The following is an 879724-nucleotide window of genomic DNA, read 5'->3' on the forward strand; positions in this document are numbered from 1 at the left end:
GGTATAAAGGGTCACTTGCCTTCTCACTTTTACTTAGATTGCCAGCAACAGAGAGACTCAATCTTTAACATAATTAATTTGTTTCACTGTCTTGCTATGTTATTACTTGTTAAATGATTCATGATAAAAGTTGTGTAGGGAAAGGCCTTTCTAACCAATCATTGCTCTCCACTTTTCATTACTTATTTTGACATTTAATGTGACATCTTAATTTTTAACCTGAATTATTTTGCTTGCTACCAAATTGTGAAGCTGTCCATTTACAACAGCAGTTATATTTGTGTGTGCACTACCTTTTCAATGTGGAAATATTTCCCAAGGCTTTTATAAAATACTTTACCTAGCATCTATAGTAATGGGATGCATATGTTTGTTGCGTTATCAATGAAGTTAACCCAGAATAGTTTGCTGGTTGGATGTATTAACTGCTCAAGCATTTTTCTTATTTTTAAATGCCCACTGGCACTGAATAAACCAATTATCAAAAATACCATACTTGGAGAGCAGGAGAGCAAAAGAGCCATTTGCCTAATCCATTGAGGCTGGTTATGTTATGTCCGCAAGACATGGAGAGATCTAAACTTTCCTTAACTAAAACATGGCTGCCAATCACAAAACATAAATAATTTCTAGAAGAATTCCAGTCAGTTGTCAGGTATCATCCTGCTGGAGTGGCTCACAAAACACCAGCAGATGATCCAGCTCTGGACAAAGAGGAGCGATTGAAATTCATGGCGCTGGAAGTAGCGCAAACAACTCACCATTGATCTTATGCCAGTGAAGAATGGTCTCCCCCTGGCACTGAACCTCTGTGTTAGATCCTGAGACTCCCTTTGCCAACAATGAGACCTAGAGATCAATTGTCTCAGAGGTTGCCTCCTAATTGGTCACCCTGGAGTCTGCCATCCAGATTAGGCAGGCAGGTTCCCCAATGCTTTTAATGACAACTTTGAAGCCTAAACAATCACATTGGGAAAGCTTGATGCTCCTGAACAGAGTACTAATCAAGAGGGCACTTCAACATAAAAGTCTCTCTGAAGGGCTGTGTTTTGAACGAAGACTGAAGTTGCGGACAGATTTCTTAGATTAGAGGATTGCTTATTGTGGCAGAGGTATTTCATCCCAGGTCCCTTTTTTCTTTGGATGAAAGTGATCCTGAACCCAACTATTGCATGGAGGCTGTTTGGACATGTGATGACACACTTTGGAGATGATGAGACTTGAACCTGGGCCTTCTGCCCCAGAAGTAGGGACATTACTGCTGCACCATAAGAACTTCCAGGCAAAAATTTCTGTTCTTGGTTACTTTATGGAATTCAACTGACAAGCAATCTTAAATGTGTTAGTTAGTTGCATGAAAAATTGAAGTTAGTTGCAGTGCTTCTAGACACCCCCCGAGAAGAATAGTCACAGGCGTGCTTATACCTGTGAAACTTTATCACCAATTAAACGTTAGCAGGAGATACGAGTAAGTGGAATTGATTTAGAGAGATTCAATTGTATGTATCATTTGGGTTGTGCTCTGGATGGTGATTCCTTCCATGATGTGTCTTAGGATGGCTCTGTGTGGTTAGCATTGCTGTCTCTCCACCAGCAATCTGGTTCAATTCCAGTGTCAGGCAACTGTCTGTGTGGCATTTGCACATTCTCCCCGTGTCTGCATGGGTTTCCCTGGGTGCTCTGGTTCCCTCCTGCAGTCCAAAGATGTGCCGGTTAGGTGGATTGGCCATGCTAAATTGCCCATAGCATTCAGGAATGTGCAGGCTCGGTGGATTAGTCATGGGAAATGTAGGGTTCTGGGTGGGATGCTGTTTGGAGGGTCATTATGGACTCTTAGGCCAAATGGCCTGCTTCGTCACTGTAGGAATTCTATAAATGCTTTAACTCAGCAGATCGACCAGAGGATGAAACTTGCTGTTTTGAAGCATAGATTGCCATTTTAGCCTGTAGGAAATTCTGGATACCATATTGCTCCTAAGAGCTGAAATTTTGGAATCCATGATTATTGATTGCCTTCTCACACTAATGCCTCCATTACTGTCACTAAAAAAGACATTCTGTGCTTTTTTTCTGAGAGAATGCCTGTATTGTATTTGTTCCAGTTTAAGTTTGGGTATTCATCAAACACAACTGTTCATAATTAACATTATTTATTTGGTAGTTTTGTGCTGGCAGATGAAGCCTCCGTTCCAACAAGAATCAGTCTATTCCTTTTGACCTACAGTATTAGCCAATCTTCAATGATGTGCATAGGATGCTGAATGAAGATTAGGTTAAAAACTGTTACGCAGCAATTGTTCTTGTGACTCATGTTATTAGTGTAGTGTCCTTGCTATAAACCCTTTTCAAGGCTGTTCATAGAGATGTAAAGCAAGTATGACACGAACAGCAGGAAGTGATATTGGCCTGATAAAAGCTTGGCCAAAAAGATAGGTTTTAAACGAGATAAGAGTGATAGAGTGCAGATCGAGGCTGGGAATTTCATAGCTTTGGGCCGAGACAGCTGAAGACATAGCCAATTGGACCTATTTGTATTGGGGTGTTTGAGATCAGAATTATGGGAATGTTGATAACTCCACATTCCTTATGTACATATCCCTGTGTAGATATCTCAACAAGCTGTGAGATTCAAATACATTATGGAGTGGTGTGTGTGTGTGGGGTGGGGAGGTGCTGGTGGTCGAGGGGTGCGTGTGGTGGTAAGACCATGGAATGATTTGAAAATAAGGAAGGTAGTTTTAACATGAGACACTCTTGCTTGGGAGTCAGTGTCGTTCAATAAATACAAGGATATGGAGGGGCTGGATTTGTTGTATATGGTAATGCTTCTGTTAATGCTCATTCTATTGATGTCAGAAACAGCCCGAGCCCGAGAGTGAAATGAAGGAATTCTATTTTTCCAGCTATTGAAAGGAGCAGATATATCTCTGCTAGCTCCAGGAGGTCCAGTATTTATGCGTGATCAAAGGTGGTTGTACTTATTGCTGTCATTGCTTGTTATCTGAGAACAGTCCTTTTTTTATAAATACTCTATGGTGGTATTTTCTCTATCACAGGTTACTAGGCAGGCTGCAAACAAAAGAATTTCAGCAGTGAGTTACCTTAAATGACGCCTCTCCAGTACCATGTCGTGGAAAGAGTGTCCAAAAACACAAGTCACCAGGAATGGTCAGCGGGCAAAATACCACGTGGTTACAGTGATGCGGGCCTTCCGTCCCACCATGAAGCGAAGGAAATATGTCAAGCAAATGAGTTACCCTCTTCACAGCACTACAGCCTTAAGGCAGATTGATGCTCAGCAGCTGACATGTGATTGTCAAAAGAGAAAGTGACAGTGAAATGGTGAGCTCAGCAGTCCAAAAGTAAATGCATGCATAAGCTGGAGTAGGAGCATGGGGTAGGAAAAGAGAGAAATGTGAGACATACTTGGAAAATACAGAAGTCTTAGTCAAAGGTAGTCTTAAGGAGATTGCAGGAAGTAAAGTTAAACATATTCTCTTTTTCCCATGGGATCTCTCTGAAAAAAACAGTAGATGAGAAGGAAAGGCAAGGGGATGTAAAAGAGTTCTCCCTCACACGTTGTGCACTGTCAACCTGGAAATCTGCCACCTTGAGGCACAAGTGCAAGTTTTGATTTGATTTATTCATTTTTTTAACAACATTTTGCACTGTACTTTGCATAGTGTTGCCGCTCTCCAGCATCATCTTTAAAATGCAGAAAAATAAATCAAAACGTAGAATATAAAGGCAGAAAAATAAAAAGTTCAACTTTACTGTCCGCCTAGTTAAACGCTCAGCATGGAGCAGCCGGCTATGAGTCACCTTGCCGTGCTGCCAGAACAAGAGTCACCTCTCTCTCTCTCTCTCTCTCTCTTTGCGCCATCTCGCCACCACAAGTCCTCACTGGACCTCGCAGCCGCCACTGATGCCACCTGGATTCCCCCGCCAGCCTAAACTTGATTCCACCGCTGCTGCCAAGAGTTCACTCAGGGCCCGCCTTGCCGATGCAGCCAGCTGTTGGAATGGGCCCAAACGGGTTAAGTAGGGAGACCAGGACTGTAGCAGGAGGTTGGAGTAACTGGGAAGGCATCAGAGGAATAAAAACATACGATTAGGTCAGAGAATGGATGGTGAAGGAATCTGGGGAAAATAAGAATCTGAATGTTTACAACTTAAATCAAACAAATTTAAATAAATCTAGTGAAAGGATCTAGCAGAAGAAGGTCAAGAAAATAAATTTGGAAGAACTGGAAATTTTAGCAGTAAGATTGATAAAGACCACAGCAATAAGCTTGAGAAGAAATGGAAACACGTCATTGCAGAGGCTATTACTTAGAGGTGAGACTGTATGGTATAAGCATAGGAATGTGTGAAGCTCCACAACACAAGAAGAGTACGACAACTTAATATTTATTATACGTATATGTGTGTGGTTCATAATTAACGATCCTCCCTTTTAAACCAGCAAACATGTTTCAACTTCAGTTGCCTTAAAAAGTAAGTTGTCCTCGTAGTTCCAAGAGAACAACTCATGTGGAAACAAATAATTGTTTGTATCCTTTCCTTGGAACTGCAGGAGATGCTACACCTCCCCTCTCACTTTTGTCCAAGCCCCAGACAACCTTTCCAAATCCAGTAAGGATTCACCTGTGTATATTCCAAACTGGTCTGCTGTATCCATTGCTCCCTATGTAGCCTCCTCTTCATTGGTGAGACCAAGTGCAGGCTCGGTGACCGATTTAACGGAACACCTGCGCTCTGTACACAATAATCAACAGCACCTTCAGTTGCCAACCATTTTAACTTCCCTCCCACTCCCTTGGTGACACGTCCATACTGGGCCGCCTCCAATGTCTCATTGACATCACACACAAACTGGAGGAACATTACCTCCTATTCTGCCTCAGGGGCCAACAGTCCAATGGCTTCAACATAGAAATCACCGGTTCAAAATGTCCCCTCTCCTGGCCTCATCCCATGTCCAACCCTTCCTCTCATCCCTACCTCTTTGACGTGACATTACCTGTCCATCTTCTTTCCTACCTATCTGACCCACCCTTCCCACTGACCAAGCTCCAATACCCACTACCTGAACGCCCACTACTATCACCATAAGACATAGGAGTGGAAGTAAGGCCATTCGGCCAATCGAGTCCACTCCCCCATTTAAATCATGGCTAATGGGCATTTCAACTCCACTTCCCTGCACTCTCCCCGTGGCCCTTGATTCCTTGTGAGATCAAGAATTTGTCGATCTCTGCCTTGAAGGCATCCGACGTCCCGGCCTCCACTGCACTCTGTGGCAATGAATTCCACAAGCACACCACTGTCTGGCTGTAGAAATGTCTCCTCATTTCCGTTTTAAATTTACCCCCTCTAATTCTAAGGCTGTGCCCATGGGTCCTCGTCTCCCCCAGTAACAGAAACAACTTCCCAGCATCCACCCTTTCTAAGCCATGCATTATCTTGTAAGTTTCTGTTAAATCTCCCCTCAACCTTCTAAAAATGAATACAATCCCAGGATCCTCAGCCATTCATCGTACGTTAAACCTAGCGTTCCAGGGATCATCCGTGTGAATCTACGCTGGACGTGCTCCAGCACCAGCATGTCCTTCCTGAGGTGTGGGGCTCAAAATTGGACACAGTATTCTAAATGGGGCCTAACTAGAGCTTTATAAAGTCTCAGAAGCACATCACTGCTTTTATATTCCAAACCTCTTGAGATAAACGACAAAATTACATTCGCTTTCTTAATCATGGACTCTACCTGCAAGTTAAATTTTAGAGAATCTTGGACCACCACTCTCAGATTCCTTTGTACTTCTGCTTTATGAATTTTCTCACTGTTTAGAAAATAGTCCATGCCTGTATTCTTATTTTTCCCAAAGTGCAAGACCTCGCATTTGCTCACGTTGAATTTCATCAGCCATTTCCTGGACCACTCTCCTAAACTGTCTAAATCTTTCTGCAGCTTCCCCACCTCCTCAGGACGACCTGCCTGTCCACCTATCTTCGTATCATCAGCAAACTTCACCAGAATGCCCCTAGTCCCTTCATCCTGATCATTAATATATAAGGTGAATAGCTGCGGCCCCAACACGGAACCCTGCAGGACACCACTCATCACCGGTTGCCTTACCGAAAAAGAGCCTTTTATCCCAACTCTCTGCCTTCTGTCAGACAGCCAATCCTCAATCCAAGCCAGTAGCTCACATCGAACATCACCTTGCTCAGCAGCCTCCCGTGAGGTGCCTTATCAAAGGCCTTTTGGAAGTCTAGATAGATAACATGTACTGGGTTTCCCAGGTCTAACATACTTGTTACAAGTCACCATCTCACCTACTTTCTCCCAGCCCCACCCCTCCTCCATCTATTTAATTCTCAGCTTCCATCCCCACAACCCCCCCATCCTGATGAACGGTGTAAGCCCGAAACGTGACTTTCTTGCTCAGCTGATGCTGCCTGACTTGCTGTGTTCCTCCAGTTCCACATCCTATTGACTCTGACTCCAGCATCTGCACTTTTTGCTATCTCCGTCTAACAGTTGTTGAACCACTGGTCCAGGAATAAATCAGTCACCGGGAGAACAAAGTCTCTTTTGAGAATACCTACAATGTGTAAAGGAAATATTTAATACGGCCAACAATAAATAGTGACCAGCCAGCCCAAGAGGCTTCGCCAAACTGGTCTCCAACAGAAGAGTGACCGACATTATGCTTTTTTTCATCAGTATTTTTTCGATAGCTGGCCTAAGAATCCAGTGAATTGGTTGAAAACACATTGAGCACCAGCAACATTTCACAATTAATTACTTATTAGTGGATGACAAATTGGTTAATCATTCTTGCTTCTACTCTGGAGACATTTAGGAATTGCCAGGTATATAGCCATGGCTCAGTCAAGCCATGCCAGAGAACTCAAAAGAGATTGAAGATATCATATGTCATTGTGAAATCTGCAATTAAACCAGATTTTAAATCTGAAAACACTCCTGTTATTACTTCAGCTAGATCAGAAGACAAAAAATAGCAGCTTTGAAAATGAAAATGAACAGTGCAACTCACCAGCTAATTCAGGGTTATTCAATTAATGTTGTTTTCACAGCAGAAGTTTGATTCAGCAGAGTTGTCAATGCCAGTGCCAAAGATAGTGTTGAATGAACAACACACTTTAAGCGACAATAAAGAATCTGACAAAAACTTACTTCACCATTAAACAACCAGAATGCATGACTGAAAATGTCCAGCCTGATCAACAGTAGGAGATTGGTAAGCTGAAGGTGACGTAATGGGACCTAGATCAATGTCCATTGGTTCTGGATATGGTCAAGAAGAAGAAAAAAACCTGATCTAAGAATCCAAATACTGCAGTTAAGAGATTATTTCTTCCAAATAAAAAGATAATGGCGGATCCAGAAATCCAGGATACTATAAGAAAGAAAGTACTTGTTTCAATAGGTCTGTCTTCCAAGTTGGACATTCATGAGATTAAAGGTCTATCATATGACATTTTGGGTCAACTACTTAGCATCTGTAAAGGAAATTCAGGAGATTAAGCATTCTCTTACAATAACATTTACGAAAAGCATTCGGCTATCCTTCGTGGAAGACAGAGATAAAAGATCTCTCAGTGGAGAACCAATCCATAGATTAGACCCAGGGTCAATACTATTCACCAAGATTCATTCTCAGAAGTCTGAAGAGAGTACATTCTGAGAGAATTGTGAAATCTCCAGACCACCTGTGTATGTAAAGTCAGATTTGGGTGGAAATGGGGTGGCAGTAAACGTAATGTTACTATGCACATGATTATAAAATGGGCTAACCTTGAGAAAAATAAAACTTTGTGGGGGTGAGTTTTGGGATTTGTACAAGGTAATGATTCAACAGGAGTTAATGTTCATTATATGGATATCACACAGTCTGTGTAGAGATTAGGAGTTCTGCTCCAACTAATGGAGGGAACAGATGAATCTATACCAGCTCCTAAGGTCATAGTGATTCTGACAATTGCAAACTTAGTCGGACTTATTGCTATCAATCATTAAACCTGTGCTCTTCTGTAGATACTCCCTGGTGTGTTCTCGACTACAAAGCACTACATAGGGCAAAGACACAGAAAGTTAGGTGGGAATGAACTACCTGAAATAACCCTTATCCAGTATCACAGCTGGTAGAAGTGTCAAATATCACAGGCTGTCAGGAGTGGGTCATCTGGGAAAGTACAACATGGTTTTTTGAACATTTGCTTAAACCATAATTACACAATCTGGTTGTCTCATCTGTTTTCTAAATTTTCCTTTATCTGCTCAAGGATATGAGGTTTATCTTTATGTTCAGTGATGTTAGGTATGGCAAAGGAACAATTTCCATTTAGATTCCCATTGATAGCATCAAGTTTTCCTAGTACAGATGCAGGAAAGCAACTGCACTCTGCCCAACAATCAGCCTCTGTTATGAAGCTAAATTAAGAGGAGATATATGAGAATAGTTTCAGTGATGAAGAACTTCAGTTATGAAGATAGAGAAGTTAAGACTTTTCTTCGTTGAAGAGAAATCTGAGAGGAAATCTGATCAAGTAATTCGAACTCTTGAGGTATTTGATCAGAGTTAATAGGGAGAAATTGTTCTCACTGTGAAACAATTAATAATAAGGGCATAGATACAAAGTCATGGCAAAAGTGATATAAGGGAATTGTTTGTTTCACACAGCAACTAGCTATGGTTGGAAGGCACTGACTCAGAGTGGCAGAGGCAGGTTCCCTTAAGGCATTCAAGCACGTATTAGACTGTTAATTGAAAACAAACAATGTGCAGGAGCATGAGGAGAAAACTGAAGAATGGTACTAGATGGACAGCATTAGAGTTGATGCAGCAACAGTGGGCTGAATGGCTTCCTTCTGTACTGAAATAATTCTGTAAAGCGCTTTGGAAGTGACAAAGACTGAAATCCATAAAGCTCTAGCCTACAGTTTTGTAAATTTCCAAATGTAGGAAATATTTCGGAAACTGAAAGTTTGCTTAAAAAGTCCTTTGTTTGATTTAATAAATATATAAACCGTACCTGGAAAACATTTGATTTAAAAATAATAGAAAATGCCAGGAATGTGAAATAAATAGATATTGGTCCAATAGTGTTTGAAAAATTAAAGCTTGTGTTTGAAATAGTGACACATTTATTATTTTTGTATAAAGAGACTTAATGTGCCTCAAACTGTAGTTAGGTACAATGATCCTGCTGTTTAATTCTCCATTTTCTGTACCATCTGTTTTGCGTGTATTGTACGTGATGTTTTTTCATAGGCCTAGTGGGTAAATACTTTTATCAGTTAATTATTTTCTATACAAACAGCACAGAATAAAGGGAAATTATATTTAACCGAACTGTTGATGTTTTCGGAAGATAATTGTGAAGTGTTAATGTTGAAATATAATTAATGTACTTTAGTTTTCTAAAAGCTTTTGAAACATGTTCGTGTTGGTGATTAATTGCTAAAAGGTAATGGAGTAAACGTGGAATTGTATAGAAGTTGGCTTTGAAACAGGAGACAAAGTGACTGTGAAGGGAAAATTCAGGAGAGAATTTCTAAACTACATTTAGTGTGTAGGAACCATTTGGATGGGATATTTTAAGTAAAATCACCAGGTTTGGAGAAAATGCAAAATTGGTGTCTATACAAATGACTGATAACAATGCAATTACAATTTAGAATAATTTAGAATAGCTAAATAATCACAATAATTGTATTTAGTGTAAAGTGTACATAAAGCAATTATTCATCATAGGAGTAAAAAACCAAAAGAGAAATTGGTGTTAAATGAACCATTGGCACAATCTAGTGATTGGGAAACTCAGGCTCCAATTTATAACAGATAAAACGCAGCGCAGTGCTTGAATGTGTGAAGTTTAAATGGAGAAAAAAGGCAATGTACTGAGAAAAATAAAATATCATAATTTTATAAAATGAAGTATGATTAGGCCCTCGAGAGAACTGTGTGCAGTTCTGGTCACCTAATTCTGGGAAGAATACTATCGCCTTTGAAAGCACAAAGAAAAGCAAGCAATGATAATACTGTGTATTACCACTTACCAGCATGGCTCAGAACAGGAGCTTTTTTTTCCTCCACGCTGAGAGAACAGAACACACAATGAAACTTCAATAACATTTTGAGGCAGTTTCTATGCAGAAACTTTAAAGTTGCATTACTGTGGCTACTGTTCCACTGGTGTAACTATGGAATTGAAGATGACAGAATATTTGAACTCCATTGTGGCTTAGTAGAATCAGAGCTCTGAACTTTGTGACAGGGCAGGGTCTCAATGTTCAGATGCAGACCCCTGATGGAGGAGAGGAGGGAGATTCTTATGGTTGTTTTATTTTCTCCTTTATGGTCTTCATGGAGGGTGACAGGAGGAGACCACCTACTCAGCCAAAGCAAGTGAGGAAGAACATCACAGACATAGTCAGCAGAACTATGTAGTGAGAAGAATTTGGATGCGGCACAGGAAAAAAATTGGTGACCTGCCACACCCTGATGCGGTGAGTGATACCACAGAATCCTCTGGACGGACCTTTGGGTAATCATCCTCCAGCAGACACACCAGCTAAGGAGCCTCAGGACGCAGAATGCTCTTAAATATTTACAGACTTGCACTGTAGAAATAGGCATACTCCCTGGAAATGGCTGGAGTGCAGAACATTTCCTTGATGAATACTATGCTGTCTCTAATCACTGCTATCACATGTCCATCATGAATGCACATCATAACAGGGAAGACTTGTTTGTGGTTCATATGCCTGGCCTTGATAAGAGCTCCCTTTCCCGTGGTGGTGATGATATGAAGGTAGGAGACTGTATGGTAATAGCCTATTTCTCCTGCAAGGTCATAGAGAGAGAGACAAACTGACATTGCTAGGGCCAAATGACAGTTAATTAGAAGGACCTGTATCATGGGTTACAAAGTCCTCAGTGGCTCTGAGCCAGTCTGTGGATTATCTTCCACAGATTGTAGATCTTGTTGTGAGGGGACCTCGTTCCCTCAGCCAAGAGGACCAGCAAAGCTCTGAGCAAGTACCATCACATCATCTAATTGCCCTCTCCACCTGTGCAGATATTTTTATCTTCATGGCCTTTGTATGTGTTTATAAAGGCGGCATTATTGAAGAGAATGAAACTAATGGACAGTAGATGGTACCAGAACTAGAGATAATTTCTTTAGAGGACAGAGAGTAAATATAGCCCCTTTTATTTGGGCTTTGAGGGTGGTTTCTGGAGTGGTTGGAAAGATGGCTGAGCCTGGAACTGTAGTAATATATGTCCTTACATATATCAGAGTGCCTTAAGACAATGTGGTATCATGGATAAAGAAAGGATAAGTCCACCAGTTTATACTCACCACAATAAATCACGACTTTGAGAATATGAGCTCCTCCATAAGAGTGGCCAATGTCAGAGTGCCATATCTAGCAACATTTGGAGTGCCTGCAGGAATTGTGCACTGATGTACATACAATGCATGTCATATAATATATTGTGGACCAATAAGTGTTGCTGATGATGCTGAAACCTTTGGAAGAGATGCCAGTTGCATTCCAGCTGGCTCTCCCTCCAAGTTCTCTGATGGACAGAACATATGTGTAGCAGGCCCTAGTGACAAAGAATTGATTTAGGAATGGCAGCCTCTGCAGATGAGCCCACAGGCATCTGTTTGCAAACTGCAGCAAATAAGCAGGATGTCTCCAACTCTTCTGAGGCTACGAGGCAGCAGCATATAGAGCACTGGAACCACATTCGTTGTAGCCAAGTTGTCTGCTTACCGGTGGTTCTGTTGAGGCAGGTAGCTTTGCCATGTTCAATGAAACTTTTCATTGATGTCAGAATAAAAGAAAATATATGAGGTAATGAAGAAGATGATGTTCCTGTCTAGTAACAGCATAACTTCTGTGCAGATGTGTTTGCTTCATTGACATTAAGTTGACATGTTCTAGATTGTGTCCTGAATAAAAATAAAAATGCAAGCACCTCAGGCTGTGTACCAGACCCCGGTGACATCACGATGATGTCACTAGACTAGTAATTCAGAGGCCTAGACTAATGCTCTGGTACATTGGGTTCAAATCCCACCATGGCAGCTGGTGGAGTTTAAACTCAATACAGAAATCTGAAAGTAAAAGCCTGTGTAACAATCACCATGAAACCACTTGTGAGTGTTATAGAAACACTTCTGGTTCATTACTGACCCGAGACCCTCAGCAATGTGACTAACTTGTCTACTGCAATGACCGTGCAATTCATTTAGTTCAAGTCCATTTAGGGATGGCAATAAGTACTGGCTTCGCTTTCATTGCCATGAGAAAATGCCCTTTATCCTAGATCAGTTGAAAAGTTCCTGCATCAGATAGTCTTGCCAATGATAGCCCAGCATGTAGCCAGGGCCCTTTGGTGTTCAGCAAACTGTTGCCCCGATTCCCCCTCTACTACATCTTCCTCCCCATCCTCAGATTCATACCTCTGTGGGCAATCAATATGGACAGCACAGCAGACCATGTCAACAAGGAGGAACCTTGTAGGTAAGATACTGGAGGGCACCACCCAACTGGTCTAGGCACTGGAACCACATTTGTTGTAGCCAAGTTGTCTGCTTACCGGTGGTTCTGTTGAGGCAGGTAGCTTTGCCATGTCTCCTCCAAGGTTCCTATAGTGAGGTGAGGCCCCTATCTTATAGGGATATCCCTTGATCCTAGAATCTATCAATGAGCTTTGCAGATTGAAGTTATGATTTTTGTCAACCTGTGTGACAGCAGCTGAAGGACATGACAAGAAAATGAATGCATGTGGAGGAAGTTTTGTTCCAGTTGCAGACTAGCTGAATATCTAGAGCAAGAGACTGTTCCTGTCAGTGAATCTGAGTGGTCTATCACTGAATGGTCTCATAGACTCGTTGGTGGAATCAATGATGCTCCACACTTAGGGAAGATCCATTAATGGTGGCAAAACCCAGAAGTCTCAGTAGTGATGTGCACCCCCCCCCCGCCAAATCTGGGATGAATTGAATGAACGCCCCAGCTCTAGCAACTAGTATATCAGTGACTTGTGAGATGTCACCAAGATCTGCAGCTTGTTCTTGAAAGGAGTGAGATTTGAAGTGGTTGAAGGTCATTGTGACTTAGCTGTGGACATGGTGATGAGTGTTGTGAGATGTTCGTTCTTCAGCAATGAAACCAAAAGTGTCTCTGACTAGCTTCTTGAAGGGTGGTATTTCCTTGCAGTGCTGCTTCTTGGTCACCTTTGGTTATAGATCCAATACTGATGATATGGCGTCTTTGTCCTTTCTGCCCCTCTTCTTTGCCTTCCTGATGACTCTGCTTTTCCTGAGTATTGTCACTCATTGGCACTGGGCCCAGAAATTGACCCATGCCCTCATTGTCAGCCGTGGCATCCTTGTGGTGATTGCCTAGTTGTGCTTGGCAACCTTGCTTCTGCAGGGCTAATGGCAATGCTAGGAGGGTGATGACCTCCTGAAATACCCAAGCGTCTACTACCCAAAATTGAGACCGCCGGCACTGCACCAATGGTGCCCCTGTCTCCACATGGACAAATTCTTCTCTGTGCTATTTACCCTTTTGTGGGGCTTAGCTAACTCTCTTAAGTGGCCAAAATTGTGTTGTTACCTTGGTCGGCTGATCTGCTCTTGTGATTGGAATCTGAGTGTTCCTGCTATATTCATAACATCACTCATTAACTATCTCTCAATGATCTCCTTAAGCATCTTAATTGGGCTTCTCAATAATTGTGTGAGATTGTGAGATCACTCTCTCCCCCATTTAACAGCCAGCCCCAGGAAGAGCAGCAGGAAACTAATATAGCTGGCACAATCATTTAAACTCCAATCACCATATCTTTGCCCAATTCCTGTAGGAGTTGAAAATTCAGCCCATTATGAATACAAATATGCTGACATTCACTGGTAAGAAATGTCAGCTGAAGCTAATATAGTAACAAAGTTGTTTCTTTGCTCTCTAATCTGCCGGGTATAATACTACACAGTTCATAGGTGTAGCACTCTCTTGGGCATCAAACCGTGCCAAACCTGAAGACTAAAAATGGATGATTTGACTTGATCTCTTTGAAGGTATTAGACTGGATGTGAGTTTGCTCGCTGAGCTGGAAGGTTCGTTTTCAGACGTTTCATCGCCATTCTAGGTAACATCACTGAGCCTCCGACGAAGCACTGGTGTTATGTCCGGCTTTCTATTTATCTGATTAGATTTCCTTGGGTTGGTGATATCATTTCCTGCGTTGGTGATGTCATTTCCTGTTCTTTTTCTCAGGGGATGGTAGATTGGCTCCAAATCAATGTGTTTGTTGATGGAGTTCTGGTTGGAATACCATGTTTCTAGGAATTCTTGTGCATGTCTCTGTTTGGCTTGTCCTAGGATGGATGTGTTGTCTCAATCAAAGTGGTGTCCTTCCTTATCTGTATGTAGTGATACGAGTGATAGTGGGTCATGTCGTTTTGTGGCTAGTTGATGTTCACGTATCCTGGTGGCTAGCTTCCTGCCAGTTTGTCCAATGTAGTGTTTGTCACCTTCTTGCAAGGTATCTTGCAACTGTGACAAACACTACATTGGACAAACTGGCAGGAAGCTAGCCACCAGGATACGTGAACATCAACTAGCCACAAAACGACATGACCCACTATCACTCGTATCACTACATACAGATAAGGAAGGACACCACTTTGATTGAGACAACACATCCATCCTAGGACAAGCCAAACAGAGACATGCACAAGAATTCCTAGAAGCATGTCATTCCAACCAGAACTCCATCAACAAACACACTGATTTGGAGCCAATCTACCATCCGCTGAGAAAAAGAACAGGAAATGACATCACCAACCCAAGGAAACCTAACCAGGTAAATAGAAAGCGGGACATAACACCAGCGCTTCGTTGGAGGCTCACTGATGATGTTACCTAGAATGGTGATGAAACGTCTGAAAATGAACCTTCCAGCTCAGCGAGCAAACTCACATCCAGAACCTCAACCTGAGCTACAAATCTTCTCAAAACTCGCAAGGTATTAGACTAGCAAAGATGCTCAATGGTTGCAATATGAGAGCAAAGATCTGCAATAAACATGATTATCTAATGATAAACTCACACTTATGTAGATTGATATTCTACTCACATTATCGTGATGGAAAGAGCATTGCTTAATCCTTCAACAATGCACCATATGTCTGGCTGGTGAGTGGTACCTCTAGTACACTTTGGAATATGAATGACCAGATCCTTGATCTCTCTAAGTTCAGAATTCAGATGTGCAGCAGATGCAAAATGAATTCAAAAGCATATGACACCCATTTAATGAGGCATAATTGGCATAATTTGTGGCAAGTAAATTGTACACTTCTATCTCTTTGGAAAAAATGACTACATTAATCCATTTAATACCTGGGGATATTAAAATTAATGTGATCAGTGATTTTGTGCTTTTCTTGGCAATTATATTCAGCCTCAATAAATTGAATAACAATTATTGTTTGGGATAATGTATGTTAAGTATAGCTTTTAGTTGCATGACTCTATCTGGATAATATGTCCTTTCCTCATCGATTGCTTATAAAGGACAAACTGCTGAGCTTATTAGACATAATGTACTCAGACACAGAATGTTCTTGCTGGAGGAAAGAGGTTAGTAACAGGAAGTACCATCAAATAACCAAAAGCTTGTCTCTAGAAACATAATGGAGTGTATGATGTCATCTTTGGAATGAATCTAGGGATTATCTCCATGATTCTTTATATTGAATTTGGAATAGTTTATGTTCAGATATATATTTCATGAAACTACTTTATGTTTTTACTCGCAGGAATGTTCTTCATTGTTTGGCATGAATCAAGTTCAGTGTAGCCTTAGGTAGAGTCAGTTTATTTCTTGTTTTTTTTGTTCCAATGCTTGAATTTTGATAGGTGGAATTTTCCAATATTTTTTCTAGGTGTGAGGGCCAGCATGTTGGTTGGTGACAAACATGCCATCTCTGCCAATGAGAGAACTCACTACAATGTCTGCTAATTTGTCCCTTACGTACTCAGAGGAAGGCAAGCTTTCATCCTATCACAGGCTTTGACATTGATGACCTAGGTTGTCATGTGTGCCACTTAATCATAGGTTGGCAGCTTCTGCGTCTGAAGGTTTGCTGGTCAAAACCTACACTTCAGAGGACCCAGCTGTAAGAAGATAAATTGTTTTACTCTTCTTCTCCTTGTGGAGTGCGGCCATGAAATGAGGGGGGGTTGCGGAGGTCAAATGCAAGAGAGGGGTGACTTTCAGAAGCTATCCTGTTGGCTGCTCTTCTGGAAGCCTCAGTCCTATCTTGGCAGGCAGGCTGCTTTGGTTTGCCCAGTTAGGAACTACTCACCCATCTTGCTGGCTAAGAAGGCGATGACTGGGGAGATGGAGAATTGAGGCCCCAAAGTGACCATTAATTGACCACTTAAGGATCTCAGCTGCTGAGAATTGCTGAATTGAGAACTGAATTATTGAGGTGACATGAAAGGAATGAGTTTCTATCCAGGGCCAACTTGCTCCATTGTTTCCCTTCCTCACCACCTCTCAGGGTGTCTGAAGTTTGGTGTCTGTGGCCATCCTGTTGGAAGATTTCATTCCCCTTATGGGCTGAAGGGCATATTTATGGATCATTATCTAATGAAACAGTAGTATTCCATGCAGTTTGCAACAAAGAATCTTTACTTTGTATACTGCTTACTAATATCTCTCATTTTGCAACGTGTGTTTGTCTCTTTTGGAGAGGAAACATTTATGGATCCTGATCTTCTCCAGATTCTTCACCATTGACAGGGTTCATGTCAGATATCAGAACTCTTGCTTAGTTAGATACAGCTCCAAAAACAAAACTAATTCCAGATGAAAACATCCTAAGATGTTTCACAAAGCCAAAAGGAAAGGATGTCAAAAAAGAGGGGAATTCTGTTTTTAATCATTTATGTTTGTTACTGTCATGGCCAGCATTTATTATCAACCCCTAGTTGCTCTTGAGAGGTTTTTGGCAAGCTGTCTTCCTGAAATGCTACAGTTCATTTAGTGTAAGTGGACCCACAATGCTTTTAGGAAGGGAGTTCCATGATTTTGACCTAAAGAACTGAAGGAATGGTGATATACTTCCAAGTCAGGATGGTGAGTGGCTTGGAGGGGAAATTGCTGGTGATGGTGTTCCCATATGTCTGCTGCCCTTGTCCTTCTCAATGGACATGGCCTTGCGTTTGGAGGTGCTGTCGAAGGATCTTTGGTGAATTTCTACAGTGCATCTTGTGGGTCGTATGTACTACTGCTACTGAGTGTAAGTGTTTGAAAGACTAAATGTTTGTGGAGGAGATGGCAATCACGTCAGCTCTTGAATGTTGTTGGAGTTACAATTATCCAGCTATCTGGGGTGTACCCCCTTACATTCTTCTTTGTTGATAGTGGACAGGGTTTTTGGAGTATGGAGGTGAGTTACTCATTGCAGGATTCCTAGCCCCTTGCCTGCTCTTCTAGCCACTGTATGTATATGGCTAGTCCAGTTTAGTTTCTGTAAGTCCCAGGATTTTTATTGTGAGGAACGGTCATTACCAGGCATTTTTGTGGTGCAGATGTTACCTGCCACTTTTCAGTCCACGCCTGGATGGCCAGATCTTGCTGCATTTGGACATGGACCGCTTCAGTATCTGAGGTGTTGCAAATTGCCCTAAACATTATATAATCATTGGCAAAAATACCCACTTCTGATCTTATGATGGAGAGGCAAAGTCATTGACGAAGCAGTTAAAGATGTTTGGGACTAGGACACCACCCTGAGGAACTCCTGCAAAGATGTCCTGGAGCCAAGATGACTGACCTCCAACAACCCCAACCATCTCCCCGTATGTGCAGGAATGATTAAAACAAGTGGAAAGTTTACTCTAGATACCCATTGATCCCTGTTTTACTTGAACTCCTTGATGCTGTACTCGGTCGAATGTGGCTTTGATGTCAAGGACTGTTACTCTCACCTCACCTCTGGAATTCAACTGTATGTCCACATTTGAATGAAAGCAGTAATGAGGTCAAGAGCTGAGTGGTTCGGTCAGAACCTAAGTGCTTGAAAGCACTGTCGATGACACCTGTAGTTTTACGATGATTGACAGCAAACTGATGGGATGGTAATCGATCAGGTTGCATTTTGCGTACAGGGCATATCTAGACAATTTTCCACATTGTCAGGTAGATGCCAGTATCGCAGCTGTTGTGGAACAGCTTGGTTAGGGATGCGGCAAGTTCTGGAGCACAAGTCTTTAGTCTTGTTACCGGCATGCTCTCAGGTTCCATAGCATTTGTAGTGTCCAGCGCCTCCAGCTGTTTCTTGATATCACATGAAGTGAACCATTTGAGTGAAGACTGGCATTGTGATTGAGCCTGTGAAATTCATTACCACAGGAAGTAGTTCATGCCAAAACATTAAATGTATTCAGGAGGCAGCTCGATGTAGCATTTGGGGTGAATGAGATCAAAAGTTATGGGGAGGAAGGATTAGGCTATTGAGTTGGCTGGTCAGCCATGATCAGGACGAATGGTGGAGCAGGCTCAAAGGGCCAAATGACCTCCTCCTGCTCCTATTGTCTAAGTTTCTATGTGATGCTGGGGACCACTGGAGGAGGTTGAGATGAATCATTCACTCAGCACTTCTGACTGAAGATTGTTGCAAATATTTTGGCCTTATCTTTTGCACTGGTGTGCTGGGACTCCCCCATCATTGAGGATGGGGATGTTTGTGGAGCTACCTCCTTCAGTGAGTTGTTAATTGTCTGCCACCATTCAAAAAATAGCTTTGACAGAGAAGGTGATAATACCTGAGCAAAGGAGGCCATTTACAATGTCTCAGAGATGCAGGAGACAAGCCAGGAGTTGGATGGTTCAACAATTTACTCAGGTGGGGTCCAGGAGTAGGGTTGAGTAGAGGTAGATGGGAGAAATATGTGGAATTGTAGGAGATAGCTGATCAGGACGAGCTAGGCCAAGAGGCAGCTGAGAGCAAAAGTTTAGTTTGTTGAGTGAAGGAGGAAAGCACCAAAAGCTGCTCTCAACCTGGATGATAAAGAAGCCCATGTACTACTCAGAGGCAGAGGTGGGGAAATGGTTTAAGGAGACAATTGATAAAAGAAGCTGAGAGTCAATGACAGTTTTCTACAGGGAACGCTCTGAACTCCCTTTCTGAGGTGAGATAATGCCACCATAGTCCAACCAGTCAACAGGACTGCTGTTATTTACTTAGTGCTTCCAAGATTTATTGTGATTTGAAAATCAGGCTTCAAATGGCACCTTACAATTCTGGCATAGTCCATGCATAGGTTAAGGATAATTTGAAACATCTGTTGCCGGAGGATTTTGGAAAGGCAGAGAATCACACTCTGTTTACGATCTGGGCATTGCCGTAACTTCAGTAGGAATTTACACAGTTTAAAAGGCAACAGTGTGATGCTTTATTTTCTCTAACTCAGTATTTTTAAATGTGTAACTTATAATTTGCTTAGATTTCAAACAAAGTGGCTTTAAATAAATACAAATAAAAAGAAAGCAAGTATTTGAAGCATGTTATGTAATGTGCTTCTGGGTTATTTTAACTGTGTAAATTACGTGGAATGAAGTTTTGCAAGATTTATATAAAGGGAGAGGAGGAAAGCAGGAGCAATAGTCTGGTGATGGCGGCAGTGTTCCAGGATGCAAGCAACTAATGTTTATTTGGGATTTTTTTTCTGAAAACTGTCTGAAAAGCACTTGATAACACCAGAATACTTCATCTAATTTGAACCATAAGCAGTTTAAACATGTTGTTTGACGGTAGTGGCCGTAAACTGTGTTTCTGATCCACAACTTTGGGGCATATTTGGTACTGCCCATGTAACAGAACCTCTGTTGTGGCCTGAATATATTGCCAGTAAAATGGCCAGATTGTTTTAATTAGTATAGATCCCTAGCTCCATCATGCCAAAGCACCAGATTTATTGAATCCTGCTAATATATTTGTTCAGTCTCTTGTAGTTGGAAAGTAAAGTATAAAGAAGACACAACAACACTGATTTGTTTCAGGTTAAAATTTAAGAAGTGTACTCTGAAATTGAAAAGGCAAAACATTAGTTTGTGCTGAATAGAAATGTTAAATACTTAAATATAATATTTAGTTTACTTGTGTTTTTGTTTTGTAACATAAGAAGAGCTGATTTAGTTTTCAAACTAAGAGAAGAAAACTTATTTCTCACTAATGAGACTCACATTTCTGTATTATTGCTTTTCTCACTTTCACAGTCACATCTCTTACTCAGCTGTCTGCAGCTTTGAATTATTTCTCATGGATTCCACCCAAAATCCCTTACTTCGCTTTGCAAAGGATTAGAATGTCCTACTATATGAATCATTAAAAGTCAGTCTGCAAGTTTTGCGAGTTTGAAGGAAAATAGAATATTGCCATTAATTGCAAGGGGAATGGAATATGAGCATGCAGATGTTTAGTTACTTTTGGACAGTTTGTGGAACCATACCTGGAATTCTGTGTGCAGTTTTGATCTCCTTATTTAAGAAATGATAGACTCATAGGTGTTAACAGCGCAGAAGGAGATCACTCAGCCTATCATGTCCATGTCATTCAATAAAGATCTGACTGCGCTAATCCCATTTTCTAGCTTGTAGCTTGTCATCCTGGTGGCTGTGGCAATAAAAGTGAATAAGTAAACTCTGGCTAAATGTTACAAGAGTTTCTGACTCAACCACCCTTTCAAGTAGTCAGTTCCAGAATCCCAGCACTCTCAGTGAAAGAAAGTTCTCTTCACCACTCATGCTGCCTCTTTTCTTAAATCTATGACCCCTAGTTTTGACCCCTTTACCAATGATAAAGTGCCTTCCTACTCACACCTATATCTATATCCCTCATAAACTTACACACCCTACCAGGCCCCCTCCCAGCCTTCACTGATCCAACGGAAACAAGCCTAGTCTATCCAATATTTCCTTATAGTTCAGATTCTCTATACTAGAGTAATCACGTCCTTCCTCTAACATCGTGACACGAACTGCGCATTGTATTCCAGTTGAGGCCTAACCAGCAGTTTATAAAGTTTCAGCATAACCTCCTTGCTCTTGTTTTCTGTGCTTCATTTGTTCCATATGCTGTCTTAATCACCATATCCACCTACCCCGCTTCCTTGTGGGAATTGTGGATATTGCACACCAAGGTCCATCTGATCATCAGTACTTTCCAGGGTTCTACTATTTATAATGTAATCTTGTTAGCCCTTTCCAAGTGCATGACTTCACATTTGAATCCCATTTGTAACAACTCTTGCCCACCTGACCAGTCATTCACATCCACCTGCAGTTTACGGCTATCCTCCACACTATTTACCAACCTACCAATTTCTATGACATCTGCAAACGTCTTGTTCGTACCCCTATATTTGAACTGAATCCTTAATGTACACCACAAAATGCAAGAGCCCCAGCACAAAGCCTGTGAAACCTCACTGGAAACAAATTTCCAGACGCAGAAATGTCCCTCTACTATTGACTTCTGCTTCCTGCTTCTCAACCAATTTTGAATCCAATGCACCATCCCATGGGATCTTACTTTCTTGATTAGTCTGCCATGAGGGACCTTATCAAAGCCGACTAAAGTCCATGTAGACCATTACCCTCAATACCCCTGGTTACCTCCTCTAAACATTCAATCAAATTTGTTAAACATGACTTTCCTCTATGCTGACTATCCATGTCTGTCCAAGTGAAGATATGTTCTATCCCTTAGAATTCTTTCTAATAATGTCACAATTATTGAATTTGGTGGCCTGTAATTTCCTGGTCCATCTCTTATTTTTATTGATAATGGAACTACCTTAGCTGTCCTTCAATCCTCTCGCAACTCATATGTTGCCAGACAGGATTTGAAAATTGAGATAAAAAGGTGTGGAGTGGATGAACACAGCAGGCAATGCAGCATCAGAGGACCAGGAAGGCTGACGTTGCGGGTCTGGATCCTTCTTCAGAAATGGGGGAGGGGGAGGGTATTCTGAAATAAATAGGCAGAGGGGGGAGGTGAGTGGATGATGGATAAAGGAGCAGATAGGTGGAGAGAAGGTAGACAGGTCAAAAAGGCGGGAATGGAGCCAGTAAACATGAATGTAGGTGGGGTGTTAGGATGGAGATAGGTCAGCCCAGGGAGGATGGACAGGGCAAGGAGGCAGGATGAGGCTAGTAGGTAGGAGGTGGGGGTGGGGCTTTAGGTGGGAGTAGTGGATAGTTGGGAGCAAGGACAGGTTAGGGAGGCAGGGATGACCTGGGCTGGTTTTGGGATGTGGTTGGGGATGGGGAGATTTTGAAGTTTGTGAAGCCCACGCTGATACAATTGGGCTGCAGGATTCCCAAGCGAAATATGAGGTGCTGTTCCTGCAACCTTGGGGTAGCATCGTTGTGACACTGAAGGAGGCCCAGGATAGACATGTCGTCTAAAGAGTGGGAAGAGGAGTTGAAATGGTTCGCAACTGGGAGGTGCAGGATAGACATGTCTTCTAAAGAGTGGGAAGAGGAGTTGAAATGGTTCGCAACTGGGAGGTGCAGTCATTTGTTGCGAACCGAGTGTAGGTGTTCCACAAAGCAGTCTCCAAGCCTCCGCTTGGTTTCCCCAACGTAGAGGAGGCCACATTGGGAACAGTGGATACAGTATACCATATTACCAGATGTGCAGGTGAACATCTACTTAATATGGAAGGTCTTCTTGGGGCCTGGGATGGGGTGAGGGGGGAGGTGTAGGGGCAGGTGTAGCACTTACTGCGGTTGCAGGGAAAAATGCCAGGTGTGGTGGGGTTAGAGAGGAGTGTGGAATGGACAAGGGAGTCATGAGAGAGGGGGCCCTCCAGAAAGCACATAAGGGTGGGGAGGGAAAAATGTCTTTGGTGGTGGGGTCGGATTGCGGATGACGGAAATGTTGGAGGATGATGCGTTGGTTCCAGAGGTTGGTGGGATGGTACTTGAGGATGAGGGGAATTCTGTTTTGGTTGTTATTGTGGGGAGAGGTGTGGAGATGAGTTGCAGGAAATGCAAAATACATGGCCGAGGGCGTTTTCGACCGCCATGGAGGGGAAGTTGCGGTCCTTGAAAAACGAGGACATCTGGGATTTCCAAGAGTGGAATGCCTCATCTTGGGAGCAGCAGCAGTGGAAGCGAAAGAATTGGGAATAGGACATGGCATTTTTGTAGGAAGGTGGGTGGGAAGAGGTGTATTGTAGGTAGCTGTGGGAGTTGGTAGGCTTGAAATGGATATCGGTTTCTAGGTGGTTGCCAGAAATGGAAACAGAGAAGTCCAGGAAGGAGAGAGAGGTATTGGAGATGGTCCAGGTGAACTTAAAGTTGGGTTGGAAGGTGTTAGTGAAGTGGATGAACTGTTTGAGCTTCTCGTGGGAGAACGAGGCAGAACCGACACAGTCATCGATGTAACGCAGGAAGTGGTGGGGGATAGGGCCAGTGTGACTTCGGAAGAGGGATTGTTCCATGTAACCTACAAAGAGGCAGGCATAGCTTGGGGCCATGCAGGTACCCATGGCCACCCCCTTTGACTGTAGGAAGTGGGAGGAATTGAAGGAGAAGTTGTTAAGAGAGAGGACGAGTTCAGCTAAGTGGATAAGGGTGTCAGTTCTCCTGCACATGTGCAGATGTGGTATACTGTATCTGCTTTTCCCAATGTGGCCTCCATTACATCGGGGAAACCAAGCAAAGGCTTGGAGACTGCCTTGTGGAACACCTATCCTCGGTTCGTGACAAACGACTATACCTCCCATATGCGAACCATTTCAACTCCCCTTCCCACTCCTTAGATGACACTCCTTGGGCCTCCTGCAGTGCCGCAATGATGCCACCCGAAGGTTGCAGGAACAACATATCATATTTCGTTTGGGAACCCTGTAGCCCAATGGTATCAATGTGGATTTCACAAGCTTCAAAATCTCCCCTCCCCTGACTGCATGCCAAAGCCAGCCCAGCTCATCCCTGCCTCCCTAACCTGTCCTTCTTCCCACCTATCCACTTCTCCCACCTCAAGCCCCACCCCCACCTCCTACCTACTAACCTCATCCCGCCCCCTTTGCCTGTCTGTCCTCCCTGGATTGACCTATCACCTCCCTCACTCCCCACCTACACTCACCTTTACTGGCTCCACGCCCACCTCTTTGACCTGTCTGCCTCCTCTCCACCTATCTTCTCCTCTATCCATCTTCTATCTGCCTCCCCCCTCTCCCTATTTATTTCAGAACCCCCTTCCCCTCCCCCATTTCTGAAGAAGGGTCTAGGCCTGAAGCGTCATCTTTCCTGCTCCTATGATGCTGCACGGCCTGCTGTCTTCTTCCAGCTCTACACCTTGTTATCTCAGATTCTCCAGCATCTGCAGTTCCTACTATCTCTGAAATAACTTGCTTCAGACACTTAAAATGACTTCCTGGCCTTTAGCATCTAAAACACAGCAGCAAGTATCAGAAAAGAAAATCATCTCTTAACCTACTCTTGTGCTCAGTGGACTGTTCCCTGGTTTCCGCTAATGGACACATAGGCCAGCCTCAGGATCATCACCAGACAAATTTCTGTCAGATAAGTGGGTAATTTCAAAGATGATTACTGCCTTTTAAATCCTTTCTGTTTATATTTGGAAAATTTAGGCTTTGGTTTTAAAAATTCTTCCTGTCAGATAAATAAGAACTTGTTTTGCTGCCAGGAGCTTTACATTCCATTATGCACTGTAGTAAATCTTCTTTTTCATATTGAATACATTTCAGTGTTTTCTTGTTCCTTTGCTGAAAAGATTTTCCAATTGATTTGGTCTGAGGAACTTTTTGTTATGAAACACACTATTACTTGCAGACAGTTCTTTAATTTTCAATTTCATGAACTGTAAATTGTGACTAAATCCTCCATCGCCGTTTTTGTTTTCATGTGGCTTCCATGTGTCTACTTCTTTATAAGAGTCTGTGAACCACATGGTCTAGTTGTTTATTGAGCGGAATCTCAGAAGTGTATCAGTGATGCGGACTGTGGCGTGATTAGTAACAGAGTTGTGAGATGTTTGGCGAGCTGTAATTCGATGTTGAGAACATATTGCTGCATCTCTTCAGCATTTACTTGAGTAGTGAGACAAGGTTCTTGCTAGGTAGCAGAGATAATGGGAACTGCAGATGCTGGAGATTCCAAGATAATAAAATGTGAGGCTGGATGAACACAGCAGGCCAAGCAGCATCTCAGGAGCACAAAAGCTGACGCTTCGGGCCTAGAAGGGTCTAGGCCCGAAGCGTCAGCTTTTGTGCTCCTGAGATGCTGCTTGGCCTGTTGTGTTCATCCAGCCTCACATTTTATTATCTTGCTAGGTAGCGCTGAGTTGTCAATTAAGGTGGTTTATAGCTAGATAACTGCCTCAATAATGCCTCAACTCACCTTATTTATATTCAGCATCCAATCTTATATGCTGAATAAGATAGACATTAATAATTATCGCCTGCAGGTACCTGGTGACTCCAGCTTGCTGCTGCTTGCTGCAAAAGACCTCCAATGTTTTGGGGCACAATCTGTGAGCACCAACCACACACATAGACTTATGCCTGTTTCTTAGAACCCCCATTGCACATGTCTGAACCACTTATAGTATTCTTCCACACATCCATTCTGTACCTTGGGGTGCAATAGCAGCTTTCACTGTAATGCTTCTACAAGGACACTGTAACTCAGGGACATACACGCAGCTCATGGACTGGACTGGGTTGTACCTCTGAGCTCTTTGCTTGCTCTCTTAGTGCTCACTTACCTTGAGCCTGCTGGGCTGCTTACAGCATCCTTGCCTTGCCTTGCTTTACTCTTGCACCTTGATCCTCGGCCAGAGATACCTTCCTGATTGTAGAGTGGTCATGACATGCCATCTGGTGCTGACACAAAGCTAGCTTGTAATGGTTGTCAGCAGTCCTCACTCAAGTCAAGGAGATAGCTTTCAGTCAGGAATTTCTAGTGCAACAAGTCAAGGGCAGCCTCTGATGTGAGTCTGGAGGCTTGAACACAGTTAACTAGCCTCTTGGGTCAGGAATAGCTCCTCATACAGGGTGAAGAAGCGATTGTTGGGCACCTGTCATTACACCTTTATTTAGCGAACATTTAGAGGAAAAATTTAAGTCTTTTGCGAACATTATGTTTTGAACTGAGCCTATATCGCCAAAAATAATTATCTTTTCAGCTCTCTTATCAGACAAAATGGAATTACTTTGCTCCCAAATAAAAAACTCCCATAACCTTTTATGTGCTGATTTGCAGTTATGATTGTGGATGAGACCAACAATGATTATGATCTTAGTCGACAGGAATCCCCTGAAAACCTATGTATTTACCAAACAAATGAAGCCAACAACATTCACAGAACTTTCCTAAATGAAAATCAACAAAATGAATATTCATTACTCAGAGCTATGCTAAGTAGACAGATACATTAAATATAATAAAAGTAGAATGAACTTTCTTATTTTCTAAATGAAACTTCTGAATTGAAATCTTCTTCAACACCCATTTGATTTACACCTTAAAACTCAAGTTAAAAATTAATCAGAATTTGGAAGATTGATCATTTGGTCTCAGGATTGCTTTGAAATTTAACGTGAGAGTTGAGATTTCTTGGACCTGGTTACTTCTGGCATAAATCTCCCTTCAACACCCATTCCACAGATGTAAACTTCTAGTTCAACACAGACGTTGCTAACGTCTCAAACGTAGCACCCTCAGGTCAAGTTTCTGGTTTTAATCTCTCTTAGTTCAAGATCTGTGCATCTACAACTCTGCCATTCACATGTGAGCTTGAATATTTCTCAAAGCTCAACTCACTGTTAACAGTCCTTTATATAATAAGAATTTAAAATTTTTCCAGACAAAATACCAAATTTTAAACGAGAAACAGAAGTTGCTACAAAAGCTCAGTAGGTCTGGCAGCATCTGTGTTGAAAAATCAGAGTTAATTTTTCGGGTCCAGTGACCCTTCATCAGAACTGATGGTGGCTAGGGAAATGTCAGTTTACGTGCAGAAGATTGGGTGGGGGGAGGGTGTAAGGGAGTAAATGATACGTGGGGATAGAACCCAGAGAGAGAGAAGAACAGTTGGACTGACAAAGGAGTGGATAACAATCTGACTAGGAGGGTGAGTAGCTGTTAAGGGAGACTGTTAGTGGCTAACAATAGGTACTGTGTAATGGGATGCTTTGTCATAACAAGGCCTGATATAGGGATAGGGGACTAGGACATGGGAGAGTTCAGGCCCCTGAACTTGATATTGAGTCCAGAGGGCTGCAGGGGCCCAAGTGGAAAATGAGGTGATGTTGTTCCAGCTTGTGCTGAGCTTTGCTGGAAAACTACAGCAAACCTGAGACAGAGATCTTGGCCAGGGAACAGCGTGGCGTATTAAAGTGGCAGGCAATGGGAAGCTCAGGGTCTTTTTTTGTGGGCAGAAAGTCAATGTTCTGCAAAGCGGTCACCCAGTCTATGCTTCGATTCCCCAATGTAGAGGAGACCACACTGTGAGCAGCAAATGCAGTAGATTGTATTGTGGGAAGTGCAGGTAAAGTGCTGCTTTATCTGGAAGGTATGCTTGGGTATTTGGATACTGGTGAGTGAGGATGTAAATGGGCTCAGTGGTTGCAGGACAAGGTGCCATGGGGCTGTGGTGGGGGTGGAGGGGGGTGGTGGAGGTGGAGGCGAGGTGTTGGGATTGAAGGAAGAGTAGACCAGAGTGTCCCTGTGCAAAGTGGACAAGGGATGGAAGGGAATTATGTGTCTGGTGGTGGCATCTCGCTGGAGGTGGCCGAAATGTCTGTCCAGCTGTTCTTCTCTCTCTCTGGGCTTTATCCTTGAGGAAGGGTCACCAGATTTGAAAAGTTAACTCTGATTTTTCTTCACAGATGCTGCCAGACCTGCTGAGCTTTTTCAGCAACTTCTGTTTTTGTTCCTGCTTAACAGCATTTTCAGATCCTTTGGTTTTTATACCAAATCTTAAAGAAACTCTGCTGGAAAGAGATGTTGCTTGCTATGCAGCCAGATTGTCTTAAACTCCAAAAAAAGCTAAAAATATACCCATAATCTAATCATCTCTACAATTAACTCCTTTTTGATTTGCATTCTGTTCTAATGCTTATCTCCCAGGCAACCTGGGTCATTAGTGCAGTTACTGGAAGTTTTACCAGAAAATCTTAAGCCTAGATCTTGAAGTGACCAAAGCCCCAATGTACAATATAGATTCTCTCTCCACCAAAATGCATTTGGGTCATCTCAATTTACACTCACCAAATATTGTAAAAGTTAAGTATCATCAGTTTGTCACACGCTTCACTCGCTGATGCAGCAGTCTCTGGTAAAAGGCTTGACATGCCTACAATGCCACCTGGTTAGTTTTATTACCCTGCTGTCTGTTTTTACATGTGCATCTTAAGGCAAATTTAGCATGTTGATCCTCTTGAAATCATATTTATTTCTTATTATTCTGCGAGGGAATTTTCTTCCGATTTGCTATTCTCCTGTGGATATGTGAATAAAAGTTTGTTACCACCTATGTGAAAACGTTGCGGAGGTGCTTGTGTTGGACTGGGGTGGACGAGGTCAGAAATCACATGCCACCTGTTGGACTATAAGCTGGTGTTGTGTGATTTCTGACTATGTGATTATGGGATAGTTTGTAATCATTGACCATAACAGCATTTTCCCCTTACTTAAAAAAAACTTGCTGCGGTTATGCAGGGCCTTGGTGAAGCCAAAACTGGAATATTGTGTGCCATCCTGGTCTCCTTATCTAGGGAAGGATGTTTTGTCTATGTGGGGAGTGCAGCGAATGTTAACTAGACTGATTCCTGAGATGGCACGTCTGAGGAGAGGCTAGATCAGTTCGAATTATGTTTGCTGGAGTTCAGAAGAATGAGGAGGGAATCTCATTGGAACCCATAAAGTTCTATCAGGACTTGACAGTGTAAATGCTGGAAGGATATTCTTGCTGACAAAGAGTTCAGAATCATGGATCACAGTCTAAGGATATGGAGTAGGTCATTTAGAACTGAGGTGAGGAGAAATTTCTTCACCCAGAGAGTGGTTGAATTTGCCACCACAGAAAACCATCAAGATTAAAACTTTGTATAATTTCAAGAAGCAGTTGGATATATCATTTGGAGCTAAAGGTATGGGATATTCTGTTCAAACTGGCACAAAAGAAGCTCTTGTATTAATTATTTCCCTCTAAATATTTCAGGTTTTTCTCCTGTTGTAGTCTGATCTATCTTATTAATTTCAATTAGCTATTTATATCTTCTATAGCATAATTAGCTATTTGACCTTTTGCTGCTCATTGACTGTTCTACTTTGGTGCATCATCTGAAATGGATCTAGTGTTTTACAGATTAAGAATATTTTTAATGGCTGGGCAAAATACTTCTGCCTGTGATATTTCCTTACTTCACAGTGTTGACATTGACAGTTAGTACCTGCATTTTAAGTTACTCGCTGCACTGAGTTCTGACATGTGTGTTGAGAGTTTTTGTATGGTACAAACTGTGGTGATTCTGCAGATGTCTTGTGATAAGTTTGATTTTCTGTTCTTAGGATTGATCCATGTTGCTCCCAGACATCTGTTTTATTTGGCCCGTGAACTGCTTTCTCCAAAGTCAAATATACTATGGACAATAATAAATCTGACAAAGGTTCATCAGTAATTCCAACAATGCCATCGCCAATGAAAGCTCCGTCGTGACATTTTTGCACTAATTTATAGGGATAGTTAATGAAGTTATCTATGGATTCTTGAACACTTCTATTAAATATCTTACTTGCAAGAATTTTATTTGTTGTAAGTTTAAAATAATCACTAAATACTCTGAGAAGTTCATCAAAAGTATCTCCTGCTTCTCTTATACCTAGTCGAACTATAGTATCATCAATTGAAGTCCCAATTGAATACTAAAGTATATTTACTTGTTCAGCTTCTGATGTATTATCTAGTTTGGGAGCACTTCTGCATCTTGAGAACAATTTTATCCAAATTATCCAATTCTGTATCTTGTTTGATACATCACTGAAATTAATTATGCGACCATGTGTTCCTAATGAGATTATTTATTTAAAGATTTTAATTTTGATGTATCTCAACATTGCTTTACTTTCCTCATTTTAAGAGATTTCAATTCAGGAGAACAACAATGCTGCTATTGTGCACTGCTGTACTGGAGGCTTTTCTCATGTTTGCGCAGTCAAATAGGAGGATTCTCACCTTCTGTAAGTAAAATGGACAAAATCTCCCTCTCCCCCACTGCATCCCAAAACCAGCCCAGCTTGTCCCCTCCCCCCACTGCATCACTAAACCAGCCCAGCTCGTCCCCGCCTCCCTAACCTGTTCTTCCTCTCACCTATCCCCTCCTTCCACCTCAAGCCACACCTCCATTCCCCACCTACCAACCTCATCCCGCCTCCTTGACCTGTCCGTCCTCCCTGGACTGACCTATCCCCTCCCCATACTCTCCTCTCCACTATCTTCTCCTCTATCCATCTTCGGTCTGCCTCCCCTTCTCTCCCTATTTATTTCAGAACCCTCACCCCATCCCCCTCTCTGATGAAGGGTCTAGGCCTGAAACGTCAGCTTTTGTGCTCCTGAGATGCTGTTTGGCCTGCTGTGTTCATCCAGCCTCACACATTGTTATCTTTGATTCTCACCTCTTTGTGGCCAAGAAAATGATTCACATTTCTTTAAAAACTTTCCTGAAAAAAAAATCTGATGACTGCAGCTTTAAAAACATTCTTGTTCTCTTGGAAGTTTTGCTGAATGAATCACACTCTTCTCAGCTCTATAAGATGAATACTGTTCTCTTTAATGTATTTCCCGAGATGCTTCTGACCTTCTTTACATGCCCTAAAAACTAGAACTGGTCCTGGATGAGTCAGCAGTCTGAGGTCTTCATAAATTCTTCCCACCTTTTACTACACAGTATAAATATAACTCTCACTTGCTTTTGCAGCCTCCCAAGTCTTCTGACTTTCTATTTCTGTTAGGTTGTATCTATTTATGTTTTGAAATTGTACTGAGGTTGCTTTAAATCTGGCTTTCTAGTATTTTTGGTACTATGACTTGACTGTAAAATTACTTCTGTGGCTTTTGATTTGCATTATTGGCTCTGTGCCTTGTGTTGCCTACCCACAATGGCAGCAGTGGTCATTCCAAGCTCTATGTACTCCAATCACATTTACCTTTATCAACATATAACTGTGTTGTATTTTCAAAGGTTTTCTCCTTACCCATTGGGATTTCAACTTTATTCATTAAACCTCTGGTGTTTGTTCACTTTCCGGCTGAACCTTGACTCTGAATTTTAGGAAAAGTCTATTTTACCCAATTTTTTTAACTGCCGGGTATTACCCCTGTCCCAGCTCAATGTAAGCTTCTAATTCCCAGTTCCTTCTGCACCTCTTCTACCAGATGGCTTTTCACCTTTGATTGCAGATTCTGTCTGGTCAGATCTTACCATGAGTTGCTTTTCTACAGTTTTATCAAATGTTGAGCTTTCTCAGCTGATAATTCTCTGTTTGTGTAGCCTATCAAAACTGTGTCTGAAGATTTCTTCAAAGGTTATGGAAATCCGTACCCTGCACACCATATTGTATGAGCTGTCAAATCAATTCTACACTGCTGCTAGCATGTTGATGGATCGTCACCATAGTCACTTTGGTGAAGGATACTTAAACAGATTTTCAGTCATCATTCACCTTTTAGATGCCAAACAGGTCCAAATTACACTGTCTTAGTAACAATGTCTATCACACCAAGAAAGAAGACTGAACTGGTCAAGCTATCTCTTTTGAGATTTGGAGGTCTTCTTCCACTCAAGTCTGTGTGCCTTTATAATGTTGGTTGGAGTTTATTGCACTTGCCATTATTAATCCTTTCAAACCATAACACTTTATACACCAGAAAAACCTAGCGTTTGACAGAACCGTAGAAAGGTAAACATTGATTTTGGCCAATCTCAAGGTTGAATGTGAATAGTTCACTAGGGATTCCTGCCACCAGGTGAAGGAGGGAAGGTTGGGGTATGGTATTTTAATAACACTTGTCTGTTGCTTTTAAAGGGATCTGTGTGAACAATGCGTTTGATGCCTTGAGGTCGATTCCTGAATGTATATTTCTTTCAATCTTTCAACCCTTTCTCTCTTTGAATTGTAAGAAATTGTGAATATGAAATCTGTAGGTGGTAGCTGGAACTTTCCATTTCTATCTTTATTATTTGAAGATGCGTGTTCTTCTGTTTCTGTTCTTGCCAGCTGTTAGTAATTAGGATGTTTAGATTTTATATCTGTTCCAATAAAAGGAGATTATCACGTCACGTCGAACTCCAACTCACTAAGGAAGGCAACATGAACCGAAACCATTATTATTATCCTGTTCCTGTTATCTCTTGCTCAGCCCCTCTCAGGACTCACATACGCACGTCATTTTACTGGAATTACGGTTTCACTTTTCTGTAACACCACTTTGAACAATTTTTAAAAAGCATGATCTGGGAGAATATTCCATCATTAAAACCTGACTGAATGGTGAAGTACTAAATTTGAAATGCCTTAAAAATAATCAGAAAACAATAGCAAAAATAATCGCTAAAGCCTGTCTCTCTGAATGTTACTGCAGGAGATCCCAAAGATACAAATAAAGATGGCCACTCAACCCATTTTATCTAAACTATGTCATAAAAGCCTACAATCCCTCTCTCTGCTAATTATGGTAATTGCTGATGCCTGTTTAATTCAGGAATTATTTTCAGTCCATTGCTAACCTTAGGGTCTTGTGTGAAGAATTTCCAGTTATCATGCTTGTATTTGTTTGAATCCGTGTCTTTTGGTCTGGGTGTATAATTTAAAGTGCAGTTATAGATCAAATTTTTTTCAAAACTATTTACTATCTTTTGCCTCACATTATAGCCAACTCTAGTCCTTTAGGACACCTATATATTCATGAAACACTGGAACATTGTGATCAGAGCCTCTGCAATTTCTATACTTACTTCCCTAAGCAACTTAGCATGTATCCCACTGGCACAAAAACAAAGTTACTGGAAAAGCTCAGCATCTCTGCCAGCATCTGTGAAGGAGGAACAGCACCTCATTTTCCACTTGGGGACCCTACAGCCCTCCAGACTCAATATTGAGTTCAATAATTTTAGGGCCTAAACTCTCCCATGTCCCAGCCCCCCACCCACACACCAGGCCTTGTTACCACACAGCCTGCCATTACACACCCACTGTTGTTAGTCACTAACAGTCCCCATTAACAGCCATTCACCCTCCCAGCCTGATCATTAACAACCCTTTTGTCTGTCCAACTGTCTTTCTCTCTCTTCAGGCTCTATCCTATTGTTCACTTGCTACCCCACCCATCTCCCCATTTTCTGCACATAAACTAACGTTTTCCCAGCGACCATCAGTTCTGAGGAAGGGTCACTGGACCTGAAACGTTAACTCTGTTTTTTTCCCTCACAGATGCTGCCAGACCTGCTGAGCTTTTCCAGCCACTTTCTTTTTGTTCCTGATTTACAGCATCCGCAGTTCTTTAGGTTTTTTTATGTTTCCCACTGGATCCAGTGTTTAAAGTTTCTGATTTTTCTGCCAATCCAATTACTCTGCAGCCTTTTTTAATGTTATATTGGCAACCCGATCAATAATGCTGGATTACTGCAGGCAGATATAGGTGTGCTGGAAGAATTGGGATTGTTACTGATAAGTTATTCTTCATTTTATAAAGTATCATTTTCTGCATGTGAATCAAGTAGGTGCTGAACCTATCTAAGGAAAAGTAAATAAGTGAATGGGGAAAGAGAATCGGATTCTCAATGCTTACTTCACTATGGATTTATTACTGATGCTGTGAACCAATAGTTTATGCACATGGGATGCTATGTGGTACTTGGGCACAATTCACAAAGAGAAAGTGTTCTGTCTATGTACAAGCCTTGGTTAGGCCTCAATTAGAATATTGTATCCAGATTTGATCATCTTGTATGGTGTGAAACACTGAGAATTAGAGAAGATTGAAATTGTGCACCAAAAGTTTACTTTGACATTTAAATCTCTTTCCTAACACAGCTTCAGAGACCTGGGATTAAACACATTAGAGATATATAAATTTAAGAACTCTGATTAACTCTGTTTTCTCCTTCACAGATGCTGCCAGACCTGCTGAGCTTTTCCAGCATTTCAAGTAACTGTGTTTTTGTTCCTAAATTTAAAAAGGACTTGATTAAGATTTATAGATAGTGAAGGGAATAAATTGCATTTGTATGAACAGTTTATGTCAGACAACCAATTAGGAAATATTAAGAATCACATATTCAATGTATGCAGGAGGAGAACTAGGCACGAAGTTAGATGATGCTTCTTTTCTTAGATGATGACAGACCTGTGGAACAGTTTGCCAGTTTGTGTAATGGGTGCTGATTCTGGCTAAGGTGAAGATTACGTTGTATGAAAAACAGGCACTACATAACGCCAGTCAGGGTGTCAAAGGTCTTGGGAATTAGTTTTAATTGCCTCAGGATCACCGAACTTTCAGCTTTCACTGAACTATTTTTTCTGTCAGTTTTATTTTCTGATCTTTTGGTGTCTTGGATGATTATATGTTTTTTGGGTTGGTTGAAAATCAATCAAACATGATACACAACATACGTGTTTAGAATAGATTTGGAGGTTTTCTATCCATTATTCTTCATATGTTTGTACATTCATAGCAGTGAAGAGCCCAAATCTTTCATCCCAAGCCTTTTTTTTTGATCCTGCAAGGGTTGAAACTTCTCTTGTACCAGTTTTAACAGAACACTGTACAGTTTGGGAGTACCTTGTTCTCCGTTGTATTCTAATATTTTGCTATATTTTTATGATTATTTGCTTGTTGATTTGTTACCTTGAGTATTAAGTTTACTAAAGTATCAAAATCTTGTAATTCAATCTTCATTTATTTTACAGCATTCTTGGAGTATTTATTTCTTTTTCATTTTTGTGCAATATTTTTACATTTATGTACATTAAATTTAGAGGGAACAGATCCTGTCTCTTAAGGAAGTGACATGGTCTGACTGGGAAAACTCAACTAGATCATCAACTGTTCATCTGCAGCAATCAGTCTGTTGACTCTACTCTAAACTCCATCAAAAACAAGTGTATCCCTGCTTAAATAAGGAGACTAAAAATGCACAGTATTCCACCTGCAGTCTCAATAGTCTGCTGTACAGTTGTAGCAAGACTTTGCTACTTTTATATTCCAAGCCCCTTACAATTAAAGCCAATGTTTAATTTGCTTTCCTAATTATCTGCGGTACCTGCATGCTAAATTTTGTGATTCTTATATTAGGATACCCAATCTGTCTGTACTGCAGCAACCCTCCATTTATGCTTTCCCATTCTTCTGTCAAAGTGGACAAATTTATATTTCCCACTATGTACTACTTCTTCCATTTTATCCCTGTTCACTTAACCTATCTATATCCTTTTGTACAAAAACAAAGTTGCTGGAAAAGCTCAGCAGGTCTGGCAGTATCTGTGGAGGAGAAAACGAGGTTAACGTTTCGAGTCCGGTGACCCTTCCTCAGAACCATTAACTGTTTTCTCCTTCACAGATGCTGCCACACCTGCTGAGCTTTTCCAGCAACTTTGTTTTTGTTCCTGATTTACAGCGTCCACAGTTCTTTTGGTTTTTATATCCTTTTGTAGATTTGTTTATACCTGTCACAATTCACTTTCCTACTTCTACTGTCAGTAAAATTGGCTAGAATATAGTTGTTCCTTCATTAGTGGAGGTTGTAAATAGTTGAGGCTCCAGCACTGATCCCTGTGGAGTACACTAATTAGAGTTTACGAACTTGAACATGCCTCATTTATCTCTGCTCTCTGCTTCTTGTTGATTTTATGTTGCGCCTTATCTGATGCCTCTTGGAAATCCAAATACACTATATTCAGTGATGCCCTTTTATCCATCTTGATGAGAAACTGTTCTCATTCATTATCAGCAAATGATAGCAACTTTGAGTCACAGATGTGCAAGAAAAACGTGAAAACCTGTGATCTGTACCTCTCCATAAGATATACTGCTGAGGTCCCCTCAGATTGCAATTCTAAGCAATTGCCGAACAGACAACAACCTCCAGATTAAGGTATTGTCATTATAATAAGGCACTTAAAGTTACACTTTGTCAAATGAAGGGCAGTCGGGAAGTTGCCCATGAGAAGTTCCTATTATATTTGTGAAATGTCAAATGTTTCCATCTTGACTTATAAACAATTACACTTCTAAAGTATAAAGTTTTAGTTTGACCCTTTAACTTCTATCGTAAATCATACTCTGTTATTTGAAATTTTAAATTATGATGAGGATGACAATTAGTGCTTTTAAATTCCTGGCTTTGCTAACTGTAGGAATAATTCAGTGTGATTGGTTGCTCACACTGCTGCTGACATAACTGCTACTGAACGTCTGGTGATCCCCTTGGGTTGGCACCAAATTTAAACTGCTAGTGAGAAAGGCAAAACCCAGATCACAGGGCTTCCCCTTCGTATGCAGCTTTGTTCATCATCAAAAGTGAGTGCATTTGCTTCACCACTGACTGCAAATCCAAACCCTGGCTTTAAGAATTAGCACAGGGATAATAAGCTGCAAAGTTTTAAGAAGAATGGCCATATTGTTTCAAGGACTATTAGCTTATTGTAATCAGGACTAGTAAGACATAGATTTACTTCACTGAAGAACTATATTCTACAGATTGATACATTTGCAGTTAACCAAATTCATAACTCTTCAGTCCACCTTCAGTGAAAGTGATAGGGAGACTTGACAAAATGTGCAAAACCCTGGACTTTTGTTCAGAAATTTTATAGTCTCTGCCCTACCATACCCCTGTTCCTTGATTTTTAATTAGATTTTGGACAATGAACATTCATAGGGGTTGTGGTAACGACTGGTAAAATTGAGGGTTAATTTATGCAGAACTGAAATTTGTAATGAAGTTTATCCTTTCACAAACTATATTTAACTTCGTAAGTCACATACTGTGCTCAATCAATTGACCTCCTGAGGAAAGAAATTGTAATTTCACTTAAAAGTAAATCAAACATAACTCCAAAATATCCGTATAATGTCACATTGTCATCTTTTGATAGGTAATTACTCTATGTATAAAGACATCTCCATAATCTAATGAGCTTCATCTCCGCCTCCGCCGCATCTGCTCCCACGATAAGACATTCCCCTCCTGCACATCCCAGATGTCCAAGTTCTTTAAGGACCGCAACTTTCCCCCCACAGTGATCGAGAACACCCTTGACCGCGTCTCCCGTATTTCCCGCAATACATCCCTCACACCCCGCCCCCGCCACAACCGCCCTAAGAGGATCCCCCTCGTTCTCACACACCACCCTACCAACCTCCGGATACAACGCATCATCCTCCGATACTTTCGCCATTTACAATCCGACCCCACCACCCAAGACATTTTTCCATCCCCACCCCTGTCTGCTTTCCGGAGAGACCACTCTCTCCGTGACTCCCTTGTTCGCTCCACACTGCCCTCCAACCCCACCACACCCGGCACCTTCCCCTGCAACCGCAGGAAATGCTACACTTGTCCCCACACCTCCTCCCTCACCCCTATCCCAGGCCCCAAGATGACATTCCACATTAAGCAGAGGTTCACCTGCACATCTGCCAATGTGGTATACTGCATCCATTGTACCCGGTGCGGCTTCCTCTACATTGGGGAAACCAAGCGGAGGCTTGGAGACCGCTTTGCAGAACACCTCCGCTCAGTTCGCAACAAACAACTGCACCTCCCAGTCGCAAACCATTTCCACTCCCCCTCCCATTCTCTAGATGACATGTCCATCATGGGCCTCCTGCACTGCCACAATGATGCCACCCGAAGGTTGCAGGAACAGCAACTCATATTCCGCCTGGGAACCCTGCAGCCTAATGGTATCAATGTGGACTTCACCAGTTTCAAAATCTCCCCTTCTCCTACTGCATCCCTAAACCAGCCCAGTTCGTCCCCTCCCCCCACCGCACCACACAACCAGCCCAGCTCTTCCCCCCCACCCACTGCATCCCAAAACCAGTCCAACCTGTCTCTGCCTCCCTAACCGGTTCTTCCTCTCACCCATCCCTTCCTCTCACCCCAAGCCGCACCCCCATCTACCTACTAACCTCATCCCACCTCCTTGACCTGTCCGTCTTCCCTGGACCGACCTATCCCCTCCCTACCTCCCCACCTATACTCTCTCCTCTCCATCTTCGGTCCACCTCCCCCTCTCTCCCTATTTATTCCAGTTCCCTCTCCCCATCCCCCTCTCTGATGAAGGGTCTAGGCCCGAAACGTCAGCTTTTGTGCTCCTGAGATGCTGCTTGGCCTGCTGTGTTCATCCAGCCTCACATTTTATTATCTTGGAATTCTCCAGCATCTGCAGTTCCCATTATCTCTCTCCCATTAACAGCTTTTGTTTTGGTTTTGTTCCAAGTATAGCAATGTGTTTATAATCACAGTATCCTATCAATAATATGAGTATCAATTAATAATTAATAATAAATTGAACTTTATAAATGAAATGTACTGAGTTCTTGACTTTTTGGACTATTCAAGGTTTAACTGTAGCCTTTATTATGATGGTAATATAACAAACCCTGATTGTCTTGGAAAAATGAACAGATTATTTAATGTTCTATAACAGGACCCAAAGCATACGCTATACCAGAGTACAGTCACTAAACTACTCGGTTAGTGCAAAAGCAACCTTGGTAAGTTGAATTTTACTATGAAAAAGCAATCTTAGCTGGAATTAGATTTTTAATTTGTGATATCTTAAAACTAAGTTGGAATCGATTATAAACTAGAACCCAAATGCAGAGGGTTTGTCTTTCAGAGTTTGGATAGATCTGTGGGTCAAAATTAGTTAATTTGTAGCATATAATTCAATCACTTCTGAGTTAAGCAATCATCATTAAACCATAATTGAAAGCATAACCTGTTCTCTTCAATTTTGTCTCTCTAACCCTCTCCTTGATTTGCCTCTCCTCAAATTATCCTCTTTTTTTTCCTTTCAATTCTCACTCATTTCTTGTTCAGTCCTGTTCCCTCTCATTTTCACATTTGCCTGTTATACGTCCCTATAACTTTGAGTAATCATTTCAACAGATACTGTTAGGTGAAAGGTGCCTCTGGAATTTTACCCCATGACAAGTGAATGTTTGCAGAAGAGAAGCAGATGAAATTATTTTATTATTAAGGGCTTTTATTGTTTTCTTGAAGTTTTGGACATTCTTTTATAAAGCAGTGTTTAAAAGTATAAAAACATTGACGTTGTCAATAAACATAATGTATAGTTTTAGAATTGTAGTGAGTTGGAAATGGTGAAGTTAATGGCAGGACTTGCAATAAGAAGTCTATTGTAAAGCAAAATAAGTTCACGCAAGAAACAGCAAAGCCAACAAAGTTTATTTACAGAGATAATGGGAACTGTAGATGCTGGAGAATCCAAGACAACAAAATGTGAGGCTGGATTAACACAGCAGGCCAAGCAGCATCTCAGGAGCACAAAAGCTGACGTTTCGGGCCTAGACCCTTCATCAGAGAGTTTATTTACAGAGTCTATTTAAAGAGAATCTCTCTGAATTGCAACAATCAACTTGAGACTAAAACTATAGCAACATCTGATAAGAGCTGGTAATCTCTCTAATTGTTGTGAGTGAAAGATGGTTGAGTAATACTAACTGAATGCAATCAATTCCAGTCACCCTCAGCAGTGCGAGACTCATGGGAGGATGAATCAATCATCCCCATTCCAGCCTAGGATAGTTTGTCAATACACACTACCGCATTCTGTGAAACACTTGCATGATATGATAATTTGGTATGTGATCAGAATGTACATTATAAAACTAGGTGATTTAATTTACATAAAGATCATTTATCTCCCATTATGTTCTACTACACAGCCAACATTCATAAGCGAAATGTTTAAAGCTAGTGTCATCAGATTTGTGTGAAATGAAATTCAGAAACACATAGAAGGTAAACAGAGAGACTTAGACCAAGGTGGAAATGGCAGGTAACTTAATTAAGAACATTTATACTTTGGATAATGCCTTTCTTGCTAGCCATTGGAACTGTGAACTCTCTTGCCCTTAATTTTCACACTTGACTGTCAGTGACATTATGAAGTTCCAATCCAGTTAACTGATGATTGAAGAACAATTGAGAATAATAACATGATAGGAGGAAGAACTCAACACAAAACTGTTGTTGCTGGGTGGTACTGCAGCAGCTCAAAAGCATAAGAGAAACACCAGCAGCTGCACAAATATCCCCTATCGTAATATTTAGGAAGTGATAATTAATGTGATGTCTCCATTGGACCAATAGTATTCACAGAAAATGAGTGTTAGACACTTGTGTTTTCCCTGTAGAATAATAGATTGCAATTTGTTGTAGGAACATGATATGATAGTTGAATAATTGCTTAAGATGTAATAGACTTTATAATATAAAGAAATTGGTGCTTCTGCCAATCAGAAGCATGAAGTGTATTTCTCTTGAGGTGCTTATGATGGTGTTTTAATTCCAATTTTTTCATTATTTTCTATTAATTTTGGCACTTATATCATCAGAACTTAGAGGACATCAATTTAATGGATTCAGAATTGGGAGCAGATCTGCCCCAGTAAAGTCAGTCAGTGAACCATTACGAGAGGTTTCTCAGAGATAGTCTAAAGAAAGAGAAAGTTCATGAGTAATATTGTAATGCCTTTCCTTGTAGAAAAAAACTTCCCAATGTGCTTCATGAGGCTGTTATCAAACCAAACTCAACATTGAGTCAAGCAATAACCATTTGGAAACAAGATTGATAACAACAACATTGATGCAAATGCCATAGGGACTATTAGACAGTTTTGCCTCAAATTCATTTAGTGTTAGCTCCTTAAACAAGTTATATCCCTCACTGATGGAATACATTCAGTTTTTCATTGGTCCTCTCCACGCATTGTATCATTTGTTCTTTTCAAAATTTAGTACAACATTTGCAGAAATTTCAGTAGTTTTAATGGGATTTTGACAGAGTAAGTGAAAAGAAATTCAATCCACTGGCAAGGAGATCAGTAACCAAGGGGCACATAATTAAGATAATTATCAAAAGAATTAAGTGCGGCGAATGAACTCAATGTTTGAAATATTTATGATCTGGAATGCATTGCCTCAAAGGCGGTGGAAGCAGTATTTTCAGAAATGGACTGGATATATAAGAAAATAAGATTTCCAGGCTAATGGAAAAAAGCAATGGACTGAGATAAATACTTTCTAAAGCATACATGAGGTGAATAGTCTTCACCTTTGTTGTAAGTACTACACGTGTGTTGTCCCTTGATAGCACAGATTCATGACCTACCCCACTGTGTGGCCAGTATACACAGAAACCTGTCACTTTTATAGATAATATTACCATCATCCGATATGATGATTAAAATTTCTCTTTCTGTACCATAAAATCCAATGCTTCTAACACAGGGGACATCCTTTCGCAGAGCATATATGGTCTTCCCATATGAACGGCAGAACCTGGACTACATCTATCAACCCATCTTGTAAATATCTCAAATCAAGCCACCTTGATGCTTATGCTTTTCGAGAATAAAAATGCCCAGCTCCTTGGGTCTATCGTAGTAACTAATGACTCACGTATTCTAAGACTTTTTGTGAGGAAGCCAGAATTGGACATCTTGTATTTGAGGCCTAACTCAATGAAGCTGTAACACCTTTAAATCAACTAAAGCCCAATCAATATTGTATAAGTAAATGTTATCAAGTAAAACATACTTTCTGATGAAATCATTACCACTGTGCCCCACCTCCGCGCTAATCTCCCACTGTAACAGCATCAAGCAACAGTGGTTGCAGATGGAGTCTTAACTTCTAAGTATTGCAGTAAAAGTATTAGAAACTGCAGTGTTATGTTGATCTGAAATACAATCTGCAACTTGTTTGGCATAAATACATTCCTTGGCTGGGAATCTCATCCAAGCATTAGCTCTGAGGTTTGGATCAAGGCACGCTATGAGTTATACAAAGTGTAGAAACAAAAGTATGTAATTGGCCTATATTCCTCTAGATGTTTGCTAGATACTACATGTCAATTTTTAATTTATAAAATGTCAGATTAAAGTGTTGAATTATGGAAATCCCATATGTTGCTGCTCATTGATAAATGTGCAGATAAAATAGAATGATATTTCAATCAATCAGAAAAACAGCATTTTCCAAATTGTTACTGTGATATATAGGTCGATGTCTAATGACCTTCACATTGTCATTTGTAGGAAATATCTTATATGAAATTTCAAACAGTGATTATTCAATTGTGCATAAAGGTTCTGTCATGCACAGGTATACAACAACTCTCAGGAGCAGGAAAGGGAAATTTAACCCATACAGTCGATTTTCTTGGATAACTTTCATCATTTGGCTAAGTCACTTAGTTTTCATGAAATCCATCTGTTGGTACCCTTTATATTACTGCCTTAGTGAATACTCATGGGAAATTGATGAACTTATGCTTTATTACCATTTTAGATCTGCCTTCTCACTCCTAATCTCTGAACAAATTGCTTCGAATAGCAATCTTAGTCCCTTTTGTAATCTTAAAAATTTCTGTTAGCACATGTTGAAGTCTCTTTACCAAAGAAAAAAGATTGGCTCTATAGTCTTTCTATAACATATTGTCATCCTACTATAACAAAAATTTACATAGAGTTCTTTTGAAGAAAAATGAATGACTGGAATCTAATTTAGAGATGATGGAGAAATTGTCCCTCATTTGGTAGATGACAATTAAATGTGGATTAATGTATTGCTATATACATGCGAAAAGCTAATGCAAAACATATTTTTACCATGTTGCATTCTAAATTAAAGTCTGATGAGCATGAAGGAGACTTGTATGAAAATACTTTTGCAATAGATTTTCTGTACTGATTCTGAAACTTGCAAGTTTCATGCAAATAAGAGTATTGAGTACTTGACTGAAACAATCAAAAAGCAAAGAAAAACCATTAACCCTCTCATGCAAAATCTAAGTTAAGTTGCAATTAAAATTGTCTCCTACCTCCTTGTAAGAGGTCTAGGAAAAGGCTTAGAGGAGGACCACTATCACTGCTAAATGGGACTGATGTCAAACAGATCTGCCAACTCAACACTGGGCATCCATGAGGTGCTGTGGGCCATCGACAGCAGTAGAATTATGCTCCAGCACAATCTGTATTCTGCATATCCCCCACTTAACCATTACCATCAAGTCAGGGGAACAACCCTGGTTCAATGGAGAGTGCAGGAGGACATGTCAGGAACAGCACCAGGCATACCTGAAGATGAGGTGTCACCCTGGTGAAGGCACCAAACAGGACTACTTGCATGCCAAACAGCATAAGCTGTAAGTGATAGACAGAGCTAAGCGATCGCTCAACCAACCGATCAGATCTGAGCTCTGCAGTCCTGCCTCATCCAGTCATGAATGGTGGTAGATGATTAAACAATTCACTGGAGGAGGAGGTTCCTCAAATATCACCATCCTCAATGATGGAAGAGCCCAGCACATCAGTGCAAAAGATAAAGCTGAAGCATTTGTAGCAATCTTCAGCCAGAAGCACCGAATGGATGATCCATCTTGGTCTCTTCCAATGGTCTCTAGCATTACAGATACCAGTTTCCAGCCAATTTGATTCACTCCACATGATATCTAGAAACGGTTGTAGGCACTGGACGTTATAAAGGCCACTGGACTGACAATGTTATGACAATAGTGCTTGAGCTCCAGAGCTTGCTGCGCCCTGGCCAAGCTGTTCTCGTAGTGTCATAACACTGGCACCTACCCACATTGTGGAAAATTGCCCAGGTCCTGTACATAAAAAGCAGGAAAAGTCCTGAGCAAATCCAGGACAGTCACCACCCCGTCAGTCTACTCTTGGTCATCAGTAAAGTGATAGAAGGTGTCATCAACAGTGCTGTCAAACAGCACCTGCTCAACAATAACCTGCTCAGTGACGCCCAGTTTGGGTTCTACCAGGGCCACTCAGCTCCTGACCTCATTACAGTCTTGGTTCGAACATGGACAAAAGAGCTGAATTCCAGAAGTGAGTTGAGAGTGACAGTCCTTGATATCAAGGCTACATGTGATCGAGCATGTCATCAAGGAGCCCTGGCATAACTGGAATAAATGGGCATTGGGGGCAAATTTTCTGGTGGTTACAGTCAAACCTGATACAAAGTTAGGTGGTCGAGGTTGTTGGAGGACAGTCATTTCGTCTCTAGGACATCTCTGCAGGAGCTCCTCAGGGTAGTGTCCTCAGCCCAACCATCTTCAACTACTGCATCCATGATCTTCCGTCCATCATGAGGTCAGAAGTGGGCATGTTTGCCAATGTTCAGCACTATTCATGACTCCTCAGATACTAAAGCAGCCCATGCTCAAATGCAACAAGATTTGTACAATATCCAGGCTTGGGCTGACAGTTGACAATTAACATTCACACCACACAAATGCCAAGCTATGGCCGTTACCAGTAAGAGACGTTAAATGCCGCCCCTTGACATTCATTGGTGTTACCATCACTGAATCCCCCACCATCAACATCCTAGGGTTGTCATTCTCCAGAAACTCAACAGAACTCACTACGTACACACAGTGGCTAAAGAGCAGGCCAGAAGCTAGGAATACAATGGTGAGTAACTCACCTTCTGACACCCCAAAGCCTATCCACTGTCTACAAGGCACAAGTCAGGAGTATGATGGAATACTACCCACTTGCCCGGATGAGAGCAGCCCAAACAATACTCAAGAAGCTTGACACCATCCAGGACAAAGCAGCCCACTTGATTGGCACTACACCCAAAGCATTCACTCCCTCCACGACCGACGCTCAGTAGCAGCAGTGTATACTATCTACAAAATGCACTGCAGATATTCACCAAAGATCCTTATACAGCACCTTCCAAACCCACGACCACTTCCATCTAGAAGGACAAAGAATACTGATATGTGGGAACAACATCACCTTCAAGTTCCCATTCGAGCTGCTCACCATTCTGACTTGGAAATATATTGCCATTCCTTCACTGTCGCTGGGTCAAAATCCTGGAGCTCCCTCCCTAACGACATTGTGGGTCAACCCACAGTAGGTGAACTGCAACGGTTCAAGAATGTAGCTCACCACCACCTTCTCAAGTACAACTAGGGATGGATAATAAATGCTAGCCAGCCAGCGACACCCAGATCCCATAAATGAATAAATAATAATAAAAACCATGATTGCACAATATCCTAAGCACCCAAGATTGATGCTGTGGAATGTTCATGATGATTTGCATCAACGTTGTCACCAATCTGATGAGCTGAAAGTCCCAGCTGTTGTGAGTAAACTAACGAAGCAATCCAGAACAAGTTAAACCAAAGAGATGAACCAACAAGAGAGGGCGGGTTACTGTAATTCTCCTACATCTTTCTGGCGTATGAGTTAAAGACATCAAAGGAAAGACTCACTACTAAAGTGAGAGATACTGATTTTGGTTAAAGGGTAATTACAGTTGCCACATGGATGCTGCACTAATAACACAAGACTGACCGGAAATCAGCTTTTCGTATACTTGTTCATTCTTATTTGCTAATTGCCATTATCTGAATTTTACTGCAGATGCTAAAACAAAAAAAAACCCTGTGGTTTTAGCACTGAAGTACTAATTGGACATTATTCACTTAGAGCACCATCTGTAGGGTGAGAGTTCCCATTTGGATGTGTCTTGGTGTAGAGATGACTTACTTTCAACAACCACAACCATCGTCTCTTTTGACCCTGAGGAAGGGTCACCGGACCCGAAACGTCAACTCTGTTTTCTCCTTCACAGATGCTGCCAGACCTGCTGAGTTTTTCTAGTAACTTTGGTTTTTATACCTTTTGTCAGGTACGACTCCAAACACTGAGTGTATCTGTGCCCTTGCTTCTTCCAAATGATGCTGAATATGGAGGAATACTGACTCATCAACCAAGGGGATGGTGTGGGGTGGGGGGTCGTGCAGTATCTAATAATTAGGAGGTTCCATTGTCCAAGTTTAACTTGGTACAGTAGGCAGTGAAGAAAGCTAATGGCATGCTGGCCTTCATAACAAGAGGAATTGAGTATAGGAGCAAAGAGATCCTTCTGCAGCTGTACAGAGCCCTGTTGAGACCACACCTGGGGTATTGTGTGCAGTTTTGGTCACCAAATTTGAGGAAGGACATTCTGGCTATTGAGGGAGTGCAGCGTAGGTTCAAGAGGTCAATTCCCGGTCTGGCGGGACTATCATATGTTGAAAGATTGGAGCGACTGGGCTTGTGTACACTTGAGTTTAGAAGGATGAGAGGGGATCTGATCGAGACGTATAAGATAATTAAAGGATTGGACACTCTAGAGGCAGGAAGCATGTTTCCGTTGATGGGGGAATCCAGAACAAGAGGACACAGTTTAAGAATAAGGGGTAGGCCATTTAGAACAGAGTTGAGGAGAAACTTCTTCACCCAGAGAGTGGTGGATATATGGAATGCTCTGCCCCAGAAGGCAGTGGAGGCCAACTCTCTGGATACTTTCAAGAAAGAGATAGATAGAGCTCTAAAGATAGTGGAATCAAGGGTTATGGGGATAAGGCAGGAACAGGATACTGATTGTGGATGATCAGCTATGATCATAATGAATGGTGGTGCTGGCTTGAAGGGCTGAATGGCCTACTCCTGCACCTATTGTCTTTTGATACCATGAGACTTCATAGGGTCTGGAGTCAATGTTAAGGACTCCCAAGGAAATTCCGTCCTGACTGTCTGCCACTGTGCTGCCACCTCTGTTGGGTTGGTTTTGCCAGTGGAATGGTGGGTAGTCACATCTGGGACATTGTCAAGTACGATTCTGTGAGAATGATTATGTTACGCTGATGCATACTTTGGCTGACACAGCTCTCCCATTTTTGACGCTAGCCCCGAACTGTTGGTGTGGGGGACTTTGTTTATTGACAGGGCTGACTGAGTTTATCAATGCTTGTGCCTAATTCAGTGGCTGTGCCTGTTTAGTTTTATTTCCTTTACTAAAAAAAAAGGCTTTTTGTTTAGCAGTTTGAAAGAACTGAATTTGAAAATGAAGTAGTTCATTCTGAGGCAAGAGTGTTAAATTTGAATGAAGGAGATTTTGAAGACATGAGGTATAAATTGTCTGAATTGGCCAAAATACATTAAAATGCATGACAGTACATGAGCAATAGATAATCTTTAAATAAATATTACACAATTTAGGGCAATTATGCATTCCTTTAAGATGCAAAAACACAAAGTTCAGTCAACCGTGGCTAACAAAGGGTGTTCAGGATTACATAAGATTAAAATTAAAGGCCTATAAAGTTGCTAGAAAGAGCAGTAGTTCTGGGGATTGGGAGTTTTATTGAATATGACAAAAAGGACTAAAAAAACTGCTGAGGGAGAATAGAATATGATTATAATCTAGTGAAGAACATGAGAATGAAATGCAAAAGCTTCTTTAGGTAAATAGAAAGGAAAGTTTGGCTAAAACAAATGTGGGCCCAGGACAGGTAGAGTCTGAAGAATTTATAATGGGGATCAGAAAAAGGCAGAGAACCTGATTACTTTAAACATGTTTTCACTGAGGGAGATACCAGAAATCTCTCAGAGATCCAGGTGACTAGGGAGAATGAGGTAAAGGATATTGTACTGGAAAAATTAATGGGGCTGAAAATTGATAAATCTCTAGGACCCGATGGTCTTCATCCCAGAGTGTTGAAGGAAGTAGCTATAGAGATAATTGATGCATTGATGATCATCTTCCAATGTTCTAAAGATTCTTGTGGATTGGAAGGTAGCAACGGTCTCCATACCATTTAAGAAGGGAGCTAAATAAAACAGGGAACTACAAGACTATTAAACTTTCATCATTCATTGGGAAAATACTAGAATCAATTAGAAAGCATGAAATAAGTAGACACTTGATTGATAATTAAATCCAGTTCATGGAGTCATAGAAGCATGGAAATGAGCCCTTTAGCCCAACTTGTCGATGCCACCCAATTTTCACAATTGAACTAGTCCCATTTCCCTGTCTTTGGTCCATATCCTCTATACCTATCCTATCCAAATGCCTGTCGAAATGTTTCTTAAATGACAAAATTGTACTCACCACCACCACCATCTCTGGCAGCCCATTTCAGACACTCATCACCCTTTGTGTGAAGAATTTCCCCTCTGGACCCTTTTGTATCTCTCCCCTCTCACCTTAAAGCTATACAGTCTAATTTTTGACTCCCCTACCATGGGAAAAAAACTGTCGGCTATCTACCTTATCTCAGCCTCTTAAGGTTTTTCCGACCTCTATAAAGTCATCCCTTAGTGTGCTATGCTCCAGGAAAAAGGTTCCAGCCTGTCCAACCCTGCTTATAACTCAAACCTTCCAGTCTAGGTAGAACTCTAGTAATTCCTGCACTCATAATTTGCAAGCCTTCCATCCAGGTGGTTACACACAGTCAGGTAAAATGAGGAGCTCAGGTTTTCCTTGCCCCTCTTTCCCACTTTCAGTCAATGAAAAAAAATCCTGCTTTTGGTCCTCCCTCAGCATTCCAGTAGGTTTGATGTTAACTGTTGACAGTTTCACATGGATATGAGGGACTAAAACAGAGAGTGGTTTAAACAGAATGAGAGATTTTACTCTAAACCACTGCTATATTTAACTTCACTGAGGCTCATGAACCCATCAAAGAGGGAGAAGGCTGCTTCATTCCAGGTCTCACATCTTCAGCAGAGTCACTGTGAAGACAGGCCACTGCTCCCTGACTCTGCACTCTGTCCACTTCCCTGACAGAGGATATTTTTCAAATTGTTATTCCACAATCACCACAAATATCTTGAGGTTTCCCAGTTGTCTCTCACAAGATTGAGTGTGAGGGTCAATGACGCTTTGAAATTGGGTCTCTTGGAATAGATATATGAGAGTTGACATATCTCGCTGTCAAAATTGGCAGCACAGCTGCGATCACTGCTTCACCCAAATAGTAACCAGAATTGCAGCAGGATCTGCATGCTTAAAGCAGGGCCCTGCTGAATGCCCTGCGTATTTGGTGATTTACTCAGCATTGATGGGTAAATTCTGCAAGCAGTTTTGATTAATTGCTTTTTAACAAACTGCCTCTCTGCCTGTTTTCTGGCAGGTTTAGACTCTCCTTTAATGTTGTTTGTACTAAGGGTATACACAATTGGCACACATCTCTTGCAAATGTTTTCCAGATGTGTTGTGCCTTCTCTTAATTTAAAGCGAGGTTCAGAGAAAGATAAAACACCAGCTTTGATATTGTAAGACTTTGCAGGCTGTGAATTCATCAAAAATATTGCATCCCTGCCTTCATGTGCCCTATTTATTTAGTGTTTAATTTTCAAATGGATATTGTAGGCAAATGAAGGCACATATCTGAAATTAGTAGCTTCATTTTAACATATTAGAGTCAGAGATTTGTGGCTCACCAATAAATAGCAGGGCTGAATACTTCAAAACTGACCCACTTAAGGGCACCTAGAATTCTAAGTTTAGTTATTTGCTTTCATATATTGATTTTGCTTCTTTCTGCTCTTGTTTTGGGGGGGTGCTCCTTTATTCAATTTCAGAATTTTCAACTTGCCAAATACTCTCCGTATTCTCACATGTGTAATAGTCCCTACATTTCACTTTGAAATATGAAGTCAGAAATACATCATCAGCTGTAAAGCATTTTATGCCCTCCTGTTGCCATGAAAGGGGCTATATGGATGCAATTATTTTCGTTGAATCACGAATAGTATAGCACACATTCAAGCCATTTTGTCAATTTGAAGACAATCTAACTTGCCTCACTCCTATGTTCTTTCTCTATATCTCTGATTTCTTTTCTTCAAGTATTTAACCAATTTCCTATGAAAACTACTGTTGAATTTACTTTCACTAACAGGGAACCTATTATAAATTCTAACAAGTCAGTATGTGTTTTAAAAAAAACCCATTATGTTACTTCTGGTTCTTTGCCACTCACCTTAAATCTGTGCTTTCTTGTTATTAATCTTACAAACACTGGAAACAGTTTCCCTTCATTTAATCTTCTGGTAGTGATTAATTAATAATGCTCTCTCCTGACTCAGAAGGCTGTGGGTTCAAGTCCCATTCCAGCAACTTGAGCCCAAAATATATTCCATTGCAGTGCTGAAATAAGTGCTGCCCTGTCAGATGTGCCAACTTTCAGGTGAGTCATTAAATCTGGGGCCTTGTCTGCTCTCTCAGATGCATTTAAAAGATCAAGGGAGTTGCACCAATGTCTTTGCCAATGTAGCTCTCTCAATCAATATCATTAAATCAGGTTATGTAGTCACTGTCATATTGCTATTTGTGGACTTACTATGCTTAAGTTGAGTACTGCATTTCCTTCATTACACCAGTCATCACATTTTCACAAGACTATTTCAAAGGCTATGAAGTGATCATGAAAAGCCCCATTAAATTCTGTTGGCTAAATTCTCCCATTTTTTAGGCAGTGTTTTTTTTCCAGTGAGATTCATGGTGCCAGGTCTGCCATGGCCCATGTCCAGTTTTTGCACACAACTTTCTTCTTTGTATTAATTATGCATCTGCGCTCTTTGGCACCCATCTCCTGGAATCACGTGGCAGGAGAGGCAAAAATAATCGTTGCTGCTAGAACTTCTGCCCAAGAACAGGTCTCAATGTCCCAAGAGACTGAGACACTCCTTCTTACACTATGCCACCAGCTGTGTGTTAACTTGCTGAATCCTTCTATTTCTAATCTCCCTCATGCATGGCATAGGCCACTGTATTATTTTTGATTGTTGTCAATATTTAAATTACACCAGTGAGTTTCCAAATGAGTTGCAGAAATTGAGATAAGGATGGGGAATTAATGAAAGGTGAACACTTACAGATGCAATCGTGCTGACTTACTTTAGCCACACACATCTCAACGTATGCCACAGGAATATCTTGCTTTGTGGCAGCCCGTCTTTTGAAGTATAAGTAAAAGATATGTGCCATCTGCTGTGTCCCTTTCAATCCTGAGATTACGATGACCAGAAACTGAACTGTAGCAGCTCTCTGACAACTGTGACTATAAGAATAGGTTGGATATTGAGTATTCTGAAATAAGTAACTTGTCTCCTGACTCCCAAAAGCCTGTCTGTCATCTACAAAGCACAAATTAGAAATAGTGGAATGTTCTGCACTTGTATGGATGACTGCAGCTCCAACAACACTCAAGAAACTTGACACTATTCAGGCCAAGCAGCCCTTTTGACAGGTAACCCATTGAAAACCTTCAAAGCTCAGTCCCTGCATCACTGATAATATAGTAGCTGCAGTGTGTAACATCTACAACATGCACTGCAGTAATTCTGCAAGGCTGTTCACAACAGCATCTTCCAAACGTGCAACATCTTTCATCATGAAGGAAATGGGTAGCAGATACATGGGAACACCATCACCTGCACATTCCCCTCCAAGTTGCTCACCATCCTGACATGGATCTCCTTCCCTAATAGCACTGTGGGTGTACCGAGACCACATGGACTGCAGATGTTCAAGAATGCAGCTCACCACTACCTCCTTAAGGGCAATTAACATTGGGCAATAAATAATGGTATTACCAAAGGTGCTTACATTCTGATGATTTTTTTTTAAAGTGCCCAGAACTGAATCAAATGTGACTCCTTCCTTGCAAATGAGGGTTACCAGAGAATGGCAATATTATGGTATTGAATCCCATCAAGCCATCCCAGGGAGGGATTTGCAGTGTACACATGACAAACATTAAGCAAACGACAAATGTTAGCTTTACAAGGAAAATGCCATCATCAGTGTCCCTGTAGAAAGGAGGAATTAGCCGAAGAGAGCAGAAAACTCAATGAACAGATTTCACTGATTGTAAAATGTTGTCATTTGTTTGGATAATCAAACCAACTGCATTGCTGTCATGAAGGGAAAAGATCTGTAGTCAATTACTCTTGAAGCCCAGTCTGAACACAGAAACATCATTAGCTACTTAAAGATAAAACATACATCTAGTATTTGGCATTCCATTGTATCTGCATTCATTGAAAGAAAAAAATACTGTGTAGATGGCTCTTACGAAAGCAAGACTACTCTCTAGACTTCTGACTCAAATGATAAACCTCTGATCAGCCGTAGCAAATAGTTGCCATCTCTAAATTACTCTAAATCCATGAGCTTAGGTACTATGAAAGTGACTGCCTAAATAGGCAACAATTATGCACAATTATTCAAATGATACTTCCCAAATGGTGTGACTGTTCTCAGATTGGATTTTGTCGGATCCAAAAGTAATGTATACAAAACTAAGAACTCTGTGTCTTCACAAACCTCTTCGCAGTCAGTTACGAAACACATTGATGAAGACCCTGACTTAATTGCTGACCATCTTTCACAAAACTGGTAGCTCTGCTTATCCTGGAGGGTACAATTACTCTCTTTAGAATGCTTCTATCCAATTAAGTATTTATTACAAGAATGTCACAATCATGAACTGTGTCCCTGAGCAATGGCATAATTGCCTGGAGGTAATGTTTAAAGCAGATGAAATGTATTAAAAAGCAGTATTGAGATTGTTGAAAAATGCATTAATGCCTTTTGGTATGATTGATATTGCTTTTCTTCTCCAGTAAACCTGGTTAACACGCAGGAGACAGTTTGGGATTAATGAGTCTTTTACAAGTTGGAAAAACTTAACTAATGGAATGCCACAAGAATCAGTCCTAGATCCTCAATTATTCACTTTCTACATTAATGACTTGGAGGAGAGGGCAGAGTGTAACTTATTCAAATTTGCTGATGAAGTGGGAAGGCATGTCATGATTAGAACATGTGGAATCTGTAAACAGATACAGATAGGTTGAGTGAGTGGGAAAAAGATTGGTAAATGGAATTTAATATAGGAAAATGTGAGGTCATGTGCCCTGGTATGAAGAATCAAAAGGCAGGCTACTATTTAAATGGAGAAAAACTCCAAAAAATACAGCAAAAACTGGTTTGGGCATTTTTGTGCATGAAACACAACATGTGAGAATACAGGTTAGATAGGGTGGACAGTGAGAGTCTTTTTCCCAGGATGATGACGATGGCTTGTATGAGGGGGCATAGCTGCAAATTGAGGGGTGATAGATTTAAGACAGATGTCACAGGCAGGTTCTTTACTCAGAGAGTGGTAAGGGTGTGGAACGCCCTGCCTGCCAATGTAGTTAACTCAGCCACATTAGGGGCATTTAAATAGTCCTTGGATAAGCATAGGGATGATGATGGGATAGTGTGGGGGAGGGGCTTAGATTAGTTCACAGCTTGGCGCAACATTGAGGGCTGAAGGGCCTGTTCTGTGCTGTATTGTTCTCTGTTATATGTTCTAAGCAAGTAATTAGGGAAATAAATGGAATTTTGGCCATTATTGTTAGGGGGATAGGATTTAAAAACAGAGAAAAGTTGTTCCAACTATACAGGGTGTTGAAAAGGCCCCAAATGGAGTACTTTGTAGAGTTTTGATCCCCATATTTAAGAAAAGATATAGTGAGTGGCATTAGAGGCAGTTCCAATGAGATTCCTTGTACTGATTCTTGGGTTGAAGGGATTGACTTATCAAGAATGGCTAAACAGGTTAGACCTTTCTTCGTTATCATTTAAAAGAATGATCAGTGATCTTATTGAAACATTACAAAGGAGCTCGAACAGGGCAATGTTGAGAAGATGGTTCTGCTGGTGGGGGGAGTCTCTAACTGGGGGCATAATCATTGAAGTAGCTGCACAGCAGCTGGTATCCCATCTCCAAGGCATCTTTTTGTGACATGAGGTCAGTAATGGACTCTGACCAGCTAGCTCAGAGCCAGCCCCTAGAATAGGGACACTCTCTGGGACTCCTGTTTATACCTGTTATCCAGGACTTCCTGATTGGCCCAGGTTAACGGTCCTAATCAGGGAACTCATACTCAACGAGATCTGGCTGGCCAACCTTGTTCCAATCATTATATTCCACCCTGCCCTAAGCTTGGGATGTAGGTCGGTTCTTTTTCTTGTAACTTCTCCGGGGACGTTTTCACCCCAGGTCTGGTTCCTCCAACTCTGCCACGGGTGGCATGCACTGGACCGTAGCCCATCTCTTGCAACCGGGAGAAATTCCTCCTCTTCTTCAGGCTGTAAAGGTATCAAGGCTGCATCCATCTCGAAGTCTGAGGTTTCTTCTACACTAGGTGGAGGGAGAGAACTCACTGCTTTCTGGCTGTTCTGAGTGGTCAGATATCTTTTGCTCCTGTCCCGTTTGCAAGGTACAGGTATTTCTGCTATAACACATGCTTTGTTAATGCGAATTGGCTGTAACACAGTTGATGAATATTGGATGATGTTTGGGTATTGCAAACTTTATGCTGTACAAATATAGCGATTTTATATAGGAATTTCCCTATTATGCCCTTTTCTATGGGAATTTTCTATAGCACAAGTTCACACAAGAACACAGCTATTGCGTTTTAGGATAAAATACCTGTAACAATTTTCAGGTGATCCACATGTTTGTTCATGACCACCTCACCTATCTGAACTTTGTATGTCATGGGACCTGACCTTGCGTCAACCTCATTTTGTACCCATACAGGGTCATTTCCGTGGTTTCAACCCCATCAGCAAATCTGCTGGAGCTATCTCTGTTGTTGTATGAGGGGTGGTCCTATAATCAAACAGGAACCAGGACAGTTTGATATCAAGTGACCCTGTAGACTATTTCTTTAAGCCTGCCTTCAATGTTTGGAGTGCTGTATCCACCAAATTGATGATATGGAGTTGTCTGAAGATGTCAAATGTCATTTGAGGTTGGGAAATCATGTTGAGGTTGTACAGCACATTGGAGAGGCCTCTTCTGGAAAACTGTGTCCAGTTCTGATTGCCCATTTATAGGAAGGATATTATCAAGTTGGAGAGGGTTGAGAAGAGATTTACCAGGATGTTGCAGGTATGGGAGGTTTGAGTTGTAAAGAATGGCTGGATAAGCTGGAATATTTTTTCCACTGGAGCATAGGAGGTTGAGAGGCAACCTGACAGATGTTTATAAAATAATGAGGGTTATGGAAGGAAGAGTCTAGGTCCAAAATGTCAGCTTTCCTGCTCCTCTGATGCTGGTTGGCCTGCTGTGTTCATCCAGCTCCACACCTTGTTATCTTAGGAGTTAATGGTAATTGTCTTTTCCCTAGGATGGGGGGTTTTCAAGACTCGGGGACATATTTTTAAGGTGAGTGGAGAGAGATTTAAAAAAGATGTGAGAGAGAATTTTTTTACACAAGGGTGGTTCGCATGTGGAATGAACTTGAGGAAGTGGTGGATGTGGGTAAAATTACAACATTTAGAAGACATTTGGATAGATACATGAATAGGAAAGGATTGGAGGGTCATTGGCCAGGAGAAGGCAGGTGGGACTAGTTTAGTTGCGGATTGTGTTCGGCATGGACTGATTGGACTGAAGGGTCTGTTTCTGTGCAGAATGACTCTATGACTTTGACTTTAGGGAATACTTAAATTCCTCGCTGGTAAATGACATCCCATTGTCCGTGATCAATAATTCCAAGAGTCTGTGTATTGCAAATTATGACACATCTTTCAATTGTCATCCCTGAGTTTGATGAATGAACTCTGTGCATGCCCAACCACTTTGAGTGGGCAGCCACAATGACCAAGAGCATTAAGCCCATGAATGGACCAGCAGAGTCAAAAAGTAACTGACTCCAAGGTTTACCTGGCCATCCCCATGAATGTGGTGAAGTGACTGATAGTACTGTTTGTCCTTGTTGGCACTCTGTGCATTGTACTACCGACACAGCTATGTCAGCATCCACCAGACAGAACTTAATAATAATAATAATAATAATTAATGTAATACATTGGACAGACAGGAAAGAAACTGGTCACAAGTAAGAGATCCCTGATGGAGGCTGTTAACTTGGACCAATCAGAGAGCCAAGACTGACAGATATAAACAGGAGTCTCAGCTCTGCTTGTCACTCATTCCTTGGCCACATGGATGCTATTTTTTTCAGACTAGCAACTAGCAACAAAAAGACATGACCAGTACTTATTCGTCTCCATTCACACAGATAAGGAGAACCACCAGTTTGATCGGGAAAACATTAGGACCCTAGGACAGGCCAAACAAAGACAAGCACGGGAATTTCTAGTGGCTTGGCTTTCCACTGAGAAGATCCTCAATACACACGTAGAATTAGGCCCTATATTTACGCCGCTGCGAAGAAATACAAGAAATGAGGTAACCAATTCCATAGTTTAAATATCAGGTGGGAAAACACAACGGCACTTCATCGGAGGCTGCACTGATGATGCCACCCAGCAGGGTAATGAAACATCTATTATCTAACAAACCAGCTCGGTGAGTGAACCAGCTGCAGCACTCCTCTCTGTTGCTCCGTCAGTGAGCCAATACCCTGACACTGGATGGGGTGGCATCCCATATCAGCAGCACATCTTCGGATTGTAGGTGGCCATTACCTTAAATGACAATAGCTGCTTTTTCACTTCCCTGAAGCTACTTCTTGGCTACTTGTTCATTTCCAAGGCAGACCCTTTTTCAACAGGCGGTGTAAAGGTGCCAAGATAGGGGATATGATATGTATGCATTTACTATAATAAGTCATCAACCCAAGGACTGATCTAAGCTCCAGTACAGACATGGGACCCAGCTAACTTAGATCATCCTCACGTTATCTCCCAATGGGTATATCTCAGTCTCATCCTCACTGAAATAACTGCATGACAGCTTGTCACTAGGCCACTCTTTATTTACGCATGCTCAGTACACAGACTCTGACCAGCTAGCTCAGAGCCAGTATCGAAAGTGAGGGAACGCTAAGACTCCTATTATTTTTTCTCTTTTTTTGAGAAAATTATGATCTGCTGGTTATATTTTTTTCTTTCTAAATCCCTACACTACTGCCATACAGCAGCAGTGCTTATTTCCCCAGCACCCATGTTGTGTGTGTGTAGGTGCAAAGACACAGAGAAAATACCAGCTGTACAAATAACGTCATTAAAGTTCCACCACTAGGAAAAAAATAGCATCCATGTGGCCAAGGAATGAGTGACAAGCAGAGCTGAGACTCCTGTTTCTATCTGTCAGTCTTGGCTCTCTGATTGGTCCAAGTTAACAGCCTCCATCAGGGATCTCTTACTCAACGAGATCCACCTAGCCAACTTTGTTCGAACCACTACAATTACAGAGAAAGGGAACACTCATTTAAAACAGATGTGAAGGAATTTCCTTTCCTAGTAGGTCATGAATGTCTGGAATTCTCTACCCTAGAGAGTTGGGGAGGCTCAATCACTAAGTATTTAAAGATGAAGTGAATAAATTTTGTAATATTAGGGAGTTAAGGCCTCAAGGACCTGACACAAAAAGAGGATCTGAGGCCTTGGACTGAGCAGACATTGCCTTATTGAACTTTGGGGAAGGCTGGAAGAACTGAATGGCCTACTCCTGCTCCTATTTCTTATGGTGTTATGTTAATCCCTGTATTCCTTATGGAAATTCATTCATTTAGCTATTGTTAAGGCTGTAAGTGTGATTTGCACAATTATGTACTAAGGGTTGCAGACAAATTATTAAAAAGATAATGTAGATATATCACCTCAAATCTTCCTGATTAAACCAATCATGGAGCTCGTGGTCCATGTGAATATCTTTTATGTTCTTTTTTCTGTGTTTGTTCAAATTCTTAGAATCTTTTCCACCTTTCCCAACCACTTTCATTCATGAAGAATTTCCTTTAGAACAATATGCCACATTACAAATGCCAATGTAAACAGTTGTTCTAAAAATAGACTTCAAGCAGTGAGCTATTAATTTAAACATACAAGATCAATGGAGGATTTAAAAACTTTTCATCATCAGGTGTAGAAAATGTCAGGGCCTGGGGCATGGGAATAACAGGGCCCAATACCTGGGGCCTGGGTCTTTAGGAGAGCCTGCTACATTCGGGTTGAGATCAAAGTGGCTAAGCCTCCGTTAGGTTTGAGGCCACTGTGGTCAGATCAGGAGTCGGGAACCCATGCTAGGAGCAACACTGGGGTCTGTAATTTCTGTCCCTGTCTGGGAAAGTATCAATTATGTTTCAAGCAAAGTAGGCTCCTATAGGCTGTTCTTTAGATTTTGAAATCTAAGTTTGAAGTTTCTGGATCAGGCCGATAGGGGACAAATTTCTTTTCTGTATTGATAGAAATATTCTATATGAAACTACCTTGAGATTTTCTTAAAGCCTATACTAAGAGGGAAAATTTGAAGATTCTGAGTAAAATTGTTTGTGTATGTGATTTAGTCTATCAAAGGAACAGCAATTTCTGGTATGATGGGGATTAAGAAGAGGTCAAGTTGAGCCTTTTCATTAAGAGGTCAGAGGTTCATTGGAAGAGATTTCCATCATTTTTGTGTCTTTAATAATGTTGCCTATGGTCCCTTTATCTTTTTTATCTTTCTAAATTCACATACTCAATCCCTTCGTACAAATGCCCACCAATCGTACAATCATATGAAATAGGTACAGAAATAGGCCTGCTCTGTCAATCAATAAGGTCTGATCTGGTTGTGTTCTGAACTTCATATTCCCAGCTAGCTCCGATGACCAATGATTTCTTTGCCTAATGAGCCTTAAAAAAAACTCTGCTATAAATTTTGACCTTGCTTCCACTGCTTTCCGATGTCAAGTTGCAAAGTAACATGAACCTCCGAGAGAAGGGAATTCACTTCATCTTGGCCCAATAAGGGTACAGCCTAATTCTAATCAATGCTGTGAGCCCTTGACTCACCCACAGCCTTTTCAAGCCTGCCCTGTGACGTAGCAAGAACTGTAGGAGATAACAAAGTGTGGAGCTAGAGGAACACAGCAGGCCAAGCAGCGTCAAAGGACCAGGAAAGCTAATGTTTTGGGTTGGGATCCTCCAGGAAGGAATCTTACCACACAAGATTCCCAAAACAATTCGCCACTCCCCAGATACTTGCCCAAAGACTGGCATCCCTTGAACCCAGACCATTGTTTAGAGACCAATACGCACCCCAAGTTGCCCCTCAAAGGCAGCATAATGGCATAGCAACCCCGAAGCCATATTGCCCATGCTACTTGGGCAGCCTGGCGGATACTCACCCACTCATGCAAATCATTCTGTCATACAAGTTGTGATTTAACCAGCGGGCCACGTAAGTTTATCTGCCCTTAGATACATTCTGTATGGAGACCCTCTTTGAGTCCCTGTTTTACTTGCCCCAGTGCCCAGTGGTCAGCAGCATCTTGTCATTGTCCAGTAGGGGAACATCACATACAGGCAAGCATTCAGTAAGTTCAAACATGAGCTTTGATTTAACACAGAAAGAGGGAACACAAAGGAAATGAATACGGGATGCAATTTGCCTCCACAATGCAAGTGAAATGCTTACACGATGATCTTTCCAGTCCATGATGGCTTTCTGCATCCAGGTCACATCTACTGGAAATGGGAGTCAGTCAGGTCCAATCTGCCTTGTCGCACCCAATGTGACAAAAGAAGAGTGTCTTCCAGCTCAGTGTCCTTATTCTTCTCCTCGGACAACTGTTGCTGTTCCCCAGCTCCTCAGTACCTATCATATCACCACATTGCCTGCTCCTATAATGCAGAGCACAGTACTCCAGGATGGTGTGGTATACTCTGACCAGATTATACTGGAGCCCCAATCCTAGACTTCACCAAGTCGTGGAGCCAGACCTGGAGCAGCCCTAATGTCTGCACGTGGTTTGTAGTATGTGCTTAACTTGGTAAAGACACTGCCAGCACATTACATCAAAAGGCTAGCCCATTGCATTCTGTGCCATTCCTGACACACCTCAACCATTCCACTTCCCACTGAATTCACTAGCATCCATCCCCACACATATGATACAGGTTTATAAGTTTCACAAATGATTTTTTTTCATTATTCATTCATAAGATAAGGGCATTGCTGGCCAGGCAGCATTTATTGCCCCATAAGAGCAGTTAAGAGTCAACCACATTACTGTTGGTCTGGAGTCACACGTAGGCCAGATGGATGGCAGTTTCCTTCAATGAGGGACATTAGTGAACCAAATGGGTTTTTCCTGACAATTAACAATGGTCATCATTAGGTTCTTAATTCCAGATATTTGTTGGATTCAAATTCCACCATCTGCTGTGGTGGGATTCAAACCTGGGTCACAGAACATTATCGAGGTCTCTGGGTTAACAGTCCAGTGATAATACCACTAGGCCATTGCCTCCCCATTAAATGATAGGGTATTATTGACCAGCATTTGCCTCTGTTAATATTATTGCTGCTAACTACCGGATCACTGAGTTGACAATGTTCATTTAGCCAGTAGCAATGACGTGGTGCAATCTGCCTGTGAGCAACATTTCAAACCTAAGCACGTTCACTTGGCATACGTTGTCTATGTGCAAAGAAATATTTGCAAATGAAATGTGGCTGGCTTTTCCAAGCCTGTGCTTCATGTGTTTATCCTTTCAATGTCGTAACATGGAGCAGATTTGGATCCCATGCTTTTACCCATCAAAATGGTACTTACCCTGTGAACTCTAGACATTGGCCTAGGCAGTATCCAGTTGCATTTTGCATCTCAACAACAATAAGTGATGGCAGAGAATAGTGTTTGCAGTGGACACACCGGTCACATGTAATCATAGAATAGAATCCCTACACTGTGGATACAGGCCCTTTGGCCCAATAAGCTATACCGACCCTCAGAGCATTCATGCCAGACCCGTCCCCCTATAACCCACCTGATCTACACATACCTGAACACTACAGGCAATTTGGCATGGCCAATCCACCTAGCCTGCACATCTTTGGACTGTCAGAGGAAACCCACACAGACACTGGGAGAACATACAAACTCCACACAGACAGTCACCCAAGGGTGGAATCAAACCCAGGTCCCTAGTGCTGTGAGGCAGAATACTAACCACTGAGCCACCATGTCACTAGGTAGCTCCCTGGAGTATCTAGGTCCTATTTTATCTTACATTACCCTGACAGCTGATTTTGACTTATCCCCCCAATACAGATTCCAACCACATTAAACTTTGTTTCCAACTGTCCTCACTGTCCCTAGAAGCCAGCCATTGCACTTTAATGATATCCATCCTGCTGTTTTACTCTGCTCCTGTGGAGGTCATGATGGTGGACTCTGTGAATAACACGCCTGTCCTCTAGCCAAACCAGCCCTGCAATGGTGTTGCACACATACACCATACACCTTGAGTTCCACCCAATCATCATCCTTGTCACCACCTCTACAAATGCGTCTATCCACCTTTCTCCCAGCTTTGACTGTCTCCACACCTTTCGACAGTGATCCTTCCAGTGTCTGTTGCACTGCTCTGATCAACAGAGACATACAAAGAGCTGCATTCGCCCTAGACCTCTGACTGACTTTGAGTAGCCATGTGGCATGATTGATCAGATCCCTGATCACTGCCTTTGCAGAAATTTTGATTGATGATATGTAACTTCCCTGATTTGCTATCCAGGGAGTGGACATTGGGCCATCCGGCAGCTGTCGGATAGATAATGTGATGGTCCCAAGGTGACAACTCAGCTGGACCAAGGCCTTAGACTGTGCACGGACTGTGTCCCTGGCTGACAGCACCAACCCCCATCTTGACCAAATTGAGGACTAGCCCCCACCCAGTTTCCAACATGGCCATTTGGTGATATTTGTTTAATATTGTGATATTGTGGTGATACTTGGTGATATTGTGTTTGCTGCCTGAATGGCAGAAACATGCTGTAGACACTGAATAAGTGTGTAGGTGTGCTGTACATTACAATGTCCCTCACTGGACAGATTCCTGCCAACAAGCAGCCTAAGTGCCTCCACAAAGGAGCACATTAATATAGCAATACTGTTAACTTATAGTTCTAACTGAAGTGCCAACACAACAACTGGCATGGCATAGCACAGAAAGGAGAGGCAAGGCAGGGCTGCTGTGAGCATGCAGCTACACACTGAGTGAGTGCTAAAAGGACAAATGAGTAGCCCTGAAGTGTGGCCTGGTCTAATCTGTGAAATGTTCTGTGCATGCAGTGACAATTTTGCAGCCTTTGAATGCTGATATGCCCTACAGTGCAGGCCTGGGCTTCCTGAGCATCCTGTAAACGGACTGGAGAGGTGCCGTGATGGTCATGAAAAATTGGCAAATACTAGATGCCAGGATTCATGGGCAAGGGTTGCATGTGGCTGGTAGCTGTGAGTTGTGCCCTGAGAATCTGTTTAGTGCTGAGCAAGGTGGAGGCTCTTTGTGGCCAGCTATGAGTGAAGCTACCAGGTACCCACTCTGATTTCCATGTCGATGTTTTCCGTTTGTTTGGTGTGTTGGGTAAGATAGAAAGTTGAATATTAATGAGACAAACTACCAGCATTAATGTGCTTTACAAGTTATAACCTCCTTAAATGGTAACGTGCCACTGCTTAACAAAAAATCACCTCACAGGCAGGTCAGCAAAAGGCATTAAAAGAAAGCAAGATACTCCTGACATCGAGATATGCCTCAGCAGACTAGTTGTCCAATTCTGACACAAATCTTGCCATAGACCAGATTCCATTCCTTACGTTTTCTTCACAACATTTGTTCCTACCTGTTCTTTGGCTTTTCTGTGAATTTAGCTATCGCGCCTTTACTTCTCTCGCTGTAATCATTGATGTAAATTGTAAAAGGTTGCAGCTCCAGCAAGTATTCCCTTGGTTCTCCACTATCTTCTCCTGCAATATAGATAAGCAGTTTGCCAATGAACTAAAGATAGGCAGCATCGTCAGCATTGTAATAGAATCATAAAATACAATAGACTAAGGCAATGGATTTCAACATAGGCCAGTGTGAGGTCTCCCACTGTGGACCTGATATAGAAAGATCAGAATAATTTTGAAATTGTGAAAGCTTGAAACATTCCAGTCCAAAGTGAATTGCCATCAAAGCACATTGATTCATAAATTATCACGGTATAATAATCAAAAAAGGCAAATGAAATGCCAAGGGTTAGAAGTAATTCAACAGCCACATCCAATTCTAAACGAGGGTCACTGGACTCGAAAAATTAGCTCTGCTTTCTGTCCACAGATGCTGCCTGACCTGCTGGGTTTCTCCGTCACTTACTGTTTTTACTGCCCAGCATCCTTGTTAGAGCACACCTGAAGCATTGTGAGCATCACTCTGCACAACACCTTAAGGCGTTACTGGCCAAGAAAAGAATTCAATGTCGCTTCTTGAGAATGCCACCTAGACTCTAACTTTTAAGTAATAAGGATAAATTTCACAAACTGGAGTTCTATTCAGTGGATTTGGAAGAATAAGGGACTTAGGAGAATGTGGGGTGCTTTGATTAAGGATTTCAGAACATTAAGTAAAACTTATGGTTGCTCTGTAACTCCTCTTTTTGTACTGATTGAGTGGTCCATGGTTAGGGAGTATTTTAAAAATTTTAGAGTCAGGCCATTTGATGGTATAGGTAGGAAAGACTCGTATATACCAATTGGGATCATTTTGGGAATTCTCTTCTGTAAATGGCAGTAAATGCTATGTTAGATGCTGACATTAAAACTAAGATTGATAGATTTTGACTGATCTAAGATATTAAGGAATATGGGTAACAATGGTTGTTAACGATGGTTGTGTAGTGTTATATCTTAGATCAGATATGATCTCATTGGATACTGGCTTGATCTTGTTCCTTTGTGTCAGTGACAGTCCAAATCGGAGCATTCGGTTTTTGAGCCCACATTTTACTGGGCATTTAGTTATAGAAGATTCTGCACTTTCCTAACTACAGGATTTGGAACTTTGAAAAGTCTCAAGAGTTTAATTATGGACCGCTTTAAATATTTTTTTCATTCCAGTTGATTTTCCTTCGCACGTACGGAGAACTGCTCTTTATTTTGATAGGATACAACTTGTCTATTAAAATTGGAAATATCGAAGCCTGTTATCCCTCCATGGAACATGAAGCCCATGAGATTTTAACTTCCTGGACTCATTTGAATGCTCCAAGTCTGGCTCCCCCTATAAGCTGACAGGTGAAGGACTGGAGTATCAGGGTGCTAATTCAGGCTGGCACAAGCTGACCCAAGCAGTGTATGTAAAAGACTGCAGTTGACAGTGTTATTGAGGAATAGAAGTCCTGCATGAGGAAAGGTCAAGGTTTTCATGTGGCATGTAATTAAATCTTAAATTTTTTAAAAGAAATTCAGTAATGTGGACCTCCTTGGGTACAAATTCTGACTGCCACCAGTTTTTGCTGACAGTGCCTGTCCTAGTTGGCCTCAATCAGCAGGTTTGGCAGCATCCATCAAGAGAAATCAGAGTTCACATTTCAGGCCTGATCATCCTTCTTCAGAGCTGATAGTGTCTACGAAAATAACAAACAAAAGCAAAAGTTGCTGGAAAAGCTCAGCAGGTCTGGCAGCATCTGCAAAGAATGAATCAGAGTTAACATTTTGGATCCGATTACCCTTCTTCAAAACTGACAGGTGTTGGTGGGGAGGTGAAGTATCAGGATGCTGAATCACAGACCTGAAATGTTAACTGATTTTTTTCTCCACAGATGCTGCCAGATCTGCTGAGGTTTTCCAGCAACTTTTGCTTTTGTTCCTGATTTCCAGCATCCACAGTTCTTTTTGTTTTTATTTATGTAGCTAGGAAAATGTTGGTTTATATGCAGAAGATAGGGTGGAGGAGAGGGTAAGGAGTAAACGAAAGGTGGGGATAGGTTGGGCTCTGAGGAAGGGTCACCAGATCCAAAATGTTAACTCTGATTGCTCTGTACAGATGCAGCCAGACCTGCTAAACTTTTCCAGCAACTTCTGTTTTTGTTTCTGATTTACAGCTTCTGCAGTTCTTTCAGTTTTTATTTGGCCTGAATCAGGCCCACTGTTAAAATGCCTGATTGTATCCTGATTATAGAAAATCTCTTGCTATCCAGTTTGATCTTGTAATAAGGATTTGGACGTGAGTTTGCTCACTGAGCTGGAAGGTTAGTTTTCAGACGTTTCGTCACCTTTTTTTTTTATTTGAAAAAATATACTTTATTCATAGAATGTACAAAAAATAAAACATTTATACACCTACCCAGTCATGCAAGCCACTCCGGGTTACCCGGGGGTACGTACACCAACTAAAGGGAAAAAAAAACAAAACAGAGAAAAAAGAAAACAAAGCAAAGAAACCGCCCCGGCAGTCGTCACCCCGCACAGTCCCAGTTGGCCCCCTGATCAGTTGGGGAAGGCGCCAGCTGGGCCCAGTCACCAGATAGGATTCTTTTCCCTTTTCTGGACGAGGGGGCTCATACGGTGGTCTTTCCCCACCGCGCCTTGGCGGCGGCTGCCCCAAGCTTTAGCGCGTCCCTCAGCACGTAGCCCTGGACCTTGGAGTGCGCCAGTCTGCAACACTCGGTCGGGGTCAGTTCTTTCAGCTGGCAGACCAGCAAGTTGCGGGCAGACCAAAGAGCGTCTTTCACCGCATTGATGGTCCTCCAGGCGCAGTTGATGTTGGTCTCGGTGTGCGTCCCCGGAAACAGCCCGTAGAGCACGGAGTCCCGCGTCACGGAGCTGCTCGGGACGAACCTCGACAAATACCACTGCATCCCCCTCCAAACCTCCTGCGCATAGGCACACTCCAGAAGGAGGTGATCAACAGTCTCGTCCCCCCCGCAGCCACCTCGAGGGCAGCGTGCGGTGGTGCAGGGATTCCGGGCATGCATAAAGGATCTCACTGGCAGAGCCCCTCTCACCGCCAGCCAAGCAATGTCCTTGTGCTTGTTTGAAAGTTCTGGCGATGAGGCATTCTGCCAAACGACTTTGGCAGTCTGCGTGGGGAACCACACGACGGGATCCACCCTCTCCTTTTCCCGAAGGGTCCCGAGGATACTACGTGCTGACCACTGCCTGACGGCCTTGTGGTCAAAGGTGTTTCCTTTCAAAAATTTCTCCACGAAGGACAGGTGGTACGGAACGGTCCAACTACTCGGAGCGTTCCGCGGCAACGAGGCCAGGCCCATCCTTCGCAACACCGGGGACAGGTAGAACCTCAGTAAGTAGTGACACTTGGTGTTTGCGTACTGAGGGTCTACGCACAGCTTGATGCAGCCACACACAAAGGTAGCCGTCAGGGCGAGGGTGGCGTTCGGTACGCCCTTTCCCCCATTTCCCAGGTCTTTGTACATGGTATCTCTGCGGACCCGGTCCATCCTCGACCCCCAAATGAAGTGGAAGATGGCCCGGGTGACCGCAGCGGCGCAGGTCCAGGTAATAGGCCAGGCCTGCGCCACATACAACAGTACCGAAAGCCCCTCGCACCTGACAACCAGGTTCTTACCCGCGATGGAGAGGGACCGGAGCGTCCACCTGCCCAGCTTCTGCTTATATTTGGAGATACGCTCCTCCCAAGTCTTAGTGCATGCCCCAGCTCCACCAAACCAAACACCCAGCACCTTCAGGTAGTCTGTCCTGACGGTGAAGGGGATGAAGGAGCGGTCGTCCCAGTTCCCGAAGAACATGACCTCGCTCTTACCCCTATTGACTTTGGCACCCGAGGCCAGTTCAAACTGGCCGCAGATGTCCAACAGCCTACTCACCGACCGACGATCGGTGCAGAAGACGGCGACATCATCCATGTACAGGGAGGTCTTGACCTGAAGGCCTCCCCTGCCTGGGATAGTCACGCCCTTCAGGCTCACGTCCTTCCTGACGGAGGCGGCGAAGGGCTCCACACAGCACACGAACAAGGCAGGAGAGAGCGGGCAGCCCTGCCTGACTCCAGATCTAACAGGAAAACTGTCTGATTCCCACCCGTTGATCGAGACTGCGCTAACGATGTTGGCGTAGAGCAGCCGGATCCAATTGCGGATGCCCTCCCCGAACCCCAATTTGGAGAGGACGTCCCTCATGTAAGCATGAGAGACCCTGTCGAAGGCCTTCTCCTGGTCCAGGCTGACGAGGCAGGTGTCCACCCGCCTGTCCTGTACGTAGGCGATCGTATCCCTGATGAGCGCGAGGCTCTCAGCGATCTTCCTGCCCGGCACAGCACAGGTTTGGTCAGGGTGAATCACCGACTCCAGGACAGACCTGACCCGGTTGGCAATGACCTTGGCCAGGATTTTGTAGTCCACGTTCAAAAGTGAAATGGGACGCCAATTCTTAATTTCTTCCCTCTCCCCCTTCCTCTTGTAAATGAGGGTGATGATGCCCTTCCTCATGGACTTGCACATTTCCCCTGCCCGAAGCGCACTATCGTACACCTCCAGCAGGTCCTGGCCGACCAGGCCCCACAGAGCAGAATACAGCTCGACCGGTAAGCCATCGCTTCCGGGAGTCCTATTCCTCTGCAAGGACTTGAGGGCTCTGGCCAGCTCGTCCAGGGATATCGGCCGGTCCAGCCACTCCCTCGTGCCGTCGTCTAAGACCTCCGTGATAGACGACAGGAACGACTCGGAGGCCGTGCTGTCCGTGGGCTTCGTGTCGTACAGTCCGGCATAGAAGGATCTGCTGATCCTCAAAACGTCGGGCCGAGACGACGTCACCGAGCCGTCGTCCTCCTTCAGCCGGCTAAGCACAGAGCTCTCTTTGTGCACCTTCTGAAAGAAGAAACGCGAGCACGTCTCGTCCTGCTCCACAGAGCGGACCCTGGACCGGAAGATTATCCTGGAGGCCTCCGCGGCGAAGAGCGAGGCTTGCTGGCCCCTCACCTCGCGGAGGTCCTCCGTGACATCGACCCCCATCAACTGCAGAAGGAGCAGGTTCTGCACCCTTTTCTGGAGTCGCGACAGCTTTCCCCGCCTCTCTCTTGCCTTCTGAACACCCTTGAGGACAAAGAACCTCTTGATGTTCTCCTTCACCGTCTCCCACCAGTCGCCTGGAGACTCAAAGAGGGGTTTCACGGTTCTCCAACCGGTGTACTCCCTCTTAAGCTGCTCGACGTTCTCTGGGGTCAACAGAGTCGTGTTGAGCTTCCACGTCCCCTTGCCGGCCGGCCGGTCGTCCTGTAAGTGACAGTCGGCCAACAGGAGGCAGTGGTCAGAGAAGAACACCGGCTCGACACCAGTGGACCTGACCGAGAACGTCCGTGACACAAACAGGAAGTCTATCCTTGAGCGGATAGACCCGTCTGGCCGCGACCAGGTGTACCTCTGCTGCGCTCCGTCTGCAGGGGTGCTGAAGACGTCGAGCAGCTTGGCGTCCTTCACCGTGCCCATCAGGAATCTGGACGTGACGTCAGTTGAATCCCCCCACCCGCTGTCCCCACGCCGGATCTTCCATCTGCATCAATGATGCAGTTGAAGTCTCCGCCCAGGATGACCGGCCTGGACGTAGCCAGCAGGGGTGGAAGCCGCTGCAGGACGGCCAACCGCTCACTCCGTACCGCTGGGGCGTACACGTTGATCAGCCTCAGGGGAGCATTCCTGTAGGTGATGTCAGCCACTAGGAGGCGCCCCCCCACCACCTCCTGAACTTGAGAGATGGTGAAGTTGTGCCCCCGCAGCAGAATAGCCAGGCCCGAGGAGCGACAGTCGTTACCCCCCGACCAGATCGAAGGCCCACAGGTCCAGGCGCCGGACCATTTCCCGTACCTGCCGAGGTGCAGTATCCCGCACTCCTGCAGAAACAGGAGGTCCGCCTTGATGGTGGTCAGGTAGGCCAACGTGGACACACATCTCGCGGTTGACTTGACGCTGCGCACATTAATGCTCGCAATTCGTACCCCCATTGTGGGCAGTGACCGCAGTACCCTCCCCAAGTCCAAGGTCCAGCCCCTCCATCTGTCCCTTCATGCCCATTGCCCGGGCTAACTGCTGGACGCTCTCTGGGCTCAGGAAACCGTCTGTGCTGCCTTCCGGGTGGCATCCCCCCGTCAGGGGTGCGGAGGCAGAAGGGTCCGGCTCCGGATCAGGCTGGGGACGTGCTGTTTCCTCCTTCCCGCCTGGAAGTTCCGGGGGGCCCTCCAGTGCTCCAGCGGCACTTGACTGGGTGTCGGAGTGAGCCTCAGGACGCCTCCTGTCACCTGGAAGCGGGGTGCTGCTTTCCTTCCCCCTCGAGACCTTTAACTTCTGCTTCGGGTGGGCCCTCTCCGAATCCTCCTCGTCAGAGGAGCTCTTATAGCCCCCCTGTAGCTGTCTCTTCCCTCCTGATTGTTGCGGTTCCTGGGCCCGTCGACGCACCTTCCTCCTTGCTTTCCGGACTGTAGTCCACTCCCCTGGGTCGCCTGTCGCCGCCTCCATTGGCTCCGGGTTGTCGGGGGGGATTGGAGCCTGCAGGGGTGCTTTGCTGGCCTCGGGCCCATCCTGCAGGGCTGGGCCCTCCTGCACGGCCTGGCCCTCCTGCACATTAGTGGGGTCCTTGCTGGGTCCTGGTGCCTTCCTCTCCTCCGGGGGGGCTGGCCCCGCATTTCCCCTGCCGGCGACCTGGGCGTAGGTGGTACCCCGCCGCGGGCATGCCCTATAGAAGTGGCCCGCTTCCCCGCAAAGGTTGCAGCTTCTCTCTCGTGGGCAATCCTTTGCAAGGTGTCCCTCCTCCCTGCAGTTCCTGCAGATGGTGGCTTTGCAGTCGGCCGCCATGTGACCTGACCTACCACAGGCATGGCAGACTTTAGGTTGCCCTGCTTAGGTCAGGTAGCCCCTGCTCCCGCCGATCGCGAAGCTGGACGGTGGGTGTGCGACATTCCTGTCTGCGCCCATCCTCAGCGTCACCTTGACCTGCCTCTTACTCGTCCAGATGCCAAAGGGGTCCACCATGTCAGTTAGGTCCCCTTCCACCTTCACATACCTTCCGAGGAAGGTCAGGATATCAACTGCTGGCACATGCGGGTTGTGCATGTGTACAGTCACCATACGGCTCCTCTGTGCTGGCATCACAAACAGTGGGACAGCAGTCAATACAGAGAGGGGGCCCTCACCTCCTTTCTCCTTGAAAACCTCCAGGAAGCGCTCGCAAAGCTTGGCACTCCGGAAGGTCACATCGTAAAAACCCCCTCCTGGGAAATCCTGCAGGCAGTAAATGTCCGCAGCAGCAAACCCACAACAGTCCAACAGGACCCTCTTCACGAAGAAGGTGCGGTCCACAGGTGCACCTTCATCCACCTTCTTTACGGAAACACGGATGGTGTTCCGGACCCCCTGACCTGGGGCACGAGCACTTGCCGCAGCCATCGTTGCAGGTTGGCTGCTCCCCTGAACCAGCGTTAGGCCAAAGCCAGCATTAAGATCCACTGGTCGCAAGGGTGCACAGCCAACCCGACGTCCTCCTTTCACCTCCAAGACAGCACTCTCGTCCTCTCAGTCCACAAGAGAGTGGGTTTTTATTGTGTTTGAGATGTAAGCTGGTTCACTGAGCTGTAAGGTTTGTCCCCAGACGTTTCGTCACCATTCTAGGTAACATCATCAGTGAGCCTCCGACGAAGCGCTGGTGTTATGTCCCGCTTTCTATTTATCTGGTTAGGTTTCCCTGCGTTGGTGATGTCATTTCCTGTGGTGATGTCATTTCCTGTTCTTTTTCTCAGGGGATGGTAGATTGGCTCCAAGTCAATGTGTTTGTTGATGGAGTTCTGGTTGGAATGCCATGCTTCTAGGAATTCTTGTGCGTGTCTCTGTTTGGCTTGTCCTAGGGTGGACGTGTTGTCCCAATCAAAGTGGTGTCCTTCCTCATCTGTATGTAAGGATACAAGTGATAGTGGGTCATGTGGTTTTGTGGCTGGTTGATGTTCATGTATCCTGGTGGCTAGCTTTCTGCCAGTTTGTCCAATGTAGTGTTTGTCACAGTTCTTGCAAGGTATTTTGTAGATGACGTTCGTTTTATTTGTTGTCTGTATAGGGTCTTTTAAGTTCATTAGCTGCTGTTTTAGTGTGTTGGTGGGTTTGTGGGCTACCGTGATGCCAAGAGGTCCGAGTAGTCTGGCAGTCATTTCGGAAATGTCTTTGATGTAGGGGAGAGTGGCTATGGTTTCTGAACCCGTTTTGTCTGTTTGTTTGGGTTTATTGCTGAGGAATCGGTGGACTGTGTTCATAGGGTACCCATTCTTTTTGAATACGCTGTATAGGTGATTTTCCTCTGCTCTGTGTAGTTCCGTTGTGCTGCAGTGTGTGGTGGCTCGTTGGAATAATGTTCTAATGCAGCTTCGTTTGTGGGTGTTGGGATGGTTGCTCCTGTAGTTCAGTATTTGGTCCGTATGTGTTGTTTTCCTGTAGAAAGGATTTGGGTCAGAAAAGGCAGAGTAACATAGGACATTGCAGAAAGTGAAGACCTATATCCAGAAGTCTCTGAACAGTCTTAGCAATAAGGTCTAACTTACTACAATACTATCACATGTACCTGATTGCTGTCATGCAACAACCTACATCTGGTTTTTTTTTTGAGATAATGTTGTCTTGTTAAGACTCACCAGTGGCTTTTTTCTACCACTAAACTCCACATAGGCCCATACACTAACTCAGGAAAGGAGACATGGAAGTAAACTACTCCAAACTGAAGTTGGATCATAATAGCACTCTGAAAAACTTTGGCAACATTCCTTTTCTGTTACAAATTACTAAAGAAGCGCGTGGTTCATCAGAAATGCTTGAAAAGTGTTTAGTTTTATTATGACAGGTGAAATAGGAGGATGTAAATTATACTGAAATACAGCATATCTTTGCTTGACAAAATAAATTTTCAACAACTCTGCCATTGTCTCAATGAATAAATTCTTCATGTGATATTGAGCATATATGCCAACAAGGGACTTAACAATTGAAATTTTAGCAGCATGGCATGTGTTCATACACATTGGAACCAAATGCATGTCTCAGGACTGTGCCAACTGGGAGGTGGGCTGAGGGGATTGTTTTATAGTGGTGACCAATTAAGATAGCCAGAGATGTGGCTGTTTTCATCTGTGGTAGTTGGCTACCTCCCCATACAGTATGGGAGAGGTACCATCCTGTCATAAGCTAAATAAGTGCCTTGAACTACTGCCCGGTCGCTGGTTTCCTTTCTTAACCCTTTCCCTCAATGACTGGTAAAATTCTGATCAGTACTTTAGGTGTGTGACCTTCCATCTGAACTGAGAAAAATTGATGTCATGCTGATGAAGCAGAATCCTGACTGGTTGAGCATTTCCAGCATTTTCTGTTCTTATTTCAAATTTCCAGTATACATTGTAGTTTTTTTTTGGCATTAGTTCCTAATTCGATGTTGCTATGGTAACAATGAGAGCAAGAAAAGGTGGTGTGTGATGTGACCTGATCATTGCTGCCTTGTTGATTATATAGACATGTTTTTTGCTGGATGATTCTGGATTTGCAGGCATTAAGCTGGAAGATTGTTATGAGGGCAGAAAACTGTTTAATTTCCTAATCACACCTCCAGAGTTATATAGGAAAACTAACTGAAAGGAATATCCACCTTTCACTATGCTAAAGCAAGAAGAATGGATGCTTGAGCAAGTTACGGAGAATCTTCTGCCAACTCTGGAATTATATTCCAGCAAGAAGATATGAAATAGGAGCAGGACTAATCCATATGACTCTTGGCTCTCTCGACCATTCAATTAGATCTTTGTGAAAATAACTGATCATCAGCCGTAAATCCACTTTCCCTACTCCCCATATTCTTTGAATCCCTAGGAGATCAAAACACTGTCTCAATATTAAGTATGAAGCATTCACAGACACCGGAGGTAGAGAATTGCAATCAATTGAGTGAAATCTTGCCCATTGCAGGACAAATTAGATTGAGGGTTCTCCCACCTCACCACCCAAAGAGTACAGCCCTGCTGAAAGCGAGTAAGAACTGCCGATGCGGGAGTCAGAGATAACACGGTGTGTAGCTGGAGGAACACAGCAGGCCAGACAGCATCAGAGAAGCAGGAAAGTTGATGTTTCAGGTTGTGACCCTTCTTCAGAAATGGGGGAAGAGGGCAGGGAGCTCCAAATTAAATAGAGAGAGGAGGGGTGGGGCTGGGGAAGGTAGCTGGGATGGGGATAGGTGAATGTAGGTAGGCAGTGTTGGGGATTGGTCAGTGAGGTGGGAGAATAGATGAACAGGTTGTGTCAGGTCAACGAGGAGGGGGTTAGAGGTAGGATTGGTCATGGGATGAGGCCAGGGATGTGGAGATTTTGAAACTGGTAAAGTCCACATTGAGACCATTAGGTTGTAGGCTCCCAAGGTGGAATATGAGGTACTGCTCCTCCAGTTCCAGGTGGCATCATTGTGACAGCCCTGCTGAAACTGGCTGCCCTTTGACCTTTGGACATTAATTAGCTCTATAGCTAAAGGCGAGACTGATGCTGCTATTTGGGGAAGGCATCCTGCCTTAGGGAACAGCTGACCAATGGGGTGGCCTACAGATTTCCCAAATCCAGGTTGGGGTGCAGTCTTAAGCATCTTACGGAAGTATGGAAAGAAAGGATTGGGGGACTGGGTTTTAGAAATCATAAGAGACATACAACACAGAAAGGCCTTTTGGCCCATTGTCTGTGCCAGCTGATCTACACTAATCTCATCTTCCAACATTTGGGCCACAGCCTTAATGTTATGATATTTCAAGTGTTTGTCCCCATATGTTTTAAAGGTTGTTAAGTTTCCTGCCCTCCTAGACAGTACATTCTAGATTCTCACCACCCTCTGAGTGAAAACAATTTTCCTCAAATACCCTCTCAAACACCTGCCCTTCACCTTAAAGTCATGCCCCTTCATTATTGATCCTTCAACTAAGGGGAACAGCTGCTTCCTATCCATGCTGTCCATGTCGCTCATAATCCTATACACCTCAATCAAATCCCCCCTCACTCTTCTCTGCTCTAAGGAAAACAACCCAAGCCTAACCAGCCTTTCTTCACAGCTAAAATGCTCCAACTCAGCAATATCTTTGTGGTCATCCTCTGAACCCTTTCCAGTGTAACCATGTCCTTTCTCTAGTGCTTTGATCAGAGCTGCACACATATTTCAGTCATTGGTGAAAGGGTTAAAGATGTGTTTTGACTTTGGTTGGGGATTGTGTGGGGTGGCTTTGCTGAGCCTTTGAGGGGAAGTCTAGGACCAGAATGCATAATCTGAGAAAAGGGTTGTCCATTTAACATGCTGTGGACATCTCAGAGGGTAGTGATGCTTTGGAATTACTTACCAGGGATAGCTGCTGAGGCTGGATCATCAAGTAGATTCAAGGGGAATCAAGGGTTGTGGGGATAAGACAATAGAAAGTAGAGTTGATGATTATCAGACCAGCCGAGATCTCATTAAATGTTGGAGCAGAGTCAGTGGGCCAAATGGCTTACTTTTGCACCTACATCTAATGCTCTGTGGAATCTTGCACAAATTCAGATAAACAGCCATAAATTTCTTTTTAAAGATAACATAGTGTAGAGCTGGAGAAACACGTTTCAGGTCAGGACCCTTCTTCAGAAATGGTTAATAAATTTCTTTTTCCAATGTTTGAGAACCTTAATCATTATGCTTTATTGTACCCTATTAGGGTTGTGCACTGAAAATCAAACCCCTCTATTCCCTAAGTCATCACAAATGATAAAATTTGATTAAGCCACTGAATTTCCCAATTTTACCCAACTTCGTATTTCTAATTTAAAGCAAATGTGTTCCAGGTTTTACATTAACATAAAACAACTTTATTGTCATTAAACAGTTTTTAAACTAACAGCAAGAGGAAATATGAATTGCTCATTATAACTTGAACTCTATCCTTTTGAATAATTCTCATAAATATATAAATAGATATATATTCAAAGATATATATACATATACGAAGATATTAAGGATGAGAAAGTGGAAGTACAAATAAAAACAGGGAGAAACAGTTTGTTAGCAGTAATTGGGACAACAGTGATTGATAGAGATAACAAGGTGTACAGTTGGATGAACACAACAGACCAAAAAGCATCAGAGGAGCAGCAAGGCTGATGTTTCGGGCCTAGCCCAAAACGTCAGCCTTCCTGCTCCTCTGATGCTGCTTGGCCTGCTGTGTTCATTGAGCTCTACACCTTGTTATCTCAGATTCTCCAGCATCTGCAGTTCTTACTATCTCTGAAACAAGGGTTGAGACATTGGTTCCTCGAGCTTCCTTTCAGTTTGTTATTGATGAGACAAAATTGTTTACACGCCGATGCTTTCTTTCATTCACTGGTCCAGAATTTTCCCTTTTCAGTGTCTGTCAAGATGGTTTGCTGTTTTTTCCTGTCAATAGGTAGTTTGCGGAGAAAGCAGTTTAAAGGCTACTTTGTAAGTGGGCACAGACATCCATCTCATATATTGGAATAGGGTGCATCTGATGGAAATTGCTTTCTTAGTGCTCACTCATTTTGTTCTTACTTGGATGCTCACTACATCCCTTTCCTACCCCTTTATGCACTGCTACCCCATTCAGATTACAAAACCTCACAATCCATGTCTGCCTTGTCTTTCAGCCCAGTCACAGCACCAGGGAGCTTGTTATAGTTCCCTACAGAGATCAGCCAAAGGATAGATATGCTACTTATGACAACATTCTATATCCTTAATGGAAAAGTCCTTCGTGTCCCACTGTATGGAAGACAATTCTAACCTGTCATTTGCATTTGGTTATGAGTTTAACCATGCAACTCACTATAAAGGTACATAAAGACGGATATTTTCAAACAGGTTGCTAATTGTACAGTTGGTGCAGAAGATTAGTGGCCTTACCAAGTTTAAATCAGGGGTCAAAGTAATGCTTTAACATTGTACCCATGGCAAAGTTTCCCTGTAGATGCTGACTGACATGCTGAGGCCTTCCAGCTTTTCTTATTTTTGATTTCAAATATTTCTCAGGCATGTTATCGTAGAAGAGAATGGTGTGCTAATACTAACTGTACAATATATTTTTCAACAATATGATGGGTATCTAATTTAAGATTGACAGGTTCATAATACTGAAGGGAAATGAATGAATAAAAATCCTGAAGAAGTAAATAATCAAATAACAGGATAAAACAAGTTAATCCTCTTTTATAATATAATAAAATGTGAGGCTGGATGAACACAGCAGGCCAAGCAGCATCTCAGGAGCACAAAAGCTGACGTTTCGGGCCTAGACCCTTCATCAGAGAGGGGGATGGGGGGAGGGAACTGGAATAAATAGGGAGAGAGGGGGAGGCGGACCGAAGATGGAGAGCAAAGAAGATAGGTGGAGAGGGTGTAGGTGGGGAGGTAGGGAGGGGATAGGTCAGTCCAGGGAAGACGGACAGGTCAAGGAGGTGGGATGAGGTTAGTAGGTAGCTGGGGGTGCGGCTGGGGGTGGGAGGAAGGGATGGGTGAGAGGAAGAACCGGTTAGGGAGGCAGAGACAGGTTGGACTGGTTTTGGGATGCAGTGGGTGGCTTTCTCCGCAAACTACCTATTGACAGGAAAAAACAGCAAACCATCTTGACAGACACTGAAAAGGGAAAATTCTGGACCAGTGAATGAAAGAAAGCATCGGCGTGTAAACAATTTTGTCTCATCAATAACTGCATCCCAAAACCAGTCCAACCTGTCTCTGCCTCCCTAACCGGTTCTTCCTCTCACCCATCCCTTCCTCCCACCCCCAGCCGCACCCCCAGCTACCTACTAACCTCATCCCACCTCCTTGACCTGTCCGTCTTCCCTGGACTGACCTATCCCCTCCCTACCTCCCCACCTACACCCTCTCCACCTATCTTCTTTGCTCTCCATCTTCGGTCCGCCTCCCCCTCTCTCCCTATTTATTCCAGTTCCCTCCCCCCATCCCCCTCTCTGATGAAGGGTCTAGGCCCGAAACGTCAGCTTTTGTGCTCCTGAGATGCTGCTTGGCCTGCTGTGTTCATCCAGCCTCACATTTTATTATCTTGGAATCTCCAGCATCTGCAGTTCCCATTATCTCTTAATCCTCTTTTAAACTGGATTGTAAAAGCAGCACAACGATACATAAGTGCAAACAGGTGAAATGTAAACGTAGGATCATGTAAGAAAGCACATCTACACAGGTGGAGGAAATTAACACCTGGGATGGTGTTTGAGGTTGAGTAAAATAAGCAGAAGCTCAGAAAAGGCAATTGTTACTGCAGTAGGAGTTCAAACAGTCTCTGTAAAAGGATGAAGAATGGTCTGAATTATTTTTACATTGCTGCATGTCACACATTGAGTCATACAATTCAAGTGAAAAGTTGCTTCGATCAAATGTAAGACCACTATAAGGATATTGGAAGCAATTGCTATTTTATTTAAATTTTGTTGCAGGTCTAACTTCTCAGCTTCCTTCTGTTTGTGTTAAGTACCATTTTGTAATACTTCATTCTCTTTGGCGAATTCCCCAAATAGTTTCTCTTATTAACTACGTTCTGAGAGAAACTGGAACTAGATATAATTGAGTAAAACTTAAAACAATATTTTCAGGTAGCATAATATATTATCACAGATGCTAATTATCCATATGCAATGTCTTCAATGAAACTAAAATAAAAATTTAATGCAAAGCTGTTCATTTTCTCACATTGTTATCATTAAAGATTTATGTAATGTCGTCTCTCTTCACCACTTACTTTTCTGAATTTTCAACTTAATTGGTGCCAAAAAGCTAATGATAGATGGTTCAATAGTAAATGTTTGCAGTTTATTGATTTCTCTTCCGTTTACTTCATCATGACAAGAAGTACGTTATCTGTCTCATTGCTTTCAGGTAGCAGAATTTTCTGACTGCACCAATGATGTTTTACGGAGTCTGATCGTTGGTGGAAATGAAACACCACGAGCCATGACTTTTTTTGACTTGGTGATGGTGAGCATGACACACATATGGAACAATCCCCATGAGTTTTTAGGTCTGAAGAAAATTCTTCAACCTATCAAATTTTAAAGCCGAGATTCAGATGTGGCCGTGTTCTGAGTCCATAATATGTTTCTCCACATATCCTGCTCTGTGTGGAAAGGGAGGCATCTTTAGAAATGGAATACATGTGATCGGTTGGCAGATAGATTCCTTTATTTTCCGATTAAGTTTCCTTTCAAGAAGATGTTGGCTTTTGTGAGCAGAACAGATCCACCAGTGCAACATCCATGAGATATCTTGTGCACGTGGCCAAAAGTGTACGTTTGGACGTAAGTGTCATGATCAGAGTTTAAGTGTGATTGTAGTCTTACCTCATGTTCAATAGTAATCTCTGGGTAAGGAATCAGGAGTGGACATCTTTGAAACTATTACAGGAACCAAAAAAAAATTAGTCAGAAAACTTGCTGAGGTCAATTTTACTGATTCTTCTGCTTACAAGTTGAGATTAGGAAACTCAGCACAAACCATTATTTAACATGTATAAAAGAAAAGGGTTAGTTAGCTACATGGCTGGTTTGTGATGCAGTGAGGCCATTTGCACAGATTCAATTCCGGCTCCAACTGATGTTAGCCCAAAAGTCTTGCCTTCTCACATTGCCCTTCACATGTTGCCTGAGGCATGGTTAAACTCATCACCATACTTAGCAGTCTCATATGGTCCTTGCAAATAATAAGCACAGGATCATTCAATCTAATGGCTCCATTTGCTAGTTTGGAGATCCAGAATGGAGTGCAACAGGGGCTGCATCTCAGCTGGTATGCTATATTGTGGATATTTCCTCTGTCCTCCTGACTGAAGCTATGCCTCCAACGTGGGAAGGATTCTACCTTCAGTCTTTGTTCCTGTGTCTTCCTCTGCAGTAACAAAAACAAAGTTGCTGGAAAAACTCAGCAGATCTGGCAGTATCCGTAAAGGAAAAAACAGAGTTAGCGTTTCGGGTCTGGTGACCCTTCCTCAGAATATTGATTACTGGAGTTTTTAGCTCTGAAGAAAATTCTTCAACCTATCAAATTATAAAGCCAAGATGCATATGTGGCCGTGTCGTGAGTGGGAAACATTAGTATGTAATGATGCTACACTAGTGACTCAAAGAGAAGACCAGGTCATGGAGGTTGTTCCATGTGTGTGTCATGTTCTCCATCACCAAGTCAAGAAAATAGTCATGGCTCATGGTGTTTCATTTCTACCAATGATCAGACTCAGTAAAATATCACTGGTGCAGTCAGAAAATTCTGCTACCTGAAAGCAATGAGACAGATAACATACTTCTTGTCATGATGAAGTAAACGATGGACAATTGATTTTTACATTCTGTCATTTGCTTTGATGCCTGGGGCATCAGTACATCAAAATGTTTTTAGAACAGAAACCAAGGCACTAACTTAAAATGGCTCTAGTAATCATTGGACTACATAAGTTAACCAAGTTTCATGAAACCAATGTAGAATAAACAAAAGACAATCTGAACCAAAACCAATATTTTGTCCAAAGCTGAAGAAACCAGTCAACTGATTGACACGTCCATGTGAATGTTTGCCTGTTGGAAATGAAAACATCACTTGCATTTATCAAATTTGGAGGTAATGAACTCAGATACAGAAGTAGACAAAAACGTTGAATTTCAAGAAACTGCTTTTGGCAGAAAGAATGCAAATGAACAAAGGCATGGAACCCTCTGTATTTCAAGTAGAAAAAGCACCCCGTGACAATACAAATTTAAAAGAAATATCAAAGCACTAAGATCTTAAAGGACAACTGCAATATTCACTGTTGCTGATGGTCTCAGACTCCAACAAAATAACCTAATTTAAACCTAATGCCTCAGTGATGCTAAATTGCATATTCTTTTATGTTCTCTTTTGTGCCTCATATTTGTGTGTAAGTGAGAATGTCACTGCCTGAAGACAGTGTATATATGTCTCCTATTTTTCTTATGGTTTTCAGGAATAAACTTGCTGTTTTGATTCAAGGCAACTTCATGATTGGCTGCTTACTGTCCCTGGCAAACACAGCTAATGATGTGTTAATTGGAGAGACTCAAGCTGAAACAAACATCAGTCCTTGACGTGGCCATCTGGGAAGTTTATAAAAGGGCAGCTGACTCACCTCTCCTAATATGTAACAGCATGCATTGGGAAAACAGCCAACAATGTTAATTGCCAAACAAATGGGTATAATAATAACAACAAATTGACCAGCAATATCTACGATCTATCTGTCTATCTGAGGACGGGTTACCTGACCGGAAACATTAACTCTGATTTTTCTTCACAGATGCTGCCAGACCTGCTGAGCTTTGCTGGCAACTTCTGTTTTTGTTCCTGGTTATCTATGAAACCGTACTGAGAGAAAAAACTCAGTAACCTCCATCTTTGCTGTCTCAGATGCTTCCTTGACATCACATGTTCTGGCAAGATGGTGGCAGGGGAAGTAGCCTCATTTGTTCTCTACTCTGCTTGCCAGGCTAAGGACCACAGACTGCATAAGATCATGATTGCACACAAATTTACATCAACACTGTGTCAAATGCTATCAAGACTAAAGACCCCATACAGACAGTAAACAGGACTAATGTGATCTATAGAATCCCATGTGGTGAGTGCAATAAACACTACATTGGACAAACAGGGAGGAAACTGATGACCAGGATACATGAACACCAGCTGGTAGGAAAAAGACATGACCTATATCAACTTGTCTCAAAGCGCACTGACAATGAAGGCCATCAGTTTGACTGGAACAACGTGACTATACTAGGAAAAGCAAACAGCAGACATGTAAGGGAATTTCTGGAAGTCTGGTTCTCAACACAGGACTCCATTAACAAACACATAGAAATAGATCCCATATACAGACTGCTGCTAAAAAAAGGGAACTGGTCGTGACAAGACCCGCCACACCAGAGGATCATATAAATTCGGAACAGAGCAGAACACCAACACTTTGATTAGTGGTCGCAGTGATGATGTCACCTAGAATGGTAACGAAATGTCTGCACACCACAGGACAACCGGCCCAGCGAGCAAATGAACAACTGCACCCCTAGGTACCGCAAAAATGATTAATTTCTGAAACCAAGAATGTTTGGTTGGAAATATGCTAGTTATTGACAGCTGAGAAAGTCTAAACACTTACTTTTGTGAGTAGTCATATAAGAAGACTTTACAGTTCACAGGAAAGAACTGGGAAGATTCAGTTAGGTCTAATTTAAAGATTTGATAGAGAAGGATCAATTCTCAAAATTTATATCTTTCAGTTGATTATATCCCTCAGCTTTAATTCCATTGGTTTTATTTTGTTAAAAAGTCTGTTATACAGTGATTTAACAAAAGGCTTTTGTAAGTCACATATACAGTCCAGTGATAATGCCACTAGGCCATTGCCATAAATAACCCTCTTTGTTACTTCAGCAACATAAGTTGGAGTTAGTCAAATTCATGCTGACTTTCATTTATTAACCCCAAAGCCAATAAACTGTGGCCTGGATTATCTGTAAATATTTCCCAACCACTGATGCTAGACTGTCTGACTAGTAGTTTCCAGGTTTGTTTGTCTCCCCATTTAGACAAACACTAAGACCTATCCCCATACCCAAGGACAATTGACAAATTGTGATCAAAAGCTCCTCAATTTCCAACCTTATCACCTTAAACAAAATAGGATGCATAACCTCTTGACTTGCTGACTTGTGCACATTGTGCACTGCCAATCTTTTAAGTACATTTTCTTCATTTATTTTCCTCTATCCATATCATTAATGTTCTCTCCTTCATTGGCACAACCCTTGTACCCAGTGAAGTCAGATGCAATGTGTGTTCACTTATCATCTCTATAAGATTCTTTTGTTTTGATTCCCCATTCAAGGTATTGATGATAAATATTTAAAAGATCCCCTTTAGGATGATATGTGACACAACTACAAAATCATTCTGTGAAATAAGTAATGAATTTGTTACACTTAATGTACGGAAGAAATTTGCCTTCTTTAACATAAAAGATTACACATGGGCTGAGTGGAAGGATCCAGTTACGTGGTTTGGGCACTAGTCGAGATATTTCTTGGCATTAGTTGCAGAACAACATTAATGTACAACCCTGGAAAAATATAAATAAACACTGAATGGAATTTTCCCCTCTATGGTGTGGTATGAGCAATAACAAGAAAGGTGGGAAAATACAGAGAACATGAAAACAATCAAAATCTTGGCATTGAGAAAAGTTGTTGCAATTTTCCCTTCAAGCCTTAAATGGGGACATCAGAATCTCACTAGTGAGTAATCTGTTCATTTACCATTACCTTGTTTGAATGAACTTCCATCCCATTAAAGTCCCAATTTGTCTTATTTAAGTGCCACTTCCAATTCTCCTCTCTTTCCCCAAGAAGTTAGCTGGCTCAAGTTACTGACATGTAAATCAGAGCAGGTTCTGGTGGCCCTGCAGCTTAGGTAAATGCTTGTTGTGGCCATCATGCAACTGCTTCTTCACAGGTCATCATCCTAATAACTCTTCATCAACACAAGTAAGGAATAGGCAAACCACTACATCTGAACAGTTAAGGGGGAGGCAATGGCCTAGTGGTATTATCACTGGACCGTTAATCCAGTGACCCAGATAATGTTCTGAAGACCCAGGTTCGAATCCTGCCATGGCAAATGGTGGAATTTGAATCCAATAAGAAATATCTGGAATTAAGAGTCTAACGATGATTGTGAATCCATTATCGATGGTCAGGGAAAACCCATCTAGTTTACTAATGTCCTTTAGGGAAGGAAACTGCCATCCTTTCTTGGTCTGGCCTACATGTGACTCCAGACCACACAGCAATGTGGTTGACCCTTAACTGCCTTAGGGTTGGGGCAATAAATGCTGCCTAGCTAACGATGCCCTTACTCTGTGAATGAACAAAGAGGATGAAAAAGGACACATTACTGCACAGTACAGTACTATGCCAACATTACACCTGCAGAATGTGTCAGCAGTTTATAGAAACAAACATATTGTATATGCTACAAGCAAATGGTCATGTGTGAAAGTCAAATGCGAACTGTCCTTGGTAAAGTTGCCTGCAGCTGCCACATTCACAGACTGAATTATGCAAGAATGTGTTCTATGATATGATCAGCTTTCCTTGGGGGTAGAGCTATCATGGTGGCTTACTGACACAATTGTACTCCTCCAAAGCAACATGAAAACTTTGGGTTGACAATGTACGTTTACCTCAGAACTCCTAAACAAATCAAAACAATGAACTCCTTGTGAATCCTCCTTGCTACACAACAACATGAGGCTTCATTTTGATGGCTGTGAAGGCTCAGGTACTTATTCAGTAAAATTACATTATCTTTTTAACATTACCTTCTCATTTATCTGCTTATGCATCTCACAAAGACCATCCTGGCTGGAGCCCTCATGGCCTTGCTGCAAGCTCTAAGACAATGGTGAATAAGGTATTAATTGCTGCCTCATCTGTATGTCCAGCAAGAACAGGACCCTCAAGACAGATGAACAGCAGGTGAGGATCCATCAAGGAAGTGAAGGAGAGTGACGAATGAAGGAGGCCAAGATCAGGGCCGAAATACAAAATGAGCATTTTGTATTTATCTTTACTAAGGAAGAATATGCTGTCAAGTCATAATGAAAGAGGAGGTAGATGAGACACTGGATGGGCTAACAAGATGTTTGCTAAAACTAAAAGTTTATAAACTGACAGGATAGGATCAGATATACCTGAGGATACTGAGGAAAGTAAAGTGGAAACTGAAAAGATACTAGCCATAACCCTTCAATCCTCCTTAGATACAGGGCTGGCATCAGAGGCCTGGAGAAGTACACATGCTGACACCCTTGGTCAAAATGTTTTAGGATAAACACAAAAGGTATGATTTAAACTCAATGGTGAGAGAGTTTAGAAGATGGTAACCTGGGATAAAATTAACAGTCACTTGAACAAATGTGGATTAAGGAAGGAAAGCCAGCACAGGTATATTAAAGACAAATCTTGTTAAACTAACTTGGTGAGTTATTTTTGATGAAGCTAATGTGGTTGATGTGGTGTACATGAACTTCCAAAGGTCTTTCGATGAAGTGCTGCATAACTGGCTTGTCAACAATGTTAAATTCCATAGCATGAAAGTGCAGTGGCAGCACAAAAACAATGTCAACTGAGTGTCAGGAAACTGAACACATTAGTAAACATTTGCTTTTTATACCCAACAAAGATATAGAGTGGGACTTGGCATGAGTTGGAACAAATAACACTGCTTTTCTTGATCTGTATTAATGATAGAAAGTTAGATTTCCTGGGCAGAACTTCATAATTGGCAGATGATACAAAACTTGAAAATGTTGTAAAATGTCAGAAGCATAGTGATTGACTTCAAGGGAGCATATACAGGTCACTGGAATGAGTGGATATGTAACAGATAGAACCTAATGCAGAGAAATGTGAAGTGATACAATTTAGTAGGCAGATCAAGAAGGGGCAAGATTATAACAACAAAATTGCAGGAGGAATGGGTTATTTGACCCTTTAAGATTGCTGAGTCAGTCAATAAGAAATTGGTTGATCAGGTGTGGCCTTTTGTTGTCTGTCTGCTTTACACCCTTGTAGATAGGAAGACGATCTACTACTGCCTTGAATCTTTTCATTGCTTCAGCCTCTATTGCTTTTTGCTGCAGAGAATTCCAAAGATCATCTCAGTATTCACCCTAAGAAAGCCCTCTCAGAATTTTCTATATTTCAGTAAGATTATCTTTCGTCCTTCTCAACTGTAATACATGTAAACCCACCTGCTCAACCTTTCAACATAAGACATCCCCTTCATCCCAGAATTCAACACAGTGAACACTTTCTGAACTGCCCCTTTCTCTGAACTGCTTCTGACACAACTATAACGCTTGTCAAATAAACCAATCAAAACTGTACACAATATTTTGGTGTAGTCTCACCAACATACATTTGTTGTAAGACAATCCAACGTTTTTATTCCATTCTCCTTGCAACATTGGACAACATTCCATTTGTTTCCCTAGTTACTTGCCGTACCTGCATGGTAATCTTCTGTGAATCATGTACAAGGGCACTCAGATCTCTCTTCATTGCAGCATGCTGTGGTCTCTCGCTTTAAATAATATTCCGCTTTTCTTTCCTTCCCATGAGGGTTGATACCACACATTTTCCCATATTATATTCCAACTATCAATTTTGTGCCAACTTTAACAAGCTGAGTGAGTGGAAAATGAATGGCAGATGAAGTATAATGTGGATTAATGTGAGGTTATCCACTTTGGCAGCAAAAACAGGAAGACAGATTTTTAACTGAATGGTGATTGATTGAGAAAGGGAGAGATGCAATGAATTATGGTTGTCCTTGTACAGTAATTGCTGAAAGTAAGAATGCAGGGGCAATATGCAGTGAAGAAGACAAATGAAATGTTGGTCTTCATTGTGAGAGGATTCAGGAACAGGCTCAGGGAGCCTTACTGCAATTTTACAGGGCCTTGGTGAGACTATATCTGGACTATTGTGTGTAGTTGTTGTCTCATAATCTAGGAAAGCTTGGAGAGAGTTTGAGACAGTTAGGAATATACTTACTGAAGTTTAGAAGAATGAGAGGGAATTGAATATAAACCCATAAAATTAGGCCAAAAAACAGGACTAGATGAGGTAAATGCAGAAAGCATATTCCCAATGACCAGAGAGTCCAGATCCAGGAGTCACAGGTCTAAGGATATAGAGTAGGCCATTTAGTTCTGAGATAAGGAGACATTTCTTCACGCAGACACTCTTGAGCCTATGAAGTTCTCTGCCTTAGAAAACAGTTGAGATCATAACATTAAATGTTTTCAAGAAGGAATTAGACATAGCTTAACACTTAAAGCTCTAAGGGATCAAATGGTATGGGAAGATAGTAGGAATAGGATACTGAGTTGTATGATCAGCTAATGAGCGTATTAAGTAGTGGAGCAGGCTCAAAGGGCTGAATGGCCTACTCCTGTTCTTATTTTCTCTGTTCCTGGTTAATTCACTTTATCTATCTGTATCCATTCGTCGACTCAATGAGCAGAATCCTAGGAGTTTGAGTGTTGTGGGCTATGGAGCAGTTTGTGGCAGAACAGATGATAAGCCTAGTGAATCCATTCTTGACATTGGGACCGTCTTGTTCAATCTTTTATGCTTTTCACAAGCAACATTTTGTTTTTGACTAGAAAACAGCAAGTTGCCAATTACAGAAGATTATTGTTGTTAAATGTCTTGTTGACAGCCAAGCTCATCTCATTAATATGCATCTTTCTATCCTACTAAACTCGCCAAACAAGCTAGATTTCGGGATATCTCAAGATAGAAATCAGAGTGAGTACCTAGCAGATTCAGCCTGCCACTTGCTCTAAATGAACTCCATGTTTAATAGAAGCCCCAGTGGTGTATAGGATGTGCAGGGAGAAGCTTAAGAAAGCAATCAGGACAGCAAAAATAGGACACGGAAAAAGATTATGGAGAATCCCAAGGTATTATGCAACTATATCATGGGGAAGAAAATAATCAGGGAAAGAGAAGGGCTCATTAGGGACCAATGGAGAAATCTGCACATGGACCCGGAGGATACTGGTAGAGTGTTCATATCTGTCTTCAGTTGAGATGAGGAGGATTTAAGTACAGAATTTGGGAAGATGGACTGTAAGCTTCTTGAGCAGATTGACATAGGGAGTGAGGAGGTCCTGGAGGTTTTGCTGGGCTTAAAAGTAGACAGATCCCCAGGTCCGATTGAGTTGTATCCCTGGTTGTTCTTGGGACACTAGGCAGGAAATCACAGATTTCGCAGAAAATCCAGATTTTTAATTCTCTCTGGCCATAGGGGAGATGCCAGAGAACTGGAGGACAGCTAATGTGATTCCACATTTCAAGAAGAGTATTTGAGATAAATGAGGGAATTACAGACCAGTGAGTCTCACGTCAATGGATTGGGAAACTACTGGAGAAAATTCTGAAGAAGAGAATTAATCTCCACTTAGACAGGCAAGGGCTAATCAGGAATACTCAGCATGGCTTTGTTAGAGGGAGGTCATGACTAACAACTCTGGCTGAATTTTGAGAGGAGAGGACCATGTATGGAGGTGAGGGTAAGGCAGTTGATGTAGTTTATATGGATTGCAGCAAGACCTTTGCAAGGTCCCACATGGAATACTGATAAAGAAGGTTAAAGTACGTGGGATCCAAGATAACTTGGCAATTTGGATCCAAAATCAACTTAGTGGTAGGAGACAGAGGGTGGCATTTGAAGGCTGTTTGTGTGACTAGAGGCCAGTGTGTAATGGCAGATCACAGGCAGCAGAGTCAGTCTCTTATTGTTTGTGATGTGTAGAGATGATGTAGATGTGAATGTGAGGAGGGTCGACTTGTAAGTTTGCAGATGGCACCAAGATTGGCAGGTGATTGACCGTGAGGAAGAAGGTCTTAGGTTAAAGATGATATAAACAGATTGGATAGATGGACAGATGAACAGCAGATGGAAATTAATCCTGATTAGAGTAAGGTGATGTACTATGGAAGAAGTGACAAGACACGAAGCATTCAATGAATGGTTAGGGCACTAGGAAACTCAGAGGAACAGAAGGATGTGAGGTGTTTGTGCACTGATTCCTGAAGGTGGCCAAGCAGGTTAATAAAGTAGTTAAGAAGTCATATGGGACACTTGTCTGTATCAGTCGAGGCCTAGATGATGAGAGCAGGGAGGTCATGTTGGAGTTGTAAGAACTTTGATCCGCCTACAGCTGTAGTATAGTGTGCATTTCTGTTCACTGCCCTATAGGAAGGATGTGATTGCACTTGAGTGGGTACAGAAGAGATACACCAGGATGTTGGCTGGAATGGAGTATTTTAGCTATGAAGAGAGGCTGGATAAAGAACAAAGAAAATTACAGCACAGGAACAGGCCCTTTGGCCCTCCAAGCCTGCACTGATCAAGATCCTCTGTCTAACCTGTCGTCTATTTTCTAAGGGTCTGTGTCCATTTGCTCCCTGCCCATCCATGTACCTGTCCAAATATATCTCAAAAGACGCTAACGTGTCTGCGTCTACCACCTCCACTGGCAACGCGTTCCAGGCACCCACCACCCTCTGTGTAAAGAACTTTCCATGCATATCTCCCTTAAACTTTCCTCCTCTCACTTTGAACTCATGGCCCCTAGTAATTGAGTCCCCCACTCTGGGAAAAAGCTTTTTGCTATCCACGCTGTCTAAACCCCTCATGATTTTGTAGACCTCAATCAGGTCCCCTCTCAATCTCTGTCTTTCTAATGAAAATAATCCTAATCTACTCAACCTTTCTTCATGGCTAGCACCCTCCATACCAGGCAACATCCTGGTGAACCTCGTCTGCACCCTCTCCAAAGCATCCACATCCTTTTGGTAATGTGGCGACCAGAACTGTACACAGTACTCCAAATGCGGCCAAACCAAATTCCTATACAACTGCAACATGACCTGCCAACTCTTGTACTCAATACCCTGCCCAATGAAGGAAAGCATGCCATATGCCTTCTTGACCACCCTATTGATCTGCGTTGTCACCTTTAGGGAACAATGGACCTGAACACCCAGATTTCTCTGTTCATCAATTTTCCCTAGGACTTTTCCATTTACTGTATAGTTCGCCCTTGAATTCGATTTTCCAAATTGCATCACCTTGCATTTGCCCGGATTGAACTCCATCTGCCATTTATCTGCCCAACTCTCCAGTCTATCTATATTCTGCTGTAATCTCTGACAGTCCCCTTCACTATCTGCTACTCCACCAATCTTAGTGTCATCTGCAAACTTGCTGATCAGATTACACCTTCCTCCAAATAATTTACATATATACATCTTCCTCCAAATTACATTTACATAAGCTTGAATTGTTTTCTTTGGAGCAGAAAAGGTTGAGGAGTGGACCTGATAGATGTGCACAGGATTATGGAGGCATTGTTAGGGCGGATAGAAAGTAGCTGTTCACTTTAGTTGATGGGTCAGTAACAAGAGGGCACACTTGTAAGGTGAAAAGCAGGAGGCTTATAGGGGACAAAGCAGGCTCTTGATGGGCACTACATCCACAAACATCCACTCCCTCCACCACCAATGCTCAGTAGCCATGGCAGTGTGCGCTTATTCACCATAGCTCCTTAGATAGCTCCCCTGAACCCTCAATAACTTTCAATCTAGAAGGGCAAAGGCAGCCAATACTTGGGAAAATCATGACCAGCAAGTTCCCCTCAAAAATCTAATCACCATCCTGATTTGGAAATATATTGCAGCTCTTTCAGTGTCACTAGATCAAAATTTTGGAATTACCTTCCAAACAGGTAGATGAGAGTAAACCGGTTGATGTGGTGTATATGGATTTCAGCAAGGTGTTCGATAAGGTTTCCCACAGTAGGCTATTGTACAAAATGCGGAGGAATGGAATTGTGGGAGATATAGCAGTTTGGATCGGAAATTGGCTTGCTGAAAGAAGACAGAGGGTCGTGGTTGATGGGAAATGTTCATCCTGGAGACCAGTTACTAGTGGTGTATCGCAAGGGTTGGTGTTGGGTCCACTGCTGTTTGTCATTTTTATAAATGACCTGGATGAGGGCGTAGAAGGATGGGTTAGTAAACTTGCAGACGACACTAAGGTTGGTGGAGTTGCGGATAGTGACGCAGGATGCTGTAGGTTGCAGAGAGACATAGATAAGCTGCAGAGCTGGGCAGAGAGGTGGCAAATGGAGTTTAATGCAGACAAGTGTGAGGTGATGCACTTTGGTAGGAGTAACCGGAAGGCAAAGTACTGGGCTAATGGTAAGATTCTTAGTAGTGTAGATGAGCAGAGAAATCTCGGTGTCCATGTACACAGATCCTTGAAAGTTGCCACCCAGGCTGACAGGGCTGTTAAGAAGGCATACAGTGTTTTAGCTTTTATTAAAAGAGGGATCGAGTTCTGGAACCAAGAGGTTATGCTGCAACTGTACAAAACTCTGGTGCGGCCGCACTTGGAGTATTGTGTACAGTTGTGGTCACCGCATTATAAGAAGGATGTGGAAGCTTTGGAAAGGGTGCAGAGCAGATTTACTAGGATGTTGCCTGGTACGGAGGGAAGGTCTTACGAGGAAAGGCTGAGGGACTTGAGGCTGTTTTCGTTAGAGAGAAGAAGGTTGAGAGGTGACTTAATTGAAACATATAAAATAATCAGAGAAGAGTGGATAGGGAGAGCCTTTGTCCTAGGACGGTGACGGCAAGCACGAGGGGGCATAGCTTTAAATTGAGGGGTGAAAGATATAGGACAGATGACAGAGGTAGTTTCTTTACTCAGAGAGTAGTAAGGGAATGGAATGCTTTGCCTGCAACGATAGTAGATTCGCCAACTTTAAGTACATTTAAGTCGTCATTGGCTAAGCATATGGACGTATATGGAATAGTGTAGGTTAGATGGGCTTGAGATCGGCATGACAGGTCGGCACAGCATCGAGGGCCGAAGGGCCTGTACTGAGCTGTAATGTTCTATGTTCAAATGACATTGTGGGTTTACCTATTGCACATGCTGCAAAAGTTCAGGAAGGCAGTTTGTTGCCACTTTCTCAAGGGCAACTAGGTACAAGCAATAAAAATTGGCCCAGCCAGTGTCACCCACATCCCTTGAAAGGATAAAAACCAAATATGTGACAGCTTCCAGGAACCCTCATGGCACATCTGGGATTAATTTACAGAATTCTTCTAAACTTCAGCACCGCCCCTCAGGGAACTGTCATTGCAATGCTGTGCAAGGACTCTGTGCTCAGGGACAAGCATCCAGTTGATGGACTGGATAAGGCTGCATGTTGGGGCTGTTTGCTTGCAATGATCTCACTCTCCCTCTGAGCCTACCTAGATGCATGCCTACCTTGCATTGTTTTGGTTTGCCTTGCCTTTGTGAGGTCTCTCCCCTCAGATACCGAGATCATGTTCACAGTATTATTTTCTTGCCTTGCTGTCTAATGCAGACACAAAGCCAGGAAGCTTGTCATGGTTGTCAGTAAGCCTTAGTGAAGACAAGAGGGGTTAGCCTTCACTCGGGGATCTTGGCTAAGTACATTAACAGCAGGCTCCAATACTAGTCCATGAGCTTAAGCACAGTCATTCAACCCCTCAGGGTGCTCAGCGTAGGTATTCTGTTCACATAAAGGCAAGGAGCTGAATGTAAGGCAGTGCGCCACCTGTCTTGAATGTTTTTGCCTATTGATGCTGCTTTTCTCCCAGGCTGAGAAAGGCAGGTATTAAAGAGATAGAAGTGATCGCATAACAGTTTCTTTCATTGCAGGTGGAGAGATGTCCTGAGTGAATGAATAGGCAGTGCATAGGGATTCAAAGTTAATGGTTTTGGGCATTGGGATGGGTGGCAGCAAGTAAGGGAAGATGATACAATAAACACCGAGCATGGCAGACCATGAATCTTGGTGGGAGGAGGGTGCAGTGGCAACAATAGAGACAGTGCGAGGTATTGCAGAGCAGATGGTGGCACTTACATTGGCAGAATGGGAAAAATCATTGGCCTTCTTCCTACACTGACATGCACTCCTGTAAATGGTGGTCAGTGCTTTAATCCAGATGACAACCTCAAATGAGGCTGGCATGGCCTGGTTCTGGGGCATTTATTGCTGATCCTGGGAGCAGAGGAGGTCCTGTCTCTCTCCCAGTCTATCCAGCAGGATCTCTGGGATCTAGCCTTTACAGCTGGACACTGATTTCCCCCTGTCTGCCATGCCCAGGACAGATGTTAGGAACCATGCAGGTCAACTTCAGACTGACCATGCTTATCTGGGCGCACAACAGGCTTTAAAAGATGATATGAGCATAAGGGTTGACTGGGAATTCTGGAATATCTGCTGAGTGGTGATGGTAAGATAGTGCTGAAATTAGATGTGAAGGATTCCATGGTTGGCGGGGGGGGTGCTAGTTAATGAGGCAACTTTAGTAATGTGTGCTGAGAAAACATACTAAGCGTTGCAACAGAAATTTCTCCAAAAAAAAAACACAATGCAATCCAGAAAATAAAAGATGCAGCACTTCGTCTCCTTGCCACAACTTGCTTTCCTACCCATCTTTACACTGCCCAGCAAATGTGGCTACAGTTGCCTTATCCCTTCATCAGGTCATTAATGTGACGGTAAATAGTTGAGGCCCTATTACTAACCACAGTGACACTTCACAGTTTCCCAAGTTGAAAACTGCCTATCATCTGAGCTCTGTATTTCCTGATAGTCAATCCTATATCCCTGCTAATATGTTATCTTCATACCACAAACATTCATTTTGGGTTGTACTCTTCTACATTGTACCTTATCGAAAGACTTTTGTAAATCTCTATACACAACACTCAGTGATACCTCTATTCATTGCTTGTTACATCCTCAAAGCACTATAAGAAATTTGTCAAACCCCATTCCCCATTCCCTGTTTCCCTGGATGCCTAAAGAATTTTCTAAAATTCTGTTTATGGAAGTGGATTTCGCTGCCTAGGCCAGTGTTCATTGCTCATCTCTAGTAGTGAACTACCTCTCTAATAGGTGCAATTTTAATCATGACTTTCAAAATAAATTAGGTAATTATCTGAAGAAAAAAACACATTTAGGGCTTTAAGAAAATGGCAGGTGCATGGCTTTAGCTGAGTTGATATTGCAGAGAGCCATACAGACGCAATAAAGGCCTCACAGACCTGCTTCAATGCTGCAAACATTCTACAATTCTTTCCTATAAGTTTAATATGTTCTTTAAGAGTATCAAGGAGATGGCTGATATATAAATCCTAATTATAGAATTAATGATGAAAAACAGCACTTGCTATTCACCTTGCTGGTACTGCCCACCTATGTTTCTGAGCAAAGAATTACTAACATTCAGCAGCTGAGCCAGAGTTTTACCATCCTTAATGGCTCTGTGGTGTATGTAAATCGACCACTCAGATTGAAAAGTTCTGTGTCTAAACCTGAAAACATAAATCAGGAAATTAAAAACTAAATTTAAATGATACACAAGAAGTGAGAGAAGGATTGGGAAAAGCAGATGGGATTAATAGTGAAAAATAGTAAAGAGTAGCTTGTTTAAAAAAAATCTCTACTTAATGCTTGGTAAATGAGAGTCGTCACTTCTAAAATTAATTTTTTCAGGATTGTACGGGTTGTTTATCAACAATTATCACTTATCAAGCTTCTATAAATTCCCATGCTTCTGCATTTTTAATGCAGAACTTGTTTGTGACCACACCACATTCATTCCATGTCTTCATTTTGATGTCAGGTTTTTTTAGTGAGGACTACATTCTGAATAGGAGCATGGCATTCTGAAAAGCTGCTTAAAGATTTCTGCATTTAACTGCATAGTGGACATCAGAATTCGTAGTCTGATTTATCATATTATAATGTTGAGTAGTGATCGCCTTTCTGTTGTTTTTGCTGCAAAATGCAGCCCAGTCTGATTCACAGAAATCAAGTACTGACAAATACCATTGATTACTTGTAAGGATGAATTTAATTAAAATGAGATTTTTTTTCTGGCTTTATTCAATTAGCCATACATATTCACTTTTAAAATGTTCTCTAAGTGCATCAATCCAGCAAATCCTCAGACCCGGATGGTTTCAAGAACTGCAACTAAATAGAATTTGGCATTGTGCAAATAAGGAAGAAACTGGAAAGTTTTTACACATATGATAAGAAAGACCTTGCTGGTGGACCTTGGTCAACTCAGTGGTCCACATTTTGCTGTAGCACGGTATTTTCCAGTAGTTTGATGTAGCCTTATTTAAAAAGGGTGGAAACTGCTGAATTGACTCAAGCGGCAATTTCAGATCTGGCTGATGGGTTCTGGTTTTATGTCACCTCTGGATAGGCCTCTTCTGCACCATTCATTCACCAGAACCTTCAGATCCTTACCCACAAAGCTGTATGCCAATATCTCCTTCTCTACCATGTCTGGGTTGAGTATCATAAAATGTGTGGGAGGTCTACACTAACAGTACTGGTCTGGTTACACAACAGCCTTTTAAAATTGCACTAAAGCCAGGGCTCCTGAGATATCCCAGCAATGATAAACACTTTTGTTTGTAGCAAGTGAGAGAATATGGCAAGCGTGAAGGGGGGGATTGAATAAAGCTGTGGTGCGTTTGCCGCATAGGCAGCTGGCACATGCTGTGGGTGTTGAATTGACAGCTAGGTGTGCCATACTCCTATTGGAAAGGCCCCTACTGACAAGCAGCCTGTCTGTATGTCCGTTTAAAAGAACATTTAATACAATAATACTGACAGCCTTAAGGCTCTGGATGAAGTGTCAATGCACTTAAGGCATAGCAGGCAAGGTATAGACACTGTAAGCATGTAGATGTGGGCTAAGTGAATGAGCATTGTGACAGCCGGCAAGCAGTCCTGAGAGATAGCCTGGTCATATCTGAAAGCTGGATGTCTGGCTGTGCACACACAGTATCAGCCTCTCAATGCTGGTTGGCATTGCACTCTGCAATCTAGGTTTCCCAGTAAGCTGCATAGTTGATTGGCATGCCAGTGAGGTGGCTTCTGCCTCAGGAAGCTGCTGCCATGTACGAAACTCAGAGCTCGATGCAGTCAGATAAAGAAATTGAGGGAATATTGCCTGCAATGCATGTCTCTCCCTCCAAAGTGGCCTTCCAGTAGATTGGAAAGGTACCATGATGGCCATTAGGGGCTAACAGATGTCGGATGTCATTGTCTGTTAAGAAGAAGTGCATACAGTTGGTGGTCACAGATCGTGTCCTGTGAGATTGTTTGGTACTGAGCAACATGGAGGTTGGTCATAGCTCGTGATGAGCTGAAGGTGTCCAGGTAATGATTTAGACTTACATGTTGAGATAGCTTGTTTGGTATATTTGATAAGATTGGTGAATATTAATGAGGTGATTTATGGCACTAATGAGGCATTTATGAAGCTAAAACCCTGCTTAATTTACAACTTACCATTGCCTAGCAAGAATCTTACATAGCCACGAAGCAAATGTGTAAAAGATGCAGCAAGATGCTCCCGATGTCAAGAAATGCCTCACCAGGCTTTTCAGGGGATTCTGCCTCTAATCTTTCCATAGTCTGAGTTGTTCATACCCTCGTAAGTTTCTGTGCTACGTCTTCCATCTAACATCTTCCTAATGACAGATGCTCAAGCTAACTGACTATACTTACCATTTTTTGTTTCCTTCCCTTTCCGAATAAAGGTACATAATGCTTCATTGGCTAGCTTACTGGAAATCAAGGCCTGCTATTCCTGGGAGTGATCGCAAAAACTAAAAGTTTTATTAAAGTACTCAATATCTCTAATGTACCTGTTGGATAGATTCCATCTAATCGAAAACATGGACCAGGTTTCTTTATTTAACAAGAACTAGTATGAATTACAAATAGGTTGTAACCACAAGTAAACAACTATCAACCATGCCCCCCCCCCCAACACACACACACACACACACACACACACACACACACACAGGGTGTGGATACTGGAAAACAAATTTGGAAAGCAGTTCACTGACCTCAGTCCATTGAGTTTGCAGAGATGATACTTGCCAGGACTTTTGTTCTTCAATCTCTCTTCTCCAGGGTCTTTTCATTTCAGAAGCAAAGGTAAATTGTCCATTAACTGCAAAGTCTCTTTTTACTAGTTAAAGACCATTGGCTGCAGCAACGGGTGAGGGAAATAACCCAGCTTTCTTCATGTTTTAGGTATTTTACCGGAGATAAAGACACATCATCTGTTCCTGCCAGTATCATTCACACCCACAAGCTGTGTTGCTACCTAAGAGCCAGTTAGATAGTTGTTGCCAGATTAATCATCTTTGGCATCCACAACTCATCACAATTCCTCAAAACTTTTATCCACCTGATGCCAGCTGAATCTCACTTTCCATATACCCTATGGTCCTGATTCATCTAAAAACAACCTTCCCTACTGATTTAACCCCTGGGTGTTATTTCCATTCTAGAATCCTTCTTCCTCACTGGGATAATCTTTGCTGTGAGTCAATAATACTTTTAATAATTGTCTATCATTGTTCACCAACCATCTTTTCTACTAAACACCTTTGCCAGTCTACTCCAGCCAAGTGTAACTTCATTCCTTTGTAAATACCCTTATTTGAGTGTAGGCAAGTTGTTTCTGATCCAAGCTTCTCATTCTCAAACTGAGTACTACATTGAAACTAATTCAACTGGACATTGTTGTGTTCTTGATAATGAAATGTGAGGCTGGATGAACACAGCAGGCCCAGCAGCATCTCAGGAGCACAAAAGCTGACGTTTCGGGCCTAGACCCTTCATCAGAAAGGGGGATGGGGTGAGGGTTCTGGAATAAATAGGGAGAGAGAGGGAGGCGAACCAAAGATGGAGAGAAAAGAAGATAGGTGGAGAGGAGAGTATGGGTGGGGAGGTAGGGAGGGGATAGGTCAGTCCAGGGAAGGTGGACAGGTCAAGGAAGTGGGATGAGGTTAGTAGGTAGGAGATGGAGGTGTGGCTTGGGGTGGGAGGAAGGGATGAGTGAAAGGAAGAACAGGTTAGGGAGGCAGAGACAGGTTGGACTGGTTTTGGGATGCAGTGGGTGGAGGGGAAGAGCTGGGCTGGCTGTGTGGTGCAGTGGGGGGAGGGGACGAACTGGGCTGGTTTTGGGATGCGGTGGGGGAAGGCGAGATTTAGAAGCTGGTGAAGTCCACACTGATACCATTGGGCTGCAGGGTTCCCAAGCGGAATATGAGTTGCTGTTCCTGCAACCTTCGGGTGGCATCATTGTGGCACTGCAGGAGGCCCATGATGGACATGTCATTTAAAGAATGGGAGGGGGAGTGGAAATGGTTTGCAACTGGGAGGTGCAGTTGTTTATCGCGAACCGAGCGGAGGTGTTCTGCAAAGCGGTCCCCAAGCCTCCGCTTGGTTTCCCCAATGTAGAGGAAGCCACACCGGGTACAGTGGATGCAGTATGCCACAATGATGCCACCTGAAGGTTGCAGAAACAGCAACTCATATTCCGCTTGGGAACCCTGCAGCCCAATGGTATCAATGTGGACTTCACCAGCTTCAAAATCTCCCCTTCCCCCACCGCATCCCAAAACCAGCCCAGTTCGTCCCCTCCCCCCACTGCACCACACAACCAGCCCAGCTCTTCCCCTCCACCCACTGCATCCCAAAACCAGTCCAACCTGTCTCTGCCTCCCTAACCTGTTCTTCCTCTCACCCATCCCTTCCTCCCATCCCAAGCTGCACCTCCATCTCCTACCTACTAACCTCATCCCACCTCCTTGACCTGTCCGTCTTCCATGGACTGACCTATCCCCTTCCTACCTCCCCACCTATACTCTCCTCTCCACCTATCTTCTTTTCTCTCCATCTTCAGTCCGCCTCCCCCTCTCTCCCTATTTATTCCAGAACCCTCACCCCATTCCCCTCTCTGATGAAGGGTCTAGGCCCGAAACGTCAGCTTTTGTGCTCCTGAGATGCTGCTTGGCCTGCTGTGTTCATCCAGCCTCACATTTCTTTATCTTGGATTCTCCAGCATCTGCAGTTCCCATTATCATTGTTGTGTTCTCCTTGTCTCTCGCTGCTTTATCCCCATTGCTGGTTTCACAGTGTGTTCTTGCTGTATCTGCACCATATTTATTCCTACTGGTGGTTTTGATATTTCCTGCTGTTTCCTAGCTGAATTCTCACTACCTTTGTGCTGCATTCATCAATAACACTGGCTTTGCTGTTCCCTTACTGTTGTTATGAGTATGACAGGAGGAATGCGCTTTTCTACCATTAGTTCTTCTACTCCACCAGAAGCACAACTAATATAAGGATGTTGATTCAATTTAAGTGCTAATGAACTGCAGTGCAGACAGGGAAACAGACTTCCACCAAGCTTCTTTAATGAACTAAAAATTATTAGGTTAATATAAACACAATTTATTCATAAAACAAGGAGCAAACATTTGTTAATATCTTAGCTAATATCTAGGATTAAATCTATATCCCCTTAATCCCAGCCACACACACATTCATGTAACACAAAAAGACGACAGTCTCTTTGAAGTTAAGTTTTCTTAGAGAATGAGCAATAGAGAAAAACACACTTGATGGCCTAGAGTCTGGAAACAAACAATAGAATCTGATGGCCCACTGGTTTTCCTGTGATCAAAAACAAATTGCTGTCAGCCTTAGCCAAATGGAAAAACCTCCGTTCTGATTGTAATCAACCTAGATCCAAGTCTTTGGGAAGTGGCCGTAGTCCAACTTTTTAGCATTATTAAAGTTATCTGAAAAATGACAATGTGCAGACTTTGTTACAGAGATAAAAGGAACTGCCGATGCTGGAGAATCTGAGATAACAAGGTGTAGAGCTGGACGAATACAGCAGGCCAAGCAGCAACAGAGGAGCAGGAAAGCTGATGTTTCTGGTCTAGACCCTTCTCAGAAAAGTACAAACTTTATCAGGTTTCTAGGAGCTTTTACTGTGAAAATGGTTGTCTTCCTCCTGACTACTTAGATCTGTAAAATGAAACATTCCAGAAAGGGTTGCAAGGCAACCATTAGCAACGAGGTCCATTGTCATTTCAAACTCAAGGTATTACAGTAATAAATAATCAGAAATGCATCTCTTATCTCCTTGAAATCTTTCTCCAAAGCCACTTGATTTTTCTGTAAACAGCAGATAGCTTATAACACACATTAAGATGTTGACTTCATTCCTCCATAAAACCACATGGCAAATACTTGTCAATCCAGAAAATGTCCAAACCCTTCCACATTTTCAATTTTTCCATATAGTCCTTAATTATCAATATATATTACAAACACTGTGTTCTTGCCACTTCAATATTGCATTTATCCTCATTGCTGGTCCCACTCTTTTTAGATGCTCGCTGCTTCATACACTTACATAATAGTAATGCCACTGAAACAGTAATCCAAAGGCCCAGGCTATTGACCAGCGTCATGAGTTCATTTCTCACCAGGCCAGCTGCTGGAGTTTAAATACTATTACTCAATTGAAGCAAAAAAACTACATCCAGAGTTGCTGAAAGAAATAAATCCAAAACAAAAGAGATCAAGTAAGATCCTGGACCCAACCAAGCAACAAGTGAACTAAATCATCACTGTGGAGATAATATCAAGGCATCACTATGGAGATAATATCAAGGCAACATCAAAGAAAGGAAAAGGACAGTGGCACAAACCCACTTTGTTTGGGATTTTAGACTGTGATACAAAACTGTGTTACTTTGAATATTTGTTTCCCCTCCATTCATAATATCTGTGTTTGTCTACTTTTTTTTGTGTGTGGGAATTTTGAAAAAAAATTAGAATTTAAGTTGCATAATTAGAGAAATCATTTCCTTTTAATGTTCTTGTTAAGTTGATCATTACAATAAATAGTTATTTTTCACTGTGACAAAATAAATCTGTTGTAGTTTTCTTTTACCCTGATTTGCAATAAGTCAACAGTAAATTCATTGAATCTTTGTGGCTCTGAGGATAGTGATTTCCAGCACACCACCCCAGTGGATTGTGATAATGTATGCGTAGGTGTACTGTTCCAGGATTTTGATCCATCAACAGTGAAAGAACAGCAATATAGTTTCAAGTCAGAATGGTGTGTGTGTTGGAGAGGAATTGATGGATAGAGGTGTTTCAATGTTTCTGCTGCCCTTGTCTTTCTAGGTGGTAGAAGTCACAGATATGGTAGGTAATGGCCTCTTTACAATATTAGTTTCAGTTTAAAACTCTTGTAGAGGTTTCTGCTAGTTGCACTTCATTCAACAGGCATCTATCAGCATGCTAACCTTGTAGTCACTGCTAAAAATCCTAAAGTTAATATTATTTGTGAAATTTCAAATTTCTTCATTATAATAAAACAGTTCTTTTTTTTACTTTAAAGAATTTATCTCTATTTTAGATTTTGTGTCAATCCAACAATAACTTATTTTGCTTTCTGAATATTTCAATTAAAGTCAAAGGATTGAGGTGCTTTTATCTGGCTTCTTGATTTGAAGTAACTGCTGAAATGTGATTGGCCTCTTACATCACCACTGCTTCATAACAAGAGTGATATGGCCCAGATGTTAGGTGCTAATTGTTGAGGAGACAAAACAGGCCACGGAGATATCTGGGTTATTGTGGGAAGCATTCTTTTAGGGTAGTAGTGAGCACCATTGCTTGAGTGCTGACTGCAAAATCTTGGCCAAAATCTTGTGGACACTTGGGCATCTATGATGATGGTAACTGACTTATGTCTAAATGTGGAAGTGCTGGTGTTGGACTGGGATGGACAAGGTCAGAAGTCAGGTGACACCAGGTTATAGTCCACTTGCCAAAGGGGCAACACTCCAAGAACTTGTGATTTCAAATAAACCTGTTGAACTAAAACCTGGTGTCGGATGACTTCTTGACTTCTGCCTAAGTAAGCCACAATCATTCATCGTTCTGGGCATAAAAACTAAGGCAAGTATAGGATAAAAATGGAACCTGGTTTGGTACTGCGTCCTCCAAATGATAATGCAAGATTATTTTTTTCTCCTCCCAGCATATGTAGTGAAAAATTACTGTGGTAAACGGAACAATTACATCAAAGTGTGGTGTTACCCTCAAATAATTTTTAGGCAAATGATACTATTATGACATTATTATAAGAAATTGCTTTCCCCCATTTATGTATTTTGTAAATGCATTAATATTAATTACTGTGTCGCAAACATGGAATAATGGATTCATAAAGTTGCAATGAAGGCAGTCCATAGAAGTTAAACAAATTTTGCTTTTGACGCTATGCAAAAACCACATTCTCATTTCAGTTTTCCACATTATATCTTGAAATAACAAGGCAACTGTCTTGGGCTTTGTGTTTGCACATTTGATTTGATGTGTTACTTGCCCTCAGCCACTGAGACAAGCATCTGTGTCTTAATATCAAAAAATCGATTGTTGTTATGTGGCAGGTGAAGTGTACATGTAGGTGGGCTGAGTTAATTGGAAGGATGATGCTCAGTGTAATGACAATTGCTCACTTTACTGCAGACGAGGTGATTAATTTTCACACCAGCTTGAATTTAATTTCAGAACCTGGTTTGTCAGCTTCTAACCTTTGTTAAGCCAATACATACTCTGCAGATCCAAGAAATTCTGCATTTGAGTAGAGCTTTATTCCTGGTGTTGAAAGAATGCATTTCTTTTATTATTTGATATTATATTTGTTCAATTAAACTCATAAGTAAGACTTCATGCATGCATTTAATTGATCTTATTTGAATGGTTATTTATATTTGGCTACTTAACGTTGTGATGTTGTTCAAATACATTATTTCACAGTGATAATGGGAACTGCAGATGCTGGAGATTCCAAGATAACAAAATGTGAGGCTGGATGAACACAGCAGGCCAAGCAGCATCTCAGGAGCACAAAAGCTGACGTTTCGGGCCTAGACCCTTCATCAGAGAGGGGGATGGGGGGAGGGAACTGGAATAAATAGGGAGAGAGGGGGAGGCGGACCGAAGATGGAGAGCAAAGAAGATAGGTGGAGAGGGTGTAGGTGGGGAGGTAGGGAGGGGATAGGTCAGTCCAGGGAAGACGGACAGGTCAAGGAGGTGGGATGAGGTTAGTAGGTAGCTGGGGGTGCGGCTGGGGGTGGGAGGAAGGGATGGGTGAGAGGAAGAACCGGTTAGGGAGGCAGAGACAGGTTGGACTGGTTTTGGGATGCAGTGGGTGGGGGGGAAGAGCTGGGCTGGTTGTGTGGTGCAGTGGGGGGAGGGGATGAACTGGGCTGGTTTAGGGATGCAGTGGGGGAAGGGGAGATTTTGAAACTGGTGAAGTCCACATTGATACCATATGGCTGCAGGGTTCCCAGGCGGAATATGAGTTTGACCGCGTCTCCCGCATTTCCCGCGACACATCCCTCACACCCCGCCCCCGCCACAACCGCCCCAAGAGGATCCCCCTCGTTCTCACACACCACCCTACCAACCTCCGGATACAACGCATTATCCTCCGACACTTCCGCCATTTACAATCCGACCCCACCACCCAAGACATTTTTCCATCCCCACCCCTGTCTGCTTTCCGGAGAGACCACTCTCTCCCTGACTCCCTTGTTCGCTCCACACTGCCCTCCAACCCCACCACACCCGGCACCTTCCCCTGCAACCGCAGGAAATGCTACACTTGTCCCCACACCTCCTCCCTCACCCCCATCCCAGGCCCCAAGATGACATTCCACATTAAGCAGAGGTTCACCTGCACATCTGCCAATGTGGTATACTGCATCCACTGTACCCGGTGCGGCTTTCTCTACATTGGGGAAACCAAGCGGAGGCTTGGGGACCGCTTTGCAGAACACCTCCGCTCAGTTCGCAACAAACAACTGCACCTCCCAGTCGCAAACCATTTCCACTCCCCCTCCCATTCTCTTGATGACATGTCCATCATGGGCCTCCTGCACTGCCACAATGATGCCACCCGAAGGTTGCAGGAACAGCAACTCATATTCCGCCTGGGAACCCTGCAGCCATATGGTATCAATGTGGACTTCACCAGTTTCAAAATCTCCCCTTCCCCCACTGCATCCCTAAACCAGCCCAGTTCATCCCCTCCCCCCACTGCACCACACAACCAGCCCAGCTCTTCCCCCCCACCCACTGCATCCCAAAACCAGTCCAACCTGTCTCTGCCTCCCTAACCGGTTCTTCCTCTCACCCATCCCTTCCTCCCACCCCCAGCCGCACCCCCAGCTACCTACTAACCTCATCCCACCTCCTTGACCTGTCCGTCTTCCCTGGACTGACCTATCCCCTCCCTACCTCCCCACCTACACCCTCTCCACCTATCTTCTTTGCTCTCCATCTTCGGTCCGCCTCCCCCTCTCTCCCTATTTATTCCAGTTCCCTCCCCCCATCCCCCTCTCTGATGAAGGGTCTAGGCCCGAAACGTCAGCTTTTGTGCTCCTGAGATGCTGCTTGGCCTGCTGTGTTCATCCAGCCTCACATTTTATTACATTATTTCACAGTGTAGGTTTTAGAATGCTGCTTTAGATTTTAATGAGTCCACATATTCATTTCATTAAGTTTGGAGTTCCTCAGACTAGCTAAGTCAATAATATTTATTAGGGGGATATTTGCCCAGAAGGATGCCAGATTGAATCAGAACATGTGCTTAAATCAATGTCTTTAATCAATGTACGTCATGTTTTTCTTGTCTGAAGCACCAAGGCACTAATCTTTGAATTAACACCTATTGCTATTTGAAGCTGTTGCTTTTCAAGAGATCATGTCTTCTGTTATTCTTTTATTAAAAAAAGGAGACAAATATTATCCATGAAGCCTCATCAGATATAAATATGGCTGCGTGTATGTGATTGGAAGAGTAAACATACAATAAATAGCCATGACAGTGTGGAGGGTCTTTTTCTAAGTTCTGATATTCTAAATTTTGTTTGCAAAAATAAGAGAAATATTGTATTTATGGTATTTGCTCAACCACGCTAGTACTCATACCTTCTTCAAGCTACCAATATAAAAAATTCCATTGCTAGGTAGTTTCTGTGCCAAGTAGGGAAGGCAATGGCCTCGTGGTATTATCATGGGACTATTAATTCAGGGACTCAGGTAATATCCTGGGGACCTGGGTTCAAATCCCGCCATGGCACATGGTGGAATTTGAATTCAATGAATATGTGGAATTAAGAACCTAATGATGATCACGAATCCATTGTCAATTGTCAGAAAAACCTATCTGGTTCACTAATGTCTTTTAGGGAAGGAAACTGCCATCCTTACCTGGTCTAGCCTACATGTGACTCCAGACCCACAGCAACGTGGTTGACTCTTAACTGCCCTCTGGGCAATTAGGGATGGGCAATAAATGCTGCCTAGCCAGCAACACCCTCATCCCATGAATGAATAAAGAAAAAATAGGTGATCAATGAAATCTAAAAGTGCCCATGTTGTTGCTCTGTGTGTTCACAGAAACACTGCCATTGAACTCACTTAGAAACATGACAGCAAAAGTAAACATTCTTCCCCTAGAGAGAATTATGCCAGTCTGTAATTACAGCTGGTCAACTACATCATTACCGTTTTCCTGCACTATCCCTATACTTTGATGATATTAGCATCTTGAAACCCATTGATCGCTTGTCTTAGGGTGCTCAGTTTTGTTGAATGCTCCTTCAACTATTTGCACTTGGCTTCATCATGGGCCTCAGAGATGCTTTCCTTACTACTGATGCCAGGCTCACAGGTATGTAGCTCCCTGGTTTCTCTCTCCTGCCTTTCTTGCATTTGTACCCTTCCATTTGGCAGGAATCATTGTAGAATCTAGACACAAAATAATTATTTAGCTTCTCTGTCATTATACATTTTCTGTCTTTGTCTGTAATGGATATGTGATTGTCTTTGGTAATCTTTTTCATTCTACAGAAGCTCTTACAGTGTGTTTTTATTGTCTGCTAGCCGAGAGGCATATTCTGTTCTCCCTTGCTTGATCAGTTTATTGGTCCTTTCGCTCTTCTTGCCCTGAACTGTACAGTTGAACCACTCATGGACTTAGCCCTTGCTGAATTCCTCTAAGGAACTGTCAACTTCACCAGGATCCAAAATGGAAATTCAGTTAATAAGCAAAGAAGACTCAGAAAAGACCTGCACCACCTGCCTGATACTTCTACTATCTAGCAGTCACCTATTCCCTCCCTACCTGCACGCTCATAATGAGATGACTACCTGAATGTATTATCCATATAGTTCTCAGCTTGATGCTGCAGTAACACAGTAAGTGCAGTCATTAATTTTGAAATCTAGGACTCATGTTTCTGCAGCTGATGGCACTTAAACTATGATAAAATATTGTACAGAAACATTCTAACTTTTGCAGTAGATTACATATTTATTTATAAATTGAATTGTTTGTATTTCACCAGCTGCCATTGTGGGATTAGAAATTGTGTCATTGAGAGTGTTCTGAAGAAGAGTCATTCTAGTCTCAAAATGGGATTTTTAATACTCAAAATATTAACAGATGCTGCCAGTCCTGCTGAATTTCTCCAGTATTCTCTGTGGATCGCTTTCATCTGGAGAGAATTTGCCTGGACCTCTGGATCAGCAGACCAGTGACAGCTTATTCCATCATTGCACTTAATGTTGGATATGCATTAACCTGCCATTTTGTACACCCTTGAAATGTTTTTCTCAGTGGCATTAACAAGGGTAAAGTATACACACACAAGTAGAAGTAAACAGGCTCCTAAATGAATTTGACTGATTATAGAAGCCAACACAGAATGATGCTTCCAGCAGGTTTGCATTTACCACATGCAGTGTTCTGCTAGTGACCATTCTGGTCATCTATGCCATACCTTCCAGAACATTGAATAATTTTAGGCTGCTATTAAAGACATTAGCAACAAGTGCCACACATTTGTACCAAGCAATGTATTCTTTTGTACTCCCAACTTTTTCTGCTTCTCTGTTGACAACTTGCATTTTACAGTGCCTATTTCCTGGATAGACAATGTGCAAGCTCCAGCTCTTGTGTTAATATACAGATTACCAAGCCCTGTGACTTCCTGCCACATGTATAGGAATCAGAAGGGTTGTCCTGAGGTAGGTAGCAATGTGTTTTTCCAAACTGGTCATGCAGTTCTTCCCGGACATTATATTGATCAGTCAGAAGGAATAAGCACTAAATCATATCCAGGAAAATTCAGGTTCTAGCAAGCAGACCATAGTAAAATTATGAAAGAGATATAACCAGTGATGACGTAATTGCAACAATTTTAATAAGAGGATTACTAGTAATGTATTCAGTGAATGCATTCCCAGGCAGATGGGATTTGTTTAGAACACATCATTGTTGGCGCAGACATGGTGGGCCAAAGGGGATATTCCTGTGTTGTATTGTTCTATGTTCTTAAATAACAGGTGAATTACATTGTAAGGGTAATTGCATATAAGTCTGGGAAATGTGGGTGAGCATTTCAATCACTTCAATACAATATGAGAGTGAGATTACTGTATACAGGAGATACACTTAAAACTGGCCATTCCACTGCTTTAGATTTACTCTAAAATGAAGTGGTCCTGGTTACCCTTACAAAAGATATTGGATTTGGCAGACTGTTAAATGTGTTCTGGCTCTGCACGATTCCTAATGATATGACAGTGAAAAATATATAAATTTCAAAACCATGTTGATGACTCCCAGCTTAATCCATACCACTTCATTTATATTGATTCTGAATTATCAAGCTGCTGATATCCGATACCAAAAAGTAGAAATTTCCTCAAATATTATTTATTTGGAAGAATAATCTAAAAGTCATGGTTTAAGTCAGAAATGGATATGGCCTTTTTGTCCTATCTTCATTGTAAGCCTAGTGGCTAATCCCACCCAAGGATGTTCCAAGGCTGAATATTTCAATCAAGATAATCCCTGACAACTATGGCCACCAGTCATCAAGCACAGACCCCATTCCATACAATGGCCTTCCCCCAGTGGCCCCCTCTTATCATTAGATGTAAATCTAATGGGCTTTCCACCAAGAGCCAGCCGCGGTGAGTTTTTTTTTGAAAAAAGGCTCCATTTTACGTACAGCAATAAGGACTTGCCTGACCATGAGTGTGAAATTTGGCAAGTTTGAAACACTGTACCTGATTGACACAGAAGTGGAGGTGTCAGTCATTACTCATCAGTTTTTCCAGAGGCATCATGATGGGGGCCACTTGGGAAGGCCATTTTGTGGGATGGGGTGTGAGCTTTCTCCGCTTATCCATGTCGTTGTCTGGCAGGAGTAAAAGAAAATCCACAATCATGGCTACTTTCAGCTCTCTGTCTCTCTGTCCCATGTTTCACAACCTGGGATTTCTGGTATTTCATAGTTTGATCAATACTCCAGCAAAAGTACGTTAGTTGAGAATACCCTTCTGGCATGTCAGAGTTGAGAGATATCAAAGAACCCTTGGAAGGCATTTATGATGACTGATTTGAGCAATGCATTACAAGTTCAGCAGAGAGGGCCCAGAACTCTCTGACCTTGCTTCCCTCACTCAATTTGTAGGACTTTAAAACTAAATGATGACTTTGAGTAGGGAATCAGGTTGTTCTTTTACCTGCTCTCAGCATCACTGTTCTTGGAGGATCATGTCAGCTGTCTCTAACTGGGCCTGGCAGGAGTATCATGTATCACATTTAGCAAAGCTTCCACTTGGTGTAACTCTGGGGGATGCCCTTGTCTCTGTGGAACAAAAGGATAGGGTACCTATGCAGATCACCAATTCCAGTTACAAAGACAAGAATGTTTGTGGGTGTCCTCAACTTGACACTGTTGTGGGCAGCATACCCAATGAAGGAGACATTGATAACTTCATTCTAAAGATATACATCGACAAGTTGAGGGACACCCAGAAGAAACAATTTGTTTCAGTTCTGTTAACAGCATAAAAACCCATCAGTTCCAAACTCCTTCCCATCTTCCCCACATTCATTGTAAGGATGAAAGAGAAAAAAGAAACAAGAATCATTCACCCCAAAGACTCATCAAGATGCTTACCCTTTACCTAGGACTTCAGAAGTATTTCAAGTTTTCAAAAGGCACAGTGTTGATTTGGCCCATATTGTAACAAGCTGCTGAACTAGATACTAAAAAGGGCCCTCCCCAGGACACGAGGCCATGGTTCAGGTTCCACATGCTCCTGCCATGTATAATAACTTCTCTGAACAGGTTGATTAGAAAAATAGTTAATGAACAAAAAAACTAAAAACAAACAAAGTTCCAAAGGAGCACCAGAGGATTTTACAAATCTGTGAGAATGCCATCTTAGTTCTCTTATGCCCTTCTATTTCATGCAGTTGATGGATAAAGCTGTTGGTGTCGTTAACTTTCAGCCCCTCCTTATTTATTTCGATAATATTACTTATTTTCAGTTTGCTTTGTGAAGAGACCCTTGCATAATGAGACACTGTCTTAGCCCACTTGCCAGTTTAACTTGGCAAGTTAAACCAGAAAAGTGCCAGCTCTTCTGGGCTAAAGTATAGTACCTTGAGCACTTTGATACCATGGAAGGCTTTACACTTGATGATGAGAAAATTTGAGCAGGGCAGGAGTAACCTAGTTGAAGACAGAAAGGGAACTATGTGAATTTCTTAGTCTAGCTGGTTACTATTGGAGATTTCTGCAAGGCTATGCACATTTGGTCACCCCACTCCATGATTCATTGAAGAAGTCATGGAATGCCAACAGAGAGGATGGGAAAAAAATATGCAAGGTATGATACTTCATGAAAGGCACCACAAAGAGTTAGATCTTGGCATTTGAGGTCTCCTTTTGTACTCTCAAGCAGAAATATGTCCCCTCATACTGGAAAAGCCTGTGACAATAAGGCCTCAAATATAGCCAAGTGCTGAGTATGTATTTGGACTGTCCATTTTGGTATTCCATGTTGGGTTCAGTGATCAGTGGCAGAACTCTGAAAAGCAAGCTCCACAAAGAACTTTGCAAGGTCCATAGCTTGTCAGGACCCATATCACTTCCTATTCTAAGAAGGTAATAAAGATTACAAACAATTCAATTGCACATTACTATCTGTGCATCTTGCCCCCTGAGAGTAAACAGAAGTGGCCTGAGCACTTCTGCTTAAAGTAGTACACCTTCATTCATCCGTAGGCTATTCTCCACACTATCCCTTTACATGAGACCCAGTCCTTCCTATTGTCTTCTTGAGCTGACAGATTCTACTGATGGAGATGGACAGGTCACTGATTGGATAGCTGACTCATTCAAGATAGTGTCCGAGTGGATTGAAAGAAGTGCTAAGAAGAAAATGGTTGTGAAAGTCCTATTGAAGCACCATTCAAAATTAGTGCAGGGATATTCTCCTGAAAAGAATGTTGGAACAGGATGCAGAAAGCCTAGGATTCTGAATTCCACAGTCATTAAGTGGCTGTACATAAATGGCCACACCAGTGTTGTTTAACCAGTAGCTTGAGGACTGCCTTGGAAAATGGTACACAGTGGGGCATTGTTTGAGGTCAAAAATTTGTTGGTTAATGTGAAGATAAGCAGTTCCCTCACTGGGTGTAGCAGAAACTGAGGCGTCGGTGCGCAGTGGAGTCAGATAGCAATCCTGAGTGACCTGCGCATTGTGAATCCAGGGGTTGAATCCAGTGTGGAAAGGCCTAGTCCAGCCTTGAAGATGACATCCTGCTGGGAGGCAGAAACTGAAGCAATATGTCTTGCTGATCAAAGAAACCTAAAGCCCTGCTTGACCTGGGCTCAGTCAGGATGATCTGCCACAGAGCCTGCATCCCATGGCAAGTAACAGTATAGATGAGGACCTGAGAAGGTATTGTTGAGTAAGTGGTGGATATGATCCCAAACTTACCACTTGCCCTGAGCAGTGATGCATGAGAATGCTGCCACTAATGTAGATGTGAACATTCCTGCCATTCTGGCACAATCAAACCTGCTTATCACATAGTTGCTTCATAAATTATACACCACGTGTTCTGTATGGGCGATGGGGTGGTAAGCTTGGAAAGTATATAATGGAATCACCAGCAGCAGGTGGTGATAGTGAGGGAGGTCATCAAGCAGAGGAGCTTGAGCTGTCAAGTAGACTTCTTTGAATGAAAGTGGGGCTTTGTCGGAAAGAGGCCTCATGGAGACAAGAAGAGATAGACAAAGGATTTTGCCAGCTAGGTAATAACTATTAGCTTATTTCCAAAAAACACTTTTTTAAAAATTTGACCTTAATTTTATTTCATGTTTGTAAAGCCTGATGCACTGGAAGAAGAAACCCTGCTTCATGTTTTTTGAGTGATAATGGGAACTGCAGATGCTGGAGAATCCAGGATAATAAAGTGTGAAGCTGGATGAACACAGCAGGCCAAGCAGCATCTCAGGAGCACAAAAGCTGACGTTTCGGGCCTAGACCCTTCATCAGAGAGGGGGATGGGGTGAGGGTTCTGGAATAAATAGGGAGAGAGAGGGAGGCGGACCGAAGATGGAGAGAAAAGAAGATGGGTGGAGAGGAGAGTATAGGTGGGGAGGTAGGGCGAGGATAGGTCAGTCCAGGGAAGACGGACAGGTCAAGGAGGTGGGATGAGGTTAGTAGGTAGGAAATGGAGGTGCGGCTTAGGGTGGGAGGAAGGGATGGGTGAGAGGAAGAACAGGTTAGGGAGGCTGCCCAGCCTGTCTCTGCCTCCCTAACCTGTTCTTCCTCTCACCCATTCCTCCCACCCCAAGCCGCACCTCCATTTCCTACCTACTAACCTCATCCCACCTCCTTGACCTGTCTGTCTTCCCTGGACTGACCTATCTCCTCCCTACCTCCCCACCTATACTCTCCTCTCCACCCATCTTCTTTTCTCTCCATCTTCAGTCCGTCTCCTTCTCTCTCCCTATTCATTCCAGAACCCTCTCCCCATCCCCCTCTCTGATGAAGGGTCTAGGCCCGAAACATCAGCTTTTGTGCTCCTGAGATGCTGCTTGGCCTGCTGTGTTCATCCAGCTTCACACTTTATTATCTTTCATGTTTTTTGAGCTGTTTTGTATGCCCAAACAGCTCTTGGTGTATCTTGGGTTATACCAAGAACAAGACATTTTTAAAGGAAAATGTCACACAATATCTATTAGCCAGTTGTCACGTTCTGGTCAGTCTTCTGATCTTGACTGGCTGTGAGCTTGAGATATAATCCCTACAGTGCATGCGGCCCATTGAGTCTGCAACGATCCTCCAAAGAGTATCCCATCCAAACCCACACTCCCACCTTATTCCCATAACCCTGCATTTCCCATGGCTAATTCACTTAGCCTGCACATCTGTGCACAGTATGAGGCAATTTAGCATGGCCAATCAACATAACTTGCACATCTTTGGACTGAGGGAGAAAACCCATGCAGATGCGGAGAATGTGCAAACTCCACACAGACAGTTGCCCAAGGGTGGAATTGAACCTGGGTCTCTGGTACTGTGAAGTAGCAGTGCTAACCACTGTGCCACACCCAAGATGAATAGGCTTTCTCCTTACTAGATTAGACACATCTTAAAACTTAGCTGGGAGACTCCATTTATCTCATTTGGGTTGGATATAATATTTTGACCTCTATGTGGTGATTTGCTGGTAAATCTGCCAGCAAAATGCATTACCACTTTTTACCCCAACTAAAATTGCAACATAGTGAAGCCAAATTCTCAAGATGAATAGGGCTACTCTGTCTAACAAACCTGGGAGGAGACAGTTGGCCTTCGATTTATGAACATATGAATTTGAAACAGCATTAGGCTCCTTAAACCTGCTCCACCATTCAACAAGGTTGTGGCTGATCAGACTGTGACCTTAACTCCATGTTACTGCCTTCCCTCACCGATATCCACTGACTGCTTTGTTCGTCAAAAATAAAATCTACCTCTGCCTTAAAAACATTCATGATCCTGGCTCCAGAACACTGGGGAGAGAATTCTATAAATTCTGAGTGAAAATAAATTCTCATCTTCATCTTAAATGGGAAATTCCTTACCTTTAAACTTTGTTCCCTAGTTCTCATCTCTCCAAATAGGGGGAACATCCTTTAGTTATTCATTCTGTCTAGCCTCCTCAAGATCTAATATGTTTAAGTGTCTCTCATTCTTCTAGTCCCAGAGGATACAGGTTTAATGTGTTCAACATTTCCTTGTAGGATCATTCCCTCATTCCAGGAATTGATTGAGTGCACCTTCTCTGAATTGTTTCTCATGCAATTATGGGCTTTCTTAAATAAAGAGTCCAAAAACGTACATGATCCTTTTAGGTGTGGTCTCACCGATATTCTTTACAACTCCAGTAAAATATCCTGACTTTATTTATTCCATTCCCTATGCGATAAATTCGAAGTTTTCATTTTCCCTCCTAATCACTTATATCCCTGTGTACTTACTTTTTGTGATTCATGTACCAGGGCACCTAAACCCCTCTGTACCTCTGGGATCTGCAATCTTACCTCATTTAAATATGACTTTTAAATGCTTCCTACCAAAGTCGACAAGCTCACATTTTCCCACATTGCTCACTCAATCTATCGATATCTCTTTGCCCACTCTCTGTGTCCTCTTCCCAACTTAATTTCTTACCCGTACTTCCGTCACCTGTAAATTCAGCAACCATATATTTAGTCCTGTCGTCCAGATCATTAATAGTTGATTGTTACTACTTGCCAAATGGAAATTATCCACTTGTGCCTACTGTGTTTCCTCTGTCTATGTTACTCTCTTATTTTCAGCAGCAAACTTTGATGTCAGTCCTTGTCAACGGCCTCTGGAAATCTAATCACGCCCTGCTCAAAAGTTCCTATTTATCTGCATTGCTTGGTATATGTTGCTAATTTAAACTGTAGTGATCTTTTTGCTTCAATAAACAATGTCAACCCTTATTTGTAGCCTTGCTTTAAAATTTATGCAAAACAGCAGGGATTGAGTGAATCTCTAGAAGAGTATAAACACAGTAGGAGTATATTTAAGAGCGAAATCAGGAGGGAAAAATGGGGACGAGATAGTTTGGCAAATAGGGTTAGGGAAAATCCAAAGGGATTTTACAAATACATTAGGACAGAAGGGTAACTAGGGAGAGAATAGGGACCCTTAAAGATCAGCAAGGCCACCTACGTGTGGAGCCGCAGAAACTGGGGGCGATACTAAATGAGTGTTTTGCATCAGTGTTGCCTGAGGAGAAGGAGATGATGGCTGATTGGTATTATCACTAAACTGTTAATCCAGAGGTCCCAGGTAATGTCCTTGAGGACCTGGGTTAAATCCCACCATGGCACATGGAGGACATGTGCCTCAACAAAAAAAAAATCCGGAATTAAGAACCTAATGTGACCATTAATTCATCGTTGATTATCAGGAAAAACCCATTTGGTTCACTAATGTCCTTTAGGGAATGAAACTGCTGTCCTTACTGGTCTGGCCTACATGTGACTCCAGACCCACAACAATTTGATTGGCTCTGAATTGCCCTTTGGCAAATTAGGGACAGGTAATAAATGCTGCCCATCCAACGACGCCCTCATCCAGGTAGTGAATAAAATAATAGGACATGGAAGACAGACAACATGGGGAAATAAATAATGACTTCTTGAAAAATGTCTATATTACAGAGGAGGAGATGCTGGGCATTGTAAAATACATAGACGTGGCTAAATCCCCAGGACCTGATCAGGTGTACCCTAGAACTCTGTGGGAAGCTAGGGAAACGATTGCTGGGTCCCTTGCTGAGATATTTGTATCATTGATAGCCACAGGTGAGGTGCCAGAAGACTGGAGGTTGGCTAACTTGGTGCCACTGTTTAGGAAAGGTGGTAATGAAAAGCCACATAGACTGGTGAGTCTGACGTCAGTGGTGGAGGGAAGTTGTTGGAGGGAAGCGTGACAGACAGGATTTACATGTATTTGGACAGGCAAGCACTGATTAGGAATAGTCAACGTGGCTTTGTGTGTGGGAAATTGTGTCTCATTAACTTGATTGAGTTTTTGAAGAAGTAACAGAGAGGATTGATGAGGGTAGAGCGGTAGACGTGATCTATGTGGACTTCAGTAAGTTTTTCAACAAGGATCCACATGGTAGATGAGTTAGCAAAGTTAGGTCACAGAATGCACGGAGAACTAGCCATTTGGATACAGAACCAGCTGGAAGGTGGAAGACAGAAAGTGGTGGTCGAGGATTGCTTTTCAGTATGGAGCTGGAGTAACACAACGGGTCAGGCAGCATCAGATGAGCAGAAAATTTGATGTTTCGGGCTGGGATCCTTCATCAGGACTGGGCAAGGGTAAGGGAGCTCAGAAATAAATGGTAGGTGAGTCTGGGTGAAGGTAGGTGGGATGGCAATAGGTAAGGGGTTGTAGAGATTAGAGTGTGCAGAGTGCAGATACTCCACAAACCTGTCAGCAAGTCTGCATTTAGTCACTCCAATGTAGAAGAGACCAAAATGGGAGCAATGGATACAGTAGGCCAGATTGGAAGATGTACAAGTGAATCCCTGTCAGATACTGAATGATTGTTTGGGGTCTTGGGTGGAGGTGAGGGGGGAGGTGTAAGATCAGGTGCAGCAGTAGCAGGGAAAGGCGCTGGGTGTGTTGAGCTTGAATGATGCATTGGATTTGGAGGTTGGTGGGGTGGTATGTGAGGACCAGGGGTACTCTATCCTTCTTGTTATTGGAGGGAGGGGGTTTGAGGGCAGAGGTGCAAGAAATACAGGAGATGTGGTTGACGGCATTCTGAATCAAAGGGAGAGGGGAAGTTATTGTCCTCAAATCAGGGGGATATCCAGGATGTTTGGACTGGAACGCTTCATTTCAGGAGATGTGTCTGAGGCAGAGGAATTGGATTGCATTTTTGTCAGAGAGTGGGTGAGAGGAGGTGTAGTCCAGGTAGTTATGGGAATCAGTGGGTTTGAAATAGATGTCGGTGCTGAGTTGGTTGCTGGAGATGGAGACAGAGAAGTCCAGGAAGGGGAGGGCGGTGTCGGAGATGGTCCAGGTGAATTTGAGGTCGGGGGGGGGGGTGAAAGATATTGGTGAAGTGGATGAACAGTTTGAGCTCCTCATGGGAGCATGAGGCAGTGGAGATACAGTCATCAATGTAGCAGAGGAAGAGGTGGGGGATAGGGCCTGTCTAACTGCAGAAGAGGGATTGTTCCACATATCCTATGAAGAAGCAAGCATAGCTTGGACGCATGCAGGTGTCCGTGGCCACCCCTTTCGTTTGTAGGAAGTGGGAAGAGCTAAGGGAAAAGTTGAGAGTGAGGACAAGTTCCGTCAAGCGGATAAGCGTTTCAGTGGAAGGAGGGTGGGTGGGCCTGCAGGAAAGGAAGTAACAGAGGGCTTTTAGGCCTTCCTCCTGGGAGATACAGGTGTAGAGAGACTGAACATCCATCATGAAGATAAGGTGTTAGGGGGCCGGGGAATCTAAAGGTCTTGGAGAAGGTGGAGGGTGTGGGTATTGTCCATCTCTGTCAACCAACTCAGGCCTGACATCTGTGTCAAACCCACCAACTCTTATAGCTACCTGGACTATACTCCCTTTCACCTGCCCTCTTGCAAAGATGTGATTCCATACTCCCAATTCCACCACCTCCACCCCCAGCATGAAGCAATGGAGGTGTTGCTGTTGGGATTCCTCCGGGGATCTTCTGTCCATAGAACCCCTACAGTGTGGAAACAGACCATTCCGCTCAAAGGGTCCACACCGATCAAGCCTCTGAAGAGCATCCCACCTAGACCCAGCACCTTACCCTCCCCCTGCATTTCCCATGGCTAACCCACCTCACCTGCATGTCTTTTGGACTGTGGGAGTTATCCCACACAGGCACAGGGAGAATGTGAAAATTCCACACAGCCAGTTGTCCAAGGATGGAATCGAACTCGGGTCCCTGGTGCTGTGAGGCAGCAGTGCTAACCACTGAGCCACCATGTCACAGTGAAAGTAGGGAAAGTAGGAACGGTGGCAGTATGGACAGTAGGATGTGGAAGACCAGACAGGGGTGCATTCCTCTTCCGGACATCCCAGTGTCCTCCTGCTTCAAGAAGCATAACTTCCCTTTTCCCGTGATTCAATTTGACCTGAGCCACATCTGCTGCATTTCCCACACTTCTGCCCTCAAACTCCCTCCACCCACTAACAATAAGGAAGGAGTCCCCTGCTCCTCATATATCACCTCACCAACTTCCAAATCCAATGCACCATCTCTTGCCACTTTCGCCATCTGCAATCAGACCCCATTACCAAAGAGATTTTCCCTCCCCACCCCTGTCTGCTTTCCATGGGGATTGCGCTCACTGCAATTCCCTCATCTGCTCCATACTCCCCAAGCCCACCACACCTGGCATCTTTTTCTGCAACCGCAGGAAGTGCTACACCTCACCCCTCAACTCCGTCCAAGGCCCCAAACAATCATTCTGTATCTGACAGCGACTGTATGTCTTCCAACCTGGTCTATTGCATCCAGCGATCCTGATGTGTCCTCCTCTACATCAGTGAGACCAGGTGCAGACTCAGTGACAGATTCACAGAGCATCTGCACTCTGTACACTATAATCAACAACACCTTCCGGTTGCCAACCATTTCGATTCCCCTTCCCACTCCCTTGGTGACATGTCCATTCTGGGTCTTCTTCACTGTCACAATGAGGCCACACAAAATTTGGAGGGACAAAACCTGATATCCCGCCTTGGAAGCTGACAAGCCAATGGCCTCAACATAGAATTCACCAGCTTCAAAGTCGCCCCAACCCTGGCCTTATCCCAGGTCCAGCCCTCCCTCTCATCCCCACCGCCTTGACCTGACACAACCTGTCCATCTTTTTTCTCACCTATCCACCCCTCCCTTCCCATTGACCAATCTCCACAAACCAGTACCTGCATCCACCTATCACGACCCCACTTACTTTTCCCGCAGCCCCACCAACCCCCCTCCATTTATTTCTGAGCTCCCTTCCCCTCCCCAGTCGGGATGAAGGGTCCCAACTTGAAACATTGACTTTCCTGCTCTTCTGATGCTGCCTGACCTGCTGTGTCCTTCCAGTTCCACACTGTGTAGATTCTGACTTCCAGCATCTGCAGTTCTTGCTATCTCCAGGCTGCTTTTCAGACTGGAGCTCTGTGACCAGTGGTGTGCCACAAGGCTTGATGATGCTTTTCATAATTTACATAACTGATTTGCATGTGAATATAGGAGGTACAGTTAGGAAGTTTGCAGATGACACCAAAATTGCAAATGACACGGACAGTGAAGGTTACCTCAGTGTATGCTGAAATCTTGAACACATGGGCCAATAGGCCAGAGTGGCAGATGGAGTTGAATTTAGATGAATGTGAGGCGCTGCATTTTTGAAAAGGCAAATCAGGGCAGGACTTATCCACTAAACAGTAAGGACCTGGAGAGTGTTGCTGAACAAAGAGACCTCAGAATGCAGATTCATTGTTCCTTAAAAGTGAAGTCCCAGGTCGACAAGATAGTTTAGAAGGCTTTTGGTATGCTTACTTTTTTGGTCAGTGCATTGTCTATAGGAATTGGCAGGTCATTTTGCAGCTGTACAGGACATTAGTTCGGCTACTTTTGGAATAGTGCAGGCACTTCTAGCATCCCTGTTATAGGAAGGACATTGTAAAACTTGCAAGGACTCAGAAAACGTTTACAAAAATGTTGCAAAGGTTGGAGTGTTTGAGCTCGAGGAGATGCTGAGTAGGCTGGGGCTATTTTCCCTGCAGTTTGGAGGCTGAGGGTGACCTTATAGAGGTTTATGAAATCATTAGGGGCATGGATAGGGTGAATGGCCAAGGTCTTTTTCCTGGGTTGGGGAAATCCAAAAGCAGAGGTCATTGGTTTAGAGTGAGAGGGGAAAGATTTAAAAGAGATCTAAGGGGCAGCTTTTTCATGCAGAGGGCAGTGCGTGTTTGGAATGGGCAGCCAGAGTAAGTGGTGGAGGCCGAAACAATTACAACACTTAAAAGGCATCTGGATGCGTGCATGAATAGGAAGGGTTTAGATGGTTATGGGCCAAATGCTGGCAAATGGCACTAGATTAATTTAGGATATCTGGCCTGTTTCCTTGCTGTACTTCTCTATGATTCCATGACTCTAATATTATTTTAAAGTGAACAAATTTAACATCACCAAAAAGGTTACGTGCTTAATTCCTGTACTGGACAATGCATTCAGCTCCTCTTACCTTATCTGTCAACATTTTTTTGACATTCCTGTTTAAGAATTGCTGTGTCGGTGATGGTTGAGACTGGCAAAGTCTGCCGTGGCTACGTTGCGTATCAGTCTCTTCCACAACTTAGCTTCTTAGAAAAAAACCTTCCATATCTACATCAGTGAAGGTAATCTTCTATGGGCTCTCCTGCGGTCTTGAAGATCTGACAATTGTGGTTTTGCTTTTAAAATTATGTTGCCCAGCGTCACTCCATTAAACTTTGATAGGCTCTTAAGTAATTTAAAAAAATGTACTGCTCCTGGCAACTGATATCCATAACTAAAGCTTATCATCGTTATTTAAATTAGGTTGATTACAGAAACTGAATCGGGTCTGCCCATCATTTTGATATTTCACAAATTCCCCGAAGTGGGAACTTAGACTGCAGAAGTTTCCTTCATGCCTTGCAACAGTCATTACACTTCAAAGATATCCTATTGACTGAAAAGCACTTTGGTTCATGAATCGCAGTATTTAAACATTAGCTCTTTCATTTCTCAGACACCATCTGTGACGTTTTACTGTGTGAATCCTATTGTCTCAACTAGAGAAGGCCTGAAAATTGGAACTGAATTTAATCTATGGGTTATAATGTGAAATTTTAATGTTGGAATATAAATTGGTGGAGTAAACATTAATTGGAGTGAGGTTTTTTTAAGTTCCTAAGGCAGAAGCCACTTTGATAAATGATTTTTGTTACACCTGTGCTATTGGCTATTTCAAGTAACTTTTCGATCTTTTCTTCCTTTTTGAAACATGTTATGTTCCTTTTCTGATGCTTGGTACCTCTCAATGACAGTAGAACTGAAATTGTGAATTTAGCAATAGTAAGTAAAGACCACAGATATAAAATTATATCCTTAAACAATGTACAGGACTTCAATAATCCCACTTGCATGAACACACTAAAGCAAAACTAATTTGAAGCATTTGACTTAAATTAGCATTAATAAGTACCTCATAATAATATAATTAGTTTGGTCACAACAGGAATTGCATAAGTGTTTGGAAAGGAATGAACTCTCTCGTGAATTAGCTTTATGTTGGATACATCTTGCCAAACAAAAGCTAAGCCATAATTTGACTTAAAATATTTAAAGCTCCCACAGCAAACTTTAAAATAATGGAATGGATGTAAAAGGATAGGACAACAACAAATTGTTACACTCAGCAGAGAAAGAATGACTCAAACGTATTTTTCATGTGTAAATAATACCAGCTAAATTGGCTTTTTGGTAGGCAAGGATTGTTTCATTTAATTCTTACTGAAGCTATAAAGAGATATAGGGAGATAAAAAGTAGAAAAAATATTTCTCTGCTGTTGTGTTGGGCAGCCAAGCCTTTGAACACATTGCACACCTTGTTTCTAAAAATTCAGAAGTGATATTTTATGTTTCAATAACTTTGACGACTTTCAATTTTGGAACATTGTTTGCAACAACTCAAGACTGATAGAATAAACTGCCTTTGCCATGTGTAAATATGAATTTGGGGCATGTATTCCAGTCCCTTGTGGCATGGCCTGTAGCACTAAACTAGCTCTGAATTAGTATTTTAATTAAAGGATGGCCATATGCAGTTAAAGCCAAAAATAAAGACAGCAGAGACTGTTTGCTCTGAAGTTGGAGCTGAGTCCCATTGTTAGTCTATAAATATTAGATAACAATTTAATAACTGGAACCCTGTGTGAAATTGGATGGTTTTGTAAATACAATAACAATGTGATGGATTATAGTTCTTAGAGGATGATAGCTCAATCTGTAGTTTTTAACCGGGAGGAAGAATCTAATGCTGTGCACATTTTTTTTTGTAACCATGTTATAATATTAATCTTGCTACAGTGAGTCAGCTGCTGTACAGATACTTAAATTCATAGGCTCTCAATTTTGGACTAAGTTAGTCTGACCAGAAGCGTTTCAAATTCCATCATGGAGTCATATAGTCATACAGCATGGAAACAGACCCTTCAGTCCAACCTGTCCATGTCAACCATAACTTTAAACTAAACTAGTCCCACTTGCCTGCACTTGGCCCATGTCTCTCCAGACATTTCTTATTCATGAACTTATCTAAATGTCTTTTAAATGTTATTGTACCCCCATCCACAATTCCTCTGGAAGTCATTCCACACACAAACCACTCTGTGCAAAAAAAAATTACCACTCATGTCTTTTTTTAAAGCTTGCTCATCTCACCTTAAAAATATGCCCTCCAGTCTTGAAATCTCCATACTAGGGAAATCTCACCTGCCATTCACATTATCTATACCCCCATCATGATTTTAAAAGCCGATTTCAGGTCACCCTCAGCCTCCTACGCTCCAGCGAAAAAATCTCAACCTATCCAGCCTCTCACATATTTCAAATCCTCCATTCCTGGCAACATCCTGGTAAATATCTTCTGAATCCTCTCGAATTGAATAATGTGCTTCCTATAACAGGGCGATGAGAACTGCGCACAATACTTCAGATGAGAACTCATCAACATAAAACATCCCTATTCCTGTACTCAAAGGATCTGAGCAATGAAGGCATGAATGGTAAATGTTTTCTTAATCACCCTATCTGTACGTCATGGGAATTTCAAAGAATTACGTGCCTGATCCCCTCTGTCTTTGTGTTCTACAACACTACCCAAGGCCCTATGTTTAATTGTATAAATCCTACCCTTGTTTGTTTTACCAAGATGTAATACCTTACATTTATTCAAATTAAATACCATCTGCCACTCTTCAGCCCATTGACCCAGTCCTTGGTTGTTGGTGCATTGGTTGCTAGAGTCTGGGGTACTAGGCAGGTGTATTAGGCTAGGATCGGGGGGAATATTTGCTGGTTACAATCCAGCAACACTTACGGAAAAAGAATGCATAGATACCAGATGGTCACAAGGTGGTCCATGATTGAAGAGCTTATCAACTTTTGCCATCTAATGTATAAATTAAGAAATGACAACTGACGCAATGCCATTGATAAAGGAAGACATAAAATTTGAATATGATAATTAAAATGGTATAAAGGGGCTTCCACGTATGTAGAATCTTCCACAGTCTCAGGCTCTCCTCATGTGCTTTGAAACGTATGAAACATGGCAGCCCATTTTCCATAACTTCCCACAAACAATAATGTGAAATCCCCTGCTCTTGAACATAGGAAAATAGTATAGGCTTTTAGTTACTGAAGCCTGTTTTACAAAATAGTGCCACAAGATCTGTTACATCAGTCTGACTGAGTAGTTTAAGGTTTCTTCAGAAAGAAGATGCCTGTGAAAATGAATCAGGTCTCAATACTCTGAAGATTTCATTGAAATATCCTGCTGAAGTCTCTGTAGTGGAACTGGAACCCAAAACCTTTAACTCATAGGTGAGAATGTTACCACTGGGCTAAGCTGATATGACTAGATACATAGCTATAGATAGAGATCTAGAAATTTAATCCATTGTTGTGGTAAAGCTTCTTTAATTTTTGTTATGTTTTCCACACTTGACCTCCATTGATTCCTACTGAGTTTATTTACGTATAAAATGTAGAAAAAAATTGTAAACCCAAAAGACCATTTGATGAATTAAGCGTTTTGATGTTCTACTCACTATTTATCCCTTACCTGACATTACTAAAACAAAATAACTGGTTATTTATTTCATTTATACCTGTTAGCTCTTGCTTTCTGCAAAGCAGAATGGGAGAGGCAAATAGTCTGGAATAAATCATATTCCAATCTGTTAGGGATCAGACAATGGGTCAATGTTGTAATAAGATTGATGAGCTGTAGGACAGGTATCATCACAGAAACATAATATAGTGGCAGTAAGAGATACCTATTAAAAGTAGAAGTGAAGATTATAAACTTAATATTTTGGAAAGGAGGAGAAAAAGAGGGAGGGGATGGTAGTATTAATCATATAAACTATCACATTGCTGAAGAATACAATGATATTAAAGGGTCAAAGGTTGAGTTTAATATCTGAAATAACTAATAAGCTATAATGGCACTATTCCATGTATGTTATCAAGTAATGGAAAGGAGACAAAGGATTAAGCTTCAGTCAAATTATTTTGGGGAGGAAGAATTATGGATTAGTGATACTAGAGAGCTACAATTATTCTAAAATAGCAGTGTAAATGGCAAAAATGGGGACAGATTCTAGAAACGTTTATAATTGAACTTCCTTGACTAGTGTGTTTGATGTTGGGAACTACTTCTATGAAATGAAAGTGGAGCACGTTTTAGTGAAGAGCATTTATAAGCAGTGACCATGTCAACTATTGTTAACGTAGGGGTTAAGTAACGGCTGGAGATCCCATGCTCCTCCTGTGCGAAGTGGGAATTCAGGGACCATTCTGATGTCTCTGACTCCTTCTCACGCAGGAAGTGTATCCAGCTGTAGCTACTGTCTGACCGCTTGACAACACTGGAGCTGCAGCTGAATTCACTTTGCAGTATCCACGAGGCTGAGGGAATCGTGGATAGCATGTTCAGTAAGTTGGTCACACCGCTTATAAAGATTACTCAGGAAGATAGGGGATGGGTGACCAACAGACAGAGGAAGAGTAGGAAGGTAGTGAAGGGGTCCCCTGTGATCATCTCCCTCCAAAACAGTGATACCAGGGGAAGGTGGCAGCAGTCAGGCTCATGGCACCATGGCAGGCTTTTCTGCACAGGAGGGCAGGATAAAGAGTGGCAGAGCTATTGTGATAGGGGATTCAATTGTAAGGGGAAATAGGTGGGCACTTCAGAGTCCACAAACTAGAGTCCAGGATGGTGTACCTCCCTGGTGCAAGGATCAAGGATGTCTTGGAGCGACTGCAGGGCATTCTGGAGGGGAAGGGTGAACTGCCAGCTGTTGTGGTGCATACAGGCTCCAACAATACAGATAAAAAAATGTAATGAGGTTCTACAGGTTGAATTCAGGGAGTTAGGAGTTAAACTAAAAAGTACAATCTCAAAGGTAGTTAGCTCGGGATTGCTACCAGTGCCATGTACTAGTCATGGTGGGATAGCAAATATGGATATGTGGCTTGAAGGATGGTTCAAGAGGGAGAGAACCAAATTCCTGGGACACTGGAGGAGGTGCGGACGGCACAAAACGGATGGCCGGCACCTGGGCTGGACTGGAACCAATGTCCTGGGAGAATGTTTGCTGGCGCTTTCGGCGATAGTTTAAACTTAATACGGCAGGGGGAATGGGAACCAATGCAGGAAATCAGAGGGAAGTAAAGTGGGGACAGAAACAGAAGACAGTAAGGGGAAAAGTGAACATGGAAGGCAGAGAAACCAAAACACAAAAATCAAAAAAGGGCCACAATTCACAAATTATTCTAAAAAGGCAATAAATGTCAAAAAAACCTGAAGACTCTATATCTCAATGCGACAAACAATTACAATAAGCTGGAGAATTAATTGCGGAAACAGTTATTAATGGATATGATATAATTGGGATCAGAGACCTGGATCCAGCGTGACCAAAGATGGGAACGTAACATCCGGGGTTATTCAATTTTAAGGAAAGGGAAGGGAAGTGGGGTTGCGTTGCTACTTTGGGAGGAGATTAACACAATAGTAAGGGAGGACATTAGCTTGTACAATGTGGAATCAGAATGGGTGGAGTTGTGGAACACTAAAGGGAAAAAGATATTAGTGGAATTTGTGTACACCAAACAGTAGTTGTGCTGTTGGGAACTATATCATACACGAAATTAGAGATGCATGCTGTAAGGGTTTGGCAGTTATTATGGGTGAGTTCGATTTACATATTGATTGGACTGGCCAAACTAGTATCAAGGTAATGGAGAAGGATTTTCTGAAATGTTTGAAGGATGGTTTCCTCAACCAATATGTCAAGGAACCAACTGGACAGCAAGCCATCCTAGACTGGGTATCGTGTACAGAGTGAGACTCAATTTAGCAACATTGTGATGTGAAATTGTTTGAAGAAGAATGACCACAATATGGTTGAATTCTTTATCAAGATGGATCGTGGCACGATTAAATCTGAATCTAGGGTCCTGATCTTAAATAAAGCTAATTTTGATGGTATGAGGCTTGCATTGGCTAGGATAAGCTGGCTAAGGATACTTAAAATAGATAGGCAATAGCAGAAATTTAAAGAACACAGGGATTAACTTCAACAATTGTACATCCCCCTGTTTGGCATAAGAGTAGAACAGGGAAGGTGGCTCAACCATAGCTAGCAAGGGAAATCAGCGTTAGTGTTAAAGCCAAAGAAGAGGCATATAAATTGGGTAGAAAAGGCAGGAAATGTGAGAACTGGGAGAAATTCAAAATTCAGCAGAAGAGGACAAGGGGTTAAATTTGGAAAGGGAAAATAGAACATGAAAGTAAACTTGTGTGAAACATAAAAACTGACTGCAAAAGCTTCTATTGATATGTGAAGAGAAAGACTGGTGAAGACAAGTGTAGGTCCCTTACAGTTAGAATCGGATGAATTCATAATGGATAACAAAGATGGTAGACCAGTTGAACAAATACTTTGGAGCTGTCTTCACTAAGTAGGATAGAAATAAACTTCAGGAGATGCTAGGGACAGAGGATGAAGCATGAAGGAAGTACTGAAGGAAATCCTTATTAGTCAGGAAATGGTATTGGGGAAATTGATGGGATTCAAACTCGATAAATCCCCAAGATCTGATTCTCTTCATCCCAGAGTACTTAAGGAAGTGGTCCTAGAAATAGCTGATGCTTTGACGATCATTTTCTAGCATTCTGTAGACTCTCACTCTTTAAAAAAGAAGGGAAGAGAGAAAATGGGGAATTATAGACTGGTTGGCCTGACAACAGTGGCGAGGAAAATGCTGGAGTCAATCATTGAGGATACAATAACTGAGCATTTGAAAACAACTGACAGAATTGGTCCTAATCAGCATGGATTTACTAAAGGGAAGTCACGCTTAACAAACCTTACAGAATTTTTGAGGATGTGACCGGTAGAGTGGACAAGGGTAAATCAGGACATGTTGTGTGTCTGGACTTTCAAAAGGCTTTTGACAAGGTTCCACACAAGAGATTAGTAAGGAAAATTAAAGCTCATGGTACTGGAGTTAATGTATTGACATGGATAGAGAACTGGTTGGCAGACAGGAAGCAGAGTTGGAATAAATGAGTCATTTTCAGAGCGGCAAGCAGTGATGAGTGGGGTATTACAGGGTTCAGTACTGCGACCTCAGCTGTTCACAATATGCATTAATGATTTGGACAATGGAATTGAATGCAATATCTCCAAATCTGCAGACGATACTTAGCTGGGTGGCAGTGTGTGCTGTGAGGAGGACTGCAGGGTGACTTGGACAGACCAGCTGAGTGGGCAAATATTTGGCATACATAATATAATGTGGATAAATGTGAGGGTATCCACTTTGGTCACAAAATCAGGAAGGCAGATTATTATCTGAATGGTGGCAGTTTAGAAAAAGCTGAGGTGCAACAAGATCTGGGTGTTACAATGGAACAGTTGCTGAAGGTTGGCATGCAGGTGCAGCAGACAGCGAGGAAAGCTAATGGCATGCAAGCCTTCATAGTGAGAGGATTTGAGTATTGGAGTAAGGATGTCTTGCTGCAGTTATAGAGTGCCTTGGTGAGGCCACACCTTGAGTGTTGTGTGCTGTTTTGGTCTCCTAGTCTGAGGAAGGACATTCTTGCTATTGATGTGGTCCAACAAAGGTACACCAGACTGATTCATGGGATGGTAGGACTGACATATGAGGAAAGACCGGATCAACTGGGTTTGTATTCACTGGAGTTTAGAAGAATGAGAGGGAGCTCATCGAAACATATAAAGTCATGATGGGATTGGACAGGGTAGATGCGGAAAGAATGTTGCTGATGTTGGGACAAGGGGTCACAGTCTAAGAAAAAGGGGCAAGCCAATCAGGACTGAGATAAGGAAGAATTTCTTCATGTAGAGAGTTGTGAACCTTTGGAATTCTCTCCCAAAGAATGCTATTGGGATCAGTGCTTTAGGTATGTTCAAAAGGGAGCTGGACAAGGCCCTTGTGGCTAAAGGGATCAAGGAGTTTGGGAATAGGGTGGGAATGAAATACTGAGATTGCATGATCATCCATGATTGTACTGAATGGTGGTGCAGGCTTAAAGAGCTGAATGGCCTACTCCTACACAATTTTTTATGAATAGAGAAAATAGAGGCAAGGAAGTTACTTCCACTGGTGGATGAAACGAGAACTAGGGGGCATACCCTCAAAGTAAAGGGGAGCAGTTTAGGCATGAGCTGAGGAGGAACTTCTTCACCCAAAGGTTGTGAATCAGTGGAATTCCCTACCCAGTGTAGTAGTTGAGGCTACTTAGATAAATGTTTAAGGCAAAAATAGATTTTTGAACCATAAAGGAATTAACGGTTATGGTCAGCAAGTGAGTAAGTACAGCTCAGTCCACAAAAAGATGAGCTATGTTCTCATTGAATGGCAGATCAGACTCAAGAGCTGACGGCCTACTCCTGCTCCTATTTCTTATGGAGGTGCTAGTGGATTGGTGGGAACGAGGAGCAGAGAGCACAGGGCGGGGCAGAACCTGTAGAGAGAGAGAGAGAGAGAGATGAATGAGCTTCCAAACCTAGAGTGTCCTCAATAACTAGAGGGTAAAATGAAATAGGATGAGACAATTGGTAATTGTAAAATTTATAATGCAATACAGAACTAAGCTGATCAGAAAAGATGAAAAGAGAAATAAGGAGGGCATAGAAAATGAATGAGAATAGATTAAAGACTAAAATACAAAGAAACAAAATGCCCCTTAAAAAACAAAGTACTAAAACTATAGTCAAAGGTAGCGTGAGGCTAATTAAGCACCAACCACCCTTATAGAGGTCTACATAAAAATACTTTGCATCTACTCATTAAAGAAGACGATGTGCGAATGATTGGGGAGGCCAGTCTAAACTATAAATATATTCATATTAGAATTGTATTCTTCTTACCAGCTGAAATGTCAGAAGCAGTATACTAACTAATTCCTCCTGTGGCTGTGACCTTCTAATTTTAAAGTGTTTATTTCACACATTCTACTTATTTGTTTTTGAAGGTTTTCCTGAATTTCAGATCTCCATAAAGGTTGTTAATAATTGGTAAACCATTGCATAGAATTCCTAGCATATAACTTTTTCTGCCTTCGTGCCCAGCTATAGCTATGAAGAATCCATTGTTTGTCCCTGTTACAATTTAACTCCTGACCAGTTTGAACCATTAGATATACACCGCCTGTTCACATCTTCCATTCTGGGACAGAGTGTCTATCTATTCCTACCCAATTTCTTGGTCCTGTCAATGCCCAAGTTATGTAAAAATGCCCCAAAATGTAAGTTTCACCTATAAGAAAATTACAACTATGCGCCAAATTTTCATACAGTGTGTTGATTCACAAGTTAGCTCAGTTAAAATGTCCCAAACTTAGACGTGTAGTAATTATGACGAAGTATTTGGCAACGTTTATTTACAAGGTATATTTAAGAATTGTAGCATAGACGGGGAAAAGGAAATTCTTTAATTGCCTGCTTTTTCTGATTATTCCCGAAAGTCTGACGAGAAGTTTTGCAAAGTTTACAAAAGATGTTTGATTTATATTCAGACTTCAAACGGAATTGTTGCAACATGAAGCAGTTTATTTGGTCTAAACGCCTATGTCAGCTGTCCGAAAGAGCAGTTTTATTTAGTTTCTCTAAAACTTTTCACATTTTTACCCGTTTTTCAATCTTGTCAAAGCCCATTTTTCCTCACCCTTTTCTTTCGGCCTATCACTGACTCAGCTCCGATTCTTGCTCTGTCTGTGTCCCCGACACCTTCTCCCTGCGCACCTTCTTCTGTTTGTGCCCACGTGCTCGACTCATGCAATTGCTCACCTTCTGCCGCCTTCGGCTCTCTCACTCTGTCTCTCTCACTGTCATCCCTGCCCCCTCTGTTACTCAGCACATGACTGCTTATCATCGTCAGTGCGGAGCTGCTGTTACCTACCCGCCAGTGTCTGGAATGAGCTTCTCAGAAAGAAGCAGCAAGCAGCAAGAGCCACGTGTGAACAAACGTCAGTGAAGAAGCAGCAAGGCTCAGGGTCGCTGCTTACGAGCTCTTCGCGGCCGATCGAGACCGCTGAGCTTGGTCTGTCAGCCAGCTCGGATAGCGCTCGCACAGCGTGCTTCCCAGTGATTATGTATGGCCTCTGGTCGGTAGGCTGGAGAGGGAGAAAAATAACCATGTTGGGCGACACGATGCTCGGAAAGTAATTCTTGAAACGACCCTTTAAAATCTTTTTCAGAAGTTGCGATTTCAGCCTCGGCACTGGGCAGTTAATGTGAGTTTCAAACGTTGTTTCTGACTTGTTGCATTAAGCTTTGGAGATTTGAGTTATTCTGAAGGAGAAAGTGGGCAAAATCTGCCCGAGTGTGTGAAATACAATTTAAGGAATGTTTGAAGGAAAGGTGGGGCTTGAAAGTTTACTTGTTCTAAAACCAATTTGCGGTAGTTTAGTTTATTGAAGAATGTGCGGTTTGTTGTTCCAAAATTCTCTTGTACTTTCTGTCGGATTGCTGCCTTACTCACTCAAGAATAGTACGTAAAGGTGACTGCTGCGTATAGCGCTTGATTGAGAATGTTATATTCCAGGGAATAGATGTGGCAAATCTTTTAAAAAAAATTTTTTAGGGATGGAAAAGTGCCAGAGCAGCTGCGCACCACATTAGCTGTTTCCACATCAGTTTCGCCATTGTATGTTTGCAAATAAAAACGCTGCCGAGTACTTTTTCCCGACGATTATGTGCTTTTTAAGGGATTTAAGTCGAGAATCGACACAAAGTACAGGGAAGCCTGGCGTGTGGTAATTATTTAACTAGAGTTGGAACTTGGAGGCTTTGCATTTTTTTTTGCGGAACAGTTTTTCATCGCAACTAATAGATCATTGAATGCACATCAGATCCTCAAACAAAAGTGTCACATTTTGAATTTTTATGAAGATAGCACATACTTGATAATTTCGAACGCTAATGAAAACTGCCCGATTATTTCCAAGCAGCTGACACCTCGGTCCTGGTTGAAACTGAATAAGTAATTACAGCGAAAATGTATTGGGTAAGTGGAAGATTGCAACTTGAACAAACTTCAGGAGGTCCTGGTACATAGTGGGTAGTGCCCCTATCTCTCAGCCTAAAGCCCTGGGTTCAAATTTCCTCCAGGACTTGGTGGCTGAGGAAAGTCTGGTCATCACAGGGCCAAAGAGGTTCTTTATCTATATTCAACTCCATCCAACATGCGATAATAAAAATGGGGAAAAAAATTCTTCATTAACCATGTGGTGAGAAGTAAATTTGGAGCCTCCACCATCATATGGTGGACTACAACATGCATGTGAAAGTCCATGTTGCCAAATAAACTCTGAAATCATGGGGGACCAGTCAACTGGAGGGTTGTCGTCGAGCTGATTTGTGCCAACTGTTCGGGGCTTGACCCCTGTTCTGTCTGGTGGGAGATTCGAGAAGTGGGTCCTGGCAGTGACCATGGTGCTGTAAATTGGATCTGCCTTCAGGCAGAACACTCAAAGCGAAGACACCCAGCAGTGAGAAGTTAGTCCCAGGGATCAGGAACTTCAGTTGTAAGGATAGATTGAAGAAGTTGGGACTATTCTCCTTGGAGATAAAAAGACTAAGAGGAAATTTTATCAATGCTTTCAAAGTCATCAGCAGGTTGGACAGAATACATAGGGAGAAGCTGTTCCCACTCGTAAAAGAAAAAAAGGAACAAGAAAGATTGAAAGTAGTATGTAAAAGATGCAAAAGTGATGTAAGAAAAATCTTTTCACCCATTGAGTAGTTAGGATATGGAATGCACTGCCGGGAAATGTGGTGGAGGCAGGTTCAGTTGAGGCTTTGAAGAGGATTTTGGATAATTATTTGCATAGAAACAGTGCGCAGGGATATGGGGGAAAGGAAGGTGATTGGCACCTAGTGATAGAACTAGTGCAGGTATGATTGGCTGAATGGCCTGCTTCTGAGACATTGTATTTTGTAATTCTGTGATTTTTGTGATATTTTACTTCTATTTGGGGAAAAAGTTAAAATATGAATTGGGATTAGAACTGGCAAAATTAATCATTCAAATGGAAATCACAAACTTGGAAGTGTCAGAACCCAATCTGAAACAAATATAAAGCATCTTGGATTTGAAAATTATGATCATGATTTTGATTAACTCTGCTGTTAAATCTAAGCTTGTTTGGGTGAATCACAGGCTGCCTCATCCTCAGCTATTCTGGATGGATGGAAGCTTGCAAGGCAGGCCTTAAAGGGTCTAATAAAACTGACCAATAAAAAGCTAAGTGGTTTGTTTCAGTGTGGTAGAGTATTTGTTGACCAGTTATGGTGTGCTTCCCTGGTCTGGAATGTAATTTCTACAGAGGCTTGAGACAAATTTGCATTTTAATACAACATTTGCTCTATAGTAGTTAATTTTAAGGATCCATTTTATACATCTTAAATGATGTTCCTTTGCATTGGTGTGATTAGTGAAAAAAATACGATTTAAATTTTCAAAAGACCCACTAGACCATAGCTTGCCTAAAAGCCATGTAAATAGTTAGAGATAGTAAGAACTGCCGCTAGTGGAGTCAGAGATAACACAGTGTGGAGCTGGAGGAACACAGCAGGCCAGGCAGCATCAGAGGAGCAGGGAAGCTGAAGTTACGGGTCAGGACCCTTCTTCAGAAATGGGGATGGGGCAAGGAAGCTCAGAAATAAATAGAGAGGAGGGGTGGGGCTGGGGAAGATAGGTGGGATGGTGATAGGTGACTGCAGGTAGGCAGTGTTGGGGATTGGTCAGTGATATAGGAGGAGCAGATAGGTGGGAGAGAAAACGGACAGGTTGTGTCATGTCAAAGAGGCAGGGATGAGAGGGAGGGTTGGTCATGGGATGAGGCTGGGGGCATGGGGAGATTTTGAAACAGGTAAAGTCCACATTTAGACCATGGGTTGTAAGGTCCGAAGGCAGAATATGAGCTGCTGCTCCTCCAGTTTCCGGGTGGCGCCACTGTGACACTGGAGGAGGCCCAGCATGAACATGTCGCCCAGGGAGTGGGAGTGGGAGTGGGAGGGGGGAGTTAAAATGGTCTGTGACTGGAAAATGTTATCGTTTAATGCAAACAGAGTGCAGGTGCTGTACAAAGCGGTCTCCAAACCTCTGCTTGGACTCACCGATGTACAGGAGGCCACATCGGGAGCAGCAGATTCAATAGACCAAGTTGACAGATGTGCAGGTGAACCTCTGTCTGATTTGAGAGGTTTGTTTGTATCTTGAATGGAGGTGAGGGGGGAGGTGTAGGGGCAGGTGTAGCACTTCCTGTGGTTGTACGGAAATGTGCCGGGGTGGTGGAGTGTGCAATGGATGAGGATGTTGCAGAGAGTGTGATCCCTACAAAAGACAGGTAAGGGTGGGGAGGGAAATATATCGTTGGATTGTAGGTGGCGGAAGTGGTGGAGAATGATACGTTGAATCTGGAGGTTAGTGGGGCGATATGTGATGATAAGGGGGAATTCTGTCTTTGTTTTTGTTGGTGGAAGGGGATGTGAGGGCTGAGATATGGGAAACGCAAGAGATGCGGTCGATAGCATTTTCGACTGCTGAAGGGGGGAAGTTCGGGAATGGAATGCCTCCTCTATGGAGCAGATGTGGCAGAGTGGAGGAACTGGGAGTAGGGAACTGTATTCTTGCAGGAGGGTGGCTGAGAGGAGGTGTAGTTGAGGTAGCAGTGGGAGTCAGTGGGCTTGAAATCAATGTTGGTTTTGAGGTGGTCACAGGAGATGGAGACAGAGAGGTCCAGGAAGGAGAGGGAGGTATCAGAGATGGTCCAGGTGACTTTGAGTTTGGGGTGAAAGGTGTTCGTAAAGTTGATGAACTGCTCAAGCTCCTCGTGGGAGCATGAGACAGTGCTGATACAGTAATTGAAGTAGCGGAGGAAGAGGTGGGGGATAGTGCCAGTGTAGCTGTGGAAGAGGTTTCCACTTCCAACCCTATCTCCTGCATAGAGATGGTCTTGCTCCTCCAACCTTTGTTGACAGAGATATTTCTTCCTTCGATCTCAACCTAACTGAAAGGGACCCCTCTCAATTCATGCTGCTATTTTTCTTCCTCTGTTTCATCTGAAGCTAGCTATCCTCTCTTTACAGTCCTGTCTTTGGCCTTCATTTCGACAGCTCTCCTACATTTCTTTTCCCTCTTCGTGCCTTACTCAATTTATGATGATTCTTAGTTTCTCTTCAACTAATGTTTGTATTCTCCTGTCTTTCTCCGTGCTTCTACACTGTTTTGACCCCCTCCCCCAAGTGATTACAGTTTGCCTGTTGTCTGATTTTATAGCTTCTAGCTCATCCAAGCTTCAATTTTTTTGCCTCCCATAGCCTCTTCTCTGTGCTGTACCTTCACAAGATATGCTTCTATTGCAAGTGATACTCTTCATTGTCCTGTGGTTAGGATTTCTTCCATGTTGGTCTTTTCTTTGTCTTTCAGTATGCATGCTTTTAAAACCCAATTTAGCACTAACTGATCACTGTGTCTTCATTTGCCTTGTTTTCTATCTCTTTTTCACTTTGATTACCTGTATTAATTCTAATTCCCATAAGAGTATTTTTTTTTCCAACTGAAGCAGTACATGCACACTCTTTCTGTAAGCCTTTATTAATATGCCTAGCTGTTTTGAAATGAATTTGGCTGTTCCTGTCAAGTTTCTTGTACATATAGCAATGAATGAGAAATAATGAATGGAGCTTTGGTTTCTTCATGAATGGAATTTTCAGTTCATGAATGATGGAAGTCACTGTGTAAAACCCTAAAAATATATTACTAAATGTTTAGTGATCAAGATTCCAACAATATGTAAATAGAACTAGTTTAATAAGTGTGTATGTTTATGTAATTTATTTGGTTAAAAATCCAAGTAATTGAAAAATGAGAGAAAATGATTGCATTCCAATGATTTCAACAGAAGCAAAAATTAACAAAATTCGAAAGAAAATGCAGAAATAAATCACCACCCAGGGTAGATCAGGATTTGATGCAGATATGATTCAACCTATGATCAGACCTGCATTTCACTGGAAGAATAGATGTTTGTTGAATTTAACCTTGAATACTTCTAAACATAAATTTGAAGATAATAATCACTTAAGGTGAAGTTTGAGTCATGCTGATTATTCTGAACATATGGATTCTATCTGGTTTTGAGATGTGACAAGGTGCTTAGTGTGCCATTGTTCCATCCACCTACTACTTCTCCAGATTGAAGGTGACATTGCAACCCACGTGTGTATTTCACTGTAGGGAGATGGCACAAGAAAGATGAGGATCATTCACTATCCAACAGCAGTTGGACAAAATCATACCGCTGATGTTTGAGTAACATATTTCAGAAATGTCAAATAAAACTTTACTGGGGCACATCTTTCAAAGAATTAACTTGAAATATTAAATTTAAGAGAAGCAGTTTCTTTTTTCTTTGAAGGCTGGCTGAGTACTTGGAGATGGCAGAGTGTAGAATGCTTGAGGCAAGGTACTACCTAAAAGCAATAATTTTTATTAATGGTCAATTAATAATGACTTATTTAACAGTCAAATAACATATGGTTCAGAATGTATTTGTAGCGTGAAGTCATATGTGTGAAATCACTTCACAAACAGCTCAAGTAGAGCAAAGGTGCGATTATTTTAAATTATCATCTTGAGCAGTGTAAGACCAGAATGTTTATCTCGGAATTGCCAGGTCAAAGTTAGTTTGTCAGACTGACACATAGGACTATACTGTTTGGATGTGTTGAATGGGGGGATTCTTTTTGAAGTGTTTGAAAGCCTAAATATGTTTGGATATTATTAGCACCCACTTTAATCATACTTTAAACAGACAGGGCATCGAGTATAGTATTGCAAAGTAAGAAATTGGTTATAAAACAAGGTACAAACATGTTTTAAGTTGTTGTTCAAGCATTGCCATTTGTAAAATTCTCTCTGTTAAGTAAATGTTGTAGAGTCAATATATCTGTAACATTAACGTCAAAGCATTCCAAAAGCATTCATGGAAAATCATTTGATAGCCCTCTCTTTGCTTAAAAAAGGGGTCATGCCATTGCAATGCCTTCATTTGTAAACAGTGGAGAAATTTGGAAAAGTATTCCTGTTGTGAGGAATTCTTCTTTTGTCTGAATAATTCATTAGTTGAAAATCAACCTACTGAATGTGTCTAGATTCCAAAATATTAGCTGGACTAGTGTAGATGACAGTCACAGCTTGCCATCTCTTAATAATGGCTAATTCATTTGTGGTTCATTCTGCACTTTCAAAACCTACTGTCAGGTTTCTTGTAGATATAGCAATGAATGAGAAATAGTTGGTGGAGCTTTGGTTTCTTGAATGAAATTTTCAGTTCATGAATGATGGAGACACTGTGTAAAACCCTAAAAATATATTGTTAAATGTTTTGTGATCGAGATTCCAAGAATATGTAAATAGGACTAGTTTAATAAGTCTGCAAGCTCATGCAGTTTATATGGTTCAAAATCCAAATATTTGAAAAATGAGAGCAAATGATTGCATTCCAATGATTTCAACAGAAGCAAAAATGAACAAAATTTGAAGGAAACTGTGGAAATAAATCACCACCCAGGGTAGATCAGGATTTGATGCAGATGTGACAGTACATCTGGGCAACTAGGGATGGGCAATAAATGCTGTCTAGCCAGCATCACTCTAATCTCGTGAATGAATAAAAAAATACAAACATGCTAATTGTGATTCATTTATGTTAATCTCTCAAATTGATTATGATTAATCAGAGGAAATTACAGTCTTTTTGTTGATATTCTTGTTATAGACTTAAATTGTACCAACGCTTCTGGGTGAAGTAAGAATTCAAAACATAGCTTGAGGAGTTTAATATTGTATGGATTTATGCTTTTATATAAGCTTAAATGGTGATTACACAGCATTTTGGGCAGTAATTGAAAGCAAAGATGGGTTAATGTTTTGAGTGCATGAATTCAGCCAAAACAACCTTTTTTTTCAGATGCTTTGATTCCCAACATCTTAAAATTCCAGGTTAGCAGTATATGCTTTCTGTTTATACATATTGTTTATGAACCTGTATATAATTATATTCCTTAATTTTATATTTTAATTTTCTTTTGTTTTAATTGCAATGTGAATTCAATCACTTTTTTTTTCATTTTCAGTTTCCCTCCATCTCAGCAATGATGATACTGTGGCTAATGGCTGGAACCCTGTGTCTGGGTATGTCAAAGATTATTCTTCATGTTCCTGGAATTTTAACATATGGGAAGTTGTATTTCTTTCAAACAAAATAAATAGCCATGGCAATGCAGACCTTAGTTTTGCTGTATTGCTATCCATGTCAATTTGTTGTGTAAATGATATGGTGCTACATTTAAAATTTCACTTGTTTCTTGGTGATCTTTTATAAATGAGATATTAAAAATGTTCATTGCTCCTTCATTCACGGGAGGCTTTTTAATTTCTTTAGCCATCACCTTTGAGGCTTCCTGAACCAGTGGGCATTTTTCCAGCTCATCTGCCTCAAGACATCTTCTAATGATACTCTTGATCCAACTGACATAAGGTTTATTGGTGTCACCCAAGATGACTTTGTTTTTAACTTTTGCCACAGAGTAGGCAAAGATTTTTATAATGCCTCCTCTGATTGCACTGTTGACATGGTATTTATGATTATGATCCTGTTTGGTAGTGTGGCAACACAATTTACTGACATTACTAAGCAGTTCATCTTCTTAATGGAATAAATTATATTTTAAGACAAGATGTTTAGTTCAGTCATTAATACTTTCGGTCACTTGAAAATAATCATGAATCAGTGAAGTGCAGGATAATTATGGATCAGTGAGTCATTTCAGTCTACCTCAGCTCATTCTTCTGATTTGCATTTTCCATTAAGTTATTTCTTCTTCTGGTAGCTCCTCAAAGTGAAGAGGATCTTTTCTAGAGTGTGGTTTGTAGCAAGAATCTGTGTATAGAGTCTTTTAATGTGAAGAAACTGTTAAGCTGCAGCTACCACTGCATGGTTCTGGACAGTCAGGATACTCTGCTGTTCCTACCAGCTGGAAAGATTTACAGGTTGGTAATTTAACCTGTCTGGCTCTGTCCTGAATGTGCCTGCTATGGCCATTGGGTCCTGGAGTGAGAATTGAGCCCAGAGCTGTGATTCAGAGGCAAGAAGCTACATTTGTGTCACAAGGTGATCAAATCACTTAACTGATACTTGAATAAGGTTGAGGCGTTTATCTCCAATACCTAACACTGAAGACATTTTCTGAATTTATTTCTTGGCATACCTTGAAGTTGTATGAACATATCAAGTGACAAACAAGGAAAGACCAACTTATCTACCAAGCCGCCCCCACTCATTGTGGCTGGAACATTTTGACTAAATCCTACTGATTCATGAAATATTCTTCGTTTGGGGATAAGTGCATCATAAATTTTAACATGTCAGAAAGCAGATAATGATCATTTAGTAGTCACTTTGAAAGTTTACTGAAGAAGAATAACCTTTTAGTTATTCTTCTTATAGCTTGAAGTTGTACCAAAACCTCTTGGACAAATGGGAACTCAACAAGTAGACAACAAAATGTGAGGCTGGATGAACACAGCAGGCCAAGCAGCATCTCAGGAGCACAAAAGCTGACGTTTCGGGCCTAGACCCTTCATCAGAGAGGGGAATGGGGAGAGGGTTCTGGAATAAATAGGGAGAGAGGGGGAGCCAGACCGAAGATGGAGAGAAAAGAAGATAGGTGGAGAGAGTATAGGTGGGGAGGTAGGGAGGGGATAGGTCAGTCCAGGGAAGACGGACAGGTCAAGGAGGTGGGATGAGGTTAGTAGGTAAATGGGGGTGCGGCTTGGGGTGGGAGGAAGGGATGGGTGGGAGGAAGAACAGGTTAGGGAGGAGGAGACAGGTTGGACTGGTTTTGGGATGCAGTGGGTGGAGTGGAGGAGCTGGGCTGGTTGTGTGGTGCAGTGGGGGGAGGGGACGAACTGGGCTGGTTTAGGGATGCAGTTGGGGAAGTAGCATGAGATTTTAAGATAACTTCTGTGTATACTTCTTTATTAGCTTAAGTTCGCAGTTCTTAATGGACTGTCAATGTTATTATATAAATCCAACTCCATTAATCTTTTTCATTGTTTTACGGGATATAAGCATTGCTAGTAGAGCAAGCGTTTATTTCCCATATCTAGTTGTCCTTGAGAAGGCTGCAGTGAGCTGCCTTTGTGTGCTGAAGCCCATCTGTGCTATGTATGTATGCTGTCTGTTCTATTAGATTAGGAAGCTCTCAGTCTTTGACCCAGAGAGATTGTTCCAAGTCAGGACGGTGTGTAGTTTCATGGTGAACTTACAAACGGCGATCTCCAGTAGTTGTTTATTTTACAAATGATGGTGTTCCCATGTGTCTGATGCCCTTATCTTTCTAAATAATCCAATTTGGGTTTGGAAGGTGCTCGACAAACTGTTTCAGTTCATATTGTGCTTTGTGTTATGTAGTAGGAAATAATCAGATGATTGTACTTCGACAAGATAATGGCAAGGAAGTGCTACCTTCTGTAATTTACTGTAGTCTGTCCTCTCACATGTTTCTCTCTGTGAGACTGTTGACATGTGATTTGTCACTTTTGACTAGAGAATTGGCACAATCAGACTTTTGGATTAAAGCTGACCTCAATTTTCATTTATCAAAGCGGAACAAGAAATACACAGTCAACTTTCAAACATTATCTTGTTACCAAGCCTGGATTGCAAAACGAACGTCTTTTCATTTTAATGGACTGAATATTATTTACGCAGTTTAAATTTAAACATAGAAGCTTCTGGGACGTGATATTCTCTGTTTATAATTATTCCCTTTCTGCCTCTTTCAAAATATTCAGACATGTTGTCCTTGGTACTCCTTAAATCTTTTTTCTAATGAACCTATGTTCTGTACATTCTCTTTTAAAATCCAAACAGTTATCCCTTATATTAGCATAACACACTCATTTAAGTATTTTGATATTTTCACCAAGCTCTTTGCTTTGCCCTAGCTGCTGTTGAGTTTCTCAAGTGCATTTGGAACTGCACTCATCCAGACAAGTGGAGAGTATTTCATCTTGACTTGAGCTTGGGAGATGATTGAAAGAAATCATTCGCTGCAGAATGCCCTGCTTTCCACTTGCTCTTGTAGCCATGGTGCACCTGTGGCTGGTGCAGTTGAATTTCTGCTCAATTATAGAAGCACAGGATGTTGCTGGCTGGGAATTCATTGGTTGGTGAGACCATGTAATATGATGCGAGTGGTTAGACTCTCTCTTGTTGGAGATAGTCATCACTGTGCACTTATATCGATTGAATATTGCTTGCTGCTTCTCAGCACAATATTGTCAAGGTCTTGCTACGCACGGTTGTGGATTGCTTCTTTATCTGAGGAGTTGTGAACAGAATTGATCACTGTGCAATCATCAGTGAATATCCCAACTTCTGACATGAAATCAAAAGCAGGTCTTGATGAAGCAACTAAAGCTTGTTGGAATGAGAATCCCTGTAGGGATGCCCTTGGGCTGAGGTAACTAACACTATCATATCCTTGTACTTAGCCAATGAAACTCCAGTTTATACTCATTGGAAAATGAAACTTTGTACAAATTCAATGAACTCTTTCAAGATTATGGCAGTGAACTTTGAATTGTTGGTGTTTTGCCTCAAAAATGGATTTAGATCTTTGATCACAGATCAAAACATTTTCTTGATTTAAACAATTTGTTTCAATGTGAATATTTCTATTCTCAACAATATATACTTTACGTTAGCCAACACCAGTCTTCATTGTCAGTCATTTGTTTGTAACTTTGTTTACTTTGGTGCATCCAGTCTATACATTTAGAGTGTTTCAGCAGAATAGTCCACAGGGAAATTAATGCAAACGCACAATTGCCAATATTTCCTCCAGTAATTTGCACAATTCAGTGGTACAATTTCCACATGTTTTTCTACTGATTTTCAGTGTTAAATTTAGCAGTTTTCAGCAGAAAGCCTGTGAACTGGCTACTTATCCTGTTTCTTCAGGGCTTCCGACAATTTGCAATTGAAGACAATAAAACCCCCGTGGAATTGTTATCCATTTAAACGTTGGTTGTCACATGTGCATTCAAATGATTTCACTTGGGGAAAGTACTGACATCCTTCCATTATTGAAGTACTGGCTTAAATTTGGATGGGAATGGATTAGGGCTTATATTGTTCACGTGCACACTTTAAAGTAAGGACTACTCATTTAAAACCCCTGTTGCTTATCCAATATTGTGAGAAATGCATTCAAAAGTGGTGATTTTAGACTTGATAGGCTGACATAAGATTTGAAAAGAGAGGTATACCATTCAGATTTTAAGCCTGTTCTATATTCAGTTCGATAATAGATGATCTGCAACATTACAAAGTAAAAATCTGTTATTCTACATTCTTTAGTAAAGAATTGGCCTTGCCTCAGTGGTAATTTTGAAAGTGAGTTCCAGATTTTCAATACCCTAGATGTAACCTAACCCTAACCCTATCACTTGCTTATATTGTCCCTGAATGGCCTAATATTTATTATGCCATCCTTCTGGACTGTCGTACCAGAGGAATTTTTTTTTCTCAATTGACTAATTTAAAATAAACAAACCAAATATAGTTAGTGGAGCACAATAACAAGATTCAAACTATCAGAAGAAATGTTTAAATTTAATTCAAAATGTCATTTTTGAGTGGATGAGAATGCACTCAAGCCGCCCCCATTTCTTTCACCATTGGATTGGTAGATTTTATTGTGGGGTGTTCTCAAGTACAGGGATACAGTGAAAGGTGTACAATGTCCCCACATAAGGCTCATCTTAGGTACCAAGGTACCTAAGTACAAAGGTAAATTTAAGTAAATTATTGATGCTGTATGCTTCCTTCTTCATCATGAGTCTTTTTGAAAGACTTTTTATTGGGGTAGACACAATAATTAATTTAAAATACATTCTATCAGTTCACTATTCAAGAAGTTGTTCATCACAAACTGCTTGACAGACTTAAGTTGCCACGTGGCATTGCCATTATGTCATCAGCTCCAACTTGCAGATACAGAAGTTAAGCCTTTACTTTTGAGATGATTTTCCAGGATAGCTTGTTTGGATTCTTCTGGTCCTTAGTTGTAAATTCTAATTTGCTGCCGTGATGTATTGCCTCATTGTCCAGTGGGATTTTGATTTTTACAGCCTGCTTTTTGGCTTATTTACCCCATGGTTCAGGTAACATTGATGAAATAATTTGAACTCATGTATTCAATGTAGTGCTTTCCAATTATGATTGTGTATTTAAGAGCCATCTCCTGAATGTTCCTTCTTCTTAAAAAAAACGCTGGCTTTTTACAAATTCACCCATGGAACGTGGGCACACTGATTGGGCTAACCTTTATGGCCCACACCTGGTTGCCCTTGAGAATGTGGCAGTGACATGCCCTCTTCAAATACTGCAGTCCATTTGGTGTAGTTACAATCACAAAGACTTTGGAGAGGGAATTCCAGGACATTAACCCAGAAAAACCGAAGGAATGGTGATATATTTAAAAGTCAGCATGACGAGGGGCTTGGAGGGGAATTTTGCAAGAGATGATGTTTCCATTGTAAATGCTACCATTGTCCTTCTAGACAATAGTAGTCATAGATTCGAGAAAGTACTGTCTAAGGAGGCTTGGTGAATTTCTGCACCGCAAGTTATAGGTGATATACACTGCTGTTATCATGCATGGCTGGTGAATGGAATGATTGTTTGTAGGTGTGGTACCAATGAAATGGGCTGCTTTGTCCTGGATGATGTCAAGCTTCTAGAATGTTGCTGGAACTGCACTCATCCAGGCAAGTGGGGAGTAGTTCATGGCACACCTGATATGCATCTTGAGATTGAACGGTCTTTGTGGAATCAGAGGTGAGTTACTTTCTGCAGGATTCCTAGCCTCTGACTTGTTCTTGTAGCCACAATATCTATATGACTCACCCAATAGAATTTCTGGGCAATGGTAACTCCAGGATGTTGATGGAGGGAAGGGGGTGGGTTCATCCTTTGATTGTCAAAAAGCAATGGCTAGATTCTCTCATGTTGGAGATGGTCATTGCCTGCCACTTGTGTGGCACGAATGTTTCTTGCCACTTGTCAGCCATTTGCTGAAGACTGAAATCTGTGATATTGAAACCTCTAGAGAAGGTCAAGATAGATCATCAACTGGAAACTGCTGACTGAAGATTGTTGCAGATATTTAAAGCTCATCTTTTGCTCTGATGTCCTCACTCCATCATGAGGATGAGGATGTTTATGGATCTTCCACCCGTTCAACTGACCACCACCATTCATGTATGGCATTCTCAATCTGAGAATAGGACTGAGCATGATGCTGTCAGATTAATCTGCAGCAGGTAGATTTATGAGTATGAGACCAAGCAAGCTTCTCCCTCTTGTTAGTTTCCCCATCATCAGGTGTGGACCCAACTAGCAGCTGTGTCCTTTGCGACATCATCAGTGTCGTCAGTAATGGATGTTACAAGCCTGTAGAGCATAGATCTGATCTGTTGGTTGTGGGATCCTTTAGCTAGGTCTATCATTTGCTGCGTATGCTGGTTAGCATGCAAGTAGTCCTGTTTTGTAGCTTCACCAAGTTGACGCTTATATTTAGGTATGCTTGGCGATGGTTCAGGAATGTCCTCCTGCAATGTTCATTGAATGAGGATAGGTCTCCCAGTTTGATGGTAATGGAGAGTGAAAGATATGCTGGGCTGTGAGGTTGCAGATCATGTTGAAGATCAATGCTGCTGCTGATTGTGCACAGTGCTTCATGAGTGGCCAGTTTTGAGATGCTAAATTTTTCAAGTTTATCTCATTTAGCACAGTGATAGTGCCACACACCATTATGAGGGGTATTCTCAACGTGACTATGGGACTGAAGATGATAATGCCAGATGCAGCTGCAGCAGGCAGATTGATGGAAATGAGATCAAGCTTGTTTTTCCCTCTTATTGGTTTCCTCAACACCTACTTCAGATCCAGTCTAGCAGCTATGCCCTTTGGGACTTGACAGCTCAGTCAGTAGTGCTATTGCCAACTCACTCTTGGTGATGGACATTGAAATCCCTTGACCAAGGTACATTTGTGCATCCCTGGCACTCCGTGCTTCCTCCAAGATGTGTTCAAAATGAAGGAGAAATGATCCATCAGCCGAGGGGATGCGGTAAATGACAATCGGCTCTGAGTTTCTGTACCAATGTTTGACTTGATCGCGAGACTTCATGGTTCCGTGGAGTCAATGTTGAGGTCTCCCAGGGCAGCTCCCTCTCAGCTATATACTACTTGGCTGCCATCTCAGCTGGGTCTGTCCTGCTGACAGAATGGTTATGGTGTAGGTATGACTATGTTAGGCTGCTTCTTGACTAAACTGTGAGACAGCTCTTCCAATTTTGGCACTAACCCCCAGATGTTAGGAAGGACGACTAAGTTGACTGGGTGTTTGCCATTGTTGCTACCTTAGTCAATGCCAGCTGCTGTGTTCGATTTCATTCCCTTTTTTCTGAGACTTTCTAGTGACTGATACCAATAAGTGGCTTGTAAGGCAATTTTCAGACAACAGTTGATCAACCACATTACTGTGGATCCAGAGTCACAGGTTAGACCAGCAGTTTCCTTCCGTAAAGGACATTAGTGAAATAGGTGGGATTTTACAACAATTGACAATGGTTTCACAGTCACTGTTAGACTTTAATTCCACATTTTTACCTTCCCCTCATCACAACTTGTTCTTTTTCAGGCACAGTACTTGCAAAGGCTTGCCCCTTCTTATTTCGGGAGTGTCTCCTCGCAGCCTTATTTCTTTTTTAAGGCTCCGTTATTTTTGCCACATATCTCTGGTGTTGTGGGGCCATTGTTGAGCTTTTAGAATAGACAGATATGTTTAGTTCAGTGTAATGGCACAGAGGTAATAAATTTTATATTATGTATAACGTGCAACAATGCATTAGTAAAATCATTTTGATTGTTTATGGATAGCTACTATTATGTTAAAACTGACAAGTGAAGTTCATGTTATTTTCTGCAATACCAATTCACATTTTCCTTTTCTTTCTTAAAAACAATGATTCATGCTCAGTCCTGAGGCCATACTTACGGACTTCACTTACAGCCTGCAGTTTACCAAAGTGCCTTTCTTCATGTGTAAATTGACAGGTTGTTTGGCAAGAAAGGACATCACTGTTGAGTTTAATGTTGCTTTCACCCACGCATATCCACTTTTAATCAGGAGTTTGTGCACTGTGATGAGGTGTGAAAGCTCCAGCTGATTTTCCTGTTTTTTGAACTGGATTGCCTTCAAATTTAACACCTCTTCTGTTGTTGTGCCTCAAAATAGCTAATTCAGCCTAGATCAGGGGGTCAGGCAAGGTGGCAGAAAGTGCAGCCTCCAATCCTTTTTAACGTTGATGTATATAACATAACAGCGCTATTTTTATCTCTGCTATTTATTTGAAGAGCTTAAGAGGAATAAAAGAGGAATGTGCAGATGAGAAGCAAAGACCATAATGATCTGAGCAAAATTGCGAAAGAAGCAAAGGAGGTCCTTCTTAGATTTTTAAATTAGTTCACAGATGTAAATTAATATCTAAAATTTCAGTTGTTTACATTGACCTTTCTTTACTTGCAGGAGTCTCTGTTTCAATTTTAGCACATGACCCAGTAACAACCTTTGAGATTCCTCCATGGAATTTTACGATGCTGTGCACACTGCACAAGCAAGCAGCTGTCGTAAAAGAGAGAAGCTGGCAGCTCCAGCCACACAGGAATTCAAGCAGTCGCCACTCTTCGCTTAACGAGCATGTGAGAAATGCAAACACATCGCATTCAAATAGCATCGGCCCAAACGGATTGCATAGCCAAGATGGCTTCAGTTGTTGTCTCTGGAAAGAAGCTGATTTACATTGTCCTGCAAATTTCATCACCGAGCAAAGTAAGAATCTAGAACCTTGGCATGCTTTTTCATTTTTTTTTAAAGTTAACTTGCTAATGTAATACAATTGAAAAGTGCAGCTTGGTTAAATTAATATTAAAAGGCGATCAATGTACAAACGTCACTGATGATTCAGTCCACCTAAATGACACCAGATGTGTACTGCTAATGGATTCTAATTTCCTTAATGCTGGATTTTATAAAAGAGCTAGAAAATTTCATTGTAAACCTTTTGAGCTAGAAATGAAAATCTATTGTATGATTGATACAAGAAAGTAAAAAATCAAGCTGATAAAACCACCCTAATATAGCATGGGATGGCATACTAAATTAGCACAGTCCATTTCACAGCTGGGGTATAAATTTAGGGCAAGCTGATTGATGATTCTAATTTCTGCTGGGTGTAAAAATGTATAGAAATTATCACAGGCAATAAATCTTGATTTCTATAAGCCGTAAGTGTAAAACTGTTACAAATAACAGCATTAGCATTGACCGTGAGTTCCGTTTAAATTACATACGCCCTCAAACCACCCCATTATTACATAGAACATTACAGTGCAGTACAGGCCCTTCGGTCCTTGATGTTGCGCCAACCTGTGAAACCAATCTGAAGCCCATCTAACCTACACTATTCCATTATCATCAATATGTTTATCCAATGGCCATTTAAATGCTCTTAAAGTTGGCGAGTCTCCTACTGTTGCAGGCAGGGCACTGCATGCCCTTACTACTCTCAGAGTAAAGAACCTGCCTCTGACATCTGTCCTATATCTATCACCCCCCAATTTAAAGCTATGACCCCTCGTGCTTGCCATGCTTGACAAATGATCCACTTGGCTGGCCTTATTCCTAAAAAAGGATAAGATCCACCTTGGGAATAGTGTCCTGGCAATTTGAATAACTAGGGTTGTAGAGAGGGCTTTAAACATTAATGGGGAGAGGGTTCAAGTTGGGGCATACGTAGGGTTGCGAAGGAAAAGATACTCTAGCAAGCAGTGCAACTGTTTTGCCAATGATACTCTGAGTAGAACAGGAAGGGGCTGAATGTACAGCATAAAAAGGACACAATACATAGGGTCAAAGGGGTGAAATGGTAAAAGGGCAATATTAGAGCTCCTCACTTAGTATTCAGAACAAAATAAATGAATTAATGGCAAAATGAAATCTTGCAGACAAGGCAAGAACTCATGAAAATGTTGGGGTAGTCAGTGATCACTGGGAGGTGGGGGAGTAGCATTGCTCTGGGCTATCAGAGACTGTTGGAGGCTAATTGAAGTCCGTCAAGCATGATGGGGAACAGTAGAGATTTTTGAGGGTGAGCCATTCAGAGTCGATGGAGACAGAGGGTGTTGGAGATCTCGGAGGAATCATGTTGGTTGAAGGCGGAATATCATTGTGTAACAACAACCACATTTTTTAAAACTGGTATTTGGAGAAATGCAGTGTGCCCTTGGTGTACTGGCTGGCTTGCCATAGCTCTACCTGTTAAGTGTCTTTGTTTGCAGTTTGTGGAAACAAGGTGAAACATGGTGTCCAAGTGTTGCAGCTGAAAATGTGTGTATTTTAAAATCTGTGAGAGAACTAACTACTGAAACAAACAGGAACAAAAATGTAAAATAAAAATCTGCAACTTTGAATTGCTGTGTGAATCAAATTGGCTGTGCATTTCCCTACTGCTAGGGAAATGAAAGGTAGATGTGAGCCAGAATTGGAATCTTACCCACTCTCATGGCTAAACAATGAAAAAGCAACATAATTAAAAACATGAGCGACTAAGAGTTGCAACTCTATCAGTATTGGGAATTAGTGCTTGAAACTATATGGCAACTTTGACCTCATGAAGGAGTAGAAAATCCAGACAAGAGAGCTTTTGTGAGATTCAAAGGCACACTTTGAATTTCATATTCATGTCAATATTTGTTTAACATCAACATGAGATGGAGAGGGAGACTATTGATCAGTATGTGACTGCTGTAATACATCTGTCTGAATCCTGTGCATTTGGACAACTGAAAGATGATGACTTCAGAAAAGAGGATTGTTTTTGGTCTGAGATTCTTCCATAAGTGCACAGCTGCTGATAAAGGAAAATATGTATTCTCAAGAAACCGTTGAACACACAGAAGCTCTGAGTTGTCAATCACTGCCAGAGCACGTTAACAGATAAACAGCTAAAGCTTTGCATTTTGCAAAGAGACTTTCCATGTCGAATAAAATCAAAATATTGGGGAAAATAGGAGAAAGTGTTTACAGAAAAACCATTTGAAAGACCAAGGGCAGAGGGCAGATTGTAAATATTGGGGAAAAAGGAAATCCCATAAAAACAAGGAAAGAATATTGTGCATGAGGAAAACACTGCTCCAAGAAGTGAATCATTTTTCATGCAATCGCTTGGCTAGAAGGAAACAGAACAAGTCTACAAAGTTGGCTGTTAGGAAACTGTCGACAATAGCTCTGATGAACCCTCCACATTGTACACGTTGGGGGGTATAAAGGTAGTAAATGGTTTGTAACTGTCAGAGTGATGATTGCAGAAGGAGAAAACATGTGAACATGAAGCGTCAGACAACAGTGCATTGCTCCACCTCATAAATTTCACAGATCTGTGTGAAGTGGCTCAAGATAGTGGTACAGAAATGAAACCTTCAGAAGTAAACTTGTAGCTAAATGATGGAATGATACTCATGCCTTCACTACAGGAACCAAGTCTGAAACGTGTGATCTCACCACTTTCACACAGTACAGAATGACAAAGGTCAACTGTTTGCCAGCAGCAGTACTGGGTCAGCAGTGAGCTGCCACTTATCATCGCAACAGCAATCACCACAGCTATGATACTCCCTGGAGAAGCAATATCATCCTGGGACCAAACCTAGGATACAAGAGGAATGACCAGTGTTAATGCATACACATACTGTTTGGAGAACTACACAATTAAAGACTATGTATGTAATTCGTAACTTGTATAATCTGTACATCATGTAACTTGTATAACGTATCAGCATAAATAACAGTGCATGAATGTTTTTAATGAAAAGGAAACTGGTTTGAAAAATGGAATTGTACCCTTGGTGTAATGTTTGGCTTGCAGTAATCATGTGACCCCTTCCTCTGCTATTAGTGTCTTTGCGTACAGTCTATGGGAGCTGCTAAACACGCATCATTTGGAACATGGTGTCAGAGTGGTACAGCTGTAAGAGAGTGGACGCCCAGTTGCCTTGCTTGTTTTACAAGTTTGATATTACTACTCATTTATTTACCTAAACTTCTCTTCAACCCATGTCAGCTTTTGTGTATTACATTTGTAGACCTTGCTAATTAACTTAGATTTCAAAAATATCATAACGTTCACCATTTGACATTAAGTTAGTATGTATCTGAATTAAATGTGCTGTTTGGAAATTCTGAGGAAGGGTCACTGGACCCGAAATGTTAACTCTGATCGTTTCGTCACAGATGCTGCCAGACCTGATGAGCTTCTCCAGCAACTTCTGTTTTTGTTCCTTATTCACAGCATCTGCAGTTCTTTCAGTTTTTATAACAAATATATGTCGGTCTCATTTGAGATTTTTAATCAACCTAGTCGAAAGCTTTTCAGGGAAATTTCTAGATTACCGTTAGCCTATGTATGAAGAAGGTTTCTAATATTCTAAAAGTCTTAGCTTTCATTAATGCTTTTATTCCAGACTCTTACTTCAGAAGAAATAGTTTCTCTTTAGCCACTCCATTAAATCATCTTGAATGCCTCAATTAGACTCAATCTTATGCATACGAGGGAAGGCAAGCTGAGTCTATAGGACCTGATCTCCTAATGTAATCACTTTAGTTGCTGTGACATATAGGTGATTACATGCTGCCCAAGTTGCCCAAGCTGGACCCAGTGCTCTCAATGGTATCTAACCAACCTGCCACATATTTGCCATCTCTTTGTTTTCAGCCATCTTGAGACAAAGGCCAGATAATTGCAATCAGAGTTTTAGTAATATGTTACATTTGTCCCCTAGCTTTTAGTAACTTCAGTGCTTGAACCATACAGGGGAGAACTTTTGAAAGCTAATGGTGTAACATTTATTTCAATGCACCCTTTCAGAAAGATGCTTTGCATTAAATGGAAGAAAGAAACAGAAATTGATGTTGCACAGAAATTCGGTTGAACTTTCATGGCACCCTGTCTGCCATGGCTCTTCACCTCATCGATGACAGATCGGGGCTTCATAATGCTCTTTGCTTGGAATTGTACAGCATGAAAAGTCAAACTGCTCGCTACTGCCAGGACTTCCTACTCTTCATGTCACTGGTGCCATATTTGAAGAAGACCTGGTACATATCACTTCAGCTGATGCAGCCAGGAACTTCAGCCTTTACATTCAGGACATGGTCCACAGAGGGAACATAGTTCCTCTGTTTGCTGACAGGGACATGGAGGTACTGCTGGAAGGGATGGTGGAGAGGGGGACAGTGCTTTATCCTGCTCATTGGTAAAAGAGGCCATGCCAGGAACCCTACACAATTTGGACTGAGATTGCCATATGGTCAGTGTTGTGTCCTGGATAAAATATAATGAACAGCAATACAGGGAAGTGCCTTGCACTTCACAAGGATAGGTGCTACCATCTCTCTTTGCTGCCTGACTCTCACCGGGCCATCCGTTTCTCTAATTTTGCTGCTGCGCTCACATCTTACTAATGGGCCACAGCTCTCATGATTGCAGGCATCATTTCCACTCAACTCTCGCACACCCCATCCTCCCAAACCAGCAATCTTTCCTGTTGCCTGTACTTTGTACTCACTCACTAGGGATCATCAACATTGACACCTCTCCTAATCCTGCATCAGCACTAATTAGCCTTTCACCCACTTCCATCATCCAATTTCATCCACTTCGCCTTTCAAGATGGAGGTGAACTAGTCCATTTCTGCTGCTCTGTCCATTTTTATTTCTCTCATCTATGTTTATTTTTCCTTCTTTCTTCTTGGCGATATCCTGAACTCCCAGCCTCAGCATCACGGGCCCTCGGTCCCTGGTCGGCAGTCCCTTGGTAGTTCAGCATAGTTCACACACAGGCTATCAGCCTCAAGATGAAGCGTGGTGTGTTCTGGAGGCTAGGTGCCAATGTGAATTGGGTTGGAAGGACTATTATTGTGAACTGTAATTTTTTTTTCTATTTATTTGAATTTGTACTTAAAAATCTGTACCTAGGTACTTTTGTACCTAAGATGGTGCTGTAAGTGGCGACTTGTAAACCTGCCACGTATTCAAATCAGTACACGTTGACAGTAATGCTAACTCTAATTCTAAAATTCATGCTCAATCCCTACCTTTATCACATTGCAGGAAATATTGTCCCACATCCAGGCAGAGAAGTCCAAGACTAGCAGGAATTTGATGGACAGGACAGTACACATGCCAAAAGAGAAAAGAATTCTTTAGCTGGCTGGAGGAGAACAGACCCACTCTCATGGGGATGGGAAGGCCTCATGGGCAACCAGCCCAGTAGCCTTCATCATGCTGTGCTGCTCTCCCATTACCACCAACAGTAAATAACTCTTAAACTGCAAAAGGTTTTATTACTCATACGCGACTAATTCCCTCTCCTCTCATACAGACACTAGCAATACCCAGTGAGTCTCTGCCCTGAGGAAGCCAGTATTGGAGACTGTCAGCTCCACCTCTGCCTCTACCCTTTATGGATGTACCTGCAAGGCTTTCACTGGCACCGTCCACAAGCTCAGGGCATTCTGTACCTCGATTAGGCTCTCAGGGAGACAGTGTGGTGCTGATGGCCGCCACCCTCAGGGAGAGGTCACATACCAGAAGCTTCCTCTTGGGACAACCCTTCCTTTCCACCAGTGCCCCCTCGGAAATACCAAAGCCCAAAAGAGTTCTTATAAGAGGGTGAATCTGTGTCAGGGAAGGATACTTTGAGCAGGCCTTGACCCTCTAGGTTCAAATACACTTGCGGACCACTGCCCAAGTCTTCCAGGCCAACAGGGCTAGCTGCAGAGCAAGCATTTTCCACTCCATCTGTGGAAGGTGGGACTGCACTTCGACATAGTGAAGAGAAAGCCAAAAAAAATCTTACCGAGAGCCCACAAGTGGCATGGCTAGCATATTGCTGTTAATTATCTTCCAATTTCATGAAAACAACTTCAAATACGACCTTTAAATGTCTGCTTCAGTTTCTTTGCTGCTGTCGGACCTTGTTAAGTTGCAGCGCCTTCAGACATTCTAAGCATGAAAGAAATTGTTATGGCCAAAAGTTAACCATCTTTCACAAGTAACCAATTCTTTCACTGCAGATAAACTCAAACATCAGGAATTCTTGAACCTTGACACTGATGTGTACGAACGGGGCCTTGCACTTTAATATGGACAACACTGAGCCTAAATGCAGTTGCAGAGATTATGTTAGGGCTTGACCCACTCTATCATTACACACTTACAAGTCAGATCGCAGAATCATTGATCATTCCACACATCTCTGGAGGGAAATGTTGATTCTATCTATCAGCATTCCACAGGAGTACATTCAAGCATAGGGAATGTGCAACCGACAGTTAATGTGTCCACTGTCCCTCATAACCTGTTGAGAACAGCAGCACAAAGGGCTGTCTCTCTCAGAGTAAACACTGTTCTACAAGATGCCATTCAGAGCAACATAGAAGAACAAGAAGGGTCACTGGACTTGAAATGTTAATTCTGCTTTCTCTGTACACATGCTGCCAGACCAGAGGAGTTTCTCCAGCAATTCCTGTTCTTGTTTCAGATTTCCAGCAGCTGCAGTTCTTTGTTTTATTTGTTGGACAATAGTGTGTTCAAGATAAAGAAAGCAACTGATCAATATCATGCATTCAATTCTTGGTATCCTACTCAATACCGTGTACTTTCTGAAACTTTCCAATCTACCTAACCAAAGCACCATTTGATGTTCGTACCCTATCTCACTGATGGCTACATTTTCTCTAACAGTCAATACTCTGAAAATACTTGAACATATTAAACTAATCAACAAGATTATTGGGAAAAAGAACTTTGATTTTGAAAACATTCAGACTTTATTTTAAATGCTGCCTTTGTCGAAAATCTTTTCCATTTGTGTACTGGCATTCTGTGAAGTGAATTCAAATGTTTGTAATAGTTGAAAATTTTCAAAAGCATGAAAAATCCCCTCTGGATAAATAGGTTCTAAAGTAAGGGGAATGTTTGCATTTGAATAAATTTTATATTGTCATTTTCTTGTTTAAGTGATTACATAACAGAAATTCTGTATTTTTATCATCTAAGATATTTATTTTGTTTCTAAAGCTTATTTTGTTTGGGCATTTATATGTTGTACTGTTTACTCCAAAGTCAAATAGCAAGTAAAGTAAGGAAAAAAAATAGAAAGCATAAAGAAAAGAACAGAAGGAAACCATGTGTCTCAAGCTACATATTCCAATAGTTAAGATTGTGGTTGAACATTTTGGTTAAACTTCTTTGTCAATTCAATTTTCTCGTCCTATTCCCATGTTCATTGTTTACCTTAGTGCCCACAAATCTACTAAACTAATAATTGAGTATACACATCAACCAAGTATCCACAGTCATCTGCCAATGGAGAATTTCAGCCTTCGAAGTGAAAAAATTTCTCAGCCAAAGTGGCCCACCCGTTAACTTGGGCCTATGAGCCGTGGTTCAAGAGCATGGTTCAAGGAAATATCCTCTCCGTATTTATCCTGTCAAACTGTTGAACAATTTTATATATTTCAGTGTGATCACCTCTTAAGTTTCTAAACTCCAGAAAGTCTGAGAGGTAGTGGGAACTGTGGATGCTGGAGAATCCAAGATAACAAAGTGTGGGGCTGGATGAACACAGCAGGCCAAGCAGCATCTTACGAGCACAAAAGCTGACGTTTTGGGCCTAGACCCTTCGTTAGAAAAGGGGATGGGGAGAGGGTTCTGAAATAAATAGGGAGAGAGGAGGAGGTGGACTGAAGATGGATAGAGGAGAAGATAGGTGAGTTGCAGTGGGAGAGAGATCCCCCGAGGTTGGTCCGGAGGGTAACTTCTTCAGCTTAGGCATCCTGGAAGAGGCTTCGCAGTGAGGTTAAAATTGTGATCAGAGATGCTGCTTGGCCTGCTGTGTTCATCCAGTCCCACACTTTGTTATCCAGAAAGTCTAAGATCATTTTCATCGAACTTTTCTCACAGGACAATCCTCTCATACCAAGAATCAATCTGGTTAATTTTTGCTGCACCCTGTCCAAGGCAAGTATATTCTTCCTTGGATAAGGAGAAAAAACTATACACAGTACTATGGTCATCATATAACAATGTTCACTATAATTGCAGCAAAATATCCCAACACTTAAACTGCAAAGCCCTTGCAAGAAAGGCTGACATACCATGTGCGTTTCTGTTTATTGGAACGGTATGTTAACTTGATGTGAACAAATACTTTTATCTAAGTTATGTATAGTGCTCCTCCCTCCACCCCCTCCTTCAGACCAACAGTTACAACTCCCGAGCATGTTAATACTTTTTCAGATTTTTCCCTTCTTCCTACAAAATTGGATAATTTCACACACTTCTCGAAATTGTCCTCAATCTGTTGTCTTTTTGCCCAATTACTTAACTGGCCTGTATTAGTTTGCAGTATGCACCATGCAGCTTCATTCCCTATTTAGCTCTGTGATGATATATTTTGCTCAGACCTCCTAACCCTTGTCTGTCACTGATTTAGTTTGTAAATAGCTAACATCTTAACACTGACCTTTACAGACTGCTACAGGTTATACCTTGCCATTCTGAAAATGACCTTATTCCTTTAAAGTTTTAGTACTCATAAGGATTAAAAACCCCATTTCCACACTGTGCAGAAACAACGTAGTTTACAAAATACCATGCAACGACTGCCACAAGCAATACTTTGGACAGACGGGAAGGAAGCTAGCCATCAGAAAACACGAACAACAGCAAGCAGCAAAGCGACACGACAAACTTTCCCTAATATCAGTACACTTGGACAAAAAGAAGGCCATCAGTTTAACTGGGACAACGTAATCACAGTAGGCCAAGCCAACCATAGGCACACATGGGAATTCCTAGAGGCATGGTTCTCAACTCATAATGCAATCAACAAACATAGAATTAGACCCCATATACAAACCATACAGAACAAAACTGGAAATGGCACTACTCACCATAATGCATTGGACAGTATAAATCTCAAGCAGTGTCGAACAACTGCGTCATTGGTGGCCTCACTGATGATGTTTCCTAGCATGGTGACAAAACATCTGAACGAAAACAAGCCAGCTTGGCGAGCAAGTCAGGAACCTGATCCTATTCCTTCTCTGATTTCTGACCATTATCCAATCCCCAATTCTTGCTGATATATCACCTGCAAATATGAGATCCTATGTAATAAACTTTACTGCATGCCTTCTGAATTCACAAACGTACCATTTATTTCTCTTAGCCATCCTGTTACATCCTCAAAAAAACCTCCTAATAGATTGATAAACCATGTTGATTCTGCCTGGTTATACTGTGGCCTTCATTTGGAGTCAGTGGCAAAGCATCAGCGCTGACATCTGATACAGCTATCCACAATTGTATGAAGGTTCTAGTAATTGTATCAGAGATAATGGGAACTGCAGATGCTGGAGAATCCAAGATAATAAAGTGTGAAGCTGGATGAACACAGCAAGCCAAGCAGCATCTCAGGAGCCTGAGATGCTGCTTGGCCTGCTGTGTTCATCCAGCTTCACACTTTCTTATCTAGTAATTGTAGGTTTGTTAACAATAGGAATACGCTTGAAATTGTGTTTTAGCCCAAATTTGTGCTCTCAACTATAGATGGCACTGTTGCAACATATGATTGTTTGTTTCTTTGCTTGTAACTCTTGGAAATTGCACTGTAAACAAAGTTAATCCCCAGCTCTAGCAACATTCAGACACTGAAGAAAAGAATTCTACATCTATATATTTGGCATGTTTGTTCGAACATGCGAACTCTCCTGATGGTAATTGAGACTCATAGAAGAAATTGCAGAATCTGTATTAGATTAGATTAGATTAGATTCCCTACAGTGTGGAAACAGGCCCTTCGGCCCAACAAGTCCACACCGCCCCTTGAAGCATCCCACCCAGACCTATCCCCCTATAACCCACACACCCCTGAACACTATGGGCAATTTAGCATGGCCGATCCACCTAGCCTGCACATCTTTGGACTGTGGGAGGAAACCGGAGCACCCAGAGGAAACCCACGCAGACACAGGGAGAATGTGCAAACTCCACACAGTCAGTCGCCCGAGGTGGGAATCGAACCCGGGTCCCTGGTGCTGTGAGACTGCAGTGCTAACCACTGAGCCACCATGCCGCCCATATTAAATAAGATCAATTGTAAAATTCTTCTCTCAACAGACCTCAACATCAGTTGCATCATTTTGAGAGTTATTAAGTTGAGGGAAAACGTTTATGATGTAAAAGATCTGTCTAGAACTATAATTTGAAGAGTCCAATTCACCAGCATTAGGTGATTGTAAGAAAGAGGGAGTTCCAGATATGTCTACTTGAATATTTAAAAGGCCAGGCTAATTAATGGGAGAGAGTGGCCTCACTGCCCAATTTAAGTACATCAAGGACGCTCCTGAGAGAGGAGGGCCAATGGGAAGCATTGACATGTCAGCCGACTCACCAGCCAGTTTGAGTCCTGCATATTTATAATGGAGAAAGTGAAGGTACCTCAAAGCTACCGCCTGAAGAAGAAGGTAGATTTCTAGGTTTAAGAAGTTGGCAGCTCCTTTAATTATTGAGACCACAACTTCTGCACAGGATAGCCAGTTGCTGCATCAATGCCCTGTCATCATTACTGGCTTAAGATGATTCATTGCTTACCAAACTGAGGCCAACACATAAGCTTGGACATGTCCAGGCTGCTGTGAGGCATGTGCTTTGCCAAAAGCCTGGTTATCACAGAATGGGCCCAAATGTAGTTACTAAATGTAATGCCCTGAATTGTTTGCCCCCCAGGAAGCAGTTGGCCCTCAATTTGATCACGAGCTGACCTTGTTGAAAATGGCTGCAGGTCATTTCATGGGACCAGACTGGCATGGTCACTGACGTGGAATTATACACCTGCCCACTTCGCATTCAACCCAATCTCATTTAAAAATCATGCTCAAAATTTGACTTCAAATTCTTCAGTTTCAAATAAGGACTGGCAGCACATCTAACATAATATTTCTCATGTGTCATTGGATATAATAATATAACAGCATTGGTAAATAACTCTAGTGGCAATCCAAAACAAAATGTGATTCATCACTTTCAGGTCCATAATAACATGAGTAGCTGTTGAATCATAAAATCCAATAGTAGTGATAGCAATTCACTAATATGACTTAGTAATTTAAAAAATGTCACAATTGGACTTTTTAAAGTTCAAGAAAGGATTGAGTTACCAAGAATTACTCTTTTTGCTCTGTTAACTTCAAAAATTTGCAGTCTGTTAGTGTATTTAATGTAGGAAAACCCTTAAGCTTCATTTGAGTATTATTGAATGAAATTTGACACATAACTGTGTAAGGTGAGATAATGGCGAGTGAAGAAAAGCTTAATTCAGCAGTAGTTTTAAAGGGGTGTTTTAAAAGGGGGAAAAGTGCAAAAGAAATGCAGGCTTTTAGTGAGCATTTCCAGAGCTTAGGGCCTTCGCAGCTGAAGGCATGGCCACCAAATGTGGATAAATTAGAATCAGGGATTCTATTGATTTTCTGCCAAGTAAAAGCAGCAATGCTATCAGCTTTATAAAAAACGTTAATAAAACTCATAAAGATGAAAAACAGATGATAGAGACAATTCAGATGATGTGGTTCATCTTTCTGTAGATACCTTTGGTTGTATCAGCGTAGTACTCATGGATGAATTTTGCCTGCTCAATGCCACCCATTCTATTCCAGGCGGTAATCACTCTTTGCTTGAAGAAATTCTTTATTAGGTTAGCCATAAATTTTGCTTTCACTGGCATTTTGCTAAATCCATTTTTATTTGAAACTTTAAGGATGAAGAGATTATTTTTATTGAGTCGGTAACATACATGCAAGTCAATGGCTAATTATGAATTAGTAACTACAGAACAAAATTGTACACTTATTATCTTAAGAAAATATATAATTATGTGAGCATTTTCCTTCTCACTTAGCTCAGGCAGAATATTTAATGTCCTAAAAGAATCTGCATAAATCCAATTAAATGCATCATTTTTATTTGATATCTTCTTCCAGATTTGAATAACAGTGAATAACTTCTACAATGTGATATTATTCATACAAAATAAATCCTAATTCTATATACACACATGAACATACAAATCAGCAGGAGCAGGAGGCTATTTAGCCCTTGACCTGCTCCACCACTCAGTAAAATCATGGCCAATCTGATTGTAACTTGAAGTTCACACTCCTGTCTACTTCTGATGACCGTTCAACCCCGTGCTTAACAAGAATCTGTCGACATTTGTTTTAAAAATATTCAAGGACTCTGCTTCTACTATCTCTTCAGGAAGAGAGTTCCAATATTGCAACACATTCTGAGAGATTAAAAAATTGCCTAATCTCTGTTTTGAATGGACATCCCATGATCTTGCAGCAACTTACTGCAAGATCTAGATTCTCGCATAAGAGGAAATGTCCTTTCCATATCTACCTTGTTGACACCCGTCAGCATCTTATATAGTTCAGTCAAGTTGCATCTTACTCTTCTAAAGTCCAGCAGAATCAAGTGTAGCCCCTTCAATCTTTCCTTATACGACAACCTGCCTATTCTAATTTGTTAGGTGAGTAAACCTTCCCTGAATAGCTGAATGGATGGCAAAGAGTGATTACTGCCTGGAATAGAATGGATGGCATTGAGCAGGCAAAATTCATCCGTAAGTACTATGCTGAATAGCTTCCAATGCATCTACATGCTTCCTTATATAAGTTGACCAACACTGTGCTCAATACTCCAGATTTAATCTCCCCTGTCTTCTATATAACTAAAGTATAATTTCCCTACTTTGTATTCAGCTCCCCTTGCAATAAATGATAACATTCTGTTAGCTTTCTTAATGACTTGCTCTACCTGCAGTGTAATTTTTAAGATTCATATACAAGAAAACCTGCATCCCTTTAGATCACAGAGCTCTGTAGTCTGTCTACATTTAGATAAGATTATAACACATTTGATACAATTTGATGTGGTTTGATTTATTATCACTTGTACCTGGGTACAGTGAAAAGCTTTGTTTGTGAGCAGTACAGGCAGTTTATAGTCAGCTTTAAGATGAAAACATACTTAAAGGCATACAGGTTATGTTTCACAAGGCGTGTGCTTGGCGAGATTGACATTAGCAAGATCAGCATTATTTGAAGTTAGAGAGTCCATTCATCCAATAACAGTCGGGTAAAAGCTGTTCCGGAACCTGCTTGTGTTCAAGCTTCTGTGTCTTCTTTCTGACAGAAAAAATTGTAGGAGAGCTTTACCAGGGTGTTACGGGTCTTTGATAATGTTGGTAGCCTTTCTATAGCAATGAGCCGTGTAAATGGATACCTTGAATGGAAAGTTGGTTTCTGTGATGGTCTGGCCCGTGCACACAATCCTCTGTGGTTTCTGATGGCCCTCAACAGAATGGTTGCCGTACCAGGCCGTCATGCGCTCAGACAGTATGCTTTCTATGGTGAATCTATAAATGTTGCTTAGGGACCTGATGGGCATGCCAAATTTCCTGAGCCGCCTGAGGAAGAAGACGTGTTGTTGTGCCTTCTCACCTGTCATATCCATGTGGGAAGCCCAGGACAGGTTGTTGGTTATCGTCACTCCTAGGAGTTTGACACTCTCCACCCTCTCAGCCTCAGCTCTGTTGATGTAGATGGGGACATGTTCTCCTTCTTTCTGAAGCCAATGACCAGTTCTTTAGTTTAAGGCAAAAGTATGTAATGGACCCCTTTGAGTCTCCTCTGCCATTCAAAAAGACCATGGCTGATCTGATCATGCTCAACTCCACTTTCCTGCCTTTTCCCCATTATCCTTGATTGCCTCTGAATAAAATTCAGTCTATCTCAGCCTTTAATGACCCAGCCTTGAAGGCCCTCTGTAGTAAAGAATTTCACAGATTCACAATCTTCTGAGAAGAAATCCCACCTCATCTATGTCTTAAATGTATGATCCCGTAGTCTGAGATTATTCCCTTTCGTCCTAGGTTCTCCCACAAGGAGAAACAATCTATCCATATCTACCCTGTCAAGTCCCTGAATAATATTCTATGTTTCAATAAGGTTGCCTCTCATTTTTTTATATTTCAGTGAGTACAGGCCCAAACTACTCAACCCCTCCTCATAAAATAGCCCAGCCATGCTCAATGTCAGCCTCGTGAACCTTCTATGGACTGCCTGCAATGCCAGGGTAACTTTAACTCGATAAAGGGCTCCAACTGTTCACAGTATTTCATCTGCCATCTGACTAATGACTTGTATAGCTTTAGCAAAACCTCTGTTCATTCTCAAACAAAATATTCTAGCATGAGTAAACACAAATGCAGTTTGTTTATAATGAATCACTAAAAGGAACTACTGTTGTTTTCTGGTGTTTCTCCCTGTACCTGTTATACAGTTCTTGACAGTTATAAGTTTTTTAAAAAAATTTTGGATAAGGTTACCTGTGGTTGGTTTAGCAATGATTATCAATCGCTAGTTACCCTCTCTTGATCAACTGCAATCCTAATGGAATTTTTTTTGTAGTGGAACTGGAGTCACCTATAGGCCATAATAAGGGAGGCAGATTTCCTTCCTGAAGGACATTGCTGAAGCGGTTGGAAATATTAACTTCTCTTGATAGTTGTGACATTTCAAAGTTTTCTCGTTATTTTTTCAGATTCGCCTGTTCAAACTTTATTGTGATGTGAATTGACCAATTAAGTGCTGTTTTCAAATAATTAAAAATTGTCTCAGAAGTTAACCATATAAATTTGATTCACCCTCTGCGTTTACATTGCATTGCTAGTTTGAAGAAAATTAGAGCAGCAAAGCAATCCCCATTCAAAGCGATTCCATGCTCTTTGCTTGTGTGTGAAGAGTGCTCATAGAGTTTCTATGAATTTTCCATCAGGGTTAATTTAAAACCGATTGACAGATGCATTATTTACCCGCTCTATATCATAAACTGAAAGGAAAATGTAAACTTGTTGGAGCTGGCAAAATTTTAAGAATACTGAACCTATTTATTTGCTCAGAGCCAGAGATGTCAATGGATACATGTGAGTAAAGCACAAGGCACCAATCAAACAAAACATGTCAGATGGTACCGTGAACCACAAGAGAAATATGTTCAGCATCTAAACCGTGACGAAACTACTGCCTTTCAACTCCCCCTCACTGTCCTATGACTAATAATGTGTATTAAACAAAAAACGATCTTTTAAAATGAATTGTTTAGTATTCTGATTTCACTTTTTTTTTGGTTTGAAAGCCGTTAAGAGTTTTTTGAAAGCAGTATTGTGTAATGTGACACCAAGATTGATCTGCAGTTTTAATTGCAAGATCTGACCAATGCAGCATGATAGGATCATATGACTGGGCCTACACTTATTCTCTGTGATTTCTTTACCCCTAGTATGTGAATTGTAGTGAAATAAAATATTTAAAAATAGACCCTTCCTGGCTACAGTTCATTGTTGAAACATTTAAATAATGAACTTCCTGAAACATGGTACTCCTCTGTTCATGGAAATTTGCTTTTACATGAATCTGAGCTGGAATTAAATGACTGGGATTAATCAGTTTTCTTACACCTGACAAAAAACTCAGTCTGAATTTTCTGCATTAGTTAGGACTTTATAGATTCAGATACAGTTGCAAATAATTCTATCTGTTTGAGCAGATAAGTTGGACTTTTCTTGTTAAGTCAATGTTTTAGACAAGCCCTGCACTAATCCTTTCCTTTTTCTTCTTGGGCGCATCAGAGCTTTGAAATAGCAAATGAAAACAAAATCTATCAAAATTCTTTCCTATTGGATCTCATTTCTACAAATGACATGCTATTCATATTTCAGGAAACTGCACAAAACATCAGTGCATAGAGTAAGGCTGTTAATATTTCAATTTTCCTCCATTCTGAAGGTAGTGATTCATGCTGGCATGTGTTTCAATGCGCACCTAAACACAAACACTCCCAATATTGAACAAGGCACATTGGGCTGTAACATGTGTTTGAATTAATGTGGGCAGCAGATATTAGACCTATTAATTTTTTCATTCATTCCTGGGATGTGGGTTTAGTGGACTGGGCCGGCACTTATTGTGGATCCCAAGTTAATCTTGAGAAAGTAATGCTGAGTTGTCTTGTTGAACAACTGCACTGTTTGATGTAAGTACACCCACAATGCAGTTACGAACGCAGGATTTTAGTGCAGTGACACTGAAGGAATGGTGATATATCTCCAATTCAACATGGTGTGTGGCATGGAGCGACACTAGCAAGTGATGGTGTTCCCATTATGTGCTGATCTCGTCCTTCGAGATGGAAGTGGTCGCGGGTTTGAATGAGAAGCCTTGGTGAATTTCTGCAGTGTATCTTGTAGGTGGTACACATTGCTGCCACTGTGAGTCAGTGGTGGAGAGAGTGAATATTTGTGGATATGATGACGGTTAACAGGCTGCTTTGTGCTGAATGACATCCAACTTGTTGAATGTTGTAGGAGCTACATTCCTCCAGGCACGTGGGGAATATCCCTTCACACTGCTGACTTGTGCCTTCTAAATGGTGAATAGACTCTGGGGAAGAAAGGAAGCTGCAGGATTTCTGACCTGCTGTTGTAGCCGCCATTTTTACATGGTTAGGCCAGATCAGTTTCTGGTCAATGGTAACCTTCAGTATTTTGTTAGTGCTGAGATGAAAATGCCATTGAATCTCAATGGGTAATCGTTAGATTGTTTCTTGTGGCCCTTTCGGTCTTCCTACATGATACAAATAAAACACTATGGGTGCTCCTTAATCTATTTTCAGCAATACAAATTTTACCAGAAAATACCCTGTAAATAATAATCATTCCACAAATAACATTTGTTTAATTTGTTTAATTATGCGTATTCATCTGCTGCCTCTTTAGAGGGCTTTCTTTTTTAATTCATTCACAGGAATGATGATGTCACTGGTCAGGCAGCATTTATTGCCCATCCCTAATTGCCCAGAGGGCAGTTAAGAGTCCACCACATTGCTGTGGGTCTGGAGTCACATGTAGGCCAGACCAGGTAAGGATGGCAGTTTCCTTTCCAAAAGGGGATTCGTGAACCATATGGGTTTCCCCCCCAACATTCAGCAATGGCTTTATGGTTTTCATTACGCCCTTAATTCCAGATATTTATTGAATTCACATTCTACCATCTGCCATGGCTTGATCTGATCCTGGTCCCCAGAACATTATCTGGGTCTCTGGATTAACAGTGCAGCAATAATACCACTAGGCCATGGCATCCCGCTTCAAAACATATTTGTTTCAGAACAGTATCACTTTGCAGAAATGAAGCTTTTATGTTGATTGATCTTCATTCCAGAATGAATGTGGCCAAAAAAATTAAATAAAAACATTTTCATGATTACTTTTCCAGCTGTGAGTAATTCCAGAGGCCCAGATATTCCGATGGCCAAACTGCCACTTGTGCTGTGTAGACAGGAATTGTGCATTTGGATTATGCAGTATTCCCATTACAGCTGACACTGTGGGAATTGCCCTGGCAAATTGAATGTTCCGATGGGCAATTACTCTGCATCTGGAACCTTCTGAAAGAGGGCATTGGAGTTGATGAATGCTGAAGTTTGTGATTCATTTCAGCTTAATGGCTACCTAGAAAAAGTTACAGGATTAAAAGCCTACTGTTATCTCCTATGTAACTATTAAACTGATGGCCCAACTCATTTACAACTGAGCCCACAGCCCTGACACTCCTGTATTCCTCCTACACTATCTCTGTCCCCTTACAAGTTTGGACTACTTGCAACCTCCAGCTCACAACTAGATGACATTCCACTGACCTGATTTACACACCTCCCCTATCCAATGAAATGTCAACATTCCTACTCCTCTGATTCTGCCTGTTCTGCTGTGTTTCTCCAGCTCTGCGTTGTGTTATCTCTATATGCAAACTTGCCAGCAGCTTTTCCTATGTATACCTGCTTTCGCTGAACTTCTCTGGAATATGTAACATTTGGCTATACAGTCTGGGCAATTGGGTATCATAGGTCTGTCCTGATTATCACATTCACTCTGATCACTGATATCTAGCCCTTGCTCAACTGCACTCTGCCCTTCAGGAGCTTCATCACAAAATACATAAATGTTCAAAGAGCGAGATACCTCATTTACATCTTTGTGTTGTTCTAATACAGTTTTTTAAAAATTAATTCTTATTAATCATGAGGAATGAATTTTAACTATGTCATTTTTGAGAAATATTCCATATAATCCTCTTTTTTATGATACATCGTATTTCCTGAATTGAATTGCCTGGGATGGTATTTCACAATTTTTCAGAGCGCTCACATACTCCAACTTCTTCCCCTTTAAGTAGCTTGTTCTGTTCTGTGTCCTCTTATATAATTCTGCAGATCCAGCTTCAGCCTAAGGCAGAAACTCCCAGAGACCGGGAGCATGTGGTTTGTGCAAAACTCTTGAAGTGAGATCTCAGTTTTTCAGTGCATGGAACGGCACATCCTTTGCATTTCAATTTTGTTCAGTGGCACAAACCTCCAAACATTTCGATTAACTCAGCAGTAGCCAACAGAAATCAATCAACAACTAACCTGAAATTAGTTTATGAGGGCATTTAATTATGCTCCTGAAGCTGCTTCCTTCCTGCTGCCAAGCACAAGTTCAAATATACAAGATTTGCTGAAGTGTTGAGGCCAAAAATAGTACCACTGAAGTCAAATCAATTTGTGATTTCTTTGCTCTATACACCAAACTTGGCATTCCATCTGGGCCTTGCATTAAGAATCTCATCAAAATGCCATTTGTTAGCAACAAGGCTTTAAATATAGGGCAGGTGCTAGCTTTGGACTCAAAATGACACCTTTGCTGTTATTACTACAGATGCTTTGCAAGTAGGTTTTGTGGCCAGTTGCTTATTCATTGATTCAAGGTGAGTGGGGAAAGATTTAAGAGGATCTGAGGGGGCAGCATTTTCACACAGAGTATTGTGCATATATGAAACAAGCTGCCTGATGAAATGGTAGAGGTGAGTACAATTACAACATTTAAAAGACATTTGGACAGTACATATTTAGGAAAGGTTTAGAAAGATGTGGGCCAAGTACAGACACTTGGGACTAGCTCAGCTGAGGAAACCTGGACAGGTGGGCTGAAGGCCTTTCTCTGTGCTGTATGAGTATAGGCTATATGTGCCATGTGTGAATTCATATATTGGGCACTGCAAATTCACTTGATTGTGGGTTACAGAGAGTCCAACTTGATACTGCCTCCATTTATGCTATATTTATGTGTGCCAGGGTCACAACAAGGAGTAGGAACCTAGCTGTGGCTTGTTTCCTTCACCTTATCTTTTACTACCGAAGAATAAATGCAAATGCAATGTCCTACTGCTATTCAAACTGAGCAAACTAGTAATGAAATATAGAACACTGCTACTTTACACAACACAGTTTCCCATTGCTTTGTGTATGTGTCATTAAGCTTTTGCGGGAACCTTTAAATGATCTCTTAAAGACTACAAAATTGCATTTCTTGACTTTAGTTTATTAACAGCTTTCACGGGATTTTGTTTTAATCAGTTTATTCTTTTTAGGTATCAGAATGAACATAAAGTGTTGGACAGCTGGAGACTTTTCACCGTTTGTCTGTAACTTGAAGCCGAGTGTCTGGAAAATCAGCAAGTTTGTAAAATATAGAATACACCATCTGGATGTGTTGTAAGTAAATGAAAATTTGGTAAGTTGGTTTGTTGACATAATCTTGTTGACCAAGAATCTTTGACGAGAATATTGTGTTCCCACAGTGACTATCTGTCTTTTGTTGTGAGATTGTTTGAGGGCTGATCTCAGAACTGTTTCAATATGTTTCATCACAGACTGGGTGATGAGATGTGGCTATGTGCCTGAAATTTCACACATGCTGACTTTAATTTCTGTTGCATTGATAAAGAAATTGCCACCCTCTGGTATCTTCTCTACTACTGAAGATCAACAGAAGGCAGAAAAACATTAGTTGCTGATTAGCAGCATTACATAACTCAGTGGATTGGGAGTGGAAATAGTTAGAGCAAGTCCATCAAGAATCTGAGGTGTCAGGGAGATGGTCATCAGGTTTCCATTGTGAGTGGTGCTTGAAAGGGTTAGAGCCTGATCTTGCTAGCCATTAAGTATACTTTGGCAGTGTAAAAGGAAAGTGGGTGATGTAACACAAAAAATCATTAGGCAGCGGTTCAATTTGCACATGAAGGCCAGAATAGATTGAGATTTGCATCAGCTTCTATCTCCCTAAATAGGAGAGGAATTTCTGTTAAAATTTACGTAAGTTATTTTTTAAAAACCATATTGATGCAACCTAAAAACAAACTGAATTTAAAAAAAATTCCCTTTAACGATACAAAACCAGTTTAAACTTTTAATATAATTACCAAAGAGGGGCATTGAATTTTTGCTTGATTAACTTTTGGTGCTGATTTTCCCTGTTTCATAAACACTGTCAACCATCTCGCACATCACTCCAGTGATTTTGCTTGTGTGTGAATGTAGATAACAAAAACATCTGGACAAAGACAAACATGTTGGTTTGACACAACACAGAACTGAAATGCCAACTTCCCTCCACAGATACTATCTTGCTTGCTGATTTGTTTAAGATCTTGTTGTTTTCTGTCTTGAAGAGTAAAGGCCGTCTTTGATTTCCTGATTCCAAGGTGGTTGGTACCTAATCTGCCTTTCCTTCTGTCATTTTCAGATCATTTGCCCAGAAGGAAGGCAACTTGTCAATGTATGTCAATGACTGCGTGCAGAATCATATAATTAAGTGCATGATATCTTCCATCGATTTAAATCGCAAGTATTTAATTTGGCTAGAACTGATCTCCAATTCTGGAACTTTCCAGTCACCTCTGATGTGTGTCACACCTATTGATATAGGTAAGTCTGGAGAACCTCAAAGTGTTATATTTTTGCAAAGTTCTTGTGTTCTAAATTCTCTTGTGCATGACACCACGAAGTTTGAAATGCAGAGCAAAGTTGACCGTTTAGCAAGAAATAGTTATTGGATTATGCCAAATTGTCCTTCTGAAGCCTTTTCAGTATAGGAAGCAGGAATTAGTAAATGCAATAAAGGGAGATATCTGAACATTTGGTAATGGCCCATCTCAGCTGCTCAATTTTATACCTGAGGGATGTGCCCCTGACTACTAACTATATGTTGATTGCACTTAATCGAATGCAGGTAGTGGATGGTAAATGGGGTTTTACTTGAGTACATATAAAGACACACTTAGTGAAATGAGGTGTGGTTGAATTTGAAGGTTTTTGTTTCTGACATTTAACTCAATAAATACGTGTTGACTGAGTAAAGATTGGCTCCTGTAATATCTTTAACCAACTGACTGTCCAGATATCAGTACCAACTACAAAATAATTGTTTTGTTTCATCAGGCATTTTACACTCTGTCTGAGTGAAAGTAAAAATTATTGGCACTTTTTGTTACTTAAATTTGATTATTAATAACTGAACTATTTTGGCTTAACGTTAGTGAGAACACAGTGTTCATAAAAAATGGGATGAGCTGGTTTTGGCATGAGGAAACCTCTAAATTTCGAAGAAGATTACAATAGTTACTTGGAATCTGCTGCCGTAAGAGCTTTGACTCATGCCTTTACATTAATTTACTAAAACAACAGAGCCAATAGATTACAAATGTTTTGTGGTTATATTGAACAACATTGATATTCACGTGAGCTAGATAACTGGGCAATTTTTCTCTATATATCAAATTTAGCCAAAATATTTGGGTTTCTGAGCACCATGCCAGTTGCAGTTCAGAACTTGCTGCTGTGAGGTTCTGTACTTAAATCTTGATTTTCTTTGCTGATTATGTATTCTCTCCATGCTTCTGTTGGCCAACCCTTATGGTGGCTTAGTTTCTACTGGAAATTAAATCTGAAATCCACACATTAATAAGTACTCTTTCTAATAAAATACGATGCTCTTCCATTCCAGTATTCAAATTGATTTAATAAAATGTGTGATTTCAGTAAATTAATGTTAATTTTAAGGATTCAATGGCCATTTATAGTACTAACCTTGTTTTTATAAAGATAACTTTTAGTAAAGTCGTAACAATAGGGAGAATTATTTAACCAATAGCAATGACTATGTTATAACTAAGTTGCAATATGATAACAACAACACTGTTACTCTTCATTCGGTGGAAATCAAACCCGCTGTTCCCAGAGTGATCAGAAAAAAAATGGTTTTGTAAAAATACACAAGATCCCCCTCAATTTACCAGTCTTTATAGACCCAGGTTAATGGAAATTATGGACCAGGTTTTGTAGTCAATAAGAATTATGATCTATTTCAAATAAATAGATCCTTGCTATGGGGTAAAGATCAATGAACTGTCCACATGTAACTCTACTAGTTGATACTCTGACCTCCTTATAAAATTCCCCCTGAACACACCCAGGACTGAATCTTACTGTTCTTTGGCTGGGTGAGTTGCATCACACCATATGGATTGATGCTTGTTGGGAGGCCAAATGTGTACTCTTGCTGTATCCTCCCAAACTTGCCACATTGATTGGTGTTTCATTTCCTATGGCGAGAATCTAATCCAAATTTTGCCCTATCCTATGACATACTATTCCCAGAGTAACTTTTCACTTACTGGAAACCCTAGAATTGATTGGGATCCTTGATGTTGGCAACATATTTGAAGTTCCATCGTGCACCTGGAGAGGCGTTGTCAGATTGGAGATGCCTTGCATGGCTCCTCGCATTTGCCTCAGACGTGGCAGATGAGGTTGGGGGGGCAGATTCACTGCCCCTATTTGCAGGCAACGATGGGGTGATGTAGAGGCTAGAAGGCATGACACCAAACCTTGCCAACCTGGTCCAGTGTTGTCACCCAGGTTAGAGCAGTCTTAGCTATCTGAACTTTAAGAGGAAGGTATTTGTTCTTTACTACTCTTCCGTCATCATTTTTCCTGTACCTTACACTCACCCAATCTCTGCTGTTGCACTCACTGGCCAACAAAGCACATGCTATACTCATCTCACTAATCAATGCATCTTCTCAGTGCCCCTCACCCACCCTAACCTGTGATGCGACTAACCCAGCACACCCTTTGCACTGCTTACTCAATTGTTTAGGAAACTCACCTGCGCCAACGGTAATTAATAGCTGTGCCACCACTTTTACATCTGTAATAGCTGCCGCTCTGTCTCATTCCATGAGGTAAACACCTTGCTGAAAGGCCAAAAGTGTCAAGATGAGTAGTGGGCCACCTGTCATTCAACTCCTCACCCCTTCTCAGGAGATCTTGAGCCTGACAGCCCCGGTCAGGGCCTGGACTGATATATGAGCTGCCCTTGACCTACAGTGCCATGATCTCCTAAGGAAAGGTTTTCCCCTTGATAGAACTGAAACTTGTTGACAACCATGGCATACTTCTTGGCTTTGTGTCTGCACTAAATGGCAAAGCAAGAAAGTAGTAATATGAGCTGTTCATATCAGGCTGAGAGGACAAAGTGCAAAAAGGCAAGGCCAGACAATGCAAGATAGGGATGCCGTGAGCATCCAGGTAGGCTCAAAGTAAGTACGTGCTGTGATAGCAAGTGAAGAGCCCAGAGGTGCAGTCTAGTCCAGTCCATGAGCTGGATGTGTGTGCCTGAAACAGGATGGCTTTGCTACAGCGTGACCGTGATATTTGCTGGTCCAGCCTGATGTGCAACTTTAAAGTGCAAAAGTGTCCTATCAGTGGTCGGAGATGTACCATGACGGGTCACAGAGGCTGGCACATGTTGGATGCCACAGTTTGTGAATGTGGAGGCATGTGGTCAGTATCTATGGACCATGCCCTGAGATATTGGTACCATGTGTCCATAATGGAGGATTTTAGAGCAGGTGGTGATTTGAACCTGCCGAGAACTTGCTCTGCTTTCCATGTTGAGGTTTCCCGATAATTAGATTGTGTGGTGAGTTTGGTATGATTGCAAACCAAGGTGAGCTGTGTTGTTAACAAAGTGTTTCATAAGCAATAACGAGCTTCAGTTGTAAACTTGCCGCCTCACAAGAATAAAAGATAATAAAGTGTGAAGCTGGATGAACACAGCAGGCCAAGCAGCATCTCAGGGGCACAAAAGCTGACATTTCGGGCCTAGACCCTTCATCAGAGAGGTGCTCCTGAGATGCTGCTTGGCCTGCTGTGTTCATCCAGCTTCACACTTTATTATCTTGGATTCTCCAGCATCTGCAGTTCCCATTATCACCTCACAAGAATTTTGCCTTGTTGCTTGAGAAAAATGGAAACAATGCGGTGAGATAATGTCTGGTGAGATAGGCCTCACCAAACATTTACCCAGATTCTCTCATACATCTCACTGAGCCCACATTGCTTGGGGCCTGATAAAATTCCACCCATACAGATAGTCCAGTAAACATTAGTGTTAAGGAGAGAGAGAAGAACTTGGAAGCACTTCAATGGTGCCCGAACACTGGGTTCACTAAGATGATCTTTTTGTCTTGCCAGGATTTGATGCTCCTCAATTTCTCTTCTGGAGCTTTTCACTGGCTTGCAGGAGACATGGAAGAATTGGCTCACAACTTTTAAAGTCTTTGTCATATTGGCTACAGCAATCGATAAGGGAAAATAAATGGCTTTCTTCAGGCTTTAGGTATTTTTACTGCAGAGAAAGAAGACACCGCATGCTTGTCTGGAGGTCCATTGGCTTCTGAGCACACCCACAAGCTGTTCACCTACTAGAGGGTCAATCACGTATTTGTTGGCAGGCAGAATGCCTTTGCCATTGACAGCCACCACAAACCAATCAGCTACGTGTTGCTGGCGAAATCTCACTTTGTACAATCAATAAGACCACACCAGCCCATCTCTCGTAACTTTCACCCACTGCTTGAACAAGTAATAATGTAAACAGCACTTACAATGAGTGTTGTAGTGTGCTTTTAAAAATTCAGCAATCCTTTCCTCTATCCTTCATTTTTAAGAAAAGTTATTTTCCCTGCAAATGAAAATTATGTATCTTCCATTAAAAAATAACCAATACAAAGGAAAGGATACAGTGCTTAGTATAGTTTCTCTAAAATTTTCCTTGTGTTACTGAATACAAAAATAATACTGCACATCTATCTGATACTGATTTTGTCCGCTCTTTCTATTTACCTTCTGGCTTGTCAGTCCATAATTTAATTAGGTTTAGTGCATTTTGAGGCAAAAATTGAAAATATTACATTGGCATGTCTTATTCTCATCATTAACTCTAAGGACAATGTTATTACGAAGTGTGGAGTCTCGGATTTGGATAGAAAATCAAATGACCAGAATATGCTTTTAGAGAAACAATGTTAAAGATTGAGAGGGAGAAACATTTGCCAATTCATGTTTCATGCATTACTCATTCTGTGGTCAGCTTTTCTTCAGATCTGAATATTTCCCAATAATCCATTTCAAGATGTGATAATGGGAACTGCAGATGCTGGAGAATCCAAGATAATAAAATGTGAGGCTGGATGAACACAGCAGGCCCAGCAGCATCTCAGGAGTAGGCTGCTGGGCCTGCTGTGTTCATCCAGCCTCACATTTTATTATCCATTTCAAGATGTTCATTTTGTCTTATAACAATGTGATGTGTCCATGTGGAATGGCTTGATATATTGTGCTATTTAAAGTGCTAGACCTGTGTGTCAATTCAGGTGTGTTATATATTAACATTTTGTGCCACCATAAATTGGCCATGTCCTGTAAAATAAACATTATGTTTTCCATTTGTATCTGTCAGAACTTTGAACAGCTGCCAAAAATCAGACAGACTCAGCATCAAACTGAAGTAGATCAAAAAAGATCAAAAGTACCAATTTGGAAGAGTCAAACAAAAGTTAAAGCATTGAAAAATATTGCAGTTAATTTAAAACTACAGATGAACTGGTCATACCTATCTCTTGAAAGTAAATCCTTCATGTATTTTAACTTTGGAAATTTTAAGATGTTTTCTCTTACAAACAGTCTTCAGTTTTATTTCCTGGTCTGGTGTCTCCTGTAGACCTGCCAAAATAGTTCTGGAGGCCAGAAGGGAGGCACTTAGCTCAGGTCAATTTTGGATTTGGCAGTGGGTAGCTCTACCATGATAGCATAGATCTGCATTGGAAGCTGCTCAAGATGTGCTAGCATTTTGAAAAGATATTGATGTGATAACTCTGCTGCTAGCCAAATAGTATATTGCATTTTACTTTGAAGGGAATCATACAGGTAGAATATTTTACAAGTATATCTTTACTATGGAATTAACTACCTTATCTGGTCAGTAATAGGATCAACAATTGTCCTGGACTAGGTTTAAGTGGTCCAGTATAAGGCAACTGCAGCTTTTCTACCAAACATTAAAAGGATGTTGGAAATTGGAAATAATAATAGAAAGAACTGGAAGCATACAGCTAGCTTTAAGGCACCTGGAAGAATGTGTAAGCCAAGGCCTTATTTGAAAATAAGATGATGGTCTTGAAACTTTCCCCATCGTTTGGTGTCAGGATACGATTAATTTTGTTTGTACGTTGCAGTTCAGACAAATCCTCCAGTAGATCTTCAAACTGAAATGACGTCTGAAGGCTTTTTCAAACTAAGTTGGACAGGTCCAAATCCTGAACCTTACCTGCTCCAGTTTGAAGTCAAATATTCAACAGGGATCCCAGAAAGAATCTGGAAGGTATTTTGGTTTTGAAAAAAAAATCTTTGTTGTATTTGTTTCCTTATTGCTCCACACCATTGTTAATTGGACAGGTAAGCAACCTATTCCTCAGCCCTGTTTATTCAGCCTTAAACTGATATTCTAAATACTTTTGTGGAACACTGTTTTGTATTTTTCTCCACTGACCGTGCTGTATAATTTAAAATTGCTGTTGCTTCTTGCAAAATACATGAATGTATTTATTAATCTATATGTATTTTATATATCTTATTTTATGCATTGTTTCTTTGCAATAAAAGATATTGGTATATCAGTGTATTAAAGAATATGACTAAAGAGCTCATCAAATTTACCCTTCCTGAGACCATACGAAGGCACAGGGCAGGATATCCCCAAATATGAAAGTGTAAGCATAGGCAGATGTGGCACATAACTGCATGCTGCTGGCTGACATGTTGGTTTTCCTGTCTATCATACTCTCAAGTCAACTGCTGCATGTGCTAATTTAGGTAAACAAAAAGCTAATGCAGGCCACTGTTCAGAGACCAACTGGAAATTATCTGCTCGACCTCTCCTTCCTAGCCTGATGCAATTATAAATACAAGAAACACAAAAGATCCTGAAGAATACCATAGCTTGTTAAATGAGTAATGGCGAGCTTTGCTGATTCATGTTTAGAGTCATAGAGTTATAGAGATGTACACCACAGAAACAGACCCTTCAGTCCAACCCATCCAAGCTGACCAGATATCCTAAACTGATGTAGTCCCATTTGCCAGCATTTGGCCCGTATCCCTCTAAATCCTAGATAACAAGATGCGGAGCTGGATGAGCACAACGGGCCAAGCAGCATCTTAGGAGCACAAAAGCTGACGTTTCGGGCCTAGACCCTTCATCAGAGAGGGGCATGGGGAGAGGATTTTGAAATAAATAGGAAGGGGGGGGAGGCGGACTGAAGATGGATAGAGGAGAAGATAGGTGGAGAGGTAGGGAGGGGATATGTTAGTCCGGGGAGGATGGACAGGTCAAGGGGGCGGGATGAGGTTAGTTGGTAGGACAGGAGAGTTGCAGTGGGAGAGAGATCCCCTGAGGTTGGTCCAGAGGGAGGAGGGTAACTCTTCAGGTTAGGCATTCCTGGAAGAGGCCTGTCCGTCCTCCCCGGACTGACCTATACCCTCCCCACCGCCCCACCTACACTGTCCTCTCCACTTATCTTCTCCTCTATCTATCTATCTTCAGTCGGCCTCCCCCTCTCTCCTTATTTATTTCAGAACCCTCTCCCCACCCCCCTCTCTGATGAAGGGTCTAGACCGGAAATGTCAGCTTTTGTGCTCCTGAGATGCTGCTTGGCCTGCTGTGTTCATCCAGCTCCACACTTTGTTAGCTCAGATTCTCCAGCATCTGCAGTTCCCATTATCTCTGATCCCTCTAAATCTTTCCTATTCATGTACCCATCCAAATGCCTTGTCTTAATTGTACCCACCTCCACTTTATATTCCATTTCACAAATTATACTCCATCTGCCAGATATCTGACCACTAATTCAACTAATCTATATCTGTGTTCATCCTTCTTTTGTCATCTTCACAATATACTTTTCTACTTAACTTTGTGTCCTCTGTAAAGTTAATTACCATGCTTTCACTCCCCTCATCTAAGCCATCGATGTAAATTGTAAAATGTTGAGGTCCTAACACAGATCCCTGGGGGACTCTACTCATCATTTCCTACCAGTCAGAAACATACCTATGTAAGCACATTCTGTTTTCTACCAGCAAAATCTTTATCCATGTTCATATTCATGAGCTGCTATGTTGCACACAAACCTCTTAGATGAAAATATGTCTAATATCACTGGAAATTCAAGGACGCCTATGTCTGGAAGCTCTCCTTTATCCACAGTGATCTTACTGTTTCAAGGAACTCCAAAAAATAGGCAGGATTTCTCTTCCAAAAAACCATGCTGACTCTTCCCAATGACCTTACGGTTTTTCTAAGTGCCCAGTTTATGTAGGCTCTGTTTATAGTAAAGTGCTCAATTATATCAATGGATGTTTTAAAACTCTCATGCAAAAATTACATTTCTAAAGTATTTTGTTAAACAAGATATAATTTACTGGCATGCACGATTTTGAGTTGTTGTTTATCCTACGTGATAGGTCAAGAATGTCTGGGAAAGCTCTTTGGTCCTTCGTGATTTGCAGAGTGACCTTTCTTACTTAGTTGTTGTTCGCTGCAAGCGTCGCAATGGACCAGGGTTTTGGAGTGATTGGAGTGAAGCTATTCAGGTGGATGTTCAAGGTAAGCATTGAATAGCTGCAGTGAGTAAGCAATAGGGATCACAAACAAACAACACAATATATATGTTTTATTGTAAAAATGTAGGAAATGTTAAATTTATTTCCTAGTTTGTACTGTGACAATAACATTATGAATAGATACAGGAAGAAGGTTTATACTTTTACTAAAATCACTGACCACTTGTTGTTTTAAAAGTTGCATTCTGACTTGTACTTTGTGTTGACCTGAGTATTACAAGACAACAACCTGATGACTCACACAGAAGTTGATTTACTGAATAGTGTTTTAAGAGCATAAGAACTAGGAGCAGGAGTGGGCCATCTGGCCCCTTGAGCCTGCCCCGCCATTTAATAGGATCATGGCTGATCTGTTTGCGACTCAGCTCCACTTACCCGCCCATTCACCATAACCCTTAATTCCTTTACTGTTCAAAAATTTATCTAGCCTTGCCTTAAACAGACTCAGCGAGGTAGCTTCAATGGCTTCACCGGGCAGGGAATTCCACAGATTTATGACCCTTTGGGTGAAGAAGTTCCTTCTGATCTTAATCCTACATTTGATTCTCTTTATTTTCAGGCGATGTCTCCTAGTCCTAATTTCACCTGCTCATGGAAACAACCCCTCTGCTTCCACCTTATCTATTCCTTTCATTATTTCTATAGATCTCCCCGCATTCTTTTGAATTCCAATGTGTATAACCCCAGTCTACTCAGTCCCTCCTCATAATCCAACCTTCTCAACTCTGGAATCAACCGAGTGAATCCCCTCTGCGCCCCCTCCAGTGCTAGTATATTTCTTCTCAAGTAAGGAGACCAAAACTGCACACACTACTCCTGGTGTGGCCTCACCAGGACCCTATACAGCTGCAACATAGTCTCCCTGTTTATAGACTCCATCCCTCTAGCAATGGCAGACAAAATTCCATTTGCCTTTTTAATTACCTGCTGCAGCTGCAATCCTGCCTTCAGTGATTCATGCACAAGGACACCCAAGTCCCTCTGCACAGCAGCGTGCTGCAATTTTTTACCATTTAAAACAATAGTCCATTTTGCTGTTATTTCTACCAAAATGGATGACCTCACACTTATCAACATTGTACTCCATCTGCCAGATCTTTGCCCACTCATTTAGACGAACTATATCCCTCTGTGGACTTTCAGTGTCTATTACACACTTTGCTCTACCACTCACCTTAGTGTCATCTGCAAATTTTGACACACCACACTTAGTCTCCAACTCCAAATCATCCTTGGAAATTGTAAACAATTGTGATCCCTGATGCAGACTACTAGCCACTGACCGCCAACCAGAAAAACACCCATTTACCCCTACTCTTTGTTTTCTACTGGTTAACCAATCTTCTGTCCATGCCAATACATTACCTGTAATACTGTGCAACTCTATCTTATGTAGCAACCTTTGGTGTGGCACCTTGTCAAATGCCTCCCGGAAATCCAGATACACCACATCCAGAGGTTTCCCATTGTCCACTATGCAGGTAATGCCCTCAAAGTATTCCACCAAATTAGCTAAACATGACCTACCCTTCATGAACCCATGCTGGGTGTTCCCAATGGGACCATTTATATCCAGATGTCTTGCTATTTCTTCCTTAATGGTAGATTCAAGATTTTCCCCACTACCGAAGTTAAGCTGACTGGCCTATAGTTACCTGCTTTTTGTCTACTTCCTTTTTTAAACAGTGGCATCACATTGGCTATTTTCCAATCTGCAGGAACCAGCCCAGTTTTCCAGTGAATTCTGGTAAATAATTACTAGTGCATTTGCTATTTCCCCCATTACCTCTTCTAGTACCCTGGGATGCATTTCATCAGGGCCAGGAGACTTGTTTACCTTTAGCCCCATTAGCTTGCCCAGCACTGCCTCCTTAGTGTTAATGATAGTTTCTAGGTCCTCACCTGCTATGACCTTCTTGCTATTAGTTTTTGGCATGTTATTTGTGTTTTCCACTGTGAAGGCCGACACAAAATAACTGATTAATGCCTTATCTATTTCCTCATTTCCAGTTATTAAATTGGCCTTCTCATCCACTAAAGGACCAATACTTACCTTTGCCACTCTTTTATGATTTACATATTTATAGAAACTTTTGCTGCCTGTTTTTATATTTTGTGCTAGCTTACTCTCATAATCTATGTTACTTTTCTTTATAACTTCTTTTGTGGCTTTCTGTGGCCTTTAAAGATTTCCCAGTCTACTAGTTGCTTTTTGCTCCTTGTTTTTTTTGTATGTTTTTTATAATCTGAAACTTAGTTCATAGTCCACTTCTGCACACAATTACAGGTTTAGAACATTTTAAGATTTGAAATTGTTATGAAGGTTACCAGGCAACCTTGGGAGTGCAAGGCAACCTGTTACCAGGTTGAAAAAAGAAGGGAAAATAAAACAAAAAAAGCAAAAAGAAAAACAATAAAAAGGAAAGAGAATTGTATGCCAGTAAAAATACACTTCAACAATATCCACCATCAGAATGCTCAAATGTGTTTCTTTTATGTTTGGGTATAGAATCACCTTAGGGAGTTTGTTCCTCCATTCTCCTTCTAATGTTTTCCTGGCACCCAGTCAGATTTCTCTTCACAGCTACAAATGTGGTCTTTTGTGATTACAGTAACTTTCCAGTGTGTGCAACATTTATACTCCCTTACAGGAGATAAAATCGGGCTACTATATTTATAGGCCATATTGTCTCATGAAAAGACTGTTAAGGATACAATACCTAAATGTAATCTGAACTCTTTGTGAAAACCCTAAATTTCGAGTCCAATGAGAAAATTGTCCTTTAGTAACATTTCTTCAGTAAATTTCCTTCACATGAAACCCTTCCAGTTCATGCTTAATAAAAATATGTGGAGAGTTTACTTAGAACCCTAAATTCCTTCTGGTCTGAGTTTTATCAGAACCAAGATCTACACAAAGATCCGCACCATCTTGTCTTCATCTGCACTATCTTTGGTCTTTTCTGTAACCTTTATGTAGTTTTACCATCTTACAATCTCATGAAGTTTAATGAGCTGAGCAACACTTCCATCTGCTCAGTTTCCGGTTCATTGCTGTACATTTAATAGAGGCACGCTAAAGGTTACATCAATTTGTTTCTTTTCCTTACTTGAGATGTCCGCAATGGCATGATGAATTAGGGAGTAGGAGTAATCACTGCTATTGATCACTAATCAGTGACCTTTGCCTCAAGTTGTGACTAGACAGGCACCAAGTGAGCAGAGGAAGGTTGCCTGTTTGTGATCAGGCACAATCCATCGCTAAATTTCACAAAACACACCCCATTGGGCTGAGATTTTGGAGGGGTGTTTCTAACTGTGAACTATATCTGAAGCTGAGTAAGCAATTTGAGAACCGAAAGGGGAAAAATTAGTTCCCTAATTGAGACTCCCAAGCATCAACCCTGACTGACAGATTATCAGACCCCTGCTTTTGCTGCTTTGAGCTAGCCACCAGGGACTGAAAGAGTGGTCATCGTAGTTTCTTGCCTAACGATACATAGGTAGGAAAGCTAATTTTGAGGGGAAACAAAATACCTGCATTATGGCTAGATTAAGTAACTGGGCAAAATATTGACATTTGGGGTATAAAGCTGGAAAATGTGCAGTTGTCCACTTCAGTACAAACAAGAGCAAAGTAAAATATTATTGAGTGGAAAGGGGCAGATTGCACAATGATTTGATACAGAGGGATCTGGATATACAGCACTCATATGAATCACAAAATGTTACTATGTAGATGTGACATATAATTAGGACTACAGATGGAATCTTGGCCTTTATTTAAAGGGAAATGGAGTTTGCAAACAGGGAATAAAAACAGAATTTGTTGGAAAAACTCAACAGTATTTGTGGAGGCAAAGCAGAGTTAATGTTTTGGGTCAAGTGATCCTTCATCAGAACTGATTTCAGTTCGGAAAAGGTTGGTAGATTTGCTGAAGATGGAATGGATGGAGGGGTGTGGTGGAGTAAGCCCCACCTTCTGCAATCTGACCCCACTACTAAGGACATTTTTCCCTCCCCACCCTTATCTGCTTTCCAGAGGGACTGCTCTCTCTGTAACTCCCTCGTCCACTCTACACTCCCCACCACACCCGGCACTTTTCCCTGCAACCGCAGAAAGTACTACACCTGCCCCTACACCTCCCCTCTCACCCCTATCCCAGGCCCCAAGAAAACCTTCCACATTAAACAGATGTTCATCTGCACATCTGCTAACGTGGTATATTGTATCTGCTGTTCTCGATGTGGCCTCCTCTACATCAGGGAAACCAAGCGGAGGCTTGGAGACTGCTTTATGGAACACCTACGCTTGGTTCGCGACAAATGACTGCATGTCCCAGTCGTGAATTACTTCAGCTCCCCCTCCCACTCCATGGATGACATGTCCATCCACTGTCCTCCTCCACTGTCACAACGATGCCACCTGAAGGTTGCAGGAACAGCACCTCATATTTCGCTTGGCAACCCTGCAGCCTAATGGTATCAACGTGGTCTTCACAAGCTTCAACATCTCTCCACCCCTGACCTCTTCCCAAAACCAGCCCAGCTCGTCCCTGCCTCCTTGACCTGTCTGTCTTCCCTGGTCTGACCAACCCGCATCCTATCCAACCCACCTACACTCAGCTTTACTGGCTCCACCCCTGCTTCTTTGACCTGTATGTCTCCTTTCTAACTATCTTCTCCTTTATCCATCTTCCATCCGCCTCCCCCTCTCTCTCTCATTATTTCAGAATCCCCTTCCCCTCCCCCATTTCTGAAGAAGGGTCCAGACCCGAAACGTCAGCTTTCCTGATCCTTTGATGCTGCTTGGCCTGCTGCGTTCATCCAGCTCTTCACCTTGTTATCTCAGGCTACTTATTCACTTCTTTTGTCATATAACATGTTAGTCATCTGCTGAAACTATAGTGGATGGTCACCTGTGAGTTATCAGAGATGTTCTCTGGTTTAGCCCAGAGGGGACCAATGTGAAAAATCACCAAAGGAACATGCCAAATTAGATTTACGTATGAGTAATGAACTAAATTTAGTTAACAGGCCAACAGTATATGAGCATTTATCTTTATCAGTGATAGCGGAATGACCATTTACAGTTTAGTGTTTGAAAGGGAGAAATGTGAAGGAATTGTTAAGATTTTATCTGCTAGTAAGGCCGACATCAATGGGGTGAGATAGACTATCCATAGTAAAATGGGTACATCCGTCCATTAATAAATTGAGAGACGACCAATGGGAGTGTTTAAAAATAACATGATACAAATCAAGTTACATACCTAAAGGGAAGGTGCTACTTACTAAAATAAGGTAGCCATGGGCAACTAAAGTGGTAAAAGGATAAAATAAAACTAAAATAAATTGCATACATAAATGCAAAATGGAACACAGATCTTGAAAAATAGGAAAGTTACAAAGAGGATCATGGAGTGACAAAACATATCGCTGTACAAAGGAATTTTGAAAAGAAATGGAAAGGAATAGAAAAATCAATATTATATCATGTCTAATTGCATGAGGAAAAAGTAATGTGAGTACCTTTCAAACTGATAATTATGGCGTTGTCATTGAAAGTAAAGACACAGTGGATATGCTAAAGAATTATTTTGTGCCAGTAGTTACAATAGAGAAAGAGATCAGTGTACCAGACATCTCAAGAAAACTATGATTGAATCATGGACAGCACCTGAACAAAGGCAATGTCAGAAAGAAACCTACAATATAGGAACAAAAGTACGCTATTCAGTCTTTGAGCTTGCTCCACCATTCAGTACGATGATAAGTGATCGTCTTGCTAAGTTTTGAGTTCCCTTTTCTCTCTTTGATCCAGTTAGTCCTAGAAGCGACATAAGACTCCTTCATGAAAAGATTCAGTGTTTTGGCCTCAAGTGCCTTCTGCAATCGAGAATTCTCCAAGTCCAACACTCTCTAATGAGTTTCTCCTCATCTCAGTCCTAAATAGCCTGCCCCATGACCTTAGACTATGGTCACTGGTTTTTGATTCCCTGGTCATTAGAAATATCCTTTCGGTGTTTACCCTGTCTACTCATATTAAAATTTTATGAGTTTTTACAAGATCTCTCCTCATTCTTCAAAAGTCCAGTGAACATATTCCTAACTGACCCAGTCTCTCTTCATACGTCATTTTTGTCATCCCAAGAATCAGCCTGGTGAAACCTTTCTTGCAGTCTCTCAGAACCAGAATATCCTTCTTCAGGTAAGGAGACCAAAACTGCGCACAGTACTCCAGGTGCTGTCTCACCAGGGCCCTATACGATTGCAGCAAGATTTGCCACCTGCCGCACCTCCGTGCGTTCTTTCAGCATCTGGTGTATAAGAACACCCAGGTCTTATTACACCTCCCCCGTACCCATTCACATTGTACTTCATCTGCCACACATTTGCCCACACACTTAGCTTGTCCAAATAACACTGAAGCATTTCTGTATCCTCTCAGCCAACTTTGTGTCATCTGCAAACTTAGAAATATTACATTTAGTTCCCTTATCTGAATCATTAAGATATATTGTGTATAACTGGGGTGCAAGCACTGATCCCTGTGGTATCCCACTAGTCACTGTCAGAAACTTGGAGAAGCCCCATTTGTTCCTACTTTGTTTCCTGTCGGCTAACCGGTTCTCTATCCATATCGGTATACTAGCCCCAATCCAATGCTCTTTAATTTTACATGCTAAGTTTTTATGTGGAACCTTGTTGAAAACTGTCTGAAAGTGGAGGTAAACCACATTCACTGACTCACTTTTCAACTTCACTCATTACTTGTTCAAAAAATTCCAGTAGGTTTGTCAAGCATGTTTCCCTTCAGTAAAATTTAGAAAGGATAAGAGTAATGAGAAAATGAATATAACTAAGAAGTAACCAATCCCCTGGAACAGATAATTGCCACACAAGGATTTTAGAAAAAGGAGGTGAGAATGTTGCCCTAAGTATCCTTTACCTTATCCTGTCCTTTTTCTTGGTTAAAAGCAGATCACCTCACATTTGCATATATTGAAATCCATTTGGTATATTTTAGCCTATTCACGCATATTATTAATATCTCTGTAATTGTATGCTTCTCTACACTATGTAAATGCTGTCTGTCTTTGTGACATCGATGAATTTGAATGCGTAGTTTTTTATTCCATCACCAAAGTCATTCATGGGTATGTTGAGCATCTGAGACCTCAGCTCAGGTACTTGTGAGGACATCACTAGTGACATCCTGCCAAATAAAATACCTGTTCACTAACTGTCTCTTGGTTTCCTGCCACTCAGCCAATTTCTTAACTGCTTCATGATTCCCAGGTTCCCTGCTGTCACCTTTCTAAAATAGTGAGCTGCAAGATATTTTCCAAAGTAAAGGAACGGTGCCTAAATTGAAAAAAAAATTAAGATTATAGTTATACCTAGCACTGCCTGACAAATCTACTGGAAGCTTTTCAGGACATAATGATTCGAGTTGAAAAGTGGGAGCCAGTGCATTTGTATTATTTGGGCTTTTAGAAACCTTTCCATGAAGCCTCACATTTCTAAATTGTGCGAAGCTAGATACAATGGGGATCCAAAGAAACTTGGGGATTTGGGAACATAGATCACTAAAACGTAATGTGTAAGTACAGAACATAATCAACAGAACTATACTTTATGTCTCGAGGATTAAAGGGGAATAAAGTTATATTACAGCTACACAAGGCCTGACTATGTCACATCAGGAACACGAGCAGGGTGTGGCCGTTACATCTTCGAAAGGACATATTGGCCTGAGGTGATTGTTATAGATCTATTAGAGTGAAAGCTGAACTCAATTGTATTAAGTGAAGGAGACATTAAAATGTCTAGAGTTGTATTCCTTGTACTTTGGAAGGTTAAGAGATGATTGATTCACAATTTTCAAGGTATTTGAGGAACAGGTAGGTGAGTAATGAGAAGATGTTTCAGTTAATTGTTGAGTCTGTGACTGCCGGCATGGTCTAAAAACTAGAGGCAGACATCTCAGAATTGTAATTAGCAAATATTTCTTTGCACAAAGAATGGCACAAGTTTCAATATCTCATCCACAAAAAGTAAATAATGCTAGATCAGTTGTGAAATTTTAATTTAAGTTTGATAGAGTCCTGTTAACCAAAGGTACCAAATATGGAAAAAGGAACAGGATATGAAATTAAGTCACAGATCATTTATGATCAGGGATCTAAATGGCCTAACTCTGTTCTTATATTTCTGTGTTCCTAAGAGCTTCATAGCCCAGATCACCTTCCCACTCACTGGTAGCACTGAACTTGCATTCAGTTAGCAGGTTTGTCTGCAGCAGGCTCACAGCAGACCTCATTGAACTGGAAGCGTCTAACACACCATTCCTTACTGGGGTTGTAGTAAGAGAGATGCTTCCTGTAGATCCTTTGTAGTCTTGGTCCCCTACTTAGTCCCCTTTTTTCCCCTCTTTTGTTCTGAGCAGCTCTGTGTTGCCTGATTTATTCTCCCTGCCATTTGGTTGACCACTGGAGGGAAGAACTACAGCACTAGTCACTTGGAGCAAGAGGACTGAGTAGAACTGTTGAAGTGTAAGTAGGAAGATCTTCATGGCACACCATTCCTTGACAACTTAACTGGCATTAAATGACCATAAAAAAACTGAGCATGTCAGCATATATGAATCAATGACAACTATTTTGTAAACAATCAATATTTCCTTTAAATATCTCTGGGAGTGGGGGAGGGATGTATTTCTGGTTGGGAAACAGAATAGGACCCTGAAATAGTGTCATTTGTTATAAGTAAGAGTGAATAGACCAGAGTGTGAGTCAAGAGAACTGAAGCATGGCACTAATCAAAACAAAATCAAAAGATGTTCTAAAACAGTTATCCATGAGCCAAAACCTAAAATAGATGATTTGGTTGATGATTAAAGTATCTTAATCATCTTCTGGCACCTGGCTGTGCACAAATTCACTGCCCCATTTTTTTATTTTAGAATAGTGATTACACTTCAAAAGTGATTCATTCTTTTCCAGCTTGTGGTCAACACCCACCTACTCTTTTTCCCCCATCACAGTAGCTTAGTGGTTTGAGCATTGATCAATCATGTTGTTGTGCTTTGGTGCTTGTGCAATTGCAAACTTGAGGACCATAGTGTAAGAAACAACAGAAGTTAAAAGAAAATGAAATTATACTTCAATGTAACAAACAATACAAATGAAATGATTTTGAAACAGACAGTACTAAAATATTAACAAGTGTCAGTTACCAATGGTGCTCATGAGCAATGGAGAACTGGGAGAAGCAGGTGGCAAGGGTAAAGCAGCTATGTAATAGAAAAAAAAGGCACTCTGTCGTTGACTTGGTGTACAAGGAGATCAGGTGTCAGGGTTCCAGCTTGTGCTGGTGTTCTGATATTTGACGCAGATTTGCAGGCACAGAAATGTGTCATTGGGCAATTATGTCCTCTTGCAGTCTGATGCTGCATGACTCACTTCATGGCATTTTGCTGTTAAAAGTCTGACTCCATGACCAGCAGAGATTGAAGGAGTTTCTCAACATAGTTGCTGCTGGGCGCCTTCCTGAGTAAACAGACACGTATGGCCTTTGTAGTATCTGATCCGCTGAAAACAGCTGGGCATCTTTCATTTAAAATTCCTGCCACCTGTGCCAGCAGGTACAACTTGGCAGGAGGCAGTGGCGAAAGCTTAACATGTTTTGGACAGCTGTTGCCACAGGATCAAATTAACATTACTGATAAACAAGTCCTTCCTTGAAAGACCAAAAAAACAACATCTGAAAATAGTAGTAACATTTAGCAAGGTCAAGCAGTATCTGTTTAACAAAACGCCGTAGTGGTCTAATTTTAAGATTTATTCTGAGAACAAGTACACTAATTTTGATTTTTCTGAAAGTGCTGGTTCTCCATTCAGACAATCATCGGTCATGTTTTCATGCAGAAGGACCCACAGATTCTCCTTTACAATCTTTGCGTTCCCCTTTTTTTGAAAGATTCAGCCCTGTGCCTCTAATGATTGAGGATGTCAGAGTGTGGAACTTTGATTTAAAGCAATTATGAACGAGATGGAAATGGAGAACATCTATTTGAAATAATCTTGAAATTATTTCACATAGGTTGCAGACATGCAAACATAATGCGACTTACCTGCTGTTCTCAATTCTCACTGTATGGAATGCTGGATGTTCTGGTCTTTACTAGTCCTGAACCTAACAATCCTTTCCTGAAATACCACACTATTTACTGTAACATATGCACATTAGTTTTGCTTATATCAGGAAGATTGTCCGGAATAAGGTGGCTGAACTTGCAGCATGGGTTAGTATCTGGGACTTCGATGTTGTGGCCATTTCGGAGACATGGATAGAGCAGGGACAGGAATGGTTGTTGCAGGTTCCGGGATTTAGATGTTTCAGTAAGAACAGAGAAGATGGTAAAAGGGCTGGAGGTGTGGCATTGTTGGTCAAGGACAGTATTACAGTTGCAGAAAGGATGTTTGGGGACTCGTCAACTGAGGTAGTATGGGCTGAGGTTAGAAACAGGAAAGGAGAGGCCACCCTGTTGGGAGTTTTCTATAGGCCTCCGAATAGTTCCAGAGATGTAGAGGAAAGGATAGCAAAGATGATTCTCGATAGGAGTGAGAGAGACAGGGTAGTTGTCATGGGGGATTTCAACTTTCCAAATATTGACTGGGAACACTATAGTTCGAGTACTATAGATGGGTCAGTTTTTGTCTAGAGTGTGCAGGAGGGCTTTTTGACACAGTATGTAGATAGGCCAACAAGGGGCAAAGCCACATTAGATTTGGTACTGGGTAGTGAGCCTGGCCAGGTGTTAGATTTGGAAGTAGGTGAGCACTTTGCTGATAGCGATCACAATTCTGTTATGTTTACTTTAGTGATGGAAAGGGATAGGTGTATACCACTGGGCAAGAGCTATAGCTGGGGGAAAGGCAATTACGATGAGATTAGGCAAGATTTAGGGAGCATAGAATGGGGAAGGAAACTGCAGGGGATGGGCACATTAGAAATGTGGAGCTTATTCAAGGAAAAGCTCCTGTGTCCCCTAGATAAATATGTACCTGTCAAGCAGGGAGGAAGCTGTAGAGTGCGGGAGCCGTGGTTTATGAAGGAGGTGGAATCTCTGGTCAAGAGGAAGAAGAAGGCTTATGTTCGGATGAGATGTGAAGGCTCAGTTAGGGCACTTGAGGGCTACGAGGTAGCCAGGAAAGACTAAAAGAGAGAGCTCAGAAGAGCCAGGAGGAGACATGAGAAGTTGTTGGTGGACAGGATCAGGGTAAACCCTAAGGCTTTCTATAGGTATTTAAGGAATAAAAGAATGACGAAAGTAAGATTAGGCCCAATTAAGGATAGTAGTGGTAAGTTGTGTGTGGAGTCAGATGAGATAGGGAAGCGCTAAATGAATATTTTTCAACAGTATTCACTCTAGAAAACGACAATGTTGTCGAGGAGAATACTGAGATACAGGCTACTAGACTAGGTGGAATTGAGGTTCACAAGGAAGAGGTATTAGAAATCCTTCAGAGGGTGAAGATAGGTAAGTCCCCTGGGCCGGATGGGATTTATCCTCGGATCGTCTGGGAAGCCAGGGAGGAGATTGCCGAGCCTTTGGCATTGATCTTTAACTCGTCATTGTCTACAGGAATAGTGCCAGATGACTGGAGGATAGCAAATGTGGTTCCCCTGTTCAAGAAGGGGAGTAGAGACAACCCTGGTAATTATAGACCAGTGAGCCTTACCTCAGTTGTTGGTAAAGTGTTGGAAAAGGTTATAAGGGATAGGATTTATAATCATCTCGAAAAGAATAAATTGATTAGGGATAGTCAGCATGGTTTTGTGAAGGGAAGGTCGTGCCTCTCAAACCTTATTGAGTTCTTTGAAAAGGTGACCAAACAGGTAGATGAGAGTAAACCGGTTGATGTGGTGTACATGGATTTCAGCAAGGCATTCGATAAAGTTCCCCACAGTAGGCTATTGTACAAAATGCGGAGGAGTGGGATTGTGGGAGATATAGCAGTTTGGATCGGAAATTGGCTTGCTGAAAGAAGACAGAGGGTGGTAGTTGGTGGGAAATGTTCATCCTGGAGACCAGTTACTAGTGGTGTACCGCAAGGGTCGGTGTTGGGCCCACTGCTGTTTGTCATTTTTTATAAATGACCTGGATGAGGGTGTAGAAGGATGGGTTAGTAAATTTGCAGATGACACTAAGGTCGGTGGAATTATGGATAGTGACGAAGGATGCTGTAGGTTGCAGAGAGACATAGATAAGCTGCAGAGCTGGGCTGAGAGATGGCAAATGGAGTTTAATGCAGACAAGTGTGAGGTGATGCACTTTGGTAGGAGTAACCGGAAGGCAAAGTACTGGGCTAATGGTAAGATTCTTAGTAGTGTAGATGAGCAGAGAGATCTTGGTGTCCATGTACACAGATCCTTGAAAGTTGCCACCTAGGTTGACAGGGCTGTTAAGAAGGCATACAGTGTTTTAGCTTTTATTAATAGAGGTATCGAGTTCCGGAACCAAGAGGTTATGGTGAAGCTGTACAAAACTTTGGTGCGGCCGCACTTGGAGTATTGTGTACAATTCTGGTCACCGCATTGTAAGAAGGATGTGGAAGCTTTGGAAAGGGTGCAGAGGAGATTTACTAGGATGTTGCCTGCTATGGAGGGAAGGTCTTACGAGGAAAGGCTGAAGGACTTGAGGCTGTTTTCATTAGAGAGAAGAAGGTTGAGAGGTGACTTAATTGAAACATATAAAATAATCAGAGGGTTAGATAGGGTGGATAGGGAGAGCCTTTTTCCTAGGATGGTGACGGCGAACACGAGGGGGCATAGCTTTAAATTGAGTGGTGAAAGATATAGGACAGATGTCAGAGGTAGTTTCTTTACTCATAGAGTAATAAGGGAATGGAACGCTTTGCCTGCAACGGTAGTAGATTCGCCAACTTTAGGTACATTTAAGTCGTCATTGGCTAAGCATATGGACGTACATGGAATAGTGTAGGTTAGATGGGCTTGAGATCGATATGACAGGTCGGCACAACATTGAGGGCCGAAGGGCCTGTACTGTGCTGTAATGTTCTATGTTCTATTGTGCTTCATGTGATGTACATTAGGCTGTAACAGGCTATTACTGAAAAATTTTCATCTGCATATATCTTCATATAATACATACAGTTTAAATGGCCTGGTCATCCATATTATTGTATTTCAAGTAATGAATAATTTTTTCACAATATTACAAAATATAATTTGATTTTTACAATAAAATATAAATCTTCTGTACAAATTTTATGTGAATATTATTCAAACTTGTATCAGCCTTGGGTCAGTGGTGGCATTCATGTCTCTGAATCACAAGTTCAAGTCCCACAGAGTTGAGTTCCGATTTCAGGGTGACACTGCAGTGCGGTAAGGAGAATGCTGCCCTTTCAGAGGAACTGTTCTTTGGATCACATTAAACTAAAACAGGTCTAACCAGTTAGGTGGATGGAACTGACACATGGCACTAATCAAAAACATGGAGAGATGTTCTAAAACATTTATCCATGTACCAAAACCTAAAATAGATGACTTAGTTGATGACTAAAGTATTTTCTGTTTCTGGGACCCGGTTGTGCACAAATTCACTGCTCTATTTCTTACTTAAGAACAGCGATTCCACTTTAAAAGTGATTCATTGTTCTAAAGTGTTTTGGAATATGTTAAATATCGTACGAAAGATGCTATAAAAGTGCAAGTTTTAAAGGTGGAATTTTCACTCCCATGCAACTTACCCTCATGTCAGTATCAGGGATCATCAGGTATGGTGTGAAGTATAGTTGCCACTATGCTTCATAATGGTTTACATCCAAATAATATGAGGATCCAAGACTAGCCTCTGGTTCGCTGATAGCCAAATTCATTGATTTATAAGTGATAGTGTGAATATGTGGAGGGCAGATAGATTTCCTGTTTTTTCTGCCTGTTGGCAACATAATAAAGAAAATCTTTCAAAAAGAATGCAGATCATTAAAATTTTCCACTGTTAAATTATTAGAACAGTAGCACAGAGAGAGGAAGGAAACCAGACACAAGTGAGTTAGTTCTGTGTCTACTTTAATGGCATAATAGATAAAATGTTGTCTTTTATTCTTGCTTTTAACTGAAATGAATGAGTTGCTTCAAGAAACTGTGGAATGTCTTATTGCAAACAGTTCTTAATGACACTATTCCTCATCTGCTCAAATAATTCCCAGCCTACTGCTTAATACTCACTAATGAGCTAGTGATTTTTCTGGTCAGAATTGTCACATGTGCAGCTAAAATAAAATAAAAGAGCCATATGCATTTTTTCTATGTCAAAATAATTGTAATTGGTAAGATTGCTTTGTGGTTATTGAATTACCTTATGTTTATTTGGAGCAGTCAGTACAAACTGTTTACAAAGCTCCATTTTTTACATGAAATAACTTTTACTATCCCTAATCAAACTCCTGTGTACGTTTGCCCCCCCCCCATGAGGAAAATGTGATTGGTAAAGATTAACTAAACGTACATAGAGCAACGTTGGAAATTTTGAATTCATTCATCAGTCTGTACGTTTGTGTCGCACAGTCAAATCTAAGCCAGATAAATGTTCTTTTGATAATAACATCAAATGCCATATATTTGTAAATTTATTAACACTAAGGCAAATATTTACTTCTTTAACCTGCAAATATTTTTTACAGAAATTACTTATTACCCTCCTCAAGTGCTGACCACAGTTGGCTCGGATGTTACAGTGAGGTGTGTTTTTTATAATCAGACTCTAACCACTAACAATGTCGCCTGGTGGTTAAACATGAATGAAAAAATTCCAGACCATCAATATACTTTAATCAATGATCATGAAACCAGTGTTACTCTCCTCAACGTAACAGCAAATGGACAATCCCAGTGCAACATGCTACAGTGTTGCCTTCAAAATGAAGAAAGGAGTATATGTAACTTTCGTTATGCTGAAATATTCGTAATTGGTAAGATAATTTTGGAAAATATAAGGCATGTTTTCTGACAATTTAAGTCATGGAGCCAGAATCATACAGCTTGGAAACAGATCCTTTGGCCCAAATAGTCCACTGGCCAACCATGTTCCCAAACTAAACTAGTCCCACTTGCCTGCATTTAGCCCATATCCCTTCAAACCTTTCTTATTGATGTAATTATCCAATGTCTTTTAAATGTTGTAACTGTACTTGCATCCACCATTTCCTCTGGCAGTTCTTTCCACACATGAGCCATTCTCTGTGTAAAAAGATTAGCTTCACATCTATTTTGAAACTTTCTTCTCCCACCTTAAAAATATTTCCCCTAGTTCTGAACTCCCTTAATCTATGTCCCTCATGTTTTATAAACTTCTATAAGGTCACCCCTCAACCTCCTCCGCTCCTGTGAAAATAGTCCCAACCTATCCAGGCTGTTTTTGTAGCTCAAACTCTCCATTTCCAGCAACAGCCTGGTAAATCTTTTCTGAACCCTCTCCATCTTAATAATATGCTTCCTAAAGCAGGGCAACCAGAGCGACACATAGTACTCCAGAAGAGGCCTGAGCAACTTCCTATACTCAACATGACTTCCCAATTTGTCAAAGGACTGAGCAATGAAAGCAAGCATGCTAAAGGCCTTCTTAACTACCCTGTCTACCTGTGATGCAATTTCCAAGAATTATGTACCTGAACCCTAGGTCTGTCTGTGCTACAACACTAACCAAGGCCCTACCATTAATTTTAAATGTTCTGAAGCAATTCATGACAATTTATACCTGTTATCAATTTTTCCAACTTTATCTCCCTTTCAGAGGTGCTGGGCTACAGCTCCATTAGTAATCAAATAGCCTTATAGTTTAAAAACTGAAAGAACTACCATCTTGTAGTATAGGAAGATTGGTAGTTTGGAAGAAGTGATGGGAAGTGTTTATAGAATTGCATGCCAGAATAATTTTTTTTAAAAGTAGAGCGTGAGTTTTTATGTTTCAGTATGAAACCTCCTTTATAAAGTGTTGTCATACCTAATTGATTCAGCTTCTTTCCCTCTCAAAGTAAATTACATTTGGCAATTGCAGCTTACTGTTCGATTCCAATGATGTTTATCAATAGGAGGGGCACAGCTCACCTTACCAGAGTGCAGTAAATTTTATAAAAAATAAAACTTAGTATACATTTAATGCTTGTGTACCTTCACAGGAAACTCTTTATCTGTTGAAATTATATAACATATATTACTAAAATATTTCAAATCTGAAATTGAATTATTGGGCATCCTTTTCTGAATGGGTGTATACATTGAATAACTAAAGTATTTAATCCATCTGGAACCTATTTTTGAATATGTATAATATAACTGTGAAATTGTCTGGTCGACTTATAATACTTTTAACGATGTTCAAAACTGCATGTTGAAGTGATTTAATTAATGTGTGCTGATAATTGTTTCAGATTATCCTTATACATTTAACTTTATTTTATCTGATTTTATTAGTTTTAGAACACAACGTTAGCTTCCTGTTTATCCTGTTTGCAAAGATGCTTTTATTGTATTTCTCATAATTTTGATATTTGTAATCAGACATGAAAAATAACATCTCATGTGAGACTAACGGTGCAATGGAAACAATGATCTGTAGATGGCTCCCAAGAACACTGAAAACAGAAATAGTCAGTAATTACAAACTAAAGTATTACATGTGAGTATAATTTCTCTGTATCTTTATCTTTTTTTGGGGGGGGTAGTAGTATTGTCGTTGGAATAACTTCTGATTGATCATTTAGTAAAGGTATTGGACAATGTCTGAACTGAGTCAAGCAGATCTAAAAACTAGTTTGACATTTCTCCACTATTTAATGTTATTATTTGACTTGATTAAGACAATGTCCACGTTGTCTTTGATTCTTCTTTTCTTGAAAGGAAAGGGTCTTGGTGTGATAACCTAAAATTTGAAGATGAAAATGCTGATATTAAAGAATGCCCTGTGGTGATTAATGAATTTTATGAGTGTCATATAAAGCCTATCAATCTCACCTTTGGCCATGTGATGTGGTTAGAATTCCACCATCAAGAAGCAACATTCAAATCTCCACCAATCTGTGTTATTCCAATGGATGTAGGTGAGTTATGTTTTATTGGTCTGTAGTAAAAGACTAAGCCATTTGTATTACCATTCTACTCTTGAGATTAACAAATAAAGGACCATATTTTAATTTCTATTCTCAAAGTGAAGCCGGCTTCAATTTAAAAACCAAAAGAACTGCGGATGCTGTAAATCAGGAACCAAAACAAAGTTGCTGGAAAAGCTCAGCGGGTCTGGCAGCTTCTGTGGAGGAGAAAACAGAGTTAACATTTCAGGTCCGGAGACCCTTCCTTAGAACTGGCTTCAATTTATTTGTATTCTGAAGAAGTAGTATTTGATTCAAAACATTAACTCTGTTTCTCTCCCCACAGGTGCTTCCAAACCTGCTGAGTTTCTACAGCAATTTCTGTTTTTATTTCAGATCTCTGGCATTCACATTACTTTGGTTTTAATTGAAGCTTCAATTAATATTGTTCAACAGCCTTCTGAATATAAATGCATAGAGTGTATTATTTGGAGAAGTTTAATGAGGAAATGTATTCTTTTGAGTTGATGTATTAATAGCTCTGCATTTATTGGTGCCCTTTCATTAAAACTTGTTGCTGTGCTTTATGGAGTTTGTGGTATTACAGGGGCAGTCCTTTTCTTGTATAGAACTGTTCCACAGCCCATCTAGTTTAGTGACATCATGAAGATTGAGATCTGCAAATAACTCATTGGGTCAGATTTTTGCAATTGAGGGAAGTAGTCAAAGTCAGGAAATATCTGTCAGCTGCAGATGTAGATTAGAAGCAGTAATGTGGTTAGGTGAATGTTTAACAGAGCTGGCCTGCCTCTCTTCTCTGGAACTTCATCCCAGTTGTTTTAAAAGATGTAGGGCCCTCTGGCCTGCAATCCTCACATATGCTCCAATATCCCCTTCACTTTCCAAGCCACCTGAATGCACCGCCATGTCATTTCCACACCATCCATGCCACATCCATGACCAAGCTCTCTGTATGCACTGTGCACCGAACCAATAAGCCATATAGTAACAATGACAAATCTTGAAATGATGAGGGATAAGCATTCATTCAGAAATGTTTTTTGATTAGAAACTGCTCTTCCTACACCCAGTAAAATTGTCCACACAAATTCATTGTATCAAAGTCAGAAACCTTCCCTCAATTCATTTCCATTAACCTTACGCAATATACATCCAAACATTGATAAGATAGAAAAAACGTATAACTTATTATAAACTCATAAGGCTGTAAATCAATCACAGTGAAAGCTCAACTTCTGCCTGCCAAATCAGAGCTCATGCTGAGAATCCATTTGAGAGTCTTGGAGGTCATATACAAACAGTGACAACAGACCAGACATCTGCGTATGGATTGCTGAATGAGTTACCTAATGCACACCTCTAGTTTTGAAAGTGCTACAATGCCATTGATGTTAGTTTCTTTCTTTTCCCATTAATAGTGAAACCTTGGGCGCCATTCAATGTTGATGCAGAAATCACCCAAAATGAAGGTTGTCTCAATATAAGCTGGGAGAAGCCACACCTACCACCATACAATCTTCAGTTTGAAATTCAGTACACTGAGGATGGAATGGAGGGTAACTGGAAGGTAGGATGATCTGCTAAAACTTTCCAAAGCTTGCACTAAACTGTAGAACATTTTGAAGTACCTGTCAGATCCAGGAAGTTCTGAGGTGAAGGTTACCATTGAAGATCTACTTCACTGTGCTGTCTCCCTCACTCACACAGCGATGTGCACAATCTCAGTGACATTGCCATTAGAAAAATGTCAAGCAAGGGAGGGAATGCTGGAGAATAATTATTTGTAACAGCCTAATAGGTAGTGTTTCAGATTGGCATGAGCAAGAGGAAAGAGGATGTAATACTATTTCAAGATAAATGATCTACTTTCAGCCAATTTATAGTGCACCCTTTTCATTAATAGGCATGGAATAGTGCTTTAAGAGCACTTGACCTCAGTATATTCCATCTCTACCTTTGAGAATATTTAATACACTCAGTGAAATACATTATGAACCCAACTGTGGACAAACCTCAAGTACCTCTCTTTAATTTGGCAGATCACTTTGGTGTAGCAGTACTGCACTATTCAGAGTTGCTTGTCAATTCGGATTCCTGCCAGGTGATGAGATACAAACCAAGAAACTTTTCTTTGTGAATAGAATTCACTGACTGCACTGCCTCGCAACTCCTTCCTCACAACATTCCCTTTGTTCTCCTTTACGTCCACCTAGATAATTAATTAATCATTAGTCAAATCTATCTATAGTAACAATTATTTTTAAATAAACATTTTTGAAGCAGGAAAAATTGAACAAAACTGATGAAAATTAATCAATAAAAGGTTTTTTTTGCATACTGTTTCTTCCCTTATAGTCCAACTGATCACTAGCAAAGTATTTTTAAAATCTTTGGATAAAACAATTAATCTTCCATATTCTCATTTTTATTTTAAACCAAAACGATCACCTGTTTGATCATAAAGTGATGAAATAAAAATCTTTCAAGATCTCCAACAATTTCTTGGAGCAAACAACACTTCTGTGAAACAATCTGAGAACCGGTAGACTGTACCAACTCACTTTATTCCAGAAATTTCTTTCAAACATTTCCCTGATGCAAGTAAGGTCAATCTTCAGTTTTTTGTCAGCCACACACTTTGGTAAATGTATACTACCCAGAGAAACCAGCATTCCATTTAATGTTTTCTGGGAAAATGTCCCTCAGATTGCCCATTAATGTAGGATTTCCATTAGAATATTTGATGGAACACATCCCAGTATCTGTAGTTTCTAATAGTGCTACTGTTGCACCAACTGAAATAGTTTTTTTAACTACCTTTTTAATTTTCTTGGCATTCCTGCTATGGATAATATTTATTCTTCTTTGCCACTAATAATAGCTGAACCCTGCATCTAGAAGATTGGCACAAAAAGTGTTGGTAAATTGAACCAGCTTCATACGTACTGAGTCACCCAAGACTAAAAATTTGAGTCTGTATGCACCTGAATTTGGAATATTTTAATGTTTTATTTGCTCTCACGACTTGCTGCAGCAAAAGTTGCATGTTTCATCACAATTCTCATTCCAGCACATCATAACTGGAATTGGAGACAGTAAGGACTGCATATGCTGGAAGCTAGAGTCAATGTGTGGAGGTGGAAAAGCACAGCAGGTCAGACAGTATCTGAGGAGCAGAGAAGTCAATGTTTCGGGCCAAAACCCTTTGTCAGGACTGGGGAAGGGGTGCGGAATCCAGAATTAAATGGAGGGAGGGCGGGGTGGGGCTTGGGGGGAAGGTGATGGGTGGATGCAGGCAGGGGGTTCTTGTGTAAAAATCAAAAAAACTGTGGATGCTGTAAATCAGGAACAAAAACAGATGTAGCTGAAGGGTCTAGACCTGAAACGTCAGCTTTTGTGCTCCTGAGATGCTGCCAGGCCTGCTGTGTTCATCCAGCTTCACACTTGGTTATTTTAGCTGGAAAAGCTTAGCAGGTCTGGCAGAAATTGTGAAAAAAATATCAGAGTTAACGATTCAGGTCCAGTGACCCTTCCGCAGAGCTGATGGTAGCTGGGAAAATGTTGTTTATATGCAGAAAATAGGGAGGGGGAGGAGATAGGGAGTAAACAATAGATGAGGATAGAACCCAAAGAGAGAGAACAGTTGGACCAACAAAGAAGTTGATAATGATCTGGCTAGAAGGGTGTACAGTTGTTAATGGAGATTGTTAGTGACCAACAATAGGTCATGTGTAATGGCAGACAATGTGATAACAAGGCCTGGTGTGAGGGGTAGGTGGTAGGACATGAAAGAGTTTAGGCCCTAAAATTATTGAACTCAATATTAAATCTGGAGGGCTGCAGGGTCCCAAAGCAGAAAATGAGGTGTTCTTCCAGCTTCGCTGGAACAATGGAGCAAACCTGAGACAGAGATGTTGGCCAGGGAATTGGGTGGTGTGTTAAAGTGGCAGGTAACATGTAGCTCAGGGTCTTTTTTTATGGGCAGAACGCAAATGTGACTGCTTGGTTTCCCCAAAGTAGAGGAGGGCACATTGTCAGCAGCAAATGCAGAAGATTAGATTCTGGGAAGTGCAGCTGAAGTGTTGCTTCACCTGGAAGGTTTGTTTGTGCCTTTCGATACTGTGGAGCGAGGAGGTAAATAGGCAGGCGTTACAACTTCACTGATTGCAAGGCAAGGTACCATGGGACTATGGGGGCTATGTTGGGGATGAAGGAAGAGTTAACCACGGTGTCACAGAGGGAATGGTCCCTGTGGAAGGCAGATAAGGGAATGGAGGAGAATATGTGTCTGGTGGTGGCATCTTGCTGGAGGTGGCGGAGATGGCATCTGATGATCTTCTAGATGTGGATGCTGGTGGGATGGTAGGTAAGAACAAGGGGAATCCTATCACTGTTACAGGAGGGAAGAGAAGGGGTGAGGGCAGAAGTGCGAGAGATGGGTCAGACCTGGTTGAGGGCCCTGTTGACAATGATGCTGGGGAACAGTGCTGAAGGGGTTATTGTGGCTGGTTAGTGGGAAGGGTGGATTCGGAAGATAGACAGTTTGAGGGTGGAGGGATTTTGAAGCTGGAGAAGTCAATATTTAGGCCATTGGACTGTAGGCTCCCAAAGCGAAATATCAGGCATTGTACCCCCAGTTTACGTTTGGCCTCACTCTGACAAGGATGGACATGTCACCAGGGGAGTAGGAGGGGAAGTTAAAGTGGATGACAACTGGAAGGTTGGATTGGTTGGTGTTTGCAGGGTACAGATGCTCCATACTCTGGTTGATGCGTTTGTGTTTGGTCTCCCCAATATACAGGAGACCACATCGGGAACAGTTGATACATTAGATGAGATTAGGTGAAGACCAGGTGAATCTCTGCCAGATTTGGAAGGATTGTTTGGGGCTTTGGACAGATGTGAGAGGGTAGGTGTCGCAGCAGGTGTAGCATCTCCCAGGGTTGTAGGGAAAGGTATTGGGTGTGGTGGAGGGGTTGGTGGGGAGTGTGGAGCTGATGAGGGAGTCGTGGAGTGAACCATCCCTACGGAAAGCAGACAGGGCTGGGGAGGGAAGTATCTTTTTGGTGGTGGGGTCTGAGTGTAGGTAGCAGAAATGTCAGAGGATGAATGCTTTGTAATCAGAGATTGATGGGGTCGTATGTGAAGACTAAGGGGTCTGTATCCTTATTTTTGTTGAGGGGACAGGGTTTGAGGGCAGAAATGCAGAAATCGGGGAGATGCAGTTGAAGACATCCTTAATAACAGAGGAGGGGAAACTACGGTCCCTAAAGTAGAAGGATATGTGGGAAGACCTAGAGTAGAACACCTCATCCTGGGAGCAGATGCGACAGAGGAATTGTGAGTATGGCATAGCATTTTTGCAGCAGGGTGAGTGAGAGGAGATATATTTGAGGTAATTGTGAGAGCCAGTGGGTTTGTAATGGATGTCAGTGGTGAGTTGGTTACTGGAGATGGAGACAGAGAGTTCCAGGAAGGGGAGGGAGGTGTCACAAATGGTCCTGGTGAATTTGAGAACATGGTGTAAGGTGTTAATGAACTGTTCGAGCTCCTCGCTGGAGCACTGGTCTGTACCGATTCAGTCATCAATGTAGCGGAGGGAGAGGTGAGAGATGTTGTTGTTCCATGAATCCTACAAAGAGGCAGGAATAGCTCAGGTCAATGTGGGTGCCCATAGCCCCCCTATTGGTTTGTAGGAAGTGGGAAGAATTAAAGGAAAAATTGTTGAGGGTGAGGACCAGTTCTGCCAAGCAAATGAGAGTGTCAGTGGGGGGGATTTGTTGGGCCTATGGGAGAAGATGAAGTGTAGGACTTCTAGGCTACCCCCATGGGGGACACAGGTTGACAGGGACGGAATATCCATGGTGAAGATGAGGTGCTGTTGGCTGGGGATTCTGAAAGTTTTGGGAAAGGTGGAGATCGTGAGTTGTGTCCCAAATGTAGGTGGGGAGTTTCTGGACAAAAGGGGAAAGAACCGAATCAGGGTTGGAGAAGATGAGCTTGGTGGGGCAGGAGCAGGCAGAGACAATGGGTTGTCTGGGGCAGTCAGGTTTATGGATCTTGGGTGGGAGATAGAAACGGGTAGTGTGGCGTTGGAGAATTATCAGGTTGGAAGCTTTGGATGGAATGTCTCTTGAGGTGATGAAGTTGTTGATGGAATCAGGTTTTAGTCTGCATGCACAACTAGTTTAAGTGTCCAATCAAGCTTCTTAATGGCTCTGTTTCTTTGCAAAATCATCAGTTTGTGAGGATCTGGCCTAATTTATTGGAAGGTAATTAACACTTTTCAAATAAGACTTTTGATCCAAAGTGAATGCTGGATTGTCATGCTTAATTTCCAACACAATGCATTTAAAGGTTGCACCGCCCAACTGCTGACTCCCAATCATAATTTCCCTTTTTACTTTTTTCTGTCACACATCACTTAGATTCTTCCCACAGAATACCATTGATGTACATCATAATGGTGCCTGCCATTTTCTCTGTGTGATAACAGTAGAATATTACTGCATCTGCTTTAAGCTGAATGCAGCCTACATTCAGCACAGTGGGCCTGTCTGAGAAATACCAAACCCTTGCTGCATCATTCAACTCATAAGCACATTTGTTTAGTTTCCAAAGTTTCCTTTCTATGCCATGTCTTTATGTGGTTTCAAAAGTACTTTCAAAACTTTTCATCCCACAATAATACAATTTTATACTGATTGACGTACTTGTCCATGGTGTGTTGCTAAAAAGATAAAATTGGTCTCTGGATAACCTCATATTCCACTTGGGAACTCTGCAGCCCAATGGTCTCAATGTGGACTTCGCAAGCTTCAAATCTCCCCACCCCCAATCTCATCCCACCTACTCACCCCTCCCTCCTCACTGACCAACCCCCATTTCCTACCTACTAGCCTTATCCCCACCTCCTTGACCTGTCCATCTTCCCTCCCATCTGCCCACCCCTCCCTCCTCACTGACCAACCCCCATACCAAATCCCTACCTACACTCACCTTTTTGGTTTCATTCCCACCTCCTTGACCTGTCTGTCTTTTCTCCACCTATCTGCTCCTCTATCCACCTCATATCATCACCTCCCCCGTCTCTATTTATTTCGGAGCCCCCTTCCCCTCCCCCATTTCTGAAGAAGGGTCCAGACCCGAAACGTCAGCTTTTCTGCTCCTCTGATGCTGCCTGGCCTGCTGTGTCCATCCAGCTCTACACTTCGTTATCTCAGACTCCAGCATCAGCAGTTCTTACTATCTCTGAATAACTTTTCCTGAAGTAGGAGAATCCACTCTAACATCTCGATCACAAATTTTCTCTTTAAAACCCCAAGGTGCTAGTTTGATTTCACCTCATGTCATATAAGGAAGCACATTTTCTGTGCATGTCAATTTGTATTAAAAAATGTCCTGTCTTCTCAATGAGGATGCTGTGTATGTGTTGTGTAGCACTACTGTTGTGCTAAGTGAAATAGATTTAAAATATATCCACTGCAGTCAAAACTGGACTCCATGAGGAATTGTAGGACATAAACAACAGCAGAATTCTTTTCAACCACATTGAAAGGTGCCTGCACCTATCTGGTACCTCCAGGGTAGACAGCAAATTCTTTCCAGCTCTGGACTCCATTTTCTCCCCTTTGGTCCAGGAACTCCCCACCTATGTCCGTGACACCACCCACGCCCTCCACCTCCTCCAGGACTTCCAATTCCCTGGCCCCCAACACCTCATATTCACCATGGACGTCCAGTCCCTGTACACCTGCATTCCGCATGGAGATGGCCTCAAGGCCCTCCGCTTCTTCCTGTCCCGCAGGCCCGACCAGGCCCCCTCCACCGACACTCTCATCCGCCTAGCGGAACTCGTCCTCACACTCAACAACTTCTCTTTTGACTCCTCCCACTTCCTACAGACTAAGGGGGTGGCCATGGGCACCCGCATGGGCCCCAGCTATGCCTGCCTCTTTGTAGGTTACGTGGAACAGTCCATCTTCCGCACCTACACAGGCCCCAAACCCCACCTCTTCCTCCGGTACATTGATGACTGTATCGGCGCCGCCTCTTGCTCCCCAGAGGAGCTCGAACAGTTCATCCACTTCACCAACACCTTCCACCCCAACCTTCAGTTCACCTGGGCCATCTCCAGCACATCCCTCACCTTCCTGGACCTCTCAGTCTCCATCTCAGGCAACCAGCTTGTAACTGATGTCCATTTCAAGCCCACCGACTCCCACAGCTACCTAGAATACACCTCCTCCCACCCACCCTCCTGCAAAAATTCCATCCCCTATTCCCAATTCCTCCGCCTCCGCCGCATCTGCTCCCACGATAAGACATTCCACTCCCGCACATCCCAGATGTCCAAGTTCTTTAAGGACCGCAACTTCCCCCCCACGGTGATTGAGAACGCCCTTGACCGCGTCTCCCGCATTTCCCGCGACACATCCCTCACACCCCGCCCCCGCCACAACCGCCCCAAGAGGATCCCCCTCGTTCTCACACACCACCCTACCAACCTCCGGATACAACGCATTATCCTCCGACACTTCCGCCACTTACAATCCGACCCCACCACCCAAGACATTTTTCCATCCCCACCCCTGTCTGCTTTCCGGAGAGACCACTCTCTCCGTGACTCCCTTGTTCGCTCCACACTGCCCTCCAACCCCACCACACCCGGCACCTTCCCCTGCAACCGCAGGAAATGCTACACTTGTCCCCACACCTCCTCCCTCACCCCCATCCCAGGCCCCAAGATGACATTCCACATTAAGCAGAGGTTCACCTGCACATCTGCCAATGTGATATACTGCATCCACTGTACCCGGTGCGGCTTTCTCTACATTGGGGAAACCAAGCGGAGGCTTGGGGACCGCTTTGCAGAACACCTCCGCTCAGTTCGCAACAAACAACTGCACCTCCCAGTCGCAAACCATTTCCACTCCCCCTCCCATTCTCTTGATGACATGTCCATCATGGGCCTCCTGCACTGCCACAATGATGCCACCCGAAGGTTGCAGGAACAGCAACTCATATTCCGCCTGGGAACCCTGCAGCCATATGGTATCAATGTGGACTTCACCAGTTTCAAAATCTCCCCTTCCCCCACTGCATCCCTAAACCAGCCCAGTTCATCCCCTCCCCCCACTGCACCACACAACCAGCCCAGCCCTTCCCCCCCACCCACTGCATCCCAAAACCAGTCCAACCTGTCTCTGCCTCCCTAACCGGTTCTTCCTCTCACCCATCCCTTCCTCCCACCCCAAGCCGCACCCCCAGCTACCTACTAACCTCATCCCACCTCCTTGACCTGTCCGTCTTCCCTGGACTGACCTATCCCCTCCCTACCTCCCCACCTACACCCTCTCCACCTATCTTCTTTACTCTCCATCTTCGGTCCGCCTCCCCCTCTCTCCCTATTTATTCCAGTTCCCTCCCCCCATCCCCCTCTCTGATGAAGGGTCCAGGCCCGAAACGTCAGCTTTTGTGCTCCTGAGATGCTGCTTGGCCTGCTGTGTTCATCCAGCCTCACATTTTATTATCTTGGAATCTCCAGCATCTGCAGTTCCCATTATCTCTCCCACTTACTTTGTTTGGCATCCTTTATCAACTTACGATTTAATTTCATTGAATCCTCTAGAACTTCTCAGTCATAATGGTTTCAACTTGTTATTACATTGCCAACTTGTTCCGTAGTTTTCTTGTCAAACTATGACCTCTAATGGGTCTCCCTTATAGTTCTTGACAACTACTACTGCAAGATCTCCTCTTCCTGAGATCAGAATTCCTTTTATAAATTTGATATCTTCCTATTCTGTTCATTTCCAGATCAATTTTCAGAATTTGCACGGTTTTCTTGTCTTCCATTGTTTTACCTCACTTCACGGACCATGTATCTTACCTGCTGATCCTCATCCTACACTGTTAGCCAATGTTTGTATTTGCCAGTGGCTTTTTGTTTGTACTGATCCTTACAGACGTAGGAAATGTTAACTCTTGCTTTCTGTCCACAGATGCTGCCAGACTGGCTGAGTTTCTCCAGCATTCTTTATATTTGCCACACGCCCTACAGTTAACTCCCAGATCCTGGCAGATCCTTTCACATGGCCGAGTTCCAAGAGTCTGTGAGGGCTACTGTAGCTTTAAGCTATGCAACTGTTGCAGCTGCTTTTTTGTAATGAAATCCAAACCGAGATAGAGTCCTTATTTGTATTTCACATGGTGCATGATAAAGATAGTATTTTTTTTCCTCTTATAAAGTACAGACTTAACAAACCAATGTCTATTTACTTTGGCTCTCCCAATTGCAATCTATTGAAAAATCTACACAAGAACAAATTTGTTATTGCCTCTGTCTATTCACAACTGAACTGATTACAGCTGCTCGCAACACAGACAGATAAATTAAACAAAAGAATCTTCGAAACAGGTTCCACCCTGAATCCCTATCTCAATGGCAACATGCCTTGTCAGACAGATGGGATGGTCAGACAGAGATGCAATTTAATTCTTTTACCTTCAGCATAGGTCCTTGATTTTGTAAAATAAATGAATGATTTATATTTCTAATAGAGCCTTGCAGTCTGTTCTCCAGAGTGTACAGTTCCATTACAAGTTTATTCATTCTATCAAAATTCTCGCTTTCATTTCTGACCTTGTGAAATAAACCCTGGTTAGTTTTTAACTATGGTTAACTCCAAACTTTTACTTCATGCTTCCTTATTGATTTCTCCATTAGATGATCTCATTCATCTATCACCAATAGTTTAATTATTAAACCTAAAAGTTATATTCTAAAACATATCAATTATCAGTGAAGTAGCCACAATAAGTGTCATGATTGATGCAACTGGCCTGGTCCTGAAGGACATAGCTGCTAGACCGGATCTGCAGTAGATGACAAGGGAACCAAAAAGAGGGAAAATAAAAGGCATGTCCTGTCCCATCTACCTCTCACAGATGCATATAATAGTGTAGGTAGGAGTGATCTCTGCATGCTCATTGTGGAGAGAATGTCCTGTCTTCTCAATGAGGATGCTGTGTATGTGTTGTGTAGCACTACTGTTGTGCTAAGTGAAATAGATTTAAAATATATCCACTGCAGTCAAAACTGGACTCCATGAGGAGTTGTAGGACATAAACAACAGCAGAATTCTTTTCAACCACAGTTTTTAATCTTATGACCTGGCATATATTCTACTCTATTTTCCTACCTAACTGTAGGATCAACCATGGTTTAATGGAGAGTGCAGGAGAGCATGCCTGGAGCAGGAGGAGGCAAACCTAAAAATGAGGTGCCATTTGGTGAGGCTGCATGCAGGACTGCTTTAAGCCAAACGCTGGAAACAACATTCGATAGGCTCAGGCAGTCCCACAATGGATGAACTCAGTGCTCCGCAGTCCTGTACATTGACATCAGTTTAGCTCCTTGATGTTGTACTTAGTCAAATGTTGTAATGATGGTGGTGGACTTAGTAGTTAAACAACTAACCTGAAGAGTAGGGTTCACAAATATCCCCATTGTTAACAACTGGGGAAATCCAGCACATCAGTGCAAAAGCTAAGGCTGAAGAGTTTGCAACAATCTTCAGTAGAATTGCCATATGAAGATCTCTCTCAGCCTCCTTCAGGGGTCTCCAAGCCTCATGGATGTCAGTTTTCAGCCAAATTGAATCTCTCCATGTGAATACTGTGAAGGCTATGGGCGTGACAACATTCTGGCTGTAGTACTGAAGTTGTATGCTGCAGAACAACCCACCCTGTAGCTAAGATGTTCCAGTATAGCTACAAAACAGGGAGGTGCTGATATTGGACAGGGAAGGACAAGATCAAAAGTCACATGACACCAGGTTATGGTATCTGAAATCCCTTTATAGGGTTTATCTGAAGTCACAAGTTTTTGGAGTGTTATTCCTTCACCTGATGAAGGAGCAGTGTTCTGAGAGCTTGTGATTTCAAATAAACCTGTTGGATTATAAACTGGTGTTGTGTGACTTCTGACCTAGTATGGCTGTAGTCATGGCATCAACCTGCCAAATTGCTCAGTTCTGTCCTGTCCATAAATGTAGGACATTATTGACCCAGTCAATTGCTGCCCGTCAACCCATGGTATTAGCAAAGTAATGAAAGCTGTATCAAGCAGCACCTATACAGCAATAACCTGCCCAAGGATGCTTAGTTTGAGTTCAGTTTGTGTCATTACTGCCTTGGTTAAAACATTGACAGAAGAGCTGAGTCTGACTATCCTTGACGTAATGGGAACATGTGACCAACTGTAGCATTAAGGAGCCCAAGCAAAACTGTACCCAGGGTATCCAGAGGAAACATTTCACTGGTTGGCGCCGTACCTTGACACACAAAGGTTTTTGTGGTTGTTGGAGGTCAATCATTTTGGCCCCAGCACGTTGATGCAGGAATTCTTCAGGGAAGGATCAACATGGTTTTGTGAAAGGGAAATGTGAATTTTGTGAAAACAATTTGTTGGAATTTTTTAAAGAAGTGACATACTACGTTGATAGAAGGGTAGTCCATTGATGTACAGAGGCATTTGACAGTGCCACATAATTTGCACAAAGTGGAACTTCATGGTGCAGTAGGTAGTGTATTCATATGGAGAGAGTATTGGATGCTGGCAGAAAACAGAGAGTATGTATAAATTAGTTTTTTTTTTGACTGGCAGGATATGACAAGTAGAGTCCTGCTGGACTCTCAGCTTTTACAGTTCAAGTTAATTTAGATGTGAGATGAATGGTATGTTAGTTAAATTTGTAGATGGCACACAGCTGGTTAGGAAAATAGCTTGTGAAGATGACATAAGGATGTAAACTCATATAAGTTGGGCGGGAGAGAAAAAATGTCTGGCAACTGGGGTATAACATGGAAAGATGTGAAGTTGTCCATTGGAAGTAAGAACAGAGAAGCAGAGTAACATTTAAATCAAGAATGAGTGCAGAATTCCAAAGTGCCACGGGGCCTGGGTGTTCTAATGTATGAGTCAAGAAATGTTTGTATGCAGGTACGGTAAATAATTGAGAAGGCTAATGGGGTATTATCCTTCATTATGAGAATTCAACATAAAAGTAAGGAGGTTGTGCTTCAGCTACATACAGCATTGATAAGAGCTTATCTCGAACACTGTGTAATTTTGGTCTCCTTATTTAAGGAAGGATGTAAACGCATTTGAAGTGGTTCAGAGGAGATTTACTGCATTGAATCCTGGAATGAGGTGGTTACCTTATGAGGAAAAGTGTTTTGCCCATGGCTAATCCACCTAGCCTGCACAATGGGCAATTTACCATGGCCACTCCATCCACCCTGCACATCTTTTGAATGTGCGAGGAAACCGAAGCACCTGGAGAACACCCACACAAATGCTGCGAGAATGTGCAAACTCAGCACAGATGGTTGCTTGCAAGGCAGCAGTGCTAACCACTGAGCCAGCATTCTGTCCAACATAGAAAGGATATTTCCTCTTGTGGGCCAGCCCAGAACTAGGGGACACTGCCACCCTTTTAGGGCAGGAGTGAGATTTTTTCTCTCAAAAGAGTTGTATAACTTGGAAATCGTCTGCCTCAGGAGGTGGTGCAGTTCGGGGCTTTGAATATTTTTAAGTTGGAGATAGATTCCTGAGAGGCAAGAGGTTCAAAAGTTATTAAGGTTAAATGGGAATGTAGAGTATAGAACATAAACAAATGAGCTGTGATATTACCGAATGGTGGAGCGGGCTTGAAGGGCTGACTGACCTACTTCTGCTCCTTGTACATACGTTTTTTTGTATGTAACCTCTTGATTCACTTCACCATTCACCAGCTTAAACCTTCACTGTCTTCCCCACCAGTGCATCGCAGCAACAAGATGCATTGCACTGACCAAGATTTCTTTGGTAGCCCCTTCCAAAACCATGACTGTTGCAATTTGGACTAACAGATACCTCCATGGATCTTGTTGAGGAGCACTCCATCATTCTTTGAGCCCTGGCTGCTTGCATGCTGCTTAGGCTGTGGGTCTCCTGAGGAAGCCAACATGGGATTGATGTAACACAGTGTCATACAGAACAAATGTTGTCTCCCTTCCCTCGCAAAATTAGTGCACTCTGAGAGAACACTTGGATATGAACGTAGAAGGTGTGGTTGGTAAGTTTGCAGATGACACCAAAATTGGTGGTATAGTGGACAGCCAAAATGGTCACCTCAGAGTACAATGGGACCTTGATCGGATGGGCCAGTGGGCATGGAATGGCAGATGAAGTTTAATTTAGATAAACGTGAGGTGCTGCATTTTGGACAGGCAAATCAGGGAAGGACTTATACACTTAATGGTAATTTCCTGAAGAGTGTCACTGCACAAAGAGACCTTGGAGTGCAGATCCGTAGCTCCTTGAAAGTAGAGTTACGGGTAGATAGGATAATGAAGAAGGCATTTGGTATGCTTGCCTTTATTGGTCAGTGCATAGAGTGTAGGAGTTGGAAGGTCATGTTGCAGCTATACAGGACATCGGTTAGACCACTTTTGGAATATTGCTTTCAATTCTGGTCTCCCTGCGATGTTAAGAATGTTGTGAAGTTTGAAAAGGGCCCAGAAAGATTTACAAGAACATTGCCAAGGTTGGAGGGTTTAAACTACATGGAGAGGCTGAATAGCCTGGAGCTACTTTCCCTGGAACGTCAGAGACTGAGGATTGACATTATAGAAGTTTATAAAATAATGAAGGGCATGGATAGGGTGAATAGCCAAGGTCTTTTCCCCAGGGTAGTGGAGTCCAAAACTGGAGGGCACAGGTTTAAGGTGAGAGGGGAAAGATTTAAAAGGGACATAAGGGGAAACTTGTTCATGCAGAGGGTAGTGTGTGTATGGAATGAACTGCCAGAGGAAGTGGTGGAGGCTGGTACAATTACAACATTTAAAAGGCATCTTGATGGCTATTTGAATGGAAGGGTTTTGAAGATGTGGGCCAAATGCTGGTAAATGGGACTAGATTAATTTAGGATATCTGGTTGGCATGGACGAGTTGGACCGAGGGGTCTGTTTCCATACCATACAGCTTTATAATGCTAAACAATCAGCCCTGAGATGCCTCCTGATCCAGTGTCTGAGCTGGGTGCCTGACCATGTGCACAAAGGGTCCCTGCTGCAGCCTTTCAATCATCATAAGCATCCTGCAAGGGTACTGGAGAGGTTTCGTGATGGTCAAGAGGGGTTTCTAAATATCAGATGCCGAAGTCCATGCATAAGGAGCATGTGTGTTTGGTGCCTGTGGATCATCTCATGAAGTGCGACATGGAGCTGTGTCACAACCAGTGGTGAGCTGACGTCATCACGTACCTGCTTTGACTTCCATGCTGAGATTTCTTGAAGTCTTGCTTATTTGATATATTTGCTAAGGTAGGAAGGTGAATATTAATGAAGCTTCCTCTTTAGGCTATAAACAGCCCTGGTATACCTGAGCTACCTCTGGATAAACCAGATGTGCACTGGGACCTTCAAAAAGTGATAAAGCCCTTTATTGCAAATGCAGTGGTACTGCTGTTTGTTTCAGGTGTGGCTACTGTGCGCTGATGTTATTGCTCTCTCATAGTTTGTGCTCCTAATGATCGATTGATTGTTATCTGAAGGCTTAGACTATATAGTGCCTGAGTGGGTGGGATATTGAGATACAAGAGTATTGGTCATCAATAATAAATTGCACAATGAATTTGGTTTAATACTTGATGATGTCCCTATGAAAAATGTGTTTTTATAATCTAATGAGATTATATTACCCACCGTAGATCACAGAAACTGTTCTATTTCCTATCTGGCTCTGTTGCAGGCTCTCTGAGGATGAAATTCACCTTGAGTAGTAGTGCACAATGGGTGTCTCTTTTACATTATATTTTATTGACTTCACATTTTGCTGTCACCCATGAATTGCACAGTCCAAGGCAAATTTCATCTACTCTGTTCTGATCATATGCCTGTTATTCCCTGCTGCACTCTTTTCTTGTTAGTCCTCTTTCCATCTTTCTCTTCAATTCTTTTGCAATTCTTCCCTCCCCTTAACATTTCTCTGTGTCTTCTTTATTGCTATGGATGGAAGAGCTTAACGAGATAATTCAGAAGGAAGAATTTGGGGGTGGCCTCAAGGATAGAGATGCATCCTGCCAAGAATGGGAATAAGGGAAAAAATAAAAGGAAGAGACTGAAAGACATGAGTGTTTATATCAGAGGCAGTAAAAAGGGAATTTGAAGTTGGTTGTTCAAATTAAGATGTACCTGAGTGAAAGGATCTAGTAATAGTGCTTTCGACCAGTTGGTGACACCAGCTGTGGCTGGTGTGTGGTGCAGTTTAGGGTTGATGGGAAAATTGAGGCCCTTGTAAGTATTTTTCAGTGGTTAATTTGGGACAGTGGTTGTGGAGACATGTAGCCAGTGTGGAGCAGGAATGTGAACCAATTGTTGAATAGATTTATTACCATGGAAGTATTGTGGTGTATGAAAGGCCAATTCTAAGCAGTTTGAAGTTTGAAACCAAGCTATAAACTATTAGGAGAGAAATTTCTATTCATCAATGAAACTCCGAGTTAAATTCACTTTGTTTATAAACTGTACCTGCAACAGTTTGTTTGTTTTGCAGATCTTCACAGTCTTTCCTCCTTTCGACAATGTGTAGAATGTTGAAAGGACTGTAGATTGAATCACTAACAATTGAACCATAGTGTGAATAGTCCATTCATGGTTTACAAGTCATGGAGTGGGTCTTGAACCCAAGTGCCTTACCAACTGAACAACAAGACGTTACATTGACATTTGTTTTCAGAGTTGGTGGCATTTGTGTGATTTCTAATCCAGTAAAGACATATGTTTGAATTCATGTTCTTAAATTTTAATCATTTAATTTTGCAGATTCAGGAATATTTCACAGGCTTTAATCTCCTTGAGTTTTACCTGTTGTTACCTCTTCTTCTTTACATGAGATTTTTTGCTTAGAAAATTGAGGAAAGTATATTTAACTAATCATTGGATAGATCTACCTATGGCAATAACAGGCTCAATGGACAAATAGATTTTTCACATTCCATTTGCATTTGAATAAATGTCATATTCCCAATAGTGCTTATCATTGTGCATTGATAAATATGAAAAATGCTTTTGTTCAGCGTGGAGAAAATGTCAGATGAAGTCAAGGTTTACTTTTAATCTTAAACAGTGGTGTTTTTGTATTTAGAGGTGTTAAACATTGTAATAAAACAATTCAGCAATCTTCAGAACATTAGGTTTCCTAAGAACGTTTCATGGATTCTTCCATGTTACATATGTATGCTTATCATTGGGTGATTTTTGAAGAAAACATCAGAAGTATTAACATTTCTTGGAGTTGTTTAGCTCAGTTGGCTGGATGGCTGGTGAGTGATGCCAATAGCATGGTTCAATTCCCACCTTGGATAAGGTCAGCATAAAAGACTCTCGTTCTCAAAGTATTACCTCACCTGAAGCAGGCTAAACTACCATCAGTCGGTTTCTCTCTCTTTAATGAGAAGAACAGCCCTAGAGTTTGGCAAGACTATACTGACCTTATCTTTTATTAAGTGGTCATTCATCCTCTAGAAATCCTATTGGTTCAGACAGTGCTCTTTTGTGACAGGAACCATAAATTCTGCCTGTTCTTCCATTGGGGATCATTCAAGACTTATTAAGAAAAGAAACTCTATTTGATCTTCCTTTCCTTATCCAACATGGCCCCCTCCCACCACCTTCCACTGCTGTTGACACTTCTTCCATTCAGTGCTATCGAAATCAGTCCCAGCATGTTCATGGTACACCCTGGTGAAGTCAGTTAATTTAGTACAGACCTGACATTAAACCTCAAATACTTTAGAGTTATGAAAACACAGCACTATTTATTATAAGTAGATAATTTACTTATTGAGCTGTCTTGTAGAGAAAACTGATGAGTGAATTTTCTGTTTTAAATAATATTGAGGTTTTATTCTATGTTGCCATCCCTAACAATTATGAGCACATCTTTTGTTAATTCATCACATACTGGAACCAGAAGTTGAAATATATTTGCACTCAGCTTTGTTGTACATTGATCGCCATTACTTTTTTTCTTTGCAGACTTTATTTGCTGTCAATAAAACATCAGTCATTGCAGAAGTAGCTGATCCTTGTGTAGTGTATGTGGTTCGAATACGTTGTTCTAGATTTGAAGGACCTGGATACCACAGTGAATGGAGCAGTTTAGTGAACACCAACTTCGCAGATATCCAGGGTAATCTCTTAGCATGATCATCGTGACAGTAGCTACTAAAATTCTCATATAATTCCGAGTTGTTGATGAACAAGTTCAGATTGTATGCGATGGTTCTAAACTGTGTTTTTAAACAGTGTTTTCCACAAGTAACAAAGTAATGTTTATTGTTACTGCACATTTTATTAGCTGCATTTTTATTTTCCTTCTTCCTCTTTGTTTTCCCACTTTCCTTGGGTCCAATTACACAGGTTTTGCAAACCCTGGAATGACTTACCCAGTGTCTATCATTTATGTGGGTCCTCAAACATTTGAGTGTTCAGATAAAGCCCAATCAGGACGAAAACCTTGTTCTCACTCAATATTCTTATGCATTTTCCAACAGGCGTCTCTGGAGCAATAATAGGAACCCTATCTAGTATTCTCCTCTTTGACTTAGCTTAATTTTCTAACCACACTGTTAACTGGGATCAATTAACAGCGCAGTTCAGCCTAGGCCAGTTACTGACCACAACACTTTTTGGCAGGTTATCCACTGAGTCATGAGCCTCAATTTCTGTATTATAATTAACATTATAAAGTCCACGAATGTAATTACTGTAGATGTTCTGTGATGGAATAAAAGATTTCAACGTAACCAAATGTAAACATTTTCCATTTGTGGAGCAGTCAGTGCATGCATACAACATGACTGCTGTTATTACAGCCAAAATTACCACCTGCAAATTTACCATCCTATTCAGTTAGAAATGATTCATTGTAAAGCCAAAGTATCAATTGATGATGCTAGTTGCTTTTCAAATAGGCCATCAAATTGAGTCATTTCCCAATGTATTAACTTTTCCAGCACTCTGTAACTCTGCTGATACCTTACCATCAATTAATTTCAAACATCTCTGCTTTTTTAAAAATTACTATATTGAGGGGAGGTATTTATATATTTACTTCACATATGGTGACTTTTTTTAGTCAGTGTGTTTCAGCCCTGGCTTGAAGAAAAGTCATAAAAAAATTTGTTTTCAGGGTACTCTTGAAACAATTATGACTTTTTAAAATGCAACGGTGAGCTGTTGCAGAAATAGGCAACAATTTTGTACTTTGGTATGTTCATGTGGGCAGTAATCTTTACTCCGTGCCTGGCATACATTGTATCTTAGATAAGAATGCATTATCTCAGTACTGTATATCACAAAATAGATCATTTTGCAGCACTGCCATTTACCTCTTGACCACAAAAGTGTTTTGTCTTTCATATTCTTGCATGAAAGACATGTAGAATAGATGGAGAAATCACTCATATGAATTATCTGAGCTGGTAATACATTAGAGAAATGTATAGATTTACTGTGGCCTCTTGTTCGTAGTCAAAATATCTGTTCAACTGAATTGCATTTGGAGAATACAGCACTGCATCAGTAATGCACCTGAAACATGAGTCAATCTTTCTTTTTAGTTTCTGATCCATCAGCATTTCAGCTTTTATTATATGTTCTTTTTCCATCTTTTTTCAGTTCTGCACAAATAAGTTTCCACATTCAACATCGCCATATTTCACAACATATTTTGTGAATTACTTGACACTCCTGAAGACTTTAAAATCAAAGTGCTATTTTAATATTTTCTCCTTTAGTACCAACAACAGGGCCCGATTTTTGGAGACTTATAGACAGGGATCCTTTGACTAAAGAGATACATATCACACTAGAATGGAAGGTAAGAAGAAATATCACTGATCAACAAAGTATGGTATTGAAATGAATTGAGGTGTTAACACACAGTGTCATTGCCTGATGGCATGTTAATTCAGTGGGCTAATCCATGGTAACCTCAGAAATTTAGAAAAATTAGGCAACAGTGACCATTGGACAACATTTGGATTCTATCTCATTCTTGTCTCAGTATAGCCTTGGAAGAGGCCCGGCTTCTGACCCTAACCTACCTATTGCTTTGTCTTGGATGCCTGAAAGGAACTGGTAAGGAAGTAGCAAAAGTCCATAATGAACTCCATATGTTGAAATAGATTTAAGCTCACTTGTAAGTTGTGTGTTTTGACTCCCTCTTTAAAATGCAAACTTTCTATTCTGACCCGACCCCACCAGCCAAGACATTTTTCCATCCCCACCCTTGTCTGCTTTCCGGAGAGACCACTCTCTCCGTGACTCCCTTGTTCGCTCCACACTGCCCTCCAACCCCACCACACCCGGCACCTTCCCCTGCAACCGCAGGAAATGCTACACTTGCCCCCACACCTCCTCCCTCACCCCTATCCCAGGCCCCAAGATAACTTTCCACATTAAGCAGAGGTTCACCTGCACATCTGCCAATGTGGTATACTGTATCCATTGTACCCAGTATGGCCTCCTCTACATTGGGGAAACCAAGCGGAGGCTTGGGGACCGCTTTGCAGAACACCTCTGCTCGGTTCGCAATAAACAACTGCACCTCCCAGTCGCGAACCATTTCAACTCCCCCTCCCATCCTTTAGACGACATGTCCATTATGGGCCTCCTGCAGTGCCACAATGATGCCACCCGAAGGTTGCAGGAACAGCAACTCATATTCCGCTTGTGAACCCTGCAGCCCAATGGTATCAATGTGGACTTCACCAGCTTCAAAATCTCTGCTTCCCCCACCGCATCCCAAAACCAGCCCAGTTTGCCCCCTCCCCCCACTGCACAACACAAGCAGCCCAGCTCTTCCCCTCCCCCCACTGCCTCCCAAAACCAGCCCAGCCTGTCTCTGCCTCCCTAACCTGTTCTTCCTCTCACCCATCCCCTCCTCCCACCCCAAGCCGCACCTCCATTTCCTACCTACTAACCTCATCCCACCTCCTTGACCTGCCTGTCTTCCCTGGACTGACCTATCCCCTCCCTACCTCCCCACCTATACTCTCCTTTCCACCCATCTTCTTTTCTCTCCATCTTCGGTCCGCCTCCCCCTCTGTCCCTATTTATTCCAGAACCCTCTCCTCATCCCCCTCTCTGATGAAGGGTCTGGGCCCGAAACATCAGCTTTTGTGCTCCTGAGATGCTGCTTGGCTTGCTGTGTTCATCCAGCTTCACACTTTATTATCTTTCTATTCTGACAATTGCTTATGCTTTACATAATCTCATGTGTACTTTATTAAAGACAACCAGTCATATTTCAAAATGGTGTTATTGGCAACTTCATTGGAGACCTTAACTTTGTCATAGGAATATGTGTGGGCTACTAAGCCCTTTGTATTTGCTCTGCCATTCAATAAGATCACTGTTAATTTGGTTGTGGTCTCAGCTTCAGTTTGCTGCCTGGACCATAAAACCCTTTTTCTGAAGAAGGATCTAGGCCCGAAACGTCAGCTTTCTGGCTCCTATGATGCTGCTTGGCCTGCTGTGTTCCTCCAGCTCTACACCTTTTTATCTCAGATTCTCCAACATCTGCAATTCCTACTATCTCTACTTGTAAAACCCTTCACTTCCCAATGTATAAAAACTAAACTCAGCCTTGAATAACTGTAGAGACCCAGCCTCCACTCTCTCCCAGGAAAGAGAATCCCACACTTTAATGATCCTCTGAGAAAGAAAATTAACTTCTCTTCATCTTTGTCCTAAAAGGGGGACATCTTGGTCTTAAACATGGTCCCTACTTTTATTCTCCCCATAAGTGGAAGCATCCTTCAAGTAACCATCTTATCCAGTTCCTTCGAGATCTTATTTGTTTCAATAAAATCATCTCCCATTCTGCTATGCTTAATGTTTAAAAGCCTAACCTGTTCAACCTTTCTTTAAGATAAGCTTTTTCTCCTCATGAATGAGTCAATGAATCTTCTGTAATGTAATTATATATTTCAAATAAGTAAACCAATACTGTACATAGCGCTCCAGATGTGAGCTCATGAATGTCCCCTACAGCTCCAGTAAAAAGTTCCTGCTTTTACATTCCATTCATCTTGCAATAAATAAGAACATCCATTGGACTTCTAGAATTACAGTACCTGCATACGAACTATGTTATTTATATACCAGGACACCGAGATCCCTCTGTACCACCAAGTCCCGCAACCTTTCCCCATTTAAATAGAACAGTGCTTTTCTAGTCACCCTTCAAAATGGACAAGTTCACATTTACCCACTTTATATTCCATCGATTGAATGTTTGCCCACTCAATTCCCTTTGTAAACAGTTAGAACATAGAGCAGTACAGCACAGTACAGGCCCTTCAGCCCACGATGTTGTGCTGAACTTTTACCCTAAACCTAAGGTCTATCTAACCTCCATCCCTACCTTATACTATTATCCATATGCCTATCTAATAGCCGCTAAAATGCCAACTCCACCACCCTCTCCGGGAATGCATTCCACGCCCTGGCCACTCTCTGAGTAAAGAACCTACTGCTGACATCTCCTCTGTATTTATCTCCACTCTAAGACAATGCCCCCTCACAATAGTTACATCCACCCTAGGAAAAAGTCTCTGGCTATCTACTCTATCGATCCCTGTGATCATTTTGTACACCCTCTATCAAGTCACCTGTCATCCTTCGTCATTCTAAAGAGAAAAGACCGAGCTCTCTTAACCGTTCCTCGTAAGACCTTCCCTCCATTCCAGGCAACATCCTGGTAAATCTCCTCTGCACTATTGCCAATGCTTCCACATCTTTCCTGTAATGAGGTGACCAGAACTGGACACAATACTCCAGATGTGGCCGAACCAGGCTTTTGTATAGCTGGAGCATAACTTCAAGGCTCTTGAACTCGGTCCCTCTACTAATGAAAGCGAACATACCATACACGTTCTTAACAACTCTATCCACCTGGGTGGCAGCTTTCAGAGAACTGTGAACATGAACCCCAAGATTCTTCTGCTCCTCCACACTGCAAAGAATCTTTCCATTAACCCCGTATTCAGCTTTCAAGTTTGTCCTTCCAGAATGAATCACCTCACACTTTTCAGGGTTAAACTCCAACTGCCAATTCTCAGCCCGGCTCTGCATCCTATCAATGTCCCTTTGTAACCTAGAACAGTCCTCTGCACTGTCCACAACGTAACCCACCTTTGTATCATCCACGAACTTGCTGATCCATCCTTCCACTCCTTCATCTAAATCATTTACAAAAATCACAAATAGAAGAGGACCCAGAACAGATCCTTGTGGTACACCACTCATAACTGAGCACCATGTTGAATATTTTCTGTCCACTACCACCTTTTGTCTTCTAAGGGTCAGCCAATTTTGAATCCAATCTGCCACATTTTCCCCTATCCCTTACCTCCTTATCTTCTGCATGAGCCTACCATGGGGAGCCTTATCAAACGCCTTACTTAAATCCATGTATACCACATCTACTGCTGTACCTACATCCACATGTTTGGTCACCTCTTCAAAGAATTTAATAAGGTTTGCGCGGCATGATCTACCCCTCACAAATCCATGCTGGCTATCACAAATCAAACTGTGCCTTTCCAAGTGATCATAAATCCTATCTCTGAGCCCTTTCCAATAATTTGCCCACCACTGTCGTAAGCCTGTAATTCCTGGGGTTATCCCTATTCACTTTTTTGAATAAGGAAATGACGTTTGCCTCTCTCCAATCCTCCAGCACTATACCCGTGGACAGTGAGGACAAAAAGATCATCGTCAAAGGCCCTGCAATCTCTTCCCTCGCTTCCCATAGAATCCTTGGATAAATTCCATCAGGCCCGGGGGACTTATCTATCTTCAACTTGCTCAAAATTCCTAGTACATCTTCCTTACTAACATCGTCTTCCTCTAGCCTAGCATTCTGTTTCACACTGTCCTCCTCTACAACTAGGCTCCTCTCAGTTGTGAATACCGAAGAAAAATATTCATCAAGGACCTCTCCTATCTCTTTAGACTCAGTGCAGAAATTCCCTTTACAATCCTTGATCATCCCTACCCTTTCTCTGGTCATTCTCTTATTCCTCACGTGCGTGTAAAAAGCCTTGGAGTTTTCCTTGATCCTGTTTTCCAAGGTTTTCTCATGTTCCCTTATAGCTCTCCTAAGCCCTTTCTTCAGCTCCTTCCTGGATAACTTGTATCCCTCTAGAAACTTTTCCGATCCTTGTTTCCTAAACCTTACATAAGCATCCTTCTTCCTTTTGACAACTTACTTTCTGAACTACCCTGGTGATATCAGAAAATTTATCTACCATATGTTAGGTACCCTCATTAACATCATTGATATACATCTCATATAAATCCCGTGCTTCCTCTGATCTTCTGTTGAAGTCAACCACTCAGGAAAAACCTTAGGGAAGTTCATGGTACCAGCCTTTATGATAGCCAGCAGATGCATTTGTCATGCTGAGTAATGGAAAATGTAAAAAGGCAGTTTTCTTGTTTAGTTACAAGTTTTTTAACCGAATTGAGCAGATAACCCAAATTAATTTTCACAGTGGTTTGATAATAGTGACCTTGCAAACAATGGAACTGGGACTTGAACCTTTTGCCAAGTGAAAAGCTGAATTTCTTACACTGTTAGGTTAATATATTGGGCCAAATTTTCCATTATTTGGTTTATCTGAAACCAGTAAAGATAAATGTTGGATCCTAGTGGAAGTGCTGTCACACAAACCCACATGGGAATTCCCTAGTATGTTTAAACTTCCATTGGACAATTTCTCTGCTCCCTAGGGCCCTATGCAAGGCCTCCAACTCTTGAATTATGACTGGAGACCTGGTACAGTCACCATGGTACTTAACTGAATAGTTACCCAAGATATGTTTTGATGGATTAAAACCTCGTTATTTTTATTTGTATAACTCCATAATCAATTTTCTGATTAGATACATGAGTTCTCATGTCCTGCAATAGTCATCATCACTGCTGCACAGAAAATCTGAGCTATTGTAACACTTGTAATTAGTTTCAAACACAAACAAAATAATTTTAAAATCAGATTTACGAAACATTTGACATGAATATTGTAGAATTTTCAAGAAAATTCAACTGGTGCCAACATAGTACGTTCCACTCTATATGATAGTAAAAGTTTTAATATTTACAATACACATTTGGCATCAGGTCAAGGCCAAAACATTTCAAATCAGTAATTACAGCAATAATACAAGATTGATCTCTATGCATCATATTTCACTCTGACGTGCCTTAATATATTTTCAATACTCTTGATTTACGACATACATTCTTTGTGAAGTGCACAGCCCAAGGGATGTTAACATTTCCAGCTCCTTGATGAACTAAGGATGAAAGTCCTTAGTAGTGTTCTCTTCTGCTGCACCCCTGCTGCTGCTGCCCTGATCTATAGTGTGTCTCTCAGCATGCTGCCCTAGACCTTGGAACGTACCAGAGTACAACAGTTGGTTAAGGATAATTTCTTGTATTTGAAGAGCAGGAAACTTCTGGGCAGACCACAGGGCATCTTTCACCAAGTGATGGTTCTCAGGTACAGCTGATGTTTGTTTTAATGTGTGTCTCTGGAATCAGCCCACAGAACAAAGAACTAGGTAGTTTCATTGACTGCAGTGAAGAGCTAACTTTGCTGGAATGTACTGCCTGCAATTGTGGTGAGCGTCATTTCACTTGTGGCATTCAAGCAGGCATTAGATGATTATTTAAATTGAAACAATGTCCAAGGATATGGGTAAAATGTAAGCGAATGCCATTAGGTCATGATACTCATTTGGAGAGCAGTTGCACACAGTATGGGCAGACTGGTGTCCTGTATTGTTACATTTCAGTGATTCTGCAATAGAAAGTCATCAAATGTGCAAGTGCAACACTGCACTTCTCAATCACAATAGCTTCAATGTTCTCAGAGATAATGGGAACTGCAGATGCTGGAGAATCTGAGACAACAAAGTGTGGGGCTAGATGAATGCAGCAGGCCAAGCAGCATCTTAGGAGCACAAAAGCTGACGTTTCAGGCCTAGACCCTTCATCAGAAATGGGGGATGGGGAGATGATTCTGAAATAAATAGGGAGAGAGGGGGAGGCGGACTGAAGATGGGTAGAGGAGAAGATAGGTGGTGAGGAGAGTGTGGGTGGGGCGGTGGGGAGGGGATAGGTCAGTCCGGGGAGGACGGACAGGCCTCTTCCAGGATGCCTAACCTGAAGAAGTTACCCTCCTCCCTCCGGACCAACGTCAGGGGATCTCTCTCCCACTGCAGCTCTCCTGTTCTACCAATTAACCTCATCGCGCCCCCTTGACCTATCCGTCCTTCCTGGACTGACCTATCCCCTCCCTACCTCCCCACCTATACTCTCCTCTCCACCTATCTTCTCCTCTATCCATCTTTGGTCCACCTCCCCCTTTCTCACTATCCCCCTTTTCTGATGAAGGGTCTAGGCCCGAAACGTTAGCTTTTGTGCTCCTAAGATGCTGCTGGGCCTGCTGTGTTCATTCAGCTTCAATGTTCTGCCTGGTAAGATGCAAAACTGAAGAGCAGGCATATTTTTGGAGCATTATATTTTGGCAATCAGATTAAAATTTGAGCATTAAAATGAGAAATTGTTTTCTAAATCAACCTAACCAAATGTTTAATGAGTTTTCAATACTGATTTTGGAAAATATACCTTTCAAATGTGGTGTGTTCTGGCTGTTGTGAAGAAATTCTGATGGCTTCATGATAAAATTTATAGTTCAAGCTCAGGCACTATGAATTAATATTGCATGACAGCACTTAGTTAATGAGATTTGGTTTAGTGTCTGGTGCTATGTTAATTGTTAACATCTCTAAAGTAGGATGTTTCATTCTAAAGAATCTGACAGGGGAGTTTCAATGCATTTTTAAGTTAGATGTCTCCAATACCCATTTTTAAAATAAGTAATAAAAACAGCATATTTACATTTATGAGACAGCAATATGATGATGAAACACCAGTATGAAAAATAGATAAATAGTGTAAATTTATTTGAAATTAAAAATACAGTACTATCTAGATTGCCATAGTCAAGTAAGCACTCATGCATTTTGAAATGGAAGTTTGCTTGTCTTTAATTTAATTTCAAAGGATGTGCCAACTTAATAGACTACTAGCTAATTAAATAAGTATTATAATTACAAATGGTCAGAATAAAAAATGAATTTGAAATCTTTTTGACAACAAATGAAAATATTTTTTTTTCAATGCAGCCTCTGACAAAAGATGAAGCCTTATGTAGTGTGAAAGGCTATATGTTGAAATATGAATCAACAGAAAACAATACCTGGCTGGAACATGTTGAAAATGTTACAAGTTACAGCTTTCTTCTCAACAATGACATTAGAAGGGTATCAGTGATCGCTTTCAATTCCATTGGTTCTTCTAGAAAGAATTTTAAACTAAATTTCCCAGAGGACAACAGCAAAGGTTAGTTAAATGGACTAAAGTCTCAGAGATGACCATAATTTTTCTTGCATAGCACAGTAAGAGGTCTAAGTGAGATTCCATTAAGAAATAATTAGATTTTAACGTATATTGATAACTTAAATAATTAGGTAAAATGAACATGTATTCATTGTTATTTTCATTTGTAACTTTTAAAAAAACTTTGATCACAGCAGTACAGATTCTTCGATCTCTTCATGCCTCCCTGATCAACAACAGTTGTGTGATTGTTTCTTGGAGCCTGTTCCCTATGAATCCCGAACTGACATCTTTTGTGATAGAATGGAAAAGCCTCCCACCTAGTGATGGGCAGAAGGTGAAGTGGATGAGAGCTGCTACAAACATCACAATGGCATATATTTTTGGTAGGTTTAGTTTTGTAATTTAATAAAAATACTTGCAATTTATCCTACTTTCAGCCTGCCAAAAATGCAGTTGATAGAATCGCACTGTTTCTCTTTCATATGGAATTGAAAAGTAGATCATTTCCACAGTCAGCTTTTTTTTCACGTTTATTTCTTAAAGAAAGTTTTTTCATTGCAATCTGCTTAAGAGCAAATAAAATAAGTATTTTCACTTGAATAAGTGATGAGCAACACACTCGATAAATGTGTACATTTTTATTTTTAAGCTCTGTTATGGAGGGTGTTTCATTACCAAAGTCTGGTTAAATGAAACTCAAGCAAAACATAAAGGGAGCATTTCATAAAATATCCCCCGTTTCAAAATAGAGATATATGGTGGAAACAACAGCATTCTTCACACAATATCAATAGCACCGCCAACAGTAATTTAAAATTTATGTCTTGGTAGAATTGGACTAAATACAGAAGATATAAAACCCAGGGATCTGGGTTCAATTCCTCCCTCAGGTGTTTGTCTTCATGGAGTTTGCACATTTTCCCTGTGTCTGCATGGGTGCTCTGGTTTATTCCCAGAGTCCAAAGAATTTGCAGGTTAGGTGGATTGGCCATGCTAAATTGCCCAGAGTGTCCAGGGGCATGCAGCTCAGAAAGATTAGCCATGGGAAATGCAGGGTTAGGGTTGGGGTTTGGTCTGGGTAGGGTTTTCTTGGGAAGGATGGTGTGGAATCCATGAGCTGAAAGGCCTGCCTCCACGCTATCATGATGCTGTGAATAAATTTTGGCAGTATACCAGTATGGATAGGTAAATGTTTAATATACTGGATGAGGTGCCTATCAAGTGGCTTGTTTTGATCTGGATAGTGTTACATTTCTGTAGTGTCACTGAAATTGCCATTGTGCATACAAATGGAGAGTATTCCATTAGATCCTTTAGTTATGTTTTGTAGGTAGAGAGCTATTTTTGGGGATTGAGAAAGTGAATCAGTCACAATAGAACACCCAGCCTTTGATTCGCTCTTGTAAAAACAAAATGCTGCAGATTCTGGAAATCTGAAACAAACACAGACTACGCTGGTGAAACTCAGCAGGTCTGGTAGCAACAGAAATATAGTTAATATTTTGAGTCTGGTGTGACTCTTCTACAGGACTGAAAGGTGTTGAAAAAGGGTTCTTTTTATACTTTTGACAGAGGTAGATGGCGAGTAAGAGAGCAGATGGTATAATGGCAGACCGTGCCTCTGTCAAAGGTATAAAAATGTACCTATTTTCCAATACCTTTAAGTTCTGAAGAACCCATTCCAGATTCAAAATGTTAACTCTGTTTCTCTCCACAGATGATGCTAGAACTTCTGAGTTTCTCCAGCTTTCACTGTGTTTGTTTTAACCTGCTGTTATAGTTGAATTTATGTGACTGATCAAATTAATTTCTGGTCTCTGCTGGCCTTCAGGATGTTGATAATGCCATTGAGTGTCGGGGGAAATGATTTTACTTCCTTGTTGATAATGGCCAATGTCTGGCATTTGTGGAGTGAAAGCACTTGTCACTTATCACCCTTTCAAATTCATCTATATCCTGTCAATTGTGCTGCCTGAAATTAGTCAAGATATTCCTCTTGAGGCTGGACAAATGTTTTATGAAGATTCACCACAACTTCATTGTTTTTGTACTCTTGTGCCTTTATTTATAATTTCAACAACTTGTGTACACATACTCCAGCCTCTGTGCTTCTGCATTGGCTTTAAAATTATATCCTTTATTTGGTCTTATCCTTTGTCCTAAAATGTATCACTTCAAACTTCTCGATTAAATTTAATTTGTGCCTATTCCTCCAATCTGTCTGCATCCTCTTGAGCTGGATCATCATTCCCGCCACTCAAATTTATTTAGCCTCACTTGGTGAAATTCTGTTTTAATCAGTTTTGAATGTTTTACCTTTAAAAGGTACTCTAACTATTTAGCTATTCGATCACTTTTAAATAGTATGAATTATATCATTTAGGTGGAGATTGTGATGCAGTCTGTGTGAATTAACTTGACTAGTGGTCCAGAAGTCCTAAGGAATATCCTGGGGACATGGACACAAATTGCACTATGTTAGCTGGTTGAATTTAAATTCAATTAATGAGTCAAGAATATAAAAATAAGTTGTCTTGTAAAGGTGACCATAAAACTGTAGTCAATTGTTGTAAAAATCCATCTGGCTCAACAATGCCCTTAAAGGAAGGAAATCTGCTGTCATCACCTGGTCTTGCCTATAAATGACTCCATGAGTTCAAGGAAAATTATGGATGGGCAATAAGTAAGGCAGTAAGTGCTAGAAAAAAAATTGGCTTGTGAAATTCTCATAACTTTTCTATTTTTATTACACTGTTGGGACTGCATAGGGAGCTTTGCACTATATCTGGGTGTTCCTGTGTGACATACTATTGCATAGTGATAGCCAGTCATTACTCAGCAGTAACAGTCTTGATATTGATCAGTACAAAAATTAACCCAAAATAATTGCCCAAGAAAGCATCAAGATGGTAAAGAGCTGAATTTGTGATATCATTTTAAGCCAGTAGAAGAAGTCCAAAACTACCTAAATGCTAAGAATATGAAGAACAAATGCCACAGAAGGGATAATTTAAACTTAGATTGTAAACGTTTACAAAATGATTCTTAGACAAATTATGTCTGTACTAACATTGTTTGCTGACATTGTTAGGTAGTTGATAAGGTACCAAATCAAACAATATAATAGCTTATGGTGTAGGGGGTAACAATTTAGTAGGGATTGTAAATATTATAATTAGCTGGTTTGCCATTGTTGTTACATTTCATGGAAAGGTAATTGACTGTGAATAGCAGAAGATGTTCTGAAGATTTGACATAAATACATTTCTTCTTTCTTATATTGCACAATTTTGACTCACTAGGCTTCTTTGGGTGAGTATCTATTGCCCAACCTTATTATATGGAGTTTCCTCTCACTTTGATTCACACTTATCTGTTTATGCGTCAGTCCTATTTTCCAATTAATGTTGATCCAGCGGTTTTATCCAACTCCTTTAACGTTGTGCTTATTCCACATACCCATTACTGTCAGGAAGAACAAATTTTAAATTTGATGTTGCACTTGACCATATTGTTGTCGTGTTTGTTTCTATCCTTTGGTTTCCGTGATTGCAGTTATGTGATTTTCATTTAAAAGTAACTCATCACATCTCGTTTCCATGACCTGTCTTCTCTGAAAAGCTTCTTCTCTGAACTTATTTTTAAAAATATAAAGACCTCTTCTGACAGACTCAACATCACCACACATTGTTAAATACTTCATGTGTTTTTACTGATGGTGTGCATGATTCCAGAAAACATTTCCTATTCTACCCATCTTGCAGTCATTCCAGTCCAAATTAGGAGAATTTCCTTGTCCCCGTACTCATTGTGGGCTAGGAGGCTTCTTTCTCTTTTTAATATTTTTAATCAATGGTGTTAAGCATCCCTTGGCAACGTTATAGAGTCCCACAGCATGGAAACAGGTCCTTTGACCCAAATGGGTCCATGTCGACCAAAATGTCTATCCACACTAATCCCACTTCCCCAATACAAAAGGAATAGTTACGTATAACCTTCCCAGTAATAACTTTCAGATACTTAAAAACTTCAAAATCTTTAGAGAATATAAAATTTGTGGCTTTTTAATCAGTTATCCTCTGAGAGAAAAATATCTTATTGTATGTATGTCATAGAAATTAAATGTTGTGATACCTGTATTTTGTTGAAACAATACTGCTTCAAGTTTATCATTGTTCTCTTATAGACCATTTTTCTCCATCTCGACAGTACCAACTGACAGTATATCCAATTTTGTCTGAAGGGGAAGGACAGCCAACCAGTTTTTATTTGAAAATCAACGGTAAGTATGTTAGTGAAAAAGTTTCCTGTTTTCTAATGCACAATATTTAATTGATAGCAAATTCTTGCCCAGGTCAGGACAAAGGCAAAGTGGTGGTAGTGGATGCGATTCTGTAATGAATTATTACTTAAATGAACAGTATTTCAGGAACATTAAACAGAAAAATATACTTATGACTTCTTTGTCAGTCAAGTGTCAAAAGGAATTCAACAGCTAAGGTTCAGGTTTTAACTAATATCGTTATTTGGTAGGACAAGCAAAACATGAAGTTAGGGAATCGGATGGTTGTCTGACTTTCACTTCTCTTAATACTTTCCATTAATCTGTCCCATCTCTCTCACATTACAATCTTCAAATTCACACTATTATAGGAACATAACTGTTAAACCAATCTAACCTTCATTTCAATTATAAAAGTTGATACATATCCAACGTCAAGTTGCATCCTGAGAGAGATGTGCACTGTTTTGGATATTCTCCTTCCAGATTCTTACTCCCTTGGCATACTTTGGTCTGTCAGCCTCTCAACTGTTACATTTTAGCAAACAACTTCTGAATAAACCCAGGCTTCTTCAACGCAATAGAAGAAGTGTGTTTGAAGTGAAGGTGCTATAAAGTGCAGAAATTCTTTATTGGTGGGTAAAATTGCCAGCATTTAGTAAGGCCGATGGCCGAGAGACTTTATAGGCTGCCATGTCTGCAAGGTTTTCCACAGAAGAAGAAATGGTTGGGGGGGGGGGTGGTGTGGTGGTGGTAAAGTGCAAGGTGGAACAAATTTTGGGACAAACGTTTCAATCTCCCTACCCCCAACTTCTTGTCTATCTTTTACACTCTTGAACTTTTTCAGAAAAGGGGTGAAAGTTTGTTTCTGTGCAGTTGTTTATTTTGAGCTAAAATATTGTACTTTCTCATGGTTGGCATTGCAGATCAAACTGAAAACTTGGATTTTGGATACTAAGTTGTTAACAACAGTGTAACAAAAGATGTGATGTACCCAAATCAAAATGATCTCACACTCAGAGGATCTTGATTATAAACACCTACCTCAAGGATGTAGTTTAACAGACTCACTGACTTTACTGTATGCTGGAAATTCGGTGATCTTTTTGTTTTCCCATTTCCACTCTACAATGTCTAATTTGCATTTTGCGTGATGGTATTTCTTTGGCTTATCGATTGTGCAGGGGCCAATTATTAAACTTGAATAACATAATTAAGTAGAATACTTAGATCTAAATATGTGGCGATGGTGGCAACAAGTAGAAGGATTTAACAGCATCTGAAGCCTTATATAATCCTAAATGTGGTATTAGTTATATTCTGGCTTCAGGCACTCAATTTTTCATTGATGTTAGCAGAACTCAGATTATTGTACAAGTATAGTGGAAGCTGGATAGAAGTTTAAGTGCTTGTGTTTGGCAATGTGGATTTTTGAGGCGGCCAATAAGTCAACATTATTTTTAATGATTGAAGATTATGATTATGGAAGAAATTTTGTTTTTTTTTAGTTTAGTTATGGAGGTGGGCTTGAAAAGAGTCCTCAGGGTAATGCAGAAAGTACTTCTGCTCAGGAAAGTTGAGCTTTCTCTTTTGATTATGTTCTTAATCCATTGCATAGTCATGCGCAGGAAAAACACTAAAATTTTCAGGCAGCCAGGGCAAGCAGGCAACTCTGCCCTTCCCACCAGGATTTCCTAGCGTCCAAATTCTAGTACAATAGTTAAAAAAAGTATCCAAATAGACCTTCAATCTGAGCAATGCAGGAGCATTACTCTACTTCTGCTCATCGCCCCCAGAGATACTCCTGGAGATCTCAGAGACCAGGCAAAAACCAGCAACACAGTTCACTGACGCCTCCTGGTGGCTCTCCTGAAGGCTCCAGGAAAAATAGGAAGTGCTTTTCCTAAGGGATGGCAACAAAAGGCCATCCTGACTGATGAGCCGTTGGCTGTCAAGGTCTATACCCATGTGCAGTTCAAGAAAACCTGACTGTAGTGCAGCAAGAGAATGAATGATCTGCTGCTGTCTGCCAGGGTGTGCACCTAAGACTGTGTGTTAACATCACTGTAGGGGACTGTCATACACAAGATTGGGTACCAGACATCTCCATCAGGTGCGATCAGCAACTGTCACTTCATTGCAGCTATGAATGTAGCACTGGTAGCGATACAGTGCTACTGTCTCACACACATCTGCCTGGGCTTGCGATTAAAATGACAGACAATTACCAGTGATTGTCATCTCAAGGCGTGCAAGAGGTGCACTGTTGCATCACCTTCCCTCTGACATGGACCCAAATGCCTCCATCAGGTCAGGCTGTGCAGGATGTGCCTGGCCCCGTGGAGGAGGTTCCTGCAGACTGGGACCCATTCAGCCCTGGCCCAACAGAGAATGCAATCCAAAATCATTTGAGACAAGGCAGCAGCCAGCAGGTTTCCTGCAGCTCAGCTATGGTTGCAAAGGTGTCAACATTCTGTACAATGTTATACTTGAAACAAATACAACACTTCTTATGACAGTCCGTGGTGTCTTTCAAGTTGTTAAGTCTTTTAACAAGAATAAATTGATTCGGGATAGTCAGCATGTTGTTGTGAAGGGAAGGATGTGCCTCACAAACCTTATTGAGTTCTTTGAGAAGGTGACCAAACAGGTAGATGAGAGTATCAGAGATAATGGGAACTGCAGATGCTGGAGATTCCAAGATAATAAAATGTGAGGCTGGATGAACACAGCAGGCCAAGCAGCATCTCAGGAGCACAAAAGCTGACGTTTCGGGCCTAGACCCTTCATCAGAGAGGGGGATGGGGGGAGGGAACTGGAATAAATAGGGAGAGAGGGGGAGGCGGACCGAAGATGGAGAGTAAAGAAGATAGGTGGAGAGGGTGTAGGTGGGGAGGTAGGGAGGGGATAGGTCAGTCCAGGGAAGACGGACAGGTCAAGGAGGTGGGATGAGGTTAGTAGGTAGCTGGGGGTGCGGCTTGGGGTGGGAGGAAGGGATGGGTGAGAGGAAGAACCGGTTAGGGAGGCAGAGACAGGTTGGACTGGTTTTGGGATGCAGTGGGTGGGGGGGAAGAGCTGGGCTGGTTGTGTGGTGCAGTGGGGGGAGGGGATGAACTGGGCTGGTTTAGGGATGCAGTGGGGGAAGGGGAGATTTTGAAACTGGTGAAGTCCACATTGATACCATATGGCTGCAGGGTTACCCGGTGCGGCTTCCTCTACATTGGGGAAACCAAGCGGAGGCTTGGGGACCGCTTTGCAGAACACCTCCGCTCAGTTCGCAACAAACAACTGCACCTCCCAGTCGCAAACCATTTCCACTCCCCCTCCCATTCTCTTGATGACATGTCCATCATGGGCCTCCTGCACTGCCACAATGATGCCACCCGAAGGTTGCAGGAACAGCAACTCATATTCCGCCTGGGAACCCTGCAGCCATATGGTATCAATGTGGACTTCACCAGTTTCAAAATCTCCCCTTCCCCCACTGCATCCCTAAACCAGCCCAGTTCATCCCCTCCCCCCACTGCACCACACAACCAGCCCAGCTCTTCCCCCCCACCCAATGCATCCCAAAACCAGTCCAACCTGTCTCTGCCTCCCTAACCGGTTCTTCCTCTCACCCATCCCTTCCTCCCACCCCAAGCCACACCCCCAGCTACCTACTAACCTCATCCCACCTCCTTGACCTGTCCGTCTTCCCTGGACTGACCTATCCCCTCCCTACCTCCCCACCTACACCCTCTCCACCTATCTTCTTTACTCTCCATCTTCGGTCCGCCTCCCCCTCTCTCCCTATTTATTCCAGTTCCCTCCCCCCAACCCCTCTCTGATGAAGGGTCTAGGCCCGAAACGTCAGCTTTTGTGCTCCTGAGATGCTGCTTGGCCTGCTGTGTTCATCCAGCCTCACATTTTATTATCTTAGGTAGATGAGAGTAAACCGGTTGATGTGGTGTATATGGATTTCAGCAAGGCGTTGAATAAGGTTCCCCACAGTAGGCTATTGTACAAAATGCGGAGGAATGGAATTGTGGGAGATATAACAGTTTGGATCGGAAATTGGCTTGCTGAAAGAGGACAGAGGGTGGTAGTTGATGGGAAATGTTCATCCTGGAGACCAGTTACTAGGGTGTACCGCAAGGGTTGGTGTTGGGTCCACTGCTGTTTGTCATTTTTATAAATGACCTGGATGAGGGTGTAGAAGGATGGGTTAGTAAATTTGCAGATGACACTAAGGTTGGTGGAGTTATGGATAGTAACGAAGGATGCTGTAGGTTGCAGAGAGACATAGATAAGCTGCAGAGCTGGGCTGCGAGGTGGCAAATGGAGTTTAATACGGACATGTGTGAGGTGATGCACTTTGGTAGGAGTAACCGGAAGGCAAAGTACTGGGCTAATGGTAAGATTCTTGGTAGTGTAGATGAGCAGAGAGATCTCAGTGTCCATGTAACAGATCCTTGAAAGTTGCCACCCAGGTTGACAGGGCTGTTAAGAAGGCATACAGTGTTTTAGCTTTTATTAATAGAGGGATCGAGTTCCGGAAACAAGAGGTTATACTACAGCTGTACAAAACTCTGTTGCGGCTACACTTGGAGAATTGTGTACAGTTCTGGTCACCGCATTATAAGAAGGATGTGGAAGCTTTGGAAAGGGCGCAGAGCAGATTTACTAGGATGTTGCCTGGTACGGAGGGAAGGTCTTACGAGGAAAGGCTGAGGGACTTGAGGCTGTTTTCATTAGAGAGAAGAAGGTTGAGAGGTGACTTAATTAAAACATATAAAATAATCAGAGGGTTAGATAGGGTGGATAGGGAGAGCATTTTTCCTCGGATGGTGACGGCAAGCACGAGGGGGCATAGCTTTAAATTGAGTGGTGAAAGATATAGGACAGATGTCAGAGGTAGTTTCTTTACTCAAAGAGTAGTAAGGGAATTGAATGCTTTGCCTGCAACGGTAGTAGATTCACCAACTTTTGGTACATTTAAGTCGTCATTGGCTAAGCATATGGATGTATGTGGAATAGTGTAGGTTAGATGGGCTTGAGATCGGTATGACAGGTCGGCACAACATTGAGGGCCGAAGGGCCTGTACTGTGCTGTAATGTTCTATGTTCTATGTTCTGTGTATTTTTTAGTAGGCTAACTCACGGGCTGATGGTGGAGCTAGATGCAGCAATGCAAAACACAGAGGTACTTCTGCCAACTGGGTGAGGCTGCATTATCCCAAAATTTGGCAAAGTGTCAATTGCACGAAGTTTCATGGAGGGTTCTAGTGAGATTTTTTTTGACAATTTTGTGGTGCTCACTTCATTAAGTATGCACCGTGTCTCCACTCATATGCAATTTCTCTGCCAGTACCTTCCAGCATTCCCACTGCCAATGCCGTGCCTGAAGTTCAACTGTGCGCCAGTTCAAATGTTTCAAGCCAGTAATTGCCTTTCACAGTTCCAGTGTGTTAGCCATTACACAGGAGATGTGTAATGTCGCTTTGTTGACAAAGACCTGGGGTCCCAAAATTTGGGATGGTGGACAGGAGAGATATCCTCTTTCCTCAGAAATATGAGAGGAGACCATAGCACCAAACCCTAGAAGCCTGGTTGGAAATACCCTTATGGGTCAGTGTAATATGCAGAGGGTAGAGGAGCACCTTATCAGGTGTTGTGAAGCCTTTCAAGTTAGTGATGTTATCTTGTGTAAATTAAAGGGAAAAGTGATGAAAGAACAAATGGGAATAATTGGGGTTGCATGCCTTACCAGCATCAACAGATTTATAGTTAATAAATGATGACCTCCGAATTCAGATCCATTAGAAGCAGTTGTTAATCAATTTCTGTTCGGCCTGTTTGCACCTGATGCTACAGCACTCTGAGGGTGAGAGTGACATTAGTCATGATCAATGTCCTCATCTTCATTCATGGATGACCCCTGTCCTTGCAGCCATTTGTTGTCCATCATTTCCCCTCTTTGCCTTCTTCAGTTAGCTGGACTACAGCATGCAAAGTTTACGTGATGCACTCTGGACCGTACTGCAACAAACACCCAAAACATGTGCAATCATAGGAACCTCCATAGTCCCAGTGGAAGAAGGCATTATGTTGTGTCTTAATCCGGGGTTTGAGTAACAGAATCATCACTCATGGTTGTAGACAGAAGCCCTTGTGTCCCAATGCCATCCATGTAAGGCATGCAGCCCTTGGAAAGAAAAGGCGGAATGAGAGAATAATGTAGGACATATGTATCATAGTAACTTCCAGGGTACCTGGTGCAGAATTCTAAAATGTGTTCATGATGATCATAAATGTGATGGATGTTGAACAACTGGAACCTTTCCCCATTAATGATGGTCATCATCCTTACTGTGATCTATGTCTACAGCACACTGCACCTAGAATGTTCTAGAAGATAGCAAATGTCAGGGTGTACCAGGGTGTCGCCATTTGGTGGTCATGTCAATGAAGATCAAGACTGTGGCCACAGAGACAAGAACGGGTGCAGTACCATTGGTTCAGAGATAGTAAGAACTGCTGATGCTGGAGAATCTGAGATAACAAGGTGTAGAGCTGGATGAACACAGCAGGCCAAGCAGCATCAGAGGAGCAGGAAACATGATGTTTTGGGCCTTGACCCTTTTCAGAAATGGGGGAAGGGAAGGGGGTTCTGAAATAAATGGGGAGAGAGGGGGAGGTGGATAGAAACTGGACAGAGGAGAAGATAGGTGGAGAGGAGACAGACAGGTCAAAGAGGCGGGAATGGAGTTATTTGATTTGATTTGATTGATTGTAGCTGCATATACCTATGTACAGTGAAAAGCTTTGTTTGTGAGCAGTACAGGCAGATCACAGCGAGCAAGGACATATAGATAGAGGGTGCTTGGTGTGGGGCATACAGGTTACACCCTCACAGGAGGTGTGCAAAACAAGATCAACATTACTGACTTAGAATTCAGGTTTAAAAGTGTGGAACGGTTATAAGAAGTGTCAAAATAAGATCTGCTGTAGGGTGCTCACAAGACGTGGCCCAATGTTGGCGCCATCTTGAATTTACCTTAGTATGATAAAGATAATAATCACCTTTTCAGACAGTGGCTTCCCGACTCCCACTACGCTCCGGGTTTTTTTTAAATGTGTTCATGTCATTTGGTTGCTGCCAGCTGTGTTACCATTTGTTTCCCATCCCTGATTGCCCCTTGCACTGAGTGGCCAAGTTAGGCAATTAAGGGTCAACCAAGGGTGATTGAGTCAGAAACTCTCTTAACATTTAAGTAGTATTTAGATATCTGCTTATGTTGCCAGCGTCTCCAGAGCCAAGGGTTGGAAAATGGAATAAGTCTAGTCAGATCGTTGTTGAATGGCACAGTGGCCAAGTGGCTTCCTTCTATGCTCTAGATACCTATAAATCTCTCAACTTCATGCATGTTCAATTAAGAATGCTTATAGTGCGATTCAGAGTGATACCAGTAGAGTAGGTTCAACTCCCGCACCAGCTGAGGTTACCATGAAGGAGTCTCCTTCTCAGCTTCTCCCTTTGCTTGAAGCATGGTGATCCTCAGGTCAGACCACCACCAGTCATCTCTCTGTAATGACAGAGCAACCCTATTGTCCAGTACGATTATGACCAACTTTATCTTTATCATACTAAGGTAAATTCAAGATGGCGCCAACATTGGGCCACGTCTTGTGAGCACCCTACAGCAGATCTTATTTTAACACTTCTCATAACCGTTCCACACTTTTAAACCTGAATTCTAAGTCAGTAATGTTGATCTTGTTTTGCACACCTCCTGTGAGGGTGTAACCTGTATGCCCCACACCAAGCACCCTCTATCTATATGTCCTTGCTCGCTGTGATCTGCCTGTACTGCTCACAAACAAAGCTTTTCACTGTACATAGGTACACGTAGTTACAATAAATCAAATCAAATCAAATCAAATAACATTTGAAAGAAAAGAACTGGAATAAATCAGTTGAGTCTGACCTTCGAGGTGAAACAAAGAGGTAACCTCCTTGGATTTGATGTTAAATGATGACGTGATGGAGTCATCAAAAACTTTGTTTTGCTGTGTGGTTTAAGATTTTTCAGAACTATGTTTTAATATTTATGTAGTTTGGATTGCTTTAGTTTGTATTTTTTCTTTGTATACTGAACATCTGTTATGTTGTTTAAAAAAAGTTCTGCAGTCCTGTATGCTTATGTTTCATTGGATGACCAGCAGGTTAAAATTAAGTCTTAAGTCTTATTTGATTCATTCACAGGATGTGATGTCAACATTTATTGCCATAATTGCCCTGAGGGTAGTCGAGAATCAACCACATTGTGTTTCTCCAGCAATCAGCGACAGATTCACAGTCATCAGTAGACCCTTAATTACAGATTGACATTGCATTCAAATTCCACCATTTACTGTGGCAGGATTCAAACCCAGGTCCCCAGAACGTGAACTAATCTCTGGATTAATGGCCTAATGATAATACCACAAGGCTATCACCTCCTCTGATCCTGAATGGACTTGACTGGGTGGATGTGAAACAGTTGTTTTCCCTTGTGGGAGAATCTAGAACTAGGGATCTTAGTCTAAAAATAAGGGGTTTCCTGTTTAAGACAGAGATGAGGAAAAGAATTCTCTCAGAGATTTGTGATTCATTGGAATTCCCTGCCTCAAAAAGGAATAAATATTTTAAATCAATTCTTGATTTTGAAGGGGATGAAAGATTATTGGGGATATGTAAAAATGTAAAGTTGAGGTTAATATCATATTCTGTTGAATAGCAGAGCAGGCTCAAAAGGCCATGTAGCCTACTGCTGTCCCATGTTTGTTTGTTTTGTAATGGTATGGCATAATTTCGAGGGCAGTTTCTGTGAGTTTAGATCAGATGCTTAAGGAGAACAGGAGGGGATTAAAATCAAAAGAAGGAAGCCAAGTTTGAGTTGGAATGAAGCTGTCTGATGGAATAGAAAGTGACAATATTTTTTCCATTTCTCGCCTCAACCATCCTGACCATCAATAAAAGGAAGAACATACCGCTGATGTCCGCATGATATACCAAAATGCTTCATTATACCTTTAAATAGAATCACCAATGCCTGACTTTGGAAGTACAGTTGACAACTGAATAACAACCCTTTCACCTAAACAGACAGAAGAATTAACTATAGACGTATTCCATTTAAAGCATACTGTAAAGGTTTAGCAGTATGTGACAAGTTTTAAAGATTTCCATATAAGTATGGAACATAGTAAGGAAGTATTAAGCTTAAGGACGCTACAAAGGCTGCGAAATACATTAAGTTCCAGCATCGGATGTGCTCATGTGTATTTTGTATAATATTTTAAATTAGGTAATATACGGACAAGAGTTAGCAGAAACAGAAATACTAAGTTGGGGCCAGATTGTACGTCAATATACTGCAATATTGTAACTATAGTGAAATGATTCATTCTATGGTATTATTTTCCTCCATGTGATGAATCCTATAATACTATGCACCCTCATGACTCATGGGTTGCTATTGTACATTTTTATACTGTGTTGCTGATTGTTTTTAATGCCTAATGCATATTAAAGTGTATGTCTCCATAATGCATTCAAATCATGATATGGGTGGTTTATAAAAAAAGCACTCAACCATTTTTCTTCTGAACGCACTGACGAATGCTGAGTGCCACAGATCCCAGGAACATTCTTTTACTTCACCAAACAAACTATCCCTCATTTGTGAGATTGACAGTAATTGTGAGCAGGCTTTTAAACTGTGAGAGATGCCACAGTACAATTTGATCTTGACCTCATCGTCATCCAAGCACATATCCAACACAGAGGAGAAGGAACAAGAGCTGATTTCCATATGATACAGATACAGTTTCCTCACATCTTTTTATTGTGTACCTGTAGACACCAATAGAAGCGCTCCCACTGCCACTTCAGTAATCAGCTACCTAAGCACAAGCCAGAGATTGAGCCAGAAACCATACTACGGAGGTCAATAATATAATTTTGCATCAAATGTTTTTACTTAACACAATCTGCGATTTAACGATCCTGAAAAGCCAGCAGATGCATGTTTATTTCTGTGCTGCATATTGACTTTATAAATTCTATTCTTCTTTTAGGAGAGGTGGCAAAGACCAACAATGATGGATTGCAGAATGTTATCTTACCGCTTGTATTTTTGTCATCGGTTTTATTGATTGGAACTTTTCTAATTTATAAGCACAGGTATGTTTTAAAATTCTTGGATACAGAAATATTAAAATTTTAAACTTCACTTAGGTGCAGGCTGAAATTGTTGCTTTTCTGATATTGATTTTAAGAGAAATTCAAAGACTATTTTCTTATTCTTCAGATTGTGTTTCAGGAATAGTGTGCAACTATCACAAAGAAAGATGGATTTTGAGACTTATTTGAAGGCTTGGAGTAGTTAAATGGATTTTTCAAAGTTCTGACTCAATAATCAGGCAGGTTTTGCATGAGTATTATGAGGGGTCTGACAGGTACCACAGTTCTGCATTTTAAATTTCATGATTTTATGACAGACACAAAAAAAGGAATGCAACATTTCAAGGAGATGACCTATTAACACCTTCTAAGAGCAAGGTTTTTCCCAATATTCTCAAATCCTGACAAATAATAAATATAATGTATGGGAAAGTAGATTTAAAAATTACCACTTAAGTATTTATTAATAGTTTGTATTTTCACTACAGCCTTTTTTTTAGTAATTACTTGAAATATGAGAGCTCCAGTAAACTGCTTGACACCTTTTAATCTGTTCCACATTCGGTCCCGCTGTCTTAATTCCATATAAATTTTACCCTTGATTTTGAAGTCAGATTTAAAATTATTAATTGAGTTAATCTAAACTGACTATTTTTAGTGTGTGTAAGAGTGAGTTTCATGGTGATACCATTGTTTGTCTGAAGAGATTTGTCCTAACTTTTTTTCTGATTTTAAGATTAGACCTCATTGTGCTAGAACCCACCAAAAGCAGAACAGGTTTCTATTGACTTTAAATTTAAAATTTAAATTGCTTTTGTTCTATTCCTTTTAAAATTCTCAAAGCTTCAATAAGCTCATTGCTTAATTTTTGTTTTTATTCTGGCCTAGTTTAAGCCTAGTTTATGCAAGACCTTTTCATAAACTCGTCCATGATATCGTGATAATATTCTGGTTATTCTGCATTGTTCGAAGGCCAATGTACCCTTTATATTGTTCTATGCCCAGAGCTATCCATAGCATTTAAGATGTGGCGTAACAAAGGGTATTGTGTAGCTGCAGCTAAATGTCACGTTATACAATAAACAGTAAAGTCACCATAGAGCCACTCTTGCTTTACGGAGAGATGACTTGGTGGTGGTCGTTTAACCTAATGGTCAGTATACCTCAAGCAAGGGGCAAGGTTGAGAAGGGGAATCCTTCATGCTAAACTCAGCCAGTGTGGGAATTGAACCCATGCTGTTGGCATCACTCTGCATCGCACACCATTCATGTAAGCGAACCACCTGAACCCTGAACCCATCTCCTCCCCACCCCATCCCCATATATAGAGCACTCCAAATAAAGAGTGACTTACATAAAATACTTATATTAGAGGTAATAGAATCAGAGCAAAATAATAAACGTATAGCTGCACCATATTGTCTGCCCTACAACATTCTATTGAATGCATTTAAATAGTTTACTGGTGTGTTGCTCATTGAAATAAAGGTGGTCATTAAAGCAAGTTATTATTCCTGTTTTCATATAGAGGTCAGAAAATTCTTTATATTCCTCACATCATTCAAACTATTCTCACCGTTAACAGATAATAAAATATGAGGCTGGATGAACACAGCAGGCCAAGCAGCATCTCAGGAGCACAAAAGCTGACGTTTCGGGCCTAGACCCTTCATCAGGGTCTAGGCCCGAAACGTCAGCTTTTGTGCTCCTGAGATGCTGCTTGGCCTGCTGTGTTCATCCAGCCTCACATTTTATTATCTTGGAATCTCCAGCATCTGCAGTTCCCATTATCCCTCACCGTTAACAGTTTGTTTTCCGCTGACAGTAATCATTCACGTTTAAAGAACAAAGTGTCTTGCTCTTACAGACAGTTTTGATTTAAACAATATGATGGCTTGGGATTGTTTGATTGAATCTTTTCCAATTTTCAGACATTTTGCACAACATCATATTTTGTCTTTATGTTGCCAGCTATCTTGGTGGTGATATGCAGGTGATAGCTTTGGATTTTCATTTTAAGTTCTCATTTAGAACAGAGAGGCAGGAATAGTAATTCTACATAATTTTTAAAATACCTGAGTTATCAGTACATTGTTTTATTACTTGTGGCAACATTTCCGCTATTAAAATAGCTGGATCAAGTGCTATTCTTGGCTTTCCTCTCCCAAGTTGTAACTGATTGTCGAAATTCTCTGTGTTTGCTGATCCTTTGTGCTTGCTGCTGCATTTCTTTCTTTCAGTGGTGCCCAAGTCTCATTTTCAAAAATAAGAGGAAAGATGTGTGATCGAGTAGAGATTTGGAGAGGTTATATGACAAAGATATCGCGGAATAAAAGGCAAAGGGAGGAAACTAATGACCGTATTAAAGAGTCAAAGCCTTTGCCCTAATGTGAATGTCAAAATAGATAGTAACTGTCAGAAAGCAAACATGTGAAGGAAAGGTTCAAGATATAAAACAAAAACAAAATGAGAGAGTGGGGTCTGAATTTTCATAATTTTTTGGCAAAGTGATTTTTCAAGTGAGATTCGTGTGTCCAATCTGCCATGGCTGACAATGAATTTTCTCATGCAATCTTTCACCCTTCATCTTATTAATTATTCAGCCAGCCTCAAAGCTCCCATCCCGTGGAACTGCATAGCAGGAGTGGGGGAGGTTCTTGCCAATGATAAGCCTTTGCCATGTTCATGCCATTGGCATCATATTTAAAACAAGCTGTTCATTTCTTCGGATACTACAAGTCTGGAATTGCCTTCCGCATGGTAAAATTACACTGTTATCCCCATAGAAATGGTTCAGAAAGACAATTCATCTCCTCAGTTTACCCACAGGGATTTGGAGGTACTGGTGAATGAAATTATGGAAAGGAGAACAGTGTATACAAGCTGGCTGGCAAAAAAGACCGTGCCATTGGACTCAGTCAGCATGGACCTCAGGTTTAGTGCAGAGCTTTGGTTGGATTGCAACACATAGCAGTGCAGGAAGAAGATTAATGATGTTCTGCAGTCTGCAAAGGTTAAGTGTCAGCATTTTCTCTTTCCTACCCCACATTCACAGGACCACCACTCACTGTAACTCTGCCACTGCACTCATCCACCTTATCCTCACAAACTGCTCAACTCCCCTGACCTCTGTTTCTTCCCCACCGACCGGGGACACCTCAACACCTCTTTTGCTCAACCATCATCACTAACACTCCTTTCTCACACTTCTGTCATGGTTAATCTCTCCTTTTGTGTAATCACAGGAGCAAATGTCTCACAGCTGGAATGACAGAATATAAAGAGTGCAACCACTCACAGGCAAACAACCCAGTGAGCTTCATTATTATGTGCCGTGCTGCACTGTGCTCCCATTACCTCCCACACTAACTAATTTTTAACCTGCACAAGCTGTCATCTCCTTGAAAGAGCTAATTCCCTCGCTTCACTTCTACAGGCACTAGTGGCACTCAGTGATACACCACCCCACAAAGGCCAGTGCCAGAGACCATCAGCTCCACTTCCATCTCTGAGGAGGGTGCACTCAAGCCTCTGAGGATATACTGACAAGGCTTGCACCTTCACCCCCCCACCCACTCAGAGATTTTCACCTTGCCAGGTTGTCTGTCTAGATTCGATTCAGGAGTGTAACTTGCTGAGCATATCACCAATACATCTCCCCAGCCAGTCGAGGAAGAAACACTGTCTGTCTCTGTCACCGAGAGGATTGCCAGAGAGCAGGCACATCTTCGTTCCGATGCAGAAGATCCATGGTCTTGACTTCTATTAATTTCACTAACATGTACAACCTGATGCAAAAACAGCAGGCAGATTCGCCAGAGTCAGTCAGTAATCTGGGTTGAAGGATGGACAAGGTTCCAACATCATCAGTACAGCGCTGGCTCTGCTGTGGCTGTCTCCATAGGCAGGTTAGCATTCACTATGGAGACTTGGGTCCAGCACGTCCAGCACTGTCAGTAACTGTGCACAGATTTGCACTTCATCACAGTAGCCATAGGCACTCGGCATCAGTGACAAGGTAAGAGGGAACTGAGGGACCTTGACCTCACTCCACATACCTCTTCCATATAGAGAGGATCCGGAGACTCCAAGCCTTCCATCTACAGAGCTGGCTCCTTCCACGCCAGCTGCAGGTGTCAGGACAGACTTGGGCATACTGGGAAGAAAAAGAATTTCTGAGGGTACACTGCTTCATGGGTCAAATTTCATGGTAAAGCTCTTTTTAAATTATATACACTTGCACGCTTAAAATATCTGTACCAGTGTCTTTGTCACTTTGGACCTGGTGAAGTTACAATCATTTGAGATGTGAGGATCTCCTTCAGACATTCCAAGGATGAAAGAAATGGCCGAGTATTGCTTATTTATGATAAACAACATCAACTCCTTCAAGGATTTTATAAAGATGTCATCAGCCATATTTGGAGGGGGAGAAATTGTCTCCCACTATCTGTGTAGCTCGAAGAGACAGGAACCTGAGTTCTTTGGTATGTGCCCATCATGGCAACTCCCAGAACATTTGGTGCAGAATTTCAAAATTTGACGTTTTTGACCCGGGTAAGTTGAACTTTTATGTTGACGAACTCTACAGGTTGATGCCAAAATGCTCTCAAAGCAATGTCCCACAGTCTATAACATCCCACACCTGAGGGAAGCTAGCAATTGTGGAGAACCCTATTGCTCAGGCTGTTTGACTTACCTTGCATGGGGTAATAATATAAACAGCTGTGATCTAAAAATAAATGCATCCATGACATCTCTGTTGCATCTGCGGGCCAAAGATTGGGAGATGCTCCACAGGTCGCCAGGTGCCCCTTGAAACGAGCCACAAAACGTAATGCGCCTGTAATCTTTTCTCTCTAGTTGTAGCGATTTAATATAACTGGGTCGCTTGCTAGGCTACAGGGCCTTAAAGAGTCAAACACATTGCTGTGGGTCTGGAATCACATGTAGGCCAGACCAGGTAAGGATGACAGTTTCCTTCCCTAAAGGGCATTAGTGAACCAGATTTTTTTCCCCAACAATTGGCATTGTAATCTTTAGACTCCAGATGTTTATTGAATTCACATTCTACCACCTGCCATGGTAGGTTTTGAACCTGGGTCCCCAGAACATTACCTGGGTTTCTAGATCAACAGTCCAGCAATAGTACCATTAGACCATCGCCTCACCTAGGAGATAGTATTGACCAGAAATCTGTACTGGACCAGCCACGTGGTGTAGCTACAAGAGCAAGCCAGAGGCTAGGAATCCAGTAGCTTTCTTCTGTCTCCATAATGTCTTCACTTACCTCGATGGATGCAATACCAACATCCAAGCTTGATACCATCCAGGATAAAGCAATCTGCTTGATTAGCACCTTCAATAATCACTCACTTCTGCATCAAAACAGAATGGCAACAATACCTACCATCAACGAAGTGCACTGCAGGCACTCAACAAGGCTTCTTCAATATCACCTTACAAACAAGAAATGTCTACCTCCTAGAATGTGAAAGGCATGAGATGCATGGCACATCACTACCTGGAAATTCAACTCCAAGCCACAGTCTATCCTGACTTGGAGCTGTATTGCCATTTCTTCACTGTTTCTGGGTCAAAGTTCTGGAACTGTGTTCCTAACAGCATTGTGAGTGTCCCCAAAGGATAGCAGTAGGACAAGAAGGCAACTCAGCATAATCTTCTGGGGTATAATTAGGAGTCAATAATGAATACTGGCTTTCCCAGCAATACCCTTATCCCATGAATGAATCATTAAAAAAAAATCCTTGTTGGTTACTGGGATGGGCTAGCAATACGGTCCTGAGTGTAACTCTGTTGTACATCTCTGTTCAGTGATGATGGCTGGAACATCTCTCGGCCGTGCCTACACAACATTTCTGAACAGGGACTCCTGGTTGTCCTTCGTGGATCTTGAACCGCAGCTTCTCCCTGTCTGGAGGCTGTGCAGCAAACTCAGGAAGTTGCAATTTTTGGACAACGTTGTAATTGCTATCTCTTTCTGTGCTGTCTTTGCACATGTACCAATCTGGCAATGTCCATGTCAGAAGTATGAGCCCAGTAATCTGTGGGGAATAGCAACATCAGTGGAGGCAAAAACGGAGTTAATGTTTTGGGTCCGGCGAACCTTCCTCTTTTCTGAGGAAAGGTCACCGGACCCAAAACGTTAACTCTGTTTTCTCCTCCACAGATGTTGCCAGACCTGCTGAGCTTTTCCAGCAACTTCTGTTTTTGTTCTTGCATACTTACAGTTTAATGTGGCAAAGTGGCAGCTCTGAAGCATAGTCTTCCAGTTTTAGCTCTGAACTGTGATTCTTAAATGTCAAGGCCAGGTGACAAATTTAAGGTAACGCCTAATTAGATTTTCTTAGCTGTCAGAACATGAAGCAATTAGTGCACACAGTGTAATGGTCAGGAATTCTTGGGACCATAATTTATAACGTTCATGGATATGGAGTGCAATTTGATGTCAGATGGGTGGCATTACTGAATCAGTGGAAGCATGATTAATGCAACTGCCCGAGCAAAGTGTCTGGTTCACATAGTTTTATTACACCCCACAAAGAGAAAATGCAGTGGCAACAATTTTAGTATTGATGTTGCGCAATTAACTTTGGATTGAAGATTGCAAATGATTGACTTTAAAGTGACTTTCAGACTCCACCTGAAATGTAGAATGTCACTTTTTGTGTTGCTGTCTCTGTGTCTCCAGTGACCTCTTGGCTTCTCTCTGTTTCTACTGGTGTCCACAATTTATCCCTGTACCCCGTGGCTTTGTCAATTACTATGCACTTATTGGTCATACACTCTTCTCATGTTGACGCTGGAATGATCATCATTTGTAAAACCCTCCACCATCTAGTTCTTCCCATCTCCTCCTATGATCTGGGATGCTTAGTTAAGTATCCCAACACCGCCCCCCCCGTCTCCAATTGCCATCTTTTAGTGGAATACTTAACTGAGCATCCAAAAACAATGGATGCCATACCCAGATTTGAGTGTTTCACTTTCTCCTGGAAATCAAAGGCTGTCCCCTACGATTTGTGCCCAAAGTCACAGGATTGACCATGGTCCACTCACCAGACTGACAAGTGAGAACTTTGGGCCCCATGCTAGAACTTGGGACTGGTGTCGATTTAGTGTATTTTTGGCAGTACAGACTGCATACTGTATGATTCCTGACTTCCCTGACTGAGCAAGCTGAAACACTGGACTGATGTCTCTATATTTGCCACTGATCTACCTGTAATCCCTTGAGGGAAATCAGAATTAACATTTCGGGTCCAGTGATCCTTCCTCAGAACTGGGCCTGAAATGTTAACTCTGACTTCTATCCACAGATGGGCCAGACCTGCTGAGATTATCCCACAATTTCTATTTTGGCTTCTAATTTTCAGCATCTGCAGTTCTTTTTTTTTAACCTGTAATCCCTGGACTGGTTGCACCTGACCTATAGGACTGACCATGACTCAGTCCCAAGACTCCAAAGACACGGATTCCTGATCTCTGGGGTTTGCCCAATTGACTGACCATGGCCAAACTCTGGCTGGAATCAGACTAGCCACTTGACTGAATGTGGTGACATGGGGAACGAGAGTAGAATTAAAAGCTGCTTAGAAGTGAGGTGAGGGATAATGGGAACTGCAGATGCTGGAGATTCCAAGATAATAAAATGTGGGGCTGGATGAACACAGCAGGCCAAGCAGCATCTCAGGAGCACAAAAGCTGACGTTTCGGGCCTAGACCCTTCATCAGAGAGGGGGATGGGGGGAGGGAACTGGAATAAATAGGGAGAGAGGGGGAGGCGGACCGAAGATGGAGAGTAAAGAAGATAGGTGGAGAGGGTGTAGGTGGGGAGGTAGGGAGGGGATAGGTCAGTCCAGGGAAGACGGACGGGTCAAGGAGGTGGGATGAGGTTAGTAGGTAGCTGGGGGTGCGGCTTGGGGTGGGAGGAAGGGATGGGTGAGAGGAAGAACCGGTTAGGGAGGCAGAGACAGGTTGGACTGGTTTTGGGATGCAGTGGGTGGGGGGGAAGAGCTGGGCTGGTTGTGTGGTGCAGTGGGGGGAGGGGATGAACTGGGCTGGTTTAGGGATGCAGTGGGGGAAGGGGAGATTTTGAAACTGGTGAAGTCCACATTGATACCATATGGCTGCAGGGTTCCCAGGCGGAATATAAGTTGCTGTTCCTGCAACCTTCGGGTGGCATCATTGTGGCAGTGCAGGAGGCCCATGATGGACATGTCATCAAGAGAATGGGAGGGGGAGTGGAAATGGTTTGCGACTGGGAGGTGCAGTTGTTTGTTACGAACTGAGCGGAGGTGTTCTGCAAAGCGGTCCCCAAGCCTCCGCTTGGTTTCCCCAATGTAGAGGAAGCCGCACCGGGTACAGTGGATGCAGTATACCACATTGGCAGATGTGCAGGTGAACCTCTGCTTAATGTGGAATGTCATCTTGGGGCCTGGGATGGGGGTGAGGGAGGAGGTGTGGGGACAAGTGTAGCATTTCCTGCGGTTGCAGGGGAAGGTGCCGGGTATGGTGGGGTTGGAGGGCAGTGTGGAGCGAACAAGGGAGTCACGGAGAGAGTGGTCTCTCCGGAAAGCAGACAGGGGAGGGGATGGAAAAATGTCTTGGGTGGTGGGGTCGGATTGTAAATGGCGGAAGTGTCGGAGGATAATGCGTTGTATCCGGAGGTTGGTAGGGTGGTGTGTGAGAACGAGGGGGATCCTCTTGGGGCGGTTGTGGCGGGGGCGGGGTGTGAGGGATGTGTCGCGGGAGATGCGGGAGACGCGGTCAAGGGCGTTCTCAATCACCGTGGGGGGAAAGTTGCGGTCCTTAAAGAACTTGGACATCTGGGATGTGCGGGAGTGGAATGTCTTATCGTGGGAGCAGATGCGGCGGAGGCCGAGGAATTGGGAATAGGGGATGGAATTTTTGCAGGAGGGTGGGTGGGAGGAGGTGTATTCTAGGTAGCTGTGGGAGTCGGTGGGCTTGAAATGGACATCAGTTACAAGCTGGTTGCCTGAGATGGAGACTGAGAGGTCCAGGAAGGTGAGGGATGTGCTGGAGATGGCCCAGGTGAACTGAAGGTTGGGGTGGAAGGTGTTGGTGAAGTGGATGAACTGTTCGAGCTCCTCTGGGGAGCTCCCCTTCCTGGACCTCTCAGTCTCCATCTCAGGCAACCAGCTTGTAACTGATGTCCATTTCAAGCCCACCGACTCCCACAGCTACCTAGAATACACCTCCTCCCACCCACCCTCCTGCAAAAATTCCATCCCCTATTCCCAATTCCTCGGCCTCCGCCGCATCTGCTCCCACGATAAGACATTCCACTCCCGCACATCCCAGATGTCCAAGTTCTTTAAGGACCGCAACTTTCCCCCCACGGTGATTGAGAACGCCCTTGACCGCGTCTCCCGCATCTCCCGCGACACATCCCTCACACCCCGCCCCCGCCACAACCGCCCCAAGAGGATCCCCCTCGTTCTCACACACCACCCTACCAACCTCCGGATACAACGCATTATCCTCCGACACTTCCGCCATTTACAATCCGACCCCACCACCCAAGACATTTTTCCATCCCCTCCCCTGTCTGCTTTCCGGAGAGACCACTCTCTCCGTGACTCCCTTGTTCGCTCCACACTGCCCTCCAACCCCACCATACCCGGCACCTTCCCCTGCAACCGCAGGAAATGCTACACTTGTCCCCACACCTCCTCCCTCACCCCCATCCCAGGCCCCAAGATGACATTCCACATTAAGCAGAGGTTCACCTGCACATCTGCCAATGTGGTATACTGCATCCACTGTACCCGGTGCGGCTTCCTCTACATTGGGGAAACCAAGCGGAGGCTTGGGGACCGCTTTGCAGAACACCTCCGCTCAGTTCGTAACAAACAACTGCACCTCCCAGTCGCAAACCATTTCCACTCCCCCTCCCATTCTCTTGATGACATGTCCATCATGGGCCTCCTGCACTGCCACAATGATGCCACCCGAAGGTTGCAGGAACAGCAACTTATATTCCGCCTGGGAACCCTGCAGCCATATGGTATCAATGTGGACTTCACCAGTTTCAAAATCTCCCCTTCCCCCACTGCATCCCTAAACCAGCCCAGTTCATCCCCTCCCCCCACTGCACCACACAACCAGCCCAGCTCTTCCCCCCCACCCACTGCATCCCAAAACCAGTCCAACCTGTCTCTGCCTCCCTAACCGGTTCTTCCTCTCACCCATCCCTTCCTCCCACCCCAAGCCGCACCCCCAGCTACCTACTAACCTCATCCCACCTCCTTGACCCGTCCGTCTTCCCTGGACTGACCTATCCCCTCCCTACCTCCCCACCTACACCCTCTCCACCTATCTTCTTTACTCTCCATCTTCGGTCCGCCTCCCCCTCTCTCCCTATTTATTCCAGTTCCCTCCCCCCATCCCCCTCTCTGATGAAGGGTCTAGGCCCGAAACGTCAGCTTTTGTGCTCCTGAGATGCTGCTTGGCCTGCTGTGTTCATCCAGCCCCACATTTTATTATCTTAGAAGTGAGGTGAGTTGGGCTTGGTGATATTCATGGAAATAAAGTAGTTGCTGCTCATTAACAATATTACGATCTCACTATTTTAACTTAAAAGGAAAAATCAGAATTTTTTTCAACTTAGAAATTCTGATTTTTTTGCATTGATGACCTATTTTCCCCCATTTCTGACTATTGCCCTCATCACTCTAGGGTGTGGAAAATTCAGTCCAGAGTTCATTGTCAGAAATTGTTGAACTCAATATTGAGCCCAGAGGCTAAGTGCTTAATTGGAAAATGATGTCTTGTTCATTGAGTTGGTGTTACGCTTCATTGAAACACTGGTGCAGGCCAAGGACAGAAATGTAAACATCAAAACAAGGTGGTGGATTGAAATATTGAATGACCAGAGCCTTGAGCCATGCTTGCTAACTGTGTGAAGTGTTTTGTAAAGTAGTTAGCCAATTTGTGTTTAGTCTCCACAGTGTTAAAGTGACTATTATAAGCAACAAGTAGGGGTTACCAATTTCAAAAAAGCCCATGTAGCTCACTGCTTCAATGGAAGATATTTGGAAGAAGGGAGAAAGTAAAAGGCCAGATGTTACGCTACCTTTTGTTTAATTCTTTCATGGGATGAGGGTGTCACTGGCTAGTCAGCATTTATTGCTCATCCCTAATTGCCTAGGGGGCTGTTAAGAGTCAACCACATTGCTGTAGGTCTGGAGTCACATGTAGGCGAGACCTGGTAAGGATGACAGTTTTCTTCCCTAAAGGACATTAGTGGACCAATGGAATTTTCTGACAATTGACAATGGTTTCATGGTGGTCATTAGACTCTTAATTCCAGATATTTTATTGAATTCAAATTCCACCATCTGCTGTGGCGAGATTCGAACTCAGGTCCCCAGAATTTTATCCAGGTCGTTGGATTAACAGTCCAGCAATACTTCCATTCGGCCATTGCCTCCCCTGCAACTGCATGCAAAGATGTCTGGGGTAGAAGAAAAGTTGCTGAAGACTTTTTCAGGAATTGATCACAGTTCCACAGAGGGAACAATCCCATTGAAATACTAGTAGGAGATGCAAATGTGTTTGGTGATGGCCTCAGGCTGAAAATAGTGAAAAAGGAAGAGGATAATAGATTTAATTTGAAGACTGGTGGGGTGAATAATGAGGACATGGAGAATGCTAAATGCTTCTCCAAAGGAAGGGAAAGGGTGAGAGCTCAGTGCAGAAAATGGGACAAGTTTGAGGACCCCATCAGCCTCAATGGTGGGAAGTGGTATGGGTTCATCCTCTGTTGGTGAATAATGAAGACATATCAAAAACACTGTTGTAGGAGATTGCTTGTCAGAGTAGATTCAGAGAAGACAAAGAAACTGCGAGAATGGAATGGATTCCTTACAGGAGGCAGGGTGTGAGGAAGTGCAGTTGAGGTAGTCAGTGGGCTTGTTTTGCATAATAGTTTAGAGTCTATCCCAGACAGAGTATTCAAGGAAGGAAAGGTAAGTGATCATAAGATTGAGAGAAGGATGGAAACTGGAAGTAAAATTAAACTTTTCAGCCCTAAATGGAAGCTATAAATGGGATTGTTACAGTCATCAATGTACCAGAAAAAGAGTTGGAGGAGGGGTTCTGTGTGGACTGGAACATGGGATGTATCCCATACCCCATGAAAAGAGAGATATAGCTAGGGTACAAGAAGGCGCTCATAGCACTGCCTGTTGTTTGGAGTAAATGAGACAAGTTAAAGAAGGAAGCAAACAGAATACTGGAGAAACTCAGCAAGTCTTTGTGAGAAACAGAGTTACCATTTCAAGTCCAAAAGCTACTTTTCAGAACTGTTCTGAAGAAGTCATACCAGACTTAAAACATTAACTCTGTTTTACTCTCCACAGATACTGTCAGACTGCTGAATTTCAACAATGCTCTCTGTTTGTTTGAGATTTCCAGCATCCACAGTATTTTGCTTTTATTCAAGAAGTTAAAGGAGGAGGAGTTCTTCAGTGAAAGAATGTGTTCTGTCAGGTGGAGGAAGATAATAGTGTCAGAGATAATGGGAACTGCAGATGCTGGAGAATCCAAGACAACAAAATGTGAGGCTGGATGAACACAGCAGGCCAAGCAGCACCTCAGGAGCACAAAAGCTGACGTTTTGGGCCTAGACCCTTCATCAGAGATGGGGATGGGGTGAGGGTTCTGGAATAAATAGGGAGAGAGGGGGAGGCGGACCGAAGATGGAGAGAAAAGAAGATAGGTGGAGAGAGTGTAGGTGGGGAGGTAGGGAGGGGATAGGTCAGTCCAGGGAAGACGGACAGGTCAAGGAGGTGGGATGAGGTTAGTAGGTAGGAGATGGAGGTGCGGCTTGGGGTGGGAGGAAGGGATGGGTGAGAGGAAGAACAGGTTAGGGAGGCGGAGACAGGTTGGACTGGTTTTGGGATGCAGTGGGTGGAGTGGAAGAGCTGGGCTGGTTGTGTGGTGCAGTGGGGGGAGGGGATGAACTGGGCTGGTTTAGATTGTTTGGGCCTTTGTTCAAGGAAGAAGTGGAGAAGCTGACGGTATTGTAGATGGCACATCACTACCTGGAAATTGGGTGCGTATAGTGAAGAGAACCAGGAAACTGGAAATCATTGAAATGATGTCAGGAATTAGAAGATCATATTTGAAGGTGGGAAGAAACTGGACAATCAAAGAAAACGTGTAGAGTCAAAATAGGAAGAAATAAGTTCAGGATGGCAGGAACAGGCTGAAACAATGGATCTGCCAGGGCAGAGATAATAGGAACTGCTGATGCTGGAGAATCTGAGATAACGCGGGGTGAAGCTGGATGAACGCAGCAGGCCAAGCAGTATCAGAGGAGCAGGGTCTCGACCCAAAACATCAAGCTTACCTGCTCCTCTGATGCTGCTTTGCCTGCTGTGTTCACCCCGCTTCACACTGTGTTCTCTGCCAGGGCAGTTGTTTCTGTAGATTTCGGAAATCGCTTAATCTTTTACGTGTTGAGTCTTAAGAATTTGCATCTGATGTATGATGAATTAATAGAAAACATTTTTTGCATTCAGAATAAGACATCGTGTCTGGAAAGAGGTCCCCAATCCTAACAAGTGCTCTTGGGCTCAAGAAATTGACTTTAAAAAGGTAGGTTTTTAAAATTCTTTATATTCCTTTTATTTGTTCATGTAACAGACACACAAAACTGATGACAGAAGTTAATAGTTAGTTGAGACTGATTAAATTAAAATTATTGAATTCTTGTGAAAGGTTATATGGGGAAGAATAAACATTTATTGCACTGAAAATGACGGCTAACTGGGAATAAACACATCAGAGAAATAAATAGTTGATGCGGGGATGATTGTATACCTGGTGTGATTATGATGCATAATTGATTGAGGAGCAAAACAGTTTAGATCTCAGTTAACCAAGATTTGGAATTGATCGAATGGCAGCAGTCTTATCAAGGGAAATGGATTAAATAAACTGTGTAAACATTTTTTACTATTTTATGTAAATTCTTCTGTTATAAAGATCTCTTAAATTGAACCAATATTCTTTCAGCATGGAGCAATTATTCTCACGATTTGTGAATTTAATTTAAAAAATCAGGTGAAACCAAAAATACTTTATTATTGAAAGAAATGTTTGGTATTTGCTTTTAAAACTAGTCAGTAAGTGAATAGTAATTAAGTTAGAAATTAAATAAATGCTTTCTTTTCAATCACCAACCAGTTTGATCTTCAATGAAAATGAAAGAGAAAATTAGAGAAAGACAGTCAGGACTGCAGAGTTAAGACATTTTCCAATTCTGCAAACCCAGCTCAGGAGGAACTGTCCTGGATGTTGGGACTTTCATTTTGAGTAGCTGAGTTCTCCGGGAGTGGGGCTAGAAGATCCCAGAACACAACAAAGGTGCAGTTCCCAGTGGCAGTCTTGGCAAAGTTCTGTTTCAAGGCTCAGGCATTGTGTCCAAGAGTTAAAAATCACAATAAAACAAGGAAAAATTCTAATCCTCAAAACCCCTTGGCCCCATACACAGTCCCCATACCCTACTAGTGTCAAATTAAGCTCCTACCCAACCTCCCTAAGGCTAAGCTGATCCAACCATCCCCATAACTCCCCTCTCTCTCCAATTCAACTTTGGTCATTCCATGCACTACTGAAGCCTTTATAGTCCCAGTGCTAACAGTGCCAACTCATACTAACCCATGACATCAACCACCACCCTTTGCCCTTACCCAGTATAACAACTTATTCAGTATCCAAGGAGACCTCATAACCAGTACTGGGATAAAATCATAAATAGTTCCAAGTGTCTATTGTAAAATTGTTTTTTTTTTCAAGAAATCATTCATAATAAATCACTAAATTTAACTTGTTTCAACTAATATAATCACTTCTAAACACAAACATTTTGTTTAACTGAAAAACCCTTGAAAAACCAAACTTTTGAATTCCTAGTCCAAGCTCAAAGAGTCTGTGACAACCTTTCAGTAAAACTGTGAAATGGCAGGACCCAATTGCGATTTTGTAAAATCAGACATGCAGTGCTGATCCAATAATGGTAACCATTAAACTTATGCCAACAAATGGAATGAAGTAGCAAACTTTTGTTTTCCAAGTGTTCAAATACTTTGTTTCCTTTTCCTTACAAATATTTATTGAATTAGAGTTTTAAATGCTCAGACAGTGCCCTTTGTCAAGTCCTTTTGACCATTGCTTTTGATATATTTGTTGGCAGCTCTTAAACATTGGGTAGTTAATGCATTTTTGCACTTTTCACGCATATTCATGTCTGCTTTTAATAATTCAAGCAGGCACTTTACACCTCCTAAAGGGTAGCTTATCTCTCTGAAAGGTATCCCAGGACCATATGAAAAGGGGTGCTTGACCTTTCCAAAAGGGTAGCGTGTCTATCCAAATGAATCCACAAAGCTCAGATGTGTTCCTGCCAAGGCTGATCTGTGCATATTATGTTTCACATACTTGGTCACCAAATCAGGCATTACCTCGGTGAAGTAAATATTTGCAAAACACAACCTTCCCCTGTAAAATTAACAAGTGCCAGGTTCAGGGATGTGACTCCTGGTTTTTGGCTTCCTCTGCCACAAAGATCCAGGTCTGTTCTTCCATTTTGGTTTGAATATTGAGTGTCTCACCAGATCAATACTACCTTGCCTGTCATCCCCACATTGTCCAACAGTTGAGTACAGAAAGACAGATGGTGCTTCCATACCTTGATTTCTGGATCTTGAGTTTAGCGTTGCAGCCAGGGTTTCAACAGTCCAATATATCAGAGATTAGCTACATAATATTCACCTGAAAGTCAAAAGATCTACCAGAAAGAGGTAAATAATCAGTTCCTGTTTCCTCATGATTAGTCAGACACGTTGAAAGTTGTTGACCCTTGAACCACACGGTCTAGAATTTTGGCAATCTCATCTGTAGAGCGCCTACAGCCAGCATTCAATAAAGGGAGGTCCAAGGATCATGGGATTTTGGATATAATTTTAATTATCATGTAGCAGGTGCAGATGTAGGACCTCACACAGGTTCATGCCTGATTGTTCAGGGAAACAATTGGCTAAGTTACTGAGAATCAAGAGAAAGAATGGCTGAACCTCAGAGTTTGATCAGGATGGGAATGTTAGGGGTTCAAGAAGGAACTTTACAGAGTCTGCAGTATTGTTGGTTAGGCCTTGATCTGACATTGAGGGACGGTTTGGGAGTTTGGGGCCAGTATGAAATTTAAGGTGACCTAGAGGTCAGAGTCAGGAGTGAGGTCAAGAATCTTGGATCTGGGTTCAAGGCGAACACTAATCCTTTTTTCTCCCAGAAGTAGTCAGTACCAGTGTTGTCTAGTTCAAGACCAGCCATTTTTTCCAGAAAGCAGAAGCAAGCATGTGTCCTTTTATTCACTTACGTTAATGTCCTAATGCCTGTTTCTGATATGGGTCAAGTATGCTAATAATTAAAGCCTTACTAAAATGGCACCTGATATGGTCAGCACCAGAGTTGTGTCCCATGGACTAGATGTAAATGTTGACATAAAATGGCAGGTATCTCATCCAATATGACTCAACATCTAACTGACTCTGTTCAGTCATTGAATCCTAAAAAATTTATTTTGTTTAGTTTAATTATTCTGATGACAATTCATGTCTGAAAATGAGTTGGTGTTGGAAGAGTAATAAAATATGGCAGATATATTCTGATTATACTATTCCGTTGAATATTATTGATTATCAGGTGATACTGATGATGGTTATTGACTAAGTACTTGTAGAATCAATTTGTTGTGGACATTCGCAATAACTATAATTGATATTTCTCTAGCTTCAATTTGTAATTTTTTTTTACAAATATTGTCTTTAATATTGCAGTCGCTCACTAATGCAAATATATTTGGGAAACACCATGAAGGGCTGATGCCTGTTGTCCCACTCCTTGTAGAACCAGAAATATTTTCTGTGGCCATCGTGGAAGAGATTGCACAATTTGAAGAAGATAAAGATATAATTGATGTGAATTCTGAAAGTGAAATAGTTTCAGAGCTACATCCAGACACATCTAGAGTTCAGATGCTTTATGAAAGTGAAGATTCACATGATGAAATGGAAAGTGATGTGGAAACAACTTATGGACAGAACACAGGGCTGTCGAACATTGATTATTCAAAGATTATGATAAGTGTAGAAGCAGACACCCTTCGCAAAAAACGGAAGTGTATAAGCAGCAATTCAGATGAAGGCATGTATTCAGATAATGAAACTGATGCTTCAGGTGCTGAGGCTAACAACCTATGGGAACTTGAAAACCAGACTTTCTTGCAGCTAACGCAAACTGATGAAACCAAGTCACGTTCTATTAATTCGTCAGAGGGCTTTTCTGAACTTCAAGACCAAGAAAACAAAGTCCTACACAGTGGAAATGAGGAAGAATTGGATTTTTGCTACTTGGGGCAGTCGTCATTTGACAACAACATAAACAGTAACACCACAGGACACAACGCTGAAGAATTACCATTTCCGAAAAGTTATTTGCCAGTGGAGTTTCAGGATCCTTCTGAAACTTATTCAATATCTTACCTGGATTCATTGCTGAAGTTCAGCCTGAATGAAGATCATTCTTCTCAGATGAATTTCAGCTCATATATGCCTCAATTCCAAACAAAAACACATAACCACTCGATAATAGACAATACAGAAGATCAAGTATCATCAAATCATCTTAATGGTTTTTCTGCAGTTGACTGAAGATTTTGTCTTTGTTAAAATTGTATTGTATGCATTGTTCACGCTCACTTTTAAATCCATTTCAAACCCAAAAAGTATGTTGCCTGAAGTTGACCTTCCCATTTGAGCTAGACAGTTCATACTTGCATTCTTTTTATTTCGTGAAACCTGAAAGAGTGTGAAGACACATTGCAACCAATTCAGTAAAAAGTCAGAGAAGATTAGATAAATCAGCAAATATTGATGAAGTAGAGTCAAACTTCAAAACTTGCAGGAGGTAAGTTCCATTGTTTAAAAAGCATTAATTATGAAGCAAAATGTTGAAATTAGTCTTGATAGTTATATAGACTGCAGAATGGAGAAAACACATTTAGGACAGTACATTTGAATTTGACAGGAAAGTTCAGAGGATGACAACAGAAGGATCAATAAATTCAGAGTAAAGAAAGCCTGTATCCTAAAAGTTGTCAAAATATTCCTTCTCTTGGTCACCCTCAGTCATTTGAACACGGTCTGATTAAAATGAATGAAATGCTATTATTTCCACAAGTACATTATTACAGTATATAGAATTGTGTACTTAATTATCAAACAATAAAATAATCCTGATTGTCATTTCTGCTATAATTATGTAGTTCAGAAATGGAGACTCACTGCCCATGCACCTGTTATCTTTTAATTGATAGAATTAGTATGAAAAAAAATCAGTTCAAACCATTTACAAATGTAACCACTCTTCAATTTGTTTTTATTTAACAGACAACAATTACTACTAAATTACTTGCAACAAGTGCCTTAGCACGACTGTTTTCTTTTAATCTTTTAGTTTTCTCCTTCTTGCATCCTATGTTGAAATCAAGACTAATGCAACATTAGTATTTTTTATGCATTCATTCAAACTTAATGTGAGCCTTGAGGGATTTGGCCAGTGTTAGTCTACTTAGAGATTGGCAAGGGAAAAAGTAGCGCGGATTCCTCCTTTGACTACTGTTCAGTGTCACTAGAAGGTGTCTGTGTACAGGGAGAGCAGATCAGATCAGATTTGATTCTCATTTGATTAAATAGACTGCTGCATACTCAGAGTGCAGCCAAATACGAAAGCTCCCTCTCAATCAACCTACCAACAATCTGCTATCAACTGCTGAATTGAATGTCACCACTAATCAGTGTCTTTAGTGTTCTCAAGAGAGGGGAGAATTGAGAAGAAGCCTGCTCAACAAACAGATGTATGTCAATTGTAGTATCAATAATTGGAGAACAAAACAAAAGGAGAAAAGTTGTGGTTTTAAAACTGAAAGAACTGCAAATTCTGGAAATCTGAAACAAAAACAGAAATTGCTGGAAAAGCTCAGTGGGTCTGACAGCTAAGAGTCACTGGACCCAAAATATTAACTCTGATTTCCCTCCAAAGATGCTGCCAGACCCACTGAGATTTTCCAGCAATTTCTGTTTTTGTTTCAAGGCTCTTGTCTTGTCGATTCAAGAACCTGCTCTGGTTTATGCTCCCTATATGCTGCTACGTGCTGATTCTTGTTCGGCCCATATCTATCAAGAACATTGTATGTAGTTATTTTTGGCGAGTGTTTACGTGATCAGTGAAGGAATTTTTCACAGGAAGGAATTTAAGTTGTTTGCTTGGTAAAATCACATGGCAATGGTACAGATCACCACCATGATGACCATGAATTTCCTTCAACATAATGCTGTAAATGTGGCTGGTAACTCGTGTGTGCGCAAATTGTGGATTCTACACTGCATCGAGCGTGGGAGCAGTCTGTGGAACTGCTAACCACTAACCACATGACATGGAATTTGGTTTCCCTTTTTCTCTCCCAGCTTGTTTACATTTTCCTCCAAACACTGTTTGATTATTTTTGATCCATTTATCAATAAATGGCATTTGCAAGAGTTGAGATACTTCCTTAGGGTTCTAAACATTTCTGTCACAGCTGGTTTATTGGAAATTAATAGATCGCTGATCACCTATGTAATTTGCCAAAGGTCAGTGACATGTTGGACAGTCTCAAATTTTCCTTTACAATCCAAGATAAGTGTTCCTAATAAATATGGAAATACTATCGCTAGATTCACGATGGTGAAGCGATATAGCTCGTCTGTTCTTTTACTTATTCCTCCTTTCAAACAATCAACCATGAACCAGCTGGTTAGGTGACATCTGTAGTCAGAAACTGAACAAATCTTTCAAGGAACTGGATCATAGAATTCCTACAGTGTGGCCATTCAGCCTATCGAGTCCGCCCTGATCTTCCACAGAGCATCCGACCCAGAGTTTTGAGAAGAACTGTAGCCTGGGTCGTGGATGAAGTTGTAGACAGGCTAGCCGAGCTGGTGGGTTTGAATGAAAACGGTTCTTCACCCTGCTAGATAACATCATCAGTGTGCCTCCAGTGAACCTTGGTGATGAAACATTTGCATCCAAACCCACCGGCTCAGCGAGCATGTCTACAACCTATCCCACCTACACCCACACCCCTACCCTATAACCTTGGATTTCTGGTGGCTAATCCTCATACCCTACATATCCCTGGACACTATGGACAATTTAGCCTTGCCAATCTACGTAGTCATAAAATCTTTGGACTGTAGGAGGAAACCAGAGCACCTGGAGAAAACCCACGCAGACACAGGGAGAATGTCTACACTCCGGACAGACATTTGCCCAAGGCTGGAATTGAACCTTTGTCCCTGCCACTGCGAGCAGCAGTGCTAACCACTGAGCCACTGTGCTGCCCCATCAGGCCTGGTCTAATGAAAAGCCACAGTCTTGAAATGTTGAGCTAAATTTTCATGAAGTTGAGAAAACTCTGTAGTGTAGAAATAGCAGCCCTGATGATATTCTGGAATTCCTGTCCCCATTCCTGATGTTTTCAATTCTCACTAAGGCCTTTAAATGGTGCAGGCCTGCAATCTGCACTCCAGACCAGGCTGTTCCATAGCAGAGATGGGCAAATCCACACTCTTTGGAATTTTCATGGAGTTGAATCAACCAATGCACTCATTATTCATGGGCTTTCAGCAAGAATGCATAATGAGGCTTTGCTGGGATCGCAGACATCTGTTGGACTGTTGAAACAGTTGAGCCCAGGGAGAAGGTTGTTTGAATGATAGCTGTGGCTTCAAGATCTATTGTCCAACTGCGCGATCTTTATTCGTGTAAAATAAAGTTTCCAAGTACTAGAATTTTTGCTTTTGATAGTTTAAAAGAATGGATCAACACTTTTACAGTGGCCTCTAGTAAAATGATTTTTTTAAAATGAGGTGGAAAATTGTCAATGAATGACTGCTATTTTTAAAACTTATTTTACACATCATGTTGTTACTATTAAATCATGTGACACAGTAGTAACATCCCTACTCCTGGGCCAGAAGCTCCAGGTTTGAGTCCCATACCAGAACTTGTTGGTCTTGGAAGATGCATTCATAACATGGCCAGACAGGTTGATTATCAGCATGTAAATCCTTTGAATATGTCTGATGACAGGTGCTAAGGATGGGAGATGTTCTTGGTCTTGGACAACCCTTGGAAATGAAATGGGAGGAGAGATAAAGAAAAAGATTGTCATTGCTGGATTCATTGATTCTGTGCAGTATGTGGTGAGTGAATATGTGTAGAAGTGCCATAGCTTTGCCTGAAGGTCAGTGGATTGTAGGGGGAGGGAAAATGAGGCAACATAGGGGAAGACTGGTTAGGTTTTTTTTCTCTGGAGCATAGAAGATTAAGAGGTGAATTTATAGAAGTTTATAAAATTGTGAAGGGGATAGATGGGTTTAATGGTAGGGGCCTTTTCCCTAGGATGGGGGAGTTTCAAGACTAGAGGACATATTTTTAAGGTGAGAGGAGAGAGATTTAAAAAGACATGGGGAACAAAGTTTTTGCACAGAGGTTGGTTCACATGTGGAGTGCACTTCCCGAGGAGATGGTGGATGTGGGCTCAATTACAGTGTTTAGAAGACATTTGGATAAGTACATGAGTAGGAAAGGTTTGGAAGGATATTGGCCAAGTGCAGGCAGGTGGGACTTGTTTAGTTTGGGATTATGTTCAGGAATGGGCTGATTGCCCAAAGGGTTTGTTTCCGCGTGTGTGACTCTAATGACCCTTAGTGCTGGGGTAAACCTTGATGTGGGGCACATGAGGGAAGAATGCTGGGGTGCATCCATTATCATGGAGATCATAAAGGAGTCGAGAAGTGGGTGTTCTTACAACTGGAATGAAGTCCCACAGCAGTGAAGTGGGCTCTGTAAGCAGCATGCCTTAGCATCCAAAAAGCCCTGTGGCTGCCTTCCAACTCTTTCCCGGGTTAGCTGACCCCACCCCAACCAAACAAAAATCCTGTCTACACTTGCACTTTCTTTCAAGGTGGGTGAAGTGAGCCAAGAATTTTCTTAACTCTTGCTACCTGCCTCAGAGATGAAAATTCATGCCATTACTTCTGTTTTCCTCTGCAATGATGCTGTCTGACCCAAGTACTTTCAGTATTTTCTGTTTTTATTTCAGATTTCCAACATTTTCATTATTTTGCTTTTCCATGACAGTGTTTAAATGATACAGGATATTTAAGATATGTGCATTCACCCATTGATCTGCATTTTTATTAAATTTTGTTAACAAATACATATACCATGTAAGCAAACATTTACATAATAGTTATTTACATTTTTAGAAGTATTTAGAGTACAATTAAGGGAACATTAATGTGGCAAAATATTTATTCTCTGTTTTCTTTAAGTGAGACAATTGCAATTTTTAAAACTCAATAATAAGGTTCTACTGAATAAAATGTGCTTAGGTACATTAACCAGAAATGTATTCATATCCTTTATGCATGGGCTATAATGTATAACATATTGCAAATTTTTTTAAACATACACAGTGTACAACAGGTTTGATATGTGTGAAGGATTACTTGTAACCTTTCTAACATTCTGTACAGTTGTGTTTTAGAAAATGTTTTGCCTGTAAAACACATACAGTAGAGTTCTATTATTAATGTTGCCATTTTATTCATCCACAAAATAAGTCCCTAGATGAATATTAGAGGTGAATTGTGTTCAAAATGTAATGTTTTGTTTGGAAGAGAAACAAGTTATATATCGGTTTTTTCTCTTGCAGAGGACAGAGAGTCTGAAATTATGATCCACTGTGAAACAATTTAGGTGGTAGTACTGTGTATTTGTGAACATGCCTTTTGCCTTTTTGCTCTGCTTTAATGTCGACCATCTCTGTTTATTTTCCATTTCGCTATGCTTTGCCGTAAAACACTCAGTGGTTGGTTAGTGCCAGAGTTTCATGGAGGAATGGCCTTTTACTCCATGAATATATCAGAAGTCAATGGTCCTCTTTAACATACAATGAATTTTCATTTTCAATACAAAATCAGAGAAGATGGCACAATGTAATTGAGTCGCCTGCTTGAACACAAGTGGAAAAAATAGTCAGGATGTACGTGGAATTGTGGTGCTTTAACTGTCCTGCAAACATAATAAGTACCACAGGTCTGAGGCATGTTTAGTGTCAAAAAAGACACGCTTTTCATGTTTTGTTTTTGTCAGTCACATTTCTGACACGCAAGGAAACCAACATTGTTTTTGGAACCTCTAATTCAAGCGGTCCCTTCACCTATGTCCATTCTGTTTGATGGTGTACTTTCCCAAAGTATTGAAACATATGTCACTTCTGTGAATCAAAAGGCTATTCACATTTGCAAGAGTGAGAGTAAAAGTATAATGCTGACACCTTTTGATATTTAAGAATGCATCTTCTTCCACCCAACCTCTGGGTAAACTCTTTTAGCAGGTGTCATTTCTCTTCGTAGATTTCATTTTGTCAACATTCTCATGTGAAGTGCTTTGTGCTGTGAGCCTAAATCACCATCTAAAGTACTCCATGATAGATTGGAGTAGATTGGAGTCCTTCTTTCCTGTAGTACTTCCTCCTAATGACATTTACATAATAGTTTTGCCTTGGAGGACATATAAATTGGAGGAAAAATGAAAGTTGTAAGCAAAGAACTCCCTAATCATGAAGAAGGAGTATTTTCAGCACAAATCATATTGATGTCAATGAAGAAAGGTATTAGTGTCAGAAGGACAGTTCCAAGTCATTGGTGTTTCCAATCACAGATCATTTTCCTTGATTCCCTGTGACTGGAGCAGCTTTTATAATTGCACATGATTACTGTCACCAGCAGTGATCCTATAGTAGAGTCTAATACTTCCCATTAAACAGATTCATGAGAACTTTCATTCTGATCAGCATGTTTTATTAAACCTATGATATTTGGGCCTTTATTATGGGTCAATAGACCTTTGAAGTTCCATTGGGATAGGCAAATAAAGGAAACAAACTTGAGACCAATTTAGGAAAAATTATGGGGAGATGCTTTCTTGTTGACCTCATCCATCAAGCAAAATTCAATGAGACTTCAATAAACCAAGTATTTTTAAAATCCTAGCTAGCCTTAAGACTACTATTTACAAATGGGAAATTCCCTCCCACTTTAGCAATCTCTCCAAGTATCAGATAGCTGTTTGGATGTTGTTTCCTAACATCTAACCAAATTCTTTGCAAAGACATTCATCTGCATATTTCAATGTCCTACCACATCTGTCTTAAGCAATGTACTCAAATGGAGAGTAATTGTTTCTTTAGGTTCTAAGACACCATTTCTTCAATATAAATATATCCCAACAACTCAAGCATCATCGCAATTAAATCAGCCTATGACTGCATTTGGTTTGGCTTTTTTGTTTTATGTTGACTTGCTGTGTGTTTGGACCAACATTGGATACATTATTTACATACAGCCATTCAAAAGCCTGGTACACTGTCGAGATATGCAGTAATGTGTGGCATTGTTCTCAAACACCAAATCAAACCTTTGCCTTCCCAATAACATTATCGTGGTGCTTCTTAAAAAAAAAAGTATCATCTGAACTCCATATTTATTCTTTGATCCATTATTGTGTGAAAATGGACACTAATTTCACAGGTAAGTTGTAGTTTCCTTAAAGAGTGTCTTTGACCTGACTGAGTTATGTAATGACATTGCTTGCACATAGATACTGGATACAAATCAAACCATGCCCCAAATTCTTTCATGTCTGGTCATAGCCTCTTTTATATTCCTTGTTCCAATCCTATTCCGGAACCACCCTATAACTCGTTCTCTGATATATCGGTGATATCATCGGTACTGCTTCCCTCTCTTGTATGCAATTGGAAAAGGCCATTGATTTTGCGTCCAATTTTCCACCCTGCCCTCACTTTAACCGCGTCTGTCTCTGATTTCTCCCTTCCCTTCCTCGACATCTGTTTCCATTTCTGGGGATAAACTGGCAACTAATACCCACTATCAACCCACTGACTCCCACATCTACCCGGACTATACGTCCTTGCACCCTGCTTCCTATAAAGACTCCATTCCATTCTCCCAGTTCCTCTATCTCTGTCATATATGTTCTGATGAGGCCAACTTTGACAAAGGAGCCTCTGAAATGTCCACCTTCTTCTTCAACCCAGGAATTCCCAGCACCGATATTGACAGGGCCCTCAACTGGGCCTGACCCATTTCCCACAATTCTGCCCTCACCCATCTCTTACTGCCTGCAACAATGGTAGGGTTCCCTTACTCTCACCTACCATCCCATCAGCATCTACATCCAGAAGATCGTTTCTGTCACTCCCAGCAATATGCTACCATCAGACACATATTCCCCTCCCCTCCCTTGTTAGCCTTCTGCAGTGTCCATTCCCTCCAGGACACCATTTTCCACTCTTCTTTCGCTTCATACCCCTACCTTCCCACTCCCCCAACCCCGGCCACAGCTGCACAATCACCTGCAGTTCCCGGAATCTAGTCTACTGCATTTGCTGCTGACAATGTAGTCTCCTTTACATTGGGGAAACCAAGTATAGACTAGCTGACCACTTCACACAACATCTACATTCTACTTGCAAAAGAGACCCTAAGCTTCCAGATTCCTGCCACTTTAACACAACACCCTGTTCCCTGTCTAACATCTTTTCCTCAGGCCTGTGCAGTTTTCTAGTGAAGCTTAGCACAAGCTGGAAGAACATCACCTCATTTTCTGCTTGGTGACCCTGCAGCCCTCCGGACTCAATATCAAGTTCAACAATTTTAGGGCCTGAACTTTCCCATGTCCTAGCCCCCAACTCCCATACTCCAGGCCTTGTTATCACAGAGCCTGCCATTACACACCACCTGTTGTTAGTCATTAACCGTCTCCACTAACAGCTATTCATCCTTCTAGCCAGATTGTTATCTACTCCTTGGTCTGTCCAATTGCTCGTCTCTCTCTTTGTGCTCTATTCCCACCTACCCCCTCCCCCACCCTATCTTCTGTATATATACTGACATTTTCTTAGCTACCATCAGTTCCAAGGAAGGGTAACCAGACCTGAACTATTTAACTCCAATAGTTAATATGATGCTGCCAGGCCTGCTGAGTTTTTTCAGCATACATGACTCCACATGGCATACAAATTAAGATCAGGTGTAAGCCCCTTTCATCCAGTTCTGCCATTCAGTAAGATCATGGCTGATCTGATCATGACCTCAACTGCACTTTCCTTCTTACCTTAAATACCCTTTAGTCAAGAATCTACCTCTGTCTTAGAAAAAATATTAAATTGTTCTGCCTCTGCCACTCTCTGAGGAAGAGAGTTCCAAAGGTGACTCTTTTAAATTCTGCCCCTAATTCTAGCCTCCCCTTAAAAGTACATATCCTTCCAGCTTCCACCTTGTCAAATCACCTTAGGAATTTGTATGTTTCAATAATATTGCATTCTTCTAAACTCCAGTAGATACAGGTCCAGCTAGTCCAAAAACTTTCCTCATAAGATAACCCCCATACCAGATACCAGCCAGGTAAACCTTCCACTTGTTTCCTGTGAGATAGAAAAATAAATGTGCTGTTACAAAAAGAAAGCTCCAATCTCTGACTTCTAACCATCACAGTACTGTTATTCCAAAAGAGGACTCCCATCTTTACAGGGAATTTCTCTGCATTCATCATAGAGTAATCACTAAAGAAAGTTGTAAATGTTGTCCAAGCATCTTGAAGATGTTGTCCTCACTGCATCAGAAGAGGATCTGTGCCTCTCTTGATCATACCAAATGATGTTCCATGCATTAAGCACATTTCTGTCAGCCTTTAAACTCAAGTCTTAAATCAAATCTCTTTAAATTCTGCCCTTCAATCAAATTCAATAAGAAAAGTTTGTACTGTGACTTGCCAATGAAGCTTACATGCTCAGATCTCTCCCTTTTTGTCTGGTTGTACAAGTGAACCTACTCAACAGAAAGAGCTGCTGTCCAAACTAATGTAGTGTCAATAGCTTGTCCCATGTGAAAATAAAACTGCACTGACATCGGAAGTTTATGTTGTTTACAAATGGATGCCTTCACTGATAAGCAATCTCAGACCTTGTCAACTTGATCACTTGCCACACAAAATATTGTGCACTGTGGTCTGGAAAGGGTGTATCTGATTGGTATACTTCTCAAATTGACAGCGTGTAGACATTATAATCAGCAGTTGCATGACCTACCTTGCCATAATTTCCAAGTCCTGCACAGATTAATAGCACTGGAACCAAAGATTTATGCAGTATACATTGGAAATTTCCTCATTCATTCTCTGATTTGCCACTATAACTTGAATGGAAACCCCATATTGACATACAAATGAGATTCCTGCCAATTTTCGTCAATTTACAGAAACAGATTTGAACAATTTCCATAAGCTCCAAAGAAAATTTAAATGCTAGTGTTAATTTTTTTACAAGTAGCACAATTTAACAAGTATTTTGCCTTTTACATTTCTTCTCTGTTATTACCCAGAAGGAGTCATTAAAAGATGATAATGTGTAGTTCATCCCTTTCTTCACATCTCGTCACAAAGATTATCTAACTCATAGCAGAGAAGAAATCAAACCACCATAGTTACTGAGATAACAAGGTGTTGAGCTGGATGAACACAGCAGGCCAAGCAGCATCAGAGGAGCCGGAAGGTGAACGTTTCGGGCCTAGACCCTTCTTCAGAAATGTAAATTGTAGTAATTGTAAAATTAGATTTCTGAAGAAGGGTCTAGGCCCGAAACGTCAGCCTTCCAGCTCCTCTGATGCTGTTTGGCCTTCCGTGTTCATCCAGCTCTACACCTTGTTATCTCAGATTCTCCAGCATCTGCAGTTCCTACTATCTCTGAAACAGCATAGTTAGTGGTCTGAGTAGCACAGCTTCAGAATCATTGGACATTAACTCACAGGAAGAAGCTGCTTTCTGAAAGGATTAATATCATATTGCCATTATCACTTATTTTATTTTCTAAAATGGATTTTGGCTTAACAATTTTCTTGTATTGTTGCAGGCATGATCAGTTAATGTTTACAAAAGATTCATATGTGTATTTTTTTTTTCAAATGTCTCTATAGCCTTTAAAATGCTTGAAACAAATTTATAAAAACATATATTGAAATCAAAAGGCCAGTTTTCCCTGGAGACAGAAATCCAACTCGCAATTGCATCTGTATGGAGGGAATATAACTTTGTTGTCAGATTATGTGTCAAACAGATAATATCTGTTGCTTTGCATGAAAAAAAACAAGTCACCACTAAAATGTAGGCACATTTTAAAACTTTATTTTTCTTCTGCCAAATGTTTATAAAATTTGACGAATGATTTATAAAAGTTATATGTTCAGCATGCCTCTGTTCTGTTGTAATGATTGTAGCGTGCATCACAAGAAACCAATCACAAAAAAGGTTTGCATTAATAAACGATACATCTGAATTTGTTTCAAATTCTGTTGGGCTAAATTTTACATCTTTTGACTAAGTTCAATTTGTGTCTAGCTTTTTGGGGAAGTTCCTCTGTGAGGCCTATTGAGTTTTCTTCCCATACCTTATCAAATGCACTTTATTAAACGACCTATCCTGCCCCACGATATCCATCTCACCCCATACCATTTCTCAAAACATCTCAACACTCAGCAGATATTACTGGGTGTCACCAGTATCACTTCCACCCGTGTTGTTTTTAGAAGCTCACTGCGCTGGTCCGGGTGCATAGTCAGTCTGCAGCTGACCCTGCATGGATCCTAGACATAGAGGATGGAGAAAGTTAGCATCCTGCTGTGTGGCAGGAGCATGAAGGTTCTGGTGGTTGATGTGGTGCAGAGTCTTGACTTTATCTTCCTTGAAAGCCAGTAGTGGAGACCATGCTAGCCTGGTTTGGGGTTACCATCTGGTTTAAAACACAGTCTCAGCCAAATGGAGGAAAGTAAAATATCGTAACACCATTGTAGGAACAAGGTCAATGAACTTCTCCACTCTGCCAGTGTAAATTCCACCATCTTCTATCCAATGCCTCTTAAATGCCCCAAGTAGCTGACTGATTTTTTTCCAAGCCCCTGCATTCATATCAAAGGTTGCCCTTGATTTCCCATATTGGGACCCTTTGAGCAAAGACTATCCCTTTGAGTTGATCGAGGCTGCAGACAATTACGGCAAGCCTTTTGGCTATGTCGACATTAAACAACAAGCCAAGACAGATGTAATATGAGCCTGGTTTCGCTGACTGAGAGGATAAGTGCAACAAGGCAAGTCAAAGTGATGCAAGATAGAAATAGTCTTTGCATCCAGGTAGGCTCAGAGTGAGTGTGTGTAGTGAAGAGCTTGGAGATACAGTCTGGTCCAGCCATGAACTGGGTGCATGTCCCTAGGAACACAATGTTCTTGCTGCAACATTGCACTGATAGATGTTGGTGCAGCACTGAGGTGCAGAAATGTCCTTATATGGATCAGAAATGTGCCATGAAAGCTCCTTAGAGGTTGGCAGATACCAAATGCTAATGCTAAGGAATGTAGGGTGCATGCAGTCAGTGAGCATGGTACTTGTCCTGATGTATTAGTGTCTCCTGTCCAATATGGGGTAAACAAGGAGCTGAATTCAATGGTCACCCTCTAGTTTCCATTTCAAGTTTCCTTGACATCTAGCTTGTTTGGAGAATTTTGTCAGAGAGAGTGCTGAGTGTTAATGAGGTGAATTGGACCATCAAAAAAGCAGAAAAAAACAATAATGCCCCTTAATTGACCACTCACCACAGATAAGCAAGGAATGCAGCACAGGTGGAGCAAGATGGCCCCAGCTTCAAAATTAGCCTTGCTAGTCTTCTCATTTAATTCTGGCACAAATCTTAGCTACAGCCCGAGTTGCTGAGACCCCTATTAGATTCCACACATTGATTTTGTTGCAAGTATTTGGCAGAAAAGGTTTCAGAGATATGGGTCTTGGTTCTTCTCTATGATCATGTGTGAAATACAGATGGATTACTTTAAGGGAAAATAGAGGAAAAAGCAGACGATTAGTCCTATTGTTTTCTCTACACCGGATTCTTATTCCCTACTTGACCATGAAAATGGTGTGGAGTATTGCTTCTGAACTGACTTTATTTCCAAACACCCTACTCACCACAAATCTCTGAAACTGCCTGAGAAAAGGGAGCAACAGAATCATTCAAGCAGTAGACATCATAAAAACCATAAGAACTGTGAATGCTGTAAATCAGAATCCAAAATAGAAATTGCTGGAAATGCTCAGTGGGTCTGGCAGCATCTGTGGAGAGAATCAGAGTTAATGTTTCGGGTTGAGTGACCCTTGCTCAGAACTGGCAGATGGTGCTGTTGTAGCCTGGGGGACTGACCTCTACATTGCAGAGGCTGAGTGCCTGCGTTCAGATACTCATCCACTCTCCCCCTGGATCATGATCCCATAATGTGAATATCAGGCCATTGATCATCTCATTTCATCTGGTGATCTCCTCCCACTGCCTACAAGCTGATAGTCCCCCCTAAACTTGCACATCTCACTTATAACTCCTTCACAAAATCCAGAAACAGAACTGCCCAGGCAAACCCATTGTTTCTGCCTGCACTTGCCGCACAGACTTCATATCTTCCTACTTTGACTCAGTCTGTTCTCCCCTGCTCCACTCCCTGCTGACTTACATCCACAATTCATCTGGCGCTTTACGCCCGGTTCAGAATTTCCATTTTGCGAGCTCCAGCTGCCTCTTATTTACCACGGACATGCAATTCCTTTACAAGCCCATCCCCCACCAGGATGGTCTCAGGGCTCTTCACTTCTCCCTGGAGCAAAGGCCTGAACTGTCACCATCCACCACCACCCTTCTCCACCTGACTGAGTTCGTCTTCACCCTCACCAAGTTCTTTTATCCCCTCTTATTTTCTTCAGGTCAGAGGGGTGGCCATGTGTATGTGCATGGGCCCCAGTTATGCCTGTCTCTTCATGGGGTATGTGGAACATTCCTTGTTCCAGACATACTTGGGCTTCCACCCACAACTCCTTCTCCAGTATGTCAATGACATCATCAACGATACCTTCCTCTTTCATCCAGAATTGGAAAAGTGTATCGATTTCACTTCCAATTTCCATCCCGCTCTCAGTTTCACCTGATCGATCTCTGACTCCTTCCTTCCCTTCCTCAACATCTCTGTTTCCATTTCTGGGGATAGACGATCCACTAGAAACCCACTATAATTCCCCCAGCTACCTGGACTACATCCTTGCACTCTGTTTCCTGTAAATACTCTAATCCATTCTCCCAGTTCCTCTGTCTCTGTCACATATTTACGATGATGCCAACTTTGACAAGGAAGCCTCTGAAATGTTCACCTTCTTCCTCAATCAAGGATTCCCCAGCTCTGTTATTGACAGGGCCCTCAACCAGATCTGTCCATCTCCTGCACTTCCGCCCTCACCCCTTCTCTTCCCTCCTGCAACAGTGATAGGGTTCCCCTTGTCCTTACCTACCATCCCACCAGCATCCACATCCAGACAAACATTAGCTGCCATTTTTGCCACCTCCAGCGTGTTGCAACGACCAAACACATATTTGCCTCCCCTCCCTGTCAGCCTTCCGCAGGGACCATTCCCTCCAGGATGTTCTGGTCTGCTCTTTTTTCACTCCCAACACATGGTCCACAGTCCCATGGCACCTTCCGCTGCAACTACAGAAGGAGTAACACCTGTCCATTTATTGCCTCCCTCCTCAGTATGCAAGGGCCCAAACAGATCTTCCAGATGAAGGAGCACTTGCATATCACACAATCTAATCCACTGTAGTTGCTGCTCACAATGTGGCCTCCTCTACATTGGGGAAATGAAGTGCAGACTGGGCGACTGCTTCGCAGAACGCTTGAGTTCTGTTTGCAAAAAAGACCCTGAACTCCCAGCTGCTGCCACTTTAGTACACCATCGTGTTCCCTAGCTAACATCGCTGCAGTGGTCTGGTGAAGCTCAGTGCAAGCGAGAAGAACAGCACCTCATTTTCAACCTGGGCAGCTTTCTGGACTCAATATCGAGTTCGATAACTTTAGGGCCTGCACTCTTCCATGTCCTTACCCCCACCTCCAAACCAAGACTTGTTATCATGTAGTCCACTATTACACGTTAGCCACTAAAAAGCCCCATTAACAGCTACAAAAACAAAGTTGCTGGAAAAGCTCAGCAGGTCTGGCAGCATCTGTGAAGGAAAAAACAGAGTTAATGTTTTGCATCCAAGGACCCTTCCTCAAAACTGGACCCGAAATGTTAACTGATTTTTTCTTCACAGATGCTGCCAGACCTGCTGAGCTTTTCCAGCAACTTTGCTTTTGTTCCTGAATCACAGCATCTGCAGTTCTTTTGGCTTTTACCCTCCTTGCCAGATCATTATGCAAGAAAACAAAAGCACTTTTGGGGAAGTGCCACTTGACCAGAAAAATTAACACTGATTCTTTCCACAGATGCTGCGAGAGCTGCTGAGCTTTTCCAGCAATTTCTGTTTATGTCTTTAAAAAAAACTCAGGTTGAGTTGGTCTAGGAGAGTGAGTTGAACTTCACTGCAAATCTCATCATTCTCCTTTATAGGGCATGATCTCTGTTGGATTCTTTTCTGCATCGTTCAGACTTTTCAAGGTCTTTCAACACTCTTTTATTCCTGCAGCACATTGGGATTTTATTGGGCTCCCTTGGCTACAGAAATCCAACTGAGAACCTGTCCTGCATCTGTAATAACCCTGACCTAGGCACATGAGTTGTTATTGTGACAGTCTCAAAGCTGTCAGCTGAAGTCCATCCTGTTTAGATACAACCACAAAATGAAAAATCTTGCACACAAAGTCTTAAGAGCTCCAATATTATTTTGTATTATGGCAAAGTCACAACACATCTAATTTTTAGGGCCAAGTTGTTTTTGGTCATTATAATAATGATACTAACTTTAAGAAATAGAAGCTATTGAGTACCCAATATCTCTAACAAGCACCTCCAGTTACATGTAGTGTAGTGAAGCACAGATACTCTGCTTAACCAGCTCTGACTGATACTATTCATACATATTATTGTATATAATGGGTTAAATAAATGGGATATGTTTTCCTTCACTAATCTGCAGATCGCATGCTTCAGATAGAACCTCCACGTTGTTTTAGTTTATTGACTGTGTGCTAAGAATGAAAATTTGTCCCAAAATAGTTCAGTAACCACAGAAATATGTCAAGGTTGTCAAGGAGCTTCAGCAGGGAAATAAAAGAATTAATTTTGTGGTTAAGCATATAAACAGTACAATTGTTTTTAAGCAGTCTTTGGAAGCTTGGAAGATAAGTAAAGTTGATGAGTTTGTCAAGAGAATTCAAGCATGATCCATGAATGGGAGAGCAAAGAGAAGGGGGGAAATCCCATGAATGCACCAGTGGAAAATGATCTAGGCAGAGGTATGGGATTCTAATATAAGTATCAGAGTAGGATACGGAAGGTAGGGATGACTGAACCCTTAGAATTATTTGAAACTAACAAGGATTTTAAGGTCAATGTACTGGGGAATGGGGAGTCAATAGAAATCAGTGGCGACTGCAAAATGGACATGTGACCTATTTGGGCCTGTGAACCACAGAATTCCAGACAAAAATGAATTTTGTGCTTTTTAGTGCTTTCAAAGCCATTCACCAAAAGTGGAACTTAATCATGTAATATTTATAGAGCCAGGGTCATTCAGCATGGACCCTTTGGTCCAACTTATACATGCCAACATGGAATAAGAACCCTCTTACCACTCTCTGTCTTCTACCATCAAGCCAAATTTGAATGCAATTAGCTAGGTCTCCCTCAATTATGTAATGTAACCATAGTAACCAGACTATCAAGCAAGACTTTGTCGATGGTCTTGCTAAAATCCATGTCAACAATGTCTACTGCTCTGCCTTCAACTGTCTTAAAAAAGCTCATCAAATTCGTGAGACTCAATTTCCCATGTACAAAGCCCATGTTGACTATCCCACATCAGTCCTTGCCTTTCCAGATGCATGTAAATCGCATCTCTCAGAAGCGACGCCTCACCTGTGGCTAATGAAAATACAAATATCTCTGCAAGGGTCCTGCAATCTCTTTCCTAGCATCCCACAATATTCTGGAATAAGCCTTATCAGGTCCAGTGAATTTATCCAACTTTACGCATTTTAAGACCTCCCGCACCTCCTTTTCTGTAATGTGGACTCTTTTCAAGACATCACTGTCTATTTCCCCAGTTCCCTCATTTCCATGTCTTTCTCCATAGTCAATACTGAGGCAAAATATTCATTTAGTATTTCACCCACATCCTGTGGCTCCAAACAGACAGCCTCATTGAGGGGGCCCAGTCTCTCCCCAGTTACTCTTTTGCCTTTAATGCAATTGTAGAATCTCTTAGGATTTTCCTTAACCTTATTTACCAAAAGTATCTCATGTCCTATTTTTGTCCTTCTGATTATCCTTTTAAGTGTACTGCTACTCCCCCTCCAGGGATTCACATGAACCCAACTGTCTATATCTCTCATATGCCCTCTTTCTCTTGATGAGAGCCTCAATAGCTCTTCCAATGCTCCCTACCTCTATCAATCTTGCCCTTCACTTTTTATTACAGTCTGTGACCTATAGGATTGAATGTAGTGTCAGTAGAAATAGTCATAATTGATTTGAATAGTTATCTGATTCAGGAGGGAACTGAAGGGTGTAGCTTTCTGAGAGGCAAAAGATTTAAAGTGGCTTGATCAGATTATAACTTGGATGAAAGGATCTGGAATATGGAATGAGTTTTAATGGAAACAATATCGAAACAATTGGAGAGACAGAGGTTGTTGGTGGTATGTAGACATTACCCTGCATCCTTCTCAGGATCTTATATTTCTCTCAATTAGCTTCTCAGGTAAAAGAAAACTGAACAGAAATGGAAAGCTTGAAATTAAGCCTGCACAAGGCATTTATGTATCAAATCTCATTGAAAGCTTGGAAAAGCTTAAAATCAGTTCGAGAGGATGCTAGATGGCAAATTGAATTTACTATTAATGTGCGAATAAAGTATTTATAACTTGTTTGTCATAGAATAGAATGCCCACAGTGTGGAAGCAGGCTATTTGACCCATCGAGTCTGCCGTGGCCCTCTAAAGAGCATCCTACTCAAACCCACCCCACCCTATCCCTGTAACCTTGCATTTACCATGGCTAACCCACCCAGCTTGCACATCCCTGGATACTGTGTAGAATTTAGCATGGCTAATACACCTAAACTGCACATCTTTGAACTGTGTGAGGAAACCGTAGCACCCGGAGGAAACCCACACAGACACTTACCAGGACTGGAATCAAACCTGGCCCCTGGCATTCTGACGCAGCAGTGCTAACCACTGAGCTATTATGCCATCTCCAGTCTAACAAGGAGTACATTAAAAACTTAGTTCTGAAATGAGCAAAGTATATATGGTAAATTTGAATAAAACACCAGCTTTCCCATTGTCTACACAGTATTGATGATAAAAATCATTGTTATAGCTCACTGTGAGTACATGTGCTTCACTCTGTAAATGATGGAAATTGATGGCTTTGTTCACAAAACTTTCTCCACAGTGGAAAGAACTAGCAAAAGTTTGTGAAATGTGACAATTGTCAATAATCCCATTGCTCATAAAAAGGGAACAAGAAGTAGTATGCAATTAAACAGCAATTTATCCAAATGGGTAAGGCACTTGCTAGAGGATCCCTTAATTGTAGGAATGCCTGGACAGAAGGTGCAAAGTGGTAAGAATGATTTTGGAAAGAGGTGTAAATGTACTAATGAGAGTTCCATACTAAATTCTGCGGATATGAAAAACTCCTCAGGATCCGTTTGGAGACCTTTAAGGTGGACATAGACTTGAAGTGATAGTGGAATATATATTCAATTCAATATATATTCAATATGCAGAGAGAGCTGGATCTGTGGAAGATAACTCCACGTAGAGACAGGCTGAATTTGAAAGAGAGTAACATCACAAGAAAACTACGTGGTTCATTGGTTGAGTAGCAGGATAAGCATGGTACCCGGAGGAAAGCCGTCAGCAGGACATGGACACATATTAACATGTTGGGGCTGTGAGAGAGGGAGGAACACAACAGCTCGCAAACTTCAGTGGAGGAAGGATGTGTTGGAAGGCTGCAGAAGTGCCAAAGGCGGTGTGGCCCATTCCTCATGACCATTGCGGCTGTGTCCTGGTGGGTGCTGTGGAGTGGTGATCTGCTTCATCATTATCAGTGGCTTAGTAAGTTCAGCCCAGGATTCCAATGACCCAAAGTATGGCATCTTCAATGTTGGCTTTCTGCAGCAGTGGAGAATGTGTCTCCAGTCTTTTCCTCAATCTTGGAACCCATGAACCATGAATGGGACAAAGATGGACTTTGTCTTAATTTTTTTATATGTATAATATTTGTTATTAATATAGGTATTAGGGTAGGGCAATGTAAACACTTCCAACTGTATTTTTTTTGTAAAAATACAAAGGCAATAAATTACTATTCTATTCAATTTTCTGCTCTGGAAATAAAAACAGCCCTTTTTAATATAAATAATGCTTAAAATTGGATGGTTGATCTGCACTGCCAGTTATATGTCACCATGGAATTTAAAACTTATTCCAGTATTTGGGCATTTCCGAAAATTCTGTATTTGTAATTAATGTAACTTTTGTTACCAGACTACATCTGATCAATACAGGCAAATGTACTTAGACTCCTAGAAAATAATCACTTACAACCTTACATTACAACTGACTATACTCAGAAAGTTGCTTGTCAATAGAATTATCAAATCAAATAAAGCAAGCAAAATATAAAGATTAGATTGAGCTGGGGTACAGGAAAATGCTTCCAATTGCTTTCCTTAGGAAATGGAAGAGCAAAGAAGATAAATAAGACCATAATTTGACTATAAGATGTGGGAGCAGAAGTAGGCCATTCAGACCAACCTGACTAGAAGTTGCAAGTTGGAAAATAATCCTAATAATGCGCACAATAACAAAGTTGCTGGAAAAGCTCAGCGGGTCTGGTAGCATCTGTGGAGGAGAAAACTGAGTTAACGTTTCGGGTCCGGTGACCCTTCCTCAGAAATTGTGCATGACCTCAGAAAGTGTGCTTGAGTTTATTGCTTGACCAATGATTTGATAAGGTGAGATGTCAGGGCATGAAGCTGATGTCTGCAAAACTCAAAATAGTGTCTAATATTTGAAGTGATTCAGTGATTAGATGATGTTTACTAAATGACCCTGTACGTGTGCTAATAATTACACTGACGAATGCCCATAAATATAATGTGCAACTGCACGAAATTTATGCTTGTGCTTTCCAATGTAAAATTCTGTTTATTACACTTGAAAATTTATAGCATCCTGATAAATACATATCAAGCAGCAGCAATAGCTTTAGCAGAATTACTGATATGTTTGAATCATGATATTTCCACTACTTATCCAAAAAAAATTGTCATGGAAAAATTAGCATCCAGTCTAAACTCTCATTTTTCTCATTTACATGTAAATTGACTGTTCTATGCTGTGCATCAGGAGATAATGCCTTATTATAGTAGCTGTAAAAAATGGTCTATTTTTATTGTTCATTTCCCGTTGTGGAGTTGCTATCTTGATTGTACTTTTTCCATTCTATGCTGCAAACCACAAGTTGAATGTGAATTGGTCTATTGTGAGAGGATAATGAGTAGAGGCAGGCTAAATTAAATGGAACCACTTTAATCTGGGTGCAGGAGCAAAGAAGTCTGAGTTCACACAAATAAATTGTTTGTGGCAGGACCAGTTGGTAAATCAAAAGAGCAACCAGAGCCTTGTCTTTATAACTCAAGACATGGAAGGAAAGAACAAAATAGATTATGGTAAATCTTAATAAATCACTGAGTGAGCCACAGCTAGAGTATTAACTCAAAGCCTGAGCACCACATTTTAGGAAAGATGGCAAGACCTCAAAGAATTTCAGGGATTTATGAAACAAATACCAAGGAAAAGAAATTTTGAGGTAGATTGTGGTTGGGGACTGAACAGTGCAGCCCATGCCATGATACCTTAATTCAGCAAATTAATGACTGCCATGAGAGAAACTGATCTACATCAGTGTGCTTGGGTTTGTTGCTTGACCAATGACTGGATTAGGTGGGATGTCTGGGCATGAGGCTGATGTTTGTAAAACTCAAAATAGTGTCCAGTATTAGAAGTGATTCTGTGATTGGATGATGTTTACTAAATGACCCTTTGTGTGTGATAATAATCACACTGACTAATGCTCAGTTTAAGACGGTCAGTAAGGGTCACAGTAATACTTTCACGTACTAGCAACTATAAACATTGAATGAACAACAAACAACAACATAAATTAATACACGGGGCCCTATTCTGTGCAGACAGAAATAGCATATACACATATTGCACCAATACAAATTAAGTAAAAACAGGTGACAGCCATTATCTGGTTCATTTCTCAGGGCATCGTATTGACTAGGGTCAAACTGCCTGTTTTGAATTGAGTGTTAAATAAATGTTGCCAGTCAACTGTTATCACCTAATTGGTGTACTCTCCACATTAACACCTCTACCGCAGCCCACTTGCCAACCAATCAGCACTTTCTTCTCTCACAATATTAAAGTTATTTTCCTTTTACTTTGGTATTTCTTGGTCAATTTTCCTGACGAGTGCAAGAAAGTCTTCAACAAATTGTGTTTTTCTTTTCAATACTTAAACATCATATATTACACAAAGTCAAGTAGATTGACAGAAGTAAAGTGATAACTCTGAAAGAAAGTTAGCATTACTGAACATAAAGGAAGATGATATTGCATTAGAAAAGGAAAGCAAGTGAATAAATGAGAATTCTTACTGCTCACAATTAGCATCGTCACCAATGACCATTGTCACCAGGAAGAGAGAAGGAAGAAGGAAAGAAAACACAAAAGAGAGAAAAGAAGAAAAGGAACGGAAGGAGCTGACAAGCTCTGGCTGAAGCAACCTACTCAGCTGCCATCTTGGAAATAAGTTACCTGGAAGAAGTGGGAAAACTCAACCTTGGCTGCTGAAGTTGGTGAAACTTTAGAAGAATGTGGCAGAGACTTTTTTGATCATTAGAAAAGGAGGGAACAGCCTTCAAAAGATGGATACACCCAGTAAGCAGTTCAGAGATATAGTGTCCCCAAGAAATGGATTGAAAAAGCTTGCAAGTAGTAAATCACTACAGAAAAGCTAGTTAAAAAGTTAAACATTTGTTGAAGATTTCAATACTGTATCACAAAAATGCAAAGTTTAAAAATTGGTAAATAAGGGAATGCTGAACAGATTCTAGCAAGCTTTATAGTAATTTGATTTAAAAGCAGCATTCGTGAGTAGAAGATTAAGGAACAGGAGATTACAAGCCATATCGCAATGATACAGATTTAAAGCAGCTTTAAGATAATAAGATTAATTGTCACATTGCACATAAAGAAACCAAGAAAAATTATTTCAGATTCAAGGTCAGAGAAGCATCAGGCATACGGGAGGCTGGACTTCAAAAGCAACAGGTCTGAAGATGCAGCATTGCTTCAAAATAAACAAAGTCCTTAATTTTCATTCCTGAGTTAAAGGTACAGAGTGGAGAGAATTCCCAGCTCCATAAACCAACATTTAAAAAATGGCTGTCCATGCTTTTGATTTCCAGTCTGGATTGGAAGTTGGGCGAAGAAATCTGGAAAGAGGCTGAGAGTCAGCTGTTTCCCAAGGCAGGCTGAACGAAAAGCCTGTCCTGCAGCTCCAGCTCTGTAGTCAAAGGTACAAAAATAAGGATTAAAAGAAAATATATTCTTCCTGTTCTCTCAGGCTCCATCCCACAGGCTCTTAATGCCCCATCCATGTCACTGGATGACCCTTTACCTATCTCCATGGCACGTCATACTCTCTGTGCTACCCTACGTCCACAATCCCCAATGACCTCTTTCAACCCCGGTGCCAATTCAAGCAAACTACTCGCCGCCCATTATTCCTCCTTTCCCATGCTGACTCAACTAGTGTCCACCATGAGCAAACCTCAGGAAGCTTTTTGACACTTATTATAAACAGAAAAAAAAGTCAATGCATTCAATCTCCTTCAACTAATCCTTTAGGAAAACAAGTATCATCATCCAACAATCAGTTGGAAATATCGATCCACATGCTCACTTTATAGGCACCCCACTGTGAAAATAATGGATTGAAAAATCGGTAATGCAGCACAAATCCCACAATGGTTTATGTAAACAGGCATTTGGAAATAACTTTTACTTTTTATAATGGCACCTTTTTTGTTTGAACGTTTGCCAATCCCAATAAGTCTGCGCTTTTTACACGCAAGCATGCCTTTTCACTGTGTCAAAGAATATCTTATCTCTGCCAAAGAGTGTTTTACCTCTATCAAATATGTCCCAACCCAATCCAAAGCTGTGCCTTATCTCTCCAAAAGGGGGGAGAAATATAAAACATTTCTGTAATCCTCACCTCAAATCATCCCCACACAGACCCAATGCCCCAATAACTTACATGCATTTAACAGTCCCAAAAGGCACTTGATCAACGTAAGGCAATAACACCCTAAGATCATAAGACATTAGAGCAGAAATTAGGCCATTCAGGTCATTGAGTCTGTTTTGCCTTTCAATCATGACTGATAAATTTATCAACCATATTCTTCTGCTTTCTCCCTGTAACCCTTGATGCCCTTGACAATCAAGAACATATCTATCTCCATCTTAAATATACTCAATGGCCTGGCCTTCACAGCCTTCTGTGACAGTGAATTCCAGAGATTCACCACTCTCTGGCTGAAGAGTACACAAAAAAACCATCCCCCAAATCAAAAATATTTTGGAATCTTATCCAGAGGTCTCTCAGAACTCCGAAGGGGTACCCTGACAACTCAGAAGAGATGTTTTTATCTGGTCTAAACTTGACCATCTGAGCGGAATCTTGGATTCCCAACTTCTTTTACATTTTCACCACAACAAAGATGCTCTTCATCATGGTGAAAATTGAAATCTAAGATTGAAGCTGAGCATGTTAATGCGTCGCATATATGATGGATCCATTTGCGGATGTTATTATGGTCACTAGCCACATGTTACCCAGATCCACAGATATTGACAATGATATGTGCCAGTCTTTAAGAACCCTCATGGCACATTCCCAATACCCTATAGGATATTTCTGCACTTTAATGATTCACCAACAGCTGCCACTGTAATGTTGCTGCAAGAACACTGTCCATCAGGAACATGCACCCAGCTCAAGTGTTGGACCAAACTGTGTTTCCAGGTTCTTCATTTGTTGCTATTATGCTCACTCACTGAGCGTACGTTAATGCTCATAATATCACATTAATACCTTGCCTATTTGCACTTTGCCCCATCAGCCAGAGTTACCAGGCTCATATTATTTGTTTCCCTTAGCTATTTAGCAGAGACAAGAAGGACAGGAGCTGGTCATGGTTGTCAATAGGTCTCAGTCAAGTCAAGAGCATTAGCCTTTGTACAAGGAGTCCCAGTACAATAAGTAAAGGGCAGCCTACAAAACAAATTTGGAACTGGGACACGGTCAGTTAGTCAGTCACTCAGAGTGGTCAGTGTCAAGATGCTCTCCACAAAAAAGTATGAGGTGCTGCCGGGGATCCCACCATCTGTCTTGAGTCTTTCTGAGGCTGTTTTCCTCATGGAATGAGAGAGGCAGGTGTTAAGGGAGATAGAAGTGGATGACACAGCAGTTACTTTTGGTGCAAGTGGGTTGGCATCCCAAGTGAATGATTAGGCATACAGCCTGCGATGCCCAGGGCAATTGTCAGGAACAGTGCAAAGCAGCTCCAACTGACCACGCTCGTCCGGGTGAGCAATGGGATCTTAAAGATGGTTCAGTGCAATGGATGCCAGTGAATTCCAAGATATCCATTGAATGTTGAGGTATCCTGGTAGTGATGCTTGGTGAAGTTGGAGCCAAACATGAGAGATGCCATCAGACAGGGAGATAGATAATGAGCCAGGTTTAATAAGATATGGTGAGAAAACTCACTAGGCCTTTGTGACAAAAATGATTCTGAAGAACTGAACACAATGTGGACTTATCCAAAAGAAATGTCATATTTAGCCTTAAGAGTCTGAAAAAGATGCCCAGCCTGATCAACAACTTGAGTAAAATAAGCAGTATTTGACTCCATAGGAGCCAGAACAATATCCACAGAAACAGGGAACAGTCAAGAAGAAATTGCCTGGTTATTCGCCCAGTATACTGAGAAGAAAGAAAGGAAAACTACTCCTTCCAACAGCAATTGATAGACTGAGAAATCCAGGATACCACCAGTAGAAATTACTAATTTAAACAGAAAGCTATCTTTCAGTAAGAAAATTTGAAAGATTAAGGATACCACAGATAAGGTTATGGATCAACAACAACATCTAGAAAGAATGATGTCCTTCATGATGAAATTCCAAGGAATACAACATCCTCCAGCAGAAAAATGATCCACAGATCAGAACAAGGGCAAACAGTCCATAAGAAAGAGACCTAGCATTCTTCAATGTCCACAGGGAACATGTTCTGTGAAAGTCATGAAATATTTAGATCTTCCTGCATTTGTGAAATCCAAGACTTGTGGTGAATGGGGTAATTGTAAATGTAATATCAGTAAATTCATGCTTGTATAAATAGGGTAAGGGGAGAGATGTGATAAAAAATATTATGGTTCTGAAGGGTTAAATTTTTTTGTTTATTCATTTAGAGGATGTGGGCATCGCTAGCGGGCCAACATTTATTACCCATCGCAAACTGTATTTGAGAAAGTAGTTGGTTGCCTTCTTGAACCACGGCAGTTCCTGTGCTGTGGGTTGACCCACACTGCCCTTAGGGAAGGAATTCCAAGATTATGACCCAGCAACAGTGAAAAAAATGGCAATTTATTTCTAAGTCAGGATGGTGAGTGGCATGGAGGGACGCTTGAAAGTGGTGGTGTTCCCATGAAACTGCTGCCCACATCCTTCAAGATGGAAGTGGTAGTGGGTTTGGAAAGTGCTGCCTGAGAACCTTCGGTGAATTTCTGAAGTGCTTCTTGTAGATGGTACACAGTGCTGCTACTGAGTGTCAGTGGTCAAGTGAGTGGATGCTTGTGGGTGTGGTGCCAAACAAGCGGGCTTCTTTGTCCTGGATGGTGTCAAGCTTCTTGAGTGTTGTTGGAGCTGCATCTATCCAAGCAAGTGTGAAGTATTCCACCATACTCTTGACTTGTGACTTGTAGATGGTGGACAGGCTTTGGCGAATCAGGAGGTGAGTTACTTGCCACAGTATTGTTACCCTGTGTGTTTATGTGGTGAGTCCAGTTGAGTTTCTTGTCAATGATGACCCTCAAGATGTTGACAATGGTGGATTCAGTGATGGTAATACCATTGAATGTCAAGGGCCAGTCATTAGATTGGTGAATTGTTTGATGCAAATGTTACCTGTCACTTGTCAGCCTATGCCTGGATATTGATGTTCATTATACATTGACTCCACCCATTCTACTGATGTCACACAGAATAGGTGGGCAGAGACAGAGAATTCGATTCTAGCTTTTGGAGGGAACAGGTGCATCTGTTTCAGCTTCCTACAGCCCTGGTATTTATAGAAAGTACTGAACAACTCTAATTGTGCTTATTGTTGTCATTTAATAAACCTTCTTGTAATCCATGCATCTTCTGTACATACACAGCAGCGTTATCTTTCCTGCACCTCTAATCAATAGATAGGCCCAAGACAAGCAAAGGCGGAGGAGGATTGATTGTAAACTACCTCAAACAACTGTTACCCAAATGATGTAATGGGAGAAGGAAAAAATTACACAAGATATTAGCAATGGTTATTTGGAAACATTGCACAACAATCAATCCAAGATAACAAAGTGTGGAGCTGGATGAACACAGCAGGCCAAGCAGCATCTCAGGAGCACAAAAGCTGACGTTTCGGGCCTAGACCCTTCATCAGAGAGGGGATGGGGTGAGGGTTCTGGAATAAATAGGGAGAGAGGGGATGTGGACCGAAGATGGAGAGAAAAGAAGATAGGTGGAGAGGAGAGTATAGGTGGGGAGGTAGGGAGGGGATAGGTCAGTCCGGGGAGGACGGACAGGTCAAGGAGGCGGGATGAGATTAGTAGGTGGGAAATGGAGGTGCGGCTTGAGGTGGGAGGAGAGGATAGGTGAGAGGAAGAACAGGTTATGGAGGCGGGGATGAGCTGGGCTGGTTTTGGGATGCAGTGGGGGAGGGGGAGATTTTGAAGCTTTGCAGTATACCTCTGCTCGGTTCGCAATAAACAACTGCACCTCCCAGTCGCGAACCATTTGAACTCCCCCTCCCATTCCTTAGACGACATGTCCATCATGGGACTCCTGCAGTGCCACAATGATGCCACCCGAAGGTTGCAGGAACAGCAACTCATAGTCCGCTTGGGAACCCTGCAGCCCAATGGTATCAATGTGGACTTCACAAGCTTCAAAATCTCCCCTTCCCCCACTGCATCCCAAAACCAGCCCAGTTCTTCCCCTCCCCCCACTGCATCCCAAAACCAGCCCAGCTTGTCCCCGTCACCCTAACCTGTTCTTCCTCTCATCTATTCCCTCCTTCCAACTCAAGCCACACCTCCATTTCCCACCTACTGACCTCATCCCGCCTCCTTGACCTGTCCGTCCTCCCTGGACTGACCTATCCCCTCCCCACCCATACACTCCTCTCCACCTATCTTCTCCTCTATCCAGCTTCGGTCCGCCTGCCCCTCTCTCTCTACTTATTTCAGAATCCTCTCCCCATCCCCCTCTCTGATGAAGGGTCTAGGCCCGAAACGTCAGCTTTTGTGCTCCTGAGATGCCGCTTGGTCTGCTGTGTTCATCTAGCTTCACACTTTGTTATCTTTGATTCTCCAGCATCTGCAGTTCCCATTATTTCTGACAACAATCAATGCAACTAGCTTTCAGTTGCAGAATTATTAATTCAATCTAAGTTCCATCTGTTGGGATTCGAGCCCATTTTTTCAGTGAATTATCTGGGCCTGTGCATTATTAGTCCAATGGCATTACCACTACATAGCTGTCTCTCTTGAGACTAAATTCATTCACCACAACATCATAAAAAGTTCGGGATGTGAAGGTGAGAAGGCCACCTGCCAAATTTCACATGTTCCCTGTCATCAAAACTGCTGACTGATGATGGTAAAATCCTGCCCAAGGTGATCTTTCAGGAAGCAGCATTAGATAATCAAATAAACTAGTGGAAGCAGGAACATCTATAACATGATTCAGAATGTGTGTTATAATGATTGTTACTGTTTTTATTAATATTACATATTATTATTATAATACAAAATCACTGTTCTCAGCACCTTTCCTTGGACCAAGGAAGCATGGGTAACTAATGCAAACCAGGTAACATGGCTGAACAGCTTCCACCTAAGTTGTCTCAGACAAAAACTGAGCATTTTCCCACAAAAGGGTGCCAAATGTGTAAATATGCCAGCACACAAAGATTTGTGTTCTCATGAGTAAGTCGCAATTCTGATGGTTTGATCTTGTGAAACGATTCATTGATGGGTCACATACCAAAAGATTTTTTTAAAAATCTGAATGAAAGTCCAAAGTGGTGCCATGTCTGTGACACAAGGATTTTCACCAGCAAGACCTCTTGGCTATTGTGATTGGATTCCCTGCATGGGAAATTCTTGTTTCTGACTACAGTGCTCAGAAACTAGTAGCCTGGAAGGGTGAAGATTAATCAGAGGATAAATGAAATGACTGCAAGGCAGAGAAAGAGAACCTGCTTAAAATAAAAACTGTCAGTTGACATTAGGCTAAGACTTTTCATTTGTACCAGCTGAGAAAGGGACTGTCACTTAGAGGTTTGCCCCTACAAAGTCCAAACATGTGCTGGTTGGGTGGATTGGCCATGCTAAATTGCCCATAATGTTCGCAGAGGTGCAGGCTAAGTGGATTAGTCATGGGAAAGGCAGGGTTACAGGGACAGGGTAGGAAATGCAACTGGGTGGGATGTTCTTCTCCAAGGATCAGTGTGGACTCCATGGGCCAAATGGCCTGCTTCCACACTGTAGGGATTCTATGATTCTATAGTCACAATAGAAGATGCCCAGTACAGAATTGACATATACTCTGGGCACAGATCATCAGCTTACACTGTGGATGTTATATCTATGAAACCATTAATATAGCACTTTAAGCAGCTGGGCTGCACATATCCATATTAATATTTCAATTTAATGCACAACTGCTTGCTGTATTTATTTCTGACATTGTTTGTAATAATCAGAAAGAAGTTCTCCTTACTTCATTTCTAACAAACTGACGTATTAGTAGAATAAAGTTTCCTTTTAACAGAACATCGGAATTAATGATTTTAAGTGTATTAGTGTGTTATTTTGAGGCTTATTGATGTTTCTTTGTCCATCCATACCCATATAGAGTATAATCTGTGCTTACCAACCATACTGTAGGGTACATAGTAATCAGTCAAAAAGCCCATTATTATGAGGGCTTTATAAAATCTTATTAATCCTTTACTCATTCCTACTTCACTTTTTGGATTAGAACAGTCTAGAAGTTTCTAATATTCAATAATTAATTGATGCAAGTTTGAAAGTAATGACATTAGAATTGTCTTCAAACGCCAGAAATGTTTTTCTTGTGGACCTTGGGGACAGCTGAGAAAACACAGTTCAGCTGTATTCAAGTTACAGGAACACCAAAGATGCTTGATAATGGAATCAATTCTTTTAAGATTAAGTTACTTCATTTCATTAATTGCATAGTGCCTTTATGAAAAAGTATTTGGTAAATTTAGTTTATTTACAAAAATGAAATGATGCGATATACACAGATTACATAAAATATGTGGCACAGAATCAAGCCATTCTATCCAATTAGATTCTCTCTGATTTTTCCTGTCAATATTGTAAATACCTATTCTTTGTTCACTCATATGTCAAACTGGGCACAGGATGCCAATCAAGGGTAAATTGCTGTCACCTTTCTAAATTTTTCTGAATTAGCCTGTTCAGAGATATTATTGCACACCTCAGAGCAGGTGTGACTTAAACCTGGGTCTCCTAGTTTAGAGGTAGGGTCGCTGCACCCCAAGATCTCTCCAAATCCTATTTTCCACACTGAGTCTGAGGGCCTGTCTAATTAAAGGTTGTATAGAATAGATCACAAGTAAGTTTTAACATGAATAGTCTCATGTCTTACTTAATAAGGTGTTGTTTATAGCATGTTATTAATAGGTAAAATTAACATTAACTGGTCAGATAAAGTTAATACTATCAAAAGGCAAGCACAATATGATGTCATCAGATTGGGTGGAGCTTAATGCAACTTCTACATTAACTCTTTCATTGAACTATTACTGATACAACAAAATGTATTTAAAGGGGTGTTAAAGAAGCATCTCATAGAGCCACGGAGATGTATAGCATGGGAACAGACCCTTCAGTCCATCTTGGCCATGCTGAACAGTTATCCGACATTAATCTAGCCCCATTTGCCAGCATTTGGCCTATTCGCGTACCCATTCAGATGCCTTTTAAATGGTGTCATTGTATCAGCCTCATCCACATCCTCTGGCAGATCATTGCATATACACACATGTGATAAAGTTGCCCCTCAGGTCCCTTTTAAATTGTTCCCCTCTCACCATAAACCTATACCCTCTAGTTTTGTACTCCCCTACCCTTCAGAAAATACCTTGGCTATTCATTCTATCTGTGCCCCTCATGATTTTAAAGATCTCTGTAAGGTCACCTCTCAGCCTCCAGTGCTCCAGGGAAAATAGTCCCAGCCTATTCAGCCTCTCCTTTTACCTCAAACACTCCAACCTCAGCAACATTCTTGTAAATAGTTTCTGAACCCTTTCAAGTTTATTTACTTTAATCATTTAACAATAATAGTATCCCCTTTGAGTAAACAGACCTTTCAGTCCAATTTGCACATGCTGACCAGATATCCTAAATTAATCTAGTCCCTTTTCCCATCATTTAGTTCATATCCCTCTAAACCCTTCATATTCATGTACCCCTGCAGATGCCTTTTGAATGTTGTAATTGTGATAGTATCTGTTTTTGAGTAAAGCGATTTGTTTTGAATTTCTCTTTGGATTTCTTGGTGACTTCTAAGTTGATGATCTCTAGGTACGCTTTTCCTAAATATGTAACTAGATTCAAAGTATGCAAAAATCATTTTCAAAATCATTTCATAATCAAAATAATTTATAATTTTAGAGAACTTGTTAGTTTATGACTCAAGCCTCAGTTTTCAAAGGAAGGCAAGCTAAGCCTTTCCATCCTTCCCTATACAATGGTATTCCTTCAACAGAATTCCTTAGATGATTCCTGTTGTCTGAAGTGCTGTGAACAATTCCCTTTGCTTCATGTCTTTTCCCTTGGGATGAGTCCCACTGTCTGCAGTTTAATTAAATTCATGCCTTGTTTAACAAATTTTATAGAACATAGAACATAGAACATTACAGCACAGTACAGGCCCTTCGGCCCTCGATGTTGTGCCGACCTGTTATACCGATCTCAAGCCCATCTAACCTACACTATTCCATGTACGTCCATATGCTTATCCAATGACGACTTAAATGTACCTAAAGTTGGCGAATCTACTACCGTTGCAGGCAAAGCGTTCCATTCCCTTACTACTCTCTGAGTAAAGAAACGACCTCTGACATCTGTCCTATATCTTTCACCCCTCAATTTAAAGCTATGCCCCCTCGTGCTCGCCGTCACCATCCTAGGAAAAGTGCTCTCCCTATCCACCCTATCTAACCCTCTGATTATTTTATATGTTTCAATTAAGTCACCTCTCAACCTTCTTCTCTCTAATAAAAACAGCCTCAAGTCCCTCAGCCTTTCCTCGTAAAACCTTCCCTCCATACCAGGCAACATCCTAGTAAATCTCCTCTGCACCCTTTCCAAAGCTTCCACATCCTTCTTATAATGCGGTGACCAGAACTGTACACAATACTCCAAGTGCGGCCACACCAGAGTTTTGTACAGCTTCACCATAACCTCTTGGTTCCGGAACTCAATCCCTCTATTAATAAAAGCTAAAACACTGTATGCCTTCTTAACAGCCTTGTCAACCTGGGTGGCAACTTTTAAGGATCTGTGTACATATTTTAAGTAAAGGGTCTCCAACATTTTTTTGGCCTTTATAGTGTCCTTTTATTCTTCCATTAGACCTTGTCTCCTTAGGTTTCTAAATGACTCCATTATCACATTAATTCTGGCTGAGCTATTTCTGGGTCTGTAACCTCAGTTTAAATTTTGCTTTTGGCCTTTGAGTTCTCCTACTGTAGCTGTGCCTCATGGTGTCTGCCACTGTGATGATGACACTCAGTCTGAATGCTAAGTACTTCACTTAATTCTAGATTTTCCAGCTTGTAACTGTAACATTTTACAATTTTTTTCACCCTCTCCACATTACTAATGAAGCTTCCATTTTTTTTGTTCTCTGACTGAAACTCTACTCAAAGCTGCACTTACAGATGATCAACACTGAGTGCAATGTGTAACCATCTAGATGTGATTAGTATTGCAGTCCATGGAGTTTCCAGTTCACACTCATTTCTGCATGTCTCCTACCAGGTCTGAATTTTTTTAGCTATCAATCATAGATTCTACCTTGTGAGTTTTTGTGTTAAGGTTTCTCCCCCTCTTAACTCTTGCATGTTCAACTCTTTCAGCTGCTGTCTGTCTGCAGGAGCAATCTGCTTAAAGCTGCATTTGAAAAGGCTTCAGTCCTCTACCACTTGTTATCAAGTTGTAAGACAAGCACTGTGCATCATGCTGTATGATGGATCATCTCATTGATGAGTTGAATTAAAATCCTATCATGAGTGGGTGAATCCATGGGCTCCTTCTGCCCTCCAATTTAATTCAGGAAGACTTGTCTGCTGTTGTTAGACTGATGTGTAGTCGCTCATGTAATTATGTAGTCCTGGGTCACCATGTTTTCCACTACTCCAGGTTGGATTAGATTTCAACCTATATTTTCCATGTCTGGTTCATATCCATTGTTAGAAAGTATACATTTGTGGAGATTGAACGAACAATGAATCATATCGACTCAAAGCAAACTTGTAAATAACAGCATTAGATTAAAAATTATGGACAGTAAACTCATAAATTGCATAATTTCTGAATTTAGTCCTTATCCAACTAAGCCATGGTTGATTTACATTTTAACTTAGTGTGCCTGTCTTAGTTCCATATCTCTTGATGCCTTTACCAAAAATCTATTGATTGTCTTCCTTAAAAAGGGGTAAGGAAACTTAGCCATGCAGACCTGAAGATTTCTGGGAGGGCCAGGAAGATTTTTTTATATCCTTCAAAGACTTAAAAAAAATTTGGAATAAGTACTTTTGTTGTTTCCCCGGGTTTCCCTTAAGGACCACTGTTTAGATCATATCAGCAGATCAACTGATCGAGGTCAGTTGGCTGATCAAGTCTCATCTGCCATCAATGAGATCATGGCTGATATGGTCATCCTTGACTTCACTTTCTTGCCTTTTCGCCACAACCCTTGATTCACTTACTGATTATCTGTCTGTCTCAGCCATGAATATGCTTACTAACCCAGTGATAAAGAATTCCACTAATTCATTATGCTCTGAGAGAAGAAATTCATCCTCATCACTAACATAAATGTGCAACCCCTTTTTCTGAGGTTATGGCCTGTGGTGCCAAATATTCAGTTAGTCCTGGATTATTCTATCCATTAATACTGTAACACTACTTTGCCATCCACAATCTGTTTTTTGGGGTCCTATTTACAAAAGCATTGGATTTCTGTTCTTTAAGTCCTAGGGCCATGAATATTTACCAGACTAAATCCAATATACCATTGCAATTGCTGTACTCCTATTGGTAAAAGGAATTTGACATTGCTTTTTCAGGTTATTCTGGAATACGTTTCAGAATTGCCTGTAAGTATGGAAATGAGTAAAGGTTTTGAGTAAAAAGGTTCATGTGGTATTACCAGGCAAAATGCACCATTTTTCTTGGAATCTAATTTTTGGCTTGATTTGCACTTCACATACAGTTTGCTCCTAACATGGATATAATTGTAACAATAAATTATATTTGTTTATAAAGTGTACTGCTATGATATATTAGGAGTTTCTAACATGACCTTACTATCTGAAACACTGAGACATGCGCCTGACCTTTCCCCATTACATGTAAAGTCAATGACCTAGCATTAGCTGTTTTTAACTTTGTTGATTCATGTTACTTATTGACTTGATATAAAAATGTGACAGCAACTGACAAAAGTCAATAAATAACAAAATGTTGCATTTCATATCTGCACAAGTGCTCATTGTATTGCTCACAGTCTTTAGGACTTGGAAATTGCTTCTGGGCCTTATCTTCATTCTGCAGCAACTTAAATATGACAGTTGCTTCCTTTTGCTTTGATGAAGTAAATTTAATTAAGCAGTATATGTTTCCTTTGACACCTTAAAAATACTACAGGCACAGCTAAGATTGCATATAAATAAATAAAATATTGTAGAACCTGCTACGTGCAAAATGGCAGATCAACACAGGGAAGGCCACATATCGATTGTAAATGTGCTTAGAGATGGGTCTTGGTAACCAGAGCTGTTTATTGAATCATTTACATTATGTACATAGTGGAGAAGAATGGGAGTTTTTTATTACACATTCTAACTCCCTTGTCTTATCTCTCATAACCCTGCCAATTATTCGTCACTGGAGTTTAAATCACTTAATGAATAGATCTTAAATGTACATGAGCAGCAAGGCATCCCGTAGAAGCAATGGGAGCTGTATTTTTATGTGATCATAAGAAGTAATTAAATGGTAATATCATGCCATCAGCCATTATGCATCTCCAAACATGCAGCATATAAATGTGTATGGGTGAAATCTTCATGATGCTACCAACAAACATTGAAATCATTGTAGGTTTACAAGAATGATACCTAGACTTCATGGGTTAAATAATGCAAATAGATTATACAAATTAGGCCTGTTCGCTCCAAAATATAGATGGCTAAGGGGTGATCTGATCAAAATCTTCAAGTTGTTCACAGGAAAAGACAGGGTGGATAAGGATAAACTATTCCCACTGATTGGGGGTTCTAGCACTATGGGCCATTGTCTAAGATTTAGGGCCGGGCCATTCAGAGAGATGTTAGGAAGTATTTTTACATACAAAATCTGTTGATGCTTGGACTTTCCTTCCACAAATGACAGTGGATGTTAGATAATCTGGTCATTTTAACTCACAGCTAGATTTTTTTTTGTTAAGCCAAAGAAACTATGAGAAATGGGCCAAAAGCATGTATATGGAGTTAGGCCACAGATCAGCTATTATCTCATTAAATAGTAGAACAGGCTCAAAGATCTGAGTGGCCTACTCCTGTTCCTATGAAAGATTTCTTCAGAATGTGAGAGGTGTGTGGTTGATCAAAGTGGTTGTCATGTGATATTCTATGAAATCCCAAGGAGTTCTTAGAAGATGCAACTGGTATACTTAAGGAGCATGTTTATGTCCACTTTATGCTCTTCTTAGCACCTTAGATAGCTTCCTTCTGAAGACTGTTGTCCTCCAACACAAAGTTTATAACAGGAAGTGCTGGAGAAACTCAGCAGCATCTGAAGAGACAGAAACTGTTAACACTTTGAGTCCAGTAAAAAACTTCTTCCGAACGACAAAACTTTGGAACTTCCCTGTGGATAATTCTTGGGGTTGTCTTCAAAAAAGAAGCTTTGAAAAACATTTTTCACTGCTCGCAATATGCTTTCATTTTCCAGGGATAACCCCAAACACTAAAAAAAATTACAACTTGCAAGAACAGACCTTTACCACGATAGAGGCACAAAAAGAAAATAAAATTTTGCATCTAGACGGTGCCTTTTTTGGTCAGAGGGCATCAGAAGCACTTTACAGTAGGCAGTTTTGAAGAACAAAAACAAAAGTTACTGGAAAAACTCAGCAGGTCTGGGAGCATTTGTGAAGGAGAAAACAGAGTTAATGTTTTGGGTCCCCAAAAACATTAACTCTGTTTTCTCCTTCACAGATGCTGCCAGACCTCCTGAGCTTTTCCAGAAACTTTGTTTTTGGTTCCAGATTTACAGCATCCACAGTTCTTTTGGTTTTTTTTAAAAACAGTTTTGAAGTCTAGTTTTGTTTAATTTCAAAAATATACATTATTCATAAGATCATCTTATATATGCACACATAGTCACTGAAGTATTTTGGCTCTGTACAGTGGCATGAGGAGAAACAAACAAACATTGCAGTTTGACTATATCCAACAAACAAACTAAAAGGCATTTCTTATTTGTTCAAGACAATGTTTACATATATCTGAGGTGGGTGGTCCCTGATAATTGAATGGACTCCATTTAACTTCAGCGGAAAGACTTGAGACAGTAGTCTTTCCTCACTATGCCTTGGTGGCAGCTGCCTCAAGCTTTGGTGTGTCCCTCAGCATGTAGTCTTGGACCTTGGAATATGCCAGTCTGTAACACTCGGTTAAGGTCAACTCCTTGCTCTGGAAGACCAACAAGTTTCAGGCAAACCAAAGAGCATCTTTCACTGAGTTTACGGCCCTTTACACATAGTCAATGGTTGTTTGGTGTGCGTCCCGGGGAACAGAAGGTACAGTACAGAATTTTGTGCTGCTGAGGATGAATATTGACAAAGACCACTGCATCTCTCTCCAGCTTTCCTTTGCAAAGGCACATGCCAGAAGGAGATGTGTGACAGCCCCTACAACATGCCCCCAGCCCCACCGCAGCTGCTTTGAGGGAAGCATGTGGTGGTGCAGAGTCTGGACATACAAGAAGGATCTCACAGGTTGTGCCCTTCTTTCACCAGCCAAGCGATGTCTTGGTGCTTGTTGGAGAGCTCTGGTGATGAGGCATTCTGCCAAATGACTTTGACAGTCTGCTCATGCATCAAACTGACAGGATCCACCCTCTCCTTTTCCCAGAGGGCCTTGAAGATATGATGTCCTAACCACTTCCTGAAGGACTTGTGGTGGAAGGTGTTGCTCTTTGCAAATTTCTGCACTAGTGATACATTTTACAGAACAGTCCAAATACTTGGAGTTTTCCACTGCAATGAGGCCAGTCCCATTCTTCACAACACAGGAGACAAGTAGAACCTCATTACTTAGTGACATTGTGTTTGCGTACTGAGGGTCTATGCACAGCTTTATACAATCTCATGAAAAGGTGGCCATTAGGATGGGGGTAGCATTGGTATGATCTTCCCCCCACCTTATCCAGAGCTTTATACGTGGTGTTCCTGCAGACATAGTCCATCTTAGTTTTGAAGTTCTGCCACTTAAGACTGTCAGAAACAGCTGGGCTCAAATTTGCCTATTATCCATTCTCTGTCTCCCTCACCCCTTGCCCCATTCTATACACTTCAAGTGCATGCTCCATTCGACAATCATGCTGTTGTTTACTTTCCATGGGAATAGTGATAAATGTTTGCCTTTGAATTGCTCGGTTTGCTGCATGCATTGTTTGTTGCATCAGTATCAGATTACCTGCCTAATTATGCACTATGCAAATGCTGTCTCTAGGTGCTACTGTCCCAGCATCACTGCAGGGAATTAGTCTTTAAGTGTGCTGTGCACCTGCAATTCAGAGGGAAATCTCATTCCATAGTTGTAATAAAATATGGGTAAAATACAGAAAATTTAGAATAAGATATTAAATACATCTTAAAATTATGATGACTTCCAAAATCCTGTATAACAAGAAACCGATTTGCCATCAATTATCTTCTGTGCTATGGTTATTTAATATAAATTAACTCATGGCCTGTGATGAGTATTTATAATTTATGAATGCATAAATTGATTTTGTGAGTCTGCATTTGAGAAAGATAAATTAAGCTGGTAAATTAAACATGATGGGAGAAATACATATATAGTCGACATCCTTTATGTGGCAACTGATCACTTCTGCTTTTATTGAAAATTTGACCCTAATTTCAACCTGTTTCTATGAAGACATCTGCCTGATGATAAACTAGGAATATTCTGTAAAATATATAGGAGCTATAAGTTTATTAAAAATCTATTAGATGACGTTAGAGTAAACAGGTACCAATACTAACTTACAATCTTATTATTTGACATATGAAGTTCATTTTTCTTCACATGCTTTTATTATGGCATATGTTGCGTATTTCTGTATGGAAGTGCCATTTTAGTAAAATATTTCCCATGATATTTGGCATGGGATGTACAGTGATAGTGTAGTTGTTCTGAAGTTCGGCTAATGCAACTATTGAGAAAAATTAGAAATGTTGTTTTGAAGCTTGTTGTATGATACATCTCTTAGAATGACTTGATGCTGATGCTGAGTGATTTCGCACTTTAGCCAGTCCATTTCCCAGTATTAATATTTCTTGACTAAATCAACCAACATTCACCACATTGTTTTAATATGAGCAAAATGTAATAGGTTTGCCTGAAGGTGCATTCCCAACTCATCTTGATCATGCACCTTTGGAATTGCACATTCCCTTCCCCATTATAGCATCTTTTCAATTCCTGTAGAAAGATTTGGGAAAATCCCTAACTTGGTGCACCCACCTAGGGAGATGCAGCTCTGAAAGTTCTAAACACCAAGATATTGACTGCACCCAAAAAATTCATGCCTGCAACACTCTTAACTCTGTCCAACATTTAATGTGATTCTGCAACTAGACAACATTTGCTGAATAATCTTTAACGTGCTAAAAATTAGGGTGGACAACCAATTTAAGACTTCTAGTTGAACTCACAGTGTAATACACTTGTATGTACTGGAAACTACATTAGTAACAAACAAGGCCCCGTTCTTTTCAGACAGAAAGAACATCAGTACACTGCACCTGTGTGGATCAAACAAAATAAGTGACAGAGATACTTCAGTTTATTCTTTAGATGAATGCATTTGTGAGTCAGTCTCAATCTGTCTCATTTGATTTCAAGCAAAACTTGGTAGTTAGCTGTCAGTCAGCATCTAATTCATTAATTTCCTTTAGCAATATCACTACCAATCAGAGTCCACTTGCCAACCAATCAGCATGAGGTGCTACAAAAGGACCATGTGAATTCCATTCTCTGACAATAAGCATTAACCTTACTACTGTTTCTTCATGACGTTCACTCAATTTTTACCATGGTAAAATAATGGAACAATGAAGTAGGCCATTTACCAATGACCCAGTTCCACCATTCATCAAGATCATAACTAATCCAGTTTTGACTTAAATACCTGCCTTCACTCAATATCTCCTTTACCCTTGGTTAAAGTATTTCCATCCATCTTAGATTTAAAATTAACTGACTTAGTATTGATTGCCATTTGCAAAAGAGACTCATAAAAATCTGTTATTTCTTTGATTTCAAACTCTAACTTTGCTCCCAAAAGCTTGACTGTAATTTATAGACAATTCTCTCTTGCTTTAAAACACTCTAACAGTAGAAATAATTTCTTATTATTCTGTTCTTTGTTAAGTCTTGAACACTTGAAACAAATCACTTCCTCCATATCCCAGTGAATACAACCTTAGTTTTTGTAATCTCCCTTTGTAAAATAACACATCATTCTGACAGAGGAAGTGAAGGCAGGCACAATTACAACATTTAAAAGGCATCTAGATGGGTATATGAACAGGAAGACTTTAGAGGAATATGGGCCATGTCTCTCAGCATGGATGAGTTGAACCAAAGTGTCTGTTTCCGCGCTGTACAACGCTATGACTCTGAGCTACACTCCAGTTAAAGCCAATGCATCGTTCCTCATATGTAATGCCCAGAAGGTTTGGCCTTACAGTTGAGGTACAACATCTTTCTCCTTGCATTATAATATTCTAGATATAAAGGCCAGAAATCCATTACTTTTTAAAAATTATTTCCTGAATCTGTTCAAGCCATTATAATAATCTAAATACCAATCTAAGAACCTGGACACCCACATATCTTTGCGTGTCCACTGTTTCTAATTTATCACTGTTTAGAAAGCAACATATTCTGTTCTTTAGAAATCCAAAGTAGATAACCTCACATGTCAATATTAAAAGTGATTTGCCACAGTTTTTGCTATTTAATTAAATCTGTAAATGTGCCTTTATAATTTAATGTTCCACTAGTGTTTACAATCCTGTCCATCTTTGAGGGGTATTTTTAATGCCAAAGCATGTGTGTGATGTCACCAACAGCCTGACCACCTGTTTATTTTCATTCAGATTGGGAACAAGCTGAAGGAGGACTCGAGCCAAGGTAGATTTATGTCTTGATTCTGGAAGGGATGCTAATCCTTTGAAGTTGGTAGTGATTGATTCTGGGGAAGGAGGGCAAGGTAGCTTCTGGGAAAAGAGTCAGCAACCTTTATTCAGTTTTGTTTGTTAATTATTGCCTTGCAGTGACTGCACACAGTTGGTGTAATTCCATTACTCATTTGCATTTCAGAGCTTCTTTTTTTAAAAAAAACTACTTCAATGCCATTTCTTAAGTTTCTTAAATAAGAAAGCCCCCTTTTTTCCTTTTAATGTTTGAAATCTTACATTTGCTTGAACAAATATCATCCAACAGAATTCTTCCCACTTCCAAATATTGGCTAGGTCTTTCTGTAATTCTTTAGCTGTTCATTAAATTTTGCTGACCAGGTTTGATATGAATATCCAATAAAACACATAGAAACTTCAAAACTATCTCAGATGGGGGCAAAAGCAACTTGTATCTCATTTCCAGCTGTGTGTGTGTGTGTGTGTGTGTGTGTGTGTGTGTATGCATGTAATTATGGCGTCAGGTAACTAGGAGGCAGTGAATTGAATATTTGTTTCAAGGAGAAGAAAGAACATATAGAATAGTAAATGTGGAGCAAAGAAAGAAGCTGATAAATTAACTAAAATATCACCTTTCATGTTTTAATTTTGTTGCGAAGTCCTCAGAGCAAATGTATCAATTGCATTTCAAATTTTGTCTGGTGGATTAATGAATTATTAATAAATCTGAATTCAATTTTAATGTAAATTAATGGAGATATCTTATTAAGGTTGAATACTAATTGAGAAACATGGAACTGTATAAAGAATTCCGACCTTATACCTAAGACAATCTAATAATTAACAAGTACAAACAATTATATACTAGAACATAATCAAAGAAAGAAACTGTATATAATGGTTACCACACATTAGTTTTGAATGAATATCCAGGATTCTTCACTGGGTGATTGGATATAATTTGATAATTTGACTTTCTTTTTAAGAACATGACTGTGTAGTTATGTAGTGGAACAAGTGTGCTCATAGTTTTCACTATAATGGTCTGCAATAAATCGTACATCATTTTGGTGACTGTATCCTAGCAACATTATAATTACCCAAACAAGACAGACCTCAATTGACATCAACTAAATTTTCATGACTGATAAAAGTTGATTTTATATTTGTTTTTCCATCTGCCTTTGGATTATTAGCAACAGTCCCTCTGCAATAAATCAGGGGCTAAGAACAGGCAGAAGAAGATGCTCTCATCATAATTGGAAACATTCCAAGAATGACAGACCTGCTGGTCAAACTAATTCAGTTACTTAAAATTGAAACAGATGTTTCTTCCCTATTATCATGGCTATTTTATTGGACTTTGTGAAGATATGATACTGATTTTAGGCTGATCAATCGATTATTAACAAATAGTAAAACTACGCATGAAAACAAAGCTTCAGTAATTGATTTTTAAGTTTTTCTACAGAATATCTCATCAGAAAGTTCAATTGGTAGTTAATTGTGTTTGTTTCACTGCATCAAATATTAAATACAAAAATAATAAGCCAGTAACTTCAAATTAAATCATTGCTGTAGTTACTATCTTTATCATGTTTCTTTCAAAAAACATTGTTTCATAAATGACAAGCCTATTCCTGGTAAGCCTGACAACTCTTCTCAGTCCAAAAACATTGTGAAAAAAGATTCCAGAAATGTGATGACCACCGTTCTATATCTTATATACCCTCACATCCACTACCTTATAAAACAAGTATTTCCTGAATTTCCTGTTTTTATTTCAGATTTCCATTATCCACCGTATTTCACTAATATCCAGTACAAGATTACAAAGCATTAATATTAATTATTGTTATAGGGATTGTCTGAAGTGGTGGGATATCCTTATACATTTATTCAATATATAATCTTGATTAATAAAGGACTAATGGATTGTAAAGTTACAACTTATACACACATTGTTACAAAGTTAACTTGAATACAAAGATTACATTATGTCAAATCTAATTGCTTTGTTTCCAAGATATTACAAATGAAAACAAAGTCAGTGTGAAACACAGCTGTTATCATGATTTTCTTCTCCCAACAACTCCCTCCTTGCCTTACTGTACTGTCCAATAAGGATATAACGAGTTCGGGAGATTTTAATTTACACTATTCAGCCTTGAAAGTTGCACTTTGTCATGATATGGCTCCATGAAATGAAAATCAACTAGACGGGCCACTGATATATTGATACCTTCATTCAGTTCAAAATCCTACGGCTTATTACTTTGTCAAGTGAGCCTAAGGAGAGCCACATGGTATTCAAGTAGTAAAATCTACATGGGTTATAGTTGAGCAGAATAATATGTTTAATCAATGAACATAGTTTGATTATATAATGAAACTAAATTAATTATGTTTCCCTACTGTTCCTACAAAGAGTTAGTGTAACCCATATGTAGTTATTGAGTGTGATAGCTGTATCCTATTTTCTAAGACAAGATCTCATCCTGCTCAGACCTATTTATAATTCATCCTTTATCACCAACTATTTGAAAGTCTCTACAGTGACATAGCAAAAAGAGCTTTGGCAGCACTTCACTGCAACCACAAGTGATTAGTAAGTAGACATTCTTATCATGGTAATAACAATCCTTGGAGGTTCTATGGAGAGAGTTGATAGATAGGATTTTCTGGGTGGCAGTATTTCCCATGTGCCAACTGAGGACTTGGTCAGAATGTTTTCCCATGATCACAGCTGGATATCAGTCATTTTATTCCCTCAAGAATATCAACTGACTGGAGTTTGGACTTCCGTTCTTCACTTGGGTAGGCATACAGAGTGGTGGTGGTGAGGTTGGGGATGGGTAAGGGCACCAGAAAGGTAAAAGAAAACCACCCTGCTTCCTGCCCAAGACCCAACAGGGTGATCTGCTGGAATTCTTCACTCCCCTAAATTCATATGCCAGTCCAGGTTCTTCAGGGCCTCAATTGGGTATGGTCAGGTGAATTACCTAGGTCTCACACACCTCCATGTAAACTATAGCCTGGTTTCGGGTGGGAAAGCGTGAGGATAACTCATCCAAGGAAGTTTACACCTCTACATCTGCCTGCAAATTCACCACTGAATAACAGGAAATTTCTGCATCATGTTTAAAGTTTTTGACTATTCAATGACCCTTCTAACGAAAGATATCCAACTTGGGAAAAAAAAATGTTTATCTCTCTCTACAGATCCTAGTAGAACCACTAAGCATTTCCAGGATTTTCCATCCTTTATATGAAATTCCCTGAGTTGCAAAATGCACTGCTTGCAATCCATAGTTTCATATTTTCAACATAGTTTTGGTATTTGAAAAAAATTCCATGAAGGCTGGTATCCCATCAACATGTCACCCTGTATTTACACGTGCAATGTACATGACACTGACCCAGCTAGCTCAGAGCTGATTCTTAAGGAGAACAGAACCTCTGACAGTCCTGTTTATATCTGGTTAACAGCCCCAATTAGGGAACTCATATTCTATGAAGTCCACTTGGGTGGCTTCATTACAATCACAACATTTCTCCCCCTTTAAGTCTTAAGAAGTAGACCAATTCTTTTTCCCACAGCTTCTCCTGATGCATTTTTGCAGTTGCTCTGATCCTGCCTTGGATATTAGCAGGATGTGTCAGACTGTAGCCCACCTCTTGCCCCCAGAACATCATGGCTAAAATTATGCTTCTTCATGTGGTAACAGCATTGAGGCTGTGGCATCTGCCATGTCCATCTCATCCTCAGAGGTTTCTTTGATATTAGATAGAGAGGGAGAACTTAGGTGGTCTGATGGCCTTGCCAGATGTTCTACGCGCTGGATGTATTTTGCTTCTGTCCCATTTGTAAGGTTGCAGCTTTCATGCATATACGTGCTTTTTCAGGACTCCCTCTCCGACCTGAACTTTGTACTTCACAGGACCAGACTTCATGTAAACCAAGTATCACACCCATACTGGGCATTTGCATGGTTTCAGCACCAAAATTCATCCCCTGAATTAAACTGCCTCTCTCGCCCAGAGGAATTCTGTGTTGGGTACTGGTGTTCCTGATGTAGTTTCATGCTTCCCTCTACCAGATCTGGGAAGATAAGGTTTAACCTAATGTGGAGTCTTCGCTTCACTAGCAATTCTGCTGGAACTGTCCCTGCAGTTGCGTGAGGTGTGGTCATTTCATCAAATAGGGATGGGGACAGTTTGGTACTGAGTGAAGTTGTAGGCTGTTTCTTTAAGCCCGCCTTCAAAGTTTGGACAGCTCTTTCTGCCAGACCATTGAACAATGGATGGCATGGAGATGCCCTCACATGCCAAATGCCATTTGACTTCTGGAAATAGTCAAGTTCCCTGCTGGTAAATGATCGCCCATGGTCTATGACCAACACCTCCAGGAATCTGTGTATTGCAAAAGATGCTCACAACCTTTCCATCATCGTCCCTGTGTTTGACAAATTAACTCTGTGCATGTTCAACCACTTTGAAACGCTGTCCACAATGACTAAAAACATTGAGCCCATGGAAGGACTGACAGAGTTAACTTGTAACTGAGTCTAGGATTTACACAGCCTTTCTTTGGAAGTGGGGTCGCTGCCGATGGCAATTTTTGTCCTTTTTGGTACTGAGACAATTGCCACATCTTCGTGGTTAGTCTGCATCCAATCCTGGCCACCACACATAACTTCTCACCAACATCTTCCTTTTGGAAACTGCTGGATGACTTGGTGGAGGTCAGCCAGTATCTGATGGTGACCTTTGCTCAAGATAATCACTCATGCTCCCCATAATAATATGCCTCCTCTCCTGTGATCTGGTCTCTCCAGATCCAGAAAGGTTTCAGTTCTGGTTGTGATGACCCCTTTGTTTCCCCCATCACCAACTGTTTCAGTTTTGCCAGGATGGGATCTTTGTGTGACCAGTCTGACAGTGTCAGTGGTGACCAGAAGCATGTCCAGGAAGTTGAAAATCAGTACGGACTCTTCCAGTGGTGGCACACTAGTGGAAGGCGGCTCAAGGCATCTGCGTTTGCCGCTTGCCCTCCGGACAATGTTCCAACTCATAATTGCACACACTCAGAATAAGACCCCACTACTGAAGCTATGGGTGGCACGACCCTGTTCTCTTTAATTACCCCTATCAGGGCTTTGTGGCCTGTTACTGTTACAAATTTATATCCATAAACATATTGATGGAACATTCTCACACCAAAGATGACTGCCAAATCTTTCTTTTCTATTTGAGCATTTCTTCATCCAGCATCAGCCAAAGTCTGGGAAGCGCACACTATCAGGTGTTCCTCTCCACTGGGCCAATATTAAGCCACCAAAACTGTTCGGGGAGGCATTGCATGTCAAAACATCTCACTTGGGATTGTAGTGTGCCAGTACCATAGATGGCAATATCTGCTTCTTCACTTCCTATAGGTATGTGAGGAATAAGAGGATGACTAGGGTAGGAATAGGGCCAGCCAAAGACAGAAGTGCGAAGTTGTGTGTGGACCCTGTGGAGATTGGAGAGGTGCTAAGTGAATATTTCTCACCTGTTCTCACTCAGGAAAAGGAGAATATTATAGAGCAGAAGACTGAGTTACGGGCTACTAGAATTGAAAGGATTGGGGTTAGTAAGGAGGAAGTGTTATCAATTCTAAAAGGTGTGAAGGTAGATAAATCCCCTGGGCTAGATAGGATTTTTCCCAGGATTCTCTGGGAAGCTAGGGAGGATGTGGCGGAACCTTTGGCCTTCATCTTTGAGTCCTCATTTTCTACATGTTTAGTACCAGTGGAATGGAGGATTGCAAATTTTGTGCTATTGTTCAGGAAGGGCTGTAGAGATGACCCAGGTAATTATACACCTGTGAACCTTACGTCTGTTGTAGGAAAAGTTTTGGAAAGGATTATGAGAGATAGATTTACAATCATCTAGCAAGCAACAATTTGATTCGAGATAGTCAACATAGATTCGTCAAGGGCAGGTCGTGTCTCACAAACCTCATTCAGCTTTTTGAGAAGGTGACCAAATATGCATGTGGATGACGGTAGGGCAGTTGACGTTGTGTACATGGACTTCAGTAAAGCCTTTGATAACATTCACATGGTAGGCTATTGGAGAAAATATGGAGGCATGGGATTGAGGGAGATTTAGCAGTTTGGATTAGAAACTGGCTTTCTGTAAGAAGGCAACGAGTGGTGGTTGATGATAAACATTCAACTTGGAGTCCGGTTACTAGTGGTGTGCCTCAAGGATCTGTTTTGGGACCACTGCTGTTTGTCATTTTTATAAATGACTTGGACGCAGGCATAGGTGGATTGGTTAGTATGTTTGCAGATGACACTAAAGTTGGTGAAGTGGTGGACAGTGTGGAAGAATGTTGCAGGTTTCAGGGAGACTTGGATAAGCTGCAGAATTGCAGCTGAAAGGTGGCAAATGGAGTTCAGTGCGGATAAATGTGAGGTGGTTCACTTTGGGAAGAATAATAGGAAGGCAGAATACTGGGTCAATGGAAAGATTCTTGATAGTGTGGATGTGCAGAGGGATCTTGGTGTCCATGTACATAGATCCCTGAAAGTTGCCACCCAGGTTGATAGTGCTGTTAAGAAGGCTTACGGTGTGTTAGGTTTTATTGGTAGAGGAGTTCTGGAGCCGTGACGTCATGCTGCAACTGTACAAAACGCTAGTGCGGCCTCACTTGGAATATTGCATGCTGTTCTGGTTGCCCCATTACAAGGATGTGGAAGCATTGGAAAAGGTGCAGAAGAGATTTACCAGGATGCTGCCTGGTCTGGAGCGAAGGCCTTATGAAGAAAGGCTGAGGGACTTAGGTCTGTTCTCATTGGAGAGAAGAAGGCTAAGAGGGGATTTAATAGAGACATACAAGATGTTCAGAGGATTAGATAGGGTGGACAGTGAGAGTCTTTTTTCCAAGGATGATGACATCAGCTTGTACGAGGGGGCATAGCTATAAATTGAGGGGTGATAGATTTAAGACAGATGTCAGTGGCAGGTTCTTTACTCAGAAAGTGGTAAGGGCGTGGAATGCCCTGGCAGCCAATGTAGTTAACTCAGCCACATTAGGGGCATTTAAACAGTCCTTGGATAAGCACATGGATAATGATGGGATAGTGTAGGGGGAGGGGCTTAGATTAGTTCACAGGGCGGTGCATCATCGAGGGCCGAAGGGCCTGTTCTGCTCTTTATTGTTCTATGTTCTATGTGCTATGCTCCTGAAAGGCTGCATCTTGCCAAGAAACCATTTCCAAGGCTGACCCTTTTTCAGTGCCAGATGTACAGATGCCAGGGTGAACGCCAGGTTATGTATAAATTTCCTCTAATAATTCACTAACCCAAGGAATGACCTGAGCTCTGGTAGAGATGTGGGAACCAGGGCACTTTTGATTGCCTTCACTTTACCCTCTAATGGGTTTAACCTGGTCTTGTCGACCCTGTAGCCCAAGTAGGTCACTTGGGGTACCAAGAACACACATTTTTCCCTTCTATGGCATACACTTACCTTGCACAAAAGTTTAAACACCAAGGCCCAAGTTGTCTAAAAACTTGTTATTGGTCTTCCATGTCATCCAGATCAATCGCAACGTGGGGCAGGTTTTCTAATATGTTCTCTATCTGCTGGAAAAAGGCACAAGATTGAAGATACCCCAAATGGCAGCATTGTGTATTGGTACAAACCCTAATGGGTATTAATTGTGACATACTTCTGGGATCCCTCTCCAGCCACAATTGCAGTTAAGCATGGCTCATGTCCAGCTTTGTGAAGGATAGTCCCCACTGCCAGTTTTATGTATAAGTCCTTTTTTCAAGGGATTGAATATTTATCAAGCTGCGAAAGCAGTTTACTGTTTGTTTGAAATACCCACAAAAGCAAACCAACCCACTGGGCTTCAGAATTGGTAGGACTGGTGCTACCCATTCTGCAACCTGTACTGGTTTAATGATTCCTTCGCTTTCCAGCCTCCTGATTTCTGCCTCTACTTTTGCATATAAGGAAAATGGCACTGAGCAAGCCTTGCAGAATTGTGGAACAGCTTCCTGGTCAACATGTAAGGTGGCTAGCCCCTAGACCTTCCTGAAAAACGTCTGTATAGTCAATAGGAACTTCACTCAAGCAGCCATTTTCTAATCAAAAAATGTTGAGCCAAATCAAGTTGAATCTTTCTCAACCAATTTTGCCCTATCAAGCTTGGGCCCAAGCCTTTTACTACGAACAGTGGTAACTGAATCAGCTGCCTCTCACAAGAGAGACCAGAATCCCTAAATCTGTAGTTGTTCCCCATCATACGGACTCAGCTCGGCTGAGGTCTTATACAAACTTAAGGGTTCGAATCCAGAGAGAATTTTGGTAAAGTCTGGTATCAACCTCCATTAGAACTGGGTGACCATTTATCCATATGTTTATTTTGCTCGGTTCTGATTGGATGTTGAGAGAAATTTGCTTGTTCCAAACCAGGTGTAGGAAGACTGTCCAACACATTCATTTTCCTGAATACCGGCCTATGAGCTCTCTTATTTAATTCAAGGCTAATGGAACTCTTTAGCTGTCTTGAGTCTGCATACTGGCAGCAACCATAAATGGCCTGCCGGCCTGGATCCTCGAGAAAATGTTAACTGTTTGGCTGAGACTTGGTTTTGCTTTGGGGTTTGGCTGTGGTCTGATATAGAGTCTGTCTGCTAAGGATATGTCCTGAGGCTATGCAAATATCTTTACTTAAGTGGTGTTCCCCAACCTCCGTTGGCCTGGTTAGGGTGTCCATTCCTGCAAGAATACCCAGAAACTCATGAACTCCACACACTGCATTTTCTAATGACAAAGCTAGTTGTAGTGCCCTATTTGCATGGTCACATCGTTAATCTTACATAGCAAATAATCTCTCAGCATCTCATTTAGGGTTAAACCAAAATCACCTGCTTCTGTCAGTTGCCTAAACCTCATCAGAAATCCTGATATGGATTCCCTTGCTTCTTGAACAGCCATGTAAAACTGATAGTGTCTCAAAATAGAGGAGTCTTGGGCTTGTAATATTTCTTAGCTAAATCCATCGATTCTTGAAGGGCTTTAGTATCTGGTGCCTCAGGGAATATTAAGGTTCTAACAACCAAAATAGCTGCAGGTCCACAAGCTATCAGGAGAATTACTCTCCTTTTCATCTGCCCCAGTGTCTCTTGCCTGACAAAAATAATGCATTCTTTCCACATATTGGGCCTAGTCTTTGATGGCAGGATCACATGAGTCAACCAAATTGCCAGAAATGCTTACGTCACCTCAATAAAACTGTTGCAAGCGAATCACTTTGGGGCGTGTTTTTCTTTTGTCACCACTGAAATAACTCCCTGAAGACCCAAGCCACCCTTTATTATTCTGTTTATTGTACATGACACTGACATGACTCAGAGCTGACTCATGGAGTGAACAGAACTCCTGACATTCCTGTTTCTATCTGTTGGCCAGGGATCCCTGGTTGGACCAGATTACCTGCCCCAATCAGGGAACTCATATCCTAGGAGGTCCACCTGGTTAGCCAACTTCCAATCACCATAGTATTTACCTTCACAATCGTTGGACAGCATTTAGTTTGGTAAGTGCAACAATAAAGGATCTATAATAATTTATAATGGATATCAAAAGGTGTGTGATATTCTTAATGATGTACTTACATTCTTTAAGCTGCGTTGATGCAGCTGTGGATATATTTCAGGCATTATGTAAATAAAAGTGTGCAACCACCCACACCAATCAAACTCTTCAATGATTAGAAAACATTATCTGGCATGGTAGTGTTTTGTCAGCCACTCAGGAAAGACTGCAGTTATGATAACATCTCTAGCAATCATAATATCTCATGTTGGCACAAATTCACAATGTATATCAATGCATTTAGTGTTTTCCTTGAAGAAGGGTCACTGGACTTAAAACATTATCTCTGTTTCACCTTCCACAGATGCCACCAGACCTGTCAAGTTTCTCCAGCAATTTCTGTTTGTGCTTCATATTTCCAGCATCTGCAGCTCTTTGTTTTATATTAATGTTTTTCTTGGGTTGTTTCACTTAGGGGAGGAAGTTCAAATGTTCAGCTCCATCCTGAATTATAAAATTTATCTTATTGTTAATGTAATGATGTTTGAAACATCAACTGGATGTTCTGACTCACACTGATAGTAACTGAAGTGTGAATGTATTTACCAGGATGGTGCATAGGAGGCAATTACATCAATGCTGTGTATTAATTTGTGTCTGCACAATCTGATTGACATTTAGATTGAGCCAGAACAAGGAAGTTTCAATTAATATAACAAAATTATGCAAGTGATGACAAGCAACCATAGATAAGCTGAGAACCTGGATTTGTGCTTGAAATTGTAACAAATAAAGCACTAGATGTGCAGTATCTCAATTATCTAATATTTGAAGTACTCTATTTGTTTTAACCACCAGACTTCAGCGAACTTCTTGTTATCCCAATGGGTTTTATTAGTTGTTAGCTCATATACTGATAAAGAAGGAATTCCTAATTTTTTACATAACTATTCCTGTATCGGGATTGTTATAATTTTGGTCAAGATCCTCTTGGTTCCACATGGGAAGGCTTGAAGGCAGGACTGGGAGGAAATTCAGATATCCCGGCATGGGGTCATCCGTCACATTTCTGCTTAAGTGTAATCTTCCCGGAAATGGATCATCACTGACAGATGCTACCTGCCCAGCCGGGACAGGTAGTCAAATTGAATAATTGACTGCCTATTTGTGAGTTGTAAATCTAGCTGTTGCCTCCACTCCACAGGGAGTGGTTTGCAGGGGTCCACTGCTTACGCTTCTACCAAGCAGCATTGACCGGATAATGGTAACTGTTTCCACGGGTCATCCTGATAATGGGGATCCCTTCTCCAACATCAATGGTAGCTCATCCACTGTTTATTTATGTTCACCGGCACTCATTCATTCTCCTCTGAAGTCCTCGGCCATGTCAAAACCTGCCTGGAGTTAAATTCAAGGCGATAGTCAAAAAGACAAAAGACGTTGGTAAACCCAGAGATAGATTTCTTTAAAAATATTGTCAATGAACAATGTCATAGGAACCAATGAAATAGTGTAAATAATATGTTGTGCTTTTCATGTTATAACACAATGCAATATCAAACAGAATGGACCGGATTTTACGGGGGCATGTGGGGTTCTGGCAACCAGGTATAAATGGAGGGGGATGAGACTGCCTCTGCTTGATCAGCAAAACCATTTAATGGTCATTAGAATATTAGTTGGCTTGACGTGATGATCTACACTCAAAGGGATTGAGTGCCTGCTATAGGTATTGCTGGTCAATAAGCAGCTCACTGGTTCCAGCGGTAACCTCAGGAGTAGTGGTCGCTGTTGGGACTGTAGACTGTCTAGTTAGAAAAGGTTTCCACAATAGAAATTTGCACTTAAAAGTAAGTTCAGGGTCTCACCAGGGCTAAGCTAGCAGATCAGTCTGGAGGGTCTGGATGGCCCGGGATTGACAGGGCCAGAGGAGGAGGGAAACACATGGATAAGAAGACCAAAGGAGAGAGAAATTCTCTGATTGGCAAACGAGACCTGTCAAGGATATATCCACCAACTGATTGGCCACCAGCATGACCGGTGAAATATGTCAGGCTGTAGTGAATGCATGGACTTCTCCTGCTATCATTAAGGGCCACAATAGATCCACAGCAGGCAAATCTCATGATGTTCAACCCAAAGGTAAATTGTGGTGGAGTGGGAGAGTCATTTCTGGGAATGGCACAGAAACTGTGGTGCCTAATTTTACAACAATCCCCTCACCAATTGCTAGACTGTACAAAGAGCACCGTAAACTCCAACTCCATTCCTCCCAAATGACCAAACATCACCACAGTATGTTATGCATTTTAGATATGCACAGATTTGCACAGATTCAGCACAGATATGCCAATCAGAGTTCAAAGCCCTTTTTCTGACCTTGATTGTGTTAAAAATTACCTGCTTTACCTTTAGGTGAATTCTGTACAAAATATTGTGGAAAGGCACTTCTGGATGCAAATCTGATTAAGTATCCACAAATCCAGCATCAACAAAAGTCTTCATAGAACTCAGGCCCCCATTTGTTGGAGTCAAATACCTGGAAGAACAGCCAAGGTAAGGATCCCTGGACAGGAGTCAGCATCGGCGGGAGGAGCAGACAAGAAAATTACCCTATGACAGGCAGTCAGATATAGAGTTTGATTTATTAGAGATGATTATAATTGATTCTTAAATTTTAACGTAATACACAAATTGGTGGTAAAGTTATTAAATTATTCAAAAGGCTATACAAGTGTTTAATATGATTAAAAAGACTAAAAAAGATTCAAACACATTCAGAATGGTGATGCAAGTGATGCATCAAGGATACAGCATGTGGAATCTTCTGGATACCACTGTAATCCTGGGCAGACATGTCTGTAGTATTGTGCTTCGTGTTTCAGTAGCTTCAACTTAGTGACTTTATGAGCGAGGGGCTGAACTACAGACATCACGACACATAACGGGGGGGAAAATTACCTGGATTCTTTGTACCAGGAGGCAGTCGCACCACTTAGGATGGTGTCCTCTCATTTGATCATAGTCGGGGCAGGAAAACATGATGGTGGGTGAAGCAAGAAAGGGACCCAATGGGTAGGTTAGAGGAACATCAATCTTTGCAATTGTCCAAAAGATTTGAATTTCTCTCAGCCTATTTTTTTACTTAAGATTAGATTCCCTACAGTGTGGAAACAGGACCTTCGGTCCAACAAGTCCACACCACCCCTTGAAGCATCCCACCCAGGCCCATCCCCTATAACCCCTACAACCCACACACCCCTGAACATTACGGACAATTTTAGCATAGCTGATCCACCTAGCCTGCACATCTTTGGACTGTGGGAGGAAACCGGAGCAACCGGAGGAAACCCTTGCAGACACGGGGAGAATGCGCAAACTCCACACAGACAGCTACCTAGGGTGGAAGTGCAAACCATGGCAGCATAGCACAAAATCATTTAAGTCAGGAAGCAACAAGGTATATAGTAGTAATAGGTGAAAGCATAGTGACAGTGATTGACACCATTCTTTGCAGCAAAGAATGGGACCCAAGGCAGCAGTGTTGCTTACTTGCTATCAAGGTTTAGGACAACTGCTCAAAGTTGGAAAGGAACTTGCAGTGGGAGGGGAAGATCCAGTGTAAAATAGAACTGGAAAAGAGGTTACACAGGGTCATGTATATGGCATGAGATACTAAATTGTAAAGCAGAGCTTCAAAGTTCATAAAAGCTGGATTATTACTTGAGCTGCACACGAATTGGCATAAGGCCATTAAATTAGATATTATTATAGAGCTCAAAGACTAGTTTGGTGGAAGTGGGTTCCAGTTCATGGGCCACTGGCACTATTGCCAGTGGAAAACAAAATCTATACACCTGAAACATACTGGGTCCAGTATTCTTGCGAAACACCTAACTGGGGATATAGAGAGGGTCTTAAACTAAATAATGGGGCAAGGGATAGAATGTGGAAGGATATGGTATATCAAAGAATAGGGACACGGCGAGCGAGGTGAATAGTAATATGGGAAATGAAGGTCAGAAAAAGACAAGAAAGGGCAGAGAGAAAACCTTAGGAAAATACCAAACAATAATAGATGCTACAAAGATAAAAAAAAAAATACAAAACGGAAGGTTCTCTATCAGAATGCCAAGTAAATGAACAAAGTAAATGAATTGATAGTACAATTGATGTGAATAAATACAATCTGACAGCCATTACAAACATCTCTTTAGGATGACAAGGATTGGGTCCACACATGAGAGGTAATTGATATTCAAAAAAATAAGCAGCTGGGTAAAGGTGGAGGGTAGCACTATTAATCAAGGATGGCATTTGTGTGCAGTAGTTAGAGATGACTTTGGATCTGCAGATCACAATGTAGAATTGGTTTGGCTGGAGATCAGGAATAAAAGGAATAAAAATCATCACTGGAAATTGTCTATCGGTCCTCTAACAAAGGTATCTGAATAGGAACAGAATATATAAAGTGAGTGCCGGTCCTCCAGACAGAGAGAATGGGGAAATGATTATAGATAATGGTGGATGAAATGAGCAAATATTTTGCTTCTATTTTCACCATAGAGGATACAAAAACCATTCCACTAATAGCTGTAAATCAGGAGTTGGAAGGGAGGAGGAATTTAACTAAGTTACAAACACAGGGGAAATGGTAATAGCAAACTAATAGAGATATGGACTGACAAGACTGAATTCGGATTAATTTCATCTTAGAGTATTAAAAGAGGTTTTTAATGAAATGGTATATGCAGTGGTGTTAATTTTCAAAAATTTCCCATGTTCGGGACAGATTTCGTTGGACTACGAAGTGGTAAACAAAATCCCTCCAGACAAGAAGTGAAGCAGAGTGAAAACGGGAAAATATAGACAAGCAAGCATAACATCTGCTGTTACAATGTGTTAGAATTGATTATTATGGAGATTTTAACTGCGCACTTAGGAAAATCCAAGGTAATCAGGAAGAATCAACATATTTTCATCAAAGGCAAATCATGTTTAAAATCTTTATTAGAGTTATTTGAAGGAATACCATGTGCTATGGCTTGAAGGGAACCTGTAGATATATTATATTTGGACTTGTAGAAGGCATTTTATAAGGTGCCACATCAAATATTATTTCAGACAACTAAAGCTCACACAGTATCAGGTAAAATATTAGCATTGATAGAAGATTGCCTGGCTTGCAGAAAACGGTAAGTATGCATAAATGGATCTTTGTCTGATCAGCAGGATGTAAGAAATGGAATATGGCAGGGGTCTATGCCAGGCCCTCAACATTTTACAATTTACATCAATGACTTGGATGAGAGAAATGAAGATGTGGCACCTAAATTTGCAAAAGACATCAAGACAGAAAAATATGTTGTGAAGAAAACATGAAGTAGTTGTATGTTAGGTTGAGTGAGTAGTCAAAATTCTGGCCAACAGATGTGGGAAAATGTGATATTGTTCACTTTGTCAGGAAGAATAAAAAGCAGAGATTTACTTAAATGGAGAATGACTGTAGAATTCCGAAACACAGAGGGAGTTAGGTGTTCTGGTGCATCAGTCACAAAAAGCTAGTATGCAGGCACAGCACATAATCAAGGATACTAATGGAATACAATCCTTTATTGAGAATAATTGAACATATAAGTAAGGATAAAAAACAGAAATTGCTGGTAAAGCTCAGACGGTCTGGCAGCTTCTGTGGAGAGAAATCAGAGTTAACATTTTGGGTCCAATGATCCTTCCTCAGAAATGGATTCTGTTGGTTCTGCCAACAAGGATGCTGCAAAACCTGCTGAGCTTTTCCAGCAATTTCTGTTTTTGTTTCTGATATCCTGCATCAACAGTTCTTTTGGTTTTTATATAAGTAATACAGGGTATTGGTGCAACCACATCCTGAATATTGTGTGCAGTCTAGGTCACCTATTTAAAGAAGGATGTAAATGCACTGGAAGCAGTTCAAAGGAGGTTTACAAGATTGATACCTGGAGTCAGTAGGTTCTATTATGAGAGTAGGTTGGACATTTTGCTACTGAAGTTGATTGCAATTGAGGGTGATTGTTTGAAGCGCATAAGATTTTGAATAGTCTTCAAAAAATTGACATGGAACGAAGTTTACTCCTGTTGGTCAGTCCAGAACTGAGGGGCACTGTTTTAAAATTAGGAGCTCTCCTTTCAGGAGAGAGATGAGCAAATTCTCGTAAGAACACATTTCCCATGGAGCAACATCCCAAAGGAACAGGGGTAAAAGGAGATTTGTTCTAGTTGTTTGTGGAATATGAGCATCACTGGCTGAGCAAGCATTTATTGCCCGTCCAGTGGCCTGTTATGTCCATTTTGGAGGGTATCTAAGAGTCAACTACATTGTTATTGGTCTGGATGTAGGCCTGATCAGGTAAAGATGATATATTTTGTTTCCAAAAGGATATTAATGAACCAGATGGGTTTTTAATGACAATTAACAGTGGTTGCCTAGCTTCTAATTCCAGATTTCTATTGAATTCAAATATTACCATCTGTCATGGTGAGATTCAAACCCACATCCCTACAGTACCCACCTGAGCCTTGAATTGCTAGCCAAGTGGCATTTTCACTTCAACACCACCTCTCCTCATTTAATATGATCATAATAAATGACATGAAATAAAATCATAACGTACTGAAAGACTGGACAAACCAGCCAGCATCTGAGGGCATAGCCTGTGGCCCTTTCCATCACACTTATTTGCTTCATCTGCAAATGGCAATTTTTTTCTTACACTGTTTATTATTCATCTAATCACTGAAATGGAAAGCACAGTTAATGGAAGAATGTTTGATAGATCATTACCCTAAATTGTTTGTGTACACACAATCATGACATAATTTACTTCAAAGATAGGTGTAAGGTCACTGAAATGCAACAGATTTGTAAAGAAAATAAAGAACAGGTCTTTTGAATTATTTTTCAATTGAACAAAAAAGAAAATGAGCAAATCCTTCGTTTCATGTAATCTGTATAACTTTAAAGCTTTTAATGCAATTCCAAAAGCATTACTGTGGATGACCTGTGGGGATCCATTATCAACGACAGATAGCTTTTAATAATACATCAAGTCTTCTTTAGAATTTAAGAGATTTTATCTTCAGTTACATTAGGACAGCATTTTAGAAAATTTATGATGGAAAACTATTACTTCTTAATGAAGCTTCTTTTATTATTTTTGCAAAATTGTTAGTACCTTTGAAAGACTTACATCTTGAAATGGGATTTGTTTTGATGGGAAGTGGGGAATATTGTTTGGGCCATTATTTATTGCCCATCTCTATTTGCCTTTGAGAAAGTTGTGGCAAGCTGCTTTCTTGAACCACTGCAGTCCATTTGTTGTGGGTAGGGTTAGAGTTAGTAATTGTAGGAAAACCATTGCAGGATTTTGATTCAGCGCCATCAAAAGTACGTGATATAGTTCCAAGTCCTGATGGCAAGTGGCTTAGAGGGAAACTTGTAATTGCCATCCTTGTCTTTCTAGATGGTAGTAATCATGGGTTTGGAAGCTGCCATCTAGGAGCCTTTGTGAATTTCTGCAGTGATGGTAAACAATGTTGTGACTGAGCATTGGTGATTGAGGATGGTGTGAATATTTGTGGATGTCAGTGCACCAACTGAGTGGGTTGCTTTGTCCCAGATGGCGTCAAGCTTCTTGAGCATTGTTGGAGGTGCACTGATCCAAGCAAGTGGAGAGCATTCCATCACACTCCTAATTTGTGATTTACAGAGGGTGGACAAGCTGTGGGGAGTCAGGAGATATATCACTCACTGCATGATTCCTAGCTTCTGGCCTGCCCTAGCAGCTGTTGAATTTATATGGTTAGTCCAATTCTGTTTCTGAGCAATGGTAACCCAAGAATGTTGAAAGTGGAGGATTCAATAATGGCTATACCACTGAAGTCAAGAGGTGATGGGTTAGATTCTCTTTCCTTGTAGTTGGTCATTGCCTGTAATTTGTTTGGATAATTATCATACCTGGATAAATATGTTATGGTTCAAAACTAAGAAGTCATAAATATATTTCTTTCAGGGGTGTATTTTACTATAACTATTTCATAGCATACAAAGTAAGTATACATACATTTTGCATATTCTTAAAGTTTCAAAAATCAGTATGCATTAATTCACCTGTGCTGTGACTTTGCATCTTTCGCCTAATGTGACTCTGGAACTATTAACAAAAGAAGAATGTATAGTTTCTCATTACATGTGAAGCTGTTCCAAGACAGAAAATATTGCTTTGCTGTAAGGTGATCCTTGTGACATTGATGGTCCTTGCCACTTTTGGAAGATATTGCTATTGGTTTATTTTTTATTTGAATTATTTTGGAAAATTACAGAAATATTATGGCACAGAAGGAAGCTATTCAGCCCATCAGGTCTGCAAGTTGGGTTGGTCAGATGTGTTTAATGTGTTCAAGCCCCTGGACTAAGATTGAATGATCACTCGACTAACTGTGGGAGGGACCTGACAGATGAGTACTTCTATTAGACTGTGAGAGTTGAAGTACATGCCGTGTGCTTTCTGTGTAAGCTGCTGGCACATCGTGTGGGTGTGACGTTGATGTAGCATAGCAACAAGTCCACCCTTTGACTGACTGCTGCTAATAAACATGACAATCTGCCCAAATTTGCTTTTGAGCAAAAAGGCAAAGTAAGACAGATGTACTATGAGCCTGTAAGATCTGGATGAGGCAGCAAAGTTCAAAAGGACAAGGCAAAGCAAGACAAAGATATTATGTGCTTCCATGTAGGTGCAAAGACAGTGAGTGACTACAGAGCAAGCTTACAGTCCTGAGGTGCACTCTGCTCCAGTGCATGATCTGGTAGCTATCCCTACATTCAAGATGGTGTATCAGCAGCATTACAATGAAAGGTGTTATTGACTGCCAAAGTACAGTATTATTTATTCATTCAAGACATGTGGGCATTTCTGGTTAAAACAGTATTTATTGCCCATCTGTAATTGCCCAGAGGGCAGTGAATAGTCAACCACATGCTATGGGTCTGGAGTTCACATGCAGGCCAGACTGGCTAAAGATGTCAGATTTCCTTCTCTCAAGGACATTAGAGAATGTGATGTGTTTTTCTGACAATCAACAATGGTTTCATGGTCATTTTAGACTCTAGACATTGTTGAATTCAAATTCCACCACTTGCCTAGCAGGATTCAAACTCCGGTCCCCAGAACATTACCTGGGTCTCTGAATTGATAGTCGAGCAATAACACCACTAGGTCATCACCTCTCTTAGAGTGGTGAACAATATCATAAGTGAGTTAGAGATAAGCTATAATGATGTTGGAAAGCTGATGCATGTCCATACTAACCTCCATGGATGAGAAATACAGATGGTTAAGCTGTCACTGCCCATGAAACATGGCCTGAGGTGTTGAGGACTGCTGGCCAAGATGAGCTGATGGCCAAGTGGTGAGCTGGAGCCACCAGGTACTTGATCAGGCCTTCATGTTGCAGCCTGGTTTCTCTCCACCAAATGGGAGAATAGTAAATAGCATATAGATGAGGCAAGAATAGATAATGATGAGATGTAAATGCCTGCAAATAGGCCTCTTGCAACTGATTAGTGAAATTCTCATTTTGCCATTAAAACCTTTAGTGAAAATCAGATTTCATTTGCCAGATGTCAAGAATCCCACTTTTGTGTTCTCTCTATATTTTCCAAATTGACTTATCACTGTCCATGTCATTCAGGGATTGGGCAAATTCTGCCCATAGTGTTTTATTTTCTATGTACACACTATGTATAAGTTTAGGTTCTTGATATTGACTCTGGATGTCAGCAAGTCTGGGACAGTCTTCAATTTTCAATTTGTTCTTGGAATTGAGAGGAAGCGAGGAAAGCTGCTCACCTTCAACTAAAGGTCCATTAATTTTCTTTAGGAGCTTGGTAATGCTGAGATCAGCATTAAACAGCCTGGTGCACATTAATGCACTGTTGCCAAGTTTACTGTACGACAGCAGAAAAGTTGTCCTTTAATACTTAAGATCATTTGACCCTCAAGTATCCTATGCCGATTCATGTGCACTGTCTCATTCTCACACTCCACTTCATGGCTTTATGCTGTTGACACTCTGAAAACTGTCTGCTTTCTTTGCTAAGGCAGTGGCAGGCTGCAACATTGGTTGGTGCTTGCCTTTGCTGCTGATGCCTAGCTGGAGGCATTCAGTGAAACTAATTAATATCAAGTTCTTCTGTTCAACAGGATATTTACATTCAAAAATAGAATCAAGTGAGCAGGGCATTTGAAAGTCATGATCAGGAATTCATCCAGATATTGAGTTCCTGACCCCACTTTGGCTTCCAGTTGTACCATTCTAATACTCAGATTACGATGTGCAGGGTCCTGTTCCGCAGAGAAATTGGAGACTTACATTTGAAAGATGACTGGATACTAACCCAGAAGACCTGCCAGCTGAATGTATGCCAGTGGATTACTGATGTCATTTATGTCATAATCGGGAGCAAGGACAGTGTTTTCATGTAAGTGAGTATCCTATTTGCTTGTCTTCCACAACAACCTTACTGCAATTTATTTCTAGAATTTGCAAAGATACCTATACTCACCCACTGGAACAACAACTCTGAAGATAGTCAAGGAAGAGCTGTAAAAGCATTTACTGCTTTTTTTGTTAAATGTTTTATGCCACTATTTTATTGTGATTCAAAACAATAGACAACAAAAAGATTTTCAGGAAGAGAGCTTGGTTTTGACAAATTTTAGAAATCAGATATTGCACTAAAATCTTCTTTCATTGAAGTTAGGAGAGATGCCAGCATTCTACAGTGTCCTTGATAAAGAGTCAGTGGAGATGTACTGAGGTTCTTAAATTACTAAAGATCGATAATGAGAAACTGTGGATGACTTAAGTGTCAGTATAATCTTAAATTGTAAAGGATTGAGGACTCCAGAAGCAAGTTATTTCAGGTTAAAACTAAATGTATGGTTGGGGTGTCACGGTGTTACAATGATGTGCTTTGAGAAAATAATCTTTAAACTAGTCACAGGATGATGAGTTGTGAAAATATCAGACACTCTAAATATACTTAGGGGACATACTTGAGATGCTATCTTTAGTTATTTGTTTGTCATACTGAACAGAGATTATCATCATTTAATTTTGTTCCCAAAGGACTGTATAGAGCTTTATTTGTGGGCGAGATATTAAATGCAATTTTGGGAACGTAATGTTGGAACTACATAACACACTAAATAGGCCATAGCTAGGGTACAGTCCTGGACGCAACATTTTAGGAAGGACATAATTGCTCTAGTGAGAGTATAGAAGAGATTTAGTAGAATCTTGACAGGACTTGAGAATTGCAGTTATGAGGAAAGGCTGGATAGACTAAGACCATTTTTCTTAAGACTGAAGAAGCTTAAGGGGATAATTAATTGAGGGATACAAAATAATGCAGCACTTCGAAAGATTGGACAGAGAAAACATTCTTTCCCTGATAGAGACAACACAGTGTGGAGCTGGAGGAACACAGCCAGGCAGCATCAGAAGAGCAGGAAAGTTGACGTTTCAGGTCGGGACCCTCCTTCAGAAATGGGGACGGGGAAGGGAGCTGGGAAATCGATGGAGAGAGGAGGGGTGGGGCTGGGGGGAGATAGACGGGATGGTGATAGGTGGAAGGTCAATGGGATGGGAAAATGGACAGGTTGTGTCAGGTCAAGGAGCCCAGGTGCTCCATGAAGTGGTCCCCGAGTCTGTGTTTAGTCTCACCAATGTAGAGGAAGCCACATCGAGAGCAATGGATACAATAGGCCAGGTTGCAGGATGTACAGGTGAACTCCTGTCACTTTGTACATGCCAAATGACAACGCCTTCCAGTCACCAACCATTTTAACTCACCCTCCCACTCCCTTGATGACATGCCCATGCTGGGCCTCCTCCAGTGCCATAATCTCAAAACATGATAATTACAGCACTGCCAGAAGTTGTGAGGTGACACCTGAATCATCTTCCAGTTCGTTTTCTTCTCTCTGATCAAAGAGAAACAAGTAAATTATGGATATAACTTCATTAGGATAACAGGCTTCTTCATGGAGCAGTGTTGTTGGAACTGTATTCACCTCAGCAAGTGGGTAATTTTTCACAACTCTGCTGATTTGTGCCTTTGTAGATGGTGGACAAACTCTAAGGAGTCAGGCGATGAGTTAGTTGCTGCAGAATTCCTAGTTCCTGACCTGCTGTTGTAGTCACCGTATTTACATGTCTGGCCCAGCTCAGTTTCTGGTTAGTGGCAACTGCAGAATGATGATAGTAGGGGATTCATCATGGCAATACCATTCAACATGAAGGGATAATGATAAGATTCTGTCTTATCAAAGATGGTCATTGATGGCACAAACATTACTTTCTACTCATCATCCCAAAACTGGATATTGTCCAGGTCTTATTGCATTTGGACATAGACTACTTCTGCATCTGAGGAATCACAGATGATGCAGAACATTGTTGCAATCATTAGGGAACATTCCCACTTTTTACCTATGTTGGAGGGAAATTCATTGATGAAACAGGTGAAGATTGTTCGGTTGAGGGCAAAATTCTGAGGAACTGTGGATATGTCTTGGATCAGCGATGAATGGCCACCAACAACCACAACTATGTTCCTTTGCGAAGTTTATGTTTTTATATATATATTCATCTGTAGTTGGGGTGCTGCCCCTTTAAGAGAGCTGGTCAGGTGACCACCAAGGGTGGGGACAGCGGCTCAGTCTAGTATCTGCTGTGGAGGTGTGAATATGTGAGCTAAAGTGTTCTTGTCGAGAGTTTTACCTGTGCCTCCCTTATGTGAACTTCCTAGTTTCCAGCAAGTTGCAAATTTAATAACTGGTAATGATTGTGGCTCCAACCCACAAACTGTGTGTAAACAATTTTTTTTGTCTGGAGGAGACATCACTTGGACTTCAGAAATTTTGGTATGGGAGTAAGATGGCAATGTTGACAGAAGAGGGGACTCAAGCTGCAATCACTGCCAGAAAAGAGTGGGCCGAGACTAGAGGTCATGAGGGATCTTTGGTCAATGGCTGAAGAAGAGATTATGCACCCATGAGCTACCAAAATCATCACAGACAGTGGACATGAGAGTATTTGGGCTGCAGCAACATCCGGGAGGAACAGGACACCTGCACAGCAGTGAGGCAGCGGCCAGCGTTGGAGTATTCACTAACGGGGTTCAAGCTATGAATGGCCGCTAAACTCGGGCGGCAGGAGAACAAAATGATGGGCTTCTCTGGAGTGATGGGAGCATTTGATAAGGAGTTAGACAATTAGACTTAATGCATAGTACAATTTAATTTATTCTTAAAGGTGAACAAAGTGGCTGAGGATATTATGGTACTGATTTTCTTAAATACCATTGGGACCAAGAACTTAGTGATTCTAAGGATGCTGGTGCAACCAGAGAAATCCATGGAGAAGACATTCCAAGAGCTAGTGTTAGGAAATTATTTCACACCCGAGATACTGATGATCACAGAATGGTTCTATTTTTACGGATGTTTACAGCACAAAGGATAGTTTGTCATCCAATTTTTGGCCACCTTAAAGAGGTCAGCAGAACATTGTGAATTTGGAGGGTTCCTCCAAGATGGGCTTGTGGGAATGCTTGGATTGTGGCCTCTGACAAGAAGCCATCCAATGAAAGCTACTGACAAGGAGAGACCTGGATTACAAGGGAACTTTTGAAATTGCTACCTCAATGGAGTTGGCCCCCAGTGAAACTGATGACACCTGAATGCATCAAGTAGTGGAATCTCAGCAGGTTGTGGTACTATCTATCGAATGCTGCTGATATGGCAAGAGTGGCCACAAGGAGTCAACGTGTTGGACTCAAGAAACCCAGTCCCACACGTGCAAGCGAGTAAGTCCTATTGTCTGAAAGTACCAGGTACAACTCAGCCAAGAGAAAAGGTATCTAACAAAGACAAATTAAAGGGTAAGGCGTACCATATATGCTGCTAGCCCAGGGAGTAGACAGGGCATCAGCTGGGTCTGCAGGAGAAACTGAAGGCTCAGAGCCAATAAAGTTCAGATTACTGGAACCAATGTCCCAGAGTGTGCTTTTGCTAACGCTGTTAGGGAGATTTAAACTAAGGTGGCAGAGGATGGGAACCAGATGAGGAGGTTAGTGGACAGTAAGGAGGTAGTAACTAAAGCCTGTAAGGAACTAAATAATGAAGTCAGTGTGACTAAGGGGAAGGGTAGGCAGAGAGCAGATGATGAATGAAGGGACAGGTCTGAAATGCATTTGTTTGAATGTGAGAAGTGTAGTAGGTAAGGCAGATGAACTTAGGGCTTGAATTAGTACCTGGGAGTATGATGTTATTGCTATTACTGAGACTTGTTTGAGGGAAGGGCAAGATTGGAACTAAATATTCCAGGATATAGATGCTTCAGGCAGGATAGAGAGGGAGGTAAAAGGGGTGGAGGAGTTGCATTACTGGTCAAAGAGGATATCACAGCTGTGCTGAAGGAGGGCACTGTGAAGGACTCGAGCAGTGAGGCATTGTGGGCAGAGCTCATCAATAGGAAGGGTATGGTAACCATGTTGGGGCTGTACTACAGGCCTCCCAACAGTGAGCGTGAGATAGAGGTACAAATATGTAGACAGATTAGAAAGATGTAGGAGTAACAGGGTGGCCGTGATGGGAAATTTTAATTTTCCCAACATTGACTGGGATTCACTTACTGTTAGGGGTTCGAATGGAGCAGAATTTGTAAGGAGCATCCAGGAAGGTTTTCTAGAGCGTTATGTAGATAGTTCAACTCAGGAAGGGGCCATACTGGACCTGGTGTTGGGGAATGAGCCTGTCCAGGTCGGTGAAGTTTCAGTAGGGGATTATTTTGGGAATAGTGATTGCAATTGCATAAGTTTTAGAATACTGATGGACAAAGAAGACAGTGGTCTTAAAGGAAGAGTGCTGAATTGGAGGAAGGCCAACTATAGCAAAATTCAACAGAAGCTGAGAAATGTGGATTGGGAGCAACAGTTTGAGGGGAACTCCACATTTGATATGTGGGAGGCTTTTAGAGAGGGGTTGAGTAGAGTGCAGGACTAGCAAAGAGGAAAAAGGAAGCATACATAAGGTCTAGGCAACTGAAAACAGACAAATCTTTGGAAGAGTATCAGGAAAGTAGGACCAATCTGAAATGAAGAACTAAGAAGGCTAAAAGGGGGTCATGAAATATCTTTAACAAACAGGGTTAAGGAGAATTCCAAAGCTTTTTATTCATACATAAGGAGCAAGAGCGTAACTAGAGAAAGGGTTGGCCTACTCAAGGACAAAGGAGGGAAGTTACGCAAGGAGTCAGAGAAAATGAGTGAGATTCTTAATGAGTACTTTGCATCGGTATTCACCGAGGAGAGGGACATGACGGATGTTGAGGTTAGGGATAGATGTTTGATTACTCTAGGTCAAGTCAGCAGAAGGAGGGGGGAAATGTTGGGTATCCAAAAGGCAGTAGGGTGGACAAGTCCCCTGGTCTGGATGGGATCTATCCCAGGTTATCGAGGGAAGCGAGAGAGGAAATAGCTGGGGCCTGAACAGATATCTTTGTAGCCTCCTTGAGCACGGGTGAGGTCCTGGAGGACTGGAAAATTGCTAATGTTGTTCCCTTGTTTAAGAAGGGTAGCAGGGATAATCCAGGCAATTGTAGACCGGTGAGCCTGACATCAGTGGTGGGGAACCTGCTGGAGAAGATACTGAGAGATATGATCTTAGTGATAGGCAGCGTGGTTTTGTGCAAGGAAGGTCATGTCTTATCACCTTGATAGAATTCTTTGAGGGAGTAAAGTTGATAGACGAGGGAAGGGCTGTAGATGTCATATACATGGACTTCAGTAAAGCATTTGATAAGGTTCCCCACGGTCGGCTGATGGAGAAAATGAAGTTGCATGGGGTCCAGGGTGATGGACCATAGCTAGATGGACAGAGAACTGGCTGGGTGACAGGAGACAGAGAGTTGTAGTAGAAAGGAGTTTCTCAAAATGGAGAACTGTGACCAGTGGTGTTCCACAGGGATCTGTGTTGCGACCACTGTTGTTTCTGATATACATTACACAGGAGGAAGGTATAGATGGTCTGATTAGCAAGTTTGCAGATGACACTAAGATTGGTGGAGTAGCAGATAGTGAAGGGAACTGTTGGCGAATGCAGAAGAATAAAGGTAGCTTGGAGAGCTGGGCGGAGAAATGGCAGATGGAGGCAAATGCGACATGATACATTTTGGAGGATCCAATTCAAGAGTGAACTATACGGTAAATGGAAAAGCCCTGGGGAAAATTGATGCACAGAGAGATCTGGGTGTTTAGGTCCATTGTACCCTGAAGGTGGCAATGCAGGTCGATAGGGTGGTCAAGAAGGCGTACGGCATGCTTTCATTGATCGGACGGGGTATTGAGTACAAGAGTTGGCAGGTCATGTTGCAGTTGTATAGGACTTTGGCTCGACCACATTTGGAGTACGGCGTATAGTTCTGGCCACCACATTACCAAAAATGTGTGGATGTTTTGGAGATGGTGTAGAGGAGGTTCACCAGGTTGTTGCTTGGTATGGAGGGTGCTAGCTATGAAGAGAGGTTGAGTAGATTAAGATTATTTATGTTAGAACAATGAAGTTGAAAGGGGACCTGATTGAGGTCTATAAAATCATGAGAGGTATAGACAGGGTGGATAGCAAGAAGCTTTTTCCCAGAGTGGGGGACTCAGTTACTAGGGGTCACGATTTCAAGGTGAGAGGGGAAAAGTTTAAGGGAGTTATGCGTGGAAAGTTCTTTACACTGAGGGTGGTGGGTGCCTGGAATGCATTGCCAGAGGAGGTGGTAGAGGTGGGCACGATAGTGTCATTTAAGATGTACCTAGACAGATACATGAATGGGCAGGGAGCAGAGGGATACAGATCCTTGGAAAAAAGGCAACAGGTTTAGATGGAGGATCTGGATCAGCACAGGCTTGGAGAGCCGAAGGGCCTGTTCCTGTAATTTTCTTTGTTCTTTGTTCTTTAACAATACTGTTGGTATGGGGTGAAGCTGATTTGTTTTTGGGTTCCTCCGAAAATGGAGGGGAAGACTGTAGAAATGGAAGTGGATATCAAAGTCCACTGGTTGTGTCCATTGGAATACCCTCAACCTTGATTTCCAAAGAGAAGATACTGCGTTGGCCCAGAATTACACATCTGGGGAGAAATGGATCCCAGTGGTGGTGGTGGTTCAAACAGGACTGGTGTCACGTATGGTACAGACTAAAAATGAACTGATCTGGAGGAGCCATGTGGGCCAGCTGGTTACTACACCTTCCCAATGAGGGATGTCTTTCAGAATACTGAGCTGGTCCAGATGGAACCTATGGTGATGACCAGGCCTTGTGTCTGTAAGCCAGTGTTGGTCGTACCATTGGAGGAAACAACAGCAGCATCACAGGGCAACCACAAGCAACCAGGGAGGGAGATATCGCCGGAAAAGTAGAAGTTTCTGGAAGCCAGGAGACTACACTAGAAAAGGTTCCAGAGATGAGGAGATAATTGTCTGGGAACTGCCATCTCCCGAGAGGCTAATCACGTCAATGTAATTTACAGACAGAACATCTTGTAGAGTGGATGTGGTCATGTTCCACATTCTTGTTAATATGCCTGTATAATCTTTTTAATGGTTGTATACATGTTGATTAATGGGGTTTGTTTAAAATAAAAGGGTACATATGTTACGTGGTGAGAGGTGCTGCCTCATTTAGAGAGCTGGTCAGGTGACTGGCAATGGTTGAATTGGAGCCTCAGTTGACAGCCAACTCTGGACATGAATATCTAAGCTAAAATGTTTCTGTTCAGAGTTTTATCTGTATCTCCTTTGTGTATACTTCCTGGTTCCCAGTGAATTACAAATTTACCAGTATAACTCCCCCAATTCCTAATGATTCTAGTTTTTTTTGGACTTCTTGATGCCATGCTCAGTCAAATGTGACTTTGATGTCAAGGGCAGATATTTTCACCTCCCCTCTGGAGATAGCTCTTTTTTGTCTATTTTGAACCAAGGCTGTAATGAATATGGTTCCACTCAGGGCACCCCAGAATCCCCAATGTGCAATAATTGCATGCTATTCTAAGTAACCTTTGCATGAAATATTGGCTTTTTTACTTGATAAAATCAATCATCCGTGTGTGTTCTGCAAGAGAGAGAGTGTTAACAAATATATTGCAATCTGGTTAGCTATCTACCAAAGTTAAATAGCTGGCAATATTTATAAGACAAGAGATGTGAGTGTAAGGCTTAAAACGTCGAGTGCCTTTGGGTAAGTGAGAATGTCAATGTTAGGTAACAAGGTGTGGAGCTCGATGAACACAGCAGGTCAAGCAGCATCAGAGGATCAGGAAGGCTGACGTTTCGGGTGTGGTGAATTATAGAGAATCTTGGTAGGTGAGTGAAAGGCATGTGTGGAATGGCTAAATATGCCTGGTTGGCTTTAAGTGGTGCTTGACTTAGACGAATATAGTCCCTATGCTGAGGTGGCAGTGTCTCAACTGTGCATTTTGTGCTGATCTACATGCCACTGCCATTATAATGAAGAGGCAGCATGAGGTTTGAGAGACACATAGCCCAATGCACAGGCATGGATTAATTCCTGTTGGTAATGTTGGGCCTTAGCTAATTTGCAACCCCGCCTCTCTTTACAGGTTTGGTGAATTTTGTACTCTTTGTGAGATATGTTAGTGATCGAGAATGGAATGCTTTTCTAACTTTTGTATTCATCATCAATACAAAATATTACCAACTCAGTTTCAATGCATGTAAAGTCCCCTGTACTGTTTTGCCTTAGTGATGGGTCATAAAGCACTTTAGAGGACCATTTACTGCATCAGTATGTCACCCTCATTTTCAACTTCAACTTTCAGAAAAAACCTCTTGGAACTTCTGTGTTGATTTTATAATTATTGTTGCCAAATTCTAGGCATTTAAAAAAAAATCATGTGCTTATGTGTAATAGGAATTGGACTTGATCTGCATTGGCCAGTTTAATTTTGAAACCACAGATAGGTTTCTATAATGAGGGCAAACTGGACCTGCTGGCTGAAATTAATTTACATATCACTTAAATATTCTTGAATTATATTTTAATTATTAACGCCATGTTTTATGGTGACCAGCGATGATTTAATCTACATATTTGTGTTTTAACTGGGATTTTGATATTTTGCTCAGCCAGCTTGAATTATTCTTTTAAACTTGGAACTAGCCTGTGCAAGTGTTGAAATCAAGAAAAACTGTATTACTACTTTCCAGGCATTCTGTTCATCCATTTAACTCCTAGGTATTTATTGTTAAACTTTGCTTATAGTGATAATACACAATTTAAAACCGGGATGGAAAGTTTATGCGTTTAAGCACAGCAGTGATGCTATGTATAGTGTATGTGTAGTCCCCTAAACCTCACTGTCAATGCAAATAAGAGCTGCTAAGCTAAAACTCACACAAAGTAAATTTGCAGTTCATAAGTCAACATACACAGCAGGCAATGGCAGAGCAATTGACCATTGATGGCATCACGACTTGTCTTCCTACAGCATTCAAGTTGTTTTAGCATGGAATACTTATCTGGATAGGTATTTGGATCACAAACCATGGCTGATATTTCTCCCATTCTTCCCATGCTGGAAAGCCATGTTAGGAAATCTATCTTGAGCGATCAACTGATCTAGTACAGATTGGGGACTGAACCTTTGATCTTAGTGATTTAATGACTCAGCACCACAATGGGAGGTCATACTTAACCAAGAAGTCATTGAGGGCTGTTTTTTTTCAACCAATTGCTCCTGCAGTCTTGTAGATGAATTAATTTACCTGTGATGCAGTCATCTGCAAAAGTATAGTTTTAAAACATTGATCATTATTCAAATTTGAACTGGTGAAAGTTGCTTTTACTTTGTACAGGAAGTTGTGTACTACAATACCTTTTAGATTAGATTCCCTACAGTGTGGAAACAGGCCCTTCGGCCCAACAAGTCCACACTGCCCCTTGAAACATCCAACCCAGACCCAGACCCAGACCCATCCCCCAATAACCCACACACCCCTGAAACTATGGGCAATTTAGCATGGCCAATCCACCTAGTCTGCACATCTTTGGACTGTGGGAGGAAACCGGAGCACCTGGAGGAAACCCACGCAGACATGGGGAGAACGTGCAAACTCCACACAGACAGTTGCCCGAAGCTGGAATCGAACCTGGGTCCCTAGTGCTGTGAGGGTCCAGTGCTAACCACTGAGCCACTGTGCCGCCCCATGGTATGCTTAGGTATGCTGAAGTTCGATTGGGATCTGAAAGCATTGAAAGAATGAGATGCCGAAAATATTTTGAGGCCTTTACCTTTTTGTCTGATTGGTTGTGTCTTACTTTGTTCATCTGTATCACTATTGGCATATTGTTTTTCAATTACCTGATTTCAAATTTGGTCTTCAGTCTTGATTATGAAGCAAATGCATTCTGCTTACCACTTTAATGTTATGTAACTATATATAAAGTATACAGAATGAAGTATAAACAAACCAATAAATACATAATTAGACATGAATAAACAATTCAAACTAATTTTGAAATGTAGTTAGAAGTCTCTTATAAGCCCTTCTGTATCTCAAAAAATGCATGCCTATCCTCAATAAAATCACCGTGGATAAGGCAACCCAATGAGCTTATGTTTTATTTTATAATACTTAACTAACCCTCTAAAATGTCTCTCTATTTGTAGTGAACACTATACTAAGTTGTTATTTTCAATTAATTCAAGTTTAAAACTAAATTAGGGAAGGAGAGGGATATAGAAAGTGGGAGACCAGAGTTTGATCATTGGCTTATTTTTGATTAATCCATGTTAATGCCTCAACTACTTTCAATTAAGTAACGTAATAATATGGTGGCACTATAAGTCCCATTTTCAGTTGCATCTCATTTGTATAAAAAGTACAAGAGATTGCTAGTTACCATTTCTGCTGGCACAATGCATTCCTTATGAGGGAAATCCAGTTTGTCTCAGCCCATCCATTCTGGAAGCGAGTTCTAACATGACTCCTTAGCAATCACAGTTGATCTGCATAACTATTGCTGACAACTTCTATGTGTCATCCCACATTAGAGGCTGAATTTATAAACAGGCATCAGAAACTGGAAACGGAGGTTATTTCTGATCCTGCAAAATCAATCAAGGACATTGGGTAAGGCCCTGAAGCTGAACATTTCTGATGAGGCATTTGAGCCTTTGAAACATTTTCTCTGCAGTGGAACAGAACCTTTGAATATTTTTGAGGTAGAGATGGATAGAATCTTGATAAACAAGGAGGTGAAAGGTTATCAGATATAGGCAAGAATGTAGAGTAGTCAGCCACAATCTTATTGAATGGCAGAGCATGTTCAAGAATCTTACTCCTGCTCCAAATCTGTATGCTTATACAAGTGGCAATGGGAGTGCACTTTATCATTCAGTGCTTGGCAGTTGCACTAAACAAGATGGCAGCTGGCAATATGAACATAGAAATAACGAGGACCATTGAAGATGTTTTTTTTAATGCCGCAGCTGCTCAGCTATAATGATGGAGGAACAATCATTCAAGAGAATGGTGAGCAGCCACAGCTATGATCAGGTAGCTGTTATGAATGAAGGAAGGTGAGAGGGCCCCAGTCTGACCACCATACTCCAACGCTGAATGTATTATGTTGGTCTGCACCTGGACCCAGCCAATCCGTATTGCCAGCTGCCAATCCGATCATGAGCTGCACTCTTTCAAAATGATTCTGGATCAGTATCGTGGCAGGGAACTGGCATGGAGGTACCAAATTGCAGTTTTGTCCACCTACAACATGGACATCAACTGTTTTGAAACCAAATCACTTCAGCATCAGTACAATGGAATTCATGAAATCATAATAGATTATTAATGGGCTTCAGATACCTGGATTGTTCTAGGAATTTCCTCAATATACTCTGCATGTGGTTTTAGTGAACATTGCTTTGAGCTACAGGAGGGGAACAAGAATCGTTAGAAATAGAATTAGGAGGGATCAGTAGAGCTAGAAGTGTGACTCTGGGTATTATGGGATAGATGAGAAAAATTGAGAGAGAAATTGCAAAGCAAATTTGGGGTCTGATTAGAACCAGGAATGAGAGTTGTAAGAATACATAAAATATCAGTGACATTGTACTGTATTTCACACAAGGTTCTTGAGTTGTTGTCAACCAAAGAAGCCTATTCATCATGAATGAATAATGCAGTTAGTTAAATATCTTGAAGTTTTACCCTGTTAACCTTTTAGGAAGGAGGGTGAAGCTTTCCTCAGATTAGTTGAGGTAGATGGGACCTTTGATGGGCATGTTGCACAATCTGTAGAAGTAACAGATTTGTTTGAATGAAGTTAATGTGAATGTGATTTGCAAATTTTAACACATTTGAATGACAGTCCATCTGTTATTTAAATTGAAGCATTCATTTGTTTATCTGAAATTAGTAAATAAAATTGCTAATGCTAAACATTAGCCTGAAAAATGCTCTAATTCTTTACATTCTGATTATTTTTTGTCATTTACGTTATCACTTATCCTTCCTGTACTTCCCTAATATCCTAACAACTGACTATACACCCTATGATCAACTATCCTTGTTTGACACCGGGTGAGAATTGTTTATTTTTAAAGACTGTACAAATCAAATCATCATTTCTTTGCTGTATATTTGGATTGAAATTTTCCCTATTAGTTGTGGAACAACTGGGATTTGCAGTATGGGGAATTAATGGCAATATGCTAATAGCTAGATGGGATCATCAGTGATGTCAGACGACAAATCTAGGAATAGAGTGAAGAGAGTTCAAATGAATTCTTGTTGAACCATGCTCTGTATATAATGCATATCGTTAATAAACGTACATCCATTTGTTCCAATATGGTGACAACTCCTTGTCTGTCAAAAGTATGCAGAAAACTGAGTTGTGGTATTTGTGTATGGTACCAGGAATGACGTGCCGTCTGCATGCCAGTTGGGAGAGATTACAACTGATCTTGAGAAAGCTGGGGGAATGAAAAGCCTTCAACCCAGCAGAATGTACACAGAAGAAATGTCCATGGTAATAATCAGAGTAACTAATGGTTGCTGTTGAAGTCTGATGACAACCAACTGAACCTACACAGAACAATGAGGGGAAGAAAGAAATTCCTCTTTCCAGCTCTTACATCACATGGAGGGCCATGGTTACAGGGGTAGCACACTTGCTATCTCAGCGCCAGGTTTGATTTTGCCCTCAGGTGACTGTCTGTGTGGAGTTTCCACATTCTCCCCATGTCTGCGTGGGTTTCCTCCCGAATACTTTGATTTCCTCCCACAGCCCAACGATGTGCAGGTTAGGTGGATTGGCCATGCTAACTTGCCCGTAGTGTACAGTGATATGTACATTAGGAGGATTAGCCATTGTAAATACAGGGGTATGTGGATAGGGTAGAGGGATGTGACAGTGTGGACTCGATGGGCTGAATGGCCTGTTTCCTGCACAGTAGGAATTCATAGAATTATAGAATCCCTCCAGTGCAGAAGCAGGCCCTTTTGGCCCATCAAATTTACTACTGATTCTATGAAACCACAGACTGTGTGAATCATTGCTGCTGCTTCTACCAGTACGAGGCCACCTTCAGACTTTCTCAGTGACCTGACAAGGAACAGAGTAGAGTACTGCTGTATACAATGGGCAGCAGTGTGCACATCACTCTAATTCGATAGAGATTGATAAGGAAATTGCCAAATAGAAAGACATCATTAACACTTTGATAGTTTGTGATGCAAAGTTCAACTGGCCAAAAGCGAGGGGAGACTGTAAGTGACCTCTATGGTCTTTTAGAAATGACCAGAATTGCCTTGCTCATAACTATCACCATGGAACATTGAGAGATGAGTTTATAAGGGGTTATGTTGTGGTTGGATGTTTAATAAAACTTTATCAGAAATTTTGCCTTCCAAAGACCATTGACCAAATCACGACAGGTCACCAGACAAGCTAAACTTTGCAAACAAGACAGAGTTTTAATTCAAGGATAAGTGATAATGGGAACTGCAGATGCTGGAGAATCCAAGATAATAAAATGTGAGGCTGGATGAACACAGCAGGCCCAGCAGCATCCCAGGAGCACAAAAGCTGACATTTCGGGCCTAGACCCTTCGGCTCTGATGAAGGGTCTAGGCCCGAAGCGTCAGCTTTTGTGCTCCTGGGATGCTGCTGGGCCTGCTTTGTTCATCCAGCCTCACATTTTATTATCTTACTTTTAATTCAAGGAAATAGGTTTAGTTACTATTAGATGTCCAATTCTGAATAAATGAAACTTGTCAATCAGTGTTGTTAATGTAGCAGTCAAAAAACAGAAACAATGGGAAGTGGGTACTGTCACCTCTTGCTGCATGTCAGTGTTGTGGCAGGAAAACGCTACATCACCATCATGCCTGCCCAGTCTGAATACTGAGTGCTCAGCATGCTATAGAGGCATTTAATACAGTTTGCTGAAGCACCAGTGGAAGAGTTCCACTTGTGGGATAAAACTTTAAACGTAGATTGTGTTAATCTGCAACTGTCCAAGAAGTGGATGAAACTGAAGATCAAAAGGTACTCTTCTTAGTGGAGGTGGTAGACTCCAAAGGGGATTTCTCGTATATGGATATTATGGATACTTGTTCAGGCATTATTTTAGATGTCTACCCACAGTCGAAGCCTGAATTTCTCAAACCATCTTCCATTAAGATGCAGGAGATATTCCCCTCAAGATGTGAGAGCAAATGCATGCTATGTTTCAGTGAAATGTGAGTTATTGCCGATAGTTTGTATGCCATTCTGAATTAATACTGTTCTTTATTGAGCTGAGGAAATTGTGTGATTTTGAATCATCTCGATTTACCAATTGTAGAAGAAATTGAAGTTGACTCATTATGCTGTGAATCAATTTCATAAATTTCATCCCTTGGACAACAGAAGGATATTTTGGATCTTCAGTTTCTCAGTGAGGAAAGGCTAGGTGCAGCAGGAAAACAATAAACCAAAGATGAATGTGACCAGGCATAAGATAACATTTTATATCTTGCATCACTCTTTCAGGAAGTAATGACGGAGAATGAATATGTAACTAAAATGGATGACAGTATAAATGATGATCTTGATCATAGGTCTCTTATCTCTGAGAAGAATTAGCCTTTTGTTGAACAAGGTGGTAAACAAGTGAATTTGTTTGTCCGTCCCACTGAAGGATTATCACCTGTCCCTGAGCCAAGTTTTTTTACTGTTCTAAATGGGCAGCTCCAAATTTTCAGGCACCCGGATGAAGAGAGATGAATTGGCTCCCCTTATTTATTTACGTACCTCTCCAGTTGATCACAAGAAGATTAATTTTAAAGAAGATTCCTTCCCTTATTGATGCATTTCACCCAAAATCAATTTGTCTTGAGAAGGAGCCAAGTTAACTAGGTGTTTTGTGGTAATCAAAATGTGAATTATTACTTACTAAATGCAAAAATAAATAGTCACACAACATGCATACACACTGATTAGAAATGAGCGCTGAGTCCATAGAATGATGAAAGTTTAAGAAGATATATGGATTAGTCTCTGAGTTCTATAAAGTGTAAACAATAGGATGTTGAGACCATTACATTAGGGGATGTCTTTTAGCATTGATGTTGTAGTGGAGTAGTTCAGTTCAAGATTCTTGGCATTGCAAGGTAGCTGAGGTGATTTTATCCTGAATCTTTTTGGCATCGAGATAATGGGAACTGCAGATGCTGGAGAATCCAAGATAACAAAGTGTGGGGCTGGATGAACACAGCAGGCCAAGTAGCATCTCAGGAGCACAAAAGCTGATGTTTCAGGCCTAGACCTTTCATCAGACCCTGCTGTGTTCATGCAGCCCCACACTTTGTTATTTTTTTGGCATCAACATGGTTTGCAGCACTCAGAGAGAAAGATATTATCTTGTCTTTTAATCTGCAATGCAGATTCGTTAAAACATCTGTCCTGAAGTCATGACCTCACAGCATACTATTCCACACACTAGAACATCAAGACCAGGGCTTGCAGTTTTTAAGCCTTGTTTTGTACATTCCTACAAAGCTAAACATACAAACATGTTTTAACTCATGTCCAAGGTCTCTAACATAACCACTGGAGTTACTTTCCTGCTTTGAAGAGGTAAGCTTGTACTTCTGCTTTTTGAAATTGTTCTTTCTTTGAAATGTCCATGGCACCTTACAAGATATGACATTACAATGGTTCACAAAGTAAATCTTTCAACAGTCAGTGAATTCCTTACTTGGAAGTTATATTATCAGCCAGACTTCACTTGGAGTCTTTCTCTAGAAAGAACAAACCTTGATCTGAAAGAGTCAATATGCTTACAAATATTTAAAGGAACTGTTCTCATGATAAAAGGTACCAATGCCATGCGGTAGCAGCAATCTCAATCTGAATACAGGAACTCCATTATGTGAATCAACGGCAAAACAAGATGTGCTTCCTATTACCAATGTAATTCTTGTGGAGAGAATACTTGATGATAGTGTTGAATCTTCTGAGTCATCAAAGACGTTTGCAGATCATAATATTACAGAGAAGCTTACTATAGATTCCATGACTGGGATTTTGCAGTTGGCCTCCACTCTCTTGTACAGGCAGCAGCCAGTTCAGGAAGGCACCCTACAGTAGATTGGATAGAGTTGGAGGAGGAAAATAAAAGGAAAATGCCAGGACTGTGGGTGATATAGTGGTTGGCACTATTGTCTCTAAGTGTCAGGGACCCAGCTTCAATTTCAGACATTGGTGACTGTCTGTGTGAAATTTGCATGTTCTCCCTGTGTTTGTGTGCATTTTTGCCAGGTGCTCTGGTTTCTTCCCATAGTCCAAAGATATGCGTTTAGGTGGTTTGGCTATGCTAAAATTGCTGTTAGTATTCAGGGATGTGTAGGTTAAGTGGATTAGCCATGGTAAGTATGGGATAATGGGAATAAATTGGAGGGCTGGGTTTCAGTGGGTGGCTTTTCAAAACCCGATGGGCCAAATGGCTGCCTTCCACATTGGGAGACTCTATGATTCTGTGATGGTTACCTTCCAGTAATAGCCTGCTGTTACACTCAAGCTGAAATGTCTCTGACTGGCTGTCCAGTTTTGTGAACCTGCCCAATGTTCCGAGTTGGAAGAAGAATCTGACTCCATTGTAGACTAAGGAAGCACACTCATGAAAATCCCAGTCATGACTGTTCACTCCCTGCTCATCTCAGCCTAGGGCAATGTGGGACCCGGAAGTAGTCTTGTTTCCTTTTTCCTGCTGCCAAGGAGAAAACATAGCTCAAAATTTAATCTTAACAGTTTGGACCAGCTCATGAACTAATTGATGCCAATTTAATAGCCGCACTAATATAAGTTGAATGGTAGCAGTCTGAAAATGGCATTGTGCACCTATGCCTGATTTATGCTAATACTAGTAGATGAGATTCTGAGCTGGCCACCTGCTGTTTCAGGGTGTGGCTGTTTGTAATAACAAAAAGGATTCTGATGATGCACATAGGAACTTGAGTACAGTTTTGAAACATTAAGGGGTAAAATGTGTATGTTTTTCTTTCCATCGGATTTCAAATGTTGAGTAGTTCCATGTATAATTCAGCAAATTTCATGCTGTCTTAGATCTTCACGTTGGGAATTGCAGTTCCATGCTGGCATGCAAATGAAACCTGGTCCTTAAAGTACCTCTGACCTGAGATCAATAAAAGCAAGCATCAAGAGTGAGTCCTGCACCTGCTGACCATCCATTGTGCACCCAAATGTAACATTGGTCCCCTGTTGTGTAAACTCATAGTATTGCTGAATGTAGTCCAAAATACTTAGATGGCTTATATACTGTAGTTAGCAAAGAGTCTTGAGTGAAGAAGGTGTTCTTATGTTTATGCTGGCCATTTGGGAAAACTATTTGTGCCTTATTTTTTCACAAATAAAGTGTGTTTTTGCATGAATATTGTGTTACTTTGGAGACAAAATTATTCTTCCACAAAATGTGTTCCTTATTTCCCCTTTTTATGCTTAGCACATTGAATATAATTGTTCCACTGCCAATGTTCATATATATATATATATATATATATAAGTAGTTTCTGTCTTTTGTGCTCATTGAATTGCTGGATGATTAAACAGAGAGTGGCACAAAGACTTGCAAGTGTATCCATTGTGAAAAGTATTAAATTGATATGTTAATTTGGGTGAGATGATGAAAGGAAATGTACTTGTGAGTAAAATGATGAATAAAACTGTTGTTTACATGTGATTACTATTAACTATACTACTTACAGGTTTACCAAAAGGAATAAATAATGTAGCTACAGAAAATATAATGTAGTATCAAGGCTTAAGGACCCTGATTTACAGGAGATATACAGGGAGCACAACTTTCCTTCAAATTACACCCCCATTGAATATGAGTGGGCAGGAGAATGACACGTGAGAAGGATGTAGAGACATTTCAGTGTGATTTTGTATAAGTTGAGAGAGTGGGAAAATGCATGGCAGATGAAGTACAATGTGGATAAATGTTTGGTTGTTCACTTTTGTGGCGAAAACAAGAAGATGGATTATTATCTGAATAGTGGCAAATAAGGAGGGGGAGGTGCAATGAGATCTGGATTTTCTTTTACACCAGTTGATGAAGATAAGCAGGCAGGTACAGCAGGCAGTGAAGAAGGTAAATGGTATGTTGGCCTTCATGGCAAGAGGATTCAAATACAGGAGCGGTGATGTCTTGTTGCAATCATACAGGGCCTTGGCGAGACCACACCTGGAGTGTTATGTGTAGTTTTGGTCTCGTTATCAGAGGAAAGCTGTTCTGGCTACAGAGGGACTGCCACAAAGTTTACCCAACTGATTTCTGGGAGGTAATAAAATGTGAGGCTGGATGAACACAGTGTGTTCATCCAGCCTCACATTTTATTATCTTGGAATTCTCCAGCATCTGCAGTTCCCATTATCTCTGATTTCTGGGAGGACTGACATATGAAGTGAGACTGGTTCAGTATGGACAATTTTCTTCTAATTCACTCATGGGATGTGGGCATCGTTGGCTGGGCCAGCATTTATTGCTCATCCCTAGCTGCTCTTGAGAAGGTGATGGTGTATTCACTGGCGTTTAAAAGAATAGGGTGGGGGTATCTCACTGAAATCTTTAAAATTCAACAGGTTTAAACAGAGTAAACACAGGAAAGATAGTCCTGACAACCAGGGAATCCCAAACCAGGAGTCACAATCCAAGGATACGAGGTAGCACATTTAGGATTGAGATGAGGAGAAATTTCTTTACCTAGAGTGGTAACCCTCAGAGAATTCGCTACCACAGAAAGTGGTTGAGGCCAAAACATTGAATTTTTTCATGAAGGGGTTACATACAGTTCTTAGGGCTAAAAGGATCAGAGGGCTTAGGAAGACAATAGAATGTTCAGAGGAGCTTGAATGGTCTACTCCTACCCCTATTTTCTTTGTTTCTAAAAGCCATAAAAATATAATATTTTCTCACATGTGGCAACTAGGTACAAATATCTAACTGACAATGTTTTTTTTAAGGGCGATGATGCTGTGGTTCTGCTCTCAGTTGAGTTGGTTGTTCCACACTCAGATTTCAATTGATATTGTCACAAGTGCTTGCCCAACTGGTGACATGATGAAGCAGCTGTGTAGTAAAAAAGGAATGCCAACAGATTGGCTAATAAATGAGTTGAGGAAAATTATGTTCTTTTTGGAGAGTTAGAATTCTTTTTAAATCAACATCTTTACTGTATACAATAACCTGAATAAAAAGCACTCTGCTGGAGTTTGATCATCTTTTGAATAATTATTCTGAATCAGTACATTTTGAAAACAGATACCACAATAAATTGCACTAAAGTGTGTTCATTTCCAAGCAACATTCTAGTTTATTGGACTATGCCATAATCTCGAGTATTATGTCTATACACTGCCAGGGTCTCATCATGTTCTTTATCTTATATTCTCTTACTACGTCAAAAGAAAATTCAATGAAATACTGCAATAAGTCTACCAGGACTTTTCCCAATGTTGCACAGAACTGTAACTACACAGAAGGAGGCTATTTGGCCTGTCGTATCCATGCTGGCTCTTCAAGTGAGCTGTTCATCTAATACTGCTGCCTAGCTTTTTCCCCGTAGGTCTGCTCATTGTTCCTTTAAAAATAATAATTCAATTCTGTCTTTGAATGTTTTGATTGAACCTACCGGCACCACATTCTTAATACGTGTATTCCACTTCCGAAACACATGCAGTATTTTCTTCTCATGTATTCTTTGCTTCTATTGTCAGTTGCCATAAATCTGAGTCCTCTTTCACAAATGGGAGCAGACTTTTTCCATCTTCTCGGTCAGACTCCTCATCATTTTGAATAAGTCGATCAAATCTCCTCTCATTTTTCTCTTCACCAAGGATATTAGTCCCAACTTCACCGTTCCAGCTACTGTAACTGAAGTTCCTTGTCTTTGGAACTATTTTGTAAATCTTTTGTGTGCAATTTGTCCTGTATATTTTTCTTAGAGTGTGGCACCTTGAACTGGAAATAATACTTTGGCTCAGTCTCATCCAGAGTTACACATTTAAGACAATTTCCTTGCTTTGCACTCCGAAATCCTGTAAATTGAACCTAGAATGCTGTGTGCTTTATTAACTGTTCTTTCAACCTGTACTGCAACTACAATGATTTATGCACTTATACACCCAGGTCCTATACACTTGGGTCTTGGACCTTGCTTAGAATGGTGTCCTTTATTTTACATCATCTTTCTGCATTTTTCCTACCTAAATGAATCACTTCACACTTCTCTGTATTAAATAAGTAAAGAAGGTTTATCAATATCCTATCTAGCCCCAAGTCTTTGATTTTATAAATGACTCATGGCTTTATTGGGGTCAACGTCTATTGCTTAAGAATGAAATATTTAGATAGTTAATTGTCACACTGGAAAGTTGATGGATCTTTGAATGGAAGGGGTTGGAGAGGGAAGGCCAGGGAGGGAAGGACCAGGAGAGAAGTTAGGGAAGGGTCAGGATGACAGGAGTGACCTTCCATTCCTTCTCCGCATCCCTTTTCTGGACCATTTGCCCTCTTCACCCCACTCAGCAATCTCACACCTGCAAAACACCATTTCAATATCGCATTTCCTTTCTGTAGTTTATGCAAACAATGGCATGAGATGATGCTGTAGTGGGCCTAGAATTGTGCACATGTGCATTCCTGGCTGAGCTCACATGCATAGTTGCCTGAAGTTGTGGATGTCAGGAGATACTGCCTTTCCTGATGCCCTGAGCTGAGTATGTATGTTGGCAACAATGTCACTGTTGAATGTATGTTTCTACTGGGGGGTCTTTAGTTGCATAAATTGTGTGTCAGAGAAGATAGTGATATTTTTAAAAGAACTAATCTTCTCCTTTTCAAGTCCCAACTGTTCCAGAGGTGTGTAATCACATCTCTGAGAAAGCTGATTAAAATGGATGCATTCTAAGAGGACTTTCAAGATTCCTTTGATATTACATTCTGCCTTCACTTTGTAACTCTTTGTCACAGATGGGTGTCCCTGACCTGGAAAAAGCTTGCAATTCATTGGTGTCTCTGAGATCCAAGGTGAAGACCTGAAGGGCTGAAGTGGTGTATGTATTGGTCCAAAAGCAGCCATGACAGTCTGGTGAAGCTGGAGGTTTGGCTGTGCTGACTTTAATGGATGGAGGTTGGAGAAGAATAGTGCTCATGGAGCATGCAGGGATTTAATTGGATAAAAGGCCAGATAGGCAAGCAGTGAACTGCTGCTACCAGGAAACTACTCTGACTTTCATGTTGGAATTGACATTTCTAGTTTCACATGAAAGGAGAGAAGAATTAGGGACCACTATAAATGAGGTGAGTTTTGCTTATAATGAAAGACAAAGGCACGGAAATGAATAGTCGTTGCTCAATAGCGCAATTCTAGAGTAATCATTTGAACCCCTTTGTGGAGAAAATAGAAATATTTTTAATCATGCTGAGAATTTGATTTTTACATTTTCATCATATTTTCTCAACTTTCTCACCATTGCACACACTGTTCAAGGAAGGGGAAGGTTTTGCTTCTAATGCTCATTCAGACATCTGGTGCAGACATGATGGACCAAATGGCCTTCTGCTCTACTATAACAATTCTGTAGTTTTGCAATGATTTTTAGTTTTGCCTTTCCAGAATTATTCTTTAATTACTGGTAATTTAACATGTAAATGTTTCAGAATTACCCTTCTATTTTTGCCTAATAAATAATTTTCAAGTATTTAAATCTTGTTGAAGTGTTGTAAATTGGAGAAATCCTGCATTTTAACTTTCTGCATAGGGTGGCTGAAACATTTTTACACAATTTTGTTGTTCGAGTGGATTCTGAGAGATAGAATTTACAAGCATTTGGAAAGGAACATACTGATTAGGAATATTCAACATGACTTTGAGCATTGGGAAATCATGTCTCATTGACTTGAGAGAGTTTTTTGAAGAGGTGACAAAGAAGATTGATGAAGCCAGAGTGATAGACGTTGTCTACATGGGCTTCAAGATGTTTGACAAGGTCCCGCATGGTAGACTGGTTAGCAAGATTACATCACATGAAATCCAAGAGGAGCTAGCCGACTGGATAATAAATTGACATAGAATCATCATTATAGAGATGTACAGCTTGGAAACAGATCCATCAGTCCCACTCGCCCATGCCGCCCAGATAATCTGAATTAATGTGGTCCCAATAACATTTGACCCAAACCCTTCTCAACTCTTCCTACTTATATATCTATCCAATTGCAGGCAGTGAAGAAGGTAAATGGTATGTTGGCCTTCATGGTATCAGTGTTACACCCCGCCTCCACCACAACCGCCCCAAGAGGATCCCCCTCGTTCTCACACACCACCCCACCAACCTCCGGATACTACGCATCATCCTCCAACACTTCCTCTATCTACAATCCGACCCCACCACCCAAGACATTTTTCCATCCCCACCCTTGTCTGCCTTCTGGAGAGACCACTCTCTCCGTGACTCCCTTGTTCGCTCCACACTCCCCTCCAACCCCATCACACCCGGCACCTTCCCCTGCAACTACAGGAAGTGCTACACTTGCCCCCACACCTCCTCCCTCACCCCCATCCCAGGCCCCAAGATGACTTTCCATATTAAGCAGATGTTCACCTGCACATCTGCCAATATGGTATACTGCATCCGTTGTACCCGGTGTGGCTTCCTCTACATTGGGGAAACCAAGCGGAGGCTTGGGGACCGCTTTGCAGAACGCCTCCGCTCGGTTCGCAATAAACAACTGCACCTCCCAGTCCCGAACCATTTTAACTCCCCCTCCCATTCTTTAGACGACATGCCATCATGGGCCTCCTGCAGTGCCACAATGATGCCACCCGTAGGTTTCAGTAACAGCAACTCATATTCCGCTTGGGAACCCTGCAGCCCAATGGTATCAATGTGGACTTCACAAGCTTCAAAATCTCCCCTTCCCCCACCGCATCCCAATACCAGCCCAGTTCGTCCCCTCCCCCCCAGTTCGTCCCCTCCCCCCACTGCAACCCACAACCAGCCCAGCTCGTCCCCTCCCCCCACTGCATCCCAAAACCAGCCCAGCCTGTCTCCGCATCCCTAACCTGCTCTTCCTCTCACCCATCCCTTCCTCCCACCTCAAGCCACACCTCCATTTCCTACCCACTAACCTCATCCCACCTCCTTGACCTGTCCGTCTTCCCTGGACTGACCTATCCCCTCCCTACCTCCCCACCTATACTCTCCTCTCCACCTATCTTGTTTTCTGTCCATCTTCGGTCCGCCTCTCCCTCTCTCCCTATTTATTCCAGAACCCTCTCCCCATCCCCCTCTCTGATGAAGGGTCTAGGCCCGAAACATCAGCTTTTGTGCTCCTGAGATGCTGCTTGGCCTGCTGTGTTCATCCAGCTTCACACTTTGTTATCTTGGATTCTCCAGCATCTGCAGTTCCCATTATCTCTCATTCTCCCAGGCTGACCTTTACCCAGTCCTTTGTCTGCCCAACTGTTTTTCTTTCTCTTTGGGCTCTGTCTCAACCTATTGTTTACACCTCCCTCATTTTCCCACCAAATTTCTGTATAAATACCAACCTCTTCCTAGCTACCATCAGCTCTGAAGAAGAGCCATTGGACCTGATATGTTAACTCTGCTTTCCCTCCATAGATGCTGCCAGACCTGCTGAATTTTTGTCTGTGAGAGAAAGGCTTCCTGGAGAGTGGGTTCCTGTTTACATTTGGAGAGATTACCAGCAAACAAAGTAAACAATGTATTGCATAATGCTTTCAGACAAAAGTTTCTAGATTTTTGGGGGCTCTGGAAAAACAACGATGGCTTCAAAAACAGCTTTTTAGTTTCAGTTTAGACCACCACCCTTCCCTACAGCTTTCGTACTTACCAACATGACCGTCCATCCTGTTGAGCTAGTGCAGAATCATCTGAAATAGCAATCATTTCACTGTTGCCATATTTAAATAGTACGTCGCAGTTTCAAAGTGTTTTATACACTTACGGGAAGTCTTACATGAAATGTCGGATTCCTAATGTCCTGTTGATTTTTTTTTGTGAAGTGTGAGTGAAATTGATATTGAGATTATTTTCCAACAGAGAAAGAAAGCTCAGATCTCAATTCATTAAAAATGGTCCCAGAATGTCTGTTTATTCATTTTATCAGAAAACAAGAAATAAGTCGTACATTAGTTAATTTCACAGTGTTCAAAATTACATAACAATTCCAAAGAGCAGACTTCTCCCTTTAAACCAAATATGTAGTAGCAGAAGAAGGCCATTCTGCCCTTGGGGTCTCCTCTGGCATTCAATGAGAACATGGCAGACCTGATCATTCCCAACACAATTTTCCCGACTTAGTCCCATAATACTTTATTTCCTCACTGATTAAATATCAGTCTGTGTCAGCCTTGAACTTGCTTAATGATCCAACCTGGACAGCCCTCTGTGGTAAAGAATTCCACAAATTCATTACCCTCTGAGAAAAGAAATTCCTCCTTATCTCTGTCCGAACTGGGTGACCCCTTAGTCTCGAGATTATGCCCTCTGGTCCTGGACTCTTCCATAAGGGGAAACAACTTCTCAGCATCTACATTGCCAGACTGTCTAAAGATCATACATGTTTCAATAAGGTTATTCTTCAAAACTCCAATGAGTACAGATTCAACCTATTCAACTTCCCCTCATAAGAAAATTCATCCATACCTGAGATCAACCTTGTGAACCTTTGTTGGACTGCCTCCAATGCCAGTATTTCTTTCTTTAGAAAAGGGGACCAAAACTGTTTACAGTATTCTGTGTGGTCTAACTCAGAATTGTATCATTTTATCAAGACTTCCCTATTTTTATATTTCATTCCCTTTGAAATAAAGGCTAATATTCTGTTTATTTCAGAGATAATAGGAACTGCAGATGCTGGAGAATCTGAGATACAAGGTGTAGAGCTGGATGAACACAGCAGGTCTAGCAGCATCAGAGGAGCAAGAACGCTGATGTTTCGGGCCTAGTCCCTTTTTTCTGAAGAAGGGTCTAGGCCCAAAACATCAGCCTTCCTGCTCCTCTGATGCTGCTCGGCCTGCTGTGTTCATCTAGCTCTACACCTTGTATCTACTATTCCATTTACGTTCCTTTTACCTGCTGAACATGTGTGATAGCTTTTGTAATTTATTCACAATGACCCCTGAATCCTTCAGTGCTGCAGTTTTCTGCAGATTTTTCTCCATTTAAATAATATTCAGCTCCTCTTTTCTTCCAGCCAAAGTGCAAAGCCTCACAATTTCCTACATTATACCCAATTTGCCATTTTATTTTTGCTTCTCGACTTAGCCTGTCTATATATCCCTCTGTGTACTCTTGTGTGCCATTTTCATCACTTGCCTTCTGACCTACTTTTGTGTCCTCCACAAATTTGGCAATAGTTCATTCACCTCTCTATCCAAGTAATTAATATATATTGCAAACAGTTATGGCCCCAGTACTGATTCCCATAGCACTTCACTAGCTACAGTTTGCCATCCTGAAAATGCACCCTTATTCCAACTCTCTGTCTTTGACTAGATAGCTAATCTCTATCCACACTATCATACTACCTCCAGCACCATGAGTTCTTATGTTGTTAAGTAGCCTAGTGCAGAGTACCCTATCAAATGCCTTTTGGAACTCCAAATATATTAAATCCATTGGTTCCCCTATATCAATCCTGCTTGTTACCTCATCAAAGAATTCTAATAAATTTGTCAGACATGAATTCCTCTTCGTGAAGTCCTGCTAACTCTGCTTGATTATATTATGTATTTTGAAATTTTGTTATTGCATCCTTGAGTTCAGCATTACATCAACTAACATAACCTACATATTTTCCTATCTATTTCAGAAAAAAATGTTTTTTTTTGAAACAATGATAGTCCAAGTGTTTTACAGAATAATAAGAATTAGATATATAAGTTGTCAAAGAAGTGGATATTTATCTTTGTTTTTTTTCTCTTGGTGGCCATTATTTAAAATTGCAAGTGAGACAGAGCTAATTAGTAATCTTTTAGTAAAGAATCCTTGAACAGTTGTCATATATCAGAATTTTATTTTAACTTTAAGATTAATGAAGTTCACTTAAATTTGAACATTGATGATTATGGAAGTATGAGGGATGATCTAACTGCAGTTGATTGGGAAATACTCTTCTTGCTGTCAAATTGGACACCCACTTTACCCATCTAAACTCCTGTGCAGACATTTTATGTTCTCACGTCAATTTCCTCTCTATCCTTCATCAAAGTAATTAACATAGACCCCTGTGACACTCCAGTAGTTACAACATTACAAAACAAAGACTACTCTTTAAAGACTGTGAAATGCAATTGGACATCTTCAGGTTGTGAATGAGGCTAAATGAATGGAAGTTCTTCCAAATGGACTAATATCTTCATGGAAATCATCTTATTATGTATTTTTTTCTGAGAGGAAATGTTGATACATAAACTTATATATTTCAATGTGACACCTAATATTATGTTATAGGATAAAGAAGTAGAATATAGGATCCCTATAGTGTGGAAACAGGCCCGTTGGCCCAACAAGTTCACACTGAACCTCAGAGCATCCCACCTAGACCCATCCCTATACTCTGCACCTCCCCAACCACTATGGGCAACTTAGCACAGACAATCCACCTAGCTTGCACATCTTTGGACTGTGGGAGGAAACCAGAGCACCCCGAGAAAACCCACGCAGACACGGGAGAACGAGCAAACTCCACACAGTCACCTGAGGCTGGAATTGAACCCAGGTCCCTGGTGCTGGGAGGTAGCAGTGCTAACCACTGTGCCACCATGCTGCAGTAACTTGTCAGAAATTAGTTACTCAATTTGTGAAACACGTTAGCGAATACTTTTTTAAAGGAATTCAGTCATACCAACAGCTCGCTGAATTTTAGTGACCTAACGTCTTTCTACTTTAGCATGGGATTCTAAAGAAGAGTAAAGTTACAAATGTGCAAAGAACACATAAGATATATCGTTGACCATCTTAGCTATTCCTGGAGCTTTCTCACACACGTCACTCTTGTGGAAAAACTACAAACGGCGAAATTGGCAGGCTAATAATAATTTGTTTCTCGAATTTCATCAACGTCAATTTCAATGTTATCGCATGATTATTCTTCTATCAATAAGCGATGCTAGTATGACAATTATGTTACACCGTGACGAACTTTAGATTTCAACCCATATTCCTTATACCTAATATAAAAATAAACCTCGGACCTGCCAAAAACATAGCAGGTGGGAGGCAATGATTGACGTAATAAGCGTTGTGGGGGGCACTCTGGCACTAGTTAATTGCAAACCCCACATCCCTTTTCAAGGCTTTTGCGCATGTTACTGACAGTGCACTTGCACTTCATTCAAATACATGCGGTTCGCGAAAGCCAGATGGAGCTGTCAGAGGGAGAGACACAAACGTGCCGGAGCTAGCCAGGATGGATGTGAGACTGTAAATACTGGCAGCGGGTGGCAGGACAAAGCTGCATGTGTCGCATTGTCCCGGACTTGACCCTTCTCCCTCGCGACCGCCTTGACTTGAGGAGAGAGCTGAACCCCTTTTTCTCTGTAGCGCGATCCGGACACTGGCGGGGGAGCGCGAGCGCCTGCGGGGTCTGGACGCTGCCGGCGTTCTGGGGGTTGTGGGGCCGTGGAGCGCGAGCCATCCAGGCGGACAATAGCGGCTCGAGCCTCAGCTGGACAGTCCAGGACAGCGCAAGCTGCCCAGCCGGACAATTAAAGCAGCAGTCTCGCTCGGATTTCAGCGTTGTTTCGTGTTTTGATTCCCCTCCCATCTCCAGTGTGCAACCGAGGCCAACTACCGGTCTGCCCGATTCTTTGAAAGACAGCGCTTGATGGATTAACCGTGAGTTTATGTTCAAATTCCGATTTATTTACGCGATCTTCGCGCAAATAACAGTTGAGGAGCAGCACCCCGTGTACGGTTCCTGGTGCAGGTTAAAAATGAGCGATGGACAGCCGAGAGAGTTCTCACTTCATTGACAGCTAGGACTTAACTGACATACTGCATTTTCCGTTTCTGCATTTCAATAGACGCGTATTGTTGTCAGCATTATTCTTCATTGTTTTAAGACATTGAGCCTTGTGCTAGTGTAATCTCCAGTGCCAGAATGAACATCGGACAGTCAGCAGGGAAAACCTGCTGAAATGTTTGTTTCGTGAATTTGTGACCTGAGCCATTATTACGGTACTGCGTATCTGAAGAGTTTCCTTGGTTCACTTTGTTATAAACGCAAGCAGTACAAACTGAACCATTTTCCTCCAGTTGGTTATTTGGGAATATTTTACAAGTGTCAGTCCAGGCGATCAATTCGAATGATTTCATTAAAAGCAGGTTTAATTGTATGCTTTTAACATTTTGAAATAGTGTTCCTCAGCATTAAATGTGCGTGGAGATCTGTTTTGCTTTACATAGACGAAGAAAACAAGCGTTATTTTCAGATTTGATTCCCGGTCCTTTAGAATTGTTATTATTGCAAAAAATATGTGTAACCTTTCGATGTATCCACTGTTGTATGGTTTGTAAGGTTATCTCTTAGAAAAGTGGGGTAATTCATTATTGTCTTGAGTAAGTTTGGTGATTGAAGTGTTATACTGTGTACATAGAATTCTTTATATATGATAGTGTTTTGTACAGTCGACACACTTGGGTATCTCATTATGAGTGGCTTTCGATTTTAAAAACTCCGACTCAAAAATATAAAGTTTTTAGACGTTTTCACAAACTCTTGAATGCCGCAACGCCACGGAGACCGTACGGAACCAATGGCTCACCTTTTTTCGTGGCACATGCCAAGCAACCTGCTGGTGTACTTTGTCAGGTTCAACACATATTTTACAACTGCCTTCAAGCCCAAGAACATTAAAAGCTGAAATGATTAGAGCTACATTTCCTTGCTGCTCCCTTTACAGGATTCACGTCGGTTCCATCCTCCATACAACAGGAATTTAACGTAATTAAAAACAATTGAATGAAGATATTTAAAGCAATATTTTCAATTCCTAGTATCAGTTGCATATAAGTAGTTAGTGTTTTACATTATCGTAGATAGATGTTCCTGTATAGCTTGGATACCCGATTACGGAAAGGATATTTGCGGCTGCAAAAAAGTTGCATATTTGGATTTGCTCACCATTATGATGTCAGGATGATTTCAGATGCTTTGGTCACGATGAGCGAATCACAAAGGTGCATTTGTGTTTGTTCGCATAAAGAATGTCAAGGAAGACGTAATAGATTACAATGTTGAAAGAGTTTGACAGAAATAGTAAAATATTATTGCTATTAGTAAATTGATTAAATGGTTAGGATTAATAATAGAATCGAAGAGATGGGACAAATACTTTTTAATACAAAGGGTTATCAGAGTATGGGATATATTACTTTAACTGCATATGAAATTTAAACAGTCATGGTTTTAAAAACCTTTTGGAAAAAGACATGAGTAAAAGTAACACAGTAGTTAACCTCAAGGTTGAGCGAGCAGTGACATAACTGTATAAGTTCCTACTTTGAACTGAAATTTCTATGAAGTTTTATTTTCTCAGCACTAACCCCTGGCTGTACAGTTAGAAACAAGGATAAGCGAGAGAGATATACTGAATTCAGAAGTGGTCCATGATCAAATGATGAAGAGCCTTAGTGGGCCCAATGGCCAAACATTGGAACAGGATTAGGCCATTCAGCCCGTGGACTCTGCTCCAGCATTTGATCGTGGCTTGTATGTTTCTCAACACCATTCTCCCTGCAACCCTTGATCCCCTTGTTAACCAGAAACCTATCTATCTCAAATATGTTCAATGACTTTGCCTCCACAGCCCTCTGTGGCAATGAGTGCCATAGATTAACAATCCTCTGGCTGTAATAAGCCAGGAAGGAGACTATCTAGGGATAGCTAAACATATAATTTTAGCTTATGTTGTGCCTCTCAAACAAAATTCACCATGGGCGGCACGGTGGCTCAGTGATTAGTGCTGCTGCTTCACAGCGCGAGGGACCCAGGTTCAGTTTCACCCTTGGGTGACTCTCTGTGTGGAGTTTGCACATTATCCCCACATCTGCATGAGTTTCCTCTGGGTGCATCTGTTTCCTCCCACAGTCCAAAGATGTGCAGGGTAGGTGGATTGGCTATGTTAAATTGTCTGTAGTGTCCAGGGGTGTTTAGATTAGCTGGGTTAAACATGGGGAAATGCAGGGGTAAAGGAATGAATGAGGCTGGAATGCTCTTTGGAGGGGTGATGTAAACTTGTTGGGCTGAATGGCCTGTTTCCACACTGTAGAAATTTTATGATTCTATGATAAGTATCGCCATGCCTTAATTCCATCGGAAGTTCATAGAATCCAACAGGATCATTGGTATGCATTAACTGCAGTGGAATGATAACTCCTAAGAGGATATTTTGTATAACGGTTTTCCCAGATATTTCAATACAGACACTTTATGCCTCATAACTTAAATTTGAAATGCCCCAGTCTTTTAAAAATGTTTCTACAAGCATGTTTTAATTTGCATGGTATTGTGCAGTTTTGTCTTATACTGGCATGAATCCACTAGGCTGTTAAGCAATGGTTAAGAATTGCAATAATTGATCTGATTGCACGCCGCACCGAAGAACAATACTGGTTAATTTTGATGTAAACATACAGGCATGCTGCACTCTTAATTACATTGAGTTGCGGGAAGCAGACATCTGTATACACAAACTCAAAACCATTGATTGTTATTCACTGGCTGCTGACAGATAATGAGATTTGTAATATAATCTCATTCACATTTTGTTACCTGTAGTCTTGTGTTGCATTGCTATTGGTCAGTCTCTCATCTTCCAGCCTGCATTAATTTGAGCTTATTCTAAACCATGTTTGCTATGTTCAAATTCGTACCATTTTCCACCTGCTTGCTAATTTCCATCAACTTCATATCCAGCAACAAATAATGTAAAATTCTAATCCTCATATTCAAATCTCTGTATGGCCTCACCCATTCCGATCCATGCATCCTACTCTAACTCAAAAATTGTGTTTCCCAATGCTAGACTCTTGTTTTTATATTATTGCTGGTCATGTCTTCTGGCATTTATTTTTTGGATTGCTCTATATCTTCCTTTAAAAAATGCTCCTTAAAAATATTTTTGTCAGCCTTCCCTGCACATTGTGTGTTAATCTTCATGTCAACAATATGGTGTCACTTTCATAGCCAGCCTCCATATCAGAAGCAGCAGAGATGCATGTGCAGCTTTAGAAACGTCTTGCTCCTTAAGAAAGGGAAGCATGTGGTTTGCTTCCTCTAGGAAACCCAGTCCATTCCACGGACAAAGTTACATCGCTTGTGGACTGCAAGATGGCATCTTAATGATAATGTTGCCTCATATTCTGATAGGATGGTTATTTGATGATCCCACATTTTCAGCTAACATCTTTGGAGTTCAAGGACCCTGTGCTAAGCTGTTTGCTCTAGCTCACTGCCTGCTTGGGCATGGGCATGGATGAGGTTGGGAGACTGAAATGGCACTTCACGTTGAATGCTGGGCATAGGGAAACAAGTTGCTTTTTGAAGAGTGGTCCACTCTATTGAACTCCATTGAGGATAACTGCATCTTCCTCAGTGAGGATTTCAATCATACTCCTGAAGCAAGTGACTATAGCAGTAGGCAGCTCCCCTTGGCATTGTTGGGAAAGGTTTCAGACTTGACTTAGTCCTTTTGACTCAGAGGACATCTGATATTGCTTTTAGCTTCTGGAAGCCTGGATTCAGTGTTCAGAGTTGACTGTTTGTAATTCTAAGGTGTACATTTCCCGCACTCTGGTTTTCTTGCCACAGTCTGGTATGGGTGGAAGTTCTGTTGTGTACTCAGCTTTGAGGATGGTTTTCCAGCATTCATTTCTGAGCATGGAAGCTGAGAGATTAAACCTCCTTGTGGGGTGTCAGCAAGATTCATGTGCTGTTTCTCAGCAGTATGCAAAGGGGTTGACGATCCGGAAAATCCAAGTCCTGCTGGAGGCGTATGAAATGGTGAAGGGTATGTTGAGAGAGTGTTAACGCTTGTATCCAGAGGTGCGTATGTGAGTCATTGGTCAGATACCTGCAGGTTTCAGATCACGGCTCCATTTCCTTCCACTCACGGTGGAGCAGAAATGTATTGGGCCCTTCAGCTGCTTGTTGATGACAGATCCCTTGTCTCTGATCCAGACAGCATTAAGGCTCAAACCCTAACCTCTTACATTACTCTGTTCTCTCCATCTGTCCAACAAGGCTGCTTGCCGAGTTCCATGGGAGAACCTGTCACTAGCATTCCAGATGCTCCCAATTTAAGCCCTCAGGCATCCTGGACATGTTCTCCAGGAGTTAATCCCTGAGGTCGAATGAGGAGTTTCACAGGGTGTTCAGGGGTGTGCTGGGGAAAGATGTGCATGTTGGCCCTGGAGTGATGCTTAATGGCTGGGAAGAGGCCTGTCTCCGAGGGCAGGATGGTTATAACTCTGTAGCCAAAAAGGTGATCTCCACTTTGTTAAACTGGCACACAGTCTTCCTGCTCAGCATGGAGTTCAAAATCTTTGCTAGGTAATGTCTTCAGTCTTGGCACAGTGCTGGAGCACATGGTCCATTCTAACCAGTCTGTGTGGCTCTGCGACAAGCTTTTTGTGATAACATCCATCTGGTTCATAACCTGATCCATCTTTCGCAGAGGAGTGTTCTATAAATTGCCTTCCTAACCCTTGATCAGGAGAAGGAATGTGACAAGGTGGACAATTTTTTTTCAATTTGTGTATTCGGGGTTCAGGACAGTTGGCATCTAAATCTGACTTCTGTGTGTCACCACAGAATGTCTAATTAAAATTGATGGATCATTAAAATTTATGCAGGTGATGTGCTCCTGGTAGTCATGAAACCAGCAGACCTGCAGACGTTGTGAGTGTGCTGAGAGATGTACTGTGGTGTCCTCTACAGGGACCAATGGGGTGGCATGATGGCTCAGTGGTTAGCACTGCTGCCTCACAGCACCAGGGACCCGGGTTCGATCCCACCCTAGGGTCACTGTCTGTGTGGAGTTTGTTCATTCTCCTTGTGTCTGTGTGGTTTTGTCCATGTGCTCTGGTTTCCTCCCACAGTCCAAAGGTGTGCAGGTTAGGTGGATTGGCCATGCTAAATTGCCTGTTGAGTTCAGGGATGTGTGGTTTAGGAGGGTTATAGGGGGATGGGTCTGGGTGGGATGCTCCAAGGGTTGGTGTGGACTTGTTGGGCTGAAGGGCCTGTTTCCACTCTGTAGGGATTCTATATTTTAAAAAAAATCCTGACCCCTGGTTGACCAGTAGTGGATAGAGATAATGGGAACTGCAGATGCTGCAGAATCCGAGATAACAAAGCGTGGAGCTGGATGAACATAGCAGGCCAAGCAGCATCTTAGGAGCATAAAAACTGGTGTTTCAGGCCTAGACCCTTCATCAGAAGACTGCTTTTCTGGAGGATCTCAGATCTTTGACCCTGAGCACCACCTCTGTCTAATTTAACCTGGAGTCTAATTTAAATCTGCTAAAGAATCATGGCTGGTGAACTGGTAGGAGCTGGAGGCTAAACTCACCACTCACCTAGGGCTTTGGACATGACTGCTCCAAGTGTTGTCCAAAAGGTGTTCCAGTGTTTTTCATTAACCAACCATATTGTGGTATCATTGGTCACTTTAATCCCTTCAATAAAGTTTGTCACATATTAAAAACGTCAGTAGATTTCTTCTAGGCCAAAAGGCCAATCTGAGTTTCCTGCTTAGGAAGAGATGCCTTTCGGTTGTGTGACATGATGATGTATTGCTTCTGTCAGTTTCAAAGCTTGAATAATAACATTCAGCTTCTGGTTGTAGATCAGTCAGTCTTTGACTCAGTACAAGAATTGCCTACCTTTTGCTCTGACCTGATCTATCTGGGACTTGGTTCCCGCATGATCATCTATGTGAAGAGTAACAGCAACCATTTGGGAGCTGTTGCTCAGGAATCCACCATTATAGTTTTACATGCTTGGGGGAGAAAGGACCAAATGGCAGAAGTGATTAACCTTGGGGACATGCTGAATTTTGGAGGAGTGGGATGGATAATGCTCATGGTTGTTGCTGTGCAAGTGTTGCTTTATCTCTATTACACAGACACGATCATAGCCTTAAAATATTGGTGACGGGCTCAAGCATAGAATGGGCCTCTGTTTGAGCATACAGCTGTTCATGTGGACTTTCACATTGATCCCAGGACCCAGAAACCTCTATCAACAGGTTTCAACAATAAAGAAGAAAGCAAAATCTATTATTTGTAAACGAACTTGTACTTTTACCAGTCGTGAAATGGATTATTGATGAGTTATATGTACACTCAGACAAACCCTCCTTGAACGTGTGCATGTCTGAATTCATTCACAAATAGGACAAACAAGACAGCAGGTAGTTTTGTAGAAATATCCTTGGTGGATAGCATAGGCAAAAAGAAGCAAATTCTGTAGGTCATCAGTCCAAACCATTGGGTGGAATGGATGTTTTCAATGATTCTGGTTCAGCTTGCTGGTATTTTATCTTGCTGTTTTGGCAGAAGCTTCCAGTGAGAAATATCCCTAGGGCAAATTGAGGTGACCACACAGGGTTAGGGTTATAGGCACCTAGAGACTCAAAGACCTTCAGTTGTGAAATGAAAAGGAAGCTGCATGGAGAGTCATGAGGAAAAGGTTGTCTGGCCGCACAGTGAGATTTACCCTATGGGTAAGAGGCTCTGAATGATGGGATTTACTGTGGGTCCTGCACAACCATAGGATGGCGGCCCACCCTGGCACCAGTAGAGAGTTCTCTACCTTATTGTTGGAGACTTGGGAGTAGAGGGTGTGCCTACAACAGTTCTGCCCAATCATATCATATGTTTATTAGCCCCACGGATTCTCAGGCTGCTGATAATTTGTGCGGCCTCTATCTCATTCTTGTTAAACAACGTAATTCTATTCTTCAGTGTAATATTCTTCTCCCAAGTGATGTGGAAGTTGAATGAAAACGACTCTTTAATTAGATCTTCAAGACTGAAGTGAATGCCATGGGGTATTGTGAGCACCATTACCAACATGGTTTCATCAGTCTTATCAAAACTATCTCCTACCTTCTCAATTAGGAACAACTCTGACACAGAAGTTTTCTATCAGTTTCAGTGTCAACAACCAGGGATTAAACCTATAAAAATGTGAAACGTAAGTTCCAGCATGCTTCAAGCAATATGAATATTTAGTGGAACACAAAAGCTGATGAGCTGCAAAATCTAGCTGAGAGGCATCATTATCCAGCTTTTTTCAATGTATTAAAGACATATATTACCTAGTAGCCACCATTAACTTTTTCAGCAGTTTGGATTTGAGCAGTGAATTTATCGCTGATAAAAAAAGCTGTAATGGAAAAGGTGACGTAAGTACTTCCCCAAGCTCTTCAACACAGATGACTGTGTCTAATCAGAGAAGGAAGATGTGGTAACTACCAATGAATATATCTTTCTAATACATATCAGATCCTTTTTTTAAAAGTCCTATTCATATGTCTGTTAGAAATCTACATTTTTTTTGATGAACAACTAGGTGATTTTTGAGACTTTCTGCAGGATAGCTGATATTGTTTCTAGCAAGAAAACTGCAGAGGACATCATCAAGATCTTTGTATGTGATAAAGTTACATATGACTCTGACTCTGTCAGAAGCTTCAGCTAGGTCTGCCTAGTCAATGGTATTTGCTGTCGAAACTAGGCTGCTTGAAAAATGTGGTCAAAAACCTGCATTGACGAGATGATAACATGGTTGGATATGTTTTCACCTGTGGTGACTGATGCCTTTGCCTTTGTGGTGACTAGTACTATAAAACATGGATCTACCAAAGCTCTCAAATCTTCAGTCACTTATTGGCTGCGTTGCTTAAGTGAGGTGTTGGAAACATGCCTCGAGGCATCTATATTAGGTGCTGTTCATGGAAGATCTTCAATCTCAACAGACAGAGAGTCTTCTCCAAAGGCTCTGAGACAGTTATCAGTGAACTTCTGAATACAGATAACTGTGCTGCAGTCTAAAAGTCTTGCCTGTTGCAAGAAATTACGGCACACAAGTTTTTGAGTACTTTGGTCTGTAAATGAGTGCCTCTAAGATTGAGGTTATGTTTCAGCCGGCACCAGGCACATGCTATGAAGCACCAGACATTGATGGCACCCAGCCCAAAGATAGTGCAGAATTTTTCAGACTTTTGGTAATATTTTCTTTAGGGATTGCTGTAGTGAAAGAAGATATTAGTGGATGTATCTGGAAAGGGGGTTCTGACAACAGCCAATTCCAATATTTATGTCTGGAAACTGTGGCATTAAGCTGAAGGCCAAAATGAAACTCTAACAAACCATTATCCCTATCATCCTGATGTACAATGCAGAATCCTGTTCGCTATAGACATTGAATCAAAACTGTGGAATGCTGTATCAAAGACACAGATCCCTCATAATGAGAATCATAATGATAATGACACAATCACGACAACAAAGACCTCCATTATGCTGAGCTCAACAGCGTGGAGACCAGCCACCTGAAAATTCAACTTGTCGGAGGGAGGCCATACTAAACAAATCTCGTGAAATTTTTCAAAGAGGTGACCAAGTGTTTGGGTGAGGGTGTGGCAGCTGATGCAGTTTATCTGGATTTCAGCAAGACCTTTGACAAGAAGGTAAAATTCTTTGATGAAGAAAGTAGGAGCTCATTGGATCCACAGTAATTTGGCAATATGGATCCAAAATTGGTTTAGTGACAAGTGACAGAGGGTCATTTGCTGTTTGTGTAACTGGGACACTGTGTGTAGTAGCAGACCACAGGGATGAGTGCTGGGACCCCTATTGTTTGTGATATTCATAAATTGTGTGGACGAAGAGGTTTTGGGGTGGGGGGTGATTAGGATGATAAGTAAATTTGTGGGTGACACAAAGATTGCTGAGTGGTTGACAGGAAGAAAGTGTTAGGTTACGGGAGGACATAAATAAATTCTGCAGATCAGTGGTAGGTCGAATTTGGTGGTTAGCACTGTTCCCTCACCACCACCATCATGTGACTGTCTGTGACAAGTTTGCATGTTCTCCATGTTTGTGTGGGTTTCCTCCCACTGTCCAAAAACATGTGGGTTAGGTGGATTGGCTGTGCTAAAATGCCCAATAGTGTCCAGGGACATGCAGGCTATATGAATTAGCTACAGGAAGTGCAGGGTTACAGGGATAGGGTAGGGAGTTTGATCGGGTGGGTTACTGTTTGGCGGTTTCATTTGGACCCGATGGGCTAAATGGTCTGCTTCTACACTATCGGGATTCTACGATTCTATGAAATGTAAGTAATGTGCTTTGGAAGAATGAGTACTTCCTTGTCTTGCTCTGTGAATGGCAAGATGCCAGGAAGTTCAGAGAAAGAGAGGGATGTTGGATGCTTGTCCACAGAACCCTAAAGTTAGTAGGACATATTAATAGTGTAAACACAAGCATCCAGTATGCTGCCTTATCAGTTGTGGGATAGATTATAAAACAAGGGAGGTCATGTTGGTGCTGTACTGACCTTTAACTAGGCCACAGCTGGAATACTGTGTGCAGTTCTAGTTACTGTGCTGTACAAAGGATGTAATTGCATTGTAGGGGTTGCAAAGGAGATTCATCAGGATGGTGCCTTGGATGGAGCATTTTGGCTTGAAGAAAAGCTGGGTAAGCTCAAGTCCTTTTCTTTGGAGCAGAGAAGGTTAAAGGGGGACCTAGTAGAGGTGTATAAGACTGAGGGGCATGGAAGGGTGTGTAGAAAGCTGTTTGTTCCCCTTATCTGATGGGTCAGTAATAAGGCAGCATAATTTTAAAGTGAAAGGTAGGTGGTTTAGAAGTCATATGAGGAAAGAATGCTTCCACCAGAGAGTGATAGGGGTCTAGTCGGAAACCTCAACTTTTTTACTAGGATGAACACTTGAAGTGTTATAACATTCAAGACGATGGGACCAGCGGAGGTCATATATTTTTGGTGGTGCAGACTCAATGGGCCAAAGGACCTCTTCTGTACTTTATGATTCAGTGATTATCTGACTTGGATGGAAAGTTGTGAGTGCCACATGAGTGACCACAGAATCCCCATGTAGCTGTCTTCTATGGGAAATTGACTTGCAACAAATGATCCAAGAATATGCTAAAAATTAACTTCATGAACTTGTGCATTGTAGATAATCTCTTGGGAAAATTTGGTGGCTCACTGGTCAGTGCAAAGCCAAGCATAGAAGCTTTTTTAGTACATTTTAGACAAAACCGAAGATGACCTTTGGTGTGTGTCTGGCCATTTACTTTTCTACAGACAAAGATGAATTTGGTTTCTGTAATAGGATCAATTAGTCTCATGTTAGTTGCTAGCTATTATATGCTTAAAATGATGAAAATGAAAGATGTCTTCTATGAGAGGGCCAAATTGGTAATATGCCAGAGAAAAGGCAGAGGTGGTACACCTGTAGAAGATCCTTCCCACCTCCAAGTAACAAAAGGGACATGAAATACTAGTTCTGCGAAAGTCCATGTTAATTCTACATTAGATACTTCAGTCCTGAAGGACCTATGGAAGATGACAGAATCTCTTACAGCTTGGACATATTTGAACAATGACAAGTCAACTACTATGTAGACCTCGTCTTAATACACATAGGTGGAATGTTGGTATTTAAGGGAAGGGATAATTGGTGAGCCCCACTTGGTATAGATTGTGATGGAAGCAACAGAATTTGGATAAATTGAGCCTTAGTGGATGGATTGGTCGCAAAATCAGTGCACTAGATACATTCAATTCAGCATGCCATGGACTTAACGGAGCGAAAATGGCAAATAGAGCATGAATTATTGGGAGAGAATTAGGGCTTTGCTGGGGCAACATCATCAGAGTTCCAGTGAAGGACTAGTTGAGGAAGATTAATAACAAGTGAATCAAGAATAAAATGTTGGTTGTGAGTTTTAAAAGTTTGATTATAAATGAAATCACTAGAGGTAATCCCACTTTTTAAAACACAGCAATGTTGAATGACTGAGATAACAAGGTGTAGAGCTGGATGAAGACAGCAGGCCAAGCAGCATCAAGGAGCAGGAAGGCTGACATTTCAGGCCAAGACCCTTCTTCAGAAATGGGGGAGGGGAAGGGGGTTCTAAAACAAATAGGGAGAGAGGGGGAGGCAGATAGAAGATGGAAAGAGGAGAAGGTAGGTTGAGAGGAGACAGACAGATCAAGAGGTGGGGATGGAGCCAATAAAGGTGTGTAGGTGGGGAGTTAGGGAGGAGATAGCTCAGTCCAGGGAGGATGGACAGGTCAAGGGGGTGGGATGAGGTTAGTAGGTAGGAGATGGGGGTCGGGCTTGAGGTGGGAGGAGGGGATGGGTGGGAGGAAGGACAGGTTAGGGAGGCGGGGACAGGCTGGGCTGGTTTTGGAACATGGTTGTGGGAGGGGAGATTTTGAAGCTTGTGAAGTCCACATTGATACCATTGGGCCACAGGGTTCCCCAGCATAATATGAGTTGCTGTTCCTGCAACCTTCAGGTAGCATCATTGTGGCACTGCACGAGGCCCAGGATGGACATGTCGTCTGAGGAATAGGAGGGGGAGTTGAAATGGTTTGTGACTAGGAGGTGCTTCCTGGGCCTTCTGCAGTGCCACAATGATGCCACCCAAAGGTTGCAGGAACAGCAACATATATTCCACTTGGGAACCCTGCAGCCCAATGGTATCAATATGGACTTCACAACCTTTAATATCTCCCCTCCCACAACCGCGTCCCAAAACCAGTCCAGCTCGTCTCCAGCTGCGTAACCTGTCCTTCCTCCCATCTATTTCCTCCTCCTACCTGAAGCCCCAACCCTATCTCCTACCTACTAATCTTATCCCGCCCCCTTGACCTGTCTGTCCTCCTTGGACTGACCTATCTCCTCCCTAACTCCCCCCTAACACTCACCTTTGCCGGCTCCATCCCCACCTCTTGACCTGTCCATCTCCTCTCCACCTTCTTCTCCTCTATCCATCTTCAATCTGCCTCCCCCCCACTCCCTATTTATTTCAGAACCCCCTTCCCCTCCCCCATTCCTGAAGAAGGATCTCGGCCCGAAACATCACCTTTCCTGCTCCTCTGATGCTGCTTGGCCTGTTGTGTTCACCCAGCTGTACACTTTGTTATCTCCAATTCTCCAGCATCTGTAGTTCCTACTATCTCTGAAACAATGTTGAATGACAAGAAGGTGATGCTGTATTCCAGTCAATGTACAGTGTGAAAATTTGAACATCCTATACAAGTTTTAAATTTGTAGTTCAAAATCTCTGAGGTAATCTGGTGGTAATTTGAACGGTGGTAATTTACAAAGTAGTACAGACTGAAAAGTGCTCCCAGATGTCTTTATTCGGTGTAGTAGAGTTCTGGTACCTCAATTTCTTGTTTTGGCGTTCAGTGTGTCTCCATGGTGGCATACGTTAAATTACTGCTTGATATATGATCCTTTTATGCCTCTGACTGACCTTCTCCTCCCCAAACTATTGATTTCACCCTACCCCTTCCCTCTCCAATGGGGACATCTCACCACCACTCTTACACCTGCATTCTCAAAACTGTATTTCCGTTCATATCCATTATACTCAATTGCTCCCCCTGCCTTCATCCATTGTATCCACATTTTTAGCATACCAATTTTCGTGTTTTTTTCTGAATAGAATAGCCTTTTTAACTTTGTTTTTTCAGGACTTTTCAATTGGGTAAGGGGAGCCAGATGTAACTTGGATGTCAAACTTTTTTGTCCATTGTGAATTTTTGCCCATACAGTTTTTATATATTCACTAAATGAACGTTTTGCTTATGTTGTACTGTTGTTACACTTAATTATATTGAATGATGGTTATTAACAAATATGAAGAGTGCTTTCCTATGTAGATCAGTACTGTTGGAAATTAGAGGGGCACTTAACAGGAACAACAATGTAGCCTGATTTATTAATGCAGTGTGATGAAGTATATCTTCTGATTCCAAAAGGAATTACAAGTAATGTGAAATTATTGGTGGAATGATAAAGCGAACTTGAGTTAACAGACTGGGTATGTTCAACAGTACCATGGTAATGAAGTCAAAATGTGTTTGAATAAATATTACTGTTTAGACTAGCAACTCCAAAGCTGAAATGACCCTGGTTTAAGTGTAAGTATAGTACTGGATTGTTACCACATCACCCGCATTCCAGTCCCATCAATTTGTTCATGAAATAAAACACCAGAGATTGATGGAAAAGCTCAGCAGGTCCGGCAGTATCTGTGCACAGTAATTGAAGTTAATGTTTCAGGTCCAGTGACCCTTCCTTGGACCCTTCCCATCTGTTTTTTTTTTGTTAGGCTCTTTCATAGAAGACATCTTCCACTTTTCATCATTTTAGCAGATAATACCTGGAGCCAAATAACATGAAGTCTAATCGATCCTATTACAGAAACCGATTTCATCTCTGTCTGTAGAAAAGTAAGTGGCCAGACCCACACCAAAGGTCATCTTCCATTTTGTCTAAAATTCAAAGCATTGTTACAACTGCTTTAGTTACACATGACAGTTCGCACTTCAAGTTTACATTGAAACTGGACATACACATTATGTTATATCATATTAAGTAGCACTATATCAAACATTTCATTCTTTTGTGATGTATTTTGCTGTTTCAGTTTAATCTTGTGCTATGCAATCGGTTGTTATAAAATTGTGGCCAGAAACGTACAATGAATATAGCTGACTGAATTATATTCTTGTATTATACCTTAAAATCACTGTTGACCATTTCATTACTGCTGTAGAAAATGAACCACTTCTGGTGACTTAAGTGAATGCACAATTTCTCAAATGAGCTTTGAGAATAAATGCTATCCTTATGTTCTTGTGAAAATTCTTGTCTAATGTTGATTTAGAATTACACTATATTTTATACATAATTTAGCCATGCATAGCAATTGAAGTTTAACTCTGCAATGTTTTTATATAATATCCTGGAATTTGAACTGAGTTTATTAATAATGAAACAACCAGTCTGTTTAGCACTTTCCATTATCTTTCATCCATAAGCTCAAATGAACAATAATGGGAAATTTATTATTGGGAATATTGTTTTTGCAGCAATTTTTGTTTCAAATCCATTTTCCATAATCTCAAGATCATTATTACTTTAATGACTTTACAAGATGTAAAGTCAGTCAGGGTTTTTAGTATCTGTTACAAAAGCAAGATACTATGGATCTTGAAATCTCTTTTTTTTATTCTCTTGTATTCTTGGTCACTTTCAAGAAGAAGAATACAAATTTCTGTTGTGTGAGTGCATTTTATATATTTGTCTGCAAATTGACCATCTGTGTAGATACTGCAACATTTGTGAAGAGCTGAAGTACCAACAGATTATGTTTTTGAGCAATGGCAAATACCCAGGAAATGAATGAGCTGAACAAAAATGGCCAGTTTCCAGGTCAAGCAGATGTAACAAGCACTTGCAGAACACATGTATTACTATTTTAGCATGAAAAAAATACACGTTGTTTTGAAACCACACTGGTTGAAACTGGTTCATGTGTACGATAGAATAGTTGCTAGGTTGTTGGAGACACCCTGGACTGATAATTTAGGGACATGGGTGGAATTTATTACCTCTCATACTCCCACCTAAATTGAATGATAAGTAATTAAAGGTGGAAATGTGGCCATAAATGTACTTGCCACTGTTTCTGCTGTCTATTTGTCCCTTTTTTCATTTTTTACCAGTGATGGAAAAGCAATTTCCTGTATAGCAATTGAGGACCTTAAGGGCCTTTTTCCCATTGTTGATCAAATTTTGCCCATGGTGTGGGGAGCTGACATGATATATTCATGTAAAACCTGGCAGGCCGTATGCTGGACAAGCAAGTTGATAAATGCTTACCTATCAAGTTGCCAATAAAGTTATTTAACCATGTTGTCTTTATCCTCCCAACTGCAGCCCTGTCCATGCTGGATCCCTTGGAGCCTGCCAGTCTGACTCTAACAATAAAAACTTGCTTTCATCTGGTGAATACCACAGCTCCCTTTCTTTTGCACAGTAATCAGTACAGTTATAGTGCAGTACAGTACGACAGGGTTTATTCTGTGTGAGGGTGAACCGTGAAGTGGTCATATCTACCAGTGTTGTCATGGACATGTATCTGTGATAGTGTTCATCAATGTATCTAAGGTGAGGTAATTTTTGCCCAGTTTTGGTTCCTGTGTCAGCCGCTCTTTATCAGTCTAGTGGCTATAGCCATACAAAATTGGCTAACTTGATCAGTAATTTGTGGTTGAACTACCCTTTGTGGATAGGCATTGAAGTCCCTTACCCAGGATACATCTGATCCTTTGTTATCCATAGTGCTACTTTTAAAAAAAATCATTTGTGGGATCTAGGTGTCGCGGGCTGGCCGGGATTTATTGCCTCTCCCCAGTTTCCCTTGAAGATGGTGGTAAGCTGCCTTCTTGAATTGCTGCAGCCCACATTCTGTGGGTTGATCCACAATGTCATTAGGATTTTGACTCAGTGACAGTGAATGAATGGTGATGTACTTCCAAGTCAAGATGGTGAGAAGCTTAGAAGGGAACCTGAAGGCGGTGGTATTCCCATATGTCTGCTGCCCTTTTTCCTTCTGGATAGAAGTGGTCATGAGTTTCGAAGGTGCCGTCTGAACATCCTTGGTGAATTTCTGCAGTGCAACTGGCAGGTAGTACACACTGATGCTACTGAGCATCAATCATGGATGGTGTCACGCTTCTAATGTGTTTTGGGCTGCACTCATCCAGGTAAATGTGGCCTATTTCATCACACTCCTAACTTAGCCTGTCCGCCATCTATAAGACATTTTAGGAGTCAGGAGGGGAGTTACTTGCTGCAGTATTCCTAGCTTCTGACCTGCTGTTCTGGTCACTGTGTTTGTGGTGAGTCCAGTTGAGTTTCTAGTAAGTGATAACCCCCAGGATATTGACAGTGAAGGATTCTGTGATGGTAACATAGTTGAATGCCAAGGAGAAATGGTTAGAATATCTCTTATTGGTGATGGTCAATTGTGTGGCACGAGTGTTACTTGCCACTTGTCAGCCCAAACCTGGATTTAGTTCAGATCTTGTTGCATTTGAACATGGATTGCTTCAAAAATCTGAGGAGTGGTGAATGGTGCTGAACATTGTGCAATAATTGGTGAACATCCCCACTTCTGACCTGACCTTATGATGGGAGGAAGGTCATTGAAGCAGCTGAAGATCGTTGGCCTAGGACACTACACTGAGGAACTCCTGCAGAGATGTCCTGGAGCTGAGATGACTGACCTCCAATCACAACCATCTACCTATGTGTCGAGTATGACTTCAGCCACCAGAGAGTTTGGCCCTGATACTCTTTGATTCCAGTTTTGCCAGGGCTCCTTGATGTCCCATTTAGTCGAATGCAGTCTTGATATCAAGGGCTGTCACTCTCCCCACAACCCTGGAATTTAACTCTTTTTGTTTATGTTTGAACCGAGACTGTAATGAGGTTAGAAGATGATATGGTCAAGTTTGTGTTTCCTCTTTGGTTCCCTCTCCACTTGCTGCTGACCCAGTCCAGTAACTATGTCCCTTTAGGACCCGAACAGCTTGATCAGCAGTACTGCTGCTGAGCTATTCTTGGTGGTGGACATTGAAATTCACCACCCAGAGTATATTTTATGCCCTTTTTGTCCTCAGTACTTCTCCTAGATGTTGCTCAACATGGAGTACCAATTCATCAGTTGAGGGAGGATGGTACATGATAATCAGCAGGAGCTTTCTTTGCCCATGTTTAACCTGATGCCATGAGACTCTGGGGTCTGGAGTCAATGTTGATAACTTCCACGACAACTCCCTCTCGATTGTGTATAGCACTGTGCTGACACCTTTGCCAGGTTTGTCCTGCTGGTGGGACAGGATACATCCAGGTGATGGTTGTTCCTGGGACATTATTTGGAAGGTATGATTCCATGAGTATGACTATCAGGCTGTTGCTTGACCTGTCTGAGATTGCTCTCCCAATTTCGGCACTAGCCCCCAGATGTTAGTAAGTACGAACCTGCAGGGTCAACACACTGTTTCTGCTGTTGTCTTTTCCACTGGCGAGGTTGATGCTAGGTGATTGCCATGTAGAGATTGGTACAACTAGTTTGCTAGACCATTTCAGAGGACAGTTGAGAGTAAACCACGTTGCTGTGGGCCTGGAGTCTCACCTGTAGGCCAGACCAGGTGAGGATGGCAGATTTCCTTCCATTTTGACCTTCCTCCTTCCAAGTTAAACAACATGCTAAAATAGAGCTATCCCACAGCTGGTCATCAGATCAATGTTTTAAGCCCCGCCACATCCAGTCTTGAATGGAACAGCTAACAGGAGGAGGAAGCTCCCTGAATATCCTCATCCTTAATTGTAAAGCGAAAATGTGAGTGCAAGATCCAAGACTGAAGAGTTTGCAACCATCTTTGGTCAGAAGTGCAAAGAAGATGATCCATCTCAGTCTCCTCCTGAGATCCCCATCATCACAGATTCCAGCCTTCAATCAACTTGACCAATCAATATGACATCAAGAAATGGCAGAGGGCTCTGGGAGACAGCAGAGGCAAAAATACAGGTTATAATGCCGAAGATTGATGCTGTATTACTGAATCTTTTGGTCAAACCACTTCAAAATAGCTGCAACATTGATATCATTCAAACAAAGTGAAAATTTGGTCAGTAAGTTCCATCCACAAAGCATAGGACAAAGACAATCCAGCTACTTTAATGCCACATTAGTCTACTCGATCATCAGCAAAGTAACAGTTTTCACTAATAATGCTGTCATTTACTCAAGAATAACCTACACACTGATGGCCAGTCTAGATTTAGAGAAGTCTATTCCCCTGTCGATATCATTATAGTTTAGCTATAAGCATAGATAAAAAAGCTAAGTCCCAGAGGTGAGGATAAAAACAGCAAGTCAAGTGGTGTTATAACAGTGTTGTCAGGAAGGAACGGTCTTCATGGAAGGTATCAGAGTAACATGACAGTAAAACCGTAAATTGATTGCTAACACTGTTGGAAAGTGTCTTTATATAGCTAAAATTAGAGAAAATACCTATAAATAAACCCTTGACTAACTCCCTTATTCTAAAGAGGCACAGCAGAAGTAAGATGTTCTACTGTTCTATTTTTGTGATAAGATTTATTTTATTACTAAGTAATGTATTAATTGATAAGGCATTCATTACAAAAACCTTTTAAAAAAAAATCAATTAGCTGGTTGGAGAGGATTGAGAAGGAGCAAGAGCTGAGCAGAAAATATAAAACACCCAGTTAGAGCAGAGCACAAGCAGAGTTTGAAACATGACATCAGGAATAAAAGATAACAAAAGGTGTAGAGCTGGATGAACACAGCAGGCTAAGCAGCATCAGAGGAGCAGGAAGGCTGACGTTTCGGGCCGAGACCCATCTTCAGAAATGGGGGAGGGGAAGGGGGTTTTGAAATAAATAGGGAGAGAGGGGGACGTGGATAGAAGATGGATAGAGGAGAAGATAGGTTGAGAGGAGACCGACAGATCAAGAGGTGGGGATGGACCCGGCAAAGGTGAGTGTTGGTGGGGAGTTAGGGAGGAGATAGGTCAGTCCAAGGAGGACAGACAGGTCAAGGGGGCGGGATAAGATTAGTAGGTAGGAGACAGGGGTGGGGCTTCAGGTAGGAGGAGGGAATAGGTGGGAGGAAGGACAGGTTAGGCAGCTGGGGACGAGCTGAGCTGGTTTTGGGACGCGGTTGTGAGAGGGGAGATATTAAAGCTTGTGAAGGTGAGGGTAGGTGGGGAGTTAGGGAGGAGATAGGTCAGCCCAGGGAGGATGAACAGGTCAAGGGGGCGGGATGAGGTTGGTAGGTAGGAGATGGGGTGGGGCTTGAGGTGGGAGGAGACGATAGATGGGAGGAAGAACAGGTTAGGGAGGAGGCAACAAGCTGGGCTGGCTTTGGGACGTGGTTGTGGGAGGGGAGATTTTGAAGCTTGTGAAATCCATATTGATACCATTGGGCTGCAGGGTTCCCAAGTGGAATATGAGTTGCTGTTCCTGCAACCTTTGGGTGGCATCGTTGTGGCACTGCAGGAGACCCAGGAGGGACATGTCATCTGCGGAATGGAGGGGGAGTTGAAATGGTTTGCAAATGGGAGACGCAGTTGTTTAGTGTGAACTGAGTGTAGGTGTTCTGCAAAGAGGTTCCCAAGCCTCCGCTTGGTTTCCCCAATGTAGAGCAGGCCACAGTGGGAACAGTGGATACAGTATACCACATTAGCAGGTGTGCAGGTGAACATCTTCTTGATGTGGAAGGTCTTCTTGGAGAATGGGATGGGAGTGAGGGGGCAGTGTAAGGACAGGTGTAGCAGTTCATGTGGTTGCAGGGAAAAGTGCCGGGGGTGGTGGGGCTGGAAGGGAGTGTGGAGCGGACAAGGGCATCCTGGAGAGAGTGGTCCCTCCGGAAAGCAGATAAGGTGGGGAGGGAAAAATGTCTTTGGTGGTGGGGTCGGATTGCAGATGGTGGAAGTGGCAGAGGATGATGCATTAGATCTGGAGGTTAGTGGGGTGGTACATGAGGATCAGGGGAATTCTGTTTTGGTTGTTATTGCGAGGGGTGGTGTGAGGGATGAGTTGCAGGAAATGCGGGAGACACGGTCGAGGGCATTCTCGACCACTTAGGGGGAGAGGTTGCGGTCCTTGGAAAAACGAGGTCATCTGAGCTGTGAGGGAGTGGAATGCCTCACCCCTGTGAGCAGATGCGGCGGAAGTGAAGGATTTGGGAATAGGGGATGGTAATTTTGCAGGAAGGTGGGTGTGAGAAAGTGTATTCTAGGTAGCTGTGGGAATCGGTGGGCTTGAAATGGATATCGGTTTCCAGGTGGTTGCCAGAGAGGACCAGGAAGGAGAGAGAGATATCAGAGATGGTCTAGGTGAACTTAAGGTTGGGGTGAGGTGTTTGTGAAGTGAATGAACTGTTTGAGCAACCACCCGGAAACCATTGGGAACTCTGCAGCCCAATGGTATCAATGTGGACTTCACAAACTTCAAAATCTCCCCTCCCATAACTGCATCCCAAAACAAGCCCAGCTTGTTCCTGCCTCCCTAACCTGTCCTTCCTCTCACCTCAAGCCCCACCCCCATCTTTATCTACCAACCTCATCCCACCCCCTTTACCTGTCTGTCCTCCCTGGACCGACTTATCCCCTCCCTAACTCCCCACCTACACTCACCTTTACTGTCTCCAGAACCCCCTTCCCCTTCCCCATTTCTGAAGAAGGATCTAGGCCTGAAATGTCAGTTTTCCTGCTCCTCTGATGCTGCTTGACTTGCTGTGTTCATCCAGCTTTACACCTTGATATATCAGATTCTCCAGCATCTGCAGTTCCAACTATCTCAGGAAGCATGATCCAACTGTGAATAACGAGTCATGTAAGATTGTATTACATTTTAAAATAAGAGACTTACAATAGTACGAAAATAAAAACAAAAACAAGCCTAAAGGAATTTGAGCATTTTGGACTTTAACAAATGAGGACCAACAAGGTGAAAGCGTAAGAAAGAGAAAATAGAATATGAAAAGTAGCAAGGATCATAAAACATGACTGCGCCCAAATAATTGCTCATCTTTTATATTTTACAAAGGCAAATGTGACCCCATTTAAGGCAGGCAATTTATTGTTAGGAATAAGGAAAACACAAAAAGTAAAAATGAATTTTGTTGTTTGGTAACGCAGAACTTTATTATTGCTGAAAAAAAGGCAGTATTTTGTCCATTTTGACTGAATGCTGTGATGAGGTTAGCTGATTAGTCCTGGCAGAACTTAGATCAAATTATCGGCAATTAGGAAGTTCTACCAGATAGCATTGTTGATGATCCCTGTCACTCTGCTGATTTAGGTGGGGCAGTAATCTGACAGGGTGGATTTACCCTGCATTTTGTATAAATTTTCCACATTGCTGTGCTGAAACATTTTGGCCAGTTCTGGAGCATGAGTCATCAGTATTACCAGAATGTCATCATGGCCCACAGTATGAGCACTAGTCAGTGTCTTCAAGCCATTTCCCAATATCACTGGGAATGAATTGAACTGGCTAAAGACGGGCATCTATCATTGGGGAGTTCGAGGGATACCTGAGATGGTTCATTCAATCAGCATTTCTGGCTAAGGTTGTTGGAAATGCCTCATCTTTGTGCAGATCTTGGATCTGATCCATTGGTTTTGGATTCACTTAACTGTCTATTTCGTGCTCATGCATTTTAGCACACCTGTAATCCTTGTACGTTAGCCTTTTTTGCTGGCAGATATGAGTAAAAAACATATTGCTGCAATTGTATAGATCTATCAAAAGACTATACTTGGGACTAAAACTGCAGACAGTACTCTAGGAAGGAAAGATTTACTCACTAAGGAAGTGCAACAGGTTTAACAAACTGATTTCCAGGGATGTTGGATTATCCTATGAGGAAGGATTGAGGAGATGTAGGTTTGTATTCTCTAGATTTTAGAAGAATGAAAGTTGACCTCATTGAAACGCTCAAAATTCTTTAACTTAACAAGGTCGACACACACATCATGTTTTACCTGGCTTGGAGGTCGAGAGCCGGGGTATACGCTCAGGAAGGAATAGGCCAGGACCAAAGTGAAGAAATTCCTTCTTACCCAGTGGACAGCAGTGGTGGCTTAGTTTACTGTATTCAAGATAAATTAACAACTTCTAGATGTTAAAAACGTCATGGTGTAAGAGAATGGCTGAAGAAAATGGAGTTGAGGTAAATTCAATGCCTCTTCTTCCGTAGGCAGCTCAGGAAATTTGGCATGTCCATAAGGATGCTCACTGACTTTGACAGCTGCATGATAGGAAGCATACTGATTGGGTGCATAACTGCTTGGTACGGCAACTGCTCTGCCCAGGACCATGACAATGTACAGAAGGTGGTGTGCACAGCCCAGACTATCGTGAAAGCCAACCTCCCATCCACGGATTCCATTTACATGTTTTGTTGCTACAGAAAGGCTGCCAACATCATCAAAGACACATCCCACGCCGGTAATGCTCTCCTACAACCTCTTCCATCAGGGAGAAGATACAGAAGCTTGAACATGTGCACCAAAAGGTTCAAGAACATCTTCTTCCCTTCTGGTATTAGGCTGATGAATAGACTGTCTAACTTCAAATAATGCTGATCTTGTTAATGTTGATATTTGTCCAGTGCATGTCCTGTGTAACCTGTATGCTTTTCTCTGTTCCAAGTGCCTTTTTTTCCCCAACCAATGACCTGCATGTTCTTGTTTATTGTAATCTGCCTGTCCTACTCACAAACAAAGCTTTTTGCTCTACTTTGGTACACAGGATAGCAAATAAATCAAATCAAATCGGTCATGTTCTAGTTGAATGGCGCAGCAAGCTTGAAGATCAAATGGCCTACTCCTGTTTTAATTTCCTGTGTATTAATTAGGTGAGATTAACTGCCCTTCATGTCAATGTCAATGCAGTATTTGTTTGCTTATTGGCATTAAGGACACCTGTTAAAATTGAAGTTAATGCAAGTAGTGAACGTGGCTGAAAAGGTAGAAACTTTCCAACTACTGGAATCGTAACATTTGCAAAGGAAGATTTTTCTGATTACTAGAAACAAATTATCTCGGCACTTTTTTTTAAGCAGAAGATCAACTAATCATCTAAAAGATATGATAGTCCTCAAGAACAGGTGAGACTTGAACCCAGGCCTGCTGGCTCAGAGATGGAGATACAACCGTGGCACCATAAGACCTCATCATCTCAGCATTGGGAGATTGCTATAATAACCTTAAGCTAGTTCTCCTGGTACTTTCTTTCTATACAAAGGCCAGAGTGGTCTCAGGAAACAATGATAGCGTCCCTACCTCTGGACCGAGACACACATGGGTTCAAGTCTCACTTGCTCCTTAGGTGTGTAATAACAATATCTCTGAACAGGTCAGTTGGAAAAAATAGGATACTAAGACAGAAGGGTCTCTTTTATGGAAAAGTGGTGGTAGTGTCCCTACCACGTCTGCCACAAATTTTTGCCAACCCTGGACTGAACAAACAATGAAGTTTCTGATCCTCAGGTGCAATCTTTCATGACTAGCCCACCTTACTTACATCACCTCAGGGTTTGCACTCCCCTGCGCTCAGCTAGTTCTCTTCCTTCACCATGAGTTTTATTCCGAGGTTTGGACAATTTCAATGCTGTCCATTGATGTTTGCCTCCAGCAGTGTGCTCTATGTGGTGCAGCAACGCTTTCAATATCACCAGAAATGTACGAAACTGGGTGTAGACATTGTCATATTGAACAGTCCGACTGAAATTTATTACAGCTAACTATTGTTATATTCACAGGAACATATTAGCCATGGCTAACATTTAAGGGATTGGGTTACACAGAGCCACATGCTTCCAGTAGAGTTTCAAGTGATCCCAGGGTAAGAAGGAAACACTTATACACAGGTCATATGCTGTGGTGCATTAATATCAAGAGCATATCTTTTAAAGTCATGTTGATATACCGACCATGGGACCATAACAAATCCGAATCACAGCAGCACCAAACTTGCATAAATTACCATTATTTAATATTCAGTGATTTTTCACTCTGACGACTATGAACATGGCTACTCAGGACAGAAATAATTGTGCAGCAATCTTGGAGCTCACAGTTAAATTGAAAAGAGTAGAAATCTGCACTGTAAAAAACTTAATCTTGGAATGTTTAATATCAACATAGTGTTTATGACAAGGCTCCAACATATAAAAAGATTTGAAAGAAACTGGGAAAGTAAAATTTGTATTCTGCTAGATAGCACTGTTTTCTATTAGAAATATTGTTTCATTCCTACATTCATGCTGTTCCAGCTTACAAAATCATGGAGGACAGAAGGAGGCCACTGAGGTTATTGTGGAAGGAAAAAACTGCAAATGCTATAGACTGAACACTTTTAAAACAGGAATTAAGATGGAGATATTGGAGATGGGTGTGAACAAGAATGTTAGCAGGAGACCAAGATGGTGTATTGAAATAGCAAGTCACTGGAAGGTCAGAATCATGTTTGTGAACCAAGCAGAGGAGTCCTGCAAAACTCTAATTCAGTCTGTTTATAGTGTTGAAGAGACCACAGTGTGAGCACCAAATATGGTAAATGCGATTGAACGAAGTTCACATAAATCACAGCTTCACGTTGAAGCATATATTTCATGTTTTTGTTTTCACAGCTGACCTTTATTCTGCTACTACCACCTACCGTGGATCAATGCTTTAGTTTCTTCACTACAGTCATTACACTTCCTATGCTTTTTGTTCAATGACACCTTTTGATCACTAATCCTTCCCTACTCTCTAACCTTTCCCTAATTTGCTTTTATTCTATTTGTTTCTTCCTCTTTTCTCCCATTTGTTTCTTCCTCTTTTCTCAACAGTAAAAATCAGGATAAAAGAGAACATCTTTCCAACCCATCAATGTCATTAAAATCTCTTATCTCTGGTTTCATTGTGAATACTTTCATGACTGAGGACAGCAGCACATGGTATGAATCTCAAAACTGTATACTAACTATGATATAAATGTAGCCTAGCCATTGTGGTTGCTGCAAATTAGCCTGTATATTCACCTCTTGAGATGTTAGTCATAGCACACCCCTTGGGATTAGTCTGTGTACAAGGGGCTATTTATTTCAAAAAGCCATCTTCTAGACATACATGCATGAAAAGTCACCTTTGCTGTTCCAAAATCGAGAACAGAATTTATTGTTTCCTCTTTTAAGAATCTGGCATGTCTTGCACTTTGCCTGCTCTGTAAGTTATCGATTCTACATTTTCACACCCCACTACTTCCCCGTCTCAGTACCTTTCCCATCCCTGCTTGTGAAAGGATCTTAGCTAGTGGAAGTGTAAAAGTAAGTGACATGGCAGCATTAGAGAGCGAGTTAGTGGCTGCAGGATCTCAACATGTAGGCTCTCTTGTAGGAGCTCATTGTACTGATTTGCTTCATTACTGCCATCATCGTTTGTTGTCATTGCCTAAGAGGAACTTCTTACCAACTTTTTCTGACATATCGGTGTACTTCTGTGTAATTCTCTGATAAATCGCTAGCTGTGGTTGGCTTTTAGGGAGGCATGACCTGAGAATGAGTCAGCAGATCCTGTTGTGAATCAGGAGGACGAGAGGTTTATGATTGCTGCTTCAGAGATACCATCAGTGAAGATTAGACTTAGGCCCAACAAGCTACAGCCAAAATTTCTGACTAATTTCTCCAGCTCTCATGGTTTGAGCTGAGGGCTTTCCCATCATTTCTATGGCTGTTGTTCGTAGGAGGTAGCCCCCTAATATGTGCCGTAAACCTCTAGTACTTTGATTATTGTGGACTTTGTACACAGATTTCATTTCTAATAAAATTAAATACATTGAGTGAAATCTAAAAACTGAGAAATGAATTCCGATTAAAATCAGACAACTCTAGATTTGCTGGTAGCACCGTTTGGAGCTGGAGAAGCACAGCAGGCCACGCAGCATCGAAGGAGCAGTAATGTAATGTTTTAGGTCGGGACTCTTCAGAAATGGAGGGTGGGGGGGGCGCAGGAAAGGGAGCTGGGAAATAAATAGAGACAGGAGGGGGATGGGGCTGGGGAAGGTGGATGGGATCGTGATAGTTTAATGTAGGTAGACTGTGGTGGGGATTGGTCAGTGAGGTTGGTGGGTTAGACAGGTGGGAGAGAAGATGGACAGGTTATGTCAGGTCAAGGAGGCTGGGATGAGAGGGAGGATTGGACATGGGATAAGGCCAGGGGTGGGGAGATTTTGAAACTGGTAAAATCCATGTGTAGGCCATCGGGCTGTAGACACCAGATGCAAAAAATGAGGTGTTGCTCGTCCAGTTTGCTGGTGATGTCATTGTGACTCTGGAGGATGTCCAGGATGGACATGTCTGTGCTTAGTCTCACTGTGCAGAGTTATTTCCCTCCCCACTCCTATCTGCCCTTTTTAGGGACCGCTCTGTCTGTGACTCCCTTGTCCGTTCCACACTCACCACTAACCCCATCACCCCCCCGGCACCTTTCCCTGCAACTGCAGGAAGTGCTACACTTGTGCCTACATCTCCCCCCCTCACCTCCATTCAAGATACTAAACAAACCTTCCACATCAGACGGAGGTTCACCTGCACATCTGCCAACGTCTACTGCATCCACGTCATCGTCTTGGCAGTTGGAATTTCATTCTGTTCATTCTTCCTAACTGCAGCCTGAACTTGGGCATGGTAACCTATTTACTTTAGAAAGCCACTTTCTAAAATGTTTTCTCTCTAGATTGCAGTTAATGTTATACCGGTTGTGGTACACTATGTAATATTTAATCTCGATTCCCATCTCTTTGGTCTTATCCAACAACATTCTTTTCAGTGATGTGGTCTCATAGGCTCCATATGTAGAGACATAATATTTATCCCTAAATGTGCAAGTGACTTTTGGTAATAGGCATAACTTGTTGCACGTATATATTTGATGCAGTAACCCAATGTTCTAACCCTTTTACTACAATAGGAGAAAGGATGATCAGAACAAGATGATTGTTGGGAAGTAAAAAAGGAAATTTGCTATTTCCACGACACTTTTTAGTGCTACCAGTGTATCCCATTAAAGTGCTCAATAAAAGAGAAGGAAGTACATTAATCAAGTCACTGGGGCGTTTTAAAATAAAGTTTTCCAGTATTTTGATACATCTGGTGCTATCTTGAAATGCCCTCTAGGTCAATGCTTTTCAAACATGTCTCCCCTTCCCCTACTGCATCCCTAAACCAGCCCAGTTCATCCCCTCCCCCCACTGCACCACACAACCAGCCCAGCTCTTCCCCCCCACCCACTGCATCCCAAAACCAGTCCAACCTGTCTCTGCCTCCCTAACCGGTTCTTCCTCTCACCCATCCCTTCCTCCCACCCCAAGCCGCACCCCCAGCTACCTACCAACCTCATCCCACCTCCTTGACCTGTCCGTCTTCCCTGGACTGACCTATCCCCTCCCTACCTCCCCACCTACACTCTCTCCACCTATCTTCTTTACTCTCCATCTTCGGTCCGCCTCCCCCTCTCTCCCTATTTATTCCAGTTCCCTCTCCCCATCCCCCTCTCTGATGAAGGGTCTAGGCCCGAAACGTCAGCTTTTGTGCTCCTGAGATGCTGCTTGGCCTGCTGTGTTCATCCAGCCTCACATTTTATTATCTTGGAATTCTCCAGCATCTGCAGTTCCCATTATCTCTTTTCCCAATGTGATCCCATTTTAACACCTCAGAGGCTAATAAAAATAAAGCAGCATATTACCATTCAGTAAATAATTACTTACATCTGTGTTGGAGATCAACATAGATTTTTATACTTCATTGTTTCATTTATATGTATGAAAATGCTTTGTAAGAATTTTATTATTATTTTGTTAACTTCATCTGAGCCATTTCAGGTCATGGTCCTTTGACCAGGAAACAACAGACATAATTGATGTTCATTTTATTATTCAGCATGATTTATAGACCTTATGGTAGGACCAAACCAAAACTCCCTAAGGCCATTTGACATGGTTGACTTTAATATGTGACATGTCAAATTAACTTCCAATTTTCAACTGCAAATTTCAGACAACAGAAAAATAAAATTTATAGTCCCAAAGGCTGCAGTTTCACTGTGCATTCTGTTACATAGTTACCTGAATGTAGAGCCATGCTCCTCCGAACACATGAAAAGCAGACAGCCTCTGAACAGGTATGGCACATAATCTGCAACAACTACTGGCCTAAAATTTAAAAAAAGAGAGTGCTGGAGAAGCTCCACATTTTTTGTAGTATCTGTGGACAGAGAACGAAAAGTTAACATTTTGTGTCCGGTATGTTTCTTTTGGAACTGAAAGGAGCTGGAAAATTATTTTTTTCTTACTGATGGTAGAAGGAGAGAGGAGTAGCAAGTAGTAGAGATGGTGGGCATGCTCAGAGAAAAAAAAATGGTGGCAAAGGTAAAGGAGTGATAGATGTGTAAAACAGGTGTGAGTATTAACTGTGAAAAGGAGAAAATGGATCCACTCTGTCAGCAAAACCAACAAGATCCAGCCTGGTAAGAATGGTGGATGTGAGAAAGATGAAAGACGAAGATTTTACTCTGAAGTTGTTAAATCTTTGAGGCCATAAAGTGCCTAAGCAGAAAATGAAGTGTTGTTCCTTTAGCTGAATTGAGCTTTATTGGAACACTGTAATAGGCCAAGGTCAGCAATGTTAGCATGGGAGCAAGGGTGGTTTAGTAAAATGGCAAGAAACTAGAAGGTCCGGGTCATTCTTACATAGCAGAGGTGTTCTACAAAGCAATCACTCAGAGTTTTAGCCACCAATGCAAAGGAAACTGTGTTGTGATTAATGAATACAGGAGACTACAGTGAAAGAACTTCAAGTAAAATGCTGATTCACCTGCTGGAGCTGAGGACAGTGAGAAGAGAAATATGAATGAGCATGTATTACACCTTCTGTGATTGCATGGAAAGATGCCATGGAGGAGTGAGGAAGAGTTGGGAATGATTGAAGAGTGGACAGGGATGTCATGGAGGGAATGATCTTTGCAGAATGCCAATAGTATCAGGGAGGATAAGACGTTTTTGGTGGTAGAGGAATCTTGCTGGAGGTGGAAGATGATTCTTTTTAATATAAAGACTGATGGGATAGATAATTTAGGAAAAGGGGAATCTAATGGGTCAGGTTCTGGGAGGAAAGGGAAGGGGGTGAGGGTCGAAATGCAGGAGATAGGTGGGACACAGTTCAGGGCTCTGCCAACCATGGTGGCAAACTCCTCAGTTGAGGAAAAAGGAAGATGTCAGAGGCACCCACGTGGAAGGTGGCATCATTGGAACAGGTAAAAAGGTGACAGAGAAACTGGAAAAATGGGATGGAATCTTTGCAAGAGCAGTATGTGAGGAAATATAGTTTGAGGGAACTGAGACTCACTGAGTTTATAGTGGATGTTGGTGAACAGCCTATTCCCAAATATAAACAGAAACAATGAAATCAAGGAAGGAAAGAGAAGAGAAGCGAAGAGTACGAAATGGACCTGATGGAAGTGTGAGAAGGATGGAAAATAAAAGCAAAATTGAATAACTTTTCCTATTTGGGACAAGAGCAGGAAGCAGCACTGATGACATCATCAGCATATCAGAGAAAGAGTTGTGAGGAAGATTGTAGCAAGAAATATTCCACATTGATTTGGAGAAAGTGAGGTGACTTAAAAAGTTGCTTAAAATGTGAATGAACTTGGCTAGATGAAGAAGGGACTGTTCAGCCCTCTCTTTATTCAAGGAAGGAGTGGAGAGTCTTCCTACCATCCTGACTAGGGGTGAACATTCAGAGAGATTGCACATTCATGATGAAGAGGCGGTGGCCAGAAAACTGGAAATTGTGGAACCAATTTAAAGCTGGGGTTTCAACCAAGCTGTCTCTATTCCATAGCACAGAAAGCTCTGTGAACCCCCTGTTCTCCTTCTCCATGCACAATATAGTCAATGTCTCTTCAATTCCCAATTCACCCAGTGATCACCATGAATAGAGCTCAAGAGCTATGCTAAGATATTAGAACTTTAAGGGTCTGTTGCAGAATTCCATTATAGTAATAAAAGTTGTAATTGATAATTCATTCAATACATTTCAAATACCTTTCAAGATTTAATCCCTTGAATGAACAGGTTAATGTTTTAATAGCCTGAAATCAAAACCAGGTAATTCCTTTATAAACAATTGGAACTGTAGTTAAACTGTGTGAGAACAGTGCAGCACATCACAATGAATCTTAGTTAATCACCATGAAATGGAAGCATTGGCATCCCCATGTGTGTGGTCACTGGTCTTGTTTGCACAGATTGAGGAGATAAATATTTATTTTGCTACCTATCTTGGCCCTTTTTCAGCTTTGTTTGAGTAAATTTCTCCTATGAGACAAAATAAGGGAATTGAGCGAGGTGAAAAAGCTGTTAGGCTTGGTAAAGCTTTGAGGTATCCTGGCTGAATGAGTAGGAAGTGAGGAGGACTGCAAGGTTGAGTTGTTTGGGATTGTGGGGTGAGTGAAGGAAGATGCTGGATGCAATAGTGAGAGTGGTAAATCATGAACATTCATGGGATGTAGGAGCAGTGTAAGGTAGCAGAGGGAAGTTTATGGTACTTGCCCTTGCAGAGCACAGGATGTCATTACCCTTCTTGTGACATAAGTGGGTATTCCTATTAAACAGTGGACACCATATTGATCTGGCTGACTATGTCAGACCAGGTGGGTTGTAATCCAGAAGTGTAGGCTCACGTTTTGGAACTTGTGTCCAAATCCCATCGTAGGAGACTTTGAAATTTGAATGCAAAGAAATAATCTGAAATAAAAGATGTGTAATGGTGACCATTTAATCTATGTTACATGACAACTGTTGTAAAACCTACTGTTTGCTAAGGTCCATTAGGAAATCTGCCATCATTGCCTCGTCTGCCTGATTACAGACTCACCACAATGTGGTTGACTCTTAACTTCCCTCTTAGCAATTAGGGATGGGCAATAAACATGATGCTGTCATTCCATGTGCGATTTAAAAAAAATATCCCTGGTGATAAAGGTCAAGCACCACAGTGTAAGGGATAGTTCCTGACCTGCAGCAGGCTAATTGATGTTCAGTGGTATTTAAATATAGTGCCAGCTGCATGAATGACAGAAGTCCCAATGTGGTGAGCATTTCAGCTTTTCCCTAATGCAACTTGCTGAGTACAGCTACCCAAAAGCCCAACAGTATAATTAATGAGATGTAGAATAGAAGATTGTATGAGAATATTTGCTGAGAGCCATGATTCTTACTGAACAAAACATTTTAACTGAAAATGGGGAGATTTCACCTTATTCTTCTACAATCCTTTATTTCTCCAAGGATATTGCTTGACATGCTGAGTACTTTTAACTTTTCTGTTGTTAAAATTTACAAGATCTTTAGTATTTTTATTACTTCTGAATTGTCCATTTTGCCTTATTTACAGTTATCTATATTAAACTTTTCCTGGCAAATATTGAAAATGAAACAAATAAAGGGAACGATTTTCTGGTCTGAACTTTTTGAATAGAGTGTTGAGTCTAGCAGGCTGACTTGTGGCTGACAAACTCTGATTTAGCTATATCTGGCCCTGTTCACAGGGCCTTGAGAAGCCTGCCAGCATTCAAGGAGACAAGAACAACTTTTGGGGAGAAGGCAAGAGCCTGCCTCAACTTTGTTTCTATTTAAAAAAACACAATTAACTGTGGATTTTTGTTTTGATACATAGTTGCTCCTAGACATGGTTCTATCTTATTGGTGATAGAACAATATAGCACAAGAACAGGCCCTTTGCGCCCCCCCCCCCAAGCTTGCACCCACACTTTTTGCCCCTTCACTTACAGGATCCAAATCCCTCTATCCCCTTCCTGTTCACGTATTCCTCCAGGTGTTTCTTAAATGCTGCTATTGTCTGCTTCCACCACCACCTCTGACAGCGTATTCTAAGCATTCATCACCCTTTTGAGTGAAAAACGTTTAACTACTGCCCCCTCCATTGAGAACTTGAATCCATGTTCCCTAGTAATTGACCCCTCTATCCTGGGGAAAAAAGGCTCATACTTTGCACTCTGTCCATGCCATCAATAATCTTAAACTTTTGTCAGGTTGCCCCTCAAATTCCTGTGTTCTAGTGAAAACAAACCCATCTACCCAACCTTTCTTCATGGCTTTAAATGCCCCATACCAGGCCACATCCTGGTAAACCTTTTCCGTACCCTCTTTAAAGCATCCACATCCTTCTGGTAGTGTAGTGACCAGAACTGTACACGATATTCCAAGTGCGCCTAACTAAAGTTCTATAAAGCCGCAACATAACTTGCTGATCCTGAAACTCAATGCCCCTTCCAATTAAGGCAAGCGTGCCATTGGCCTTTTTTTACTAACTTATCGACCTGCCCTGCCACCTTTAGTGATCTGTGGACCTGCACACCCAGATCCCTCTGCAGATAAAAGATATTTATTGTATAATTTCGCCTGTACTTGACCTTCCAAAATGTCCCACCTCACATTTGCATAGATTAAACTCTGTCAGCCATTTTTCTGCCCATGCCCCCAACTGATCTGTATCCTGCTGTATCCTCTCACAATTCTCTTCATTACCCTCAACTTCACCAATCTTTTGTATCGTCTGCAAAAGTACTAATTAGATCAGCTATGTTTTCCTCCAAATCAAGCACACGAACAGCAGAGGTCCCAGCACTGATCGCTGTGGAGCAGCAGTCGTCATGACAGTCCATCCGAAAGGCATCCTTCTACCACTGCCACTGTCTCTGCTGACTAAACCAGTTCTGTATCCATTTTGCCAGATCAACCATGATACCATGTGACTTCACTTTCATATCAGCCTGCCATGAGGGACCTTGTCAAAGGCTTTATTGAAGTCCGATGTAGACAATATCAACCACTTTTTCTGCATCAATCATCATTGTCAACACCTCAAAAAACTCAATCAATTTAGTGAGGCATGACCTCCACTGCCCAAAACCATACTGTCTATTGCTAAGTCCATTTGCTTCTAAAAGCATATAGATCTTGTCCCTGAGAATCTTTTCCAGTAATTTCCCTACCACTGTGTAATCACAGATCTGTAATTTCCTGGATTATCCCTGCTATCCTTCTTAAACAATGGGACAAGATTGGCTATTCATAGGTCCTCTGAGACCTCAGCTGTGGCCAAAGAGGATACAAAGAAGTCTGTCAGTGCTCCAGCAATTTGTTCTCTCACCTGCCTTAATATTCGGGATAGATCCCATCACATCCCAGGGACTTATCTACGTCGATACTTTTTTAAAACATACAGCACCGCTTCCTTTTTTTAATAACAATGTGGCATAAAAATTTAACACTAACTTCTCTAAGATTATCCTCCACCTGTTTCATCTCTTCGGTGAATACTGACACACAGTATTCTTTTTAGGACCTCGCCTACATCTTCTGGCTCTACATATAGATTCCCTCCTTGTTGCCCTTGAGTGGGTCAGCCATTTCCCTTGTTACCCTCGTGGTCTTTGTATATGTTTAAAAAGTATTGGGATTCTCCTTTTAATCCTGTTGGCTAGCGACTTATCATGATCCCTTTTAGTCCTTCTAATTACTTGGTTAATTTCTCTCCTACTTTCCTTTTGTATACGTCAAAGGGTTTGTTAGTTCACATCTTCCTATACCTCACATATGCTTCCTTTTTCATTTTGTCCAAGGTTATTACATCCTTGGCCATCCAAAGTTTGTGTAACTTGCCATATCTATCCTTCATTCTTGCAGGAACATGCCGCTCATGAACTTTTATCAGCTACGGTTGAAATACTCCCACATGACCAATGCGGATTTAGCCTCAAACGGCTGCTTCCAATCAAAATTCTTCAGTTCCTGCCTAATATTTTTGTAGTTCACTTTCCCACAATTTAACATGTTCACCCAAGACTGCTGTTATCTCGAATCCATGAGTATATTAAACTTTACTGCATTAAAGTGACTACTACTGAAATGCTCCCCCCACTGAAACTTCACGCACCTGGACAGGCTTATTTCTCAAAACCAGATCCAGTGTAACCCCTTCCCTGATTGGACTCTTCACATACTTTTTCAAGAAACCCTCCTGACTGGCCCTTAAATTCTGCCCCATCCAAGCCCCAAGCACAAAGTGAGTCTCAGTCAATGTAGGGGAAATTGAAATCACGCACCACAACAGCCCTGTTGTTTTAGTTAAAAATGCTGAAGCTAACAGTTAGGAAAATATGTTATTCCATCATTAATTGTAATGCATTTTCTCTTCCCACACATGGTGACTTCACTTGATTGCCCTTATGTTTTCCATAATATAATTAAACATAAAATGTCATATATATATTTACTGCACAAATGCTAATCCATACTCAAGAGAGTTTGGGTGTTCTATTTACCACTAGATTTTATATTTGGTTAGAATGTAATCAAGAAATGTGTAATTTATTTTTGAGGTATATTTTGTTTCCTTCACAATTTGATTAAATGTAAGACTGCTTATGAGAAATCCAGAATATTAAGCAAGAGCCAGTTGCATGTTAAAATCAAGATGTAGAATGGGAAGGTGCAGTTTGGTGCGATCATCCTGCTGTTTTTACATACGCTTCCAGACAACTTGTTTAGCCACCTGCAAGTGGTCACCTGCAGATAGAGCTCTGTGGTTGTTTGTGAGATTGAGGGGAGCAGATTGTCTGCAGTCTAGAAACTTCTTCAATGTATCAATCTAACTTTATATCTCAAGTGCTAGTCAATAATTAATTGTTAGTGCAACTAACAACATATACCATTAGTTAGACTTATCCATCCACATTTAATATTTTGCAATTTTTGAATGGCACTTTAATGGAAATATGATCTGACAACATTAAACCAAGACAAACCAAACATTTGCAACCCAAGTGAACAGGGTTAGCAATTACATATCTACCCAACTAATTAGATTTTAGGATTGTGAAATTACATTGCAAGGATTTGGAAGGAACAACAAGCAATTTATAAAGTGAGTTGTGGCAGTGAGGGCTTTGCCATTAGGCTTTTTGCTAGGGGCAGGGGAAATGAGGTTGCATTGAGCTGGGGTGGGAAGGGGATGGGGGTTCCTCTTTTTAGGAGGGCAGATTTTTTTTAACCAGTGTGGGTGAATGGGGTCAGAGACAATGGCAACTGCAGATGCTGGAGAATCCAAGATAATAAAATGTGAAGCTGGATGAACACAGCAGGCCAAGCAGCATCTTAGGAGCACAAAAGCTGATGTTTCGGGCCGAGACACTTCATCAGAGAGCATACCTCGGCCAGAAACATCAGCTTTTGTGCTCCTAAGGTGCTGCTTGGCCTGCTGTGTTTATCCAGCTTCACACTTGGTGAATGGGGTCATTCATTTTTCTGGAGTTGAGGGTTGGGGAATACCATCAGCTATGGCTGCCTTTTACCATCTTTAGTGACCGTCAGTTGTGTTCATTTTAAATACTGTGTGTATGAAATTACTGCGTTCCTTTTGCTTGTGGATTTAAGTTTAATGAAGAATTGGTAATTATTGAGATTTCAGTTTCTATGAATGCAAATACCCCACATGTACATTGTTATGAAATAACTTCTGATAAATGCGTTAGTGAGAATGTAAAACCAAAACATTGTCCTCAAAGATAAAAAAAATCACTTTTAGGGATTTCCTTGAGATTTTCCTAAGATTGGGGAAAACACATCATGGCCTCTGAAATGGAATGTTTTATCACATGTATTTAAATTACAAAGGTATCTATAATTTACTAATATGTTACATTTGAATGCATTTCAAGTCCACAAAACCTGTATATTTTTGTCAAACATTTGAATCTGCTTTTTGCTAATTTCTATGCACAAATTTGAAGTTTAAATTGTATTTGATTTTCATCACCCAATTTGTCTACTGGGTGTTTCTATAAACCAAATCACTTGCACTGTTTCTTCCAGATCAGGCACCTTGCTATTCTTTTTAGGAGATGATTTATCCTTTCAAAAAGTTGCATTTTAAATTGAGTTTTAAAGCATCAATCTTTTACCGTGTCTTCGTGCAGTTTCCCTGGATTCCGTTTCTCCTCTATACTATTACCTTCTGGCTTTTCACCATGTTCTATTCTCCATTCTGTCCTCTCTGCTTTAAATCTGCATTATTTTTGTTTTAGCTATGAGCTAAATCTTTTCCCTCAGGCTCTAACCTCTGACTTCTCCCCGGTGCTGTTCTGTCTTCTAGTGTTTCAGCCTTCCCCCAGTGTGCCCTGAAAACAGATAGAAAATTATCCAGTGTAATATAATCTTATGCGTCATAGTCTGTTTTTATTCCGTTCTGAATTATTCCAAACATCATGTACAAGTTATTTTGATTGGGGTTAGTTTCTGATGTTTAATTTGCCTTTGCAACCTAAATTCAATGATTTCCTTCATGTTCTAATGCATAATACTTTATTGCAGTATTTTTATCATGTGACTAAATGTGAAGTAAAATTGCTGATGCTGCTGATACTCAGATGCAAATTCTTTATGGATATATTTGTAATGCTGCTTCTGAAAAAATTTGTTATCTTAGGTTGAGATTCAGCTGAACTTTTGTCTTCCCACGTTAGAATCTTTTTACATTGCTATTATTTATGTTATAGCTTATTTTGTAGAACCTAACTTGAATAAAGCTCTGCAGCTACTATAAGTATTCGTTAACGTGTGCCGTAACATTTGTGACAAAAATGAAGCGTTTTTGTCCGTAGTTGATTATTTCTCAACTTCATTCTCATCAGAAAGGTCTTTATTGTTAACTTTAGTCAACCCATTTTGCCACATGTCTGAGGCAGGTGGGACTTCATCCTAGGCCTTTGACTAACAGGTAGAGACAGTACCACTGCACCACAAGAGCTAGCTGAAGACTATGCTTGATTTGATTACTGCTAGTCTGCTAGAATGGGATTCAGTTCAAAAGTTGATTCTAAATGCCTGGCACTGATCAATGAATGAAGTCATTCTGTTCAATACAAACATCCTTCTGATAAAAAGCCTAGGGGGTAACGTCATATATTTGATTAACTGCTGCAACTGAGATGACGATGTGATCTGGATCTGCTGAAGAGCAAGGCCATGATTCTTTGTAATAAATTTGACAGCCAATTTAATAGCCAAGAGTTTTTTTTTAAATTTTGGATTTATATTTGGGTTCCTGACTGATAAGCTCAGCGCAATTTGAAGCAACTGGATAAACAGCTATTCAGAACATTCTCTTTGCAATAGCTGCATAAGAAGTAAAAATAGCTTTGTTTCAAATTTTAATATTGAGGATATTGGAGAGGAGGTGCCTGTTATTTTGATTTATAGGTGAATAGCATAGTCTGGAAAAAACAACAAAACTTAAGTTGAGCCATCGTTTTTAATGTTCAGTATTTAGTGAATAATTTCTGATCTGTTTTAATTCTTTGCACTCCAGCCCTAATGACCTCAAGCACCATTAGGGCAGAATGTAATAAGAAGTAAATGTAACAGTTTTCAATTTCAGCAAAGGTATTGTTCATTTGGAAACTTTTATTATCTAATAAAGTTATAAAGGATTTGATACAAATATGGTCTGCGAATGCTTGATTAAGTATTAAATGCTGTGTCCATGAAAGCTCTCTAATTAATGCTTTATGTTTTCAGTGGTAGCAAATCAAATTAGCCTAACTTAGGCAAAGTGGTAACTTAGCCACCGAGTGGATTTGCAGACACCGTGATAGCTACTTGTCGTTGATTTGAGAAACTTTTTGGTTTGCCTGGCCCAGGTATTCAAAGAACTGGATGCAGAACTGTGAAATTTGCTGCTCGAACATTTGTGGTCATATAGCTGGAACAGCTGGAGAAATGACTGGGTAACAATTGCCTGAAGCCTGCGTCCACTTCTTCCAATGCATGTTAATATCCTGGTCAGTAGGAATGAAGCTGAGGGTTGGAAGTAGAGCCATGTTCCTCAAAATAACCTAATGATATAGGAAGAAAAACATAGACATTTGATAATGTGGCTAGCAGAAGGCATTGGATGACATAATGCATTGTTATGAAGCTTATGAAAAAGTTGCAGTGCAGTTTAAATAGGCACGTGACAGATACATTTCAATGTAACTAAGTGCGAGTACGTTATTTGAAGCAGCAAGTCGTAAAGTATGTGTGTGGTTTCTGCAGACTTTCAAGTGAAATGATCGACTGGAATTTAAAAAAAAACTTGCCAAAAAAGTAATGGTTTATAGATTTAAGGGGGATGTAAACACAAGTGTGAAGATAACATATTACTGGACCATTCCAAATAATGGAAGAGCTTACATAACATTCAGATTCAGGCTGGCAAGTAGCAGGAAACATCCACTTCATTTAAGTGCCAGGTTGCCTCCTGGGGGAAGAGGCAAAAAAGAACCAAAACAACTCATTTGATTTACAGTTGTGTCAGTGCTGGTAACTGCTTAACATGAAATATCTTGTGGCGGGGTAGTGGCCGTGGGCGGGGGGGTGGGGGGGGGGTCAACTTTGACATGAAGCTGAACTCTAAGACCCTTATTGAATATTTCAATAAAGTCAACTTTCATTTGTTTAAACACCAACAAATACAGATCCATTTTATTTAACTTTTTGTAAGACAACTCTCTCATCTCAAAAATAAAACTAAGACACATTACACTTGGTCCCTTCATCAAAGTTATTGACAAAGTTTGTAACTACATCATGATCAAGCTTGTAGCATTCCATGAATTATACCCTACCATCTTAGACAACCTCTTCATTGCTACTTTCTACTTTCTGTCAGCTAAACAATATTCAGTATATGTCAATAACCTACCCCAGTCTCATTCTAAAACTTTAATTTTGTAAAACGCCTTCTCTAATGGCTTCTAAAAATCCAACTATGGTACATCGACTGGTTCCCTTTCAGCTTGCTAATGTTTTGTAAATGTAATTTAATTTTTTATAAAACTGTTAACTTTGCTTAACGACATTATTTTCTAATAGTCTTGATGCCACGTCCTCACTAATAGATTTCAACAATTTCCTACAATTGTTATCAGACTTCCTGACCTACAACTTCCTACTTTTTCCTGAGGTCTCAATAGACCTCCATATTCCCTTTAGTTAAAGCTTTGTTGATCACTTTTTAATGTTCTTTGACAATGTCTTGGCAAATGCTGCAAGTAAGATGGATTATCTTTTGGAACTATTGGATTTTGCTCTCTGTCTGCTACGTATGCTGCCTATGCTACGCATGGTGCAGGTGTGAGACTGATGTAGAGTGTTACAGTGCAGCAAAATGTTCACCCGACCAGTCCCCCTCCACCGACACCTGCATTCCTCATGCAGATGGCCTCAAGGCTCTCCGCTTCTTCCTGTCCTGCAGGCCCGACCAGTCCCCCTTCACCGACACCCTCATCCGCCTAGCCGAACTCGTCCTCACTCTCAACAACTTCTCCTTCGATTCCTCCCACTTCCTACAGACAAAGGGGGTGGCCATGGGTACCCGCATGGGCCCAAGCTATGCCTGTCTCTTTGTAGGTTACGTGGAACAGTCCCTCTTCCGCACCCACACTGGCCTCAAACCCCACCTCTTCCTCCGTTACCTTGATGACTGTATCGGCGCCGCCTCTTGCTCCCAAGAGGAGCTCGAACAGTTCAGCCACTTTACCAACACCTTCCACCTCAACCTCAAGTTTGCCTGGGACGTCTTCAACACATCCCTCACCTTCCTGGACCTCTCTGTCTCCATCTCAGGTAACCAGCTAGAAACTGACGTCCACTTCAAGCCTACCGACTTCCACAGCTACCTAGAATGCATATCTTCCCACCTGGCCCCCTGCAAAAATTCCATCCCGTATTCCCAATTGCTTCGCCTCCACCGCATCTGCTCCCGGCATGGGGCATTCCACTCCCGCACGTCCCAGATGTCCGCGTTCTTCAGAGACCGCAACATCCCCCCCGCAGTGGTCCAGAACGCCCTTGACCATGTCTCCCGCATTTCCTGCAACACATTCCTCACACTCCGCCCATGCAACCACCACCCTAAAAGAATCCCCCTCGTCATCACACACCACCCCACCAACCTCCGGATACAACGCATCATCCTCCGACACTTCCGCCATTTACAATCCGACACCACCACCCAAGACATTTTTCCATCCCCACTCTTGTCCTCCTTCCGGAGAGACTACTCTCTCCGTGGCTCCCTTGTCCACTCCACACTCCCCTCCAACCCAACCACACCCGGCACCTTCCCCTGCACTTGCCCCCACACCTACTCCCTCACCCCTATCCCAGGCCCCCAGTTGACTTTCCATATTAAGCAGATGTTCACCTGCACATCTGCCAATGCAGTATACTGAATCCACTGTACCTGGTGTGGCATCCTCTACATTGGGGAAACCAAGCGGAGGCTTGGGGACTGCTTTGCAGAACACCTCCGCTTGGTTCTCAATAAACAACTGCACCTCCCAGTCGCGAACCATTTTAACTCCCCCTCCCATTCCTCAGATGACATGTCCGTCATGGGCTTCTTGCAGTGCCACAATGATGCTACCTGAAGGGTGCAGGAACAGCAACTCATATTCCGCTTGGGAACCCTGCAGCCCAATTGTATCAATGTGGACTTCACAAGCTTCAAAATCTCCCCCTCCCCCACTGCATCCCAAAACCAGTCCAGCTCGTCCCCACCTCCCTAACCTGTTCTTCCTCTCACGTATCCCCTCCTCCCATCTCAAGCCGCTTCTCCATTTCCCACCCACCAACCTCATTTCGCGTCCTTGACCTGTTCATCTTCCCTGGACTGACCTACCCCCTCCCTACCTCCTCGACTATACTCTCCTCTATACCTATCTTGTTTTCTCTCCATCTTCGGTCCGCCTCCCCCTCTCTCCCTATTTATTTGAGTTCCCTCTCTGATGAAGGGTCTAGGCCCGAAACGTCAGCTTTTGTGGTCCTGAGATGCTGCTCAGATTTCTCATGGGCTGCTTTCCAAGAAGGAGATCTGGAGTCACCAGCTAAGTGCTCTAACCTTCATGTTGATAATTGTCAACATCTTGTTTTAATCTGGAGAGTTAGAGAATGGAAAGCTGCACATAAATCAGATGCAATTAACTAATAATATGTTAATACATGCTAACATATGCATATACAGTTGGCAGTTAGGAAGGAAAATGCAATATTAGCATTCATTTCAAGAGGATGAGAATACAAAAGCATTTGGCTCTACATTCCTTATGTAGACCTATTCCTGCTTATCACTGTCTCAAGTGGAAGACTGACCGTTTCCAAGCTTCTGGACTTGTGTTGGTGGCTACACTTAACTGTCCATAAGCTGAGCACAAAGCATATCCCTGAGTACAAAGTGTCATCCCAGTAGGACTAACATGATGTTGCTGGTATATGCCGAAGGTGCATCATTGAAGCATCTTTGAAAGGTACTGGAGAAGTGCAATATGGGGGTTCTTTTAGAGGCTTGCATGTATCAGAAGACATTCTTTGTGAAGCAGGGGTGGTGTGACCATTGCCCAAGGAACATGTCCTGTAATATTAGATTCTGGGCATCAACATCTCCAGTTCCTGTACTGATTTCCATGTTGTGAATTCTTGACGTCTAACTTGTTTGGCATGTTTGGTAAGATGGGAAGCTGAATATTAATGAGGTCAGTTGGGCTATTAATGAGTTATAATCCCCTTAGTTGGAAAGTTGCTGCTGCCAACTGATAAGCTTGTCACATTGCTGAGCACAAGCATAAAAGTTGGATTGAGAGGCTATTGATGTTAAGGTAGACCTCATTGAACTTCTTGTCCAATTCTGCCACAACTCTCGCTATACCCACATTGGTCACATTCCAATAAACTTGCATCCATCGCCTCTCTCCTTCTGACCACATCAATCACTGAAACCTCAAGCATTGCATATGGGAACCCAGGAGCCTTCTCGCTGGTGTGCTTCATGCTCCTTTTTAGCATTAATATCACTCAAGAACTACCCGGGGCAACTTCATGTTAGAGGGGTCAGAACATCTTTAAGAGCTGAAAGCTGCTTGGCTATGAGTGGCCTCGCATGTACTTGGGCCTTCTGTGCACACAGCTGTGTAGCATGATGCACCACACTGGGTTGCTCACTCTAATAACTCAAGACAGCACAATTTTTTTGTCTGCTGCCCAACTCCATGGGTAATGAATACCAGCAGGTTGTGAATCTAGACTTCTGTGGCCACACAAAGCATGGATTAGTTTTTAAACTTGTACCCTTGCAGTTTTACAAAATGTGATTATTTTGTGCTATTTCCTGCTGGGACCACCATGTCATATAATCACCATTTACTGTACACCTGAAGATAAAATTATAGCCTACAAAAAATTCCATTCTTAATAAAGCCCAAATAAGAATCCAGCAAGGTAAACAGCTGATTCATTGCCCATTTGGAGGAAATAGTTCTATTTATTTTCACAAATTATACTTGTACTTCATTGAGTTTAGATTGCACTCTGAGAAGTCTGGATTAAAACCTGCAGCTGTTTTTAAAGACCATCTCAAGGGCATTTCTAACATTGCTGACAAGGTATTTGTTATCCAATGCCCTTGCTCAATTTTCAAACCAAGGTGTCCCATTAGAGAGAGATGACTAAGGTGACTTAACTTCAGGTGAGGGGACAACTTAAGAGGGGAGTCCTTCATGGTAACCTCAGCCAGTGATTGGAGTTGAACCCACATCGACCATGAACAAGAACTAAATTAAGTTTAGGAAAACAGAATTTTACGGGGATTGAGAATGGAATAATATCAAGAATAATTTAATGGAGTTCAAGTGGTGCCATGAAGATGTTGACTATTGTGTGTAAACCTTAATTATTTTCACAGTAACCACATTGTGTTTTTTCATAAAAAATACTGTTCTTATACCATCAGAAACAAAATTAGACATAATTTTAAAATTGTGTGCAGTGTTAACATTTGACGTTGGTCAGGGTAATGTATACATTTGGAAAAATAGAAGGCAGTTGAAAAATTAAATGAGTGAAATTATGGCTACAAGGCTGTTGAGAATTTCATCTGTACCGAATTACTGGAAGATAATAGTGCTTTGTTTGCTACAGAATAATGCTGCTAGAAGTAATCAAGTCAACATAGGTGTGCATATTTAAAAATAATTAAAATGTGAACAACTATCTTCATTCTGGGAAATTGAGTGAACAACATACTTACTGCAAAGCAATTAAATGCAATTTAAATATCACTTTCTTTCTTTTTATCTTTACTATAATGATTATTGCTCTAAAATTGAACAATCACTTCATTTGTGGAGAAGTTTCTGTGTTCTATTTGAATAAAAAACGCTTTACTTTCTGAGGTAACAGAAACTGCAGATGCTGGAGAATATGAGATAAAAAGGTGTAGAGCTGGATGAGCACAGCAGGCTAATCAGCATCAGAGAAGCCAGAAGGCTGACGTTTCAGCCTAAACCCTTGCTCAGAAAATGAACTTTCTATTGACTTTGGCTTTTCAACTGAATTCTGGAAAATTAAGTCTTTAAATTTGTATAGGATTTTCTCAGTGAGCTTCAGGATCCCACCCTTAGGTTTAAAAAAAATCAGAAGATTGCATTGCATTGGAAACTGTCACCCTGTGATTTTCTACAAATTGGCCAATAAGCAGCCAGTGGATGGACTTACCACCACTAAAGGATGGTGGTAAAGTTCTTGAGATTGTCAGAATCCACCTCTGTCACCCATCACAGAGTCATATTTTGGAGTATTCATCGCAGCAGGGACTCTTAAAAAATCAATTCCACCGTTGAACGTACAGAAGTAAAAACCAACAACTCAGCAACTCACCAAAGTTCATTGGACAGAGCCTTCCAAACTTGCAACCTTCTTCACTTAGAAAGACAAGGTAGCAGATACTTGGAGCACCAGCACCTGACCTTCCTCCCCAAGACACACTCCATCCTGATTCTGAACATCCTTCTCTGCCCCTGGGTGAAAATCCTGGAACCCCCTTCGTGATAGCCCTGTCTACTTGGTTGCTGTTTTGCATTGAACTGAATCATTTATTGCCACATGTATTCAATATTAAAAACGGCGAAAGGTTTATACCATTTACACGTGATCGAGCAGGTTGGGTCCTAAAGGATGTAGCTGCTAGACTGGGTCTGTGGCAGGTGGTGAAGGAACCAAAAAGAGGGAAAAACATACTTGTCTTTATCCTTACTAATCTGCCAGCTGCAGTTGCATCTGTCTATGGCAGTGTCGGTAAGAGTGACCATTGTATAGTCCTTGTGGAGGAAAAATCCCCCCTTCCCATTGAGAACAACCTCCATCGTGTTGTGCTGCACTATCACTGTGCTAAATGTGACAGACTTCGCATAGACGTAGCAACTCATGACTGGGAATCAATGAGGCACCGTGGGCTAGCAACAGCAGCAGAATTGTACTCCAGCACAATCTGTAACCTCATGGCCTGGCATATCCCCCACTCAACCGTAACCATCAAGTCAGGGGAACAACCATGGTTCAATGGAGAGTGCAGGAGGGCATGCCAGGAGCAGCACCAGGCATATCTGGAGATGAGGTATCAACATGGTGAAGCCACCAAACAGGACTATTTGTATGCCAAACTGCAAAAGCTGCAACTGATAGACTGAGCTAAGCGATCCCACAACTAACGGATTAGAACTAAGCTAAGTGCTGCCACATCTAGTTGTGAATGCTGGTGGACAATCAAACATCTCACTGGAGGGGGAGGCTCCACAAATATCCCCATCCTCCATGATGGAAGAGCCCAGCACACCTGTGCAAAAGATAAGGCTGAATTTGCAGCAGTCTTCATCCAGAAGTGCCAAGTGGATGATCCATCTTGGCCTCCTCCAGTGATACCTAGCATTACAGATACCAGTCTTCAGCCAATTCAATTCAGTCCACGTGGTATGAAGAAACAGTTGGAGACACTGGATACTGCAAAGGTGACCGGCCCTGACAATATTCTGACAATAGTACTAAAGATTTGTGCTCCAGAACTTGCTGCTCCCCTAGTCAAACTTTTCCAGTACAGTTACAACACTGGCATCTGCCTGACAATGTGGAAAATTGCTCAAGTATGTTCTGTACACAAAAATCAAGACAAATCCAACCCGGCCAATCACCGCCCCATCAGTCTATTCTCAGCCATCAGTAAAGTGATGGAAGCGGAGATCAACAGAGCTATCAGTCCTGCTCAGAAATAACCTGCTCAGTGACGCCAAGTTTGTGTTCTGCCAGGGCCACTCAGCTCCTGATCTCACTACAGCCTTGGTTCAAACATGGACAAAAGAGCTCAATTCCAGCAGTGAGGTGAGACTGTCAGCCATTGATAACAAGGTTATATTTGACCGTGTGTGGCATCAAGGAGCCCTAGAAAATCTGGAATCAATGGGTATCAAGGGGCAAATGCTCCAGTGGTTGGAGTCATACCTGATACATAGAAAGATTGTTGTGGTTGTTGTGGGAGGTCAATGATCTCACTCCAGGTCATCTGTGCAGGAGTTCCTCAGGGTAGTGTCCAAGGCCCAACCGTCTTCAGCTGCTTCATCAATGACCTTCCCTCCATCATTAGGTCAGAAGTGGGAATGTTTGCTGATGATTGCACAATGTTCAGCACCATTCATGACTCCTCAGATACTGAAGCAGTCCATGTTCACATGCAACAAGATCTGTACAATACCCAGGCTTGGGCTGACAAGTGACATTCACACCACACAAATGCCAGGCCATGACCATCATCAATAAGAGACAATCTAACCACCATCCCTTGACATTCAATGGCGTTACCATCAATGAATCCCCGCGCCCCCCCCTCCCCATCAACATCCTGAGGGTTACCACTGAACAGAAACTGAATTGGACTCACCACATTAACAGAGTGGGTGTAAGAAGAGGCCAGAAGCTGGGAATTCTGCGGCAACTCACCTCCTGACTCCTCAAAGCCTGTCCACCATCTACAAGGCACAAGTCAGGAATGAGATGGAATACTCCCCACTTGCCTGAATGAGTACAGCCCCAACAACACAAGAAGCTGGACACCATCCAGGAAAAAGCAACACGCTTGATTGGCGCCACATCCACAAGCATTCAATCCCTCCAACACTTACACTCTGTAGCAGCTGTGTGTACCATCTACAAGATGCACTGCAGAAATTCACCAAAGATCTAAACCCACGACCACTTCCATCCAGAAGGACAAGGGCGTCAAACATAAGGGGACACCAGTACCTCCAAGTTCCCCTCCAAGTCACTCACCATCCTGACTTGGAAATAGATCTTCACTGTTGCTGTGTCAAAATCCTGAAATTCCCTCCCTGTCAACCCACAGCAGGAGGACTGAGCAGTTCAAGAAGGCAACTCACCACTACTTTCTCAAGGGCTACTAGGGATGGGCAAGAAATGCTGGCCAGCCAGCAATGCCCACATCCCACAAATGAATAGAAAAAAAAATTCTCGTACAGTTATTGCAAAATTTGCAAGGCCTAAAGTCCAGCATGTGTGTCTACACATTTGACTAACATAAATTGATGTTAGACTACTGCATAAAATTTGGACTATGCAATCATAAACATCACATCCAGAATCTAAACAAAAAATGTCTTTGAAGTCAAAGAAATGTGGATTCCTCTGAGACATTTAATGAATTATGCCCATTATCTGTTCACTGAACTGAAAGATTGAAGAGATTGCGTCTATATTCTCTTCAGCTTAGAAGAATGAGAGGTGATCAGTTCAAAATTCTTGCAAGGCTTGAACAGACACCATTTGCACTGTAACAATTTTGAGATTAGGTATGGTATGAGCAGGAGGATGACTGAGGGTTCCAGAACTGGAGATTCTTCACAGAAATTAATAGGCCATTTAGGAGAATTTTTTTCCACTTTGGAATTGGTGAATCTTTAGAATATTTTGCACTGAGGCTATGAAGACTGTCATTGAATATATTTAAGAGAGATATCAGTAGATTTCTAGATATTAAAGATTGCCAAGGATTTATACAAAAGCAAAATACTGCAGAAGTTGAAAATCTGACATAAAAATAGATGCTGGAGAAACTCAGCAGGTCTGGCAGCATCAGCCAAGAGAGAAAAACATAGTTAGCACTGAGTCTAAAGGCTACTCTTTGAGCCTGAAGGTGACTCCTTGGACTCAAGATGTTAACTTTGCTTCCCAGTTAAAGGTTAATTTTAGTTGATACATAATTTAAAACTTTAGAGGAAAGAAGTCAATACCACTTAACAAATTTATTCGATCTTTTCTTCCATTGCCAAGTTCTTGAGTTTGATCAAAGGGTTTTAATGAATTCTGTTTCCTCATCTGTTTTTGTTACTTTTTTGAATTTATAATTGTGATTTGCTTTCCTGTTTACCTTGTTTTCTGTGCTTTGGACATTGCGACCAGTTTATGTATTAAAAAATACTTTACCCAAATGTGTTGTTGGTGAGACAGACAAAGGAACACAGAATTTGATTCGCAGTTCAATCTGATTTTATTAACAAAATGTTCCTCATTAAAAAATAATGTGAGCATCTTCCACAAATTCCTCTAATATTTATTCTCTACGTAGCTCTATCTGTTCTGAGAAAGGATATTACCTGCACCAATGCACGTGTTTGAGCTAGGCCACTGAAATCGCCTTCTTTCTTGATGAAGTGAGCGCTGCTAGTGAGGGCGGATCTTCTTCTGGGTCATCGTGAGTCATTGCACGTCTTCCTGTATAAGTCTTGCTGCGAATCTTCCATGCAAGTCATCACTGAAGGGCTGGCTTCCAGATGCTTGTGTTCCAATCCACACGCTCCTCTCCGCCCCATTGCTGTGATGTGCACGTACTAAGGCAGTCAAGATGCCAGAACGTCTGATCAACACTTCTCCAATGCACAGCCGTCAGACTGGTTGTAACTAGTTCCCCTTTGAACCTGTGTAACCTGTTTCTTTTAATCTTGGTTGCCATTGTCATCTGTATCCGATAGTTGCTGACTGCCGTTTAATTCAGTTTTCTGTCAGGTCTGATTTCTCTAGCCTAGCGTCAATTTAACATGTCAAATTTTGGGCAGTTGGATGCTTGACCACAGCCTTCAAATAATTTTTAAAAGTATCAAACCAAAATGTTGGATTCTAACAGAAAAGAAGTTAAATTTGCAAGAAGTAAGTAGCACATACAATCATATACTGCTCGTTCTTATGAAGTTCAAAATTTCTTTTCTTAGCTAGCTTGTCAGCTTCCACCCAATGATAGGACACTCTCATCTGAGCAAGATGGTAATTTGAACACAATAATGACACAATGCAAATACTTCATGGTAGTTCTGAGAATGTTGCATGGGCAAAATTGTTGCCTTTCAACTGAGATGTTAAACATAAGGGATAACAATGTGTAGAGTTGGATGAGCACAGCAGGCCAAGCAGCATTATAGGAGCAGGAAGGCTGCAGTTTCGGGCCTAGACCCTTCATCAGAAATGGGGGGAGGGGAAGGGGATTCTGAAATAATAGGGTGAGAGGGCGAGGTGGTTAGAAGATTGATAGAGGAGAAGGTACGTGGAGAGGGGACAGATAAGTCAAAGAGGCGGGCATGGAGCCAATAAAGGTGAGTGTAGGTGGGGAGGTAGGGAAGAAATAGGTCAGTCCAGGGAGGATGGACAGGCCAAGGGGTCGGGATGAGGATAGTAGGTAGGAAATGGGAGTGTGGCTTGAGGTGGGAGGAGGGGATAGGTGAGAGGAAGAACAGGTTAGGGAGGCAGGAACGAGCTGGGCTGGTTTTGGGATGTGGTTGTGGGAGGGGAGATTTTGAAGCTTGTGAAATCCACATTGATACCATTGGGCTGCAGGGCTCCCAAGTGGAATATGAGTTGCTGTTCCTGCAAGGCTTGTTTGTCCTCTCAGATCCAATTCCATTATTTGAAACAAAAAACTAGAAGAGTTCTAACAGTGGGAAGGGGGAATTGTGACTGCTGTAAGGTTGGGGCGCATACTTGATCTTCCTGGTTCCAGAGGAAACTGTTTATGAAACAGATTTTAAAAGCCTTCCCAAAACTTGCAGCCTCAGAGGCCGCTAGAGTCCTCAGTAAAAAGGGTCCAATTACCTGGTGGGGAAATCATCTGCAATGGGGACTCTGGTTGGCTCAACTTAAATAAAACATGGGATTAAAATTTCTTGATCAGATTCGCTCTTCTAGTTGTCACAATTGACTGCAGAACAGAACAGGCCTGGAATTAAAATTGTGAGCTATAACTTCAGCTTTTAAAGTAGAGAATTAAATAGACATACCCAGTTTGTAAAAGTTAACACCGCTAATGAATTTTTTGTGAGCTTGTTGATGGTCCAAAATTTCTCACTTCAGGGTGATTTACATGTTTCATTTCTGTACGCTGTCCATCAACACTGAAGCTTTTATTAATTGTGAGCCAACAGGTTAACTTGCATTCTTAGTTGTTGGTTAATATTTCTACATGGCCTAGAATAAATGCTGACCAAATGATTCACCAAGGAGATTTGTATTGTCTGAATTTGGGTGACTCAGCTGATCTTGGCCTTAATCCTAGACTGTGTAAGAGTCCTAGAAAAGTAATTTTCTTTTCCCATTATGTATGTTGGCAAAGATATTATCTGATGTTTCCTTTGCCACTCACATTTTGCTGCATGGGAATCAGCTGATTTCAACAGTCTAAGTATGATCAGTGTGGTGATTTTAACAAGGTCAGCCAGATGGACCTCATAGAGTATGAGTTCCCTGACTGGGGCTGTAAATCTGGTCCAATCAGGGTGCCTTGGCTGACAGATAACAGGAATGTCAGACATCCTGCTCACTCAGAGCTGGCTCTGTGCAAGCCAGATCAGTGTCAAGGACTTTCCACATGTAAATAAAGAGTGACTAGGTGACGGGATATTGGCCTCTGTGGAGTTATTTCAGTCAGCATCCCCTAATATTTTACGTTAATTTAAGATAAAAATGCATGCATCAGGATTAAGCTTAGGTGATATCACTGCGACCCAGTTGGAGAGAAATATGAAATAGAAGTGTTAAAAATGCACTGTCTTAGGTTAGCATTGTGTTGTGTTAAATTGTGAAAGACTACTGCCATGTTCTGGCTGATTTGCTTAACATTTTGTGTGCTTTGTGAGTTTGCCAAGAAAAGGCAACTGATTTTGTAATATAGTTTGCAAAGTAGTCATAGCTAAAGATAATGTAGCAATTTAGATTGGTGAGGACAAGTTAAATGTGCCTTACTGTGAAGAAGAATTAGTATAGGTCAAAAGCTGGAATGTACTGTTTCATATGAAATGACTCGAGCTTGACCAGCCTATTTTAAAATGCTAGTTAGAGGTATAATAGCCACATGGCTTCGAGAGACCATCTGAGAGGAAGTGACACACAGGTTTAATGATTTTCATCTGGAATGTCAGTGTCAGTGATGGCACTTGCACATCTCATGCCCACTTTCGCACCAACCTCTTATGTTGTTTAATGCACCGCATAACTCGCCATCCACCCAACAGCATTGCCTGCCACTTGGAATTCCCATTCAACATCCAGATACTCTATCTCCTCTTCAGACACTGCCTTTACATGAAGTCCGGCTTTTTGGCTATGTCAGGTACTCAAACAGAGTGCTGTACCGTGACTATTTTTCTGCTAACTCTTGTAGACCATGGTAAATAATAGAAGGGGGCAGGACAGAACCAGGGTGTGGCAAGGTGTATCATTTGTGTCCTACAAAAGGTGTGTCTCTCTGCATCAAGTTACTGGCTAAGATGGGACCAGTAGCATCCAGCATCACTGGATGCTTTGAAGATGACAGTGTGATCCTGTTGTCCAACAGTAATTCAAAGGCAAAACTGTCAGAACTAGGAATAGCAGCATGGGATGCCAGCTAAAAATGTGCTTTACTGGCAACCAATCTCAATGAACCCTGACAAGTTTACATTTGAATTGCATGTGACCGAACGAGATCTCCCCTTACAGATCCAGAGGTGGTTCAACATACAAACTTCTATGTATTGCTCTATTTTGGTGAATATAATTGCAATGAATGTAAGCAAATAAACAATATGATTCTATATTGCTCCTTCAATGAAACATTAGTGTTCCAAATTAGATATAGTAACTGACTTCTATTTTTTCAGAGTATTTCATGATTATATTAACAAATGTAGCAATCAGTTTGAGCACAGCTATATTCCAGAGTCTAAATAAGGTTAGTTAGCAATTTGATCCTGTTGGAGATTGTTTAACGTTTAAAGAAGAAATTCACATCACTAAGTAGCCAGCATTGTGCTCCTGAGATGCTGCTTGGCCTGCTGTGTTCATCCAGCTTCACACTTTATTATCTAGCATAACTATGCTATAAGATTTAGGAGGCGAGTACACCCAAAATTTATCTAAGTATAAATTTCAGGAAGTTTCATGTTGGGTTTCCTCAACATGAGCTCATTACCTAACTTCATTATGTATGCTCCATGCTTGTAGGGCAGTGTACACTCAGCTGCACCAGAAATACCTGACACAGCTGAGACCAATTGGGATTCATTCTGCTAATGCCATATTTAAGGCCCAGCTGTGCTCCAGGTCAAACATTGTCTGCCAGGAAATGCCATTTCCAGAACATAAAGTGGGAGAGAAATGAAAAACAAAAGTTTCCGAGGGCACATAGATGGCATGGATGAGAATTCATTGCAAATAGACTCCCATAGTTGTAAATGTATTGCTATTTTACATCATTGTGTCTGCTCGAATTTGTTGTCATAGTAGCTGTAGCTGCAAGAATGGAGCCACAGCAGCTACCTGTCCTTATTACCATACTATGTTGGAACCCTGTTTGAAAGAATGCTACTCTTCCCCTAATGCCCATCACAGTATAAGATCTTGTCAGTGTTCAGAGTGAGAACACCAGTTGTTGTAAATCCTTGACTTACATAGATCAACCAAAAAAAAATCAAAAAATGCATTTTCTTCTGGGAATGAAATGGATCTGCCTGCCCTTTGAACAAAACAAACATGCGGTCAGTGAATGATTACCTCATCCAACTCCGATTTATTGGAAGCGGGTGTTGATTATGTCATGTCAGGCCTGATGCATTCTGACACTGCACTTTCATATTGAAGGTGTCAATATCCTCATTTCTTTGTGGATGACTGCTGCTGCTCTCCCAACTCTTCAGCATCCGTTGCATCCCATTCCAATGTTTTCCAGTTAGAGGTGTCACAGCATGCAAGGATTATGCAGACGCAGCACATTCTGTCTGCAAGCCTGCCTCACACCAATCTGAGCGTTGGAACATCTCATCTTCAGAATGCTTATGTCCACATTGTGATGGCCCTGGTGCAAGGGTAGGCTGCATTGCAACCATGTTGGCCTCCGTCAGATGTTGCATAACAGAGCCATCAGACATGGCTACAGACAGTAGGCCTCGTCTCCCAACAGCCATCCTTGTAAATTACCTTGTCTGTGAAATGACCCGTGGTCTTTATTAGATCGCTTTAACTGAGCCAAACTTGAGCATTCAATTTCCAGTTCCTCAAGCAATCAGGGAAAGCAGTTCATACACTGAAGCTGTCATAGGAGGAATTTCAAATTAAAGACCTTATTTCTTGATGGGCCTGAAATTGTACAAATATTGGCATGACTTTTGGCCTGATTTATGAAAGTGTCCTGACTTCACTTTGTCTCCAACTGCTTCAGGCTCAAACTTAAGCCCATATTAAAGTTTTTGTCTCAAGAGAGGGGAATAATGTTTGCACTGCCAAACCTATGGTAGTGGAATTTGATATCAAGGGAAATTAACAAATATTATGTCTATGCTGTTAGATTTTCTAAACTTCACACAGATCATGTTAATCCTCTAGTGTAAACAGTTACACTTTTTAAAGTTTATGTCATAGCTCAGTTAATCCGAATTATTGATTTAGTTATTACTTGTAGCTCGCTAACATTTGTCAGTGCCTGGATATCCTCCTAAGATACAATGACTGGAATGACGTACATTACTCCAGATGAGATTATGATGAACCTTTTGTACAAAGCAATAATTGCTTTGAAAATTGTTAACATTCTAGATATATTACCCTTTTGTTAAGAGTTTCAATAATCTATCCACCATGTGCCTTCTATGTTTTTTCTTGGGAAATAACAGGAATATTTAAAAAGTGTTCTTGGGAGATTGGTGTCACTGGCTAGGCCGGCATTAACTGCCCTGGAGAAGGATGTAGTGAGCTGCTTTCACGAATTGCTGCAGTCTTTGAGGTGTAGAGACAGCCACAATTCAGTTAGGAAGGGGGTTCTAGCAACCGTGAAGGAACAGCAATATATTTCCAAATTGCAACATTTTATTTTTCCTATTCAGTCCCGTAACATCTGCTCATAAACCCAGGTTTCTAATTGATTCAGGTCTTTCTGTTTTTGACCAGCTTCTTCACTCTTGTTTGCAGAGTCTTTTTTCTGTTCTCCGTTTCAAGTAATTTATGTACACTGTAAACATCTCCAGAATTAATATTGGAGCCACCTGTAAAGTTGTTTCTCTGTTAGATTGGGTTATTTTCATTATGTTTTATTTTCCTTGGTATCAACATGTTAAATTAACTTGTCACCTCATTTTTAGTTGTACCCAATTTACAAGTAATACAAATTAACCAAAGAAGGAATTATGCTTTTTAAATATAATCCCAAATTGACTAATTGCATGGTTCTATCTGATATAAATCCCTTTGACAAATTATACTGTGTACATTAATGCTTGGTAAAACTTTTTAAAATAATCTATTCTGGTAGTTGTCTTCAGCCAAAAAGGCTTTTAGGAAATTCTGTTGGAAAACTTGCCATAGAGTGACATAAGTTCAGGTTTCCTGCCTTGTTGCAATGGCAATGCATCTGTCCTGAGGCAAGGCTTTTATGCAGCCTGTTTCCAAGCTTATTTTTCAGGAATCAGGGTAATTAAAACTTGTAGGGTGGGCAATAAGACCATGTGTGGAATTAGGAATTGTTGGTTTTGCTGAAGAAAAATTCTGTCCTACCTTTCTGTTGTACGGGCTGGTGATGGTAGCTGGAGATTAATTTTTTAAATTGGCAATTTGATTTATGCATTCATGTTGTATTACCACCATTTTGTGTCTTATGTTGCCTGCCATTTTCTGTAATATGGATAATGGCTCAGAAATTCTGATGGCCAAATAATTATTTCTGCTGCGTAAGTGGACAGGAGTTAGACATTGGGACCATGCAGAAATCCTGATGTTAGTGACTCCGCAGGAATTGCTTGGGATGTTTAAAATTTCCTTGGGGCAATTACATGATGGCCTAAAACCAAGAGCAAAAGATGCTTGGAGTTGGAGTTCTTGGAGGGTTCCAATCATGATCAGAGGTATAGATAGAGGGAACATCTAGAGACATTTTCCTCTGGTGGAGGTAGCTATCACGAGGTGGCATAGTTTTAAAGTGAGTGCAGGTAGATCTAGGGGAGATGTCATAGGTAGGCCCTTTACACAGAGAATGGTTGGGGCATGGACTGCATTGACAGAGAGTGTATTGGAGTCGGCCTCATTGGGGCATTTAAGCGGCTATTAGGCATATGGCTGATAGTATAAGCTAAGGTTGGAGGTTAGATAGAGCTTAGATTTAAGGTAAAAGTTTGGCATAACATTGTGGGCCGAAGGGCCTGTCCTGTGCTGTACTATTCTATGTTCTATGTTTTACGTAAGCTTAGTAGTTACTCAGAAAAAGTTGAAGTGTTGAAAACCTACTCTAGCTCTGGGTAACTATTAAATTAAGTCCCTGACTCCCCAGACACCCCATTCTCTGTCTCTCTCACTCTCTCTCTCTCTCTCTCTCTCCCTCTCTTCACTCCCCCACCCCAATATCCTTCCCATATCCTGACTTGATTCTAATGGAGTTGATACCTGACCTCCCAATTAGACATCACCTACCCCAACCTGAACAAATGCTCCAACATCCTCTCCTCCCTAGAACTGACAACCGCCACCGTGACTTGAGCTGGAAATAGCTCTTTCACTTTGCAGCACCCTTATTTACTTAAAGGAAGCTCCTGTGCAGGAGGTTTTGAGTGTAGTACTGATCAGGATGTATGTTTTTTGCTGGAATAGAGTTTTCAACACTGATTGGAAAGCCTGTGCCATTGTTTTCAAGTTTGTCATTTTCACATTCAGAACTTGTCTTGCTTTCTGTGGTTTAGAGGATACATAAGCTCTTAAGTTTGTTCCAGTTCCATCTTTTAAGGCAACAACGCTGAACTATGTGATGCTTCCCAATGATTATTCTCTCCTCTAATCATCCGCCTACCACATTTTGAAGCATAGGCATAAGAACAAAGGTTACTTCAGAAACAACTCAATAAAAATTTTGAAAGGAGAGATGATGACAATTGTACTACAGCATTCAAGTATTTTCTTCCAAATATTGCAAGCCTGAGGGAGTTTAGACAACAGGATGATAAGTTTACACAGGACCATCAGACTTTTTCTGTTAGTGCTTTTTACATTGCTATAAACAGGACTTCGATTCAAATTTGTTATTTTAACTGCTGGCTTGGGGCCAGGAATAGCATTGCATTTAAAAGATTTATTTTTATTTCTTAGGATATGGTTTGGTTAAATATCTTCAGTGTGCACTGTGCAAGGACATAAGTGATTTTGTGGTGGCAGAGGTTCAAGGCTGAAGACTACAATTGCCTTGAGTTTGACACTAATTGAAAATCTCACTCAGTGAAACTGCAATAAACTGTCATAAACAGTGGAAATATGCATTAATTCAGCAGTATTGTCTTCTGGTATTTTCTTAACTAAATGGCGAAAAGCCTTGGAAATCCGAAGCAAAGAGACTTGGGAGTCTTAGTTCAGGATGTCTCATAAGGTTAGCATGTAGGTTCACTTGGCAGTAAGTAAAGCAAATGCAATGTTCGCATTCATTCTTAGAGGGCCAGAATACAAGAGAAGAGATGTACCATTGAAGCTGTATATGGCATTGGTCAAACTGAATTGGAATATTGTGAGCAGTTTTGGGCACCATATCTGAGGAAGGATGTACTGGCTTTGAAGAGGGTCCCAAGGAATGAAGAGCTTGTCATGAGTGGCTGAGTATTTTGTATATGTACTTGGAGTTTAGAAGGATAGGATTGGGGTTGGTGGAATCTGATTGAAACTTGGAACACTGAGAGGCCTAAGTAGAATAGATGTGGAGGAGATGTTTCCATTAGTAGGAGAGACGTGGATTTAATGGCACAACCTCAGTGAAGGGGATGAACCTTTAAACTAGGAAGAAGAGAAATCTCTTCAGCCAGCGGGTAAAAAAATCTGTGGAACTCATTGCTGCAAAAGGCTGTGGAGGCCAAGTACTTGAGTGTCTTGAAGACAGCAATAGGTTCTTGATTGAGAAGGAGAGAAGGCAAGAGAATGGGTTTGAGAAACATTTTAGCCATCATTGAACGGCAGACCAAACTCGATGGGCCAAATGACCTAATTCTGCTCCTATATCTTATCGGATTAATATTGGGGTATTTAAAAGTAAAAATGATTCCACACTTCGCCCTTTTGACAGCCAACGAGACCACAATAGCAATCGGTCTTTGAGACATTCAGATAAACTAAGAATTAAAAGGAAAATTGACTTGTAAAAAAGGTAGTCAACATTGTCTTACCAGATCATTTGAACTGCTCTCTCATTAAAGAGAGAGAAAACAAATGGTCATTTAATCTTGCTTCAGGTCGCCATGCTTCAGGCAAGGGGAGAGTTTGAGAAGGAGAATCCTTCATGATAATATCATCTGGTTATGGGAATTAAACACAATCTATTGGTATCACTTTGCATTATAAATCAGCTGGTTAGATAACTGAGTTAAATGAATCCCTAAAGTACTTGAGTAAGAAATAAAGATATACTGGTAGTATTAGATAATGTCAGGTAGAAGCATGTTTGTGTGGAGAATAAAAAGTACAAAAGACAAGTTGAGTAAGTGGCTTTTCTCTGTGCTGTAAAATTCTCCTTAACTGTGCTTAAATATTTATTGAACCCAACAGAGACTCATTAATAAAATTGTTCTCTGAAGTTTGAGTATGAGATGTTGTCAGTCATAACCTTTTGACAAAGTAAATGCTTTCATGCTAGAATTCTGCATGTTTACGCTAGACCATTCATGCATTCAAAATATTAGAAGCATTAATATTTTTCTTGAAACCTTCTGCATTAAATTTAATGTGGAATATAAATATTTAGCAAAATATTTCTGAGTTAATGTTTCTGTTAAAATTATGATAAAATGCACAATGTGAATTCAAACCTGATTTTGTTGCAATTATTTTGTGACACCAATTTTGAAATTGAGAGCTGTTGTCAGTACTTTGGTGCTATTTGCAATATAAACAGAAATTGCTGGTGAAGCTCAGCAGGCCTGGCAGCATCAGTGGGAAGAAAGCAGAGTTAACGTTAATCAGTTCAGATGAAAAATCACCAGACTCAAAATGTCAACTTTGCTTTCTCCTCAGAGTTTCACCAGAAATTTGTTTTTGTTTCAGATCTCTGTCACTTGCAGTTCTTCATTTTACTTTGGTCCTATTTCTTGGAGCATCAACACAAAATTCTGTGAAAAGGAAGAGTGAAGTTCTGATCAGTTGCTGATGGAGACATACTGCACAATATACATAGACTGGGTAATTTTGTGTGCAGGCTGCTATTGTGGAGCCTTCCAAACCACTGATAGCAACATTATTGATCTGAGAGTAGGCCGATCACTTTTTTACAGCCAGTGATCAAAGGTGGTAGCTCAACAGATTAAGGGAGAAGAAAAAAGTTTTTGATATAACAATCAGATTGTAACATCTATCAGTTTAAATAACTGTAACACAATTTGCCAAATCATGTATGTCTGTGACATAAAAGAGGAAGAAACAGGAACATTATAAATTCTTGCATATAAAATGCTAAGATCGTTACTGATCATGGATGCTCATTTAACAAAGCTTAATTCATCACACAGACAAACCAGACTGATTGCTGGGATGGCTGGAATGATGTTTGAGGAGAAATTGAATCAGTTAGGATTATACTCACTGGAGTTCAGAAGAATGATGGTGTTTTCATAGGCTATAAAATTCTAACAGGCCTTGGGGTAAATGCAGGAAGAATGCTCCTAATGATGGGGATTCCTGATGCAAGGGTCACAGTCTAAGGATGTGGGGTAAGCATTTAGGACTGATTTGAAGAGGAATTTTTTCACCAAGAGTGGTATGCCTGTGGAACTCACATTTCCTAGGAAGCAGTTGTGGCCAAAACGTTGTATCATTTCAAAAGGGGTTGGGTATAGCACTTGGGTCTAAAGGGATCAAAAGATGTGGTGGAAAAGTGGGAGCAGGCAATTCAGTTGGGTGATCAGCCAAGATCATAATGAATGCTGAGGCAGGCTCGAAGGATTGAATGGGCCACTCCTACTCCTATATTCTACGTTTCTGTGTAAACCTTTTAAGTCTGTGTCACCATGGCAGTATCAATTTAGGTTCTAGGATTTCTGCCTAAACTACTTGTCAAGGAAACCAGTCCATATCTTGATCATTTTCTTAAACTTCCTATTATATCAGAAAGTGCACAATTATCTTTTTATTAATTGGAATCTATCGCTGTTTGTCCTTTTGGGAAGTTAAACATTTTTTGGGGGGGAATTACAGTTTATATACTGTTTGCTATTTTAAAGCTGAGTTGTGGCCAGAGGGCATAAAAAAGAAATCTCAAAATAAACTGTTTTCCATTATATAATTTTCATGTTTAAATTGTTTATTTTAAAAATTGACAGTCCAGCTGGTATCATAAAACAGCTGAGACTGATTACCTGATCACCTTTCTAGAGAAATCTGAACCCATATATTGTAGAAACATGACAGTGATAGTTGACATAAAGGGTTAGGAGATGAGCTGTATGCTTCCTTTGCCCAAAGAAAAATGTCAAGACTTATTATAATAAAATGGACATTAATGCTTTTCTGGTTACATCGTCACCTCACAATGGATACTCTAATGGATGAGGTTAAACTAGACTGTTAGCTTAGTGACCCTCCAATTGGCACACCGAAATGAGCTATGAGCACCTGAAATGCCTGCCTCTATTGCATGATTGAAATGGTTAAATACACAATCCTGGGAATCGAGGTCAGTTGCTGTTTGACCTCCCTGCGGAGAGCATAAGTCTAGGCAGACTTTGCAGCCTGTCTCAGACACTCCATTACTTCCTCCAAGTTGCTGCCTTGAAAGAGGCCTACAGAAGGGAAGCCACCGGGCCCAACTTACCAAGGAAGCTTTTATTTGATACTGGCATCCATGAATTTGTAACTTCTGTGAACTGACCTTTAATATTTGTAGTTTTACCAAAACTAGTAATATATAATCTATTTCTCTTCTGTCCTGTCCTCCTTCATTTCCTGACTTCTTGTGTGCAAGGCTGGAACAGTGAATCAATTCTCTCTCATTTTATTGCTTTAATAAACCTTATTACTGATTTTATCTTCAAAGACTTTTTGTTGTGGCTCTTTTTCAAAACATTGGGATTCAAAAAGCATCTTTTGCCTACCTACAATAAGAAATTGGAGTAAAAGGAAATAAATAAAGCACTGTCTCAGCACTAATTGGAAGAACAATCAATTCAAATTTAATCTCCACACCCCCTTTGACTGTGCTATCCGTTTAAAACCACTTACTATCCTGGATATCTATAAATCTGATCTCCATCACGTCAGACTGCAAAAATCAGATTTCTCCATTCCTTCCTCATATCATTCCTTTAATATTAGAGATCAGTCTTGTGAATTTCCCTTTCCTTTCTCCTACTGCTTGAATATCTTCCTTGTAATTTTGGAACACATTGTGGATACTGGATGTAATGGCTGTAGGTAAGGGCAAAGAGTGGAGGAGGTCACTTGGGTCGGCATGAGTTGGTATTAAATCAGCATAAGGATGATTTAAAGTGCCTGCTTCACCCTTGTGTCATTGTAGTTCCTTTTATACAATTGTAACACCGTTAGATCTGATTCCAGCTCCTGCCCCTCAAACTAGGGGTGATCCTCTCATACGGCCAGTATCCCTGAAGGGGTTCCTTCACTTTTAAGCTTCCTGATCAAGCCTGACCTCGTTACACATCGCCAAATTCAGCATTGCCTGCTCCCTGTTGGGCTGTCTCGCTCTTGTGCTCTCTTGCTGCTCCAAAAAACATCTTATAGACATTCCATGAATTCCTTTTTCACAGAATGGTAGAATCCTTACAGTGCAGAAGAAGGTCATCAAGACTGAACCAACCGTCCTGAAGCGCATCCCACCCAGACCCACCTCCCCTTCTTATTCTGGCATGGTATTTTTGCCATGGCCGATCCACCTATTCTGCATATCTTTGGACTGTGGGAGGAAACTGGAGCAGCCAGAGGAAACCCATGCCAACATGGGGGGAAAGTGCAAACTCCAGACTGACAGTCTTTTGAGGCTGCAATCAAACCAGTGTCCCTGGCACTGAGGTAGCAGTGCTAACCACTGAGTCACTGTGCCACTTTTTCTTGATATCCACCAGCAACCTGATTTTCCCAGTCCGCCTGTATACTGAAGTCCCACATGTTTATTTCCTGAATTATTTTCTTCCCCACATCTTGACAACTGCTAAGGCATTCATACAGTTCCTTAACTATACCCACACAAATTCTATGCCTTCCGACACTATATATCTTGAAAGTGGATTTGCAGGCCGACGGGGTGGAGAAGGTGATGTTTGGCACACTTACTTCATTGCTCAGACCACTGAGTATAGGAGTTAGGACATCATGTTTCAGTTGTACAGGACGTTGCTGAGGCTTGTTTTGAAATACTGCATTCAATTCTGGTCTCCCTGCCATAGAAAAAATGTTGTGATACTTGAAAGAGTGCAGAAAAGACTTACAATGATGTTGCCAGGTTTGGAGGGTTTAAGATATAGGGAAATGTTGAACAGGCTGAGGTTTTATTCACTGGAGCATTGGAATGTGAGGGGCAACCTTCATAGAGGTTTATAAAATCATGAGGGGCATGCATAAGGTGAATAGGCAAGGCCTTTTCCCTAGGGTATCAGAGTCTAAAACTAGAGGCGTAGGTTCAAGATGAGAGGGGAAAGACTTTTAAAAGGAACCTGAGGGGCAATATTTTTCACACACAGGTTGTGCATGTATGGAATGAACTTCCAGGGGAAGTGGTGGAGGCTGGCACAATTATAATATTTAAAAGGCACCCAAATGGGTACATGAATAGGAAGGGTTTAGAGGGATATGGGCCAAATGCTAGCAAATGGGACCAGATCAGTTTAGGATACCTGGTTGATGTAGAAGAGTTAGACTGAAGGGTCAATTTCTGTGCTGTATAACTCCATGACTATCAGTTCCTGCTATTGATTTAATTGCTCTTTTTTTTCAAATTTACAAGGCAACCCCTCCCCTCTGCCCATCTGCCTGTTCTTTGGATAGGGTGTGTATCCTTGGATATTTAGTTCCCATCCCTGATCCCCTTGCAACCATGTCTCATGTGATTCCCACAACATCACATCTGCCTATTTCTTTTGCTTCGTATCTGCATGCATTTAACTACAGAATCCTTAGTCCTGAATTGATGCCCCTCTTCTCATAGTTGTCACATTTATTTGGTGCACTGGAAAGTACATGCTCTTTCTCGCATGCTGTCTCCACGTACTTGTTCTGGAAACTTTAACCTCTGCTGAGGCCTGCTCCCCAAACTTTTACCATGGTTTAAAGCCATATCCACAATCCTAGTTCTACGATTGGTCAGGACTGTGGTCCAAGTATGATTCATTTGAAGATAACAAAGTGTGAAGCTGGATGAACACAGCAGGCCAAGCAGCATCTCAGGAGCACAAAAGCTGACGTTTCGGGCCCAGACTCTTCATCAGAGTGGGGGATGGGGAGAGGGTTCTGGAATAAATAGGGAGAGAGGGGGAGGCAGACCGAAGTTGGAGAGAAAAGAAGATAGGTGGAGAGGAGAGTAGAGGTGGGGAGGTAGGGAGGGGATAGGTCAGTCCAGGGAAGACGGACAGGTCAAGGAGGCGGGATGAGGTAGTAGGTAGGAAATAGAGGTGCGGCTTGAAGTGGGATGAAGGGATGGGTGAGAGGAAGAACAAGTTAGGGAAGCGAAGACAGGCTGGGCTGGTTTTGGGATGCAGTGGGGGGAGGGGAAGAACTGGGCTGGTTTTGGGATGCAGTGGGGGAAGGGGAGGTTTTGAAGCTTGTGAAGTCCACATTGATGCCATTGGCTGCAGGAGGCCATGATGGACATGTCGTCTGAGGAATGGGAGGGGGAGTTAAAATGGTTCGCGACTGGGAGGTGCAGTTGTTTATTGCGAACCGAGCGGAGGTGTTCTGCAAAGCGGTCCCAAGCCTCCCATTCATCAGACGACATGTCCATCATGGGCCTCCTGCAGTGCCACAATGATGCCACCTGAAGGTTGCAAGAACAGCAACTCATATTCTGCTGGGGAACCCTGCAGCCCAATGGCATCAATGCGGACTTCACAAGCTTCAAAATCTCCCCTTCCCCCACTGCATCCCAAAACCAGCCCAGTCTGTCTCCGCTTCCCTAACCTGTTCTTACTTCCGCCCATCCCTTCCTCCCACCTCAAGCTGCACCTCCATTTCCTACCTCATCTCACTTCCTTGACCTGTCCGTCTTCCCTGGACTGACCTATCCCCCCACTACATCCCCACCTATATTCTCCTCTCCACCTATCTTCCCTTCTCTCCATCTTTGGTCCACCTTCCCCTCTCTCCCTATTTATTCAAGAACCTTCTCCCCATCCCCCTCTCTGATGAAGGATCTGTGCCCGAAACGTCAGCTTTGGTGCTCCTGAGATGCTGCTTGGCCTGCTGTGTTCATCCAGCTTCACACTTTGTTATCTTGGATTCTCCAGCATCTGCAGTTCCCATTATCTATGATTCATTTGAAGCCCATTTTATCAGAACAACTCTCCCCTTCTTCGTTACTCGTACCAATGTCCCATGAGTTCAAACCCATTTCTCCAACACCACGAATCTTTGAGCCATGCGTTTTCTTCTCAAATCTTGTTGCCAATTTGCTCCTGGCTGAGCTAATAATTCAGAGATTATTACATTTTTTAGTTCTGCTTTTAAATTTAGCCCCTAGTTGCTCATATTCCCTCAGCAGAACCTCTTTCTGCATTTATCTATGTAGGTTGTGATTACATGGACCATGACAATTGGATCCCTTCCACTTCAAGTTCCTCTGTAGCCCAGATGAGAGATCCTGAATCTAAGCACTAGGCAAGCAACACATCCTTCGGTACTCTCATTCTTGGACTTGGAGAACTGTGCCCATTTCCCTCCTTGTGCGATCCCCAATTGCAACGACTTTTGTCTTTTATTGTTCTCTCCTGTTGAATGGCTCCTTGTCCCATGGTGCTACGGTCCGTTTGCTCATCCTCCCTACAGCCCCCACTGTCATTCACCTGGCGCAAGAATCTCAAACTTGTTAGACAAGCTCAAGGGCTGACTGTCCTACAACACTACATACTGGATCCCTCTACCTGCCTCACCAGCAGTCACAAACTTTTCTGTCCCTAACCACTGTCCAAATTTGAGGTAATTAAACTAAGGGGTATGACTGCCTCCTGAAACACTGGTAACTCTCTCCCTCCCTGATTTGTAGCAGTATTCAAAGCTGACTCCAACCCATCAACTCTGAGAAGGACTAGCTCAAGCAATCAACACTTGCCACAGATGTAGGCACTGAGTACCACATTGGGGTCCTCAAGCTCCCATATCATGCAGTTACAACACATCATCTGGCCCACATCACTATTTTAATTACTTAGTTCTCAATCTGATATTTAAAAATTCTGTGGCAGTCTTTTAGTTTGTAGCCTGTAAATATTTCCCCTACTTGCCTTTACTCTGTAAGTAACCTGTAATAGTCACATTAGTAACTCTCAGCAATCAGTGTGGTTTACCTGTGGTGTCACTCTTTTGTGCTGGACCCCTGATCCTGGGCTTCAATTTATCCTGTTTTAAAATTAAAATTAAAGTTACAAAATGAGCTAAAAAGTAGACAGCAAAAAGCATGTCTTCCCCTCTATCGAATTCCTTCATTATTTTCGAACATCCCAAATTATATGATCTCTCTTTCCAGACCATGCAAAGCTTATAGATGCTTAACTGCCCAATTTCCTTTTCAGCTACTGGTGTAAGTTCCATCCAGTTTGAGTTTCTGAAATTCACAGCACCCAGGTGATCAGATAATGATTCTTGACACAGACTCCAAATAAATTCCCCATTTAGTTTATTATAAATACTGCATCACAACTTTGTCCTCAAAATAAAAATGGTATAATGGAACCTGTCTTCAGTTATTCACCTATAATGCTTCAATGTAGGAAGTTTTGTGGTTCATTAAGTAGCTACATCTCTGACTTGGAAGCACCTGTTTGAAGTTTTACCCCAAGATTTGTTAACCATGGAAGGAGAGTTCTTGTGAGGTCATACAGGTAGTTGGGCAGCTGTTAATTCTTCTAGTATTTTTCTGTTAATCCTAAAAGGGAAATTTGTCTGCAAATATGTAGCAAATGAAGTTTCATGGGTACTAATAGGGAGATGGTTCTAAAATGCCAAATAGTGGCATGAAGGTATGCTCAGGCAGGGTGGGAAGACCTTATTATGGTCAAAAATGGTGTCTTAATTCCATCAAATAATAATCTTGCTTATTCAAACCATCTTAAATTGCTAAACAGTTGACCAAACTTGCATGATATATTTAAGACAAAATTCCAACTTGCCTATTTATTCTGTTGTTATGAATCAAATTGCAAGCAAATGTTTTACCTTTGCTTTTTACCAGTTGCCATCCAAATTAGCTTTGACAATAACTTGAATCCCATTCAGCTATCCTTGCCCTATAAGAGATGTGCACATCTATCTAGCTGTCCTGAAACCAAATGTTTGGTCATGCTCTTTGTATTTTTAATATGTGCCTGCATAAGACTTTATGTCATTAATTTCTGCAGAACCGCATTCAGATTTTATGTACGCTGTAAAACAGCATTGATGGTGTGTCTCAACAGCAATGTCTGAAGGAGATGGTCTCTATATATAGTCTGGGTTTTGCAGACATTTAGTAAAGTTGGAAGGATGACTCCCATATACACAAGGATCTTGGTGTCAGGCTGACATTGATCACAACACTGCAAACCAGCTGAAGGTATCACCTTCATATGCCTAAACCTTAGATGAGAGCAGTTTCCCAACTAGGGGAAATGCTTCACCTTTTGCCAGATTTCTCCATTGTTCTTAATGGAGGAATGTATTGAAACTTGCCCTGGGACAGATTTGAGAAGGATTTGAGTCTTCTTGAGGTTGAGACTGAGACCATTTTGTCTTGGTATACCTTTGGGAAGGTGTTAAGTGAGGCTTGAAGATCCTGTTCCAAGAGAATGGAGATGATGTTGTCACCCACGTATTAAAGTTCCATGAGTGAGGTTGATGTTAATTGCTTCTTGGATTTCAACTTTCTGTTCCTCCTGTAGACAATGTCCACACCAGTGAGAAACTTGTTCTTGACAAGATGAAGATGATGGGGAAAGGGTAGGTGTAGTGACACACACCCGCTTGACTTCTGCCTTGACCTCAAACGATTCTCTCATATTTCTGTCAGTGAAAGCCATCAACGATGTCTTGTTTTGGAGGAGATCATTTACATTGCATTTTTCTAGGCAGCTGGCCTTTGACAGGGTCTTTCATTGCACTTCTTGATTTCTTGAGTTAAGAGCCTTGGTTAGATCAGTGAAGGCCACATAGCATGGTTGGTATTGTTTCTGGCATTTCTCTTAAAATTGACGAGCAGTGAAAATCATGTCCATAGTTCCAACCTTTGACAGTCTGGCAGTGTGTATCATACACTACAGACTTACTCTCTCTTTCATTTAAAAAAAAATCCCAGCATCTGTGGTTCTAATTAAGGTGTATATTAGTTATATTGTCCTAAAGGTATAGCTCCAAAACTTTCCTAAAAGAAAGTACAGCTCAAATAATGCTGTAAAAGTGATCTGCTACATTTAGAAGGATTACCTATGTCCATTCCTTGGCTAAGTTTGCTATGCTATTTTCTTCCTTCAAGTTGGTGATACCATCACACTACTTCATATTTGACATGACCATAATGTACAGACTGAATCCTGCAACAAAACCTTCCATTCCTAAATGACAAAGTTATAGCTGTCAAAGCAACAGCCAAAGGCATCAAGGAAGGCCAACAACAAAGAGAAAACAGAAGCACGAAAGCGGGGGTGTGGGTTGGGGAAAGAGTGATAGAAGCAAAATCAGGAAAAGAAAGCTTCCACTTTACTGAATTACAGGCATTCAAACAAGACATGCATTTCTGTTTGGCAGATCAAGTGATAGAGAATCCAAGAAGAGAGCTTTGAAAATTTTGCCTGCAGCTGGTAAGGAGGGGCTTTACGGAACTAATACATCCAGTCCTTTCTACCGCCAGTCAAAGTTCTAGAAAAATCTGGAAATTTCTCATAGACTAGCTCAAACTCAGAATTAACTTAAGGATTTTAAAACTTCAACAGATCATACAGCCTGCAACCGCTAGAATTTATTCATTAGTTTGCAAATAAAAAATGATGCTACAGCAAAGGGTAACTTTCTGAAGAAGATCTTTCAATGTCTCCAAAAGGATTGTGTCTGACAGCAGAAGAAAATATTAAGCAGTTACACAAATAAACGCACACCGATGAAGTTCAGAGTCAGCCCAGCAAAAAAAAATTCAGAAGCTGATCAAGCTTTCCAGATTGATCATATCACACGCATCAACAATAATAACTGTTCAGAAGCTTTTGCAACCATTAATGTTATAGGTCCTGGAAAGGCAAATTGAAAAAAATTAAAAGACAAAATCAATTTAGGAGCCAGGGTCAACACATTACACAACTGCACAATTTATGAGATTCAAGCCACACCCACTGGTGGAACAGACCACACGTGTTGCAATCCAATGTGTCAACAATCTCCAAGTTTATTACTGTAGAAATGAGATATAAGCCAGATATCAGAATTACTATGTTCGACATGCTGAGCAGATTACCGAAGTGTGCAAACACCCAAGATATTTCTCTTATCTGGATGGAGATGCTGTAGACTAAGCAACTGAAGACTTTGTAAGATTGATTTGTTGCACTTTTGGAAAAGAAGCTGCTTGGCCAGCTGTGTTCATCCAGCTCCACACTTTGCTCAAGTAGTAATCCAGTCATTATTACCTCTGTTTCTGCTTTGAATTTGGCCTCTAGCTGCTTAAATTCCCTTAACAGAACCTTTTCCTTAGTTCTATATAGTTTGTAATAATAAAGTCTGAAAGCTGCTTAATTTTTTTTTAGATTCTTTTATTTCTTTTTAAAGTCTGTCCAGGTAAAATGTAATTAATCTAGCTTCTCTTTATTTATAATAGTCTGCTCGTTACAAGTGCTTTATTAAATACTTAAAAGTCAAGGGAATCATTTCAATAGTGTATGACAAATTGGTTTTAAAGATGTCAAAGAAATTTAAATTGAGAATAAAAGGAATAAACACTGGTGCATTGCAAGCAACAAACTAGTATGCAGAACAAATGAAATGGCAGCTTTTGGAAGGCCAATACCACACATCAGCTCTACTGTAGAGAATAATAATATTGACTTTGAGGATCCAGGCTGCTGAAGAATGGTAGGTATTTATCTAGAAATGTAAAATGTGTTGACCTATGCCAGTGAGGTAGGATTCAGAGGTTAAAAATAGAAAAGACTACAGACCCAATTTCTATTGTGACTTCACAAAGAACATCATAGAGCTCTTACTGCCATTCATAGACCAAGGGGTTCAATTTCACAAGCATTACAGTAGGGTCAACCACAGCAGAGTAATGGTGACACTATTGTCCACTTCCATGGAAGCTTACATTGCTGATGTGAATCTCTGACTGCTGCCACTTTGTGTGTGTTCTATAATCGACAAAGGTTTATAATGTATTACATCATTTCAGCATGCTCCTCTCAAGAAGTGTAGGCAAAACACTGTACCACAATCCTAGGACAGCGACCATGGCTCCATGGAGAAACAAGCTTTGTGTCTCTTCAAAATGACCATGCTTCCCTGTTATTTATTATGCAAGTGCCTTTGTCAGTGTTGCAAACATGGGGGATAAAATATGAAATAGGAGCACATGTAGACTGTTTAGCCCTTTTGGGCATGCACTGCTATTCAGTAAGACAATAGCTAATGTGTTTGTTGTTTGAAATTCAGATTCCTATCCATGCCAGATAAACATAAGTTCTTGTTAGGCAAAGGAATCTCTTTACACAGTCTTAAAAAAAAATTCAGTGACTCCATCCCAACAGCCTTTAGGGCGAAGAGTTCCAAAGTTGCGCAACTGGAAGGAAAAGATATCTTCTCATCTATGTCCTGAAAGGATGGGTTCTGGATTTTGGATCATTGGAGAAAGTGGGCATTGTATTATTGGGACAGTTTACACCTGAATCATGAGGAGATGTTGGCCGAAACATCAGCCTTCCTGCTCCTCTGATGCTGCTTGGCCTGCTGTGTTCATCCAGCTCTACACCTTGTTATCTCAGATTCTCCAGCATCTGCAGTTCCTGCTACCTCTGTATATTGGATAGAGTTGTTTTGCTTTTGTTCTCATTTCCTTTTTTGTGTTAATTTATGGTAAAACGAAGGCAAGACCAATAAAGGAAGGCCATCAATTGTTAATAGTAAGGTCACTGTTGGTAAGGATGGTAATTTATTCATTATTGAGTGTCAGTAGCTGGGCCAGTGTTCATTACCCATCCCTAATTGGCTTGAACAATTTTGCGGATGGTTGAATTCCCAACTGTCTGCTGTCCTTGTCTTTTTACGAGGTCATGGTTGCAGGTTTGCAAGGTGCAGTTGAAGAAACATTGTTGAATTATTGCCGTGCATCTTGTACATAACACACACTGTTCTGTCTGTATGTTGGTGTTGGAGCACAAGTATGAATGCATAAGTCCGGACCATAGTTCATCTCAAATTGTCTGGGCAGCAAAAGTGCTGTTTGAACATGATGACGGGCTGAACCTTATGTTATTTTTGGGGTAAGCGCAAGTTGCATTGAGTTTGGAGTGATTTTCATCGTGAAGCTGAATAAGTTTCCCCACCAAAACTTACTGGTCTGCAGTAAGTTAACTGCCACATCAGTTCTTCTGCCAAGTATCACATCTTATTTTCACTTCATCTTATCATCTGCCCTGTGTGGTATGTACTGGCTTGCTTGTGAAACCTGCACCTGGAGTAATAGCTGTGCCACCCATTTATCATAGCCTTCTCTCATTCTAGAAGCAAAATGGCTCACAATAGGGCAGAAAGAGTCAAGACAGATGTTGTGCTGCCCATCATTCAGCTCCTCAACCTTATGAGGACAGGATCTTGACTCTGAACTCCTGAGCAGTGCCTGGACCATTATTTTAGGCTGGCATTGACTTACTATGATTGGAGCCCCTGAGTGAAGGATATTTCCATTGATTTGGACTGAGGTCTTATGACAGCCACGGCAAACGTTCTATCTTTGTGACTGTATTAATTAGCAAGGCAAAACAGTAGTATCACTAGCCTGGTATCTTTGGCTGAGGACAAAAGCAAGAAGGCTATTCAAGATCAGGGATGTTGCGTGCACCAGTGAATGAACGCTGTGATAACAAGCAAAGAGCCTGGAGATACAGCTTTGTCAAGTCCATGAGCTGGATGTGTGTCCCTGAGTGCAAAGTGTCCTTGCTGCAGCATTACAATAATAGTTATTAGTGCTTCCTGAGGTTTATCTTTTGAAGTGCAGAGCCTCTAAGTGGAGATATGCCATGAGGGTTCGTAGGCATTGGTACATGTCAGGTGACAATGCTCATGGGTGTGGAGTTCACGTGGACAGGACTCATGAAGTACTGCAAGATATTTATGCCCTGTGTCCAATGTGGACATCTGGTTGGAGTTAGTGAACTAAGTGTTGAAATAACTCAATGTTGAGTATTAGAATCGTAGAATCACAGAATCCATACGTGCTGAAAGGGGCCACTTGGTCCATCCGAGTCTGCACCAACCTTCTGAAGAGCATCGCACTCAGACCCATCCCACCTACTCCATGGTTGTTTTTTTCCATAGCAAACACACCTAACCTGCACACCTTTGGACTGTGGGAGGAAACCAGACCACTGGGCGGAAACCCACGCAGACACTGGGGAGAATGTGAATGGAATTTCTTACAGTTTCTCAAGGCTGGAATTGAATCTAGGTCCCTGGCATTGTGAGGCAGTAGTGCTACAAACTGAGCCACTGTGCCGCCATCAAGTTCCTGAAGGCTAATTAATATGGCAGGTTTGATAAGATCACAACCTGTTGCAATATGGTTGTCTATCAAACTGTCAGTAGGTAATTGTGTGTCCTTTGAGAACTCACTGCTGCCTAGCCACTTGAGAAATGCATACAAGATGCAGCGAGATGGTTTCAGTGTTGAAATGGGGCTCTGAACATCTCTCCTACCTCTGATCTCCCCAGCACGATTTCGAACAGCAAACAGAAGGGTCTAACAGATGTCCCCATTGTAGGCTAGAAGGACCCTGATGCATAAAAGAAATGTGCCTCAGCAACCTTGGTAAACTGTTGTCCATTCTGTGACATGAGACTTCAGTTGTGCCAGTATAATATGAGTGGTGGTACCTAAGACATTGAAATCCAACGAAGGTCTCCTGTTGAAATATCCTGTATTGTGTCTTCTTCTTCCTCCCATTTCTTCTGGCTCTTCTTGCTATCTTCTGAGCTTTCTTGATGTCTTCCCTTGTCCCAAAGCCAGACCTACTAGACCTAATACATATCTGTCGTAAAGCTATTTTTAATGCAGATAACAGCAACTTGAACCAGCACAGCTACTTTTTATAAATCAGAAATTAATCAGGGAAGACCGATTATGCCAAAAAAGTCCAGAAGTTAACCAGTAGCTGAAAAAGAAGAAAAACAGTAAATAGCTTGTTCATGGTGAATAACCATCACGATAATCAATATGAGCAATGTATCCCATCTACAATGTGCTCTTCAGAAACTCACTAATACTCCTTAGACAGCATCTTTTCAAGTCCATGACTGTTTCCATCTTGAAAGAAAAGGGCAGCAGATATGTGAAAATATGAGCACCTGCTCCTCCAAGCCAGACACCATCCCGATTTGGAAACAAATTGCCATTCCATCATTCACTGAGTCAAAATCCTGGAAGTCCCTCCCTAATTGCCTTGTGGGTCTTCCTGCAGCAGATGGACTATAGCAGCTCAAGAAGGCAGCTTACCATCACCTTCTCAAGGGAAGCTGCGTATGGGCAGTAAACCTAGAATATCCTGCAATGCCCATATCCCATGAATAATAAAACACATTTTGCATATCAGAGTGAAGGTTTCTTGATGTACTGCTGAGTCAGTTTATTATCTGATAAATCGGGTACTGGGGGTAGCCCAGTTTCACAAAAGGACCCTGCATAAACATAGGACGTACAGACTCACATACTGTAGCGAGGTTTTTTTTCATATTTCTGGCATTTGCCCTGGATGCCTACAGAAGAGTTCAATCACAAATGACAGGCAGTGCACTTTTGCTCTGGAATGAGTGTTCCTGTGCCATCCCCATATTTGATCCTTTGCTATTTTTATATCTTGCACCCCTCAAGCACATTTGTGTTTGATGTTTACACTCTCTTTTCGTAAAAGTTCATATCAGCAATTCGTGAAAACATATGCAACAAAAGTCATCATTAAGTGCATTAATCATGCTTGTTCCATGCAGTATACAGCATTTTCTCTAGCTTTAATTTCCTGAGAGAATGTTTGGGATTAAAAGATCCTCAAAAGTAATCAAGCCAACTTTTGCAATATTCATCCATCCTGCTGTCAAATTTGTCTATACAGTATTTGTTTACAAAAAGAAATCTTTCTAGGACAAGCCTACAAAGAATTTGGTGAATTCCACGAGGTAAAAACTCTATTATCTTTATTTAAGGTGAGGGCTAACATTGCAAAGATATCAACAGAGATTATTACTTTATTTTAGAATTATCACCTTTTGTCCCCCAAGTACTTCGTTTCATTTAAACACTCGAAGTGTTGCTCCCTTTTCCTGGTGTTTTAAATAATAAATCTTTTTCCTGATTCCAGTCTTTTGTTCCTGCTGTTAATTTTAAATTTTGTGTTATTTTAACATTTTTGCCTGGCTGTCTTAGTTTGTAAAACAGCAGCCTGACATATGGCAAAAGCAGAGACCATAGTAGGTTTTTAAAATATTGTGAGCAAATCTTTGAAAAAATAAACAGAAAATGAAAATTGTAGGTGGTTTTTTTTCTCAGAAAGCTGAAACAGAAGTAATTGATGGAATGATCTTCTGTTTTATAAAATTCCATAATAGGAGCAGAATCCACAATATTGACTGAGAGAACCCAGCCTACAGAGGAACTTGAGGGATGATACAATGAATAAGATGATGATTTTAATTCTAGGCCCATTGGGATATAAATTTCTGGGTGTTTGGGTATTTGCTATATTCTCATTTACTTAAAATATTCTGTTCATATGGAAAGATCTTGAATAGTTGCAGATAAAATCACAAAAATGTGCTTTATGCTCACAACTGTCTTTTGATATAGGCAGAGAATTGGGAATATATCTATTTCTAACTTAGCGGAGTACTATGTATATAATGAGAAATACTGTATGATAAGAATATAGTTGGTAGAATGAAGGTACCTTACCAATGCTGAAAATTTGTAAATTGCATATACTGAGTATCAGCAAATCATTTCATTTGGGATCCAAATTCTCATTTAATTTCCACACATGCACTTTTGTTCTTTAGAATGTACATTACCCTTCTATTTACCATTGCTGCCTCAAATTTGCCACTTTAAAAAACTGCAGATAAAAAGCACCAATGCTAAGCCCTGTCGACAGTCTAATCAACTGCATGTGTATGAGGACAGAGATATGCTTGCTCCTCTTCCTGAAACTAAAACAGTATTTAAACACATGGGTATTTCCCCCAACAATGAGTTTTGTAGAAGTCTCTTGAGTTCCTGATTTATATCCTCAGGCCAACAATTTGATTACCTGAGACAACCCAAAAGAAACTCATTTAATTTTTCATTCTTCATATAATGTGTCCTGCTGTCATCTTTCCAACAAAACTGTTTGATTCAACAAATCTAAGACTTATTTTCCTGGCACCTCCTCCTAATTCTGACCTCTGAACCACCCTCCTTGTCAAATTTGACTCTGTCATCTCCTCCCTCCAATTTTAAAAGTTCTATCAGATGAAATAACCCTCTCTGCTGAAAATTTATAGACTTCTGCCTTCAGTGGTGCCCAATTGTCTTTAAAAGCTCCTCAATGTCAAGATACTCCATCTCCATATTCTCAGAGCCCAGATCTCTCTTCCAGTTAACACAAAAACACAAAGAACGGTGCATGCTGGAAATCAAAAACAAAATCAGGACTTTCTGTAAAATCTCAGCAGATCTGGCGGCAAATGTGGAGAGAAAGCAGAGTTAATGTTTCAGGTCTGGTGACCCTTCAGATCTGAAAAAAAGTCTCATTTGCTGCCAGACCTGCTGAGATTTTACAGCAATTTCTGACTCGCACCTCTTCTAGTTAATTGAATTATTATTTTTCCAGGACACTTTCTACAGAGTTGTCAGAGAATCAAAGGACCTCTCAACCAATTTTGTCCAACATTTATGACCCCTGAAAGTCCTACTCAATTGTGCAAATAAATGCAATGACTACCAGATCCCAGCCTACCTGAACTCTAATAAATCACTGTGTTCTTTATAATACAATCCCATGTCACAACATCTGATGCATTGAAAGCAGTACCCAAAAGAGACTGGTATTGTTTGTGTTTATTGTATTAAGAATGTTGCATGTAGTTCACATGATGGGGGTCACCGTTTAGCTGCAAACATAAAAAATATCAGAACATCTTTTGAACTCTGTATATCTGTGCAATATCGTGGAAGATTGTCTTGTAATATGTTAGAAGTTTCATGTACAAAATTGAATACCTTTCCCATAAATTTGCAGATTTTTTTTATATATACATTGCACAATTACATCACAAGCAATGTAATCTTTTAGGAGTTTGTCTCTGGAGGCTGTTATGACCAGCAATTCACAATACATGAAAGATATTGGTTTTACTTTGGAAACCCCTTCTCACTTTTTCTTGGTAGTACTGGAGTAAAAATGTAATGTAACTCTGACATTGGGCATTTCTAATCCTGCAGAAATGAACTTATCTCAAAATCTGGAAGTAGAACAGTTCAGATATTGCAAAGGCCGGAAAATTCTGGTGCGTGCAATTTATTACTCCATGTCAGTGGTAGTACTGTTTGAGATTTGAATAATTTAATATTCTTATATTGACCAAACCAATTACAAATGCAAAAAGTGGTCTGAAAGATGAATTAGAACTTTTGCAATCCAGTTTCCTAGAACAAAACATTGTGAAACCAATTAGCGAACAGTTATTTCAAGGTTCAGTATTTGATGATGAGGTGGAGTTAATTAATTTCATAGTAAAAGATGCAATAAAGAAAATATGATTATAGTACAATTCAATTCTGTATTAAGTTTGAAAGCAATTTATTTTTGCTCTGAGCAAACATTTCAAACTTCAGAAAAAACTACATAGGGGTGGCACAGTAAATCAATGATTAGTACTGTTGCCTCACAGCTCCATGCACCTGGGTTCAATTCCTGTGTCTGTGTGGAGTTTGCACATTCCCTATGTCTGCGTGGGCTTCCTTCGTGTGGTCTGGTTTCATCCTAAAGAGTCCAAAGAAGTGCAGATTGGCTGGATTGGCCATGCTAAATTGCCCATTCTGTCGAGGGATGTCTATGATTCTAACAGTAACCATGGGAAATGCAGGGATAGGGTGTAGGGGTGACTCTGGGTGGGATGCTGTTTAGAGAGTCAGTGTGGACTTGTTGGGCTGTAGGCCCGCTAGGTATTCTAAGGATCCCATTGTAGGGATTCTAAGTATATGGCGAGAACTAGCTAAAGTTGATTGAATAAAAGGTATCGCAATAAGTGATCATTGGGAAACTTTTAAAGAGAGAGAATCACACCATTCAACCACAATGTTTTATTTGCAAACTGAGCAAGAACCATTCAGAGAGTAGCATTAATAAGTGTAACAAAGAAAAATATGCAGGAGCATCTGCAAGTATATAGAAAGGAGAGTAATTAAATTAAACATAATTTCCCCTATCTGTAAGTGACCAGTAAATGAGGGAGTGGCTGATAGATTGAACAAATATTTTGTGTTTGGCATCATAGCAGAAAACCTAAATTACAAGCAAATACAGAGAGTGACCAATAGAAGAGCATGGAAATATAGATAATTTATTTTTTAAACAGTACTTAGTTGGTAATAATTAAGGGGCTAGAATCTGATGGTTTACCACCTGGAGTTCTCAAAAAATATAGCTATAGAGATTAATGGATGTGCTGATGAGGATTTTTCAAAATGACCTTTATTCCAAAACTATCTCAACAGATTGAAAGTTAACAAATGTAACAGTGCTGTGCAAGAAGTGTGAAAAAGAGAAGATGAGGAATGTAGGCCAGTTAGCTTCACATCAGCCATTGGGAAAATGCTGGATACTTTTATTAGAGATGTCCAAACAATGTACTTAGCAAATCATCATATTACTGGACAAAATTATTTTTTCAAAAGAGAAATTTTTGTTTGACAAATTTATTGATGTTTTCTGGGGATGTACTTTGTAATGTGCATTGAGACAGACCTGTAGGTGTACATGTGGGACACATGGTTTCCAAATAGCATTTAATAAGGTGTGACATAAAATGTTAATTTGCGAGAAAAGGGCTTACAGAGCTGGGAGTAATACATTAGCACGGTTGGAGCATTGGTTAATGGATGGGGTGCAGAAAGTACAGTTAACTGAGGCAATTTCAAGTTGGCAGGTTTTGACTTGTGAAGTGCCAAAAGGATCAGTGCTGGCTCTCAGCTTCATACTATGCATATACATATGACCTGTACGAAGAAACGGAATAATATATGATAGAAAAAATAAATTAGGAGCAGAATTAGACCATTCAGCTTTTCAAGCATCTTCCACCATTCTGAATTATCCTCTCTCAATGCAATTTCCCACTTCTTACCTATACTCCTTGATACCTTTTAAAATCCAGAAAAGTAACTAAATCTTTCTTGAATATATTTAGTGACTTGGCCTCCATAGCCTTCTGTGATTGAGAATTCCACAGATTGACAACCATTTTGAGTGAAGAAGCCTTTCCTTATATCAGTCCGAAATGGTCTACCCATATCTTGAGACAATCTCCCTGATTCTAGATTCACCAACTAGCAAACTTCGCTGAATCTTGTTTGTTAAATCCTCTTAGAATTTTATACAAATAAATCCAATATCCTTGCATCCCTCTGAACCCTAGTGAATACAGACCCTGTCAAATCAATCTCTCTTCATAGGATAACCTTGCCATCCCTGGTATCAGCCCTTCCACCACTCAGCCATGCTAAGTACGTCAAATTTTAGGGAGTGGGGTGCTCATAAGAGTGAGGATGGACACAGACATAAGACTTCATCCCAGGGGAAGAGAAGATATGTCCAGGAACTAATTTGATTGAGTTTTTTGAAGAGATGACAAAGACGATCGAAAGCAGGGCAGTAGATTTTGTCTACTTGCACTTCCGCAAATCATTCTATAAGGTTCTGTATAGTGTACTGATGAGTAAGGTTAGACCATGTGGAATCTGTGAGGAGCTAGCCAATTGTACACAAAATTGGCTTGAAGGTAGCACACAGAGGGTGGTGGTAGTGTTTGGCTTTTCAGACTGGAGGCTTGCAATCAGCAGTGTGCACAAGATCACTGCTGGGTCCACTGATTTTTGTCATTTATAGAAATGATTCGGATTTGAATACAGGAGGCATGATTAGTAAGTTTGCAGAGAACACCACAATCGATGGTGTAGTGGACAGTGAGGAAGATTTATCTCTGAGTACAACAGGACCTTGATCAGAAGGGCCAATGGGTTGAGGAGTGGCAGTTGGAGTTTAATTTAGATGAATGTGAGATGTTGCATTTTGGTAAGACAAACCAGAATGGGATTTAAACAGTTAATGGTGGGGGTCTGAGGAGTGTTGCTGAACAGAGCCCTGCCAAGGTGTAGGTTCATAGTTCCTTGAAAGTGGAATTGCAGGTAGACAAGATGGTGAAAAAGGCATTTGGCATGGTTGCTTTTACTGGTCGGACCTTTTGAGTATAGGAGTTGGGATGTCATGTTGCGGCTGTACAGGACATTAGTGATGCCACTTTCAGAATACTGTTTATGATTCTGGTTGCCCTTCTGTAGGATGTTGTTAAACTTGAGAGTGTGCAAAAAAGATTTACAAGGAAGTTTCTGGGACTGGAGGGTTTAAGTTATAGGGAGAGGCTGAATAGGCTGGGGTTTTCTTTCCTTGTAGCATCGATGGTTGAGGGATGACCTTTATAGATGTTTGTAAAATCATGAGGGGTATGTAAAGGATAAATATCCAAGGTCTTTTGCCTAGTCCAAAACTACAGTACATGGGTTTAAGGTGGGAGGCAAAAGATTTAAAAAGGACCTGAAAGAAACTTTTTCATGCAGCCTGAGGAAGTAGTGGAGGTTGGTACAATTACAACATTTTAAAAGGCATCTGGATGGCTACATGAATAGGAAAAGCTTGGAGGGAGATGGACTAATTGCTTGCAAATGGGATTAGGTCAGGTGGGAATGTCTAGCTGGTGCAGATGAGTTGGACCAACAGGTCTGATTCTGTGCTGTATGACTGTTGTTGTAAATGGTCCGCTGTTAATCAAAGACCTGCTGAATGTTGAAGGCCATTAATGCTTAAAAACTAAAACTTAGCCTGCGACATATGTCCCATCATTAAGGCAATCTTGCACTCGAAAGGCAGATAGATTTGCAGAGCAATGCCGATGGTGGCATGGTTTAATGCAGAATCAGCCATGCAAGGCCATTCACAAGTTAGTGACATGGAAATTAAACCAATATGTGGGATAAACTTCACAATGTATAGTGGATTTATTACTTAACGAGTTTAGGGTAATCAGTGTTTTTCATAGGTGAACCTAACCCTCAGGTGAGCCTGAAGGGTGGCCATCACTTCTTGAGATATTGTAGAACAGCATTCAAAATGATTAGAAACGCAAAGGTGCAGCAGATAATCAGGCAGATTAATGTAATGTGCACCTTTATTTCAAGGGGGTTGAAGTATAAGATTAAGGAAGTCTTACTACAACTGTACAGTGTGCTGGTGAAACCACATCTGGAGTACCGTGAGCAGAAATCTTTCCTTAAATAAGGAGATCAAATCATTTAATTGGAAGCAGTTCAGCAGGGGTTCACTAGGATGATCCCTGATATGAAGAGTTTGTCTTATGAACATGGGTTGAACAGGTTGGGACTCTACTCATTGGTATATAGAAGAATGAAAGGGGATTTCATCGAAGCCGTTAGTATTCTTAAGAGGCTTGACAGGGTGATTGCAGAAAGAATCTGGGAACAAACATTCAGGGAATCTGGCAATTGTGCAGAATGCAAACATTGAGAGCTGGCACACAACTGCATGAATTACTGCCTGTCATGACAAATGAAAACGACATTCAGGGAGCAAAATCTTGACTGCTCAGGAATCTGGTGGATGATGGCAGAGAACTCTGAATGGCAAGTAGAGGTAATGGCATCTCTATTCACACATCAATTCCTCCAGCACTGTTATTGATAATGGGAACTGCAGATGCTGGAGAATCCAAGATAATAAAATGTGAGGCTGGATGAACACAGCAGGCCCAGAGATGAAGGGTCTAGGCCCGAAACGTCAGCTTTTGTGCTCCTGAGATGCTGCGGGGCCTGCTGTGTTCATCCAGCCTCACATTTTATTATCTAGCGCTGTTATTGAGATGGCTGCAAGACCCTCTGCGCATCCACTCTTTCTAGAGTGGTCCTTCATGTACTGTTTGCTTGTCCATAGTTGTAGCTGCACACTTCTAATTTCTTCTCCTCCTCTTTTTCCATCCTCAATTCTGCAATGTTTATGCCCAGAGGGTATAATCTCAGAATTAAGTTGTATTAAGACTGAGATGAGGAGAAATTTCTTGAGGATTCTATGTCTTTGGCACCCCTTGCCACAGAGATCTGAGGAGTCAGAATCCTTGTGTATTCTTAATGCTAAGAAAGATAGATTCTTGATCAATGAGAGTGTCAAGGGTAGGAGGAAAGGGCAGGAGAGTTGACGTGAGGAATGTCAGATCAGCAATGATCCAATTGAATGATGGAGCAGGCACAAGGGGCTGAATGATGACTCCCGTTCCTATTTCTAACGGTTTTATGGTTTGCGTATAAACACATTGTACAAGGCAACAGGAACTTAAAAAAAAAAGCACAGAAATACAGGTCTGTCAACATCTGTGGAGAGGAAAGTATTAACATTTTGAGTCCGCAGACACAGCAGAAGGCTCACTGGACTCGATGTTAACTTTGTGCTCTTTCCACAGATGCTGCTAGACTGGCTGTGTTTCTCCCAGCAGACTTGGTTTTCTTCATTTCCAGTGTTGAATATTCTTTGTTTATTTTAGGAATTCACAAAATTACGGAGCATTTTATTTGCATTTCCATGCAAGTGTTTTCAATGTCTTTTCATTTCACTCTCATTATCACCATCTCTGGGGTGCTACCTCTGGAGCCACAGCTGAGCTGGTGGAAGTCTGCTGTCTGCTTAGCTGCATTGCCACAGATACCTTTGGCAGATGTAGGGAAGGTGTGGTGTGTAGTGGGTTCCAGATGAATGCATAAGGGCAAGTGCAGTTTCCTCGATCTGAGCTGATGGAGACATTTGCTTCTGGAGAGGGGAGCCGTGTGGCAGGACATCTTTGAAAATGAAATTGCTGGGTACATATCTGTTGCTTCCCCTACTGCCAGCGCACACAGACGTGTCCCCTACCTCCTTGAGAGGTTCGAGCATCTGGAGTGACGGTGAAATACCTTAGCATCCTTTCACTGAGTCTGGGAATGAAGACATCTGTAGCTTGATCATTACTTTCTGCAATGGTTGAGTCCACAGACTAAATATCTGTACTGTGCTCAGCAGGGGCTTGGTCTCCAGCAGCTCTCAGAATGTTAGAAACAGCTGTTTCTTTCACCTTTTACCCAGGTGCTCATGTCAATGCTGTCCCTCCAGAAAATGTGACCCTAAGCTTAATCTACTAAAGTATCCTCTGAGGTGTGCCTCTGTTCTGGAGAGCGAGGGAAGGAATACCTTCCTTGGAGGGTTCCAACTGATCTAAGTGAGAACTGGAACAGGTGCTTTGTGTTAGTGGTCTGTAGAACCCTATCTCTTGGAATCACTGTTGCTCAACTGAAATCTTCCTTTAAAATTCTTTGTTTACAGCAATGAGATTTGTTTCCACCACATACAGGTCTCCAAGCTTTTGGGAGAGTTTCAGAGAGAGAGAGGAAGCTCCTGCTGATCTGTATTGGTGTCAAATCCCAACAGCCACTTACAGAAAGTTCTGGGTCGCATGGTCCCTCTCCAAGTCACTTGAATATTCTAAAAAGAAATTGATCAGCTTGTCTTAGCTGTTGTGATAGCTGAGGTGATGACTTTTAATGTCCCAACTGTTAACTTCTTGAATAACCCATCCTTTTGCTTTCACAAGATTGGAAGGAGTCCTCCAAGAGGTAGATGCCTTCATCTATGTCATAAAATGTTATGTGGTCATGCAGTGATGGAAAATATGTTCGCCGTCTTAGGTTTCGGACAATACTCTTTTAAAATGCAGTTTTTAACTGAATCAAAGTCCGGAGTGTGGAGACAGTGATTAAATTGCAATCTAATATTCCATACTGCATATCTTCATAACAGTTCATAAAAAATGTTCCCTTGTAGTAAAACACAGAGGAGAGAAGAAACTTTGACGGCAACAATTCTGAATGGCTTCTGGCATAAAAAATTCTGTTTCATGAGTGTTACAATTAAAGGGTTTCTTATGGTTATAGAACATGGGAAAATTGTACAGAGTTTCATGCTTGGTAACTGGATGCATGAAAATCAATGACCATTTAATTTCTTGCTGCTGTCTTTTGAAGAACCGTAATAATCTTTTCTTCCCCCATTCTTCTTCATGTAAATGTATTGTAACTGTTAATTTGCTTCCAAGTCAGGTGGCAAAGGATGGAAATGGACACTAAAACTTCAATTGATAATAAGTTTATTTACAGAATGCAGCAGTACATATGATTGCTTAGCCCCAGATCCTCGTCATTTACCTTTTCATGGATATTTTCTTATCAATCTATACAGAGATGTTGTTACACATCTCTTGATCAGGGAGGACTTAAACCTAGGTAACCTAGCTCAGAGGTAGGGATGCTACTGCTTCACCACAATCTCTCCTTATACTTGCTCTAAGGATTTAATTAAATCATGCTTTTCAGCTCAGATTTTAACAGTACAATTGCCATTCAATCAACATTGCCAAATAAAATCCTGTATGTGTCATCCTTCTCTATTGGCAGAATAGTACTGGTAAATATTTTTGCTTATACAAGTAAGTTTTCTGTGAGGTTTCTCATTCCAAAGGTGATAGAGGTATCTTGCACTGCAAATAAAATTTATTTCTAATGTAATTGACGTCGTAACAGCTACTGCAGTGCATGACCGCAAGAAAATACTTTCCAATTGTTTACTGAGTTTTATATACAGCAATCTTGTTGCCATATCAACACAGTGCGTAGAAACTTTTTTAATGCAAATTCTGCCTTGGAAAATCAATGTTGTCAGTTCCTAGATCTAAATGTACCTTCCTCTTATGAGCAGGAGATAGCCTGAGCAACTTCATAACATACCGGAGCTACCGGAACTGAGTTTACAATGCAAATATGAACGATGTCATTTTAAAGAGGTATTTTTGCATCCAATTTGCATGCTTGCGCAGTATTTTTATAATGCTGTTTTAGTTCAAATGGAAAAGATCTGTAGTGTTGAAAGACAGTTGCAATAATTTTATATTGGGAGACAATAGCCTAGTGGTATTATTGCTGGACTATTAATCCAGACGTAGGTAATTTCCTTGGGACTAAGGTTTGAATCTTGTCATGGCAGATGGTGGCATTTGAATTCAATAAATATCTGGAATTAAGAAGCTAATGAAGACCATGAATCCATTGTCAATTGTCGTGAAAAACGCATCTGGTTCACTAATGTCCTTACAGAAGGAAACTGCTTTCCTTACCATGTCTGGCTACATGTGACTCCAGATCCACAGCAATGTGGTTGGCCCTTAACTACCCTTTGCAGAATTAGACAATAAATACTTGCCTAGCCAGCGACACCCTCATCCAATGAATAAAATAATTTTGACTATGTTACAAAGTGGCAATGGAAATCAAATGGACACAGAATTTAGAATGAGAAGAATGTTAGGAAGGTCAGAATTGTTGGGTGGAATTTTACACAGGTTTCAGCAATATGGGCTATGATGAGATGTGTGACAGAATCAGATGAAATGTTTGAGACACTCTCAATGTCGAGGTCATCTTGCTCCATCTTATGTACTTTATGGAGCTACTCTCACTAGGCAGCACTTGATAAACTCCTTGTCAGCAGCTCAGTTCACCTCCATTAATAGTCTGCTTCTGATCTTTCTTTCTAAAGTTGCCCAATTATTTATCTGTCAGGAAAACCCTGCATGGAAGCCAGTGATTTGCCCTACAACAGCAGTCTCCCATACCTGTCCATGGTTTCACAGGGTGTCCATGGTTCTGCACTCAAGGTAGCAGGTCACAGTTGGCCCTTTGCCTCCAGAGAGACCAGTCTGGGAGTGAGAGGATTGTAGAAGACATTGGCTTGTGTAAGTAGCTACGAGTCAGTGATGACTTGGGCCTTAGCCAGCATTGGGTGGCAATCTCCACCCAGGTTAGCATTACCTAGTGGCAGGGTCTCCTCTGATGCTGCTCCAGGATTAGAACATTACTTTGCATCACATCGACTGGGGCTTGCCATGTATCTCTTGCCCTTGTCCTTCTATATTGTAGGTTTTACAGCTTTGGAAGGTGCTTTATAAGGAACATTGGAATTATTGCAGTACATCTTGTAGGTGGTACATTCTACTGGTACTATGCACCAGTTATCGAGGAAGTGAATATTTTCAGATGCATGAATGAAAAAGACCATCGCTTATTGAATGGTGTCCAGCTTCTTGAGTGTTACTAGAGCTGCACCCATCCAAGTCAAAATTTATTCCATCACATTCCTGATTAATGCCTTGTAGGTGGTGGACAGACTTTGGGAAGAATGCCTGTGACTGTAGCTGTGAAGTTCTAGAAGTTACAAAATTGAATTAATTTAATGGAATGAATAAATACACCACTGGAAGGAGTAGAGAGCAGCCATGGCATGTGGATGATAATTTTGAAAAGCAATTAATAAATAATTCTTACAAATTTATGAACGAGAGCATTGTTGACAAGAGACATTAAAGATGTTTTGCATGAATTGTTAATCTTAAATTATTGCAAGACTGTGAACAAAATGCTAAAAAAACGTAATTCAATTATTGCTTTAGAAAAATGAAACTTAATACTTCACATTTTGCAAGAAGGGCGGCAGACGTGGCAACTGCTGAGATGAGCCCTTAAATGGAAATAATTATATGCTGGGTAATAAACTGTGGAGAGCCGCATGTCACCAATGATTAGCCTATCTCTGAAAATAATAATAAGTTAATTAATAATCAAGTTTCTAGGCTTCCTATAGTTTTGGTGCAATACATATTTATGTCAGAATAGTCAAAAAGTTTGCCTTATGTTTTATATTTTCCTGATTTTATTTTAGACTGCAAGAACCAGTTGAAGGTTTAAATAACGCAATGCATATGCAAAAATTGCCAGTTACGTCAAAGTTGACTTAGCCACTTTTTACTGTCTGTTCCATTCCTTGTAAATGCATTGTAACCCATTTTTTTTTAGCAAGGCACCCTTTATAAACAGGGTTTGTTGGACGTAGATATGATTCAAAACAAAACACGGCTGCCATAAATCTTTTGCCTCATACAATTGAAGATCATGTATTGATCTTTAATGCAGTCACATTAACTATTCCAATCAATTTGAGTTAGGCAGAAAGTGCATAGATCCCTGTCAAATGCCAAATCTGGCAATACAATTATTTGTCTTCACTGGGTTATGCTTTAAGGCACCTGTTAATGTTAAAGTTCAACCTTGCAATATTGCTTTTTAATGATTTAATTGCATAGTTTTGGCACTTGAGAATTTGATATCTGTAAGACGCATTTTATTTCCTACCACAAATTTCTGTTACTCTGAAGGATATTACTTTTAGGAAGTTTTGTGCACTACAACCTTCTCAAGTATTGACTTATTTAAAAGAGGTTTGCAGAAAGTGCTATGAAAGCAAATTCCCCTGAGGACTCCTATTGTATTCTATGAGTTAGAAGTGGAAGACGAGTTCATTAGGAGTCAGCAAATCCAATAACGATGATGTCTGTGATATTATGTCTGCATCCGTCACTCTGCCTTGACTTACATTTATAAGCTGCAACAAAAGCTGTGGGTGCTGGAGATCTGAAATATAAAGAGAATGTGCTGAAGAAAAACAAGTCTAGCAGCATCTATGGAGAGGGAATCAAAGTTAATGTTTCAAGACCAGTCTGCTGTTTCAGAACTAAAATCGACCGTCATCAACAGGAAAACAATTGGATCTTAAGGTTAACAAGTCCCCTTTATTTGACAACCTGCATCTCTCAGTCTTCAGAACTAACAACAGAGATAAAGATGCATGGTTATGATATTATGAATTGTGGAGAGATTCCAGTGGATTGGTTATCATTTGGGATGAAAACTGTGCGAAAGGCACAGAGAACACAACATTTTTGACCTGCATTCAAAAGAACTTCTTTGACCAATACATAACCAGCTGAATGGGAGATGGTGCAACTATAAGTTTAGCCTCAGGATGTGAAACTGGATGAAGTAGCAGTGGGATATGGTAATCATAATACAGTTATATTTAGCATTATTATATAAATAATCAAATAGCAGGAGTAATAATTTTAATTTGAGGGAAGCAAACTTTAAAAACCTGAAAAATGTGCTATTTAAAAGTCAGTGGTAAATCAGTGGGAGGTATTCTAAAGTGAGATTTTACAGATAGAATTTATTCATGCCCCCAGAAGGAAAAAAGGTAGCATTGCCAAGTCTAGACACCATTGGTTTTCCAGAAGCGTACAGCATAAGGTAAAATTAAAGAAGTTTTTATGGCAATCCCTCAAAAGAAAACTACTTTGAGATGTACAAAAGTACAGGAGTGAAGTGAGATAAGAAATTAGGAAAGCACGATATTGGCTGATGATACATCTTTGAATTGTCTTTAAATTTATCAATATTGTCAAAAACAAGAGGATGATGAAGGAAAGGATTTGGCCCATCTCAGATGTGGATGGTAACTTGTGTGTGGATGCAGAAGACATGGGCAGGGTTCATAATGAGTATTTTGTCTCCATCTTCATAAAGCTAGAGGATGATGTAGATATTCTAGTTAATGAAGGGGGAATGTAAAAGATTAGATAAAATAAGCACATTAAGAAGAGAAATACTAGAGAAACTGGCCTCCTTGAGGATGGATAACTCAGCAGGGCGGGATGAATCTTACCCTAAGTGATTAAAGGGAACTGGGTGGGAGTGGAGTATGTAGGGGAGGTGGGGTGTGGGGGGGTGGGTGGAGGTGAAGAGGCGATAGATTCTGTGAGGATTATTTTCCAATCCACACTGGATATGGGAAAGGTACCAGATGATTGGAAGCCTGGAAGTAGTGTACTATTATTCCAAAAACATGAGGGTTAGACCAAACCATTACAGGCCAGTCAGTCTGAATTTGACATGTTACTGAAATCAAAATTGAAAGATGAGATTAAGTTAAGATTTAGAAAAGCACAGTTTAATCAGAGATAGCCAGCATGGTTTTATTGAAAGAAGTCCATGTCTTACTAACTTAATTAAAATTTTTAAGGAAGTAATAAGGTGGGATTGATGAGTGTAGTGTAATTGATATTGTCTGCATGGATTTTAGTAAGGTGCTCAACAAGATCCCATCTAGCTGACTTTATTAAAAAAATGTAAAATCTATAGGATACAAAGGAATCTGATCAATTAAATCCACAGTTGGATCAGTTTTTGGAAACAAAGGGTAAATGGTTGACAGATGTTTCTGCAAATACAATGTCGTTTCCAGAGTGTAGGGTCCCATGCTGTTAGTGATTATAAGTCAATGATTTAGACTTGAATGTGGGAAGCACAATTAGGAAATTTGCAGGGAGACACAATACTTGGCTGGGAAATTGCCGTCTTCTTCACTAGAAATCAACAGCCGACTGATGTCACTGATTTGGTTGAGAGCATGGAGAAGTGGCAAATGGAACTTAACCAAAGAAATTGAGAGGTTATGTATTTCATGAGTGCAAACAAAGCAAGGGTACATAATTTATGGGAAGGCATAGAGAGGGATAGAGGAAATGGAGACATTGAATGTCCACAGGTCCTGAGGTAGCAGGACAGGTAAATAAAGAAGGTGGACAGTGTGATTTCCTTTTATTTTATGAGATATTGATGTCAAAAGCATGGATGTAATGTTGGAGCTATGTATATTGGTTCGGCCGCAGCTGCAGTTTTGTGTATAATTTTAGTCATCACATTGCAGGAAGGGTATCATTGTTTTAGAGAGAATATAAAGAAGATTTAGGAGAATGTTCCGTGGGGCTTGAAAGTTGCAGCAATGAAGATAGATTAAAAAGACTATGCATGTTTTCCTTAGAATTGAAGAGTTTGAGGCTGACTTAATTGAGGTGTACAAATATAATGATAAACTTGGACAGAATGGACTGTCAGATCTGATTCTCCTAGCAGAGAGGTCAATTACAGAGGAGCACAGAGTTAACATGCTTAACAGAAGGATTAAGGAGGCCATGAGGCTAAAACTTGCAAGCAGACATCACAATTGTCTGGAACTGCTACCCAGTTTGATGTTTGAGACAAAAACATTCAACTCATTTAAAAGGTAAATAGATCTGCAACTGAAGTGCTATAACTTGCAAGGCTCCTGACCAGGTGCAGGAAACTAGGATTAGAAAGGGTAGCTAGCTTGTATGGTAGGCGGAGACATGAGGGGCTGAATGGCCTCTTTCAGTGTTTTAAATTTTCTCTGATTCTATGGAAAACTGCAAATGTAACACTTCTGTTCAAGGAGGGGAGAAGAAAGCTAGGAACTATAGGCTGGTTAGCCCGATGTCTGTTAATGGGAAAATACAAGAATCCAACGTTAATTAAGTTGTAGGGCATTTAGAAATGATGGTACTATTAAATAGATCACCATGGCTTTGTGAAAAGCAGATCAATTTGACAAATTTATTTGGCAGTATATTAATCATAGGTGACTTTAATCTTCAATAGATTGGGGAAAATCAGGTTGATACCTTGGAGAGGTGATGGCCTATTGGTATTATTGCTGGACTGTTAATCCAAAAACCCAGATAATGTTTCGGGGACCCAGGTTTGAATCCTGCCATGGCAGTTGGTGGAATTTGAATTCAAAGAATCAAATAATGACTGTGTTGAACAACATTGTTGAATGTTGGAAAAACCCATCTGGTTCACTAATGTCCATTAGGGAAGGAAACTCCACCCTTACCCAGTCTGACCTACATGTGACTCCAGACCCACAGCAATGTGGCTGACTCTTAGCTGCTCACTGGGCAATTAGGGATGGACAATAAATGCTGCCTAGCCAGTGGCACCCTCACCCCCTGAATGAATAAAGGAAAAAAGAACATGTTTCTATGAGGAAAAATTCAAAGATTGTATTTGTGCCAGGCTGCAGTATACTGTGGATCCAACCAGGGATCAGGCTATTCTAGATCTGGTGATCTGCAATGTGGCAAATTTAATAAATTATCTCAGTAATAAAAGAGAACATAGAGAACCTCTTATGATGTGGTGGCATGAGCCCATACTGGACTGGGAGGACTGGGTTCAAGTCCCATCTGCTCCAGAGATGTGTATTAACATCTCTGAACCGGTTGATTAGAAAAATAAGTTAATAAAAATAAAGAACGTTTGACTCCTGCCTTACTGAAAAGTCAATTGGTAAGATAATGCCTTAATCATTTGATGGTCATTGGGCCATGTCTCAGTATATTTGTGTTTTTTGTCAGCAAAATAAAGTGCAGTTAACCTGTAGGTCATGCTGTGTAAATATCATACTTTTGATTAGATGACACAAAAGCTGCAAGGAAATAACCGATATGAGCAGCAGTGAGCGGGCTGGCCTGGGGCCAAGGTTCATTAAAACCAAGAGGTAAGCCTCCTTGAAGGAAAAACAAGCAGAAGTCCTAATGAGTGAAAGGTCAACTGACCATGGTAGAGGTGATGCATTTTGTTTGCTAGTGGTCAAGTAATCAATCACTGAAGACTGGGCAGTGTTAAGGATTGATCACACAGGCTGTTTGCATGGATAGTTATATAAGAGAATGTACTATAGAGTGATAATTAGCTAGCTGTAGGAACAGACGCCATCTAATCAATGAAGATTGGGACAGGTCAGGCAGATCTCCTGTTTTGATCCTCAGACAAGTGCACATAAACTGGATCACTTATGATTCTAAATATTGTATAGTTAAGCTTGTGATGTATTACTACTATTGCAGTATTTTATAGTGTACCTTGCCTCAAAACCAATTTGATGTACTCTAGAGGGAATTTCTCAGATTGTTGATATCCAGAGTAAACCTGATAGACCCGGGGAGGGGGGTGGAGGAGTAAGAATAAAAATCTTTCAATATGAATTTTGTGATGTATCAATCGCTGACGGTGCACAACTAATGCTGTGAAGCTGTTGCAAAAGCAAATACAGTTGATCTGTAGAATGTATTGCAAGAACCAAAAGATGAAAAGTACTCTCCTGGCTCTGTGTAAGACCTTGGTTTGGACTTGTATGGATTCTTTTATTCTCTCATTTTTGTGCTCTTACATGCTGAAGTTGAAGAATTTATTGATCTCTGGTTTAAGTCATCAATCATCTCAATCATAACTGTTTTGTTTAAGCCCTCTAGAATGTTCTCTTAAAGAATAATAGTTGGAATAGATTTGTAACCTTGAATTTAGTTAGCATTATATGTTCATTCCTATGAACAAATATCAGCTGTTTAGCTGCCATATGTATAACAAAATAAGTTTGGTAGCATGAAAAGAAGATTGAAATTAGGTAGGTTAGAGGCTTCTCAGTGAGGTTAAAATTGTATCAGAGATACTGGGAACTACAGATGCTGGAGAATCCGAGATAACAAAGCATGGAGCTAGATGAACACAACAGGCCAAGCAGCATCTTGGGAGCACAAATGCTGATGTTTTGGGCCTGGACCCTTCATCAGAAATGGGGGAGGGGGAGAGGGTTCTGAATAAATAGGGACGGGGGGAAGCGGATCGAGGAGAAGATAGGTGGAGAGGAGACAGACTGGTATTCGTTGACAAGAGAGTTGCAGTGGGAGAGAGAACCCCTGAGGTTTGTCTGAAGGGAGGAGGGTAACTTCTTCAGATTAGGCATCCCTGGAAGCCCAAATTCAGTACTGCTACATTGCAATGAGGAACTAAACACAGAAGGTAATAGGATATATGAGCAGATCAATCTGCCCCTCCAACCTGTTCCAATGCAACACAATTTGAACTGGACAGTTTAGGAAGGCTTAAAGACATGCATTTGGCAATGTAAACATTGAACTAGATTATATGTCAGGAGATGATTCTTTTTGTGAACAGTTTCGACTTTGAAAATGTTGCTGGCACACTCAGTATGTAAGAATTTACTGCAAATAAGAAGGAGCTAGACAATTTGCTGACTGCACTCAACTTAATCTCATAGCAAGTCAGTGGATATTGGGACTTTATATTCGTGGGATGTGGGCCTCACTGACAGGATTCATTGCCCTGTTCGTCCTTGAAGGTTGGGATGAGCTACTCAAAACCACTTCAGCTGATTTGATCAATAATGCTGTTGGGGAGAAAGTCCCAAGATTTTGATCCAGGATGGCGAATGGCATGAAGGGAAATTTGCAGGTGGTGGTGTTCCCATTTGCTGCCCTTGTCCTTCTTGGTAGTATTAGCCAGGGGTTTGGAAGATGGTGTCTAAGCAGTGTTTCTGCAGTGCATCTTGTGGATTGTTCACACTGATGCTGTCAAAGGTAGGTTGTAGAGAGACTGATGTTTGTGGATGTGGTACCAATCTAAAGCATTCACAGTAATCTTTAGCCAGAAGTGCTGAATGAATGATCTATCTCAGCCTCCTCTAGCAGTCCCCAGCATTACAGATACCAGTCTTCAGCCAATTCAGTTCACTCCACCTGATATCTAGAAATGGTTGGAAACACTGGGTACTGAAAAGGCTACAGGCCCTGAAAAATTATGGCAACAGTACTGAAAATTTGCAGTCTAGAACTGCTTGCTCCCCTAGCCAAGTTTTTCCATTACTGGTACAACACTGGCATCTATGCACCCAATGTGGAAAATTACACAGGTATGTCCTGCTCATGAAAATCAAGACAAAATCCATGCTGGCCAATTAGCACCCCTTTAGTCTATTCTCAATCATCAGTAAAGTGATGGAAGGTGTTATCAGCAGTGCTATCAAGCAGCAACTGCTCAGCAGTAACCTCTTCAGTGGTGCCTAGTCTGGGTTCAGCCAGCGCCACTCAGCTCCTGATCTCATTACAGCCTTGGTTCAAACATGGACAAAAGAGCTGAATTCCAGAGGTGAGGTAAGAGTGACAGCCCTTGACATCAAAGCCACATTTGAAAGAGCGTGACATCAAGGAGCCCTAGCAAAACTGGAATCAATGGCTTTCACTGCTTTTGGAGTCATACCTGGCACACAGGAAGATTGTCGTGGTTGTTAATTAGTCACCTTACCTCCAGGATATCTCTTCAGGAGTTCCTTAGGGTAGTTTCCTTGGCCCAACCACCTTCAGCTGCTTCATCAATGACCTTCCTTCCATCATAAGGGCAGAAGTGGGGATGTTTGCCAATGGCTGCACAATGTTCAGCACCATTCACAACTCCTCAAATACTGAAGCAGTCCATGTTCAAATGTAACAAGATCTGTACAGTATCCAGGTTTGGGCTGACATGTGGCAAGTAACATTTCATACCACAGAAATGCCAGGCAATGACCATCTCTAGTAAGAGACAATCTAACCCCTGTCCCTTGACAGTGTTCTCATCAATGAATCCACCCCTAGTAAAATTCTTGGGTTTACTATTGACCAGAAACTCAGTTGGGCTTGCCACACAAACACACTGGTTACAAGAGCAGAGGCTAGGAATACTCTGGTGAGTAAATCACCTCCCGACTTTTCAAAGCTTGACCACCATATACAAGGCACAAGTCAGAAACCGATTGGAATACTCTCCATTTTCCTAGCTGGGTACAGTTCCAAAAATATTTAAGAAGCTTAAGGTGTCTTGGTGGCTCAGTGGTTAACACTGCTGCCTCACAGTGCCAGAAACCTTGGTTCAAATCCAGCCTTGGGTGACTGTGTGGAGTTTGCTCATTCTCCCCATGTCTGCATGCATTTCCTCCCACAGTCCAAAGATATTCAAGTTAAGTGGAAAGACCATGGTAAATTTTCCATAGTGTCCAGGGGATTTACAGGCTAGGTACGTTAGCCATAATGAATGTGGAGTTATGTGGGTTGGGTGGGTGTCTAGGTCTGGGTAGGATGCCCTTCGGAGGGCCAGTGCAGACTTGATGGACTGAATGGCCTCTTTCTGCACAATGGCAGTTCACGATTCTATTATCTTGGACAAAGCAGCTGGCTTGATTGGCATGGCATCCAGAAGCATCCACTGCCTCCACCATCAATGTTTTGTCACAGCTGTATGTATTATCTACAAAATGCACTGCAGAAATTCACCAATGATCCTCGCATAGCATCTTCCAATATGTCCACTTCCAGTAAGAAAGACAAAGACAATAAATACATGGAAACAGCCCCCTGCTAGTCTCCTCCAGGCGAGCCATGACAGCTAGGGTTGGGCAATAAATACTAGCCCAGTCAGCAATGCCCATATCCCACAAGTGATGGAAAGAAATCTAGTTTCTTTAATGTTATTGGAGCTGCATTCATCCAGGCAAGTGAGGATTATTCAATCACTTAACTCCTGACTTGTGCCTTGTGGATGGTGGATGGGATCTCTGGGGTCAGGTCATGAGTTATTTACTGCAGCATTTCTAGCTTCTACCCTACTCTTGTAGCTGCAGTATTTATAAGACTAGTTTATCTCAGTTTCTAGTCACTTGTAACCCAAGCCTGTTGTAAATTTAGCAATGGTATTGCCATTGAATGTTAAAGGTGAAGGTTAGATTCTTTCTTGTTGGATCTGGTCGTTGCGTGGTACTTGAGTGGCATGATTGTTACTTGACACCTCTCGGCCCAAAGTAGGTATTGTTCAAGCCGTGCTGCATTTGTACATGGAATGTCTTCATACTTATGGAGTTGCAAATGGTGCTAAAGATTGTGCAATCATCAGCAAACATCCCAGGTCTGACCTTAGAACAAAAAGAAGATGGTTATTGAAGCAGTTGAAGATCCTCTGAACAACATTCAATTAAAGTTTCACATCTTTCAAAATATATTCTACCTTAACATTCTTATTGCCTAAATGTAATATCTTATACGTGCCCACATTATACTCCATCTGATAGCGACTTACTTAACTGTCAATATTTCTTTTCAGCCTCTCCATGACCTGCTACAGCTTACATTCCCAAACCTGCTTTGTATTGTCAGTAAACCTACATTCATTACTTATGATCTCAATGCTTAAATGATCAATATAGATTGTAAATCACAGAGTTCCCAGCACTGATCCTTGTGACACTCCACTGGTTATGGATTGCCAGCTTGAAAATGTTCTTCTTGCCTATGACCTCTGCTTCTCTGTCTCTTGTCCATTTAACCAATATTCAGTCTGAGCCCTTATCTTGCATTTGAACTTGTTATATGGCATTTTATCAATTACCATTTCTAAATCAATGTTTGCTACATCTGGTTTCTCTTTAGCCATCATCCATAAAAATAATAAATTTGTCAAAGGCTATTTGTAAAAACATGGTGCATTTATCTGATCATGCAGTGCTTTTAACAAGTGCTTTGTTAAGATTTCCTTTGTTTCTAATTATCTGATGGCTGCAGTCAAGCCAGCTAGTGTGCAGTCCCCTAATTGCTCTCTACCTTTTCTTGAATAGTGATGCATATTTACTAACCTTCAGTCTCCTGGGTCTGTCTTAGAATCTGGGAAACACTGGATAATATATCCACTTTGTAGCTATCAAGTTTTGAGGACATTTTGATTTATTGTGTCTCCATAACACCTTTGCTGATATAAAATTACCTTTCTGATTCTTCCTACCTCATTTGTTAAAATACATGAAGGAAATATAGGTCAGAATATCAAGACTGCTGTTCTTGAGCAAAATTTTTGCTACTCATTGATGGCGTTTTTGGAAGCAGTGGGGTTAAGGGTAGTGGAAAGCCAGCATGGAAAAATGTAGGGAACAGAGTCAAGGTGGCTCTTCAGTCTGTTTCGACGCTGGAGATCTTTCCAAGGAGTAGCTTGAGAAGCAGTTTTGCTACTCCTTCTGTCTCTTCCATTTACCAGCCATCAGAAGCCTCCCTACTATCATGAAAAGGAAAGTAGGCTCAGAGGTGGCACATTCGGGGACCACCTCCTGAAATATGTTTCTGCTGCTCTTGCATCTGACAATTGTGGGCTTGGAACCCTTAAATTGATTCAAAAGGCAAGATGTGAAAATTCTGCCAGTAGCCTCTTATACTAGAAGGTTGAGAAATTAGCAACACACTTTTCCTTTCAGTACTGTGGAATGTGAATCGAACTGTTCTGCAAAATAGTAATAATAATGAGATCAACTTTGCAAAGTTAGCCTTCATAACATCTGTAATCAATCTTTGTCCTTCTAATTACTGACATATGAAGCCCAGAAACAAAGCTTAATTCCATTAATATTCTTGCACGTTGCTTTTCCATCATCAAGACCATTTTGCCGGCACCACTACTAACAGGTCTGATCCGAAAAGACAAAGCTGCAGCAGCTGGTGAAGTAACCAACAAAAAAAAAGGAAAAACATTCTTGACCTCATCCTTACCAATCTGCCTATCACAGATGTGCCTGTCCATCACAGTTTCAGCTGGAGTGATCACAACACAGTCGTTCTGGAGACAATGTCGAGTCTTCACATTGACAATGCCCTCGACTGTGTTGTGAATAATTTCCACTAACTCAATACTGTGTGTCCATGAGGTGCTATCAACATCAGCAGAATACTCCAACATAACCTGCGACCTCATGGCCTGGTGTATCGCCCATTTAGGCTCAAATACCTTCAGCCACTTTACCAATGACCATTGTAAAATCATGAGTGGGAATGTTTGCTGTTAATTACACAATGTTAGGCCCTATTTCACAATGATTGTCAAAGACACATTTCCTACACTTGTCTAATTGCACAACAGACTTTCAGAGATTGTGAAGAAGCAAGATATGTCAGTCTTCCAGCTGCTATCTGCTGAACAAAGACTAATGAACTACACAGCATAGGAACAGGCCCTTCTGATCATCCAGCCTGCGCTAACACATGACACTTTTTGAAATTAAAACATCTTTTGCCTGTACAAGGCATGATAGCTCATTGGTTAGCAATGCTGCCACTCAGCAGTAGGGACCTAGGTTCGATTCCAGTCTCAGGCAACTGTCTGTGTGGAGTTTGTGCATTCTCCTTGTGTCTGCGTGGGCTTCCTCTGGGTGCTCTGGTTTCCTCCCCCGGCGAAATGATGTGCGGGCTAGGTGGATTGGCCATGTCAAATTGCCCATCGTGTCTGTGGGTGTGTGGGTTAGGTGGATTAGCCATGGGAAATGCGGGGTTACAGGGATAGAGTGTGGGGGCGATGATGGTGGTTTCATTGGGATGTTCTTTGGAGGGTCAGTGTGGACTCAGTGGGCTGAATCCCATGCTGTAGGGATTCTAGGGACTGTGATACGCAGTCTGTATCCATCCTCATGTATCCGTTAAGATGCCTCTTACGCATTACTATTGTACCTACTACTACCACCTCCTCTGGCAGCACATTCCAGGCACTTACTACCCTCTGTGTACAGAAAAAGAACACTTGCATCACACATTTCCTATAAACCTTCTCCCTTTTACCTTCTAAAAACAAAAAGGTCCCATAGTAATTGATATTTCTACCCTGGGAAAAAGATGCTGTCTATCCAATCTATGTGTGCCTCTCATAATTTTGTAAATTTCTTTCAGGGTGTCCCTCAGCCTCTAACAGTCAACTGATAAGAAACCTAAATTTGTCCAATTTCTTCTGAGAGCTAATACCTTCCAAATCAAACAACATCCTCGTAAACTTCTGTACCCTTTCCAGGGCCTTTATGTCCTTCTGGTAATGCGATGACCAGAACGGCACATAATATTCCAAATGCAGCCTAACGAAAGCTCCTTGCCAATTTTAACAGTCTGTGCCTGAGAGAAGAAGGCAAGCATGCCATATGCCTGAATGACCAACATATCCACTTGTGTTGAGACTTTCAGAGAATGTTCCACCTGTGTGCCTAATTCCCACTCTCATGCTTCTAAGAGGTTCTACCATTTACTTTGTAATTACTCCTGGAGTTGCAAGTTGGTTCAGGAATGGCGCATGTTAAGGTAGCTCTAGAATCAGGTGGGAGGAATACTATAGGGGAGGGCAGGTAGTTATTGAGACATGTTTGGTAAGATAAAGTGAGAAATCTCTCTAGGCTTTATGGTGACAAACCCTCCAATTTGTGGATGTGATGCCAATAAAGTGGGCTGCTGTGTCCGGGTGTAGGAAAAATGACATGACACAATTGGAATTTAGCCAAAAAAAAACTCAAGATTCAGCCCATTATTTCAGGTTAGCTTTTGCCTTTTCAGATGCTGCTTTCTGATTTTGTTTTCATCATTTTCTGTTTCATTTCAGATTTGAGGTATCAACAGTATTTTCCTTTTAGTTCCATAAGTGTGGGTTTGATTACTGGGAAGTGGATATATTTCTATAACTGGATATAGTTATTGTTTGGCAAGAAGAGAATTGGTCAGCAGCAGGGACCTGAAATAGTTTGGTGTAGCTGCAAAATAGAGCTGGAACAGTGTCAATCTTTGCATATCGTAATTGTTCAGACAACAGAGGTTGAGAAAAGGTAAAATTAGCAGAATTACAGGTGAGGACATTAACTTGTCTGTCCATAAAGTGATGTCATGAAATGAAAATTAAAATATTTCAGAAAGAAGCCAAACTGAATTACTAGGTTGGAAAAGTGGAATTATTCTAGTCATCCTTCTGATTTTTTTCTGCATAGACATTTAGGTATTATCACTGCTTTTGTTGCTAACGGAAATGATACTACTGCAAGCTTTACAGGCAAATTTGTTTAGTTGTGAGATGTGGGTGTTGCTAGCTAGGCCAGCAATTGTTAGCTATCACTAGTTGCCCTCGACAAGGTGTGAGAAGTCACCGCCTTGGAGCATTGCAATCCATGTAGTGTTGGTATGCTGACAATGCTTCCAGGGAGATGAAAAGAAGTAAGATATGCTGACAACAGAAACACAGAAGGGGCAGAATGTTTATGTGCAGGCATCAACTTTGAGAGGCCAAGTGATAGTTCTGGCTTGCAGAAAATGGTAGGCTGTCCATGTGCTGTCTAAGTGTGTCAGTAGGAGATTTGAACCCTGAAGATGCTTAAGGTGGGGAGGAGGGGGATAGGATTTCCTACTTGCCCCCATCACAAGACACTCTGGGCTACTCACGAATGCATTTGCAATGTGCTCAGAACTGCATGATCATGTAAGAGAAGCTAACTACACCCATAAGACAGCCCAAAGCTGACCTTAGACTACATAATCAGTGACTCTACTCTGTCTCTTGTATTTAGTTCCCCATCAGGGATAATATCATTTCAGAATTGATATGCTTCAATAAGATCACCTGTCCTTTTGTTTTAAATTCCTATGAATACAGGCCCAAATTGCTCAACTTTCCTTCATAAAACAATCTTTTCATTTCAGAAATCAGCCTAATGAATCTTCTCCAAACTGCCTCTAATTACAAGTTTATCCAGCTCTGAATAAGGAGCCAAAATTATACATGATACTATAGGTTTAGATCAACCGATATCCTAAACAGTTAGAGCAAAACATCCCTACGTTTATACTCCATCCCCTTATATTGTAAGCCATAGAGGCCAAAAATCCATTTCCCTTTGTAATTACTTGCTGTAGCTTGTTAATTTGCCATTTTTTTTGTCCACTCACTTAATCTATTTCATTTGCAGAATCTGTATCTTACTCAGAATATTTATTGATCTTAGGAGGTTTGTGAGGTCAGGATGTATTCATGATATATATGTTTGCACCAATGGCTCAATGGAGTTTATTGGCCTATTGGGAATTTCATACCATTCTTTTCATATTAATTTGCACTAAGACCACAAGATGTTATGAAGTTGTGAACACAACCCAGTCCATCACAAAACCCAACCTTCCTTCCTTGAGATAACACGGTGTAAAGCTGGATGAATACAGCAGGCCGAGCAGGAAAGTCGACGTTTCAGGTCGAGACCCTTCCACTGACTCTGTTTGTACTTTCCACTGCCTCAGGAAAGCAGCCAACATAATCAAAGGCCCTCTCCTTCCACTTATACTCTCTTCCACCTTCTTCCATTGGACAGAAGAAGCAAAAGTTTGAAAACACCAACAGATTCAAGAACAGCTTCTTTCCTGCTGTCATCAGATTTATGAAAGGACTTCTTGTATATCAGAGTTGATCTTTCTCTGCATCTTCTCTGCAGCTGTAACACATAAGGTATGATTTGTCTGGTTAGCATGCAAAGTAATACTTTTCACTATCTTGGTACATTGACAATAATAAATCCAATCAAAATTATTTCAATGGCACTTTGAATAAAACTTTAACATTCTATACCAGGAGTTTCATGGCTGCAACTGCATTTGTTTAAATATCTAGTAATTACTTTTAGGATGTGTCCTGAAAAGTCGAATTTAGGAATATTTATATATACAGCAGGGATGTATATATACATCCCTGTATATATACAAAGATTACAAAGTCTGTACCACATAGAATATAGAACATAGAACAGTACAGTACAGGAGTAGGCTATTCAGCCTAGCATGTCTGTGCCAACCATGATACCATTCTAATTAATCTCACCTACCTGCACATGGTCCATATCCTTCTATTCCCTGCCTGTTCACGTGTCTGTCTAATGCCACTTAAACATTGCTATTATATCTACTTCTGCTACCTCCCCTATCACCCTCTGTAAAAACTAGCCTCTCATATCTCATTTAAACTTTCCCCTCTAACCTTGAACCTATGCCCCTTAGTATTTAACATTTCCTTCTGAGAAGAACACTCTCATTATCCAAATAAAAACCAAAAGAACTGCAGATGCTGTAAATCAGGAACAAAAACAGAAGTTGCTAGAAAAGCTCCGTGGGTCTGGCAGCATCTGTGAAGAAAAAATGCAGTTAACTTTCGGGTCCAGTGACCCTTCCTCAGAACAGATTATCCACCCTATCTATTTTGCTTATAATTTTACATACTTTTATCAGGTCACCCCCTAGCTTCTGAAAGTCTAGCAAAAAAATCCAAGCTCATCCAATCTCTCCTGTTGGTGATGAACTCCAATCAGGCCACATCCTGGTGAATCTCTTTTTACACTTTCCGCAAAGCCTTCACATTCTTCTTATAGAGTGGTGACCAGAACTGCAAACCTCCGGGCAGGTTGATACAAAAGGTGAAGTCACATATGATCTACAGTGAATTGGTAAGATCGGTACAGAACTGGCTTAGCATAAAAAAATCAGAGTAATAGTGGAATGGTGTTTTTCTGATTGGAGATCTGTGACCAGTGGTGTGCCGCAGGGATCAATGCTGGGACCCCTGTTGTTTGTAATATATAAATGATTTGGAGGAGAGTTAGATGGCCTGATTAATAAGTTTGTGGGGAACAATAAAGATTGGGGAGCTGTGGATAGTGAAGAGGATCACCAAAGGATACAGCAGGATATAGATAGGCTGGAGATTTGGGTAGAAAAATGAAAGAGGGAGTTTAATCAGGTCAAATGCAAGGTGATGCATTCTGGAAGATCGATTGCAGGAGGGAAGTATACAATAAATGGCTCATTTTTCAATGTCAAATGTTATTTTGTATTCAGGCTCTCTATGGGACCTCCATCTTGATGTGAACACTTGCCAGTGGTCTCAAGGAATATCCAGTTGATGTTGCGCTAGGAAAACTGATAAGCCATCGGCAATGGTGGAAGAGCCTCAAATATTGCAACACGCCTTCTAGGAAAGGCCTAACCCAAGACCTTGTTCTATTTTCAATAAGAGACGTAAGAGTTCACACCTTTCATTCTATTTGGAATTTCTCATGACTGACCATGCTCAAATTTGAATCTGGATTGTACTCCATGTAAAACCTCAATTTCCTTCCCTTGCTGTTCTGACCAATAATACACCATATACCAAATGAAATAATTAAGATTTTAGTGTGTGACCTTATTATCTCTTGGATTATATATTTTGTACTTCTTGAGCTAAACCAGAAATTGTATTGGCTTTATTAGTCTTTAGGCTCTATGTTACTCCTAGGTGGGCACAAAGCACTGCTGCTTAGATGAATATATATAACTCTAAAGGGACCATGGAAATGAGTTGGCATGTCCAGCTACTGGTGTACCTAACTTGCTGGCTGATTACCAGCTTTCCTGCTGTAGTTTTTTTTGAATTCCTGGCAAGAATGTGCCAGAAGAAGGGTTAATTATTAGTTTGAATATTAAATGTGTGAACAGCCAGAGAAAAGGATGCTATAAGTTAAAATTGGAAGTGCAAAAAAGAGAACATCCTTAAATCTTCTCCAAAATATTCCAAAACGTACTTCAGAGTTATGAAATGAAACTGGATGGATCACCTGGCATTGACCTAGGCGCACAAAAAGATAATGGCAGATATAGCCCTTTTGACACTGCAAAGTCCTTCTCACTAACATCTGGGGGCTGGTGCCAAAATTGGGAAAGCTGTCTCACAGGTTAGTTAAGCAACAGCTCACCATGGTCAGACTCACAGAATCATACCTTACAGATGATATCCCAGACACCACAACACCATCCTTGGGTATGTCCTGTCCTACCAACAAGACAATCCCAGCAGAGATAGTGGCACAGTGGAATACAGTTGGGAGGGAGTTGCTCAGTGAATCCTCAGTATTGACTCTGGACTGCACAAAGTCTTGTGGCTTCTGTTTAAACATATGCAAGGAAACCTCTTGCTGTTTACAACTCTTCCATGTTGAACGATACTTGGAGAAAGCACTGAGGATGGGAAAGGCACAAAATATACTCTGGGCAGGGCATTTCAATGTCCACCACTAAAAGAGTGGCTCAGCAACGGTATGGGAACCAACAAGAAGGAAAAAAACACACTTGACCTCATCGTTACGAATCTGTCGGCTGCAGATACATCTGTCCATGACTATATCAGTAAGAGCAACCACTGCACAGCCTTTGTGAATAGAAATCCCACCTTCACATTGAGAATAACTACCATTGTGTTGCGTGGCACTGTGTCCATGTTAAGTGGAACAGACTTTGAACACATCTAGCAACTCAAGACTGGGCATCCATGAGACACTGTGGGCCATCAACAGCAGCTGAATTGTACTCCATTCCAATCTGTAAGCTCATGGCTCAGCATATCCCCCGTTCAACTATTATCATGAAGCCAGGGAAACAACCCTGGTTCAATGGAGAGTGCAGGAAGGCATGCCAGAGCAATACCAGGCATACTTGAAGATGAGGTGTCAACCTGGTGACGCCACCAAACGGGACTACTTGCATGCCAAACAACATAAGCAACAAGTAACAGAGAGAGCAGAGAGATCCAGCAACTAACGGATCAGATCTAAGCTAAATTGTCCTGCCACATCATGTCATGTATGGTGGTGGACAAATAAACAACTAACTGGAGGAGGCTCCACAAATACCCCCATCCTCAATGATGGAAGAGCCCAGCATATCAGTGCAAAAGATAAAGCTGAAGCTTTTGCAGGAATCCTCAGCCAGAAGTGCCAAGTGAATGATCCACCTTGGCCTCCTCCAGTGGTCCCCAGCATTACAGATACCAGTCTTCAGCTAATTTGATTCTTTCCACGTGATGTCAAGAAATGGTTGGAGACAGTGGATTCTGCAAAGGCTATGGCCCCGACAATATTCTGACAATAATATGATGACTTATGGTCCAGAACTTGCTCCTCCCCTCGCCAAACTGTTCCAATTCAGTTACAACACCGGCATCTACTTGACAATGTGGATAATTGCCCAGGTATGTCCTGCACTTAAAAAGCAGGACAAATCCAGCCTGGCCAATTACCGCCCCATCAATCTACTGTCAATCATGAGCAAACTGATGGAAGATGTCATCAACAGTGGTATCAAGCAGCACCTGCTCAGCAATAACCTGCTCAGTGATGCCCAGTTTGGGTTCAGCCAGGGCCACTCAGCTCCTGATCTCATTACAGCCTTGGTTCAAATGTGGACAAAAGAGCTCAATTCCTTGATATCAAGGCTACATTTGACCAAGTGTGGCATTTAGGAGCCTGATCTAAACTGGAATCAATGGGTTTAAGGGGGAAAACTCTCTAATGGTTGGAGTCATACTCAACACATAGGAAAATTGTTGTGGTTATTAGAGATCAGTCATTTCAGCTCCAGGGATCTCTACAGGGTTTCCTCAGGGTAGTGTACTAGGCCCAACCATCTTCAGCTGCTTCATCAATGACCTTCCCTCCATAATAAGGTCAGAAGTGGTGATGTTTGCTGATGATTGTGCAATGTTCAGCACCATTTATGACTCGTCAGATACTTAAGCATTTCGTGTTCAAATGTAACAAGATCTGGACAATATTCAAACGTGGGCTGACATTCATGCCATGCAAATGCCAGGCTATAGCCATCACCAATAAGAGGCAATCTAACCACTGCCCCATGACATTTAAAGGTGTAACCATGATTGAATCCCCGACTATCAACATTTTGGGGATTATTATTGACCAGAAACTCAACTCAACTCACCACATAAACACAGTGGTTGCAATCAGTCTGCAGCAAGGTTTATATGACTGTTGTTGTTACAGGAAACATCCTCACCACAATAAACACAGTGGGTACAATTGCAGGTCAGAGACTATGAATACTGTGGTGAGTAACTCACCACCTGACTCCCCAAAACCTATCCACCAACTACAAGATACAGGCCAGGAGTGTGTTGGAATACTCCCCACTTGCCAGGAGAGTGCAGCCCCAATAATACTCGAAGCTTGATACCATCCAGGACAAAGCAGCCTGCTTGATTGGCACTACACACACAAGCATCCACTCCCTCCGCTACCAACGGTCAGTTAGCAGCAGTGTGTACTAACTACAAGATGCGCAACAGAAATTCACCAAAGTTTCTCAGTCAGCACCTTCCAAACCCATGACCATTTCGATGTAGAAGGACAAGGGCAGCAGATATATAGGAACACCACCACCTTCAAGTTCCCCTCCAAACCACTCACCATCCTGACTTGGAAATATATCATCGTTCCTTCACTGTTGCTGGGTCAGAATCCTGGAATTCCCTCCCTAATGATATTGTGGGTCAACCCACAGCAGGTGGATTGCAGCATGTCAAGAAGGCAGCTAGGGAAAGGCAATAAATGCTGGCCAACCAGTGATGCCCACATTCCACAAATGAATAAAAAACTTATGAAAGTAATGCAAGAAAATTACTGACAAGGTCATTCTTCTCTTTTCTAGTTAACAACCAGCTAGAATTTAATTTTGAACAAATGATATGTGTAAATAGCTCTCATAGTGCTTGATTTTTGAAGTAGCAGAAAGCAGGTAATTATATAATAGGAATCTTGAAACTGTTTTTAACTAGAATGCACCAGCTGCTAACAGTTTATTGCTTGGTTTCTTATTACTGAACTATGTTAGATATTTTTTCTTAGTACTTGCTTTATGTGTTTTTTTGGGCTGACTCCAGTCAGCATTGCAATTTTACAAGTCTTTGTTTCTGACTGTAGCCTTTGTACTCTAATATATTTGTTGTGCTCTAATTTAGGAGATACACGAGCTTGTAAGGAACTGGCTATCTGTTTCTCTGAGACACTGCTGCTGGAACCATTGATCATAATCGTTTTAACAATGAAGAAAAGTAGAAGCGTCCTGGCAGTGACCACAGAAGATGTAAGTCAATAACCTGAGATAATTGTATTTTCAATATAATAATTTAGGCTTAGACTTTTTCTCATAAAAAGAGAGGTTTTAGAGGGATGTTTGTATTAAACTAAAAATATTTATTAGTAATTCTTTGATTCTGAAGTACCAGTTTTATGTATATTCTGTGAAGTTCTGATGTGATTACTACTTGATAATTAATTTTAACATGGGGTTGGTTACCTCAGTTGATTGGATGGGCTTGTTTGCAATGCAACATGACACCAACAATTTGAGTTCAATTGCTCAACCGAGATTACCATGAAGTACTCTCCTTCTCAACTTCTCCTCTCACCTGAGTCATGGGGACCCTCAGGTTAAGTAACCACCACTCTCTCATTTGAAAGCAGCTCCAATGGTTTGGATCATGAAGACCTAAAAGCTTAGAGGGAGTTTTGTGATAAGAAATTAATTTTGGGTTAAATACAGGGTCAGATCATTTGTCCTAAGAGTACACTATAATCTATGCTGAAAACACGTGTATTTGGTTAATAGTAGTTAATGCATTCTCAGATTAAAAATGCATAATTTTCCCGCCAACATTTGCCTGTTAAAACTTACTCCAATCCAAGTAATTTTGTTTAATCATTCATTGGATGTAGGTGTTTCTGACAAGGTCAGAATTCATTGCCTGTCCCTCGTTGCCTTTTTGAGAATAAAGTGGGAGCTATTTTCTTGAATACTGGAATTGTTGTCATGCGATTGCATTTACTTGGAAGTGATGGTGATCCTGTTTATCTGCTGCCTTTGTTATTCTGGATAGTGGAAGTTGTAGGTTTGGAAGATTGTGTCTGAAGTCTTGGTGAATTTCTACAGTGCACCTTGCAGTTGATTTATTCTGTTATGATTGTGTGCCTGCCTGCTGGTTGGAACCCTTACCTAGCACATAGCAGAATGTTGTGGCTGTTGGAGGTCTGATATCTCAGCTCCAGGACATTTCTGCAGGAATTCCTCATTAGTATCCTAGGCCCAACCATCTTCAGCAGCTATATCGATGACCTTGCCATCATCATGAGGTCAGAAGTGGAGATGCTTACTGATGATTGCACAATGTTCAATAACATTCACAACTCCTCAGACGCTGAGGCATTCCATATTCTAGTGCATCAAGATCTGGACAATATCCAGGCTTAGACTGACAATTGGCAAGTATTATTCACACCTTACAAATGCCAGGCAATGACCATGTCCATTAAGAGACAATCTAACCACTACCCCTTGACATTCTATGGCTTTACCATCACTGAATCCGCCACCATCAATAATTACAGAAACTCTTCTGAACTTCCCATATAAATACAGTAGCTACGAGAGCATTTTGGCGGCTAGAGATACTGCAGCAAGTAATGCTTCTGCTGACTCCTCAAATCCTGCCCACCATCTACAAAGCATTTGTCCGGATTGTGTTGGAATACTCTCTGCTTGCCTGGATGGTGCAACTCCAACAACAATGCACAAGAAGCTTGACATCACCTAGAGCAAAGCAGCCTGCTTCATTACCACCACATCCACAAGCATTCACTCCTTTCAACATCAACACTCTGTACACACTGCTGCTACTGTTTGCAAAATGCAATTGTATATGAACCTAGGCTGCCTCTTGATGATTTTTCAAAATTCACCACAGCCTTTTATTCTTCAGCTTCAATGTCTTAAAGATCTGTGTGGTCAGGACTAGCCTTGATCAAGTTTGAAGAGAATGGCCTCTTTGTATCTTGATAGTTTTTCTTAATAGCTTTTTGTGGTTATTAAGATTCCTCTTGATGAGCTGATTGAGATTTTTCTCAATGTGTCCAATTCATGTTGCTCTCTTGTGCATCAAAGTAAAGAAGGGTTGCATACAATTAACTGCTGCCAGTGAAAATGGGGCATCCATCACTCTGCCTGAAAATTCACTGTTCATGAACATACATTGGAATTAAGAGACCACATCCTTGCAGAATTGAAGACGTCTCCTTAACTCCCCAAGTCAAACATTTCAGATATTGTGGATATTTCTGAAGCTGATAATTTTTGAAGCTTCACTTGCTTTCATTGGAGATGCAACCAGTATGAAGAGTTGCTTCTGCTTCCCTGTGATGGCAGGGCCTTCTGTTCAGAGGAATTTCTGCATCTCACTGTAGTTGAATATTTACCTCTGTCTTCTTCCAGAAAGGGTGATTCTCCTTTAAAAGAAACATCAGGAAATTCATAGACAATGCCACCTGAAAAAAGTAAGATGCATCCTTTCAGCCTCTGATGAATGGACAGCCTGTGACTGCATGCTGAAGAAACAACCAAGGACTGGGATGCCCTCTGGCTGCCTTCTTTAGCCTCTACCCCCAGTCTCTCTCTGTCTTCTCTCCTCTCTCTCTCTCTCTCTCTCTCACACACATACTTTATCTTTCTCACCACACGCGTCCTTAACTTTTTGCTCTGAGACAAATGGAGTTCCACATTACCTCCTTGCAGTTCTACGGCTGGAATGTTTGCAGTGACGAGTGATTCTCAGCAACTGAATCAGTTTGAACATCTTCAGAATCTGCTGATAGAAGAATATTTAAAACTACACATGCAGTCTAATTTTTAAAAAATGTGTAGCAGATAAGAGTGACGTACAATACTTCTGTGTTCCTCTTCAGTTGTAAACAAATGTAGAACACATCTGTCCTTAGATATTTTATTCATTGATAGCCGATCTGAATTTTTCTTTTCTTCTTACATGTTGCATACCATTCTCTTCTGAAAGCCTTCTGTGGTTCTTAGCTTTTGTACGGGCTTCACTGCTCCATAGGTTGGTGCCTAGTTTGAAGTTTGAAGTCTATACTCTCTTGTCCGTGTCACCTGATATGCTGAGCATAGGTTTTGGCATTTTGCCTTCTGTGTTTTGATCACCGGGCTAGCCCTGAGGCTCATCTGCTAGTGCTTTAGTGTTTTGGGCTTTCACTTCTGGCAGTTACTGCTGCTTGCCTCTAAGCCCATACCTCTAGCAATCATTGGAGTAAAGCGAGGTCTATGTTCATCTCGATGAGACTATTTACAACACATGGTAGGAGAAGACATACTGCTAAGACCTTTCAGACTTCATTTTTCTTCATGTTTTCATAGGATGTTGGTGCTACTGTCAAGACCAACATATGGTTATCTATGCACACATGCCCATTTGCTTTTGAATGAAATGGCTTGCTAATCTGTTTCAGAGGGCATTTACCAGTCAAACCTGTGCCTAAGGATCTGGAATTGCATGTAAAACAGACTAAAAATGGTTGCAGAAGTTATTTTTCAGATAGCCTTCCCTGAAGGACATTTGTAATAACTCGTTTACTACAATTAGCAATAACACTGATGACTAGCTCCATATTGCAGATTTTTATTGATTGAATTTAAAATCCACCAGCTGTAATGGTGGGATTTGTACCATGTCCTCAAAATGCTTAGCCGGAACTCTGGGTCACTGTATAACCGGAGCCTTTGTCTGGATTCTCCTAGGCTGCCTTCGAGTTTGAACACTGATACTTCATCTGAGGTCATATTAAGGTTTTATACATACCATGTTATCCTACGTTCCTGGATTGTGATCTTTGTGTCCTAGACGTTCATATTGTGTATCTTTTGAGATAAGCCCTGGAATTCTGTTAATTCTGTAGCCTTAAGAACTTGTGCTGCTGCTTTTTCGCACACTACAAATAAAAAATACATCTAAATCTCAGTGCTCGACAGAACCGAGCCTGCCTTCATTCAAAGCATAATTGCATCATTTTTTACACAAAATTCATCAATGCCAACATTTATGCTGACAGTGAATTCTAGAAAGGCATATATTTGTAGGAGACTCTGCTAAATCATACCTATGTAAGTTTAAATTCCTTCAAACTGACAAGCAAGCTTTTGCAGAATATCCTAAGGCTAGAGCCCATGACAATCAGTCATTGACACCATACATGTTTTTAAGCTCAGAATCTTTCCTAGGGCCAGAAGTTGTTTGTCAGATAACAAGGCATTGCTAAGTCAAAAAACAACAACTGATACAATGTTCCCATTGGATTTTAGGATCAAGAAATAGCAAATTCAAGCTCCCGTTGTTCTGAATTACAATGTTGCCCAGTGAGTAGTCAATAGGAAACTTCATAATACGCTTCATGCTCTAACAGAGAAGAATGCTACCCCACCCCAGTATGTCTGCTTTAACTATAAGGCCATTCCATCATTGTACACCTATTGTGTGATTCTTTGAATAAGATCAATGCAAATACAGCTGAATTTCCATCCATGAAACCAGCATTATACGTTAGAATTTTGTTACATTGATGATCCACAGCTAATGAAGAAATAGTTACTGAAATATTTGCTGCCTTTCTCCATAGCTGATTGGCCGCACCTTCAAACTGCAGTTGAACACAGATATAACAAGACCCTTGAATACAGCAGAATGAACATTGAAAATGAATGTATATTCTAAACCAGCGAGACAAGTCAGCGGTGCTTGCAGTATTGACCCCAGTATGCTGAATCATATGATTTTATTACATTTGGACATGTAGGAAGATGCGTTAGCTGGAAGGGAAGGCATATGTACCTAAATGAGTGTTATCGTTTTGCAGGGATAATAAAGGCAATTTTTAATTATCAGAAGCTTAAGTTATAACAATGTATTGTGGGAGGAGAGATTATTTTGTTTGGAAGAGAGTATTTGAAGTTGTCTATTTGAAAGTTGACAGATCTGAAGGGGATTATTAAAATTTATCAAGGTAAATTATTGAGGATGACACATTAAGGGGCATAAGTTGAAAGATTGGGGGTGGGGTGAAATGGTTAAAAAGTGAACCTTTCCAATTGAGGGGTAATAGAGGTGGTTAATCATCTCCGCAGGGTTAAGTAAGGTTACTTGTTTATCAAAATAAGCTAAGAGAGTCCACCTGTTAGAACTGTGGACTTGGGGGTGATCTAATTTGAGATTAAAATATTCTAAGCATTTAACCTGTTCTAATTTACAATGTTTTCCTTTCTCGAAAAATAGGGAAAGCCAGGGTGCAGTGGTAAAGAACATTTTCAAACTGTGTAAAAATAAGCTAGATCTCGATTTAATTTAAAAGGGACTTTTCCCCCAGACGATAATGGACCTCTGGAACAGGCTGCAACCTCTTGCAGTCAGTGCAAATTTATTGGGTTCCTTCAAGCACAACATGGATCTGTTTCTGACTGTGATGAAGATCATCCAGAATGTGAAAATCAGGGCCACCAGTTAGACCAGCCTTAGATGTTTACATGGGTTTAAGAATAAAATCTCTGTTAATTTCTTTATGGTTTTCAGTAGGATGTAGAATGTTTGTGTTGTAATTCACAAAATATTATAATTGCATGAAACAGGCTGGATAGATACGGGTAAAAATAAATGTCATTTTCTTAAATTTGCATAAAGTATTAAAAGAAAATATGACTGGATTTTGAATGAATTGGGTGCATTAGATGCAAAAGATCCCCTAGGATGTAGTGATCCTAACATGAAAGAACATAATATGCAGTTTGAGTGTAAAAAATTTGGGTTGGAAACAACTGTGTTAAATAAATGAAATTATAATGAAATGAGGATGGAGTTGGCGAAGTGAACAATAGATTAGCAGGAATGACAGTAAGCAAGTAGACATAGAGATTTAAGGAGATAATTCATGACCTTCAGCAAAAATATTTCTGAGTAAGGTGGAAAGGTTCTAAGAGAGAGATAAACAAAGCATAGCTAACCAAGGAAGTTAAATAGAAGTATTAACTTGAAAGAAAAAATGTATATGGAGGCAAAAGGCAGATAATAGTCCTGAAAACTGGGATAAATTCAAAGGAGGGCTAAAAACATAACACAGACAGAAAAAAAAACCATGAGGGCAAACTAATGAGAAACATAAAACTGGCAATAAGAGCTCCTTTAAACGTTATAAAAAGGTCAGAGAGAAATCAAAGTGAACATAGGCCCCTTAGAAAATAAATCTGGGGCAATGGTTATGGGGAAACAGAAAATGGCAGAGGAGTTAACCAGGTATTTTCCATCAGCCTTTATTAAGGAATATGGGAAAGGAATTAAGTAGCATTGCCATCACTAAGAAATATTATTTGGCAAACTAATGGAGCTAAAGATAACTAATTCCCCTGGCCTTGATGGCTTGTATCCTAAAATCCTAAAAGAGATGTCTGCAGAGAAAGTGGGTGCATTGGTTGTAATTTTTCAAACATCAGTGAATTCTGGAGAAGTACCAGGGAATTAAAAAATTACCAATATGATATCCCAAAAAAGGCGGAAGGAAAATAAAAGGGTAACTATAGGCCAATTAGCCTAACATGTATTTTAGGAAAAGTATTAGAATCAGTTATTCAGGAAATAAGAGCAGCACATTTGTAAAATTATAATCTAATCAAGCAGAGTTGTTGTAGCTTCATGGAAGGGAAGTTGTTGCTGATTAATTTTAGAGTTTTTTTGAGGAAGTTTCAATGAGAGTAGGTAGAGGAGAACTGCTAGATTTGACAAGTTAACAAAAAGTTAAGGCATAAAACAAGATTTTGCGGTGCTGAGAATTAACGTATTGGCATAGATAGGCAATCGTCTCATGGGCAGGATACAGTGACTCTGAATGAACAGTTTTTTTCAGCTTGGTGACCTGTGACTAGTAGGGTTCCATGGCAGCAGTGCTGGGATGAACAAACAAAGAACAAAGAAACCTACAGCACAGGAACAGGCCCTTCAGCCCTCCAAGCCTGCGCCGATCAAGATCCTCTGTCTAACCTGTCATCTATTTTCTAACAGTCTGTGTCCGTTTGCTCCCTGCCCATCCATGTACCTGTCCAAATATATCTTAAAAGACGCTAACGTGTCTGCGTCTACCACCTCCACTGGCAATGTGTTCCAGGCACCCACCACCCTCTGTGTAAAGAACTTTCCACGCATATCTCCCTGGGATGCTGGGATCATAACAGGCTACAATATAAATGATTTGGAGGAAGGAAGAAAATGTACTGTAGCCAAATTCTGGCCTGGAGAGGAATTTGGAGTAGGAGGGGAAGGATTGAGTTGTGGTCCATGTAGGTTCCAATGACCAGTAAGACGACTAGGAGGGAGGTTCTACTGAGGAATTATGAGCAGCTCAGGGCTAAAATAAGAAGTGCAAAGATGATAATCTCCAAATTACTTCCTGAGCCATATGCAAATTAGCATTCAGTTAAATAAGTTTAGCGAGGTAGATCCACGGCTCAAGGATTGGTCTGGGAAAAATGGTTTCTGATTAGTGCGCTGGAGAGGGAGAGATATTCCATTAGGAGAGGCTTCATTTGAACCACACCTGGACCAGTGTCCTGTCAAATTGTACAACTAGTGTTATAGATAGAGCTTTAAACTAATTAGTGAAGAGGAGGTTTTAATTGAAGGTTAAAATGAGAGCAGGGGTACAAGTTAGCGAAGAGGCAAATCCCAATCAAACTGTAACAAGAAAGGAGCAGAAAGTATACATAGAAGAACACAGCAGGAATTAGAACCAAAATGTGATATAAAAAGTCAAAGCTTAGGTCTCTTTACCTGAACATTTGCATAATTTTGTAAAAGGATAGATGAGTTTTTGTCACTTTGCTGTGTTTTGGATTGGATTCTCACCTTGGCTGCCTTTAACCACAGCCTTCTAATCTAGTTATGATTAAGGAAGATGGTTGTAGAGATAGTGGAGATGTGGGTCCAAATATTACAGAACCCACTGAATTCCCTGGAGGATTCCAGCAGATTGGAAAACCATTAAGGTGACACTCCTGTTTTAGAACAGATAGAGTCAGAAAGCAGGAAACTGTGCCAATTAGCCTACCATCTTTGGAAAAATGCTGGAATTCATTATTCTGAAAGAAATAGCAGAATGTTTAGAAAAGCTTTATGCAATCAAAGTGTCGACTCAGTTTTGTGAAAGCGAAATCATGTTTGACAAATGTGTTCAGGTTCTTTGAGGATATAACAAGCAGAATTGATAAAAGGGTAGATGTAATGTATTTGGATTTCCAGAAGGCATTTGATATGCTACCACATTAAAGGTTTTTTCACAAAGTATGATCTCTCAGTACTGGGGATAATGTACTGGTATGAATTGAAGATTGGTTAGCGCAAACAAGGCAGAGAATCGGGACTAATAGCTCTTTGGGAGATTGAAACAGCATAACAAATGAAGTGCAACAAGGAACAGTTCTGGAGCTTCAGTTATTTACTGTTTGTATTAATAGTTTGGGGGAGGGGACATAGTGTAATTTGTCTAAATTTGTTGACAATACAATAACAGATGGGAGAGTATGTTGTGATGAGGATGTAAAACATCTGTAAGCAGTTATCAATAGGTTGTATGAGTAGGCTCAAAATTGGCAAATGGAGTTTAATGTAAGAAAGTGAGGTAATGCACTTCACTGGGAAGAATCCTGAAAGGCAGAATATTAGTTAAATGAAGAGACTCCAAAAAATGCTGCCTAGAGGTTTTATGGATGTTCTTCAGCATGAAACACAAAATGTTAACATGTTTGTGCCACAAGTAACTAAAAAGCCCATGGAATTTTCACCTTTGTTACGTGTGGATTGGAGTTTAAAAACTGAAGTCTAGTAGCAACTGTACAGGGTGTTGGTGAGTCTGCACTTGGAAAGTTGACCTTATTTAAGAAAGGATACACTGGCATTGAAGGCAGTTCAAAAGAGATTTGCTGGACTGATTCTGAGGATGAAGGGGCCAACTTATCAAGAATGACACTAAGAGTGGTGGAGTAGCAAATAGTGAAGGGGAATGTGGGAGAATGCAGCAGAATATAGATAGATTGGAGAGTTTGGCGGAGAAATGGCAGATGGAGTTCAATCCGGGCAAATGCGAGGTGACGCATTTTGGAAGATCCCATTCAATAGCGAACTATCCGGTAAATGGAAAAGGAATGGGGAAAATTGATGTACAGAGAGATCTGGGTGTTCAGGTCCATTGTACCCTGAAGGAGACAATGCAGGTCGATAGAGTGGTCAAGAAGGCATATGGCATACTTTCATTCATCGGATGGAGTATTGAGTACAAGAGTTGGCAGGTCATGTTACAGTTGTATAGGACTTTGGTTTGACCACATCTAGAATACTGAGTACAGTTCTGGTCACCACATTGTTAAAAGGATGTGGATGCTTTGGAAAGGGTGCAGAGGAGTATGGAGGGTGCTAGCTATGAAGAGAGGTTGAGTAGATTAGGATTATTTACATTAGAAAGAGGTTGAGGGGGGACGTGATTGAGGTAGACAAAATCATGAGATATATAGACAGGGTAGATAGCAAGAAGTTTTTTCCCAGAGTAGGGGACTCAATTATACTAGGGGTCACGATTTCAAGGTGAGAGGGGAAAAGTTTAAGGGAGATATGCATGGAAAGTTCTTTACGCTGAGGGTGGTGGGTGCCTGGACCGCGTTGCCAGAGGAGATGGTAGAGACAGGCATGATAGCCTCATTTAAGATGTATCTAGAGTGATTTCTTCTCCAACAGCGTGTTGAATGTCTAAAATTTTATATCCTAGAAAATTATTGAGGCTGGATCCTGGAAGCATTTAAAGAGAACATTGCTAGATTCTTGAAGTATCAGTGAGTTGAGGGCCCAGAGCAGCTTGCACAAAATAGGAATTGAAACCTGGGACGGATTGACCATGATGTTACTGAATGTTGGGGCAGATCTATGGGATCAAATGGCTTACTTGTGCTGCCATTCTTAATGTTCTTAATTCAGCTGTGGGATTCCTGGAATTTTTCTATGGAACCACCATCAATATCATTTTATTTCCTCTGAAAATGGGTGGAATTTTAAAATTTTGTGCATTGATCTAGTTCTGTGAACTTATCTAACAAATTCAACAACTCTAGAGCAGTGCAGATGCTTTTACACTGCCCTTAACATGGAAAATTTTGAGACAGTGCAGCTGGGTGACCAGAAGTTAAAAATAGGCTTGAATCCTTTTGGGATGAGTAAGATCATGTCTTCAGGTTTGCATTACTAGTGATGGAAACATTTTTTAAGAAAACTCTAACACATTTCTAGCAAGGGATGTTGAAATAAATTGAAAATGAACATACATGTTCAAATTCCTCTTGTTGAAAATGGCAGAATATTTCACTTGCAGTCTCAGAATTATTGGGTAGGACTGCAGTGGGAAAATGTGCCATATTTTTCCACTGCTGCCTCAGCAACCAACTAGGACTTTTCCTTGCTTGCACAATCCACAGCTGCATGCAAATAATGATAGAGATGAGGTTTGGAAACCTGGCAGAATTTCCATTTTTCTGTCTGTTATTCATTAGGATCATGTAGTGTAATGGAATTGTAAAATGGTTACAGCCTATTGGGAGACCATTTTGCCCATCACGTCTGTGCTGGCTTTCAAATGAGAACAATGGGGAAAAAAAGTCTGAAAACTGACGGGATCTTTGCTCAGCCTATCAGCTTCTACAAAGTCAGCAGGCGAGGGAGCAGTAGCGCTGATACTTTAAACACAATCAAGTCTGGCGATAAAAGTTTTTTTAAGACAGCCAGGAATGGGGAAAGGTATTGAAAGAAACTTGAATAGTACATGGCTTTATGGAGAAAAATCCAAATCATAAATTCAGGATAGATCAGCCATCATCAGACATCCAATGTAAGTTAAGTCCCATAGAGTAAGAGTGAAAATACTTACTTTTAAAGAATGAGTCTAAGCTGAAAAACTTTAAATGAAGACTTAAATAAGCATTGTCATATTCATTTAAAATTATTCTGAAAAAAAACCATGCAAAATAAGGGCACTTGCTCGCAAGATCGTTAACAAGGCTATACAATTCAATTTTTTCATGATCATTATTTGATGGGAGGAGAAGAGTTTATTGTGAGTCGGTGTTTTGAAGGGAAAAGTAATTTTTTATTTGGTAATTTTTTTCTGTGTTGATAACAGCATAATGCCATTTTTTAAAATGTAAAATTACGCACAGAGAAGGAGTAGATAGAGCATGAATCATCTGTACTGTTATTAAGGATACATACACCACTCAGGGCATCAGTGCAAAATACTCTTTCCTCTTCCTTAGGATTTTCGATTATCATCAAATTGCTGAAAATAATTTATTTTGCCATGTAGAAGAATAATTCTGAAACTTTTTAAAAGTTTTTCAACTTTAATTAACAGGAATTAAAGAAAAGTGAAGTAAGGTAGAAGTTACAAATATCAAAACCATGAAGCTTTATTACCCATTCATCCTCACAATCCAGTAATTATAGAAAATAATTGTAATATTTCAAAAACTTGTTGAAGGAGAAAATTTTTAACATGATTCAACCAAGTTACAATTTAAAACATTAAATAGTAAAAACAACTAAGTCAACAAAAGATTTAAAGTCCTGCAACAGCTTTCAAATGAACCATTTAAATTAGAGAAACACAGATAATTAATTATAATAAATGAATGTTTTTCTAGATCAGTGTTGGGATGGCAATTATTTATAATTTACTTGGACGATTTGGAGTTGGGGACCAAGTGTAGTGTGTCAAAGTTCACAAATGACACTAAGATCAGTGGGAACGCAACATGTGCAAAGGAGACTGGAAGTCTGCAAAGGGATATAAATAGGTTAAGTGAATGGGCATGAGTCTGGCAGATGGAGTTGGTGAATTTAAGGTCATCCATTCTGGTAAGAATAACAATCAAATAGACCACTATATAACTGGTGAAAAATTGCAGAACGCTGCTGTACAAAGGGACCTGGGTGTCCTTGGTTCGTGAATCACAAAAAGTTGGTTTGCAGGTGCAGCAGGTAATTAAGAAAGCAAATAGAATATTGTCCTTCATTGCTAGAGGGATGGAGTCCAAAAATAAGGAGTTTATGTTGCAGCTGTATAGGGTGCTAGAGAGGCCACACTTGGAGTACGATGCGTAGCTTTGGTCTCGTTACTTGAGAAAGGATGTACTGGCACTGGAGGGGGTGCGGGGGAGATTCACTAGATTGATTCCAGAGTTGACAGGGTTGACTTATGCAGGGAGACTGAGTAGACTGGGACTGTGCTCATTTGGAATTCAGAAGAATGGTGTGGGGGAATCTAATAGAAACATATAAAATTGTGAAGGTAGATAAGATAGAAGCTTGGAAGTTGTTTCCACTGGTGGATGAAACTAAACTAGGGGGAGTAGCCCTAAAATAAGGGAGGCAGATTTAGGACTGAGTTGAGAAGGAACTTCTTCATCCAAAGGGTTCTGAATCTATGGAATTCCTTGCCCAGAAGGAATTCCTTCCTGAAACAGTTGAGGCTACCTTGTTGAATATTTTTAAGGCAAAGATAGAGCTTTGAACAGTAAGGGAATTAAGGGTTATCATGAGCTGGCAGGTTAGTGGAGCTGAGTCCATAAAAAGATCAGCCCTGATTTTATTGAATGGTGGAGCAGACATTAGGGGCTAGTTGGCCTACTCCTGCTCCTATTTCTTATGTTCTTAAGTTATGATGACAAGGGAGAAAGAAATCCATGCAGATTTAAATTCTGAAATTCTTCACGCTGAAATATGAAAGAGAATTCTTGTGATATAGAATTACTTCAGGATTACAGAAGAAGCAAAGGGAAGATAAAGTGAATGCATTTCTATACTGTCCAGATCTGGTAGTCCATGTTTTAAAACATAACCTAAAAGAGTCAGAGGCCTTTGATAACTGCATTTGATAATTGCTTTACATTGAGCACTATTCACGTAATGTGATGGCCAGATTTAATAGAAAATACAGATTCCAGGTGAACTTTGCACATTGCAAGAATTTGTTGATTATGGTGATTTAGAACCTGAACTAATTTGTGACAAAATTTCATTGGAATTCTGGTTCATCTTTCAAATATGTTACAATTGAAAGTAGATCTCCTATAGGAAGGCACTATCTAGATAATATAGCAGCTGAAACCTCAAAGTAGTGCGAGAGTGATGAGAACAGAAAGTCAATCTGGCTCAAGAAACCCCTCAGACTTTTTTGACTTTCTAAGGTACAAAAATTTTTAAATATTACATGATAAACCAACATAAAGTATCTTCATATCTTTGAATGTTACAAGTTATTATTCAAGATATGAAGTTTTTTGTTCAAAAGAACAAGACATTTCCAAATAATGTTCATTATTGACAGTTGCACAGCCGTTGAACCTCAGATTTGTAAGCATCTTGGAAGAGTGCCCGGAATACTAAGACAATTCTTCACGAGGCCAAATCAGTATGAGATGATACGTCACTTTTGGAATACACAAATCAGTCTTCTTGGGGGCATTAGATGGCTCTTCTAAATGAGAAATGGTACATATCATATAGATTAATGTTTATTATCTGATTTCAAGTTGGACACCGGTGTGGCTATGACTTTTCTGGAAAATAGTTTGGCTGAGGATTATGAAAATACACCCATTTAACAGAGGACTGCATAGCAGAGGTAGAACATCATTCTAAATCAGAAGACTTTAGGGGACAGCCCGGTGGCTCAGTGGTTAGCACTGCTGCCTTACAGCATCAGGGACCCAGGTTCAATTCCACCCTCGGGTGACTGTCTGCATGGAGTTTGCACATTCTTCCTGTGTCTGTGTGGGTTTCCTCCAGGTGCTCTGGTTTCCTCCCACAGTCCAAAGATGTGGAGGCTAGGTGGATTGGCCATGCTAAATTGCCTGCAGTGTTCAGGAGTGTGTAGGTTAGGTGGGTTACAGGGGGATGGGCCTGGATGGGATGCTCTGAAGTTCAGTGTGGACTTGTTGGCTCAAACAGCCTGTTTCCACACTGTAGGGATTCTAAAAAAAAATGCTGAGAGTGCTCTTAAAATACAGTGAACAATCCAATGTGAAACAGGTATTACAGCCAGAAACCAATACATGTTGCTGCTCAATAGAAATGTGAGCTTCCCTTTTAGAATTCTGCAGAACACTGAAGAACCTCAACCAGCTCAGAAGCCAAATATCAATGGTCAAAATATAACTTGACTCAAAATGAGGCCAATTTCCTCGATCTCAGAAGAATGTTTGCTGAAAAAAGGTACACCATTTAAGATTAGTCACATTGGTATTTGATAACTATTTGACTGTGAGATCAGATACTTCTGATTTTTGCAAGTTTGGAGAAATTATTCAACTGTCTTCCAATTGTGGATAAATCTTTAAAATCTGATCATTTGATATCCTTGGCACCACATATGCCAGGATTTAGTAGTAGGCTGTTGATGCGTTCAGTTCAGCTGATTTGAAGAAATGCTACTAAAGCAGCACTATCAACTTTACTGTCTGAAATTAAACCTCATGAAATAATGAGGTCATCCAAAAACATACATGTGGGAATGGAAGGATCAAAAGGATATACTTTCTGACACAACTTGAGGAAACTAAAGTGCCTCTGAAGGAAATAAACTTTCAGCTATGACATCACTGCCAGAATATTTTGCAGGGTAACAGTGAACCAGATTTGAATGTTTTATCCAAGCAGCAGACATGAACCTAGCCACTAGAATTGCAGCCCACAAGGTTGGGAACAACACTCTCATTACCTAAATTTATAACCATATGTTATCATAATACATCACAAAATCACTTTTAGTTTGGGTTGCAAGAACAGTATGTACAACTGGCTTCTCAGACATTAAAGCCATAGATGTTATGACAGTGCCCCCTAGTGAGCTAAGTAGAAATTCCTGTGAAAGAAGGTTCCTTATATGACGCAGTCCATAATAGAGTTACCGATTTGTCTTTGAAACATGTTTTCCCCATTAAAATCTATTAATATATCTCTTTCTTGCCTATATCTAATTTTATCATCATGTGAGAATCCATCAGTTTCACAGTCATGTTTTCAAAATTTTGCTAAAAATTGAATTCCTATTTTCTGGAATACGAGGACAGTTGCTTGGATTACAAGGTTTTTAACAATCCCACTTGCAAAGAAATAACCTGCCCACTGATGCTCAATTCGGGTTCTGCCAGGTTCTGTTCAGCTCCTGACTTCATCATAGCTTTGGCCCAAAAATGAACAAAAAGAGCTGAACTCCAAAGGTAAGGTAGGAGTAACTACCACAATATCAGGGCAGTATATCACAGAGTGTGGCTTCAAAGAGCCCCTAGCAAAAAGGAAGTCAATGGGCTTTATGAGGAGAACATTCCACTGGTTGGATTCATATCTAGGCAGGTGGTTGTGGCTGCTGGTGGTCAGTCACAAGATATTACCGCAAGAGTAGCTCAAGTTTGTGTCCTAGGCCCATCCATTTACAGCTCCTTCATTATGACTTCCCTCCATTGTAAAATCAGAAATGGGGACGTTTGCTGATTGCAAAAATATTTAGAACCAATCACAACACTTAAGCAGTGGAGCAACCCATGTCCATTTACATAGATTGACAAATGATGAGTAAAATTGCAGCCATTACAAGTTCCAGGAAATGATTCTCTCCAACAAAGAGAATCTAGCCATCTGATATTGATAGAATGGCGTTACCATCACTGAACCCTGCCCTCCCACAGTAACCAACCTGGAAGTTACCATTGACCAGAAACTGAACTGGACTACAAGAAACGGTCAGAAGCTAGGAAGGTGTCTTCAAATGGAGGTACCCATTACGATAATAATAATATTATTACGGTATTTTACATTACGGTAATAATAATATTAATAAATAGGCAAGGTGCCAGACCTCTTTGATCAGAAGAAAACCTCTTCCATTGATTAATGGACCACAGGGTTTGCCTTTCTTATTGATGTCTACTCTCGGTCAGAGTTCTAAATTCGAGGACTGCCAATTTTGATGGTTAACAACCGAAAGAACTGTGAATGTTGTAAATCAGAAGCAAAAATAGAAGCTGCTGGAAAGGTTCAGCAGATCTGGCAGCATCTGTGAAGCTAATTCAGAGTTAATGTTTCGGGTCCAGTGACCCTTCCTCAGAACTCACCTGACCTGAGCCATTAACTCTAGTTTTTCTGTTCCTGTTTCCAATTTTGATGGCATTCAGCAAGAACGTTCAAAAGTTGACTGGGGCTGGATATTTGCAGATAAAGGGATGGCTGGAAAGTGAGAAGCCTTCAAAAATGAGTTAATGAGAGTCCAGGGACAGTATGTCCCTGGTAGGTTGAAGGGCAAGGCTGGTAAATGTAGGGAATGCTGGATGACTAGAGAAATTGAGGTTCTGGTCAAGAGAGTGAACGAAACATATGTCAGGTATAGACAGCAGGGATTGAGTGAAGCCCAAGAGGAGTATAAGGGCAGGAAAAGTATACTTAGGAGGGAAATCAGGAGGGCAGAAAGGGGACATGAGATAGTGGAGTGCCACAAGGGTTGGTGCTGGGTCCACTGCTTTTTGTCGTTTACATAAATGATTTGGATGTGAACGCAGGAAGTATAGTTGGTAAATTTGCAGATCACACCAAAATTGATGGTGTAGTGGACAGTGAAGAATACAACGGGACCCTGATCAGATCAGCTGGGGAGTGGCGATGGAGTTTAATCTAGATAAAAGTGAGATGCTACATTTTGGTAGGGCAAATCAGGGCAAGAATTATACACTTAATGGTAAGGTCCTGGGGAGTATTGCTGAGCAAAGAGACCTTGGAATGCAGGTTCATAGTTCCTTGAAAATGGAGTCACAGATGGACATGACAGAAGAAGGCTTTTTGTACCCATTATGTTTATTGGTCGGTGCATTGAGTATAGGAGTTGGGACATCATGTTGAGGTTGTGCAGGACATTGGTTAGGCCACTTTTGAAATACTGTGTTCAATTCTGGTCTCCTTGCTATAAGAAGGATGTTATGAAATTTGAAAGGATTCAGAGAATATTTACAAAGATGTGGCCAGGGTTTAAGGGTTTGATCTGTAGGAAACATTGTATATGCTGGGGCTATTTTCCCTGGAGCATCGGAGGCTGAGGGGTGACCTTGTGGAAGTTTATAAAATCATGATTGGTATGGATGGAGTGAATAGTCAAGGTCTTTTCTCCAGGGTAGGAGACTCCAAAATTTGAGGGCGTAGGCTCAAGGTGAAAGGGGAAAGATTTAAAAGAGACCTAAGGGACAACATTTTCAAACAGAGGGTGATGTGTGTACGGAATGAGCTGCCACAGGAAGTGGTGGAGGCTGGTACAATTGCAACATTTAAAAGGCATAGAGATTGTTATATGAATAAGAAGGTTTAGAGTAATATGGGCCAAATTCTGGAAAATGGAACTAGATTAATTTAGGAGATAGCAAAAACTGCAGATTCTGGTGTCAGAGACAACACAGTGTGGAACTGGAGGAACACAGTAGGCCTGGCAGCATCAGAGGAGCAGGAAAGTTGACATTTCTGGTCGGGACCCTTCTTCAGAAATGGGGACGGGGCAGGGAGGTCAGAAATAAATAGACAGAGGGAGGGTAACAAAGTGTGGAGCTGGATGAACACAGCAGGCCAAGCAGTATCTCAGGAGCACAAAAGCTGACGTTTCGGGCCTAGACCCTTGTGAGACAGGGGGAGGGGTTGGGCTGGGGAATGTAGGTGAGATGGTGAGTGCAGGTAGGGAGTGGTAGGGATTGGTCATCAGGATGGATGGGGCAGGTAGGTGGGAGATGATATGGACAGGTTGTGTCAGGTCAAGGAGGCGGGGATCAGAGGGAGGCTTGGACCTGGGATGAGGCCAGGGCTGGGGAGATTTTAAAACTGGTGAATTCCATGTTTAAGCCATCAGGCTTGTAGTCTCCTGAGGCAGAATATGAGATGTTGCCCCTCCAGTTTACGGGTGGTGTCATTGTGACACTGGAAGAGGCCCAGGATGGACATGTCACCCAGAGAGTTGGAGAGGCCGTTGAAATGATTCGCGTCTGAAAGTTGTTGTTGCTTGTCGCGTGCAGAGCATAGATGCTCTACGAAACAGTCTCTGAATCTACGCTTGGTCTCACGGATGTAGACGAGGCCACATCGGGAGCAGGGGACACAGTAGACCAAGTTGGCAGATGTCAGGTGATCCCCTGCCTGATATGAAGGCTTTGTTTTGGGCTTTGAATGAAGGTGAGTGAGGAGGTATAGGGGCAGGTGTAGCACTTCCTGATGTTGCAGGGAAAGGCGTCAGATGTGGTGGGTCCAGTCCAATCTTTGGAGCAGACGCGGGAGTTGTGGAGACAGCGGTCCCTACAAAAGGCAGGTACGGGTGGGGAGGGAAGTATCTCTTTGATTGTGGGGTCAGATTGCAGGTGGCGGAGAATGATATGTTAGATACAGAGGTTAGTGGGGTAATATGTGAGGACAAGGAGGATTCTGTCTTTGTTTTTGTGGGGTGGAGGGGATTTGAGGGCAGAAGTGCAGGAAATGTGGCTGAGGGCATTTTTGATCACCGGAGAGGGAATGTTACCGTCCTTGAAATAGGTGGAAATTCTGGGATGTGTGGGAGTGGAATGGCCCATCTTGGGAGCAGATGCGGCGGAGGCAGAAGAATTAGGAGTATGGGATTGCATTCTTGCAGGAGGGTGGGTGAGAGGAGGTGTAGTCCAGGTAGCTGTGGGAGTTGATGGGCTTGAAATAGACATGGGTTTTGAGACTGTCACCAGAGATGGTACAGGAAGGAGAGAGAGTTATCGGAGATGGTCCAGGTGAACTTGAGGTTGGGATGAAAGGTGTTAGTAAGGTTGATGAACTGTTCAAACTCAAACGAGGCAGTGCCAATACTGACATCAATGTAGCAGAGGAGGAAGTGGTGGGGGTTGGGGCCAGTGTAGCTGCGGAAGAGGGACTGTTCCACGTATCCTACGAAGAGGCTTGGCCCTATGTGGGTTCCCATGGCCACTTCCTTCATCTGTAGGAAGGGGGAGGAGTTATAGGAGAAGGGTGTTATTGGTAAGGACAAGTTCTGTTAAGCAGATTAGGGTGTTGGTGGAGGCGAACTGATTGGGCCTGCAGGAAAGGAAGAAGCGGAGAGCTTTTAGGCCATCTGTGTAGGGAATGTTTAGATTAATTTAAGATATCTGATTGGCATGGACAAGTTAGACAGAAGGGTCTGTTTCCATGCTGTACAGCACTATGACTCTGGGGAATGATCTCTTGGCCAACATCAGGTAGGCCACCACGATGGAAAGTCAGATTGGGGCAGCTTCTCAATATATTCCTGCTGTCTTGGAAGTGAAGTGTTTCAAATGGCCACCTTCAGTGTAATAAATGCACATTATTGTCGGAGCTATTTGGTGTGAAAGTAGTTGACATGTCACTAAGCTTTGGAAAAAATTGAGTTGCTGATGGAGTTACGTGGTCATCAATTAAAGTAGAACTCCAATTATTTATCTCAAAATGAATAACTATGACCGTTGTTGGATGCAAGTAACATGCTCAGAGGTGCAAGTCTTAGGAAAGGTTTTAAAGATATAAAAGCCCTGATAAAGATGATTCACTTATTCAAAAATATAATTGCAAGGATGTTTACACTGATAACTAGTTTGCTAAGTCTTTCACCATGTATGAAATAACATCATGTGAATCACTGGTTTAGCAAGAGCTTCCAAAGCAATGAATGCATTGTAAGTTGACAATGATTTTTACTCCTCTAAATGGGTAGTACAGAAGTTTGATAGGGGCATAGCATCTTTTAGTGGGAAGAATCCAATCAAGCAGAAGAAAAGTTGAACTTTACTTCGTCTTTCTAAATGTCATCAAAGGGGCAGGCATCTTGGAGGTGAAGAGATGATGACCTAAAGATTAAAGATAGTTTTAGGAGTAAACCTGATTTCTCTTCCTTGAGGCAACTTGTACTACCTGTTCTGATTGAAACTGCTGGTTTTAGCTAAGTCAAAACCTTAAAATTGGCTAATCTGGGGAACTTTATTTTCAAGCTGTTTATGGATTAGTTAAGCCATAGCTGCAAAAGGAATAGTAACGTACACCATCCTGTTAAGTGTTCTAGAAATGTGGTTCTAAAATGATGATTTTGATTCAAAACAAACATGTCTGATGCATATCGAACTGGATCAGTGGTAGTAGAACAGAGTCACTCTTCACATCAAGAAAAGTGTTTCAGCAGGCCCTCGCATGTGGAACTTCAAATTCCGATCTCAGTTTGAATTCTTTAGCTTCTACAGGTGATCTGTTGGGCCTGTGAACATGGCTACACAGTAGGAAGACTGTTTAACCAGACAGAGGTAAGAATTCGCATGCCAACAAAATAGACAACATAAATTACTGTAAAATCATTGCCTCGAAAGCGAAGTAACAATTGGGATAAGTGTATGGGATTAAAGCAGGCATTTATATTGAGAAATACAAACTTTCTAATGTTTGGCTACAATCTGGAGTAATTTCTTCTGAGGAAATAATGATATAGTATTTGTAAAAATAGATTTTCAAGAGCAAAGAGTTTGTTTGAAGTGATATTTAAATCCACTCCTTCCTTATTAAGGAAGACTGAATTTTTTCATCAGTCTTTGACACAAATAAGGTCACATATCTAATCATCCACTGTATTGCTTCTTTTGAAAATATTTCAATAATAGACCCTGAGGAGTAGCAGGATGCCTGTGACAGAAATTTGTGGCTTTCTAAATTTAGTTTCACAGGTCCAGGTGGTGTTGTATGTTCAGCTTTACTCATTAATAAGGCAAGCAGCGTGGAGCTCCTATCATAATTGCCAAGCTGTTATCTTATATTTTCCTGTGCATTATTAAAAACATAATTTTTCAATTCTCCCATTTGTTCGAAATATATTGTCTCTAACTTTAAACTTTTTCCACGTTTTCTGGAAATTTTCCTAACTTCATTAAAAAATACTTGTTTAATTATGTGTGGATACGAAGATCATCCATAGTGGATCCAGTCATTGTATGGTTGGAAAGGATTAACTTCATGCAAAGCGAGTTATGATTTTGTTAGTCCCTGGGACTTCTACTCCACCATGTAATCAATAGCTGTTTGAGTAAAGCTTAACATTATTTTAATATAACAGGTTATATTTTTGATTAAGGCAATTTAGCACAGTTAGTTTAAGGAATTGATAGTGTGCCATCAGTATAAAGTTATTTCAATTAATGTAGCTGAAATAAAGTAACAGGAAAATATAATATGTATGTTCACAGATGTGGGCCCTGCTGCCTAGGCTAGCATTTATTGATCATTCCTTTATTGTCGTTCAGATTGTGTTTGTTAGCCAGCCCTGGAGCGTGTCCAGCGGAGATTCACACGGATGATCCCTGGAATGGTTGGTTTAACGTATGATGAACGGCTAAGGATCCTGGGATTGTACTCGTTAGAGTTCAGAAGGTTGAGGGGAGATCTAATAGAAACTTACAAGATAATGTATGGTTTAGAAGGGGTGGACGCTAGGAAGTTGTTTCCATTAGGCGGGGTGACTAGGACCCGTGGGCACAGCCTTAAAATTAGAGGGGATCAATTTAAAACTGAAATGAGACAACATTTCTTCAGCCAGAGAGTGGTGGGCTTGTGGAATTCATTGCCATGGAGTGCAGTGGAGGCCGGGACATTGGATACCTTCAAGGCAGAGATCGACAAATTCTTGATCTCAGAAGGAATCAAGGGCTACGGGGAGAGTGCAGAGAAGTGGAGTTGAAATGCCCATCAGCCATGATTTAAATGGCAGAGTGGACTTGATGTGCCGAATGGCCTTATTTCCACTCCTATGTCTTATGGTCTTAGCTGCCTTCCTGGACAGATACACTCCATGTGTTGTAGATTCACCTACAGTGCTGATTTGAAGGGAGTTCCAAAATTTTAATCTTTTGAAGGAACAATACTATTGTTAAATTAGGACTTGGAGGGAAACTTGCAGGTGGTGATGTTCTAATGTATCTGCTTCTGTTGCCCTTGCAGCTTGTAAATGCTGTCTAAAGAGCTTTGTTAGGTTGTTGCAGTATGCCTTATAAATTTTCTTTATCATACATTCATGGGTTGAGGATGTTGCTGGCCAGGCCAGCATTTGTTGCCCATCCCTAATTGCCCAGTGGGCAGTTATGAGTCAACCACATTGCTGTGGGTCTAGAGCCACATGTAAGTAAGGATGGCAGTTTCCTTTCCTAAAGGACATTAGTGAACCAGATGGGGTTTTTCTGACAATCGACAATTGGCAGTAGATTCATGGTCATCACTTGACTTAATTCCAGGTACTTGTTGAATTCAAATTCCACCATATGCTGTGGGGACATTCAAACCCAGGTCCCCAGAACACTACCTGGATCTCTGGATTAATAGTCCAGTAATAATACCACTAGGTCACCCCTAAATGGTACATAGTCTTTGCTACTGTGCATCATTGGTGGACTGAGTGAATGTTTAAAGTATTAGATGTTGTGCCAATCAAGTGGCTACTTTATACTGGATGATGTCAAGCTTCTTAATTATTGTTTGAACTGTACAAATCCAACTGTTGATTTATGCATTGTACATTGTGAACAAGCTGTAAACAGTCAGGTGTCGAGTTACTTGTTTGTTAATCCCTTACCTGAGAACTGTTATTGCAGCCTCAGTATTTATATGATTGCTTCAGTTCAGTTTCTGATCAATGGTGATCTCTGGCATATTGATTTGCGGAGGATCCAGTGATGATAATACCATTGAATCTTAAGGGGTAATGATTAGATTCTCTCTTGTTTGACATGGTCATTGTCAGACACTTTTGGCTGAAATGTCATTTGTCACAGATTGTCCGAGTTTGGACGTGGTGTCCAGGTTTTGCTTCACTTGGACACGACTGCTTTGTTATTTGAGGGTTCACAAAGGATGTTGAACATTGCCGGTTATCAGTGAACTTTCCCACCTTTGATCTTTTGATAGAGGGAAGGTCTTTGATGAAGCAACTGAAATGGAGTTATTGGCTGGTTTGATGAGCTGACTGGTTTTTGTGCAAATATTTCATCTCCCTTCCAGCTGATGTCTTCAGTGCAGTTTGGCCTCCATTGAAGTACTGTTGTTCTGTCCCACTCTGAATTTATATGGACTTCCCACCATGGGGTACAAAACTAGAACCAGCATTACTCATCATGACAGAGTGGGACAGAACAATGGCGCCTCAACAGAGGTTAGACGGCACTGAAGATGTGACCTAGAAGGGAGACGAAATGTTTGCAGGAAAACCAGTCAGCTCATTGAATCAACCAACAACTCCAATGACAGCCTGAGCTACAGAGCTTAGTTAAACAGGCCCAACCATTTTCAGCTTCTTAAGAAAGTACCCTGAGGAATTCATGCAGTGATGTCTTATGACTGATTTAATTGACTTCTGGCAGCTGCAATACTCTTCCTTTTATGCTTGGTATGATTCTAAGCAGCAGTATTTTTTTTTCTAATTCTCATTTACTCTGCATTTATTAGGGTTGTTTGAAACCATATTCGGTCAAATGCTGCTTTGCTATCAAGGTTAGTTGACCTGACTCTTCCTTTTTGAGTTTATCTCTTTTGTCCAAGTTTGGATCAAGTGTGCTCTGAGGCCAGGAGCTGAGTGGACCTGAGAGAACATCAACTGAATATCAGTGAGCAGGTTATTGTTTTAGGTTTGAGTTTGTTTTATTATTGTCTCATGTACCGAGATACAGGGAAAAGTGTTGTTTCGTCTGCTATGCAGGCAGATTGCGCCATACAAAGCACATCAGGGTAGGAGAACAGAGTGTAGAATACAGTGTTACTGCCACAGATCAGGTCCAGAGAGAGAGATCAACATTAATGTTTGAGAAACCGAAAGAACTGTGGATGGTGTAAATAAGAAACAAAAACAGAGGTTTCTGGAAAAGCTCAGTAAGTCTGGCGACACCTGTGAAGAAAAGAATCAGAGTTAATGTTTCGGGTCCAGTGACCCTTCCTCAGAACTCACTTTTTCTTCACAGATGCTGCCAGACCTGCTGAGCTTTTCCAGCCACTTATATTTTTGTTAACATTTGAGAAGTCTTTTCCAAAGTCTGATAACAGCAAGGAAGAAGCTGTTCTTAAACCTGTTCATACGTGTATTCAAACTTTGATATCTTCAGTCCGGCGTAAGAGGGTCGAAGAGAGTATTGTCTAATGAGCACGACTTGATAGCACCCTCAACAACACTTTCCACAATCTTGCTGATTATTGACGGACTAATCAGTGATACTTGGCCAGGTTAGATTTGTTCTACTTTTTGTAGATAGGACATACCCGGGCAATTTTCCAGACTGCAAAGTCAGTGCTCATGCTGTAACTGTACTGGAACAGCTTTGCTAGAAACTCAGCTAGATCTGAAATTTAAATCTTTTGTACTGTTATCAGAATGTTATTGGGTCCCATAGTCTTTGTAGTATCCAGTGCCTAGTACTGTTTCTTCATATCACATGGAGTGCATCAAATTGGAGGGAGCCGAGATGGATAGTACAAACAGTGAAGTCTGTTGCACTAAGTTTAATAGGTGGACTCTAAGGATTTCTGTATAATTGTGGCTATTGAAGTTTGTATATTTTTGTGAAATTTGATGTTTTGGTTTAATGACACTTCCAATAATACTGTCACATGATTGTGAGAAAATGCAATAAAAACATGGTATCAATATTAATGAGATAGTAGGAACTGCAGATGCTGGAGAATCTGAGATAACAAAATGTAGAGCTGGATGAACACAGCAGGCCAAGCAGCATCAGCGGAGCAGGAAGGCTGACCTTTCCGGTCAAGACCCTTCTTCAGAAATTTCTGAAGAAGGGTCTGTGCCTGAAATGCCAGCCTTCCTGCTCCTTTGATGCTGCTTGGCCTGCTGTGTTCATCCAGCTCGACACTTTGTTATCTCTGCATCAATATTAATAGCTGTTCAGCATGAAATTAAAGAAGAGTGCTTTCATAAATTAAACATGATCCTTTTTGTGTGCTATGTATTTTTAAAAATGTTTTTTATTTTTTTTTAGAATGGCAAAGATTCCCCAGAGTATGGTCTTAGCAAATCTTACACTTCTTCTGGAACCATAATCGGAGTGGATTTACGAAGGGGAAGGAGACGGTTTTCTGGTAATCTTCAATTGCCGCCATTGGCTTGGAGGCAGGGGGAAAGAGCAAGGACTCCAGAAAGAGATAGCATACCAAGGCCTACCACTTTACCATTGCGAGCACCCCCAAAAATAGCTATTACACCTGTGGACCAAGATTGGTAAGGCCGTAATCCATTTCTTTTAGCTTGTGGAATTTCACTATACTGTGTTTGTTTAGATTTGTGTATACAACAGTGAAAATAACTTTGCCTGACCTGGCCACAGAGGCAGAAGTGTTCACAAATTATGACTAACATCATGAAAAGGAATCTAAGCTTAATTATAGTCTGCCACCATGCCAAGCCCACAGGCTGAGTTGGGAGCACTACAGACTTGTAAGCATTGTATTGTTATCCACTGACATAACCACCCTCATCATCCCATTGCTACTGGCATCAAACTGGCAATCCAGTGAGCATTATGTGTTCTATCTCTCGATATGCTTGATGTGTGTTCGTGGTGCCGGATATCATCTGAACCTATCAATAGAAGCTCCGCTTAGATTAATCAAAACAGTCTGGATATGCAAAAATTGCTTTTTTGCAGTTATTGATTCACAGTGAAATTTTGACCTTTTCCAGCAATATGTAATCAATGCGTTCTCTTCTTCTCCTCCCAAACCCCTCATCTCAATTTAAAATAATTCCTCTTGGTATTGTTTCCCATCTTTAAACTAGTTTTTTGGCCACTCATAATGTTAACCTCGAATCTCCAAAGCTTTGACTTTAACTAATAAGCATTGGGGTGAAACATTCCCTATTACCTTTTGGAATGACACTGAAAAAAATTCCGGCTTTCTTTTTGTGGACATGAAGCAGAATTTTCTTTTAATGTTGCCCTCTCCTACCAACAGCACTATGACTGTTGAAATAGGGGAAAATATCTTTTTCTTAATGCAAAACTAAGTATTTTATTTAATGTTATGTTGTTACTACAAATTGCACAGACGAAAGGAAGAGGTATTTGTGACTTAATTTAGGAAGAAAAATAACACTGCTAATGCTAAATATGTGAAATAAAACAGAATTCTGCAAATCCTTTACAAATCACCAACACCTGAAATCATAAAATATGAAAGAACATTTGTCATTGACCTGCCATTTATTTTCAGAACTGTTTTTATATGAATGTATTTGCTCCCTCCAGTGGTCATACTGAATTTTGCATGTCTAAAAGATACTTATTCCAAAGTGTGTAACCTTACAATTATAGGGATTCACGTCTAACATGCTTTAGTTCACCTGTTTAATTGGTCAAGATAACTTTCGACTGAAATAGAAACAAAGCAGGAGAAATAGATCATTCAGCTCCTTGAATTTTTTGCTGTTATTCCAGGTCATAACTGATTATCTACATCTCCTCCAATGTTCAAAACAATTTCTATGACTTTCGTCCTAATGTCAGCTTAAATAAAGGTGGTGCTTTGAAGGCAATTGCTATATAACTGCATACAACTATTTCAGAGTTCAGCATTGCACTTTGCAATTAAGTGCAGCTATGTTCATTTAAGCTGAAGCATCTGCATTTGAAACTGATTGTCCCACCTATTGTAAAATTTATTGAGGCTGCAACCTGACAAATTTTAAAGATGCAGCAATTTACTTACCTTCTAAATCTGATTGTTCAAAGAATTGGGTAATAATGCAATGAAAATCCTGTGTTTACTCTGTGACATTCCCTGTAATACAGTCCATTATGTGTTGCCGTTCAGGCACAAATAATAAAAGCAAACAGCTGTTGTTGACGTACTGTAATTGGAAACATGATTAGGCCTTCACAGGGGAAGCTAATAAGAGCAGTGCATTTACTTCATTGTTATCCTGTGATAATTAGATACAACTTTATTGTTAATCCTTTTGATGTTGATTCATTTATAATATGGCATAAACGTTCAAAAACTGTGGTGTGTTTTTTTCCTGTGAATATTTTGAGCTTCTCAAAGTTTGGAATTCATACTTTGGGACAGGACCTTCCTGTTTGAGGCACCCAGTGTCATCAGTCAATGCTAACTATAGAGTAGAACATTCCCTTAATCACACACTTTACCCCAACTTAGAGAATGCCTCCACACCAGTAACATTTCCCATAGCAACTAGACATGAAAAATGTAGACATGCTATTCATCTTCTAAATCAATCATTGCAGTGTAAGGAAATATACAATGGTATGTGTAGTTCTATCTGGGACAATTGGAAAGCTGTTTCCTAACTTGTTTTTTCAGACAACATTATTAAGAAACAGGGGCTCATTTTGTAGTTTAAATTAGCAACTTGATTTATGGCCTCTGCATTCCAGGAAAGCTGGTGCTGATTTAGTGCTCAACAATGGACACAAAGCCAAAAATTGTTCCTGAAATTTTTTCATCAGCTTTCCCTTCTTTGATTTTCTTTTAGGATTGACCCTGCTGGAGCATAACTCCACATAAAAGTTCCTCTTTCATATTTCAGTTAAGTGCCTATTCATGTGTAAGCCTTGACAGCGGATAATCACAAATTGACGAATGGGCCATCATAGCCAAACCAAGATGACGCCTCCTTTTGAACTGAAATTTTATCTATTTTTCTGTAGTAGTTGTAACGCTTCTTCCTCCCTTTTCTTTTCAATTTTTATATTGAAAATGTAATAATAAATTCCTAGATTTTCTACCTGACCATTTCTCAGAGATGCAGATTTCTGTTGCTTTTTTTGGTTCACTGTGTGATTTTCCCCTCCTTGATGTGGCAAGAATAATGGCAAGCGTGATGAATTAATTGGGCAAGAGGCCAAAAATCATATTCTTGCCATTGAACAAAACTGTTGCAATTAAATTCTCTCTCCTGAAATGGTGAGAAGCCTAAATTCACGTATTTGTATTATATTAATTACCCAACATGCAGTATTAGCTTCCCCTTGCCAATTAACTGCAGCCAATTGAGAAACTTGATGCTTGAAAAACTGAACAGCAAAAACTTGGGTTTTCAGTCTCCACTGTAGCTAAGTACGTGACTGTGCCAGCTATCATCTTTCTCTTTACTTGAGATTGAATTGCTTCAATGACAGTAGGTGCCTACGTGGTTACTGGGCATAATGTTTCCTTAGGCCCTTCATTCACACAACTGAGCAACAGCAACATGGATGTCAAAATATCTGTTTGTATGTTCATAGGCAGGCTTAGGCAACAGTTTTTTCTGGTGAGGTAGCAGATTAGTGGGGTTAGGTTTTGGTCAGTTGGATCTGTCCAGCAAAGTCTATCTGGGTGTGTGTTGCCCATAATCTGGAGAATATTAGGGCTTAGCCTGTGTCTTTCTTGAGGCTGAAGGGAGCTCAAGTCTCGGTATCGCCCTCATTGTACTCAGCTGGTGAGGTGGTGGGTGCAATTGGAGATTGTAGAATGGAATCTAGTTGTTTTATTGGAGTAAACCACTAGGTTTTGGGGAGGGAGTTGTTGGATTCTTTTATGGCAGGTTATGGTTACTTTAACCTTGAAATGGGGAGTGTGTAGGGCCAGCAAGGGAATGGAAATCTCAAAAGTCATGGGCTCTGGAGTGGCTACATAAACGTGTTCAAACAAACAAAGAGATGACCAGGAGCTATCAGCAGAAGAGCCATGGCAAAACAATGGGGCAAGTGAGGAACTAGGTTCTTCGTTGATCACATGCAATGTCTTAGAGTCGCTGATGCAAATGCAAAGGCTACCTTAATGTTTTTGGAAGTTTGGTTTTTCAGGGACCAACTGGGTAAACCTTGGCATTTTACAGCCCTGTACCCATTAAGCACATCCAGTGGGTCACTGTTGCATTATTCACCAGGGCCCGCTGATCCATGTCATCCTCCCTTGAAGCAACTCGGATATTAAAATTCTCAGCCATTGCTGGTTTTCCACAGGTTCAGCGTACAATGGATTGTACTTACTTAGAAAACCCTGCCAACAATCAGCTTTGTTTGTAAATGGTAAAGGATTCACTACTAAATGTTCAAATCATTTGTGATCATGTCAGCCAGATATTGAACTGTGTAATCAGGAACTGCCATGACACATGCATCATAGACCAATCTTTTTTCATAGGTCCTTGGCCAGTACATGGGTTGTTGTTGGGCCATGAGTGCCTGTTGCCACCTGCCCCTGAAACCGAAAAAAAAAAGTCTGATGACAGCTTGAAGAAATCTTCAGACTGCCACTATAAAGAGATACAACACTACCCACACTTCTGTCAGGGCCACTGTAGAACAGATCATTGGCCTCATGAAGATTAACTTCCAAAATCTGGGCCAGTTAGGTGGCACCACAAAGTATAATCCACATAGGGTGTCCTGTGCCCTGTAATCTCAGACAACAAAGGGAATGCGTTGTTTGATGAGGACTGCAGGAGTGAGAGGAAACCCGCATGGAAGAAGGTGAGGATGAAGAACCTGAGATTGGTCAGAAGAACCATCAAAGACACAAAGACAAAGCAACAGTTGCCTGAGCTAGAGAGGCCAGAGAGCCATATAGCTACTCACTTCCAAAATGGCTGAGCAGGGTTGAGACTCCAAAATTAAAAATAATAGTTTCATTCGTCCTGTTTGTGGGAAAACCTCTTCTTGCTGGTGCACACATTCCTAAAGGATTGGCTTGTTTTTTTTTCTATTTGGTTGATACATTCAATAAAATGCTTAGTTTTTCTTTCCACTATTGCTTTAATACTTGCCCTCTGCAAATGTTTCAGTCTCTGCCAAAGCTAGTGCTAGACTAACATAAGTGCCAAAGCAGCTGTGGTACAGTGACAACATAATGTGGAGCTGGAGGAACACAGCAGGCCAGGCAGCATCAGAGGAGCAGGAAAGTTGACGTTTCGGATTGGGATCCTTCTTCAGAAAAAGACATCGACCCAAAATGTCAACTTTCCTGCTTCTCTGATGTTGCCTGGCCTGCTGTGTTTCTCCGGCTCCACATTGTGTTATCCCTAACTCTAGCTTCTGCAGTCCTTACTGTCTCCTAGTGATACAGTGACCATCTCATTACCCTCGGTATCACTGCAGCTCTTTGATAGCACTCGACTATGATGCCCAATGTGGAGATCTAGTCCTCAGGTATTTGAATTCACCCTTTTTGTTGATTCAGAGCAGTACCAAGGTGTGGTGATTACAGTACTGTCCTTCCTTTTGCTTGATGATGATCCTGCATGATTTTTGCATCAGTCCACTTTACTTGCTCCTTTAGGCACTATAACGGTGTGAGTATAAATATATTTACAAAAATGAAGAACTTGTACCTGTGTAACTGATATGCCGTCAAAGTATGTTGTTACTTTTCACTCCCTCCTACTATGCTTTGGTACAGGCCCTGTGTCTGCAGCTAGGGCAGAGAGAGACTGCTGCCTGGTATGCCCTATTGACTTTGAAGAATTGTACAGGTGTCCTTTGGGTCTAGAGGACCCCAGTCTGCTGAAAGTGTCTTACACAGATGCAGGCTCAAACTCCTTGGACTGAGCTGCTGGATCTTTCAGAGTCACAGGGAGGCGTGTGGACAGAAGAGCAGGGCACTTTTGGACTGTCCCAGAAGAAGCTGTTGAGTCACCCCTCTGACTTTTTTTAAGTTAGTTCATGAAATGCAGGCATCACTAGCTATATCAGCATTTAATGCCTATCTCTAATTGCACGGTGGTCAGTTAAGAATGCAATGTGAGTGTGCAGTCACTTTGAGGCCAGACAATGTAAGGATAACAGTTTGCTTCTCAAAAGAACATTGTGAGCCAGATGGATTTTTCTAAAAGCCAACAATGGTTTCACGGTCATTATCATCACTTTTAATTCCAGATTCATATTGGATTCAAATTCCACCATTGCATAAGGCTATCACCTCCACTTTCTCCTTCCTTTAGATGCTTGTTAGCACCACCCTTGAGAATAGGAAACCAGGGTGAGATCAGTGCCTTGTTCCCCTCTTGCCATACTATTGATGCTGAGCACAATGGCTGAAGCAATACACTGTAGATTTGAGTACATATCTGGCGCATTACACAATCCTGATGGACCTAGGCCTCAAAGGTTGCAGCCACCTGCTCCATGGAAGTAACTAGGTTCTGGCAAGCTGGGGCTAATGCATTTATGAGAATATGCATAGACTCCTATTTCTTTCAATCCAGCTATTGAGGGCCATTGGCACACCTTCTGTATGTTCCTCTGCCTTTCTCTGCGCATTGTATATGTCATTTAGGATCCTATGCAAAAACACATCAGCATGAGCTGAGCAAGTGTGTGATTGGTGGCAACCTTGAGAATATCGAAGTTCATGGGCATTTATTTTCCCCAAAGCTATGGACGTGTACTAATGTACTGACCAGTTTGTGTTCTCGAGACTGTTCTCACTTGGGTAACCATCAAGATGAGAGTCTTAATGCTCATGGAGAGTTCAAATGAATTTCTTGCTGGTGTGTCCTCTGAACTTTCACAGGCTTCCTCCTCAGGATGGTGGAGAAGTAGAGGGGTTCAGGCTGTGACCTCTTCCTACCGCAGGAATGGTTCTTTCCAGCCAACTTGATGGCCCTTTCCTCAAATGTGTTGGGAGCTTGATCTCAGTCATAGCTCTGCTGATCTTAGTGTACTAGTCCCAGTTATGGGCCTTTTTTTTCCCTGCAGTGAGACAAAAATGATTGAGTGTGAAGGGAATGAGTGCAACAACAGTCTGAGCATGCATAACCACGCTAGGTGGTGAGACATCCCCAGTGAGTGAGTACGCAGTGCAGAGGGTAGGAAGGTTTTGCAGCTTGGGAGGATGAACTAATTATGAGCCTTTGTGTGGGCATCATTCGAATGATACTAAGTGTTGCAGGCTGCAAGACTTTGAGATGCATTGCAGTGGTGAAGTTAGACTCTCGTTTTGAGGCAATAGATAGACAATGGTGACAGTTACCTTGCAGAGTGCAGGAGACCATTTGACATTTTCTTGGTACTGTTTGCTGCCATTTTTATAGGCTCCATCAACATTAAACCTGAACTGATATCCACGCTCAGATTCTACAGATATGATGCCATGGCCTCTTAATTCTGTTCATTGGGAACAGGATACTATGTCTTTCTGTGATAGCAAACCCCCACCCCTCAAAAAGAAAGCTTTCTGCTGACATTTCATCTGTTGTAGGACTGGTGATCTCAGGCTGAGAGGCTGCAGAGTCTGAAGTGGTGTCCAGCTGATCTTTAAATATGCTGCCAAACTCTTTCAATCCAAAAGGTCTCATCAGGCGAATTACTGAGTAATGCATGGAGTACATGCTTACATAGACCACAGACTGAGAAATGCTGTTGATCAGGTGAGATAACTCACCTGGGCATTGATGGATATGACACCGTCCAACATGCTTGATACCAAACTAATTTAAAGTGGGAAAATACTGCCCACTGTGTCTTAAAAGAACGTTGAATAATTATTGATATCTTCTTTTAATTGTCAAGAGAAATGAAGCCAAGAGAGAAAATGAGCCATATCATTGGTATTGTAATTGCCTTTCATGTAAGACATGAATGATCGTGTTTCAGGAATACACAAGAATTTACTTCCAGAATAGTATGGATAGATTAGACTGGTTTGTTTAATTTAGAAAGAAGCTTACAGACTATTTTGTTGATTAGATGGGCCCATGAAATGCCGACCAATGATGAGTTTTTAAACTTTTTCTTTTTTGTGATAGTACATTAATTTGATTATTATACTTTACTGGCACATGAATGACAAAACTATAAAGTGGTCACAGATTCAGAGACAAAAAGTTCACTGCATGTCATAAAATTGTTATGATTCTACGTAGTCGGGCAATTGACAAATATCGGAGATACAGATCTTGAGATCATTCTTTTGTAAATGCTGTTTGAATGCTCGCTGACATTGCATAGGTTTATTTGTATACTTCTGTTTAAAATATGTGCTGAAATGATAGGCAGTGACTATAGGTGGCAGCAATTAATGTATCTTTTTGTTAAACAATTAATAAGGATCTAATTTTCCATTGAAAAAGGTCTATGAGGGTTAGTAACCTATAAATGATTGGATCAAGACATCAGCCTTCTGTCCCCAGCCCATTGCGATCTTAACCCAGGAACCTATGTCATGGTTTTCACCAATTCTGTACAGGCTCCCATCAAAGTTCTGTAAAGCAAATGGGAGATGTCACTGCAAGGAGCAAACAAATACACGTCATACATCACCAGAAAAGGACCAGCCTACTTTAAAGGAGGCAGGAGAACTCCGATTAGTCTGGAGTCTCATTACTTTATTATTGTAATATTACACTTAGGCCTTGGACAAAGGAAAGTTAAGGAGGAAATTTCAGGACTCTAAATGTGTCACATTCAGGCCTGGTGACTGGAAGATTGCATCTAATGGAGGGAATGTGCCTGATGTGTCTTTTCTTATTAAATTGGTTGTACAGCATCAAAATATTCCTGTTCTGAGCAATAACATTACCTGAAACCTGCTACTAAATTTACTTTGCTTTCAACTATTAGCAAAAAAAATGCCATTTCTCTTCAGAAATGCAGATAAGTTGCATTTGTTTAGTAATGAGAAAAAATTATTTAAAACAGGCAGTAGGAAAGGAGTCAAGTTTACAGACTGTGCCATTTCAACAAACCTAAAATGTTATTTTTGTCTTCCTTTTTCCATGGATGCTGCTAGACCTGCTGAGCGCTTCCAGAAATTTCTGTTTTGCATTGCAGATTTCTAGTATTTTCAGTATTTTGTTTTCGTATCACAAATGATGCTGGGGCCAAATGTGGTTCAGGATGATGCATTGAATAGTTGTTTCACCAACTTTGTACTTATTTTAGGATATCATATAGTAATTGAGGATTTGGCAAAGGAGATGCTTTCATATCAAATGGCAAGTGTTTGGTTTAAGCATGTAACATGTACTGCAAATAGATATTCTCCTGTAACCTTGAAATGGGTAGGGAGATATCTTCCATGCACCATTTGCTGACTTGTTCTTAAAAAGGAAACCAATCCACTATACTCTGACTCAGACAATATAATACTGAACATTGTTAATTGTTACAGAAGATGAAAATAATCTATTCCAGACTTTACTTAATTATAAACAGTGGCCTGAAATAGAAGCTTTATTTTAATGCCTTGTCTAAAATGACATCCTGAAGTACACCAGCTGAGATGAGAGGAAATTTCAAGATTATAGTCATGGAGACAGATTTTGTTCGTACAAAAGAGGTTGTTATACTAATTTTTTATTTCGAGTTCCTGTGGGCTTTGATTTCAGTTATCCATGCCCAATTATTCCTTCATCCTGTAGAATCAGTCATTAAACTACACAGAAAACAATTGTATTAGGAACCATTTACAGTGCACTCCATTTACCTGCATGCACAACTGTTATGACCTGCATGTACAGTGAGCTGTATATAGTGTTTGCACCAGTTTGTAAATGCATTGAGTGTAGTAACCTGCAAGTATGATCATTGTCAATTTCCCTGCATAAGAACTATATTAACCAATGACTACATCTCTGTAGTTATGAAGAACTTCACAGAGACCAACTGTGTTAACCTGTACATATGCAGATTGTAACAACTCCAATACAGCAACTAAATTACTGTGATTGGGTTGCTTGCTGAGCTGGTGTGTTAGTTCACAGACGTTTCATTATCCTGCTGGGTAAAATCATCACTGAAGCCTCTGATGAAGCACTGCTGTGTTTTTCCATCTGGTATTTAAACTCTGGGGCCCGTTGGAGTTGATTACCTCATTTCTGGTATTTCTTCACAGTGGTGTATATATAGGATCTAATTTTACGTCTGATAAATCCTGAGGATATCAGTACAACGTAAGAGGGCTAGTAGAATGGGCAGACAAGTGACAGGGTACATGTGCATAATTTTTTTAAAGTGACAGGAGATATTGAGAGAGTAATTAATAAAGCACACAGGATCGTGGTCTTCATAAATAAAGATATTGAATACTGGAGCCAGGAAGCTATTTTGTGTTGTATCAGGTGAACTGGTCCTCTGGAGTGTAGAATGGAGAGGGAGAGGCAGGCAGCTTGTCACAGTGGGGAGCACTGAATGGTCAAAGAGATGGGCATGTCATGCTACAGCAACATTGCTGTTGCCAAAAGTGCCATTATCTTAAGGGGCAAACACACTGCATACGCTCATTCAGGTGCACTGCCACAGTCAGTGAACGGATTTATCAGATTATAATCTAAAGGTTTCTTCAGACTTGGTCAGGTGCTTGGACCAACCAGGGTCCTAACCTGCATCCTTGCAGTCTGAGGTTTTGGCCATGGTTTGTCTTGCAGGTCAAGTACAATCAATCCAGCTTTACAGACCCATCTGTTGCAGTGTTGCAGAGATGCCCATTTAGAAGGAGGGCTGAGCTGTGACAGGTCTGCCCTGCTAATTCAATCCAGGACGTAGACCACGGTCAGTTCTAGGAGTTTGGCCAATAATGGTCAGGCGACCTATTGGGAGAGGCAGTGGTGATGGGTGTGGTGGCTTGGCAATTTCATGAAGCCCTAGAGAAAGTGAGTAACTCAAATTTCAGAATGGGCTTTTATTGGACTGGGTTGCTTATGGAATGGTGTTACTAATTAAAAAGCAATTCTAGATAGAAGGATTGGATCTGGTCTTAACTGGGAGCTTTTAGGAGAGGTAGGGAGGTTCTCTTGGATCAGAAATCTCTAGGTCAGGTGGAAGCAGTGGAACCATCAGGAACATGTGCATTTCCAAAGCCAGAGGCTGTGGAGTAAAATGGTCAAGTTAACTGTCATTAAAAAATGGGTTCAACAGAGTTGGGGAGGCTGACTTGCTCATTGAGTTCACAGAAATAACAACAAAAAAAGGGAATAGCAACATTTTCTTGAGCTTGAACCTCAACCGGAACAAGGTTGGATATTTGCCGTTGTAGATCTAGGGCAATTGCATAGCAACAAAACAGCTGATATTGCATGTGAAGTGGGCCAAATAAGTAATTTTGCTTTGTTTAGGTCGAGTAAAATTTTATAGAAATTTGAGTTCCTGTGACTGGCAAATGCAGTAACCATACCTCCACCAATTCAGTAACACCATTCATTACACCTTAAGATGTCGGAACAGAAACAGACCATTTAGCCCATCAAATCAATTTGCATTTCATTGGCAGATTGAAGCAATGTTAAGGAATTTGAGAGTTACATCTGGTTCAGATTTGGGGATGATGACACAATCTTTGAAGTGTGGTCATTCCTTGTTAAATGGCCAGAATCAATGATTGTATTAGAATGGATGAAATATCCAGTGAAATATCACTGTTATTAAATAGACTTTTTTAAAGAAGTGTAGGTAAAACTGAATATGACAGATGACAAAGCTATTCAGTTCTGAAGATCTATGTGAGTGCAGTTTACACAGCCAGGTCACAATTGTGCATCTTTAATGCAACGTGGATTCCTCACTATCAGCAACAAAATGCTATTGCCACCAGGAGGCATAATTTTAGAAGACAAAAAATATATTTGTGTTAAAACTATATAGGCAATTTACCCATCCATCACACAAATGGTTAAAGGTTTCAGAATGGGTGCAGGCATAGAGAATGAGAAATACAACAAATTGTAGAAGAGATTGCAGTAGGTGTGAGATTCTTAAGAAATGTTGAAGATCGCCATCATTGCCACTTGACACATCAAGCCTGCACTGGTCCTATCACTTAGAGCCAATTTCCTGCCCATTCCCTATATCCCTATATCCCTGCATGCTATTTCCATCCAAATAATCATCCAAAACTTTCTTGCATGCCTCAATTGAACCTGCCTGTACCAAATTTCTAGGTCGTGCATTCCATACGCTAACTATTTGTTGTGTGAAAGAGTTCTTTTTTTACCCATGCTTTGTCACAATTGGTTTGTGTGTGTAGTTTGCAATTTGTGTTGTATACAATTTGTATTTCCCGAAACTTTTTATTTATTCACTTATGAGATGTGGGTATTGTTGGCTAGCTAGCATTTATTGCCCTTGAGAATGTGGTGCTGAACTGCCTCCTTGAACTGCTGCAGTTCATATGCTGTAAGTTGACCCACAATGCCCTGAGGGAGGGAATTCCAGGATGTTGACCCAGTGACAGTGAAGGATCGGCAGTATGTTTCCACATCAGGGTGGTGGGTGGGTGGCTTGGAGGAGAGCTTGCAGGTTGTGTTGTTTTCATGTATCTGTTGTCCTTGTCCTGCTTGACGGAAGTGGTCATGGGCTTGGAAGGTGACAATCTGAGTTGGTGTGTTAAAGGTAAAAGTGCAATTTTTACTCATGATTGTGCTGTCTGTTGTGTTTTCTTCAAGAAAATGCAACAAATCATTGTTTCAACTCTGTTGAATTTGGACATTGCTGGCTAGGCTATCATTTATTGCACATCCCTAATTGCCCTTAGTGGTGGTTAGCAGCCTTCATGAACAGACCTGCTACGTTCCATGTGGTGTATGTATACTGACATTGCTATTAGCATGGGAATTCAAGGAATTTGATACAACAGGAGTGAAGAAACTGTGATATAGTCACAAGTCAGTACAGTGTGTGGCTTAGTGAGAAATTTGCTGTTGGTGGTATTCCCATGTAATTGCTTCCTTTATACTACTTGTAATAGGCATCATAGGTCTGCAAGGTGCTGTCAAAGGAGCCTTAGTGAGTTTTTGCGGTGCATCTTGTGTTGATGGTACGCAGTACTACCACTGTCAGCTGTGGGATTTTCCTTGAGCAGCATGAGCAATGGCAGGTAATTTGGGAAGTTGCATTGAGAATGAAAATCATGAGATTCTCAATGTCAAGAAACAAGTGTCCGATATTCCCCGTTTCTGGTTTCAATTTCTAGATGAGAATTTCACTCATAAGTGACAAAGGTTCTATTTGTATCTTGCTGTGTTGTTTGTGACTCCATCCCCAGGGTACTGGTGTGAAACCAGACGATACCATTTCCCAATTTGAAGTACTGAAAAGTTACCTGGTGGATGCAGCTTGCCACTATAATCTGGCCTCAGTATTGACCAGCATTCTGGTGGTACACCCAATTGGCAGAACTCGTCTGTACCCTCCACCCACAGAATTCAGCTAACAACCAAGCCCTAGCATGATTGTATCATTATAGCCAGTTTCAGGTTACCTCAGGTTATCTCTTCCACACCTTTTAGCACATCTCCATAACGCTCAGAGCTTTGTAGGCTCAAAGTAGTTCAGTTTATTTTAGGGTGGTGTTCCAAAGTGAGTGCTGGGATTTTGAGCAATGGATGTCAAAGGTTCTTCTTGGGTTCCAGATCCTGTTGTGTTGGGAAAGTGGAAACTCAAGTATGTGCATTGGAGCCATTACACTGGGATGCACAATGGATACGGAACGTGAACATAGAACATAGAACATAGAAAAGTACAGCACAGTACAGGCCCTTCGACCCACGATGTTGTGCTGTGGAATAATCCTAATCCAAAAATAAAATAACCTAACCTACATTCCCCTCAATTCACTGCTGTCCATGTGCATGTCCAGCAGTCGCTTAAATGTCACTAATGACTGCTTCCAGGACTACCACTGGTAAACTATTCCATGCGCTCACAACTCTCTGGGTGAAGAACCTCCCTCTGACGTCTCCTCTATGCCTTCCTCCTAACACCTTAAAACTATGACCCCTCGTGGTACTCAATCCTATCCTAGGGAAAAGTCTCTGGCTATCGACTCTATCCATGCCTCTCATTACCTTGTACACCTCAATCAGGTCACCTCTCTTCCTTCTTCTCTCCAGAGAGAAAAGTCCGAGCTCAGTCAACCTCTCCTTGTAAGACAAGCCCTCCAGTCCAGGTAGCATCCTGGTAAACCTCCTTTGCACCCTCTCCAAAGCCTCCACATCTTTCCTATAATAGGGTGACCGGAACTGGACACAATATTCCAACTGTGGCCTCACCAGTGTTTTGTAGAGCTGCAGCATAACCTCGTGGCTCTTAAACTCGATCCCCCTGTTAATGAAAGCCAAAACACCATATGCTGTCTTAACAACCTTATCCACCTGGGTGGCAACTTTGAGGGAGCTATGCACTTGAATACCAAGATCCTGCTGTTCCTCCACACTGCCGAGAATCCTGCCTTTAATCCTATACTCAGCATTTAAGTTCGACCTTCCAAAATGCATCACTTCGCATTTATCCAGGTTGAACTCCATCTGCCATTTCTCAGCTCAGCTCTGCATACTGTCAATGTCTCGCTGTAGCCTGCAATAGCCCTCGATACTATCAACGACACCTCCAACCTTTGTGTCATCAGCAAACATACTAACCCCCTCTTCAACCTCCTCATCCAAGTCAAGTGAAGGGATAATTCCAAATATCATAGAATTATACAATCCCTACAGTTTGGAAGCAAGCCATTCAGACCATTGAGTCCACACCAACCTTCCAAACAGCATCTCACCCAGACCTGCGCCGCCTGTAACCCTGCATTTCTTATGGTTAATCCACCTAACCTACACATCTTTGGACTGTGGGAAGAAACTGGAGCACCCAGAGGAAATCCATGAAAGAAAAATCGTGCAAACTCCAAACAGACAGTCACCCAAGACTGAAATTGAACCTGGGTCCCTAGCGCTGTGAAGCAGCAGTGATAACTACTAAGTCACTGCACCACCCATTCTCCCGTATTTCTATTTAATTCCCTTTTGTGGCCACTTTTAATTGTCTTGCAAGCCTGTTTATTACAATGACCATGATAGCTCCATGGTCAACATCACTAATCCTCATTAAATAGTCATTAACCTGCTGTGATGGGATTTAACTGCCATCTCCTAAGCTCTAACCCAAGTTTCTGACCCAATGACCTTTCCTATTACACGACCACCTCCCTTAAGAGGGATATAACATGACAGAGTATTGCATACAGTTGGAGCAGAGATTTTTGCAAATCACCACCAGCCTGGCAAAAGGAGGAATTGAGTGTGATGAAAATGTGGAAGTTCTGGTGGTGGCCATGCAGGAGTTGGAAAGGAAGTGAGATGACCTAAGTGAGTGAACAGGAAGGCTCAGAGACAATAAGAACTGCCAGTGTTGGAGTCAGAGATAACACAGTGTGGAGCTGGAGGAGCACAGCGGGCCAGGCAGCATCAGAGGAGCAGGAAATTTGATGTTTTGGGTCAGGACACTTCTCCAGAAAAGGGCAGGAAGGCTTACTAATTTGGGAAGATGAGGTGGGTGAGAGCCATTGGGTGAAGATACAACATGCAACAGTGAGAGTGGTGGACCGTAGCTTTGGTGGAATGTATTTGCAGTGAAGAGAAGGTGAAGGCTCTGCTGAAGAGTCATCTAGGCTTGAAACATTAGCTAGCTCTCTCTCCATGGATGCTGTCTGACCTGCTGTGATCTCCAGCATTTGTTGTTTTCTGTACAGATTCCAGTGTCTGCAATAATTTGTTCCTGCCCTTACCCTTGTGAAGTGTAGAGGGTCATTGACTTTCTTTCTACATTGCCATGCATTTCTTCCCACCAGAAGCACTGCCTCAACCCTAGAAGGCTGTCTCTGTCCAGTCTGACAGTGTCTGGTGCAGTGATTTTTTTTGCAGTTGGGTGAAAAGCAAACAGCCCCCTTCACCCTGATCACCAGGTCTCTGTCTGCAAACCGAATTGCCAACTCATCTTTCTTGGCCATGTCCTCAGTTATAGCTATTAAGGACCATACTTTGAATGCCAATTCCCGGCTTGCAGCATTTGAACTGGTACACAGCCATGGCTCCTGCAGAACCAGAAGGCTCTTGCAAAGGGAAGTGATTTGAACGCTATAATTTTATGATTCAGCTAGTAGTGTGGTGTGAAGTTCTGATGCATAATTTATTAGGTGAACTGTGTGAGGAAAGTCAGCTGAGCTCATGGAGGGAAATCCAATACAAAAATTCTGAAAATTGACACAGCCAAAATGTGGGAGGATTCAAAACTGTGTGTCAGTGGTTTTGGGTTGAACTTTGAAGCTGGCAGATGTGGTGCCATTCGAGGGATGCTCTGTCCTGGATGGTATCAACATCCTTAGATTCTAAAGTCTAGACAAATAGGAAAAAAATTGCAGAGCTCACTGTTGAAGCTCACACTGAGTAGTGTTCATCTTGATGAGGGTTTCCTCATATTCCATAGTATTTCAATTCCACAGCTCTGTATGCACAAGCAATTGCAAATTTATTCTTCACAGGAAGAACACTTTCCATTTACTCCCACTTTCCTCATTTTGTTGTCTTTTTTTCCTTAATGTAAATTATTACCATTATTCCAATATTTCAACTTTACTGTTATAAATATATTTTGTTTCTGGAATTATCTAAGAAGACATTTAAACTTATACTCAATTTTTGCTAATGAGTTGGTAGGAATTAGAATGAGTGTTGACTTCCACACATTAGCTTGTATGACAAAATCAGACTGAAGGGGATATTGTGGCAGTTTTTGTTTTTTAATTGAAATGTTCACTTTTTCAGAGGAAACATGTATTTTACCAGCAGATTGAATGACCCGCTTTCTAGTAGAGAAGAGCAGTCCATTTACCTGAATTGTGTTGGCGCCATGTGTTTCTATATGAATGAAAGTGTTATTCACAACTTATTGGAAAAATAATTCTGAATGAAAAATTTCATCACTCATGATTTTTTTTCTCTGTACCAATATACTAGAATCACCAAAGTAGCTGATTGCCTTGTGGTCAGTATTAAAATTGATGAGCATTTTGTAATAGTCTTTTACGTCAGTGAATTGTTGAAAATGTTTTTTTCTTCTGTTTAAAATTTTGTGAGGGTGGTCAGCATGAGCTGAATGAATTCAGTGAGTTTCAGCGTGTTTTTCACAGACATGCCACATCCACTAGGTGGCTTCTGACAAAAATGAGCCCACATTGGCTTATATTCAAGACGACTGTCAGTAGTGCTACAGCTCTTGTAAAGAGCAGCTGGCCATCATTACTTGTGGCAAGAGAGGCTTAACAAGTCCAAGGTGTACTGAAACTGTTCCTAATCCTGCATGTTTTGTTTATTCAAGCTGTTGCTTTAAGAGCAAGTATTTTTTTAAACTGATGTAGAACAGCAGCTTGATGTTATTGTGCTGAATCCTTTTCGGCTAGCAAGGCTAGCTGAGAGTGACAGAGGACAACAATTTTCAATGGCACACATTTGTTGAGCATCAGCGATATGACAACAAAGGACGTTTTTCGTTGTGAGCTTACTGCTCCTGAAGAGGATTCTTACATAAGGACTTTTAAGGAGCATATGCATTTGGAACTGGAACCTTCCAAATTGACAGAAAAGAGAGCTACTTCTCCAAAAATCTCTCCTCGGAGCTCCCCTAGAAATTCTCCAAATCTATTTAGAAAGTTGTTGGTGAATAAAAGCATTCGTCAACGTCGGCGATTTACTGTTGCACATACATGGTAAGATATTAATTATAGGGATGTGCATTTTTAATCTCTATATAGAACAGGTCATTAGGGACATCCTAACAAGGAGCTATTAACATAATTTAAATTAGATGAATGCAATATGTCATTGTGCTTCACAGTAGTGAAAAATAAAATCATTGTACTTTTTGTACTACGAGAGCTGTGGGAAGAACTACCCATTGATGAATGAGCTTGGCATGTTTACTATAGAAAAATTTCTTGTTGAGTGCTTGTGATGCAGTAATGGTTAGGAATGATTGCAGTTGCACCTGCAGAACAGCTCTACAAGCAGCAGAGTTGGATGCGCCACTTCAATCTGTCACAGCAGTGTCTGGTTTTGAATTATATTCCTTTGTTATTCAAGGAATTGAAAAATTCTCCTCAAGGTCGAAGTATTGATACTATCAAATGTTTTGCTTTCAGAATTATCCACAGGAAAATGGCAGAATTACTATATTTTTTTAAAACAGCATTTGTAAATAGGCTTCTATTGGCTAGTCTGAAATATCTGCAGTATGGGAGGACACTGTTCTAAATTAACACTTTAAAGAAAGTTCTCACACTAAGTTTTAAATTTTAACAATATCCTTTTCTGCCCAACAAAAGGAAATTTAGTTAAAATTAGTATTCTATATTTTAAAATTCTAAAACTAAACATAATACATTTGGCAATAAAGCATGATGTCCCACCCTCGGCCCTTGATGGACTGCTCCATTGATGACATTGTGGTCTGATTCTCAGTGATGCTGCTCTCAATTTGTTCAACCTGTGATATCATTTAGTGGAACAGTTCATACATTCTAGGGGAAACTGTGTAACTTTGGCATTAATATTTTATAGTGCAGGTATAAAATTTTCTTTTTCTAAATAAAATTGCAACATACTTTTTGTTACACTGTTTTGTTACATAAACTCTAAAAGTGTTCACAGATTCTGTTGTGGCATTGTGGATTCTACAATGATTTGAAATCACTGTGGACCCTCCTCCTTTATCCACACATGCTGTGCTGTATGTCTCTGGTCTGTCTTCATGTCTGCATCTCTGTTATGCATTCAGAACAGAATTTTAGCACTTTTTTCCTTAGTGTGTTTAGAAAAAAAGTAATAATTATCAGAGGCTAGCCAAAAATCCTTGCAGCAAGTGAAGAAATTCCATTAAATTCCATGAGACCTATGTTGCGCAACTGCATGTTTCAGAGTAATAGAGCATGTATAAGGGTGGCCCTTAATGAGGATGCTGTGAACGTGTGTCCTGACAAAATCTTAACACTGTCAGCTGTACAGAGGCTGTTTTATTCAGCGTAATGAAGGTTGTAAATTTCGAATTTGTTTTCAAGATCATTCTCTTGTATTAATGAGGGTATTTAATTTAAAAAGAGCAGCTAATTAATAGTGAATTTGTGTTTATTTTAATGGTTTTCATTTATTTCATGATCTGTTTTGAAATTGTGGTAGCACATTGTATTTTTGCATTTGCATTCATTGACTTGCAAATGCTTATTACTTTGAAGTTTATCATAATTATTGCATCTGCAATAATTAAACTACCAAAAAAATGCAGATTGTCTTGAATTCTGCATGCTATATTACGTTGTATAATGTCAGCTAAATTTATGTACATATAAAAAAAAGCATTAGGAGGAGCAATAATTCATGGATTGGATTTTCCCTCTGGGCTTTTGAATCCCGTCATCAGACTTAAGTGGGGGTCGTATGTTGCACTGTTTGGAAATAGCTATTCATTATGACTTTCACCTGATTGGCCAGTTTCAATGCTGTTGGTTTTTTTGAAGGATTTACCTTTTTAGAAATGGTGTATTTAATTCCATATGTCCCATTTTCCATCGGTACTCTTGTTGTCTTTCCATTGAATGTATATTCCCATTCCATGCTTCTTTTCACAAACTGTATTGTTTCACATTTGCCCGCATTAAATTGCTTCTTGTACCTGCTTGTCCATTCTACTAACCTGACATCTTTTAAAGACAGTTAATTATGTTATGTGTACATTTCAGGAATGTGTTTCATACTATTTATATGTATTTAGATAAGTGATGGCAAAACTTTAGCTTCAATTAACATCAGTTAAGAGAATTAAAAAAAACTCATGGAACCCCAATGTAACATTGTGAATATTTATTTTTATCCATACTTGCACATTCAAAAATTTCGTTACAGTATATGCAATTGAAAATGAATGACTAATTAATGAGACATCACTTTGTTGTGTGGCAACTCCTGCATTTCATCATTTACATCTATAGATTATTTTCAAAAGAATCCAAATGTATCCACTGTCATTAAATGCCACATTCTCAGTGCCTGTATAAATATTTAGAACCGAAATCCTGTATGTAAACAATTGCTCGTAACCCTGTCGACACATCTCTTACAAGTCGATGGTGCTGTCAAATGTGCTAAGTTTCTCTTCCAGCTCTATCAGCATCTTTATAAAGCATACACTCATCAGCTGGTTGAAAGCAACATTATGAGCAGTGTACTAATTATTGCAAAAAATAAGCATGGATTAGGGTCGCCAAGCCTTTAGAATTAGTCTGGAGTTTTCAGGAATTGAAGATTCCTCTGTGACTTTATAATTGTCCAAGACAGTGCTGCATACAATCCTGAAGAAAAATCATAGGGACATTAAAAATATTTTTTTTTGTTTATCTTTTCATTTAATGTTATCATGAGAAAAAGTATCGAGAATGAAGGGTTGGTAGGAGGCTCTTAGGCTGAGTGACAGTCCAGCATGATCCAATCGGACAATGAATTTATTTGCTTTCCAAATGAGAAATAGAAAGCCAGTTGCAAGGATGGATGGTTTATTTGGTGAATGACTAGAGCTTGGAGCTAAGCTGTGTAATTAAACCTCCTGGAATATATTTATTCAAATTTGACAGCCTTAGCATAGATGTACAAATAAATGCAAATAATGGTTGAATAAATAATGAAACAAAATGATAAAGGTGCACAGCAGATCACACCATCTAAGAAGGAATGGTAGGTCATTTATGGCAAGAGAATTTTGGTAATATTGCCTACCTAAAGTATTAATCAATCCTTTTCTTTCAAAGATTCAATAGTTATACTTTATCAATGCAGTTTGAGAAAACTTAATAGAGAGTTACAGTTTCATGACAGTCTCATGTCTGTTGAGGTGAACAGCAACTTGCATTGGAAATTGTGAGGTTGATGTTTTGCAAGGTTTTTCCTAGTCTCCCACAATAATGTTGATGGAAAATCAGCACAAAACATAGAAAAATAGACGTGTATGCCCTTCCTGAGGCAAGAAACTGGGAGAACCTTCACAATTTCTAGGTTTATGTTATGGGCTTTTTTGAATCCTATGTAATATAGCCCAGATAAAAATTACAGCTGCTCTGCTGTGTCCAAAAATTTGCATCCAGTTAAAGTTGTAAGCACTCATTATGCAAACCTTGTTATAATTTTACATAAGTGCATTTTTGTTGTCATATTGATAGGTGATGAATGATTTTCAAGTAATTTGAAATTTTTTTTCATGAAATAAATAATGCATTTCATCTTATCCCAGGTGAGACTGCATAGAAATGCTAATGACATAATTGATGCACTTAATCTAGTATCTACAAAATTACCAATTCAACCATTCAATTCATGTAGTGTTTATCCTTCATGTTTTATCCAGCCACCACGTCTATTTTGCCTGTAGAGGGGGAGGTGCATTCCATGCCATAAGGCCAACAGAACAAGTGGTGTGGATTGAATTTGGGCAAAATGGCTGGAAACTTCCTTTTGAGAGGCCATGAGTGTATTGGAGACACCCCTCTGGGTCAGCTCCACCCTCTCAAACCCTTTTTGCAGCCTCTTGAACCTGCCTCCCTCATGTTGACTCTGATCCTAGACTGACCTGGCCCTTTCTGTGTGGCAAACTGTTGGTAGCCCCAGCAGTGGTCACTGCCCTCAGTTTGTGCTGGTGGGAGTGTAAATTTGCTGGCCAACTGACTGACTAGCAGTTTTCTAAGCCTGACGTTTTGCTGAGATGAGGGTGCCATTGTTGCTTTGAAGCGATTCATGCTGCTGCCTGTTTTAAGTTTCAAGGATGCCATTGGGAGCATGGGTCGACTTCCTTGCAGGGGCTAGGGACTACAGCTATCTGTACAACTCAGCCAAAATGTGGGCTAGAACCAAATAAAAATCAAACTAAATGGCAGCAGCAGATTCTGTTACTTGAAGAACTTTAATAAAGCATCTGGCTTTTTATAACAATCTGGCAACTTCCATGCTCATTTCCCTAGTGCCAGCTCACATATTAATGAATTTGTAGAATTTCATTATTTTTCATAGCATGAGGCTTCAAGACTACTGGTAAAGTACCATTATGGTACCACAGAAAATAATACCTTGGGATCTTTTAATCCACCTGGCTAACAGACAGGATCTCACTTGAACCCTTCATCTGAAAAACTGAACCTTATGCAGGATTCACAGAATAGGATGCTAAAATGTTAATTTTGAAATTTTTCCTTGAGGGAGAGTTAAACCTGTAATTTTCTGACTTTTAGGTGAAATTGCTACCAACTGAGCCAAGCTGGCAATATCTTGTCCACTTATTATTTAGCTCCTTCTTGTGAATGCTGGTAATTATAATTAGTTATAATTACATATATATTGTATTGTGCCAGTAATTATAATTAATGTTGCATGTAGGTAATTTCAAATAAATCCAATCTCCAGGATTGTGTGTGGTTTGTGTGTGTTCATTTTAAAACACATTCTATTACCTAGCCTCCCCTTGAGTACTTTCATTTTCAGATGTGAGTGACAGTTGCAGATATATACAATCTTGAAGCTTTTAGCATAAAATAAACCACTTGGTAAAATTGCTATGTTGTAGTCAATTCTGGATGTTGAACTTATTGTCTATATAAGGGCTTATAGGTTACGAATATTGTCATTCTGGATAAATGTCATAGAAACCCTTCACGTTCTATTGAATTGTCTTATAGTAGTTGAGTGTTATACTGTCAAAGACCGGAAATGATACTCCAAACTTTCTATTCATTCATGTGGGCGTTGCAGGCATTTGCTGTTCATCCCTAAAAGGGAATCTTAAAATCAGTTGCATTGCTGTGGTTCCAGAGTCACATCTAGGTCAGAACAAATTACAGTGGTGGAGTACCTTCCCTAAAACATACTAGTGGACCAGATGTTTTCTTTAAATGACAGTCCATAGTGGTAACATGGTTGCGTTAGGCTAACTTTGAATTCCAGATTTTATTGAATTCAAATTTCACCATTTGTCAAGATGGGATGTGAGCTAATGTCCCCAGATTGGGTTTCTGGATTACACATCTAGTGATATTACTGGTACACCACAACAGAGATGAAATGAGAGCACACAATCATTAATTTCCTTCGACCTCTCCCACTACCAGTAATTTTTTTTTCATTACAAAAGTTCATGTAGAATTTTAAAGTATACAGATCTATGCTGGAAGAGGATGGATTATTTGTGTTGTTCCATATTTTTAACATTATAGTTAGGAGAGGTGATGGCCTACTGGTATTATTGTTGGACTCTTAATCCAGAAACTGAGATGATAATATTCTGAGGAACCAGGTTCAAATCCCACGTCAGCAGATGGTGGAATTTGAATTTAGTAAAATATCTGGAATTAAGAATCTAATGATGACCATGAATTTGTTATTGATTGTCAGGAAAAACCTGTCTCGTTTACTAATGACCTTGAGGGAAGGAAACTGCCATCGTTACCTGGTCTGGCCTACTTGTGGTTGACTCTCAACTGCCCTCTGGGCAATCAGGGATGGGCAATAAATGTCTAGCCAGCGACACCCTCGTTCTGTGAATGAATAAAGAAAACAAAAAATATTTTGATGCAAATGTCCAATGATCCAGCTCTCTTCAATTTATAGATCTGTACATTTGAAGATGGTCTGTAACAATGAAAATTGAGTCCCAGCGTAATAGTCGATAAATCTCTGGAGCTACTTCTAACATGAATACTTACAGTTTGACTTTTAAATAAAGGTTAAGTGACTGGAAATTCAACAATTAGTCTTGAGCCTTCGTCACCCATTGGATCAGAGTTTGCTTGCATTTTGAGGGGCTTGACAGGGTAGATGCTGAGAAGATATTTCCAATGGTGGGGAATCTTAAACTAGGGGACATAGCTGGGTAACATAAAATGGGAACAGATGCTTTCAGGGAAGAGCACTATAGAAATGTGGAGATTGTTTAAGGAGCGCATACTGTGTATGCGCAATTTGTTTGTCCCTAGCAGGCAGGGAAGACCTGGTCGAGTGAAGGAGCCTTAGTTCTCAAGAGAAGTCGAACGACGGGTTAAAAGAAAGAAAGATGCTTACATAAGGAAAGAAAGATCGGAAAAGGCTCGAGAGGAATACAAGTTAGCCAGGAAGGAGCTGAAGAAAGGGCTTAGGAGAATGATAAGGGGGCATGAGGAAACCTTGGCAGATAGGATCAAGAAAAACTTCAAGGCTTTTTACACATACGTGAGGAATAAGAGAATGACCAGAGGAAGAGTAATCATGGATGGTAAAGGGAATTTGTGCTCGGAGCACCTAGTTGTAGAGGAGGGCAATGTGAAACAGTCTGGTCCGTTAGAGGAGGTCCATCTTGGTAAGGAAGATGTATTAGGAATTTTGAGGAACTTGAAGATAGATAAGTCCCTGGAGCCTGATGGGATTTATCCAAGGATTTTATGGGAAGTGAGGGAAGCGATCAGAGGGCCTTTGACGATGACCTTTTCGTCCTCACTGTCCACGGGTACAGTGGAAGATTGAAGAGAGGCAAACGTCATTTCCTTGTTCAAAAAAGGGAATGGGGTAACCCTGGAAATTACAGGCCAGTTAGTCTTTCTTCAGTGATGGGCAAATTATTAGAAAGGGCTCTGAGAGATCAGATTTATGATCACTTGGATAGACACACTTTGATTTGTGATAGTTAGCATGGATTTGTGAGGGGTATATCATGACTCTCAAACCTTACTGAATTCTTTGAAGAAGTGACCAAACACATGGATGTAGGTAGAGCAGTGGATGTGGTATACATGGATTTAAGTAAGGCGTTTTGATAAGGTTTCCCCATGGTAGGCTCATGCAGAAGGTAAGGAGATATGGGATGGGAGGAAATGTGGCAGATTGGATTCAGAATTGGCTGACCCTTAGACAAAGGGTGGTAGTGGATGGAAAATATTGCTCAGTCACGAGTGGTGTATCACAAGAATCTGCTCTGGGTCCTCTCCTGTTTTGTGATTTTTGTAAATGATTTGGATGCAGGAGTGGAAGGCTGGATTAGTAAGTTTGTGGATGATACAAAGGTGGGTTGAGTTGTGGATAGTGTGGAGGGCTGTTCTCCGTTACAAGGGGACATTGATAGGATACAGAGCTGGGCTGAGAAGTGGAAGATGGAGTTTAACCCTGAAAAGTGTGAGGTGATTCATTTTGGAAGGACTAACTTGAAAGCAGAATACAGGGTTAACGGAATGATTCTTGGCAGCATGGAGGAGCAGAGGGATTTTGGGATTTATGTCCACAGTTCCCTGAAAGCTGCCACCCAGGTGGATAGAGTTATTAAGAATGTGTATGGTGTGTTAGCTTTCATTAATAGAGGGATGGAGTTCAAGAGCCATCAAATTATGCTCCAGCTATACAAAAGCCTGGTTCAGCCACATGTGGAATATTGTGTCCTGTTCTATTGCAGTAAAGATGTGGAAGCATTGGAAAAGGTGCAGAGGAGATTTACCAGGATGTTGCCTGGAATGGAGGTAAGGCCTTACGAAGAAAGGTTGAAAGAGCTAGGGCTTTTCTCTTTAGAACGACAAAGGATGAAAGGTGACTTGATAGAGGTGTACAAAATGATCAGAGGTATATGTAGAGTGGATAGCCAGAGACTTTTTTTAAGGATGGACGTAGCTATTACGAGGAGGCATTGTTTTAAAGTGAGTGGAGGTAGATATCGGGGAGACGTCAGAGGTAGGTTCTTTACTCAGAGAGTGGTAGGGGCGTGGAATGCATTGCCAGAGAGGGCAGTGGAGTCGGCCTCATTAGGGGCACTTAAGCAGCAATTAGATAGGCATATGGGTGATTGTATAAGGCAGAGTTGGAGGTTAGATAGACCTTAGGTTTAGGGTAAAAATATGGCACAACATAGTGCGCCAAAGGGCCTGTACTGTGCTGTACTGTTCTATGTTCTAATTACAAAATAAGGGCTCACTCATTTAAAACCGAGATGAAAAGAATTTCTTCTCCCTGATGTCTGGAATTTTCCTCCCCCAAGATCTGTGGCAGCTGGATCACTAAAAAGTATGTAAAGAAAACATTGCTAGAGTTTTGAAACATCAGGGAGCCGATGACTATGCTGAGCTAGCACGAAAGAGGAACTGAGGCCTAGTGCAGGTCAGCCATGATCTCGTTTAAGGCCCATTCCTGCATCCTGTTTCTCATGTTCTTATTATAAATTAATTTAAAATCGCTGACTCCCATTTGTAAGTTGCATTTTAGCAATGATGTATAGTGACATAAGAAAGCACTGAATTAGAAAAATTAGCAATTCAGTTGAATCTACTCCCTCTACTGATGAAGGATTTCTGTCCAAATTTAGCATTGAGTGAAATTTCTGCATAGATATTCCTTGAACTTCAATGGCAATACAATCATTCCTTGTAAGTACTTACTGTTCAACCTTGTGTTAGTTATTGCTTTTTAAGCTTTAGTACTTCAAGCCAGTCTGGAACCTTAACTCAGGCAACGTACAGACCATATTTGGTACAAGTATGTTGCTGCAGGTTTCATAAATTTTATGTTGTTTATAATAAGTGTAAAATGCAGTACTTAAAGGCAGTGGAGGCTGTCAGTTTACTTTGGAACACTGAGTTTGGACTTCTAGTTAACTGCGGTGATGTGACTTGCTTTGTTGGCCGTAGTCTATCTTATGCTTTTCTTCCATGCTTTGTGCACTGTACTGTTGAAAGCTGGTGCTCGTTAATCTTTTAGAGACATAATCCAAATGCATGATGAGCGGTATATCCGATCTCTGGCTCTGCCAATGCAGGATAAGTTTCTGATGGGTGAGGTGATGCCTGACAATTCTGATTGGCTTCTTAAGAGCAATGGTCATTTCATGGCATATCCTCTTATCTCCTGATTGGTTCTTTAAGATATGTATTTTAATAGATTACTGATATCTAGCTCCACTCAAAAATTAGACTGCATCTCTGACCAAACAAGAATGCCTTGTTTAGAGGCCCCTTAGTCTGATAGTGTTACTCATTACATAGAATATGGCTGTGTTAAGGGCTTTAGGACTCTGGCGTAACTTTGCAATGATGTCATCAAATTGCTTCTCACTGGCCATAACCAGAACAGAGTGGGTGAAGTTAAGTAGAGACAATGACAGAAAGATGTAGAGATGGACAAAAGCCTTAAATCTAACCATGTGAATGGTAGAAACGCCTTGTGTGAGATGTGTCGAGAAGGCCAATGAGCACTAGCCAATGGAGTTCATGGAATACTCTTTCAATAGCATAAGAATAGCACCTCCCTAACCTGTCTTTCCTCCCACCTCAAGCCCCTCCCCCACCTCCCACCTACCAGCCTCATCCCACCCCCTTGACCTTCCTCCCTGGACTAACCTATCTCCTCCCTAACTCCCCACCTACACTCACCTTTACTGGCTCCAACCCCACCTCCTTCACCTGTCTGTCTCCTCTCCACCTATCTTCTCCTTTATCCATCTTCTATCTGCCTCCCCCTCTCTCCCTATTTATTTCAGAATTCCCTTCCCCTTCCCCATTTCTGAAGAAGGGCCGAGGCCTGAAACATCAGCTTACCTGCTCCTCTGATGCTGCTTGGTATTTATCCAGCTCTACACCTTGTTGCCTGAGAATAGAGCCTGGTTGTTTTGAACTGTAAAATTTAGTCTTATTGTATATTAAACAGTGTTAGAAAGAAATCTAAACTTGAAGATGTTTCTTGACCTTGCCTTTTCCTTGACCAGCCTGACCTCAACTCATAGATGTGGCTGTAAAACCACACAGACAATAGACAAAAGGTGCTGGAGTAGGCCACTCGGCCCCTCGAGCCAGCACCACCATCTATCTCTTTCTTGAAAGTATCCAGAGAGTTGGCCTCCACTGCCTTCTGGGGCAGAGTATTCCATATATCCACCACTCTCTGGGTGAAGACGTTTTTCCTCAAATCTGTTCTAAATAGCCTCCCCCTTATTTTTAAACTGTGTCCTCTGGTTCTGGACTCACCCATCAGCGGAAACAGGCTTCCTGCCTCCAGAGTGTCCAATCCCTGAATAATCTTATACGTCTCAATCAGATCTCCTCTCATCCTCCTAAACTCAAGTGTATACAAGCCCAGTCGCTCCAATCTTTCAACATATGATAGTCCCGCCATTCTGGGAATTGACCTCGTGAACCTACGCTGCACTCCCTCAATGGCAAGAATGTCCTTCCTCAAATTTGGAGACGAAAACTGCACACAATATTCCAGGTGTGGTCTCACCAGGGCCCTTTCCAGCTGCAGGAGGACCTCTTTGCTCCTATATTCAATTCCTCTTGTTATGAAGGCCAGCATGCTATTAGCTTACTTCACTGCCTGCTGTACCTGCATGCTTGCTTTCATTGACTGATGTACAAGAACACCCAGATCACGTTGTACTTCCCCTTTACCTAACTTGACTCCATTGAGATAGTAATCTGCCTTCCGGTTCTTGCCACCAAAGTGTATAACCACACATTTATCCACATTAAACTGCATCTACCATGCATCCATCCACTCACCTAGCCTGTCCAAGTCACCCTGTATTCTCATAACATCCTCCTCACGTTTCACACTGCCACCCAGCTTTGTGTCATCAGCAAATTTGCTAATATTATTTTTAATGCCTTCGTTTATATTAGTAATGTATATTGTAAACAGCTGTGGTCCCAGCACTGAATCTTGTAGAACACCACTGGTCACCGCCTGCCATTCCGAAAGGGAGCCGTTTATCACTACTCTTTGCTTCCTGTCAGCCAGCCAAGTTTCAATCCAAGTCAGTATTTTGCCCCCAATACCATGTGCCCTAACTCTGCTCACCAATCTCCTATGCGGGACTTTATCAAAGGCTTTGTGCATGTGTGTAAGCTGATTAATTAAAATGCCTTAATTTTCTAATCATCAAATATGACTGAACAGACTGAACAGTAAACTGTTCTTCAGCAAGTTCTGAAGTATCCAAACTTTAAACAGAAAAAATAGAGTTCTATATTTTACTGTCATTTTTCAGAAGTCACATTTTTAATCTCTTTTTCCTTATTTCTTTTGTAGGATTTGTGATGTTTTCACCATTCATCCGTGTTTCTTTCTTTTCCTATGGTTTACGTTCCTTTGCAAACTTGACCATTCTTAATGGTCTTAAACATTCCAGTGTAACATTTACATTTTTACATTGACCAAATTTCCCATTTTTCATTGCTTCTTGACCTTTTGTCACTTATATTTAAAACAAGAATCAAGAATCAATAAACCTAGACCTGGCATGCTGCCCTCCGCAGTTAAAATTACTTTTCATCCCTCGCAAAAGGACAATATCTATTATTTCTCATATCTCTGTCCCTACTGTGTCTGCATGGATCCTACCTCATGCAAAGCATGCATTACATGAGTTCTTCTCTGACAAATCAACAATTAATAGATGACTACCCCTGTTTTAACAGGAAATGGAGTGAGCGGTTTGAGAAGTTCAATTTTTTTGTTGCAATGTAGTGCAAACAGGGTATGCTTTTGAGGTAGTAGAATTGCTCGCCGAGTCAGTGTGTTTGGTTACAGATGTTTCATCACCCTGCTAGGTAACATTATCAGTGCACCTCTGGTGAAGCACTGATGTTCTCTTGGTGGCTTGTTGCTATTTCTGTATCCTTTTTTGGTATCCAGAAAGCACAATCCACGGTTACCTCCACAATAGACCACAACAAAAAGACACAACACAGCTAGGCACACTAGTCACCCTGTCATAAGTCAAAGATATATCAGAGTTGACCACAAGACTTCTCAAACCTCTAGATATCAACCAACAACCACCCTGCAACACCTACTGACAAACATAAAGGATCCCATACCCACAACAAATAACATAATATACAAAATATCATGGAAGGACTGTGAGAAGTGTTACATAGGCCAAACTGGAACAAAACTGACAATAAGGATACACAAACACCTCAAAGAGATACAACCTATTCTCACTGGTCTCACTACATATGGAAAAAGAAGGACACTAATTCAACTGGGACAACACATCCATAATAGCATGAGCCAAACACAGACTTGCCAGGGAATTCCTGGAGGCTTGGCATTCCAACCAGAACTCCATCAACAAACACATTGAACTGGACCCGATATACAAACCACTGAAAAACAGAACTGAAATTAACGCCAACCACCCCAGCAAACTGAGACATATAAATAACAAGCGGGACAGAACAGCACTTCACCAGAGGTGCACTGACGATGTTACCAAGCAGGGTGACAAAATGTCTGCAACCGAACGCGCCGGCTGCCTTCTTGAACCACTGCAGTCCACCTGCTGTATGTTGACCCACAATGCCATTAGGGAGGGAGTTTCCAGATTTTGACCCAGGGATATGTTTCCAAGTCAGGATGGTGAGTGGCTTGGAGGGGAACTTGGAGATGATGGTGTTCCCGTATGTCTGCTGCCCTTGTCCTTCTATGTGGAAGTGGTCGTGGGTTTGGAGGTGCTGTCTGAGGATCTTTGAATTTCTGCAGTGCATTCTTGTAGTTAGTACACACTGCTGCTACTGAGCGTCAGTTGTGGACGGAGTGTATGCTCATGGATGTAGTGCCATTTTAGTGGACAGCTTTGTCCTGAGTGATGTCAAGTTTCTTGAGTGTTGTTGGAGCTGCACTCATCCAGGCAAGTGGGGAGTATTCCATCACGCTTCTGACTTGTGCCTTGTAAATGAGGAAGAGGCTTTGAGGAGCCAGGAAGTGAATTACTCGCTGTAGTATTCCTTGCTTCTGACCAGCTGTTGTAGCGACTGCATTTATGTGGTGAGTGTAGTTGAGTTTCTGGTCAATGATGTTGGTAGTGGAGGATTCAGTGATGACACCACTGAATGTCAAGGGATGGTGATTAGATTATCTCTTACTGGTGATGGTCATAGCCTGGCATTTCTGCGGTGCGAATGTCACTTGCTACGTATCAGCCCAAGACTGGATATTGTCCAGAGCTTATTGCACGTGAACGTGGACTGCTTCAGTACGTGAGGAATCGTGAATGGTATTGAACATTGTGTAATCATTGGCAAACATCCCCACATCCGACCTTATGATGGGAGGGAAGATCATTGATGAAACAGCTGAAGATGGTTGGACCTAGGACACTATCCTGAGGAGATGTCCTGGAGCTGGGATGATTGATCTGCAACAACCACAACTATTTTTCTGTGTGTCAGTATGACTGCAACCAGTGGAGACCTTGTCCCCTGATACCCATTGTTTCCCATTTTGCTAGAGCTCCTTGATGCTACGCTGTGTTGAATATAGCAAGGGCAATCTCTCTCACCTCACCTCTGGAATTCAGCTCTGTTGTTCATGTTTGAACCAAGGCTGTAATGAGCTCAGGAGCTGAGTGGCCCTGGCTGAACCCAAACTGGGCGTCACTGAGAAGGTTATTGCTGAGCAGGTGCTGCTTGATGGCACTGTTAATGACACTTTCCATCACTTTACTGATGATCGACTGATAGGGCGGTAATTGGCCAGGTTGGATTTGTCCTGCTTTTTATGTACAAGACATAACTGGGAAATTTTTCACAGTGCCAGGTAGATGTACTGGAACAACTTAGCTAGGGGAGTAGCAAGTTCTGGAGCACAAGCCTTCAGTGCTATTGCCAGAATGTTGTCAGGGCCTGTAGACTTTTCAGTATTCAGTGTCTCCAGCTGTTTCATAAGATCATGTAGAATTAATTGAATTGGCTGAAGACTCTACCTATAATGCAGAGGACCACTGGAGGAAGTCAAAATGGATTACCCTGCAAAAGCTTCAGCCTTATCTTTTGCACTGGTGTGCTGGGATCTTCTGTTTTTGAGGATCGGGATATTTGTGGGGCTTCCTCCTTTATGTGAGTTGTTTAACTGTCCATCAGCATTCGTGACTGGATGTGGCAGGCCTGCAGAGCTTTGATCTGATCCTTTGGTTATGAGATTGCTTAGCTCTGTCTGTCACCTACTTTTGCTGTTTGGCGTGCAAGCAGTCATGTTTGGTGGCATCACTAGGTTGCCACCTCATCTTCAGGTATGCTTGGTGCTGCTCCTGCACTCTCTGGTTGATCCCCTGACTTAATGGTAATGATAGAGTGGGGGATATGCCAGGCCATGAGTTTACAGATTCGAATGGAGTACAATTCTGCTGCTGTTGATTGCCCATGGTGCTGCATGGATACCCAGTCATAACTTGCTAAATCTGTGGGAACTCTGTCCCATTTAGCATGGTGACAGTGCCACACAACACAATGGAATTTCTGCTCAATGTAAAGGCAGGACTTCATCTCCACAAGGACTGTGCGATGGTCACTCTTACTGATACTGTCATAGACGATGCAACTGTGATTGGCAGACTGGTAAGGATGAGGTCAAGTATGCTCTTCCCTCTTGGTTCCCTCACGACCTGCTGCAGACCCAATCTAGCAGCTATGTCCTTTAGGACCTGACCAGCTCGATTGGTAGTACTGCTGCCAAACCACCGTTGGTGGTGGACATTAAAATCCCCCATCCAGAGCACACTTTGTGCCCGTCCCATCCTCAGTCCTTCCTCCATGTATTGTTCAAAATGGAGGAGTACTGACTCAACAGCTGAGGGAGGACAGTACATGGTAATCAGCAGGAGGCCTCCTTGCCAATGTTTAACTTGAAGTCACAAGACTTCATGTGGTCCAGAGCCAATGTTGAGGACTCCCAGAGCAACTCCCTCCTGACTATTTCCCACTATGTCCCCACCTCTGCTGGGTCTGTCCTGCTGGTGGCACAGGACATATCCAGGCATGGTGATGGTGTCTGGGATATCATCTGTAAGGTATGATTCTGTGAGTATGTCTACGTTAGACTGATGCTTAACTTGTTTGTGAGACTGCTCTCCCAATCTTGGCACTAGACCTCAGATGTTATATGAGGAGGACTTTGCAGGGTCGACAGAGTTGTTACTGCAATTTGTTGTTTCTGGTGCCTAGGTCAATGCCAGATAATCTGTCCAGTTTCATTTCTTTGAGACTTTGTGCTGATTGGTACAATTGAGAAGCTTGCTGGGCCATTTCAGAGGACATTTGAGAATCAGCCACATTGCTGTGGGTCTAGAGTCATGTGGGTCAGAGCAGGTGAGGGTGGCAAATTTCCTTCCCTGCAGGACATTAGTGAACCAGATGGGTTTTTCTAACAATTGGCAAATGATTTCATAGTAATCAGTAGATTCTTAATTCCAGACTTTTTAAAAATTGAATTCAAATTCCACCGCCGGCTGGCGTGGGATTTGAATCCCAGAACATTTAGCTGGGTTTCTGGAATAATAGTCTGTTGATAATACCACTAGGTCATCACCTACCCTATTGCAATGTAATCTACTGCTTAAGATTCTGCTTCACTGTAACTTGCACACGTCACTAACTAGGCTTAAACACTTGCACAAAATATACCTTAACTACTAATGTCCTGAGCACAATTACTTATTGACACTTAATTGTGTAGTACAGCATCATACGTGGGTTTCTTCAGCGGGGCCTTACCATGATCAATTAAGTTTGGAAGTACAACCAAAAGCAATACTGCAATGGAAACAAATTGCAGGCTGTTTTTTCTGAAACAGCATCTATTGACTCAAATCATGGTGCATATACAAATGGGAAGTTCTGTTTCCTCTGGCAAGTGAATGACAGAGCTAGTGTGTCTGCCAACTTGTTTTCAGTAGTTAAATGCCTCAGAGTAGAGTTAGGAATATAATAATTATGTGTTGATGAGTATCAAAATCAACCTTTAAGATATTCTATAAAGATCAATGCAAACTACTGATCCTTAAAAGTATCTATTTGAGCAGATTTTCTTGACTCCTTTGTTGAGGTTGAAACATATGGGTACTGGTTGCCTGTCGCACCCGACACAACATGATTATTATTACTAGTATGCTTATGCAGTGTATCTGGCTGGATTATGTGGTAAAATTGAATTTAAGGTTGCATTTGCAAAACATCAATCCAAGTATACTTCTAACGTAAATTACATCCATGCCAATTTTGCCATGAAGAATGAAATCTTTCTTACACTTTGCAGATAAATTTAAGAAAAAAAATCCTCAAATAGAATGTTCCGGAAAAGGAGCAATAATGTCTGTTTGAGTCAGTGATTTTTAAAAACTACACAGTTTTCTATTAATAACATATGACAGAAACGTGACAGTTCAAGCCATTCTGTTCTTTGATTAAAATCATATAACAATATATAAATATTCCCAAAATAGCTACCTTGCCATAGTACGATTTGATTTTTGACACTCCTATACAAAGAAAAACTATCTCAGAGATTTGTTTCTTGTTCTTTCGTTTTATTAAAGTATAGTTTGTAGCAATAAAATTTATAATTGAACTGGGTAATTCATATTTCATGCAAATTACATTGATGCTTTGATTTTAGGCAGTTAAGACTATACTTCAATGCTTTCATCGTTAAAGATGCTGCATCATATATTTCTAGGTAACTAATGATACATTTGTCTTGCAGCCCAGCAACTGGGCTTCAGTCGTCTTTGGGATTATTAGAGGATCCTCCATTATCATTGCAGATGTGCAAAGAGGCATTTATTTTTGTTTTCATCCATAGCTCTTTAGATAGCAGTGCTGGAGCAGCAATGCCATTATATAAGTTGGTGTAGAATATAAAAGTACTCTTCAGGTTATTATGATGTTCCGTCCAAACATTCTGTATTATCAACTGGGATTACTCCGTTTACATCAAGATAATAATTTATCCCAACTCTAAAACAAACAAATGAAAGTTCAAAACCAGCCTAGTTCGTCCCCTCCCCCTACTGCACCACACAACCAGCCCAGCTCTTCCCCTCCCCCCACTGCATCCCAAAACCAGCCCAGCCTCTCTCTGCCTCCCTAACCTGTTCTTCCTCTCACCCATCCCTTCCTCCCATCTCAAGCCGCACCTCCATTTCCTACCTACTAACCTCATCTCACCTCCTTGACCTGTCCGTCTTCCCTGGACTGACCTATCCCCTCCCTACCTCCCCACCTATACTCTACACCTATCTTCTTTTCTCTCCATCTTCGGTCCGCCTCCCCCTCTCTCCCTATTTATTCCAGAACCCTTTCCCCATCCCCCTCTCTGATTGAAGGATCTAGGCCCAAAACGTCAGCTTTTGTGCTCCTGAGATGCTGCTTGGCCTGCTGTGTTCATCCAGCTTCACACTTTATTATCAAAGTTCAAAATAATGTCTCTTTAGATTTTCATCTTTTAGTTGGTAGGCTTCTTTAGCATACTAGTTTCACAGTCTCAGAAGGTTGCAAAGAAACATAACACAGTCCTGATACAATAGATTATCGGTTACTAAAATCATATTGTGAAAGAGTTCTCTGTAATGTAGGTAATTAAGTCTTAAGCGTTTGTGTATTTTATGCACAGGTTCTCTGCATTTACAATGTAGTTGGTCTGTTACACGTAGAAGTGATGTGTCAGGTCCTGCATAATCTCTCTACCATAAAATGTTGGACATTTAAAGGTGCACCAAAAGTTGAAACACTCTATTCATAAAGTAGATTTTGTTCTATAAAAGGAATAATTTTATCCTTATGAATCAAGGAGAACTTGGAAGCTTAGGCAATGAAATCAGTTGGTATTTCATCTCACTGTGAACATTCCTCACCACGGAAAGATAATTTGTCTTACAGAACTGCTGCTGCATTGTTTTTCTAAACCAGCAGCATGGCCACCTACCTGCAACTTGAAGAGTCCCTCTTTAAATATGTAATTGGGATTCAAAGACTTAATTGAACACCCCCATAGTTTCAAATGATGGCCTGAGTATGGAGTTATTTGTGGCTTTCCTGCCAGATAAAGACTGGTTGGACTAGGGAAAAACAGAAGTGCCCAACAAAGAAAATTAAGGTATCTCTTCCCAATGCTTCTTGAGAGGTCCACATGAACTCCTCTCCCACCGCAAAATATTGTTGCTAATGTCCATCCCCTTGATGCTGGCAACAGCTACCTACGCCGAAGATACTTTACATAGCTAGTGACCAGCTGCCATTTTAGGCCCATTTCAGGCAGTCAGGTGACTTTCAGCATGTGGTACGTTCAGGAATTAAAACTGCCCAGGCCAAACATTTAGGTCTTGCATTCCCAAAAAAACTCCACAGTTGTGCAGCAGCCTAGAAGCTACTGTGCATACATGGCTACTGGAAGAAACTTAAACATACGACTGTTTTTAAAAGCAGACATAGTTGAGTCAGGAGCATTGGTGCTGACATTCACTGTGCACCCTGCCTATCAAAGTCACATGTAAAATCAGCTGGTCTGTGGTATACAAACTTTTTTTCTCTTCAAAACCAATGAATATGTTTTTATGATACCAAAGTGTGAAGCTGGATGAACACAGCAGGCCAAGCAGCATCTCGGGAGCACAAAAGCTGACGTTTCGGGCCTATACCCTTCATCAGAGCTCTGATGAAGGGCCTAGGTCTGAAACGTCAGCTTTTGTGCTCCTGAGATGCTGCTTGGCCTGCTGTGTTCATCCAGCTTCACACTTTGTTATCTTGGATATTCCAGCATCTGCAGTTCTCATTATCACGAATATGCTTTTATGTTTGCTAGTTTAAAGGATATTAGTGTAAAGAAATGAAATTTGCCATATGGTTGCTAATCACTATATTTGGTCTATCTAGGCAAGTCAGGGTATAGCTAGTGATGCATTAGATTCCTTTCAGTGTGGTCCAATATGATATCTTAACCAGGACGGTATCTTTCTACTTCATGTGTTAATCATGCTTGTGGCCAGTCTGAATTGTGATTGCATATTTATCTCTAAATAAGCTGTTGTGGAATGAGCTAATGCTCAGGAAGAATAGCATTTGCATCATTTACCCCTCTACAACGTAAACCATCTTTCCCTATCAGCCCAATTGGATTGACTTTCAGATGTCCATTGATAACTATATCTAATTACTACTAAGTAATAAACGAAAGAACTATGGATGATGTAAATCAGGAACACAAACAAAGTTGCTGGAAAAGCTCAGCAGGCCTGGCAGCATCTGTGAAGAAGAAAACAGAGTTAACGATTTGGGGCCGGTGACCCTTCCACAGACCCTTCAAGGGTCACTGGACCCAAAACGTTAACTCTGTTTTTCCCTTCACAGATGCTGCCAGACCCGTTGAGCATTTCCAGCAACTTTGTTTCTGTTTCTAATTACTACAATCTGTGTTTATCAGATGTCAGACTGAAGTCAATTGCAACATTTCAAGAATTAGCAATTATTCAGCCAAAGTTTTTTTTGGGGAAGCTAATCCCTGCAGAGAAAGTTTAGTTTTATCTTTAACTGGTTCATGTATGTTTGTAAGGGATTTAGAAGGGTATCTGTATGTAAATAAACTATGAATCTTTTTGGACACGTCTTGTTTTACAATAAATTACCACTATTGATTAGAGAAGCCTAATTGGTAGATTTCTGTCCTGAAACAGATCAATATATAATTGTTCATATCAATAACTGGGGAAAAGATTGAAATATATGTTGTGACCAGTGGAGCAATGGGAGTAGAGAAGGACAGAGCAATTCTCCAACCTTGGCTTATCTTCCTAAAATGGCTACAGAATCAATGGAAACTCCAAAACCAACTTCAGAAAGCTCAAGTCATATTAAAGTTGAGATACTTTGGCTGCCCATTGGTGACTAATGGGTTTCAAATGGCACTTTGATACAGCTCATCTGTTTTAGCAAAGTGGGAAGTCAACCAGCTCCAACTTAACTTGGCTGCTAGATTGGTGTGGGGTCCAAGTGGGAACACAGGATCCCAGGAGGTTGTGTGTGGGTCCGTATGCCCATGTATGCCCCCACGTATGTCTGATCGTTTTTCGTTTTTCTGGTAACACTACACTTTTATCCTTTCTTTCAGCAGACTGTTGGTTATTCTTTAATAATATTTTTGCATCATGGACAAGGCCAACATTTGTTGGAGATGATTATTGCCAGACATTTGTGTGGTGTAAATATTACTTGCTAAGACTATTTTAACGACCACTGGTTAGGTCATTCAAATTTGAGAAGCAGAGAAGCAGAATGAGTATGCACCATTTGTCCAACTGTGCCTGAAAATTGTAAATGAGATCAGTTAACACTCATTGGACTTAAATTTGCATATTTCAGCAATCCCACCCTCTGGTCAGAATAAGTAAGCAAGCTCATCCGTAATGTCCAATCTGAAAAATGCAGCACAACGAACCCTTAGTTTGTAACAGAACAGCACCCCAACCTGAACTTCAGCTCATTGCCTGATTTTCAGACAATTGACGGGTAACTGGTGGGTAAATTTCCTAAAACCTTGAGTAAAAGAAGAACCATAGAACTAAACATTCTTGGAAAACATGGTTGTAGAGATTTTGAAGACCAATCTTGTAAAATTAAATATCACCTTTAGATTTTATTATAAATTGAAATCATCATTATGAAAAAATTACAAAAGTAAGTTCTGTAATAGCTGGTGGATAACTGCATTGCATAATGTGGTAGTGAGCCATTCGGGCCGGTAAGGATCCTAGGTCCCAACATTGGGAAATAATTCATTCTTATTGAGCAGACTAAACTCCCTTAAAATATTCAGAAGATAGTCTAGACCTGTTTCTTCCTTTAACGATAATTGTAAGGTGATGAGTTCCAGATGCAATTCGATTGGTCAAACTACCAGACTTAAAGCAAACTACATTTCATTTATCCACTGTAGTTAGAATACAACAAAAGAAACAAGAAATTGGAATAACTTAAAATGAAAACTTAACAGAATAATAGATACAGTAAATATTACTAATAAACTGTTCCGATATAGTAACATGCCATAAACATACACTGGGCAAAAGACAAATTTAGAAAACAGATTGTTTCACATGCAACTTCGGTAGCAGGAAGAGAATCCTCTCCTTTTTGCTGTAACAGAGAGGGGAAAACAATAACTTTCACTTCTTAAAGACACCAACAACTGTCGGAGCTTGACCAAACCCATTGAGGCTGCATGTATTGATCCACCTATTTTTCAAAATAAAAACCAAAGGTCTCACAAGCTGTTTACTCTAGTGGCTGTGGTAGACTGCCCTGTGCCCCTGCCTTAAAACCTCTCTTCAAAAAAAAAGAGCAGGACAAAATACATTTCTTAAAGCCACTGTATGTCACATAATTAGCTCATCAATTGTTGATATGTTTCTGTTGGCTGAACTGAGCAAAACAGAAAAAGATTACTCAGGAGTCTTGCATCTGCATCTTTCCCTCAGTAGTTTTTTTTTGTGTTTTTGTGTGTGTGTGTGTGTGTGTGTGTGTGTTAGTTGGCTGACGTCTCTTAATTCAAGTATATTCCTGACATACAGAGCAGTGAAGTATTGTCACCCCAATACTTGCCATTCCTTATATGAAACAATGGAAAGGGGGGAAGATTGGAATAAAAATGTGCCACAAGTCATTTACGGCCCAGGACTTTTAGGAAGGCAGGTTTTTCCTTCCTCTGAGCCAAAGAGCCTATGATCCAGTGCAAAGCTTCTGAAACTAGCTCTCCAATAGCCAATGCATGACGATGGGACTTCCATCCCTCACTGGGGAATATATCCTATATGAATACATTCCTATCAATCTGTTCAGGAAGTGTGGTGATGTCTGATGTTGAAAGAAGGCTGCCTACGGGGGTTCCTTTCTTCTCCTACCTTGCTTATTTTAAGGCAAGATGTTATTTTCTGCCTCCCCAACCCGTGAATTCTTTCTGCTAACCCAAAATTGAGGCTGGATGGGAAATGATGCTAACACGGTGTTTAATTTTTCACTTAAGGACCTCAGCTGTGGTAAGAATGAATTGGCTTGCTTAGGCCTTTCCTATCCCATCAAAAAAATTTTCAGAAGGAGAAACCACTAAAACTCAGACTAAGACATACTGGGCCAATTTGCCTTGTATACTTCAGAATGATAAGATTTCTTGTGGTGCAGATTTAGTTTCCCTGCCTCTGGATCAGGAGGCCTGTCTTCAAATCCTACCTTTGCACTAACATCTCCGAACAGATTGGTTTGAAAATAACTGATTCAGAATGAAGTCCATAATAACCAATTCATTTCCCAGTATTTGTCCTCTCTGAATTAGAGATTGGGGTGGGTGGGAAGCTTATGGATGCAATGCTTGCCTACAAACCCACTGTATGTCATGTAAAATTCTTCCCATGTAGCTTGTTGATCATTCAGTGTCATTCCTCTCTTCCTTTATTTATTTCTTTCTTGACTGGACAAAACTGTCATTTTCCTGAAGAGCAATTAAATCTCGCGTAGTATAGGCATGTATCATCAATTCAACCATCCTAAAACATAGTTAAGAAGATTAATAATTTTAAAAAGAAAACAAAGAACTGTGGAGGCTAGAGCTGTGAAACAAAAAGAGAAATTGCCGGAGAAACTCAGCAGGCTTGGCAGCATCTGTGGAGAAAACACAAAGTTAACGTTTTGGGTCCAGTAACCACCAACCCCCTCTCCTCCCTCTCCCCTCCGCCCGCCCCCACACTGTCCTTCAGAACTGATTGTAGCTAGGAAAATGTTGGTATATGTGCTGAAATTGGGTGGGAGCAGGAGGTGGAATAAACAATAGGTGGAGATGAAGCCCACAGAGAGAAAAACAGTTGGGGGCAGACCAGGACTGAGTAAAGATCAGCGTGGGAGAATCAGTGGTTGCGAATGGGCAGCATTAATAGCTGACAGTGGGTTATTTGTGGTAGCACCCTGTGTGATGACAAGGCCTGGTTTGCGAGGACTGGGGAAAGGACATGGAAGACTGTGCTCAGGGCCATAAAATTACTGAACTTGATATTGAGTATTCAAGGCTGAATGGTCCCCAAGTGGAAAATGAGATGTTGTTCATCCAGCATGCACTGACCTTCACTGGAGTGCTGCAGCAAGCCTGAGACAAACGTATTGGCCAGGGAACATGATGGTGTATTGACTTGGCAGGCAAGTGGAAGCTCAGGGTCATTTTTTTTTCCATCTTCACGAATTGTTTACTCGTCCAACCTCCTCGTACTCCCCCCACCCCCCCATCTTCAGCAAAAATACCAACCTTTTTCTGAGTTACAATCAGTTCTGAAGAAGTGTCACTCGACCCAAAATGTTAACTCTGCTTTCTCTCCACAGGTGTTGCCAGACCTGCTAGGTTTCCCCAGCAATATCTGTTTTTGTTGTTAATAATTCAAACTTTCAAGTAACAATTTTGAGGGTCTGATGCGATCTGATTAGCTAAGCATGTACCCATCAGGTGAAGTATGTGTAATTTTCAATTGGTCCTGGTTGACAATGGAGTATCATTGCAGATTATTGTCACTTTCTTCGTCTGTCCCTGAGTCTACGATTGGTGTGCTGTATGTTGATTCTGAGCTGGCTCCGTTCCTGCACAAAGTAACTGGTGATGACTTCATATGACCTAAGTCAATTGTGTACCTTAGAAACCTTTTCTGATATCCAGAAATTTGTGGCTGGAATTTTGAGCTCCCATCTCATGCATAGTTGTACAGTTCTTTACCCGCTCATGGTGGTAAATTTATTTCATTCTTCTCTGACTTGAGAAGGAATGTCTATGGCTCTTTCACTCTCACCATCATGGATGTGGTTTGAGTCTCATGAATGGCTATGATGCTGAGATCTTAGTGCGCTGGTAGTCCTAGTACTGACGGACCATTGGTATCTACTAGATGGAAGATTTTGGGTTCCATGCTTCACTTGCAAATTGGCACTGCAATGTGAATATGCCATTCTGTATTTTGTAGGTTGTTCCATCAGGTGCCATTGTTGGGCTTAATTGTTTAGGATGCTTAGTGACAACATATTGACATTACCTTATGTACACTTTTTGGATTTCAAAGTATATCAACCATTTTTGGTTTTAGCAACTTCTGTTCATCTTAGACTAAAAATGTGGTCTGTGTGTAGATGTTATGAAAGGCTTTAACATATTACGAACATTGTTTTCAGTTTGTTGATTGTTGACTACATTGAAATGTTTGTGCGTGTTTGGATGACTTTTTGTGCTACTGGCATTGTGTGATGTATCACCTGGTTGGCCACCAGGCTTTCAAAGCAGATTTACTGTGTCTTTAGTGTTTCTTAGTGGAACATGCTTTGCAGGTATCAGAAAAGATGGCTTACATCTGCGTACATGTGACAATATGCACTTATGACCGATCTTGCTGGTATAGTGCATTTGCTAAGAGCAGTAGTATTATTTTCTGACCCACAGCATGTTTTGTTCACCTGCTGCTATGGCTTCATATTGGCATCCATCTTCCAGCAAGGCATCAATGGCTACTTTTACTTGCACTGAAGATCTGACCCAAAGGCTTTGATCAGGGTAGAGGCAATTAAACTAGCCTGTCTGTAAATTGCTCTTCAGAGAAATCAAATTAAAATCCTTTGCTGCAGCATCTGATGATAAATTCATCAATAAACTCTTGGATCTTTAGTTTGTATGACATGAGTTGGAGTCAGTTAATTTAGAAATTGATTTGTGACTTGAACTGGTCCTCAAGCATGCTCTAGACCTTCTCTAGATTGTTTTTGGAAAGACCCAATGTTTTTATTTGTGGAAGGCTCCGTTGCAGATAGCAAGTGTTCATTTGAAATCTTCTCTTGGCATCATTTATAGCTTAATCTATGTAGTAAAGCTACATGTGTTGCTACAGTTCTGGGAAGATGTCACTTGCTGTCAAATCCTTGGTGAAGCTGCTGCCTTGATTTCCTTGTTGAAGGAATGGAATTTCTTTTCGTTTATTGAAGTAGAGTGCAGGGCTTGTTTGTACCTTCCTTTTAATTGGTTTTCTGTTGTGTTCTTGTACCTTTTTTCTTTCACTTATCCTCATGACTGTGGCCTCTAAGAAGTTTTGCTCACTTTGGGTCTATGTCTTTAAGAGATAAAAGTCTATGCTAGCAGATTTCAGTCATTAGCAGGAGTTCACACCCAATAAGGAATTTAGATATCACACCAGCTCTGGCACTGATTTGAAAGAGACAAAATGATGGCATCAATTGACCTCTGCAGTGAAGAAAACTGCTGTAGGTTGGAAAATCAGTTTTTGAGTGCTTAAAATGATGTTTGTTTGAATAGGAGGTCTCTAAGTGAACTGACAGCATTCTTTGACTATTGGTGTTAGTTTTAAGCATGTAGGAAGCCTTTTAGCTGTCAATTTTACTTCTAAACATGTAAGAAGCCTTTTGTCTCCTGTACCCCTTTTAAATTCAATTTCAGAAAGCATTGATTTATTATTTTTTGTTAAAGAGATGAAAGGATTCTAGTTCAGTAGGTCTTGAATGACAAATGGAAAGAAGATATGTCTGCCTCCTGGTTATTTAATTTGGAGCTCAGTAAGATGCAGGCTGTATGCTTTATACCATTAGACCACATACAGTGATAGGATGATGACATTATGAGCATGCCCATTAAAGGTATTTCACACAGTTGCTGCATGACACATCATGACTCAGAAAAAAAAATGCATTTTGATATGTTTAGTTCACGAACAAATCAACAATATTTCTGATCAGGAGAGAGGTACAAGTTGATGATAGAAAATTATACAGTGCTATATTTTGCATTTGTGTAACAGAATAATTACTTTATGGATGCAAAGCTTGTGGTAACAAGTTGTTGTACCAGATCATTGAAAGCCTTTGAAGTTTTGCTCAATTATCTAATTTTGCATGTTAGTCAGGCTAAATCGGTATATACAAACAGAAAGGTCTCAAAGTCCAAGAACACAAATTTAGCTCTGTAGTGCAGCTAGTGCTGAATAACCATTTCAAGTACAGTCTGTAGAATTCCATGCTCAGAAGGCAGCTAACGGAGGCACACAATGCATATCAAGGAAATTTTGAAATTAGGCAGATCATAATTTCAAACAACCAGGCAGAGCAAATATCCAGTTTGCTCCAGTCTGACTCTGAGGACCTGCCTCTGGACTGCACAATTTTGACATGGTCAAGTGCATGTCTTGGCCATGATAAAAACAGAAATTGCTTTAGAAAACTCAGCAGGTCTGGCAGCATCTGTGGGAGAGAAAGCAGTTAATTTTTCGACCCTTCTGTTCTGATGCTACCAGATCTGCTGAACTTCTCCAGCACTCTCCTTTGCTTTAGATCTTCAGCATCAGCAATTCCTGATTGTATCATTGTAGTCTCAGTCACCTGACTAACAGGTGAGAGCAAACAAACTGGCAGAAAGGCAATGGTTTAGCACTAATGTTGTAAGTCTGAAGGAAAGCACTGGTACTACCTGTGGCGACATTTCAAGCAATCCTAGTAGCCTGTTGAAGGACAGATTGCTGCACTGCAAGGAGGGTAAGTCCATACGAGCACCAGAATCTGCAGCTATGACTGCAGTAGTCTGAGCCTCATTATCTAGATTTGTGCTTCCATTCCAGCACTTAGTTGTTAGACAACCACCACATGTGCTGCAATGGAAATTAAGGTCACAGCTATTAGAATCTGCATTACGGTCCACAAGTACTGTCATGGTGCTGCCTATCATCTCTGCACAGGAAAGGCTAGCCTTGAAGCTCTGCAGGAAGTCCTTCAGCAAATTTGAATTTGACTCCTCCACGCTCCTTGACTTTGGTAACGGTATTTTTAACAGGCTTTCTCGTGAGCCAGTCATCTTGTCATGCATACAAATCAGTATACACCTGTAGACTTTGACCTGACTACAACAAATTTGTACCTGATGACTCAATATTATGCTCTGTGATATATGCAATGACATATACAAAGTGTGAGATGGAAGCCATGTTCTCTATTGGCATACAGTGTGTAGACTTGTAGCAGAAAGAGAATGAGGTGGGATTTGGTAAGTGCATAAAACAGAACTATCAACAGCCTGAATGTTCTTTGTGGTGTCGGATGCAGTGGCCTCTCAACAGCTGCCTCTATGCTGCAGAGCGAGGGTATGCTTCTCAACTCGATGCCCTGTTTTGCTCTACCTCCTTTGACAATGGTCCATCTCATCCTGCAAGAGTGTAGGCTGGAGGGCTGGTGGAGTTGGAGTTTGTGGCAAGTTGATACAGATTTTCCTTTCAATTCTTGTACCTTTGCTCTTTTTGCCAATGTTGTGCATCAAACTGCCCACTGTTTTCTGAAAAGTGGAAATGATTAATGACACATTTTTGACTTACTGACCGAGGTATGTTCTATTATTACAATATAATCTCTGAGAGAGATTCTTTTAATTTCACATCCTAGATTTCTAATATGAACTTCCAGTATAATAGTGTTCCCCACTGGGAAAAGTCAACCATTAGATCTTTCTTAAAAGCATTTTTCCTTTCTGAAGCTAGTCAGTGACATCCAGAGAGCTTCAGTTCTCATCCCCTGTTTGGTAATGGTTAAGTAAAACGACAGTGTATTGTCATTTAATTTATAATTAACACTTAATTTTTGCAATTAGAGACCAACACTTGAAGTGAAAATCTCATCTGAAAGGGTTCTATTAATTGTTCAGTAAGTGGCTGAAATCATATATTACAACAGCACAACATAATTATAGATAGAGACCATCCAGTTCATATTAGTTCTTCCAGCAACACACTACAGTCTCTATTAACTAAAATGTTCAATTGTTTCTTAAATGCATCCAGGATTTTCATCATCCATCACTGCACCTGAAAATCCATGCCAGGCATTGATTATTTCCTTGATGAGAAAGACTTTCCTTTTAATATCTTGTACCCATATCCTTATAATCCTACTCCCACACCTTACTTTAAAGTTATATCCTGAAGTTACTTTTCCCAAAACATTCATTATCCATACATCCTACACATTCTTTTGTCATGTCATTGACCACTGACATATGGGACAATACTTGATGGGGTCTGTAAGTGTGACACTTAATAGGAGAGAGTTGAAATGTTTTCTGGTGAACAGGTTGAGATGTAGAAATTAATGCAGGCTCAATGCGGTGGTGAGTTGAGCCTCATGCCATGCAGTGGCAAATTCTGATTATCAATACATTTCCATATATAAGTGCTAGTATTTTAAAGTTTCCAATTTAAATACTATCTGCAAGATTAAATCAGCACACTGGGTTTCTGCTTCAGACTGAAGGTAACATATAGCAAGTTGAAGATTTAGATCTGAAATGAGCCATTATTTTGAAGTATAGCACAGGGGAGAGGAGTCGAAGACTGCCAGTTCGGTAGGACAGAATGAGCTAGAGAGAGACATTGTATCAGTGTCATGTATGGTGGCCACAAGCCTTTGAAAAAGGGGACAGGGTGTGGAATGTGCAGTTTTCCAACAGGAATGGTCTGGGTGTTGTGAGAATGGTTGGATGGGGAGCAATCAGGAAAAGCAAAACAATGGGCATAAAATCACATTAAGCGGTGTTCGCCGTTGGTCTTGGGTGCGTAAAGTGACTTTAGGAGCAAGATCCAGAGATATGGTGAGGAGAGGTTGCAGGCAGGTCCTGTTGGAGTTACCAATAATTGAAGCTGTCATGAAGATAAGCTGTAACAAATTGTAGTTTCTCAGTTGGTCATATTAGAACTTGTTTTTTCAGAACAGCCACTTTTGCTAAGCAAAGGAGAATGTGACTTGAATTTATACCAGTGAAGTCATGTTCCATTTCTTGGAAATCCAGGGTTGCCAGTGATAGAGACAGAGGTGTCCAGGAAGGAGAGACAGGTATTAGAGACTGTTCCGGTAAAATTAAAGTTGGGATGGGAGGTGTTAGTGAAGTGGATGAAAAGTTTAGTAGGGCAGGAGCAGGCGGAGACAATGGATCGACCAGGGCAGTCAGGTTTGTGGATTTTGGGAAGGAGATAGAAACGGGTGGTGGTTGACCCAATGTCTCTACCTGCTTCTGCCCCACCTATCTGGAGTCCATTTTGACCCCCTTGGACCAGGAACTCCCCACCTACATCCATGACACCATCCATGCCCTCCACCTCCTCCAGAACTTCCAATTCCCCTGTCCCCAACACTTCATCTTTACCATGAACATCCAGTCCCTATACATCTGCATTCCCCATACAGATGGCCTAAAGGCCCTCCGCTTCTTCCTGTTGTGCAGGCCCAACCAGTCCCCTTCCACTGACACCCCTCATCCGCTGAGCCGAGCTCGTCCTCACCCTCAACAACTTCGCCTTTAATTCCTCCCACTTCCTACAGGCAAAGGGGGTGGCCATGGGACCGGCATGGACCCAAGCTATACCTGCCTCTTTGTAGATTACGTGGAACAATCCCTCTTCCAAAGCTACACTGGCCTATCCCCCACCTTTTCCTCCGTTACATTGATGACTGTTTCAGCGCCACCTCGTGCTCCCACAAGAGGCTGGAACAGTTCATCCACTTCACGAACTTTTATCAGACCTGCAAAAAGTTAATGATGTAATCAGTTTTGAAGATATGCAGAGACTATAGAATGGTGGAGGATTTAGGAAGAAAGCCAAAAAGGGAAGCCCTGTATTAGGTGGGAGAGATTAATTACAACAGGGCTGTTATGCAAGGCAGAGGGGTGTGTTTTGAGAAAAGTCCAAGAAATAAAAGATGTGTGCAAGGAATGCACAGTGTGATTAATACTTCCTCTCACCTCTATTCATTATTCATATTATAGAATCCAGATACTTAGGTCAGGGAGATTAACAATTTTATACATCATAAGATATGCTTGCCTTCTTTTGGTACCATGAGCAAGCAGATTTTATTTTAAAGAAACTATTTGATAATGCTTACTTCAACATTGTAAATAATAATCTTCCATGATTATTCACATGTTAAATCCAAATCTAATTGCTCAAAAGTTTCAACTACCTTGTCTCTGAAGTACAAGGAAAATGAGAGGAAAAAAAGCAATTGAAGAGGTAGAAGAAAATGCCGTTAAATCATAAAAGATTTCTATTAAATCTTCTGGTATTGGAATCTTAATAGAAATTTATTATGTTGGACTTGTTCTCAGTCTTTCCCTCCGTGACTTAGTGGACTGCAGCCCTAACCCATGGAATCACTTATTGTCTCAATGTAGTAGCAATACATGAGCAGTCGACTGCTATTCAACCAGATCAGCCTGCCCCAACATTCAGTCTTTTGCCTCATTTTACTTTCCAGTGCTATCTCCATATGCTTTGATATCATTAGTTTCCAATAATTGATTGATTTCAGTCTTGAACACACTGAATGATTGAGCTTCCACAAGTCTCTGGGGTAGGGAATTCTAAAGAATTCACACCCTCCAAATGAAGAAATAACTCATCATTTCAGTCTTCAATGCCTGCTCCTTGTTCTGAGACTAATTCCATTGATTTTATAATTGCCAGCTGAGGAAACATCTGATCTGTATCCACATTTTTGCGCCGTCTAAGAATGTTGTGAGTTTCCATGAAATGACATCTCATTCTTTGAAACCTTAGAGAAATGAGACCCAGTTTCCTTGTGTTACATATGTAGTTGGTTATTTCTATCAAAAGTTGAATTGTCTTAGAGTGTTCCAAATTCTGTGTGGCTCAAGTATGCCTGTTTTCTTAAAATTATTTTTTAGTGCGTAAGATTAATGCTATTGGTTAAGAGCAACTGTTTTAATCAGAGGCACTCAAAACCATTGCAGATATTCAAAAGATTTGGAATGTTCAATTTTCGCAGTGTCTGAAATGTAGTCCTTCACACTAATGTATTTTGATTAATGGTTCTTGAGAATAGGTCAAGGAGAATTACTCTGTGCTTACTGCATTATCACACCCTCAACACAATCCTGTAATCACACATTCTGGCATTGCATAAGATGTGGGCTTTTCCCTGTAATCCATAGCAAATATGTCCTGTCAGTTCAAGCATTTTTATTTGCTCCACAATAAGCCGTTTATCATATTATAATCTTTGAGCAATGAAGGTGTCGTGTAATGGCATGCTGAAGAGGTCAGCACAAATAGTTTCTTTTGTGTCCACATCTTCACATTATTGTGTCTAAGTTGATTAATGGTAATTCATCTGAAGGCTGCCTGTCTCTGTTTACCTTTTTACTTGTTGCTAAAAAGATTTTCTGTTCATCTTATGAATGAAAGTTGCAGTGAAAACCACTTTAGTCCAATGTTTTTTGTCTCCCTGCTCAGTTTGTTTACCTGAGCCTTGGATATCCATACTGGTATCTTCCCCAAATGGCTATCCATTGTCGATTTAATAAGCATTTGGAACATATCGCACCTATGCCCAAATCTGATCTTGCCCATTCAAATTACACTCACCAGCAAAAGTTCACAGACATTAATAACCTCGATTGTTTCTGCTTTTCTGACCAAATAGAATACTGTAGGTGGTAGACACTGATGGTATGATAATGTCACTGTATTAGGAATGGGGTATGTGTTTAAATCACAACATAGCAACCAGTGGAATTTAAATTGAAATAACAAATATGGGATATAGAGCTAGCCTGAGTAATGTTGTCTGTGGCAACCTCTGTATTGATTGTCGTAGAAACCCATTTGCCATTTTTACCAAGTCAGACACACATATGACTGCAAACCTATGACATTGTGGCTGACTTTTAACTGTTTCTTGCAGCGTACAAATAATCCACTAAAGCAATTAATGATGGGTAACAAATGTGCCAGACCATGTGAAGCAAGAAAAAAAAGTGCTGAGATCCTTGCTGTAATATTGGCAATCAGTTAACTCGCAACTTGTGGAGATCAAACTGAGAACACTCCTGATATGTATTTCTCAGCTCGACTTAGAAAGTGAATCATTTGACATTTCAAGTTTGCATTCTACCAGAGTTTAAAGTTCCATCTTTAGCATTGAAAGTAACTCAGCTGATATTATGCCTGACTGTGCCTTCCTTGTTAATGATAGGCTAATTAGAATACCAATTTAAGAGTATACAAGGGGAGCATTTTACATATAAGGTCTTTTGGGTAGGGGGATGGATGAGGGCTCATGTGGTGTCGTGGTAGTGTCCCTACCTCTGAACCAGGAGACCTGGGTTCAAGTTTCATCTGTTCCAGAGGGGTATGATGACATCTCTGAACAGTGGCTGAAAGTAAACATGCAGGTGTAGCAGGTGGTGAAGAAAGCAAATGCATGTTGGCCTTCATGGCAAGAGGATTCATCTACAGGAGTAGGGATGTCTTGTAATTTTACAGAGCATTGCTAAGATCACACCTGGAGTATTATGTGCAGTTTAGGCCTCTTTATCTGTGGAAGGATGTTCTGACTTTTGAGGGAGTACAAAGAAGGTTTAGCTATTTGATCAGAGATAATGGGAACTGCAGATGCTGGAGAGTCCAAGATAACAGTGTGAAGCTGGATGAACACAGCAGGCCAAGCAGCATCTCAGGAGCACAAGACCTCACGTTTCAGGCCTAGACCGTTCATCAGAGAGGGGGATGGGGAGAGGGTTCTGAAATAAATAGGGAGCGAGGGGGAGGTGGACCGATGGTGGATAGAGAGTTGCAGCAGGAGAGAGATCCCCTGAGGTTGGTCCGGAGGGAGGAGGGTAACTTCTTCAGGTTAGGCATCCCTGGAAGAGGCTTTGCAGTGAGGTTAAAATTGTGATCAGAGATAATGGGAACTGCAGATGCTGGAGAATCCAAGATATCAAAGTGTGAAGCTGGATGAACACAGCAGGCCAAGCATCTGCAGTCTCTGATCACAATTTTAACTTCCTCTCTGATGAAGGGTCTAGGCCCGAAACGTCAGCTTTAGCTATTTGATCCCTGGAAAGGTGGGACTGATGTACAGGGAGTGACTGGATCAGTTAGGACTATATTCACTATTATTTAGAAGAATGGGTGGAATCTCATAGAAACCTGTAAAATTCTAAAAGGACTTGACTGGTAAATACAGAAAAGATATTCCCATTAACCAGGGTCACAGTTTAAATAATAGGCTTAGACTTTTAGGACAGATGAGGAGAAATTTCTTTACCCAGTGGTGAACCTGTGGAATTTTCTGCCACAGGAAACTGTTGAGGCCAAAACATTTAAGACTTTCAAGAAAGGTGTAAATACAGTTAGGACTGAAGGGATCAAAGGATATAGGGAGAAAGCAGGAATACAGTACTGAGTTGGATGATCAGACATGATATTAAATGGCAGAGCAGGCTTGAAGGGCAATACGAACACCTAGTCCTATATTCTGTTTCTGTGTTTCTGGGTTTAACATTGAACTCGATAAATTCACATCATGAGCTCTGCCCAATCCTGTGATTTTTGCATTAGCCACAGCTCAAAATGAATCTCTTGTTTTGTGTTTTTGCATTATTCTGACATTCGTATTTACACTGGACAAATACTTTATCTCTTCAGTCTGTTAGTCCCTAAGAATTAGGAACTGCAGTAGGTTCCTGTTCAGCCTCTTGAGCCTGCTCCACTATTCAGTTGGGTTATATTGTGTACTTCCTCATAATCCTTGATTCCCTAGTGATCAAGAATCTATCAACCTTGGATTTAGATATACATGAGAATTCTGCCCTTACAACTCTCTGCGGCTAGGAGTTTCAAAGACACTCAACCCTCTGAGAAAAGAAATTCCTTCCTATCTCAGTTTTAAATTGGGCACTCCCTTATTCTGAGTCTATGCAGTCTTGTCCTAGACTTTCCCAGGGCAGGGGAGTATCCTTTCAACATTTGTCCTATAAAGCTCCTTAAGAGTCCCAGTTACATTTCAATAAGAGTCACCTCTAATTCTTCTCAACTCTAATGAATGGAGTTCCAACCTGTTTGGCTTTTGCTCGTTAGATAATCCCTCCATATTAGGATTATCCCAGTGAACATTCTCTGAACTGCCCCCAGTGAAATGCTATCTTTCCTTAAATAGGGGGACCAAAACTGCTGACAGTACTCCAGATGTGGTCTCACCAGCACCTTGTACAGTTGCAATGAGACTTCCCCACTGTACAATCCAACACCCTTGAAATAAAGGCCAATATTCCATTAGCCTTCCTGATTACCTGCTACAGCTGTGTGCTAGTTTTCTATGTCTCATGTACAAGGGCTCCCAAGGCCCTTTGCAGCTTTCTGCAATTTCTCTACATTTAAGTAATACTTCATTTTCTTTGTTCTCCCTTCCAAAATGAACAACTTTGCATTTTCCCATGTTATATTTCATTTGTCAACTTTTGCCCACTTATTTAACTTATAAATATCTCTATCTAAACTATTTGCATCCCCGATGCAACCTGTCTTTGCAACTATTTTTTTGTCATTTGCAAATATGACTGCAGTATATTCACTTCCTTCCTCAAATTATTAATTCAGCTAGATCATCTGGTACAAGTATGTTTCAGTTGGAGGTGGTCTGACCACATGAACCTCTTTTCATGAGTAAGCACTTGGCTTTTTTGCTGCATGGAAGTGATGCTACTTTTGTATATCATCTGGAAAAAGGCATAAACTTTTATGTTATATTATTTTTCTGTCACAGCCAGGCATTGTTTTGCGTTGTGAAGCTTTGATGTCCTACAGTGTTCATACTGACTCTTTGTAACTGCTGTTTGGCTTACTGTCTATACTGGCTAGTAATGTGCCTTTTTATTGTGTACGTACCTTATAAAATGAACAGACTCTGTTGCTATTCTGAAGTAGGATTGTTTTCTCTTCGAGGTATCTGACTACATATTTTTGGTTTCTGCTTCTAGCACAAATTTAGTAATTTTCTCCAAAGTTAAATCTTCTTTGGACTTTAAGAAAGCTGACAGACTCATCAATAATTTCAACAATTTTTGCTCTGTCATGAATTTTGAATTTAGAGCTCCGTTGTGACTGTTTTATATTAATTATAATGTTCACAAATGTAGTTATTTATTTCATTTGATTTTGATTTTTGAATGCTGAACACATCTTGTCTTCTGAACAATTGTGTTTGCTCTCACGTTGAAATAATTAGCAGAAGTTATTGAACTTCTTTAAATTCATGAAATTGTAAGTCATGGGTGTGGTTAGGAGATGCATACCTCAGAAACACAGTTTGCCAGGTCAGGCGTCTTCTGAGGCAGGGTCACTGGACCTAAAAAGTTAATGTTGAGCTTTTTTCTTCACAGATGCTGTCAGATCTGCTGAGCCTACCCAGCAACTTTTTGTTTTTTGTTCCTGATTTGCAGCATCTGCAGTTCTTTTGTTTTTTAATCAGGAGTGTTGTGTGTGGGCTTGTACTCATCCTTATGCCATACCACTCCAAATTGGGAGAAGAGTGAACAATTCATCCTGGAATTGGGTCCTGTCCACCTTTTACTAAATTTAAATCTCCCTGCTTCTGTTCTTCATGTTCAGAGACTTGTAAATCCAGGCCTTGCTGGAAGTGTAGTGCAATATTCCGGCTAATTTACCAAGCACAACTATTGCTTGTTCTAGCAGAGTTCTGGTGCATTTCTATATCAAGTTGTAACTTCACTTTGTTTGAGGATATTAATTGTTCCTGATAATGTAGCAGGAGATAGCATTGACTCTGTAGCAGTCTGTCTGCTCTTATAAATAATACTTGCACAATGTGTTATTTAACATGAGCTTGTATTAATTTGTTTTTGTGGTTTAACTGAAAACCTTTTATCTTCATAATAGATATTTTAAGGTCTACTGTGGCTGCATTTCTGCTATCAGCGAACCAGTTTTGGAAAGCCTGCCAGCTGAAGAACATTATGCACTCCTGTGTGTTGTTGTTCCTTTCTATGGGAGAAGTAGAACAATTTCCCTCTGGTAAACAAGGTTTTGTGAATTGTTTAATGATGTACTTCATTAAAGACAGGCTAATATGAGAAATCCAATAAATGATGGCTTATATGCAACAGTGCTTATGAAATAAAAAATTAAACAGTGCTATGAATACTGTTGCCCTTATAGTCGATCTAATTTGAATGCCCCTTTCAAACCGGTAGAATAAATTTGTAATAGACTGCCTCATGAAGCATTGACAGTGAGATGTCGTTAACAATTGTTCATTTTCTGAGCAGGCTGACTACGTTTCAGCCCTTTATGAGTGCCTTTATGGTTCTGGGCACTGTGAAATCTGCTTCATAACTCTTCTGTACATGAGCAATGCATGCAGGAGTGGGGAGAGAAGAGTACATAATAGGGCATTCATCAATCGTTTGCTAATACAAGCAAATATGTTTATTCTATCAACCAAGTCTCAGATGTCCTTAAATCCATTGAGGTGAACATTTGGGGCCTGCACTGCTGGGATTCATGCCATAGGTGTGTGAATTAGGTGTGGGGCGAAGTTTTTTGACTTCTGGATAGAGCCATTGAGATAGAAATTGTCAACAGCATGTGTCCTCCATGGCAGATTCCCACTTGAAATATATTTGAATTCCATGAATACTTAATGCATTGCAACACCTTATTCACATTCTACTTTTAAGATTAAGTCAGCAGCATATGAGAATCTTGTGGCACTAGTTTCATATTGGAGCAGCTCGGCGCAAAGGATCCAGTTTTTGCTCCAGCCTTCGGTGACTATCTGAACTTGCACATTCTCCCTACATCTGTGTGGGTTTCCTCTGGGTGCCTTGTGTCAGTAATCAGTCTGGCTGATGTTCTTTGCACTCCCTCCCTATTCCAGGTGTGGTCTCCACAGGGTATCCCTACATTGAATTGATCATAATAGTATACCTATTAAATATGTTAGAAAGAAATGTGATTAGAATCTAAGAATTACATTTTATTTCTTAAATTGTCTTCTCCAGAACAGATAATCATTTATAAGGAAACAAAATGTTCCCGCGCCACAATTTAATTGAACAAAACTGTTCTAGTCTTCTTGCTCAACATCATCAGAAATAACAAATGGGTCAGTCATTTGCTGTTAGAGGGACTCTGTCTTTTGCACATTTTTTTTTAACGAAGAACAGTGACTGAATTTTAAAAGTACTCCATTATCAGAATGGCACTTTGGAATATTGTGGCAATGTGATGATGGGAAGATGTGCTTTCTATGGTCTTAAATAATGGGATAGAATTGCTGTTTGTGGACATTCTGAATTTACAGTATATATATTAAACAAATGTTTGAATATATAAAAAAGTAGAGATGGAATGAATGGTTGTTGCTTAGTTCCTTGAACTGGAGAAGTATGAGTAATGGTGTATTGCAACAGTCTGCTGAGCTCTTTGACTTTGCTATATATAGGTGACATAAATAATAGGGTTGGCAAATTAGTAATGAGGATTTCAAATGTCAATGGTTTAGTGGAATGAGCATATGGGTGACAAATGTGATTTAATGATATATTTAAACATTAGGAAGTATTACAGTTCAGGAGATGAAATAGGGAATTGGAGAATATGCCTAATCTGAAAGTGACGCCAAGAGGTTAAGATGCATTAGAAGGCAAGTACATGATATAAGACCATAAGATGTATAAATAATGTTTAACTCATTGGCAAGGTTGCATGTAATTCTCAGCACCCTGTTATAGAAAAGACACTAAAGCCAGAGAGAGGACAGAGTATAGACTCCAAGATTTTGCCACTGATGGGAAATGATTGTTCTCAGAACAAAGTTGAAATACTGGCACTATTCTCACAGATGAAAAGGAGAAGAGTTGATTTAATCATTTATGTTGAAATTAGATATTTTCCTCTGGTGAATAAGGAGAGGTCTATTTCCCCTAGTGATTACAGACCAGCAATTTAAACTTACTTCAAGAAATCTTTTATCAGTCTTGAAGTTACTTAATTCTGTACAGACCACCGTGCCTCAATCTTCCAGAGAATTCTCCTCATCTCCGTCTATTCACAGAGATAAAATTTGTATTTACCCTTTCTTGACTGAAGATTCCTAAGTATTTTCTCAATACTTCGAAGTTAATCTGTTCGAAAATATTAAATGCAGGAGATTACAGTGGGTCAGGCAGCATCCATGAAGAGAACGCAAGCTAATGTTTCGAGTCTGGATGACTCTTCATCACAGCTGGTGAAGTATGGAGGGGGTAGCATTTTGCAATGATTAAGAAATGTGAAGTTGGAGTTCTGGGGGAGAAAGGATGTTAATAGTTCAGATTAAGTGATCGTAATGAGAATGGCAGAACAATGGTGTGTCTAACTGCCGGACTGGAAAGAGCAGAGAGTACCACTAGGGTTGGGGGGAGGGGAGAGAGGTCATGGTGACAGAGAATGTAACAAGTAAAGCCAAAAGAAAGAGGAAGAATGGGAGTTGGTTTACAACTTGAAGGTGATGATGAACTTACTATTACTAAGTCTAGAAGGTTGTAAAGTGCTTAGTCTGAAAATGAGATGTTGTTCCTCTAGTGCGTGCTGTGATTCACTGGAGTGTGCGAGTAGGATGTAGTGTTAATCTGACCAGCTACAGGAAGGTTGGGGTCATACTTGTGCACAGACCATGGGTATTCTGCAAAGTAGTCATCGAATCTGTGTTTGGTTTTCCAATGTGGAGTAGGCAACATTGGCTACAGCAAAAACAATACACAAGATTGGAGGACGTGCAGGTGAAATATTGCTTCACCTGGAAAGACTGTTTGGACTCTTGGTTGGTGATCAGGGAGGAGGTGAAGGGGCAGATGTTGCACTTTCTGTTTGTTGTGTTCTTTGCCTCTAATCTGTGTTAAGAACCACTACAGGGAATGAGAGGAAGATAAAGGAAGTGTGTCAAAGCCACTCTGAAGGTTTCCGTCAAGAAATGCAACCTTAGCTGTCAATTCACAGGAGGCCCTTGTTCAGACGAAACCAACTTGGAGGAAAACTGAATGAAGGGACATAATTCCTTGAGAACACCTGGCAGCAAGCGGGAGTATGGAGCAGGAACCAGAGAAAGGAATGCCAATAATCTCAAGGCCAAGGACCAATTCCATCTCTTGGAAACACCTGCCAAGTGTATGTTGGAGATGTGGCTCTAGGATTGGACTCATCAGCCACACAAGGACCCGTAGAACAGCGACACAGGATTCTTCAAAATTAACAATCATACTTGTTAGCAAATGATTACCAATGATGACAACAAAGACTCTTTCACTACATACAAACTCGGCAGTCTTCTCAAATTTCAAGCTGAAATTAAACCTCACCCACATCTCATTGTGAAAAATGACATTAGTATTTTACTTGTGTATAATGCCATGTCAGATTCAAAATTGGCAAAGATGCAGGAAATGGAGGCTGATAGGAGAGGGATGTTTCTGTGACTGAAATTCTGTTCAGTGGCATTCCACAGGCTTTGGTTACTTGGACCCTTGCTGTTTTGTGGTATACACTAATGGTTTGATCTTAAGTATGGAGATATTGCCAATAAGTTTGCAGTTTATGTAAAAAGTATTTTTAAATAGTGCAGAGGATAGCCAGAAACTGCAGGAAGAATATCAATGGATTAGTTAGATGGGCACAGCAATGGAAAATGAAATTCAACCTGTTAAACTGTGAGGGTGGTATGTCTGGGGAGTGTGAACAAGGCAATGGATTATACAATGAATGGTAAGACCTTGAAAACACTGAAGATCAGAGGGACCTTGGTGTGCATATCCACAGATTTCTGAAGGCAGAAGGGAAGATAAATGGTTAACAAGGCACATGGTATCCTTAGATAACAAGCTGTATAGCTGGATGAACACAGCAGGCCAGGCAGCATCAGAGGAGCAGGAAAGCTGACGTTTCAGGTCAGGACCTTTCTGAAGAAGGGTCCAGACCCAAAACATCAGCTTTCCTGCTCCTCTGTTGCCTGGCTTGCTGTGTTCATCCAGCTCTACACCTTGTTATCTCAGACTCTAGCATCAGCAGTTCCTACTATCTCATATGGTATCCTTGTTTTAATAGCTGAGTCATGGAACAGCAAGGTTATGTTGGAACTATATGAAATGCTACTTGGGCCGCTATAGGAGTACCGCATAAAGTTTTGATCACATTATAAGATGGATGTGATTGCTCTAGAGATCGTGCAAAAGAGATTTATGGGGATGCTGTCTGGGCCGGAGAGAAATTGAACAGACAAGGTTTAATACCTTGGAACAGCAATGACTGAGAGAGATCTGACAATAACATAGGATTACGAGGGGATATACAGGATGGCCAGGAAGACCGTTTTACAATTAGTAGAACAGTCAATAACGAGGGAACATAGATTCAAAATAAGAGGTGGAAGGCTAAGAAGTTGAGGTGGATTTCTTTTTCACCCTGAGTGTAATGGGAATCTGGAACTCACTGCCTGAAAGGGTGGTTGAGTCAGAAACTAACTTAGATATTCACTTGTGTTGCCATTTCTTACTGGGCTATGGGCCAAGAGCTGTAAGATTAGTCTAGACAGATCTTTGTTGACCACAGACATGATAGGCTGAATGGCTCCCTTTTGTGCTTTAAGTCTGTGTCCATCAATCTCCATAATAAAATGGCACGGTCCAGGATGTCATTCTCCCATCCTTTTAAATTAATTATTTCTCATTTACAATTTCCTCTTTGCTTTGATGAAGTAAACCGGTTTTACAACCTTTCTGGGTTCATTCAATTCCCTTGAACAAATTTAACTTTAAACCCCCAAAATAATCTCCCTGAAATGCACTTTTTTTCATGGATTTGAGACAACACAATTCCAGTTCATTAGCAAAGTGATCCCATCTGCTCTTTTATTCTCTTACCTTTCTAGCTCTTAACCTCTTAACTGAGCATAACTCCAAGCGATTACGTATAATAGACTCCAGTCTTTGTTTAGTTACATTGATCCCATTTTCTATGGTTAGGAATTTAATTCCAGAAACCCAAAAATTATATACTAAAGCTTGTGAGCTACAAACTAGATATTCGCAGTGTTCTCCTTAATGCAGAAGATTGGTGAGATACAAAGCATGGAATGGTTGATCATTGCATCTTTTAATGATTAGTTAGATAAATATTTGAAATGAGAGACAAATATGAGGCAAGGGCTAAACAGTTGGATTGATTTTGTACTCCTCTAGCAGAAAGCTGGTACAAACATGATGGATTGAATTTCTTTCTATATTGTAAACACATATGGTTTTGATGCCACATCATCCATGTTGTTATTTAGTAGTTTTGCTTTAATTACTTGTTTAGTAGATTCTGCATGACTACCCCTTTAGATAAACATTTGTATCTGACCATTTTTTTAAAATTAGTGTAAGTATATGTAGTTTCCCTCCTCTCCAACTCACATTTGCCCAGGTTCATCTAGCATCAACAGAGCACATGTCATCTGAGTGAGTGTATACCTCCATTGTTTGCACATTCATAAGCCATTCTTTCTCACTCAAACATACTGAGGAATGCTTGCAAATAACACAGGGAAAATTAGATTTCCTTTGCTGTAGTTAAGTGATTCTCTTGAACAGTTGTTCAGTTTAGGGACAGGTGGTGCCATGGTGATAATATCACTGGATTAGTAACTTGGAGGAACGGATTAATACTGCTTAGAATTGGCTCAGTTCCCATCATGGGTGTGGGTGAATTTTAAATTCAATTAAGCACATATCTGGAAACAAAAGCAAGCACCAGTAATGGTCACCATGAAGTTGTCACTGATTCTTGTAAAAATGCATCTGATTCACGAATGCCCTTAAGGGAATTTTATCTTTAGCTTGTCTGTCCTAAATGTGATTCAGGATTCACAGCAATGTGGTTAACTCTAAAGTGCTCTCTGAAATAGTCCAGCAAGCCATGCAATTAAAAAGGGAATACAATCATATAGAACACCCAGTATTGACTATGGCACTGGAAGCAACAGCAGGACATCCAGAGATAGTAGGAACTGCCGATGCTGGAGAATCTGAGATAACGTGGTGTGAAGCTGGATGAACACAGCAGGCCAAGCAGCATCAGAGGAGCAAGAAAGTTTGATGTTTCAGGTCAAGGCCCTTCTTCAGAAATGGGGGAGGGGAAGGGGATTCTGAAATAAATAGGGAGACGGGGAAGCGGATAGAAGATGGATAAAGGAGAAGATAGGGTGAGAAGAGACAGACAGGTCAAAAAGGCAGGGTTAGAGCCAGTGAAGGTTAATTTAGCTGGGGAGTTAGGGATGGAATAGGTCGATCCAGGGAGGGCGGATAGGTCAAGGAGGCGGGATGAGGTTAGTGGGTAGGCGATGGGATTGGGGTTTGAGATGGGAGGCATGGTTAGGGAGGCGGAGACTAGCTGGGCTGGTTTTGGCATGTGGTCGGGGGAGGGGAGATTTTGAAGCTTGAGTCCACACCAATACCCTTGGGCTGCAGGGTTCCCAAGCGAAATGTGAGATGCTGTTCCTGCATCTTTCTGGTGGCATCATTGTGCCAATGCAGGAGGCCCAGGATGGACATGTCGTCTGAGGAGTAGGGGGGGTGCGAGTTGAAATGGTTCATGACTGGGAGGTGTAGTTGTTTGTTGTGAACTGAGCATTGGTGTTCCGCAAAGCAGTCCCCAAGCCTCGGTTTGGTTTCCCTGATGTAGAGGAGGCGACAACGGGAACAGTGGATGCAGTATATCACGTTAACAGATGTGCAGGTGAACACCTGTTTGATATGAAGAGCGTTCTTAGGGCCTTGGATGGGCGTGAGGTGGGAGGTGTAGGGGCAGGTGTAGCACTTGCTTCGGTTGCAGGGAAAAGTGCCAGGTGTGCTGGGGCTGGAGGGGAGTGTGGAGTGGACAACGGAGCCACAGAGAGAGTGGTCCCTCTGGAAAGCAGAGAAAAGTGGGGAGGGAAAAATGTCTTTGGTAGTGGGGTCAGATTGCAGATGGCGTAAATGTCAGAGGATGATGCGTTGGATTTGGAGGTTGGTGGGTTGGTATGTGAGGACGAGGGGGATTCTGTTTTGGTTATTATTGCGGATAGTGGGTGTGAGGGATGAGTTGCGGGGAAATGCAGGAGACATGGTTGAGGGCATTTTTGATCACTGCGGAGGGGAAATTGCAGTTATTGAAAAAAAGAGGACATCTGGGATGTTCGGGAGTGGAATGCCTCATCTCGGGAGCAGATGTGGCAGAGACGAAGGAATTGGTAATAGCCTTTCTACAGGAAGGTGGGTGAGAGGAGGAATATTCTAGGTAGTTGTGGGAGTCAGTAGGCTTAAAATTGATATTGGTTTCCATGTGGATGCCAGAGATGGAGACAGAGAGGTCCAGGAAGGAGTGAGAGGTGTCAGAGATGGCCCAGGTAAACTTAAGGTTGGGTTGGAAAGTGTTAGTGAAGTGAATGAACTGTTTGAGCTCCTCGTGGGAACATGAGGCGGCGCCGAAACAGCCATCAATGTAACGGAGGAAGAGATGGGGGTAGGGCCAGTGTAGCTTTGGAAGAGGGATTGTTCCACGTACCCTACAAAGAGGCAGGCATAGCTTGGGCCCATGCAGGTACCCATGGCCACCCCCTTTGTCTGTAGGAAGTGGGACGATTTAAAGGAGAAGTTGTTGAGGGTGCGAATGAGTTCGGATAAGCGGATGAGCATGTCAGTGGAAGGAGACTGGTCAGGCCTACAGGACAGGAAGAAGCAGAGGGCCTCTAGGCCATCTGCATGGGCAATGCTAGAGGTATAGGGACTGGATGTCCATAGTAAAAATGAGATGTGGGGGACCGGGGAATTGGAAGTTCTGGAGGAGGTGGAGAGTGTGGGTGGTGTCATGGACTTGGGTAGGGAGTTCCGGGACCAAGGGGGAGAAAATGGAGTCCATATAGGTGGAGATCAGTTCGGTGGGGCAGGAGCAGGTGGAGACAATGGGTCGACTAGGGCAGTCAGGTTTGTTTCTAGGTGTATAGGGACTGGACGCCCAGCTTTGCTAACACAGGAGATCTTATGCCAAAATTGAGCGAGCTGTCCCACAGATGAGTTAGTCAAAACTGCCTGATTGTAGTTACTCTCTCAGAATCACAACTTACTGATGATACCCCAGACACCACCAACACTATCACCAGATGCGTCCTTTTCAAATTACAGGACAGGCCCAGCAGAAGTGGTACGCAGTTGAGGAAGAGTTGCCCCGTAAAATTTTCAATATTGATTTGAGATCTCATGACATCTGCAAATGTCATGGAAAACATGCGGATAGGTTAAGTCGATAATTTATTTGGATTTAGGCAACTGTATCTAGTGGAGTGTCACAGGAATCAGTGTAAGGATCTCAATCATGTAAAATCGATATCTGTGATTTTGGATGAGGTAGCCGAATGCATGGTAGCTAAATTTGATGATGTTAGGATTGGTTGGAAAGTAAACTGCGAAGAGGAGCTAGAGTCTGCAAAGGAATGTAGACAGGTTAAGTGGGTGTGCAAAAAATGGCAGATAAAGTGTTATGTGGGTAAATGTAAGCTTGTCCATTTTTTTGCAAGATGAATGGAAAAGCGGTTTGCTTTTAAAAAGAGAGAGAAGGCAGAACTTTGGCACAGAGGAATCTGGGTGTCTTGGTATATGAGTCACATAATGTTAATGCAGATTGAATAAAAAACTAGGAAGGCAAATAGAATGTTATAATTTTTGGCAAAGAGAAAGGAACATTGAAGTAGAGAAGCCTTACTGTGGGTGTACAGGACATTCATGTGACCACATCTGGAGTACTGAACACATATTTTGCTCTCCTTATTTGAAAGAAAGGTACAATTACTTCAGCAAACAGTTCAGAGAAGGTTCACTAAATTCATTCCTGGGATGAAGGACTTAAAAAGAAAGGTTGAACAGAATAGGCCTATGTCCATTTGGAGTTTACAAAAATGAGAGGTGATCTTATTGAGGCATAGAGTTCTTCATAGAATGGACAGGACAGAATAGTTTGGCAAATTGTGAGGGAGTCTAAAACTTGAGGACATAGTTTAAGGATAAGAGATATTGAGACAAGTTACATTTCTCTGATGGTCATTAGAGTCTGAAATTCTGTTCTCGTGGAAGAAATAGAGGCTAGATCTTTAAACTTATGAAGGACTGAATTAGATTTTTAATAGTGCTGGTGTCAATGGGGTGCAATTAGGTGAGTGAAGCTTGAATCACAGCCAGTTCAATTAAGATCTTACTGAATAGTAGAATAAACATGTAGGGATAAATGGCTTACTCAGGGTCCTACGACCTATGTCTCTATGAAACCCCCACTAATTACCACCTACCATCCTCCCTCAGCTGATGATGTCACACTTAATCTACCACTAGAAACAAAGGAATGATCCCGATTCGGTGAAGCGGACCATATTAGGACCAGTACCAGAGATACCTAAAAGTAAAATGTCAACTTGGTGAAGCTACAATGCTGCCATTGAATTCCATTGAAAATAGCAGAAGCTGATTGCAAACACAGGGCTCAGTATTCACACAGTGAACAAATTAAATGTATGCTTTTCAGATGTCCCACATCGGGTCATGATTGGTAGTGGCTTGTTAAAAACCTCACTGGATGAGAAGGCTACATCATTATTTCCATTCTTAATGATAGAGAAATCCAGCACATCAGTGCCACTACAATTGTCACCTAGAAGCTCTAAGCAAGTGATTCATCTGTGACTCCTTCTGAGCTCCCTGACATCTCAGATAACAGTCTTTACTCCAAGATAACAAAGTGTGGAGCTGGATGAACACAGCAGGCCAAACAGCATCTCAGGAGCACAAAAGCTGACGTTTTGGGCCTAGACCCTTCATCACTCCACGTGATGTCAGGAAATGAGTAGAGGCACTGAATATTGCAAAGACTGTGGGCCTTGACAGTGTTCTTACAATAGTACTGAAGCCTTGTACTCTCAAACTAGCCAGGCACCTAGCCAAGCTGTTCCAATGCTACTATATATTATAAATAAAATGTAGAGCTGATTTCAAGAAAGTAACTGCCCTTGATATTAAGGCAGCAATTGACTTATTGTGGCATCAAGAAACTCTAGCGAAATTCCAATCAATAGGAATCAAGGGAAATCTCTACCGGTTGGAGGCAAGCCAAGCCCAAAGAGTGATGGTTGTGGTTACTTGAAGGTTGGTGATGTCAACACTTGCAGGGCTTCCTCAAAATAGCATTCTAGGCCAAACCATTTTCAGGTACTGCACCTACAACCTTCCCTCAACCATAACATCAGCAGTGGGATGAATTTATGGATTGTACTACTCCAGCAGCAGGTTTGAAGCCTCAGATATATGTAAAGTCCACTTGCTGGCCTTCCCACCAGCTACCCTGACCTGGCCAAAATTCACAAGGGCTTGGGGAGGAGTGAGGCAGGAGGCATTTTTAATCAACATGTTCAGCCTGTGTTATTACACACCTCCAGAGCAAGTGGGATTTGGACCCAGCCCTCCTGACCCAGAGGGAGGGACACTACCACTGCATTGCAAGATCCTCATGGCATTAAGGCAGAATACTCTTTTCTGGGTCTTTGTCCAATTAGTGATTGCTTAAAGGCATCATCTAACAACCACTCATGTTTACCAATGGCAGGTGGAGGCTTATGACTTGCAGGAAACTTTAGCTCGCGGACTTTTGTCTGTCAAGTAGTTATCCTCTTTTGCAGACCCCTGGACTCTTCTGCAGCACACTACTCAAGGATATCTGTTCCCCCTAGAATCCTTACCCACATTGTCACTCAAACTTATTCTCCTACCTGCCATTGATCAAGCTGACATAATAACTGATCAACCCATACAACTTAGAGTTAGGAATGGCCACCACTGTCAGCTGTGACTTGAAAGGCAGCTGAGTTGCTGGCTCACAAATTAGGCAGCAGTTTCTATGACAAGATGTTTTGGGGGGAAAAGTGGGGGGGAAGTCTTGCCTTAGAGTAATTAGTACTGTCAATGTTAACTTTAGGAATGTTCCCCCCCCCCCCCCCCCATACTAAATCTTTACTGGAGACAATAAATCTTTACTGGAGAGAAGCCTCGCAAATACTGTGATTGCAGGTGTAGGTCACTGAAAAATTCCCAGCTTCTGACTCAGTCACTTCTTGTCTCCTCAAAATATTATAGTCACCCATAAGGGTCAAGTCAGGTGTGGGATTGAATACTGTTCAGTAACCTGAACGAATGTAGCTCCAACAGCTCACATTTTAAAAGAAATACTGCAACACTTTTCACCGTATTTTATAACAAAATACATGAGCCAATAAATAAATCAAATAAAATCCAGGACAAAGCAGCCTGCATTATTGACCCCATCATCGTCTATAAGATGTATTGCAGTAACTCACCAAGTCTTCAGCAGCACCTTCCAAACCTGTGGCCTGTGCCACTTAATAAGACCAAGGCAAAATGGGAGCATCAGTACCTGCAAGTTCTGCTCCAAACCATGCCACCCTGACTTGGAACTTTAATGTAGTTCTTTCACTGTAGTTGGACTGAACTCATGGAGCTCCTATTCTAACAGCATTGTAAGTGTACCTGCATCAAATGCATTGCAGTGATTCCAAAAAGTCATTCACCATCAACTTCTCAAGGGCTGTCAGAATGGGCAGAAAATGTTGGTTTAGCCAGTTTCAGCCACAACTGTAAAACAATAAAAAAAACTTCACTTCATTTTTCTAATTTTAGTTCAATAATAGGTTGATACTGGAGATACATTGGAATTAGCTACTTCCATAAGTATGGCTAACAGAATTATATTTGTTAGAGTGGAGCATTTCAGAAGCTTGCTTCTAAGTTTGCTTGGGGTTGATTATCCTATTGTTTTCCTAAAAATTGCATTTCATTTTCATTCTTGACAAGTTAATAAACTAAATCAGTGCAAGAAATATTGCTTTATTGAATCTAAACAAGCATTGTTGAAGCTTTTGTGTTTTTATTGTTTTAATTATATTTATTCACAGTTCCATTGACTGCAAATCATCCTCCTCCCTCACCCCCATCCCAGGCCCCAAGATGACTTTCCATATTAAGTGAATGTTCACCTGCACATGTGCCAATGTGGTATACTGTATCCATTGTACCCGGTGTGGCTTCATCTACATTGGGGAAACCAAGCAGAGGCTTGGGGACCGATTTGCAGAACACCTCTGCCCGGTTCGCAATAAACAACTGCACCTCCCAGTCGCAAACCATTACCACTCCCCCTCCCATTCCTCAGATGACATGTCCATCATGGGCCTCCTGCAGTGCCACAATGATGCCACCCGAAGGTTGCAGGAACAGCGACTCATATTCCGCTTGGGAACCCTGCAGCCCAATGGTATCAATGTGGACTTCACAAACTTCAAAATCTCCCCTTCCCCCACTGCATCACAAAACCAGCCCAGCCTGCCTCCGCTTCCCTAAACTGTTCTTTCTCTCACCCAGCCCTTCCTCCCACCTCAAGCCACACCTCCATTTCCTACCTACTACCTCATCCCGCCTCCTTGACCTGTCCGTCTTCCCTGGACTGACCTATCCCCTCCCTACCTCCCCACCTATACTCTCCTCTCCACCTATCTTCTTTTCTCTCCATCTTCGGTCCGCCTCCCCCTCTCTCCCTATTTATTCCAGTTCCCTCTCCCCATCCCCCTCTCTGATGAAGGGTCTAGGCCCGAAACGTCAGCTTTTGTGCTCCTGAGATGCTGCTTGGCCTGCTGTGTTCATCCAGCTCTACACTTTGTTATCTTGGATTCTCCAGCATGCAGTTCCCATTATCACCGACTACAAATCACTAATAGTTTATTAATATGTAACTTTCACAACATTTGTGTATTAATTTGTTCCCAGCTAAGCTGTGAAAGACCTTGAGATTACTTCCCTCCCGATATAATCTAGTATTAAAATCTACTACATGTTCATTGTATTGTTTCAGATATCCTTCTGAATTGCAAATACCCTTTTGGATACTGACTTCGTACAGATGAATTTCCACTTGTTTCTTCTTGCCTGGGTATTGCTTTTGCCCTTGTTTTTTATTCCTTCCTCACCTAAAGGCAGTATCTTATGTTGGAATGATTCTGTCAGCAAGGTGCTTCTCTCACATCTCACCCAAGTGGCCACAGGGATTTTTTTTAAAGAGTTGTTTCAAGGACCAACCATGCAGATTTTAGTTCACATCAACAGCCTCTATTTTCTCAAGCCAACCTTTACTCATTTGAGCAAACAAAATTGCATAGATATAAAATGAAAAGAAAGCAATGACATTAATATTTCAAGCTGCATTGATACATTGTTTGCATAGATGACAAAAATAACAATGTGCACTTCACCTTATTTCTTAAGGAAAAGCAATTCACCAGATAGATTTTCATGAAGCCAGTTTTCCTTTTCTAGTATAATGTGAAATACCCTGTTTTATGTCTAATGCATCAGTGACACTGATGACACCAGCAGGAAATGAATCAAAAGAAAATTAGTGCATCTGTGAAATAAAGCTTGTACCCTGGTCATGCTGACACCTGTCATGTTCACCATTCAGATATCAGTGAAACATTGCAACAATTGCAGTATTTTTTTAATTCAAAACCAAACTTCAGGTTGCTATTTGTCAGCTTTTGGATTGGATCATTTGAAACTTCACAAAAAGTAAGTAAAACAACAAAGGAGTGACCTAATGAGATTTTGCATCATGTTTTGCGGATATGCAAAGACTTAATTTAAAATTATCCTTGGTGCCTTGCCAGAAAATTTAATGGAATGGAAAATCAATGGATGAATTGTGGGCAATGCATTCACAATGTTCCAATAAGCTGTACGCTGTATCAAAGATCCTGCAATTGGATCACTGTCCTGGAAGATTTCACCAATTTTAGGAACAAATATAGTTATCAATTTATCTCTGTTACCAATGGGATAGAAGCAGTAGTCTCCAGTGTTTTGGTACATTTTCAGCAGGAGTAATACCAACATAATAATTCAAGATAGTAAAGTGTGGAGCTGGATGAACACAGCAGGCCAAGCAATGTGCTCCTGAGATGCTGCTTGGCCTGCTGTGTTCATCCAGCTCCACACTTTGTTATCTCGGATTCTCCAGTATCTGCAGTTCCCATTATCCCTGATCATAATAATTCAAGATTTATTCCTGTCACCTAAATATCCAGTTTTCTATTGGCAACCAAGGATAACTTACATCTGTTTTCTTCAATAGATGTAGAAAAAGGAAGTTTTAGGCCACTGCCTGATCAGCATTAAAGTTTGACAATGCATCATGAGAAACTTAATTAGACAATACCTGTTAAATTCTTGTAAAATTTGTAAAGAATTATTTCTAAAAAAATATATTTACAATTGTCCCTTAGCAAAAATAAAATGTAGTGATTGAATGAATTAATAATCTGTCATCACAACAAATAATCTGTGGTCGGCACAACATTGTGGGCTGAAGGGCCTGTTCTGTGCTGTACTGTTCTATGTTCTATCATGTGTACTGAAATATAGTGAAAATATTTATTTATGAGTCGTACAGGCAGACCACAGCAAGCAAAGGATGTACAGATCAAAAAGACTTAGAGGCATACAGATTACACTACAGGTTTCATTATGTGAGGGTAGAGTCCGTTCAACAGTCTGATAACAGCCAGAAAGAACCTGTTCCTGAACCTGCCTGTGTATATGAGTTCAGACTTCTGTATCTTCTGCCTGATTGCAGTGGTTGGAGGTCATTACCAGGGTGTGATGGGTCTTTGACTGCTTTTCTGTAGCAGCGAGCCATGTAAATAGAGTCCATGGATGGAAGGTTGGCGGCTGTGATGGTCTTGGCTGTGCACACCAACTTGTGTAGTTTCTTATGTCCTAGGCAGAGCAGTTGCCATACTAGGCCATATGCATCTGGACAGTAGGCTTTCAATGGTGCATCTGTAGAAGTTGGTAAAGGACCTTAGTGAAGATGGAACCCAATTTAATTGCCCCCTTAAACGTGAGCCATGACACAATAAAACAGAGTCATATCTGGAGATTCTGTAATCATTTTTATATACACAATATACTTTGAGCTGATTTCTTTGGTAACACTTAACTAAGTCTCCTGAGATTAAAAGATGAGTTATTTACAGTTGTCTCTTAAACAATGAAGTACAGGAAAACTTTCACCCTCTACTTGGCATGTGTCAATGTTTACAAATTCTGCAGTCCCATTTGCGAGGTAGAGCCTTTCGGAGAATTCCCATTTAAAGGACTCCTTGTGTTGTCATGATCCCAGGTGATGATACAGCTGGATAAATCATATCCCAGAATGAAACTTGGCTCAAATTATTTTTCCTTGTTTTGTTAACAAATTGCTTAGTCACTGAGACATAGTCACACAAAGTTGAAGATTTTCTTCAATGCCATATAAAGTATACCTCCCACAATCCAAAGATGTTCAGGTTAGGTGGATTGGCCATACTAAATTACCCTGTAGTGTCTGGGGATATATAAACTAGGCAGATTAAGTAGTGGTTACAGGATTAGTGTGGTGGAGGTTAGGTCTGAGTAGGAGGTTGTTTGGAGGGTCAGTGCAGACTTGCTGGGTAATTGGCATCTATCTTCACTATAGGGATTCTATGAAGAAGAAAAACTGCAAACCAAGCTCTATAAAGATAGATAGTTGGAATGATATCCTCAAGCAGCAAATGAAAATTTCAAACTGTTCCTTGAGACTATTCATTAGAGATTCAAGTCCAGATAAATTATATCCCACCTCAAAACTGACTCCTTACAATTTCTTAGCCATGGACTGCGGAAACAATTTGATGAGTCCGTTCCAAGTCTGCTGACATTAACTAATGGCGACTCTCAGAGCCCCAATTCCCTAAATTCTATTAATTTACAGATTTCTAACCAAACTTGCTTGGTTTAGAAGACTTGGAAATCCTTCTGCTGTTATGACTGGTACTCTGCACTGTGCTGAACTCTTCCTGGGAGTAAAACTAAACTTGCTTCTGAACTCAATCTGGGTATTTTCTGAACTGAATTTAAACATAAGTATTTTCAATCATAAACTCGTCTGAACTAACATCAAAGCTAATGGCTTTAAATGTTTATGTTGTTGGGTTTTTAATAAGTAGGATAAACATCTTTTAACACCTCAGGAGTCCGCAGATACCACTCAGTGTAAGCCACTCATCTCAGCTGAAACAAATCTAAAGCGTATTCTGGTAATCCAACACATGCAAGATGAAGTTTATAGCATTTTGCAGAGGACCAGGCTATTGCTGAATAGATCCTAACAAATTACAAAGGTGCTTTCACAGGTCATAGATCTCTTTCCGGTGATTATCATCTTAAAGAATCGAGATTGAGACCAACTCAGTGCATGCTGGTAAGATTTTCAGCTTTCTTCAAGTCCAGCCTTGAAGATGACATGAAGGAGCACAAGAGAAAGGGATAACTAAGGAAGTGACATCTTCTGCAAACTAGATTATCAGTATGGTATCATTGAAACAAAACCTGAATGTTGAAAGCATCCGTAGATTCAAAGGACTTCAACAGACCTTTAAGGAGATATCACCACCATGCCAACCATTGAATTGCAACAAAATTCCAAAGGTAAAGGCCTTTAATACCCTAATTGCAAAGAATGGATGCTTACAAGTGAAGCAGCAGTTTTGCGGCTACATTCTGGATGCCATGTGGGACGTAAAAATAATTTTGCAATCTGTTTGGTATTTTCAGTCCAGAATTGTATTGATGCAGACAGCATAAGATAGTCGGTGATCTTGCTAGAGTAGAAGTAACTGCAGATGGTCTTCTGGTCTGTGGATGTGGAGATAAGTTTGAAGAAGTCACAATCAGAATCTGGTGCAGCTGCTTGAGAGAGCTTGCTGGATGAACCTGAAGCTGAACAAGAAAATATGCATTTGCGGATGACTGAAATAGAGTACGTATGCTTTGTACTTATAGTGAAAGTTCTTCATCCTGATCCTGATAAAGTGGCAGCTGTAATAGAAATACAGTGGGAAAACATGTGAATGTGATACAATGGCTTGTTTGATTTGTGAACCACTTGACAAAGGTCTTGCTTAATTTGTCATCAGTGTGTGATCCTCTACACTAGCTAAGAATAAATAATCAGCATTAGATCTCAGAATGAGAAGCAGCTTTCACTTGCATCAAACTACTAGTGATGACAACTGTCTTGGATCACAGAGTGTATCCAAGAGGTTCTTTTCAGATTCAGTTAAATGTAGTTAAGAGAAGCTTGACAAAAGCAATTTGCTTAAATATGAACACTTATTGAGTAATAATAAAAGACAATAAAGAAAGGAACATTTATTATACAATAAATGAGGATGAGAAAGGAAGGAAAAGAAAGCAATAAGCCTCATACCCTTCTGCCCATCCGGGACCCCTCAATTGACGGCTGATCTAGAAGCTGACGTTGTATCTCGCACTGTTCACCTGGTCTGAGGTGAAGACTTGGAATGAAACTCTCTCTCATATACAGTGTAACAAACAGCCAGTGCAGAAGACAAGCTGAGCAAGTACAGTAAAGTAATTTTGATTATGGCATCTTTGGCACGTACGGGAATGTTCATCGGGCTCGTTCAAGATCACACAGCTGTCAAGTATCATCAGTGTTAGCCCTTCAGCTCATCCTATACAACAATGCCAAGTATTGAAGCGCTATGAAGTCAGTGATGAAGTTGTTGTGCAATGTGATGCCAGCAAGAAAGGACTTAGATTAACTGTTATGCAGCAATGTTAATAGGTGTGTTTGAATCCAAGTGATGTGCAAACTGAACAACATTTCCTGGAGATGGAAAAGAAACACCACTCCAGGAATGAGAAGATGCCAAATGAACAGCCAACAAGAATTCACATGTACCTTTATAATGATCTGAATATTTTAAAGTTTATGGGTGGAAAGCATGCACAAAGGCAGGCAAAAGTGGAACACATTGGGTTAAACAAACAGTTTTTGTTAATGAATGCATTTATGCATTGTGGATTGTCATAATTAGGTATCCTGGGATGTAGTTGCTGTCATTTTAAAGGTAGAGTCATGAGCACCTGCTTATGGAATTTAAGGAATGTCTTCTCTTCCTTTTCAAGGTCAATTTCTTCGTTTAGTGAAAAAAAATCAGCTAAAAGCATACTGTCCCAAAATATGGACACCAATTAAATTTGTGTCCCAGTTGTGACCAAATTCTGTAATATCTTAGCAGGCCTGGCAGCATCACTAGACCCAAAACGTTAACTCTGATTTCTCTTCTCAGATCTGCCAACCCTGCTGAGCTTTTTCAGAAACTTCTGTTTTTGTTTCTGATTTACAGCATCCACAGTTCTTTCCATTTTTATTGTGTAATATCTTCCCTTTCTCAGTAAGCATGCTGATTTTTGGTAAATACTTTGCAAACTGCAAAGAAAAACAACAAATACAAATTCAGTTTTCAATACATCATTCTATTACAAATATTTTATACTGGTGTTCATTCCACACTCAAAGAGCAGCTGACAAATGACTGTGGGAACATTTGGAAATTTAGTTTGTGAGTCATCTGGCTGAGTTGCAATCACGACCTATTGCTGCATGTGTGCGGATGTTATTGAGTTACTGAGATTTCAATGTGACCTCCAGCAAGTTGTATTGGGTTTTGCATTGCAAACAACAGCTAATGACCATTGAATTTCATTGGACGTTGTTATAAATAATGTTTTTCCAGCTCTGTCTTCTAAAATGCATATATTGCCAAATTAAAATTATTGCTGCTTATGATTGTTAGCTTTCTTTCATACTCCAGTGAAAATGTTGAATGAAAATTTCAAATAAAGATTGATAAATATATTTCAAAGGAGAAACTATCAATGTTTTGGAGTGGTATAAAGTTTAGCAAAAATGTGTATTGTTTTTCATAACAATGCTCTCAATACATCAGAACCACATTTATTCTAAACAACATTATTTTCTCCACTTCACAATTTTAACATTTTAGGACGAGCAAAATGCCCTGACAATCCAGTTGACAGGAAGCAATGTGAACCACTTTAATGAAAACTACTTCTCAAATTTTTCTTCTGTTTGAAAAATGCTACAAATGATAGCATAATTTGAATTCACACTAATGTTTGACAAAACTAAAGATTCTGTACCTTTTAAGTGACATATTATAATAAAAGTCATATCTGTTCTGTAACAGGATAGCGGGGGGGAAACCAAGCGGAGGCTTGGGGACTGCTTTGCAGAACACCTGTGCTTGGTTCGCACGAAACAAGTGCACCTCCCAGTCATGAGCCATTTCAACTCCCTCTCCTATTCTACAGATGACATATCCATCCTGGGCCTCCTGCAGTGCCACAACAATGCTACCTGAAGTTTGCAGGAACAGCAACTCATGTTCTGCTTGGGAACCCTGCAGCCCACTGATATCAGTGTGGACTTCGCGAGCTTCAAAATCTCCCATCCCAAAACCAGCCCAGCTTGTTCCCGCCTCCCTAACCTGTCCATCCTCCCACCTCAAGCCCCATTCCCATCTCCTACCTACTAACCTCATTCCACCCACTTTACCTGTCCATCCTCCCTGGATTGACCTATCTCCTCCCTTCCTCCCCACCTACACTCACCTTTACTGGCTCCGTTCCTGCCTCTTTGACCGATCTGTCTCCTTTCCACCTATCCTCTCCTCTATCCATCTTCTATCTGCCCCCCCTCTCTTCCTATTTATTTCAGAACCCCGTTCCCCTCCCCAATTTCTGAAGAAGGGTCTAGGCCTGAAAGGTCAGCTTTCCTGCTCCTATGATGCTGTTTGACCTGTTGCGATCGTCCAGCTGTACACCTTGTTGTCTCGGATTCTCCAGCGTCTCCAATTCCTACTATCTCTCAACCATTTATCACCCTTCAGAAGTTGAATTCCATTGGATGATGTCTATGCTGTCATAAATTTTGAGGAGGCTGTCATGTCCAATGAGATAAAGGAGGATAGTAAAAGCTTTTTTAGGTATGTGAAAAGAAAAAAAATCATTAAGACTAAAATTGGGCCCTTGAAGACAGAAACGGGTGAAGTTATTATGGGGAACAAGGAAATGGCAGAAGAGTTAAATAGGTACTTTGGATCTGATCACAAGTAATCTCCCAGGTGTTATAGTGGCTGAAGGACCTAGGGTAATTAATGAACTGAAGGGATTTATATTAGGCAGGAAATGGTGTTGGATAGACTGTTAGGTCTGAAGGCTGATAAGTCCCCGGGACCTGATGGCCTGCATCCCAGGGTACTTAAGGAGGTGGCTCTACAAATTGTGGACTCATTGGTAATTATTTTCCAATGTTCTATAGACTCAGGATCAGTTCCTGCTGGATTGGAGGGTGGCTAATGTTGTCCCACTTTTCAAGAAATGAGGGAGAGAGAAAATAGGGAATTATAGACCGGTTAGCCTGACGTCAGTGGTGGGAAAGATGCTGGAGTCAATTATAAAAGATGAAATTACGAATCATTTGGATAGCAGTAACAGGATAGGTCAGTGTCAGCATGGATTTACGAAGGGAAAATAGTGCTTGACTAATCTTCTGGAGTCTTTTTGAGGATGTAACTATGAAGATGGACAAGGGAGAGCCAGTGGATGTAGTACACCTGGACTTTCAGAAAGCCCTTGATAAAGTCCCACATAGGAGGTTAGTGAGCAAAATCAGGGCACATGGTTTTGGGGTCAAAATACTGGCTTGGATTGAAAATTGGCTGGCTGACAGGAAGCAAAGAGCAGTGATAAGTGGGTCCCTTTCGGAATGGCAGGCAGTGACCAGTGGCGTTCCACAAGGTTCGGTGCTAGGACCACAGCTATTTACATATATACATTAATGATATAGATGAAGGCATTAAAAGTAATATCAGCAAATTTGCTGATGACACAAAGCTGGGTGGCAGGGTGAAATGTGAGGAAGATGTTATGAGAATACAGGGTGAGTTGGACAGGCTAGGTGAGTGGACGGATGCATGGCAGATGCAGTTTAATGTGGATGAATGTGTGGTTATCCACTTTGGTAGCAAGAACAGGAAGGCAGATTACTATCAAAATGGAGTCAAGTTAGGTAAAGGGGAAGTTCAACGAGATCTGGGTGTTCTTGTACATCAGTCAATGAAAGCAAGCATGCAGGTACAGCAGGCAGTGAAGAAAGCTAATGGCATTCTGGCCTTCATAACAAGAAGAATTGAGTATAGGAGCAAAGAGGTCCTTCTGCAGCTGTACAGGGCCCTGGTGAGACCGCACCTGGACTATTGTGTGCAGTTTTGGTCTCCAAATTTGAGGATGGATGTTCTGGCTATTGAGGGAGTGTAGCGTAGGTTCACGAGGTCAATTCCTGGAATGGCGGGACTATCATATGTTGAAAGATTGGAGCGACTGGGCTTGTATATACACTTGAGTTTAGAAGGATGAGAGGGGATCTGATTGAGACACATAAGATTATTAAGGGATTGGACAATCTGGAGGCAGGAAGTATGTTTCCGTTCATGGGGGAGTCCAGAACCAGAGGACACAGTTTAAAAATAAGGGGTAGGCCATTTAGAACAGAGTTGAAGAGAAACTTCTTCACCCAGAGAGTGGTGGATATATGGAATGCTCTGCCCCAGAAGGCAGTAGAGGACAAGTCTCTGGATAGTTTCAAGAAAGAGATGCATAGAGCTCTTAAAGATAGTGGAATCAAGGGTTATGGGGATAAGGCAGGAACAGGATACTGATTGTGGATGATCAGCCATGATCATAATGAATGATGGTGCTGGCTCGAAGGGCCAAATGGCCTACTCCTGCACCTATTGTCTAATGTCTATTGTAGGTCTGAGCCCTACTCTGCACAGAATTACCTAATCTCAGCACAGCAGTAGGAATTTACAGCTGCTGAATCACTGCCTGTACTATTTTGAAATTTGAAAAAGTTCTGGAAAGCATCAAAACAATTACAGCAACATGATTTTTTTTAAACATGTATTCATGGGATAAGGACATCACTAACAAGGCAACATTTATTGTCTATCCTTAAATGCCCAGAGGGCAGATGAGAGTCACCATATTACTCTGTTTTTTTTTGTCAAATGTAGGCCACACGGAGTAAGGAGGACAGATTTCCTTCTCTGGACGACATGAATGAACCAGATGTGTCTTCAAGAACAATGAACAATGATTATATGATCATGGTCAGGCTTGCTTTTCCCTCCAATTTTTGTTTGGAATTTAAATTTCCCTGTTTAGCTGTGGTGGGATTCAAACCATGCACCAGCTTGGTTTTGGGATTTCTAGTGGAGTGACATTAACTCGAAGGTGGAATTTAATTTATGAGGGTGCACAAAATTTGTAATAACAGATCTGTCATTTCCCCACACAGGAGAAATAAACTGATAACTAACTTTGCAGTTGATAATCCATTTTATATAATACCAGGAGGGAATTCTTCATTCTGCTTAACCTTGCACGAAGAGTAAATGTTAAGAGAAGAGACCAGTTGAGGTGTGGGTCTTTAAAACAGAGATCTTCCATGAACGGCCTTTTCTGATGAAGGGTCTAGGCCCAAAACGTTAGCTTTTGTGCTCCTAAGATGCTGCTTGGCCTGTTGTGTTCATCCAGCTCCACACTTTGTTATCTCTTCCATGAGCGGAGATGTTGGCCCACTGGAATATTGTTAATCCAGAGGTCAGGTAATGTTCTGAGGACCGAGTTTGAATCTCATCATAGCAGATGGTCAAATCTGAATTCAGCTCAGCCATTAATCTCACGGTCAGCCTGCTCTGCATACTTTCATTTTAGCGAATGTTAGCTGCATATGCACAAACCCCTTTACCAAAATGGTATCTAACATGCTTTACATCAGAGCAATGTGCATGCTGGAGAAGTCATTTTGGACTTCCCAGTGTTCAAAAAAGATTGCCACTATAGAAAGTCAGTTTCATCCCCAGAATTTCCAATAAGGTTTAGATCATGTTGTGTTGTTAGCTTACATTATGTACTCGGGCCCCTAGAGTATAGTTCAACTCTTTAACTGTCTGACTCAGAGATGAAGTTGCTATCACTGAGTCAATCTGACAAATTAAAGGCCATTTTAGCATATGCTTTGCATTGCTGACTCAAAAACTTCTTGTTTTGACATACTGTTGAGCCTCTGAATCCTGAAATAAGTTCCACTTAACATTCAGCCAGGTAAGAGTTCTAGGTGCTGAACAGCAGCTAGCTCAACTGGAGGATTTTTATTGAACAACAGATGGAAGGTTCAGTGGCTGAGCCCAGTAAACATTTTGAAATCTGTCACCAGATTAGAAATGTAACATGAATCTGAGAGCTGTTTGTCACTCTCCCAGGACAGGATTTGGATGTTAAGACTGTTAATCCTGGGTCTCCCAATAAGCCCCATCACTAAAATTGTTTTGCAATGTTTGAAAATATGATTGAGATCTCAGGGACATAGCATAGAACATCTTGTCAAACTGCATAGATTCTGCCATTTTTATGTAAGAATCTATTTATAATCAAGGAAATGTCACATGAATAAATCATAAGTGAATGCAAACTTAGAAATATTAAAGTAAAATAAGATTTTGCAACAGAATTTCAGGGATTTGCAGCAAAATTAATTGAGCCTATTCCAATAAATCCTTTTGTTTTGAACAAAATGAGAAATTAAAGAAAATAAGCACTGCTGTCTGCACTACTAACATTGACATTAGTGCCTATACAGATGAACTGTATCATTATCAATCATTATTCTCAACGTCTGTATTCAAGTTCTGGGTTGATAAGTAAGATTTATAGCCCAGAAATGGCTGATCAGTTAAAAAGACAAGTGTATTCCGATTATATCATGTTGATGTGACACAGCCGTTGAAATTAGATCTCCACTTTACTGGAAGCAGGCAGCCACCTGCACTTAAACTATATTAAATACAAGAGATGTGGAGAGTGTGGGCTGGAACCTGTTTACTTGCCAGCTCCAACCTCGCTAAATCTTTTCCAACCAATCCATACCTTTTCTACTTGGAAGGGGTTAAAATTGATCCTAAACATTTCTTGTTTGGACTGTTTTCTTATTTCCTCGATTGCTTGGACGATATCACAGGAAAATTCAAAGGACATGCAGGCAATTATTTCCTGCTTAAGATTGTATCTTGGATGTGAGTTTGCTCGCCTAGCTGGCAGGTTAGTTTTCAGACGTTTCGTCACCATTCTAGGTAACATCATCAGCGAGCCTCCGACGAAGCGCTGGTGTTATGTCCCGCTTTCTATTTATCTAGTTAGGTTTCCTTGGGTTGGTGATGTCATTTCCTGTTCTTTGACTTGGAGCCCATCTACCATCCCCTGAGAAAAAGAACAGGAAATGACATCACCAACCCAAGGAAACCTAACCAGATAAATAGAAAGCGGGACATAACACCAGCGCTTCGTCGGAGGCTCGCTGATGATGTTACCTAGAATGGTGACGAAACGTCTGAAAACTAACCTTCTAGCTCAGCGAGCAAACTCACATCCAGAGCCTCAACCTGAGCTACAAATCTTCTCAAAACTCGCTAGATTGTATCTTGTTGAATGTATTAAGTATTTTCAAAAAATTCTTTCACAGGATAAAGGCGTTGCTAGCTAGGCTATTTATTGCCTATCCCAGAGGGTAGCTAAGAGTCGACCGCCTTGCTGTGGGTCTGGACTCACATGTTGTCTAGACCAAATATTGATGGCAGTTTCCTTCCCTAAAAATCATTAGTAAACCAGATAGGTTTTTCCAACAATTGACAGTGGTCCTTATTATTTCTAGATTTTAACTGAATTCAGATTTGACCATCTGCCATGATGATATTCAAACCCAGTCCTCAGAGCATTACCTGACCTCTGGATTAACAGTCTAGTGATATTCCACTCCGCCAACACCTCCACTCATGGAAGATCTCTGTTTAATACTCAATTCTTGCCATAATCTAGACCCATTTTTGCATAATTGAGCATACAACTGAACCCTATATCATAAGAGCCACTGCAGGCCCCAGTCATTTAGATAATACTGTAGTAAGGGTGAAATGGCAGTATCACAAGAAATCAGAGGCTATTTAAAACAAAAAGTAAAATGTTTATTTTGTTTTTACCGTCACCTGCTTGACCTGAAAGATGTGTTTAGGGCCTCGGTGAAAAATTAGGAGGCCACTATAGGGCGTCGTCCTCCATTCAGTGATGTAGGGTACTTGAATTAATTATCTCAGGAGTTACTTCCTTCTGGCAGTCTCTGAGGTTTAATGGAGATCTCAATGTTCAGCAGGATTATTAGATGGATTATGAGGCTGTGCCTCCTTACCAGAATTTACAATATTCAGGCAGTGAAGAATGGCTGAAATCTAACCAGCCAGGTCAGGGTAGGATGTATCTCGAGGTCTTTCTAGCATTCTGTTCTATACTGTACATTTTGTGGTGGGATCATGGAAGAAACTTCAATCCGTTGTGCCTGGTACCTAAAATTATTGAGATCAAGTTGGAGCACGATGCATTTTACTTTAACATGTTGACAAAGAACAGGTTCCAAATGCAGATTCTTGATCAGTAGAGGAATCAAAGGCTATGGGGAAAGTACAGAAAAGTGCACATGGGGAGTATCAGATAAGCCATGATTACATTGAATGGTGGAGCATGTTCAAAGGGCTGAATGACCTTGACTGTTTCTATTTCTTATGGTTCAAAATAGACTGAGCTTGCAGCCATGCACTCAGTCACTATTCTCTGTCAGGATTCATATGTGAGGAATAAACACTCGAGCAAAGTGCCAGAAGGAATCTAAAGTGCATGAAACTATGAACCAACATGCCACTGTAGGTATGTTTAAACTATTAGGTGGCCAGATGGCAGTGAGCTGCCCATCAGGTCATTGTACAAACTGGAGGCACAGCCCACAGAAGCATGTGCTTGTCCTCACGAGCACATTCCGGTTTCTCTTTGTCCAGATCTTCAAGAGAAATTTTATCTGAATCTGCAGCACAGACTCTGTCTGTGTCCACATGGGTTAATAACATCAAGATGAGTTACAATTATGTTTTGAGAATTGGCATCAGTTGGATCTAGAGTGAAAGCTTGATGATATTTGCCGCACAATTTTAAAGGCACTACAACCCTATTTTTGTCTACTATTGTGAGGTTCTCAGCCAAGTGTGAAGTTCTTGCGCTGTAGAAACATGTGCAGACAAAACACAACAATATAGCTGTTTTATTGACACAATCTCTGTCATGCATTCTGCTTCTTGCAGAACAATATACTTACGTTCTTTTTGGCAGCTTTGAGTGAGCCTTGTACAGTGTGTACAAATTTATACTTCAGAATATTACAACACGTCCCTCCCCTTCTGAACAAACGTGTCAGATTTTAATTTCTATTTCCAATCCCAACATGTGTTGGCCATTTAAATCATTATTTATTCTAACTCCTTGTGCAAATGTACCAATGTACTCGGTTACAAACCATGAGATTCAAAGTTCACCAACAGAAAATAGTTCACTTTATTACATTTTCATTTCAGAGTGGTGAATGCCTTCTCCCTTAATAGACTACTGCCTAGCATGTGGTTTGGCTTCATTTGGCTCATGTTCTTCATCTCAAATGTCACTTAGAATGCTACAATGGGTGTTTTCAGGACTTTGAAGAATAATCCATTTCATGTAATGATTTGTTGAACGTGCTTATTCATGATCGTTGCTGCTTTTGTGTCAGTCACAACAAATAATCAATTGCAACGAGGCACTTGTTTTTCAATATGGACATCTAATTTTGCAAGCACTTAATCTCCTTTCTTCAAAAGGACAGCTGTAGATTTTGTTTTGCTGTGCATTTACTCGCATTCAATTCATTTGTCTTCAATTGTGTTCATGTCCACATTGACCATCAGGTGTGAGAGTTAACTCAGGAAGATGTGCTGCACAGGTTTGCAAAGATAAGTACAGCATGTGACTTACTAGAATTTTCATGAGGAGTCACTCTGTAATTGCAAAGAATGTGACACATTTTTCTTGTTTCAATGAACTCTTCACAGCTGTAACTACTTTTTTAATATATAAGTTATATATGCATCTCTGACTTCATTAGATTCTGACCAATGGGGTGTCCTTTGGTGAGTGAAACCTAGGTAATTCACAACTTTACTGATCACACCATGGGATTCTGTTGTCAGTTATCTTTTATAGGTATCCAAACACAGTGAAGATCTTATCAAGATGTGGGATGACTACTTGCATTGAAGAAGCCAAACTATTTTTGTTCTGGAAATCTGCTTTAATCCTTTGCATTGCTAGCTTGAAATGGGACACAAGTAAATACTCTGTTCAGTGTTGACAAGACAGCCACAATGAAAGCACTGTTTTATTACACTGTTACTCTTTTGTGCAGCAGTTATTGCTTTGGTTTATTAGGATATCCAATGTTATGAACAATGTTCACAGGATTTGAACTTGGAGTTTTTGGAAGCCTCCACTTCACCGGTTCTAGATTCAGACAGCAACAACCTTTCAAACTCCAACTCTGACAGCTTTATAACTTTCTCCAGTGCCTTCCACAATAGATGGCTAGAGAGAAACCCTTTGAAGATCTATGTTTTATTTTCCTTTCTATCTTTTAAACTTCACCACAGTTACATTTGTTTACTAGCTGCCTCAAGTCTGTGCAATACCAGTTGATAATTGGCTTGCTGCTTTGTGCATCTAAAAATAATTGTCTCATAAATTGCATTTGCCCTCAGTTTGAAGTAGGATGTGATCATTTTGCTCAGCAGTGAGGGTTTCATAAATGACATCCAGTTCTTCATGGCACAGTGGAAAATTTATGTTTTTTTCCATTTCCCCTATGTAATAGCAAAATCTATCATGGCTTCTTCTGCCATTGTGGGTATACAGAAGATGGCTACTAATGTACTTCAAAGGGTGATACAAATCGGGCATGAGTCATGCGACTGTCATCAGCCATTGTGATCAGATGTCTATGCATAATTGTCCTGTTTGTTAAATCTGAGCAACTTGAATGTTGCTTGACTGTGTCTTTCTGCTTGAGGAATTACCTGTGACTTGAAATGGAGTTTTCTCTGCAAAATATGAGCAGAATCTTCCACAAAGATGCACATTTTCTTAATTAGATTTATCCTAATCACCAGAGTGAGGTGTTGGCCAAGTGCAGGGCTCTTGACACTTATCAACTGCTACCAGAATATAACATTGGATGGTTTTATTCATGCAGCTACTACTATAGTTTCTCCTTATTGCAGCTCTGTCTGTTTGTAACATTCTGTATGGCAGCTTTAAATGTCAGGAAATCTGACATCTCTGTCTTGTGTCACTCTTCTCTGTCTTGCATTATCCTGACACATGCACTGTAGTTTGTGTGCAACTATTCTGTGACCACTCCATCATGAAACTATGCATAGGCCGACACCTCTTTTTACTGCCCCTCCATTTAGTTTCCTTGAAGAGATCACGGTAGCTTCGTAGCTTTGATCAAATGGCAGAAATAATTACATTTTCTCTTCTGAATGCCAGTTTTTAAGAGTTACTTTCACTCTGGCAATTTCAAATATCTCTTACACTATATAGATTGCTGTTTCAAAGTAGTTCAAAATTGCAATAAACAGCAGTGAAAATCTTTCCCGTATTTCTTCTTGAGAAAAATGAGAAATAATTCGAGACGCAAATTTTAAAAAAAATCATAAGCTTCACTACATCTTACTGGTAAACAGTGGTGGAAATATTCAGCAAGGCCAAACAGCAGCTGGAGAAGGAGAAATGGTGCTCGTGAGAGGAAATAAAAAAAAACTGGAGGCGGGATCTAGAAAAATAGCAGGCATTTATGCAGGATTTCTGTTCAATACATTCCAGTGATAGCTAGGGAGTCAGATTGTCCACCCACTGAATATAGCTAGGGAGATAATTTGCATGCTTGAGGTCCAATTTTGAAGTAATTTAGAGGGACTGCAAAATGTTGCCTGTGGTGGAGACTGTTGATGCTTGTGGTTCATGCCACTGGGCAGAAAAGGCAGCCCCAAAGTGCCATTTGAAAAATTTTCCCCTCTGCCTACCTGCCTGGACTCCCTCAAATTTAGTTTAAAATGCATCTCTCGCAGGTTGTTTCCATTCAGATGTGCTCTGTTGATACGTGAGCTGCCTCAGTAGCATCCACCTCTTGCGGTGGAGCTGCCAGTTCTTAAAAGCTGCCAACCCTCTGACTGGGCTGGGTTGGAGCCTGCCAAACATCCTTAATTGGATGACAAGCTTGGAGGCTGTCACTAGGGAGAAAGCTCTGCTGGACTGGTTGCTGGAAGGTGCACGCTCAGAGCTTCCATTTTTCCTGGGTCTGGGATCCTGAAGCTTGCATGAAATTCTGATGTGATGTTTCAGATTCGTAACCCTTCAGGTCACCCTCCACACATGTTACCTGTCTCTGAATGTTTCCAGCATTTTCTTCTTTTAATTCACATTTCCAACATGGATTGTATTTGGATTTTGCTGCTTGGGGATTGGGTCTTCTGGTGATGGTGGTTGTTGTAGAAGGTGTGCATCCTCAACATAATACCAGTTTCCTGTTTGTAAATATTTTCACAAATAATATTCAAAAAAGTTCAGTGACCTTTATGCTAAATGATGGTGTATATACACAGGCACACACAGATATTGTATCCACTTCACTAGCTCTTCTACAGAAACAAGCAGTCACATAGAACTAATACAACATGACCAAAGTAATTAGAGCATATATGAGTTGTTCCTGGGTAAGACATAAATTTAGGGTTAAGATTAGAAATATCAAGCAGAAATGTATACAAAAAATTGCTTCCCTCAAAGGGCCTTTATTAGATTAGATTAGATTAGATTTCCTACAGTGTGGAAACAGGCCCTTCGGCCCAACAAGTCCACACTGCCCCTTGAAGCATTCCACCCAGACCCATCCCCCTATAACCCACACACCCCTGAACACCATGGGCAATTTAGCATGGCCAATCCACCTAACCTGCACATCTTTGGACTGTGGGAGGAAACTGGAGCACCCAGAGGAAACCCACGCAGCCACAGGGAGAATGTGCAAACTCCACACAGACAGTCGCCTGAGGTGGGAATCAAACCCGGGTCCCTGGCGCAGTGAGGCTGCAGTGCTAACCACTGAGCCACTGTGCCACCCTCATACATGGAACAGAATAGCAGAATTGCTGTTGAAGTTGTTTTACTCTCATAAACGGACATTAGGTTAGCAGCTGTAGAAAAATACAAAATGGCATGAGGAAAACAACCAGACTATGGGTCGAGAAGAGACAGTCCTATGTTACAGGCATCATGAGCTGAATTTCTGTACTTAAATTTCTGTAATTCAGTAGCTGGAGTTTCAGACTATCATTAAAATTAAAATAATGCCGTTGGACTACTTTTGGCTTTATTATAATGATGACTGGAAAATCCAAACCAATGATTCCTAATAGAGATTAAAATGGGTACAGAAGACAACTAGATTGATTTTTCTAGACATTGAATGGATTAATCGATATAGTTGGAAAATGAACTGGGTATAATTGAGATTCATCATAAAATGACAAGCTGGATCAATGATGCTTTTTCTTTTCTTTATTTTAACACGGTGAGAAGGAAGTAAATAAGGATAAAGAGGACAAGATATGACAGATCTCTCTGACAGTTTTCATCATGGCTATTATTTCCCTGTTGTCCGTGATACCCATTGTGTTTTCGTCCATAAGAAGAAGCTGTAAATGTGGGTTCAACTTCATAAGACCATAAAAAAAATCACAGCTGATCCAATATTCCCCATATCCTCTTTCCTGCATTTCCCTGTAATCCTTGATACCAGTACTGATCAAGGATCAATCTATCACAGTCTCAAATATACTTAAGAACTTTGCCCCCACACCTCTCTGTATCGAGGAGTTTCAAAGATTCTCAACATTCCCTGGAGAAATTCATCCTCATGCACCCCTTTATTCTGAGTTAGTGCCCTCTGGTCTCAGATTCTTCTACAAGAGGGAAACATCCTCTCAGAATCCCTATTCTCCTGACCACTAACTGCAGCATATCCTGCAACACTGTTTCAGAGAATTTAAGTAGCCTGTATATGCATCAACCAACCATCCTTTAAAATATAGGCAGCTTTCCTGCTGCCTGCTTGTTGGGGAACTTGGCGTTTTTATGAGGTGCTGGCTGTCTTAAGTGACATGAGAAATGCCTAATATGCCAACACCTTGAAGAGGCCTTGTAGATACTGAGTACTATTTTAATGAAGTTCCAACATGAATTCAAGATGCTGATTTGGACTACATCAGGTGTGTGCATTGTGCTGTCTGCTTCCTGTATTTGTCTGCTTTTATTACTTCCCTTTCATTTGTAATAGAGTTCTTGGGGGAGAAGACATTTTGAATAAACCTACATGGGGCAAATCAACTTAAATAATGAGAAAGTTAAATTACAAATTCTGATGCTGTTTTATTTGTTTGTATGTCGTCTAGCCCCGTGTAAAATATGGATCAAGGCATTTAAAAAATAAACTAACAAGAGCACTTCAGTAGTAATGAACTGAATATTAAAATGCTGCTTAAGCTTCATGGAGCATTTTCTACAATGGCTCTTGTTTGATAACTTAATGATTATTGGTTTTGAAGGAGTGTTTGTCATGGCGTTGTCTATTGATGTTGAAAATAAGATATGAAAGGAGAGTACATCTGCCTACCAGGCAAAAGGACTGTCAAGTATAAAATAGATGAATTTGTTGGATCAGCTTTTTTAAGAAAAATGTATTAGCAAATGGATTGTATTTCTTTCAATTCCATTTATAAAACTGAACTAAATTAATAACATCCTTGTTCATTCGTTGAGGCAAAGGTGACCACATTCATTATCTTTGGTGTTTGGCAGAGTTCTGATGGGTGTATAGATTATTAACGCTGATCTATATCTGGAAAGATCTGCTGCAAATGGGACAAAGATGCCACAGATAATTGAGTTTTAGATGTACTTTAGCTCAGTATTTCCCCCACTTATGTTATCTCTATGCTTCTGTGATGTGTTTGCCTTCAAAGGAAGCTGCATTGTGTTCTTTATAACAAAGTATGGAGCTGGATGAACACAGCAGGCCATGCAGCATCTTAGGAGTCCAGAAGCTGACGTTTAGGGCCCAGACTCTTCATCAGAAGTTGTGCTCTTTTACTTGATTGTGGCAGGTGTAGCAGTGTTATGTGAACTACTCCCAGAAGTCAAAGTCAACATTAAAACTCCTAAGTGAAGCCCTGAATGTCCTTGCAGAACTCCATTTGTCTGCCATGCATTTTCACCCCAGACTCAAACTCTTTATTAAAGATTCACTTTTGGTAAATGAATATCAGGCAGCATAGCCATTCAACCAGACTCTGCAATGCCAGCTCAGATGAGCATCATCATGTTTGGTGTTGGTTTTTGCTGCAGTCTGATCTTTGGAATCTTCCAAAGGGAACTCAAGTGAAAGTGATTGAACTTCTTGACATGTCACTGATATATAGTTGAACTCTGTTGTGGAAATTAGAGTGGGCAGAGATATGGACTTTCAGTTTGATGGGCAGAATTACTCTACTTGCCAAGACTGATGTAAGGAAACTATGACAAAGTCTATACTTGGTTTTCTCAATTCCGCATTTGTCTTATCATTGTTATGATTCCAGCTAATGTTATTATTGGACAAGTATAGATCCCAGGGAGAAATTTGGCTTCATAAATCATACTTTCTTTAAAAAATTATTTAACAAGGTCTCATTTCATTGAAACTCAAGCACATGTGCTTGTAAGCTGCTTTCAACAATAAAACATAAGTTTATTATGCAAAATAAAAGATGATAATCTGGAACAAACCAAGATATTTACATATAATGCCACATGAAAGATTTTTTTGAAATACAGTAAAACTATAATGCCATCTAACCCAACACACCGTCACTTGTGACAGTATTCACACACCAGAAAGAATCCTTTCCCTATCATTTCTGTGGGTTTGAATTAACTGTTTCTCTCAATTCCCTGTCTTGAGAATTTGAGAGTATCTTCCTAAATTAGTTACGCAACTCAGCCTCGACTTTCTTCTGGGTTCCAAATGAACACTTCTATTCTTGAAATTTTACACTAGTAACTTCATGAGGCAAGCTACTTCTCAATAGTTCGAAACCATTTCCTTTCTTCAGAAGGAACTGTTACATTTAACTTCACCATAATCTCCGTGAGCTGAACACAAGATTTCCAAACAATAGGTTTTCTGAAGTTCTAATCAAAATTCCTGATCCTTTTAAATTGAAAACATGCCAATGCAAACAAATTGCCATTATTACCTGAGGGACTTCCTCTTGCATACTGGCTTAATGAAAATCATGGCTGCAACAATGTTGATGGGTTAATCATGAAACACCTTTGTACACACAGACCAAACTACATGTCAATTAATTCAAAATCTAAAGCAAATGATATTTCACAATTTTAAGTCATATCATCAATACTGACATTGTTAGACTCTGCGAGCAAAATAAGTACATTTATCAACTGTTGGAAAATTCTGGCCATGGACTAAAACTTTGGGTTTGAAGTATGCTTTTCCTGATGTGGGATGGTATATTACTTCAGTTTACTTCGTGCTAATTGTAAGATTAAAATTATTTTATTTACCTGGAGAACAAGTCCACGCTATGTTCCAGGTCCACCACTGAACCAATAGTGCATAATTGTCAGCAGGAAATCAGAAATTATATCCTTGGAGACTTGTGATATATGATTGCAGTGTCAGGTTCACCATCATGAAAAGCATTGGAGAACATAGAGAGAAACCTACTGAAGACAGTTGGCACCAGCATGCAGCCCTGCTTACCTCTGTCAGTGACTGGGAATGAATCAGAAGACCAGTCAACATGCAAGAGAACCTACCTGTGATATTAGAAATCTGAAATCAAACATTTGGAACACTATTGGGCTCAGAATGTTAACTGATTTTCTCTGTTCACTCATGCTGCTAAACTTTCTCCATGCTTTGTTTCTGTTTTAGGGCTCCAGCATTTACAGTACTTGCTTTTGTTTTATTTGGTGATTGTGTACCTGTTGCTTAAATTTTGTGCAAGGCAGCAAAGTTATCTGAAATAACGAGGTGTAGAGTTGGATGAAAACAGCAGGCCAAGCAGCATCAGAGGAGCAAGAAGGCTGAGATTCTCCAGCATCTGCAGTTCCTACTATCTCTGAAAGCTTATCTGAATCCAGTTTGACTCCTTTTTATAGTTTCAATTCATTCTATTATATCTCTGCTTTTGAATTGAATATTTTTGAGAGAACAAAATCTCAGCATATGCACTCTTTCCTTTTGTACAATTCACTTAAGCTCTGGTATCGATGAGTAGTTTTTCTAAATTATTTATTTTTCAAAGTAGATCCAAAACTACATTAGTCTCCAGGTGTGATCTTGCCAAAGCCAAATACAATTTTATAATTACCTTTCTGCCTTTATATGTTAGAGGTCTTGCTTTGTCTCATTCTGTTTGTATTTTCTTAACCGTGTGGAATGTTTTGCAGATGACTTTAGTGATTTGTTCATGAGAATCTCAGCATCTCTGTCCTGCTTCAGTTCTCAAATAGACTCCCATTTGAAATCTAATTCACAGTAGCCTCTTTAACAAGCATCTCACCATTGCATTTCTGCGTATGAAAGGTGGTGTTCTGTAATCTATGACAGCATTATTGTTCAGTTACTGGACAAGTTATCCTGAGGCCTGCAATCATATCATTGAGTTCAAATTCGATCATGACAGATGGAGAATTTAAACTAATTAAGATCAACAATATAAAACTAGTACCAGTAATGGTGGAAAAAATAACTACTAGACTATCATAAAGTATCATCTAACTTACTAATGTCTTGTATGGAAGGATGTCTGTCTTCTTCACCCAGCCTGGTCTATCGAGTGGAATGGATAGATACATGATGGATGATATTTAATACAGAGATGAGCACAGAATGATGTGTTTTTGTATAAAGTGGTGAAAGGCAAGATAAAGAATACAGTTCTGAAGCAGGTGCAAGTACAGAGACACCTGTGAATATATGTGCACATATCGTTCAAAGTGGCAGGACAGCTTGAGAAATAACTGAAAAGATACATAGGATTCTAAGCTATGTAAATAGCAGCTGAGACTACAAAGGCAGGAGAAGTTATGATAGAAGTTTATAAAACACTGGTTTGACTACCATTATTGTGTTTAGTGTTGGGTAGTGCACTTTTATGCATTTTAGAGTGGATGCAAAAAGAATTTGAGTCTTGTTCCGGGGTAAAGAATTTCAGTTACGTAAATAAATTATAAAAGCTAGGGTTGTCCCCCTTGGAGGAGCTAAGATTGGGAAGAGATTCAACAAATATCCAAAATCATGGATGGATGAGTGCAGATAGAGAGAAGCTGTTGCCATTAGTTAAAGTACAGCAAACTTTGTTTTAATTGGCACTCTTGATAAACTGACAAAAAGTATATGCCTAAAACACTGGAAGTTTACTATATTATTGGAATTTCTGTGATGTCCAAATAGTTTGTTGAGGGTGCAGGTGAGAAGGCTCCATGCTAGTAAGGTTTTCTTTTAAGGCAAAGTTGCATTATGAATTCTGATTTCTGCTGTAAATTAAAATGTGTATACCCCTGTATTATGTTAGTGTGTGTCTTTACATTGATTATGTGGACCTTGTTATCAACCAGGACACTGCTGGTCCTATTGGAGCTGGGTAATTAAAAAGTTCACTGTATCAAAAGCCAGATGATGTAGGCATAAATTGAATGGCAAAGATTAATGGTGACTCGATGAACAACTTCATTGTGCAGTGTGTATTGCATTTAGAACTGCCTTAGCTGAGAATCTGTTGCAGGTAGATTCATATTTGCTATCAAGTGCAAACTGAATTGGTATCTGAGGGAAAGAAAGACTAGTGCTAGCTAAATTTTTCTCGAAGGGCATCGACATGGTCTCAGTAGATCAAATGTAAACACTCTATCACCCTTTACAACTCCAGACAACTCCAGATCTTCAGTGATGTAGTTGATTCTCAACTGCTGTCTGGAATAGCCTAAAAAGTGGTTCAGGTAGGTAGTTCACAACAATCTTGTCGAGGACAGTTAAGGATGATTGATAAATGCTAGCTCTGCCAGCAAACTGACCATTTAAAAAAAAATCTGTCATTTCTTTGCTTGCTAAGTTTGGCTAGATCCTTTTGAAATATTATTGTTATTCTGATCAACTTGTTTGGACTTGTTATGACATATCTCCAAGGCCAAATGGGACTTGAATCCGGCCCAAAGGTTTACCACGTTGCCACTATGCTACAATGCCCTTAATATTGATAGTCAACATTTGCCATTGTTCTCAATTTGGCATCATTTGCAAGTTGTACACTTTTTTGACACAATTTAATTCTCTAACATCATTTTATAGGCTTAAACAGCCCTACTACTGTGTGGAACACCTGTGACTGTCAATCATCAACTTCTATTGGTCTTCAACAAACTATTGACATTATATTTCAATAAACGTCCATGCATTCTACAGGTTTGGACCTTGTGTAATAGTACGTTAAATGGTACAGTATCAAATGTCTTCCTGGATTCCTGGCATCAACTTTTTCTACCTTGTCTATTAAATCCAATAACAAATATAATAATTCAGTCAAGAATAATTTCCCATTCCTAAAACTATCCTAACCCAATCCCTTGATATTGTGCTAAAATACTATTCTTCATTTTACTTGTAGAAAGAATGAGAAAAGGCAATATAAAATGAATACAGTTCAAAAGTATAGCAAAAACAGAGACACCTGTAAGTATATGTGCACTTACATTGAAAATGGGAGGGCAGGTTGAGAGTTTGTTATCTGATTGTTCATCATTAAAGCATTTATTCTAGATGGGAATCACATTTTCTGTTATCTAATCCTCTTAGAATTGTTCTCGGTCCATTTAACACGGAAGTACATCTAGAGGGATTTCAGGGAACCCTGGGATGAAAATTATCAGAGTTAGGAGCTTTATCTACCTTGAGCTATAACAAATTTTCTAACGTATGCTTGTGTGATTTAGAAACTTTTCCAATCTGCATGAACATTTAAGCTGTAATCCCAATTCTGTATTTATTCCTCACATTCCTTTTCTTCATTAAGGGTAAAAGAAAAGTACCTCCCTTCTTTGTCTTCAGATGCTGTGACCTTTGCCACTTTTCAATGAAGCAACTTCTCCTGTATCTTTTCTTTAGCCGTTAAATATTTGAAAAATGCTTTGCTGTTTTGTTTTGCTTCTAGCTATTTTAGTTTACTTGTGACCTCTGTTTAGTTTATTTCAGGACTCTAGTCACAATGCCTGCCTTTCTGCCTCTCTCTCTCCTTTGTTCCATTCCAAGATATGAAATATTGTGTGCCATCTCTGCCTCCCCAGTTCTCTTCACAGCTCTATTTATAATCCAAGCCATAGGGTTTTATATACGGTTAATTTTAACTATCCAGGTTAAAGGCACATAAAATGTACTTAACCTTTCATGCAATGACTGCAAATACTTCCAAATGTCTTCATGGTGTAGACTGATAACTCTATGATGAACTTTGCAGTTTGAGATATTTTCAACAATGGATGTCTGGTGCTGAAGTTGGGCTCTCAACCAAGATTACTGATGCTGGCAGAGATGCAGGAGCAGACACCAGACACCAGCACAGTCATATTCTGCGTTGAGTTTTTGTTATTCGTGCATGAGATGTTGGCATCACTGACTAGGCCTTTCAGTGCCTCTGAAAATGGCTTTTCCATTTTTCCTTTCAACAAGGGAATATGCAGAGAGAACAGTTCTAGGAAAATGCTAAATGGAAACAGCTGCTAGGAGCTTTTTTTTTGGTACTTCTCAACACAGGAGGGACGGAAGGAGAGATTTAGGTATCTTGTTTGCATGTTAAAAGCTTCTCCTCTGTAATCCACAGAGAGGATGGTACCCACTTGCCCAGGAACCAATAAAGTAGTTGTTATTATACTGAACCTTCCCAGGTCTGCAACAGCTGGTTAATTGACATCAAACAACAATCTCTGGGCTAAACTCCACAGATATATTTGCAGGGTCAAAAATCGCATGATACCAGGTTATAATCCAACAGGTTTATTTGAAAACACAAGCTCTCAGAGCTTTGCTCCTTTCTCAGGTGTTAATGAGAGAGATGGTATCAGACACGGAATTTATAAGTAAAAGATCAAAGGATTACACCACTGATGAGGATGTGCTAAACAAACCTAAGATGCTGTTAAATCTTTAATCAGTTAGAAGGTTTTAATTGATTAACATGTGTATGCAAATCCCTGGATTTCTTCCAAGCCACTGCCCTGAGAGAACTCAAGGCTTTATCAGTGTAAAGAAGAGGTGACATTTTAGGTGAGACAATGCATGTTAGGTGTGAGACCTTGTTCAGAATTTCTGTTTGTGTTTTGGTTTGGAGTCAGACTGGTTTTATTTCTAAAGTAGGAATTTATAAAAGGCCACATTGACTGGCTGTGTATAAATTGTGAGCTTTTTGAACAAAATAGAATGTATCATCAAATACACATTTACCCCATAGATTTGTGTGTGAGTAAATGTCCTCCAAGGCAGACTTCAGGATACACAACGCAGAGTCGCCGAGCAGGGGCTGGGAGCCAAATTTGGTACCCATGAACATGGTATCAAACATACTACAGGTGACCCCCACCACACTATACACTCTCACATGCATTTACACACATACTCACCCACATAAACATACTGTCACACGCTCTCTCCCACACGCACTGTTTCCTTCTCAGTGTGCACGCACACATATAGTCTCTCTGCCTCTCTCTCTGGCACATGCCTGCTCTTTCTCTCGCACACATACACTCCCTAGAATCTACAGAATCCCTACAGTGTGGAAACACGCTCTTTGGCCCAACAAGTCCACACCGACCCTCAAAATATCCCGCCCAGACCCATCCTGCTACAACCCACCTAATCTACACATCCCTGAACACTATGGCAATTTAACCATGGCCACTCCACCCAGCCTGTACATCTTTGGACTGTGGGAGGAAACCGGAGCACCTGGAGGAAATCCACACACGCACGCACATGCTCTCCCTCCCTCTCCCTCCTGCACACACACCCCCACATATTCTCACTCTCACTCTCTTGCACTGTTTCTCCCCCTCTCCCACACACACTCACTCACTGTTACTCTTTCTCACACTCTGTCACTCATACATTCACTCAGACATACACACACTCTTGCGCTGTCTTGTGCTCACCCGCACGCTTGCATGCAAAGATCTTGCGTCCTGAAGAAGGATACTATCTGAAAAGTTTATTCTTCCTTTCCTCCAGATGCTGCCTGGCCTGCTGTGTTCTTCCAGCCTCCTGTTTGTTCACTTTTAATTCTCTCAGGACAGTGACTTGAAAGGAATTCAGGGATTTACATATACATAGGTTTGTTGAACACATCCTCGTCAGTGGTGTGACACTTTGATCTTTTACTTATAAATGCTGTGTCTGATATTACCTTCTCACTAACACCTAAAGAAGGAGCAATGCTCCAAAAGCTTGTGTTTCCAAATGAACCTGTTGGACTATAACCTGGCGTCGTTTCTGACCTTATCCAGGCCAGTCCAACACCAGCATCTCCACATCATAAATAATTACATGCAGAACAATATATCTAGCACTGTATCCATTATAAATACAATTCACTTTGTGTTCCAGTAACTTGTTTGTAAAACTGCAACATCATTTTCCAGTTTCCTTGGTTTAAACAAAGTCTATTTCCCATTTTGTTTTAATCCACTGTCCAAAAAATAAACAAAGGGAGCTTTTACAAAAAAGTGAAGTTGCTGTTTAATGGAACTTGGTGGCTCAAACCTTAAAGATAAACTAGCTAGAATTCAACCAGAGGAATGTTCAGACCTTAGAAGGACTATGGCAAGAATTGATAACGTACATGCTGAGTGAATTGCTTAGTAAATCTGAGATCTACTTTGTAGCAAAGTGTGGAGCTGGATGAACACAGCAGGCCAAGCAGCATCTGAGGAGCACAAAAGCTGACGTTTCGGGCCTAGATCCTTCATCAGAGAGGGGAATGGGGAGAGGGTTCTGAAATAAATAGGGAGAGAGAGGGGGAGGCGGACCGAAGAGCCCAAAACGTCAGTTTTTGTGCTCCTGAGATGCTGCATGACCTGCTGTGTTCATCCAGCTCCACACTTTGTTATCTTGGATTCTCCAGCATCTGCAGTTCCCAATATCTCTACTTTGTAGCTGCTTTGTACCTTGTATTTGTGTTTTTATCTTCCTTTACTGAGTTTGCATACTGATATGGTTAAACATTTATGTTTCCATATTACACGCTGTATGTTAACCAGTTCTTTATCTTCATGGAATAATTTTTGTTTCATAACAACTCTATAATTTTGCGTTTGTTGAAAAACCTCTTATATAATTCTAAGTCTGATATAGAGAAAGCATACAATTGTCCACATTAGGAACTGGTAAAACAATTAAACTTATATTGGAGAAGTGAGACTGGAGAGAGACCGTGTGCTTCTCCCATCTTGGTCGTAAGATAACATAGGGGCTTTGTAGCGCGATATTCACACTGACTATGTGTAATTGAAAATGGGAAATAATAACTAGAAAACATAAAAGAAAAGGCACTAGGTTTTTGTCCATTATTAGACCAAAGTGGTTTTAGCAATTGCTGCGAATTTTTCCAGAGGTAAAAGATGTATCTTTGCATGATTGCCAAAAAGTGACTAACACGAGGTGGTTAGAATTGGCAATATGATGAATTTGGAAAGGACATGAGGAACTGGGAATGCAGCTAATGCTGGATTATAGCACAGCATTTGAAATTGGAAGAGAGGCAAGGCATCTCAGTTGATAAGCCAATTGAATTAACTGGAATTTGGATGTAGATAAGACCGCTTGGACAAGAAAATAAAAGGAAATGGCTCGGAAAGAAATTGGGAAATAAGGCTTGACTTTCACGGAGAGGAAAGGGAAAAGAGTTGTAAAAAACGAGAACTAGAATTTCAAGAAAGGAAGAGAGAATGAAATCTAAAATGGAGAAAGAAAAGTAGGAGAAAGAAAGAGAATTAGAAAAGGGTAGCCAGCTTAGAAAGCTAGAATCAAAAAAGAATGGTGCCTTAGACTCCAAGAAACCTTCTCTCAGGGAAAGATCTGAGTTCTACTGAAGATGCGCTGGGAAGATTTTTACATTTTTATAAGCCCATGCAAAGTCTGACGATAGGCAAAATACTTCTAAAACCCTTTCTTTTGAAAAGACAGCCATACAGATGAGATGGCCAAAAGAAAGCTCAACATTGTTCATGCAAAGTGTGCCAGTGGGCATAAATTAAGTAAGTTAAAACTGGAGAACATATCAAATATAAAGGAGTAGTAGCTACTTAGATTTCAGCAAGGGACACTACTAGAAGAGAAGTAAAAATAAATCAATTCAAAGTAAAGTTACATAATAGAGCAAACAAAAGGAAACTAAAGTTAACTTAAATGAAACAAAGTTACTAGTAGATTTTTCTATTAATTCTAGGGGTAACAAATAATTTTGAGTTACGGCATCACAGCTCAACTGGACCAAGTAAACTATATAGTTATAAAATCATACAGCACGAAAACAGACCCCCTTCAGTCCAACCCGTCCATGCTGAAAATGATGCCAAACTAAACTAAACTGCTTGCTCCTGGCCTATATCCAGCCAAACCTTCTCAATTCATATATCATCCAAATACCTTTTAAACCTTGTAACTATACCCGCTTCCACCACTTCTTCAGGAAGTTCATTCACAAGCAAACCACTTTCTGTGCAAAAAAAGCTGCCTCATGTCACTTTAAACCTCTCTCCTCTCACCTTAAAAATGTGACACCTAGTCTTGAAATCCTCTATCCTAAAGAAAAGTCAACTACCATTAACCCAATCTATACCCCTCATTAGTTTATAAACTTCTATCAAGTCGCCTCTCAACCTCCTACGCTCTATTGAAAAAAGTCAAAGCCTATCCAGTCTTTCGTTATAACTCAAAGTTTCCATGCCCCAAAACATCTTGGTAAATCTCTTCTGAACCCTTTTCAGCTTGACAGTATCAATCCTGTAACGGGGCAACCAGAACCGGCACAGTCTTCCTGTACAACCTCAAGATGACTTCCTAACTCCTGCACTCAAAGGACTGAGCAATGAAGGCAAATCTGTGAGAGGTCATGGAGATATCCTGTGTTCTAGACAAATATCTGCAGGAAGTGTCACCAGTTGCAAGCTTGTGTTTTGAGTTCCAAACTTGAACAATGGCTGGAGTCGCTGTTGCGAATCTGAGACACACTGGACTTTTGTGGATATCATGTATGGCGGGGGGTGGGGTTTGTTATGCTGCAGGTTGATTGCAGGCATTTAGACCAGTTCTGGGGTGGGACAGAACTATATAGGACTATTACTGTTATCCCAACAGGGAAATTTGCTAGTTGAAGAGATAGTAGGAACTGTCGATGCTGGAGAATCTGAGATAACACGGTGTGAAGTTGGATGAACACAGCAGGCCAAGCAGCATCAGAGCAGCAAGTTTCGGGTCGAGACCCTTCTTCAGAAATGGGTGAGGGGAAGGCGGTTCTGAAATAAATGGGGAGAGAGGGTGAAGTGGATAGAAGATAGGGTGAGAGGAGACAGACAGGTCAAAGAGGTGGGGTTAGAGCCAGTGAAGGTGAATTTAGGCGGGGAGTTAGGGAGGGGATAGGTTGGTCCAGGGAGGATGGACAGGTCAAGGAGGTGGGATGAGGTTAGTGGGTAGGAGATGGGTGTAGGGCTTGAGGTGGGAGGAATGGTTAGGGAGGTGGGGACTAGCTGGGTTGGTTTTGGCATGTGGTCAGGGGAGGGGAGATTTTGAAACTTGTGAAGTCCACATTGATACCCTTGGGCTGCAGGGTTCCCAAGCAAAATATGAGATTCTGTTCCTGCATCTTTGGGGTGGCGCCATCGTGGCAATGCAGGAGGCCCAGGATGGACATGTCATCTGAGGAGTCGGGTGGGGGTGTTGAAATGGTTTGTGACTGGAAGGTGCAGTTGTTTGTTGCAAACTGAGCGTAGGTGTTCTGCAAAGCGGTCCCCAAGTCTTCGCTTGGTTTCCCTGATGTAGAGGAGGCCACAATGGAAACAGCAGATACAGTATATCACATTAGCAGATGTGCAGGTGAACATCTGTTTGATGGGAAAAGTCTTTCTAGGGCCTGGGATGGGGGTGAGGTGGGAGGTATAGGGGCAGGTGTAGCACTTGCTTCGGTTGCAGGGAAAAGTGCCGGGGGTGGTGGGGCTGGAGGGGAGCGTGCAGCCGACAAGGAAGTCCCGGAGAGAGTGGTCCCACTGGAAAGCAGATAAGGGTGGGGAGGGAAAAATGTCTTTGGTAGTGGGGTCAGATTGCAGATGGCGGAAATGTCGGAGGATGATGCGTTGGATTTGGAGATTGGTGGGGTGATACGTGAGGATGAGGGGGTTTTTGTTTTGGTTATTATTGCGGATAGGGGGTGTGAGGGATGAGTTGCGGGAAATGCGGGAGACACGGTGGAGGGCATTTTCGATCACTGCAGAGGGGAAGTTGCGGTTCTTGTAAAAAGTGGACATCAGGGATGTTCGGGAGTGGAATGCCTCATCTCTGGACCAGATGCGGCAGAGGTGAAGGAATTGGGAATAGGGGATGGCCTTTTTACAGGAAGGTGGGTGAGAGGAGGAATATTCTAGGTAATTGTGGGAGTCGGTAGGCTTAAAATGGATGGCGGTTTCCAGGTGGATGCCAGAGATAGAGACAGAGGTCCAGGAAGGAGAGAGAGGTATCAGATGGTCCAGGTAAATGTAAGTTTGGGGTGGCAGGTGTTGAAGTGGCTGAACTGTTTGAACTCCTCCATGGGAACACAAGGCAGTGCCGAAACAGTCACCAATGTCACCAGTCCAAAGATGTGTAGGTTAGGTGGATTGGCCATGCTAAAATTGCCCATATTGTTCGGGATTGTGTGGGTTATAGGGGGATGGGTCTGGGTGGGGTGCTTCAAGGGGTGTTGTGGACTTGTTGGGCCGAAGGGCCTGTTTCCACACTGTAGGGAATCTAATCTCCTCTAAATGAATGTGTAACGGAGGAAGAAATGGGGGATAGGGCCAGGGTAGCTTTGGAAGAGGGATTATTCCACGTACCCTACAAAGAGGCAGGCATAGTTGGGCTCATCCAGGTACCCATGGCCACCCCCTTTGTCTATCAGAAGTGGGAGGAATTAAAGGAAAAGTAGTTAAGGACGAGGACTACTTCGGATAAGCGGATGAGGATGTCAGTGCAGGAGAACTGGCCTCTGCTTCTTCCTGTCCCGCAGGCCTGACCAGTCCTCCTCCACTGACACCCTCATCCGCTTAGCCGAACTCATCCTCACGCTCAACAAGTTCTCTTTCAATTCCTCCTGCTTCCTACAAACGGGGTAGCCATGGGTACCTGCATGGGCCCAATCTATACCTGCCTCTTTGTAGTTTACGTGGAACAATCCCTCTTCCAAATCTACAGAGGTCCTATTCCCCCACTCTTCCTCCGTTATGTCAATGACTGTTTCGGTGCCAGCTCGTGTTCCCACAAAGAGCTTGAACAGTTCAGCCACTTCACTAACACCTTCCACCCCAACCTAAAGTCTACCTGGACCATCTCTGATACCTCTCTCTCCTTCCTGGATCTCTCTGTCTCCATCTCTGGCATCCGCCTGGAAACCGATATCCATTTTAAGCCTACCGATTCCCATAACTACCTAGAATATAGAGATGATGGGAACTGCAGATGCTGGAGATTCCAAGATAATAAAATGTGAGGCTGGACGAACACAGCAGGCCAAGCAGCATCTCAGGAGCACAAAAGCTGACGTTTCGGGCCTAGACCCTTCATCAGAGAGGGGGATGGGGGGAGGGAACTGGAATAAATAGGGAGAGAGGGGGAGGCGGACCGAAGATGGAGAGTAAAGAAGATAGGTGGAGAGAGTGTAGGTGGGGAGGTAGGGAGGGGATAGGTCAGTCCAGGGAAGACGGACAGGTCACGGAGGTGGGATGAGGTTAGTAGGTAGCGGGGGGTGCGGCTTGGGGTGGGAGGAAGGGATGGGTGAGAGGAAGAACCGGTTAGGGAGGCAGAGACAGGTTGGACTGGTTTTGGGATGCAATGGGTGGGGGGGAAGAGCTGGGCTGGTTGTGTGGTGCAGTGGGGGGAGGGGACGAACTGGGCTGGTTGAGGGATGCAGTCGGGGAAGGGGAGATTTTGAAGCTGGTGAAGTCCACATTGATCGAGCACGCCCTTGACCGCGTCTCCCGCATTTCCCGCGACACATCCCTTACACCCCGCCCCCGCCACAACCGCCCCAAGAGGATCCCCCTCGTTCTCACACACCACCCTACCAACCTCCGGATACAACGCATTATCCTCCGACACTTCCGCCATTTACAATCCGACCCCACCACCCAAGACATTTTTCCATCCCCTCCCCTGTCTGCTTTCCGGAGAGACCACTCTCTCCGTGACTCCCTTGTTCGCTCCACACTGCCCTTCAACCCCACCACACCCGGCACCTTCCCCTGCAACCGCAGGAAATGCTACACTTGTCCCCACACCTCCTCCCTCACCCCCATCCCAGGCCCCAAGATGACATTCCACATCAAGCAGAGGTTCACCTGCACATCTGCCAATGTGGTATACTGCATCCACTGTACCCGGTGCGGCTTCCTCTACATTGGGGAAACCAAGCGGAGGCTTGGGGACCGCTTTGCAGAACACCTCCGCTCAGTTCGCAAAAAACAACTGCACCTCCCAGTCGCAAACCATTTCCACTCCCCCTCCCATTCTCTTGATGACATGTCCATCATGGGCCTCCTGCACTGCCACAATGATGCCACCCGAAGGTTGCAGGAACAGCAACTCATATTCCGCCTGGGAACCCTGCAGCCCTATGGTATCAATGTGGACTTCACCAGTTTCAAAATCTCCCCTTCCCCGACTGCATCCCTCAACCAGCCCAGTTCGTCCCCTCCCCCCACTGCACCACACAACCAGCCCAGCTCTTCCCCCCCACCCATTGCATCCCAAAACCAGTCCAACCTGTCTCTGCCTCCCTAACCGGTTCTTCCTCTCACCCATCCCTTCCTCCCGCCCCAAGCCGCACCCCCCGAACCTAGAATATACCTCCTTTCAACCACCTTCCTGTAAAAAGGCCATCCCCTATTCTCAATTCCTTCACCTCTGCCACATCTGCTCCAGAGATGAGACATTCCACTCCCGAACATCCCAGATGTCCTTTTTTTTTCAAGAACTGCAACTTCCCCTCCACAGTGATCGAAAATGCCCTCGAACGTGTCTCCCGTATTTCCCGCAAGTCATTCCTCATACTCCCTATCCACAATAATAACCAAAACAGAATCCACCTCGTCCTCATGTATTATCCCATCAACCTCCAAATTTCCGCCATCTGCAATCTGACCCCACTACCAGAGACATCTTTCCCTCCCCACTCTTATGTGCTTTCCGGAGGGACCATTCTCTCCGTGACTCCGTTGTCCACTGCACACTCCCCTCCAGCCCCACCACCCCTGGCACTTTTCCCTGCAACTGAAGCAAGTGCTACACCTACCCCTACACCTCCCACCTCACTCCTTTCCCAGGTCCTAAGAAGACTTCCCACATCAAGCAGATGTTCATCTGCACATCTATTAACCTGGTATACTGTATCCACTGTTCCGTTGTGCCCTTCTCTACCTTGGGGAAACCAAGCCGAGGCTTTGCGGAACACCTACACTCAGTTCGCAACAAACAACTACACCTCCCAGTCAGGAACCATTTCAACTAGCCACCTCACCCCCCCCCCCCCCACCCAACTCCACAGGCGACATGTCCATCCTGGGCCTCCCGCATTGCCACAATGACGCTACCCAAAAGATGCAGGAACAGCAACTCTCATTTTGCTTGTGAACCCTGCAGCCCAATCAATGTGGACTTCACAAGTTTCAAAACCTCCCCTCCCCCGACCACATCCCAAAACCAGCCCAGCTAGTCCCCACCTCCTTAACCATTCCTCCCACCCCATCCCCTACCCACTAACCTCATCCCGCCTCCTTGATCTGTCCGTCCTCCCTGGACCAACCTATCCCCCCCCTAACTCCCCACCTACATTCACCTTCACTGCCTCTAACCCCACCTCTTTGACCTGTCTGTCTCCTCTCACCCTATCTTCTCCTTTGTCCATTTTCTATCTGCCTCCCCCTCTCTCCCTATTTATTTCAGAACCCCCTTCCCCTCCCCCATTTCTGAAGAAGGATCGCGACCCAAAACTTCAAACTTTCCTGCTCCTCTGATGTTGCTTGGCCCGCTGTGTTCATCCAGCTTCATACCGTGTTACCTGAATTTGCTGGTTGGAGTGGGTTTAAACCAGTTTATCAGGAGATGGAAACTGAGGGGTAACACATTAAAGGGATGTACAGTTGATAATACAAATTTCATGCATTGAGTATACTTTATAAGTGGAGCAATCTCAAAAAGACAAAGTCAAAGCACTTGACCTGAATGCATGCAGCATTCGCAACAAGGTAAATTTACATAAAAGACACAAGTAAGGATACATGTCTCTGATCTAATTGTCATCACAGAAACCTCGCGGCAATGGTGTCCAGGAGTAGGATCTCAATATTAAAGAACATTTGAAGTTTAGGAAAAGCAGAAGAAGGAAAAGGAAATTTTATGAAGGAGGGTCTAGGCCCGAAACATCAACCTTCCTGCTCCTCTGCCGCTGCCCGCCCTGCTGTGTTCATCCAGCTCTCCGCTTTGTTATCTCAGAAGGAAAAGGAAGTGGAATTGCCCTGGTAATAAGGGTTAGGATCAGTTCATTTGAAGGGGAAAATATCAGATTGGAAGATCAATTCTTTCCTTCTCAGATTTGGGTGGAGCTGAGGAATGGCAAGGGCACCAGTCATTGGTTGGAGTTATGTATTTGCCACTAAATAGTAATGGGAGTGTTGAGCATGGGATTAACCAGGTGGGTGAGAGAAACATATATAGTTTTGATTTGTGTTTCTTGAAAAATGTTCTAAGTCTGATATAAAAAGAGCTTATATTTGGCCATATCAGGATCTAAGTAAAACAATTTTATTTTGTGACCCAGAGGGCAGTGAGACTAGAGAAAGACAGTGCATCCCTCCCATCCCAGTTGTAACAACACTAATAAGGAACTAGCGTTGATAGACATTTTTATTGACTTGCTCAGACAGTTATGGCAATACCAGTGCAGTTATTACAGGGACAAAATGAGTCCCAACCCTGAATGCAAACAAAAACACTTGTCTGCGCAAACTGCGTTTGAGACATGCTGCTAAGTGTTTCAGACCAAATATTTTGGATGTTTCACCCCATAAGAAGAATCTATGTGATACTATCAAGGAGAATCAAAATAGCAACTGTGTTGAAATTGTGACACCATGCGTATCAGAATAACCTATAACCACACAGACGGCTGTTTGATCATATATGGTCTATTGTACGTTACTGGGGTACAATATTCTGATATTCGTTTAATTGTTAGCATTAAATCTGAGACAAATTGTAAGTTTGACTCGCTGAGCAAGATATTGCCATTGGACTTGCCTGAAAAGGAGTCAAAATTGTGATTGGAATGGCATGTGTTCTTTGTCAGATGTGGTCTCCATGGTAACAGTGACATCAAACTGTAGCCGAGTAATGTAACATCATTTCAGTCAAAGTGAGTGATGCTGAAAATCCGAGAAAATTGCTGCAATGAGATTTAAATGTTGATGCCAAAATTATTTAGGAAGTATTTATGCAGATGTACGGAATAACATTTTTTTGGAAAATAAATTATTGAAATTCTGCATTCTAAATTTAATTTAATGTAATTTTCAAATGTCGTCACAATTTATTACAGTATTTTAACTAAATTGATAGACGACTCTGCATACTTACACTTAGTACGTATCCTAACTATAAGAAATAGTTTTCTTTCCCCCTCCGCCCCCAGAAAGGAACAAGCAATGAGTGTTAATGGATGACAGTTAATTGAATATAAAAGGATTTTTTTTGTAATGATTGTCAAAGATCAATAGATTAAATGGGCAAGCTTTTCGTCAAGCCAAAATGTTAGAACAATGTTTGATCCCACACTAATTTCTGCAATGAATTGGTTCTATCCGAATGGCAATGAGGTTTTGGTGTAGCAGACATGCTATCCTGTAGAGAAGAAGGGAAGGTGAAAGAGATCAGTATTTCCATATTAATCCTGGGCAGTGTAAGATTAGTTTAAGACTCATGCTTCTTTCGGAACTAGGGATAACACACAGATGGACCAATGGGAAATCTGAATGGGAACACTTTATTGATGACGCACACACTTTCACAGCCAGTTCTAGACGACACACAAACTGTCTCCTGGATCACCTGATTAGCACTCTTAAAGGGGCAACATCCCCAACTATATCCATCCCCCTTCCTTCTTGATTTTAAACCTCCTGTTATAAACATATATAGACCAATTATCCAGAATTCAGGCTTTACAGCCAACATACATATATATAGTTAGTGTTTACAAAAGCACTGCAACCATGGAAGAGCAACCACTGCCACTCAAAAAAGATGTTCTGTCCCTAAACTTCAGTGACATGATTTGTCTGTTAGGGGGATGGTGGCTCCTTGAAGACCATTTCCTCGTCTCAGGAACCATTTTTAGTTTGACCCTCTGGAAGCCCAGGAGACTCTGTTGTTGGCCAATGGTGCTGCTGTTGTCTACTCTCAGGGTATGGCCCACTCTGGCTCAGAGACACAAGGCTCAGTCAACACAACTGGAGTTCTATCTGGAGTGACTTGGTATTCTGAGGGGACATGATCTTGATCTTGAAATTGAGATCCACCTTGAGATTTCCACCCTCTGCCCACCTGTCCTTCCTGATTTCACTCTACCATATCTCTGATCTTTACTGGTCACAGTAGGTCAAAGGTGCTGGTCAGCTGGTGGTTGAATATTAAGGACACCATGAATACTGGGTCATCACATGTAGCATGTTCCTGTACACGTTGAGAAACTTTTGAGTTGCTTAGTGATCCTTCCCCTTGTGAAGCTTTTAAGGCCTGCTTCAAGGTTTGAACAAATTTCTCCACCTGGCTGTTGGTCGCAGGGCAATATCACAACAATGATTCCTTGATTTCCCAGGTACTCCTCAAACCTTTACACCACAAACTGTATGGATTATTATCACTCATGACTTTTCTGGAAATTCTGAACCCAGCAAATATTTCATTCAGTCAGTCTTTCATTGCACATGCTAATATGGACTTTGCGACCAATAACTTGGCCACCTGGCGTAGGCATCCACGACCACTAATAACATCTGCCCCTTTGCCAGTCCAACAAAGACAATGTGAATTTGTTGCTAATGTGTTTCAGGCCATTCCCATGGGCAATAATGTCGGCACCTTTCTTAGTAATGCATAGGATTCGCATGATCCCGCATGCTTCTCGATCTGGAAGTCCACATCCGGTTATCAAAAGTATAAAAGTTTAAAAAATGGAGTAGGCCGTTCAGTTCCTTTTAAACCTTCAGTGCACCATTCAGTAAGATCATGCAGATTGTTCACATTTATGTCTGTCTTGTATTACAGCGCGTATTCAAGAGGTTCTGTTCAGATTTGGGTAAATATAAGTAAGAGAAGGCTCAACAACAGCAACGTGCTTAAATATGATTGTTTATTATGTAATGATAAATTATTATAGTGGTAATAATAAATGGAAAAGAAAAAGGAAAAACAAGCAGCGTGTCTCACGTCCAGCAGCCTTGGGACGAAACTCGCTCTCCCGCTCGCTCCCTTTCTCCCACATAGTATCACAAACAACTAATACAGAAAACAACAGATACAGTGAACGAAACTGCTGGCTCATACAGGAAACAAATTTGTTAGTTGTGCTGCCTGCGGTATGTATGTGAATGTTCACAGGACTCATCCAAGGCCATGCAGATCGTCAAAAACCATCATTAATGTTCAGCCCTTTGACCCATCCTATACTGTATCTAATTGCATAAGATCTTATTGGCCAGGGTAGATGGATTTTTGGTATCTCGGGGAATATAAGGAGCACACAGAAAATTTGGCTGATCTGGGGCATTAGCTCATAATTACACATGGGCCAGTACTTTTATCCCTTGTGGTTCATCCACTCTGCAAAATTATAATAATATTACTATTTCACCTGTGGTAATGTAACATACTGTACATTTTGCTGAGCATTATTGTTTCTCAAACTTTGCAGCTTTGAGGTTACATTGAGTGGCCTGTAATTTCCATCTTTATTCCTAAATCTTCAAACAGTGGTGTAACATTTGCAATTCTGCAGTCTTGCAAAATCACCTCTTGTATCCAAGAAGGATTGGAAGATTCTCGTCACTGTCTCTAATTACTGCTCTTATTTCTTTCACTAACTGTAGTTGTATCTGACCTGGTCCTGGTGGCCTGAGCCAGCTTTTCTAATAGCTCTTCTTTGTTAGTTGTCAATCAGTCCAAAATCTTGATCATATCCTCTTTTACCATGGCTTTAATAGCATAATCTTTTGTAAATTTGGTTGCAAAATGCTCATTTAATATTTCAGTTATGCTCTATGCCTCCATTCATGAATCTCCAATCATCCATGCTCCTCCATTTATCACGTTTGCATTATTTAGATGCCTACATTGACTTTTGATTCAGTTTTATGTTAGCTGTCAGTCCAGCTTCATTCCTCATCTTCCCTTCTGTCTTCATCCACTGCTCATCTGAGAATTCTTTATGAAGCCTGGCTGTCACTATATTATTAAGCTGACATCTTTTTCCTTTACTAATTTCTGCTTCATCTTACTCTGTATATCTTCTGTCATCCAGAGAGCTTTTTTTTACAATTCCTGTAGCTGTTAATAACTTTGAAAATAAATTTGAAATTCCACTTAATAAATGAAAGAATGGCACACCATGTTTTCACATTTTAAGACATTTATTGTAACAAGTTATGACAAATGCTGTTAACTAAATACCATATTTGTTGGCCATTTATACTTTAATCACATAATGGAATATCCCTCTTCTTATTCTTAGCCAAGGATACAGCACTTCACCAGTATGATTCACACTGCTCTTTATGTAGGCATTCAGTGTTGCCATGATCATTCTAAGTGTTTCTTATCTCTCGGCAGGTTATTCCTTTTCTCAACTTGGCAGCTTATTAATTTAGAACCTTCTTTCACAGTAAGATTTTGTTTACATTAAGACTCTCCCTCTATCCCAGGCGAGGTGACTCATCATCTCCCAACAAATTGGATTCAAAACATTAACTCTTTCTCAACAGAAGTTGTTTTATTTAGGTCATAAGTATTTATAGTATCTAGCTTTTATCATAATTGTAACACTTCATATCATCTTATTTCCCTTGTGGGGATGGGCATGGAAGCTTAACTTCATTATGGCTATAGAGGTTCTCGGAGTTCCACCTATTTCCTATGATTGCTGGACACGTGGCTAGAGGGATAGGCATCAGTTGTTGAGTTGAAATAGACTTCTTAATGGACAAGTTAAATGATAAACCTCTCACAAACCCTGGAAAGGTTGACTGTGATTTATAGATGCCATTGCATCAGTCTGTGAGAACCTGGTGACTGTTATAATCAGTCTTTCAAAAATATAAGGCCCACTAGATTCCAGGCGGATTTTAAGCCTGTCTCAAGTCTTATCCTCTTTGAAACCAGGTTTCTAGAAGAAATCCTGTGTTTATCTGGAAATAGACTATCTTCATATTGCCACACTTTCAGCTATTACGAAGAGAGAATTTTGCCATAAAATCCTGCGTCCAGTTTCCTATGGAAAAACATCTCAACCGGATACTGACTTTCTGAACTCTTTGATTTTTAAGTTCTCAATTGTAGCCACTTTACATTACTATGGATTAATTTTTAATTTGGTCTTCGTAAACAGAGGTTTTCTGGGGGAACACACCACAGCCTATTTCAAAAAGAACAGAAGGTTTTTTTTATTAAATCATGTCTGTTTATGGACAGAAACATAAAAATGAAAATGATTTTACCCATCTGCCATGTCTGTAACACTCATTACCTGGACAACATCCAGGTTTGGGTTGATAAATGGCAAGTAACATTTGTGTCACACAAGTGTCAGGCAATGATTGTCTTCAACAAGGGAGAATCTAATCCTTGACATTTGATGACATTACCACTGCTGAAACTCCTAATGCCAAAAACCTGAGGGTTACCATTGACCAGAAACGGAACTGAAACAATCATATAAATACTGTGACTACAAGAATGGTTCAGAGGTTAGGAGTAACTCACCATTTGTCTTCCCAAATCCTGCCCACCTTCAACAAGGCACAAGTCAGGAGTGAGATAAAATACACTTCAGTTACTCTAGTTGTAACAACATTTCAAGAAGCCTAGCATCATCTAGATTAAGGCAGCGTGTTTGATTGGCACCCCATCCACCCAATTCAACATTCATTGTCATCATCACTGACACATAGTGGCAACAGTGTGTACCATCTGCAATAACTTGCCAAGGCTTATCTGGCAGCACCTTTCTAACCAAAGAAATGTTGTGATGGAGAAACATACTTCTGTGTAAGACAAGTGACCATGAAGATGCTTTGAAGTGAAGTACTTTGGTTTGAAATTAGCTTATTTTCTTAACTTAGAATGTTAAAGAGAAGGTTACTTCCTACTTGAAAAGAATGTAACGGACGTTTAAATATAAATATAAACATCTTGCAAATAGCTCTTATAATGAGTTTTGTAATTAGCTTGACTTACAGCATATATTAATTAAATGTTTTATGTTACATCTTGTATGTGAATTTTGTCATGGCAGTTTCAAGATACTAGTTATATTAATGCACTGATTTGTTTCGATGCAGACACTGCACAGCTTTTTTTATGTTAATGTGTAACTGTTTTGGCATTTTTAGTTAGCGTGAGCAAACCTCCCTGCCAGGACATTGCTGTCCTTTAGCTGCAATCCGTCCTCCTTGCAGCTGCACCAGAAGACATCCCAATGATCCACATAACAGAAGCCTGCCCTCTAACACTAGCTCTTTAGCCACATATTTAGCTGTATTATCTTCTTACTCCTAGCTCACTGGCACATGGCACAGACTGGCACGTGGCACAGACTGGCACATAGCACAGGAAGTAATACTGAGATTACAAGCCCAGAAATCCAATTTTTCAACTTGCTACCCAACTCCCTATGCAGGACCTCATCTGTCTTTCTGCCTATGCTGTCGGTACCAGTATGGACTGTAGTCTCTGGCTGCTCACCATCCCTCTTGAAAATAACCTGTGCCACCCCAGAGATGTCCTTAATCCTTGTACCAGGGAAACAACATACCATCCTCAAGTCTCACGGCCACTGAAACACCTATTTGTGCCCCTGGCTATAAAGTCCCTGATCACTACTGCTCACCTAACTTCGACCCTCCCTGCTGCACAGCGGTGCCAATTGTGACGTCACTGATCTAGCTGCTGCTGTTGCTTTCCCCTGAGAGGCCATCTCCTACAACTATATCCAAAATAGTTTTACTGTTTAAGATGGGAATGACCACCGGTTACTCCTGTTCATCTTCCTGGTAGCCCTTACTGATGGTGTGACCGGTTCACTAAGCAAGCTATCTGTGACATTGTTAGCCTAATGGATGCTCCTTGATGAGTCCATCTCCAGGGTTCCCAGGGAAGAAATTGGGAACTGCAGATGGACATGCTTCCTGCATACTTTGTCATCATGAACTCTGGAAGTGTCCTTGATTTTCCACATATTGCAGGAGGAGCATTCCACGCGGCTCAGTTTTCCTGCCATTGTGAACATTACCAACTAAATCCATCTTATCAACTACAGACAATAATTCAGGAACTGATTACACAAACTCATTCGCTCATCACCAAATTTGAGTCTCTGAGCGTCAAGTTCTCCAGAGCGATGATAACCGACAGCCTGTCCTGGACGTCACATATGAATGCGGCAGTCAAGGAGGCACAACAATGCCCCTTCCTCCGCAGGTGGCTCAGGAAATTTGGCATGCCCATAAGAACCCTCACCAACTTCTATGGATGTACCATTGAAAGCATACTGATCAGGTGCATAATGGCCTGGTATGGCAACTGCTCTGCCCAGGACTGTAAGAAACTACAGAAGGTAGTGTGCACAGCCCAGACCATCGCAGAAACCAACCTTCCATCTACGTTTTTTCTGATGAAGGGTCTAGGCCCAAAACGTCAGCTTTTATGCTCCTGAGATGCTGCTTGGCCTGCTCTGTTCATCCAGCCCCACAATTTGTTATCTTCGATTCTCCAGCATCTGCAGTTCCTATTATATCTCTCTTCCATCCATGGACTCTATTTATATGGTTGGCTGCAGAGCAAAGGCTGCCAACATCATCAAAAACCCATCACACCCCAGTAATGATCTCTTACAATCTCTTCCATCAGGCAGAAGATACAGAAGCCTGAATATACGCACAAGCAGGTTCAAGAACAGTTTCTTCCTGGCTGCTACTAGACTGATGAATGGATTGTGTAGCTTCAAATAATGCTTATCTTGCTAACGTTGACTTTGCCTAGCGCATGACCTGTGCAATGTAATCTATATGCGTCTGTCTAAGTCTTTTTGACCTGTACACCCTTGCTTACTATGATCTGTCTGTACTACTCGTAAACAAACTTTTCACTGCACTTCGATACACGTGATAATAAATCAATCAATCAATCACTCCCGCTCCCTCTTCCTAGGAGATTACACTTGCAAAAATGTAAGCACTTTATTTATCTCCAGACGCTAACAACTCAGTGTGTGCGCCTGGTTCCTGAACAGTAAAGCCAATGTCACTTTTTGAATTGTGATGTCGCCTCTAGGACTACTGTAGACTCGGCTCCTGGCCACTGCTGTTCACCCCAGGTTCGCTGTCCTTTGCGCTGTCGATGCTTGGACTGACCGTCAGAAAGTAATTTAGAACAGTGACCTAGAAAGATCAATTCTGAGAAGACGTGATTTCAGTCAAATGCCTGGCAGAAGCTCTGCTACATTTACAACAGACCTGAAAGACATTATTTTGTTTTTGATTTCAGTTCTGAAGACCAGCAGTTCAGTTTAGGAGGGAGAACAGTTTTTCCTAGCAAGAAAATCAAGTTTTTAATTTAGGAGAAGCTGTCAGTCTAGCTGAAGTTCTCTTTTAAGTTTGTGGTGCTTCTAAGCCAGAAGAGTTTAAATAGAAATCTTCATGTTGTTAGAACTGAAGAAAAATATAGGGCAACAACATTGTGAAAGGCAAGGCAGCAAATTTAGAAAGGAATCAGACAACCGTTCAAGGACGAGTAACTAGGAGACAATAATTAGGTTAAAAATGTTAAGATAGGAATTTTTTTTTCTGGAATTGAGTGTCTGTACAAGATTATTTGGGAAACAGGTTGAAACATTATGTTGCTATTTGTGTGAAGATTTTTCTAATTTTTTCCTCAGTGATAAACATAAGTTCTGTATATGTTCTTTAAACATGGCTGTTGTTAAATATATTAACCACCATCATAACTGATTGCAAAAATTAAACATATTTTTCATTTCATTCTAGGATCTGACTTGTCCAGTAGTATCATCAGCTGGGATCATAACACTGACATTAACAGCTATTGTGGAATCATACATGGTTCTTAAAAATTTTGACGGGCTTTGGTACTTTCTGAGCATTTAGATGTATCAGTTGGGTATCTGGTATGATATTGAATCACCATTAAGTGACAATGCGATCAGACATAGTTGCTCTATTGATTATCTATTCATAGTTATTATCTTGGTGGGGATCTACAACGTTAGTAAGCAGAGAAGGACAAACTATCATTGATATGATGAATTTACATCAGCAGATAACATCCGGAAAAAGGTAGAAAGTGATATTAGTAACATGACCATCACTTTTTAAAAAAATAGCAATAGCTAGCCAATCTGTGAATGCTCATGAAATGCCCATATGTAAGCAAGCCAGTTAGAGTTCAGCATACCTCTGTGCAAAAGGGGCAATGGCTGGCAACGGTTAATTGCATAGAGGTATTTGTATTTCGATACGTAGAGAATCAAACTGAAAATAGAATGCAAAGCTCAATCAATAGAAGAGAACAAGAGACATGTGCCCAGTCAATGAGAAACTGAGAGTGGGGATTCCATTGTGTATCAATCGTATCCACTGCTTTTATTAACATTGTTTGGTTTGTACATACTTTTTAAGAACCATAAATTATGTGAAAGCTTATTAAACATATTCATCCCCAGAGTGGTTCTGTATTTAGTTAAACTTAAAAGCCCTTTAGATTGGATCTCTCAAACTTTAGTTGTAACGGACATACATGTCTTACAACTAAATTGTTAGTACCAGATCTTACAACAGCAGTTGCAGAATCAGGTCTAGGCTGTCACTTTTTCAGGCGTTGTGATATGGGCTGACTCTAAGGTTCTTAAATAGATTTGTAGCTCGGGTTGTGGATGTTGTGGTAAGTTCGCAGATGTTTCATTACCCTGCTGGGTAACTTCATCAGCACAGTCTCTGATGAAGCGCTGTTGTGTTTTCCCGCTTGGTATTTAAACTCTGGGGTCAGTTGGATTTGATGACCTCATTTCTGGTTTTCCATTCCTGTGGTGTATATATAGGGTCTAGTTCTATGTGTTTGTTGATGGCCTTCTTGGTAGAGAACCAGACCTCTAAGAACTCCTGTGCTCATCTGTTTGGTCTGACCTAAAATCCTGGTGTTGTCCCAATCGAACTGATGGTCCTCCTTAACTGTGTGAATGGAGATGAGTCTGCAAAGTTCCAACTCTGCTGCTGATGCCACAGTGACAGAAGAGGAAACTCACTCACTAGGAGGGTTTAAAATTGATACGGTTGAGGTATTGGACACACTGCCAGTACTTAAATTTGATAAGGCACAGGGACCAAATGAGGGAGGTGAGAATAGAAATTGCAGAGGCACAGCCAAAATCTTTCAATTGTTTCCTGGTGCCAAAAGGTTGAAGAAATGCAATACAACAACTTTGTTAAGCAAGATTGGAAAGATTAGTTCAACAATTATTTTGACTTTGGTGATGGTGAACCTTGCAGAAACACTTACTCAGGATAGCATTCGTTACCACATGAAAAGATGTGGATTGATTCGGAAGATTGGTGGAGTTAAGAGAAATTGTTAAATTGTTGGAGTTTTGGAGGAGGTAACAGGGAGGCTTGAAGAGGGGAAGGGATTTGATCCAGTACAAATGGAGTTCCAAAAGTATCACTCAACAGTCTTGTGAAGAATGCTAAGAGTCATAGATTAAAAGAGCCGGTAGCAATGTGGATACAAAATTGGCTGAGGGATAGGAAACAAACAGTAATGTTTAATGGGTATATTTTCAGGTTGGAAGAATGCTTGTAGTGGAGTTTCCCAGGTGTCAGTATGGGAACACTTTCTTTTCCAGATAAACATTAATGATCTAGATATTTCAAAGTTTACAGATGACACAAACCTTGAGAGAATTTTAAATTGTGAGGAGGATATTGCAGAACTTCAAAATGGCATTGACACATTGCTGGAGTGGGCAGTTAAGTTGCTGATGAAGTTTAATGCAAAGAAGTGAGAGTTGATGCACTTTGGTATGAAGAATATGGAGACACTGCATGAAATAGGCATTACTGTTGTAAAACGTATGAAGGAACAAAGAGAATTATGTACATATATCATTCAAGGTGGCTAGACAGGTTGAGAGAGTTGATAATAGAACATACAGTATTCTAAGCTTCAAAGTAGGGACGTACAGGCATCAGTGTACAACTGAAGGGAGGCAGTAATGAATTCAGATAAGACACTGTTTGGACTTCAGGTCTACCTGTGTGTACAGTTCTGAGCACCTCACTGGAGGAAGGCTGTGAATGCAATGATTGATGAAGAGGTATATGAGAATGAACCCAGGAATGCAACTCTATAGTTACAATTCTCCCGAAAAGAAACCTGACAAAAGTTTTCAAAGTTATGAGGAATCTGGATGAAGAAGATAGGAAGAAATGGGGAGAGCCAGAGGGCAGTTTTAAAGTAATAAAGAACAGAAATTGCTGGAAAACTGAGCAGGTTTTGCAGCATCTGTGGAGAGCAAGCAGAAATTAACATTTCGGGTCCGACGACTCTTTTTCCGAAACGATTGTAGCCAGGAAAAGGTTGATATATATGCTGAAGATAGTTTGGAGGGGGAGGGGGAGGAGTAAATGATTGTGTATATGGAGTCCAGTGAGAGAGAAAATCCAGTGGACAAAAAAATCGATAAAGGTCACTCTGGGAGAATGAATAGTGAACACGGTGGTGTGTTAAAGTGGCAGAGCCATTTTTACTGATGGGATGTAGACGTTCTGCAAAACGATTGTCCAGTCTGCGTTTTGTCCCTGCCGATGTAGAGACCACATTGTGAACAGTAAATACAGTAAGTGGATTGACTGAAGTGCAAGTAAAGCACTGCTTCCCTGGGTGTGTTGGAACCTCGGTTGGTGAAGAAGGGAGGAAGTGAATGAGTAAGTAATGCACCATGTGCAATTGCATGAGAAGGTGTGTTGGGAGTGGAGCAGGAGTGAACCAAGGGTTCCAGAGAGAATTGTCCCTGTGGAAGGCTGACATGAGGGGAGAAGAATATGTGTTGGGTGGTGGCATCCCGCTGGAGGTGGTGGGAATGGTGGCTTATGATCCTTTGGATGTGGTTGCTAGTGGGGTCGTAAGTGAGAACCATGGGGACCCTATGGCTCTTATGGGAAGGAAGGGAAACGGTGAGGACAGAAGTGCCACGAGAAGGGTCAGACACACCTGAGGGCAACGTCAACCTCAGTGGTGAGGATCCCATGGTTAATTAAGAAGGTGGACAATTTAGGATCCTCCTTGAAAAAGCTGGCAACATCAAAACAGATGCAACAGAGGCAGAGAAACTGGGCAAATAGAATAGAGTCTTTACATGAAACAGCGTGTAAAGATCTGTAGTCAAGGTAACTGCAAGTCATTGGGTTTGGTATGAATATTGGTGGCCAGCCTATCCCAGAAATGGAAACAGATGTCAAGAAAGGGAGGAGTCAGAGATGGGCCAGGGTAGAAATTGGAAGCAAAATTGATAAACTCTTTTCCAATTCCGGATGAGAGGGGGAAGCAGAACTGAAGATGTCATCAATGCACTGGAGAAGGAGTCGAGGATCGGGGACCAAGTAGGACTGGAATAAAGAATGTTCCATGTACCCCACAAAGAGACGGATATAACTGCAGCCATGCAGGTACCCGTGGCCACACCTATGACCTTAAGAATGTGAGAGGCATTAAAGCAGAAATATCTCAAGTTGTCCGGTGTACTGACCTCTACATTACAGAGTTGACTACAGAACAGGTTTGGTTTTAGCCGAATGTATTTGCATATTCTGTTTCCAGATGCAGTTGGTCAAATCTTGATTCGGTCAGTCTGCTTACATGTTATTTCTTTCTGTGCTGTATAGGATCTATGGATTTTAAATATTGATTGTCTTCGGAATTACATATTGATCAGATTTCACAGCTCAAAGCACACTGATTGAAAGCCTGTTTTAAAATATTAGTCAAAAAGAAAAATAAAGCATTTGTAAAGAATAGGAAACTGGAATCAAAAAGGACCTTGAGGAATATAAAGGAAGCAGGAAAGAACTTGAACAGGTAATTAGAAGGGCTAAAAGGGGCCATGAAATGCCCTTGGCAAGTAGGATTAAGGAAGATCCCAAGACGTTTTATATGTATATTAGAAGCAAGAGGGCAGCTAGGGAAAGTGTAGGTCCACTCAAAGACAAGGGAAGAATTTGTGTAGAGCCAGAGTAATTGGGTGAGGTTCTTAATGAATCCTTCACATCAATATTCACCAAGAAGAAAGACGTGGATGATGGTAAGTTTAAGGAGAGGTATATTGATATTCCAGGACTTGCTGACACTAAGAAGGAAGAGGTTTTGGGTATCTTGAAAAACATTAAGATAGTTAAGTCCCCTGGGCCTGAGGGGATCTATGCCAGGATACTGAGGAAAGGAAGCGAGAAGATTGTGGAGCCTTGGCAGATTCCTTTGTATTTTCTTTAGCCATGGGCAAGGTCCCAAAAGACTGGAGAATGGCCACCAATTTTGTGCCTTTGTTTCAGAAGGATCACAAAGATAATCCATGAAATTATAGGCTGGTGAACCTTACATCATTAGTAGAGAAATTATTGGAGAAGATTCATATGGACAGGATTTACTCACATTTGGAAAAGAATTGTTAGGAATCGTCAGCATGGCTTTGCACAGGGGAGGTCTCCTCTCTCAAACTTTTATTGTTTTTTTTTGAGGAAGCGATTGATGAGGGTAGGGCAGTAGATGTTGTCTACATGGACTTCATTAAAGCAACTAACAAGGCCCCTGATGGTGGGCTGATTGAGAAGATTAGGTCACATGGGATCTACAGTGAGTGAGCTGGTAAGTCCAATGCAAAATTGGCTTGGTCTTAAAAACAGGGTTTAAAAAAAAATCTCGAAGAACTTTGGATGCTTGAAATCAGAACCAAACACAGAAATAGTTCGCTAATAATGAGGTTGGATTGGGGGGAGGGGAAGAGTAAACAATAGGTAGAGATGAAGCCCAGAGAGGCAGAACAACAATTGGATTGACAAAAGAATAGGTAAAGTCAGAGGGTATTTGTTGATAGGTGTCTTTCTGGCTGGAGGTCTATGACCAATGGTGTTCTGTTAGAATCAGCAATGGAACCTCTGTTATTTGTAAAATATATAAATGATTTGGATGAAAATTACATATTGATCAGATAATCAGTAAGTTTGCAGACAACATAAAAAATGGCAGAGTTCTGATTAGTGTATAAGGTTGTCAAAGGTTGCAGCAGGATATAGATCAGTTAGAAAGTTTGTAGTGGAAATGGTACGTATTGTTTAATCCAAACAAGTATGAGTTGATGCATTTTGACATGTCAAATGCAAGAAAAAAATGACAGGACTCTTAGGAGCATTGATTTACAGAGGGATCTTGAGCTGCAAGTCCACAGCTCCCTGAAAGTAGCAACACGTGGATAAGTTGGTAAAGAGGGCATGCAGCATTTTTGCCTTCATTTTTGGGGCATTGAGTATAAAAGTTGGCAAGTCATGTTGGAGCTCTTTAAAACTTCAGTTATGTCACATTTGGAATTTTGTGTGGTCCTAGTTGCCACATTTTGAGACGGAGCAGAAGAGGTTTGCCAGGATGTTGCCTGGTTTGGTGTGCATTAGCTATAAAGAAATGTTGGATAAACTTGAACTAATTTCATTAGACTGTCAGAATCTGAGGGGTCAACCGCATAGTAGTACATAAAATTATGAGAGACAAGGATAGAGTCTTTTTCCCAAGTATGGAAATGTCAAATACTAGGGGCAGCATAGGTTTGAGTTGAGAGGGGAAAAGTTTAAAGGAGACATGTGAGGAACTTTTTTTTTTTACGGAGTGTGGTAGGTGCCTGGAACACACTGTCAGGAGAGATACAATTGTCATATTTAAGAGACATTTAGACAGACACATGAACAGACGAGGAATATGGGGATACACACCATGCGCAGGCATGGATTAGTTTAGAATGGCATCATGGTTGAGGCAGGCCTTGCTCCTGTGCTGGACTGTTGTATATTCTTATCATTTATAGATTATTGTTCACAATTTCTTGACTGTTAAGTCAACTGGCAACAAAATCCTCACTTGAAAGATTTTTCTAAACGTAGAGGATTCCTACTTTAAAGCTGAAATATTTATTTCTTCCTTGTTCTGCTTTAAGAGAACTACATTGAGACTTTTATGAAAGAAGGCTTTAACTTTGGAGTTAGAGGTAGCAAGAACTGCACATGCTGGAATCAGAGTCACCATGTGGCACTGAAGGAACACAGCAGGTCAAGCTGTGACAGAGGAGTAGGAAAGTCAATGTTTTAGGTTGACACCCTTCTTCAGCTCCACACTGTGACTTTAACTTTTGGAGTTGTTTCTTTCTATGCTAGCACTTGAATTGTAATGCTCAGAGTAAGAATCTAGCCTTTGGGTCTATTTGATGGTAAATAGTCATTTTGTATCCTTATTTTTAATACTGCATATGTTCAAGTAAAAGTCAGTCTTTGGGACAAAGCTTTTAGGCAAAAGTCAGGGGATAACTTTTAGACCTGGGATACTTTTTTTGCATGGAAATCCATGCCAGGTCTTTAGAACTGCGAGATTTCCAACAAAGACATTGAAACTAGTTGCTGGTCATGGTCCTGAATTCAGCAGAGAACGTCTGTGCCAGTTTGCCTACTAGTATATCTGACCATAAAGTGGGCAAAGAGCAATTCTGAAAAACACTCACTTGACTGTTACTACTAATCCCTCTACCCAAACTTGCACAGGAATTGAGAAATGAAGGGTCTTTTTACCAAAAGATAGCATTCAATTTATATACATAGTATATTAAAGAAAGCATTTGGGCTGAATATCAGAGATCAATTTTTACCAGATTAACCATCAAGTCTATTTGATATTTAAAATAATCTGAAAGTGGATCAATGGATTCTGAAACATTCACTTTCAATATTTCCAAAATAGCAATTCACTAATTTGTAGAATGCATTGTAACAATGGCAGCATATGTGATGAATCCAGCTGTGATCTCTATTAATTGGCAGGAGTACTGTTAATTTGAAGATTGGATCAAAAATAAAATCTAATTTGAAATGGGAAATTTCTAGCATGTATATTTTAACATGCTAGAATGCCTGACCCTCACTTTAGTGATATTTTAGGTGGTGCTTGTGGGCTGTTTAAAGATAAAATTAAGATAAAATCAAAGAATGATAAACTTCCTGAAGAGCTGATTATTATTATCACAAACATTGCAAATATATAGGTCAAAAGATAAAGCGGCTTATTCTTGTGAGATTCGTGTCTTCAATCAGTGAAAGAAAAATTACAGTTAGGTTTAAAGAATGTCTCACTCATTCCAGAATTTTAATTTCCTTTGCTTTCCTCTTTTAATCTCCTGAAGGCATTATACTAAGCTGGGTCATGATTTTAGTTGCACTACCAATCTTCCTGGACTGGTAACTATTTAACAGTAATGAAAGGAAATAATAACAAACAAATTTAATCCTTTTTACCCCTGCTTCTGCCCCTTCATCCTTCTCTCCTACCATGAACCATCTTCTCACTCCAGAACACACTTTATCTCCTTCACTCTTAAATTTCCCTCTTGACCCCCTTCTCTCCCACCCTCCCGTCTTGTATTCCTTCCCCACGCCCCTCCATGCACCTTCCCTCTGTCGTAATTATTCTTCCCGTCTCAACCCTTTCACTGCATCTTTTCACTTTTACCTTGGGGCATCCCCTTGCCTCATCGTCTCTCCTTCTACCCCCATTCAATTCTTCCACTGTCCCACTTCTATTCTTCCATGCTCATTTTCGCCCTTCCTTCTCATATCTTGCTCCTCCTACCTTTGCCCCATTTCCCATTAATATTTCACAACAATGATTATACTTCAAGAGGACTCAGATGACCATAAAGTGCTTTAGGTGGTATTTGAATGCAACTTTGTTGCTTGCTTTCCTTCTACAGTTGTACTGATGTAAAATTGGGAAACAAATGATGGTGTGAAATTCATGATGTTCATTGAGTTCTTCTCCTCTTCCATTCACTAATCTTACATCATTTTTTTCCACAGGTAAGTAATTGCAACATTTCTGGGAATTCTGGCAAAAACTGATTTGGTAAGACATTCATATAAATTTAAAATACATTACATCTTCCCAAAGTAAGTTACTGTTTGTCAGTCATAACTAATGTAATTCTGGATAACAGAATTTTTTAAATGCATTTGTCACGTGGCTTTTATTGCTGGTTCCTTAGTTCACAGATAAGTGATTTTTATGTACTTTTTAAAAAAAATGCACTATTTGTACCATCATATGTACACTGTTTAATGTGTACAATAAACAAGCTTACTATCAATTCTTTTTCAGTAATTTCTGGATATAAAATGATTTGCTTAGAAAGACTGGAACTCTCGACAGAGGTGGAGGTCATTTTAATTATCTGAATGAGTTGCATGTTAATAGACAGGAAAATATTTGAGAAATTGTTTGTAGTCTGTCAAATGCTTGGATGTGATGCCATAATGTGCATGGAATTGTCCTCTTAAATAATAAAAATATTAGATGTGAAAAGGTAACAAAACAATTATGCCAATATCATTCCATTCTTTCCACAATTGCCTTTACATTTTAAAAACAATTAGCCAAAAAGGGATTTTGTCCATGATTAACAAATGCTTGGTTGGGAGGATACATTAAAGTCTGAAGGGAAGGTTCCAGAAAAATGCTCTAAAAATGATACAGCACATTTCTTTTAAATTTTAGTCATTTTACAATATTGCCACTCAAAAGTTTCTATTTAAATTTAACTTCAAATTTCAAATCCAGTAACTGACACCAAGACCTTTCTATAGCTGACATTGATGCTTACATATCAATATTTTATAAATGCATTAGTGTACACTTTAAGAAACAGAAGTTCTGATCTGATTTTTATGTTCTATGCATTGCAAGGTTCAAAATCCTTGGAAATTTGTTTATCTGTGTTGCTTAATTTCCCACCCTTTACTGTTAAATACATAGCTGCTTTTGCTTTTTTCTCCCTTCCTGATTCTTCAGGAGTGTGTACTTCCTGATTCTGACCTGTTTCAAGAACACAGTGCCAAAATTGCTGTGAAGCAAGTGACCATTGGAAATTATACTTCAGTTTTCATCTTAAATTTGTAGGCACCGAGTGTAATCTTTCCCAGGGGGGAAGAGTTTGGCTATCAAGATGCCTATCAGAAATTATTTAAATTTTCAAAAAAAACTGAACACTGGATGTGATATTTATACAATATTTACTTTTGTCAATGAAAAAGCTTATTTGGAGTCAAAGTTACAGCATTGTTCTTCTTGACTTAGCGCCAGTTCTCAGAACTATGGCTTGAGATTGGCAACTCAAAGTGTGTTGATGCAATAAAATTCTGTTCATGCAGTGGGAATAGCAAATTTTAAAATGTATTTTATTTGGAAGTAAGTACATGGAATGCTTTGACTTCTCTAATTCAATCATCGGGTCCAGATGAGTGAGATAAACTGATTTGCTTCACATTTTCATGATGTACTGCATCAGTAAACCTTGCCTTGGATTAAAATTTTATAAACTGTTCATAAACAAAAATGAGATTAAACTGAAATCACATAAACTATCTTTCTATTGGGAAATGGTAAGTTATTTTAAGTATATTGCAAAGTAAGAATATACAAATTTAATTTGTGGATAGATTTTTATACTAACTTGGAAATAATTAGAATTACAAGAGCATTTACGTGTATGCATTTCTTGTGTTTGAAGACAATATATAAACATTAAGATAAGTAGTCTCCTAAATATTTTGAAACAGCCTGCTGAAAGAAGTTATCACACATCTGTGGAGCAGGTGAGATTAAACTTGGATTTTCTGTCTCAGGCAGAGACATTACCAGTGTGCCACATGAGCCCAGAACTCCTGATGTAACCCGGTCTATGTCATAACAAGGAACACTGTTTAATGAGATGATTGTGAAGTTATGAATTCTAGTTTTGTTTTGTTGTTATATGCCAGTTTCAGAAATGGCAAGTTTTGTTCTTCATCTTTGCTTCATCCTCTTTCACTGAGTTGGAGAGAAGCAATTGCAACATAATTGCTCTAGCATGGGTGCGAGCTGGAAATTTTGTAGTGTCCCACAAAGCAACAAATTCAAGCAGGTTACATATTAATCAAATTTTGAATGAAGGGTGTTCAACCCCTAAGTGTATGTTATTGTTTTCCTGAAATTTATTTATATTCCCTGATTAAAATCAGGAAACATTGTACCATTGTTCACTCATACAACATAGAACATTACAGTGCAGTACAGGCCCTTTGGCCCTCAATGTTGTGCCGACCTGTGAAAACAATCTCGAAGTCCATCTAACCTACACTATTCCATTATCATCCATATGTTTATCCATTGACCATTTAGATGCCCTTAAAGTTGTTGAGTCTACTACTGTTGCAGGCAGGGCATTCCACACCCTTACTACTCTCTGAGTAAAGAACATACCTCTGACATCTGACCTATATCTATCACCCCTCAATTTAAAGCTATGTCCCCTCGTGCTAGCCATCACCATCCGAGGAAAAAGGCTCTCACTGTCTACCCTATCTAATCTTCTGATCATCTTGTATGTCTCTATTAAGTCGCGTCATAACCTTCTTCCCTCTAACAAAAACAGCTTCAAGTCCCTTAGCCTTTCCTCATAAGACCTTCCCTCCATACCAGGCAACATCCTGGTAGATCTCCTTTGCACCCTTTCCAATGCTTCCACACACGTCCTATCATGCAGCGACGAGAACTGTACACAATACTCCAAGTGCGGCCGCACCAGAGATTTGTACAGCTGCAACGTGACCTCACGGCTCCGAAACTCAATCCCTCTACTAATAAAACCTAACACACGGTATGCCTTCTTAACAACCCTATCAACCTGGGTGGCAACTTTCAGGGAGCTGTGCACATGGACGCCGAGATCTCTCTGCTCATCCACACTACCAAGAATCTTACCATTAGCCCAGTACGCTGTATTTCTGTTACTCCTTCCAAAATGAATCACCTCACACTTTTCTGCATTAAACTCCATTTGCCACCTCTCAGCCCAGCTCAGCAGCTTATGTATGTCCCTTTGTAACCTGCAACAACTTTCCGCCCTATCCACAACTCCACCAACTTTAGTGTCATGTACAAATTTACTAACCCATCCTTCTATGTCCTCATCCAGGTCATTTATCAAGATGACAAACAGCAGTGGCCCCAAAACAGATCCTTGCGGTACACCACTAGTAACTGAACACCAGGATGAACATTTCCATTCAACCACCACCCTCTGTCTTCTTGCAGCTAGCCAATTTCTGATCCAAACCGCTAAATCACCCTCAATCCCATGCCTCTGTATTTACTGCAGTAGCCTACCTTGGGGAACCTTATCGAACGCGTTACTGAAATCCATATACACCACAGCAACTGATTTACCTTCATCCACCTGTTTTGTCACCTTCTCAAAGAACTCAATAAGATTTGTGAGGCACGACCTACCCTTCACAAAGCCGTGTTGACTATCCCTAATCAAATTATTCCTTTCTAGATGATTATAAATCATATCTCTTGTAATCGTCTCCAACACTTTACCCACAACTGAAGTAAGGCTCACTGGTCTATAATTACCACGGATGTCTCTATTCCCCTTTTTGAATAAGGGGACAACATTTGCTATCCTCCAGTCTTCTGGCACTATTCCTGTAGACAATGATGACATAAAGATCAAAGTCAAAGGCTGTGCAATCTCCTCCCTAGCGTTCCAGAGAATCCTAGGATAAATCCCATCCGGCCCAGGGGACTTACCTATTTCCACACTTTCCAGAATTGCTAATACCTCCTCCTTCTGAGCCTCAATGCAGTCTAGTCTAATAGCCTGTATCTCAGTATTCTCCTTGACAACATTGTCTTTTCCTGTTTGAATTCTGATGAAAAATTTCATTTTGCACCTCTCCTAGTTCTTCGGACTTCACACACAACTTCCCACTATTGTCCTTGACTGGCCCTAATCTTACTCTAGTCATTCTTTTATTCCTGATATATCTATAGAAAGCTTTAGGGTTTTCCTTGATCCTGCCTGCCAAAAACTTCTCATGTCCCCTCCTGGCTCTTCTTATCTCTCTTTTTAGGTCCTTCCTGGCTAACTTGTAAATCTCAAGCCCCTTACTGAGCTTTCACGCCTCACCTTTACATAAGCCTCCTTCTTTCTCTTGACAAGAGATTCAACTTCTTTAGTAAACCAAGGTTCCCTCACTCGATCACGTCCTCCCTGTCTGACAGGTACATACTCCTCAAGGGCTTGCAGTAGCTATTCCTTGAACATACTCCACATTCCAATTGCGCCCAGCCTCTGCAGTTTCCTTCCCCATTCTGTGCATCCTAAATCTTGCCTAATTGCCTCATAATTGCCTTCCCCCCAGCTATAACTCTTGCACTGCGGTATATGCCTATCCCTTTCCATTACTGAAGTAAACGTAACCGAATCATGGCCACTATTAGCAAAGTGCTCATCTACCTCCAAATCTAACACCTGGCCAAGTTCATTACCCAGTACCAAATCCAATGTGGCCTCGCCTCTTGTTGGCCTTATCTACATACTGTGTCAGGAAACCCTCCTGCACATATTGGACAAAAACTGACCCATCTAAAGTACTCAAACTATCGCGTTTCCAGTCAATATTTGGAAAGTTAAAGTCCCCCATAACAACTATCCTGTTACTTTTGTTCCGATCCAGAATCATCTTTGCAATCCTTTCCTCTACATCTCTGGAACTTTTCGGAGGCCTGTAGGAAACTCCCAACAGGGTGACCTCTCCTTTCCTGTTTCTAACCTCAGCCCATACTACCTCAGTAGACGAGTTCTCATCAAACGTCCTTTCTGCCACTGTAATATTGTCCTTGACTAACAATGCCACACCTTCCCCTCTTTTACCACCCTCCCTGCTCTTACTGAAACATCTAAACCCCAGAACCTGCAACAACCATTCCTGTCCCTGCTCTATCCATGTCTCCGAAATGTCCACAAGATCAAAGTCCCAGGTACCAACCCATGCTGCAAGTTCACCCACCTTATTCTGGCTGCTGCTGGCGTTGAAGTAGACACATTTCAAACTACCTTCCTGCCTGCCGGTACATTCCTGTGACCTTGAAACCTTAATCATGACCTCACTACTCTCAACCTCCTGTACACTGGAGCCACAATTCAGGCTCCCATCCCCCTGCTGAATTAGTTTAAACCCCCAACAGCAATAGCAAATTCCGCCCCCCGCCGCCCCCAGGATATTGGTGCCCCTCTGGTTCAGGGTTAGACCATCCCATTTGTAGAGGTCCCACCTACCCTGGAATGAGCCCCATTTATCCAGGTATCTGAATCCCTCCCTCCTGTACCATCCCTGTAGCACATGTTCAACTGCTCTCTCTCCCTATTCCTCACCTCGCTAGCACGTGGCACGGGTAACAAACCAGAGATAACACCTCTGTTTGTTCTAGCTCTAAGCTTCCACCCTAGCTCCTTGAATTTCTGCCTTACATCCCCATCTCTTTTCCTACTTATGTTGTTGGTGCCTATGTAGACCGATTTGGAGTTGCTCCCCTCCCCTTAAGGATCCCGAAAACACGATCCAAGACATCACGACCCTGGCTCTTGGGAGGCAGCACACCAAACGCGAGTCTCTCTAGTTCACATAGAATCTCCTACCTGTCCCCCTAATGATGGAGTCCCAATGAACTAATGCTCTCCTCCTCTTCCCCTGTCCCTTCTGAGCAACAGGGACAAACTCTGTGCCAGAGATCTGTAACCCCATGGCTTATCCCTACTAAGTCCCCCCCCCCCCCGCTAAATTCTTTCTTCCTCAGATATTTAAAATCAGTCTCTGCACTACTCTAAGACTTGCAGGATTTGCAGATCAATTCTATTAACCAATTGTTATTCCTATATGTCATCTCCTCTTCTGTCAATAGCCCACACTTGCGTCATGGACTGTGGATACGCATCTGCCAAATTTTTAAGAAATTTTTTTTAAAAAGTTGCTTTGTTTCAGGGTTATGAATGCTGTCCGAGAATTATTTCTCATTCTTGTGAAATCGTGGTAGGTCTGTGGAAAGATTAAACAAAGATTTATTGTTTGAGTGTTTGTTGTGAAAACTCATGAACCTTCATGTGTCATCCAGAACCATACACGGTTAAGAAATTCATTTTTTAAAAAATTTCCAGTCTAACTAGTAATTCTTCTGAAAGTGGACAAAGGACATTTTCAATCTTTTACTAACATTAAGTTATAATAACCTAAAGGACTTTAAAATAACCAAAATAACTTAATTTCACTGAGTTTCAAGGCTGAATAACATTGGGTCAACTGTTACAAATGGTATGGGAGGTATAAGGTAAATTTTGCCTTTAGTATGGTAAAATTAATTAGGCACGGAAGCACACAGGTGACAGAAGGTTTGTACTAGCTAAAAGCCTGTACGTCGAACAGATAATCGCGGAGGCAGTGACATAGTGGTAATGTCGCTAGGCTAGTAATGGTGAAATTTGAATTCAGTAATAACCCGGAATTAAAATCCAGCATATTGGTGACTGTGGGCTGAATTTGATCAAAATTCAGTGTCAATTTTGGGGACGTTGATGAACGTTTTCTCTCTGTGAGCTCTAGTGCTAATCTTAGTGCCCAGCATAGTATAATATCTTGACATTATTCAGTGTGGAAGTATCACCTGTTGGAAAGCCATCAAATGTTTGAAAATGTGACTTTTATGGAACAACGGGAAAAGTGAAAAAAAAATTCAAAAATGCTATCTGTATTTCTAGAAATAACCAGGCTGCGTATCTTTCAAGCAACAACAAATTTACAGTCAATGTATAATCACTTCACCCAACTCAAATCCACTGGAACTTGATGTCAATCATGTCCTGTTTGGTTTGTTACGTCTGATGCTGTACACTATCATGCTGAAGGCAATGTTCCTCTTTTTCAATATCCTCATCCTCCTCCTTTGAAGATGGTACTGCACACCCTTCTCTTCAGCATCCATTACATCCTCACTTTGCCTGCTCCAGTTGAACAGAGCACAGAATACAAGGATTATGCACTCCATTTGGAATATAGTGTACTCTATCTGAAGTATATAACAATGTCCATCCTGAAACCAATCCACATTAGATCTTTCTCTTCAACAGGCCTGAATTTTGCTCTGACCAATGGATATAGCCGTAGCGGAGATTATTTTTCTGTAACTGAAATTGAGCTGAATCAACACCAACCTGGCTTCTACAACTCTCTGCTCCGTGATGACTCTAGTGAAAGAATGGGCTATATTTTATCCACTCTCAGCCTCCGGTTGTTGCAGAAGGTGTCTGTTTTCTCGCATTAGGCATTCATCCTAGGAATGAAGCAGGAACTTGTGATTTCCCAAGAATATAGACATCATGTCAGATTCCGCTGGTGCAGATTATGATGTTGAGCTGATGGTCACAGGTTACTTGTACAATGTCAGAACAGAGCAACTTTATATGACATTTAGCCGTGCTTTAATCAGCCACTTCCGCGGTACTGGTTTAAGATATCTGTAATGATAGAATTTTCATGTGAAATACGTACATGTTACATACAAATCCTGGTCATAAACAATCTTGACTGTCAATAACCATGACAAATAATCATCTTTTTTAAGGTGGATATCATGACAAGGTAACCTTAAGAGTATCTAATCACTTGCAGGTGAAAATTCACAAAGAAAATCTAAGATTTCATAGGTCGTTCAAGTGCATGGAGCTGATTTCCTCTCAAGTTGAACTTTACTTATTTGACAAGAAGATCTTGTGTGCAGTGATGTCTTCTGTGGGTGATGTGGGCATGAGAGTGGTCTGATAAGGTTTCACTAATCCTACCATATTTACAATCAACTGCCATATTTGTATGGCATGACTTGTGCTGCATGCTACAGAATAAGGTCCACATTTTGTTTTCCTTCATTTTTCCTGTTGTTCAATAGAAGTTAACATTTTTCATTAATTTGAAGGATTTCAAATATGTGTTGCTTCTGCTGTAAACAACAAGATGATGTTGTGCTACACTGGGTATTAGGGAAAGAGTAGTTGTCTATTTGACAGGACTTCTGACATGCTGAGGCAGTAAGGACAGGTTAAGATTCTTGCTTGCAGCTGCAGTTGCTGGTACAACTGATGAGACAATTGATGAAGTAAAGTGGCAATATATTGACCAATGTGAGATGATGTTAACAATGAAGTGTCACCTCTGCCAATTACGCATAGAACTTTTCTTTATCAGTTTTCATCCACTATATGAACCGTGAAGAGCTATTAGTGGCTGGCAGTTAATGACCTGATGCAAAGCTGGGGTTTTGCTAAGGTGCCAGAAATCCTTGCAGGTCAGGGACATCTTCAGCTGGTGAGCATGTCATAGTGTAAGTGCAGCACCATCGTAGCAGGTTGTATGTGTAATGAGATGAACAGTGGAGAATTGTGTGAGATAACACACTGGAGCTTATTGAGAGAAACTCCATGAAACTTCTCAGAACTGACCCTTAGATGATTTTTGGTAAAATTCAGGCCTTGTTACATGGCAAAAGAATATTGTAGTTACACTGCACCGGAAAATAGTATAAGGATTTGAATTTATGAAATATCTTTGGTAACATCAGGATATTCTAGTTATAGGCGATGAAAAATTTCATTCTGTTGGAATGTAGGGATTTCTGTCTTTGAATTTGCAGATAGTGAGATTTCTGACAATTACATAAATGGCACAATAATTGGTTTAGTGATACTGGTTTGGGTTTAAGTCTTGGCCCAGGCAATGGAGTGGATTAATGCCACCATTCATTTGAGAGAGTAGATCGGTTGCAAGCTCAATGCTTCATTGGCTAGTTAACACCCTGGCAGTACAGTGTGCCTTAGTCCTGTGCTAAAGTGTCAGCCTATATTGTGAGGTTTAACTCCCTAGACTGGAACTTGGACCCATGATCTCCTAACTCATATGTGAGTACTCTCATTGTTTCAAGTCCAACAGCTGACATAGAAATGGTTGTAATCACCCAGTCACCCCATTTTTTTAAAGGTCAGTTATCAGTCTTTTAAGGAAAATATCTGAAAACCACTTCTGTATCTGACCTTTAAAAAAGAAATGAAATATTTTTTATTGAATATTCAGAAACAAAAACTCTTCCAAATATTATTAAATTTCAGACAGTAATACTTCTGTCGATATCTTTTAGTTTGTAAGAAGTGGAGTAACTATCATTTGCATGATACAAGAGAGTTCTTGTAGTCTGAGTAAAATAAAAAGTTGTAGGTGAACTACAGGTTATCTAATATGTCACTGATTCTATTCTGTCTTCCTGTGGTGCAGTGAGTAGTGTAATGAGTTGGCACACAATGTATATTAATATTTAAAATTTAATTGTAACTAACAATGCAGGCTATATATTGCAGGCTATAACCTAAATCAGATATGTATGAATAAGCAATAAAATATCCATGCAAGATATTTCAAGTTTAGATGTAAATGTTTTTGACAATTTGGGACCAATGGGAAATTAATTTGCTGATAATTCTATCCTGTTTCACCTTCTTCTCATCAGATATTATCTTAGTCAAAACCATATAAAAATACTTTTTTCTCATTTTTCTATTCAATTACTTTTTTTAACTTTTGTGGTTTTGTTTATTGTTGTGGTCACAACATTCCAATTTATTTAGAAGCACTTACAAAACAGTAGCCTTTCTAAAAAGGCTGATCATCGTGAATTATTTCCTTAAATCGATGATAATCATCTTTGTCGAATTAAAGAAATTTCCTTACTGACTAGTTCTTTTTGACTATTGGAGAAGTCTTATGAAATCCCAGGGCAGCTCACTGAGCAAGGGACTTGACACAATGTATATCAGAACATACAAAATAGGAGTAGAGGTTGACCATGCAGCCTCTTGAGCCTGGTCTGCTGTTGTCTATAAACAAAGGTGCTGCTTTGCCTCAACTCCATAAGCCCTTGCAATTTTCAAATCTGTTGACCTTGTGAGGGAGCATAAATTTTCAGTCTTAGTTTCGAATATGCTCAATGTTGGTCCATCCACAGCTCCTAATCGCAGAGAATTTCAAGGATTCAGAGTGAAGAAATTTCATCCATCACTGTGAGAAATTACATATCTCTTATTCTGAAACTGGATCTCCATGTACTAGGGTCTGCAACAAAGGGGAAATGGTAAACTTTATGTCACTCCTGTTAAGTCCCTTCAGAATTTTATCTGTTTGAATTAAATCACATCTCATCCTTGGTAACTCCAAAGATTACAGTGTTTACTGCAAGTGAGAAACACTATAGAGAAATATGTAATCCAATATTCTCTGAGTAGCTGTTGATAAGACTATCAACCTTTTAGTATTGTGTTCTGAATCAGAGATACAGTCGGTATATGGGGGTGATGTGACACCTGCAATCTTTATGAAGGAGGTACTGTCATCTGTGGTGTGCTGTTGTCCATTTCTTGACAGTTTCTTCTGCATGCTGTTGGTAGCTGACCGAGAGATAATGTCAATTAGGCTTTGGAATACCCTTATGGACAGGGCCTGAGATGGTGGGGAGTGACAGATTAGCAGCTAATTGGGCTATAATTCATTAGGTTCTCATATTTTCAACTAAAAGAAACCAACACTACAAACTGCTTCAACATTCTGGAAAAATATCTCCACCTTAACATATTTTTCATGAAATAATCAGAAAAAAAACAAAATTTATGTGGCACATTTCTTGAGTTTTCACAGGGAATAAAGAATATTCTAAAGTATGTTGTAATATGGAGAGACATGGCAGCCAATTTTGCTCACTATAACATCATTCCAAGGATAATGAAAAAAAGGTTTAAATGTCAGCTCAGGGATTAAATATTGGCAACAACTCCGGGGAAGCTCTCTTGTTCTCTATCAATGAGTGCAGTGGGAACTTTATGGACCTCAAATGGTTGGCTTGACGTCACATTCAAAAGACAACATTCTTAAGGCACGTACTATGTGTTAGTCTTGATTGTGTACTGCAGTCCCTGAACTGGAACCTACCAACTAACTAAGTTGAGACTGCTACCAATGAGTCAAAGCTACCTTTTATTACTTCTCATCCATGCTTGTTTATTTTATATATGCTTAATGGTTTTTGTTTATGGGTTCCCATGATCCTGTAAGATGAGTTGTTGCAGTTTTATGGCTGTAACATTTATAACCATGAAAATGTGTGTTATTTAAATAGGGTATTGAAGTATGATATGTGAAACACAAACTGTAAAATTATTGTTAGGACACTATTACACATTTAGTGTTTATAATTGGTATCTTTTGTGGCATTACACATGATGAACCAGAGGTTATGCTGCATTATGTTACACAGGAGGCAAGGATATGGAACTGGACGACAACTCCTGTGAAAATAAAATTCTAAAAAAAATTGAGGCAACACATTGCATTCTGGACAAATAATAATTAGTGATCATCTTGCCCAGTAGATTTGGGCATATAATGATATGGACATGAAGGAATGTGATATTATTCAAAATTTCAAAAAGCAATAGTTATCCTTAAATTTTTAGTATATAAAGAAAATGACGAAGACCGTCACTTTCTTTCCTGATGATCTCTTGCACTAGCTTTTAGTCAAAATGTTTCATCTAATTATTTTCTAGATTGTTTAAATGATTTAATAAACATATTTAAGTATCACCATTGCTTGAGCATACATGAAGGACTGAAGATTTGTTCACTTGTCAGGAGCACAGGGTTGGGCAGATTCCTGACTCCGCCAACCTGATTTGAAAGAAAGTGCCCTGGGCCTTTGGATTTTTGATCTGGGTGGGGGTAAATGAAAATTGGGCCTAACATTTATGGAAACAATGCAATATATGTTTTAAAGGTCTGCCTCAGGACCCAACCCAACACAAACTCCTCATGCCCCATTCACGCCAACACTTGACAAATCACGCCCCTTACTCAACACCATGTTTCTTCATACCTTCCATGCCCACCTATACTGCTCTAACCATGACCCAAGGCATCTTACGTCCTCTATGCCAATCCGTACCCCTTATCCTATGAACCTTTATAACTCTTTTTGCCAACTTAGTGCTAATTCACGTCAATCTATACCTCAACTCAACACATTTTGACCTTATACCTCCCAAGTTGTAGAGTAGAACCTTGGCTCCAACTTTACTAAATCATGCACACTGTGTCTGTCAGCGATACAGCACTTGCTGCCTATAGCAACTGAGGATCTTAAGTGTTAGTGATTTGTTCCCCAGTTGCATTTTTAATCAGTGGACCATACAAATTGGTGGGGTTTTTTGTATTTCTTCAGTCATTCAGGTCCTAGAATGCAAACTGATCTTCTAATGTAATTAGCGAGTTAAAGGTCTGCCTCAGGACCCAACACAACACAAACTCCTCATGTCCCATTCACGCCAACACTTGACAAATCACGCCCCTTACTCAACACTCATTCAGGTCCTATAATGCAAACTGATCTTCTAATGTAATTAGCGAGTTTTCTATTTTGTTTAATTGAAAAGCCCACAGGAACTAAGAATAATACTGGAGGCCTGTGCAAGAGGAATCCTGCATTGCTAATTGTCAATAGAGAGCAGCGGAAACAAATTAATTACAGAAGTAATAAACAGAAACAACAGGGAGACAAGTCAGAAAAGCAACAAAAGAAAAACCTCTGCAAAGCACAGTCGAGCTTTAAGATCACATGTTTTGTAGTGACCAGCGTTGATGCTGATTGTATTTTAATTACAACATGAGTTGACATGCAGAGAAGCATGGGATACATTTTGGAATTGATTGAAATTACTTTGCATTGTTTTGTGAGTTCTCAGAAGGCGCAGTTCTACAAAAGTGAGAAGTTGGCCCCTTTGCATGGCATCAGTACTATAACAAATTCAGATCCTCAGTTGTATTCCTAACTGTAAGCAAATGAATGCTCAATGTGTGCTGATAGCTCATTTTAGAGTTGTGCACTAATGGGGGCTGAGTCCTCATAAGTCTTTTGTGAATGGCATTGTGAAAAGTGTTCTCTTCCTCTTGCCTTTAATAGTCATGCTGAAGACATGAGCGTTTTTGGCTAGAACTCTGTCATTTTTTGGATTTGTGTGTTCTCAATTATTGCAGAAATTGAACTTGTAGAGTACAAGTTAGCACAGGTATTGCTCATTAGTTTATGGAAATACTGGCTTCAGATAAGGAAGTGAAACTGAGACACAGTGACACTGAAAATGTTCTGCCTCTACTAATTGACACCTGTGATCTACAATTATTAATGTCTGGCTGCATTATGTTAGAGAAAAAACTATCTTTATAGCTTCACTCCACAAGGAAAGTTGTCCCCATGCTTGAAGCAAACCGTGCAGGCAGAATTTGGAACAGAATAATGCCACCTGTAAAAGTGAAGGTTATTATAGCTTGTTGTTTATTGGGTGTGACTTCTACAAGCCGTTTACAATCATAAAATGACACAGTTCAAAGCACTTAGTGTCCTATGACAGTTTCCTGAAAGTGCTTTCTAATTAATTTGCATTCCTGATCATTCTCCTTGGCCCCAGGGTCCACAATTGTTTCCCCTTTTATCTATTTTCCTACTTCCTTTCAAAAGTTACATTTGAAAGGAGACAATTTTAGTTTCACTGTTGTGTCAAGATCTGCATTTGCAAGTGTAAATAGCTTCAATACTTGCCCAATGATAAGGAATTTTCACCTGTCTAGGGACTGTTCAATGTTCGCCAATCAGTAGGCTTCACTCAAATGCAAAGCATCAGGGTAGGAAGTCTCCCTCCTCACTGTCTAATGCTTAATGAACAAAGGTTCAAATCCCATCGAAGAATTTAAAACAGGGCTCAGTAAAGGTGCTCATATCCTTTAGCGAAGGAAATCTGCCATCCATATCAGTTCTGACCTACGTGTGACTCTAGACCATAGCAATGTAACTGACATTTACTTGTGCTGTAATATGGCCAGAAAACTGTACAACATTTGGTACAGAAAAGTCAAAAAGGACTACCTGGCATCCACTTAGGCACTGGACTAAATGCAGATTGTGAGATCTGTATGCAGAGGATGGTGCAGTGGTTAGCACTGCTGCCACACAAATGCCAGGGACCCAAGTTCAAATCTGGCCTTGGTCAACTGTCTGTGTGGAGTTGCCCCACATCTGTGTAGGTTTCCACCAGCTGCTCAGGTTTCCTGCCACAATCCAAAGATGTGCAAGTTTGGTGGCTTGGCCATGCTAAATTACCTTAAGTGTTCAGGGATGCATGAGGTGGGTGTGTTAGCTATGGGAAATGCAGGTTTAGGGTGATAGGTCTGGGTGGGATACTCTTCAGAGGGTTGGTGTGGACGTGTTTGGCTGAATGGCCTGTCTCCACAATGTGGGTTTCTATGGAAACCAAGCGGAGGCTTGGAGACCGCTTTGCAGAACACCTCTGCTCAGTTCGCAACAAACAACTGCACCTCCCAGTCGCAAACCATTTCCACTCCCCCTCCCATTCTTTAGATGACATGTCCATCATGGGCCTCCTGCAGTGCCACAATGATGCCACCCGAAGGTTGCAGGAACAGCAACTCATGTTCCGCCTGGGAACCCTGCAGCCTAATGGTATCAATGTGGACTTCACCAGCTTCAAAATCTCCCCTTCCCCCACCGCATCCCTAAACCAGCCCAGTTCGTCCCCTCCCCTCACTGCACCACACAACCAGCCCAGCTCTCCCCCTCCACCCACTGCATCTCAAAACCAGTCCAACCTGTCTCTGCCTCCCTAACCTGTTCTTCCTCTCACCCATCCCTTCCTCCCACCCTAAGCCGCACCCCCATCTCCTACCTACTAACCTCATCCCACCTCCTTGACCTGTCCGTCTTCCCTGGACTGACCTATCCCCTCCCTACCTCCCCACCTATGCTCTCTCCACCGATCTTCTTTTCTCTCCATCTTCGGTCCGCCTCCCCCTCTCTCCCTATTTATTCCAGAACCCTCTCCCCATCCCCCTCTCTGATGAAGGGTCTAGGCCCGAAACGTCAGCTTTTATGCTCCTGAGATGCTGCTTGGCCTGCTGTGTCCATCCAGCCTCACATTTTATTATCTTGGATTCTCCAGCATCTGCAGTTCCCATTATCTCTAATTTCTTCTGGTGTTGCCTTGGTAGGTTTGAGCTTGTATTCTGGGGCTATTGTTACAGTAATTTTACCACTACACCGCAATCCCTATCACATTGTAAATATGACGGCTTGGTTTTGTTTATCCCAAGGCTTGGCAAGACAAATGTTAATGAGAAAGTTTTTATCATTCGACTTTGAGGAAAGTTTCCTATCCCATAACCTCTCCGTCACAAAGTCTAGCCTTCCTCCCCAATGTTCCTTCTGCTTATCACATTTGCTTTGAAAATTCTTCTCTATGTCTTTGCCACCTTCGCACCTGGCTTTTCCAATGCTCACCATGTCTCTAACCTCCACACTCCATAAACCTTATCCTATCACTCTCTGATGAAGGGTCTAGGCCCGAAACGTCAGCTTTTGTGCTCCTGAGATGCTGCTGGGCCTGCTGTGTTCATCCAGCTTCACACTTTATTATCTTGGATTCTCCAGCATCTGCAGTTCCCATTATCACTCACCATCACCTATATCATGACCCGTTCACTTATCCCCATTATTGCTGTCTTACATCGGTATAACCACAACCTGTGCCTTTTAGAATTTTCATTCATACATTTAAATTGTAATGTAGCTTCATCTGTCAAAATGTTCATGGTTAGAATAATTTCACCATTTTTGCCTGTTTTCCCAAGTTCTCAGGACTTCTGATTCAGTTTTTTCTTTACTACTTACTTTTCTTTTCCTACCAGTAACATTTTGTGGAATTTTACTTTGGAATGTGTGGCGATTTATTAAATTATATGAGCCTCTGCATTTTTTTGGACTGTTCCAGACACACACTAAGTATAAATGGTCCCTTAAGGACTCTGTGGGTAAATCAGTACTAGTTTTCTTTAATTTGACTGCTTATTAAGACATACCACAGACAATCAAGTACTAAAACAATGATGTAAACTTTGTTGCATGTAGCAACCAAAATAAGATCCCTCAAGTAAGCAAGTTAAACCTCACAACACAACTTGGCCAACACCAATTACTTATGGAACTTGGCCAGGATTTCAACCAACAATGATCTATCTCTGAAAGTATCCAAGATTCGATCCAAATGCAGGGTTGTTCTTTGATGTTCTGCTAAGCTGGAGTTCTGGTGTTTGATTCTTGTACAGATTTTCATTCATCAGTCTATGTGTGATAGTATCAATGATTTTTTTAAAAAATCATTTCATACAAATTACTACAAGTCTGCGGGTTATCAGAAATAGCTTCTTTGTTCCTTGTTTCATTGGCATTGACTGTTTGAAAACACAGCTTTCCTGTGAATAACTCCTTAAATTCTTCTGCAGAGCACATCCTGTCCATGGTGATAGTAAAACATTCAGTTTATCAAGCAAGTGTCAAAACAGTGTTGTTCATGTAGTTTCAACCCCCTCTTTTCCCAAACTGGCTAATTGTTTTCAAATTGTGTATAAGTTTGCCCTTTTCCCATTACTCTGTCTGGAATAACTGTTGCTTCCTTCCATTGTATCTTCAATCCATAAACAATTAAAGTTCTGAAGTCTTTAATATCACAGTTCCTCCTGACTTCATTATTTTTAATGTGATGAATACTAGAAATTAGCCATTTTCCCTGTTGTGGTCCATATACTAGCTGAGTTGCATAATTTAAAAATGTACCATTTCATTATGCTGTACAGATATATGCAAACCAAGAAGTGAACTTCAGAATAATGATCAGCACATAAACCATAAGTGTAATAAACATGGACAAAGAAATAAACATGCACAAAACAAAAAGAGAGTAATAGACATGCCTTATGCTCACCCCCACTGTGGCTTTAAAATTTATCATGTTTTAGTAGAACTACAAAATATGAAATAATATGAACCCATGCAGCCCTGTGTATGTTACTTGCCTAATTCCAGATAACATCCCACCCAGAATGCTCCTTAATGTTTTTAGTATCTGTCTTGTTTCTATGATGATTCTGCTGAACCTTAACATGTAACCTCTGCGCCTTTTTAAAAACTTGCATTTATTTTTTTCAATGTTCCTTTTGCAAGGCAATATGGACTTCCTATTTTTGCCAATAAGATATAACCATTTCCGTAACTGAGTGAGTCTCATCTAAAGTCACAGATTTTCTCTTCCTGATGTTAACCAATTCCATTGTTCTATGTGCATGGGCATTTGATGGTGAATGCAACATGCTGAATCTGTAACGGGACAAGACAGGCTATGATAATGGTATTCTTTTAAAGATGTTGCGATATATCAAACTTGGATGTGTTGTCTCAAGTAGTACTTTAAATTTCAAGAGTACAGTTAACTATTTCATTACCACTGGACTCAAACTACATGTGGCTTGTCTAGCTGCGTAAATGGAATAGGACCAAACAATAGTTTTAACAGTCTGTTGGCGTTCCTTAAGCGCTGTCCCTGCAAGTCTTCCCCTGCTATCCTATCACATAAGGTATAGAAACTCCTTAACTCAAATTAGGATTTTCATTAATGTTCTTATCCTATTGGCTATTTTCCTTAATTAAGTATTGTCAACCCAACTTCTTCCTTTTTGATTTGATTTACATTTTCTCTGTACAGCTCCAATATCCAATTGCCATATATATTACAAAAGTTACATTTATTTGATGTTGATCTCTCTTTCCTGCTTCCTTTATTAAGTTGTTAATTGCACCGGCATGTGATTCTAATATATTACCTATATGAAATGCAATGGTGTCACCTGCCTGACTACCAAGTTTAGTGTTATCATTCATCACATCTGATGCATCTTTGACTTGAGAAGTTAATTGATTTAATTGATTACTTATAACACTGATGTCTAGGCTAATAACTGCAGAAATGCCTGCACTGTAAATGCCTGTAGCATCTCCTAGCAAACTTCTGCACTTAGATAATAAAATGTGAGGCTGGATGAACACAGCAGGCCAAGCAGCATCTCAGGAGCTTTTGTGCTCCTGAGATGCTGCTTGGCCTGCTGTGTTCATCCAGCCTCACATTTTATTATCTTGGAATCTCCAGCATCTGCAGTTCCCATTATCTCTGAAACTTCTGCACTTCCTGCTTTTCCTTTCAATTGTGTAACCCTCTTGATTAAACAATCTTTTGACCAATTCCTCATAAATGCTAGGTCAAGGTTTTGGACACCACAGGGTTAACTAATTACCTGAGAGGTTCAGAATAACTGTTACCATTCATGATGGACCTTTTCATACAAAAGTATCTGTATTTTACCTAACCATCCGTCCTCCAGGCCTTCCTTTTCCTACAGGCTTTCAGTCATTTCTGATGTAAGTGGAGTGTGATCTGAAGTTCTGTACATATCATTAGCATAAATGGACTTGACTTATGGGTTGCATGTAAAATTAATGCATGAAGGTGTGGGCGGAGGTGTTTCCCAATGCTATTAGTCCTCACACATCAGAGTTTGGTTATGTATACACATCATTTACACTTCCACTGAGCACTGGATCCCTGCTGCTGCTGACGCCATACTTCACTTGCAAAATCCAAACCAGCAATACAATTCTAATAATTAGCTTCATAGTTTATCTAAAGGTCAAAAAGAAAATCAAATTGCTTCTGGCTCTTATTTATAGTTTCATTGTACACAGATCTTTAATTTGAATTTTGTTTTTCCCAAATATATACTTACCACGATTGTTGCCTGTGAAATCTTCTCTACAAATACTTCAACAAATTTATCACTCCAAAAACACATTTACCCAGTATGCTTACTTTATCAGACAAACAAAGAACTGTGCTTCGAACTTTGTTTTCTTCCCTTCACTTTCCTCTCACTTTCACTTACTCTCCCCCATTCCACTCTCTCTCTCTCTGTTTAGGATTTGTCACAGGGATATTGAAATTGATTGGGATAGGGGTCTGGCTTTCAGTACATTCCTGTTCCAGTTCCTCTAAGGTGTGTGAGAAAAACACATAATACTACTGCCAGTCCAGGAGATAGGTCTTAACCCTTTTGCGGCTAACTTTACAGTTTACCCACACTCTCTTAACTAACCTAGCTTCAAATTCTGTCATTTGTTTCCATCGTTTTTCAAAAAAACAGGTTTGTGGCCCAATTACTGTTCAGTTGCTGGATTCACATTTATGTTGTTGATTTCATTAAATTTTTATGTTTACTTTGGGTTTGTACGAGACTGGTGTATATATAGATACAGGGAACCTTTATCTGAATATGATAGAGGGACGTTGGTGTCAGGACTATAATCACACTCCCTACTCTGAACTGATTAACATACAGCTTCACCCTCAACTGATCCCTAATCGGAATCACCTCTTTCAATCCCTAATTTTTGTATGGGTCCCGAAGGACAGCGAAATGCTCTCTGGCTGGATAGCTAATTTCTCATTGGCATTTTGAATGATCAGCATTCTGCAGCTGTGCTCGGTGCAGAACTTTAAGTGCTGCCTGGAGATCTTTACGTTTACTTTCCAGGTGCTGAGTCTTATTTTACACCTCTGTACCTTTTTGGCATATCAATGAGTTGTTCCCATATTTGACAAATGCTATAGGTTCCTCCTCTTGATCATGCTTCTCATACGCTGAGCACTATCAGCTTGCTTTGCCAGCAGCCTGGGTTTGCCGCCTTGTCTTTTTCCCCAAGAGTTTGCTGATGGCAAAATTGCAGAGCTTGCCACAGACCTCTATGACAACAGGAAGAGGTTACATTTCATTGTTTTGCTCCATTAAAATTGATTCTAATTGAAGCAGTATCTACCACTTCTAGAAACAAAGTAATCATACATGGACCACTTGAAATACTGATTAATCTCTCCAACGTCTCTGTTCCAATGACAAATTAAAGATTTACATTCCGGTCCAGATGGAGGCATCCTCGAGTTAATAAGACATGTAGACATTATTATTGCAGTAAAATCATGATCACATTAGAGATTCCTGTTTGACAGAAGGTATTTTCAATCAGATTCCCTCCTGGGTTTTTATTACAATATGTGAATATGAAATTGAACAATAATCCTTTAAAGAGGTGTTTGCAATGTCACACTTGAGTGGTGCTTGAAATGAATGGGAAGAAAGTCTGTCATCTAAAGGTGGATTAGATTGTAACTGTTTCCGCATGGAAAAATATGACAGTAGTAACTTACTGGACTGTGATTTGTCATTTTTCTCAGTGTCTTCTATTGAATAGCTGATATATCCTGTATCTCAATACTGACATGGAACTGTGAACTGCATTGGGATCCTTGGTTAGAACTTGAAGCCTATCAGAAAATGGTTCACTCGTTAAATTATACCCCAGTGGGACAGAAGAAACACAATGTATGAGAATGCTGTGTAAAATTTCACTACTGAATTCTCGAAACTGTGGCAAAACTGGAACAATGAAAACAGATTGAACAGGGACCCAGCAGAATTGCTTCCATTGTTGGGTTGGGATTGCCCATCCTCATTCACCATTTTTAGTGGGAGGGGAGCTCAAAATAAATAGAGAGAGGAGGGGTGGGGTGGGGGAAGGTAGGTGGGATGGTGATAGGTATCATAAAAATGAAGTTATCCACTCAGTTGGAGGACCTGTTGTGCAGAGTATTTCTCAAATTTTGTGAAGTTGGAGAGTGTAGATGTACAAGGGGACCTAGGTGCCTTATTAATAAGTACAATTTAAAAATAGAATAGATATCACAATCCCACTTACCTTCCCAGCTCCACCTCTCCTCTCTCTATTTATTTTGAGCTCCCCTCCCCCTCCCCCATTTCTGAAGATGGTCCCTGACTCGAAATGTGAGCTTTCTTGTTCCTCTGATGCTGCCTGGCTCGCTGTGTTCCTCCACCTCCACATTTTGTTATCTCAGGCTCCAGCATCTGCAGTGTTTGCTATTTCAAAAAAGCTGGAGTGGTTGAAAGATTTTGGAAGATGAATAGGCTATTCAGCCTGTTAAACCTGACCCATTATTCTATACAATCTCAGCTAATCAATCACTTCAGTGTCTTTTACCCACCTATTCTCGTAGCCTTGTGTATCACAGGTAATCAGAAATCTATAAAACTTTGAACATACTCAAAGATTGAGCTTTTCCAGCTCTCTATGGTAGAGAATTTCAAAGGTTCACTATCTCTGTAAAAATATTTCTCCTCATCCTGGATGTAAGTGGCACCCCTTAATATTTAAATTGTACTTGGTAATAAGGCACCTAGGTTCCTTTTTACATCTACATTTTCCAACTTCATAACATTTGAGGAATACTCTGCACAACAGGTCCTCCTACCAAAGTGGATAACTTCATTTTTATCCACATCATATTCTGGCTGCTGTGTTTTTGTCCATTCACTAAGCCTGCTCAAATCATCCTATAGCTGCTTTATATCTTTCTCACAGCATATATTCGCATTTAGCTTTGTAATATCTGCAATTTTGGAAATGCTACATTTGGTCCCCTCTTTCCAAAGAATTTACACATGTTGGAAACAGCTGGCACCCTATCTGTGTGATACCTGACTAGTCAGAGCCTGCCAACCTAATTATTGCTACTTACTGTTTTTATTTGTTAACCAACCATTAATCCAAGCCAGAACATTACCTCCTACCCAATTACTTTAATTTTTCTCATTAGCTTTGTGTTGGGACTTTTGTCAAAACTTTCTAAAAATCTAAGTATACTACATCTGTTGACTCTCATTCATCCATTTTGTTAGTTACATGTTCAAAAATGTGCTTATGGGGAGGTGATGGCCTAGTGGTATTATCACTAGCCTATTAATCTAGAAATCCAGATGTTTTGGGCATCCAGATTCAAATCCCACTTTGGCAGATAGTGGAATTAGAATTCAATTGAACAGAAGATCTAGAATTTAGAGTCTAATAATGACCATTAAAATATTGTCAATTGTTGCAAAAATCCATCTGGTTTACTAACACCCTTTGGGCAGGAGAAATCTGCCATATTTACATGGTCTGGCCTACATGATGCAGAACCACAGTAATGTGATTAACTCTTAACTGCCCTCAGTAACTACTGGCCTGGCTAGTGATGTAGTGATGTCTACAGTATGAATTAATTTTTAAAAATCAACACATTTATTAAACACTATTTTTATTCACAAATCCATGCTGACCACACACAAACATAATTATCTCTAAGGTGTCTCTCTACCTCATTCTTTATAATGGACTCTAATATTTTCCCTATTATTGATGTACAGCTAACAAGTTTGTAACACCCTGTTTTCTCTCCCACTCCCTTCCTAATTAATGGGGTGGCATTTGCTACTTTCCAATCCATTCCAGAATCCATGGGATTTTAGAAGATAATCATGAGTGCATCGACTATCTCAAACCACCTCCTTCAAAACTCACCGATAATAATTGTTGCCCATGCTGCATGCTGCTTTTGGGGGATTGGTTATCCCAATTGGGTGTAATACAGAGTGGTGCCAACAATATGGGTTTGATTACCACACTGGCTGAAATTGAAGAACTCTTGTTGTCAATCATTCCCCTTGCCAAGATACAATGATGTATATTTTGTTTGTTTGTGGGATGTGGGCTTCTGTGGCTGAGCCGGCTTTTATTGTGGATTGCTAGGTGCCCTTGAGAAGGTGATGGAGAGCTGCCTTCTTGAATCCTGCAGTCCATGTGCTGGGAGGGAATTCCAGAGTTTTGACCCAGCAACAGTGAGGGAATGGTGATATATTTCCAAGTCATGAAAATGAGTGACTTTGGAAGGAAATTGCAGGTTGTGGTGCTCCCAAACTATTGATTAAACCATTGTTCGTCTCCCTCTAACGGGAGAGCTGCCCTATGGCCTGGCAGGACTATTGTGACTTGACCTTTTTTTTACATGCTTCTTTCATCTCCCGATTAATACCATGTCCCATGCTGCCAATACTATTTGGTGCCCACAAATAACTCCAATTGATATATGTTCTCTGTTGTTGTTTCATAGCTCCCCGCATTGTTCTTCTGATCTGAGATCCTCCTATACTAATGCACTAATCCCAATCACTTGCCAGCACAGCTCCACTTCTTTTACCTCCTCATCTGTCCTTCCGAAATGTCAGTTATCCTTGAATATTCAGCTCCCAGTCCTTGTCACCATGCAACAATGTTTCTGAATTGATAATTAACTCATACTCATATATTTCTGTTCGTGCCTTTAGATTGTCTGTATTATTACGAATACTGTGTGCATTCAGGTAGAGTTGCCCTTAATTTTGTCTTTTTTGATATGATTGACCAATGCTCCCTGCTTCACAACCCTGCACCTCTGGCCTCTTGTTTCTCTTGATTTTTGAAACTGCCTTTCAATTAATCCCTCCCTCCCCGCCCACTAATTAATTTAAAGCCTAATGCTCAACATTTTTTCGCTATTTCCCAGTATGCATAGCATCATTTAAACTTCCTAGTACTAATTTTACTTTATTCCAATTTGTGTTACCCCTTAAATTCCATCCTCTTAACAGGTTGATTGAAACCCACCCCTGATGAAATCTCCCTGCAAGCATATCAATCTCCGGCTCATTAAGGTGTGACCCATCCGTCCTCCCCAGGTCTCACTGCCCCAAAACTGATACCAGTTCCTCAGAAATCTGATGCCTTCCTTCCTATGCCAGTTTTCCAGCAATGTATTTAACCAACCAAGCTTCTTGTTCTTCAAAAGGAGCTCAAGGCTTTAAGGTCCTTTCTTAGCAAAAAGCTATTGAGGTTGCTTAAAAATACATTTACTATCTCTCACAACTTAATTGCTTTTGTTGAGAGTTTTTTTTTACAATGTAATAGTTGGTTCATAAATCTGTTCAATGATTATGTATCGAGCTTGCACAAGCCACTGGCCAGAGCATGTAAACTGTTCTAGAGCTGGAGGATCGAGTTAAAACGTTACCTACAACTCTGAGTGTTAGTAATTTCTCTAATTCATCAATTGTGTTCTTTACTATTCTTTTTGTCACATATAAATTGAACAGAAATTCAGTTTGTCTCACTCTGTTATCTGTGGGGAACAGCCAAGCAGATTCTGGACACGAGGAATTTAGATTGAAAAGAAAGATTTAGTTTTAAAATTTCCTTCAGCAAGCAGTGTGGAAGAAGTCATTATTTGTAGGTGGCTGTGTAGACAGAAACAATCACAACTCGGGTGCAGTACAGAACGTTGCATTGTAAAGCTTCCTTTATTACAGATAATGATAAGGCTTCAGACTGGGGAGGGAAGGGTTCAATTAAAGGGAAGCTTCAAATATCAAAAAAACACAAGGACAGAGGTGTAGGGTTGCAAAATGATGAATGATAATCAAAATGCAATAGCAGAGAGCAGAAAATATATGCAGAAGATTGCAAAGAAATTCAAACCAATGGAAATAATAATGGTAGAAAATCAAAGCTTAAGGGTTCTCATCTTAACATGTGCAGCATTTGAATCAAGGTAGATGAGTTGACGGCACAAATAGATATAAATGAACATGATTTGATAGCTTGAAAAGAAACAAAAGAACTGCATATGCTGGAAATCAGAAACAGAAATTGTTGGCAAAAGCTCAGCAGGTCTGGCGGCCAGTGTGGACAGAACTCAAAGGTAACCTTTCGGGTCCAGTGGCCCTTCTTCAGAACTGTTCTGAAGAAGGGTCACTGGATGCAAAATGTTAATGTCAGGAATTCTGCAGTCACAGTGAACGGACGTGAAAGCATCTGGCACCAAATATGCTTGGGCTTTGTGTAGAGACGGGAAACCATTCCTTTCAATTTGGCCAACTTTCACAAGAACAGTTGCAGGTGAACAGTGATACAGCATCTGGTACCTGATGACTCAGCTTCTACTGTGGCAGAGCAGAAGCTGCACAATATCTGAATATTCAGTGGAAGCATGCACCGAAACTATGCATATACAACTTGCTGTCATACATACTCAGATTTTGTAGCATTATGACTGTAAACAACAGTCTTCAAAAGGGCATAAAGATTCCTCAGAAGTCCAACAAATTATCAGGAATGCTGAGGTGTTACAATCAATTATTGGCAGTCACTCCATAGATCAGAGATCTCCTTAGAATTTCTCCCCCACCACTTTCCTGGTGCCATTTTTGCTACTAATCAGCTGTTGCCTATGCAGTCCTCCCCAGTCAGTCCTTGTCCTTTCAGGTGTTAAGGAATGCAAACAGTAACAACTTGCATGCTGATGGCACTCTGGATCCTTCCTCTTCTCCTTCACTCTGACTTCATCCCTCCTTCTAATCCCACCTCTTGTTATATGTTCCCTATGCCCTCTGACATTCCAATGCTGAATGATCTGTTCTCAGCTATCCCTTTACCCATTCCCCACCTCAATGAATTTTGGACACAACATGGCATTGAATGCTTCTTCCATCACCTTTGAGCAGGTTTTCTCCCTGCACTGCAAACACTTTCAGTCATTTCTATTATTCTCCCTCCATTTGGACTGCTCCCTCGGTTCTTTCCTGCCTGGGCTGCTCATGGAGAACTTTCAAGGTGACATTAGCTGCCTTAGTTTTTCTGCTATCCACACAGTCTGTAACCTGTCTCCCTCTGAACTTGTTAACGCTGTTATCTCATATTTAACAATGACTTTGTTATTAAAAATAGTTCTGAAGAAGAGTGATATTAGATTCAATGTGAATCCACCTCTCTGTATAGGTGCTTCCAGGCCTGCTGAGTTCCTCCAACACTTCCTGTTTGTACCCACAGGCCCAGAGATGGGAGTAGAAGTCAGTGTGTTGTGTATAATTCACCGCAATTTATCTTTAATTCATCTACTTATTAAGAAATCTCTCAAAATCAAGCACTAAAATAATTATTTAAATGCATTGCATGTGGCATGTGACCCCTCATGTAAGTCTGTTAAGCCTCCCAACCCAACTTGGCTATCATCTTATTAATGGTAAAACTTGGCCATGATTTCACCACCAGTGCCTGTTTCTGGAAGTGTCCACGGTTGAACCTTGTGCAATGTTGTTCTTCGAAGTTCTGCCATAGGTTGGGCTCTGGTGTTCAATCCTTATGCAGATTTTTGTCCTTCACGTCCCTGTGTGATATTATTGATAAAAACCGAAAGAACTGCAGATCCTGTAAATCAGGAACAAAAACAAAGTTGCTGGAAAACTCAGCAGATCTGGCAGCATCTGTGAAGGAAAAAACAGAGTTAACATTTATTATTCTCTCTGATGAAGGGTCTAGGCCCGAAGCGTCGGCTTTTGTGCTCCTGGGATGCTGCTTGGCCTGCTGTGTTCATCCAGCCTCACATTTTGTTGTCTTGGAATCTCCAGCATCTGCAGTTCCCATTATCTCTAACATTTATTATTGATTGTTTTCAAAGTCCTTTCATCCAAAATATTATTCATTCTCCTGAAGTCTGTGACTGCAACTTGCTTCCTTAGCAGAAGTAACTTCTTTGTTCCTTGTTACATTTGCCCTTACCTGTCTGCTTGATTGCAAGGCAATCCTTGTCCTTTGCTGCGGTAAAACATCCAGTTTATCAAGCGGTTATCAAAACAGTTTTGTTGATGTAAGCTTGACTCATCCCTTCACCAAGACATGGCTAATTGCTTTCAGTCTCTCGGTAACAGCCTGCCTTTGTCCCTTAACAGTTTTTTCCAGACAGTTATTGTTGCCGCTTTCCACATGTAACAGTTTCAATCAATCTGTGAACAGTTATTGAAGTTTTGAAGTCTGTAATTTCACAAGCAACCCTAGTCAGATATGCTGAAGCCATGAGCATATCGCTGGGTAGTATGTATTATATGACCTACTAAGGTACATGGAGGATGGGCACCAAAGGAATGCACTAGGATGATTACTTGATTTTTGCATGGAATATTGGATGGTTTGCTTGTTAAAACTATTTTGAAATGATTATCTTGTGATAGCTTTATTTCACCCATATGACTAAGAACTTGCAGTCATAGCTGTTACAGAGGAATGGTGAGGTATTGACAGATATTGTATGGGGAATTGTTCACTGCTACTGTAATTGGTTGAGCCCAGCCAGGTAAGGCTAGAATAAGCATGGATTGGTTGTTTTCTCATTTGCTTTTCTTCCTCTTTGTCAATTGTTCACCATACATTTGGTGGCAAGGGCTGTGCCGTCATGATGGTGAGATTTTGAAAAATACTGCAGACCACGATGAATCATAATACATGCTGTTGAAGGTATTACAGAGCTCCTCCAGAACAATCCAGGCAGTGGAAAATTTGCTTAACTGCCCAAATGTATGCTCAATGAAGTTTTATGTAGTTCATATAATATGCTATCAGATTGGATTGTTCATCAAAACCTTCTAGTCTTTCATAGTTACTCAAAAGCTGTTGTGCAGTGGACTGATGAAGAATGAAGAAATCATGACTGCTGCCAGGATAGTGTATATTGCCAAATGTAACATTCTGAGTTTAAACATACACCAGCTACAATGAGAGAGTAGAATCCTTTGCAGTTGTACACATCTCTTAATTTAGATGTGGTACTTGCAAAACAGACTGTAATATAGTCAGTGCCACCCTGCAAGATGCAGAAACCTATTATCCTGCAATGCATGTGCCCGCTTCACCCACTTCTCTCTGAAAGGCGATAAGGCAATGAATTCTCCTCTTTTTGCATATGATGCAGCTTATACAAGTTTACAGCAACTTCAGAGGTGTTGAAGACGTCCCCTGAAAGGAGCCTGATGCAAAAGGTTCAAAGCCATGGACAACTTCATAGGTAATCCCAAATCCGTCTTTGGCTTGTTCTGAGGCTATGGCTCTAGCTGTAGATGTGTTAATTTCAATGAGTATCTAGATATTCAAAAGAAATCTTATGCATTCTATTCCCTTATCAGATTGAAGTAGTAGAAATGACCCCAGAAGATTCTAAATACAAATGACCTTATGTTGAATCTTCTTCTTCCTCTTTAAGCTATTCTGTATCACTTACATTCATTTTCTCTGTTATAGTATATTCCAAGGAAGTTACAAACTGCAGGACTGAAAACTGGGAGCTAGTGATCTGAGCAGAATCCTTATTTAAGAACCAACCCGTTCATTACATGTCACTGCACTCTGAATGTTGCCAAATCTAGATAACTGTACAAACTGTCATATTAAGACTCTTGTGCTGCTGTGGTTATGTCCGTATCTCTAGACCAGAAGTCCTGGGTTCAAGACCCAACTGCACCAGAAGTGTGTGCTATCATCTCTGAACAGGTTAATTAGAAAATAACTTCAATCCATACAGTCCTAACCTAGCAATAGCCATTAGAAGTCACCTGGAAGTAGTTGATAATCCCTTTGAATAGTACCAATGGTGAGTCATTTGTGCTGCTGAACACCTATGCGGGCAGCTGAGGATAGGTGAAAGCACAAGCTGCCGTGTTGAGATTGAAAATGACATTGCTTGCTTAACATAAGCATAATGTTCCTGTCACAGTCTAACTGTCTCATCATGCACATTGCCAGTGCCTGCAATAGTGACCTCATCATCAAGGTAGCATCCTGCCTGCCATTCACCAGAATCATTTTGAACCTGAGATGCTAGCTCTGAAAATACAAATGCCATGCATTCAAACTTTGCAAAGAGTATCGCTCCTTGATAGTGCAATTAAGATCAGAAACTCATAATACCTGCCTTACATTCCTCCTCCCACTTTCATTATAGATGTAACAGTGTAATATTTGGTTTTGATGCTGAATTTGCAGATTTGTTCTTGATATTAATGTGGCAATGTTTAAAAAATTTGAACTTCATAAGCGAGTTAAACTGATGGAGGCTTAATACAGAGAAATAATTCCAATTCTCACACATACTTTAGCACAACATGTTGCTTTTTTATTGCCTGAATTATTGTATGTTTTGCAAAAAAAATTATCGAGCCAGTTCATCATTAGTTGTACATAACTTCAGTACAGTTATGTTAGTACAACTTCCAACATGTTGCTGTCTATACTAATCTATCTTGGTGATCTCTTTGAATCGTGTTGTTTCTGACATTCAGCAAATGCCCATTCATCTTGGTACATTGCCTGCAAGTATCTATGCTCCTGTTATATTTTATCATTGCTTTATCCCTTCCTCATTGTTGCATTTTCTGTGTGTGTGTGTGTGTGTGAGAGAGAGAGAGAGAATCTGTCTAGGACAATACCCTGAGGAACTCCTGCCGAGCTGTCCTGGAGCTGAGATGACTGACTTCCAACAACCATCTTCTTTTGTGCTAGCTATGACTCCAACAAGCAGATAAAGGCCATCTGCAAATCACAAATTCCTTTTCCTGTCCTATATCTGAGAAGCCCCAGACTTTTTTGGTCTGGATGCCGAACCATTTCCAAGAATGTTAGGTATTCTTGGTTAACTTTCAGCCTTGTGTGCAGCCCGCAACAATTAACTTTCAAATGAATATTGTATATTGCATAAATGATAAAATCTGCATGGATATTATTTATTTCATATGAAAAATTAGAATATGATGCTAATTGTACATTCTCAGTGTTAGAAACTTTCACAATATTTACTAGATGAAGTACTTTTAATGTGTAATATGGCTCATAAATGTAATACTGTGTATTCCTGCAATGATTACTGGAGGCTTTTAGACACCATTGACACAATCAATAGTCATTGAGATAGAGTGGTTTGCAGTGTTGGCACAGCCATGGTGATGTGTAAATTTATAGAACAGTTGCGTAAACGGAATGAGGAATATAACATGAACTTTTGATCAATATTGCAATTTAAAAACTTGGAAATATATATATATCCATAAATATGTGGACGACATCAATCGATAAATCTCGACCTTTTCATATGGGATCTCTGACCATAATTCCTGCTGAATACACGACACTCGCTGCTCCCACTGTTCAACAAGCAAGTAATGACTGAATCAAAGCAGCAAGTGAACTCTGGGTTTTTAATGTTTGGAGTGTTGGGCATTAGATGTCTTCTATAGGATGAGCTTTTTTAGGTGTGCACATAATGCTAGTAGGATAGAGGATCACAGTGTTGAAACTTCTGTTCATTCCAAATATCTAGATCCTGTGTTACGCTCCAGCATGTATAAATTGTGTGGTACAGGAGCAGGTCAGAAGCTCGGAATTCTGCAACAATTAATTTTTCAGTACTGATTCATCAAAGCCTTTCTACCATTGACAAGGCACGAATGTGTTGGAATAATCTTGGATGTCCTGGCCCCAACACTGGCAGCTCAATGACAGTATCCATGAGAAAACTGCTTCTTGATTGACACCCCATCCACCACCTTCAACTTCACTCCCTTCACCATTTGATGCAGTGTCAGCAGCGCATATCTTCTTATGCTCTGCAGTAACTCTTCATGGGCCCTTTGACATTACCTGTGACCCCTACCAAATAAAAGTATAAGGATAGTATATTAATAGTCATCAACCATAATTCTGACTTAGAACTATATTGTCATTCCTTCAAGTTGCTGGATTGATATCATGGAATTCCCTTCCTAACAGCATTGTGAATGTACCTACCGCATCCATGGACTGCCAAGATTCAAGAAGGCACTTCATCACCACCTTCTCAGGGGCAGTTGTGAATGGACAACAAATGCTGGCCTAGCCACTAATGCTCACATCTTGTCAATGAATAAATAAAAAAGGTTCTGACCTTTTTCTATGATACAGCTCCAGAAACTACAGAATATACCAAGGCATGCCCTTTCATTCTGTCGGGTGATAGCCAAGTAAAGAATATTGCAAAAATCCATCTGGTGTACTGATTGAAAGTAGTAGTACTTAAAGCTTTGAGAAAGCAATGAAAGCTGTAATTAGAATGGTGCCCCTCAACTTCGTGCTGTAATGGTTTTTATCTAGTAGAATCACAGGCAGCACACTGAGATGTGGCACAAACAGTTGAGTATGATAAATATTTGGAACCAAGTGAAAACATAAAGCATGCCTCAGATGTTCAATTATAGCTTCATAAATCCAGACTCATTTTATTGTGTTGCGTTTTTTGCTGACAGAATGCAATTATTATTCATTCCATTTTTCTCTGCATTCCTTCAAATAAATGTTTCTGTGAGCTTGACTGGATTTTAATTACCACTGTCATCATTATGTGGAAAGTTGGCTTGTCACCTCCAGTAAGAGGATGCCTCAAAAAAGTGGGTGTAGTCATGGCATAGTGGTTTCTAGGGACCTGCTCTTACACCACATGGCACCATTCTGCTAGAATTCAAAGTATGAGGTGTCATTACCTCCCACTCCCTGAACTTCAAATAATTTATAGGTCTTTGTAAGAATGTTGTGTGATTGTATTCTTTTGTCACTCTAAAATGTTTTGAATTTCATATTGTATCGTTTTCATTGAGAATCCCAGCCTTCAATAATACCCATCATTCTTTCAAATCTAGGTAATCTTTTGATAGCTGTGAGAAAACAGATTGTAATTTGATTTGCTAATGGTTTTTAGTTATTAGAATTCTCCCATTCCTCCGTAACTCATTTTAATCTTTTTTTTAAGAAAGGACAAACTTTGAATTTAAATTTACAATATCAAATGAATGTATTTTGCAACTGATTAGCAATTGCATAATTAACCATCATAATGTTATATTAGGAATCATTCTCCTACTTAACGGTCAGCAAGTAAAATAATCAAAAGGTTGCAACTCTACCAATTAAGCCAATCTGTTATAAATACCTTATCAGTGATAGTGATCTAGAAACTCCATGCTGAGCTGAAGTATTTTAATGCCAGTGGAAAGGTAATTGTGCCCACCAATGGTCTAGACAGGAACTTACATACAAATTTCCAGGCTAAACTGACTTCCATATCTTTTGGAGTTGGAAAGATTGACTTTAATTGACAGCAATCTTCAGTAGTGCTTTAAAATTAGAAGATGAATTTTAAAAGTACATTTTTGCTGAGATGGGAGGGAGCAATGTCTGATTCAGCCAATTGACTTTCAGGTGACATACTTGCATGTCTCTGCTTTTGTGCCACTTTACAAGAATACATACCCTAATAAATGTAAAAATAGCATTGTATTGAGATGTAGGGGAAAATAGCATTATTTTATTGAATTCTCCTTAAAACGTCTTCAATTGAATAAAAGATGACCGAATCGTGGTTCCCTAGAAAGTGTTCAGAATTACCAGTTTCTGCACTGGAATGCAATGGAGGTGGAGATGGAGTCAGCCCTGTGTGACCTCGTTTACCCCTGGATTGTAGACTAGTGCTGGTGCAAGTTCAATGCCTTGAATAGCATGGCCAAGGTATACAACTTGCCCGATCCCTATTCTTCTCATTACCCCGATGCAATCACATCTTCACCCTCAAAAATTGCAGTATAACAACTGACCTGTCATAATGCACTCTGATCAAAGGGATCACTATTTTGAAATCTTAGTACTGATCACAGCTTTCCTCTTCAGAATTAGATGCATCTACTATCTTCCAGTTCTTGTTACACTTCAATAGGATTATGTGCAGCTCTCCTGTGATGCAGTCAGCACATTCCACAAATACCAACCTTTCCTTAATTTACTGGATCTTGTTGCAGGAGAATATGATCCAAAGCCTGCGGAGTAGCAGGCCACAGGAGGAGCATCTCTTGTGCGAGACATCTCATGCTGTATGTAGATCAGGCATTTAAATGGAACTGTGCTTGTACTCTGGGAGTTGATGAAATAAATGGAATGTATGGAAGACAGTTGTGTAGTGGTCATCTTCCCGGACTGATGTAATCCAGTACTCCAAACTAATGTTCTGGGTCAAAACGCATAGCAGATGGGGAAATTTGAATTCAATAAGATTTGGTACAAAAAGCTGGTCTAGGAATGACAATGTAACCATTGTGAATTTTCATAAAAACTCACTAGTGGTCTTTAGGGAAGGAAATCTGTTAGCCTTTCATGGTCTAGCTTACCTGAAACTCCAAACTCATTCCATGCAAGAATATTTTTTAAAAATGTCTAAAAGATTATCAGGAACCGTTAGTAAGTTGGCACAAAGACAAAAACAGAAATTGGTTTCAGATCAGTTCTGAAGTTCGGTCACTGGACCCAGAATGTTAACTCCACTTTCTCCATGGATGCTGCCAGGTCTGCGGTGTTTTTCCAGCAGTTTCTGTTTTAGTTGCTGATTTCCAGCATCCATAGTTCTTAGTTATTTTGTTGAGTGAGTTGCCACCTTCACTGTGACTGTGAAATGCTCTTTTCAACCTCCCCTAACCTAATTATGTAATGCTCAGCCATTCTTACCTTCTGGAATCCATCACTGTCAGTCCTCCACAAAAAACGAGAGCCTAGGAGGAAAAAAAAATCATGATGATATGGAGGGGCACCAGGGAATAAATTATTTGTGTTATTTTGAAACTCTGCCAGTACTTGTCTCCAATCCTGGATAAATTGCCATAATGCAAAGACCACCTCATTCCACATAGCACAATTGAACTTTTTGGTAATTTTCTTAGCTATCCATCACTCTGTTTTTCATCTGCTTTTTGTCATTTTTCTTTTCCTTTATTTGTTAATGGGATGAGGATAACGATTGCCAGGCAGCATTTATTGTCCATCCCCAATTGCCTAGAGGCAGTTCAGAGCCAACATTTTGCTGTGGGTCTGCAGTTTTAGGTAGGCCAGACCAGGTAAGGATGGCAGAGATAATAGGAAGTGCAGATGCTGGAGAATCTGAGATAACAAGGTGTGGAACTGGATGAACACAGCAGGCCAGGCAGCAACGGGGCTTGTCTCCAAAAAACCCTTACTACTTGGTTACCATTGCTTATTTCTTCTTTTCATTACTGAACTAATTGAATCACTACCATCAATATAATTGGAAACTAAATTGGACAGATCCAAAAGTGAGGACAGGAATCAAAATATGTGATTAACCTGCACCCGTTGATTGAAATGCAGGCAATATGCCAGCTTCATGTTGTCTACTCATTATAATGATTTCAGTATGGAACTCGCACCAAACAGCATGTTTGGCTGAAAGTGAGCTTACAACTGTAATGTCCTAGCACCAGTTAAAGCAAACCTATACTCTTTTAAAGCCAGCCCATATCCCTGAAAGGGAAAAAAGCAGTTTGGTTGCAGCAGGCATCCACTCCGGGTAACTTGAAGTATTTTCTCTCTCTGCTAGTATGTAGTATTGGATGAGATTTTTATCAGGTAGCTTAGTGACCCCAGTCCTCCTTTTGTATTTGTTTTGTTCTTGGAACCCATTTAATAATTAGTGGCAGAGGATACACCACAGTCGAGTATCCACAGAAAAGACATTGTTCTTAGGTGTTAAGAAGGTTTATTGTATGATAGTAATAAGTACAGCTGCGTTTGGTTGGATGTAATTACCAGGGCCTTAGGGAACTGGTACATCAGCCCCTTCCAAAACTAGTGCAGAATTACTAATTCCACCCATAGACTGTGGGAAATGTAAGTATAATGAGTGGAGCCAATGCACCTAGAACATTAATAAAAATAAAATACTATGAATGCTGGAAATTTGAAACAAACAGAGTGCTGAGGAAGCTCAGCAGGTCTGGCAACATCTCTGGTGAGAGAAAGAGTTGATTTTTCAAGTCTATTACGGCTTTTCTTCAGAACTGTGTTTATTTGTAGAAGTGAGCTAGAGCTGGATGGCCAATGAGGTGGGAAACTATGCAGGGGAGATCTCCAAAGGAGATGAGACCCATTGCAGTCCTAAAAACTACAAGCTAATTTTCCACAAAGAAGTCATGATCCAGGGGTAGATGCGAAGATATGTCTGAGATTTGGGATTCAGCATCTGCAAATAAGCAACCAACATGCCAGATGACAAATACACAATCCTTTATCAACAGATTTGGTTGGGGCAGTGTTAGAGAGAGAGGGAGAGAGAGAGAGAGAGAGGAGCAGAGAAATTAAGACAGCTAACTTCACGTTAAAAGATCTTGGATGTAGGCAACAGGCCAGAGGAGGGGTCCAGGTGGAGAGCATTGGAGGTGAATGAAAGAGACTGCATGGATAGGAGAGGACTCTTATCCAAAGATATGGGCACAGAAGTGAAAACAGCATAAATGTTGACATGAGATATTAGGAACTGCAGATGCTGGAGAATCTGAGTTAACAAGGTGTAGAGCTGGAAGAACACAGCAGGCCAAGCAGCATCAGAGGAGCAGAAAGGCTGATGTTTCAGGTCTAGACCCTTCTTCAGAAACTGACGAAGGGTCTAGGCCCAAAACGTCAGCCTTCCTGCTCCTCTGATGCTGCTTGGCCTGCTGTGTTCTTCCAGCTCTACACCTTTATCATAAATGTTGACATCATGTCATATCTAAAATTCATTAAGGTAGAAGAGATAAAGGGATAAAGTGAAGTCCTTTGCTGACCACAGATCATTTAACATCACAGAGGAGCAGGTCAGAAGGTATGGTGAATATACAGCAAGTGGGATTAGATGAAGGGATAGAGTTGGAGGGTAGTGGAGAGGTAGAAAGATCTAAAAGGATACCAGTACCCTTAACTTTTTGGAGGTTACATTCCAAATCAGAGTTGGAACCTACTGTTCCATGGTGGTGTCACGATCGAGGTGTAGATGGGAAGATATGTCTGAGAGTTAGGGCTTAATGTTAACTCTATTTCTGTCTCTACTATTGCTACCAGACCTGCTAAGGTTCTCTGGCATTCTGGGTTTCTAACATGAATCTTAGCCCCTTCGGAACCATTATCTTATATAACGCCATCTATGTGACATTTTCCCATTGTTAACCCAATACATAGTCATGTATTTAATGAGATTATATTTAACACTAACTATCTTCACAACTCCTCCCACTAGAGACTTTGATCTGTCAACTATTGGAGGTCTGGGCATCTTTTTTCTCAGAATGCACACTCTGCAGAATTTGAAAAATAGTAGGTCTATTGCCTGAGGTTTCCCCTGGTTCTGATCTGTGGATTATTTCTCTACTGGAAGATCTTTTATCTTCCAGGTATTCTTCCAATGGGAGATCATTCTTTTCAGATATTGCTGGCCCATTACCTTACTTGTGGAATCTTTAATCTCCTGAATTTCCTCACTGGAAGATAGCTCCTTTGTTGATATAAATAGGTTCTTCCCTCTAGTATCTTGGGTTTCTGAATTGGGGAAGCCTTTTTAACCTATTTGTCATGTGACTGAAAGATCACTCACTGAGCGCTATCTTTGTCGCTGGCAGTTATTTCTGTTTTAGAAGTCAGACATTGGACATTTCCACCAGTGCTGCCCGCACTTTGGCATCCTGTACATTGACGACATTAAACACTTCTCTCTTGTATTATCGTATGTGATCTCCCTTGAAGCTTTCTTGTGCTGGGGTTTTGCCATCGATATGGAAAGCTTGATGAAGTGTTCCACAGGTTACCCCTTTACGAGTTGGTCAATCATGCTTTGTACCTATATTTGTCAAGACCAGTTGTTTTCTGAGAGGATGTCAATCCCCTGTAACACTTCCTTTGAAATTGAGGTGGAGAAATGTGTATGTCACCAACGGAATATAGTCATATCTCTCTAGACTGTAGCTTCTGCCATGGTAACTGGACTAATGAGATAGTAACACTTTTCATAGCGTCAGAGCTTCACAGTACAAAAAGGCCCATCGGTCCACCGAGTCATCAAGCACTCATTACCTTAATCCTATTTTCCTGCATTTAATCTGTAGATTTTTATGCTATAGAATTTCAAGTATTTGCCAAAATCCATCTTAAATGTTGTGACGGTTCCCACATTTGCCAGCCCTTCAGGCAGTAAATTCAAGATATCCACACTATCTGAAGAGGATAGCAATCTTCTAAAAATCCCCTCTAAATCTCTATAATTAATCTATACCCCAGTTATTGATACCTTTCCTGAGGGAAGAAGTTTCTTTCTGGGGACATGTCTATCTTGTGCTCATAGATTTTCACTTTTGAATACGTCTTACTTGATGCATCAGTAACTTTCATTAAAGTAGCTACTTTCATCACATCTACATTATCCATTCCGATGATCAGCAACACCTTGCTGTGTTCCCACTACATATGGACATAAATTCAGCTTGAGACTTTTGTCCATACCGTAATGCTGACAAAAAGCATGGATGTAAGATAAATGTGTGCACGCGCACACACAGATACACCCACACAAAAGATAAAACATGTATGTCATCATACCAAAAAGTACGTTTTTAGAAATCTATCTTTATTTACAGATTATTCGCAAATTCTAGTTTTATTCTTGGATGTAACCATAGTACTTTTAGTAGCAGTATTTTACATAATTGCATCTAGTATTCTCAGTTTCTTCACCTAATCCATTGTATTTAATAGATGCTTAACTATAATTTACCATTTTTTGTTGTCTTTGATCTGTGGCGTGCTCACTTCTGTTTTTTTTGCTACAAAATGAATATTTGTACAAAATTGAGATATTCAGTACAATTTTCTGTTCACAAATTAACATCAGAGCGATCCCACAGAAAAAGACTAGTATAACAAAAATATTCTGCCCAGATCCCTCCTATAACAAATATTTGTGAGCCCTTTGCTTCAACTCTGTCGTTTTTGCTGAGATTCATCCAAGTAATTATTTAATAAATGAACATTACAATACATTATCAGAAATATGCAAATAACAACACATTACATCATCATTGTTAATTTTCATATTTAAATTTGAGCAAACTGAAATAGTTTTTGAAAAAAGGCTAACAGTAATGTTTCAATTCTATTGTTAAATGGCAGACCTTCAATCCAACGTTCTAGTGGTTAGGCCTGTCTCATGTAGCTTTCCCCACTGGACTGACAGATTATAGGATCTCAAAACCTTACCTCTTAAGGACAATTTTCTTTTGGTGTCAAAATTGCAAAGCAATACCGTTTTCATATGTTGCAGTAATGCACTAAATCTACACTCACTTAAAAACTGCAGAATATTAATAAAATATGCACATAGTTTGGAATCAAAGCCTCCTGTATGTGTATGCAACTGTTCCAACTACTGCTATTTTAAAGTAACAATGTATAAATTTACACTTTACCCCCTGCAGACTGGAGGATGAATCAGCTGCCTTCACAAACAAATAGATGATAATAGAAGTCAAGAGGTTTATATCTCTGATACAACAACTATCCCAGCCTACTGTTAATTGCATTTTGAATTTTCCTTTATGTATTTCCCTTTTCCTAACTGTTTATTACAAACATTTATCAGTTTTAAACAATACATTTAATTTATGTTTAATTTTATTACACCTTATGCTGCTAGGATAAGATATTTTCAAAAGGAAAAAACTGGGATCTTTGTCATCCATATTTTATTTGGTATACGTGCGTGTATGTATATACACGCACACTAATTGGGTAGTCTCGTTTTAAGAGATGTACCCTACCATTCTGTTGTCTTTCTTTACAGTAGACTGCATTGGTGCTGCCAGATGTCCCATTCAGCATCAAGTCTTGGATGAGTAATTTCCTCCAGCTCAGAATTTGAGAGAGTTAAATTTTGACTATTGTCAGATTTCAGATGGTAGACCAGAAGACCCAGTCAACTTTGAAACACATACCTTCATAACATAGGGAGAGTAGATTGCAAACGGAAAAGAAGCATCTCAGGGTCAATCACAACATCAAGACTGCCTGGATAATTAAAGCTTATCTCTTTCATTGGACCACCAATGGTTGCTGTCTGCTATGTTCACTCATTCCCTCACTGATGTATTAAAATGCCTTCAAATTTTGCAACAAATATATTTAAACCTCATGCAATCCTCAGCTTTATCCCTACCATATCTCACCTTGACTTGTCCATTTTATTACATGTGCTTTTGAATCTACTAATATATTTACATTCAGGATTAATTGCAAATGTAAATTGCTGTTGCATTTTTCTCTAAACAATATAATTCAATCTATCATCTTCTCTGTTCCTGTTCTATCATTTTTAATGACCAGAAGTGAACAGCATGTATGGAATCTTGTAGGAACTTGAACAATGTGGACTATGTCGAGAAATGTAGTGAGAAGTCAGACACTTTTAGGGAGCAAGCCACTGCATCTTCTAAGCAGGTTCTGGTTGTTGATGCAAGGTTCGCATTTAGAAATGGCAAGTTGACTATTACAGTGGATTACTTCATGTTAATGACCTTATTGCCTGCACGTGTTACCTTATTAATAACAGCTGTCCATCCTACCACCCGTCATAAGCAAATTAGAAGCTGGGAAATCTCTACATCGAAGTGAGAGGGGTACCAGCCACTTCAGTTCGAGCCTTGCCTGCAGGATGTCCATGCTGGACACCGGGCACCAATATGTCAGGGCACATTCCATGAGCACCAGCCTCATACACTCCACATTCACGAACATATGCCAGCCTTTAAGTACCTTTATTGCACATTTACGATTCACTTGCAGGACACTTATGCACTTCAGTGACTGCACTAGTGACTATCATTGTAATGCTGCAACAAAGAAACTTTGTGCTCCCGAACTGGACCAGGCTGCATCTACGGCCTGACCTTTTGCTGTCATTTTACTCACTCCCTCTGTGTCTGCATGGATGCTTGTGGCAACCCTATCTTACCTCTTTGCACCTTGTCCCTTAGCCATAGATACCAGTCCCCCAGTACTGCCTCATTGAGAAGTGTATATAGTAGCAGAAGTAGTGAATGTAAGGTAGCAGTGAAAAGATGGTGGGTTTGCATGCAGAGTGCAGGGAGGTCATTGGCATTCTTCACAGTTAGACATCCTCATAAAGGTTGAGACAGCACTGACCTGTACTGGCAACGTCAATCATTTTATTATGTTCTAGTGCTGTGGAATCCACTGCTGGTTTTAGGAGGAGGGTGATCCACCTCTGGACCCTGAAATCCTTGCCCACAAAGTGGGGCTGCAGATTTCCCTTGTCGACCATGTCCGGGGCAAATTTCAGGAACTGGGCAGCTGTGGTCTAACAATTCTTGCCTATTTGTACAAACCTTCAAAAATGATGGCACCAGGTCAATTCTGAGATATTTGAGCAGGAGTAAGTTTTTCCAGGCATGGCATGTGTCCCAAAATACAGCAAGACAGTTGTCATAGGGTCAAAGTGGGTAATTTAGGAGGCAAGTTTGGTAAGATGCCTCGCTGAGAGAAACTAATCAGAAAAGACTATTAACACGTGCAAAAAAGTGAGATTCAACCCCGTATTCCAAATGTGGTTGAACTGATTTATTTTAAAGCATTTTTAAAACATAGTAGCTTTGTATTATAATATTCTGGTGGTCGTACAGTGGCTCAGTAATTAGCACTGCTGCCTCACAGCGCCAAGGGACGTTGGTTCAATTTCACCCTCGGGCAACTGTCTCTGTGAAGTTTGCATATTTCGCCATGTCTGTGTGGGTTTCCTTCGGGTGCTCCAGTTTCCTGCCACAGTCCAAAGATGTGCAGATTTTATTTGGATGGCTGTGCTAAATTGCCCGTAGTGCCCAGGATGTATGGGGTAGCCATGGGAAATGCAGGGTTACAGGGATAGGGCAAGCTGGGTGGTATGCTCTTTGGAGAGTCGGTGTGGACTTTTTGGGCTGAATGGTCTGTTTCCATACTGTAGGGATTCAATTTAAGAAATCTAAAGTTTTACTAATTTCTTGATTGCTTTGCCACATTAACTAAATAAGGCAAATTATTATTCATGGGTTCCATTCTCATACTTCATGTCACAAAGTTGTTTTGCCTGACAATGTAATGCTTCACAAACTTTATATTAAGCTTCACTTGTATTTGATCTGTCCAGTTACAAATTCTCAATCCTTCTGAACTCTTTAACACAGCCAATAATGATCTCCCTGTTTTAACCTCATTTGGAAGTTTGTAATGCATTCAGTTGATTTTGACACCCATTTTATTAGTGCAGACTGGTGATAACAGGTCCAAGCGCAGATCTCCTGGGCATTCTGCTAAATAGCTCATTTACCTCATCTCTCCAGTCTATTGTTTAGGGAAAACATTGTGAAAAAAATGTTGCTTTCCTTGGAGTGGGAGGCTGCTGCCTACATACCCAAATCTCATTGAAGGAGGACACGAGCCCTATGTTGCTGTCTAACAACAGGGAATCGACTGATTGCAGTGATACTCTGCAAACAAATTATTTTCCTTGTGCTTACTCTTTTAGCTAACTTTTACAGACCTCCATTCTATCCCTGACTTTTAACTTTATTAGAAATCTTTTCATGTAGAATTTTGGCATATCCACTAAAAATCCAGAAAATATGATATTGCTAATTCTGATATTTTTGTTATCTACATTACTCTCAAAGAATCAATTAATTTAACCAGGGTGTTTTTGTCCTCCTGAATTATCACCACTATTTCTCATTAATTTCTTATGCAAATACTTCACAAGATTCAATTTTTTTATTATTATGCCAGTTATTTAGACTAACTGGATTATCTGGAAAAATGGTGAATTTTTTTTAGTATTGAATTCACATATTTCACCAGATAGATTATCTTTCCATTATTAGGACAGGTGTCTAACTGATGTGAAATTCAGATAAGAAGCCTTCATTATTTGGTTGCTGTGGGCAGTATGTCTATGGTCAGTTTGCCATGTACCTTTGGGAGATAAACTCACAATGTTTTCATTATATTCTATCATGTGACTTGAAGGTTTAACCATCTCAGACTCCTCCTTGATTCAGATCACTTAAAGCATGCCACTCTGTAACTAAATAGCCTGATGTTAGCCCAGACACTGATGTGTCTGTGAATATAATGTTTGTATATAAAACTTAATTGCAATAAATGTCCGTTGGATTCTTCAATGCTACAATATCCACAGCATTGGTTAGCTCAGTTGGTCGAATAGCTGATTTGTGATGTGGAATGGCGCCAGTAGCAAGAGTTCAATTTCTGTACTGGCTGGGGTAATAATTAAAGTCTTGCCTCTCAACCTTGCCACTTGCCTGATCACTAGTCATTCTCTCTCCATCTCTATAACTCTCTACATATCTCTCTACAACGATGCCACCCAAAGGCTACAGGAACACAACTCATTCTGCTTGGGAACCCTGCAGCCCAATGGTATCAATGTAGATTTCACAAGCTTCAAAATCTCCCCTTCCCCCCGCTGCATCCCAAAACCAGCCCAGCTCATCCCCACCTCCCTAATCTGTTCTTCCTCTCACCTTTCACCTCCTCCTACCTCAAGCCACACCCTCATTTCCTACCTACTAACCTCATCCCGCCCCGTTGACCTGTCCATCCTCCCTGGACTGACCTATCCCCTCCCTACCTCCCCACCTACACTCTCACGTCTACTGGCTCCATCCTCGCCTCTTTAACTTGTCTATCTCCTCTCCACCTATCTTCTCCTCTATCCATTTTCGATCCGCCTCCTCCTCTCTCCCTATTTATTTCAGAACCCTCTCCCCCTTCCCCTTTTCTGATGAAGGGCCTAGGCCCAAAATGTCAGCTTTCGTGCTCCTAAGATGCTGCTTGGCCTGCTGTGTTCATCCAGCTCCACACATTTTTATCGCGGTTTCTCCAACATCTGCAGTTCCCAGTGTCTCTCTCAACCAAAATATGCCACCTTTTTTCAACACTGGACACTGTTCAGCTGCAAGAAGTCCATTAGCAATATTTAAAGAAATTGTTAACTACCTGCAGGTTAATTTTGGATTTGTCATTCCCCAGAGCTTGATACAATCTCAAATTCTTTCAAATTTCAAAAGTCGGCTGTTTTTAAGGAGCATATTTTGAGCTATTATAAAACTTTTTTTTATATTCAGTAAATTACTTTTAATATAGTCTCCATGGTACTACTGGAAAGACAGCAACCAATTTGTACACAACAATGTGTTAATGACCAGATAATCTGTTTATTGAATGTTGAAAGAGAGATAAATATTTGTCAGGTCGCTGGGGATAATGTCTATTCTGCCTCAATAGTGTCATGGTCGATGTGGAATTTGAATTCAGTAAATTTTCTGGAATTCAAAATCTAATGATGATTGTGAATCTGTTGCTGGGGAAAAACCCATCTGGTTCACTGATGTCATTTAATGAAGGAAACTGCCATCCTGGTCTGGCTTACATGTAACCCCAGACTCTCAGCAATGTATTGTATTCTGGGCAGTTAGGGATGGGCAATAAATGCTGCCTAGCCAGTGACACCCTCATACCGTGAATGAATAAAGGAATACTGAAATCTCAGCTTCCTTAAGTGTTTTGAAAAGTGATGCAAATGACTTGTGGATCATCATTTTTATATCTAACCAAGCCACTGATATTTGATTTCCTTAAGTTAATGGATGTTAAGGATAGTCACAATACCTGTGCTACTACCTGGCAAAGATCATCCCCGCAGACTCTGATTTCCTGATTTCTTTATTTCTATGTTGAACACTAGACAGAAAATCCATCAGTTACATCATTGGTGGTGCTTCATCTGATGTACTGTCTATTAAGCTATTTTTGAATGTTAATCATTTAAAGCATTAATCATTGGCCTATGTTTTCTGCTGGGTTAAGATAATTCTTTATAATCCTTATTAACCCTTACGTTTATTCTGGCGTGGATGGGGGCTGCAATTGGCAATCCTGTAGAATTTCCATTGTGACAAACTCCATAGGAATTGTCCTGGAAATTGAATTTTCTGGTGGCAAATTCTTCTATTCTTATCTGTATTTTAAGTCAGAAATTTGGAAGTTCCAATGAAATTAGATAAAACCATTACTTCGGAACAGTTAGGCTATTAAATAAATAGTTCAGCTCCTGAGTATCTATTCAGCGTCCCTCTCACACGCCCCCAAGTACAAGTTCCCCAGACCCTGACCTGTCTTTTCCATAGTTGCCATCCCCCACCCGCAACGAAACCCCAAGCCAGACACAGCTGGACTCCTCATCCAGCTCCTCTCCGCATCCACTGGGCCTGCCTCTGAATCAACCTGATCCCTCCTGGATCAACCCAATTGCCCACCAGTCTGACTCTACCGTCTACAAGCTCTGCAGGAGCAGTTTTCTCCCACCGATCGTGACCTATGCTAAATATTGTAATACTTCTCTCAACAGATATCACCCTTGTACCAGCCTCATCTGGCATTCTGCTTAACCTGGCACTCTACATTTCCTACCCATCTAGCAAACTCCCCTTCCCTATCCTAACATCACATTTACCTCTATGTATTTAAGGTCAGCTGTCAAAAGTGGTTGTCAGGATCTTTACATTTCAGAATACGGCTGCTGACTGCCTGTTGTGGAAAGGCGATATGATTTGCTTTCTCTGCGCTACAAAAGAACTGTCAGAATGAAAGTACATATCCACATTTCTGAGGGAGCCCTGAGCAGAATCTCCCATCAGAAATGAGGAGCTCCCTTCTTTTGTTCAAAAAACAAGGGCTGGAGTTGCAATCTGCACGTGATTGCCATTTTTCAGAGTATCAACCGATTATCGCAACTAAAAGGAGAATCAGTCAACTGGCATTCCTCCATGAGCACCCATGTTCAACTGATCCCACCTATGTGTAAGAGTAATACAAAATAATTGCCAATCTTTGTTCAACAAAGTATTGCAGCTGATTTCAGAACCAAATGGAGTGCCAGGAATTGTGTTGTGTCCTGTAATGTGGCAGCATTTATTAATGTTATTTTGCATTGAGGAAACAATTGATTTAATCTTATTTGGGAATGTGTTCAATTGAGATTTGTCAGATTATATGGAAAACAAATAGAGACATCAGTCATATGCAATACAGAGAAGTGTGAAGTCATGCACTTTGTTTAGAAGAACATTGAAAGATAGTATAAAATAGGGGGTACAATTTTAAGGAAATACAAGAACAAAGGGGTCTAAGTGTCTATCTGCATTGATCACTTTAGATGGCAGGTTAGGTAACAATAACAGTTAAAGCACACAGTGTTCTTGGCTTTATTAATAGGGGCATAGATCACAGTAGTAATGACCGATGTTGAACTTGTAGAAGATGCTTCTTAGTTCTCAGCTGGAGTATTGTGTACACCTGCGGGTGCCACAGCAGCAGAAAGATGTGTATGCAATGTTGAGAAGATTGATTATGAGGATAGTGATAATGGGAACTGCAGATGCTGGAGAATCCAAGATAACAAAGTGTAAAGCTGGATGAACACAGCAGGCCAAGCAGCATCTCAGGAGCACAAAAGCTGACGTTTCGGGCCTAGACCCTTCTTCAGAGCCTCTGATGAAGGGTCTAGGCCCGAAACATCAGCTTTTGTGCTCCTGAGATGCTGCTTGGCCTGCTGTGTTCATCCAGCTTCACACTTTGTTATCTTCGATTATGAGGATAGATTTGTTCTCCTTGAAGAGATGGCTGAGCGGATGTTTGATAGAGGTTTTCAACATTACGAGCATGTTGCACAAAGTATATAGAGAGAAGCTGTTCCTACTGATTTAAAAACAAAAGGTTGAGGAGGCTTGGATTTAAATTGATGTGCAAATGAAGCAAGCAATATGAGGCGGGGAAGAAACTTTTTCACACAGCTGATAGTTAGGATATGGAATGCGATGCCTGGAAATCTAGTGGAAGCAGGTTCAATTGAGGTATTAAGAATGGATGATTATTTAGATAGAAAGGGTGTCCAAGGATGTGGGGAAGAGGAAGGAGGTTGCCACAATGTGATAGAACCAGTGCAGGCATGATGGATCAAGTGGTCTCTTTTTGCACCATGGCAATTCTGTGTATTTAGTTTGGCAGAGATGGAAACCAGGTGCTTGCCTGCATTTAGAGTAAAGTTTCCTTATCAAGGAGATAGAAATGAATACATAACGAAAATAGTTTGAAGAAAAGAGGTTACTTTGAAGGTATCGCTAATGCATTAACAAAAAGCTTCCATGAAACTTTTAACTGTGTCTATCAAACCCATTTAAGGGCATTGTAACTCCTATAGGGACTTATAAAAATTGTTGGAACAACATTTTCAATAATATATTTTTATATTGAAAGCAACTGTATTGCTTTTATTCAGCATCACCGAAATGCCATGGATCTTCTGTTCTGTTTTTGCCTTCTCAATTTCATGATATTGACCCTTTAAGAGTTCTTAAAAAATTCAACAGTTTTATACACTGGCAAAGCTTCACAAAATTTTTTGGATTATTTTCACATACAGTGCAAAATGTTTTTGGCCCTTTTATTATAGGTCTGTCAAATCTGATCATTGAAATTGTTTTAGAGGAATGCAAAAATAGAGTGACAAATATAGAAAATAATGTTGCATAATTTCTACCGCACTAAGTTCCATTTGTAAAATGATGTTAAATAACTTCAAGGTAAACGGAATTCTTGAGAAAAGAGTCTGCAAGAGATACAGTTTGTGTGGATTAGCAATTTCCTGCTCAAACTGTTAGATATTCCTCTTCCTGCTGAGTTGCACGGCAGGATATGTTGACTAAAACACTTGCAGCTGCATGTGACATGAGATTCATGGCGTGCTACTTTTACTTCTGGTTAGAATCCAAGATTCTGCTAGGTTATATTGCAGAAAATGCTTGCTTTAAAAAGAAAGTGGAAGTGACAATCAATAATAAACTGCAAAACTGAAAATTAGGAAGGGCGAGTGCTTAATAAGCCATCCATGGTATATTTGCAGTATGGCGTAGATTATACAGAATGTATAGATGAATTTCAAACCGGAACATATTCCTCTATGATCAATATAGTTGAGGCCAGAGAGAAGTTAATATATTTGGATATTTGTGTATTTGTACAGGAAACCGCCCTAAGAGAATCCCCCTCGTCCTCACATACCACCCCACCAACCTCCGAATACAACGCATCATTCTCCGACACTTCCGCCATCTACAATCCGACCCCACCACCCACGCTATTCTTCCATCCCTACCCTTGTCTGCCTTTCAGAGAGACCACTCTCTCAGTGACTCCCTTGTCCGCTCCACACTCCCCTCCAGTCCCACCACACCTGGCACCTTCCCCTGCAACCACAGGAAGTGCTACACTTGCCCCCACACTCCCTCCCTCACTCCCATCCCAGGCCCCAAGATGACTTTCCATATTAAGCAGATGTTCACCTGCACATCTGCCAATGTAGTATACTGTATCCACTGTACGCAGTGTGGCTTCCTGTACACTGGGGAAACCAAGCGGAGGCTTGGGGACCGCTTTGCAGAATACCTCCGCTCGGTTCGCAATAAACAACTGCACCTCCCAGTCGTGAACCATTTTAACTCCCCCTCCCATTCCTTAGACAACATGTCCATCATGGGCCTCCTGCAGTGCCACAATGATGCCACCCGAAGGTTGCAGGAATGGCAACTCATATTCCGCTTGGGAACCCTGCAGCCCAATGGTATCAATGTGGACTTCACAAGCTTCAAAATCTCCCCCCCCACCCCCCACTGCATCACAAAACCAGCCCAGCTCGTCCCCGCCTCCCTAACCTGTTCTTCCTCTCACCTACCCCCTCCTCCCACCTCAAGCCGCACCTCCATTTCCCACCTACCAATCTCCTCCCGCCTCCTTGACCTTTCCATCCTCCCTGGACTGACCTATCCCCTCCCCTTCTATACTCTCCTGTCCACCTATCTTCTCCTCTATCCATCTTCGGTCCGCCTCCCTCTCTCTCCCTATTTATTTCAGAACCCTCTCCCCATCCCCCTCTCTGATGAAGGGTCTGGGCCCGAAACATCAGCTTTTGTGCTCCTGAGGTGCTGCTTGGCCTGCTGTGTTCATCCAGCTTAACACTTTGTTATCTTTAAATTTTTCCATGCTTGTTTAAATTGGGAACTATGGCAACAGAAGATCTCACAGAAATGTATATTGCTACCTGAGATAATCTTCATCTTCATTCAGTTTTAGCAATGAACAGGCTGCTGCACTTTAGCAAGAAGATTACCCAATCTTTTCTTGCAAGAAACAGGCTTTGAAAGACATACCTCCTACTTTGAACTGAAATCCTCTCTTAGAAGTCAGGCTGGCCTGAGGTCCAGAAAGGAATCAGTCTTCCATTGAGCTATTCCTTTACAATATTTTCAGAATGAAGATGGGAGAGAATTGGAACCAGAATTTCCAAACTGGTCAAAGATTTAGGCAAACCGAAGCAGGAGTATCACATTATTCTGCAAGAAAATGCGAAGCCCATCTGCTGTCATCCTTCCAGGCTAATTCGCCCTCTGATGGAGATAACTGAAATCTCAGTTTGACAGCATGATTGAAAGCTGGGTCTTTATGCCAGTAGCAACCAACATAATGATGTTTGGATGAGTACAGTCCCCAAAATAAATTGAGAACTGAAACTGTGTATGAATCTCACTCAGTTAATAGTTATGAGGAAAATCTATCCTCTTTCATCTGTCGGTGATAGATTGGCGACAAGCAAGTGTTATTTTACAGGACAGGAAGCCAACAAAATACCCTTAGACTAATGGTCAATCTTACTGAATACATTTATTCCATCTTTCAGGTAGTATTGCTTCAACTATCTCACATTTGGAATTATCTCTGTACCAGAGATTTTCAAAAGGCCAGTGTCTCGAATGCTGGAAGAACTATTTTCTAGACAGATTATCCTTGTGAACGGTAAAACAGAAAAAAAAACAAGATGAGAGGTTTAGGGATGTGTTAACTGCTTTGCAGAATGTGGGCCCAGCACCAAATGAGAAAAGCTAATTCTCTTGAACCATGATAATTCTTAGGACACCTTATCTTAAATTGTCTCCAAGGAAGATGTGAAGCATCTGTGAATTTCTGGCACTGAAGTAAAGGCATGTACTTAGGCATGGTTTGTTCCCAACTTCATTGATTACTTAACCCATAATGGATCTTTTGAAACAAGTTCATCAGTGGTATTGGTACCAGTGACATTTGATAAAACTTACAAAGAGAAGAAGTTTTCTAATTTCTTTAACCAGCATCCACAGTAAAGTGGATGAATTAGTCATGCAGATATCTAGGTGCATTCAGTTTTTAGGATAGACGGACAAAGAAAAAGGTGACGGGATAGCACTTCTGGTTAAGGAGATTATTAGCACTGTGATGAAAGATATTTAAGTCTGGTCAAGTATTTCTCTATGGTTAGAGCTTAGAAAGGGGAGAAAACCATAGTAGGTTTGTGTATATGGACCTCTGACCTATCGTAGTAATGTTGGGTAAGACATTAAACAGGAAATTAGACACAAGCAATAAAGGTATAGCTGTAATTGTGAGAATGTTAATCTGTATATAGATTAAGCATACCAAATCAGTAATAATATTAAACAGGGGAAACTCTGCACTGGTTTTGGATCAATACATTGAGGAGTCAACTAGACAAAGGGTCATCATAAGATTATTCAAAAGTATAGTGCAATGAGAAAATTATGGATGACAAACTAAGTGTCCATGGCCCCTTTTTTTGGGGAGCAAGTGGGGAGTGAACATAACATGATCTTCATTTAAGATAAAGTGACACAGTTAATTTAGACACTCGAATCTTGAATCTATATAGAAGAATCTATAGTGGTATGACTGTGAACAGGTTGTGATTAATCGGGGAGTGTTACTTAAAGGGATGATTTCAGTAAAGGAGGACAAGAGCATTACATGTAATTGGGGATAGGTAGAATATGAAAGTAAGCTTGCAGGGCACATATTGAAAAATTGTAAAAGCTTCTATAGGTGCTTGAAGAGAAAAACGGTAAATGAAGATGAATGTTGGTCCTTTACCATCAAACAGGGGAAGTTTATAATAGGTAACAAAAAAGCCAGGCCAGTTAAAAACATAGTTTGGTTCTGTATTCACAAAGGAGGACAGGTGTAACATCCCAAAAATGTTGGGGAACACCACTTTTGGTAAAAGTGGAAAATATCATTATTTGTAAGGACGGTGTGTTGGGAAATTGGGATTAAAGGCTGTCACATCCTCCTCCGGGTTTGATAATCTTCATCCCGGAGTATTTAAGGATGTGATCATAGAAATAATGGATGCAATGGTGATCATCTTTCAAGATTTTACAGACTCTTGGATGAGTTTCTATAGATTGGAGGATAGTTAAAGTAACCCCTTTTTTAAAAAAAGAATTATTAGAGAAAACAGGGAATCATAGACTGGTTAGCTTGACATCAGTAGGGAAAATGCTAGACTCCATTACAAAAGATTTAATAGTAGAACACTTGGAAAATGATGTCGTGATTCAGCATGGATTTATGAAATGAAAATCATGCTTGACAAATCTATTAGGATTTTACAGGATATAATTAGTAGTGTTAATGGTGTGGCGGGGTTGTGGGGGTGGGGGAGTGTGTATTGGGTCAGTGGATGTGGTTTACTTGGACTTTCAGAAGGCATCTGATAAAGTCCCAAATATGAGATTAGCATGAAAAATTAAAGCGCATGGGATTAGGGATAGTGTACTAACATGGATAGAGGATTGGCTAGCAGACAGGAAACAAAGTAGGAATAAATGGGTCATTTATTTTGAGTTGCAGCCAATGAAAGTGGGATACCGGAGGGATCAGTGCTTGGAACCCAGCTATACATATTATCTACTAATGATTTAGATAAGGCAACCAAAAGTAATATTCCCAAGTTTGCAGACCACTCAAAGCTGGGTAGAAGGTTGAACTGTGAGAATGAAGAGATATTTCAGTGATATTTGCACAAGTTGAGTGAACAAGCAAATGCATGGTAGATGTAGTATAATGTTGATAAATATGAGACCATCCACTTCAATAGCAAAAACAGGAAGGTGGATTATTATCTGCAAGGCAATAGCTTGGAAAGTGGGAAAATGCAGTGAGATCTTAATGTTGTTATACACCAATCACTGAAAGTAAGCAAGCAGGCAATGAAGAAGACAAAAACGGTATGTTGGCCTTACAATGAGAGGATTTGAGTACAGGAGTAGGGATATCTTACTGCAATTATGCAAGGCCTTGGTAAGACCACACCTAGAGTATCATATGCAGCTTTGGTAACCTTATCAGAGGAAGGATGTTCTGGCTATGTAGGGCCTGCAACAAAGGTCTAGCAGATCAACTCCTGAGATGACAGGATTGCAGTATGAAGAGAGACTGGATTTGATAGGACTACATTTAGTGGAGTTTCGAAGACTGACCATGGATCTCCTAAAAACCTATAAAATTCTAACTGGACTAGACAGGGCAAACACAGGAAGGATGTTCCTGATGACTGGGAGTCCAAAACCAGTCTAAGGTACAGGGTAGAGATAGCATGAATTGCCGATGCTGGAGTCAGAGATAACACAGTGTGGAGCTGAACACGGCAGAAATAGGGCGGAGAGCTTCGCAGTGGGGTTATAACTCACTCAGAAATAGTAAGTCCCATTTCTGAAGAAGGCTACTGACCCGAAACATCAGCTTTGCTGCTCCTCTGACGCTGCCTGGCCTGTTGTGTTCATCTGGCTCCACACTGCATTATCTATAAGGGTAGAGGGTAGGCCATTTAGGACTGAGGCAAGGAGAAAATTCCTCACTCATCAGAGTGGTGAGCCTATGGAATTCTCTGCTACAGAAAGTGGTTGAGGCCAAAACATTGAATGTTTTCAAGAAGACATTGCATATATTTCTTCGGGCTAAAGGGAACAAAGCATATAGAGTGAAAGCAGAAACAGGGTACTGAGTAAATTGATCAGTCATGATGAACAATGGACAATGCTTGAAGGGCCGAATGGCCTACTTTCTCTTCCCTTTTTACATTTCTACATTACAAATCAGGCTTATTCACTATATTAGTTACAGATGCATCACCCCATAGTATTGGGAGTGGACATTGTTCAAGTGCAAACTTGCTTAAATTGGATTAAGAGCTTTGACAAAGACTGAGCAGGCACACGCACTATGGAGAAAGATTGGGGAACTGGAAAGAATAGTCAAGACAGCAAAGACCCTGATGCATAAGATGGTGGACTAAGATTTATCTTAACTCAGCTAGATTGCAAATCCATTGAATAATGGATGCTCACCTGCAATATTGTTAATGTCAACAGGCTTACAAATGGAAGTACCTGGTTTAGAACCAACCTTGGGTCAATCATTAGCTTCAATCCATTAAAAAGGTAACACAACTAGAGAAAAGCCAAGCAAAAAGCAGCAGACTTAAGATTACATTAGACAGAGTGAAAACTGTCAATCGTGAATGCAGTGCAGAAAGTCTGATTGAGGGACAGAAAGTCAGAAGCCATGGTCATCAGACAAACTGATAAACCTAATCTTAGAGTCAAAGAGTCATACAGCATGGAAACAGACCTTTTGGTCCAACCAGTCGATGCTGAACATAATCCCAAACTAAACTGGTCCCTCCTGCCTGCTCCTGGCTTATATCACTCCAAACTTTTCCTATTCATATATCCATCCAAACGTCTTTTAAAAGTTGTAATTATACTCTCATCCATCACTTCATCAGGACATTTATTCCACATGCGAACCACCCTCTGTGTAAAAAAACAAAAATTGCCTCTTTTTTTTTAAATGTCTCTCGTCTCAACTTAAAAATTTGCCCCTATTCATTCCCCATCTTCGGAAAAGACAACGACCACCAACTCTATCTATGTTTCTCATTATTTTATAAACTTCTTTCAGGTAACCTCTCAACTTCCTACGCTCCAGTGGAAGAAGTCCTTATAACTCGAACTTTCCATACCCAGCAACATTCCATAAATCTCTTCCGAACCCCCTCCAGCTTGATAATATCCTTCCTGTAACTGGGCAACCAGAACTGGAAACAATATTCCAGAAGAGGCCTCACTAATGCCCTGTACAACCTCAACGTAATGTCTCAACTCCTATACTCCAAGAATTGAGCAAGTGTGCCAAACACATTTTTAACCATCCTGTATGTATGTGATAAAAACTTCAAAGAATTATTCACTTACATCCTGAGGTCCCTTTGTTCTACAATACTGCCCAAGGCCATTACCATTAGTTGTATAAGCCCTACCTTTGTTTTTTTTGTACCAAAATGCAATACCTCTCATTTATCCAGATTGAACTCGATACACCATTTTCCAGCCCATTGACCCATTTGATCAAGATCCCTTTGTAATCTTAGAAAATTTTCTTCACTCTCTACTATGCCACCAAATTTTATGTTATGATTAGATTAGATTCCCTACAGCGTGGAAACAGCCCTTCGACCCAACAAGTCCACACTGCCCCTTGAAGCATCCCACCCAGACCAATCCCCCTATAACCCACACACGCCTGAACACTACGGGCAATTTAGCATGGCCGATCCACCTAGTCTGCACATCTTTGGACTGTGGGAGGAATCCGGAGCACCCAGAGGAAACCCACACAGACACGGGGAGAATGTGCAAACTCCACACAGACAGTCACCCAAGGCTGGAATCGAACCTGAGTCCCTGGCGCTGTGAAGCTGCAGTGCTAACCACTGAGCCACCGTGCTGCCCTTGCTAACCACTGTTATCCACAAACATACTAACCATGCCTTCTATATTTTCATTCAAATCATTTATATAAATGACAAACGAAAGTGGACCACGTACCAATCCCTGTGGAACACCACTTGTGACAGACTTGCAGTCCAAAAAGAAACCCTCCACCATTACTCACTATCTCCTTTTCTTATGCCAATTATGTATCCAATTAGAAAGCTCATCCTGAATCCTGTGTGACCTAACCTTACTAATTAGTCTGTCAAACGGAATCTTGTCAAAGGCTTTACTAAAATCCAGATAAACAATGTCTACTGCTCTGCCATCATCAACCTTTTTGGTAACTTTCTCAAAAAAATGCAATTAAATTTGAGGCACAGTTTTCCTCGCACGAAACCATGTCGACAATCCCTTTTGCCCCTCTACATTTGTATAATTTCTATCATCTATAATCACCACCAAAAATTTACCCACAACTGAAGTCAGACTCACAGATCTATAGTTCCCCGGTTTCTCCTTACAACCTTTCTTAAACAAAGGTGCAACTTTAGCCACCCTCCAGTCATCACGCACCTCACCCATATTTATAGATGATACAACTACTTCTCCAAGAGGTCTCGTAATTTCCTCTCTTACTTCCCACGACATTCTGGGATACATTAGATCAGGTCCTGGAGATTTATCTAGCTATATATTCTCTAATCTCCCGAACCTCCTCTTCTGTAATGTGAACTGTTTTTAAAACATCAATGTTTATTTCTTTGCATTCTCTGGACTCCATTTCTTTCTCCAGAGTAAAAATTGAAATATCCATTTATTATCACTGTCATCTCCTAGCTTTCAACACAAAGATGACCTCCTTGATCTTTAAGAGGCCCTACGCTCTGCCAATGCTATCTCATATCCCCTCTTTGCCTTCCTGATTTCTTTCTTAAGAATGCCCCTACACTCTTTATATTGATTGAATCTTTTAATCAATATAAAGATTCAATTGAACCAAATTGTCTGTAACTAAAAAAAAATCTTTTATTCTTGACTAAGACCTTAATCTTACCATCCTTACCCTTCACTCCTACAGGAACATAATGCCTCTGAACTCTTGTCATTACACTCTCAAATGCCTCAGATGTCCTTTTACCAATGAACAGTCTACATCAAACAACTTTTGAAAGTTTTTGTCTCATACCATTAAAATTTACTTTACTCCAACTAAAATCTTTAACTTTTATGGAAGGTTTATCCTTTTCCATAACCATTTTGAAACTAATAGTATTATGATCACTGGACCCAAAGTGTTCCCCTACTTTTGCTTCAGTCACCTGCTTTGCCTTATTGCCCAAACGACGGTTTAGTTTTACTCCTTCTCTAGTAGGAGCATTCACATATTGATAAAGAGAATTTTCATGAACACATATGACAAATTCTTTGCCATCCAAACCTTTAATGCTACAGTAGCCCCAGTCAATGTTTGGGAAATTAAAATCCCCCATTATTACAACTTTGTTATGCTTACATATATATGAGAACACTCTACACATTTGTTTCGCAATTTCTCTCTTAGTATTGAGAAGTCTATGTTATAATCCCATCAGAGTGATCTTTCTTACTTGTATTTTCTACCCATATATTTTCACTGGATGATTTTTCAGAAATATCTTCCCAGTTAGACCATAAGACCATAAGACATAGGAGTGGAAGTAAGGCCATTCGGCCCATCAAGTCCACTCCGCCATTTATAGCAGCAGTGTATTCTTTGATCAAAAATGTCACGCTACCCACCCCCCGACTCATGCTGTCATAATCCCTGAAGGGGCATTGATATTACTTGAAGTGTGATTGAGTGGGATTATCACATGATGTGGCATAGCCATGCTGACATTACATCGGTGTTTAGAATGGTATGACTATTCTGGAAATGGTAAAATGCCATCATACCTGTGATGAACTCAAACAAATCGGTTTTATATGTTCAGTCACTATTCCGATCTTTCAACCTGAGAAATTAAGAATTCGGGGTGGGGAAAGATAGTGGTAATGACGTTAAGGATGGCATAGTTTTTGTGATTAATAATGTAACAATATAAATAGTCATTTGTTATTATATCAGGTAGTTGATTGTCCTTATTTTTCCTTGTGATTTTCTACTATTACCGTTTGCTTTTTCTAGATTTCTAATGACCTCCTAAAGAATTTATTATAACCTTACTTAGGAGTCTCATTATTTTTTCTGTGTGAATTTCTGTTGCATGCTAATGTTTCTTGAGTTGTTTTAACCTGAATTATTTTCTCATGGACAGTTCACACAACACATCTCTGTTTGCCATGGTGCTTTCTTTAGTGTTCATAATCCTAAAACAGATTCACAATGATGCTTCCTTTCGCAAGGAATTTGTTTTGATTCTGTTAATGCTTTATTGAATCAAAGGTTTTCTGAAATCTTAATGATTCCCTCAGAAATTTGCAACATTTCTCCCTCCCACAGATTTGCAACAGTGCTCCTGTCTCCTGCCTTGTGATTTTTTCTTCTTATATTTTTGAGAAACCTTGGTGATTGGCTGTAATCCAAACTTCCTTGTGGTGTGATTCGGTTGCTTCCTCTTGCTTCTAATGAGAATCACGATTCACACCAACACAACAAGCATTTGTTGTAGTGTGCCTAATATTCCCAACAATTGTGTATCTCGATGTAGGTTTTCCACATGCTGTCTTCTCACAGTAGTCACTGTCACATTTCTGATGTTTATTGGATTTCAATAATACATTATCACAATTTACTTCTGTTGGGTTGCTTTTTCACGGTTTTTTTTGCACTTCATAAGCAACCGTGTAGTGTTGAGATTTTTTTACGGAAGGTTAATTCTTTTGTTCTCAACAAAATAATCAATGGAACAGATAGAAGTTTCAAGATCTGCTGTGTTCAGTTGTGTATACTTGTGGGTATGTGTACTTAACAACTAACTGAATGAGGATGCTGCGCAAACATAATGTCCTTAATGCTGGTTCACCATCATATTAACACAAGTCAAGGCTGAACATTGGCAATGAATTTCGACCAGAATGGCAGAGTTAATTATTCATCTTGTCCAGTAACATAGGCACCTGTCTTCAGACAATTTGATACATTCCACATGTTATCAATCAACTGCTAAAGGTGATTCTGGCTAAAACAAAGGGTCTGACAATATCCTGATGGTAGTGTCAAAGTCTTGTGCTCCAGAATTAGCTACAAACCTGGCAAAGCTCTTCCCGTACAGCTACAACATTGGCATCGAACTGACAATGTGGAAAGTGCTCAAGTATTCCCTGACTAGAAGGACAAATTCAATCTAACCAATTACAACTCATCAGTCTACTCTCAATCATCAGCAAAATGATTGATGATGCAATTTAGTGGCACTTACACAGCAATAACCTCCTCTCTAATGCTTAATTTGAAGGTCACTTGGCTCTAGAACTTTTTACAGCCTTGGACCAAACATGACCAAAAAGAACTGAATTTCAAAAGTAAGTTGAAAATGATTCCTCTTGACACGATGGCAGCCTTTGACCAAGATAGACTAGAAAGGCTGGGACTTATTTCACTGGAGCGTAGGAGGTTGAGAGGTAACCTTATGAGTTTTATAAAATCATGAAGGGCATAGATAAGGCGAATAGCAAGGGTCTTTTCCCTAGAGTAGGGAGTTCAAAACTGGAGGGTGTATTTTTTAAGGTGAGAGGAGAAAGTTTAAAAAGGGCATGAGGGACTTTTTTTTAACTCAGAGTGGTTTGTGTATGGAATGAACTGCCAGAGAAAGTGGAGGATGCAGGTACAATTAAAATATTTAGAAGACATTCGGGTAAGTTCATGAGTAGGAAAGGTTTGCAGGGACATGGGCCAAGTGCAGGCAGGAGGAACTCATTTAGGGTGGGAACGTGATTGACATGGATTGCTTGGACTGGAGGGTCTGTTATGCTCTATGACTCTATAACTATGGCAACAAGGAACTCTAATAAAACTAAAGCTAGCGGATTTGTGGGTAAACTCTCCATTAGTTGGAGTCACGCCTTGTACAGAGGATGATTGTTGCAGGCCAAGAATCTCAGTCAAGGAAACCGGAAGAACAGTGGATGCTGTAAACCAGGAGCAAAAACAGAAGTTGCTGGAAAATCTCAGCAGATCTGGCAACATTTGTGAAGAAAAATCAGAGTTAACATTTTGGGTCTGGTGACCCTTCCTCAGATCTGATGGTAGCTCAGAATATGTCAGTTTATATGCAGAAGATAGGGTGGGGGCAGAGGTTAAGGAGTAAATGATAGGTGGGGAATGAACCCAAGCAGAGAGAAGAACAGTTAGACAGACAAAGGAGTTGCTCACAATCTGGCTAGGTGTGAATAGCTGTTAATGGAAACATTAGTTGCTAACAATAGGTAATGTGTAATGGCAGGCTATGTGATAACAAGGCCTGGTGTGTGGAGTAAGGGGCTGGGACATGGGAAAGTTCAGGCCCTAAAATTATTGAACTCGACATTGAGTCCAGAGGGCTGCAGGGTCCCTAAGCGGAAAATGAGATGGTGTTCTTCTAACTTGCACTGAGTTTTACTAAGACTGCTTGAGACAGAGATGTTGGCCAGGGATTAGGGTGGTGTGTTAAAGTGGCAGGCAACTGGAAGCTCAGGGTCTCTTTTGCGGGCAGAAAATTGTTCTGCAAAGAGGTCACCCAGTATACGCTTTGTTTCCCCAGTGTAGAGGAGACCACATTGTGAGCAGTGAATACAGTAGACTAGATCCTGGGAAACACAGTGAAGTGCTGCTTCTCCTGTACAGTATGTTTGGGCCCTTGGAAACTGAAGAGGGAGAAGGTAAATGGGCAGGTGTTCCACCTTCAGCAGTTTCAAGGGAAGGTGCTATGGGGTTGATGGGAGTGAAGGAAGAGAGTACAAAAGCATCTTGGAGTGAATAGTCCCTGTGGAAGATGCACAAGGGAAGAGAGGAGACTATGTGTCTGGTGGTGGCATCTCGCTGGAGGTGGCAGAAATGGTGGTTTGTGATCTTCTGGATGTGGATGCTGGTGGGATAGTAGCAAAGACAAAGAAAACCCTTTTGCTCTCTAGCTGAAGAAATTCCTCAGTTCCAAGGGGTCATCCCTTCACTCTAAGGCTGTGCCCTCAGGTCCTAGTTTCTCCTAATAGTGGAAACCTCTTCACGTCCACTCTATCCAGGCCTCTCAGTATTCTGTAAGTTTCATTCAGATACCCACTTCATCTTTCTAAACTCCATTGAGTACAGACCCACAGTCTTCAACCGGTCCTCAAATAATAAGCCCATCATCCCTGGGATGATTCTTGTAAACTTCCTGTGGACCCCCTCCATCACCATCACTTCTTTCCTCAGATAAGGAGCCCAAAACTGTTCATAATATTTCAAATACAGTCTGACAAGAGCATTATACTGCCTCAGCAGTACATCCGTGATCTTGAATTCTAACCCTCTTGAAATGAATGCCAACGTTGCAAACCACCAATTGAACCTACTTGCATCTACACCTACCTTTGGAGAATCCTAACTAGGACTCTCAAATTCCTTTGTCCTTCAGATTTCTGAAGCCTTCCCCCACTTAGAAAATTGTCTACACATTATCTACCTACCAAAGTGCATAACCTCACACCTTCCTACATTATATTCCATCAACCACTTTTTTCTCCACTCTTCTGTCCAAGTTATTCTGCAGCCTCCCCACTTCCTCAACACTGTTTGTCCCTCCACCTGTCCTTGTGTCATCTGCAAAATTAACAACATAGCCTAAGTTCCTTTGTACAGATCTTTAATGTATAATGTGAGTAGTTGTAGTCCCAACATTGACCCCTGTGGAATTCTACTAGTCACTGGCTAAAAAAAGGTCTTTATATCCCTGCTCTCTCACTTCTGCCAGTCGGTCAATCCTCTATCTATTCCCAGTATCTTGCTCCACACATGATAGGCTGTTATCTTATTTAGCAGCCCCCTGTGCGGCACTTTTGCCAAGGTCTTCTGGAAATTGAAATAGATCACGTCTACTAGCTCCCTTTCATCTGACTTGCTAGTTACCTGCTCACAGAGTTCTAACAAATTTAGCAGTCATGCACTTCCCTTGAAAAAGCCATCTTGACACATTCCAACTTTACAATGCACTTTCAGGCTCTCCATATCCCAACCATAACAACGGGCTCTAAAATCTGACCGATGACTGAAGTCAGGCTAACTGGCCAACAGTTTCCTGCCTTCTGTCTCCCTCCCTCTTGAAACAGAAGTGTTACATGAGCCTTTTTCCAGTTACCTGGGACCCTCCCTGACTCCAGTGATTCCTGAAAGGTCACCACCAAAGTTTCTATAATCTCCTCAGTTATCTCCCGCAGAACTGGGGTATTATCTATCTCATGGCATCTGGTAGAAAAGGTGGCCCAGTGGTTAGCACTGTTGCCTCATACTGCTCGAGACTGGGTTTAGTTCCAGCCTTGGGTGGAACATAGTCTGTTTGGAGATTGCACATTCTCTCTGTATCTGTATAGGCTTCTGCCAGGTGTTTCAGTTTCTTCCAAAAGTCCAAAGATGTGCAGGTTAGGTGGATTGGCCTTGCTAAATTGTTTAATAATGTCCAAGGACATTAGGTGTCCTAATGTTAGGTGGATTAGCCATAGTAAATACAGGATTACAGGAATAGAGGGGGAGGGTCTGAGTCTGGCTAAGATGATCTTCAGAGGGTCTGTGTGGACTCGACGGGCTGCATGGTTTCTTTCCACACTGTAAGGATCCTGCTCTGGGTGATTTATCCTTCAGGTCTATCAGCTTCCCTGTCAGTCTGGTGATGTAAGGGAAACATTAGCTTTTAATTTGCTTTTCATGAATGAAGGCATCGCTAGCAAGACCAGCATTTGTTGCCCATCCCTAATCACTTTTATGCTGAATGGCTATGCCATTTTAAAGAACAAGCAGTTTACAGTTGATCACGTTGCTGCGGATCTGGAATCACATGGTCCATATTATCCATGGTACTTTCATCCATAGACTGGATCCATACTTCTCGCTTCCTCGGGATCACAGTCAATGACTCATACCACCTCTTCCAACGTCTTCCATCAGGCAAAAGACTCGAAAGATTTAAGAAAAGCTTTTTCCTTGCTGTCATTAGACTTCTGAATTTATCTCTAAAATTTTAAATTTAATGGTGATCTCGCTCTTTGTGCACCTTCTCCTCAGCTGTAACATTGTATTCCTCAATCTATTGTATTATCCTAGTGTGCCTTGAATGGTACGATCTGCCTGTATTGCATGCAAAACAAAATATTTCACTCTACCTAGGTACATGTGACAATAATAAATCGAAGCAAATACTAAGTAAGGTTATCCTTCTCTTCCCTAAAGGGCAATAGTGAACCAGATGGATTTTTATGACAATCATAGTTGCATGGTTACATTTGCTGAGACAAGCTTTCAGTTACAGTTTTTTCTACTAATTGAGTTTACATCCCACCTACAGCTAAGGTGAGATTTGAGTCCATGTCCTCGGATCACTAACATGATCATCATCTGGATTACAAGTTCTGTGATGTTACCACTACATCACCATCTCCCCTAAAGGCATCTTGCTGTTGCTTCATCTTGCCATGAGGCTGTGAAAAAGATTAAGACATTGCAAGCCTTCCTGTGATGATACGTACTATCTCATTAGTATATCACAGTCAGACTCAAAACTCATGACACTGCCTCAAGGCTGCTGTTGGTAACCTAAATGGCTTGTCATTCCTCTGTTTGATTTCTGATTGTCAATTGTGGTCCAACAAGGAATGATAATTAATCTGTTGCAATTCATAACCAACCTTAGTTATCCTGGTTGGCTTCTGTATTCTCTATATATTCTTGATTCTAGCTGCAGAGCAGTCCAGATGAATTTCTGTCTGGTATACAACAGAACAAAAAGAAAATAATGAAAATGATTAAATGCCATAACAACATCTAATGACACTTACAAACAATTCTCTGTTAGCATGGATACATATATATGTCTTATATCTCTTAATATGCTCACTCATTTATCACTTGAAGGTTGCCAGCCTCAGTCTACTTCATATTTCTTAGCGCACACTAACTTTAACGCTGAGTTAAAGACTGCCAGCTTCTATGTGGGCCAAATTGCTTACTCAGTGTACGAGGTTTTTAGTGCTTATTTACAGGCTTCCAGCCTCTGTGGCTTGCATGGTTTCCTTAGCACACAAGGCCTCTAGCTCTGTTAAAGGATAACAGCATCTGTAATTTAGCTTTTTTTTAGTGCAATGGATGAGGCAGGAAGCTTACGTTGGTGGAGATCACTGAACAGTCAATCTGTCAGTCAGATGGTGTGGATATGTCCCTGCTTGGCATCATGCTACATCAGCAACTCAATTGTATCATGTGCCAACAGCTTACAAGTAAAAGAAACCCCGCATGTGCGTCAAACAAATGGTGATATGGAAAAATTGAAGGGACCAGTCTTTAGCAGGATGAAAGCGGATTGCAACTAGTCAGGAGTATTGCCACTGTTGGTCAAGGGGCTCATCCTATCCCAGTTCAGGAGGTCTGCCATTGTCAGTCACGCACTTATTTGGTCCTAAAGATCCAAGGGATCTGTGTACATGCAGTCTGGATCCTGTATGATGGTCAGTCCTATGCAAGTCAAGTGAAAACAGTCCGGGGATTAGAGGTAGGTTATATAGGGCGCTGCTGAGATATCAGTCCAGGGCCATGACTGGTTGGGGTGGCACGGTGGCTCAGTGGTTAGCATTGCTGCCTCACAGTGCCAGGGTCATGGGTTCGATTCCCCCCTCAGGCAACTGTCTGCGTGGAGTTTGTGCATTCTTTCTGTGTCTGCATGCATTTCCTCTTGGTGCTCTGGTTTCCTCCCACAGTCCAAAGATGTGCAGGTTAGGTGGATCGGCCATGCTAAGTTGCCCGTAGTTTAAAGGGATGTATAGGTTAGGTGGATTATCTATGGGAAGTGTAGGGCTATGGGGATGGATCTGGGTGGGGTCCTCTTTGGAGGGGTGGTGTGGACTTGTTGGGCTGAATGGCTATTCCCACACTGTAGGGATTCTATGATATTGTATAATATTCTATGATATCAATTGGGGATGTCCTACAAAGTCATTCAGCATGATAACCGTGATCATCAATGGAATTTTGGTCAGAGGGCAGTTCATGGAGTCTTGCGGAATATAGGCAACTCCAGTCTGGAGATTTGGTTTCATTGTACTGGATCCCAGAGGGAATGGTCAATGATGGGGACAGTTACAGGTTTACAGTATGGCCTCAGTACTGAATGGGAGAGGAATGGCAGCTCTTGCAGAGGGCATTCAAACAGTCCAGGGTATCTCCTGTGCTAAGTTGGCAGGATAAATTAAAGATTTTTCTTTGGGGTGGAGTTTGAAAAAAAGCTTTGATATTGAGAAGCTGGCAGGTGTAATTAGAGCACTTATGCCCCTGCTGATGCATCAGTGATATATTCACTAGAATGTGCATCCAAGTCTAATCTAAAAAGATTACCTGCTGAAGTGAAAGTCTCTCTGCTAGTGGACGGTGCAGTGGATGCCTTGCTGGTGCAACATTTGAGAATTTCTGGTTTCCTCCTCAGAGGAGGTAAAGCTGAGAGTCACTGGCCTTTTTGTGGCTGTTTGCTTGTTGCTGATTGTGCCTGCATAAGAGACAAGCGGAAATTAGTTGGAGAAGAAGGATAATTGCTCCCACAGGTTATGAATGAGTTAATGATCTTTGTGCTGTGCTGCTGTCTCAAAACAATGAAATTTGCAGGGTTGGTTAGCCGTTGGTAGGACTTCCCAACGTCAAATACATGCCTGGCTCTTTGGCCAAATTCAGAGTTTTCTCCTCATAAGGAGTGACGTGCCTGATGACTAATATCTCCAACTGGTGTTGGATTGCTCAGCCCAGTTGTGAGGCACTTCTACCTGCAGTGAGACAGAGAAGGATTGAGTATGGTGAAAGTGGATGCATGAGCATGAGATGGGGTGAGGTATTGCAATGAGAGTGCGTTGGTAGTACAGAAAGAATGAAGGGCTAGAAATTTGGGAGGGTGATGTGAATGAGAGCTATTTAATAGATATGATGCATGCAGTGCTGAAGATTGTTGTCCATGAGCCTCAATGAGATGTGTGCGCAGCGGCAGAATTAGTGAGTGCTGGCTGTATGACCGTAAAGTAGCAAGAGAACATGGTAACACTTGCCCTTGCCAACTGTGGAAGATCAAAGGTTTTTCTTGACACCGCTGAGTGTCCTTTCTGACTTAAACTGCAGCATGGTCAGTATTCTAAGTCCAGGCTACCTAGGTTTGGTGGCATGATCTCATTGGCAGTCAGCAGGAAGAAGCATTGGCCACTTCTCCAACATCCCTTACACCAGCAAGTCCAGGTTCCAGCCCAGAAGGAGGGACCTAACTTGTTTTCCCTCTGCAACATTCTCTGTGTTGAGCACGGTGTTTGACAGGTTGTTCATGGTGTGCGGGTGGACTTTAAATATAGCATCAGAGCATGTAAGCCAAGAAAAATCACTCAGCATCTCAGCTGCATAATTAATGAGGTGAAAAGTGGAAGATTGCATGAGAAAATACATCCCAGGTCAGGAAGCACCCAACCATCACCATATTTCAACTGCAAATGGGAAAATTCATTCTATACTTTGCTTTTTGCCATCCTACGTGTGGAATAATAGTGTTACACCAGCTATTTTCCAATCTGTTTTGAGAATCCAAGTTAAAACTAACTAACATTTCACAATTAAGGACCAGGATTTAAAACACCTGAGGTTTAATACGTGGGCCTGTGAAAGCACTATGAGCTTGTCACACTTTACCCCTTGGAGTAAAAGATTGATAAATCAGAGCAGAATACAAGACTTATATATTTCCAATGTAAATTCTTAGTCTTCATTTATCATTAAACTTTCTGTTTAAGCTTGCTGCACTGTAATTTCTCATTCCTGCCATTGGTGTCAGTGAAATATCTCTATTAGGACAAGAGTACAGATACAGACTGTCTTGGTTTGTGGTAAGTACTTCTCTTTTATTTGGGTGCACAGAAATTATGAAAAAAGTTAGCAGGAAAAATAAACCATATTTTTGGAATAAACAAGTGGTTGATCTCCTTTGGGGTTGTATGTAGTAAATCAAATAATATTATCAGTCATTTACTAAAAGCAAAATATTAATGTTGTGTGTTCAGGTCAGGCAGCTAAGAACTTCGTGCATTGGGATAGTGAGCTAATTGGAGGAGAGCATGTAAATGGTGGTGTTTCCATGTTTCTGTAGCCCTTGTCCTACTAGCTAGTAGTGGTTAAATGTCCAACAGATGCAGAGCAGAAATTAAGAAGGCTAACTGGATGTTGATGTGTGTATAGCTACCACAGTAGAATATGGAGTGCTTTCCTGAGACAGGCCTGGATTACTGTTCTCTGATCTAGTCACAAAAAAAAGGGAGACATGAAAAGAGTAGAGGTCTTGCGGCAAAGTATTGATCCTTATCCAGAGGTGGGGGGGTGGGGGGCGGAGAAAAGTTTCAAGTGTGTGATGAAGCTCAATTTGAAAAAAATTCAGGTTTCAATGTAATGTTCTTAGTATTTTCAAAATTATATTAATGTCAACACCAGTGTGTATCACTTTGTTAACTGTGTGTGCATGTGCCTAATAAAATTTGTCATGCAATGCATTTGTGAAGTCTAATGTAAAATTAAAAAGTAGTAACAAAGTTCCGTATAGTGAACATCATGAAACTCTGAGCAAAGATAATGGTGAGAAGTAGTGTCACCTATTGTCTGCAAAACCAAAATAACTTACTTTGGTTCTTTGTAGCTGAGTACTTCCAGCTCTGTTTTAAATAACCTGATCAATCTGCATTCACGTTGATCCAGGCAGTATGCAATGACCATTTTCCCCAGCGATAATGCTCAGAGTTAATCACTGTCTCCACTTTGCCAGTTCCTACAAATGCATCTTCTACCTCTGTGAAACTCCCACAAACACCTCTGTTTTTAAACAATTGTTGCCAAATCATGTGGTTCAGGGTCGCTGTTTTATGTTTCCAAAATGACCAGACATGCATACAAAATATTAGTCAATAAAACTGTTGGAGCCTGCCATCTACTGGTGCAATTCTGTAACAGTGAGCTCATGCCGATCTCTCATTTGTTTTAATCAGAAATCACACAATTCCAGGTTATAGTCCAACAGGTTTATTTGAAAGCACAAGCTTTACCTGACGAAGGAGCAGCTCTCCGAAAGCCTGTGATTTCAAATAAACCTGATGTTGTGTGATTTCTGACTTTATCCACCGCAGTCCAATGCCGGCACCTCCACATTATTTGTAATCTGGGCCTTGTAGTGTGTAAGTACTAAATGGCAGACAAGAATGGGCTTCCTGTTAGCAGTGTGAGAGGAATTTCCTGTTGTGTTCTGTTCTTTTCACATGTATCTTCAACCATCTGTTGCGAGGTCTTTCTGCATAAAATGAAAATAGCTGAGATTGAAGACACTATCACCTATAAGACTGACATAGAGCCCTAAACCATGGGAACAGATCCTTTGATCCAACCAGTCCATGCCGGATCAGATAAATAGACAATGTCTTTTTCCTGGGGAGGGGGAGCCCAAAACGAGAGGGCATAGGTTTAAGGTGAGAGGGGAAAGATATAAAAGGGACCTAAGGGGCAACTTTTTCATGCAGTGGGTGGTGGATGTATGGTATGAGCTGCCAGAGAAAGTGATGGAGGTGAGTACAATTACAACATTTAAAAAGCATCTGGATGGGTAAATGAAGGGAGGGAGATGGGCCAAATGCTAGCATATGAGATTAACTTTATAAAGGATATCTGGTTGCCACGAATGAGTTGGACTGAAGAGTCTGTTTCTGTGCTGTATATCTCTATGACTCTATGATTATAAATAATAAAAGAGATTCAATTTTTTTTTGAAAACGAACTTTAAAACATGATTCCAGGGAATCCTTCATACAGAGTGATCAATGTGTGGAATACGATTTGGTTAGAGTCATGAAGATGGAGCAAAACTTGTAATTGAGCTGGAGAAAAGTTTAAAAGTATTAAATTTTGTGTAACGAGCTTCTATACCCATTCCACAAATTCAATCTAATGCTCATCCACCTTATTGAAAATGGCTTAGGATCAGATTGGCTGCGTGGTGCTTTTTCAGCAGTCAGCAAATTCAGAAATTAATGATGACGTGTTTACTGAGACCCCTTTCTCACACCAGCTGAAGTCTTCAGTTGACAGTGGTGGTAGCCTGGCTTGGCCTGGGCTAAGTCCAAAGTGATGGGCTCAGAAATTGAAGGGATAGGTGGTTGTTCGCAATCATTGGAAAGACAAAGTTTCCCTGCTGACCTATAATGGCCACTGGACCACATTTATTGCCTGTGGCTGTCACATAGAAAAGAACCAGTCATAACCATGCAGCTATAGCCATTATAACTGATGAAAGCACTGACCAACTCTTTATAAGATACCTCCAAGTGTGGGTATCTTCTTTTTGTTGTTTAGGGTGTCTTGTTGCTCCCACCTCAAATGTCTAGCAGCACCTGTGAACAAAATGAAGAGTTTACATTTCGAGTCGAGTGACATTTATTCAATTCTGAAGTCCAAAATGTTAACTGTATTTTCTCTACACAGCTGCTGCTAGACTTCCTGAGTTGATCCAACAATTTCTGTTTTTGATCCTCGTCATCCCACTCTCACACAGCAAAATTTTTAGTTTAATGTAACATTAATGAATGCTAGAGGGATTGAGATATCGTGTAACATTAAATCTGATAGCAACTTTATTAGGTGAAAATGTACATCATGTAAAATGTATGAAGGTTTCACATGCCAGAATTTTTCTGCAACCTTGAAACAGTAAAGTTTATTTCTCATTGGACTGGTTGAATTTAAACCTAGTTTCCAGCAGTGAAATGTATGCTAACTGATCAAGCTGCACAGGCTTTGAGCAAATCAGGTTTGAAGAAGTAATCTGAATGTAAATATGTGCATATTTTGAAAGGTGCAATGCGTAAGGAAGCACATTGGAATGTCAACCTACAATCCAGGGTGAAATCTTTGCATTTGTCCTTGTAAGCATTCAGAATTTGAAAGAAAGGTCCTTTGTTAATATTAGTTTTGCAAACTTCCCTTTGGTCTTTGCTTCCCAGGGGATTCCCAGTTCTCCCTTTAATGTTGTCCCTTTTAAGATACACTGACAGCATATATTGTTATTTACAATAAGTGCCTTTTAAAGATGGAGCATGAAATGTTAAATAATATTTCATATGTAGTGAATAATTACTTTTTATTAACACTACTATGGAAGCTTTGCTTGATCCTTTTGTGCATCTTGCTCAACATCAGCTAGAGTAAATCTCTTTTTAATAAAGTTTTGACCTTTTGAATTTCATTAATTCTTAAGCTACCTCTGAGTCTTATTGTATCAAGCTTAACTGATTGCCATGACACATACTCAACAGGATTCTTAGATCCAGGGTAGTAGTTGTAAGAATTTACTTTCAATTGCCAGTGCTACATCTTTGAAGGCTTAGTCTGTGGTTTAAATAATTTATCTAGCTGCAGTCTTGCTGTCTTGCATGAGCATCTGGCTTAAGTGATGGACCGAGCTGCAACAAAATCATTCTTTGTGCAGGAATAACTCTTATGCTCAATGAACTGGCATTAACTTTGTCGGTATCAAAAATAGTTGTTGCTGTAATATTTGATGATGTAAACTGTGAGGTTATTTTAATATCATTTAGGTTTGTATTTTTGACTTTTGAATTAGTAACTTCTTTTGCATATGAAATATTTAATTACAAATATGTAGGTATTTCTGTAGCCAAGGTGACTTTTTAGAATAGCGGAGGATTTTAGCTTTCAGAATCAATAGTTTTTGTGTGCTGTGGAAGACTTCATGAACAAATGTGGCAAACAGTGGTACATCAACGTTCCTGTCAGAAAATTCTTGAATTTTGTTTTAGGAGTAAGAGAGTACCCAGAGTTTGAGGAGAATATTTTTTGGATTTCAAACTGGGACGATACTTTGGAAGACTATGGATGAAGGTGGATGTATAAAGCTGTGTTTCTGAGAATTTGGAGGAGATAAATTAGTTTAGCTGTCATAGAATAAGGGCTTTAATAGTTCCAATAATATTTGGATATTATCAATGTATAAATCATTTGAAGCTCAGTGCATTTGAATACAGCTGTATAAACGCTCCAGGAAAAGGTTGCGATTTTCTGCAGTCGGTCATGAAATCACTGTTAGCTTAAGCTTTTATAGGGATGTTATCAAAAGACATTTTTATCTGGTATGAATACTGTAGTTGCTTTTTTGGGTATTGTCAATGGTTTGGGATTAATGGGATTGTATTTCTACTGTTATAAAATCATTAAAGGCTTTATATGTATAGTATAGGTTGTATGATTCAATCTTCATTTTTTTGCTGAAAAGACTTTAGTTTTATTGTTAAAATTAAATCTGCAACTTTATTTGCTTTTGTTTCAGTGAAATATCCAGCCTGTTAATAGCAATACAGAACAAATATGATCCATCAAGCCAGATTTGAGTCTGACTTGTCCCGCAATAACATCACCTGGGATCACAACAGACGAAATAACAATTACTTGATTGGAGTAAGTCATGCCTGTCTTCCCACTTGAAAATATCACTTCTTACTGGTTCTCCAGATGTGGTTAACTTGACTTTCAAATGTGAAAACTAAGTGACTATACCTTGGAGTTCTTGGGTGTATCATTAGACACTGTAGCCTAATGAATTACAGTGAATGCACTGAGGAGATTATCTGCCTTATGAACACTTACCCAAGTCATTTTTGTTTTCCTTGCCATGTTGCCATGTGTGCCTTATGCCTACGTTTCTTGTAATCTGTGAACACTCTGAAGGAACAGATCACCATCAGAGGCCCCAGTATCTTAACTTTATGTCTCCAGTGCAATGCTTTGAGCTTGGCATGGTGCTGAACTTCTTTTTCAAATCTTTTGTGTGTCCATGCCCACTTCTTTGGCCAGTAATCTTCTTCTGGCTTGATGGATCATTTCTGCTGTCCCCAGTATGCTGTTCACCTGGACCAACCCTTTGACCTTTTACAAAAGCAAAGACTGTGGATTCTGGAGATCTGAAATGAAAACTGAAAGAGTTAGAGAAACTCAGCAGGTCAGTCTGCATCTGTGGAGAGATCCACACCAGTGCCAAGCAATGGTCAACTTCAACAAGAGAGAATTTGACATCTCCCATTGATATTCAATGGCATTAGCATTGCCGAATTCCCCACAACCAACAACCTGCTGAGCCTCATTGATGAGAAACCAAACTGGAACTCTGTCTACAAGAACAAGTCAAAGGCTAGGAATCCTGCAGCATGTGACTTGCCTTTGACTCCCCAAAGTGTGTTCACCATCGACAAGACACGAGTCAGGAGTACAATGAAATGCTCTCATTTGTCTGAATGAATTCAGCTGTGACAACACTCTAAGCTTGACACCATCCTGGACAATGCAGCCCACTTGATTGACACCGCATCCATAAACTTCCAAACACTTCCTCCACCACCTCATTCTTGGCAGTGGTTCCAACTTTGTGGTGTGCTGCAAAAATGCTGTGTCTCCTTAGACAGCATCTTCCAAACCCCATATAATAGGACATGGGTGGCAGATTAGTAAGGAGAACACCACTTGCAAGTTCTGTTCCAAGCCAGTCTCATTCCACGGATGCTGCCAGACTTTGAGTTTCTATGGCACTTTGTTTTTTGCCTTTGGCTTCTTAGCCTGCCTAGAACATTCTGTGGAGAATTGTGGGCTTGACATTGGCCCACTCAATTCCTCTGTTATGCTCACGCATTCCAACTTCTCTCCTAATGAACTTGTAGAACTCTGTTCTCTCAATTCCAATCCTAAAGTACTAATGAAGCCTGATGACAAATGTGGCGCTGTTGTTGTTTGGTATGCTGATCTCTATCTAATGGAGGTCGTACACCAGCTCTCTAACACTTCTTCCTCCCTCCTTCTGGGCCATAAGCCCAATACTCAACATGAAATTATTGCATTCAGAACCTCTGCATCTCTAGAGATCTTTTCTTTACAGCCTCCAACTTCATACCCTCAACCCCTTCTTCAAATCCAGGAGTAAGGCTAGTCTAGTTGATCTGGCATGCTCATGCCCAATGAACTCATTGTTTTTAAAAAAAATATCAATGTGGATATTGCTGTATTGCTGGCAAGACCGCTATTCACCGACAATTCATAATTACCCTTGAACCAAGTGGCTTTCTAGTTATTTCAGAGGGCATTCAAGAGTCAACCACACGTTGCTGACAGTCTAGAGTCACATGTAAGCTAGAACAGGTAAAGAGAGCAGATTTTCTTCCCTAAAAGACATTAATGAACCAAATGTTTTTACAACAATTGATAATTGACCAGTCCCATCCACCACACCTTCCTCCGCTCAGCTGATCTTACTTCCACCCTGAAGACACCAAGTACATAGCGGAATAATTGATTTGGAACTACATCCGCAAACATTCAATCCCTCCACCACTGATGTTCAGTAGCAACAGTGTATACCATCTATAAAATGCACTGCAGAAATTGGCCAAAGCTCCCGAGAGACTGTATTTCAAACCAACGACCACTTGCAACAAGGACAAGAGCAGCCAATGCATGTGCCCACTGCTTGCAAGATCCCCACCAAGTCAGCTACTATCCAGACTTGGAAACATATTGCTGTGCCTTCAAAATCCTGAACTACCTCCCTAATATCATTGTGGGTGTAGCTATATGGAATGGATTATGGTGATTCGAGAAGACAGCTCATCACCACCTTCTGAATGGTAATGAGGGATGAGCAATTAATGCTGGCCCAGCTAGCCCATATCACGTCAGTGAATAAATAAAAACATCCCTTCACTTCTGGTTACTTTCTCCAAATAAAGCTAATGCTGTGCGTGCCAAATGGGTTCTAGCTGTGCTTACCTTATGAGAGATGGCACCCACAGCAATACCTTTATTTGGAGAAAGTAAGCAGAGTTGAAGGGATGTTTTATTTATTCACTGACGCAATGTAGGTGTCGTCAGCTGGGCCAGCATTAATTGCTCATCCCTAATGGAATACACCTTGGTCCATTACTACACATCCCCTTCCTCACTGATTTTTGCAGTACATCGAAAAGTTTAATCTTCATAAGGTTCATCTTTGGCTCTTCTGTCACCTCCTGAACTTTTATGCCTCTATTTCTGATGATAGGCTATTAACAAATATTCATGGACTCCCACAGCTATCTTGACTACACTACCCCGTATCCTACTTCCTGGATGGTCTCTACACCTGTCTCCCCTGCATCTCTTGAGTCAATGTGACACACATTTGTGTGTCTGACACATCCTGTCTTTTCCTTAAGCAAGGTTTCTTGATCAACGTGGTTAGCCTGGCTTTCGACCATGCACTTCTGCTGTTAACCTTTCTCCTGGCCCAGATCTGTAGAGCCCATGGCCTCACGTTCCATCCCACCAAACTCCGTCAGAGGGTAACCTGTTGAGTACATTTTTGCTATCTCCAGGGAAATGCTTCCTCAAAACTAATCTTCCCTGCCTTCTCTTTCAGCATGACAAAGGGACTGTTCCCTCTATAACACTGTGATCCACTCACAAATCCATTATCTTATCCTTCATTACATCTAACTATTCCTCCATTTCCTCCAATATTTATTTTTCTTACAAGTGCCAGAGATGCAACACCTGTCCTTTTAACTCCTTCCTTCTCACTACCCAAAGCCCCAAAACCTGACTAATTGAAACACTAATCACTTGTACTTCTTTCAAATTTGTACTTACTGCTTGTGATGTTATCTCACTGGGAAGGCCAGACATAGAGTAGGTGACTGTTTAGGGAACGGCTAAGTCATTCTGCAGTGTGAGCTGAAGTACTCTGTCACTTGTCATTTTAGTTCACCATCTTGCTAACATTCCTTCTGGCCGTGGCCTGCTATAGTGTTGATTGAAGAAGGGCACGTGGTTGTGGGATAGAGCCTCATCATTACACCTCTAGTTTCAACATTGAGCTCAACAACTTTAGATCACAACTCTTCCTACAACTTGATCTATATGGTTTTCTTTGGCTGGGCCAGTCTTATTGAATTTCTTTCTTTCTCCCTTCTGTCGCTAGCAGTTGAGTAGCTACAGAGCAATCACACTTCATCTAGATACATCTTTTTTAAATTTCTTTTTTCCCTAATTATTTTTCCCTTAAGATCTTGTACTTAAGAATCTGTACATAGGTACCTTTGTACCTAAGATGGTACTTTAAGTGGGGCTTTGTAACCTTTTCGCTGCACTCATTTGAGTATGTGTGACAATACAGCTAATTATTGCTCTTGATGTTTCTTCGCAATACTATGGAATCTTTTGTAATTTAATGCCTCTTGGCATCCGTGCCGTCACAGACCTTCCGTCTTGGGTTATTTTACCTCCTATTCCCTTCCACCAGCTCAAAACCTGTCACATTTCTGTATTTCTTATGTGATTAAAAAGCAATCTGTACCTGAAACATTTATTCTGCTTCTTTCCATAATGTTGCCGAACGTAAATATTTCCAGCATTCCTTTGTTTATATTTCATTACTTGTTTGATTGAATTTATATATTAAAATATGATAGTTTACACTCAAAATGCCCCGTTTGGATGTTGTGCTGAAATATTTCCGCAACTGAAGGATCACCAAAATGTAATTTCTTTGTACTGCCTCAAAGCAACAAATTTTATTATTTCTGTCAGACTCTGTTAATGCTCTGTGTAGAATATTCTCCTCTTGGTACACTTGGAGATCAGACAGTCATGTCATTTGGCAAGCTTGAACCTGTCCTGCATGTGGTGGCCTTACTGCCTGTGTCAGAATTAAGCCAGTTAATGGATGCTTAAGGATCTACCTCCACAGGAATAAACCCAGCAGGTTAGTTGCAAAATGGCATGGATGGCAGCCAGCTCTTTGTGACTAACTGATCACCTGCAGATGGATTAGGGACAGGGGAGGCTTATCTTGATCATATCTAGTCACTTCCTGAATGAGGCCCTACATTATAGGAATGAATGGGGCAGGGCTGTGGGACAATGGCAGGGCAAGAGAGCACAGCAAAGTACTAGCCCCCTGCCCTTGCTGCTGACCACCACCCGACACCTGTCTCCCTGTCAGCCTTACCCTACACACATTCCAAGGATCACCCGCCCCAACTTCCACGTTACTTACTTGTACCATGGGTTGGTTTGCAATCCTGGAACTTTGATGATTATTTCTCCTACTGCTATCATCTCCCCAGTGGCAATGTTGAGCAGAAGAGCTGCCAGCCACTGATTGCCCAGCTGCTCTTAGTTCTGAGACTTTTACTGTGATGTCTTAAATCAAAGGGAAATCTCCCCCTTAATTGCTGGCCTTGATTGTCACTGCCTGACCAGCTTGTGAATTGGTAGCTCTGCTCAAAAGCGGCGCCGCCAATCTCTCACCAACTCTTCAGCTGGCAGGTGAGACAAAGGAAATCTTGACAACATTGAGTCTATAATTTATAGATCTGGCTTTTCATAGTCTATTCATATCAATATGGAAACTTCATTCATGACTGAAGGGCCATGTTGTTCAAGCTCAATTGTTTTATTCTGACAAATCAAAACCGAAGTGCATATTCTTAGGACTTTTGTGTTTGTAGGTGATTACCATCTGCTAGACTCAGGTTGTAATGCCATCTGCATCTTCAATTATGCTTTTTTTGGCTTTAGCTTCCTTCCATAAAGGAAATAACGATATGTTGTGATTTATTTTCAGCAAGAACGGTAACATAATTGTTCATACACATTGAGTGTTTGGGGGCAAATGGAAAACTATCCATTGATTGCAAAAATAAAAGGAATTGCAGAAACCTACAATTATTTGGCATAAAATGCAGTCATTCTGTCCATTTTCATTAGTTTCATTCCCCTTCCTTTCCCCCATAGCCTTGCAGTATTTCCATCCTTTAACTACTTCTCTAATCGCCTTTTGAAAGTTAATCTTTTCCACAACTCCTTCTGTCAGTGCATTCTAGATCATCACTGTACAAAATCTTCTCAAATTGCCTCTGATTCTCCATTTCAAAATTCTCACACATTTTCAAATCTGTACATGGCCCCACCGCTCCTGTCTCTGTAATTTCCTCCAGATATATAACTGTAGAAGACATCTGTGTTTCTCCAGTCCTGGCCACGACACGTATCCCTGATTTTAATTTCAGCTCTTCAAACGGACGTGAATAAAGCTGTCAAAATAACAAGCTCTGGAATTAGTTCCTTAAATCTTTGCCTACTTTCAGACACACTTTAGAGCTTTTCTTTTTGACCTAGCCTATGCTTTTCTAGCTAATATCAAATAGCTTAGTATCAAATTTTATTTCATTTTCTTCATTCAATGTGCCTTGAATGTTTGACCATGTTAATGGTGCGATATGCATGCAAGTTGTTACCAGTTAACTATAACACTAGTTACTGAACCTTCTGCCACTGAAGACAGTTTATCCACATTTAATCTGTGAAAACCTTTGTGATTTTAAATATGTAACTAAATCACCCATTACCTTACCTCTGCTGTACAAAAACAATTCAAACTTCAATAATCTCTCCATGTAACTAAAGACTCTGATCACAGTTACCCTTATGGTAAATCTGTTCTACTCCTTCTTGAAGGTGCTCATCTCCTTCCTAAAGTGTGGACTCAGATTTGGGCACAGTGAGCTGGTGGCAGGTTTAGTGATGTGGAGAGACTGTAACATGCCATGAGTAACACGATACTGCCTAGCTACTCACCTTATCCCAATTTTACCAGTAGATTGGGATGAATTGTCATTTGGCATGCCAGCCCATGAGGCTATGGAGAAGTTTAAAGGGGTGTTTTTATTGTGCCTGAGAAGGTATGACAAGCGGTGTGACCTGAATAGGTCAGAGCTAAAAGTTTGCTTTTCTGATGGCAGGCTGAACTTTAAAGATTGGTGTGTTTGTGATCCTTTGGGCCTTGCACTGTCCTGTGGTGATTTTCCAACTTGTAATATGTTTGCAATCTTACAATAAACTTAGCCGCATCTGAGTGTCTTGTGGTATGGGATTCACATTTGTTTAGTGGTGGGTTGCTCTAGTTGACGTTAGTGCAGCAGTGTCTGGGGTCAGTAGTCATCCTTGGTGAACTCCGGCACAAGGGAGTGGAGCAGAAGATCGATTCAAGTCCAGCGTGGATAAGGTGGGGAGGCTGTTACGTTGGGGGAGGTTTGGGGAGGTAGTGTTGAGTGGGTTTGGAGGCACAATGGAGTGAAGTAGAAAGGGCCTTTGTCCTGGCTGTGGTGGAGGGCACTGGGAACAGTCAATCTAGGTAAGAAAATGAGAAATGTAAAAGTGTATGCCAGAACTGTCTAAATGTGTGTCTATCAGAGTATTGGCTAGCTGAGTCCTTTACAGGGCTTTGCATATATCTGCAACATTTGAGTTATCCAGAGGAGCGTGATCTTGGACAATGTCTTTTACAAAGTAGCTGAGCCGTCTACAATGACCCACAAAATTACAACACTGATCTCTGTTCATTGACACTGTCGCCATTTCTAGAGAAGTATCAGAAGATTGTAAATAGATCCTGGGCTTTCTTTGTCTTTACCTCTATTCACTCTTAACAAACTCTGGTCTATTGTACCTAAAGTGATAGCTGTGAATTTTGGCTGCTTAAGCACATGGCTTACAGCATTCCAAAGTAGCATCTGTAGGATGCATTCGCAACTTTAGTTTGAGCATGAAGAAACTGAGTATTTTTACTTTGTAAAAGGCAAATTGATGGGCTCCCTGGGGTTACAGTTGAGCTAGGTGACCATTTTGTTTGTATTTTCTGTGCAGACAGGAACTGACTCATGTCTCGGCACATCTCTGGGAAGTCATTAAAAAGTAAACAATCTTTAGGGGACATTTCATTGAAGAGACATCGGAACTTAACAAATCACTTTTGGAGTCTCTGATCAGCCTAGCTCAGCCTAACATCAGCCTAACTCCTGCATACTTTTATAGAAACTGAGATATAATATTCAACTTTTGTGTCTGCATGTTGAATTACCCACAAAGAATCTTGTGAAAAAAAACTACTTTATCAGAAGAAGATGCAATTGGCTGACATTCAGTCCCCAACGTGTGAACAATGGAAACATTGATACTGTGATCACACAATGATAGGAAATACACTATTGACTCACAATTATACTCCAGAGAAATTGCTTTGGAAAAAAAATCACACAGGGAAGTCATGACATCTAGCACTAGGAAGAATTCTTCCTGGAAACTCAGACTACCTTCTCCGTCTACGGGTAACTTGCTTTGTCTGCAGAATTATGTATTCACTGGAGGATCTCAACCACAATGTCAACTTGAAGAGCCAAAAACTCCCCATCTCCATTATCACTGGTGAACCAAGAGAGAATTCTTCAGGCCTGCATCATTAGAATTACTAACTTGAGGTCTGAAAATAAGTGACAATTTAAAAATTCTTTTAAGTAATCTAAGTGCTTGCTACCCTTATAACCATTTTTGTGTAGATCTTGTGTGAATGACAGTGGGTGTTATTATATTTAAATTTTGAATATTGAAGAAATACTTACTCACTTTAATTTAAAAGTTCAAGAAAGCCTGTTTTGTCAGTTCTCAAAAGTCACGGCACTCAAGTTAAAACATTTCTTTAAAACACATTATATTGCAATCGGTCAGGAGTTGAGGAAAAGGATGAAATTTAGCAATGTCTCTTTTTTGCTGGTGGCATGTGCCAGACACCATTTCAATAGGAGAGTGTTATTGTGCAGGTAGTGCCCACCAAAAGTAAAGAGAATGGGCAGATTATGATATCAAATCAGCATTAGATGCTGAATGACATGTGGATTGCCATTTTGGGAAGAGGATTCTTGGCAAGAGACCATCTCTACCCAGGATGGTCAGGGAGAAATTTTCAATTCCTCGCTGAGTTTAAAAGGTATCTGTACTTCAGTGTGAATATCATCAATAAAAAGCTGTCATCTGCTGCAGTCACAATTTCAACAGGAGGTAAACACCAATTTGCCAGTGGCTTTGACAGTTACTGTGTTTGACTTTTAAGTTTGCTTGTTGCCTACATCAGAAGTAACAAGCCTGGGGTAATCCTGCATTGTAATCCCTGATCTTGTTTTGGGCCCTGTTGAGTGTAGCACCAGCAATTCTTCTACTTTAAGGATTGCTAATCTGTCAGTTTCTTTGGTTGTGGTTTTCAGAAGCTAAGGGTTACAGTTAGTGTTCATTGCTTTAGGTGTTTCTCGGGGAAAAATGCTTGCCTAAAGAATACCCAACTGCTTCGTCCATGACTATTCCTCCATCATACACCAAGAGTGAAACTGTTTACTGATGCAGTAATTTGAGGATAAATATATGGATAATGAAGCACTCCATGCCAGCAAATTGCATGACCTGGCCAAATGAAGTGCAATTTCTTCTTCTTGGTATATCAGGACCAAACTTTACCCAAGGAGGTCTATCAAGAATATAAGTGCTTGCCATGAATGTAGTCTCTTAGGAGAACTGGTTGTGAAGCTGTGACTAGCATAAGTTAAGTTAATGAGCCTTGGGGACCGATTTCTCATCATCAGACTTATTCATTTGATTGCATAGCGCCGAGTCTAGTCCCAAAAATTTTTAACTTTAAAATGTTTTTGTTCCCGAGGACTGGTAGCTCTGCCTCCAATTCATCAGCCTAATGCCCATCCCACTTGTGTGATCCTGGGCACACATTTTCTACAAAACCTAGAAAATTAACGAGAGCAAATGTGCAATATGAATAAAGTTATTACTTGACCTTAATTACATGGGCTTATAGGTATGGTCAAAAAAACTTCACTTGTATCAGTAGAAGGAAAATGGATGACAGCCTGAAATCCAAACTTCACTTCTGAGGAAGGGTCACCAGACCAGAAACGTTAATCCTGACTTTTTCTTCACAGATGCTGTCAGACCTGCTAAGCTTTTCCAGCAACTTCTGTTTTTGAAATCCAAATTTGCTGAAACAATTTCCTCCCTCACTCCATAGAAATGTTGACTTTTTGCAGCTTCAGAATTGTTACAGCAGAATAGGATTAAGATAAGTATTTTGTTCAATCTTGATCAAGTTCACAACTTCTAAAAGGCAAAAACAAAGTGATGTTTATATTTTCAACAGGATAAATAGGAGACAAAATTGGAGTAGATCTGTAGCTCGGGTTGTGGCTGTTGAGGTTGGTTGTCTCGCTGAGCTGGTTTGTTGTTCCGCAGATGTTTCGTTACCGTGCTTGGTAACATCCTCGGTGCAGCCTCTGATGAAGCGTCGGTGTGTTTTCCTGCCTGACTCAACCCCATATACATTCCACTACGGAGGGAACCCAGAAGTGAGGCAATCCACCACAACAGACCCCAGTGTTTAAAAGCCAGGCACTTCATCAGAGGCTGCACTGACAATGCTACCAAGCACGGTAACGAAACATCTGCGGAACAACAAACCAGCTCGGCGAGCCAACCAACCTCAACAAGAGATAAAATTGGTCCCTACAGCCCTCAGTTCTTATCTAATTAAACTGTTTGGCACTGAAAACATTTAGTTCTACCCTTAGAGTGAGAGCTTAATTCAAATTGACTACTTTCCATCTCAATGGGGAGAAATTGATTGTTATTGTGAAACACGTGTGACAGGTGGAAATGATCAGGTTAACGTGAGTGACATGTATGGTAGGGTGTTGCATAAATGTGAGGTACTTAACCATACCCTTGCCCAATACTTTCCACACTTTGTCACTGCTCAGCTCTGCTGGAAATGACAATCTTGAAGAGAAACACAGGAAATACCAATATGCCATCCCCTGGGCCCTGCTCAATTAAATTGCTGTTGATTTACACCCAAACTTTTACAGCTTCTTCTCCATTTTGTTTTGCTAATTGAAAAATCTCTTTTTCTTGAAAGATATAACAGGCCTAGAATCAAAATCATTTTGAGGGGAAGAGTTTCAATTTTTTACTGTCCAGTGTAAGAAAATCAATGCAGTTTTTTCCCCTGTGGCTTAACACCATTGCTTCTGAATCCTCCACTTTTAGAAATAATTTCTCTTTCAGCAGAATCCTGTATAGCTACTGAATGTCCATATAGTTAGTATTCATGTTCTAATGCTGTTTAAAAATATGCAGCAAACTTTCTCTACTGGCTGAGGACGATCTGATAAGCTAACTGTCCTAACAGTACAGCTACAGCCACCTAACATGCATGTTGCCATTCAGCTACACTGGGTTTCCATATAAGATTAAGTTGAAGAGTAATATATAAAGAGCAAATAAACACACAACTACATCAGCGATAATGGGAACTGCAGATGCTGGAGAATCCAAGATAATGAAATGTGAGGCTGGATGAACACAGCAGGCCCAGCAGCATCTCAGGAGCACAAAAGCTGACGTTTCGGGCCTAGACCCTTCTTCAGAGGGGGATGGGGTGAGGGTTCTGGAATAAATAGGGAGAGAGGGGGAGGCGGACCGAAGATGGAGAGAAAAGATAGGTGGAGAGGAGAGTATAAGTGGGGAGGTAGGGAGGGGATAGGTCAGTTCAGGGAAGACGGACAGGTCAAGGAGGTGGGATGAGGTTGGTAGGTAGGAGATGGAGGTGCGGCTTGGGGTGGGAGGAAGGGATGGGTGAGAGGAAGAACAGGTTAGGGAAGCAGAGACAGGTTGGACTGGTTTTGGGATGCATTGGGTGGAGGGGAAGAGCTGGGCTGGTTGTGTGGTGCAGTGGGGGGAGGGGACGAACTGGGCTGGTTTAGGGATGCAGTGGGGGAAGGGGAGATTTTGAAGCTGGTGAAGTCCACATTGATACCATTGGGCTGCAGGGTTCCCAAGCGGAATATGAGTTGCTGTTCCTGCAACCTTCGAGTGGCATCATTGTGGTACTGCAGGAGGCCCATGATGGACCTGTCATCTAAAGAATGGGAGGGGGAGTGGAAATTGTTTGCGACTGGGAGGTGCAGTTGTTAATTGCGAACCGAGCTGAGGTGTTCTGCAAAGCGGTCCCCAAGCCTCTGCTTGGTTTCCCCAATGTAGAGGAAGCCACACGGGGTACAGTGGATGCAGTATACCACATTGGCAGATGTGCAGGTGAACCTCTGCTTAATGTGGAAAGTCATCTTGGGGCCTGGGATAGGGGTGAGAGAGGAGGTGTGGGGGCAAGTGTAGCATTTCCTGTGGTTGCAGGGGAAGGTGCCGGGTGTGGTGGGGTTGGAGGGCAGTGTGGAGCGAACAAGGGAGTCACGGAGAGAGTGGTCTCTCCGGAAAGCAGACAGGGGTGGGGATGGAAAAATGTCTTGGGTGGTGGGGTCGGATTGTAGATGGCGGAAGTGTCGGAGGATGATGCGTTAGATGACATGTCCATCATGGGCCTCCTGCAGTGCCACAATGATGCCACCCGAAGGTTGCAGGAACAGCAACTCATATTACACTTGGGAACCCTGCAACCCAATGGTATCAATGTGGACTTCACCAGCTTCAAAATCTCCCCTTCCCCCACCGCATCCCAAAACCAGCCCAGCTCTTCCCCTCCACCCACTGCATCCCAAAACCAGTCCAACCTGTCTCTACCTCCCTAACGTGTTCTTCCTCTCACCCATCCCTTCCTCCCACCCCAAGCCGCACCTCCATCTCCTACCTACCAACCTTATCCCACCTCCTTGACCTGTCCGTCTTCCCTGGACTGACCTATCCCCTCCCTACCTCCCCACCTATACTCTCCTCTGCACCTATCTTCTTTTCCCTCCATCTTCGGTCCGCGTCCCACTCTCTCCCTATTTATTCCAGAACCCTCACCCCATCCCCCTCTCTGATGAAGGGTCTAGGCCCGAAATGTCAGCTTTTGTTCTCCTGAGATGCTGCTGGGCCTGCTGTGTTCATCCAGCCTCACATTTCACTACATCAGCGATTCTTGCTTTCACTCAATTTACTTAGAAGGTGCAGACTGCAATGCCTCAACATCACCACAGCATAGTGCACTAGAGGGTATTTTCTTCCAGAGGATGCAGTGAAGATGATGTGCAAGCTGCTGCAGAGAAAATTGCATATTTCATTCAAAATGTCAGCAACTCTACCTGCACCAGTCACGATATCTCTCAAATTCAATACATCAAATTTGTTCCAGACAGCATTTGAGATAGTATTTCAATGGCCAGGGAACATTATGTCATTACTGAGGGGACAGAATTCTGCATAATTCAGAGAAGGCTATATTTTCAGGTGACCAGAATAAGAAACAGGCAGGCACTAAAAATAACCAGAATGAGTTCCCTAGCCATGGACCAGTATGCAGATGCAGCATGATGAGTGGGACAAGTGGGACTTGCATTATCATTTGAATTTATATAGATTTCTCAATAAAAACCGAAAGAACTGTGGATGCTGTAAGTTGAGACAAAAATAGAAATTGCTCAAAGCTCAGCAGGTCTGGCAGCATCTGTGGAGAGAAATCAGAATTAATGTTGTGTCTAGTGACCTTTCCTCAGCTCAGCACTGAGGAAGGGTCACTTGACCCAAAACATTGACTGTGATTTCTCTCCACAGATGCTGCCAGACCTGCTGAGTTTTTGCAGTAATTTCTTTGTTTACATTTCTCAATCCTTTGTTTGCTAATATTCTGATTTTGCCACGGATGATCAGGAATGCGTATCAAAAATCCTGGTAAGCATGATGCTCAGTTTTCTGATCACTGGTTCATAAAGTTATAAAATAGTGCACAATGAATTCTGACTTGCTGATAATCATAACAGTGGGCCAGTGAAATCAGAAAGACGCATAAGTGCCATCTCTACCTTTCTTTCTTAATCTAGCTTCCTATTGTCTTGTTACATCTGTACCTTCCTTGTATATGGCTACTGTTTGTGGATCAACCTCGTCATTTGTCTTTACAATCTTGGAAACTTTAGTCAGTAATCTTAATTAATTTTATTTTTCAAAGGAAACAAACCAAACTTCCTTAGTTTCTCTTCATCTTATATTTTCCTAAACATAACCGGCCTTCCTTTTTATTTCATGTTCTTTGATTTTGATTTTTGATTGCTATTTACCAAACAATTGTTGATTTCTCTGAGTCATATGGCATATTGTCACATGTTTTCAGATTTTTTGTCCCCTGGGAATGACTTAATCTGCCTGATGGCTTTATATAAACTCCATCTGCAGTTGGATGATCTGATACACCCATGTCACAAATGTTTTTGACTTATTCAATTATATTAATGGAGTAGCTATAATCAAAATATTTGATGCTTCTGTCGACGTAATGCTCCATTAGACAATAACGAAGTGAGTTCTTTAAAAGAAACTAAAATCTTGCTTTACCAAGTAATGAACAAAATTAATATACTTTTGTTTCGGAACATGAAAACTTAATGACATGACATAGTGTCATGTTTGTCTTCACGTAATTCCCAATTACGGGCTATTTAAGGGCTATGAAGCTGATGGAATTTATTATTGCAGTACATGTCTGATAGTGAAGGAGCTTCTGAAGCCTATTCTGGAATCTGACATTTAAAGTCACATCCAATTTATAGTAGAAAGGAAGAATTCCATTCTGCCTCCATGCAGCTATGTGAATGAAGGTGTTGAAGCAAATAGATTCTCTATCTGGAATGTATCTGTGTAACTGATGTTATTGCTCAATAATGTAAAAGGTTAACACTTACTGTCTTTAGGCATGCTTTTAACATGTTGGTACCAATAGAAAAGCAGAATTAGCATATTTCACAATCTCAGAACTTGCTGAAATATTTTAAAAGCAGTGACACATTTGGAAAGTCTAGTTATTGTTGAAATTTATGAAATAAAGTAGCCTATCTGCATTCTTCAAGGCTCCATGAATAGCACTGAAATAATGAGAACACAGTATTTTCTTTGAATATTGAATGATGGATAAATAATGTCCAGACCACCAAGGAGAGCTCCCTTACTCCTTTTCAAAATAACTCCATGAAAGAAAGTAAGACCTCTTTATCTGAAAGATAGTACCCCATTAGTATTGCACTAAGTGACAATTTAGATTCTGCTCAGGACCCTGAAGTCAGACTTGTCAACAATCATAGATTCAGAGGCTAACATGATATCTTTGAGCCATGACTGACAATATGGTAAAGACACATTTTAACTAATGATTCCAGAATTTTATTTCACAATCACTTATAGCTAGGTGATTCAGACCTACAAACTCTACCCACAGGGAGAGGTAGTGATCTAGTTGAAATATCACTAGATGAGTAATCCGGAAGCCCAGGCTAATGCTTTGGGAACACAGGTTCAAACCCCACCATGATAGCTGGTGGAATTTAAATTCAACTAACTAAAAGATGAATCAAAGCCAAAAGAACTGCGGATGTTGTAAATCAGGAACAAAAGCAGGAGTTGGTGGAGGTTCAACAGGTCTGGCAGCATCTGTGAAGAAAAAAATCAGAGTTAAAGTTTTGGGTCCAGTGACCCTTCCTCAGAACTAAAATTTGGATCTCAGGCAACTCATTTGTCTATCCAACTGCTCTTCTCTCTCTTTGGGCTCTATCCTATCATTTACGCCATACCGCATCCCCCTTCCTGTTTCTGCATATAAACTGATGTTTTCCATCAGTTCTGAGGAAGAGTCACTGGACCCGAAACGTTAACTCTGAGTGTTTCTTCACAGATGCTGCTAAACTTCCAGCATCTTCTGTTTTTGTAACCAAAAGATGAAATCTTTTGTCAATTGTTGCTTAAAAAAATCCATCTAATTTGTTAATGTTCTTCAGGGAAGAAGCCGTGTATCCTTAACTATTTGGCTTACATGTGACTGCATGTCCACAGCAAAGTGGTTCACTCTGAAATGGTCCAGCTGTTGTGTCAAATTGCTAGAGGAAAAGCTAAAATAAATTAAACTGAATGGACCACCCAGTGTTGATCTCGGTGTTTAATTGTCTGTGGTTAATTGTCTTCTGACTGTATCTTGGGCGTTGGCTTTAAAAAAATCCAGTTTTAGCATGTTATAGCAGAACTGGCTGCATTTCAGCAATTACACTCAAGGTTTGTGTTCCAGACCTTGTCATACTCCCAGCCAAGCAGTTCTCGTACAGCTGCAGCATTAGCATCTACCCAAGAATGTGTAAAACTGCGCAGATATGTCATGTACATCAGAGAGCATTACAAATCCAACCAAACCATTTACCACCCTCGGGCAAACTCCACGTTCGCATGTTCTCCCTGTGTCTGCGTGGGTTTCCTCTGGGTGCCCCAGTTTCCTCCCATAGTCCAAAGATGTGCAGGGTAGGTGGATTGGCCATGCTAAATTGACCATGGTGTCCAGGATGTGCATGTTATGTGGATTAGGCATGGGAAATGTAGGGTTACAAGAGTAGGATAGGAAAATGGTTCTGGATGGGATTCTGTTCAGAATGTTGGTGTGGACTAGATGGGCCAAAGGCCTGCTTCTGCACTGTAGGGATTCAGTGACACAGTCTTGTTTAACACAGGGAGATGCAGGTTAATAACATCATGAGAAAGCAAACCAAAGCACTAGTTTTATTTCTATGGGATGAAATTGAAATGTGGAACGCCTACACAAAACTTGTGTCAAATCTTATTTATTACATTACTTGTAGCTTAGTGTACAATTGTGATTGCCTTGTTATAGAAATAGTTTAGTGTCCATGGTAAAGGTGCAAAAAATAGTTACATGAATTGTATGAGAAATGTAAAATTACACCAGTTCTGGCGGGAATTAACACATTAAATGGAGGTTGCAGGACAAGTTAATGGAGATCTTTTAAAATCCCGATGTTTAATTAGTGTACACATTGACCTTGTCGACTTGTGGAAAGGAGAAATGCCAAAAGCCATGATTTCTTGATGCCTATCTTGAATCAAATCTCTTCATTGAGAGATGAGTGAACGTATGGAACTTGTATCAGAGCAGTAGTTGAACAAATAATATGCATAAATTAGAGGGGAGGTTAGATAACCATATGAGGGAGTAGGGAGGATACTGTTATGTTGATAGCATGAGGTAAGGAGAGCCAGAAGGTGATTTGAGTGGAGCATAAACACTGGCATGGACTGGTTAAACCTGATTGTCTGTTTCTGTGTATTTCTGTACATATTCTGTGTACCTAGGAAAGACCTGCAAACCATTTAGTCAGATTAGCATATGAATTACAAAAGTACTTCTTTAAATACAGCATTTCTACTTATTCTTTCACCAAAGAAATTCAGAGAATCAAGACATTGAATTCTGGAGAAAAAAACTACATAAAGATGCTCAAGTATAAAAGGAGGTCTAGGGATATAAATAGACATTCTGTCAAGAGTCTGGCCTTGTGACTTGTTCACAGTCATAGAATATGAAACATAATTGAAACCTATTTTCTCCTGATTTGAAAAGGTGGGTTGACATTTTACAGGGTCAGTAGTACTTGACAAACTAATATTCTACTCCTTTCAATTTACACATCTGTCATTGAAGAGAAACAGCTTCCTAACCACCAATCTTATTTTACAAAGAAATCCTTGAGTAGGATTACAACATCATATCAACATTACAATGGTACCTTCCTTGAGTCTGAGTACAAAGGCATGCTCATTGGAGTTAGACTGTGTTGAAACTCTAGAGGGTATAGATTGTTATCACATTCTTAATTTATTGAATGAAAGTTGATGTATTTTTTCATTTTAGCTGACGCCTAACAGAATCAGAACTAGAATTCTGAGGGAAATGTAAAATTACACCAGTTCTGGAGGGTGACTAAAATGCTGACTAGGCCAACAACTGGACTATTGCATGCATTTCTTGTCACTATATTATAGGAAGGATATAATTGCATTAGAGAGGATCCAGCGGCGATTTACTAAAGTGCTGCTTGGGCTGGAGGATCTATGCTTTCAAGAAAGATTGGCTATGGTTGATAGGGAACATTATAGCGATGTACATATTATGGGGAGGGGGTGTAGACAGGGTGGATAGGAAGACGTAGTAAGTAGTAAGACATTAGTTGGGGTGTCAATAAATGGGGGGCATAGTTTGAGGGTAAAGAGGTAGAAGGCTACGAGTGGAATTGCAAAATATTTTCACCCAGAGGTTGGTGTGAGTCTTTGTCTGACAGAGTGGTTGAGTCAGAAACTCTCAACATTTGAGCAATATTTGGATATTCACTTGTGTTCCATAACATCCAGGGCTATGTGCTAAGAGCTGGAAAATTGGATCAGTACAGTCAGATCTTTGATCACAATGGGCTAAATGGTCCCTTTCTGTGCTGTAAATGCCCGAGTTTTGTGAAACACTATAAGCCCGTGAATCTTTATTTTTAGCCCAAATCGCAGTTTTTGAATTATAGGTTTGACAAATAATTTTCCTTCAAATGTGGCCATACTCCACATAAGCCAGTTTATCCATGGCAGTCCATCCCATTCCTTCTAACCATTCACACCATCAATCATCCCATTGCTCATAAACACAATCTCTGCAGCTGGGCTAACTTAGTTATTTGTGTCTCCTCAGCTTCTATTGCTTTTGTTCTCAACAAATTTCTCAATCCCTTTGTCAGCAACCATTACATCACATAGTTCAGTCCTCTGTGCATCAATGTGTTTGTGTGTTCCAGACAACAAACCTTACCCCAAACTGACCTTTCCAAACAGTCCAGACAGCCTAATACTGAGTATTGTTATTTCATCTATACATAATCCTGCAGCATTTAGAGAACGAGGTGCAAAAGGAAATTGGATCTTGACTATATACTGTTTATTTATTGAACATTTTATTTTTCAATCAGTGCTGTGCAGTGCAAGTTAGTTAATATTAGTTAGGGATGATGGAATATCCAAGAAATTACACTTTAACAGGAGATGAGCTGTTGAATAGACGCCTGTTTCAGCCCATAATAAAAGTTCCGTATACGATCTTTGTAATTGCTTTAATGGAATTGAGAAATGCTTGATGATTTCTGTCTCTGTTGAAATTACTTCTCGAATTAAATGTTGGCATTTTAAATGGCAGGGTCTGTACTTGTTTCGGTAGTTTTAATATAAAGCACTTGATGTTATGAAACACCTTCAGGATAGATAGGACTTGAGACCAGGCTTTCTGGTTGAGAGGTAGGGATGCTACTGATACCACAAACCTCCTAATATCAAATGGTCTGGATCCAATCAGTCACCCAATCTGCATCACCACTCTGTTTAACGTTTCATTGAGCATATGGAAAATAAAGTCGGGGAGCTAATTGGGTCATTTGCTTTCCTGGCAGGCAGGTCAGATTAAGAGCAGACCTATTGGTTTTGTAGGATTGAGCAAAAATCCCTATCATTTTAAATATTGGACCAAAACCCTGGACTTCTAACATTAATTTTTTAAAAGAAAGGCCAGCTGGACTATGCACTGGGGAAATACAGTCACAGGGACAGCTGCCTGGAACCATTGTTCAGTTAGAATTTCCAATTCATGCCTTAATTATAAAAGAGCAATGAACTAGACCTAAGACAACAACTCAACCTAGACATCACAGAGTCTTTACAGATACTGAGACATCCAACTTCAATTAATATTCATTTGCAGAAATACTGGACGTACCATAGAATCAAAGTACATTTCCACCTACCCTAAACTATCAGGAAGCCAATTCACAACAAAAAGGGGCACAGTAACACAATTGGGAAACACAGATTTGGTGTGGAGATAAGAGACCTGCAATTTAGTATAATTGTTGGCCCTAATCGCACTTAAAATAAAGAGAGGGAGAAGGAGAGCGATACACCTCAAGAGCTATTCCTCGCAGCTACAAACAGAGAAGGATGGTGGAGAGTTACTGCACCGAGAACAATCCCTACAGCAATTTCCAACCACTGGTGAACGATCATGACCTGCAGACCTGACAACCCATGACCTCCAAAAACTACTGACCTGATCAACACCACAGGGCCTCCGACACATCCCACTATAAAGTAAGAAAACCAAAGTACTCAGCAGATACATCTACATCATGTCTTCCTGCATCAGCAGACTCAACCCAGAGTGAAGGCCTGCACCATCTGAATTCTTCAGCAAAGCTCTAGCTATAGCAAGCAGGATTGGCCAGTTGTAATTCAAAATGCATCTATCCCCAGTGGTGAGCTTATTTCCTTGAGATGCCAAAGTATTCAACCCAGCTGGCAGGAAGGGAAAGGTAGGTTGGTGACAGTGCACGACACCCCAAGGCTAGGCAGTCTGATCAAAGTGATTAAAACTACTCTTTAGTTTGCAGTAGTAATTAACCTGTTAAGTTAAGAGTACATTTAAGTACTATCCTCTGAATAACTGATAGTGTCAGTTTCACTGTTTTGTCTGTGCCTTTTATCTCTTGTAATGTATTAATTTTTGTATTATTTTCCCGTTTAGTACGTTTGCCTTTTACAACCTGTGATATGCTCACTTTTTCGTATTTAATAAATGCAGAAATTTTTTTGTCCTGATACAGTTGCCTACTGCCTTCTTCACTTCACATTCCCAAATTAAGTCCAGTATCAGAACCAGGAATCTGGGTATGACCAGAATCATGTAAAACAGCTTCAGTTTTACTGAACAAAGCCTGAATCCCTACAATTTCCACAGTACAAATGATGTAGCATCAAAATTTGATGCAAGTACACTCTTGAATGTGACCCTACTCATGACACTACTGACATATCAACTGATTTATTTTATCTAAATCACTTACTCATTTTAGTGCAATGTAGAACTCACTGAAGTTTTCCTAAATTTCATGCTACCAAAATGCATTTAATCCAGAAATCTCCTAATTAGGTAAGCCCCCAAACCAAAAAGTACTTAGGTACTGTTGATCCTACGGTTTATGTTTATGCAGAACTTATTATTGCTTCCATAATAAATGTATGGTATTTTGTTAGACCCATGAGTAGCAGACGCCTGTTCATCATCAGTTACTCGACTCATGCTGCAACTGTACAAAACGCTAGTGCGGCTTCACTTGGAATACTGTGTGCTGTTCTGGTCGACCTATTACAGGAACGATGTGGAAGCATTGGAAAAGGTGCAGAGGAGATTTACCAGGATGTTGCCTGGTCTGGAGCGTGGCCATATGAAGAAAGGCTGAAGGACTTGGGTCTGCTCTCATTGGAGAGAAGGAGGCTAAGAGGGGATTTAACAGAGACATACAAGATGATCAGAGGATTAGATAGGGTGGACAGTGAGAGTCTTTTTCCAAGGATGATGACTTCAGCTTGTACAAGGGGGCATAGCTACAAATTGAGGGGTGTTAGGTTTAAGACAGATGTCAGAGGCAGGTTCTTTACTCAGAGAGTGGTAAGGGCATGGAATGCCCTGCCTGCCAGTATAGTTAACTCAGCCACATTAGGGACATTTAAACATATGGATGATGATGGGATAGTGTAGGGGGAGGGGCTTAGATTAGCTCACAGGTCGGCGCAACTTGGAGGGCTGAAGTGGGAGTCAATATCTTGGTTTATGTCCTTCATTCAAGTCATGAGGTAAATATCTCCATATCTACGATGAAATACTCAGAACATCCAGTGGTCTGATTCACCTTGACTATATTCAAAAAAAAAATTCATGTTTGTCTCGAACCATCTGTTCCTCTTAGTATGTTCAAAGGAAATGTATACTTTTTGTACTGCTGCTATAGTTTCAATATCTACCTCCATTCCCAATGCTCCCATCATAAAGATTTCTTAGTCATTCACACCACTCCAATCAGTTTCTAATTTAACTTGCAGCAATGCTTTTGGTATGCCCAGGCTTATTACAATGTAAGATTAATTTCCTTGTCACTTTCTTTCCCAACTTACTTGTTTATTACTTTGGCATCCCGCTATCTTTTCTTAAACTGGCCCCACTTCTATTCTTCTTTGCTGTGAGCTGGTTCCATGGCTAACTCATGGTCTCTAATTGCTCTGTCTTTTATTAAAATTTGTTTATGGGAAGAGGCGTTGCTGGCCAGGCCCACATTTATCGCCCAGAAAGCAGTTTAAGAGTCAACACATTGCTGTGTTTCTGGGGTCACATCTAGGCCAAATCAGGTGAGGGTGGCAGTTTCCTCCCGTAAAGGACATTAGATTTTTCCAACAATCGACAATTGATTCATGGTCATTATTAGACTCTTAATTCCAGATTTTTATCAAATTTATTTTCGACCATCTGCTGTGGCGGGATTCAATTCTGGGTCTCCTGACAATTTCAAGAGTGTCTGGATTAATAGTCCAGTGATGATAATGCCAGCTCATCACCTCCTCCTTGGAAGTAAATTTTCTTAATTCCATCTCTTTTTCCCTTATCCTCTATTAATCTTTTTCCTCCCGTTTCATTTCAAGTTTTCTTCTCATTCATCTTTTGTTTTTCTATTAACTAAAATCTTTAAAATTTCTAACTATGTCTTAGCTACTTCCAGCCATGATATTCTAATTTAAGAGTTTTTTTAAACTTCTAATTCTAAGTGTTAGATAATCACTTCATGCATCTGATCCTTACCAGATCCTACTTTTACTTTTAACTTCAATTTATCTGCTAACTCTCTCAGTTTAGCTTTAGTCAAAGATTTTGAACAATTCTCTGTTATATCTTCCGCTTCCAGAAAACTCTTGGCCATATTCAAAGCTATATTTAAATTCTATGCAATAATTGTCACCACTGCACAGCTATTTTAAGTTCAAAACCACCACAGACCCACTACAAAGAAACACGTACGTTTCCCTTAAACCCAGTTAATTCAAATCCTGCCACTAACTCCCAGTTGTTATGATCCCATATCATGTTATAACTGAACATGTTAGACCCTGGACTGGAATCTGTCTTGTTGGATAATAATTTGTTCATCTTTAGTTTTAAGAAGGTGATCTTATGCAGAAAAACATGCATAATGCTGCTGATTTGGTTTTAACAATAAAGCAGAAATATGTTATGCAAAAGAAATGAAGAATAAATAGAGTAAACCAAACCATTTTCGCAAAGTTTTAGAAACAAAAGGGTCAAATACAATCCCCCCAATCTCAAAATGAATCCCTTATAGTATTCATACAAGGGAGAAAATTCCCTTACCTATCACATGATCATCTGTTAAGTCAATGCCTCAACTCCTCATCCTGAGAGTGAGTTAGCTTCTTCCTTATGTCTTCACACAATTGAGAGTAGACTTTCTTAATGTCAAATAACTCTTTCAGGATTACCACCAAATAATTCAGGTCTGGAACTTTCAAGCTAAACCGCTCACCCCGAAGAAGTCTAAATCATAACAGTTTGAACTATTTCCCTTTCGCATCCAGCTTCAACCAAAACTTGTACAAACTGCCCAAACTGAAACCCAGAAAACTTCTTGATGCAATGGTTGTTTCTCCTAATCAAAAGAACAAAATCATTTCTAACCTGCCAAACTGAAAACCTGATGCATAACCGATTTCTTTATTTGCTCTTCAAACCTCTCCCAGTATAAACAAATATTCATGAGGCTCCAAGAGCCCAAAAACAAGACTCTTTTAAAAAAGGAAATTACCCATGGATATAAAATTACCTACAAGTTAATCATTGAACACCTTTGCAGACATGAACCAAACCCACATGCCACTTTTTAAAAATATAAAAATCAAGAATAAATGATGGAAAGCTATGAATAAGCCTCTCGCCCTACATCACATCTTGCATTGAAAAATGGTGATAGAACAAGTCCAGGGATCTAAAAAACAACTTTTTTTAACATTAGCTATGAGCAAGGCAATGCAATTGATATTTTAAAATCTAATGATAAATATCAAGCATCTGAAAACATTATGACCCAGATCTTCAAATTTCCAGATATTCAGAGACTGGATGTATGACCCAAAATCCATAGCTGGATCATCAGAGATCCCAAAATGCTGACCACTGTAGAAATTGCCTGGGAAGTATAAAATTGTGGTGAGCAATTCCCTTATTTTTTCTGATTGTTCCCGGAAGTTTCATCCTGAGTTAGTGTCTGAAACTTTGACAAATCAGATTTAATAGATACCTGAGAAATATTATGTGGAAAAAATTGTAACCATATGCCTGAGTACACAACTGGACACACGTCAGATACGCATAATGACAGACACACATGCTCAGGTACACAATAATGTGGTGGATGTAATATATTTAGGAATTTAAAAGGTCTTGTGATAAGATACTGCACAGAAGACTGATGACAAATATCAGAATGCATGGAGTCAGAAGGCAAGAAGTAAGACAAATAGCAGCCAGCTACAAAATTTTAAAAAAGTAGAGTAGATGTACAAAGTACTTATTAAGGTTGGTAAAAAGTGGGAGGTATTGTTCCACAGGGATTACTGAGAGACCACTGTTGGTCACCATTTATAGACGTCATCTGGTGTCTAGAATCAGAGTTACCCTATCAACATTTGTGGATAACATCAAATTCGAGGGAAGTTAATTAAGAGGGTGGCTGTAACAAAATGGTAAATGGATGCACAATTGGTAAATGGACTTCATAATTGTAAGGTAGCAAACTTTGGAAGCTGCATGTTCCTTTGAAAGTAAGGCTGAGGTTATGTGAAAGACATAGTGTTCCTGTTGTGATTGGAATTGTATGGCACAAATGTTTTATTGAATGTTTAAGTGATTTGTTAATTCTGTGATGATCATTCTGTGGAATGTGCCTTAAAATGCAAGCACAGCTGGCCTCCCATCTATGCACACTAGAGGATATTGACCCACTTTACTTTTAGTGGATATAAATGAGACAGATGCAGTTACAAACAAGGCAACTTAAAGGCAGTTCTGAATTAGGATAATTGGGTAAGGCAGGCTGTTAAAAGGATATCCTTATGAGCTCTCATTGGCGGATATCTGTGACAATGTACTGCTCCCCATTCTATTATAGTTAGTAGAAGACATTGGTTTATGCTTAACTTGGCAAAGGAAGATACCAGAGCAAGATCTACAATGCAGGACTGCAATAGAGTGATGGTCATGCAAATTCTTTATTGTTGTGTAAACCTTGTTAAATCAAGTTGATAAAATGTGAGGCTGGATGAACACAGCAGGCCAAGCAGCATCTCAGGAGCACAAAAGCTGACGTTTCGGGCCTAGACCCTTCATCAGAGAGGGGGATGGGGGGAGGGAACTGGAATAAATAGGGAGAGAGGGGGAGGCGGACCGAAGATGGAGAGTAAAGAAGATAGGTGGAGAAGGTGTGGGTGGGGAGGTAGGGAGGGGATAGGTCAGTCCAGGGAAGACGGACAGGTCAAGGAGGTGGGATGAGGTTAGTAGGTAGCTGGGGGTGCGGCTTGGGGTGGGAGGAAGGGATGGGTGAGAGGAAGAACCGGTTAGGGAGGCAGAGACAGGTTGGACTGGTTTTGGGATGCAGTGGGTGGGGGGGAAGAGCTGGGCTGGTTGTGCACCTGCACATCTGCCAATGTGGTATACTGCATCCACTGTACCCGGTGCGGCTTTCTCTACATTGGGGAAACCAAGCGGAGGCTTGGGGACCGCTTTGCAGAACACCTCCGCTCAGTTCGCAACAAACAACTGCACCTCCCAGTCGCAAACCATTTCCACTCCCCCTCCCATTCTCTTGATGACATGTCCATCATGGGCCTCCTGCACTGCCACAATGATGCCACCCGAAGGTTGCAGGAACAGCAACTCATATTCCGCCTGGGAACCCTGCAGCCATATGGTATCAATGTGGACTTCACCAGTTTCAAAATCTCCCCTTCCCCCACTGCATCCCTAAACCAGCCCAGTTCATCCCCTCCCCCCACTGCACCACACAACCAGCCCAGCTCTTCCCCCCCACCCACTGCATCCCAAAACCAGTCCAACCTGTCTCTGCCTCCCTAACCGGTTCTTCCTCTCACCCATCCCTTCCTCCCACCCCAAGCCGCACCCCCAGCTACCTACTAACCTCATCCCACCTCCTTGACCTGTCCGTCTTCCCTGGACTGACCTATCCCCTCCCTACCTCCCCACCCACACCTTCTCCACCTATCTTCTTTACTCTCCATCTTCGGTCCGCCTCCCCCTCTCTCCCTATTTATTCCAGTTCCCTCCCCCCATCCCCCTCTCTGATGAAGGGTCTAGGCCCGAAACGTCAGCTTTTGTGCTCCTGAGATGCTGCTTGGCCTGCTGTGTTCATCCAGCCTCACATTTTATTATCTTGGAATCTCCAGCATCTGCAGTTCCCATTATCTCTAAATCAAGTTGACCTTGCTTTCCTTGCACACCTATGATTTTGGCACCTGTGAAAGGCCAAGTGGGGTAGAAGGCTTTGACAAATCCTCATCATTGGAGTGGAGCTGATCTCCTTTGTGTTCATCAATTTACAACACCGTGTTGCATAAACAGGTTGAGCAATACACAGCTGAACAGTATTATTTATGACAGCCTCTGCCATGTATATTGCGGAGCAGAACCAAACTAATTAAGGCAGCAGAAATGCATTTTAAGAACCTGAGTGGTGTACTGTATAATGGCTCATGATGGCTCTGGTGCATGTTTGAGATTTATTTAGTTTTAGCACACCCCTGTCTTACTGTGTGAATGTCTCACTATCATTATCAGCCATGTGTACATGGGATAGCCTTTGTCACTAGGGGCCCATTTTTTACTATCCTACTGTCACATCAGTTATTTACTTCATTTTCCAAAATTGTGTTTTTTTTCCTTTATTCATTCATGGGATGAGGGTGTTGCTGGCCAGTCAGCATTTATTGCCCATTCCGAAATGCCCGGGGGCAGTTGAGAGGCAACCACGTTGCTGTGGTAACAAAGTGTGGAGCTGGATGAACACAGCAGGCCAAGCAGCATCTCAGGAGCACAAAAGCTGACGTTTTGGGTCTAGACCTTCTGTGGGTCTGGAGTCCCATGTAGGCCAGACCAGGTAAGGATGGCAGTTTCCTTCCCTAAAGGACATTAGTGAACCAGATGGGTTTCTCCACAACAATCAATAAAGAATTCATAGTCATCATTAGACTCTTAATGCATTGACCATAGACATTTATTCCTAGCTCATTGGGATATTCAAAATAGTCCAGTGTTATTGCTCTGTCAGTCTTTGTTTGCTTTTTCTCTGAACTGGTATTTCACAAAGAAGTCCTGAACCCAGCACTGAGGGGAGGATGTAATTTAATTAATCAGCCTGCACTGCACTCGAACCTCAGTTCCAACCAGTGCAAAATAGTTATGGCACTGTTCTATGTAATTGAATATTTGTTGTAATTATATTCTGCACATAACACTTCTAATAGAGATTGTGAACTTGGAGACACCATAAAGTAATGTTTAGGGATAGAAGTTGAGCAGTTTCCTTTTTCCTTTTGGAAAATCAGCAGAGAACTCCAACTGTACTGCTGATTATTTACATTACTTCTCTGGGATATCCATTGTTATTATGGTGGGAGTTTGGGAAAATCTCTGTGGAAATTAGAGGTGTGTATATCTTTTCATTTATAAGGATGCTGGCATCTCTCAACGCTGTTTTCTGTTTTTACAGGGAATATTATATGAATCATGTTGAAATGTATCATTATACCAATTGTGGATGACATTGTTGGCATAAGTACAATACACAGTTTATCATAAACGAAAGAATGCTAGGGCTCCTGATGGCTGCACTGCTTAAAGTAGAGAGTCACGGATGGTGCAGAGGTCAGTAAGGTTCAGCATGTGTCCAGAATTACATAGCTTATCTGGCCTGAGTAGTAATAAGGATGCTGTGAGTGATTACAGCAGCACTTTTTCAATAACCTGGCTGTTTAATATAGAAAGTGCTGGAGAAACTCAGTAGCATCAGTGGCAGCATCAGTGGAAAAAAAAATTAACGTTTCACATTCAGTTTTTGGAACTGGAGTCAGTTTTCACTTACCAACCCAAGCCTGGATGTTGTCCTGATCCTTTCGCATATGGACATGGACTGCCTCATTGAAGTAGAAGTTGCGAACATTATTGAATGTTATGCAATATTTTCCAATACTGCTTCTATGATGGAAAAAACATTTTTGATGAAGCAATTGAAGATGTTTGGGCGTAGGATATTACTTAGAGGAGTTCCTGAAATGATGCCCATGGATCGAAATGACTGACACTCAACTACTGTCATCTTCCATTTGTGGTAGGACATCTTATTTAAATGCTTGAATACATCATTTAGTGAGGCAATGAAGTATTGATTCAGCTGATGTGACCTAAATAGACTTTTAACAAATTGATGAAAGGGCCACATGATAAACTTGTTAGCAAAGATGAAAACTCTGGAGTAAAATGGAAATAAAGTGGGTGAATGACAGAAATAGTAGTTCTGACTAATTTATTTTAGATTGGAAGAAGGTATAATGTGTAGTTCCTCAGAGGTCAGTAATGAGTGCACAAGCAGGTAGTTAAGCTAACTTTTCTAAAGCATTAGCTTAAAAGGCTATTGTGCACCTGGATGAGCACTGGCATTCTGGTATTGTCTTACTCCATCAAGGATGTTTCTAGAGCATGCCGGAGAAGAGGAAGATGGCACTATGATTCTCCAACAGGGACCTCATGGTCTTGATCAAGGGGTCATGCAAAGGATAGGTGTTTTCTTTAAGATCTCCCCATCGCAGACAGTGTTGACCCACTTCACAATTTTCATCCCTCTTCACCACTACCCAACAACCTGTAGCCCCCAACCTCTTGAATAACTTGCTGAGTCTCCTTCCCACTGCTGTGGCTGCCCTATCCCCTTCCATCCACAACACCTATCCCGTTTCCCTTAGTTTCTTTGGGTGGAACCAGAAGACTGACTAGACACACTCCTTTGAGCAATCTATCTGGACAACTCCAGACCTCTTGCTGTATATTTCCCTGAACACTTTGAAAACACAGGACTGACTGTGACTCGCTCCTAAAATGCAGAGAGACACCTGAACACCGCAACTGACTGCCTGACTGTGAAGAATCCCTTGATCAATTATGGGAGCCCGTGACTACACTGTGCCAAATCTGCCTAATTGATGGGTGCATACAGTAGACTACAATGAAGACTACTTTTAAACCTTGACCTTGAGTGTGAACAAATAATAAGAGAACACAGAAGTAGACCTGCAATGCAACTTGATCCAGTCAGTGAGGTGGATGCCTGTCCCTGCGGAAGCCTTTCAGTGCTGGTTGTAATGCAAATCCCTGCTTTCTGAATGCCCTGCGAGTATTTCAAAGAGGTACCATGATGGTCATGAGGGATTGTGAAATGTCAGATGCTAATGTCAATGAAAGTGGCATGTGTGTGGCAGGCGCTCATGGATCATGTCTTGATATGTTTGGCCGTAAGCAACATGGAGATCCTTGGGAACAAGCAACGAGCTGAAGTTGCTCGGTATCCTCTAGTTCCGATATCAAGTTTTCTTGATGCTTAGCTTGTTCAATAAAATTGGAAGCTGAATATTAATATCATGGGCGGACTGTCAATAGGGCACTTAATAAACAATAATTCCCCTTAATTTGCAATTGTCGCTAATAATGCCATCTAAAATGAGAAACTCAGCAAGCCAGTTGTCAAAAGTGTAAAAGATGGTGTAAGATACTCCCGATGTTGAGACGGACCTTACCGGACTGCTCGTCTGATTCTGCCATGGACCTTACCACAGCCCATGTCACTAAGACCACCATAAGGACTCAGAAGGTAATGCTAGAGAAAGCAGTGGATGCAGATTCTGTCATTGATTTCAGAAGGGTATTGGATATGTTTCAAATTTGTAGGGTGATAAGGAAAGGGCTGGAGGCCAGAACTTGCTGAGTTGCTCTGTCAGAGAACTAACATGGTCATAATGAGTCATAGGATCTCCAGTGTTGTAACCATTCTATGATTCTATAATAATGCAGTCATTGGTGTTAAACTGTTATCAATTAGAGTATTATGTCAGAAATTTGAACTAAGGACCAATATTTTTAAAACACTTGAAATGCTTCTGAAAGCACAGTGTGCTTAGCATATCTTCAGATCAACATTTCTTGAAGTATTCAAGAATTTCATCCTGTATTATAGACTTGAGGAGCTGATTCACCTATTCTATTTTCCAAAAAAGAACAGCAGCTTGAACAGAGTGGCTTTGCATTATTTTTATTTTCCATAGGAAGCAGAATATTTGCTTCTACAACAGATGCCTACAAAGGACAAGCATTGGACTTTATCACTAAATGGAGTTTCCGGCCTTTCTGAGTCACTTTCTTTCTCATTTGCTGGAAGGGCTTACATTGGAAGACTGAACGCCAGAAAATGGATTTTTGAGCGTCAAGACCTTCCTGTTGTTCTGAGCCATTAGGCCACTCCCTCTGCTGCCAGCCTCTGATGTCTGCAGCAACAGCTATAATTCTAAGTACAGGGCAAGACCTTTCTTGCAAATGCTTTATCTACTTGTCTACCAGTCACAGAGAGTGCAAAATCCACTCCTAGTGGTTTATCAGAAACCAAATTAACTGGCATCTATTTCTTTTATCCCCATCTCATTTGGACAAGGATGTCACATTTTTCATCTTCCAGTCCTTGGACAAAATTCCTTACTTTACAACATTTTGGAAGGTTGTTAAAATGTTTTTTTTTCTCCATAAATTTACTTAAGGATGTTTGGGCATAACCATTAAGTCCTTATCAAGTTGTGTTTGAGTAATTTCTTGAGGATCCTTTTAGCTTTGAGTAATTTTGTGTTTCCATGTAGCCATTTATTAGGATTTTTTTGATTTAGTTCAGTGAAACAGTTCAGAGGAGATTCACTTGACTCGTTCCTGAGATGAACGATATATCTCAGGAAAAGCTTAACAGACAGGGTCTATACCCATTGAAGTTTAGAAGAATGTGAGATGATCTTATTGGTACATAGAAGATCCTGAGAGGATTTGATGGGGTAAATACCAGGAGAGGATTTCCTCATGCAGAGACATAAGATCTGGGCCATTCACATTCCAATCACTTACTCTGAACAATCTACATCTTTTCTCGACCAGTACCCTAGAGCCACACACCCCCACCCCAAACTAAAGCATAAATGCTGCCCCCTCCACACTTCATGTCAGCTCTGATGAAGAGTCATCTAAACTTGAAACATTAGCTTGCTGCCTCTCCATGGATGCTGTGATCTCCAGGATTGTTTGTTTTCAGTGAGAACTAGGAACATGGTTTAAAAATAAGTGGTGTCCCTTTTAAGACAGGTGAGAGGCTTTACTCTTCCTCTCCGGTGACTATTACTCCCTGGAATTCTTCCTCCCAGAAAGTTGAGGCTGAGACGTTGAATTTGTTCAAGGCTCCATTGGATAGGTTTTTGATAAACAATGGAGCCAAAACTTTTAAACTCAGAGAAGAAAGTGAAATTCAGACCACAATAAGATCAGCCCTGATTTTACTGAATGGCAGAGAAGGCCTGAGGAGTCAGTGGCCTACTCGTGCTCCTATGTTGACTGTCACACATTGCAAGACATGAGTGACTTTAGAGACTACAGCAGATCTACATCAACATGCATTGTTAGTAGGCCAGAACGCACTTTATTATTCCTGGGCGAGTTTAATCAGTGGCTTTTACTTCTATTTTGTTGAATACAGCCAGCGGAAGTGTTAGAATGCTGAAGCTCTTAAACATTGATAAAGATCTTTCTTTTCTGTGCATGAATTGCTATTATATTGTACTACGGTTTGCAAAAACTTGAAATGAGGGCATTTTCACCTGAGTAACAAACGCCTGCATCTACCAAGTGTATCAATTGTTGAATAGGCGCTATGTAAATACAGGCTGTGGTTCTTGATTCAAATTTTTTCTATAGCCCACGTCCATATGTTCCAGCTATTTTACAGAAAGTTACTGCATAGAGCTCTATTGCTCAGGATATTGCTTCCAATTGCTGAATAAACAAAGTTCTTATAGAGTTTATGAAAAAACCTTGAAGTAAGACTGTCTTTATTTATCATACTCAAGGTCTATTTAGCATTTTCAGGACCTTTCCAATAATACTAGTAATTGCTGTAACATTTCTGACATTCTGTTGTTTAACAAGATGTGATACAATCTCTTCATTCTTACAAGTTTTATGACCGCTTTTTCAATCCTACATGCATACAACTCGAATGTTTTGCAATTGGTAAATGTTGATCAATTTGAAGAACTTGATTGGACTTGTTTATTGATTATTCTTGTGGTGGCAGGTTCATAGTTTAAGTGGCAGAGAATCAGGCATGTATCTACCATATATATTAAATTATTTATCGTTCAACCAAATCAATGAAAATAAAATTTATGTAATAAGATAGATTCAGTCATAACCTTTATGTTACCTGTAAGCATTTGCCAATACAGCTTTTTTTTTTGTTTCTAATAGTTTTGATGTTGAGAATGGACCTTCTCCAGGCCGGAGTCCATTGGATCCTCAGGTCAGCCCTGGATCAGGACTTGTATTGCACACTAATTTCCCAAGCCACAACCAACGACGAGAATCCTTTCTGTATCGCTCAGACAGTGATTATGAATTGTCACCAAAATCTATGTCTAGGAATTCATCAATTGCAAGTGAAATGTAAGTAGGTTGGTAACTTTGTAGCGTTCAGAGATGTAAAATTTGGATTTGATGCTTTCAGATGAAGTGGGGGCAAAGTGTCAAGGAGTAATATGTTTTAAAATTGCAACCTAACTTGTCAGCTATTCTAATTGGGGTTTGATTTTGGATCCTCTGGGGAGCTGAGCTTCATTAGCTAAATTTAGATCAACTGCATTGAATGTCTTAGTTACTGAAGGATGAAACACTTTTACCCATCAAAAATCACCTGGACACAGTGGCCTCACTCCAGCAAAACTGGTAGACAAAGCCCTTTGTATAAAACAAACTGACACAAAGTTTTGTCCAAAAGCTAATCTTTTGAAGTGAAAACAATTTAAAGTAGTTTTGTGAACCGCCATTCATGTTTTAAGTATTAAAACAAATTATATTGTTTCCAATCATTTGCAAAAAGAACACACTGGTAGAACACATTGATAGATTAAACCAATGAGTAGTTCTCGGTGCATTGACAATTGGATGCACAGATTCAATTTCACAAAATTAAAAGACAGTGAAAATATAACTCTCCTCAGTTGGCACTTGTATCATTGTGAAGCTTGAGTTCATAATCCTTTCTCCGTATTAGAACTGTGAATTAAGTGCTATTCTCCTTATCTTCATCTTCCTTTCCTTCTCTTCCTTTTCTTTCTCCCTCTTTTTTTCTTAGCTTATAATTTGTATCCCCTTGGTTCTTTTTCCACCATTCTTGATTCTCCCTCTTCTTTCTATTGATTCTATTCATCTTTGTTTTTCTGTTCTTTAGTTTTTATCCACAATAAGATTGGCTGCAGGTTTTTTGTCTCTTGGATTTCTTTCACTTGTCACTGAGAGAACGTTGCATAACTTAATGGGTACAAGATAATCCCAGAATTTCTTAATAAAAATAGATCATTCATTCTTTACTTCCCACTTCCTTAAAAAAAGGCTTCTTTCACTGCGTTGCAAGCGCAGTTAATAGCAGTTATACTAATAGTCACGCACCACCAGGTTATAGTCCAACAGGTTTATTGAAATCACAAGCTTTTGAAACGCTGCTGCTTTATCAAGTAAAGTCAGTTCGTGTTGTCTGACTTCTGACTTTGTCCACCCAGTCAAATACCAACATCTCAACATCATGTTATGCTAATACCTGGATCTCATCATCACTGATGTCAAATTATGCCAGATTGCATGGAACAGGGATCTGAGGGAAGAAGATTCTGATGGAATCCTGGTATATAGTTAGTGTAAGGAATACTGGATGACTAGAGAAATTGAGGTCTGATCAAGAAAATGAAGCAAGTGAATGTCGGGTAAGAGGACAGGGATTGAATGAATCACTCGAGGAGCATTAGGGCAGTAGGAGTATACGTAAGAGGGAAATCATGAAGGCAGAAAGGGGACATGAGATAGCTTTGACAAATAGGTTTAAGGAGAATCCAAGGGGATTCTACAAATGCATTAAGGAGAAAAGAGTAACTAAGGAGAGAAGGGTTCCCTTAAAGATCATCAAGGCCACTTATGCGTGGAACTGCAGGAGCTGCGTTTATATTTTGCAGCAGTGTTCACTGTGGAAAACGCTATGGAAGCTAGAGAACTTGGGAAAATAAATGTCGCTGTCTTAAAGTGTCCAAATTGCAGAAGAGGAGGTGCTGGATGTCTTAAAATACATAAAGGTGGATAAATCCCCAGGACCAGATCGGATGTACCCTAGAACTTTATAAGAGGCTAGGGAAGTGATTCTGGGCCCATCACTGAGATATTTGTATCATCGATAGGTACAGGTGAGGTGCTGGAAGACTGGGGGTTGGCTAATGTGGTGCGATTACTTATGAAAGGTGTTAAAGAAAAGCCAGGGAACTGTAGACTGGTGAGCCTGACATCAGTGGTGGGCATCTTGTTGGAGGCAATTCTGAGGGACAGGATTTATATGCATTTGTAAAGTCAAGGTTCAGAAAAAGATTTACAAGGATGTTGCCAGGGTTTAGAGGGTTTGGGCTATTGGGAGAGGCTGACTGGACTAGACATATTTTCCCTGGAGCATAAGAGGCTGTGGAGTGAGCTTAAAGAAGTTTATAAAATCATGAGGGGCATGGACCAGATGAATAGTCAAGGTCTTTTCTCCAGGATAGCCATGGTTTTAAGGTTAAAGGGGAAAGATTTAAAAGGGATCTAAGGGGCAACTTTTTCACACAGAGGGTGGTGTGTGTATGGAATTAACTGCCGGTGGAGGCTAATACAATCACAACATTTATAAGGCAACTGGATGGGATTATGAATAGGAATGATTTAGAGAGATATGGGCCAAATGTTGGCAAATGGGACGAGATTAATTTATAATATCTGGTCAGCATGGACGAGTTGGACCAAAGTTTCTGTTTTGGAGCTGTGCATGCCCATGACTCTCTGACTCTAAGTCCAAAATTTTGCATCATAAGAAAAGTATCTTCTCTGCGGCATCGTCCAACTCCACCCCTGTTCAGATAACCATCTGCTAAAATCCTTCCCCATGCCTTTGTTATCACTATTCTAATCTGCTAGCTAGCATTCCACAACACCCTTCAGTAAACCTATGGTTGGCAAAACTCTGCTACCAATGTCTAAACCCACATGATGTTCCAGTTACCCATCAGTCCTGGGCTCAGTGACCTGCTTTGACTCTGGGATAAGAAATTCAATGATTTGCAAATTCTCTTTCTTAATTTCAAATTGTTTAATGACCTTATTCCTTACTCTTTGTGTAATCTTCTCTAACCCTCTGAGATATCTGCACTCCTCCTGTCTGGTCTTTTGGGCATCCTAAATTTTAATCATTACACCATTAAGGTGTTTTCAGCTACCAGGGCCCTGAGTTTTGGAGATCCTCCCTGGAACCTCTCTAATTTCTCCTCCTTTAATATGTCCCTTAAACCTTATCCCCCGATCAGCTTTTGGTATTCTCCCTGGTATGTCATACGTGGCCCAGTGTGAAATTGTATCTTATAATGATCCTGTAAAGAGTTTCAAGAAATTTTACTATGTTAAAGACAATTTTTATATGAAAAAGAATGAGTTTTTCACATATGTAATATGGCACTATAAACTCGATGAAAATAGTCTTCCTGGATGAAAAGAAACTAGTTAAATGTTTCATTATGAAATATAAATATTTGACTAGTTGAGTCTTGCAAGTTTCCATTTGTGTGGCAGAATATTAATTTGTAGCAGAGTACATATGCTGTGTAATCTTTTGGCTAACTCCCTTTTGCTAAAAAAAGACTTTGTTCACAAATGCCAATGCTTTGCAGATCTGTAGGCAGGAGGGAACTTAAGAAAACAAACAGGGAGTAAAGTACCTGTGCTGAAAATTTCTACCCTTCCTTCTGCTGGAACATTTTACCAAAGTTTCCAGCAGCAGATCTGTATCTCGACTCAATCAATCTAGATAATAAATGCCAACAAGTGACTAAAGCATTGGGGAACAGGGCATCACAGTCGAGTTTGATCCAGTTATTGCCAAATGGCCAAAAGCTCACATACCAAATGTAGGTTTCCTAATTGCTAGTTTGTCTTTTTAAAAAATAGTTCAGGTGAGGTTAGTGAATTCAGCAAAGGCTAAGAATCAAGGCGGAGATTTTAGCTTTTGTGAGTTAGTGGTACACAGGGAATGGTGAATTCGCTAGTTGGGAGTTTGAAGCTGTTACATAATTCTAATGGAAGTCACTGCAGCAGATGATTTCCAGAGTAGATTAACAATAAATAAACAATAAAGTTTGTACTTCATTTGGATCTCACCAACACTGAGACAGTACCCAAATGTAAATAGTTATAAACAAGCAAGCTTTGTCAAACAAGCTGCATTATCTTTCAAAACTATTGACTTTTGCACATTAACATGCTAATTCTCTGGCAAATAGCAGTGCAGGCAATCTAGGAGTCCAGTGAACTGGAATTCATATACCAAAAGGTGCAAATGGTGAAAACAATGTATTGCATAATATTCAAGCAACATAAACAGGTAATTTCACCCAATTGGTTTATATGCACCACAAAGCCCTTCTTCCAACACTTTTAAAACATTTTTTCATGGAATATAGCCATTGCTGGTAAGACCTGCATTTGTTGCCCATCCCTAAATGCATTTAAACTGAATGGTTTCCAAGTGCAATTAAAAGCAAATTATGTTGCTGTGGGCCTGAAGTCACACATACACCACAACAGGTAAAGATAATGTTATACACCCCTAAACAATATTAATGAACCAGGTGGGTTTTTACGACAAAATATGTCTTTTTCAGGGTTTCCATCATAGGCACAAAGTTTCAGTTCCAAATACATTAACTGAAATCAAATTCTACCAGCTCCCAGAATGGATTTGCATAAATTTTGCCCAGTACATTAGCCTGGACCTATAGGTTATTAGTGCAGTGATATTACTACAAGACTACCGTCTCTCTCTACTGTGCACTGTTTTGTTCACCTTATTTAAGGAAGAAATGTATTTGCTTTGGAGGCAGTTCAGGGAAGGTTTACTGGACTAATACCTGGAATTAGCAGGTTGCCTTATGAAGAAAGGCTGCCCTGACTGGCCTTGTATCCATTGGAGTTCAGAATAGGAAGAGTTGACAACTGAAATTCATAAAATCCTGAGGGGTCTTGACAGAGTAGATATGTCGAGGATGTTTTCCCTTGTGCAAGAATCAAGAAGTAGGTGTTAAAAAAGCAAAGAAGTGCCGGTGCTAGGAATTGGAAACAAAAACAGAAATTGCTGGAGAAACGCAACAGGTCTGGCAGCATCTGAGGGTAGAAACCAGAGTAAATGTTTCATGTCCAGTGACTCCTGTTCAGGGTTATCTGGGGCAGGTGGGAATGTGGAGTTTAGATTACAATAAGATTAGCCATTAATTTATTCAGTGTGTGGAGCAAGCTTGAGGAGCTGAATGGTTTACTCCTGCTCCTGGTCAGCATGTTTGCATCAAAACATTCAGGTCATCAACAGATTCCCTGTCCACCCAGGCTGCCTAATCTGCTGAGAATTTCTTGTTTTAATTCAGATTTCCCATTTCTGCAGTTTTCTGCTTCTGGCTTAGCAATATTTTGAAGTACTGATTATTTTGACCACTGGGCCATGAAAATAAGCATAAAATGAAAAATTAATATAACAGAAACTTGCCAAAAACAGGAAATTTCCTGAAGAAGCTTACTCATACTGGCATAAAGTTCCATTGTTGCTGGCTCCTTTGTCATGTTTTGTCTGAATCGTCATTTGTTCAGTGAGGTTTAACAATAAGTGGATGAATCGTATGAGTATATGCCGTTGACTGAGAATCATGATTATTAGCCATGCATATATTTAAATTGTAGCCATCCTTCTGTATGCTTCTGATCTCCCAATGTGTCATTTGGTTAGCAAAGGAAAACATACTCACAAAGTCATCTGTTACTAGCTACAGGCCGTTTGGCAAGAAGGGTGTTCAAATTCTAGCACAGCTCTGTCCTTAACAATCATCCACACTTGCAAATGTCACTGGATTGTGTTCAGGAACAAGAGCCCTGATTGAATTAATCATTATCTAGATGGAGAAAGCTGAGGATATTTAGGCTACCTCCATCATTGCAATATTTGCAACACAAATTGGGATGCAATTACTCCAGTACAAAGTAACGAGACCATGTACCAGCCCCTGAGCTAGATGAAGAGTAATCATGCAAGTCACTTGTTCAGTTTCTGGGGCTGATTTTCGACTAAACAGATGTTAATCATTCAGAGCCAATAATAAATCTCTTCTAATTTTATTTACTGCTTTGCTATTTTCCCCACTGCCAGTAAGCTCCACGTCAGAAAACTTGAATGTCTCCATGGACATGCTCTGTGCCAGAAATGCAACCAGTATCACTTTGAGAAAGAGCTGGAAGTGGAGTCCAGTTGAATTGAAAGAACGATTATAGTGTTCTTTTGCAAGTTTGAAGTTTGCTCAATGCTGCTTTATACTATGATGTGATACGGTAATTGCTGCATTTATGACTGTAAGAAAAAGCATTCAAGAGTACTCAGAAAGATAAAAGTTGATGTTCATGAAACACTTTGGTGCCAGAATTAAATTTCAGATCAACAATATTTGTCTAGTACATGAGCAAATTAGAATTAATTCTGGAAATCTGAATAAAAACAGAATATTCATGAGGTACTTAGACGGTCAGTCTGTATTTGTGGAGAGAGAAACAGAATTACATTTTCAGCTCTAAGAGATAATGGGAACTCCAGATGCTGGAGAATCCGAGATAACAAAGTGTGGAGCTGGATGAACACAGCAGGCCAAGCAGCATCTCAGGAGCACAAAAACTGACGTTTCAGGCCTAGACCGTTCATTTTTTCTGATGAAGGTTCTAGGCCCGCAATGTCAGCTTTTGTGCTCCTAAGATGCTGCTTGGCCTGCCGTGTTCATCCAGCTCCACACTTTGTTATCTTAAATTTTCAACTCAACCTTTTATCAGACCTGGATAAGTAGTGATGTAACAGGTCTTAAGGAAATATAGAGGTGCAAAAGGAAGAGGAGAGAAAATGAAAGGAATAGCTTACATTTAGATAGCAACTTTCATAACTATAGAATGCTGAAAACATCTAAAAGCTAATGAAGTACTCCTGAAGACTCGTCACTGCAATGTAGAAAATGTCACACCAATTTGTGTATACTAAGTCCATAAAAAGAGCAATTCAATATTGACCTGATAATCTGTTTTTCTTCCTTTCATGTGATGTGGATGTAGTGATTGTAACAAAGTCAGCTGGATGGATCTCCTAGAATATGAGTTCCCTGGTTCAGGTTAACAGCCCTAATCAGGGAGTCCTGGCTGACAGATATAAACAGGAGTTTCAGAAGTTCTGTTCAGTCTCAGAGTTGGCTCTGTGGCAACTAGACCATTGTCGAGTACAATGCATGTGTAAATAAAGGGTGACTTGATGACAGAATACTGGCCTCTGTGGCGTTACTTCAGTGGGCACTTCTGGCAAGGCCCACAATTATTGTCCATCCTAAATTACCCTGGAGAAGCTGATGATAAGCCACCTTCTGTGTCCACTGTTGTTGATCTGCCATAGGTACACCTTCTGTGCTGATAGGGAGGGAGTTCCAGGATTTTGATTCAGTCACAGAGGGTGAAGCATGACTTCTAATGTAGATGGAGTTATAAATGTTGGCTGGGACACCAGGAATAAATCCAGTGTACTGGAAAAGTGCTGTGGGATCTTTTACAATACACAGCAGAGCACTGGCTTCACGACTCATCCAGAAGACAATAGATGATGCTTCTCACAGAGTGTCAGAGAGCAACATTCTCTAAGTCTTGCACAGGAATGTCAACTTTTATATTTTTCTCATTTTCTGGGTGGTGATTCAACCAGTACCTTTTCACTGAGAAAGCTTATTCAACCATCTCCTTATTAGTTTTAATGGACAAGGAGGTGAAGATAATGACTATCTTTTTCTCCCAGCTGATAATGTGGCTTTCTGTGGCAATCATCCAGCCTGGACTGAAACAGAAGTTTGAGCTAGTGCTGTGTTCCAGATCAGGAAGAATTCCCAGCAATGCAGAAAGAAGGTTGATACTATTTATCAATTTTTTCAAGGGAGCGCAAGATGTAGAGTGGGCAGTCATGCATCCACATGTGCTCGTGGTGCATGAAAAGGTGTGCCAAGCACAGTTCCTCACAGATTCAGTGCTGTCCTGGAGAATACTCATGTCAGGACAACTTAACAGTGTATGCACACTCCAAAACATTTGAAGAGTTACCAGTAACGGAATGGTCAGAAGATTGCTCAGGTTTACTGTCAGCCTGTTGGCTTTCATGAGAGACTTTACTGCACAACACTCAAATATGATGTCCAGACACACACATCAAATGCTACCTAACTTTAGTGTCATGTTGTCTAGTGCACTGTCTTACTCACATTCTCATTTTCTTACTCATTTTCTGAAGAAGGGTCTAGGCCTGAAATGTCAGCTTTCCTGCTCCGCTGCTGCTTGGCCTGCTGTGTTCGTCCAGCTCTACACCTTGTTATCTTTGTCTTACTCACTGCAGCTTTCTCCCTAACATTCAGTAGGATCCATAACTAAAATTAGGGTTAGCTAATTTTAAAGATACCAAATGCACACTCCAATGGATAACGAGAAATTTATTCGATAGCACAAAAGGTTCAAGGAATAACAAGGTCAACATTCTTTGCACTTGGCAGAAACTGCTGACAAGATCACCAGCAGAATGTTGAACAATTAAATGAATCCCAAACCAATGCATTCATCCTGGAAATAAGTTTCAATTAGTTTATCTATCTTCTTGGTTTGATGACACATTGCTCTGTCATACTGTCTTGGATGGTCCTCATCCTTATCTGCATCCTCAGAAATTCACTGTTGATCCGTCATTTCCTCTGCATCAAGGGTATCCTCAGCTTTGTCGACTCCAGTTCTGAAGGGCACAGCATGTCACATTAATATGGTGTATCTTTTCTGCGGCGAATTATAAGGCCTTGCCAAAGCAGTCTCATCTCGAGGCCTATGGTATGTTCCACCATGACCATAAGACATAGGAGCAGTAATTAGGCCATTTGGCCCATTGAGTCTGCTCCACCATTCAGTCATGGCTGATAAGTTCCTTAACCCCATTCTCCCACTTTCTCCCCATAACCTTTGATCCCATTGATAATCAAGAACTTATCTATTTCAGTCTTAATTGTACTCAATGACCTGGCCTCCAAGCCTTCTGTGGCAGTGAATTCCAAAGAGTCACCACTCTCTGGGTGAAGAAGTTTCTCCTTATCTCTGTTCTAAAAGGTCTTCGCTTTACTCTAAGGCTTTATCCTTGGGTCCTAGTCTCTCCTACCAGTGGAAGCATTTTCCCAACATCCACTCTGTCCGGGCCATTCTGTATTCTGTGGGTTTCAACTAGATGCCCCCCAAATCCTTCTAAACTCCGATGAGTATAGTCCCAGAGTCTCAAACGTTCCTCATATGTTAAACTTTTCATTCCTTGGACCATTCTCGTGAACCTCCTCTGAACTCTCTTCAGGGCCAGTACATCCCTCCTGAGATATGGGGCCCAAAACCGCACACAGTACTCCAAATCTGACCTGATTAGGATCTTATTAGGCTTCCGTAGTACATCCCTGCTTTTATATTCAAGTCCTCACAAAATAAATGTCAACCCCATTGTCTTCCTGACTACTGACTCAACCTGCAAGTTTACTTTGAGAGAATCCTGGACTAGAACTCCCAACTCTCTTTGCACCTGAGACTTCTGAATTTTCTCCCCATTTAGAATATAGTCCATGCTTTTATTTTTCTTACCAAAGTGTATGACCTCACACTTTCCCATGTTGTATTCCATCTGCTACTTTGCCCACTCTCCTAACCTGTCCGAGTCCTTCTGCAGCCCCCTCACCTCCTCAATACTACTTCTCCCTCTACTTATCTTTGTACCATCTGCCTTGGTGTGAATGTTAGCAGCGTTGTATCTTTTTCTGCACCAATCTGACTGTTTCATAAAGATGTTGTAAGTCATGCTGGAATGGGTTAGTCCTTGTCTCCCAGCAGGCATCTGTGAATTGCTGAAAACCTTGAAAGCCCGCTGAAACATGAGTTCTGTCGTATGTAGGAGTCACGGACGTCCCACGATACCTGGTGCAGACCTCAAGAATTTGGTATTGATGGCCATGTACAGTTTGAACAGTGCTGGGGTGGCATCCTCTTCTGTTGACAAACTCTGCATATTGGTGACAGGTCATTCTCAAAGCAACATGGATGCAGTAGAAAGCACCTTGCACCTGGATTCACATCATGAGGGAGCAATGAATAGAAGTGATTTAGAAAAAAATGGTATCAGTTACATCCTGGATGCATTAATTGGTCAAGGATTGAAACATGCTACATCAGTCTCTGGTTATTCCTTGAAACAAGCCAATGACATAAAAATTGAGCAGACACAAATGTATGAAATAGGAACACAGTCTCTTTGACTGTTCAGGCCTGCATTGCCATTCAGTAAAATCGTGGCTGATCTGTATCTGTTTTAAATTCTACTTTCCTATCTATTCCTGGTAACCCTTGATTCCCCTGCCTAACAAGAATCTATCTAACTCTGCCTTAAAAATATTCACCACCTTCACTGTTGGTTAATAAAAAAAATACCATATTATTTACTCCATTTTTCACCCTGCCAAAGTGAGCATCGTATCATTTTAGCATTTTATACTCCATGTGCCAGATTTTTGGACCACTCACTCAATCTATCTGTATCCATCTGCAACCTTCTTTTGACTCCTTCACAACATACTTTCCTACCTTTCTTGGTGTTGTCTGTGAATTAGGATATAATATCTTTACTGACATCATTATCTTTGGTATAAATTGTAAATGAGCCACGCTCTGATTTATACATGTGGGAATTTGTGCATCATTCCTTGAGGAATGACTCGACGGTACAGACTTAATGGGCCGAAGGACCACTCTGTACTATATAACCTTATGAATTTGAAGGGGCAGGTTGTGTTTCTCATAAGTTGCAGTTTCATGGACACAATGTAATTGCTGCTTGATTGCAAGATTCTGAAGTTGCATTCAAGGCCATGGGGTAAATTACATAAATTCTGATTTTCTTTTCATTCTCCACAAGACGGGCAGCTTGGATCTTACATCTGCCCCTGGGATTGCAGGTTTAGTTAAATATTTATTATTGTTTTTCCTACAGTTATTACAATAGTTATATTTTACTAGCATAAGATTTTTGCTCATTTTGTTTCATTAAACAAAAAAACGAAAAAACCGAACAGGATATATTGCAATGTTTTTTTCAAGCAGACATTTTTAAGAGTTTTTGAGAATCTGTAATGAACAGCTGAGGTTTTTTTTTAAATTCTAAATTCAGATGTTAGAAAATACTATATGTAATTTAGAGAGTTTTTTTGAAAAACTGAACATTGTTTTTAAAATAAGGAGTTGCATTTTCATTTTGGACTGTCCTACACGTGGTCAATCTGGAGAAGATTTTTTTGTTTGAGGAATTTATTGAAGAGGAGATTTTATTTTATTCAGTTAATCAACTATGTGATTGATTGTTATTTAAGTTTTATAGGTTTGCTACATATGTTTCATATTTTTCATTTTAACATTATTTTCTGGAGGTAATGAAAGATTGTTTATTTTACATATAAAGAGTGAATGAGAGGTTCCTTTTTTAGGGTTAATGTTTAAAAAGGCCATATATGAGGTACAGAGTAAGATGGCTAGTAGATTTAGAAAAGTTCTATTACGCAGCAGAATAAGTCAGATAGAAGAGTGACTTCCCAGAAAGATAAGAAGGTAGTTCAGAAGTCTCCAGTGACTATTCTTCTATTTGGAGCTGTAGAAAAAGCTGTAGCTGTAGATAGTCTCTCTGAGGAAAGTGGAAGGGACAGTAGTTATTGGACACTTGGATTCATTCCCATGTTTGGCAGCATTTGATAAGATTTAATAGAATTATTGTTATAAGGGACTCTCCTGTCAGGGTGTTTCTGTGGCAGTGATTATAAATTAGGATTATTTGTTGTTTTCCTGGTGCTAGAATTAAGGACATCTTGAAATGTTTCAAGCATTATATTAACGGTGAGACTGGGAAACCAGAAATTATTGTGTATGTTGGTATGAAAGACATTTTTAGGGAAACGATTAAAGCAGAACACAGTGAATTTAAGATTTTAGATTGGGATGTCATAGCTATTACAGAAACTTGGCTGAGGGATGGACAAGACTGGCAGCTCAACGTTGCAGGTTTTAAATTCTACAGGAAGGAAAGAAAAGGAGGCAAGAAAGCAGGGGGTAACGCAGTGTGGAGCTATATGAACACAGCAGGCCAGGCAGCATCAGATGAGCAGGAAAGCTGATGTTTTGGTCAATCTCTGTACTGACTCCCACAGCTACCTAGACGACACTCCCTCTCACCCACCTTCCTGCAAGGATGTGATATCCCACTCCCAATTCCTCCGCCTCCACTGCATCAGCTCCCAAGATGAGGCATTCCACTCTCGAACAATCAGATGTCCTCTTATTTCAAGGACTGCAACTTCCCCCCCTTCAATGGTTGAAAACGCCCTCGACCACATCTCTTGCGTTTCCCGCACCTCAGCCCTCACACCCACTCCCCACAATAAAAACAAAGACAGAATTCCCCTTGTCCTCACATATCACCTCATAAACCTCCGCCATCATTCTCCGCCACTTCCACCACCTGCAATCTAACCCCACTACCAAGGATATATTTCCCTCCCCACCCTCATTTGCCTTCTGGAGGGACTGCTGTCTCCGCGACTCCCTTGTCCGCTCCACACTCTCCGCTAGCCCCACCATCCTCGGCACCTTTCCCTGCAACCACAGGAGGTGCTACATCTGCCCCTACCAAAAAACCCAACACAAGAAAGGAAGAGGTGATTTTTGATTATGGAATACTTTACCTTTGTAACTAGGGAAGATATTTTTGAAAAATCATCCAGTGAAAATATATGGGTAGCGATTACAAATAAGAAAGATCACTTTGATGAGATTATAATATAGGCCTGCCAGTAATGAGAGAAATTGAGAAATAAATATGTAGAGAGATCTCAGATATGTGTAAGCATAATAAAGTTGTAATAATGGGGGATGTTGATTTTTCAAACTTTGACTGGGGCTACTGAAGTGTTAAAGGTTTGGATGGTTAAGCATTTGTCAAATGTGTTTCAGAAAACTTTTTTATCAATATGTGAATGCTCCTACTAGAGAAGGAGTAAAACTAAACCTTCTTTTCAGCAATAAGGCAGGGCAAATGACTGAAGCAAAAGTAGGGCCTTGGGTCTCGCGATCATTATTCTATTAGTTTCAGAATGGTTATGGAAAAGGATAAGCCTTCCATAAAAGTTATATTTTAATTGGAGTAAGGAAAATGTTAATGGTATGAGACAAGAACTTTCAAAGTTGATCAGAGTAGACTTTTTGGAGGTAAGAGGAAATCTGACAAGTGGGAGGCGTTCAAGTGTGTGATGTTAAGAGTTCAGAAGCATTATATTCCTGTTAGAGTGAAGGGTAAGGCTTGTAAGATCAAGGAATAATGGATGTATAAAGATATTGAGGTTCTGGTCTACAATAAAAGAGAATCTTATTTTAGATACAGATAACTTGGTTCAATAAAATCTCTTAATCAATATAAATAGTTTAGGGACATTCTTAAGAAAGAAATCATGAAGGCAAAAAGGGGATATGAAGTAGAATTGGCAGATAAGGTTAAGAATAATCCAAAAAAATTCTACAAATACATTAAGAGCAAGAGGCTAACTAAAGAGAGGGTAGTGCCTCTTAAATATCAAGCAGGTTGTCATTGTGTAGAACCCTGAAAGATGTTAAATGAATATTTTACATCAGTTTTTACTGTGGAGAAAGAAATGGAGCCTAGAGAAAGTATTGCAGAAATATTTGCATCATTATAACTATGGGTGAGGTGCCTGATGAATGGAAGGTGGCTAATGTTGTACCTTGATTTGCGAAAGGATGTGTGGAAAAGCCGGGAACTATAGATGTGAGAGTCTGACTTTGGTTGTGGGTAAATTGTTGGAGATGATTGTAGAAGATAGGATTTATGAGCATTCAGAGAAGCAAAAATTGATTAGTGATAGTCAGCATGGTTTTGTGCAAGAAAAACCATGTCTCAAGCTTCACTGAGATTTTTGAGGAAGTTATCAAAAAGATTGATGATGGCAATGCATTAGACGTTGTTTATTTGGATTTTAGTAAAGCCTTTGACAAGGTTCCGCATGATAGACTAATTATTAAAGTTAGGTGACATGGGATTCAGGATGAGCTTGCCAGTTTGATGCAAAATTGGCTTAACGGCGGGAGACAGAGTAACAGTGAAGGTTTGCTTTTTGACTGGAGTTGGTGTTCCACAGGGATCGGTTTTGGGTCCTCTTTTGTTTGACATTTATATAAATGATTTGGTTGAGCATATAGAAAGCATGGTTAATAAGTTTGTGGGTGACACCAAAATTGGTGGCATAGTAGATTACAGAGGGGTCTCCCTCAAATGGGTCAATGGGCTGAAAAATGGCAGATGGCGTTCAATCTGGATAATTGTGAGGCATTGCATTTTGGTACAACAAACAAAGGTAGGACTTATACAATTAATGGTGGGCCTTGGGCAATGTTGTAGAACAGAGAGACCTAGTGGTGTAGATATATAATTCTTTTAAGTTTCCTTCATATATAGACAGTATGTTTTAAAGATGTTTGGCATGTTGCCTTCATTGCTCAGTCCTTTGAGTATAGGAATTGGGAAGTCATATTGACATTGTATAGAACATTGGAGAGGCCTCTTTTGGAATACTGTGCCCAGTTACAGGAAGGATATTATTAAGCTGGAGGGGGCTCCAAAGAGATTTACCAGTATGTTGCCAGGCATGAAAGATTTGAGTCACAAAGAAAGGTTGGATAGGCTGGGACTTATTTTACTGGCGCATAGGAGCTTGAGAGGCAACTTGATAGAAGCTTATAAAATAATGAAAGGTATAGATAGAGTTAACGGTAGTTATGCCTTCCCTCAGATGGGGGATTTCAAGGCTAGAGGACAAAAACGTGGTGAGAAGAGACGGATTTAAAAATCATATGAGAGGCAAATTTTTTACACAGTGGATTGTTTGTGTGTCACATGAATTTTTTGAGGAAGTGGTGGATGTGGGTACAATTACAATGTTTAAAAGGCATTTAGATAGATAACCTGAATAGGACAGTTTTGATGGGAAATGGGCCAGGAGCAGGCAGGTGGTACTAGTTTAGTTTAGGATTATGTTCAGCATCGAATGGTTAGACTGAAGAGTCTGATTCCATGCTGTATGATTCTACGACTCGCCGTATTTGCCCCACAGTCCCAACGTTGCTTATCATACCCCTACAGGGGAAAACGCCACCCCGCATCCCCCCGCCCCCCCAGAGTTGCAAAGCACTTTATTAATGCATCGAACAGTCTTTTAAATGACATAAGTATTTGCTTCAATATCCTACCAAAAACATTAGCATTAATAGTAATTTATATTTTGTTATACTGATGTGTTGGAATCCCAAATTACATTGGATGATTTTAGCCCTTAATTCCAAAATGCGTATTTTTTAAAAAAAATACAGGACTGCTACAGTGCCAATTAAAGTGGCAGATTGGTAAAAACTGTGAGGCTAATGGGATGTAATACCTGACCATGTCAAAAAAAACTTAGAGACTGAACTTTGACCCTGTAACTACAAAAATACAATGGCTGATAAAACCTCTGCTCAAAATCAAGCCACTCTCTATAGATATGTCCCACGTTTCCTTTGAAGAATATACAAGGAGTGGGGTTGAAAAATAAATTCAACTCTGCTGGACTGTGCTAATGGGATAAACATTCTTGTGTGTACTAACCTGGGTTCAAGCAGTAGCGTGCTGTGACGGTCACAGTCGAAGAACTATCCCCTAGCCACCCCTGTGTTGATGACAAAGGCCCTCTCTCATACTGAGTTTTAGATGTCAGCTAGCTACCAACCAGACACAAGGGAAACAGGACAATAAAAGGGCTCTGTCTTATCCTGAATGCTGGAATTCAATCCCAATCAAAAGAATCTCAAACAATCTGCAAAACTAAGGATCTGAAACTAATTTAAATATGAAATTAAGTATTACCATCAACACGAACAGTAGCCCTATCACAACTGCTACAATGTTCAACTACTTACTCTTCACAAACATTTGGGAGATAATCCTTACATCTAAATTTCATCATTTTGAATTCACCCTTCTTTCTCACAGTGTGTATGCGTGTTGTGTTAGTATTTCTTCTTGCACGGTGTAATTAATAACTCTTTGTTAATTTAAGAAAGCCTTGTAAAAGTGGTTCCTTTAAAATATAAGTTTTGTCTGGGTCAAAGCTATTCACAAGAGAAGGGATCCTTTTAAGTTAACCTTATTGTAACCAACTTAGTGGTAGTTAATAAAAGATGGGGTGTTAGGTCCTGAGATGCCTTGGGTGGATTCACTCCCAGCAATCCATATTAATATTAGTCTAACCTATTGGGGGAGGTGCAGTCAGTTAGTTCTATTGGCTAGATCACTAGTGTCTGGTGCAGAATCAAAGACTACACATTTAGCTCTACATAGCCAATAATCTATTATGAAGAAGGATTCCCATGGTCCTTTGTCAACTATAGTTCCTTGCGTTCCAGGCTTCGTACCATCTGGATAAAGATGCCCACGAAACATTTTTTGAAGGAAAATTAGCTCAATCGTGATGAACACTAAATAGTTTTATTTATTATTTATTTATTCCTTTATGTTGTATTACGCCTGAGATGCATGATAGTCACTTCTAAGACATCAGACTCATATCAAAGATTAGGATTACTGCAATTGGAACATTCTGATATAGAATTTAGAGATCACCAGAGTTGTAGTTGTTCTGTTAATTCCTCCCAGGAGTAGCCCTTTATATCATGATAGGTGGAACTTGTGATGTCAGGTAACCGTTTTAGTTACAAATTGCCTTGTTTAATTCTCTGTCTACAATTAGACACAAGTAGATCCATATAAATGCTGTCTGATGGTTCTGCTGAGGGATTATGTGCAGCTAGGGGCTAAATTAAAATACAGAACCACAATGATGGTGATCTCCAGATTACTATCTGACCCCAGTGCTAATTGGCATTGTCTAAATAATACAGTGTAGGGCTAAGTATGTGGTTTAAAGATTGGTGTGGGAGAAATTAGGACCATACTAGGACCAGTGTCCTGGCAAATTGTATAACTAGGGTTTTAAATAATTAGTGAAGGGGCAGGTTCAATTGATGGGAAGTTTAAATAATAAAAATAAATGAGATTCCTAAGTGTAGGGTAATGAAAAGGCTAACAGTAATCAGAGGGTAATAGGAAGAGTTAGAAGATATATTCAAAATAGTGCAGCAGAACTTAGAACCAGAGAGATCAAAGCTTAAGGCTTTTTTAAAAAATCTGAATGCAAGCTGCATTTGTAATAAAAGGAGATGAGCTGACAGTACAAATAGAAATAAATAACCAATTTGATTGCTACTACAGAGGAAGGGTCACAGAGTAGCCAAAACTAGAAAATCAATATTCAATATTTATTTGATACTTCAGAATAGGCAAAAAGGAAAAGGAGGTGAGGTAGCAAGGTGTAGAGCTTGATGGACAGGCAGCATTAGAGGAGCAGGAAGGCTGATGTTTCAGGTCTGGACCTTTCTTCAGAAAATGGTGAAGTAGTTTTATTTTTAAATGAATGTCCCTCAAGCCTACATCAACCCTTCCAACAAGATCATGGCTGATCTTCCTCAACTCTTCTTTCATACTAGCTCCCTGGTATTTCAAAAATCTTTCAAAATTCCTTTGCATCAGAGATAATGGGAACTGGAGAATCCAAGATAATAAAGTGTGAAGCTGGATGAACACAGCAGGCCAAGCAGCATCTCAGGAGCACAAAAGCTGACGTTTCGGGCCTAGACCCTTCATCAGAGAGGGGGATGGGGAGAGGGTTCTGGAGGGGGAGGCGGACCAAAGATGGACAGAAAAGAAGATAGGTGGAGAGGAGAGTACAGGTGGGGAGGTAGGAAGGGGATAGGTCAGCCCAGGGAAGACGGACAGGTCAAGGAGGTGGGATGAGGTTAGAATGTAGGAAATGGAGGTGCGGCTTGAGGTGGGAGGAAGGGATGGGTGAGAGGAAGAACAGGTTAGGGAGGCAGAGACAGGCTGGGCTGGTTTTGGGATGCAGTGGGGGGAGGGGAAGAGCTGGGCTGGTTGTGTGATGCAGTGGGGGGAGGGGGTTCGTCCCGTCCCCCCACTGCATCACACAACCAGCCCAGTTCGTCGCCATGCCCCACTGCATCACACAACCAGCCCAGCTCTTCCCCTCCCCCCACTGCATCCCAAAACCAGCCCAGCCTGTCTCTGCCTCCCTAACCTGTTCTTCCTCTCACCCATCCCTTCCTCCCCCCACAAGCCGCACCTCCATCTCCTACCTACTAACCTCATCCCACCTCCTTGACCTGTCCGTCTTCCCTGGACTGACCTATCCCCTCCCTACCTCCCCGCCTTTACTCTCCTCTCCACCTCTCTTCTTTTCTCTCCATCTTCGGTCTGCCTCCCCCCTCTCCCTATTTATTCCAGAACCCTCACCCCATCCCCCTCTCTGATGAAGAGTCTCGGCTGGAAGCGTCAGCTTTTGTGCTCCTGAGATGCTGCTTGGCGTACTATGTTCATCCAGCTTCACACTTTATTATCTAAAATTGCTTAGCACCTCAGTTTTAAATGTGTTCTCTTATTCTGTGAACAATTAATACATACAAGGACTTTGCAGAGGAAGGGACAGTAATTCACGTGGATGGTGGGCTCAAGTGCCTTTTTTAGACTCATCTTGTTTTCCATCAAAACGATGATAGTGATACAATCATCCACAAAATATTTAATGATGTGAAGGGCCTTGTTCAAAAGTGAGCAGACATCTTGGAGGTGGGATGAGATCTTCTGTTGGACCCCCCAAGGGTCATTAATGGAAAAAGTGAATTGAACAGGTAGGAGATTGACAAAGGTATTCCCCGAATGATGTGCTGCCGGATTAATTCAATAGGAGATGACAAAAGCTCACAATATTGCAAATAATTTTAATTCTTTGCAAGAAGAAATTTTCCTTGATATTTTGAATTTACTTTTCACTGGTTTCAACTTGTTATGTAATGATACTCTGCGTTCAACCATTTAGTATTTTATGTGTAAGGTTCCCTTTCAGCTGCCCATTCATTAGCTTAATATACCCCAGTTCCTTGCTCATAAATCAATTTTTTTTTTCACCCGGGTTCCACAACATGGCCGCTTCATGTACCTTGTTCCTGCAGCTTAACTATACTCTTAAATCTCTTTGGATAGTTCATTTTTTAAATAAAATCTCTTTTATCATTTAGCAATCCTACTTTCCGTTTTTTTTTGTTTAGTTAGAGAACTGCAAAATGCTGGAAATCTGAAAAAAAAAGGTATTGCTGGAAAAACCTCAGCAGGTCTGGCAGCATTTGTGGTGAGAAAGCAAGTTTTGGGTCCAATCACCCTTCTTCAAAACAGAAGACAAGATAATGTTCTGAAGAAAGGTCACTGGATCTGAAACCTGTTTTCTCCCCACAGATGCTGCCAGGCCCCCTGGGTGTTTTTTTAGCAATATTTGCCGTTGACATTTTAACTGAATTTAGTTAACCAGATTAGAATTGAAGCAAAGGCAGTGCTAAGTTTTTTTGAGTAAAGAAAATGGAGCTTTATTACCTATCATATTGAGAAAAAAAAACTGAAAATGTAAGAACAAACATATGCACACGAACATGGTTAATAAAATTTTCGATGAAAGAAGGTAGTGGTGAGGCTATCCATGTCTTGGAATTCTCTGTAAATTGGTTTTATTGTTCCAAGTTGCTCTTCATCAGCTGGTTCCTGATTTTGAGACAGAGTAGAGAAGACCTTTCAGTATCCTTGCTGTTACAGTTCATGGCAGAGATAATAAGAACTGCCGATACTGGGGCCAGAGATGGCAGCGTGGATCTGGAGGAACACAATAGGCCAGGCAGCATCAGAGGACCAAGAAAGCTGACATTTTGGGTCAAGACCCTTCTTCAGAAATGAAGTTCATGTTGTTTTCTCTCTGCACTTTCTCTTTGTGGATTCTGGTGTCTGTGGCATCGTTTTATTCAAGATTGTAGGCAACTTTTCATCTCTCAATGTGTGAATTTCTCATGCAAGTATGAGTGAGACAAATGATGCAAATTTCTTGAAATAGCGACTTCGGTGCCTCTATATTTGCATATTTCAGATGGGTTGCCTGGGCTTTTCAGGTGATCACAGCAGCGCTTTAGGCCAGTAGTTTCTTTTTTAAAAATGATCTTTTTTCCTATGAATGAGTCAGGTATTCAAATCAAAGGATGAAAGTTGAATATTGATTGTGCATTTTGACTGTGATGACAACTCCCCTGTGAATGTTTTCCTTATATTGTGATGACCAAATTGAATATAATGATTGTGGTGCCTACTGCCAGAGCTTGTATAGTGGGATATAATAGCATCCTACCAAGTATTTCTAACCTAATTTATTTAAATTAATCTTTAGGATTCTAATAATTATAAATTCAAATTGGGAGATTTGGGAGAAATGCCAGAGTATGAATATTTTATGATTAGTGCTGAATGACGTCTAATAATTTAAAAATTTTTGTCATAGTATAAAATAATTGACTAGCCTTTGTTTCATTTTATATTTCCAGACATGGAGATGACTTGATAGTTACACCATTTGCACAGGTAGGTTTAATTTTTAATTGCTGTTGTCATAAAAAAGGGATATATCTCCTGAACTTTTATTTGAACATATACATCCTTTCACGTCAGGTATTCTTTCATTCCTTTATTTTGTTACTGTTTCACTGGTTTAGCAACCAGACAACCTGTTCTCTGAATTCTGAGAATGCCACCTTGAAGTTCGACACCAAGAGTCTGTCCACATGTGATATCTAGGTTTATATTTCCTCTGAAAGTTTACTACTACCTTATTTAGAAGAGTTGTCCAAGAATTCAGTTTCTTCCTCGCAGCAGACAAAATAAATGGTTTGTGATTCTCCTCTTGTCTCTTGAGAGCAATAGCTCATTTTGGTGCATAAACATAAAGATGGTAGTTGATTTCTATACCCTGCCTAAATAGTGGATAGATTTTTCTATTCTATTTCTGTCAGTTGCCCAGCAAGCACAGATGGAATTTGGTGGTGAATTGTTCAGGCAATGCTCTACCATCCTCCACTTGACATCAGTATGTGAAGTGTATTGAATTGCATTACATACCCCTTTGAAACTCAGTGGGCATATTATCATTCATCTAAACTACATATGGCCTTGTTTTTCAGGCTTAGCGAAATATGTTTAATTATAAGAAATCCCTGCAGATATTCCAGTGGGTTTTTAGCTGTCACAACTAAGTTCTTAACTGTTTTATACTTGGGCAGTTCCACCCCCAGTCACTGTATGATGGTCCATGAATAGGATTCAGCAATGAATGCCAGAGGATAATTTGTCCACATAACATGTTTCCCCTTAAGTATGGCTGGATGACATTTAAACATAATCCTTTAATTTTTTTTTCCCTTGGGTCAGTGGGAGTGAAATTGGTCATCTTCAGTCACATGAAATGGGCGAATAGTGATTCTGCAACTCAGTTTCATTCTCAGTACGTATGATTATAGCACCACAACTGCTGTCCAGCTAGTTGCTTTAACTCAGAAGGGTATTTGAACTGGGCACCTCATTCACATTTCTGAATTAATTTCCAATCAAGAAACACTTTTACGTGTTGATTTATCTGGACAAAGTAATCTTTAAATTGTATGAATAAACCATAGTGCACTTTTGTTTTAGGTATTGGCCAGCTTGCGAAGTGTAAGGAGCAATTTCTCGGTACTAACAAACATTCATGGAGCATCAAGCAAGTAAGCCCTTGACAAATGTTTTTTTTAAATGGGAACCCTGAGAACAAGTGGGTGCTGAAAATTTGTGGTATTTAGAGCAATATTGCAGTATGGCTCAGATGTTCCAATATCTGGATTTAAGGGAAGCATTTGCACGTTGCAAAGAAGCAGGTGTGTCCAAATCAACATCAGGGATTTAATAACTGGATGCAGACAGACATTTACTAGTGCAATTAATGTCCTTTGAAGACATCTACAAGCCATTTTTAAATGTTGCTGAATCTTGGTTGGAGTAAAAGGTGGAGCCATGGATTTCCTCAATCTTGAATGACTCACCAGGGAAACAGAAGCAGATTTGAGAGACAGCTCAGGTTAGCATTTCAACATATTTTTGTCTCATCTCAATATAAGTTCATTTATTTTATTAGCTGTCCTAATTCTTTTGCAAAATAATCTTTGTGTAGGTACAGGTCATTTTTAAAATTTGAGAACATCAAACTAACAAGATAAATATGCGAGGCACCTGACTGTGCTTGTAGCAATGCATTAGTTGAAAAAGAAAATATTCTTTCCTCCCCCCATATTTAATGAATTTTCTGCTTTTACTTCAGATTTCCAGCATCTGCAATATAGTGGGATACAGTCCATCGTCTTCCACAGTTGGGTCAGCTGACCTGTGGAGGGAGGTTGTAAGGGATCAGCCTTGATCTTACTGAGTACAGGATAAATGGGCCAAATGATCTACTCCTGGTCCTTATTCAATATCACATATTTACGAGGGCAGCTAACCTTCCATAGGAAACAGATGTTCACCTGCACATCTGTCAATGTGGTACATTGTATCCATTGCAGCCAGTGTGGCTACCTCTACATTGGGGCAACTAAGTGGAGGCTTGGGGACTGCTTTGCAGAGCACCTCCGCTCAGTTCGCAATAAACAACTGCACCTCCCAGTCACGAACCATTTCAACTCCCCCCCCACCTCCCCATTCCTCAGACGACATGTCCATCATGGGCCTCCTGCAGTGCCACAATGATGCTACCCGAAAGTTGCAGGAACAGCAACTCATATTCCGCTTGGGAACCCTGCAGCCCAATGGTATCAATGTGGACTTCACAAGCTTCAAAACCTCCCCTTCCCCTACTGCATCCCAAAGCCAGCCCAGTTCTTCCCCACCCCCACTGCATCACAAAACCAGCCCAGCTCGTCCCCTCCCCCCACTGTATCCCAAAACCAGCCCAGCCTGTCTCTGCTTCCCTAACCTGTTCTTCCTCTCACCCATCCCTTCCTCCCACCCCAAGCCGCACCTCCATTTCCTACCTACCACCTCATCCCACCTCCTTGACCTGTCCATCTTCCCTGGACTGACCTATCCCCTCCCTACCTCCCCACCTATACTCTCCTCTCCACCTATCTTGTTTTCTCTCCATCTTCGGTCTGCCTCCCCCTCTCTCCCTATTTATTCCAGTTCTCTCTCCCCATCCCCCTCTCTGATGAAGGGTCTAGGCCTGAAACGTCAGCTTTTGTGCTCCTGAGATGCTGCTTGGCCTGCTGTGTTCATCCAGCTTCACACTTTGTTATCTTGGATTCTCCAGCATCTGCAGTTCCCATTATCTCTGATGAAGGGTCTAGGCCTGAAACGTCAGCTTTTGTGCTCCTGAGATGCTGCTTGGCCTGCTGTGTTCATCCAGCTCCACACTTTATTATCTTGGATTCTCCAGCATCCGCAGCTCCCATTATCTCTAGTGAAAAGTTACATTGGCTTCTGAGATTCATCAGGAACTGCTTATTTTGAACAATGACAAACTTGCAACCAATGAATTTTAACTTCGTCCAACTCTAATCCATTAGAAGCAGTTGTCAGTTAAGTCCTGCCTGGCTTGTTGTGCCTGATTCTGCACTGCTGTATCATGGTAAAGATGATGTTCCCCTTGCTGATTGTCCTCATCTTCCTCCTCAGACAAGTGTTGTTGCTCTACTTGCTCTTCAGAGTCCATTTCATCCCCTTTGCCTTCTCCAGTTGTACAGAACAATATGTCAGGATTATATAACACACTGACTGAACAGTACCGAAAGAGAGTATTGTGTAAGCCCCACTCCCCACCAAACGTCATGGGAACCTTATCTTCAGCAGGCTTATTGTCTGCCCCACAAGGGCACATGTTGAGATGGGCTGATTGTATCTATGTTTCGCATCAGTCAGGGGACAATGAAACAGAGCTATCAACCAAGATTGCCAAGGGTAGTGGTACTTTAACAAACGCCTTTTGGACATCCAATTAAATTACATTTACTGGTTCCCTTTATCTATACTGCTTGTTACTTCCTCAAAGAACTGCAATAAGTTTGTCAGGCATGATTTTCCTTCGTGAAGTCACGTTCGCTGCTTTATTTTATTAGGTATTTCTAAATGTTAAGCAATTATTTCCTTTATAGTAGACTCTAACATTTCTCCAATGACAGACGTGAAGCTAACTGACCTATAGTTACCAGTTATTTTTGTGTCTCTCCCTTTATGAATAAAGATGTTAAATTCACAAATTTCCAATCTTCTGTGACTTTATCCAAATCCAAGGAATCTTGCAACATTATTATTATTGATGAATCCATTGTCTCTCTATCTTCTTCTCTTAAATAAGACCATAAGAAGTAGGAACAGGAGTATTCTGTTCAGCCCTTCAAGCATACTGCACCATTTAATAGGATCACAGTTGATCCAACATGACTACGTTCCTGCTTTTTCGCCATAACCCTAGATTTACTTAGTATTCAAGAATCTATCTACCTCAGCTTTCCCCCCACAATGTCTCTGGCAAGGAGTTCCAGAGGCAATCCATCCTCTGAGAGGATAAATTCCTCCTAAGCTCAGTCTTAAATTCTGAGACTAAGCCCTCTGGCCTTAGACTCTTCCATGAGTGTTTACCCTGTCACAACTCTTAAGAATCCACTGTGTTTTAATCAGATTGCTCCTTATTTTTCTAAATTCCAATGAGTACAGTCCCAACATTTTTAACAAAAACAGCAGCTGTCGGAAAAGCTCAGCAGGCCTGGTAGCATTTGTGAGGAGAAATCGGAGTTAACGTTTCAAGTCCAATGACCCTTACTCAGAACTGTTTAATCTTTGCTCATAAGACATTCCAGGAATCATCCTATTTAACCTTCTCTGAACTATCTCTAATGAAATGATATCTTGTATCTTGCATGTTGTAAGTTCAAGTAAAGCTTCCCTCACACCTCAACCCCTTTGAAATAATGGCCAATATTCTATTAGCCTTCCTGATTACCTGCTGCACCTACGTGCTAGCTTTCTGTGTTTCATGCACAAGTGCAAACAAGTGCCATTGTGTTGGAGTTTTCTGCAGTTTTTCTCTATTTAAACAGTACTTTGTTCTTTTGTTATCTTTTCCAAAATTAACAACTTCACCTTCTTCACATTATACTCCATTTGCCAACTTTCTGCCCACTTAATTCATCTATCAATATCTGTCTGTTAACTATTTTTCAATCCAAGGATGCATCCTGTCATGTCCAGTGGACTTGTCAGACTTTATCCCAATGATTTCGCAGAATACCTTTTCTCCAGTGATTGATATTGTGTGTATTTTCTTCAATGCCCTCGCCCCCTTGTCCCCACCAGCACCTTAGGCCCTTTGCGTTTTAGTATTTTTAGAATGCTATTAATGTTGCATACCATTAATCAATTCCTTTGCCAGCTTGGTACTTAATTATTATTTCTCTAGTCTTGTTCTTTAAGTAGCCTCAGTTCACTTTGGTGTCCCTCTTTTTTATACATTTTAAAGAAGCTATTTTTGTCAATTTTTATAGAACATACTAGTTTGCCCTCATAGTTTATTTTCTACCTCTTTACTTTTTTTGGTAACCTTTTGTGGGTTTTAAAACTTACTCAATCCTTTTTGGTGCATTGTATGTTTGTTCCTTCAGTTTGATACTATCCTCAACTTTGTTTAATTGCCTTCCTAGATCGCTTCTTCCTTGATGGGATATATCTTTGCTTTGAGACATAAACTATTTTCTCAAATGTTGGCCACTACTCCTCAATTGTCTTTTCTGCTAAACTCCTTTCCAGTGCACTCCAACCAACTCAGCTGTCATTACTGTGTAATTATATAGTTTTAAGTTTTTTTCTAATAAAAGTTTGTCACTTTAAAACTGAATGCATAATTCTATCATGTTATGGTCACAGTTCCTTAGGGGTTCTCTTATTCTGGGATCATCATCAACCTGCCTCATTATGCACCATCAGATCCAAAATATCTTGATCTCTCATTAGATCCACAACCTATTCTCCCAGGAAACTGTCTCAAATACACTTTCTAAATTTTTCTTCATGGATACCTTTGTCATCTAAATTTTGCCAAAATGTATGAGGCCTAAAGTTTTGTGATTAGTGTATTTTTTTTCTACTTGCCTTCATTGTCTCAATTTTTGACTTTTGTCCTAAAAAATAGCTGGGCTATAGGATACTCCTGTGTGTGTCATCTTTCTCTTGTCATTTTCTACCTTCAACCACATGGATTCTATATTTTACCCAAGATTAATTTTGCTCTCATACTATTTCCAACTCAGAATAATAAAACTACCCTCCCTTCCTACCCATCCTTTCAAGAAGTCACATCCTCTGAACATTTGGTTGTCAGCTTAGATCTGTTTGGGGTTATGTTAATGCAATAGCAGTAAGATCACACGCATTAACCCCCATGTGTGCCGTTAAATCACTTATTTTGTTCTGAATCCAATGTGCATTTAAGTTAAGAGCCATTAATTTTGTCTTTTTACTATTTATTCCACTTTGACATGATTTGCTGCTGTTTTCTTATGCTTTTTGACCTTGGTATCATTACCAAAGTAGTTACCCTGCAATGCTGCCATTTCATTTTACTTTGTAAGCCTATCTGTCCCGTCTCCCAAACCTTCTTTAGCGCCTTGTAATTGTTTTAGTATCTTCTCTCACTTCCACCTTTTTTATTTACAGCTGTTTTTGGGATGTTATTTGTGTCTTATGCGGTGAAGATAGATACAGAATATCTGTTCCTCTGCCATTTCTTTATTAGTTTCCCAGATTTGCAGAGGGCCACATTTTCTTTACTTTCTTCTGTTTTTAAATGCCTGTGAAAACAATTTTTGTTTTATATTTCTAGCCAATTGTCTCTCATACGTTAATTTTTCCTCATTGTACTTTTAGTCATTGCTTGTTTTTCTTATATTCTGTGCAATCTTTTGGCCTATCATTGATCTTGCTGAACTGAAAGCCTTTTATTTCAATTTGATACTGTCTAAACTGCTTTACTAAGCCTCGGCTATTTGCATCCTTCCCCTAAAGTCCTCCTTCATCCATGGAATGTATCTTTGCAAATTTATGAAATGTCTCATTAAATGTATTCAATTCCATCTCTATTGACCTACCTGTAACTTAATTTCCAGGTTTAGTTTTACCAGCTCTGTCTTCTTTCAGTCATTAACTGCCCTTTATTTGCTTTTAAAATGCTACTCTCAGATCCACTGTTCTTTCCCTGAAACTGATTAAATTTTGCAGTCTTATTGTGATCACTGCTGAGCAGGAGCACCTTCATCATAAGATTAATTAATTCTGATTGCAAGTTACCAAATCTAAAATAACCTATTCTGTGGTTGGCTCAAGAATGTGTTGCTCTGAGAAACAGTCTCATAAGCACTCGCAGAAATCATCTTGGTGGCTTGTCATTCTCATTTGTCCAACCTACATATAGGTAGGATTCACCCATTATTATTGCCATACCGATCTGACAAGCCACTATTATCTCCCTGCAGATCCCTTCCTACATAATTGTTACTCTTTGAGCACTTATAAACTACTTCCACAAGGAACTCTGTGTCTTTAGATTAGATTAGATTCCCTACAGTGGAGAAACAGGCCCTTCAGCCCAAAAAGCCCACACTACCCCTTGGAGCATGCCACCCAGACCCATTCCCCCTATAACCCACACACCCCCGAACACTATGGGCAATTTAGCATGGCTGATCCACCTAGCCTGCACATCTTTGGACTGTGGGAGGAAACCCACGCGGACACGGGGAGAATACGCAAACTCCGCACAGTTACCCGAGGCTGGAATTGAACCAAGGTCCCTGGCACTGTGAGGCTGCAGTGCTAACCACTGAGCCACTGTGCCGACCCCTATTTACTATTTCTTATCTATACTCAAACAGAGGCAATGTTTTGATCTCACAGCTAAAATCATCTCTCTTGTAGTAATGATCTCAATAGCACAGCTTCCGCATACCCCAGTATTGGTGTCAGTCCTCCATAGGTTAAAACATACTCTTTCACAAACTTTGACCATGCATTAAAGTCTCTCATCTTACTTGCTCTGTGTCCAATTTGTTCATGGCTTAAATAACCCAGATATTATTTATTTTCGAGAGTGTGTCTTTCTTTTAATCACCTTGTTGCTTATATCCCACAAGCAGAAACTCTTCACCAGTCCTACCTACTTTTTGACTGAAAGTTCTTTTTCGCCAACCCAAGGCAGATGAGCTGAACTCTGCAACAAGGGAGGTACAACAGCCATCTGAACTCTTATTCACAGCTGCACAGAACTGTGTCCATCCCCTGATTATGCTATCTCTTAGTAGCATTGCATTCCTGTTAACTGGCTTTTGATACCATTATACCATAATCTTATTCATGTTGCAGCTTTTGTTTTCAACAATACAATTTGCAAGCACCTCAGACTTTTGGACACCGCAAAGACTGAGATTCTTCCTCTTCCACTTTCTCGATCCCCATATTTGTGAGGAGAGTACACAAGAGGTTTGGAGATGCTGACTGAATGGGCAAGTAGTGAAGAAGTAGTGACGACTACAACAGAACCTTGATCAGTTGGGCCAGTGGGCTGAGGCATGTCAGATGGGGAGTTTAAGTTAGATAAATGTGTGGTGCTGAGTTTTGGTAAGGCAAACCAGGACAGAACTTGTACAGTTAATCGTCGGACCCTGGGGGGAATTTCCAAACAAAGAGATCTAGGGGTGTCTGTGCATACTTCCTTGAAAGTGGAGTCGCAAGGAGATAGGGTGGTGAAGAAGGCATTTGGCACTCGTGCCTTCATTGGTCAGAACATTGAGTAAAGAAGTTGGGAAATCATGTTGTATCTGTACAGGACATTGTTGAGGCCACTTGTGGAATAATGTGTAGATTTCTATACGCCCTTCTGTAGGAAGGATGTTGTTAAACTTGAAAGGATGCAGAAAACATTTAAAAGGATGTTGCAGGGAAAGGAGGTTTTGAGCCATAGGGAGATGCTAAATAGGCTGGGACTTCTTCCATGGAGTGTCGGAGGGTGAGGGGTGACCTTATACAGGTTTATAATATCATGAGGGGCATGGAAAGAGTGATTAGCCAAGGTCACCCAAAACGAGGGACATAGGTTTAAGTTGAGAAGAAAAAGAGTTAAAAGGATCTGAGCGATAACATTGTCACACAGCAGGTGCTGCGTGTATGGAACAAGCTGCCGGAGAAAGTGGTGAAGACAGGTACAACTACAGGATTTAAAATGCATCTGGATGGGTAGCTGGATAGGAAGGATTTATAGGGATATGGACCAAATGCTGGCAAACAGGACCAGGCAAATTGGCATGTTTGATTAGCACAAATGAGTTGGACTGAAGGGTCTGTTTCCATGCTGCATGACTCTGAATATGGCAAGTTTTAAAAGACTTGCCTCATGGAATCAGCAGCCTCCATTTGTTCAGTGGTGGGAGTCGGGAGAGAGGGGGATGGAATTGCTGGGAAGGTGAGCTTTTCGTTTTAAAAGACATACCTCGTGGAATCAGCATGCTGAGCAGGAGCGGACACAGACAGCTGAGTAAGTGAGGTAATATATTTGGGTGGTTGCTTTACCCGAAACACTACCTAGGTAATGTCTCCCACCCACCCCCCTCCTCTAACCCGAAAAAAGGTTGTGAGCGCCGATTCGGTATGGTTACTAGTTTGTTTTATTCAATAGTCTGTTTGGGAATTCAGAACAGTGGGAATGGAGGTTAGGGCAGCCGTATGCTCATCATGTAGAATGTGGGAGGTGTAAGGGAATGGAACACTTTGCCTGCAATGGTTGTACCATTGTACCATTACCAGTACAGGTCACCACTAGACTTCATCTGCGGGAAGTGCACCCAACTCCAGCTCCTCGGAACCCGCGTTAGGGAACTGGAGCTGGATGAACTTCGGAACATTCAGGAGGCTGAGGGGGTAATTGAGAGGAGTTACAGGGAGGCAGTCACACCTCAGGTACAGGAAAAAAGGTAGATAGGTTAAAGTCAGGGGACGGAAAGGGAACAGGCAGACAGTGCAGGGAACAGGCAGACAGTGCAGGGATTCCCTGTGATCATTCCGCTCAATAACAAGTATACCGTTTTGGATACTGTTGGGGGCGATGACTTGCCAGTTGTAAGCCATGGAGTACAGGTCTCTGGCACAGAGTCTGTCTCTGTTGCCCAGAAGGGAAGGGGGGAAGAGGAGGAGAGCATTAGCCATTGGGACCCCATAGTTAGGGGGACAGATAGGAGTTTCTGTGGGAAGGAGAGAGACTCGCAGTTGGTGTGTTGCCTCCCAGCTGCCAGGGTCCATGATGTCTCAGATCGTGTTTTCGGGATCCTTAACGGGGAGGGAGAGCGGCCCCAAGTCGTGGTTCACGTAGGCACCAACGACATAGGTAGGAAAAGGGATGGGAATGTAAGGCAGAAATTCATGGAGCTAGGGTGGAAGTTGAGAGCTAAAACAAACAGAGTTTGTTCTATCAGGAAATAACATAGAACATAGAATATTACAGCACAGTACAGGCCCTTCGGCCTTCGATGTTGTGCCGACCTGCCATACCAATCTGAAGCCCATCTAACCTACACTATTCCATGTACATCTAGATGTTTGTCCAATGACGACTTAAATGTACTTAAAGGTGGCGAATCTACAACCATTGCAGGCAAAGTGTTCCATTCCCTTACTACTCTCTGAGTAAAGAAACTACCTCTGACATCTGTCCTATATCTTTCACCCCTCAATTTAAAGCTATGCCCCCTCGTGCTCGCCATCACCATCCTAGGAAAAATAACTAGGGCATTAGCAGATATCTTCACATCTTCTTTGATCACAAGTGAGATTCCAGAGGACTGGAGATAAGCTAATATTTTTCCCTTGTTTAAGAAAATAAGCAGGGATAATCCAGGAAATCATAGGCCAGTGACCCTGAAGTATGTCGTGGGAAAGCTCTTGGAGATAACAAAAACAAAGTTGCTGTAAAAGCTCAGCAGGTCTGGCCACATCTGTGAAAGAAAAAACTGAGTCAACGTTTCAGGTCTGGTGACCCTTCCTTAGGCCCTTTGTTTTCAGTATGTATAAATGATCTGAAGGAAAATGGGGGTGTCTGAATAGTAAGTTTGCAGATGACATGAAGGTTGGTGGAGTTGCTGATAGTACTGATCATTATGGAAGGATGCAAGAGGATTTAGATTGGTGACTTGGCACAGGAATGGCAGATGGAATTTATCCAGACAAATGTGAGACGATGCATTTTGGAGGATCAAATTTAGGTGTGAATTATATTATAAATGACAGAACCCTTAGGAACATTAACATACAAATGGATCTGGGCATGTAGAACCACAATTCCCTAAAAGTGGCAATACAGGTGGTCAAGGTGATTGAGAAGGCGCATGGCATCCTTGCCTTCGTTGGCGGGGCATGGAGTACAAAAGTTAGCAAACCATGTTGCAGCTATATAAAACCCTTGTAAGTCCGAATTTGGAGTACTGTGTGCAGTTTTGTTCACCACACCATCAGAAGGACGTGGAAGCTTTGGAGAGAACGCAGACAATGTTCACCAGGATATTGCCAGGACTGGGTTTGGTTGTGATGCAACCTTTTGTGAAATAGCCTATCACACTTCCCTGTCCAAATTCGCATGAGAGCCAAATACTGAACAACTACTGCTGAATGTGAAAGTGTAGCGCGGCGAAAGAAGATTGCTGAAGCTTTAGTTTTAACAGAACCACCCAGAGAGAAATTAGGCTGGGTATAAGCTGTAACTCGAGCCACCCATTGCTATCAGTGGGTTTGGTTAAAATCATGGCGTAAATAGAGCCAAGATGAAACCTAGAAAAGCATGAGTAACTTCTTTCATTTTTCAGCAGAGTGTATTTGCTTCAGAAAACTGGTACTGTAGAGGGCACACTTCACCACATTGTGAGGAAGCTTGTTTTTTCGGAGAGTGAAAATAAACATGCAAATGAGAATACAATTTCTGACATGATTTGTTTAATCACCTTGATGTTGCCTTCGTAAAATCATTTAGTGCAATAATAGTGATCAGATAGTCTTCTCTTTGTTCTATGGTTTAAGGAATACTTCCTTGCATCCAGAAATGCTAAATCTCTTCGCATCCTGGGTGCTTGTGTAGAATTTCCCAGTATTTGTTGAGATTCTCAGGAGTGTTATTTTAAGAATTGTGCAGACGCTCCATTGTGGATTCATCTGTATGCTCTGAGATTGCAAAAGGAGTCGGCTGGTATCATTTGATGCGTGAGAGTGAGGAAACGCGTTTGAGCATTGAGAAGCATCTACACAGTATTTTGCAAGAACCATGTTTCAATTTTGATGACGTTAATAGATTAAAGATGGGTTGAATGAGTGTGAAAGTCCTTTTGCTGGGAAATTCATCATGATGTTGCAAGAAAAGTTTGAATGGGCAAGCTCCTGAGATGATTACTGCATAGGATGAAGTTGAGGAAGTCTTTTAAAGTTCTTTCACGTGATGTGGATGCCACTGGCCAGGTGCCACACATTCTGCAGAACAGAAAGCCTAGAATGCAGATCATTGGCTGTTGCTTGGCCAGCAGGTCTATGTACAGGAAGCCCAGACTCTGCAGGGGCATGTCCTCCAGGTGAATTGTGTTTTTTGGACTGGTCATCAGAGAGAGTGGAGGGAGAGTGTGGTGCATGTTCACAGAAAACATAATGAGAAGCGGAGTTGCAATGGATGTACAGTCATCCAGAAGAATGTTAGGAAAGGAATTCTGGAACACAATGGCAGTGAAGGAACAGTGATTGTCCAACCAAGCCAGAATGGTGAGCATTTTGGAGTGGAGCTTGCAAGATGGTTCCTGTGCATCTGGTGCCTTTGTGCTTTTAATTAGTAGAGACCATGTGTTTGAAAGAAACTGTCAAAGGAATCTTAGTGAGTTGCTACAATGCACTTTGGTGGAAGGGGTGAATGTTTAGGTGTAGATCGGATCCTGATGAAGAAGGCTGATTTATCTGGGTTGGTGTCTTGTTCGCTGGGTGTTGTTGGAGCTAGACTTATCTAATAAAATGGAGAGTATTCAATCACACTGTTGATTTTACGTAATAGGTGGTGGAAAGGCTTTGGAGAATCAGAAGGTGAGTCGGTCCACGCAGAATTACCAGTCTCTAAGTACCTTTTGTAGCTGCAGTATGCATATGATTGGTTCAGCTCAGTTTTTCAAAAAAGGTAATTGTCAGGATATTGATAGTCGAGAAATACGCCTGTGGAATTCATCAACATAATGTAGAAGACAAGAAACACACAAAATAAGGTTGAACAGGGAGGTGCTGCATGCACTCACTGGCTGTATGCTGATTATTTGGGAGTGCATTAATCTTTTTCGATTACAGGGCATAGGTAACACATTGTCCCAGTTCTAGACAACAAAACTTCCAATTATAAATTCCCAGTAAAGTTCAAAGTCATATCACTGCTTCTTTTCGTGCTCTGTGGAAGGTAAAGCTCAATTTATATAATGATTGCAAACATCAGAAAATATATAGGTAACCTATCTATAAATGACTAAAGGAAAAGAATAATTACATCAGAAAGAATACACAAGTGAATGAAACTTCATTTCTCAGCCACATTGCCGTTGAATGCCCAACTTTCATTATACATTTTCAGGATTATAGATGGTTGAATGGAAATTCAATGACTAAATCTGTAATAAAGTTTTTTCTCAGTTATGCTGACAATGAAATTACCGTTGATTGTTGTAAAGACACATCTGGTTTACTAATGTCCTTTAGGGGAAGAAATCTGCCATCCTTACCAAGCCTGGCCTGTATGTGACTCTAGATCGCCAGCAAAGTTTTTAAACTCTTAACTGGCTTCTGAAATGGCCTCAAAATCCATTCAGTCCGAGGGAATTGAAAGAGGGTAACAAATGCTGGCCTTGTCAGTGACACAAACGGCCCATGAAAGAATTTAAAAAAGCATCAGTAACCAGATATTCACAGTGGTAAACTCCAAATTGTCTCATCTGAAATCTGTCATTGAAGACAGCAGGAGGTATTTCTCAGCAACTGTATGTCCTTCAAATGAGATGTCTGTCAGATGAGGATTTGCAGACCTGAACCTCCACTTGGAGAACTTCTGATTTTGATGGTAACATCAAGTTAAGTATACTTTTAAGTTCAACATTTCCATGCAGAAGCAGAGTAGGAGATCTTCCAACCCTTTTTCCAGCACCTCTTCTATACTTCCCAGCCACTGGTAAAATGGTGGTAGTAATAGGAATATAACAGAAGTTTATTTCAAGGAGATGTTCCCTTCTGCCTGGCGTTATCCTCTTAATGGTAGGTATAAATAAATAGGCATAGTTGGAACATAGTGTAGTAGACCCACTGCCCTCCCACTCAACAAACTTCATGTCTTGCTGCTGATTGTCCTACCACCAATGTCAACAAGTTTAGGGATTTTAGAAATGTACCAAAAGTTTGTTTTTGCTCAACACTTCATTAGAAAGAAAGAAAATGGAGTTTATGCTGGAGTGTCAGTCTCAACAATATTGCAAGAAATCAGACTCCAGTTTGAGTTTAAAGTGCAGATTTGATTTTAAAATAGTTATGCTGGTGGTTCCATTTATTAATACCCACCCAAATGTGGATCCATGACATTCAGCAATGTCAAGTTTTGGACTGTGCTGAGTAAGATATTCTCAGGCACCGTGCTAAGGCAGCACTACAATTAGTTTCAGAACTCCCAGATGCACTGCTTTGGAGAGTTCAATATCAACCTGTTCCTGGCCCATAAGAAATGGAGGGAAGGAGATAAATACAATGGAGGAATCATGTGAATAATTTGGCCTTATGACTCCTAATAGCAATTTTTCAGAGAATTTCGGAGACCATCTAAAAAGCAAGTTACTTTCAAACGTGCAATATGGAAATAGATTGGCAGAGTCACAATGTGCTTGGGTTGGTTGAGGAAATCAAGGTGCCCCACTGCCCTGAACAAATATTTGGCTGTGGATAAGTTGATAACATCTGCCAGATAATGAAATCAATAATTTTCAAAGACTCTCCAGAGAACTATCAGCTTGCTAATAGCTTGTAAAATCCTCAGCAACTAAATTACAACCATAAGTCTTAATTTGCTGTCCATACTGCTCCAAAGTTTAATTATTCAAAATTAGCTTAAATGCGTAATTACCTCAGTAGCATTGGAGGCTGTAATCCCAATTCTCTGGCTAACTCCACTAATCATCCTATTCCTAGCAAACTAGTTATCTGGTTCCTCTTTAATATTCATTGTCAGGAAACACTTGACCAAAATTGTAAGAAGCTTTATTTACTAATGCTGTGACATCAATTTGATATTGCTGCAATATGAAACATACAGGCAGTAAAAGACCAGCTGGTCCCAGCAGCCCTGCCTCTCATGTCGTAATGTCATTTGCAGCTTAGAACCATCCTACATCCTTGTCCCTTGCTGCAGTAAAATTGAGAGAAACCCAGTCTAGCAAGGGCTTAAAAACCTCTTTGGAGAATTCCATTAGGACTCCTCATGCTCGCGAAACCAGCCCAGTTAGTCACCTGGATCAGTTTTTGAACTACAGTGACTTGCTGCATTACATAATCTTTGTCCCAATCAAAATGCAGAGGTTTCAACTGGCATTTTATTTTCTAGCTCAATCATACAAAGCTACCTATCACAGATGCATCTCCTTTGACAGGACTGATGGCATTGACCAATTCTTAGACCTTGTAGAGATAAGTTGAGGACTGAGGACTATGTTATTTGCCTGAACTCAAAGTGCAATATGGAGGTACAAATAAACAGATGTAATGGTATTCTGAACATATTTAAACATGCATGAGACTTTGCTAAGATGTGACCATGTTGACTAATGCCCTACCTAGAATCCTCCTTTCTCACTTGGATACATGTTTTTTTTGTGAGCTATGAACAATTTTGTTACACGTCTGCCATTGTTTCTCAACCATCTCAGCTGCTAAACTATTTTCCCAAATCTCTAGAGGCACAATCATTTGAGAAGTATTTAGATGCATACTTCTGACGCCAAAACATACAAGGCTATGGAAAAGCTACAGGAAAATGTGAATAGAATAGTTTGGTACATTTTTTGACAGGCATAAACTCAGTGGGCCGAATGGTCTTTTTGTATGCTACAGATCTCTGTGACTGACAGCCAACTAGCTCTGCCCATATTACTTTCCTGTTACTATCATTTAAGTATAGCAAATCGTCGCTAAGCCATATTTCCCCCCCTCAAACCAAAAACTAAGTTTCGTAATGTTATGGTCACTGTCACATCATACACCCTAGGGAATCTTTTATTCTGTGATATTTATTAAACCTACATTATTGTACAGATCCAAAATAGCCTGATCCTTGGTTAGGGATCCATGAATTATTACTCTAGAAAACTGTAGAATACACACTCTGGGTTCTGCTATCTAGCAAGTGGCAAGTTATTCCCAGTACAGTGATTGAGTAGAATCACAGAATCCCTACAGTGAAAGTAGAGGCCATTCAGCCCATCAAGTCTGAACTGACTCTTCGAAGAGCATCCCATGCTATCACTGAAATCCCACATTTACCATAGCTAATCCAAGTACCCTGCATACTCATGGACACTATGGGGCAATTTAGCACAGCCAGGCCACCTAGGCTGCATATCTTTGGACTGTGGACGGAAACTGGAGCACCTGGAAAAAACCCCCACAGGAATGGTGAGAACGTGCAAACTCCACACAGATCTAAGGCTGAAGTTGAAACTAGGTTCCTTGCACTGTGACACAACAGTGGTAATCACTGACCCACTGTGATGCCCCTAATAGAATTGGGCTAGCATCAGACATGTGGAACAATTTAGAGACAGGATAGGTATTTAATTCAGAAAGATTGGTACAATACTGTGAGAAATCCCAGGCCTTGCAGAGTGAAACTCAAAGAAATTGACATTTGACCAAAATATGACAAGATTCAGCTCAAGGTCTCCATGTGAAGCCATGTCTCTATGCTTTAGGCTTCTGATAAATAACCTGTTTGAACTTGACATACTTTCCAGCTCAGTGACAACACCCAGCATAAACTGAGTAAATTTTCTGAAGAAGGGTCTAGGCCCGAAACATCAGCCTTTCTACTCCTTTGGTGCTGCTTGGCCTGCTGTGTTCATCCAGCTGTACACCTCGTTATCTCATAAACTGGCATAACTTCATTCTTTTCAATGCTACTCCACTGTATATTTTTCCATACGTATGCCTATGTACTTTGTGTACCACACTTCTTTCCAATCTGTATTTGTGTTGATATTTTGCGAAGAACTTGTTTAAGAAAGGATCAAGGCAAAAGATGGAAAATTATAGGCCGATTAGCCTAATCTCGGTAGTTGGTAAAATTCTAGAATCCATTGTCAAGGATGAGATTTCTAAATTCCTGCAAGTGTAGGGTCAGATTAAAACAAGTCAGCATGGTTTTGGTAAGGGGAGGTCGTGCCTGACAAACCTGTTAGAATTCTTTGAAGAGGTAACAAGTATGTTAGACCAGGGAAACCCAGTAGATGTTATCTATCTAGACTTCCAAAAGGCCTTTGATACACTGCCTCACGGGAGGCTGCTGAGCAAGGTGAGGGCCCATGGTGTTCGAGGTGAGCTACTGGCTTGGATTGACGATTGGCTGTCTGACAGAAGGCAGAGAGTTGGGATAAAAGGCTCTTTTTCAGAGTGACAAGTGGTGTCCCGCAGGGTTCAGTGTTGGGGCCGGAGCTATTCACCTTATATATTAATGATCTGGATGAAGGGACTGGGGGCATTCTGGCGAAGTTTGCCGATGATACGAAGATAAGTGGACAGGCAGGTAGTACTGAGGAGGTGGGGAAACTGCAGAAAGATTTAGAGATAATGTTGTAGGGGGACAAAGGTGAGCCCCTTGCTAAGGACTGACCGTTCGTCCTCAGTCAGTGGGAGGTCTGGGGGGATGGTGAAGATGCGGCAGGGCTCAGTGTGGCTGAAGACAGTTTAGGAGAGTGGTCCAGGAAATGGCTGATGAAATTCAATGTGAGTAAATGTGAGGTTTTGCACTTTGGAAAAAAGAATATTTGCATGGAATATTTTCTAAACGGTGAGAAAATTCGCAAATCAGAAGTGCAAAGGGATCTGGGAGTGATGGTCCAGGATTCTCTAAAGGTTAACTTGCAGGTAGAGTCTGTAATTAAGAAAGCGAATGTAATGTTGTCGTTTATCTCAAGAGAGTTGGAATATAAAAGCAGTGAAGTGCTTCTGAGGCTTTATAAGGCTCTAGTTAGGCCCCATTTAGAATACTGTGTCCAATTTTGGGCCCCACATCTCAGAAAGGACATACTAGCCCTGGAGCGTGTCCAGCGGAGATTCACACAGATGATCCCTGGAATGGTAGGTTTAACGTATGATGAACGGCTAAGGATCCTGGGATTGTACTCATTAGAGTTTAGAAGGTTGAGGGGAGATCTAATAGAAACTTACACGATAAAGTATGGTTTAGAAGGGGTGGATACTAGGAAGTTGTTTCCGTTAGGCAGGGAGACTAGGACCCGTGGGCACAGCCTTAAAATTAGAGGAGATAAATTTAAAACTGAAATTAGACGACATTTCTTCAGCCAGAGAGTGGTGGGCTTGTGGAATTCATTGCCATGGAGTGCAGTGGAGGCCGGGACGTTGGATGCCTTCAAGGCAGAGATTGACAAATCCTTGATCTCAAAAGGAATCAAGGGCTACGGGGAGAGTGCAGGGAAGTGGTGTTGAAATGCCCATCAGCCATGATTTAAATGGCGGAGTGGACTTGATGGGCCGAATGGCCTTACTTCCACTCCCATGTCTTATGGTCTTAAAGGCTTTGGAAATTCTATCTTCCTGAATCAGGAGGACATACGATAAAGTTATGTCAAAATCCTATGGCTAATAGAACAGCAAAAACTAACCAACAGCCTCGTAATAAATTGCAATGCTGCATAAAACTGATTATACAAGAAGAATCCAGACTATAAGACGATGACATAAAGATATATGCCAGGTAACTTAATTATTGATGTACATAACATTCATTTGCTTAGAGTCATAGAGATGTACGGCATGGAAACAGGCCCTCCAGCCAGGGGCAAGAAGCAAAAGTACTCATGAATGTCAAGAAAGGAAAAATCAGACGTTCAAATCACACGTTCAAATCACAAGATTGATGCATTCCTGAGGAAGGGAGTAATAAAAGAATGTTCTGAGAATATTTAGAATTTTCACAAAGATGATATCTTAATTTTAAGTGATTTAATACTTATTGGATGTGCGTGTTGCTGGCAAGACCAGCATTTGTTCCCCATTGCTAATGGCCCTTGAGAAATGTTGATGATTTGCCTTGTTGAATAGCTGCAATCCATGTATTACAGGTGCACTCTCCGTGCTATTAGATTTTTGACATAGTAACAATGAAGGAATGGTAGTCTGGCATTTACAAGTCAGTATGTTGTGTGATTTGGAGGGGACCCTAAAAGTGATGGTCTTCCCGTCTGTATACAGCCTCATGCTTTAGGGAGATGGAGGTTGTATGTTTGAAAGGGGCTGTCACAGAATGTTTACCCTATAGCTGCAAGTACATTTTAGTGATGGTTCACTATACTTCTAAAACTGCAGCAGAGAATGTGAATGTTCAAGTTGATAGATGTGTCAACCAATTGAGCTGCTATTTCCTGGATTGTACTGCTTTTTCCTGGATGATATTATGCTTCTCAATCGCCAGGCAAATTGAAAGTATTTTATCAGACTTCTGATTTGTTGTACATGGTGAACAGGCATTTGGAGTTGTGAACTGCTTTACTTACAGCTGAATTCCCAGTGTCTGACCTGCTCTAGCAGCCATTGCATTGTTTCTGGTCAATGGCAACCTCAGGATATTGATAATGGGGTATTCAGGCTGTAATGAAGTCAGGACCTTATAAAACAGTTTCAGTGAGCAGGTTTCTGCTATGTAAATGATGATTGATATCACTGGCAGATATGTTCTTCAGTTCTTGGCCAGCTCAGTCAGTTGTGGTGCATTCAAGTTTCCCAGACAGTGCATTCCATGCCTTTACTGCCTTCAATTCTTCTTTCAAGTATTGATCAACATAAAAGAGTACTTATTCATCAAATGACTGAGGGCAAACAATCCATGTTCTGATTTAATGATGTGAAATTTTGTGAGATCTGAATTCAATGTCTGGGACTCCATTTTGACTGTCCTCCATTATACCACTATCTGTATAAAGCATGTCCTAGAGTTGGGGCAAGACATAGCCAGGGATGATGATATCGGAGTTTGGTACAACATTTGTAATTTATGATTTAGTCAGTAGGACTTTGTCAGGCTACTGCTTGTTTGGTCTTGAGATAGCTCTTCAAATTTTGTTAGTTAGAATTTTGCAGGGTCACTTGGGCCGGATGTGTTATAGTTATTTCTGGTGCCTGATTTGATGCAGGGTGGTCCATCTGAATTGTTCCTTTTCGACTTTGTTAGCTGTTTGGTATGTAGTGGTTGTCGCATGACCATCAAACAGGAGAGGGAAAGTGAAACTGCCAAGAGCCCTTGCAACAATGAGGGATGTTATGATTAAGAGAGGCTGTGATGGATACAGTATAATGAATAAACTGGGTTTCGGGTAGCACTGGTGTCAGACGAGAGTACAGAAGTACTATCCTGCTGAACATTCCTCCTTGGGGGAGAACTGGTACTAATTTGAAAATTCAGTAAAGAACCCATACAGTGTGGGAACAAACTATTTGGCCCAACAAGTCCACACTGACTCTCGGAAGAGCATCCCACCCAGACTTACTCCCTACCCTATCCCTGCAACCCTGCATTTTCCATGGTTAACCCATCTAACCTACATATTTTTGGACACAATGGGCAATTTAGCATGGCCAATCCATTTCACCTGTACAGCTTTCGGCTGTGGGAGGAAACCGGAGCACCCGGAGGAAACCCACGCAGACACTTGGAGAATGTGCATACTCCACACAGACAGTTGCCCGAGGCTGGAATTGAACCCGAGTCTCTGGCACTGTGAGGCAGCAGTGCTAGCCACTCAGCCACTGCGCCACTCCGAACATCGGATGAAAACCTCCTTTCTCCGCCAACTGCAGGGTTGCATGTGAAATGAATTCAAGTTTGGCCAGTGCATTCAGTGAACTGTTTTGTACCTTCACTCAGAATCACAAGAATACAAAAAAATGAAAAAGGGTTATTTATACTACTGGACATTATATTTGAATTAATTAGTTAATGCTGTATTGAGAGTTTTCATTCTTTATCTAAAGCTTATTACACCTGCTGTGCAAGTCCTTTATAGTCACATTACGTAGCTAACATTGAAAGGTATTCTCCCAATACCAGAACATCATACCTTAAGCAATACAGAATAAAAGAGAAAAAGAACTCGCAAAATGTTCATGAAGTTCTTTTGAAAATAATTTGATTGTAATTGATTATTGTTTTCTTTTTACCTTGATTTCTCTCTGAATTGTTGCAAACCTAATGCTACTGTTAAGACTTGCTCATAATTTTCAAATATATTTAGTAACCGGCTAAAATGCTGGCACATTACTCAACCGCATGGATAAGAGGGCAGGCTGATTTGTTCTGTTTCTCTCTTTCCACAGGAGGTCTCCAGCCACAAATCAACCAGCCATTCCTAGAATCAGCCTCACAGGTAGTAATATCATTTCTTAATTGCCTAATGTTTCAATAGTTTCCAGAAAATTATCTGCCTAGTGTTGAAGTGCATTTGTTGACTTTGAAGCTTTTGCTCAAATAAATTGCTTCCTGACATGGGTGGTGTGGCAGGTCTTCCTCTTGGAATTGAATGTGACTGGGAGAATGAATAGACCGTACAGAAAAGGACATGCTGCTACAAAAGGAAGACCAGATTTACAAAGGATCTTTACCTCAACTTGAGCAAAACTCTTCACAGTTCTTAGCTATCTGGCAACTACTATAGTCACGAATGGAAGTCTGAAGCAAGGCAAGGACCATATTGTGGCTTTCAGTGATTGTGGCTCTTAACTTTATGTGTCTCACTCCTTCCAGGCTGCTGCTACAAACAGTAAAGCATTTTGCACATTATATTCAAGACTATAGTCTGGAATCCATGCATATGTGCACAGCAGGCCTCTAATGAGAGCCTTTTTGCCAGAGGCAAAATTATCAAGTGTACCACTGACACCCTGACTGACTTTACAGCTAAGCAGTACCCATTTGTGTGGGTACCAAGGTTTGTGGTGGTATGATGCACAATCTTGCTATTATAAGGGAGCAGTCATTCCCACTATTTATCAGATGAGAATCAGAGGAACAGCTGCAAGAGGAAATGGAATTCAACAGGAATTGGAAGAGAAGGACTATACAAGTAGATAATCTCTTTCTGCCTTACATTGTGTAATGTAATAACTAATAAACAATACAAAAACCTGAACCAAACCTCCCAATTCACCAGCAGACTGATTGACCGAACATGCCAGCTCAATGCAGCATATGAGCCACTCTTCATAATAAACTTTGCTGCCATTATCCTCAAGTATAGAAAACCACAAGACATGCTTGGTCTAGTGTGGTAAAGATAAACCTGGCCTAAATAGTAGAGACTCATGTAGTTAGCAGAAGATATTTATTGAATGTTAACAGCTAGCTACAGGTTACGTTAATGTGAGAGTTATTGTCATAAAGACTTTGCAAAGGACCAGGTGTTTGGTCTTACACCTTTTGAGATCTTAAAATAAAATCAAATGACATCATCATGGTGGGCATTGCTTTTGGTATTCCTCTGTATTCACCTTTTCAGGCTCATGTACAGCCGTTCCATGCTGCTTGTTTCTCCCACCAGTAAACACGTATTGCAATCAAAATTTGTATAAATGTGTACCTTTTTGTAAGTTTAATTTGTCTAAAATTTATGAACTATGAATCTCCATTTCAGCAGTCAATGCAATTGGGGATGCAAGATCAAAGGGACCTGATTGTATTTGTGCAGGGATAATGGAAGGTGGCAGGAAAGGTGAAGAGTACAGTTAATAGTGTACAGTATCCAGCTTTATTAATAGGGACGTAGAGTACAAGAGCATGGGCAGCATGGTCAAATTGGGCTGAAGGGCCTGTTTCCATGCTGTAGACTTCTATATGCCTCTGTTAGTGATCCTCACTGACCCTGGCATGAGTGGCAGAAAGCTGCTAACCTTCAATTGAATGAGGAGATTGCCAGTATCCATGAGAACAACCTCAAACAGTTGTGGGCTTAGAACATTTGCTGTGGAATGCACCAAACCTGGCCCAGGATACAGCACTCTAGGTTGGCCGCCTGTCAGAATGCATGCTGGCAAAGTGGCAGAGACAGAAGCAAAAATGCAGGAAACAGGTTGATGGACTCCTCTGATGTTCTGGCCTCCATCATTCATAAATTACTTCAGCCCCACCAGTGATCTAATATCTTCAACAGTGTCCTTCCCATGATGGCCAGCATGTCACCTCCATGGAGATAAAATATAAAAATTCAGTAGTCCTATTTCAGTTCATTGCAACCGCCTGCTGTTACGTTTCACTTTGTTCTATGAGAAAAATAGAAATGCATCAGTGAGTGTCCTGCAATGAGTTGGATGATGTGGCTGTATTAGTTGAACAGCTGTCCGTTAGCGCTCAGTGAGAATGGTGTGAGACTTGTAACGGTGAGAAGCCTGTGAGGAACAAAAACAAATTGCTGGAAAAACCCATTTGGTCTGGCAGCATCTGTGAAGACAAAGAGAGTTAACATTTTGGGTCCAGTGCCCCTTCAGAACAGAATAGCTAAATTACTGTGACATCAATTCATGAAATAAGTGCGTCATCAGTTTTAATTACATTTTAAAATTAATTTTGCTTCAGTTTGTTCTAATAACCAAACCGCCCAAATTTGCGATTAACTTTAAAACATTGTACTTATCCTACTGTCTACCGACTGGGATTTCCCACTTTGATATGAGCAATACAGGATTCTAATTGGCTACAACTGATGCGAAGGCAGGTTTTCCCTTGGAACGCTTAAAATAAACAGATTAAATGGGCCAATCTTGAAATACTCATCTATCTTACATGGATTAATAAACTTGCCTTACTATGCTGGAAAGGAAGAGTTCCTTGATAACATGAACTAGCATATTGAGAAATTATATCACCTTATTTTTGTTAAACATTGTCTTGTAGTGAATGTAGAAAAAACTACCAACCACAAGTACAGTATTTGGGCTGAGTCACTCTCAAAGTTGCATTTTACTGTATTTGTTAGGGCTGAGATGCTCATTGTTCCTGTCAGCTGCTGTTGATTCAAGGCTCATTCACAGTAACTGTACGTCATGAAAGCAGGAAAATCCAGCTCTGTATCTGTTTTTCTCCCCTAGTGTTTCCTGGTTATGAGCACAGATGGGTGCACTTTCCTCTATCCTGTTTTGATGGCAAAATACAAAAGTACTAAAAACAAACTTTCTACCTGTGGGGTTTTCTGTTTATTCCCGTGTCACGTGAAAATTACAAAACATAGTTTGAACATAACATGTCCACGGAAAAATAAGGCAAGATTTACTATTAAATCCTTTTTAAAAATACTTTTAGAAGTGTATTTCCAGCAATAAAAAACTGATGGAGATAAATTTACACCTATTTGATTAGGAAAAGAGGAAAAGTAACATTTCCCTTCGTATCCGGTGTTTTGTCTTGTGTCTGCCTGGCTAAGTCAATGTTAGCAGATTTTTCCTGTTTTGTCAGTTTTTAGGAAGTTAGTGTAAGTCAGAGAGTCGCCTGTAATGTGATTTGTTAAATAAATGATAAAAACAGTGCAACAATAAAAACAAGAGAAATTAAAAAGTTGAGAAATCCAATGCACGAGCAACATATAAACAAAGAAATTGCAAATACTGTCTGATAAAAGAAAAGAACTGGGTGATCCAGACCTTTAGCACAACTGTTCTTTCACTGGAAAATCTCGGTTCAAGGCTAAATCAGATTGATGAGGTGAAAGTATATCTGATAGAATCTTATTCTAATGGATGTGTTCTACAGACCAAAATGGCTTAAAAATTGATAACCACTTGGTTATCTGTTTCAGAAAGACAACACAATTTGGCACGCTTCATTTTTTTACAGTCAGCTGTGGCCCTTCCTGACCAGCAAATTGAAGTTAGCAAAGATTAAGCAGAATAAAATGGTGAATGATCTGGCTTTTGCAGAAAGCAGGATTTCACATTTTGATTAAGTTTGAGGGTGAGGGAAAGCATTAGAACAACCAGACAGACCTAATTTCAATGCTCAGTGCTGCTGGGATTGCCACTGCCCGTGAAATATTCTGCACCTGATGGAATTGTCCATGAGCCATCCTGACTGAAACAGAATGTTCCTGTGCAAGCAAATGCTGGACCACCCAAGAGAAAGGGAAATCCGTGCATCTTTTAGCGTATTAGTTTTGAAATGATGTATGTCTCTCAATGAATAAGTGAGAGTAAATGGGTGAATCAGTAAATTTCATCTGGAAGGAGGACGGCATACCAAGTGACCTCTGATTGTGATCATTTCTCAAAAGAATGGAAAACTGTTTGTGGTAACAACAGAAGAGATTCCGTGCTATCCACCACAGAAAAGTCATCCCAAGAATCTTCCTTGGTTTCCTCCTCCCAGTGGCTGAAATGCTCCTCCTTGAGTCACAGTCTGGATACCATCATTCAAAAGGGGCAGTGGAAATGAAATTCAGAGGATAACAACAACCTCTGTGAGCTTCCCTGACTTCACAAAAGCTCTCAACTCTATCAACTGGGAGGGATTATGGAGTATCCTCTTCAAATTCAGCAGTTGCAGAAATTTGACTCCATTCTCCACCTCTGCACATTCTATGAAGAGATGACCAAACACGTGGATGTAGGTAGAGCAGTGGATGTGGTATACATGGATTAAAGTAAGGTGTTTGATAAGGTCCCCATGGTAGGCTCATGCAGAAGGTAAAGAGGCACGGGATTGGGGGAAATGTGGCAGATTGGATTCAGAACTGGCTGACCCTTAGAAGACAAAGGGTGGTAGTGGACGGAAAATATTCAATATGGTGCTCAGTTACGAGTGGTGTACCACAAGGATCTGTTCTGGGTCCTCTTCTGTTTGTGATTTTTGCAAGTGGTTTGGATGAAGGAGTGGAAGAGTGGATCAGCAGGTTCGTGGACGATATGAAGGTGGGTCAAGTTGTGGATAGTGCAGAGGGCTGTTCTAGGTTACAAAGGGACATTGAAATGATGCAGAGCTGGGCTGGGAAGTGGCAGATGGATTTTAACCCTGAAAAGTGTGAGGTGATTCATTTTGGAAGGTCAAACTTGAAAGCAGAATACACGGTTAACGGAAAGATTTTTGGCAGTGTAGAGGAGCAAAGGGATCTTGGGGTTCAAATCCATAGTTCCCTGAAAGCTGCCACCCAGGTGGATAGAGCTGTTAAGAAGGTGTATAGTGAGTAAGCTTTCATTAATAGAGGGATTGAGTTCAAGAGCCGTGAAGTTATGCTCCAGCTATACAAAAGCCTAATTCGGCCACATCTGGAGTATTGTGTCCAGTTCTGGTCACCTTATTTACAGGAAAGATGTGGAAGCATTGCAAAAGGTGCAGAGGAGATTTACCAGGATAACAAGGTGTAGAGCTAGATGAACACAGCATCAAAGGATCAGGAAAGCTGACGTTTCTTCAGAAATGGGGCATGGGGAGGAGGTTCTGAAATAAATAGGGCGAGAGGGGGGAGGTGGATAGAAGATGGATAGAGGAGAAGATAGATGGAGAGACTAGATTCCCTACAGTGTGGAAACGGGCCCTCTGGCCCAACAAGTCCACCACTTGAAGCATCCCACCCAGACCCATCCCCCATAACCCACTCACCCCTGAACACTGCGGGCAATTTAGCATGGCCGATCCACCTACCCTGCACATCTTTGGACTGTGGGAGGAAACTGGAGCACCCGGAGGAAACCCACGCAAACACAGAAAGAATGTGCAAACTCCACACAGACAGTCACCTGAGGCTGGAATCAAACCCGGGTCCCTGGCGCTGTGAGGCTGCAGTGCTGACCACTGAGCCACCGTGCTGCCCTAAAGGAGACAGACCAGTCAAAGAGGCAGGGATGGAGCCGGTAAAGGTGAGTGGAGGTGGGAAAGTAGGGAGGAGGTAGGTCTGTCCAGGGAGCACGGTAGGTAGGAGATGGGGGTGGGGCTTGAGGTGGGAGGAGGGGAGATGTGGAAGGACAGGTTAGGGAGGTAGGGACGAGCTGGGCTGGCTTTGGGATGTGTTAGGGGGAGGGGAGATTTTGAAGCTTGCGAAGTCCCTCTTCCTACAGACAAATGGGTTGGCCATGGGGACCCACATGGGGCCAAGCTATGCCTGCCTCTTTGTAGGTTATGTGGAACAATCCCTCTTCCGTACCTACACTGGCCCTAAATCCCACCTGTTCCTCCGTTACATTGATGACTGTATTGGCGCTGCATCGTGCTCCCATGAGAAGCTCGAACAGTTCACCCACTTTACCAACACCTTCCACCCCAACCTTAAGTTCATCTGGACCATCTCTAATACCTCTCCCTCCTTCCTGGACCTTGCCGTGTCCATCTACGACAGCCACCTAGAAACCGATATCCATTTCAAGCCTACCGACTCCCGCAGCTACCTAGAATACACCTCCTCAGACCCACCTTCCTGTATAAATGTTATCCCCCATTCCCAATTCCTTCGCCTCTGCTGCATCTGCTCCCAGGATGAGGCATTCCACTCCCGGACATCTCAGATCTCCTCGTTTTTCAAGGACCGAAACTTCCTCCCGCCTCAGTAGACGAGAATGCCCTCAACTGTGTCTCCTGCATTTCCCGCAACTCATCCCTCACACCCGCTTCCGGCAATAATAAAAAAAACTGAAACAGAATCCCCCTCATCTTCACACACCACCCCACCAACCTCTGTATCCAACTTATCATCCTCCGACACTTCTGCCATCTGCAATCCGACTCCACCACCAAAGACATTTTCCCCTCCCCACCCTTATCTGCCTCCGGAGGGACTACTCTCTCCGTGACTCCCTTGCCTGCTCCACACTTCCCTCCAGCCCCACCACACCCAGCACTTTTGCCCGCAACCGCAGGAAGTGCTACACCTGCCCCTATACCCCCCTGGCCACCCCCCCCCCCCCCCCCCCCCCATCCCCATCCCAGGCTCCAAGAAGACTTTCCACATCAAGTAGATGTTCACCTGCACAACTGCTAATGTGGTATACTGCATCTGTTGTTCCCTTTGTGGCCTCTTCTACATCAGGGAAACCAAACGGAGGCTTGGGCACCTCCTTGCAAAACACCTATGCTCGGTTCGCACTAAACAACTACACCTCCTGGTCATGAACCATTTCAACTAACCCTCCCATTCCACAGACGACAAGTCCATCCTGGGCCTCCTGCAGTGCCACAATGATGCCACCCGAAGGTTGCAGGAACAGCAACTCATATTCTGCTTGGGAACCCTGCAGCCCAATGGTATCAATGTGGACTTCACAAGGTTCAAAATCTCCTCTCTCCCTACCGCATCCCAAAACCAGCCCAGCTCATCCCCACCTCCCTAACCTGTCCATCCTCCCACCTCAAGCCCCACTTCCATCTCCTACCTGCTAACCTCCTCCCATCCCCTCGACCTGTCCATCTTCCCTGGACTGACCTATCCCCTCCCTATCTCCCCACCTATACTCACCTTTACTGGCTCCATCCCCACTTCTTTGACCGGTCTGTCTCCTCTCCACCTGTCTTCTCCTCTATCTATCTTCTATTTACCTCCCCCTCTCTCCCTGATTATTTCAGAGCCCCCATCCTCTCCCCCATTTCTGGAGAAGGGTCTAGGCCTGAAACATCAGTTTTCCTGCTCCTCTGATGCTGCTTGGCCTGCTGTGTTCATCCAGCTCTACACCTTGTTATCTCAGATTCTCCAGCATCTGCAGTTCCTACTATCTCTGAAAAGATTTACCAGGATGTTGCCTGGAATGGAGGGAAGGTCTTACGAGGAAAGATTGAGAGAGCTAGGGCTTTTCTGTTTAGAAAGATGAAGAATGAGAGGTGACTGGATAGAGGAGTACAAAAAGATCAGAGGTATAGATAGAGTAGACAGCCAGAGACTTTTTCCTGGGGTAGAGATAGCTATTAGAAGGGGGCTTAGTTTTAAAGTGAGTGGAGGTAGATATTGGGGAGATGTCAGAGGTAGGTTCATTACTCAGAGAATGGTCAGGGCAGGGAATGCATTGCTGGCGAAGGTAGTGGAGTCGGCCTCATTAGGAGCATTTAAGTGGCGATTAGAAAGGCATGCAGATGATTGTATAAGGTAAGGGTGGAGATTAGATAGACATTAGGATTAGGGTAAAAGTTTGACACAACATCCTGGGACAAAGGGCCTGTACTGTTCTATGTTCTATGCATAATAACATACAAGCCATGATACCAATGATCCACCACAGATGCAATGAGTGCACACTGGGGCCAAGCAAGGCTGTGTCACTGTACCGATACTTGTTTCCGTCTTCCTCTCTGCAACATATCAGCCCATACCCACGAGCAGGAAACTATTCAACCTGTATTGCCCCCTGTCCAAGATCAAGTCCACCAGACCCTCTATCATCATGCTTAAGCACTGAGCTGATGTTTTTGTTGTCCACTCTCTAGCCGAGCTCGAAGCCATTGTTGATACAGTCACAGAGACAAATGAGAGCATGGGCCTTACGCTAACCATACAGAAGATAAAGGTCCTCTGCTGCCCTGCTCCCACTGTGCAATGCTGCACCTGGTTATCAAAATCTACAATGAGTCATTGGACAATGTGGATCAATTCGTATACATTGGAAGCTTCCTTTCCATGAGGGCAGACGTCAAAAATAAGACTTAACATTACCTCCATGTGGCAGTCTGTACTTCAGCTGTTCGAGAAAAGAGTGTTTGATGAGAGGATCTCCAAAGACTGGCACCAAGCTCTCAGGCTACAGGATTGCAGTGTTGTTATGACCTCCTGTATAATTGGCAGACATGGAGACTTCTTAAATTCTTAGAGAAGTATCACCAGTGATGCCTCCACAAAACTCTACAAATCCACTGACGTAAATTTTTCATCATTAGTGCCCCATCTCTGAGGCCAACACCTCCAGAATCAAGATACTGGTTACTGTCAATTAACGGTAATGAGTTGGCCATATTGCCCATATTTGTGATACAAGACTTTCAAAACTGATTTTCTGCCGTGAGTTCTATCATGACAAACAATTGCCTGGAGGGCAGAGGAAATGCTGCAAGGTTGGTCCTAAAGCCTCCTCCAAAAATGTCGATGTCCCCTGCTGATGTATAGGAATCCCTTGCCCAAGTCTGCCCAAAACCTGAGAAGAAGCACCCACAGAAGTACCAACAGTTTTGAACATCTCTGACAGGCTCAGACAAAGACCAACCTCTAACAGCCGAAGTGTGGGGGAGAAAATCAAAGCATCCAACCCACAAGTTTCATCAAACACCCCCTGTAACAGAATGTGTGGATCCAGCAATCAACAATTTTGTTAACTGGGGCGGGGGGGGGCGGGGGGGGGGGGGTGGGGGGTGTTGGTGGTGGTTGCACACTGGAGTGGAACGAGTTAGATCGAGGGACACAGTTTGATTGAGTATGTTGGTTTTGGTGTCAGTTTGTGGTGCTCAGTTCAGCTATGCTGGCTAATCAGGTATTAATCAGCATAGAATTCCCATGGTAAATCTCCAGATAAGCCCTGTCTATCTATTCAACGTCTCCAATGCTGAACTCAGTGTTAGAGACTTTCAAAGGCGGCCAAATCAGTCCATCAGACGTTTAACCTTCTGGCAATAACAGCGCATTTGAGCAGGTCAGGAATTCTGCAGGCATCCGTTGCACAAAGAAAACTCCAGTCCAGATTTTGCTGTTCTGGATATGAAACGTTTTGAGCTCATACTTTTGTCGGGCATTCGGAATTTCTGCTGCATCTTAAAAATAAATCATTTTCCTCAACTTTCATGTTAGTCTTGGGAGCACCCCTATTGCAAAGGATGTAACCATTATTGTAATGTGATTCTATAATGAGGAGAGGGAACCTACATGTAGTCTTGGTCTCATTGTATATGCTGTACTGTTGCAAATACAAAATATGCAACAGTTGTTGGTAAAGAATTATTGGATTGTTGTTCTTCATGGAACAAGCTCGGAATTTTCTGCTATTTAGTAATCTATCTGTTCTGTTTTGTTCTTGCAAGCATAAATTATATTATGTAATTTCTAGTGCTTATAGAGCACAGCCAAAGGATTCAAACACTGACTGTAGTGTCAAGAGGGACTTTCCGTGTATGCTTATAGTTTATACAATCAGCAGGAAATCTATCTTCATTGCTTACTGTCAGTTCAAACTGATGATATCATTTTAGATCAGAATGACTCATTAATTTAGAGTAAAACAGATTTTTTATTCAATCATTCTATCCTATCCTATATTCAATGCAATGATTCATACCTGGGCAGTTATCATGAAGTGTATCTTTACCAATTAAGAATTGTAAGTATTAGTTTCATTGTCCATTATTATTTAGGTGCATTAAAGGATATAGGCTCTGTGAAAAATAATATTCTACTAGTGTGCAAAGTATATGTTTTGCTCAATAGCCAACATCATTCTCCTCCTTAAAGGGCCAGTGCGTTGATTTCAAAATTAATTTTATGCTTGATCTTGTGTTGAACTTAAGACTTGGGTGGGTACATTTGTTGTTCACCAAGAATGATGTTCTTGGTTATTTGATTAAATGAGTGTCTTATTAGGCCATGTCAGAGATGGCCAACCACATAGCATGTTTTGGAATTATGTATTAGCCAGACAATGTAACTTCCCTTCTTGGTGGTCGGTTAAGTAGTTGGCTTTTTTTAATTCAACCTATGCGGTAGGTAAATTTATTCCTTGCTATCTCACAAATTAGCAGATTTATTTAATTAATTCTGCTAACCTTGGGGATGTTCTGAATACAATATTTGGGTGCTGTAACAGTGCAATTTACGTCAAAATTTATTGCTGCAATTCCACCGTGCCTTCACTTAAAAGTAATGGCATCTTGATAAAAATGAATGCATACCCCATTGTTTTGTGCCCAGATCCAAAGACAGTGATTCAATGACTGAGGGATTAAATTTCCAATCTGCTGGGGATAGTGGGCTGTGCCCTGAAAGTAAGTGCAGATATCTCTCAGTGGGGTTTTCAATGCAGAAACAAGATAGTTCTTTCATTTCAAGGTTTACCAATTAGTGTCAATGGGCATAATAACAATCTACAAGAAGCAATTTCTACTGCAGTATTTAAAAGGATGCTCAAAACATACAAATGTGATGAAATTTCACAATGGGAGCAAAACGTAAGAAACTGACATTCTGAAATCCACAGCTTCAAAGCCTGTGCCTTGCTTTAGTGACACTTGCCTGGATGTGTAGGCGAGTGGTGCAAGGACCTACAGGCGAATATTCTTTCCTGCTGTCACACACAAAAGACCTATGAGGCTAACATGGTGGGTGCCAGTCTTGTGAATTCAATGCCATAAACATTCTAATAATTAAAGAATGGCAGGAAAGTCAAGCTCAGGTACAAGTACAATGGCACATTTGCCTACACCCTGATGCCTATTAAACCACCTTGGTCATTATGCCTCTTACGCCTGCATATCTCTGCTCAAACCAACTTCCTTTACCAGTATACCTTACCCTATCTGTCTCTAGTCTTCCATTTGTCTGTTTCACCACTTATACTTGGCTTCATCTTCATGTGAAATATCGTGCTATCAGAGAATTATAATGAGATCACTATGGCTGAATTCTTCCACCATGAACATCCTTGAGATCATCATTGACCAGCGACCTAATCAACCCAACCACATTAATAGTGTGGCTACAAGAACATATCGGAGGTTGGGAGTCCTACCTTCTGACCTCCTTAAAACCTTTCCACCACCTACAAAGCAGAACTCCGATAACTATGCTTCAAAATGCACAAGATCACTATCTTAGATATTTATTCCTGCCTTCTCTAGCACAACAAGACTGCAGAATGTATCATCATCAAATCGCACCTTAGCATCTCACCAAACTGTCTCCAAAATCTTCCAGACCTGCAACCTTCACCAGCTAAAAGACGACAGACAGAAACAGATAAGAACCCCCCACCACCACGTTCTCTAAGTTGTACGTTATATTTCCTTGTAAATAAATCACCGTCCCTTCATTGCGTCTGATTCGAAGTCCTGGAACTCCTACCTTCTGGGTTTATTTATGGTACATGGGCTCTAGTAATTCAAAACTGCACTTCTCCACTACTTTCTTATAGACCGTGAGGGTTTGGCAAGAAATGCTAGTCTTGCAACAACACCCATGTCGAATGGATAAAGTAAAATATTGCATAATGCCCTGAGTTGAATTTATTGACTTCTAACAACCACATTTGTTGTGCGAGATATGAGTCTGGTCAGTGAAAGCTAAGCTTCTGATTCCTACTGACTTCAATTTTGCCAATTTTTCAAGTATTCCTTAAGACCACAATCAAATGCTGTTTTAAAGACAATATGTTTTCACCACATGTCTGGAATTCAGCTGTTTCATTCATGTTTAGACAAAGGCTGAACTGAGATCAGGAATTGAGTGGTCCTTGCAGAAGCCCAACTAAGTATCAGTGAGGAGGCTATTGGTGAGTAATGTCACATGGTAATATTGTGAAAAAAGCTTTGCATTATTTAATGGTAAGTGAGGGTAAACTGAAGCCAATAATTGTTTAGGTTCGGCTTTTTTGAGGCGAGGACATAAATGACTGATGGGTTGGAAGCTCTTACAGTTAATGATTACTCCTGTAAGATTTGGGGTGTCATATTACAACATACATGTACACAGCAACAGTCTGCATCTTTAGAAACTCAACCATTTTGTTAGGTAGATGCTGAGGGTTGCAGTTGTACTGGGACAGCTCGAGTCGAAGCACAGCTAGCCCTGGGGAATAAATCTTTGATAATAAACTAGGATGTAGTTAAGGCTCATTTTCTTTGTTGTAATCATTGCGCTTGGTCATTTCTTGATATCACGTGAAATGAATTTAATTGGTTGAACATTGGCACCTGTGATAGTGAAGTCTTGAGGAGGAAGCAGAGATAGATCAATCACTCAGCAATACTAATTGAAGATAGTCACAATAGCTTCAGTCCTACCTTTTGCACATATGTGAAGGACTCTGCTTCATTAAGATTTAGAGATTTACAGTGCAGAAAATCACCCTTCAGCCTGTAGCTCCATGCCAATCAAAAACAGCCTCTTAATTCTGCTAAACCCATTTTTCAGCACTTGGCCCATTGCCTTGTATTCCTTGGCATCACAAGTGCACATCTAAATGCTGCTTGAATGTTTTGAGGGTTTCTGCCTCTACCACCCTTATAGGCATTATGTTCCAGATTCCAACCACCCTCTGGGTGAAAAGACAGTTCCTCACATACCCTCTAAACTAGCTGCCCTTACCTTAAATCTATGCTCTATGATCATTGGTACGCCCATCAAGGGGCAAAACTGTATTTTCCTGTCTGCTTTATATATGCTGCTCATATTGCACACCTCAATCATATCTCCTCTCAATCTCCTTTGCCGTAAGGTTAACAACTCCATTATGTCCAAACTCTGTTCATAACTGAAACTCTCCAACTCGGACAACATCTTGGGAAAACACCTCTGCACCCTCTCCAGTGCTGAGAAATCCCTGCTATAATGTTCGTTTCAGAATTGCACGTAATAGTGTAGCTCCCTGCTCTGAAACTGTATGCCTCGACTAATAAAGGCAAGTATACTATATGCTGCCTTAACCCCTCATCCCATTACTTTCAGGGGCCAGTATACATACACAAGGACCCTCTGATCCTTGGGGCTTCCCAGGATGCTACTTTACATCATTTATTCCCTTGCCTTATTTGTCCTGTCCAGGTGTCCACATATATCCGGATTGAACTCTAAGGGAATTTCATTAAAGAATGGGAACATTTATGAAGTCGTCTCCTCCCACTGGTTGTTTGCTATCCCTTTAGTATTGACAACTGTATACGGAAGGAATGCAGAGTTTTGATTTGATTTTCCTCATTTATGGAAAGAGAATAGAAAAGACGGTTTAGTGAGAACAGTGCATAGGAAATCATACACTTGACAAGGTGTAAACCGAAAGGATAAACCTCCTATCTATGTCTATGAAAGTAAATTGAGCCTTTTCTCCAGGTCTAGCTGCTGGGTTTGAGCAAAGGAACCACATCATAATGACATCATGTGTCATGGAAGTAGAGCCTTTATCTAACAATTCCAAGTAAGGTGCCCTCTCTTGACATCCTCTATAGGTTGCTGACCACTCTCAAGTGTAGCTCTCACGTTACAGTATAGAGGCAATAATGACCAGATCAACAGAGCTGGAAATGGGCAGTTAAAACCTGAGCTGAAGATGACCAAAAGTAGACTCAGTGTTCCAAATTCAGAGTTTGGAGAAAGACCTGAAAGAAGGTCAGCAGCGGTAGTGGCCAATTTGTAATGGACTTCAAGGCATGCCTACATGCTAAACGATAGAGCAGGAAAGACCACACAGAAGCTGAAGAGGAACTAGGAGTATTAGCCTGCAGCTGAGTATGCAGTTTGCAACAGGAAGAAATCAATTGACCACAAAGTATTTGCAGAGATGGGAAAGAAACAAGCATTTCAGAAATATCTGGCATTGTCCAAGCCAGACTAGTTTTGCTGACAGTATGTCTAAGCTTTTCGTCTTGCTGCCAACAGGGCAATTCACAAAAATATCTTTGCAGATAAAAAGAACATGTACATGCACTGTACCTGTTTCAACTAACAAAATAGGCAAAGGTAATTCTATAGTTAATGTTTCTGTGCAATGCTCAATCAATCAGATTCAATCTGCCTGATTTAAATTTAAACAAGGTTTGCAGTTAACAATCGCTTATCCTCTAACTGAACATTTTCCATGGCAATGTCTTGCCAATCAGAATCTACTTGCCAACCAGTCAATAACATTTTGCTGTATAAAAATGGTGTTCCTTTTGTCATGACTCTGATGGGAAGGATGCACTGGTAATTAACTCCCAGTATTTTGTGTGCAATCACAATATAGTCAAAAGGAGCAAATTGTGTGGATCAAAACTCCAGATTTACAAGGACCAAATGAGGTGACTTAATCACAGTGCTTTTTGGCAATGACATGATGTTGTCAATCGCAGAAGATCCTTAATTCAGTAGGTGCTCATTTGGACCTAGGTCTTTGCTTGAGTTAGAAGCAGCTTTGAGTACTGGTTTTCTTAAATTCTCGGGTGTAGAGAGAGAGGCCTCTTTTGGTTTGCAGACTTTCCTGAGGTCTGAATATAACTTTTTTTTCTCTTAGTTCGGTGACAAACTGCAATTTAACTATAAAAGCTGTTGTTAGGCAGTTTTTTTTTAAATAACGAAACTACCAGGAGTCAACTTGTTTTGCAAAAGTATAAATGAATCTTCTCCAGAAGTTAACGACCTAGTGTAACCAATAGGTGAATGCTGCACAGTTCCAGGTTTGACCAGCAAGTTGTAAAAGAAAGAAAATTCTGGTTCATTCTTTGCAACAGCAAGGTCCAAAATTTTCATTTCCCCACTTTATATTTCTTTTTTAAAAAAAGTCATCTATAGCAAGTAATTAGAAAAGCAGGTAGAATTTTGGAGATAACAGGAACTGCAGATGCTGGACAATCCGAGATAACAAGGTGTAGAGCTGTATTAACACAGCAGGCCGTGCAGCATCTTAGGAGCAGGAAAGCTGATGTTTCAGACCTAGACCCCTCATCAGGTTTCTGATTGATGAAGGCTCTAGGCCTGAAACGTCCGCTTTCCTGCTCCTAAGATGCTGCTTGGCCTGCTGTTTTCATCCAGGTCTACACCTTGTCATCTAGATAGAAATTTGGCCTTATTTTGCTTGGGTTTTGAGCATATAAACAGTGAAGTCTTGTTACAGCCTTGTTAAAGGGTGTTTGGGGGGCCACACCTGAAATATAGTGTGCAGTTTTGATTCCTGTTTTTAAAAAGGATGCATTGGCATTGGAGGCAAATCAAAAGACATTCCCTAGGCTTGTTCCAGGGATTAAGGGATTGACATATCAAGAATGGCCAAACAGGTTAGGCTTTTGTTCATTAGAATTGAGAAGAACGAGGAGTGCCCTTGTGGAAACATACTGACTGCGTTGACAGGGTAGATATCGAGAGGATGTTTTCACTAGTAGGGCAGTCTTAAACAAGGGAACATTCTTGTAGAATAAAGAGACACCTGTCTAAGACTGGAACGCAAAGGAATTTCTTCACCCAGAGTGTCATGACGGCAAGAATTCTCGTACCCCAGAAAATATTATTGCTCGCTGACTCATGCAAACTGATTTATAATAGCTCTATTTTTACCAAAATTTGAACTTTACAACTTGTCTCTCCTGTTCTGTCTTCCCTAATATAACTGTATATAATTCCCTAATTTTCTGATTGTTTATGTGTGTGTGATTGGAGTAACTAAGCACGCTTCAGCCTTTCTCACTAAGGGATGGGTGCAAAAAGGGAAAGGAGTCAATCAAATACTGCCTTGTTGTCAAGGGTATAAGAGGTGAAATGTAATCATTCTTTCAATTCACCACATTCCCACTTTGTCTGTAACACTACAGAAACAGACATTTCTGCCCCAGGAGTGGTTCAGAACACTTCTTCTCCTTGCGTTACACTATTCATTCTTATCTGTCATATCTGTCTTAGATCACAGACAAAGCTTACCGAAGAATGAGGATTTCACTTTCTTGTCTTCCTTTTAAAGATAATAATCATTTGAGTCCTGGGTCCTCCTCCCATGAAATAGTTTTGTCTTGATTGGTCAAAATTGTTCATCAATATCTACATGTGAATCACAGCCCAAAGATCAGCCATTATCAGACATTACTACATTCTACCATTGTGTTCGCTCTCCATAGAAATACCAAATAAGCATGCGCATCTCGCAGCTTTACAAAGAGTATCGTGAATGTTGTTGAATATTAGTCTGTCTGGCACAAGAGACAAGGAGGCTTGGTGTTAATGGGGAAGTGGCTAAATCTCAATGCTAAAAGGCAGAATTGAGGTCTTGGTGTATTGTACTGTAAAGGCCATGGTATTTCAACCCTGTGTGTAGCTACTTGGAATATTCAAAGGAAACTGTGTCCTGATGAAGTAAGTTCATACAGACTTATGTTTGTAGGGTTCTAAGCAAGATACCCACTCTTACCAGTCTCTTTACATAATTATTTTCAATAAAGCCTATTGTTCATTCACAAGATTATAGATTTCACATGACTACAGTCTGTGAAGTGTAAACCTGTGCTGCTGGTTCTCAGAGATAATGGGAACTGCAGATGCTGGAGTATTCCAAGATAATAAAATGTGAGGCTGGTTGAACACAGCAGGCCAAGCAGCATCTCAGGAGCACAAAAGCTGACGTTTCGGGCCTAGACCCTTCATCAGAGAGGGGGATGGGGAGAGGGAACTGGAATAAATAGGGAGAGAGGGGGAGGCGGACCGAAGATGGAGAGTAAAGAAGATAGGTGGGAAGGTAGGGAGGGGATAGGTCAGTCCAGGGAAGTCGGACAGGTCAAGGAGGTGGGATGAGGTTAGTAGGTAGATGGGGGTGCGGCTTGGGGTGGGAGGAAGGGATGGGTGAGAGGAAGAACCGGTTAGGGAGGCAGAGACAGGTTGGACTGGTTTTGGGATGCAGTGGGTGGCGGGGGGAAGAGCTGGGCTGGCTGTGTGGTGCGGTGGGGGGAGGGGACGAACTGGGCTGGTTTAGGGATGCAGTAGGGGAAGGGGAGATTTTGAAACTGGTGAAGTCCACATTGATACCATTAGGCTGCAGGGTTCCCAGGCGGAATATGAGTTGCTGTTCCTGCAACCTTCGGGTGGCATCGTTGTGGCACTGCAGGAGGCCCATGATGGACATGTCATCTAGAGAATGGGAGGGGGAGTGGAAATGGTTTGCGACTGGGAGGTGCAGTTGTTTGTTGCGAACTGAGCGGAGATGTTCTGCAAAGCGGTTTCCAAGCCTCCGCTTGGTTTCCCCAATGTAGAGGAAGCCGCACCGGGTACAATGGATGCAGTATACCACATTGGCAGATGTGCAGGTGAACCTCTGCTTAATGTGGAATGTCATCTTGGGGCCTGGGATAGGGGTGAGGGAGGAGGTGTGGGGGCAAGTGTAGCATTTCCTGCGGTTGCAGGGGAAGGTGCCGGGTGTGGTGGGGTTGGAGGGCAGTGTGGAGCGAACAAGGGAGTCACGGAGAGAGTGGTCTCTCCGGAAAGCAGACAGGGGTGGGGATGGAAAAATGTCTTGGGTGGTGGGGTCGGATTGTAAATGGCGAACGTGTCGGAGGATGATGCGTTGTATCCGGAGGTTGGTAGGGTGGTGTGTGAGAACAAGGGGGATCCTCTTAGGGCGGTTGTGGCGGGGGCGGGGTGTGAGGGATGTGTTGCGGGAAAATACGGGAGACGCGGTCAAGGGCGTTCTCGATCACTGTGGGGGGAAAGTTGCGGTCCTTAAAGAACTTGGACATCTGGGATGTGCGGGAGTGGAATGTCTTATCATGGGAGCAGATGCGGCGGAGGCGGAGGAATTGGGAATAGGGGATGGAATTTTTGCAGGAGGGTGGGTGGGAGGAGGTGTATTCTAGGTAGCTGTGGGAGTCGGTGGGCTTGAAATGGACATCAGTTACAAGCTGGTTGCCTGAGATGGAGACTGAGAGGTCCAGGAAGGTGAGGGATGTGCTGGAGATGGCCCAGGTGAACTGAAGGTTGGGGTGGAAGGTGTTGGTGAAGTGGATGAACTGTTCGAGCTCCTCTGGGGAGCAAGAGGCGGCACCGATACAGTCATCAATGTACCAGAGGAAGAGGGGGGGTTTGGGGCCTGTGTAGGTGCGGAAGAGGGACTGTTCCACATAACCTACAAAGAGGCAGGCATAGCTTGGGCCCATGCGGGTGCCCATGGTCACCCCCTTAGTCTGTAGGAAGTGGGAGGAGTCAAAAGAGAAGTTGTTGAGGGTGAGGACGAGTTCAGCTAGGCGGATGAGTGTGTCGGTGGAGGGGGACTGGTTGGGCCTGCGGGACAGGAAGAAGCGGAGGGCCTTGAGGCCATCTGCATGCAGAATGCAGGTGTATAGGGACTGGACGTCCATGGTGAATATGAGGTGTTGGGGGCCAGGGAATTGGAAGTCCTGGAGGAGGTGGAGGGCATGGGTGGTGTCACGGACGTAGGTGGGGAGTTCTCATGCTGGTTCTCATCCCAGGTACACTGTAAAATACACATAGTATTTTCTGCATCCATGCTCCTCTAATAGACCTAAACTCAAGCAGAAGATCAAATGTTTCTCAAGTTTATCAAGAAAAATCGCACAGTTGTCAGGTTAACCTCTGTGTTACAAATACTGCAGTGAAAGCAGTTCACACAAGCAGATAATAAAACCGTTGAGGTTTCAGTTCTCATTGGCATATTTCCCTCTTATAACTTCAACCACGTTGGTTGCCACTTTATTCACAAATTACTGTCATTGGAGAAGTTAGGAAACCTGGGGAATCGGAAGATCCACAGTCACGATGTAAAAGCCATTGTAATATTCCTGTAATTGAGCAATTAAAATCTCAAAATTGCTTTAAGGGGTTGCCTGCCAGTGATCCAAGATTCTGCCCTCATATCATACATATTTTTCATACATATTATTCATAAAATTAGATCTCAGTTTTAATACAGAATATGTATATATATTTCACCTGTCTTTTTCTGACACCAGAATAATTTTAACAAAATGAGGCATGATTATACTTGTCATATCCTACAGACTTCAGATGGTCCTAGAGTTATACAGTTGTACAGCACGGAAATAGACCATTTAGTCCAAATCGCTCATGCTGACCAGTTATCCTAAATTAATCTAGTTTCCTTTGCTGGGGTTTGGCCCACGTCCCTCTAAATCCTCCCTATTCATGTACCCATCCAGATGCCTTTTAAATGTAGTAATTGGGCCAGTTTCCACCACTTCCTCTGGCAGGTCTTTCTATACATGCACCACCTTCTGCGTGAAAAAGTTGCCCCTTAGCTCCCTTTTAAATCTTTCCCTCTCACGTTAAACCCTTGCCTTCTACTTTTGGACTCCCCTACCCTGGGAAGAAAGACCTTGACTGTTCACCTACCCATGCCCCTCATGATTTTGTAAAGGTCTATAAGGTCACCCCCTCAGCCTCTGATGCTCCAAATAGCCCCAGTCTAATCAGCTTCTCCCTATAGCTCAAACTCTCCAGCCCAGTCAACATCTTTGTAAATCTTTTCTGGGCCCTCTTAAGCTTAAGTACATCTTGCTGAGAGCACGGAGACCAGAATTGAACACAGTATTCCAATAGTGGCCTAACTAATGTTTTGTACAGCCACCCAACTCCCAACTCTTATACTCAATGCACTGATCAATAAAGGGGAGGGTACCAAATTTCGCTTTCACCACCCTGTCTACCTCTGACTCCACCTTCAAGGAACTATGAACCTGCACTCAATGGTCTCTTCGGTCAGCAACATTCCCCAGGACCCTAACATTAACTGAATAAGTCCTGCCCTGATTTACCTTATAAAGTGCAACACCTCACATTTATCTAAATTAAACTCCATCTGCCACTCAAATCTAATCAAGGTCCCATTGTACTATTGCTACCTACTTTGGTGTCATCTGCAAACATATTAACCATTCCTCCTATATTCACATCCAAATCATTTATATAAATCACAAAAAGCAGTGGACCCGACATCAATCCTTGTAGCACACTGCTTGTCATAAGCCTCCAGTCCAAAAAGCAACCTTCTGACACCACACTCTGTCTCCTACCTTCAAGCATCCATGGAAGCACATCCTTTTTTGGATATTGCTCGCTAATAGGGTGTCTGGATCTGAGTTTTTTTTATCCTTTGGTACTGGCCCATTCTACATATGCCACCCTCTGGCTGACGTATTCTTTAACTTAGCCTAATTCTTGTATGTTATTAATCTTGATGCTATAACAACGAACTGTTCAATGTTTTCCCTTAATGAGTTTGAACACATCTTTATCCAGATAGTTCTCCTATAATATGCTAGTTGTGTTCTAGTGTGACTGCGCGCTATACAAATCACCGTAGAAAATCGTGTTATAGGGAAATCACTATACCTGTACAGCAGAAAGTTTGCCAAACAGCGTCCAATATTCATCAATCGCATTGCAGCCAATTCACATTAACGAAACACGTTTTATAGTTTAACTACCTGCGTAATTTATTCATATACATTTTTGTTTAAAAGATTTGTTATAATCTTTATTTAAAGATATTCTTTGTAGCCTTTTTGTATCTGCAATTTCTAACTTTGGATTTCTAACTTAAAACATATAAAGATGGTTTTTGATTAATGTATAAAACACGGTATAAAACATTAATATAAGGTTGAGTTTAAAGTCAATCCTTTATAATAGAACTGTAGTTAATATTTTACATCTTTGCATAATTGAATTTAATGATAGTGATCTTTTATGTCTTCCTGATTATAGTATCCATTTAGATTGGTAAAACTATCGCCACATATATATTTTAACCAAATAGTTGCTTGATAGTATAAAGCTCAACTATTACCAAAAAACGACACATTCTGTTAAAGTTTTTCACCTTGCACTCATCAGGACAATTTGCAAAAATACCAATCCAAGGGGGAAGCTAAAATTTGTACAAGCATTGCCATAGAGAATGCACAAATCAATGATGATTAACGTTAACTGTCAGGCTTTGTTTAAATTTTGAACCAAGCAAGTTGACTCTCTGGTTGCTAAGGGCATTGCTGTGAGAAGCCAGTGAATGGCTGCACTTACCTTAGGTTGAAACAGGTGCAGTCTTTACATGTTCTTGCAGTCTACATGTATTAATATATATTGCTTCTGGTACATGAACATGTGCTGTGCTGCCAGCCTGATGGACAATCCTAAATTGGTTGTCAATGTAACTCTTTACATACTCAGGATTATCCAGCAATATTGTCCATGTGTGGCACTAAAGCAGTCACTCTTGTTCCTGAAAAGTGTCCAGTCTACCTCAGATTACTCTGAAAAGGTAAGCTATCTCAAAAAATGTGTAAATCAGATGAATCTAGATTTTTCAACACAATAGCAGCACATGTGGTGTTTGCCATTAACAAGATGCTTTTGTCAAGCCAAACAGACTGCCTGTAACACAAATGAGTAATTTGGTGTATGAATTTCACTACGTGTAATGTAGGCCCTGAAGGCTGGCAGATTATATCAAATGGCATATGCCTTCACTGTTGGCAACAAACAAGGTACTGACAGTATCCAACTAGGTTGTGCTTGCAAAACTCACAACACAGTCTTCAACATTTTACATGCTATTCTGCAATTGGACAGCATTTACTTGATAATTCTGAGGCTGAGCCTGTTGTTTGAGGACAGGACAGTGGACTGGGCAAATTTCTACATTGATGGGTAGATACTAGTGTTATAACTATATTGGAAGAACTTGACTAGTGGTGTATTTTATCCTTTCAAATCTCATAGATTAATGAAATTCAATTTCGGTTGCTATTTTGCTCGTTTTTGTCAGTGTCTTCATTATATTGGTGATGCATTTACTTCAATATGTCAAATTATTTTCTTAACAAAAAGCTTGTTCTTTACTCCACTGTTGATTTAACATATGTAAAATATAATTTGAATTGGTAGTTCTCAGGTTAAATGCTTAATTCTGCCACAAACAAGTGGGGGATACTATAGTGAAGTGCATTAAAAGTAGTTCTGAAAAAGCTCTCAGTTCTGAAGAAGGGTCTCTGGACTCAAGGTTAACTCTGCTTAATCTCCACAGGTGTTGCATGACCTGCTGAGTTTCTCACGCAATTTATGTTTTTGTTAAAAATTAGTTGGATGATAACAAAGAAACAGGAGTAGATCATTTGGCCCATTAAGCCTTCTTCATCATACACTTTGATCATGGCTGATCCTCTATGGGCCATATTTTTACTCTCTCTCCATACTCTTGACACATTTACCCTCTTGAAATCTGCCTATCTTGAGAAAAAAAGATACTCAGTGGTTTTGCTTCCATTGCCTTCTGTTGTCTGTAATTTCACAGGTTAATACTGAGAGGGTCTCTCCCATCATGGGAGTGGGTAGGACCCGCGGGTATAGTCTCAGAAACAAGAGGTGCTATCTTAAGACTGAGATGAGGAGGAATTTCTTCTCTCCAAGGGTTGAGAGTCTTTGAAATTCCTTGCCACAGAGAGCTATGAGAGCAGAGGCTGAGATAGATAAATTCTTCGTCAACAGGGGAATCAAGAGTTAGAACAAAACTGTAGGAAAGTAGTGATGAGGAATTTCAGATCAGCCATGATGCTGTTGAATGGCATAGCAGGTTTGATAGGCCAAAGAGACTTCTCCTGACCATATTTCATATGGTCTTATAGTCTGATAGATTCACTACCCTTGGAGTGAAGAAATTTCTCTCATCTCAGTCAAAAATGGTTTACCATGGATTCTGACACTATGATCCCTTGTCCTTGATCCCCCAACCAGGGTGAAAATCATTCTTCTCTCCAGTCTGTTCATCATGCAAAATGTTATATTTTTCATTGAGATTCCCTATCATTCTCCTAAACGCCAGTAAATTCAGGCCCAGATGTCTCTTCATGCGACAAATCTTCCATCCCAGGAGTCAGCCTAGTGAACTTTTGCTGCACTCTCTGTATGACAAGTACATGTTTATTTTTCAGTAAATAAACCAAATATGGGCACAATTCTCTAGTTGTGGTATTAATAAGGCCTGGGGTACAGCTGCAGTAAGACTGCAACCCTCGCTCCTGTACTTAACCCTGCTGTAAAGAAGGAAAACATACCAATTCTACTATATTCTTGTTACCTGCTAACTAAGTCATCATTCTTAAATTGAGGTAGATTGTGAAAGCAATTGAATCATAGAGTCCTACAGCACGGAGAAAGGCCCTGCGGCCCAAACTGATCCATGCCAACAAAATGTCCATCCACACTATACTCATTTTCCTGCACATGGCCCATATTATTCCAAATCGTTCCCATCCATATATTTTTCCAAATGCCTTTTAAATGCTGTTAATATACCCGCCTCAACCCCTTCTGCTGATAGCCCATTCCATATGTGTATCACCTTCTGTGCAAAAGAAGTTTCCCCTCGGGCTCCCATGTATTCTTTCCCCTCTTAGTTTAAACTGATGCCTTCTATTTCTGGATTCCCCAACTTTGGGAAAAAGACTGACTGCAGTTACCCTATCCATCACCTCTTGTGATTTTTTACACCTCTGTAAGATACCCCCTCAGTCTCTGACACAGAAAAAAGCCCCAGCTTATCCAATCTCTTTATAATTCAGTCCCTTGAGCCCTGGCAACATTCTTGTAAATTTCCTCTGCACCCTTTCCCTTTAATAACATCCTTCTTATAGCAAGGTGAACAAAACTGAACATTCTACTCCATGTGTGGCCTCACCAACATCCTGTACAACTATAACTTAACTTCCCAACTTCTATACTGATGAAGACCAATGTGCCAAAAGCCTTTTTCACTGAACTGCCTTCCTGGGGCTCCATTTTCAGACAACTGTGCACCTGCACTCCAAGGTCTCTCCATTGCAAGACTCCTTAAGGCCCTACCATTCACTATGAAACTCCTACCTTGATTTGACTTCCCAAAATGCCACACCCTACTCTTATCTATATTAAACTCCATTTGCCATTTTTCAGCCTACTTCCCCAGCTGATCAAGATCTTGCTACAATTTCTGATAATCATCCTCACAGTCCATGATACCGTCTATTTTAGTGTCATCCGCAAACTTATTAACCGTGCCTTGTACATTCTCATCTGAAGCATTGATACAGACAACAAACAGCAATGGGCCCAGCACTGACCCCGAAGCACACCACTGTCACAAGACTCCAGTTCAACAAGCATCCTTCCACTATCACTGTCTGCTTTCTACCATGCCAATTGTGTATCCAGTTTGCCAGCTTTCCCTGGATTCCATGTGATCTAACCTTCCAGAGCAGCCTACCATATGGAACCGTATCAATGGCCTTACTGAAATCCATATAGACTACATCTATTGCCCTACCTTCATCAACCTTCCAGGCCATTTCATCAAAGAACTCTAACAAATTTGTGAGGCATGCTCTCCCACACTCAAAGCCATGCTGGCTACTCCTAATCAAACCCTGTTTTTCCAAATGCATGTATATCTTATCCCTCAGAATCTTCTCAAGTAACTTAACTACCATGGATGTGAAGTATACTGGTCTATAGTTCCCAGGTTTTTCTTTGCAGCCATTCTTGAACAAAGGCCCAACATTTGCTACCCTCCAGTCTTTCAGGACCTTGCCTATGGCTAACAATGAGGCAAATATATCAGCCAGGGCCTTTGCAGTTTCTTCCCTAGCCTGTTGCATAGATCTTGGATATATCTGGTCAGGACCAAGAGATTTATCCATCTTCATATATTCTAATACTTCCGCTACTGTGATCTGGACTGTCCAAAAGCTATCACCACTAATTTCCCCAAGTTCTCAAGCCTTCATATCTTTCTCCATGGGAAACACAGAGGGGAAATATTCAGTGAGGACCTCGCTCATCTGTTGTGGTTACAAACATACATGTTCATTTTGGTCCTTGAGGGGTCCTATTCTCACTCGTTATTTTTCCTTTAACCTACTTAAAGAATCTCTTTGGATTCACCCAAATCTTCTCAGCCAAAGCTATCTCATGCCCCCTTTTCATCCTCTTGATTTCCTTCTTCAATAAACACCTGTACCTCCTATATATCTCCAGGGATTTTTTCGATCCCAGCTACCTGTACCTGAGCCATGCCTCCTCCTCTTTATTTGGTTAAAGCCTCAATATGTCTTGTCATCCAGGGTTTCCTACTCCTGCCAACCTTGCCCTTCACCCTCACAGGAACATGTAGACCTTGAACTCTAGCTATCACACTTTTAAAGGTCTCCCACTCACCAGAGGTCCCTTTCCCTGCAAACAAACTACTCCAATCAATCCGTGCAAGGTCCTGTCTAATTCCATCAAAATTCTCCTTTCCCAGGTTTAGGACTTGAGCCTGTGAACCAATTTTGTCCCTCTCCATAACTGTTTTAAAATTAGTAGAACTTGGTCACTGGTTCCAAAGTGCTCTCCCACTGTCACCTCAGTCACCTCTGTCCTATTTCCCAAGAAGTTTTGCCTCTTTTTGTGTAGAACCCTCTATATACTGCTGGTGGAAACCTTCCCGAACACATTTAACAAACTCCACCCCATTTAAGTCCTTAATACTATGGCACTCCCAGTCCATGTTAGGAAAGTTAAAATCCCCCACTTTGACAACGCTATTTCTCCAACAAGTTTCTGCAAACTCCCTGCATATTTATTCCTCTGATTCCTGTTGACTATTTGGGGGCCTGTAGTACAACCCCAACAATGCACCATCCCCTTCTTATTTCTTAGCTTGACCCACAAAGCCTCACTGGATGATCCCTCAGTTCTTTCATCTCTGACTACTGCTGTAATAGTCCCCTTAATCAAAAATGTAACTCCCCCTCCCCTCTTTTGTCCACCTCTGACCTGTCTAACGCACCTGAACCCTGGAACATTAAGCTGCCATTCCTGTCCCTCCCTTAGCCATGTTTCTGTAATGGCTATAAATCCCAGTCCCACATACCTATCCACGCCCTGAATTCATCAGCCTTACCTGTCAACTCTCTTTCATTGAAATAGATGAAATTTAATCCAACACGCATTCCTTGCTCCCTGTCACGTTCCAGCCTGACCTGTCTCTTCGACTGGGTCTGATTAGTAATGAGAAACTAGGATGATCTAGTTTCTTGTTTTCTTTGTTCTCTGTACCATGGCAGAAAACATTTAATTCTTACATTGGAGGCAAATTTGAATCATATTTGGCAATCATTTCTCCTTTGTTTGACAAGTAGTGAAACAGTGGGATAATGATGCATTTTAGCAGTCCCAAAAATCCCATTACAACAGCTGAGATCAATGGATCATATGAATCGTGTTTTCTGTGTCATGGATGTTTGGCCCAGGAACATGTGGGAATTAGTGTCATTAGTGGGTAGTTAACCCACACCCCACCTCCCAAAAAGTGCTTTCACCAAGTGTTTAGCCTACTTGATAGGAAGCTCAAGTGAACAGAACAATTTTTGAGTCATCAGGGAGCTCCACCTCTGTTTATCTGAAGCTCGCTTTGTGTTTCATGTTAGGCTGTTGTTTCACTTTCTATGCAGTTCCTCTGCATTTCATTTCACTTTTTTTCCCTGATAATTTTATTGGCTTTATTATTGTATAACAATATGTACGCTTTTAAAGCCATATTGTTACAGAATAACATAATATATTGTGTACTACAAATTGTTCTGTGCCCAAACATACATACAATAAGAATCTTGTACAGTTATGCAGTCCTTGTTGGCAATAATAGACACTCGACAGAGCCTGTGCGTCATTAGCATGTAGTTTGGCATGTGAATTGTGTTAATTGCTACAATGCAAATTTATTCACGGTTAACATTTACCGCCTACAGTTCGAAATAAAATAAATTTATCTTCTTCAATTCTATAAATGTGGACTGGATGTACGGATTTATCCCTCGTTATTAATTACACTGGGGAGCTAAATCAAAAGAAAGGATAAAATCATTGCCACTTCTGACTGTAAATAAAGAAAATGTTTGGACTTAGCTAAACCTATATTGTTATTGGGCAAAATGCATCCACTCTTATTTGTACAGCAAGTTATTGACTTGAAGTACCAAATTGTGATAACAATAAATAAGATTCTAACTAGTTTCCTTGCCACAAACCTTTCTTTGTGATTTTAATAGTTTAATTCGGGCACTCAGCATTTATTTTTACATAGTTGCAGGTGGAGATCACACAAACAATCTCTAGATGCAAAGCTAAAAGATAGTATAATGCCTGGTTTCTTGATTGAGTTCTCAAAGTAAGAATTAGTGCCCAGAGACAACAAATTTATAATTCACCTACTTTGAACCAGTGCAATCTACAATCACTGTCCTTGCCAGGCCTAGGTAATCAGCTCAATTTCCACTTTAGTAAGGGAGCCCTAAAATTTGCGGATATTATTGAGCACTTGGAACTACTTGCATAACCTAACATTTTCTTGGGTGTTTATCCAGGCCCTTCCAGAAAGAGTCACACAAGACTTAAATGCCAGAATGGGGGCAGCACCAAACCAAGTCATGTTGTCAAATTTTAAAGGAAATGGTGAAGTAGTGGTTTGTTTGGGATTTCTGCCAAAATTAGAGCAGGAGTTGTTGATTTCCTGTGGACATGCTACCAAAATTATGTTACTCTTATATCAACCAAAACAGAACTGAATAATTAAAAATCCTTAAACATACTAAAGTAGCTAAAATTTCGAATCAGATTCCAGTTTCTGAATCTTACTTGGGTCTTAGTGACATGGTCCAAGGCAGGATTTGTGACGGAATGAGACACATTTTCTGAGGCCAGTCTCGATGTCAGGAGCATCTTGTGCCGTTTTTTATGCTTTTTGCAAGTGATGCAGCAAGATTCTTGCTAGGCAGCAGAGTGCTACCAATGAATGGAGGTTATATCTAGTTACACACTTTGTTGATAGCCCAACATATCTCTTGAACGTTCTGCTTTCTATCCTACCAAACTTGCCAGACAATCTAGATGTCAAGAAAATTTGACAGGAAAACCAAAGCAGGTACGTGGGCCTGGCAAATTCAACTCATTGTCCGCTCGAAGGGACCTCCATGTAGGACACCACCAACATGTCAGTGCATACTTCATGGGAATTGCCACATTCACAACCCCTCAACCCCCATCCACAGCATTGGCATTCAACATCTGCTAGCCTCAAAAAGCTTTCAATGTACATCTCTGATCCACATATAGAGTGTTACTGCATGCAAGTGTCTTGTGCTGCAACTGCAACTATCATTATAATGCTGCAGTAAGGGCACTGTGGACTCAGTGACATGCACTAAGGCCGTGGATAGGACCCAGTTGAAACTCAGGGCTCTTTGATAGCTGTCATAGTGCACACTCACTCTGAACATCCTTGTCTTGCCTTGCCTTTTGCACTGTGTCCCTTTAACTGGAGATAGGAGGTCATTTAGTGCAGACACAAAGTTGGAAAACTTGTCATAGTTGGCAACAGACCTAAGTCATGTGAAGAGGTCCAAAAACAGTAAGTCGAGGGCAGCCTTCGAAACCAATCTCAGACTGTGGGAATGGTCAGAATTAGGTTACTTTCTACAGAAGAGCTCCTGCATCAGTACTACCCCATATTCAGTGATAATGGGAACTGCAGATGCTGGAGAATCCAAGATAACAAAATACAGTGATGACTGTATCGGCGCTGCCTCTTGCTCCCCAGAGGAGCTGGAACGACTCATCCATTTCACCAACACCTTCCACCCCAACCTCAAGTTCACCTGGGCCATTTCCAACACATCCCTGACCTTCCTGGACCTCTCAGTCTCCATCTCAGGTAACCAGCTAGAAACTGATGTCCATTTCAAGCCCACCGACTCCCACAGCTACCTACAATACATCTCCTCCCACCCGCCCTCCTATTCCATCCCCTATTCCCAATTCCTTCGCCTGCGCCACATCTGCTCCCAGGATGAGGCATTCCATTCCTGCACATCTCAGATATCCACGTTCTTCCAGGACTGCAACTTTCCCCCCACACAGTGGTCGAGAACGCCCTTGACTGCGTCTCCCGCATTTCCCACAACACATCCCTCACACCCCACCCCCGCCACAACCGCCCCCAGAGGATGCCGCTCGTTCTCACACAGCACCCCACCAACCTCCGGATACAACGTATCATCCTCTGACACTTCCACCATCTACAATCCGACCCCACCACCACATTTATCCATCCCTACCCTTGTCTGCCTTCTGGAGAGACCACTGTCTCCGCGACTCCCTTGTCTGCTCCACACTCCCCTCCAACCCCACCACAGCCAGCACCTTCCCCTGAAATCTCAAGAAGTGCTACACTTGCCCCCACACCTCCTCCCTCACCCCTATCCCAGGCCCCAAAATGACCTTCCATATCAAGCAGATGTTCACCTGCACATCTGCCAATGTGGTAGATTGTATCTATTGTACCCAGTGTGGCTCCCTCTACATTGGGGAAACCAAGCGGAGGCGTGGGGACTGTTTTGCAGAACACCTCTGCTCGGTTCGCAACAAACGACTGCACCTCCCAGTCGCAAACCATTTCCACTCCCCCTCCCATCCTTTAGATGACATGTCCATCATGGGCCTCCTGCAGCGCCACAATGATGCCACCCGAAGGTTGCAAGAACAGCAATTCATATTCCGCTTGGGAACCCTGCAGCCCAATGGTATCAATGTGGACTTCACCAGCTTCAAAATCTCCCCTTCCCCCACTGCATCCCAAAACCAGCCCAGTTCGTCCCCTCCCCCCACTGCATCCCAAAACCAGCCCAGCCTGTCTCCACTTCCCTAACCTTCCTCTCACCCATCCCTTCTTCCCACCTCAAGCCGCACCTCCATTTCCTACCTACCACCTCATCCAGCCTCCTTGACCTGTCTGTCTTCCCTGGACTGACCTATCCCCTCCCTACCTCCTCACCTGTACTCTCCTCTCCACCTATCTGCTTTTCTCTCCATCTTCGGTCCGCTTCCCCCTCTGTCCCTATTTATTCCAGTTCCTTCTCCCCATCCCCCTTTTCTGATGAAGGGTCTAGACCTGAAACGTCAGCTTTTATGCTCCTGAGATGCTGCTTGGCCTGCTGTGTTCATCCAGCTCCACACTTTGTTATCTACCCTGTATTCAGCTGGACCTCCAAGTCCCTGCATCCACTTTGGGGCAACAATTTCCTCCCTGCCTGCCAACCTAAGCGTCAGTCAGTTTGGTAGTCAAGATTTCATGAAGAATTTGAGTTCCAGGGAAAATGTCAGTAACAGTGCGGGCAGTTCCAATTTGGCAGGGCTTTCACAAAGGCCTGTTAAATAAGGCATAGGTGCAAGGGATGCCTGTGAATTCCAAGGTATTCACTGACTGGTGAATCATTCAGGAAATGATGTGTAGTGAGATGGGACCAGCATTGGACATGAACAATGGGCTGATTATAATCAATGAGGGAGTTTGGTAAGGCATGGCAAGTAAACCTGCCAGGCATCATGGTGTGAAACTGTCAAAAAAAACTGGACACAGCTCAAACTTAGCCAAAAGGAACATAAGAGTCAGCGATAATGGGAACTGCAGATGCTGGAGATTCCAAGATAACAAAATGTGAGGCTGGATGAACACAGCAGGCCAAGCAGCATCTCAGGAGCACAAAAGCTGACGTTTCGGGCCTAGACACTTCATCCACAGCCTCTGACTGTGGTACACGTCAATAATTTTCAGAAGCGTTTAAGTTGCTTTTGAGTGGGTCAAGGAGTGGCAGATGGAGTTTAATTTAGATAAATGTAAGATGCTGTTTTTGGAAAGGCAAATCAGGGCAGGACTTAAGACATTTAAATGGCAAGATCCTGGGGAGTGTTGCTGAACAAAGAGACCTTGGAGTGCAGGTCCATAGATCCTTGACAGCAGAGTCCCACATAGATAGAAGAATGAAGGCAGCAGTTGATAAAATTCAGACATAAGGTAGAACACAATCCAATAACATTCAGTGGGCTGAATTTTCCCTGCACCATGCTATTTAGGAACACAGGAACAGGAGTGGCTCTTGAACATGTTCCACCATTCAGTGAGATCATGGTTGATCTGCAGCCTAACTCCTTGTACCTACCTTTGGCCCATAGTTCGTAATGTGTTTGCTTAATAAAAATGTATCTATCTCGGATTTAAAATTGTTACCTGCTCCAGCATCCACTTCTGCTTGTGGAATAGAGTTCCATACATCTCCCATCTTTTGTATGTATAAGTGTTTCCTAGAATTTCTCCTTGATGGCCTGCGGCTGCTGGTTCGAGAATACCCAACAAGTGAAAAATGTTTACCTGTATTTTCCCTGTAAACACATGAAAAATTTGATGAAATTATCCTTTACCTCCTAAATTCTAGACAAAACAGCCCTAATTTATGTAGTCTCTCCTTCAAAACTTAAGCCCTGAAGTCTAAGTGTCATTCTTGTAAATCTATATTGTCGTGCCTCAAGGGGTGGTGCCCAGATCTACTGTCTGTACTCCAAGTGGGGTCTAACTAGGGTTTTGAGTAACTGCAGCATAACTTCTGTATTCTTCTACTGCAGTCCTGTAGATATAAAGGCCAATGTTCAGTAGGTGCCTTCATTATTTTCTGCACCTGTTTATGACATTTGAAAAATCTTTATGCCTGAATCCCCAGGCCTCTGGGTATCTACCTTATTTAATTTCATAACATCTAGAAACTATTTTGATCTATCTCTTTTTTTCAAAATGGATAACCTCATACTTATTGAATTCCATCTGCTACAGCTTTCCCATTCACTTAGTCTATCAGTATACCTTTGTAACGTTAGGTTACAGTATTTACGATGCTGTCTAATTTTGTGTCATATTTGTGATGAAGGAACTGAAATTGGGTGCGACTTCCACTCTTTGCTTTTTGTCAGTTCCTACATTGTTGCAATTAAAATTTGGAATGCAGAAAAATGCACAATAGCCACAAGCAAACAAGGTGGTTAGCATTTCAGCAATGAAACCTGTTGTCAGTTGATGATGTAGCAGTTATACTATGTTCTCCTGGATGAATAGGGCCACCAGGGGCATAAGACATATATTGCCACCATAAAGTTGGCATTGTTGTTTTTCAAATTAAATTTCCCTTGTAAGTATTTCACATTACAACCATTTCACTTAATTCATGTGAGCATCATTATTATTTTTGAGACTGGCTTAGTCACAAAGCCGAAATGTACTGGCACACCATATGGTCAGTTAACAAAGTGTGGAGCTGGATGAACACAGCAGGCCAAGCAGCATTTTAGGAGCACAAAAGCTGATGTTTCGGGCATAGATCCTTCATCAGAAAAGGGCCTGATGAAGGGTCTAGGCCTGAAATGTCAGCTTTTGTGCTCCTGAGATGCTGCTTGGCCTGCTGTGTTCATCCAGCTCCACACTTTGTTATCTCGGATTCTCCAGCATCTGCAGTTCCCATTACCTCTGATATGGTCAGTTAGCATTGATGGTTACCACAGAGTCAGGACGCTTCTTTATCATAGAAGAAATTGTTGCATATTTGCAATCACTCTATTAAAAGCTCATGTTAGAATGCAGTGCTGCATTTGTCATTAAATGGGACAATGCAGAATTGCAGACCTAGCTGGTCCTCCCTTCTTTGTGTTTTGAAGATATTGTCTGAGATCACTCTTGGTGGGTTTATTGAAATGTAGATGAACTCAAAGCCTGAGAGAACTCTGCATGATCCGTTTGTAGTCAGTACTGACCCTTCTCATTGGACCCTTCATTTGCTTAACTTGACTGGCTATTGATACCACCTTCTGGCATACCCAGAACACAGCTTCTTCCCTCTTCCATACCTTTACGCCACAACCCCTACACCCTGTCCTGCTTTAGATCACTTTTCCATAGCTCTGTGTTCCTTGACTCACTCCAAACCTCTCTCCCTCGTCAGTCCCAAGCTTTCACCTAAACTGTCATTCTCCTGCCCTAACCCCATCTCTCCAAAGCACCACCATCACTACAGATTATGATAAGAAAACATTAAACATAACAGCAAAAAGCTGATTGCTGCAAGCCACTTTTAAACAAATGTGAACTGGAGCCCTAAGATTCTCGGGCACTGACTTTATGTTGAAGCTAGGATGTAATTTAAAAAAAGTTTTACATTAATTAGTATACATGACATGTGAATATGTGGCAAGAATGATCCCAGTCCCAACCCCAGACAACACAATTAACACACATAACTGACTTATTCTCAGCATTTCAGCCCACCAGTAGGAAATCAAAATTTCGGGTGCTGCCATGCATACTGTTTCTGCTCTTGCAGCCTTGATAAAATTCCCCTGCCCCCCAGAAACTGGGATTTTTTCAATAACAGGCTGTTCTTGATGATGTAACTGGCACTGACTTCTAATACACTATTTTTTCCTGTTAGGCATGTGATTACAACTAAAATTCTAAGTCACTGGCATGCTTTGAAAACGCAAGAAAATTAGTGGTATGAGAAGCTTTTGGTTGGCAAAAATGCAGTCAGCCCTAAAAATGTTAAAACTGTGTGTAGCTGTAACAGAGCTTTCTGGACGAACAGGGAGTTCCACATTATGGCCACCACTTTGCTGCTGTCTTATCAAAATTAAATCTCAATTGTAAATATTTCATAGTAAAATGGTTCCTCCTTATTTGCATGTGCATCACTATTTGTTAAGACTATGTTTGTCAGAAAGCTAATATAACTCATATTTGGCATGCATTGACGGTTACAGGAGAGTTTGGGACATTCCCATTATTGTAGACAAAACATTATTATTACTTTGTTGTTCACTGTTTACAGTATGTTCATGTTAGTATCCAGTACCATACTCACTACTCAGTGGGACATGGCTGTGCTTGTTGGCTCAGCCAGCCCTCCCTCCCTATATGTTGTAAAGGACAGTATTTGTGATCACTCTCAGCAGGGAGTGATCAAAGCCTTGTAAGAACTCTGTAATGATGAAATGGACCTCCATGCGATACACTGACACTGCCCTCTAGGCCCCTCATTTTCTTGACTCGCTCTCCATTTGACTGACTCTCTTCACTATCTATCACCTCTCCCTTCAAGCCACTGAATTCAGAATGCCAGGCTCTTCCTACTTCACTCCTCCATGCAGTACATAAACTCCCTCACCACTGACTAGCCTTTACTCATCATGAGCTTCTTTGGAAGTTGCCATTCTACCACTCAGCTCCCTTGTGCCCTGGGTTCAATTTCTCAATCAGCCATCCACAAATTTAAATTTTGTATCCCATCTGATAGTGTCATCCCCACATACTGTATTATGTGGACGGCCCCATAAAATTCTCCACTTCCGGTGTGTGCAATCTACACATTGCCACATTGTAATGGAATACTGTGATCACGTGAAAATCAATTCACTGGTGTTTTAACATCTATTGATAAATCGAATAGGTGTAGAATGCAATTAAAATCTCAAGAATGTTCTTATTCTTTTAACTGACCATATTTTTCATCTTTTTAAAATCCATGCTACATTCCCTGTATATTTTATTTCTGCCGATGCTTAATTATTGCAGTTATCGCAGTGTCTAGTCTTATTTTTATTCTGCCCCCTTGCTCCCACTTCTCCCCATCACCTTGGGTTATAGGAAGCAGACTGGACTCTGTGGAAGGGTGGAGGTGGAAATTAGTAGTTTCGTGACGTTGGTAGTTTTTTTTACTGGTCATGGCTTTGATTTATGTCATTCTGTAGTTTGCACAATATGTTTTACGTTCCCACCCACAGACATGGATTTGTGCACAATCTCTCAGTCCCTGTCTTTCTAGAATTCTATTATTTTTACAGTTTCACTTTCCTACAAGTATTTCTTGTATGAGTTAGGAGATCAGATTTCACAGAGCTGCATTGAATTAGTTGGAATGGAGTTGGAAAAACCCCAGATTCCAAAAAGTCTTTATGCACTCTTCGTTCATTTTGTCATTTATGGAAGAGTAAGATTTACTGATTCAATTTAGCAAGCTTCAAAAGGAGAAGAGAAATTTTGATGCCAAAAGATTAATTTTACAATGTAATTTCAGACTGGAGCATATACACATTCAAATATGGCAGCTTCAGCTTTCAACTATTATATTGCTCAATATTTTGATATAAAAGTACGAATTCTGAAAATCTTCAATAAAAACTAAAAGGATTGCTTGACATACAGGAGGACCTGCAAACATTTGAAGGAGGAAAATAACATGACATTCCAACTGAGAACTGTGATTGGTGCCTGTTTTTTCCTCTCCAATGTTACTGTTGATTGACTTTTTAAGAATATAGGCAAATTTTTCTTAACACCGCATCTGTTTACAGCTAATGCCAAAATACATGCCTATGATCTCTATAACAGTGGAATGAGAATGATAGAACTCCCATGGAAACATGGTGTCAGACACCTTAAATTGCCCAAGTTGCACCTGCCCCTGAGCCTACTTGGAAGTGACCGGTTTGCATTATAGTTGTCTGTTGAGCAGATGAAAAATCCCTAATCTGTCAGAACCTTTCTTCCTTCATAGAATCCCTACAGTGTGGAAACAAGTCCTTTGGCTCTGCAAGTCCACATCAACCCTCAGGGCGTTCCACCCAGATCCAGCCCCCTATAACACACCTAATCTACATGTCCCTGAGCACTATGGGCAATTTAACATGGCCAGTCCACCTGGCCTGCACATCTTTGGACTGTGGGAGGAAACTGGAGCACCCGGAGGAAACCTACACAGACACGGGGAAAATGTGCAAACTCCACGTACACAGTTGCCCGAGGGTGGAATCAAACTCGGGTCCCTGGAGCTGTAAGGCAGCAGTGCTACACACTGTGCCACCATGTATGCAACCCAGCTGCAACCTTTGCTGGGAGGAAAATAGCAGAATCTTCTTTCAGACCAATCTAAACGAATAGTTACCCCAAAAAGAAATATTAGAAAAGTGTGCTTCTCATCCCTGAATTGCAACATTTAAGTCCTGACTGCCGCTAACTATGTATTTCCCTTCCTATCGCCAAGCAGGGTGTTGGTTCAGACACTGGGTGCGAGTATCCTATCCTCATTGCTGCAGTCTCAGCATTTGGAATTTACACCATGTTCATCTGCTTAAAAACTGCAGTTAAAATCAGTGTCACAATCTTTGGTCATATGATTGGTTAGGCACTAATAACTGATTTGGTTTTTACGTTATCTAGTGGAGGATGCTGTGTGTTCAGTTGTAATCCTCTGTCTGCCTTGGCTAAGATCATGAATATCTATTAGTGTAACATACTCAATAGAAATAAGAGTTGTTGTTTTTCAAGTTCTGAATGAAGGGACCACTTCGAGAAGCAAAGGTTTGTGCGAGTTCAGTAGTTACTGTCAAAGCTCATCTGGATTCGCCAGAATCCAGTTCCTAGTCAGTAAATCCATTTCATGTATTTTTGGTTATCTTCAACACAATTCTGAAAGCTGGTTTCATGCGCCCAAGTAAATATTTCGGTTATGCTATTGACGTCATTGAAATCATTAATTGGACATAAGGCCCTCCCAGCTGCAAAACCTGCCAAAACACTGAACACTGAACTCCACACAAAATGGATTTAAAAAGAAGCTGCAGTGTTACTGATATGTTTTCATGATGTCTTTTCATGAAACAAAATCTAATATTAAATAACAATTCCACTTCATCTAGCATATATGTTTTGTTTGGTGAACCAAAAATAGTCAATATTACAAGTTGGCATTCCTTTTTTATATGTTGTCAGCATTAAAAATTACCATTAGTCCCAGAATTGTATTTGTTTTGTCCTTAACTGCTGTATTTTCTGTTATTTTAAAGATATTTAAGTCTTGGTTATACACTATGTTGGAAAAAGGGTGCAAAACATGTTCAGATTTGAAAATTTCCCATTGCAGCAGTTCTGTTGGATTTGTTTCAATCAAATAGACAGAAATTATGATCATGTACTCAACCATCAATCCAGATCATTGTCTTGTAATCTAGGTGAACATTTTGGATCTGATTTTTGGGGTGGAGAGATGTGAGAGGTAGTGGAGAGGTGGTGGGCAATGACAACTTGGGAGGTACAGTGTGCAACAACTCAGAGTTGGGCAGATTTTATTCACTTATAGAATGTAGGTGTTGCCCATCCTTAATTCTCCTCGAGAAGGTGATGGTGAGCTGACTTCTTGAACTGCTGCAGTTCATTTGGAGTAGATGCACTAGCAACAATATTAGGAGGAAGCATGGTGGCTCAGTGGTTAGCATTGCTGCCTCGGGGGTTCAATTTCATTCTCAGTTCTGATCTGAACCAGGCCAGCAGACAGGAAAAAAAGATATTCAGAAATAAGCAGCCATTATCTGCTGGAAGAGATAATGGGAACTGCAGATGCTGGAGAATCTGAGATAACAAAGTGTGGAGCTTGATGAACGCAGCAGGCTAAGCAACATCTTAGGAGCATATTATCTGCTGGAATCTGTTTCCAGAAATCAATAAATGGTGGATGTCCTAGTTGTTATTGATTATTTATGGCTATGGCCAGTGGTGCATAATAAAGGGATCATTGAGCAAGCAAGGCCCAAGTCTGTCTTGTGAGATGGGAAGAGCATACCAACTCGTCCTTACATATAAGGAAGCCTAAAATTAAAGGTTGTTGCTTGCATGACAGTATCTCTTCCAGCCTTTGTTCCATCTCACAGCAGTTTGCTACAGCCATGAATGTTTGAACCTCTGACTAACACTGCAGCTGTATAGTTGATGTAGGAGTCAGATGGGGTTAAATAATTTTTCTCATTATACCTGTCCACTTGCCCAGTTTCCATTGGGTGGGTGGTTTAAAATGGAATCTTGGATATTCTATTGAATTCTTGTTGAATTGCAGGAGGTGTCACCTTTCAGAAGAGGTTTGGACATATGCACTTGTAGATTTAATGGGTCCTATGGCATATTTCAAAGGAAAGTTTTAAAAAAAAGTTCTTGATTGTCAAGGGGATCAAGGGTCAGGGGGAGAAAGCGGGAGAATGGAATTAAGAAACTTATCAGCCATGATTGAATGGCAGACTTGATGGGCTGAATAGCCTGATTTCTGCTCTTATGTCTTATTGTCTAATTCACAATGTCCTGTCTGCAACTAATTCCACCATCAAAAGCAGAGTAGATAACAAAGTGTGAAGCTGGATGAACACAGCAGGCCCAGCAGCATCTCAGGAGCACAAAAGCTGACGCTTCGGGCCTAGACCCTTCATCAGAGAGGGCATCATCTAGGCCCAAAACGTCAGCTTTTGTGCTCCTGAGATGCTGCTTGGCCTGCTGTGTTCATCCAGCTCCACACTTTATTATCTTGGATTCTCCAGCATCTGCAGTTCCCATTATCTCTGACTGATTAATCATGTTTGTATTTACCTCCATATTGCATTTCAACGTAAATAACTACGTGCAAAGTACTTTTCAGCCAGTTCCGAAATGAAAGATAGCTTATATTTCTTAAGTTCCTCTGGTAACAATAGAAGCTCTTTAATGAATAATTTTCATTGTTGTGCAGTATAAACCTAAATTCCAGGTTCAGTACCTGGTCAATGCTAAAATAATTGATCTCAGCTGCGATAACAACTGTAGCAATACAAACAGATTCAGTTGGTGCTTGGCAAGGAAGGGGAAAATCAGTCAAAATTCCCATTCTGTAATCCAAAGTCTACTATTGTCAATATTCCCAGGTTTAGTATCCAAATAGTGCCTGACAAGTCAGCACCATGAATAGAACTGCATACAACTTGCACATAAATATGATTTGTTAGTCTTAGGACATTGGTGCTTATAATCTTATAATCCCATGTGCCCATTCTGTTCCCTATTCTTTATTCCCATTTCTCTCGACCGTCCATGAGAGCTATTTTTAAATGTCTGCATATTCCTTGCTTTAAGCACTGTCTCATGGAATCCTTTACGCAAAATTAAAATTTCTTTATTATTCTATCTTAAATCTCTCTCATTCAATCTTTATGCATGTTCCCTCTTATGAAATCCCTCAATCAATGCAAAGAGTCTGTTTCTGACTATTCCGTTCCATTTTTCATCTTCTTAAACATCTCTATTAAATTCCCAAATGGCACTTGTAGATCATGGCATAAAGAGAAGTGACATAAATAAGCTGATGCCAGAGAAGAATGGGTGGTTAGAGGCAAAATTGTTTTAAATGAATGAGGAGGCATTCAAGCGAGCAGTCTTATAGCATTGGGCATGTTTGTACTGTTAGAATGAATGATATTAAAATAAGGTTTAATGGAGTGAAGACAGGCAGCTTTTGGAACCCAAGCAAAACATGAGAGATTGAATGTGTCATAATTTATTAAAATGCACACAACTGTTGTCCTCTTTTTAATGAGATGTATAGCCAATTGCTTGTATTTCACTTTCCCTTGAAGTCAGTTAACTTCCTTCAGCATTTCATTCCAATGAACTTGTCTATGCAGCTGAATTTCAGTTCTTCCATTAAAATTGTATAAAATGGGAGCAAAAGGAGACTATTTAATCCATCACACTAACTCCAGCATTCAGTAAAATCATGGTTGATCTGCCCCTTTGTCCCTTAACCAACTTTTCTGCTTACATCCAATAACCTTTGTCTTCCCTGTAGATCAAAAAGGTGACTGACTCTATTAAACTACACAGCCTTCACTGCTGTCTGGAAGAGAATTCCAAACACAACAGTCGCCTCAACGAATAAAGTCCTCTTCATCTCCACCCTAAATGAGAGATCTCTTCGTTTCAAAATGAGTCCCATAGTATTAGACTCCTCCAGAAAGGAAAAAATGCTTTTAGAATCTTATGCATGCTGCATATTGTATAATAATCAGTGAATATTCTCACTCTCACAATATGATAGAGGGAGGGTCATTGATAAAACATGAATATGGTTGGGTTGAAGTGACTATCCTTAAGAATGGTATTAATATATCATCCGTAACACCATGATCTCTTCTGTTATGCAGCAAGCATTTCCTGTGGTATTTTATCAAATGTCTTTTGGAAATCCAAATACAGTAGATCTACTGGTTCACCTTTCTCTACCATTCATGTTACATGCTCCAATAACTCTGACAAACTCATCAAACATCATTTCCCTTTCATGAAACCATGTTGACTGCAGCTGATAGTATTATGATTCTTTAATATGTCTTTCCTTGATAATGGATTCTAATATTTCAACAGCTTATACTCAACTGACTGGCCTATAGTTTGTTACTGACTGTGTCTCTTCTTTCTTGAAGAGAGATGTTACATTTGGTGTTTTACAATCTGCTGAGACCTTTCCAAATTCCATGCATTTAAAGCCATTTCCTGTATGACTCTGACAGCAGCCATTAGGTTCAAGTAACTTGTGATAATGGGAACTGCAGATGCTGGAGAATCCAAGATAACAAAGTGTGGAGCTGGATGAACACAGCAGGCCCAGCAGCATCTCTGGAGCACAAAAGCTGACGTTTCGGGCCTAGACCCTTCTTCAGAGAGGGGGATGGGGTGAGGGTTCTGGAATAAATAGGGAGAGGGGGGGGAGGCGGACTGAAGATGGAGAGAAAAGAAGATAGGTGGAGAGGAGAGTATAGGTGGGGAGGTAGGGAGGGGATAGGTCAGCCCAGGGAAGATGGACAGGTCAAGGAGGCGGGATGATGTTAGTAGGTAGGAGATGGAGGTGCGGCTTGGGGTGGGAGGAAGGGATAGGTGAGAGGAAGAACAGGTTAGGGAGGCAGAGACAGGTTGGACTGGTTTTGGGATGCAGTGGGTGGAGGGGAAGAGCTGGGCTGGTTGTGTGGTGCAGTGGGGGGAGGGGACGAACTGGGCTGGTTTTGGGATGCGGTGGGGGAAGGGGAGATTTTGAAGCTGGTGAAGTCCACATTGATACCATTGGGCTGCAGGATTCCCAAGCGGAATATGAGTTGCTGTTCCTGCAACCTTCGGGTGGCATCATTGTGGCACTGCAGGAGGCCCCTGATGGACATGTCATCTAAAGAATGGGAGGGGGAGTTGAAATGGTTTGCGACTGGGAGGCGCAGTTGTTTATTGCGAACCGAGCGGAGGTGTTCTGCAAAGCGGTCCCCAAGCCTCTGCTTGGTTTCCCCAATGTAGAGGAAGCCACACTGGGTACAGTGGATGCAGTATACCACATTGGCAGATGTGCAGGTCAACCTCTGCTTAATGTGGAAAGTCATCTTGGGGCCTGGGATAGGGGTGAGGGAGGAGGTATGGGGGCAAGTGTAGCACTTCCTGCGGTTGCAGGGGAAGGTGCCGGGTGTGGTGGGGTTGGAGGGCAGTGTAGAGCGAACAAGGGAGTCATGGAGAGAGTGGTCTCTCCGGAAAGCAGACAGGGGTGGGGATGGAAAAATGCCTTGGGTGGTGGGGTCGGATTGTAGATGGCGGAAGTGTTGGAGGATGATGCTTTGTATCTGGAGGTTGGTGGGGTGGTGTATGAGAACGAGGGGGATACTTGTTGGCTTTTAATGGCATTAGTTTGCTTTGCACTTTCTCTCTAGACATTGTGGTGTTTTACGTTCTTCCCTCCTTTTGCCTCTGGCTTTTCTGTTATTCATGTGGGGTTTTTTTGGCTCTTCTGTGATGCAGATGCAATGTTCAAAGTCATTGACATTTCCTTATTTTGACTTATTACTTCTCTAGTCTCACCCTCCAGGGTTTGATCCTTGCTTTCCCTCAAGTGGGAGATAGAGGAAGGAAGGATATTGCCAACAATAACGAAAGGCCTCTAAAGATTGAAGTTGATTGTGGAGGGGGTCTCTCAACAAGGGGTACAAAAGTGCAATAGTGCAGTAAGGAGAATTTCCGGGGACTGGGGGGAAGACTCTAAGGGCTGTGCATGAGAAGAGGAGAGACCAACTGCTTTGGAACTTTTACATCCACACTTGTTGTCCTCATGTGCAAAGAATGAGGGTCGGGGTGCAGCAGTAGTAACTGGAGCAGCAAGAGAATCAACCATTGGCTAGATGTACCAGCAAAGGTTGTGTAGGAGACTGGAAGCAGCCAGCTGTTATCAGGAAATGCCCTTCTATGATTGAGAATGTGCTATGCTTATATCAGTCTCAACAGTGTGAGTGAAGATTATGGCTCTGAAGGTAACCTGTCACAAATTTATACGCCACGCTCCAGGATGACTTGTGAAACATGGCTTTTAGAGGATATGGCTGTGAAGATCACCATGTTTTGAACATGTGTGCATCTCACTCTTTCCAGGGGTTTACTGAAGATGTGTAGATCTCCTAGGCACAGTCCATAGCTATATTAATTAGCTGTCTAGTTTAAGAGGGCCAACAACTGACAGCATTACCAATCCAAGCATGATACTCAGGAGAAAAGAATCATCAATACCAGGACCCTCGTTGGGTTCTCACAGGTACAGCGTATCTTCAGTTGTATGCATGTATCACGAAGGCTCCAAGAGACTAATCACCAGCATTCACCAACAGGAACAGTTTCTATCTATTAAGAACATCCTGTCTGTGACCACAGAAAGTAGATTCTTCATGTGTATGGGAGCAACTACAATTTGCACTTATTTCTACTGTCCCAGATGCCAAGGAAACTGAAGCCATGGCTTCTGAAGGATGTGAGAAACCCTTACTCTGCAGCATAAAATGCACTCGGCAGCATATGGCTCCTCCTGTAGGTTGATTTGAACAGGATGTACTGCTGAAGATAATAATCACATGCCTCGACCAAACTGGTAGAATCTCACAGTTTACCTTAAAGAGTGTCTTTCATGTCTTGCTGTGCTGTTCATGGTCTAGTGCTGCATAGTGGAGAGACCTTACATAATCAGGACATCATTGACTGTCATACAACAAGGAAGATAACGTGGAGGCAGCTGAACAGATGACAGGGGATGATGAATGCCTTTGCACTGGAGACGAGTATGGTTCAGGACAGCTTCATACACAGTCACTTCCTGCAACATGAAGGAGGCAGTATCATCCACCCTAAAAGGAGTCTTTATTACACAGATATTGAAAGGGCATCATGTTCTCAGAAAGCAGATTTTCCCTCGTGTGTCATCAAATAATAAGCAGTGGCCTCAAAACATGGAAAATCATGGCCATGTAAGTAATTATAGACCTATGTAGGCTAGCATTTATTGCCCATAAGAGTTAACTATATTGCTGTGAATCTGAAGTCACATGTTGGCCAGACCAGGTAACGATGGCAGTTTCTTTCCCTAAAGGATGTTAGTGAACCAGGTGGATTTTTTTCCCAACAATCGACAATGGTTTCATTGATCATCCTAGACTCTTAATTGTTTCAATTTCCAACATTTCCGTGATGGGATTTGAATCCAGGTAGCCAGAACATTGCCTGGGTCTCTGAATTAACAGTCCAGTGATGGTACCACTAGGCTATCACCTCCCCAAACTGGAGAAACAGTTATGTATTGATACTCTATATGTAATTTAGGATTGTGAGTTTGCTGTTCAATATTTTTATACTTTGTATCTGTGTTAGTCTTTTTGTGACCACCAAATCATAACACACCTGTCCTTATTGCAATTTTCATAATAGGCATTTATTTTTCCATTCACTTCATAGTTACCTTTTCGGAACCTCATTGAATGAAACTAACAATTTAGCCAGTGTTTGGCTGTAGGTCAATTAATTGAATCTAGTCAGATTGTCGGGCAAAGTGCTTTGGATGGAATCTTATCAGGGTCTGAAAGACCAGATTTTGCAGAAGGGTGAGGAGTCTGGCAAGGCCTATTTCAATGTAAGGAGCAACTCACAGCATCTTTCATGCATCTGCTGAGTGGCAAGGGAAGTTTCTGACTAGCCAGTGAATTGTTTCTAATTAAGATAGATTATAGTTTGTTGAAGGCCTTATTAATGCCACAAACTGCCTAATTATTATTCAGTGCCCAATTTCACCAAATGCGCTGAACAACTAGATGTTCAGAAAATGCAACGTTGAAGGTAGAGTGGACACTAGGCATCAACATCTAAGGGCACACTTCATGAACACCATCATATCCATCGACATTGGCATCCAAGATGTGCCAGCCTCTACAAACCCGAATGGCACTTCATGATGTATCTTGGGATGCACTGGCAACTATCATTGTAATGCTGCTGCAAGAGCTGCATGCTCAGGAGTGCTAGTTCGTGGAGTCGACCGTGCTGCATGTTCCAGCTCTTCCCTCACTGTCAAAGACTGACTCAACTCGGAGCCTACCTGGATGATTACAGCATTCCTGCCTTTCATTGTCTTGTCTTGCATTTTTTGCACTTTGCCTCTTCAACCAGAGGTACCAAGTTCCCTGTACTGCTGTACTGCCTGATTTTCTGCAGATAAAAAGCCAGGAATTTTGACATGGTTGTCATCAGGCTTCAGCCAAGTTGAGAGAGATTGTATGAGATCTTCTAATCAAAGACTATCAGTCAACAGCAGCCTCCGATACCAGTCCAAGGGCTTGGACACAGTCTGTCAAGTACTCAAGGCAGAATCAGGATGCTCACCACATATTGGGTGAGAGTTGAATGTCGGGACAGCCTCTTGCTGCCCTACAGTGTGCTTTTTCTCTCCTCCTGAGAAGAAAAAGAAGCAAGTATTAAAATAGATGGAAAAGCGCGGCACAGGTGTTTATTGCTGGTGCAGGGTGGGAGGTGTCCCAAGTGAGTGAGTAGACAGTGCAGAGAGCATGCAGGGTTAGTTGTGGCAGGGCGAGAATGAATGAGAGAGAATTTTTCAGGCAAATGCAAGAGTGATACAGTTATATGTTAGGTAGGGGTGGGGGCTGGCTAGCAGACATAGTGAGTGTGAGGTATTTGGAGAGAAGATAGAGCCACTTAAGCTGACAGAGTGGAGAAAGTTACTGACTTCCTTGCTGCAGTGCTGTGCATTCCTTCAGATGGTTATGATTACACTGAGAGAGAAACCTTGGACCAGTCAGGCATTGTCTGGTGCAATGGTCTGTTGGTCCTGGGTGGAAGGTGTTGCCCTGCATGTGTACCACCCCATCCAGCAGGATTTCCAGCTTCCTGTAACAAAGTGGAACGCTAAATTTCATGTTAGGACAAGTGTTAGTAATCATATAGGGCAGCTCCCAATTGACTCTGTTTTTCTGGATGCATGGCGGCCTTTTAACAATGGTGTCAGCACTCAGGATGTCTGTCCATTGCAGGATATTCGGGCAGTGACAAGATGTTCCAAGAACAGCACGTGCTAAGATGAGGCTAGAATTGGTTGAGAAGGACATTAGGGCATGGAATAGGTAGTTAATGGGGTAAATTTGCAAAGATACAGCAAAAAAACTCAAGTTTTGAAAAAAACTTCTCAAATCGTTAACTACTATTTCTTCCTCAATACCAATCCACCATGTGTACTGTGCGCACTGCCTAGAAGGCCTATGTGGCTCAACCCCATCCTCCAGGAAGACTTTGAAATGTAATACCTGATTGGTGTCAGGAATGTTTCAAAGAGAAGGACTGCAAAGTAACCTCTAATCTCTTTTGTGTTTTGCTGTGCTTTCATGAAGTTTTCCACTTTATTTCACATGATCATAGAATACTTACAGTGTGGAAACAGGCCCTTTGGCCCAACAAGTCCACACCGACCCACAGAGCATCCCACCCAGACCCAAAAACAGGGCTCGTCTGGGATATTTAACTTTATTCTGGGAGATTTCACTCAATCCTGAGAGCCTCCTTCATGAGGCCTCAGTCTTGTTCTCATCCTGGCTGATCAAACAATGGGCCCCCTTGTGTAATGTCATCCTTTGTGGCTTGGTGTCTAATCATGCTTTGAAGAACTCCTCTCTAATGCGTTGGGGAATTTTATTATTTCTATTACGCTTAAGGCACAGTATTAGAATTGGTTATTGCATGGATGAGACTCTTGCTGAAAAGTCAGCAACCTTTGATTTACACAATTAGCTATAGCAGTTTTGTGGCTTAAAATTCAATTTGACATTTTGGCTATTAGTGCTTCCCAGGAAGTTAATGATGGAGGACACATTGAATGTTAAGTTGGAGATGGTCACTCTGAACTTTGTGCCACAACATCCCATTGGAAATCAAGCCCCACTTTTCTCAGAGAGAAAAGACAAGTTTTTTAAAAAATAATTCGAATCTATCAAAAATGACCACTGGTGCCTTTCAGGACCTGCTGCTCTTCGATTTTCCTTCTCCAGGTAATTTGACTGGATTGTAGGAGGCACAGAACAACTGGTTCACACTTATGAAGTCTCTGACTTATTGGTAAAAATCTACAGTTCACATGCTTACTTCAGGCTTTAGATATTTCTTTTATTGTGGATAAAAGACACCATATCCTTCATAAGGCCTAGTGTCAGCATTTTCTCAGCAAACATTCACACCCAACCCATATTCTGCTATTATACACACACCATTGTTAGCCACTAATAGTCCCCATTATCAGCTATTCATTCTCCTAGACTGACTATTATCCATTCCTTTGTCTGTCCAACTGCTGTTCTCTCTCTCTTTCTCTCTGAGCTCGATCTCCACATATCATTTACTCCTTAGGCCAGGCAGCATCAAAGGAGCAGGAAAGCTGACATTTCAGGTCTGGACCCTTCTTCAGAAATGGGGGAGCGGAAGGGGGCTCAAATAAATCGAGAGGGGGTGAGGCAATGATATATTGTGAATAGTGGAGCAGATAGGTGGAGAGAAGACGGCCAGGTCAAGGAGGCAGGGATAAAGCTAGTTGAGGTGAGGTGAGTGCAGGTAGGAGTGCGGGAGTGGGGGTTGGTCAGTGAGATGGAAGGCGCGGATAGACGGGAGAAAAGACAGACAGGTCAAGAAGGCAGGCATGAGAGGGGGTGCTGGTCTTGGGATGTGGTCGGGGTGGGGAGATTTTGAAGCTTGTAAAGTCTATCATTGTCTCCCCCCGTCTCTCTCTTTATTTCAGAAACCCCTTCCCCTCCCCCATTTCTGAGGAAGCGTCCAGACCCACACTTTGTTATCTCGGATTCTCCAGCATCTGCGGTTCCCGTTATTCCTGATTTCCAAAGTCTGGCCACCATCTAAAAAGTGCAGTTCAGAAATGTGATGGAAAACTCTCTAATCACCTGATAAACTGCAACTCTAATAACATTAAACAAGTTGAAGGCTGATCAAAACAACACAGCCTACTGGATCAGCACACCGCATCTACCACTTGAAAAATTTGATTCCTCCATCACTAACACACAATGGCCAAGAATCGGGTTTCCTGTGTAACCTGAAAAGGCAGATGTGCTCAATGAAACTGGGACTTGTTACACTGAATTCCCTGACCAATGTTATGCACCTTTGTATCACTGTCATAAATGAGAGAGGGCACAAGAAGCTCTATCCTTCTACCATCTAAGCATATCCAACTAATATAGTAATGATGCAATGCATCCAATTCTTCCTGATTTAATTCCTTTGTATTACAGAAATTAAACATTTATTGACACTTTTTTCTTGTGCGCATCAGGGCTAAAATGCAAAAAAACAAATTGAGAGAGGAAACTACAATTTATACAGCATAAAAAGAGGGTGGAGATTGGTTGAACCATACTTTGAATGGAATAGTATGTAATATTGTAGTCAACTGATTAAAGTCAAACCAAGCTCGTCACATTGCACTGGTTAGTATATTACCACAGGATGCAGCAGAGATTGGGTAACTTCACAGCCTTTCCTTCAGTGAGAAAAGGATGCAATACGTGGACCTATTTAGTCCCTGTATGTGAGTGTACATAGCTTCCAGTGTGCATTAATGAAACATACTGAGCATAGCTAATAATCCTTAATTGATTTCTGCACAATTATTCACAATATTGCCAAACACCAGACCCACTTCTAATGTTGAATACAATAGGTATGATTTCCTATCTTTAAAAACAAATGGGGAAAATTCCATTCTTCAGTCCAAATTTTGCAAACATGAGCTAGTTAGGCGTGGCAGGTCACATTTTCTCATTGTCAACTATGGAATTATCCAATTTCTAACCCTTACCCAGTCTAACTGAACTACTACAGGATTTCAATTGGAAATTCCCACAAATGTGAGTTTTGTCACAGAAATAGAGTACTTGGCATACTATGAAAGGAAAATGAGAGGCCCTGCTCCTGTAGCTGTGCTAAAACTCTTAGAATCAAAGAACTGTACAGATTAGAAGAGACCCTTTAGCCAACAGAATCTGCGCCACCAAATCTAAGCATTTGTCTGATGGCCTTGAATCTTTGACATTTCAAAGGTTTAACCAAGGATGTGCTTTAAAGTTTGTGAGGTTATCTGCCTCCCAGGCAGTGCATCCCAGACACACATCACCCTTTGGGTGAAAAGACTTTTCCTTAGGTTCCTTGTAAAACAACAGCCGTTTGCCTTAAGTGTCCCTCTTGTTATTGAATCTTCAACCCCAAGGGGAGCTGTGGCTTTCTATCCACCTATACCCCATCATAATCTTATACACGTTTATCAGAACCCCCTCAACCTTCTTGACAACCTTATCTTTGTAGCTAAAATGCTCCATCCCAGGCAACATCCTGGTGAATCTCCTCTGCGCCCATTCCAGTGCAATCTCATCCTTCTTATAGTGCAGTGAGCAGCACTGTACATAGTACACCAGCTGAGGCCTAGCTAAAGTTCTATACAGCTCCATCATGAACTCCCTGTTCTTATAATCTTATCATTAATTATTTCTATCCTGGGAATATCAGAGATAAATTGATCTTAAAGTAGATTGCTGCTGTGATGCTGTTCCTTTTAAAACTAGGTGTCAGGCTGCTTTTCACCTAATTCTCTGAAGAATGTAAGTTCCTCACTTCTACTTTTCCCAAGTAAACATTAGTTGGGTTTTCAGTCTAATTGGATGCAGATCAGGCCAGAGGTTAGCCCTGGCAGCCAGCATGCAAGTACTCTGACTCCATTCAATTTCCAAATTATTTTGCGGTTGAGTCTGGCAAATCTACCTGCTTACACGTTGGAGGTAGGCAATTAGGCTCACTAAGAACCTAATGAAGGTGAATTTAAAGTAGACCAACAGAGGTTTTTCAGTTCTCTCCAGGTTCTCACTCCAGCAGAGGCTAATTTAGGCACTTGGAGGCAGGTACCCAATGGCAAGTGGCAGTGGCGGGTCTGGAGGCCCTCACTGCTGGCATGGCTGCAGGATTAGCCACAAGAAACCCTGTAGAGAGTCTTTTCTATACCCCCATCCCCACACAATGTCCCAGGACAAAGAGCGATGGCTTGGCTGCTGAAACTACGTTTTAGTTAAATATTGAATTGCTGTCCCTGTTTCTTACCTTTCATTGCCATTGGCTGTCCAGCTTCAAGAACCTACCTATCATATTAATTAGATGGAGAACCTGTCTTCATACAGGGGCTGTCTATTTCCCCCCTGGAATCAACAGTGTTTCCTTGCCTAAGATGGAAAATCCAGTCCATGGTTCTTGAATGGTTGGGTCTCTTTCTATGTATTAGCTACATATCTTCCCTGCTTCCCCACCCATTGGTTTTCTCCTTCATAGATGTTGAGGTGCTATTGACTGAGTGTTGAGAGAATTGATATTGTTGATGGTCCTGATGTGATGTCCAAGCATTAATAGAAGTTCGTGGTTGATCTGTTTTTCATGTGTTTCATCTAGACAAGAAGAGGAAGAATCGATAAAATGAACAAAGATGAAAGATTAAAAATTGAGTAATGTGAAGTTGCTTCCATGAAATTTACCAATATTCTAGTAATATGAGATAAATCTGCTCGGGGGATACCAAGCTGAAGCTATAGTTGACTATTATTTGTCGCCACATCTATTTGTGTTGGCTATTCTTGAAGTTAGAGCACTTACTCCTCATGGAATCTGAGCTCTGAGGGATGGGTATGGGTGGGTCAGTCATTGGGCCCCTAGGGATTGGCAGGTTTTCACTGTAAGAGATATGCAGAGAGTATAAAAGTGGATCACAGCTTTCTGTAGGCTAAATATTGACATGTGAGATTGATGGAAATGGCTTTTGGAGTTGCCATTTGATAAACTGTTAATAGTCCTTCCAAAGGTTCTTCAGATGTTATAAATGCCTGTCAGACTGGCTATAGAGTTAGGAAGGGGGAGGTTGACTGACTTGACATTCCAAAATAGTATCCCCAGCAGCCTTTATTAGAACTGAACTGTACTGTAATGTGCCTTTACTGTCACCAGCTATAGTGCAGGTTACCTAAGAACCACAATGAAACAAAATACAAAATACCTTTACTGTCACCAGCTATAGTGCAGGTTACCTAAGAACCACAATGAAACAAAATACTTGTGGAATACCATGGGCTATTGACACATCTTGATTCATTCAGTTTGGAAGGCCCAATAGCTGTTATTGTAACATGCAATTATTTCTCAAATTATTCCAGATTTTGCAATCAATTGCCTGTATCAGTAAACCTATTCAGCATTGTGAATGAAAATTTGTTATGCTGACTCAAAAGCCAGGGAATTATATCAGGCATTTATTTAAATATTTTGGCGTACAGACTTATGATCACGATGAGTCCATGACATTAAAAGTGCACTTGCACAAAGATCTTAGCTATTTGGGAATTCTCAAGTAGAAGGAACTGGGCAGTCAATACAGACCATACTCTTTTGATTTTCTATGCCTTTTTTATGTCTGCAAGATTATCATGCCTGATCAGGAAATAAAGTTTCATGAGGTCAAATGAGATACTATTTCCTTGAATTTTCACTGAAAATTAAATTGAAGCTTATTTCTTCCAATAATAAGCTATTTCTTGTTGATAACAGAAAAGATTGTTTTCCATAAAGCTATACAAATACTCTTTAATTCGTATCCGAAAAGTTACAGGACCCTTTTTCGTTGTGTTCTAAATATTGGAAAATGCAGCAAAGAAGTGTAAAAATTTCAAATTCTAAGTAATTAGGTCACCAGTACCTTAAAACAAAATTTCTGAAGGAGGGTCGAGGCCTGAAACATCAGCTTCCCTGCTCCTCTGATGCTGCTTGGCCTGCTGTTTTCACCCAGCTTGATACCTTGTTATCTCACCCTCTTAAAACAAAATGCACTTTTATCATTTTCTCCTGTAAGATACGTTCAAGGTATTTTAGTGATCTTTTCTTTCAGTGATATTACTGGATATCCTGTCTCCTGTGGCCTCTATGATAGCCTCTTTGGCATCAGTACTGAAAGAGATTGTATTGACATTACCTACCCAATACCCGGATTAATTAGACACTCATTCATAATTAGATAAACTGGAACAAGGTTCTGTTTTCTCGGGAAAGATATAGATTGAAAGTTCACACAAAATCTTCTTTGAACTGTCTGAAAGAAAGTTAATGGAGGCAGCAATTGCCTAAGGACTTTTTTCTTCATGGTGGTATTAAACTTGATTTACAATAAAAGAGGGATTGATTTACTTGCAAGTTGCTAAGTTAATAGTTTCCGTTATCAAGACTTTTTGGCACTCCATCATCCCAAATTATTTTTATTTGTGTGGTAGCAGTCTTGTGGAGAATTAAGCAATAACTGAGTTTGATAAAATCAACCAAAATGCAAACCATTCAAGTGAGTTAGTCATTATTGTTGCAAAGAGATATGATGTATATGAGTGATAATAAATTGCCATGTAAAAATATTTTCCAACACACAATACATGATATACTGTGGAAAAAAATAGAAAAGGCCAAAAACAATAGCAAATCATTTTGCAAAAAAACCAAAGAACTGCTGATGCTGGAATATCAAAAACAAAAATTCAACAGGTCTGGCAGCATCTGTGAAGAGGAAACAGAATTTCTGCTTTCTCTCCACAGATGCTGCCAGACCTACTGAGTTTTCAAGCAATTTCTGTTTTTGTTTGTACCAAATTATTTAATACCCGTGGAGAAAATAAACAAGTTACGGAGCTGAATTTTCAAGGACACATGGAGCTGAGGTTTCAAGAGAGAAGTCAAGAAGGAGTAAAATCCTGTCGCGTTACCCTTGTGCACGTTCCCAACTCCATGGAATTTTTGAGGTGGAGTGATGGTGAAACAAGTACATGACCATTCATGGCAGGAAGCAAAGTAAGCTCATTGAAGTCTTAGGACACATTCCTAACACCAAATGGAATTTCTAGCCAGCGAAGTGTAATGATCAAATGAAAGAGAGCTTGCTCCTCGCAGTCCAGCAGTGTCTCATTATATTTCCCTCATGATTACCCAAGGTTCCAGTTGCAGCCACATGCATTGGATGGAGACATTTGCCCTTGATGATGACAGCCTGGCAGTTGTGACCCTATTTTGACTTCACATATTCAAAGATCATCAGAAGGTAACTCTTGATCCCCAACTGACATAGACAGAACCCACATCTGGGTGAGCTGCAGATTTTTCATTGCTGCAGAGTCTGTAATTGACCCTCCGGACTTGGAAGTTTGCCTGTTATCTTCAATTGAACAGAGCTCCCGGATGTGGCCATTTAATTGACCACCTCTTCCATAACCTCTCTCCAAAACCTTGAATGGGTTTCTAACCTACATTTCATCTTAACCATGGGATCAGGATCTAGAAATGACAATTCAGTTCCTAAGGTGTAAATCTCTTTGGGATGCGCTATCACCGAATGATTGCATGAAATTTAATTAAGATTTGCAAAATATTGAACACTTTCATGCAAGAACATGAGAAAAAGGAGCATAAGTAGGCCACTTCACCCCTTGTGTTTACTCAGCCAGTCAATACGGATCTGATTGTGGCCTTAACACCACTTTCCTATCTGCACTGTCCCCATCTACCCTGAAGCCTCATTATCCTTGAAGATTAAAACGACTCTGTCTAACTCAGCCTACATACTCAATGACCCAGCTTCCACTGCTTTCTGGCATATAAAATTCGGACAACCCTCTAAGAGGAGAAACCCATTCATCATAAATGGGAGACTTGTTTTAGAACTATTACGTATAATATTAGTCTCTGTCATGAGAGGAACCATTTTCTCACTAGCCACACTTTCAAGCCCCCTCAGAGTCCTACATTTTTCAATGAAATTCTCTCTCATTCTTCTAAATCCCAATGGCAACAGGACCAACTCACTCAACCTCCCATTGTAAGATGACCGCTTTAGCCCAGGAATCAACTAGTGCGCCTTCTCTAATTGCCTCAAGTGCAAGTATATGCCTATGAAAGTAAGGAGCCAACATTCTGTAGTATACTCTGGTCATCAATACCTCGTTTAATTGTAGTAAGGCTTCCCTACTTTTATACAATTATTCCTTTTGCCCTCTAATTATTTTGACGTAGTTGCATGCTTACATTTTGTAGTTCATGTACAATGATACCCAAATCCCTTTGCACCATAATAATAGTGCTTCATTTAAATAATATTCTACTTTGCTTCTTTTCCCATCAAAGTAAACAACCTCCTATTTTCCCAAATTATACTCCATCTGCCAAACTTCTGCTTGCTCACTTGACCAATCTGTTTCACTTTTGTAGATAATTTCAGTCCTTCTCTCAACTTTCTCTCCTGCTTAGCTTTGGATCACCATCAAATTCAGCTACAAATCATGCAGTGTCTTAATCCAAGTCATTAATATAGATCATAAATAGTTGAGGCCCCCTAATATGGATACCTGCTCATACCTGCAATTCCACTGGTTTACCAACTGAAAATGACTTTGTTTCCAGTTCATTAGGTAGTCATCTCATCTATTATTCTCAATATCATGAACTCTTAGATTGTGTAGTAATCTTTTACGGGACCTTGCAGAAATCCAAATACACAACATTTATTGGGTTGTCCTCTAACAACCATGGGTATTTCATCCTCAAAAAAACTAATCATTTTGTGAAACAAGATTTGATTTCCCTTTCACAAGACCATGTTGACTTGGCTTGACCATGCTGTAATTTTCTAAATGTCTTTGAGTGAAGGGTTTCTTGGTTTGACTGGGGACTGCTCCGGTGTGATTTTGAGATATGCCCATTTGATTGAAGCCCCTGCAGCATGTTTGCCACGTATGCTTCTGGCACCATGTACAGGAATGACATTGACATAGCATGGTGCTATTACAGTAGCATGTTTACCCTTCATGGATCACTGCTGAGAAACATGACAAACTGGCTGGCTTTGTGCCTGTATTAAGGAGTGAGGTAAATGTAAAAGTACTGAGAGCCTGTTAGCTCTGGCTGAGGGGGAAAAGTGCAAAAATGCTACACAAGGCAAAGCCAATGCTGTGAACGTCCAAACAGGTACAAAGTGAGTGAGTGTGAAGAGAGCAGGCAAGCGACTTTGAGACAAAGCCTGGTCCAATCCATGAGCTGGATGCCTGTTCAAATGCAGAATGTGCTTGCAGCAGCATTGAAGTGAAAGGTGCAAATCTGTTTCAAACTGTAGTTTTAAAGTACAGAAGCATATTGTCAGTGGATCGTAGATGTGCCGTAAGGTGCAGTGAGGCCGGTACATATTGGATACCAGTGACCGTGGATATGGGGTGCATTTAGTCATTGCCCATGGAGTGTGCCCTGAGTTGCTGGTGCAGGGCGTCCAAGATAGAAATCTGGAGGAGCAAGTCTCGAGCTGAGTTTCCAGGCACCTGCTCTGACTTACATGGAGGAAATTATTGGGGTCTTGTTTCCATCCCAGGTGTGAGAGAATGACAAACTGAGGCTTATTAATTTTAATGAGGTGAACTTCTGTAATAGATGATGATGATGATAATAAACTTTAATCACCATTAATGGGCCTCTCACCACACACTAACAAGAATCTTGTCTCAATGTCTGGAACATGGGCGAAAATTGCAACTATTTGGTCTCAACATTGAGAAGGGCCTTGCTGGACATTTCATATGATTTGCCCAAATTTATTGCCAAGGCCCATGCCATTCAGAACCTGGGAAGTTCTGTTTTATTCACTCATGGGACATGAGCACCGCTTACTGGGCAGCATTTATTGCCCATACCTTGTTGCTGTTGAGAAGGTGATGCTGAGCTGCCTTCTCAAACTGCTGCAGTCTATGTGCTAAAGGTTGACCCATAATACCATTAGGGAGGGAATTCCTGGATTTTAACGCAGTGACAGTGGAGGAACAGTGATTCTTTTCCCAAGCCAGGATGGTGGTTGGCTTGGAGGGGAACTTGCGGGTGCATTCCCATGTACCTGCTGCCCTTGTCCTCTAGATGGAAGTGGTCATGGGTTTGAAAGGTGCTGTTTAAGGATCTTTGGTGAATTTCTGCAGTGCTTCTTGTGAATAGTACACCCTGCTGCTACTGAGCATCGGTGGGCAAAGGAGTGGATGCTTGTGGATATGGTGCTAATCAAGCAGGCTGCTTGTCCTGGATGATGTCAAGCTTCTTGAGTGTTGTTGGAACTGTACACATCCAGGCAAGTGAGGAATATTCCATCACATTCCTAATGTGGGCCTTGTAGATGGTGGACAGGCTTTGAGGAGTCAGAAAGTTATTTGGCCCATTGTTCCTCGCCTCTGACATGCTCTTGTAGCTACTGTCTTTATGTTGTGAGTGCAATTGAGTTTCTCTTCAATGGCAATGACCAGGATGTCCATACTGGTGGATAAAATGATGGTAACACTATTGAATATCACGGGATGGTGGTTAGATTTGTCTCTCATTGGAGACGGTCATTGCTTGGCATTTGTGTGAAGTAAATGTTGCTTACCACATGTCAGCCCAAGCCTGGATGTTATCCAGATCTTGTCAAAAGGTAAACTTCTTTAACCTTAAGTGACACCTCAAGCACACGTTTAATATCAAAGAGCAGCTCTTCATCTGGTTCAATCACTCCTTGTTCTGTCACGTCAAAACATTTAGTGTATGTCACCAACCACTCCACTCCCACTTTGTCTTCTAGATATGAATATTACCAGCAAGTTACACTTTAACAAATTCACCTTTTTCTCAGGTCATGATATTCCTGCCAACACACAATTCCAAAAATCCCAGTATCCAAACCCTTTAAGCAGTTTAGTCAGCTCAGATAAAATGGTCTTTTTTCCGTGAAGAATGAACTTATGCTCCCCAACACTGCCTTTGGAATAGAGAAGACCTGTTCCTCGGAGAGTTCTCGCTTTTTCTCCCCCACCTTCTCAACGGAAGCTTTTCATCTGCTCTTTGAGCTTCTGTGAGAACTGCTGGAAATTACAACCCAACACCTCAATGGGTTTCAATTCAATTGCCTCAACTCACATTTCAATGGCAACCTAATGTCTCATGGGCAGTTCTCCAAACTGAAATGTTTACCATGATTTCACTAACTCTTATTTCAGAACTGTCTTACTTTGAGTTAAAGAAACATTTAAAACATAATCACCAGGTAAAGTTTAGCATCTTGATAATTTGATAATCTGTTGCAACTTTGTAAAAGTTCCCTTACCTATCACCAGATTTCTTTTGCAGCATTGTATATCTGTTCTTTCGATTTGATACTTTCTTTAATTTCCTTATTTAGATATGAATACAAAATGTTTCCCATAGTGTTTCTTTCTCAATACAATATATTTTTATTTGATGAACTATCCTCTCACTTTTTAAACTATTTTGCCAGGCCACTGTAGCCAAATTCATCATCATCGTTATCCTCACTTAAATTCAAGACACAACTTTCAGCTCCACATTTCTTACCTCAAATTGAACGTGAAATTCTATCATACTATGACCACTGTTTACAAGGGGATCATTTATTCTGAGATCATTAATCAATCCTGTCTCATTACTCACATCCAGGTATAAAATAGCCTGCTGCGTAGTTGGGTCAGAAGACACAGGAGCAGAAATTAGGCCATTCATCCCAATGAGTCTGCTCTACCATTCAATCATGGCTGATAAGTTTCTCAACCCCATTCTCCTGCTTTCTCCCCGTAAACTTTGATCCCCTTAACATAATCACCAGGTAAAGTTTAGCATCTTGATAATTTGATAATCTTTTGCAACTTTGTAAAATTTCCCTAATCTATCACCAGATTTTTATTGCAGCATTGTATATCAACAATCAGCATTGTGTATTAACAATCAACAATCTATATATTTTGGGCATGACATAACATAGAACTCTTCTTCTGTTGGCTTCAGCTCCATGTCCATTTCTTTGAACAAGATTCCTCTCCCCATCCCATAGATTCCTTTTCACAGCTCCAATATCCTTCCTCCATCTGAACCCCTCCCTCTGGCCTTTTACCCATAATCTATCTGTTCGTTGAGAACTGTCGACATGTCATTGGTCACTTGAATTTCTCTGTTTCCCTCCAACCCTCGCCCAATCCAACTTATCTCCATCCAAATTGACTGCAATCCATGCACTTAGATCCAACCCTGACTTTGAAATTAAGCCTGTCGATAAGAGTGGTGCTGTTGTAGTCTGGCATGCTGACTCCTACATTGCAGAGTGCCAACTCTCAGATACTTTCTTCTATCTTCCCCAGGAACATGACCCTACCATGGTATATCAGGCCATTCTATCAACTACAGTCACTGAGGTCATTTCATACCCCCCCTCTCCCCACCAACTGCCTTCAAGCTGATAGTTCCCCAGCCCCCACAGCTTGCATCTACCTTCTTCCAAAAATCCACTAACAGGACTGTCCGGGCCGAACCATTGTTTCAGCTTGCTCCTGCCTCATTGAACTCAACTCTTCCTAGCTTGACCTGGTCTTTTCTCCCTTGGTCGAGACCCTGCACACGTACATCCGTGATTCCTCTGATACTTTATGCCAGTTTTGGAATTTCCAGTTGGCAGGGTCCAGCAGCCTCCTCTTTACCATGGATGCTCAGTCCCCGAACATGTCCATCCCCCATCACGATGGTCTTAGGGCTCTCTGCTTCTTCCTGGAGCAAAGGCCTGAACCATCCCAAGCCACCACCCTCCTCCACTTGGCCGAGCCTGTCCTCATGCTCAATGACTTGTTTTTTTTCCTTCAGCTCAGAGGGGCTGCCATGGGTACCGTAAAGGCCGTAGTTATGCCTGTCTCTTTGTAGGGTACATGGAACATTTCTTGTTCTGGTCCTTTTCTAGCCCCCACCCACAACTCTTTCTCCAATATAATGATGATATCATCAGTGTTGTTTCCTTCTCTCATCTGTAATCGGAAAAATTCATCGATTTCGCTTCCAGTTTCCACCCTGCCCTCACTTTGACCTGGTCTATTTCTGACTCCTGCCTTCCCTTCCTCAACATCTCTGTTTCCATTTCTGGGGATAGACTGGCCACTAATATCAACTATAAACCCACCAACTTCCACATCTACCTGGACTATACATCCTCGCACCCTGTTTCCTGTAAAGACTCCGTTCCATTCTCCCAGTTCCTTTGTTTCCATCACATACGTTCCATTGAGGCCAACTTTGATAAGGGAGCCTCCAAAATGTCCACCACCACCTTGAAATGAGGATTCCCCTGCACCATTGTTGACTTGGCCCTCAACTGGGTCCAAACCATATCCTACTCTCTGCCCTCGCCCCCTCTCTTCCCTCCTGCAAAAGTTCTAGGGGATCCCCTTGTCCTTATCTACCATCCACATCCAGAAGATCATCAGCTGCCATTTCTGCCACGTCCAGCGAGATGCTACTACCAGACACGTATTTCCTTCCCATCTCTTGTCCGCCTTCCACAGGGACTGTTCTCTCCGGGACACCCTGGTCCACTCTTCCTCCACTCCCGACCATCCTCAGCAGCCTCACAGCACTTTCCCCTGCAACTGCCGAAGTGTAACACCTGCCCATTTACCTCCTCCTTCCTCAGTATCCAAGGGCCCAAATGCACCTTCCAGATGAAGCAGCACTTTACTTGCACTTCCCGCAATCTAGTCTACTGCATTCACTGCTCGCAATGTGGTCTCTCTACATTGGGGAAACTAAGTGTAGATTGGGTGACCGCTTCACAGAACATCTACGTTCTGCCCTCGTAAAAGACCCTGAGCTTCTAGTTGCCTGCCACTTTAACACACCACCCTGCTCCCTGGCCAAATCTCTGTCTCTGGCTTGTTGCAGTCTTAAAGCGAAGCTCAATGCAAGTTGGAAGAACAATACCTCATTTGCCATTTGGGGACCCTGCAGCCCTCTGGACTCAATACTGAGTTCAATAATTTTAACGCCTAAACTCTCCAATGTCCTAGTTCCCTACCCCACACACCAGGCCTTGTTATCACATAGCCTGCCATTACACACTACTTGTTGTTGGTCATTGACAGTCTCCATTAACAAGCTGTTCACCCTCCCAGCCAGATTGTTATTGACTCCTTTGTCTGTCCAACAGCTCTTCGCTCTCTTTGGGCTCTATCCCCACCTATCGTTTTCTTCTTATCCCCCCCCCCCCCCCCCCCCCACCAAGCCGGTTCTGCAGATAAACCAACATGTGCTCCCAAGATGCTGCTTGGCCTGCTGTGTTCATCCAGCCCTACACTTTGTTATCTTATTTTCTCAGCTATCATCAGTTCTGAAGAAGAGTTACCAGACCTGAAAAGTTAACTTCGATTTCTGTTGACAGATGCTACAAGACCACCTGAGCTTTTCCAGCAACCCGTGTTTTTGCTTCTACTGTATCCACAGTCTTTCAATTTTTATTAAGAACCTACCTATAAGTATACTCAATGACCTGGCCTCCACTGCCTTTTGTGACAATGAATTCCATAGATTCACCACTCTCTGGCTGAAGAAGTTTCTCTTCTTCTCCATTCTGAAGGATCTTTCCTTTACTCGTAGGCTGTGCCCTTGGGCCTTAGTCTCTCCTGCTAATGGAAACATCTTCCCAACATCCACTGTATCCAGGCACCCTTTCAGTCTTCTGTAAGTTTCAGTTAAATCCCCCCTTTATCCTTCTAAGTTTCATCAAGTATAGACCCAGAGTCCTCAAGTGTTCCTCATATGTTAAGCCTTTCATTCCTGGGATCATTCTTGTGACCCTCCTCAGGATCCACTCCAGGGCCAATACATCTTTCCTGATTTATGGGGCCCAAAATTGTGAACAATGTCCTAAATGTGGTCTGACAAAGCCTTATAAAGCCTCAGAAGTACATTCCTGCTTTTATATTCTAGTCCTCTCAAAATAAATGCCAACATTGCATTTGCCTTCCTGACTGCCGACTCACCCTGCAAGTTAACCTTAAGAAAATCCTGAACTAGGAATCCGAGGTCCCTTGCACTTAAGATTTCTGAATTTTCTTCCCATTTAGAAAATAGTCTATGCCTCTTCTTCCTACCAAATTGTATGACCTCGCATCTTCCCACATTGTATTCCATCTGCCACTTCTTTGCCCACATTCCAAACTTGTCTAAATCCTTCTGCAGCCTCCTCAATACTACCTATCTTCTGCAAACTTAGCCAGAATGTTCTGACTTCCTTCCTAATAGATTGACTAAGAAAGTTCCCCAAATGCATTTCACAAATTCATCCTTTCAGTTATCTTTGCCAATTTGGTATACCTAATCAACAAAAACGTTAAAGTCACCAAAAATCATTGCAGAACCTTCTTGACAAACCTTATTATTTATTGATTGACATATTGTTCTACAGTGAAGCTACTGTTAAGGGACTTATGAATAACTCCCACCAGTGACTTCTTTCCTTTGCTTTTTCTTATATCCAATTAATCAATCCTACCTCTTGATCTTTCTAGTCAAGTTCCTTTCTTACTCCTGTACAAAACACATGCTTAGTTCAAAGAGTTGCTGCAACTTCTTCTTTCCCCACTCTATTTTTACAGAATATCAAATACCCCTGTGAATTCATTTTCCAACTTTGGTCACCTTGCACCCATGCCTCTGTACTGGCTAAAATTATTTCAATTTGTGTAGTCCATTTATCCCATCTCATTATCGTTGCTGCATCCATTCAAATAAAAACACTTTAATGTAGTATTTTAACTATTTTTCTCCAATCTGACTCTAATTGTTGGTGCACTGTCGTATTAGTACACTGTGTTCCTTCTGTCTCACTTTGGTAATAAATTCCACATCATCTCCCTGCTTGAGGGAGATGTTTTTAATCCTTACTCCAAGTAAGTGACGTAGTCTTTGTGACTGGCACTCTTAGTCAGGAGACCAGTGTCAATCCCCCTAACCATAATTCACTTACTATAGGATTTAAAGAAATATTCCATATTTGATTGGCCAAACTTGATACCACAGCGCCATGGGCGGGGGGGGGCTGCTTCTTGAACATTTGCAGTCCATTTGCTATAGATAGACCCACATTGCCATTCGGAAATTCCAGGATTTTGACCATGAGACATTGAAGAAACAGCAATATATTTCAAAGTTAGGATGGTGAGTGGTGTGGAGGAAAACTTGCAGGTATTAGTGTTCCCATGTATATTTGTTACCCTTAGCCAACCAGATGGTAGTGGTCATGGGTTTGGAAGCTGCTGTACAGGGTGCCTTGGTGAATTTCTGCAGTGCATCTTGTAGATGGTACATTTTATTAAGTAGAGTTTCAAGTTTAGAAGTAAACCTAAATCCTTAACTTCATTTCTGTCTCCACAGATGCTCTTTAACCAGCTTTGTTTTTTGTGGCATTTTCTGTTCTTATTTCAGATTTCCAGCGTCTGTAGTATTTTGATCTTGAACTTACAATGAACATGTCTTTATACTTTACTATGTTAATCCATCAACCACAGTGGAGATTATGTTTGAGATGTGGGAACTGCAGATGCTGGAGAATCTGAGATAACAAGGTGTGGAGCTGGATGAACACAGGAGGCCAAGCAACATCTTAGGAGCACAAAAGCTGACGTTTTGGCCTAGACCCTTCATTATGCTTTCTGGGTTCTAGAAATGTTTGTTTCTTTTAATCCTATTACTCTCCTAACCATTACAATAATAACCTAACCTTGAATTGCATTCTACCCTTGGAAAGTTTTGCAGAAGTGTGACTGTTGTACCAAGTTTAGATTAGTCTGATCCTAGAATTAGTTGTGATTTTGCAGTGTATTATCATTGAGTGCTTTAATGGATTGTTGTCATGTGGCATGAAGATCCAGTCCAGGGTTTCCGTCTGATTTTGGCTGGGTGCAGAAGTTTTTTGGCATTTCCGTTCAGTTAAACTTCTATAAGTACAAACACATCAGTAAAAAAAAGCTTAAATCTGGCACTCGCTGAGAAGAGGGGACTCCCTTGTGTGAAATTATCTAAGGATCATAAAATTCTAATCATGAAATTGTGGAAAGTCCGTCACACAAGTGGCCAGCTGATTTGGTGTCTCTAAATGTACTTTTGTTAGACCTCTTAAAGAAGCTGACATACTTTTCTCGAAAAGTAATTACACCATAACGAAAATTGCTGGTCATAGTTTCTCTCCGAAAGTAAACAACGTTCTGACTAATTTTATGTTGTAAATGTGACGTCTTATTTGGGAAACCATTGTACTGAGCGAAACAAGCAATATGGAAATCTCATGGTGTCATTTCGTAGCTGCCCCGTCACATTTAGAAGAAAGATTTTGATTGATGAATTGTTGACATCCTGAATCAACGAACACCGCAGAGCAGCATCATATCGCTAATTCAGTAACCAGAGAGAGAGCCAGGGACGCGTGATGAAGGAACACTGTGGTCTGACTTTGGGTTGCTCAACTAATATCGATATGGACACTGTGCAGCAGCTGGACCCTGACTACATGCCTATGTGCTTGTTTACAGAAGAATCCTACCAAAAGTTAGCCATGGAGACTCTGGAAGAATTAGATTGGTGTTTGGACCAACTTGAGACTATACAGACCTACCGGTCAGTGAGTGAGATGGCTTCGAACAAGGTAAGAAATTATTTCTTTCTATGTGATCTTCCTTGAGATATAAAGAATGCAAAATAGCCGAACTGCAATCTGTTCAAAAAAAGGCATTTAAAACTTATTATATTATGCCCTGTTTGGTTTATATTTGGTGTAGGTTACATCTATTTGATCTTTTTTATAAATGCTTAATACAGATATTATTTAAAAGTCTTCATGTGTGAATCTAAAACCAAATTAAAGAAATTTCTGGGCGATTGACTGGAAATTTCTGGAGGAGCCCTACCAACTGATCTCTGTTACATGGGTGGCTAGGGTTCTGGAATTGCATTCTACTACAGTATCCTGATGGATTGGAAAGATTAAACAAAAAATATTTAATTCCTGTGAGTTAGCTTTGCTGTTACTGTCAATAAAGATTCATTGCTAGTAGAATAAATAGTCCCTGTTTTATACTCTCTGTGCAATACCGTTTTTAAATTGCCTGTCACCCTAAGAAACAGATAAGTGTAGCTACTTCAAAATGGCATTTAGCATTATGGCACTTCAGTTGATTATGTGGCAACAAATCAAAGAAAATAGTTAAAGATGCAGCTACGGTTCAGCTGAAAGCATAAGGTTTTAGAAAAGCATATTAAATGCTCATTCAAATTAAGTAGGTAACAAAGTGTAGAGGTTGCTCACAAAAGTTGTGTCTATTTCAGGATATAGGGATGTAGTTTAAAATGTAAGAATGGCCCTTCATGGACCTTTACACCTGCTTCATCATTCAGTAAATTCATGTCTGAACTTTCTCATCAACTCTGTTTTACTGCCCTATCCAACATCTCATGATCCCTGGCTTGGAAAATTTCAAATGTCTCGATACTTTGAGGAAAGAATTTTCTCCTTCTCTGAAATTGCCAAGCCCTTGTAAGACAAGCTTCTCCACCCAGGAGAAAAAAGAAATCATCTCAGCATATATTTTGGTGAGACCCTATAGTTTGTTGTATCTGTCTGTTAACTTTCTGTGATTTGTGTACAAAGACGCCAAATCTCTTTTCATTAGGCTCTGACCTTTTGAAATAGCTTTCTTGTTCCAGTCTTCCAAACTGAATTATTTCACTTTTCCCATCCTATCATCATACTTAATTTATGCTTCATCATAATAGTAAGAGGGTATTAGTGACCAAGACTAAGTTAGAGGAAAACAGTAAAAAGCTGAACTGAGTTGATGCAGCTAAAAAGTTATATCTGAATTTGGTAACCATTCACAGCAAGGTAGACAACTTGAACAGAGATATTGCGGGTGGAAGCTGTGCAGGGACTAACAATATACTTGAATTTCATAGATGGTTATCTTGGTCTATGTCTCAACTTTTCTCTTCAGGTTTTTAGAATTCTTCCTTATCTGGACCATACTTACTCCTTGGTTTATGGTCCTATCTATCACTCTGGCTAATCATTCAACAAAACACCGGTATAAGCCAGTTTAAGAACAGTCTATCTCCGTGGGGCAAATCCTATTTTTTATATCAATTCTTGTGCCAATACCACACAATCTGAAACCTCTCCCTCTTCCCCACATTACCCAACCACTTTCTGCCATGCGAGATAACAAAGTGTGGAGCTGGATGAACACAGCAGGCCAAGCAACATCTTAGGAATACAAAAGCTGACGTTTTGGGCCTAGACCCTTCATCAGAAAATGCATTCAGTTGACATGGTGGCTCAGTGGTTAGCACTGCTGCCTCACAGTGCCAGAAACCTGAGTTCGATTCCACTGTGGGGTGACTGTTTGGTTGGAGTTTGCACATTCTCCACATCTCTGCGTAGGTTTCCTCCCACAGTCTAAAGATATGCAGGACAGCTGGATTGGCCATGCCAAATTGCCCATAGTGCCCAGGGATGTGCAGGCTAAGTGAATTAGCCTTGGAAAATTTAGGGTACGGGGGTAGGTATGGGTGGGCTGTTCTTTGGCGGTTTGGAGGCCTGCTTCCACATTGTAAGGATTCTATGATTTAAATTTCTGTAAATGCAAATTACTATGGAATCTTTAATTCTGACAGTAACACAGAAAATGCTGGTGAAACTTAGCAGGGCTGTCAGCATCTGTGAAGAGAGAAACAATAGTTAATGTTTCAAGTTTGATATGAATCTTCTTCAGAATGGTTCTGCAGTAAAATCATATCAGACTCGGAATGTTAACTCTCTTTTTCTCTCTTCATAGATGCTGCCAGACCTGCAGAGTTTCTCCAGCATTTCCAGTGTTCGTTTAAACTTCCAGTCCATTTGTGCCTGTTTCAAAGTGTACAACACTCAGGTTCTTTCCAGAGATTATTTCCTTCGAGATTTTGTTTTGTATGTCTTACCTTTGCTTCTTAAACCCACACAACAGAACTGCAATCTTTATTTTATCTGTGCAATTTATTCCTGCATGAATCACATCTCAAGAATTCCCTGCACCCTTCTCTAGCCTCAAGGAGACATGCTTAATCTCTGACAGAAGCCAACTATCACTGCTTTAAGGATTTCTGGTTTTGGCTACATCAGTATGGTTTTGATTCACATTGATAATAAGTATTCTATATATGTTGAATAGTGTTAAAGACTAAGCTTTCTACAACTACAGGTGAGATCCCCTCCCCTATCTGAGTTGCAGCCACATCCTGTTCTCCCTGACCATTAAACATTAAACCATGCCCAACCTGATGGATATGACTGCCTTCTGTGTCAAAATGTCATGATACCCCACTCGCTCCTTGATGTTTTGCAATCTCCATGCTTCAAGTTCAAGGTCAACTTTGAACTGAAGTTCTTTGATTTATGTACACTTACCGTTAATAAAGCTACTAATTTCATAAGATCTCCACAGACTCTCATAATGCAGATACACCATACCTTCCACACTGGCATCTAATTTTATATATTTATTCAACTAATGCTTTGTAGAAGTAATTCACTCAGTCATTCAAACAAGCAGTTTAGCTATATTTTGCTATATAACATTCTGGATCAAAGTGAACTGGAAATTTTGGGTGTCTTAAAGTTCTACAATAAGATAGAAAAGGTACATATGACAGGTACAGCAGTGTGGATATATTATACTGGATTGGACATTCCATGCATCTTTTTTGGTGAGAAACGTTTCCTTGAGTTTTTAAATTGAATATCCTTCTTTTCTTGGTTTGAACAGTTACTGTGCAGAAACAAAAAAGGTGTTGAAATCCTGTGGGAGCCATAAAGGGGAAGGAAGACATCATTTTTTTGTTATAACATATACCATTATTTTATATTTTGTTTGATCGTAAATGTGCAAAATCTAGTGATATTTTGTATCAATATGGTTTGCTACATCACTTACATAAAAATAACACATGCAGTTTGACTCCCCCTTACATGTAAAAGTTATTTCCCAACAATTTTTGTGTGTAAAAGTAGTGCACCTTTAAAGTTTGAACTTCAGTTAGAGTAGTATAGTTTGGATGTAAAATCAGATTAACATTTGTGTGTTGAAATTAAGATTAAAAGTAGTCATGACTCTGTTTCGAAAAACAGGATGCCTGGATTCTTAATAACTATGAAAGGAAGACCAGTCAGTGAAACAATGTGGGGTGGAAAATGCAGTCCAAATGTGAGCACATCGATTGCAATTGCACAAACACTGACTGTTCCTCTGACCAGACCATTACAAAGTTCCTGATTGTGTCATTAAAGCCAAAAGACGTCATTGCAGACTGATAGTATACACCATGCATCTGTTTAAAGGGTGACTCGCATTTCCTGTCTCATTCCTGGCTCCTTCAGAGAGTTGCAAAGGCGCTCAGACATCCGGAATGTAGACATATGCAACTACTAATCTCCGATTCAAAATATTGAGTACAGATAATCAACTAAATGCCGCTATTGGTGCCAATACTAAAATAAAATTGATCAGCAATAAATTCATCCAAGTATCCAACTAATGTCACTCAGTGCTAGCATTATTTACATAAGTTGCTGTTGTGAAATCCTTTTTTTTGGGTGGGAAGTGAGAGCATTCAGAAAATAACCTCATTTTCACTGTAATAATGTGAGTTCAAGTAGAAAACGATGAGATGTTTTGATACAATGTAGGTAATGCACTTACTTTTGGTTTACAAAACATTTTTTGCATTCTGTAGTTCAACTTTGATATCTGTTTAGTCAATTACATCACACTACATTTCAACAGTTGCACCAATGCATGTGGCAATCATCAGAAAGTATAAAGAGTCTATGTAGAAACTAAGGGGGTAGAAGTCATGACAAGGTATCTCAGTGGCTTGATTGACGTACAATTGAATTGCACTCTTTCATAACAGTACCTGAAAATATGCCTGTATAATTTGGGACTAGAACCCAGCAAATTGAGCTTGAGCACTCCAGTTGGATTTCAAGGGTGAAGTTAAACTTTTCAGTGCATAGAGAAGTATTTTTACATTTTTTTGTTTTCCGAGTGGGTCACTTGTTGTTGCAGGCGTTTAGTTGCCATATTAAGTTCTATTAGACTTGTTATGATAAGATACAGTTCGGAAACTTAGCAAACACCTACCTAATGCAGATGTGTTCCAAATTTCCATTTTCCACAATAACCATCCTGCAGAAGTTTTGAGTAAAACTGAAATTAGTACCATTGAAATTTGAGTCTCTTGCAGCAACACTGAACTGTTGCAAGGGATGTTTGAGATGATGGAGGGGATTTAACATAGTGTAACTGTAGACGTTCTACTTTCTATCAGGGGTTTGCTTTTCATGCTAGATATTGGTTGAGAACGAAGTGAGATTTGATAAGTTTCAGAGTTAAGTCTGAATGTGACCTCAGTTGCAACAGACCCTTTAATATGGAACATTGTCTATACCTCTGTAGTTCTTGGAAGATTTAGCAGTGCCTTTCCTCCACTGGTTCTCACAATTCCTTCCCATCATATTTAACCTTATCCAAGGCAGAGGAAAAATGTTTATGAATGTGTTACAATGCATTAAGGTAATGTACCTGTAATAGTTTTCACATACCTCCAGTGATTCAGCAATGAAATGTAAATATAAGGCTTGCAGCAATGGTCAGTGTATGGGGCTGAAATGGAACATTTTAAGGCTAAGCATGAGTTCAGATTGCTGAGTAGTGGGGTTATAGTGCATTGAGTGGTCTGAAATATTGGTGTTACATTGAATAGAAGCACTGTTGGAACATAGGTTCACAGGCCATGAACACTTGTATGATATCAGCAAACTTTTAGCAGCACTTCAGCCAGTCTTCTGGGGTCTGGCTTGTTTAATGCATTCACTGACCACCAAATCCCCTTCCCTTTACAGGATATTCCTTGGCAGAAACATCGTCTCCCTTCTCCTTTTGTATCAACTGTGCTAAAGCCTCCAGCACCACATCAGAGAATATGGGGACCCCTTCCCAGCCTCTTGTCCCATGAGTAGTTTACTTGCTTCATTCAGAAGTGGTTCATGCAGCTTCTGCGGTCTGAATGCACTCTGCTTTTAAGGGGGACAAGCAACCTTAAAGAATGTGGACTACCTATAGCTTGTTTCAGCCTTGCACATGCTCAGATCCCCTGCTAAGCATTAGATAGTCAATAGCATGTTTTACACAGGGCTGCTCACTGTAATCATAATGATGAACAAATAACACGAGTTTTGTGTGGCTTGCATTGCCTTGACCATGGCGCAATCACACATCTCAATTCCCTTTCCAGCTAAGGAACTTAACTGAAATTTTAGACCAGGATATCATTAGTACAGGTACTCGATGTTAAATGAAGGTGAAGGAATATGTATAGAACCTCTACTTTCGGGCTTAATTAACTATTAAGGTGAAATTTTCCCCTTCCATTGTAATGTGAGCAATAGGGAAAAGCGGGGTAGAATATGGAGAGAATGGAAAAAAATCAGAATCGCGACAAAGTTTTTTGTGATTTTCCCTCAAACATTAAATACAACTTCAGATTCATGTTGAGCAGTAACTGCCTTATTTCCATGGTTTTCCATTTATTGAGATCCCAAATTGCCTTATTCACTGGAAAGCCATTGGTGAAAACTGATAATGAGTCCACCTATGGCTGGCCAGTGAAAGAATCTCCAGGTCAAAAAGGGAGGTTCTGCATCATGCCCACAACTTCTATCCCCAACTCTAATGCTATTACAGTTCAAAATGGAATAGGGTTTTTTAAAAATTAAATTTCACTTTTAAACATTTCACATTGATTTCACCGCATTCATCTAATGAAACTAGCTTAGTCAGAAAGTTAGATGTGCTGGCACACCTCATTGGATCAGGTGTAGCAGCACCATCATCTAAGCAGACTCTATGATCTGCTCCTTGTTAAGGTCATAGTCAGGTCCTCTCACCTAATACCTGCCCTTCATCAGTAATGTGTATGCCCAAAGCATCTCAGTTCTGACTATTATATACTCATATTTAGATCATTTGTTGGAAGACTATTGCAAAATTTGTGCAATGCACTTTCAAATCACATCAATTTGCATGGCATTTGCCTTTTAGTTCCGACATTCAATGAATTTTCCCTCACCAAATTATAGTGGGTGGCATGGTGGCTCAGTGGGTAGCACTGCAGCCTTGCAGCACCAGGGACCTGTGTGGAGTTTGCACATTCTCCGCGTGTCTGTGTGGGTTTCCGCCGGGTGCTCCAGTTTCCTCCCCCAGTCCAAAGATGTGCAGGCTGGGTGGATTGGCCGTGCTAAATTGCCCGTAGTGTTCAGGGGTGTGTGGGGGATGGGTCTGGGTGGGATGCTTCAAGGGGCATGTGGACTTGTTGGGCTGAAGGGCCTGTTTCCACACTGTAGGGAATCTAATCTAAAATTAAAAATATCATTGACACATTCACAGCTTCTCATGCAAAGAAAACTCTTTCTAAAACTTCTTTTAATTGTTGGTGCTTCTGACAGATGTCCACATTGTTCACAATGAAGCATGCAAATATCATATTTCACGCAAGGGATCTGAAGCAGGAGCATCTGTAGCCAAATGCCTTTTATTGGGGAAAATTGGGGCAGCCTGAAACTCTGTTTCCATCTCCTCAGCTGCTATATATTTACAGCTTTTTCACCTTTTATTTCAGATTTTCAAATTCAGTATTTTGCTTTTGGCACATCTTATGGTTGTTGTTAACTGCATTCTGCATTTGTGTTGAATTTCCAGTTACTCTTTGCTATCTCAATGTCCTAATTACTGTACACACAGGTTATATTCATGGAAAAGATATATTCTTGAAGCTTTGCTTAAAACAATTATATTTCACTCAAACCTTCTTCAATAGAACAAAATTATTTTTAAATTTGAAACAGGAATGCTTGTTGCCAGAATTGCTTTCAACACAAAGCATTTGTGAGCACCTGGTGAGAGACTCAGAGGTGGTATGTGTATGAATGCTGGTCATGCATTTAAATGATGGTCTATCAAAACAACTCATAATTAAATAACAGTATACACTAACAAAAACTGAAAAAGATGGAGAAACTCAATAGATCTGGCTGCATCTGTGAAGAGAAAGCAGACTTAATTTTTTGAACCCAGTGACTAGATTTTCAGCTTCCACAGATCTTTGGTTTGTTTAATGTTATGCTTTAGTTTGTTCTGCCCGGATCTTTAATTTTATTAATACAAAAGCTGATGTTTCGGGCCTAGACCCTTCATCAGAGAGCGGCTTCACGGTGAGGTTAAAATTGTGGTCAGAGATCCTCTCTGAAGAAGGGTCTAGGCCCGAAACGTCAGCTTTTGTGCTTCTGAGATGCGGCTTGGCCTGCCGTGTTCATCCAGCTCCACACTTTGTTATCCAAAATACTCAATTAGCTGGCTTAAATTTCACAAGATAATTTTGGGAAAGTCATTCAACCTATCTCAATTTATCCATCTAAAGAAATTCTAACATGCTGTTAATTGTAGCATCCATTTGAAAAAAAATAATTCCAGGGTTAGTACCTTCTCACTCTATCTAAAAACTTATTCCATGTGATGATCATTTTTTACACGAAGAAAATGTCCTTGATATCTCTCCTAAAAATAACAATCTCTTACTTGACTCTAATTAGATCTCTAAATTGTGCTTACCTTACATTTAAATTTGTGTAATTGAAACTAATATTTAAGTTACAGTTTTCTAAATCTTAACAATCTTATTACTTGCATTATATCAATGCCCTTTCATTTGACTGCAAATTCCCAATTCCTTCAATCTTTCTTTATAACTCAATTAGTGTTCAGTGAGATTGAGATCTTTTGCTCAAAGGCACCGGAATTTCACTGTTGCTTTTTTGGTGATGAGAGCAGATACATGGTCTTGTGTTATGAGAGATTTGTGGAATAGTTAATACAAGCACATTATTTACATTGCAGAAAAATATGATACTTTGAAACCTTCAATATCTCCAAACTTCCTCCAAAGTGACCACAAATGTTATACACTAGAAGTCAGTTATCATGATTTTGTTAAAACATGACTGTCAATTTATATCTCATGTTTATAACAAATGAGACCCCATGAAAAAAATGGTTTAAAAAGAAGTGTGAACCTAAAATGGCTGTCACAAACACCTAACCACAGATTGGTTTCCTGAACTTTTCAATATGTAATAACAAAAATTGTCTGAACTGTATTTACCATTTTATCTGAAGGCAGTGAAACCATTAACGACATCAGGCATGAAGAAACATGTACAATTTGAAACAGGCACAAATAGATTATAAGTTTAAATAAACACTGGAAATGAAGTTACAAATTTCTGAAGAAGGGTCCCGACCAGAAATGTCAACTTTCCTGCTCCACTGATGCTGCCTGGTCTGCTGTGTTCCTCCACCTCCACTCTCTGTTGTCTTGGGAATGAAATATTGCCTGCAGCTATCTGGCTTGGAAGAAGCTCTGAAAGTAGCTTTTATAAAAACTACTTAGCAGGGCAGGAAAGAAAGAAAGGAAATCGACTTTCAAGCACAAGGTTTGGAATACTGTCTCTCTTACCCTTCTGCTGACTGAAGTCCAAATACATGTCCAGAGTCCTCAACTACACCTCATTATTCCCAGGATCATTTTGGAAAATCTCCACTGCACCCCCTCCAGGACCAGCACATTCTTCTTTAGATATGGAGGCTAGAACTGCACACCACATTCCAAATGTGATCTGACCACAGCTTTGTCATCATGTTTTCCCAGACGCAACATGCAGATAGACTCCTGATCCAGATGACATCCTGTCCTTCAATTAAGCCCAAAGCACATATGTTCAGTTTTCAACACATAGCCCCTTATTGGCTTCAAAACCTATGTACAGGCTATTTATACCAACTGCTGCCAAATAGCTCAGTGCTGTGTTGCTTACTTCATATGAATCATACTGTATACTAAACACTACGTTCTTCATATGTTTGACAACCTTGTCAAATCTCTCAGCATGATTTTGAAGAGGAATCAGAAGTTTTCTGCTAGTTGGCCTGGCCATCATTTCTCTCTCAAACAATACCACTAATGCAGAATATCTGATCATTATCATATTCCCATTTGGGGGACCTTGCTATTATGTAAATTGGCAGCTGCCTTTTTCTCTGTTACAACCTTGTTGGCATTTCAAAACTGCTTTATTGTCAGCACTCTTGGTTGCCCCAAGACCATGATCAATGCTATGTAAATGTCTATTTTTTTTGTGTGTTGCATTGTGGAATTGCTCAAAGCCTCTTCCAATTATTTTGCACTATTTCATGATGCTCGTAAGCATTGTAACAGACTCAAAAGAAATTGCCCAGGAAATTTAAGATCCCATTAACAATTCCTCAATGTTTCAAACCCTCCAGAAATCTCCACTTGAATTGGCAACTTTGACAATTCCAATAAAATTAAGTAACTGGCTAATGATGACCATGAAACCAATCCCAGAGGGAAGCAAATTTGTCAAAAAAACAGCAATATTTTAGAGAATTTTATTGCACATTTACTACTTTTGTATTCCCAACATTTGAGCAATTTTAAAAAAAAAAATTCCTGCTTTCCCTTGTATTCCACAAGGTCCAACTTTATTCTCGGTCTTTTATTGAATGCAATTTGAAGTCCATGTACCCTACGTCAACCATATTGCTTTCATCAGCCCTGTGTTATCTTATTAAAACACTCAAACAAGTTTGTCAAACATGGTGTTTCCTTAACAAATCTGAGCTGGCTTTCCTTAATTAGGGTAAGATAGAAATAAAAGAAAATATTGGAGCAGTTCCTTGTTGAAAAAGCTGCTCCTCCATTCCCTAAACTCTGAAAGTATGCCACTTGCTTCAAAGCTCTCCTATTTTTGACCCCCTGTCCATACTTCTACCACAGGCCAAGGTTCCTGCCACAGTTTGTTGCGAAATGTTTCGGATGTTGCTAAAACACTGATAAATTATGCAAATAGACGAAGCGTGAGAATCAGCACCCGTGGATGCTGTTGTTTTCATAGTTAAACAGGGCAGCTAATCACATGATTGACAGGCATGTATGAGCCCAAACAACTGATGAGGCAAAAAAGGCTTTGAATCATCAATTGAAATAGTTCTAAGGTCACTTTACACACCTAGACCACAAATTCTCGTAGCGAGATCTAATTTCAGCTTTAAGATAGTATAAAAGTTTGAAAAATAAATTTATATTTTTGTAATTCATTTATTCACCTTATTCACTTAACAGGAGGGTATGTTGTTGAAAAAGGGATATTTTGTTTGAAAATGTGATCTCTTACACATGTTATTCTGTACTCGGGTGTTCATATGGGGTCTTTAGGCCCGATATAGAATCTCAGATATGCTCGGTGGATATTTCCCTATAGATTAGAAGTCTCCTACACTTCCAGATGCCCACACTCATCACACTGCAGCCAAGGCAAAAGTAAATTGTCCTCCCCCAAATAGTGCCAAAGACTTGTGTTTAAATAGTCAGCTCTGTTTTATTCTCATTCTCTTTTTGTTTTCCAATACTTCATCTTTTTGCTTTCTTTCTGTCCAACACATTTGTCTGAAATTCCTTATTTTCTATTCTTTAAAAAAAGTCAAGTTTGAATGCTTTTATTTTCCATTAATCTTTCAAAATGTGGAAAATTTGGACTTTTTGACTCAAAATGTGCTTTAAAGGCTTTTCTTATACTGTTAGAATGAAAACGCTGGGCTTTCATAATTGACCTAATCACTTGTGAGCTCCAGGTCATATTTGACATTTGTGCACATCAAAAGCTCGAATAGGGCTGCCACACAACAAATTTCCATTTGTATGTTGCCTTTAAGTAGAAAGCGGGGACACATTTATAGCACACCTAGTCCTTTGAGTTATTTATCAAAAAATAAGCTTTCTACCTGTAAGATCACTACAGTGGCCCCAGTTCATTTAAAAGGCTTTCTGTAGAACTTGCTTCTAAGCTGTATTTTTTTGAGCAGGCTTATGACACACTTCAGACTTCTGGTTTTAATTGAATTTTAGGTGTTTTAAGTAGATTTGTATAGTTTGTATTTGTAAATAAACGTAGTACTCTAAGATCTGCTTTAAGAGAAACACACGTCATAAGGTTAATAGGACAAGCAGTGTCAAAAAGAAAGACAGTAGGAAAATAGAACGTTATACTGAACCAGTATATGTGGATTTTTTTTCACGGGAGGAGAAGAGGTGGGAAGAGCATTGAATTAGGGTGGTGGTTTACTCAATCGCTGCCTCCTGTCTCCACCAGCATTAAGTTCTGTGTGGGAAATTACTTGGCTAACATTCCCTCCAATGGCTAATTGAGGTCTTTAAAGTTCTGTCTAATGACCACTTAAGGGCATCAGCTGCAAATAGGCCTCACGACAGATGTCTATTCTTGAGGTAAAAGAGTCCCAGCTGTTTGTTGACTGATCGCATGGAGCAGCATGTATATGTGGTGCCTGTGGTCTTCTCAAATACTTGATCACTGGCAAGATATAGGGCAGGGGTTAACATTGAGTGCCCAATCCTTGCTTTTGCTATGGAGGCACCTCCCTCCAGCTACTTTCCACATGACCCCCCACCCTTGGAAACATACCCATACCATAGTTTATTTTTATTCTGGGTTCTAGGATCCTGAGGATGTTTTCTGGCAGCAGTTAGTTATATAACAAGCCACATCTGGTTATCGAGGATAGTAGCCTTCATAAAGAAAGAAGGACTGATGGCAGCAGTCAAGCTACAGTGCCTTCCACAAAGTGCTGCAGGGAACAGAAGGTTTTTTTGTTTTTGTTGGCAGGGAATTCTGTCCCCCAGACCTAGTTCTGGATCTAGGCCCACCAGCTTCCATAAATTGCGTAATTAATAGAATATCTGGCATCAAAAAATGTAACATGCATTTCTCTTTGGCTTTGCAGCCAGCAGGCAAGGCTCGTGCCACCAAGCAAAGATTCTGCTCTATGTATCCATGTAATTATTTGAAAGCAATTAACAGTAAAGTATCCTTCATCAGAACACCACAGATATTTTGATGTAATTTTTCATAAGCTTGTACAAGTTCAGCAACTTAAAGCCTCACTGCTTTAGGACCTATATATGCTTACACCTCTTCCTGTAACCAACTGTGAGGAGGTACTGAATAATACCTGGGCATTGTGCTTTCTCCCACACTGGGAAATAGTCCAAGCTTTATTTAGAAGCTCTCCATTCTGCCTAGTACATACCAAAAACCAAGCAAAATAGAATGCACTTGGTAAATGTTTCATGTCTATCTTTACCTGGTTGCGTTCTTGTCTCTGATTCAGAAGATCTTAGGTTTTAATTCAACTTCTGATTCTTGACCACATACTCTCATTATCAGGGTACTTAATCCCTTTGCAAGACTTCTGTATTGCTCTACTTAATATTGATTCCAATTGTTCTGTTATCACAAGCTAGTGACCTTCAATTAAAACATCTTTGCCATCTGTACGTTGCCCCTTACTCTGATATTTGATAGCCACTCGACTTTTAAAGCTTTTTTGTGGCTGTAATAATGGCTAATCTGAAGATATTCAACCACATAACTATATTTGCTGCTTTTCACCCTGTCACCATTCAATCAGTACTTGTTGTGTAATGATAAAATGCTACATATGTAGTTGCATCGATTTGTGTACTATAAGCATAAAACACTGACTATACTGAGCTCAACAATCAAAGTTACTAACCTTGTGCAGTACCGAAGGAGTGTTGCATTATCAAATGACACCAGCTTTCAAATGAGATGTGAAACCAAGGCTGGTCTGCCCCCTCAGATGGATGTAAAACATCACGGTACTATTTTAAAGAAGAGTAGGAAAGTTATCTCTTGGTGTCTTGCCAATATTTATTCTTCAGTCAACTTCTTAAAAAATGTTATCATATTACTGTTTGTGGAATTAATGTGCACATAGAATTGCTGCATTTCCTACCTTACAATGGTGTCTAGATCTCCAATGTCCTTCATTGGCAGTCAAGGACTTTGGTTGATTCTGTTAAAATGAAATGAACTTATATATGAGATTCTTTCTGTATATAACTTCTGATTTTGCCACCTCTCCCCAGTGCCCTGGATTTTTCTTTTACTGCTCTATCTATGCACGGTCCATATTTTCACTGTAGTGTAAAGCTGGATTTCTGTCCATATCTTTCAATAAACAGCTAAACTTGACTGGGTTTCCAATTATATATCTGTGCATCTTTCCTCTTCATTTAAATGTGCTACTCTCTCATTCGGTAATTCATCCTGCCTTTAAATGTTGGCCTGGAGATATCACTATGTTTGTACTTTGGTACATGTTATATGATGTGATACCTAGTTACCAAGCACTGTGGCTTGACTGCTGCTATCAATCATGAAATAACATTGGCATATCACATGACATGATGTGGACTGTGGCTTGACTGCTGCCATCAGTCTTTCTTTCTTTATGAAGGCTACTGTCCTCCAACCAGATGTGGCTTGTTATGTAACTAACTGCATACATTTATGTCAACTCTTTGGAGCTAAGATGCTTGCAACTCCATAAGGTAACTATGTTGAACTGCTGTCTATCCAAACTGCCCCAATGTTCATTCAGTATCATAGAATCCCTACAGTGTGGAAGCAGGCTATTCAGCCCATTAAGCTCACAGTGACCCGCTGAAGAGCAACACACCCAGACCCACTACCCCTTACCCCATCTCTGTAACCTTGCATTTCCTATGGCTAACCCACCTAGTCCTGGACACTATGGGGCAATTTAACGTGACCAATCCATGTAACCTGCACAGTTTTTTTTTTACTGTGGGAGTACCTGCAGGAAACCCGTGCAGACACAGGGAAATTGTCCAATTTCCACACAGACAGTCACCCAAGGATGGAATCAGACCTCCAGAATTGTGAGGTAGCAATTCTGTGTGAAAGGGTAGAAAGAAAAGGTCATAGCTCCTTTGGGGAATCCTCCTCTGAGGTACTGTGCAACTACTTCCGCCTTGTGCCTTACCACTGACCCTCAATTGATTACTTCCATGCCCCCCTCCATTCAACACCACCATCACTGCTAAACACTGCCCCCCCCCACCTCACCTCAACCCCTCCCCCCACACATGAGTCTGGACATGCTCAAGTCCAAGATCAATGTTCCCTATCTCTTGTGGACTCATTGTGGTGCCAGCAACAGCTATCATTCACTTCCAACCAGTGGCAACGTGGTTAGCACAGCTGCTTGACAGTGCCAGGAACCTGGGTTCAATTCCAGCCTCAGGTGACTGTGTGGAGTTTGCACATTTTCCCTTTGTCTGCATGGGTTTCCTCTGGGCACTCTGGTTTGATCCCACAATCCAACTGTGTGGGTGGAATGACCATGCTAAATTGCCTGTAGTGTCCAGGGATGGACAGGCTAGGTGGATTGGCCATGGGAGATACAGAGTTACAGGGACAGGGTAGGAAGACGGTTCTGGGTGGGATGCTGTTTGGAGGGTCGATGTGGACTGAATGGGTCAAATGGCTTGCTTCCACACTGTAAGGATTCTCTGCTGGGACTACTCAAATGCTGGCCAGCCAGTTCAGGCGGAAGTTCTTGAGGGACAGGGGAACATTTTGTCCATGGGGAGTGGTGGTCCCACCATCTGCTCCTTTAGTTCCCTTCAGCTTATTATCATGAGAAATTCCCCACCTTCCCACCCCCACCTCATTAAATTTCAGCCCTTCTAGTCAGCAGATTGTTGCTACTACAGGAAGTGTTCAGAAAGCTGAGGTAAATATGCTGATGCTGAACATGAGTTACAGAGGATTCTTTACTGTCGTGAAGAAAAAGTACAACTGCAGCAGTTACCTTCTCCAGTTCACTTAGTGCCTAGAGGAGTTTCCTTAAAAGGGAAATAATATATGAAAGATTTCCACTGACTTAGAGCTTCATCAGCCTGAATGCTATTGAGCAGCCCTGATTTCCATCCAGCCTGTGATGAATTAGCTGATCACATCCAGGCAGTATGTAGTTATTCCTACTAGAAAATATGGCCATTTGGTGAGGACAACATAGTGCATTTCTCCGATTTCTCCTTATGGTTAAATAGGTTGTTGACCTTTGCTATCTTGATACAACATGAAGAATGTATGCTTATCCGAGTTACCACTCAGGCTTTTGTTTATAATTGTAAAATGTGGAAGGTTAATGTACTAGAGCAGAGCGGGGAGACAATTTGTTTTCACTAGCTTTCTCCCCTGCATTTGTTCTCATGTGACTCAGTGAGAAAACAAAAATGCACATAACAAATCAAAATAACAAAATCAAATAACAAAAGGACAGGGGGGAAACAGGATGGGATCGACAGTAATCAATGTGATACCGTATTTTTGATCTTCCCCAAATACTTGAAAATGCCGAAGAGTTACTGTAGCGTCAGAGATGAATTTGAAAAGAAATCCTTAAATATGTGAATTTACATTTTCTGTACTTCAAGAAATTGGCCTGTGAGTTTTTTCAGGCTGCCCTGATCGCACAAAATTTAAATCTGCTTATTTAATCATTAATGCAGACAAGCTAAGCAACAGGTTGAGACTGGAGGCACAACCTGTGATAATTGCATCAGAGATAGGAGGAACTGCAGATGCCACCCGAAGGTTGCAGGAACAACAACTCATATTCCGCTTAGGAACCCTGCAGCCCAATGGTATCAGTGTGGACTTCACCAGCTTCAAAACCTCCCCTTCCCCCACTGCATCCCAAAACCAGCCCAGTTCGTCCCCGCCTCCGTAACCTGTCATTCCTCCCACCTATCCCCTACTCACATCTTCTACCTACTAACGTCATCCTGCCCTCTTGATCTGTCCATCCTCCCTGGACTGACCTATCTCCTCCCCACCTCCCTACTTACACTCACCTTTACTGTCTCCATTCCCGCCTCTTTGACCGGTCTGCTTCCTCTGCACCTATCTTCTCTTCTGTCCATCTTCTATCCACCTCCCCCCTCTCTCTATTATTTCAGATCCACCTTCCCTTCCCCCATTTCTGAGGTAGGGTTTAGGCCCAAAACATCAGCTTCCCTGCTCCTATGTTGCTGCTTGGCCTGCTGTGTTCATCCAGCTCTCCACCTTGTTATCTGTGATAATTGCATTTACCTCACTCAAGATAGCCTTATCTTCATGACTTATTGATACCCTTATCTGTGCTTACTGCAATATTTCTGCATGAGTTCTAATTTCTTTTGCCACTGTTCCATAAACAATGGGGCATATGGTTTTGCTGATACTTCCTTCGCTTTCCCTGAGTATCGTTCCTATTCTCTTAATGTATTGTGCAAGTCAGAGTTTGTAAAATTAACTGAGTCACATTCTGCGACATGAAGAATCTTAGTGAAGTGCTAAGCTCCTTCCATAGAAACCAGTCGATTGGGTGGAAAAAATAACCAAACAAGTCCTTTATACAAAAAAAAGTAGCATTAAATAAGATTAAATGTGAAGGTGCGTTAATACACTAATAATAGCTTCAATCATGTTTTGCTATGAACTTCTTCATTAAATATATTGCAAGCAGAATGTATTGCAGACATTGGTTAAAATATTGTTTCCTCATATATATTTTATTATAACCAGGTAAAGAAGGGTAAATAGGTTCAACTGTTTTCAGTCTTATTTTAGCCAAAATAATCATTTAAGTTCTTTTAACAGGAGGCTATACTGTTTTCCAACTAAAATGTAAGAACTGTTTTCACCAGAAAAATATAAAAAGTCAATTGCAAAGTTTTCTTACATGAAGAAAATAGCAAGTTTACTTTCTGATAATCCTTATATTAAAAGAACATGTTCACACACATGTGCAGCATTAAGAAGTGATAGTGTCCAGTACAAAAGGAAGATGAGAGGGATACAAGTTTGTGGGGTGTCAAGTTTTGACCTTCTAACAACAGTTGTTAAACTGGTGTTTTGAATCATCAACAACAAATATTTTAGATGGTATTTTTAAATTCTCAGTGTCTGGGAACTTTGCTTCTTGAGAGGTTTAGAGAGCCCATTTCTCTACTGATTCCAGTTCTACAGTCAAAAATCCATCTACTGCCTTCTGCAGAAGTTTTTTGTTTAACTTTGCTAATTATCAGCAAGATTCCATCTCCAATATATGAAAATTCACATCAAGGTGTAAACCAAAATAGGAGATGGTGACCTTTTCATACCTGACTGGGTTGACTTGTTTTAGTGCCTTTGGCAAAATGTTCACCTCATTTCAGACCAGTTTTGTTTATTTCGCATTGATTTCATGACGCTTGACTAACCTGGGTCGTCAAGTAATCGCTTTGGCCATTTTAAATCAGTGTATTTTTCCCTTTTTAAAACTATTACCATAGAAGTCTCAAGTATTAAAATCACAATGTAGTTTGAAAATCAATCATCCATATTTTTATCACCACAACAACATAATACTGTTTGCATTGGAGATCCTACTGTGCCATTCTGACGTACTTTCAATTAACCTTGATTTTCATACAGATGATAGGTGACATTCTTTCAGCATATTAAAGGTACATTTGAATGTGTGGAAATAACTCTGTCTGAAATCTGTGATCAGTTCATCATGCGTACACTGGATTGGGGAAGAAAAAAATTAATGAGGAAGCCTCACTCTTGATTATTTTTATATAATCCCTTGCAGCAAAGCCACATGTGGAGGATGCCAGGTGAGATGCTTGTCTCAGCTGCGATGCCACGTGGCTTTATTGTTTTAAAGCCACACATAAAGGATGGGAAAAATTGTCCTATAAAATGTCTCTCACCACAGATGCTGCCAGACTTGCTGAGCTTCTGCATTATTTTCTATTTTTATAATTGAGAATGGATGCTTGGAAAAGAAAAACTAAGTCAAATGCATGGAATAGATTTCCATCGTTAGAGCATTTAGGAAACTAGGAGGAAGGCTATAGGGATCATTAGTAAAATTGTTGCATTACACTTTATTTGGAATTCAGAGAAGTCAGTAAAAACAGTGAACCTTATTATTTACAGTGCAATGAACATGATGAAAAGAATGTTTGGAGAAGACAATAAGTGATGGTTACTTTGTACGATTATGATAATTCTTCTTTCAAATATGTTGCTGACACTGCGGAAAATGCAGGAATTATGTTTGCACACAGAAAATAGCTAAGAGGCAGGTGGCTCCATTGTTCATTGGGAATAGAAAACAGACAAGGGGAATTCTTCTAGTAACCAGCTGGAGGAATGTCATGTGATGTGGTTGCTATGGAGCTGTACTATTCATTTCATGGTGCTGTTTGAACTTCAGTCTCAAGACTCTCAGGGGCTCCTTGCTGCAGTTGTCCCCGCATGTTCTAATGCTCTTTATCAGCAGTGCAGAGAAAGCTAGGTGATGTCACTGCAGCTGAGCTGAAAGCCAATCAGATTAAGAGTGAATAACATTTCTATGCAGGCACAGTACTTCTTCTCAGATTTAAAGTGGAACTGCTGTTGAGAGTGCAGAGACAAAAAAAAATTGCAGACGCCATAGAATGGTCAACCTTTCACCATTGCTCAGTGTGCCAAATATTCTTTTAATATTAGGCCATTCTCAATGTCTAAAGAACGAAACCTTTCGGTAGAAGCTTAAATGAAATCTGCGCAGAAAAGATTGAAATCTGTTTATTGTTGAGAATAATGCAAGTTTAATGTGGTACAAAATAGCCAGATGATTCACTTTGAACAATTTCAGTTGTTATAAAATACAATAAAGTATGCGCAATTGGAAAGTAAAGCATTTCTGTATCAGATAAACTTTTTTTAAAAAAATCCTTTTTTTTAGACCAGAAATAGTTAGATGTAAATTATTAGTGTAAAAGATCCTTAATTTGTTATTTTGTTTGTCAACAAACAGGGCAGAAAATTCTAAACTTCAAAATTGATCTGTTTACTCTTAAGTCATCTTGCCATGCCACTTTTACTCCCCATCTGTTTTGTGCTAAGGGCAGACAGTGTATCAGACCATATATCTATATGTTTGTAATTGTGATTTTACTAAATTGTTCTTTTGCTGAAAGTTCTGACAGGGGCGTAGGAGGGTGCTAAAAGTTGATTATATTCTCTGATGAATTAGGATGCCATCTGCATTTAATTTACATAAATATACAATAGACATCTTCTATTTTCTGTCACTTTCCACATCTGTTGAAATGATGGAGACAATGTAAGCCTGTGCCAAAATATTCTTTTGCCCATATGTACTGAGACTAATCTGAAGTAGCAATCCTCCCCATCCCCCATACCCAGCACTAAGCAATCCAAGAATCCAGAGCTATTCATAATTCATAAGTGCTGTGAACTGCACAGACTTGTATGGTTTCTGGCTCCATGTGACCCTTGATTTCATTATCTCAATTCTGTCAGTGCAAACGCGCAGATACTATCTTTCCAAGGATGTATTACATGGACTGGATTTTCTCGTGCAGTGAAAGGATATTGTAATTTTTGGGGAGGGGCAGAAATTACTTCAACTGTTCAAGCTGTTCATGAAATATCTATACATTTTGATTATTACTACCAGAACAGCGTGTGTGGAATTGTTCAGCTATATTGCTTGTTTTTATATACGGCCGTTGTTGTTCTTGTCAAGTGAGCCAAAATGCCTGAAGCAAACTATTTGTTATCTGTTTCTTGGGGTTATATCAAGGTGAGTAGATTTATCACAAAATAACAGAATCTGAATTTTTTTTGTGTGATATGTGCTGTAAGTTCATTTGCAGAAACCTTTGTATTGACAGCGCATTATTCCATATTGACCATTGGGCTTCCATATTTCTTGCTTTTGAAAATTCAAATGGATGTTTATTAAGTTAGTCTGGCTCCTATAAAATGTTATCTCTCATGAAAAAACGTGTCATAAAAGAAATGAGCAAAAGTGGACTTATCAGGGAATCCCAGAGAACACTGTAATTTTAATTTCATGAGGAAATACTCACTATTAGCTGTGTGACATGCAGGAAGGGAGAATTTTTAAGTTTTTATTATTACAAAACTTTCTGTTTCATAAGGCATTTATATTTGCAATACCTGTTATCAGACACGTATTATTGTTTTGCAACTCCCTTTCAGATGCACATTTGAAAAAGTCAGAATTTTTTCATTTTTGTTAAATATAGAGCAATATAGATTATCAGAGAGCTGAAAAAAATGTCATGCAAAGTTCATTGTGAATATTTGAAATCAAAATCAGTCCAGCTATTGAGAAGCACTGCTGTATTGGCTATAAATCTATTAAAATTGTAGGTGCTACATTTCAGCCAAAATTTCATATAAATCTGAAAATCTAAATTAAAACACTTTGTCTCGTCATTTCCTGTCTGTCTTAGAATTAAGACTGTATGGTTAAATAATATCGTTACATAATTAGAATCTCATTGTTCGTCGTATAAATAAATGTTTGTGTTGGAAGTGAAATGCTTTATGAACTATTTCATGTGTGGCTTTCACATTTCATTCAATCTGATTTGAATTAAATTTAAAAAAAAACATGAAATTTGCATTTTGTAATCTCAACAACTTAACTAATAAAAGAATTAGATTTAAAATGAGTTTAGGAACACTAGCTGAATGCTTTGAAATGTGACAATACACAGGAGGTTTCACAGCTTCTCCCATTACTACTTTCCATGATCTATCCATTTATTGATAAAAGAATAAGATTGAAAAGTAATATTGAATGCTTTGGAAGAAAGATGGATACTGATTTCAGTATTTGTCTTTTCAACAGTTCAAGAGAATGTTGAATCGAGAGCTCACCCATCTCTCAGAGATGAGTCGGTCTGGCAACCAAGTATCCGAGTTCATTTCCAACACCTTTTTAGGTAAGTCTGGTGTGTCACCTTTCTCTTGCAATATCTGCAAGAGCTGAAAACAAAAATAGTGGAATTATTTACATTTTATACAATTAAAACTTCTAAAACAATTAATGTATTGTAGAAATGATTTTTATTCCACCAACATTGAAACATCTTATTTTTATTTTATTTTACAATTATTCCTATCTCACTGTCATTTCCTATAGTTTCAAGATTTCACAATTACTCAAAATGGTTGACTTGTGAAGGTACGCCAGCTTTTCACAAAAATAGTTCTTGTGATCCAGCAAATAGCCAGTTTGGAATTGAATTGAAAGCTGCAACATTGCTGCCACTATATTTTTTAACTATGTTATTGCAGAGTGTATACTTAGAATTTCTCCCTCAATATCACTTTTTAAGAAAATAATTGAAAAGATGAAGTTTTATCATTTGGAATGTTCAAGAACAGCAAGAACTGTGGGGTGTTGTTTCCTTATCACTCAATTGACAATCTGATATTCAGCAAACTTGAGCGAATAGTGAAAGAAGGACTTTCCCATGAGCCACAAGCATAACGGATTATTTTTCACTTTATCTGGAATTCTGTATGATAACTTTCCCTCTGGACTTTCCTCTTTTAATCTACATAATCTATAAAGACAGCATCCCATATAGTATAATAAAATGTGAGGCTGGATGAACACAGCAGGCCCAGCAGCAACTCGGGAGCACGCTGCTGGGCCTGCTGTGTTCATCCAGCCTCATATTTTATTATCTTGGATTCTCCAACATCTGCAGTTCCCATTATCACTGATCCCATATAGTATTCCACTCTTACCACTGTCTTGTAGGTTAATAAATTCTTTCTCAAAAATTGAATGGCTCATCTGCCTCAGCTTTTCTTTTCCCTTACAATTTTGATAATTTCCAACATTTTTGTTTTATTGCACAGAACGCCATCTCCTGATAGATCCTGATGATTTTCATTCCATTGTTTAAATAGTAGACAGGCAATCCAGTCTGCCAAGTTACCAGCCAGACAACAAAGTGGAAAGCCACCACCACAGTGTTTTAGAGTTCAGGCTTGGAATGACTTAATCACTTCTTTTCTAAGCTGATTTCTTGACTGAAACTGTAAGTCCAGACATTGCTGTTCAACTAAATGTAAATTATCCCATGACATTATTTGAAGAAATGGAGGCAATTCTCACATTTTCCTGCTCAACATTCCTATGCTAGCCAACACTACAAGGAATGCAAACTGATTATCTTGTACTTCACTTACCATTTATGGATTCCTCCAATCCGGAATTGGATGCAGCCATTGGTTTCATATAAAATTCAAAAACATAATCCATAAAAGCACAGTGGAATTGTTTGGAGACATGATTATTTGTTATATACATACACATTCTATTTCAATCTAATCATGTTGCTGTCCTTAGAATAAGCATTGACTATTGTTAATGAACAAGATGTGACTGGCTCAGAACAACATTGATAGAGTCCTGAAAAGGTTTCCATAAGAAGTGGGCAAACTGGAAATATCAAAGGAAAGAACTAAAATAACCATAAACATTCAAGAAACAGGAGCAGACTATTCAATAATATCATAGCTGCCTGACTGATTGTAACCTCAAATCCACATCCTGATCATCTTTCTCTGTCTTGCTCAATAAGATTCTATCCACCTCGACCTTAGAGTCTGCCCCCACCAGCTTTCAGGAAGAGTTCCAAAACTCTCAGCCCTCTGTAAGAAAAAGACATTGATTCGTCTCTGTTTTGAATGGGCAACCCAACTTTTAAACAGTGAATCCTGGTTCTTAACTCGCTCCACATCCAACCTGCCAAAACCCTTTAGGATCATATATGGTTCAAAAAAGATGCCTCTTTACTAACCTAAACCCCAGCAGATACAAGCGTATCCAAACTTTCTGCATAAGACAACAGGCCGATTCTAGTATTAGTCTGCTTCACTCCCTTTGAAATACTTCCAGTGCATTTACGTCCTTTCTTAAATAAGGTGACCAGTACTGTTCATAGCACTGCAGATGTAGAATCACCAGTGCCCTGAATAAATGAAACATAACCTCCCTCCTTCAGTATTCTTAATAAATGATAACACTCTATCAGCTTACCTAATTACTTGTTGTGCCTGCATACTAACTTTTGTGATTCATACAGTTAGATACCCAGATCCCATGGCAGCTCAGAGCTCTGCAATCTATCAAGCTTTGAATACTGTTTGCTCTTACTCAACAGTACAAAATTCGAGTATTTAATAATTTGTCACAGCCTGGGTTATCTTTAGTCATTAAAATACTACCTCTGTAATCTATAATTTTAGAAATCATGGTGGGAATTTAAATTCCTGTGTAAGAAAATGTATTGGCAAGTAACTGATCTACCCAGGATCCCACACATAAACTCATCACTGCCAACTGAGACCGTGGAGTCCTCGCTTTCAAAGTGACCCTCAGGAAAGTGCACACCATCTTTCTAACCCAACAGCAGAAAGTTTTGAACGTGCTTGTATCACCCTAGTACAAGTCTAATGTTTGAAAAAGGAAGCATCTTAAATTGGAACAATGCAGTTATTTTACCAACAACATTTTAATTGCTCACAAATGTGCTTGCCTATCTGATTTCCACCAGCCAAGAGGAGGTAATATTTCAATCTGTTACGTGATACAAACAGGTGATCTTATATTGAACTAGAATTTCCTCAGGGCAGCTCTCAATCCATCACCATACTGTTATAGATGAGCCTATTCTGTAAAGAGCCAGCAATAGAGCAGAAGTTCTATGAAGCCCTTGGTCATCATTTAAAAAGCAAGATTCAGTGCTGGAAGTGTTAAAAATGTTATTCAACAGCCTGTAAGTTGGTTGCCAACCAGGATGGTACTGAAACTAATTACTTCTGTGTCATGTCATTTTCTTTTTTTTTAAACTACTTCATCCTGAATTTGCCCACTCTGTTGCTCCATCATGGTCAATATACAGAGCAACACCAGATTTAATGGAAAAACTAATTTGTATTTCTGCAACACCTAATCACATCAAGACACGAGCAGCCGAGTTTAGATATTCTCAACTTTACTGAGGGTGGAATGGAGAGAGAGACTGGTTATTATATGTTAGTTCATTAAAGTTAGTGCTACTTTTAATCTTGCACAAAATTCACGCTCTGTTCCGAAGTGTCTAAAGGTATCTTTAACTACAATTAATAAGGTAATTCCAAAATAATGACAGCCAGAAGAGAGAAAAGAATTGAACATTTCCACATCAGTTTTGGATTTTTATCCCATTCTTCAAACTTTCTGTCATAATTATTTATTATGTAATGTATAATTAAAATGAACAAACATTGTAATATTCAGTTAAAATTGAGTGTGTATGTGGAATAAGGGCCTGGATCAAGGCAGGAGCTTTGAATTCCGAAATCTTCCTTTCCTACAAACACATCCTCCACACAGAGGATTTTAACTCCAACTGATTAAGTACATAATTGAGTCAAGCCAGCTATTTCTAAAGGCTTCTAAAATCGCCAATATCCTGCCATCCCCAATATTTGCATTATTTTATGTCATTAAAAGATTCATTTTCTCCTATCCTAGTCTTATTTTTCCTGAATCTGGTAGCACAAGCTTCAGTATTTTCCTAGAGTAGCTTTCTAGTATTTTGTAACCATTCATCATGTGTAAGTCTGGTTGGTAAGTGGCCAAGTTAGAAGGCATCTGGTTTTGCTCTACTCCTGTCTGCATCTAACATTCTTAAGTTCCCCTTTAGGCAAAGAGAATAAGGAATTCATTGGTAGACATCAAGAGCAGAAACATATACTGAATGTTTGTCCCTGTTTGCAGCGTTTAGCGCTTACTCCCCTCGGAAATCACCCAAAACATTCCATCTACTACATGCTGCTTTAATATGTTTCTTTAAAAGATCAGTTAAGTCATTGCAAGCAAGGATTCAAACCTGTGGCACTCTTAAACAATGTAATTCAGTGTCACAGTAAATTATTGAGATAAAGTGTTTTAAGACTTTTTAAAACTTACATTACAAGCTTATAATAGATTTGGATTGAATTTATGGAGATGACAGGACAGGAGCACCACAGCCAAGACCAAAAGTCAGGGGCACCCTTGCTTTGGTGAGTGGTGAGGGACAAGTTGGCACTTTGCCAAAAGCAACCAGTTAAGTGATACCATGAGGACTGCCATCCAGTTAAGGATGGTGGCTCAACCCAAGAGCTACTGCTGCAATTGAGATTCAGCATCTTAACCGTCCTGCTATTGCGACCTCTGTTGACCACTGTTTAGCTTGAATCTTCAGAAAAAGGACACATAATTGGTGTGGCACTTACTGGTCATCCTTTTTGTTGTCTTTACTGATCAGCATAAGATCAATTGATTGGCTCTAATAATACCTAGAGTTACTGTTTATAATTGTTACCAGGCGATATTTGTTACAAAATGCTAATTTTTGCATTGAAAAGTATACTTTAGTTGTAAACTTTATTAAAATATATATTTAAAATTGATGTTACATTAAGTGCAAAACATATCATTTTGGTTCAGTACAGTAAGTGGCACACTGAGATCCCTCACCACACTTATAGTTTCAACTTATAATTGAAATGTTTACTTCATGTCAAACATACAGCCTGAGGAATTTTAGACAGTTACTAACTCAATGCAGTACATGCACTAATACGAGAGGGTCATGGAGAGTGAAGGCATTTGACTGGAGGATAATTGATGAAACTCTACACCAGCAAGAAATCAATGATTTGAAGAGAACTGCAATTTAGCAGAAAAGACGACGTTTTCAAACATCTTGCGAAACTATCTAGTATAGGAAATTAGATATCAAAGGTGTTAACAATTTAGTGAAAATACAGTGAAAAGGACTCAGTGAAGTGTTATAACCTTTATGAAAAAGCTCTGACTGTCGAGACAAAAAAGTTGGAAATTTGCAACAAAATAAAATGAGCCACTTGTCAGTCCAAACCTGAATGTCATGCATGTGGATTTAAACTGCTTAAATAAATGAAGTTCTGAATGGTGCTGAACATTTTTCTGCAAGCATCCCCACTTCTGACCTTATGATAGAAGGAAGGTTATTGAAGCAGCTGAAGATGGCTGCTTGAGGACACTGGGGTGAGGAAGTTCCAGGACTAATATGTGAGACCTCCAACTACTAAATGATCTTGCTTTTTGCTTGGTTTAATCCTAAGTAATGAACATCACAGTGCCAACCTCTTCCGTCCCTTTCCAACATTTTCCTTTGATTCTCTTAAAGGAGTTGACAGTTTCAGCACCAAGCACAACTGACCACTTTGCATATGAAACCAAGATAATGAAGTTCCAAAGGCAATTTAACATGAAGCGCACCGTGACCTAGCCTTATCTTATTCTTTTCTAACATCCCTATGCATCTGATCAGGTATCACTGAGCAGTGAGCAGAGGTTGTGATTGAGCTCTTTCCTCTTATCTACAGCACTGAGGTCAGTTGTATGGCTGTCCCAATTTGTGTCCTTGCTTAAACAAAAACAGGAAATGTTTAAATACACAACGGTGCTGGTAGCATCTATTTTGAGAAAGAAACAATTAATATTTTAGGGGCAGAAGCCTTTTATTGTCATTCTGATGAAAAGATATAAACCTGGAATATTAATTCAGTTTCTCACTCCACAGATGCTGATGCATGGATACACGCCAGTTTCGTATTTTCAACACTTTGTTTTATTTGAGTTTTCTATATCTATTCGTAGTATTGTGCTTTTGAGTCATTGCCACATCTCTGTCCTTGCGGAGATCAGCTAACTTAGAAGAGACTATGGGATCTTGCGATCTGTATGTCCACTAACCCAATAAGAGTGCACAAATTACATTGTTTATAGTTTGGTTTGAACCTACTACAAAAAAAGAATAATTAGCTATTTATAACCATTCTTTCACTAAATGTTCACAATGCAATGCAGTGATGGTTTATTTTAGTAGGATTGTCAATATTTTCACAGACTGTTCTACTGTTTGGTTAACAACTGTAAGGTCAATCTCACTCATGCTCATAAGCCGCAATGTGTACATACATTAGATTAATTGTAGGTACCTATGTACAATAGAAAAGAACAACCTCATAACTTAGTACCCTACCAGTAATGCTAACATACAACAGATCATCTTACATATAATTTACATTAAATGCGTCCCTCAAAATGCTGACAGATGGTTTACTATACACAGATACTCTGCCCATATTTCCATCTCCTTGTTGTTACTGGAAAACAGAATTCAGTAATTCTTAAGTAAACTGAGAAATGTTAACATCTGGGTTTTTCCAAATTAACCCTTCATAGAAACAAATTGTGCTTTTGAAATAGTTGTTTTATTGAATTCCATCTACTAATCATTAAATTAAATTTCATCCAGTTATATCTTGGCAGGTTAATGTTATTATGTAATGCGAACATGTTTTTTTTTCCTTTGCCCATTTCTCCTACAAGCATTGTTTCATGTTAAAGCATACCTTTGGACTTTCAATTTCATTATTCACAGCCTGCTTCTGGTGTTGTGGCTGACACTTGGTGCTATTGTAATTTAGTTAATCCAAATGTAGATTTGTATGTGTGCTGGTTTGAAAGATAGAGTATTGCTAAGACAATGCCAGCAATCTTTTCCTTCTGTCTGAAGTTCATTATTAAATTATAAGCATTTGTGTAGACATGATGCTTTCTTTCAAAAACCATTTATTGAGGCCTGGCTTTAGTGAGTCGGTTTTGTGCACTGATCATTGTCTTTGTTTATTACTGTGGTTCTGCAACCCAGCAAGGTAAATAATGGGGCTTTAAGGTTTGTGAGTGTGTTCTAAAACTTGAAACTTGTGTTTTTGATTTCTGGGAAACATCTGCAGCTTGGAGACAAAGCTGTTTAGTTTCACCATTGTCATTGCATTGGGCAGTTCTACGAAGTATTTGGAACAGTGTGACCATACTATGATATAGTGAAGTAAGTTATCATAGAGTGAAGAGTTGTTTTAGTCCCAGACCAGGATGTTAGGGATAAAACCCATATACAAAGTGGTCAGTTGAGCTTGGTGCTGAAACTGTCAACTCCTTTAAGAGAATCAAAGGAAAATGTTGGAAAGGGATAGAAGGGGTTGGCACTGTGATGTTCATTACCTAGGATTAAACCAAGAGGTGACTTAAAGCTAAGTACATTTCAACAGTTGTATAAAAGCTGCAGGAAGAAAGTATCTGCAGTTCCTCTCTAACAGTTGAAGTCACATCTGATTGAAACATACCTAGGGTGTTAGATTTAGGGGTGCTAATATGAGTACTGTATGAGTGTTGTGTTTTGGTACTATGCAAAAGCTGTTTTGTTTATTTTCAATTTATAAAGGTGTATTTTTGATAATGGCGTTATTCTTCTTTATCAATTAATATCACAAGTGGATAGTTTTTGATTATCCTATGTTTCCTTCATTTCTTTTGCCAACGCATTACAGTTTATTGGTTAAGTAAGATCTGCAGTATTGCATGCTTCAACTTCAGCAAGAAATCACTTTGCACTTCGATTGGATTTGGTTTTATCAATTCATCAAACCAGCATCCTATCTAGGATATAACTTGTCAGATAATAATATCAGCTGAGATTATAACACTTCATACAGTTCAATGATAATATATACAGGAGAGAGGAAGAAAAACATCAATTACTGCCAGTTTGACATGATGGTTCAGTAAAGTGCCTTTAGGATGTGCTGCTTAAATGTTCAGCTTAATTGCTTTCTGTTGCAAGCGACTTTAATTAAGTTGAGCAGGATGGTGAATAGAATCCATAAATTCTCATGTATAAATCATTCTGGTTGATTAACTACCATGTAGTCCAAAACGCATCATGATCTGTCACCCATGTAATGGATGAAAGACAGCAGTTGAGTATCACCAATACAGTATGTATCTGAAAAAAAACAATATAAATTTGAGAATATAAGCTATAAGAATATAAGAGTTGGTTGATTTATTCTGCATTTTGGGTTTTAATATTTTCCTTTAATAAATTAAAATGGTCTCCTCATGAATACTGAAAAAGTCATCAGAAGAGGAGATCCCAATTTAATTAATATGCTGGATGCATTACCTAGCCTGAAAAATGCCAGTAAGAATGCTAATGGACATTAGTAAGTTATTGCACAATATCGCATTACTGTCTACTGTCACTTTTCATTTTGAACTTAAGAACATAAGAACAATGAGTGGGAATAGGCAATTCTGCCCTTCAAGTCTGCTTCATCATTTGATATGATCTTGGATAATCTCATCCTGGCCTCAGCTCCACTTTTCTGGCATGCTGTCTGTAACCCTTCAATCCATTACTGATGAAAAATCTGGCTATCTCCTCAAATTTACTCAATATTCCAGCATCTACCAAATTTTGGGGCAGTGAATTCCACAGATTTGTGATCGGTTGAGAAGAGCAATTTCTCCTCATCTCTGTTTTAAGTCTGCTACCCCTATCTAAACCTATGACCTGTCATTCTACATTGCCTCACATAATGAAACATCCTTTTTATATTTACTTTGTCAATCCTCTTGGCGTCTATGTACCTCAATTAGGTTTTCTCTCATTATTCTAAATTCCCGAGAGAATAGACCTAAACTACTCAACTACTCTTCGTAAGACAAGCACATCATCTCTGTAATCAATATCCTGAGCCTCCTCTGAACTGCCTCCAATGCAATTATATTCGTCTTCAAGAAAGAGGATCAAAGCTGTAAGCAGTACTCCAGTTGCACTGTCTCTAATGCCTAGTACAGTTGAAAGACCAGTTCCCTAATTTTATACTCTGTTCCTTTCGCAATAAACTCCAAAATTCTATATGTCTTCCTTATTACCTGCTGTATCTGCATATTAGTTTTCTGTGATTCATGCATGAGGACACTCAGATCCATCTGCACTGAAGCACTCTGAAGTTTCTTTCCATTTAGAAGATAAGTTGTCTTTCTATTCCTCTGATCAAAATGGATAACTTCACACTTATCCATGTCAATCCTCATCTGCCAAATTTTGGCCTGTTCTCCTAACCCATCTATGTGCATTTATACATTTCTTGTTTCTTCATTGCAATTTACATAATTAAGATACATCTGAGATTATTCAGCTGTCAGTGTATTAAAACCTGTTTTTAAGAGGACAAATTCATGAGAATTTCACACTTAATGAAAATATCATTCTGTTCCCATTTGCACATTCAAATCATTTATGACACAGGAGAGGGGGAAAAGAACATGGGCTGAATTTTACAATTTTTTGGCAATGTGTCAGTACAGAATTTTTTTGAAAGGTTTCTGTCCAGGAGGTCCAACGTGTTTTCTCCACATATCATTCACCTTATCTACTACTGACCCCACCGCTATGGTGCCTCCCTCAAGGGGTTCTCACCCCATCCTCCAGAGAATGTAGAACAGTATAGCACAGATACGGGTCCTTCAGCCCATGATGTTGTGCCAAACATGACACCAAATTAAATTATTAAACTCCACTCACTATTTCTGGTACAGCCCACTATTGCTCTGCTATCCTGAAATGGGCCAGCATCCCTGATGCCTGCAGAAACTTTCAAACCCCATTGTGCAGTTGGGTGCTGTCTGACCATTATTCTATAGGTTCTGGTGGATTGCATGGCGCAAAAGCATGACTTCCTCTTCCCAGAGGGTCAGCAGAAAAAGTCACATGTCAGGTCATGCCATCTTGGCCAATACATTCTCAATCAGCTAGAGGAATGCTCAATAATTTAGGAATAAGTTCAGCGACCTTCTCCACTCCAGCGGCATACGTGCCACTATCTTCTCTTTCCAATCTCACATTTAATCTATTTCAGCTACTGGACCCAATTCCCATCAACTCATGCTCTACCTCTCTCACTGTCTTCAACATCTCCCCTTACTTGTTTTTGATATCTCACCAGCTGCACCAAATGAAACAACTGTGCTACCCACTTTCATCTCCCATAATACCTACATCTGTTTTTTTTCCAGAAAGAAAACAGCACAGTTAAGATGGTTACACAGGCCCCAAACCCCACCTCTTCCTCCGGTACATTGATGACTGTATCGGCGCCGCCTCTTGCTCCCCAGAGGAGCTCGAACAGTTCATCCAGTTCACCAACACCTTCCACCCCAACCTTCAGTTCACCTGGGCCATCTCCAGCACATCCCTCACCTTCCTGGACCTCTCAGTCTCCATCTCAGGCAACCAGCTTGTAGCTGATGTCCATTTCAAGCCCACCGACTCCCATAGCTACCTAGAATACACCTCCTCCCACCCACCCTCCTGCAAAAATTCCATCCCCTATTCCCAATTCCTCCGCCTCCGCCACATCTGCTCCCATGATAAGACATTCCACTCCCGCACATCCCAGATGTCCAAGTTCTTTAAGGACCGCAACTTTCCCCCCACAGTGATCGAGAACGCCCTTGACCGCGTCTCCCGTATTTCCCGCAACACATCCCTCACACCCCGCCCCCGCCACAACGGCCCCAAGAGGATCCCCCTCGTTCTCACACACCACCCTACCAATCTCCGGATACAACGCATTATCCTCCGACACTTCCGCCATTTACAATCCGACCCCACCACCCAAGACATTTTTCCATCCCCTCCCCTGTCAGCTTTCCGGAGAGACTACTCTCTCCGTGACTCCCTTGTTCGCTCCACACTGCCCTCCAACCCCACCACACCCGGCACCTTCCCCTGCAACCGCAGGAAATGCTACACTTGTCCCCACGCCTCCTCCCTCACCCCCATCCCAGGCCCCAAGATGACATTCCACATTAAGCAGAGGTTCACCTGCACATCTGCCAATGTGGTATACTGCATCCACTGTACCCGGTGCGGCTTCCTCTACATTGGGGAAACCAAGCGGAGGCTTGGGGACCGCTTTGCAGAACACCTCCGCTCAGTTCGCAACAAACAACTGCACCTCCCAGTCGCAAACCATTTCCACTCCCCCTCCCATTCTCTTGATGACATGTCCATCATGGGCCTCCTGCAGTGCCACAATGATGCCACCCGAAGGTTGCAGGAACAGCAACTCATATTCCGCCTGGGAACCCTGCAGCCATATGGTATCAATGTGGACTTCACCAGTTTCAAAATCTCCCCTTCCCCTACTGCATCCCTAAACCATCCCAGTTCATCCCCTCCCCCCACTGCACCATACAACCAGCCCAGCTCTTCCCCCCCCACCCACTGCATCCCAAAACCAGTCCAACCTGTCTCTGCCTCCCTACCCTGTTCTTCCTCTCACCCATCCCTTCCTCCCACCCCAAGCCGCACCCCCAGCTACCTACTAACCTCATCCCACCTCCTTGACCCGTCTGTCTTCCCTGGACTGACCTATCCCCTCCCTACCTCCCCACCTACACTCTCTCCACCTATCTTCTTTTCTCTCCATCTTCGGTCCGCCTCCCCCTCTCTCCCTATTTATTCCAGTTCCCTCTCCCCATCCCGCTCTCTGATGAAGGGTCTAGGCCCAAAACGTCAGCTTTTGTGCTCCTGAGATGCTGCTTGGCCTGCTGTGTTCATCCAGCCTCACATTTTATTATCTTGGAATTCTCCAGCATCTGCAGTTCCCATTATCTCTCACAGTTAAGATGGTTGGTGTGCTGCCTGACTTTCAGTTCCTCAGCCTTTATGTGGAGAAGTCTCTGACTCTGACCAGTGCGAGTGGCTGACTCACCATGTCTCGATCTGCCCCTGACTCACTGTGTTGGAAACCCCTGACCAAAGGCTGTCTCTTGTGACTTGACTGAGGACTGTTGACAACAGTGACAGTCTTCCTGGCTTTTTGTCTGTTCTAAATAGAAGAGCAAGTCAGCAATACTATGAACTTCATATCTTTGGCTGAGGGGAAAAGTGCAAAAAGTTGAGGGTAGGCAAGGCAGAAATCCAGGTATACTCAAAGTAAGTGAGCATCATGCGAACAAATGAAAAGCCCAAATATATAGCCTTTTTTTACCCCCATGCACTGCATGTACCACTGGGTCCTTGAGAACACCATGTCCTTATTGTTGCATAGCACTCTGAGGTGCAGAAGTGGTTCAGAAATGAGCCATGTGGGCTCTTAGAGGCTGGCACATGTTGAATGCACGTGTTTTTGATTATGGGGTGTCCGCAGCCAGCGCCCACAAAGCATGCCCTGATCAACTTTGGAACAAGCAGTGAGCTGAAGTCACCAGATACCCATTTTAATTTCATGCAGAGGGTTCAGCAAGGAAAGAACTGGATTGCTATTAAGGTCATTAACAAGCAAAACTGGCAGAAATTCACCAAAGATCCTTAGACAGTACCTTGAAAACCTACCAATCACTTCCATCCAGATGGACAAGGGGCAGCAGATACCTGGGAACACCACCACCTATAAATTCACCTCCAAGTCACTCACCATCCTGACTTCAGTGTTGCTGAGTCAACATTCTGGGATTTCCTCCCCAAGGGCTTTGTGGACTGCAATGCTTCAAGAAAGCAGCTCAGCCTTGAGGACAGGATGGGGCAGGCAATAAATGCTGGCCAACCAGTGAAGCCCACATTCAACGAGTGAATAACAAAAATATTCCCCCTTACTGCGATTGTGAAAACCTTGCCTCATCGCCCGGCAGTTGCATGCAAGTTACTCCTGACGTAAAGACAAGCCTTGCTGGACTTTTTGTCCTATTCTGCCCTATCTCACCAGAGCCCATGTTCTTCAGACCCCAATAAGACTCCATCCAATTTCGTTTAAAATGGGCCTTACAAAGAAATTTGATTTTTAAGAAATAATATTTCATAAATTAAGAGAAGTAGGGTAGTAGAGAATTGTGTAAATGATTTTATGGAAGCATCCTTCATTTTTAATCTTCTGTGAATCCGTGTCTGCCTCAAGTCGTTATACCAAGCTCACTTAGTAGTAATCAGTAAAACTTGGATCAACTCTAATTCAGCGGTTACCAGTTCTCTCAAATATGGCCTTTCCATCCATTTGGCTGGATGCAGCATCACCCAGAGGAAAAGTCCATATCAGCAGTGTCTTGGACCTCCACATCCACTTCGAAGCACCATGATTCACTCTAAAAGCTCGCTCAGGACATGATTTGAACATCTAACATAAGCCTTAGCAGATAACTCTATCCCAAATAAACACATTGCCTTCCACTCAACATTTCAACAACCAGGCTTCAATCTCCGCTTGAGCATGTGGATAATTCGCTGTAGAATAGGGACTTGACATGGCTGATGTGATCGCCTGATATACGAATGGCACTGGAAAATGTAACCTGGTTGTGACTGCAAAAACCATGAACAAATATTAGACCTCATAAGAACAGCCTTCCTCCAAATCAAGTTGGAGGATAATATTCCCCTTAAATAGGGGGCATTGGACTTGTTTGGAAACTTGTCACTATAATTGTGTTGACATTTACTCCTAACAGTATACAGAAGAGGTAATATTGGTTATACTTCAGTACCTCACTTGATGGGCTATAGGTAATATTGTGGCCTGGCTGTATCCTGCTCTTGCCCAGTGTTCTCACACAACATATTTTCAAGCTAGGTTCACAAGAAAATGAGCAAGAGTAGCAATTTTCACTTTGCTTTTTAGGCAATTTAACACTGTGATACTGCCTTGCCTGAGAGCACAAAGCTATCAGGTGGAAATAGTGGGCTGGCCTGTGAAACGCACTAAACATGAATAGTTTGCCGTAAGTGTAGGCTGACTAAAACAAAGAATTTTTCATTTGGACTGTCACCCAAGAAAATTATTTTAGGAGATAAAATAAAGTTCGCATAATATGGCTTCTGCGAACTCAGAACACATCACAGTACTTCACAGTCACTGAAATAATTTTGACGTATAATCTATGTTGTAATGTGGAAAACAAGGCAACTAATTACACACAACAAGGCCCCACAGACGGCAATAATACAACAATGATAGTAAGCAATAATCTGTTTTCATGATGTTGAATAATGTTGATTTTAGATACAATATATGTGTTCCATTGTGATTCCCATGGTATTAAAAAGGGTAAAATTCAACTTTGACAGAATTACCTTTTCTAACTCCAGAGAGAGAAATGAAGATATCTACATTTTCTTATTTTATCCATGTTGATTCTAAATCCACTTCATATTTTTGTTTTAGTGCAGTTTGCAAATTTTTCTGAGTTTACTAATTTCGCCTCTTGCATTACTCATCTCTTTGAAAGAAAACTTGGTGTTTATGTGTATTTTTGAATTCCTAATTTAATCCAATACATATGATTCTCTATTCTGTCCTGATAGATAAGCAGAATGATGTGGAGATGCCCTCCCCTACACAGAAGGACAGAGACAAGAAGAAAAAGCAACAACTCATGACACAGATCAGTGGAGTGAAAAAATTGAAGCACAGTACTAGCCTCACACACTCCAGCATCCCCCGATTTGCTGTCAAAACTGACTTGGAAGACCATCTTTCCAAGGTACAAATGTGATTTTGCAGTGTCAAGCCAAACCATATTGTCTTTGGACCCTCAGTCATTATCAATAAGATACTACCTGAATGGTGACCCAATACCATATCCCATTAGTCCTTTGGATAACAGAATTCTCTTAGTTTTAAAATTAACATTGACTTTAGCATGAGGTGTTGTTTGTAGAAGAGAGGTTTTACATTTTATTTCCTAACTATGCTAATGAAAGCATTGGCTCTAATATTTAGTCATTAGTCCCAGTGCTTGATTCCTCAATCGGCATGAATAGTTCCTTTCTATCCAACCTGTCAATTTCCCTTACTTTCTTCAACATTTTGATTCAATCCACCTATTAAATTTGTAAATTCAAAGGAAGTACTGTTGCCTTGCAATTTAACACTGTGTGTGGGTATCACTGTAGTAAATCTGCACTGCACTGCCGTACGTTTTCTTTTATTCATTAACTGGATGAGGACATCACTGGTCAGGCAGCATTTATTGCCCATCCCTAATTGTCCAGAGGGCAGTTCAGAGTCAACCACATTGCTGTGGGTCTGGAGTCACATGTAGGCCAGACCAGGTAAGGAAGGCAGCTCCCTTCACTAAAGGACATTGGTGAACCAGGTGGGTTTTCTCCTGACAATTGACAATGGATTCATGGTTGTCATTGAGAGTCTTAATTCCAGATATTTTATTGCAACCTGCTGTGGTGGAATTTGAACTCGGGTCTCTGGTTTAACAGTCCAGTGATAATACCACTAGACCATTGCCTCCGCTAGAGGCCATGACCCTTCCTAAGGCGTGATGTCCAGGCCTGAATACAGTATTCCACATGCGATTCAACCAGTATAACTGTGTCATGACTTCAAACACCTTCTGTTCTAATTTCCATATGTGAATGCCAGTGTTCTTTGGACCTTTTTGATTATTGTTGTATCTATCAAAGGCATTTTGATGGTCTATACACGCGGACTGCTAGGTCTCCTTTTGAACCACCAGCTTTTCATAGTTTTTTCGTGATTTAGAAGGTACTCGAAAGTGGATGACTAATCATTTGCCGTAGTTAAGCCCTTTTTTTAAAAATTTATCAATATAGTTTAGAATTCCATACTTCTATCTATTCTGTTGTTGAAATGCTGTCTATCTTAGCAACATCAGTGAAGTTGGATTTGTAGCTCTTTCTCATAATCTAAGTTATTTTGTGTACTCAGAGATAGTAAGAACTGCAGATACTGGAGTCAGAGATAACACAGTGTGGAGCTGGAGGAACATAGCAGGGCAGGCAGCATCAGAGGAGCAGGAAAGTTGACACTTTGGGTCGGGACACTTCTTCAGAAAAGGGTGCAGTCCTGAAGAAGGGTAATACCTGAAAGATTGACTGCTCATTTCCTCCAGATTCTGCCTGACTTGCTTTGATCTTCAGGTGTCACTATGTGTTGGACAATTTGATAAGATAATACAGAGGTAGCCAAAAGGAAAAGGAAGTCCTATAATTCACCATCTGTTTGGTATGAATTATTTAACTGTAGTTAGATTAGCAGTTCGAATGCTGCATTTGGCCTCGGCATTTGGCCAGAGAAAGGAAATATCAGGGTTTCCACTCAAATTCCTTATCTAGCATGACCTGCTGTAAAGTGCAGACATTATGGGAATAAACAATTTGGCTTGTCTGTTTATTGCCATTCCAACCTATCAATATTCAGAATGTGTAGTAATACACAGCAAGGCTAATTTTTGCAATAAATCAACCTAAAAATAGTATTTCCACAAAAATGTAATTCTTGCATTTGAAATGTATTAGATAAAACAGTTTTGTGAAATATAATATTTCAATGTGAAGTCGAATAAATATTTCATGTCTTCATTAGTAATTGCTGATTTTCATGTTGACTTTATAGGAGTTGGATGACCTGAATAAGTGGGGCCTTAACATATTTAAAGTGGCGGAGTTTTCAAACAATAGACCACTCACCTGCATTATGTACAGTATCTTCCAGGTTAGTGGGGTCAAATGGGCAAAAAAATACTACTTATTTTTGACCTACTTGCCATCAACTTCAGGATATAACATATTATTGCTCTGGTAATAAAACATGACAATTTTCTGAACCAGAAAAATAACATTGACTTCTAGCACAAGTAAATTTTATTTTATTCCAACTTTTCATTAAAATGCTTTCTACACCTATCTATAAAGTTTGCATTGTGTTGCTTACTTCAATAGGAACGAGATTTACTGAAGACATTTAGGATCCCCGTGGACACTTTTGTAACGTACATCATGACACTGGAGGACCACTACCATGGGGATGTGGCCTATCATAACAGCTTGCATGCTGCTGATGTTACACAATCTACACACATTCTTCTTTCTACCCCAGCATTAGATGTAAGTACATTTAAAGACCAAGAGTGAATATATAACCATATGGATTCTTCCATAACTTTATGTAATACTATCGGTAGATGTTCAGGTGAGCTTAATGATTTTTAATTGCTCTTTTTGACAAAGAGCAGTGAGTCCTTCAAGTGCCTCAACCAACAATCATTCTTGATTTAATATCAGCAAAATAGATTAATTAGCCATTATCTCTCAGAACAACCGTGAATACATTTCAAAAGTATTTATTTGACTGTGAAACACTTCGGGACAAAGGATCTGAAAGTCCTTTGAAAGTACATGTTCTGCTGTTTAAATGTTGTTGATGTCCTACATTGGGCTTTCTAAAATTGGACTTGTTTCAATCGAGTAATCTAATGCCATCTCCATATTAGAAATATATCTTTTGAGTTGAAAGGATGCATGATTGCTTTAATTCTTGTTAAAGGGGAACTCGAGGAGCAACGGTCTAACAGTGTAATTGTCGCATATATATCATGCACATCTGTTGAAGTGATGTTTCCCTGATCTGGTGATTGATTTATCTTCTGACGAAGTCATTGACTTGAAACATTAATCTTAATATTGCCAGATTTTCTGAGTATTTCCTGAATTTTCTGTTTTTAATTCAGATTTACAGCATTTACCATACTTTGCTTTTGCATGGTTTTTTCCCCCTCCATTGTAACTGAATGGTTCAGCGTCAACATCCAAATTGAAGGTGACAGTATCTCAGCCGAGTGACTAATTTTCGTGTTTATATCTGGGCAGTGCATGGTTACCAGCCATACAACTGTGTGCAACAACGTGATTACACCTAATCCTGACTGTTCCCAATCATTATAAACTTTTCAATAGGAATCATTGATTAGCAGTCATTAGTTAGTAATCAGAATGCAGTCCTTAGTTACTTTCTCTCCCTCCAAGTCCCCATTTCTAAAGCTCAGGAATATTGGCCTTGAAATTCCTAAGATCGGACAGTCATTGCAGGAGCGTAGATTGGAACTGAATGTTGGGACCATGCAGAAACCCCAACACAGCTGACACTACAGGAGTTGCCCAGGAAATTGAAGTTTCCCAGGGTAATTTCCCTGTGTCTGGAACTGTCCAAAATAATTACTTAAAGTTGGATGTTTTGGAGGACCTTGACTCAGTCAAGCTTAGTAGCATTTCAGAGTAAGTTTAGAAGATTAAAAACCGGCTCTAACTCATGGATAACTATTAAACTGAATTCCTGACTCATCACTGAATTCCCCCTTCTAATCCTGACACCACCATTGTACCAGATTCCAACCAACTTGCAAAACCACCAGGCATCTTTAACTCCCTCATCCACCTATCACCTAACCCCTCATGCACCTAGCACCCTTACACAGCACCCATCCTATCTAGACTGTAGATAGCACAGTTACATCTGCACCTTTAAACCATAGAACTTGATGCACTTGGGCAGGCAAAACAAGGCCTGAGTCATTGGACCCTGGAAAGAACCAAGGATCAGTGAGCCCTTGGTGCAAATGTCCTTCGGTCCCTTAAGGTAGCAGTGTAGGTAGGCTACGTGGTTAAGAAAGCATATAGTGCACTTGCCTTTATTCGCTGAGGCTTAGAGTCTGAGAGCAGGATGCTGGAACTGCATTAAGTATTGATTATGCCACAGCTAGAGTATTGTGTGCAGCTCTGGAATCCACAATATAAAAGCGTGCGGAGGAGATTTACCAGGATATTTCTTGGGCTGGAGAGTTTGACTTTGCAAGAGAGATTAGAGAGTCTCGGATGGTTTTCCTTGGATCACAGGAGAATGTGGGGGACAAGATTTAGATGTATAAAATTATGAGGGGCTCAGACAGGATAGAAGGGAGGGAACTTTTCCCCTGAGTGGAGGGATCAGTGAGCAGGGGCATAGATTTACGGTAAGGGCAGGAGGTTAGAAGGGTTGTGATGAATTTTCTTTCACCCAGAGGATGGTGGAAATCTGAAACTCATTGCCTGCAAGGGTGGTCAAGGCAGAAACCTTCCATAACATTTGAGAAGTATTTAAATGTATACATTTAATACCAAGGCATACAAGCCTATAGCCAATGGCTGGAAAATGGGATGAGAATAGTTAGGTGATTGCTTTTGACCGGTGCAGATTCAATTGACTTTGCTGGGCTATAGACCTGTTTGAGAAGATGGCACACTTGCTGCTAAAATAAGGGGTCCAGTTTCCACTCTGATCATTTCTGTTGCTGGTTACAGTCTTCCCTGGATTGGTCTCCAATGTTTCCTAATAGAAGCCTCCAGACTAGAACTGATCAAAGCTGTATATTTTTAGCCCAATCATGCAAAATGTAGTTCTTCCATGACTTGACCTACCAAATTCAATACAGAACAGGGACAGAACCTGAAACATTCCAGGACACTGGTATCCAGTTTCTTACACAGGAGACTACACCCTGATTGGTAATGAATTCCTTTGTAGATGGATTCACTTTAGTCCAGTGAATTCATTTTCCTTTGGCTAATAAAGACAGATTAGTCATCAGTATCATACAGGGACTCAGGTTTGTTTGTCCAAGGCAAGGAAATGTTAGGCATTATACATGAACTTTCATGATAGAGAATGCAAAGCTGGCTGTAATGAATGTTTGTGTGTCTGTGGGCACGTTTACATTTGTTTGATGTTTCTGTTTTACAGGCAGTGTTTACAGACCTCGAGATTCTTGCTGCAATTTTTGCAGCTGCAATCCATGATGTGGATCATCCTGGTGTCTCCAATCAATTTTTAATTAATACCAGTAAGTATACAAGTGATGAGATGGACGTGCGCTAATTTCAAAATAAATTTCAAATGTTGCATTGTTTACTTTGCATTCATTTTTATTGTAGTGTATTTTCTAACTTTTTTCAACTATGATTCAATAATAGCATCCTGTCCACGAACACGCGTTTCCAAGTTCAAATCCCATTTCAGGATTTGAACACAAAAATCAAGGCTGAGTGAGACTCAGTACTGAAGGAGTGCTGCATAGTGCATCCTGTATACAATGTTTATCAGCACCCAGAGGAGAGAAGTGAATTATAGCATGGAAAATAACTATTTTTTGTTCCATTTATTGTGTATTGTATGTTCACGAATTCTGTGAATGTCATGAAAGTTCAAAACAAATTGCTTGTGTAATACCAAATAGAATTCATTCTTAGCAAGAACTATCACTTGTAATTTGTCCCAGTATAGAAATTTGGGACAGTGCTTTGGATAAGAAGGGCATTTCTTAAATTTCCTTAACCAGAAAATGTAAATATTCAGTGGGCTACATTTCAGTAGAGACTTAGTGTCCATGACCTTGTCCAGTAGAAATTAAGCACATGCAAGCCTTTGTTTTGAATAATGGAGGGCTATTTGTTTCTTCTCTCCTTATCTGTCTAGCAGTGAAGCTAATTTTTGCATCATTCTTGCTGCCCCACTTGACATTAGCCATTTTAGCACAGAACAAATAATAAATATGGGGCTTAGTTTGTTTGTATTGCCAAGTTATTGTTGAAAAATCATACATTTATTTTTAAAACAGATCCTATTTTCCAGTTACTTAGCGCAACAGTGGTCTTAGTCTTGTACAGTTGTGTAAAATATCTTAATTATTAAATATCACTGTCTTGCTACATTGTGTGAATGGCTGTCATATATTTGACATTTAAGGTCTCACTATAATTAAAATAATTAGAACAATCTTTGAAATATGTCATTTTTGTAGCAATGTAGATGGGAAATCTTTGAACCTCAGTTTGGACTTGGCAGGAGGTAACAACTTGCCATCAAACTAATGGGAAAAGTAAAAGACGTGGAATGAGCAAAGTTCTTTGAGTTAGTATCACAAACTGTGTAGAGTCTTTCCATCACAGTCACCATTGCAACATGTCCTTTAAAGTAGAATTGTACGTAGAATTGTATTTTTTTAAAATGCGATTAAAAGTATTAGAAAAAGATGGAATCTGGGAGAACTATAAAACTCATTAACCTCCAGAACATTGTTGATTTCTGACAGATCTTTAATTAGAATCATTTATGTGCCATACGTACATGGATTTGGCAGTAATTGTGTTTGTGCATTATTGTTTCTATATTCCAATTTTTCAGTTTTAACACCTGCTGGATGCTGTGACTCATTTTGTGTAGGTGGACTGAACAATCAAAATGAGAATCTCTTAAATTAGACTTAAGTGGGCTCAGTTTATAAAAGAATCTGTGGAGTTTAGTCTTTATTGTTAAATTGTTGGCATTAATCCAGTATTAACCAAGAATCATTCAAGCAATATTTCTAGTAAATTGCATTTTCTTTTGTCCCTGGTGAATTACACAAAAACACAAGGGAATTTCAACACTCACACGCTCCACCGAACCACCACCATGACCCTCATGACGATCACATTAAACATCCAGCATGCAGATTCTAATGGTCTTTCTGAACCTAAACTGACTGGACAGTATTTTGATATCAACAAGCTTATTTGTTTTTGGAATACCTTATCCTGTCTCATGTAATGCCCAAATTCATGGCTCCTTGCTCTTGTAGTCTAAAGCCCAAGATACTGTATGCTTTATTAATAGCTCTTTCCATTTGTTCTGCTACCTTCTATGATCTGTGAACATGTACAGCTAGGTTCCACACCCCCTTTAGAAGTGTACCCCTCATTTTGTATTGCCTGCCCATGTCCTTCCTACAGAATGCATCACCTTAGACAATGTCATTATTGTTCTCAACATTTTTTTTGGATATGTCTCATGAGAAAGTCCATGTCGGAAGTGCCTATGGAAAGTCTAATGCCATGCTGTGAAGTCTGAGAGTATTTCCTCAGCCACAGGACATAAGTTATTTAGGGCAACACATGTCATGATTTTGCTTGCTATGCATAACAGTACATTACCTCAACAGTTTCCATAGCATGATTTATTGCCCTTTTTGGAGTAGTTTAATTTTTACATTTTTGAAGTTCGAAAACATGTGCTGGAAGAGTTGAGATTCTTTTCTTACCAAAGCTTCAGAGTGAGTGCTTGGAGTCTTCAGATGAGCAAAAACCAGCAGCTTTGAGGTCTCAACTGGCATACTGTTGGGGAATGCCGACAATTTAGCTTTTCTTAACTTTGCTTTCTGCAGCTCCCCTATCAATGGTGGTCTACTCATGGATTCTGTCACAGGGTACTGGCGATAGCCTGTAGACGAACAGCAGTCATGTGAATTTAAGGTGGAGGTGTTGTATAAAATATTCTCTACAGCGTTACCAAATGATAACTTTATTCTTAAGAAGACAAAGAAGGGAGAACAAAGGTGATTTTCTCCAATTGAACTTGGTTTAAATAGGACCTTAATGTTTTCAAAGAAAACTATGTGTGTCAGAATGGCCAGCATATTTTTGAAACTCTTGGGTTTTCTCTTCTTCCCACAGCTCCTTTATCTGCCATAATTGTCTTTAGGCTGCAGGCTTTGAGCTGTTGAAATGCTGCCTTCTTTATTTACAACCTTGAGTTGCCACAGCAGGCAATAAAGGCTGCTAATTTTTGAACCGAAAGGTCATGTAATTCAGCATTGACTTCTTATCAAAGCAATCGTTTTATCAATGATACTGAACCCACGAGTCTGGTTGCAAGTGCCCAATACAGCTGATATAATTTGATTCCACAATTTTGGAATTAAGTTTGTGTTAACATTTTTCAGATTCTGTTGTGAGCTTCACTAGGAATTTGTCTCTTTTTGGGTCCTTTTGGGCTGAGACAATGATCCCTACTCTTTTTTGATATTTGGGGTCTTATAATTTCTTGGTGTCAGTTGGATGTTTATCACCATTAAAAAATGTCAGCAGGAAAATGCCGTTTGCTTTACTCGCCTTGGCTTTCCCAGTAGTTTGACCCAGGTTTGTGAGTCATGACTGACCCTCTATTAAAGTTTAGAGGATGATTTTTTAAAATCATCTTTTGGGATGCAATGAAGACCTCGTGAAGGTCAAAGTAGACCTTTTCCTTAACATGTTTGTCAGTTAAGTGCCCCATTCAAGCGGTAAAGGTGACTGTATATTAGTTATGTCTGAACTTTTGGTAAAATTAATGTGTCTTTCAGTTGAGGATTTCTGGGGTGGTGAACTGTGCCCCTGAGCTGTAATGCTGAATAAAGCGACCATCCCAGATGTTCTGGTATTGTTGCTTTACAGCTGGGAGTATAGAAGCATTTACAATGATACTGATTTCTGTTCTTCTTCTTTCCCCATTGAGCAGAGCCACTTTTAAATAAAGTACTTGGGGGAGGGCCAGCATTGTACTTGTGTCATTCCATCTATAATGTTACATGCCAGTGCACTGCACTGATTCTTTCAATAAAACATGTTACCTAATTCACATCAGATCAACAACAGATGGGGCTTTTCAACTTCTTATCATTATCTGCACATTTTTTATTCTCCCTGATATTTTAGATTCCGAGTTAGCACTGATGTACAACGATGAGTCTGTGTTAGAAAATCACCATCTGGCTGTGGGTTTTAAACTTCTGCAGGAAGATTCCTGTGACATCTTTCAAAATCTCACCAAGAAGCAGCGGCAGATGCTGAGAAAGATGGTTATTGAGATGGTAAGTAAACGCGTCCTGGATTAGGTCCAGAAAGTCAACCTATGAAAAGATCTTTTTGGTTGTTTGAGAAGATCTGAGATTTGTATCGATTTGTTGAAATGTTCAATGTTTTTCTCCCCTGTCTAGGTGTTGGCCACTGACATGTCAAAGCACATGACCTTATTAGCAGACCTCAAGACCATGGTGGAAACAAAAAAAGTGACAAGTTCCGGTGTTTTACTACTTGACAATTACACAGATAGAATACAGGTCAGTACCATGATATACAGCAGTCAGGATGCCTATGCTGTAAAGGGTGTATATGGGTGGAATTTTCCATGATGTTTGGCAGTGAGCATGGAAGTGAGTGAGTGAGAGATAATGGGAACTGCAGATGCTGGAGAATCCGAGATAACAAAGTGTGGAGCTGGATGAGCACAGCAGGCCAAGCAGCATCTTAGGAGCACAAAAGCTGACGTTTCGGGCCCAGACCCTTCCGCCCGAAACGTCAACTTTTGTGCTCCTAAGATGCTGCTTGGCCTGCTGTGTTCGTCCAGCTCCACACTTTGTTATCATGGAAGTGAGTGGATGTTTTGTGTGATTATATGGATCTCAGATCATTGCATAGACATCCATGCTTTGGATTGCAGCAAGAGTTTGAAAGTCCTGACACGATGATTAAAGGACACATACATAGGCTTTCATCCCCTCTAAACCAGGAACATCATTTGACTGCTCAGAAGTGATGCATGTGAACATGCAAATTACTAGCAAAAATAAGCCATTCAGCACTTAGAACCTGCTCATATCATTTGACAGGAACTAAGCTGATCTGAAACATGACCACAACTCCACTCATCAGTCTACTGACAGTACCCTTTGACAACCTTGTTAATCAAGAATCAAACTCTGCCTTAAAAATATTCAATGATCTTGCCCCCACCAGTCTTGTGGAAATAAGTTTCATAGACTCTCAACCTTCTCAAGAAAAGTTCTCCTCGTAGCTATTTTAAGTGGATGTCACTTCCTTTTTAATCTGTGACCGCCATTCTGGTCTCTGCCATAAGGGGAAACATTCTTTTAGCATCTAACATATTAAGTTGCTCAGAATCTTACATTTTTCAATAAGATCCCTTCTTACTCTTCTGAGCTATAGTGGGTACGGGCCAATCTATTTCATTATCCCTCATAATTCCTTCAGTAGTGTGGACCTTCTCTTAATTGCTTTTCATTAAATTATGTCCTTTCTCAAACACGGCAACCTAAACTATTACCTGTACTGTAGAAATGGTCTGACCGATCCCCTGTGCGACTTTGCCAAAATACCCCTACTTTTATATTCCAAATGCCGTGCAATTGTTGTTCCTGGATATTAACGTGCTTCCCTTGGCCGTCTTCCATGCTCCATGCAATTTAGATTGTGCTGCACAATTCCAATCATGGCATGGCATAGACCAACACATCTGAAGGAGGATAAAGCGCTAGCTACTCACGCCACATTCCAACAAGTACACTTCATTTGCTGCATGCCTGTTATAGGTCTAGTTTTAACCAACCCATCCAGATGTGGTATGGCACAAATCTGAAGCAAGTAGGATATCAACCCAGGCTTCTAAGCTCAAAAGCACATTATCACTGCACCGCAGGAGCAAAGTCAAGTCACCATAGCCCCATTGGACCATTGGGTTGCTGTCTCATCAGAGAGACAGTTAGTGGTCGTTTAACCTAAGGATCACAACACCTCAAGTGAGGGACGAGGTGAGAAGAAGAATCCTTCCTGGCAACCTCAACTGGTGCAGAATTGAAGCGACTCTGTTCGCGTCACATTGCACCACAAATCAGCCATCCAGCCAACTGAGCGAACCGACCCTTATTGCACATTTTTTGTACACAGTCGAGAATCAGAAGGCATGAATTGCTCACTCATGGAGAAAAAAATTAGCAAGGGGTGCTTCATTCTGGTGAGCTGCCTTTAAAAGAGCATGCAAAAGAGCATTCTATTGCTTGCTGTTAGGAAATTTGACCCCTCTTTAAGGTTTGCCTTACAAAAAATATAGTTTGACTTCCCTTGACTATCTTCCATTTATGCTTGGAATGGATTGCAATATATGCTTGGAATGGATGTGTGAAATGTAGAGTTTGGTGTGGTGATTGCCATTCCTCAGAAGATTCAGGCCTTTGTCTCTCCCCTCTTAGCCCCATACCAAGGATGTTGAGGTTTGAATTGGAATGTTCTGAAGCACCAGGAGTTTCTTATGTCATAACTGGAAGCCTGAGAAGCCAGCACATTACTTTATTTTTCTGCTCCTGCCTGGGGCCAGTCTGTGCTGGGAGTACCCTTAGGACACAAAAGAACATCCCAATGTTTTGGGCCAAAACTCAAATTTTAGGTTTGCTACTCCTGTTGACATTATAGTTAAATAGCCCAGGGAAGTCTGCCTAGAATGAGAGTGTCATTGTCAGGTAGTCTGTGATATTCTGTTTTGAAAGATTCTAAATAAGCCTCCTGTTATTTTGGTTCCAGGTTCTTCGTAATATGGTGCACTGCGCAGACTTGAGCAATCCCACAAAATCCCTGGAGCTGTATCGGCAGTGGACAGATCGAATTATGGATGAATTCTTTCACCAAGGAGACAAAGAACGGGAACGGGGCATGGAAATCAGTCCAATGTGTGACAAACATACAGCCATAGTTGAAAAATCCCAGGTAGATGATAACTACTCTACTTGCCAAGTAGAATGTTCAGATACTTTGTGGTCAGTGTTTTTATTAGCATAATCTCTTTGCTTTTGTACTCCATGAAGCAAAGGATTCCATATCCTATTTTAACAGCTATATTAACTTTTCATAGATCTGTGCGTCATTGCATTCTTTCTTTTCTTTGTTTTTCTACCATTTAATTTTCCTGTTCAGTCTTTTCCAAAACACATCACTTCACATTTTTCCCCATTGCATTTCATATTTTATGTTTCTGCCAATTTCATGTGTCTGTTTCCACCTGTAGTTTACTATAATCCAGCTCACAAATTAGTACAATTTCAAGTTTTGTGACATTTGAAAAATTGACGTTACACTATGTGTACATATGTCCTAGTCATCAGTATTTACCAAGAGGATCTTTGGTCCATTTGGTGCACGTTTCCTTTAGGCTGATGAACAACTGTTCAACACTAGTCTCTGTATTCTGTAATTCAGTGAGGAATTGGGTTAAGTTTACTGATGCATAAAACAATGTGGCCGCCTTTGTATCATAGTTCATTTGATTGTATACTGTACTTCTGGATCCTTTGCTCGTTCTTACAAAGGATGCCTTTGCCTGACAGTGTTCTGATAATCAATTCTTGCTGAACCAATAAGCTAGCATTTCCCATACAGTACATATGGATCTGCATTCCACTGAATTATGTTGATACTTCATGTAATTCATTTAATTATATTGAAATATTTACTGCACTTTGTTTATACATTATATGGAAAACATGCAGTTGTTTTGCTTGAATCTTGTATTTTGGAATATTTATGCATTGTTTCTTGTGAAAATATGGATTAATTTTACTTTAATTATATTAACCAGGAAATATTTTTCTACTGATATTTTTTGCATAGGTTGGATTCATTGACTACATTGCACACCCTTTGTGGGAAACATGGGCTGACCTTGTTCACCCTGATGCTCAGGATATACTAGACACATTGGAGGACAACAGGAATTGGTATCAGAGCATGATTCCCCAGAGCCCATCCCCTTCCCCAGATGAACAAGAGAAGGAAGGTCAGTATTCCACTGAAAAATTCCAGTTTGAGCTTACATTGGAAGAAGATGAAGATTCAGAAGGGACTGCAAAAGAGGAGATGAGTCAGGGAGAAGAGGACAGTAGTTGCCAGAGTTGTGAAACAAAGATATTTGTTGCACTGGAGTCAGAAAGCCAGGGGATTGAGGTGGAAGAGACACAAGCAGACTCCATCACTGAAGACACCTCACCTGTTGATACGTAACAATTCCACAAAAGTGAACGTTTAGTTATTATCACGTGCACAAATGGTCTCTAGGGGAGAAAAAAACCTATGATGTTGGTTTTAAACCCAAGGTTTTGCAAATGAAAGCTTACCATTCTGGTTCAGTTGATCAATTAACCTTGATGGCAAGATTGGAGGGCCTAAGGTAGATGAAACGTTTGCCAGTATTGTGTTGAAGTATTGGCTTAACTGCAAGCCATGCTTATTTGAAGCTGGTGGACAAAAGCTGTCTAAAATTTAATTTGGGATGAGCATGCAAATGGATGACACAAAACTGAGAGATTTCATACTGCAAGACGCTGAAACTGTATGACAGTCTCAACAATATGAACTAGCTTTTTTACGTAGGAAACTGTTCTTTGTTCAGTAAATTATGTCTTAGGACTGTGTGCCTTTTGAAAAATGTTTTTGTCCTTCCAAAAGTGTTTTATTTATTTGAACACAATTTACTAAAATCCTAACGAAACTTTTCTACACACAAAGAACAGTACAAGAACAAATCCATTTATAATTCTTTTGAAAATTAAGAGAAATTAAAACTAAGTCTTCCGGTTCCCTTCACAGTATGGCAATATATGCTTTTGAAAATTTATTCTTTGCTGCATCTTTACTTTGAAAAGTAAAAATGGACTAACTGTCCATAGCCTATTTTAAAAATATCCCAAAAAGATTTTCAGCCGTATAAACATTCTTTGTTTTATACCTAGCTTTTTTTAAAAAAAATTGTATTTTGGAAGATTTTGAGTACCTACTTATTACAGAGTGTCACAGTCCTGCTCATTGGTGGAAGAAAGACAAGTCAACATTGAGTTAAATTATATTTTTATTATTAAGCAATTTGAAAACTTTATCCCCTTGAAATGTAATTAAATGGTAAATCCAAGTCCCAAATCACTACATGTTCAGTCGTTAAAAATATACAAGTGATAAATTGGTTGGGCTCAGTCGGTTTGAACATGACATCTCACCTCTACAATATGAGTTTGTCTAATTCAGCCTTATGCATTGAAAGTTTCCCCTTTTCTGGTTTCAAAATGATATGAATTTAGTGTGATGTCAACTGTGCCATTAAAGTTATCTTCATGTCCAGTATTTTGGGTTTAAATTAGCAAGTTCACACTACAAGGTGACCTTAATGGCTGATTTGGGAAGTGAAAAGATTTTCAAGATCACATAGGTGAGAGATAACAGTCATCCATCATGAATAATTATAAAAACTGCCTTGTTCATCATACTTAACCTTCAAATTAGTTCTGAGGCAGTATTTGAGGCTCACTGCTGAGTCAAATTTAAGGATGCTTTCCTGTTTGATACCAAATTTAGTAAAAATACCAGGTGCCTGAAATCCCTATTTGACAAACACAAGAATATGAAATAGAAAATAGAGATGATATGCTGTTTCTGCCTTCTGTATCATTGACATTCATTATTTTTATCTCTCTTCCTTAATTATCTACTGGAAACATTGAGCAATGGTATTTAAGTGTTGCCATGACAATCTCCAGCTTTGCAGAATGGACAAACCATTGTGAGTTGGAACTTTCCCCGCGTAAGGATAAGGTGTTCATAAACAATTTTATAATTTCAGTGTAACTTCTCAACTGTTGGATTCCAGTTCAATGATTGACATAAAATGTCTTAATTCCTTCAGAAGAGGATTTCTTGTTTTCCTAAATCATGAATGCATGCTGGAAAATTCATCATTAGTAACACTGATTAACTGTAGGTATTAATAAGTGAAACAAATTATTCTTGTAATTTTGATCTAATTATCACATTCAATGCTGATTATTATCATGTGGAAGGGGAAAAACAGAGATTTTCATTTTCTTTCCACTCTTCAAAATGAAAGTCACAGAATGGGAGCAGATTATAGATGTTTGGTTGTGTACATTTTTATGACTGTACTTCTGAAACAGACTGATATTAATGAACACTGTATAATTTGTGATAGACAAAAACTGAAATTGCTGGAAGTACTCAGCAGGTCTGTCAGCATCTTTAGAGAAAGAAGCAGAGCTAATGGATGAAAATTCTGATGAAAAGTCATCAATCTGCATTGATAACTCTGTTTCCCTCTTCGTAGGTGCTGCCAGACTCATCAAGCATCTCCAACATTTTCCGTTTTAGTCAGAGCCACAGCATGCATAGTCTTTTACTTCTGTGACCATTAATGTTAAACATCATCATCTGTACTCTAAAATTCCTCTTCAAAGGGAATCTATTCCTCTGAATATTCACATTGTTCAACACCAGTTGTTGGCTTACCAATGTTTCGCTGTCATTCTTTTTCTCTCTAACCACTAGCACCACTGCCCATTGTTTCTATTTATGTTGTTATAGTCTAAGAAAGTGACGTCTGGGTGCCAGCTACAGTTTTAGAACATGAGACATGGCTACAAGAGTTTATTTGGGAGGCACTATTGAACATTTAAGTCTATCACGTAAGGCTATGAGGCTATTTACTTGATTGCACCTACTTTTTAAAAATTTATTTAAATGTGCTCAATTTCAGTTTATGTTACCAGTGTGCCATCCTTTGTATAACGCTGCTAATTCCATTCTTAGAGCATGTCCATTTCTATTTAGAACCATGTATTTATATCATGTACATATTGTAATGTTTGTTGTAAATTATTAATTTATGCATTAACATTGCCTGTAAAGTGGTGGTGTTACTGTGTAGGAAATTCAAGGTGACAGTTTGCTTCATCTTGCCACTGTTTTTAATTATTGTGTAATATAGTATAACCTGAACAGTAGTGATAAAGAGACATATGGAACCCAGAAATTAAAAATATTTGTGTCAATTTTTTTCAGTTAACTGAACTAGTCCACCACTGGTTACAGTCTAAAATTATTTAATGTGCAACTGTGAAGCAATGTCTGGGATAATTGTTAGGAACTTAAAGCTGCAAAACAAAAAAAATTCCAGTCTGATGTCAGTATCTTGTAAACTGCATATAAGCTTTTGGTCCAAATTGTGTTGAAAACGGTTTAGCAGATCTGAACGTCTGCATGAGCAATGGGTTTATATGTCTGTTAAACATTGCAATGTTTCAGGTGACAACTTCCTTAATGTTTTCTCAGTCTCACACAATGTATGGTATAGTATTGTATATTGTGTTCAGAAACCTTTTAAGAGATTTTTATATGAAGTGATTAAACTAAAGCATGAATATATTTTATGTTCCTTCAATTTTATTGAATTTTGAAAATTATTAAATAGCACCATTGGTGCATTTGCACCCCATAAGTATAACGCTATCTATTTTCATTATTTTTCCAAATAATAAGGCTCTCTTAATTTTTTTTTCCAAACTTCTCCTGTTATAATGATATTGACTTATATAGACAGTTGTGACTCCATGAGAATTTGCATCACTCTAGTGGCTTATACAAGTGGCCAGTGTACAGTGAGTGTTGGCTATGGATGTGTCACAGCTAAATCCAATGCTGATGTTCACAGTCACATTATAGCATGTGTCACTGGGAAGTGATCAGGAGCAGGATAGCTGGCCAATTTTTACCACACCATAGCCCAAGATTATTAATGATATTTGTAAATATTCTTAAAGATGTACTGAGACAGGTTAACCAAGCAAAGACTAAATGCTGAAACTTGTAGTTTTTGCCAGGGTCTTAGTTCTATACAATGGATTTACCAACTTAACTAGTGAGGAAACCTTTTCATGACTCAGAAATAGTCATCCTCTATTTTTGTTTCCCTACAGTTAACCTGTTCCTGAAGCTAACATAACATACACACAAAACAAAATTCTGAGATTTGAGCATTTGCTGTGCCAGACTCAAAGAGACACTATTACATAACTCTTAAGCCTAGATGGGTCAGGATAAAGCAAAGTGCAATCCTGCCTTTGAGAAGTAACATACTTCTGGTGATAACAATTGAAATAATTGTTAAAAATATGCCTTAGTCTCAGGATAGCCCACACAATAGGCCATTCAGTAGGATCATGACTGATCCAACATTCCTCACATCACTTTCTTGCCCTTACCCTACAGCCCTTAATTCCCCTACTGATCAAGAATCTATCTATCTCAGCTTTAAATATACACCAGGACCTCATCCCTACAACTCTCTGTGGCAAGAAGTTTCAAAGACTCTCTACCCCTTGAGAGAAGAAATTCCTCCTCATTTCAGTCTTAAATTGGTGTCCCTTTATTCGGAAATAATATCTTCTGGTTCTTGACTCTCCCGTGAGGGGTAACATCAGTGTTGATTTATGTTAATACACAGAAGTACAGAATGAGAAATGGCCACTTGCCATATTGCACCTATTACTTTAGCATTACTTTCTTTATTCTTTCACTGGAAGAATGGGCCCCAGAATGTATTTCTCCATAATTTCCCTTGAGAATGTGGTAGTGAACTGGTTCTTGAACAGCTTCAGTGTTGTTTAGGAGCTCCAGGATTTTGACCCTGCTGCTGTGAAGTATATAATTCCCAGTCAGGATGGTCTGGCGTTTGGATTTGAAGGTGTTAGTGTTCCCATATGCCATTGTCCTTCTAAATGGTCAAGGTTGCAAATTTGGAAAGTGCTGTCACAGCAACTTTGGTGAGTTGCTGAAGTGTGCATTTTAAATGATATGCATGCTGCCTCCCCTTTGAATCGGTGAAGAAGTGAACATTTAAGGTAGAGTTATTTATTCGTAGGATGAGAGCATTGCTGGCTAAGCCAGTATTTATTCCCTGTCCCGAATTGCCCACAGTTGCTGTGGATCTGGAGTCACATGTAGGCCAACTAGGTAAGGATGGCAGTTTTCGTCCTTTAAGGGCATTAGTGAACCAGATGTGTTTTCACAACAATCAACAATGTATTCATGGTCATCATTAGGCTCTTAATTTCAGATCTTTTAAATTCAAATTACACCATCTGCACTGGGATTCAAACCAGTGTCCCCAGAACATTACTTGGGTCTCTGAATTAATAGCCCAGGAATAATGTCACTAGGTGATCATGTCCCTGTAGTACCAATCAAGATATAGCCCAATTCGTAGACTCTACCAAACATAATCTCAGGAAAAATTTGACATAACATTCTTAACAATGAGTGTTTAAATTTTACATTACTCACATTTGCATGTTATTCAGTGCTGACCTGTTGGTTCCCACACAACATTCCCACAGGCCCAGCAGCCCAGGAAACCACTGTGTGTCATGGAGCATTTGATCCTCTTTGTCTACATTCATCCCAATAAATTTTAGTTTTGTTAAAAAGCAGGCACTTTTCCAGCATCTTTTTAAAGGAGGTTATTGACACAGCATGAACTGCTTTTGCTGGACAGTTGGTTCGCATATAAACAACCTAGGGGAGCTAAATTTTCACAAATGAACTGTGTGCATGGAATACTGAGATAGCATAAAAAATTTGAGAGGAGATAAAGATCCATCAAAAAGGGTGTGAAACCATGCAAAATGACTGAATAACTGCATCGTAATGTTTTCAATGTTGTAATATGTAAAGTTTGTATTTACAGTTCTTAATTTCAGCTGCATTGTCAGAAATAAAAGTAAGTAAAATGAGTGATTTTAGAACATAGAACAGTACGGCGCAGTACAGACCCTTCGGCCACAATGTTGTGCTGAACTTTTACCCATTTTGCTGGAAAACAGAGTAAATACCACATAATATGCACACTTATTTGAATAGGATATGAACTGTTCGAAGTCAGAGGATAACATATGGCCTTTGTCAGTAAAACAATCTCGCAGTTCCAGTGTAGATTCTGAAGGTCAGCCATTCATTCTTTTAAACTTCAGTGATGCACAAGGCCTTGATATCAACCCTCAGATCTCCATTCTAATTCTAGCCTCTTGTGCATCCCTAATTTTACTTGCTGTATGATTGCTGATCATGCCTTCAGCTGTCTGCAGCCTAAATTAGTTTGAAGACCTGTGAAAGTGTTAAGTATTCACACTCACTTATCTGTCAATTCTTAAAGAACTGATTGGTGGGAGAACCCATAAATTATCTCAGCATTGGGGGCGGTGTGTTAGTCATATCCTAACACACACACCTCCCCAGTTAGAAAAAGCTAGTGAAAATCTTGAGCTAATGTTAGTTTGCCAATCATTTAGGATTAGTATTTTATTTGAAAATGATTATAAAAACTAATGTTTTATAAATATGCATTTCTATCAAGAGGGCTATGATGCACGGAGGTGGAGTTATGTATAAGCCCTGGGTTAGACCATACCTGGAGAATAAATTGAACACCATTTTTAAAAATAGCATCCTTACAGTATGGAAACAGGCCCTTTGGCCTAACAAGACCACACCAACCCTCCCAGAGCAGCCCACCCAGACCCATCTCCCTAATTTACACATCCCTGAACACAACGGGCAATTTGGCATAGCCAATCCACCTAGCCTGCACATCTTTGGACTGTGCGAGGAAACCAGAACACCCAGAGGAGACCCACGCAGACACAGGGAGAATATGCAAACTCCACATAGTCACCCAAGGGTGGGATTGAACTCAGGTCCCTGGTGCTATGAGGAAGCAGTGCTAACCACTGAGCCACCCTTATTTTCTTTTCTGTAAGTTCTGTGATGATTAATGTACAATCACATGGAGGCCACGCTGCTAACATTTCCGGTCTTTGAATATACAAAAATATTCTGTTATTTTATTACTTCTATCAAAGTAGACAATTCACAATCAGCACTTTATTTCATCTGGTATATTCTTACTCATTCATGCAACATGTCTAAATCCCTCTGCAACCTCTTTTGCTCAGTCTCTTGCCCAGCTCTGTATCATCAGCAAAATTGGGTAAGTTGCATTCAGCCCTCTAGTCTGAGTCGATAAAGATGATAGAAGTTTGAAGCTCTCTTGCTCAAATAATAGAGGAAATGTAACTTTTAAAATCTCAGATTGCTAGATTTCAAAAATCTAGAAATAGTAAATGATATGGAGCAAAGATAGCTATTTGCAATTGGGCCCAGGTCAGCAATGATTTCATTAATTGACTGAGGGCCTGAATGCCATATTTCTGTCCATATAGTATGGTTTAATATGGCCCCATGTTTTAAAATATTCAAAAGCACTTCCAGACAATTCAATCATTTTACAAGGTAATCTCTGTTGTTAAGTTAGAAATGGGGCAGCAAATTTATGCACAGCAGGCTCCACAGATGGTATTGAGATAAAAAGAATAGTCTGTTTAGTGATATTACAAGGTGTAGACATAGCGAGGTGTAGAGTTGGATGAACACAGCAGGCCAGGCAACATCAGAGGAGCAGGAAGGCTGATGTTTTGGGTCTAGACCCTTCAGAAAAATCTGTTTAGTGAAGTGGTCAATGGGGAGCCTTCATTTGAGGTGAATATGGGTCCAACTTTTGAATTTGTGACTAATGGGTTTTTTTGTATGTCAGAAGTTATTTCAGAAACTGTGGAGAATTTTTTTAAAAAAGCAGTTTTCGAAGCCAGGCTATGAAGTGAATAGATTTATGCACTAATGAACTTGTGTTTATTTTGGGTTGTTTGTGACTCAGTATGGCAGTATGTTCTGGAATTTGGTGTTGTTTTAATATCAGTTTGCTGTTACTCTCACACCATTGATAATGGCCAACAGTACATGCGACAACGTTGAACTAAAGTGATTGGAATTAATTCAGCAGAAAACAAAAATTAGCATGATGACATCATCTGGCAAGAATTCAGAACTCAAATTCTTGCCATTGTGATTAACTTCAGCAATTAATTACTCCTCCTATAGATGGCAAGATGATTTACACACTACTGGGTGGCTAGAAGCTTATTTACATGATTAGTTATACAACTCTCTGGAAGTAAGTTTGTCATCCCAATTAGCTTCTGCCCAACTGGGATGTCTATGTTTCAGAAATGTCACTGCATACAGCAAGCTTTTACCTGTTTACTTGGTCTTCTGCTTCCAGTCAGAGTGAATTTTGCTTGAGGCATTGTTCGTTATCTTCACTTTTGCTATAAGTTCTTGGACTGCAGTGGTCAAATCCAAGGCAGGATATGTGCTAAGACCATCACAGAACTCAACTGGATAACAGCACAATATTGGCTTCAATTTCAAAGCTTATCACATCAGGCCAGCCAAAGGCTTTTGTCTCAGAGTGTCACAGGGTACTGCCACGGTCCATTCATGAGCAGGGCCATTTCCAGTCAGGTGATTGTTTCAGTTTGCTTTCGGGGATTAGTAAATTTCATTTTGGAATCTGGGCCACAATTGGTTGTAGCAGCCAAGCAAATTCAGTCTGGACCTTGCTGTTTGGGAATGTCTTTCAAATTCTGAGAGATGGGTCATAATTAGTAGGGTAGGCTAGGTTGTACATACACCGGTGGATTATTTGTACCTTTTCATGGTGTTGTCAAGATTGTGGGCTGCTCAATTCTGAGGTTTAACCGGTAGCTGAGGGAATGGTTCTGGAATTAAAACTAACCTAATGGCAACCACATAACCATTGTCATTTGTCACAAAAATCCACCTGGCTCACTAATGTTCTTTTAACACCGTAAGATGTAGGAGCAGAAATTAGGCCATTCAGCCCACTCAGTCTGCTCTGCTATTCAATCACAGCTGATAAGTTCCTTAACCCCATTCTCCTGCTTTCACCCCGTAACCCTTGATCCCCTTAATAATCAAAATCTGTCTATCTCAGTATTAAATGCACTCAATGACCGAGCCTCCACAGCTTTCTGTGGCAGTGAATTCCATAGATTCACCACCGTCTGGCTGAAGAGGTTTCTCCTTATCTCTGTTTGAAAAGGTCTTCCCTTTACTCTAAGGCTGTGCCCTCAGGTTCTAGTCTGTCCTACCAATGGAAGCGTCTTCCCAACATCCACTTTTTCCAGGCTATTCAGAATTCTGTAAGTTTCACCTTATCAAAGGCCTTCTTGAAGCCCAGGTAGATAACATCCATTGGGTCTCCTTGGTCTACACTGCTCATTATTTCCTCAAAGAATTCTAGCAGATTTGTCAGGCATGACCTCCACTTGAAGAAAGCATGCTGACTATGCCCTATTTTACTATACGCTTCCAAATATTCAGCAATCTCATCCTTTACAATGGACTTAAAAATCTTACACACGACCGAGGTTAGGCTAATCAGCCCGTAAGTTTCCGTCTTTTGCCGTACTCCCTTTTTAAACAGGGAAGTCATGTCAGCAATTTTCCAGACCTCTGGAATCCTTGCTGACTCAAGTGATTCCTGAAAACTCACCACTAATGCTTCCACTATCTCTTCAGCTATCTCCTTTAGAACTCTGGTGTGTAGCCCATCTGGTCCAGGTGATTTGTCCACCTTCAGGTCAATCAGTTTTACCCGCACTGTTTCCTTGGTGATGGCCACCATACTCAGCACCACCCTCGCTCTTTTGAATTTTTGGGATATTACTCCTGTCTTCCACAATGAAGACTGATGTGAAGTAATTATTCAGTTCCTTAGCCATTCCTTGTTCCCCACCACCATCTCTCCAGCGTCATTTTCCAGTGGTGCAATGTCTACTTTTGCCTCTCTTTTCCCCTTTATATTCCTAAGGAAACTCTTATAGTCTTCATTTATATTACTGGCTAACTTACCCTCATATTTAATCTTCTCCCTCCTTGTTTCTTTTTTTGTTGCCCTCTGTGGGTCTTTGTAAGCTTCCCAGTCCTCTGGTTTCCCATTGCCTTTCACCACATTATGCAGGGACAGAAGTCTGCTTTCCTGACCTAATCTGGTGGCAGACTTTAGTGATGTGACTTCAGACCCACAGCAATGCGGTTGACTCTTAACTGCTCTCTGGGCAATTAGAGATGGTAATAAATGCAGGTCCAGCTACTGATGCCTACATCATGTGAATGAATAAAAGAACCCAGAAAGATCAAGGGAAACTGAGCAATTACATGAAAGAATTCCAAGAAATATTCCTCCATGTGTCATGATCCGAGCAATGACAAAACAAAATCCATTCTCTGCGGTCAAATTGGCACCAAAGGCAAATAAGTGATTATCGAATATTTCCTTGGGGATTCAGATAATCCACAAGATGTGCTCAAGAATAAACTTCACACGCTCAGGAAGAAGTGATCTCATCTAGAGTGAGAGACAGTCCATGTGAATAAGCTTATTGGTTGGTGATGGCTGCTAATTTGACTATATTATAGGTTACTTTCAGATTGAAGGCAAGTAGGGAAAATATTTACAGACTAAAAACTCAGTCTGAGTTTCTTCAGACTTAGTCTGAAATATTAAAAAATCAAATTAAGAACTAAGTAATAAAAAACGTGGTGCCTGGCTGGGCAAAGTGTTGTAATTGCACAATGTGGGTACCAGTGCGCCCCATTGTGGCTTTTAGTGGCTGTATCTGTAGGTGGTGTTGGCCGCTTGCAGAACTCTGGCTTAGAGTTGATGAGCTGGATTCTGAGCTTCAAATACTACAAAGCATCAGGGAGGGACAATGTTGCCTGGATGCTGTGTTTCAGGAGGCAGTCACACTTCTTAGATTAACTACCTCCAATTTTGTCAGTGGTCAGGGACAGAAGGATGCGGTGACCAGTGAGGCAGGTAGGGAGAACCAGGAGATAGTGCTGAAGGAGCCTGAGCCCTTGGGATTCTTGCTCCCTGTGTAGATGAGACTGGGAGCTGTAGAAAGGATGAGCAAACTGACCATAGCATCATGCTACAGGGGGCAATTAGGAGGGGTGAGCAGGGAAAGAAACATTGTTGTAATTGGGGTTAGTATAGTCAGAGAGAATAGATTCTTCTCTGTGGTCAGGACTGAGAGTCCCGAAGGATGTGTTTCCTACCTAGTACCTAGGTTCAGGATATCTTGTCTGGCCTGCAGAGAAACATAGCAAGGGATGGGGAAAATCCAATTGTTGTGGCCCATGTAGGTATCAACAATGCAGGTGGAAGGATGAAAAAGTTTGTGCTGCAGGAATATGAGCAGCTAGGGGTTAAATTGTAAAGCAGAACCAAAAAGGTAATAATTTCCGGATTGCTATCTGAGCCACAGTTAATTGGCACAGGGTCAACAAGATTCAAGAGGTAAACGCATGGCTCAAAGATTGGTGTGGAGAATGGATTCAAGCTTGTGGGACATTGGCACCAGTACCAGGGAAAGAAAGTTTTGTTCCAAGGGGATGGATTCCACCTGAATCATGATGAGATCAATGTCCTAGTGAATCGCAGAACTAGGGCTATTGGGAGGGGTTTAAACTAAATAATGGGGGGTGTGTCCAGTTGCGTGTAAAACTATGGAAAAATGTAAAGGGGGGTGCTCAACAGAGGATATGAAAGTTTCCAAAACAAGTAATAAGATAAAGAGTATTGAAAGGATCAAGAATCTAACTTCAGGCACAGCGGATAAGGAGACAATCATAAGAAGGGGCTAGTCAAGGCAGGGCTAAGGGTGCCCTACTAAGTTGTACATAGCATACAAAACAAGGTAAATGAGCTTGTGGTGCAGATTGAAATTGGCGGTTATGATGTTGTGGGTTTCACGGCGACAAGGCTGCAAGGGGATCGTGGCTACGAACTAAATATCTAAGGATTCATCTCCTATCAAAAGGACTGGCAGGAGGTTAGGGTTGTCTTGTTAGTAAGAAATGAAATTGAAGCAATAGTTAGAAATGATCTAGTGTTGAAAGGTGTAGAATCTGTGTGGGTAGATTTGAGGAACCGCAAAGGAGAAAAACCCCTGGTGGGAATTATGTACAGGCCTCCAAGAAGTATTCAGGATGTGGCTTGGAAAATAAATCAGGAGTTGGAAAAGGCATGTGAGAAAGGCACTATTACAGTAATCGTGGGGGACTTCAATATGCAGGGTACTGGAAAATAGGCCTCTTAGGTCTGTAATCAACAGAGTTTAGAAGGATGGGAGAGATCTTATTGAAACTTACAGAGTACTGAGAGGTCTGGTGAGGGTGTGGACATGGAGAAGATGTTTCACCAATAGGAGAGACTAGGAACCAAGAGTACAACCTCAGAGTGAAGGCATGACACTTCAGAACTGAGATGAAGAGCAATTTCTTCAGCCAGAGAGAAGTTGATCTATGGAGCTCATCGCTATCAAGGGTATGGAGGCAAAGTCTTTGAGTGTATTTAAGACAGAAATAGAAAGGTTCTTCATTGGTAAGGGAATCAAGGGCTATGAGGAAAAGGCAGGAGAATGAGGCTAAGAAACATATCAGCCATGATCGAATAGTGGAACAGGCTGAATGAGATGAATGGCCTAATTCTGCTCCTATATCCCAGGGTTTTATGGTCTTCTACATCACTTCCAATTGAGACTCAGCAAGCAATCCTGGGCCATGTAAACAAAATTGCCCAATTAGCTTAAACAAAGAACTGGATTCTGGAGATCTGAAACAAAACAAGAACAAATTGCTTGAGAAACTCAGCAGGTTTGAAGAGAAAACAGAGTTAATGTTTCGAGTCCAGTGACCCTCTCATGGCCTTCAGATAGGTAAAGGTGGTATTTGTGCTAATGAGTGATGCAGGAAGCAGAGTGGGTAGGTGGAGAGAGGGAAAAAAGAGACGGCAGACAAAGGGGATTGTTGATAGTAAGTCAGTGAAAAAGAGAAGCTAAAAAGCTGATAATGGGGACAATGGTAGTCAAAATGGGCTGGTTGCACAAATAGACAAATATCTTTAAATGATTTCCTTACACATTTACACAAAGAATCGAGCCATGGGGACCATGTCATGAAACTGCATCTTCGTTGTCCACCTAGTTTAGAGCCATATAATCAAGGCAATTCACAATATGGAACATACATTGAAATTTCATTTTGACACAAGTGGCCACTGCTTCTTCAGCAGGAGCTCCTTGGGTTTTCCAGAGGGAGTCTTGTATAGACTCTTTAAATGTGGAATAAGTTCCTGATTCGGGATCCATGAATGGGAGAATCTCCTCCAATAGCACATGTCCGTAACAATGAGCACAGTTACCCAAAAAATCAACACTTTGAATTTCTTTTCTCCAGCCTGCCAAAAGGGACTAGAGAATTGTCCTCTTTCTTAACTTCACTCGTGGGACTTGGACTTTGCTGGCTGGTTAGCTTTTATTGCCCATCATGAACTGCATTTGAGAAGGTGATAGTGAGCTGCCTTCTTGAATACAGCCTTGCCCCTGCTGTAGGTTGACCCTCAATTATGTTAGGGAGGGGGTGGCAGGCATTTGATCCTGCGACATTGAAGGAGCAGTGATATATTTCCAAATCAGGACGGTGAGGACTTGGAGGGGAACGTGCAGGTGGTATTGTTCCCATATATCTGCTGCATGTGTCCTTCTGAATGGAAGTGGCCATGGGTTTGGAAGGTGCTTCAAAGGGTCTTTTGTGAATTTCTATAGTGCATCTTGTAGATAGTACATGCTGCTGCTAATGAGTTTCAGTGGTATAGAGAGTAGATGCTTGTTGGATATGGTACTAATCAAGAAGCCTGCTTTGTCTTGGATGGTGTCAAGCTTCTTAAATGTTGTACACTCCCTCCTGACTTGTGAACCGTAGATTGTTGACAAGCTTTGTAAGTAGTATTCCTAGCCTTTGAACTGCTCCTGTATTTTTATGGCAGGTCTAGTCAAGTTTCCGATCAATGGTAACCCCCAGGATGTTGATTGTGGGAGATTCAGTGATGGTAACACCACTGAATGTCAAAGGGTAGTAGTTAGATTGTCTCTTTTTGGTGATAGTCATAGCCAGGCATGCGTGTAGTGAGAGAGGAGAGATAATGGGAACTGCAGATGCTGGATAATCTGAGATAACAAAGCCTGGAGCTGGGTGAACACAGCAGGTCGAGCAGCATCTTAGGAGCACAAAAGCTGATGTTTCGGGATGAAGGGTCTAAGCCCGAAACATCAGCTTTTGTGCTCCTAAGATGCTGCTCGACCTGCTGTGTTCATCCAGCTCCACGCTTTGTTATGTACGATTGGTGTCACTGTTTCTTGCCTCTTTCCATCAGATGCCTGGATATTGTTCAGATCTTGTTGCATTTGAACATGGATTGCTTCAGTGTCTGAGGAGTCACGAATGGTGCTGAACATGTTGCAATCATTGATGAACATCCTCACTTCTGACTTAATGATGGAGGAAAAGTCATTAATGAAGGTGGTTGAGCTTAGGACGCTAACTTGAGGAACTCCTGCAGAAATGTCCCTAAGCTGCGATGACAGACTTCCAACAACCACAATTATCTTCCTCTGTGCCAGATATGACTCTAACCAGAGATTTTGCCCAATTCATTCCAGTTTTGCTAGGGCTCCTTGATGCCATACTTTCTCAAATGTGGCCTTGATGTCAAGGACTGTCACTCTCACCTCACCTCTGGAACTCTGCTCTCTTGCCCATGTTTGAACCAAGGCTGTAATGAGATCAAAAGCTGAGTGGCCCTGGCTGAACCCAAACTGGGCGTCACTGAGCAGGTTATTGCTGAGCAGGTGCTGCTGGATACCACTGTTATTGACACCTTCCATCACTTTGCAGATGATCAAGAGTAGACTGATAGGGCGGTAATTGGTTGGGTTGGATTTGTCCCGCTTCTTATATACAGGATATATGTGGACACTTTTGATAAATTTAAAGACAAAAGAAATCTTATTTGGCACCTCTCATATCCTTGTGATATCTAATGCTGCTTTTCAATGGCCACATGAGTCCCTTAGAAACATGTCCCCGGTGTAATGTAGGAATGAAGCAGCACACGTGCTGAAGGTTGAATACAGTTGTTGCTATTGAAACAATCATCGTCTGGTCTAGCCCTTTCTTGTGTCAGATCTCTGGCCTTGTTCTGTTCTTCACCACATCACTGAGCATCCACAGGCCCTTCAGTCTCTCCATCAATATTGAAACCTAAATAACTTGGGTCATCAGTGGACATTTAATGCTGATCCCACCAGGAAGAGGATCTCAACACAAAAGGGATAAAGGTGTAAAGATGTCCACCTAATAGTGATTTGATTTACCACCACTGGGATTCTTCAGCTCCTGCATTCAATCTTTCAGGACTTCTCAAGGTGGAGGGGAGTTTAGTATCTGGCATAGAATTAACACTATGTACGAATTTCAGACTTGCCATAACTTTTATAGTACATTGTGGCAGATATTGTTAGGAATTCAGTGTACTTGGTACTCATTGGTCATGTAATTAATTTAACATGGCTTTTATACTGTGCGCAAATCTATGTAAAAGCAGTGATTTCCACAATTTTTACAACATATTTTTGACAAGAATAAGGCAACTGACAGATTATGGATGGCCAAAAATGAGACTGGCTTTGGCACAGAAACAGTGCTTTTACGTGTAGACATTTTTATTTGTCCCTCTTCCACAATTAGCTGTCCAGTTGTGAAGAACAAATGAAACTGTTCTGCTGTGTGCTGATTAAAATCAAGTTAAGTAAGCTTTGATATATGTCCTAGTTCTGATTTGCCAATTTAGGACCACAGATCTTTGAAGTGTGTTGTAAATTATGTAATTATGCAATGTAATTGAAGCTAATAAATAGCATTACCATACACATTAGTAGCAATATTCATCAAAGTCAGTATGTTGATGTCAAACTTGTTCATTACTGACCCATGGATACACCCAGACAGAAGGTGATGAGCTGATAATTTCCACTGCTTTTGCATGGTTGAAGAATCCATAAATTACTAGAACCTGCAGAAACAAATGAATTATTTCACTTAGATAGGGGATTACTCAATTCCTTACTATAATTTTCAAAACTATAATGATGTTGCTTCAAAAATATTTAAATGCTATTTTGTTATGATCCCCATATAGACTGATAGCATTTTTAAGATAGAATTCCATGTTTCAAGTGGAAAGAACATGGTCAAGATGTACCATTTTTAAACTTCTACTATTACAAACCAACCAGAATCAACATAATTTAAACAGCAAAAAGATAAATGCTGTTTCAAATCAAAAAATAAACTTCACTTCAAATAGTTGATAAAACAAAATACATTTGATGTAAGCACTCACATCACTTCCTACTCAAATGTGCTACTGCTTCAAACTTAGCCTTCACAACTTGACCTGTCATACATAACTCTCTCACTCCCTACTGAACAGATTTGTATCCTGAGTGACCTTTACTGGCAGTCATATCCTAATCTAGGTTCTTGAAACAGTACTTGCAGAACCCTCTTAGCCAGGTTAAGAACAGTGTCGATGGTACAGAATCCCAAGAGACTGGTCTTCTGATCTATTTAAAAGGATGATTTTGTTCTGGCAAAGCTAGTGAGCAGCAGCAGTGTTGGCAAATTCTTAATCCCTATTCTCACTTGAAATTTTAATCCTTTTCAAACTGTATTGCATTCGTGAGTTTTTCTCAGAATCTTCTGCCTATTCAAAATTGTCTGCTCAGACTGGTTATAATTCAATATCCGTATATTAATCTTCTATTTGCCCTCTGCTTTTGAGCTTTCAACCCCATATTGCATTGGTATTTCTTCGGACCCCAAATGTTCTTTTCCTAGTTCCACTTTGGAAATAAAGAAATGTTTCTCAAAAAAGAGAATGCAGGTTTTTTGTGCAGCTCAAGAGCAACCATGTTTTGTTCTATTTGTTGGTTTGTACGTTTTATTTAAATTTATAACTATACAGAAGCAATTCAAACCAATTGTGCAGAATGTTAAAAATAAAGCAACCTTCACATCTTGCAGTTCTTATTGAATTTTCTACCATTATATTTTCCAAGTGTCAGGCCATACAGCTGCAATGCAGGATGATTAACCTCGAGACTCTCTTGCTCCTACTGTCTACTATTGCATGTATTGGAAGGATTTACTGGCTGATAAGCAATCTGTTTAGCTGCATTACAAATGCTCCTTCCAGGCCAACAAGGCCTGAGTCGGATTCAAATCCAGAGCTTCAGCTCCTAAAGTATAGATACCACAATTGCACAAAAGAATCTCCATGTGCAGTTCTTATTGGCAGATATATATATTAAAGAGTTCCCACTTCCTACAGACAAAGGGGGTGGCCATGGGCACCCGCATGGGCCCCAGCTATGCCTGCCTCTTTGTAGGTTACGTGGAACAGTCCCTCTTCTGCACCTACACAGGCCCCAAACCCCACCTCTTCCTCCATTACATTGATGACTGGATCGGCGCCGCCTCTTGCTCCCCAGAGGAGCTCGAACAGTTCATCCACTTCAACACCTTCCACCCCAACCTTCAGTTCACCTGGGCCATCTCCAGCATATCCCTCACCTTCCTGGACCTCTCAGTCTCCATCTCAGGCAACCAGCTTGTAACTGATGTCCATTTCAAGCCCACCGACTCCCACAGCTACCTACAATACACCTCCTCCCACCCATCGTCCTGCAAAAATTCCATCCCCTATTCCCAATTCCTCCACCTCCACCGCATCTGCTCCCATGATGAGGCATTTCACTCCCGCACATCCCAGATGTCCAAGTTCTTCAAGGACCGCAACATTCCCCCCACAGTGGTCGAGAACGCCCTTGACCGCATTTCCCGCAACTCATCCCTCACACCCCGCCCCCGCCACAACCGCCCAAAGAGGAACTCCCTCGTTCTCACACACCACCCCACCAACCTCCGGATACAACGCATTATCCTCCGACACTTCCGCCATCTACAATCCGACCCCACCACCCAAGGCATTTTTCCATCCCCACCCTTGTCTGCTGTCCGGAGAGACCACTCTCTCCGTGAATCCCTTGTTCGCTCCACACTGCCCTCCAACCCCACCACACCCAGCACCTTCCCCTGCAACCGCAGGAAATGCTACACTTGCCCCCACACCTCCTCCCTCACCCCTACCCCAGGCCCCAAGATGACTTTCCGTATTAAGCAGAGGTTCACATGCACATCTGCTAATGTGGTATACTGTATCTGTTGTACCTGGTGTGGCTTCCTCTACATTGGGGAAGCCAAGCGGAGGCTTGGAGACCGCTTTGCAGAACACCTCCGCTTGGTTCACAATAAACAACTGCACCTCCCAGTCGCAAACCATTTCCACACCCCCTCCCATTCTTTAGATGACATGTCCATCATGGGCCTCCTGCAGTGCCACAATGATGCCACCCGAAGGTTGCAGGAACAGCAACTCATATTCCGCTTGGGAACCCTGCAGTCCAATGGTATCAATGTGGACTTCACCAGCTTCAAAATCTCCCCTTCCCCCACCGCATCCCAAAACCAGCCCCGTTCGTCCCCTCCCCCCACTGTACCACACAACCAGCCCAGCTCTTCTCCTCCACCCACTGCATTCCAAAACCAGTCCAGCCTGTCTCTGCCTCCCTAACCTGTTATTCCTCTCACATATCCCTTCCTCCCACCCCAAGCCGCACCTCCATCTCCTACCTACTAACCTCATCCCACCTCCTTGACCTGTCCGTCTTCCCTGGACTGACCTATCCCTCCCTATCTCCCCATCTATACTCTCCTCTCAACCTATCTTCTTTTCTCTCCTTCTTCGGTCCGCCTCCCCCTCTCTCCCTATTTATTCCAGAACCCTCACCCCATCCCCCTCTCTGATGAAGGGTCTAGGCCCAAAACGTCAGCTTTTGTTCTCCTGAGATGCTGCTGGGCTTGCTGTGTTCATCCAGCCTCACATTTTATTATTTGGGATTCTCCAGCATCTGCAGTTCCCATTATCACTATATTAAAGAGTTCCAGGATTCCATTATAACAACACTAGAAAAAGTATGATACGTCAAATGGATAATGGACTTACAAAGCTGCATGACTAAACTGTATATTTCAGGATCATTAAATGCAAAGTTATCTGCAGAATTGTTTTCTCAATTGGAAACTCATCAATTTAACTGCCTCACCATGTTCCATCTACCCTCAGTTCCCACGGATGCAAGGATTTACTGGATTTCTTTGTAATGAAGATTGAGAGAATACAACCAACTGCTTGAGTCACTTTTCTCCCTTCTCTAGCCCACTGCATCATATTTTTTCCAAGGTTTAACCTTGAACATTCATCTTTCACTTATGTCTCTCCCAAACTCTCCTCATGCCCTGACCAAGCCCATCTTAGTCCTGAGTCTTCCATCCTGCTCTTTCAACACTATTACTGCTAAATCACTGATGACCTAATTTCCTCCCCAGAGCCATTATTTGTTTCTACTGTTATCCTGCTCCCCCCCCCCCCCCCCCCCACCCTGGAAAAACTCAGCAGATCTGGCAGCATCTGTGAAGGAAAAAAACTAGAGTTAACGTTTTGGCTCCAGTAACCCTTCCTCGGAACTGATGGCGGCTGGGAAAATGTTAATTTATACGCTGAAAATAGGGAGACGGGTGGGTTAGGGAGTAAATGATGGAGTTTTAGGAGAGAGAAGAGCAGTTGGACAGACAAAGAATTGATAACAATCTATCTGTTAGGGTGAATAGTTGTTAGTGGGGTCTATTAGTGACTAATAACAGGCAGAGTGTAATGACAAGCTATGTGGTAACAAGGCATGGTGTGTGGGGTAGGGAGCTGGAACATGGGAGAGTTTCGGCTTTATTGAACTTGATATTGAATCTCCCCCAGGGTACTAGATCCTTTTTCAAAATTTTCTGTCATCACCTCTACTCAAAGCTTTCCTTGATTTTCCCCTCCCATCTTCAATCTCACCTTTCTCTCCGGTTGTCAAATGTGTTGCTAGCTCCCATATTCAAATCTGTCATTCCCAGAATTCCATTTCTGCCCCAGTCCCAGTCCTGAAATAGCTCTTGTGCAAGACATGAATGATATTCTTTGTGGCTGATAACTGTAGAATATTTCTTCTCAACCTTGTTTGTAGCACATGACGGGGTTGATCACACCATTCTCCTCCAAAATCTTTCTCTCATCATCCAGTTATTGGGAGTGCACTAACCTAATTCCATTCTTCCATTGGAATTTATAAAAATGAGGAGGAGATCTTATAGAAACATACGAAGTGATGATGGGAATAGATAAGTTAGAAGCAGGGAGGTTGTTTCCAATGGCAACTGGAATGAGGGGGAATAGCACCAAAATAAGGGGGAGCAGATATAGGACTGGATGGAGAAGGAACTTCTTCACCCAAGGGGTTGTGAATCTGTGGAATGTTTTTAAGGCAAAAGGTAGATATATTTTTGAACAGTAAAGGAATTAAGGGTTATGGTGAGTGGGCAAGTGAGTGGAGCTGAGTCCACGAGAAAATGATTAGCCATTATTCGATTGATGAGAAGAGCAGACTTGACAGGCCAGATGGCCTACTCCTGCTCCTTTTTCTTATGTTCTTATGTTCCCTTCCTATTTGTAACCAGAGAATCACTTGGAGTGTCATCTCTTAGTGTTCCCCCAAAATTCCCCAAGGATCTGATCCTGGCAATCTCCAATGTCTATCACATACTTCCCCTTGGGAACATCAATCAAAAGCATAGCAACAATTTCCACATGAACACAGATGAGGCTAAACTGTAGTTCTCAATGTCTCCACTGCCTCTACATTGTCAGAATGCTTCCCTGCCATCCCATATGGGATAAGCAGAAACCTTCTCCAATCAAATGTTGGGAAGTCCAAAGCTATTGTCTTTGCTCCCTGCTGCAAACTCCGTTCCTGAAACTCGTGATTCACCCCTGGCAACAAATAAAGCCTGGACCATAATGTAAACAGCCTAATATTTGACTCTGAGATCAACTTCTGATTGCACGTACGCATTATCACTACATTTGGCTATCCTGGAAAGTAGATGTTGCTTATGCCAAAAACCTGAAATTAGAGCAGAAAATCCTGGTGTACTCAGTAGTTTTGCAATATCTGTGAAGTTGTAAAGAGAGTTCATGGGTTTAAACTTATACAAAACTTCAGTGAAGTTTGATCATGGAGGATTTCTCTCCACAGGGCCAAATAGATTTTTTCCTGCTGTTGTGACAAACTTGTCTTGTTAACTGCCCACCTAACCCCTAAGGTGACAATCTCATCCAATGTTAGTCCAATTCTCCCCCTCAGCATAAGTGAAAGCGTTCACCACTGCATTCCTGACGATGGCACCATCTTTAAAAGGCTGTTGTGAACCCAGGTAGACTGGCATTGTGAAGCTGCCTGCATGGCTGCACATGCTCTAAGATATAAGTGGAAATTGGTGCTGTAATTTGCCAACAGAGAGCTGTAGGTCCTGGTAGATGGGAGGGTGTAGAGGAATGTTGCTTTTTCCTACAGGACAGCTAGAAGAAGCTGTGATACCAGACCCTGCCATCCTGGTCTGAGGGCACTGCACTAGTCAATGCCATCTCTGATATTCAGCCAAATGCCCAGTATTGCAGAAAAGACCAACTCAGCTCTGCCTGGATAAGTGCCACTGTTTTCTACTATCTCATAGTCTTCTGCCTCTGCTAATGCACAAACGTCCTGCTCTTACACTCATGCTATCGCATGTAACATCTTCCCTCACTCACTCTCGCTCCAAATCCCATACGAGTAACCCTGCATGGTCTGTGTTGCTAAGACATTCATTTGGGACACCTCCAAACCTGCACCATCATTAACTGCTGTGCAATCCATTTTTAACTCCTTCAATTCCTCCCTTTCTCTTATTATGGGGGAAACCATGGAAAATCAGGGCCAAGATAGCCAGGACAGGCATTAAGTGCTCAACAACGGCCTCCTTTCCCTCCAGGAGGAGTGCATCCTTATGCTTACTAGAGAGGACTGGGACAGGGCCTAAAGAAATATTGAGACATCCATGTTCTGCCAACTGATTAAGAAGCAATGTTCAGTGTGGTGCAATGCTCATATTAAACCCAGTGTCGACATTGTTTCACAACTTCTAATTCTGGTCATGTTGCTTTTCCTTTTTGTGCTCTGCTGGTTCCAATGGCATCTCCATCGTCCCAGCAGGAATAAGGAGGTGCTGCAATGTGCTTCCTTCAGCCTTGGACGAGCTGAGTACTGAGGCCCCAAAGGCCACCTGCTGTACCTTCCACCAGCTCAGATGCTGGCACCTCGCTGGGTATTGTAGCTAGATTCAAGTTGGGAATACTTGCCGAAGGGCACATCACTGCCTACATCTCTGCCCCAGCTTAAGAGAGAAACAGTGATAATGGGAACTGCAGATGCTGGAGAATCCAAGATAATGAAATGTGAGGCTGGATGAACACAGCAGGCTCAGGAGCACAAAAGCTGACATTTCAGGCCTAGACCCTCCATCAGAGAGGGGGATGGGGTGAGGGTTCTGGAATAAATAGGGAGAGAAGGAGAGGCTGACCGAAGATGGAGAGAAAAGAAGATAGGTGGAGAGGAGAGTATAGGTGGGGAGGTAGGGAGGGGATAGGTCAGTCCAGGGAAGACAGACAGGTCAAGGAGGTGGGATGAGGTTAGTAGGTAGGAGATGGAGGTGCGGCTTGGGGTGGGAGGAAGGGATGGGTGAGAGAAAGAACAGGTTAGGGGGGCAGAGACAGGTTGGACCGGTTTTGGGATGCAGTGGGGGGAGGAGACGAACTGGGCTGGTTTTGGGATGCGGTGGGGGAGCGGAGGCTTGGGGACCGCTTTGCAGAACACCTCTGCTTGGTTCGCAATAAACAACTGCACCTCCCAGTTGCAAACCATTTCCACGCCCCCTCCCATTCTTTAGATGACATGTCCATCATGGGCCTCCTGCAGTGCCACAATGATGCCACCTGAAGGTTGCAGAAACAGCAACTCATATTCCGCTTGGGAACCCTGCAGTCCAATGGTATCAATGTGGACTTCACAAGCTTCAAAATCTCCCCTTCCCCCACTGCATCCCAAAACCAGCCCAGTTCATCCCCTCCCCACACTGCACCACAGAACCAGCCCAGCTCTTCCCCTCCACCCACTGCATCCCAAAACCAGTCCAACTTATCTCTGCCTCCCTAACCTGTTCTTCCTCTCACCCATCCCTTACTCCCACCTCAAGCTGCACCTCCATCTCCTACCTACTAACCTCATCCCACCTCCTTGACCTGTCCGTCTTCCCTGGGCTGACCTGTCCCCTCCCTACCTCCCCACTATACTCTCCTCTCCACCTGTCTCCTTTTCTCTCCATCTTCGGTCCGCCTCCCCCTCTCCCTATTTATTCCAGTTCCCTCTCCCCATCCTCCTCTCTGATGAAGGGTCTAGGCCTGAAACGTCAGCTTTTGTGCTTCTGAGATGCTGCTGGGCCTGCTGTGTTCATGCAGCCTCACATTTCATTATCTTAAGAGAGAAACACCTCAGGTCACTGACACTCTGAAGACCGCCAGAGACCAGGCACCCACTCAGCCCCAGCAGGAGAAGGTGCCATGGGGTCAGAAATTAGGGACTTTATTGACATGTACAAAGGAGCAGCAGGCAGGTAAGTGGGTGGCAATGGCCATCGTAACACAGTGGCCGTAGGATACAATAAATCCAGCGGGTCCCTACTGCCTCAGGCTTGTGAGCATTTGGCTGGTAGCTGCATGGAGAGCCAGACCCAGCAGGCTCACAGTCTGCTGGATATGCACGTAGGTATACTTTCCATTACTCTAACCATCACTGCTCAGCATCTACAACAAGGAAACAGGGGAGTGAGCAACTTTGACATCATACCATGTACCCATCTTCCCTCAGAAGGAGACAGGCTGGTGTTAGTAAGCACCCAACTTGAGGAGGAACCACCTATGGGCTCCCCAGAATACTCCTCCTTGGGCACTGCAGATCAAGGCAAGTCTTAAACCTCCGATCTTTCCCACCACTCTCAGTCTTGTGGGAGTCCAGGCCAATGAAGGTGCATTTGACTCTAGGCAGTCTGTGTCTATTGGACAAAAATGCCCTTGGGATTGCCTGATCAGTGGTCCAAGGCTAGCAGGCTCCAGGTAAGTCAGAATCACACCACTTGCTGCTTTGGAAATGTGGATTGCTTTGAAATGTAGTGGGGAGGGAAAAGAAGGTGAAGTTCTTTAGAGGGCACAATGGTAACATGGGTGAAATTTAACTGTTCATAATTACTCATGTTATATATGCACTGTTCAAGATGATCTGATTTTTTGGGTCTATCTAGCTGCAACTGCAACAGTCAGACAAAGACATGATGTTCCACGGAGCAAGGTGTGAATTGACTTGCTTCTGTACCGGGCAATGGGCACATAATGGGTGACTGCTATTCTGGCAACTGGGCACCATTTCTCCAGGTGAATAGATGTTGCCTTTTGCATTATAGGCAGACATTTGTGAGGTTCAGTCTTGATCTTGCATGAAATGGTCTGGAATGATCGATGAAGTAAAGTGCATTGTACACATTTGACCAATGCCAGAGCCCCCGGGTGATTTTCATCAGCAGTGTATGTGTGTGATGACATTGTCCATTAAAAGGCCTCACATCAATGGAACTTGGAAGTCCCCTCCCTCTCAGATAGATCGACCTGCCCTTCCCACTTTGAGTTTTGTCACAGCCATTCCCATTTACAACATTACAAGGCCACAACAGCTGTTCCTCAGATAGTTTCTTCCAGCCTCCACCTCTGCATGTAGATGAGCCTCCAAATGTTCACACCACTCCTTTCAATCCCACAGGTATCACACCTCCCCAAGTCACTTCCCAACCCATCTCTTTGAGTCGCCATCTGCCCACATAACCCTCAATCCCAGGCATATCTGGTTACCATGTCAGCTATGGTAATGTACTGACCATCCTGAGGATCTGGTTGCTGTTCATTATTGACAAATCCAGCACTCACATGACCCTTTTCCTATCCACGATCTATCTTCTCCACACCTTATATATTGAGCTGTCATCTTTTCAATTGTGCTGTCTCTACATTAGGGGCCCTCAGCCCCCACTCCCCAAGACCTAGATTCCCCAGCTTCCCTGCCATGACACAGGGCCCCTGAAAAATTGTGCAAAAGACAGTAGAAAAATGTGGTCAAGGGACTGGGAGAGAAAGGAAGATTTGCCATGAGAGTAAAGTGCAAGAACAGTTCAAAGCACAGAGGTGTACAATAGCCAGAAAGGTTGCACCTACTGATGCTGCAACACTAGGGGGAGCAGTTATTTCACATGTTGTATCAGAGCATTTGACATCATGGATGTGACATCTCAAGCAGTTGCCTGCATCTTAGTTCTGACTTAACATGGACAATTCTAGGGTTCTACAGAATTTCTACAGTGCAGCCAGCGTGCTAGTTCAATGCTACCTTAATTAAGAACTGGTAATTGGAATGTGAGATCTATGGGACAGGTTGGATCAAGATATTTTGTTAAATTGTGTTACTTGCACAGATTGCCAGGAAACAGTCTGACAATAGACTAAAGGAATTATACATCACTGCAGCGGACATTATTCTTGTTTCCTGTTTCCAATCTCTTCTGTATTCCCTGTTTGATGAGACAAGTCACTTTAATAGATCTTAAGAATTGACTATGAAAGTTTAGTGACAATTTCTCAATTTATTAAATTGGAAACATAAACGTTTATCAGCTTTTAATAATGAACTCCTGACACTCCATCACCACGCTCCTCAAATCCCCTTGCTAATTCCTTCATTGCTTCTCCTGCTTCCTTTTCTACTTCATTTGCTTCATTTTGCCTGCAATGGCTCTTTTCCAAAGCAGTCAGAAGTAAATGTAAGGTCCTGCTCCATTGTCCTTTTGATGATCTACCTTGATCTTCCTCTGCTTTGAATAAATATTGATTTTCCTTGAAATGGTTACCATGATCTCTACCTCAATCACCAATAGTCAAGTGCACTATTCTTCAAAACCTCTTCACCTAAACAAAAAAGATAATTGTAGAGCTTCTTCCTTGCCCATGTCTGCAACCCCAATTTTAATTGTTCTGTGGCGATGGCTAAGAATTTAGTTGCATAAACCCTACATTCTGGAATTACCTCACAGAAATTCTTCACCTCTCTACATTTATTTTGGGGGAGGCGATGGCCTGTTAATCCAGTGACCTGGGTAGTGTTCTGGGGATCCAGGTTTGAGGCCTGCCACAGAGGATGGTGTAATTTGAATTCAATAAAAATCAAGAATTAAGAGTCTAACGATGACCATGAGTCTATTGTCAATTTGCAGGAAAACCCATCTGAAACATTAATGTCCCTTCGGCAGGGAAACTGCCATCGTTGCCTGGTCTGACCTACATGGTTGATTTTTAATTGCCCTCTGGGGTGGGCAATTAATGTGGCCTAGCCAGAGACATCATCGTCCCCTGAATGAATTAAAAATATTTTTAAAATTCCTCCATTAAGATTCTCCTCGAAACTTACTTACTTTGATGATGCTTTTGGTGACCTGACAGATTAAGTCATCATGGTTTCATATTTTATTTTTTAAGTTTCCTAGGAGATACATTGGGAAGTTTACATAAATTGAGAAGAATGAAACATTAGGTACAACTTCCAAGTCCTAATAAGTTTCTGTCCGACTATATTACAAAATAACTTGTATTTCATGATTAAGGCAACACTGAATTATGAAGTTGTATCAGAAAACTGTGATGAAAATCCTGAAATCCAATGTAATGCAAAAGGAAACGTTTCAGTGAGATTTTTCAGCTTTTTTGTTACATTTCCTGCTTTTGACAGCTTATTTTTGTAGTGGTTTGACACTTATAAAGTGTATTATTATAGATCAACATGCATGTTTACAGCAAAATATATTTATTTACCCTAGAATCTAGTAAACAATTCACAGTAAACAATTTGGTTAAATGGACTTCTTTTAAATCTTGAAAACTTCAGTTTCATAATTGTTTTTCCAAGAATGAGTTCAACTTCAATATATCTTTCTCAAACTACTCTTGATGTCTTTAACCAATCTTCTCTGTACTCCTGGGTGCATTGACACCCTTCATGCAATTAGAATTTCAGATAATATTCATGGCCCAACGTAAAGCCCTAAGAGGAGGCCAATCAAAAATGATAACAGAATGTGGGGAAACTCTGATTGGGGTGTTATGTATTTGATTTAGTTGCACAGATTGCCAGGCAGGGTCCGGCAGCAGGCAATTATAAATCACTGTGGCAGCAGGCAAACATCACTTTACTCTCGATTCCTGTTCCCAATCTATATTGTCTGTTGTCACAAGTTTCTTCAGTAGACCCAAGACCCAAGACCCAAATATAAAATTGAATGACAATTTCTCAGCCGTATAAAATACACATGCTGATATACGGCCAGCTGATTCCCATATGTCCATCTATCTTCGGAAATAGCCTTCAAATTTCTGTGTTGTCTGATTTAATCTGCTTGCAGGCCAAAAAATGCGATCTGACATATAAACAATGGCTTTTGTTTTCGATTGTTGTTCTGTAGTGCCCTCCTGTGACCAAATATTGTATTACATTTAAATTGTGACTAAATGGTCAAAAACAGCTGACTGAATCCAAATCTCCAACTTAAAAATTGGCACTCAAAAGGTGGGGTAAGTGCCACTAGAGAAAAAGGGATATACTGATTTAAGACAAGTAGCATTTTCAACTGCTCAGGTTATTATTGAGCTTTGAACAAGATTCTCTGATATCTAGAGATATTGGGAACTACTCACCTTTACTGGCTCTATCCCTGCCTCTTTGACTTGTCTGTCTCCTCTTCACCTATCTACTCATTTATCCATCTTCCATCCGCCTTCCCCTCTCTATTTATTTCAGAATCCCCTTCCCCTCCCCCATTTCTGAAGAAGGGTCCCGACCCGAAACATCAGCTTTCCTGCTCCTCTGATGCTGCTTGGCCTGCTGCGTACAGCCAGCTCTATACCCTGTATTCTCTGATACCTGACCAGTGATGTGATGCTACCTTCATCTTTATTCACGTTTAAAGGAAGATTTTGATGAAGACAGTGAGGAATTGTGGCTCAAGTTGACCTACATTACTTCCTTCGGAGAAGGCCTGCTGAATTACAAACCAATCAGGATCAAGTACCCAGGCATGTGATGCCCAACCTACTGGCCAATCAGAGATCAGCAGTGTCACCAGGGAGGCAGTGGTTGCTGTGGAAAATATACCCTCCAAAAGACCAGAAGTAATCAATGGTGAAAGGGTGTTGCGAGGAAGGGATTGCAGGTGATTGGGATATATGGAGGTTGGAAGAACAGGGTATTGCTATTAGCAGCCCTCCTCTCATCCCTTCAATGCCAGATCCATCAATTACGCACTGGGTGACCATCTGTTGAATGGAGGATCCCCTCACCCCTCCCCTATATTTTTCCTACTGATGTTCTGTGAAACTGAATCTTATGATCAGTGGAAAAATATAACGAATATATGGTGATGTCCTTAGCACAGAAAAAAACCAAGTGTGGATTTTGCCCTGTTATTTCTAACTAGAAACAGGATTGGGGTTAAAGCATTCTCAGAACTGGAAACCAAATAATTGGACACTGAGGAAGGTCTGGGTAATCTATTAACATTTGTAGACATAATGTGTCATTCACTAATTGCAGAGTCAGATTTCATTAAGCTTAGAAATCTGGACAGTGTTCCCTGAAAGAATATGTAGTGGAATTTAAATTGACTCTAATTAAGGTGGCAAAAACATTTACTTGGAGATTCCTAAATCAGTGTTTGCCTTCAAACTGTTAGATTATATTGTCATTAAACCTGGATAGACACTTAATATTATAAATTATGCATACATATTTAATATAAATGGAGTTAGACTTTCAGACAGAGATACACTTTAGGAATAAATTAAAATAAATTCCAGTAAAACAAATTCTGGTAGCCCTCTTGGATCGAATGTGATGCTTAGCAACTGTATAAAACTGGAGGACTCAATGTGAACCACGTTTCAAGCCTGTCCAAAAGTGGATTCAAAGTGGATTCAAAGTGGTAATGCAAAAGAATTATATCTTAGCAGAAGGGGGGATAGAAACCCTTCTGTTAGCCATGAGAGATGACAGGAAGTGGGTAATTTCATCAAGAATGAACTTCAGGAATACTTGGCAAATGGTCAACAAGTGTTTCATACATGACTTTATGCAATGAGTTGTCCTAGACTGAAGAACAAGATTTTTGAAATGAGTTGCTAAAGAAGGTTCAGAACGAACAGGCGAAGAGCCTGAGATAACAAAGTGTGGAGCTGGATGAAGACAGCTGGCCAAGCAGCATCTTAGGAGGACAAAAGCCTGCTCAGGATGAAGGAATTGAATTGATTAAGTGAAACTTCATTCCAGTAATGATTTTTCTAGTTGCAGAGTCAGTCTGTTGAGCTATGTTGGACATTGGTTATATATTTGGAGTGTATTGGCTAAAATGCCGGCTTGATTCTCTAAACAAAAGGACGAAAGTAAAGTTCTATATTCTTAAGCTTTGGAGTTGATCACACAGTCATAATTACATATAAAGTAGCTGGGCTAGTCAATTCACCAGCATAAATGTGTATCACGCAGTGTGGCCTCTGTGTGGAGCAGGTCATCAATGGAAAAGGCTCAAAGAAAACTGGATATGAAACACAACAAAGCAACAGGTCATGGGAATTCAGTGGAGGCACAGTTTATACAGTCTGAACATTATTGTACCTCTTCAAAAAGGCCTAATTTATCTATTTAAACCATTAAAGATATACTAATAGGATCAGGGAGAGACATTTAAAGGAAATGTGTTGATTGTGTTACAACAACACGGATCTTAAATGTTTCAATCAAGGTTCCTCCTACTCGTCTAAATTCCAGCATTTACAAATCTAACCTGTTCACCCTTTCCTCATAAGACAACCAACCCATTCCAGATATTAGTCCAGTAAACTTTCTCTGAATTTCTTCTGGTGCATGGACACCCATTAAATAAGGAGACCAGCACTGTACACGGTGCTCCATATGCTGACTCCCTGGAGTCCTGTGTAACTGAAACATAATTCCTTAACTTTGAATTCAGTTTCACTCACAATGTATGTTAATATTCTAATAGCTTTCCTAATTACTTGCTTTATCTGTGTACTAGACTTCTGTGATTCTTGCACTGGAACATCCGGATCTCTCTGCACCTTAGGGTTCCACAATCTGTGACTATTTTGATGACATGTTCTTTCTCCCCCAAAATGGGCAATTTCACGTTTTACCACATTATATTTCATTTGTCAACTCTTTTCCCACTCATTTAATCAATGTTCCTTTTATAGCCTCTTTACGTCCTCTTCACAATTTATTTTTCACCTGTGTTTGTGTCATTAACAAGTTTATCCAGTACACCTTCTGTCCCTTCATTGAAGTTATTTAGAGAAATTGTAAAAAGTTGAGGCCGCAGCACCAATCCTTGTGGCTTGGCACTTGTTACATGTTGGCAACTATGACAAGACCCATTTCATGCCAACTCTCTACTTCCTGTTAGTCAGCCAACCTTCTATCTACACCAATGTTATACCCTAAACACCCATGAACTTTTATTTTCTGTAGTAACTTTTGATGTGGCCCCTTATCAAATGCTTACTGGAAATCGAAGTACAATATGTTCATCAGTTTCCTGATTTCTATCGCGCATGTCGCTTCTTCCAAGAACTCCAGTAAGTTGTTTAAACATGATTCACAAAGCCATCTTGATTCTGACTGGTTACCTTGAATTTTTCTACATGCCCTCCTATAACATCCTTACTCATGGTTTCTAACATCTGCCCTGTGACAGGCGTTATGCTAATAAGCCTATAGTATGTTACATCCAGTCTCCTTCCCTTTGTGCATAAAAGGGCTGACATTCATTATTTTCCAATCTAATTGAACCTTCCCCAAATCTAGAGAATTTACACAATTAGACATAATGGATTGAAGATCTTTCTAGTTACTACTTTTAACACATTAGGATGTAGATCCATCAGGACCCAAAGACTTGCCAGTCTGCAGCCAAAACAGTTTTCTTGGGACCATTTCCCCGGTGATTATAATTTTCTTTATGTTCTCCTGCTTTATATTTCCTGATGTGCAGCTATTTCTGGGATATTACTTGTACCCTCTATGAAGTCTAAAATACCAGTTTAATCCATCTGCATCCCCTTACATACCATGATTGATTTGTCAATCATGAGGCACACTTCCTGTAAGATCAATGCTCATAGAATCATAGAACCCCTGCAGTGTGGACACAAGCTCTTCGGCCCAACAAGTCTGCACTGAACATCAGAGCATCCCACCCAGATCCTTCCCCCAATAATCCACCTCATCTACACCTCCCTGAACACTACGAAATGCTAACCCAATGCCGCCCAAAATGCCACCCCAATGCTAACTCTGTTCATTCTTTTCCTTTCAAAATATTTATAGAAACTCTTATTATCTGTTTGGATATTTCTGAATAACTTTTTCTTATTTTTCTAATATTTCTCTCCTTATTAACCTTTTATAGTTGTCCTGTTTTTTTGATATGCTGTCTAATGTTCTGGCCTACCAGAAAACGTTGCATAATGATAGTCTCAAACTCAAATAAAAAGAGTATCTTAGATGTTTTAGCTAACCATAGATGGCAGAGCCTCATCTCAGAACTTGCCTTTCTCATTGCAATATCCTTATTCTTTTGACATATCTCTTAACCTAATTTGCCAGTTCACTACTAAATTAGCTCTCAATAATGAGCTTTATTTAATTTTACAATGCTAATCTTGGGTCTATTGTTAATCTTGAAGCCATCTGAATATAAAATTCAATCTTTTATGGTCATTGTGACCTTGAGCCACCTTGACTGTAAGGTCAATCCTATGTTATTGCACAATGCTGTGTCTAGAGTAGCTTGCTGTCTGATTGAATCCAAGGCATATTGTTAGTACATGCTTAATGTACTACTCTTCTGGGCTATTTTTGCTAATTTTCTTTTCCATCTATATGTAGGTTAAAATCCCTTGCGATTATCACCATTTCGTTTTGTCAAGCTCCCATACTTACTTCATTTACACCCAAACTTACAACATGGTCACTTTTATGAGGCCTTTCATGAGTGGCTTCATGCTTTTATCAATTCTCATGCTTTTTTCTCAGTTCATGTCTTTCCTAAATATCTTTTATCTTTCAATATTCATATCCAAATCTACCGCATCCTGCAGCCACTTTTGTGTAGCGGCTATCAGATCCTATTAATGTATATCTACATGAGCTATCACTTCATTTTTTTTTGTTTCCAATTACTATGTGCATTCAGATACGTAGCCTTTAGTTTTGTACTTTTTGTATTCTTGTAACCTCTTAAGTGTCTCTTAGATATGTTTTCAGACTAGGACGGCTGCAGGCACAAACAGGCTTTTATCCCTGCTTCCAGCTGTGCTGGCCAGCTGCTCTTTCTTCTTTTCGGCTTTGTTTGTTTTTCTCTTCCTCTGTCCATGCATGCCTCCCTCTCTCCATCCACCCACTTGCCTTTCAGTCAGTCCTTCCCCACCAAGCTCCTAAACTCTCCCATATCCCCAGACAGGCCAACTGCAAGCCCTCGTTGCACTTCCTTTGGTAGTCCTCCTCTCCTGACTGCTGCCTGCCGATAACATGCAGCTGCAAGCCCTTTCCTTCCATCTTACGTGTTTCTTTTGGCAGCATTCTGCTCTCCTCCCTGCAGGACAGTAATGCCAGGAATGCCTCCAGCAGCAAAAATAGCCTGCTGCTTGATTGTGTGGCAGAAGTCATGTACAGACAGGTGACGTTGGCAGCCATTGCTGGCAGACAGAGCTAGCATTCCTTGGCCGTCTCCCATCCAACTACTAACCAGGCCTAAGTTTGCTTAGATCCAGAGATCAGATGAGTTGACCTGCTTATCATGTCACACAATAATTTCTTTCTCTCTTGTCTTGTTTCTATTCTTACTACACCTTCTGAAAATTTGCTCTGTTAACCCACTATTTAGTTTCAAACCCTCTCTACTTCCCTGATTACATTGCTCACTGGAATGCCAGCACCAGCATGTTCAGACATAGAGATAGTAGGAACTGCAGATGCTGGAGAATGAGATAACACGGTGTGAGGCTGGATGAACACAGCAGGCCAAGCAGCATTAGAGGAGCAGGAAAGGTGATGTTTCGGATCAAGACCCTTCTTCCGAAAAGATATAGATATAAATTGTCTCAATGGTACATATCCTACTTTCCCTAGTATTGTAGCCAGAGTCCCATTTACTGGAACCCCTGCTCCTATGCCAGTTTTGAGGCATGCATTAATTTCTTGAAATTTACATGACTTTTGCTAATTTTCTTGTGGATCAAGTAATAATCCAGAGACTGTCGCTTGGATGATCTGTTTTCTAATTTGAAGCCTGCTGACCAGATCATATCTTCAGGGGCCACAATCACTGGGGCTTCCTCCTCCCTCTGCATGTTCATTTTCAGCCCTGACCAGATGTCTTGAATCCAGGCCTCAGGCAGGCAACAGATCATTTTAGACTCTACCCTTTCTGCTGCAAAGAACAGTGCTCCTGGCCTCAGCACCCCCAACACCCTCCCCCTCACCCCACCCCCCTGACTACCAATACCTTCCTTTTTCCCCTTGCCTACCCCACATGAATTGGCATTCTGTACCGCGTCACCATGGTTGGTCAGCTGATCCACATTTGTATTCAGAAAAGCTGAAAGAACTTTAAACCTGTCGGTATCTTATCAGTTCCCTTATCAGCCTTAATGATATGGTCTCAGTACTACTTGAGTTGGTGTCCTTTAGTGGAGTCTGGGGATTTGGATACCCTTTGGGATTATGAAAAGTCGCGAGGAATATGCCTAAAACTATAGAAATTCATTGGAACTCTCAAAGAATTGTTAAGGGACTTACCATAAGCCTGAAACTTCTCATTGCTGGATTAGTGCTGCAGGACTAACTTCATAAGGATCCACTATCGCAGTAGGTTGCCCCTCATTTCAGGGCATCCTGACACAGCACGTATACGTTTTTTGCACCACCCAGTGTTGACATTCACAATAAGTGCTGCCTCTATTCAATACTAATAGATTTTAATTAAATGGCAATGTATTTCAGTTAGACAGACTTAAAAGTGCCTTCAATGCTGTAGCTGCTCATTGGAAGAAGAGAATTACCAGTCTTATCAGATGATATTGCTGTTCTCCCGAGAGAGGAGCAAACACATAACTGGTGATAGTTTAACTCCTCAGTCACTATATCCTCAAACAAGGGGAAAGGTTGGGGGGGGTGTCTCCCACAGGGACCTCAGGTGTGGAAATTGAATCCAGAGTATATCTGCTGCCTGCAGCTTTGTGTCATCACATTACAGCAGTATTATCACTAGGAAACCCTTCACCTTAATTTTCTATTCTTTGCCAGCAGTGTTTATTTGAAGAGTATATGTGTCTGTAGCATGCTATACTCCCTGGTTTGTGAAAATATTTAATGACAGCTTAGGATCTAAAAGGTGAATCTACTGAAATAAATGGCGGAACGGCTCTGCTCCGGTTGGTTACAAATAGTAGCAGGTGAGATTAACATTTTTTTTTCCATCTTTGGAGGTCACCTTCAAAGCACATGATGAAATGTTACATCTTGAATTAATTGTTCAGCAGCTGATGCGAACTTGGTTCTCATCTATTTACTGTACAGCCTCACTTCTAGTCCTGTCTGTTTCACCCTACTCCGTCTCTCTCCTGATTTATTTGTTCATCCTTCATCTTAAATTTCAAACAATCCACATGTTCATTGCGTAGTTTTCCCACCCCTGTTCATTTTTATGAGAAATTTATATCATAAATAACAGTAATAATTTTCCTCAATTGTCAGGTGGTTAAGAATTTTCATCTCTTCTTACATTTAAAGCTTTAATTTAAATGCAGATTTATAGCTCTCATTTAAACATATTCAAGTCTGGTTGTTGACCAGTTCACAACCTACCGCTCAGGATTGATACAGGTTTTGTTGAAATGCTGGTCAGCTCTCATCTGCGTGTGGAAATAACATTGATTAAACTTTGGTGAAAGTAATGGATTTTTTTTCTGTGAGCTTTGTTTAAATTTAAGATGACCTTATCCCAGTCGGATGTTGTAGCTCACATACTCACAACAGCTCTCTATCTATTATAAGTTGTGGTTTCAAAGGGTCTTCACGCGGTTGTAGGTGCAACTGAATGGTTCCTTTACCTGACTCAGGCCTACGGTTGAAATTGTCTCAAATCCTGGGTCATTTGTACAGCTAAGGTGACGCACAAAAGTGGAAAACTGTATGGCCAGATCTGATCTGCTTATGTAAGGTATAGTTTAGCTTCACTGAAGATCTTCTTCCAAGTTTAGGATTTTATTTTCCGCACTTTGATTGCCAAAGGTGTCATTCTCCATCAATTGATAAGGTAACTGATTCTGTCCGTGATTAACCATTGTGATAGTTTGGCATCTGGTAGGACTTGAGCCAGCTGCCTGCCAATTCTGCTGCAGCCTTTCAAAGAAGTAAAAAAATAGTAGGCTGGCCGATGTATTTTGTATGACAAGTTGCCTTGAATGTGGGTTGAATGGCAGAAGTTCTGTCCATAGCATTTAAGGAATGAATCACATTGGAGCTGGGTTCCTGATTGTACAGCAAAATCCACCCAAATTATAGCAATTGAGCTTCTACTGTACTTAATCCTAGGAGTTTCTGAGCCCTTATATTTTGTAGGGTCTAGTTCTATGATTAGTGAGTTTTAATGCTACCAACAATGAATTGATAGGAAAGTCGAATACAGTTTCATTGCACACTTTTGCCTCTTATCATTCCATTACAATGCCTTCAAAAAACTTTATCATATAGTAAAATTTGACATTCCAATATCCAATTATTTAATCGCTCCATCTCTTCCCTACTGCCATGTTAACTTTTTCATCTTCGCTGCTTAATTCAGCTGCTGAATATTTTTTGAAAACCTCACTCTGCATCAAATATTTTTTCCAGACTTCTAAATAATTTCTTACTCTGGTTTGGTTCCAGTATGGTCAGTGAAGTGGAACACTTTTGCTAAAATGATTGTATTGGAAGATTTATGCAACACTTCATCTCGGATATAGTAGGAGTAGCCTTCAGGGGATGGTGACGGAAGAGTTAAAGTGGGCCTACAGCTGACCTTGTGTTTGTAGATGATGTCGTCAAGGGATTCATCTGGAGAATCAATAGGATTGTCCCTAAAACACAATTTTAGGCTCAAGTGTTTAAGAATAATTTTAAAAGTAAAATGTGCTAAATTTTAAGGTGGCGTTGGGAACTAAGTTTAAAATGAATCCATCCAATATACTGAAGTGTTTAGTAAAACATTTTTGGACTCCCTGATTTCTCAACTAGCCTGCACCATCACTGGAGCCTAGGTGTGTCTGCATTAAATGTTCCATGGTCTTAGGAAAAAAGCTAGTTTCAGTTATATAGAACACTGGTGAGACTGGACCAGGAGTATGATGTGGAGTTTTACACTCATCAGGGGAAGTTGAGCCGAATGGGCCTGTATTCTGTCTGAAAATTAGATGAACAAGAGGTAATCTCATCAAAATTTGCAAAAATTTTAAAGGGGTAGACAGAGTAGATGAAGAACTTGAGAAACAATAGGCCCAACAGCATTGTGACAGGAACAAAATAGCCAAACTAAATCACATCTGTTCCAATGACCCCAGCTTCTGTAAGGGGGGGGGGGGGGGCACAGAAATGTCCATCTTATTCCTCAACCGGGGATTCCAAGCGCGGTTTTTGTCAGGTCCTCTTAGCCATGACCAACCCATCTCCCGGCTTTGGCCCTCAATCCTTCTCTGCCCTCCCACACAGTGACAGGGTCCCCCTGGTTGTAACTTACCACCCACCAACACCCACATCCAAAAGATCATTAGTCACCATTTCCACCACCTCCAATGAGATGCCACCACTAGACATATTCTTGTCCGCTCCTTCGTCAGACTTTCGCAGGGACCGTTCTCTCCATGATGTCCTGGTTCACTCCTCCTCCTCCATTGCCACAGGCCCCACGGCTCCATGGCATCTTCCCATGCAATTGCAGAGGGTCTAACATCTGCCCGTTCACTTTCTCCATCTTCACCATCCAACAGCCCAAACACACCTTTAAAGTGAAGCAATGCTTTACCTGCGCTTCACTCAATCTAGCCTATTGCATTCGCTGCTCACAACGTGGTCTCCTCTACACTGGGAAGACGTTATGTGGACTGGGTGATGGTTCTGCAGAAGATAAATGTTCTGTCCACAAAAATGACCCTGAGCTCTCTGTCATTTCTACTCACTGCCATGTTCCCTGGCCAATATCTCTGCCTCAGGCTTGCTGCAGTACTCCAGTGAAGTTTAGAACAAACTGGAACAACAGCACTTCATTTTCCGCTTGGGCTCCCTGAAGCCTTCCGAACGTAACATTAAGTTCAATGATTTTCAGGCCTGAGCACCTTCTCCCATTTCCTACCCACACACACACACACACACACACACACACACACACACACACACACACACACACACGCCAGACCTTTCTGTCACATGGCTGCTACCACAACCAACCCATTGTCAGCCACTAAAGGGTCCCATTAGCAGCTGTTAATTCTGTTAATTCTCCCAGGTTCTCCCTCTCTCTGATGAAGGGTCTAGGCCCGAAACGTCAGCTTTTGTGCTCCTGAGATGCTGCTGGGCCTGCTGTGTTCATCCAGCCTCACATTTTATTATCTTGGAATTCTCCCAGGTTGACTGTTACCTTGACTGCCCAATCTGTTCTCTCTCTCTCCCCCATAGTGTTCAGGGATGTGTAGATTAGGTGGGTTGTAAGGGGATGGGCCTCGGTGGGATGCTGTGAGGGTTGGTACGGACCTGTTGGGCTGAAGGTCCTGTTTGCACACTGCAGAGATTCTATGATTCTATGATTCTCACTCCGGGTTCCAACTCTACCTATTATTTACTTCGTTCCCCCTCCCCTTATCCGACCTTCAGCATATACACCAACGTTTTACTAGTTATAGACAGTTCAGAAGAAGGGTCATCGGACCCAAAACATTACCTCTGTTTTCTCTCCATGGATGTTGCCAGACCTGCTGAGTTTTTCCAGCAATTTTTGTTTTTATCTATCGCTGCAGTGGCATTTGCTGTTTTTTGTGTGGTCATTTAAACTAATTTGGCAGGAGACTAGATATGGAGTGGAGTTACAATAATGAATGATGCACAGACAGATTTAGAAGAAAAGTCAAGTTAGCCCGACAAGCACAGCAGGTGTGATCAAGTTAAGATATAGGGGAGCTTGATATGTTTCAGTGGCATTTACTCTAATGGAATGAGTCAAGTGAGTAGGGCAGATAAGTTGAGGGTGCTGATTGACTCATGGGAATATGGCATCTTGTTATAATGGAGAAATGGTTGATGGAGGGGCAAGACTGGCAGGTCAATATTTCAGGATATAGAGCCTTGCGAGATGGGAAACAGTATAAAAAAGGAAATGGTTTCACACATTGATCAGGGAGTCAGTTATAGCAATAACAAGAATGATACCTTAGAAAGCTCCTCAATTGCAGTTATATTGGGTAGAACTAATAAAAAAAGGGTCGATCATATTGTAGGGTGCGTACATTAAATTCCCAGACAGTGAAGAAGAGGTGGAAGGGTAGATTTATAGGAAAATTTCCGATTAGTGTAAAAATGATAAAGTAGCCTTGGTCAGAGATGATGGGAACTGCAGATGCTGGAGAATCCAAGATAACAAAGTGTGGGGCTGGATGAACACAGCAGGCCAAGCAACATCTTAGGAGCACAAAAGCAGACATTTCAGGCCTAGACCCTTCATCAGACCCTGCAATTTTCTGATGAAGGGTCTACGCCTGAAACGTCAGCTTTTGTGCTCCTAAGATGCTGCTTGGCCTGCTGTGTTCATTCAGCCCCACACTTTGTTATTTCGGATTCTCCAGCATCTGCAGTTCCCATTATCTCTGTTCCTGAAACTGCTTGTTTTGAAGCTTCTGTATCTTCAGCCTGACAGAAGATTATAGGAGATAAGCACATGACTGGGATGTGATGGTTCTTTGATGTCAGCCTCTTCACAGCAGCGAGCCATGGAGCCTATGGATGCAAGGTTGGCTTCCATGATGGTCTGCACAGTGCACACCACCTTCTGTAGTTTCTTATGGTCCTGTAGTTGCCATACCAGGCTGTCATGCACTTGGACAAAGTGTTTTTAATTTGCTTTCAATGGGATATGTGAGCCAATATGCGGAACATAACCCATGAAACATCCTCACCACATCAAGCCAAATCAAAAGGTCTCACCAAGTGAACGGGTTTGTGCCATTAAATCAGTTATCCTGAAGTGTAGGATGAAAAAGACAAGATTTCTTTGATGACATGATCCACCTCAGAGCTAAACCTCCAGATATGGGGGTTACCACTACCAGCAGAGATCAAGTTGAGAAAGCAAGTGAGAATGATCTTGCCAAGCCATGACCTATCCCAAATTCCCTGAAATGCAGGGCACACTTCTGACAAACAAGGGAGGAGGAAGATGGTGCATGATAAACATGCAGGAATAAAACTACCTTGAGTATATGTCAGATAAAAGGTCGGAGTCACAGATGGTGTGCTGGGAACATACCACCTACAGAGGGCTCCAAAGTGAACAGAGAATCCAGGACCTGCAAAATCATAACATTCACCAGAGCAATGATGTGGAGGAAGAGAAACCAACTAAGGGAAATGTGCAATACATCAATTGTGCACAGTGAACACAAAGAATATATCCAGCTAATGACAGTGTGATGGAATGCAGGGACAACATTCAGCACACTGATGATATATCTGCAGACGAAGAATTATCAAGGACAAAATTCACACTTTTAGTAAATTACACTATAACAAGATGTGGAAGAATAGCCTAAATCTAGCAACAAAATATGCACTCCTGGAGCTGTGTAATTGTAAATATTTAATCTCTATTCTTGTATAACTAATTTTTCTATTACCCTACGTTCATGTGTTTTTATGGTCATATAATGGCTATCTTGGAAAAATCACCTTTTGATTGATGTCCCTTCATGAGTTCAACATGCAGATGAACCAAGTAGCTGGATGTTATTACATGACCACAGACTACAGGCACTCTGCATGGTAACATGATGGGCACAGCTGTCTCTGGAGATTACTACATACTATTTGTATTAATTTAGCTGTGAACAAAGCCACCAGATATTCAAGTGAACATAATCCACATCCCTCATTTATGTTACATTTAGATAGCATAGGATTGGTATCACACCCTGAGCATCTCTTTTGTCATTAGAATGTGAATTGCAGCTTTCAGCCAGTTTTTGCAGGATTGTATAGTACTGGTCATGTGTTTTATCAGCTCTTTGTATTTCTCAAAGGGAACATTCTTGTGCAATTGGTGACACTGAGGGAACTTCATTAGCATTGATGTCATCTGATTTCTGTCTGCACTTCTTAACCAATTGCTAAGTGGCACCATCAGCTTGAGCACCATTTGTCATCTTGTTGAACTCCATCACAAGGTTTTAGTTTTAGGCTTGTCTGACAACATTTTTAACATTATTTCATTATTGAGTAACTGTTATTTGAGTTATACGGATGATTGATGTGTCCACCAAAAGTAGACATTGTTTTCAACAACCTCAATCTCTGCTTACACTACGTATTGAATTTTTAAAAAAACTCACTCAAGTGAGGAAGGCGTCACTTGCTAGACCAGTGTTTATTGTCCATCCCTAATTGCACAGAGAGCAGTTAAGAGTCAATCACATTGCTGAGAGTCTGGAGTCACAGGTAGGCCAGACCAGGTAAGGATGGCAGTTTTCTTCCCTAAAAGGACGTAAGTGAACCAGATGGGTTTTTCCTGACACACAGCAGCAGATTCATAGTCACAATTAGACTCTTAATTCCAGATATTTATTGAAATTCCACCATCCGCTGGGGTGGGATTTGACTCAGATCCCCAGAACATTACTGATGTCTCTGGATTAACAGTCCAGCAATAATACCACAAGGCCGTTTCCTAGGTTTTGACTTGCTAACAATATAGTTAAACATCAGGAGTTACAGGAAACGGAGCAAAGAACTCCACAGCAGCCAACAGTCTACAGTGAGACATAGACAGTGGCACAAACAAGGTGCAAAAAGAAAATGAATATATGTGTATATGAAAAGTAAGTGTTTAGAGAGATATAGGCCAAATGCTGGTAAATGGGATTAGATTTATATTGGATATCTGGTCAACATGGACAAGTCGGACCAAAGGGTTTGTTTCCATGCTGCATATCTCTATGACTCTATGGAGGAAAATGCGGCCACAGTGATATCTCA

General features: G+C 41.0%; 2 protein-coding genes across 6 annotated transcripts; both read left to right on the top strand.

The window, feature by feature from the left end:
- Positions 1–127743: 127743 nt before the first annotated feature.
- Positions 127744–260098, top strand: lepr (leptin receptor). 2 transcript variants are annotated; one of them, XM_048539680.2, is made up of 19 exons: positions 127744–128140; positions 135051–135108; positions 143580–143882; positions 163707–163830; positions 164861–165042; positions 170697–170842; positions 172984–173125; positions 187863–188150; positions 189739–189856; positions 190078–190277; positions 191705–191853; positions 208374–208527; positions 210137–210219; positions 217605–217821; positions 218013–218204; positions 222008–222103; positions 232208–232313; positions 245885–245960; positions 249203–260098. In XM_048539680.2, exons 2-19 carry the CDS (start codon positions 135069–135071, stop codon positions 250073–250075), a joined length of 3489 nt encoding a protein of 1162 aa, XP_048395637.1. In that variant the 5' UTR covers positions 127744–128140; positions 135051–135068; the 3' UTR covers positions 250076–260098. The 2 variants fall into 2 exon arrangements, with proteins under 2 accessions (XP_048395637.1, XP_048395636.1); XM_048539679.2 differs by lacking the exon at positions 127744–128140 and adding an exon at positions 128176–128267.
- A 77364-nt stretch (positions 260099–337462) lies between these two features.
- Positions 337463–841845, top strand: pde4ba (phosphodiesterase 4B, cAMP-specific a). 4 transcript variants are annotated; one of them, XM_059647868.1, is made up of 18 exons: positions 337463–337951; positions 437269–437448; positions 441221–441345; positions 466204–466442; positions 685343–685537; positions 705845–705881; positions 706986–707056; positions 727002–727051; positions 789824–789936; positions 811076–811169; positions 825474–825652; positions 827542–827640; positions 827868–828032; positions 830701–830800; positions 834468–834622; positions 834749–834871; positions 837126–837308; positions 838209–841845. In XM_059647868.1, exons 3-18 carry the CDS (start codon positions 441304–441306, stop codon positions 838596–838598), a joined length of 2235 nt encoding a protein of 744 aa, XP_059503851.1. In that variant the 5' UTR covers positions 337463–337951; positions 437269–437448; positions 441221–441303; the 3' UTR covers positions 838599–841845. The 4 variants fall into 4 exon arrangements, with proteins under 4 accessions (XP_059503851.1, XP_048395211.1, XP_048395212.1 ...); XM_048539254.2 differs by lacking the exon at positions 437269–437448; XM_048539255.2 differs by lacking the exons at positions 337463–337951; positions 437269–437448; positions 441221–441345; positions 466204–466442 and adding an exon at positions 483203–483691.
- The last annotated feature ends 37879 nt before the right edge of the window (positions 841846–879724 follow it).

Source organism: Stegostoma tigrinum, chromosome 8 (genome assembly GCF_030684315.1).
Source record: "Stegostoma tigrinum isolate sSteTig4 chromosome 8, sSteTig4.hap1, whole genome shotgun sequence".
Taxonomy (NCBI): domain Eukaryota; kingdom Metazoa; phylum Chordata; class Chondrichthyes; order Orectolobiformes; family Stegostomatidae; genus Stegostoma; species Stegostoma tigrinum.

Bases quoted from the DNA above. Each gene is read 5' to 3' on its own strand.
- lepr (XM_048539679.2), top strand. The intron at 163,831-164,860 runs GTAAGTAAATGA...TGTCATTTTCAG, and splicing joins ATACACCATCTGGATGTGTT to ATCATTTGCCCAGAAGGAAG. The intron at 188,151-189,738 runs GTAAGATAATTT...ATTTGTAATCAG, and splicing joins TGCTGAAATATTCGTAATTG to ACATGAAAAATAACATCTCA.
- pde4ba (XM_059647868.1), top strand. From the start codon at position 441,304: ATGAAGAAAAGTAGAAGCGTCCTGGCAGTGACCACAGAAGAT. The intron at 825,653-827,541 runs GTACAAATGTGA...TTGACTTTATAG, and splicing joins TGGAAGACCATCTTTCCAAG to GAGTTGGATGACCTGAATAA. The intron at 834,623-834,748 runs GTAAGTAAACGC...TCCCCTGTCTAG, and splicing joins GAAAGATGGTTATTGAGATG to GTGTTGGCCACTGACATGTC.